Source organism: Geotrypetes seraphini, chromosome 2 (genome assembly GCF_902459505.1).
Source record: "Geotrypetes seraphini chromosome 2, aGeoSer1.1, whole genome shotgun sequence".
Taxonomy (NCBI): domain Eukaryota; kingdom Metazoa; phylum Chordata; class Amphibia; order Gymnophiona; family Dermophiidae; genus Geotrypetes; species Geotrypetes seraphini.
Genome location: NC_047085.1, coordinates 155,497,305 through 156,650,737, shown reverse-complemented (window position 1 = coordinate 156,650,737; position 1,153,433 = coordinate 155,497,305). Strand labels below are relative to the sequence as shown.

Sequence of the window (1,153,433 nt, the reverse complement as noted above, 5' to 3'; positions counted from 1 at the left end):
CACTCATTTTTCGCTCCTTTCCATATTCGGAGGTAATCAGTAAAAAATGTGCCAAACCCACTACATCCTTCCAGTCTAACAAAAGTAACCCCCCAAATGCACGGCTGCCCGAGTTTCTGTAGATGTTATATTGTAAAATATTTAAATATTAATGTGTTTAGCAAATGCATTAGTTCTGGAGTGATAAATCTAAAACACATATAGATGGTTATCTCAGACATTAAAGTTAGACTGATGGCCTTTTGGGTATCAGGGATTGACCATGTATACATTATTAATTTGGACTCTTATATGTCATTAAGTCCCAAACCCATTTTCTGTTTTACTTCCTTGTATGCTTCAGGCAGCAAGACTACTGCATATTGACCTTTGCAAAGTATATCATAGATCAATATGATAAACTTTAAAGAAAATGAACAGCAACAGGGATGCTTAGAGCCTACAATAAAAAGGTACTGTTCAGCAACCGAGAGGCCAACAGTACAAAACAGACTTGTAAAATGATTGTAGAGTAAGATGAAGCAGAGAGTCAGATAAAGCATCATGTCGAGGCCAACTGTTTAATGGAAAAACATCTCACTAATGACTTCTTATGAATAACACAGGTTATTGATAAGAGAAGAGCATTAAGCTACTGTCAAGAGAACAAATTGTATAAAAAGAGGGTGACAACTTAAGGATAGGCCGCATGTTTTCAGTTGATGACGACATTTACGAGAATATGCTGCATTGCTTTTCCTTGTATTTGTTCATATGCATATGCTCTAGATGAGATCAGGCCAGTAGCCATATAAACTCATAAATGAAACAGCAACCTTTTGGTATATATATATTTTTTTATGAGGCAACTTTAACACTTTGATCAGTGTGCAAACTGTTTTCGTAGTGGCTGAGCACAAGACAGGGCTCCTTCTGAGCGTGTGGCAGAACTAAAAATAAACGCGAACTGTGATTTTTAGGTCGACTGAATCCTAGAGGGAGCCCTAGAGCAATGCTGAGCCCTGAAATGAGATTCACTGAGGGAATCAGTCTGAGAACTGTAGCAGTAAAGCAGCAGGGGCATAACACAGGTGGAGGCAATTAGGCACTTGGGGGCCAGTTAATTGGGCAGCTGGTGACTTAAAGGTAAAGCCAGACTATTTGCATAGACAGGGAGTTGTGTGTGTGTGGGGGGGAGAGATGAGTTAAGAGTGGCAGTTACTTTTCTTTCATTTTCGGAAGCAGTATTCACCCTGTGCATTTGCTCAGAAGGAGAATTTCATGCTTCCGATTCAAAAATTTTGATGATTTTATTTTACAATGTTGTTCTCCGCATGACACTCTATATGTGATACATCAGATATCCCAGACCACTGAGGAAGGAGTGTTTCTCCAAAACGTGTTGGGCCCGTATTCCATGTATAGGAGAGCCATTTTTATGGATTACAATTTTGTATAGACTTTCAATAAAGATTCCTACACCTTGTACATTCCAATCTGCAGGCTTTTCCTTGTTTTTGGTGTTTGCCTTTTATGCAGACCTGCTGGATTTTTCTTTGTTTTGAGCTGTTACTTGATACAGAGAAAATGAACAGTGTTCGATATGTAAGAACAAAAAATTGTTTTTCTCCGGCTGGGCTGTCCCTATGGAATGCTATGACTGGTAACTTGAGATTTTGGGAAAAAACTTGTTGCAATTTAGAAAACTGCTTAAAACCTACCTCTTTGCACAGGCGTTTTTCATCTAGGATAATGCTAACCCCAAACGATTCATTTACTCAGAAGGAATTATGTCCACCTGATTTTACTGGCCAATTTTCATCTTGAGCAGGAAAACGGGATGGTGGATTATCCTTCATAGATATACACATCCATTCATAAATCCTTCATAGATATACGTCTTTGTGAGAAAGATAATAATCCAGATTTCGAATATATGATTTTCTCTGTGAAAGATGAATTACACACTCATCCATTAGGTATTATTCTATTTTATCCTGTAGCTTGAAGTAAGTCTTTAGATATATTTTCTGAAGTTATCTTAAAAGCAACACTAAAATTTCCAAGACTCTTATTAATAGGCAATAACAACCTCAATCTTTTCTGAGCTCTTTAGATTTAAATTATTCTCCCAAAGCTACTCATGATCAGGGTCATACGTTAGATCTCATTTCTTATACAAGTTCAAGTTTATTAGGATTTGATATACCGCTTATCAAGGTTATCTAAGCGGCTTTTACAATCAGGTACTCAAGCATTTTCCCTATCTGTCCCGGTGGGCTCACAATCTATCTAACGTACCTGGGGCTATAGAGGACTGAGTGACTTGCCCAGAGTCACAAGGAGCAGCGCGGGGTTTGAACCCACAACCCCAGGGTGCTGAGGCTGTAGATCCAACCACTGCGCCACACACTCCTCCACTCCTCCACTTCAGATTCAAGTTTCAAGTTTTCAAGTTTATTATTATTAAAAGTTTGATATAAACGCAATGTCAAATATTTTCAATGCGTGTAACAATAAAAATTTGGGGGGGACAAAGTAAAACAATTTATACAGGTAAACATACAATCTATGTACACAATTAATTAGCGATACATAAGGGAAAAAGAGTGAACTACAATTTTAAAGAAAGTAGAAGAACATTTAAGGAAAAAACAACATCAGGAGGATAATTGAAAATGTTTTACAAATAAGGCTAGGCCTAAAAAAGTGAAAGGGAGAGGTTGTAATCTGTATATAGATCTGGTTAAATTTAAGTATTTGAGCCCGAGATTGTTGATAAAAGAATTATCCTGTCTGTGACTCAAATGCATCTTTGAATAGATAGCTTTTTAATGTGCTTTTAAATTTTTTTAAAGAGGTTTCACCGCGTAGATAAATTGGTAACTTGTTCCAAAGCTGGGGTGCTATGATTGAAAAAATTGTAGCTCTTCTGGTGCCTATTATTTTCAAAGAAGGGATAGTCAGCAAATGCTGTTCTGTTGATCTTAGAGATCTAGCTGAAGAGTATGGCATCAAATAACGATGTAGAAATATTGGTGTGTTGGTTTGTTGGATTTTGAAGGTTATCAGTGCAATTTTATAGATTATTCTGTGTGAACTTGGTAGCCAGTCTTCTTAGGTCTGCTATTTCTGCTATTGATTGGTATAAACAACCTTGGAAAGATCATTTTTAAGGCTGTTTTAGAACTCCTATATTTTTGTCTAAAATTTTGGATAGTTCTTTGAGGGAAAAAATTAGAATAAGAATTAAAATTAATACAGATATCTTCTGGCAAAAATTAGAACTGGTTTTACCAACCTCACCTAGTGAGTTTAATGCTGAGTCTATATTAAAAATCTAGTTTGAAAAGTCTGAAAAAAATCTTTAACTCTATAACTCCTTTTAAAAACAGAGTGGTATACTTGCTTTCATCGTCAACTTTAACAAACATGCAGGAAACTGGAAAAAAGTAGCCTAGATGTAGACAAGATTAATTGGAGAAGGAAAATACAATTATGAAATTAACAAAGCTAGGAAAATATTACATTATATTACATTCCATTACATTAGGGATTTCTATTCCGCCATTACCTTGCGCGTCGGAGTTGGCCTGCTACCAAGGCTACCATTTCACGTTGGATACGTGCGTTCATTTCCATGGCCTATGTGGCGGCGGGGATGAAGCCTCCCTTTGGGGTGAAGGCTCACTCTACCAGCGGAATGGTTTCCTCGTGGGCTGAATCTCATATGGTCTCGCCTGAAAAGATTTATCGGGCGGCCACATGGGCTTCCCTTCATACCTTTTCCAGGTTATACCGGCTTGATGTGGCGGCTAAGGGTGATACGACCTTTGGCACTTCTGTTCTCGTGGTGGGCTCATCGGGCCCTCCCTGAAATTTGGGTCTGCTTTGATACGTCCCTCGAGTTCAGCCTCCAAAGAGATTGTACAAGAATGAAAGATTAGGTTTCTTACCTCTACTAATCTTCCTTCTTGTAAATCTCCTCTGGAGGCTGAACTCCCGCCCATCTGTTATGACCAATTCGCAGGTCACCTTTTCAGTAACTGGTAAGCTGCATTGCTGTCTTTGACTGGCCTCACTAAGAATTACATGCGTATTCCCCTTTGTAAGGTTTAAGGGTTGGTGGGGTTCCCATGGGGGTGCCCCTTCTGATCTTCAGGCTGTGTCTACGTTCCATAAATTTCCTATGTTTTGCAGTTTTATAATGTTTACATTATATGTTTGATTACAGTTGGCCTGTTTTGGCCGTAGTTTTTAGTGTAATAATTTCTTGAACAGAATTGACTGGTAGCGGGAGTTCCCATGCCCTCTTTTTCTTTCCTTCTGTTCAACGTGGTTAAGTGTAAAGTGAAAGGGAAACACATTCTAATTGAGGTAAATACCCTAGCTATTCAGAGATGAATGGTTTTTAAGTGTTTTTAAAAACAAAACAAAAATGGCCCGGTGAGGATATAATGTATAAATCCAACCACTATGAAACATATTTGAGTGACTGGTGGCATTTCTGAGGGTCAATTGCATTCAATATTACGCTGGGAAAATTACCAGGGGGTCTTAGCAGTGACCAGCCCTTGTATTATAAGTGTAAAGTGATGCATGTCGGGAACAAAAACTTCATGCATGAATACAGGATATCCGGGGCGGTACTTGGAGAGACCTCCCAGGAAAGAGACTTGGGAGTTCTGATTGACAAGTCAATGAAGCCATCTGCACAATACGCAGCGGTGGCAAAAAGGGTGAACTGATGCTAGGAATAATTAAGAAGGGGATCACAAACAAATCGGAGAGGGTCATCTTGCCGCTGTACTGGGCCGTGGTATGCCCTCACCTGGAATACTGTGTCCAGCACTGGTCGCCGTACATGAAGAAGGACAAGGTACTACTCGAAAGGATCCAGAGAAGAGCGACTAAAATGGTTAAGGGGCTGGAGGAGTTGCCGTACAGTGAGAGATTGGAGAAATTGGGCCTCTTCTCCCTTGAAAAGAGGAGACTGAGAGGGGACTTGATTGAAACGTTCAAAATACTGAAGGGAATAGACTTAATAGAGAAAGACAGACTGTTCATCCTCTCCAAGGTAGGGAGAACGAGAGGGCACTCTCTAAAGTTGAAAGGAGATAGATTTCGTACAAACGTAAGGAAATTCTTCTTCACCCAGAGAGTGGTGGAAAGCTGGAATGCTCTTCCAGAGTCTGTTATAGGGGAAAACACCCTCCAGGGTTTCAAGACAAAGTTGGACAACTTCCTGCTAAACTGGAACATACGCAGGTGAGGCTGGACTCATTTAGAGCACTGGTCTTAGACCAGAGGGCCGCCGCTTGAGCGGACTGCTGGGCAGGATGGACTACTGGTCTGAACTAGCAACGGCATTTCTTATGTTCTTATGCTTCCTGTTGTCCTAGATCTTCCTGGCTTTTCTACTAACCGAGCATGACAGGAAACTCCCGAGCAGGTAGCCCAACGGGGAGGGATCAAGTTTTAGTAGCCCTGCAGCAGAAGCTACCAGACATACAAGAACCCTCGAGTTTAGCCTCCAGAGGAGATTTACAAGAAGGAAGATTAGCAGAGGTAAGAAACCTAATCTTGCATTCAGCCATTGCCTAAAATCCCCTCACAGCGTTGAGGGAGTTGAACGCCATTTTTCCGAATAAAAAACAAAAAAAAGTAGTGTTCCGTTTTGCTGTCTTTTTTAATCTTGTTACAAAAGGTTATTTTTTCTTTTTCGTCACGCAGATGTTTTGTTTTAAAGTTAGTACAGCACTTTCCCTGAAGAAGCCTGGGTTATCCTGGTGAAACAGAGGCCATGTAGGGCCTGAAGAGCAGTGCTGGCATTTCATTGTGGCATTTACTGTACAAGATAAGTGCTGTTCTTAAAGTTTTAGCACTATCTTTTTTTTTTTTTTGTATTAAATAAGTTTAAATGAAAACTCACTGCAATTTGCACTTTACACTTAGGGCTCCTTTTATCAAGGCGTGCTACGGGGCTTAGCGTGTCGGACATTTCATCACGCGCTAACCCCCGCGGCAGCCTAAAATCCTAACGCCTCATCAATGGAGGCGTTAGGTACTAGCGCGGCAGGTTTAACATGCGGTATTCTGCGCATTAAACCGCTACCGCGCCTTTGTAAAAGGACCCCTTAAAGTAACTACATGGGGTTTTGACCTGTGATTGAGACATGACCTGCTTCATTTGCTAAATCTGAAGCAGCATTGTGGCTTTTTAAAGGTCTCTGAGGTCTTTTCATCCCCTTATACATAGTAGTGGTTTGTATTATTTTAAATTATCTCAAGAACTGCAATTTCTCATGCTTCTAAATACAACACATATACACAGATAGAAAGATTAATTTGGAAAAGGAAGTAAACTCTTTGACCTTGTCAAAGGTTCTACAAATCTTTGAAAACCTTTTTCCAGAAAACAGTGACTTCATAATGAAAGTCTGGCAGATCAGTTACTGTTGGGACTTTTAATGCTGTGAACAGGGGAATAAATTGTGGGGAATTCCAGATGAACTAATGATGCAGAAACCACAAGGCAGTTTATTAAGAAAGTGAAAACAGAGAAAAAAAAAAGGGACCTCCCATAAACAAAAATTATTAAAGAAAAATTATTCTACCACTGAAAAGATATAAGCAACGGGCCTGATAGTCAGTCTGTGGTGGTCAGCAAATTTAAAGATATTCAGTGCTGTAGGCTGAATTTAACACTAGTATTCAATGACAGGATTAATCTGGCCATTGCCATTGAATATCTGAGTCTGATCATCTCCTGGAAGTTATACTGGTCCCTGTCAATATTCAGACAAGTGCTTGGATAAAGTTAAGGCAGTCTTTTTTCTCTTCTAACTTTTATCCAGACACCTACTTGGATAATGGACTGAAAATCGCTGGTAACAGGGTTAAGTCCCAATTTTGCCCTGACACTCCCCCGGAACGCCCTGGCACCAATGGGCTAGCACTGTGGCATTCTCCACTGATATTACACCAAGGGCATTGGAATATCTTTTTTGGATTGAGGGGCCAAGCAAACCAATCTCAAGCTCTCTGGTTGTTGGTGCTGTGTTAGGCAAAATTTTGGTATGGCCATGCCTAGGAGTGGCACCAGTGCATTTTTTCCTAGCAAAAAAGGTGGCAGTACTCAAATATCAGAACATTCTTCAGGAGTGAGGTGATCTAGTCACAGAATCCATGAAAAGGCAGCACCAAGGGCCAGATTCTATAAAGGATGTCTTAAATAGGTGCTACTAGGCACTGATTTAGATGTCCAAAATAATTAACTACTGTTGGGGAATAAATTCAATTATGAGCTTTAACAAAGCTCATAATTGAAAAATAGGTGTCTATCCAATGCTATAAAATGTGGATGTGTAAGGCAGGATGTCTAACGGCATCTAACATCTAAGTGGAAGTGCTTATGGGTGGAGCAAGAGTTAGGCGTTGGGCGTGATTCACAACTAAACTTAGATGTCCATAAAGTAGGCCAGTCAAACCCTGGCCTGCTTTGTGGATGTCTAAGTTTATTCTTATTTTTTAATAAGAGTAAGAAATGATTGTAATACTGATATCTTGATTGGTAGATTTACAATAAGAAAGTAAGATTGGAAAATTCTCTTTGGGTAACACTATATATCTATTGTGTGCTTTTTAGATTTAAATCGGGAGCCTCAACCCTGACGAAAGCATTGAAACATGGACATGTTGGTGGAGGCGCTCCCTTAGAGTTATTCAAGCTAAGTACTTTACTTAAAGGAAATATTAAAAAAGTAAATTGTAAAAAGTAAAAAGAAATGTTATAAAAGTATATATAAAATAAAAATTAGGCACAATCGATCCTATGAAGATTGGGTTCAGTGATTTGTTTCACATGATCCATTGGGTAGTTTAACCCTCTGAGGATCTGGACCATCCTTAATTGGTTTAAGGTTTTGCATAAAAGCAGTTGGTATAAATAATGCTGGAAGTTTGATATGGTTTGTAGAGTTTAAATTGGATTCCAGTTAATGTATAGCCACTAATATTATTGCTAAGTTTTTTCTTCGGCATCCTTATCTGCAATTCTCTAAACGGCACCTAAGTGTGAATGGCACTGGTTTCTTTTTTTTAGGTGGCTGCCGATTTAGGCACTGTTTACAGAATCCAGCCCTTTGCATGTAGAACCTGAGCTCTTTTATTAATACCTGGGGACCATGGGCCATTTTTATCCAGCAATGGAAAAGGTGCCAGTACTCAGTACCCCTGAGTACTCCCTCAAAAACCCTCCTGAGTGGCACTATGTGAATATCAGCAGCCGAGCCAGCCAGTGAGTTTTAACTGGGTGGGAGCCTTCCTACCAGGGTAAATCCTTTTCAACATTGATTACAATACATTACGTTTACTTTATTAAAAAAAAAAAAAAAAAAAAGCAAACCCCAAAACTTTATATAATGCTTTTTACCCAAGCAGGACAGCTAGACCTGAGAAATGCTGTTAGAAGAAGTAGATTTTTCCTCAAAACCTTCTACTTTATTTTATCTTTTGCTAAATGAGCCAGACGTTTTTCAGGAAAGCTGTTTAATGGTACATTCTTGAAATTTAATTTATCCACCCCCTTTTACAAATCTACACAAGAGGATTTTAGTGTCGGCCGGTGTGCTAAATGCTCTGCGCTGCTCTGATGGTCATAGAGTTTCTATGAACGTTGGAGCAGCGCAAAGCATTCAGTGTGCCAGCTGGCATTAAAAACTTCTCGTGTGGTTTTGTTAAAGTGGGGGGGGGGGGTAATTTTTTAAAAATATTTTTCTTTATTTTCATTCAAAAAATGCATAATACAGCTTATAATGGAAAAATAAGAAGATAAGAAAAGTCATACTGAGTCAGTCTAATCGTCCATTTAGCCCAGGGATAGGCAATTCTGGTCCTCGAGAGCCACAGGCAGGCCAGGTTTTCAGGATATCCACAATGAATACGTATGAGATGGATTTGCATGCACTGCCTCCTTGAGATGCAAATCTATTTCTTGCATATTTATTGTGGATATCCTGAAAACCTGGCCTGCCTGTGGCTCTTGAGGACTGGGATTGCCTACCCCTGATCTAGCACAATATGTTTCCACAGTGGCCAATGTAGGTGACAACAGCAAAATCATACAGTTATCTCTTGTAATGAGAGATGATTTTCTTTCATTAACAGTTCTTCAAAGCAACTACATTGCGCGGCTGCACTTGCCTTTAGACCACAATGGTAATGTTTTGAAATAATAATTTTATGAGGGGCAACGCTGGTTATTACCCCCTGAGGAAGATCTGCTTTGGACAGATTGAAACGCCTGTTTCTCCTGTCAGAAGGGCGTTGGGAGTTGTACATTCTCAACCAGCGCTGGTTCATGGGTTATACCATTTCAGATAAGTGTTGCTTTCCCTCTTCACATATGATTTGAGGGTTTATATTTACTACTTTTGTGATTAGTGGTTTTTTTGTTTTTTCATTGTTATACAATATATTTCGATGATATTTACGGAGAGGGTGGTGGATGCCTGGAATGCGCTCCCGAGAGAGGTGGTGGAGAGTAAAACTGTGACTGAGTTCAAAGAAGCGTGGGATGAACACAGAAGATTTAGAATCAGAAAATAATATTAAAGATTGAACTAGGCCAGTTACTGGGCAGACTTGTACGGTCTGTGTCTGTGCATGGCCGTTTGGAGGAGGATGGGCTGGAGTAAGTCTTAACAGAGATTTTGGCAGTTGGAACTCAAGCACAGTACCGGGTAAAGCTTTGGATTCTCGCCCAGAAATAGCTAAGAAGGAAAAAAAAAAAAAAAAAAAAAAATTTAAATTGAATCAGGTTGGGCAGACTGGATGGACCATTCGGGTCTTTATCTGCCGTCATCTACTATGTTACTATGTTACTATGATACAGCTCATGAAGCACACACCTGCAGATGTAGTTCTGTAGTTCTTTATACAAAATAGAAGAGGCAGGTAGGATGGGACAGGCATAGGTGATTAAAATTTGGAGTCAGGATATGGACCTGAAATAATATGGAAATTATAAGAGGTCCTATGATCTGATCACCCACGATTATGATACGCCTGTCTCTTACTGCAAGTAAATCTACTGTTTAGAAAAAGATAGTAGCTTATTTTGTTCTATATGGGAACAGCTAATATTGAAGATAGACACACTCAAGTTAGCCTGTGGTAGGCCTTTTTATATATTCTTCAAGTCTTTTGGAAACATCCATTTTAGACCCAATTTGGTCTACGCCAGAAACCCAAATAGTAGCAACATTCCATGTTACCGATCCCAGGGCAAGCAGCGGCTTTCCCCATGTCTGCCTCAATAACAGACTATGGACTTTTCCTTCAGGAACTTGTCAAAACCCTTTATAAACTCAGCTACACTAACTGCCTGGTGATGAGTTCCAGAGCTTAATTATTCATTGAGTGAAAAAATATTTCCTCCTGTTTCTTTTAAAGGTATTTCCATGTAACTTCATTGAGTGTCCTTTACTCTTTGCAATTATTGAAAGAGTACAATATCAATTCACTCTTACCTGCTCTACACCCCTCAGAATTCTGTAGACCTCAGTCATATCCACCCTCAGCTGTCTGTTTTCCGAGCTGAAGAGCCCTAACCTCTTTCAAAATTCATCAGACATTATCATCAACTGATATAATAGTAAAATAGAAAAAAAATTAAATTAAAAAACAAAATCACTGCAAAATATTTTATGCATCTGTTCTCAGATTAGCATACAAAGATACTGATCTCCAAGTGTAAAGGGAAGCCAGATTAATGTCACAAAGTCAAGTGGCGTGTCATGCATTTGATGAATAAGTTTCCGTTTAACATCCTTTAACCCCATTGATCTACAGACTTGCAATACATTATTCAGTGTATCTGTTCATTGCTCGTGCTGCAGCATTGCAACTCATTCCTATTGCCATTTGGATTTCACATTGAGAGGTGAAGCAATGCATTTGTCTTGAATGATGAGACAGAGCCAGCGATTCACCTTCCTTCTAACTAGCTAGAACTTGCAGACTCTCCAGGTTTTATATCCAACTACAATCAGAGAAATGATGAGTTTCAGATGGATTAAATTTTTTTTATTTTGAACAAAGCTCAAATGGCATCGAAAGGTGTTAAAATGCTCCCTGAGGAAACCAGTTTCTCTGACTTCAGAAGGTTTGCAGGTGGTGGAAACTGGAAAATACAGAAAAGTTTAGATCTGCTTTCCAAATAAGTGCAGTTTCAAACGTGGTATGTACATTTTTCGACATACTCCCCCTCCTCTACAAAGCCGCGCTAGCGTTTTTAGCGCCAGCCACCTTGGTAACAGTGCCGACAGTGAAAGAATTCCTATGAGCGTCCGAGCTGTTACCACGGCGGCTGCCACTAAAAATGCTAGCACGGCTTTGTAGAGGAGGGGGGTTAATGCCATAAGTACAGTTGCAAACAAATGATATAAATGAAATCATTTATCCTTTGTTTAACAAGCTGAAAGTCGATGTTAAGCACAGGCATTCATTAGCATACATTTGCTTTGTTTAGGCACTTTAAAAATGTTCAAAACATAAACAGTGCTAATTCCAGACCAATAATCCATTAAGCCCAGTATCCTATTTCCAACAGTGGCCAATCCAGGTCACAAGTACCTGGCAAAATCTAAAGCAAAATCAATTGTATGTATATAAGCCTACAAAATAAACACGTGGAGGGGCATAATCAAAACAAATGTCTACGTCCGATTTGGACATATGGCGCTAGATTTAAGCACCTCACGGGACGTGTCGAAGTGGAAGATGATATTTTCTTTCTCAAGGGACCCTCGGCAAGAGGGCACCCGCTCAAACTCAGGGGCGGAAAATTTCATGGCGACACCAGAAAGTATTTCTTCACAGAAAGAGTGGTTGATCATTGGAACAAGCTTCCAGTGCAGGTGATCGAGGCAGACAGCGTGCCAGACTTTAAGAATAAATGGGATACCCATGTGGGATCCCTACGAGGGTCAAGATAAGGAAATTGGGTCATTAGGGCATAGACAGGGGGTGGGTAAGCAGAGTGGGCAGACTTGATGGGCTGTAGCCCTTTTCTGCTGTCATCTTCTATGTTTCTATGTTTCTATGTTTAGATGCCCGAGGGCAGCAGTGACAAAATGCTCATTTTCAAAAAATACATCTAGAATTTAAAAAAAAAAAAAAAAAAAATCATCAATCTGGCCAAATTTTTCCTTGTCCCCGCAGGAACTCAATTTCCCCATTCCGTCCCTGCAAGTTTTGTCGCTATCCTTGTCCCTGTCCCATTCTTGTAATCTTTGTCTTAACTGCACAAGCCTCGAATACTTATAATTTTAAAGTGTTTGAGGCTTGTGCAGATGAGGACAGAGCTTGCAGGAATGGGGTAGGGATAGGAAAAGAGCTCTGCGGATGGGATGGGAAAATGAGTCCCCGTGGGGATGGGTAAAAATTTGTCCCTGTGTCATTCTCTAATCTGGACGTCCAGGCTATTGTTTATCCAGACTGCCAGGGTATCAATCTTTATGCCACATTTTTGACCGACATTTTGTCCAAGTCCTAAATGTTTAGAAAAGACCATTTGGACATGGGAGGGGACAGCATTGTGATAGACTGGCCACTGAGACATGGCGACAAAGCAATGGGGCACCTTAGAGGGCACTGCTGTGAACTTCACAAGAAAAGTGCCAGATAAACATCTCACCAGAACTCCCTTATAGTTTATGGTGAGCCTACCTGTCTACAACCCCAATAGACCTTATGGCTTTAGGTGGTGGTACAGTATGGCAGTAGTGTTTGAGAGGGTGGTTAGAGTGGCTTATGGGCCTGGGTCCTCCTCTCTATGGTTCACTAGCCCACCCCCCAGGCTATTTAAGACACTTGTGTGCAGCTCTACTAGGGAGTAAGTGTGGGTCTTCACTTTGTCTTTGTAGTGGTTATCTAGCTTTTTGGCACTTATACCTGTTTTTAAATTGTCTAACTCATGTTTAAATTTAATCTTGGATGTCTAGTAAAACATTTGATTATCCTTGCAGGATGACTAAGGGCTCCTTTTACTAAGCTACGCTAGCGGTTTTAATGCACGCACCGGATTAGCGCATGCTTTAGCGCGCGCTAGTTGAAAATCTACCGCCTGCTCAAAAGGAGGCGGTAACGACTAGCGCAAGCGGCAAATTAGCGTGCACTATTCCACGCGTTAAGTCCCTAGTGCGGCTTTGTAAAAGGAACCCTAAGTCTAGGTCGGCTCCCATCCCGCCCAAATCCCGCCCTAACCACTCCTCCAGATACACCCCTTTTAGCTCTGGGTGCACAGCGGAATTCAGAGGCCTAAAAAAGTCCTGCGACACATCCAGAAAGTCGGTTCGATTATTGGCACTTGGATGACCTGTCTTTTAGGTCATCCAAGTGCCAACTTGGGCGGGTTTTTAGACGTGTTTAAGTCTTGATTATGAGCCCCCATACACAGTCAATTTAGAAAGTTCTAAGATGTATAAAATGCACACATTCAAAACAAAAAATGTGAAAGAAAATGAAAAAGAAATCACCCAAATATAGGGAAAAATTTTGAGAAATCCCAAAGCAGAAAAATTATGGGGTGCACATCCCTAGATAATGTATTAACTCATAGGATTACTTGTGAGCAGGGCAATTGCTGGACAAAATAGTGCCCAGGGTAAAGGTTGCTGTAAGTACCCTTGGGTCTGTGTGTGCGCGCAGACTTTTAGGCTGACTCAAAGGAACTGTGCGACACCCCTGTGGCTTGACATACAGGGCAATCATCTTACGTGCATGCAACATTGTAAACCATAAAAACGAGATGGGTAGCAAACTGTGCATGAAAATTTGTTACAGGAATAAGATAACTATTCCTTACTGGGGTTTCTGAGTTTCTTTTAATTTATTTATTATTTTCAGAATCTGGCCTGCGGGGCGGGTCATCCACACTGCATTTGAGCAGATGAAGAAGGCAGTGATCATTTATGACTCGACTTTAGCAGGGTTGAATCATGGGAAACGAGCTGGACAAGGAGTGCTCAAGGTGGGCCAGTAGGTAGGTGCTTCATTTGGAAGGGGCAACAGCCCCAGCTCCTCTGAAGTAAGCATTCAAAGCGACAACAGATAATGTCATATCTCCCATGTCTCTTAATTTTTTTATTTATATTTTATTTTAACCTTTATGGCTTGCTCTATCTTAGGAATTCTAGGAGGGGTACAGAAAAAACATACATAATAAAATTAAAATAGACAAGAAATATAAAACACCATCAAGAAACATCGACAACATTTTCATTCAACTTCAAATCATCCACCTGGAAAAGAAAAATATTAAATACCGTCAAAAGCTTGCTGAAATAAAAATGTTTTAAGGGATTTCTTTCAAACCTTTGAGTGAGCAGAGACTCTGCCTGTGTTTTGCATGATCTGTTTTTCCTGGGTATAATTACACCTCAGGCTTTTTCCCTGAGAAAAGTGGAAAGAATACATCTTGAGGTACAATAAGGGGGGAAATGTTAACTTGAATATAAACTGATGGTTTATATTCAAGTACTGGTATTGGGGCAGAGGTGACCCTTCCTCCCTTCCCTGGAATCCTGTCTGCTAGCTCTGCAGCCAGCCAGTCAGTCAGTCTTGGCCCCCTTCCCGAACCCACCTCCAATCCCAGACCCACTGTGGGCCTCTAGTACTGCCCTGGTGGTCCAATGGTGCAGTGAGCCGGAGCTACCGATCAATCCTTCCCTCACGGTGACTTTGCCTATCGTCTCCCCTCCTGATTCCCCCTGCAGGCCTATCTTAGGTCCCTGGTGGTCCAGCAGTGAGGCAGGGCAAGAGCAATCCTATGCTCCTACCCGGTAGTCACTACAGTAAAAAAAATGGCTGCCACCTTTGGGGAGACACCTTTTCAAGACCCTTCTGATTGAGTGGTAGTGTTTGCAGTTTTGTTAGGTCTTCAACTGGCTCACCGAGTACTTTTTCCTGGCCCTCAGAAACTTGGCAAATTTTGTGGTACTTAGAGCAGGATTCCTGCTTCCCTACCACAACTTGGCTTTCTCTGTAAGTATAAGCTGCACCGTGCTGGAAGTTCAGCTTGATCTCATACGAGCTCAGCTCAGGTCTTGCAAGACTTCAAACCATGAGACCAACCTGAATTTCCAGTACCGTGTGACTCAAGCTTGCAGATAGCCAATGCCAGGTGAGGGAAAAGAAACTTGGTGAAAACTGAACGAGAGAAACTGGGTAAAGGCTGAGGAAGGGGAGTTACATGAGGGAGAGGGACTGGGTGAAGGTTGGGGAGGGGGGCGTGGTTACCTGAGCGAGAATGAGACTAGGTGAAAGCTGGGGAGGGGATAAAACACATGACAAAATATGACAGTACAGTACATGTTTTGGCCCTCTGAATATAGCAAAATGTAAAATATGACCCCCAATACCAAAAGTTTTGAAAGTCTGCTTTAGAGATACTTTCTTCTCTTTTACAGAAGGACCCTCAGAGCCTCAAACTTGGCCCTTGGATGATCTCACTGCATTCACCTGCCTATGAAAGCCAGCCTCATTCTTTCCATTTTCCATTCACTTGATACTCCACTTAGCCAACCGTGGGAGGCAGCCTTGCTAACTCCCACAGTTGGCGCTCAGCTGGTCCTGGATATTCAATGAACCACTATCCAATAAGGAGTTCAATAATGATTCAAAGCTTGTGTTAAAAAAGTCTAGATTATAAATTCTCTACAAGTCACATTCAATAAAGAAATCAGATAAGATAAGTAACAACTACAATAGTTTGTGCTGAATAAGTACTATAGAAGTTAAATTATATTAAAGAAGGCTGTGGATGGGACCTAATAGTGCTATGATGGTCCCTTCAAACAACCTGTGCTAGTACGATTATTTGTACTAACAATCAGTTTAGGTTGGTGATCTGAGTACTTTATTTGCATTTCTGCAGTATATTTTTGTTTAGTTTTTTATTTCTTTATTGAATGTGACTTGTGGAGAATTTATAACCTGGATATTCAATGCCAGGCCATTTCTGGCACTCACTTAATCAGGTAAGTTAATATTCAGTGCCACTCAATAGTAATCAAAGATAGGCCTAAGCTTAGGGGGCTAAACCAATATATATACATGGGGAGGGGGCCATTGAAAGTTCTCAGCCCAACCAAGAAGAGAATGATGTGGAGCCATGAAGCTTACACGTTATTCCACACTTTTGACAGTTATAGTTTTATTTTGTACGAGTATCATAATATTCAAATATTGTAATTGCATCTCCTTAATTCTCTCCCCCTCCATGAAAATCTAGCACCTCAAATGCCATGACAAAAAATTGAGTTTTCAGCTGCTTTTTAAAACTATGCAATAATTGTACCTCCCTTAGCTTGCTAGGAAGGCATTTCCAAATCATAGGAATGAACTAAAAAATGATTTAGCCCTTATGAGTATCACCCAAAGGGTCGTGGACACTTGGAATGTGCTACCGGAGGAAGTGATCAGGCAGAGTACGGTATAAGGATTCAAACAGGGATTGGACGGATTCCTGAGGGATAAAGGGATCGTGGGATACTGAGAGAGGTGCTGGGATGTATCACAGGTATAGAAACCCAACCAGGTCGTGCATGTGCAAGACTGGAGGGTTAGGATTTCGATGGGAAGCTAGGACTTAAATGGGAAACCAGGGTGGCAAGGGGACCCCCTCTGGGGATTCAGACAGGTCTTGACCTGTTTGGGCCGCCGCGGGAGCGGACTGCTGGGCAGGATGGACCTGTGGTCTGACCCGGCGGAGGCACTGCTTATGTTCTTATGTTCTAGATGATGCTGGAACAACCAACCTTTCTGAATGCAAAGTTCTATTTCCTATGTAATTTTGACGATGGAGGGAAAGACATTGATTTGGGATATGCAATAAGGAAGAAGTGATAAAATTAGCAGAGGTCAAGTATACAGGGTAAAGGAGAAAACACAGTTTATCATGGCTTCAAATGTTGAGAATATTGGATGACAGTAGTGCCGTGGCTCACTCTTAATATCATTAATATTCTAGCTATTGCTCTTGCTCTTAATAGCCAGGAAATTACGTCATGCATTCAGTTCTGGTAAGCAAATGCCATCTGAAAAGGACTTCTTTCCAACAAATGTTTAAAAGAAAATACTACAGAGAGGGGTGTGCAATGCCCTCACTGGAAAGCGCCCTCTCTGCCTACAAAAAGAATAAGCCAGGTCATCATCTTACCAGGCATAAGTGTGATGAAGAGAACATTCTGAATGTTATTTCTTTTGAATATTAAAGAAGAGCTAATAGTGCCTTTAAGAGTGAACATAATTCAAACCTGTAAAGTGTAATCGATTAATGGTAGGCCAGAAAAAAAAAAGTTACTAAAAAATTGTCGTTATATAAAGGGTTCCATTTTGCTCTGGCAGCAGCAATTCATTGACTTTAGTGAATAAAAATAATATGCATCCTATGTTTTATAAAAATGTATTTCAGAGGGGAACTGATTATCTGAGAAAAACAAATAAATCCACTTTATTCAGTTTCGTAAGCTGGACCCCACTGGGAACTACATTCTACATTCTTTCTTTATTGAACTTTATGAACTACTTTATGAAGAGCTTCATCCAAGGTGTTACACAGCAGGTATTAACATAAACTTACAATAGTAAAATGACCCCCCCACCAAAAAAAATATATATATACAGTATGGGGCTCATAATTGAAAGAGAAAAATGTCCAAAAACTGGCCTAAGTCGGCACTTGGACGAACATTGTCCAAATATGTCCAAGTGCCGATAATAAAAACAGGTTTTGGACGTATTTCTAAACGACCTAAGCCTTCATAGTGCCGCTGAACGACCAAAGCTAAACAGGGCATTTCAGGAGGAGTGTTGAGGGCGGGAGTTGGGCGGGACGTGGGCCGGCTTAGACTTAGTCGTACAGCATGTATAACTGAAAGTTATACAGCCCAGGATAAACGGAACTTGGATGTTGTGACTTAGACCATGTAAAACATGGTCTGTCACAAAAAACCACCAAAAGTTACCAGATAAGCACTGCAAACACATAAAACAGACCCCCACACACTACCCCAGTGATCACCGACCCCCCCCCTAAAAAATATTAATCATACCTTTAAAATTCAGCCTTCAGACCATCATCACCTGGCAGCCTGGCATAGGAAAGCCTAGTCGTCCAGCACAGAGGCGGCTTAAGCCATCTTGAGGGTGGGTTAGGGACTCATGGAGAGGAGGACCCATGCCCATAAGCCCCTGTAATCACTGCATTGATACTTAAACATGTGCACTCCCCTATACAAAACCCTAAACCCTTTTTTACTGACATATAAGTGGCTCCTGTAGCCATAAGGGCTATTGGGGTGGTAGATAAGTGGGTCTAGGGGATTCTGGAGGTAGTTTGGGGGACTTACCATGACCTATAAGAGAGCTGTAGTGAGGTGAAGACATGGCATCCTTTTTGTGAAGTTCACAGCAGTGCCCTATAAGGTACCCCACTATTTAGGTGCCATGTCTGGGTGTTCAGTCCATCACTTTGCAGATCCCTCCCACGTCCAACAGGGCGTGTTCTAGGCATTTTTGACTTGGATGAAAAGTTGGACGAAAATGTGGTATAAAGATGGATGATTTAGCGACTTGGACAATCAGATCTGCAGGACGTATAATTAGACGATTTTCGAAAGAAAAAAATTTTGGACGTATTTTTCGAAAATGTGTCCTAGATTTTTTTTTACTTTGGACGACTAGCGAGTTAGATGAAAATGGACTTAGACGTCCCTTTCGATTATGCCCTTCTATAGTTGTAGATAGATAGATAGAAATAATAAATGAGGTAAACTTGAAAACAACAAATTGAAATCTAATAACAGAACTGTCATGAAACAGTAGAAAAAATATACACATTTAAAGCATTAAAATAACGGAGATATAGGGGTCCTTTTACTAAGGCTTGCTAACCGATTTAGCATGCTCTAACCAATTTAGCTTGCGGTAAAGATTAGCATGCGCTAAATGCTAAGGTGCCCATAGAATATACAGTATGGGGCTCATAATTGAAAGAGAAAAATGTCCAAAAACCTCCATCCGTTATAACAAATTTTTAAACGGGGAGTCTTGAGAGGAGGGTATTGCTGAGGTCCATTAACAAACATAATACATATCTGAAATGAAAATGGTTTAAAGAGCACACAGTGAGGAGTAAAATTGAGACGCGATTGAAGAGAGGCAGTTACGCTTTGTCTCAATATAAACTATCAGCCTTTTAGTGGTGGTTTCCCATAGAATATAAAGGGCACCTTACCATTTAGAAGTTCTCCTCTAAGATTTTGGGAATACTTTTTGATTCTTCCCTTACCTTTAAGGATTAAAAAACTCTCTGGTTAAGAAATGGTTTTTCAGTTTACGAATGCTGAGGAAGGTTGGATCTCTTTTCTATCAACGCCATTTTTCTGTCTTGGCCCAATCAATTATATTCTCTCGGCTAGATTATTATAATGATATTTATCTTGGCATCACAAAGATCTGCCTCCAAAGACTACAATTGATTCAGAATACCGCTGCGAAGCTGATTTATGGAAAAAGCAAATTCGACCACGTGACTCCTCTGCTTTTGAGTCTCTATTGGCTCCCAGTTTATCTACGAATCCAGTTTAAATGTATATGTATTATTTTTAAAATTTTATATGGTGTTTTCATTCCTCTTGTTCCTCTTCTATGGAATGTCTATAGATTTTCCTATGTGAGAGGCACTCAACGATTTAAATCTTCCCTCCCTTCTAGGAAAGGAATTAAAGGAGTCAAGAATTTCAGCCTTTCTCTGGCTTTTAAATTTCCCCAATTACGGAATGAACTTCCTTTAATTTTGAGGTGTCCCAGCTCTTTCCAATCTTTTCATAAATCTTTAAAAGCTTTTCTATTTGCTAACACTTTGAAAATTAGTCCCCTTGTATTTTAACATATTTTAAACCTTATTGTTAACCGTGTTGAGCTTCCTCTGATTGAAGACCCGGTATATAAAGTTAAGTTTTAGTTTAGTTTAAATTGGTTAGCGCGCCTTAGTAAAAGGACCCCATAGTTTAATAGTTTAAAACAATTTTATATTCCACCCTTCATATACCCCCCTTTTACAAAACCGTGATAGCGGTTTTGAGCGCAGGCTGGCATGCTGAATTCTCTGCGCTGTTCCCAATGCTCATAGGAACTCTATGACTGTCAGGAACAGCGCAGAACATTCAGCGCGCCGGCCCACAATATAAACTGCTATTGCAGTTTTGTAAAAGGGGGGGGGGAGGGATAATGTCAAAGTGGATAAGAATAAATATATTCAATATAACCTAATAAAATAAAATGCAATTTTATAAAAAAAAGAAAACGGGAAGAAAAAACCTGACATCACCTCAACAGACTTCTTTAATTGCTTTCTCAAAGAGAGAAGTTTTTAATCTCTTCTTAAAACATAGTAGAGAGGTTTCCTCCCAAAGATTCATTGTTAAATTTTTGCAAAGCACTAGAGCCTTCCAACAACAAAAAAATTTACACTCTCTTGTTACAACCAGCTAAGCTTTGTATGCAGCTGGTAAAGACAATAGACTTACATTCTTAAAACTTAAGGTCCTACTAGGTACATAACACTGTAGTACTTCCGCCAAGTACTTCAGTTGTCAATCTTGTAAAACCCAATTCATAAGAACTAACATTTTGTAAATTGGCCTATATACTAAGGGTAGCCAATGATACTTCAAATATAGGGGAGAAATCTCATTATATCGCCTAAGACCACCTAATAGGCCTAGCTCTGCATTTTGCAATGTGTGCAATCTCTGCAACAGGTACCATGGCATATGATGTCAGCATAATTCTAATGAAACACCTAATAAGCACATATTAGAGAACTGAAATAACTTAGATATGAGCTCATGCTTTTTCGCAATACAACTTATCATGTTGGCCAAGGGACCAAGGGTAGATATATAGCGGGTGATAAGATGGGTGGTTACAAGATCCAAGGTAACATGGTTTTATCAAAGGTAAATCATGGCAAAAAAAATCAAGGTCATGTGCTTGATGTAATTTACTTAAAACTCAGCAAAGCCTTTGACATAGTTCCATTTAGGTGTCTCTTGAATAAATTTGACATGCTGAAATTAACCCAGAATGGTGAATTGGATTAGAAACTGGTTGACAGACAGACGCCAGATGGTGGTGGTTAAAGGAAAGGTGAGTAGTGGAGTGCCTTAATGATCAGTGCTGGGCCTGATTCTGTTCAATATATTTGTGAGCAACATTGCCAATGGGTATGAAGGTAAGGTTTGCCTTTTTTCAGATAATACCAAGATGTGAAACAGAGTAGACACACTGGAGTAGTGTGGAAAACATGACAAAGGATCTGCAAAAGTTAGAAGAATGGTCTAATTTTGGGCAATTAAAAATCAGTGCAAAGATGTGCAGAGTAGTGGACTTGGGGAGTAGAAATACAAGGGAGCTGTATGTTTTGAGAGGCGAGAGTCTGATATGCAGAAACAGGAAGAAGGACCTTGGGGTAATAGTATCGGAGGATCTGAAACTGACAAAACAGTGTGACAAGGTGGTGGCTCCCCCAGGCCAGTCAGGTTTTCAAGATAGCCCTAATGAATATGCATGGAGCAGATCTGCATTCCTGGCATCTCCATTATATGCAAATCTCTGTCATGCATATTCATTAGGGCTATCTTGAAAACCCGACTGGCCTGGGGGTCCTCCAGGACAGGTTTGGGAACTACTGGTCTAGAGGAAGGTGACAAAAATGGTATACAGCTTGCGCAAAAAGATGTACATGAAGAAACTGGAAGACCCGAATATGTATAATCTAGAAGAAAGGAGGGACAGGGGAGATATGGTACTGACATTTAAATACTTGAACAGTAGTAATATAGAAAAAAATCTTTTCCTGAGAAGAGCAAACAGTAAATCTAGAGGACATGAGTTGAGATTGCAGGGTGGTAGACTTAGGAGTAACGTCAGGAAATTATTTTTCAGGGAGAGGGTGGTTGATATCTGTAATGCCCTCCTGAGACAAAAATGGTGACAGAATTCCAAAAGGTGTGGGTTGAAAACATAAGATCTATCAGTGGTGTAGCGAAGATGAGAAGCGCCTGGGGTTGTGATGCCCCTCCCCGGCCCTTTTCCCCACCCCCTTACTGCGCACATGCACGCCCTCTCATTCCCCATTCTTTTTTAACTTCTCTGATGCAAGCAGCATGGCCACGTTAGTATTGGCTTGCCCTTTGACATCACTTCCAAGGCATGGGACCCGGAAGTGATGTCAGAGAGAGCACCGATGCTGATGCAGGCAACAATGTTGCTCACGCCAGAGAAGTAAAAAATGTACGGGGGAAAGCAAGGAGCATGTGCACATGTCAGGGGAAGGAGGGCGAAGAGGAAGAGGGCATGTGCACATGTCAAGGGGGAGGGCGGAGAGGAAGATGAGTGCTGGCGTCTTGGGTGTATCGTCCCCCGCCCTCCCTTTACTATGTCATTGGGATGTATAATTACAAAATGAATGGTATAGAATCATAACTTAAATGGTTTTCAAGGGTGACGAGGTGGAGGAATTGAAAGAAATCTCAGTGAACCTGGAAGGCGTACTAAGCCAAATGGACAAGTTAAAGAGTGATAAATCATCTGGACTGGATGGATATATCCCAGGGTACTGAAAGAACTCAAACATGAAATTGCTGATCTGTTGTTAGTGATCTGTAACTTGTCGCTAAAATCATCTATAGTACCTGAAGATTGGAGGGTGGCCAATGTTACGCCAATTTTTAAAAAAGAGTTCCAGGGGAGATCCGGGGAATTACAGCCCGATAAACCTGACCTCAGTGCCGGGCAAAATAGTGGAAACAATTATAAAAAATTAAACTGTAGAACATGTAGACAAACATGATTTAATGAGACAGAGTCAGCATGAGTTCAGCCAAGGGAGGCCTTTCCTCACCAATTTGCTTGACTTCTTTGAAGGTGTGTGAATATACATGTGAATAAAAGGGGAGCAGGTTGATGTAGTGTATCTAGATTTTCAGAAAGTGTTTGACAAAGTTCATCATGAGAGGCTCCTGAAAAAATTAAAGAGTCATGGGATAGGAGGCAATATTAAATTGTGGATTAAAAATTGATTATCGGACAGAAAACAAAGGTTAGGGTTAAATGACCATTTTTCTCAATTTTAGGAGGATAAATAGTGGTGTGCCACAGGAATCTTTACTGGGCTGGTGCTATTTAACTTATTTATAATTGATCTGGAAATTGGAACTACGAGTGAGGTGATTCAATTTAAAGATGACACTAAACTGTTCAAAGTTGTTAAAGCGCATGCACACTGTGGAAAACTGCAGGAAGACCTTAAGAAATTGGAAAACTGGGCGTCCAAATGTCAGATGAAATTTAATGTGGATAAATACAAAGTGATGCACATTTTGAAAAATAATCCAAATCATAGTTACTGGATGCTGGGATCCACCTTAGGGTCCAGCGCTCAAGATCTGGGTGTCATCGTGGACAATATGCTGAAACCTTCCGCCAATATGCGACGGTGGCCAAGAATGCAAACAAGTTGCTAGGAATTATGAGAAAAGGGATGGTAAACAAGACTATGAATGTTATAACGCCTCTGTATCGCTCAATGCTGCAACCTCACCTTGAGTATTACGTTCAGTTATGGTCTCCTTATTTCAAAAAAGATATAGCAGCACTAGAAAAGGTTCAAAGAAGAGTGAACAAGATGATAAAGGGGATGGAACTCCTCTCGTATGAGGAAAGACTAAAGAGGTTAGGGCTCTTCGGGTTAGAAAAGAGACGGCTGAGAGGAGATATGAATGAAGTCTACAGAATCCTGAGCGGTGTAGAATGGGTGCAATTGGATCAATTTTTTACTTCATCAAGATTTACAAAGACTAGGAGACACTCGGTGAAGTTACAGAGTAATACTTTTAAAACCAATAGGAGGAAATATTTTTATACTCAGAGAATAGTTAAGCTCTGGAATGCGTTGCCACAGGATGTGGTAAGAGACAGACATGGGAGAAGCCACTGCTTGCCCTGGATCGGTAGCCTGGAATGCTGCTACTATTTAGGTTTTTGCCAGGTACTTGTGACTTGGATTGGCCTCCATGAAGACAGGATACTGGGCTAGATGGACCATTGTCTGATCTAGTAAGGCTATTCTTATGTTCTTAAACAGAGCATGTGCACTGATGAAATCTTTCAAAATCATTCAAGAGAAATCAGCAGGCTCAACATGAGTTCAGGGCTGGCATAACCTATGAACCAGCTGAGGCTTTAGCCCAGGGCGCCAAATGCCCAGGGCTGTGACATCACCAGCCCATAAGTTATACTGCATTGCAGCTTCCTTCCTCCTCCATCTTCCAATGTTGTTGTTCTTACCAGTCTATAATTTCCCAGATCACCAGCATCACGTTGGCCACTGTCCAGTCTTCCAGTACTATGCTGGATTTTAAAGAAAAAATTACAATAATGCTGCACAATAGCTCTGTACAATAGCTATGTAGGTTCATTCTTCAATTCTATCAGCACTTTGGGATGTATACCATCTGGTCCAGGTGATTTTCACCTTCTGTTTGGTGCACCAGTGTGGGATCTGTACTGATGCCGTTATAGAATTGTCAATCCCCATACTGCATTGGAGCACCAAACATGAAGTGCTAGTTTACAGAATTGCCCCCTACATGCAGGTGCGGGGTTCTGTTCTTGAGCTGATTCAGACCTATCCTTGAGGTTGCTGGCATCATAACATATGGATTGGTACCCATATTAGGCAAGTCACATAATCCCCTCTCCCCATTACCCTAGTAATAAAACGTAGACTGTGAGCCCACTAGGGACAGAGAAAGTACCTGGATATAATATATAAACCACTTTGGTTGTACCAGAGAAAGGTACTATTTCAGAATTCATTACCCTTATTCTTATTTTTGACAAATGACATGTGCTAACAGAAAAATATACCACACTTTAATAAACAGGGTGCAAAATCCAGAGGCAGACTTAGAGACCCTAGAGACAATTTTCAAAAACAACTACATGCATAATTTTTCTGTTGAAAATTTGTTTAGACTGGTACCTTGTAAACTCACCTACCCTAAACATGTTCCCAGACGCTCCCCTTTTTTAATAATGTTTAAGTTATGAACTGCACGTGCATACTTATCAGCTGTTCTGATGAGAAAAATCTGTATGTAGGATTTATCCGGGAAAACTTACCTAGGTGAATGGCTTTGAAAAAGATATTGTAAATATATTCTCTTGATTACAGTTGTACTCAATAGGCTTTTTTATTGGTTAAATTTCAGATTGCATAAAATATGAAGAAATAAAAAGTTTACAAATTAAGAACATTAGGGAAAGAAAGCTAGCATTGCAAAGTATTTTCCTAACTATGCATCTTTATCTGATCTCAAGTTTCATGATGGCAAATGGCTACAGATCCAATGAATTCTATTTATAGGTTGTTTTTCTTCAGTTATATGGCTTTGTTACAGCATACATTAAAGTTAGGCTGAACCAGCTTTCATGAATCTTGATCAGTCATTTGTGATTTCAAAGCCCAGTGATTTAAGATTCATTTTCATTTTTTTCATGCAGTCCTTTGTAGTTTAGAATAGATCATCATGGATCATGACTGGCATTAAGGAAACATTCCCGGACTTTAGCAGACCTTTATTTATTTATTTATTTTTAAACTTATCCGCTTATCACCTAAGTAAACATACACAGTAAAGGTTGAAGTTTACAATACATTTTACATAAACACCTATATCAAGCCTATTAGAATCAAAAGATTTACATGGAAGAGTTAAATTGTGGATCAATCCCTAGATCCACTCTGTGAATGAAAAGACAAAACCTGATGAGGAAAAAGAGATGAGGACTTCTATGAACCCGTTCCAAGGGTGAAGGAGTCACACTTACCCCCTCTTCTACGAAACCACGCTAGCAGTTTCTAGTGCGGGGAGCCACATTGAATGGCCCACGCTGCTCCTGACGCTCATTGTGACTCTCATTGCGGCTCTCTGCACTAAAAATCGCTAGCGTGGTTTCGTAGAAGAGGGGGTTAGTACTAGAGCTGAATCCCTCATTCACTTTCACCAAAGTCTAGTGCTCTAGTGTATATTCACACCCATCTAATTTAATGGGGATATCCTGAAAACCTCAACTAGCTGGGTGTACCCCGAAGGCTGGGTTGAAAACCTCTGCTGTGAGGGGTGGGCAGGGCAGGATTAAAGCATAGGCAAACTAGGCATGGGCCTAGGGCCCAAATATTTAGGAGGGGTCCTCTCAAATGTGTAAGTCGAGGCAGCGTTTTGCCCTAGTACATTAGCTGCTGCCACAGAGAAGAGAATCAGGAGGGCGCAGAGCCATTGTTCACCACACTCCCTGTGCACTAACTTCTAGTCAGCAGGAGGAGCCAGCGAGCAGGGCCTCTTATCTGCTGTTTCCTCCTCTGCCAGTTTTTCTCTGTAGTCAGAATAATTTAAGGCTCCATTTGTGGAAGCTTTAAAATATATTTAAATTACAATGAGGTGCCCCAACAAACCTATTTGCCTAGGACCCAACAAAGAGTTAATCCTGCCCTGGGGGTGGGTTATTGGTCTCCAGGGTCCATGAAACAGGGTAGAATTTCATCTAGTGATATATCAGTACACAGTCTTAACTTCAGTGTGGTATTCAAACATAAAATTTCCTGATGAGCAATACAGCAGTCTGTAGAGTTCTCTCGGGTAGTGTTTCATATTACAACTCTATTAGGGAATGTATGCTTCTTGAATATGCCCCTTATTTATTTATTCATTCAATTTTCTATACCGTTCTCCCAAGGGAGTTCAGAATGGTTTACATTAATTTATTCAGGTACTCAAGAATTTTTCCCTGTCTGTCCCGGTGGGTCACAATCTATCTAATGTACCTGGGGCAATGGGGGATTAAGTGACTTGCCCAAGGTCACAAGGAGCAGCGTGGGCTTGAACCCACAACCACAGGGTGCTGAGGCTATAGTTTTAACCACTGCGCCATACACTCCCTTATGGCCCATTCTGCTCCTTGCTGGCCATTGGGGCTGCCATGTACAAAACAATAATGTATTTATTTATTGCCATTTATAATCTGCTAATGTGACGTGGACGCCACCCTCAGCTGCTAACATCACAAAGAGCAAAAGAGCAAAAAAATCATGAAGACTGGGTGAAAAATGATAATTTTCTCCTTTACAAGTTCATAAACTGCTATATGCTTCCCTAAAAATATCAGTCCTCAGCTTCCTACTTTATATTCTTCTCTTCATGTATATCCAAAGATAAGGTTTTCCACAGAACTGGGCTGTTTGGTGCAAAAGTACGAGGAAGTAGCTGTTGTAAAACAGAAACATGTGCCACATTTTTTTTTAAGTATGGGGTTTGTTGGATTCTTATTGTCTTATTCTTACTGCTGTTCTTTGTCGCTGCCTGGACTTCTTTTCAACATAAGAGATTCTTGATCCTCTACAATCTGGCTTTTGCCCCCAACACTCCACAGTCTGCAGAGACTTGTTCATGGCCAGATCAGAGGGCCTTTACTCGATCCTCATCCTTCTTGACCTGTCTGCTGCCTTTGATACTGATTTTGATACGCTGTCCTTGCTTGGATTCCATGAATCTGTCCTCTCCTGGTTTGCCTCCTACCTCTCCCATTGTACCTTTAGTGTATGTGTTGGTGGGTCCTCTTCTGCCATTACCCCGCTAGCGATTGGTGTACCCCAGGGTTTTGTCTTAGGATCTCTTCTCTTCCCTCTCTACACCTCTTCCCTCGGTGCCCTGATCTCCTCCCATGGCTTCCAGTATCACATATATGCTGATCACTCCTAGATCTATCTTTCTACACCTGAAATTTCACCTAAAGTCCTTGAAAAGTCTCTGCCTGTTTGTCTGATATTGCTGCCTGGATATTCTGCTGTCATCTGAAACTAAACATGTCCAAGATTGAGTTGCATCTCTTTCCTCCTAAGCCCTCCGCTCCTCCTCTGTTCTCCATCTCGATAAATAATACTATCATCGTTCCAGTCTCCTCTGCTCACAGCCTTGGAGACGTATTTGAGTCTGACCTCTCATTTTCTACACACATCCAGTAAACTGCTAAGGCCTGTTGCTTCTATCTCTACAACATCATCAAAATTTGCCCCTTCCTCTCTGAGCACCCTACCCGGACCCTTGTCCACACTCTTGTAACCTCACACTTAGATTACTGCAATCTACTTCTGACTGGTCTCCTACAGTGCCACCTCTCTCCCTGCAATCTGTGCAAAACTCTGTTGCACGACTCATCTTCTAACAACCTCACTACACTCATGTCAGCCCTCTCCTTAAATCACTTCACTAGCTCCCTATCCATCTTCGCATACAGTTCAAGTTCCTATTGCTGCCCTACAAGTGTGTTCATTCTGCTGCCCCTCAATATCTTTCCTCTCTTCTTATATACCTCCCAGAGAACTCCGTTCCTCAGATAAGCCGCTCTTAGCTGTACCACTCTCCTCCACTGCCAATTCCAGACTTCATTCCTTTCATCTAGCTGCCCTCTATGCCTGGAATAAATTACCCGAGTTTGTCCATCAAGCCCCTTCCCTTGTTTAAAAGCAGACTGAAAACCCATCTTTTTGATATAGCCTTCAATCCACAACCCTACTCCCCACTGTCCACCAACCTAGCCATCAACCGTTCCCCTTAACTGTATCCATGACATCCTGTTTGTCTGTCTTGCCTGTTTAGATTGTAAGCGCGTTTGAGCAGGGACTGTCTTCTTTGTGACTCTATACAGCACTGTGAACGTCTGGTAGCGCTATAGAAATAATTAATTGTAGTAGTAGTAGACTGATGCATAAATGTATAAAACCTGGCTCCTTGGTGGATGTGGGGATGTTCTGTTATTTGTGATCTTAAAAAGTCAATAAAAATTATTGAACTTGAGAACTGAGCAATATTCTAAAAAAAAGCATGAGACATTATCAGCAGAGTATAATACCCTGGCTAGGCGATACACCACAGATACTTCTCATAGATAAAGGGGCCCTTCCCTTTGTAATGCCTTGAATGTAAAGAAGAGTACTTAAAATGTACGCTTTATATGATTAGAAGCCAGTGCAATGCCTTCGGGTGAGGGAAAACATGGTCTAAGTAATGACATCTCGTTATCAGTTAGATGAGCTGCAACATATGTAAAGGTGACTGAGACAAGCTGCTTGTATAGTGCTAGATTCAGTAAAAGGTGCCAAAAACCCCCGTCACTCAATGCTATTTTATAATGGGCACTCAGAAAGGTGCGTCTATTATAGAATAGCACTGAATGCTGATTTTGGGGCTAAATGTAGATGCCAGGATTTGAGCCTGCTATAACCAGGTGTAATTTCAGACGTTCTATAATATTGTTCGCAAATTTTAGAAATGCCCCTGAGTTTCTCATGCACCTCCCGTAACCCCCCCCCCCCCCTAGGATTTGGGTGCACATTGTTATAAGCGTAAACGTATAGCAAGATGAGCATGAAAATCCAAATTGACACCAATTACTGCCATTAAGCACCCAATTATTGGCACTGGTTGGCTAGTTAGCATATCATTGATGGGTACTAACTCCTGAATTCTATAAAAAGTGCCAAAATTTGCAATTTCAGTCGCATTCCCAAATTGCATGTGCAATTGAATTGAATAACAAGTTAATTAGTACACACTTCAAGCGCTAGCACTATCCCAGATAGATTACTGTAATGGTATCTATATAGGTTTACCTCAAGTACATATTAAAGCGATACAACCGATACAAAACTCAGCTGCCCAGCTACTGGCTGGAGTATCTTGATATAAACATATTACACCTACATGTATTCTAAAAAGATTGAACTGGTTACCGATTTTGTTTCATATTAAACAATTTCAAATTAAACAAATACCATAAATAGATTGTAACCTACCCTCTCTAACTGCATTCCATATGTATTTTTCATACAGTTCTTCACTGTCAGTTTAATTTCCATCCTATAAATTCACATAGAATTTTTCTTTTTTCAACCATCTTTATTTTCTCTTCTTTATTAATTTCCAGGTACTTTAGTTAGATTGTGAGCCTTCGGGCAGTAAGGGAATTTTTAAGTACCTTCTTACTTCTCATTTATAATCTTAATGTATATTTACTTCAAACCGCTTAGAACCTAACGGATGTAGCGGTATATAAGAAATAAATTACATTACATTACATTACATTAAATTCAAAGTTTTGAAACTTGTCCAACAAGGTGTTTATGACATTCTGCTGAATTATTTGGCAAAATGTTAAAGATCATATTAAAGCCACACAATTGCACGATCTGCAGGGCAATGAAGAGGCACTGTGGATCAATTTGGAAAGAGGGAATGGTGAATATATTTACATACAGGCTTCCTTCACAGACGGAAGAAGTAGAGATTTAATAGTAGACATTCAGAATATATCTAAAAAAGGGGAAGTCTTGCTAATAGGTGATTTTAACATGCCGGATGTTGATTGGGGTATCCCTATTGCAGGGTCTTCTAGAAGTAGGGAGATCCTGGATTCTCTACAAGGAGAACTCTTCCAGCAGTTGGTAATGGAATCCAGGCGGGATGGGGTCATACTGGACTTAGTGCTTACAAACGGGAAAAGTATTTCTGATGTTTTAGTGGGTGATCATCTGACATTCAGTGATCACTGCATGGCACAGTTTAATATTAAGATGGGTATAGAGAGGGCTCATTGAAAAGCAAAGGTTCTAGACATTTAAAAAAACTTACTTTGTTTGGATGGGGTTTACATCAAAGAATTGTTGTCTGGGTGGGAAAGTCTGCAAGGAGAGAAAATGTGGGGGACAAAACTGAAAGGAGCGATTATAAGGGTGACAAACCTTTTTGTGAGGCAAGTTTGTAAATGTAAGAGGAAAAGAAGGCCTCTTTAGTTTTCCAAAGTAGTAGCTGAGAAGGTAAGGAGTGAGAGGTTAGCTTTCATAAACTACAAAAGATTGCAGAAAGAGGAAAACAGGCGATTAGCTGGCCCCGAACTTCCTCTTCGAGGTCAAAATTGACGTCGGAAAGAACAAGAAGCAGCGGCGGGGGCCCAGGTTTTCAATCTTTGCGGCAGGGAGAGAAAGTTATCGGCTGTCCTGGTGTCCCCGCACACAGCTTCAGGACGCTGTCCCTGAAAACGGGACATTTTTGGTGTCCCGAAGCAGTGGGTCGGGACAACGGGACGATCGGCCCAAAAACAGGACTGTCCCGTTGAAAACGGGATGTATGGTCACCTTAAGTAAGGAAGAAGTAGGAAATTACAGGCCTATAAGTCTGACTTCTGTGGTAAACAAATTAATGGAAATGCTTTTAAAACAGAGAATAGTCAAGGTTTTGGAATCCTGTGGATTACAGGACTGGAGGCAACATGGATTCACTAGAGGTAGGTCTTGTCAGACAAACCTGATCAATTTCTTTGACTGGGTGACCAGAGAATAGGATAGAGGATGTGCACTAGATATGGTGTATTTAGATTTTAGCAAAGCCTTTGACAGTGTTCCACACAGACCTCTAATAAATAAACTGAGTGCCCTTGGGATGGATCCCAAAGTGATGGGCTGGGTCAGGAACTGGTTGAATGGAAGGTGACAGAGGGTAGTGATCAATGGAGATCGCTCTGAGGAAAGTGATGTTACCAGTGGTGTGCCTCAAGATTCTGTTCTTGGGCCTGCTCTTTTTAACATTTTTATAAATGATATTGCTGAAGGGTTGTCGGGTAAGATTTGCCTCTTTGCGGATGATACCAAAATCTGCAATAGAGTAGACATACTGGATGGTGTGAATAACATGAAGAAAGACATAGCGAAGCTTGAAGAATGGTCTGAAATTTGGCAGCTAAAATTTAATGCTAAGAAATGCAAGGCCATGCATTTGGGTTGCAAAAACCCTAGGGAATGGTACAGTTTAGGGGATAAAAAACTTATGTGTGCGATGGAAGAGCGGGACTTGGGGTGATTGTATGTGATGATCTTAAGGTGGACAAACAGGTTGAAAAGGTGACGGCGAAAGCTAGAAGGATGCTAGGTTGCATAGGAAGAGGTATGCCCAGTAGGAAAAAGGAGGCATTGATGCCTCTGTATAAGACTCTGGTGAGACCTCATTTAGAATATTGTGTACAATTCTGGAGGTCGCGCCTTTAAAAAGATATAAAAAGGATGGGGTCGGTCCAGAGGAAAGCTACTAAAATGGTGTGTGGCCTTCGTGATGCGAATGGGGATAGACTTAAAGATCTCAATCTGTATGCTTTGGAGGAAAGGCGGGAGAGGGGAGATATGATAAATTCATTTAAATACCTACATAATATAAATGTGCATGAGTTGAGTCTCTTTCATTTGAAAGGAAACTCTGCAATGAGAGGATGAAGTTAAGAGGTGATAGGCTCTGGAGTAATCAGAGGAAATACTTTTTTACGGAAAATGCATGAACAGTCTCCCGGAAGAGGTGGTGGAAACAGAGACTGTGTAGGAATTCAAGAAGGCCTGAGAGAGGCATGTGGGATCTCTCAGAAAGAGAAAGAGATAATGCTTACTGTGGATGGGCAGACTAGATGGCCTTTTGGCCTTTATCTGCCATCATATTTCTATGTTTCTGTGTTACTATATACTCCGCCAAGGACACTGAGGTCACAGAATTGTTGGTTGTTAGACACATCAAAGGAGAATATTTTATGATATGTTCGGACCAAAAATTCATGTTTCTCTATAGCTGGACCATTTATGTGGAATGCATTGTCTGGTACCTTATGGTTTTGTACAAATCTATTGCAATTTAGAAAGTTGCTTAAGACCCATTTGTTTGTTCAAGCTTTTCTAAGCCACTATTCTGCTTCTTGAGTCAATATTTTGCTTTCTGAATAACATCTTTTTTGCAGGTTATTGGATTTGTGCTGTTTGATAGGAGTAATATAGTAAATGAGCGGTTGAGAAGTAATTTATAGGTTGAGATGGTATAATCTTATGATTTGTGCTGATGTAAGGGATCTTTATGTTGTGCAAATCCTGAAATATGTATGTAATACTGTGAGCCGCCTTGGATAAAGGTGGATTCAAAATGTTTTAAATAAATAAAAATATTGACAAGCAATTATTGGCATTAATTAAAATCAATTAAAGGTTACATGTGTAAATTTAGGTGTGGGATTTGCACCTAAGTTTTATGTGCGAGTCAAAAAAGGGGGTAAGGAGATGGATTGGGAATAGGCAGATCAGGGGTATTCTTTCAAATGACATGCGTAATTACAGAATTAGGGCCTCCGCGCTTAAATTTAGGCACAGACATTTGCACAATGTTTTTGTTGGTACAAATGGCGGTGCCTGCATTTACTCTTATTTCCTGGGCATAGGCGTTATTCTATAAAACACATCTAACTTTAAGTGCTGGTTTTGTGGGCATCATACAGTATATAGAATTTAGCCCCATATATAGAATCTGAGGGATGCTGTGCTACAGTAATCCAGTTCTGAAATCACCAGGGCCAAGTCCATTTTCTGAAAGTGCCACGCATCCAAATAATATCATAGTCTATGCTACAGCTGCAGCTTATACAGTAGTATTAATTTAACAACCTCTGCAACTTGTCCAGTCAGACAAACAGTTGAGCACCAGCCCCAAATAATGTAGCTAGTCCTTTATCACCAAACCCCATCATTGGCCCAACTTGCAGCAAACCCCCAGGACCTGAGTTTTTGCCAGGTTCAAGAAGAGAATGTTAACTTCAAACTAGTCTCTAATTAACACCAATGAGATAAAACAAACAAGAAAAACCTATATTTTAAAGGGATTTTATTCACTAGAATAGATAAAAGACCAGATCCCAATACAGGCCATGTTTTTCCCTTTACAGGGCTATGTCAGGGGCAAAGAAACAAGCATATAAAATCACTGTTAGTATCAAATCATAAAAAACAAATATATAAAAGTAAATAAATACATAAGTATATTGGAGGATCCAGTTTAAGTGTGTGACTGTAATTTTCAAAATCCTATATAGTATTTTTTCTCCTTTGGTCTCTGTTTCATTTAATTCACAATAAATCTCTAACTCTAGGAATTCTCAGAAATTTAAACTTGGCTTTCCCACTGTTAAGAGAATAAAAACTATGGTCAATTTCTGTCGATCATTTTCTTTTTTGTTCGAAAAAATTTTGAATGACCTTCATTCTATAGTTAGAGTTCTCCCTCATTTATCCATTTTTCGTAAAGCATTGAAGACATACTTATTTCAGAAATTTACTAATGACTCTTCCTCTTCAAATAAACAACTATAAAAAATAAAAAAATTAGTATAAAAGATACAGTTTTTGTTCTAATCTTTTATATATTTCATTAATATTTTGTTAACCGAATCGAGCCCTCTTGTAGGGATGAATTGGTATATACAATCAAAGATTAGATTAGAAGTGATTGCATAATAATATAAAAGTGACAGAAGAACAAAGCTCCTCTGTGAGTAAAATACCAGCAACCAACAATGGGATGGATGGCAAACAAAGAAGACATTGATGTGGATAACAACCCAAGCTTTATTGGACAACAGTGTTGTAATGACCTAATTTGACACGAGTCATGTTTCGACCAATTGTCCTGCATCAGGAGTCAAATGTGCCAATGGAAGCAATGTAGAAACAGAAGTCTATTGGATCTTATGCAATAGTGATGACAATTCTTAGCAAGAATTGTCTGGATGAGATGTGAAAGAAGCTTCTACTTGTAACAGCCAAATATGCAGAAACACATAACAAATAAATAATTGTGGCATTCAAAGCCTGTGCTTTGCACTCTCAAATCTCTGAAACAGATATTACCATTGTAAATGAGCAAAACATTAAAAAAAAGCAACAGAGCACTTTTTTTTTTCTATTTGTTTGCCATTCACCCCATTGTTGTTGGTTGCTTGAATAATAGTACAAACATATAATAAGACCATGCAAATAAAGCCACATAAATACTGTACACTTCTCCCTCCGTATTCGCGATTTCAGCATTCACGGTTTTGATTATTTGTGTTTTTTAGCTTGCTGGCTCTTCCCCCCCCCCCCAATTATGTCAGCTTGCATAGAGAAATCACTGATTCCAAGATTTTACAGAGAAAATCGCTGATTCCCAGCACTTTCTTCACCGTGTTTTGCCTCTCCTTCAGGAACTGTCTAGGTCTCCCACCATGTTATTTGCGGTTTCACCATATTCACAATGGTTTTTAATAGAAAACAGCAAATAACATATGGAAAAGTTATTCACGGTTTTTCTGTATTCATGGGTCTGTTAATCCCCTATCACAGCGAATGGAATGTTAAATAAATAAATATGAACATATACAATACATAATTAAAAACATGGATCCATGGATGCAGATTCCACATCTGAATTATGGACTGATAGAAAGTACTAGGATTTCAAACAAGTATACTATGTTATGAAAGGGTAAAAACAAAACAAAACAGATAGTAGAGAATATGGCTATTCCGTTCTCAAACACCCATTATCGTATTCCAAGAGGCTTTGGAAATCTTCTGGAAGGGCTGACCAGAGAAGTCTTAAGGGAACAGCCTAAAGATATCCCAGATTTTGCTGCCAAATATTTTGCAGACCTGTTGAAAAAACGAGAAGAAACAGGCTTTGACCCTACAGAAAGGGGAGCAAAGTTAGAAGATAGATTTTACAACAATTACTCTTTCAGGGAGATCAGGGAGCAGCAGCAAAAGAGCAATTCATTTGATACCAAAATAGCCCAGAAGCTCTCTCAGGATGGAGACCAGGAGAACCAGACAAGTGAAAATTATCTACTTAAGATGAAGGCTAGCACAACAATCCAGGCTGCATATAGAGGGCACTTGTAAAGAAAAAAAGTCAAGCAAATGAAATCAGATAAAAAAGCTTACCTAGATGTCTCTTCAGATGAAAAAGTTAAGGCCATTCAATAAATTGACTCAAATGAATCTGTTGGAACAACACATGGGGAACCAGATATGACAGTAGCCGGGATCATGGAAGGACACAGAGGAAATTTGCAACTTACAACTGGTCCTCTAGAAACTGAAAATGAAGATCATTTACAAAGAGAGAGCCCAGCAAAGAAGCAAGATGGTGCTGGTGAACTTGAGCAGCGAGAAGATGAGTATCCTGAAACCGTTATAGAGGCCTTAATAGAACATGGATTTACTGTGGAAGAGCCAGAGGAATTTGAAACCAGTAGTACCCCAAGAGATCAATTAAGTGACGAGGGTGAAATAACAATTACTTTAGAGGAGACTGAGATGAATATAGACACTTTAGAACAACATGAAGGTTATTTTATTGAAGAGACACAGGCATACATAGTTGAGGAGTCTGAAGAAAGTAGAAAAGAAGGAACAAGTACACCTGTATATCTCCAAGATGAGGAAAACGAAACAACTGCAATCAGTCAAGCAGAAGAAACAGGGGAAAGTAGCTTTAAGGAAGGACATGTGACCAGTGAAGAAGAGCCAACCCAGTAAGCAGGAAGAAAGCAGCAAAGAGAAGGACTGTAGAGCATCGAAAAGAATGACATATCCTCATAATATATGTACTAAAGCTTAATTTAGATTATGCTTTCAGGCTAATCCCATATACTAGACACTCTTTTCCAAGACTACTGATGTCAATAAATTTGGCAACCTAAAAAAAAAAAAAAAAATGGAATGAGATAAGAATATATACCCAATAAAAAGGTATAAAACATAGGTACCATCTAAGTGCTAAAATAGCTGGGAACAAAATAAGAAATAGAGACCATTAGGAAAACTCCTGCAATTCATAAAGCATGACAGTGCAAACATGCTAGACTTCTATATAATCATAGTAGGTCTGATAGGCCCCATAGGACCTCTTTTATCAAGAAGAATAGCGTGGGCCAGCACGGTAAATGCACCAAAGCCCATAGGGCTTGAATAGGCTTTGGTGTATTTGTTGCTTGGCACTTGCTACCACAGCTTGATAAAAGAAGCCCATAGTGTTCTATATATTTAATAGAAATAACTCAGGTGTAGTGAAAAATCCAATATTCTTAAATATAGCGCATTCACAAGGATAGTGCTAGTGAGGGTTCACAACTACAGTATAAGCTAGGTAGCCTACACACGGGAGGAAAAAGCCTCAGACAAGGGTCCTCCCACTACCACAACAGTGGTACAAGATGATCAGGCAGAGAACCTCATAGGCACAAAAAAACTCCCGCAGGGCATCTCAAAGCTCTGTGCAGTACTGTGCACTCAAAAAACAGAACTGTGGTCAACTTTTCTTCAAGCTTGACTGAGCTTGAAGATAAGTTTGAGTTTATGTTACTTAAACCACGTTGACCACAATTCTGTTTTTTGTTTGCACTATACTGCACAGAGCTTTGAGATGCCCCGTGGGAGGTTTTTTATGCCTATGAGGTCCTCTGCCTGATCACCTTATACCAGGGGTAGGCAATTCCGATCCTTGAGAGCCAAAGCCAGGTCAGGTTTTCAGGATATCATAAGAACATAAGAACATAAGCAATTCCTCTGCTGGGTCAGACCTGAGGTCCATCGTGCCCAGCAGCCCGCTCACGCGGCGGCCCCAATAGGTCCAGGACCTGTGCAGTGATCCTCTATTTATACCCTTCTATCCCCCTTTCCAGCAGGAAATTGTCCAATCCTTTCTTAAACCCCAATACCGAACTCTGCCTTATTACGTCCTCTGGAAGCGCATTCCAGGTGTCCACCACACGCTGGGTAAAGAAGAACTTCCTAGCATTTGTTTTGAATCTGTCCCCTTTCAGTTTTTCCGAATGCCCTCTTGTTCTTATATGCCCCTCATGATCTTATAAGTCTCTATCATATCCCCTCTAAGTCTCCTCTTCTCCAGGGAAAAGAGACCCAGTTTCTCCAATCTCTCAGCGTATGAAAGGTTTTCCATCCCTTTTATCAGACGTGTCGCTCTCCTCTGAACCCTCTCGAGTAACACCATATCCTTCTTTAGGTACGGCGACCAATATTGGACGCAGTATTCCAGATGCAGGCGCATCATCGCCCGATACAGCGGCAGGATAACTTCTTTTGTCCTGGTTGTAATACCCTTCTTGATTATACCTAGCATTCTATTCGCTCTCTTAGCGGCCACTGCGTACTGTGCCGTCGGCTTCATTGTCATGTCCACCATTACCCCCAAGTCCCTTTCTTGGGTACTCTCGTTCACTAACATCCCTCCCATTGTATAGTTGTACCTCGGGTTTCTGCTTCCCAGATGCAATACTTTACATTTCTCAACGTTGAACTTCATCTGCCATCTCGTTGCCCACAAAGAATATGCATGAGATGGATTTGCATGCACTGTCTCCTTGAGATGCAAATCTATCTCATGCATATTTATTGTGGATATCCTGAAACCTGGCTCCAGCTCTTGAGGACTGGAATTGCCTACCCCTGCCTTATACCACTATTGTGGTGGTGGGAGGGCCCTTGTCTGAGGCTTTTTCCTCCCATGTGTTTTTACCTAGCTTAGGCTGTAGTTGTGAACCCTCTCTAGCACTATCCTTGTGAATGTGTTATATTTAACTATATATTTAAAACACCAGTTACAAGTGAGCATGCCAAACAAAAAAGTTAAAAAAAAAAAGAATAAATAGGAGGTAAACTTCATCAATCAAACTATATAGAGAAGTGGGTTTGGACTTCTTCCCTCATTTGTCCATTCTTCACAGAATTGTTTAATCCTATATAATAAAACGCTAGCCGCGCATGCGCACTCAACTGCGTGCTTCCGTTTTCCCTGATCTGTGAGATGTATGTCCGTGGCCTTGCAGGAGTGCGCATGCGCGAGTCCCCAGCCTTACTTTCCAGCACCTACCACTCGCCGCCAGCGCTGGACTTCCTGCTCTCCGTGTCGGCTCCTCTCACCAGTCGCACCAGCGTCTGAGAAGGCTTCAGACGCTGGCGGGATCGAGAGGAGCCGTGGTGACACCTCTCGGGGCGGGAAGGGAAGCCCAAAACACTCCAGCCGCGAAGGGATACCGTGGTCCCGACTCAAAACCAGCTGATTCCAGCAGCGTGTGCAGCACTCTACACACGCTGCTTCGGGGCCTTTTACTGCCCTGATTTGCTCTGCTGCGTCTCTGATGATGTCATCAGGGACGTGCCAGAGTAAATCAAGGCAGTAAAAGGCCCCGAAGCAGTGTGTGTAGAGTGCTGTACACGCTGCTGGAATTGGTGGGAAGGGTGGGGGCGGCAAGGGACTAAGGGAGCAGTCAAGACCGAAGGATGGGAAAGGGGGGTAAGGGAAACGCTGCTGCTGTACAGGGAAGTGGTGTGGGGTGGGAGGGAATGCTGGTGCTGCTGTGGCTGCTGCACAGGGAAGGTGGGGATCTAAATGCTGCTGTACAGGGAAGTAGTGGCGGGGAGGGAATGCTACTGCACAGAGACATGGAGGGGGAGGGAATGCTGCTGTGGCTGCTGCACAGGGAAGTGTGGGGGGGGGAGAGAGACAGATGGATAGAAAGAAAACCAGACAGCGAGAGGAAGGCAGACAGAAAGAAAAGAAGAAAGGCACAGGGGCAGAGAGAGACACAGAAAGATAGACAGACAAAGGGAGCCAGGGAGAGAGACAGACAAAAAGAAAAACAGCGGGAGGGAGAGAGACACAGAAAGAAAGACAGACAGACATATATTCTAGCACCCATTAATGTAACGGTCTAAAATACTAGTATTTCATAAACAGCTTAAGACATTTTTATTTAAGAAAAATGAGTTGATTTATACAGCAACGGATTGTGTTGTATGTTGTAATTTCTGGATGACCTGTACTGTTTTTTATTATTGGTTTTGTTTTTTAAATCTTTATTAATTTTTCAAAGCCAACACAAGTGCAAAACAATATACATACATATAATAATAATCATAATAAGCATTTATAATCAATCAATAACAATACAGAAAAATAAACCCCCATTCCCATCCAATTCTTCCATTAGGGAACAAAAACAAACCCTCCCTCCCACCCTTCCCTAGATGTGTGGGTGCTAAAACAACGGAAAATAAAGATAAAGAACAACTATAACGAAGCCACAAAAGACGTCAATGGACCCCAAACTAATTTAAATAACTTATTATGCTCCAGCATATCAGCGTTCATCTTTTCATATTTATAACATAAGCATAGATTCGCCCACCATAAAGTAAAATTAAGGCGATTGCAGTTTTTCCAATTCCGAGTAACCATTTGCATGGCTACCCTGATCATAATAAGGAACAGCCGACATTTATATCGGTCCACTGGGGGTTTAGTATGCAATATCATCCTACATATGACTATATCATAAGTCAATGGAATTGATGACTCCAGTATGGTATTAATCTGTCCCCATATTGACCTCCAAAAGTTGAGCATTAAAGGACAAGCTTTAGTTAAAGACCCCCATAAATATTGATAAAAGGGGCCTATATTTTTTTAATCTTACAACTATATTAATGGATTTTTAACTTGTAATAGGTTTAAGAAATGAATTATTAGTGGAGGTAATAGAAGAATGTTTAAGTACTATTTGTGTGGGACCATTACTTTAGTACTGCATAGAATAATAATTATTAATGCTGTATCCGTATTAGATGTGGTTTCACATTCAAAAATTACTTTGAAATCTGATTTGACAGGTCTTCACTCTTTTTCTAATGCCATAACCCACCCTCCCTAGGGAATACCTGCATGTTGGCCAAAACATTAGACATGTGAATATTTAATGTAAAAAGAGAAGCCATTCAGAAATACTTGGAAACAGTCTTGTTGCTTATGGCAATTATGATCTCCCTGGGCTCTCCTTAAACAAAGAGCTTTGTTCTTTTCAAGCAATTACCAGAAGTAAAAAGAAAAACAAAATAAAACTCTTCAGGAGGGAGATCTTGTTCAGATAGACACTACATTGTTGGATACATGTAGAGAACTTGCGACTAATGTTTGAAAATCAAAAACCAAAATAAAAAGACAGTAAAGGTCATACATTTAGGGCTCCTTTTACGAAGCCACGTTAGCGGTTTAACGTGCGTAATAGCACGCACTAAACTGCCGGCCGTGCTAGCCGCCTCCTCTTGAGCAGGTGGTAGTTTTTCGGCTAGCGCGGGGATTAGCGTGTGATAAAAAGTTGCGTGCGATAAAGCCACTAATGCGGCTTCGTAAAAGGAGCCCTTAATTATTTAAAACATGTTTAATCCGCCTTTATCCAAGGCGGCTCACAATGTCACATACACAATTCAAATATAAACATCTTTAAAAAAAATCACATACTTCAATAAAAATCATAAAATTATACCATCTTACTATGTGAGACATCATGCCAGAAACACACTCAGTCATTGCCACACTACATTTATTTATTTTATATATTTAATTTAAAAATTTATAGACTGCTTAAAACTAAGCGATTTATATAAGAACATATATAATATTAATACAAACAACATATAGCTCAGATATATCAACAAAACTAGTGCTTTATATTACTTGTTAATTTGATGTTATGTTCAAATGACTTTTATTGAGCTCAATACAGCAAAGGTACATGAAATCCTTACAGGTAAATGAAAGCTCAAAATTTTAAACCAAACATCAATTATCAACAAATACAAGCGTACACCCCAACTCCTCCCCCCCCTTCCCCAGGGTGGCTTCATACAGGAATGAAATCAACAGGAAAAGGATAGGATGCCCAAAAAACATAAGAACTGAAATATATCATGAGTTCAATAGACAACTCCGGGCCAGAGGTGTCATAGTCGTCCAGAAAGGCTTCCACATCCGTTGAAATGAACGTCCCCAAAGTGAAGAGAAGTCCTTAATATCTCTATATTCCCATATCAAGAGTATAGTCAGACAAGTCCTCCAGAGTGATAAGTCTGGGGCATCCATATCCAGCCACTTCAAAAAGAATGCATTTTAAAGCGATTACCACAGTCCACTTAAGAAAGGTTCCTGCACCCTTCTGCCGAGGATGATAATTAGGAATTTCACCCCAAAAAAACAGAGAACAACAGATCTTAATCCGCCAGATCTGCTCCGCAAACGTGAGGATGCGGTTCCAAAAGGCATTAACTTGATGTTATAAAGTTACTATATCCAAATCAAAATCCTCCCTTTCTTTACATCTTTCGTGATCTTATTCTTCCAGAGTTACCATATCTAGATCAATACCCTCCCACCATACAATACATAAAGGCGTTTTTAATTTTGATATTCCACCTTTCTTATTGCAGTTTATGATTAAGGGCTCCTTTTACTAAGGTGTGCTAGCATTTTTAGCACACACAGGATATTACCACGCGTTACGCGGCTAGAACTAACGCCAGCTCAATGGTGGCATTAAGGTCTAGTGCGCGCGGCAATTCAGCGCGCGCTATTCCACGCATAAATGCCCTAATGCACCTTAGTAAAAGGAGCCCTAAAAGTTTTACAGGTGAGAAAGGGAATGCCAATTTATCAGACAGGAAAGCATAGGCAAGGAGAAAGCAATATCAAGAATATAGATAAAAGACTATGGCAATACAGAAAAGTGCCCTCCAACTTCCCTTCTCCACACAATCAGTTGCAACTAAAGGTCTCACAAAAGAAATAGGTCTTAACTTTGCCATAAAATTGGAGAGTGATGGTTCAAGTTGTATAGATAACACAGGCCAACAACAACAACAAAATTTTCTTGGTGCCTTGGGTTTTTGACCTGTTCCTGAGATTATTTGAGATACCGATTCAGAAAATTGTATTGGATAGACTGCATCGGCTCTATTTTCTTAGATATGCCTTTGGGATAGTAGAGCCAAACATGAATATTGGGCAAAAAAGGATTGGCCTCTGAGGGAATATATGATGGTTGGATAACGTGACCATTTATTTTTTCATCAAAATGGGACATTTATTAATTGTCAGCCCCACCCCAATCCCACCTTAGCCCCGCCCCAATCCTGCCCTAGCCCCACCCCCCAATCCTGCCCCCAATTTCTTCCATTCATTTTTCTTGTACACATAATATCTTATTAATTCATAATGGTAACGATACAATTAAAAAAAAAACCCACAAAGCACACTATACGCAGAGAAAATGTTAATTATCATTTATATTTGGGGGGTTCAAAGATATCAAGGCAGATGACTTTAATATATGCAATGTCACCTCAGTAACTATAGAAAAATTGACAAATATAGTGCAAAATATAGACAGCAGATATAAATTGTCAAAACTGACACATTTTGATCACTAAATTGAAAATAAAATCATTTTTTCTACCTTTGCTGTCTGGTTTCCCATGATTATTTGTGGAGATGGGGACAAATTCTGTTCCCGCATCATTCTCTACAGTTCTGCTGACTGAATATTTGATCGCTTTGTGCCCAATATTCAAAGTGATTTAGCTGACTGTTGATTGGCTAAATTGATTGGTCAGGGCTAGCCAGTAATATTTAGTGGCACTTAACCATCTAAATGCTACTGAATATCACGGTTGGCGCCATACTCAAAGGTGATTAGGGGCATTCTAGGGGTGGAGTCATTACTTGGCTGCTTAAGGGCTTATGTTCAGCCCTTAAGCAACTAGATTTATTGTATAAATAGGACCCCATAAAAACCTGCCCTAGTTTTATGCAGTAACCTATGGCTGCTTAAGTGATGAATATCGACTTAAGCTGTTATGTCTTAGCAGGCTTAAAAATACTCATATATTCAAAGTTGAAGCCTTCAGAGGTCTTGGCTTTGAATATCTGGGTATAATGCCGTTGGAGGTGAGCAAACTGCTTATCACCCAATGGCTGAAATTGGCTCCTTTTTGTTTATGTGTCTGAATATCTATAGTGTGAATAATCTCTCTAGATCAGGTATCTCAAAGTCCCTCCTTGAGGGCCGCAATCCAGTCGGGTTTTCAGGATTTCCCCAATGAATATGCATTGAAAGCAGTGCATGCATATAGATCTCATGCATATTCATTGGGAAAATCCTGAAAACCCGATTGGATTGCGGCCCTCAAGGAGGGACTTTGAGATCTCTGCTCTAGATGAACCCTTCTTCCTCCAAAATGTCTTGTTGCTAAAAGTTTTAAGGGCAGCTGCAGCCCACACTATATGGGACCAGAAATTCAAAATTTTCTTTATTTTATCATAGACCCAAATGGGATACTGCACCTTCAAAAAGATATACAAAGGGTGGAATCGGTCCAGAGGAAGGCTACTAAAATGGTGTGTGGTCTTCATCATAAGGTGTATGGGGACAGACTTAAAGAATCAATCTGTATACTTTGGAGGAAAGGCGGGAGAGGAGAGATATGATCGAGATGTTTAAATACCTACGAGGCATAAATGGGCATGAGCCGATTCTCTTTCATTTGGAAGGAAGCTCTGGAATGAGAGGGCATAGGATGAGGTTTAGAGGTGATAGGCTCAGGAGTAATCTAAGGAAATACTTTTTTACAGAAAGGGTGGTAGATGCATGGAACAGTCTCCTGGTAGAGGTGGTAGAGACAGAGACTGTGTCTGATTTCAAGAAAGCCTGGGATCTCTTAGAGAGAGGAACAGATAATGGTTACTGCGGATGGGCAGACTGGATGGGCCAATTGGCTTTTATCTGCCATCATGTTCCTTTGTTTCTGTTTCTTGTAGAGCATCTGAATTATGTTGCTACTAGACTGATGCACATTTTTCTGTATCAGTAGAAAAAGTACAAGATGAACAAATGCTTTAAAACAATCCCGGGGTGCTGCAGAGGGCAGATAAACACCTCAGACAAGTATTTTCTGCACCTGTATAAATATAGTAAAGAAGTGTGTCAGCATTTGCTCTCATCTCACAACAAAGCACTTATTGTTCAAGCACATGAGATGCCAAATGGAAATGACATTGGGTCAGATCTGAGATCAGACCAGTTTAAATAGGGCTAAAGTCAGTTTGAAGTTAATACAGATTAATCATACAGTACTGTCCAAGACCTGAAGTCACATGAAACATATGGTGAATTGAACATCACTGGAATCAGTCCACAAAATGAAATCCTAAGGTTCCATTTAGCTGTTAAATTGACATAGAAGGGATGAACATATGCTGCTTTTGTAATGCGGAAGTTAGAGACATGCCTCAGCTTCTGTTTCCAGGACTCTCCGAGCATGCTCAGTTCTTGAACAAACTAAGCATGATTGAGAAGTCCTGGCATCAGTGGCAGGAAGCATGCTGGGCACTTGTGCATTACAAAGGCAGTGCAAGGAGAAGAGTGGTTCGGGCACTTCATTCTTTTTCTGGGGGCAGGGGGCTTCAGCATCTCTGCCAACCATTTTAAAGGAGTACTGAAGGTTTGGAGGGGGTCTGAGGCCAAAATGCGGGGCTCAGGCCCCATGACCCCCATGGCTATGCTATTGATTCAGGTAAACTAAATATTTCTGTCCCCATTTGAAGTATTTAAGTGATTTGCCTAAGGTCAGAAGAAGCTGCAGTGGAATTTCACTAGTGCTGCCTGATTCATGATTCGAATTGGTTCACTGATTCACTTCAGGTGAATCGATTCGGAATCAATTTAAAACAAAAAAAAATCAGCCTTCCGATTCAGTAACTGACCCTCCCTTTCTAAAGCAGGAGTGGCAGCGCTGCCTCATGCTGGCCGGCTGCTTCCGCTCCTGCTTTAGAGGGCGAGAAGGGAGGGTCAGTCGGAAAGTGCTGGTGTCTGGCTTCCCCCCTGGCCTCTTGCTGGTGTCCGGATTCCCCCTAGCCTCCCGTGCATCCATTTACCTCATTTCAACAGCCTACAAAGAGGATCGCTTGTGCTAGCGATCTCTGCAAGCTGCTATAGGCCTTCGGAGCTGTTTCCTCTACTGCAATCCTGGCTCTGACATCAGAGGAGGGGCGGGACCGCGGCAGAAGGAAGACAGCTCCCAAGGCCTATAGCAGCTTGCAGAGATCGCTAGCACAAGCTATCCTCTCTGCAGGCTGCTGAAATGAGGTAAATGGATGCGCGGGAGGTCAGGGGGAACACGCAGGGGTGTGTGAGTGTGTGTGTGTGTGTGTGTGTGTGCAGTCCTTCGGGGGTGCTGGTACAGACCTCCAGGAGGGACAGGCAGGCCTTCAGAGGTGGGGTGCAAGCCTTCAGGGAGGACAAGCCTTCGGGGGGGGGGGGTGCAGGCCTTCAAGGGGGGGGACAAGCCTTCAGGGGTGGTGGTACAGGCCTTCGGGGGGACATACCTTCAGGGGAGGAGGGCCCTGGTGTAGAAGTACATAGAGGGAGGAAGGGAGGGAAGGGGGGGGGTTTCAAAGAGATGTGCATATGCCGGACTTTGGGGGGAATAAATAATGGGTCTAAAAACAGAGGAGAGGGAGTGAGATGGTGGACAATGGGATTTAGGGAGGGAAGGAACAGAAAGGGAGAGAAGTTGGACACAAGGGATGGTGTGGAGGTGGGGGATAGAGATACTGGATAGGAGGGTAGTTGGGAAAAGAAAGGAAGAGATGGTGGACACTGGGGTGGTTGGGAAGGAGGGAGAGATGCTGGATGAAAGGGTAATTGAGAAAAGATGGATCTGTGGATGGAGACGAAAAAAGGAAAGATGCCAGACCTCCGGGGGAGGGAAGGGAAATGGAAGGGGAGGACAGAGATAGAAGATGGATGGTTAGCATGGAGAAAAAAGAAAGAAGGAGACCCTGGCGAGCAAGTTATCAGAAGACAACCAGAGCCTGGGACCAACAAGATTTGAATAATGACCAGACAACAAAAGGTAGAAAAAATAATTTTATTTTCTGTTATGTGATTACAATATTTCAGGTTTGAAACGTGTATCCTGCCAGAGATGGTGTTAGACCGCAAACATGAGCTAGGATATAACAGAGAGAAGAAAAAGTCTTTTTTGTTTACACCACAGCACCAGTGTGGTTAGGAGAAGGCAAAGTGGGTGAAGAGGCTATAAAATAAACCCAGCAGGATGTTTGAAAAACACACCCAATTGGGCAGAAAATTTGAATCGAATCGAAAAATTGATTCAATAGCCTGAATCGAATCGAATTGAATCAAATTTTTTTTCCTGAATCGGGCAGCACTAGATTTCACCCTTGAGCCTCACAATGCCGCTTTTGCATTTGATAGAGGAAGTACATAGGTCTGAATGGTTGGGGAAGTGAATTCAGTGGTGGTTAGTGTAGAATCTGATTCAAAGGTAAATTTATTTCAAAGGGCATTTGAGTTTTGAGCAGTGGGTAAAAGGGTTATAAGTAAGAGTGTGTAATACTTTATGTTTGTTTTAATTATTATATAAGCTACATTGTTACCTGCATAGATTTTGGGATATGCGGGAAATAAATTTTTTAAATAAATAAATAAACCTATTCAGCATATGGCCAAGATGAGATAACAGGAGCTGTGGAGAGTGCTGGAGTGACAATAGTGCAATAGTGAGGCCTTATATGGGCTATGTGATGTAGACTTACTGTACAGCAATATATTCTTATGACTTAGTTTCTTAAGATATGGCTGCTGCCTTGACACATATTACAGCCCCACCCTGACTGTACCCTGGGGAAATTGTCAATGTGTCTGCTATAGGGGTTATGCACTACATGAAACAGTCTCTGAGGCTGGGTGGTGAGTATCAGTTGTGCAGTGCTGCCATCACAGAGGGAATGAAGGTTGACTTCCTGTCACTCTCCTTGTGCGCAGTGTAATGTGAACCTGGGCAAAGATGAGCTCCATAAAGGAGTAGCACATAGGATTTGAGTGACCTCTTTGGAGAAGGCAGGCATATAATACTTGCTAGCCCCTCAACATTTGAAACATAGAAACATAGAAGATGACAGCAGAAAAGGGCTACAGCCCATCAAGTCTGCCCACTCTGCTTACCCACCCCCTGTCTATGCCCTAATGACTCAATTTCCTTATCTTGACCCTCGTAGGGATCCCACATGGGTATCTCATTTATTCTTAAAGTCTGGCACGCTGTCTGCCTCGATCACCTGCACTGGAAGCTTGTTCCAATGATCAACCACTCTTTCTGTGAAGAAATACTTTCTGGTGTCGCCATGAAATTTTCCGCCCCTGAGTTTGAGCGGGTGCCCTCTTGTGGCCGAGGGTCCCTTGAGAAAGAAAATATCATCTTCCACTTCGACACGTCCCGTGAGGTACTTAAATGTTTCGATCATGTCTCCCCTCTCCCTACGTTCCTCGAGAGTGTAGAGCTGCAATTTGTTCAGTCTCTCTTCGTACGAGAGACCCTTGAGCCCCGAGATCATCCTGGTGGCCGTCCGCTGAACTGATTCAATTCTGCGCACATCTTTACTGTAATGTGGCCTCCAGAATTGCACACAGTACTCCAGATGAGGTCTCACCATAGCCCTGTACAACGGCATTATGACTTCAGGCTTTCGGCTGATGAAACTTCTATTGATACAACCCAATATCTGCCTTGCCTTAGATGAAGCCTTCTCCACTTGATTGGCAGTTTTCATGTCTGCACTGATGATTACTCCTAAATCTCGTTCTGCTGAAGTCCTAGTTAAAGTTTCTCCGTTCAAGAAGTACATCCTGCATGGATTTCCGCTTCCGAGGTGCATGACCTTACATTTCTTAGCATTGAAGCCTAGCTGCCAGGTTGAGGACCAATTTTCCAATGTAAGCAGGTCCTGCGCCATATAATTCTGTAAACTGCATTCACTTACTATATTACATAGTTTGGTGTCATCGGCGAATAGTGTTATTTTACCTTGAAGCCCTATGAATCTGATCCCCTATGAATATGTTGAAAAGGAGTGGACCCAGGACCGAGCCCTGCGGCACTCCACTGGTCACCTCTGATGTTTTAGAGAGGGTACCATTAACCACCACCCTCTGAAATCTGCCACTCAGCCAATCATTGACCTATGCAGTTAGTGTCTCTCCTAACCCCATTGATTCCATCTTGCTTAGCAGCCTGCGGTTTGGGACACTGTCAAAAGCTTTACTGAAGTCCAGGTACACGACGTCCAAAGACTCTCCCAAGTCCAACTTTCTTGTTACCTAGTCAAAGAAGCTGATGAGATTGGATTGGCAGGACCTACCCTTGGTGAATCCATGCTGACTGGGATCCCGAAGATTCCCTTCATTCAAGATCGTGTCCAATTTGATTTTAATTAGTGTTTCCATGAGTTTGCACACTATTGATGTGAGACTCACCAGTCTATAATTCGCAGCCTCTGCCCTGCAACCCTTTTTATGCAGAGGAACGACATTAGCTAATTTCCAGTCCAGGGGAACTTTCCCCTTACTTAGGTAGAGATTGAATAGCTCAGCCAACGGTTTTGCCAGGACATCGCTCAATTCTCTGAGCACTCTTGGGTGCAAATTGTCTGGTCCCATGGCTTTGTTCACCTTGAGTCTTGCCAGTTCACTGTAAACTTCACCTGGTGTGAACTCAAAATTCTGAAAAGGGTCTTCTGTGCTTTGTGTTGCCTTCAACTGCGGACCGTGTCCCGGTGCCTCACAGGTGAAGACTGAGCAGAAGTATTCATTCAGTAGTTCGGCTTTATCAGAATCTACTTCCACGTAACTTCCGTCCGGTCTTCTAAGGCGTACTATCCCGCCTGTGTTCCTTTTTTTGTCACTAATATACTTGAAAAAAAATATAGACAGCAGATATAAATTCAGACACATTTTGATCACTAAATTTAAAATAAAATCATTTTTCTTACCTTGTTGTCTGGTGATTTCATGAGTCTCTGGTTGCACTTTCTTCTTCTGACTGTGCATCCAATCTTTCTTCCCTTCTTTCAACCTGTATGTTTCCTCTCTTCCAGACCTCATTCACTCCCCCAACTTTTTCTTCCTCTCTCCCCGCCCTTTCTTTTTTTCTGTTTCTCTTCTTTACTTCTGTCTCCCTGCCTGCCCTCTTTCTTTCTTTCTCCCTGCCCTCCCCCAAGCCACTGCCACTGCCATCGGGGAACAGGCCCCCATGCTGCCGCCGCCATCCAATAACAGGCCCCAAAGCTGCCGCCGGCGCCCCAAGCTCTCCCTGCTTCCCTGCGTTGGGCTGACTAGCATTCCTTTCCTCGACGTCAATTCTGCTGTCGGGGAGGAAGTTCCGCCCCAGCCAGGCAGTGATTTGCTGGCCAGAACTTCCTCTTCGACGGCAGAATTGAGTTCGGGGAGAGGAAGGCTGATCGGCCCGGTAGATCGCCAAGACAAAGTGAGTCTATCACAGAGCCCAGGATGGGCTCCGCGATTGACTCACTTTGCCTTGGCGATCTACCGGTCGATCGCGATCGACCTATTGGGCACCCCTGCTCTCTACCATTTAATTCCAACAATAGTTTGATAAAAAATCTATTCATAAAAATGATTGTGAAATGTGCCCAGAAAATATAAATGTGCCCAATATATACAACGCATATAAGTGTGTATATTTCAATCATGTACCACCCCAAGTTGATACCTAGAAATTAGCCTAAATGGAGGAAAAGATCTCAGATTCACCACTTAGGGAACATGTGGCATTCTCCCATAGGGCTTCATTTACTAAGCTGCACCTCCATAAAGCTGGCATTAGTATTTTCCGCGTAGCACGGGGGTTAGCGGCGCTAAAAACACTAGCACAGCTTAGTAAAAGGAACCCTAAGAATGTATATTGTGGTGATGAGTTTCTTTCATTGATCAAAAACCTCCATCCTATCCTAAATTGCTAATTATTAATGTTATTATTTTTTAATATTATTATTTTTTTAAATTTAATGTTAGCAGTATTACTTCATTTATCAATGATTGAATAAATATATTTCTTTCACAGGGGCCACTTATTCTACAAGTTGTGCTGCTCAAAGATAGCTTCCTTATTATATATCTATCAAAAAAGTATTGTGGTAAAAAACAAACACTTATCTGTAAGTTGTAAATCATTAGATCCAAAGTTATTTGTCCAAAGTCTGTGCGTACTCAAAATACAGAGTCTCTGATCACAATATACATTCTTAGGGAGAATGACCCATGTTCTCTAAGTGGTGAATCTGAGATCTTTTCCTCCATTTAAGCTAATTTCTAGGTATCAACTTGGGGTGGTACGTGGCACATTGATGGTGTAAAGTCAAGCAGATTATTATATTAGTCAATGAGGCCCATTTTCTTTAAACGCTGCCTTAAGTTAGTACAAAATGCAATTTGAGGGGGGAGGAGATGAAAGGGAGGGTTAGGGTCTGTTATATTTAAAACTTTGGAGGAATGATAGTGTTTCACATATTGTATGGAGCGGAATTCTCAGAGTTGAGGAATTACTTAGTAATGATTGTTTTGTTTGTATTGCATAGTTTGATATATTCTTTTTGATATATACTTTCTTCCTTCAATAAAAACCATTTGAACTTAAAAGACCTTTTTTTCTGTTCAATTTTTTTATTGAAATTATTGAATTTTAGGCAACAGCATTAGCATACAATAATATCTCTTCACCCACCCAATATAACCTCCTGAAAGTCAGGTCCCTAATTTATTCAGCAGACTGACAGTACAAATCCAACAATCCCCAAACCCTCCGAAAATGAAATAAGTTACACTTGTGTATAGCAGCTACTTCTTCATACTTCTGTACTAAACAAAGAACATTCCACCATGCAGTCTTAGATAATACAGAACCATTCTTCCATTCAGTTAAAATATGTTATATTGCAAGCCCCATTAATATATTGAACAACTTACCCCCCTCTTTTACTAAGGCGCTAACGCGTCCATAGACTAACATGCATGCATTAGCATTTAGCGTGCACTAAATCAATTAGCACACGCTAATCAGTTAGCACACCTTAGTAAAAAAGGGCCTTAGTCTCAGATTTAAGCAAAATTCTGGGTAAAGCCACAGACCACAAGACTATGAGCTTATAGGAAAGAGTACCTTAAAATGAAAAATATTTTCACTTCTTATCTACACCCTATTTCAAAATTGTTGCACATTGATACAGGCATATAACATATGTTTAAAAGTGGGAGTGGCCTTAGGGATCCCAGAATGCATCCCAGAATGCACTGGGAAGGAGTCCTAAGATTCTGGTTGACCCAGGTGCCTAAAGCCCATCCTATGGGAAAGGCCTTAGGCTCCTGAGCCAATAAGGGCCTCAGGCCCCTCCCCAGGGCATCCCAGGATGCACCGGGAAGGGGAAGGCCTGCCATTTTGATGAGGCGGGCCTGCCGGTCAGAGGGAGTAGGCATCCCTCCAGATGGCCTTGCTGATAAAGGGGGCCTGGATGAACTTTGGAGGATGCTGGCAGGAGTGGACATCCCTCCTGTTGGGAATATTGTGTGTGTGTGGGGGGGGGGTGCTGGCAGGAGGGAGTGGATATCCCTCCTGCTGGGGATTATTTTAGGGTTTGGTGCAGGAGGGGTTAGGCATCTGTTTTGGGGGTTCCGGCAGGAGGGAGTGGGCATCCCTTCTGTCGTGGACAGTGGGAGGGGTTTGGGTGTGGCAGTAGGAAGGAGTGGGCATCCTTCCTGCTGGCCAACTTGCAGTGTGGTTTGTGGGTTCCCTGCTGTAACCGCTCAGCTGATTGTGGGAGGGAGATTTCCTTGCTAAGGCCACTTCTGGGCGAAACCATGCCCATGCCCAGCCTTGGGCGAGCTTAAGTGTCCCTAGGTACCTCCTTGCACCCGTGACATCTATGAAAGGGATACTGGCAAGGGACAGCTTTGGGAATATGCATGTGTATATGTCTAAAATGGCTGACACAAAAGTGTATGTTCCGGCCATAGGCAGTGGAACACCATTTTGTTTGTGGGGGGGGTGCAAAGGTTCCACCGCAGCCAGCACAATCCTGCGGTACAGCCTCTCACCAGCCCCTGACTTCCCACCCATATCATAGAAACATAGAAACATAGAATATGACGGCAGAAAAGGGCTGTAGCCCATCAAGTCTGCCCACGCTAATAACCCACCCCCAGACTTCACCTGGCTGGAAATCCCACATACATATCCCATTTCTTTTTGAAATCAAGCACGCTGCTGGCGTTAATCACCTGCAATGGAAGTTCATTCCAATGATCGACTACCCTTTCGGTGAAGAAATACTTCCTGGCGTCACCATGAAATTGCCCACCTTTGATTTTCAGCGGATGACCTCTTGTGGTTGAAGGTCCTTTAAGAAAGAAGATATCGTCTTCCACCTCGATGCAGCCCGTGATATATTTAAAAGTCTCAATCATGTCCCCCCTCTCTCTGCGTTCCTCGAGCGAGTATAGCTGCAGTTTATTCAGTCTTTCCTCATATGGGAGGTTCTTGAGTCCCGAGACCATCCTGGTGGTCATTCGCTGAACTGACTCGATTCTCCGCACATCTTTTTGATAATGTGGTCTCCAGAATTGAACACAATATTCAAGATGAGGTCTCACCATGGATCTGTACAGGGGCATTATGACTTCGGGCCTCCGGCTGACGAAACCTTTACGGATGCATCCCACCATTTGTCTAGCCTTGGATGCAGCTTTCTCCATCTGCTTGGCAGTTTTCATGTTTTCACTAATGATTACTCCCAAATCACGTTCTGTCCTAGTCCTAGCTAAGGTCTCACCATTCAGAGTGTAAGTTCTGCACGGCACTGTAATTTTAAATGTTCGTGCAGCCACCACGCAGCGTCAATAAGCAGGCCTGCATGGCCATTGCCCGAAGATTTAAAAGTATGGCGCTGGGAGGGGGATGGGTGGGCAGGAACCAACCGGTGATCGCTAATCTTTGGGGAGGCCATGGCCCCTGTGGCCTCCCCCATTCTAATGCCCATGGTTCTGGCATATATACATGTATTATATTGTGTTCATCCCATTGATATCTTACATGTTTATGGTTATAAAATGGATTCTCCCACTGCATGTAACCAGCACATAAATGTCCATTTTGTACGGTATTTTAGAACAGACTCTACATCAGCAGATCTTGTTCTAAAATTCCAGAGTAATAAGACGTCTTGACCTAGACGTTTAAATTCCAATTTGTACATCCTTTTTAAAATGCTGCTCTAACTAGGGGGACCCTTGACAAAGCACAACAGTGCGAAACATGTCGGGTCATCCTCTCCCGGGTCACAATTGTTAAGGTAAGTTTTGAAAAATTACAAAGCATTATAACATATATCTAAGGGAGATATTTATTGAAAGAATTTATTGAAAGCTTTATATATAATGAGATAAGTATAAGTTATGTAAGAAAAGTATTAGGGGGCCAATGATGAAGAGCCATGTAATTCTTCCCGCTATAAGATTCTAATTAGTGGTGGATGGGTGGGTCTGAGGCCATGAGATAAAATTAAAAATCCTAAAACCTAAAAAAGAATATTAAATATATCCGGAACGTTATTTATAGTACTAACCAGAAAAGAGGCCTCTTTTAATTGGAAAAACATAATACACATCTTGCCTTGACTGACACTCCCTTCCTCAGATCTGGAACCAGAATGACATTACCAGAATGTATAATTTATTTATATATTTATTTGGATTTAACTCATGCCTTTCATTGGCAGCACAAGTCAACTTTGCATTCAAGGAATGGCAGGCATTTCCCTTTCTTAAAAGCACTGAAGAAAGATTTGGGGCTCCTTTTACTAAGCTGCGCTAGCGGTTTTAGCATGCGCTACAATGCCTTGCGTGCTAGACGCTAACGCCTCCATAGAGCTGGTGTTAGTTTTTCTGCGTAGCACAGGGGTTAGCACGTGCTAATCTACAGCGCGCGCTAAAAATGCTACCGCAGCTTAGTAAAAGGAGCCCTTGGTTTTGTAAAACTACTAGAAGACATGAAATCCCAGTGCTGTATTAGTCTGTGCATAGACTTCTTTCCATTTTTCAAAATTAAACTTTTTTTGCAGCCCTCCTGAACATAGTTTCTTTTTTTTATGAAGGAAATGTGTAGGAAGCGCTTTTCTTTAGCAACATCATTTCAGCATCTCCCACTCAGCGATTTTCTTTTCGCTTGAGCTATATTCATGCACCATATTAATAACAACTGCAGTGTTGAAGTATTGCACTGCTCAATATGATCAGCAAAACTCATTTTGCAAAGTCTGTGAAAGGCAGGGATGGCCAAGCTTAGATTCAGTCCCATTACATCTTTAGCATGCTTGTCCTCTTCAGTCCAATTACCAGTTCCACTTGAGTTCTTTTCAATTCTCCCTGTAGATGTGTCTAATATTGCTGGTCTGCATATAAGTGTACTAGATAATTCATCGACAGTGAAGTCTCAGCTGACATTGGCACCTTCTTCAGAGCTCATATTGGTTGCTATTCATTCTGCCTTTTCCAACTTTTATTGTTGAATCAGTCCAACATGATTTGTAGGGGTTAGGGAGTATTTAAGTACTTCCCATTAACTCTATGGATGGTTGCTATGTTTCTACCCATTTTTTCTATTCATTTTTGCTGCTCTACTATTTCCACTGCAGTGTTAGAAATCGCCTTTCATGATGAATATTTGCAGTATCTTTAGGAGTACTGATTGTCACTCGATAGAAAGAGGCACCTAAGTCTTGGTGTCCTGTATGGTAAACGGCTTCTCTAGGAACTCCTGAAATCATATAGGTCTGCAATCTAGATAATAAGACATCTTTTGCAGAAACCTTGGAAGTAAAACCACAATTAATTTGCTGTCAGTTAAGCTGCTACCCATATCTGTTTAATTGAAAAACTGACAGTTCAATATTCAGCTGGAATGGTTTGTGTGTGTTTTTTTGTTTGTTTGTTTGTTTTAATGCTGTCTAATGCCCAGCAATGAACATTGCATTTAATGGAGACCAGTATCACTATCCAGAGACTTGAGGAAGGGGAAGGAAAAGGCCTGTACAGGTGCGTTCAGATGAAGAGGTAAGACCTCCATGAAACTGGAGGTGAAGACAGAGCCCCTGAAAACCCCAGAATGACAGATATATGACAATACCATTACAGGCCTGAAAAACACCCTGAACAAGCTGTTACATCTCTCTGCTAACATAAGCAAGGCGAAGCTCATGTTTCACAACAAACTAGCTGACCATGGGAAACAAGAAGAAGGAAAAATTACTGACATCAGAAGGAAATTAACACATCTCTGTAACCTAGGTTAAGTTGATTTACCAGAAATAAGATCAACCACAAGGATATGAAATTGACAAACTATGCAGAGAAATAAAGAGAAAGAATATAAGCCCTTGCTCGGAAATTGATGATTCTTGATATTAAAATGACATATGTTGGGAAAATTAGGCAAACCTTTTTGGTAAACAGGACATCACGCCCAATATGACTCAGAAAAATGTTAACCAATCAATGAACTGATAAGAGAAATGACAATTATGAATAGCCAATAGAGATTAAGAATGTAATATGTACTAACATGGTCTCAGGCTGTCAAGAATGTATAAACGGTCAGAATTCTGATGGCTTAGTCAGGACAGACACCCAGGTATACTCAAGCCGGCTTGAGTATATCTGGGTTTGACTCCTCTCACCTTGGGTTCTGCATCCCCAACCCTATATGTCATGTCTGTCTGTCGAAGTTAGATTATAAACTCTTGCGAGCAGGGACCATCTATAAATATCAAAATGTACAGCACTGCATATGCTTTTCAGTGTTATATAAGTGATAAGTAGTAGTAGTAGTAGTAGAGGACCTATTTGATAGTACTTACTTAATCTAAATGATATTCACTGGTACTATGGACAGTGCTGCTGAATATCCTTGAATAGCTGTGGTGTCATGGAGAATAAACTTCATCATGTGGTTAAGACATGTCAAGCACAGTTTTATTTCCAGAAATAACAGAATTCTAAGGAGAAAGAAAGTTGGTTTATTTTAGATAAACCCTAAATCTGTTTACAGCTTTTAGAGCACAATTTATATAGATTTTTTTTCAAATACAGAAAGTTTCCTGCTTTTGCACTGTGGGATCTATGCAAAAAACTTTCTGCATGGTTAACACACGTGTAATATAGTATTAACATTTAAGTTGTTTTGAAATACTGTATAATGTTATGTATGTTATTTTTATGTATGTTATCTTGGAAACCGCTAAGACTCCAGGAGGTATATAAATTTTGTTTTTCCAATTTTAATTCATTTTCAAAATTACATAAAGTGTAAGTATATATTCAGTCACATTAACAATACAGATATCACTTACATTCTATCATTTGTTTATTACATAACTTCTTATCCCTCCCCCCTCCCACCCCTCCCTACCACATAACCAATAATCATATAAATACACATCAATACCATAATCCCCACCCTATCCATTTGAACTGATATATTTAAGAGAAACATTTTCAGTTACTCCGTATAATATCTTGTCAATGGTTTCCACACATCCTGAAACTTCTTGAAATATCCTCTTTGCAATGCAATAAATCTTTCCATTTTATAGATATGACATAAAGAATTCCACCAAAAGGTGTAATTTAATCTCCTCCAATCCTTCCAATTATATGTAATTTGCTGAATGGCAACACCAGTCATTATAAGCAGTAATTTATTATTATTTGCAGAAATTTGACTTTTTGCTCTCATTTCCATACCAAATATCACAGTATCATAGGATAATCTTCAGATATCGAGGAAGAAGATCCAAAGAAACACTTTGAAATTTATATGCAAACTTTTGCAAATGTAGAATTTATTTCGGGACCCTTTTATTAAGGTACAGAAGATTTTGTAGCTACTGCATGTGTAACACTAACATGAGTGTGTCGTTACTGCAAAGCTTTTGCAGTAAATGTAGGGGGGGGGGGGGGTGTCCAGCATCCCACCTGTATGTACGCCAAAGAGCGGATACTTATTTCATTGCAGGCACTATTCTATGGAGCTGCAGTTAGCGTGGGAACAACTGTGTTACCTGTCGCTGCAAGTAATGTGGTACAGGGCCAAACATAAATAAATAAATAAAATGAACTGACGTGAGGGCACTCTTGCTTCCCCCCCCCACTTCCCTCCCCCTGATCTAATTCTCACAATCACACTCCTGCACCCTCCAAAGGGACCCAATCCCAACCCTGCATTGGGTGGGTAATGGAGTTTTGGGGGGATATTTGGTTGGTGATCTGGGGAACAGGGGGTTCATGATTAGCTGAGTAGAGGGGTCATCGGGTTGGTGATTGAGTGTGACACCATGCTGCACCTAAGCTTCACTATCAGCAGCGAGACAGCTGACATCACTATTAACTTGTGCACTAGTTATCACAGACAGCCACTCCTCTGCCGCCTATCAATGCTCAAATCCCACAAAGCAGTTTTACTGCACCAGTTGCCTTTTTAGCACAGGAGACATTAGAGCAAATCTGCATTATTGAGTTCTGCACAGTGAACCCTGTGTTAGCTGCTTAACACAGCTTTGTAAAAGGGCACCTTATTTATTTAAATGACCAAATTATCTGTATGACTTAGAATTTAAGGGAAAAAAAGACTGGGCCTGATTCTGTATAGGACGCGCGGTCTCAGCAGCTGCCTAAGCAGCTTTTGAGAATTGCACATCCTATATATAATCATGTCTGTCCCCCTAACCTCGCCTAACCACTCCAATTCTCTAACCGGCGTCCATGTCACAGTCACTGTTTAGAGAATCACGTTGCCGCTGAGCTGATCGCAGCAAGGGAATCTCCCTGCCCTGATCAGCTAAGCAGCAGTGGCAAGGAACCCCTGAACCCCACTGCAAGTTGGTCGGCAGAAGGGATGCCTACTCCCTCCTGCCACAAACCCCACAACAATCCCCAGTAAGAGGGATGCCCACTCCCTCCTGCCGGCACTCCCCCAACATCCCCTGCAGGAGGGATGCCCATGCCCTCCTGCTAGCACCCCAGAACCCCCAAACCACTGAACCCCCAAAACCCCACCCCCAAAGCCCATCTGGATCTCCCCTGGACCTTATTCAGCAAGGCCGGCAAGAGGGATGCATCTTCAGAATGGTGGGGATGTACCAGGAAGGGTACTAAGGTCCTGATTGGCCCAGGCCCTAAGGCCCCTACCATAGGCTCAGTGCATTCCGGGATGTATTGGGAGTGGCCTAAGACTCCAATTGGCCTGATAGAGAGTCAAAACTGCCCATTCCTCTTTGCATAGGCATCGGAACAGGGGAGGCTTTCCCAAAGGTTTGGTACCCGCCCATCCTTCCATTTCCCTGCCTTTTACCTTAAATCTTCTGGAAGCTGCATCAGTGCAGCATCAGTGAGCAGGCCTGCCCCGGAACCCTTTATTCTACTTCCAGGGGCAGGCCTGCTCCTTGGTACTGCACAGTGGCTGCCTGAAGATTTAAAACTACAGCACTGTGAGGAGATAGATGGGTGAATCAGGAGAGATGCCGCAGGATTTCTCTGGGGCTAGGGTGGAGCTCCTGGGCCTTCCCCAAACAGGACAGCGTGCCACTGCCCATGCCTCTAAGTCCCATCTGAATCCTACAGACTGGTGCCTGCCCACAAGACACTGGTTGGACTCATCAAAAGCGTGGCTAAACATCTTTATGACCCATTCTTCTAGCAATGCTCAATCAAGTTGTAGATATGAATCAAGAATGGATTTGCTAATAACAGATATGCTGTTCAAGAAAAGTGAAGCCAAAGACACAATGTTGGAAATGATACAATATTCCAAAGTGTTCATCCTAGGACCAAATGTCAGTTTCTACCAACTAAACATTTTGCTTTTGTAGTGATGAACTTTCATAGGTTACAGAGAGCTATGAGATTCATGATTCACAATCAGCTTCTGTGTGTTGAGCAGAAAACAGAGCTGTGCTATATATATATATATATATATATATATATATATATATATATATCACTATGAAGTGAGAAAGCAAATAGGATTTTAATGATAAGCTTATACCAGTAATACTATTTTATAGTGGTACTATGCAGTGGTGATAAGTATTTGGGTACAATATGTGCCTACCTCAGGGGCTTACAGTCTGTGTCCACCTGAGCAATGGGAGATAGTAATTTCTCCAAGGTCACAAGAAGAGTTAATGGCAGAAACATGATATGAATCCCGGTTTTCTTAGTTTTCAGCTCATTGCTTTAACCCTTAGGTTTTTGTTAATTGTAAACAAAGATACAATACTTAACTCTACTTTACTGTATCTGAGGACACGTCTCACCATAACAGCTTGAGATATTACAATTCAAAAATATGAAAACATTTCCACATTAAATGATAACATTGAATAATACAGTAACATAAAGATATGAAAAATATTTTATACAAAATTGGTTTAGACAGCCTAATCTACAGGTTAATGAAAAAAATCTAAAACTTTCACTTGAAATAGAAACGTCATAACTCAAATTACTGTACACTGTACACTTCAAAATAAAAATATCTTTGAAAGCACCAAGCTTTCAACTCTTTCTTATAAGAATTAAAACATGAACATTCAGAAGCACTTATACAGCTATGGTGGCACAGAGCACATCAATCTTTTTTCCTTAAATTCTAACTTATATACAGAAAGGTTTGGTCATTTAAAATATAAAATGGTTGAAGTTATCCATTTTAAAACTGGGTGTGGTTTGGGGGCAGCTTGCTAAAATCTGGTGCAAATGCTGGCACCGGAGTTAGGCAGTATTCTGTAATTCCACGTGCAACTTTTCAGAATGCCCATTCACAACCATGGCCACACCCCCTTTTGAGAAATGCACCATGGGAGTTAGGCACCATGTCTTATAGAATATTGCACCTCCAGATGCATGCACAAATTCTAATGAGTCCCAATTAACATCAATAATTGTTTAGCACCCAATTGCTGATAATTCAGAGTTCATTATCCAGTTTATTTGTGCATGCATCTCACCTTGGAATAATGCGGTTCATAAGTTTGTAATAAATGCAATACAATGAAATACATCCACAATTGGTGTGCCTTATAGAATTTACCTGTTTATATGTTCAAGGAGGTGCTTACAAAATTGCCTGAGGTATATTTATACAGAAGTAGCATACTTATGGTTAAGGAGCACTTATGCATATATTTTATAAAATACACACATAGACCCGGATTCTGTGGGTTCCTGACAAATTCTCAGTTTAGCTAACTTCATGGCTCTCTTTTCCCCTCTGTACATCCTGTTCAAGAACAAAATGAAATTGTGGTAATAAAAACAATATTTATTTCATTTATGACTAATGTGTATGAGATTCTCACAACCTATTTCATATATGATATATTTTCAAATAACATTGAAAATTTTTAAAATTTAACATTCAAAGAAATTTAGGGGTCCTTTTATCAAGGCGCGGTAGATGTTTAACACGTGGAATACTGTGAGTTAAACTGCCTGCTGCGCTAGTCGCTAACGCCTCCATTGACGAGGCGTTAGTTTCTTGGCTTGCCGCAGGGGTTAGCGCGTGATTAAATGTCCGACGCGCTAACCCTGCTAGCGCGATTTGATAAAAGGACCCCTTAATAACGGAAAATTCCTCCATCTTACAGAGAAGCAAAATTGTCTTACCTTCCAAGAGTTTTTTTTGTCAGTGTTTTCTGGAACTTCCTGCAAAAAAGGTAAATTTCAAAATATTGATGTCCTGGTCACAAAAGCAATTTTCTATACTTTTGTGCCATAGACAATTAAGAAAGAACACATATTACCCAGGGACAAAATAAATATATAAAATTTTGTTACATACAGTAGTATGCCTCCTATATTTTATCCATACTAGTCAGACTGTATTACAACCCACATACCACAATCTGCCATTTCTACTTTTATATATATGCCCTCTCTCTGGAATAGTTTACTGCACCATTTAAGGATGGAGACGTCTTGTCCCACTTTCAAAAAAGGCGTTAAAACATTTCTTTTTTCTGGTAGCATGGTGTGAAGGTGGACATACTGCAGGAGCTGGTAGAGCTGAGCTGACTTGAGACACATGACAACAGCCTGATTCTCCATTCCCCTATTTAGACTGTAACTTTTCCTTTTTCTGCCTATAAGTCTGTCTTATTATTACTGTAAAACATTATGCTGAGCTGATCTGACTAAACAGTGGTATATCACATAATGAATAAACTGTAAACTGTCTGAATGGTGCTGAATGCGTCTGGTAGTACAATAGAAAAACTGTGTCAGCAGACTGTGGACTGATTTTCAGTGAACAAGCTGCAAAACACAAAAGCAAAACACTCCAGAAGAGTGCTACTGCTAATCTCTAAATACAGGACACTGCTCTTAACAGGAACCAAAATCTTGTGGGTAAGAGGTATCATACAAGTGATGGGAAATCTCATGAATTCTCTGGTTCTAGATCCTGGGACCTTGACACCCAGCCAGGGACAGTCAGCTTTGCCAACTTCCACTTATTGTTGTCTGAAAAAATATTGCGTTATCTGGTCAAAAGTCATTGGGACATGAAGGAGGATGGGGGGGGGGGGAGGGGAGGTAGGGACCAAATGGACTGTTAAAAGATGTTGTAGTTAACACCTCACAGTGAAGGAAGGGAAGGAAAATTTGGGGGTGCCATGGTACCTATGGCTTCCCTCCCCCAATTCTGAGGCCTAAAAATATGAATTAATCTCCAATAATGAACCTTTTAGGACAATTTTATAAATGATTTTTTGCATGTAAATGCTGCTGTATTCACATAAAAAACCTCTTATAAAATTATCCCATGCATAAATTTATTCATGGGGTTAGTATAATTTGGGCAGAGCACAGGCAGTCATGAATTATACGTACAGATCTTAACTGAAATATTCAACCAATGTATGGACAGGTATTTAAACTAGGGGAAGGGGTGGCAAATGGAATGAAATAATTTTGAGACGTAAGTGTGAGCTAAACCAGTGCAATGGTAAAACAAAAAACAAAATCCCCAACAATAAACCAAGAGATATGATCTCAACAAGGGGAGGAGATGGCCAAAACAAAAAAAATAATCAAACCATCTATAAAACCAGTGGAGGCCATGAGCTCAAATGTTCATAGTCTAGCTCTAGCTAATAATATGCCTGCTATGGAAGCCCTAATGGACTTGCACGTTGTGGCCATTATAGAGATATGGTTCAAAGAATTTCATGAATGGGATATTATTATACCTGGTGTAAAAAAAAAAAAAAAGATATAGATTAAAAAACAAAATGTTCACTGTGGCAGAGGGCAGCAGTTTGGGGATTGTCGGGTCCCATTACTGGAGTTGACTACTGGTGAGACAATGTGGAATTGTTGAACTTGCCAGCACTGTAGGGAGATAGAATGTCTAGAATGCACCAGTCTTATTTATTTACCATGCTTGTTTTACTGCAAGGTGTCCACTAAGTGGCGCCTATGTAGCTTACACATCAAAAACACTGGACTGAGAGAAGAGCTGCAAAAAGTTAAAAAAAGCATGACAGAATAAGAAAAGGGTAGAGGTTAAGAAGAAAGAGATGCAAAGGCTAAGATGAAGTGGTGTGCTTTAAGCTTTGTTTTGAATTTTGAAAGGGATGATTCTGACTTTATGTCTGAAGTAAGAGAATTAAAGAGGAAGGGATCAATGTAATCAAAAGCGGTTTCACGTGAAATGGTCTTGAAGAGGTTCCAGAAGAGACCCACTTATGGAACCCAGAAGTGAGTGGGCATGTGTATTTGCATGAGTCTGCCAGCATGTAGGTATGTTAAAATTCTGTTCTGTTGAAATTGGCAATGGAGGGTAAGAAAGGATGTGTGAATGTCTTCTAAAGATATTTGTTAAAGGAATGAATGTTTAAATTTACTTATTAGTAATGTAAGACAGTCAGAAGAGAGACTTAGGCATCGATTCACTAAAGTCAGCGATTGTTGCTAAACCTGTTTTCACAGGTTTAGCGACAATCGCTGATAACCGACCCTATTCACCCGACCCACTCCCTCCTGCCGTCGAATCAAGTCGGATTGGATTGGGTTGGGTCCCCTCCCTCCCGTTCCCCCCACCCCGTTGCCCCCTGTACCTTTAAGTCGAGAGCAGGAGGGGTGTTCAGTCCCTCCTGCTCCTCCGTTTGCCGCAATATCAGCCTGATTTAAAAAAAAAAAAAAATTAACCCCCCTCACTCCCCGAATCCCCCCCAAATGTGTCCTGCTGCTGCCGCAGTCCTTTAAAATTATGGCAGGAGGGTTCCCACTACCTCCTGCCATCGGTCCCACTCCCGACTTCCCCACCCACCAACTAAAAAAACAAACTAAGGAAGTCACTGATTGGCCAATCAGGGACTACCTGAAGTACTCACTAAGGAAGTCCCTGATTAGCTGAAGTGCCTCAGACCCCTTTCAAGGTAGGAGCCTGAGGTGCCTCAGCCAATCAGGGCCTTTGGCCCCACCCCATGCATACAATGAGGCACCGGGGCGGGACCTAAGGCCTCAGACTCATCGCAGGAGGCATTGGAGCAGGAGGGATTGAGCACCCCTCCTGCTCCATTAAAGGTATGGGGAGGAGGAGGGGGGCATCCGGTGGGTTGCAGGAGGGAGTTGGCATCCCATGGGTGGCAGGAGGGAGTTGGCATCCCTCCTGCCGTTTGTTTTTTGGTTGGTGGGTGAGTGGGTGGGGAGACATTGGAGCAGGAAGGATTGAACACCCTTCCTGCTCTGTGGGGAAGGGCAGGAGAGTGAGGGCAGAGATCAGGAGATCGGGGCTGAGAGCAGGGTTTTTGCACAAGCGACTGGTCCTCACCAGTCACTTGTTTTTGGATTGGCCATCCAGTCAGTGTGTCAGGAAAAAATTAGTGAATCACGTCCATCAAGCTTTGCATGCCATTCCTCCTCATTTGCATGCATGGATCGGAATCGGATTGGAGGAGAGGTTAGTGAATCGGGTCGGAGGGAAATCGGGTTGCAAAGGGTTCGCAAACTGATTGGTACACAATCGGTTTGCTTAGTGAATCTAGCCCAATGTGCACTAAATGCTAAAGACACCCATAGGAATATAATGGGCATCCCTAGCATTTAATGTGCACTAATTGTTTGCATGCACTAATGTGCTTAATGTCTTTTGGTGTATCCCCCTTCCCCTAAATGGTGAAAGCAGAAGCTCAGAATAGATGATGAACTTATTGTATCTATGTAGACATATCAGTTTTACTGGGTTAATAAAAATACTGTTATTAAAAAACCTACTTAGAAAAAATGAGTGCCAGGATTGTTTGTGACGGGATAATTTCTCAGGAATATTAGGCTTAAACGCAGGCCTCGGTCTTGGGCCCGATCCTATTCAACATCTTCATAAGGGACTTGGCTGAGGGACTTCAAGGTAAAATAGCGCTATTCGCCGATGACGCCAAACTATGCAATGTAGTAGGCAGGAACATGTCAGACCAAAGCAAAGGGCCGGACGGAAACTCAATGCCCGACAGTATGGTACACGACCTACTCCTACTGGAGCACTGGTCCAGGACCTGGGAACTCAGTTTCAATACCGAAAAATGTAAAGTCATGCACCTGGGCAGCCAAAATCCATGCAAGACGTACACCTTTAATGGTAAAATCCTACAAAGGACTGTAGCAGAACGTGACTTAGGGGTGATCATCAGTGAGGACATGAAGACTGCCAAGCAAGTGGAGAAAGCTTCATCTAAGGCTAGACAAATCATAGGTTGTATACGTAGGGGTTTCGTCAGCCGGAAGCCCGAAGTCATTATGCCATTGTATAGATCCATGGTGAGACCCCATCTGGAGTACTGTGTACAATTTTGGAGGCTGCATTACCGCAAAGATGTGCTGAGACTTGAGTCGGTCCAGCGTATGGCCACTCGGATGGTCTCGGGACTCAAGGATCTCCCGTATGAGGAAAGGCTGAAAAAATTGTAGCTATACTCACTCGAGGAACGTAGAGAAAGGGGGGAACATGATCGAGACGTTCAAATATCTCACGGGCCATATCGAGGTGGAAGAGGACATCTTCTTTTTCAAAGGCCCCACGGCAACAAGAGGGCATCCGTGGAAAATCAGGGGCGGGAAACTACACGGTGACACCAGGAAATACTTCTTCACCGAGAGGGTGGTTGATCACTGGAATGATCTTCCACTGCAGGTGGTCGAGGCCAGGAGCGTGCCTGATTTTAAGACAAAATGGGATCGCCACGTGGGATCTCTTCACAGAGAAAGGTAGGGGAGGCTTATTGGGGTGGGCAGACTTGGTGGGCCGTGGCCCTTATCTGCCGTCTATTTCTATGTTTCTATGTTACTTAAAATATATCAGAGGGATTGAATTCTCTGAGCTGCTAAAAAGTGTGGGTGACAGCAATGGGGCAGAGAGCAGGAGATTGGGGCTGAGGGCACCCGCATAACTGTCAGCTCCTCCCCAACGTCACCCTCTGTACCACCTCTGATCTGCTCACTTTAAATGTGGCTGGTCAGAGCTGATATTCAGTGGCACTGTTCTGCTAAATGCCACTGAATATTGGCAGTAGGGCAGCCCCAAGTGATTTCAGCGGGAAGCAGCCTTTTCTGCCTGCTTAAATCACTTCAAATATTGGTCTTATTAAGTACAATTACATACTCCACTACCGGGGGGATTACACTGGTTATAACCTAATCAGGAAGGAGAGAGATGAGAAAAAAGTGGGAGGAGTAGCTCTTTATGTGAAAACCAATATTAAAACAGGTGAAACGTATTGGGAAGGGGGGGGGGGGTGGTGGTGGTGGAAAGGAGCCTAGTGAATTGTGTTGGAAAGAGGAAATGACACTTTTAGCCACACTGCTATAGTCTAGAAACCTCCTACTCATAGAAAGAACTGGACAGAATCTTGATCAATGATATTGCAAAGGTGGGAATGAAAGGAGAGGTAATGATATCAGGTGATTAATTTCCAGATGTTTATTGGAGTATTCCATGAGTAGCAAGGCAATAGAAATCCTATAAGGGTCTTTGTCTTTGCTTAGACAAATGAGGGAATTCACCAGGGAAGGGTAGTTGCTGGATTTAATTTTCATAAATGGAGAAAGTATGTCTAATGTCTGGGTGCATGTCCACTTGAGTAAAGTATGATATGATATAAGGTGGAGTTCAGTCACTAAACTCAGTCCTGGATTTCAAACACACAGACTTCATCAAAATGAAGAATATTTGTGGGAAGAGATAAAGGAAATAGAAGGACAGTGGGCTGAACTTAAAGGGGCCATAAAAGGTTAACAGATCTTAATGTAATGCAAGTAATAAAAACAAGATGAAAAGTAAAACTATAGGTTCTCCAAAGAGGTAGCTGCAAAAATAAAAAAGAGGGACACAAAAAAGAAGAAAGCAGAGCTGAGAGAAACTCTCAGGAAGAAAAAAAAAAAGGCAAAAGATGTAAAGCAAGGTAGAAAGACATTTTTAAGGTATATTTCTGAAAGGAGGAAGGCTAGAGTGGGAATTACAAGATTTAAAGATACCAAAGGTCACCAAAAATAATTGGTGAGGAATTTTGCTTTTTCCCCATCGCTATCTATGGGGAAAAAGCAAAATTCCTCACCAATTATTTTTGTTTGGTAGTCATGGAAGAAAAATCTGGCAAAGGTCTTCAGATGACTCAGAAAGATACATATGGGGATGGCATAAAAACTACACTGTTCACAGCAGAAAATGTTTATGAAGAACTTTCAAAACTGAACATGGATAATCATCGAAAAAGATGTTTATGCATTACTCAAGCAAAGCGCATGATAAAATGTATCGCTTACTAAACCTCATTCCCAAAGCTTAAGAAAATAAGAAGAGAAACCCTACTCACAACGGCTGTGGCTCAGAGCAAGTAGATGAGATACTGAGGAAGCTTAGAAAAGTTTTGGTGAACCCTTCAAAGGATGTCTAATAGATCCTTGAAGATTGGAGAAGTGTCATAGGATTGGAGAAAGGCTGATGTGTTCCTTCATCTTAGTAACGAGGGGGGAAACTACAGACTAATGATTTTTACCTCGGTGGTGAAAAGGTAATGGGAGATTCTGCTGAAGGAAAAGATAGTAAACTTTCTACAAAGCAATGAATTACAAGAACCAAGGCAACATAGCTTTACCAAAGGCAAATCATTTCAAACAAATCTAATTTCTTTGAACTGGAACAGGGGCATATGTTGGATGTGGTCTGCTTAAATTTCAGCACTTTGATAATGCTGTTCAATGGAACCTTATAAATAAACTGAGAACCAGATTCTATAAACGGCGCTTAAGTGCGCCCACATTTTCTTCCTTATTCTCCTCCCCTGAATGGTTTCTGGGTAAGTGGCTTAAACTTCTTTCCTCTTAAGCTGATGTTCTCATTGGAGAGCATGTAGTTTTTCCCCATAAGATAGCTGTTCCTCAACTCCTCTCATAGGTGGAGCTATAAGGGTATTAACTTGTTATCTTCCTTAAGAGTGCAGGTAGAAAACAGTTATAAAAAATACCTTAACTGAGAGGTTCGGGAAGCAATTGGAGCTTTCCCATCATAGTTTGGAGTCTTCAAACTGCAGAGCAGGGTTGCAACTGGGTGTCAAGTCTCTTCTACAATCTTCAGCTTTAGTCTTTTTGTCTTTTTCACCCACAAATGATCAGATGGTTACCTCAGATTTGTTATCCTGGCTCCCCTGTTGCTGGATTATTTTCTCCTCTTCATAGATTTCCCCTTTTCTGTTTGTCTTCCTCCCTTGCTAACAGTTCACAAAATCTGAAAATTAACAGAATGAAATAAAGCCAAAGCCAAAATTAACATATGGTTTGAGGAAGTCTCCTAGAGAAGCTATACAGTCACTCAAAATGCCATACTAATTGCATCACTAAAATGACAAGCTATCCTAAGTACTGATAGTGGTTAGTTTCAGTCATTGACTAACTCCCACAGTGTTGATTATGGAAAAAAACTGACTCACAAAACCTGTATACCAGGGGTGCCCACACTTTTTGGGCTTGCGAGCTACTTTTAAAATGACCAAGTCAAAATGATCTACCAACAATAAAATAAAAAAAAAAACACAAAGCACACTGTACGCAGAGAAAATGTTAATTATCATTTATATTCCGGGGTTTTTTCAAAGAGGTCAAGGCAGATGACTTTAAAATATGCAATGTCACCTCAGTAACAACTATACAAAATAGACACATATACCCCCTCCCTTTTTACTAAACCACAATGGTGGTTTTTAGTGCAGGGAGCTACGCTGAATGCCCTGTGCTGCTCTCGATGCTCATAGGCTCCCTGCACTAAAAACCGCTATTGCGGTTTAGTAAAAGGGGGCCATAGTGCAAAATATAGACAGTAGATATAAAGTCTCAAAACGGACACATTTTGATCACTAAATTGAAAATAAAATCATTTTTTCTACCTTTGTTGTCTGGTGATTTCATGATCAATTGACTGTACAGGATCTGGCTTGTTTAGTTTTACAATGTATGTTTTGGTGTTCTAGTGCTCACTGCAGTGTTTAAGATGCTGCCTTTTCGTAGGTACACTCTTGTTGTGCGATATGTGGATTGTTACTAAAAATCATATTTTTCATATAGATGGGGGGGGGGTCAAAAAATGATGGGCCCCGGGTGTCACATATGCTAGGTACACCACTGCCTCCCAGAAGAGGTGGTGGAGACAGAGATTGTGTCTGAATTCAAGATAGGCACGTAGGATCTCTCAGAGAGAGAAAGAGATAATGGTTACTGTGGATGGGCAGACTAGATGGGCCATTTGTCCTTTATATGCCATCATGTTACTATATATATTCTATCCAAGACGGCATCCAAAACTGGAGATTGGTTTGCTCGGCTCTTACAACCAAACCGATGTTCAGTCACTCCTTGCATCCTGTCCTCCACCCTACCCATACCAAACCATATGAATAGGGAAGGAATTAGAAAAAGTTAACTTTCTCTGCCTTTTTGAACTCCCTACTTCCCACCCTCCAAATTAAACAAACTATGTTTATGCCAACACTCCTATTGTCCAGAAGTCTGTCATTTATTTAAATTGTACAGAATGGACTGCCTGTGATCTTAAAGCTAATCTAATCTGGTTAGCTCTTCCCTTTACTGTATTGTATAGTCTGGCCATATCCAGGACAGAACAATTAGTCTGAAGAAATCACGCAGTTTGTAAGCATGTGGAGAAATGTGTAATAGATACTACAGATATCATCTTACATGTGTTCCTGTGAGGGAAGGAAAATATAGTCTATAAAACTCTCAATGACCCTAAAAGATGGAACATCTGCTAGTATTGTGCTCTATGCTTACTGATGTTAACAGCATCAAACCTGTGATTTATCTGCATTTTCTCGATATTGTGGTTTCTATAGTGTAGTCACCTGAGATTGCTGGATGGTTGCAATATCAGCCTTCTCTCCTTCCTGCTCTCACTTTTGCCCAACACGCTCTTCTCCCAGGCCAATATTGCTCTCATTACATAGGGGTCCTTTTACAAAGGCGCAGTAGCGGTTTAACGCACAGAATACCGCGCATTAAACTGCCTGCCGCCCTAGTACCTAACGTCTGCATTGACGAGGCATTAGGATTTTAGGCAGCCGCAGGGGTTAGCATGTGATGAAATGTCCGACGCGCTAACCCCCGTAGCGCGCCTTGATAAAAGGAGCCCATAGAGTGCTACAGCATAGTGTTCAAATACAGGACATTTTATTGGCATGACAATTTATATGTATGTTGCCATAGTTGAAATCACTACTTAAATTTCTTTCGTGGCGTAACTGGGGCGGTTCATTCATCATTGGTCTTTTAGGCAATTACATATCTGATGTTAATTTTCAATTTTAGGCTGTGATATAAACGACTGTGTGTAATAAAGTATACAAGAAGAGCGGGCAGAAGTTAAGTGCTCTTATTGTACACTTGGGTGTATGAGGTCTTGTGAAAAAGTTATATTTTATAAAATGTTTGGACGGAACAGGGGAGAGCTGTGAGATTTGAATGAGAGTGTTCATACGCTCCTGGGCCTAGTTCTGGAAGCCATTTTGTAAAGGTTAAGGCTATGTTATAAAAATGACCCCATTTATGTATATAATATATATACAAATGCAATTTTTAAAAGTATGATATCAAATTATGCATTTTTACAAGATTGGTCAAGGGAGGGGGGGGAATGAGGTTGGGATGATCATGATTATTGAGGAGGTGCAAAGCTGAAGGATTACCTGGGACTCCTAATACTCTTGATGTTGCTTTGGGGAACCAGAAGACATGAGGCAGCGGTGGTTGCCAGCCAATAATTGAGTGTAACATTCATGCTTGCAAGCAGGCCTCAAATGTATAGGAATCAAGCATGAAGGATTTTCATTGGAAATTAATAACCAGAACAGTATTGCCAGGTACTTCTGCCTCCAAATATCAGTACTGTGAAAGTTCAAATCTTGGAGCATGAGAGCCATCAGTTATCTTTGCAAGGGATAAGAAGAAAAGCACTGTATGGAGTGTAAAACTTCTTAAGTTGGCTTTTAAACTTTCAAATGGCTTTAAGACAAAATAAAATCTTTATACAGTATTATATTCCTTTCTGAAACTATATTCGTTAATATATTGAACAACATGAATGATAAAAATGCCAGTAACTGAGGCTGTACTCAACTGATAACCGCAGTACCAGCTGCAAAAGAGTAGAAAATGCCAGAACTATAAATCAGAGCTATGTGGGAGTCAGGAGGAGGTTTGAATTGAACATATGAATCACAGAGGAAGATGATACAGATCAGGGCAAACAAACAAGATGATTTCATATAAGGTGACGAAAGGGGAAAGGCCATTAGCTTGGTAAATGCAGACGAGAAGATGGAGTCAGAGAGATCAATGCATTCAATTAATACACAAGATGGTTTCTTACCACTTAACCAAAAGACTTTAATTGCCCTTTTACAGGCTTCTTTCCACTCATCTCCAAATCAATTCCAATCTTTTAAAGATCCAGAACCCCAATGCTGGCAGTGTTTGGCTAAAAAAAAAAAAAAAAGTACCATGCAAGCCTTAGCAGTTTCTGGCCTGAAAACTTCTACTATGAAAATATTATACAATACAGTATCTAAAAACATCTGGAGCAAGAACCTGAACTAAAAGGAAGCATTACAAATACTCCAAGGGGTCCTTTTAATAAGCTGCATAAATCACCTGGTATGGGTTGTACGGCATAGTAGGCCTTAGCTTAGACCTGAGTTATTGGCTAACATGCACTGAAATCAGCAGCATGGTGACAAGCCCTGAATTACAATGTTTTTCCGAAAATAAGACAGTGTCTTATATTCATTTGGGGCCCAAAAAAGGCACTAGGTCTTATTTTCGGGGTATGGACATGATCATCTCTCCCTCCCTCTCCTTCACCCGAATTCTTCCTCTTTCCTTTCTCTCCCCCACATGTGCAGCATCTTTCTTCCCCTCTCTCCCATCCCCCTGTGCAACAGAAATTTGCCAAGCTTCTATCCTTCCCTCCCTCCCATCCCTTATGCAGCAGAACCCTTGCCTAGCTTCTATCCATCCTTCCCTCACTCCCTCCCATCCCTTGTGCAGCAGAACCCTTGAGCACCCTCCCTCCCATGCAGCCGAACTCTCCATACTTCCCTCTCCTCCGACCGTGAGCGAGCCCTACCTTCAATTGAAGCAGCATCGGGCCGGCAGCATTATTGAGTCAACAATAACGCGGTAGAGTGAAATCCTTGATGGACAAGGCCAAGCAGCCTGTTTAGAATGCTGCCAGCACGACGCTGCTTCGGTTGAAGGTAGAGATTGCCTGCGGTCGGTGGGGAAGGAAGGATGGAGGGTCAGAAGGTGTTCGGCTGCGCGGTAGGGGGGAGGGGGGGCCGAGTTGAAGAATTTCCAGCAAATCCTGGGACTAGGGCTTATTTTTGGGGGTAGAGCTTATATTAAGACCTACTCCGAAAATGATACTAGGGCTTATTTTCGGGATAGGGCTTATTTGGGGGAAACACGGTAGCTGCCTAATGGGGATAGTGATGAGAGCTGGGTGTGACATGGGAAGGTCAGAGAGGTGGCTGGCTGTAACAGCTAGCTTCAGTGCCAGTTTAGACTTGGTGAGGACCTATGCTATATAAAGCCTGGAGGCCCCTTGTTAATAAGTTACACCCTATCATATACTCTAGAAACAATATGTAAATGGAATTTTAAAAATAAATTTAGTGTACCTTGATATATCTATATAGCTACAGTATATCTAGATAGATAGATAGATATATATACAAGGGTTTTTCAAAAAGTTTACACACTTTCATATTTTTGCAGGAAATGGTTGGGATGGGAGAAGTGGTAAGAGGGCATGTCGTAGAATGTCATGTGATTAGTCAGTCAGGCAAAACAGGGTGATTATGTGGAAAGTGCTATAATTTGCTTTTGAGATATTTAATAAATAGTGTTTTAAAAAATAAAAGTGCAGAAACTTTTTGAAGATCCCTTGTATATATACATATCTATCTATCTATAAATATATTGCTGATAAAATATATTGCTGTGTATATATATATATATATATATATATTGCTGATAAAATTAGTAATTTGAATCACTTTTACTAATTTAAGTAATAATAAACTTGTCTGCAAAATTAGAAAACTGATAACCCTGAAAACAAAATTTATGCTTAAAATATTACCTAAGTTCATTACGTATGAAGCCATTTTAAAAGTACAGATGAAAGAAATACCACCACTCGAACATTTAAATAAGTTTGATAAAAAGCCACATAAAATTTTCAGAGCCCCGCCATAAATTCTGAACTTTTGTGAAGCCCTAAGCTGTAGCTTATAGGTAAATCTGGTAGTGGCTAGCATGCAGGTTGGTACCATATGCTAGCTGTCACAAATGCCAGTACAATGGCTGCATTTATCACCTTCTCAAGAGAAGGCAGCAGGTGAAGCTGCGCTATTGGCAGTCCAGTAGCGTGGTTACAAACCAAATGGTGTAGGTCCTCAACCTGAATTGATCCTATCCCCATCAACGCGCTATTCTCTCAATGATGCTCCTGATCTCATCCTCTGACTCCACACCCCCACTTGCACCCCCAACCCTCTTAGCAGATCCTGTCTTCTGATACCCCCAAGCCCTCACTGATCTGATCCCCAGGTAAGCCCTTCCCTCAAACCAAAGTGGGCACCTGCACTATCTGACACTGTATTTCCATGTGGTAAGTGTCCATCTTATGGATACATGCAGGATAGATCCTGGGCATGCCCTTACATTTACCATGCAGGCTTTGCACTTACTATACACTAGTTTTTGTGGGTAACACATGATAGTTGCAAAAAAAATTACTACAGTTTGATAAAAGAACCCCTGAATCTTACATGTAGAGCTTATACCCTAAACAACCTGCCTAAGTCATAATTTCTACTGTACTTGGGGCGGCATTAAAGATAGAGGGCAAGCGTCTGAGTGATCCTATTAATGACTCGATCTTACTTAAGCCTAACAGTGAATGAAGAGTATAAAAGGTTCACAGCCTTCTCTTTAGCCACATCCCTGAAGAGAAATCATAAACCTAAATGCGGAGGGTAATTTTCAAGTCCATTTAATTTAATTTAATTTCAGACCTATCATCTACCTTTTCACTCCAAGAATTATATCCATGTCAAATGGCCTATCTGAAAATTGCTCCCATTTTGTCCTACTGAAACTTTTATGTGTATGTTTCAGCCAACTTGAGGGAGGTCTTCCTATGGGCATGTTTACAGTCAGGTCAGAAAACATATGTAGGATGGATTTCCAAATACATTGTGCACTATTTTTACAGGGTGTGCAAACAGAATTTTTTTTGTTAGCGTTTGTTTTATTCTATTTTATGGCCTTTTGTTACATAAGAATGTAAGACTAGACATACTGGGTCAGACCAATGGTACATCTCGTCCAGTAGCCCGTCATCATGATGGCCAATCCAGGCCACTAATACCTGACTAAAACCCAAAGAGAAGCAACATTCCACGCTACCAATCCAGGGCAAGCAGTGACTTCCCTCATATCTGTCTCAATAACAGACTATGGACTTTCCCTCCAGGATTTTGTCCAAACCTTTCTTAAAACTAGCTACGATATCCGCTTTTACCACAACCTCTGGCAATGTGTTCCAGTGCTTAACTATTCTCTGAGTGAAAAAATATTTCTCCTATTGGTTTTAAAAGTATTTCCCTGTAATTTCATTGAGTGTCCCCTAGCCTTTGTAATTTTTGATGGACTATAGATATCAATTCACTTGTGCCCATTCTATACCACTCAAGGTTTCTACCCTCAGTCATCTCTTTTCCATGCTGAATAGCCCTAAACTCTTTAGTCTTTCCTCATACGAGAGGATTTCCATCCACTTTATCACCTTGATTGCTCTTCTTTGAACCTATTCTAATTCCGCTATATCTTTTTTGAGATACGGTGACCAGAATTGAAAGCAATACTCAAGGTGAGGTCGAACCATGGAGCCATGCTTCTTATCATACACTAAAATGAACCAGCATGCCCTAGATTAAAATGGAAGGATATAAAATGAAATAGCACATCTCTATTGTTCCTCCCCCCAAAAAAAATATTTGCAGAAAAATCAGGTGCAGAGTCTAGAAGAATTTTGTATGTATTGCCATTTTTCAGAGGGAACTAAGGGTAGAAGGTCTGTACAGTTCGAAACCCCCCCCCCCCAACACCATAAACAAAGCTATAAAGGTTAGTGGCCAGAATAATAATAATAAAAAAAAGTTTGTTTTTGCTCTCAATTTTAATGTTTCTAGACAATTAAATTACATTGTTGAAAGTCATAAGAATGATTATCATTTTCTACCTCATTTTCTTGCTGTTACAGTATTAAAATTCAATTCTTCATGTTCAATTCTTTGTTCTTACTTTGAATAGTTTGTTAAATTGTGAAAACTGTTTTGGAAAAAATGTGTGGTGGTGGCGCTTAGGAATCTGAGCATTGGAAGCTGGCAATGCTAGGAGTCGAAATAAGCTATGCCAAATATTTTGGGAGGGTCACTTAAAAGCTTTGCATGTTTCCCATCATTTGTTTTTTTTTTTTACTCAAAAGGCAGGGAGTTATCTGCAAACTGTCTCTCATCCTATAGCATGTGGATAAAATTAATATGCTGTTAGGATTTAGAAGCTTCCAAATACATTCTTTGTCATGTAATCATAGGGATAGGTGTAATTAAAAAAAAAAAAAAAAAAAAAAAATCGCAATCTTTTATGTTTTGTGGATGTTCACTGTGTAAAAATAATCCTAGAGATTTTAATGGAAATTCAATTCACAGATGGTTTCAGTTTAAAAAACTCCAGGGGTGACAAGAAATAAACTGAAATTACATGTACATATGTGGGGCCACTGAAAAGTTTTCAGCAAAACCAACAAAGATAGGGCAGTCTCCATCGAGGGCCATATACTTTTATCAAGCCGCGCTAGCGGGGTTAGCGCATCAGACATTTCATCACACGCAAACCCCTGCGGCCGGCTAAAAAACTAATGCCTGCTCAATGCAGGCGTTAGCAGCTAGCGCAGCAGGCGGTTTAACGTGTGGTATTACGCGTGTTAAACCCCTACCGCACCTTGATAAAAGGACCCCTTAGTCCAGCGATTTTCAACTTTTTCTTTCCATATTTTTCCGATGGAATAAAAAAAGTAGAAAATCACTGGACTAAGGGGCTCATAATCGAAACAGAAATACATCTATAAACTCACCCACGTTGGCCCTTGGACGATCAAAAAGACAGGTCGTCCAAGTGCTGATAATCAAAATGGGTTTTTAGACATATTCAGAGACATTTAGGCCTCTGAATCCCACTGTGTGCCCAGAGCAGAAAGGGGCATTTTTGGAGGAGTGGTTAGGGTGGGTTGTGGGTGGGATGTGGGCTGACCTAGACTTATGGCCTCTTTTACAAAGCCGCGCAGCAACAGCCCCAAAGTCCTTTAAATCTCTGTGGGCTTCGGGGCCGTTAGCCCAGTGCAGCCGCTAGCGCGGCTTTGTAAAAGAGGCCGTTAGTCGCACTGTAGGGATAATCGAAAGTTTGACGAGACTGCTTAGACAGAACTTATATGTTATGACTTAGGCGATCTAAAAATAGATATAAGTGCCAAAAAGGTAGCCAAAGTAACCAAATAACCTCTGCAGGGACAAAGTAAAGACCCCCCTCCCCCCGTGTTCACTGACCCCCCTCACACCACCATAAAATCAGAATAAAAATGTATATACCTGTCTCCGGAGCATCAGCACTTGGCATAGGAAAGCCTAGTAGAGATGCATAGAGGTGGCTTAAGTAGTCTGGGGGGTTTGGCTAGTGAACCATAGAGAAGAGGACCCAGGCCCATAAGCCACTCTAACCACTGTATTTATGGTGAAAATGAGGCCACCAAAACCCCCCATAACCTTACTCTCCTGCCATATAGGTGCCACCTGCAGCCATAAGGGTTATTGGGGTTATAGACAGGTGGGTATAGTGGGTTTTGGAGGGGCTCACCATGACCTATAAGGGAGTTCTGGTGAGATGTTTATGGCAGTCGTTTTGTGAAGTTCATAGCAGTGCCCTGTAAGGTGCCCCACTGCTCTCGTGCCATGTATGGGTGGCCAGTCCATCACTTTGCTGTCCCCTTTCATGGTCAAAATGTCTTGTTCTGGATGTTTCAGACTTGGATGAATATTTGGTTGAGAATGTGGTACTGGAGGTCTGGACAATCAAATGCCTGGATGTACAGAGAGATGATTTTCGGGGGAAAAAAAATCTTTTGCACATACTTTTCGAGAATGGACCTTTTGCGGCTGCCAACTTTGGGCAACTTGCGCCCTATATCCAAATTGGACTTAGACATTTCTTTCAATTATGGTCCTATAAGTATATAGCCCTTGATGGAGACTGCCCCAACTCTGTTGATTGGGCTGAGAACTTTTCAGCGGCCCCCTCATACTATAAGTGCAGCATCAAAACAGCTGCAATTCACAAGGGCCAGATACTCAAAGGCATGTTCAAATATAGAGCAATCCTACAACCCAGTATGTCAGTTGAGGTGCTCAAAGACCCTGCAGTAGGATCCTATTCAAATATGGCACCTGGGCACCCAAGTTCCATCACAGAATACTAGCATAATCTTGTACCAATGTACCTAACGTTTGGAGGGACATTTTTGAAAGAACATCCAAGTCAGAATTAGGATGTCTCGCTCATAGGGCTCCTTTTACGAAGGTGCGTTAGGGCCTTAACGAGCGGAATAGCGTGCATTAAATTGCCACGCGCGCTAGTCGCTACCGCCTCCTTTTGAGCAGGCGGTAGATTTTCAGCTAGCGTGCGCTAATCCGGAGTGTGCGCTAAAACGCTTAGTGCACCTTCGTAAAAGGAGCCCATAGTGTAAAAACAAAAACAAAACCTGTTTATCTTCCAGCCATTTTAGAACAGGAAAAAATGTCAGGGTTTCCTGTCTGAAATACCTGAAAATATCCACAATGAATAGCCATTTTATAAATAAAATGTTTAAATTATGAATGCCATAAAAAAAAACAACAACCCAGGGTCAAGAATGTCTTTCTTGCAGCATTTGTAGAAAAATGGTAAGACAAATGCAGTGTAGAGGGGCAGGCCTATTGGTCAGTCCGGTGGACTTAAATCCAGGGCACCCAGGTTCATATTCCATTGTAACTCTGTTATTTTAAATGGTGAGCTCTACAGAGACAGGGAAATATCCACTGTATCCGACTATACACCACCTGAACAGCCCTCAGCCTTGTAAGTGTCTTTAATATTTAATATTGCGCCAGCATTGGATTTCCCTCTGACATCACTTCCTGGCCCCATGACCTGGAAGTGATTCAGGGGGGAACCAGGCTGGTGCAAGCAACAGGCAGAAGTTGCTCGCGCTAGCAAAGATCTACAGAGGTATGGGGTGTGGGGAGGGATGGTGAGCATGGTACCAAGTGAGCATGGTATGGTATGGTGGGGCATGGTGGAGAGGTGCTGGTGCCCCCCACGACACGGCACCCAGGGCAGACTGCCCTCCTTTACTGTGCCATTGCTTTCAGTAATGAGGGAGGGGACAATAACCACTGGGTGATTAAGGAGAGGTCATGCCTTAAATTCCTCCAGTGGTCAGCTATTTAATCAGGGCACCCTGTTATATCCTGAAACAGGTCTAACTTAGGACAGTCTCCTTTTTTGACTCGGACGGTTTTTCCTGTTTGATTATTGTTGTTGGCTGTTCTAAATTTGGGCCCTCCCTAGTGCTGCCCTAAACATGTTATTTGGACGAACTGCAGCATAGGATATTTAAGTTCTGCCTCACAAAAATTGGGATTTGGAAGTTATGGGCAGATGGAAATTTTTAGGGACATTTCGAGATGTCCATCTGCTTTGAAAATGAGTTCCATGGGGCACCTGTAGTTACTCTAGGCAGTAAGGGGTCTTTTTACTAAGGTGCACTAACCGATTTAGCGCACACTATATTGGTTAGCGCACCTTAGTAAAAGGACCCCTAAGTGCGGGTGCCTAAATGAGGCAGGGGTGCATGTAGTTTACAACATTCTCTGTTATATGCATACGTGGGAGCCTAACCCATGTCCCACCCATAGGTGTAACGAAGACAAGAAAAAGGAAATCCAACAAGTCTGCCACTTTCCAAATAAGCACTATGCACGATGTAAATATGTACTTTACTGGCTCCCTATCCGCCTTCGCATACAGTTCAAGCTCCTTTTGCTAACCTACAAGTGTGTTTATTATTTATTTATTTAAAAATTTATATACCTTATAAATCCTCTATGGTTTACATAACAACGGTCATAAATATTAGACAGTACATACATGCTCAATACGTAAAAAGACCTTTGCTATTAGATCCAGAATCTCTATCTGATATAGCATTATTAGCATGTAATTACATCACACAACATCTCATCATATGAATGCATTTACAAACAATTTCAGGATGCCTATAACATATAATTTGAAGAGATTTTTGTTATTACTTTATATTTAACTATTCTTTTTTTCTTTTCCTTTTTCTCTCCCCTCCCTTTAAGATATACCTTTGTTCTTTCTTTCTTTGTTCTTTTTTTTTTGATATTGCATTTCTTCTTCTCTTTCCTTCTGTATCAAGACAAATAGCTTTTGTTATCCCTGAATGTGTATTTTTACTTTATTTGATTTTATTTTTATTATTAACTACTTAGATACACGATAAGTGGTATATCAAGAACTGAATAAACTTGGAAATATGTGAATATGTTATTGTATTTTATACTATGTGCATGTATATGTGTACCTCTCACACTCCACTATATGAATGCTCATCTACAAAGTACACATTGTTGAATATTGGTGCGTACTTACAAAATAGAATGTAGCTGGAAAAAGGTCATGTACACGTCAGCATACATACCACTTGAATACCAACATTCACGTGTATTCTTGACACGTTAATCTAGGTGGCTTCTTATAAAATTACTCTCATTGTTTTAGTATTTTTAATATGTATGCATGTTGTAGTATTTTTTTGTTTAAATCTTTATTGATTTTCAAACTTTGATAGTGCAATACGATTGGTAAATCATAAATACTGCATAGAACGCACTAATAACTATACAATTATTACATTAAACAGTCATTTACTCCCATCCTCATCTTAATTATTAATACAATAATACATATGATGTGATTTCAATATGTTTTAGTATTTTTAATATGCATGCATGTAATTTTGTAAAACGCATATGCGGTATATAAATTTTTAAATAAATAAATTGTGTTCGAAGTGGCAGTCTTCACTTGTTAACTTTCCATAATTTGGCCCCCACCAGGTGGGCAAAAAATGACATGCCTATTTCTGTTGTCTGTAGAAAAGATTGAAAAATTCTACCTGGGATTGTTGAGACACATAACACTGTATTTTCAGATCTGCTACTTAAATTTCTTATGTAGACCATTTTTAGAATAACTCAGGGGGCCATTAGATTGGCCAGAAGCTTTTAGTTTGCTTGCAAGAGATGAGTCTCCCTGGACAAAATGCAAATAACTGTATTCAGCACATTAACTATTGATATGGCCATTTTTTCCATCAGGTGCACCACCCGTGCTATACTTCCTATCATCTTTAATGACTAAATAAATGAATAAATCAAGGATAAACCATGAGCAGTGCACCTGATATTAACACAGAGAAGTACAGTGAAACAAATTGTTTTTGGGAAGTGAAGATGCTTAGCTCTGGTTTAATTTGTTGCAACAAATGTATAATTCACTTAACAAAAAGAGATTAGGTACTTACAATGCTAAGATCTTTTCCAGTAGATAGGTGAGACATTCTAGACAGATGGGTAGTGTCCCCATGGCTGCGTGCCATCTGCAGAATGAATCCACTCCGGATTTTTTCTTTGTGCCAGTCCTGTACTTCACCGAGCTCCTTAGCTTCACCTGCAGTTAGTACCCAAGCACTGAGAACCATCAAATAAACATGAAGTAGAGACACCTGTAGCAAACAGGCTCAGAAACAACTGTTCTTCTCAAGAAGTAAAATCAAACAGTAATGTTAACTACTTCAAAGGCTTCAAAGGAGCTCAAAAGCTACTCCCATAAAAAACGGAACATATATACAGTATTCTTCCCAGCCCCAAGGACTGTCAGGCATCCAAGAATCAGCTTGGAGAAGCATAAACAGACTGAAACAGCAGGCAAGCACAGGAAGGACAGGGTGGGAGTCTAAAATGTCTCACTTATCCACTGGAAAAGAGCTTACCAGAGTAAGTACATAATCTCTTTTTCTAGTGCAATTGGCGAGACATTTTAGACAGATGGGACATACAAAACCGGGCCCCAAAAAGCTAGGGTGGGCATGCTGTGTCGGCCCATAAGACTGAGAACCCGAAGGTAGGGTTACCATACATCCAGGAAAATCCGGACATGTCCTCTTTATCAGGCGCCCAGAGGGATTTCTAAAACCTGGCAGTTTGTCTGGGTTTTGGAAATCCTGAGCTCGCATCTAGAAGCCTTTGTGCATGCACGACCGTCACTGTATTTACGTTATACACATGCAAGCATGCATATGACATCATTGCATTGATGTCCGAGCATGTGCGAAGTCTTCCAAATGTGGCCCTTGAGCTTGGTGAGGTTCGTGTGGAGGTGGGGCTGGGGGAGGAATGGGGTGGAGCAACAGGCAGAATGGGGTAGGACTGGGGGTGGAATGAGATAGGATTGGGGGCAAAACAGGACTGGGTCAAGTGTCCTCTTTTTTCAAAGAGGACATCTGGCAACCCTACCCAAAGGCAACCCTACCCAAAGGCAGAGTCTTGTCTCACCGCCAAATCCACTCTGTAAAACTTGGCAAACGTGTGTAGGGAAGACCAGGTTGCCACCCTACAAATCTCCTCAGGGGAAACAGATCTAGCTTCGGACCAAGAAGAAGCCACTTTTAAGGTAGAATGCCCCTTGACAGAAAGAGGGGATTGTTTCCCAGAAAGAAAGTAGGTTGATGAAATAGCCCTATAGATCCATTTGGAAATTGTGGCCTTGGAAGTGAGAGCACCCTGCTTAACTGAATGAATCAGCACAAACAAATGGTCAGATAGACAAAATTCATTAGGGACCTACTGTTAACGTAGAAGCACTCTGCACACATTCAGTTTCTTCAACAGGTGATCTTGTGTCCTGGAACCAGTAGGCTGAAAGGCAGGCAAATGCACTTTCTGATTAACAGGAAGGAAGGAACTGTCCATAGGGAAACCCCAGTCTCTAAGATATGGAGGAATGGCTCTCTGCAAGAAAGAGCCTGGAGTTCCAACACACGTCGCACTGAAGTAACGGCAACCAGAAAATGGTCTTGAGTGTCAAATCCAAGAGAGAAACATCTCAAAGGAGCTCTAAGGGAGCTTTGGTGAGGCTAGACAACCCCAGGTTAAGGTCCCAGGAAGGGAACGGTTGCTTAACCGGCGGTCTGACACAAAGAGCTCCCTACAGAAATCTAGCGACATCAGGATGAGACACCAAGGAGGACTGATGATCACGGAATCTAAAACAAGACAGCACAGCTATCTGAATCTGAAGAGAAAGCCACAGTGAGGCCCTTATCCAGGCCAGCCTGAAGAAAGGCAAGAATTACTGAGATTGAAGCTGAATAAGGGTCTACCTGGTCCTGAGTACACCAATGTTGAAAGCCTTCCATGCCTTAGTTTAAGCAGAAACTGTGGATGACTTCTTAGACTTGAAAAGAGTATCAATAACCACAGCAGAATAGTCTTTGAGTTCTAAGGTTGCATGCTCAAGAACCATGCTGTAAGAGCAAAGCAACTTGGGTTCTCCAAGCTGACTGGAACCTGTATAAGCTGTGTCCTCTGTGAAGACGCATCAGATCTGTGTACCATGGTCTGAGAGACCAATCTGGAGCCACCGGAATGACGTGGCCTTGATGGACTGCGATCCACCAAATGACCCAGCCTATCATTGGCCAAGGAGGAAAGATACATGAGAATCTCCCAAGGCCACTGCTGCACTAGAGTGTGAAGCCCCTCACTTCTGAGCTTGGATCTTTGACTGAAGAAGCGATCTGCTTTCTTGTTTCTTGCTGTGGCCATGAGGTCGAAGCAGAGCCAGCCTCAGCACCGCACTATGGCTCAGAACACCACTGCAGACAGGGCCCACTCACCCGGATCCAGAGTCTGTCTGCTGAGGAAGTCTGCTTGAACATTGTCAACTCCTGCCACATGTGCTGCCGATAGTGCTTGGAGGCGACGTTTTGCCCAAAGAAAAAGAAGGCAGGCTTCTTGAGCCAGAGGAGTGCTCTTGGTTCCTCCCTGGCGATTGACGTAGGCTACTGTTGGAGAAGACTTTGACTGCTTGGCCTTCCAGAGTCTTAAGCAGTTGCACCAGAGCCTGCCAAATGACTTTGAGCTCCAACTGGTTGATTGACCATTTCCTCTGAGAGGGAGTACAACATTCCTGAACAGGACAATAATTGCAGTGGGTTCCCCAGCCCCGAAGGCTGGCATCTATCATCACCATGATTCAGGAGGCAATTTGCAGTGGTATGCCCCTGCAGAGTGATGGTGGGTAAAACCACCAGTCCATGCTAGCCAGAACTTCCATCCAGAGTCCAAGGAAGACAGGCCTGTAAGATATCCCTGAGCAGAGCCCAGCGAGAGAGTGCATGCATGCTGAGGTACACTGACATCTTTGCTAAAACTCGATTAGGTCATACAATGCATCAGCAATATAATCTGTCCCAGCCAAAAGAAGTTGAGGAGGAGGAGGATCTACAGCCTCACTCTCCAGTGTGCACAGTTGAGAGAGACAGGCACATGCAACAAAGGACAACACCAGAAGCCCTCATTCACACGGCGGTCCTGCATATCTTTTAGCACCACACCAATTTGGAACATTCCTCAAAGCAAAGCTGCCATTATAATGATTATCACAAACTGATAGAACACAGGATATTAAAAGGGGCTCAATCTGTGTAAAGAGCACTTTTTCTTTCTGGTTCATATTAACAGATGAGTAGGGTGGTGGTGGTTCCAAGTTGGAGAACATTACAGAAGACAATGTAATTGATGACACAATTCCTCTTACTGTATTATCTTGTTTCTTTCACCTTCTCAATGTCCCTCATGTGCAGTAAGCTCCCTTTACTCTTTACTCCATAGATATTGAATAAAGAAGTTACAGATAGGGATGCGAGGGAGGTTAAAGTGAATTCTTCACTTTTCTCTGGTGAGAACACAGCTGACAGACAGTGGCATAGTATAGGTGAGGGGTGAGAGGGGGCAGTCCACCCTGGGTGCCATGTTGGTGAGGGCGCCGGCACCCCTCCTCCTCTTCCCAAGCTTCCCCTCCTTCCCTTCCCTGTACCTTTAGTTGTTCACTGTTTTGAGCAAGAACTTCAACGTGTTCCTCACGTCCGCATCAGCTATCCCGCTTGCTGCTCAAAGGAAGTGACATCAGAGGGAGAGCCGCCGGGGTCACAACGAGCATGTTGAGGCTGTTACTCACAGTGGTGAACAATTAGAGGTACAGGGGAAGAAAAGGGGGAGCATGCACGCAGCAGGGGGGAGCAGGGAAAGAACGGGGGGGGGGGCAGGGGGGAGACAAGGGGGGGAGGAGCACTTCCACTCCGGGCGCCTCTCATCCTCACTATGCCAGTGCTGACAGGCCCCCATCTTTCTCCAGATCTCTATCCTCTCCTCTTCTTTCACCTGTGTCAATACAAAGGTTATTTTTAATGCAGTAAAATCTGCAGCAAATACTAAATCTAGAAAGGAAATGTGATGCCATTGGCAAGCTCTTCTAGATCAACAACATGAAAAATTGGACCCTCTGGCGACTGCTTATGAGAAAGAACAGGCTGAATAAGTAGTGGAATTATATCTCGTGCATCAAGGGCTTGAGGCCAATGCAGCAGCCACTTGCCAGATGTTAGACAAAACCATCTTACTGGCACATGCCAAGCAAAGCTGAAACAACTAACATACAGGAAACAGCCTTCCTGGACAGTTTGTGGTTAAATTTATACCAGGATTCCTATGCACAAAATCTAAAAATGTACCTAAGGCAAAAAGGAGCCTATATGCCTTTATAAAACAGAATTCCAGAACCAGCCCAATAGCATGCAAATGCTTATGTTCAGATTTATACCAGCACTGAAAAAGTATAACTTTCTGCATATATTTATACATGTACCCATGTATTTTATAAAATACACATACAATTACATCCATTTCCACTATGCTCAAACTATGCCTCTGGGTAGTGGTGTAGCTAGGATTGAATAGGCCCTGGGTGGAAAAATTGAGATGGGCCCCTCCTATAACAATACCGCTCCTAAGGTAGTGTAGATGGAAGTCGGGGAGGGGGAGGGAGAATGCACATTTCCCAAAGCTGAATTCAGAAAAAAAAAATTTTTCTATCTTTGTTGTTTTTGGAGGCCTCGGAGGTACGGTATGCCAGTTTCACAGTGGGAGGGTCAATGGGATTCTACTGCACAGGGGGATGGGAGGGAGGGATAGAAAGATACTGCACATGGGGGGGAAAAAAAAAGGAAAGAGGAAGTATTGGGTAGAGGAGAGGAAGGGAGAGATGATAAAGAAAATAAGACATCCCTCAAAAATAAGCCCTAATGCGTTTTTTGAACCTGAAATTAATATAAGACGCTGCCTTATTTTCGGGGAAACATGGTAATATCTCTTTCCCAGTCCATTCAATGGCTCTTTCCCTCTACCTCCCCCAGTCTAGCATATACCCTCTCTCTTCCATCTCTCCTTTGCTCCAGGTCTCTCTCTTTTTCCTCAGCTCCCTCACCACCCAGGTCCACTATCTCTTTCACTTTCTACCCCTTCTCCTTTACATCAGGTTTCTCATGTTCTCTCTCAATTCTCTCTGTTCTTCCCCCCCCCCCTTTACTCAGGTCCAGCATCCAATTACCCTCGTTCCCACCACTCCTCAAAATGCTGCAATGGGTTGTGGCAGAGGCAGTGCTGAGAGCTGCTCTCTGTTTGGCGGGGCTTTTCCCCTGACACATTCTGTCTTTCTGATGCAACTTCCTGTGGGTGGGATGCGGCACAGGAAAGGCCCTGCTGGACAGAGATTTGCTCTTAGCGCTGCCATGACCCACCACAATGTTTGGAGCAGCACCTCCTGAGCGAAGGGGAGTTTATTCCATGGTGTGACTTCAATTGCATTCAATTCTGGTCACCGTATGTCAAAAAAACAAATTGTGGAATTAGAAAAGGTTCACAGAAGACCGACTATAATGATAAAGGGGATGGAACTGTGGTGCAGTGGTTAGGACTACAGCTTCAGCACCCAAAGATCATGGGTTTAAACCCCATGCTGCTCCCTATGACCCTGGGTAAATCACTTAATCCTCCACTGTCCCAAGTACATTAGATAGAATGTGAGCCCATTCGGACAAATAGGAAAAATGCTTGAAAGACCTATATGTAAAACTGCTGTGAGTATGGGTGTAAAACATACAAAAAGGCAGTGTATAAATTCTAATCCCTCCTCTCATATGAGGAAAGTCTAAAGAGGTTAGGGCTTTTCAGCTTGGAAAAGAGACAGTTGAAGGGGGATATGATCAAAGGTCTACAAAATTCTGAGTGGTGTAGATCATGTAAAAATAAATTGATTTTTTTACTCCATCAAAAATTACAATGACTAGGGAAATACATTTAAAACAGGAGTAAATATTTTTTATCACTTAATGAATAAATAGGGTTACCAAATTTGTGAAGACAAAAAGAAGTTGACACGTGGCCCCGCCCCTGTCCCTGTCTCACCTCTCTCTTAGGCGGATGCCGGCTGCATGCAGTCAGGGCCTTAGCAACTTATAATTGCACCCCATGCAACTTGCACTCCATGGCACCCCATCCTTTCTTGGGCTGCTCCCACCCACCCTCAGTTATGAGTTTTATACTTGATTCTACGTTAAAAATCCAATTCTTTTTTCTACCTTTGTTGTATAGCCATTTAATTGTTCTAATCTTGTTGGTCCCAATTTCTTCTTTCTTCTGTCTTCTCTTAACTCTCATGCTACTACTACTACTACTATTATTTATTTATTTATTTCAATTTCTATCCATTCTCCCAGAAGCTCAGAACGGGTTACAAGTAGACATTCACAATCGTTTGAAAACAGACTAGTCATGACAACAAATAGGTTACAGTAGACAATAACAGAGCTAATTCTAGAGACCAGACTGGTCATAGCGAAGAGTGCTAGGAGAAGTATATTGAGGAGGCAGTTTTAATGGCCCAATTGGCGGAAGAGGAAGGTCTTTACTGCTCTGCGGAAGCTCATTAGTGAGTCTAGTGACCTGATCTGTGTGGGTAGTCGGTTCCATAGCTGAGGTAGGAAATGGCTGTAGGATCTTTTGTACGCCGTACTCATTCGGAGGGATCTCCTTGCAGGAATGCTGAGTCTTTGTTCTGCTTAGGAAAATCAACTGCTTATTTCTAGGATAAACAGCATAAAATCTGTTTTATTCTTCTGGGATCTTGTTAACAATCCCACAAATCCCAAATATGCTCCTCAAATACCCTCAGGAGTGTGGTGCAATGGTCAGAGCCACAGCCTCAGTACCCCGAGTCCGTGGGTTCAAACCCCATGCTGCTCCCCGTAACCCCGTAATTATTTCTATAGTTCTACTGTACAGAGTCACAAAGAAGAACCCATCAAAAGAGTTTATAGTCTAAATAGAAAAGACAGACATGTCATGGATACAGTTAAGGGGATGGTTAATGCCAGGGTTTTGTGTCCATTTGTCATTTTTTTCTCACCTCCTGTCTTCTTCATTGCTTCCACTAGTACATCCATCTCTAACATTGGTTTGTTTTCCTCTCAGCATTCTTCAATTTATTTTTCTCCCTCTTTGTTCATTCTTACTATATAGTCTTAAATTTCCCTCTTTTTATTGTCTACCTACTGCTTTCTATCTCTTTTCTCTCACACACACATCTCATTCCCCAGTCTTTCACTAACTCTGTCCTCTACCCTCTTCCATCCAGCATGTCTTTCTCTCTCTCGCTCTTCCCACTATCATCCAGTGTATCACCCCCCTCTCTCTTGGGTCTCTTCTCACTCCCATGCAGCATTTCCCCTCTGACTTTCCCCACCTTTCAATCTAGCATCTCTCTATGCCTTTTCCATCAGGAATGTCCCCATTTTCTCCTTAACCTTCCATTTAGCTCACCCCCCCCAATTCTTTCATCCAACATTTCCCCCCCCCCCCACCATCCTTCCATCCAGCATCCCCTTTCCATTCAGGGCCCCCTTTTTCTCTCCTCATCCTTCCATTTAGTATAATCCTCTCTCTCTCCCCATCCTTCCATCCAACATCTCCCCCCCTCTCTCCCTCATCCTTCCATTCAGCATCTCCCTATTCTCCCCACCCTTCAATCCAGCTGTTCCCACCTTCCTTTCCCATTCTCCTTCCTGGGTTACTCTGGCTTCTGTTCTCTCTTGCTGCTGCTTCTGACAACAGGCCCACTCTGTTGAAGCACATACTGTTGGCTGTGCCGGTCCTCTGCCCCCCTCTGATCTTAATTCCTATTCTGAGGCAGAGGACCGGCACAGCAGACAGTCACAACGCATGCCTAAGCAGACGGCCCTGCACATATTTTCTTTTTTCTGTCCGCTAAAAAAATGGGCAAAAGAAGAAAAATAAAAAAGCCACTTGAATGCCTAACAAAGCTCTCAAAAAGAGGACTTGCCAACTTTGGCATGAGGATTTATACCAACTGAAACCTGGTGTAAATCCTTCCATGTAAAGTAGGCACAGCTACTGGGAGTGTGTGGTGCAGTGGTTAGAGCTACAGCCTTGGCACCCTGAGGTTGTGGGTTCAAATCCCAAACTGCTCGTTGTGACCCTGGGCAAGTCACTTAATCTTCATTGCCCCAGGTACATTAGATAGAGTGGGAGCCTGCCAGGACAGTGAGGGAAAAATGCTTGAGTACCTGAATAATTTGTAATCCGCATAAAATTGTAGGATAAGCAGAATATAAGTTATTAAATAAATACTCCAAATTCTATAATACTGCACATATCTTTAACAAATGCCTAACCTACCCATGCCCCTCCCATGACCACATCCCCTTTTCAGTTACATACTAAGGGCTCCTTATACTAAGCCGCGTTAGGGCATTAACGCGCGGAATAGCGCGTGCTAAATTGCTGTGCGCGCTAGACGCTAATGCCTGCATTGAGCTGGAGTTAATTCTAGCCACGTAGCACAGGTTTAGCGCGTGCTAAAATGCTGCATGTGCTAAAAACGCTAACGTAGCTTAGTAAAAGAAGCCCTAAAATTTGCAAGTTAGTTATACTTGTTATAATCAATGTGCTTTTTAGCAATATATAAATTTGACTTATGTTATCTTGGCTTTTATTGCAACATGGTTCTGTAATTACTCACGACTGTTTAGGGTAGTTATTACAGGTTTCCTATTGTTTTTGTTAACTTATCATTTATTGACCCTGCATATCTATACTTGTCATGTATTGCTGGATCAGGTCAATGGATTTTTTGTAAGTTGTAAAAACATAATAAAGACTATTGAACTTAAAAAAAAAAAATATTTGCGCATACATCTTTATAGAATAGCGCTTAGCAAGACTTACACGCAAATCTAAATTGTTGCCAATAATTGATTTACCCAATTATTGGCCCTAATTGGCTCATTACTCAAATTGCATGTGCAAATCGGGCGCACGCCCAAATTTGTGCGCACAATTTTGAGTTCCGTATATAGACTCAGGGGGTTAGTGTAGCTCATATTGTAAGCTGCATGTCAACCACTGGAACTTAGGCTCAAGAATTTAGAGCAAGGCTGACATAAGCGCTTGCGTCTAAGTGCATACGTGTGTTTCCTTGTTAAGCTAGCATTCCATAAAGGAAAATAGGCACCCTACTTTTCTTTATAGAATATTCATCAATCAAGAGACCTTAAGATACCTATATATATATATAGGCTCACTGTTATAGAATTAATCTTAATATGCATCATAAGAACATTTTCTCCATTGCCCCTCTGCCCCATGCACGTTACATCTTGAGTCCTCATGCTTTCTTAATTATTTTCCTTTGAATAAGAACTTCAAAATACTATTAAGGTTTATGAGTCAGCAAATTTATTTGTTTATTGCTTATTTATTTATTAGGGTTATTTAACAGCCTTCATTTATTTAAAACATTTCTAACCTGCTGAAACCTAAGCAGTTTATGAAACGATTCACCCTAAGTGGTATATGCGAGGGTAAATAAAAAAGTAAAGGCAAAATACATTTAACGACTTTAATAGAAGCGACTGTGAGCAATTGAACATACCACTTTTCCACATAGTCCCCATGCCAGAGAACATTTGTTGTATTGTTCAACTAGCTTCTGCATTCCTGCAGAGAGGAAGTTTTTTGGCTACTCCCGAAGCCAGGTGAGCACTGCTTCCTTTCTTTCATCATGCTTTGTCTTTTGCTCTCCAGAGCGCAGTGATGTACCCATGTCTCATCGCCGGTGACAATTATTCCCAGAATACTTGGATTTTAAGAAAGGATTAGACAATTACCTACTGGAAAAGGGGATAGAGGGGTATAGATAGAGGATTACTGCACAGGTACTGGACCTGTTGGGCCGCCGCGAGAGCGGACTGCTGGGCACGATGGACCTCTGGTCTGACCCAGCAGAGGCACTGCTTATGTTCTTATGTTCTTATACTGTCTCAGGAACTGGGTCGCAACCTTCACACGCTGTTGCTTGTGCAGATCAGTAATCTATTTGGGAACCCTTTGTGTGCCGACTACATTCCTGTATCCCAAGTCATCATGCATTATGGCAAATGCAGATCCATTGCTGATATCCAAATCTGCAGCCAATTTAGACACCATTATACGTCGGTCTTCTCCAATCAAGGCATCTGTCCTGTCAATGTGCTCTTGGGTGTGCAATGTTGATGGGTGATCCGAACGACCTCCATCGGTTACACCTGTTCTTCCCGCTTTAAACCTTTTTACCCATTCATAAGAACATAAGAATTGCAGCTGCTGGGTCAGACCAGTGGTCCATCATGCCCAACAGTCCACTCACGCGGCGGACCTCTGGTCAAACACCAGTGCCCTAACTAAGTCTAGCCCTACTAGCATATGCTCTTGTTCACCAGGAACTTGTCTAACTTTGTCTTGAATCCCTGGAGGGTGTTTTCCCCTACGACAGACTCCGGAAGAGCATTCTAGTTTTCTACCACCCTCTGGGTGAAAAAGAACTTCCTTACGTTCGTACGGAATCTATCCCCTTTCAATTTTAGAGAGTGCCCTCTCGTTCTCCCTACCTTGGAGAGGGTGAACAACCTGTCCTTTTGTTGATTCATGGTGTTATGTCTATACCGAGTCAATACCTGACAGTGAATTTCCATAGGTTTCACTCCCTCTACCCAAAGAAAGCATACTACTGCACGTTGTTTTTCGATGGCGCGATCTTACAATTGAGCGTCCATGATTCTGACCTCGTGGCTGCCCCATGACTAAAGACTGAACATTGCACTGTACTTGAACAAACTATCCAACAAGCAATGTACGAGTATGCATGTTGCATTTTGCTAGCTCTGCTGCGTAATTTAACAATTGCCTTTAATTTATGGTATGCCCTCACCTGGAATACTGCGTCCAGCACTGGTCACCGTACATGAAGAAGGACATGGTACTACTCGAAAGGGTCCAGCAAAGAGCAACTAAAATGGTTAAGGGGTTGAAGGAGTTGCCATACAGTGAGAGATTGGAGAAACTGGGCCTCTTCTGCCTTGAAAAGGAGACTGAGAGGGGACATGATCGAAACGTTCAAGATAATGAAGGGAATAGACTTAGCAGATAAAGACAGATTGTTCATCCTCTCCAAGGTAGAGAGAACGAGAGGGTGCACTCTAAAGTTAAAAGGGGATAGATTCCGTACAAATGTAAGGAAGTTCTTCTTCACCCAGAGAGTGGAGGGGAACTGGAATGCTCTTCTGGAGTCTGTCATAAAGGAAAATACCTTCCAGGGATTCAATACAAGGTTGGACAAGTTCCTGCTGAATCAGAACAAACGCAGGTAGGGCTGGTCTCAGTGAGGGCACTGGTCTTTGACCTGGGGGCCACCGCGTGAGTGGACTGCTGGGCGCGATGGACCACTGGTCTGACCCAGCAGTGGCTGTTCTTATGTTCTGATTCGCCATCATAGCAATATATTGCTGCTGGAATAATTATTTTATTCCTTAAGATGCAGTGAATCAGCCCATCTCTGATTTTGTAAGAACGGTCATTACATACTGTACAGTATAATCAACCATTACAATATTGCTGTAAAGAAGCTGTATTCATTATACACTGAAAATTATCTGTTTTACATCCAATTTGGATTCCAACATACAGTATAAGAGAGGAATTGTACTGTATGTCTTTAAGATCTAACACCCCAAAAGCATTATTTGTTGATGAATAATTTGAACTATTAAGTGCAGGTCCATTATTGATGCTATTTGAAAAGGGCAAATAACCGCAAGTCGCTATTTACTCTAAGCATGCTATATAATATCAGCTGTTAAGTAGAAACGGGGAAATGTCTTTCAATGTCTCATTAGCAAGGCACCTCTGATCTCTCCTTCATTTTATTAAATGGTTTAATCAATTCAAAGAAATACTGTTTCTTCTTGAGGCTTCTTTAACCACTAATTCAGAACCACTGTTGGAAGTTGCTGGAATCCCAGTAAGGTCATAAAATGAATTTAAAAAACAAATGTACTGCACAAATTGTCTTTTATATGCTTTTTACTGATGTAATGGATAATACTTGGCCTCTTGAATTTCAGTTGAAGAAGGTATTAATTGTATTAATTGCAAATGCTCATGCTTTTGACATTTTGACTTCTTAAAACAAACTAGAGCCTTTTGGAGCCATTTGTTAAAAGTCAACTTTTGAATTCGTTACCTCTTGGGTCTTAACAGGTATAACAGCTGCCCTATTTCTATCACTTTTGGCACCAATCTCTTGTGTGTCTATTAAGAGCATTAACATGCAGGAGAACAGTTAAGACATAATTGAAAATTCATGTCATAGGTGAAATAGAAGAGTCTTCTTGTCTCTGGTAGCAATCATGGATGCTATAAATAGCCAACATTATACCATAAATAAATAATAATGGAAACCTTTATCTCTTTCAATAAGAAAATAATATTCCTTGCAAATCAAGGTACCGCTTGCGATAATTTATGGGGTAAGAAGTATACAAGAAGCTAATGATAATATAAAAGATATTGTCAGCTTTGGTGGGACCCCCCCCCCCCAACAAACCAGTGCACGTAGGTAAACCTGTGGATTGTGGTAAGCTTTGATTTATACTAGGGACAGGCTACTGCCAATTTGAAGTAACTGAACTGCAACTGACCTCTAGTCATGGAACATTCAGTACTGTCTGTGATTTCAAATATTAGAGCTGTGTAATATAAGATTAGATTAATGATGATGTTGCAGAACTGAACTCCTTTCCCCACCCCATTTTTCTTCTTTCCCCTCATTCGTATAAAGAATGAATGGGATTGTGTATCACAGATAAGCAGAGGGAAGCAAGAGATTGAAGCCGCTCAACATACCAGATAAGTTGATTCGTATGGTTGGAGCATTGTAATAATTTTTAATGGGAGTGGCACAGGACTGGGAAAGCGCTATGAAGGTCCCGGTAGCAACCTTAACTTGATCTTCACAATTAAAGCACCGAGGTTGTGGGTCTGAGAACTTTACACTTAAAAATACATTTCTTTTTGATTTAGTATTTACAAGAAGGTAGATTGAATTTTGCTAACTACTTGAATCCTGTGTTAATTATTAGGTTCAACATACTGACAAGAAGGTTTTTTTAAAAATATATACTGCAAGATAATATTTATTTGGTTCAACACACACATTATATATGCCATATCCACTTGTATATTCCAGTATTCTAATGATTTATATGCACACTTATGCCCTTTGTCCCTGCCACTATGAAAACTCTCTCAGTGGAATCTGTGTCCAGTACAGGAGACAAAAAGAAAGCCCACAAGCAGATATTACATTTTAAGACATATTTAAGGAATAGGATAGATTACTATACATAACTGTATTTTTATTTCTGAGCATTTTCTCCCAAGTACAAAGGGGAAAGAGGTGGGGCAGGATCAGGTAAGGTCTGAAAAAGTAGTGCTGGTGAAAGTACTAGGTCAAAGTACAAATAATTGCATGTTTTAACACTTAAGTAAAAGGAAAAATACAATGAACACATTAAAATTTTACTTAAGTGAAAGTAAAAAAATTATTGCTTAATATAATAAACTTTTTGAGTAAAAGTACCATGCCTACAATTAATTCAACTTCTATTAGCAAACATATTTATTCCAACAACTTTATTGCTCTACAGTTCAATTGACTTTGCTTTAAGTAGAACTAAGGGCTCCTTTTACAAAGGTGCGTTAGGGCCTTAACGCACGGAATAGTGCGCACTAAAATGCCACGCGCACTAGCCGCTACCGCCTCCTCGTGAGCAGTTTTTCGGGTAGCATGCGCTAATCCAGTGCGTGCGCTAAAAATGCTAGCTCACCTTTGTAAAAGGAGCCCTAAATTTTGAAAATAACTGCCACTCATGTGCTTGTGAGTCATTATTAAACATAAAAACATAAGAAATGCCTCTGCTGGGCCAGACCAGAGGTCCATCGCGCACAGAAGTCCGCTCATGTGGCGGCCCATCAGGTCCAGGACCTGTACAGTAATTCTCTATCTATACCCTTTAATCCCCTTTTCCTTCAGGAAATCATCTAATCCCTTCTTGAAACCAAATAGCGTACTTTGTCCTATCACACCCTCTGGAAGCGCATTCCAGGTGTCCACCATCCTTTGGGTGAAGAAGAACTTCCTAGCATTGGTTCTGAATCTGTCCCCTCTTAGTTTTTACAAATGCCCTCTCATTTTGTAGTTTTCGAGAGTTTGAAGTATCTGTCCCTCTCCACTTTCTCTACGCCCTTCATGATCTTGTACGTCTCTATCATGTCCCCTCTAAGCCTCCACTTCTCCAGGGAAAAGAGCCCCCAGTTTCTCTAATCTTTCAGCATATGAAAGGTTTTCCATACCTTTTATCAATCGCGTCGCTCTTTTCTGAACCCTTTCGAGTATTGCCATATCTTTGGAAGCACTGGCAGGAAGAGGAGTGTTCAGTTTGATTTTTTTTTTTTTTTAATTCCTTAAAATTCAGAGTAGGCTGTATTACTGAAGTCAGAGAGGACACTACGGGTAGTTAGTGAAGGGCTGACAAGCATACATTACACAAAAATGAGGGCTTCAGTAATCTCAGTGGCCTTTGACAAATTTGTATTATATCCCTCAGAGGAAAAAAGTTCCCATAGAATCAGGTATAGATCAGTTGGAACAAATTGATTTTGATTTAACTGGATTTTTAGAAGACTCACAGGATATAATCCAAACTAGATCTACACTTCTTATAACTTGTTCTAGAGAGATAGATAAATCCTTGATAATGAAAGCTTATTTTCAGAATAAGCAGACTAAGTTTTGTGGAGATAATGTATTGATTTTTCCAGATGTGGCCCAGGCAACACAATTGAGAAGAAAATCCTTTTTGGCTTTGAAATCTAGGGTGTTGGCTTTGGGAGCCACATTTTATTTAAAATTTCCTTGTAAATGCTTGATTAAATTTAAGGAAAATGATTATGTTTATTGGGACTCAACTCAATTAGAACAATTTTTGCAACATCAAGAATCCATTAGTATTTCCTCTGCTACCACATAATTAATTGTTTGGAGTTTTGAATTTCTAAACACTAATATGTTTGGTCTATATGATCATGTTTATGTGACTTTTTTCTAGAATATATAGTACTTGCCCTCCCATAGTTATGAGGACTAGAGGAATTTATGTGATAGCTTCATGATTGATGTATTAATATTATTTATGTTCCTTACCTTATTATTATGTATATGTAATAATGGTATAAAATTCGAATAAAAAAAAAAAAAAAAAAAGTAATCTCAGTGGCAGGGGTGCTACTATGGAATAATCTGATAGGGACACTTAGGATGCTCTCTAACATTCAGAGATTTAAAAAGGTGTTAGAAACAACTTTATTTCTAGAGGCCTTTTCTTAAATGCTGCTTACTTTAATAATACTGTTGGAGACAGTGGAGTAGTAAGGATAGGTGGTACCTGGGGCGGTGGCACTCCCCTGTGTCCCACACCTCCCGCTCCTTCCCACCCCCATTCCACACTTGCGCTTTCTCTCCCCCGTACCTCTTAATCTTTGCCAGTGTGAGAGGCTTCTGCGAGCACGCTCCTTGCACCAGCGTTGGATTCCTTCTGATCTCACTTCCTGGCCCTTTGACCTGGAAGTGATTCAGAGGGGAACCAGGCTAACATGAGCAACAGGCAGAAGTTGCTCACACTAGCGAAGATAATACGGAGGTATGGGGTGGGAGGGAGGGCTGGTGTGATGGTGGCATGGTATGGCATGGCAGAATGGAGAGGTGCCAGTGCCCCCACCGACTTGGCGCCTGGGGTGGTCCACACCCCCCCGCATCGCCCTTACCACGCCACTGATTGGAGAGGTTTTAAAAATATATTCATTGTATTGTTTTTAAAAACTGTGTGTATATCTTGTGAACTGCTTAGGTTTAGGCGGGGTATAAGTTTTAAATAAATAAATAAATACTACTCATGTTTTCTGGCTCGGTTTGCAGATATTGATCAAGGAATCTCTATCTAAAACACTTCCTCATAGCAAAGAATGCTTTATCATCAGCATTGACATTATCATCTGCATTAGGAGTAGTGCTGTCTAATTGATCACTTGCCTCTTCATCTTTATTTTCATCTTTCTTATCAATGTCATGATGTTCAGTTTCGGAGAGGCTTTCATAAAGTTTCAATCATTGTCTGTTGTTATATCAATGTTTTGTTTGATGGCAAATTTCAAATGTGTGTGAACCCTTCAATCTTCTTAAGGCCAGACAGGGAGGCTTTCTCTCTAAAGAGCTATCAATCCAGTGGACAGTTACCCCAAGGTCAAATTTTCCATGTAATGACCAGCAGTCTATTGTGATAGGTACATATATCTGTTTCATAAATTTGGTTTATTGAGTAATGTTGAATACTTTTTAATTATGTGCTCAACAGTATAGACATCCTAGCAGTGGCGTACCTAGGGTATGTGGCACCCGGGGCCCATCATTTTTTGACACCCCCCCCATCTATATGAAAAATATGATTTTTAATAACAATCCACATATTGCACAACAAGAGTGTACCTAGGAAAAGGCAGCATCTTAAACACTGCAGTGAGCACTAGAACACCAACACATACATTGTAAAACTAAACAAGCCAGATCCCGCACAGTCAATTGATCCTGTAGTCAATGCCAACTGAAAACTATGTTCTTTTCATACACACAGAACAGAGATACACCCTCGCCCAATATGGAATAATCACAAACTAAAAATAGAAATATGTAGACAAAAGTTAAACTGAACCGCCAAGAAACCAGACCCTGGACACAATGCAACACCATAAAAACAGTAACACATGTCCTCTAATACAGTACAAAATATAAAGACAGTAGATGTAAATTTGAAAAAACTGATACATAACAATCACCACTTTACAAATTAACAAATAAAAATAAAACAAATAATGAGAAATAAAAAATACCATTTTATTGGACTAATCCCCGTAAGCTCGGTCCCCATCTCCGCAAACCACCTGATTCCATCCACACAAGCCTTGAATTGTTTATATTAAAGTATAAAAAGAAACAATATTCTGTACAATTGTCAATTTATAAATCAGCATCTTCTCCCCACTCTCTCTTCCCCATTTCCCTTCAGCGTCCTCAGCCTACTCTCTCTCCACTTTCCTTCAGCGCGCACACATAAAAACAAGCAAGTAATTTATATCATTTTCATTCTATTCATTCATAAAAATTAAAGTCTAAATAATGCCAGTCACATAAAAAAACATGATTTTACAAAAGTAATTTCCTGCACAGTCAAGCCTTCAAGGATTACTAGATGTCTTTCAGCAGCTCCCCTCCCTCCCTCCCCCTTACCTTTGTGGCCAAGTCAAAATGATCTACCAACAATAAAATTTTAAAAACACAAAGCATGCTGTACGCAGAGAAAATGTTAATTATCATTTATATTCCGCGGGTTTTCAAAGAGGTCAAGGCAGATGACTTTATGCAATGTCACCTCAGTAACAACTATACAAAAATAGACAAATATTCCCCCTCCCTTTTTACTAAAACGCGATAGCGGTTTTTAGCGCAGGGAGCTGCGCTGAATGCCCCTTGCTGTTCTCAACGCTCATAGGCTCCCTGCGCTAAAAAACGCTATTGCAGTTTAGTAAAAGGGGGCCATAGTGCAAAATATAGACAGCATATATAAATTCTCAAAGCAGACACATTTTGATCACTAAATTGAAAATAAAATCATTTTTCCTACCTTTGGTAATTTCATCAGTCTCTGGTTGCACTTTATTCTTCTGACTGTGCATCCAATATTTCTTCCCTTCTTTCAGCCTCCTGTATGCGTCCTCTCCTCCAGACCTCATTCCCTCCCCAAACTTTTTCTTTGTTTCACCCTGCCCCTTCTTTCTTTTTCTCTCTCTCCATACCCCCTTTCTTTCTGTATGTCTGTTTTTCTCTCTTTCTCCGTGCCCCATTTCTTTCTTTGCTTCACCCTGCCCCCTTTTTTCTTTCTCTCTCCATACCCTCTTTCGTTCTGTATGTCTGTCTTTCTCTCTCTCTCCGTGCCCCATTTTTCTTTGTTTCACCCTGCCCCCTTTCTTTCTTTCTGGCTCCCTGTCCCCCCTTTCTTTCTTTCTCCCTGCCCTCCCCAATATCACCACCATTGGGAAAAGCTGCCACCGCCACTGGGGAATAGGCTGCCACTGCCATCATCGGGAACAGGCCGGCGCCGAGTTCACCCTGCTTCTCTTCCCCGCGGGGCCGACCAACTCTCGCCACCCGACGTCAATTCTAACATCGGAGAGGACGTTCTAGGCCAGCCAGGCAGCAATTGGCTGGCCCAGAACGTCCTCTCCGACATCAGAATTGACGCAGGTGGCGAGAGTTGGTCGGCCCCAGTGGGAAAAGCAGGGAGAACTTGGCGCCGGCCTGTTCCCGATGGCGACTGTGGCACTCAAGTGGCTAAAGAGCCGCAATTTGCCGGCCTAGGGAGAACACTGGAGGGTGGCCAGCTGTGCACCCCCTTGGGACGTAAACCCGGGGCTGACCGCCCTCCCACCCCCCCCACCTTGGTATGCCACTATCTATACTTCACTCCCTCCCTATGACCAAAAATTCTCCTTTCTTCTATTCCCCGTGTACACAACCATCTCTTTTCCTTCCTTCCTCTCTCCCAAGTCCATGCCTTCTGTGTCCAAAAACACATTCCCTTCCCCACCTCAGCATCTCTTTCCCTCCCTTCCTCTCTCCCAAGTCCATGCCTTCTGTGTCCAAAAACCCATTCCCTCCCCCACCTCAGCATCTCTTTCCCTCCCTTCTTCTCTCCCAAGTCCTTGCCTTCTGTGTCCAAAAACTCATTCCATCCCCCACCTCAGCATCTCTTTCCCTCCCTTCCTCTCTCCCAAGTTCATGCCTTGTGTCCAAAACGCACTCCCTCCCCCCTTTTGTGTTCCGCATTTGCCTCCCAGCCCATCTTTGCAACTTTCTCAGCAAAACGGAGCTCGAGCCACGAGGCTTGTCTTCTGTTTCCTGCCTGCCCTGCCGCGCACAAATAGCCGACCGGAAGTATTCCCCGACGTCAGCGCTGACGTCGGAAGGCAGGCTTTGCTTAAGCCCTCCTTCCGACGTCAGCGCTGACATCGGGGAAGACTTCCGATCGGCTATATGTGAGCGGCAGGGCAGGTAGGAACAGAAGATGAGCCTCGCGGCTCGAGATGTATTTAACTCCGCGGGTCCCCCGTCCAGCTCTCTCCTGTGCCCCCCCTTGTGGCGTGCATCTGGGGCACACCGCCCCCCTGCCCACCCCCTAGGTACGCCACTGCATCCTAGACAAATTTGTTCTAGCTCCTTAAAGCTGTAATTTGCCTTCCACTGATAAGGTATTGACAAAATATAAGACTGTAATGTAATATAATGTAATGTTCAAGCACCCACAGAGCTGGCTTCTATGAAAGTGACTCAACTCATCACTGTTCTGTTTGGCGTGAGACCAGTAACCAGTTCAAAGACAGGGAACTTTACGGTTCTCATAAGCCGTATTCCCCGACTAGCAAAATTTAAGATAACAAGATTCACTATTGGCGTGCCAAGACCTGCATGGGCAAAATCTTGTTCAGTTTTTTGCTGTTTTATTTGGTTTACCAAGGAATCATTATTTATATACCACTTGCGCTTTATTTTTAACTTTTAGCTGCAAGCATCAGCTGTAACTAAAAATTGGTGAAATTATTCCCTTGGTAAAAGTAAAAGCAACAAATGCTTCCTGTATTTATTTACAAGTAAACATGACAAAACTTTTACTTAAGCATAGTAACTAGTTACTTTTACTTAGTTACTATACAACACTGTGAAAAAGCAATCTTGATAATTTCATTTTGAAATCCCTGCATCTGCTTCAGCAAAATTACATCATTTAAAAAGACATGAGTACCATTGTGGCTACATTTCTTCAAAGGGATAAAGTAAGCCGGTCGATATTGTGTATCTGGATTTCAAAAGGCATTTGACAAAGTACCTCATGAAAGAATTCTTATTTTTTTTTTTTTTGTAAATCTTTATTAAATTTTCAGATCTTACAAAAAGTGCATCATAACATACATGTCATAACCATAAGAATTAAGCACTTATAAACATTCAGAAACAGTTTATCGATACCCAAAAATACCCCCCCTTCCTTTCCCAACTGTCAAAGAAAAGAACAAAAAATCATATAAAATTTGGAGGAAATTAGAAAGTCATGGGATAGGAGGTAATGTCCTATTATCAATTAAGAACTGGTTAAAAGATAGACAACAGAGAGTAAGGTTAAAAGGTCAATATTCTTATCTTATAGAAACTTAGAAACATGACGGCAGATAAATGGCCCATCTAATCTGCCCATCCGCAGTAACCATTATCTCTTTCTCTCTCTCAGAAGTCAGAGGAGGGGCGGGACTGCGGCGGAGGAAACAGCACCGAAGCAGCGCAAAGATCGCTGGCATCGCAATCTTGTTGCAGGCTGCTTCTATACGGTAAATGGTGCGGGGAGGCCCGGGGGGAAGCGAGATGCCAGGGGTGGGGGGAAGCCGGACACTGGATGTCAGGGGGGAGAACCGGATGCCGGGGGAGGGGGAGGAACCGGACGCCAGTGACTCCAATGCCAGGAGCACCCCTCTCATGGCTTGCACCCGGGGCGGACCGCCCCCCCTGCCCCCCCCTTGGTACGCCACTGGCGGTGGCAGCCAAAAAAGCAAACAGGATGCTAAGAATTATTTAAAAAGGGATGGTTAACAAGACTAAGAATGTTATAATGCTCCTGTATCACTCCATGATGCAACCTCATCCGGAGTATTGCGTTCAATTTTGGTCTCCTTATCTCAAGAAAGATATAGTGGCGCTAGAAAAGGTTCAAAGAAGAGCGACCAAGATGATAAAGGGGATGGAACTCCTCTCATATGAGGAAAGACTAAAACAGTTAGGGCTCTTCAACTTGGAGAAGAGATGGCTGAGGGGAGATATGATTAAAGTCTACAAAATCCTGAGTAGAGTAGAACGGGTACAAGTGGATCGATTCTTCTCTCCATCAAAAATTACAAAGACTAGGGGACACTCGATGAAGTTACAGGGAAATACTTTTAAAACCAATAGGAGGAAGTTTTTTTTCACTCAGAGAATAGTTAAGCATTTAGCTCAATGCTGGCATTAAAGTCTAGCGCGTGCGGCAAATTAGTGCGCGCTATTCCGTGCATTAAAGTCCTAACGTGGCTTAGTAAAAGGAGCCCCAAGTGGTCCAATAAACAATAACTATATATACTAACCCCCCACTCTTGGACAGTGCAATATGGCTGATAAGTTTATCTTAGTATTAATTAATCTATTATAGGGGGGAAAAAGCCTCAGCCAAAGGGATTAGTATGTATAGTAAAGCTTATGTTCTTACATTTGTATGGAACTTCCTTTTCCAAGTTTCCAAGTTTTATAAAATATTTGATAAAAGCTTAGAAATATATATATATTTTAAAAAATATCTTTATTCATTATGAAGCCAAAAATAAGTGCATCAATATTATACAATCATATTATACTATAATAGCACCTACATTCAATCAAAATTATAATCCATGACAAATATATATCTCCCCATCTTCTTATTCAAAAATTGCACTCAAAATTTCTTTAGCGGGAAGAATTATGTGAGAGATCCTCACTGGCCCATATTATTCATTTAAATATTTTCACTATTTGTAATACTTTAACTTTCTTTCATAAATATAAAGTGCAAAGTGCTTTATTATTTCATAACTTATCTTTTTAGTTGCTTTTTATATTCAGACCCGGGAGAGACAGGCAGGATCTCTCACGCAATTCTTCCCGCTAAAGAAATTTTGACAGCGGTGGAGTGGTGGTACTGAGGCCCAAAAAAAAGCTCTAACAAAGGTGTGTTTGAAGAATGGGTTATACTTGGGAAGTGGTGAGGATGTGTTAGATTATTATTCCCAAGTAGAGGATTGTTTAAAAATACATCATCTGAACCTGATAATTTTATGCAGGCACAAATGTGTAAAAAGAAAATACTTGACTTTCTCATTGCAAAAATGGCTGAATTTTTAAAGCAAAAGTATGCATATCCAGTACTTTCACATTGAAAATGACCTCAGAGAAACTATATATTCTTCAGCATGCAATTTGCTTAGTTACCGTAATTTACGTTCATAGAGGTGAATTTACAAAAGTGTGCATGTAAGTGAAAACCTCTCCCTAACCCCCTCTCCAGAAATGCCTCCCCTCATTCATACAGATGTGGGTTGTACGAGAGTAAGTTTACCTGCTAGGGATGTTCATTCATTAGTGTGCCTAGTATTTGCAAAATTAATTTACCATGCATTAATCTATGAATTAATGCATATAAAATTGATTTGCCTGTGTTTAAAAGTTCTAAAGTATTATTTAAAAAAATTTATATTAAAATTAATGTGTGAATCAAAGAAAAATGTCTTAAAAACAGGGGAAAAAAATCTGAAAAATACAAAATTGATTAAAAAATTTTTGGCTGTATATATCCCTATTGTATTTTGGGCAGGCAATTTTATAAAAGCATACATATTTCTGTGGGTAAAGTACAGCTTGTTTTTCTCGTGGAGATGTCTTTGACAACCACCATCCCTGTGTATTTATTGAGCAAATATACGTGCACTAGTTCAGAATCACTATACCCCCCTTACAAAGCCATGCTAGTGGCTGCCACTGTGGTAACTGTCCCGAAACCCATTGGGATTTAAAGGGCTTCGGGGCTTTAACTTTTAAGGTTCCTCGTGCCTGATGAAGTCATATTTCACTGGAGACTGCACCCATAGTATGTTGCCCTAGCATAATAGAAGAGCAATTTACAGTAACACCTCTTTGTGGTTAAATCATTAGGGCTCCAAACAGTCTGGATGTTTAAGAAAAACACCATTATGTAAATTGCTTTCTTCACACATATTTATGGCAGAATGCTGAAAGTTTTGTTTTTGAGCCGAAGCACTTTCAGAACCACATGCAGACTTCCCCTTGGGAAATTATGTTTTGAACTAAAGTGACTATGAAGCAAAAAGACTGGGAGAGCGAGTTGAAGGATCTCAGAGCCTGAACATGTGCACAGGCAGTAAATCTGGATAAAAGGTTGACCGCTGGAATAATCTTCCACAACAGGTAATTGAGGCCAGCAGCGTGCCAGATTTTAAGAAAATATGGGATTGGCATGTGGGATCTCTTCATGGAGGTAGTTGGGGGTGGGTCATTAGTGGGGGCAGACTAGATGGGTCGTGGACCTTTTCTGCCATCATTTTCTATGTTTCTATGTTTCTAAGGTGGACACAGTATGGAAAGCAGGTGCTCATCTTTGTTCACGTTGCATTACTGTCCAGTTATAACCATCTCTTAAACACTTAAGTTGAGGTACCGTAAGCCCAGCAAATAAAATTTTACATCCTCAAAACTATACTGTTTTTTTGCAATGTTCAATCAACTGGGTAGATATTTTAGTTCACCCCATTTGATATGTTTGTTTTTATGTGTAATCCGCTTAGGTTTAAAAGGAATAATTTTTTAAAAATATATATATCTATAGCTTCATACATGAGTATTATACCATATCATGCAGAATTATAAGATATGCATGCCACACAATCCATAATATTGTGCCCGCTTTTCTTCATAGAAATTAGGCAACCTCTTACCCTCAAATTCTGTATATAGCACCATATGTTGTATGTGCAAATTGGTATGCACAGCCGATCTGCATGCACAATTAATTGTTTAATAAGACCAACCGGCACCAATAATTGGCAATTAACCCCTCATAACTGATGCTCATTGGTACTAATTAGAAATGAAAGGGCTCATTCTACAAACGGGCATCCCGATTGTAAGCGGCAGTAGGCGTTCGAGGCAGGACGCCTACACTACAGGCATTTGTTGCGGGTCTAGGGAAACACATAGGGACAACTAAGCTCACACAAGGCTGGGTGTGGGCGTGGTTTCACCCGGAAGTGGCCTTGGGTGACAGATGCTGAAATGTAGGCCTTCAAAATGCTGGCCTACATTTCAGACCTTTAAAACTAGACATGGCCAGCTGAGCTGATCACGGCAAGGGAATCTCTGATCGGCTGAGCCGGCAGGACTGCTCAAAGCCATGGCTTCAGAAAGTCCTGCTGGCTCAGCTGATAGGGGGGAGGGGAGAGGAAATACCCCTGCTGTGATCAACTGAGCTGGCTGCAGTAGAGGACCACCCGACAGCATCCCTGAAATCAGCAGGAGGGATGCCCAATCCCTCCTGCCACAACCTCCTGAACCCTCAACACCACCCCCCATTGAAAATTGACAGGAGAGATGCCTACTCCCTCCTGCCGCCACCCCCCTGAACCTCCGATACTACCCATTGAAGATGGCAGGAGGGAGGCTCACTCCCTCCTGCCGCCGGCCCCCCTGAAATAGATCTGAATAGCTCTCATTGATCTTCATACAAGCCAAGGATATATTATAGATCGTCTGGCTCCAACACTGCAATCTAGGCCCTATCACTATTATTATTTCCATTTGTATTGGTACCAGTCTCCGTTTTAAGCTGTCTTCTATTTTATCATCTCTTAACTCTTTTCTGGATTCCCTGTCCATTTTCAATTTCTCCTCCTGTCTTCTATTCTTCCCCTATATCTTTCTATGAAAATGTTCCTTCCATTTTAGCTTTTAGTCTTAGTCTGCTATTGAGACAGACATGGAGAAAGCCACTGCTTGCCCTGGATCAGTAGCATGGAATATTGCTACTACTTGGGTTTTTGCCAACTACTTGTGACCTGGATTGGCGACCGTGAAGATGGGATATTGGGCTAGATGAACCATTGGTCTGATTCAGTAAGGTTATTCTTATGCTATTATATTATTTCATCTCTCTATTTCACTTTTGCAGTCCTCAATCTCCCTCTTAACTTTTCACCCACCTACCTGCTTTCTATCTACTTTCCTCATGTCCTTCTTAGCTCATCACCCCTTCCCTAGCCTCTTTCTTCCATCTCTAGCCACTGGATGAACATCCAGCACCATTCTCCTAACCCCAGCATCTGCCCCTTCTCCTAGCCCCATCCTCAGCATCTGCCAATAACAGTCCCTTTTTCTCATCCCCAGACCCTAAGTCAGTCCCCAACCCCAGCATGAAATCCATTTCAAGCCTCTATCCCCCTTATCCTCTCTCTCTCTCTCTCTCTCTCTCACTGTCCAGGATCTGTTCTCTGTCTCTCTATCCCTCCTCCCCATATTACAACATCTTCCTATTCTCTTCCCCTTCCCCCTCATGGTCCAACATCTCCTCATTCTCTTCTCTCTACCCCTAACCCACAACACCTCACTCAGTGCTCCTGGATCTCCCAATTCCCTTCCCTCTCCTTTCTCTCCATTTATGTGCTACATAATTTTCCCTTTCTCTTTTTTCTCTCCCTCCATGGTCCAGCATTTCACATCCTCTCTCTCTTCCATCTCTTTCTGTGCCCCCTTCCAATCCAACTGCATTTACCTTCAAACTTCACTCCCTCTCTTCTGTTTGCATGACTCATTCAGCTGCTGGGCAACAATAAAGCAGGAATCCAGGGCCACAGAATCTTTGCCTACTCTGAAGTACACTTCATATGGTGCGTGGGACATTGCTGGGCATTTGAGATAATGGGGGTGTGAAGGCTCCACAGTGCTGGTTTCCTGATTTTATTGCTGCATCTGCTGAGCTGAAGGGTTATAAGTATAAAACAATGATCTCAATCTTTCAAAGCTACAAGTAACTCTTTAATCAGTTCATAACATGTGCTCAGAGATATGTAGCCCTGCCAAAGACACAAAGTCCATATAGCAAGACCCACTACCCAATCACTGCATATGTGACACAGTGGAAAAATAATCAAAAAACCTTCTGAAAAGTGCAATTCTTCTTATTATAAAATGCTCATAAAGTATAGTTAAATGAACTTAACTTAAAGTCCTTGGGGGTCCTAACATGGACCACGTTTCGATATCTGTCTCAAGGAACCAGGAATACAATTCTGATTATTGCATCCGATACAAGATAGGCGTCTCATTTATGAAATTGCCATAACAATCAAAAATAAAGTGAGTTTTTAAAATACTGTATGTCTGTGAAGTGTTGTACGAGTAGAATCAATAGTCTGAGCAAGCAGGTCAGGGTGATTTACAAAATTAGTAGAGTGTGTAAGCTTACGTTCTTTGGTGGCCCTCAGAACTTTCTTGTTTTCATACTGTGACCCTTTACATGAAAATGGTTGGAGACCACAGGGTTACATGTAGCTTAGCGTTTCCACACAATCATGCCTTTAAATGAGATAATTCAATTAAATTCCTTATATAGTATGAGTATATAACACTTTGAAAACAACTGCCATTGATAACTGAAGGAAGTCTTCCAAGAAATGTCCAAATGGAGGGACTTCAGTGAGAGGAGGGTCAGGAAATTAGAAGTGGAAGGGTGGTATGTAGGGAATCAGAAGATTGCCGGAGTATCCTGGGGCAGAAGAAGAGTGTCTTTTAAGGCAAACAGAAGGATCTTAAATTGAATGCTAGCCGATACAGAATATCTTTACACAAGGAGAGACAAGTCTTCCCAACCTGATTTGGTGCTTCAACTCTCAGATTTTAGTCGATGCAGATTTTGGTAGATCAAGTTAACAAGACAATTGTGGAATGTTTTTCAGTTAATGATTAATGTGGGGTTTCAACCACTATTAATTAGGATGCTTTTAAGTCTAAGGAAGCAGGAACTGCACAATTGAGGAATAGAAATCAAACATGTCTGCAGGACAGATAGTGTAGCAACTTCAGAAACACATAACATAAACCGGTACATATCACAGGAAAAAGTCAAAAGGCATTAACAAAAGAATCCACTTAAGAACAGGAAAAACATCAAACAATTCCAAATGATAACTGTGGAGTAGCAAAACTTAAGCCATACACGCACCGGGATATCAATAACAGGCCAAATCATCAGCAAGTAACACCAATACCAAAGATCCCTCCTGGAAGAGGAAGCCCACATTCCAAGACCCCTCATTTTTCCTTGATTTTTACCCCCCCCCCCCCCATGCACTTCCTCAGCCTCCCTAGACACTGCCCAGTGTTCCTAGTGAATGCTAGTTCTTCAGATTCCTTTGTTCAAGACAGAGGCACTAGATAGATGTCTCATCTCCGTGCAATATCTGCATATCCAGCTCTGCTAGCTATTCTAAGAAGGAAGGCATTGAATGCCGTGAGTCAAAAACAGGCCATTCATTGCCCTTGTGATACCACCAAGGCCCTGTGGGGACAGGTTTGCCCCAAGCTTCCTTGCTGCGATTTCCCTACTGGATGCTAAAACATCCATAATTGCCATTATGAAAACACATTTTTTAGATGGTTTTCTATGCTGTTTGTCTGAGGTGTGTCTAAATCTCAAGAGGGCATGTTGGGAGCATGTTATGAGCAGACTTATGATATGGATGTTTATCAGCAATAATGGAAAATTGCAGAAAACATCCAGGGCAAAACTTGAACTTTTGAAGCTACTGTAGATCTGTTTCAATAATGAATATGTGCCAAAAGGTGACCAATCTGACCATGACTGCAGGAAGCACGAAGGCATGGCCTCCACTTACTCCCTTAGTGGTTACACCCCTCAAAGATGTAACATAATAACATAGTAGATGACGACAGATAAAGACCCAAATGGTCCATCCAGTCTGCCCAACCTGATTCAATTTAATTTTTTTTCTTCTTCTTAGCTATTTCTGGACAAGGAACCAAAGCTCACTCCAGCCCATCTACACCCTCCCAACCATTGAAGCCCTCCCCATCCCATCCTCAACCAAATGGCCATATACAGACACAGACCATGCAAGTCTGCCCAGTACTGGCCTTAGTTCTTCAATATTTACTATTATTTTCTGATTCTAGATCCTCTGTGTTCATCCCACGCTTTTTTGAACTCTGTCACCGTTTTCCTCTCCACTACCTCTTTTAAGAGCACATTCCAGGCATCCACCACCCTCTCCGTAAAGAAGAATTTCCTTACATTGCTCTTGAGTACATACCAGCCTGTATGACAGCTTCAGATGTTATAGCCAGTCCTATTAGAGCAACAAGCAGGTTTCTGGAGTAGCCTGGTGGTAATTGCAGTGGACTGCAGAGAAGTGGGCCCAGGCCTATAACCCATTCTAACTAGTACACTTATGGTGACTAGTGGTATGCCCCAGGGCTCGGTACTTGGGCACAACTTATTTAATATTTTCATCAATAACCTAGAAGAAGGAGCATCCAGTGATATCATCAAGTTTGCAGATGACACAAAGCTATGCTGGGCAATCAGATCGCAGAAGGATAGCAAGGAACTCCAGAGTGACTTGTGTCAGTTAGAGAAATGGGTGGAGAAATGGCAGATGAAGTTTAATGTGGAAAAGTGCAAAGTAATGCATTTAGGCAGAAAGAACAAGGCACACGAGTATAGAATGTCAGGCGCAATTCTGGGTAAGAGCGAACAAGAAAAGGACCTGGGTGTACTGATAGATAGGACCCTGAAACCGCCAGCACAATGCGCGGCAGCAGCAAGGAAAGCAAATAGAATGTTAGGCATGATAAAGAAAGGAATCATGAGTAGATCGGAGAAAGTTATAGGGCAATGGTCAGACCACACTTGGAATGCTGTGTCCAACATTGGTCTCCCAACCTAAAGAAGGATATAAAACTGCTGGAGAGGGTGCAGAGATGAGCAACAAAGCTTATAAAAGGTATGGAGAACTTGGAATACAAGGAACGACTTAAGAGACTGGTATTGTTCTCTACTGAGAAAAGGAGACTGCGAGGGGATATGATCGAGACTTTCAAAATACTGAAAGGAATCGACAAAATAGAGCAGGAAAAAAAATTATTTACAATGTCCAATGTGACATGGACAAGAGGACATGGACTGAAGCTAAGGGGGGACAAGTCCAGGACAAATATCAGGAAGTTCTGCTTCACGCAACGAGTGATGGACACCTGGAATGCTCTCCCAGAGGAGGTTATTGCGGAATCCACCGTTCTAGGATTTAAAAGCAAACTAGATACACATCTCCTTACAAGAGGCATTGAGGGATATGCGTGACTAAAATTACGGCAGGTGTACATCTGGCTGGGCCTCCGCGTGAGCGGATCGCCGGACTTGATGGACCGAAGGTCTGATCCGGAGATGGCAGTTCTTATGTTCTTAAAACCTACCAAAAACCTACTGTACTGACTTATAGGTGACACCTGCAGACATAAGGGCTGATGGGGACGTATACAGTTGGGTCAGTAGCTTGTGGGTGAGGTTTGGAGGTCTCACCATACAACGTAAGGGGATTATGGTGAGATGTGTGCCTGGGACCTTTTATGTGAAGTTCTCTGCAGTGCCTCCTAGGGTGCCCCAGTGCTCTGCTGGGATGTCTATGTGGCTAGTCTGCTACAAATGCTGGCCCCTCCTAAGTCCCAATGGTTGGTATTTGTGCATTTTTCATTTGGGTGTGTTTTTTGGGGGGCTTTTTTTCCAAAAAATGATTAAAAAAGATAGATGCACTGAGGAAAACACATTTCGGAAATGGCCACTTACGGGAAAAAAAAAAAATAAACGGTTGTCTGGTTTGAAAATGGTCATTTTCTCTACTGGATTTTTGGACATTTTCCCCCCAAATCAGATTTATATGTCATATTGAAAATGCTGCTCCACATATTCTAAAACATGTCCTGTACTCTGACCCTGAGAAAGAAGGCCATGCTCAGTTTAGCAGTTTATAGTGATTCCTCATATCACTCTCTCATTCATATGTAGATGCATTATTTATACTTTGCATAGTTTATTAAACATGTCAATCATTTTGTGCTAACCAGCCAGTTTTCATACTGCTTGAACAAGACAGTTGCCTTGAGATCACAGAAAGAGGAAGACAGGCAAAAATATCTGAAAAAGTTGAGGCTGGTTAAATAGTCAGGAAAGCAAAGATGCAAATGGAAGAAAAAGTAGCCGACATGGTAAAATAGGGGGACAAGACATTTTTTAGATATATTAGTGATAGGTAGAAGTCCAAAAGTGGCACTGTGAGATTCAAAGGTGAAGGTGAGGAAAATATAGAAGCTGATAAAAAAAAGGCTGATTTGGAGGCAGAAAGAAAAGGCTGAATTGGATCCCATAGGAAGGGCCTAAGGGATCTGGCCAATCAGAATCTTAAGCCATTTCCAGAACATCCCAGAATGTACTGGGAGAAGGGCCTAAGATTCCAGGAAGCCTTAAGCGCCAATTAGGACCTTAGGCCCCTCCCTGGTGCATCCCAAGATTCTCTGGGAAGGGGAAGGCCTGCCATTCCAGTGAAGGTGGACCTGCCGGCCGGACGCAGAAAGGACCCGTCTGGCCGGCCATCTAAAAAAGGTTAGGGGGGTCTGGGTAGGCATGGGGGTGGGTCTGCAGGTGGTATTGGGCATCCCTCCTGCTGGTGATCATTTGGAGGTTTGGGGGGTGTCCAGCAGGAGAGATTAGGCATATCTCCTGCCGTAGTATTCGTGCGATGAGGGGGGGGGGGGAATGGGTTCTCCAATTCTCTAACCAGCTCTTATGACAGATGCCGGTTAGAGAATCATGCTGTTAGGCAAAGGACTGGCCCCTCCTATGCCTTTAAGGTCTTGGTTTGGGCGTTTCGGACTTGGGCAAATTTTTGGTCGGGAATATGTTTTAAAGATAGACATAGTGGCAGTCTGGGTGATTAAACGCCTGAACGTCAGGTAGGCCATTCTTTAAAAAAACACATTTTGTACATTTTTTTTGAGAATGGACATTTCCCTGCTGCCGACTTTGGACACCTAGCACCTTAGGCCAAAAAGGGACTTAGACGCTTCTTTATTATTATGCCCTTCCACGTGTCTATCCTCAACAAAGAGATGGGCCTATAGGACCCACACAGTCATGTCCTTGCCTTCTTTCAAAATAATAATCACCCTAGCCAACCTCATATAATAAGGTAATTGATATAACATCTAAATCTGAGTTCAGACATTTTGCGGAACACACACAAAAATGCAGTACCAAACATGTCCATTTTCAAAACTGCACAAAATTGGTCAGTGGGATGTAGGAGGGTCCAGCATTCTTAGTAAACTGGCCACAAAGACATCCCAGCAGAGCAGTGGGGTACACTAAGGGGCACTGCAGTGAACCTCACATTTAAAGTCCCAGGCGCACATCTCACCATAGCCCCCTTATATTGTATGTTTAGCCCTCCAAAACCCATTGTACCCAACTGTACACCATATCGGTAGCCCTTGTGCCTGCAGGTGACACCTATATGTGGTACAATGGGATTAGGATGAAGTTTGGAAAGCTCACAAATTCAATCGCAAGTGTAGTAGTTAGAGCGGAGTATGGGCCTGAGTCCCTCATCTCTATGGATCACTACACTGCCCACCAGACTACTCCAGGAACCTGCTTGCTGCTGTACTAGGACTGACCATAACATCTGAAGCCATCATACAGGCAGGAATATACTGTTTCATTCACATCTTTGGGGGGTGGAAGGTGGTCAGTGAACACTAGGGGAGTGTGTGTGTGTTGGTGGGGGAAGGGGGGTAATGCTTACATCCCTCCAGTGGTCACCTGGTCAATTTGGGTACCTTTTAGTCACTTATTTGTTGTTAAAACATCTAGCCCTCAGATGTCTAAATTGTGCCCTGGACGTATTCTTAAGTGTTATATTATTGCAGAAAAATGTTCGGGTCATAAGCCTGCCCTAGTCCTACCCCTTTGAAATTCAGATGAACAGCATAGATATCCATCTAGAAAATATGTTTTAAAAATTGTGAATTGGAAGGGTTTGGTGAAAAAAACATCCTTCTGCCACTTTTTTGGACATCTTTATTTTTTGAAAATGAGCCCCATTTTCAAAACAGGGAGGGACTCTTCTGGCTATTGAGGTTATAGTCACTTAGGTTACACTCGGACTCTCCCTTATAGGTGGGCAGCCTGTGTTTGGCTGGCCAAGGCATTGCACCATTAAGGCACAGAGTGGGGTTGTCTAAACCAACACCTGGATAAAGAGGGTTAGCAGTGCACCACTGCTAACTGAGGAGGGAGAGAAAGTAACATCTCAAACACAAATGAGCAGCAGTGATCCCTGATGCTGGATAAGAGAGAGGATACAGAGGATATTCCCTGGATCTCTGACAAGAAGACTAAGAGCTGATAGAGAGGAGGGATTCTACACCTTTAAGGGAGAGTCCAAGTGTAATCTAAGTTACTATTTCTTTAAATTTTTTCTGCTTCTCTATTGTTTGATTTTTGGACAACATCCCCTTAAGACCGTCAGGAAATTCTTAAATCAGAACAATATCTGGCTTAGACTGATTTATTGGTAAAGGAGAGGCATGGACTGTAGTATAGCGAGGGTAGGAGGTGCCTGTGGCGGTGGCACCCCCACTCGCCCTCCGCTCGCCCCCCTGGCACCTTCTGTACCAATCCCCTCCTTCCATACCACACTTGGGTCCTCCCTTCCCAACCTCGTACCTCTTAAAATCTTCACCAGCGCGAGCACAAGCAGCTTTTCCAGCCTGCTACTTGCACTGGCTTTCCCTCTGACGTCAGTTCCTGGCCCAGTGACCTGGAAGTGATTTCAGAGGGATCCAGGCCAGCGTGAGCAGCAGGCTAGAAGTAGTTGCTTGCCCTGGCAAAGATTTTAAATAGGTACTGGGGGGCGGGGAAGGAAGGGCATGAGCATGGCGGGGGAGGGGATGCAGAGGTGCCAATGCCCCCACCAAGATGGTGCCCAGGGTGTGCAGAAAGTGGATTTTGATCAAATGGCCTCCCAGTTTTACTGCACATGATGTGGAACCTTGAGAAATTCCCAGAGGGTTAAACTTTCATGCCAGTGTTACTTCACTAAAGCTGTACCTTCAGCCTGCCATAGAGCAAAAATTAGCCACTGTTAGGGCCCCCTGCTCAGTTGGGATTACACCTGTGAATCAGTGGCAGAAACCTAAATTTTTTGGAGTGATCTGCAGGACCTATCTTTCTCTGTAAAAGTATTTGCTTTTCCAGGAAACATATACATAATTCAAGGCACTCTTTATCATCGTGTCATTGGGATGCTTTCTCATTCGCTGAATGGTTTATACATTGATAAACTATCTAAAATCATGAGTGGGACAGTAAAATGCATTATTAATGCCTGACTGAACAGAATAACAAAAGGCTTTTGTGGTTTATGCAGCAAGCTGTGTATTCACTAGAGAGCAAAATATACCGTAGTAAATAAAGGCTGATGATGAAGACAATAGTAATCATAAAACCACAGCAGAAAATATAATCACAACATGGAAGCAAACAAAAATTAGGTTCCAAAATGCGCAGAAGTTCTGTTCGCTTTCTTTGAGGCACAGTGTGCGACAGCCTCAAAGAAAGCGAACAGAATGTTGGGTATCATCAAAAAGGGTATCACGACCAGGACGAAGGAAGTCATTTTGACGCTATATCGGGCGATGGTGCGCCCATATCTGGAGTACTGTGTCCAGTACTGGTCGCCATACCTCAAAAAGGAAAGGTTGGTACTTGAGGGAGTCCAGAGAAGAGCGACAAAGCTGATAAAAGGTATGGAAAACTTCTCATACGCTGACAGATTGGAAATGCTGGGGCTATTCTCCCTGGAAAAGCGGAGACTTAGAGGAGACATGATAGAAACCTTCAAAATCATGAAGGGCATAGAGAAGGTAGACAGGGACAAATTCTTCAGGCTGTGGGGAGCCACAAGTACAAGGGGGCACTCGGAGAAATTGAAAAAAGGACAGGTTTAGAACAAATGCTAGGAAGTTCTTTTTCACCCAGAGGGTGGTGGACACATGGAACGCGCTCCCGGAGGCTGTGATAGGCCAGAGCACGCTACAGGGGTTCAAGGAGGGTCTAAATAGATTCCTAAAAGAAAAGGGGATTGAGGGGTACAGATAGAAGTAGAGGTAGGTTATAGGATTAGTCAGAAACCACTTCACAGGTCATGGACATTATCATTAAACATTAATAAAACAAAAGCCATGCTCTTCTCACACAAACAAGGCTCCACTTTCAACATCAACAACACTCCTATTAACATTGTTTCATCATTAAAATTATTAGGAGTCATTATCGATGAAAATCTCTCGTATCATGAGCACATAAGTAGCATAGTTAAATCCTGCTTTTATCGCATACGTCCAATCCGTTCTATTTCTAAGTTCTTGGAACCAAAATCCCTTAATATACTTATACACTCACTTATCATCTCTAAGCTAGACTATTGTAACTCATTATTACTAAACATTACCCAAAAAGAAAAGAAACGGCTGCAGATTATTCAAAATCTTGCCGTTAAATTAATTCACAACGGGAGAAAATATGACCATGTCTCCCCCTTTCTGATTGCCTCACATTGGCTTCCCATCAATCATCGCATCATCTTCAGAATTTTACTTTTGGTATTTAAAACTTTATCCACAAACGAACCGCAATTCATAAACAGGTTACTCATTCCATACAACTCTTCTCGCTCCCTTCGCTCATCAAGCCACGGTCTTTTGGTAGTCCCTTCTTTGAAAGTGATCGGCACAAGACGATATGATATATTTTCAGTAGTTGCACCTCAATCCTGGAATTCTCTCCCCCAATATATTAGAGACGAAAAAGATATCAGTCGTTTCAAAACTAACTTAAAAACCCTTCTGTTTAAAGATGCGTTTACCTCCTATATGGAATAATTGCAGTGTAGCAGTCTTTTTAAAAAAAAATGTTTTCTCCATTCATGTTTCTCTCTTTTTAAAATGATTAATATTGTAACCTGAATCCCACTTCCCTTCCTTCCAGTTGAGTCTGTTGGTCTGTAGGTCAAACCCCCTTTTTTTTAATTTATTGTTATTATTATTACCTTGTATCTTAACGTATGTTCAAATTTGGATTTTATAGTAATTCGCTTAGTGTTTTATTTGTTATTATTACTTTGTATTTTATTGCACATTCAGATTTGGATTTTAATGTACATCGCTTAGTATTTTATGTATAAGTGATTCATCAAATTTCGAATAAACTTGAAACTTGGACCTGATGGGCCACCGCGGGAGCGGACCGCTGGGCGCGATGGACCTCTTGTCTGACCCAGTGGAGGCAACTTCTTATGTTCTTATGTCATCGCAACCGTTTCTTCTTTGCTCGCTGTGCTTATCATTTCCTCTGAGTAAGCAGAGATGTGCTTTTCATTATTGGTAGCTTTTACTGATCCTCCTGCATAGGCTTAATGAAAAAGGAGATGGCTAACTGACCAACCAGGGGGTTTGAGCTGTTTTCATGAACAGTGTTGAAAACCGAGCTGTGGGAAGAGCCCGGACCCTCTGCAAGTGGTGCAATAAGTCTTGGTAGAATCATACTGTCGATGTCAATCAGCAGGCTTCTGAAATTACGAGGGGGTGCTGAAAAGTTCTCAGCTTAACCAACCAATTTCCCAAATTCTGAGCGCTGTTTTGCCACTGTAGCTAAAATGAGTGTTATCTTATTTCATTAAGTGCCAACTTGCAGAAACGAAATTCTATGTTATGACATTGTTTCAGAGCACTGATTGAACCATACCACATCATTCTCGTCATGGTTAGGCTGAGAAATTTTCAGCACCTACTCATAGACCTCTGATTTTCTTGCGACAGCTTCTTTATTGTCATCAGGTTTCAGCCTCTTTTGTGACACATGAGCAGAGAAAGGGACAGCACTATTGGTTGGTACTACTACAAACTATAGGGCCAATATTCAACAAGGTTTAACCAAGTGGGATAGGATCCTGCTTGGTTAAACCTCAATGAGTGGGCTGGGAAAGGGTATTGAGCGGGACTTAATTGTCCTAACTTTATCCATCAAGCTACTTGGGCATCAGTCTGAACATTGGCTGGTGCTTGGGAAAATGCTGGGTTTTGGCACTGATCCGAATATTCAATGCTAGCACATAGAGCATTATTTCAGTTACAGACTTCATATCTTTCTAACCTGGTGCTATTTTACGCCCCAAGGCGTCTATTACGATCTCTGAATGACAATAGGGTGGTCGTTCCTCACAACTCGAAGGCACATCTTGCGTCAACTAGAGATTGTGCATTCTTTTATTTAGTTCCGCGGTTATGGAATAACTTGCCCATAGACTTGAGAAAAGAAGAATCATATGTAAATTTTAAAAAACATTTAAAAGCACATTTCTTTCAGTTGGCTTTCTCAACTTAGAACAGAGCTTGGGACCGTGATCTGTGTTTATGTAATGATTAATTTAGTAATGCAAAATTTTTAGTTGTATGTACTAATTATTGTTCAATGAGATTTGATTTTTTTTGAAAATCATTTCTGTTAGAAAAAGAGATTTGATTGTTTTATTGTTTTACTGTTAGAATTGTTATTATTGAGATGTTGTTTGTTATAATAGTTTATGAAAAAAAATTTTTTAAACTTTTGTTCTTAATCTTTCCTTTTCTATTTTTAAATGGAGTTCTTTTCTTCATGAATGCGAATTATACATTGTAAATCGCTTGGATCCTTTTAGGCCATTATGTGGTATATAAAATTTTTAATAAACATAAACATTACTATCTGGACTTAATTCAGTCTGTGGGATACACAGGCTTTGACATCTCAGGAGGTTCGTGCATGTACTATATGAATGAAATAACAATGCTACTACTACTACTACTATTTATAATTTCTATAGCGCTAATCGAGTTAGTGCGTGCTAATGCATGCATGTTAGTCTATGGACGCTTTAGCATTTAGCGTGTGCTAATTTGATTAGCGCACCCTAATCGGTTAGCGCACCTTAGTAAAAGAGGAGGTTAGTTTTAAGTTAGTAAAATTTGGAACAGACTCCCATCATAGATCGGAGTTCAGTCTTTCTCTTTACTTTTCATAAATATTTGAAAACAGTTTTATTCTGTAAATATTTGAAAACATAGATAAGTTCTATTATTGCTGCTCTTTTGCACTGGATTTTTGTAAAGCTCAACATTGTGTGTTGACTTCTTCTTTGTTAAACTACCTTGAACTCATGGGAATTAGGCAGGTTACAAATAATTAGAATAGAATATGAGGGGGTGCTGAAAAGTTCTCAGCCCACCCGAGAATGATGTGGATATTGTTCAATCGATGATCTGAAACTATGGGGTCTTTTTATTAAAGCGCGGGGGGCAGTGCACGCTAACCTGCAGCGTGTGCAAAAAACACTAGCGCACCTTAGTAAAAGGAGGCCTTAGCGGCAGTAGAAAAGGTTCAAAGAAAAGCAACCAAGATGATAAAGGGGATGGAACTCCTCTCGTATGAGGAAAATCTAAAAAGTTTAGGGCTCTTCAGCTTGGAAAAGAGACGGCTGAGGGGAGATATGGTTGAAGTCTACAAAATCCTGAGTGGAGCAGAACAGGTACAAGTGGATCGATATTTCACTCAGTCAAAAATGACAAAGACTAGGAGACACTCAATGAAGTTACAGAGAAATACTTTTAAAACCAATAGGAGGAAATTTTTTTTCAATCAGAGAATAGTTAAGATCTGGAACGCATTGCCAGAGGATGTGGTAAGAGCGGATAGCGTAGCTGGTTTTAAGAAAGATTTGGACAAGTTCCTGGAGGAAAAGTCCATAGTCTTTTATTGAGGGAGACATGGGGGAAGCCATTGCTTGCCCTGTATCGGTAGCAGGAAATATTGCTACTCTTTGGGTTTTTTGCCAGGTACTATTGACCTGGATTGGCCACCATGAGGATGGGCTACTGGGCTAGATGAACCATTGGTCTGACCCAGTAAGGCTTTTCTTATGTAAATCAAAAAGTTAAACAATGCGAGCCTCAAAGACTTCATTGCAACTCAAAGTACAAATGGTTCTTTTTATTATTGTTGGAAGAGTTCTTCTGCTAATTGTTTTTATAGCATTGTTTTATAATTGTGTATGTATTTTGTAAACCGCTTAGGTCTTAAGTCGGATATAAGGTTGTTTTCTTTTTAAATAAAATATTCTTATGCAAATATCACCGGGACATGCACTTTTCCAGTCACAGTGGATTACAGTGAACCTCTGTGGATTATTCCTAATCTGGACGCTACAGAGATTTTTGAGTAGCAAAGTACAAGTTGCGGCGGGAGTGAATGGACAGATAAGTGCCTGAAAATTGCATGTCCTGGGGGTATTTAAAAGTATTCAAACTAGGGGCATACATTGCTGCTTTTGTTAGTCCAAGCCTTATTATTATCTTAAAGTATGGGTTTTTGTTAAAGAAGTCTGAGTTTTTTACTGTTCTATTTTCCCAGTGATAATAAAGGTGGTTTCTATAAGTAGCATTTGTACTTTCAGTTGCACTGAAGTCTTTGAGACTCGTTTTAACTTTGTGATTTCAGGCTCTTCCTGACATAGCAGCAATTATTTAATCAATAGCAAACTGCATGATTTGATGGAATTACAGAAAAAAGAGACCATATATAGAGAATTAACCTAGTAGTTAGAGCAGCAGGCTGAAAATCAGTGAAACTTTGTTCAAATCTACTTCCAATGGTTGTAATCTTGGGCATGTCACTAGCAGCCCGAGAACCAGATGGATTGGGTTTGATTTCCACTGCAGCTCCTTGTGACTCTGAGCAAGTCACTTAACTGTGTATTGCCCCTGGTGCAAAATAAGTTCCTCTATATAATATAGAAACCCCTTTCCTTTCTTTTTTTTTAAATCTTTATTGATTTTCAAACTTTGACAGTGCAATACAATTAATTGAACATAAAATACTGCATAAAACGCACTATTAACTACACAAGTAATAAATAAAACAATCATTTTCTCCCATCCTCCTCCCAGTTATTGATACAATAAGACATATGATGTGATTACAATATTATAATTAAGTAATTTAAATCCCCCACCCGCCTATCCTGGATGTTTAAGGAAATCTAAGAAAAGGAAAGATACATGACCCTTATTGCGAGATAACAAATGTATTCAATGGGCTCCCACTTTATTAAACCCCATATATTCCGCATTCATTCTCTCATATTTATATGTGGTACACACATTTGCCCACCAAAATGTGTAATTTATTCTGCTGTGGCTCTTCCATTTATGTGTTACCATTTGGATAGCTATTCCCGTCATGATCAAGAAAAGATGGCTTTTATATTTATCCAAACCCCTTTCCCTTAACCATCCATTGTTTCAGGTATAATCTGGGATTAGATTTACTAGAGTGTGGTGTCATTAACAGATATTGGAAAGGACAGGGCACTAGAGTTAACAAAAGGAGAGATGGAAACAGTATATTTTTATATACCAATTAAATCAAAATAATAAAAACTCACTCCTATCATGTTTGTGATATTCTATATGAAATTTTTTAAAATAGATTTTGCTCCCATACGCTCAGAAATATGTGTTTAAATCTTTATGGATTTTCAAACTTTGATAGTGCAATACAATTGGTAAATCATAAAATACTGCATAGAATGCACTAATAACTATACAATTATTACATTAAACAATCATTTACTCCCATCCTCATCTTAATTATTAATACAATAATACTTATGATGTGATTTCAATATTATAATTAAATAATTTAACTCCTCAACGTACATTTCCCTCCCCTCATCCACCCTCCCAGGATGTGTAAAGAATCTAATGAAAAGGGAAGAAACATGTCCCTTACTGTAATGCAACAAAAGTAGTCAATGGACTCCATACATCATTAAGGGACTTACTAGTCCCCAAACGTTCCGCCATCATTCTTTCATACTTATATGTGGTACACACATTTACCCACCAAAAAGTATAATTAATCCTGTCATACGCTAAGAGATATGAAGCTCAAATGGGGCATGTAAACCCCCCTCGCAGAATTTACCATCCAGTCATTGCATATGGTGATCTTAAATTTTTCTTTTATAAATGTGAAATTACTATTACAGTGGTACCTTGGATTACGAGCATAATCCGTTCCAGGAGCATGCTCGTAATCCAAAATGCTCGTTTATCAAAGCGAGTTTCCCCATAGGAATCTCGGCGAGAAGGAGAATTAGAAGTCCTTGAGCATGCGCAGATGCATGCTCAAGGCAGGCAGAAGCCGGAAGATCTTCTAGGCACCGGCACGATCTGTGCCTGCGTCCCGGTGCCAGACAGGAGAGGGGGGCGTAAGTTTAAGTTGTTTGGGCGGGGAGGCCGGTTCGCGCGGGGGGGGGGGGGTGTGCCGGTTGGAGTGAGGGGGTCTTTGCGAGCGGGGAGGGGGAGCGATGCCGGTTATCGGGGGGGGGGGGGAGGGGAGGTGCTCGCAAATCGAGTCAACACTCGGTTTGCGAGTCAAAAGTTTGCTGAGTGTTTTGCTCGTCTTGCAAAACACTCGCAAACCGGGTTACTCGCAACCCGAGGTTTGACTGTAGTGTGATTTTCTTCTTAGTGACATTTAGGGCTCCTTTTACTAAGCTGTGCTAGCGGTTTCAGCGCACGTTTAGCGCGCTACAATGCCGCATGCGCTAGATGCTAACGCCTCCATTGAGCTGGCATTAGTTTTTCCATGTAGCACGGGGGTTAGTGTGCGCTAATCTGCAGCGCGCGCTAAAAATGCTACCGCAGCTTAGTAAAAGGAGCCCTTAGTGTGATTTTCTTCTTAGTTGCCTGATACACAAATTTATTACATTACATTACATTAGTGATTTCTAGTCCGCCTTTACCTTGCGGTTGAAGGATTACATAAGAATTGTGAAAATAAAAGGTACATATTGTTAAGATATTAAAGAAGTACTTAAGGAGTAGGTTGAACATTTTCTAATTTGCTAAGGAGTAGCTGGAATTGCAGGAGGTGTTCGGAACATGTTTGTTGTGTTATATCGGTTTTATGTATTTTTTGAAGAGTAGGGTTTTTGTTTCTTTTTTGAAGGTTTTGTAGTCTGTGGTCGAAGTCAGCAGATTGAGGAGTTGTCGGTCCAGTTTCGCTGCTCTGGAGGCCAGTAGGTTATCATACATTTTTCTTCGTTTGACATTTTTGGTTGGGGGGGGGGTGTGAATATTGTGAATATTTATGCCTTAACTTCGGCAGACAAGCCGCAGCATGTCTTAATTCAAAGAAACGTCACTTATTTTAAACGTGACTGAGGGCAACTAAGATGAAAATCACACTAATAGTAATTTCACATTTATAAAAGAAAAATTTTAAATCACCATATGCAATGACTGGATGGTAAGCTCTGCGAGGGGGATTTAAGTTTCAAGTTTATTAGGATTTGATATACCGCCTATCAAGGTTATCTAAGCGGTTTTTACAATCAGATACTCAAGCATTTTCCCTATCTGTCCCGGTGGGCTCACAATCTATCTAACGTACCTGAGGCTATGGAGGACTGAGTGACTTGCCCAGGGTCACAAGGAGCAGCGCAGGGTTTGAACCCACAACCCCAGGGTGCTGAGGCTGTAGATCCAACCACTGCGCCACACACTCCAGAGCTTCATATCTCTGGGAGCAAAATCTATTTTAAAAATTTTCATATAGAACATCACAAACACGGTAGGAGTGAGTTTTTATTATTTTGATGAACAAAAAATGGCACAGGTGGAAATACCATTCATTTATTTAGCATATTTGCATGCCACCTTGGTGCCGTTATCTCTGTCCTGCATCAGTGTAAATACTTAGGGGTAATTTTGGATTCAGTGTTGTCGTTTAAGCCTCAGGTTAAGGTGGTGGTGTCACAGGCATTTTTCAAACTCCGTCTATTATGTATACTAAGAGATTATCTGTCGGATGATAATTTCAAGACCATTATTAGCACGCTTTTAACATGAGTATTTGATTATTGTAATGCACTGTATTTTGCCCTACCAAAGTGTGTGGTCCAGGCTTTACAGGTTGCTCAGAATACTGCTGCACATATGTGCTAAAGCTGCTTAGTATATAACTGCAAGGATGGTTCATGTGGATGGCGCTTGGATGGGTCATGGGCATGTCACCAAGTGATGGGCCCAAATTGACACTTGTGTGTGTTGCATGGCACATTAAGGTGTGCCAACTTATAGCGGCCTTTGACCTGTCAAAAGATGGCATGCCAGTGTGGCTTTCCACTAAGATTCTAGAATGGCTTTATTGCTGTTATAGAATTAGTGCTGTGTGTGCCCCTTTCTGGTGCCTATGACATGGTAGAAGGACTATTTTTTTATAAACAAAAACAAAAACCGGGAAAAAGACCTCTACAGTGTTGAAATCAATTAAAGAATCTAATATATTCAGCAAATATAATAACAATAAGTATAAAAATAATATATATATATGTAATAAGATAGAAAGCATCCAGATAATTACATACTGTGCATATTGCAACATTTATTCAAACAAAATATAAACACGTATTCAAATCATATCAATATAATTCATAGAAAAACTTATAAGACATGTAATACACATATCAATATGATTAAAAATAATGAAGCAATAAAAATTACATAAAAATAAAAAATGTACTCAATATCAAAGCAAACTGCTTTTGATGAGAAAAGTGCTAGAGAAACTCAGGAATATAGATATATACCCAAACATATATATAATTTATAATTTTATTGTTAATATATATGTTTATTCGTAGCCATCTGAAGAAGGTACCACAGAGGTGTTGAAACACTAGCCATGTTGAATCAGTTATATTTTCCAGAATAATTAAATAAAAGATCCTAGTGGAAACATTTCTCCAATCTCTACTGCCTATGACATGGTGCCAAGTTATTGAATTGCTTCCTTATTAAATAGACCCCCTTGTCTCTTGGAATAGACCACAGTAGTTGAACCAAGCTTCGTTAAGGTGTAGTTTAGGACTAAAGTGTAGAAAACTGGAGAACATACTGTGTTTCAGGACAAAAGAAGACCGGATGTTTAGACCTGTGGATGTACTGATAGGCCTTTGGTCTGACCTAGCATGGCCCATCTTATTATATTCTAACATGCTCTACATATTCTCTTAGGCTTCCACAGCTGGCGTCATAATTGTTGCTGTTGTCCAGGTCTCGTTGTGTCTGGGTAGGTAGAAACAACGTTTCAGCCCACTTTCTTTGGCTTTCTTAAGGGCAAACCCTGAAAAGCCATAGCATGAGAACTAACATTGGTTCTACTACCCAGATATGGTGAGACCCGGACAACAGTAACATTCATACTCTATGTACTGTATGTACACCGCCTAGACTGATAGATAGGCGGTATATCAAAATAAAAATCAACTTGAAACTTGTACATATATCATTTTGGGTTGGATTTAATTTATTTCTCTTGATTTACCGCTATTGACATAAGCTGTGTGCATTTCCCCATATATTTATTCAGTAAGCCCCCTTCCTCTGTAAGTCAGCCATCACAATGTCAACCTTTAGAATACAGCTGGAGTCCACCCACTCTTTCAGTACCTGGCATGTGGGTGCCTTGAATTTCTCCCATAGGTGTCACTATTGTCTGATATCTGGAATTCTTCCCTAACTCTGACCTCATATGAAAGTAATGTATTAAACAATTTATATATCTTAGGTCAGGAAATATATATATATATATAAAAAAGAGCAAGAGACAAATTAAGTAGTGTTAATTATTTATGTTTTTAGTGTACTAAGAGAAGACTCTAGCATTATACACAATTACCATAGGAAATAGAGCAATGATTTTGGAAAGACTCACCGAAAATGTAGGACAAGTCATTGCATTATTAACTGTAAACATCAAATTTGTTCATTAGAGCTGCATATGGAAATCATAATTTCATATTTGGTCATTATTATTTTATAAAATTATTTCATTGATTTTCTCCATGAATCAATATTTAAATCATTCTATTGCTGCTAAATTAATTCATCTTTTGTGGAAAGCACAGCACTATACTTTTTAAGTTTACTGTAGCCTTTTGCTTTACCTTAGGTCTGTTGATGTTTTCCTCACATCTTTAAACCCAAATTAATTTGGATCCTTCCATTGAATGAATGATCACATTCCAACCCACAACAATAAAATTAACTCAAACAGTGAACCTCATATTTATTATCCAAGTAGCTTTTACCAGTCTTCAGAAGGCTAATACAATTCCAAATATTTTGCAATGGTACATTTTGCTTTGCATATTAAACACTGCTGACCACATGAATCTTCAGTTCAAAGCTGCAAAGCTATTCTTCTGTGGCAAATGCACCGAAGTCCATGGGAATTAAATGGGCTTCAGTGCATTTGCCATGGGGAAATTGCCACCATGGCGATGCATCGCGGTTTTTGCAGAGCTTCTATACATCAATACTTTTGGATTATTTAACTTTTCCATGTATTCTCCACCCTAGGACTAGCAGGGACCCCTGAGGAAGACTCTCTTGTCGAAACATGAACCGTGTTGGGTCCAACGCTCCCAGTAAACTAGGTCCTAAAAGGTTTTTATATAGATTGCTATGTTGATTTAATATGATTTTTAAATATAATTTTTTAACAATAAAGTCCATTTCAAGAACATCATCTCTCCACAGTGTTTCTTTGGTTTCTCTTGGACTTTTTACTCTCTGTGGATCATTCAGGGTCAGTTTTTTTGCTTTCATAGAGTCGAGTCAAAGTCATTACTTTTGATAAAATCTATTTCTGCCAAATACAGGAGAGGATGAGAGAGGAAGGAGAAAGACAGACTAGGAGAAAAAGAGCATTACAGAAACATAAAAATATACCAGCTAATACTCAGCGCTATCTGGCTGGCTAGGAATGGCTCCTGGCCAGTCATATAGTGGATAGCCAGCTTGCCACCGATATTTAGCAGGAGGTAGCCGGCCATCCCCCACTGGATATTCTCTTCCCTGGATTGGCCAGTGACCAACTATGTCACGAGACATAGTCAGTCATTGCTAATATTCAGCAGCAGGCTGGCTAAAGCTAGCAGTTAGACCAGCGTATTGCAAACTGTGTGCCGCGGCAGTGAGATTCTGGATGTACTGCGAGACGCCGGCGAGGCACTGGTGCTGGCAGGACACGCCTCACGTGATGAAAGGCACATCCTGTATGCAGTCAGCTGGCGCTGGCACCCCTCCTCCTTGCCAACTCCTCTCCTCCTCTCTGAAGCCCCTCCCCCCACTACCTCACCAGCTTCAGGATTAGCAAGTTCCGTGCAAGCACGAACATCAACATGATGATGTCACACATGCGCGTGACATCATCACATCGATGTCCGCACTTGCCCAGAGGCGCTCTAGCCACTGCCCCAAGTTTAGTGTGCTGCGGCTTGAAAAAAGTTTGCAAGACAGTGCCCTAGACAGATCCGCCTAGACAGCTAGGCTTTACCCGGCCATCCATTGAATATGAGCTTAGCAGGCTAAGCCTGCGGTGGCGAACTTTGATCTGGATATTCTATGCCAGTAGATAGATATGACCCTGGCAAGAATACCTGGGATCACCGTGGATTGCAGGAGGTAGCTGGGCTGCCTCTCGCAGGGAGAATGGGGGAGTGAACATGGAAATGACAGCTGAACATTTGATGTTGGCAACTTGCTTACAGGGAAATATAGTTCAAACTAACATAAATAAGATGCTGACTTCTGTATTAGGTGCCACCACCCAGTAATAAGTACATGAGGTCTTTGTGAACCACACAGTGAAATGCCCAGCTCAGCTTGTGGCGGTGTACACAAAAAAATCATATAGAATGTTAGAAATTATTAGGAAAGACATGGAAAAAAAAATTTGCCTCTGTATAGATCAGTGGTTCCCAAACCTGTCCTGGGGGACCCCCAGCCAGTCAGGTTTTCAAGATATCCCTAATGAATATGCATGAGAGAGATTTGCATATAAGGGAAATAATAGGTATGCAAATCTCTCTCATGCATATTCATTAGGGATATCTTGAAAACCTGACTGGCTGAGGGTCCCCCAGGACAGGTTTGGGAACCACTGGTATAGATGAACGGTGCAGCCACAGCCTGAGAATTATAAGCAGTTCTGGCCATTCCTTCTCAAAAAAATATAGCCACGCGCACTAGCCGCTACCGCCTCCTCTTGAGCAGGCGGTAGTTTTTCAGCTAGTGCGCGCTCTAGCGCATGCTAATCCGGTGCGTGCGCTAAAAACGCTAGCACACCTTCGTAAAAGGAGCCCTAAATGCGAGGCAGTTGATGATAGTGTAACTAGATTTTCAGAAGGTTTTGCCAATGCGTAAAACGGAGGTAGGGTGTTCTAAGTCTATCTCAAGCATATTCGTTGTGGGTATCCTGTAAACCAGGGGTGTCCAATCTTTTGGCTTCCCTGGGCTGCATTGGTCGAAAAAAATGTTTCTGGGGCTGCACAAACATGCAAACGCTGCAATAAGACAGAGGAGGGAGCCGGAGGCAGCAGAGGAAAACACTGCATCGCCCTTGACCGGGGCCGCATAAAATACTTCACTGGGCCGCATGCGGCCTCGGGCCACAGGTTGGACACCCCTGCTGTAAACCTAATTGCTAGGTATGTCCTAAGGAAGGGGTGTCAAACTCAATCACATAAGGGGCCGAAATCTAAAACAGAGGCTAAGTCGTGGGCCAAATTTTTATTAAGATACTTACCCCCTCTTCTACAAAGCTGCGCTAGGAGCTGCCACGCAGCAAGAGCCCCGAAGCCCTTTAAATCTCTATGGACTTCGGGGCCGTTACCGCACGGCAGCTGCTAGTGCGGTTTAGTAGAAGAGGGGGGTTAGTCTTAAGTAGAAGTATAGGGTTACAACCTCTCCAACCCCACGCCGGCTCTATGGTGTAAACAAAATAAATAAAAAAAGACTTTTCCTCTCTCTTTTAGGTCCTAGTTCACGCTTGCTGTCTAACACCAGCTCTGACAGGATGCACATTTCAAATCTGACATATTGTAACCACAGAATAGAAAATAAAATGATTTTTTCTTACCTTTTGTCTGGTCATTTTGTTTTTCCATCATCTTGGTCCCAGTTTCTCTTTCTCCTTTTTGTCTATTTTTTACTAATTCTCTTTCCAGTGTCTGCTGTTCATTTTTTTTCCTCTTCTCTTGTTCCATTCCCTTCTTATTGATTTTTCCTATTCAAATTTCTTAACTTTTTCTTTTCTTTTTTGCCTCTATCTACTCAAATCTTGCCCTTTTTCTCACCCTTCTTTTTAAATTTTCAGCTACCTTTCAATTCTCCATCTTCTCTCAGTCCCTAGATCTCCCATTTCCCATCTCACTCCTTTCCCAGCCTCCTATTTCCTTCTATCTCCCCTTTACCAGATCTCCCCTCCTCTCTCCCCATGGTCCAACATTTTGCTCCCTCTCTTTTCTGTTGTTGTCCTTCTTCCCTCCCCCCTTGATGCTGAACAATGAGATGGAAGGAAAAAAAAGATGCTGCATCTCTCTCTCCCTTCTACCCCCAGGCCTAATATTTCTCCCTCCCTTCCCTCCCCAGATCCAACTTCTCTCCCTTTCTCTTCCCAACTGTCCCCCATCCCATCTCTCCCCTCTGCCTGCCTTCCTCCCTCCCCCCAGGGCCCACCATTTCTCCCTTTCTCTTCCCAACAGTTCTCCCTTCAAGTATCTCTTTCCCTCTTCCTCTACACCACCCCAGGTCCAACGTCTCTCTCTTCAGACCACTGGCCACCATTTCTCTCTCTGCCCTCTATTTCTGGCCTCATAAGCTCTGCCCGCAACCCAATCTGGCACTGCTTTTAATACTCTCCCCCTTTATATTAAAAAACAAACAAACAAAAAAACAGTCCAGGAGGCTTTCTTGGCCCAGCATGTCCTCCCCCTTCTCTCCACGCCGGTCCGATGTCGCCTTCAACTTCTGTCACCCTGAAAAATCTGCTGGCCTTGGCAGTGATTCATCAATATTGCCTGCAGCTTCCCTTCTTGCTTTCCATCTGCCGTGGTCTGTCTCTAGTGACGCAATTTCCTGTTTACGCCCAAATGGACCATGGCAGACAGAAAGCAGGAAAGGGTAACTGTGGGCAACATTGCTGAATCATTGCTGAGGCTGGCAGATTTTTCAGCATGGCAGAAGGTGAGGGCGACATCGGACTGACACGGAAAGAAGAGGGAAGACATACTGGGCCAGAACCTTGGGACTGGGCCATGAGAAGGGGAAGTTCTCAGACCATTACTCCAAGGCTGGGAGCACTGCCGCAGGCCACATAAAAAACAGACAGGTGGGCCGGATTCGACCCGCGGGCCTTGTATTTGACACAGGTGTCCTAAGGAATGGGTTGAGAGCCTTTGGAGTAGGGTTAATTAGTTAAGTATTTCAATGCAGGAAAGAAAATGGTGGCGTACTTCAGGGATTTTTACTGCTGCTTTTTAACATATTTATAAATAATCTGGAAATGGGAACAATGAATGAGGTGGTCAAATTTAAAGATTACAAAATATTATTCAAAGTTGTGCAAATTATGATAAACTGCAGGAAGGACTTGTAAAACTGGAAAACTAAGCATTCAAATGGTAGATGAAATTTAATGTGAACATGTACAAAGTGATGTGCATAGAGAGGAATAGCCCAAATTATTATTCCTTCACATTAAGGACCATGACCCAGGAAAAGGATCTACAGGTGTCATCATAGTAACAGAGAAACATAGAAATATGATGGCAGATAAAGGCCAAATGGCCCATCCAGTCTGCCCTTCCACAGCATCCACTATCTCCTCCTCTCCCTGAGAGATCCCATATGCCTGTCCCACTCTTTCTTAAATTCAGACATCATGGTCAATACATTAAAATCTTCTGTTCAGTATGTGGTGGTGACTAAAAGGAAGTAAGAGTACAGCATAAAACAAAGAACATTATAAGGCCTTGGGTTCATCGAAGGAGAAGCCAAGATGATGGTTGGATGCTGATGGAAATCTAGAGCCTTGGTTTTTCCTGAGCAGAGGTGCCGCATATGAAACGGAAAAGGATGATCAAGACTGTTTTGCTGCTGACTGCAGTATTGTCCCCATGACAGCCAACAATACTTCAGACTTTAGGACGTCAGTCAGCAATGTCTCAGAATGTTTGAGTTGAGGGCCCTACATTAGAATCAAATGTAGGAGTGTCCGCTTCACTGGGGCATTGTATTTCTCTTTCATCCCCCATTGGCTACTCTTCCACTGTGCCCAGCGCAAATGAGGGATTTAGCAGTAAATCCTTTAAGAGCCGATATGATTTTATCAGGACTTGATGATGGCAGTGCTTCCCCTTTACTAGGCCTGGGCAAGAGTGTTAACACCTTGGAAGCTAATGACTCAGCTCCCAATTCAGCAGTGTCCCTGCAAATGTTCCTTGTGGCCATAAAGACACTTGATGGAATGGTGGGGAAAACAGCTCAAGATATGGAAGTTTTTGTGAGTAAAGTAGAGCAGATAAAATATTGCAGAATATGAACATAGTTTCTCAAGATTGCCTAAATAAAATTATTCAGATTAAGACTGAAGCTAAAAATCTTAAAGAGACAGTTACAACAGTCATTAAAGATCAAAAGTTTATTGCTAGAAAGATTGACCCATTGGAAAACTTTAATAGATGTTTAAACTTGAGTCCTGAATTGGCCTAAAATGTTTGGTATATCCTCTGTAGATGTTTTTAAAAAATTTCTTCTGTAAAACTTAAAATTTCCTTCTGAAGCTATACCTCCAATAAATAAAGCTTATTACCTACCAATTAGTAATAAGGATAAGATTAACACAGGGCATCGACCTTCAGAACAAGTTCTTCAATCAAAGCCTCAAGATCAATTACAACTACAAAACAATAATTTAAAAATTTCAGCTTTATTGGAGAGATCTTTTTCTGACATTTCTGATTGTGCAACTTTGATTGTTAATTTTGTATTTGAGCAGGATTTAAAAGCTATTATGAGATTATACTTTAAGAACATTGGTTCTATTTTTGGAGGACAGCGAATTTGTCTGTTTCCAGATGTGACAAAATCTACTTATGAAAGAAGAAAACATATTTTTTTAGCTATGAGAGAAGAAACTAAGAAGTTAGGAATTGAGGTATGTTTTCTTCCAACCTGAACATTTGAGAGCTTGTTTGGACCTCACGAAGCTAACTAATGCATATACTAAGGACTAGCATGAAGATTTATTTCACTGAGACATTTAAAATCTATATTTGAGAAAGATTCTTTGTCTTTCTTCTTTTGATCTCCTTTGTCTTTCAAGACTCCTCTCCTTTCTATATTGTGTCTTATGAGGAGGTAGAGATGTTTGAAATATTTTTAAATTCCTTCCAAAAATTTAATTTTGCCTTTTGTATTGGGTAGAACTCTGTGATTTTGTGCAAATGGGAGAGGCTGAAGGCCCTGATTGGCATCTCCTGCCTTCTCATCCAAAGGTACGAAGGGGTCTGGGGATGTGGGAAAGGGGGACCAGGAATGTTGGAGGGATGTGGGGAGGGGGCAGAGATATCAGGGGGAGGTCCGGAGATATCAAGGGGAGGGGGGTAGGCTTAGCAGCTCAGCTGATCCTGGCAGGGGGAATCCCCATCAGCTGAGCCACCAGGAATCACCCAAACCAATTCAGCAGATGGGGATTCCTCTGCTGCGATCAGATAAGGTAGTTGGTGGGTACATCTACAAAACTTGCTTTTGTGCGTTTTTGATGTGGACGTTTTTATTTTTGAAAATGGGTAAAAAAGGTAGATGTCCTAAGGACCAAAACTTATTCCTAGCTCATTTTCAAAAATAAAAGACAGACGTTTGGCAGCTTTGAAAATGGACATTTTTCCTACTGGGTTTATGGACGTCTTACACAAAATGTCCAACCTCAGACTTAGGCACACTATCAATTATGTCCCTCCACGTGGTTTACATTCAAGTACTGAAGTATTTCTCCCTATCTGTCCTGGTGGGCTCACATTCTGACTAATGGGGCAATGGAGTGTTAAGTGACTTGCCCAGGGTCACAAGGAGCAGTGCTGGGCTTGAACCTGCAACTTCAGGGTGCTGAGGCCGCAGCCCTAAGAACTAGACCATACCTCCGCTCATGTTTTTCTTGTACATGTTTGGTTCTTCTAGATTCTAATAAATATCTTTTCTATGACCCAAAGCAACTTAAGGCTTTTCTTGATAGCAAGCGATCTGTTCAGCTTCCTGTGATGGACTGGGGGGGGGGGGGGAGGGGCAGCGGAATAAGTAATGGATGGAATGTGTAGGAAATATAAATGTCTAAGTTAAATTGCTGTATTGATTGTACTTTTTTTTTTTTTTTTCTAATGAGTAAGCTTCTTTTCTTATAAGAACTCGTCCTTATAATTGTGGACTTACAGAAAGTTCAATGCTTTTCATTTTTCTTTGAAAAGGTTTATTATATGCTGGATTTTTTTTTTTCTTTTTTTAAAATATGTATAATGCATGTGAACTTTTTTTCTTAATGTATGCTTAGGATTATTTAGAATACAATTTATTTATTTTATATACTGTTCTGTCTCCCAAGGGATCTCAGTGCAGTTTACATGAATTTATTCAGGTACTCAAGCATTTTTCCTTGTCTGTCCTGGTGGGCTCACAATCTATCTAATGTACCTGGGGCAATGGTGGGATTAAGTTGCTTGCCCAGGGTCACAAGAAGCAGTAAGGGATTTGAACCCACAACCTCAGAGTGCTGAGGCTATAGTTTTAACCACTGCACCACATTCTCCCCTTAAATAAAAAGCAGAAATGAATACATTTAGGTTGGAGACCTCTGGCAGGCATTTGAATGTCTTGTAAATATATGGCTGATTTACTCCCTGCAGGTTAGGTAAGTACATTAGTGAATCAAGTAGGGTGGTTCCTCTTTCCATGCTCCTCTGGATGTCCAAGTGCCAATAATCAAAACCACTTTCCTGGATGTCTAGTGAGATATTTCACCCCCTGTATGTCCAGCTTTCATGGGGGTGTGGGGATAATCAAAGCCTTTTGCAAAAAGTCCTGGATGGAACTTAGATGTTTTGGGCTAGTACCCAAACTGACTAGATAACCACTGGATGGATTAAGTAATGACCCCCCCCACACACACACACATTCCCCCAGTGGTAGCTGACCCTCTCTTAACCCCAAAATCTGATTAAGTATGAGCCCACCAAAACCCTAGTATACTGCCTATAGGTGCCACCTGCAGCCATAAGGGCTATTGAAGTGGTAGATTGATGGGCATAGTAGGTTTTGGGGGAGTTTTGGAGGGCTCACCATAAATTATAAGGGATATATGGTAAGATGTACAGTATATCTGGTACCCTTTATGTGAAGTTCACAGCAGTGCCCTATAAGGTACCCCACTGCTGTGTTGGCATGTCTATGTAGCCAGTCCATTAGAATGGTGACCCCTCCCACATCTAAATGGTGCTGATTTTGACATTTCTAACTTTGATGATTTTGTGGTTGAAAATGGTGAATAAAGTTAGGCCTCTTGGCAGTCTAGACATTTTGGCAGCCAAGACTTCTAAGTAGGTGATGTTTTAAAAAAAATGTATTTGGATGTCCATTTTGAAAATGGACGTTTCTGTACTTCCGACTTTGGAAGTGTCCAATTCAGACTTAGGTGTCCTTTTCAAAAATGGCCCTCTATCTCTCCCCTGCCCCTAAAATAAATCCATTTGCAGTTGTTGTTTTGTAAAACCCAAATATCTAGTGCTTTTGCCAAGCAGAGGTCCAAAGCTACAGAAATGAAGTGAGTGGTTAAGCCTTAAGTATCTTTTTTACAATCTCAGAACTAACTTTAAATTTAATATGGAATTTAAATTTACTGCTAGTCCGGAGACTAATGCCTTTTGATTTTAGGGATGGGCACAGCAAACATTTTCATTTCTTTCTCCAGCTTTTTTCCTGATTTGGGGGCATTATTTTGGTTTGTGCTTTGTTAATAAAAATTCTTAAATTCACATTTGAACTTTTGAACGAACAAGAACTGACTTGCTGGCATTCATTTCTAGGCTAACGCTGGTTAAATTGATTTTGCAAGCAATTTTTCAAGTGCCTAAACAAACTGAATGTGCACTAATGAATGCACATCTCTTGTTGATTTCTTGAGGGAGTTTGAAGCTGATTATCCAGAAGGAAGATTGTTGAGCAGTAATACATAGTTTCAATATTTACACTATTACTATCTTGCTCTGTCAGCATGCTTACATAAGAGGATTAGATGGAGCAAATGCATTAAGAGACATGATTTTTTTATTTTTTTTTTTTGCATCCTGGCAAAGATATGTATGCATAATACCAACTATAAGAAGAGATATGAGGGCTAAAAATGGAAAGAAATGCAACAAATTGACTTCAATTGAATTTATAATGTTACAAAATCATGGTGGTTTCCTGCATTGTAAACATTACACTACTCTTATGGTTTAAGTTGGAATCATATACATTTGCTCTAATGATAACAGCATTAGGAGATAGTTCTCATAATATATAAATGCAGTTAGCATTGACCTGTTTCCATCTAAAGTAGACACAGAGTAATATAGAGTTCCTATCAATCAAGAGTTCTTTAGTGATGCATTAGGGCAGATACTGTTTAGCTGCTAAGGGACCTTCATCTCAAATTTTCTAGTGCTAGTCCTGAAATTATTATTTTTATGAATACGATTTCCACATTTGCTAGATGGTTTTTTTTAAAAAAGTGTTTCTTATTTGAGAAACATTTGGGGCTCCTTTTATCAAGCTGCGCTAGCGGGGATAATGCGCGAAACTTTTCATCACACGTTAACCCCCGCGCTGGCCTAAAAACTACCGCCTGCTCAAGGGAGGCATCAGTGGCTAGTGCGGCCTGCGGTTTATCATGCGGTATTACGCGCGTTAAACCGCTAGGGTGGCTTGATAAAAGGAGCCCTTGATATAAAATCAGCATGAATGAAACTGAATTAGAATCTAGAAAGTGGCTGAACAAAGATAAGATTTTAGAAGATTTTTGCACTATGTGATGGAAATGAAGACGTGAATATGGAATGAGAACAGGGTTAGGCTTGCAAGTAAGAAAGGCAAAAACCAGTACATCGGATACATTGCAGGAGCTCTGCAAGGAAAAATCTTAGGGCTCCTTTTACGAAGGTGTGCTAGCGTTTTTAGTGCATGCACTGGATTAGTGCGCGCTAGCTGAAAAACTACTTCCTGCTCAAGAGGAGGCGGTAGCGGCTAGCGTGTGCGACATTTTAGCATGCGCTATTCTGCGCGTTAAAGCCCTAACGTACCTTCGTAAAAGGAGCCCTTAGGGAACTGATCTGAAAGATTTGATGTGGCATTTCTAAGGTGGTTGCCTGGGTTGAGAACTCTCAGTTGATCGCTCTTGCTGACTCTGGGCTGTCCACCTGACAATAGGAGTGGAACTTATATATCTTGCATCAGATGAGGAGCGAAGGTACATAAAGAATCTATACCCATATGATTTCAACTCTCTGAGGTACTGCTAACTGCACGGTTATCCTGTGAACCCAGTGTGGGAAAACTTGATAATGCAAATAGAAGGGAGAGATGGTTAAGAAGTAGAAAAGGAGGGTAGCAAGAATGAAAGGGATGAAGAAGGAATAAAGAAATAATAATAATAGCTTTATTTATATCCCATCATACCTTTCAGTTCTAGACAGTTTACAACAAGAGAGACTGCATGAAATGCAGCGAGATTACATTAGATTAGATTACATTACTGATTTCTATTCTGCCTCAACCTTGCAGTTCTGGGCGGATTACAAAAGAGACAACTGGACATTTCCAGGATAATTACAGAGAGAATTCTGGACATTTCCAGGAGAAGTTACAAGAATAATGGAGCTGTATATTTCAAGAGCTACAAGATGCTGTACAAATAGGAAATAGTGCAGATCCAGTATATATACCCTTAGGGAAGCAGTTGACATGCTTGAGGCTAAAGAGAAGGGAACTGGTGAGAGGGGGGGAGGGAGGAGGGGGGAGTTGCGTTGAGGGGGGTCCGGTTGGTGTTAAGCCATCTGTATAAATTTTTTGAATAGGTGGGTTTTGATTTCTTTGCGAAAATATTTGTAGTCGTTTGTTGTTATCAGCAGGTTGGAGATAGTGTGATCCAGTTTCGCTGCATGCGTCGCCAGCAGACTGTCAAATATCTTCTTGCGCTGGGTGCCTTTGAGTGGGGGTAGGTAAAAGGGGTCTTAGTTCTTCTTTGCCTAGTGGTGGTGTTTTGGTACAGGCGGTTGTTTAGGTAATTGGGGGCTGTGCCATTTATTGCTTTGAATACTAGACAGTATATTTTGAATTGAATTTGTGCTTGCATTGGCAACCAGTGTGAGTCCAGGTAGGCCGCGGTGACGTGGTCAAATTTTCTCAGTGAGTAGATTACATCATTAACATGAAGTAGGAGCAAAAAAACAGATGTGTAGCGTAATTACATTAGGAACAGGAAGTAGGAGCATACAAGTAGACGTAGAGCAAATTGGTCAATGAAGTTTAAACAAATTTGTCAAATAGATTAGTTTTCAGTGATCTTCTGAAAGTTTGGTATGACAATGAGTTTAGGAGAAAGTCACTTAGGTATTGTTCCAGATTCCTGCTTGAAAGGATAATGTTTTGTTGAGGCAATGCTACAGTAACCAAGATATGGAAGTGGGAGAGAATACAAGAGGGAGACAGAGAGAGAGGGAAAGAAAAATAGAGGCTGAAGGAATAGAGAAGAAGAACATAAGAGATAAGATATTGGAGAGACTGTTAAAAAAAGCTAAGAAAAAGTGAAGGTGGAACAAAATTGACATGCAAAAGAAAACAAAATGGATGATAGGATGACAAAGGAAAGGGAAGCACCACAAGATATAACACAAGAGCTTAAAGAATGACTAAAGGAAAATAAAACCATATTTAACAATGCTGTGCTGTTGAAAATACCACATACTCCTCAGTGTTCTTCCACTTTTGGCATAGTAACTTTCAGAATAATTGTTTAATAGAAATGATGTAATACCATATTTGACAATCAGGCAAACTGCTCTTGTGTACCATCACCTAACATACAGAATATCCTAGGCTGCCAGACACTAATGGCTAAATTCAAAGAACAGAGAGATCCAAATCACTCTCAAGTCCAAAAGGTTCTGTGATATTGAGTATGTAAATCCATTTAAAAGAAAGGCTTTCTCATTCTTGCCTTCGCACCAGGCAGACAAGTGACCAGGCAATCCTCATGCCCACCAGCCACCTACCTATCTACATGCATAATGATTGAATGTCCAACTACAACAGCTGTCCTAACCCTTCCCTCCTGAGCAGAAGCCCCTGGAGACACATCCTAACTGCGAGAGGATATTGCATGACCTGGTGGGAAGGTCCTAGCTACAGGATTTCCTACTTCATCAGGATGATGCTCTCTTTTCAGGAGACTCACCCTTGAAGGAGGGGAGCCGCGGCGCGAAGGCGATCGGAGCCGTGTGGAAGCAGCGGCAGTGAGAGGAGGAGACAAGTCAGGGGAGCCAGAGAGAGGAGACAGGGCTCAGAGACCAGCTACGGCACCTGAGAGGAGCAGGTAGCGGCGGGAGGAGGCTCCGCCCACCCCCACCTCATCAGCGCAGCGTCATCGCTCAGACTCACCCTTGAAGGAGGGGAGCCGCGGCGCGAAGGCGATCGGAGCCGCGTGGAAGCAGCGGCAGTGAGAGGAGGAGACAAGTCAGGGGAGCCAGAGAGAGGAGACAGGGCTCGGAGACCAGCTACGGCACCTGAGAGGAGCGGGTAGCGGCGAGAGGAGGCTCCACCCACCCCCACCTCATCAGCGCAGCGTCATCGCCCAGACTCACCCTTGAAGGAGGGGAGCCAACGGCGCACAGCCGTTCGGCGCGCGGCGAAGGCGAGCGGAAAAGGCGCTCGCCTTAGCGAGAGCGCCTTTGCGAAGGGCCTTAAGAAGGGCAGGCCGGGACACTACATCCAAGGACTCCAAGAAAGGAAGACAGCAAGGTAAGGAAGTATACACATACACGCACACACACAAGAGAAAAGGAAAGCAAACACAGAAAAGAAGGAAGGAGTAGGCCCAGGAAGGACCACACATCGAAGGAACGACAGGCAAGAAAGGTACTGAAAAACAGAAGCAAGGGCAGAAGACAGGATAGAAGCAGGCCAAGAAGGTAGCGCACACTCATACACAGAGACAGCAGTAACAAGCTCAGCAGGACAAGAAAAGGCGGACTCAAGAGAGAAAACGAGCTAAAGGAGAAGGCTGCCACAGAGGGCAAGCAAGAAGCGAATAGCACACGCGCATAAGTAAAAGGAAGCGGAAGACGAAGAAGGTAAGAAAGAGCCAGGCATAGGAGTAATCACACTAGCAAGGAGCAACAGGACTCCTAGAGAGCGGACAAATATGGAAGTGGAAGGAACCCGAAGGATGAGCTTCCCAGTGTACTGCACGGACTGCCACATGTACGACTACCTCCCCTCCGGGCGGCAGTCATATGTGTGCGGACGATGTCAGGAACTGGAGAGCTTGAAGAACGAAGTCAGTTGTCTGAAGCTCAGGATCCAGGAGCTGGAGAGACTCTACATTTCAGAAGCCCCCTTCCAGACAGCCGAAGACCCCATGAGAGAGAGGTGCATCGAGGAGCAAGTCAGGGAGCTCGAGAAGTTCATCGAGGATGCCTACAGGAAAGTGGAAGAACAGGTGCACGGAAATGATGAAGACACACAGAGCAGAAGACAAGAAACTTCTGACATCAAGGTAGAGGATACCCACGGAGGAACCTTGCTGGAAGAAAAGAAGAACACCAAGGACACAGACCTGCGACCGAAACGTAGGCTGAAAGAAGGGAAATCTGCAATCCTGGTGGGAGACTCAATCCTGAGGCACGTCGACAGTCACATAGCAGGAGGGAGAGAGGATCGGCTAGTGACCTGTCTCCCAGGAGCAAGAACGAAGGACATCGTTGACAAGATTGAAAGAATCCTGGTGGGGGCAGAGACGGAAGAGACAGCAGTGATAGTCCACGTCGGAACGAATGATGTCACCAGGAGAGACTACAGCAAGAATGCACTGACTGAACAGTTCAAGATCTTAGGAAGGAAACTGAAAATGAGGACCCAGAGGATAGCTTTCTCAGAGATCCTGCCAGTGCCGAGGGCAGAAACGAAGAGGCAGACGGAGCTACAATCAATTAATGCATGGATGAGAAGATGGTGTGAGGAAGAGGGTTTTCTTTTCATAAGGAACTGGACAACATTCTGGGGAAAGAACAAGCTTTTCAAGAAGGATGGTCTACACCTGAGCAAGGCGGGAACTAGACAACTAGCAAATAACGTCAGAAGAGCGATAGACCAAGCTTTAAACTAAGTAGAAGGGGAAAGCCGACAGTCGACCTGGTATCGATGGTTCGGGAAACAGTATCCAGTGAAGGTACTGAGGGGGAAAATTGCGGGGAAGACACAAGTGGCAAGCAACTGACTATGAACATTCAAGGGAGTCAGACGAAGCGAGAGGGGGACAGGATGAACATACTACAAGGGGAAGTCAAAATGGGACTGGATAATGAGAAGGAACAAGAGGAGGACAATAGGAACACGACAAAAGGGGAAGGCAATAGGAATCTACCACAAAGAGAAGACATAAGAGACAATACTCAGGAGTTGACAGGTCAGGAAGGGGACAGAATGAAGAATGGAATGCAAGGGAAAATAGCGAGGAAAGGAAAATGCCAGGACTTGAACTGCATGTATACTAATGCAAGGAGCCTGAAGAACAAAATGGGGGAACTAGAAGTCATGGCCAATAACGAGAGACTAGACATCATAGGGATCACGGAAACTTGGTGGAACGAGGAAAACAAATGGGACATAGTACTGCCAGGATACAAACTCTACCGAAAAGACAGGACTTACCAGAAAGGAGGAGGAATAGCACTATACATAAGGGACACCATTCACTCATCCACTCTGGACACAGCAGGAACAAATGCCCAACTGGAGTCATTGTGGGTCAAAGTACCAGGAAGCAACGGATCCGAGATAAAGATGGGACTCTTCTACCGTCCACCTGGGCAAACCGAAGCCGAGGATACAGAAACGGTAGCCGAGCTGAGAAGGGAATGCAAAAACCCAAACACCATAGTTATGGGAGATTTCAACTACCCTGGGATAGACTGGTGTCTTGGAAATTCAAAATGTGCAAGGGAAACGGAGTTCCTGGAAGCTGTTCAGGACAGCTTCATGGAACAACTTGTCGAGGCACCAACGAGAGGATCAGCGATTCTGGATCTGATCCTCAATGGGCTGAAAGGACCCGCAAAGGGAGTGGAGGTCGTGGGACCACTAGGAACCAGAGACCACAACATGATTCAGTTCAAAGTGTAAATAGGATTACCTAAGGGAAAGAGAACCAAGGCAACAACGTTTAACTTCAAGAAAGGGAACTATGATGCCATGAGACAAATGGTGAGGAAGAAGCTCAGAAACAGCTCCAAGGAAACGTGGACTGTGGAGCAAGCCTGGTCCCTATTCAAGGACACAGTAAACAAGGCGCAAAACCTATATATACCAAGATTTAGGAAAGGATCCAAAAAGAATCAGACGAAGGACCCTGCATGGATAACCAGTGAAGTAAAGAAAGTGATAGGAGACAAGAAAAAATCATTTCGGAAGTGGAAAAAAGACAAAACCGAAGGAAATTGGAGAGAGCACAGGCAGTATCAAAAACAATGTCACCGAGTAGTCAGGAAAGCCAAGAAAGAGTATGAGGAGAGACTGGCCAACGAAGCAAGAAATTTCAAACCATTTTTCCGATATGTGAAAGGGAAACAGCCAGCGAGGGAGGAGGTGGGACCCCTGGATGAGGGTGACCGGAAGGGAGTGGTGAAAGAGGAAAAAGAGGTGGCCGGTAGGCTAAACGAGTTCTTCTCGTCGGTCTTTACAATAGAAGACACATCCAGTGTGCCAGAACCAGAAAAAATCTTCAGGGGAGATCAAGAGGGGAAATTATCATGCATGGAGGTAAGCCTCGAAGACGTTCTCAGGCAGATAGATAGATTAAAAACTGACAAAGCTCCGGACCCAGACGGGATCCACCCAAGAATACTGAAAGAGCTCAGAGATGAAACAGCAGAGTTACTGCAGCATATTTGCAACCTGTCCTTGAGAACAGGGGTAATCCCGGAGGACTGGAAGATAGCAAATGTTACACCGATCTTCAAGAAAGGATCGAGAGGTGACCCGGGAAACTACAGACCGGTGAGCTTAACCTCTGTTCCAGGGAAGATGGCCGAATCACTGATCAGGGAAGGTATCAATGAGCATATAGAAAAAAATAATCTGATGAGATCAAGCCAGCATGGTTTCTATAAAGGCCGATCATGCCAGACGAATCTACTGCATTTCTTTGAGGGGATAAGTAAACAATTGGACCAAGGTGACCCCGTAGACATCGTATATCTAGATTTCCAAAAAGCCTTCGACAAGGTGCCCCACGAACGCCTACTGAAGAAACTGTGGAGTCACGGGGTGGAAGGGGACGTGCACAGATGGATCAAAAATTGGCTGGCGGACAGGAAGCAGAGGGTAGGAGTAAAGGGGCACTACTCTGACTGGATAGGGGTCACAAGTGGTGTTCCGCAGGGGTCAGTGCTGGGACCACTGTTGTTCAATATATTTATTAATGATCTAGAAACGGGGACAAAGTGCGAAGTTATCAAGTTCGCGGATGACAAAAAACTCTCCAGAACGGTCAGAACTGTTGAGGAATGCAAAGACTTGCAGAGCAACCTGAACAAACTGAGTGAGTGGGCAAAAAAATGGCAGATGAGCTTCAATGTGGAGAAATGTAAGGTCTTGCACATAGGGAAGGGGAACTCCAGGTACAGCTATACGATGGGAGGGAGGGTACTCGGGGAAGGCAGCCAAGAAAAAGATCTGGGGGTATTGGTGGATAACACAATGAAGCCGGAGGCGCAATGTGCAGCGGCCTCAAAAAAAGCGAGCAGAATGCTGGGCATTATCAAAAAGGGTATCACTACCAGAACGAAGGAAGTTATCCTGCCACTGTATCGAGCAATGGTGCGCCCACATCTGGAATACTGCGTCCAATACTGGTCGCCATACCTCAAGAAGGACATGGCAATACTCGAGAGGGTCCAGAGGAGAGCAACGAGGATGATAAAGGGTATGGAGAACCTCTCATATGCCGAACGGTTAGACAGGCTGGGGCTCTTTACCCTGGAAAAGCGGAGACTGAGAGGGGACATGATACAGACTTATAAAATCATGAAAGGCATAGAGAAGGTGGAGAGGGACAGATTCTTTAAACTAGCAGGGGCAACTAAAACAAGAGGTCACTCAGAAAAACTGAGAGGAGACAGATTCAAAACGAATGCAAGAAAGTTCTTCTTCACTCAACAGGTGGTAGACACCTGGAACGCGCTTCCCGGAGAGGTGATAAGCCAGAGTACAATTCTGGGGTTCAAAAAGGGACTGGATGACTTCCTGGAAGCAAAGGGAATAACGGGGTACAGATAGAGGTTTACCTCACAGGACACTGAGCAAATAGGATATGGACTTTTTAGGTTAGGTAGGGAACATTTTCAGGTCATGGACCTGGAGGGCCGCCGCGGGAGCGGACTGCCGGGCGCGATGGACCCCTAGTCTGACCCGGCGGAGGCAATGCTTATGTTCTTATGTTCTTCTTATGACCTCCCTCCTCCAAGGCAGCATAGGGACTTCCAGATTGTAGGTGAGACTTCTCTACAACTCTATTTCTCTACAACATTAAACTCACAAAATCATAGTCAAATCCCTGAACTTGATGTCCTGAGGACTGTAGCAGGGACATTTATTGTCTCCTCATGGGTTCCAAGGCCTCTGCACATTTGCGTTATGCTGACGCCACTAAGTCACAAATTGAGAGCCCTAAGAGGGATTTTTTTGACCCAACATTTGGGTATCCTGGGACTCCCAGACCTTGAAGGGACTAAAAGAAGCTAAGCCCAATGCCCCCTGCCCCCTCAAGTGCCCCATGGCATGGGGCACATGGATGCTTCCTAGCCATCCATCCAGTGCAAAACTGACATGATATAGGGGTAGAAAGGCCTGGGGAGTCCATACAAAATGATTATTATCAAAACTGAGTTGTTTTGAGACAGATAGAGGCTTTTAAAATAAAACTGGGAAACCCAAGATGGCCACAGCAGCAGCATTTTGGTGCCAGAAAACAGCCTGCGAGAGTTATATAAAACTTTCAAAAACTCAGTAAAGGGGTTTTTGGAGGAGAGGGGTCCTATAGGAAGCCCCAGAGACCCTCAGAAATTCAGTTTCTAGACCACCCTGAAGTCTCCCATAGACAGCAACCCCCGGATTCTCTAATCGGTGCTCTTGTTGGTGGCCACCTTAAAAACACCTGCCAATCACGTGTCAATCACATGACAGTGCATTAGAGAATTGCGGCCCAAGTGCCTGTATAGGCATGATTCATGCAAAAACAGGCGCCAGAAATATAGGCCTGGAAACCCTGGCCTACATTTCTGGTGCCTATCTTTGCCAAGGGATCTTGACTATAGTCCACAGCATGCCATCAGCTGATTGTGACAGACGAACCCCAATCAGCAGAGTCTAAAGCACCTACATAGGCATGATTCTGGTGCCTTTTATATAGGTGCTGGTAGGTGCCTCAACCTTGCCATTTTTATGCTCTTTCTAATGACATTCTTCAATTAGGTGTCAGTAGAGTGCCTACCGACGCCTAAGTTTAGGTGCTGGTTTTAGAATGTCCCCCTAATAGATTGTACTCACAGAACTGCCTGGTTCTGTGCCAGCATCAGCTCACTGTATCTGGACAATGGAGAAGCTTTCTGCCTCAGACAAGCGGACAAGCTGCCTTTTAGACAGGCTCTGAGAGCCTGAAACCCTTGACCCCATTAGCTCCTTATGAATCTTGGGGGGGGGGAGGGGGAGTTAGGATACAGCCGGCACCCACTACAGTCCTCTGGGTGAACATGGGACGGCTCAGCCTGCGCTCAACCATCTGATAAATCAGTGGCAAGCCAAGCTTCTAAGGAAATGCACTCCGAGCTACAGTAAGTGTTAATGTCGGCTGACTAGGTAGGTGCCCTGTGTAAGGATTATTCTCCCAGCTACAGTCCTCTGAACCAGAGACTATATCTTCTCCCAGGCAGAGCTGTCTCAGAAATCCTGGGAACCTCTGGAGCACCGGGAAGCCTTAAACTTCTACCAAGGCAGAAGAAATTACACCTGTCAGCCTAGCATTGCTAGCAATCAGCATTTTTGGTTGCCCTAACCAATGACAGCAAAGTCCTATGGGAGATCATATTATTCATGTCTGATCTTAGGGAATGTTATTGCAGACAGCCTTAATTAAATCAGTGTTTAAAAGGTAAGAAACAAACTTGCAGCTAAGAGGTGCGAAGAGGTGTTAAGAAGATGTGTTAATGTCTGATGCTTAGGATAATTATTATAAAAAGTGTATACTGGATAAGAATCTTAACCTTGCAGACTCATGAGTGGATAAATGAAAAAGCCTCAGCCCCACCACTCCACCGCTGTAATATCTTGTTTCTGCGGGAACAAGATATTACAGCGATGGAGTGGTGGGGCTGAGGCTTTTTCATTTATCCACTTATGAGTCTGCAAGGTTAAGATTCTTATCCAATATACACTTTTTATAATAGTTCTGGACTTATACTGGAATAAGGACTACTGAAACTATTGCCATAGTTCTAGTGATGCTTAGGATAGACAGCTTAGGATGTACAATGGGCCCAGGTGCACAGATAACTAAGATTAATCAGAAACTATTGTCAGAGGCATACTTGAAAGTACATTTGACTCCAGTCTATTCTTCTCCAGTCTAGCACACCTCACTCACATAGAAACATAGAAACATAGAAAAAAGCAGCAGAAAAGGGCTATAGCCCACCAAGTCTGCCCATTCCAAGTATCCCTCCCCCCTGAGTTTACTCCCTTAACGATCCCACATGAGTATCCCATTTTCTCTTAAACTCCGTCACGTTGCTAGCCTCTATCACCTGGAGTGGGAGTCTGTTCCAATGATCCACCACTCTTTCGGTGAAGAAGTACTTCCTGGAGTCTCCATGAAACTTCCCTCCCCTGACTTTCAGTGGATGCCCTCTGGTGGTCGAGGGTCCCATGAGCCAGAAGATATCCTCTTCTGTCTCGATGCGTCCCGTGATGTACTTATACGTTTCAATCATATCTCCCCGTTCTCTTCTTTCCTCAAGTGAGTACAGCCGCAATTTCTTTAGTCTTTCTTCATACGTGAGATCCCTGAGCCCCAAGACCATCCTGGTTACCGCTCGCTGCACTGACTCGATCCTCAGTACATCCTTTCGGTAATGTGGTCTCCAAAACTGGACACAGTACTCCAAGTGAGGCCTCACCATGGCTCTGTACAACGGCATCATAACTTCAGGTCTCCTGCTGACAAAACCTCTGCGGATACATCCCATCATTTGTCTTGCCCTGGAGGTAGCCTTCTCCACTTGATTGGCAACCTTCATGTCCTCACTAATGATCACTCCTAGATCGCGTTCCGCCGTGGTCCTAACCAAGGTCTCACCATTTAGAACATAAGTTCTGCACGGGTTTCTCTTTCCCAGGTGCATTATCTTGCATTTTTTAGCATTGAATCCCAGCTGCCAAGTAGTCGACCATTGTTCCAGAAGCAGTAGGTCGTGTGTCATATCATCATCAGGTAACAAGCTTCTGCCTACTATGTTGCAAAGTTTGGCGTCGTCGGCGAACAGTGATACCCTTCCTCTAAGTCCCCGCGTCATATCTCTTATGAATAAGTTGAATAGAATCGGGCCCAGGACCGAGCCCTGCGGCACTCCACTGATCACTTCTGATGCTTCGGATGGGGTACCGTTCACCACCACTTTCTGAAGTCTACCGCTCAGCCAATCCCCAACCCATGTAGTTAGAGTGTCTCCTAATCCTATCGATTTCAGCTTGTTCAGTAATCTTCGATGAGGGACGCTATCAAATGCTTTACTGAAATCCAAGTATACCACGTCCAGTGACTCTCCTGCATCCAGTTGTCTAGTAACCCAGTCAAAAAAGCTAATCAGATTAGTTTGGCAGGATCTTCCCTGGGTGAACCCGTGTTGGTGTGGATCACGCAGTTTTTTTTCGTCTAGGATTGTGTCAATATTCTGTTTGATCAGTGTTTCCATGAGTTTACAGACTATAGACGTGAGACTCACTGGTCTGTAGTTTGCTGTCTCTGTCCTGCAGCCCTTCTTGTGGAGTGGGATTACATTAGCGGTTTTCCAGTCCAAGGGGACCCTTCCTGCGCTTAGGGAAAGATTGAAAAGAACAGATAATGGTTCAGCCAGGACTTCCCTTAACTCCCTGAGCATTCTGGGATGTAGGTTATCCGGTCCCATGGCTTTGTTTACTTTGAGTCTTGATATTTCTTCGTAGACGCTACTGGGCGTAAATTCGAAATCTTGAAATGGGTCTTTCTGATTATCTCCTTTCTGCAGCTGTGGACCAGCTCCCGGCATTTCGCGGGTGAACACTGAACAGAAGTATTGGTTTAGTAGTTCTGACTTCTCAGAATCTGATTCCGCAAAGTTACCGTCTGATTTCTTCAGGCGTACTATCCCATCTTTATTTCTTTTCCTGTCGCTAATATAGCTGAAGAAAGATTTATCCCCTTTCTTAATTTTCCGTGCTAGCTCTTCCTCCATTCGGAATTTGGCCTCTCTGACTGCTGTTTTGACAGCTTTAGATCTCTCTAGATAGTCCTCTTTTGCCCTCTCTCTGCCTAAGTGTTTGTAGGTGATAAATGCGTCTTTTTTCTGTTTAACTAGGTCTGAAATTTCTTTACTGAACCATTGGGGTCTTTTGTTTCTCCTGCGTTTATTTACTGTTTTTATGTATCGGTCTGTTGCTTCGTGTAATATGGACTTCAGAGACATCCACATGTCCTCCACATTGTCAGATCTTGCTTGTTTATGTAGCTCCTGATGGACAAAATCTCCCATGCGGTTGAAGTCTGTGCCTCTAAAGTTGAGAACCCTTGTTGCTGTGTTTGTCTTAGGAAAATCTTTCTTGAGGTTGAGCCATACCATATTATGGTCGCTGGAGGCTAGTGTGTCTCCTACTGAGACTTCCGTGACGCTATCTCCATTGGTGAGAACTAGGTCTAGTAATGCCTGGTCCCTGGTGGGCTCCAATACCAATTGCTTGAGATTTGCTACCTTTATGGAGTTTAATATTCTTTTGCTGCTACCCGTAGTCGCGGAGAGTGTGTTCCAATCTGCATCTGGCATGTTGAAGTCTCCTAGCATTACTGAGTCCCCGCGCAGTGTGATGTTCTCTATGTCCTCGATTAATTCTATGTCTTTGTCCTCCTGTTGCCTGGGAGGTCTATATATCACACCAAGGTATAGGCATTTTTCCTTTCCTCTGGCCAGGTTCACCCAGATGGATTCCCCGGTGTATCTAACATCTGTGATTCTGGTGGTTTTGATGCTTTCCTTAGTGTATAGTGCTACTCCTCCCCCCAATTTTCCCACTCGGTCGCAACGAAGTAGGTTGTACCCTGGTATAACCATATCCCACCCATGCGATTCTGTGAACCAGGTTTCAGATATCGCTATCACGTCAAGATCAGCGTTTGCTATCTCAGTCTCTAATTCTAGAATTTTATTGCCCAAGCTGTGTGCATTAACATACATAGCCCTCCATATCTGTGAAGAGATTCCTTTATGAGTTAGTGTGGCTTCTAAATTATCAGTGATTTTTCTCTCTGAATAATTGTGGATATCATTGGTACTTACCTTAGATTTGGTAGTGTCAGTGCGACTCGCCTCCTCAGGGTGGTTTCTTACTGCTCTGGGATATAAGTATGTACCCTCCCCCAACTTACCTAGTTTAAAGCCCTGTTGAGTAGGCGGGCCAATCGATGTCCAAATACGTTTCTACCTCTTCTGGTCAGGTGGAGTCCGTCTGGCCCCTGCAGTCCCTGGAGTGTATCACCGTGGTTCAGGAATCCGAAGTTCATTTCTATGCACCATTTTCAGAGCCATTCGTTAGTCCTTTGAATACGCTCTTCTCTCGCTCTGCCTCTGTTTCTCACTGGAAGAATTGACGAAAAGACCACCTGTGCTCCTGTCTGCTTCAGCTTCTTTCCTAGTGCTCCAAAATCTCTGGGGATGTTCTCTGTGTCGCTCCTAGCAGTGTCATTTGTGCCTACATGGATGAGAAACATGGGAAAATGATCATTAGGTTTTAGAATTTTGTCCAGGCTAGTGGTAATATCCTGGATCCTGGCTCCAGGGAGACAGCAGACCTCTCTTGATTGTAAATTAGGCCTGCAAATTGGTCCCTCGGTGCCCCTTAGCATGGAGTCACCAATGACTACCACTCTTCGTTCCTTTCGAGGGGGTCGGTCTGCGTGCTCTGGATTTGACGTTGTGTGCTGGGTATCCTTGTGAGCCTCTTCTGCTGTTTCCTCGGTGGTTTCATCTTGTAGGATTTGAAATCTATTTCTGAGAGTTAGCTGTGGTATTGATGAACGGCTATCCTGTTGAAGAGAAAAAGAAAAAGAAGAAGAGCGTGAGAATGGGGTGGGTTTATTTCGCTTGCCCGTAGAGGAGGTTACTAGCTGCCAGGGGCCAGCATCTCCAATCATCTCCTGTACTCCAATTGTTGTGTTTAGTGCTGTCGGTTTGGGCGTGTCAAGGATGGACCTGTCGTGGGTTTTCTCTGTGGTGTGTGACAGTTCCAGGATGGCGTCGTCGATGAAGGCCTCGTCATCTCTTATGCTCCTCAGGCGCTTAACCTCCTCCCTGAGGCTCACCTTCCTGATCAGTGAAACTAACCATTGTTTCAGACAGTTTACTAAGGATGGGGATACTTAACTTCAATAGATTCTAATTGTTATAAAAAGCCCCCTCTCAACATCAACCCCCCTTCGCTCTCTATCTCTGGAACCCGAAGCTTAGACCATCACCCCCCATCCCCCCTTTCTCTCTCAATTTCTATCTCTCAGGCTCTCCCTGGGACTTCACACTTCTCTGTCTCTTTTCCTCTGGACTCTGTAAGGCAGGGAAACTGCTTTGCTCTCTCCTTAATTGTAATGCTTAATTGTAATGCTTATGAATATTGCTTTTCTGTAAGCCTATTTCTATAATATATTCTTTATGCAATCACTTCTGGCTTGTTATTTGATTCTACTTCCTAATGAAACCTCTATGAAAGAATTGAACTCGGGACCTGGGGTTTGTAAGGTCGCCTCACATATCCCCTCCAACCTCACAACACCTTCTCAATTCGTTTACAGAAGGAGAAACTAAGGAGATGGGGCAATTTACTAAGGCCAAATATCTAAATTTATACTCAAAATTTCATTAAACTCTTATATTTAGAGCATAAAAAGTGGGTTTGGCCAAAAATAGGGCACAAATTTAGAAGTCTAGTAATTTAGGAGCTCAGCTTTTTTTAAAAAAAATATTGGGCCCTTTACAATTAACCTTCCAAGCCCTGAATTGGGAGAATCCAACAAAAAGAAAGGAAAAATAAATCATTGGTAGTATGGACAAATCTTTCTACTGGAGAAGAAACATACATACTACAGCAAATGCAGACTACAATGGAGGCAGTGCATACATATCTCCTTCATAAATATTCATAGTGGATATCCTGAAAACCTGACTGACTGGGCAGCTACCAGGACTAGTATGGGAACCACTGCGTTACACTGAGAGTCTTGATAAGGTATCTTTTAAATATGATTTACCTTGGATTCATGGAATTAAAGTTCAAATTACACCAATTTGCAGTGTTCTCTAAAATCACCATCTTCCTTCTCAGGAAAAGACTCTTGCATAATACCCTGTTGACCCTCTTCAATGTTTTCCACCCTGGTCATCAGCTGGCATACTCCCTGTTCCACATTAATCAGCTGGATCTTATAGGCACTAAAAAATTAATGAGGCTGTGAATTGTTGGAATAATATGCTAACAGAGGTCTTAGATCATATTGCCCCAATGAAAACACTTAAAAATAAGACTATGTTGAGCAATCATTGTTATACAAGGGGTTGCTGAAAAGTTCTCAGCCCAACCAAGAAGAGAATGACGTGGATACGGTTTAATCAATGATCTGAAATAATATCAAAACAGAGAATTTTGTTTCTGCAAATTGGCACTTAATGAAATAAGATAACAATCTTTTCAGCTACAGTGGCAAAATTATGCTCAGAATCTAGGAAGTTGGTTGGTTGGACTGAGAACTTTTGAGCACCCCCTCGTAACTAATTCTTTAAAGATCTTTTGTTGCTTTTTTAACTTTTTTTGTTTACTTTTTATTTATAGGCATTTGAAATTTATATCCACAAAACATCAGCAGGAGGGAGGTTGGCCATGCAATTGCACCTCTAGGCACCACTTGCGCAGCTCTTGATTTGGCCCTGGCCTCTGGCCTATATAATTTGTTACAATTGGTTTTGAAGCATAGAAACATGATGGCAGGTAAAGGCCAACTGGCCCATCCAGACTCCTTCTTGCTCCTCAGAATAGGTATCAGCCTCTTGCCCTGCTTGTGGTATTGGATACCACTTTCTAATGTTTATCAATTTAAATTCCACCTGTACAAAAAAGCATAAATTCTCAGACTTAGTGAATAATATCTTAAAATTATCATCTATAGATAAAGTGTAGAATCATGAGTAAATAAATTAAACAAAGGAAAAAGCCTCAGGGCACAGCTCAGGACCCACTGGTCTTTACAAACCTTGTCAGTGCCTCCTCATTGGCATAAAAAAACCTTTGTTATGTTTAAAGTGTCTTGTTCAAATTTAAACTTAATCCAAAATATATAATTTATTAAATTTCAATTTAGCTCATAATGAAGCTTAACATCTTCAAGTCAGCATGCTCTTTAGAGTTCAGAAATCTCTGTGCCAACAATGGCCAGAATTTCACCCAAAAAATGAGGACATATGATGAAGGTAAGAGGTGATAAGCTCAGGAGTAATCTAAGGAAATACTTTTTTTTTACAGAAAGGGTGGTAGATGCGTGGAATAGTCTCCCAGTAGAGGTGTTGGAGACAAAGACTGTGTCTAAATTCAAGAAAGCATCAGACAGACACAAGGAATCTCTTAAGGGAGAGGAGGAAATAGTGGATGCTGAGGATGGGCATCATGTTTCAATGTTTCTATCAGGCTCATAATCAAAAAACATAGATGTCCAAAAAAGCATCCTAAATCAGCGCTTGGACGTCCTAATTGCCAGGACATCCAAGGACCAATAATTAAAATTGTCTTTCTGTACATCTAGCGAGCTGTTCCAGCCTCTGTACATCAAGAGCACACGATGGGTGTGGTGGAGGCATTTTATGGGCAGGCTTTGGGTGGTCTCAAGGGTGGGTTAGACATGGACATCTTGCAACGATAATCAAACATTTTGTAAGACCTCCTGGATGGAACTTAGATGTTTGGAACTAGACCTGTTTTAGAAGGGTCTAAGTGCCACAAAGGAGCCCAAACTGACCAGATGACCACTGCATGCATCAAGGTAAGACACCACCACACTCTCCCAGTGCTCAGTGACCCCCTTCTACCACACAAAATTGAGAACAAAAAGGTACATACTATCAGCCTAGCTTAATCTTACACATACCTGTCTCTAAAACAGCAGCATCTGGTATGGGGAAGCCTAGAAGAGCAGCACACAGGTGTCTTAAGTATTCTGGTGGGTGGGCTAGTGAACCATAGAGAGGAGGACCAGGCCCATAAACCACTCTAACTAATACCTTTATGGTAGAACATGTGAGCCCACCCAAACCCGACTATACAGTAGGTGCCACCTGCAGCCATAAGTGCTATTGGGATGGTACGCAGGAGGGTATAGTAGGTTGGGGGGTTGGGGGGTTCACTCTAAATTATAAGGGGATTTTGGTGAAATATACAACTGGCACCCTTTATGTGAAGTTCACAGCAGTGCCCTATAAGGTGTTTGCTGTGGATCTTAGATTTGTTTTTGTGCTGGTTGAAGGTCCTTAATTAGGCTTTGTGATTTACAGCCAAAATCAGTTGGTGGCCTGCTCAAGAACAAGCGACACTTTGCCATGAATTTACATAAAGGCTGAGCACACAGAGCCAAACTCAATTTTTCCCAGCCCCTGGCCTGGAGTCATATCTAATCAGTTTAGTTTTCAAAAGATTTGCAATGAGTGTGCTTGAAATATATCCATGTACGTTGGAGACCCAATACATGCAAAGTGAACACATGCATATGTATTGAGGATATCTGGACCAATTGGGAAGCCCTCTTGCAGTGTGTTCCTACATCCTATGAATGAAGTCATTTGTCAGAGAAACCAACTGATTTTACAGATATATCCTCAGTGCAATTGCCCTTATAAGACCATGATATTGAACAGCAGGATTTCCTTTTCCTGGTTTATAAAACCACCTTTATGCAATAAATCCAAAAACACCAGCACCAGTCAAAGGCAATCATTGTGCGAAGACACTCCCGGAGGGAAGTACATATCTTTTCATTTACTGTACCACATAGAATTAATGCATTGTATTATTAAATATACTCGTGATGCTAACCAAAACTATTACTAGTAGCACACAGGTGGATCAATTTCCAGGTGAAAATATCACTGGAAAAGTAAACTTCAAACAAAGTACAATCTAGGCATAGCTTTTGATTTGTGAACAACACTGTCCATACTGTGGGCTTCACCAGCGAAATGTGCATAGGACTAAAATTCCCAGCAGTAATTACAACCACCAAATCCGTCACATCTAGCCTTTGCCACTGAAGTAGCCTTAGAAACATCTGAACTTTAGACGGAAGATCATGGGAAACCCTACAAAGACACAGGCCCTAAAATAAGTAAAGCAAACAAAGGATTTAAGAAAACATTGACTTTCATTTACTAAGCCATTTGAGAAAAAGTAAGCCTAGTTAAAAAAAAATGTATTTGAACAAATAGACAAGTACATATTGGTTTGCCAAAAAAAATGCCAATACAAAATAATGCAGAGGACTATGAAGAAACATCCTATGGGAGGTTAACAAAAGAAGTAAGCAGAGAAACAAAGAACAGGAGACTTCCACAAAGGCAGAATGAACACTGTGTACAAGAAAGGCAGTATATCAAATAGAAGAAACATAAACATAAGGATGATAAGTGTGAGGATATTGTGACCAGCCAGGTATCCTCCCTGCCCCGGTCTGAGATAGGGAAAAAGAAAATGGAGCAGAAAAGAAATCCCGGAGAGGAATTGGGAAGGGACAGGTAGTTTCTGAGCTAAATAATGACATTGACCACCGGGGGAGCCCAAGAGGCCCTTGGAACACTGCCAGGGCTGACAGGGCAGGGTGTCGCCCTAAGGTATTTAAACCTGTCCCAGAGAACAGTCATGGAAGCAAGCTAGGGAGGAGGTTTAATCCTTTTCTCCCTAGGGAGTCCTCTCAGCCAAGCAGGAGCAGCAAACCAGTTCCAATGGAGGTGTTGGAGGCGGGTCAGGCTGAGGAACCCATGTTTCCAGGAGAACAGCCCATGGAATTTGAAGAAGGTTTGGCAGAGTTTGCTCCTGAGGTTACTGAAGCCATGCAGGTGGACTTTGCTTCCACCCTCAAACAGTGAGTGGAGTTTGTTGGTGCTGGACTGTATGGGGAACATTTTGTTTGCAAGCTAGGGAGTGATTTTTGGGGTGAGGTTTTGCTGATATCTTGGGAGGGAATTGTGAAAGTCAAATTAAGGACTTTAGTGTGCAAAACCTGTCACTCCCCTTTACCTGGCAGTGAGTGAAACTGGCCAGAGGCTTGGAGGAACTTTGAAACACTTGTGCTGTGAGATAAGTGACTTGAACTGTTTGGGGTTTTTTTTGGTTTTTGAAACTGCCTGCTGTGGAGCAGTCAGTGCTAGGCCTGAGTGGGGCTGAAACCCTCAGACACAGCTGAGGTTACAACATTGCTGAATGCAAGGCAAGGACTTTATTGTATGCTGATTTTTGCTTGCTTGGTTTGCTATTTTTCTTTTCCTTTGTGCTGCTGTGTAGGACATTCTGACAAGCTTAGCAGCTATTTTGAAAAGACTACTTACCTGGATACAAAAAGGAATAAAACGATATTATTTCTTTGAATGGTAATTGTGGTGACTTTGTTTTGTTTTGATTCCGGTTTGGAATCCGGTCCTGCAGGGTGGTTCCGTTTCGGGCCACACGTCAGAGTGCTATATTGGGGTTTCCACAGTAGTAGCTATAAAGTACTGTTCTGCACTACAGTGGGCCACAATATGCAGAGAGCAAATAAAGATGAGCAATATCTGAAATCCATGATGCTCTTATCTCAGAGGCTGTAATCAGAGGACAAGATAGAAACATAGAAACAATTATTTTCTAATGTCTTCTTATGCTAAGGTATATTTCAGTTGATAATCGTCTTTTAGAATTTTTCTGACATCAATGTATGATTTAAAGCTTGCTTGTATTTCTGAATTGACTGAATTTGTGCTCTATCCCTATTATAACAGGGACGATTAACGATGTTGTTTAGACTTGTCTATGTTATATGTGATAACTGGAGGGAAACAAGATTTTTATGTATGCAATATGGAAACCGCATAGTTGTATGCGGTATATACATTTTTTAAATAAATAAATAAATTTAATAAATGATGGCAGATAAAGGCCACATGGCCCATCTAGTCTACCCATCCGCAGTAACCATTTTTCTTTCTCTCTCTGAGAGATCTCACGTGCCTATCCCAGGCCCTCTTGAATTCAGACACAGTCTCTGTCTCCACCACCTCTTTCGGGAGACTGTTCATAGAAACATAGAAACATGCTGGCAGATAAAGGCCAAATGCCAACGATAATAAGAGATGGGGCACATGTAGCATTTTATGTAAAATATAACATATATGGAACCCAAATACTGAAGGTACTGAGTGACAACGTTGCGGGATGTCCCAGAAAAGATAAACAGCACTTCTCTTTACAAAGTCTGATCTTCAAACCTCCAACACAGAAGAAAATCAGAGCTAGAAATTTGGAGGGCCATTTTCGAAAAGGACGTCTAAGTCCGACTTGGACATTTCCCACTAAACGTCCAAAGTCAGAAGCATAGAAACATCCATTTTCAAAAGTCGAACTGATAAACATCCCCACCTCCATCCCAATTTTTTTTCTTTTAAATTGTCTACTTGGACGTCCAGCTCTTAGGATGCTTATCTTTATACCCCATTTTCGAGCAATGAAACATCCAAGTTGAAAACATCCAAATCCAGACCATTTGTGGGAGGGGCCAGCATTGTGATAGACAGGCTACACAGACATGCCAACAGAGCAGTGGGACACCTTAGAGAGCACTGTTGTGAACTTCACATAAAGAGGACCAGAAGTACATTTCACCATATACCCCTTATAATTTATGCGGAACTCTCCAAAACGTCCCCAAAACCTACTAGACCCACCTGAGCAATGTAAATTATCATTGTATTATGTTGGGAATGTGTTTATTTATTGATAGATACTGGTCTTTAGTTTCAATTTTCTGTGAGTTCAATGCTTTTTATCCTTTAGTTTGCCTTGTTTTTAATGTGTTACAATTTTATATATGCTACGTTAACTTCTGATGCAGCCTGTTGGCAATCTATGTCAGATCTCATTGAGTGTTACAAAAGAAGCAGCCAAACGTACCAACTAGAGGCAAATACATATAACATTTATTACATAAAGTAATCCATGGTGGTAAGGTGTAATATATGGAGGACCATTTTCAATATGACATCTAAGTCCAATTTTGGACATTTTGAGAAAAACGTCCAAAAATCAGGTGGAAAAAATGTCCATTTTTGAAACCGCAAGACTTCCATCTTTATTTATTTTTTAAAATCACCTATCTAGATGTTTTGGCCCTTAGTGCTTCTATCTTTTTTGGCCATTCTGAAATATGAAAACGTCCAAATGCAAAATGTCCAGAACCAAGCCATTTGTACATAGGCGGGGCCACAATCTACACTAGACAGGCCAGCAGAGTAGTGGGGCACTGCTGTGAACTTCACATAAAGTGTGCAAGGTACACAACTCACTAGAACCCATTTTCATTGTATGCTGTGCCCTTCAGAACACGCCCAAAACCTACTGGACCCACCTGTCTACCAACCCAATAGCCCTTATGGCTGCAGGTGTCACCTATTAGCACATCATGTTTTTGGTGGGCTCACACTATCCCCCACAAGTGTGCTAGTTAGAGTGGGATATGGGCCTGGGTCCCCTTCTCTGAAGTCCACTGCACTACCCAACAGGCTACTCCAGACACCTGCTTGCTGTTCTACTAGGATTGGTCGTGCTATCTGCAGCTGTCACAGAGACAGATATGTACTGTTTCATTCAGATCTTTGGTGGGTGGGAGGGGGTCAGTGACCACTGGGGAAGTGTGAGGAGGCCATGCCATCATCCCTCCAGTGGTCATCTGGTCAGATTAGGCACCTTTTTGGCCCTTATTCATTTTAAAGACAACTCTAACTCCAAACATCCAAAATTGTGCCTTGGACATTTTCTAAAAAGTTCAATTATCGCTGCAAAATGCCCAAGTATTAAACTTGACCATAACACGCCTCCAACATGTCCTCTTGAGATTTAGACACATTGCAGACAAAAAAAACCTAGCAAAACATCTAGAAAGTCGGTTTAAAAAATGGCGGCTTGGACAATTTGGCGAGAAAAAAAACGTCCAAAGGCCACTTTATGCCATTTTTTTGGACATCTTTCTGTTTTGAAAATGAGCCCCATAATGTCCTACCACAGGAGTGTTTCAATCATCACCCAACATGCTTCAGCAGCACAATTGCCTGCGTCAGGGGCACATTTAGGTCTCCTTTTACTAAGCTGCACTAAAGAGTGGCCTGTGTTATGATTAGCATGTGGGTGTACCGCGCAGAGGCCATTTTTAACATGGCTGTAAAATGACTGTATTTTCCATTTTCTCCATTAATGGACATGTGCTAATTTTTCCATTAGCGCCTGAGCCCTTAACTACACCTATTATGTAGGTGGTAAAGGCTCATGTGCTAACCACAAACTAATTGGTTAGCACATGCACTGTAGCTGCATGCCACCAGTACTAAAAAATTTGAAATATTTTTTATCACATGGGAACTGCACACAGATGCCAAAATCATCATGGGATGCCTCAGTGTGCCCTGCAGTAATGGATTTTAACCTGCGGTAAGCATGTTTTTTTTTTATTTATAATTTTGAATACATTACAATATCCAATACTTCAAAAGAAAAAAGGAAAATCACATAAAACAATACATAATCAAATCATACATACATAATTCCTTTTAAGCCCACATTAATGGAGTATACCTTGCTATTTCTAATTATATAAAGTTCAAGAAAAATAAAGGACAATAATTCTTGGTTCATCTAAAGAACCTTGAATCATTCTTTAAATGGGATATTTTTTATATTAATTCTCCTCATAATCTCAGCTAAGTGAAACAAAGTGAAACAAATCTCATTTATTTTTCTATTTCTATTCTCTTGCTACTAAAAATTGTTGTAATTGTATAGGGTCCCAGAATGAATACTCAATATCTTGTAACTTAATCAAGCATTTACAGGGAAATTTCAGGTAAAAGGATGCGTCCAGTGCCAACACTCTATCTTTCAATTTCAAAAGTTCTTTCCTCCTCAACTGAGTGGTTCTAGAGACATCCGGAAAAATCCTAACCAAATCCCCACAAAATTTCATTAACCTGTTTTTGAAGTAAAGTTTCATTATCAACATCTTGTCCATCTCCCTCATGCATGTTATTACCAGAGTGGACCGGCTCTGAATCACATCCTGTGTATCTTCCAAAAATTCAGTCAAATTTACCTCTGGTGTGATCAGATGATCCACCTCCTGGGCAGATTCAACTTTTTTTGGAGGGTTATGGTAATAGTTATTTATAGGAAAATTCTCCGCGTTGGCCATTCCCAGTACTTCTTTGAAAAACTTTCTTAATAAGATCTCAGGTGACAATAAATGAGTTACTGGAAAATTGACCAGGCGGAGATTTTTCACTCTATTCATATTCTCTATAGATTCAATTTTAGAATGTATAACTGTAGAATCTTTAACAGCTGAAACTGAGACAGCTTGTAAATTATTACATTGAGTTTCAGGTAAGCATGTGTTAATGCTTACCACAGCTTTGTAAATGGGCCGCTTTGAAACAAGATATTCAGTGTATAAAGACTGCCTGCACCATACTTTACAGAATGGAGTAGTAGCCCGGTGGTTAGTGCAGCAGCCTGAGAATCTGGGGAACTGGCTTTAAATTCCACTGAAGCAACCCATGACTTAACAATCTATTGCCCCAGGTGCAAAATAAGTAGTATATAATATGTAAACTTGCTTTGATTCTAACCACAGAAAGGTAGCATATCAAGTCCAATTCCCTTTATGTAATAAATGGCAGACTAGATTGACCATTTGGCCTTTATCTGCCATCATGTTTCTATGGTGGTAAATGTGTGGAACAGTCTCCTGGAAGAGGTGGTAGAAACAGAGACTGAATTCAAGAGGGCCTGGGATAGGCATATGGGATCTCTCAGAAATAGAAAGAGATAATGGTTACTGCGGATGGGCAGACTAGATGGGCCATTTGGCCTTTATCTGCCATCATGTTTCTATGTTCCACTAATTGATTCCTTTGTTGCAGCTTTTGTGACATAACTAATCTTGAGAAATTTAAATCTTTTCTTAAGACATTCATTTTTAAAGAAGCCTTTCAAGTATAAATGTCCTTTTAAGGATTTAAAAAAATTTCTTAATTTTTTTATGAGTCCTCTTGTATTGGACTTATTTGTTTTTAACACCATCCTTATGTTTATACCTTTATATCTTACTTTTTTTTAACCATTGTAGTTCTACCCTTTTTTTCCACTCGTACCCGTTTGTCTAGTCTAGTATGTGTTATTGTTTTGTCAAGTATGTTATTTTGTTAAAGTTATGTTAATTAGTATTATTTGTTTTCACCCTATTTTAAAATGTATAACCACCTCCTCATTGGTAAGGCCCGACTTAGTGCAGGAAGAGGCGGTCGGAGCATACAGCGAGTGATTTCCTGCACTTGCCGGTACTCCGGCTGCTCTCTCCTGCCTCTCCCGCTGCCCTCTCCAGTCTCCCCCATTGAAAAACCGTATTCACGTTTTTTTATGATTCGCGGGGGTTCCGGGAATGGAACCCCCGTGAATATCGGGGGAGTAATGTATATCAAATTTTTAATAAACTTGAAACTTAAACATTTGGATCTTTGCTGCTTTCTTTGTGCCTCTTGGTTTTTCCAGGTTTAACTGAGTGACCATTTCGATGATATTAAAGATTTAAACCCAGAACTCTGCTTCTTTTGTTTTTTTGTTTTAAAAATTTTCTGTGCATGCTCTTTTGGTCCTGCTGGTATTTTTGTGGTGCACCTGCCTCTTCCTTTTTAGCAAGGCACTGGGCTACCAGTGGGAAAGGCCGACCAGCAGCTGCACACAGGTAGGTGTTTCAACAACTGTGCAAACAGATAATGGTAGGGAAATCTGAAAGAGTAGCCGAATGACTAGCGCAATAGGCTGAAAACCAGGGAAACCTCACAGTTCAGATCCTACTGTGGCTCTTTGTGATCTTAGGCCAGTCCTTACCCCTGAAATGTATACTGGCAACCCAAAATGGGGCATAGATCCCTTGATCCACATGCAGATTAATTAGTTAATGACCTGTTAATCAATTGGTGTCAATTGTCACTTGTTCTGGGTTTATGTGTGGTTCTGTCCTGTGCCCTGTTTTATAAAATGAGCACTTACATTTTCTCACATGCAACTGAAAAGGGGGCTTGGCCATGGGAGGAGCATGGGCAGGTGAGGAGCATTCCCAGTGCTCCCAGATCCTCAAAGTAGCACAGTATCTGCAACAGCTTACGAACCCCCCCTCCTCCCCCCAAAATCCAATCCCCCTTCTATTTCCCTACAAAATCCCTAAGGGACTCATAATCGAAAGAAAAAAAGTCCAAAAATCAGCCTAAGTCGGCACTTGGATGAACATTTCCCAAATACGTCCAAATGCCGATAATAAAACTGGGTTTTGGATGTATTTCTAGACGACCTAGGCCTACATAGTGGCAATGAACGACCAAAGCTAAACAGGGCGTTTCGGGAGGAGTGTCGAAAGCGGAAGTTGGGCGGGACGTGGGCCGGCTTAGACTTAGTCGTACAGCATGTGTAACCGAAAGTTATACGTCTCTCTGCAGACTGCTCCCTGCTGGAATTAGGTAAATGGATGTGGGGAGGGTAGGCCTTTGGGGGGGGGGGGAGTGCAGTCCTTCAAGGGGTAGTGCAGGCCTTCAGGGGGGGAGTCAACCTTTGAGGGAGAATGTGCAGACCTTCAGGGGGGGTCAGACCTTCGTGGAAGGGGGGCTGTATAATAAAAAAATATTTGAACATAAATACAAAGTACACGGTGTGTGTGTGTATATATATATATATATATATAAATATATATATGTTTAGCATTTTTATTGTTGGTAGATCATTTTGACTTGGTCATTTTAAAAGTAGCTCGCAAGCCCAAAAAGTGTGGGCACCCCTGTTCTAGCACATATGGCTCTCTTGGATTTCTACTCCTCAAGTACATCACTCTGTACTTCTTTGCATTGAATTTTAATTGCCAAACTTTAGACCATTCTTCTAACTTTTGCAGGTCCTTTTTCATGTTTTCCATTCCCTCCAGGGTGTCCACTCTGTTATAAATCTTGGTATCATCCACAAAAAAGGCAAATATTACCTTCTAACCCTTTGGCAATATCTTGATTAGAATCTGCCCCAGCACCGATCCTTGAGGCACTCCACTATTCACCTTTCCTTCCTCAGAGTGAATTCCATTAACCACCACTCTCTGGTGTCTGTCAACCAGTTTCTAATCTAATTCACTACTTTGGGTCCTAGCTTCAGCCTAATAAGTTTGTTCAAAAGCCTCCAAGTGAAATGCTTTGCTGAAATCTAAGTAAATTACATCCAGTGCACATCCTCAATCCAATTCTCTGGCCCAGCCAAAGAATTTAATCTGATTTGTTTGACATTATTTTTCTTTGGTAAAACCATGTTGCCTCAGATTTTGTAACCCATTGGATTCTAGGAAATTCACTATCCTTTCCTTTAGGAATGCCTCCCTTATTTTTCCAATAACAAATCATTTGAAATGTAACAAATATATGAAAATGAATGGAGCATGAAACACCTGTACTGGATTTTGCAAAGTTGAATCCAAATTTAAAAAACCATGTTAAAATATGCACTCACAACATCTATATCTCCTGGTTGGATGGCTCTCTTGCATTTATTGCTACTCTTTCTCCCACTGTTCAATTCAGCCCTAGTATCTACTCTAGTCAATTAATGGACTCAAATTTCTCTTAATCAACAGTGAGGTTCCTGAGATTAGAAAATGACTCGTGGACAAGTTTTCTTTCTGTGGGAACTCATTTTCCCGTCTCGTCGAGTTCTTTTCTTGTCCCTGCCCCATTCCTGCAAGCTCTGTCTTCATCTGCACAAGCCTCAAACATTTTAAAATCATAAGAGTCCGAGGCTTGTGCGGTTAAGGCAGAGCTTACAGGAACGGGGCAAGGAACAAGGACAAAACTCACGGTGATGGGATGGAGAAATTGAGTTCCTGCAGGGACGAGGACAAATTTGTCCACGTGTCATTCTCTACCTGAGATGGTATTCATTCTGTGGAAACACTCTTCTTGGCTTAGGAGCAGGATCACAGCCAGACAGCTACAAAATAGGCATTCATCTTACATTTGTATATTTGTAATAGAATGACTACACGCCACAAAAAATACAAAAAAGCAAATAAGAGTAGGCTTATAAAAAGTGTGCTGTCAATTTTGCCTCTGATTTCTACCAGTATAATCACTGTGTGCATCCCCCTTGCATTGTTCAAATACTATTAGAAGTTGCTCTCTGAGTTATTTTCAGTATTATACCCAAGGCTCAGGGTAGCCCATGGGATTGTATTTTATGAATGATGCTTAATTATGGGTCTCCTGAGCAACGGTAGAGACCTTTAGCAATTCATACTTGAAATTTTCCTGAAGAAGTGATTGGGAGATTGAGAAACACAAGCCTCCATTGGGAGCTGAGTTGCAGTGTGAAAGAATTAAAGGAGCCACATTGAGCATGGAATGTAAGTCACGTTTTGGACTGCGAGGGGCCACTGAAAAGTTCTCAGCCCAATCAACAGAAAATCTGGAATGAAAAAAAGTGGAAAATCACTGGACTGAGTGTATAGCCCTCAATGGTGACTGCCCCAACTTTGTTAGTTGGGCTGAGAACTTGATGTTTTCACTACTTCTCATTTCTATCAATCCAGGATGCCTAAAAGAATGTCTTTATGCTGATGATTAAAAGATTGGTCAAGTCAAGACTTTTGAGGCTTTTCCTTCTTAGACATCGCTATGTGTTAGTAAGGTTTAGTGATAAGAATTTTGTCTAATTTGTTCACATTTTTAGTGAAGTATGAGGGATATGGATGGTTTAGAACTTCACTTCTCATTTGGGATTAATATGGTGGTTAGATGTGCCTTTGGAGTTCTGCTAAGATCCAGGGTTGTGGCATCAACGTTTTTATAAATAAACTGAATGCAGTTTCTGACTGGTATAGAACACTATCGTTAATTTCAGAACTACTGAATTTAGGGGTACTTTTACTAAGGTGCGCTAACCGATTTAGCACGGGCTAAAGATTAGTGCACGCTAAATGCTAAATCAATTAGCATGCACTAACTAGGTTAGCGCACCTTAGTAAATGGAGTCCTTAGTAGAGGTCTGCATGGGAACGGGGATCGCGGGAATCCCGCGGGTCCTGTGGGATTCCCCCCTAACCCACGGGACTCCCAAGGGGACCCCCCCTTTGGCCCACGGGACTCCCATGGGAACCCCCTTCTAGCCAACGGGACTCCCACAGGGATGGAAGGCTTTGGAAGCAGGGTTCATCCATATAATATAATGGACACATCAGCCTTAGTAAAAGAGGGGGTTTATAAGTTAATTACCTGAACAGAAAACAAAAAAAGGGTTCCACCAAAGAGATTCCACAAGGAAAACAGCAGCGCAAACATAAAAGAAACTGTGGAATTGATGATCCTGTCAGAAGTAATTGCTGCTTTTTATGGGGGCGGGTGGGGATGGAGGTAATTCCTTGTGGGGATGGAGAGGATCCTGGTGAGGATTGGTGGGGATGGAGAGGATCCTGGCGGGGACGGGCGGGGATGGGTAGGATTTCTGTCCCCGTGCAACTCTCTAATCCTTAGTGCCTGTTCATAATGATAAGTACCTTCAAAAGCTTAATGCTGGCACTTGGCTTTAATGAATGAGCCCTGCTGAGCTTAAGTACCGTATTTTCACGCATATAACGCGCGCGTTATATGCGTTTTTACCTACCGCGCATACCACTCGCGCGTTATACGCGTGAGCGCGGTATCAAAAGTTTTTCTACATAGTTCCCACCCCGCCCGACGCCCGATTCACCCCCCCCCCAGCAGGACCGCTCGCACCCCCACCCCGAACGACCGCTCGCACGCGCTCCCACCCGCACCCGCGATCGGAGCAAGAGGGAGCCCAAGCCCTCTTGCCCGGCCGACTCCCCGACAATATCGGGCCAGGAGGGAGCCCAAACCCTCCTGGCCACGGCGACCCCCTACCCCCACCCCGCACTACATTACGGGCAGGAGGGATCCCAGGCCCTCCTGCCCTCGACGCAAACCCCCTCCCTCCCTCCAACGACCGCCCCCCCCCAAGAACCTCCGACCGCCCCCCCAGCCGACCCGCGACCCCCCTGGCCGACCTCCACGACACCCCCACCCCCCTTCCCCGTACCTTTGCTAGTTGGCCGGACAGACGGGAGCCAAACCCGCCTGTCCGGCAGGCAGCCAACGACGGAATGAGGCCGGATTGGCCCATCCGTCCCAAAGCTCCGCCTACTGGTGGGGCCTAAGGCGCGTGGGCCAATCAGAATAGGCCCTGGAGCCTTAGGTCCCACCTGGGGGCGTGGCCTGAGGCACATGGGCCCAACCCGACCATGTGCCTCAGGCCACGCCCCCAGGTGGGACCTAAGGCTCCAGGGCCTATTCTGATTGGCCCACGCGCCTTAGGCCCCACCAGTAGGCGGAGCTTTGGGACGGATGGGCCAATCCGGCCTCATTCCGTCGTTGGCTGCCTGCCGGACAGGCGGGTTTGGCTCCCGTCTGTCCGGCCAACTAGCAAAGGTACGGGGAAGGGGGGTGGGGGTGTCGTGGGGGTCGGCCAGGGGGGTCGCGGGTCGGCTGGGGGGGGCGGTCGGAGGTTCTTGGGGGGGGCGGTCGTTGGAGGGAGGGAGGGGGGTTTGCGTCGAGGGCAGGAGGGCCTGGGATCCCTCCTGCCCGTAATGTAGTGCGGGGTGGGGGTAGGGGGTCGCCGTGGCCAGGAGGGTTTGGGCTCCCTTCTGGCCCGATATTGTCGGGGAGTCGGCGGTCCTTCGGGGGGGTGCGAGTGGTCCTGCCGGGGGGGGGGGCAGGGCAGGGCGGGTAAACGGAGAGTCGGGACAGCGCACGGAGAGTCGGGGAGGGCGAAAGGAGAGTCGGGGTGGCCAGAGGAGAGTCGGGGCGGGCGAAAGGAGAGTCGGGGTGGCCAGAGGAGAGTCGGGGCGGGCGAAAGGACAGGCGGGCAGCATGCGCGTTATACCCGTGAGCGCGGTATACAAAAGTTTTTATACATAATATTGTGGTTTCTGCGCGCTATACCCGTGTGCGCGTTATACACGGGTGCGCGTTATCTGCGTGAAAATACGGTAGTTTGATTGCCAGTTTATTGGAGCAAAGGTCTAAACTTCTCTCCTAAATCCTATGCATATTGATAGACACAGAAATACAGTACATATAGGCAGTACATTTGCAGAACCGACACTTAAATCTGATTTCCATTACATGAGCTAAACCATAAAAGAGACTGCTACATCTGCACAATATCATGTATTGTCAGGAAAAGAAAAAACGTTGGTTAAAAATACTCATTCAGAAAATCTGTATTATGCTTGAATGTTATATCTTTAACCACACTACATTGAATGAACTGCATTTCAAATTCCTTGTTGGTTTCTGAGGTCAAAGGTTAACACATGTTTTGTGTTAAATGTTCACTGACGTACATACTGCAATAAAAGAAAAGCTTACAAGCTAGATAAGTGAATATCTGAAAGAGGAAACCGGGAAAACAAAGGGAACGAGACTTTTTTTTAAATACACAGCATCAAATATCCTCAGCCACAGGAAATTTAGTTGCCTTAAGAAAATATGAACTTTTTGGTATAAGTACATGAAAGAGAGGATTTATTTTATTTTTTTCTAGCCTGACCAAACAACTAAGATAACTTATGATTTTTATGTGCATTTGAAGTCTTACGGGAAATTGGGATTTATTTTTATTTATTTACATTTCTTATATACTGCTTCTATTTGAAGCAGTTTATATTCAGGTACTCTAAGACAGTGTTTTTCAACCTTTTTACACCTATGGACCGGCAGAAATAAAATAATTATACTGTGGACTGGCATCGGTCCGTGGACCAGCGGTTGAAGAACACTGGGCTAAGTCATGGGCCAGACCCTGCCCATCTCCACCCAATCTCCACCCCAGACTTCGCCCCCATAATAGTACTAATTGCACCTTGCACGTCCCGTACCTCATCTGGCAACGTCAGAGAGAAGGCTTCCGGTTCAGGCACAGAATGCCCGTAGGAGCCACTGCCCGTGGCTTTGTGCACTGAATCAGTTAGGAAGAGGGAGTTGGCTTGAAGATAATGCCGCATCGATCGCACCGTGGACTGGCGGTTGAAGAACACTGTTTTGGGCCTGATGCACGTGCTGGTCCTGTGGACCGGCAGGAAATTTCTGTGGACTGGCACTGGTCCATGGACCGGTGGTTGAAGAACACTGCTCTAAGACATTTCTCCCTGTCTGCCTGGCGGGCTCATAATCTCACTATGGTACCTTGGGGCAATAGAGGATTATGTAGCTTGCCTATGAGGATTATGTAGCAGCATGCGGATTGAATCCACAACCTCAGGGTTCTGAGGTAGGGATTCTAACCACTGGTCCTCTCCTTCCTAACAGGCTTTCTTAATTTATACAGCCTGATTTTCAGCTGGCAGCAGGCTTTAGCGCTGAACCTGGATATTCAATGCCAGGCTGTTTTCAGTGACCAGCATTGAATATTTGGTTTCATTTTTGGTTGCCAATTAATAACTGGATAAGTCAATATTTAGCACTAACTGGCCATCAGCTAGTGCATAAAGATAAGACAGCTAGCATTAACCAGTTAGCACTGAATATCAGGTCCTAAGTGCAGTGACTTAGCGAGGGTAGGAGATGCCTGGGATAGTGGTACCCCCATGTACCCTCCTCTCTGCCCCACTGCTCCTTCTGTGATATCCTTACCACACTCGTGGCCTCCCTTCCCACCCCCATACCTCTTTAAATGTTCACCAGCCCAAGCAGCTTCTCCGGCCTGCTGCTCGTGCCAACATTGGCTTTCCCCTCTGATGTCACATCCTGGCCCCATGACCCAGAAATTATTTCAGAGGGAGCCAGGCCCGCAGAAGCAGCAGGCCAGAGTAGTTGCTTGCACTGGTGAAGATTTAATGAGATGTGGGGAATGGAGGGCACAAGTATGGCATGGGGGAGGAGAGGTACTGGCACCCTCACCAAGATGACATCCGGGGTGGACCTCCCTCCCTCCTTACCATGCTGCTGCCAAAGTGTGACCCACCCTTAGAATGCCCTTGAGATAGCCAGCTCTCGGTTATGTGCTCACCACACATATTCAATGGGGATAACCAGTTATCTCCTGCTCAATATTCATGGATAGCTGGTTATGTGCGGTTTAACCAGTCAGTTGCCATTGCTGATTGGTTAGATCACTTTAAATATCAGTACCATAGCTTCTACTTTAATGCATCCTTTAGGCCAGAGGATGTGGTCAATGCAACAGTCACAGCAGGATTCAAAAGAGAATTGGGCAAGTTCCTGTAAAAAGTCCATAAAAATATCAGCCAGTGTTTTCTCATGGAAAGAAGCAATGGGAAATAGATTGGTGAATGACAAGGGGACAAATCTGTCTCCATCCCTGCAGGAACTTAATTTTCCTGCCCCATTCCTGTGAGTTTTGTCGCTGTTCCTGTCCTTGCCCCATTCCTGCAAGCTCCATCTTCAACCGCACAAGCCTTGAAGACTTGATTTTAAAGTGTTTGTGGCTTGTGCAGTTGAAGACGGAGCTTGCAGGAACGGGGCAGGGACAGGAAAAGAACTCGCGGGGACGGGATGGGAAAATTAGTCCCCACAGGGATGGGAAAAAATTGGTCCCCGTGTCATTCTCTAAAGTACGTATATCTTTTGGGGATCTACTGGGTGCTTGTGTCCTGCAACGGCTGCTGTCAGAAACAGAGTGTTGGGCTTAATGGATCGTGATCTGACACAGCATGGGGTTCTCTTATGTTCTTAAGTTCTTGTTCTGGAGCCAGTAATGTTGTTTAAAGGTTCAGTTATTAAAACCATGTTCTGATGAATTTCTCACACTAATCATACTAAAAAGTACTTTGTCTCTGAAAAAAATTTTATGAAATGAACACAGCAGAGTGTTTCCTGCTGTTTGTTTTCATCTGCACAAGCTTCAAACACTTTAACATCATAAGTGTTCAAGGCTTGCACGGTTAAGGCAGAGCCTACAGGAATGGGTCAAGGACAGTGACAGCGACAAAATTTGTGGGAATGGGATGGGGAAATTGAGTTCCTGCAATTTGTCCTCATGTCATTCTCTACTCAGAATGTAGAACCTTCTCCCAGCAGAGAGTGCATTAGCTTGCCCCAATCACAGACCACTACCCAAGGTAAATTGAGAGATCTTGTCTGCCCTCATAAAGGATTCAGATGCTGCAGAAAACATAGCCATCAGTCTTCTTGCATGGGGAGGAGTTCAGATGAGGCTCAGTTTCCCTGGGTAACTAACCAATAAGTTACTTTTGGCAGAATTCCGTGCAAACCTTCTATTCTGTTCCTGTCTCCCTCCCTATTCTGTCTGGGTCTGGTCTTTCTTCCTTCGACTCCCCTCCCCCCCACCCTGTGAGATCAGACATACCTCTGGGCCTCCCAAAGAAGCAGCAGTGATGGCAGCCAGCCAGCAGAGGCAGAGCTGTGAGAAGGCTGTTTGTGGCCGTCCCACCAGGGCTTTTCCTCTGCCACATCACTTCCTGTAGATGGATGATGTGGCAGAGGGAAGGCCTTGGCGGAGCCGGCTGCAAGCAACCTGTTCCCATTGCTACCTCTGCCGGCCAGCTTCCTCTGCTACTGCTGCTTTGGGAGGCCTGCAGGTCTGGTCTCATGGAGGGGGGTCAATCAGTCAGACAGAGGCCAGACCAATGTGGGAAAGGGGGGAGGGATGGGAACATGGATGCTAGACTACAACTTGGAGGGGGTGGGAAAGGAGGAAACATGGATGCTAGGCCTGTGGGGGAGTGAAGGGGACATGGATGCTGGTCTACAAGTGTGTGTGTGTGGGGTGGGGTGGGGACAATGACAAGAATGCTGGATGGCAAGTGAGAAGGGAGAAGAGGGAACATGGATACTGGATTACAATGGGGTGAGGGGAGAGGAGGTGATATGGATCTTGATCTGAAAGTGTGGAGGGAGGACAGGAGACATGGAACCTAGACTGCAAGTGGGGAGGGAGAGGAGGGACATGGACACTTGATTTCATGTGAGGGGGGGGGAAGGGGACATGGATGCTAGACCTGCAGGGGAAGGAGGAGGGGGAAGGGCATTTGTGCTGCACTCAGGGCCGGATTTTCCTATAGGCTAATTAGGCTTCAGCCTAGGGCCTCAAGATCAAGAGGGGCCTACATTCAAATTGTTAGCAAAATTAAAATTACACTATTCTAAAAACAGTGAACACTAAAACACTGAACCGAAAATAAGGAGAAATTCTACCCATATGACTAATAAACAAACATAAAAATGTATTGGTTAAGAGCAACGCGTTCGGCTCATTGGGTCTGTTCGTTTGTATATACTAGATTGCACCAACGTATAGTTCATACGTTCACTGATTGCTATGGCAAATATTGACGTGCCTTATGCTACTAAGCTCTGGTTTGTTCTTGCATAAATAAAGTGCAGATTGGTGTAGATTGGAACATACAAACGATCAGACCTATTGATATCCCAACGTTTGGTTATATTCGTGTTACTTCGATAATATGAAATACGTGTTAATATTATTAGAAAAGATTCTTATTTTAGGATTGCGTACACGATCATTTGATTCTCGCCTTTTGAGTTCAGTAGGTTCAATACTTTAGTGAAGTGTTTTATAGAGGAGGGGACATAGATGCTAGACCTGCAGGGGGAGGATGAGAGGGGAGGGAACATGGATTCTGGACCATAAGTAGAGGGGAAAGAGGGTGAGAAGGAAACCCAGGCCAGAAAGGGGGGTGAGAAGGAAGAGATGCTTGATCGTAGAGTGGGGAAAGGATTCAGGGTGTAAATGAAAGAGGCAGTGGGTGGGGTGAGAAGACATGGATGCTGGACCTGCAAGTGGGGGTGGGGGGTATGGTAAAGAGAGAGAGAGTGACCAAGACCAGCAAGAGTGTGGGAAGGGAAATAGGGAAAAGTGATGGAAGAGTTAGAAGGGAACTGAACAGGCTGGAACCTGAGAAAAGAAAAGGCAGGAAGGAATTTCAGGCCCCAGGATAAGAGAATTATACGCATGGTTGCGGCGCTGGTGTGAGGAAGAAAGATTCCACTTCGTGCGCAACTGGACGATGTTCTGGGAGAAGAGCAAGCTATTCAGGAAGAACAGACTCCACCTCAGCAGACAGAACAAGGCTTCTTGCAAGCAACATCAAGAGAGAAGTTGAGAAGTTTTTAAACTAGGAAGAAGGGGAAAGCCGACAGTCGACCGAGAGAGAGTCAATGATTCGGGAACCCGTATACCCGGAGGATACAGTTCAGGAAGATGGAGGGGAAGATTCACCAGATCACAGACAAGACAGACCGAAAGGGACACAACAGGGAACGACATGCAAGAAGGGAACAGGTTGCAAACTCAAGTGTATGTACACGAACACAAGGAGCCTTAGAAATAAGATGGGTGAATTAGAAGCTGTGGCACAAAAGGATAACGTTGACATCATCGGCATCACGGAAACATGGTGGACTGAAGAAAATGTCTGGGACACAGTGCTACCGGAATACAAACTATACCGCAGAGACAGTGACTCAAAAAGAAGGAGGCATTGCTATATATGTCATAGAGGGAATTGAATCTACTGGAGAGAACACACCATAGACGGATAAGTTAGAGTCTCTATGGGTAAAAATTCCGGGAACAAATGTACCGGAAACAAGGATAGGCATCTACTACCGACCTCCAGGACAGTCTGAAGAAATTGATGGAGAAATGATGAATGAGATTAAACGCAACTGCAAGGGAGGCAACGCAGTTATCATGGGCAACTTCAACTATCCAGGGATAGAATGAAACCTAGGCACCTCCGGCTGTGCTAGAGAGACCAAGTTCCTGGAAATGGTAGGCGATTGCTTCCTGGAACAACTTGTCAAGGAAAACACGAGAGGAAATGCAATTCTGGACTTAATTCTAAATGGACTGCAAGGACCGGCACAGGATGTAGAAGTAGAAGGGACGCTGGGAAACAGCAATCACAATATGATCTGTTTCAACCTGGAAACAGGGGCGAAACATCAGTCCAGAACGATGGCCACAGCGCTAAACTTCCAAAAAGGAAATTACAAAGGGATGAGACGCATGGTGGGGAAGAAGATTAAAAAGAGGATAAACACTGTAAAGATGCTAGAGCAAGCTTGGTCTCTTTTTAAGGATATGGTCAACGAGGCGCAAAATCTATATATACTGTGTATCAACAAGGGATCAAAGAGGAAAAAGAATAAAGAACCAGCGTGGCTCACTGTAGAGGTTAAGGAAGTGATCAGAGACAAAAAAAACCTTGTTTAAGGAATGGAAAAGATCAAAAACGGATGAAAACTGGAAAAAGCACAAACAACATCAATGCAAGTGCCATAAGGCAGTAAAAGAGGCCAAGAAAAACTACGAGGAAAAAATAGCCAAGGAGGCTAAAAACTTCAAGGCGTTCTTTCGATATATTAAAGGGAAACGACCTGTGAAGGAAGCAGTGAGACTGTTGGATGACCAAAGAATAAAGGGAGCGCTAAAGGAGGACAAAGCAATCGCCGACAGACTGAACACGTTTTTTGCTTATGTATTTACCGAAGAGGATATACACAGCATACCAGAACCCATCAGACTATATGCTGGAAGTAAAAATGGGATAGGGTTAACTGTCAGTCTAGAAGAAGTATGCAGGAAGATTGATAGGCTTAAAAGCGATAAATCCCCGGGACCGGACAGCATCCATCCGAAGGTCATCAAGGAACTACAAGGGACTATAGCTGAACTGCTTTAACTAATAGCCAATCTGTTGATCAAATCGGAAAAGATTATGAGGACTGGAAGGTGGCAAATGTTACGCCGATCTTCAAAAAAGGTTCAAAGGGAGACCTGGGAAACTACAGACCGGTGAGTCTGATCTTGGTACCTGGAAAGATAGTAGAGGTGCTGATAAAGGACCGCATCATTGATCATGTTGACAGACACGGTCTGATGAGGACCAGCTAGCACGGTTTCAGCAAGAGCAGATCTTGTTTGACGAACTTACTGCACTTCTTCGAAGGAGTAAACAGGCAGGGCGACCCGGTCGACATTGTATATCTGGACTTTCAGAAGGCATTTGACAAGGTTCCGCATGAACGACTACTTCATAAAATTGCGAGCCATGGAATCGAGGGTGAAATACTCATGTTGATTAAAAACTGGCTGGAGCATAGGAAATAGAGAGTGGGGGTAAATGGACAATACTCAGACTGGAAGAGCATCACTAGTGGAGTGCCGCAGGGTTTGGTACTTGGATCCGTGCTCTTCAACATATTTATAAACGACCTGGAAATTGGTACGACGAGTGAGGTGATTAAATTTGCAGACGATACAAAGTTATTCAGAGTAGTGAAAACGCAGGAGGATTGAGAAGACCTGCAACGTGACATAAACACACTCAAGAAATGGGCTGTGACATGGCAAATGAGGTTTAATGTAGATAAGTGTAAGGTGATGCACGTTGGTAATAAAAATATTATACACGAATACAGGATGTCTGGTGCGGTACTTGGAGAGACTTGGGAGTACTGGTCGACAAGTCAATGAAGCTGTCCTCGCAATGCGCAGAAGTGGCAAAAAGGGTGAACAGAATGCTGGGAATGATTAAGAAGGGGATCACAAACAGATCGGAGAAGGTTATCATGCCGCTGTACCGGGCCATGGTACGCCCTCACCTGGAATACTGTGTCCAGCATTGGTCACTGTACATGAGGAAGGACACTGTACTACTCGAAAGGGTTCAGAGAAGAGCGACTAAAATGGTTAAGGGGCTGGAGGAGTTGCCGTACAGTGAGAGATTAGAGAAACTGTGCCTCTTCTCCCTTGAAAAGAGGAGACTGAGAAGGGACATGATAGAAACATTCAAGATAATGAAGGGAATAGACTTAGTAGATAGACAGGTTGTTCACCCTCTCCAAGGTAGAGAGAACGAGAGGGCACTCTCTAAAGTTAAAAGGGGATCGATTCCGTACAAAGTTCTTCTTCACCCAGAGACTTCCTGTTTTTAACAGAAGCATGGATGGTCTCGGATACGGATACTATTATGAACAAACTGTTACCACAAGGATATAAGATCCTCCCACTATCCAGGAGTTGGAAAAAAGGGAGAAGTCCAGCGATAATTTTTAAATAAATTTTGATTTTAATAAGATCGATTTTAAATTAGAGGATTTGGAAATATTAACTTTTAAAGTCTCAAATAATCAATTGGAAGATTCACTATTCGTAACACTATTTTACATTCCTCCAAAAAAATGGTCATATGCCAAAGAAGAATTTCTGGAGTTTATTACTACTAATACCTTGAGGGGACCATATAATTTTTTAGTGGGCAATCTAAATATTCATATGGAACAAACGGGAAACCTAGAAGTGATAGATATTAATTCTTTAACAACACTTGGATTTTCAAAATTAGACATAGAGATAACACACGAAAAGGGACACAAATTAGACTTAATTACCTTCACACAAAGAGAAATAGTTGATTTAAAAGATTCAATACAGTCTAGGGGCATGGGAGAAATGCATCTGGTCAGACCATTACATATGTGAATTTGATCTAAACTGGCAAAAGAAGCAACCTCTTTTAAAAAAACAGAAATAAAAATATAAAACTAATATTAATTACTAGTAGAGAAATTATAAATCCAACAGAATTCTGGTCCCACTATGAATTACATTCTAAAATAGAGGAGGACCAACAATTCCCCTCCAATTGAGGAAAGTTTAGTAAGGAAGTTTTAAATCAAATAGCCCCACTTAAAATATATAAAAAGAAAGAAAGTGAGGGTTTCAAATGAGTGGTTTGACTCACAATTATTAACTTTTAAATCGGAACTAAGAAAATTAGAAAAAATTTGGTATAAATCCAATAAAGAAGATAAAACCATTTGGAAACATAAAACGAAGAGTTATAAAATCTTGATAAAAGAAAAGTGTTCTAAATATTATGCACAGAAAATTGGAACATCTGAAATAAATAGTAGAGAACTGTTTAAGCTAGGAAATAGGCTAACAGATACCACAAAAATTTTGAAAAAGGAAACTGAATCCATCCCATCGTCTGAAATCCTTGCTGAATTTTTTAATAATAAAATTCTTGATTTGAGAGAAACAATACCTCCAAACACAGTTGATCTTGACATTGAATTTAAATTTGGAATCCAGGGGAAGGCGTCTAGTATGGATATGTCTTGGGACCACTTTGAGTTCCCAAACTGCCACCAATTTTTAAAGCTGTTTAACAAATATATTAAATCAATATGCTTGCTAGACGAATGCCCCTCAAAACTCATGAGAGAAGCAACACTTGATTTTAAAAAGGATTTATTTAACTGGTTAACTATTGTTTTAACCTGAGGGATATTTAGTGAAGAAATGGGACATTTTGATTACATCTATCCCAAAATATCAAAAGGCATCAGTTGCTTTAAAATCAGATTATAGATCTATAGCAAGCATCCCTTTATTTACTAAACTCCTGGAGAGACTGGTTAATTTAGAACTGGTGAACTACCTGGAAAAATTTAACATCCTTAATGAACACCAGTCAGGATTTAGAAAAGGCTTTAGTACCGAGACAGTTTTAGCTTCAATCTTAAGTCATCTTTATTGTTTTTTTGTTAGCACAGGCACCAGCGCTTTAATTTTACAACTGGATCTTAGCAATGCTTTTGATTTAGTTGACCATGAAATAATGCTAAACTGTTTGGGGCTCTCGGGAAGAGCCTGGAACTGGTTTCAGGGTTTCTTGACAAAGAGATCTTATCGAGTAGTGTGTGATGGAAAATACTCTCATTCTTGGAGCAATCCATCTGGGATCCCTCAGGGCTCTCCGTTGTCGCCCACGCTTTTTAACATTTATATCTCATCTCATCTCTAGGACACCTATTGCAAAAGTTAAATTTAAATTTTTCTATATATGCAGATGATATTTCCATTTTAATTCCTCTGAATAACATAACAAAAAAACATTTTAGAACACATTTCTCACATCATGACAGAAATAGAGCAATGGACAACCTATTTTAAATTGAAATTGAATGCAGAAAAGACAAAAAAATTTTTAGCAAGTCCAAATGACAAAATAACTAGGACATCTCTTCACCTTAATGGGCATGATTATCCAATTTTAAAATCTATAAAATTATTAGGAGTATGTCTCTGTTTCAAGTTGGTTTGGTGATTGGCCCCTACCTACCTGTTATCTCATTTCGTGCTATATAACCCCGTGAGGGTAACCAGGAATTGTAGCTTATTTGCATACCCAAAGATTTTAGGCTGTAAAGTTAGGTCCTTTTTTAGACGGGATGCTTGCATTTCAAGCACGTAAACAACAGTCCTGGTTGGGTAACTATTTGTGGAGCCATGTTATCTTAAGGCGCCTTCCAAAAAGAAATTAAGACAGTATTATTTGATAAATTTATCTCTTAATTTTATGTTTTTATTCATAACATAATAATTTTACTGCGTTAATTTAAATTTTTATTGTCTTTAGTTAATATGCTTTATTCTCATTGTTCAACACTGTCAATGTCCCTTAGGAACTAACTAAGCTTATTTTTGATCAGTCACTTAAAACTCACAAGATAATAACATTCTCTGTGTACTGGTATGTGTGCACACATTCCTGGATGAATGGCTTCACACTTCTTATTGCTTGCCTATAACAAAAACATGAAAAAGCAATCATCATTATTTACATGATAAATTATGTTGGACTCATTGAAGGTGTGAGTCTCCATGCTGTAACACAAAGCTGAGAAAAACAGTTCAGATCATGAATTGATTGTGCAACTTTGCATTTTGGGTGCAACAGTAAGCTTTGGCTTGCACAGTACTGAGATTTTCATGCTTTGTTGATATGAATCCCCTCTTCTAGAATCCAGACTCCATACTTTGCGCGTGCACCACAGATACACTGGCTCAGCTGTGTGCCGTGCTTCGCTCTGGAAAGTCTGACCATGTTATCTAACTTTTCAATAACCACAGGTATACAGCAAACAGTACCTCTGTGTAATGATACAAGTTTGATCATTGAAAGGATTTTTTTGCAACAAAGTCTTTCAGCTTCATTAAGAAAAAAAAAAAAAAAGCAAACACACAAAATAAGAAAACAAGTTGGCCACTAACTAATGTCAGATCATGTAGTAGTAAAGTAAATGCAAAGAAAGGAAACTAGCTTATCCTAAAGTTGTTTAAAAATCCCTCTTCTTTGTCCTGTCTTTGAATTAAATGCAAAGTTAAAACACTGAGAAATAGGGGAGAAGCAAGATGGCGGACTGAAGAGACGCGAGAGAACAAGATCCTCAGCAACTCTGCAGTATACAGATGAGACATCATGGTTAAATGTAAAGGAAAGATAAACTTATGTTTTCTTGAACCCAGAACATTTGAAGAATTTTTTATCAAGACAACTTCCTATCCATTTACTGTAGCTATCTCTACTCCCTTTAATGCTTCAAATTGAGTAATAATGTAGTGGTAACAGTGGCGTACCAAGAAGGGGGGAGGGGCGGTCTGCCCCGGGTGCACACCTTAGAGGGGTGCATAGCCATCCGGGTCCGGGCCCAGAACATCCTGTCCCTGGGTAAAAAGACCTGCACCTCAGTGTGGCTGCCGGTGCACCCCCTCCAATGTACTTGCTCTGGAGCAGAGTCGGCAACTGCGCTGAGGAGCAGGAAGGTCCCGCGATGAGTAAGAAGTAAGTTACGTCAGAGGGGGTGGACCCGGCAGACGCAGGGAGTTGCGGCAAGGTCCCGCGATGACTGCGTCTGCCGGGTCCACCCCCTCCGATGTAACTTACTTCTTCCGGAGCAGAGCCGGCAGACGTATCTCAAAGCTACAATACCCATTTGGTCAGGATGCATTATGACAGGGAGAACCATTGCTATATGAGTCATCAAAATCTGAGCATAAATTTTCCTATCTACTTGGGCTGACAAGTTTGCAAACTTGCCTCCATGCGCTTTTGTTGGTAGCACTGTACAAACAGCTTGTTAAGGTTTCATAACCTTGGTATATCAGTGTCTCACAGCTATGTTCATGTCAACATGTGGAGGTGTCTTGCTGAGTGGTGTTCATTATTGTATGTTTTTTTTAATATCGGTGGGATTGTTCATTGTGAATTTGTATCAACTGAGCAAACAGTTAGCCAAGTTTACTATTTGGAAATGCTGAAAAGGCTGTGTGAAAAAATTAGACAAAAAACGAACTGAACTTTTCGCCAACAATTCATGGCTCTTGCATCACTACAATGCACCAGCTCACACAGCACTGTCTATGAAGGAGTTTTTAGCCAAAAAACAAATAATTGGCTTTTTTTGTTTTATTTTATTTTATTATAACTTGCTTTTCCCAAAGCGGCTCACAAGTATAAACATACATAATAAAAAATACATATAAAAACTGTGTTGGAACAAACCCTCCCTACTCACCTGATCTGCCCCCCTAATGACTTTTCTTTACCCGAAGATAAAGGAAATATTGAAAGGATGACATTTTGATGACATTCAGAACATCAATGGTAACACGACGACAGTATCTACTGAAAGGGAAGAACCCTTTAAATTGTTTAAAAAAGTCAAACCCTTGGACTGGGCCCCAGTGCTTACAGAGGTATAAAGAGTTTTATAAATTTGCATAAAGTAGGCAGCAATCTCTTTTTGATCAGAACACACCCGATTAACCTTGTCTTTAAGGAGTGCAATCTTTTCTCTATTACATTTACCACTAAAACAGGCAGCCAGAATTCTACTTGCATGATTAGAAGTTTCGTAATATGATGACTTTTGCAAAAACAGTTCTCTTATGGCCCTTTGACTAAGTATAACATTATATTGGAATTTAACTTTAAGTAATTTGTTTAATATTATAGTGTTCCACTGCTTATTTCACTGCTTATTTCACCTCAAATTGTCACCTTAAAGGTGCCCCATATCAATTCATAAGAGACTAGGACCTCGTGATTGAAAAAGAAGTATTTATCAATTGCTACTGCCACTTCTTGTTACAACATATAACAACTTCAGGCAATAAACAATTCAATGAAAATACATCAAACTGAAAGATAATCTTATCAAGTCCACATTATTATTTTCCTGTAGGAGTCACCAAGAAAACAAAGAGAAAAGGAGAAGGAAACAATATACCATAGTCTTCTAAGTCAAGCAAATAAACATTCTATTTTCACTCGATCTCAACCTCTGCATTAGTTACAACTACTGCCACTTCTGTTAGAAACATCTCATCTTTTAGAAGCATATTATTAAACCTCCATACAGGAGGTGAGTCCTCTGGCCTCTGCAGGTCAATCATTAGCAAAATGCTAGCATGGTCAGAGAACCTCAATGCTATCTATTTGAGCCTCCCCTACCAAACTGAATCAGATTTTTTGAAACTAGAAAGCAAGTGATCCAGTGAAAAGGTCAGTGCATCTGTGAATAGAAAGTGAAATATTGGCCAGAAGGCTGTAGCAATTGTAGATATCAGCAAGACCAACACTGGACACCATATCTTTAGGCCTAGATCGAGGCTGACGATCCAATAGAACAGGGGTGTCAAACTCAGTCACATTAAGGGGCCCAAATCCAAAACACAGGCTAAGTCGTGGGCCAGACCCCACCCAATCTCCGCCCCAGATCCCGCCCCAAAATAGTACTAATTGTAACACCATTTTTTCCATTCATTTTTTCATATATATACACACACAATATAATCTTTTTTTAAATTTTATTATTTATTTAATTTTATAGATATACATTCATACAATATGTATATGGGAAAGAGAGATTAAACACATTAATTAAAAAGAAAAGAAAAAGAAGAAAGCTAAAAAACTTCCAATACAATATCAATCATCTCTCAACAAAAAGTCCACATTATTGGAAAAGCAATTCACATTAGTAGGGCCTTATATTATACAGAAATTTATAATACGAAAATGCAGTGTTACTTCTTCAAATAAATGAAAACTAGACCTTATTCCACTGTGGGAGCACTGGACAGCATTACCCCTTTAGACTCAAGAAAAAATCGTAGTTGGGGGGGATCAAAAAAAATATATGAATGTTGATCCAACAAGATCAAACATTTGCAGGGATATCTGAGTTGAAACTTAGCCCCCAAAGTTAATACGAATTGTCTCATTTCCAGGAACTCTTTCCTTCGGGATTGAGTTAATTTAGATACATCCGGAAACATGGAAATCTTTGAGTCCATAAAGGTCACCTCTTTAAGCCTAAAAAACAGCCTAAGAAGTGCCTCTTTATCTTGCTGAAAAACAAATGTCACCTGAAGTGTAGAATATGAGATGACTTCATCCTCTGAGGTTTCCAAAATTTTCGTAACATCCATAGGGCTTAAATTAGCAGAAGCCTCAGTTTTAGAAGCCTTCTTTGAAACTGGAAGGTAATAAACTTTGTGTAATGGAGGAAAACCATATATAGAGAATATCACCTTGCGGGGGGACACAGTATTGGTAGGTGACTTCAACATGCCCGATGTGGATTGGGTCACGCTTTCCTCTGCTTCCGGCAGCAGCAGGAAGCTATTAAACTCTTTGAATGGAGCAGGACTCAGGCAACTGGTATTTGAGCCAACAAGGGATCAGGCAATTTTGGACCTGGTACTTACCAACGGAGAAAGTATCACAGAGGTCTCGGTGGGTGAAACTTTGGCCTCCAGTGACCACAATATGATTTGGTTCAATCTCAGGAAAGGTTTCACGAAATCTACCACATTGACCAAGGTTCTCAAGTTCAAGGACACAAATTTCCAGGACATGGGAGACTTCGTTCACCAGGCGCTACAAACCCAAGCAGATACCGACAGCGTGGAAGAAATGTGGTCAACTTTGAAAACCACCATACAGGAAGCAACAAACCGCTATGTTAAATCAGTAAGCAAACGGAGTAGGAACAACAAGCCACAGTGGTTCTCTATGGAGATCTCAGACCTCATCAAAGAGAAGAAAAAAGCATTCATCTCTTACAAACAATCAGGGACACAGGACTCCAGAGTAGATTATCTGACCAAATCAAGAGCCGTCAAAGCGGCAGTTAGAGAGGCCAAATTCCGCATGGAGGAGTCTCTAGCAAAGAATATCCAGAAGGGAGATAAATCCTTCTTCAGGTATATTAGTGACAGGAAAAAGAACTCAGGTGGGATAGTACGACTCAGAAAACCAGACGGAGACCATGTGGAGACGGACTCGGAAAAGGCCCAACTGTTAAATGAATACTTCTGTTCAGTCTTCACCCGCGAGGTGCCGGGAATCGGCCCTCAACCACATACAAGGATTAAATCAGTAGACCCGTTTAGTAATTTCAAATTTACACCCAGCAGCGTCTACTGCGAGCTGTCAAAAATCAAGGTCAACAAGGCAATGGGGCCTGACAACCTACACCCTAGGGTACTCAGGGAGTTGGGAGATGTCTTGGCGGAACCACTATCCGCGCTCTTTAATCTCTCCCTTAGTACAGGTAACGTCCCGATGGACTGGAAGACGGCTAACGTCATTCCACTACACAAGAAAGGCTCCAGGGTGGATATGGCAAACTACAGACCAGTGAGTCTCACTTCAATAGTGAGCAAACTAATGGAAACCCTAATCAAACACCAAATGGATAGGATCATGGACGAGGAGAATCTGCGGGATCCCCGCCAACATGGATTTACTAAGGGGAGATCGTGCCAATCCAACCTGATCGGCTTCTTTGACTGGGTGATGAGGAAGCTGGATGTTGGTGAGTCCCTGGACATCGTCTATCTGGATTTCAGCAAAGCATTTGATAGCGTGCCACACCGCAGGTTGCTGAACAAGATGAGTTCTTTAGGTTTGGGCGACACTTTAACCAAATGGGTTGGGAACTGGCTTGGAGGTAGGCTTCAGAGGGTGATGGTGAATGGCACTCCCTCCGAGATGTCGGAGGTGATAAGTGGAGTGCCACAGGGCTCCGTCCTGGGCCCGATCTTGTTCAACATCTATATAAGAGACCTGACAGAAGGGCTTCGAGGTAAAATAACATTGTTTGCCGATGATGCCAAACTGTGCAATGTAGTGAGCAAAAGCACAACAGACAAAAAAGCAATGACAGACGATATGGTGCATGACTTACTTCTGCTGGAGCACTGGTCTAGGTCCTGGCAACTCAGTTTCAATGCCAAAAAATGCAAAGTCATGCACCTGGGAAGCCAGAATCCATGCAAGATCTACACCCTAAATGGCGAGATCCTGACAAGAACTGTAGCAGAAAGAGACTTGGGAGTGATTGTCAGGGAAGACATGAAGTCGGCAAACCAAGTGGAGCAAGCTTCATCCAAAGCAAGGCAAATCATAGGTTGCATACGCAGGAGTTTCATCAGCCGTAAACCTGAAGTCATTATGCCACTATATAGATCCATGGTGAGACCGCACCTGGAGTACTGTGTGCAATTCTGGAGGCCGCATTACCGCAAGGATGTGCTGAGACTGGAGTCGGTCCAGAGAATGGCCACCAGGATGGTCTCGGGACTCAGGGAGCTCCCGTACGAGGAGCGGTTGGGGAATTTGCAGCTCTACTCACTCGAGGAGCGTCGAGAGAGGGGAGATATGATCGAGACATTCAAATATCTCACGGGCCGCATCAAGGTGGAAGAAGACATCTTCTTCTTCAAGGGTCCCGCGGCAACAAGGGGGCATTCGTGGAAAATCAGGGGCGGGAAACTGCACAGTGACACTAGGAAGTTCTTCTTCACTGAAAGGGTGGTTGATCGCTGGAATAGTCTTCCACTTCGGGTTATTGAGGCCACCAGTGTGGCGGATTTTAAGGCCAGATGGGATAGACATGTGGGATCTATCCGCAAAGATAGATAGCGAGGATCACTGGAGTGGGCAGACTTGATGGGCCGTGGCCCTTATCTGCCGTCTATTTCTATGTTTCTATGTTTCAATATAATCTTAACAACACATAATGGTTAACCACAAAATTAAACTACACAAAGCACACTGTATGCTTCTCAACATTCATTCCTACCAGAACACAGATAACCCCTATGTAAATATGGGACCAAAAACTAAAAATACTAATATATACACATGAAACCCTAAGATTCAAGACATTGCGTGAAGTGCAACCCCAGAGAAAACCCCCCCCCCAAATGCATTTCTTCCTGAACAGAGCAAAATATAGACAGCAGATGTAAATTCTCAAAATTAACACAATTCAATCACTAAATTGAAAATAAAATCATTTCCCCTACCTCTGTTTCCCTCCCTCCATGCTGTGCCTCAACTAGGTGCCCTCCCTCCAGTGGGTGTCTTGCCTTCTGGCCAGTTCCTGCCTGGCCGTTTTATGCGGCCCGCGGTGCGATGCGGTGTTTTCATTGCCGCCCCTGGTGTTATCTTCTGGCCGGCTCCCTCCTCCTCACTGCCGCAGTGTGCACAAAGCCGCAGGCGGCAGCTCCTCACACGTTTCGCACCTCATCCGGAAGCATTCCCTCTGATGTTGCGACGTCAGAAAGAAGGCTCCCAGATCAGGAGCAGGACACGCGTAGGAGCCACCACCCATTGCTTTATGCACACTACAGCAGTGAGGAGGAGGGAGCTAGCCAGAAGATAACATTGGGGGCGGCAATGAAAGCACCGCGGGCTGCATAAAATGGCCAGGTGGGCCGGATTCAGCCCACGGGCCTTGAGTTTGACACCTATGTAATAGATGATTAAAATCCCCTTCTGTACCCACACTGATGTCCCCTTCCATCAGCTCAGTAGATAACATACGATTTCCTACCAGCTGATAGAGCATAAATATTGAGTAAGGTTACAACATGTTCTCCTATTTTAATTTCCAACTGGAGCCATCTATCCTCCTCATCCTTCTTCTGTGATGAAACTGCAATTTCTTATTAATCAATATAGCTACATCACATTTTTTTTTCTCCAGTAAAGCAGTACAGATGCAATCTTTTACCCAACCACCCTTTAGCTTTTCACTTTTCTTAGCTGTGTCTACTGCAGGAAGCAGACAGTCTTATTTTTCCCCCAAACCCTAGCATATTTCTCTTCTTTATAAGATGGCTAGAGCCATTTACAGTTCAATGAATAAAACTTGAATAACTCCATAGTAATACAGCACATTCTATTCCACACTAATAAAGCAAGCCTCACACATCTTATATACTGTATATCTAACCTGCAATCACACACACACACATTTAAAACATATATATTTTATTCACAGGAAGGGAGCATTGCTAAAACTATATTACCATTTAGGCTGGTGGAGAGGACTAAGTTGCAAAGACTAAAGTCCAGCCATAATTCTGGTTTTGTGTTTTCCTTTATTGTTTCTGATTTTTGATAGAACATTCATTCTTATACTGGTTTGCCAGTGTGGCCAGGTTGGTCCTGTTTTTGCATCCTTTGTTTCTGAACAACTGTACTGAAAAATGCTATAACCTATTGATAACACCAGATCAGCCTGACCTAGAGTCAGAAATAAAAGTATATCCTTATTTTGGGGGGGGAAAAAAGATTAATAATTAATTCTCCCCTATAATGATAGTTTCATGGTACAGGCACAGCAAAGGAAGCTTAGGGTTATTAGGAGTATTAAATTGGGCTGAAGTGGAGCAAGGAAAAGGATCATGAAAGAATAACATTCCTTTCTGATTGTGCAACTTGGTGAAATGAAGCAGCTTTTCTACAATTACCTCATATTTCTGCTTTGTGTCTTGACACGGAGGAGCTGCTATCTGAAATTCACCAGTTTCAGGAAGAGCAGATGGCTTATTCTTTGATATGAGACAAATGATAAGAATGGTGAATTTAGCTAACTACTTCTGTTCATTGAATAGGAAGGAAAACCTATTCCATTGACACAGTTACATGTATATACCACTTATAGCCTAAGTGGTTTACAGTTGGGTACTCAACTATTTTTCCCTATCTGTCCCGGTGGGCTCACACTCTGGGCTCCTTTTACTAAGGTGTGCTAGCGTTTTTAGCATGCACTGCATTGCCACACGCGGTAATCCCGTGTTATGCGCCAAGAACTAACGCCAGCTCAATGCTGGTGTTAGCGTCAAGTGCGTGCGGCAATGCAGTGCGCGCTACACACGTGCTAAAAACGCTAGCGGAGCTTAGTAAAAGGAGCCCTCTATCTAATGTACCTGGAGCAATGGGGGGATTAAGTGGCTTGCACAGGATCGAATGGGCCACATCAGAACCTCCAATTAAGATAAGTCTTTCATCAATGAATTTATACTGGCTTATCAACTATTGTGACCATTTGTTGGGAGTGAAGAAAGTAACTTTTAGATTTACTGAATTATATGCAATGATTGGGTGGTGAGGCGACATTCTTGGGGTTCGCCCCTTGCTTTTGCCTCTGTGTCTCTGAGCATATATTTTTCGACCTTTGAATGATTATTAAATATTTATTTGAAGGATGTGGAATGATATTGGGCTGTGGCAGACAACAGTTGAATTAAGAGGCAGCCTCCACAGGTTTTCTAAACTCAAATATTGAGCACCAGAATCTGGAAATACCATTAAAACCTAAAACCTAATTTAAAAAACATTAATTAAAATTGTGTACTTATATAAGCACGGCGCCTAGCAATGCCTAACAGTACGTACCTGAAAAGTAGGCGTGGTTAGGGACGGAGAATAGGCATGGTTGACTTAGTCATTGCTAGGCATCTGTGCTAGGTGCTGGTAAATTAGGTCACAAAAACTCTGGCTTACTATACCGGCGCCTACCACAAGGATGCCTAGCAACACCTGGGCATGCCTAGGCACCGCTAAGTATGATTCCATAAGTGGTACTTAGCAGTTGATTGACAATTGCACCTACTGGTGCCTATAAGTTAGCTGCTGTTTACAGAATCAGGCCCATTGAGTCTACTTATCAGATAGCTAACTAATATAAGTTAGAACAGTGTTAGATATCTAATTAGTTAAAATTAGAACAAATTTGGCTTTCTTAACACTATTTATTAGCAGATTGAATATTGCTGCTAATTGTATAACCTCTAGTTTCAGCCAAACTCTGCCCCTATCCACCTTAGCACTATCTGGATAGCACTGTTGCATATCCAGGTACAGCATCACTGGTGGCATTTATCCAGATAAATTCCTGCTAAATATCGAAACCCCCCCCCTCTCCTTATGTGAATGCACCATAAAACATTCCTTCCATCTGAAAATTCACCACCTTCAAGAAATCCTCAGCTTTAATGTGTTTCAGTTTTGAATAATGGATGTTTGAAAATTTTATCAAACTTTTTAAGACCATATGAAAGTGATTCCGTCTTCTTAGCATCCTGTTTGTTCATTACTTAACCTTAAGTTCTTCCCTTGCTCCCTGATGAATATTTTCCTTCATTTCTGCCTCTGACTATGCATTTCTGGACCTGTACCAGTACAGTAGGAACATTATTATATGAAGTCTAAATTCACACATGAGCTGTTTCTAATGTACTTCTAAATATCAACTGCCTACCACAGATGGAGACAAGATGCTGAGCTAGCTGAACCTTCAGTCTGACCCAGTGTAGAAGTTCTCATGTTATGTTCCCTTAAAGGTAAGGAAACACATTAATCAATAATGTTGACAATAGATTTGCTTTAATATTTCACTCCACATACCAATTAGCAGGCATGCAGTCCATTGGTTTTTCCAATATAAAATCTTCAGGGAAACACATTTTAAATTTAAGTTAGGAATTACAGCTTTTAATATCTTCCATGGCAATGCTCCTAGCTATCGAACTGATTGAGCAGCATTACTCCAACGTTTCACTAAATATTCTATCAGAAACTCTTTTCAAGTAAAATTTCCAAAGTATATGAAGCTGAGATCGACTAGACATTTATCTCTGTCTATTAAATACCAACTAGCAAATTTATTGAATCATCTTCTGTACACCCTACACTTGTGTGAGCACCATCTTAGATTTAGGAAATTGTTAAAATCCTTTTTTGTTTCAAGACACTAAATCGATTAGTTTCTACTGTTCTGGAGTACCGTATTTTCACGCAAATAACGCGCACCCGTGTAAAACGCGCACACGGGTATAGCGCGCAGAAATCACGATGATATGTACAAAAACTTTTGTATACCGCGCTCACGGGTATACCGCGCATGATGCCCGATGCTCCTTTCGCCCGCCCTGACTTTCCGTGCGCTGTCCCGACTCTCCGTTCACCCCCCCTGACTTCCGTGCACTGCCCTGACTTTCCGTGCGCTGTCCCGACTCTCCGTTCACCCCCCCTGACTTCCGTGCACTGCCCTGACTTTCCGTGCGCTGTCCCGACTCTCCGTTCACCCCCCTGACTTTCCGTGCACTGTCCCCCCTTGAAGTCCTGTCCCCCCTTGAAGGTCTGTCCCCATCCTGAAAGCCTGATGCCCCCCCCCCGACGTCCGATACATCCCCCCCCTGGCAGGACCACTCGCACCCCCACCCCGAAGGACCGCCGACTCCCCAACAATATCGGGCCAGGAGGGAGCCCAAACCCTCCTGGCCACGGCGACCCCCTAACCCCACCCCGCACTACATTACGGGCAGGAGGGATCCCAGGCCCTCCTGCCCTCGACGCAAACCCCCCCCCCCCCCCAACGACCGCCCCCCCCAAGAACCTCCGACCGCCCCCCCAGCCGACCCGCGACCCCCCCGGCCGACCCCCACGATCCCCCCACCCCCCTTCCCCATACCTTTGGTAGTTGGCCGGACAGACGGGAGCCAAACCCGCCTGTCCGGCAGGCAGCCAACGAAGGAATGAGGCCGGATTGGCCCATCCGTCCTAAAGCTCCGCCTACTGGTGGGGCCTAAGGCGCATGGGCCAATCAGAATAGGCCCTGGAGCCTTAGGTCCCACCTGGGGGCGCGGCCTGAGGCACATGGTCGGGTTGGGCCCATGTGCCTCAGGCCGCGCCCCCAGGTGGGACCTAAGGCTCCAGGGCCTATTCTGATTGGCCCACGCGCCTTAGGCCCCACCAGTAGGCGGAGCTTTAGGACGGATGGGCCAATCCGGCCTCATTCCTTCGTTGGCTGCCTGCCGGACAGGCGGGTTTGGCTCCCGTCTGTCCGGCCAACTACCAAAGGTACGGGGAAGGGGGGTGGGGGGTCGTGGGGGTCGCCAGGGGGGTCGCGGGTCGGCTGGGGGGGCGGTCGGAGGTTCTTGGGGGGGGGGGCGGGCGTTGGGGGGGGGGGTGTTTGCGTCGAGGGCAGGAGGGCCTGGGATCTCTCCTGCCCGTTATGTAGTGCGGGGTGGGGTTAGGGGGTCGCCGTGGCCAGGAGGGTTTGGGCTCCCTTCTGGCCCGATATTGTCGGGAAGTCGGCGGTCCTTCGGGGTGGGGGTGCGAGTGGTCCTGCCGGGGGGGGGATGTATCGGACGTCGGGGAGTCGGCCGGGCAAGAGGGCTTGGGCTCCCTCTTGCTCCGATCGTGGATGCGGGTGCGGGTGGGAGCGCGTGCGAGCGGTCCTGCTGGGGGGGTGAATCGGGCGTCGGGCGGGGTGGGAACTATGTTTAAAAACTTTTGTATACCGCGCTCACGCATATAACGCGCGAGGGGTATGCGCGGTAGTTAAAAACGCGTATAACGCGCGCGTTATATGCGTGAAAATACGGTAATCTACTTTATCATTTGTTGTAATTCCTGGATTAACTAACCTGTTTGTTGATTTTGTAATCTGTCCTTGAACTGAGTAGGTAAAAGTGGAGAAGAATTTGTGTAACATAACATTCTGTAGATACAAGAAGTGCAGTGGTACATTTATGATATTTGTGGGTGTGAGGAGGTCCATGAGCACTGGGGGAGTGTGGGAAGCATCTTACCTTGATGCATGCAGTAGTCATCTGGCCAGTTTGGGCACCTTTGTGGCACTTAGACTCTTCTAAAACAGGTCTAGTTCCAAACATTATAAGTTCTGTCCATGATGTCTTGCAAAATGTTTCATTATTGCTGCAAGATGTCCATGTCTAACCCGCCCTTGAGACTGCCCAAAGCCCACCCATAACACGCATCCACCACGCCTTTCTCATGCTCTGAACGTACAGAGGTGTTCCAGCCTAGACATACTAGACATACAGAGAGACGGTTTTGATTATCGGCAGTTGGACATCCTGGCGATTAGAACGTCCAAGTGTTGATTTAGGATGCTTTTTGGATGGCTATGTTTTTTGAATATGGGCCCCATAGTTTCACATATTGACAGCAGTATGCACTTCCTTCAGAACAGCTGCACAATCATTAATAGAGAAAAGAAATGAAGGGGATAATTTTACAAAGTATTTACCAAATGTGAAGCAGGTTTTGCATAGGAAGATGACTATTTTAAAATCGGGTTGAGACATATAAAACAAAGGCATACCGAAAAGTGGCTTCAACTTAACATGATGACGTGGAGGTGCACTTTTGAAAGAATGCCTAAGTTAGAATTCTCATTGGGTAAAACATTTCCCGTAAGAGAGCTACTTCTGAGGGCTTCTAAATATTGAAATCTATACATATACAAGCTATATAGAACAAGTCAGAATTATATATTGTATTGAAAAAGATATATATATATATAAGTAAATTATGACTGGCAATGCTCGATAGAGGTTATAAATATCTTTTTGCCAGTGATACCCATCCACGTTAAAGAGGTCAAGTTAGAATTCGGACATCCTGCTCATAACATTAAAAAAAGCATCCATCACACAAAAGTTTTTGAACAGGAAAGACATCCATATTTCCCGTTCGAAAATGTGTGAAAAGGACGTTCTTATACTAGAGGCTCCATTCTGAACTACCATTATACAAACTGAAATGTTTAAATTATAAACAGGGGGAAAACAAGGCCCAGAGATGTCTGTCAAACTACCTCACATTCAGGAAAAAGCTGAAATCGTACTGCTTTGAAAAATTTCATGCTACTCAGTAGCTCTACTTAACTGCCAAGCTAAGAATCATCATCATAACGCAGGGGAGCATGAGCCATTTGATTTAAGAGGGATTTCCTTGATACCGCCCTTTGGGGCGAAACGTAGATCTATGTCAGAGTGCCTACCACCACCCGCGTAGGTGAAGATGAGTATTTATACTTATTTATACTAAAATATTTAAAAAGATTTATTATAGTGGCTGATGACGACTATGGGTGCCAGTATTCTGTATGATCTAAAAGTTTACTGGCATACAGGAGGTACCACTGAGGTCTGTAAGCCTAAGAAGTTTAAAACAGTTTAAAACAGATAAACTAATTAAGACTCCTCTTTTGATATATATATTCACTTCTGGTGCTAGCCATGCCCACAATCAGCCTAAAGCACCTACGTAGGTGTGATTCCAGTGCTGATTTTATAGGCACCGATAGGCACCTTGAAACTCAGCTAAAATAGTGGCAGTTTTTACTGAGCTTGGGCACCTATTGGCACCTAAAAAAATCAGCATTTAGAGAATCCGGGTCATATTGTATAAAATAATATATAAAAAATGACAGGCACATAGAAACTTAGGAACATGAGAGAAAATTTGAATATTAACAAAGCAAAAATAAGGGATTAAAAAGCACAAAGGCCTGGATTCTTTAAATGATGTTATTATCAGTGGCTGCGTAAAAAAACAGCTACTGATCATATGACAATCATGCAACAGCACTGTTTAAAGAATCAGTGCTATGTGAAAGGTAGGTACTGAAAATATAGGCTTGGGTTTTAAAGGCCTACATTTCCAGCGCCTACCTTTCACAAGAATCACATCTACAATACCTAATGCCACCTACTACTACTACTTATCACATATATAGCACTGAAAGACATACGCACAGTATATTTTCACATTTATAGATGGTCCCTGCTCGTAAGAGCTTAAAATCTAACTTGGTCAGACAAACAAGACATATAGGGTTGGGGATGCAGAACCTAAGGTGAGAGGAGTTAGGAGTTGAAAGCATTCTTGAAGAGGTGGGCTTTTAATTGGGCCTTGAACACTGCCAAAGACGGAGTCCGCCATAGGGATTCGGGCAGCTTGTTCCAAGCATATGGTGCAGCAAGGCAGAAGGGATGAAGTCTGGAGTTGGCAGCCGAAGAGAAGGGCACAAAAAGGAGAGACTTACCAGTTGAGCGGAGCTCATAGGGGGGATTATAGGGGGGACAATAAGTGAAGAAAGATAGTGAGGGACAGATGAGTAGTGCATTTATAGGAAATTAAGAATGGTGGCCTTTTTAGAGGTACCCATAGGTACCTCCATATTTTTAAAATTATATTTTAATTGTTTTTCAATTGATGCAGCTAGTTAGTGTACCAATTAAACCAATTAAGTAATGCAGCAGTAGGGTGCCTACTGCCACCTAACTTCCAGAGAGGTTTACAGAATTGGGCCCTAACCCCTGGATTCTCTAATTGGCACCCATGTGGGCGACTACCAGCAGCTGACAATCATATGTCAATCACATGATAGCGCCAGTTAGAGAATCACGTCTGAAGTGCCTATGTAGGCATGATTCACACAAAGATGCTCCTGTGAACATCGGAGCAGCATCAGATCATTTAGTGCTCTGGGCGGCTTAGTAAAAGGAGCCCATATTCAATGGGACAATTTGATTGTCAAAATCATCATAACTACTGCACAAACACCTGTCTTAAAAACTGTGAAAATGGAAAATTTTTCTTTCAAACTTCTTGTATGAAAGTTATTAAAGTGCAGAAAATGATTTTTTTTGTCAGACAGTTTTCTGAAAATAGTTGTCTCAAAACCATACTGAATTCTTATTAATCTGAATAGCCCCATAAAAGATATACAGTAGACCCCTGCAAATTCACTGTTCGCGATTCACGGACTCGGTCATTTGTGGTATTTTCTGATCACCTGTTCCGGTCAGAAAATACAGCGAATGACTGACCAGCCAATCAGCTTTCTGCACAGCCAATCAGCCTTCCTATGTAAGTTAGTACCCCCTTCCTCCCTCCCTTCCTGCCACGCCGAAGCTTGCCTACCCGCCGTCGATTCCTCCTCTTCTCCCACCGGTCAGCCTTCTGCACAGCCAAACCGCCTTCTGCACAGCCAACATCACCTCCTGCCAGCCTAAATATTGTTTTTTGGCACTTGCAGCTGCCCCTGCAGCCCTCTCCCACCACTTCCGATCTGCTCCTAAACCGCATTTGTGGTTTTTCGAAATTCACGGGTGCTCCTGGAACGGACCCCTCATGAATTTCAGGGGAGTACTGTACATCTGTAATCACAATGCATAGTGAATTTTAGATTAATAGCCAATGAATTGAGTCAAAGGTAAAACTCATTTAGCCTGTCAATACTACCTGTCCAAAGCATCAATATGTCATCGATATACCTTCTCCAGAATCTCATTTCATTTTGAAACAGGTGAGTTTCTAAAAAACTGGATTCAAAGTGTGCAACATATAAAACTGCAATATCGGTGGCCATGGGTGGCCTCCATTGCTGTATCTGTAGTTGTTTTTTAATGTCAAAAAAGCTAGTTGGATGATAAAGGCAGGGGGTACCCTCAAGTTTGTAGACTTCCCATTTAAGACCTCGGTGAGCACTTCCAAGGCCTTATCCTGAAGGATATTATTATATAGTACCTCAATATAAAATGTCACAAGTATAAGGTTAGTGGTATCTCCATCAAAATCATGCAGTAAGTTGATAATATGGGATGAATCATGAATATATGATTTGACTTGTGAGATAAAAGGTCTCAGCAAGGCAGCCAAAAAATCGAGAAGGTTCTAAGAGGGAGCCAATAACTGACAGAATGGATCTCCCAGGTCATTTGTTAAGGATTTGTGCACTTTTGTAAGCATATATACAGTTGGTAAAACAGGGCAGCTGTCAAAAAAAATCACTTTCTTTATGAGTTAAGTAACCAGAGTCAAATCCAAAATTGATCCAAAAGTCAATCTTTTTTTAATTTCAATTGTGGGATCAGTGTCAAGTCAAGTAAAACACAGGATCCGAAAGCCGACAATTGACTTCTCTGATATAATCCACAGTATATAAAATCACAATATTTCCACAATATTGCTTGTTAAATGTGAGCTCCCTACTGTCTCATAAAATTTTTAATGCTATATTTTCTTCTTTAGAAAGATTATTAAAAATACAGTTGTTTTTATTTTCCAGTTTTTGAATATCATTTAAAACACGTGGAGGGGCATAATTGAAAGGGATGTCTAAGTCCGTTTTCGTCTAAGTCACATGTCGTCCAAAGTAAAAAATAGCCCAGGACACATTTTCGAAAAATACATCCAAATATTTTTTTGTTTCGAAAATCATCTAAGTATATGTCCTGCCGATCTGATCGTCCAAGTCACTAAATCGTCCATCTTTATACCACATTTCCATCCAACTTTTCATCCAAGTCAAAAACACCTAGAACAAGCCCTGTTGGGCATGGGAGGGGTCTGCAAAGTGATGGACTGAACGCCCAGACATGGCACCTAAATAGTGGGGTACCTTACAGGGCACTGCTGTGAACTTCACAAAAAGGGTGCCATGTCTTCTCCTCACTACAGCTCCTTTATAGGCCATGGTGAGCCCCCCAAACCACCTACAGAAACCCCTAGACCCACTTATCTACCACTCCAATAACCCTTATGGCTGCAGGAGCCACTTATATGCCAGTAAAAAAGGTTTTGGGGGGTGTATAGGGGAGTGCACATATTTAAGTATCAATGCAGTGATTACAGGGGCTTATGGGCATGGGTCCTCCTCTCCATGAGTCCCTAACCCACCCTCAAGACAGCTTAAGCCGCCTCTGTGCTGGACGACTAGGTTTTCCTATGCCAGGCTGCCAGGTGATGATGGTCTAGAGGCTGAATTTTAAAGGTGTGATTAATATTTTTATGGGGAGGGGGGGGTCAGTGATCACTGGGGTAGTGTGTGGGGGTCTGTTTTATGTGTTTGCAGTGCTTATCTGGTGACTTTAGGTGGGTTTATGTGACTTAGACCATGTTTTACATGGACTAAGTCACAACATCCAAGTTCCGTTGATCCTGGGCTGTATAACTTTCGGTTATACATGCTGTACGACTAAGTCTAAGCCGGCCCACGTTCCGCCCAACTCCCACCCTCGACACTCCTCCTGAAATGCCCCATTTAGCTTTGGTTGTTCAGTGGCACTATGAAGGCCTAGGTCATTTAGAAATACGTCTATAATCCGTTTTTATTATCGGCACTTGGACACATTTGGGCAATGTTCGTCTAAGTGCAGACAGGCCGGTTTTTGGACGTTTTTCTCTTTCGATTAAGAGTCACATTATGAATAAGTCATAATCAAGGGATCAATGGGTCCTGGAGGAACCCAGTTAGATTTCTTCTTTACAATAGAATTGTCAGCATTTGGGGGGTCATCTGATCAAAAAAGTGCATAATTCTTAATTTTTTTCCAAAATGAAATGTCTATTCTTTTTTGAAATGGGTCATAAGAGGAAGTAGGTTCATATTTCAGTCCTTTGTGTTATACTGTCATCCGTGTAACATTTAATACAACAAGGGATAAGTTGATTATTGGAATCTTGACTGATGTTGATAAGATGGGCATTGATTGGTTCTCCATCCCCTCCCTCGACATTGCCCCTTCCCCCTGAATTCCATTTTGTAGTGATTTGGGGGGTTGAAATTTGTACCTAATTCCTCTTAAGACCCATTTCAGACAAGAATAGACATTTTATTTTGAAAAAAACAAACCTAAGAATTACACACTTTGATCAGATGGCTCCAAAACGCTGACAATTCTATTAGAACATAAGAAGGTGCCTCCGCTGGGACAGACCAGAGGTCCATCTTGCCCAGCGGTCGCAATTTACCTCTAATCCTATCCTTATAACCTACCTCTACTCCTATCTGTAACGATGAAATCTAACTGGGTTCCTATGAGCGCTGAAGCATTTAGTGCTCTAGGCTGCAGTAGCAACTTCTACTCAGGCTTAGTAAAAGGAGGGCTATATTTTCTTTCATATTTTAATTTTATCTTATATTCCTAAGTTTCTATGTGCCTGTCATTTATTATATATTATTTTATACAATATGGTGCTCATAACACAAGGCAACAAAATTTTTTTTTCAAAATCATCTGACAACACAGTAAATTTTTCTAAATCAAATTTCAGATCTGTTATTAGTTTGTTTCAGTAACTTAAACTTTTAAAGTTATGACTAATGTTAGTTTATAGTGTTTTAGCATATAGGGTTTTAAGAATTGCAGCATCAACTTACAGAAATGTTGCAGTATCTTCAGTCCAAAGTCAAATAAGCACACAGCATAGCATAATTATATTGGATTGTGCCACTTAGCAACAAATATTTCTTCAAAAATACATAGAGTATGATTTCTTTTTGTAAGTTGTGTCTGGATTGTAACGGCACAACATCCAACAATAGTCGGCCATCATACTCATTCCAGAAACTTTGGTAACGACGATCCATCAACTGAATGTCCTGGTGAAAACGTTCTCCTTGTTCGTCACTCACCATACTAAGATTTTTCAGCTGCTGCATCATCACATTCCTCATCATGTTCCACAGAAGCAACTCCATCTTATGGGGGTACAGGGACAGGCAGTGAGTCATCATGAGTAACAGGCCTAATAGCAGAATCCAGAGTAGGATATACAATTTTGTGCTTAGTTTTTGCTGTGTTCACAAGGCAAAAGTAGCAATCTTTAATATGGTCTCACAGTTCCCTCCATATCATAGGAATTGTAAATGACATCGCTGCTTTTCAACGATTGAGCCAGTCAGGAAGTCCGTTGGAACAACTGGTACAGATAATATGTGGAGCCCAAGACTTATCCTGGTCACCCAGTGGACAGCCAAAGTACAATTTGTATACCTTCTTCAGATCTACGGTAATTGAGTGACGTTGTGCTTTCATCATGAATGAACCACAGATGTAACAGAAACTGTCTGGATGATTAGGACAATGTCTTGGCATAATAAAGACTGATATTAATCACCATACATAATGTCTGTAGCATAAAAAAACAAAAAACAACTGTCGTTAACTCTCTTTATACATATGTCCCATAAGCGCATGATATATCTCCCAATTAACGTTTATAATTATATATGAGCCTCATTACAAAAATGTGACATGCTAGTGAAAAACTAAACACAGATTTGAAATGAGCATGAACAATACTACTAAACCCACCCAACATTAATTCTGATGAAAATGATGTGTTGACCTATATAATAATAATAGTTAAAAAAATCCAAAAAGCGGCCTAAGTCAGTACTTGGATGATCAAAAATACAGATCAGCCAAGTCCCGATAATCAAAACTGGTTTTAGATGTATCTAAAACCAGCTTAGGCCTTTCACTACACCCAGAGTGAAAAGGGGCATTTTTGGAGGAGTGGATAGAGCAGGAGGTGGGCTGACCTAAACTTAGTCATCTGGCAGCCATAATCAAAAAAGTTTGACAAGTTGCCAGACAGAACATATACATTTTGACTTAGACCAAGTCAAAACAGGTATATGTTCCGAATTGGGCTGCTAAGCTGATCGCAGCTGCCGTGATCAGCTCAGCGGCCCAGGCAACCCGTCCCCCTGCACCGGTAACGATCGCGGCAAGAGAGGTCCCCCGCGACCCCCCCCCCCCCCCCAAATCTTCTCCTGGACCCTCCTTCGCCTAAAAGGGCTTGTTTTGGGCATTTGGGACCTGGGCAATTTTTTGGTTGGAAATGTGTTGTATGGATACACGCGGTCTACTACTACTTTTTGCGCCTAGGGACTTAGGCCAAAAGGGGACTTAGACGTTTCTTTTGATTATGCCCTCCATGTGTCAAAGACCTCTCACTTGCTCTGAGTGATTGTCAATCAGCTTAAACAGTTGAACTTGTAGCCTAAATATTACCAGGCTAGACTCTGATTTCATAAGCAGATTTCTTTAATAAAACTTAAAGAAATGAAATAAACTCACACTGTAAACAATCTCAAGGATTTCTCTTTCTCAGAAGTCACACTCAACTAACTCTCCTGAGATCAGGGCATGCTGAGAATGCACTTGTATTTTCACAGATCCTTTCTGTAAAGTGGCAATATTGTCTTACAACTTCTCTCACGAACAGCTAAGAAACTGGCAAAATATAAAATTAGGAGGCTAGGAAATCTAAGTGTAAAAAGCAGATTGGGGAAACAATGCCCTCTCTGTACTTTCTCTACAGCAGGGGTAAGGAACTCTGGTCCTCGAGAGCTGTATTCCAGTCGGGTTTTCAGGATTTCCTCAATGAACTGCTTTCAATGCATATTCATTGGGGAAATCCTGAAAACCTGACTGGAATACGGCTCTCGAGGACCGGAGTTCCCTACCCCTGCTCTACAGCATGTGCAACTAAGATGGAGCCTTCTCCCAGCCTAGATAGAAAAAGCATGGGGGGGGGGGGGGGTTCAACTTACTGAGCCTGCAGTAGTGCACACTGTTTACATATCCATCCATATGTCAGCTTACTAAACTCACAGCAATGCACATTGTTTATACATTTTAAGCAATCTGCTCTCATGAATGTGAGGGCAGAACAATATGTACTGTATATTTATTATATGTAGAACCCTGATGCCAGGTCTAAAAAAAACAAAGTTGGATTGCCCAGAACCCGAAGACCCTTTATGCTTTTTTCTTGCTTCTTGTATAGCTTGCACTTTGATTCCCTCTCCATCTTTTTAAATTTAAAAGCATTTTGAAGCATCCATCTGCTTTGAAAAAGAGCATCATGGTGTTATGTTATGGTTAAATACTGAAATGCCTCATGAAGTCTGTCCAGTAAGGTGATCAGGTTTGCAACTACTGTCCCATGCAGTTTACTTCCCATACCTTTTCTTGAAAGTTGTACCTGCTGCTACATGGAATTGACTCTTCTACGCCTTCTTCAATTCAGTGCTATTTTGAGCCTTGGCTTAATAATTTTCATCCTCTTGCTAGTTAAGGATTGACTTGGTGCTGGTGTTTTAAAATTGGATCCCACTGTAAGTTAGGAGAAGGGCACAGGAGGGTACTACAGCCAGGGGTGTGGGAAAGATGCTCCTGAAGGTCTCCCAAAGATGTGGGCATTGACAGGGTACAGGAAGAGGGTAGTTCTGTGGAAATTGTCTAAGCATGGATGTATCAACCTTGTTTCTGTAGCCAATTCTGCAAGCAGGAGAGCTCAGGTAGGTGGCAGTAAAAGGTCATGCATGATGTTCAGATTCACACCAAAACAGGAGAACTAACTTTCCCAAGATAAAAGATCACAGAAAAAAAACACACAGTGAAGGTGACCAAAGAAGCAAGGATGCTTTATTCTTCAAATATCAGACTCAACATGAACATGTTTCGGCCCTATGGCCTGCATCAATAGTCTTGTTAGTAGAATATAGTTGTCTTTGAGTATGTTGGTTGTTGACGAGAAATGCATCAAATGCACGCTCAGCATGTGATTGTAAGCAAAACACTCTGTGCATTTCTCGCCAATGATCAACATACACAAAGACAACCATACTCTACTAACAAGACTCCTGATTCAAGTCATAGGGCCAAAACACATTGGTGTCAATTCTGATATTTGAAGAATAAATCATCCTTCCATCTTTGGCCACCTTCACTGTCTTTTTATTGTGATGTTCAGCTTCTTCATGAGGAAGGCTCACTAAACTGTTTTGAGAACTTGTTCCTCTGGAAAGAAGGGGATGAGTCAGTTAACATAATGTGAATGTCAGGGTTCACTTAAGAATGCTGATGAGATGGAAAAAGTTGAAGAATTTTGTGCCAGTTACCAATAGGGAGCTAAGAAAGATACTGCACAGATTTTGTAGATAGCTTTTGACTGGCTAGCTGACATTTAGAGACTATCAAATTCATTGACTACCTGGTAGGCCAGTTTTAATAATCTATCATTTTGGAAGGGCCAGTTTCTATTACCACTATAAATAGCATCCTCCACTACTGAAGGAATGAATATCGAGAAGCGCTATTGGCATCATGGCCCCAAGTAGGAAGATATTTGTCAGCTCTCCTTCAGTCCTTTTAAACAAATAAAGTCCTCACTTAAAAATTAGCGAAGACCACTGCTCTAGGGCAGGGGTAGGCAATTCCGGTCTTCGAGAGCCGGAGCCAGGTCAGGTTTTCAGGATATCCACAATGAATATGTATGAGATGGATTTGCATGCACTGCCTCCTTGAGATGCAAATCTATCTCATGCATATTTATTGTGGATATCCTGAAAACATGACCTGGCTCCAGCTCTCAAGGACCGGAATTGCCTACCCCTGCTCTAGAGTATACATTTTCAGGTCTTCAAGTCTCTTCTAATATATGTTTTGGCATAAACCCCATATCATTTTTGTCACCTTCTCCTCTATTACCTCAGCCCTTAGCAAGATACAATACTCTAAATGGGGCCTCACCAATGACTTGTGCAGGGACATTAATATTTCCTTTCTTCTCCTGGATACTAATTTCTAAATGTAGAGAATGACACAGTGACTGTTATCCACGGGTAGCCGTGAGTAACCCACAGGAACGGGGCAACAAAAAAGATTCAAACATGAAATTGCTGATCTGCTGTTAGTGATTTGTAGCCTGTCATTAAAATCATCCATGGTACCTGAAGATTGAGGGTAACCAATGCAACATGAATTTTTAAAGGGTTCCAGGGATGAATCAGGAAATTAAAGATTGGTAGTAAGCCTGAATTCAGTACCAGGCAAAATAATAGAAACTATTATAAAGAATAAAATTACCGAACATGTAGATAAACATGATTTAATGGGACAGATTCAGCATGGGTTCATACAAGAGAAACCTTGTCTCACTGGTTTGCTTTATTTCTTTGAAGGTGTGAATAAACATGTGTGTCTAGATTTTCAGACAGCTTTTTTTATATACCGTGTTTCCCTGAAAATAAGACAGTGTCTTATATTAATTTGGGGTCCAAAAAACGCATTAGGGCTTATTTTTTGGGGGGGGATGTCATTTTTTTTCATGTACAACATTCATCTTTTCCTTCCTCTCCTCCACCCCAATTCTTCATCTTTCCTGGTGCAAGAGTGAAGGATGTGACCAGCAGGATCACCAGGATCATAGACAGCGCAGGAAGAGATGATACTGCTGTGCTTATCCACGTGAGAACCAACGATGTGAGCGGACGGAAGTACGACAGGGATGAAATGAAGGGCCAACTCTGCTCACTCAGAAGAAAACTGAAGGTCAGAGAGGTGAAAGTGGCCTTCTCCGAGATCCTCCCTGTACCGAGAGCGGATGGAAAGAGTCAGGATGAACTGCGAGCAATCAACGCCTGGATGAGACGATGGTGCAAAGAGGAGGGATTCGACTTCGTGTGCAACTGGACGGCATTCTGGGGAAGAAGCAGATAATATAGAAAGGACGGCCTACACCTCACCAAGCAAGGAGCGAGAGTCTTGGCTGAAAACATGAAGAAGACCATTGAGAAGGCTTTAAACTAAGGATCAGGGGAGAGCCGACAGTCGACAACCAGCTGATGGCCCGGGCATCAGGAGACCCCAAAGAAGGAACTACAAGCAACTGCTCAGATAAAGGGGAAGAGCATGTTGAAATCGAAAGAGACAGAGAAAGAGCGCAAATAGATACAAAAAGGGATGTGAAGACTAAAAAGTCCAAAAAGGTAGCACAAAGGGAGCTCAAATGTATGTACACAAATGCACAAAGGGAGCTCAAATGTATGTACACGAATGCCAGAAGCTTGAGAAACAAAATGGGGGAAATGGAAGCACTAGCAAGACGAGAAGAACTAGATGTCATTGGAATAACAGAAACATGGTAGAACGAGGAAAATGAATGGGACACAGTACTGCAGGGATACAAACTATACAGAAGAGATAGAATAGGACAAAAAGGGGGAGGTATTGCCCTATATGTCCAAGAAGGAGTAGAGTCTATCAGAGAAGGGAAGACGGAAGGAAAAGAAAAACTGGAGTCCCTCTGGATAAAGATTCCTAGACAAAACGGAGCAGACACAAAAATTGGCCTCTATTATCAACCCCCCAGGACAGACGGAAGAAACAGACATAGAAATGATAGAGGAAATCAACCATGGATGTAGAACAGGAAACGTAACGATCATGGGAGTCTTCAACTTTCCGGGGATAAACTGGAACCTAGGAACCTCAAACTGCAGCAGGGAAACAAATTTCCTGGAAATGATAGGGGACTGCTTCCTAGAACAAATGGTGGGAGAACCGACAAGAGAGACCGCAACCTTGGACTTGGTCCTAAATGCCATAACTGGAAGGACAACAGATGTAGAAGTCATGGTCCCGCTGGGGACGAGCGATCACAGCATGATCAATTTTAAAATTGACATCGGGAAAGGGAAATGAACCAAGACCCTAACCACAACCTTTAACTTCAAAAAAGGAAAATATGACAGCTTGAGAGCCATGGTTAAAAAATGGCTCAAGAAAAGGGCAGCTGGAATCAAAACGGTCGATCAAGCATGGTCCCTACTAAAAAATACCATCACCGAAGCACAGAATCTCTACATTCTGCAGATATCCAAAAGAAGGAAAAATAAGAACAAAGGAGAACCAGCTTGGCTAACTAAAGAGGTGAAGGATGCAGTAAGGGAAAAGAGGAATTCGTTTAAAAAATGGAAATGTGAAAAAACAACGGAGGCCTGGAACAGTCATAAGGACAACCAGAAGAAGTGTCACAAGGCGGTAAGAGATGCCAAAAAGGTCTATGAGGAAAAGATAGTGCAAGAGGCCAAAAACTTCAAGCCCTTTTTTAGATACATAAAAGGGAAAAAAACAGCAAAGGAGGCAGTAGGCCCTCTCGACGACCAAGGAAGAAAAGGGTGCATCAAGGAAGACAAACAGATTGCAGATAGGCTTAATTCATTCTTTGCGTCTGTCTTTACCAAGGAGGACACTGCATCAATACCCGAAACAGGGAGAGTATTCAAGGGAGAAATTGAGGAAAGCCTCACCACACTGAATATGGATTTGGACAAGATATACTATCAGATTGACAAACTAAGAAGTGACAAATCCCCTGGACCAGATGGAATTCACCCAAGAGTGTTAAAGGAGCTTAAGGTAGAAATCGGAGAACTATTACAATCCCTAGCTAACATGTCAATTAGAACCGTGCAAATACCAGACGACTGGAAGATAGCGAATGTCATCCCAATCTTCAAAAAAGGATCAAGAGGAGAACCGGGCAACTATAGACCTGTGAGTCTTACGTCGGTTCCTAGGAAGATGGTTGAAGCACTAATTAAGGATAGCATAGTGCAACACCTGGATAATCACGACCTGATGAGAGCTAGTCAACACGGCTTCAGTAAGGGGAAGTCATGTTTGACGAATTTACTTCAATTTTTTGAGAAGGTGAACAAACAAATCGATAGCGGAGAACCGGTGGATATAATATACTTGGACTTCCAGAAAGCGTTCGACAAGGTTCCACACGCAAGGCTTCTGAGGAAACTACAAAGCCATGGAATAGAAGGGGATATTCTAAGATGGATAGGCAAATGGCTGGAAAACAAAATGCAGAGGGTGGGCATAAATGAGAAGTTCTCAGACTGGGAGAAGGTAACAAGCGGTGTGCCCCAGGGCTCGGTTCTTGGGCCCATCTTATTCAATATCTTCATAAATGTCCTGGAAGAAGAAACAACAAGTAATATAATCAAGTTTGCAGATGACACAAAACTATGTCGGGCAGTTGGGTCACAAAAGGACAGCGAAGAACTCCAGAGAGATTTGAACCAGCTAGAGAATTGGGCGGAAAAGTGGCAGATGAAGTTTAATATAGAAAAATGTAAAGTGATGCACCTGGGCAGAAAAATCAAGGAACATAAATATAAAATGTTAGGTGTAACATTGGGCAAGAGCGAACAAGAAAAGGACCTGGGGGTACTGATAGGCAGGACCCTGAGGCCGTCGGCTCAATGTGCAGCGGCGGCAAAGAAAGCAAACAGGATGTTGGGCATGATAAAGAAGGTAATCACGAGTAGATCGGCGGACGTCATAATGCCGCTTTACAGAGCAATGGTCAAACCACACTTGGAATACTGTATCCAACATTGGTCTCCCTACCTAAAGAAGGATATAACACTGCTGGAGAGGGTGCAGAGGCGAGCCACGAAGCTAGTAAAAGGTATGGAGAAATTGAGTTACAAAGAACGCCTTGGAAAACTGGGATTGTTCACCCTCGAGAAGAGAAGACTGCGAGGGGATATGATAGAGACTTTTAAAATACTAAAAGAATTCGACAAAATAGAGCAAGAAACATTGTTATTCACATTGTCAAACGTGACTCGGACAAGAGGTCATGGACTGAAACTGAGGGGCAACAGGCCCAGGACAAATGTCAGGAAGTTCTTTTTCACACAGCGAGTGGTGAACGCTTGGAATGCTCTCCTGGAGGAGGTTGTGATGGAGACCACCATTCTAGGATTCAAGGGCAAGTTGGATGCACACTTTCTTGCAAATCACATTTAGGGATACAGGTAAACAAGGTCTTCATCAGGGAACACCTAGTTTATCCTCCGTGTGTGCGGGTCGCCGGACTAGATGGACCTAAGGTCTGACCCGGTGAAGGCATTTCTTATGTTCTTCCCCCCCCCCATGTGTATCATCTTTCCTCCCCTGTCATCCATCCCCTTGTACAGTAGAACCCCACTGACCCTCCCACCGTGAGTCAGACATACCTCCGAGGCCTCCAGAAACAGCAACAATGGCAGCTGTGTTTGGAGGACTCAGAGCGGAGGTATGCAAAAGTCATGAGATAGGAGGTAATGTTCTCTTGTGGATTAGGAATTGGTTATTGGACAGACAACAAAGGGTAGGGTTAAATGCTCATTTTTCTCAATGTAGGAGGGTCAATAGTAGAGTACAATAGGGATCTGTACTGGAACTGGTGCTATTTAATATACTGTATTTATACATGATCTGGAAATCGGAACGAAGCGTTAGATGATTAAATTTACAGATAACACAAAAGCTGTTAAAACACATGCAGACTGTGAAAAATTGAAGGAAGACCTTTGGAAATTGGAAGACTGGTCATCCAACTGGCAGATGAAATTTAATGTGAACAAATGCAGTGATGTACGTCAGGAAGAATAATCCAAATCATAGTTACTTATGCTAGGGTCCACCTTAGGAGTCAGCACCCAAGAAAAAGATTTGGGTGTTATTGTAGACACTACACTGAAATCTTCTGCACTGGTCTGACCCAGCATGGCTGTTCTTCCCTTGTCCCTTTTTGTAAAAGCTGCAGTAGAAATGCTGCTGTGGTAAATGCACCGAAGAACAGAGGAACTGAATGGACTTCATTGACTTTGTAAAATGGACGCTAACTGAGCCAATCAACACTCACAAACTGACAGGAAGGGAGACATTTCATCAATGAATTTCAGATTACTACTTTGGTGGCATTGTTTTGTAATGATAGTGCATACTTTTTAACATAGCAATTTGCATGCTAAAACGATACTGCATCTAGGCAGTAAATTTTTATAGGATGCGTGTGATAAAAAAAGCCTTATGCTTAGCCATCAGTGTGTGGCCTAATACATGACTTTCTGCTTTGACCCTTGAGCCTCTCATCCATTATGAGCTACAATTAATAAGAGAAACTAACGCAAGATGCCCCAGTTCTCTATTTGCAAATTTACCAGCATAAGAATCTCTCCAAGATAGCGTATGTATCCATAGAAGCTGAGAGTTATAAAAAGAGGGGTGGCATATGACTTTCAAGTATGATTTAAATAGATATGAATAGCCTCCCCTAAACATATTTGTTTTGTGGTCTCAAAAAGGATTATTTGACTTTTATCAGTACATGTTATAATATCTTCCTCTTCCCCTCTTCTCTTTTTACCGGTGGCTCTAACTTTGCTTCCCCAATTTTGATCTTACTGTCAACATTACACAATTGAATTTACTCTGTAGAACATATATAAGATGCCAGGTATTTCTCGGTAGAGTCCTATTTATCTGAAGACTCCGTCTAAAGATAGATATCCATTCCGCTTCAAGATGAGCAGAGGTTTGCATCTCTTAGAGTTTATTGAAGCAATCTGATAAACCATATAATGTTTCCTTTTAGAATATGAAATGATATATGTTTTAATGTCACAGAAATAAAGTACCTTATAAAACTAACTTAATTTATCTAGTAAACATGTCAATGAATATTTTAAAAATGTAAAATCATTAACCAGTGTGGCGATCTCTAAGGATCTCTATAAGGATAGCAGAAACTTTTAATGGCTCTACTAAAATACTGGACTTTAACTTCTGAATACCCCCACATTTTCCTGATGATAGGGAGAGCTCTTCTAACTAGTGAAGTAATGACAGGAGGAGACCCCTTTTGTCGGAAAGCTGTGGTAGGCATAAAGCCCTAGTCCTGTTTGAATTCTTTGGCCCTGAAATTCAGACCATGGGAGGCAGTCCGGCTACCTCCCACGGTTCATGGTGATCCTGGATATTCAGTGCCAATGCCGTATCTGGCTACCAGCATTGAATATCTAGGTCAGCGTTCTCCACCTCAGACTCTGACGGTCAATCCGATATTCAGTACCTGGTCAGCTAAGGCAAAGCAGTGAAAGACAGATCTGCTTTTTAGGCATGCCTATTTAGCTTCTAGCCTTAGCCAGTTAGGCGCCGAATGTTGGCAGTGACTGACTATGTCGCGTGACATAGCCGGTAACTGGCCAATCCCAACATGCCCCCTTGAACTCTGGATGCACAGTGGGCGAAACATCTCATTAGACATCCAGCAAAATGGTTTTGAAAATTGGCACATGGATGTTCCAGCGATTAGTACGTCCAAGTGCTGACTTAGGCGGTTTTTGGGGCATCTTAGTTTTTTTTTATTAAGCCCCTTACTGTAAGAGGTGATAGAGATTGCTCAGGCTGCTGCCTGTACTCTTGAGATGTAAGCTGAAAATGGGAAACCAGCAAAGCACTGCTTCTAAGGAGGAGAAAAGAGTTGAACAGTTTGAAGTGTGGAAGAGCAACATGGACCCTGGTATTGAGAAAGTGACAAAAAAGAACAACTCAGTGAGAAAATCAACAGAAGAACCAAGTGGATAGGAGATGAACAACAGAAGCCTATTCTGGGTTGAAGCAGTTCTGAAAGGGTTTTTTTTAAAAAAATTTTGTTATACCGCTTATCATACTTCTAAGCCGTGAACAGAATATAAAATAGTAAAAAAAGAAGAGGTTTTACAAACTAAAAATACAAATCTAGATGGAGAAGACATTACAGACAGAAGGATAAGGAGGAAATCCATAAAATATAGGAAAGTAGAATATTTAAGGGAAGTACATAGTTAAGAAATTGCAAGTAGATATAATCCCCCTGATATTCAGCCAGCAGTAGTCAGTGTTTTTTTCAAACACATAGCATCATTGACTGAATTAGCCACCAATATTCAGTGCCAGGTCATATCTGAGTACTGACATTGAATATTGGGGGCTACATGTGGGCAGACAGGCCACAGGAGCTTGTGCAGGCCTGGCAGATATTCAACCAGGGACTATATAAGACAGTTATGTGGGTCCAACTGAATTTTGGGCCAAGACCCACATTACTTTTTTTAAAAAACTTCAGCCCCTCTGAGCCCTTTCCTGCCATCCAACAAAACCCCTTCCCCCCTTTCCCCAGCCTGCAGTCAGCAAGAAGGTCCCACACCAGCTCCCTGAAACAGCCCCCCTCCCAAACCCCTAACAGGTAGGCCCACCAGGCCTACCTCTCATTGGTGGTCCAGTGGGGGTCACTGGGGGCAGGTGCGTAGCTCTCTCACTCTAGCCCCTCATGGCTGTCTCTCAAAATGGCTGTCACGACCTCTCACAAAGTACTGCAAGCATTTTGACATAGTAACCGTGAGGGGACTGTGCTCAGGGCCGCCATCAGGGCAGTACTACCAGTCAGGGGCCCGGAGCTGACAGGGGGCCCGGGCCAGTAGCGTACCTTTGGGGGGGGGGGGGGCGGTGCGCCCCGGGTGCACAGGAGAGCTGAACGGGGACGATGGGGGACCCGCGGGGTTAAATATAACTCGAGCCGCGAGGCTCGTCTTCTACTCCGACTGCCCTGCCGCTCACACAGCCGATCGGAAATCTTCCCCGACGTCAGCGGTGACGTCGGAGGGAGGGCTTAAGGAAAGCCCGCCCTCCGACGTCAGCGCTGAAGTCGGGGAAGACTTCTGGTCGGCTATGTGTGCGCGGCGGGACAGGCAGAAAATAGAAGACAAGCCTACGCGGCTCGAGCTACATTTTGCTGAGAAAGTTGCTAAGATGGGCTGGGAGGCAAACGGGGAACACAAAAGGGGGAGGGAGTGCGTTTTGGACACAAGGCATGAACTTGGGAGAGAGGAAGGGAGGGAAAGAGATGCTGAGGTGGGGGAGGGAATGCATTTTTGGACACAGAAGGCATGAACTTGGGAGAGAGGAAGGGAGGGAAAGAGATGCTGAGGTGGGGGAGGGAATGGGTTTTTGGACACAGAAGGCAAGGACTTAGGAGAGAGGAAGGGAGGGAAAGAGATGGTTGTGTACACGGGGAATAGAAGAAAGGAGAATTTTTGGTCATAGGGAGGGAGTGAGGTACAGACAGTGGCATACCAAGGTGGGGGTGGGGGCAGTCTGCCCCGGGTTTACGCCCCAAGGTGGTGCACAGCTGGCCACCCTCCAGTGTTCTCCCTAGGCTGGCAAACTGCGTCTCTTTAGCCACTTGAGTGCCACCGCCGCCATTGGGAACAGGCCGGTGCCAAGTTCTCCCTGCTTTTCCCTGTGGGGCCGACCATCTCTCGCCACCCGCGTCAATTCTGACGTCGGAGAGGACATTCTGGGCCAGCCAATCGCTGCCTGGCTGGCCGAGAACGTCCTCTCCGACGCTAGAATTGATGTCGAGTGGTGAGAGTTTGTCGACCCCGCAGGGAAGAGAAGCAGGGCGAACTCGGCGCCGGCCTGTTCCCGATAGCGGCAGTGGCAGCCAATTCCCCAGTGGCGGTGGCAGCATTTTCCCAATGGCATAGGGGAGGGCAAGGAGAAAGAAAGAAAGGGGGGGACAGGGAGCCAGAAAAAAAAAAAGGGGGCTGGGTGAAACAAAGAAAAATGGGGCACTGAGAGAGAGAGAAAGACAGACATATAGAATGAAAGGGGGTATGGAGAGAGAGAAAAAGAAAGAAGGGGCAGGGTGAAACAAAGAAAAAGTTTGGGGAGGGAATGAGGTCTGGAGGAGAGGAAGCATACAGGAGGCTGAAAGAAGGGAAGAAATATTGGATGAACAGTCAGAAGAATAAAGTGCAACCAGAGACTGATGAAATTACCAAAGGTAGGAAAATTATTTTATTTTCAATTTAGTGATCAAAATGTCTCCGTTTTGAGAATTTATATATGCTGTCTATATTTTGCACTATGGCCCTCTTTTACTAAACCGCAATAACATTTTTTAGCGCAGGGAGCCTATGAGCTTCAAGAGCAGCGTGGGGCATTCAGCGCAGATCCCTGCGCTAAAAACCGCTATCGCGGTTTAGTAAAAAGGGAGGGGGAATATTTGTCTATTTTTGTATAGTTGTTACCGAGGTGACATTGCATAAAGTCATCTGCCTTGACCTCTTTGAAAACCCGCGGAATATAAATGATAATTAACATTTTCTCTGTGTACAGCGTGCTTTGTGTTTTTAAAATTTTATTGTTGGTAGATCATTTTGACTTGGCCACAAAGGTAAGGGGGAGGGAGGGGAGCTGCTGAAAGAGTATACCTTGACGTGGTTGCAGGCTTACAAATCTTTTGGTCAAAGAGTGCGGTGATAGAGAAAAGTATGTGTGTATTCGGCCCATGGAAGAAGGGGGGGGCGGGGTCAGGGGGGGGGAAGGTGTAATGTAATGTAATGCAATTTATTTCTTATATACCGCTACATCCGTTAGGTTCTAAGCGGTTTGAAGAAAATATACATTAAGATTATAAATGAGAAGTAAGAAGGTACTTAAAAAATTCCCTTACTGTCCCGAAGGCTCACAATCTAACTAAATGCGTGGGGGGCCCAATAGGATTGCTCAGTAAGGGGCCCAGAAATTTCTTATGGCGGCCCTGACTGTGCTTCTGCCCCCAATGAACCCTATTGGACCACCAGGGATAGAGGTAGGCCTGGGAGCCTAGATAAAAGACAAGGGGTTGAAAGTAAGGGCTTTATTGCTGTCCAAAGGCTGGAGGAAGGGGGAAGGAGGGGGCTTTGTTGGGAGTGGGAAAGGGCTTGAAGAGGATGAGAGTGTTTAAAAACCAATTATACCCAATATCCAGTACTAGCACCCGCATTGCTCAGCAGTTTAATGTATGATAGTGTTCAACCTGTCCTAAATTAGAACACTTAGCTATGCAGATGCCAGGACCCACATAACCTTAAGTATGTCCTTAATGATGTCCCCTGTCCCACCCCTGATGTGCCCACTTTTTTGTGAGCAGTCAGAGGTGATATTCAGTGGCACTGCATGGTTTAATGCCACTGAATATTGAGAGTTAGGTGGCCCCAGGAGATTTAAGTAGGTATGAGCCTCTCCTGCCACTTAAATCGCTTTGAATATCGGCTTGAATATTATTATTTGCTTCTGTTATATTTTGTGAATTTTGTCTATTGTCTAGTATCTTTATTACTATGAAGTCTGTCCCTTTTGTTTTTGAAAGCATCTTTACTGTGAACTTTCGGTTCAGACAACAATTCTAGCCTGGACTGAGTTATTGTGTGCCAGCGGAGTTAAGAAAGTATGGATTATTTTTGCTAATAACCCCCAGTAAATACTGGTCTTGACCTGGATTCACCAACAAATACAAATGTACTTTATATAATTGCCCTATTAGTCATTTCCAGTGAATCTAATGCTTCTGGGTAATCTGTTATACCTTGAGTGAATCCCATAGGCATTTTGTTTTGCTTTGCTTTAATTTTTTTTTTTTTTTTTTCACATCCATTTTTATTTTATTTTTTTAATTTTTTATTCATTTTCAAGATTACATTAAGTGTTGAAATATATTCAATCACATAAACAATAAATACATCACTTAGAAATAATCATTGACACATCTCACAAATTCTTATACCCATTCCTATCCCAACCCTCCCTCCCATATATTTCATTATCATATAAAATATGTGACAATAAAATACCCCCCTCCCTGCACCTTAAATTAACAAATATTATAAGGGAACCAATTTTTAAATTAATCTTTACAATATTTCGTTAATGGTTTCCACACATCCTGAAACTTTTTAAGATAACCCCGCTGTACTGCAATAAACCTTTCCATTTTATATATATGGCATAAAGAGTTCCACCAGAAGTTGTAGTTTAATCTCCTCCAATCCTTCCAATTAAATGTGATTTGCTGAATGGCAACTCCAGTCATTATAAGTAATAATTTATTGTTATTTGCAGAAATCTGACTTTTGGATCTCATTTCCATACCAAATATCACAGTATCATAGGATAATGCCACTGGGTTGTCTAATAAATTATTAATTTGGTCCCAAATTGATTTCCAAAAATTCAGAATAAATGGGCAATGAAACAATAAATGATCTAAAGTTCCTACTTCTAAATGGCAATGCCAACATCTATTAGACAAAGAACTATCTATTTTTTGTAACCTAACAGGGGTCCATAATGCTCTGTACAACAGAAAAAACCAAGTTTGTCTCATAGATGCTGACATCGTACATTTCATCCTCCAAGACCAAATTCGTGGCCATTGAGATGCAGTAATTTCATGCTTAATCTCAATACTCCAAATATCTCTTAGACCAGTTTTTAAATTATTTTTATTAAATCCACTTAATGTTTTGTACCACTGGGCGGCCTGGTGACCCAAGAAGTCTGTCTGAAAACACATAAATTCCATACTATTATGTTTATTAAGGTATTTCCATTCAGGGAACCCCGCCTGAATGGCATGCTTCAGCTGCAACCATCTAAAGCTTTCTGAGTTTTTGAGACCAAATTTATGTTGCAACTGTGAAAACTCCAGCATAATACCATTAGCAATAACATCATCCAATATTCGTATTCCTGCTATCATCCATTGCTTCCAGACTAGTCTTTCCCCGCCAATTTGTATCTTGGAGTTTACCCATATAGACTGTTTTGCAGATTTATAAATTGGAATAGTTGTTAGGTTGCTTACATATCGCAATGTTTTCCATGTATCTACTAGTATACTATTATCTTTACTATAACTAGGCATTTTGATACTGAGTACATGGTACAATCACAAAGGAGACATGAGTTGCCATTCTAACCACAACCAGTCAGGGAGTTTTTCCATGAGTTCTGGGAGGACCCAATACATACCTTGGTGCAAAATATAGGCTTGATGATACCTATAAAAATTTGGAAAATTTACCCCTCCCTCCGAAATTGATCTTTGTAAGGATACCAAAGCCACTCTAGGAGTTTTACCCAGCCAAATAAATTTTAAAAGAATGCTATTCAATTTTTTATAAAAGGACCCTTGAAAATATACCGGTAACATTCCCATCTGATAACAAACCACAGGTAAAATCATCATTTTAATAGTTTGGACTCTCCCCCACCATGAAAGGTGTAAAGGATTCCATTGCTCACACATCTCCGTAACCTTCTGTAATAACGATTTTTCATTTATTTTCATTGTTTCATCCAATGTATTTTTAATCCAAATGCCTAAATACTTTATTCCATCCTCTTTCCAAAGAAAGGGAAAAGAATCAAATAAACCTTTTGTACATAGAACATTGAGTGGAAGAATTTCTGATTTATTCCAATTTATCTTATATCCTGAAAATTTTCCAAAATTCTCAATAATTTCAAGTAAGCAAGGAATGGTTTTCTCAGGATTTCTCAAGTAGAGCAATATATCATCCACATAAGCTGAGATCTTATATTCTCTATCTTTATGAGGAATACCCTGTATCTCCTCTGTTTGCTGAATGGCTAATAGCAAGGGTTCCAATACAATATCAAAAAGCAAAGGAGATAAGGGACATCCTTGTCTAACCCCCCTTTGCAGTCTAAAACCTTCCGAGAAATTATTATTAATATATAATTTAGCAATAGGGGAGCTATACAATGCTTGAACCATTTGTATAAATCCAGAGCCAATACCAAACCATTCCATCGCTTGATACATAAAGGTCCATTCAACACGATCAAAAGCCTTTTCTGCATCAAGTGATACAGAAAAAACTGGATCTTTTAAGGCTTTGGATAAATTCAACATATGTAATGTAAGCCTAGTGTTGTTAGAAGAATGTCTTTGAGCAACAAAACCTGTTTGATGCACACCAATCATAAAAGGGAGAGCCTTAGCCAAACGTATAGCCAAAATCTTAGCTAAAATTTTCCCATCAACATTAATTAAAGAAATAGGCCTGTAATTTGAAACCAGTGTGGGATCTTTATTTGGCTTTGGCAAAACTATAGTTAATGATTCAGCCATGGTACCCATAATACAACCTTTAGTAAGTTGAGTCCGATATAAATTTAATAAATATGGTAACAGGGTAATTTGAAATGATTTATAAAACTCTACAGTATAACCATCTCCACCTGGAGCGGATCCAACTCTAAGGGACTTCAATGCTGCTTGCAATTCATTCATTGATATTGGCTTTTCTAAACTTTCTTTTATATGCTCAGGAATTTTCGGTCCCGAAATTAACTTTAAAAATTCCAAACCATCCTTTTCTTTATCTAAATAAGGCTCAGAAGAATAAAGGTTTTTGTAAAAGTTTAAAAATTGACTTAAAATTGGTCCAATTTGAGAATAACTATTCCCCTTTTCATCTTTAATCATCACTATTTTTGTTTTACGTTTTTTTGCTTTTAGATAATTTGCCAGTAATCTTTCCGCCTTATTTGAATTTCCATAATACAATGCCTGTTGAGAGAATATATCTTTTCTAATCAATTTTGAAGAAATCTCATTATATTTCCCTTTCACTTTCATGAGGTCTTGTAATATAGAATAATCCCATTTCTCAACTAATTTTGATTCTAATAACTTTATATTTTGTTCCAAACTATGAAATTGTTTTTTAATTTGTTTCTTAAGATATGCCGAAAAAGAAATAATTTAACCTCTCATGGTTGCCTTAAAAGCATCCCATAATGTTTCTATAGAGATATCCTTCGTATCATTAATTTGAAAATAATCATTTATTTTTAATTGTATTTCCTCAATAAAACTTGGTTCCACCAGCAATGCATTATCAAATCTCCATATAGGTCTATTATCCTCTTGATCAATTACTTTAAGTTTAATCCACACCCCACCATGATCAGACAAAATGATTGGATCTATGGAGGCTTGTGTTACTTGTTGAACTAATGTATTTGACACAAATATATAATCAATTCTTGAAAAAGATTTATGAACATGGGAACAAAACGAAAATTCCCGATCATTAAAATGAAATATTCGCCATATATCCTTCAAGTCACAATTTTGTATCAAATTATCTAATCCTAATGATTTCATAATTCTACTAGATTTTTATCCATTATAGGATCTATAACAGCATTAAAATCCCCAGCCACAACTAAATTAGAAGCAGCCAGTGGTAATAACAATAGTTGTAGATTTTTAAAGAATTCAATTTGATTGATATTAGGTGCGTAGACATTGAAAAGCGCCATTGTAGTATTTCCAGTTTCATGTCTACATGTATCCACCTTCCTAAAGGATCACCAGATATAAATTTGAAGGTAGCATTACATCTTTTATTTACCAATATTGCAACACCTGCTTTCTTTTTTACAGCTGGGGCATAAAAGCAATGTTTAATCCAATTTTCTTTCAGTTTTTGAGACTCTAAGGCTGACAAGTGAGTCTCTTGAATATAACAGTATCAATATTTTGTTGTTTTAAAAACAAAAGTGTTTTCTTCCTTTTTATTGGATGATTTAAACCATTATCGTTTAGTGAAAATATTTTAAGCTCCATTAATATAAATAATCCTTTCACCTATGAAATTCAACAAATACTTCAACATATAATTTTCCTGCGCATATGTCAATTCCCTTAATTTACTATAAGGTGCAACTCTCCCCTCCCTTAATTCCTTAAAGATTATATTACTAAAACCCCCAAAACCCTCCCCTATTCCCTCCCTTAACCCTCCCCTTCTAATCATACGATAACTTGAAGACAAAATATCAGGCCAGCACCCTCCCCCCAAGCATCTTACTTCACTGTTTCCTCTATATTATAAAAATTGATCCATCCATATATTTAAATCCCTTAAATTCCACTCTATATATGTCCCCAACCTAGTACACAGACCTCTACCTAAAATCATACCAAGAAAGGACTGTATATTTTAATATTTTATATTAAATTTTTCCATCCTAAATGTCAAAAACTTTATAATTTTCATTATCATTCCCCTTAACAGCATTAAATTAGTTTTAAACTATAAATGCATTATAATATTCAAATACATCAAAACCAAGTAAAATAAAAATTCAATTAGCTCAATTATAAAATATGCAGTTTAAAAATTTTCTAAATAAGACATTCCACTTATCTGATCCTCCATTACTCCTTCCTCCTTAAGTAAAAGGTCACTTATTATTCCAAATAACCTCTAGCATTCAATGCATAAAATTGAAAGAAACACTTTAGCAGAAAAGATAACATAACTATTTATGGGAATAGAAGTAAATCTCTCATGCATTTACACAAAACTGAATGGCCAGGCAGATTAAATTTCACTCCATCACATAATAGATGCAGAAGGGCGGAATCATTGAACAATATAATTGTGGAGAAATTTAAAATGATAGAAATAAACAAAACAAAACAAGTGGCAAAACAATGAATGATATTAAAAGTAAATCATAAACTTGAAAGAAAAATAAAAATAAAATCAAAACATTGACTTCAATCCACGGCTTCAGCATCAGTGATGAAATGGAGTAAATCAGATTTTGGAGGAACACTGACATTCCCAGAAAAAAAAAAAAAAGGTTAGTTGATATTATCAGGATGCATGTCTCCTCCTCTGCGATTATCTCCTCTATGCATTTCTTCCCACTACACACTGCCCAAGCTCTATCTGATTCCCTGAACAGCTACACCAAGGCCTATGTTAATTATAAGAATTCCTAGTCTGTGCGAAAAGCCATCCAGTATAGTTATTGGTGTGTGATGTTTCCACTGGAGCTGGGGCTGATAGGAAACCTCTGCTTCGTCACCACCGCACACACGGACCCTGCGACACCGGCGAGAAACCCCGGAGAAAAGCCAGGCCGATGGATGACAGGACTCTGGGCCGGGCGAAACACCAGTCTGGCCGCTGCCCCTGGAGTTAGGTGCTCTGGAGACAGGCGGAGGCGGCGAAGAGGTCCGTACAGACTATGTGGTGCCGAGCATTGTGGGTGAGGCGGAGCTACCCAGGTCCGGGGAACCGACCATCTCCCATCTCAGCAGTCCGCCGAAACCAGCGCTTCACAAGCCCCCATCGCCGCAGCTCAGCAACAGACTTCCGGTGGGCCTTAAAGCAATTTTGTCTGTAGCCTGTAGCTAGGCAACAGCGGCGGAGGACTCGTTGGTCGGATGCGACAGCAACCTGTTAGAGCCATGCAGCCCCAGCTCGTCGCTAAGTTCCGGATTGGCCAACAGGCACTGCTGTTCAGGTGACCGAAGTCTCTCGGCTGCTGCAGTTTCAATGAAGACGATTTACCGCTAAACCGTAGTCGCTGCCAACTTCCGACCCCGACCAAAGGAGAAGGCCACTATGACCATGTAGGCCTCATTCAATACTCCTCCCATAATCTTTCACATTCCTTTGACGTCAGGTAAGTTTGAATATTAACTGCATGTTTGCTTTCTCCATTCTTTTGTAGAATTTTATTTATTTTAATTCAAAACTATTTCATTCATTCCAAAACAGTTAACAAATCAATTTCAGCAGCCATCTTTGTATCTATTAAAGTATATGGAAAAAATTAAATTCTTCTTTATATTCCCTTTAAAACCAAACTTTTATTCTCCAATTAAACTTATGTAAATAAAAATTTAAAACACCAATTCCATCCTTCCAAAATCAATTAAACTTAATTCATAGGTACTTCTTGAGATGTCAAAAATTCTTTAAGTTTTCCTGGATCATCGAATTGATGAAATTTTCCCTTGTACGTAACTCTCATTAATGCAGGGTAATATAGTCCATATTTATCACCTATTTCTTTTAATGGTTGTCTCAGTTGTAAAAATTGCTTTCTGATTTGTACAGTTTCTTTAGCGAAATCCTGAAGGAAAAACAACTAAGAATCTTTATATGCAAGATTTTTAACTTCCTTTGCAGCTTGTATAATATCCAGTACTTGTTGGAATTTTAGTAGTCTGAATATTACAGTTCTTGGTTTTTCTCTGTTTTGATCTTTCCTCATTCCAACCCTATGTGCTTTTTCAATTTCCAGTGATCCTTTTATTTTTAGTGGAAGAATTTTTGGTATTAACTCTTCTAGGAAAGAGATCATGTCTTTCCCTTCAATTCCCTCTTTTAGTCCAATAATTCTTAAATTCTGATTCCTAGATCTGTTCTCCATATCAATCATTTTTTTATTCATTTCCATTAACATTTTATGATCTTCTTTGTATTTCTGTTGAATGTTTTCAATTTTTCCCACTTTATTTTCAATCTTATCCATTCTGTTGTTCAAAAGATCAAATTTGCTGTTCATGAGATTCATCTCTTGTTTCACTTCCATTATATTTGTGTTAATTTTCCTCAATTCCTCCATAACTTCAATAAAATCCAATGCGTCCATAGGTAAGGGAACCTCACTGGAAGATTGTGAGTCTTCTTTCAGCCTTTTGGTTTTTCCTGTAGATTTTGAAGACGCTTCTTGAAGCTTTTGTTTATTTGAAGCCATTCCCAGGAATTTAATTTTAAATTCAGAAGAAAATTAGTATTTAAGTTTAATTACAAACTGCCTTCAGGAGGAGCTCAGCTGTTAGCCAGCCATTCTCTCTGGCTTCAAGTTCCGGAATCGCTTTGCTTTAATTTGATTGGTTGGGCTGGCAGAATTTTTGAGCATGCCCAACCAATCAAATTAGAACAAAAACCTTGCTTATGGGAATTCTTTCAAGGCACTGAATCCCAGATGGCGGACAACCTTGGAAACTCTGCAGGCCCTGGCCCGTCATTTAAACTCCCTGAGTGAAGAGAGCAAGAGTACCAGAAAGCGAGCCCTAGGCGACATCTAGAAAGAGGTGATGGATGTTGGGCACCATGCTGCAGTGGGTCTTCAGCGAGCTGCTGAAGCCATTGCTCTGCTGCCTGACTGATCCTGCTGAGAGGTGCCAGGAGACAGTCATCTAGCTGTTGAGCCACTGCGTGGGCAGTGTGCCCTGGCCCAAAGAAACCTTGCTTTACTTGCTGAGAATCAGGATGTGCCTATACTCACGTTTGAAATGTGCTCAAGCCTGGTTGATCCAGAGAAAGCAGTAGAAAGAGAAGGGAGAAAGCTGCCACCAATGAAAAGAATGAGGGTAAGTGAAAGGAGGAGGTAGTTGATGAGGATGGAAAAATGAATGGATTGCAGGGGATGGAGTGGGTACGGGGTTGATGCAAAAATATTCTGTGGATGAGAGGCTGATGTTGATGCTAGGGATGGGGGTATAGTGCTAGAAAATGTAAGGGATAAGGGATGCTGGAACATGCAGGGAATTATGGGAATGGTTGGACCAATGCTGGAAAATGTTGGGGATATGACATAGAAACATGATGGCAGATAAGGGCTAAATGGCCCATCCAGTCTGTTCATCTGCAGTAACCTTTACAGTATCTCTTTTTCTCTCTCTCTCTAAGAGATCCCATGTGCCTATCCCTTGCTTTCTTGAATTCAGACACAGTCTCTGTCTCCACCACTTCTTCTGGGAGACTGTTTCATGCATCAACCACCCTTTCTTTAAAAAAGTATTTCCTTAGATTACTTCTGAGCCTATCACCTCTTAACTTCATCCTATGCCCTCTCATTCCAGAACCTCCTTTGAAATGAAAGAGATTCGATTCATGCACATTTATGCCACATAGGTATTTAAACTTCTCTATCATATTATTTACACTGAATATATTTAAGAAAGTTGTTGTATTTTAACTATTTGTATTTCGCTGATTGTCCAGCCTTCTTCTGTGTAAACCACCTAGAAATTGCTTGGTTATGGCGGTATAGAAGAGTAAAGTTATGTTATGTCCCCTCTCCCGTCTTTCCTCCAACTTAAACATATTGAGGGCAGTGAGGAGCCATGCGGCCAGGCAGGTCCTGAGAGAGCTGCAAGCAGCGTGGAACGAGAAGGACCAGCTCAGGCAAATGGAAGAGAAGCAGTCAAACTAAAAACAATAGAAGAGCCAATGGCTGGAATGAAGAGAAGCTGTAGGCTAAAAAGAGGGAGCTGCTTTTGGAAGAGATGAGCCTTTGGAGAAAATGAAGGGGCAGAGGGGCTGAAGTGAGAGGGGCCTGTTGGAGAGAGAGAGAGGGGGAGGGGAGGGAGGGGGCCAAGAACAAGGAATACAAGCTCGGATAGGATCTCTTGTCAGAAACCTGCAGGTGAGTCCTAGGAGTGCGGAAGAAGAGATGCACTAAGGGGACGGGGCTGCAGAAGAGAGAAAGAGAGCCCGGCCACTGAGGCACTACAGGAGAGGCAGAGAGAGAGAGAGAGCCCAGCTAGAAGTAGGGAGGATAGCCGGGTGTGAGACCCCTGAGGAGAAAGGAGAGCAAGCCCAGGTGAGCCCCGAGCAGCCACACCCCGTTCCTCTGAGAACTTTGCTTAAGCCTGCCCTCCAAGAACTTTGCTTTAAGCCTACCCTCTAAGAACTTTGCTTAAGCCTGCTTTAGAGTCTGCCTCTGGGGTTAGTGCTAGTTAGCCAGTGGTTGTAGTCAGTGCAGGAAGGGTGGTAACAACCAACTGAGAGGGACGTAACAGATACTGCTCTTGGGTAGGCTAGTTAGGAACCTCCCTTTTTCTTAATATTTTTTGTTTTCATTTATTTAGCCTTCCCACTCTCTGCCTTTTCAATATATTTATAAATGACCTGGAGGCGGGAACAAAATGCGAGGTCATTAAATTTGCAGACTACACCAAACTATATAGCAGGGTTGAAACAACGGAAGACTGCGAAAATCTCCAAAAGGATCTGACGACACTGGAAGAGTGGGCCAAAAAGTGGCAAATGAGCTTTAACATAGGGAAGTGTAAGGTCATGCATGTAGGAAAAAAGAACCCGATGTTCAGCTACAAAATGGGGGGATCACTGTTGGGGGTAAGTAACCTTGAAAGAGACCTGGGAGTAATGGTGGACACAACACTGAAGGCATCGGCACAATGCGCTACAGCCTCAAGGAAAGCAAACAAAATGCTTGGAATCATTAAGAAGGGCATCACGGCCAGGACGAAGGAAGTCATCCTGCCACTTTATTGCGCAATGGTGCACCCGCATCTGGAGTACTGTGTCCAGTATTGGTCACCGCACCTCAAGAAAGACATGGCAGTACTCGAGGGAGTCCAGAGAAGAGCAACTAAACTGATAAAGGATATGGAAAACCTCTCATATACTGACAGGCTAAAAAGGCTGGGGCTGTTCTCCCTTGAGAAGCGGAGACTTAGAGGAGACATGATAGAAACCTTCAAGATCCTGAAGGGCATAGAAAAAGTGGACAGGAACAGATTTTTCAGATTATGGGGAAGCACAAGTACAAGGGGGCACTCGGAGAAATTGAAAGGGGACAGGTTTAGAACAAACGCTAGGAAGTACTTTTTCACCCAGAGGGTGGTGGATATGTGGAACGCACTTCCAGAAGCTGTGATAGGCCAGAACAAGTTACATGGCTTCAAAGAAGGTTTGGATAGATTCCTAGAGAACAAGGGAATTGAGGGGTACAGATAAGGATTAAGGATAGGGATAGGAGTAGAGATAGGTTATAAAAATAGTCAAGGACCACTGCTCAGGCAATGGGCCTGATGGGCCACCGCGGGAGCGGGCTGCTGGGCGCGATGGACCTCTGGTCTGACTCAGCGGAGGCAGTTTCTTATGTTCTTAAGTCCCCTGTTTGTTTGTTTTTAGATTAGGCTTTTGCTTTATTGTTTTGTTTATAGTCAGCACAGTAGGTGCTCCAGAGTTCCTGAGTTGACAAGCTCACTTCAGCAGCCGATAGAGACATAGATGCCGAGGATCATAGTATCCAACACAAGACAGCTGCAATGTTTACAGAGACTAGTAATACTGTGTGTGCACACAAGTACTGTATTAGGCCATATTCATCCTAGCAAGATACACTTCAGACCTGTCTATTTAACGATAATGTGCATTGTAGTGTATCTGACCTAAGGGATACCTGTGGAATGTGAATTTGCTGAGGGTAATTGTGGACAGGGAACCATTGACCTAGCATGTAAGGGTGACCACACAAGAAGGGGGACTTTTACTTATCTGAGGTTAAAGGCCTCATACCTGGTCAGTTGCAACATTGGGTATCAGTAGTCATAGGGGTTTAGGGGTAGACGCGTGTCTTATAACATTTAACCTAAGTTTCTACAAATTTTAAATGGTAAATATAACACCCTGTTTACCTTTGTAAGCTTACCAACCGCTGAATGCCATCCAGTCATACAGATTAGTTACCTACCCTGACAGCTTATCTAGTGCTCTTCACAAAATTTTGCGCAATAAACTTTATATTCTTTTCTCGTTTAATTCCTAACTGTGGCACTTCCACTGATTTGTATTGTATGCATTCTACTCTTAACAGTAATACTGTACTCCACCACTAGGGGGTTCATATTAGCTTTTCCAGATAACAAACATTTTAATCTTTACTAAAAACAAGTTTCTTTGGAGCTAGTACCATAGAGCTCCAGCATGTTTTAGAATTATTAGTTTTGTTATCTTTTAGTTAGTTTGATTAATACTAATGACTTGTTAACCCCCTTTTTTATATACAGTATTACTAAGGTGACCATACGTCCCGTTTTGAACGGGACTGTCCCTTTTTCAGATCCCCTGTCCCAATGTCCCCATGCACAGCTTCGGGACACTGAAATGTCCCATTTTCAGAGACGGCGTCCTGAAGCTGTGTGTGGGGCCAACGGGACAAGGGATTGCAGGAGAATGGGCTGTCTCCCTGCCCCAGGACCGGTATTAAGGGGGGGGAGCAAAAAGGGCAGGGGACCCCCGACTGTCTGGTGAGGTCTTCTTCCCTCCCTTCTACTCCCTCACTACCCTCTCGCCTGCAAGCAAACTGAACTCAGGCCGCGGGGCTCTAATACTGTGCACGCTGGCTTCCCTTCACATCCAAAACAGGAAATTACGTCATTCCTGTTTCGGAGGAGAAGGAAAGCCAGTGCGTGCTGTGTTAGAGCCCCACGGCCTGAGTTCAATTCAGTTATGGGCCATTACTATGGAGACAGCAGGACACTTTCCCATCTCCCGCCCACTACTTGTCTCAGTGCCTCTCCGCTGGGGTTACCAGACAACGGAGATGGGCCCCGACCGGAGAGAGAGCTTGTGAGGGTAGCAGACTGTCCGCTACACCCTGAGGGCCATAGCAACCGTACAAGACTCAAGCAGTCGACTTCTAATTGGCATGCAGCTCCTGATTGGTGAGGCCCGACTTTAGTACAGGAAGAGGCGGTCAGAGCATATAGCGAGTGATTTCCTTCACTCGCCGGCGCTCTGGCTGCCCTCTACTGCCTCTCCAGCTTCCCTCTCCTGTCTCCCCTGCCTAAAAATCATATTTGCAGTTTTTAGACATTCGAGGAGGTTCCTGGAACGGAACCCCCCGTTAATATTAGGGGAGTACTGTATTATTATTGGTATGTGTCTCTTACATAAAATCCATTAAGATATCTTTACTACTATGTGTCTCTTGCTCAATAGTATTTAACAGTATTTAATTTCATTAGTGAAATTATTCCATCAATGTGAATGCTATCATTTTTCTTCCTTACACTTAGCTTAAATAGCAACTTGCTAGTCCAGCGCTGGCCTCAAGGCTCAAACTACCCGACTCTCCGTTTTACTTGAGCGTTTTAGTCATCTGATCTTCATCTGGGGAAGTAATTGTTGCTGTATTACTTGATTCTCCTTAGATCATATGGTCCCAAGTATCTTTAGCCTGCTGTGTGGTCTTCTATTGACTTTCTTGTGGACTAGTTTCCAAGATCTTAAGGATGTACTTTTCCCCCACGTGTCCTCGAATGTTGCTGTTTGAAGTTAAAGGGCTGCAGCGGAAATACTTTTCACGTGTTCTAAGATGTGTAGCAGTAAAGTTTCAGACTTCAGCCCTGCAACCTTGGGTGATGCTTTGTAGAAATCCTAGTTTCAAGACTTCTTCTCAGAATCAGAGTAGGTAATTTTTTCCAGACGTCTCTTGGATACAGGAAATAGTATGAAATGAAAATTGTTGGGCTGGGCTCCCCTTACTGGTGCAGAATATTGGTGATGCCCAGATACCTACCTGCTCTGCCTAAGCCATTTGCATGCCTGGCTTGGCAGCCACCTAGAGTGAAGCAACCCCTCCTTCAGCTGGAGTGACCCCTCCTCCAGGCCACTGGGGGAGCTGCGTGGAGTGGTCATGAGGCCGTGGTCCTCATGCACGTGGCATTGATTCTGCAGTCCCTTGCAGAAAATTAATGACAGAGGGGCAGGAGCTGGCCTATCCAATGGTCAACACACATGCGAACTACAGCCCTGTGTCCGCCCTACACCTCCAACACTGCCGGTACCTGGGGTGGATTGCTCCCACCTCCCTGCCCTTGGTACACTAGATGTCTAAGCTCTACTCCTGGACTTCCTTGCACTAACTGGATAGTGCTGCAGTGGTCAGCATTATTTGGTTAGGTGCCAATGAAAAACATGTTAGGACCCAGTTAGCAGGAATTAACTTGTCAAATTAAATCCTTCTGAATATTAACCTCATTAGCCCCCCTCCCCCCCCCCTTTTATCAAACTGTGCTGCCAAGCCGCGCGAGCTAAATGCCAAGCCACCCATAGGAATAGAACGGACGGCTCGGCACCAGTGGTGTAGTGAATGTGAGAGGTGCTCTGGGCGGAGGCGCCCCTCCCCTGCCCTCTTCGCCACTTCCTGCTCCTTCCCCCCCCTGCTGTGCGTGCACGTGTCCCCCTTCCTCTGTACCTTTTCAATTTCCCCGGCGCGAGCAACATCACCAGCATGCTGTCGGCGTCGGCTTTCCCTCTGCCGTCACTCTCTAGGCGCAGGACCTGGACGTGACATCAGAGGGAGAGCTGACATTAGCGCAAAGCAACAGGTCGGATTTGCTGCTCATGGCGAGGCACTGGAGGTATGGTGGGGGGAGTGAAGGTGCATGTGCAGTGGGGGAGGAGCGGGGGAGTGCGACAGAGAGGAGGAGGAGTGTGTTGCTTCCACCAAGACAGTACCCAGGGCAGACCACCTCCCTTTATTATGCCACTGCTCGGCATTTAGCTCGTGCTGCTCAGCAGCGCAGCTTGATAAAAGAGGGAGTATATTCATTTCACATAATGTCTCCTCCTCTCTCTAGCCATAGCAAAATATAACAATGCCTAGCTTTAATGATCATTGATTTTTTTCCTATTAACAACTTATTTATTATTTTTATAACGCTACCAGGCACATGCAGTGCTGTACATTGTACATGTAATAGATGGTCCCTGCTCAGAAGAGCATACAATCTATAACAAACTAATCTAGTGTAAAATGATTTCATCCTGGAAAAGATCTCCTGACATGAATTAACCTTGCTATCTTTGATTTATAATTTACAGCTCTGTTTGATCAGTGCTTCCTTTATTTTTTTTGTATAGAAAAAAAAGCTAAAAAGACGTAGCATGAAATCTTGTGGTAAACGCAAGCCAACATCAGACAGTGCAATCTAAGCACAGCACTGTAATGGAGAACATCACAAGTGTGTTTAGAAATATTTAACCTCAGGGGACTATAGTTCCAAGAAGGGGGTAGAGGGAGGGGGAGGGGTGGTCATTTTGTGACTTCAGAAGAAATACGTTTTTCAAGTCCAGCACAATGAAAATATTTTCTCAAAGCTAGTCCCAGCAGCAGGATACAGCTTCCCCTGACTGTGACCTCTTGAGGTCTGAATGCAATCCAGGCCTCCATGACCCTGCTTGTGAATAACCAGATATTGTCTCATGAGTGTGAGTCACATATTTGACCGCTTTCAAAAGCTAAATTATGCAGGCTCATGAAAAAGGCCTGCTTTGCATTTCCTCTTAATTCTTAATTTTTTAATCTTAATTTTTATTGGTTTTTATAAATTTCAACTTACTGTGTTTGCCCGAAAACAAGACCTACCCCGAAAATAAGCCCTAGCATGATTTTAGGGGTAGGTCTTAATATAAGCCCTACTCCAAAAATAAGCCCTAGTCCCTAGATTCACCAGGACAACGGGAGGCAGATCTGGACAGCGGAAGGCGTTCGGGGCAGCAAGAGATTGGGGCTGACAGGGCAGAGAGCAGGGCAGATAGAAAGGGCTTGAGCAACTGGACCCCAGCAGTCGCTTCTTTTGTGATCGGCCAGCCTAGTCGGTATGCCTGAAAAATGGTGAATTGCTGCCTTGCTAGATTTGCATGCCATTTCCCTAATTTGCATGCATGGATCGGATCGGGTGCAGCCAGGTTAGTGAATCGGGTCGGAATCGTAAAGGGGTCGCAAACCGATCGGTATACAATCGGTTTGCTTAGTGAATCTAACCCTTTATTATTCAAATCATGTTGGTCCCAGGCTCCAGTTTTTGTTTGTCTTCTGTTAACTCGCTCACCAGGGTCTCCTTCCCATTTGACATCATTGCCATATCCAGCATTTATGTTTCTTTCCCATTGTCTACCATCTCTCTCTCTCCCCCTGCCTTGTGCCCTGGGTTAAACCTCTCTATTCCCCTCCATGAAGCATCTCTCCCTTCTTCCCCTCCATTATCATATGCACCATCTCTCCCTGCCCTCCACCCTATGTCCAACTTTTCTCCTTCTCTCATGCATGTCTTCCTCCCCTCCACCATATGTAGGATTTCTCCCTCTCACCCCTTTCTACCTCTTTGTTGCACCCCGTTCCTCTCTTCCACCCCATGTCCAACAATTCTTTCTCTCTCCTCTTTCCCCCCTTTACAGCAGCTTTCCATCCCTCCCTCCCATAATCCTGTGCAGCACCTCCGGACCTGACCCACTCCCACTCTCACTCCCACCCCCATGAGATTTGACATTTCTTCAGGCCTCCAATGGCAGCAGCAGCAGTGGCCGACCGTTGAAGGATCAGAATGGAAGTTACCTCTTTCCCAATATTCTTTAAAAGCTCGAGGGAATACCAACTGTAACTCATCTTTTGTTGTTTATGCAATCTTATGCCCTTGCCTGTTAATTTATATTGGTCGAACTACCAGACCGATTAAAATATGTCTAAATGAGCACAGATCACGTATCAATACTCAAAATGTAGCTGTGCCATTGGTGCAGCATTGGATGGATGCAGACCATACTGTTTCAGATATCAAATGGCATGTTATTGATTCTCTGGACTGTGGATGGGAAGGTGATAATTATGAGAACAGATTGAATTACAGAAAGCAGCACTGGATATTTGAATTGAATACTGTTTCTCCAGAGGGTCTTAATGAAGAATTAGATTGGCTGATGTTAGTTTAACATACTGAAGATTGGATATTTTGTCTCTTTGAATGCTAGCAATGATTGGCTGTTCTGGGTCTTTAAATAGAGATGTCAGATACCTTTGCCATCTTGTATGGACCTTGAATGAAATAAAATAGCAGAAAATAGTGAGTAATTTTCTTTGCTGTTGAACACGATTTTTTAAAAATATTTTTGGAACTAAACTGTATATTGTTTCTATGCAAAGATGCCTTCCTGAAGCAGCCGGTGAGGCGAAATATAGCGTTATGTCCAAGGTTTGCTGCACAGATATGTGAAGTGGTGAAGGTTCTATGAATATATCTAGAGAAGATAATATCCCACTTTCATTTATAAAAGAAAAAAAGTAACTATACAGTGCATTATGGGAGGAAATACTCCTAAGATACTTGGTTGAAATTCAAAAATTATGAAAAAGTAAAAAATGGGCCATTTTGAATCTGAAGGTATCAAATACATGCAGTCCCCGAGTTATAGACACCCGACTTAAGTACAATTCGTATTTCGGAATGCAGTTGCGGCTTCATTTGATTTCACTGAGCAGTATTTCCAGTGACATAGACTCCTACACTTCTCTTGCAGCAGATTCAGGAATGATGCATTAAGATCAGTGTGTGGTTGTGCATGTTGTACCTTAGAGGAATTTGGTCAATTATTTAATTTGTCAATATATATCATGCTACATCCACAAAAGATTATTTATATAGCACATGTGGGGAATCTCAGAAGGCTGTCTAACATAGTACATACAATATGGCAGCAATCTTCACTGGCTCACTCAATCGTGATTTATCTTTTTTTTTTTTTTAATAATTATTTCTTTATGAATTTTCAAATTACATTTCAAGCATCCACTTGTACAGAAAGCTGAAAATAAAACAAGTTATCAAAATAGCATATAGTACCATAAAGATAAGTAACCATAAACAAATTAAATACACAGCAAGAAATTTTTTTTGCTTAAATTCAGCTCAAGTCCTCAAATAGGAATCCAAATAGTAGAATTAACGAGTTATACTTAAGAAACTTAAACAAAGGACTAATTAACTGAGCTCCGATATCCATCATCCTCAACAGCACTCATATTTATCTCTCTTCCAGGCGTGATACTGACAAGAAAGTTGTCAGCTGGCAAGGATCAAAGAAAACATATTTTCTCATACGATAATCTATCACACATTTACGTGGATGACGCAAGAAGAATGTCGCTCCCAGAGCAATAACCCCGGGTTTTAAAAGCAAAAATTCACGTCTGCATTTTTGTGTGTCCTTTGCCAGATCTGGAAACATTAAGATTTTAAATCCCAGAAATTACTTTTGCTTATTTTTAAAGAAGAACCTAAGCAACCAGAAAGAAGTGGTGTAGCTGCTGTTGTTACTTTCCTTTCAGAAAGTTCCAACAGTGTTGAAATATTAAGGGACCCTTTTACTAAGGTGCGCTAGCGGTTTTAGAGTGCGCTACAATGCCGCGCGGGCTAGACACTAACGCCTCCATAGAGCTTGTGTTAGTATTTTCCATTTAGTGTGGGGTTTGCGTGCGCTAATCTTCAGCGCATGCTAAAAACGCTAGCGTACCTTAGTAAAAGGAGCCCTAAATGATTGGTGGTTAGTTTCTTGTGGTGGTCCATCTCCTTTAGTAGGTAAATAGTAGACTTGTGTTAATGGTGGTAATGCATCCTCAGGTATTTCCAGCATTTCCCTCATATACCTTTTCAACGATTCCCTAGGAGTTACAGCCATAACCCTAGGGAAATTAATCAACCTAAGATTATTGCTATGAGAGAAATTCTCTAAGGATTCCAGCTTTCTTCTTAGGTTAATGTTATCCTTAATTAATGTTTCAGAAAGTTGTTTAGTAACAATAGTATACTTGGAATACTCAATTTCCATCCTCAAGTTCTTAATATCAGTTTGCTGAGCTTTAAGTTTATCTTCCAGCTAATGTCATCCAATTGCTGGTCTCATTTAACCCTGAGGGTTGCATACTATTGAGTTCAAACATCCTGCATAACTCTTTTAAATTTACAGTCTGTTCAATATTCCCACCCTCCCACCCAATTTTTACTGAATCAATTACTCTCCATTTTAAATCTTGAATGGTATGTCTAAACAATTTCCAAAGACGGACTAATGGGGCGGTCTCATTTTGAGTGTGGACCCTTGATTTGTGTTCAGTGAGCCTGGTCTTAACAGGACAAATAGTCCGGCCCACATAAAGCTTGGGACAAGGATATTTTATGATATAAATCACATGGGATGATCTGCAGTCAGTTCTATGTTTCGCAGAGTATGATTTTCCTGTGCCTGGGTGAACCCAACTCTCACCCTCCATAGTATATGGGCACCACTGACTTCTTCCACAAGCTAAATGTAGACCCTGATCTAGTCTCTCCTGTCCTTTTTTATAATTCATAAGTTCCCCCAAATTCCTAGCCCTTCCGAAAGAAAAGATATTGTCTGATCAATTAATTGGACCACATGCTAATGACTATGGATAATCTGGTTAATCTTGGTGGCAATGAGGGAGTATTGTTGAACAAATGCTACCCTTTGATCTATTTCTTCCTCACTTTGGTACTGCAATAACACGGTACGCTGAGCATATTTTGCTCTCAAGTATGCTTGATGAACTACAGTGCAGGGATAATCCCTCAGATGGAATCTTTGTTTCATTGAGCGAGCCTGATTTTTAAATTCATTCAACAAATGACAGATCCTATGAAGATGTAGGAACTGACTAATAGGTAAGCTTGCTTTTAATTTCTGGGGGTGAAAACTGTGATATCTGAGAAGATTATTGCGATCAGTAGATTTGCGGAAGATCATGGTAAGAAACTGGCCATGTGATTTAATTATTTTAATATCTAAAATAGAAATTTCTTGAACATGTACAGCAGCAGTGAACTTGATATTGAACGGACTTTAAATTTAAAAGAGTTACATTGGATGTTTGAACTCAATAGTATGCAACCCTCAGGGTTAAATGAGACCAGCAATTAGATGATATTAGCCGAATGAGTTTTCTCCTCTACTGTAAGGTATCTTGCTCAAGAGGAGTTTCTCCATGCTGGGGGTGTAGGATGTACTTCGTATTATGTATTTTGCAGTATATACATTTTCTGAAGTCCCGGGGATGGATTAGTTTCATTGGGTAGTCTGTGGATGACGTCAGTGGGGGGTTATGTCATGCAGGAAGGAAACACCTCGGCCATCTTTAAGTCACTGGCCAGGCGCTTGAATAGTGACGTAGTGGAATGAATGTAATTGGTAAGGCTTTTTCTCTGTTTTATATATTATAGTGTTCCTCTAGAGCAGGGGTCTCAAAGTCCCTCCTTGAGGGCCGCAATCCAGTCGGGTTTTCAGGATTTCCCCAATGAATATGTATGAGATCTATGTGCATGCACTGCTTTCAATGCATATTCATTGGGGAAATCCTGAAAACCTGACAGGATTGCGGCCCTCAAGGAGGGACTTTGAGATCCCTGTCTAGAATGAGGATTTACTATGCTTTGTTTGTTACAATTATGGCCCTTTCTCCGTCCTGATGAAGAAGTGAAAAGTGTTGGTGGGGTTCAGTATAACAACGACACTAGACAAGCTAAGTAGCTTTCACTATCATGGGAACTGAATTGAATTGACAAAGGAAAAATAATTAATGAGTATGAATCATGAATTCTGAAAAATAACTTTAAGAAAGTATATGAAATTTCCAGAAAAAATGAAATGGTTGAAAATTTAAAAAATAAAAAAAACTATAAAAAGAAAAAACACGTTTGGGTGAACCAGTGAAGATTGCTGCCACACTGTACTACGTTAAACAGGATGGCGTTCTGAGATTCCCCACGTGTGCTTTTAAATAATCTTTTGTGGATGTAGCATGATATACATTGACAAATTAAATAAATTGTCCATGTCCACCCAAAATTGGTCCCAGATGATCATAACCTCTTCATCCTCCAAAATTCCCTTAGAGTCATGATTGCAGTGCTTTTCCATGTTGAAATGTTTAAAAGTTTCCAGTAGATGTAATATGCCACCTTTTTGTGCCTTTCTGTTTAGATATTTTTTGTTGAGTCGGTTGATATAGTATATCTAGATTTTCAAAAAGCTTTTGATAAAGTTCCTCACGAGAGGATCCTGAGAAAATTAAAGTGTCATGGGATAGGTGGCAAAGTTCAGTTGTGGATTACGAATTGGTTATCGAATAGAAAACAGAGGGTAGGGTTAAATAGCCATTGTTCTCAATGGAGGAGAGTAAACAGTGAGTGCCACAGGGGTCTGTACTGAGACTGGTGCTATTTAACTTATTTATAAATGATCTGGAAATTGGAATGACGAGTGAGGTGATTAAATTTGCAGATGATACTACACTGTTCAAAGTTGTTAAAACACATGCGGATTGTAAAAAATTGGAAGACTGGGCATCCAAATGGCAGATGAAATTTAATGTGGACAAATGCAAAGTGATGCACATTGGGAAGAATAACCTGAATCACAGTTACCGGATGCTATGGTCCACCTTGGGGGTTAGCGCCCAAGAAAAGTATCTGGGTATCATCGTAGATAATACAATTAAATCTTCTATCCAATGTGTGGCGGCGGCCAAAAAAGCAAACAGGATGCTAGGAATTATTTTAAAAAGGGTTGGTTAACAAGACTAAGAATGTTATAATGCCCCTGTATCACTCCATGGTGCGACCTCATCTGGAGTATTGCGTTTTCGGGTCTCCTTAGCTTAAGAAAGATCTAGTGGCGCTAGACAAGGTTCAAAGAGCGGTCAAGATGATAAAGGGGATGGAACTCCTCTTGTATGAGGAAAGACTAAAATGGTTAGGGCTCTTCAGCTTGGAAAAGAGACGGCTGAAGGGAGATATGATTGAAGTCTACAAAATCCTGAGTGGAGTAGAACTGGTACAAGTGGACTGATTTTTCACTCTGTCAAAAATTACAAAGACTAAGGGACACTCGATGAAGTTACAGGGAAATACTTTTAAAACCAATAGGAGGAAATTTTTTCCACTCAGAAAATAGTTAAGCTCTGGAACGCATTTGCCAGAGGTTGTGGTATAGCTGGGTTTAAGAAAGGTTTGGACAAGTTTGGACAAGTTCCTGGAGGAAAAGTTCATAGTGTGTAATTGACAAAGACATGGGGGAAACCACTGATTGTCTTGGATTGGCAGTAAGGAATATTGCTACTCTTTGGGTTTTAGCCAGGTACTAGTGACCTGGATTGACCACCGTTCGAACGGGCTACTGGGCTTAATTGACCATTGGTCTGACCCAGTAAGGCTATTCTTATGTTCTAAAAACGTCTTCATTAAGCTAAGTTTTAACAAACTTTTTTATATTTTGAAACACAATGCATTTATTGAAGTTTTACAAAGCATTTAGTGACCACCTGTGTGATGAGTGGGAAACAGAACCGCTTTATAGTGGGGTCTACAGCTCTCTCTGCAGTCTCTATGTCAAACTGACTCTGAGCACAGAAGACTTTCAGTGTTAAATCTTTGTATTATTAAACTAAACTAAACTAAACCTTAAGTTTGTATACCGCATCATCTTCACAGAAGTAGAGCTCGACACGGTTTACAGGAATTACTAAAGAAAGGAACTCCAATGGGAAGAAGGGCTTGGTAAAAAGGAAAGAAAGAGGTGACTAAGTAAAGAGGAGAGGGAGGGAGTGGTTACATTTTAGAGAAAAGCCAAGTTTTCAAATGGGTGCATCGTTCTGAGTTTTTGACTGACACAAGGGCAACATCATGTGTGAATCACAATAGCTGCCAGCAACCTCCAAAATTAAAGAGGAGTTTTAAACTCTTGGAATAATAAATCCTAATTTCTGTAATTTCATTGGATTTCCTTACAAGACTGAATGCTTTTGAACCAAGCCTTGAGATTATAGAAGATTGTTTGTGTACATATTTGTGTTTTATAGTATTTATTGAAGAATGTGACGACTTTTGATAAAGGCTTATGCTGAAACTTGGCCAAGTTGGGTCCGGCTTCAATAACATTTTTATGGCTGCACTTTTGGTGGTCCCTCCTCCTTGGATCACCTTTGCTGTTCCTACACTATCACCAATACAACACCAGAATTTGAATATAGTACTTCCCCATACCTGTTGTTGTGGGAGTTTTATATACGATTTGTCTGGGAATGTCTCACGTGAATAAATAACTATATGTTATATAAGAATGGCCATATAAATGTTTGAAGTGAGAAATTGGGTTGAGAAGTAGGTGGTGGATTTAGGGGCAAAGCATGAACCCCTACCAACCAAAAATACATTTTGCTGACCCTAGCATCACTTGACCAAAGAGTCTAGGAAATTTCAAATCTTTATTAGTTTGTTGACTTTGCCGTGTTCATTATGCACAAATTGGTATAATGTTAACAGACTCTTTACTAAACATAGACACAGACAGATAAACATTTTTGTATATATTGACTTTCACATGATTTAATTTACAGAAATCTTTATAAGCTACTGTACGCTGAAAAACTTAAAAGCAGGTTTGTGTTCTGTGGTCAGTTTGCTTTTGTCTAATGCAGGTTTAAAATGATGACCTAATCCTTCCGTAAATGCTGACTTAAGAAATTTGGAAATTAATGTCCTATAATATTAGGACATGAATTTTTGTGGCAGGCACTAAAACCTGAAACAGGAAAAGCAGTCATGATGGAGAAGAGAAAAAAGAAGAATGTCTTAATTTTTTTCTTCTATATTTTCTTTCTGTATTTATTTTGCACTCTATCTATATAATTCTAGGTGGATTACATGGTCACATTCACAATTTATAAAAACATAAATATAAAACAGCCTGAAAAACAAAAACATAAAGGGGGCAGTTATCAATGTGGGCCACCATTAAGACAGGGTATTTTACCTCAAAATGTGCTATTTCTGTACAAGTTCCCATTTTATGCAATGAGGCCCTGTTTTAAGCATAGCCCACATTGATAACTTCCTCCCCAAACCCCTTAACTACAGCTGGAATAGCCTCTTAACACCATTGGGACTATTCTGTAAATTGGTATAGTACTTCCTTTTTGGTACCCTGGTGCAACACAGAGATTGCCAATTCTATAACAGCATCAAGGTTACTAAGAATTGCTGGGTAATAGGGGTAAGGCTATCAATTCCTCTTGGTGGTCAATATATGTATTTATCATACATTCCACAAGAGTAGAAGAGGGGAGAGCATTCTCACCATCCACAGTCCTATGTGCTGAGGCAAAGGTAGAACCAATGGATTCAAGTCATACTCCCTGAAGATGGCAAGTCAGGAAAAGCTGCTGTAGTGTATAAGACCACAGATGAGGCTATGTATGATTTTTGTGTTATTATATGGTGGGTGGAGGCTTCCTTCTTTTTCTTCTATAGACCTAGGGTAGAGGAAATTGAAAAAAAGGGGAGGAGGAAGAAAAACAAAAACCAAATTTGATCAGCAGTGCTGGGGAGGTGCTTTATTTTATTTTGTGTTGTTTTGTATTTTGATTTATGTGGAACATGTATAAAAGAAAGACATAAGAACATAAGAATAGCCTTGGTGGATCAGACCAATAGTCCATCAAGCCCAGTAGCCCTTTCTCAAGGTGGCCAATCCAGGTCACTAGTACCTGGCCAAAACCCAAGGAATAGCAGCATTCCATGCTACCGATCCAGGACAAGCAGTGGCTTCCCCCATGTCTCTCTCAATAACAGACTATGGACTTCTCCTCCATGAAATTGTCCAAACCTTTCTTAAAACCAGCTGCGCTATCCGCTGTTACCACAACCTCTGGCAACGCATTCCAGAGCTTAACTATTCTGTGTGAAAAAAATTTCCTCCTATTGGTTTTAAAAGTATTTCCCTGTAACTTCATTGAGTGTCCCCTACTCTTTGTAATTTTTGATGGAGTGAAAAATTGATCTACTTGTACCTACCTGTTCTACTCCACTCAGGATTTTATAAACTTCATTCATAACTCCACTTAGCCATCTCTTTTCCAATTTGAAGAGCCCTAATCCTCATATGAGAGGAGTTCCATTCCTTTTATCATCTTGATTGCTCTTCATTGAACCTTTTCTAGTGCCGCTATATCTTTCTTGAGATAAGGAGACTAGAACTGAACGCAATATTCCAGGTGAGGTCGCACCATGGAGTGATACACAGGCATTATAACATTATTAGTCTTGTTAACCATCCCTTTCTTAATAATTCCTAGTTTCTTGTTTGGTTTTTTTGGCCACCGCCATACATTGGGCGGAAGGTTTCATCGTAATTGTGATTTGGGTTATTCTTCCCATCACTTTGCATTTGTCCACATTAAATTTCAACTGCCACTTGGACGCCCAGTCTTCCAATTTCCTAAGGTCTGCCTGCAATTTTTCACAATCTGCACGCATTTTAACAAATTTGAACCTTACTCGTCGTTCCAATTTTCAGATCATTTGACCAGTCAAATAGCACTGGTCCCAGTACAGAGAAGAAACATGAACTGAGGGATGGGGATGGGGAGGGGACCCTGAATTGGACACTAAGGTCCAGATTATACAAACGGTATCCCAATTGTAGGCAGCGGTAGGCGTCCTACCGTTGTGTAACCAGCCAATCGAGATGTTTCCGCCTTCTATCCGTCCCGGTCTGATGTTGCCCTCATCTTCGATCTTGCTATCAAAAAATATTTTTGTTGCAAGGGACTGCCAGCTACGGCAGTGATTCTGAAGTGTTGACTGAGAGCTCCTCTGTGATTTCCTTTGGCCATGGTCCATTCAGGCAGAAACAGGAAGTTGCATCATTGAGGATGGACAGCGGCAGAATTAAAGCATGGAAGGAGCTCACAGGCAGTGCTTCAGAATTGCTGCCACAGCCTGTGGTCCCCTGCAACAAAAATGTTTTTTGTTAGCAAGAAGACAAAAAACAAGGGTAACATCGGACCAGGTCAGATAGAAGGGAGAAGACATACCGGGCCAAGGAAGCCCTCTGGACCTGATGGGGGTTTTAAAAAGTAGAACGAGGGAGGGGGTTCTGAAAAGTGTCAGACTAGGGGTGGAGGAAGAGAATGAACTCAGGGGCCAGAAACATGAGAGAGAGAGAAAAGTGGTGGGAAATGGTCTGGAGGGAGAGAAGGGAAAGGGAGAGAAGTTGGCCATGGGGATGGTGTGGAGGAAAGGGGGAGAACTTGAAGGGAGGACAGTTGTGAAAAGAAAGGGAAAAATAGTGGACATGGTGATGGTGCAGAGGGAGGGAAAGATATGGGATGGGGTGATACAGAGAAAGGGAGAGATGGTAGACCTGGGTGGGGTAGGGAGGGAAGGAGGGAGGTTAGTTGGAAAGAGAAAGGGAGAGATGGTGGACCTGTGAGAGGAAGTGAGGCAGAGAGAGAGATATGGGATGGGAGGGCAGTTGGGAAGAGAAAGGGAGAGAAGTTAGGCCTGGGGATGGAAGGAAGGTAGCAAGAAAGAGGAAAGGAAAATGTTAGGTCTGGGGGTGGAAAGGAGAAATAGATGCAGCGTCTCTCTTTTCCCTCCATCCCATTGTTCAGCATCAAGGGGTGAGGGAAGAAGAACAGTAGAAAAGAGACGGAGAAATGTTGGGACCATGGGGAGAAAGGAGGAAAGATGGACCCATGGGAGAGCAGGAGGGAAGAGATGTGGGATAAAAACATAGTAACATAGTAGATGGTGGCAGATAAAGACCCGAATGATCCATCCAGTCTGCCCAACCTGATTCAATTTAAATTTTTTAAATTTTTTCTTCTTAGCTATGTCTGGGCAAGAATCCAAAGCTCTACCCGGTACTGTGCTTGGGTTCCAACTGCCGAAATCTCCGTCAAAACCTACTCCAGCCCATCTACACCCTCCCAGCCATTGATGCCCCCTCCAGCACATCCTCCCCCAAACGCCCATATACAGACCGTGCAAGTCTGCCCAGTACTGGCCTTAGTTCAATATTTAATATTATTTTCTGATTCTAGATCCTCTGTGTTCATCCCATGCTTCTTTGAACTCAGTCACCGTTTTCCTCTCCACCACCTCTCTTGGGAGTGCATTCCAGGTATCTACCACCCTCTCCGTAAAGTAGAATTTCCTAACATTGCTCTTGAATCTACCACCCCTCAACCTCAAATTATATCCTCTGCAAGAGGATGGAGAGAAAGAGACAGAGATATAGCTTGACAAGAGTAGAGAGAATGAGGGGGTTTCTGGAAGTGATGAGCCATGTGTAAGAGGTCAAAAGGGGGGTGACAAGAAGATGAGTAAGAGAACAGTGAGTACAGTGGTACAAATGTAGTAATGGGGAGTCGAGAGAAGGAAATAGGAGGCTGGAAAAGGAGTGAGATGGAGAGCTAAGGACTATGAGGAGATAGAAAATTGATAGGTAGCTGAAAATTTTATAAAGGAGAAGGGTGAGAAAGAGGGCAAGATTTGAATGGACAGAGGCAGAAAAGAAAAAAGGGAGGAAAGCTGAAAGGGAAAAATCAATATGTTGGAGACAGGTATAGTGATGGAATGGAGCAAGAGAGAAAAGGAGAAAAAAATGGACAATAGACACTGGAAAGAGAAGATAGACATAAAGCAGAAAGAAACTTGTTCCAAGATAGATGATGGAAAAAGAAAATGTCCAGACAAGGTAGAGAAAAATGTTTTATTTAGAATTTATTAACTGGAATATGTTGGCTTTGGGATATATGCATCACAAATATATTTGTACGGTATTTAGTGGCATAGTCACAAAGCTGATTCATGGGGAGGGACTGGAGCCCAAAATGAATGGATGCCACCAAATTTTCTCCCTGCCTGATTGCAAAATATAAATACTTGAGTTGGTGAAAATCCCCAAGCTGCCATTGATTTCATGCATGCATGAAAGCCGGGGAGGTGGGGGTGGGGGAAGTCTCTAAAATACTGCTATGAGCTGCAAAACTTGGAAAGTTCTGGTTGCTGGACCTGAAAGGGGTAAGGAGATGGCCATCAGCTAGTGATGCTTAGGGATTCCCACCAGCTACAGCATGGGAGGTGTTCATTTTTAGGAGGCCTAAGCTCAAAGTGGGAGGCCCAGCCCCCCTCTCATGGGTATGCCACTGATTGTGTTCAGTACAAAATAAAGTACTTGCTGAGTTTAACGTTTGGGGGTTTCCACTTCAGCTTTGGTATTCATATTTGTATTTCCGATTTGTGTCCCATTGTTCTATATTTGGTGAAGGTCTGTCTATGTTTTGTGTATGAAGAAGTCATTCAAAGTTGTTTTATATGTAGTAATAATAATGTATGGGGAAATTGGGAGAGGGGCAGGTAAAAGAGGAGCTCCCTCCTTAATTTCTGCACTGGTTCCCCAGCATGTCTAAAACCAACCCTGGTTGAGAAACATACCGAGCCACTGCAAACTTCTTTCCTTAAAAGTATTTAGAATGGTATGATGTGAAGCTGGCCTATAAGTTACACAAACTGGTTTTAAATCCTCTCAACTAAGCCTTCTATGTCTCCTCCGACCTTGGTAGTAAATTTCTCATGTTATGCCCGCGTTAAGATCCCCTGTATACTTTTCTGCATTGCAAAGCCTCATTACCATTCATTTTAATATGCACTGTACCCAGGTTTACTGAACCCCTTTCTGTACTTTGCACGTGTGCTGCTCAATAATTGCGTACTTCTGCCCATGGTAACTTTCTATATCAGCTCCTTAGATAATGAGCCCTCTGAGGACAGGGATACATCTAGTGCATATGAAAATAGATTCATACATATTCATTGGGGAAATCCTAAAAACCACAAAATGAAAAAGCCTTCACTCATAGTGTTCAATCTTCAGTCTGTATAATTCTAATCAGTCTGTTAAGAAATTCTTCAAAAAAAATAAATAAAAACAGACTGACACTGATGCACTTTCGTCACTTGTCCTTTATTGTAATCAAAGTTGCTTGCCCCAATACTTTTGTGCCCGACGGGACCCGTTTCGCCACAGTAGGCTTTTTCAAAGGTTCCTTCAGGGAGCACTTATTTTGGCGTCCTCATGGTTCCGAGGCTGGAGCTGTTAACACACGGATTAGAATTATACAGACTGAAGATTGAACCCTATGAGTGAAGGCTTTTTCATTTTGTGGAGTTATCCTATTACCTCACTCTCTGTCTTCTACTTTTGATATTTTTAGAAATCCTAAAAACCCAACTGGGTTGCAACCCTCGAGGATCGAGGTTGCCCACTCCTAGACTAGTGTACCTGAATATAACTCACATTGAGCTACTACTCAAAAGGTGTGAGTTAAATCCCAATAAATAAAATAATATTATTTAGAAATATCTTTTGTAAATTTTGCTGTAAGAAAACCCATAAAATTTATTTTTAAAAAAGTTACAAACACCATCATACTCAAGCAGATTTGGCAGCAAAGAGAGAAAGGAAAAGGGCTACAGGCTATAAAGATATTGGTGATTGATTGGAAGAAGCAGAGTGAAAAGGGGGAGATGGTTCCCATGGGTGCTAAGCTGCAGAACGGAGGAAGGTGGCTGCAAGCTTGAGGAAGACTTTGGTGCCAGTACTCTGGACTGGCAGGAAAAATGATGACGTTCCAGTGATAATGCCCAAATAATGATAGATGTAGGGTTACCAGACGTCCAGACTTACCCGGACATGTCCTCCTTTTATAGCATGGGTCTCAAAGTCCCTCCTTGAGGGCCACAATCCAGTCGGGTTTTCAGGATTTCCCCAATGAATATGCATGAGACCTCTGTGCATGCACTGCTTTCAATGCATATTCATTGGGGGAAATCCTCAAAACCCGACTGGATTGCGGCCCTCAAGGAGGGACTTTGAGATCCCTGTTTTAGAGGACACGTCCGAGCGTCTTGACGGGCTTTTCAAAACCCGGCACTTTGTCTGGGTTTTGAAAAGCAGATCGCGTTACGAGCAGGCTGAGGGCGCAGGGCTAGAGGCGAGGCTGGGGCGTAGCATGGGTGTAGCAGGCCGAGGATGGGTGGAATTGGGCAGGCCTGAGGGGTGGGTCTATGGGTCGGATTATACGTACTTAAAATCTGGTAACCCTAGATAGATGCAGCCAACAGTGTACTGCAGCTGGGCAGGCCTGAACTTGGGCTAGCAATGTGCTACAATTCTGCATCAAGCCAGCAACGTTTGTGGCACTTGCAGGAGAACTGCATCAATTGATAGCTCTAAGTATAATATACCTCATTCTCCACAGGACAGGGCCTTGATAATGAAAACTCAGCATTTCTAAATATCTAATGGATTGGTTCAGCTTGAAGTGTCTTCATGAATTAGCCAACTCTATGATGACTCTTATCTGATACAGCTGACAGAAAGTCATGCCCTCGAAATGCAAAGTGTTGCATCATCTGACCTGCTAATAATCGAGGTGGCGGGGGAAGGGCTGTGTACCCAACCCTTCTGATTCTACCACAGTCTGATAGTGTTAGCATAAGTATATTCCACATAGTTTAAAATACAGTCAAGGTTGAATATTTTGGCCAGCTTTTTTGTTTGGCAGAAAACACAACCCCTTTGAACTCTTCTTTGTAGATATGAAGGCATGGGCACACATTGATGGGGAAATGAACAGAGTCTTTTAAAAGGGCATCCACATTAAAACAATAACTAAACAAATAAATAAATACTGCTACTACTATTAATTATTTCTATAGTGCTATCAGACGCAGGCAGTGCTGCACAGTCACAAAGAGTAAGAAAACAGTCCCTGCTCGAAAGAGCTTACAATCTAAACAGACAAGACAGACAGGATGTCATGGATACAGTTAAGGGGAACAGTTAATCATTACATTACATTACATTACACTAGGGATTTCTATTCCGCCATTACCTTGCGGTTCAAGGCGGATTACAAAGAGGTTAGTTTAAGGACAGAATTACAATGAATAAAGAATTACAGAGTTACAGAATAACAGAATTATATGAATTGTAGAGAATAGCTAGAGAGGTAATATGAAGATATTGAGGGCTTTTAGTGGTCGTGTTGTTATTTCTGTTTTAGGAATTTCTTGAAAAGTGTGGTTTTTATTTCTTTTCTGAACGTCTTATAGTCTGGGGTGGTCATCAGAAGGTTGGAGATTTGGTTATCTAGTCTTGCAGCTTGTGTGGCCAGGAGGCCGTCATGTAGTTTTGTTCTTTTCACTTCTTTGGCTGAGTTGGAGGGCAGAGGAGGTACAGGACAATCAAGCCATTGTGACATCACTGATGAGATTGGCTCTTATTGGTGGAAGAGCCATTATGACATCAGAAGCTCAGCTCTGCTTCCCAGATAAGGGGTACAGTTAATCAGCTTGCTGGGTTGGTAGGCAGTGGAGAGTAGGGTTATGGATTGAAGACATATTAAAAAGCTGGGTTTTCAGTCTACTTTTAAACAAGGGAAGGGAAGGGGCTTGGCGGACAAACTCGGATAATTTATTCCAGGCACAGGGGGCAGCTAGATGAAAGGAACAAAGTCTGGAATTGGCAATGGAGGAGAAGGCTAACGCTAAGAGTGGCTTATCTGAGGAACAGAGTTCTCTGGGAGGTGTATAAAGAGAGAGAAGCATAGTTGTATATAAGTGCCTTTTAGGAAAGACACAGAGGAAGACATTGAAAGTGCAAACGTTATTTCACAGGAAATTTGGCTGTAATAATTTTTTTGAACAGTGGGAACAGTTCTCAGAGGGAGGCAAACATTTCCTGCCAACCACAACTAGCAGACACCACAATGTCATTCTCCCACACATATTCTCAAGATGCTGTTCTCAGACAGAGAAGTCAATCTATAGACAACCAGTCCTACTTTTGTGCAATATTTCACGTCTGTGACAGGCCAGAAGATAATATGGCATGGTTTGCAAATGATGAAGACCTTTTTATTAAAGAAAACATATTAATGGTCTATAAGATGGCACTTCCTTCCTCAGGGGAAGGCTTCGGAAAAGTGAAGGAGTGACTTAGTGGTTAGAACAGCTGCCTCAGCCCCCCTGAACTTGTGAGTTCAATTCCCACTGCAGCACCTTATGGCTCTGGGTAAGTCACATAACACTTTATTATCCCTGTCTAAAATATTATGTACCTGTCTAAAATATGTAAACCGCATTGTGTAACTACACAGAAAAAGCAGTATATCAATTCCCTACCCCTTTATAAAAATATTGGAATCAAAATATTGGGGCAAAAAATAAAAAGTGGATCCTATAATAGTCCCCAACTTTTTCATGTTGTGGTATACTTGGCATCACACACCATTGCCTTTCCTTTCCCCCATCATTATCCCCTTCCTTCTTCTAACCTCTCCAACCCTGACATAATTATTTTATATTTCATTCCCCCCCTTCCCCCAGCACAATAACTTTTCATCTCCCAATCCCTTGGCCGCATGATCATTTTATGTTTCATCACCTCATGCCCTTGCATAATCACTTTCTTCCCCCTCTCTGTATAGCCTTCGGCAGTTAGTAGGATTTAGGCAATCAGCACTTCTTGCTTGCTGCTGCCTTATCTTCTGCTGGCTTCCCTGAGATCTCAAAATAATGTGGGGCCTCATAGGGCTATATTCACTAACCTTCCGATCCGTGTCCGATCCGTGGGCGATTGGAGGCAGGCCGACCGATTCACCAACCATCTTCATGCAAATGGGGGCAATCGGAGGCACGCCCCATCCGACGACACAGATCGCTGGGTAGCGATCCTGATGCATGCGCAGACCATCTACTTTGCCCGTAGATGGTCTGCGCATGCGTTTGCTATCCTTTTCTTTTTTTTACTCGCCCCAACTCTTTCTTCCGCTTCTTGCCTCCGGTGCTGTTCTAATCCTGTGCACGGATCATCTTGGGAACACTGGATGCTTTTGCTTCTGGCTGGCAGTTAGCTTTGGGTTCTTTACAAGGGTGTGAGCCTAGAATGAGTTTTGCATTGTACTGTGCTTTTTGCAGGGGAAAACCATGAGCCCTGGGGCTTGCTTTTTTTTCTTTTTTCCCCCCTCTTGGTGGTTGAATTGAATCATCTAGTTTTGTTAAACCTGTTATAACATTGTATTATTTACTTTTTAACTTTTATAGTGAGCCTGTGGTTTTAACCCACTTTAAATCCGCGGGTTAAAACCACGGGTTCGCACTGCAGGGGAAAGCCAGGGCAGAGAGCAGGAGAGTCAGGAGCAGAGAGCTGGCCTATGCTAAAGGTTTACCCCCTCCCCGAAAGAAGCAGATGAGTTGAACAGTGATCTCTGAGGCAGGAGGGAGAAGGCACGAGATAGCTCTGTCTTAGCAATGTACTTGGAATTTTTAGGCTAGAATTAGATTTTGTTGAGTCAGGGCAACCAACAAAGGAGGCAGTGGCAGCCAGTTAGAAGTAATGCTTACTGGCTCCATCTGCTGATGGGAGAAAATCATGCAAGGAAAAAGAGGAGCTGGAGATATGTTAGGGAATAGCAAATTATTTAAATTGGTTTGGGGCCAATTGACATCCTTTGTTAATTCAACATAGTTGTCTTTGTTTAAATTTTTTGTTTATTTTTATACATATCAAGGACAGGGTGGGGGGAGGATATATTTCTGGTTCATTTCTTGATTAAATTGTTGGATGGGAGGAGAGGGATATTTATTATCTGCATTGTTATTGATGGAATTTAAGTGCTTATTTTGTTATTAATGTATATATAATTTGTATTCGTTTTGAAAATTAATAAAGATTTAAAAATGGAGGAGATGGCCCACTTCTGACTGCCAGCAACTCCGGCTGCTTTTTTCTCTGCCAATGCTGCAAAGCTTTTCCAACACAGCTGCACTTCTGCTCCAGCACACCAGCAGGAAACCTGTGCTCTGAAGAAATGAATGATATAACATGCACTGAGGAGAAAATGTCCAGGATATCAAATGTTATTTCCATATTGTTGCATTTGTTTTCTTATGAAGATACAGTATGTAATAGTTTAAAAATCAAATAAAAAAAATGTCCAGGATCATTCATCAATGTTCTTGAGAAGGCAGGCAAACCAGGAGCTGATGGCAACAGTGTACTGGCCCTGCCGTGGATACACCTATGAAGTTTGGGGTTGGGGTACCTCAGAAGTAGAAAGAGGGGGGTTAAGTGGGAGTAAGGAATGTGAGAGACTGAGGGTGATAAGCTGAGCTGTATTTTAAAACAAAGGTTTGAGGGCTGGAATTGGCTGGTGGGATGGAATGATCATAGGAAGCTGGGCAGGGGAGAGGAGGTTTATAGAGATGGTGAGACAGTGGTGTCTCTCCATAGACTTCAAAGCCATTTGAGTTGGAGGCCTGTTTCTTACCTGAATTCACTGTTCACCGGGGTGTTTTTTGTTTGTTTTTTTTATCAGGAAGCTCCTGTCCAGTCTACAGCATCATCAGGTGACATTGGTGCCTGTTGATTCAGGCAGGAATTCTGGTGTAGGTGCTGAGGCTATGGTCACTCCAGGGAGATGGGCGGGGGAGGGAGCTACTTCTGGAGTTGGACTGGTGAGTTCAGCATTTGAAGCAGGAACTCTCCCAGCAAGGCATTCACTTGCTTATAATGCCTAGAAGACAATGCAGGCCCCGCTTCTGAGCCAGACACAGATGTTGATGGCAGGTCATAGAAACATAGAAGATGACGGCAGATAAGGGCCATAGCCCATCAGGTCTGCCCACTCTACTGACCCACCCCCAAGTCTACTATCCTAGGGATACCACTCCTGGTGACAGGTTCCCATGGCTTAACCCTCTAAGAGTTAACCCTCTAAGGGATCCCACATGGGACACTTGGATCTAGTACTGCTCCCAGCTCCTGCAGGCATGTTGCTGCTTAGGCCAGGACCCAGGGATGGTAGATGGGCCTTGATCAGGCCTTTGACACAGACATCATCAGGGCAAATCCAATTATGGGTCAGAGTTGCTAGTAGAGGGCTGGTGAAGGGGTTTCAACATCTGCAGTGTCAATTGGCATGGGGCTTAGTGGTCTACTGTACAATGAGCAGCAGATTAAGGGCCATTGCTAGGGAAAGATGATGTATTACCCCCCCTCTTGGGCCAGATGTTGCAACAGCAGGTAGAGTTTGCCCCGGATCAGCAAGGGTAAATGTCTAAGAAGGTCTGGCTGGACGCTGGGGCCCTAGGTTGCTCATTCTGAGGTGATTCTGTGGCAGAGAATTAGAGTGGCCCTTGGTGGTATCCTGGGGTTGGAAAACAGCATCTAGCTACAAGATCCAGAGCCTAACTATATGCTGAGTGAAAAAATGTTTTCTATTGTTTGTTTTACTTTGTAATGTCATGGAGTATCCCCCATTTGTATGAGTACTTTCTGAAAAAGTAAACAATTGATTTCCATTTACCCATTCCAACCCGGTCATGATTTTATGGACCTCTGTCATAGCTCTCCTTAGTCATTTCTTCTCTTTAGCCTTTCCTCATATGAGAATTGTTCCATTTGCTTTATCATTTTGTTTGCCCATCTCTGTATCTAATTCTGCACTTCATTTTTTTGAGATAAGGCAGTGCATTTTCTTTCTAGCAAAGAGGTTCCGGTACTCAAATACCAGGCCATTCTTCAAGCATATGTGGACAGACTTAAAGATCTCAATCTGTATACTTTGGAGGAAAGGAGGGAGAGGGGAGATATGATGAGACATTTAAATACCTACCTAATATAAAAGTGCATGAGTCGTGTCTCTTTCATTTGAAAGGAAGCTCTGGAATGAGAAGGCATAGGATGAAGTTAAGAGGTAATAGGCTCAGGAGTAATCTAAGAAAATACTTTTTTATAGAAAGGGTGGTAGATGTATGGAACACTCTCCCAAAAGAGGTGGTGGAGACAGAGAATGTGTGTGAATTCAAGAAAGCCTGGGATAGGCACATGGGATCTCTTAGAGGTAGGAAGATATAATGGTTACTGCGGATGGGCAGACTGGATGGGCCATTTGGCCTTTTTCTGCCATCATGTTTCTATCACTGAGGGACCAACCCCACAGAAGCCAGGTCCCCTACAACCATCCACAGAATGCATGAAAAGGCAACATTGAGTGTGCAGAACCTGAGCTCATTCACTAATACTTGAGGGAGGAAAATGGGTCATTTTTATCAAGCAATAGAAAAGGTGCCTGTACTCACTACCCCTGAGTACTCTTTCAAAAAAAAAAAAAGTCCTGAGATAAGGTGACCAGAGTTGCATAGAATGCTCCAGGTTTCCAAGTTTATTAACATTTGGTATCTCGCTATAGGGTTATAACCATCTAAGCAGCTTACAATCTAACATAAAATTATTCTTCTAGAGAATAATGTTCCATAAAACATCACAGGAAAGTGAGGACCAGGGAAAGAATTACAATATCAAAATAGAAAAGATAGGGAAGGGAAACGCATTGGGATAAACTATATGTCTTCCAGAATTTTCCTCCTGCTGATATGTAAATTGTATTTTAACTAATGCACCATTAACCCCCCCCTCCCTTTTACAAAACCGTAGTGTGGTTTTTAGTGCCGGCCGTGGCAATAACAGCTCCGACGCTCTTAGAATTCCTATGAGCGTCGGAGCTGTTACCGCCATGGCCGGTGCTAAAAACCGCACTATGGTTTTGTATAAAAAAAAAATAAAAAATGGGGGGGGAGGCAGTAAATTAAAAAAAGTCTTCAAATCTGTCTTAAATTTGTCCAGAGATAATTGTAATCTAATGAACATTGGAATTGAATTCCATAATAAAGGACCTTGTATTGAAAAAAATCGATTGGCGAATATATTCATGAATAATGCTCAAGGTGAGGTCTCACTATGGAGGCATTGTGATATTCTTTGTGTTATTCTCTGTTCCTTTCTTAATAATTCCTAACATTCTGTTTGTTTGTTTTTGCCAGCTGCCAAACACTGAGCAGAAGATTTCAAACAAGAATTGGCCTAAGGAAGAACTTTTGCCCAGAAGTTCCAAATAGTTTGACTTCTTTGCACTCTGGAATTATATTTTCACATCTGGCTCAAATAATTTGACTTCCCACTTTCTTGGCTCTGATGGTTAGGTTATGCTCCTTCTGTGCTTCTGATTGCAGCACACTGTAACATTTTCTTCTCTACAAAAATGGATCAAAACTCCAAACTAAGAAAGAGATGAGTTCAATTAATCCTGTCTGTACTACTCAAACTGATAATTAAGTGTCATGTAAATGAGCTGATTTTTGTTTTACATGACTTACTTTAAAAAAGAAAACTTGCATAGAATTAAATTAATAATTACACATTAGGAGAAAACAAAGAAAACTTTGTGAAACGGTTTTCTGAGGCCTGACTCACTGGTAATTTGGCTTAGTGGATGGCAGTGAGGAAATTTTGATTCACATATTGCCCCAAACAAAATAATGCATTGACTACATACAGCTGCTTTGACACCCCCATAAGCTGGCACCCTAGGCCAGTGCTTCTCACCCACTCCTTGGGGCACTCCCCGCCCTTCAGGTTTTTAGAATATTCACAATGAATGTGTATGAGGGGCTGCTGAAAAGTTCTCAGCCCAACCAACAAAGTCGGGGCAGTCTCCATCAAGGACTATACATTTTAGTCCAATGATTTTTCACTTTTTTCGTTCCATCAGAAAAATACAAAACAAAAAAAGTGGAAAATTGTTGGACTAAGTGTATAGCCATTGATGGAGATTGCCCCAACTTTGTTGGTTGAGCTGAGAACTTTTCAGCAGTCCCTCATATAAGATAGATTTGCATGCACTGTGTCCTTGATATTCAAATCTAGCTTGTGTATATTTTGATTGTGGATATCATGAAAACCTGACTGGCTGGTTTTGTCTCGAGGAATGGCCTAGGCGACTGCCTAGTTTGCCTAATGGTTCAGCCAGCCCAGGTTAAATGCAGATAGGTCAATATTCAGCCTTGGCAGTCAGCTTTTTAACACCAGCTGCTATAACTAAAATAATCCAGATATATAGTGGCACTATTCAGAGAGTAGTGGATGCTAAAAATCCAGATAGGATGGTCAGTGCTAGTGCTATTCAGAACATCTAAGAACATAAGAATTTGCCGCTGCTGGATCAGACCAGTGGTCCATCGTGCCCAGCAGTCCGTTCCCACAGTGGCCCCTAGGTCAAAGACCAGTGCCCTGAGACCAGCCCTACTTGCATACATTCCGGTTCAACAGGAACCCATCCAACTTTGTCTTAAATCCCTAGAGGGTGTTTTCCCCTATAACAGCCTCCGGAAAAGCATTCCAGTTTTCTACCTCTCTCTGGGTGAAGAAGAACTTTCTTACGTTTGTATGGAATCTATCCCCTTTTAACTTTAGAGAGTGCCCTCTCATTCTCCCTACTTTGGAGAGGGTAAACAATCTGTTTTTATCTACTAAGTATATTCCCTTCAGTATCTTGAATGTTTCTTTCATGTACCCTCTCAGTCTCCTCTTTTCAAGGGAGAAGAGGCTCAGTTTCTCTAATCTCTCACTGTACGGAAATTCCTCCAGCCCCTTTGCTCTTCTCTGAACCCTTTCGAGTAGTACCATGTCCTTCTTCATGTACGGTGACCAATACTGGAGCAATACTCTAGGTGAGGGCGCACCATAGCTCGGTATAGCAGCATGATAACCTTCTCCGATCTGTTCGTTATCCCCTACTTAATCATTCCCAGCATTCTGATCACCCTTTTCACCGCCGTCGCACATTGCGCAGACAGCTTTATCAACTTGTCGACCAGTACTCCCAAGTCTCTTTCCTGGGGGGTCTCTCCAAGTACCACCCTGGACATCCTGTATTCGTGTATAAGATTTTTGTTATTGACATGCATCACCTTACACTTATCCACGTTGAACCTCATCTGTCATGTTGCGGCCCATTTCTCGAGTGTGTTTATATCACGTTTCAGATGTTCGCAATCCTCCTGCGTCTTTACTACTCTGAATAACTTCTTATCATTTGTAAATTTAATCACCTCACTCGTCGTACCAATTTCCAGATCGTTTATAAATATGTTGAAGAGCACGGGTCCAAGCACTAAACCCTGCGGCACTCCACTGGTGACACTTTTCCAGTCCGAGTATTGTCCATTTACTCCCACTCTCTGTCTACTATCTGCCAGCCAATTTTTAATCTACGTGAGTATTTCACCCTCAATTCCATGGCTCGCAATTTTTCGAAGTAGTCGTTCATGCGGAACCTTGTCGAAAGTGTTCTGAAAATCCAGATATACAATGTCGACCGGGCCATCTTTGTCTATCCGTCTGTTTACTCCCTCGAAGAAGTGCAGCAAGTTCATCAAGCAAGATCTTCCTCTGCTGAAGCCATGCTGGCTGGTCCTCATCAGATCATGTCCATCAAGGTGCTCAATGATGCGGTCCTTTATCAGCGCCACTACCATCTTTCCCGTTACCGAGGTCAGACTCACTGGTCTGTAGTTTCCCGGACTACCCCTCAAACCTTTCTTTTGAAGATCGGCATAACATTCACCACCTTCCAGTCTTCCAGAATCCTTTCCGATTTGATTGACAGATTGGCTATTAGTTGAAGCAGTTCAGCTATAGCCCCTTTCAGTTCCTTGATTACCCTCAGATGGATGCCATCCGGTCCCAGGGATTTATCGTTTTTAAGCCTATCAATCTGCCGGCATATCTCTTCTAGACTGACCGTCAACCCTGTCAGTTTCCCGTCTTCGTTTCCCGCGTATATCCTGTCGGCTTCCGGTATGTTGCGTATATCCTCTTCAGTAAAAACAGACGCAAAAAATGTGTTCAGTTTGTCAGTGATGGCTTTGTCCTTCTTTAACACTCCCTTCATTCCTCAGTCATCCAACGGCCCCACCACTTCCTTCGCGGGTCGTTTCCCCTTAGTATATCGAAAGAATGGCTTGAAGTTTTTCGCCTCCTTGGCTATTTTTTCCTCATAGTCTCTTTTGGCCCCTCTTACCGTCTTATGGCACCTGCTTTGATGCTGTTTGTGCTTTTTCCAGTTTTTGTCCGTTTTTGACCTTTTCCATTCCTTGGCTTAAATGAAGTCTTCTTGTCCCTGATCGCTTCCTTCACCGCTACAGTGAGCCACACCGGCTCCTTGTTCTTTTTCCTCTTGGATCCCTTGTTGATACGCGGTATATATAGATTTTGCGCCTCGGTGACTGTGTCCTTAAAAAGGAACCATGCTTGCTCAGCGTCTTTACAGTGCTTATTCTCTTCTTGATCTTCTTCCCCATCATGAGTTTCATCCCTTCGTAATTCCCTTTTCAGAAGTTCAACGCCGTGACCATTGTTCTGGATCGATGTTTCGTCCCTGTGTCCAGGTCGAAGCAGATCATTTTATGATCATTGGTTCCTAGCGTCCTCTCTACTTCTACACCTTGTGCCGGTCCTCGTAGTCCATTTAGAATTAAGTCCAGAACTGCGTTTCCTCTTGTATTTTTCTTAACAAGTTGTTCTAGAAAGCAATTGCCTATAGCATCCAGGAACTTGGTCTCCCTACCGCAGCTGGAGGTGCCTAGGTTCCAGTCTATCCCCAGATAATTGAAGTCGCTCATGATAACTGCGTTGCCTCATTTGCAGTTGCGTTTAATATCGTCCGTCATTTCTCCATAAATTTCTTCGGACTGCCCTAGAGGTCGGTAGTAGATGCCAATTTTCATTTCCGTTCCATTTGTTCCCGGAATTTTGGCACATAGAGACTCTACCTTATTGTTTGATTCTGGCGTGTTCTCTCTGGTAGACTCAATTCCCTCTTTGATGTATAGGGCAATGCCCCCACCTTTCTGAGCCACTTTGTCTCTGCGGTATAGCTTGTATCCCAGTAGCACAGTGTCCCAGACGTTTTCCTCATTCCACCATGTTTCTGTGATGCCAATGATGCCAAGGTTATCTTTTTGTGCCATAACTTCTAATTCACTCATCTTATTCCTTAGGCTCATTGCGTTCGTGTATATACACTTGAGTTTGCGGCCTGTCACTTTCTTGCATTTTCTTCCCTCTTGTGTCCCTTCCGATCCGTCAGGATTTCTGTCTTGCCTATGATCCGGTGAGTCTTTCCTACTATCTTCCTGCACGGTATCCTTTGGGTATTCCGGTTCCCGAACCATCGACTCTCAGTCGACTATCAGCTTTCCCCTTCTTCCTAGTTTAAAAACTTGTCAATTTCTCTCTTGATGTTGATTGCAAGTAGCCTTGTTCCATCTCTGCTTAGGTGGAGTCCATCCTTCCTGAATAGCTTGCTCTTCCCCCAGAACATAGTCCAGTTGCGTACGAAGTGGAATCCTTTTTCCTCACACCAGCGCCACATTCACGTGTTGACTGCTTGACTAGAGGTTTTTAGCATGTGCTGGTAAGATAAATGCTGAAAAACCTCTAGCACCATTTATTAAAAGGAGCCCTTAGATTGTAAGCCCTTTGGGGACAGGAAAATACACTATGAAGCTCATTTTCAAAAAAGAAAAACAACCAAAAGGGGCAGATGGATATTTTTCTTGCTAAATCCTTCCAATTTGCTCTTTTCAAAACCTATTTTCTAGATGGATTTCTATGCTTTTCATCAGCAGTTCATCTAAATTTCAAGGGGGCATGGTGTGGGCGGGACTAGGGAGGGCTTATGTCCTGGATGCTTTTCTGCCATAATCGAACATTTTAGAATACATCCAGGGCACAGTTTGGATGTTTGGGGCTAGACCTGTTTTAACAACAAATAAATGCAAACCAGGTACCCAAACTGACCAGATGACCACTGGAATGATGTAGGCATGTCCTCCCCACACTCCCCCAGTGGTTACTGACTCCCTCCCATCCCCACAAAGATGTAAATGAAACAGTACATACCTTTCTGTATGACAGCCTCAGATGTTCTGGGCAGTCCTATTAGAGCAGCAAGCGGGTCTCTGGAACGGCCTAGTGGTCAGTGCAGTGGACTGCAGAGAAAGGGACCCAGGTCTATAATCCACTCTAACTACTACACTTGTGATGTGATAATCCACTCTAACTACTACACTTGTGTGTGACTACACCAACTCCCCTCTCCCCCCCAAAAAAAACCCCAACAACTGGACCATTGTGTTGGTAGCACCTGCAGGCATAATGGATGAGTAGTATACAGTTGGGTCTGGTAGGTTTTAGAGGGCTCACCACAAAATATAAGGGGATTATGGTGAGATGTGTGCCTGAGACCTTATAGATCAGGGATCTCAAAGTCCCTCCTTGAGGGCCGCAATCCAGTTGGGTTTTCAGGATTTCCCCAATGAATATGCATTGAAAGCAGTGCATGCACATAGATCTCATGCATATTCATTGGGGAAATCCTGAAAACCCGACTGGATTGCGGCCCTCAAGGAGGGACTTTGAGACCCCTCTTATAGATGATGTTCACTGTAGTGCTCCCTGAGGTGCCCCAGTGCTCTGCTGGGATGTTTATATGGCCAGTCTTACTATAAATGCTGGCCCCTCCTACATCCCAATGGATTGTTTTTTGCACTTTTTCTTGAGGACATTTTTTTTAATGGTTCAAAATGACGCACTTCTGAAAAATGGCCATATTTGAGAAAACAAGCCAGACATTTTGCAGTTTTGGAAATGGACATGTATGATACCTATAAAATTTTCTACCTTATATTTATAATAATGCAATGCTGTCTTTCCTTCAAAAGGCAAAGATATACACATTTCTATTTGCAGGACGTCTTTTGTTCTGCTTGAAACCATTCATATTGCACAAAGTTTTGGAAAAGTAAAAAAAAAAAAAAAGAGGTTTTCAAGAGAACTTCACCAAGACACAATGCTCTTCTCAGCATTAAAAAAAGAAATCCCTAAAAATGTTGTTTAACAAGTAAGGCAAAAATTAAGAGCATAGGCACTATCAGATTAAATGTTTCTAGGGTTATTTGAGAGATTGGGTCAAAGAATTTTTTTCTGACTCACGCACTATAGAGTACAGCTTTCCTTTTGACCTTGGTGCTTATCTGTAAGCATATTCAAATTCAGTTCTTTACATTCTGAAATATGCTTTTCATTTGAAGTCAAAAGCACACAAAAAAATTTGCGGTAAGAAATTCAACACCCCCCACGCTCTTAGCAGCCATTCTTAGGTGAAGTTATGTCTCATGACTAATTGCAGGATGACTCCCTCTCAAGCCCTAAACTTTCCAAAAAGCCTGAAAGAGTGGGATTCAAAAGGATCCAGTCCATCTGAAAGATTTTTTTTTAAACTGAAGGAATGAAGAGTGAAGGAATAGCCTAAGACTATGTTAGGAACCTGGAGAACTGACTTGGATTCTCACTTTGGCTCCTTGTGACTCAGGGCAAAACCATCTAAACTTTTACTTGCCCCAGGTGCAAAAACGAAATCGTAAGTCCACTAGAGACAGAGAAAGTACTGGCATATGAAATTAATGAAAAAAACAATGTAAACAATTTTGGTTGTACCATAAAGAGGTGATAGATCCAATCCAAGACCCTTTACATTTCTGGAAGATTACTTTTTTTTTCTTAAACACTAACAGCAAAAGAAAGTTTAAAAGAAAAATGTTTCTATATTACTCTTCAAATGTGAGAAGCAAAACCTGCCAGTTTTCAATATTGCCTTCCCTTATGATATATAGTAGACGCTCAGTTAACCAGCACCCATAGGGATTGGTAGATGCCGGAAAAATGTCGTTTCTGGTTGCTTGAGAGTTACTATTACAAATAGGCCTAACTAATACTATGCCCCATACTATAAACTGTTCCAGACAACTACCGGAAATGTGGCAGGCAAAGCCTGGGCATACTCAAGTGTGGTATACCAAGTTTATACTTAGATTTCCTCCAGAAATTGATTTGATTTTCAATTTTATTTCTTTGATTTTTTTGTTCTGATTGCTTGAGAGTTCTATTGTATTTATATAGGAGCAAATATTCAGTTTTTCTACAGAGAATGATAAGAGCAAGTGCAAGACAAATTAGTGCCTGTACATTGGGGAAAGGGGGGGAAAGGGGGAGAAGATGGTCTTTTATATTATATCCTACTTAGCTTGTCTCTGTTATATTTGTGGTTAAAGCACTGATTATTAAGAAAATATTTGAAAAGCATATTTCAATCTAGCAATTTTATCCACATTTTCCTTCTCATTCGTATTGTGAACATTGCAGATAAACCTTTCATTAAAAAAAAAAAAGGTCGATCTATTTCTTATGCCGAGAGGCATAAGAGCTAGTTCCGTAATTGGGGGTAGGGTGGGGTGGTGGTCAATAACACAGATACACTAACAGAAAGTACTTGAGATTCATTGAGTGGAGTGAAAGGATTAAGCTACAGGTGGCGCTGAAGCTGCACGGATCACTCGATTTTCATTACAGCTATACAAGGACAAGAAGCTATAGTCTGCCATGGCCCATTGCAACTGATAACCATGCAAAAACTCATTCTAATTTTCCATTGGATACCATCAAATACCAAAACAAGTATGGAGTTAAAAAATACGCTGGAGTGGTTTGTGTAAGTTAATTTAATTGATCTTAATGGATCATCATAGTAAGTAAAAGTTACTTTGAATTTGCTAAGTTTTCACTGTAGAAGTCCAAAGCATGGACTCAAAGAATCGGTAATAGCCCCTACTCATGAAATAATTACGCAAAAATCTTAGAAAGGATCAATGTGAAGTAAAGCAATTGTTCGCCCTTGTCTAGAAAAACTTTAAAAAAAACAAAAATAGACACCCCCCACCCCACCCCCGGAATCTTTGTTTTACTTCTTTCTCTTCAATGTGTTTTCTTTTTCAGAAACAAACGCTTTAAGGCAGGGGTGTCAAAGTCCCTTCTTGAGAGCCGCAATCCAATTGGGTTTTCAGGATTTTCCCAATGAATATGCATAAGATCTATTAGCATCCAATGAAATCAGTGCATGCAAATAGATCTCATTCATATTCATTGGGGAAATCCTGAAAACCCGACTGGATTGCGGCCCTCGAGGAGGGGCTTTGACACCCCTGCTTTAAAGGCATATTGGAAAGAACCTTACACTGTCTATTGCAGGGATCTCAAAGCCCGCAATCCAGTCGGGTTTTCAGGATTTCCCCAATGAATATGCATTGAAAGCAGTGCATGCACATAGATCTCATGCATATTCATTGGGGAAATCCTGAAAACCCGACTGGATTGCGGCCCCCAAGGAGGGACTTTGAGACCCCTGGTCTATTGTATTTGGTTTGTATTAGTTCATCGTTCATCTATGACCTTTCCCCTTTGAAAAATCAATGAAGTAGAGCTGCTAACACAGGTTGCTCGAAGGTGCAATTGTCTTTGTGTATTGCTGCTGGCATACAGTTTCGAGTTCAATGCACACAGTTTGCTGACATGGAATAATGCAGTAGCTTGGTTGCTGCCAGGGCAGGATTAATTCGTCGAGGGCCCCTAGGCACACAAGCACACTGGGCCCCCTGCCCCGCCCCTACCCCACCTTGCACCCAGGCGGAAACAGGAAGCTGCGTCAGAGGGAAGCCTTGGGCAAGCAGCACCGCTTGCACAATTACAGTTCCCATTGCCTTTCTTACCCATGCTGCTTGCTTGTCTTACTTTCCGTTGATGGGGGTGGCGTTGCCGATCGATGCTGGAAGGGCCCATCGCCGTTTGGAAAAAACCATGTTGATGCCTTCCTTGTTCGGGCCCCCCCCCCCTGACCATTTTGGGCACTAGGCACTACTTGGCCTATTGGTTAATCCTGCCCTGGTTGCTGCTCAAACTGGAAGAAATAAAGGTCAACAAAAAAAGTTGTCGGTGGTTCTTTTTTTTTTGTGACTGGGTTTCAAGAAGTTCCTTATATTCATGTCAGTGTGGAATGAAATAAAGTTTGCAAAGTTCTCATATAGAAATAAATGGAGTATTTATTTATTTGGATACTTTTTTTTTTACTCACTATTTATTCCCTTAAAATGTTTACTGTGCGCAATATTTATATAAAGCATATTAACACATTAACATATGAATTAACATAGCAGCTTTATTTGATCATACATGAAATGCATTATATATTAAAAAAAAAATCTCAAAAATAGGACCACAGCAAACACATGAATGCTTTGGAGCAGTACAGTTTCACATATTTACATTCCTGCTTTGCCTAATGTGCGATGGAGGGGTAAAAAGATTACTAATTTATTCCTCCCCCACTTTTACAAAACTGCAGAAGAGGTTTTTAGTGCCGGCTGGTGCGCTGAATGCTCTGCGCGGGAAGGGGTAAAACGCGAACCTCACGGTTCATAACTGCACATCCTTAAAAGTGTGCCACTTTTAGTCTCAGCATAGGTTATGGCTCTGACAGACCTCTAGGACAATTTAGCTCCGGTGGATCCTAATGCTTTTCCCTCCCTATGCTGAGACTAAAAGTGGCACGGACCTCAGATTTTTAAGGACATGCAGATTCTAAATCTAATAGATGCTGGCATTGTCATCTTGATGTAGGGACACTGGATCATCTGCTGTTCTATTGTCCTTTGATACTTAACTTTTAGAAGTCAATATGGGGACAGATTAATACCATACTGGAGGCATCAATTCCATTAACATATGAGGTAGTTATATGTGGAACATTGTTGCTTATAAAACCCCCCATGGACTGCTATAAATGCCGGCTTTTCCTTATTATGGCCGGGATAGCCATGTAAATGATTACTTGCAATTGGAAGAATTGGGATCACCTTAGTTTTCCTTTTTAGTGGGCGAGCTTATGTTTAACTTATAAATATGAGAAAATGAATGCTGACATGCTGGGGCATAATAAGATATTCAAATTAGTTTGGGGTCCATTGACATCTTTTGTAGATTTGATACAGTTGTCCTTTATCTTTATTTTCCATTGTTTTTCACCCACACATCGAGGAGGGGGGGTATATCTTTTGTTTTGGTATTATTCCTGATGGTAATGATGGATGGGGAGGGAATTTTTATCTTTTGTATAGATACTGATTGATTATAAGTGCTTGGTTGATTATCATTATTTGTATATAAATTGCATTGCACTTTTTGATGGCATTAAAAACTAAATAAAGTTTTAAAAAAGGACATGCTGGTTTAGATCCGTGAGGTCCGCGTTTTACCCCTCCCCCTCTGCGCTGCTCCGACAGTCATAGAGTTCCTATGAGCATCAGAGCAGTGCAGAGCATTCAGCGTACCAGCCAGTGTTAAAAACTGCTTCCATGCTTTTGTAAAAGGGGGAGTTAACTAAAATTCTCCTAATAGCTGGTGAGGATTTTTTTGGTTTTCACTTTTTTTGTATAACTTTGTTTGATAAAGGGTAGATTGGGTTTTTTTCAGGGCTACCTTACTACTGAGCAATTGTATTTGCATGCCTGCACTTTTCTGCCTTGCTAGTCTGACTCATGAAAATGTGGTGTCACAATAAAGGCAACTCTACAATTGTATGCCCACATTTCCATCCACTTGCATACATAAAGTTACAGAATACTATCATTTTTGCAGGTAAGTGTACAGTTATGTGCATAAGTGTTAGTACACCATCATGTTGTGTAAGGGCAAGGGGGGTGCATTTAGGCAGCACTGGCTGTGAGATTGACAGTTTGGCTTTTTTGCCTTTCTTATTAGAATACTGTGGGTACTATCAGATGTAGACTGCTCTTTGATCTAATACATCCGACAGAGTATTGATGATCCCTCAAGCAGGCGATTATCCGCCAAAGCATGGCCCCATATCAGATCTTTTTAATCTGCCAGTGCTTTGCTAATAAGAGTATTTTATATGTTATTCTCATGGTCCACCCCTAATTTTATGTGTTTTTTGGTACATGTGAAGATCCATTTTCGATAGATCGGGAAAATAACCATTTTTGAAACTGCAAGATGTCTTGCATTTTTATTGGGGGGGGGGGGAATGGAACGTTCTTATCCTCAGGACATCTATCTTTTTGGGCCACTTTTGAAAATCAAAACATCCAAATGCAAAACATCGTATACTTAGACTTCCAAAGAGCCTTTGACAAGGTACTCCATGAACGCCTACTTCGGAAACTGAAGAACCATGGGGTGGAAGGAGATGTACACAGAGGGTTGGCGGTTAGGAATCAGAGGGTAGGAGTGAAGGGCCACTACTCGGACTGGAGGAGGGTCAAAAGTGGTGTTCCACAGGGGTCTGTGCTTGGACCACTGCTATTCAATATATTCATAAATGATCTAGAAACAGGGACGAAGTGTGAAATAATAAAATTTGCAGACGACACCAAACTATTTAATGGGGCTAGGACTAAAGAGGAATGCAAAGATTTACAAAGAGACCTGAAGAATCTAGGGGAGTGGGCGACGAGATGGCAGATGAAGTTCAATGTAGAGAAATATAAGGTCTTGCATGTGGGAAACAGAAACCCGAGGTACAGCTACACAATGGGAGGGCTGTTATTGAGTAAGAGTACCCAAGAAAGGGACTTGGGGGTATTAGTGAACAAGACAATGAAGCCATCGGCACAGTGCGCAGCGGCTGCTAAGAAAGCAAATAGAATGCTAGGTATAATCAAGAAGGGTATTACAATCAGAATGAAAGAAGTTGTCCTGCTGTTGTATCGGGCGATGGTGCACCTGCATCTAGAGTACTGCGTCCAATATTGGTCGCCGTACCTAAAGAAGGATATGGCGATACTCGAGACGGTTCAGAAGAGAGCGACACATTTAATTCAAGTATGGAAAACCTTTCATACGCTGAAAGACTGGAGAAACTGGGGCTCTTTTCCCTGGAAAGCGGAGACTTAGAGGGGATATGATTGAGACTTATAAGATCATGAAGGGCATAGAGAAAGTGGAGAGGGACAGATTCTTCAAACTTTCGAAAACTACAAGAACGAGAAAGCATTCGGAAAAATTAAAAGGGGACAGATTCAGAACCAATACTAGGAAGTTCTTCTTCACCCAACAGGTGGTGGACACCAGGAATGCGCTTCCAGAAGGTGTGATAGGACAGGGTACAGTATTGGAGTTCAAGAAGGGATTGGACAACTTTCTGAAGGAAAAGGGGATAGAAGGGTATAGATAGAGGGTTACGTACAGGTCTGGACCTGATGGGCCACCGCGTGAGCGGACTGATGGGCATGATGGACCTCTGGTCTGACCCAGCAGAGGCACTGCTTATGATCTTATGTTATATTCTTATCCAAGACAAGCCCATTTGGAAATGGGAAGAGTCACACAGACATGCCAACAGAGTAGTCGGGCACCTTAGGAGGCACTGTTGTGAACAGGTGCCAGGTGTACATTTCTTTATTATATCTCACACGAGCTTTGGCAACAATGCAATGAAGAAATAGCTACTTATATGGGATCTTCAGACTGCCGCTGGAACTTTAAAAAATTCCATACGGCTGCAATCCTCATTAGTCTCATTTTCAAATTTACTTGATATTCCTTTTATGAAACTGCGATAGCAGTTTTGAGTTCCTATGAGCGTCAGGAGCAGCACGGCTCCCCACACTAGAAACTGCTATTGCAGTTTCGTAAAAGAGGGGGTTAGTTTTCTATAAAGTGTCAAGTGCTCAATCTAATATTCTTTACTAAAGATATATTTCCAGAAATTCATATGAATATCTCATCCTTACCTGGTCGATGAAAAACTCAGTATTGGAATCTCTTTCAAAATTTTTGGATATTTTTCTGCAGGCCAAAGTGTTAAAACTCAAATCTCGGGTAATAGACTCGACTCATATGTTACAAATGATATCAGAGATACAAAGCGTGGAAACTCAGTGGCTTCTAGTCACACTAGATGCCATGGCACTATACACAATGATACCAGTAGATAAAGCCTTGGAATTGCTAGAGGAAGTTTTTCAAACTCAAACTGTATGCCTACGAATACCTCCTTTTTTTTTTGTCAAAGTTGGCTATTCTAGTTTTAACCAAGAGCTATTTTTTGGTTTGAGGGTCAATTTTATTTGCAAACCCATGGGATAGCCATGGGGGCTTCCTTAGCCCCATCATTAGCAACATTATACATGCAGCAATAGAAGAGAAGTTTCTGTAAGATTTAAATCAGTAAGATTTAAACCAGTGGCAATGTGGAAGCGCTTCCTCGATGATATTTTTCTAATTTGGAAGTCTATCCGGGATGATTTGAATGATTTTTTATGCTGGATTAACCAACTAGATGTGATTATAAAATTTACCACTACGGTGCATGAACAAGAAATATCCATTTTGGACATTAAAATTATGAAACAACAAGCTCATCTACTCAACATTATCTACCGGAAAGTAACAGATAGAAATAGTCTGTTAAGATATCATAGCTTTCACCCTTTGGGCTTGAAGAACAGTCTTCTGATTAGTCAATTTTTACATCTCAGAAGAATCTGCCATTCCCTAGATGAGTTTTGAGCACAGGCTCATGAAATGAAATATAGATTTTATCAAAAAGGCTACCCGAAAAGGATAGTCCGTCAAGCGTATTTGAGGGTTAAGTATGCCATAGGGAATTGTTGCTACAGTACAAGCAGAGCCAGTTAAATACTGATACTACATCGATTGCATTTGTTCAAAAGTTTTCCAACCTCGCCCCTCAAATCAACCAAATTATTTTATAGTAATGGCATGTTGTCAAATTAGTGATAGCCCAATTTTTTCCTAGAGGTGAGCCATAAATATTGGGAAAATAATTAAATGGGATTATAGCTCCAGGACATCAATGGGCCATCAGAATGGACATAAAGTGTGTGGTCACTGTCAATGATGTAATTACACCATTTCAGGCAATAGTTAGTCTCACCCGATTACAGGGAAAGTATATCAATCTATTCATGTAACAGACTGTAATTCATCCCATGTAATTTATATAATTCAATGCCCTTGCCCCAAAAGTTAGGCTCACGGAGTATAAATCCAGAGTACATACATCTAATGAATCAGCTTCCCTGGTCCGCCATTGGAAATTATTTAAACATACATTGCAGGATTTAAAATGGAGAATAGTTGATTCTGTGGTGATTGGGTGGGAGGGAACTCAGATGGATGTTCCAGCTTAACACTATGCAGCCCGAGGGTTTGAATGAAATGGGGGATTGGATGACCCTGGTAGATTAGGGAGTAGTTTGAAATTCTCTCTTTTTGTGAATGCTTGCAGTTGATTGGTGCTGATTGGGTGATGTCAGGGGGGGTTCCCTTCTTTAGTGCTTTGCAAAATGCCGCAGCCATATTGGCTTTGCAGTGGCAAATTGAAGTGGACAGCAATGTGCTAACAGCTCATAGTTGAATTGTGAGTACATGTTTTTGAACAATGTAAGCTGAATTTTAGGTTTGGTCAGTAGTGTAATGTTAAATTTGGCTTTTGTAGAGTCTACCCCGACCCTGAAGAAGAACACGAAACGTGTCAGCAAGGGGAGATGTGTCAGTTATGGAAGCTACAAAGAAAGCTAAGTCAGAGCTGCTTATTGAACTTTTTGAACAAGCACATGCTGTCATCCAGGGATGTTCTCAGCAGGGCTACTGTTTCTGGGATGCTTTGCCAAGGTGGAATCACAGTTCTCTTTATTTCTTTTATCCCTTCTTCTGACATGTCGTCCAGCAATAATCTGTTAGTCTCCTATTGGTCTTAGAAATCTATACTCTGAAGAAGAACAAATTATTTCCTTCATTAGGCTCCAAAATACAGTAATCTACCCATCCTTGCACTTTGACCTTTGCTAACTGAATAGACTGTGTTTGAAGTTGCCATAACCAATACAATGTCTTTAGCTCCTAGTGCACTTTAACAGGTATCCATTGTGACCAAAAATCAGCCTGAGCATAAGGATCCTATCGCCAGCCCATCTCTCGCCCTCAATTTCTCTCCTTCCTCCCTCTCACCTAACCTTGATGCTGCAGCCTATTCTGCACCAGGTTCCAGCTGCTAAGGTTGCAAGCCTCTGCCTCAGCTGATGTAAACAAATTCCAGCAGCAGTGTAATAATAATAACAGTTTATATACCGCAGGACCGTGAAGTTCTATGCGGTTTACAATGTTTAAAAGATGTTACAGATTGAGTAGAATTAACAAAGTTAAGGGTTAGTGATTAACAGTTCTGGGGATCAGTTGTTGTGGACTAAGATTGTATAGGTCAGTTACCTAAATACTTCAAGAACAGATATATAGGTCAGTGTATTCCCTCCTGTTTTCTTAAAGGAACAGGAGCTTGTGGTCTGGCAACTGTTCTTATAATCCTGGCCTGCAAACCCTTGTGTCTTTAAGAGGAAGGAGGTAATGTTTGTTTACATCAGTGGCCAATTGGGGGGGAGGGGGATACCAATCTGCCCCTGCATTTTCATGAACCCTTAGAATACCTTGATTGCCTGCCTGGTTGAGACTGCCTAAAAAAATGTGATCCTCCCATATTCCCCACATATCAAAGAACAACTTCATTTCAACCTGTTATTCTCTTTAGTTCTGTTGCCAATCCACTGTTATTGAAACAAGCCCCAGAGTTAGCTCTTTCAGTGAAACAACTAACTCTCAATCAATATATGACAAGCTATTTTGGCATCTGAGAAGTACCACAAAAAAAATCATACTTTACTAGCACTATTTAATCTTCCCTCCATCACCTGTCAAATAGTGCCAGAAGTATCATTTAGGGTACAATGGCATGAAGCAAAAGCCTCAACCTGTACGGTCCCAGTTCTGGACCTGTGTACAATTGCAAATGTTTTCTTACATTTATCTCTAAATCAGACCAGAGCATCAAAATACAATGTCACAACAACTTTACCAAACAGTAACATAGGGAGGCTGCACCTCCTCGTCCACCCGGCCCCTGGCATTAAGAATAAAATCACAGGGACAGTTCTGGGAATAAAAGGCCACAATTTTATTAATGATATGCATGAAATAGCACCCTAGGAAGCACCCAAGCCATAAGCCCTCTCCAGGACTTGATCCCCGACTTGACCTCCAGCGAAGAAGTATGCGCTTCGGTCTCTTCTGTGACCTGCTACCCTCCTTTCTAGCGAGGCCATTGCAGTACTCCGCTATTCTACCTGCCATATAAGCCAGCAAGGCAGACAACGTTTTGCCCGCAGGCGCAGAATGCTCTTGCTGCGAGAGTCCAGTCTCAATATTTGGCTGGAATTTTCAAGTCTTGGGTGCATCTGCCGTTGTGACAACAATAAGAGTATAACATACTAGAACGCTTCTTCTTAATATTACACACCTGACTCTGCCAAGCACCATAAGGGAGTACAGATTAATGGCATGTTTCTTACTAACATAAAGTAGATTCCTAACTACTGTAGAAATATGAGAAACTTAAGTGGCTGGAGGGCAGGATCAATCTGGACGCTGGGAGCACAGAGAAAAGGGCTGATGCTCCTAAGCATTCAGCTTTGAATTTTGCCACTGCAGGAGAGCTGCGCCCCCTCTCTCCCGACACACCCAATGAGAGGCAGCCAACTCCTCCGATGTCAGAGATGACGTCAGAGGGTACAGGGGAGAGTCGGGGAAGGGGGCGAAGCGAAGGCCGTGCTCCCTCTGGGCAGCCGCCATCAAGGCAGGATTAACCAATAGGCCCAGTAGGCACATGCCTAGGGCCCGAAATGGTCAGGGGGGCCCGATGAAGGAGGGCATCAATATTGTTTTTTCTAAACGGCAATGGACCCCTCCAGCATCGATCGGCAATGTGGGCCCCCCTCCCCCATCGACGGAAAGTAAGACAAGCAAGCAACGCGGGTAAGAAAGGCAACGGGAACTGTAATTTTGAAAGCAGTGCTACTTGCCCAAAGCTTCCCTCTGATGCAGATTCCTGTTTCTGCCTGGGCACATGGTGGGGTGGGGCGGGGCAGGGGGCCCAGTGTACTTGTGTGCCTAGGGGCCCTCGATAAATTAATCCTGCCCTGGCCGCCATGTTACCAGCAGCACGCTCGGAGGGCCATCGCTGCCGGCATTTAATTGAGGTACCTTTTACCCTGTGTTGTATGAGCCTGCCTTTACAGTTATTAACTCATTGAAAACCAAAATGTATAGGCCATTTTACAAAGCATTAAACAAAACCTGCATCTGCTTTCTTTCTAGCTATATATGTAAAGGCCCAGATTCTATAAATGATGCCTATAGTTAAGTGCCTAGATCAGTGTGCCTTAGGCCTCCTTTTATCAAGCTGCATAAGGTTTTTTTTATTGCAGACCGCTGCAGTAAGAATTTCTACAGCAGTGTGCGATAAAAAAAAACCCTTATGCAGCTTGATAAAAAGGGCTTTAATTAAAAAAAGGTTTAATCGGTGCTGATTAAAATTTAGTACCTTGTAATTGACGTAAATTACACTGAATTGGATGGTAGGCACCTAACTTGGCAGATCGTGGATGTGTTTTTACATGTAAGTGTCTGTTTTGGATTTAGACGTCTTCATTTAGGCCAAGAAAACCCTGGCATACATATGGTGAGCCTAAGGTTAGGATGCCTATCGATGCCTAAGTCCACTTTAGGCGCATCTAAGCATGATTCTGTAACGTGCACGTAACTTTTATAGAATCGCGCTTAAGCACCACACTACTTGTCTCCTAAATTTTAGGCACCATTTCGCGACCTTAGAATTCTAACTGTACCGAAAGTCATTCTCAGGAATTTGAAGTGGAGGTTTGTGGGGCAATTTGGTGTTCAATGACATGTGCGGATTTATTTATTAATTTAACACCAGAACAGAGTTTCTCAAAATACTACATGATGATAATATAAAGATAATGTCAGATAGAACCCGGAAGTCATCGAAGTTAAAAATACTGAAAATTGTCACTTAGAACCCTGTAATTCTAAGGTCGCGATTTATAGAACTGGGGCCAAAATGTATATGCAGTACCTACTCCTACTGTATCTCATAATGGGGTCTTTTTACTAAGGCGCGCTAGCCCTTTTAGCGTGCGCTAAATGCTAACACATGCCAACGCGTTCATTATATCCTATGGGCACGTTAGCGTGCGCTAGTATTTAGTGCGTGCTAATTTTTAGCACACGCTAAATCGTCTACCGCGCCTTAGTAAAAGGACCCCAATATGAGGTACTGTAGCTATATGTTTATACACACCAAAATATACGAGGAGGTGCTGAAAGTTTCTCAGCCCAACCAACAACTTCCTAAATTCTGAGCGTTATTTTGCCACTGTAACTGAGAAGAGTGTTATCTTATTTCATTAAGTGCCAATTTGCAGGAACAAAATTCTATGGTTTGACTTTGTTTCAGATTGAACCATAGCCACATCATTTGCTTTTTGGTTGAGCTGAAAACTTTTCGGTACCCGCTCGTACCTATGCAGATACATACATCTACAGCCTCCTTCCATTCTACTCCTTAATATCAATTTACATGGTGCTAAATTCTCAAAAAGTTGTCAACTTTTAGGTGGTGACACGATGTGCACTAATGAATTCTATAATAGCAGTTCTTTGTGGAACTGCCATTGTATAATGAAAGCATAACTCTGCAGTTTAGCACCTAACCTAAGGCTGGTTAAAGGTTACATAACCCCTAATATTCTATAAACTCTGCAAATAACTCATTGAAATGTCTCTGACCCTCCCATACCCTTCTCCCATAGAAGAGATTGCACACACAGCCTCTTTCTGATTCTAAAGCAACCCTGTACAACACAAGGCCAATACGGCTCTCACTGCAGCCTGCGCCAGGTTGAACTCCTGTTCACCCACCCACCTGCTTCCTGGTAAATCTTCGGACAGGAAAGGTATTGCTGGACAGGAGAGGAGGGAAAGGAAAGGGAGGAGAGTTACTGCTGGACAGGGGGAAGAGGGAAAGAAGGAGAGTTACTCCTGGACAGGGGGAGGAGGGAAGGGAGAAGGGGTACTGTTGGACAGGTGAGAGGGAAAGAAAAGGGAGAAGAGATGCTGCTGGCCTGCAGAAGAGGAGGGAAAGAAAGGCAGAAGGGGAGGGAAAGGAAAAGTGCTACAGGAGGGGAGGGTGAGATGGTGCAAGGGGAGAGAGCTTGTTGGGTTGGGGGGTGGAAAGGAGGGATGCCACTCAAGGGAAGAGGCAAGGACAGAGAGAGAAAGCGTGCAGGAGGCAGAAAATGCATGGAGAGGGTAAGATAGATAGGGAGAACAGAAAGGAGGGAAGGATAAATGTCACACTCAGAGGAAGGGGGAGAGCGCAGAGAGATGTTGGTTAGGGGAGGGAAGGAGAACTGGAGGAGAAGCATGCAGGAGGAAGAGAGAAATAAATGGACAGGTGGAAAGGAGGGAGAAATGTTGGACTGTGAGGGGGCCAGAAAGGAGGAAGGGAAAGGAGATGGACTGCAGGGAGCAGAAAGGAGGAAGGGAGAAAAATGTTACACTGGGGAGGGGGGAGGAGAGATGACTAAAGGAAAGGAGAGATACCAGACCAGGGAATGGAAGGGAAGGAGGAGAGTCTGGTAGTGCTATAGAAATAATAATAGTAGTGGTAGTAGTAGAGAGAGATGCCAGATTATGGGAAGGGTGCTATAGAAATAATAATAATAGTGGTAGTAGAGAGAGATGCCAGACTAGGAAGGGGGAAAGGAAAGAGAGAGATGTCAGACCACTGGGAGGAGGGAGGGAAGGAGAGAGATGTCAGACTTCTGGGGGGAAGGAGGGAAGGAGAGGGATGTCAGACCATGGAAATGGGGAGGGAAGGAGAGAGATATAGGATGGGAAGAGAAGCAGAAGAAGAAGCAGAAAGCAGAAAAATGAAAAAATTGAATGTTAAGTTAATGCCAATGATGGATTCAGGACAGAAAGTGAAGAAGGAGAGAAAACCAGTCAATGGATAAGAAGGCCCTGGAAACATAGCTAAAGCATAGAAAAATAAAGTCACCAGACAACAAAGGTAGGGAAAATGATTTTATTTTCAATATAGTGATTGAAATGTGTCAGTTTTGAGAATTTATATCTGCTGTGTATATTGTGTGTATATGAAAAATGAAAGGAAAAAAATTGCATGACAATTAGTAAAGGGGGCAGAATTTGGGGCAGAGCTTGGGTAGGTTTAGAGCGGAGCTTGGGGGTACTTAGCTTGAAGTAATTGAGAAACACTGTTGTAGGCAATCAGCCGGCGCCAGTGCCTCTCCTTCTCTCCTGCCCTTTTCCCTGCAGGCACCCCCTACTGGCATCTCAGGGCCCATCTGGATGTTGATGTGATTATGTCATCACAGCAACATCCACGCACTTCTGGGTGCCTCGAGCCGTGGCCACTACCTGCGGCCCTCGCTACATTTTCTGACTTCGTTGCGACCCCGGATTATTTTTGAGTTGTGCAGACCTGTTCTAAAGGGTGAAGGGTCATGGACTTGATATATTGTCTTTCTGTGGATACAATCAAAGCGATTTACATATACTATAAGCAGGTACATTGTTTCAGTCACTAGTGGTCTCACAATCTAAGTTATGTACCTAGGGCAATGGAGGGTTGTGACTTGCTCAGGGTCACAAGGAGCTGCAGTGGGAATTGAACCCAGTTCCCCAGATTCTCAAGCCACTGTATTAACCATTAGGCAGTTTTATAAAGTGCCTTGTTTTTATTTAAAGAAAGTTAGTACACAAAAATTTAATAAACCATAAACTTTAACCTTTTTCCATAAACCGTTCATGCAACTTTACGTGCTAACCCCTAGAATACATATATGGTGCCCACAGTTGCATGCTCAACTTTGAGCATGCTACGGAGATACGTGCAGAAATAAATAGGGTAATGACCATCAATTACTGGATGCTAACAAGCAATTACTGATGTTAATTGGTACTCATTCAAATCTGCACAGGCGTCTAGAGGTGCAAAATTCCATAAGACGATGGTGCCTAACTCAAAAGGAGTTGTGGCCATGCTAATTTCCCTAAGATTAGTTAACTTTCTGGTTTAATGCAGTTTTCTTTTCTTTTCTTTTTTTTTTTTGCTACATAGAAAGCTGTAAGACAGGGTTGTCCAACCTTTTGGCTTCCCTGGGCCACAATGGCCGAAAAAAAAATGTTTCTGGGGCCATGAAAACGTTTCAGCAAGACAGAGGAGGGAGCCAGCAAGACGGTAAACACCCGGGGCAGCAGAAGAAAATACTGCATTGCCCTTGACCGGGGCCTCATAAAATATTTCACGGAGCCACATGTGGCCATCGGGCCGCAGGTTAGACACCCCTGCTGTAAGAACACACAAGAATTCAGCACTAAACTGGAAGAATCCACTGTGCTGTGTTTAGTGTGATTTATTAAATTTGTCTTAAACTTAGAGGAGCTTTTACTAAAGATTAGTGCAAGTGATCTGCATCAGGGCTCATAAGAATACAATGGATCCTGTGGCAGATAACGTGCACTAACGCAGTGTCTCAACCTTTTTTTTTTTTTAAGTTCCGGCACACTGTGGGCTCCTTTTACAAAGGTGCGTTAGGGCCTTAATGTGTGGAATAGCGTGTGCTAAAATGCCGTGCACGCTAGCCGCTACCACCGTTTAAGCAGGTAGTAATTTTTCAGCTAGCGCACGCTACAATGTGTGCTAATTTTGTGCATGCGCTAAAAACGCTAGCGCACCTTAGTAAAAGGAGCAAATGTTTTTCATATCACATTATAATTGAAATTATGAAATTGCAAAACCAACAAAAAAAAATTAATTTGAGAGTTATTTATTTAAAGTTCTTTAAGCTATGTATGGGTAATTGTAACAACAGTGAAATTATTATTATTATTTTTTTAATTCTTTATTCATTTTCAAATTTACAATACGTGTAACAATATATCCAAACAAATTAACAATAGTGAAATTAAAGTAGATGGAATAGAATTGCTAATCAATGTGAAGGATGTGCTTGCTTTTGAGTGAAGTTAACTCAAAATGTGGCTCAATAGTTGACAAGCAAACATGCATTTCATCAACCACCATCTGTAGTCATTCTCCTTTTTTAATTTAATTTCTGTCAGAGTTGAAAATCCAAGTTTGCAAAGATAAGAAGATCCAAATGGTAACAAAGCCTTGATAGCTTTGTTGCTCAAGTTAGGATAACTACTGCATATAAAATAAAACTAAAATTACTTGCTGTTAGTTTTCAAGGACCAATCACATCAAAGAATGATGCTTGTCTGGGCGGCTGTATCCTTGTGCATGCAGATGCTCATAACATTGACAGATTCTTGCGTACGCAATGCACATATCATCTAATCTAGTATATACTATGAAGGGATTTTTAAAAATAAAGTAAAATTCTGGAATCTCTTGTGGCACACCCGGAATTTCTTTGGGGTGCACCACTGTGCCGTGGCATACAGTTTGAGCGACACTGCACTAATGTCTAGTAAAAGATCCTCTTAGTTTGATATATATCTGTTTATACTCATGTTAAATAGAAAGTAGATATAATGTAGGAATTGAGATGTCAGTTTCTTTTTCTTTTTTAAAAATCTTTATTAAGTTTTCAAAGCTAACAAAAAGTGCAAATCAATATACATACATATATTAATAATCATAATAAGCAATTATAATCCATCAGTAATAATATAGAAAGAATAAAACCCCCTCTCCCATCCAACATTTTCAATCAGGGAATAAAAGAGATACCCCACCCTCCCCTTGGATGTGTGTTAAAACAATGGTAAATAAAGATAAAAGACAACTATAAGGAAGCCACAAAAGACATCAATGGACCCCATACTAATTTGAATAACATTATGCCCCAGCATGTCAGTATTCATCTTCTCATACTTATAACTTAAGCATAAATTTGCCCTCCAAAAAGTGAAACTAAGGCGATCCCAATTTTTCCAATTGCAAGTTAGAGATGTCAGTTTCAGTGGTATCGACACAGTACTTTGTTTCAGCGAATCAAAGCTCCTGCATCAAGGGTCCCTGTAGTGTTGTAATACACAGGAGAACAAGTCCTTTGTTAACGCAAGGCGAGATCAAACCCATGTAAAAAAAAAAAAACAAGCGCAGAAAAGCTGTCAAGCTCATGGGTTTTTTCTACGTGGGTTTGATCTCACCTTGTGTTAACAAAGGACTTGTTCTCCTGTGTATTACAACACTACAGTAGCCCTTGATGCAGGCGTTTTGATTCGCCAAAACACAGTACTGTGTCGGGTCCACAGTTGATGTTTGTCCTTTTGTTTTGGAATAAACAAGTTTATTTTTTTATATTTTTTTGTGGTGTGTTCATTGTCCGTTCCCACTGTTTTTTGTGTGATTTTAAACCCGTGGGTTCTTGTCCTGTTGAACTCTTTGCTATTAGTTTCAGCGGCGTTTCAGAAAGGATCTACTGGTCAAGATCCTTTTCTAAAATATCTCCAGCAGTGCAAGTGTGTATGTGCTGGTACCTGGTACACATGGAAAAAAAAAATCAATGGAGGACGTGCAGCAACTTACACATGTAAATTTCTGCACTAATGTGTTGGGGAGCCATTTGCAAACCTATATGTACAAATGTTGGTCAATAACTAAAAAGGCTGTGATCTTTATTTTCAATCTGGTGGGTGAAAGCTACAAGAGATTCAGGTTCCTTAATCCCTTCTGCAAATGATTGGCCAAGACGAGCAATTTTTTTAAAACTATACATATCAGGCTGTAGCTTTACATCCTCAAGTGGAAATATCAGGACATACACATGCATTCTCTTTATGAAATGGAGAACAGATGTGCAGATATTTGACCCATCCAGAGCATAAGAAGATAAGGACAGTCATACTGGGTCACAGCAATGGTCCATCTAGCTCAGTATCCTGTTTCCACAGTGGCCAATCCAGGTCACAAGTACATGGCAAAAACCCAAATAGAAGCAACATTCCATGCCACCACTCCCAGGGCAAGTAGTGACTTCCCCCATGTCTGTCTCAATAGCAGACTATGGACTTTTTCTCTAAGAACTTGTCCAAATCTTTTTTAAACCCAGCTATGTTAACTGCTGTTACCACATCCTCTGGCAATGAGTTCCAGAGCTTAACTGTTTTATGAATGAAAAAATATTTCCCTCTATTGTTTTTAAAAATATAGGGGAAAACACCCTCCAGGGATTCAAGACAAAGTTAGACAAGTTCCTGCTGAACCAGAACATATGCAGGTAAGGCTAGTCTAAGGCAGGGGAGTCAAAGTCCCTCCTCGAGGGCCGCAATCCAGTCGGGTTTTCAGGATTTCCCCAATGAATATGCATGAGATCTATTTGCATGCACTGTTTTCATTGTATGCTAATAGATCTCATGCATATTTGTTGGGGAAATCCTGAAAACTCGACTGGATTGCGGCCCTCGAGGAGGGACTTTGACACCCCTGACCTAAGGGCTGCTGCGTGAGCGGACTGCTGGGTACGATGGACCACTTGTCTGACCCAGCAGTGGAAATTCATATGTTCTTATATTCTTAATTTCATTGAGTATCTGCTCCTAATCTTTGTAATTTTTTGATAGAATAAAAAAATGATTAACTTGTACCTGTTCTACACCACTCAGGATTTTGTGGACCTCGATTATATTTCCCATCAGCCGTCTCTTTTCCAAGCTGAAAATCCCTAGCCTCTTTAGCCTTTCCTCATAGGAGAGGAGTTCCATCCGTTTTATCATCTTGCTAACTCTTCTTTGAACCTTTTCTAATTCCGCTTTATCTTTCTTGAGATACGGTGACCAGAAGTGAATAATCAAGGTGAGGTCACACCATGGAGCAATAAGAGGCATTATAACGTCTTATTTGCCATCCCTTTTTCGGCTGCCTCTGCACACTGGGCCCAAACCATGCCTCCAAAATACCCCCTTGTAATTTCTACCTCCATAAATATATATGTGTAAGCTGAGCACATTTAAAAATTACCATTTACATTTGGAGCTATTTCCATGTATAAATACTGGAATTTCTTCATGGAAACTGTGAATTTAAAATCTTCCATAATAACCCCCATAATGTATCTACATTCTCTGTTTCTTTTCTCACTAAATATCACCATACACTGCTAGGCTATCAGTCTTGCAGTAGCACTTAAATGGTTGATTTTTTTTTTTTCTAGAAGCTATGATTCTTTTTAGTGCATAGCACGATTTTTTGGAGGGATATTTTATGTGTAGAACAGCTTCTTATAAATTGTAATATTCATACTGATTATCTGCTTAGGCAGGCTCCAGACCATTTGGAAACATCTCTAAAAGCTTATCCCACAAAATCCTGAGTGGTGTAGAACAGGTACAAGTTAATCATTTTTTTATTCTATCAAAAAATTACAAAGATTAGGAGCAGATACTCAATGAAATTAAGAATATAAGAACATATGAATTTCCACTGCTGGGTCAGATATTAATTCCTGCACATATTTTTCTTGCATTTATTTACTCATACTTTTCTACAAACCTTTGCATTTAAAGAAGATTAGCATAGTTGGTACAGATATGAGGGGGCTGCCGAAAAGTTCTCAGCCCAACCAAGAAAAGAATGACGTGGAGCCATGGAACTTTCAAGTTATTCCACACTTTTCTTGACACTTTTTGTTTCATTTCATATCACTGAAAGAAAAGTGTCAAGAAAAGTATGGAATAACTTGAAAGTTTCATGGCCCCACATCATTCTTTTCTTGGTTGGGCTGAGACTTTTCAGCAGCCCCTCATAACCTGCTCCTTTCCCCCCCCTTCCCCACATGCATGTGTGTCTATCTACTCACAGTTCTCACCTAGTTTTCTGCAGGACCATAGCTGCTGCTCTTAAATGTTATCTTTTTTCCTGCAGATCCTTCTGGACTGCCACCTAGCAGCTTTTGATAGCTGCCTTTCTGTTTGTTTCTGCCAATCTTGTGAGCCAATCTTACCTCTCTGATTCCTCTACCTCCGGAATCTTTTTCTAGTCCCACACAATTCCATAGCCATATCTCTTGATCTCTCGCCCTGTCTCTTTTTTTTTTTTTTCTCTCTTTGACCTTTTCTTTTCCTGTATTTTTTTTTCCCAGTCTTTCACTGATATACTCCCCTTTCCTACACTATTTCCACATTCCCTTCAGCCCCTTGCTGCTATCCCCGGGGCTGATCCTTTTCTGTCGTCCTGTATCTCTCTCGCCTGAATCCACTCCCTTCTTTCTCTCCTACCTATGCTCCTGGAACGCGGCCCAGGTTACACGGCTCACGCCCGTTTAGCGGCCGAGCGTCCCGATTGGTTGGCTGTCTTCTCCGTCACAGGGCGGGGCCTGCAAAGTTTCACTGAGGTGGAGAAGCGTGGCGGCTGGAGGGGTTCGGTGGCTCGCGGCTGCTGCTTTCAGCGCAGAGACAGCAACGCTGAAAACCGAGTCCCGACAGCGCCCAGTTTCAGGATCGGGATGCAAAGCCGCAACAGTCAGGAATGAGTTTTTGCAGCCTGACGCGCTCTCTGTCCTTCTGGGCAGAAACTAGAAAGAAAGCGGCGGGAGCTCGTCGGCTGCCCGGGATCTGCAAGTTGTGACTCACTGGCCGTAGGATCTTGCAAAAGCTTCAAGCTTATTTTGCGGACGCTTAACATAACGGACCAAGGTAGTGGGGATTTTATTTTGTAAATCATTGCCTTTGCAAGTTTTTTTTTTTTTTTGTCGTTCTGGAAGACATCTGTGGTTCTCACATAATTGATTCCTGAAAAGAAATGATGCATCTTGCATCTGCCTAAGAGAGGTGCAAGGAATCCCGACTAGCAGCGGATGTGATTCATGGGATGCCGCTGAGATGCACCGCAGGCAAAGGAAACCCGGCCAAGGACAATGTTAAACTGGATCAGAATTGGACCTAAAAGTTATGGGGTTGGGGCTCCCGCGGTAAGAAGCAGATATCGTTTTTCTGAATTGTAATCGAATCGACCTTGACAGAGAGATCCTGAAGTGATGGCATCAGAAGTGGTGTGTGGGCTGATCTTCAGATTGCTTCTTCCGATCTGTCTCGTAGCTGGTAAGTGATTTCATTGCTGAAATTGAAACGAGAACGGGGACAAACATGGGTGGAATGAATTCTAGTTGCTGTTGTTAGCAGCGTGTCTCTAAAGGTGTTAGTTATTAGGGAAAAGATCTGAAGACACTTCCTCTTTTATTGTTGAACTGGAATCAAAACCAATAATAGAAAAAAAAGTCATACGAGCAATAGAAAACGCCGTTGATAAAACATATTTTTGAGGAGCGAATTAATCTTTGTGCATTTTTTTCGCAGCAGCAGACTGACTTTAAAAGTCATATTTTTCCATAATACGTTATCAGCTCTAGAGCTAATTTTATATAATACAGTTCATCCTAGGAAATAGAGCTTATATTGATGGCGTTATGGTTTATGAAATAATACAGAATTGATTAAACCAACTGTTTTCATAATCTGCCTTATTGTTTGGTGATATTAGTAGAGAAAGACGGGTTTCAACCAGTTCATTATTTCAAAATCATATTTGCAACATGTTTTTTTTTTAAATTAAATATTGAATAATAAACTCTCTTTCGTTCTGAAGAAGCATAAAGCTATCTTATTAGTTTTGAGAGTCATTAATTTACAGAACCTCAGCTTTTTAAAGTCTGAAATACAAAAAAAAAAGAATAATTTTTGAGTCTTTTAATAGCAAAATCAAAAGAGATAGATAATCCAAAATAATGAACCTTTTGGTCGAAATGAACAATTCTAGTATTGATATAGCAATATTTTGTGAGCCATTACTATTTCTCTTAATTCATAATGCAGCGTAAATTCACCAGTACTGTCCTTGATTGCTGAGAATGTCATTGGTATGGCTAAATTGATGTTCTGCTTATCATATATTTTCTTTTTTTTATTTCTTTTTTTAAATTTTTCTTTATTCATTTTAAAACTTCCAATAAGTGTGATACAATCTGCAATCAATTTTCATTTAACATCACTTAAAGCTCTTACAATACTCCTTCAAAACAAATACCCTCCCTCCCCTTCCATCAGTTTCCCACTCAATAAACCTTAAGTATCCCACCCTCCTCTCCCCCCCTTATCATATATTTTCACCTAAAATAGAATGGCACTGGTGTATATAGTTAAAATGCCACTGTCCTATATTCGCTAGTTCAGTGACAGACCGTTGTATTGCCGATCTCCTGCAGTTATAAAAGGGAAGTTTAAGTTGTTCATTTAATCAAGATTTTGGGGAGCAGCTCACACATTTTATCATCCGTGAATCTGTGTGTGCGCGCGTGTACTCACTCACATTTTTCTTATTTATCCAGTATAACATTTCAGGGTCAGAAAACTGAATTGGGAATTCAGTGCATCAGCTTCTATGTCGTGAGTTTACAAGATGCGACCTGTAAATTAAAAAATATTCTCATGGAAGTGACCTCAAGATCTTGATTTTGCAGATCTTTGTTTCCAGTGCCCTTCCCTATGGTTTTTTTTTATTTAAGAAAGGCTGTTTTTCCAAAGCCACAAAAGGAGAGAAGTCAGGGGTCTGATTTACCGAGTTTTCTCATGTCGACACAGAGGGGCATCGTTACTAAAGTGGATATTCAGCGGTTGCTTATACTGTACACAAGCTTAATAATCATCCTATTTTCAAAGAGCAGAAAAGAAATCACCTTTGACAAAAAAATAATGTTTTCGTGAGGTGAAAGTACTGCACAATTATTGTTTGCCATCGAAATTTGTGACAGAGGGCACTTAAATGAGTGAAAATGTGACTTTTCTTTTTGGGTTGCTCTTTTGGGCCATTCTTGCTAAATGTCCAGACACTGGAGCTCAACTGGAAAAAAAACCCCAACCCACACCAACAGCCAAAGTACTGCACAACTCGAGCAATTACAAACGATCGGGAATGAGACCCGGGGCATAGTCAATCGATAAAGTAGTGATTAAACAATAATGATCGTGTGCATAAGAGGAGCTAAAAGCCGAGGCCACGAAATGCTGGAGTTGCTGAAAGACTAAACCAAGCAAACGCCAGAAAACCAAGCCAGCGCGGGCACTGCTTGAGTTACTGGGACGAGAACTGGCTTTGGGAGCCGCCGGCGCAGTGAGCTGCAGTCCCGCACAGTTGCTGAGGGCACGAGGGGGAGGGGGTGGGACTGAACACCACAGGTGCTGTTTCCAGAGAGCGCGAGGCACAGGGACACCCATACACACACACACTGGAAGCGCGCGCCGACGCCCTCTCCCCTGGGCGTTCCTGCCAGCTGGCTCCTCTTCTAGGCAGTCTTCCCTTTCTGCCTCACAAAGAGGCAGTCACTGGTGCCCTTGGTTTCTGCAGAGCACGGTGCACCTTTGCTCATTTTCTATAAGACTTTGGCAGCACCTCTGAAATTATCATGCCAATAAATGCATCGTACTTTGTCTTCCACTGTACAGTATTTCTGTGTGTTGGGTAGAGGTGAGAGGCATAAGCTGTGCAGTTACTTGGGACCTAGGTCTGTAGAAGGGAAAAAGGATGGGACTGCAGCCTTTCTCTGGTTACAACCAAAACAGTTTACATATTGTGCAAAGATACATATTTAGTACCTGGGGTAGTGGATAGCTGGGTGATTTGCTCAGTTACAAGGAGCAGTAGTGGGAATTGAACCTGGCTTTCGCTGGTTCTCAGATAGCTGCACTGTTAGACTACTCCTCCATTCCTGTATAGCAGGGCTGCCCACTTCCGGTTCTCGAGATCTACTAGCAGGCCAGGTTTTCAGGATATCCACAATGAATATGCATGAGATCCATTTGCATGCACTGCTTTCATGGTACGCTAATAGATCTCATGCATATTCATTGGGGAAATTCTGAAAACCCGACTGGATTCCGGCCCTCGAAGAGGGACTTTGAGACCCCTGGGAGATTTGCATACCAAGAAGGCAGTACAGGCAAATCTTTCTCGTGCATATTCATTGTGGATATCCTGAAAACCTGGCCTGCCAGTAGATCTCAAGGACCGGACTTGGGCAGCCCTGCTGTATAGGATCAAATTGAGTATTAAAGCCAGGGGTCTCCAAAGTCCCTCCTCGAGGGCCGAATCCAGTCAGGTTTTCGGGATTTCCCCAGTGAATATGCATGAGATCTATATGCATGTACTGCTTTCAATGCATATACATTGGGGAAATCCCAAAAACCTGACTGGATTTGGCCCTCAAGGAGGGACTTTGGAGACCCCTGATTAAAACCAATGGACGCTAGGGCTAAGGCAGGGGTGTCAAAGTCCCTCCTCGAGGGCTGCAATCCAGTCGGGTTTTTGGGATTTCCCCAATGAATATGCATGAGATCCATTTGCATGCACTGCTTTCATGGTACGCTAATGGATCTCATGCATATTCATTGGGGAAATCCTGAAAACCCGACTGGATTCCAGCCCTCGAAGAGGGACTTTGAGACCCCTGGGCTAAGGGAAGGGGGAGCAGGGTCCCGAAACACCTTGAATGGTCTGTGGCTCGCTGGTTGAGCTGCTGCCTCCAGAGGTTTTGAGATCAAAAAGGATGGGACTGCTCCTTGTGACCCTGGGCAAGTCACAAATGTCAGCGTTGAAATGCTAAAGCAGCAAAAAAGCAGTATACAAGCCCCCATTCCCTTTCTGTGACATGTACACAGCCAGTACTGGAGGAGAACTTCGCTTTCTCTTTGTAGTTTGAACCAGCAACCACCCAAACAGCAAATACTATAGTTAGGGGTCCTTTTTATTAAGGTGCGATAACTGATTTAATGCATGTTAAAGGTTATCGCACGCCAAATGCTAAGGCGCCCATTGAATATAATGGATGCCTTAGCATTTAGCATGCGCTAACCTTAAGCGCGTGCTAAATCGGTTAGTGCACCTCAATAAAAGGACCCCTCTATTCTATGGGTGCCTTAGCATTTAGCACGCCTTAGTAAAATGACCCCTTAACTGGGTAGGCTTAACATAGTAATTAGTAGAGGTCAATAATAACTAGGGATTTAAACCTTTTATATTTCTGTCTTTTTCTTTAATGTATGTTGCGTTGTATAAAGTTAGGTAGGCAATAAGCACTGTGAGGAGTGAAGTGTAGTGAGACATCATGCACAGTGTGATATGATATTTATTTATTTAGAAGATATTCTTAGGAAAAGATTTAGCTTCCACTGTGGTGTCCACATGCACCTCCTTGAATTTGCTATTGGGCACTGGCTGGCTTTTGTCTTTATACTGTAAATGACAGCAGATTATCCACTGTCCAGTTTGTATTTTACTAGCCAGAGGTAGGCAATTCTGGTCCTCGAGCGCCGCAGCCAGGTCAGGTTTTCAGGATATCCACAATGAATGTGCATGAGATAGACTTTCATCTCAAGGAGGCAGTGCATGCAAATCCATCTCATACATATCCATTGTGGATATCCAGAAAACCTGACCTGGCTGCGGCTCTCGAGGACTGGAATTGCCTACCCCACTAGGTTATGCTGGCTCCCCAGGTTACAGCTGCTTCACATTAGTGTTGTTGAGTTGCTGAAGCTCTGGGGGAAGTGCAGAGAAGCTCCTGTGGTGTCTCTGGAAGATAAAAAGCAGCAATCCCCATGTCTCTGTGAATTCTTCCTATCCTTGCTCTCAAGACAGGGAGCTCGAGCTGATAAAAGCTTGAAGACTGTGTGCTTTTTGCCTGTGCTCTAGCATAAACAACAAAAAATTCAAGATAAGCAAAAAGGCACTCTGTCATAAGTCAAACTATATTTCAAAACACCAAACACACCATGACAGAGAACTGTTAGACAGGGATGTGGTAATGCTATTAACAAATTTTCCATTCTCAGTTATGATGGAGATTATCATGAAAAGATTCACCTCTTATCAAAAAGAATTTCATTCTGAGGAGACTAGGTCATCCTTCGTTATAATTAAAATTAAACTTTGTTGAAGCATTAGAACATATGAGCAGGAGCACAATAGATTGGTTTGTCATTACAGTTCCCTTTGAAAGATGCTTTTGTGTAAGCCTAACTACCCTCTGCAATGCCTGTTATTCTAATCCTTGGGGTAAGGGGTCTGTTACTTTGGCCCAAATTCACTAAGCAAACCGATCATGTTCAGATCGGTTTGTGACCCCAGCCCGATTCACTTACCTGTCTTCCGACCATCCTCCGATCCGCACATGCAAATGAGGGCAATGGCATGCAAAGTAGGCAGGGATGCAATTCACTAAACAAAACCCTGCAACACCGACTGGGCTGGCCGATCAAAAAAAAGCGACTTCTGAAGACCAGTCGCTGAAGCCCTTTGTGACTGCCCTTCCTTCTGCAGCCCTGCCCTGCCCTGAATGCCTCCTGCAGTCCCAAACGTGCCTGCTTGCCCCGAACACACCTGTCTTCCAGCCCCGACTCTCCCACCCTTCCCCGCACTGCAAGCTTGTGATATTAACCTGCTGGCTTAAGCGGGTTAAAACCACAAGCTCCAAAAAGTTCCTTGATCGCCTATTAAAAAAAAATCTATGCAGGCCCTGAGGTCCAGCACTTTTCAGGTTCCCTGGCTGCGCTCAGTGGCTTAAAGAGCAGATCCACTTTCATTAAAAAATAGAAGAAGAAAAAACAAACAAACAACAACTCAGATGGCCTGGAGGTCCAGCGCATGCTCAGACCATCTACAGATGGTCTGTGCATGCGCGGGGGATTGCTATAGAGCGATCGGTGCCTGCAGATGGGGGCGTTCCTCCGATCGCCCTCATCTGCATGTTGCTGAATTCGTTGGACCTGCCCGGATCGGGCAGGTTAATGATCCTGGCCCTTGTTACTAGCTCCTGATGAATTGGAGATCCAAACTAGAGAGTTGCGCGGGGACAGAAATCCCACCCGTCCCCACCAGTCCCCGCCAAAGTCCCACCCGTCCCCGTGAGGACTCCCACCCGTCCCCACCCGTCCCCGTGAGGAATCCCTCCGTCCCCACCCGTCCCCGCCCGTCCCCACGAGGAATCCCCTACGTCCCCGCGAGGAATCCCCTACGTCCCCGCCCGTCCCTATAAACTACAGAAATAGTTATTTCATTTAATTATGCTACTGAATTAAAGGCTCTGGTAGAAACCCATTTAAAAATAAGCAAAAAGACTTTATTAATTTGGAAATATTAATTGGGAAGAATACATACTTTGTAAACGGGTTTCTACCAGAGCCTCTAATGTTTATAAATTTTTATCAACACAACTAATATACTACTTTATCCTTAAGCAAAAAAATTAAAAAAAAAAAAGAATTTTTTTCCTACCTTTATTGCCTGGTTTCTGCTTTCTTCATGTTCTCATTCAATTCCTTCCATCCACTGCCTCTCTTCTCTCTGTGTCTTCCATTTGCTCTGTTACTGTGCCTCTCCCTTTCTCCCCCCTCCCAAATTGGTCTGGCACCCATCTTTTTCCCTCCGCTCCCCCCATAGTCTGGCACCTCTGCCTTCTTCCCTGCCAGCGTCTTCTTCCCATTCCCTCTTCACCATTTCCTTTCAGTGTCCTTCTCCCCCACCATCTTCCCCATGTCCTGTCAGACAGCATCCTTCTCCCCCCCTCTGCCTTCCCCATGTCCTTTCAGCGTCCTTCTCCCCCCTCTGTCTTCCCCATGTCCTTTCAGCGGCCTTCTCCCCCCTCTGTCTTCCCCATGTCCTTTCAGCGGCCTTCTCCACCCCTGTTTTCCCCATGTCCTTTCAGTGGCATTCTCCACCCCTTTGTCTTCCCCAGTGCTTTCAGGGTCTTTCCCCCCCCACTCCTCCCGTTTACCCCATGTCCTTTCAGCGTTCTTTTCCACCCCTTTGTCTTCCCCATTGCTTTCAGCGGCCTTCTCCCCCCTTAAGCGTCTTTTCTTCTCCACTCCACCTTTCCTCCCTCCCTGCCTCCACCTTTGTGGCGCTTTTGCACCGGACCGACAACAGAACAGGCCCGGTCGGACAAATCTCCCTGTCCTGTAGCCGCAAATCTAAATTACCTTCTTACAGCAGCTGGAGTAGTGAAGCTGCTGTAAGAGGTAATTTAGATTCGCGGCTACAGGGCAGGGAGATTTGTCGGCCGGGCCTGTTGTCAGTCGATCGGGGGACCTGACCGGCTGTGCACATTCTCCGGGGCGGACCGCCCCCTCCCCCCTCTTTCGTACGCCATTGCCTTCTCCCTACCTGCCCTGCCGCACACAGCCGACCGGAAGTCTTCCTGATGTCAGCGCTGACGTCGGAGGAAGGGAGGGCTTTGCTTAAGCCCTCCCTCCGACGTCAGCGCTGACATCGGGAAGATTTCCGTTCGGCTGTGTGCTGCGACAGGGCAGGTAAGGAGAAGGAGACTACCCTCGCGGCTCGAATGCACTGCGATCCAACCCCGCAGGAACCCCGCGACCCTCGGAGGCGTCCCCACGGGATCCCCGCGACCCTAGGGGGCGTCCCCACGGGATCCCTGTGACCCAAAGGGGGAACCCGCGGGATCCCCGCGGGTCCCGCGGGATTCCCGTCATCCCCGTTCCCGTGCAGCTCTCTAATCCAAACCTGTGTCTGGTGCACTCTAGAGTAATAGCATTGTTCCACAGCTAGATGGGGTGTGTCTGGAAAATGTGGTCATCTGAAATCCATGATGGAAATGCTTTGAACATGTTGGCTTATCCAGTTGAATTAATGCCATGCTGATTGGGTGGGAGGGGGGAGGGACTGGGACTTTTTGTAGTTTTACATCCACACTCAAAGCAGTTTACATATAGGTACTTTAAGCATTTTCCCTATCTGTCCCAGCAGGCGCACAAGTTATCTAATGCAGTGGTCCCCAACCCTGTCCCAGAGGACCACCAGGCCAATCGGGTTTTCAGGCTAGCCCTAATGAATATGCATGAGAGAGATTTGCATGTAATGGAATTGACAGGCATGCAAATCTGCTCCATGCATAATCATTGGGTCTTTCCTGAAAACCCGATTGGCCTGGTGGTCCTCTGGGACAGAGTTGGGGACCACTGATCTAATGTATCTTGGGCAGTGGAGGATTAAGTGACTTACCCAGGGTCACAAGGAGCAGCACAGGGTTTGAACCCACAGCCTCTGAGTGCTGAGACTGTAGCTCTAACCACTACACCACACTCTTGTTATTCCAAAGGGCAGTTCAGTATCTTTGTCCTGCAGTCTGTCATTAACATTGCTGCATAGGTGTCAGCTCCATGGTTGCGGGGGGGTGGGGGTGGGGGGTGGGGGGAGGTAGGGGGGGGTGTTGAACACCTTCAGTATTGAGTAAGCTCCATCAAAGTGTCCAGGGATGTACAATTTGTACTGTTTTTAGCACACCCAATCATTATGAAAAGACTGGACCTAAGTATTACTCTGCTAATTCCATGAATGGTTTTGCTTCTATTTACCTCTATACAATACCTGTCCTATTCACATGCTTCTTTAATGATGGAATTGTTTTCTTAAAGCAGCAGTAATTCAGCTATCAGGTGTACAATTGTTGAGATGCTCTTCTTTCCATTAAGATGTTTACTTCATTAAGGAGGAAATATTAGCTTATAGAATATTTGGGGAAAATGTTTATTATTTAGGCATTCATGCCATTATAAATCTAGATAATGGAACGTTCTAGATCTAGAGCCTTATTAGAACCCAACTGAGGCATTATATGCACAGCATGAATACAGTATCAACTGTCGAAAAGTGTACTCAGAAGTGAGATTTAATGGCTTTTTTTTTTTTTTGGAAGATTGGGTTAAAATGAAAACTGCACAATTTTGATACCCCAAAATTGCAAAACTAAAAACATATTGGGAAATACAAATTTACATACATAAATAATTTAAAAGGCCCGGAAATAACACCCCCCCCCCCCAACAACAATGGCGCTTAGAAAAGGGTCTAGCCTGATAACCCAGCAGAAAATGTGAATTTGATTTCTAGGTCTAGTTTCTTCTCCCCAGGCCAGAGGAGGTCAAAGGATGTTTTGGAGGCAGCATTCACAGCCCCTGAGGGTCTCATCTGTTACTCAACAGTGATACCTAGTAACTAAATCCAAGGTGCATGTGTGCTTGACACAAGAAGGAGCTGCGATACGCTCCTCTAGACAAGTTCTGTTACCCACCTTGGGCTGATGGACACAGTTTTATAAGTTAGGGAAAAATAAAATAGGGGTAAACCGTCAAGTAGCAAATGAAGACTCATAGTACTGTACCAACAGAGGCTGCTTCCAGGGGAATCCAAAAGAGCCAGAGAAGGCAGCAGACTAAAAATAATAATAATATACTTCTAAATATCAACTTGAATAACTAATACATTAATGTTTTGATTTTTTTTAAATTTAGTTTCTTCCAATCACATTCTAATAGAAAATGCATACATCTGGCTTTACTGTTGTCACATTTTAGGGGAGATGGGGAATGCATCTTCAGTAAATTACAGCGTTTTTGTGGTGCATTGTAAAAACTGCATTCCTTTCTGGCTGTAAAGCCTTTTGTTGGATCAGTGTAAGAATGATTCAACAATGTTCTACTGCATGAGCTTCTGAGCAATTAGTTTACAAGATGTTTCTGTAAATTAAGAATATTCTCATGTAAGTGACCTCAATACCTTGGTTTTGCAGATCTTCGTTTCCAGTGATTTACCCTATTGGTTTTACATTTTCCCCTCCACATTTGCAGTGATAGGGGAACGACAAGGCAGCGAATAGAGAAAAACCATGAATAACTTTTCATATGTTCATAGTTTTTCTGTAAAAAAAACAACAACAAAGAAAGACCCAAACCGCGAATAACCTGACCTGTTCCAGTGAAGAAAGTGTAGCTGGGAGCAGCGATTTTCTCTGTGCAGTGCCGGGAGTGGCAATTTCCTGGGACATAAATTTGGAGGCGGGACCCTCAATCACAATACCGCTGACCGCAAAACCGCAAATACGGAGGGGGAAGTGATTTAAGAAAGGCTTTTTTTTTCCAAAGCCACAAAAGGAGAGGGGTTGGATTTACTGAATTTTCTCATGTTGACACAGAGGGACTCAATTATTAAAATGCAGTAGGGGTTTGCATTTACTGCATGGTAATTGCCAAAATTAAAATGTGGTAGTCACAAACTTCTGCATTAAAAGTTTGGGGTATCCCAAGCGTATTGCTAGTTAACATAGAGAAAAACTTTTAAATGATGGAAATGCATGGAAGATAGTGTAATGCAGTTCGCTACACTGCTCCGAATTATTCAGCTAATGCACTTACCTCCACATTTACTGAAGGTGCAGGCCCTCCAGGGCCAGCATTCAGTTGATTGCAAACAGGGCAATTGCATCGGGCCCCCATGATACAGGGAGTCCCAAGCCTGCTCTCCAGCTGAAAAAGTCGCAGTCTGCTGGCAGGTACTGGGGCCTCCTTCTAAATTCCTACCATGGGCCCCAGCAAGTCTAACACCAGCCCCGAGTCCTTGCCCTCAAAGGCATTAGCTGATTAATGTGGAAAACACTATTAAAGCACCAATTAACTGTTAGCTTGCAGTAATTCCCAGGCTTAGATCTAATACATCTTAGTAAATAGGAGCCAAAATGAGAAAAAAAAGCTTAGGGAAAATCAGGCGTAAACAGGAAAAGCCATTTTAGTGTGTCGGACTCTTATTTTTTTCATAATGCTTCCTGAATATGGGTTTATGAAAATCTGGCAGTAGAAATTATTACTTGGATTAGTGATGAAGTTTAGCAGAATAATTTTGTAAAAACATTTTTTCAGCAATGTCAACACAGAGACAGTCCAAGGGTTGCAACAACATGAGCGTACGGTTCGTCAAACAGACCAGTAGAATAATTAAAATGCCACTAGCTAAAGGAAGCCTGGTGCTAAAGAAACCTTGTGCGGGCGAGTCCAGTGTCACAGTTTTGCAGAGAGATTGTATCAGTTGCAGACTGGACATAGCATATTGTCCCATAAGATGAATAGCTGCAGGTAACTGCAGCAGCTGCGGTTATTGGTTCATAGACAAGTCGGCGAAAGACAAAGGTGCGCGCCGACAACTGAGCGCAAGACGGAGGCGCGCGCTGAAGAAAATTGCAGTTTTTAGGGGCTCCGACGGGGGGTTTTGTTGGGGAGCCCCCCCAGTTTACTGAATAGAGATCGCGCCGGCGTTGTGGGGGATTTGGGGGGTTGTAACCCTCCACATTTTACTGTAAACTTAACTTTTTCCCTAAAAACAGGGAAAAAGTTAAGTTTTCAGTAAAATGTGGGGGGTTACAATCCTCCACACCCCCCACAACGTGGCGCGATCTCTATTAAGTAAAGTGGGGGGGTTTCCCCCCACACCCCACCCGTCAGAGCAATAAAAAGAGTAATTTTCTGCGGCGCGCGCCTCCGCGCTGCGCTCAATTGTCTGCGCGCGCCTTTGTCCCGGCGCACTTTTGACCTGACACCGCGGTTATTAGCACAGGGAGCTGCGCTGAATGCTCTGCGCTGCTTCCGACGCTCATTGGAACTCTGTGAGCATCGGGAGCAGCACGGGGCATTCCACACGGCTCCCTGTGCTAATAACCGCTATCGCGGTTTAGTAAAAGTGTGTGTGTGGGGGGGGGGGGAGATAAGTGTTAGGGGCATTTTCGGCAATGTTGAGAGGATTAACATGTGGAAAAAAGTAATACAGTATAATCTCGTTATAACGGACTTCAAGGGACCTGGAAAAACGGTCCGTTATATCCAGAGTCCACTATATCCAGAGTTGCATTTTTTAAACTTTACTTAGGTCAACTTGAAACAACATACAATCAATGAACAACAGTCACTGCACAAGCATATCAGCTTAACAAAACTCAGGAAAACATTGGTATGGCACGAAATGATTGCAAAACCAGAACACTAAAAGATGTTCTAAAGCATTATGTCGTATTGTACAGGAAAGAAAAATAATCTATTTTCTTCTGAGCTGTGTAACACGGGCACACCACGCGCCTTGTAGGCTGAGCCTGCATGTCTGTTATAGCCAAATAAAACTACAGCTAAAAGCAGCTCTGGGGACCAAATTAGTTGTCTGTTATATCCGAAAGTCCGTTATGTGAGTCCGCTATATGCGATGATTTTCTGCATGTTTATAAAGGCGCTCGGCCGGGACCGCTATAGACGAGGTTCCGTTATAAGCGAGTCCGTTATAACGAGATTATACTGTATGTAGAAATAAAACAAAAACATAAAGGAAAAAAATAATACCTTTTTTTTTGTTTTATTTCTACACTAGTCTTATAGCCCGTTAAATTAACGGGTGCTAGAATATGTGTGTGTGTGTCTGTCTTTATTTCTTTTTCTCTCTCCTTAGCTGCTTTCTGTATTTCTATCTTTCTTTCTTTTTTTTCCTTGGCTGTCCACCACCACCCCTTGTCTGCTCCCCCTGTTCATTCTCCCTTCCTTTTACCTCCCCTGTGTCCTCCCCCACCCCATCACTGCTCACCTTATCCAACAGCAGCCCTTCTCCCTTTATTTTACCTCACCCCTCTTCCTGCTCCCTCATCCATCAGCACCTCTTCCTGCTCCCCCTGTCCAGCAATATGCAGTTCAACACCAGAGAAAGAGAAAAAACACTATACACTTTGGAATATAAAAAGAAAGCAGTGCAAATTTACAGTAAAACTGCATTTTCTGTTAATGAAATTAAAAATAAAATTCTTTTTTTCTACTTTTATTGTCTGGCCATTTTATTCATGTTTATCCCAGTTTCTGCTCTCTTCTCTCAATTTTCTTACCAGGGTTTGCAGTCTATCTGGCTCTTCTCTCATTCCTGTCTTCACTTCCTCTCCTACATCCATCTCAGACTTTAACCTTATCTTTCAGTTTTCCTCCATTTATTTTTCTGCATCTCTATCTGCTTCTATTTCTCCAGTTGTTTGTTTTTTTGGGAGGTTTTTTTTTTTGGTTTTTTTTTTTTTTTTGCTAACTCCTCCCTTCCAGCATCTTCTCTTTCTCTCTCTTCCCCCTTTATTTTCAGTCTTCTAACCAGTATCTGTCTTGCTCCCTCCATCCAGCATATCCTCTCCCCTTTGAGTCGTGGGTCAGGCCTGAGATATGAGGCTGGAAGCCGATTCCTCCCGGAAGCAGTCCTCCATGTTGTTTACCGGCCGCTGAAAGGAGGGGGGAGTGCCGCCACTACCGCTCCTGTTCCTGTTCAAAGCGGCCTGCTTAGGTTCATGGGCGGCTGTTTTGAACCTCGCAGGCCGCTCTCCATATGGTAGCATGTTCCTTCTGACGTGATTGCGTCAGAGGGAACGTGCTTCATGTGGAGAGTGGCCTGCGAGGTTCAAAACAGCCGGCCGCGAACCTCATCAGGCCGCTTCAAACAGGAACGGCAGCGGTTGGTGCGGGAGGGGGGAGTCGTCAACTTGTTCCGCACTGTGGAGGCTATCGTTGGCTGGCTTGGAGGCTATCGCTGGTCCCGGCTTGGAGAGGGCAGGGTGTGTTAGCAGGCGGCAGCTGCCGCTCTGCAGATGGAGAGCAGAGAAGGGCGCGCAGTTGTCTTGCCTCGCGTGAGGCCAGACCGTAAGCCGTGCATGCGCACTTCCTATGGGTCGCTACAGCTCACATAAAACGGACCCACGCTTAGGAAGTGCGCATGAGCGGCTTACCGTTTTATTATATTAGATATTACCTTGAATAGTGGACTAACACGGCCATCACACGTTTTCACTCGTGGAAAAAGTAGATACCATATGTTGAGGTGCCCTGTGTTATCTACACAGAAATAAGTTCTACTCTGTCCATTCCTTACCCAAGTAATGCATTTTCCATATTAGCTGTTTAAAATACAGGAATTACCTCATTGTCCTCTGATAACTTAGCATGGACTCTTCCTGCTTACCTGCAGTATGATGAACAGCACATACAGTTTAGCAAATAGGCTCCTGTGGGCTTGATTTTCTAAAGTCCATGTTAATGTCATTAATGTGATTTATTAGTAAAGGAATCCAATTACATGAAATGGAACCTGAAGTAAGTAACCTGTGTCAATATGTGTTAACATGCACTAATGCAGTAGCACCTTTTGGTAAGTCTAGTCCTCAGTTAATTATATTTAAGGGGGTCTTTTACTAAGCTGTTAAGAATTTAGTACATGGGAAGATGGGAATACACCCACGTTCAGGGCAGACTTATCCATTAGGCATAATAGGCACTGTGCCTAGGGCCCATGAGAATGCTTTATTTATTTATTTTTTAAATCAGAAAGAATGAAAGTGAAGGAGAAGTTATTTTTATGCTTTGCCTTTCGATCTTGAAAATGTACACAATAATACAAAATATAAATCAAATACAAATTTAAATACATATACAATTTAAATGAAAAGTTCAGTCGTATTAAATGCCACCAAGGGAAGGGCCCATGGAGGCGAAAGTGCCTAGGGCCAACAAAAGTCAAAATGTAGCCCTGCCTGTATTAACTGCTTGATTGGAAAAGGCAGAGGAGACCCAGGCATGATATGGGCAGGTTGGAGATGCAACCGTCAGTGATAGCTAGAGCATGGTTTGGTGCCGCTCCCTAGGGGCTCCTTTTGATAAGGTGCGCTAGCGTTTTTAGCGCACGCAGGATGCTAAACCCGCACCACGCTTCTAGAACTAACGTCAGCTCAGTGCTGGCGTTAAGGTCTAGCGCGCTCGGCAATTCAGCATGCGCTATTCCGCGCGTTAAAGCCCTAACGCACCTTTGTAAAAGGAGCCCTAGGTGTCCCGATTAGTGGTAGTACAGCTGCACTTTCCACTATCTTAAGAGTACAGTTGCACTAAAAACAATTTGATTAGCTTTCTCTCTCAGCCACTGATGCCCTTACGTCTGACAACATCCTGACCCTCCTCTTATTCAATGGACACCTATCCCCTAGGAAATCCAGAGGTGGCAAAGAGTTGGACTTGTCCCCCTTACTTCATCTGGCTACAGGTTCAAAATGGTATCATTGACCACTAGCAGTCGTCATATGCATTTGAAAGCTATGATTAGGGCGTTAGTAATACACTCAGTTTACTTTCCTAACCTGCAGTTTCTCAACTTTTATTTTCCTCGTTTTTATTGAACCCTCCTTTTGTTCATCACTTAAATGTTTCTTTTCTATAAAATTGTAGTTCTTTTCTCTTTTTCCACTTGTCTCTAGTTAGCCTAGTTTTAGTGAATGTCCAGACGTGTACTTTTTTATGTGTCCCCCTCCCCCCCCTTTTAATTGATGTGTATCTCTTAGAAATATTTATAAGCATTTAAATCAAATTTTAAATAAAATTTGGAAACTTGGATTATTGCTAGGGGGCAGCCTTCCATATAAGAGCAAAGGAACCTGCAGCTAGACAGGGTGGGAGCGTAGGATTGCTCTCATTCCTTGCCACTGGACTACCAGGACTTACCTCTGGGTAAGTCCCAGGAGTGGCAGGGAGTCCAGCGAGGGTGGGAAGTTCAGGTTCTGGGAGTTTTTTGGTGGGGGGGAGTTTGACGGGATCAGAGGAAAAGAGCAAGGGGGCTGATCAGAGAGGGGGGTGATCAAATTGGGGAGGGGGGGGGTGCTGAACAGATCCAGGAGGCTGATTTAATCTGGGCGAGGGGTTAATTGGAAGGAAGAGCTGATAGAGAGGGACCATAGTAGGGGCTGGGAATGGATGGCATTTCCATGGAGCTGTCATCTTGCCAGTCAGTGCCCAGGCTATATGATGTGGAGGGCCTGTGCTAATGGCCCAAGTATGCAATGTGGTGCCAGAGCAATAACTACCTGCTTTGTGCCTCCTGCGTTTCTTTGCACATACTGCATATTCATTTTCACTGTTAATGCTTGGTAAGTGTAAAACTCTACCATACTTTTGTAAAAGAGCTCCTTAATTTCTCTGAAATTTGTTGCGTCTGGTACTGATTTGCAAGCGCCAAGATTTTGTCTACATGTCACTGCTTTGGAATTTGCATAAATTCGCTTTCTGGTGATAATGCTACTAGAATATATTCTGAAGTGAAAAAGATCACTTCTGAACTAGTCGCATTTACTTAGCTACTATACAACACTGTTGGCTAAATATAATAATAACTTTATTTTTCTATACCACCATAATCTTGCGACTTCTAGGCGATTCACAATGAAGAAAAGCTGTACAATCAGCGAATTACAGAGTATAAGTAGATAAGAGAACATTGAACGGTCAGTGAATTACAAGGTGAATTACAAGGTCAGTGAATTACAAGGTTCACATAGGGCAACTTTTATCAAGCCGCACTAGCGGGGTTAACACGCGTGACGTTTCATCACGCGCTAACCCCCACGCTGGCCAAAAGCTACCGCCTGCTCAAGAGGAGGCGGTAGCGGCTAGCGCTGCCGGCGGTTTAACGTGCACTATTACGTGCGTTAAACCGCTGGCGCGGCTTGATAAAAGGAGCCCATAGTTCAAAAGCATAATCTGAAAACAAGATTTTTTTTTTTTTTAATCTAAAATCAATCTGTCCTTCTTTCTGGATATGTGTGTACATGTCCAGAGTTCTCACAAATGTGCAAACTCAAACATAACATAGAAACTGACGGCAGAAAAGGGCCACGGCCCTTCCAGTCTGCCCACACTAATGACCCACCCCTACCTTCCCCTATGTAGAGATCCCACGTACCAATCCCATTTTGTCTTAAAATCTGGTACGCTGCTGGCCTCAATTACCTGTAGTGGAAGATTATTCCAGCGATCAACCACCCTTTCGGTGAAGAAATATTTTCTGGTGTCACCATGAAATTTCCCACCCCTGAGTTTCAATGGATGCCCTCTTGTTGATGTGGGACCTTTGAGAAAGAAGATGTCCTCTTCCACCTCGATACGGCCCGTGAAATATTTGAACGTCTCGATCATGTCACCCCTCTCTCTGACATAACTTTCAAATTCCATGCTCCCGTAATAGGACATAAAAGAGAAAGAAGAGTTATTGGGAGGGAAGGGTGTGGACACGTGGTACATATACACACAGATTTTAATGATGTTAAAGTTTCAGATAAGTTATCATCTGAGAAAATGTTTAATCTAGAATTAACTATGTAACATTAGAGACATCAAATTAAAAAGGCTTTTACGTATCAACATTGGGGGCTCCTTTTACTAAGCCGCATTAGCGTTTTTAGCGCACGCTAAACCTGCACTACACGGCTAGAACTGAGGTCTAGCGCGGGCGGCAATTTAGCGCCCGCTATTCTGCGTGTTAAAGCCCTAACGTGGCTTTGTAAAAGGAGCTGAATGTATATATCTCATCAGCTTGGCTTGAATATTTATTTACTATTTATTTATTGAATTAGTTTTCTATCCCACTGCCCCCAAAGAGCACAGAATGGGTTACAGATTGAACATACATAATATCAGTACAAGATTAACAATGCAAGTATTGGGTTGTTTGTAAAATTTTGTCTTTATTGAAAGACGTCTTGATGTTTTTGCTTTTTTTTTGTTTTTTTTTTGGTCAGACTATATAAAAGATACTTTGGATAGTTTATGGATATGAATTACTACTAGTACTATTGATTTGTTCCCTTGTCATTCTCTTGTTTGGAAGGCTCACAATATTTGAAGATGTCATACAAGCAGATATGCAATTATGCACTATTTCATTCACATCTTCGGGAGGGAAGAAGGGGGGTCAGTAACCACTAAGGGAATGTGTTGGGGGGGGGGGGGGGGGAGGGGGGAGGGTAATGCTTACATCCCTCCAGTGGTAATCTGGTCAGTTTGGGCACCTTTTTATCAATTATTCATTGCTACTTCATCATAAAGTAAAAAAAAAAAAAAAAAAAAAACCCAAAACAAAACAAAAACACTGTTCAAGAAAAACGTGACTTCCCAAGTTTCATTTTCAGATTAAAGTTTAATATCATCCACGGTACTTTTAGAATTTGAGGGATAGGTATCATCAGCAGTGGTGAGCATTTTTTTTAAATGATGGCGGTAGCAGCACTATTCTCAGATATTAGCTGCCAGACTGTGTCTCGGTACTGGCATTGAATCTCAGGGGTATATGTGACTGGCTATCTTTTATGCAGTTCATCACAATATTCAGCACTTGACCCCTAAACGACACTTCATAAAGATTTTATGCAGTCTGATTTGGCTGCTGAACTTAGGCAGTTAAGTGCTCAGTATCAGCACTTAACCCTTTCAGGACCATAAGGATCGTAGGCCAATTTTTGTGGTTTTGACGACATTTTTATGGTAAAAAGGGCTTGCAGATGCCAAAAAATTGATTTTTTTTGTGAAATATCATTATTTTTATTTAAAAAAAATCACACTTCTGGCTTATGGACAGTGTGGCAAGTGAATCTTCTCGTCAATCTGGCAACGACGCTAATGAATGAATGTCGGAACCAGTTTGTTTACATAAAGGCAGTATCATATGGAATCCGTACATATCAAATTTAGAACTGTAGACTATCCCAATCAAAATTTATAGGATTTTAAAGTTATGGGACAAATATGTCCCTTGGTCCTGAAAGGGTTAACCACATAAATGCTGACTGTACCACTGGACCACCCACAAAGTAGCTGGCTTTCAATTTAGTGGTCTGTAGTGACATTCGGTGGCACTAACTGGTAAAGTGCCACTGGACATCAGTAATAGCCCCACACAAGCAATTTAACTAGCCAGTAACAAATTTCTGGTTACTTGAACACCGTCTTTCTTTTACAATCGCACTCAAAGTGGTTTACATATAGGTACTTCAAGCATTTTCCCTTTCTGTCCTGGTGGGCTCACAATCTATGTACCCGGGGCAGTATAGGATTAAGTGACTTGCCCAGCGTCACAGGGAGCAGTGCAGGGTATGAACCCACAGCCTTAGGGTCCTGAGGTTGTAGCTCTAACTCTCCTAAAATACCAGCCCCTAAAATTTTAACTCAGTTATAACATAACAGATCCACAAGGCCTGATAGCATGGGCTGCTGCGGTAACTGCCCCGAAACCCATAGGAATTTAAAGGGCTTCGGGGCTTTAGCAGCGTGGCAGCCATTAGTGCAGCTTTGTAAAAGGGAGTGGGTGAGGGTAAGTAATTTACTGTTTTGCTTTTTGGGTTTGTTTGTTTTTTTCTAATCTAACCTTGGATTTGTGGATCGCTCTATGCCTATAAAGGTTCAAGGCAATTTACAATGATAAAAGAGCCCATACAAACATGGGGAACTTAGAGAAGAAGCCGCGGCAGCAGGTTACAATATAAGGAGAAAATATGCAAAACAAGAGCTGATACAAGTGAGGGGAGCTTACAGAAAAGGACATTGTGGTAATGTACGGTCAAATAAAAGTGTATAAAATGTTTAATACAATTTATCCAGCTAAAATCCTCAGCCTAACTACAACTCAGCAAATAAAGGAAAAAAAAAAAAACCTTTAGAAGTGTGATTTAAACTAGACAGAAATATGTCATATTTATATACTTTAGTACCAGAAAGGGTAGGATGTCAGTTCTGCCAAATTCATAGGCAATGTCGTAACCTACAAATGTTCTGGGGATGTGTTCAAATACCCCAGGTGGATTATTCCACCATATGTACTTGTTAATCCTTCTGTGTAAAGCTGGCATTCTCTGTACCGCATTCTCAAAACTGTACCATTCAGATGCATAAACATTGCTCGTAATAAACAATCTTTTTGCAACAAACTCTGTGAATCCTCCTTTTATTGGAACTTGGTGTGGGTATCTGTCCATTATTCTCAATAACTCATCATATTTAATCCACCCATAGAAGTCATCCATTATCACGTTCTCCTGCCCCACATAACCATCCCATCACTCCCCCCTGGGTTTATAGTAAATACCCCCCCCCAATTTATCTGCTGTCTCCTTTGCAAGTCTGGACTTGCCACAACCTGCAAAGCCCACTATTACTATTACTGTGGTCTTCCAATCACGAGGCTGGGTTAATCTACGTATATAGTTATAATCCCGTAAACCCCTCCCATACCTTATAAATACACCTGGGTGTTGCTTAGCAACTGCCAGAAGAGATCCAGATGTCTCATGGAGTAGATCAACTGCTTGGAGCAGCTCTGCAAATGCAAATTTACTGAATTCAGCAACAGGGTTACTGCCAGAACCAAAAGAAGCAACACTTACACTAAAAGATTCTTCAGGCCCAAACCCAATCTTCTAATGGTCACCACACCACCACAAACAGGCACTACACAAACAGGGGGCTTATTCCCAAACTTCATTTCAAAAAAACTATGGGTGGACACTACTGATACAACTGTTACCTGGAATGGCTGGATATTAGCTAGTCAAGGTATATCAGGAAATGTACCAGAAAAACTACAAGTAAAAAACACCTACTACTTCAGTGGGATGAACCCCCTATTCTAAACTCCCTGCCAAGTGACCCTTGCATTATTTAAAAAGAGAAGTGACATTGTATCTTTCTCTAACACTTAGTTTAGTAATGTGGTTTTTCTCCCTATCTCTTTCTATTACAAAGCGGTTTCTTGCCTCATTTGCATAAAATTGTCCCATGTTATTTAATAGAGAAACCGCTTTTTGTGGTTCCTGTTTCAATGTTATCCTATGGCTTTTTGTGACGAGAAGTGAGTGGTAATACTAACACTCACTTCTCTCTTTGATCTCTATTTTTTGAATCTACAGGAACCAGGTGCATGACGGGAAATCATACAGGAAACCGTTAGTTGGGGAAATCCCCTATCTTTCTTAGAGGGGGCGTGACACAACACCATGTTACCATGGTTACATAATAAAGGGTCGGTTACCATACTTACAAAAAAGAATGGTTAATTATAATACTATTATACACTAATAATGTATTTAACATTAAATTAAAACTAATTAACATTACATACGTAACAAAAATAAATATAAAACAGGGGTAAAGGAATTATAACTAATGGACTATTACAGCACTACCTTATCTAATACACTAACACTAAAACTAATTTTCAATCTAAACTAAAACTAATACTAAGTCTCTTCTTGTTCAGTATCTCATTAACCACATATTACTAAACTAACCCGCCCCCCTTAGTTTATAATTAACCCTCGATTAATTAATAAACCCCTTTTATTCCCCCCCCCCAATTTAAAATGGGGGGGGGGGTCTTTGTCCAATGTCTCTTTATCCCATGTCTCTTTCTCTCTTTCTTCTTTCTCTCATTCCATTATCCAAATAAACTAATACTAAAACTAATTCTCTTTCTTTTTTTCTCTCACTTTACCTGTTTCAGGTAAACTGATACTAATTTTCTTTTCTCTTTTTTCTTTTCTCTTTACAAAGTTAAATATGTTAGTATATTTGTAAACAAATACAATACTAACAGTCTAACATTGTATCTTTCTCTAACACTTAGTTTAGTAATGTGGTTTTTCTCCCTATCTCTTTCTATTACAAAGCGGTTTCTTGCCTCATTTGCATAAAATTGTCCCATGTTATTTAATAGAGAAACCGCTTTTTGTGGTTCCTGTTTCAACGTTATCCTATGGCTTTTTGTGACGAGAAGTGAGTGGTAATACTAACACTCACTTCTCTCTTTGATCTCTATTTTTTGAATCTACAGGAACCAGGTGCATGACGGGAAATCATACAGGAAACCGTTAGTTGGGGAAATCCCCTATCTTTCTTAGAGGGGGCGTGACACAACACCATGTTACCATGGTTACATAATAAAGGGTCGGTTACCATACTTACAAAAAAGAATGGTTAATTATAATACTATTATACACTAATAATGTATTTAACATTAAATTAAAACTAATTAACATTACATACGTAACAAAAATAAATATAAAACAGGGGTAAAGGAATTATAACTAATGGACTATTACAGCACTACCTTATCTAATACACTAACACTAAAACTAATTTTCAATCTAAACTAAAACTAATACTAAGTCTCTTCTTGTTCAGTATCTCATTAACCACATATTACTAAACTAACCCGCCCCCCTTAGTTTATAATTAACCCTCGATTAATTAATAAACCCCTTTTATTCCCCCCCCAATTTAAAATGGGGGGGGGTCTTTGTCCAATGTCTCTTTATCCCATGTCTCTTTCTCTCTTTCTTCTTTCTCTCATTCCATTATCCAAATAAACTAATACTAAAACTAATTCTCTTTCTTTTTTTCTCTCACTTTACCTGTTTCAGGTAAACTGATACTAATTTTCTTTTCTCTTTTTTCTTTTCTCTTTACAAAGTTAAATATGTTAGTATATTTGTAAACAAATACAATACTAACAGTCTAACATTGTATCTTTCTCTAACACTTAGTTTAGTAATGTGGTTTTTCTCCCTATCTCTTTCTATTACAAAGCGGTTTCTTGCCTCATTTGCATAAAATTGTCCCATGTTATTTAATAGAGAAACCGCTTTTTGTGGTTCCTGTTTCAACGTTATCCTATGGCTTTTTGTGACGAGAAGTGAGTGGTAATACTAACACTCACTTCTCTCTTTGATCTCTATTTTTTGAATCTACAGGAACCAGGTGCATGACGGGAAATCATACAGGAAACCGTTAGTTGGGGAAATCCCCTATCTTTCTTAGAGGGGGCGTGACACAACACCATGTTACCATGGTTACATAATAAAGGGTCGGTTACCATACTTACAAAAAAGAATGGTTAATTATAATACTATTATACACTAATAATGTATTTAACATTAAATTAAAACTAATTAACATTACATACGTAACAAAAATAAATATAAAACAGGGGTAAAGGAATTATAACTAATGGACTATTACAGCACTACCTTATCTAATACACTAACACTAAAACTAATTTTCAATCTAAACTAAAACTAATACTAAGTCTCTTCTTGTTCAGTATCTCATTAACCACATATTACTAAACTAACCCGCCCCCCTTAGTTTATAATTAACCCTCGATTAATTAATAAACCCCTTTTATTCCCCCCCCCATTTAAAATGGGGGGGGGGGTCTTTGTCCAATGTCTCTTTATCCCATGTCTCTTTCCCCGAGGGTCACTTGGCAGGGAGTTTAGAATAGGGGGTTCATCCCACTGAAGTAGTAGGTGTTTTTTACTTGTAGTTTTTCTGGTACATTTCCTGATATACCTTGACTAGCTAATATCCAGCCATTCCAGGTAACAGTTGTATCAGTAGTGTCCACCCATAGTTTTTTTGAAATGAAGTTTGGGAATAAGCCCCCTGTTTGTGTAGTGCCTGTTTGTGGTGGTGTGGTGACCATTAGAAGATTGGGTTTGGGCCTGAAGAATCTTTTAGTGTAAGTGTTGCTTCTTTTGGTTCTGGCAGTAACCCTGTTGCTGAATTCAGTAAATTTGCATTTGTTAATATCTCTCTTTTGGTCATAGTTAAATGCAGTAGTGTAGAGGTGCATCCAGGGGGTATCACTGGAGGTCAGTGGGTTTGGCCATGTGTTATGTGTAGGTATTATTTCAAATGACCAGCCTGTAATTCTGTATTGGTCCATTTGTAGTATTGGGTGTGTTTTGCCCTCGTTTTGTTTGACCCAGTCATCAGTAATTTGTTTTAAAGTAATATCAAACTGCTTAGCAGTGTCTGCTGCATTGTAAGACCAAACGTCCATCATAGTATATTTGAAATTTAAGAATTGTCTTTTGTTAGTTCTCCGCCTCCGGAACCTCCGTTTCCTGTAAACCCTTCTTTTTCTTCTGTAACCTTGGTAACGGGGCTTCCGTTTCCTGTACCGCCTTCTGTTTAATAAAGAAAGGGGTGTTAACCAACTGTCTTGTCATTGCATTATTTAAAAAGAGAAGTGAGTGTTAGTATTACCACTCACTTCTCGACACAAAAAGCCATAGGATAACATTGAAACACGAACCACAAAAAGCGGTTTCTGTATTAATTTAGATGGAAGATTTTGACAGCGATAAGCCGAAAAACCACTTTTCATCAGAAGAATTAACAGTGGTGGATCTTGACTGCATGGAGTACCTATATGAGGCTTGTGCAGATGAGGACAGAGCTTGCAGAGATGGGGTAGGGACGAGGAGAGAACTCATAGGGATGGGACAGGGATGGAGATAGATCCTGCAGGTATGGAGACAAATTTGTTACCATGTCATTCTCTTGTTTGGAAGGCTCATAATATCTGATGATGTCATATAGGCAGATATGCACTAATTCAGGCACATTTATGGAGGGTGGAAGGGGGGGTCAGTGACCACTGAGGGAAAGTGTGGGCGGGTAATGCATACATCCCTTCAGTGGTCATCTGATCAATTTGGACACCATTTTAGCAATTATTCATTGTTAGAACAGGTTTAGCCCCAAATGTCCAAATTGTGCCCTTGAAGTATTCTTAAATGTTTAATTAAGGCAGAAAAAATGAAAAAAAAGGCAAGTTTGATGTCCAGTCCAACATATATCGATTTTAATGAGTAATCAAAAAGTACCAACAAGGATCCTAGTTTCGGCACATAAATGTGCCTTCCTCAGGGGACACTTATTATAGTTAAAATCTAATAATCCAATTGAGGCAACAACTCAATTCACCACAAAATTAAATGCAATATCACAGAGTAACCACACATTGGTGAGCAATTGCTAAGTAAAGACTAGCAGTGCATTGATGTTCCACAAAATGAGACTGACCACTCGCTTCTGCTCGCTACATTTCTGGCCCACCAGGGATTCCAGCGGCAGAGGAGGTACAATGCATAGGGCAGGGTGTGGGGACAGGGTGCAGAGCCTGGCGGCCCGGCGGAGGCCTGCAATATGTCTGGGAGGGGGCAGGTGGGCGCTGTCCCGAATATAAACTGGGACCCCATATTTTTGGGCCAAAATACCAGCTTATATGCACATGTAAAGGCCAAAAATGCATATTTTCAATAGTGTATAGTTTGCAAGTAGGTGCTCATATTGGTGGTGTATGGGTGGGGGAATACATTTATGCACATAATTTATAGACTACTATATGTTATGCATAGATTTCTGTAATCTAGGCACTCAGATTTATACTATCTCTATGCATTCACACCTAACACATTCAAGTGTATATAACCAGGTACTCTAGTACTCGAAACAGGAGAGTAGGGGTCTACTCTATAGAACAGGCTCCAATTAAGCATGCTTTAGGCAACTAACCCCTTCCTTTACAAAGCTGCGCTACAGTTTTTAGCGCCGGCAGCCACGGTAACAGCCAGGGCAGGATTAACCAATAGGCCCAATAGGCATGTGCCTAGGGCCTGAAATGGTCAGGGGGGCCCGATGAAGGAGGGCATCAACATTGTTTTTTCCAAACGGCAATGGGTCCCTCCAGCATCAATTGGCAATGCGGACCCCCCCCCCCGATCAGCAACGTGGACCCCCCCCCCCCCCCCCAGTGACGGAAAGTAAGACAAGCAAGCAACGTGGGTAAGAAAGGCAACGGGAACTGTAATTTTGCAAGCGGTACTGCTTGCCCAAAGCTTCCCTCTGACGCAGCTTCCTGTTTCTGCCTGGGCACATAGTGGGGTGGGGCGGGGCAGGGGGGCCCAGTATACTTGTGTGCCTAGGGGCCCTCGACAAATTAATCCTGCCCTGGTAACAGCTCTGACGCTCATAGAATTCCTATGAGCATAAGAGCTGTTACTGCTGCGGCCGGCATTAAAAACGCTAACGCGGCTTTGTAAAGGAGAGGGTAAATGCAGGTGCTGCTTTATAGAATTCTTCTCCAAGTGTTATAAAATATGCAAGATATCATGCCCCTGCCCCTGCTCCATCCAAGCTATTCTCTCAGGAACTCCAATATGGTGCTCATGTAGAGAAGACACAATCTTGCAATGTTCCTACCTTTAAATCATGTCTCCCCTCATACCATTTTCCATTAGCCATTTTCCATATTAGAGCTGAGTAGCACATTTTACTATTCAGCTGAATATTAATAATATATACAAATAATGAGCATTGAGCTTTAACCTAGCAATAACAGAAGCAATGCGAAATCAAAGATCAGGTGTTTATTTCTGCAAGGTTTAGCACAGTACAGCTCCAGATTACGCATTTTGAATTTACACCCCCCCTCCCCCCCTCCACACACACACATTTTACTAAGATCAACAGCATGGGCCGGCATGGTAAAAGCTCCAATGCCAATAGGAATTGAATGGGCATCAGAGCATTTTCTGTACAGCTTATATTATAAGAACATAAGAATAGCCATACTGGGTCAGACCAATGGTCCATCAAGCCCAGTAGCCTATTCGCACGGTGGCCAATCCAAGTCACTAATACCTGGCCAAAACCCAAGGAGTAGCAATATTCCATGATACCTGTTCAGGGCAAACAGTAGCTTACCCCATGTCTCTCAATAACAGACTATGAACTTTTCCTCCAGGAACTTGTCCAAACTTTTCTTAAAACCAGCTATGCTATCCGCTCTTACCACAACCTCTGTTAATGCGTTCCAGAGCTTAACTATTCTCTGAGTGAAATAAATTTCCTCCTGTTGGTTTAAAAGTATTTCCCTGTAACTTCATCTAGTGTCCCCTAGTCTTTGCAATTTTTTGATGGAGTGAAAAATCGATCCACTTGTACCAGTTCTACTCCACTCAGGATTTTATAGACTTCAATCATATCTCCCCTCAGCTGTCTCTTTTCCAAGTTGAAGAACCCTAACCATTTTAGTCTTTCCTCATATGAGAGGAGTTCCATCCCCTTTACCATCTTGGTCACTCTTCTTTGAACTTTTTCTAGTGCCAATATATCTTTTCTTGAGAAAACACAATACTCCAGATGAGGTCGCACCATGGAGCAATACAGGGGCATTATAACATTCTTAGTCTTGTTAACTGTCCTTTTTTAATAATTCCTAGCATCCTATTTGCTTTTTTGGCCGCCGCCGCTAATCCCCAAGGTGGACCTTAGCATCCGATAACTATGATTCAGGTTATTCTTCCCAATACGCATCACTTTGCATTTGTCCACATTAAATTTCATCTGCCATTTGGATGCCCAGTCTTCCAATATCCTAAGGTCCATCTGCAATTTTTCACAATCTGCAGGCGTTTTAACAACTTTGAACAGTTTAGTGTCATCTGAAAATTTAATCACCTCACTTGTCATTCCAGATAATTTATAAATAAGTTAAATAGCACCGGTCCCAGTACAGACCCCTGCGGCACTCCATTGTTTACTCTCCTCCATTGAGAAAAATGACCATTTAACCCTACCCCCTGTTTTCTATCCAAAAACCAATTCCTTTTTTTTTTTTTTTTTAAATCTTTATTAATTTTCAAATATTAACAGTACAACACACAGGTAACCAATTCCTAATCCACAACTGAACTATGCCACCTATCCCCTATGAATAATGTATTTGGGGCCAAATCAAATCAAATTCAAATATTTGCTACAGCCCTATAAAGCATGAGTTAGAAAGGAAAAATATTTCTAAATTTATCCACTTTCTTCCCTTATGCAGTCCGCAAACACTGATCTCAAATTGTTAAATACTTCAAAGTGCACATTGAATCTCAAAACCACAGAAAGTGGACAATGGATCCTACTGAAGGTGCCTTTTAGGATAAGGCCCTCCGTCAGTAGTACAGAGACTTGAGCCAGAGACTGAGGAGATGTAAAAAAAAGGCTTTTATTATAAGCATATATGCTGGACCTCTGAACAGAACTAGCTGTATAAAACAGAGGACCCCGAGAGTCTCGGACACAAAGGTTATATAGGGTCCTATCCAGTCCAAACTAGTATAACCAGCTCTGGCCAAAAAGGTAAGAGCAGAGAGAAAAACAAAGCCATAAATCCATCCTATAGTCTATACATCAAAGCTAGCTAACAGCAGCATCCTGTTGCCCCCTGGCCGTGACTGGTACAAGACAGATACAAAGAACAGGCCTGCATACAGTACTGTGATATCTCAGAGCAATAATATGGAGTCTCAGGTTGCTGTTTTTAGTTTTACTACCCACTGATCTAAGATGGAGTTTCTTCATATACACCGTGACCCAGCTATAGTAGCTGGCTAGGGATCCTTCACCTACTGGGAAAATATGGTTAGGTTCCTGCATGGGACAGCTCTTGGCATACCAATAGTTGCTTGTAATTCACTGTCTGAGTGCTTGGGGGTCATGGCTGGAATCAAACATAAGAAAAGCCTTACTGGATCAGACCAATGGTCCATCTAGCCCAGTATTCTGTCTTCATGGAGGCCAATCCAGGTCACAAGTACCTGGCAAAAACCCAAATAGTAGCATCATTCCATGTCACCAATCCAGGGCAAGCAGTGGCTTCTCCCATATCTGTCTCAACAGCAGCATATGGACTTTTCCTCCAGGAACTTGTCCTAACCTTTTTTAAAACCTGTTACATTAACCATTCTTACCACATCCTCTGGCAATGCATTCCAGAGCTTAACTATTCTCTGAGTGAAAAAAATATTTTCTCCTATTGGATTTAAAATATTACTCTGTAACTTCATTGACCCCCCCCCTGTTTTACTAAGGTGGGCTAACCGATTAGCGTGCGCTAATCGAATTAGCACGCGCTAAATGCTAATGCGTCCATAGACTAACATGTATGCGTTAGCATGCGCTAAATTGATTAGCGTATGCTAATTGATTAGCACACCTTAGTAAAAGAGGACCTGAGTGTCCCCTAGTCTTTGTAAATCTTGATGCAGTAAAAAATCGATCCACTTGTACCCGTTCTACCCCACCACTATTTTTTTTAAAGAGTAGGTCTGTGAATGCACGAACATAGTGGCACACATGGGAATTATTAGTCACAATGGATGCAACTATAGATAGGCAAAATTGCACATCGTTATTGCATGAATAACGAGAATGGACTGTATCTACAGAAATTGGGGAGAAAATGATAGAATCTGGAAAGCTGGGTATGCTAATGCCTGTAGTATGACAAAAAGGGTTCTGAATCTAGAGGCCATGATGGAAAAGGATTTAGTGGAGGTCATGGAGACATGGATTCCAGACTATAATCTATTCAAGGTAGGAAGAAAAGGCGGGGTAGCACTATATGGTAAATATTATATTAAAGCAACTAATGTGCAGGACATAGAAGCTGGGGTGGAATTGTGGTGGTAGCAATAGCTCTGTTGGAGATGTGAAAGAGGATGACTGTGGTGATGGCAGTTGTGGCTTTGGGCTGGTTAGGCTACAGGAAGAACAGTGGTGGCCTTTCTAGGTTGTTGGGGTCATTGCTGTGATGGCTGTGGTCACATGTTCTGGCTTCATAACTATTCTTCCTGGAATCAGCTAAAAAGCCATGACCACTGAGGCTATGGACTGTCCAATTTTTTGCTGCATCATCAGTTAAGATTCAGGTGACTAACAAAAAGGTCCGTAGACTGAAGTAGGACAGCAGGTGATGGCCTGAAAGGTGGAAGAGTGGAAGACAGGTGTAAACGCTGGACAGTGAAGAAGCAAGACAGGAAGAAAATCAATGCCTCTGAAATATGGTGTTGAGGAAGAATACTGCTTATACTATGGTCTGCCTGAAGAACATATCAATTGTTATTGGAGGAGATCAAACATAAGCTTTACTTGGAATCTCAAATGACAAGATCTTGACTAATGCTTCAAACACATCATGTTAAGAAAAAGATCATTAGAGAAAGACCGTGTCAGTCAAGATTGAAAATTAATGCAAAAGAGGAAGACTAGCAACGTAATGGATCAGCACAGTAACAGCTATGGATGTTCCTCTATCAATGAAGCCTCCTGACTGGAGACTGAACACAGTTCAGGGCAGCTATCAAGTAGGTGTCTAGATCAGTAGGTGTGTTGATATAGACACCTACTGCAACTTCCAATGCCGTTTATGTAACATAACATAAAAGGCTTTCTTCTATACCGCACAACATTAAAGATCCATGCGGTTTGCAAAAATAAAGAGACATTCAAGAAGAATACATACAGTTATCTAAAAATTTAGTGAACAAATAGGTTTTTAAGTGTTTCCTAAACTGTTGATAGGAACCAGCGTTAGAGATCAGGGAATTTAAATCTTTATCCCAAGAAGCTGCTTGATAAGCTAAAAGACATTGGTAGTATTTCTTGTATTTACATTCTTTGACTGAAGGAATCTGGGCCAAAATTCATGCATTAAAAATAAGCCCTAAACTGAAACATTTTGTTTGGCCATACAGTTCCTTATTCTAAAGTATGTCTAGCTACTTTAAATTGGTGATGCAAACCTTGTATTAACCACCTTACATATTACTGTATATACTTGAATATAAACCAATCTGAATATAAACCAAGGTACCCTTTTTCCCCCAAGAAAGGGGGAAAAAAGTTGACTCGAATATAAACTGAGACACCCCAAAATCTCAGTTTATATTTGAGTATATATGGTAGGAGGAGCCACAGGTACAGCAATATTTATTGTATTGAAGAGGGTAGAGGATGGGAGGAAGGGTCTGGGTGTTGTTTCAATTTAAAATATAGGTTTGATCTGGCAGGCTTTGAGCATGCACAGATGGAGGCATGCATGGAGGGCAACACGCGCAGATCATTTTGGGGGTTGTAGAATAGTGGTACCAGTGTTCTTCAGTGGGAGGTAGGCATGTGACTACAGCACTGGTGCTGGTCATCAGTAAGTTGGGAGGTGGCTTGAATATAAACTGAGATCCTCATTTTTGGGCCATTTTGTTGGCCCCAAAATCTCAGTTTATATTTGAGTATATACGGTATTCTGTAATTTGCTCATTTTATCAGCAATTCTACTTGCAAGAAAATGTGAAAACTAAAAAAAAGCATGCTCAGCCTGAACTGGAACTTAATAAAGCAAATCAAAGCATGCCTAAGTGACAGAACAGAAGCTAAATTATATAGTTAACAACTAATTTGCTGTTCTGTAGATTGTAGAGATCAGACTGCCTAATACTTCTTATGAGTATTTACAGCCCTGGAGTTTTGTCATTTCATGTTCTTTGGCCAGTTGATTTGTCAAAGGAACAGGAAGCCAAGTTACCAGATAAAGTCCATGGGCTGGCGGAGACAGTTGGATCCTCTTTGCTGTACTCAATCTTTTGCAGACTGACACGAGAAAAACCAAAATCTTTAAGGCAGCTGGCTCTGTGAGAAGGGCTGCAAAAAAAGGTCATCAACACACCAAACTTCATCTGAATTTTTCAGCAGCCATTCATCTTTTGAGCAAAAACATATGTCAGATGGGTATGGTATATAGCCACTGGAAAACCATCAGGTCAATATTCGGCCTGGAAGGTCAGCAATTTTTTTTTAAACACTGGCTGCCATGGATGAAATTAATCCAGAGGTTTAGCACCAGTATCTCAATAAGGTGGCCAGTGCTGGCGATATCCAGATAGTAGGGATATTCAGCCCATTATCTGGATAGCTAACTAGAAAAAATCAAGGTAGTCTTTTTGCTGCCTATACTATGTGGATCATATCAAAGTGCTCTGCAAAGATTTTCAATTGCACAGTCTGAATGCCACTGAATCCAATGACTGTTTCTCTGTGATAACCAAAAAAACTAAAAAAACTCTGTGGAGTGACGATGTTCCCAAATGGACTTTATTTGAAAGTATCAGAGTTCCAAAGGTACACTAAAATCATCCACATAAAATAATTCCATCCACATAAAAGTAAATCATCCACATAAGAGCCTTAAAGGACCTAGTCCGCTAGGGATACAGGACCCAACACGGTCCGCGTTTCAACAAAAAGTCTTCTTCAGTGTCTCACTTCCGGTTCACCACACAATTGTACACACCTTTATAGGACCCCCAGGGACCCCTGAAGAAGACTTTTTGTCAAAATGCGGACCGTGTTGGGTCCTGTATCCCTAGCGGACTAGGTCCTTTAAGGCTCTTATGTGGATGATTTACTTTTATGTGGATAGAATTATTTTATGTGGATGATTTTAGTGTACCTTTGGAACTTTGATACTTTCAAATAAAGTCCATTTGGGAACATCATCACTCCACAGAGTTTTTTTGGTTTTCTCTGGATTTTCTTCTTTGTGGATATTTTGGGGTCAATTCCTTTTGTTTTTTGCTTGTTTCTCTGTGATGCCCTATATTTTATTTCTTTTTCTTCTTCCCTCACAGATCCAGTTAAGGGCTTCAAGGACATATCCAGATTTTTTTTTTTTTTTTTTTTTTAACAGTCTGTCTAAAAATAACTGTTCAACTATGGTTAAATGAAGAAGTTGAGGCGATACAGAGGTACACAGATAATTAAGCAATGCTGCAGCCTAGGGATAGGAGTCTGGAAGCAGGGTGGCCATTTGACCACAGTTAATAAGGAACAAGTGGGTCAACCCTTGTTTTTTTCCAACTCTGTCAGTTTCGATTTACTGGGTAACTCTTGTGGTGTTTTACAAATGTTGATAAAAACCAAGGCCTTCTTTGATGTGGAGCCAGGTGGGCAAATAACATATTCTATTCATTGTACTTTTATACCACATTCTACCCTAAAAATTAGGTCCTGAAGTGATCTACAACTTTAACAGGAATATATGTTAGCTAACCCCCTCCTTATATTTTTAGCGCCGGCCACGGTGGTAACAGCTCGGATTCTCATAGGAATTCTATGAGCATCCGATCTGTTACTGCAGCAGCCGGTGCTAAAAACATTAGCATGGCTTTATAAAGGAGGCAGTAAATTACAAAACATCACAATAAAAAAATAGAAGACCTAATTCAGGACAAAGATCTGCCAAAACAAAATGACTTAAAGATATGTCAAAACAGAGCATAAGAATCAATAATTCTAATCTTAGGAGAGCATTCTAAATAGTTGCAGCTTCGCAAGAAAAAGACTTCTAGAATTTTCTTTAAATGAACAGCTTTAAAAGAAGGAAACATTAAATCAAACTTCCGGAACAATCTCCAATCTAGTTTAACAGGAAAGAAATATAAATATAAGAGCAGTTCGTTAGGAATGGTACCTTGAATGACTTTGAAAACAAAGCAAGAAATTTTAAAATATATTCTTTCTTGAATCATGAGCCAATAAAGCTCTCTAAGAAGTGGAGTCACATGCTCAAATCTAGATGTCCCAAAAATAAGGCTAGCAGCTGTATTCATTATTAATTGTAATCTCTTTTGCAAGTTAGCCATAATTCCAACATACAAGGATTTATAATAATCAAGATATCATAATATGATATACAGTGGCACCTTGGTTTGCGAGCATGATTTGTTCCAGAAGCATGCTTGTAATCCAAAGCACTCGTATATCAAAGCAAATTTCCCCATAAGAAATAATGGAAACTCGGACGATTCATTCCACATCCCAAAAACGTTAATAGAAAATACAGTACTGTACGTACTTGTATTGCAAGATCTCACTTGTTGTGAACAGTCACTACACTGTGGGTGAATTGGGCGTGATGCTTTTATTACATTCAGCCGTGCTCAGCGTGACATGTGCATTTTTTGTGCGCGCTTGAACTGTGGGTGCATGTATTATGTTCAGCCGCAATAAATGATGTGATGTGCATACAGTATATTGTGTATATTTGACGCGACTCACGTATATGTGCTCGTACTGCAAGACGATGCTTGCTTATCGAGTTAAAATATAAGAAAATGTTTTGCTCGTCTTGCAAAACACTCTTAAATCACATTACTCGTTATCCAAGGACTGCATTGAGTTAATATAGCAAAATGACTGTTCAAACAATGATTGCACAAATCTCAGCTGCTTAAGTTTAAAGAAACATTTCCTGACTATGTTGTTCACTTGTGATTATGTCAACATAGAATCTAACACAACTCCCAATACTTTGGAAGTAAGCTCAATTACTAGCTTATCTGTTGTACTAGGAATAATACTGGGGTCCTTTTATTAAGGTGCGCTAACCGATTTAGTGCGCTAAAGATTAGCGCATGCTAAATGCTGAGGCATCCATTATATTCTATGGGTGCCTTAGCATTTAGTACGCACTAATCTTTAGCATGCGCTAAATCGGTTATCGCGCCTTAATAAAAGGACCCCATTGTTAGGAAAAGCCTGGCCTTTTGCACCAAACCACATCAGTTTGGTCTTAGATACATTTATTTTCGAGCAGAATCTATTGAGGCAAAGTTGCTTACCTGCAGCCTTCTGAGCCCTAAAGTCATAACCGCATCTGGGCACCGAGATTCCATTACCGACCTATGCTACTATTCTGTATCTAGGCACTTACATTTAGGCCCTCCCACTTATACCAAATCAATAGCAAGCACAAATAAGTGCATTTAAGGGCTCCTTTTACTAAGGTGCGCTAGGGCTTTAACGCACGGAATAGCGCGCGCTAGACCTTAACGCCAGCATTGAGTTGGCGTTAATTCTAGAAGCGTAGCGCGCGGTAATTTCCTGCGTGTGCTAAAAACGCCAGCGCACCTCAGTAAAAGGAGCCCTAAGTGAGACATTTTAACTCAGGGGTCTCAAAGTCCCTCCTTGAGGGCCGCAATCCAGTCGGGTTTTCAGGATTTCCCCAATGAATGTGCATGAGATCTATGTGCATGCACTGCTTTCAATGCATATTCATTGGGGAAATCCTGAAAACCCGACTGGATTGCGGCCCTCAAGGAGGGACTTTGAGATCCCTGTTTTAACTCGAGACGTACAGTATTATGCAAGTTATGCATGTTAATGCTGCTTCTGCCCGTCTTCGTCACCCCTGTGAATGTCCCATTGTATTTACACGCAAAATTAATCGTGAGTCATTTATAAAATAGTGCTGAGTGCTCACCTAGGACTTACACAAGCGAGTGTACACTTATCCACATAAGTGCCAGTATTCTATAAATTTGAGCATAGAAAAGGTGTTTAAATTTAGGTGCCGAGCCATAGAATGAGGGGGACAGTGTTTGGTGGGGAGCTGATATGCAGCATGTTCTGCTCTTCAAATAGCACCGGGTCCAGCAACATCCCTTCAGCTTAATTTGAAGCACAATAGTACGTAGTTTAGTCAGGGAATCTAAACTCTCATTTGGGACACAGCCCATACTTCCATCCCCACTTAACAGTTATTAAACAACAGGCAACAGGAATTCTCAAGTGTCAGCAGTTAATTGGCTAAACTAATTCATTAGAACTCTATGCATTTGATACACCATTAAGTTTCCTTGGGAAAAAAAAAAGAGCTGATGGGTTTTTTTTATTTTCTTACTTGGACATGGATGGAATAGATACAAGACTTCTCAGGCATTACTAGGTGAGGTATATCACTAATTGTGAATACGTGATGTGCTACATCGTTATTATTTTCATAGCTAGAACTTGTATAACCTCTATTCATGCCCTCCAATTTGACAAAGTAACGCTTTACAGAAAAAAAAAAAATAGCCTCAAATCTGTATCTGCTGTGTGGCAACATGCAAAATAATCACACTGAAAATTGTAACAATTCGAGAAAACTTATAATAAATACAGCAGAGCGCATTTTATTTGCAGTTCCATTTCCCCAAAACTCCCCTTGTTGGTGAGGCTGCTTTTATACATCAATTGGATCCCTTTGAACCCCTGCTGCTGCCTTTGTGCGGGTGATACCCAGCCTGTGTTGGGTCTTTTGTGGGTTAACCGTCTTTCAAAGAAATAAAGCTTTTTGAATATTTTCTTCTGGCCGATCTGCTGCTTGCTGCCATCATATTTTGGGCATGGACAAAACCATGAACATGGCAACATAGTCACGTCTTCTGTGAAGGAAGAATGTAAAGGAAACATGATTAAAACAACATTAAAAAACCAACAAGCTTTACTTCACACATAGGTAACGGATGGTGGGAGGGGGCACAGGGGCCATGGCCTCTCACACCCCTTGCATGATAGAAAGCTTGAGTCCTGAGACATCAAAGAGCAAGGCAAAGACAATCAGGAACCAAATGCAAGACTCAACAAGAAAACAAGATTGAAGCAGCAGGGAACATGCACAGAAGAGGGGCAGAGATACCCAAGCTTGCCCAGGGCGGATCCAAGCTAGGCTAATCAAGAAACAGAAATGAATATTACCAGAAACACAAAGCAATAGGAATAGCTCTTCTGGGAAGACATTTGCTCTCCAACTTAAGGATCAGTGGTTGGCACCTGCTTAATGCCTAACAAAGCAATCAATACTAGAGGTGGGGGGTAAAGAAATTTAATGACTCTGCAAAAGAAAAAAAATGTAGATTTTCCTTGTTGATTCAGGTTGGAGGTGAAATATGCAATACATAAGAACATAAGAATAGCCATACTGGGGGAAACCAGTGGTTCATCTAGCCCAGGGTGCCGTTACCACAGTGGCCACAAATACCTGACAGAAACCCAACTACTAGCAAGATTCCATGCTACTAATCCCAGGGCAAGCAGTGACTTTCCCCATATCGGTCTCAAAAGCAGACTATGGACTTCTCCTCCAGGAACTTGTCCAAGCCTTTTTAAACCCATCTATGCTAACTGCCATTTCGCCTGGCCACGAGTTCCAGTTCTTAACTATTCTTTGAGTGAAAAATTATTTCCTCCTGTAGGTTTTAAAAGTATTTTACAACACACTTTCACAAAAATGGAAAATAATGAATGGTATGACCATAAGATTGCAGCACAAACCAACAGACCAGTCTAAATGGAGGAAAAGCCTCAGACAGGGGCCCGCCCACCTCCACAATGGTGGAATAGCGGTGTTCGAGTGATCACTTCACTGGCTAAAAACCTCCTATTGCAGATGGTCCAGGCAATGTGCTTCTCATAATTGCTGTGAACAGTTGTATGAAAAATAGAAGAAAAATAACTTATCTTCCTTTCTTCGGGATCGGTACACCGACGGTGGCCAGCGTTTCACTATTGAGCTGCCTCAGGGTGTAACATGTCCGATCACACTTTAATACGGACGCCAACAGCGTCTCAAAGAGGTTTTAAAAGTATTTACATGCAACGTCATTGAGTGTCTCCTAGTCTTTTTAAATTTTTGATGGGAGTGAAAAACTGATTCACTTGCATCCATTCTACACCACTCAGGATTGTGTAGACTTCAATCACATCTCCCCTCAACCATCTCTTTTTCCAAGATAAAGATCCCTAACTTCTTTAGAAGAATTCCATCCCCTATATCACCTTGGTTGCTCTTCTTTGAACCTTTTCTAATTCTGCTATGTCTTTTTTGGTGACGGGACAAAGGCGTGTGAGACAAATGCGCGCCGACATTTGAGAGTGGACAATTGAGCGCAAGACTTCAGCGCGCCGCTCTAAAAGCTTATTTTAAAGGGCTCCGATGGGGGAGGGGGGGAGTGTGGGGGGAACCTCCCCACTTTATTTAATATTGTTTGCGCTGCCGTTGGGGGGTGTGAGGGTGTAACCCCCCACATTATACAGAAAACTTAACTTTTTATCTGGTTTTTTTGGGGAAAAGTTAAGTTTTCTGTATAATGGGGGGGGGGTGTTACAACCCCCCAAAACCATCCCCAACTGCAGTGCCAACACTATTAAGTAAAGTGGGGGATTACCCCCCACACTCCCCATCAGAGCCCTTTAAAATAAGCTTTTAGAGCGGCACGCTGAAGTCTTGCGCTCAATTGTCCGCTCTCAAATGTTGGCGCGCAGCGACCAGAGTTAAATGCAATAGTTAAATACAATACTCAAGATGTAGTCGCACAGTAAAGCAATTCAGAGGCATTATAATAGACTTATTTACCATCCCTTTTCTAATAATTTGTAACATCCTGTTTTGTTTTATCGGTGGAAGGGTTCAGCATATTGTCTAAAATGACACTTATCTTTTTCTTGGGTGCTGACCCCTAAAGTGGACTCTTGCATCTGGTAATTACGATTTTGATTATTCTTCCCAATGTGCATCACTTTGCATTTGTCCACATTAAATGTCATCAGCTTGTTTTGGTTTTTGCATTGGGGGGGGGGTGGTAAGAGTACCACCCTCTCATGCCATTTGTTTCTTTGGATTCTTTATTGAAGGCTTTCTTCCTTGGCTGGGGGAAGTATTTACTGGGTTCTGGGGTTAGAGCAGGGGTCTCAAAGTCCCTCCTTGAGGGCCGCGATCCAGTCGGGTTTTCAGGATTTCCACAATGAATATGCATGAGTTCTATGTGCATGCAGTGCTTTCAATGCATATTCATTGGGGAAATCCTGAAAACCCGACTGGATTGCGGCCCTCAAGGAGGGACTTTGAGATCCCTGGGTTAGAGGGATTGTTGGGGGGGGGGGGGTTGCTCAGTATATTACTCTTTTGTGAATGCTCTGTATTATTTGTTGTTTGTTTGCTGTGACTTAATAAAAATTGTTTCAACCTAAATGTCATCTGCCACTTGGATGCACAGTTTTCTAATTAGCCTAATAATTGTAGTAACAATCCTTTTCCATGGGCCATGCTCCAAAACTTCACCCAAAATACGGCAATCATGGGCCCTAAGTCTGCCCACTAGGAGTCTGTCCATTAGGTGTCACAGTTGTTCAATGGCTGGGATCCAGTGGCATTTTGAGCCCCAGCCTTCAAAGGGAGTAGATTCCTGGTTCAGGCCCTCTGCCTCGTATCAAAACAAGATGCATTTTCCCAATTATCAGTGATGTTTTTTGTTTCTTGCTCTCCTTCCATTTCCATGCCCTTCACTGAGGGTTTGTTGTATTTTCTGTTTATTTACTGTTCCAGTCAGGCTGCTAGATCACAGATCCTCAAAATAACTAATCAGAAATTAACTAGTTTAGAAACATGCAGCTGGTCATCAAGTCAGCTAATTTAGAAAAGTAAAGTACACAGAAATACAGCCTGTACAGGACATAGAACGTGAATAAATGCCTTGTGCTCTTGCAAACAAATAGCCGCTGTTCAGCCAGCGCTTAAAGGATACTTAGTGCTTTCAGAGTGAAGCCTTACCAAAGTATAAGGCAGACAAGGCAGAAGTCAATACATTTGTTAAAAAGACAGGTTGCGGTGGCAGAATTTAGATGGCAGTGAATAATGCTGTGAAAGACTCTTTTGGAGAGGGGGGCAGGGAATAGGGAGCGAGGACATTAGTTGTCACAACTAAGACTTGTATTTGAGTTTGTTACAAACCAGGATCACTGTTGAAGAACTGCTATTACTGGAAGTTGGTCACAGAATGACTGCTGGCATTTGCCTTATAAATGGAACTAGCACCAACATAATCTTTTTTTTTTTTTTTATAAATCTTTATTAATTTTCAAATGTTAACAGTGCCATACAATGAATTTAAACATAAACACTACACAGAACGCACTTTAAATACACAAATAATTAAAGAAACAATCATTTTCTCTCCCCCTCCTCCTCATAATTAATAGAAGTACATATTTAATTTCAATAATATAGATAAGTAAGTATAGCAAACAATAATATGTTCCCCTCCCCCCACCCACCCACCCTGGATGTGTAAGGAAGTCAAATAAAAGGAAAGGCACATGACAGTTATTGTGACTCAATAAATGCAGTCAATGGGCTCCACACCATTTTGAATGTGTTACTATATCCCAAACATTCCGCGTTCATTCTTTCATACTTGTAACTGGAACATAGGTTTGCCCACCAGAAAGTGTAATTCAGTCGATCATAACTCTTCCGGTTACGTGTAACCATCATAATAATCTGCTTTACTGTTTTGTTTTGCTTTATTTCACTTTCTTCCCTCCCCCCCCCCCCTCTTTTACAAAAGCATAGCATGGTGTATAGCGCCAGGCACGGCGGTAACAGCTCCTACACTCATAGAATTCCTCTGAGCGTTGGAGCTGTTTCCTCCTTAGCTGGTGCTAAAAGCTGCTCTCCTGACCAGTGATTGACAATAGCAGGAGAAGACCCCTCTTGGAGGTAGTCTCTGCAGGTATAAAAACCCAGCAAAACAAAGAAAATCTGCAGACAGACGTACAATGATGCAGACTAAATTTATTATATCAAATAATTGAGTGCAGTTAACGTTACAACCTTAAAACAAACCAAGGGACCCGACACGGTCCGTGTTTTGGTAAACACGCCATCAGGGGTCCCAAGTTGATAAGGTATCAATTGAAACCACAAACAAAAAAAACTTTAGCCTGTGCGCGAAAAATCTCCAAAAAAGCAGTCTATGTGTGAACTCCTGCATGGCAGCCCATTTTCAATTCTTTTGTCTTTGGCTCCTACTTCCGATGCATTGCATAAGGGAAGAGGGTATCTGGCTAGCCAGTGTATCTGTTGAATGAAGGTGTGGGGAGTGTTAACAGGGGCTGTTAACCTGCTATATTTTCCACAAATAATAACGAGTGGGAAACAAGCCCACTTCTGAGGTCATTGTTTTGAAGGAGAAAGATGAAATGTTGAGGAACAGGAGGGGATCAGAGCAAAGTCCCTGAAGATTCCCAAGATAATCTAACATCAGATATTCCCTCTGGAGGAAGAAACTACTGATATGGGCACTGTCCTCCAAAGCTCAGAGAGCCCTCAAGAATAAGATAAGAAAGTGTAAGAGAAATTATTTTGATCTAATTCTGACTATACAGGTATATAGATTTTTCCCTGTTGCCTCCATAAACCAACTTTTTAATAAACCCTTTGGATCTGAACTTATATTCTGGCATGGCATGGACTGACATACCGAGTACAAGAGGAGTGTAGAGTGAGTCTATTCTTTGTTCCAATAATAATAATAATATAACAGTTTATATACCGCAGGACCGTGAAGTTCTATGCGGTTTACAATAATTAGAAGATGTTACAGTTTGAATGGATTTAGCAATGTTCTGCCGGTTAACATTGATTGAAAGATGCAACAAGTTGAGTGGAATTAGCAAAGTTAGAAACTAGTGATCAGTTATTGTGGGATGAGGTTAGTTGCCAGTGCAAACAGGTCCCAGTCCTGACCTCCCTTCATATTTTACTAAAGTAACTTACCAGATGCTTACCCATGCACACACACAAAAAAGGGGGGTTACATAGCATTCTTAACTTTCATTGTAGAACTGCACCAAATTCTTCAAAAGGAGTTTTACTAATGACCTATTCAGATGAATTTTATTTACTGGTATTTATTTTTGCAAATGGTAATGTCTCTGACCACTTCTCTGTCAAGCAGTTTTCCTATGTGATTACCCCCCAATCTTTCTCCTCTTGATTCAGATGAGTACCCACCCTTCAGTTGGCACTCTTCTCTTGGATTTCTTCATCTAAAATACATGACTATGCATTTTTTTGGCATTAAATATTAATGGCTAAACTCTGGAACACTCCTCAGGCTTTCTTAGAACTATTCATTTTTATGCCATTTAGGCAGGCATTTACAAACTATAAGATCACAGCAAAAATTACAAACATTAGGATTTCTTATTCCTTATCAACCCTTGCCTTCATCCTAATATATGTAGTTTGCTTATGTCGAAGAACTGCTCGTTCATCATTTTCTATTTATGCAAATCCAAGAATTTACGACAAAACTGTAAATCTCAAGATTATACAACATATTATGTTACATAGTATTTTTATTTTTATTCTTTTTCTCACTCAACCTTCCAGCAGTAGCTTCTCAGCAGCCTTGAGAAAACAATGCTTCTTTCATAAATTTCATTTTCATGGCCTACATAAGACATCCCCTCTCCCTTCCCTCTGACTCTTGTTTTGTATTCACCTTCTCGTCTTTCATGTTTAAGAGATCCAGAAGGTTAAAATGCAGCTGCGCCTCACTATTTAAAGAGCTGATTATTAATTGATGTTATGTTGTCACACTGGCTTGATCACTCGATGCAGCCTCAGAATAAACGAATTGCTACAGTGCCTGCAGGACAACAGTAAAAACTTGCTGTCCTGCTATTACAGCACTTCTGCCTTCAAGCAATGCAAGGCAGTAGGGCCCAGAAATTGTCTAAGCAACCTTATTTTCTAAGCAATGTTTAACGGGAAGGGGTAAAAAGCGGACCTGACGGACCTCGCGGATCTAAAACCGCACTTCCTCTGAGGTCCGTGTCCATGCCACTTGTAGTTTCTGCCTCTTACAGACCTCTATGACATTTTAGCGCTGACGGATCCGTCTCAGCATAGGGAGGGAAAAGTATTAGGATCCGTCAGCGCTAAAATGTCATAGAGGTCTGTAAGAGGCAGAAACTACAAGTGGCACGGACACGGACCTCAGATTTTTAAGGACGTGCGGTTTTAGTTCCGCGAGGTTCGTCAGGTCCGTGAGGTCCGCGTTTTACCCCTTCCCATGTTTAGCTATGTTTTGCTCAGATTAGTTAGTTGACACAGGCTCTTTATGGCAATCAGTAAAAAAGCCAGACTTCTAAAAAATATTTTAAGGCACTTAATTGAAGAAGACAATTGGTCTTGAAAACTTGATCTCTTTTTGCTATTTTACCAATCCAGGATAAGAATGATATTTAAATAAATAAAGTATTACTAATGATCCGTGTAATGGTATACTTTTAACAGAATACTCTAATTGCCAACAGTTTCACAATTTATAGGCTAGTGTCAGTTGCATGTGTAACTTAATATAATAATTAACTACAAACTGTCATTATGGGTAGTCTTATGGAGAAGTGGGCTAACCCTCTAGTTTGCTGATTTGTGACTTTTTAGATCTAGTGCATCAAGACATCAGTATTTACTTAAGAGCAAGTAGACTAAGCTAAAAGCCAAGACATGTAAGTGGTGCCACTTAGGGAAGATAACACCAGAACTTTCATAGAAGTAATGATGAGCCCCCCAAAACCCACTATACCCACCTGTCTATAACCCCAATAGCACTTATGGCTGCAGGTGGCACCTATATGGCAGTACAGTAGAGTTTTGGGTGTTTTTGATGGGCTCTCATTTTCCACCATGAAAGTAGTGGTTAGAGTGGCTTAGGTTCACCAGCCCACTCTCCAAGCTACTAAGAGGCCTCTGTGCGGCTTTACTAGGCTTTCCTATAGCAGGTGCTAATGTTCCGGAGACAGGTATGTACATTTTTATTCTGATTTTTATGGTGAGGGGGTCGGTGATCAAGAGGGAGTGTGTGGGCTTCTGTACTTTGTGTCTACAGTGGTTATCTGGTCACTTTGGATACTTTCTTGGCACTTAGACCTGGTTTTAGATTGCCTAAGTCACAACGTATAAGTTCCGTCCAGGCAGCCTCGTAAAACTTTCGATTGCACTCACCACTCCTCCAAATACGCCCCTTTCAGTTCTGGGTGCAAGCAGCATTCAGAGGCCTAAAATGTCCCTGGATATGTCTAAAAAGCGGATGATCTAGGCATATTTTAAGATGTATTTCCATTTTGATTATGAGCCCATAGTATCTGTTTGTGGTACCGATATATTACATAAAAAAGATAGGCACAATGGGATTTCTTTAGTTGTTCAGTAAAGAAAAGAGCTTATAATTTACTGGTAATATGTTCAAAATTATTGCTCTGAAGCCAATCTGTGTTGATTTTTTAAATTAATAGTGAGAACCTCATGAGGGTCAAGAGTGCATAAAATTTGTAAGTCATCTGCGTAAACAAACATAGTAAACTCCAGTGATTCAGTCTGAGTAAATTGTGGGGCATGAAAAATATTGAATATTATGGGTGTGAGAATCAAGCCTTGAGGGACTCCTGAGTCAAACTTGAATGGGGTGAAGGAATTTTTATTGATTTAAACTGTGTAGACATGGATACCGAGATGGAACATAAACCAGTTGAGTGTAGTGGTAATAATACCAATGTCCTATAAGTGGGTAAGCAAAATGGAATGATCATCCAAGTGAAAAGCTGCAGGAAGAGCCAACGATAAGAGTAAGACAGATTTTAGTTTAGATAGATACCTCACCAATTTTGCTTGACTTCTCAGAATGTGTGAATAAACTTGTGGATAAAGGTGAGCTTGCTGATTAGCTGGTTGATGCAGTGTATCTAGATTTACAGAAGGCTGTTGATAAAGTTCCTTACGAGAGGCTCCTGAGAAAATTAAAGAGTCATGGGATAGGAGGCAATGTCCAATTGTGGATTAAGAACTGGCTATCAGATAGAAAACAGAGGGTAGGGTTAAATTTTTCTCAATGGAGAAGGGTAAAAAGTGGTGTGCCGCAGGGATCTGTGCTGGGACCGGTGCTATTTAGCTAATTTATAAATGATCTAGAAATTGGAACGACAAGCGAGGTGATTAAATTTGCAGATGACACTAAACTGTTCAAAGCTGTTAAAACACAAGCGGACTGGGAAAAACTGCAGGAAGACCTTAGGAAACTAGAAGACTGGGCATTCAAATGGCAGATGAAATTCAGTGTGGACAAATGCAAAGTGATGCACATTGGGAAGAATAATCCAAATCATAGTTATCGGATGCTAGGGACCACCTTGGGTGTCAGTGCTCAAGGAAAGGATCTGGGTGTCATCGTAGACGATATGCTGAAGCCTTCCGCCCAATGTGCAGCGATGGCCAAGAAGGCAAACAGGATGCTAGGAATTATTAGAAAAGGGATGATTAACAAGACTAAGGGCTCCTTTTACTAAGGTGCGCTAGTGTTTTTAGCGCACGCAGGATATTACCGCTTGCTTCACCGCTCGCTACGCAGCTAGAACTAAAGCCAGCTCAATGCTGGCATTAGCGTCTAGCGCGTGCTATTCCATGCATTAATGCCTTAACACAGCTTCGTACAAGGAGCCCTAAGAATGTTATAATGCCTCTGTATCACTCAATGGTGCAACCTCACCTTGAGTATTGCATTCAGTTCTGGTCTCCTTATCTCAAGGTGAGTTATATTCAAGTAGCCCTGAAGGGCTTGCAGTCTGAGAGGAATTTTATCTACATGGGCTATCTTTATGATGTGTTATTTTGCTTTTAACCCCAGTTATTAGTAACTAGGTCTCATTGCTTAGCACAGGTTAGTAATAAATTAACACATCTTATCAGTATCCCACATTGATAACTATGCCCCTAAATTTGTATATGAGACATTGGAGAGTTAATTGTGTTGCCCAAGATCACAAGGAGTAGCAGCAGTATTTGAACCAGGCTGATCTAGTTGTTATCCTGGGGCCTCTTTAGATTGAAGAGGATGCAATGATACAGCTATTATAAAAAGAAATAAACAACATCAGTCTGCTAGATCCTGCATAGACTGAATTAAAGATACCATATTTTTCGCTCCATAAGACGCACTTTCCCTCCCAAAAAAACTGGTGGAAATAAGAGTGCGTCTTATGGAACGAATACCCCCCCACCCACCCCTGTTACCTTATTTTAATTCTGGTGCCTTCCATCGCTGGACGCGGCTGCCTATCTAGCAGCAGAACGGCGCGCAAGGCTGCCTGCCTGGTTTGCTGACGTGGCTGCCTCCTCTTCCCTTCTCTAGCTGCAGAGCAGCACACAAGGCTGCCTGCCTGGTCCCGCACCGCTTCCATTCTCGCGAGAAGCGGCGCGGGACCAGGCAGGCAGCCTTGTGCACTGCTCTGCTGTTAGAGAAGGGAAGAAGAGGCAACCGCTTCAACTGACCAGGCAGGCAGCCTTGCGTACCGCTCTGCCGCTAGAGAGGCAGCCACGTCTCTACAGAAGCAGCAGCTTCCCCGCAGGCCGGGCACGAGCAGCAGCCATAGGAACTGGAAGCTGCTGAGAGTCCCGGCATGGTGGTGTGGCCCAGACAAGAGCTAGTGGCTATGGCAGCAGCGGCGGCGGGTTCTGGCCTCCTGCTCTTCGCCCTCCCTTCCTCCATGGCAGCGCTGGTCGGCACATCTGGGCCTCAGTTGCCTCCAATGCTGTTCATCTGACTTCTTTCGCATTCACCTTCACCTCTCGTGGGACATGTCTAACTAGGGCTCCAGGAGGAAATAAGGTACGGGGAGAGTTTGGAGGGTGTATGGGGGGGATCTGCCTGCCTGCCTGCCCAGGGTGGGGGGTGGGGATGAGGAGTACAGGAGGAAGGAGGTGGGAGCATAGGGACAGGGACATGGAATAATGCTGGAAAGAGGAGGAATAAAGATACAGAGATGGTACACATGCTTGGTGAAGAAGAGAAGAAAGATTGTGCATATTGGAGGACTCTGCCTGCCTGCCTCAGGGAGGGGGAGGGGGTCCTGCCTGTCACTAGGCCACTAGGCCTGCCTGCCACTAGGCCTGCCTGTTATTAGGCCACTAGGCCTGCCTGCCCTGTCTCTGCCTACCACTAGACCACCAGAAGGGGGACAGGATACAGAGCCTGAAAGGAAGGGGGACAGGGTGCAGAGCCTGGCAGGGAGAATTTGGTTCAGAATGGTTTTTTTTCTTGTTTTCCTCCTCTAAATCTAGGGTGCGTCTTATGGTCAGGCGCGTCTTATTTAGTGAAAAATACGGTATCTTCCTACTCAGTTGGTACAGAGAGAGATTCAGCAGCAAGTCCTTCCCTTACCTTGGATGTCTGGAGTTGATCCAAAAAAAGAAAAAAGGACAGCTTATTATCTCACCATGAGAAATAAGATGATGAATAATGAATGCTAATATTTTCCATATGATTTCATGAACTTCTCTAAAGCAAGGTTCCCAATCTGTGTTCCATGAGGCCATCTCTAAGGATACACAGGAAAGTGAAAAATAAACAGTCTCTTTACAAGTTTGTACTTCAGAAGATTTGCAGCAGCAATCCACACAGGACAAAAGCAAGAGAAACCATAATGGTATAGCTCATAGTATACTAGTGGCATAGCCAGAAGGCAATTTTTGGGTGGACCAATGGGTGAGTATGATGCATTTCCTTTCTGCCACATGCTCTCTTTGCTTCCCACAACCCCTTCCTGCCTCCTCCCCAACAAAATGTAAAAAATGAATACCATAGCATACGGGGATCCACAAGCATTGCCAGCTGAAGACCTCCTCAACCCACTCTGGCCATCAGAACCGTGCGGCAGTCAGAGGCAGCACTCCCAGCTGCTGACACTGGCATTCCACACAAGTTCAGTTCTCACAAATGAACTAAGCATGCGTGAGGTGCTGTATCTACAGCTAGGAGTGCTGCCACTGATCATAGAGGTATAATGACAACCCAGGGATTCGGTGGGCTAAGGATGTTTTTAGTTGGCAGAGCCTGGAGATCCCCACCAGCTGTATCAATGGTGCACTGCTGCTAGGTGAGCCTGAGCCAAAAATGGATGGGCCCAGGCCCAACCATGGCTACAACCCTGGTGTATAACGGCTAGAATTTAATGGTGTTGGCTTCAGCTTTATCTTTCAGAAAATGTATGAGGATCAGTTGTAGCACAGTGGGTTTAACTGCGATATGGTGACGGGAGAAAAATAGTGATAGTGAGGAGAAGACAGAAGAATGTAAGGTTAGAGGAGGTACTGGTGTGGAAGAGCAGGAGACAGGAGAGACTAGAGGAGATAGGCTGATTGGTTGGAGAGAAAGACAAGGGAGAAAGATGCTGGACAGGGCAGAGAGAGGAGAGAGAGAAAGAGAAAGACTGAAAGGGAAAGTTTGGGGAGAGAGAGAAAGAAAAAGACATGAGCCAGGCTGAGTGTGGGGGAGGGGGGACAGATTGAAGGGGGACAGCCTGGGGTTGGGGAGAGAAGCTGATGTGGCAGAGTAATAGAGAGACTGGTGGAGATAGACTGGAGAGGGTAAGAGAGGCAGGCAGAGATATGCTAGTGTAGGGGAGAGAGAGAGACTAGTGAGAATTGATGGGGCAACAGGTTAGGAATGAGATGGGAGATTGATAAATTAATAGGGATGGGTTGGAGGGGGGAGAGGAAGAAATGGTATGAGCTAGATGTAGATGGATATAGCTAAATATAGAGGTTAGGGCTCTCCAGCTTGGAAAACAGCAAGGGGGGAGGGGAGAGGGGATATGATTGAGGCCTTCAAAATTCTGAGTGGCTTAGAATGGGTAAAAGTTAACCAGTATTTTACTCTTTCAAAAATTACAAAGACTAGGAGACACTCAATGAAGTTACATGGAAATATATCTTGAAAACAAATAGGAGGAAATATTTTTTTTTACTCAACAAATAGTTAAGCTCTGGAAGTCATTGCCAGAAGATGTGGTAACAGTGGTTAATATAACTGGGTTTAAAAAGGATTTGGACAAGTTGAGACAGACATGGAGGGAAGCCACTGCTTTCGCTGAGATCAGTAGCATGGAATGTTGCTACTCTATTGGCCACTATTGGAAGGGATACTGGGCTAGATGGACCACTGGGCCGACCCAGTATAGTTATTGCTATGTTCTTATGGAAGAGAAAGACTGGTGGGAATGAACTGGGATTGGTGAGGATGAAAGGGTGGACAAAGTGAATGGTGGAGATTGGCTTCATGGAACAAACAGTGGGGGAGGGGCAGACTAAGGATAGGGGGGAAATAGGGACTTGTGGGGAGGAGTTGGGAGAAGGTGGATTAGGATCTATGATTGTTTTGGGGGGATAATAAGAATATGCTAAATAAGAATAATAAGAATAGGCTAAAAAATGTTGGTTTCTATGGCTTTCCCCCCCAATTTTCAGAAATGTTTTCAGTTCATTTTACCCATTTGTTTAAATACCTTTTTTTTTAACCCATGTGAAATTTCTGAAAGCGTGCAAATTAATTGTACGTATATGAATTTGTTAGTTGTTGAATACATTTTGCACGCACTAAGATTTTTAAGGCATGTCAATAAACCAAATACACATCCTTAGGGGAAAATAAGGAGTTCTTGCAGGTGAAAAGTTTGGGAATGTCTGCTCTAAAGCTATATTTGAGTAAACGGTATGGCTGCTAATTGGCACTTTAACTTTATGTAACAGGAGCAGACTTTTCAATTAGGGATTTATTTTTCCTTAGTTTCTGTCGCTGCAGATTATGAATGTTCTACTTATGGTTGGGGTTTTTTTTTTCTGATTCCCATCAATCTGCCTCAGGGAACAGACAATATCTTTGTGAAAACAGCAATTACAGTAATGTACTGTGATGGACTCGCCACAGCACAGGTGACTTTCCTGAGGGCTTTTACTAATTGTCCTGATCACAGAAAACATCTGTTTACATTCTCTAACTGTTTAGTATTTGTAAGTAACATAAAATAAACAGTGAAATTGTCCTGATAAGACTGATGACCACAACCTATTATAAAAATGTCCTTCTACTCATCCAATGTTCAATTCACTTTATTCATCCAATAACTCAGTTACTCATTACTCCTAACCTGGTCAGCTCTCCTGACCAGGGACCGTGTTCTGCTTTTATTAATCCCAGGGACAAAGCCGGCAATGGGTATGTCACATGGGGGAATATCGGGTGGGTGTTGGGGAATGTCGTGTGGGTATTAGGGAGTGTCGGGGGTTTGGAGGATTGACGGAGCTGGCGGCAGGAGGGAATGGGTATCCCTCCTGCCAAACAGGTGTGGGTGTCGGGAGTGTCAGGGGTTCAGGGGATCGACTGGATTAGCGGCAGGAGGGAGTGGGCATCCCTTCTGCTGGTCAAGTTCGTGGTGGGGTTCAGTGGTTCCCTACCACAGCCACTCAACTGATCACGGCAGGGGGATTCCCTTGCCATGATCACCTGGTGTGAAGGGATCAGGCATGATTCTGTAACTGGTGCCTGTGACATGGGCACCGGTTAGAGAATCAGGCTGGTTAGGCGGGGTTGGACATCTGTCCCTTAGTGCAGAAGTGATTCTGTATAGGATGCCGGTGTGCAATTCTCTGCTACTTAGGTGGCTGCAGAGACTGGTATCCTATACAGCAGGGGTGCCCAATAGGTCGATCGCGATCGACGGGTAGCTTGCCAAGGAAAAGTGAGTCGATCACCCAGGACTCACTTTGTCTTGACGATCTATCGGGCCGATCAGTCTTACTCTCCCCGACGTCAATTCTGCCATCGGAGAGGAAGTTCGAGCCAGCCAATCGCTGCCTGGCTGGGTGGAACTTCCTCTCCGACGGCAGAATTAACGTCGGGGAGAGGAATGCTGGTCGGCCCGAAGCAGGGAGAGCATGGGGCGGCATCGGCGTCTGCGTCGGATTTGGGGCCTGTTATCCATTGGTGGCGGTTTGGGTCCTGTTCCCCGATAGCAGCGGCAGTGGCAGTGGCTTGGGGAAGGGCAGGGAGAAAGAAAGAAAGGGGGCAGGCAGGGAGACAGAAGGAAAGAAGAGAAACAGAAAAAAAGAAAGGGGGCATGAAGAGAGAAAGAAAGGTCAGGGAGAGAGGAAGAAAAAGTTGGGGGAGGGAATGAGGTGTGGAGGAGAGGAAGCATACAGGCTGAAAGAAAGATTGGATGCACAGTCAGAAGAAGAAAGTGCAACCAGAGACTCATGAAATCACCAGACAAGGTAGGAAAAATGATTTTATTTTAAATTAGTGATCAAAATGTGTCTGAATTTATATCTGCTGTCTATATTTTACAATATGGTCCCCTTTTACTAAACCGCAATAGTGGTTTTTAGCGCAGGGAGCCTATGAGCGTCGAGAGCAGCGCTGGGAATTCAGCGCAGCTCCCTGCACCAAAAACTGCTATTGTGGTTTAGTAAAAAGGGAGGGGGGTGGGTATTTGTCTATTTTTGTATGGTTGTTACTAAGGTGACAGTGCATAGAGTCATCTGCTTTGACCTGTTTGAAAAAACCCCGGAATAGGAATGATAATTAACAATTCTATGCGTATAGTGTGCGTTGTGGTTTTTTTAAAATTTTATTGTTGGTAGATCATTTTGACTTGGTCATTTTAAAAGTAGCTCGCGAGTCAAAAAAGTGTGGGCACCCCTGCTATACAGAATTTCCCCCTTAGGGTCGGATTCTACAAACGACGCCAGTATCAGCAGCTGTCTAATAAACAGCCGCTGATCGCATGCCATTCACACAATGGTGCTGTTTGTAGAATCAAGGATACCTCAAACATAGGCACCGGAAATGTAGGCCAGGATTTTCTAGGCCTTTATTTCTGGCACTTATGTTTGACGTTTATCGTGTCTATGGAGGTACCTAAGGATGCCTAAGTTTATTTCCGGCATTAGCCACGCCTACTTCAACCTTAGGTTTTCTAAGGTGCCCCTGTAAATGTGTTCTAGGAGCCTACATTATTGTTTTTAAACTATGTTAACTCATTGTTAAATGGCTTTGCCACCTACTATAAGTTAGGCCAGTGTATCACAAACTGTGTGCAGAGGCACTCTAGTGTGCTGCCCGAGATTCCAGGTGTGCCGTGAGACGCCGGGTGGAGGAGAGACCCCTGATAGCCTACAGCAGTGTACTTCAACCTTTTTACACCCATGGACCGGCAGAAAAAAAAGAATTATTTTGTGGACCGGCAAACTACTAGGACTAAAATTTAAAACCCCCATTTCCGCCCCATCTCCGCGAGCTCGGTCCCCACAAATCATCTGATCCCATCCACACAAGCCTCAGTTATGATTTTATATTGAATGTATTTTATTAAAGTATAAAAAGAAACAATATTCTGTACAATTGTCATTTTATAAATACAAATAATTCAGAGCAGGATCAACAAAACCCCTGTCTCCCCTCTTCTTCACATATATCCCCTCTACTATCAAGAAAACTGAACAAGCCAAATTATTACAGAATGCTACACAGAAATATCATGCTAACAGAATACTGCAGTCACACATGACAGGAATAGTTTTAGGGGAGTGCAACTAGGGCAACTGCCTGGTCAGAGAGCGCCCTAAGCCAGCTGGAAGCTAAAGAAGCACTGCCTGGGTTTTGCAGTCCCCAGTTATGTCTAACACCAGCTCTAGCAGGATATATATTTCAAATCTGATATATTCTAATCACAAAATAGAAATAAAATTATTTTTTTCTACCTTTTGTCGTCTCTGGTTTCTGCTTTCAATCTTCTTTTCACTCTCTTCCTTCCAGCGTCTGCCCTCTCTGTCTCTTCAATCCAGCATCTGCCCCTTCCATCCACTGTCTGTCCTCTCCCCCTTCCATATGGTATCTGTCTTCTTTCTATGCCCCTCTCCCCTTTCCATCCAGCTTGTGCCCCCTCTCTCCTTTTTACATGATTCATTCCAACTTCACTGCTCTTCATTTTTATCTCTCCTACACCAGATCTATCATCGTTGTCCCTCTCTGCTTATTTTTCTGCTGACCCCTTCCTATCATCAATCTCTCTACTTTCTCATGCCTGTGTCTCCCCTTCCCCTCCTCTAATCTCTCTGCCAGCTGTTTCCTTCCTTTTTTCATTCTCCCTTCCCTCCTCCTCCTGTCCAGCAGTAACTATCTTTCTTTCCTCCCCTCCCAGCAGCATCTCTCTTTCTCCCTCTCCAGTAGCAGCTGTCCCCTTTTTTCCCTTGCTCAGGAGCTTCCCAGATTCCTTTCCCTCCTCCCCTCCCAGAAGCATCTCTCCTTCTCCTTCTCCCTCTGCAGTAGCAGCTGTCCCTTTTTTCCCTTGCCCAGCAGCTTCCCAGATCCCTTTCCCTCCTCCCTTCCCAGAAGCATCTCTCCTTCTCATTCTCCCTCTCCAGTAGCAGCTGTCCCTTTTTTTCCTTGCCCAGCAGCTTCCTAGATTCCTTTCCCTCCTCCCCTCCCAGAAGCATCTCTCCTTCTCCCTCTCCAGTAGCAGCTGTCCCTTTTTTTTCCCTGCCCAGCAGCTTCCCAGATTCCTTTCCCTCCTCCCCTCCCAGAAGCATCTCTCCTTCTCCCTCTCCAGTAGCAGCTGTCCCTTTTTTCCCCCCTGCCCAGCAGCTTCCCAGACTCTGATAGTGGTTTTCTCCCCTCCCAGCAGCTCTTCTTACTTCCCAGCGCAGCGATTCACAAAAGCAGCCTCGGGTCCTTTGTTGGGTCGCGCCGCCTCTGAGGAAAGAGGAAGTTGCATCATCAGAGGCAGCCGCGACTCAGCAAAAGCCCCGAGGCTGCCTTCGTGAATCGCTGCGCTGGGAAGTAAAGGAGAGCTGTAGAGAGGGGAGAAAGCCACTCTCGGAGGCTCCCCAAGATCTCTCCGTCCCAGCGCAGACTTCGGATGTTGATCTTGCCGGCCCTGCGCGGACCGGCAGGAAGTTGAAGTCAGTCAGTCTTGCCGGCCCTGTGCGGACCGGCAAAAATTTCCTGTGGACCGACACCGGTCCGCGGACCGGCGGTTGAAGAACTGTGGCCTACAGGACATGCCTCCCTCTCCTCCTCCCTGGCATCTTCCCTTCCAGCACCCCCACTGGCAGCTCAGGGCCCATCTGGAGGGCCTTCGTGATGACATCATGCATTCACGTGATGTCATTGCGTCGACGTACTTCTGGATGCCTCAAGCCACGGCCACCACATTTAGTGTGCCGCGGCTTGGCAAAGTTTGCGAGACACTGAGTTAGGCATTGGTAGGGCATCTATTTATTCATTCAATTATCTATACAGTTTTCCCAGGAGAGCTCAGAACGGTTTACATGAATTTATTCAGATACTCAAACATTTTTCCCTGTCTGTCCTGTCAGGCTCACAATCTATCTAATGTACCTGGGGCAATGGGGAGATTAAGTGACTTGTCCAGGGTCACAAGGAGCAGCGTGAGTTTGAACCCACAACCCTAAGGTGCTGAAGCTGTAGCTTTAACACTGCGCCACACACTCCTCACGGTGCCTTATTTAAGGTGCCATTTATAGAATATACACTTAGGTGGAAAGATGTGGCTCACTGGTAGAGCTGCTGTTTCTGCACCCAGAGGTTGTGAGATCAAATCTCAGTTTTTTTCCTTGTAACCCTGGACAAGTCATTTGATCCTCCAATGCCCACCATTTTGAATGTCAGCTTTGAAATGCCAAAGCCAAAAAAGGCGGTATACAAGTCCCCATTTGCCCCCACAAATATGGACACCTAGGTATTAGAATTGATCTCTTATGTGTCCAGAGAGCATAAAGGCTGATTTCTTTAGTACAAGATACTGTACAGTCTGGTGCTGTGACCTCTCTTATTCTTTGTTAAACATTCACCAAATCTGTTTAATCACTCTGCGAATCCTCCATGGATTTTGAACTGCCTTTTCAAAATCTCATGACTATTGTGAGGGACTCGTGGAACTCTTTCATCAGACGTGTGTGCCAGCAATCAGGTTTCCTAAATCCATCACTCATTTCAGAAAAAAAAATTCAGCCATCTGCACTGGTGTCTCCTACCACAGATGGCTAGACTCTTATGTGTATCTTTGTACTGAGCATATCATGTCCTGAAACATACAGTATCACAAAAACACACAGTAGTTCCATTGATATCCATGGACTTCTGCTACCAAGCTGTGTCTACTAACCTGCCAAATATGCACATTCATGTGGGTAAAGAGGTAATATTGCAGTTCAAAATACGAGGTTGGAATAAAAGGATAGATTTGTAGCATTTGCTGCATTAAATAGGGGCTGGTAAGTTTTTCTTTTTTTTCATTCTTGTGTGTAGGCCGAAATAGAGAGAACCAATGACTGCAAAGTTTCTATGTCATTTTTTAGGAAGAGGGGGCATTTTCCAGCAGATCTTTTTGAGAGTAGCTTGATTTCCACTGCAGCTCCTTGACCCACTGGGTAACTCACTTGACCCTCCATTGCCCCAAGTACAAAATAAGTAATCTGCTTTGATTGCAACCACAGAAAGTCGGTATATCAAGTCCCATCCCGTTTAAAGCAGTTTCCATGAATAAAATGGTATTTCACATCTGGAAGTGGACTTTTGAAAGACTGCTTGCTTGACATGTTTGTAAAAATACATGAATACAGTCTGGCTGTATGCACTTCTCCTGGCACTGGGTAGAGGCATTTCCTAGTGAAGGGTTTTCACTTACATGCATATCTTTTGAAAATTCAAAGGACAGGCATGTAAAGAAAGAACAAATTTTTGTGCATTCCAAATAGCCAGAATATGTGCATGTGCAATGTTTTCCATAGGTAATTTTCAAAACGGAAGTGTACACATGAGGCACCATGAAGATAGTGCCAAAAATTATGGCGCCAAGCAGTATTCTATAAGAGCACTAAGGTAGGCAAGTACCGTTAGGGAGTATGGGAATAAGACACCACTTAAGCTCAAGCATACAGCTGTGATCATTTATGCCACGTAAATTGCTGGTGTATGCGTTTCTGGCTATATGGCATCACATTTGTGCATAACTTACAGAATTCTATAAATTATATGCACATCTGATAGAGCTACCTGTAGCCTGCCTCCTTTCACATACCAATGTTGTCTGGCCTCAATTTCCGAATTGTAGTGCCTGGTGATTTCTAGGATTGAATTTTGTAATGCATTGCTGCGAGATATAATAAAAACAAGGATATGAGCCTTATAGGTAAATCAAAGTGCGTCAGCAAGATTAGTTACTGGGACATCACGATATGAGCATATTACTCCTGCGTTAAAACAACTACATTGTTTTCCAGTATCATATTGAATACAAAATTTTGATGATTATTCATCAGATGGTTTATGGGGAAGCACCATGGTACTGAACACAAATTGTGCATAAATTTACAATGCATACTTTACAATCCCATACAGTGATGAAATTAAATTTGTAAACAGTAGGTGCGTCATATGAAAACTTGGACATCTGTGATTTCAATGGCTGGTCCATGAATGTGGAATACTTTGCCAGGTTCCCTGAGGTTGTGTAGCAAAAAGTTGAGTGTTAAGAAGTTGTTGAAGACTCCCCCCCCCTTTTTTTTTTTTTTATAAAACCATAGCGCAGTTTTTAGCGCCGGCTGCGGTGGTAACAGCTCCGATGCTCATAGAATTCCTATAAGCACTGGCACTGTTACTACCATGACTGGTGCTAAAAACCATGCTACGGTTTTGTAAAAAAAAAAAAAAAAAAAAAAAGGGGAGCAGTTTACCGGGCTGGAGGAGAGCTGAGGGGTGTCCCGTTGCTGGTCCCGGGTGTACAGCGGCGGTTTCCTCTTCCTGGTCGGCGGCGCTGACAGGCAATTACAGAGACGGACCCCTGACATCACTGGGTCCGTCTCCGACAGCGTAAAAGCACCCGCTGCTGCGGTTGCGGCCGCAGCCGCGCGGCCGGGGCCACGTAGAGTCCGGGAGCCGGCAGTGGGCAATTTTATTTGGGGTATATAGACCCGGATTGGATCCTGCTCCCCATTATTGGATCTAAGAAGTCTATTCCATATCTGCTGCAGTGAGGACGTCGTTGAAGTCTTTTCTTTCTTAATAATGCCGAAAAGACGAGGAAGGAACACCGGAGGAGCCTCCCGGCGACCCTTAACCCCAGTGGTTACTATTGATGATTTTCTCCGACGCCTACAACGGGAACAAGAAGGGTCGGGTGCTAGCTCGTTGGGGACACCGCCGGAGAGTAGTGCGGTGGGTTCCCCTGAGCATGATGTCACTCTTAGCCCCGACGTTAGGACGCCACCCCTCCAACCGACGCCGCAAGATGCCAGCTCCCCACGGGACCAGAATCCACCTGAGGAGGTGGTTTTTTCTTTGTCCACAGAGGCTAGTATGGAGGGCTCGCCGAATATGACAACGGGACTTGCGACCGGGACAACAGAGGTTGGAGGAATACAAGACGTCACTGAGGTAAAGCTAATTTCAGAACATTTAGATACTACACCATTACAACTTTTCTCACCTACAAAACCTCCTACAGTCACACTCGAAGCATTATGGGACTTGGTAGTAAATCTGGGGAATTCCTTAAATCCTTAAATAAAAAGTTTGGATAAAGAATTAAAAGAACAAAAGGAAGAAATAAAAGTTTTAAAGCAGGACATGTCACAATTTAAAATAGAGACACAAAATACAAATAAGGAGTTAATGCTACTGAAACAAAATCAAGATATGTTGGTTAAAGATAATATATTACTCAGGAAGAAGTTGGAAGTGCAGGAGAATAATGGCCGAATAAATAACTTGAGATTTATAAATTTTCCAAGAATCCTGTCAACTTCTCCTAGAGAAATGGTGAAAAGATATTTTATGGAAATTTTGGAAATTCCTGAAAACTCCTTACCTCCTCTTACAAGAGTGTATTACCTACCTGCTAAGCCCCAATTCAAAGAAGAAGTAAAATTGAGGAACCCCGGGAGAGGTCATTGGACATTTCGGCTATACTGGAACAATCAGATAGAGAATTGGCTGTTCCAGCTACTCTCTTGTTGTCTGTTGCTTTGGCTCCAGACAGGGATTGGATATTAAAACTTTTCTTTAAAAATAGATCCAAAGACTTCCTGGGGCAGCATATTCAGATTTTTCCTGATGTCTCTAGAGAGACTCAAAAAAGAAGGAAATAATTTTTAATTCTAAAACCTGGTGTGACTCAAATAGGGGGTATTTTCTTTTTGAGATATCCATGTAAATGTGTAGTTAGATATTTATCATTGAAGTATATATTTACAGAGCCATCTCAACTGATTAGCTTTCTCTCAATGAAACGTCTAGAAAAAGGAATAACAACAACGTCCATGGAAAGTTAGTTTCCTGCACTTTAGTCAGATAAGGATTTTTCCTAATTAATTAATTTGAATTATATATGTTCTACTCTTAATTATGGATCCAATAAAATTGAGGACTAGTGTGAGATTAGCTAGATTAGCATTTCCTTGTAGTAATATTAATTTTGCAATTTTAGTTTAATATGTTGTTTGATCTCACTTTACTGTACAAGATGTATACGCTTGAAAATATTGTAAAATTTTATAAATAAATAATAAAAAAAAAAAAAAAAGGGGGAGGATGATATTTATTTATTTATGAATGCACAATGAGACTGTTAATGTCTCTTTATGTTCGTAAGATAGCCTATCTATAGGACAGTTTAATTATTTATTTATTTAAAAATTTATATACTGCATAAAAACTATGCGGTTTATAAAATTACATGCATACATATTTAAGAAATGCTAAACATGTTTCAACAAGACAAACACAAAAAGACATTAACTAACGGTATCATTATTAAAATTTTCTTTTAAACTCATCCTATAAGATGGAAACACAAAATCCCATAAAATCATTTACAGGACGGGAAGGCATTAACAGAGAATAGTGTTAGCACAGGAGGGCATTGGCAAATAATTGCGTTTTCAACATTTCCTTAAAGTTCAGTCTCCCATCATAGAATCGCAGAATACCAGGCAGCGCATTCCAAAGCTTGGCGCCAGCTACAGACAACATTGTTACCCCAATCTTAACATGAGAGACGAACATCTTACCCTCCAAACTCAGTTTCATACTATTTTCAGATCTCAAAACATTTTCTGGGTTGATAGATTTCAAAAAACACCTTTAGTGCCACTGGAGAAACGTGATATAAGATTTGCTGTATGATTGAAAGAATCTTTAAACTGTACTCTCTACTGCAGGGGTCTCAAAGGCCCTCTTCGAGGGCTGCAATCCAGTCGGGTTTTCAGGATTTCCCCAGTGAATATGCAGGAGATCTGTGTGCGTGCACTGCTTTCAATGCATATTCATTGGGGAAATCCTGAAAACCCGACTGGGTTGCGGCCCTCGAGGAGGGACTTTGAGATCCCTGCTCTACTGCATAGGTAACCAATGCAATTAAGTAGGTTTTACTTTTTGGTGACATTTAGGGCTCCTTTTACAAAGGTGCGTTAGGATCTTAACGTGTGGAATAGCGTGCACTAAAATGCCGTGCGCGCTAGCCGCGACCGCCTCCTTTTAAGCAGGCGGTAGTTTTTCGGCTAATGTGTGCTAATCTGGTGCGTTCGCTAAAAATGCTGGCGCACCTTTGTAAAAGGAGCCCTTAATATCATTTTTAAGCTTTAGAAACCTTCTATTATTGATATCCAGCACAATTTTGCTCCATCATCAGAGCATTTTTAAAATGGCTCCTGGAATGTTTGAAATTTTTTAGTTTTTGAGCTATTTTTAAAGTCATTTTTCATTGTTTTTGATTTTTAAAAATACATATCTTTATATCTATATATATATATAGATGTAAGTGATTTGAGAAGGGCATTAGCTGTAGTATCTCCACCCTTGGTTTTGTGAATTTTGTTTGGAGAAACAAATCAGATTTTTAAATGACCTCCTATTGATTTCTATGGTGTGGTTTTTTTCTTGTACATTTTGAAATATTATTTGAAATATATTGGTCCCCACAAGCTTAGTTTAAGGTTTAAATTAATTGATTTGGGGTAGAGAATGAAAAGTCTAACTTTTTGAAGCAGTGACCTTTAACCTGTGAAGGCAGCATAAAGGCTGCATTCTGAAACAACATGGCGGATTTACTATTTTGCTGCTTATGTGGCAAAACTGCTGCTGTTTTGAAGAGCGAGTGCTGCATTGTAAGTAGCCCCTTCATTTCTCTCTTTTTTTTTTTAATATGGTCTTAACAGATGCTGAAAAAGGTTCAAATTGTAGGCTGCTGATCACTTGTTATTTTTACATTTTGGTATTGTTACATCTTTTAGGTTGTGTAGTAGAAGTGTTTAATTATTTTAGGGCTCCTTTTACTAAGCTGCGATAGCGCTTTTAACGCGCAGAATTTTAGCGCACGCTAAACCCGCGCTACGCGGCTAGAAGTAACGCCAGCTCAATGCTGGCATTAGCATATAGCGTGCGTGCTAAAACCGCTATCACAGCTTAGTAAAAGGAAGCCTTAGTATTTATATACCACATATAGTCTGTGGTTTACATTCAGGTACTCAAATATTTTTCTCTATCTGTCCTGGTGGGCTCACACTCTCTAATGTACCTGGAGTAATGGGGGATTAAGTGGCTTGCTCCACACTCACAAACACAAAGGGACTGTAATAATCAAAAAACTCAAATACCCTTAGTGCAAATCCTGTTCTCCAAAAAAGAGATTTCACTTTTTACTCCTTTACAATAGCATAATTTTAAAACTCTTCCTAAGGCTCAACAACGCACTGTGGTCTTAAAACTCAAAAAGCCACTAGTATGCTTCAGGAATCTTGTAAAGGGGGAGAAAAAGCCTCAGACTCGTGCCTGCTGCTAATTTTATAAGCATTAAGGCTACTCTTAGAGTTACCTCATCAGCATATAAAACCCCTTCTCCAAGTATTCCTACCTTCAGTAATTAATATTTTTTCAATAATAAATACTGTTCAAATATTTCAATAAATTTCCATCCACATGAACTGGGAGCCCTACTCGAAACTCCTAAAGAACAGCTGTGTGACGATGGCCAGCCAGCGTTTCGCTAAGCTGCGTCAGGGCTTCCTGGGCTGCAGTCGGCAATGTGCACAGAGATTCAGTGCCGATTGCAGCCCAGGAAGCCCTGACGCAGCTTAGCGAAACGCTGGCTGGCCATCGTCACACAGCTGTTCTTTAGGAGTTTAATTACTGAAGGTAGGAATACTTGGAGAAGGGTTTTTTTTATGCCGATGAGGTAACTCTTAGCCTGAATGCTTATAAAATTAGCAACAGACACGAGCCTGAAGCTTTTTCTCCCCCCTTTACAAGATTCCTTCCTAAGCCCATCCTCAAATGAATGGCCATATATGGGACATCATGGGCCATTCATGCTTGTGTAGATTCTCTGCCCAATTCCAGATGCTTATGACATTGAATGTGTAATTTTACATATCAGAAAAGGGTAATGAAACTCATCCATAGGTAATATATGCAATATTGTTTGGGCTACAGTGGAGTGCGACTAACATTCGTTATTACGATATACTCTCTATTTATCCTGAACAGCCCCAGCTCTCACTTTAAAAAGCAAATATTATTACTTGTTAGACTTCCCAAATTGCTATTCGCCTCAGCTGCCTTTCTGGCCTCAGTATTAGTGAATTGACTCCATTCATTCAGCCAAGATCATCCTTAGCTTGTTTATGTACCTGATGAAAGGAAGAGAGCTCTCAATAATCAGCCATAATACCCTTAGTCCAGAGCAGGGTATAATCTACAGCTTTCATGTTTTGAAATACTGCATTTTCTGCACAATAATTTAGGGGTAAATATTCAAAAGTCCTTATCTAGATAACATCATTGTTTTTCAAATAAATGTTGCTGACCAGGACAGTGCCTATGAATATGTTGACAGAGCATTTCTATGCTATGCAGACAGTAGTGGGGTAGAGTATGGATGGAGTCAATGAAGTCCTGGAACTTATTGGAATAATAGACAGATTATTGCCACTGACTGCCTTATCTAGATATGCAGGACTGGCCACTATCCAAATATTGGCACTGACTATCTAGATATTTTTGACCACTGCAGCCAGTGGTTAGAAAAAACACTGACCCATTACTATCTTGCAATTTCTGGAAGGGGACAGATCTATAGAAAGATATTTTCTGCAAGCAAATATTTGTGAAAATGAATGAAGGAAGCAATTTTAATGCTTCCTATGGAGTTTCTGTTTGAAAAATTTTTGCTGGTGAAAAGGGCAGATATATATGTAAGAACATAAGAATTTGCTTCCGCTGGGTCAGACCAGAGGTCCATCGCATCCAGCAGTCCACACCCACGGTGGCTCATCAGGTCCACGGCCTGTCAGGTTATCTTGCTTTAGCCCTAGCCTCCTTGTTTTTATCTATACTCTTTACATTCTCATTAGAGAATGACACGGGGAAAAAATCTGTCCCCGTCACCGCCCCGTCACTGGCCCACCATCCTCTGCACCGCCCCGTCACCGCCGTTCCCTTCACCGCCCCGTCACCGTCACCGCCATCCCTTTCAACGCCCCGTCACCGCCACTGCCATCCCATTCACCGCCCCGTCACCGTCCCCGCTGCATCCATATAAGCCTTAGTACTGTAATATTTAGCTTATTCCTTTCTTATAAATCAAAGTTCCTGCTGCTGAACTAGAGAAAGAGATGTTCAGCTGGCAGGGCTTTGTTTATAAATTTTTATCAACACAACTAATATACTATTTTATCCTAAAGCAAAAAATAAATAAATAAATATAATTTTTTTTTCTACCTTTGTTGTCTGGTTTCTGCTTTCCACATCTTCTCATTGAATTCCTTCCATCCACTGTGTGTCTTCTCTCTGCGTCTTCCATTTGCTGTTACTGTGCCTCTCCCTTAACCCCCCCCCAATTGGTCTAGCACCCATCTTCTTCCCTCCGCTCCCGCATAGTCTGGCATCTGTCTTCTTCCCACTCTGTCTTCCACATTTCCCTTGGGGGTCTGTTCCTCTCCACCCTCCTTCAATGTCTGTTCTATTCCTTTCCACCACCACCCTTCCCTCCCTCCTTTACCATCTGTTCCTTTCTACTACCCTTCAGCTCCTCTCGCGTGGCCTATCTACCTTCCTTCCTCTTATTTTCATGGCACGTTACAATGTAATTTGTGCAAGCCACTGGAGCCTGCAAGCTCGGTCCCTGTCCCATCCCCACAAACCATCTCGCTTCTGTGCTCCTATTTTCTCCATTTCTAATATCTCCCCTATGTATCTGTCATTGCCCCCCCCCTGTGTCCATATACCATCCCCATGGCATGTCCCCTTTATGTCTCTGTCCCTATGCCCCATGCACATAATTTCCCCTCTTTCTGTTACCTTCCTGTGTCCAGATTTCCCCTATCTTCCTCTTCCATACCAGTGTGTCTCTTCTTTTCAACCCCATCTAGCTTTTTCCCCTCTTTCTTCCCCCCCCCCTGCTTCTAGCATCTGGCTCACCTGCCAGTCCTTCCCTTTCTTTCCTGCTGTGGGTTTTTCTTTCCGAGTTCATCCCCTTGGCCCAGAATCCTTTTCCCTTTCACTCCCTCCTTCAAATTTGAGCCGGGAACACTAGCGATCGCACGGTCCCCGCAGCCACTACCTGCCTGCCCAATCGATCCTAGTGTTTAGCCAGCTCTCTCCCTTCTCCTCACCTTAGTTTATAGGTTTTATTTTTCGGCGACCTGCATGCTTTCCCAAAGAGCCGCGCACGCGCGGCTGCTCAGTGTTCAATCTTCTGCTCTGCTGCAACTTCCTGTTTCCGGTTGCGTCAGAGCAGAAGATCGAAACTGAGCAGCAGCGCGTGCGCGGCTCTTTGGGAAAGCGTGCAGGTCACCGAAAAATAAAACCTATAAACTAAGGTGAGGAGAAGGGAGAGAGCTGGCTAAACACTAGAATCGATTGGGCAGGCGGGTGTGAGCTGCGGGGACCGCGCGATCCTTCATGCCTCACTGCGGGGACAAGACCATTCACCGCCCCGCGGGCGGTGAATGGCCTTGTCCCCGTCGCCGCAGCGACTGCTAGTTTTCTTCCCCGTTTTCGGCGGGTGACCCGCGGCTAAAATGCGGTGGCCGCGGGTAAACCGCCACCGTGTCATTCTCTAATTCTCATATCTACCCCTATCTGTATCCCTCAATCCCCCTATCCTTCAGGAATCCCTCTTTGAATCCCCGTAGCGTACTCTGCCCGACCACGTCCTCCAGGAGCGCGTTCCATGTACCTGCAGAGATTGCAAGTGTAAACTCTCCACAGGGGTGCTGCCCTTTTTCACTATGATGCAAGGTAAACATTCTTTGGACAACACACTGACTGGAATGTTGGGGGAGGTAATATATAAAAGGGTATTTGTCACTGTTCCCTTTGAAGGAAATTATAAAACTGTTTTCTGCTGTTATGAATTGTACAGAAGCCAGTAGTCAGTGTTTCTCACTGAAGGCCATTTCTAACCTACAAAAAGGGTGGGGTGGAGGTCTGAACAGAAGCAACCATTACTGACTCCATGTTTTTGCTGAGTCAAGTGATTTACTATTGCATGTCAGAAGCAGCCTGTGCTAGGAACTGCCAGGAACATTTACCATCTTCCAGAATAGGTGGTACCAGAGCATACCACTCATTAGTGATAGGCAGTCTGATTCTAGAGACAGTAGGTGAGGTAATTAATTATAATATTACTACAAACCTTGTATGCATTTTCCTGTGTGTACATGTGGAAATCACAGATTCTTAACATGATATAAAACATATTGTAAAGTTTTTTATTCAGTACAGAAAATCTGTTTTGTTTTTTTTTTTTTGTCTGTCTCTGTCTCCCAATGCTGACAAAATAAAACACATTCATTTATTGCTATAATGACTAGTTATTGGTGGATGGGAATCTGGAGACCTTGAACTGGATGGTTTCAGATTGCCCAGAGATACTGGTTACAGTTTGGTGCTTGGTAAGAAATTTATTCTTGCTCCGGTATAACAGGATCTTTCTGTCTGGTCCCTTTAGTTGCTCTGAATATCCCATTTTATTTTCCTCTTAGTAACATAGTAGATGACGGCAGATAAAGACCCGAATGGTCCATCCAGTCTGCCCAAACTGATTCAATTATTTTTTTTTTTTTCTTTTTAGCTATTTCTGGGCAAGAATCCAAAGCTTTACCCGGTACTGTGCTTGGGTTCCAACTGCCAAAATCTCTGTTAAGACTTACTCCAGCCCATATACACCCTCCCAGCCATTGAAGCCCTCCCCTGCCCATCCTCCACCAAACGGCCATACACAGACACAGACCGTGCAAGTCTGCCCAGTAACTGGCCTAGTTCAATATTTAATATTATTTTCTGATTCTAAATCTTCTGTGTTCATCCCAAGCTTCTTTGAACTCAGTCACAGTTTTACTCTCCACCACCTCTCTCGGGAGCGCATTCCAGGCATCCACTACCCTCTTCATAAAGTAGAATTTCCTAACATTGCCCCTGAATCTACCACCCCTCAACCTCAAATTATGTCCTCTGGTTTTACCATTTTCCTTTCTCTGGAAAAGATTTTGTTCTACGTTAATACCCTTCAAGTATTTGAACATCTGAATCATATCTCCCCTGTCTCTCCTTTCCTCTAGGGTATACATATTCAGGGCTTCCAGTCTCTCCTCATACGTCTTCTGGCGCAAGCTTCCTATCATTTTCGTCGCCCTCCTCTGGACCGCCTCAAGTCTTCTTACGTCTTTCGCCAGATACGGTCTCCAAAACTGAACACAATACTCCAAGTGGGGCCTCACCAATGACCTGTACAGGGGCATCAACACCTTCTTCCTTCTACTGACCACGCCTCTCTTTATACAGCCCAGCATCCTTCTGGCAGCAGCCACTGCCTTGTCACACTGTTTTTTCGCCTTTAGATCTTCGGACACTATCACCCCAAGGTCCCTCTCCCCGTCCGTGCATATCAGCTTCTCTCCTCCCAGCATATACGGTTCCTTCCTATTATTAATCCCCAAATGCATTACTCTGCATTTCTTTGCATTGAATTTTAGTTGCCAGGCATTAGACCCTTTTTCATATTTTCCACTCCCTCTTCGGTGTCTACTCTATTACAAATCTTGGTATCATCTGCAAAAAGGCACACTTTTCCTTCTAACCCTTCAGCAATGTCATTCACATACATATTGAACAGGATTGGCCCCAGCACCATACCCTGAGAGACTCCACTAGTCACCTTTCCTTCCTTCGAGCGACTTCCATTAACCACCACCCTCTGGCGTCTGTCTGACAGCCAGTTTCTGACCCAGTTCACCACTTTGGGTCCTAACTTCAGCCCTTCAAGTTTGTTCAACAGCCTCCTATGAGGAACTGTATCAAAGGCTTTGCTGAAATCCAAGTAAATTACATCTAGCATATGTCCTCGATCCAGCTCTCTGGTCACCCAATCAAAAAATTCTATCAGGTTCGTTTGGCACGATTTACCTTTTGTAAAACCATGTTGCCTCGGATCCTGTAACCCATTAGATTCAAGGAAGTACACTATCCTTTCTTTCAGCAACACTTCCATTATTTTTCCAATAACTGAAGTGAGGCTCACCGGCCTGTAGTTTCCTGCTTCATCCCTGTGACCACTTTTATGAATAGGGACCACATCCGCTCTCCTCCAATCCCCAGGAATCACTCCCGTCTCCAGAGATTTGTTGAACAAGTCTTTAATAGGACTCGCCAGAACCTCTCTGAGCTCCCTTAGTATCCTGGGATGGATCCCGTCTGGTCCCATCGCTTTGTCCACCTTCAGTTTTTCAAGTTGCTCATAAACACCCTCCTCCGTGAACGGCGCAGAATCTACTCCATTTTCTCGTGTAACTTTGCCAGACAATCTCGGTCCTTCTCCAAGATTTTCTTCTGTGAACACAGAACAGAAGTATTTGTTTAGCACATTTGCTTTCTCCTCATCACTCTCCACATATTTGTTTCCAGCATCTTTTAGCCTAGCAATTCCATTTTTTATCTTCCTCCTTTCACTAATATATCTAAAAAAAATTTTATCTCCCTTTTTTACATTTTTAGCCATTTGTTCTTCCGCCTGTGCCTTCGCCAAACGTATCTCTCTCTTGGCTTCTTGTTATAGCATAGGGAATCTGGCATTATGGAAACTTTGAAAGTGGTTTGCGAGGAGCCGTTGAAAAGTTCTCAGTCTAACCTTCAAAGTTGGGGTAGTCTTCATCAAGGGCTACACACTTAGTCCAGCAATTTTCTACTTTTTTTGTTCGATATTTTCTGACGGAATGGAAAAAAGTGGAAAATCACTGGACCTAATGCATAACCCTCGATGGAGACTGTCCCAACTTTGTTGGTTGGGCTGAGAACCTTTCAGCGGCTCCTCATATTTGACTGAATAACTTGGCCAAGTACTTCTGCTTGTACTTTTGATATTTCTATTTCACAGCTGGGAATATTTCTTTTTTAATCTCGGTGTTTCACTCTATGGTGGTTTGGGGGATATTCTTTTTGATTTGAAGGATCTTGAAGCCCTTTTGGTTGATGCCCCTCTTTCTTGGATGAAGGATTTCCAGGTCTGTTCCTTCGCTTCTAAGCTGAGTGTAAGTCCTCCACCTACAGTCCTGCTAGTGGGGAGTGCTGTTTCACTACCACACTTTCAATAGTGAGGGACAGGCAAGCTCTGCAGGACTCCAGGGAACATGCCTTTTCCCAATAATTTAAAGCACAATATTGAAGCATCACCACCCACTAGTAGCAATGTAGTTGGAGGACTCCCACTCAGCTTAGAGCAGTGTTCTTCAACCTTTTTACACCCGTGGACCGGCAGAAATAAAATAATTATTTTGTGGACCGGCAAACTAATAGGACTAAAATTTTAAAACTCCGTTTACGCTCCATCTCCGCGAGCTCGGTCCCCGCAAACCATCTGATCCCATCTGCACAAGCCGCAATTATGATTTTATATTGAACGTATTTTATTAAAGTATAAAAAGAAACAATATTCTGAACAATTGTGATTTTATAAATACAAATATTCAGAGCACGGACCAACAAAACCCCTGTCTCCCCTCCCCTTCACATATATCCCCTCTACTATCAAGAAAACTAAACAAGCCAAGTTTATAGAAATATCATGCTAACAGAATACTGCAGTCCCCAGTTATGTCTCTAGCAGGATATATATTTCAAATCTGATATATTCTAATCACAAAATAGAAATAAAATTATTTGTTTCTACCTTTTGTTGTCTCTGGTTTCTGCTTTCATCTTCTTTTCACTCTCTTCCTTCCAGCGTCTGCCCCTTCCATCTACTGTCTGACCTCTCCCCCTTCCATATGGTATTTGTCTTCTTTCTATGCCCCTCTCTCCTTTCCATCCAGCCTATGCCCCTCCCTCCTTTTTACACAATTCACTCCAGCTTCACTGCTCTCTTTATTTTTATCTCTCCTACACCAGATCTAGTATCTTTGTCCCTCTCAATTTCTCTGCTGACCCCCCCTTCCCATCTCATTCCTATCTCTCCCCTTCCCTTCCTCTAATCTCCCTGCAAGCTGTTTCCTTCCTTTTTTCTTATCCCTTCCCTCCTCCCCCTGTCCAGCAGTAACTCTCTTCCTTTTCCTTTCCCTTTCCCTCCTCCCCTCCCAGCAGCATCTCTCCTTCTCCCTCCCTCCAGATCCAGTAGCAGCTGTCTCTTTTCCCCCCTTGCCCAGCAGCTTCCCAGACTCCTTTCCCTCCTCCCCTCCCAGCAGCATCTCTCCTTCTCCCTCTCCAGGTCCAGTAGCAGCTGTCCCTTTTTCCCCCTTACCCAGCAGCTTCCCAGATTCATTTCCCTCCTCCCCTCCCAGCAGCATCTCTCCTTCTCCCTCTCCAGGTCCAGTAGCAGCTGTCCCTTTTTCCCCCTTACCCAGCAGCTTCCCAGACTCCTTTCCCTCCTCCCCTCCCAGCAGCATTTCTCCTTCTCCCTCTCCAGGTCCAGTAGCAGCTGTCCCTTTTTTTTTTTTTTCACCATGCCCAGCAGCTTTCTCCCCTCCCAGCAACTCTCCTTACTTGCCAGTGCTGCGATTCAGTAAGGCAGCCTCGGGTCCTTTGTTGGGTCGCACCACCTCTGAGGAAAGCGGAAGTTGCATCATCAGAGGCGGCCCGACTCAGCAAAAGCTCCAAGGCTTCCTTCCTGAATCGCTGCGCTTGTAAGGAGAGCCGCTGGGAGGGAAGAAAGCACAGTCTGAGGCTCCCCATTATCTCTCCGGCCCTGCGCTCCTCGATCTTGCCGGTCCTGCGCGGACCGGCAGGAAATTGAAGAAGTTGATCTCGCCGGTCCTGTGCGGACCGGCAGGAATTTTCTGCAGACCAGCGGTTGAAGAACTGTGGCTTAGAGGAAACAATGGTATTTATGTAGGTAAATACCAGATACCTATAGAAATCCCTTTTAAATTTGGCACCTAAGAATAACTTGCAGGCTGTTTCTACATTTCAGCTCATTACAGTATATCCTGTTTGCTTCTTTAATGTTTTTCACATTAATATGTTGATTAAAACATGCTTAAGTATGATTAAATGTTTCTGTCACTTATTCAAGCTGTCTAAAAGAAATCTGGCTTGCTTAGATTTTGTAACCTATTATTACTTTTCCAGGCAAATTTGTACTTTGTGGAAAAAAAATCTAATCCCTCTCCCATGTAAATGTCATGATCAGCATTGACTTCAAGCTGATTATGGCAATTAAATTTATATAGTAAAATCAAAAATAAAACATAGTAAAATTTTGCCATAGATCAACTGCAGATCATATAGCCATTCTCAGAAAAACTTTTTGAAGAGAAATTTGCTCCATAATAACTTAACACACGCAGAGGTGGCATTTTCGATAGGATGTCTAAGTCTGACTTTGGACGTTCCCCGCAAGATGTCCAAAAATCAGGGCAGAGAAACATCCATTTTCAAAACTGCTATATGTCCAAATTGTTTTGACGTCGTGGCCTCCAGGGCGTCTAACCTTAGGACACTTAACTTTGTTCGCTATTTTTCAACCACATAAACATCCAAATTCAAAATGTCTACATCCAGACCATTTGGACGTGGGAGAGGCCAGCATTGTAATGGACTAGTCACAAAGACTTACCAACAGAGCAGTGGGTCACCTTAGAGGGCACTGCGGTGAACTTTATTTACATAAAGGACACCAGAAGTATATCTCACCATAGCCCTCCAAAACTGCCCCAAAAACTACTATACCCTCCTGTCTACCACCCTATTAGCCCTTGTGGCTACAGGTAGCACTTATATGGCAGTATAATAGGGTTTTGGTGGCCTTACACTTTCCACCATAAATGTAGTTAGAGTGGCTTATGGGTCTGGATCCTCCTTTCTATGGCTTTCTAGCCCACCTGCCAGGCTACTTGAGATACCTGTGTGATGCTCTATTAGGCTTTCTAGTGACAAGCATGTACTGTTTCATTCAAATTTTTGAGGAATGGAAGAGGGTCAGTGACCACTGGGGGAGTGTGGGGGTCATTAATTAATCCCTCCAGTGGTCATCTGGTCAGTTTGGGTATCTTTTTAGCACTTAGATGCTCCGAATGTCTAAGTTCTGTCCAGGACGTCTTGGGAAATGTTTGATTATTGCTGCGAGATGTCCAAGAACTGAGTCAGCCATTCAGAAGTGGTGCATGCCAACGCAGCAGCGCGCTTGTGCGTCACTGGCCCTGACATACTGGTAATCAGCAGGCAGCCATCCAGTGAAGCACCAATGACAAGCACAATTAGGAAGTGTCGCGGGCCCAGGCATTAGTGCGCTTGTGTGCTGCAGGCCCCAACATAATCAGAAGGCACACAATTTAAAGGTACTGCTGGGTGTGTGTGTGGTGGTATATTCACTGCATAGGATGCACCTTTATTTCCACCCACTTTTTTGGGGGGAAAAGTGCATCTTATAGAGCTAAAAATACGGTATCTATTATTTTGATAAGTAACATAACAAGAATTTATTTCAATGCGGTTTACAAAAGACTAGCTATGATACATAATTGAGAATGACAGATACGTAATATTAAGAGCTGAAAAACTTCGACAACAAGAAAGTCTTGAGTTGTTTTCTATAATGAAGATAAGAAATGGATGTCGATAAGAGCCGCTTAAAATCTTTGTCCCATAAAGCAATCTGAAAGGTCTTATTTTGTTGCTGTTGTCGTGTCTGGGTAAATAGAACCGATGTTTTAGCCATCATGCAGACTCTGAAGAAAGCAGTAATCCAATTTGGACATAAGAAGGGCATAGGGAATAGTTATTTGAGATGACTCATCTAAAAAGAAGTGAATAGTTCTAAATCGCCTCAGAGTAAAAAAGCAAGGTCTTGACAAAGCAGAAAGGTGGGGATCAAAAAGAAAGTTGTTGATCAAGAATAACACCCAAATATCTAAAATGAGAAACTGAAGTTAAAGTGGAATTCAGCAGAATTGAAGATAGACTTGGAGCAGTACTATTCCCAATGATCCAGCAAGCTAGAAATTTTGATGGATTAAGCAAAATGCGGTTTTTAGAAAGGCATGAAGAAATAGCCAAGAGTGCAGAAAAGAGAAGGTAAAGATCAGGGGAAGAGAGGCTAGTTTCATGTCATTGGCATAAAGGACAACTTGAACACGTGGAGGGGCATAATCGAAAGGGACGTCTAAGTCCGTTTTCGTCTAAATTGCAAGTCATCCAAAGTAAAAAAACAGACTAGGACACATTTTCGAAAATATGTCCAAAATTTTTTTTGTTTCGAAAATCGTCTAAGTATATGTCCTGCCGATCTGATCGTCCAACTTTTCGTCCAAGTCCAAAACACCTAGAACAAGCCGTATTGGACGTGGGAGGGGTCTGCAAAGTGATGGACTGAACACTCACCTAAATAGTGAGGTACCTTAGAGGTCACTGATGTGAACTTCACAAAAAAGGTGCCATGTCTTCTCCTCACTACAGCTCCCTTATAGGTCATGGTGAGCCCTCCAAACCACCTCCAGAATCCCCTAGACCCACTTATCTACCACCCTAATAGCCATTATGGCTGCAGGAGCCACTTATATGCCAGTAGAAAAGAGTTTTGGGGGTGTACAGGGGAGTGCACATGTTTCATTAACAATGCAGTGATTACAAGGGCTTATGGGCATGGGTCCTCCTCTTCTTGGGTCCCTAACCCACCCCCAAGATGGCTTAAGCCTCCTCTGAGCTGGACGACTAGCCTTTCCTATGCCAGGCTGCCAGATAATGATGGTCTGGAGGCTGAATTTTAAAGGTGTGATTAATATTTTTATTGGGGGGGGCGGTGATCACTGGGTTAGTGTATGGAGGTCTGTTTTATGTGTTTGCAGTGCTTATCTGGTGAGTTTAGGTTATATGTGCTGTACAACTAAGTCTAAGCCGGTCCACGTCCCGCCCAACTCCTACCCTCGACACTCCTCCCAAAATGCCCTGTTTAGCTTTGGTCGTTCAGCGGCACTATGTAGGCCTAGGTCATTTAGAAATACGTCCAAAACCCATTTTTATTATCGGCACTTGGAATTATTTTGGAAATGTTCATCCAAGTGCCGACTTAGGACGTTTTTCTCTTTCAATTATGAGCCCCTTACTGTTTAAGAAATGTATTTTGGTTCTGTGGAAGTCCGCACCATTAAGAAGTTTTTTGATGAAATTTTTTTTCATTTACTGGTTCAGTCATTCATTTTGAGTATTTTAGACTACTGTAATATTGTATACTTAGGGGCTTATAAAAAAAATACTCAGAAAATTAAGACTGATCCAGAATACTGCATTCGTCTTATTTTTGGATTAAAAAATGGGAGCACATTACTCTTTTCTACCAAAAACTTCATTGGTTTCCAGTAGAGTCCAGAGTCCTGTTTTCCTGTATCTGTTTTAAAGCAGTTTTTGGTATGTGTGTGGGGTTTGTGACTTAGACCATGTTTTACATGGTCTAAGTCACAACGTCCAAGTTCCGTCGATCCTGGACTGTATAACTTTATATATGCTGTACGACTAAGTCTAAGCCGGCCCACGTCCCGCCCAACTCCCGCCCTCGACATTCCTCCTGAAATGCCCCGTTTAGCTTTGGTTGTTCAGCAGCACTATGAAGGCCGTTTAGAAATACGTTCAAAACCCGTTTTTATTATCTGCACTTGGACGTATTTGGACAGTGTTCGTCTAAGTGCCGACAGGCCGGTTTTTGGACGTTTTTCTCTTTCAATTATGAGCCCCCAAGCTCTTAAATTAAGAGAGCCAAAGGACTTAAGAAAATATTGAAAAGAAAAGGGGCAAGATCAGAACTCTGAGGAACACCACAGATAGAAGAAAAAGTAGAAGAGTGAGAGTTTAAGTTAGAAGGGTGTAAGGCATGCCAAACCCCAGCCCTGGCTGACATCCAATATCTGCTACCTGTGCTCCTGTGCCCGATCTGCTGAATATCTTTGGCTTAAATCCTCTACACATGCTGACTTCATACACTTAAAATTCCTGCTGTCATCCTTCCAGTCTGCCTCTCACTTGCCCAAGAATACTGTGCCCATTTAACTAACTCTCTTAGCTCTAACCCTCGCTGTCTCTTTAGCACACTAAACTCTCTATTCAAAGTATCCTCACCTTCAATTACCCCTTTACTTTCTCCCCAGACTATGGCTGAATTCTTCTACAACAAGGTTCATAAGATTCACCTTGAGTTCTCAACCAGGTCACCTCTTCCCACTTCTCCTTCTATCTGTCCTTAATGTCAACCTCCCCTCAACCCCTTAACCTATCACCTTTTCCTCCTTTTCTGAAATCATTGAAAAGGAAACTGCACATCTTCTCTTCCTCCAAACCCACCACCTCTTCTCTGATCCGATTCCCACCCACCTACTTGGTGCTATCTCTTCCCACCGTCATCCCTTCTATCTGTCACATCCTCAACCTATCACTCTCTGCTGCAGTTGTTCCTGATATCTTTAAATGTGGTAATTAAACCTCTCCTCAAAAAACTCTTACTAGACCCTACATGCCCCTCCAACTATTGCCGCATGTCCCTCCTTCCCTTTTTATTCAAGCTACTTGAGAATGCTGTTCGCTGCCATTGCCTGGTCTTCCTTTCATCTCAAATTATTCTTGACCCACTTCAGTCAGACTTTCACCCATTGCATTCCATGGAAACCACCCTTGTTAAAGTCTCCAATGACCTGCTCTTGGCCAGATCCAAAGGCCTCTACTCTAGCTCATCCTTCTCGATCTATCTGCTGCTTTCAACACTGTTGATCACCACCTACTCCTTGATACACTGTCCTCACTGGGATTCCAGAGCTCTGTTCTCTTCTGGTTTTCTTCCTATCTCTCCTATTGCACTTTCAGTATATGCAATGGAGTACTATTATCCCACTGTCAATGGGTATAACTCAAGGCTCTGTCTTGAGACTCCTCCTGCTCCCTTGGTGCACTGATCTCCTCCTATAGCTTTTAGTATCACCTCTATGCTGATAACTCCCAGATCTACTTTTCCACACCAGATATTTCTACAGGAATCCAGGCTAGAGAGTTGGTCCCAGTTTCTTTTTTCCGCTTTCCCATCTTTTGTACATTCTTCTGTTGCTGTCCATTGGTTCCTCCTACCACGGTCCAGCATTTATCCCTTTCTCATCTTTCGCCCCTGCCCACCAGCCCCATGCCCAACATTTCTCCTTCTATCACACCTCTCCAGCATCATGCCACATCTCTCCCCCCCATTCCCTTCACCACTATGTCCAACATTCCTCCCTCTTGCATCCATTTCAATCTGTCCCACTGTTCCCTTTCCACCACAATATTTCTTCCTCTCATCTGTTCCTCACTCCCTCCCTATGACCAAAAATTCAACTTTCTTCCATTCCCCGTGTACACAACCATCTCTTTCCTTCTCACTGACACGCCTAATTCTCCCTTTCTATTTCCTCCCCCACCTCAGCATCTCTTTCCCTCCCTTCCTATCTCCCGTTCATGCCTTCTGTGTCCAAAAACGCATTCCCTCCCCCACTCAGCATCTCTTTCCCTCACTTCCTCCATCCTCTCTCAAGTTCATGCCTTGTGTCCAAAAACGCACTCCCTTCCCCCTTTTGTGTTCCGTGTTTGCCTCCCATGTTCAACCTCTTTCTGTTCCTCATTTGCCTCCCACGTTCGACCCTTTCTGTGTCCTATGTTCTGCGTTTGCCTCCCACGTTCATGTCCAGCCCTCATCTGCCAGAAACTTTCTCATCAAAATGGAGCTCTGGGAGGTAGCTGGAGCCGCGAGGCTCGTCTTCTATTTCCTGCCTGCCCTGCAGCAGCACACATAGCCGACTGGAAGTCTTCCCCGATGTCAGCGCTGACGTCGTAGGGAGGGAGGGCTTTGCTTAAGCCCTCCCTCCAATGTCAGCGCTGACATCGGGGAAGACTTCCAGTCAGCTATGTGTGCTGCTGCAGGGCAGGTAGGAAAAGAAGATGAGCCTCGCGGCTCGAGTTGCATTGAACCCCGCGGGATCCCTGAGACCACGAGGGGCGTCCCCACGGAATCCCCGCAACCCGAGGGTTGTCCCCATGGGATCCCCGTGACTCCAGGGGGGCAACCCTATGGGATCCCCGCGACCCGAAGGGGGAACCCGCGGGATCCTCGTCATCCCCGTTCCCATGCAGCTCTCTAATCCAGGCCCGAGTCTCAACCTGTCTGTCTGGCATTGCCACTGAATGTCTCACAACCATCTAAAACTGAATATAGATAAGACCGAGCTTCTTATCTTTCCACTTAAAACCCCCCTCTCCCTCCCCATTCACTATTTCTGTGGACAACACTCTCCTCCTCCCTGTCTTGTCAGCTCACAACCTCAGGGTCATCTTTGACTTCTTTGCTCAGGTCCAACAAACCGCTAAAGCCTGTCATGTCTTCCTCTATAATATTACCAAAATCTGACCTCTCTTTTCTGAGCACACTAGCAAAACCCTGATTCACACCCTCATCACATCTTGCCTGGATTACTGCAACTTGCTTCTATCAAGTCTTTCACTTAACCTCTCTCTCTCTCCATCAATCTGTTCTAAATTCCGTTGCACAACTCATGTTCCATGAGAGCTGCCATACTCATATTACCCCTCTCTTCAAGTCACTCCATTGGCTTCCCATCCATTTCCAAATACAGTTCAAACTCCTGTTGCTGACAAGTGCATTCATTCTGCAGCCCTTCAGTATTTCTCCTCACTTTTCTCCCCCTATGCTCCCTCCTCCCCGTGAACTCTGTTCATCGGGTAAGGCCTTCCTATTCATACCCTTCTCTTCCACTGACAACTCCAGACTCCGACAGACTCCCTCTCTAGCAGTATTCAAATCCAAACTATAAGCCCACTTCCTTAGCAACAGCAGAAGATGAATCCAGACACTAATGGGATAGTACACATCTACCAGCAGGTGGAGATAAAGAAACTGATTAACAGGTGGTCCTATTGGCTAGCACACCTCCTGCATCTTTAGTATGCTCTATCTCCCAGCAGGTGATGGTTGTTATTCACCTAGCTCCTGGATTCTGGCTGTTACTGGGCTATTATTTTTTCCTGTTGAGGTTTCTCTTCAGTGAGACGGCAATTCTATTTCTCCTGTTGAGGTTTCTCTTCAGTGAGACAGGGGTGTCCGGCTGAATGGTGCCAGCTTTAGTGGTTACACCTGGGGTCCCCTCCCTCCAATGATAGAGGGTCTGACTGGGTCTCGATTTTTCTTCACTGTAAAAAAAAAAAATGAGACCACAGTGACTATTAAACATTTCTGCCCTCATAGTGCTGAGCAACTGGCATTTGCTGGCACTATCAACAAAGTTTTGAGTATATGTTTTATTTGAACTTCTTTTCTGGTTTCTGGTTGTGGTGGAGCTGCAGGTTCGGTGTGAGTCTACAGAAGAACTATGTTTTTTTATCAAACGCTATATTTTGTAGAATTATGGATATGGTTTAGTGACTGACAAGCAAATTTACATTTGTATGAGTTTATTCAGTAAAGGGCTTCGGGTGTGTGACCAGTTTGTTGAAGGAACTGGTGCCTTCCCACGTGTTGTAGGCGCGTGCTTGTTTTCATACTCTGGCAACAGCGCCACAACGGTAGTGGGATTTCTACCTGGGGCGGACTCTGCTTGGCAGTTCCCATGGCCGGGTGGAGATGAATATTTGGATGGTGTGTTCTTCGCATAACTGGTTCCTGACCGAGCGCAAGAGGCGCATGCTTATTTTCCTAAGTTGAGGAGAACGAAGCAGCATTAATTTATTTCTCTCCAATGTTCATTTTAAGCATTTTATGCCATGATAGTGGGAAAAATATTTTAATGGTTGGTTCTGGGTAAGTTTTTAATGCACTTTTGTTAGAGCTGGCTCATTTCGGCCTGAAACAGGCACGCGCTTGGGTCTACGGTGCTAGCAGGAGCACAGCAGCGTTCATGGGGTTTATTTTGCAGCTGACTTAGGTCACTGTATCCTGTGGCTTCCCTATTTTCCCTATAACACCAGCTCTGGCAGGATACACATTTCAAATCTGACATATTGTAATCACAAAATGGAAAATAAAATTAGTTTTTCTACCTTTTGTTGTCTGGTCATTATTCAAATCTTGTTGGTCCCAGGCTCTGGTTGTCTTCTGATAACTTGCTTGCCAGGGTCTCCTTCTTTCTTCTTTCTCTGTGCTAAACATTCATCTGCCATCTCTGTCCTCCTCTTCCATTTCCCTTCCCTCCCCCGGAGGTCTGGCATCTTTCCTTTTTTTCAGCTCCATCCACAGATCCACCTTTTCTCAACTACCCTTTCATCCAGCATCTCTCCCTCCTTCCCCACCACCCCAGGGTCCACTATGTCTCCCTTTCTTTTCCCAACTACCCTCCTATCCAGTATCTCTATCCCCCCCACAACATCCCTTATGTCCAACTTCTCTCCCTTTCTGTTCCTTCCCTCCTTAAATCCCATTGTCCATCATCTCTCTCCCTCTCCTCTATTTTTAGACCCATTATTTCTTCTCCCCCAAAGTTCCTTCCCACCTTAAATCCCATTGTCCATCATCTCTCTTCCTCTCCTCTATTTTTAGACCCATTATTTCTTCCCCCCCTGAAGGCCTGCACCACACCCCTGAAGACCTTTCCTCCCTTTGAAGGCCTGTCCCCCCTGAAGGCCTATGCCAATATCCCTGGCCTGTCCCCCCCCCCTTGAAGGCTTGTCCCCCCCCCATGAAGGTCTATCTCCCCGTTAAAAGCCTGTGTCACCATCCCTGGCCTGTCCCCCCCTTTAAAGGCTTGTCCCTCCCTTGAAGGCCTGTCCCCCCCTTGAAGGCCTATTCCCCCCTTAAAGGCCTGCGCCCCACTAAGGCCTGCACCCCCAAGGCCTGTCCCACCCCCACCCTGAAGGACTGCGCACCCCTCCTCCGGGAAGGCCTCCGTGTTCCCCCTGGCTTCCCCGCTCCGTTTACCTTATAGATGCAACCTGCAAAGAAGATCACGGTTATAGTGGCTTTGCAAACTACTTTGAGCTTTTTCCTCTGCTGCGGTCCCGCCCCTCCTCTGACGTCAGAGGCAGGATTGAAGAGAAAACAGCTCAAAGCAGTTTGTAAAGCCGCTATAACCGCAATATTGTTTGCAGGTTGCATCTATAAGGTAAACTGAGCGGGGAGGCCAGGGGGGAAGCGGGAGGCCAGGATGGGAAACCGGACGCAAGGGGGGGAACCGGACGCCAGGGGGGGGAAAAGCCGGCATCAGCACTTCCCGACTGACCCTCCCTCCTTGCCCTCTAAAGCAGGTGCGGCAGCGGCCGGCCAGCAAGAGCAGCCCTGCCGCTCTTGCGTTAGGGGGAGAGGGGGAGGGTCTGAATCGGGAAGCCAATTTTTTAATGTTATAAATCGATTTTGAATCGATTCACCCGAAGTGAATCGGTGAACCGATTTGAATCGTGAATCAAGCAGCACAAGTGTGGATCCTTCTAACCAGGGACAAGTTACATATTCTCCCAAACCCACAGAATAACAAACGCTATGTGGCTGATGGAATCATCCCTGAAGCTCTCTTTAGGGATGTGAGCTTTGGCTGATAACAATTAGGGTGCAGATTGTTTCCCCTGGGGCGGTCAATGCAGCTTCTAGATTATGTCTAGTACATTTTCACTTTAAAGGCAGTAAGTTTTTGGCTAACATTGCATGGAGTTAGTACTGTTTTCAGAATTCCAACATACTCCATCTTACATCGCAAAGCTGGATTTTTAGTTGGAAAGTTCCTTTCTTCTTCCAGAATTTACAGCTCTTGTCCAGCCGTTCCCCATCTGTCTGCTCTTCATTCTGAAGGGGTCTTCAGTTCCCCTGGTAGATCTTTATGCTTTCTTGTGAGGGGGGAGATACTATGATGTCAGGTCAGGGGGCTTTGGGCATTTTTCAGGATGCTTGCAACTTTGAATCCTCCTCCCATTTCAGATTCTTTCTTGGAGTCACCATGTATTGAGCTTCCAAAGGTTACGTTCGTGCGAGACCTTCTTTTAAGTGTTACTGGTACTCGGGGCAGTAGTTTTAGTTCTTACGGAACTAAGGAAAGTTATTCCATTTACTTCATAGTGCCTAAGACAGGGGAATTGGTCAGACGGGGGCTGGATCTCATTCTGGTAAATTAGTTTCTCAGAGTTAGACATTTCTGGAGAAAAACTGTGAGAATATTTACAATTTTCCTATGGACGCTGAATTAGCACTATCTTCGCTTGGCTCTCATCGAGCAGCGCTATCAGTTTTGGCAGATGCCATTTGGCCTGGCCACAGCTCCATGAACATTTTAGAAAATGAAGGCAGTAGTGGCGTTTTGGCGCAAACAGGAGATTCAGGTATTTTCTTTCTTAGATGGCGTCTTGATTCGGATGTCTTCCAGCCAGATCAATTTGTCAGACACAAACGGGTGATTTCTTTTATTTGAACTTCTTTTCAATTCTTTGGATGTGAATCTTCAAATTTCCACAGTGCTTTTTTCTCCTGTACTAATTATTGGAATATTGGGGGATGTTGTTCACGTAGGAGAGGAATCTGTTTCTTTCCAGAGACTGGGGCAACAGGTTACAGTCTCAGGTTTGCCCTCTTCTTCAGTCACCAAGAACAAGAGTATGGGATTCTGTGCAGATTCTATGGTGGTGACTCCACTGGGAACTTCGGCTTGCTTTCATGTGAGAACGCTACAGCAGTCGCTTTTGTTCCAGTGGTTCCCGGTATCTCAAGGTTCCAATTGTAGTATCTAATAGGCTCCTCAAGCATCACTCAATATCATTTGGTGGCTCAGCGAGATTAATCTTTTCAAAGGCATGCCTTGATTTTTGCTGATTGGCTCATAGTCACAAAACATCCCAGGCTGTCGGGTTGGGGGGCTCAGTGCCTTCAATCCTCAGCGCAAGGAGTCTGGTATTAAGAGGAGACAAGGTTAGACAAGTTCCTACTGAACCAGAAAGTACGCAGGTAAGGCTAGTCTCAGTTTGGGCACTGGTCTTTGACCTAAGAGCCGCCGCAGGAGCGGACTGCTGGGCACGATGGACCACTTGGCTGACCCAGAAGCGGTATTTTTTATGTTCTTATGTTCTTATTCTTCTGGACTGAAGCATGGTCAGGCTACTGTTTCAGGAGTTTCAGATCATTCTTCCAGAATGACGATAAAGGTCTTGTAGGACACTGTTATGACGGTGATATTTCTCTACAGCTAGAAAAGTATGTGATGTACTCAGTTGGTGAGTAAAGTAATGGTTCTACTTCAATGGGTGGAATCTCATCTTCCTCTTCTGTCATCGCATCATTTTACAGGACAGGAAAAGGGTTTAGATAGACTTTCTCACCACAAAATCTGAACAAGGACCGTCTATTGTATGTTAAAATGTACAATGCTGCATATGCCTTTTAGCGCTTTAGAAATAATAAATAGTAGTAGTAGTAAAATATTCTCCATCCTGGAAATTGGGAACTATTCGCTCAGGTGTTCCAGCTCTTTGTATAAAGGTGGTATCTCCTAGAACTAGATCTCATGGCCTCGTTTCAAAATTCAAAGCTTCCTAGCTTCTTCAGCAGATGCAGGGAGTAGCAGTCAGAGGGGGTAGCAGAGTTGCTTCTTTCTCGCCTCTGGTTTCTCTTTTTTAAGTATTTTCCTCTGGCTGATGATTGGGCACAGTAATCAGAGAATCTCCAGATTGGCTGCGCCATCCTTGCTATGTGGATCTGATGAGTCTTTCGATGGCCGAACTGTTAAGATTCCCGGATTTACTCACCTATGGTCTGATCAACATGGATATTCATCCTACTTTGGTATTATGACCTAGCTTTTGAAAAGTCATGACTGATGTGTAAGGGTTGTGCGAAGCAGGTTATTTCTTCTCATCTCCAGGCGATACAGACGTCTTCACTTGTGGCTTATGCTACTGTTTGGAGGCTTTTCCTTTCTTGGGTGCTTCTCAGCATTGGCACCCTTCCAGACGTCTATGTTTTATATTCTTTCTTTTCTGGCACTTGAGCGTATTGCCAAGGGCTTAGTGTTCAATTCCCTTCAGCTTCAAGTGGCAATCTTAGCTTGTTACAAGGGCTAAGTATCTTGCTCTTCGCTTACTTCTCAGCTCCATGTAGTTCAGTTCCTAAAAGGAATACAGTATATTCATACACCTCTTAAGAAGCCCTGTCCGGAGTACAGTCTTAAGGTACTTTTTTGCAGTTTACAGAAGGCTCTGTTTCAACCTTGTCTTTTGAGACTCTAAAAGGCAGTGACGTTGAACATGGTGTTTCTTGTGGCCATGGCTTCAGCTCAAGATTTATTTTCTGAGTTGCAGGCCTTGTACGGTGGGGATTCTTATTTCTGATTTACAAATTCTGGGTTGTCAGTGCGGACAGTACCACAATTTCTTTTTAAGGTGGTGTCATCCTTTCTTTTATGCCGCTTTCACTTTTCCTTCCTTCTTCCTGGGAGGAGGAATGGAGAGGCGAGCTTTTCTTCACTGCATTTCTTAAAAGTGCATAGCATTCTCTGCAATCTGTAGGTTTCTAATGACTTTTAGTCGTTTAGATCACCTCTTTGCATTCTTCAAGGGACGCGACAAACGTATGGTAGCGTCCAAAGCCTCCTTCGCTCGAAGGGTCCAGGATGACATTCTTTATGCTTACTTGATGACAGGGAAGCGGTTGGCAGAAGAACTTCATGGCCATTCAGCCAGAGTGATGGCTACTTCTTGGACTCAGTCCAGAGATTTTTTTCCTTTGGAGGAGTTTTGTCATGCGGCTACTTGGTTTTCCAAGAATACTTTATCTCAGCATTACCGGTTAGATGTGGGGGCGCATGCGGAGGCTGCGTTTAGTGCTTTGGTTGTTGCGGAGGCAGTATTTGCTTCCCACCCAGATTGAGGATTGCTTTGCTACATCCTATTGGTCTCTGGATTCATCTGCTTCGTATAAAGGAAAGAAAATTAACAGGTAAGAACATAATTTTTCCTTTTTCAAGGCTGATTTCAACTCCTAATTCCCACTCACCATAAGGCATGCATGTTCATCCTTTCATTCTCTCTGCAAGAAACTCCCTAACCCCTATAATGTCCTATCTGTCCTTATTAGATTGTAAGCTCTTCTGAGCAGGGACCATCTATACAGCGCTGTGTATGCCTTTCAGCACTAAAGAAATGATAAATAGTAGTAGTAGCTTGAGAAGGAATATAAAAGGAGCAATCAAAAAAGTGATCAGTCAAAAAAAAAGTAAACCAGGAGAGCACAGTCCTTGAGATATCAAAGTTGTGAAGATGGGTGAGAAGAATAGAATGGTCCACGAGTAATTACCAGTAATTCTTTCACTATTAGTAATCAGATTGTTTGATTTCAACCTCTCCATTTTGAAACCACAGGACCCCTATAATTTTAGTACAAATGTCATATTTGAAAGTCTGGAAAATTCATTCCCCCTTGAATCTTAGGCAATTTTAATTTGTGCAAGGCAATTTGGGGCATTCTGTATTTCCATAGAAAATTGGAGAAAAGAGCATACTTACTTGGGACAATAATCATCTTGATGGTTTCTTATCAACCCTATTACAAATGCCCAAAGAGGATCATTGATTGATTAGGGCCTTAATACACCACACCATGGTGCCCTTTTACTAAAGCTTAGCATATGCTAATGGACATCAGTGCATGCTAAGTGCCACATGGCCCATAGGTATAAAATTGGATGCACAGTATTTAGCATATGCTAATGTCCATTAATACATGCAAAGCTTTAATAAAAGGGCCCCTATTTGATCTATGTTTCTAGTTGTAGTTTCAGTGAGGTCATTGCCAAACTACATTCCAAGATATTTCAAACATGTGTTAATCTGAAACATCTGCGCTGACCACATTGCGGTTAAGAAGCAAGGCTACCGTCTTTATTCAATTTATTTTATACTCCAAGATCCTAGAAAAGGCATTTACATTTTCCAGTAAAACTGGAACTGAATCAGCAGTAACAAACAAAAAAAAAAGTCTGCATATAAAGATGTTTTGCAATAAACCTTACCAAACCCAATTTCACAGGTATTTCATATATCGAAAAAGAGGGAAGATAATGAGCATCCCTGCCTAGGTCCTCTATGCAAACAAAAAAGATCAGAATAAAACTTTGTTGACATATAACCTAGATTTGGAAGCAAAGTACAAAATCAACCATATCAATAAAATTAGGCTCAAATCCAGAACACTTCATAATACAGAAAAAAAAAAAATTAGCTTTGGACAACATGAAATGGGTCTTTCCCAGCATCCAGTGAAAACAGAATCAGAGGAATATCTTGCTCTCCTGCTTTGAAAGAATATTGCAAAAAACAAAACAACAACAACAAAAACCCCCACAAAAACCCCAAAACCCTAATATTATTAAGGTTTCCCTCCCTTTCAAAAATTTCATTTGGATCTTTGTGGACAAAACACTTTGTTTAGCCATATGTAGAGCCAGAATCTTCACATACAACTTATATGTAGTCTGTATATATAAGCTGTATTAGCCTTCTAATTTGAAGTGTGGGTTAAATACTTCCCAGTCTTCTTTATGGCAATTATTTCAGCTTTTGAGGATTTTGAAACAATAAAACCCTGAAATACCTAAATTACCCCTCCCCCCCTTTTACAAAACCACGGAAACGGATTTTTACAAAACCACAGAAGTGGATTTTAGTGCAGGCTGGCACACTGAATGCTCTGCACTGCTCCCGAAGAAACCAAAATAAACTGTAGCTATGTACAAGATGCAGGCAATGTTTATTATACCAAACTAGAATGCAGTAATATACAACCTTATTACCAAACAAGGGACCTGACACGGTCCGTGTTTCGGACAACACACCTTCCTCAGGGGTCCTAATAAATATAAATATCAATGCTATGATAGTTGTTCCTTAAAACTTCTGTGAATAACAAAGTGGTGTTGACTAAATGACATATTGTTACCATGCCTTAAAGAGAATGCAAAAGTGTGAAATATGAAAATAGTACAATATAAAAAGTGACCGATGTATGTGAAATACCAAACTGAGGAAGGTGTGTTGTCCGAAACACAGACCGTGTCGGGTCCCTTGGTTGGTAATAAGGTTGTATATTACTGTATTCTAGTTTGGTATAACAAACATTGCCTGTAGTTTCTTTTGGTTTCTTCTTGCTGTTTGGTTCACTGCAGACTACGTTGGATTTTTTCCTTGTTGCTCTCTGCACTGCTCCCGACACACATAGGAACTCCATGAGTGTTGGGAGCAGCGCAAAGCATTCAGCACGCCAGCTGGCATTAAAAACCACTTTCATGGTTTTGTAAAAGGAGGAGGGGAGGTTAAAGAGAGAGAAGAGCTCTAAGAAGGCTCCACAGTGGGTCTGTGCTGCCCAGATCTTTTCCGGGAGAGGCAAAACATCTAAAGATCTACAAACTTCTACCTCATTGATATCCTCTTCTAGAACCCTTTTCTGTACATCAGAAAGAGCATGGTTTTTTATCCCTAAATTTTCTTAAGACCAGTGGGGAGGGAGGAACCTCAGATGAATATAAATCCCTATAATATTCCAGAAATTTGTCCTTATACACTTAATATCATCTTTATTGATCAAGAAAGGTACCCTTTCTATTTTTTCTTTGGGTGTGAAGCCGCTGTGCGAGATGTCCTGACCCCCTCCTTTGAATTCTGTATATATTGGCTTAATACCATATTTCAATTTAAGGAGCTACAGAAGCAAAGAATTGTCCTCCAATTGTATGTGTGCTAACACATTTATTCTTAACTCTAACTCCAAAAGCAGTAGAATAAACAATTATCTTGCTATGATAATGGCTGCAAAGGCATCCCTCCAGGTGCTATCCTGAAATGGAGTCTCCATAAAGTATATTTGGGAGGCCAAGGTAATATATATATATTTTTAAACTGACAGTCTGCAAGAAGCCCTGCATTAAAATTCTAAGTAATTATCCTGGGGCCCATATTAGGATATTGTAGCTGCATGGTCTGATATCATAACACTTTAAATCTCACTATATCTACACAGTAGACCTGGGATTACCATTTTAGAAACTAACGGCCTCTTTTTACAAAGCCACGCTGGCGGCTGCCCTGCGCTAACGGCCCCGAAGCCCATAGAGATTTAAAAGGCTTCGGGGCTGTTGCTGCGTGGCTTTGTAAAAGAGGCCGTAAATCATAAGCAGTTTTCCTACACAACTGGTGCGGAAGCAAATACAAAGTAAATTCCTTGCTTGTAGGTTGTTACGAGCTCCAAAGATCTGACAAACCAAATGATTTCATGCTAGATGACAGGTATCTCAGGACTTTAGAAAATCCTGCCTTGAAATTAGACTGATGATAAAGAATTAAATCGTGCACCAAATTAAAATCACCAGTGAGAATTGTCGGGATATCACCTGATACTGTTACCATCCTTGCTATTTGTTTAAAAAAAAAAAAAAAAGTTTGGAGGGGGGCCCTAAGCATTGAAGAATAGATGTTACAAAGTGAAATGTAGTGCTATATGAGTGTTTACAGCTTAATACTGGGAACATATTGCTTATTGAAAGCTTTTATACTGCTGCTAATGACTGGAGAGTCAAGTCAGAGTGGTTTACATGAGCTTCTGTAAAGGTGTTACAAGATAGTAGAGGTGCGTTTTCTGAGATGGTTTTCAATACAGAAACATTTATACCATAATCAATCATCCTACATATATGCACACATTTATACCATGATCCTACGTATATACTCATATAATACTAGTATCTCGTACTATGTTCATACAAAATCCTACTTATTTGCACGCATAATACAGATATAACGCTGGCTGAGGCTATACGAGTGGTATGAGCAGGTGGGTTTCTGCATTCTGGGGAGGAGGGAGGAATTAATTGAATAAGGGTTAGAGTTTTTATAATACTGGGATTTTTTGGATGCGGGTGTGTAAGATTATTGTGAGGAAGGGTGAGCTTGTAAACAAATTGGAGGAGGGGAAGGTGATATGATAAGGGATTAGCTGGGGAGAGGTAGATAAGGATTGGTGGGAGGTGTGGAGAATTTGGTGGACTGAGGTAATTTTGTGGAGGGAGGGAGTGTGGGAGGATGAGAGATGTGTGTATGAGGGAGGTTAGTTTTTCCTCCCTTACTCTCCTTTATGTTGTTGGGGAGGGTTGGATAATGCTTGGGTTAAAGGGGTTGGTAGCTGGTTTGGGGTTGATCACAGCTTTTCTGTTTGTACAAAAGTTCAATTGTTGGGGTGAATTTATTGCCTCTGTATGGCTGAGAAGGAGATGTGTTAGCTTGTTATTGGTCTGCTCATGTGTGAAACCATCACAGGTGGAGGTAGGACCCTGCAATACCATAGATCTTTCTGGAATATGGAATTGATAGAATGTGGGGGAATTGTTGTAAGCTCCAGATGTTATTGGACTATTAAGCTACACTGAAATTGGTTGTAATTATGTAACCTAATGTTGCAGTTATTTAAATATTAGAATAAAGCTGCAGCCCATATTTTGCCACTAAGTAAATTGCTTGTGTTTTCTTGTTCCTGAAAGAGGTTGAACATGAAGAGTGTGTAAAATTTTTATTTATTTTAAATCATTTATATTCCACATATCCTACAATTCTATGGGGATTACAAATTATTCAGGTACTCAAGCATTTTTCCCACTCTATCTAATGTACCTGGGGCAATGGGGGATTAAGTGACTTAACCAGGGTCACAAGAAGCAGTGTGGGATTTGAATCCACAACCTCAGGGTGCCGAGGCTGTAGCTCCTGAGAGGGAAAAGAGGATGAGACGAAGAAGAAGAAGACCTGGTGTGATACAGGTGAAGCAAAACAAGTCCTTTGGATAAAGGTGAAGTAACCAGACCTCACAAGAGAAAAACCCCCTCCCCTCCCTCGTGCTCTAATAAATCAGTATATTAACTGTAAAAGATATTTCATAACCCACTTGCCAGCTGGCCTATAGTGATTGAGAAATGTTCTGTTTCTGAGTTAGCTATGGTAAGCAAAAACTTGTAAGAAACAAGACTTCAATTCCGATGCATGGCACCTGGCCGGATATTATGCAAAGAGGAACACAGCTCATGGTCAGAAAAACAGAGTACTCAAGAACATTATTTAGCAAGATATATCATGTGTTACCACAGCAGAGAAGGAATTTTGGACTCGGAATTGCATATATGGTAAAGGGAAAAGGACATTTGCAGGAAAAGGTTAGGCCTTACGGCAAACTGGACAGACGTATAAGATGACACAAATAGATAAGCCAATAAATGAATCTACTTATGTATTGACGTATAAGAAAAACAACCAATAAAGATGTATCATGTGATTTAGGCTAACGTGGTATTGACCACCAAGAAATGTATAAAACCAGGCCTATAAGCAGAAGTAAGGAGAACAGACATCAGAGGACCCTCAGGCCTGAGGATCACATCTGTTCCATTATATGCTGAATGATTTGAAATTGTAAGCTGTTACTGATTTGTTAATAAATGTATATCTATTGAAACCAGTATATAGTGTGTGGAGTCTCCATTTCGAGGTAGGCCTAGACAGCGGTCTACTTCACTCCAACCACTGCATCACACACTCTCACAGTGTTAATACCAGTGTTAATCAATTTTGTGCCTTATCATTTACTATCAGAGGACTGTACCATAACTGATGCAGGAAAACTTGTGCAGCTAAGGACAGCAATGCCATTCTGTGTCCCTACAGTTGGGGAAAAGGTCTTTTTTTTTTTTTTTGAAAATATGTTTATTGAGGAGTCAACAAGAGAGACCAAGAAAATACTAAAAGAATAAAACAATGGTCAACAACAAAATACAATGAATTCACTCAGGAACGTGTAACACATCCACGGAGACCTCTATTTGCATCGAAAAGCAGAAATGAGGTATCTCTCCCGGCAACCCCAACAAGTATTTTCTATATATAACAATCAAACAAACCCATCCACGAAACCCCCGAAACATAGAACTCAGCATCCACCCATACAAGCACACCATCCACTCCCACAATCATACCCCACTTCCATACCCCCACCAATCAATCAGACCCTCCCCCTGACCCCCCTATGCTGGAAACCATGGGTAGTTGTACGAACACCCTCCATATGGCTAAGTATTCCAGTACCTCAGGATTAGTAGAATGTTTATAATAGCCAAGCTCAAAGCGGGCTAACTCCTGCATTTGAATGATCCAACAGTCCAAAGGAATAGCCCCCCGGTTTGGTCCAGTATTGCAAGATCAAACGTTTAACTGTCAACACCATCAGGTAGATAAAGCGCCTCTGAGAAATCGTGAGGCCCTGTTCTTCCAACAAGGTCTGGTCACCCAACAACAACGTCTTATAATCCCACTCAATAGTGCAATGGAGAACCAACCGAAGCTGCGCAAAGGAAGAGTTCCACAAAGAGAGCTCAGGACATTCCAAAAAAGTATGTAGGAACGTCCCAGGTGCCCTGTGACACTTAATACATGTAGGTTCCTCCCACAAACCCATCCTGGCCCCCCGCGCCGTGGTAATATATGCTCTATGGAGGATTTTGAATTGGGTCTCCTGCCAGGCCGCAGATTTCACAAAAGCATGAAGGGTGTGAAAGAGGATCAGAAAGGAATCAGGGGTATATTGAGATGCCAGGTCTCTATTCCAGGCATTGCATAACAATGTCAAAGGCCCCGGAGCCACGGACGAATGCACAACCTTGTACCATAACGCAAGAGAACTCAAGGCAGGCGGGGTACTCAAGAGGTGTAGATCCAAGGGTCCACATGGCCACTCCGCGCCATACTGCAAGCATAGACTCTGAAAGTAATGGCGGGCCTGTAAATAAGCGAAGAAGTGAGTTTTAGGTACATTCCACCTCTCCTGAAATTGGGCGAAAGAGTCAAATACCCCCGTATCCCCATCCATCATGTGAGCGAGAGTCGAGGCCCCCCAAACCGCCCATGCGGCAAAGGGGGAACATCCCAGCCCTGGTGAAAAATCCGGATTACCCTGTAGTTGCAGAAAAGGCGAAGCCCTGGGAGATCTCGTCTGCCGCCGTCGCCACCATTGCCAGGCCTGACGAAAAGGGCGTAAGAACTGCAACTTAGAGGATAGCTCGCCCCGTAATCCCCCCGTGGCATGCAAAAGGTTCAAAAAAGTATAAGGCGCACACCATCCCTCCATCCATCCCCGTGGGGAAAACCGGGCCGACCCCGTCACTACCTCGTGTATAAAGCGCATTAATGCTGCCACGTTGTAAGCACGAATATCGGGAAGCCCCAAGCCCCCCTCCAGCTTGAAAAGAGTCAACTTAGCATATGCAATGCGGGCGTTCCGGCCCCGCCACAGAAATACCGAAAAAAGAGAACGAAGCCGGCGGATATTGCGCTGTAGAATCCAAAAGGGCACCGCTTGGAGGGGATGGAGCAGCTTTGGCAGTAATATCATTTTTATCAGCGCCGCCCTCCCCAAAAGGGATAGAGGAAGATCCCGCCACGCATGACACAAAGCCTGAATTTTATCAATTACAGCCAGGATATTACTCCCATACAGAGCCCTAGGGTCTGGATGTAGAAAGATACCCAAATACCTCATTGGAGCCGTCACCGGGGGTATAGGCAGGCCGGCATGCCACGGCTCCCACCCAAGCCCCGACAGGGGTAGCAATTCCGATTTCGTGCAGTTCACTTGGAGACCAGAAAGAACACCAAACTCCGAAACCAGCTGGAGCGCCACTGGCAAATGAGTGGGGGCCTGGTCCAGGAAAAGCAATATATCATCCGCAAATAATGCAATACGGCACTCCGACTTACCAATGCGAATGCCTCGCAGGGCCGGACAGGAACGAATCTTAATAGCTAACGGCTCTATAGCTAAAACAAACAATAGGGGGGAGAGGGGACAACCCTGGCGAGTACCTCGGCATAGTGGAAACGACTGTGAAAGGCTACCGTTAATAAGCAGCCTAGCTTGCGGTTTCGAATAGAGTCCCTGGATCCAAGCAAGGAAAGTCCCACTAATGCCATATTCCTGCAACACCCAAAAAAGGTACTGCCAAGAAATACTGTCGAAAGCCTTTTCCATATCGAGCCCGACAATCGCGGAAGCACCCCCTCTCCCCCTATGTTCATGGATTGCAGTCAATGCCTTAAGAAGATTCATCGATGCATAACGTCGAGGGACAAATCCCACCTGATCATCCCCAATAAGCTGAGGGAGAAACTCATTGAGTCGAGATGCCATGATAGACGCTAACAGCTTAACATCTTGATTCAGTAAGGATATTGGCCTGTATGAGCCGACCTGCATGGGATCTTTACCCGGCTTTGGGAGCAGAGTGATATGAGCAAGATTATGCGGAACGCCCGTGGGTGCTGAGGAAAGGAAATTGAAATAATTACCCAAAGGTTGGATAAGCAGGTCAGGCAAAAGTTTGTAATATTCGGGGCCAAAGCCATCGGGGCCAGGTGATTTAGTGAGTTTTAGTTTTTTAATCCCCGACTGGATTTCCTCTGAAGAAATAGGGGCATTCAGCTGCTCCGTCTGAACCTCGGACAGCTTCGGGAGAGACAAATCTCGAAAGAAACGGTCCCGCTCCTCAATGGTAAAGTCTCTCCTCGCATAGAGCGCGCTGTAAAAATCAACAAATTGCTCCCTTATTCGAGATTCCTGAGTGAGGGTCTCACCCCGAGAGTTCTTGACCATGCGAACAATTTGCTTCTTCCGGTATGGCCGGACCATATTTGCTAGAAGTTTACCTGCCTTACCTCCCCAGCGATATAGGTGAAATTTTTGATAGTAAATATCCTGACGGGCCCTAGCATCCAAGATCTCATTAATTTGAGAGCGTAAGGAGCGAATCTGCTGCCCGTCCGTGCCCAGTAACGTCGCCCGATGACGTTTACGAATCTCTGCCAATTGCTCCGTCAGGGCAAGAAGTTTCTCCCCCTGGCGTTTCCGCTGTGACGACACAAATTGGATGATATGACCCCTCACCACAGCCTTCGAAGCCTCCCAGAACACTACCGGGTCTACGTCAGAGGTATTATTATACAAATCATAGTCCACCCACTTGTCCCTTAGAAATGCGCGAAACCTCTGGTCGCCATAGAGAGAAGCCGGAAACCGCCAAGATCTATCACCCTTACGCTCCGTGGCCGCTATAGTCACAAGGACCGCCGAATGGTCCGACAGAGTGGTATCTTCAATAGAAACTTTATCCACACGGTGAAAGAGAGCTTGAGAGACCAAAACATGATCCAATCTAGAATACATGGAATGGGGAGGAGAGTAAAACGTATATTCCCTATCAAAAGGATGGAGAGTCCTCCAGGTATCCACCACCGCCAATTGAGTACATAGAAAGTTCACACCCCTCTGGTCATGATTCCTAGGTCGCGGCCTGGCAGGAGAACAATCCATCATCGGGTCCGCTGTAACATTAAAATCTCCTCCCACAACCAAATGATAAGTAGGGAATTGAGCTAAAATACCCAGCAGCCCAGAGTAAAAAATATGGTCATAAACATTCGGGGCGTACAGATTGCAAAAAAGAAACTGAAAACCCCAAAGGTCCCCTGCAACCACAATGTATCTGCCCTGTTTATCCTGAATTGTCTTGTGAACATGAAGTGGTATGCTTTTATGAACCAGGATAGCCACTCCTCTCTGGCGGCCATTATAGGCAGAGTACCTCACATCCCCCACCCATTCCCTGCGCAGCTTCTCATGCTCAGCACTCGTGAGGTGAGTTTCCTGAAGGAATGCAATATCCACCTGACGCTGTCGAAGCCACGTGAGTATTTTCTTTCGTTTAATAGGAGAATGTATACCATCCACATTAAGAGTTACTACCGTCAAATTAACCATAACTATGCAGCATAAAAAGCCACCAGAAGTGCCATAAGGTATAAAAAGTAAATGGACGGAGAGACCAGGCCCCCCAGCCAGGCCCATCCCCCCTCGACGAGAATACCCACAGTATCCAGCAATCCTCCACCCTCCCCCCTCCCCACCTCAGACACACCGACCAAACACACAGCATCCACCATCCATACTCCTCATGCATTCCTCCCGTCTTCCCCTCCCTCCTACCACCCCCCTCCCCCCTTAGCATGTCAACCCCCCCAAACATGCACTCCCAGAAACAGATCCCCAACCTACCCGGAGAGCCCCCCCCACCACCCCACTCAGTGTCCCCTAAACACTTAAATGCAGCAAGATCAAACTAGCACATAGAACAAACAGATTGTCCAGTCATAAGACAAAGCAAATAGTTCAGCAGTATCCAGGATTACAACCCACTGCACTCTGGACAGGTCTCCAGGCGGGTCCAATTGCAATTGTGCCCTGCACAGCCACCAGTCAGCAGAAGACAAAGAAAAGGATTGTAAGGAGGGCAATAATGATGAGAGCCATATCCACTCCAAAGATCCTGTCATTCACGCGGCAGAACAAAGGATCTTGTAAACCCAGGGCAGGCATGCCTGACGGGTTATCCTGATCCCAGTAGGACCTCTCCCATCATAGCGAACCCTCTGGATCTCAGAAGTCCCACCAGGCCAGAGCGGAAACATGTCCTGAAGGCATACTCAAGCTGGCAACTTAGCCAGGAAAGCCCGAGCCTCCTCCACTGTAGCCAAGGAATGGTTCTGGCCCCCATGCCAGACTCGCAGCCGGGCTGGAAACACCAAGGCGAACTTAATCCCCCGATTGTGCAGGTCTGTACAGCAAGGCGACATGGCCTTCCGCAAAGCAGCCACCCTGATTGAGTAGTCGTTAAAAGCCAGCACTTTCGAGCCCTCATATTCTAGGGCCCCCACCTTCCGGAACGCACGGAGCAGCATATCCTTCTCTCTCCAAGTCACATAACGGGCTATAGCTACTCGAGGTCTCCCGGCCCCAGAAACACGTGCTCCCACTCGATGGGCCCGCTCGCAGGCAAATTGCATGGTGGTCTCCTCAAAACCCAATGCATTAGGCAGCCACTTACTGAAAGTCTCATAGAGCCCCTCATCCGTGACCGATTCCGGAATCCCGATCAGCAGCAAGTTGTTCCGTCGGCTGCGGTTCTCATTGTCATCCAACTGTGCAGTTAACTCCCGAGTCTGCGTCTGCAGTGCCTCCATCTGCGCCGCCATAGCTGTGCACGTGTCTTCCTGAGCAGACACGTGCTGCTCTACCTCATTCAGACGCCGATTTTGCGAGTCAAATTTTTCATGCATTTCATCAACCGCGGACTGAATTTTGTTTAGTCTATCCGCCAAAGCAGCCGACACAGATTTGGTGATGTCGGTAATCCAGTCTCCGGCCGGGATCGTGAAAGTGGCCTGATCCACCGCCATCTTGGAGGGGGTTGTCACAGATTTTTCCCGGGAACCCTTAGCCGATTTTATAGGCATACCCGGTGCTCAAATCGCTCTCCAAAGCACCCGTGGAGTAGCGGCAGCCTATCCCCAGCAGGTCAGCAGAAAAGCCCCGAGGGAACAACCGGAATGCAGGTAATAATCGCTGAATTTAGAGGGGGCAGGGCAGGAGCTCTCCACACAGACGTCCTCTAGGTAGGCTGCATCACGTGACCCCCCGGGGAAAAGGTCTTAACATAATGAGAGCCACACAATTTATTTGATTCTTGAAAAGGTAGGTGGAACTCTTGAACAAATTTGATATCTGATTTTTCTTCTCAGCATACAAAAACAATTATACTTTACCACATTGTTAAGCTCTTTCACACTAAAAAAAAAAAATCTTCAAAGTCTTAGATTTAACAGCTTTTCTCTATCTAAATAATAATAAATTGATCTGTAAAGCTTCATCACCAAAACAAAAAACCACAGTGCTAAATGAAGGTATCTCTGAGAGGCTTTTCCATAAAGAAGAATTATCACAGTGGATTCCCACATTATTGGGGGAGGTGGGGGGTCAAGATGGCGACTAGTTAAGTCATCAGCTGTGCTCTCCCTTCCTTATTTTCAATTTTGAATTTATTTTTAAGTTTCCCTTACATCTTTAATCTGATTTTTCATCATCCTTTAATTTTTCCTTTTTTTAAAAAAAAAATCTGATTTGAATTTTTGGTCCTAAAATTTATTTATTTATCTAATTCTCCTCTCATTACCCCTCATATGACTGTTGGTTCTATGGGCTAACAGCCTTAACGACCTTGATGGCAGTGGACATTCTTCCTTCCTTTTTGCAGCAGGACCGGAGTTCTTTTGCGGTATATTCGGATGGTTGTTCCTCTTCCCTCATCTGCTGCTGAAGAGCGAGGTAATGGAGGTCAGCGGTGGGGAGATCAATGTTTGGCACGCTGAGATGAGAGCAATGCTTCGTGTCAGAGCAGGTGGCCTACGGGGCCGTCCTGCATGCTGGTGAAGGCGCAGTCTTTCTGTGTTCCGCAGAGACCAATGATGAAGATCGGCCAGTGCCTGTGGCTGATGCGCCGATGACGGGGGTTGCAGATGCCCAGCTGATGCAGCGTGCAGCCGGTGAGCCAGCCCTGTTGGTGGTGGCTGACTGCTGGGTCCTCCTTTTCTCCTCGGCCTGTTGCCTCCCTCTGTGGACTTCTTCAGCCTCGGGCCACTTGCCTTTGGCTGCTTCGAGACTTTTGCTTCTGTGATCCGCTGCTCCTGGTCCTTACCTGCTATAACGATTGAGCTGCCTAATGACTGATTTCAAACTACTCCCCATTATTTTCCTTTTCTCCTTCCTATATTTGTTTTTGTTATTAATTATTACTTACTGTTTATTTATATTTCTTTTTCCTTCTTTTAATTCAAACTTAATATTTTTTGGTTTTGGTGGATTTTTTGTTCTAAGTTCTCTTTATTACTCTCCAGGCACCTTAGCACCGATTGTGATCCCTGTCTGGGACAGATAGGGAGTTTTGGAGTGCTGTACTTCCTCATGGTTTAGCCAATTTTAATGTTAACCATTCTCCTTGTTGTATTCTTTTGAGCACCACCATGAACTGAAAAGGCATATGTGTGTTATATAAATAAAGAATTATGTTATTAACAAAAGTCCTCAAAGATGCAGCTGAAAAAAATCTACAGCAGATATGGTTGCAACAGGCAGTCACTGACTATGAACTAATCTGCACATTTGATTCCTAGGGAGCTTGATACTGTGAGTTTTAGCAGGGAGACCGGCTACCTATCATAGCATCATAATATATAGAGCATAAAGAAAATACATTTACAAAGTTTATACAGTTCTATTAATATACACATCCATTCTCACTTATTCTTTCATATACAAATTTCCTTCACTTCTCCATTCGTATATCCATTCATGGACCTAGATTGTGATCCCATTGGGGACAGAGAAAGTACCTGCATGTAATATGTAAACGGCTTTGGTTGTACCACAGAAGGCTGGTGTATCAAGAGTCAAATAAACTTCAAATAAACTTACCAAATCCCAGTAACCCACTTAAACTTACCCCACTCTCCAGAAGATGTTTTACCACTGTCAAATAAAACTCACCTGTTAACTAGCACAACATAAAAGTTTATGGTTCTGACGGAAGACATGCCAACACATAAGAAAAGACAATGGTAAACACCAGAACGATATAAAATGTGATGCTGCCCTCTGGGCTAGTTAGAGGGATGATGATGGCGTCTAACAAAGGGAGATGGCTGAGGAGTTTCTAGGAAGATTTCAGAAGTGTTACATCAACAGATCCATTACTTAAGAGGCAAAAGATAGTGGAAACCACAGCTCACCACAAGACCAATTATGTTGAGATGAAAAATAAATGATCCAGGTGTCAATTCCTAGTATAGGAATTCCACTGAAAGCCTGAGCTGTGTTGGAGTTTCTCACAAAAATATGGCACTTTAAGTATAAAGTACTCCAGTTAGCTTCGAGCTATAGCAGTAAGGTTTCCAAGGTAAGCCAGTGAAAACCACAAATACTTTGATCCTCTCAGGCAGATGATCAGATAGGTTCAAAAGAGTGCACGTATTCATGCAATTACTGGTTTTCATCATACCAAATTACTCCTAGAATTGGCTAAATCCCTTTAGCACAATTTGCACAATATAATTCTTTTAATGGATTCTCATATTTATTTAGATTAACTTTTAGATGTTATACATTAACTTATTAATTTAAATGTTTTAGCATTTATTAAATTTGAGGCTTAGAATTATGCATGTGTAAATCTTCAATCACTATTCACATATTTTTCCTTAGTTTTCATAACTTATTATATTTATTGTGTTGGTTTAGTCTGTGATGGGGTATTTGTTTGTTATGTCTTTATATTCCCCTTGTTCCTGAACTATAAGCCTGTATTTTTTCACTTTGAAACGAATGATTTTGTTTATAGAAGATGGTCACAGATTTGATGATGTATGAGGCAATTCTCATTTAGACGTACGTCTGGTGCTAGTCACCTGTGAGACTTAGCCTGAGCCAAAAGGTTCCCATGATTCATGGTGGGCTCATACTGATATCTTTGACCTTAACTTCATTACTGTTCTTGTATTTAGTACAGTTACAGACTTCTGGCTCAGGCACAAAGGGATTTAGCCAATTCTAGGAGTAATTTGATAATAGTTTTTATTGGCTATATACCTTATAGGGTTTTCTTTTTTCATCATACCAGTCATGGAAAGTAAGGTAATGCAGCAAACATAGTATCTCCAATCCCCAATTGTACTTTCCTTAGAAACAATGACATTCTTCATGGCCTAGATTAACAGAGCAGTGGTCTTCTCTAATTTTTAAGTTGGGGCCTTTTTTAAATATAGATGAGCTGAAGAAGAGTCATAAAATATATTTCCACTGCTTAATAGCAAGTAGTAATGACATTCATCCCTTCAAGCCCACTTTTAAATTTCTGTTTGGGAGTATCCTCAAGGAGGTAGACATGTCCTTCAAGCATGCAGCCCTCCCCCCTCCCAATCTATTTCTTGTTTTCTGTCCTGAGCTTGGGAAGAAAGGCAGAGGATAGTGAAGAAAAAAGAGAATGATGATGATGGGATGTCCATGGGTTTTGCGTTGAATACTGTAATAGAGTTCAAAGAAAAGTGACCAAGATGATAAAGGGGATGTAACTCCTCTTGTATGAGGAAAGACCAAAAAGGTTAGGGCTCTTCAGCTTGGAAAAGAGACAGCTGAGGGGAGATATGATTGAAGTCTACAAAATCCTGAGTGGAGTAGAATGGATACAAGTGGATTGATTTTTCACATCATCAAAAATTACAAAGACTAGTGGACACTCGATGAAGTTACAGGGAAATACTTTTAAAACCAATAGGAGGAAATTTTTTTCACTCTGAGAATAGTTAAGCTCTGGAACGCATTGCCAGAGGTTGTGATAAGAACATAGAGCGTAGCTGGTTTTAAGAAAGGTTTGAACAATTTCCTGGAGGTAAAGTCCATAGTCTGTTATTGAGAAAGACATAGGGGAAGCCACTGCTTGCCCTGAATCAGTAGCATGGAATGTTGCTACTCCTTGGGTTTTGGCCCTGGATTGGCCACCGTGAGAATGAGCTACTGGGCTTGATGGACTATTGGTCTGACCCAGTAAGGCTTTTCTTATGTTCTTATGATCAAACTAAAAAAATAATCAAATAAGGGACTTAGGTGCCTATGCTCTTACTAATCAATTCATGAAGGTGCTAGTGTAATGTAGTTAGGTCATCAAATTGTACATACTTTTGTTAACTGTAATCCTCATATTGATGTTAGGTGCCATCGAGTAGTGTTCAAGACCTAGTGACTTTATAATATCATCAAGCTTTTATGGCAAATCTGCATATAGGCTGGGAAAAAGAGGACCACAATAAACATTAAGAGCTTTAAGCTGTGGTCTTCATACCAAGAACAACTTCCTTTGATTGTCTCCTTATTTAAAATGGGGAAATTGGGCACAAAATGTAAGTCAATAGGGCTTTTATTTTCCCTTTTTACAAGATTTCCATAGCTTTGGGGTATCTAAGGATCTTCAAGATGATAGACCTTAGGAACTTTATGCCTGGCCCCATAAGCATGGTTCTTTAGCTTTGGTAACACATTTACACATGCATTATGCATATACATGTTTGAATAATGACATGGGTATGTGTAAGCACTAGTCTGAAATACTTAACTTACATACAAGGGGTAAGGCTTATTAAATCAGATAGCATGTGCTAAATTGATAGCACCTCTTGATAAATTCCCCCATTAGTCAAAAGGTAGGAAAAAAATTATCAGCACTAAAAATTATCTTGAATGTGAATTTTCTCATGAGCAGCATTCTTAAGCAGTTATCAAGACCCAAAATTCTTTAGCCCACACATACAACATACTGTATACTGTTGGCCTCCATTGTATGCAGATACGGTATATCTCATGCATATTCATTGTGGAAATCCTGAAAACTTGACTGGGTTATGGACCTTAAGGATCGACATTGAGCACCCCGCTATGTGGCCCACGCAAATTCGTGCTCTAGTTGGAAATTTGGGTACACAGCTTTCTAGAGTTAGGGAGCTTAAGCATATGTGAGTCTACATGAGTATGTAAATTACCAGCACCTTTATTACATTACATTGATGTCTTCTATCTCGCCAATACCTTTCAGTTCTAGGCGGTTTAGAACAAGAAATTAGTTCCCTTTCTTAACTAAGAAGGTAGGGGAGTAAACTGAGTGGAAAGATATCACTGTGATTGCCCCACAGAGACCCAGAGCACACACAGCGGCTACAGAAAGGAAGCAAAAGGAAGCAGAGGGAGCATAAGAGTTATCACAGTGGGTTAGATCTGTGTTTCCCAACCCTGTCCTGGGGGACCATCAGCCAGTCGGGTTTATGGGATAACCCTAATGAATACGCATGAGAGAGATTTGCATATAATGGAGGTGATAGGTATGCAAATCTGCTCATAAGGGCTATCCTGAAAACCTGACTGGCTGGCTGGTCCTCCAGGACAGGGTTGGGAACCACTGGGTTAGAACATGGGCCCATCTAGCCCAGGATCCTGTTTCCAACAATGGCCAGTCCAGGTCACAAGTACTTAAACAGTGAATCAGGTTGGCCCTTTCTAATGGGTTTTTAGCTTATTTACACCTTATTCGGAGTTGCTATACTAGACATATGCAGCACTGTGCACATTACTATATATGCAGGCACTTGCCCCTAGTGGGCTCATGAGTTATGTATTTGGGGAAATGGAGAGCTAAGTGATTTGGGCAAACAACAAAAAAATCCAACAGGGTCTGCAGTACAGTGAGAGCAAGCAAAAAAACAAAAGAAAAACTGCAGATTAATATGTACAAGATGCAGGCTATATTTATTGGACCATATATTAATGCAGTTACTGATATCACCTTATTACAAACCAAGGGACCCAACACGGTCCGTGTTTCGGAGAACACACCTTCTTCAGGGGTCCATGGTTGATAAGGCTTAGAATTAACCGCAATAAAAATGGTATGAAGCAAATGCCTGTGCAGATATAATCACGAGCCAGCAGTGCAGCGCAAGAAATAAAAGTCAAAACGAAAACCAAGTTGAAGTGACTTGTCCAAGGAGATCGGTGGGCTGTAGTGGGAATTGAACCCAGTCTGCCAGAATCAAAGCCCACTGCACTAAACATCAAGCGACTCATCCGATAAGTGGTAAAATGAAAACTGATTTTACCCACCTATGCCAGAACTTGTGAGCTCTCGAGTAGAAGTTAATCTGTACAGGATGTAAACAGCAATGAAAAATGCATGAAGTGCCAGGAACTGCTGCAAAACAGAATCTGTGGTAACTTTGCATTGTAGGCTGAGATAAAGGACATTTATCTGCCGGTTTGACTTTAAGCAGAAGTCCAGTCCTTTATCTTTTGCCAAATATGTAAGAATGCCGCATGGTTGCCCCCCACTCCTCCTCAGCCTCGATTAACCCTATGTGGTTGCGGTATTCATATATTGGTTTACCCCCCTTTTTACTAAGCTGCGCTGCTGAGCAGCGTGAGCTAAATGTCGAGACGTCCATAGGAACCTAATGGGTGGCTTGGAATTTAGCTTGCGCTGCTTGACAGGGCGCTTGGTAAAAGGGGTGGGGGGTTAGTTTGTTGTTTTATTATGCCATGTGTTATAGTTTATAGTTTGATATTTATAATCCGGCTTTAACAAGGCGGATTACAATATTACACACATAATAAATATACAAACGGGAAAACAGTTCAGTGCAGCATACTTGACATTCAGAGAGGATGTGCAATAGCAATTGATGAAGAACAGTAGATGGAAAACTGATGAAGATAACTTTCTTATTCAGTGAAGGCTTTCATCGGCCAAGTGATTTATCCCATAGTCATTTGCTTGCTATGGATAATTTTACCTTCATTTTTTTAGGCCAGAGAAGCTTTCTGTTTTGCCTAGGTTGTCATATCCTTCAAGTAACAGTAACAGTCATCAGTGGAGATGTCAGGTGTGTAGTTTGTGCATTGTTCGTTCTGCTTACTCATTGATATAAATAGATTGCATTGTTTGATTGGCATCATATCATTATCCCTAAAGGAGTGAAAAAAGCAGGGTGATGCTGGCAGATGCACAGCTTTCTATTCCACACATTTACTTACCATAGTAAGATGTAGGAGGTGCTGACAGGTAGGCTGTGATCCACAGGAAACTGCCTTGTGTTGAAAACCTGTTTAAAGTGTTCATGTATATACTGAAACCTAAATTGCTATATTTTCCATCTGATCTTTTGTACGGTGGTCACCTTTTTGTTTGAGATCCTGATCTTTTTAATTATTTCTCTCTGATGTTGATTGAGTAGCTTGTTTTGATGTTCGCCACCCTAATTCATATGGTCTACAGCTGCGTTTATGTTTAAAGTAAATTTATTCCTACAAATAAATCCCGCAAGAAAGATAGAGTCTGGTGTCTACTGCAAACAGCAGTAACAAAATTAATTAGTTACCACTCTGAAGGAGGAGGCCTGGTGCACCTCCTTGGTGCAGCCACACTTCAATGGGGGCTGGTGAGAACTAAGCATACACAGGGTACCGGTGTTGACTGCTGTGCTTTTGTGATGTTCTGATGGCCCAGGGGTTCGGTGGGCTGAGGAAGTCTTCAGCTGGTAGAACTTGGGGATCACTGTTACCTACACCATTGCTGCACTGCTGCTGGATGAGCTTGAGTTGAATGTGGACAAGCCCAAATCTTCCCAGGCCCACTCGTGGCTGCCCTCCTGATCAGAGTTACACAATTGACAGCTGGTGTTATTACATGTCTTGTGCAGAAAATTTTGTACTGTTGAGTGTCATAGATGGAAAACATTGTGAGGGAAAGCTAGTGGTACAGTAAAATAATTTATTTGCAGTACCATTTTTGATTACATGTCTTATCCATTAAATTCAAAGTGTGGTATGATAAAAAACAAAGGACTGCTATTGCTGTTAACCTAGTAAGTGCTGGTGAGAAGAATATTCAAGTGCTGTTGAGAAGGATAGTGCTACTGAACATTTCCTCTATCCATCTTCACACCATCTAGATCAGGGGTCTCAAAGTCCCTCCTTGAGGGCCGCAATCCAGTCGGGTTTTCAGGATTTCCCCAATGAATATGCATGAGATCTATGTGCATGCACTGCTTTCAATGCATATTCATTTTGGAAATCCTGGAAACCCGACTGGATTGCGGCCCTCAAGGAGGGACTTTGAGACCCCTGATCTAGATCAAACTTGTCCAACCTGTGGTCCATGGGCACAATCCAGCCCACCAAGTACTTTTTTCTGGCACTCAGAAACTTGGCAATTTTTATGATGCTTGCAGTGGGATTCCTGCTGCCCACCACAATTCAGGTCTTTGATTGCTTGAGCCAGAAGTTCAGATTGATCTTGTGGTTGCCAAGTTTTGTGAGACTTGAAACCACAAGACCAATCCCAATTTCTGGCACCATCCGGCCCAAGTTTGCAGAAAGTTGTGTTTCAGTGGGGATTTAGGAATCCCGCTGTTCCTTCTGCACCTAAAGCCAGGAGTGAGGAAAGAGACTAGGTGAAGACTTGGTGGGAGTGCACATGAGAGAAAGATCAATAGTGCACGAGTGAGACTAGGTGAAGACTGGGGAAGAGGCAATGCACCGTCGTATTTTGCCACTATTTGATGAAACGTGGCAAAATACGACAGTGCATGTTTTGGCCCTCTGAATGTTGTAAAATATAAAATGTAGCCCCTGATAGAAAAAGGTTGGACAAGCCTGATGTAGATACTGCTGGGGCAGTTTGTGGATGGAGCTTGGGTGGAGCCAAAAGTTATCCAGTTTAGTGGTAATATTCAAACTGCTATTAGGATGATGTTAGACTGCCCTAACTTTATGCATCTAGCCACCTGGATAGCAGTCCAATAGCATTCAAATTCAAATGAACAAATTTACACCTGCTCTGAAAATTATGAAAATGTGTGAACATATACCTCTGCCTGTCCCAAGGAATGCCTAAATATAGACCATTGCTCCTAGTTTTATAGAAGCAGTCTTTTGGTGTGTATATTTTTCAAAGTACTAAATATGAGGATAGTAGGTTATAGCAATCAAAAATAACAAAAAAGCTCCAAAGGAGCTTGCCTACTCATAAAGCCCTAAAAGAGCTTAATTTTTTAACTCTTTCAACTTGTACTTTAAATAAGTTACTTGTTTTGCCCGATGGTGATGGCACAAGTAATTTAAGGATATTTTGGAGCCATTAACAACTTATTGTGCAGAATGAAGAGTATTTTCCCATTTGTGTACACACGTCCAGGGTAGGGAGGCTGGGTGGGGATATTTGATGTTTTCTTATGTTCAAGAACAATGGTTATGTATAAAGAGGGGGAGGGATATAAAATGTGAAGTATACGTTGGAAATATTAAGTGATGCTAAAGTGTAAAGTGATTGTAATGTATTTTGCACTTATTGAAAGTTTTAAAATGAATAAAGATATTAAAAAAAAAAAAGTACAAGTTGAAAGAGTTAAAAAATTAAGCTCTTTTAGGGTTTTATGAGTTGGTAAGCTCCTTTGATGTGTATATTGCTGGATAATTTTAAAATCACATAACAATATTAAGGCATTGCTTAGTTGTATAGAAAAAAAAAAAGATAAAATACCTGAATAAGAGCCATCGAAAAAAATACTCAGTCTGTTATGGAAATCACCTGTCACTCCTATTTCAGGCTAAGACTTCACTTTATGATCACAGGATGCCCTCAAAAACATGTTATGAACTATGTACTATCCCCCAAATTCTGTATATGGTGCCTAAAGTGTGCGTACATTGGTGCATGTAGCCAATGTACATGCACTAGAGAGTTGCGCGGGGACAGAAATCCCACCCGTCCCCGCCAAAGTCTCACCCGTCCCCACCCGTCCCCGTGAGGAATCCCACCCGTCCCCGCGAGGAATCCCCTCCGTCCCCGCCAGTCCCTATAAACTTCAGAAATAGTTATTTCATTTAATTATGCTACTGAATTAAAGGCTCTGGTAGAAACCCATTTACAAATAAGCAAAAAGACTTTATTAATTTGGAAATATTAATTGGGAAGAATACATACTTTGTAAACGGGTTTCTACCAGAGCCTCTTTTGTTTATAAATTTTTATCAACACAACTAATATACTACTTTATCCTGAAGCAAAAAAAAAAAAATAGAATTCTTTTCCTACCTTTGTTGCCTGGTTTCTGCTTTCCTCATGCTCTCATTCAGTTCCTTCCATCCACTGTCTCTCTTCCTTCTGCGTCTTCCATTTGCTCTGTTACTGTGCCTCTCCCTTTCTCCCCCCTTCCAAATTGGTCTGGCACCCATCTTCTTCCCTCCGCTCCCCCCATAGTCTGGCATCTCTGTCTTCTTCCCTGCCAGCATCTTCTCCCCACTCTCTCTTCCCCATTTCCTTTCAGCGTCCTTCTCCCCCCTCTGTCTTCCCCATGTCCTTTCAGCGTCCTTCTCCCCCCTCTGTCTTCCCCATGTCCTTTCAGTGTCCTTCTCCCCCCTCTGACTTCCCCATGTCCTTTCAGTGTCCTTCTCCCCCCTCTGTCTTCCCCATGTCCTTTCAGTGTCCTTCTCCCCCCTCTGTCTTCCCCATGTCCTTTCAGCGTCCTTCTCCCTCTCTGTCTTCCCATGGCCTTTCAGCGTCCTTCTCCCTCTCTGTCTTCCCCATGGCCTTTCAGCATCCTTCTCCACCCCCCCCGTCTTCCCCATGGCCTTTCAGCGTCCTTCTCCACCACCCCCGTCTTCCCCATGTCCTTTCAGCGTCCTTCTCCACCCCTTTGTCTTCCCCATGTGCTTTCAGCGTCCTTCTCCCCCCCGTCTTCCCCATGTCCTGTCAGCCTCCTCCCCCTTTTGTCTTCCACAAATGCTTTAGTGTCCTTCCCCCCCCGTCTTCCCCATGGCCTTTCAGCGTCCTTCTCCACCCCTTTGTCTACCCCAGTGCTTTCAGCGTCCTTCTCCCCCCTCCTTCTCTCTCGCCCCGGGTGCAGCACAGCCGGCCAGGTCCCCTTACTTTTGTGGCACTTCCCCGACCGACCGACCGACCGACAACAGCCCCGGTCTGACAAACCTCCCTGTCCTTAACCGCGAATCTAAATTTCCTTCTTGCAGCTGCGGTTAAGGGCAGGGAGGTTTGTCGGACCAGGGCTGTTGTTGGTCGGTCGGGGAAGCGCCATAAAAGGGGACCTGGCCGGCTGTGCTGCACCCGAGGCGGAGCAGACCGCCCCCCTCCCTTGGTAGCCACTCGAGCCGCGAGGCTACTCCTCCTTACCTACCCTGCCTGCAGCACAGAGCTGAACGGAAGTCTTCCTGACGTAAGCCCGACGTAAGCCCTCCCTCCCCTCCGACATCAGCGCTGATGTCGGGAAGACTTCCGTTCGCTCTGTGCTGCAAGCAGAGCAGGTAGGGAGAAAAGCCGCGTGACTTAGTACATCCAGCCCCGCAGGAACCCCGCGACCCTCGCAGGCGTCCCCACGGGATCCCCGCGACCCTAGGGGGCGTCCCCATGGGATTCCCGCGACCCTATGGGGCGTCCCCACGGGATCCCCGTGACCCGAAGGGGGAACCCGCGGGATGCCCGCGGGTCCCGCGGGATTCCCGTCGTCCCCGTTCCCGTGCAGCTCTCTAACATGCACAGCTTAATTAATTAATTAATAGGCCTAATTGGCACCAATAATTAGCAATTAGCACCTTATAATTGAAGCTAATTGGAGTTTAGTGAAATTTTTGCACACAATTTGGTAGGCGCTTAACACAAACCCCCTCTGTTACTAAGGTGCGCTATGCTTTTTAGCACGTGCAAAATATTAGCGTGTACTAAACGCTAACACGTGCATGTTATCCTATGTACGTGTTAGCTGCTAGCGCACGCGTTGATTTAGTGCACACTAAAATGTTTAGTGCACCTTTGTAAAAGAAGGCCAAAGTGTTATGTGTCATGTCCAGTGCACGTATCTAAAAGGGGGTGTGATTAGGTGTGGATGATGGGCATGACTTTGAGTTATGCACAAGATTTTCACCTATGCGCCAATGTATGCACAACTTAGGCGCAGGCATTTGGATTCTCATATGAGGCTTACGAGGTTAGGGTTTTTCAGGTTGGAAAAGAGACAGCTGAGATATTGGGCCTGAGCCGAATGTGGACATACCCAGGTCCTTCCAGATCAACTCATGGCTACCCCCCTAATCAGAATTTTGTTGTGAGGAGGGATTTGATAGTTTTACATAATCTTGAGTGGTGTAGAAAGCTTAAATGTAAATTAATTGTTTATTCTTTTGAAAAGTAATTATACTAGAGGACACTCAATTAAGTTACATAGTAATACTTTTAAAATGAATAGGAGGAAATATGTTTTCATTCAATGAATAGTATCTGGGTTAAAAAAAAAAAACTTGGACAAGTTACTGGAGGAAATGTCCGTGGAGTTGGAATTATGAAATGTTGCTATTATCTGGAATTCTTCCAAGTACTTGTGAACTGGATTGGCCACTGTGGGAAGTAGGATACTGGGCTAGCTGGAATGTTGGTATAAGAACATAAGAATAACCGTACTGGGTCAGAGCAAAGGTCCATTAAGCCAAGTAGCCTGTTCTCACAGTGGCCAATCCAGGCTACTAGTACCTGGCCATAACCCAAAGAGTAGCAACATTCCATGCTACTGCTCCAGGGCAAGTCTCAATAACAGACTATGGACTTTTTCTCCTTCTTAAAACCAGCTATGCTATCTGCTCTTACCACAACCTCTGGAAATGTGTTTCAGAGCTTAACTATTCTCTGAGTGAAAAAATATTTCCTCCTATTGGTTTTAAAAGTATTTCCCTATAACTTCATCGAGTGTCCCCTAGTCTTTGTAATTTTTGATGGAGTGAAAAATCAATCCACTTGTACCCGTTCTGCTCTACTCGGGATTTTGTAGATTTAAATCATATCTCACCTCAGCCGTCTCTTTTCCAAGCTGAATAGCCATAACCTTTTTCGTCTTTCCTGATATGAGAGGAGTTCTATCCCCTTTATCATCTTGGTCGCTTTTCTTTGAACCTTTTCTAGTGCCGCTATACCTTTCTTCAGATAAGGAGTCCAGAACTGAACACAGTACACCAGGTGTGGTCGCACCATGGAGCGATACAGAGGCATTATAACATTCTTAGTCTTGTTAACCATCCCTTTTTTTAAAAATAATTCCTAGCATCTTGTTTGCTTTTTTGGCCACCGCTGCACATTGGGCGGAAGGTTTCACCATTTTGCCCAATACTGAAGTCAGCCTTACCAGTCTGTAATTTCCCGGATCTCCCCTGGAACCCTTTTTAAAAATTGGCGTAACATTGGCTACTCTCCAATCTCCAATCTCCAGTACGATTAATCTTATATTCTTAGAATCTTAACTGGAGAACTTCTGGTTAAGAATCAACTGCCTCGTCATCAGTTCATCTCTCTCAGTCTCTTTATTTCCTGGCACATTGGGAAATTTGGACTCCTAGTAAATTGAAACAGATACATATAGCTGCATGTTACAATTGTTGGCACTGTTGGAATGCAGTGGGCAACTTAGCTCATATCAGAAGCATCTATAATAATAAAACATTCCCGAACAGGGAAGCATTTTAGCGCAGTGGCAGCAGTCCTGATTCCTTACCCAAAGCAGCAGTGGCAGTGCTGTAAACAGGCTGTTCACGGCAAGCCCTGGCATCACTTTGGATGCAGTAGAGGAAAGGCCCTGCTAATTGGAATTACTTTAAATTTGCGTGCACATATTTAGATGCCGAGATCCATGCATAAATTTTACTTGTGGATCAAAAAAGGGGGGGGGGGCATGTACATGGGAAGGGCATGGGTGGATCAAGGGCATTCCGGGAATTTGTGCACAGTATTACAGAATAAGGGAGATCCCTGCCTAATTTAGATGCAAGAATTTATATCAGGTTTCAGTTGGTGTAAATTCTCGTGCTCAAAATTGGGATCATATCCCAGTACCAATTGCTATTCTATAAAAGGTGCTCAATTCAGAGCATTGCTTATAGAATAGTGCTTAGCACTAATTTTTATATGCATCATAATTTGAGTGTCATTAATAGAATTTAGTCCTATATAGAAACATAATAGCAGATAAAGGCCAAATGGCCCATCCAGTCTGTCCATCCACAGCAGGGGTCTCAAAGTCCCTCCTTGAGGGTTGCAGTCCAGTCGGGTTTTCAGGATTTCCTCAATGAATATGCATGAGATCTATGTGCATGCAGTGCTTTCAATGCATATTCATTGGGAAAATCCTGAAAACCCGGCTGGATTGTGGCCCTCGAGGAGGGACTTTGAGATCCCTGATCCACAGCATTCACTTTCTCCTACTCTCCCTAAGACAGGGGTAGGGAACTCCAGTCCTCGAGAGCCATATTCCAGTCAGGTTTTCAGGATTTCCCCAATGAATATGCATTGAAAGCAGTGCATGCAAATAGATCTCATGCATATTCACTGGGGAAATCCTGAAAACCTGACTGGAATATGGCTCTCGAGGATCGGAGTTCCCTACCCCTGCCCTAAGAGATCCTACGTGCCTGTCCCATGCTCCCTTGAATTCAGACACAGTCTTTGTCTCCACCACTTCTACTGGGAGACTATTCCATGCATCTTCCTTCCTTAGACCATTTAAAACATGGTCTAAGTCACAAAAATCCACCTAAAGTCACCAGATAAGCACTGCAAACACATAAAACAGACCCCTACACACTACCTCAGTAATCACTGACCCTCCCAACCCCCCAAAAATTGTAATCACACCTTTAAAATTCAGTCTCCAGGCCATCATCACCTGGCAGCCTGGCATAGGAAAGCCTAATTGTCCAGCACAGAGGCGGCTTTAGCCGTCTTGGGGGTGGGTTAGGGACTCATGGAGAGGAGGACCCATGCCCATAAGCCCCTGTAATCACTGCATTGATATTGAAACATATACCCCCAAAACCCTTTTTTACTGGCATATAAGTGGCTCCTGCAGCCGTAAGGGCTATTGGGGTGGTAGATAAGTGGGTCTAGGGGATTCTGGAGGTAGTTTGGGGAGCTCTCCATGACCTATAAGGGAACTATAGTGAGTAGAAGACATGGCACCCTTTTTGTGAAGTTCACAGCAGTGCCCTGTAAGGTACCCCACTATTTAGGTTCCATGTCTGGGTGTTCAGTCTATCACTGGCATGATCAGTTCAGCGGCCCGGCAACCGGGTTGGGCCCATGTGCCTAAGGCCCCGCCCACAGGAGGGGCCTAAGGCTCCCGGGCCTATTCTGGTTGGCCCAGGCGCCTCAGGCCCCACTTATGGGCGGGGTTTGAGCCGCCTGGGCCAATCCGGCCCTATTCCGGAGCCGGCTGACCTGCTGGATGGGCGGGCTTAGCACCCGTCCGTGTGGCCAACGTTTACAAGGTATGGGGGTGGGATTGGGGGTTGGGGATTTGTGGGGTCGGCGGGGGGGTCACGGGTCAGCAGGGGTGGGGGGCGATCAGGGATTCGGTCGTGGGGGGGGTCGATTCGAGGGCAGGAGGGCCTGGGATCCCTTCTACCCATATTTTAGTGGGGGTGGGGGGTAGGGGGTCCACCTGGGCAGGAGGGGTTGGGCTCCCTCCTGCCCAATCTTGTAGGGGGTGGGGGTTGCGTGGCCAGGAGGACTTGGGCTCCTTCCTGGCCCCATCAGACTCGGGGGGGGGAGGATTGGAGATCACGGGGCAGGACGGCTTGGGCTCCCCCTGCCCTGAACGTAATCAGGGGTTTGGGGGGGCTGCGGGGCAGGAGGGCTTGGGCTCCCTCCTGCCTCGAACGTAATCAGGGAGTCGGGGGGATCATGGGGCAGGAGGGCTTGGGCTCCCTCCTGCTCCAGTGTCGTGTGGGGTGGTGGATTCTGTAACCGGTGTTGTTTTTGACAGACACCGGTTACAGAATCCAGCTTTTAGGCGAAGGACTGGCTCCTCCTTCACCTAAAAGCCCTTGTTTTGGACGTTTGGAGCTTAGGCATTTTTTTGGTTGACATAGTGGTGGTCTGGGCGTTTAAACAGCTGAGCGTAGAGGCAGGCCATTATCAAAAAAACCTCCTTTTGGACGTTTTTTTTTGATAATGGACATTTTCCCTGCTTCTACTTTCAATGTTTAAGGCCTTAGGCCAAAAGGGGATCTAGACGTTTTTTTTTATTATGCCCCTCTTAGTGTCTGGCTGCAGAATGGCAATGAAGTTAACATCTTTCAGAATGAATGCATGTTCTATACTAAGAGTTATAGCAAGTGCATAACCTTCATCAGAAATAAATGCTGTGAAAATATTGATATTATTAAATGGCAAAAATGTTTTCCTGTGCAGGGAGAATGCACACGATGAATCATAGTTTCAGACTCATTATGCCAGGAATGAAATGCACAGCAGAAAAATATATATAAGGACAGCTAAAAATATTCTGATAAATGATCTAAAGGACATGTTTACTAAAGAGTGGTAAAACTTTTGCACTTACTGTGTATTAAATGTAGGTAAGGGTTAGGGCCTAGGGCCAAATAATTATTAGGGACCCATCAAATGTGCTAATTTGGGTGACCAGGTTACCCATTCCAGAAGGGAAACTTTTTGGCCAGTGCTGGCTTTCTGTCAACCTCATTCTGGTGCATTATGGGACCTGCAGCAACTGATTTCAACAGATAGAATCATGGACTACATACTGTACAGTATACTTAGTGTGACCATATGGCTCCAGAAAAAAGGGGACGGATTGAGACATCCGGGTTTTACTTCCATTGAAAGCAATGGAAGTAAAGAGAACAGATTGAGACATCTTGGTTGCTTTCAATGGAAGTAAAACCCGGATGTCTCAATCCGTCCCCTTTTTTCTGGAGCCATATGGTCACACTAAGTATACTACACTGCTTTGGGATGTAATTAAAAAATCTGGCTGGCCAAAAAGTTTCCCTTCTGGAATGGGTAACCTGGTTACCCTAGTGCTAATTCAGTGGCATAGTAAGATTTTTTTTCCCTGCCCTGGGAAGTAAGCTGTTGGCAGAAAGAAAAATGAGGTGAGGGGACAAGAACCGCCCCTGCCTGCAGAGATCTGTTCATTCTCCGTACCCTCACTGGTAGTAGAAGTCAGGAAACCATTCATCTTACCTGCTGTTTCTTCCTCTGAAGATGTGCAGCCCCATTTGTGAGAATTTTAACATGTCAGTGCCCATTCCTGAAACATAGCTCACCTCATAACATATTTTGCAATTAACATGTAGATTAGTGCACACTGTCACATGCCAGTGAGACAATGGTTACTACACAATCAGCACGCACGAATTCACTTGCTCAGGGCTTGGTGCTAGGGATGTGAATTTGTGTGAAATTCATTTGTCGTTTCATATAATTTTTTGTTTTCCCCATGTTATTATTCACGGCCTATTCTGTATTCGACAATTGTAATGTGGGAAGTAGTACAAGCTAAGTGTCAAGCTTCTGCAGTAACTGTTGAGTTGGTAAAAGCTAGCAGAGAGGACAAGTTAATACAGCTTAATAAAAGGGCCCCTTAGTGGTGGAAACAGGATTTGAACCCTGGCTTCCATGGTCCTGTGCTCATTGTTCTGACCACTAGAGACACATCCTCTCCACATATCTGGCACATGCCTGAAAACTGTGGGAACAGTGACTGGGCTATATGTAGAAGAGGCTGGGAATAAAATATGAGGGAAAATTCTCTGGTGCCTTCTCAGTGGCAATAATTGGAGTAGGTTCTGCTAAGGATTCACCCTTTCCTCTACTTTCACCACCCCAAAGACTCTCCTTTTTGTCTGAATGAAACTTAGAATGCTTTCTTTGAGGGCATTTCAAAAAATGACAAATTAAATATCTTGAGGTATATAATTCAATTAGAGAGACCGTTTCTTTGACCTCGTCAGCGCTTCCAAATCTTCGTCCTCTCAAATTGTCCTTCAGGGGTCCAAACACATGTTAATGAGAGGCAGCAAGACCAGGACTGTATGGAGGATGCTGCCTGTAAGATCCGAAATCTCAATCTCTGAATGGTGTCGAGAGTTGCAGCGGCCGCGTGAGGGTGTGCATTATCAGGAAGGTAAAGAGCGCCTTTAGACAAAAGTCCTCTGCGATGGCTCTGTATTTTGGGCTTTAGCTCCTCCTCCAACATTGCACCAAATCGGGCACTATTCACTGTTTCACCGCTTCTTTGATGAGGTCAAAGAAGCGGGACATTCCTGGTTGAAGGCACAACCAGAAATGTTTTTTTTTCTCCAATGGAATAAAGAAGGTGATGCAACGGTGGGAGAAGTGTGTTGAGAAGGAGGGTGATTATGTAGAAAAATGATATGTTTGTATCTCTAATTGAATTATATATCTCAAAATATTAAATTTGCTGTTACGTTTTGAAACGCCTCATTTTATCATGAGCCTTCAGGCAGACCAGAATGTGCTGACCTGATGAAATGTATGGAGCTAAATCATGCGTACCTTTAAGGGGGCCTCCTTGTTTCTCTGCTGCTGCTGGGCACATCTGCTTTGTGCTGAAAAATTTTCAATAAAACAAAATTATATATATAAAAAAAGAAGTGATTATGAAATATGAGGGATGAGCTGAAAAACCTGTAGACGAGAAGTCTCTTTTAAAGCATCCATTTATCTCATGCTTGTCATTGTTCTGAATCCCAGCATACAGATGGGGTAAATATAAGTGCTTTTCTGGTATAAATAAAAGTGCTATTTCTATAAAACTACCACTAAGAATAATGATGAATTAAAGGTAGCACTCAATTGCCTGGTAAAAATAAAAAGTATCAATGTCAGTATTTAATGCTTGCGATGTGCCCCTAGGACAGTGGTAGGCAAACTCATTAGTCAAAAGAGCCAAAGACACGTTAAGGCCTCTTTCTGTGTTTCTCTGTTTCTATCGCAGTTTTGTACAAGAAGCCCTACATATGCTCAAATGTACAGGGAATGTTTTCATTTCAGTGTAAATCTTGTGTTTATGCATTACAGTCATTGGCCTTACAACTCTGAAAAATACAATTACAGTCATTAAAGAGGCAGCCCTTTCACAGAGCTAAAAAGGTCTAGTGCTTGATAACCAATATATCCCCATGCCAGTGTTTCCAAAATAGAGTATTTTTGCTTGAACATTTGGAAAACAGTTTTAGAAAATATTTAAACTCTGTCAGAACAGTATAGAAATACCTAGATATGATTCTGAAATAAGCTAATAGGGAAGTAAGCAAGTGTAATGGCTCTCTCCACTCTACACCCCACATTAGATATTACCATGTGATGGCTACCAAGAAAGGGGAAGCATGGAAGAAACAATGCAACCCCTCTCCCAATCACCTGGCAGCTTAGTTGCGGCAAGGTCCCGTGATGACTGTGGTTGCCGATCCACCCCCCGCCCCTCTGATGTCACTTACCTCTTCCGGAGCAGAGGCGGTAGACGCAATCATCGGGGGACCTTCCTGCACTTCAGCGCGGCTGCCGATTCTGCTCTGGAATAAGTACAGCAGCCGCGATGAGGTGCCGTTTAGAGCAGCACGGGAGGTTCTGGACCTGGCCAGTTGTGCACCCCCTTGGAGCATGCACCCAGTGTGGACCGCCCCCCCCCCCCCTTGGTACGCCACTGAGTGGCAATGATAACACTGAGCTGGAGCCTTTCCTCTGCCACATTCTGGCCCTCTGACATGATTTCCTGTTTACATGTAGGCTGGATGTGGCAGAAAAAGAGTCCAGATCAGCCCAGGCAGGGTGCTATCCTGGGGTAGGGGAGACTGAGGGGAGATGAAAGAGAAATGTTGGATTTAAGAGGGGCTGAAGAAAGAAGAGGGGGCGGCTCTGAACTTGTAGAGGAGGGCTGAGGGAAGGACCCAAGAAATGTGCTTTTTGATTGCTCAGAACTTGAAGGCCCCTTGTGCTTCTTTGTGCTACCTTTTAGGGTAGCAAGAAGAGATTTGGACCACTTATATAGGCAACTTACTGACTGCTATCAGTCAAACAATTTTTCAAGCTGCAAACCCTGATGGGATAGCCTCATATGCAGAGGTTAAAATAGCTATTTTGCCAGTATAAAATGGAATTACACTAAAGATGTATGTATATATAATATCTATGTAGCTATGATGTTGATGAATGATGCAGCATTACGTAGCTGTTTTTCATATTATCACTGTTGTTATTTTTACTTCTCTTGTTGTACAAGATTGGATAACTTTACAATAAACATATTTGAACAAAAAATATATATAGCTATTTTGGAGCAAGAAGGGTGTAACACGGAAGCTTATTAGCAGTAGTCTTCAGACTTGAAAGATTACAAGATCATACTTCCATTCAAGTTGAAAAGATCTTCTGCCCAAGTGCTTATGGATTCATAAAGTGTCAGGACTCTTATTCAGAGGGAGTTACTACATGGGACTCAGATTAATTACGAATATTTAATGTCTCTCATTTGTGTCCATAGGGACCAATGGCAGAATCTGACACCCAGGGTTACATTAGAAATGAGGTATGACCAAGACAACCTGGACATAGAAATGCTCCCTACTCTCCCATTCAGTCATTCTGAGTCAAGATTACCTGGGTTTTGGGAAGTTATGGACTCAACCTTGTTAACAATATAAATGGGATGAAGCCTGAATTTGCAGGCCCCTACCTATAAAGAATGACCTTCACATTGAGAAAATACCTCAGATACATTATGCTCTCTGCTAGGCAAGAAACCAGGATATATCTTTTTTTTCCCCATAAAGAGGTAGATCATGAACTTTCTTTAGGGATGTCTTGAAGACATGAACCATTGGAGGCTCTTCAGGACTTAAAGTGAATATCACTGATGTAATATGTTATAGTCCTATTTTGCTGCTGCCTTAGACTTGAAGCTCTGACTGAAAATGAAGAGTGAACTAGAGATGAAGTGAGTGACTGATAACATATACATGGAATCCAACAACTCTGACATTTTATGGTTTTTGGCAAGTTCTGCTTCATTGCTGTTTTACAGCTGTTTTTAGAGAAACAAAAACTGTAAACATGTATACTGATATGTATATACTATAAGTACATTATAGTACATATGTTTACAGCTATAGGAATTTAGGGATGGAAATGTACAAACACAAATGTTAACGAAATTGTAAAACATTTGATACTCAAATGTGATCTATTGCTTGAACATAAGAACATAAGAATTGCCGCTGCTGGGTCGGACCAGTGGTCTATCGTGCCCAGCAGTCCGCTCATTCGGCGGACCCAAGTCAAAGACTAGTTCTCTAAATGAGTCCTGCCTCACCTGTGTACGTTCCAGTTTAGCAGGTACTTGTCCAACTTTGTCTTGAATCCCTGGAGGGTGTTTTCCCCTTTAACAGACTCCGGAAGAGCGTTCCAGTTTTCCATCACTTTCTGGGTGAAGAACTTCCTTACGTTTCTACGGAATCTATCCCCTTTCAACTTTAGAGAGTGCCCTCTCGTTCTCCCTACCTTGGAGAGGGTAATTGCTTGCTTGAAGGCCTTATTAAAAGGAGATTCCAATCACCTTGAGCACATAAGGAACTGTGGTTTACCCTTACTATGTTCTGGAGTGTTCTTTTTCTAGTTTGATAAAGCTAGAATAGAATCAGTGTTGCTTGCTGTGGGTCTCAAACAAAGTCTGTTAATTGCAAAACCTGAATGCATTCATTTAGATCGTGCCAAAGGAATTGACAAGAGGCTGCTGTACCAACTGTGCCTCTGTCAGCAGTGATATAGCTAACTTCCATGTGATATTAGACTTCTGGGATGCTAATGATGTAATTTGAGTAAGGGGAAGATTTTCAAAACCCACCTTACCTTTAACGATGGTCGCTAAATTAGTTCCAGCCAGTTTAGAGTGGAGGTATTCTACCAGCCAATTCTCAAAAGGGCTTACCGAGGTCTTTTCTGAACTTCCTGGCAGACTCCAACTCTGCCATGCAAATGTATTACAATGAGGTCATTAATATTTAAACAAGCACTCCAGGCGATTCCCTATTATCACTGGGTGATTCCCTAACCTTGCTGTCCTTTATTTGCGGGCAAAATTTTCCGGCAGGTATGAGCTGTTGTAGCCTTATTTTCTGGTCAGTGACTGAGCACTTATTGGCTCAGGCATTGAGAGGAAAGTAAGGCTTGACAGCTCAGACCTGCCAGAAAATTTTGTGCCCTCCCCTGATACCCTCAGCAGGAGGGATGCCTACTCCTTCCTGTTGCTGCCAGCAAGCAACCCCCCCCCCAGCAGTGTTAGCAATGCCCACTATCTCCTGCCACCACCATCAAGTAACCTCCCTAACACACTGGTCAACAAGCATTTTGCTATTGGAGTTCTGTCACCTGTACCTTGCAATTGAAAATGGCCCCCCCCAAAATTAGACATCCTAACGGCCAAGATGTCCATATAGGTCATTTAAAAAAAAAAATTTGGACATCTAGCAGTTTCAAAAATGAATGTTTCCCCCACCCCAAAATTTGGACATCTTGCAGGATGTATCCAAAGTCTGACTTAGACGCACTATCGAAAATGCCCCTCCATATGTCTAGTGTAGATGTTTGGGTTGGATGTGCCAAAACCAGGTATAATGTGGAGTGTCCAACCCAAACACATTTAGATCTGGGGTGCCCACACTTTTTTGGCTTGCGAGCTACTTTTAAAATGACCAAGTCAAAATGATCTACCAACAATAAAATTAAAAAAAATACCACAAAGCACACTGTACGCAGAAAAAATGTTAATTATCATTTATATTCAGGGATTTTTTTAGTTCAAATCTGTTTATTGTAATTATAGGTCAGTGAGCAACAATACAGAAAAGGTTTTTTTTTCAAAGAGATCAAGGCAGATGACTTTAAAATATGCAATGTCACCTCAGTAACAACTAGACAAATATACCCCCTCCCCTTTTACTAAACCACGATAGTGGTTATTAGCTCAGGGAGCTGCGCTGAATGTCCCATGCTGCTCCCGATGCTCATAGGCTCCCTGCACTAAAAAATGCTATCGCGATTTAGTAAAAGGGAGCCATAGTGCAAAATATAGACAGCAGATATAAATTCTCAAAACGGACACATTTTGATCACTAAATTGAAAATAAATCATTTTTTCTACCTTTGTTGTCTGGTGATTTCATGAGTCTCTGGTTGCACTTCCTTCTTCTGAGTGTAAATCCAATTTTTCTTTCTTTCTGCCTCCTGCATGCTTCCTCTCCTCCAGACCTCATTCCATTCCACAACCAACATCTCTCTTAATGAGTCCAACTTTTTCTTCCTCTCTCCCTGCCCTCTCCCTTTTCTTTCTTTCTTTCTCTCTCCCTGCCCTCCCTTTCTTTCTGTCTGTCTTTCTTTCTCCCTGCCCCCCCAACCCCCCCCAAAGCCACTGCCACCGATTTCTCCATGCTTCTCTGACGCCAGGCCAGATCCGAACAAGTGCCGGGCCTACAAGCTTTCCCTCCCCCCGACATCAATTCTGATGTCGGAGAGGAAGTTCCGGGTCAGTCAGGCAGCGATTGGCTAGCCCGGAACTTCCTCTCTGATATCAGAATTGACGTGGGGGAGAGGGGAAGGCTGTTGGCCCAGTGGTTGTACATGCCTGGCTTGGCATCGGGGAAGCAGGGAGAACAGAACGCAAAGGCAACGCGAGTCTATCGCGGAGCCCATCTACTGGTTATCGCTATTGACCTTTTGGGTACCCCTTTTCTAGATGTATAGCACACAACATGGATACCTACACACATAAAGTAGCTATATATGTAAAATGGGCATTTAAGCATGTGCAGTAAAGTAGTTTGCTCAGTATTGGTAGCGCTCAAGCATTCACTACTGGCTCTTATGCTCCTATGTGATCTTTTGCTTGAGAGTAGAGTAGGCACACAGTTTCACTTGTGCCCATTAATGGGGCAGCTCTATTGAAGTGCTCCAATGCTGCACAGGGAATGATTAGACCAGGGGTCTCAAAGTCCCTCCTTGAGGGCCGCAATCCAGTCGGGTTTTCAGGATTTCCCCAATAAATATTCATGAGATCTATGTGCATGCACTGTTTTCAATGCATATTCATTGAGGAAATCCTGAAAACCCGACTGGATTGCGGCCCTCAAGGAGGGACTTTGAGATCCCTGGATTAGACAGAGTTGGCAATTACAGCACTGCTCAAAGTTTGTCTAGAAAGCAGTCTGTTTTACTCAGAGGTCTTTTTTTTTTTTCCTCCATTTTATTTGATTGTTAAGATAACACTAATTGGTTGGGTTCCATTTTGTGCTGTATATTCTATAACAGCACCTAGGTGTCCAGATTCTATTATAGAATATTAGTATAAATACATATTGGCACTATTTATACCAGATCAGCGTTAGGCGTAAATTGGTATGCCTAAATTCACCATGCACCATGCTTATAAAAATCTATAAGTTCCACATATAATTTGGAGACTGTTCATGCCCCTCCTGTACTCTGCCATGCATACGTCCTTTTGCAATTACAAGCTAAAGCACTTATGTACCGTCTTATATGAGGGATCTTCAAAAGTTTCTGCACTTTAATTTTTTTAAACACTATTTATTAAATAGCTCAAAAGCAAATTACATCCCTACCTGCAAGGTGAGCTGGCTTGCCTGACTGACTAGTCACATGACACTTCCTCTTACCACTTCTCCTGCCCCAACCATTTCCTGCAAAAATATGAAAGTGCAGACACTTTTTGAAGAACCCTCGTAGAATATATCATGATCCACTTACATGCGCAAGGTGCGCGTAACTGCCCTCGCCCAGTTATAGAATTGCCTTCCACATCTGCAGTGTCAGTGAAAGCCCCCTTACCTACATCATTGGATGTCCTGTTTGAAAGCCGAATCCAAAGTGCAGTAGAAACTAACATGGCGCGTTGTTTGACTTTCAAGTATGCTGGCAAGAGCATGAGTGACTAGGAGAGCTAGAGGGACAGTATTTACATTCAGGGCTTTGGTTTTTCAAACAGTCTACTAAGGTCAAACAAAATAATACTGTTTTTTAAAATTTTCCCTTCACCTATTTCAGCTTTTGGAGCCAACTTAAATAGAGCGTGCCCTTAAAATCTTTGCAGTGAACATGTTTGAAATAACAAAACAACATAAGCACATTCTACTGGAAGGACTTTAAGAAGGCCATTTGTTTCCTGTAGACTTACTTGAACTTGTACTAACCTCCAACCTCCCCCCCAAAAAAAAAAAAAAAAAAAATCCATAAAAAACTAACATGAGGCAAACATTTCTAAAGGCTAGAAAATGATTTGGTACTTGCAAAAGAAAGATGGATGTCTGATCTCTGAAATGTTGCTGGCTTAGATGCTTGGAAAGCTTATAAATTACAGAGTATGTTGCCAATCAGGTTCTTTAACTGCTCCTCGAAGAGCTTATCATATTAAGGACTAATTTTTCATTTTCCATCTAAGCAGCAACTGCTGTAAATGATTTTGCTGGTAGCCTAATTTTTTAAATCTTATTCTGGCATATTAGTAGAAATGAATTATTATTTTTTTTAGAATGAGTCTTGTTCTGGGTCTGACCACCATGGTAGTCCTGGCTGCTGTACCACAACTCACTCCAAGATTGACAGAAACAGACCTTTTGCCAAAGTGTGTGTGGATTACAACAATCTTGAATTCTCCGTACATTACCAGTATCGTATCCAAATAGAGATCGACTATGCTATATTGCTTTCATCTGATGTTTGTTGATAGGAATTTAAAAGGAGAGATTTTTAAGGAATATTCTATTAAACAAAATCTTGGATATTTGAGCTCTTTGGCTTGGTTTTCGGAGGAGGCCTGGCTTGCTATTAGGCACTTTTGTCAAAGACTTAGGTCATTGCAAGATTGACAGATATTGTACATGTGCATCTCTGTATGTGTGCTTTTTATATAATTGTGAAGTATCTTTGGAAAGTAGAAACACATTTTATTTTTAAAACTGTATATGCAGTATAAGAAAACTGTGACCCAAGCAAGTACAGTACTTCATTGTATTTTTCAATGACTTCACATAGTGCTGAGGTGTCTGCAAACAAACCCTTTTCTGTAACCCTTTTATTGCTGAATACCCAGTAGACTGGCCATGGCAGTGAGTTTGAAAGTGCTGACTTGGCACTTCTAGAAAACAATGTAAAGCTTGTTATATATTTCTGGATAGAGTTTGAAACTAATATGTAATTCCAATCCAGCTGTGTTTATAAAACACATCACTTCAGTTTTTGGGCCCCAAATTCAGTATACTGATAGTTTTGTTTGGTCATGGAGAACAACCTCTTTTGTAAGGCAGAAAAATATAAAATACAAATTTACTGCTATGTACATTTTATTATATGTTTGCTGTTCTTGCCCTTACCTTCATTTGTCCTCTAGCATACATGACGTTCTATGACATGGATAGTATATGGGTAGAATAGTTCAGGGCATATCTGTATAATTTAGATATTTTTGCTGTTATGCTTTCTCTCATTAAGGGGTCAAAAAAGATTAAAACAAGTGAAAAGACTAAGGGCTTCTTTTACTAAGGTGCGCTAGTATTTTTAGCACACACACAAAATTACCACGCACTACACTGCGCGGTACGCTTCTAGAATAATGCGAGCTCAATGCTGGAGTTTGGGTCTAACGCGCACGGCAGTTTAGCGTGCACTATTCCGCGCATTAAGGCCCTAACGCACCTTAGTAAAAGGAGCCCTAAAGTCTGATCGAGCTGGTAAATTAAATATATTTCTGCTCTGTTATTGACGGTAGAAGATTACAGAGAGTTTAGATGTCAACTTAAAACTTTAGAAAACTGTTTCCTCATTTTTTTTTTTTTTTCTTCCTTCAATTTCTCTTTCCTCTTATCTTTTCTTTTACTAATTTTTCATGAACAGTCCTAGTACTTTAGATCTTTTAAAACGATTCAATTCTACATTGCACAATGTAACTGAATATTTGTTATACTAAATGTTTTGTTTTATATTTTGATACCATGTACTTGAACTGTTTCTTATATTTTTTCAAAAAAATCAATAAAAAATATTGAACTAAAAAAAAAAAAAAAAAAAGAAAACTGTTACTGGATAAACTTTAGAACCCAGTGATAGAAGTTAGTTTTTTAGGTTTTTTTTTTTTGTTAGGTTCTATTCACTTGTACACGAGTCCTAGTGATTTGATGAAAACCATCACGTTTTTGTGGTAGAATACAGAAGTAGATTGCTGGGCCATTTTTTCTGCATAGTATAAATTCGATGTTGTCGCTGTTGTTGCATGAAACGCGATCGTCTGTCTCCAACACTGTCCATCTGCTTCTGCCCAGATGGGTGGTATATCATTCGTCTGACACCTCCCCTGAAATCTGCCCACCTTGGAAGGCCCTCCTGGTAGTGAAACTGCCAACGGCATAGCTTTCAGCTTCACAGATGTGCGCAAGCCCCGGTGGCACGACAAGTCCATGTACCATGACTGGAGAAAAGTTAAGTTAGGACCCCCTTTATCAAACTGCGTTAGGTTTTTTATCGCCGGCTGCTGCAGTAAAAGCTCCGACGCTGATAGGAATTCCATGATCATCGGAGCTTTTACCGCAGCATCCGGCGATAAAAAAACGTAACTCAGCTTGATAGAAGGGGGCCCTATTTTATGAAACTAGTGTATTTGTTTTTTTAAACTTGCTGTAATTTTTTTTTTTTATAACCAGTTTTTGTTATTGTTATCCACATTGAACTGAAAGGTATAATGCAAAATACAAAATAAATATGTTATGTTATATTATCCTAATGCTAGATAACTGCGAGGGTGTACCCAGTTCCATAAGGAGAGCATGTATGAACCCTTGATGCTAATGGATTAACTTCTCCTTTTGTATTCTATTTCAGATTAGTCGACATGTGCATAGCACTTGAATTCCTTGGTATTTCCTGTCTAGCTGAAGCTTCAGCCTTTAACATACTTGTGATGCAACTGTAGATGAAAATAAGCAAATGACATTTGAATAATTTTTTTTATACAAAAGGCATATTTTATTTACCATATATATGGTCTTATTTATAGCCTGTTTATTAACTAAGCAGGTAACTATAAAAACATTCATGGTTAAAAATTAAAAGACAGACATACATCATTCTGTACTGAATCTCAGCTCTATAAACCATCACAATCATCAGACATATGCTTGTAGAAAGAGATGTGTTTTTTAACTTTTTTTTCTTAAATTCAAGCATAGATGATAACATGCAGAAATTTCTAGGTAATTTATTCCATAATAAAGGCCCAATTATGGACAAAGTGATATCAGAAGTGTCGGAGTAACAGACATTTGCTAAGAAGGGAAACACTAATTGCTGTGTCCCCGATCTAAGGGAATGGACCGAATTGTAAATCAAGAGCTACACCAGATAATGCCTTAAAAATAAACAACAACAATTTAAATTGTGCTCTAAATCAGTGGTTCCCAACCCTGTCCTGGAGGACCACCAGCAAGTCGGGTTTTTGGGATAGCCCTAATGAATATGCATGAGAGAGATTTGCATTTAATGAAGGTGACAGGCATGCAAATCTGCTCCATGCATATTCATTAGAGCTATCCCGAAAACCTGACTGGTTGGTAGTCCTCCAGGACAGGGTTAGGAACAACTGCTCCAAATTTTATTTATTTATTCAATTTTCAATACCAGTTCTCCCAGGGGAGCTCAGAACGGTTTACATGCATTTATTCAGATACTCAAGCATGTCTCCCTGTCTGTCCCGGTGGGCTCACAATCTTTCTAATGTACCTGGGGCAATGGGGGGATTAAGTGACTTGTCCAGGGTCACAAGGAGCAGTGTGGGTTTGAACCCATAACCTCAGGGTGCTGAGGCTGTAGCTTTAACCACAGCACCACACTCTCCCCTTGACAAAGTAACATGATTAGATATCTTTAAAACCAAAACTATTTACATTGCAGCATGCTGTATTACTTGACAGGTCCTGCAGCACAATTTAGACTGACCCAAATATAATATAAGATGTTACAATAAGGAGACCTGAGCAGCTGAACGTAGATAACATCCATAGAGTCTGTAACCAAGCTAAGGGGGAAGTGTGGGAAAAGGGGGTGCTGGGGTGGAGAGTTGACTAATGATAAGAAGGGGGGATAGGGCATGTAGATTGAATGTGGAAGAGTTTGTATCAGTTGCTGGGGGCTTGTAGAGTTTCTGACAGTATGATTGGCTGAAGATAGAAAAGAGGTGAAGATTGGTAGAGGTACACCACTGATTTTATGGAATGAATAGTCTGAGACCTTCTTTAGTCCAGGCAGAATTGCGAGTGGGAAATTCAAATTCCTGTAACAGCCAGCCCACTGTACTGGGCAGCCCACAGACGGCATTGAGTGGATAGTTTACACTGCACTTGCTGGTGGTGATACCTTAGTTATGTGAGATTCTTAGCTTATTTTGTTTAAATGTAATCCTAGCTATGGCTTCTGAGAGAGATGTACAGTGCTACATACACCTTTCATAAGAACATAAGAATAGCTTTACTGGGTCAGACCAATGGTCTATCAAGCCCGGTAGCCCATTCTCACAGTGGCCAATCCAGGTCACTAATACCTGACCAAAACCCAAGGAGTAGCAATATTCTATGCTACCAATCCAGGGCAAGCAGTGGCTTCCCCCATATCTTTCTCAATAACAGACTATGGACTTTTCCTCCAGGAACTTGTCCAAACCTTTCTTAAAACCAGCTATGCTATCCGCCCTTACGGTAGTAGTAGTAGTAGTAGTAGGGTTAGAGTGTGTTATAAAGGTGATCACCATTGGTTTGGCAAAACAGTTAATCCCAGTATGGTTTAGCAATCAGGGGTGGAGATTTTCTGGTGAGAATCATTTTAGTGGGTGGGTGTTATAGGGAAGGAGCGGGTATGAGAGCATGTTCTGTGTGAAATTTTCTGTGAGTTGGGTTTGCTTTTGTGTAGTTGCATGTAGCATGTGTTATTAATGGGGATGTTTATTTTGGTAACGGTGGTGCTCTATGTAGTGGCTCGTGTGTGAAATTCTCCTACTTCCCCTCCTGTTTTTTCAAATTTTATTCACATATCTGTGCTCCATAGTCAGTTCAGGTGTTGGTGCTGGGCTCACTTAAACGCAAGGAGTTTTCTTCATGCTGGCCTTAGTCTCTCTGGAAATGGCCTGACATTGAATATCCAGGTTGAACGCTGGTAGTTGTCAAAGTGTTGCTTGCTGCAGGCTGAATATTGGGTCCATTATACATGATAGTTTATTCAATTTGTTGCATTGAACATTTAATCCAATTATTTAATCCAATCCAATCCAAACCTTAGTCATCCCTGGGGCTCGATCCAGTTCACACAAAAATAATAGCGTCCTACGTACATATACAACTTAGACATTTCTTTTGATTATGGCCCTCATAGTATGCTTTTTGGTTTGTTGTAGCGCTTATTACCCCATTGCCCTGAAGAAGTGGTGATCAAGCCACGAAATGTGGATCCACGTGGGGGGGGGGGGTGGTTGTGAAAGAGGTGCTCACATGGTTGCATGTCCTTTTATATGTAATATATTCAGTGTTCCAGAGGTTTTTTTTTTGTGCCTATAGTGTTTGAGAAGTTGAGCTGATTGTGTGGCTCTCTCTTATTCTGAGGATTTTTCCTCCATTAAAAATTTTCAATGCTTGATAGCCGTACTGCGAGCGAAGTTATTATAGTGGAGTTGCATAATGCTGCCTCTGCTCTTCCCCAAGCTATGCCCCTAACTGCCCACATGCAATAAGCATGCACTCATACTCTTGCCCATTTTTGTATTTGGTTGTACCACAGAAAGACAGTATATCAAATCTATTACCCTTTAACCTTTGCATGTACACAATACTTTATAAAAATGCCACTTTGTGTAACTATCTCAAAAACCCAACTAGCTATGGCACATAAGGGCCAGAGTTACTTGTTTCTGCTTTAGGCACATTTATACAATTCATCTCAATCTATACCAGATAAAATCTCTTAGCAATTACTTTCTTCTGACAACCTTGAAGAAACGCCATTGAAAAATTGTTTGTTTGTTTTTACCCAATTTTTTGCTTCTAGATACCTTATTTTCTTTCTGTGGCTTAACTTGACTTGTGATAGTTGGACCTGTGCAAACTAGTCACTGAAATGCTGAAATAGGTTGGGTCTGTTAAAGCAACACATACTTCAGTCTGGGAAGGTAGTGAATTAAGTTTTGATAATACCATATACTGTACTGTATTTTTCGCTCCATAAGATACACTTTTTTCCTCCCCAAAAAACTGTGGAATACAGTGGTCTTTAGGATCACGAAGATTCCTGCCGGCTCTTAAAGGAGACCGACTCTGACGACAGTGCTTCATGCTGGAACAGGTTTGCCTTTGGCTTCCTTCCCTAAGGGCTATGCCTCGATACTGGTGGGGAGGGAAGCGCCATCCGCCACAGCTGTATAATCATAATAATAAAAAAGGTCCCAGCTCCGGTGGCTCAGTGACAGAAAGTTAAAAAAAACCCCAAAACCTGGCGAAACAGAAGGCTGATGCTCCCTCTTCACTGCAACCGGCTGTTTTAACACGGCACTGAAAATATTGGGCCTTATCAACGGTGTTAACAGGCTTGGCCTGTGCAGGATGTGAAGGGATGTGGGGCATATGCAAGGATGCACTGCATGGCCTAACAGAAGGACACAGCAGTTCAAAAAGAGGGCAGCCCTGACTCTTCACAGACACAAGGAGTAAGGAGAGTTTGAAATTAGGGAAACATGACGACAGTGATCAATGCAGGGCTAGTGTAAAGGCATTACGCAAGCTTTCAGCCTTGCCCCCCCCCCCTCCCCTTTAAATCATTTTCAGGCTATGCCTGCGGGTTACCAGCTGAAGGCTTCCGCTTCCTTCACAGTCTGGAACTGTTCGATACTGCAGCTCCCTCCCCTCAGGGTCCAGCGGGAGAGGGAAGCACCTTACCGCCACAGCTGTTGATTAAAAACAGGTACAGGGGCTGCTGCTCCTGGGGGGCCCTGCTGCTGTGATTAAAAAGAGGTACGGGGGACCCTGCTGGGATTAAAAAAATGTACAGGGACCTTGCCTGCCCTGTGCCCTGTCCCTGCCTGCCCTGTCCTGGCAGAGCTTGGCAAGGAGTGTGGGGTTGGGTGCAGAGCCTGGCAGGGAGAATTTGGTTTAGAATGTTATTTTTCTTGCTTTCCTCCTCTAAATCTAGGGTGCGTCTTATGGTCAGGTGTGTCTTATGGAGCAAAAAATACGGTAGGTTAAAAAAAGATATTAAGAACAGAAACATAAGGGACGAAATTCAATATATTGCGCTTAAAAAATTGGCTCCAAAAACACCTAAGTGCTATTCTATAAATGGTATCTAAAGTTAGGCACAGCTTGTGGAATAGCACTTACACCCAGGAGCTGCACCTAACCTTAGTGTGACGATTTGTACCAACAGAAACATGGTACAAAATCTCACACCTAAATCTAGACGTGGTTTCCCCTTATTCTATAATTACATGTGTAAGTTTGAGCAATGCCCATTGTCCCGGCATTTCTGTGACTCCTTTTTGGTACCACATGTAAATTTTAGGTGTCGATCCTATGCCTAAATTGAAATTAAAACCAATTAACACTAGTAATTATATGTTAAGAAGCTATTTACCAGTGCTAATTGGCTTACTGTTCAATTAAGTTGCATGCAGACTCAGGGCATATGGTCTTCTCAAGAGAAGAAATTCCACATTAACCTCTTAGAGCTTCGAGCGGTTTGCAGTGCTCTCAAAACATTTCAAGATCATCTATCCAACCAAGTCCTCCTTGTTTGGACAATCAAGTGGCAATTTACTACATTAACAAGCAGGGAGGAGCAGGCTCTCTTTCTCTGTGTCAAGAAGCCGAGCGATCTTCTCTCCACATCTCAGTTTTTCCACGTATCTACGTTTTTCCACGTATCATAGGACTTTTAAGGACCCCTGAAAAAGACAATCTTGTCGAAACGCAGACCGTGTTGGGTCCTACGCTATCAGCGGACTAGGTCCTTTAGGTTTTTATGTGGATCATTTTAATTTTCATGTGGATTGTTTTATTGTATCTTTGAAACTTTGACATTTTTTCAATAAAGTCCATCTCAGGATCATCGTTTCTCCTCGGTGTTTATTTGGTTTCTCTTGGACTCTTTTCTCTGTGGATTCCTTGGGATCAATTCTCTTTGGTTTGTCTTAAGTTTTAGGTGCCATTTATAGAATCAGGCCCATATAGCACAAGAGCATGTGCTACTTATATCACTCTGTAAATTACCCATCTAAGCGAGAGCCCTGCCCATGCTAAACCCATGTGGACGTCCTCTTGCAGTTATACAATATCTCATTTATGCACAACTTTATACATAATCTTACGGAACAGCAATTAGGCATCCTGCTGGCATGTTTGCAGTAGTCACGCACATAAATGCTAGTAGTCTATACATTTACCCATGCAAGAGGCCCATTAATGTGGGTGCCCAGTAATAGAATCAGAGGGATAAAGGGCAAGTCTATAAACTGGGTGTTAACATTTACACATCTATTGCATAGGTAAAGATACCTGTGTAAATTAGTAGGTTGCCCAAGCACTATTCATCAAATACCTGTTTAACTTACTTAGGGGCTGGTTCTCTAAGCGCCTACCAAACAGGTGCCTGCTTGTGCGTCAGTCATCAACAGGTGCCTTTTCCAGAATCTCAGCTTGAAAAGACCCTGGGCACCAGAAATGTAGGCCAGGATTCACAGGCCTAAATTTCCAGCGTCTAGGGTCCCATCAGAATCATGGCCAGTGGCGCATAGTGACGCCAAAGTCCGGTGACACTCCTAATCATGCCCACTTCTGGGCTTCAGCATGACTATGCACCACTAACTGCTAGGGACCTAGACACCGGTCCCAGAGGCCGCTTAGTGGCGTCTTTAAAAAATAAAAAAAAATTGGTTTTAAGTGACACAGTCAATTACCGTGTCATTTAGCACCAATTAAAATAATCAAATTAAGCAGTGGTAGGATGCCTACTGTCACCTAATTTTTGGCATCCCATCGAGAATCCGGGTCTTAGTGGCAGGATGAATTTAAAGAAGATTTTGAAAATGATAGTCTGTTAACATCTTCCTGTGTTTGTTCGGTTGAAACATGATTAGCATTCGTTTAATATGTATGTATGTAATTTTGTAAACTGCATAATTATTATGCAGTATATACATTTTTAAATAAATAGTGCATATTTGCAAATGGGGCATACACAGGGTGAAGCATGGGTGGGACAGAGGCAGGGCTCCCACTTTGTTTAACATCTATGTCGCATTGTTAGGGCAGATATTAGAAGATTTCGAGGTATATTACTGCATTTATGCGGATAATATAAAATTCTTCTTCCCAGTGCAGACAGGGATTGAGTATGAGGTGGAAAAATTGAAAGACTGTATGGTAAAGATTGAGAATTGGATGAATGTGAATAAATTGGTTTTGAATCTGCAAAAAAACCAGAAATTATGTTTATTGGAAGGGATCAATTGTTATTGCAAGTACAGGAGATGCATGCAGTTGAAAGATGTGAAATTTTCAGAACTGCATCATAAGAGATTGTTAGGGGTTTGTGTGGATGCTCACCTTACAATGCAGGAACATATATTACAGGTCATCAAGGGAACTTTTTTTCAATTACGGTTTCTTTCTAGAGTAAAACCAATGTTGCCTAATAAAACATTTTTGAACTAAAAAACCCCCCAATGTTGCCAGTGTCCAATTTTCGGACAGTGATACAGAGCCTGGTCATTTCCAAATTAGATTTTTGCAATGTGTTGTTGTTAGGCATTGCTACTAACCCCCTCTTCTACCAAACTGCGCTAGCGGTTTTAGCGCAGGGAGCTGCGCTGAATGGCCCGCGCTGCTCCCGACGCTCATAGAATTCTTATGAGCATTGGGAACAGTGGGGGTCATTCAGCGTGGCTCCCTGCGCTAAAACCGCTAGCGTGGTTTAGTAGAAGAGGCCCCAAGTCTAAAGTGCAGGCTCTGCAAATAATTCAAAATCGTTATGAACGAATTTCTCCTGTGTTAAAACAACTACATTGACTGCCCATCGTTTACCAAATTTAATATAAAATTATAACAATCATCCATCAAGTGGTTTATAGTGAGGCACTCTGGTATTTGACACAAAGTTTGAAGAAATATTTGCCCATTCGATCTTTTTTGGTCACAGTCAGTCATGAGATTATCCATTGAATCAGTGAACGAGGTGCATTATATGAAAACATGGCCTACAGCCATTTCGGTGGCTGGTCAACAGTTATGGAATGCTCTTCCAGGTTCTTTAAGATTGCGTAATAATATGAAATCATTTTTAAAAACTATTGAAAACTCATTTGTTTTTTAAAGCATTTTATTAGAATGAGTGGCTTCTGCAGCAGACTCTTTGATTTGCATATTTGTCCTGTACTGCTCTGGCAGTTAACAGTTTTGTAATAGTTATGATGTATTGAGGATTTTATGATATTTTAAGATATGTACAATATGTTTTATTGTAATCTGCATAGGTTTAAGCAGAATGAATTTATGAAATAAATAAATGTTGCATCTAGAATACTGCAAGCTACAAGCATCTCTACTGCATTTAAATCTCCAACCTGAGAAAATATGACTCGGTCATAACCTATAAGTGATAAGTGAGTTCCCTTGCAGTTTTCAGATCGGTCATAACCTAGCCATCCCATCACGAATAACATTCAAAATATCTTGCATCATTCACCGCATACTTTATGGAAACTCTGCGGCCCCACTCATCCAACTCTTCTCAATAGCATGGTCTACTTCCCGCACAACCCTCAACCGGATGCTACTCAATCTCCCATTCACTAAAGATCTTCACTATAAACGAGTTTTCTACTCCATGCTTACCTTCCTAGGAGTCAAAACTTGGAATGGCCTTACAGAAAAGACCAGAACTGAACCTTGCCACATCATCTTCCGAAGAAAACTGAAAACCCATATGTTCGATATTTAATCTCCTTTACCCTCTCTTTTCTCCCTTTCCCTTCCTCTTCTCTCTCACTGTTCTTTCTCTCCCCTCTTACTTCTCTTTATAGTCGCCTTGAGCCTGTATAGGTATGAGCGACACACAAATAGAAGATTAGATTAGATTAAATGACCACACTTACACCAGATCTAGGGGTGACTGGTATAACTGCAGATGCCTAAATGTTAATGCCAATACTGGATTACGATAGGATGGAATCTGGGTGCCTAGGGGTTCTTTACAGAATAAGATCTATCACATGGTCTCAGGGCACTTACTTGTAGAATTACCCTTATACTATAAATGAGCCAGATAGCAACTACTGGGATTATCAATCTTTTGAAAATTGGCAAGCAAAGATGTTCTGTTTTTCAAAAATATTCCTAAATAATGAGTTGCTTTGCATTTTGTTCCATCACATTAGTCCATTATCTATGTATTTTCATGAAGCTGAATATGTATTTGCTATGCATGAAAGTTTACTATGAGGATGAATAGATAACTATTCATGGAAATCATAAAATTTCAACCCTTTGCTCATTCCGAGAGATTTTGCATATTTGTTTCAATTCAGATACTCTTCTGCATGAAAAAAGGTATTTCAGTCTTTAAATTTCAAGTTAGATCAGCAATGCTTTTTCAATCACATTTTTTTTTTTTTAGTGGTAATTACAATGCTGTTCTGCACTTATGTTAAGAAATCAATAGTAAATGGATTTGCTAATCTTCAACAATAATGGAAATAAAACTTCTGTGATAGCTTAATTTTAGTTCTGCCTGTGTTCCATTTCTATTTTTCTATGCAGTGTTTCTATGCATGACCATGCCACCAATTCTGAAAATACCAGGGACTCTGTGCATGCTTAAAAAGTCAACTGAAGACAATAATGTACTTAAAGGAAAAAAAAAAACCAGTTCTTGCAGATGAACAGCATCTAATTTGTGCTTGGCTCAATGATGAATGCATTTAACTAAGCACACTAGCTCAGTGGTTAGTGGCAAATGCAGTGCTTTTCCACATGAAAGGTTCCTGGTTTGATTCGTCTGATCTAACTGGAGCTAGGAATGCTGCGGAGATAATGTTTACACTCTTGAATATTGGCTTTGTTGGTAAGGGTTGCAGGTAGTGTCTGATTTAGGAGCCGATGATGCAGGGCTTCAGAAAGAGCTCTAAAGCGTTGCTTCTAGGTGCAGGACCATTGCTGCGATGAAGAGTCTACTAAAATAGAGATAAAATCCCCAAATAGGTAAGAATGAAGGTTGAGGGAGGTCAATTCTATAAACTATGTGCTCTCATGTGATCTCTAGTACATAGATGATTAGCATAATGGCATGTTTGTGTAAACATATTCATGTAAATACTAAGGGTTCCTTTTATCAAGCCATGCTACCGGTTTAACGCGCGTAATAGCTAGCCGCTACCGCCTACCCTTGAGCAGGCGGTAGTTTTATGCCCAGCGCGGGAGTTAGCGCGTGATGAAAAGTCGCACGTGCTAACCCCGCTAGCGCGGCTTGATAAAAGGAGCCCTAAAATTCCACCTAAGCACTATTCTGTGGCTACATATATACTGTATCTTACATAGCATGGATTTTACAGCTAGGTATACACAAGGGCAGACTGGGAGGGACTCACATTTACATGCATAACTTAAAGAATTCTATAAGATATGTACATATCTTTGGCATTTAGGTGCAAGAACCTACATCAGCTCTATGGCTGGTGTAAAGGCTCAAGCCTAAATTATAGGGGCATATTTGTACTGCAATGCTTATCATGCTGGCCTCATTACATGGGACAGCCTTTGCTGTATATATGTGCAATCTTTTTCATGTCTGTATATCTGAGTTGTGTAGAATGGATCAGATCCCTGTGATTCTGTGGTCCCCAGTTTTTGGCCTGTATAAGCCCCTGTGCCTTTCTCAATACTTGCAGCTTGTTGTGGCTGCCTGCCTTTAGGCATGCTACCAGGAGCAGAATTTCTCCCTCCCTCCCAGTGCATCTCAGAGGAGAAAGAGCAGGAGCATATGGCTACTGGCTGTTAGAATCGACCCTTAAGCATTATTTCATTTGTTGAGTGCTTGAATATTCTACATTGAGACAGCATCAGTGGCGTACCCGGGGCAAATAATTTTTTAACACCCCCCCCCAAATAAAAAGGGTTCAGAGGAGCACCCCCTAGGAACTGCACCCAGGGCAGACCTCCCCCCCGCTCCCCCTCCCTTTGGAATGTCACTGCCTGAGGAAGGGGATTTTGGTTTCCTAAAGATAGTAAAAAATGTATTAAAATTAGTCCAATAACATGATTACTTTATTTCCATTTTCTAAAGCAATAAAAAACATAAAAATAAAAAAATTTTCTACGTTTTGTCATCTTTGGTTTCTGCTTTCCTTATTTCTCTTCACTATCCATTTCATCTAGCATCCACCCTCTTTCTATATCCCTTCCATTTTTCTCTGTTTCCACTCCTTCCCCCATGCTCTGGCATCTTTCCATTCTCCGTTCTCTTTTCCTTCCCACCCCAACTCACCCCATGGTCTGGCATCTTCTTTCCTTCCCCCATGCCCTGAGATCTGTCTCCTCTCTTCTCCTTCCATCTCTCTTGGGGGTGATCATTAGTGAAGACATGAAGTCTGCCAATCAAGTGGAGAAAGCTTCATCCAAAGCTAGACAAATCATGGGTTGTATCTGTAAGAGCTTCGTCAGCCGTAAACCCGAGGTCATAATGCCTTTGTACATATCCATGGTGAGACCCCATCTGGAATACTGTGTACAATTCTGGAGGCCACATTACCACAGAGATGTGCGGAGAGTTGAGTCGGTTCAGAGAATGGCCACCCGGATGGTCTCAGGACTCAAGGATCTCCCGTATGGGGAACGGCTGGATAAGTTGCATCTATATTCATTCGAGGAACGCAGAGAGAGGGGGGACATGATCGAGACGTTCAAATATGTCACGGGTCGTATCCAGGTGGAGGAAGATATCTTTTTTCTAAAAGGTCCCGTGGCAACAAGAGGGCATCCGTTGAAACTCAGGGGTGGGAAATTTCATGGTGACACCAGAAAATATTTCTTCACCGAAAGAGTGGTTGATCACTGGAATGGTCTTCCACTGGAGGTGATTGAGGCCAGCAGCGTGTCAGATTTTAAGAAAAAATGGGATTGGCACGTGGGATCTCTTTGAGGAGGGAGTTAGGGGGTGGGACATTGGTATGGGCAGACTAGATGGGCCTTGGCCCTTTTCTGCCGTCAGTTTCTATGTTTCTCCATCTCCCTCCATGCTCTGGCATTATCTTTCCTTCCTTTCCCCCCCTCCCTTCCTTCCAGATGGTCTGGCATCTCAGTCTCTTTCACTTCTCTCCCCCCATGGCCTGGCATCTCTGTCTTTGTCTTTCCCTTCCCTGGTCTTCCTTCCCCCTCCCTCCCTTTCCCCAATCGGGTGCAGCATTTCTCTCCCCCTCCCTCCCTCTCTTTGTCACCCTCCAGTCGGCAGTGCAACATTCACAATTCACTGCTCTTGTCAGTGTTGGTTTTTCCTCTCTACCGGGTCCTGCCTTCTTTCTGTTTTCATGAAGGTAGGACTTGGCAGAAAGAAAGATCCGATGCCGACAAGAACAGTGAATTGTGAACGCTGCTGCTGCCAGGAAGAAGTTCTGGATGCTGGTGCCGGCCTTTGGAGGAGTCATCTGAGCACCCCCCTTATGGGCTGCATAAGACGCACCCACTTTTCCACCCCCTTTTTGGGGGTGGAAAAAGTGCATCTTATGGACTGAAAAATACGGTATATTTTATAAGTATATATCTTTCACCTGGGTAGTTTGTAGATCATAGCCTCTACCCCCCCCCCCCCTTCAATCTGAAGGAAAGGCATCTGTTTCAGACAGGGATGTCTTGTCCTACAGTTCTGCTTGCCTTGTTCTTTGACTTCACCCAATGATTTATCCCTGGGCTCCTTCTACTTGAGATTTCTTTTTCCTATTTTTGAATAGTTTATATATAGACAATATTTTACACAGGATGCAAAATGCAACCTTTTGTTAATGAATAGACAAACCAGTGTGGTAAGGAAGAGTAATTTAGAAGTTATAATGTGATGAAATGGATTAGAAGAAGAAAAGTTGAAGATAAGTGAGACATAAATGCAAAAGGTGGTCATAAATCACATGGAAAAAAGATAGGACTGATCTGTTCATGTCTCCCCAGAATTTAGAACTCCCCAATTAATTTAGAACTCTTAAGGGAGGATCTTGTATAATTTCCAAAGAAAAGGTCACTTTGAGACCAATTTTGTAAGTAGGGGGGATTGTAAACAGAAAGAAAGCAGCGAGCGGTAACTTGACTGGAATTTGAAATTGCTAACCCTCAAGTACCCTGCTCAAAAAGTGAAGTAAAATATGGTTACCATATCACTCTAGGTTAGCTGTGACTGCTTGAACCAGTCTGTGTTTCAGACATGCAATGAGAGTAAAAAGGGTCTGGTTTAACCCCAGCCATCAATGAACTAAGAGAAACATGTTATAGTTAGCATTTTAGTTTTTAGCATGTTATAGTTAGCATTTATAGCTCATGCCTTTCTAGTGATTTTATTCTGTGTTTTGAAAAAGATGATATACAACATGCAACAAAGTCATAGCATATGATCCCAAGGATCCATAACCCAGGTTTCTTAGCAAAAGCGTATTGCAGATGTTTTGTAGTAAACATTTGAGGTAAAGTATTTTGCATAACTTCATTTCAGGTCAGTATCAAAGACAAAATTATGTGTGTGTGTGTAGGATGGGGTTGAATTTGACAGACAAAATAAAGCATTACATCTTCCCCATACACATATACCTGGGATGTATTTTTAGGAGAGCAGAAAGGACTGCAGGGGAAGGGTTGAGAACAAAGATTTGTTTCCTCCACAGTCTTAAATCTCAGGCAGTATGCCATGGAGTTTAACAGGTTCCAGATGATTTCTCTGCTAAGGAATAGAATTGCTGAAAAATGTTTGAGTAAATTGCACAGCAGCCATCTGTGATAGGACCTACTTATCATTAAAACATTAAAGATGGTGAAGATAGAAGGCTGCAGTGTTTTGGTTTTTTTTTTTAAACTGACAGACAGAATCACAATATAAGATGGAGAGAGGAATACGGGTAATGTCCAAAACAATAGGAGAATTCAAACATGCTTAGAATAGTCAGGAAGGATCAAAGACTGAATAGAGACAGATGTCTAGACTAGGATGGCCTGTGATGGTTACAGTGCATCATAAAATGGAATTCTTTTTTTACCTTTTTAAATTATCTAAGAAAATCTGAAAATGCCTTAAGTTGCTATATGTAGTTATGAGAAATCTCAAGTAGAAGGAGCCCAGGGATAAACTGTTGGGTGAAGTCCAAGAACAAGGCAAGCAGAACTGTAGGACACCCCTGTCTGAAACAGATGCCTTTCCTCAGATTGACTGTCAGGTCCCAGCAACCACCAGGTCAGCCTCTGGGGGGTGCAATACCAGACACAGTGGAAGCATTGACACTAGTGGTATAGCTAGGAAAACTTAAGATGAACCCCCCTATAATTCCATTTCTGAAGTGCAAGCCAGCTATGTTGGGGGTGTTCCAGGGCATTTTGAGGGCAGAGTCTGGTTAGGTCCTGATATACAGAGCTAACTGGCCTAGTGTTAGCACATAAACAGGACCACATAAATAGCTGTCCTATTTTTATGCACTAACTCGGTGTTTCTTAAACATGTCCTGGTGGACTCCTAGCCAGTTGGGCTTCCAAGATATCCCTAATGAATATGCAAGAGGCAGATTTCCTCTATTATAAGCAAATCTGCCTCATGTATTCATTAAGACATTCAATCTGGAGAGCTATATAACACACACGATAAAACTAAGGGCTCATTTTACAAAGCCGCGTTAGCGGTGTAACGCGCGTAATAGCGTGTGCTAATTTGCTGGCCGCGCTAGCCGCTACCGCCTCCTCTTGAGCAGGCAGTAGTTTTTCAGCTACCGCAGGGTTAGCGTGCGCTAAAAATGTGCATGTTACAATCAGATCTTAATCATAACACTTCCTAAGACAATAAACAATAAGGGGGTAATAATAAAAAAAACCATGTCTAAAAAGTGGCTACTTGGACGATCAAAAAGCCTGATCGTCCAAGTACCCATAACCAAAGCTGGTTTTTAGACGTATCTAAAAACAGCTTAGGCCTTTCCCCTGCCACTAAACGCACAGAGAGAAAAGAGGTATGTTTAGAGGAGGGGAAAGGGCGGGCAGTGGGCGGGAGGTGGGCCGACCTACACCTAGGCGTACAACAGGTATGAGGAACGGCTAAATAAATTGCAGCTGTACTCACTTGAGGAACGAAGAGAGAGGGGAGACATGATTGAGACGTTTAAGTATATCACGGGCCGTATCGAGGCAGAAGATGATGTCTTCTGTCTTATAGGACCCTCGAACACCAGAGGGCATCCGTTGAAAATCAGAGGAGGAAAGTTTCATGGTGATTCCAGAAAGTACTTCTTCACCGAAAGAGTGGTCGATCATTGGAACGAACTCCCACTGCAGGTGATTGAGGACAACAGCGTGTCAGACTTTAAAAGAAAATGGGATATTCACGTGGGATCTCTAGGGGAGTAAAGTCAGGGGGGTGGGTTATTAGAGTGGGCAGACTTGATGGGCTATGGCCCTTTTCTGCCGTCATTTTCTATGTTTCTATGTTTCTAACCAAAACAGTTAAAGGTTGCCTAGTCGGCACTTAGACCTTTTTGACTTAGACAAAATAAAACCAGGTCTAAGTGCCAAAAAAGGGGCCGCTGAGCTGATGGCCGCTGGCGCCATCAGTTCAGCGGCCCGGCAACCTAACCATCGCGGCAGGAGAGATGCCTCATCTCCCCTACCGCGATGCCATCACTCCTCTACCCGAACTGCCGCGACCCGCGGCAGTTCTGGTAGAGGAGTGATGGCATCGCGGTAAGGGAGATGAGGCATCTCTCCTGCTGTGATGCATTACTCTCCCCCACACACAACATCGGGGCAAGAGGGAGCCCAAGCCCTCTTGCCCTGCGGCAGCCGCGACCCCCCCGACAACCTCGGGGCAAGAGGGAGCCCATGCCCTCTTGCCCCACCAATTAACATCGGGCCAGGAGAGAGCCCAAGCTCTCCTGGCCCTAGCGACCACCCCCCCGCAACCCCCCACCACTACTCGATTGGGCCAGGAGGGAGCCCAAGCCCTCCTGGCCCTGGTGACCCCCCCCCCCCCCGCCGCTACTCGATTGGGCCAGGAGAGAGCCCAAGCTCTCCTGGCCCCGGCATCCCCCTACCCCCACCCCCCACTACATTACAGGCAGGAGGGATCCCAGGCCCTCCTGCCCTCGACGAACCCCCCTCCCCCCAGAAACCCCGATCGGCCCCCCCCAGCTGACCCGTGTCCCCCCGGCCGTCCCCGCGACCCCCCACCCCCCTTCCCCGTACCTTTTTAATGTTGGCTGGACAGACAGGTGTCAAACCCATCCGTCTGGCAGGCAGCCCACAGCAGAATGGGGCTGGATTGGCCCAGCTGTCCCAAAGCCCCGCCTACTGGTGGGGCCTAAGGTGGCTGGGCCAATCAGAATAGGCCTGGGAGCCTTAGGCCCCTCCTGTGGGCGGGGCCTTAGGCACATGCCCCGGGGTCAGCCAAGGGGTCGTGGGTCGGATGGGGGGCCGATCGGGGGTTCTGTGGGGGTGGATGTTGGGGGGAGGGGGGTTCGTCGAGGGCAGGAGGGCCTGGGATCCCTGGGGTCTGGGGGTAGGGGGTCGCCGGGGCCAGGAGGGCTTGGGCTCCGTCCCGGCCCAATCGAGTAGTGGCGGGGAGGTCGCCAGGGCCAGGAGGGCTTGGGCTCCCTCCTGGCCCAATTGAGTAGCGGCGGGAGGTCGCTAGGGCCAGGAGGGCTTAGGCTCCCTCCTGGCCCAATCGAGTAGCGGCGGGGAGGTCGCCAGGGCCAGGAGGGCTTGGGCTCCCTCCTGGCCCAAGCTAGTGGCGGGGGGGGGGGGGTCACTGGGGCCAGGAGAGATTGGGCTCTTTCCTGGCCCGATGATAATCGACGGGACAAGAGGGCTTGGGCTCCCTCTTGCCCCGAGGTTGTCGGAGGGGGGGGGGGGGGTCCCGGCTGCTGCAGGGCAAGAGGGCTTGAGCTCCCTCTTGCCCCGATGTTGTCGGGAGGGGGGGTTGTGTTTGACATGGCAGGATCATTGGAACGAGTTTCACATGCCTGGATGGTTGTGGGGGGGGGGGGGAGGATTATGTAACCGGTGTTGTTTTTGACAGACACCTGTTACAGAATCCAGCTTTTAGGCGAAGGACTGGCTCCTCCTTTGCCTAAAAGCCCTTCTGTTGGACGTTTGTTGCTTAGGCGTTTTTTTATTTCATTATGGCTGAAAAGTGTAGACGTGGTGTGGGTGTACTTTTAGACGTAATGGTGATTGGCTTTTAGGCAGAGGAAGGCCATAATCAAAACAAGGACGTTTGTTTTGGTTATGGACACTTTCCCTGCTTCTGGGTTGAACGTTTAAGGGCTTAGGCCAAAAGGGGACTTAGACGCTTTTTTTGATTATGCCCCTCCACATATTTATTTCAAAGTTTAGGCAAAGATAGAAAACCCCCAACCCCAACCAGGGATATCCTGAAAACTCGACTGGCTGGCAGTTTCCCAGGGCAGGTTTAAGAAGCACTGCAATAACTAAAGGCCAGTTAGCTCTGATATCAAGTTAACCGGGCATGTTCTAGCTGGTTTTACAAAAATGGATATTCAGTTCTAGTGACCAGATATGGCCCATCATTGAATATCTGAGTTCAGTGTGTGTGTGTGTGCCTAGAAGCATAAGTTGTTTAATGTCATCTGATCTTCTTTCAGAGCCCCTCTATCCATCTGGTAAACAGAGCTGGGGATGCGCACTATGGAGTTATATAACATCTTTCATTCAAGCATGCAGTATTACATTATTTAAATCAGTTATATTTATTAATCAAAAGATTATTATTAATTGGAAACACTTCAACAGTCAACTTGTAGGTGATACCCTTTTGGACAAGTTAATGCATCTTTTGAGGGCTATTTTTTGTCACCTAACTTATCTGGCTACCAGCACTGAATATTGGCAGTACCCAGATAACTTCTGGCAGATGCCTTGTATCTGAATTTATTTATTCATTTTTATAGCCCTTCCTCCCCGAAGCCCAGAACGGGTTACAATAAAATAAAAATAAATAAAGATAGGTACTTGGAAATTCCCTAACTGTCCCAAAGGCTCGCAATCTAGCTAAAGTACCTGAGAAAACAATTATTAAATAGTAAAGATATAACAATTCAAATAATAAAAAATAAAAAGAATAACACTAAAGTGAATCAAAACCTCAAAGACCCAAAGCAGTCTAAGCAAGATAGAGTATATTGCAGGTGGAAAGGAGGGGGCAGGTCACAGCTGACATTGAAGTCCACTGTCAAAATCACTGCCGGACCTAAGTGGTTTACAATGTAACAATTAAATACTGAAAGGAAATCCATTAAGCATATTCAGATAGAAAAGATAAAGACAGAGATAGAGACAAGATATGTACATCCCAACAAGTATTCAGTGAATAAATTAAATTAGAATTAAAAAAATAAAATATATAAAATAAAGTAAATTCCAGTCAGACAATAGGATGTGATGTTAGAAGTTCATAAAGGAGCGAAAGCTGGTATGCTCATTGAGCCCTGAAGTATGAAGTCCAGCCACCACACAATATTTCAGCCATGAGGTTTCCCAGGATGTAGTAATGAGTGCCAAAATGCAGGCTAGTCATTTGGATCAGATCAGAGTCAAGGCAATGCCAAAATGCAGGCATATCATTTGGATCAGATGACCTCTGCAACAGCCGGACAACCGCCACTATCATCTCGGTGCTTCAGCTGCATCAAACAGCCAACTGCCACCATCATCAGACCCGACAGCTGCTTCCAAAGATCTCGGGGTCCCTCCAATGAACAGGTGAGTTCCCAGGCAGGACAACTGCTCCTTCGGCTGCACATGTTAGGATCCTTCTGGGGCCGTCCTCTCCTCAGAAGCACCGCCTCTGAGCTCACTCTGATGCGCCGTCTTCCTCCTCACTGGTACGGCTTCAAAGGCAGAGAAACGGGAGTACGCGGCTGTCGGCACGCAGGTGTAAAGGAGCCAAAACCAGACCCCTTACACCCTCGACAAAGGATGAGGGCCCAGTTCAGATTCTCTCAACCGCCACCATGGAACCAGTCGAGCAGCAGGTAAGAGGCCCCCTCAACTGTTGGACCGGAGCTAACGGTCAAACCGGAGCATCAGTGAAGTGAATTTAAAAACAAACATAAACAAGAATGGAGGTCCCAGATGAAAGGAACAAAGACCAGAAACAAAACCAGTAAAACAGAAAATCAAAAGAAAACCAAATAAGGCAAAAGAAAACAAAACAAAAAATAGGACGAGGGAGACGACACAGTTGATGACCTAACTGGCTGCCATCTTGTTAGAATGTTTCTCTGTGCTGGTATGGCCTGATGCTGATTATTTAGATTTAACTCATAACTTTCAGTTGCAGCACAAGGTGAATTACATTCAGATACAGTGGGTATTTTCCTGTTCCCAGAGGGTTTACATTCTAACTTTGTACCTGTCACAATGGAAAATTAAGTGACTTGCCCAAGATTGTAAGAAGTCACAGTGAGATTTGAACCAGGCTTCCATTATGTTAAGCTTGATGCTCTACCCATTAGGTTACTTCTCCACTACTATCTGGGTATAAATGCCCTGGTCCCCATTTGAAGTCACCATTGACTGTGATGCTTAAATATTGGGAGTGAGGGTTATTAGTATAAAATGCACTTAGAAAATCGTGCAAGTAAATTCTAATTAGTTCCAATAATTGCTTGTTAATTGGCTTTTATCTGCACAGCTTATTAACTAAGGCTCCTTTTACTAAGCTGCGATAGCAGTCTTAGTGTGTGCTTAGCGCGCACAGAATTTCCACGCACGCTAAATGCTAACGCCAGCATTGAGCTGGCGTTAGTTCTAGCTGCATAGCGCGGGTTTAGTGCATGTTAAAATTCTGTGCGAGCTAAAAATGCTATCGCAGCTTAGTAGAAGGAGCCCCAAGTGGCACACGCAAATCGGGAACACACTCAATTTGTACCTGGGGGACAGTATGCATTCTTCATGGATAGTATGTACATTTTTGAAACAGTGTGCACTCTTTCTAAACAGAACATGCTCTTTGCAAAGAAGGTGCACTAGAGACAGCACAGGAAGAAACACAAAATTTCCTAGGGGTTTTTTTTCTATTCATTTTCATTTCCCAATGACTTGAAATAACATGGGGAATGCATCTGAACATTTGAAATACATCTCAAATGAATGTACATCCCTAGTGTTACTTGCTAACCCTATTCCTGTTTTGCTATATTTACACTTACATGGTTCAGCTCTGAATGCACCATATAAAGACACAATATTAACAATAATCTTGTCTGTATAGATTTTTTTTTTTTTAAAGTAATGTTAAAACTTGGGTAGGTTCTGATAGAAAATTTTTTTAACATCTCTCACATTCATTTTTTTAGGTCATCAGGAAAACAGGACAGTTAAAAATCCCTTTTATTATCCAGCCAGCAAAACTACAGGGATTTATCCAATACAGATAATCCGTCCTTTTCCTTTCACCCATATGCTGACTGTGCCAGTTATATGAAAGTTGGATTGAAACTAAAGTAAAAAAAAAAAAAAGATTGACTTAAAAAACACATATGTGTATTTTGTTAATACTTATAATAAGATCTTGAAGGCAGGAAGCCTTGTCATTTCTGATCTGAACCAACCCCTATTTAAATGTTATATAAGGCTAAATAATCTTGCTGTGTAAACTATGGTCAGCTTCTCACTGCATATTTGTTCTGCGTTTCTCAGTATACGCAGCCACAGATGCACACGCGTCATTTGCTTGATTTGTTGGCTAAATTGTCAGCTATTACAGTGGCTAGACTGGCATCGGTTGTAAGAAGAAGCAAAACATTATTAGATAAATATATAAGGGTCAACCATTCAAGTGGTTTCATTTCAAAATCTAATTAGTGCAAAGTGGTTTGCATTTGTTATTTCTGCAGACAGTACAGAAGAGAGAGCAAAATAATGTGTGTTCATATGAAAATTAAAGGGTAATTTTGTATCAGGTTGCCTATGTGAAATTCCAAAAAAGTATTATCAAGGTAACATTGGTGCCTGTGTGGCTTCACAAAATAGATTCTTGGAACTATTTTCAACAGACACACATCCTCTTACACCAAGGTGCAACTCCTCCGAAGAGAGTATCACTGTGTTCACGTGTACCATGCATTCACACACATATTTTATACATCACAGCTCAGTCCCAGCTCTGTCCAAACTATATCACTTGGAATGACTGTATGCTGAGCACATAAAGGTATGTATAATGGTTTCAGGAAGACGATCTAATAGAATCAAGCGGATATTTGATCCCCTACCTTCTGTGGATTAATCCTCCCCTGGTTTTTTGTACTTTTAGGTTGTTTTTTTTTTTTTTTTTTTTTAGTATTGTATTTATGTTTATTGTTGTTTACCGCTTCCCTCCTTATATGTAATATTGTATTAGGAATGAATGTTATGTTTGTTGGTTTTTATATTTTACATAACTTTGGGAACTTATGTAAATCGCATTGGATTTGGACTATGCGAGGTAATCAAAGAAACTAAAAATAAACTTGAAACTTGTGGTGCATGTACCTGTACAGAGTCATTATCTGCTTGCAAAGCATCCCAAAAATGTGCACCCCCTACCTAAATTTATTCTACATTAATGCCTCTTTTCCCTTTGTAAGAAACCCTTATAATGTTGAACTCCACATGTACTTTCAGTCATAAGAACATAAGTATAGCCTTACTGGGTCAGACCAATGGTCCATCTAGCTTAGTAGCCCATCCTCGCGGTGGCCAATCTAGGTCACTAGTACCTGGGCAAAACCCAAAGGGTAGCAACTTTCCATGCTACCGATCCAGGGCAAGCATTGGCTTCCCCCATGTCTTTCTCAGTAACAGACTATGGGCATTTCCTCCAGGAAATTGTCCAAACCTTTCTTAAAGCCAGCTACGTTATCCGCTTTTACCACAACCTCTGGCAACGCGTTCCAGAGCTTAACCATTCTCTTTGTGAAAAAATATTTCCTCCTATTGGTAACTTCATTGAGTGTCCCCTAGTCTTTGTCATTTTTGACAAAGTGAAAAATCAATCCACTTGTATCCATTCTACTCCACTCAGGATTTTGTAGACTTCAATCATATCTTCCCTCAGCCGTCTCTTTTCCAAGCTGAACAACCCTAACCTTTTTAGTCTTTCCTCATATGAGAGGAGTTCTATCCCCTTTATCATCTTGGTCGCTCTTCTTTGAACCTTTTCTAGTGCCACTATATTTTTCTTGAAATAAGGAGACCAGAATTGAACACAATACTCCAGATGAGGTCGCACCATGGAGCGATCCAGAGGCATTATAACATTCTTAGTCTTGTTAACCATCCCTTTTTAAATAATTCCTAGCATCCTGTTTGCTTTTTTGGCTGCCACCACACATTGGGTGGAAGGTTTATCGTATTGTCTACAATGACACCAAAATCCTTTTCTTGGGGGCTAACCCCCAAGGTAGACCCTAGCATCTGGTAACTATGATATGGATATTCTTCCCAATGTGCATCACTTCGCATTTGTCCACATTAAATTTCTATGCAGAGCAGTTTTCAATCAGGTAATTTTACCCATGTGAATACTTTTAAAAATTGTACACAGGGAGAGAAATCTTTAAAGGAAAACAGCCTGTTTGAAAACTGTAACCATGTATGCAGGACTAGAGTTAGACATGCTAGGACCAGGGCAGAAATTTGGAAGGGAGCCCTAAAGCCTACAGGCAGCTCTTGTTTCCTTCATCTTTAGGAAGTCTTGGAGCCATTTGAGTGGGCCTGAGCCCAAGGTGGGTTTGTGTGTATTGGGGAGGGAGTGCCTGCCCAAGGCTAAGCTACTGGATACAACATGTGTATGTGCATTGTAAACAAATACATACAGGCAGGGTCAGCATTAGGGATGACAAAATCTTTTCCAGAGAACAAAATCTTTTCCAGAGAAAGGAAAATGGTAAAACCAGAGGACATAATTTGAGGTTGAGGGGTGGTAGATTCAGGGGCAATGTTAGGAAATTCTACTTTACGGAGAGGGTGGTGGATGCCTGGAATGCGCTCCCGAGAGAGGTGGTGGAGAGTAAAACTGTGACTGAGTTCAAAGAAGCGTGGGATGAACACAGAAGATTTAGAATCAGAAAATAATATTAAAGATTGAACTAGGCCAGTTACTGGGCAGACTTGTACGGTCTGCGTCTGTGTATGGCCGTTTGGAGGAGGATGGGCAGGGGAGGGCTTCAATGGCTGGGAGGGTGTAGATGGGCTGGAGTAAGTCTTAACAGAGATTTCGGCAGTTGGAACCCAAGCACAGTACCGGGTAAAGCTTTGGATTCCCGCCCAGAAATAGCTAAGAAGAAAAAAAAAAAAAAAAAAAAAATTTAAATTGAATCAGGTTGGGCAGACTGGATGGACCATTCGGGTCTTTATCTGCCGTCATCTACTATGTTACTATGACAGCAAGGCAGAGGCCAAGCCTTCCGAAAGATGAAGGAAGCACAAGCTGCCTGTCGAGTTTAGGGCCACACCCAACTCCCCACACTTGCTCAAGTCTTGTGCATGCATAAATGAGTGAAAACTGAGCAAGTGTGGGGAATTGCTACTGGCTGCTCAGTTTGGAAGATCCCCACCCCCTCAGGTATCTATATTTTGAGTTTGGGGGAGGGGTGGACAGAAGAGTGGTCTGAGAGTTAGGAGAAGGCAGGGATGGAGAGAAACTTTTGTGCCCATCCACTTTTTGCTTAGGCCCACTCAAAATTAGCCATCTGTCTCTGCCAATGGTTGCATCTAGCAAAGGCATTCTCAGGGCCAAAGTTAGAGAAGGGATTGATTGCACCAATGTAGGTAGTTTTATATTCCCCAAAATACTACAGGCATTCTTTTAGTCAGAAGAAGAACCCTCAGAAAAAAGTACAAATACCTGTGGGAAGAACCTGTAACTGGTTTCAGGGTTTCTTGACAAAGAAATCTTATCGAGTGGTATGTGATGGAAAATATTCTCATTCTTAGAGCAATCCATCTGGGGTATCTTAGGACTCCCTGTTGTCGCCCACGCTTTTTAACATTTATATCTCATCTTTAGGACACCTATTGCAGAAGCTGACTTTAAACTTTTATATATATGCAGATGATATTTCCATTTTAATTCTTCTGAATAGCATAACAAATGAAATTTTAGAACAAATTTCTCATATCATGACTGAAATAGAGCAATGGACAACCAATTTTAAATTGAAATTGAATACAGAAAAGACAAAAAATTTTTGAGCTAGTCCAAATGACAAAATAACTAGGACATTGCTTCACCTTAATGGGCATGATTACCCAATTTTAAAATCTATAAAAATATTAGGAGTCACTTTAGACTCCCATCTAACTTTGGTAGAACATACAAATTCTGTGGTGAAAAAGTGCTTTTTCACGCTATGGAAATTAAAGACCATCAAAAAATATTTTGACCCTTTATCTTTTAGATTGCTGGTCCAGGCATTGGTACTATCTATATTGGACTGCTGTAATATTGTTTACTTGGGCGCACCAAAGAAAGTTGTGAGAAAAATTGAGAATAGTGCAGAATACCGCTGTTCACCTGATATTTGGGCTGAAAAGCGAACATATCAGCCCCTAGTATCAATTATTACACTGGTTGCCAGTGGAAACATGAGTAATGTTCAAATTTACATGTCTTTGTTTTAAGTTGGTTTGGGGATTGGCCCCTACCTACTTGTTATTTCATTTTGTGCTATATAATCCCGTAAGAGTAACCAGGAATTGTAACTTATTTGCATACCCAAAGATTTTAGGCTATAAAGTTAGGTCTTTTTAGACAGGATGCTTGCATTTCAAGCAAGTAAACAACAGTCCTGGTTTGGTAACTATATTAGCAGAGCCATGTTATCTTACAGCACCCTCTGAAAATAAATTAAGACAGTATTATTTGATAAATTTATTTCTTAATTCAATGTTTTTATTCCTAATATAATAATTTTACCGCTTTTACTTAAATTTTTATTGTCTTTTTAGTTAATATGCTGTATTCTCATTTTAATATTGTACTTTTCTGATTGTCCAGTTTTTCTCTCTTGTGTAAACCGCCTAGAATTCTTTTGATTGTGGCGGTATACAAAAATAAAGTTATGTTATGTTATATGTTATTATATTACTTTCCTTATTCTACTGAGAGGAGGGTTGCCCACATCAGGTGCTCTCAGCCTCTAAATTAGCAGTTTCTCCAATCCCTGGGATTGCTTTTTTGTGCTCAGTTAAAGTCCTATATGGTAAGTAGACACCTCCCTTAAGAGGACAATTCCAAGAATTTAATTTCTTGAAATTTCTTCTGCCTACTTTTCACTTTATCTTGCTGGCATCTTAAATTTCAACTGGAGACTTATTAAGAGGGCTTCTCTAACAAGAGGTGAAATTAAGGGCTCCTTTTATCAAGATGCGGTAGGCGGTTAACGCGCGGAATACCACGCGTTCAACCGCCTGCCGCGCTAGTCGCTAACACCTCCATTGACGAGGCGTTAGTTTTTAGGTTTGCTGCGGGGGTTAGCGCGTGATGAAATGTCCATGCGCTAACCCCCGTAATGCACCTTGATAAAAGGAACCCTAAGTATTTTTAGACTTGTTCTGATGTCTCATGTGCTTCACCCCTACTTGTAGATTCAGGGGTTCTCATTATGGTGAGAACCCCTGAACTTCCTCAAATATTATTTCTGAATCTTGGCTTTGTTTCTCAGCCTATTAGTTGAGATATGGATATAAATCTTATAAATCTGATTATCCTTTATTGGCCTCTTGGCTGAGACTAAGAACAGGTACAAATATATAGTTAATGGCCTGCCATCTAGCTCCCACTTGGTTAATTGCAAAAGTAGGAGAATCAAACTTCCTGAAAAAAAAAAAATAAAGCTCTAACTCGGTGTATCGTAAACTGTGTGCCGTGGCAGATTCCAAGTGTGCCACGAGACGCTGGCAAGGAGGAGAGGCGCTAGCTGACTGCTTACAGGATGTACCTCTTGCGACGAGAGGTAGGTCCTGTAGGCTGTCAGCTGGCACTGACAACTCTCCTCCTCGCCGGTGCGTCTCCTCCTCCCCCCCCCACCCAGTAAAGGGAAAGGTCCAGGGTCCGGCTGGCGGGCTTCCGCGCATGCGTGGACTTCAATGTGATGACATCAGGCATGCATGTGATGTTTTCACATTAACATCCACACACTTCCAGGTGCCTTCTGGCTGCAGCACCGGATTTAGTGTGTCCCAGTGCAGGACACTGCTCTAACTAGAAGGATGATCTTTTAAAAGAACTGTTAATTAGAAAAATATTCAGATCACCTTCAAAGAACCGCAAACAGAATAGAATCAGTCCAGAGGATATCTACTAAAATGGTCAGTGGATTTTATCATAAAGAATATGGGGGACAGACTTAAAGATCTCAATCTATACACTTTGCAAGAAGGTCAGGAGATGTGAGATGTGAGGAAGATGTTTAAATACTTTTGCGGCATAAATGCTGAGTCTCAATTGAAAGAAAGCTCTGGAATGAGGGGGGCTTAGAGGAGGGAGGTGAAAGGGGACAGATTCAGAAGTAACCTAAAAAATTAGCTCCTCACTAAAGAAGTGGTGAATTCATGGAACAGCCTCCTGGTGGAGGTGGTAGAGATGAAGACAGTGTCTGAATTCAAGCAAGCTTGGAAGAAGTAAATAGAATCTTTAGGAGAGAGTAAGGGATGATAGGTGGCATGGATGGACAGACTGATAGACCATATCTGCCACCATGTTCTGTGCTTTTATTTTATTTAAATATGAGTGTTGTACATGTGACTTCATATCCTAAATGGACCACAGAAGCATAACTTGGGCCTAAACATAAAATTAGGCTGTCAAAATTATGGTCTGCATATGAATATCCTATAATGTAGGGAATTATTTACCCAACTGTCAATGTAGTGGTTTCTGCCATATATAATTTCAGTGCTCTAATTTGGAATCAGTTAAATATAGGAGAGTCAGTGCAGTATCTATGGAATTATAAAGCAACCAAATGAGGGTGGGATCGCCATAGTCTCATGCGCATACAAGTATGCTCGCCCCAGCTTTAACCGCAAAAAATGGAAATGACTTTTAACCTGTTTAGTTAATATGCACCCGACTTTAAAGTAGATATTGATGTTCTATAAACAGTGCTTCTCAACCCTTTCCTGGAGGCATGCAAAGCCAATTCACTGTTCAGGATTACCACAATGATTATGCATGAGACAGATATGCAAATAATAGAGACTTGTGCATGCAACTCTATTTCACGCTATTCATTGTTGTAATCTTGAAAACTTTACTGACTAATTTCTAGCATTATCACTATGGGGTCCTTTTATTAAGGCACGCTAACCAATTTAGCGCATGCTAAAGATTAGCGCACGCTAAATGCCAAGGCATCCATTATATTTTATGGGCGCCTTAGCATTTAGCGTGTGCTAAATCGGTTAGCACGCCTTAATAAAAGGACCTCTAATTGTACCTCCGGGAGAGGTTTGAGAAGCACTGCTCCAAAACATTTGATTTAAAATATCTACTGACCTTGTTGGGGAGTATCATAGAAGTGAAACATAATCGAGTTTTGTGAAGCTGAAGAGGGCTAGGACTATTTGCTGGGACACCCTTCTATTCCTAGGCCAGTTCCTGATTTAATAGTTTCTGGCTTTTTTGTGTCGCTAGAGTCCTCTTTGAAAATCTTAGAAATGGTGGTAGATATAGCTTTGACTATATAGCGACAAATTAATAAATTAATTCAGCAAACATTCTGGAAACTCTGGCAATTGAGGATGTTTCAGACTTATTTTTATAGCAACCATTTTGGATTGATGTTCAGTGTCTAATAGGGATGCAGCTGGATTATTTCCATCCATTGTATGTTGATAGTAATGATTCTATCTGTCATCTAAAATTAAAAATGGCCAAGACTGAACTCCTTATCTTTCCTCCTAAACCTCCCTCTTCCCTTCCCCCGTGCTCTATCTTGATAGATAACACTCTCATCCACCCTGTCTCATTGCTCAAAACCTCAGAGTTATCTTTGACTAGAGAATGACACAGGGACAAATTTTTCCCCATCCCGCAGGAACTCATTTTCCCATCCCATCCCGGAGAGTTCTTTTCCTGTCCCTGCCCCATTCCTGCAAGCTCTGTCCTTATCTGCAGAAGCCTCAAACACTTTAAAATCATAAGTGTTTGAGGCTTGTGTGGTTAAGGCAGAGCTTACAGGAATGGGGCAGGAACAGGAACAGCGATAAAACTCACAGGGACATTGAGTTCCTGTGAGGACAGGGATAAATTTGTCCTTGTGTCATTCTCTATCTTTGACTCGGCTTTTTCCTTCTCTTCACATATCCAACAGACTGTCAAAACTTGTCATTTCTTTCTCTACAACACTGCTAAAATCCGACCTCTCCTTTCTCAACATGCCGCCAAGACCCTCATCCACGCTCTTACCACCTCACCTGGATTACTGCAATGTCCTTCTCGCAGATCTTCTGCTAAGCCATCTCTTTCCCCCTCAATCTGTTCAGAATTTTGCTGCATATTCTGCCAGTGTCATTATGCTCATGTTACCCCTCTCCTCAAATCGCTTCACTGGCTCCCTGTCCGTCTCTGCATGCAGTTCGAACTTCTTTTACTGACTGTAGCAGGTTTCCGGGTCTCGCCACGTCTGTGTAGAAAGAACCGACATTTTAGCCATCTTGCTATGGCTTTCTTCAGGATATGCTGTGAGGTCTGCAGTGTGTCTTTATATATAGTGGGTTCACGGACCTGATTGAGAGCAGGGCTGTCTGTGGGTCAAGAAATTCAAATTTTTGGCGGGAAAGTTTGTTGGGCTGACCTATGTGTATTCATTCTGCAACTCCTCAGTATCTTTTCTCCCTTGTCTCTACCTGTACTCTACCCTGGAAGCTCCGTTTCTCAGGCGAGTCTATCATGTTGATGCCTCTCTGTTCTACTGCCAACTGCCGACTCCGTCCCTTCTTCCTTGCTGCGCCTTATGCCTGAAACATCCTGCCTGATTCAGTGCGTCAGGCCCCCTCTCTTGTGGTGTTCAAATCCAGGCTAAATGCCCACTTTTTTGAAACTGCTTTATGTCCTACCCTGATAACTTGTAAAACTCCCATATCTGTTGTCATCCCCTCTTTACTTCCCTACCTCTAGTCCTTTATATTTCCCCCACCTAAGTAACATGTATAAGTCACTTTTGTCCTGTGTCTGTCTTAATTAGATTGTAAGCTCTTCAAACAAGGACTGTCTCTTGCAGTAGTAAATCATAGATTTTAAAGAATACAGTGGCAAAATTGATAGTTAAAGCATGGAAATATGATATGTAAAGTTTCTCCTATATTGTATAGCTTTACATTAGCTTCCTGTTAAAGCTCAAACTTATTTTAAGTGTCTTTGTTTAGTTTTAAAAATATTGCATGTGCATGCTCCAGTTTATATGTATTCATTATTCAATTATCCACCTTACAATAGATTGTTACAGTCTCAGGGCAATCTGTCTGTTTTTTTCCCTTTATACAATGAACTGTGATTTAAAAAGATCTTTAATGGATCATTTATTTATATAGCTGTTGATGAATAGAATCATTTACCAATTACATAAAGATCTTATTCAAATTATGCTTTATTTCAACTAGAGTTCAAAATTATCTTCTTAATAGCTATTTTGGATTATCTTGAAAATTAGTATTTATGCAGTTATCTTATATATAATCCCAAATATAACTGGTCTTTGGGACTGGAATTCTGTTTGAACGCAAAAGAGGATATGGCAGAATACAAGACTTGGATAACATAACAAACTATGAAGTTCTTTTACCAAAATGCACTAGAATTTGACCTGAATGAGGCCTAATGTTCTAATGCAGAACCTTAAACAAAGAAAACACCACAGTGGAGATGGTTCAGTAATGTTCGTGTGCAAATTGATTCCACAATTAGAGAAATCTGTACAATGGCTCGACCGGTTATGCTTCTCATATGTGCAGAGGTTTATAAGGAATCTTCATTAGCTTTTCTAGCATTCTACTGAGTCTTTCCATCAACTATAGGCTACACCACGCAAGAGATAGTATACTAGCAATAAGGCTCCTGAGGAAGGCCATATTGGCTAAAATACATGCATGCCGAGCCATTGCACAGATTTCATCTAATTGTGGAATAAATTTGCACACCAACATTACTGAACATCTCCACTGTGGTTGGCTTGTTTGCTTGTTTCTGGTTGAATTATGGAGGTGTTCTCCTGGGTTTTCTGGCTAATGCAGAACCTACCCATGCTCTAAACCCAGATTTATGCTGGGTTTTTCAAAGCCACAGTAGAGGTTTCTACCGTGGGCCAACGAGGTACATAAGAACATAAAAATAGCCTTACGGGGTCAGACCAAAAGGTCCATCAAGCCCAATAGCCCATTCTCACGGTGGCCAATCCAGGTCACTAGTACCTGGCCAAAACCCAAAGAGTAGCAACATTCCATGCTACCAATCCAGGGCAAGCAGTGGCTTCCTCCCATGTCTTTCTCAATAACAAACTATGGACTTTTCCTCCAGGAAATTGTCCAAACCCTTCTTAAAACCAGCTACACTATCCGCTCTTACCACAATCTCTTACCACAACCTCTGGCAATGCCATTCCAGAGCTTAACTATTCTCTGAGTGAAAAAATATTTCCTCCTATTGGTTTTGAAAGTATTTCTCTGAAACGTCATTGAGGGTCCCCTAGTCTTTGTAATTTTTGACAGAGTGAAAAAGCGATCCACTTGTACCCATTCTGCTCCTCTCAGGATTTTGTAGACTTCAATCATTTTGTAGACTTTAAGGTAAATGCTCTGAGGAATTCGGTTAGCGTCGGAGCATTTACCCTGGCGGCCCACGGTAGAAACCTCTACTGTGGCTTTGTAAAAGGAGCCCTTAATGTGGTACTTCCAAGTTTTGAATTTCAAGACATGCACTAATGTTTGCATCAGTACATGGTACCTGTAAATAACCAATAAGGGAGTCCTTCCCACCTCCTATTTAGAAGTCAGCTAGTGCTCCCATGTTAATTGTTTTAGGCAGTTAGCGCATGCTAAAGCCAGATTTGCTAGCCGGTTAATGCTTCCATAGCCATTCTCCATCCATGGCATACCCCATCCGAAAACCCCCCCAAATAGATAGTGCATGAGTTAGCACATGCAAGCAGGCAAGATCCACAAAACACTTTAATGAATTTTGCAGTTTTCTGTTTTTTTCCTGTGCTAAGTGGGTGTTAGGAGAAAAAGGTTGTGTGTTTATGAATCCTTAAGTGAACCAAAGCAGACATAATCTCATCATGCTACAAAGATAATGCAATAGCTTTCTAAAGAATTTAATGCATAATATTATTCATTTGCTGATTTTAACAGACTTTTTATTTAATTCATTTGGTATATTGCCATTTGTAGCAAAACATCAACATGGTTTTAAAATATGATTCTTAGAAGCAGATTTGAAGAGCATAAATGCTGTAGCTAAATAACATTATAAAACCACAAGGAGAGCAGAACAGTTTATTGGAGGCTACAGTTCATTTATGTTTACAGTGTGGACACAATAGAAAAAAGCCAGAAAGCTCCAGAATAGCAGCAAGAGAATTCTTCAGGCCCTGTCAAACATAAGGGAAAATAACCAAGGCCCTCTTTTACCAAGCCACTGCTCCGACACTCATAGAATTCCCGCAGAAAGTAAAGAAATTGAAGTTAAAAAGAGGCTTTATATTTCAGCAAAACAGCAATCCAAAAGCGTTCTTCACAATCAACCATAATTGTGGGCAGGATATTGTGTGTGCTCTTTCTAGGTGCAGGTTTTATGTTGACATTAATTTTAAAATAGTTTAGAATATTAATCTTAATAGCTGAATTAAGCATTTGTTAGAACAACTTTCAAAAATAACTTAGGGCTCCTTTGACGAAGCTGCGGTAGAGGTTTCTACTGTGGGCCTGTGAGGTAAATGCTCTGATGCTAATAGGAATTCTGTGAGCATTGGCGCATTTACCTCGCCGGCCTGTAATAGAAACCTGCACCACAGCTTTGTAAAAGTCAGTGTTAGTTTGAAATATTTTATTGTAAGCATAGTACAATGGTGTACCTAGCATATGTGACACCCGGGGCCCATCATTTTTTGACCCCTCCCCCCATCTATATGAAAAATATGATTTTTAGTAACAATCCACATATCGCACCACAAGAGTGTACCTAAGAAAAGGCAGCATGTTAAACATTACAGTGAGCACTAGAACACCAACACATACATTGTAAAACTAAACAAGCCAGATCCCACACAGTCAATTGATTCTGCAGTCGATGTCAACTGAAAACTATGTTCTTTAAATACTCACAGAACAGAGATACACCTCGCCCAATATGGAATAATCACAAACTAAAAATAGAAATATGTAGACAAAAGTTAAACTGAACCGCCAAGAAACCAGACTCTGCATATAATGCAACACCATAAAACCACAAAAACGTAACACATGTCCTCTAATACTGTGCAAAATATAAAGACAGTAGATGTAAATTTGAAAAAACTGATACATAACAATCACCACTTTACAAATTAACAAATAAAAATAAAACAAATAATGAGAAATAAGGAAATACCATTTTATCGGACTAATCCCCGTAAGCTCGGTACCCATCCCCGCAAACCACCTGATTCCATCCACACAAGCCTTGAATTGTTTTATATTGAACTTATTATATTAAAGTGTAAAAAGAAACAATATTCTGTACAATTGTCAATTTATAAATCAGCGTCCTCAGCCCACTCTCTCTCCACTTTCCTTCAGCGCACGCACATAAAAACAAGCAAGTAATTTTATATCATTTTCATTCTATTCATTCATAGAAATGAAAGTCTAAATAATGCCAGTCACATAACAAAATAATAATAATAATAATTTTATTTCTTATATACCGCCAAAGCCAACATGATTTTACAAAAATAATTCCCTGCACAGTCAAGCCTGCAAGGATTACTAGATGTCTTTCAGCAGCTCCCCTCTTTCCCTCCCTCCCTCTCCCTTACCTTTGTGGCCAAGTCAAAATGATCTACCAACAATAAAATTTTAAAATCACAAAGCATGCTGTACGCAGAGAAAATGTTAATTGTCATTTATATTCCACGGATTTTCAAAGAAGTCAAGGCAGATGACTTTATGCAATGTCACCTCAGTAACAACTATACAAAAATAGACAAATATACCCCCTCCCTTTTTACTAAACCGCGATAGTGGTTTTTAGTGCAGGGAGCTGCGCTAAATGCCCCACGCTGCTTTCAATGCTCATAGGCTCCCTGCGCTTAAAACCGCTATTGCGGTTTAGTAAAAGGGAGCCATAGTGCAAAATATAGACAGCATATATAAATTCTCAAAACGGACACATTTTGATCACTAAATTGAAAATAAAATCATTTTTCCTACCTTTGTTTGGTAATTTCATCAGTCTATGGTTGCACTTTATTCTTCTGACTGTGCATCCAATATTTCTTCCCTTCTTTCAGCCTCCTGTATGTTTCCTCTCCTCCAGACCTCATTCCCTCCCCCAACTTTTTATTTGTTTCATCCTGCCCCTTCTTTCTTTCTCTCTCCATGCCCCCTTTCTTTCTGTATGTCTGTCTTTCTCTCTCTCTCTCCGTGCCCCATTTTTTTCTTTGTTTCACCCTGCCCCCTTTCTTTCTTTCTCTCTCCATGCCCCCTTTCTTTCTGTATGTCTTCTTTTCTCTCTCTCTCCGTGCCCCATTTCTTTCTTTCTTTCTTTCTCTCTCATGCCCCCTTTCTTTCTCTATGTCTGTCTTTCTGTCTCTCCATGCCCCATTTCTTTCTTTCTTTGTTTCACCCTGCCCCCTTTCTTTCTTTCTTTCTTTCTTTCTCCCTGCCCTCCCCCATGCCACCGCCTTTGGGAAACATGCTGCTGCCACCGCCGCTGGGGAAAGGCTGCCACTGCTGCCATCGGGAATAAGCCGGCGCCAAGTTCTCCCTCCTGCTTTTCTTCCCCGCGGGCCCGACCAACTCTCGCCACCCGACATCAATTCTAATGTCGGAGAGGACGTTCTGGGCCAGCCAGGCAGCGATTGACTGGCCCAGAACATCCTCTCCGAAGTCAGAATTGACGTTGGGTGGCGAGAGTTGGTCGGCCCCGTGAGGAAGAAAAGCAAGGAGGGAGAACTCGGAGCCAGCTTGTTCCTGATGGCGGCAATGGCAGCCTATTCCCTGGTGGGTGGCCAGCTATGCACCCCCTTAGGGCGTGCACCCAGGGTGGACTGCCCCCCCGCCCACCCCTTGGTACGCCACTGGCATAGTATATTAAAATATTATACGATGGGCCACTGAAAAGTTCTCAGCCTAACCAACAAAGTTGGGGCAGTCTCCATCGAGGGCTATACACTTAGGCCCTCTTTTACTAAGGTGCGCTAACCAATTAGCATGCGCTAATCGATTTAACGTGCATGTTAGTCTACGGATGCGTTAGTGTTTAGCGCACGCTAATTCAATTAACATGCGCTAATCGGCTAGCGCACCTTAGTAAAAGAGGGGGTTAGTCAAATGATTTTCCACTTTTACGCTCTGTATTTTTCTGATGGAACAAAAAAAAGTAGAAAAATCACTGGACTAAGTGTACAGCTGTGATGGAGACTGCCCCAAATTTGTTGGTTGGGCTGAGAACTTTTCAGCGGCCCTCTTGTATCCTATCTCCAGCCCAACCTTCTCCTATCAGTCTCTTTCTCCCTCCTCCCTCTGCTGCAAACTCAGATGCTCCAGGCTCTTGCTGTGTGTTGCTCCATTTTCTGGCCTCATCACTGCACTATCTGTGTCTGCAACTAATGCAAACAAACTGCAGTAGTGATGTTCCCTCCAAGTTTGGACTATTTAAGGCACAGATGCTCATGAGTTGGCAGCTCTTCGTATACTACTGGCCTGCAAACCCTTGCAACTTGGAGGACAGACTCAAGGGGCATACTGCCACAATTTGTTTGGCATCAGCCATCAGAAGGTGCCTGATCCCAATTGTGCAATTCACCCCTCCCACGTTAAGATGAAATCAGATTTGCTTTCTGATATTGCTTTTTGATATTAAGTCTTGATTTTGAAAGCAGATAAGTCTAGTGTTTAAACAGGTAGCTATGTTGTCTAAATTTAAAATATAGCCATCATAATTATGCTGAATGAGTTGTGCCATATTTCAGTGATTGATAATGATCGATGCATATAATCTTCTGATTGTTAAGTGGTCTTCTTGCTATTGTAAGAGCTTTTCTAAATCTAAGTGGGATTACATAACCAAATAAATAATGCTGTAAATAAACATTAAGTTATTACACATGTGTAGATTTCCTTTTAGATTATGCAAAGTGGGTGATTTATACTATATGCAGTTAAACATGATGGGAGATCACTGACATAATAAATGTATTAACCATTCCCTTTGTTTTCTTGTTACAGCATGTGTGTTCCGGTACAATGGGCTATCATTTGTCTACCTCATCTACCTCCTACTTATTCCTCTGTTTTCAGAACCCACCAAAACAACGATGCAGGGTAAGTTCTATCTCCCTTTGTAAGAATGCAAGAGAAAACAAAAAGATGTGAGACCAACTAGCAGGCTAAATCTTACATTCTCAATATCTTTTTGTTGTCAACTATGATATATTACATTAAAAACTGACGTGGTATTATCACTGATATAGAGTATTCAAGGATACCATAAAGCATTTGGTAAATGTTATATAAGCTGTGCGGAGCATCAGATGAATATTTTGGTTTCTGATTTTAAAAAACACCATAAGCAACATCTTTTATGTATAACAGAGACATGGCTACAGAGGTCAAGACTATGGCTACCTTTCAAGCTTGTCATCTTCTCCCTCCTCTTCTCAGTTACTACCACTGCTTGTGGCCTAGAGCAGTGGTCCCCACCCCTGTCCTGGAGGACCACCAGGCCAATCGGGTTTCCAGGCTAGCCCTAATGAATATGAATGAGAGAGATTTGCATATAATGGAACTGACAGGCATGCAAATCTGCTCCATGCTTATTCATTAGGGCTATCCTGAAAACCCAATTGGCCTGTTGGTCCTCCAGGACAGGGTTGGGGAACACTGGCCTAGAAGACATAGTTGGGGAGGAGGGAGTTTGTCAAACTGTCATATTTGTTAGATTAGTAGGAATCCATGTGATTTGGAATGCATAATGCTCGGTGGTGAACGTGTGAAGTTAGTCATTTTATACAGGTCCATAGTGATTTTGCCTGTGAAATTGATGGTGTTTGCAGCTTTATTGTCATCATTGGCTATAAATCTAACATCTTTGGTGCTAGTACCTAGGGACTTTAACATTCATGTGGAGACTCCTGAATGTGGAGCATCGGTAGATTTCCTAAATCACCTAAATGATTCCGTTTTTGAGCAGTTATGTTTCTTTTCCATCCATTTTATAGGACATATTTTAAGAGCAGTTATATTTTGAAAATAAGATTTTAAAAATACATGAGGTGTTTACCACTGAAACCATTTGTTCAGATTCTGATTACCGTTCAGCTTGGCTATATCCTAAGCTGATGGACTAGGTTTATGCAAGAGCGCTGAGAGGGCAATTCAGTAACAGTGTACCTATGTACAAGCAGCCAGAGGGAGCCGGATTGGTTCTTATTCTATAAAGGCAAGTAGGTACCTGCTTTCCTTTATAGAATATTAGGTAAAGGGGGGGAAGACCAGCCTGGGTGCAGTTTAGGTGGGGGCGCCGGCACCTCTCCTCCTTTTTGTCCGCCTGCTCCTTCTCACTCCTCCCCACCACATGTGCGCCTTCAATTCACCTCCACCGTACTGCTAGCTCTTCGCCTGCACGAGCAGCGGCTCCAACCTGCTCCTCGCACCAGCCTCGGCACTCCCCTCCGACGTCACTTCCAGGTCCCATGACCAGGAAGTGACATCAGAAGGAGAATCAATGCCGGCACAGACAGCAAGTTAAAAATGCTGCTCACACCTGGGAAACTAAACAAGTACCGGGGAAGGGAAGGGGAACCCATGTGGCGAGGTGGGGCGAAGAAGGAGGTGAAAGAGGGTGCCACCGCTTCGGGGGCCTTCCACCCTCACTATATCACTGGGTTAATAGAGTATATATGCAACTATGCACTTAGGTGTGAGCACTTATGCCAACCATAGAATTAGTGTAAATACTTGTGGCAAACATTTGGTGATACATGAGTAGCTTCCAGTATTCCAGTAATACCTAAATATGTATACCCTAGAAGAAAGAAGGGATAGAGGAGATATGATACAGGCATTTATATACTTATGGGTATTAGTCTACAAATCTCTTCCAGAGATGGAGAAATGGTGACAGTAGAGGACACAAGATCAGAACTTTTTTCTCTGACAAGGTTAACTGCTTAGGAAAACTCTAGCATCCACCTAACCTTTTGTTTTTTTTCCTTCATTGTCCTTTCCTTTCAAAAAATGTAGTTCTTCCCCTTCCTTGTGTGCCAGTCTATACGTTTGTCCTAAAATTTTAGTTGGTTTTATTAAAAAAATTATTTTTTATTTTAATTGGTTATACGTCTTGTCTTAAAGCTTAGTTTATCCACACTTAAGTGTATTTTTATTGGAAGCTGCTTTGATATTTGAAAAGGCGGGATAACAAAATTTTAATCAACTCAGGAGGAATGTCAAGAAATACTTTTTCCACGGAGAGGGTGGTGGATGCCTGGAATGTCCTCCCTGGAGAAGTGGTGGGGGTGCTTTGTAGAATGCCCACTCTGTCTCCAACATGCTTACCTTCATCCATGACCTCTTTATCTCCCAAACTCTCCACCTGCTGGCACTAACTGAGACCTGGATCTGCCCTGAAGACTCTGATTCAGCTGCTGACTTGTGTTATGGAGGCTACTTTTTCTCACATACACCTCGCCAACTTGGTTGTGGAGGTGGTGTTGGACTCTTACACACACAAAGAAAGAGCAAGTGGGGAATGGGATAGAACATGTCAACCTTGGGATAAACAATCTTTTATTTCTATAAATTCAAAATAAATACAGAAGCATATGAATACAAATGTATAAAAGTCCTATGAACTTGATGTCCTTATATTGGAATGATCCAGATGATGACCGTGTTTCGGCCCTCCTTTGAAGTCCACCCCATCCATCTATTTTCTCCTCTACTCCTCCGAGTAGCAGTCATTACTGACCTCCTGATAAATCCTTCTCTTCCGTCTTCACTGGCTTTGACTCTTGGCTCTCCTTCTTTCTTGAACCTTCGTCTCCTTCCCTCATCCTTGGTGACTTCAACAGCCATTCTGATGACCCCTCTGACTCATACACACCCAGTTTTCTCAATTTAAAATCCTCATTCATTCTCCACTGCCTTGACCTTGTCTTCTCCTCCAACTGCTCTACCACCAATTTTTGCACATCAGCTCTTCCCCTCTCTGACCATCATCTGTTAATGCTCATAATTCATCACCCTCCTCCCCAGATCCAGTCAATCACTACCAATATGTTTTGGAACCTTCAGGCTGTTGACCTTGGTGCCTTCTCTACCACTGTCTCATCCCTCCCTTCAACTACTATGTCATACAAGGCTGCCAATTAAGCTATGTCCTCCTATAACACTATCCTCTCCTCTAGATTTCCTCTGCTCTAGATACCCTCGCTCCTCCCATCTCATATCCCGTAAGGCATGTTAAACCCCAGTCTTGGCTGACCTTCAACATCCACTACCTGCACTCCTGTTCCCGATCTGCTGAACGTTTTGGTCTTAAATCCTGCACATATGCTGAATTCATACACTTCAAATTCCTACTGACATCCTTCCAGTCTGCCCTCTCACTTGCCAAACAAGAATACCATGCCCATTTAACTAATTCTCTTAGCTCCAATCCTCACCGTCTCTTTACCACACTAAACTCCTTACTCTACATGCCCTCACCTCCAATTCCCCTTTCACTTTCTTCCCAGGCTATGGCTGAAATCTTCTATAACAAATTTCAGAAGATTCACCTTGAATTCACAACCAAGTCACTTCCCCCTCTAAACAGTGGTGTAGCAAGGAAGGCTGGCATCTAGGGTAGTGTCACCCAATATCGCCACACCATGTGCCTCCCCCCACTCTTCTGTACTGTTTAAGTGCCCCCCGCTCCCTGCATAACTCTTGAAATATTTGGTGATGCAAGCATCATCTTCTTCTAGCTGCTTGTGCTGGCCTAGGCTCCCTTCTGACATCATGTCCTGGTCCCACAACATCTGAAAGGAACCGAGGCAGGCACAAGCAGCAAGTGGAAGATTCTGCTCGTGCCAGTGAACATTTAAAGTGGTACACTGGCTATATATCTCCTACACAAGAAAACCTTTCTAAGTTCCATTTAACGGCAGACTGCCCTAAGTGTGGTTGGCCAGAGGCAAGTTTAAGCCATATGTTTTGGTCTTGCCCTGACATAGTTGATTTATGGGGTGAAATATTTACCTTTATTGGTACCATGTGGAGGATGACCATATGGAGTTCTCCAACAGTACTTTATGGGTATATTCCAGCTCATCATCCAAGGCAAAAGGGAATGAGTATTTTTCTTAAATGGGCAATTTTGATTGCTCTCAATCGAACATACATTTGAGCATTAATTTGAGCATACATTTGAGAGCATTAATCAGCATTAGCCACTTAATCAGGATACATTTAAGTGGCTGAATGAGGAAGCCCCCACTTTATCTCTTTGGAGGACTCAGCTGATCTATTTACTGACCTGTGCCAGGCTCGCATTTTCAAGCAGCTTGGGAGCCTTTCTGGAATACCATGACTCCGCTGGCGCGTAGTTGTCCCTTGAATTGTTAAGAACATAAGAATAGCCTTACCGAGTCAGACCAATGGTCCATCAAGCCCAGTAGCCCGTTCTCATGGTGGCCAATCCAGGTCACTAGTAACTGGGGAAAACCCAAGGAGTAGCAACATTCCATGCTACCAATCCAGGGCAAGCAGTGGCTTCCCCCATGTCTTTCTCAATAACAGACTATGGACTTTTCCTCCAGGAACTTGTCCAAATCTTTCCTAAAAGCAGCTATATGTGATTCTTTTATGTTTGACCTCCAAGCCTTTGTGTTACTACAGACAGGGAGAAATGCTTGAGTATTATAAAATACTGGTCGCCGTACCTCAAGAAGGACATGGCGGTACTCGAGGGAGTGCAAAGGAGGGCGACTAAACTGATAAAAGGTATGGAAAATTTTTCATACGCTGACAGGTTAAAAATGCTGGGGCTGTTCTCCCTAGAGAAGAGGAGACTTAGAGGGGACATGATAGAAACCTTCAAAATCCTAAAGGGCATAGAGAAAGTGAACAAGGACAGATTCTTCAAACTGTGGGGAGCCACAAGCACTAGGGGTCATTCGGAGAAGTTGAAAGGGGACAGGTTTAGAACAAATGCTAGGAAGTTCTTTTTTACACAGAGGATGGTGGACACATGGAACAAGCTTCCGGAGGAGGTGATAAACCAGAACTCTGTACATGGGTTCAAGGTAGTTTTGGATAGGTTTCTGGAGGATAAGGGGATAGAGGGGTATAGATAGAACTTGAGGTAGGTTATAGAAGTGGTTAGGAACCACTTCACAGGTCACAGACCTGATGGGCCGCCGCGGGAGCGGACCGCTGGGCGGGATGGACCTCTGGTCTGACCCAGTGGAGGCAACTTCTTATGTTCTTATGTTCTTATCTGAATAAATTCATGTAATACTGTTTTGAGCTCCCTTGGGAGAATGGTATAGAAAATTGAATAAATAAATTGAATAAATGACTTCCAGATCTCCCTTTCCACACCAGATATCTCCACAGGAATCCAGGCTGAGTCTCAGCCTGCCTATCAACATTGCCCTCTGGAAATCTCACTGAATATCTTTCCTCACTTATCTTCTCATATGCTCCCTCCTCCCCTCACCCGTGTGAATGCCATTCATCGGGTAAGTCTAATATGACCATTTTTTTTTTTCAACAAAACGGGACATTTACTGATTTTCAGTCCGACCCTCAATCCCGCCCTAGCTCCACCCCAGCTTCGCCCCAATTTCTTCCATTCATTTTTCATATACACACACAACATCTTATTAATTCATAATGGTAACCATAAAATTAAAAAAAAAAACACAAAGCACACTGTATGCAGAAAAATGTTAATTATCATTTATATTTGGGGGGTTTTCAAAGAGGTCAAGATAGATGACTTTAAAATATGCAATATTACCTCAGTAATAACTATAGAAAAATAGACAAATATAGTGCAAAATATAGACAGCAGATATAAATTCTCAAAACTAACACATTTTGATCACTAAATTGAAAATAAAATCATTTTTACTACCTTTGTTGTCTGGTGAGTCTCCGGTTGCACTTCCTTCTAACTGTGCATCCTTTCTTTCTTTCTCCCTGCCCCCCAAGCCACTGCTGCCATACTCCCTTTACTTTTTCTTTCTCTCTCCCTGCCTCCCCCACGCCACTGCTGCTGACAATTTCTCCCTGCTTCCATGCCACCACCGCAGCAATAGGGCCAGGTGAGGCAAGTGCAGCGATTGCACAACAGCCGGCCCAGAAGTCTTCCCCCGACGTCAATTCTGACGTCGGAGAGGACGTTCCGGCCCAGCCAATCGCTGCCTGGCTGGCCCGGAACTTCATCTCCGATGTCAGAAGTGACACCAGGAAGAAGGCTTTTGGGCCGGCCATTGTGCAGTCACTGCACTCGCCTCGCCTCGCCTTATTGTTGCGTTGGCGGCGAGGAATCAGGGAGAGAGCCCAGGCTCTGCAATTGCCTGTACCATTGTCCCCACACATAGCTTTAGGATGCTCTCTTTGAAAACGGGACATTTTGGTGTCCCAAAGCTGTGCGTGGGGACAACAGGACAGGGGTTCTATAAATGGGACGGTCCGTTCAAAACGGGACGAATGGTCACATTAGGTAAGTCCCTTCTATCTGTACCCTTCTCCTTCACTGCCAACTCTGTCCTTTCTATATTGCAGCACCATATGCCTGGGACAGACTGCCTGAATCAATTCATCAAGCTCTGTCTCTAGCAGTATTCAAATCCAAGCTACAAGTAAAAGTGCACTTTTTCGAGGCTGCTTTCAACTCTTAATTTCCACTGACCATAAAACATCCATCATTCTCTATGCAAGAAACTTCCCAACCTCTGTCTGTCCATATTAGATTGTAAGCTCTTCTGAGCTGGGACCGGCTATTACATGTTAAATGTGCTGCGCTATGCCTTTCTGCGCTATAGAAATGATAAATACTAGTAGTAGTAATTTCTGTTTTGTGATTAGAATATGTCAGCTAAGAAATGTGTATCCTGCCAGAGCCAATATTTCACATAGCTGGGACCCAGAACAGAAATAGGAAGGGGACCCCAATGACCACTACCAAGCTGCACCTTCTTCAGTTTCCAGCAAGCTTGGGGACCGACTCTCATCAGGGTTTCAAAGGCATTTGCGGTAGGGGCACTCGCCTAACATCATCCCTGGCATGTGCCATCTTTATATTTTCCACAGGATAGGAAGAAATGCATCTCTTTCTGTTTTTCTAGTGTTGTACAAGATACAAGGTCTGTCTTCTTGGGGTTTCAGTTTAGGTTATATTTAAGGTTTGTGGTCACTTATTCTATATTTGACATTTGTGTTCCGTGTATGTGACTGAGGTACTGTTACCATGAATTTTCTATGTAGCATTCTGTAGTAATTAGACTTGTTCAGTTTTTCCAGTAGATATACTGATAATTTAAGGCTCCACTGTAATATTTAGGGCCCTAAAATATCATTGGTAGGATCTGTGCTGGCATGGCAGATTTGCTCTTGGGGCTCCTTTTACGAAGGTGCGCTAGCGTTTTTAGCGCACGCACCGGATTATCCGAAAAACTACCGCCTGCTCAAGAGGAGGCGGTAGTGGCTAGCGCGCATGGCATTTTAGCGCACGCTATTCTGCGCGTTAAGGCCCTAACGCGCCTTCGTAAAAGGAGCCCTAGGTTCTGAGTGACTTTTTGTTTAATAGATTTTTGTATTATTATACAATATGCTGGTTACTGAGATTACACTAGAAACAAAAATGCTTTATATAATGAGTTTTAAAGTGAAATGTACTAGGTCTGCATTGCTTCTATTTTTGGGGAGGGGGGGGTTGGGAGTTCCGTGGATGCAGAATGTATTTACCATATAAACATAACATAAAATCCCATTTGTATTCCGCAAAACCTTGCAGTTCTGTGTGGTTTAACAAATAAACAAAACTGAATAATCGCAGTGAAGTACAAATCAATCTTTTAAAAATTTCGCAAAGAAATTAGCTTTCAATAATTTTCTAAAATGTAAATAGGAGGTACCATATGTGAAAATATATGGGGCTGGGAGACTGTGGCTCAATGGGGGCTGTTCTTCCCTTATCTTCAATGTGGCCTGTAACCACTGAAGCCTGCACTGCTGCCCTCAATGAAGTTATTGGGAGTGAGGTAGGGGTAGAGCATAGGGTGGGATAGGTGCAATGAATGGGTGAATCAGGTTTTCTCTTTCAAAAAAGTTGGTAATCGTAGTGCCCACCCATCCAACCCATTGGTCCACCTAAAAGTTGCCTTCTGGAAGACAGTAATGAGAAGCTGTAAAAATAGTCTCATGAGAGAGCTGGATCAACTGTCTGGGGTATCTTGCCTGTAAGATGGCAAAATAGACACATCTGAATGGTTTAAAATTACCAGGAAATGGGATTTTTCTGATTCCAATAATCCAGCTGTTCTACTCGTCGGGGATCAAGGAACTGACCCATGGTTTTTTAATGAATATTCAGGTTTTCCTCCTTTTGAGTTAACATCTTGAAACTTAAAAAGATGGTCAGTGTTTACTCTGAATTTGCATAGCTCTCCATGGATGAGACCGGAAGTTCAGTAGCTATTGTAGGCCCTTCAACCATTTTTATAAGAGATGACTTATGTTGATTTACTGCCTACTGCATTTCAATGAAGTAGATGAAGACTATAGTTATTTTTTTAAAGATTGTGATCCTCTGCTTTTAATGTGGGCATCACAAAACACCTTTAGAAACCAAAGACAGTGAGAGGACTAGTTTGTGTTTGTTATTACGTAGAAGAGAGATTTGCATGGTGACATCTCCATCTGTAGGTTCTTGAAACACGTTATTTCCTCCCTCTGGCAATGAACCATCAAGCTTGTCACAGGCGCCTGAGGCTATTGGGCTCAGGGCTGCAGAAGTATGTCTTTATCATGAGATGTTTAGACACTGAAATGTAAGATGTTAGCAGGCATTCCTATGCTACTGAGAATGCATCTAGTTTAATAATTGGTTTCATTTTTACTGCTGTATCTAAAATGATCAAGTTTTATTATGCCATTTAAGGCACAAGAAAATAACAAATCATCAGATTTTATGACCTGTCTTTTTCTTAAAAGCAATCAATGTGTTTAATGCACGTAGAATTAAAAAAAAAAAAAAAATGCAAACACTTTTTTAAAATAATTGCAGCAGCTTTTAGCTTGCCACATACTCATTGACTAATAGTGAAAGTAATTCTATTGATCAAGATTTCACCAGCGTTAACGTCAGACAGCCTAATGAACATTTAAAACATTCTTTTACATAGCAGCCAGCTTGTAAACAAAGGAATAATTTGTTGCTCTGATTAGCAGCATGTGCTGTTCATAACACAGTTTTGGGTGAAAATGAAAAAGAGTGTTAATCTCATTCTTGGAAATTATGGGGCCAGTATTCAGTCCGTGGCAGACTGCTGAAAAATAGTTTTAGAGTGTGTAGAAATGGATGAAAATGTGGCAACAGGGAGTAGAAATAACAAAACCATGAAATGCTGTGTTCCACCTTTGGCCTCCTTCGTACCTCCTATAATAAGTATCTAAAGTACATGTTGATATTCACACATAAATTTGCATCTCACCCCCTAACTTTCACCATATAGATCACATGCCTGCCATCTCTCCTTCCCCTTTCTTATCTCCCTGGGATCGTGTCTCACTTCTTGGTTTCTTCCCTGATCTTGCAGGTGGCAGCCACCAGCAGATTTTTCCCCCTCCTTTCCCCATGTGGCCTGTTGTCCTTCAGACTTGTTTTGGCGCTGTTTCTGCATAGGTGTGGGTTTTCTTGTACAGGCCCTTGCTCAGACTTAGTGCCATATCCCACCCTCTACCCAGCAGGAAATGCATCAGGAAACAGGTATCAAAGAAAGCGGCCACACGGGGAAGGGAGGCACAGAATCCACTAGTAGCTACTGCTTGTGTAAGTGTAAGTTTGCTCACAATGTGAAGAGGTGTCCCAAAGGATGAGGTGTACATTGAGGACCAGATTCTCAGAAAAGCTGCCAAAGTTAAGTGCTACTAGGTGTCTAGGTTGCGCCTGCTGGTGCCTAACTTAAGTGTTTTAAATGGTTTTAAGTGGTACGATAATTGATTGCACCATTAAAAAAACAATTAAAAACAGATTTTTTAAAAAAAATTAGGCGCCGCTAGGCACCCTCCAGGATCGGCCCCTGAGTCCTTGGCACCTACCAGCACCTAGTGATGCCAAAGCCCGGAAGTATACATGTTTAGGAGTGGCACCGGACCTCGGTGTCACTAGGCACCCCTGGCCGCAATTCTACAAGGACCCTAGGTGTTGGAAATGTAGGTTTTAACTCTGGTCTACATTTCCGGTGCCAAGGGTACTTACTAGCCATGATTCTGCAAGCGATGCCTGTCCACTTTCTAAGCGCCTGCTATGTAAAGTGCCACTTACAGGATCAGCCTCTGAGTATCTGCATAATTTCATCTGGGAAAATCTAAGTGCAGAAAAAGCAGGTGTAAATATAAGGGCATGGAGGGTAATTCTAGAAAAAGTTGTCTTTTTCAGTTCAAAGAAAACACCTATTTAAAGCCTATTCTCTAAAGGAAAGTAGGTGTATACTTTCCTTATAGAATACTAGCGTAGCAGGTCAAAACCATGTATATTATACCAGCTAATTCACACCCAGATTGCTAAAAATCTAAAGTAGATTATAGTATTCTAGAATTTACATGTGTTAATGTGGTCTCCTCTCAGACTCCTCCACCCTTGTGTACATCCACCTTCATCCCATTTAGGCGCCACTTTAGAGAATAGCGCATGGCCAGACTGTTGGCACTTACACTTGAATATGCACACATATGTGTACATGTGCTGGTATTCTGGTTACGTATGCACAATCTTGCTGCCCTCTTTATAAAATTACCCTCATAAAGGGCAATTCTATAAGAGTGCCTACATTTGCATGCTAGTTGCATGTCTAAATTTACAGAATACTAACGCTTTTATGGGTGAGTGTACACTTACAGATACAAATGCTAGCAGGACGCCAAAGCACTATTCTTTAAGGGCATGCATCAGTGACTTAGCATATAAATACAGAGGGGCATATAGACGGGCAGAGCATTCCACTTACAGCATACTGTCAATTACGCATGCCCGTACCACATATATGTGCCAGAAGTTATACCAGGTCTATAACTGGTGTAACTGTGGGCATGTAAATGTTTGCCATGCTAATGCCAGGCGATCCTAGTATTCTATAACAAAGTCTAAGGCCCCCAGATGCTGTTATAGAATATGCTTTCACCATGTGGCAATGGGTCATCCAAAAGGAGGCACTTATAGAATTGCTCCCTGGAGGGCCATAATCAAAAGAAACGTCTAAGTCCGATTTGGGCATAGGACGCTAGTTGCCCAAAGTTGGCAGCGGCAAAATGTCCATTCTCGAAAAGTATGTCCAAAATATGTTGTTTTTTTCCAAAAATTGTCTAGCTGTACTTCTAGGCCAGGGGTGTCAAACTCAATCACATTAAGGGGCCGAAATCCAAAACACAGGCTAAGTCACAAGCCAGACCCCACCCAATCTCTGCCTCACAGTAATAGTACTAATTGTAATACCATTTTCATATATACACACAATATAATCTTAACACATAATGGTTAACCACAAAATTAAACTACAAAAAGCACACTGTATGCTTCTCAACATTTATTCCTACCAGAACTCAGATAAGCCCGCGGTCCGTTGCCCCCAGTGTTATCTTGTGGCCTGCTCCCTTCTCCTCGCAGCTGAAGTGTGCACGAAGCTGCATGCAGTGGCTCCTCGCGCATTCTCTCTGATGTCGCAGTGTCAAGGTACGGGAGACGTGAGGAGCCGCTACACACGGCTTTGTGCACACTGTGGCTGTGAGGAGGAGGGAGCCGGCCACAAGATAACACCGGGGCATCAGACATCCCGTAGGCTTTGAGTTTGACACCTATGGTCTAGGCGTTTGATTGTCTAGATCACCACTACATCTATCTTTATACCATATTCTTGACCAAAAATTCATCCAAGTCCCTAACGCCCAGAACAAGATTACTTGGATGTGGGCAGGCTAGCATTGTGATGGACTGGCCACCTAGACATGGCAACAGAGCAGAGGGGCACCTTACAGGGCACTGCTGTGAACTTCACAAAACGTGTGCCACATAAACATCTCACCAGAACTCCCTTATAGGTTATGGTGAGCCCCCAAAACACACTATACCCATCTGTCTACAACCCCAATAGCTCTTAAGACTGCAGGTGGCACCTATATGGCAGCAGAGTAGGGTTTTGGTTTTTTTTTGGTGGACTCACATTTTCTACCATAAATGTAGTGGTTAGAGAGGCTTATGGGCCTGAGTCCTCCTTTCTATGGTTCACTAGCTCACCCCCCCAGACTACTTAAGCCACCTGTATGCAGCTCTACTAGGCTTTCTTATGCCATGTGCTGATGTTCTGGAGGCAGGTATAAACATTTTTATTCTGAACTTTGGGGGGGGGGGGTGCGACAGGGTCAGTGAACACGGGGGAATGTGTGTGTGTTTTTATTTTGTCCCTGTAGTAGTTATCTGGTTGTTTTGGATAACTTTTTTGCACTTATACCTGCTTTTATATCGTCTAACTCACAATGTATAAGCTTCATCTAGGCAGTCTCGTCACACATTTGATTATCGACGCAGAACGACTAAGTCTAAGTCGGCCCACATCCCGCCCTAACCATTCTTTCAGAAACGCCCCTTTCAGCTCTGGGTGAACAGAGTGATTCAGAGGCCTAAAATGTTCCTGGATACGCCTAAAAAGCCGTTTCGATTATTGGCACCTGGATAACCTGTCTTTTTGATCATCCAAGTACTGATTTGGGTGGGTTTTTAGACGTATTTAAGTTTTAATTATGAGCCCCATAGTGCTCCTGAGGTAATTTCCAAAGTTAGTGCATAACCACGTTTTTGGTCTCGGAGAATAAAAACTACAAGGTCAGCATCTATGAGGCAGACCTGGTTCTTTTTGTTGCATAGAGCTTTATGGACCCCAGTTCATTTACAGAAGTTGGATAGCTCTAGGTCCAATAGATGCTGGCATTGTGGTTTAGAAGCTGGGACATTAGATCATTTAATTTTTTCTGTCCCTATATAAATGCCTTTTGGAAGTTAATTTGGTCCCAAATTAATTCATTATTAGAAAATCATGTTGCCCTTTCATATGATACTATATTATTTGGTACATCTATGAGATTCAAAAGCCCAATTTCTGCAAATAATAATAAATTTTTATTAATATTGACAGGGGTTGCCATTCAACAGATTACTGGAAATTGGAAAGATTATACTAAACTTAATTATACCTTTTGGTGGAATTCAGTATGTCATATTTACAAAATGGAGAAGGTGCTTGCCATGCAACAAGGAAATTATCATAAGTTTAAAAAGATTTGGGGGCCATTGATTACTTATTCTAATGATCAGACATCTTAAACACCTTGGTATTAGATAAGATATAGGGGGGGGGGGAATTGGAAAAGATAATAATTGCTAATTGTTTTATTATTAATAAATGGGGGTGGGTGGGAAGGGATTCTTTTATATTTATATATTTTAAGGATTATAAGTAAGATTGTCAAGTGATTTGTTAAAATTTTCTGATTGATTGATTATTATACACTTGTTGAATGATTTGAAAATGAATAAAGAATTTAAAAAAACACAACAAAAAAAACAAAGTTAGTGCATACTTTCATTTTGAAAATCCAGCAGAATCTACACAGGGAAAAGTATGTGGGCGTTAGTCACCTGTACATGCAGTCATTAAAAAAACCCCAAAACAACCCTAAACGATGTGATACAGTGATTGTACCAGATATCCCACCTCTAATCTTCAATGAAAACCTTTATACTTTTAAAGCAACACTCTCTTGCCCTTAGGTGCTAGCCTCACTCATCTCTGTTTTATAGGTAGCACGCATGCATTCTTCAGAGACTGACCATCAAAAATACTTTTGCTATGTGCTAGTGCATAAGTGATCCGCTGACATCACTTGAACAATAAACTGAACTATCAAAAAACTGTAGGGTTCGGGATTTTTCTCATATCTTTTTTCAGCTAGAAAACTGATAGAGGGAATAGGGAATACCATTAGCTACAAAGTCTGATAGAATATTAACAGTGGAAGCTAGGATGCTATGCTTTCTCCCTAGGAAAATGGGAACGCTGCGGTTTCCTGTGAAGAGGCACTTTCTGTGGTGATTTATTGTTTTGATTTAGATATCTATTGGTGCTCTTATAATAATGTGATGAAATTTGAGCCTGAATTCCAGGCACACGCAGAGGAACCTTTGCTAGCCCTGTAGAAATGCAGTGAGGGAGCATTCCGGCTCATTAGCCTTCCGTGCGGCTTTGAAGCGTATGCTGCCGCTTCCTGCTGAAGCAGGGTTCACATCAATACTGTACTGAAGAGTGTTTTGTTTTTACGGCAATGAAAACAAGCAGAAAATCCTAGAGTTTACGCAGAACCATAGGCGATTTAGCAGATGAAGTAAAATTAGTCGGGAATCCCTTTTTCATTTTACATTACTGTGTATCTCACAGTGTGGCGTGCTGTACAGCAAACACACAGAGACACTAAATATACCGCTCAAAGATGTTCATTTGCAAGCACTCTGCACAAGCAATGGTAGGCTGTGATTAATAATTCATGTTAATGCCTAGCCACCAGAGGGTTTATATGCTATTATGACAGTTAATGTGGGTTATACTTGTTAATAAAAAATATATATATTCAGCAAGCTGGTGTTCTCTTTTTTGTATGGGTGTCGGCTGATATAAGGACAGCATTAAGGTGCTGATACTTGTCTTTATGTTTGAACAGCAGTAACTGTTTTTGTCATTAAGCCATATGTTGTCCATCAAATATTTAGCATGCAGCCCTTCCAAATGGCTTTTAAGACTCAGTGCAAACTCTGCAGATTAGTGAGAGGAGAAGTGTCTGACGATTTAGCCGCTTGCACACTTGAGGCCTTGAGTTTTTTTCCCCCCGACAGTCCATTTATCCTATCCTAGAGAGTGGAGTAAACACATAAAGTGGCTTTATTGTACAACAGAAAAAGACATAGCATAAGAACATAAGCAGTGCCTCCGCTGGGTCAGACCCGAGGTCCATCATGCCCAGCAGTCCGCCCATGCGGTGGCCCATCAGGTCCAAGACCTGCATAGTATCCTTTATCTGTACCCTTCAATCCCCTTTTCCTTCAGGAAATCATCCAATCCCTTCTTGAAACCCAGTAGCGTACTCTGTCATATCACACTTTCTGGAAGCGCATTCCAGGTGTCCACCACCCTTTGGGTGAATAAGAACTTCCTAGCATTGGTTCTGAATCTGTCCCCCCTCAATTTTTCTGAGTGCCCTCTCGTTCTTGTAGTTTTTGAGAGTTTGAAAAATCTGTCTCTCTCCACTTTCTCCATGCCCTTCATGATCTTGTAAGTCTCTATCATGTCCCCTCTAAGCCTCCGCTTCTCCAGGGAAAAGAGGCCCAGTTTCTCTAATCTTTTGGCATTTGATAGGCTTTCCATACCCTTTATCAGTCGCGTCGCTCTCCTCTGAAACCTCTCGAGTATCGCCATATCCTTCTTAAGATACGGTGACCAATATTGGACGCAGTACTCCAGATGCGGGCGCACCATTGCACGATATAACGGCAGGATAATGTCTTCCGTTCTGATTGTAATACCTTTCTTGATTATACCTAGCATTCTATTTGCCTTCTTAGAGGCCACTGCGCACTGTGCTGATGGCTTCATTGTTTTGTCCACCAGTACCCCTAAGTCCTTCTCTAGGCTACTTTCACCCATTACCCTCCCCCATCATATAGCTGTGCATAGGGTTTCTGTTTCCTACATGAAAGACTTTACATTTCTCTACATTAAACTTCATCTGCCATTTATTTGCCCACTCTACTAGTTTGTTCAGGTCCCTTTGTAAATCTTCACAGGTCCCTTTGTAAATCTTCACAATTCCTCTTTATTCCTAACCCCACTGAAAAATTTTGTGTCATCTGCGAATTTTATAACTTCGCACTTCAGCCCTGTTTCTAGGTCATCTATGAATATATTGAACAACAGCGGTCCGAGTACCGACCCTGTGGAACACCACTCGTGACCCTTCTCCAGTCCGAGTAGTGGCCCTTCACCCCTACCCTTTGCTTCCTACCCGCCAATCAATTTTTGATCCATCTGTGTACATCCCCTTCCACCCCATGTTTTTTTAGTTTCCTTAGCAGGCGTTCATGGGGTACCTTGTTGAAGGCCTTTTGGAAATCCAAGTATACGATGTCTATGGGGGCCCCTTCGTCCATTTGCTTGTTTATTCCCTCGAAGAAGTACAATAAGTTCGTTAGGCACGATCTTCCCTTGCAGAAACCATATTGGCTTGTTTTCATCAGCTTATTCCTTTCTAGATGCTCATCGATGATGTCTTTTATGAACGCTTCCGCCATCTTCCCTGGAACCGAAGTCAGACTTACCTGTCTGTAGTTCACTGGGTCGCCTCTCGATCCTTTTTTAAAGATGAGAGCTGCGCTGAATGGCCTGCTCTGCTCCCGACGCTATGAGCGTCGGGAGCAGCGCGGGCCATTCAGCGCAGCCTCCGCGCTAAAAACTGCTAGCGCAGTTTTGTAGAAGAGGGTGTTAATGTGTTTAACTACAAAATGATACACATTAGGAAGAATAAGCTAAATTATAACTACATGATGATAGGTTCCACATTAGGAGTCATTAGGCAAGAAAAAGTTCTAGGTGTCATTGTGAACAATGTAGTATAATGAAATCTTCTGCTCAGTATGAGGCAGCTGTCAAAAAAGCAAACGGAATGTTAGGAATTATTAGGAAAAGGATAGAGAATAAAATGGAGACTATCATATGGTTTCTGTATCCTGCCATGGTGTGACTTAATAAGAACATAAGAATTGTCATACTGGGACAGACCGAAGTTCCATCAAGCCCAGTGGTAAACCCAGGTACCAAACACCTAGCTCGATCCTAAGTAATAAAACAGATTTTATGCTGTTTATTCTAGGAATAAGCAGTGGATTTCCCCAAGTCATCTCAATAATGGCCTATGGACTTCTCTTTTAGGGAATTATTCAAAACTTTGTTAAACCCTGCTAACTGATTTCACCACATTCTCCGGCAATGAATCCCAGAGTTTAATTATACGCTGTTCCTTGTGAGCCTAGGCAAGTCACTTAATCCCCCATTGCCCCAGGTACATTAGATAGAGAGAGAGCCCACTAGGTCAGATAGGGAAAATGCTTGAGTACCTGAATGTAAACCATGTGGAGGGGCATAATAAAAAAAAAAGTCTGTCGCCTTTTTGCCAAGTCACTAGACGCTGAAGTTGGCAGAAGGGAAATGTCCATTCTCAAAACATCCAAAATAAGATAAGGTTTTTTTTCAGAATGGCCTACCTCCACATTCAGCAATCTACTTGGCCAGCGTCTATCCCTACACCATATTTCCCAGACCTTTTGGGTTAAGGAGGGGGCCAGTCCTTCACCTAAAAGCAGGATTCTGTAACCAGCGTCTGTCAAAACACAATGCCAATTATGGAATCCTGTAACTGTCTGTCTGTCCCCTCCACCCCCACAACGATCTTGGCAGGAGAGATGACTAATCTCTCCTGCCATTATCGTGATCCCCCCCCCCTGAACTGGCATGAATTGGCAGGAGAGATCCCAAGCCCTCCGGCTGACACCCCCCCCCCCGACAAAACTGCGATCACCGACAGGATGGCTTGGGATCCCTCCTGCTAGTGATTGCGGTTTTGTCAGGGGGGGTGCCGGCAGGAGGGCTTGGGATCCCTCCTGCCAGTTTGCCAGGGATCGCAATAGCAGCAGGAGAGATTAGACATCTCTTCTGCTGCGATCATTACGGTAGGGGATGGGCAGGTTGCCATCAGCTCAGCCGCGATCAGCTCAGCAGCCCCTATTCAGAACTTATACCTGTTTTGACTTGGTCTAAGTCAAAAGTTCTGACTGGGCAATCTCGTTAAACTTTATGTTCTTCTCAAGCTTCACTACTTTCTCTTCCTTCCCCTTCCCATTTATGGCTGCCTTTGATATCTACGATCACACCTTTCCTATCCATATCTGTACAGAATCATTACAGAGGAAACTCAAAACTCAACTCAAAAACTGGCTATTTCAATTAGCTTATGTCTAAATTCTATATCAACTGCATTGTCAGTGCTTTCTTCTTTTCTTCCATAGTTCTTTTTTCTTCCCTGTATCTTTTTTTTCCCCCTTTCCCTAATTTTCTCCTTCCACCTAGTTAGTTTTTCCTCACTTCTCCCACTTTTCTTTTATGGCTGCAACTTGTTTTCTTAACTTTCATTCTTTGATTTTATTTTATTTTTACTCTTATTGTGAATCGCCTAGTAGCACTGTGCATAATCAGCAGCATATTAAGGATTGTAAAATAAATAATTATTCTGAGAAGGGAGACAGGCAACACAGGGATAAGATCAACAGGGGAATAAATGGGGCCAAGAAAATGCCAAGCTGATGTTCTGAGAGTTGCTTGATGTAGATCTGCCTGCTTCCCACAGTCAGTTGAGGATAAAAGCATATTGATAAGAATTGACAGTAGTTAAAATCTTCAGAATCCAGAACCTACAGCAGCAGCTACTATAAGCCAGGAGAATGCCTGTTATCCCCTCCCTTCTGGAAACAGGAAATTGCATCAGAAGGAGCAGGATTGGTCAGAGGGAAAAGCCCTTTGCAGCTCAGAGGCAACCTGTGAGTAAGTCTGCCGCTGATGCTTCAACACAGAAAACGTGTTAACTGAAAAGGTACACCAGAGTTTGGGCTGAGAAGTGAGAGAGAACCACGGGCAGGGCCAGGAGGGAAGGGAGAGACACTGGACCATGTGGGGTGTGAGAGAAGGTGTGAAGGATTTGTAGTCCAGATTCTCAGGCAACCCAGAAATTGTAATTTTAAATGGTCTGGATTCTCAGGTGATCTGGATTTCTGGCATCCGGATTTTTAGACTTGTGCCATACTTTAATCTAGATAAGTGTTGATGAATATTCAGGTAGAATTAACTATTTATTTATTTAATTTAAAAGTGGTCCGATGATTGCTGATTTCCAGATTGTAGTTACTGAGCCTGTTTGTAAACAGGCGTTGTTGATAAGAGAGAGGATTATACATACAAAAGCGTATTTTGCCGCAACTAGGAGGTGTGATGGGCATGGATCTAGGATGGAGCCGGATGGCTGAAGGGAATTAACAATCTTGGTAAGGTCATCGAGTGAGACATTTTTGAAGTGGGTTAATTTTTCAGTTGTGGGTTTGTGACTTCTGTTAGGATAGCTGGGTACTGGTGTCAGTTGTGTGACAGTATCAAGATGAGAACGTATTCTGTCTGTTTTGCTCACTGCGTCACTAAATATTATTCTGGAAGTACATGACAAAATCAATTTATTGTAAGCGGTTCAGTTTAAAAAAAAAGAAAGAAGAAAGACATGTTGGATCCGGGCTTTGGGGAAAAAATACAGAAAGGAACAGCTGATAAACACAAGATTTTTTGGCTCTTGCCTTTTAAATCATTTCTTTGTTCATTCATAAAAAAATCTGTACTGAAGTAGGATAGATTATTCTTTCACTAAAGTTTCTTGCAGTTTAGCAGAAGTTAGAAGCTGTTTTAATTGATCTTTCTGGGCACACTGTGATTAAATTCTGGGGCATAGCTGATCCATGAGTCACATCAGAAAATCCAATTAGTGGCTTCTTGATAGATTCCTCTCAGCTCTTATTTTAGGCTTCACATAATATCACACCAGCATGCACAGGTTGAAAGCTTTATTATTTTGTTTTAAAAAAGTTTGAAAAAAAGGTAAAAGTTGCTTACATTGGCCTTTTCAAACACCAGATAAGTTTTACTGTTAGAAGCAGTGGAGGGGCATAATTGAAAGGAACGTCTAAGTCCGTTTTCGTCCAAGTCGCAAGTCGTCCAAAGTAAAAAAGAGCTTAGGACACATTTTCAAAAAAATACGTCCAAATAATTTTGCGTTTTGAAAATCATCTAACTATACGTCCTGCTGATATGATTGTCCAAGCCGCTAAATCGTCAATCTTTATACCACCTTTTCGTCAAATTTTCGTCCAAGCCAAAAACGCCTAGAACAAGCCCTGTTGGACATGGGAGGAGTCTGCAAAGTCATGGACTGAACACCCAGACATGCCACCTAAATAGTGGGGTACCTTACAGGGCACTGCTGTGAACTTCACAAAAAGGGTTCCATGTCTTCATCTCACTACAGCTCCCTTATAGGGCATGGTGAGCCCCCCAAACGACCTCCAGAATTCCCTAGACCCACTTATCTACCACCCTAATAGCCCTTATGGCTGCAGGAGTCACTTATATGCTAGTAAAAAAGGATTTTGGGGGTGTATAGGGGAGTGCACATGTTTCAATATCAGTGCAATGATTACAGGAACTTATGGGCATGGGTCCACCTCTCTATGGGTCCCTAACCCACCCCCAAGACGGTTTAAGATGCCTTTGTGCAGCACGACTAGGCTTTCCTATGCCAGGCTGCCAGATGATGATGTTCTGGAGGCACAATTTTCAAGTTGAGATTAATATTTTTATGGGGGTGGGGGTCAGTGATCACTGGCGTAGTGTGTGGGGGTCTGTATTATGTGTTTGCAGTGCTTATCTGGTGACTTTAGGTGAATTTTTGTGACTTAGACCATGTTTTACGTGGTCTAAGTCACAACGTTCAAGCTCCGTCGATCCTGTGCTGTATAACTTTCGGTTATACATGCAGTATGACTAAGTCTAAGCCGGCCCACGTCCCGCCCAACTCCCGCCCTCGATACTCCTCCTGAAATGCCCCATTTAGCGATGGTCATTCAGTGGCACTGTGAAGGCCTAGGCCATTTAGAAATACGTCCAAAACCTGTTTTTATTATCGCCACTTGTTCGTATTTTGACAATGTTCATCCAAGTGCTGACTTAGGCCGGTTTTTGGACGTTTTTCTCTTTCGAGAATGAGCCCCATACTGTCTGTTTTTTGAAAGGTTTTTCTCCTACTGTTTGGCTTTCAGAAAAACCCTTTGATAAGTGTGACCCTTTAGTATATATTCTCTTTACTGTTATGTTTTAGTTTCAGTTTCTTTATAGAAGCAGAGAAAAGTGAAGACAAAAAACCCCCCAACAAAACACCCATATAGCTCCTATCTAGTCAGCCTATCCATTCAATCTATTATCCCTTCCTTTCTTTTAGAGATCCAATGTACTTGTCCCAAACTTTCTTAAATTCAGATATATTTTTTGTCTCCATCACCTCTATCAGGAGGCTGTTCAACTCATTTACCACCCTTTCTGTGAAAACATATTTTCTGAGGTTACCTGAGTCTGTTCCTTTTCATCTTCATGCTATACCACCTCATACCAGACACTTATTTCTTTTAAAATTCAATAGATAAAATAAAGGGGTCCTTTTACTAATGTGTGCTAAATAGCATGTGAATTAGAGCACAGTAATTATTAATAGGTGACCATAGTAACTGTGACGATACTGGCATGGCATGGCATGGCATGCTTTTACTAATGGGCAAAAGGGCAGTGACTCCAGGCCGCTGCATAAAGGGGGCCAGCTGTCCTGTTGTCCACTGTTAAATTTGACCACTGCCCCTGAGACTGTAACTTTGCTGCTGCCTCCACTATGCATACTTGCAGACTAGCAGTTGTTATTCAGTGCTGGATGCTGGTCTCCAACGCATGGCTTGCACCACTTAACAAAGGGAAAAAATGGGCATTCAATGACTCTTGCTGTTTGCCCCTCAGTCGTTCACTGCTTCCATGCCAGCATCAGTTTCAGCCATACAGGCTTATTAAGCAGGTTGTAGGGATGGGGCTGGTGAGGCACATGGAGGAGGCAGGGTGGTGGTGGATCTCAAAGATCTGTGCCAGCAGGAGGTCCATGAAAAAGATAGCCATCAAGGTCCCAAAGACCAATAATTCATTTCAGATGGTCAGCAATAGTAAAGGGAGACTGGGGTGAGGGGGAAGGGGAACAGAATAGAAGCTGGATAGGACTTGGGGCAAGAGGAGCACAGAAGATGGTTGGGACTTGGTGAGTGAATGGAACAATAGATTGATGGAACTTGAGGGAGCAAGGGGAACAAAAGATAGATGGGACTCAAGGGTAAAGGGTAGTAGCAGTAAAGAGAACAGAACATATGGATAGCACTTGGGAAGGAGGGGAAGGGGAACAGAAAAGATGGATAGCAGGAGAGAGTGGAAGGGGAAGAGCTCAGAAGCTGGTTAGAATTCAGAGGGTTGGAGAAGAGACAAAGAGCAGAAACTGGATGGGATTCAAAGGGGGATAAAAGGGAAGAAAGCAGAAGCTGGATGGGACTTAAAGGAAGGGGAACAAGGAATAAGACAGATGGAACTTCAGAGAGGAAGGGTGAGAGGAAAAATGAAGAAGATGAGTGGAAGAATATGCATAGGACTGCGGGGGGGGGGGAAGGGGGGAACACAGAATTTAATTTAATTTAAATTTAATTCTTATATACCGCTAATAACCGTGAGGTTTCTAAGCGGTTTACAAAAATGAATGCATTAAAAGATACAATAAATAAAAATAAATAAGATAGGTACTTGGAAATTCCCTAACTGTCCCAAAGGCTCACAATCTAACTAAAGTACCTGAAGAAACAATTTATGAAAAATAAAGATAAAATATAAAGACAGAGATAGAGATAGAAATGAATATTCCACCAAGTAATGAATAAATAAATTTAAAGATAGAATTAAAAATAAATAAGTAAAATAAATAAAAATTAGAGATAAAAAATAAGTATCAAGAGAAATAAAAAATATATATTTAAAGAAAAGTATGGGACTTGGGAGAAAGGGGAACAGAGAAGATGTGACTTGAGGAGACAGAGAATTTAGGAACTTGGGGAAGGATGGTTTTGGAGGTAGTGAGTATAACGGACAGAAACTGGCAACTGGGGCGTGAGAGAGTCAAAAGCAGTACAAGGAGATTCTACTTTTGTATTTTACAAAAATGTATTGCTTTTATAGAGTCCAGTTTTCAGTATTAGACAAGAATCTACCTTGTTTTGTATCTGTGAAGGATTCTGTTAGTACATTTTGTCAGTGGCATAGTAAGGGGGGGTGAGGATGGTCCACTTCGAGCACCATCTTCATGGGGGGGCACCGGCGCCTCTCCTCCTCTCTGCCCTCCACATACCTCTTTAAATGTTCACCGGCTCAACCAGCATCTTCTACTTCCTACTTGCACTGGTGTTGGCTCCCTTCTGACATCACTTCCTGATTACGGGACCAGGATGTGATGTCAGAAGGGAGCCGATGCTGGCGCAAACAGTGGATGGAAGATGCTACTCGTGCCGTCAAACATTTCAAGATATACGGGGGGGGCAGGGGGTAAGAATTGGGGGTGTCACCCAGGCAGTGGGAAAGAGTGTGTGTGTGGGGGGGGGGGCGGGAAAGAGTGGAGGTTAGCACAGCTCGGTGATGCCAGGCAACACTGCCCCGAGCGCCAACCTCCCTCACTATGCTACTGCATTTAGTACTCCCAATATCTATCTCTTCAATTCCAATTGAATTTGTACCAAACATTAAAGTTCTAGAAATGATCCTGGACAACACACTATCTTTTAAATCTCATATCAGCTCTGTGGTATAAAGATGTTTCTTCAAATTAAAAATGATCGGATCTCTCAAATCACTACTTAATCTGAATTCAATCAATATTCTTTACTATTTTCAACTTTAGATTATTGTAACTCACTTTATCAGAGCATCACTTGAGATCAGGAGATTACAAGTCATTCAGAACACTGCTGTAAAAATCATTTTTAACGCTAAAAAATTTGACCATGTAACACCATTCCTCAGAAAAGCTCACTGGCTACCCATTTCACATAGGATTACTTTCAAAATACTAGTTCTTACTTTTAAAGTTCAATCTAATCACATTCCATCCTTTATAGATAAGATGTTAATCCCATATGATGCACATACGTTCTTCCCAACAATATCTTCTAGCGGTCCCTTTATTTATTATTCCCTTTATTTTATATTTTAAACTTTTTAATATTTTGTTTTAATTGGAAACCGCTTTGACTATAAAAGCGGTATATCAAGACTCAAATAAACTTGAAACTTCTATATTATGATCTCTAGCTCATTCTAGTATCCCATCAGTAGGAGTGTTGGTGATCTAGAAACTGGTATAACATTTATAATACTGTCTGTTCATAGCTAGGGGTGCTGCGGTTTGAGTCCTGAGACTAGGGCTGTTATGGTAATTTTGCTATGAGGATTTTAATGTCTTTTTTTTTTTCTCAGGGTTTTGTGCTATTTCATGTGGAGGCCATTTTCGAAAAGGACGTCTAAACCCAATTTGGATGTTTCCCGCTAAACATTCAAAGTCAGAAGCATAGAAATGTCCTTTTTCAAACAAATAATTTTTTAAATCACCTACTTAAATGTCTTGGCCACCAAAATGTCTAGACTGCCCGGATGTCTAACTTTATTTGCCATTTTCAAACACAAAACTATCCAAGTTAGAAACCTTCAAAACCAGCACTATTTAGATATTGAAGGGGCCACTATTCTAATAGACATGCCAAAAGAGCAGATGGGGCACCTTAGAGGGCACTGCTGTGAACGTCACTTGAAGAGGTCATCTCACCATATACCCCTTATAATTTAAGATGAGTCCTCCAAAACTCCCCCCAAATCTACTATAACCACCTATCTACCGCACCAATAGTCCTTATGGCTGCAAGTGGCACCTATATGGTTGTATAGTAGGGTTTTGGTGGGTTTATACTTAACACCATAGATGTTGTGGTTAGAGTGCCTTATGGGTCTGGCTCCTCCTCTCTATGTTCACTAGCCTACCCACCTGGCTACTTAAGATACCTGTGTGATGCTCTACTAGGATTGCCCATAATAGGTGCTGCTGTTCTTGAGACAGGTATATACTATTTCATTCAGATTTTTGGAGGGTGGGAGGGGGGTCAGTTACCACTGGGGGAGTGTGTGGGGGGATCATTACTTAATCCCTCCAGTGGTCATCTTGTCAGTTTGGCACTTAGATGCTGCCAAAAGAGGTCTAGCCCAAAACATCTAAAATCCATTCAGGACATGTTGCAAAAAGTTTTATTATCCCTGCAAGGCGTCCAAGTCTAGCCCACCCAAAGCACACCCCCTAGAACTCTAGATTCATCACAGTTGAAATGTCTCACTAGATGTCCAAGAATACAGTTTCAATTATCAGCACTTGGATGTCCTGGCAATTAGGACTGATGTAGGCAGTTTTTTGGATATTTTAGTTTTTTGGTTATACCCCTAGAAGTGTCTGGCAATGGAAGAAGAGTGTGTTATTATTCCTGACGTGACCCTACAATTTGATTTAAAAAAAAAAAAAAATTGGTATGGTGGGTTGTAAAAATAATCAAGAAGAAAAGTGTGGAATGAACTGTACACATCAACCAGAGATAAAACAAATAAAATTTATTACAAGTAAAACAATTTGTATTCTGTGTGGGGAAGTAAAATGTTAAAACCCAATCTGTGTAGTAGCCCCGACAAGGTCCGTGTTTCAGCTTAAAAGCCTGCCTTAGGGGTTACAAGTCTTAGCTCCATTGGCGTAGTGAGGGTGGAAGGCACTCAGGTTGGTGGTGTTCCTGCTCTCTTCTCCGCCCCCTGCTCCTACCCTGTTCCTCTCCCCCCTCCCCGCCTTGCACATGCACCCCTTCCCTCCCACCATACTGCTTTAACTTCTCTGGCATGAACAGCATCTCCAACTTGCTGCCCGCATTGGCTTTGGCTCTTCCTCTGATGTCACTTCCTGGTCACAGTATCAGGAAGTGATGAGAGCCAAGGCTGACGCAAGCAGCAGGTTGTAACTGCAGCTCGCGCCTACAAAGAGCTAGAGGTATGGTGGTGGTGAGGGAGGGAATGAAGGTACACGCACAGCGGGGCAGAGGTGTGAAGGAGCTGGGGGTAGAGAGGAGGAGAAGTGCCGGCGCCCCTACCCGGATTGGTTTGCATAACACATTAAGAATGTGACTATATTATAAGGGTAAACACAACAGCTATCGAGCTTATATAAATGCTTGTGCCTAGGTCTGGAAAGTATGCACACACATTTCACTATTCCATAAATCTACATACCCCATCTATGCTCTGCCCAAAATCCACCTATCTGAACACCCATTTGTAAACTACACCCTATATACATACATGCATGTTTACAAAATAATGTGCATTAATTTATGTGATAATTGCATTTTTTGTTATACAGTCTATACTCATTTTCCACCCTATATTACACATAACACATGATCAGTTATGCAGTGTTACTTATGCATTCTGTACATTGTAAAGGGTCTTTCTATTTTAGCTGCCAAGAAAAAGTCTTTTTGGACCCTATTTTATAAAGAAAAGTAGTTGCCTATTTTTCTTTATAGAATACTAGCATAACAGATCAAATACATGCGTGCATTTTAAGTGCAATCAAACAGCCATAGAGCTAATGTTAATGCCTAGATTATTAAAAAGGCATAGTATTTTTTAATCGATGTGCATAAATGTGATCTCCGCCCACCCTACACCCAAAGTCTGCCTATGTGAACACCCACCTGTAAAGTACAAGCTGTTGGATATTGATGCATGTTTACAGATGGGCATTTAGTCAGAAACTGCTCATTTACATGCGCATTTAAATGACTAGAATACTGATACATTTTTACACCTAAGCCTAAAAAGCTCCTTGTAGAATTATGATGTTATATTGTTATTGATGCTTGTTTATAGAATTTTGAATGTAACTCTCTGTAACCCGTTCTGGGCTTTTGTTTTTTTAGGAGGGTAGGCTAAAGAAGTAAAGAAATAAATTATCCCTAAGTTTCTCTTTGCTATCTATAAGTATACTTACCATAATGGTAAAGTATTTTTCTGTGTAGCAACGGTATGGAAACATGCTGGGAATGCCCTCAGCAGTCAGGACACGGGCTTTGCACTTACCGCTCAGTAAGTATAACATTTCACTGCACTATAGTAAATAGGCCCCAAAGTACCGGTAATTATAATTCAGAGATAACACACATAAAGAAATGCCATCAGAAATTTTTCTTCCCAACAAATTCAGCTTATATCAAACTAATCATGAACTGGCTGGCAATACGTACAACCACTTAAAATTTTCTTTTCTGTTACAATTTTCTTTGGCTGCACTTTCATTGTGGAGGTCATTCAGACTGCATTCCACCAGAATATCACATTCCTTCCAATTACTGAGCAGGTGCTGTAATGCGATTGCTACTAAAACAATTATTTTTGTAAAGTAGATCAAAGCTCAATGCACATAACATAAGATCAGTGGGAGTGGGAGTTGAAAAATCTGTCCAAGGAAATTTGGGAGTTACCTGGGCATATTTTTATTTGAAAATTCTCCTTCACATACTGAAGTAATTTTGTCCAACCAACAAAATTTATCCAGTTAATCTGGGTGGAAATGGGAGGCACGCTGAGAGTGCAGTTAGAGCTGACTTGGTTAATGTTGACTTTATGGCGCAGTTAGACTTTGGTTAAGTTAGCCTATAGAAACACCTGTACTAAAGTGTTGAGTAAGTTTACCAGCCTGATTGGAACAAATACATTATCTGAATATTGGATTCAAGTTAACTGGTTAACCCCTTCCCCCTTTTTACAAAGCTATGCTAGCGTCTGCCACTGCAGTAACTGCCCCAAAGCCTATATGGATTTAAAGGGCTTTGGCCGCTAGCACAACCTTTTTTTTTTGGGGGGGGGAGGGGGGAAGTTATTCATTTTTATTTGAACTGGAAATCAAGTCACATCCCAATTTCAAGTTAAATCTGATATGAGAGAGGAAATACAAGTCTTATATTTTAGATATATCTATCATTTCAACTTTGAACAGAATGAATGACTGTTGTTATCATGGTAGTACTACATATTAGCCAAGGTCACATTCATTTATTTATATAATCTGCACTAAAAACAAATGCAACTTTTTCTATAATATATTAAGAGCTGCTTTAAAATTTTTTTTTACATCTTTTACATAATAATATCATTTTTCTCACCATCAGCATTGGCCAGGTTTATTTCTTAAATAGACCATTGTTCTTATTCTTATGTTCTTAAGTTAATATATTTCTACAAAAAAGTTATCAATTCATTGTGATTGTATTTTTTCTCCTTCTCTTTTTATCTCACCTGTGATTATACAGTGTTATTGCTATATTGTATTTTTACCAATAACCATTATATCAAGATATTTGTTAGACAAGATATGTGGAGGGAAATAATCAAAACAAACATCTAAGTCTGTTTTGGGCCTAGGACACTAGTCACCTAAAGTCGGCAGCATCCAAAGTCCATTCTTGAAAAATAGGTCCACTTTTTTTTTTTTTTTTTTTAAATCATCTACTTCTACGTCCAGCCGTTTGATTGTCCAGACCACTAGTATGTCAATCTTAATACTACATTCTCATCCAAAAAGTCATCCAAGTCCCAAATGTGTAGAACAAGACCTTTTGGACATGGGAGGGGCTACCCAGGCATAGCAACAGTGTAGTGGGTCACCTTACAGGGTCCTTCTCTTTATGGTTCAGTAGCCCACCCCCCAGACTACTTAAGCCACCTCTGTGCAGCTTTACTAGACTTTCCTATTCCAGGTACTGATGTTCTGGTAGGTATGCACGTTTTTATTCAGATTTTTATGGCGGTGGGGGGGGGAGGGGGCAGTGGAGTGTGTGGGAGTCTGTACTTTGTGTCTGCAGTGGTTATCTGGTCACTTTGGATACCTTTTGGGCACTGAGACTGATGCAGAGGCCTAAAAAGTCCCTGGATACATCTAAAAACCCGTTTCGATTATCAGCACTTGGATGACCTGTCTTTTAGGTCATCCAAATGCCAATTTGGGTAGGTTTTTAGACGTCACTGCTGTCAGGGCTTCTGCCAGCTTTTTTTAAATTTTAATCAGCCAAAACAGGTATAAGTGGTTTAGAAATTTTAGAAATAAAAAAATAAAGATCTGTAAAGATCTCTCAAATTCAAGGTATTGCAGTGTGGGTGACAGAATTAATAGGAACAACTTCCAAAAAGCCAGTAAGTTTCATACTAGGTAATAAAGCAAAGGATATAGAAAAAGCAAATGCATGCTTCTAGAGTACAGTTTGGCTATGAAATGCAAAGTTGTCTCCTCTAAAATCCATTTAATGTCTTGCCTCAAGAAAAAGGCTTTATTATAATCAATAAAATCAGGAAACCCAACTCTAGCCTTTTCTTTTTACCAGTTTTAATTTCCTTAAAGCAATTTGTGGTGTCTTACTCTGAAGATTAATATGATGTTTATGGCTCTATGACAAACGAAAACAGTAGGAAAAAAAAGAAAGTGACATGCATAAACTAACTAGAAGCATTTGATCTGAATCTGAGTGAAATGCATCCCCTAGAACAGGGGTCCCCAAAGTCCCTCCTTGAGGGCCAAATCCAGTCGGGTTTTCAGGATTCCCCCAATGAATATGCATTGAAAGCAGTGCATGCACATAGATCTCATGCATATTCATTGGGGAAATCCTGAAAACCGACTGGATTCGGCCCTCAAGGAGGGACTTTGGGAACCCTTGCCCTAGAAGATAGTTCAACGCTTAGATCACTTACAGTCCAGGCCCTTTATGTGTCTGCACTGAACACATGAAAAGGCATAAGCGTCATTTTATTCCAATTAAGGGCTCCTTTTACAAAGGTGCATTAGGGCCTTAACGCACGGAATAGCGCGCGTTAAATTGCCGCGTGCGCTAGCCACTACCGCCTCCTTTTAAGTAGGTGGTAATTTTTTGGCTAGCGTGCACTAATCCGGTACATGCGCTAAAAACGCTAGCGCACCTTTGTAAAGGGAGCCCTAAGTGTCAAGCCTGATGACTCTGAGAAGCTAGCAGGCAGTGTTTAACATGGCTCACTTTAATCCTTTAAAATATAAAAATAATTAAAAACCAAAGCAATCTTCCCTTCCTCTCCCCCCAAATATGTATATTTTAAAACTTAATAATATGCCCTGGGAGGCGGGGGATGGTCCACCCTGGGCATCATCTTGGTGGGAGCACCGGCACCCATCCTCTCTGCTGCTCCCCTTTCTGTGCATGTGCCTTCACTACCTCTGTCTCTTCACCGGCATGAGCACCAACTCCAAACTGCTGCTCGCGCTAGTGTCGGGTCTTCCTCTGATGTCACTTCCAGGTCCCATGCCTAAGAAGTGACATCAGAGGGAGAGCCGTCGCAGGTAGCAAGTTGGTGATGCTGCTCGCGTTGGGGAAGCTGAAAGCTGTACGGGGTAGGGAAGGGGTGTACACAAGCGGCCTCTCACCCTTGCCACTGCCTAGACTGATAGAAAATCCCTTTGTCCATATTAAGTGAACTAACAGGGGGTGCTACTATCTTCTCTGTGCTGAGATACTATGGGGCTCATTTTCAAAAAAAGGAAAAATGTCCAAAAAGTAGCAATTTTCAATTTGCTATTTTCAAAACCTATTTTCTAGATGGATTTCCATACTATTCATCCGCAGTTCGTCTAAATCTCAAGGGGGAGTGTTAGAGGCATGGTTTGGGTGGAACTAGGGCAGGCTCATGAGTTGGATGTTTTTCTAGTTGCACATGTTGAAGCAGGTGATTAGCAAAACCAGATACACTGATATCTCTACATGAGTGAATCCGTGAACTTCAAACACCAAACACCTCAAAATTACAGGTGTCTAATGGGGTATGAATCTACTATAATAAAACCCTAAGTGCGCATGCGCACTCTTATCTGCGTGTTCCGTTTTCCGTGATCAGTAGGTCCCCGGCAGGTAGGAGTGCGCATGCGCACTTAGCTTTGCCAATGACCACCAGACAAATTGGAAAGCGCTGGCCTCCCTTCTCTCCACCTCGCGCAGACCTCCATCCAGAAAAACGGCAGTACTGGCCAAAGTTTATTTTTAAGTTTAAAGGTGCTGTGGAGGCTCGTCTCACAAGCCGCACCTGCGTCGGAGAAGGCTTCCGACGCAGTCGGCTATCGTGAGAGGAGCTGCTGCGGCACCTTTAAACTTAAAAATAAACTTCAACCAGTAGTGCAGTTTTTCCTGCTGTGCCCTCTCTTTCAGTGAATGAGCGACACCCTCACTATCTCCTCATGTGGCAATTTCTCCATTTGAGGTCTCACTAGAGCTCGATATTGGCATTAGTGTGTCTATTCTGGAGGATGGGGGACCTCCTTGAAAACAGTGAGTGTAGCGAAGACACAAAATATGAACCCCCTCTTAGCATTGTAAAATACCCTCGCGCCGTACCTTTTCAACCCCCCCTCTCAACACCGCTGCTGCAGCTTTTCAAACCCCCCAGCACTGCCACCGCCGCACCTTTTCAAACCCTCCCCACCAGCAATGCCGCCATCGTTAGTACCTTTCTTTAAAAAGCCTGGTGGTCCAGCGATATCCCTCCCTCGCTAGACGGCTCTCGCTTAGGTCAGGAACGAGGATGTGAGGAGCAAGCTTATGCGCTCCCGCTTGGGCCCGCCACTTGCTCCTCACATCCGCACTCCTAACCTGCATATGAGAGCCATCTAGCAAGGACGGGAGAGATTTAAAAAGGTATGGGGTATTTTTTTTTTTTTTTTATTCCCTTGACGGTTGTTGGTTGGTTTTTGTTATTTTTCTGTGAAGACTGCGTGAAGGGAAGGGGGGGTGTTGGGAGAAATGCTGCTGCTGCTGCTGCACAGGGACCCGGAGGGGAAGGGAAATACCACTGCTGCAAAGAGAAGTGGAGAGGGAGGGAAATACTGCTGCTGTTGCTGCACAGGGAAGTGGGATGGGGGAGGGAAATGCTGCTGCACAGAGAAATGGAGGGGGAGGGAATGCTGCTGCGGCTGCTGCACAGGGAAGTGGGGGAGGGAAAAGCTGTTGCTGCTGCACAGGGAAATAGAGGGGGAGGGAATGCTACATAGGGGGCAGGGAGAGAGACAGATAGAAAGACAGACAGACAGTGGGAAGGAGGAAGACAGAAAGAAAGGAAAAAAGACACAGGGGCAGGAAGAGGGACAGAAAGACAGATAGAGAAAGGGGGCAAGGGAGAGAGAAATACAGCAGGAGGTAGAGAGACAGAAAGAAAGAAAGAAAGACAGACAGACCTATATTCTAGCACCCATTAATGTAACGGGCTTAAAGACTAGTATCATCATATGTTCCTCGGGACCTCGTCTAAGGCTTTTTAATTGATCAAATGCTGTAGAATATATGAACAAATCAGCAAAAAACAAAAGTACTTAGCTTTATCCCAACGGGAGCCTTGCCGCTTCACTATTTAAAGCTTCCTCAGGGGGTTAGTAAACTTTTGTATTCTGATATCAACAATTCAGCATTTTGATTGCCTTCACCAAGCTACTGCCTGCCAAAATGCTTAAGGCTTCCGGCATTGTAGGGTGGACAGTTGCTTATGCTGATTTGTTCATATATTCTACAGCATTTGATCAGTTAAATAGCTTTACACAGATTCACTCATGTAGTGATATCAGTCTATCTGGTTTTGCTAATCACTTGCTACAATGCATACAACTATTCTTAAATAGTGGAGCAAGCTCCTGTTCCAATTGTAACCAGTTTGGATGTTTTTCTGCCATAATCAAACATGTTAGGATACATCCAGGGCCCCGTTTGGATGTTTGGGGTTAGACCTATTTTAACAACGATTAAGTGCTAAAAAGGTGTCCAAACTGACCAGATGACCACTGGAGGAATGTTAGCATGACCCGCTGACACTCCCCCTGAGTCCCTCTCACGATATAAATGAAACAGTACATACCAGCCTCTATGACAGTTGCAGATGTAATGGCCAGTCCTGGAGTATCCTGGTGGTAGTAGTGCAGTGGACTTCAGAGAAGAGGGCCCAAATCCAAATTTCACTCTAATAACTGCATTTGTGGTGGAAGGCGTGAGCTCAACAAAACCCCACAAAAACTTACCTTAATGTGGGTGATACCTGTAGGCCTTATGGCTATTGGTGTGGTGTACAGCTGGTATTTGGTGGATTTTGGAGGGCTCACCATACAATATAAAGGGGTTATGATGAGATGTGTACCTGGGACCTTTTATGTGGCATTCACTGCAGTGCCCCCTGAGGTGCCCCACTGCTCTGCTGGGATGTCTGTGTGGCCAATGAAGTGGCACGAGGGTGGAGTTTTGTTGACGACGGGGAAGGTTTACTGAGAAGCAATCCATTGAGACATTTCTGAGGGTAGGGTTATGCTGATGACAAGAGATCACGTAGAATAGGGAGTGGTTATTTGTGGGTGACGCTGTAGATGGGCTATTACAACAGGCTTCGGCGGCTGGTTTTGAAATTCAGAGCGGCATACCGCTGTGATAGGTAAGAGAGCCAGAGAGCTTTTAATCCGTGTTTTGATAAATTTGTTTGTTAGTTTTGGCATATGGGGGTATATATTTTTTGAGTTATCATTATGATTTTTGTGTTTTAGGTGTGCGTGGGGCATGTGTGGTACTGAATCCCCCGAGGCAGGTCTGGGGACTGAAATGCTAGGAGGGTCAGTACAAGTGTTGCACTCTCAGCGTCGGGAGTGATAGTTAAGCAGCGCTGGAGTCCTAATGGACAGTTACCGTATATACTCAAACTAGTCTTATAGCCCGTTACATTAACGGATACTAGAATATGTGTGTGTGTGTCTGTATTTCTTTCTTTCTCTCTCTCTCTCTCTCCTTAGCCTGTTTCTGTATTTCTTTCTTTCTGTCTTTCTTTTTCCTCGGCTGTCCACCACCACCCCTTGCCTGCTCCTCCTGTCCATTCTAACGGATGCTAGAATATGTCTGTCTGTCTTTCTTTCTGTCTCTCTCCCTCCCTCCCGCTGTCTGTCTTTCTTTCTGTCTGTCCCCCTTTGTCTGTCTCTCTTCCTGCCCCTGTGTCCTTCACACAGTATATATAAGGTGAGGAAAAAAAAGTACCCCTTAGAGTTTATTGCTATTTTCTCAGCTATCACTTGGAATTTCAACATGAAATTTTACAGTTTTATTTGTTGTTAATGTTACTCCTGCTGGAAGTCTGAGCAATTGTACAGTGCAGAATTCCCCATCCATGCAGAATTCAGCACAAACCTTCCATTCTGCCCCTCCTCCTCCCTTGCACAGATCTGACCTCTCTCCCTCTGACTGACAGCCGCCTGCCCGCCATGAGATCCGACATACCTACAGCCTCTCACAACCTCCTTGGGCTCTTCAGGCCCTCTGAGGCCTACCTTTAATCTTCAGGACCTGGCCACTACTGGACTAGGTCCCCGACGGCTTGCGGGATGGCGGGGAGGCCGGGGTTATGCGGAGCAGCAACGGCAGCAGCTAGGCATTGCCAGGGTCGGGCATGGACCTTGCGGCGGCCGGGACAGCTCCTTACTTCGCTGGTGGAGGCAATCGGCGGGCTGGCTGCAGTCCCCGGGCTGCTTTCAAAGTTCATTTTTTAGTTCAAAGCAGTCGCTGCAGCTCCTCTCTCGATCCCCGCCTGGTGCGGTTCGAGAGAGGAGCCGTAGCGGCGGCTTGAGCTAAAAAAATGAACTTGTGTTGAAGGCCGCTGGGAGAGAAAGATGGTGGTAAACCCGATGCGTGGTAAGCGCGCATGCGCACTCTTGTGGCCACATCCCGACAGATCAGGGATCAGGGAACACGGCTTTAGAGTGCGCATGCGCGCTTACCATTTTATTATTATAGATATAAGTTGAGGAGAAAAGGTTGACTGAAATATAAGATGAGGTGGGGGATGGGGGTTAATATTCTTGTGCCCTGCCAGGATCTGTAGCCTGACCCCCCTCCCTCACTCCCTCCCCTGCCAGGCTCTTCACCCTGTCCCCCCTCCCTGCCCTGCCAAGCTCTCCACCTTGTCCCCCCTCACTCCCTGCTAGGCTCTCCACCCTGTCCTCCCTCTCTCCTGATTTCCTGCAAACCTCCACCAAGCTTGCCGTATGACCTGGTAGTCCAGTGGTAGGCCGGGACAGGAGGGGTCCCTCCTGTCTCCTGTCCTGGCTGACTAAATTTTTTTACTTCCCTCCCGCCTCTCCCCATGTAACTTTTTCGGCTTTTCTAATCCCTGGTGGTCCAGCGGTGTATGAGGCAGGAGTGAGCTTTCTGTGCTCTTGCCTGGCCCTGAGCCAGTCTCTTATTGGCTGCTGCCAGTTCTCATGAGGTTTTTTGTGGTGCATTTGGGGTATAAATTTGGCACCATGGTAAAGGGATGAGGCCTAGGGAAGGGCTGCTGGCTACTTTTATTGATAAGCAATGCCATCATGTGAATCTAAAATTAGATTTCAATGTCACGGATGACATGTTACATATTTTAAACTCATTTATTTCAAGGACTTAACCAATTCTAGACCAACTGTATTTAAATATACCTCAAGAGTCAGTGTTTCATAATTTAAACCTAATCAGACATAAGTCAGCAGTAATAACAACCATTTCAACACACATCAGACCCTGCAAAATCTTAAAACCTCACCTGATATTATAACAAACTAAGGCCTTCTTTTACTAAGTCGCAATAGGGGTTTCTATTGCAGCCCAGGCACTAAATGCTGACACTGCTCATAGGAATTGTATGAGCGCTGGAACACTTAGGGGCAAATTCTATAAACGGCGTCCCAATTGTTGATATCAGAATACACAAGTTTACTAACCCTTTGAGGAAGCTTTAAATAGCAAAACGGCAGGGCTTCCATTGGGATAAAGCTAAGTACTTTTTTTTTTTTTTTTTTTGCTGATTTGTTCATATATTCTACATCATTTGATCAGTTAAATAGCCTTACACGAGGACCTGAGGAACTTATGATGATATTCATACTCCATGTAGCGATATTAGTGTATCTGGTATCTTTCTTTAAACTGAGACACTGAAGAGTTTATGTGCACGATTGCTGCATTTCATAAGTATCTAATTGTCCCCTGAGGAAGGCAACGGTGTTGCCGAAACTTGGATCCTTGTCGGGATTTTGTTTGTTTTATCATTTTTATGGATTTATCATTGAACTTTGGCATAAACTGCAAATAAAGTATTGTTCACCACGGCTTGGATTTGACATCTCTTTTTGTTTGTTGTGTTTCGATTTGAGGCTTGGCACCTTCTTTCCTTTTCCCTATAAAATTACCCGACAGAAAAAGAGGTACAGTGGTGCCTCACACAACGAACTTAATTGGTTCCAGGAGCAAGTTTGTTATGTGAAACGTTCGTTATGTGAAACGCGTTTTCCCATAGGAATACATGTAAAAAAAAATAATTCGTTCTGCAGCATAAAATATGCTAAGATGACATAAAAAAGATAAATTTTTTGTTATTATTTTTATTTAGATACATCTAAAAACATACATCTCCCTGTCCTTTTACTTCCACTATCTTCCTATCCCATCTCTATTCCCTTTTGTCCCTCTCCCCATGATCAATCATCTCACCACCTCTCTCTGCCCTCACCCTCAGGGTTCAAGATTGCTTCCACTCTTTTTCCTGTTGTTCTCTCTGCCTGTCACCCTATGATTTAGCATCCCTTCTGCCCTTGTCCAATATTTCCCCTTCTCTCCCTCCCTCTCATCCCCTGCTCCAACATGTGCTTTCAGCGGCCTTCTCCCCCCTTAAGCGTCTTTTCTTCTCCACTCCACCTTTCCTCCCTCCCTGCCTCCACCTTTGTGGCGCTTTTGCACCCGACCGACAACAGAACAGGCCCGGTCGGACAAATCTCCCTGTCCTGTAGCCGCGAATCTAAATTACCTTCTTACAGCAGCTGGATTATTGAAGCTGCTGTAAGAGGTAATTTAGATTCGCGGCTACAGGGCAGGGAGGTTTGTCGGCCGGGCCTGTTGTCGGTCCATCGGGGGACCTGACCAGCTGTGCACATTCTTCGGGGCGGACCGCCCCCTCCCCCCTCTTTCGTTCGCCATTGCCTTCTTCCTACCTGCCCTGCCGCAGCCGCACACAGCCGAACGGAAGTCTTCCTGATGTCAGCGCTGACGTCGGAGGAAGGGAGGGCTTTGCTTAAGCCCTCCCTCCGACGTCAGCGCTGACATCGGGAAGATTTCCGTTCGGCTGTGTGCTGCGACAGGGCAGGTAAGGAGAAGGAGACTACCCTCGCGGCTCGACCAATCCCGCTGCGATCCAACCCCGCAGGAACCCCGGACTTCGTTGTGTGAAACGAAGTCCGTTGTACGAATCAAGACATAAAGTTCGTTGTGCGCAGCGTTCGCTGTGCGAGGCGTTCGCTGTGCGAGGCACCACTGTATCTTGAAAAAGACCTTTAGGAACATACTGCCCAACTTCTAAAGAAACTTGTCAAAGAACTTTCAGTGACTACCTGAAATAAAGATACCACTATAATATCCTGTTATCAGTTTGGTATGTCCCCTGAGGAAGGCAGTGTTCTGCCGAAACCAGGATCCTAGTTGGGAAATCCCTTGTGTTGTATTGTGACATCGGCTTTGCCTTTCTTTTGTTTTTGCTTCTCACTATAAAATTACCCTCAGAATTACTATCTCATGGCTGATTAAAAAACAAACAAACATATTTTAAGTACCTTCTAAAACCTGTGGGATATGTCCTTGCAAGGTTCACTTTCTAGCAGAAATCAATTTAAATTGTTTGACAGTAGGAATTATCAAAGAAAGATCGCATTGTGATCTCAAGGCTTGCAAAGTGCAAAGGGATGTATTGCTGAATATATTGCATTAAATATTTAGTCACTCTTCCCCTTAAGCAATTTAAAAACTATTGTCAGCAATTTAAAAACTGTCTACTGATGGATTAGAAGCATTGTAAGTCATGCAGGAGAGAGGAAGCATGTTCTCACCTTTTACTCCCAATAATCCGGTTGGTGACTGTATTTTTAACTAATTGCAAAAGGGCCAACATTTTTGTAGGTCAGCCCAGATAGATAATAATCCAGTAATAATAATCCAGGTGTGGCAAAACTGTGTAAAGGTGTACTTTACCTAATCAAACAAGTTTATATATAGGCTTTTCTGAAAACAGCATTTACCCAATCTTACTAAATAAATAAACTATATAATATTCACACATAATTCAATTTTAGATTACCGCATATACTCTATTCTAAACTGAGAACTTTGGGCCAAAAAAAAAATGGCCCAAAAATGGGGGTCTTGGTTTATATCTGAGCCAACACCCCTCCCAGACCTACCGCGAGCCTCCAGTATTGCTCTGGTGGTCCGGTGGTGCAGGTTGCTGGAGATGCCGTCAATCCCTCATGCAACTTTGTGCAACTAGCTACAGTAACCAGCCCACCCCCTCCCCTTCTCTTTCCTGCAGGTCTGCCTTAGGTCCCTGGAGGGTCAGTGGTGAGGTGTGGCAGGAGCGATCTCTCTACACTCCTGTCCAGCAGTCTCCATAGTGAGAAAATGACTGCCGTGAGTTCCCACTAAGAGCTAATAGTAATTGCTTTGAAGAGACTATTGGAAATCTGCAATACCCCTGTAGTATTTATCTCACTAACCATTTGTTTAGAATAAAAAGGCTTTTTCTCCCCTTTGATCTCGATGATACATATTAAATCTCTTCCTCTACTGAGTTCTAAAATCTGGATTTCCAGAGGTATACCACTCCCATCCCAATACCTTGAACTCCTTATTAAGAATACAGTGTGCCACAGGGTACACCTTCTCTTTAATCTCGGTAGAGCAGCCCGTCCAAGAGGAGAAAACAGCGATGTATTCCAAGAACTAGTCATAAATTCTAGAGAGGCTAATTTATGATCACTGGAACTGAATGACATTGCCTCCAAAAAGAGTTGTATCAATTTTGCCATGGCCCAATGATTTGGAGGTAGACCACTGCCCATCAAATATATATAATTAAAAATGAAGGGGAGAGTGTTGCACAGTGGTTAAAGCTACAGCTTCAGCATCCTGAGGTTGTGGGCTCAAACCCATGCTGCTCCTTGTGACCCCGGGCAAGTCACATAATCCCCCCATTGCCCCAGGTACATTAGATAGATTGTGAGTCCACCAGGATAGGCAGGGAAAAATGCTTGAGTACCTGAATAAATTCATATAAGCCATTATGAGCTCCCCTGGGAGGATTGTAAAGAAAACTGAATAAATAAAAATTAGTGTTCAAAATGATAACCCGGTAGTATTGACCAGCCCAGTAGCCGATTTTCAGTTGTATTTAACCAAACAGGACCCCGGAATATCACTGTGACCACAGTAGGATTCGTTGGTTAGTGTTGGCACAGTCTAGAGGTGGAGCTGAGGAGGAGCCAGGAGTTATGCGCATTAACAAAATTCAGAGCCAGTGCCCACATAGACAACAAGGCATATAGGACCATACAAAACACAGTCCTAACTTTGCCCGATTCACTTATGCAGATACGCCCCTTCATAGCGGTGGGACCATGTTTTTACCTCCTGTTGCTATTCTGCTTCTTCAGCTGCCTTACAGCTTTGATACCAAGACACTTCCCATTTCTTGCAAGAAACATGAAGTGGCTTATGTTTCAGACCTGCCCAGAAACTGAGGAAGGGGAACAGCACATCTGTGGGAAGAAAGAACATGATTTCAACACTACTAGGCAGGTAGAAGAGAGGTAAAGGATGAGTACTGGATGCTAGAACTGATATTATGGCAGAGGGGTTAGCATTGGGAGAAAGCAGCTCAGGATTGAGAGAAGGGAGCTGGGCTGAAAGCTAATGTTGATGCTTGGGATTGGCAAGAGGGAACTGGAAGTTGATAATGAGGCTGGGGATTGGGAGATGGGAGTTGAAGGTTTATACTGGGGGAGAAGAGGCTAGATTCTGTGAGGGGGAGAAGCAAGGGTATATGCAGGAGGAAGATACTAAGGAAGGCGTGAAATAGGTATGGTGGAAAAGGCTAAGGCAATAAATTCCTTGGAAATAAGGTAGAGGGAGTGGCGTGCAGATCTAAGGGCTTTATAATGAGAGACAAAAGAAACTCAGACTTAGAAATAGATTCTAGAATTGGAAGGAAGACCAAAGGAAGACAGACTCTAGGATTGGCTGAATAGTGGTTGTATAAGTGGTAATAAGGCTTGGGTGGGATTGTAAGAGAGGACTCAAGGAATTGGGTAAGATGGAAAAGTAGGGACATGGTGATTAGTTGTACAGATACTGGGGACTAGGTGATTGGGTAAGGGTACAAATAAGGTAATTGGGTGAAGGTATGAGACTGAGAGAAGACATATGGAATGTAAAAGGGAGAACACTGCTGAAGTTAATGCAAGCTGGGGGAGGCATGGAAAGTGAAACAAAGATAACTGTAGCACATTGGTCAGACATTCCTAAGGAAGCTTAGCCAGCCAATAGGCTGCAGGAAAAATCAAGACTCAGAGTTGCTAAGGCCCTGTCTGTGTAGCTACTGTTCCTGCCTCTCCCTCCCCTGCAGACATTCCTAAGGAAGCTTAGTCATCCAATAGACTACAGGGAAAACCAGGACTAAAGGTTGATGTCTCCTAACCCAAATAACAACCCCATTATAATTTCACAGCCCACTTTCCCAAGCAAAGCTCGGTCTTCCAGGTACTACTAATTTAAGTTGCCATTTATGCATCAATATTTAGGTATGCCCATTTACTCCATGTTAATAACAGGTGTAAATGTGGTATCTCAGTGCATAACATGTGTGTACATGTGATACATGTCCATGTGTCTCCCCCGTGCACACCCTCTTGTTTTTATGTGCATTAAATTTATGTAATACCGCTTAGTGTCCAACCAACACTAATTGTTGTTACAATTGCATAATTGTTACAGGCACTTGTGTTTGTACTGACATTCTATAACTTACATTTGCAGATGGTGTATAAATGTACAGTAGATGCCAGTTTATAGAACGAAGGGACTTACATGCATATGTTGCCACACGCCCTTTTCTGTGTGTCGAGTCAAAAACATTGTAAAATTACCACCCTTGTGCTGAGAATCTACGCTGAATGTTCTCCTTTTATAACCCGTTAAATCTATGTGTCGTGATTTTGTCCACACAAATTTAGCTGCTCAGAAGGAGGAAATTGGACTCATCCGGTTTTCACTTTTTGAAAATTGACCCATTAGTTAAAAACTGTTACCTGCTGGATGTAATTTTTTGTTTTTACCAGAAGAATAGGCGTTTTCATGGCACCCTGGGTTTCCATTGCTGTTTGTTTTTGTGTGGCAATAGCGTGGTTAAGGGGCCTTGACTTTGATATTTGTGCATCACCTTAATATGTTCACAATGAGAGGTGGTCAAGAAAATCAGCAAATGCACTGCCTGGGCTAAACTTGTCTAGCATCTCCATATGTTGGACAGGTTAAAGTAACAGAGAGAAAGTCTGACATTTGGGTTGACGCATAAAGCAATGTAAGCTTGGACGTGAGTTAACCACAATGAGTCAAATGTTTGTTTCTGGCTGCTTCTATTAGGTTCTGCATCTGGCAACAACCCTGTTAAAGGCTACAGTACAATAAAGGTTTGTGTGTGGGATTAGTGCTATATTAACATGGACATTAGTCATGCTTTTACCACAGCCAGGTTTAGGAACATGTTGTTCACACAGCTCTAGCAGTTGTTATAAACTTTAGCAAGAGACACCATTATCGTAAATCAAAAAACCTGGAATGCATTGCCAGAGGATGTGGTAAAAGCGGTTAATGTAGCGGGTTTTATAAAGGGTTTGGACAAGTTCCTGGAGGAAAAGTCCATAGTCTGCTGTTGAGACAGACTTGGGGGAAGCCACTGTTTGCCCTGGATCAGTGGCATGGAATGTTGCTACATTTTGGGTTTTTGCCAGGTACTTATCCAAGTTTCCAAGTTTATTATAAAAATTTGATTAATCGCCTATCACATTTTCTAGGCGATGTACAATTTCATAAGTAATTAAATAGGGGTGACAAATCTAACAAACAATATTCAAAATGAATTAAAACTAATAAATACAAACTTTGCTATACATAGTTTAACTTATACATATAATTTCAAAGCGAGGGAAAAATCATTAAAGGGTTACAATCAATATTAATGTAATAACATTTAAGGAAAGAACAATAGGAAGGGCAACAGATAAAATTTGTATTAATATACAAAGTAGAAGTGGAAAGTAAGCAAGTCTTTGAAATTTATTCATTAAAAGCATCGTTAAAAAGGAAACTCTTGAGTTTGGATTTAAATTTATCTAAGTTCTTTTCCTCTCTAAGAAATAGTGGGAGGTCATTCCAAGATTGGGGAGCTGGATTGGCTTCTGTAAAGATGGGATACTGGGCTAGGTGGACCATTGTTAGATAATTCATATTTTCAGAATTAATTCATTATTTGGCTGTAGCATTAGCTCTATTCTTCTAAATGTAGGTGAATTTTCAGCTGATAAATTAGAGGCTGATATTTAAAGGATAATATAACCAGGGTATAGTGTTCAAAGAAATAAGGAAAGACAAGTGCTCAATGCAAAAATATAAATAGTCTTTCTCAAACTTGATTAAATAGTATATAATCTAATCTTTTGGCCTCATGACAAATTCAATCTTCTCTGAGCATATGTGAAGATCGAATTTGTCATGACAATAAAAGATTAGATTGCCATATTTTTCACACTATAAGATGCACTTGACCATAAGACGCACCTAGATTTAGAGGAGGAAAACAAGAAAAACCCCATTCTGAACCAAATTGTGTATTAATATATTTAATAAAATATACCAGACTCTGCACCCAGCCCCCCTCACTCCCTGGCAAGCTCTGCACCCTATCCCCCCTCACTCCCTGCCAGGCTCTGCACCCTCCCCCCCCACTCCCTGCCAGGTTCTGCACCCATCCCCCTCACTCCCTGCCAGGCTCTGCACCATGTCCCCCCTTCCCTACCAGGCTCTGTACCCTGTCCCCCCACCCTGCCCTGTCCCCTCTTTGGTGGTCTAGTGGTAGGCCGGGACAGGGTACAGAGCATGTCTAGTGGTACAAGGCACAGGGTCTAGTGATAGGCCAGGACAGTGGTAGGCAGTCCCAGCCCCCCCCCCCGGTACCTTTTTCAATTCTGGTGGTCCAACAGTGTATCGGCAGGAGTGAGCTTTCTGCGCTCCTGCCCCTCCCTCACTTGACAGCTGCCTTATCATATCTTGCAGCCAGCGGCACACAAGGCAGGAGCGAGCTTTTCGCAGTCCAGCCTGGCCCCCCACCGCTCCCTGAATGGGCAAAGGGGCCAGGCTGGAGTGCGAAAAACTCACTCCTGCCTTGGGTGCCACTGGCCACAAGATATGAGGCAGCCATTCAAAGAGGGAGGGGCAGGAGCACGGAAAGCTCGCTCCTGCCGATACACTGCTGGACCACCAGAATTGATAAAGGTACTGGGGTGGGGTATAAAATTGTTATATTCGCTTCATAAGATGCACAGGCATTTCCACCCGCTTTTGGGGGGAAAAGTGCATCTTATGGAGCAAAAAATATGGTATATACTATGTAATCAAGTTTGAAAAAGACTATTTATATTTTTGCATTGATATTTAAAGGAGCCAAACACTGAAATTTAGTGACTTATGTGCTCTTATACTAAACTGTATTAGTGAGTGATCTAGTGTGTCCTAATGGGGGGGACTCAGACCCTCACATCACTGAAATCTGCCCAAACGGATACAAAATAGAGCTAGTATGTCGAGAAAACAGAAGAGGAGGAGGCCTAGCAATCATAGTAAAAAACAACCTCAATATTAAAGTCCTAGCCAAGCACTCCACCCCTCACTTAGACCTTCTAGCTTGCCAACTCTCTGACAACACACTCACAGGAAATCTGAACTGCCTTCTATGCTACGTCACACCAGGAAAATGGAACACCACAAAACAAGAACTAGAAGAATTCATCTTCCAGAACTCTCTCTCCTCCACACATAACCTGATCCTTGGAGACTTAAACCTCCACCTAGAAGACCACACCTCCAAACAAGTAGCGGATATTCTTTCATACCTCAATACCCTGTCTTACCAGATCCTCAACCCCGAATCCACACACGAAAAAGGACATCAACTCGATATTGCAGCGTACACATCCCCAAACCTCAACACACAAAATGCCCACATCACCAAGGCTCCTGGCATCCTACCCTCTGGTTAGACCACTACAAATATATCTTCACCATCAACTGGGAGCATAATAACAACAAACCCACTCCTCTCAAAACAAGCATTAAGACCAGACAGAAAATCGAACCTACCACATTTTGGAACACAGTAGATCCAGCAATAGATTCCAACAACCCTATAGAATTCATAAACACCTGGCGATCCCTCAGTGAATCTACCTTGAACAAACTAGCTCCACTAAAATATAAAAATAAAATATGTAGGCCATCAGACAAATGGTTTGACGCCGAACTCCTACAGCTAAAAAGGCAATGTAGACAACTAGAAAGGGCATGGAAAAAACAGAAACAAGACCACACCAAAACAGAATGGAGAATCCAAATCAAGCAATACAAAATCAAACTGAAGGAAAAACGAAAAGACTACTACTCATTGGCACTGAAAAACTAGACACAAAAAAACTCTTCAACCTCGTAAGAAATCTCACAGATACCAAACCATACCTCGCCACCCAGGAAACCAGACCCCAACAGCACCTCAATTAGCGGACCATTTCAAAAATAAAATAATCACAATCAAAGCCACATTCAACAACTCTCAAAACTACTTAGAAGAGATACTAATAAAACCCACAATAGACGAAGCCATCTCAGCAGATAGGATCTGGACCAACTTCCCTACAATTCAATGGTCAGAACTGGACTGGCTTTACAAAAAATACTGCAAATCTTCATGTGATTTGAACAACTGCCCTCCATACCTACTAGCTTCAGCGTCCACTAAATTCAAAGCTAGTTTCACGCTATGGCTGCAAACCACCCTCTGGGAAGGTCAATTCCCACCGAAACTTAGTGAAATCATAATTATGCCTATACTGAAAGACCTCAAAGGTCCAATAGACAACCCATCAAATTATAGACCAATCGCTTCTATCCCATTATACATCAAAATAATAGAAGGTCTAGTAGCACAACATCTATCCAAGTACCTAGAAGCCCACAATATTCTACATCCATCTCAATCTGGATTCAGAACTAATCACAGCACAGAAACTCTACTGGTATCTTTACAAGACATAGCCTGACAACACCTCAGCCTAGGAAACAGGTTGCTAATCATCCAACTTGATCTCTCAGCAGCATTCGATCTAGTGGACCATCCCATACTACTCCAGACATTAGACGCAATAGGAATCTCAGGTAGAGTTTACAACTGGTTCCAAGGCTTCCTTAAAACAAAATCATACAGAGTTAAGTCATATGATCTTATATCCGAAAAGAAATAAAAACACTTCTATTCAAAAAATACTTCCCATCACTCTAACCACCACCTATTAGCTCATGGTTATTGCCTCGGGAATACCACCCCTATAGTAGCACCTAGTCAAATCTTCAAACTAATCATCTCTTAAAACTATATCACCAACATATATTAAGAAACCTAAATAAGCAATCATCATCTGTAACTAGAAAACTTCTTCCTTCAATGTTATGTATCCATCTTCTGTAACTTGAATGTGTTATTATTCTCAACCGTAACCTGTAATATACTCACTCCTGTTATGCAATTCTACTGAAAATGCCCAGATATCTTCTAAATTGTAATCCGCCTAGAACCGCAAGGCACAGGTGGAATAGAAATCACTAATGTAATGTAATGTAATGTAACTTTCCTGTGTGCTAAGCCCATTTTTAAAATTGTTTTAGCTCTGACAATGTGCTAATGTTAGAGTTAGCACATGGTTATTTAAAAAAAAATTAACAGAGGGTTTAGGAGGTGCTAAGGGCTCCTGTGTTACTCCTGCGTTATTTATTTATTTAGATTTATATCCCATCCTTCCCAAAGAGCTCAGAACGGGTTACAGTTAACATTCACAGTGTTACAATATAGTGTTATGGATGTGCTAACCAGATAACATGGCAGTAACATCACCCCTGATTCGCCCCCTCCAATAAAATGTAAGAAAAAATAATTATCGTCTGCTTAATGCATTCAGATGTCAAAACAAATACAGAACACTTTTAACATATCCTGCGTTAAAGGTCATTTTTTTCCAGTATTAAGCATATGTTAGCATTTACCCTCCTTTTACAAAACCGTAGTGCGGTTTTTAGCACCGGCCAAGGGGGTAACAGCTCTGATGCTCATAGGAATTCTATGAGTGTCGGAACTGTTACCGCTGCTGCCGGCACTATAAACCTTGCTACAGTTTTGTAGAAAGGGGGGGGGGGGAGGTTTTATGTGGCTAAGTTAAAGAGCTCCTTAGGTTCCTAAATTTGTCTTCTATTTTCAGCCAAACAGAGGTCCTTTTACAAAGGCACGCTAACGGATTTAGGGTGTGCTAATAATCAGTGCTCACCATATGCTGCACAGCCCATCGTATACCTATGGACTGCATGGCACTTAGGGCTAGATTCTATAAATGGTCCTTGGTTAGGCACTTACAGCGGTGGTGCCTAGCGGTACCTAGCCAGATTCCACATATAACTCCAAACTGTTTCATTGACTTTAAGAACATAAGAATTGCCGCTGCTGGGTCAGACCAGTGCCCAGCAGTCCGCTCCCGCGGCGACCCTTATGTCAAAGACCTAAATGAGACTGTACATATTTTAGAGATTATATCAAATCTGAACATGTTATAATCACTGTTATCAAGTGGCACCAGCCCCATTTCCTCTTGCACCACATCATGTGCTCTGCTAAGGACCAGGTCTAGAATTGTTTCCCCCTCTTGTTGGCTCCTGAACCAGCTGCTCCATAAAGCAGTCCTTGATTTCCTTATTTTTCAAACCTACTTCCCCTTCCCTCATTCTCAGGGATTTTAATGTTCATGCTAATGACCCTTCTGACTGTTTTGCCTCTACGTTTTTTGCTTTTAACATCCTTGTTCAATCTTCACCGAATATTGGCAGGTGCCTGCATAACTTCTGGATCCGTGGCTGACCCAGAAATTCAGTTCCAGTGCCTGGATACGTCTCTTGTATTCAATATCCAGGTTAGTTTCAGACCACTTCAATCAGCAGCTTTAAAACCACTGACTGCTGAAGGCTGAATATCAGGAGGTCTATTTTCTTTTCATGGACAGCTAGGATCACCAGCAATGATGTTCTTGATCACATAAGCCCAGAGTTGTCCCTGGAAGGCAAGATTACCAGACAGAAACTGACCTATTTTGGACATATGATGAAGGTGAATTCACTAGAAAATGAGGTGCTATTTGAATGGTAGGTGGAGACCAAATGCCCGTTGGCTGGATACCATCGACACGGGAATGAACATCAAGCAAGTTGAAAGAATCCATGGAAAACAGGGAAGCATGGTGAGGAGTGGCCTACAGAATTTCAAAAGGTCAGACACGACCGAATGGATAGTAGTAGTATTTTCTTCTTACTTATTGTAATCAGCCTCAGTCTGTAGTTCTGTAACACCAGCCTTACTTTATCTTTAATGTAGTCATGTAGCCAAGTTACCTCAGGCTGGATGTACAGTGTACAGATGAGGTCTGAACAGAGAAATACACCAATCAAATCTTGACTGAGTTATTTGTCAAGAAGAACCTGACTGGGATGAAATTTAAAAATTGATTGAGAATCAGACTCAATGTTACAAATAGCACAAATGTTTTTTTCTTTTTAAATTGCAAAAGATTCTTCAATTGCGGTTTGCTCAAATAAAATATTTAAAAACCCTTTAAAACCAATTTAAGAATTTCAACAAGTTAAATCTTTGTACATTCGTCTCCTATTTACCCAACTACCGTATTTTCGCGGATATAACGCGCGCGTTATACGTGATTTTACGTACCGCGCATACACCTCGCGCGTTATATGCCTGAGCGCGGTATACAAAAGTTTTTAAACATAGTTCCCACCCCGCCCGACGCCCGATTCACCCCCCCAGCAGGACCGCTCGCACCCCCACCCCGAACGACCGCTCGCACGCGCTCCCACCCGCACCCGCATCCACGATCGGAGCAAGAGGGAGCCCAAGCCCTCTTGCCCGGCCGACTCCCCGACGTCCGATCCATCCCCCCCCCCGGCAGGACCACTCGCACCCTCACCCCGAAGGACCGCCGACTCCCCAACAATATCGGGCCAGGAGGGAGCCCAAACCCTCCTGGCCACGGCGACCCCCTAACCCCACCCCGCACTACATTACGGGCAGGAGGGATCCCAGGCCCTCCTGCCCTCGACGCAAACCCCCTCCCCCCAACGACCGCCCCCCCCAAGAACCTCCGCCCGTCCCCCAGCCGACCCGCGACCCCCCTGGCCGACCCCCACGACACCCCCACCCGCCTTCCCCGTACTTTGTGTAGTTGGGCCAGAAGGGAGCCCAAACCCTCCTGGCCACGGCGACCCCCTAACCCCACCCCGCACTACATTACGGGCAGGAGGGATCCCAGGCCCTCCTGCCCTCGACGCAAACCCCCCTCCCTCCAACGACCGCCCCCCCCCAAGAACCTCCGACCGACCCGCGACCCCCCTGGCCGACCCCCCCACCCCCCTTCCCCGTACCTTTGGAAGTTGGCCGGACAGACGGGAGCCAAACCCGCCTGTCCGGCAGGCAGCCAACGAAGGAATGAGGCCGGATTGGCCCATCCGTCCTAAAGCTCCGCCTACTGGTGGGGCCTAAGGCGCGTGGGCCAATCAGAATAGGCCCTGGAGCCTTAGGTCCCACCTGGGGGCGCGGCCTGAGGCACATGGGCCAAACCCGACCATGTGTCTCAGGCCGCGCCCCCAGGTGGGACCTAAGGCTCCAGGGCCTATTCTGATTGGCCCACGCGCCTTAGGCCCCACCAGTAGGCGGAGCTTTAGGACGGATGGGCCAATCCGGCCTCATTCCTTCGTTGGCTGCCTGCCGGACAGGCGGGTTTGGCTCCCGTCTGTCCGGCCAACTTCCAAAGGTACGGGGAAGGGGGGTGGGGGGGTCGGCCAGGGGGGTCGCGAGTCGGTCGGAGGTTCTTGGGGGGGGGCGGTCGTTGGAGGGAGGGGGGTTTGCGTCGAGGGCAGGAGGGCCTGGGATCCCTCCTGCCCGTAATGTAGTGCGGGGTGGGGTTAGGGGGTCGCCGTGGCCAGGAGGGTTTGGGCTCCCTTCTGGCCCAACTACACAAAGTACGGGGAAGGCGGGTGGGGGTGTCGTGGGGGTCGGCCAGGGGGGTCGCGGGTCGGCTGGGGGACGGGCGGAGGTTCTTGGGGGGGGCGGTCGTTGGGGGGAGGGGGTTTGCGTCGAGGGCAGGAGGGCCTGGGATCCCTCCTGCCCGTAATGTAGTGCGGGGTGGGGTTAGGGGGTCGCCGTGGCCAGGAGGATTTGGGCTCCCTCCTGGCCCAATATTGTCGGGGAGTCGGCGGTCCTTCGGGGTGGGGGTGCGAGTGGTCCTGCCGAGGGGGGAGAAGAATCGGACGTCGAGGGGGGGCATCAGGCTTTCAGGATGGGGACAGGACTTCAAGGGGGGACAGGCAGATCTTCAAGGGGGACAGGCAGACCTTCAAGGGGGACAGGACTTCAAGGGGGGACAGGCAGACCTTCAAGGGGGGACAGGACTTCAAGGGGGACAGGCACGGAGAGGCGGGGCAGTGCACTGAAAGTCAGGGCGGGTGAACGGTGAGTCGGGGCAACCAGAGGAGAGTCGGGGCAGTGCACCGAAAGTCAGGGTGAGTCGGGGCAACCAGATGAGAGTCGGGGAGGGCGAAAGGAGAGTCGGGGTGGCCAGAGGAGAGTCGGGGAGAGCGAAAGGAGAGTCGGGGTGGCCAGAGGAGAGTCGGGCAGCATGCGCGTTATATGCCTGAGCGCGGTATAGAAAAGTTTTTGTACATATCATCGTGATTTCTGCGCGCTATACCCCTGTGCGCGTTTTACAATGGTGCGCGTTATATCCGCGAAAATACGGTAACTAGATCCACTATTATATGTATATTAACAAATAATTAGTATGGGGGTTTTACAGGTCCTGTCTTTATAAAAAGTCTCTCTTTAATCTTCGTGCACTTAAGCTTTTCTTCCAGCTTTAATTTCCGTTCCTCCTTTTTTCTTGTGTATTTTCACTTGTTCTTCTTCCTAAACTTATGCTAAAATAAATAAAAAGGAGAGAAACTATCTCCCTATCAGTGTGTGCAGCTATGGAATATGCCTGCCTAAGCACAGAAACCTAATACTGTATGCCTAGCTACATAAAATAAAATAAATATTTATCTGTCTAATGAACCTAAACCTCTCTCTCTTATACTACTTTATTTTCACTACTCTTTCTCTAACTAAGGGCTCCTTTTACAAAGCCACGTTAGCGGCTTTACGCACGTAATAGTGTGCACTAATGTGCCAGCCGCGCTAGCCGCTACCGCCTCCTCTTGAGCAGGCGGTAGTTTTTCAGCTAGCGCGTGATAAAAAGTCGCCGTGTGATAAAGCCGCTAACGCGGCTTCGTAAAAGGAGCCCTAAATGTCTTTCTCTCACAGAACACTCATTCACAAACTCTCCTCTCTTCAAGATCGTCAGCTGTTTTTGTTTTCTTAAGCCTAACTGCCACACTTGTTCCAGCCAATCACCATCATGCACTGACATTCTATGGGAATGCCTACACCCTGCACATCTACAGCATTATCTTTGCTGGACAACAACAACAAAAAAACCTTTTAACATTAAAATATTAGAGGAAAAAAACCTCTGTCAGGTCTCTCCTGCCCTGGGTCAGCTATAGCATATATTTATTTTGTAACCCACTGGTTACATTATAGCAACACTCATCCATATAAATCTCATTTATGTAGGATAACTCCGTAACTACCCTCACCTGGCTACACTCCCATAACACTAGCCTGAGAATTGGAGTATCTCTGCCATAGGATGTTTACTCTGGTATAACTGATGATTATCTTGCTTTGCCTCTTTACTGGGAGAATAAGGAACCTTTTATCTCTCCTGGCTGATGCAGTCCTTTGCAATATTTAAGCAATTTAAGCAGAGTGCAAAAATTGTCTCACATCTATGGCTGATGCAGTCCTTTGCAATATTTAAGCAATTTAAGCAGAGTGCAAAAATTGTCTCACATCTATGTTAACGCCTCTCCAAACTTGACTACTGCAATGCCATTTACCTATGCTTAACAAAAAAAGCCTCCAAAGACTCCAGCTTATTTAGAATACTGCAGCCAAGCTGATCTTTGCAAAACGTAAATCTGACCACGTCTCCCCACTCCTGACCAATCTTCACTGGCTCCCAGTGATTTCCAGAATCCAATTCAAATGTTGTTGCCTGGCTTTTAAGATTATTCGCGGCATCCTTCCTTCCCTAATCCCACTTTCCTTTAACTCCTCATGCCCTGACTCCACCAGGCCCACCCAAAGATTAAAACTATCCTTCCCCTCCCTATATGGTATTCTCCACGCAGGTAAACTGGGAAAATCGTCTATTCATCTGAGACTCGTCTATTCATTGAAAAAACATGATCACATTACTGAGGCATTCATCAATTCTCATTGGCTTCCAATCCAGGAAAGAATACAATTTAAATTCTACTGTATACTATTTAAAACTATAAATGGAGACAGCCCAACCTACCTAAACGACCGCCTCATCCAAACCACCTCTACCAGGCATAGAAAAACACACACCCCATTCACTTACCCCCCAATCAAAGAAGTAAAACGTAAAAAACTATACAACGGACTACTGGCCACTCAGGCAGCGAAGATAGACAACCAAGTCTCCAACCTATTGACAACAACCCCAGACTACAAGATGTTCAGAAAGGAAATAAAAACTATACTCTTCAAGAAATCCCTTAATAAAGCTTAATACCATGATAAAGCTTAACCCCCCTCTTACCATCCCCTCCCTAACCCCAGATCCTACTTTTCCCTCTCTTGGAAACCTTCTCTGATCTAACGTTGTAACCCTTCTTCCATAACTCTTTTTGTAATCCGCTTTGAACCGAAAGATAATGGCGGAATAGAAATCTGTAATGTAATGTAATATAAAATCACTTCTATTCAAAATCACAGGTCTCTGGAACGACCTTACTATCCCGCTGCGGAACCTGAGCTCCCTCCATTTATTCCGCAAGCAACTAAAAACCTGGCTCTTCTCTAACATGTAATTTTTTTTTTCCTTACTTTTCCACTCTATTTATAAACTTATGTAAACCTTTTCCTATCCTTTCTCATTTTTTAAGTTCTTGTAAACCGTGCTGAGCTCTACTTCCGTGGAGATGATGCGGTATATAAACTTAAGGTTTAGTTTAGTATCATTGCAGTAACTACTAAATAAAATCAGATAAAAATAAAAAAGAATAGCCATCACTTCATACCAAACACACTTAGGGTTAGGAATGGCTGGGATTAGACTCTAATTTAGGGGAGCATTTATTAATGATTAACACAAACTATTTACTGCAGGGCCCATTTTATTCCTATGAGCTCTGTGGTAGAAACTCTCTAATTCTATTACAGGACATCTGAAGTTAGGAGCCATTTATAATATAATAATAATAATAATTTATTTTTATATACTGCCTAACCAGCAGTTCATAACAGTTTACACAATAGGTATTCAGCATACAATATAATAATAACATCATACATAATAAAATTCTAAGGAACTAATACAAACATTAAAATTAATGAATAAGGAAAACACAATACAAACTAAAATAAGTAAAGATAAAAAGATTAAAAGTACATTTTAACCACATGATAATATAAAAATCAGTAATGTATATTATATTGTTTAAATAAGTGGGTTTTAAGATCTTTTCGAAATTGATGGTAAGTAAGAAATGGAGAAACGAGAAGATTCAAACATGAATTCATTAATCCTGCTTGGAATGCTAAGGTCCTATCTAAAAAAGTTTTGTAACGACATGCATTTGCTGAAGGAAAATAAAGCCAACCGGACCTACAAATATTTTTCTTAGAAATAAAAAAACTAAAATGAGAAACAAGGTAAGCTGGCGCTAAGCCAAATAAAATTTTAAATCAAATGCATCCAAATTTAAATAACACTCTAGCCTCAAACAGTAGCCAGTGAAGCAGAGCATTTAGACAGTAGAGTGGAGAAGTAGCTTAATGGTTAGTGCAGCAGCCAAGACCATCTAGGGATCTGGGTTTGATTCCCACTTGTGACTCTGGGCAAGTCACTTAACCTTTCATTGCTCCAGGTACAAAAATGAGGGCTGTACTTGTACATATGATTGTAAACCTTTTTGATTGTAAGTACAGAAAGGCAGTATATCAAGTCCTATTCCCTATATGTTGTAGAATGCTACCACATACACATTTATAGTGTGCACACAGTGATATTATATAATACATGTGCACAGCTGCCTTAGTATATAAATGCAAGGGGTGGGCATGTCTCCCACTTATATGTACAACTTCTGGAATACTGTAGGTTCACATGTTTAAATGCACACACTGATGTGCCAAAGATTAGTCTGATATCACTAGTAGAGAATGACACGGGGACCAATTTTTCCCCACCCCGTTCCCACGAGTTTTCTCGCTGTCCCTGTTCCTGCCCCATTTCTGTAAGCTCTGCCTTAACCGCACAAGCCTTGGACACTTATGATTTTAAAGTGTTTGAGGCTTGGGGGGAATGGGGTAGGGATAGGAAAAGAAATCATGGGGACAGGGCGGGAAAATGGGTTCACCCGGGGACGGAGAAAAATTTGTCTCCATGTCATTCTCTAATCACTAGTATAAAAACGGATTTACCACACCAGAAGAAAAAGAGATAGCCAATCATTTGATCTGTCATCCAGGCTACATAAACATACTAAACTGCAGTTCACAACATTTATGGGGTGACCTAATGATGAACAGCTCTGTACTAGAGTGACTAGGAAGGGGTTCAAACGTGTAACCTGTTAATCTTGGTAGAGATGCAAGCATTTAGAGAAATATAACACACTTTGTGAGACCCTGGTGAATAGCTGAATGTTTTGTCTCATGAAATGTCTTTTGTACTTAAAAACAACAACAAAAAAAAAACCATTCCTACAGACTTTATCGAATGAGGTATGTGTCTGGAAGGCCTTGATTTTTCATTACCAGATGCTTGTTAATGGTCTGGAAGTTCTGGCATCTGTATACTGTTCATAACCAATCCACTGGAGAATTCTCTCTGCTTTGTAGGCACGGCCAGCCTTTGTAGATAAAGAATCAGTTGTTGCCATTCTCTGTTTGATTACGGCTCTCATGGGCCCCTTACATGTTAAATCAGTGTTTTATTTCCTTTATTGTAAAAACAGAACTACTTGGAAGGAAAGGAAGACTTTGCCTTTGGTGTTACTCTACTGTATTTATCAAGAACTTATAAAGATTGTTTAATGAGGCTTTCTTTGGTCTTCTCTATTGCAAAACCTCATTTCTTATTTTCTGTACTTCAGCCCTCGGGTAACTCCAAAATAGCATGTAATATGTTTTCCCATATCCACATTAAATACTATATATTGGATCGGATTGGAGGATGATTGGCCACGAGGTTAGTAAATTGGGTTGGAGGAAAATCAGGTCGCAAAGTGGTCAGGACACAATCGGTGTCCTTAGTGAATCTAGCCCAAAGAAGAGAGGAAAAAAAAGGAAGTTTAAATTGATCATTTTCAGTGCATAACCCCCCCTCTTTTTTTTTTTACAAAACCACGAAAGCAGATTTTAGTGCAGGCCAGCACACTGAATGCTCTGCGCTGCTCCCGACACTCATAGAGTTCCTATGAGTATTGGGAGCAGCACAGAGCATTCAGCGCACCAGCTTCCGCTAAAAATCGCTTCTGTGATTTTGTAAAGAAGGGGAAGTTTCCAGCAATTATATATAGCATATTGTTATAACTAATATTTTTGTATTGTGCCGTATGTCTCGGGTTCTGTACTAGAATGACCTTTGACATCATTCATTATAGGGGTACCTGATTTCCTCTTTAAAAAAAAAGAGGACACCTGGCCCCGCCCCTCTCAAATAAAAGTTTTAAAAACTTTTTAAGGTTCATAAAGGGCATGTGGTTGGGTTAACCTACACAAATAGAGGTTACAATCCTAAACAAAGGCAAGGTGGAGTAGAATGCAGCAATTATAACCCCCAAAGCATGGGGTGGTGGTAGTAGCAATCTGCATAGAATGTTGTTATAAACTCAAACAAAGAAACAAAGTCATTGGGGGAGGGGGAGTAGAGGCATGGGGAGACAAAGGTATGGGATGAGTACATGCATTTTATAATCCTATCCATCTTGCTGGGCAGACAGGATGGACCATGCGTACTAGTCTTTATCTGCCATCACTTACTATATCGATGTGTTTATGTTCAAAGCTGCAAGCTCTTTCATTTTCACTTTAGAAGTAAGCCCTGTCACCAGCTATGTCATGCAGTTCTATAACTGTGTGTATGCAGTTACATTTGCCTTGCACATGCAAGTGCACATGAAAGCAGCACTTGTTAAGTGCACTACATGCTATTCTGTGAGATAGCATGTACCGTATTTTCACGCATATAACGCGCGCGTTATACGCGTTTTTACCTACCGCGCATACCCCTCGCGCGTTATATGCGTGAGCGCGGTATACCAAAGTTTTAAAACATAGTTCCCACCCCGCCCGACGCCCGATTCACCCCCCCAGCAGGACCGCTCGCACCCCCACCCCGAACGACCGCTCGCACGCGCTCCCATCCGCACCCGCATCCACGATCGGAGCAAGAGGGAGCCCAAGCCCTCTTGCCCGGCCGACTCCCCGACGTCCGATACATCCCCCCCCCCCGGCAGGACCACTCACACCCCCACCCCGAACGACCGCTCGCACGCGCTCCCACCCACACCCGCATCCACGATCAGAGCAAGAGGGAGCCCAAGCCCTCTTGCCCGGCCGACTCCCCGACGTCCGATACATCCCCCCCCCCGGCAGGACCACTCGCACCCCCACCCCGAACGACCGCCGACTTCCCGACAATATCGGGCCAGAAGGGAGCCCAAACCCTCCTGGCCACGGCGACCCCCTAACCCCACACCGCACTACATTACGGGCAGGAGGGATCCCAGGCCCTCCTGCCCTCGACGCAAACCCCCCTCCCCCCCAAGAACCTCCGACCGCCTCCCAGCCGACCCGCGATCCCCCTGGCGACCCCCCCGACCCCCCCACCCCCCTTCCCCGTACCTTTGGTAGTTGGGCCAGAAGGGAGCCCAAACCCTCCTGGCCACGGCGACCCCCTAACCCCACCCCGCACTACATTACGGGCAGGAGGGATCCCAGGCCCTCCTGCCCTCGACGCAAACCCCCCCCCCCCCCAAGAACCTCCGACCGCCCCCCAGCCGACCCGCGATCCCCCTGGCGACCCCCACGACCCCCCCACCCCCCTTCCCCGTACCTTTAGTAGTTGGCCGGACAGACGGGAGCCAAACCCGCCTGTCCGGCAGGCAGCCAACGAAGGAATGAGGCCGGATTGGCCCATCCATCCTAAAGCTCCGCCTACTGGTGGGGCCTAAGGCGCGTGGGCCAATCAGAATAGGCCCTGGAGCCTTAGGTCCCACCTGGGGGCGCGGCCCGAGGCACATGGGCCCAACCCGACCATGTGCCTCAGGCCGCGCCCCCAGGTGGGACCTAAGGCTCCAGGGCCTATTCTGATTGGCCCACGTGCCTTAGGCCCCACCAGTAGGCGGAGCTTTAGGATGGATGGGCCAATCCGGCCTCATTCCTTCGTTGGCTGCCTGCCGGACAGGCGGGTTTGGCTCCCGTCTGTCCGGCCAACTACTAAAGGTACGGGGAAGGGGGGTGGGGGGGTCGTGGGGTCGCCAGTGGGATCGCGGGTCGGCTGGGGGGCGGTCGGAGGTTCTTGGGGGGGAGGGGGGTTTGCGTCGAGGGCAGGAGGGCCTGGGATCCCTCCTGCCCGTAATGTAGTGCGGGGTGGGGTTAGGGGGTCGCCGTGGCCAGGAGGGTTTGGGCTCCCTTCTGGCCCAACTACCAAAGGTACGGGGAAGGGGGGTGGGGGGGTCGTGGGGGTCGCCAGGGGGATCGCGGGTCGGCTGGGGGGGTGGTCGGAGGTTCTTGGGGGGGAGGGGGGTTTGCGTCGAGGGCAGGAGGGCCTGGGATCCCTCCTGCCCGTAATGTAGTGCGGGGTGGGGTTAGGGGGTCGCCGTGGCCAGGAGGATTTGGGCTCCCTCCTGGCCCGATATTGTTGGGGAGTCGGCGGTCCTTCGGGGGGGGGGAGGGATGTATCGGACGTCGGGGGGGGGGGGGATCAGGCTTTCAGGATGGGGACAGACCTTCAAGGGGGGACAGTGCACGGAAGTCAGGGGGGGTGAACGGAGAGTCGGGACAGCGCACGGAAAGTCAGGGCGGGCGAAAGGAGCGTCGGGCAGCATGCGCGGTATACCCGTGAGCGCGGTATATCAAAGTTTTTGTGCAAATCATCGTGATTTCTGCGCGCTATATCCGTGTGCGCGTTTTATACGGGTGCGTGTTATTTGCGTGAAAATACGGTAAGTGCTAAGGGCATAACTGTAAAGGGAGAGTGTACCTTGGAAGAGAATGAGGGGCATGGATATATCGCCAGTATAGTGCACATCTTACCTTATTTTTCGCTCCATAAGACACACTTTTTCCACAAAAAAAGTGGGCGGAAATAAGGGTGCGTCTTATAGAGCGAATACGCCACCCCCCAACTGTTTTTAATCACGGCGCTTCCCTCGTTAGATGGCTGCAGCAGTAAGCCACCCTCCCCGTGGCTGCTTTTAATGTCGGCGCTTCCCTCGCTGGACAGCAGTGGCAGTGAGCCCCCCCCCCCCCCGGCAGTGAACTTCCACCACCTCCCCGGCAGTGAGCTTCCTCCTCCTCCTCCCCGGCAGTGAGCTTCCCTGACCTGTACCTGTTTTTAATCCCGGCGCTTCCTTCGTTAGACAGCTGTGGCAGGGAGAGGCAGAGAGGCGAACAAGGCAGGTGTGCCTGCATGGTCCCGTGCACCTGCCTGAATGGCTGCAGGCAGTTCAAGTTTCAAGTTTATTAGGATTTTATATACCGCCTATCAAGGTTATCTAAGCAGTTCTCGCGAGTCGCCAGGATTAAAAGCAGGCACCGGGGGTGGGGTGGGGGGGGGTGGGAAGAGGACAGGCTGGAAGGCAGTGAGGGGAACATAGGAGGGAGGAAAGGACAATTGTTGGGCCTGAGGTGGGGGGGGGGGGGGGAGGAAGATGAAAAAGGCAGTGAGAGGAACATAGGAGGGAGGGAAGAAGGGACAATTGTTGGGCCTGAGGATGGAAGGAAGGAAAGAAAGAAGGAAAGAAAGAAATCACCAGACAACAAAGGTAGGAAAAATTATTTTATTTGCAATTTAGTAATCAAAATGCGTCAGTTTGGAGAATTTATATCTGCTGTCTATATTTTGCCCTATATTTGTCTATTTTTCTATAGTTGTTACTGAGGTGGCATTGCATATTTTAAAAAGTCATCTGCCTTGACATCTATGCCCTTTCCCTGCCCGCCCTGTGCCCTGTCCCAGCTTACCACTAGACCACTAGAGGGGGGACAGGGTGCAGAGCCTGGCAATGAGTGTGGGGTTGGGTGCAGAGCCTGTCAGGGAGAATTTGGTTCAGAATGCTTTTTTTTCTTGTTTTCTTCCTCTAAATTTAGGGTGCATCTTATGGTCAGGTGCGTCTTATGGAGTGAAAAATATGGTATATAATGCAGAAGTTATACACATTGTATGATGCTTTTCAGTGCACCCATTTTCACCAACCATAGATCCTGCGTGATTGGTCATTCTTAAATTTAGGCACTCCGAGACAGGTTTATGATAGTATTCTGTAATGGAATCAGGGTGGTTGAATGCCATTAAATAATAGGCTTTCCTTATTCAGCATTGGGGTCACCTGAATGGAAGGGCACTGTTATAGAATTGCCCTCATCACTTGTCTTCTAATCCAACAAAGATTAAATATTCAAAGTTATTCTGTAAACAGTATTAGGGTCTTGGTTCATGATCTTCTCAGTATCTCCATGCGTTTTCTTTTCTCAGAGTATCACCATGGTTCTGGCTTTGCTTTTATTGTGATTTGTCTGGTAGGAGACACTAAAGAGTGGCCTGTTGTACGCAGTAGTTTTTTTGTAAACTGAAAGCTCTTTACAAACCCTAACATAAATACCAAGATTTCAAAATGATTGGGGTTTCCAAGCACAGTACAAACTACCTCTTCCTGGATACAATGAAGGAGCTTGCTCATTATTGGGGTGCTCCTATGAATCCTAGTTGAGATGTTGAGATTATTGTAACATGGTCTGGTGAGCCTATAGGAGTGTGGTTTTATTCTACTATTTACTAAAGTCAGGCAAACATATTTTTAGCATTCAGGCAGGGATTCAGCCAAGGGAAATCTTGCCTCACCAGTTTGCTACATTTTTTTGAAGGTGTGAATCAACAAGTGAATAAAGATGAGTCAGTTGATATAATATATCTAGATTTCCAGTAAGGTTCTGACAGTCCCACATGAGAGATTCCTTAGAAAATTAAAAAGCTATGAGAGAAGGCAATGTTCTGTTGTGGACTGGAATCTGGTTAAAAACAGAGGGTGAGGGTTAAATGGCCAATTATCAAAATGGAGGCAGTGTTTTTAAACATATAAATGATCTCAAAATAGGAATGCTGAGTGAGGAGATTAAATTTACAGATTTTCAAGCTAGTCAAGCGTTTGGCGTCCCATTTAAAGCTTGATCGGACGTGTTACACCCTAAGGCAGCAGATTTGTGAAACGCTGGCCACAGCTGGTGTACCAATCAACAGAAGATAAGTTGAAAAGCATTTTTTCTATCTTTTAATATCTTCTTTAAGCACAGCACAGCACAGAGCTTTATGCCATTTAAAGGAGGTTTTATGCCAATGAGGTGATCGCTTAACCACCTTGAAACCACTTTTGTGGAGGTGGGAGGGTCCTTCTCTGAGGCTTTTTCCTCCGTTTATAAATTATCATGAAGCCTGTACTGTGCTGATATTGCACCACTTGACATTGTGCATTTTTTATAGTGAAAGTGTTTTCGTATAATCCTTGACTTTTCACAATATCTGAGTCTTTTTTGGCTTAATAAGACTAAGAATGACATAATGCCCCTGTATCGCTCTATGGTGCGACCTCATCTGGAGTATTGTGTTCAGTTCTGGTCTCCTTATCTCAAGAAAGATATAGTGGCACTAGAAAAGGTTCAAAGAAGAGCGACCAAGATGGTAAAGGGGATGGAACTCCTCTCATATGAGGAAAGACTAAAATGGTTAGGGATCTTCAGCTTGGAAAAGAGCCGGCTGAGGGGAGATATGATTGAAGTCTACAAAATCCTGAGTGGAATAGAACGGGTAAAGTGGATCGATTTTTCACGCTGTCAAGAATTACAAAGACTAGGGGGGACACTCGATGAAGTTAAAAGGAAATACTTTTAAAAGCAATAGGAGGAATTTTTTTCACTCAGAGAATAGTTAAGCTGTGACAGAGGATGTGGTAAGAGCGGATAGCGTAATTGGTTTTAAGAAAGGTTTGAACAAGTTCCTGGATGAAAAGTCCATAGTCTGTTATTGAGAAAGACATGGGTAAGCCACTTCTTGCCCTGTATTGGTAGCAGGGAATATTGCTACATCTTGGGTTTTGGCCAGGTACTAGTGACCTGGAGGCCACCATGAGAATTGGCTACTGTGGTTGATGAACCATTTTTCTGACCCAGTAAGGCTATTCTTATGTTCTTATGTTATTTTTCTTAATGTGCACTCTCTGTATGAGCACACACATCCAGACACCAATAGTAAAAAGTACAGCTCACATTAACTGGAACAGCATATGTTAAGAATTACCTTGTATACAAGTGCCATTAAATAAAAATGCATATTAATCCATAAGCACACTTCCTTCAACATGGTATTATCGAAATCCTTCTGTGGTAGTTTTAGTTTTTTTAAATGGAGGAGTCTGTCTGGGTTTATCTGGCTCTCCTGACTCCCCCTATGTACCTCCTCCTCGGTTGCTGCATTGAATTTTCGGGCAGCCGACAGTAGCAACAAGGTGAGCCTGCTGCCGTCAGCCTGCCTTGGAAGCCATTTCTCTGACTGTTGTATTAGTGTGGTTAATTTTGTATTTTGTTAAAAGCAGTTAGCACATTTGGGTTTAAAAAGGGTTGGACAAATTCCTGGAGAAAAAGTCCATACAGTGTTATTATCCCTGGGACATTAGCATGGAATCTTGCCACTTTTTGGGATCTTGCCAGGTACTTGTGACCTGAATTGGCAACTTTTGGAAGCAGGATACTGGGCCAGATGGACCTTCGGTCTGACCAAGTATGGCTATTCTTATCTTCTTATGTAGCATAGACGGCTGCCCAAGCCATCATGCTGTCTGATAGCCATTTTAGTAAACAATCACATGAATGTTACCCTAAAACATGTAGTATGCACGTTCTGCTTCATTATTCCTCTATGCTAACTGTCCAAAATGGAAGGGATAGAAAGCACAGATGACTTCCTTCCATTCACCCTCCTGACTTAAGAACATAAAAATAGCCTTACTGGATAAGACCAGTGGTCCATCTAACCCAGTATCCTGTCTTCACGGTGGCCAGGCCAGGTCACAAGTACCTGGCAAAAACCTAAATAGTAATAGCATTCCATGCCACCAATCCAGGGCAAGTAGTGGCTTCTCCCATGTCTGCCTCAACAGCAGTTTATGGACTTTTCTTCCAGGAACTTGTTCAAACTTTTTTTAAACCAGCTAATTAATTAATTGCTACCACCACTAACTACCCTGCCACCACCAACTCCCCCCCCCCCCCCGAACCGGCAGACTTCAGCACAAACCCGCACCTGCACTACTACTCCTACCTCCAGCAGCTGGTAGCTAGCATTCCCTCCCTCCCTTCCAAGCAAGAGTAACCCTCCCCCCCCTTTCCAGGCCTACCATAACTTCCTGATGGTCTAGTGGTGCATTGGGGCAGGAGCAATTCTCACTCGCTCCTGCCCATTCTTTCTTCACAGCAAAAATGGCCTCTAAGATTTACAGCGGCAATCTCATGAGGCTTCAGCAGCCTTGTGAGACTGCTGCTGGACATTTCGGTGGCCATTTTTGCTGGGGAGGAAGAATGGGCAGGAGCGAGTGGGAATCACTCCTGCCCAACGTGCCACTAGACCAGCAGGAAGTCACGGTAAGACTGTTGTTTTTTTTTTTTTTAAAACAAAAACTCTTGCTTGGGAGGGAGGGAGGGAACGCTAGCTGCCAGCCAGTGAGGGTAGGAGTAGGGGCACGTACATGGTTACGGGCTGAAGTCTGCTGGTTTGGGGGGTTGGCAGCAGCAGAGAGGGAAGACTCAAATATAAACTGAGACCCCATTTTTGGGCCATTTTTTTGAAAGCAAAATCTCTGTTTATACTCGAATATATACAGTAGTTATCCCCCTCTTATATCAAGCTGTGCTGCCAAGCAGCGCAAGCTAAATACCGAGCTACCCATTCTGTTCCTATGGGCATCTTGGCATTTAGCTCACACTCCTTGGTAGCAAAGCTTGATAAGGTGGTGGTGGTGGGGGGTTATGTTATGCATGTAACTGATCTTATTCTATTAATGGGCATGGAATTGGGCCCCTAACTTAAGATGCCATTTATAGAATCTGACAGGTAGTGTGTTTCAGTTTTGATATCTTTAGAGAGCATAGTCCATCCTGATAGGAGAACAAAGAAGAACATATCTGTTTAGGTTTAACACTATTTACTAAAGGAAAGTTAAGGGAGAATTGAGATGTTCTATGCAAGGTGCTCCCTGAGCCATAAAAAGATGGTAAAGGAAGCATATAAAGTGGGTCTAATCCATGTACAATTCTGAACATCATGCAACATGATTTAAAAATCGATCTACTCTCCAGGGGCAGCAGATGGAGCCTCCGAAAGACTAGTGTCACTTGATCAAATCTGCAAGCACTGCAGAGTAGTCTAGCCATTGTGTTTTGTAAAGTCTGCAAGCTGCTTTTTTTTTTTTTTTTTTCCTTTTTCATTTTCTCAGATCAACCGACATATATTAGGTTACATAATCGATCCATGAAAGAGGAAAAACCTGAATCATGATTATTTAAATGATCAAACAGAAATTATTTCTTAATCCTGGTAAGTAATTTAATGGGGGCCTCAAATGACAAAACAGAATAAATAATGACTCCTAAAATTCCGAAAGATGATTCCAGAGGGAGTATATTATGTCTGAGGACTACTTTGATATGAAGTAGAAAATTCAGCGGGCCTAACCATTATAGCCAAAACAGTTTTTTTTAAAGGATATTGGGAACTTAAGCCAAGCTTTTTCAACAGCATCAATGCATTGCTGAACCTTAAATATACTGTCAGCAAGCCCACCTACGCTAGAGGAATGAAGCATAATCAGAAGAGTAATAATATCAGTTGGAAGCCTAGCTTTCCAACCCCATAGGAATATTTACATATAACTAGGGTTACGAGATGACCAGATTTACCCAAACATGTTCTCTTTTTAGAGGACGGACCATGCATCCAGACAGCTTTTCAAAACCCAGCACTTTGTCCATGTTTTGAAATGCTGTTGAGATCAGGGCCAAGTCAGGAGTGCATCTACGCACATGTGCTTGCATGCGACATCATCACATCACATCTGCACATGCTCAGATGCACTCCAGACTCAGCCCGAAGAGATGGGGTTTGCACGGGGCTGAGGTGGGGAGGGGGGTGGAATGGAGCCGGGCCAGGGGCAGAACGGGGCGGGACTAGGGGGGGGCGGAACAGGGCAGGGCCATGCATCCTCTTTTTCCAGCTGCAAAATCTGCTAACCTTACATATAACACCCAGTTTACAAAAAACTGCTAACTGAGTCCATTAAAGGGATTAAGGCATAACATCTCCTTATTCCCCCAGTGGTTGCTGTTCTCCTTCCTTTCCTCTGTGTTTAGCGTGAATTCCTGTGTCCAGCTGATGGTAATTGGGCATGTAAATCCAAGTACAGTACTCCCCTGATATTTGCGGGGCTTCCATTCCAGGAACCTCTGCGAATCTCGAAAAACCGCAAATACGGTTTTTAGGGAAGCCTGAAGAGGGCAGCGGGAGAGGGCAGCAGGAGAGCAGCTGGAGCGCTGCAAGTGCAGGAAATTACTTGCGGTACGCTCCGACCGCCTCTTCCTGCACTAAGTCGGGCCTTATTCAATCAGGAGCTGTGTGTCAAAGCAGATCCTGATTGGATAAGGCCTGACTTAGTGCAGGAAGAGGCAGTCGGAGCGTACCACGAGTGATTTCCTGCACTCGTGGTGCTCCGGCAGCTCTCTCCTGCCTCTCCCGCTACCCTCTCCTTGTCAGCGGTTCGCGGTCGGAAAATACTGCGAATGACCGGGACCGCGAACCCCCAACCGCGAATGATCGGGGGAACACTGTATTCCATAACATTGCACCTAATTTCTGGGAGTGTCCCTTGCAGTCTATGAAATTTAGGCACACATATGTGTACTTAACTCCTAATTACTGCCAATTAAGTGCCAATCAACTCCAATTAACTCAAATAAATGATTGATAGTGCCTAATTGACTAATTAGTTTATATGTGCATCTGGGTTCCGCACCCAAATTTGAGCACCCAAATATATAGAATCTGAGAGTAAATGGCAAAAGTCATGTGTTATTTCACCTTAACATAATAATGAGATACAAAGCATGAAAATGCATACAAACCACTCATTTTTATGTGAATAGAATAACATAGCTTGTATTGAACTTTACAAGTTACACTATTCCAAGAAAAATAACACTAGTTCAAAGAAAGTGTTACTTTTCTTGTCCAGAAGAATAGGGCTAACATGTGGTCTGGTGTTTTCCAGGGAGCCTCTCAAAGGAATCTGGACTTCCCTAGTTTCCTCTCCCTTTTCCTGGCAAAAATTATATCCACATCCTCCCATCACCCCCTAAGATTTGCCTCAACCTCTGTAGGCCTCACTGAACCTCTGACTAACCCCACCCTAACACCCTGTAGACCTCCTAATGGTCTAGAGTGGGGTCTACAAACTTTTTGCCACGAGGGCCACATTGGGTACTTCAGTACTTTTCAAGCAGGCCGTAGTGAAAATTTTATAAACTAATTACAGAGTATGTAAGATTAAATTATCGAATATTAATGATGGCAAACACTACCAGCAAAGTCTCATATTTTCATCACAAATTATAATAAAACCATTAATGTGAATGATGGAATTGTTTTTTGTGTTTTTACAATCTTATTAAAATGAGGTTCAAATTTTGAAATGCTAATTAGATAAATTTGCCCTGTATTTTGATTTGATAAATTGTGGGCTCCTTTTACGATAAAAACACTAGCTCACCTTAGTAAAAGGAGCCCTGTATTTCATTGTCCCAAAAATGGAGATAAATTTACAAGTTGCTCAGAGTTCAAAAATTTATAAAACTCGACCAAGGTTATTTCCTTATATTTATCTTTAATATGTTCATTTGCTTGAAGTTCAATAATTTCCATTTGAATTTGACTTGGGACTTCAGCAACATCACAGTCAAACGGATTTTGAAACAATCTAATTTCCCTAGCATTGACATCCAAATCAGCAAATCGCTTCTGAAATTGTTGTTTAAGATCTGAAATAACTAAGGGGTCCTTTTAAAAAGGCGCACTAGCCGATTTAGCATGCTAAATGCTAACGCGCCCATTATATTCTATGGACGCATTAGCAATTGGCTTAGTTAAAGACCCCCTAAATTGGGAATGAGAAAGGAATATTATAATGCCTCTATATTGCTCCATGGTGCGAACCTACTTTGAGAATTGTGTTCAGTTCTGGTTACCGTATCTCAAAAAATATATAGTGAAATTTGAAAAGGTTCAAAGAAGAGTGACTAAGATGATAAAGGGGCTGGAACTCCTCTTCTTTGAGGAAAGACTAAAGAGGTTAGGGCTTTCAGTTTGGAAAAGAAACAGACGTCTAATAAATAAACTGAGTGCCCTCGGGATGGGTCCCAAAGTGACGGGCTGGGTCAAGAACTGGCTAAGTAGAAGGCGACAGAGGTTAGTGATCAATGGAGATCGCTCTGAGGAAAGGGCTATTACCCTTTACCAGTTACCAATTACCAGTGTTGTGCCTTAAGGTTCTATTCTTAACATTCTATTTTTAACATTTTTATAAACGATATTGCTGAAAGGTTGTTGGGTAAGATTTGCCTCTTTGCGGATGATACCAAAATGTGCAATAGAGTAGACATGCTGAATGATGTGAATAACATGAAGAAAGACCTGGTGAAGCTTGACGAATGCTCTGAAATTTGGCAGTTAAAAGTTAATGCTAAGAAATGCAAAGTCATGCATTTGGGCAGCAAAAACCCGAGGGAATGGTACAGTTTAGGGGGTGAAGAACTTATATGCACAACCGAAGAGCGGGACTTGGGTGAGGTTGTATGTGATGATCTTAAGGTGGCCAAACAGGTTGTAAAGGTGACGGTGAAAGCTAGAAGGATGTTAGGTTGCTTAGGGAAAGGTATGGCCTATAGGAAAAAGGAGGTATTGATGCCCCTGCAAAAGACTTTGGTGAGACCTCATTTAGAATTTTGTATACAATTCTGGAGGCCGCACCTGCAAAAAGATATAGAAAAGATGGAGTCGGTCCAGAGGAAGGCTACTAAAATGGTGTGTGGTCTTCGTCATAAGGCGTTTAGGGACAAACTTAAAGACCTCAATCTGTATACTTTGGAGGAAAGGCAGGAGAGGGGAGATATGATAGATACGTTTAAATACCTATGTAATGTAAATGCGCATGAGTCGAGTCTCTTTCATTTGAAAAGAAACTTTGCAATGAGAAGGCATAGGCTCCAGAGTAATCTAAGGAAATATTTTTTTACAGAAAGGATGGTAGATGCATGGAACAGTCTCCGGAAAGAGGTAGTGGAGACAGATACTGTGTCTGAATTCAAGAGGGCCTGGGATAGGCACGTGGGATCTCTCAGAGAGAGAAAGAAATAATGATTACTACAGATGGGCAGATTAGATGGGCCATTTGGCCTTTATCTGCCATCATGTTTCTATGTTTTTATGTTTCTACTAGTCTTATAGCCTGTTACATTAACGGGTGCTAGAATATATGTGTGTGTGTCTCTCTTTATTTCTTTCTCTCTCTCTCTCTCTCTCTCCTTAGCCGCTTTCTTTCTTTCTGTCTTTCTTTTTCCTTGGCTGTCCATCACCACCCCTTGCCTGCTCCCCCTGTCCATTCTCCCTTCCTTTTACCTCCCCTGTGTCCACCATCACCCCTTCACAGGTCTCCTTATGCAGCAGCAGCCCTTCTCCCTTTGTTTTACCTCCCCCCTGTCCAGCAGCACCTTCCTTCTCCCTCTGTCCAACATTAGGCCTCCGTTCCTTTATCTTCACCCCCCCCCGTCCATCAGCACCTCTTTCCTTCTCCCCCTGTCCAGCAGTAGGCGTCCCTTCCTTTTTCTTCCCCCCTCCTCCTTCTTATCCCTATGATACACTTACCTTGCTCTGCCCGTGATCAGAGGCTCCCGACAGCCGCCCAGTTGCACCCATTGGAAAAGTTCCCTCTGCGGCATCCCGCACCCCTCCTGACGCGACTCCCGCTGTCCCGCACCTGCCCCTGTGTCTTTCTTCTTGTCTTTCTGTGTCCCTCCCTCCGTCTGTCTGTCCAAAGCAGCATTTCCTCCCCCCACACCAGTTCCCTGTGCACCTGCCCCTGTGTCTTTCTTCTTGTCTTTCTGTCTTCCTTCCTCCCTCTGTCTGTCTGTGCAAAGCTGCATTCCCTCCCCCTCTACCCTCTTTCCCTTCCCACAGTCGCGACTACAAACAGTTGCGGGCCCAAGTCATTTGGCGGCCCCCCCCCTTCTTCCCTTACTGCGGGCCCTACTGGCGATTTAAGCAGCGTGTCAGCAGTCTTCACACGCTACTTCGGGCCCTTCTACTGCCCTGATTTGCTCCGGACGTGCCAGAGTAAATCAGGGCAGTAGAAGGACCCGAAGCAGCGTGTGAAGAGTGCTGACACGCTGCTTAAATCGCCAGTCGGGCCTGCGGTAAGGGAAGGGGGGGGGGGCGGCAAATGAGTCGGGTCCCAGACAGCGGAAAGTTGCTGGGCTCCTCGGTGGGGGCGCTGAGTGGCCGCGATCCCTCTCCTCCCAGACCCCCCCCCCCCCGGAGGAACGAAGATCGATTTGCCGCCATTTTGAAGATCGTTCTGCCCTGCTCCTTGCCTTAGTATATTTTTAAGTTGAAAGACACGGCAGCGGCGGCTCCTCTCAAGATCCCCGACTGCATTGGACTTCCGATGCAGGTGGGGATGCTGAGAGGAGCCGCTGCCTCGTCTTTCAACTTAAAAATATAGTAAGGCAAGGAGCAGGGCAGAGCGAAGAACATTGATTACCATAAGATCATCCGCCTCGGGGGAGACAGCCGATGCGTCCGACATCAGCCTCGGGGGAGGAGAGAGGACTTCAGGCAAGGAGCAGGGCAGATCAAAAAACAGCACGGGCCGACAGCCGCCGTGTCCGAAATCCGTCTCGGGGGAGGAGAGAGAGTGTTTCGGTCTGAGATGCTGTACATCTCACGGAAAACGGACCCACGCAATGGAACTGCGCATGCGCGGCCTAGCGTTTTATTATATTAGATGATATGATTGAAGTCTACAAAATCCTGAGTGGTATAGAACAGTTACAAGTTGATCGAGTTTTTAGTCCATCAAAAATTACAAAGACTAGGGGGACACTGGATGAGGTTACAGGGAAATACTTTAAAACCAATAGGAGGAAATATTTTTTTCACTCAGAGAGTAGTTAAGCTCTGGAACGAGAATTTGTGGGAGCCAGTAAAAATGCCTCTCAGTACCGAGCCAAAAAACTACAGGGGTAATTGACTCAACTATAGTGTGATTGTTGAGTAACTAAAGAAGTAGATATGGCTAATGCAAAAGTCAATCAAAAGATATAGAAGCAGAATTTAAGTCAAACTCTTTCTCAGATAGTGAATACAATAGAACTCTGCTCAGAGACATGAAGGCTGATCTCTCCGCCTCACCTATCAATCATTGCAGTGTTCAATAAAGCTTCACTCCAAAATACTTGTTCATAAAATATGTAATTTGCTAGCTTATCCAGCTATGCTAAAACTTCCATCACAATTATAAGACAGAACAATTGTTGGTACTTAACTTAAATAGCTAACTGGTTCTGACGTGCCACGTTTCGGTACTGCGTCAGGGAACCGACAAACAAATGCAAAGTTTGCACTATTAGAAGTAACAATGTGTGAATGTCAACTTAAAAATCTTTACCAATACGTATAGAGACTTCACCTCTTTATTCAACTTTGCATTTGTTTGTCAGATCCCTGAAGCAGTACCGAAACGTGGCACGTCAGAACCAGTTAGCTATTTAAGCTAAGTACCAACAATTGTTCTATCTTATAATTGTGATGGAAGTTTTAGCATAGCTGGATAAGCTAGCAAATTACATATTTTATGAACAAGTATTTTGGAGTGAAGCTTTATTGAACACTGCAATGAATGGTGGGTGAGGCGGAGAGATCAGCCTTCATGTCTCTGAGCAGAGTTCTATTGTATTCACTATCTGAGAAAGAGTTTGACTTAAATTCTGCTTCTATATCTTTTGAGTGTCTCAGTACTGAGCGGCAGCGTCAAATCGCACTCCTGCTAGTGCCGGTCAGTAGCCGAAGGAACTCGTGGCAGCTGGTTAGCAGCAGGGCAGGAACTTGGAAAGTTTGCTCCTGCCCGCTGTGCCTCCACCGGGGATCGACAAGATGAGGTATGAGGCTAGGGCAGGGAGGGGGGCAGGGGGCAGAGCCTGGGAGGGAGGGAGGGTGCAGAGTCTGACAGGGGAAGGAAGGAAGGGTGCTGGGTGCAGAGTTTGACAGAGAAGGGAAGGAAGGAAGGGGCTGGTGCAATGCCTGACAGGGGAGAGGGAAGGGTGCTGGGTGCAGTATCTGGCAGGAAGTGAGCTGGGTGAGGTGAGGGAAGGGGGCTGGGTGCAGAACCTGACAAGGCAGGGCACTTGAATGTTAAGCTGCCCAACTTATATTCGAGTCAACCATTTTTCCTCCTTTTTTGGGGAGGGAAAGGGGGGTCTCAACTTATATTCGAGTATATACAGTACTTATGACATGGATTAGCCATTGTGGAAACAGAATACTAAACTACCGTATTTTCGCAGATATAACGCGCACCCGTGTAAAACGCGCACACGGGTATAGCGCGCAGAAACCACGATGATATGTACAAAAACTTTTGTATACTGCGCTCACGGGTATACCGCGCATGATGCCCGACGCTCCTTTCGCCCGCCCTGACTTTCCGTGCGCTGTCCCGACTCTCCGTTCACCCCCCCTGACTTTCCATGCACTGTCCCCCCCTTGAAGTCCTGTCCCCCCTTGAAGGTCTGTCCCCATCCTGAAAGCCTGATGCCCCCCCCCGACGTCCGATACATCCCCCCCCCGGCAGGACCACTCGCACCCCCACCCCGAAGGACCGCCGACTCCCCAACAATATCGGGCCAGGAGGGAGCCCAAACCCTCCTGGCCACGGCGACCCCCTAACCCCACCCCGCACTACATTACGGGCAGGAGGGATCCCAGGCCCTCCTGCCCTCGACGCAAACCCCCTCCCCCCAACGACCGCCCCCCCCAAGAACCTCCGCCCGTCCCCCAGCCGACCCGCGACCCCCCTGGCCGACCCCCACCCGCCTTCCCCGTACCTTTGTGTAGTTGGGCCAGAAGGGAGCCCAAACCCTCCTGGCCACGGCGACCCCCTAACCCCACCCCGCACTACATTACGGGCAGGAGGGATCCCAGGCCCTCCTGCCCTCGACGCAAACCCCCCTCCCCCCCCAACGACCGCCCCCCCCAAGAACCTCCGACCGCCCCCCCAGCCGACCCGCGACCCCCCCCTGGCCGACCCCCCACCCCCCTTCCCCGTACCTTTGGTAGTTGGCCGAACAGACGGGAGCCAAACCCGCCTGTCCGGCAGGCAGCCAACGAAGGAATGAGGCCGGATTGGCCCATCCGTCCTAAAGCTCCGCCTACTGGTGGGGCCTAAGGCGCGTGGGCCAATCAGAATAGGCCCTGGAGCCTTAGGTCCCACCTGGGGGCGCGGCCTGAGGCACATGGTCGGGTTGGGCCCATGTGCCTCAGGCCGTGCCCCCAGGTGGGACCTAAGGCTCCAGGGCCTATTCTGATTGGCCCACGCGCCTTAGGCCCCACCAGTAGGCGGAGCTTTAGGACGGATGGGCCAATCCGGCCTCATTCCTTCGTTGGCTGCCTGCCGGACAGGCGGGTTTGGCTCCTGTCTGTCCGGCCAACTACCAAAGGTACGGGGAAGGGGGGTGGGGGGTCGTGGGGGTCGCCAGGGGGGTCGCGGGTCGGCTGGGGGGGCGGTCGGAGGTTCTTGGGGGGGGCGGTCGTTGGGGGGAGGGGTGTTTGCGTCGAGGGCAGGAGGGCCTGGGATCTCTCCTGCCCGTAATGTAGTGCGGGGTGGGGTTAGGGGGTCGACGTGGCCAGGAGGGTTTGGGCTCCCTTCTGGCCTGATATTGTTGGGAAGTCGGCGGTCCTTCGGGGTGGGGGTGCGAGTGGTCCTGCCGGGGGGGGGGGATGTATCGGACGTCGGGGAGTCGGCCGGGCAAGAGGGCTTGGGCTCCCTCTTGCTCCGATCGTGGATGCGGGTGCGGGTGGGAGCGCGTGCAAGCGGTCGTTCGGGGTGGGGGTGCGAGCGGTCCTGCTGGGGGGGTGAATCGGGCGTCGGGCGGGGTGGGAACTATGTTTAAAAACTTTTGTATACCGCGCTCACGCATATAACGCGCGAGGGGTATGCGCGGTACGTAAAAACGCGTATAACGCGCGCGTTATATCCGTGAAAATACGTTAGATGGACCATTAGTCTGACCCAGTATGGCTATTCTTATGTTCTTAATTATGTGAACTTAATCAAAATTATAATTTTACTGCTTCTTTTAATATATTTTAAAATACTTTTTGATTTCATATGTTCCTTTATACAAGTCCTTTGGTTAATTAACTAACTGTAATTATTTTTTATTATACATAATTTTCAGTTCATTTTATATGGCATGAATGATTAAAAAATGTAAAATGCCATTCCAATTACACCTTTTTATGACTTCCAACCATTATGAAATATTTTTAAATAATATATTTTATAACACTTTTCTTTATTACATAGTTTTTTTTATTAAGTGCTAATTAGAAGGGATATTTCATTTGGTCCTTTGAATTTATGGCTAGATGAATTCCATTTGCCATTAAGTCATAAAGCAGAAGTATCTTTTTCCACTATTTGTCTCCTCTATCATCCATTACAGAGTTTTTATTTAATAATTTATTTAGAAGTGAAGTATAATTTCGTTTATTTCTATTTATTTTATTGTGCTGTTGTTGGCAGCCATGCACCACATATAGACTGATTAGGGTAAATATGCATTTAGGCCTGGATTTTGTAACAGATGCTGTTGATAGCAGCTGCCTTAAAACTAGCTGCCGATCACGTGTCAATCATGTGACAGCGCTGGGTACAGAATCACACCTAAGGCAAAGATAGGCACCAGAAATATGGGCCAAGGTTTTCCTGGCCTACATTTCCAGTGGCTACCTATGATGAGAATCGTGCCTCCGTAGGGCGTTAAGTCGCCTAACATCATGTCTGGAATTAGCCATGTCCACAGTGGCATTAGGCATCTAAAGCACCTACAGAGTAGAGGTCTGCATGGGAACGGGGATCGCGGGAATCCCGCGGGCCCCACGGGTTTCCCGCGGGAATCCCCCCTAACCCACGGGACTCCCACGGGGACCCCTCTCTGGCCCACGAGACTCCCAGGGGAACCCCCCTCTAGCCAAAGGGACTCCCACGGGGATGGAAGGCTTTGGAAGCAGGGTTCGTCCATATAATATAATGGACATGTTAGCCTTAGTAAAAGAGGGGGTTTATAAGTTAATTACCTGAACAGAAAACAAAAAAAGGGTTCCACCAAAGAGATTCCACAAGGAAAATAGCAGCGCAAACATAAAAGAAACTGTGGAATTAATGATCCTGTCAGAAGTAATTGCTGTTTTTTATGGGGACGGGCGGGAATGGAGGTAATTCCTTGCGGGGTGGGTGGTGACGGAGAGGATCCGGGCGGGGATGGGTGGGGATGGAGAGGATCCTGGCGGGGACGGGCGGGGATGGGTGGGAATTCTGTCCCCGTGCAACTCTCTACTACAGAGACATGATTCCAGTGCCACTAGGTTCCTTGAAACTCAGTTAAAAATGTAATTTCTATGGCAATTTTTACTGAGTTTGGGCGCCATTTAGAAAATCTGGGCCTTAATGTTTGGCTGTATTTTGTTGCTGTAGAAGTTACAATTAGCTTTTAAGGCATTTGATATATGATTTATTTAGTTTTCAATGCATTTAGAACCCCGTTTGCAAAATTGTTAGATTTTGCACTTACTGTGCTGTAATGCTGGAAATTAACACATGCAAAATTAATGCAAAGCCAAGTGTGTGTAGGAGGGGAGCACAAGTAACCTGCAGCTACTGCTCAGGGGTAATTCGGTATAGGTCACTAAAGTTTAGGTGTCAAAAATCTGGGTGCTAATTTAAGGCCCCTGTTATAAAGCCATGGTAGTGAGTCCCGGTGCAACAAATGCAATGCAGCCCATAGGAATTGAATGGGCTGCGTTGCATTTGTTGCACAGGAATCACTACTGCAGCTTTGTAAAAGGGGCCCTTAGTATTCTGTAATGGTAAAGTTATGCACCAAATCCGTTATATAATACTAGCTTGTCCACAGTTAAGCCCCAATTCCATAAACTGTGCCTATGATATAGGCGCTGAGGAAGTTTCAAGGTTATTAAGCTTCTTATATACCATTCATCTGCGCAGTGTACAATAACAATTCATAAAATGGGGAAGAAAATATAGTAAAAGAAAAGGGTAAAATTTACAGGGAGGAAGGAGAGGAATGCAATATTTGATAGGATAGTGGAGGGGAAAACCAGGAAGGGAAAGAGGATTGTCACACACACAGGATGCAATACAGTTAGATCTCTGGAAATATGTCCTTTAGGAGGGAAAATTGTACATAGTGTCTGTCAACCTTCAGTTTTGATTTGATATGATTTGATTTATTCACTTATACTGCTTAAAAGCTCACTTTTTTGAAGCTGCTTTCAACTCTTAACTCCCACTCACTGTCAGATACCTATACCCTTTGTATCATTCCTTCTGCCCAAAACTCCCTAACTCTGAGATGTCCTATCTGTCCAAATTAGAATGTAAGCTCTTCTGAGTAGGGACTGTCTATTGAATGTTAAATGTACAGCGCTGCATATGCCTTTCAACGCTATAGAAATGATAAATATTAGTAGTATTAAAGCAGTTTGCAGTAAATCATCAATGTACATTGAGTCATAGATACACAGCATGACATCATATACAATAATTTAAAATAACAGAAAATATCATTAATAGTAACAATAAAAATCTAGTGTTGTACTCAAATTAAACGAGTTTGAAAAAAGCCAAGTGTTTTGTTTTTTTTTGGGTGGGGGGGTTAAAAAAAATTATTTATTGATTTTCAATTCGAGTACAAAGTGCAATAAAGTTCACATACAATTAATATCATGAACAGGATTACATTCGATCAAAGAATAATATAAAATTTATTTCCCCCCTCCCTCCCATCCTACCTGGAAGTGTGCAAATCAAATAGGAAATAAAGGCATTATATAACTAGTCACAGTTAACAAAATTCGTTAATGGACCCCATGGGGATCTTAGTCAGTTCAATAGTCAAAGAATTCCATATTTGGACCCTATATAACAAAAAAAAAACCCCTCTATTCCTGGTAGATGTGAATTTAATCTGAGACAATGCAGGAAATTGCAGTGATAACCTCTGAGAACTAAGTAAATGTTGAGGAACATACAGTTAGGTGCTGTTTATAGAATCTTGCCTAGCAATGCCTAAAATGGTCTTGGGAGCCAGTAGGCCTAACAACTGGCACCTAAGTTCACTTTTGGCATCTACACCCAAACATGCCCACCATAGGCATTGGAAAAGGGGGGCCACAGGGGCCATGGTGCCCCCCCCAAATTGGTGGTGGGAAATTATATGATATATACCGTATTTTTTGCTCCATAAGACACACTTTTTCCACCCCCCAAAAGGGGGTGGGGGTAGAAATAAGGGTGCGTCTTAAGGAGCGAATGTAAAAAAAACCAAAACAAAACCTGTGCCTCTTTTTGGCATCTTGGTGGTCCATCGCGCTTTCCATGCTCCTGCTTCTGTTCCCCTGCTCTCTTCTGGTAGCGTCAGTAGCACAGCAGTGCTTTTTGTGTGCCTGCTTGGTCCCTCCCTGCACTTCGAATGCCTGTCAGTTCTCGCGGTTCAGAATTTTTTTTCTTGGTTTTTCCTCCTCTTCAGGTCTTAAGGTCAGGTGTGTCTTATGGAGCGAAAAATATGGAATCTTCCTACCGCCCTCTGTACAGTGTCTGTTCACCTCCTCTTGCACAGGATCACTGACACTGCTGCCACTACTGCCACAAGACTATTCCAAATGGGATTTTAGCAATTGTAAAAACGGATTTGTCTAGATCTATATGTAACTTTGTTGCTCACACAAACTGTGGGATCCCATGAAAAAAAAAGAAAAAAGTCCCCTACCACTGATGACGGCCCTCCCCAATGACCCCCGACAAATGTGGCCTCCCTGATCCAGGCCCACCCCAAGTCACTATCCCCCCCAAACCCAAAACAAATGGCAGGAAGGATGCCCACTCCCTTCTGCCACGAAGACCCCCCGTGCCAATTGCCCCTCCCCCAATCATCCCATACACCCTAAAAAAAAAAAGACAGGAGGAATGTCCACTCCTAACTGCCATAAAGGCCCCCCATGCCAATAACCGCCCCTGCCAATCATCCCCTCCCCCCCAAAAGGTAGGAGGGATGTCCACTCCCTCCAGCCACTGGAGGCCCCCTCCCCTCAACCCCCTCCCCTGTTCCCTTTTAAGTTGGGAGCAGGAGGGGTGCTCAGTCCCTCCTTCTCCGAGGCCATCAAGTCTACAATGCCGGGCCTTCCCTTCTCGGTGCATCATGTGATGCATGGGGAGTGGCCTAAGGCCCTGGTTGGCTCAGATGCCTCAGTCTCCTCCCCTTGGGTTTAAAAGAGGGCCATTATGATACCTACCGGTGCTTAACTCAATTTAGGTGCCACTAGGCATGATTCTACAAATGGCGCTCAACTTTAATTGACATGCAGTAGGTGCTGCTTTTCTAGGCGCCTACCGAGTTATGTGCCATTAAAGATTCTGGTCCAGAATGCCTAAATAATATCAAAACTCTTAATACAGCTTGCATACTTGCAACCTAGAATCATATTAATAAGAACATAAGCATCGCCTCTGCCGAGTCAAACCACAGGTCCATCGTGCCCAGCAGTCCGCTCCCGCGGCGGCCCCCCAGGTCAGTGACCTGCAAATGATCCTGTTTTGAAGACATTTTGACCTGTATAGTACCCCCTCTATCTATATCCCTCAATTCCCTTTTCCTTCAGGAACCTGTCCAACCCCTTCTTGAAACCCGAAATCGTACTCTGCTCCATCACCTCCTCTGGAAGTGCATTCCAGGCATCCACCACCCTCTGAGTGAAGAAGAACTTCCTAGCGTTTGTTCTGAATCTGTCTCCCTTCAATTTTCTTGAGTGCCCTCTTGTTCTTGTTTCCCCTGCCAGTCTGAAGAATTTGTCCCTCTCTACCCTCTCTATACCTTTTATGATCTTGTAAGTTTCTATCATGTCCCCTCTAAGTCTCCGTTTTTCCAGGGAAAAGAGCCCCAGTTTCTCCAGCATAAGGAATGAAGAATGTACTGATCAGCTCTCCACTAGCCATAAACATTTGCTGCTTTCTGTTTAAGCAGAGATTGCTTAGTTTTAAGCAGGAAAACTGCCTACATGCATAGTCAATAAATCCGTGAACCGCAGTGCAATCAGTGCACACTAATGATTACTGGATCTATGTTGTAATCAATGAAACAGCTGCAACCTGGGTTTTCAGCCTTAACATATGGAAGTGAAAGTGGAACTTTTTGGGGGTTCAATTCCCTAGCATTAAATGAGATTTTTGGTATTCTGCTAAACTCTTTGATGGATGCTGGAGAATGTTTCATGCTCCTTTGTATTAAAAATCATAAGAATCGGGGGGCGCTGTTGAGCCCAACTGGGATGGTCGCTTGAACAACTAGCTCCAGCAACCTTTCTTTACTTTTTGCTCTTTTGCTGCAATATTTTCGTTTTTCACCCCTCTAATTACCACCTTCAGCTGTATGAACTATGGCTTCAACTACTAAGGGCAAGAGACACAAGCCAGACCCACCTTCTCCGGCGAAAAACTCCAATTCAGAGACTTCTGATACTGCTGCATCTCCCTCCATGTCTGACTTGTGGGAAGCAATTAAAACAGTTCAAGAACTTATGACAGACACCAAAGATGCAATATCGGAGCTTAAAGAAGATCTGGCAGTGATTCACACTGATTTGTCTTCATTTAAATCCAAATTGGCTGATTTAGAAATCAAATCGGCAACTACGGAGGCTAATGTTAAAGCACTTCAGGGCCATGTGAAACGCACGCTGGCCCTGGAGAAAGATATGGAAGACGCGAGTAATCGTTCTCGCCGGAACAATTTGCGTCTTTTGGGGGTCCCGGAAGGGCAGGAAGGAAACAATATGGTCACCTTCCTCGAAGCGTTCATCCCCAAACTGCTGGATCTTTCATTCACCCACGACTTCGAGATTGAGCGAGCCCACCGGTCGCCATCTTCCAGGCTCCCACGCGACCGTCGACCGCGACCCATCGTGATGAAAATCCTGAGATACCCTCAAGTTATTGCTATACAACAAAAAGCAAGATCTATGGCTCCCATTACTTATGAGGGTAACCGGATTCTTATTCTCCCGGATCTTCATAAGAACACAGTCAAAACCCGGCAGCAACTCCTAGCATTCCGTCCCCAGCTAAAGAAGATGGGCGCCCGCTTTGGCCTCTTTTATCCGGCGCGGATGCGGGTGACATATTTAAACCAAACAAAAGACTTCACCGATCCGGAGCTTTTGGCCACCTACATAGAAGAAACTTCGCCCACCCCGATTGACAATGTGTGAGTCTGATCTGCCCTGCTCTGCTAGCAGACGCATGGCTGTGCTTTAAAGAGTGACTCTCTACTTCAGAGCAATGGAATTTTCCTCACCACGATGCATTACTTCCTTTTGTAATTATGGCTCAAGTTTTTTTCTTTTTGCACAATGTCTGCCTACTCTCCTTACCTCTACTGCACTCCTCTGCACCACGAGCTGACAATGTGCTCTCTGTTTGTTTCCTTTCCCGCCTTGGGCCTCGGCACCATTAGATTTAATGCTGCCTGCATCTGTCTCTGGAGCCGTGTTCAGCTCTCTCTCTCTCTAGCCTCTCACTGTGTGCGGCTGCCTTCTGCTTTCTCCTCGGTCACTCTGACACCTTGTTTTCACTCACAGCGTGCTCCTGTATCTGTTCAGCCCTGTTAGTTCTGCTTCAACTGTTTTTGCTACCTGGATTGTTATGACTGGTTATCTTTCAATTAGCCTAATAGGTCAGTTGTTTACTCAAGGTTTTACTGCTTGAACTTGCTGATATCCTGTTTTTGTTTTCCTGCAGCAAGAGCTCCTGTTTTCACAGTCTTTGTCAATAGGTTTGCTGGTGTGTGCTGTCCTTCGGCCTGGGCCTTGGCTTTGGCTTCTCAGCCCACCCATATTTTATGGCCTGCTGCTATTTAGCAGGGGGCTTTCTCACCTTTTCCAGTATATTTTATTGCTCTTTACTTCTTTCTCTCTTTATTGGTATTTCACTGATATTTATCACTCCTGTTCTATTTACTACAGATATGTATGCAGTTTCTGATGGGTATTTCATTCCTTATATTTTATATGCAGACAATTATCAGATTATTTTTATTATCTTCAAATGTCATTATCAATAACATCTTTGAATGTCAAGGGTCTTAATAATGTAATAAAACAACGGAAGTTAATATCATATTTGGATGATATTAAATCTGATGTTATTCTGCTACAGGAAACTCATCTTAATTCTGCTGACTCTGCCAAGTTTACCAAACGTGGTTTTCTTCCTCCCCTTTTCTCCCCTGCTGAGGATGGTAAGAATGGTGTCATTACTCTGGTGAGACAACATCCCTCCATTTCCACACTTTTTAGCTCTCATGATACACATGGTAGATGGGTAAGTGCTAAGCTTTCTATTTCCAATCATGCATTGCGAATCATTAACATCTATGCACCTAATATTGATTCTCCAGATTTCTTTCATAATATCGCCAACCATATATTGCAGGATCCAGATACTCCCGTAATAATAGGGGGGGATTTTAACCTCATTTTGGACCCTAGTAGGGACCGGAAATCACACGCCCCCTATAAAAAATCAAAATCATGGTATGCATTGCATGATATTATGACTCAGTTACAACTAACAGATCCTTGGAGAATCCACCATAGGGATGATGAACAATTTACATTCTTTTCTGCCCCCCATGCCACATACTCCAGGATTGATTATTTCCTTGTCAGCACATCTATCTTAACACACATTCTTTCATCTGACATTCACTCCATAACTGTTTCAGATCATGCTGCCATTACAATAAATTGCACACATTTCTCCCTAGAACCTCGCAGTAAGCAATGGCGGTTTAATTCTTCACTCCTTGCTGAGGACCATTTTTCGGATTGCATTAGTGCTGCCATTGAAGAATTTTTCAAATTCAACATTCCCACACATACTAATTGGATTGTTACCTGGGACGCCTTTAAGGCATTTATTCGTGGCACTATTATTCAATTCTCAGCCAAACTTCATTCTTCTCAGAAAACTGCACAACGGGATCTGGAATCCCGCATTCGTTTGGCTGAGTCCATCCATATCTCTGATACATCTAATATACAAGCTCTAACTGATCTTCGCAATCTGAAATTGCAATACAACTCTCTTTTAAGCTCCTCTGCTGCCAACTCTGTTTTTGTTCAAGCATCCACATATTACGCCGACAATAATAAACCGGGTCATCTACTTGCAAACTATCTGAAAAAATCTCAAAATAAGATTACCATATCTTCTATTAAAGATGTATCTGGGCAGTTATCTACAGACTATTCCTCCATCTCTTCTGCCTTCCATGATTTTTATCAACAACTATATTCATCAGAAACCTCCCCCTCTATTCCTCAGCTTACCTCATTTTTATCTTTTCCCCATCCTTCACTCTTACCTACCGAGACGTCTCCTCTCTCCTCTTCTTTCTCTGCTCAGGAACTCCAGGACGCCATTAACTCTCTAAATTCGAATAAATCACCAGGCCCCGATGGCATTACTGTTGAGTTTTACAAGGCCTTTCTTCCTACTCTGCTTCCACATTTGCTATCTTTCTTTCAGTTTCTCTGCAATCAGGGCGATTCTTCAGGCTCCTTTACAGAGGCTACCCTTATTGTGTTTCCCAAACCCGGCAAAGACCCCCAAGATGTCAAAAACTATAGACCTATCTCTCTAATTAATGTGGATGCTAAAATCTTTGCTAAAATTCTTGCTACCCGGCTCCAATCTGTTCTTCCATCTCTTATCTCCCCTGATCAATCTGGCTTTATCCATAACCGATACTCCTCCAATAATACCCGCCTTTTGTCACATATCATCCACCACACTACATCTCATCCAGACAGACTCTTGATTATGGCCCTCGATGCTGAAAAGGCCTTTGATCGCCTAGAATGGCATTTTCTTTTTCATATTCTCCGTTGGTATGGATTCCCAGATCCTTTTATTGATATGATCAAAGTTCTATATTCCCACCCGACGACTCGGATTATGATTAATGGCCGTACCTCGCAACCTTTCTATCCATCCCGTGGCACCAGACAAGGATGTCCCCTATCCCCATTACTTTTTAATCTCGCTCTGGAGCCGTTATTAGCGGCTATCAGACACGACCATAGAATTAATGGCTTCCAGTCTGACCAATTTTCAGTTAAACTCTCGGCCTATGCAGACGACATCCTGCTCTACATCACCCCGGACTCTCTTTCTCCTGTTCTTGAACAAATTAGACAGTACTCAGCCATATCTGGCTATAAGCTAAACATAACTAAATCAGAAATACTTCCGCTAAATTGCATCGATGTCCAAACTGATGCAATTAACTCTGGCTTCATATGGTCCCCTACCAAAATTAAATACCTTGGTTTATTCTTTGGTCCTACTCTCGAATCCACATTGAAACTTAATTCTGATTTCATCTTCTCTATCATTCACACTTGTACTTCCAAATGGTCCCCCCTCAACCTCTCCTGGTGGGGCAGACTCTCTACAATACGAATGATGATAACTCCCAAAATAAATTATGTTCTCAGTATGCTTCCATGTCTTTTTTCTCCCTCCATCTATTCTCGTATTGAGCGTCTCCTTTCTTCCTTCTTGTGGCACAACAAACAGCCCCGGATTGCCTTGCGTAAATTAAAGTGTCCTCGGGACCAGGGAGGTGTCAACTTCCCTAGCTTTCGGGAATACCATTATGCTTTTCTATTATCTCAAGGCTCCCTATGGTCTAATCTTTTCCTCATAAGCACACCGCCCACGTGGTTATCCTTAGAGCATTCTTTACTCGATCCGTACATCATGCAACATGCTCCTGCCATTCCTCTGCCTTCAGAGGCCAAACGCAATCCGATTTTACATAGTACTTGGCAAACACTTAACCATATTGACTCCATCTCAGAGAACAAATTAGCTGATTCATTAGCGGCACCTATTTGGCATAATCCCAAACTTAAAATTGACAATTCCGTGGTACTTTGGAAATCTTGGCAACAGCAAGGTCTCTGTACTATTGCGCATCTTATCAACGCGAATAAATGGATTACCTTCTCGGACATTAAGGCAAAATTCCATATCCCTCCCACCCAATATTTTAATTGGATTCAGCTGCATCATTGTCTTACTGCGAGGTTCTCATCTCCCGCATCCTTGCATACTACTCCTGACCTCCACTCAAAGATACAACTTTTCTCTGCTTCCAAAGGTCAATCTTCAAATTGGTACAAGTATATGCAGGCAAAATCATATCCTTTCCTCATCGAATCCATCTCTAAATGGGATCCGATGTTGCAATCCCCTATTACCGAGCAATTATGGTTGGCGTTATGGCCCAGATTATTTAAATCCCTTCACTCAGCCTCTCATAGACAAACAGCTCTTTTCCTCTATCATAGAGCCTTCTGGACTCCTATTAAATCAGCCAAAATAATGAAGTCCTCAGTTAACTCTTGCTGGTCTTGCAAAGCATCTGAAGGCTCCTTGCGGCATATGCTCTATGATTGCCCCCATTTGCAGATTTTCTGGAATTCGATCTGGCACACGATTTCTAAAATTTTCTCTATCACTGATCCTTTCTCATTTGATATTTTGATTCTGGGTTCCTCGGCACTCACTGCCCATCTATCTGTGTATCATGACCGCCTTTTTACCCTTTTATTAATTCTAGCCATTCAACTTATTTTACATAATTGGAAAGATTTTACAAAATTAGATTATAACCAATGGTGGAATTCAATGTGCCTCCACAATAAATTTGAACGACATATGGCTGACCGCCATAAATCTAGAGCGACTTTTGATAAAACTTGGTCGATTCTGGCAAACATCAGCACTTAGACCCTTGACCATAAACAGGATCATTTACCTATAGTATTCTGGTTTGATCTTTCCTTTATTTTCTCTTTATTTTATTTCATACTATTTTGTCATTGTCTGCTGACGATATACAGTCACATGTGCACTGTTTTAGCGTGGACTATATTGTATCTTATCTCTCTCGATTTACTCCCTTCACTATCCCATACGAAGCTTGTTCCTCGTTCTTATAGGCTTTTATGATGTGCATACTAACATGATTGATATACTGTTTACTGTTCATTTATCTTGTTATTGCCACTTCTTATTATGTAATTGAATATACTGGATGGGTGTCATCACCCGGTTTATAACCTGTGCTTCCTTGGAAGCTCTTCTTTTTGTACTTCAGTTTTTTTTTTTTTTTTATGTTTTCCAAAAACCAATAAAAATTTTTTTGAACTGAAAAAAAAAAAAATCATAAAAATCACTCCTTCGCACATTTCAAAATGCATGTGGTTTGGATTTGGCTATCAAGCATATGTGGGAAAAATAAATTAATTGTGGGTATGAAAAAATGAACTGTTTGCTCACAGGACCAATCGAATGTTCTTATAAGAAATTTACAATGCAATATATTCACTAAGCAATTAAGATTTACTTTAGCATTTGTGCTCGAGATATTTTAGAGATCAACAGGCCAATCCTTTGACTACTTCAGTGAAAGAACTAAACAATATTGAAGAGATTTCACCAAAATGTCCCTTTGCAGAATGTAATTTTTTTTCCCCTACAAAAACAGTATGAACTTTCTTCTGAAATACCAGGTACAGGGTTTATCCAGGCTTGGCTTTTCTATCAAGTAAACTAGGCAACCACGTAGAGTGCAACAGTTTTGGGGGGCAACTTCAGGGGCTCAACTGTGCATGAGTAGGCACGGCTTTGTCCAATTACTTTATTGCCAGATCTCCCAATCTCAGGCAATAAAGATACCATCATATACTGCCTGGTCTAGCTTCTCCTTTCCTAGACATTGGTCTCTGAATAGGAGGCCAGGGATGTGGACAGAGCAGGTTCAGATAAAATTACTGTGAATAATTTTATAACTGAACATCTGGACGAAAAGGCATAATCCTTCAGATTCTATATATGGCACTCAGGTTTGTGTGCCCAATAATTGGGTACAATTATTAATGATAATTTGTACTCATTAAAATTTGTACTCCTATCTGGCTGCATGCTATTCTGTAAGCAACACTTCAGAGACAAAACTAAACAGAAAAAGCGAGCTCAAAGATCTAGGTTTTTAAAAGGGAGTTCTGGAGAGATCCTTCAGTACGTAATGTGAGGGGCATTATATTTCAGAGTTGGGGAGCTGCAAAATAGAAAGCAGAATCTTGCATGCCGTGCACTCTAATTGAGCTGAGTGTGTTCCAGGAAGGACCATGCAATGATCGTTTTAGAGATCTGTGAACATGAGCTGGGGAATATGGAATAGTCAAGCATGACAGATATTCTGGAAAGCTCTTAAGGAAAGCCTTGCATGTTAGAAACAGAGTTTTGAATTGAATACGGTATATAATCAGGATCCAGTGGTATTGTTCTAATAACGGAGTCACATGATCGGTAATACTGGAGTGTGTTAGTAAGCAGTATTTTGTAAAGTCTGAAATTTCTTTTTTTTATTTCAAATCATCTTATTGTAGTTTAAGAAATATAAAAGCATTGCATACAAAATTGTCATGTATAATACATATCTCAAATATTCAGGTTGAGAAATAAACTAGAAGTATGTTTATAGAAATAAAGAAATGAGAATACATGGGCAAAATTGTAAGTGTAGAAACACTAAAACAGAACCACTAATCAAGCAACAAGCTCAAAGAACCAATAAGTGGACCATGAAAATGTCACATATAAATTTTAGAACAAGTGTTCCCAAGACCTAAGATTTAGGGCTCCTTTTACGAAGGCGCGTTAGGGCCTTAATGCGCAGAATAGCGCACGCTAGCCGCTACCGCCTCCTCTTGAGCAGGTGGTAGTTTTTCGGCTAGCACGCATGAATCATGTGCGTGCACTAAAACCGCTAGCGCACCTTCGTAAAAGGAACCCTTAGTGTGAAGAAAGAAAAACATTTTTAGTAGTTTTCAGGCGAGTATATTAAGATTGTGAGAACTTAAGGCGGAAAAGTAAGACATTTAACTAATCTGAAAGAGAGGAGCCCACCCAGAAATACAATATTTCAGTAGTCGATACTTTTGATAACCAAAGACAAATTCAGAGATTGAAAGGAAGACGTTTCAAAGAAAGGGCAGACTGAGCTGTCGTAAAATGTAAAAAACGGTTTTGCAGAGAGTAGCAACCTGAGGCGCAAATGACAATTTGGAATCAAGTAGTAAAAAGAAGATTGTAGCTATTAAGGAAATCAATGGATAATAGCAGATGAAGTACAGCACACCTTTAATTCAGATATCCCAATGTGGCCATGTTTTGCCTATTGTAGGCTTCTTCAGGGGCAGCAACTGCCACTACATTCCTTCAAATTGTAGCCATCTTAGATAAGACCCATAGAATTAAAACCACTCTTATTTAATCAAATTAAACTTTTTATATATATTTTTCTCATGACTTAACTATAAAATGGGGGTAGGAAAAACCCCTCAGAACTCAGACTGCTCTTCAAGTTTATTGAGATTTTGATTTAAACGCAATATCAAGTATTTTCAATGCGTATAACAATAATAATTTGGGGGGGACAAATAAAACAGTTTAAAACCATAAACATACAATTTTATCCATAATTACATTAAAGATACGTAAAGAATTAGAGGTTAAATTACATTTGATTTAAAATAAACAATTAAAATAGAATAACAATTAGGGAAGAACAATTTTTATGAAAACTTAGTCTAAGAGTAATTGTTAAGGTAAGACCTGATCTAAAAGTAAATAGGAGAATCAAAAGGATTGTCTGATCTAAGATTCATAAGCAACTTTATAAAGATAGCTTTTTAGATTACTTTCAAATGCTAGGTGTCCATGATTCAATCAGTTAAAAAAAACAAAACAACTTCCATTATTATTATTTTTTTTTTTTTCTTCAAAATATCTTCTTCTATGAAATTTCTCTTTTGAATCCATGAGAGCAGCCTTATTGTGATCTGGAAACAGTCTTATTCACAAACTGAGTTGTCTGAGTTCTGGTAGTATGTAATGATAAATACCCCCCTAAGATCTGGGAGAATGCCATCTTTATCGACAATTGCAACATTTTGGACACTTCTCAAGCGAGTCATTATATCCATTCGTTCTTCTAACTATAGACTTATGTCTATACGTCCTGTGGTTGCAAAAGTTATTGAGAATGTGGTTTTGGATCAAATTTACTGTATTTGTTGATCGTGCATAATTACTGGATCCATAAGGGCTGTCAGAAAACCCAAAGCACAGACATTATTCATCAAGCGCTTGATCATTCTCTGTTTTATTTTTTTGTTGTATCTGAGATTTCTCATATTTTGATACAATCATTAATTACTACTCTACTCCAACAACTAGAATCAATGGGAGTTGCTGGTATAGTGTTGTCCTAGTTCTCTTCCTACCTTACGGATTGACACATCCTTTCGTGAATAGATTACAACAGGGCACAGCACTGTGTGCTCTATTAATCTTTATCTTGCTCCCCTTTGTCATACTTTCAGGGATCTTAATATGCAATACAGAATTTACGTAGATGATATATACACATCTTTTTCTCATTTGACAATTCATTTGTAGATGTTGTCAGCTAATTATATTCTTGTCTTGATGCCTGGACTACTTCTAACTGGCTGGCTTTAAATACGTCTAAAACCAAGATTATGATTCTTAATCCTTTGATCCCGATATGTCTTCACATTTAAATTTTTCAAGGTATCTGGCTTGAGATTACATAGCAGATTTGTAGCCTATGAGTAATCTTAGATGCTGCATTGACTATCCAAGGTCAGAGTTGTTTATGCATCTTTTATGCATTTAGGAATGTTAAGTAAATAAAGTCCATGATTCATCACAATTGGATTACCGTAATGCACCCTCTCTTAGTGTTTCACAAGCATGTCTGAAAGCTTTGCTACTGGTATTAAATGTTACTACTTGATTAGGTACCAGGATTCTCTGACACCATCATATTTTCTCACACTTCATGTTAAATTTTAACATTTTGACACCAATTTAGAGAACATTATAGCACAATATACCTTGCTATATGAGTATTGCGCTGAAAATGTATCTGTACAATTGAACTCTGAGGTTAGACAAATTGTCTCAACTACTCATTCTATCCTCAGCAAAACTCCATTTTGCAATGACAAGAGACTGCTCGTTTTCATTGCAGGTCTCGTAGAATGGACTAAGCTGCCTTCTCAAAAAGGCTTATAGCACATACTTCAGCATTTAAGAATCAACTTTTTGTTCAAGCCTTTTGGAGTTAGCACCTGATTAATTATATTTTTAATCCATTGTTCAGATCATTTGGGAATTAGCATATGATGGATTTTATATATACAAGATCCAACCTATTGTAAAACATAACAAAACTTAATATCATTGGTGAGACAGGCTTTAATATAGGAAACAAAAGGTTTATTTTGTTTTGTGGGTGCATCCCTATCACTTACCCCCTTCTCATCCATTGTCCTAACTCCAGCATTCACAGCCTCTTTAAGAATTTCCCATTATTCACCTGTTCCTCTCATCATCATCTCACTTTTAGCCTTCACTTTCTCTTCTTTCACACAAAGTTCATCTGACTGATGTTAAAGGATGACTACATCCCATTCTTCCTTCTCCCCTTTGGTAATGTGGAATTCAGTGTACTGACCTCAGAGCAGAGAAGAATACTTGTCCACTATAGCTCTTTCCCTTCTACTTCCCAGGTCAACAGGGAGAGCATACGTGGGGAAAGAGGAAGAAAAGGAGGAATAAAGAACACAGCAGCTATCTGTACTCTAATGTGTCACAGATAAATTTCCACTTCTTGCAATACTACTGCCTGCTGCTTACAACCAGAGTGAAGCCTTATATGGAAGCTTGATCCCTAGCAGTAGGTCTGTGAGTGTCATTTTGAACCCCAGAGCAGGTATGACTGAGGGTTGCTCCTGCCTTTGCCCATAGACATCAAGGAACCTTCTGGGAGGCCTCGAGAAGCCTTCAGGAAGAGGTATAAGGTGGGGTGGTGGGGAGATATTCCAGATGTGACTTAGGAGTTGGGGGGAGAGAGAGCTATCATCTTGATTATCTGTGGGGCTTGATACCTGCCATCCATTAGGGTGAGGCTGTTAGAACACCAGTCTTGTCTCACTACAAGGAGGATGGAGGAGCCTTTAGTGGCTCACTGTTTGCAATGATTTGGGGTCTCTCAGATGTATTGTTTTAGATTCGAACAGTGTGAGCAATCTGAAGAAGGGGAGACTGGAGGAAGTTTCTTCAACACCTTGAGCAAAGATGGATATTTGAACTTGATACAGTTCAACTTAAATGTCTTAACCTTAGTGTTGAATGGTCAGCGTTTTTTTGGTGTACTATTATACTGTTTATAATAGAAGATGTACTTTGAAATGATTGGGTAATCTGGTAATGTGTTTGAATGAATCACATCATTATGAAGTATCTGAATGGAAAGGTATAGGAGGAACTTTGAGAATATTACATTACATTACATTACTGGCTTATATTCCTCCTGTACCTTTCAGTTCTAAGCGGATTACATCAGAACGATAGCTGGACATTTCCAGGAAGAGAAATACAAATTACAATTAAGGCGTAAGGTCTAAAGCAATTTTGATGAGTGGGTTCTAAGAGGGGGAGAGAGGGGGAAAGGAAGGGATTAGGACATTTGGGTGAATTTCTTGAATAGTAGGGTCTTGATTTCTTTGCGGAAAGCCTTGAGGTCAGTTGATGCTGTCAGTAGGTTGGTGATGGAGGGGTCCAATTTAGCTGCATGTGTTGCAAGTAAGTTGTCATACATCTTTTTGCGTTTAGTTCCTTTAAAAGAGGGGAAGGAGAAAGGGGATTGGGTTCTCCTCTGTCTGATTGAGAGGTTCCTGTTTAGACGGTTGTTTAGGTGGGTGGGTGCCGTTCCGTTTAAGGTTTTGAATATGCCTCTGATTGGAAGAAAAATCACTAAAGGAAGGAGAAGCTATGCACAGATTGGCTGGAGGGGACCCTTGTGATTGGCTGAATTAGCCTTTGGAATGTTATCCTAAGAGATGGATTGGTGGAACATGGCATAGAGAGGCGGAGCTTGGTAAGAGAGAAACAACTAAAGAATGCCAAATGTGTGGAGCACTAAACCGTGCTGGTCATTAAAACTGACTGCATAGTCATATGAAACGAGGCACAATGCAGTTCGAATATTAACCCCTGATGCAGACATTGTGGTAACAGGGAATTGGATATTGGATATTTGGGATACATGCAATGTGGAGGATTTTGGAAAAAAGACTGCCACAGACAGAGCTGAGTACCTTTTGATTTTTTACACCTAAGACTCCCATCAGCCCGGATACCTTATCTGGGACAGTGGGAATCTTAGGCCCCTCCCAGTGTATCCCAGGATGCATGTGGAAGAGGGCTTAAGGCCCTGATTGGCCTGGGTGACTTACCTTGTTTAAAAACAGACTGAACATCCACCCACTATAACCCTACTCTTCTGCCCTCCAACCTAGCCAGCTGATTAACCATTCCCCTTAACTGTATCCATGACATCCTGTAGGTCTGTCTTGGCTTTTTAGATTGTAAGCTCTTTCTAGCAGGCACTGTTTTCTTTTTCTTTGTGACTCTGTACAGTGCTGCGTACTACTGGTAGCTGCGTACTGGTACTGGTGCTGCGTACTACTGGTAGCAGTAGTAGTAGTATCTTCAAGCTGACACTGCTTTCATGCATGCATGCAGGGAGGAGAGAAGGCAGCAGCACCAGCTCTGCAATAATGCTTCCAGATGCAGAACTTGGAAAGTTCTGGTCACTGGACCTGAGGGAGGGGAGAGGGGAAAGTGGCCATCAGGAACTGCGTGTTAAATCAGCTCCTGATTGGATAAGGCCCAACTTCGTGCAGGAAGAGGCGGTCGGGAGCGAACTGCGAGTAGTTTCCTGCACTCGCAGTTCTCCGGCTGGTCTTTCCTGCCTCTCCTGCTGCCCTCTCCTTGTTGGCAGTTCGCAGTCCGAAAATACCGTGAATGACCGGGACCGCGAACCGCCGACCGCGAACAACTGGGGGAACACTGTATTATGCATGAGGATATATTGTAAATTAATTATTCTACTTTTTCCAAATTAGATTTCTTTTGTTCTGTTCTTTGTATTCCGAGTCGAGCTCCAAATTGGTTGATGACCCGGTGTAAAAAACTAAGGGCTCCTTTTACTAAGCTGTGCTAGCGGGTTTTAGCACACGCTGCATTGCTACGTGCACTAGACACTATTGCCAGCATTGAGCTGGCGGGGTTAGCTCGTGCGGCAATGCAGCGCGTGATAAAAACGCTAGCGCACCTTAGTAAAAGGAGCCCTAAGTTTTAGTTTAATTTAATTTGTGATCCATTGTTCTATATTTGGTGAAGGTTTGTCTGTCTGTTTTGTGTGTGAAGAAGTCATTGAAAGGTGGGTGGGGAAATTGGGAGACGGGTAGGTAGAAAAGAAGCCCCCTCCTTGATTTCAGCCCTAGACCCCAGCATGTCTAAAACCGACCCTGATTGAGGGGGTCCTCTCTCCACCGCAGCCGGCTCAGCTGATTGCAGCAGGGAAATTTCCCCCTCCCCAATCAGTTGACTCTTCAGGGAGCCCTGCTGGCTCAGCTGATTCGGAATAAATTTCCTTGCAACAATCAGCTTATGGCTGCTGTGGTCTAGCGTCAAAGATAGGCAGCTGAAATGTAGGTCCGGGTTTTCCAGGCCTACATTTCATCCACCTATCTTGGCTGATTAGGCGCAATTCTGTAACAGGCACTGTCGAATGATTGACACGTGATCGGCAGCCTTCATTAAGGTGGCCACTGACATGGGCACTGGTTACAGAATCTGTCTGTCACGTTATTACTTTTAATCGAGTAAATTATTCATTTATTTTTCATTATACTTTTTACTTTTACTTAAGTATCAAAAAATGCAATTAGCTTTACATTTACATAAGTATTTTGACCTAGTACTTTAAATAACACCGTTGGTACATGTAACCTTGTTGAGGTTGCTTTGAAATATAAAAAGCACATAGAGGCATGTATATGTATGAATGAATATATTGACATATTTATAAATATTTATATTCTCTCTTTCTTAAAGAAAACCAAAAGCACATATTCTGCAAGTCTGATACATAAACATCTCAATAAAATATCAACAGCGGACAATTTAAATCCTTAATTCAGCCCTGCATTAAGGGTTATTATAATTTGCCAAAGTTCTGTTGGTGGCATATAAACAGTGGCGTAGTGAGGGTGAGAGGCGCCCGGGTCGGTGGCACCCCTCCCCCATCCTCTTCTCCCCATACCTCCACACACTCCTTCCCCGCCCCCTCCTGCTGCATGTGCACCGCTTTCCTTCCCTGTACCTCTGTAACATTCATGGCATGAGCAGCATCCCCCAAGCTGTTGTCATGCCAGTGTCAGCTCGTCCTCCGATGTCACTTCCTAGGTGTGAGTCCAGGAAGTGACATCAGAGGAAGAACCGATGCTGGCGCGACAGCAGTAGGGGGCTGCTGCTCATGCCATGGAACGTGGGAAAGGAAGCGGTGCACATGTGCAGCAGGGGGGAGACGAAGATGCAGATGGGGGTGTCTGTGCCGTCACCAAGAAGGTGCCTGGGGCAGACTCCTCCCCCTGCTCCTCTTTACCAAGCTACTACATATAAGGCTGTTGAATCCTATGTTTAGCTTGATAACTCTCACCTGAAAAGTATGAAATCGAAACAGTCTGCAAATGTTTTATTTCATAAATAGCTGTGACCACTGGGGTTGTTAAACCCAATTGAAATTAACTCTTCCTGGTCACAGTTAAGGAATTTGTTCGATATTAGGAGTGCTCAAGCACTCACAGAACTGGTTCCTATAGCTTTCAGGATCCACAGGAAGAAAAGCTGTGAGACATGTCTGACAAAATATTTTGCTAAGAGAGTGACTTACTTGGCTGTGTAAACGTTCTAGACAAGGTTTATAGCTGGCTTGCAGAAGGGCATTGTTTACTGAGGCTGCATAAAACTCAGGTTTAATAATTTTCTAGGCATGAAAATATTTATTTAAAACAGGAGGTTCTGCAGTAAGTCGAGTGAGTACACATTTAGCTTTCTGTTTTCATTTCTAAATCTGTTTTTTTAAAATTGCAGATTAGCATTCTTGACGGTCAAATTTAGCCTGCTTTGGTTCAGATCGCATATAGCAAGAATCTGCCACTTGCTCAGGGTTTGTTATTTCTACCATCCTGAATAGAACATCATTATGTGCAGTATGGATATGCCTGTGTTAGGGCATATTCTATTAAATTTTAAAGGAGTAGATCTTCAGCTGGTGGCAGTGAGTGTTTTTTTAGCCACTGCCAGTGTTATTCCTGGATTTTCAATGCTGGGCCATATCCGGGCACTGAATTAAATAGCTGGGTTTATGTAGGCCAGCTGTATCTCTTATGCTTTTAAGAGCAATATCTAGTACTGCATAAACCCTCTCCTGTATAAAACTGCGCTAGAGTTTTTAGCACTGGCCTCGGCAGTAACAACTCGGACGCTCATAGGAATTCTATAAGCATCGGAGCTGTTACCGCAGTGGCTGGCGCAAAAAAACATTAGCGCAAAAAAACGCTAGCGCAGCTATGTAAAGGTGGGGGAAAGATAGGAGTTCACTATGGTCCGCTGAATTAAGTGCTAAATATTGGCAATTAATCATATAAGTGCTGACTCTTACCCCTGACTGCCCACAAAACAGCTGGCTTTCACTTTGGTGGGCTGTGGTTAAGTACCACTGAATACGAAGGGGGGAGGGGGCTGAAAAGTTCTCAGCCCAACCAACCAACTTCCTAAATTCTGAGTGTTTTTTGCCACTGTAGCTGAAATGAGTGTTTACTTATTTCGTTAAGTGCCAATTAGCAGAAACAAAATTCTATATTTTGACATTGTTCCATATCATTGTTAGAACCATATCATTTTCTTGGTTGGGCTGAAAACTTTTCAGCACCCCCTCGTATTAGCAGGTAGCCCCACACAGGGGATTTAACCAGGCAGGAGCCTCTCCTGGCCACTTAAATAGCATTATGTACCGACCCCAAAGTACACAAAACTGATTTTAACAGGTTATAACCTTCAAATTAAAGCATTACAAGTAGTTTTGCTCTTGTTAAAATAATTCTCTTTATTTGTCAGAAACTTATAAGTGTGGAAAATAATATAGAGGCTCATTTTCGAGCGCTTGGACACAATAATAAAGCAAGGTATTTTGAATATCTAAGTGCATTGAAAATGAGTCCCATAGTGAACTCCATATAGAAGTTATTCAAGCAAACAAGAAAAAACAACATAACAATGGATGCACAGCTTCCAAACCTTATTCTAGCTTCCCAGTCCTGTCTTGATGAGTTTGTAGCTTCTCAACTTATGTGCAAAGTTTGCTCCAATTTCAGATTTTATTTCACAGGTTGCCTCGTAATACTCCATGAAGAGATTATGAAGAGTATGAAGCTCCTTTAACACAGCCTCCAAGGCAGTCATATCAGTTTTTGCCAGCACCATCTTTTCTGGGACTGGAGGATCTTATTTAGAACATTTCAGGGACAATGAACCCCTTTTTGTTTGGGGGGGGGAGCCCAAGCTTTGCTCCCAGCCCTTCCCTAGCTCCACTTCAACCCTGCCTCAGCCCGAGCATTTCCTCTTCCCTTACTTATCATCCCAAAGCCTTTCCACCAAGGCATCCAACATCTTTCTCCTTATCTACCTCTCAAACCCCCTCCCCCATTCTAACATTTCTCTCTTCTCACCTCTCAAACCCCCTCCCTCCCTAGTGTCTACTCTAGCATTTATCACCTTCCTTCCTTCTCCACCTATTTAGTATGTCTCCCTTCCCCCCCCACCTCTTCAGTATCTCTCTCCTTCCCCCATTTCTTTAGCAACTCTCTTCTTTCTCCTCATCTCTACAGCATTTCTCTCTATCCCTCTCCCTTCAGCTTTTCTCACCTCCTCCCCCATGCATTTCAATTCCTCTTCCCTTGGGGTCCATTATTTCTCTCCATATCTACCTATTAATCTCCACTATATTGTTCAGCATTTTTTCTCCTTTCCCTCCCTCTGCCTTTTCAGTATATTTTTCCTTAATGTAATCAAGATATTTAGGGTTTAGGGCTATTTGAGGGTCTATATCTTTAAGAATTCAGAGCTGCATGTGACACCTTTAGAATTCTGAACAGCACAGCTCTCTCTAGGAAGTGTTCTAAACTTCCAAGGAGAGTTATTGGGTTGGTTTGTTGACAGAAACAGATGTCTGTTGTATGATGTTCCTGTAAAATTTGTCTTTAAAGATAAATTTTCAATTTGGCAACTTTGGTTTGGTTTGGAAGTTTTTGGATTTGAGCTACGACGTTAGCTTTATGCTATCTTAGAAGTGGTGACTTGATTTCTCATTTTAGAAAAACTTACTTGGGGTGAGAGAAATTATTCTGAACATATCAGAAGAGATATTTTATAAAGGATCTGAGCTTTGCTGATTAAAATAAGGTGAATTTGATAAAATAATTTACTGTGAAAAAAATCTTTCTTAGAGAGAAATTTTGACAGATGTTTTACGGGAACCTGGTTTTAAGGCTTCACACTAAAGATAAACAGGGGCATAATCTAAAGGGACGTCTAAGTCCGTTTACGTGCATCTCGCAAGTCGTCCAAAGTAAAAAACAGCTTAAGACACATTTTCAAAAAATATGTCCTGCCGATCTGATTGTCCAAGCCGCTAAATAGTTCATCTTTATACCATATTTTCGGCCAACTTTTCGTCCAAAACATCTAGAACAAGCCCTGTTGGACTTGGGAGGGGTCTGCAAAATGATGGACTGAACACTCAGACATGCCACCTAAATAGTGGGGTACCTTACAGGGCACTGCTGTACACTTCACAAAAAGGGTGCCATGTCTTCTCCTCACTATAGCTCCCTTATAGGTGATGGTGAGCCCCCCAAACCACCTCCAGAATCCCCTAGACCCACTTATCTACCACCCCAATAGCCCGTATGGCTGCAGGAGCCACTTATATGCCAGTAAAAAAGGGTTTTGGGGGTGTATAGGGCAGTGCACATGTTTAAGTATCAATGCAGTGATTACAGGGGCTTATGGGCATGGGGCCTCCTCTCTATGGGTCCCTAACCCGCCCCCAAGACGACTTGAGCTGCCTCTGTGCTGGATGACTAGGCTTTCCTATACCAGGTGGCCAGGTGATGATGGTCTGGAGGCTGAATTTTAAAGATGTGATTAATATTTTTATGAGGGTGGGGGGGGTCAGTGATCACTGGAGTAGTATGTGGAGATCTGTTTTATGTGTTTGCAGTGCTTATCTGGTGATTTTAGGTGGGTTCCGTCGATCGTGGGCTGTATAACTTTGGGTTATACATGCTATACAACCAAGTCTAAGCCTGCTCATGTCCCGCCCAACTCCCGCCCTCAACACTCCTCCCGAAATGCTCGTTTAGCTTTGGTCGTTCAGCGGCACTATGAAGGCCTAGGTCATTTAGAAATATATCCAAAAGCCATTTTTAGTATCAGCACTTGGACATTTTTGAAAAATGTTCGTCCGAGTGCCAACTTAGGCCAGTTTTTGGACGTATTTCTCTTTCGATTATGAGCCCCAAAGTGAACATTTTTTTTTTCCATGAAATTTTATTGAGTTTTCAAAAAGTTACATTAGAACAAAGAACTAAAACAGAACATCGTTGAGCTTCACAGTACATCAGTACAGATATCAATATAGAGTGTAAAAGTACAATATTTAAGTGCATGCTTACAATTTGATACAGAGGAGACAAGAAGAGTCACTATAAGTTGAAAAAATATCATTAAACACTGTTTGACAGTGATTGCAGATACATTTGTAAAGGAGACCAATATTTATTGAAGGAAGTCGTGTTTGAAAATTTTGTTGCAAGGGTCAATTCAGACTTATAATACTGTAGAATTAATTGCAACCAAAGGTGTGAGGAGAGAGAGTTGGCCAAATTCCAGTTTGGAATATTTTTAAGTGCTGTAGAGAGAAGAGCATCTAGGAGTTTAGTATGATTATCATTAATGACTACTCCTGTAACATGAGATTTGAATATTATTGTGGAGAGAGAGATATCAAGTTGAATATCAAGAATTTTCAAAATGATCTCCCACACTTCTTTCCAGTATTATAGTACATCAAACCAAACAATTTCTCAAAATGTCTCAAAACCACTAAAACTCAAATGAACTCAAATGTTCACTTTATTTTTTTAAAACAATAAATTGAACATTTGAGTTCATTTGAGTTTCAGTGGTTTTAAGACATTTTGAGAAATTGTTTGGTTTGATTGAAGTCTTTTACTTCTTTTTTTTAAATTCTTTATTCATTTTTAAAACTTCAATTGTGCACAATAGATGATACATTTACATAAATATTAACATTACAGCACAATAAACGTAATAGAATAAAGACAAGACTTATTTTCCCCCACCCATTTTCCAATTAACTAACACCTCATAAAAATCCCTGTAAGCAACCTATCTATACCTCTTAACCAGTGCCAAAACATACCCCCCTCCCCCTTTCTGGATGTGTCTGTTTTCCTCATTTATATAAATAAATAAATCCTTACAATATTTAGTTAATGGTTCCCAAACTTCCATAAATTTTTTAATAATATCCCTTCTGAATGGCCATAAACTTTTCCATTTTAAAGACATAACAGGGATTCCCACCAGAATGAATAATTTAATCTATCCCAATTTTTCCAATTCTTTAAAATAAGCTGCATGGCAAGCCCTGTCATTATAAACAAAAGTTTGTTATTTTTTGCCAAAATTTGACTTTTTGCCTTCATAGATGTTCCAAGTAAAATGATATCATATGATAGTGCCACTGGATTTTCTAATAAATTGTTAACTTGATCCCAAATAGATCTCCAGAATTTTAGTATCAAGGGACAATAGTATAGTAAATGATCCAATGTCCCAACTTCCAGATGAAAATGCCAGCATCTATTAGACTTGGAACTATCTACTCTATGTAAATGAACTGGGGTCCAAAATGCTCTATGTAATAAGAAAAAACATATTTGTCTTATAGATGCAGACATTGTACATCTCATCCTCCAAGACCAAATTTGTGGCCATTGAGATGCAGTAATACGATGCTTTATCTCAATGCTCCAAATGTCACGCAGACCAGTTTTTGGTTTCTTATTTAAAAATCCAGATATTAATTTATACCACTGAGCGGCCTGGTGACCCAGGAAGTCCACCTGAAAACATAAGACCGGCAAGCTGTTTTGAACCTTCAAATTTTTCCATTCAGGGAACCCTTCCTGAATAGCCTGCTTCAACTGCAACCATCTATATTTATTAAGACCAAATTTGTGTTGCAATTGTGAAAAATCAAGCAGCTTACAATCAGAAATAACATCATCCAAAGTGCGTATACCTCCCTTCATCCAATACTTCCAGATGACCTTAAATCCGCCAATTTGAATCTTGGAGTTCAGCCAAATAGTCTGGCACGTGGATTTTTATATTGGAATAGGCATTAAATTATCTACAAATTTTATAGTTTCCCAAGTATCTAGTAAAATTCTATTGTCCTTGTATAATCTAGGCATAACATGATATAATCTCAGTGGCGACAGGAGTTGCCATTCCAACCATAACCAGTCAAACAGAGTTTCCATGACCTCAGGGAGGATTCAATACATACCCTGCCGCATAATATAGGCTTGATGATACCTATAAAAATTTGGAAAATTTACCCCACCCTCCACAATTGATTTTTGTAAAGATACTAGAGTAATTCTCGCTTTTTTTCCCCAGCCAAATAAATTTCACCTAGAACAAGCCCTGTTGGACGTGGGAGGAGTCTGCAAAGTGATGGACTGAACACCCAGACATGGCACCTAAATAGTGGGGTATCTTACAGGGCACTGCTGTGAACTTCACAAAAAGGGTGCCATGTCATCATCTCACTACAGCTCCCTTATAGGTCATGGTGAGCCCTCCAAACCACCTCCAGAATCCCCTAGACCCACTTATCTACCACCCTAATAGCCCTTATGGCTGCAGGAGCCACTTATATGCCAATACAAAAGGGTTTTGAAGGTGTATAGGCGAGTGCACATGTTTCAGTATTAATGCAATGATTACAGAGGCTTATGGGCATGGGGCCTCCTCTCCATGGGTCCCTAATCCACCCCCAAGATGGCTTAAGACGCCTCTGTGCAGGACGACTAGGCTTCCCTATGCTAGGCTGCCAGGTGATGATGGTCTGGAGGCTGAATTTTAAAGATCTGATTACGATTTTTATGGGGTTGGAGGGGTCGGTGATCACTGGGATAGTGTGTTGGGGTCTGTATTATGTGTTTGCAGTGCTTATCTGGTGACTTTAGGTGGGTTTTTGTGACTTAGACCATGTTTTAAATGGTCTAAGTCACTACGTCCAAGTTCCGTCGATCCTGTGCTATATAACTTTCTGTTATACATGCAGTCCGACTAAGTCTAAGCCTGCCAATGCCCCGCCCAAATCCCGCCCTCGACACTCCTCCTGACACGCCCCGTTTAGCTATGGTCATTCAGCGGCACTATGAAGGCCTAGGTTGTTTGTAAACACATCCAAAACCCGTTTCGATTATTGGCACTTGGCCGTCTTTCGTTTATGATCGTCCAAGTGCCGACTTAGGCCGGTTTTTGGATGTTTTTCTCTTTCGATTATGAGCCCCTCATTGTTTTGCCAGTTTTTTGTAATCATTAAAATTTTTGAGATCATCTCCAGAAATCAGATTAATACCAGAATGAATATCAAGCTTAATTTTAAGTTAGGAAGTGTATTGTTATCTTGCCGTCTTTTTTTTTTTTTTAAAGGTATAATATTTCATACAGTGATTGAGATTTCTTCACAGTGGTGTGTATATGTTTTCTTTTTAGGGCATACAGGACGGTTATTAAAATCCTTATGCTTTGCAAGCCTATCTTTTCTACTGCTGCACATCATCTTTCAGATCACAATAAGCAGCCTTCGGGCCAGAAACAACATTGAACCTGATTTTAACTGTGAGTATGACATGTCTTATTTATTTTATAAACTGATCACAAATGGGTTGTGCAAGAATTACCTAAAGAGAGGGAAAAAACCAATCTTGAATACCATTTTATGAAAGGTATTATTATTATTTAAATATTTATTCAATTTTTCAAATTTTTAAACAAGCACATCAATACTTGAATACAGATTTGCAAGTGTACCAAGAAATTAATAAACATAACACCACTTACAACGGTAATGTAAGGAAAAGAAATAATAATACATTATTTAGTCCACAAAATTAAAAATAAAGATCCAAGTATTGGTGTAATAATATAAGGAAGTACATATCAATTGTGAGAACAGCCCGGGAGACAATGATAGAAAACCCCCAACAGCCTGTACTTTAAACTGTGGGAAGAGCTATCAGACTAATCACCACTTCCCCCTCCCCCCCCCCTTCCTTGGTCAAAATAAATTCCAAAAATTGCTTTGGTTCAAAGAATAAAATTTTTTTCCCTTGTAGTTTACGGGTCCTTTTACTAAGGTGGGTAGTCGATTTAGTGCGTGCTAATCGATTTAACATGCGCTAAATCAGCGCACGCTAAATTGATTACCGCACCCTTGAAAAAGAGGGGGTTAGACTCTGTCATGTTCCAAGGCAAACATTACCAAAAGAGTAATCCTTTCCATGACTATTTCTAAGGAATTCTCCAGAAAATCAGTTAAGTTCATTCTTCCCTTCTCCATTTCTCCCACTTCAACAGGAGTTGAACTATCCTGCTTCTTCCCTGGAGATATATATTGAGCCCTGGTAATAGGTGGTAAATTATCTTGCGGAATCATTAAAATTTCCTTCACATATTTACGCACCATCTCAAGTGGAGATATTACTGGAGATTTAGGAAAATTTAATAATCTTAAATTGTTTCTTCACTGTTTATTTTCTATGTATTCAAGCTTTTTTTTTTTTTGACTAAAAGATCTTTCTCTGAAAATCTCCATTTCCACCTTTTTTATTTGAATAATCTGTTCTTCATGTTTTTTTTATCTCATTTCTCTGTTCTTTTAAGATTCTCTCATGGGCCTTACCTGAGAACTAACAGAGACACAGTCTGCCTGTACCTTAGTCATCGCCTTTTAGAGGTTAGAGTCCATGATTTCAATAGCCTTCCACAGTTCCTCTAAATTCACTACTGCTGGTTTAGTCAATTGCCCAAACTGAATGTTGTTACTCAAAGAAGTTAAGTTTTTTCTGGCCTTCGCTTTGAAAGACGATGTCTGGGCTCCAATAGGGAAATCTTCCTCCATTTCTTCTCCTCCCACTGCTCCTCCGGGGCTAGACAGCATTCTACCTTCCTGGGTCATCTGGTTAGCCACATTCTCTGCAGGGCTTTTTCCGGATTGGGCAGGACCTTGCCCCTGAATCGGGCTAAGAGAAACCCAATCATCGCTGAGGTTTGCTGAACAGAACATTCCTCCCAGAGCCAAGGGTGCCTCCCTTAGCTGGCGGTTGAACCCTCCATCCAGTGTCGTCTGCACCAGGATTTTGGAGGTCCTAGTCGCCGGAGGAGTCGGCCGGGTTGCTCCCTTCCTCTTCCCCATTTTGGGACACGTTCCGCGCCTGGCCCATCAGCGCCATTTGGGGCCCACAGGAAAAAATAAAAAGTGAAACGCCGGTAGAAAAAAATCCATTGCTGGAGATAAAAGACAGCACCGTGCAGACATATCGCGCTCCAGGTAAGAGGGAAGAGGACTTGTGAAACAGCACTAGCGAGGAGCTCACCATCTAGCATCTGTTCTGAATGCAGTCTATTTTCCTGGATGCCCTCATTGAAAGGTAGGAGTTCTTAGCAAGCTTCAGATGTTACTTCAGTAGCAAGAAAACTTTGCACAAGGACTAAAACAGTTACATAGTATCGTAGTAAACGACAGCAGATAAAGAGCTGAACAGTCCATCCAGTCTGCACATTTGTTATATAGACCCATTAAAAATAAACTTGTCTCTTCTTTGATATTTCTGGGCGATAACTGTAAAGTCCACCTGGTATTGTCCTAGGTTCCAAATTCTGAAGTTGCCGTCCAAGCTCACTCCAGCCTGTCCAACCATCCTGTTTGCAGGATATCTTCCATAAACTCTGGCCGGTAAACACCCTCATGTTCCAAGTTAGTGGAGTTCCCATTGATACCCTCCCCAGTCCATCCTACACCAAACCGCCACATATGGGACACAGACCATGCAAGTCTGTCCAGTACCAGCCTTAGCTCTTTAATTTACATCCTTCATTTTCTAATTAGAGATCCTCTATGTTTATCCCACATTTGTTAAATTCGATCACCGTTTTCCTCTCCAGTTGTGTTATTGTAAGCTCTTCTCTGGACAAATATTCACAGGAGCCAGTTATTTTTCCTTATTTTTCACTTTAATTACATAAAGATATGACAAACTTCACTTCTTTTGACTGAAATATTTTTATCTTAAGTCTTATGGCAAAAGTTTGTGCCAAAAGCTAAAAAATGGCAATTTCTTAATAAACCCTCTCCTTTGCCATTGGCAAATTATTGTAATGATTAGACATCATTTTCCACTGATAGTATATTTATTCATGGGGGGGAGGGGGTATGGTATAAAGTTTTATTTAAAGGTTAATCAATAAATAAGATTATAATATTTGTATGATATTTTTGATTGAAATATTTGAGAGAAGGGTGGGTGGGGAGGGAATAATTTATATATTTATGATGACATTAGTAAGAAATACAAGTGATGTGTAAAGTTTTAATGATATAATATTGTGTATTTGTTGTAAGATGAAAAAATGAATAAAGAATTGGAAAAAAAAATAATAAACCCTCTCCTTTACAAAGCCACTCTAACATTTTTTGCGCTGGTCGCTCCGGTAACAGCTCCAATGCTCATAGAATTCCTATGAGCATCCAAGTTGTTACTACCATGGCTGGCGCTAAAAACACTAGTGCGGCTTTGCAAAGGAGGAGTGATTGGCTTTGTGAACAACGTCATTTTTCCAACTGAATTTAGGGGACAATAGTCAAACAGGCTACATTGATGAAAATTCTGCTGGTAGGTTTTGTCCACAGGGTCTGCACCAGTGATCAATGCAAAACTATGTGGGTTATTTTGTTTTGTTTGTTGCTCTTGAAAAATTACCTGCAAAGGTTTGCATGTGATCTTTCTGTTGTAATGTTTTTTAGGTGAAGACAATGAACATGGTTTTGATTCTAGAAATATATTTGTGTCCTTTTGCTTCCCATCCTCTTCCAACCTCTGTGGATATTTCAAAGCTATATAGGCAAATCACTTGTGTCCTAGAATGATAAAGGTAATTATACCCACATTGAAGATGGACAATTATCAAAGCTTGATTTTTTTACCTGTGAAATGGCTTTGAAAATTGAACTTTAATTTTTGCATCCTGTAGAGGATCATTTTCTAAAGTCAAATTCGCACATGTGTGGCTATATATATATATATATATATATATATATATATATAGGGGCTGTTTCTACAAACGGTGTCCTGATTGTAGGCGATGGTAGATGTCCTATCGCCATATCACCAGCCAAATGGGGCGCACGTTTAAAGCCGGTTTTGGGGACTCCTGCCGGCTCAGCTGATGGGGATTCCCCCTGCCAGGATCAGTTGACCCGTTGATCCCTACACCCCTCACCCCCATATCCCCCAACATTGCTGGATCCCCCCACATCATCAGACTCTCCCCACCATCCCCCCATATCCCCATATCCCCCAACATTGCTAGAACACCCCTGACATCCCCAGAGTCTCCCCAACATCCCCCAACATTGATGGACTCCCCTCCCACATCCCCGTACCCACTGTACCTGCTGATGACGGTAAGAGGGAAGCTCAATTCCTCCTGCTTACAGGGCCGCATGCTGCAAATAACGAGTCTTTCCCCTCCCAAAGTATCTTGGGATGCAGTGAGAGGGGCCTAAGGCCCAGTTTCCAATATGTAAACTGTTTTGGTTGTAACCACAGGCCATATATCAAAATCCCATCTCCTCCTATCTCCTGAATTATTCTACTGGGTCAGACCAGGGGTTTATCTAGCTCAGTATCTTGTTTCATAATTTTCCCAAACCAAGCTACATTAATTGCTTTTACCATTTGCTCTGACAATAAGTTCCAGAGCTTATCCATCTTGAATCTAGTCAGAACCTATGTCTCCTGAACCACAGTGCACAATAAGTCATGTTGATGGTCTTAGGAATGTAGCTGAAAATGAAAATATTTTCTTAAACAGTGCGGGATGATTCAACTTGTTTACATTATGACTAATGCACACATGGATTCCAACAACAGCTGGGAGAGTAGAGAGATCCAAAAGCTCAAGATAAGTAAATATTTTAGGGTCACTGCTTAGAAAGAAGCACACAACACAATGATTAAAAAAAAAAAAAAAATCAATAAAGTTATATCTAGCTCATGTGATTTACTGTATAAATACCAGCACTTATGCAGGCAACTTTCCTTTAAAACATGGAGAAACCAGGAGATGGTTCACCAGTTCTGTCTTTAGCAATATGTAATCACAGAGGAATGTTAAATGATCATGTTTATGATTCTGGTAGATATCTTATTTCTTAGAGACCCCACGAGTATTACTGATACTCCCAGGTCACATTAGGGAAAATAACTATCTTGCAGAAACCCTTTCCCCCATTCCTCCTCTTCTACATAATATTGTGGTAATGGGTGTGAATGTAGTTCAGAATGCAGGTAACCTGATATCTCTGGTATCTCTGGTCTCTCCAGAGGGAACCAGTAGCAAGATAATATAAGTGTCATTTCCACCTTTACAGACAAGCTGTGATAGTGATTAATTTGCATTGCCAGATGTTCATATACTGTATCTCCTTGCCCGAATCTACTCATGAATTCCAAAGCGCCTCCAAGATTTGCCTGAGTCAAAGGATTCTGCTATGAGAGGTTCAATATCACCCACAATGTATATAAAGGATTAACATATTCTAAACACAATTGACGTGTAGTACAAACTGTATCTCTTAGCTAGGTCAAAGGGACAAAAAAACATTGCTTTTCTTCCTTTCTTATAAAGGCTAATGTGAATTGTGATGATTTTACACAAGAAGTATTTCAGATGTTACAAGAGATCAAAATCAGTCATTTAACCCTCTGGTCTTTTAGAAAAGGGGTGAAAATTGTATTATTTGAGCACTTTTGGGGGGTATGTAATGTGGTAGTGTGAGTTGTGGCTGTTCTTTTCTACTCCAAATAACAAGTAATAAGTAACTGAACACTCCATATTTCCTGTTCTGCATTGTTGGTTTGAATTTGTTTGGTTTTGTTAATTTGAGTTTGATTGTATTTGCATTATTTAATGTGATTTTGAATGTGATTTTGTTCCTAGCTTAGATTTGTGGATAAACGGGTTATAAATAATTTTAAATAAATTGCTTCAGGTACAACATAGATTGTAAGCCCTCTGGGAGTAGGGCAATTCCTACTACTGTTACTGAATGTAGCTCACCTTCAGCTATTACTGAAAAGGCATAAGCAAAGTCCAGAACAAAAAAAAATCTGTATATACTAAGGGCGGAATTCATCAAGGGGCACTAACAATTAGCATGCACTAAATGCTAAGACACTTACAGGAATATAATAGGTGTCTTAATATTTAGTGTGCACTAAATTGGTTAGCTCCCCTTAATGAATTCCCTCCTAAATAGCATTAATATGCTGTTATGTTAATACTAACGGCCTCTTTTACAAAGCCATGCCAACGGCCCCGAAGCCCATAGAGATTTAAAGGGCTTCGGGGCTGTTGTAGCGCGGCTTTGTAAAAGAGGCCGTAAATGTTTATTGAAATTGCATTAATACTCACATATTTGCATTAATAGTAACATTTTTTTTTTATTAATGTGAATTTTTGTGTTAAAATTTAAGTAAGTTGACTGGCATGTAAAATTATGCTTAGCAGTTCATTAACATGTAACACGATTCTTATTTAACTATGGGGCTCGTAATCAAAAAATAAAGACACCATCTCTTTCCCTCTCACTCACATCCATGCTGAACAATTCTCCCTTTCTAGTCCTTCCCCCACCTCAGCGTCTCCCTGCCGCAATCAATTTCACTCAAGATCACAGAAGAAATAAACAACAATGCATACATATACTGAAAAAAAGCAAAACAACATATTTAGAGATTAGTGCATAAAGTGTTCCGACCATACCCATGTGCTCAATAGGTTCGAGCAAAGGGTAGCAACGGGACCATCATAGCACTTTATAAGTCCCATCTTGCCAGAAAAGTAATGAAACTCCAAAAAGAAATTTTTTGGTACTTACTGTATCTTAGGGCTCCTTTTGCTAAGCTGCGTTAGGGCATTAACGCGTGGAATAGCGCGCGCTACAATGCTGCACGCGCTAGACGCTAACGCCAGTATTGAGCTGGCATTAGTTCTAGCCACGTGGCGTGGGTGTAGCGCGCGCTAAAATCCTGCGTGCGCTAAAAATGTTAGCGCACCTTGGCGAAAGGATCCGTTAGTGTGCTGGAAACTGGGGTCCTTTTACTAAAGCGTGTTAGTCGATTTAGCGATTTAGAATTTATGTATTTATTTCTATAATTTCTTGACCGCCTATAACCAAGCGGTTTACAAAATAAAACATTCACAGTGGTTCAGAGGACAACATACATAAAATACTTTCAACACACAACATTAACCTACTAAAAATAGCAGAAAAACTACAGCGATTAATGTAAGTTCTGCGTGGAACTCAACAAGGCATAGTTAGGGGCAGAGATTGGGCGTAGAAAGCCTTAGGGCTCCTTTTACAAAGCCACGCTAGCGGTTTAACGTGCGTAATAGCGCACGCTAAACCCGCCAGCCGCGCTAGTCGCTACCGCCTCCTCTTGAGCAGGCGGTAGTTTTTCGGCCAGCGCGTGGAGGGGGGGGGGTTTTAGCGCGTGATGAAAAGTCGTGTGCGTTAAACCTGCTAGCGCGGCTTTGTAAAAGGAGCCCTTAGGCATCTGTAGGCGTCTGTATTAGGCAAGTTAAATTAGGCCAGGAAAACCATGGCGTAATATACCAGCGCCTAACATTAAGACGCCTATTGGTGCCTAAGTTGAGTTTGGCACCGCTAAGCGTGATTCTATAAATGAGGTCCAGTAATTGATTGTCATCTGTGTAGGGTTAGCAGACGTCCGGATTTTCCCAGGACATGTCCTCCTTTTCGGGGACACGTCTGGGGGGTCCGGATGGCTTTTCAAAACCCAGCACTTTGTTTGGGTTTTGAAAAGCTTTTGCGGTCAGGAGAGGCCATCTGCGCATACACAGATGCCATCTGGGGGCGGTGCTGGGGAGGCAGAACGGGGTGTGATGCAGGTGGAACTGGGCGGACCCTTGGAGGTGGCTACGGGTCCAGATTTTCCTTCGGTAAAATCTATACATCTGCGCTAAATGATACTTAGGGCTGCTTTTGCGAAGGTGCGCTAGTGTTTTTAGCACATGCACCGGATTCGCGCGTGCTAGCTGAAACACTTCCACCTGCTGAAGAGGAGGCGGTATCGACTAGCGTGCATGGCATTTTAGCACGCGCTATTCTGCGCATTAAGGCCCTAACGTGCCTTCGTAAAAAGAGCCCCTAGTCAAACTGCTAGGCGCTGTTTGTAGAATGTTTGTAGCATGAATGACAGCTCTATGGCTGTCATACATGCTCACACTTAACTGAATACTCCCAGTGTCTTTATAGAATAAGCCTCACATTAAGAATTGCCATACTGGGAGAGACCAAAGATCCATCAAGCCCAGTATCCTATTTCTAACAATGGCCAACCCAGATCCCAAGTACCTAGCTAGATCCCAAATATCAAAACAGATTTAATGCTGCTTATCCTAGGAATTTCCACAAACCATCTCAATAATGGCCTTTGAACTTCTCTTTCAGGAAATGATCCAAACCTTTTTTAAGCCCCGCTAAACTAACTGGGCACCTAAATATAGGAGTTCTGTTATAGAATTATTCTCACTGTGCTTTCTTTGATTGCACTGTGCAAAATCTGTTTTCCAAAGAGAGATGCACATTGCTAGTCACAGGTCAAATTAGAGTTGTAATTTAGTCTCTGAGTTTCCTGAAGAAAGTATCTGCATTGAAATTTTCAAGGGAGAGGTGTATAGAAAAAGGAAAATGAATGTTGTTGAAGCATCCTTTTCATTTGTTCCCTAATTAAATTTTAGTATAACACTTTGGGAATGATGTATTTCCATAGAACGCTAATTGTGCTTACCAAGTGGTAAAAGGAAGTCATGAGAGCATGGGAAGAATTTTCTTGATGCAGGATGTTCTGATCTTCCATCATCATAGGAAATTAAGTAGATATTATCATTTATAACAATGCACCATATTACAGTAAGACTTAGTAGAGGGTTGCACATAAGATCTGGAAAAAGGCCAATTTAATCATAATCTGTATTACTAGTTTCAAAACCTCAGCATCCCTTAGTAATGATCATACCTTTGCTGTTAGAAAATAAAGAAAGGACAGTTTTCACATATTAGTTATTTTTGTAAATGAGGTAATTAGGTAAAGCTCTTTGTTTTTAATAATTTGTTTAAAAATAAAGTCTTCCTTGTTGTCACCACCGTATCTGCTTTGATGCCTTCATTCCTTTGAAACTTGTGGACTATTTGCCAGTCTGCCTTCTAAGTGCTATTCTTTCAATACGTCAGATGTTGATTGAAGTATCCCTATTGTAGGGTCCCCTAGAAGTAGGGAGATCCTAGAGTCTCTATGAGGAGAATTGTTCCAGCAGTTGGTAGTGGAACCCATGCAAGATGGAGCTATACTGGACTTAGTGCTTACAAATGGGGAAACTATTTTGTTTGATGTTATGGTGGGTGATCATCTGGCATCCAGTGATCACTGCATGGTGTGGTTTAACATTAAGAGGGTTCATTTGAAAGCAAAGCTAGCTTTCATAAACTACAAAAGATCATGAAAGAGGAAGACAGGCAAAAATATCTGGAAAAGTTAAAAGACTAGTCACATAGTCAGGAAAGCAAAGATACAAATGGAAGAAAAATTGCTGACATGGTAAAACAGGGGACAAAACAATTTTTTAGATATATTAGTGATAGGAGGAAGTGCAAACGTGGCATTTTGAGACTCAAAGGTGAAAAAGAGGCATGGCTGAAGTTAAGTCTTGCCACGCCACTATGGACTTATCTATGTCTGTCAATAAGAGCCAACTTGGCTGAGACCCATTCCAAGAAGAGTTCTGGTGGAATCTTGCCATGCCTTACCTGGGAGAAAAGGCTCACAGTTGTGTACAGTAAAAGACTTTTTGTGAGCAGACAACTTGTTTGGAATAGTTTAATAAGAAGTATTGATGTTAAATGTGTTGATGGCTGTTGAAATACTGTCACAGTGACAGTTTAGCCGAGACATTGATTAAAGGGAGAAACCCTTAAGGCAAGAAAACTTAGAGCTCCTTTTACAAAGCTGTGGTAGAGGTTTCTACCGTGGGCCGGCGAGGTAAATGCTCTGACAGTCATAGCAATTCTATGAGTGTTGGAGCATTTACCTTGCCGGCCCACGTTAGAAACCTCTACCACAGCTTTGTAAAAGCTAGTGTTAGTTCAGACGTTCAAATACTTGAAGGGTATTAACGTAGAACAAAATCTTTTCCAGAGAAAGGAAAATGGTAAAACCAGAGGACATAATTTGAGGTTGAGGGGTGGTAGATTCAGGGGCAATGTTAGGAAATTCTACTTTACGGAGAGGGTGGTGGATGCCTGGAATGCGCTCCCGAGAGAGGTGGTGGAGAGTAAAACTGTGACTGAGTTCAAAGAAGCATGGGATGAACATAGAGGATTTAGAATCAGAAAATAATATTAAATATTGAACTAAGGCCAGTACTGGGCAGACTTGCACGGTCTGTGTCTGTATATGGCCGTTTGGTGGAGGATGGGCTGGGGAGGGCTTCAATGGCTGAGAGGGTGTAGATGGGCTGGAGTAAGTCTTAAAAAACTTCAATTTAACACGTATTGTAAATGATGTTAGGTAGAAGGGATTCATTCCTACCAAAACGGACAGAAAAAGACTGTAGACAAAATCATAAAACGCAACGGAGAAAAATAAACCTCAATTGAGAGCAGCCGGGACTACACAAGTGCCCTAAGCCGCTCTCATCATCAAGGGTTTATAAAAAAAACTCCGTACAATTATAGATAACTTTCATACATCAAAGTATTAGAGTTTTTTCAAAATTTTTTCAATCTTTTATCGTTTTCTTCAATATTTTTGATATAATTCAAAATATCACTTATTAGATCTGTCCAAAACACAAAGGAGAATTCATTCCCAAACACCTACAATGTGGCAATCAGCTCAGCTATAAGCATGTGAACTTCGTGAAGCTGCGTGACTTTTGAAAAACCGAAATATCAAATATCACTCATCTGACAATGTGAAACTTCATAGTCCCGACAGAAAAGACTTTCTGTTTTGCCCGAAAACGGCTACTTCAGGGGATCCATATAATTTGGAATACTCCACGCTTCTTAGCAAGACAAAATTACAGCTGGCTCCTCACAGAATGGACGAAGGACTGCGAGACGCGCCCGGCTCGTTCAAAAAGTCGAAGGAGCCGGGCGTCATGATGTCATCACGGCAACGTGATGTCGGATAGGCTAAACACCAGAATGTCCAAAATAATAGGTCAATAGGCTAGAATAAGCATACATTCCAAAAGAACTTCATTTTCACAAAAAAGGCTGCCATTCATGTACTGTGTTCAAACCATAAGGTTCAATGGTATGTAACCGGTTTATCCACTGTTGTTCTTTTTGCCATAGCAAATTCCTTGTGTCACCTCTTCGCAAAGAAGGAACTAGTTTTTCAATAACCCAGCACTTCAAGTTTTCAAATTTGTGTTCAAGCTGTGTACAATGGGTGACTATAGGAGCCGTGAGTTCCTGTGTTTTTAAACAACTTTTGTGCTCTGTTAGTCTTATGGTCAAACTGCGGGATGTCTGACCCACATATAACAGCTCACATGGGCATTGAATGACATAAACAATGTTGACAGATTGACATGTAGACGTATGTCGTAAAACATAATTCTTCCCGTCATTTGGATTAATAAAACTCGAAATCACGGCCATTACATTACATAGTGTCCACAAGGGCTATGTCCTGAGATAATTTCCGTTCCATAGTTATCAAATTTTTCTTTGGATGTATGGCATAACAAATCACTCAAATTTCTATTTCTAGATTGAGAAAAAATGAATTTTTTATGCTCAAAACACGGGAGAGTTTTCAATAGTGGAAGATGTCTTATATTTTTTGATAATTTGAGGAGATGTTCGAGTTTGTTTGATTATACATGGAATCAAATCTATTTCTTCTTGAGATTTCTTATAATCTAATAACATCTCTCTAGGATTATGAAGAGCACGTTTTTTCGCTTTTTTAACTATGGTATATGGATAATTTCTTGCTACCAATCTTTGTTCCAAAACTTTAGCTTCTTGGAGAAATTTCTCTTTTGTATTACATATTCGCCTATATCTTAGAAATTGAGCGAAAGGAATGCTGGTCTTCAAATGTGCCGGATGCATACTATCAAATCTCAGTAAGGTGTTTCTATCAGTATCTTTGCGATAGATAGAGGTTACAAGATTATTGCCATTCCATTGTATTAGTACATCTAGAAAATTAATTTTACTTGTACTGTATGACATGGTGAACTTAATAGATTCATGGCACTGGTTTATTATCATAGAAAATTCTTGAAGTTGTTGTAAAGTGCCTGTCCATATGACAAATATGTCGTCTATAAAACGCCACCATTTCAGTATATGTTGAAATCCTGATAACTTGTAAATAAATGATTCCTCAAACCAAGCCATGTATAAATTAGCTATGGTAGGCGCAAATGACGCACCCATAGCAATGCCTGAAAGTTGTTTAAAGAACTCACCATTAAAAATAAAGTAATTATTTCTCAAAGCTATAGCACATAACTCTTAAGAATTGTGTAGAGATGTTATCTACATTCAGCTGAGAATACCATAACCTTTCTAAGACTAGAAGTGCTTCCTCTTGTGGTATGCTCGTATATAAAGAGCATACGTCAAATGTGACAAATTTACAATCATTAGGGATCTCAGGTTCCAAATCGTTCAGCATTTTAAGGAACTGAGTGGTGTCTTGAATATACGATTAAATTACAATGGAGTAAGTCTTAACAGAGATTTCGGCAGTTGGAACCCAAGCACAGTACCGGGTTAAGCTTTGGATTCTTGCCCAGAAATAGCTAAGAAGAAAAAAAAAAAAAAAATTTAAATTGAATCAGGTTGGGCAGACTGGATGGACCATTCGGGTCTTTATCTGCCGTCATCTACTATGTTACTATGTTCTCAGGGTTAAAGCTTTGAAGTGGAACTCTGGTTTATTGTTATATTATTTTAAAATGTAATTTAATCTGAGAAAGGAGGGGTAAGTAATTTACACTGGCTTTTATCAAACCGTGGTAGGACTTTTTACCGCAGGCTGGTGAGGTAAATACACCAACGCTCATAGGAATTGAATGAGCATCGGAGCATTTACGTCACCGGCCTGTAGTAAAAAAGCTCTAATTTGGTTTGATAAAAGGAGTCTTTATTGACTTGCTAATTCAACAGGGGTAATCAGAATTTGTGTCCCTGAGCTGAATCTTGTCACACGCATTTATATGAATGAAAAAAATATATATATTGGAACTAATATAAACCTAAGTTAGAATAGTGCAGGACAGTTTAAAGGTGAGAAGTTGAAGTGACAGTTCTGTCTTAAATACTTTCATTACTAGAAAGGAATTATACGATACTCACAAGAACAAGTAATTACCTTCTCAGAGATGTGTTTTGGTTTTTAATTAATTTTAAAAGACAATGCAACTTCACAGTTTATTTAACAGAATTTGTGTAATAAACTGAAAAAGTTAAATTGCTAACTGCTGTGAGAAAGGGAAATCACTCAGGGTGGGATTTTAGCAAGTAATTTCTTAATTATCCTTTCTTTTAATTAGCTAGGGACTTCAGTAGATTAGGATAACTTGGTCCCTCTCTAACACTCATGATTCACTGAAGTAAAACCCAGTTAAACTAAAGATAGGGGTTTAAGTTGGTGAGTTATTAAAGGCAGTGTAATAGGTGCAGAGCCAAGGTGTTAGTGAAAGACCAAGAGCAGTGAAATAGAAGAAGCAAAGAAAAATCATCACCCTTTCTGATTCACTGACATTAATTGCTGGTCTCTGCAAGATAGTTTTTCTTGGAAGAAAAAAAGAAACCCCAACTAAATGACTGAGACATTCATGCCCAAATTCTATATATGTTGTCTAAAAAATTGGCACCAACTAGTGTGGGGCTAAGCACAATTCTATAAAAATTATGCACACTGTACAGAACTGCGCCTAGCGCTCCTTAGGGGGTAATCAACAAAGAGCACCCATCATGTTAGCATTTCCAATTGCATTAATGTCCAGAAATGCATTAGCATGCACAAACATATTAGTGCACGCTATCCGCTAAAGACACCCATAGGGATATAATGGGCGTCATTAGTGGTTAGTGTGCGCTAACTTGATTGCATGCGCTAATGCACTTACCGCCCTTTGTTGAATTCCCCCCTTAGTGTCTCTAGGCATCCCAATATTTTGGTGCATCATATTTATCCCAGCGCCTGAGTTAAACATGTGCCTAACTTGAAAACACATCCACAATCTGCCCCTAACCATGCCCACTTTTAACAATGCGCTTTGGATTAGACACATGGTATGCCAATTTAGGTGGCTAACTTTAGGCAGACTTGATAGAGTTTGGTGGGGGGGTGTCACAGTGTACACACTTACCCTCAAATTATGTATATGGTGCCTTACCTTGTTTGTGCAAATCAGTGCGCATAGCCAATTCGCATGCACAAAGTAATTGTTTAACTAATCAAATCACCACTGATAATTGGCAATTAACACCTCATAATTGACACTAAGGCTCGGATTCTGTAAACTGCGTCCCGATTATAGGCAGCTGTAGGTGGCCTACAGTTGTCTAATCAGCCAATTGGGATGCACTTTTTTTTTAAAAAAAAGCTCCCCAGGCGCCTCTGGGAGCTTAGGGAGGCCCGCAAGCCCATCTAAGTTTGCCTAAGGCTAGGTGGTAGCCTTAGGCGAACATAGGCGACCCTATGTGTCTCCATAATAGAGCGGGAGATACTTACAATGTAGGTCAGCAAAATGCTGGCCTACATTGTAAGTAGACGCAGCCGCTATAGTAGGCGTGGCCGCCAGTCTCCCCCATCTCCCACTTAGGATCCTGTGAGAGGGTCAGGCCCACCTCATTTCGACAGTGGCGGGCCGGCTGGCCGGTGGGAAAACCCAGCCGGCCAGCCAACTTTTTAAGGCTAGTGGAGGAGGGTCTAGGGGGGTGTTAGCAGGGTTGTGGGGCCTACCAACAGGAGGGATGGTGCTCCCTCCTGCTGCGATCATTCGGGGGAGACTGGTGGCTGCTATACTTATCCCTTGCCGCGATAAGTGTAGCGGCCGTGTCTACAGTAACCCAGTTCTGTAACCGGTGTCTGTAACATGGACGTCGGTTACAGAATCAGGTTTATTTTGGGCGGGTGTAAGCCCGATTCTATACAGAATCCGAGCCTCCATGTCTATTCCCTCGTTTGTTTTTATCAATTTTAATTAGTGCCCATTGCTTTTATTTTTTTGTAAACCGCTTTGATTTGTTAAAAATGGCGGTGTATCAAATAAAATAACTGTAACTAATTGGCATCAATTGCAAGTTACGTGCACAACTTTGAAAGCGTGATTCTATGAAATATGCATGCCAGTTTTAGTGTGCAAATTTGAAGAGGTGTGTGGACATGGGTGCAACAAGGACAGATCAAGGGCATACAGAGTTAGGCACACTGTTATACAATAAGCCCAATGCATGCACAAGTTAGGCGCAGGTATTTAGGCCCTGTTTTCCTTGGCCTAAATGGATGCGCTTAAAAGGTATACATCAATGCACTAGCACTTAGCATGATTCTATAAGGTGCATATACCTTTTATAGAATCATGCTAAGCGCCATTCTGGTTGGCACTAAATTTTGGCGCTCTGAATAGAATTATGCACTAAGAGAGGAAATCAGAAATAATATAGTAATGGCTGAAACAAAAAAGTAGAGAAAAATATAAGTAGAAAGAGCAAGAAAGGGATATAGATACTATAAAAAGCTTACTTGATTGTGACAGGATGAAGTTCTTGTCACTGGCCAGCAGAGGGAGTCTGAGCAGCAGAAAGAAGGAGCTAATTTGATTAACATCCTGCAAAGATACCTGGGAGCTGTCCACTCACCCTGAGTGTAGCAGGGTGCTGAAAAAGACAGGTCCAGAGCAACAAGCCAAGGAAAGCAGAAGCTGCTTTGGGAGCCAGATGATGCTCAAGAGGAGGAGTGCTGGTTTCAGCCTAAGTTTCAGTAAGCCTGGTAGACCAGCTTGCCCAGTAGAGCTTGGAGGCCAAGGGGAGGGGCTCAAAGACTCATGCACTTATGCTTGATGACCAGCAGGGGGCCTGGTGGAGTTATATGTGAGTGACCAGGGGTGTGAGCGATTGGGAGAATTCTCACAGAGAGCAGCTGAGGGACTGAAAGGAGTTCTCAGAGAGAGACTGGCTAGAAAGGGTCTGGAAGAAGGAGTTGTTGGAAGACAGTTAGAACCTGGAGTCCAGGGAGGGGGTGCTGAAGCTTGATGACCGGCAGTGGGACCAGTGAAGTATCCAGGACCTGTGAGACCCAAGAGGCCAGGGAGCAGAGGGACCTGTAGCAGCTCAACAAGTTGCAGCTAGAAGAGTTGGAGGAGTTCAAGGTCCAAGGTGGAGGGACCAGTGGTGATTTGCGGAGAGACCGGTAAATGGCACCAGGAACCATCAGAGGACCTCCTAGGAAGCAGCCTGTAGACCCTATGAGCACATGCCAAAGGTCTGGCGAGTGACCCATGGAGGAACCAGTGGGGCCACTAGTGATCATAGAAACATAGAAATAGACGGCAGATAAGGGCCACGGCCCATCTAGTCTGCCCACCCCAAAGACCCTCCCCTACCTTTCTCTGTGAATAGATCCAATGTGTCTATCCCATTTGGCCTTAAAATCAGGCATGCTGTTGGCCTCAATCACCTGAAGTGGAAGACTATTCCAGCGATCAACCACCCTTTCGGTGAAAAATAATTTCCTGGTGTCCCCGTGCAGCTTCCCGCCCCTGATTTTCCACGGATGCCCCCTTGTTGCCGCGGGACCCTTGAAAAAGAAGATATCTTCTTCCACCTCGATGTGGCCCGTGAGATACTTGAATGTCTCGATCATGTCACCCCTCTCTCTGCATTCCTCGAGTGAGTACAGCTGCAACCTATCCAGCCGTTCCTCGTACGGGAGATCCTTGAGTCTCGAGACCATCTGAGTGGCCATTCTCTGGACCGACTCCAGTCTCAGCACATCCTTACAGTAATGCGGCCTCCAGAATTGCACACAGTATTCCAGGTGGGGCCTCACCATGGATCTATACAATGGCATAATGACTTCAGGCTTACGGCTGACGAAACTCCTGCGTATACAACCTATGATTTGCCTTGCCTTGGATGAAGCTTGCTCCACTTGATTGGCAGTCTTCATGATCATTCGAGAGACCGGTAAATGGCACCGGAAGCTGCCTGAAGAGTTGAGGGCCAATGAGGGTCAGAGAGGACCTGGAAGGACTTGAAGAACAATGCAGTCCAAGGAGGACCTGTTGATGACCAGGAGAAACCTGGAGGGACCTGGTCACGTGTATAGAAATGTTTAAGGAAAGTATGAATAAACTGTGTTTATGTTTGTTGTTTTAACAGAGCCCAGTAGAAGACAGTGTCTTGACAGGTATTGACTGCTCAGTCTGATCACATGATCACACTGGTTTAATATCTTAGGGGCAAATGTCCAAAGATAAAACCTGAAAGAAAATCTGGGCCCCTTTTAGAAAGTCATGGTAGCGATTATTGGTGTGACAAATGTGACACAACCCATAGGAATTGAACAGACTGTGTCGCATTTGCCACAAGGGAAATTGCTACCACAGCTTTGTAAAAGGGACCCTTAAAGCATTAGCTCTGTGAAAAGTAAATACCCCCCCGTTTTACAAAATCACAAAAGTGGCTTTTAGCGCAGGCTGGCACACTGAGGCCCTGATTCTGCAAAGTGCGTTCCGATTTTAGGCAGCTGTAGGCGTCCTATAGCTGTTTAATCAGCCAATCGGGATGCACGTTTTTTAAAAAAATGCTCCCCGCGCAGGCCGCTTATATTAAAGGTGCCTCCGGGAGCCTCCGGAGGCCCGCAAAACCGCCTAAGCTCGCCTAAGGGCCTTAGGCAAACCTAGGCGGCCCTAGTAGAGGGAGAGATGCTTACAATGTAGGCCAGCCCATGTTCCAATTAACCAACACCTCATAAAAATCCCTGTAAACAACCTATCTATACCTCTTAACCAGTGTCAAAACATACTCCCCTCCCCCCTCTCCGGATGTGTATGTTTTCCTCATTTACATAAATAAATCAATCCTTACAATATTTAGTTAATGGTTCTCAAACTTCCATAAATTTTTTATAATATCCCTTCTGAATGGCCATAAAGATATAACATAGGGATTCCCACAAGAATGAATAATTTAATCTATCCCAATTTTTCCAATTCTTTAAAATAAGCTGCATGGCAAGCCCCATCATTATAAACAAAAGTTTGTTATTTTTTGCCGAAATTAGACTTTTTGCCCTCATAGATGTTCCAAATAAAATGGTATCATATGACAGTGCCACTGGATTTTCTAATAATTTATATTTAACCGTTTCTTCTTAAAAAACGCTGAGGTATACACTACAGTTATGTGATGTGATATCACAGATGGCATTGTTTAAGCATGGACAAATTCTAGAAGGTTAATGCTTTGTCACAATGACATTCCTTGGCATTGATTAAAGTTTGGAATTAACAATGCATTTCTACAGGTGTTTCAGAGAATAGTACTCTTTTTATAGTTTAATTTTCCAACATCTGCTCTCTTTGTCTCTTACTTGTCCTTTTATGAGCAATTTGTAAGGTGTTGAAGATCAAATATAATAAATTAATAAACTGCATACAATTATCATTCTACTATGTCATAAAATCTTAACATACATGCCCTAAAATGAGCAATTACCTGATGGGGGAGCATCATATGTAAATGAGGCTTTACTAGGTCCATGGGAGAAAGCAGAAATTGAAACCATAAACGAAAGTGCCCGCATTCCCTCTCCCACATCTGAGGGGGTCCCAAGCCCACCCCTCCTGAGCCCAATCGTCTAGCAGCAGCCCCCCTCCCCGAGGTTCCAATTGCAAAATGACTGTGAGACTGTCATGGGAAGTCACAGTCACTAGACCATCAAGATTTCCTAAGATAGGCCTGGGGAGGGTCAATGAATGGTCAGTTGGAATGGGGGAGGGGGGAGAGTGATTGCCAGGGGGGAGTGAGTTTTGGGTAGTCCACAGTCCATCCCTTTTCTTATCCCACAACAGGCTATGCAATTGGGGGCAATTCTATAACTGTGAAAATGCAGGGTGGGAGCCTACTCTATCACAGCATCTGTGATAGAATAGGAGCATAACCCAGTATCAGAGTATGTTTCATTTATGCACCCACAGCTACACCAACCACAGACCTGGCATAACTATGGGTGTATAAATGTGACAGGGATGCAGGTCACTTCCAGTTTTCTCTAAGTTACATGCATAAGTGGGAATTCTGTCCATGTTCCATCCATGCTCCACCCATATACGAGTAACAGCAAATGAACAGTATTTCATGAACCAACACCCTGGCATTGCAAACTGCCATGCAGGGAAGATGCATTCTCAGAGGAAGTGTTGACAGTGCCCAATAGATGGCAGGGCGTGCTTAATCGATAGGCACCATAAACAAAATGGAGGCCCCCCCCCTTAGCTGTTTGCATGGTAGAAGGTTGGAGGGTGTAAAACCTCATGAAATTCATAGAAGAATGCCAATCAGGCCTTAGATTAAGTGGGGATGGGCGGACCCGCTATGCCTAAGGCCTGATTGGTCCAGGCTTCTAGAGCCTGGGCCAATCAGGCCTTAGGCTTCGGCGGGATGGGCTGGGAAGGGGCGAGCCCGCCTCATTTCGACCAGGCGGGCCTACAGGCTGGACGGGCAAGAACCGTCTGGCCTGAAGAATAGGTTAGTTTGGAGGTTGTTAGTGCCGGGGGGGGGGGCGGGGGGGGGGTGTGTCTTCGGGTAGGAGGGATTGGACACCCTCCTGCCAGCAATCGGTAGTGTCGGGGTGGGAGGGAGATCGGTAATGTTGGGGGGGGGGCGGTCAGTTGTGTCGGAGGGGGGGATCCGATCGGACAGGCTGCGGCCCGCTATACTTATAGCGGCAGAGAGATCCCTTGCTGCGATAAGTGTAGCGGGCCGTGTCTAATCTAACCCGATTCTCTAACCAGCGTCTGTAACATGGACGCCGGTTACAGAATCGGGGTTTTAGTGTAGGCCGATTCTGAATAGGACGCCTCTCCCGGGCGTCCTATACAGAATCAGGGCCTAGGTGTCTTGCGGGCCTTGCCTTCAATATAGACGGCCTGCCTGGGGAGCTTTTTTTTTTTTAAAAAAACGTGCATCCCGATTGGCTGATTAGACAGCTGTAGGACGCCTACAGCTGCCTAAAATCGGGACGCACTTTTGGAGAATCAGGGCCTTACTGTCCAAACCTTCAATACCCACAGCCAGACACTCTCTCACAGTCTCTCTGGAGGTTTCTTCCCTGAGCCCTTTCTCTCTCTAGGGCTTCTCTCCCACAGGGACCTTTGCATGAATGAACCCCACACTGAACATATATCCTTCTTTCCAGCTGAGTCCCACCCCTCTGCTTCAGCTGCATCATTCTCCCAATAGAAACATGATGGCATATAAAGACCAAATGGCCCATCTAGTCTGCTCCTCCGCAGTAACCATTATCTCTTTCTCTCTCCGAGAGATCCCACGTGCCTATCCTAGACCTTTTTGAATTCAGTCTCCGTCTTCACCACCTCTTCCGAGAGACTGTTCCACGCATCTACCACCCTTTCTGTAAAAAAGTATTTCCTTAGATTACTCCTGAGCCTATCACCTCTTAACTTCATCCTATGCCCTCTCATTCCACAGCTTCCTTTCAGATTAAAGAGACTCAACTCATGCGCATTTACATTACATAGGTATTTAAACATCTCTATCATATCTCCCCTCTCCCACCTTTCCTCCAAAGTATACAGATTAAGATCTTTAAGTCATCCCCATGCTCTTTATGATGAAGACCACGCACCATTTTAGTAGCCTTCCTCTGGACAGACTCTATCCTTTTTATATCTTTTTGAAGGTGTGGCCTTCAGAATTGTACACAATATTCTAAAAGAGGTTTCAAGTTTATTAGGGTTTTATATACCGCCTATCAAGGTTATCTAAGCGGTTTTACAATCAGGTACTCAAGCATTTTCCCTATCTGTCCCGGTGGGCTCACAATCTATCTAACATACCTGGGGCTATGGAGGACTGAGTGACTTGCCCAGGGTCACAAGGAGCAGCGCAGGGTTTGAACCCACAACCCCAGGGTGCTGAGGCTGTAGCTCCAACCACTGCGCCACACTCTCACCAAAGTCTTATACAGGGGCGTCAATACCTCCTTTTTTCATACTGGCCATACCTCTCCCTTTACTAACCTGCAGGAGCTCAGTGCCTTCTGGGACCTGAAGTCCAAGTGCTCTTGGGCTAGTTCCCCCTGCTGTCCACAGGTATAACAGCAACATTCGTAAGGGAGAATCCCTGACTCCGTCACAGGGTGAAACAGTGAATAGTGCCAGATATAGTGCAATGTTGATGGAGGAGGAGCTGAAGTCAAAAATACTTAACCATCACAGAAGGACTTTTGTCTAAAGGCATTCTTCTCCTTCATGTTAACACACGCCTTCATATTGCCAGTGCAATTCTTGATACCATTTGAAGATTAAGATTTCAGATCTTACAACATCCTCCAAACTGCCCTGATCTTGCTCTCTCTGATTATCATGTATTTGGACCCTTGAAGGACTCAATGGGCTAGATTCACTAAGCAAACCGATAGTATACTGATCAGTTTGCGAGCCCTTTGCGATCAGATTTCCCTCCAACCTGATTCACTAACCTCTCCTCCGATCCGCTTCTGATCCATGCATGCAAATGAGGGGAAACTGCATGCAAAGTAGGCAGGGACATGATTCACTAAACAAATCCAGGACACCAACTGGGCTGGCCGATCAACAGAAGAAGCGACTGCTGGGGACCAGTCGAACACGTCTCTGCCGACTCTCCTGCTCCATTGCCGCCCTGCACTCTGCCCCGATCTTCCAGCCCTGCTCTCTGCCCCAAGCTCTGCCCTGATCATCCTGCCCTGCTCTCTGCCTCGATCTTGCTCTGCTCTCTGTCCCAAGCTCTGCTCTGATCTTCCAGCCCTTCTTTTCTGTCCTTATCATGCCCTGCTCTCTGCCCCGAGCTCTGCTCCGATCTTCCAGCTCTTCTTTTCTGTCCCGATCATGCCCTGCTGTCTGCCACAAGCTCTGCTCTGATCTTCCAGCCCTTCTTTTCTGTCCCGATCATGCCCTGCTCTCTGCCCCGAGCTCTGCTCCGATTTTCCAGCCCTTCTTTTCTGTCCCGATCATGCCCTGCTCTTGCCCCGAGCTCTGGATCTCTGCCACCTTCTCTCCAGAGGTGCCCAAACCACGTGTAGTTTTCCCTGTTATTACAGCAGCACTTGATTGCTAAAAGACTGAAACTGAAGCTTTGCAAACTTATCTGTAAATATTGACTGATTTTAGCAGATTAAACATGAATTGCTACCCTCTGTATAACCCATTTGACATTAACAGGAAGTTTCCAAGCTGCCCGATCATGCCCTGCTCTCTGCCCTGAGCTCTGGATCTCTGCTGCCTTCCCTGCAGTGAGAGCCTGCAGGTTTAAAGCGGGACTGCATGCTGCAGTGCAGCCCCGCTTTAAACCCGCGGGCTTGCACTGCAGGGAAGGCGGCAGAGAGTAGGAGAGTTGGGTGTGTTCTGACTGATTGCCACCCCCCTCCCCGCCTGCCTCCCTCCCTCCCTGCAAGTGTGTTCCTTGCGTGGAGAGAGCATGCGCAGACCATCTACAGCAGGGATCTCAAAGTCCCTCCTTGAGGGCCGCAATCCAGTCGGGTTTTCAGGATTTCCCCAATGAATATGCATTGAAAGCAGTGCATGCACATAGATCTCATGCATATTCATTGGGGAAATCCTGAAAACCCGACTGGATTGCGGCCCTCAAGGAGGGACTTTGAGACCCCTGATCTACAGGGAAAGCAGATGGTCGGCGCATGTGTCAGGATCACACAATAGCGATCTGTGTCGGCGGATGGGGGTGTGCCTCCAATTGCCCCCATTATAATATTGTTGGTTGCAGAATCCATCAGACCTGCCCGGATCAGACACGGATCAGTCACGATTGGGCAGGTTAGTGAATTTAGCCCTTTGAGAGGACGAAGATTTGGAAGTGATGATGAGGTCAAAGAAGTGGTGCATTTCTATCTGAAGGCACAACTCAAAACTTTTTTTTCCCAGCGGAATAAAGAAGGTGATGCAACGGTGTGAGAAGTGTGTTGAAAAAGAGGGTGAGTATGTAGAAAAATGACATATAATTTGTATCTCTAATTGAATTATATATCTCAAAATATTCAATTTGCTGTTACTTTTTGAAACACCCTCATATACGCTTCCTTGCATTTACTTATAATGCAAGTTAGGTATGTAAGTGCCTTACTAGTACTTTTATGAGTAAGTGTAGCCTTATGCACATAAGTGCTGTTATTCTATACATTTACCGTATATGCACAAGGGGAATGCAGATACTGGTGCCTAGTTTATAGGCCAACGAGACAATTAAGATCTTCTACAAAGGCAAATTTGATTTGTTCCATCTTCAAAATACAAGGAAAGTGTGTTTTCTTGTGTAGGGTCTATGGAGTGAAACAAAATACCTGTGCATGTATGACAGTTGAAAGATCTGCAGGAATTAAAGCAAATGTTAAAAAAAAACACTTGTTCTGTATCATGAAATATAACACAAGGAGTGGCATAATTTAAAAAAAAAAGTCTAATCCGTTTTTGGCCTAGGGTGCTAGTCGCCCAAAGTCGGCAGCATCTAAAGTCCATTCTCGAAAAATACATCCAGAATATTTTTTTTTTTGCAAGAATCATCTAATTATACATCTAGCCGTTTGATCATCCAGACTGCAGAGTCGTCTATCTTTATACCGCATTCTTGTCCAAATCCAAAACGCCTAGAACAAGATTTTTTGGATATGGGAGCGGTCAGCAAAGTGATGGACTGGCCACCCAGACATGGCAACAGAGTAGTGGGGTACATTACAGGGCACTGCTATGAACTTCACAAAAAGAGTGCCACATAATCATCTCGCCACAACTCCCTTGCAGGTCATAGTGAGACCCCCAAAACATCCCCAAAACCTACTATACCTACCTGTCTACCACCCCAAGAGGCCTAAGATGCCTCTAGATACATCTAAAACCCCATTTCAGTTATCGGCACTTGACGACTTATCTTTTAGGCCATCCAAGTGCTGATTTAGACGGGTTTTTAGACGTATTTCCATTTTGATTATGTACCTCTTAGTGTGATAGGGGCTCATAATCAAAAGAGAAAAACGTCCAAAAACTGGCCTAAGTCAGCACTTGGACGAACATTTCTCAAAAACGTCCAAGTGCCGAAAATAAAAACGGGTTTTGGACGTATTTCTAAACTACCTAGGCCTTCATAGTGCCGCTCAACATCCAAAGCTAAACGGGGCGTTTCGAGAGGCGTGTCGAGGGTGGGAGTTGGGCGGGACATGGGCCGGCTTAGACTTAGTCGTACAGCATGTATAACCGAAAGTTATACAGCCAAGGATCGACGGAACTTGGACGTTGTGACTTAGTCCATGTAAAACATGGTCTAACTCACAACAACCCACCTAAACTCAGCAGATAAGCACTGAAAACACATAACACAGACCCCCACACACTACCCCAGTGATCACCAACCCACCCCCACCCTCATAAAAATTTTATTCACAACTTTAAATTTCAGCCTCCAGACCATCATCACCTGCCAGCCGAGCATAGGAAAGCCTAGTCGTCCAGCACAGAGGCAGCTTAAGCCTTCTTGGGAGTGGGTTAGGGATCCATAGAGAGGAGGATTCATGCCCATAAGCCCCTGTAATCACTGCATTGATACTTAAACATGTACACTGCCCTATACACCCCCAAAACCCTTTTGTACTGGCATATAAGTGGCTCCTGCAGCCATAAGGGCTATTGGGATGGTAGATAAGTGGGACTAGGGGATTCTGGAGGTGATTTGGGGGGCTCACCATGACCTATAAGGGAGCTGTAGTGAGATGAAGACATGGCACCCTTTTTGTGAAGTTCACAGCAGTGCCCTGTAAGGTACCCCACTATTTAGGTGGCATGTCTGGGTGTGCAGTCCATCACTTTGCAGACCCCTCCCACGTCCAACAGGGCTTGTTCTAGGCATTTCTGACTTGGACGAAAAGTTGGATGAAAATGTGGTATAAAGATGGACGATTTAGCAGCTCGGACGATCAGATCGGCAGGACGTGTAATTAGACGATTTTTGAAAGTAAAAAAAAGTTGGACGTATCTTTCGAAAATGTGTCTTAGGCTCTTTTTAACTTTGGACGACTTGCGATATGGACGTAAACGGACTTAGATGTCCCTTTCGATTGTGCCCCCTCTAAGTGTTCTGTGCCATTAAGCATAGTATTTGGTAAGACATTAGGTTTATAGGTAAGCAGTCTTGTTAATCGCTGTGTGTGTATTTTAATTGTTTATTGTGTATGTATATTTTGTAATCTGCCTTGGATAAAGGTGGGCTGGAAATGGCAATAAACTAAAGTAAACTTTTCAAGAGTGTAAGTTAGCACATATTCTCATGCCAGCAAAACAGTGGTTACTTTGACTGTGCAATAACAGCTACCATGCCTCAATACATGAGCTAACTGCTTACTGCATGTTATTAAAAGGACTCAGTAGTTTACTAGATGTTATACACAGCGGAGATCTTTTGTGTTTACGCTGTGATTAGGATGGATGTTCCCAATGCAATTAAGCAGGGATTTACAATCAGTTTGTATATACACACTGTATATACAGTATTTATGAACTAGACTGTTTGCTGTAATATTGCCAGCCCTCCACCCTTAATATCACTTTTAATTTCCTTTACTTTTATGAACTATAGATTGAAATGAATAGAGAAGACTGCTTTATTGCGTATAATAGTAAGGTTTATTGAAGACAAAAGGTACAGTGTACTAATTTCAGCAAGTACATTTACTTAGAATGTTTATCCTCTAGGATAACTTACATTTGCACAGCTCATCTATTACATGCCAAAAACTAGGGGCAGGCAGGCAACGTGATCTGCAAAAGGAACCTTTATCTAAACGCTTTGCTTTTAAGTAGCACAGTACATTTGATAATCAAGCTGCCCTGTTCTACTGATTTTGTAAAAGTAGTTCCATATGTTTCTTAAACTGTTTTTAGGGGTCAGGGAGTAGGGGTGTGGCCAAGAAGCCTTATTGCCCAGGAGGAGGGGCCCACACAGGAGCCTTATTGCCCGGGAGCCCAGATCCCTGTCAGTCCGCCCACGTATGGAGGTATATATCAGGGATTTCATTAAAAAGAAAATATGTGGATGTTGCTGTGGAAACATACATCTGAAAGACCAAATGATTTAAAAGGGTAAATTTGAGATTCCAAAGTGGATTTTTAAAATTGTATATTGACCACTAGATCCCCCCCCCAAAACTGCTGAATAATTCGATGTTACAAATCATAGGAATTCTATGAGCATCAGAGCACGTGCCAGTCCATTCTAAAAACCTCTAGTGCAGCTTGATAAAATGGCCATATGTAGGCATTAGAGTTTTGGGGGTGAGGATATTGTGTAGTTGATCGTACATAAAATGGTCAAGCTCTTATCTTTCCCCTAAAGCAGGAGAGCATAAACAATGTTCAGTTCAATCACTCTCTAGTTTCTGCAATTTTGATGCAGTCAGGTGGGTCTCCTGAAACAAGCTTAATCAGCTAGAATTTTAGTCCTTTTAAGTGGGTGATTTAGCCCTTGCAGAAAATACAATGGAATTGTCCTAATCAGAATGATGTGCACAAATCAAGTGTCCTTCCATTTATCTGATAATTCAAATATCTTTATTCGTCCAATTGATCAATAAATCTTCCAAAGGCTTAATGACTCAACATGTACATGTTTCAGCCAAACCGGCCTGCCTCAAGAGACTTGAGAGTCTTCAACAATCTAATCAAATAGCGTTATGTGTGAATATACAGTCACTCAGACAGTTGCTACCCAATCAGAGTGTGTGGAACAGCGCTTGGAGCCCAGAAAACATGCCGGGCGTTCTGCAACTGGAGTTTTCGGCATATTTTCTGGGCTCTAAACACTGTTCCACATGCTCTGATTGGGTAGCAACTTGCTACCCAATCAGAGCATGTGGAACAGTGTTTAGAGCCCAGAAAATATGCCGAAAACTCCAGTTGCAGAACGCCCGGCATGTTTTCTGGGCTCCAAGCGCTGTTCCACACACTCTGATTGGGTAGCAACTGTCTGAGTGACTGTATATTCACACATAACGCTATTTGATTAGATTGTTGAAGACTCTCAAGACGGTTTGGCTGAAACATGTACATGTCAAGTCATTAAGCCTTTGGAAGATTTATTGATCAGTTGGATGAATAAAGATTGAATTATCAGATGAATGGAAGGACACTTGATTTCTGCACATCATTCTGATTAGGACAATTCCACTGTGTTTTCTGCAATTTTGAGTTTGTGGTTTTGTTTCCCCTGTTTTATTCTTTGATTTAGCCCTTACACATTTATGTTATGTTAGGTGCCATCGACTTGTGTTCAAGTCGTAGCGACTTGATGAATATCATGAAATTTTTGTGGCAGAATACAGAAGTAGATTGCTGGGCCTTGAACATTTACGGCCCCTTTTGTAAAGCTGAACTAGAGGTAAATGCTCCGATACTCTTAGAATTCCTATGAGTGCCAGAGCACTTACCTTGCCGGCCTGTGCTAAAAACCTCTACTGCAGCTTGAAAAAAGAGGGGGTTAAAGATACAGACTTTAAGTCAATCATACAAACAACTTAATAGAAAGAACTCCAGATATGACCACCATAGAGCTCCATTGGCAAACCACATGTCATATGCATAGAAGCATGAACCCACATAACTGCAACAAACATGCAAATCGTCTTAACCAAAATGCATTCATAATGAATGCAACCAAAAAGCTGTATGTAGGATCGTGAGTCCAAGTAGGATCCAAACATCTGATTCACAGGACGGCATTATTATGGTTTTGCCTGTCTCAATATTTATACTAATCATCTGGAAGCTAAAGCACTTCTCATTCTATGAGTACCAAACAGAGAAAGAGGGGGAAACATCTGAAGATTTTGACTATCCTCCAGGAAGTTTAGCAATCTGCCAGGCATTTGAATTGGTACATAAGATTTTGCTGACACCTTTTTTCAGTAGTTGCTCAAGATGAGTCATTTCAGGTATATTAGATATTTCTCTGTCTCCAGAGAACTGACTGTCTAAGGGCCCGTTTATTAAAGCTTATGTGCAGCATTTAGCACATGCAAATGTCCTTTAGCTTGTGCTGAGCTTTAGTGAAAGGGCCCCTAAGTTTGAACCTGAGGCAATGAAGAGTTAAGTGACTTTCCCAAGATTATGAAGGGTGACAGTAGGATTTAAACCAGGCTTCTCTGGTTGTCAACCCAGTGCTGTAACCACTAGGCTACTCTATTTTAGCTGGATATGGTAGCCCATAGTGGACCTCTATGGCCTCTAATTTTGTCCTAATCCAAGCAACTTCTTCCATTTTGGGGCCATAGCCCTTACCAAATCCAGGACGATCCAAATCTTATGAGAACTTTAGCTGTAGCAGTAATGAAGATTTGGAACACTTGTGGATATCTCAAAAGTTTAGTTATAACAAGTCTTGGTTGCACATTATTAACAGTGATCAACAAAGCATGAAATGTATTTTCTTTTCTTCTCATTTTCATTTGATAACACATTGAAATGGCATAGGATAAGTAGCTGGTATTTCCTGTCATTGCAAATGACAGTTTAGCCCTAATAATTACAAGTATGTTGTGCTTATAGAGCACCAGAATCAATATTATAGTTGACCTGTGAGATGCCAAGGTTTAAAGCAGCCATCTCTCATGTGTTTACTAATCTAATCTTCTATTTGTGCGTCGCTCATACCTATAACGGCTCAAGGCGACTGTAAGGAGAGGTAAGAGGGGAGAGAGAGGAGGTGGATAGGTAAGAGGGAGAGAAAGGGGAGAGAAAAAGAGGGAAGAGAGGAGGAAAGGGAGAGAGGAGAGGGTAAAGGAGATTAAGTGTCATCCCTCCCCCATCCAGAAAATTTTGTGATTTTAAATATTTTGGGACATGTTTTTTTTTAACATTTATGCACATCTTGAAATGTCTGCTCATTACTATGAATGGTGCACCAGGGTCGCTAGGAATGTTCAATGGAAGTGAAATCCTGATGGAATTTTGAATCAAAGGAAAACACCTCAATGTGTACAGATTCAAAGCCTACAGAATGGAATGTAAGGGGGAGGCCACATGTGATTTTGAGAAAGAGATGTCATATGAATGCTGATAGACAATTTGGTTGACATGTCAACTTGTTTACGGCAGGATGCACCTTAAAAGGCAGGGTGGCGCCATCTTGTCCATTTGCATCCTATGTGGAGAAAAGAAGTAGATATACTGGTCATCCAGCAGAGTTTTTGGCCCCATCAAGCCTGAGAATATTTGATGTTTCACTGTCAGGGAGACAAGAGGTTTCAGAGAGTATGGAACAGTTTCAGGAGCCCAGAGAATTTCCTAATTCCTCAGCAGGAGAAAAAGAATAGCAGATTTGAGCCTGCATTACAGAGCAAACTTTTGCTGGGATTGGAGGGTAGCTGTTTGACATTAGTTATCTGACTTGGTGCCAAGGTTATGGCTTGTGTACTCCCACTTCAGGACTAAATGTTTCATGTGGTGGTTGGCAAGGGTCACATTTGAAAGATAAACAGGAATTGGAGTAGAATGAGGAGCTGGCGGAAACTCACTATGCACTGTGGTCAGATGTGCCATTCTGGAGAGCAGTGGAGAGGAATTCGGTGATACGTCCAGAAAGACTCACCTTGTGAAGAGATCTGTTTGGCATCTGAGAGATCTCTAGAGAAAACAGAGAGAGAGAGAGAGAGAGAGAGAGATTAGAAATGGAACAGCAATGACTGAAGGTAAAGGTCATGGATCAGAGGAAGTGAAGCCTGTCCTGGTGGGGAGTAACTGCAGCTGCAAAAATAAATTCAGTGGAGAGGAAGAGGAGAAAATCTAGTCCAGGGAAGGAAAGGTAAGAAGTGAACGTGAAATTGTCTGTTTTTTGTTTTGTTTTTTTAAAAGGGGCTGTGACAATCCCAAGGCAACCAGTTTCATAGGAGAACAAATGCTCATTTGTATATGCAAGGTTTGTTACACTGTGGAAAAATCTTAAAGGAAAGCAAGGGGTATCACAAGCAATTTTGAGGCAGCTTATGTAGGCAAGCACAACATAACCAGAGTTTCAAAAGGTATTCACACATTTGAAAATGTGCACATTTTTCATATTTGCTTGCTGTTTTCTTTCCCTGACCAGAGTGGTTAACTTTACCGCATAAATTAGGACAGCCTTTTTGTTGATCCAGGCCCTGCCTCAGTCCGCCTCTAACCTAATCAGTTAGGAGATGACTGGCTAATGGTGATATTCAGTGGCATTGTCTGATTAAGTGCCACTGAATATTATGCACCCAGTAGCATAGAGAGGCAGCTGATTTAGGGTGAACCTGATAGCAAAGTGTGTGGGCCAAAATTTTCATCTCTGTCCATCCCCCCAACTAAAGCAAACATAAATTTTAATTTCTGCTCCTCAACCTCACTGGTGGCCCCAAGGCAAATGGCATACCTGGAGGATGAGATGTACAGTATCTGCATCTATGAGACAAACTTGGTTTTCTCTGTTACATAGAGCTTTCTGGACCCCTGCTCGTTTACAAAAATTAGATCGCTCTAAGTCTAATAGATGTTGGCATTGTCATCTTGAAGCTGGGACTTTAGATCATTTATTATTCTATTGTCCGTGTATTTTGGCTTTTTGGAAATCAATTTGGGGCCAAATAAATAGGTTGTTAGAAAATCCAGTAGCCTTGACATATGATACTATTTTATTTGGCATGTCGATGAGAGCGAAAAGTCAGATTTCTTCAAAAAACAACACGCTTCTACTTATTCTGACTGGAATTGCCCTGCAACATATTACATTCAATTGGAAAAATCAGAGTAGATTAAATTACAGTTTTTGGTGGAGTTCTGTATGTCATATTTATAAAATGGAAAGAACGTTAGCCACACAGAGAGAATATTTTGGTAAATTTCGAGATGTTTGGGGTCATTAACAGACTTTTGTAATGAATAGTAAACATTTTCCCTTCATAAGATAATTGAAATGAGGGTGGGAGGGATGATTTTTTTATATATTAATAGAATGTTTATTGTATAATATAAATGAATATTTTTGATGTGATAGAGATGGGAGGGGAGGTTAACTTTCATGAATGTCAGTTGATGATGATAATAGTAATACAAGTGATGTTTTTCCAATTCAAATTTTATTTCTTGATACACTTGATGTAAGTTGTAAAATGAATAAAAATTATATATATACAAATTGCATACCTGTTCTAGTGGGGATCTCCAAGCCCTGTCAGCTGAAGACCTCCTCCCCACCAAAGAGTTTACATGTTGGGTGGCTGCAGCACTGTCCTGGAGCTGCCGCCACCAGCCTCCATGTGTGTATGCTAAGTTTTGTGCGAGTGTGAAAACTGAACATGCACAAGGGAGGGAGTGGCCTGTGGCTGGGAAGAGTGGTGGGTCCTGGACAGTATCAGAGGCTGCCCAACACACAAATTCTTTTGGCGGGGAAGAGGTCTTCAGCTGGCAGGGCTTAGGAATCCCTTCCAGCCACACTAAATGAGATGAAATTTTGAGTGTGCCTGAGCCCAAACTGGTTGGGCCCCAGCCCACTCGGTCCCACCAGTTCCAACACCACTGTGCATGCCTAAATTCAGCTGCGTTTCATGAGGGCAGTTCTTATCCTGGCCAGATTACTTAAATAATTTGTTTTCAAGAATGAGCTTAAAATATGTTTTTGTATTTAAAATTCATATGGAGTGCATTTCATATTTATTTACAGGAAAGTTAAGTGAGGATACTCCCGTTCCAGAAGTTTAGCTTGAGGCAGTCTAAATGACCAGTGCTAAGTCTTTGCGACCTTTAACACCTTAGAATAAAGTGTATTGATTTGTGTACATTTAATGGAAATGAATATAGTAGGCGTTAGTTATTGCTATCATTCTGACTTACCAGAAATTGCACTGATAAAAAAAAATATATATGCCTGCCAAACACATCATAATGCGTACCAGATCAATATTTGCCAGGCATGATATTCCCAAGATGTGATGTTTGATGGTAGTGCATAACCTAGAAATATTTAATACTGGCAAGCCATATACTGTCACCCAAATGGGACCCCCCCAGCCCAATCACTATTTTACCCCATCCTTCCTAACCACTGCTCTTCCTTGCTGTAAAAAAAGGGGAGAATAGCATAAAGTAGAAAACCACGTATACAGCTTTATTATTTTCAAACAATAATATAAAATTTGCAGTTCTTTCTGGACAAGCTGAAAGCATGCTATTATCCATGACATCTTTGCCTTTTCATTTGATGCAGGGTCCTTTACCTATTTACAAAATCTATATAAATACGTGTTTCATACTGATTTCTTAAAGCTGGTGCATTATACATGAAGCTAGTCTTAAGGAGCCATTTATATTTCACCCCCCTCACTTCAGGGCAGTGCAACAACAATCTGTCTCTATAACAAAGAGAACCTTGAAAAGAGGGCTAAAGTATCAATGAAGACATATAATAAGGGGTTTGTCCATGTGGAGGGACATTTTCAATATGATGTCTGAATCCGAGTTTGGACATTTTGTGGAAGAGGCACAATAATCCAGTAGCAAACAAAATTACAAAATTTCTGTCTTGGGTTGTTTTTTGTTTTAATGGCCAATTTACAGAAATGCGTATATCTTTTTAACCATTTTTGAAAAAAACATGTCCAAAAGAAAAAATGTATAAAACAAGCCATTGGGATGTAGAAGGGGCCAGCATGTTTAGTAGACTGGTCACACAGACATCCGAACAGAAGATCAGATGTACCAGTTTGTAATTTAATAAGTATCCAAATAACTTAAAAACATAAAAGTCACAAAACAATTTAAGTAGTAAAGAGGCTACGAACAAATCAGCACAGCACACAGCCAAGGACCCTATAAGACCCCTGAGGAAGGTATTTTTATTTTGCCAAAACACAGCCTGTGTTAGATCATTTGTATTTTATACATTATTTGTTTTTTTTTATCTTGTGGATTGTTTTTTAAGATTATTGTTTTTAAGTTATTTGGATGCTTATTAAACTACAAACTGGTACATCCGATCCCCTATTCCACAATTTTATTCTTGTTTTGCTGATTCGTTTCCTTTGTGGAACCTTTTGATGCTATTTGGATTTTGTTATTTTGTCTCACATAGACATCCCAGCAGAGCAGTGAGATACCTTAGGGGACTCTGCATTGAATTTCACATAAAAAGGCCCAGGTACACGTCTCACCATAATTGTCCTAACTGACCAGATGACCACTGGAGGGATGTAAACATGTCCGCCCCACACACAATTCCCCAGTGGTCACTTACCCCTTCCCATCCGTCCAAAATATGAATGAAACAGTACATACCTGCCTGTAAGAAATCTTCAGATGCTATGGCCAGTCCTAGTGTAGCAAGCAAATCTCTGGAGTTGCCAAATGGGCAGTGTAGTCAACCACAGAGATGGGGACTCAGGCCCATATCCCACTCTAATCACTATACATATGGTGGAATCTGTGAGCCCTCCAAAACCTACAGGACCCAACTGTACACCACCCCAATAACCCATATACCCTAGGTGTCACCTATATGTAGGTACATTGGGATTTGGGTGGGTTTTTGGAAGGAATTCCGACCCATACCAAGCCTCTAACATACCACCTTGAAATTTAGATGAACTATTGATCAACAGCATAGAGATCCATATAGAACATAGGTGTCACAAATAGCAAATTGGAAGGATTTGGCAAGAAAACTGTCCATAATCCCCTTTATATCACTTTTTGGATATCATTCTCTTTTGAAAATGAGTCCCATAAGATCTTAAATATAAGAGTGCTTACTTAATTCTTGCCTGGATAGGAAACCAGCGGGACTTGTTAACCGCAATGAACCATAAGAACATAAGAAGTGCCTCTGCTGGGTCAGACTATAGGTCCATCGTGCCCAGCAGTCTGCTCGCATGGCTGCCCAACAGGTCCAGGACCTGTGTAGCAGTCCTCTATCTATACCCTCCATCCCCTTTTTCTTCAGAAAACTGTCCAATTCCTTCTTGAACCCTAATACCGTACTCTGTCCTATCACGCCCTCTGGAAGCGCTTTCCAGGTGTCCACCACACGTTGGGTAAAGAAGAACTTCCTAGCATTTGTTTTGAATCTGTCCCCTTTCAACTTTTCCGAATGCCCTCTTGTTCTTTTATTTTTCAAAAGTTTGAAGAATCTGTCCTTCTCCACTCTCTCTATGCCCTTCATGATCTTGTAAGTCTCTATCATATCCCCTCTAAGTCCCCTCTTCTCCAGGGAAAAGAGTCCCAGTTCTCCAATCTCTCAGCATATGAAAAGTTTTCCAAACCTTTTATCAGACGTGTCGCTCTCCTCTGAACCCTCTCGAGTATCGCCATATCCTTCTTAAGGTACGGCGACCAATATTGGACGCAGTATTCCAGGTGCGGGCGCAACATCGCCCTATACAACGGCAGGATAACTTCTTTCGTTCTGGTTGTAATACCTTTCTTGATTATACCTAGCATTCTATTTGCTCTCTTAGCTTGGGATTAGGCAGTTTATAAGCCTTATGATTGTGACTGTGATTGTGATCTTTATATACAGAACATATCACACATTATGAGTAATAAGGGGGCAATTCTATAAAACGGTGCCTAGAGGTAAGCTGCTAAGGAGCATCAAAGATGCCATTAATTGAAATGTAAGTGCCTATTTGCAGTAGGTGATATTCTATAAGGTAGTGCCTAAGTACCAGGGTCATATATGTAGGAGGAGCATGGGTGTGTCTCCCAGGTATGCATGTAGTTTATAGAATACTATAAACTATGAATGTCACTTGGCACACCTATTGTAGGAACACTGACCTAGGCTTGCTATTGACATGATATAAGTGAGTGTGCCTACCAATGCCAACCTTATGCTAGTATTCTATAATGGAATCTTGGCATCAAGATGCCATTACAGAATTGGCATTAAACACATGGCAGTGAGGTGCCTAGACTACAGTGCCAATGTATAGAATTGTAAAAGAACACAAAAGGAGAGCCCTACTATAGTATCTTTCAGTGACAAAGTAAGGGGAGGGGGACTGCCCCAGGTGCCATCTTGGTGAGGGCATCGCCACCTCCCCACCCCCCATGCCACCTCCCATACCTCTTTATATCTTCAGCAGTGCAAGCAACTTCTCTGGCCTGCTGCTCGGACTGTCCTGGCTCCCCCTCTGAAATCACGTCTGCGTCACAGGGCTAGGAAGTGACGTCAGAGGAAAAGTCAATACTAGTGCGAGCAGCAGACTGAGAAGCTGCTTGTGCTGGGGTGGTGGAGAGGAGGGCGGTGGAGCAGCTGCTACCCTACTACCCTTGTTACACCACTGATATCTTATATGCAGCAAAAGAGGCATTAGAAGATACAGTAGAACTGTAGAAAAGAGGCAGAGGCAGAAGGCAGAAAAGAGTTACAGTAGAACTGTAGAACTCCAATCATTGACTGGATCCCAGTTCTCTATGGTGGATCCAAGCAATCTAGCATTGTTATAGACAACACATTCCCTCAGGCCTTTCCTAGAAGCTCTTCTGGGCCTAGTTCCTTTGTCTTCTTAATCTGGCCATTATCTTTCTCTTACTGAGATCAGCTCTCAGAAATGCCTGCTTTAGGTCTACTGGGTTCCGACAGGTGTTCTCTCAGGCCTCCCAGTTTTTTTTGGTCTAGAGGCTCTTTTCTCTTTCCAGCTACCTAACTAAAATTTGTCTGGAATAGTATTTTTCCCAACTTCCTCTCCCTCTAGGACTTGATTTTCTCCTGTCCTATGTTCCCGCTGTTGAGATAGAGATCAGATTTTCCCTCTCTCTGAATTAGGCCCAAAAATCCTTTTCTCCTCCAAACTACCTCTGGCCCTTTTTCCCTCTCCCCTAGTTCTGTCAAAATTTTATTAGCAAGCTTGTTTGCTTCCTCCAGGAAATGAAGTACCGTATTTTCACGCAAATAACGCGCACCCGTATAAAACGCGCACACGGGTATAGCGCGCAGAAATCACGCTGATATGTACAAAAACTTTGGTATACCGCGCTCACGGGTATACCGCGCATGCTGCCCGACGCTCCTTTCGCCCGCCCTGACTTTCCGTGCGCTGTCCCGACTCTCCGTTCACCCCCCCTGACTTCCGTGCACTGTCCCCCCTTGAAGGTCTGTCCCCATCCTGAAAGCCTGATGCCCCCCCCCCGACGTCCGATACAACCCTCCCCCCGAAGGACCGCCGATTCCCCAACAATATCGGGCCAGGAGGGAGCCCAAATCCTCCTGGCCACGGCGACCCCCTAACCCCACCCCGCACTACATTACGGGCAGGAGGGATCCCAGGCCCTCCTGCCCTCGACGCAAACCCCCCTCCCCCCAACGACCGCCCCCCCAGCCGACCCGCGACCACCCTGGCGACCCCCACAACCCCCCCACCCCCCCTTCCCCGTACCTTTGGTAGTTGGGCCAGAAGGGAGCCCAAACCCTCCTGGCCACGGCGACCCCCTAACCCCACCCCGCACTACATTACGGGCAGGAGGGATCCCAGGCCCTCCTGCCCTTGACGCAAACCCCCCCCCCCCCCAACGCCCGCCCCCCCCCAAGAACCTCCGACCGCCCCCCCAGCCGACCCGCGCCCCCCCTGGCGACCCCCACGACCCCCCCACCCCCCTTCCCCGTACCTTTGGTAGTTGGCCGGACAGACGGGAGCCAAACCCGCCTGTCCTGCAGGCAGCCAACGAAGGAATGAGGCCGGATTGGCCCATCCATCCTAAAGCTCCGCCTACTGGTGGGGCCTAAGGCGCGTGGGCCAATCAGAATAGGCCCTGGAGCCTTAGGTCCCACCTGGGGGCGCGGCCTGAGGCACATGGTCGGGTTGGGCCCATGTGCCTCAGGCCGCGCCCCCAGGTGGGACCTAAGGCTCCAGGGCCTATTCTGATTGGCCCACGCGCCTTAGGCCCCACCAGTAGGCGGAGCTTTAGGATGGATGGGCCAATCCGGCCTCATTCCTTCGTTGGCTGCCTGCCGGACAGGCGGGTTTGGCTCCCGTCTGTCCGGCCAACTACCAAAGGTACGGGGAAGGGGGGTGGGGGGGTCGTGGGGGTCGCCAGGGGGAACGCGGGTCGGCTGGGGGGCGGTCGGAGGTTCTTGGGGGGGGACGGTCGTTGGGGGGGAGGGGGGTTTGCGTCGAGGGCAGGAGGGCCTGGGATCCCTTCTGCCCGTAATGTAGTGCGGGGTGGGGTTAGGGGGTCGCCGTGGCCAGGAGGGTTTGGGCTCCCTTCTGGCCCGATATTGTCGGGAAGTCGGCGGTCCTTCGGGGTGGGGGTGCGAGTGGTCCTGCCGGGGGGGGGGGATGTATCGGACGTCGGGGAGTCGGCCGGGCAAGAGGGCTTGGGCTCCCTCTTGCTCCGATCGTGGATGCGGGTGCGGGTGGGAGCGCGTGCGAGCGGTCGTTCGGGGTGGGGGTGCGAGTGGTCCTGCCGGGGGGGGGGGATGTATCGGACGTCGGGGAGTCGGCCGGGCAAGAGGGCTTGGGCTCCCTCTTGCTCCGATCGTGGATGCGGGTGCGGGTGGGAGCGCGTGCGAGCGGTCGTTCGGGGTGGGGGTGCGAGTGGTCCTGCCGGGGGGGGGGGGGATGTATCGGACGTCGGGGAGTCGGCCGGGCAAGAGGGCTTGGGCTCCCTCTTGCTCCGATCGTGGATGCGGGTGCGGGTGGGAGCGCGTGCGAGTGGTCGTTCGGGGTGGGGGTGCGAGTGGTCCTGCTGGGGGGGTGAATCGGGCGTCGGGCGGGGTGGGAACTATGTTTTAAAACTTTTGTATACCGCGCTCACGCATATAACGCGCGAGGGGTATGCGCGGTAGGTAAAAACGCGTATAACGCGCGCGTTATATGCGTGAAAATACGGTACTTCTCTTGTCTGAATGTTTTTTCTTATTCCATGTCAGTTTTGTTGTGTATTGTTTATATGTTGTCACAGATTGTAAAAAGGTGGTTGGACTAAATGAAACTTTGATCTTCTTAAAATCTAATTTACTGTGTTTCCCTGAAAATAAGACAGAGTTTTATATTAATTTGTGCTCCCAAAAAATGCACTAGGGCTTATTTTGGGGGAAACACGGTATCTACCCTTGACACTTGCCATGTTTAGGCCAGGATACCCTGTGTACCAGAGCATGACACCAAAAAGCCTTCAAAGACTACCTCCAGAACCACACTATCACTTACCTGCCAGTAGTAATGGCATTTCACACATCACATTATTTTCCAACAAAATGCATACTGAAAATGAGTGTCCTCACTAGAATAGGAACCATATCCTCAGCAAGAAAACACTGTACCGTGTTAGACCTATCCCTCCTTTCCATCCCTTTGTGCACTAGAACCCCACTGACCCTCCCACCGTGAACCTTACATACCTCCGAAGCCTTCCCTCTGCCAAGTCACTGAAATTCTGTAATTTCATCCAACTTGTTTGATACAGAATAAATTCAAATAGCATTAACTTAGCAAAAGAGTAAAAGTAATTGTTTGCTTCTTTTCTTTAGGCTTTTACTGTGATTGCCGTTTTAATACAATGAGATTTTCACTGGCAACGACTGCTTTGCGGCCTTCCCTCTGCTGTATCACTTATTATTTATATTGTATTAATATTATTTTGTTTTAATTTGTAATGATTTTTTTAAAATTTCAATAAAAATTTATAGAAAGTTTCATCTGCCATTTGGATACTCAGTCTTCCAATTTCCTAAGGTCTGCCTGCAATTTTTCACAATCTGCATGTGCTTTAACAACTTGGAATTGGTTTAGTGTCATCTGCAAATTTAATCACCTCACTCATCGGTCCAATTTCAAGATCATTTATAAATAAGTTAAATAGCAAACTTTGTGATCAATCTTTTTCTTAAACATGGCCCTGGCATTTAAAACATCAATCACTATTCAAATACTGGTGCCAAAAACCTGAGTACAGAGGTGCTTGCCATCATTAAAGTGAAAGCCAGCATTTTTGTGGTCCTAGGTTAATTGGATATGGCCAAAATGTAGTTTTTGTCTGTGCTTGTGTTTAATGAAGAAGTCACTGTGAAGCCTAAGGCTTTTGAACATCACCTCAATATTTTGATATATGTCCAGACAGATATTACTATTTAAATAGAAAATGGGGAAATAAGAAGCTTAAGATCTGATTGTTTTCCATACTCATTAGTCTAATTTTGTTGGATCATTTTCCTAGTTATAGCTTTTCTCAGTTTATATGGCCTGTTGTCAACACTACAAAAGGGCAAGCCAGGAACAAGAGAGAAAGAAGAAAATGCCTCTAGGCAGTGAAGTTGTTGATAAATATTTATACCATGTATCACACAGATATGGCAAACATGAATTTCCCTTGAAAAAGGCAGCAATTTGGAAACATGTTCATGCTGAGTCATTAAATGGAACTCCTGTGCAGAGTTCTTTCTCTTCCTCAAGCCTCCGATTCTTATCTTTTTCTATAATTTTTTTGCATATGAAGAATAACATCAGAATAATTATCCCATTGATGAGGATGTTAATGTCATAGCTCTGCTTAATCAATGCACCCAAGAGGCAGGCAGAGCCCTGAAGTCTCAATACATGGTTGAGACGATGGTGCAGGGTTAAGGGATTTAGATTTGGTAGGAACTGGTTTACCTTCTAGGAAAGGGAGAGCCTATTCTGAAAGGATGGACTACACCTTAAACAGAATGGAACCAGGCTGCTGACGTTTTAAAAAGAGGTAGAACAATTTTTAAACTAAGATGATGGGGGTTGGGGGAGGGAGAAAGCCGACAATCGCCCAGGAGCAGATGGTTCAGTGTGTAGAATCCTTGAAGGATACTGTTGAATCACAACATTTAGGAAGTCCCAAAAGAGAGGTTTCAAAAATGGTGAGTGCTTAAGAGGGAAGCAGAGTAAAGATGTTAAATTATATCCCTGTCATCTTCTCATCAGCCTATAGATACAAGGAAAAAAATATAATTTGAAGTGTGTGTATACAAATGCTAGATGTCTAAAAATTAAGTAGGAGAGTTAGAATATATAGCACTGAATGATGAGGTAGATATAAGAGGCATCTCAGAGACCTGGTGGAAGGAGGGCAATCAATGGGACACTGTGTTACCTTGGTACAAATTATATCACAATGATAGAGTATATCAAATGTGGTTGGGGGCACTAGAGCCCAGATTCTGTACAGAAAGCCCTGTCTCAGAAGCCGATGGGCATCCTATATAGAACTGGGCCTAAGGCCGCCTAAAATAAACCCGATTCTGTAACCAACGTCTGTGTTACAGACGCCAGTTAGACAATCGGGTTTTTGTAGACTCGGCCGCTATACTTATCACGGCAAGGGATCTCCCTGCTGCGATAAGTATAGCGACCACGACTGTGACTGCTAGTTCCCCTCGAGTGAATGAGGCAGGAGGGATGCCCAATCTCTCCTGCCCAGAAGACCCCCAACCCCCCTTAAGATCGCCGGCAGGAGGGTACCCAATCCCTCCTGCTGGAAGACCCCCCTACCCCCGAAGATCACCGGCAGGTGGTATCCCAACCCCTCCTGCCGGAAGACCCCCCCACCCCATGACAGTTGCCGGCAGGAAGGAGCCCAACCCCTCCTGCTGGAAGACCCCCACCCACCAAAGAATGCTGGCAGGATGGAGCCCAACCTCTCCTGCCAGAAGACACCCCCCCCCCCCGCTGACCCCCCAGGCCCCCCTCCACTAACCTTAAAAGTTGGCCAGCAGGATGGGTCTTTCTACCATCTGGCCGGCAGGCCCACCTCCATCAAAAAAACTCCACAAATAATATACAAAAGAGCAGTGATTTAAAATTGGGGAAAAATTCATATCAAAGTCTCTCAAAACATCCAAAAATGCAATGGAATGTAGGACGTAGTGTGGGAGGTAACTGCATTGGGTCCACAGGAAAACAATGATCATAATATCATCAAATTTGAGCTGATAGCTGGAGTGATGTCACTAAAGAAATCTACTGTAGTGGCATTTAATTTTTGCAAGGGTGATTACAATAAAATGAGGAAAATGGTTAAAAAGAAGCTAGAAGTGTCTGTGGCATAGGTCAGTAGTGTAAACCAAGAATGGATGTTCAAAAATGTTCACTCCTTTCTGCCTTGAAGGTGCCCACTCACCCCCCCCCCCAAAGAAAAAGGCAGGAGGGATGCCCACTCCCTTCTGCCACTGGAGTGCCCACTTCCCCTTCTCCAGGCCCCCATACCTTGAGGTTGGGAGCAGGAGGTACTGAAAACACCTCCTGCTCCTCTGCGATGACACTGGGCCTTAGACCCCAACCCCAATACATCATGTGATGCACAGGGAGGGGACTAAGGCCCTGATTGGCTCAGACACTTCGGGCTCCTCCCTTGGGATGGGTCTGAGGCATCTGAGCCAATCAGGAACTTCCTTAAGAAGGAGCCTAAGGAAGTCCCTGATTGGCCAAAATAAATGGCCAATCAGGGACTTCCGTAGGCTTCTTCCTCAATGACACTGGGCCTTAAGCCCCTCCCTGGTGCATCATGTGATGCACAGGGAGGGGCCTAAAGAAGTCCCTGATTGGCCATTTGTTTTGGCCAGTATCGCAGGAGCCATACCAAATATCGATTTAAAATAGATACAAGAAAACTTAAACAAAACTCTTGCCTCCATTGGTAACCAATGTAGTTTTTGATAATAGGGAGTAATATGTTCTCATTTTTTCAAACTGCTGAATTTTGAATAACTCGAAGTCTTTTCAAGGTTTTCTTGTATGTTCCCAAATAAATAATATTTACCTTACAATGTTATATATATGAATAATTCTTGCACATTTCCTTGGGATGGGTCTGAGGCATCTGAGCCAATCAGGAACTTCCTTAGGAAGCCTAAGGAAGTCCCTGATTGGCCAAAATAAATGGCCAATCAGGGACTTCCGTAGGCTTCTTCCTCAATGACACTGGGCCTTAAGCCCCTCCCTGGTGCATCATGTGATGCACAGGGAGGGGCCTAAAGAAGTCCCTGATTGGCCATTTGTTTTGGCCAATCAGGGACTTCCATAGGCTCCTTCCTAAGGAAGTCCCTGATTGGCTCAGGGAAGTCTTTCCGGGCAGGAGGGAGTAGGCATCCCTCCTGCCATTTTTTTCTGGGAGCAGGCAAGCACCTTCAGGGCAGAAGGGAGTGGTCATCCCTCCTGCCATCTGTTTAGGGTTCGGGGTGGGGGGGACAGTGGCTCAGGAGTGATAGCACTGGGGGTGGGCTTTTTTAATGAGACAGATGGCGCGCAGAACATCTGTTCCATTAAAAAAAAAAACAGAAGCCCTGATAGCAGTGATAGGAGGCTGCTTCCCCTGTCACTACTGTTAGGGCTCTGCATTGTGTCAATCGCTCAATGAGCAATTGAGTCAGTGGATTTGCATGCAAATGATTTGCACCTCTGTGCAAATCATTTGCATGCAAACTTAATAGTGAATCAATCTCTGTTGGAAAATCGGCCAGAGAATCGGCCAACAGCGATTGAGTTGCTATCGTTAGTGAATCTAGCCCCATGTTAGCTGTTTAATATAGGAATTAGCAAGTGCCGTTAATGCAGCTATTAACATATGGCAATTCACACATTAAAAATATAACACATCTTAGTAAAAAGTGGTCTGAATGGTATACAGGAATACTGCATATGAACTTCATAAAATAAATAAAATGCAGTTTGTAGCAAAATTGATAATTACTGTAGTTTTACATATATAACATGCACACACATATAACACATACAGATTGTGTGTCTATGTAAAAATAAACTGGCATAATGTGCCCATTAGTGCTGCTCGATTCAGGAAAAAAATTTCGATTTGATTCAGCCTATTGAATTGGTTTTCGATTCGATTCGATTTTCCTGCCCAATTGGGTGTTTTTTTTCAAACATCCTGGCGGGTTTATTTTACAGCCTCTTCACCCTCTTCAAATTCTCTGATGTCAGAGGAGGGGTGGGACCGTGACGGAGGAAACAGCTCCGAAGCGGTACTAAGATTTCTAGCACCGCAATCTTGTTTGCAGGCTGTTCCTGGAAGGTAAACAGTGCGGGGAGATCGGGGGGGGGGAAGCGGGAGGCCAGGGGGGGAAGTCGACAGCAGCACTTCCCGACTGACCCTCCCCCCTCGCCCTCTAAAGCAGGTGCGGCAGCTGCCGCTCCTGCTTTAGGTGGGGAGGGAGGGAGGGAGAGTCAGGTGAATCAGGAAGCCGATTTTTTTTTGTTTTGAACCGATTCAAATCGATTCACCCGAAGTGAATCGGTGAACCGATTCGAATCGTGAATTGGGCAGCACTAGTGCCCATGCATATAACGCCACACTAGAGCAGTTTATTTTAATAAGATGTGCTAAGTACAAAATTAACATCTTTTTGAGGGATTTTCTCTTTAGGTTCTTGTAAGCATTATTACTGCATAATAATTGCAAAATAAACCTAAAAAGAAAAAGCCTTAAAAACAAACATGCCAATTTTGCAATTAATGTGACTTAGTAAAAATACACTGGTATAGTGTGCACAAGCATATAGAATACAGGGAATGCACACAGTTTGTAAAAACACATATAACATGTGTTATATGCATGAAAATATGGTACTGGGAAAATTTAGAATAACTTAAATGTGTTTGTTTCTCCTTCATTTATAGGTTCAACATGGGAAAAAGCATTCAGACAGATTGGTTTTGAAAGGTAGGCAATGAAGTCATTTCTTTGTACATTTGTTCAGTTTGAAAATATAAGAAAAAAGATGTGCATTACAAACAGCATATGCAAAATATTTTTGATCTGAAAGTGTCTGAGTAATAAATAAGTAAAAAGAAATTTCAGGAAAAGAAATGAAAACTGTTCTGCCAAGTTATCATGGCAGTGACTAACCTGGGGTAGCTCAGTACCATACCTTAGTCAATCTTGTGGAATATGTCTAGTGCTGCTTACATACAGCCTCGCAAACATCTTTATTCTGCTATCCCAGGGATATCGGGCCGCAAAGCTGCAGTCTGATACTTCTAGGCACTTTTGAGCTAGCCAGGGAAGCATGGCCTTCCCCTGACACCCCTCCAATTCAGAACCCCCTACCCCAGCAGTACCCCAAATCTGATCCTCATTCAGAAGTTCCCCAAACTGAATCCCCCCACCTGGAAGCTCCCCCTCCCCCCACCCACATTAAAATCTCCCATCTGAAAACATCCCCAAATAAAGTTTTTCCACTTGGAAGGTCTCTCCCAACCCCCACCCCCCAACCCCGCGGTCTATCTTCCATTTTTCCAGAAGTCTAGAATTGCTGGCACTTGGTTTGATGATGCCAGTGACTCCTAATAATAGTCTCATGGTATTACTGCTAGTGGTAAAGTTGCCATATAAGGGACAAACCTCCTCTTATATTAGGGTTACCAGATGATGGGAGTTCAGGCAGTTTTCTTAACTTACTACTTTTGTCCAGGGAAATTGGACATCTAGTAACCCTACAGAAGCTCACACACCTATCAGGAAACCCCACCCCCACCCATCGAGATCCAGTGCTTGCTCTCTGTTCTCGTTCCCAGCAGTGCCGCTCTAACTCTTCAGGTTGCCGGCAGCATGAGTAAAGTAAATATGTTGCTTTCAGTGACCTGGGTCAGCTGCAGGAAGAGAAGTGCGGGTGGGAGGAGGCAGCCGGTCAGCCGAGATAAACACCCATGGGAGGGAGGGAGGCACGAATTTGAGATGCAGAACGAAGAGAAGGATGATGATGAGCATGTTGGGACACAGAAGGGAGGAGGAGGGTTGCGTTTGGTAAGGAAGGGAGGAAGAGGGAGCACATTGGCACAGGAAGGGAGAAGCAGGACTCTGGTTTGTAAATATGAGTTGGACGTAGGTCGGATGTTCTTAACCCCGGGACTGCCTGTATATGCATAGTTTCAATCTGATTCAGGCCTGCAAAAAACAAAAAAATGTGTTTTTTTCAGAGAAGCATTACCATTATCAGTGTTTGGTGTTGGATAAATTTGAACAATTGCTTTCTTGGATTATATGAAGAGTCCCTGAGGCTGACTCGTTTAAGCTGAAACATGGACCATGTTGGGTTTTATTTACTTAGTAAACATAATTTGGATATTTGATCATCTTGTCCACTGTATTGGTTTCAGCAGCTCTTCAGCAGTTGGTTTGGTTGCTTGTCCCAGACCTTTCTACCACTCTTCCTTTATTGGTGAACAGAGACAATACATTAGCCTCCTCATTTTATAATCTTACGCACAAATTTTTGTGCTTAGCATTTAATCTTGTGCTCACAGGTTATAGAATAATATCAGTTACGTTCACAACTTCATTGATAAATTAAGTGCTAATTAGCACTAACTACCAATAATTGAATATAATTGGTGCTAATTGTCACAAATTTGCAGTTATATGTATAACTGCATTGTCATAATTCTGTATTCTTAGCACAGAAATCCTTTAGGACACACCTACTAGAAGGGCATGGATATGGAAGTGTCTTGATGGGTCAGGGGTGTGGCTATTAAGGTTATAGAACTTACATATTAAGGTTATAGAGCAGGGGTGTCCAACCTGTGGCCCGAGGGCCGCAAACGGCCCCGTGAAGTATTTTATATGGCCCCGGGTGTTTACTGTCTTGCCAGCTCCCTCCTCTGTCTTGCTGCAGTGTTGGCGTGTTTGTGCGGCCCCAGAAACATTTTTTTTTCGGCCAGTGCGGCCCAGGGAAGACAAAAGGTTGGTCACCCCTGTTATAGAGCATTTAGTTGCATGCCCAATTGCAACATTTGTGGGGGGGAAGTTAACAGCGTGGACTACTTTAAGATGGGTTATTTTAGCACAGGGTCACATTTAGTACACTACACTAAAATAGCATGACTCGTGGTAAAATAACCCATGTTCATAACTTCCCTTCTTAGTTATGGACACTTACATTACTCATTGACATGGTCTAAGCGGCTGCGCCTAAATGTTGCTTTGTAAATCCCAACTTGCACTAGTATTCTATAAGGACAATTATGCACATAATTGCCAACATAGAATTTGGATTTAGCGTGCAGCATCCCCAGTTCCTAACTGTAAGCGACCTGTACTGAATTAGCCCCATACTGTATTGCAAGTCATAGATACACTTAGGGCTCCTTTTACTAAGGTGCGCTAGCGTTTGTAGCGCACGCTAAAGATTAGCGCGCACTAACCCTGCGCTACACGAAAAATACTAACGCAAGTTCTATGGAGGCATTAGCATGTAGCGCGCGCAGCAATGTAGCGCACGCTAAAACCGCTAGCGCACTTTAGTAAAAGGAGCAATTAATGATACCTACTGAGGTTCTGTTTACTTTTCTGTTTCATCTGCCGCACTAAATTAACACATAGTAATAATAATAATTTATTCTTGTATACCGCCAAAGCCATAATAGTTTGAGGCGGTTTACAATAAGAAGTACCGGACAATCAGTAAAAAAAAAAAATGCAATACAAATCAGAAATACATACAAGATAAAAACATAAAAAAATTAAAACAGTGAGTCATTAGGTTACAAATTGATCAAACAACTGTGATTTTACTAATTTTCTAAAAGTAAAATAAGATGGAGCACGCATAATAATATTACCCAACCAGTCATTCAATTTGCCTGCCCGAAATGCAAGAGTTCTATCTAGAAATCTTTTAAAGCGACAAGCATTTACTGTTGGGTAAGCAAACATATGGATTCTGCATTTAGGTCTGTTAAAACGGTCTAGAAAAAAATGAGAGACCAGATACGCAGGAGCCATACCAAATATCGATTTAAAATAGATACAAGAAAACTTAAACAAAACTCTTGCCTCCATTGGTAACCAATATAGTTTTTGATAATAGGGAGTAATATGTTCTCATTTTTTCAAACTGCTGAATTTTGAATAACTCGAAGTCTTTTCAAGGTTTTCTTGTATGTTCCCAAATAAATAATATTTACCTTACAATGTTATGTATATGAATAATTCTTGCACATTTCCCACTCCATTCTGCACTTGTCAGTTAATGCAGAAATTAGTATTCACTAAGTGCCAAGCCGCTGTGATAACTGTTAATGCAAGCAGGTGCTAACAGCAAGCACCAGTTCCAGAGTTAACTGCTTTGTGCACAAAAGAGGGCTTCAGTGTGGCACAATGATTTATTATTTGAAGAAAGTGCCAGAAAACATAAGACAGGATCTCAAGAACATTTTAAGTTCCTTTCTTTTGTGTAAACTACACTGAAACTAAAGGTTCAACTAATGAATTATACAAGTGACTGAAGTTTCGTAGACTATAATAAAAAAAAATGGAATAAGTCCACAATTTCTCTTGGCTCTAGAGAACATGTCAAGTGAAGCTTAATCACCAGCTTACAGTTATGCCGACTGATACTCTCCATGTATAACCACAGCATTCATTTCAAGCTTGTGATTTGCTTTCTGGGGATGCCAGTAAATTAATTTAAAGCATATGGATAGTCTAGATTGCTGACTATATCAAATTTCTTGCTTCTTTGTTTAATTCCTTCTTCTTTGGGTACTATTCCCAGGATCATTTTTGGTTACATCCCCTCCCCCCCTTTTTTTACAAAACCGCGGTAGCGGCTGCTTCACCGCAGATGTTCCGATGCCCCTTAAATCCCTATGGGCGTCAAAGCGATTACTGCGGCTTTGTAATAGGATCCCTTAGTTTGATCTTTCCTCTTGTTGAAAAAAAAAAAAAAAAAGACATGGAACCTTTATTATCCCAGGACAAGCAGGCAGCATATTCTCACACAAGGGTGATGTCACCGACGGAGCCCCGGCACGGACCACTTCAAAAGTGCATCGGCACTTTAAGTCTTTAGAAAGTTTGCAATAGCCCGCACCGCGCATGCGCAAGTGCCTTCTCACCTGACATGGGCGCGCAGTCCCTCAGTTAAGATAAGCCAGCTAAGAAGCCAACCAGCGAAGGTGGGTGGGTTGTGAGAATATCTGCCTGCTGTCCCTGGATAACACCTGTTACAGTAAGTAACTGTGCTTTATCCCAGGACAAGCAGGCAGCATATTCTCACACATGGGTGACCTCCAAGCTAACCAGAAAGGGATGCTGGGAGCATTGGCCTTTAAGAAAATAAATTTTGTAATACTGACTGGCCGAAATGCCCATCCCGTGTACTGTAATGTAAATGTGCTAACTGATTAATGCAGAAATGTCTTCTCTGCCCCAGACACGCCCTCTCCCAGAAAATTTTTTAAAAAATTTTTTAGTGCATAGTTTGCATGCACACATTCAGAACTTACCACGAGATGTATCGGTGTATCATGCAGTAATCCTTTTTAAGCTGCGGTAAGCATGTGCTAGTACTTAATGCAGTTTAATAAAATGAGCCCTGAGTGTGGTGTCCTCTAGTAATTCTTCTTAAAGCATTTTTAATCGCTGACTTAACTATATAATATTATATTATTCCTTTTCCCTAAATTTGTTTTTAACATCTTCCTTTTTGGTTTCCTGCTGTCTTAAGCAGATTCATATACAAGTTCCTATATTTAATCCAGCCTACATCTTTACGGCCTTACTGAGCAGTACTTGGCTACCCAGATACAAAAAAAAGAAAAGGCCAGATCAAAATATAAAAATGCCAATCATGATAAAAATCATCATCCTTATAAAACTTATTATATTTGGTTACTGATCCCAATGTTTTGGGAGAGATGCTCACTTGAGAAACACGACAAATTGGCAACACCTCTTAAAAAGGTGAAAGGAAACCTTAGCGTGTTGATGTGGGTCACAGCTTCTCTCTGTTACAGTACGCTCAATATTGGCTCCCAAATATCATAACAAAATGTGCTGCGTTTATTTTTTGTAATTTGTATTGGAAAAATATCACCCTCTTTTACTAAGCTGCGGTGGAGGTTTCTACCATAGCCTGGAGTGCTAAATGTTCCGATGCTCATAGAATTCCTATGTTATAGTGATAATGTAAATGGCTATACAATAACTCGAATCACATGAAGCAATATAGTATTATTTCACTTCCAGTCTTCTTCTGTAGAAATATGTCTTACCATACCATGAGAAACTCAAGGATGGTAAAGATCCTCAGAGGGTCAAACTACCCAAATGGTTCACGTGAAACAAATCACTGAACCCGATCTTCATAGGATCATAGGTACATTTTTAGTTGCTTTATAATTTTCAACATTTCTTTTTAACACCTTTTTTTCGATTTGTTTCACGTGAACTATTTGGGTACTTTGACCCTCTGAGGATCTTTACCATCCTTGAGTTTCTCATAGAAATTCCTATGAGCATCACAACAGCACCTGAGCATGTAACACTCTGGGCTGCGGTAGAAACCTCTACCTCAGCTTAGTTAAAGAGGGTCTATAAGTTTATTTTATAGGTCAATACAATACCGGGTCTTGTAGTCCACAATTCTCTACAAGGAATCTATGCTGCATACAATAAGACTTTGTATTCTTGAGTTACGATATTGCATCAGTTCATGTGTTATTTAAGTGATGAGGTAATGGGTAGGAAGGTAGTTATAGGGAAAAGACATATGTTTTTAATACTTTTCTGAAGATGGCATTATTCCTCTTAAAAAGAGCATGTTTTTGCCCCATGAGGTGGTAATTCTAAAAAATAGGATTTTTACATGCATAAATATTTTGATTACTAGCATATATACATGTCAACACATTGGCATATGTGCTGGATAAGTGCTTAAGTGCTATTTTATAAAGCACAGGTGTCAAAGTCGGTCCTCAAGGGCCAGAATCCAGTCGGGTTTTCAGGATTTCCCCAATGAATCTGCATAAGATCTATTTGCATGCACTGCTTTCAATGCATATTCATTGGGGAAATCCAGAAAACCCGACTGGATTCCGGCCCTCGAGGAGGGACTTTCACACCCCTGTTATAAAACAATAGGGTGTAGTTTGCAGGCAGGTATACACATGGGCAGAGTGGAAAGTTTCACGTGTAACTTATGGCATACTGTACAAGTTGAGGCAAGAAAAAGTAACTCCCTAGAGTTTTGGGGTGTTTTCTCACCAACCACTTTGAAGTTCAATGAGAAATTTTATGTAAGCACTTAAGAACATAAGAATAGCCTTACTGAGTCAGACCAATGGTCCATCAAGCCCGGCAGCCCATTCTCCCGGTGACCAATCTAGGTCACTAGTACCTGGCCAAATCCCAAGGAGTAGCAACATTCAATCCAATCCAGGGCAAGCAGTGTCTTCCCCCATATCTTTCTTAATAACAGACTATGGACTTTTCCTCCAGGAAATTGTCCAAACCTCTCTTAAAACCAGCAACACTATCTGCTTACCACAACCTCTGTCAATGCGTTCCAGAGCTTAACTTTCCGCAGTAAAAAAAAAAAATTTCCTCCTACTGTTTTTGAAAGTATTTCCCTGTTCGAGTTCAATTTATTTAATATACCGCAAATATAAAAGCAGAAGGCAAATCTAAGCGGTTTACAATAAAAAATTAAAATAACCTCCCCCCAACAAATTAAATAGGGTAAGAACAAAAGGAAGACAAAACGCAAAGAAAAACAATTGAGAACATGGGGAAGGAGGGAATAGGGGATTACAATAGAAATAAAAAGATTGGGGAAAGGGATGAACAGTGTGGTAAGGGAGGAAACAAAGTATTTAATTTTGCCCATACACAAGACTTACTTGAACTTATGGCTAAAGTACAAGTTTAAATATCCTATAGAGAACTATAAACGATCTCAAGCGCTCACAGGCTAAAAGTCTGATGTATATTTCAAACTAATGACCCTATCGTGAGCTATCATTGATCTTATGTGTTCTCTATTTCTCAAATTTTTTTATTTTAAATAGTTTTTTAATATATATTTTTTTATAAAGCAGTTTAAATTTTTTATAAATCAGTTTCAACTGTTATACTGGTCTTCGAATGTATCTCTTTTTAAGAATAAACTCTATGAAGGATTTAACTTCATGAATATAGGGTACTTAGCTTCACAGCTTAGCTTCACAGCTTCACCCTGGTATGTGAAGCTAAGCTGTGAAGCTAAGTACCCTATATTCATGAAGTTAAATCCTTCATAGAGTTTATTCTTAAAAAGAGATACATACATTCGAAGACCAGTATAACAGTTGAAACTGATTTATAAAAAATTTAAACTGCTTTATAAAAAAATATATATTAAAAAACTATTTAAAATAAAAAAATTTGAGAAATAGAGAACACATAAGATCAATGATAGCTCACGATAGGGTCATTAGTTTGAAATATACATCAGACTTTTAGCCTGTGAGCGCTTGAGATCGTTTATAGTTCTCTATAGGATATTTAAACTTGTACTTTAGCCATAAGTTCAAGTAAGTCTTGTGTATGTTACAGAAATTTTAGGAGTATTAGTATTTTAATTTTGCCCACACATAAGAAAAGTAGCCATCAGGAGGAAGTAAAATAAGAGCTAAAGGCCAAAGAGAAGTAGTATGCCTTTAATTGTACCTTGAAGGTTACAAATGATTTCTCTGAACGAAGGTAAAAAGACAAAGAATTCCTGAGAGTAGGAGCAATAACACAGAATGAAGAGTTCCTATGGAAATCCAGGAAAAGTTGTCTAAATGAGGGAATGACTAATAACTGCTGTTGTGAGGAGCGTAAAGTTCTTTGAAGCGAGTATGGGACCAGAAAACTATATAAAAACGAAGGAAGACCACTCAATACAATCTGTTGAGCAAGGATATTATATTTAAAGGGGATGCACTATGACACTGGAAGCACGTGTTCTGATTTTAGAAGTGGTGAGATATGATCGAACTTGGAGCAGTGATGGGGTAACTTCATCGAATGTCCCCTAGGGCTTCTTTTACAAAGATGCGTTAGGGCTTTAACGTGCAGAATAGCGCGCGCTAAAATGCCACATGTGCTAGCCGTTACCGCCTCCTCTTGAGCAGATGGTAGTTTTTCAGTTAGCGCACACTATAGTGCACGCTAATCTGGTGGGTGCGCTAAAAACACTAGTGCACCTTTGTAAAGAAGCCCCTAGTCTTTGTAATTTTTGATGGATTGAAAAATCGATCCACTTGTACCCATTTTGGTCCACTCAGGATTTTGTAGACTTCATATCTCCCTTCAACCGTTCCTTTTCCAAGCTGAAGAGCGCTAACGTTTTTAGTCTTTCCTCATATGAGAGGAGTTCCATCCCCATTATCATCTTGGTCGCTCTTCTTTGAACCTTTTCTAGCGCAACTATATCTTTCTTGAGATAAGGAGACCAGAATTGAACACAATACTCCATATGAGGTACTACTACTATTTATTATTTCTATAGCACTGAAAGGCATATGCAGCGCTATACATTTTAACATACAATAGACGGTTCCTGCTCAGAAGAGCTACAATCTAATTTAGACAGAATATTTCGGGGTTGGGGAGATTATGGTAAGGAAATGATACAGTGGGAATAGGTATCCGATACCAGTGAGTGGGAGTTGGAGTTGAAAACAGATTCAAAAAAGTGAGATTTTAGTTTGGATTTGAATGCTGCTAGGGAGAGAGCATGACATATTGATTCAGGCAGCCTGTTCCAAGCATACGGTGCCGCAAGAAAGAAGGGACAAAGTCTGGAGTTGGCAGTGGAAGAGAAGGGTATAGATAAGAGGGGCTTGCTTGATGAATGGAGATCACAGGGAGGAGCATAGGGGGAGATAAGTGAAGAGAGATATTGGGGGGCTTCAGAGCGAATGCACTTGTAAGTTAGCAAGAGGAGTTTAAATTGTATTCGGAGATGGACAGTGAGCCAATGAAGCGACTTGAGGAGAGGGGTAATGTAAGAATAGCGGCTCTCATGGAATATGAGTCGTGCAGCAAAATTTTGAACGGATTGAAGAGGCGAGAGATGGGCACACAGGAGGCCTGAGAGAAGTACGTTGCAGTAGTCTAAGTGCGAGGTGACGAGAGCATGGACAAGGGTTTTGGTCGTGTGTTCAGAGAGAAGAGGACAGATTTTGGTAATATTATAGAGGAGGAAGCGACAGGATTTGGCGATTTGTTGGAACTGAGCATAGAAGGAGAGAGAGGAGTCAAAGATCACCCCAAGGTTGCAAGCCAATGAGACAGGGAGGAGGATAGTGTTATCCACTGAAATAAAGAATGGTGGGAGGGAGGAGGTGAGTTTAGGCGGAAAGATAAGGAGTTCAGTTTTAGCCTTATTCAGTTTGAGATGGTGGTGAGACATCCAAGCGGCAATGTCAGACAAGCAGACTGGAGTGATACAGGGTCATTATTACATTTTTAGTTTTGTTAACCATCCCTTTTTAATAATTCCTAGCATCCTTTTTGCTTTTTTGGCCACCGCTGCACACTGTTCAGAAGTTTCGTCATATTATCTTATGACACCCAGATCCTTTTCTTGGGCACTAACCCTTAAGGTGGACCCTAGCATCCGATAACTACGATTCAGGTTATTCTTCCCAATGTGCATCACTTTGCATTTGTCTACATTAAATTTCATCTGCCACTTGGTCACCCAGTCTTCCAATTTCCTAAGGTCTGCCTGCAATTTTTCACAATCCGCATGTATTTTAACAACTTTGAACAGTTTAGTGTCATTTGCAAATTTAATCACCTCACTCGTTATTCCAGTTTCCAGATCATTTATTAATAAAGAAAATAGCACCAGTCCCTGAGGCACTCACCTGTTTACTCTCCTCCATTGAGAAAAATTACCATTTAACCTTACCCTCTCTTTTTTTTTTTATGATTTTTATTGATTGATAATGCAGCCAAGAGCACAGCAAGAAAAATTAGCTGTTCCATAGAGTCCACTGCACAACTTGCTGTTATATCCTTGCTTTCCGTGGGTATTTTGTTGATGGGCTTGACCTTGTTGATTTATTCTGAATGTTTACTGTTACCGTTCTTGGATTGATTGCACTGTTTTTGTATCTATAATGAAAGTGGGTAATAAATATTACTCTATAGAAACTCCACTCTTTTAGCTGAGAGCACTAACCCCCGGAAGAAAAAGCCTCAGGTTTTATTTTAGGTAGAGCTTGAAAACTCAAACCTCATCCACCTACATCATTGGCTAAAAAAACTTCCGTAGGGGGTGTGCAAGTATCACAGTTAATGCAAGGCTGAAACAGCTATTGCCTCTAAGTCATAAGGAATTTAAGTGATATTTAAATAGAAGCCTTTTTCCATTCTTATAAGGATGTTTTTTGGCTCTAATACCCTCTTTTACTTCACCTTTTAACCACACCTGCTCTCCTTTCCACCTTTGCTGATACATGGACTACATCTGGTCTGGGCTTCCATGATGGTATTTTTAAATAACATCCAAGCCTAGTTTACAGTCCTCACAACTGATCCTTTTAGCTTCTTTTTAACCATTTTCCTCATTTTATCTAATTACCTTATGCTATGTTGATGTTTCTGACATTTTACTGTTTCTACCTAGCAATTTGTTTGTTAAAAATGTTTGAGCTCCAGCACAATAAAATAATATCATTTAAACAATACAATTAATAATAGGGCTCATTTTCAAAAGAGATAAAGGTCCAAAAAGTGGCATAAAGAGGCAAATGGATATTTTTCTCACTAAACCCTTCCAATTTGCTATTTTCAAAACTTATTTTCTAGATGGAAATCTATGCTATTGATCAGTATTTTGTCTAATTCTGAAGGGGGCATGCTAGAGACATGTTTCCTTGAGCTCGGTGAGTGCAGCTTTGGTTGGAGCTTTTGATATGTTTCCAACATTGTTCCCCAGACAAATGTCTATGTCACTGTGATGTCATTACCAGTTAAACCATTTATATTCCGCTATTGCTAACAAATAGCTCATAGCTGGTACTCCTTTTTACGAGGGGCGCAGAAAAGTTCTCAGCCTAACCAACTTCCTAAATCTGGCCTTATTTTGCCACTGTAGCTGAAAAGAGTGTTATTTTAGTTTTGCAAAGTGCCAATTTGCAGACTCTAATGGAATAAACTAAAATAACACTATTTTCAGTTACAGTTGCAAAGTAACATCAGATTTAGGAAGTTGGTTCAGCTGAGAACATTTCAGGTATTTCAGATAATGGTAGTTTTATTAGTGCAAACATTTTTTTTTTTTATTTTTTAATTCTTTATTGATTTTCAAACTACAAATGCGCCATAAATGAATCACATATATGTACATTGTATAATAAGCAAAACAAACTTTCAAATATGGCCATACAATGCTCTATTTTATATTTCTTCACAGTAAATATATAATAAAATAACTCCACACTTCCTTCTTTGATGTTTAGATATGATATAGACTCCTAAAGACTCCTTAAAGTCATACACATATCTAGCTCTGTTTCTCTATGTCATAGATTCCTCACATCTTGCAATATAATCTTTTAACTTAACCGGATCATCATATTGTACTGTATGGTTATCGTGAGTCACCTTCATACACGCAGGGTAATAAAGGCCATACCTTGCCCCCAACTGCTGTAATTGGGGCCATAATAATAAAAATTGCTTCCTCTTATCTGCCATTTTCTTTGAAAAATCTGGCACAAACAAGAGATTGGATTCTTTATACTCCACCTTCTTCTTTTCCTTAGCCAACCGCAAAATCTCTAATGTATGCTGAAAACGGATTACGTTAAATATATGTGCCTGCTCTATTTCCAGTGGGTGTTTTGCTGAAATAGAGAATAACTTTGGCAGTAAATTTTCAAGGAAGGTGACACAGTTTTTCCCCTCCGATCCCTCAGCCAAACCTAGGATTCTAACATTACATTGACGTGAATGATTTTCATAAGCCTCCATAAGTTTTTGCAGGTCCTTTATCTCTCTTTGATCCTTCCTGCACTGTCTCTGTTCAATTTCCGTTTTCTCTATAAGAGACTCCGACTGATCCACACGCCGGTTTGACACCTCCATCTGCTTGGTTAAATTAAAGATCTCTCTTATAGCTGTCATATTGTCAGCATTTTCCTTCAACAGCAATCTGATAGCCTGAAGCTCCTCAAGAATATCCACAGACTCTACCCCCTCTGCCGGTAAGGGAACTTGAGCAGGTATTACCAGGTCTGCTTTCAGTCTCTTCACTTTACCCTCCGCAGAGAAAGCATTTTCTAACTTTGTTTGCTTAGAGGAAGCCATTTCAATTCTTTCTCACCTTTATTTTTAAAATAATTTGCTTATTTAAAAAATAAATATTTAAAAAAAACTGCTGAGTGTGAGGAGCTCTTCAATCAGCCAACCGTTGCGTTGCAAAGCCCCCCCTCCCAGTATTTACATTTTTTATTGTGCAAAAATCTCTGGGAGGTCATGCTAAAAAGTCTGTAACTGCAATATTTAAAGATAATCTCATTCCACTTGGCACATAAACATAGAGAGTAACAACAGATAAAACTTTAAAATTTCACATTAAAATTCCAAGCAGTTGCTGAGGAAACATAAAAAAAAAATCTCTAGGGGTACTTTTATTGTTGTTTTGTTTTACTTCACCTTATACTATATGCATGTCTGTAATATAAGCACACATCACAAAATGAAAAGAAAAAGCACCCAAGGCCTTCAAATATGAGACAACCAAGCTTCTTTATATTGATGGACGCAATATGGGCCATGTTTTGGTGTAACCGCCTGTGTCAAGGATCTGCACAAAGGAATAAATATATATATAAATATCTGACAGGTGATAAATGATATCCAAAAAAGTATAAATATTTTTAATTAAATATTTTAATTTTACAATCATTGTGAAACAAAACAAAATCTCTATAGATTTAGGATTGAAAAAATAAGAAAACAAATATTTTAAAAAATGTACAAATATTATCAGGTATTAGACCTAATATTACGCAATATTCGTCTTCATAGTATATAATCTGTGATATCTGCACTGAATTTCTCCTCTCCTGTAAGCCAAAAAAGTATCTTTACATGGTGCCTTCTTTGTTAAAATCAATGTTAAAACCAAAGTAAAATGATATTATACTCGTCGGGTTGCCTCTGTAAAACTTTAAAAGTGTGATAGTGCTTTATGGTTGTTTTGAGATATATATTCCTACATTGATTTTATAACCACTGTAGATTTAGTTTTAAATTTATTGCTGTTTTTCTATATAACAAAATGATGATATCTTAGGATGACCGGCTGTCTTTCTATACTTGATAGTATATAATCAGTAACTATAAATACTAATTAACGGTTACATTGTTTTTAAATGCTTTTACATCGCCTCATTAGGATGATCATTGTTTACTGTGTACAGTTTTATTACGGTATAGTCAAGAGACTTATGACATGTTATATTCTGTTTCATAGCACACCATCTATTATCCATTTCTTATTTCTTCCAATTTGGCTATGATATATATTTATGATTATTTTTAAAGTATATATTTATGATGATTTTATCTCTACGTTTATATGCCTTCTTCTATGTCTTTTGATAGTTACTTGTCCAAGGCTCTTTTTCCTTTTGATAAATTTCCCTTTTTATCAAAAGTGGTACGTATTATATTATATATATTTACATTCTTTTATACATATATAATTTTTCCCCTTTTCTCCCCTTTTTTTCTCTTCTTACCTTCTCATATGTACATTCTAGTTTTTGATTTTTTGACTCAATAGAGTCTTTTATTAAACATATATATTAAATATGAATGTTAATTTAAAATTATCCATCATATTATTGCTTTATTGTTCTATATATATCTTATCTTCCTTCCTTTCTCATATCTTGTCTTTATTTTTTATTATCTATTTTATTGAAATATTTGGACCACTATAGTATTTAATATACTGATATATTGTATTTTTTAATTATGTAATTTATTAAATATGTTGGTTTTTAATGTTGTATTTGTACCTATTAGGACCCCTGACGAAGGTTAGTCCGAAACACGGACCGTGTTGGGTCCCTTACCTGGTAAAAGGTTTTTAATCAAAAGATTTACTTGTCACAATAAAGACTGCCTTCATCGTGTACAAAACCTGCAGTTTTTGGTTTGTTTGTTCCAAATATTATCAGGAAAATGTGTCAAAGTGCAATATTCTCATATACAATAGTGCTTGTGTTTACTAAGAGTAACAGTAAATGACAGCAGTTAAAGACCTATGTAGTCCATCTAGTCTACCTAACAGTCTATTATTTTTTTTTGATATTTCTGCCATAGAAGTCAGCCTGGCACTGTCATTAGGTTCCAGCTACTGGCGTTGCTGTCCAAGCTCACTCCAGCCTTTCTAAACCATCCCAAAGTACTGTACTTCCCGTTGAAGCCCTCCCCAGCCCATCCCAATTATACAGACACAAATGTATGCAAATTGCAAAAAATTGAAATGTGAAACAAAGGGAAAAGTAAACCAAGAGTGACAAATACAATATACAAAACTTACATCCAATATAAAATAGGCAGAACGAGTGACGTATAAATAACATATTTACATAATCATGATCACAAGCATAACATTATTTTTTTTTCTGTATATATTACAAAAATGTGTGTCTATTTTTATCAACCATTTTAATTCCTTTGTTCTTGGATTAGAGTCCAAAAAAAGCACATACTATAAAGCAAGGTCTTGTAATGAAATAAATCAATGAAAGTAAAATCTTAGGAAAATGATACAAAGTGATTTGTAATTATGACAATCCATAATAAATAAACACTGAATTTTACTAAACTACAGAAGAGCTTCTTACCATGGGCCAGTGAGGTAAATGCTCTGTTGCTCATCGGAATTGAACAAGCATCAGAGCATTTACCTCGCTGGCCCACAGTAAGAAGCTCTTCTGTGTTTTAGTAAAAGGAGCCCAAAATGTTTATGATACACCTGCTGTAATATAAACAGACTACAATTAATCAGATCATACAGCTAGAAATTAAAACCTAAAACTAAAGTTAAAAAACAATAAACATCTTATGATTAGTTCAGTGATACTAAAATATTAATTTGCAAATGATATTAAAAACCAGGAACGACATGACTGCATTATAATATAATAAGCTGTTGAGGAAAGTTCTGGTTAATATACAGCACTGCGTACTTCTGGTAGCACTATAGAAATTATAAGTAGTAGTAGTAGTTTTATTGGAGTGGGTAGTTGAACAAATTGAATATGTCACATTCCTGCTTAATAAATTCTTTGTTACAATGGCTAAAGTAAGATGCATAAAATATTCTCATTACTTATTGAACGTTAGAGAAACCATCAAACAACCAACAATTCGACACACAATCTTATTTAACAAGCTGTTCCAGAATGCAGCCACATGTAAAGCAGTAGACAGTTCTGTCGTCTTGAATTACCTAATAACTTTACAAAGTCTGAGACAAGCCGATAAATTAACAAAATAATATTATTTTATTAGTCTGTATAAAAACCATTTGATCAGCTAAAAATATAAAAGATATCAAAATATATCAAGCATACTCATCAAAGTTCTCTTGAAGGCTAAAACTGCTCTTGAAATACTTTCAGATAAAAGTATCTTACCAATATTATCGTGTTATGTTAATCAGTTTTTCTATTCCACCTTTACTTATTCAGTTCAAGGTTGGATTACGTTACAAGAGGTTGGGCCAGTTACCCAGGAAGTTACAGTGGACTGATTAACGTGGACATTCAGTAGGATTCCTAGTACAGGTAGATCAGTACAACTATTAATACAGTTAGGTCATATTTTCAACTATACAGTATAATTACAAATACAAGTTAGGTCATTATTGGTTCTTTGTTTTGTCTCAGGAGTTGCATTACACAGTTTAGGAATGGGCTTTTACAGTTCCCATTTCGGTTACTTCAGGGTTGGCTCCCTGTCTTGGACAGAAATTCTTTAAAAAGTTTTCTGAACCTGAGATAGGGGTCATGAATAGGGTTTTTTAAAATTTTGCCTTCTAAAAAACACACACATAAGAACATAAACAATGCCTCCACTGGGTCAGACCCGAGGTCCATCGTGCCCAGCAGTCCGCTCACGCGGCAGCCCAACAGGTCCAGGACCTGTGCAGTAGCCCTCTATCTATACCCCTCTATCCCTTTTTCCAGCAGGAAATTGTCCAATCCTTTCTTGAACCCCAGTACCGTACTCTGTCCTATTACATCCTCTGGAAGCGCATTCCAGGTGTCCACCACACGCTGGGTAAAGAAAAACTTCCTAGCATTCGTTTTGAATCTGTCTCCTTCCAACTTTTCCGAATGCCCTCTTGTTCTTTTATGTTTTGAAAGTTTGAAAAATCTGTCCCTCTCTACTCTCTCTATGCCCTTCATGATCTTGTAGGTCTCTATCATGTCTCCTATGAGTCTCTGCTTTTCCAGGGAGAAGAGCCCCAATCTCCCCAATCTTTCATTGTATGAAAGGTTTTCCATGCCCTTAATCATTCATAGAAACATAGAAAGATGACAGCAGAAAAGCGCTATAGCCCATCAAGTCTGCCCACTCTACTGTCCCACCCCATTAAGTCAGAGTGCTGCTCGACCCACGTAGAGATCCCACATGGATGTCCCATTTATTCTTAAAGTCGAGTACGCTAGTGGCCTTGATCACCTGCACCGGTAGTTTGTTCCAGTGATTGCGTCGCTCTCCTCTGGACCCTCTCAAGTATTGCCATATCCTTCTTAAGGTACGGTGACCAATACTGAACACAGTACTCCAGGTGCGTGCGCACCATTGCCCGATACAACGGCAGGATGACTTCTCTCGTTCTGGTCGTAATACCCTTCTTAATAATACCCAACATTTTGTTTGCCTTCTTCGCGGCTGCTGCACATTATGCTGTTGACTTCATTGTTGTGTCCACTAGTACACCCAAATCTCTTTCAAGGTTACTTCCCTCTAATACTAATCCCCCCATTTGGTAGCTGAACATCGGGTTCTTTCTCCCTATATGCATGACCTTGCATTTCCCTACATTGAAGTCCATCTGCCATTTATTCGCCCACTCCTCCAGTTTGTGTAGGTCCCTTTGTAGGTCCTCACACTCTTCCGCATTTCTAACCCTTCTACAGAGTTTAGTGTCATCCGCAAATTTGATAACTTCACACTTCATCCCCGTTTCCAGGTCATTTATAAATACATTGAACAGCAGCGGTCCGAGTACAGACCCCTGCGGAACTCCGCTCGTGACCTTCCTCCACACACAGCTGTTATATTCATGATAAGCATGTATTTACCCGGTTACTCAAGTATTCTATAATGGAAAGTAGGCACCTATTTTCCTTTATTGAATATGTGCCAGTCAAGTGTCCTCTGAATGCCTATACATAAATGTACTGTTATAGAATTACCCTCATGCATGTGTACTGTATTTTGTTAGGCAGCATGATGGGGCTTATGGGTTGAGGTTTTGATGTGGCATAAAGACAGGGGAGAGGGGTGGGGAGGGCTCTAAATTTGGCATGGGAGCAGTTTGAATATGGATGAAACTAAATAGAAGATTCAGGAAGTCTGTCATTAAAAATACCCAAGGACAATCCAGCAGCATTCAGAGAGTTAGCAAAGCAGTAGAAATCTAAGAAATGTGCACTCTTTATTAAGAATATTCTGCTGAATTTGGAAGAGGTTTTAGTTAGAAGATATTACCAGCTAGCTACATGCCAGCTTTGTAACCTATCATATAGATGCTAGTTCTAGTTAGTATGTCATTAAGAAATGTCTAACTTTATTGTTATTACTCTAAAACGATTATACATTCACAATACATCTAATTCAAGGCTTCCCAAATCTTTCCAGTGGACTTCATGGCCAGCCAGTTTTTCATAATATTCGATAAAATTGCATATTTTGGACCTTGAATGCATACAGCTTTATTTCATGAATATTAATTGTGGATATCATGAAGATTTCACCAGCTTGTAAGTTCTAGGGAAGTCTTGGTCTAACGCAGATGAGATTGAGTGTCACAAAGAAATCATAAGAAGCTGATAATAGTTAAATGCTATCCCCAGTTCACTTTCTATTTTCATTGCTTTCAGATCAACATGTTTGTTACTTTTCAGCGAAAAACCAGATTGATGTACTACATATAAAATAAGCAGGCTATGAAATAATTCTCAAGAGATACCAAATAGAATTCCTTGTCATCATCTCTGAAGTCATTTTCCATTGTCTGTGCAAAATTGCATGAGGAAACAGTTCCGTTTATATTAGGACAGTCATCATTAATTACATCAGTGGAAGCAGTTTTCTTTGGACAAAGGTTCTCAGAAAATGCACAATTTGCTTCACAGATTCCTATAAGAACATAAGAAGTTGCCCCCGCTGAGTCAGACCAGAGGTCCATCTTGCTCAGTGGTCCGCTCCCGTGGGAATATTCAGGCTTTCATAAACTATCCTCATAATTATACCAAGAAGATTCATAAGAATATATTTATATTCAATGAAAATATTTTTGACTTGTTTATATCAATAGTATGATAAAAACAAGGTATAAGCTCCAAAACAGAGGGCACAAAACTCCACAGTCGATGCAAACACACAACAAAACAGCAAAGATGACAGAAATCAAGTCCACAAATGTAGCTTTATTCATAAATATGGCTTTTTATTGACTCGACATGGACCTGCGTTTCGGTTCCAAAGCCTGCATCAGGAGTCTAAAAGTCTGCATATGGAAGAGCCATACAAACAATCAAGTTTTTTGCAACAGGATGAAAATTGAGAAAGCACATGCTCAAACCTTCAAGTTTAAAATCTTGGAAGACTACTGGATATGTTGAACACTGAGCTATGTGGCTCAGTAAACAGCATGAAAGCTTGTTGCTGTTGTCCGAGTATTGCCACATCTAGGTAAGTAGAACTAATGTTTCTTTAGGGGCCCATATAAAAACGGAGCAAAAAAAAAAAAACAACAGAATAAAGTTAAACAAAAGAAACAAAAAAAGAAATAGAAATAGAAAAAAGAAAAAAATAAAATCCTAAGTGCTAAACATAGCTCATTTATTTATTTATTCAATTTTCTATACCATTCTCACAGGAGAGCTCAGAATGGTTTACATGAGTTTATTCAGGTACTCAAGCATTTTTCCCTGTCTATCCCAGTGTGCTCACAATCTGTCTAATATACCTGGGGCAATGGGGGGATTAAGTGACTTGACCAAGGTCACAAGGAGTAATGTGGGGAGGCTGTAGACCAGGGGTGTCCAATGTCGGTCCTCGAGGGCCGCAATCCAGTCGGGTTTTCAGGATTTCCCCAATGAATATGTATGAGATCTATTAGCATGCAATGAAAGCAGTGCATGCAAATAGATCTCATACATATTCATTGGGGAAATCCTGAAAACCCGACTGGATTGCGGCCCTCGAGGACCGACATTGGACACCCCTGCTGTAGACTGCGCCATACTCTCCCCCATTCTTAAAAAAAAATATACAATACATCAACAAATAAAATTATAAACCTACACTGGAAATAAGAACATAAGAACATAAGCAGTGCCTCTGCTGGGTCAGACCAGAGGTCCATCATGCCCAGTATTCTGCTCACGCGGCGGCCCATCAGGTCCAGGACCTGTGTAGTAACCCTCTAACTATACCCTTCTATCCCTTTTTCCTTCAGAAAATTGTCCAATCCTTTCTTGAACTCCAATACCCTGTCCTATGACGCCCTCTGGAAGCACATTCCAGGTGTCCACCACCCGTTGAGTGAAGAAGAACTTTCTGGCATTGGTTCTGAATCTGTCCCCTTTTAATTTTTCCGGATGCCCTTTCGTTCTTGTAGTTTTCGAAAGTTTGAAGAATCTGTCCTTCTCCACTTTCTCTATGCCCTTCATGATCTTGTAAGTCTCTATCATATCCCCTCTAAGTCTCCGCTTCTCCAGGGAAAAGAGCCCCAGTTTCTCCAATCTTTCAGCGTATGAAAGGTTTTCCATACCTTTTATCAAACGTGTCGCTCTCTTCTGAATCCTCTCGAGTATCGCCATATCCTTCTTTAGGTACGGTGACCAATATTGGATGCAGTACTCCAGATGCGGGCGCACCATCGCCCGATACAATGGCAGGATAACGTCTTTCGTTCTTGTTGTAATACCCTTCTTGATTGTTCCTAGCATTCTATTCGCTTTCTTAGCGGCCGCTGCTCACTGTGCCGACGGCTTCATTGTCTTGTCCACTATTACCCCCAAGTCCCTTTCTTGGGTACTCTCACTCAATGACAGCCCTCCCATCATGTAGCTTTACCTCGGGTTTCTGTTTCCTACATGAGGCAAGATGACAAATGTTGTTCCAGAAACACTAAGGGGTGAACTTTATAAAACCTTAGCACTCTACATATATATAAAAAGTGAATTTATTAATGTAAATCAGTATATGCATACAAGTAGTGGAAGTGATACTTAGCCCATGGCAGTCCATATTTTTGTAAGCATGGGATATCCTGGTGTTTGGTATTTTTTAAAATGACTTATTAATTAGTTTTAAATGACACAGTCAATTACCGCACTGATTAACACCAATTAAAACAAGCTAGGCGGTGGTAGGGCAGTACCACCACCTAACTTATGGCACCATTACAAGAATCTGGACCTTATCGTCCATATAAGCCAATTAATAGCACCAATCCCATGTGTAAATGCCAATCTTTTATAACTATAGTGTGCAACTGGCACCAAACTTCAGGCATGCATTACAATATTGCCTTTAATTCCTGCCTCCGATCTCTGATCCAGCTCTGATCCAGCACCTGCCTGCGTTCCTCCCCAAAGTGTCTTTAATACCTCCAAGTGCAAAGGAAGGATAATACTACCGCAAAATATTTATCTGGGAGCCTTATAATAGAAGCTTAATAACAACCAGGAATTTTTGCCCTATTTCTATTCAACTTTAGACATAAGAACATAAGAATAGCCTTACTGGATCAGACCAATGGTCCATCAAACCCAGTAGCCCATTCTCATGGTGGCCAATCCAGGTCACTAGTACCTGGACAAAACCCATGGAGTAGCAATATTCCATGCTACCGATCCAGGATAAGCAGTGGCTTCCCCTGTGTCTTTCTCAATAACTGACTATGGACTTTTCCTCCAGGAACTTGTCCAAACCTTTCTTAAAACCAGCTACACTATCCGCTCTTACCACATCCTCTGGCAACGCGTTCCAGAGCTTAACTATTCTCTGAGTGAAAAAACTTTCCTCCAATTGGTTTTAAAAGTATTTCCCTATAACTTCATCGAGTGTCCCCTAGTCTTTGTAATTTTTGATGGAGTGAAAAATCGATCTACTTGTACCCGTTCTACTCCACTCAAGATTTTGTAGACTTCAATCATATCTCCCCTCAGCTGTCTCTTTTCCAAGCTGAAGAGCCCTAACCGTTTTAGTATTTCCTCATATGAGAGGAGTTCCATCCCCTTTACCATTTTGGTCGCTCTTCTTTAAACCTTTTCTAGTGCCACTATGTCTTTCTTGAGATAAGGAGACCAGAATTAAATGCAATACTCCAGATGAGGTTGCACCATGGAGCGATACAGGAGCATTATAACATTCTTAGTCTTGTTAACCATCCCTTTTTTAAATAATTCCTAGCATCCTATTTGCTTTCTTGGCCGTTGCCGCATATTGGGCAAAAGATTTCATCCTATTGTCTACAGACAGCTTTCATCGCAGAATTAGAAAAAGTTAAAGAAGTCTGATTTGTGCTTATGGCACTAGACATCCAAAGTTGGCAGTAAGAAAATGCCTATTTTCAAAAGGCAAACCACCATATGTCCAGAAATTATTTTTTTTAGTCCTCTATCTGGATGTCCAGGCCATTGGGGTTCCTAGATCATCAGAATGTCTATCTTTATACCACATTTTGTCAATGTCCCAAACACCCAGAACAAGACCATTTGGACGTGGAAGGGTCCAGTCCTGTAATGGATAGGCAACCCAAAAATGGCAACAGAGTAGTGGGGCACCTTAGAGGGCACTGCTTTGAACTTCACATAAAAAGTACCAGATAAACATTTCACAAGAACTCCCTTATAGCTAATGGTGACCCCCCCAAAAAAAAAACCCTCCCCCAAAACCCACTATACCCACCTGTCTACAACCCCAATAGCCCTTAAGACTGCAAGTGGCACCTTATATGGCAGTAGAGTTTTGTTTGAAATTTTTTTGTGGACTCACATTTTTCACCATGACAGTAGTGGTTAGTGTGGCTTATGGGACTTGCTGCTCCTCTCTATGGTTCACTAACTCACAAACCAGGCTATTTAAGACACCTGTGTGAAGCTCTACTAGGCTTTCCTATACCAGGTGAGGATGTTCTCTAGACAAGTATGTACATTTGTATTCTGATCTTTGTGGGTGTGAGGGGTCCGTGAACACTGGGGGAATGTGTAGGTATCTTACCTTGAAGCATGCAGTGGTCATCTGGTCAGTTTGGTCACCTTTGTGGCACTTAGACCCTCCTAAAAACAGGTCTATGTCCAAACATATAAGTTCTGTCCAGGATGCCTTGCAAAATGTTTGATTATCGCCACAAGACGTTCATGTCTAACTCACCCTTGAGACTGCTCAAAGCCTGCCCATAACACGCCTCTACCACGCCCTTCTCATGCTCTGAATGTACAGACAGGAACACCTTGCTAGACATCCTGGCGATTAGGATGGCCAAGTGCTCATTTAGGATGCTTTTTGGGCATCTATATCTTTTGATTATGGGCCCCATAGTCTGCTATTGAGACACACATGGAAGAAGCCACTGCTTGCCCTGGAATCAGTAGCATGGAATGTTGCTATTGTTAGTGTTTCTGCCAAGTACTTGTGACCTAGATTGGTCACTGTTGGAAACAGGATACTGGGCTAGATGGACTATTAATCTGAATCAGTAGGGCTATGTGTTATTATTTACCTGTAAACTAACTGAATGAACATGGAGTACAAATATGCTATCAAATATTCCATTCACTTTCAGCCTCAGGAAAATAGCACTCACTTAATGTGAGGCTAGAGACTTGCACTCAAATTATAGGCCAGTAAATACTTACCCTCTGTATAGCAGAAGGAAGGCAGGTTCATGGAGAAGCTTATTGGCTCAGCATTTGGTTTCTAATCAAGAACACACACCATGCTGGTCCAACAGATGCCTTTGAGGGCATTTCAATGGTTTTATCTACCAAGAGGATAACTATTTACTGGCTTCTGTTCTCAGTAAGCCTGATAGGTAGAGCTGATCCATCTTGGGAAACAGTGGGGAAGAAGCAAGCATCACTTCACCATCCTGTTGAAACTTTTTGGCAAAAGCCAAACAAATCTATCCCAGCATCACTTCCAAATCCCATGGCTGATGATGCCATCATGGATCTGAGACCAGCACTAGTTTATTGCCATTTCTCTTGGATTTCATAGAGAGAGAAGCTTGTGTTAGGAAGATATAGGCTTCAGAGAAAAGGATAACAATGATCAGGCTTTGAAACAGAGAGAAAGCAAAGTGTATACGTGGAGGGGCATAATCAAAAGGGACGTCTAAGTCCGTTTTCGTCTAAGTCACAAGTCATCCAAAGTAAAAAGCAGCCTAGGACACATTGTCGAAAAATATGTCCAATATTATTTTTGTTTCGAAAATCGTCTAACTATACGTCCTGCCAATCTGATCGTCCAAGTCACTAAATCGTCTATCTTTATACCACATTTTCGTCCAACTTTTCGTCCAAGTCAAAAACGCCTTAGCACAAGCCCCGTTGGACGTGGGAGGGGTCTGCAAAGTGATGGATTGGACACCCAGACATGCCACCTAAATAGTGGGGTACCTTACAGGGCACTGCTGTGAACTTCACAAAAAGGGTGTCATGTCTTCTCCTCATACAGCTCCCTTATAGGTCATGGTGAGTGCCAAAAAACACTTCCAGAATCCCCTAGACCCACTTATCTACCACCCCAAGACCCACTTATCTACCACCCCAATAGCCCTTATGGCTGCAGGAGCCACTTATATGCCAGTACAAAAAGGGTTTTGGGGGGTGTATAGGGGAGTGCACATGTTTAAGTATCAATGCAGTGATTACAGGGGCTTATGGGCATTGGTCCTCCACTTCATGGGTCCCTAACTTACCCCCAAAATGGCTTAAGCCGCCTCTGTGCTGGACGACTAGGCTTTCCTATGCCAGGCGGCCAGGTGATGATGGTCTGGAGGGTGAATTTTAAAGGTGTGATTAATATTTTTATGGGGGTTGGGGGGGGAGTCGGTGATCACTGGGGTAGTGTGTGGAGGTCTGTTTTATGTGTTTGCAGTGCTTATCTGTGACTTTAGGTGGATTTTTGTGACTTAGACCATGTTTTACATGGTCTAAGTCACAACGTCCAAGTTCCATCAATCCTGGGCTGTATAACTTTTGGTTATACATGCTGTACGACTAAGTCTAAGCCAGCCCACGTCCCGCCCAGCTCCCGCCCTCGACACTCCTCCTGAAATGCCCTGTTTAGCTTTGGCCATTCAGCGGCACTATGAAGGCCTAGGTCATTTAGAAATACGTCCAAAACCCGTTTTTATTATCGGCACTTGGGCGTGTTTTGGAAATGTTCGTCAACGTGTCGACTTAGGCCAGTTTTTGGACATTTTTCTTTTTCGATTATGAGCCCCATAGGGTTCAGGTATGGAGCTGCTAGGCAATGATTGAGTTTGTATAACATAACATATAACATAACTTTATTCTTCTATACTGCCATAACCGACTGATTTTTAGGCAGTTTACACCAAAGAAGACTGGACAATCAGTAAAATACAAAATGATAGGAAGATACAAAATATTTCTTATAAGTACAAATATTCTTTAAAAAAATACTGTATAAGCTTTTAGTTAGAATAAAAGTTCTTAATAACGCAATTGCACTAAGAAATGAATTTTTCAAACAATGTCGTCTTGATCAATTTCTGAAAAATACTGTAGGATGACATGGCTTGACAAATGCACTTACCCAACCAAGTCTGCTGTTTACCTGCTTGGAATACAAAGGTCCTATCCAGGAAAGTCTTGTATTTACAACCATTAATTTTTGGGTAAGCAAATAACTGTTGACTTCTAGTCTGAGAAAAGTTAAAGGCTTTGCAGTATGTACTTTCTTACACTGGTTTAGAAAAGTTTGTTCCAGATAATCTTTATTATTTGCCTAGTGGCATTAAAAAGATATCAGAAGAAGGGGGGAAGACCAACTAGTATCACCTGATAGTTTAAACATCTCCCAATTTCTTGAGTCATCAAAAGATTATATTGCCAAGAGAGCAACATTATTAGTCACTTTTATGACTGAAATAGAGAAACAAGATATACTTAAATTGTATTTCTTGAACAAAAATGCCCTGTTTTGTGGTCAACAGATAAACATCTTTCCAGATGTCTCCAGACAAACACAATACAGGAGGAAGCAATTCCTGCAACTCAAGGCTAGAACCTTAGGTGTGGGTGCATCATTCTTTCTTAAGTTCCCCTGTAAATGCTTGGTGACTTTTCAGAATACTAAATATATATATTTTAGACCCAGTTCATTTAGAAAATTTTCTTTTAGACAAACCTAAATTGGATATATTACCTGTTACTAATGCAGAAGCTGAGAAGGAATGAAATATAAGATTATCATTGCCTGATGTTAGAGTTTATTAGAATACTGATGTTTAGTTTTTTACTTTCTTTGGAATATAAAATCGGCGACAAGATTAGTCAACCCTTAATAATGTGGACTTGTTAATGTTTATATTTTAATTTGAATTACTTTCTTTATACTTTGTATATTTGCTTGAGTTTGTTATGATGTAACAATTAATAAAATTTATAAATTAAAAAAAATAAATAAAAAAAAGGCTTTGCAGTAGTTTGTTTCTGTCCATTAAACTGCACATTCCTGAAATTTTCTGTCAGGGGCATGATATGGACAGAGAGTGGGGATGGAAATGTTAGCCAGCTAGCACATTATACTTCCTATATGTTAACTGGCTAATGCAGAGTTAACATGGCATCACTTGCTACCTCCTAAATAGGTTCCTTCCTACTTTCCTTTATGGGCATTTCCCCTTGTTTTCAGTGACATCCCCACCCCCCCCCCCCTCAGACACATATACAAACAACCATGAATGTAGTCTGGCCTTGCACTGAGTTTTTTTTTCCCCACAAATCTGTAATCGTGGATCTAGTGTTTGGCAGTAGGTGCCATCCTTGAATGATGATCACAGCAATTTCTCCCTAGGAGGAACCTCTCCAAATGCCATTACTGGCCATGTGGTTATCCAAAATGCTGGGGGGAAATGGAACTTTTATTCAAGCATATGAAAATGCAGGATAAATGATGATTCTTAGATTTCTTTTTATTCTATGTTGTTTTATATATGTTATATCTATGATTCTGACCATTTAAGACAGTGAAACAAAGCAGATAATAAAGCCCTACATTCTAGCAAGTTAGATTCATAAAAAACTACATACAATAGAATACCAATTATCCGAACACTATTATCGAGATGTCCAATTATCCAGATTGCTTTTGGGGGGGGGAGGGCTCAGTTTATATTTGAGTTTCCCCCAAAGTACCATTCCAATCACCCTCCTTCCCAATAGTGTTCCTTCTCTGCATTTGCTGCCACTGCCATTAGCCCTGTCAGCATGTCCCCTACAAGAAAAGAGAGCATTCCCTTTCCTTCCCCAAACCCCTTCCCGGACCCAGTGGAAGGACACCAGGCCTTTCTTGTTTGCCTGGTGGTCTAGCGGCATGTTGGGGCAGGAGCGATTCCCACTTGCTCCTGCCCCAGTGAAAAAAAATAGCTGCTTCCAGTGACAGTTTAATGAGGCTATGAGTAGCCTCGCGAGACTGCCGCAGGGAGTCTCGGCAGCTATATTTGTCACTGAAAAAGCATGGGCAGGAGTGAGTGGGAATATGGCTCCTGCCCCAGCACGTTGCTAGAGCACCAGGGAAACAAGGTAGAACTAGGGTCTTTCCACTGGGTCTGGGAGGGGGTTGGTGGTGTCTGTTCAGGAAGGGAAGGGTAATGCTGCCTTTTCTTGTTGGGGGGGGGCGGGGTAACGCTGACGGTATTTTTTAACAGAAAAACTTTTTCCAGCAAATCACTTTTCCTTGTAGTTTTTTCTGCAATGCATAAGGCATTTTTTATCGTGTCTGAAAACACATTGTTGTCTGCTGTCTAGCATTTACATTTAAATGATCAATTTTATTTAATGTCCAATCATTTGGATTTTTGATTATCGGGACTGCTCTCTGCCGAGGTTAGTCCGGATAATCAGTCTACTTCTGTATTAGATTTAGCGTATAATATAAATTGTATCCCTTTTGTGTAACAGCTTAAATACTGCCACTGTTAATTTCTTCCATATAGTTCTTGTTGACATACAGTCAGGGCAGGATTAACCAATAGGCCAAGTAGGCACGTGCCTAGGGCTCGAAATGGTCAGGGGGGCCCGATGAAGGAGGGCATCAACATTGTTTTTTTCCAAACGGCGATGGGCCCCTCCAGCATCGATCGGCAATGCGGGCCCCACCCCAGTCGGCAACGCCCCTCCCCCCTTGACGGAAAGTAAGACAAGCAAGCAACGTGGGTAAGAAAGGCAACGGGAACTGTAATTGTGCAAGCGGTGCTGCTTGCCCAAAGCTTCCCTCTGACGCAGCTTCCTGTTTCCGCCTAGGCGCATGGTGGGGTGGGGCGGGGCAGGGGGCCCAATATACTTGTGTGCCTAGGGGCCCTCGACGAATTAATCCTGCCCTGCATACAGTATGATACAGAACAAAGTGATAACCCATGTTTTAAAATGGAAAACTCTAAGTGAATTTATTTTTAAAACCATCATCCATTTGATGCAGCTTTCCTCAAGGTCTCTTCCTCTCTCCCTCTACCTTGAAATATACATTAATAATGAAGTAAATTGAAGTAATCATCATCATTGGTTTCCCCAATCTCATAAAAGTCTCCATTCTCATGACCTGAGACACTGTACATGAAGACTGTAAGTCTGTTGACCGCTGAATGTGTATTTTGTTTCCATTTCCAAATGATCTAAGCAAAACAGCAAATGTTAAGATACTGTTCATGCAGCCAACAAAACAGAAACAGAACAGTAGTGGCAAAAATAAGAAATCCTTTCCTTCCCTGCCCCCCCCCCCCCACTACACTTTTTCTCCATTTAAATAATTCAAAGGCACTATACATTGTGCAATATTCCTATACAGCTCTTTAAGACAGCATACTGTCTTGCCAAATAGATGCAATCAAATTCTGCAAAACAATGGAGGTGTGGTGCTCATACTCTCTAAATGGAAAAGAAGACAAGAGCCACAATGCAGATAATCAAAGTTGCAAAAAACAAATCTCTTTGGTAATATTTACTTCCAGAGCAGATGCAAGAGTAGTGGGTCCCCTAGGCAAAGCCTTATGCCTAACTTCCTGTCAATTAATGTTCTGATTCCTAGCCTGCAAGTTCTCCACCCACCACCAAGATTTTGATAGTTAAATTCAACAATCATGGTCATCACCCAAACGCCCAATAAAAATGCAGGTGAATGCAGATGAAAGTATGCAAAGTTTATTTGGCTATTGGGATCTCTTATTTCTTTTTCACTTCAGCTGCACTTTGCTGTCCCCCAAAAGCTTCTGCCCTTGGCAACCACCTAGTCTTGCTTGGGGGTTGAGCCGACCCTGTCTTCCAGACAAAAATACATACTGTATATCTGCAGCAGCAACATTTCTCTTTTACTTTATTTGTACTGAAGGTAATTTTATAGTAGGTTACCTAGATTGAGAGGGCAAGAAGGTGCCTATTTGCAGCCTATGCACCCATGTATCTTTATAAAACACTAGTACAAATCCTTTAGGTGAGGTAGGTGCCCCCTAGCCCATGCAAGGAGACACTTACTGCAATCTTGAGGCAGAAACTGGAGCAATGGCATACAAAGGGTGGGATGGTGGGTAAGGTCCACCCTGGGTGCAGGCAGTAAGGGGTGCATGAAGAAATCAAGGGGCTACAGTCTACATGCATGTAGCCATTAGCTCCGACAACCCTCCATCCCCTCTGACATAAACTTCCTGTTCCAGGGCCAGAGGACCAACAGAACTGCCAGCTATGTGCACACCAACTGTGGCTCCATGACTATTTCACACAGCCCCCCCACCCCCACCCCACTGCCTGGAGGAGGGGATGCTCCAACAAAGCCAGGTATGCCACTGGACTGGAGCTGACTCAGCACCCTCCTTATTTGAGGGAGGAAATGGAGGACTCAAGACTATGGGCAACTTTTACGAAGGTGCGCTAGTGTTTTAAGCACACTCACCGGATTTGCGCGCGCTATGGCGTGCCCTAGCTGAAAAACTACCGCCTGCTCAAGAGGAGGCGGTAGCAGCTAGCATGCGTGGCATTTTAGCATGCGCTATTCTGCGCATTAAGGCCCTAACGCACCTTCGTAAAAGGAGCCCTATATAAATCTAATTTGTTCTTTTAATATCCCAAGTGTGCTGATTGACTTGTGGATAGAGCCCATTAAATGACAAGACCAGATGCTGGAAGTCTAAAGAGTCAGCCAAATTAAGTTCATAGAATGCTGCCAACTTGGAAGAGGCACAAAGGATACTTAACTTTCCTAAAAGACCTTTGGAACAATCAATTGATTTATTAGAAATGTCTTCAGGAATTTGGGTGAGGACAAGATGGCGTCTTGAGCAGGACGCTGAGAGGAGCACTTCCCTCTTGTAGGAGAAAATTTTCTTTAACTTCACCTTTAAAATGGCATTTCTCATGCCTAAAAGAAGAGGAAAACCGAGGGGTATCCCTCTACCTACCTTGGGCTCCTCGACGCCGAGGCAGACTGTAATAACAGCGTTTATAGTCCCTCCTTCCACATCGGGCGTGTCTGTTGCCGTGGAGTGGGAACTCCACAGCTTGGACAGCGAGATGTCTCTCTCACTGAGCCCACGAGGACCGCACACCCCTCCCATACCCGGAGAAACTTCGCTGCAGCAGATCTGGCAAGAGGGCTCCCCCAGTGTGTGGGGGGAGGCTTGCTCTCTACCCGAAGTGAACCTGGAAGTGAAAACAACAACAGACACGCTGACTTCGATGTTGGAGAAGCAGCGTTCAGGGGGAGAGGAGCCGTTGGTAGCCAGGGGAGGTTGCAGGAGCCCAGAATTCTTTCGCTGGAGCAGGAGCCGTACCAAAGTCGGCTGATATCTCCCTCCTTGGACCGTTGGTGAAACCACAGGCTGTTACCCTGGATTCTATTTGGTCTGCGATTGAGAATCTTCACCTGGTATATTCTAACTTTGTTACTATAACTCAGAATTCTACTTCCAGGATAAGTTCCTTAGAGACTATGACACAGCAACACCAAGTTGACTTAAAAAATTTAGATAAAGTGACAACAGAGACTAAGAATTTAATTACCAAACAAACAACAGATAAAATGATGATTTTGAGGAAGATTGAAAACCTGGAAAACCAGCAGAAAAGTTTGAATTTGAGGTTTCTTAATTTTCCGGTTGCCAAGTTTATGCCACCTCAAGAACTGTTTAAGAACTTTATGTTGAATGTTTTAAATGTACCAGAAGCAAGTCTTCCCCCGATACAAAGAATTTATTATTTAAAACAAGTGCAGAAAGAAAAAGCTTTAGTAGATGAAAACACTCAATTAGATGTTTCTGCTATTCTGCAGTCTTCTGATATTGAAACTCAGGGAAGAGCAACTTTATTGGTCTCATTGGTATTTCTTCAAGATAAAGAGATGTTGCTGAAATTATATTTTAATTTAAAGCAGATTACCTATTTGGGGGAAAGGGTATATATATTTCCTGATGTTTCGAGGTGGACTCAATCCAGGAGGAAAGAATTTCTGTCTTATAGATCAAAGGTGATTGCTTTGGGGGCAAGTTTTCAGTTGAGATTTCCTTGTAAATGTTTTGTCTCCTATCAGGGGAGTAAATATATTTTCTTTGAACCTGCCCAATTAGGTTTTTTCCTTGAAGGTAAAGGAATCTCCACACAGTCCGAATGATACAGGTTAATCATGCGGTATTTTTATTTTGGATAGGATAAGATCTAGCTGCTCTATTTCTTAATATTTTTATTTCCTTTTGTATATTTCCCCTTTCCCGAGGGGTTTTATTTTCATCTTGTCTCTTCTCCTTAGGTTGTGGACTGTATTAGATGATTTATTATGGATGTTCAAATTTCAGTTCTTAGTTTGTATTATGACTAAGAGAGTATCATATTTCTGTATTTCCTTTAAACATCTTTGTATATAGGATGTATTAAAATGATAAATAAATAAAAATTAAAAAAAAAAAGGAATTTGGGTGATATAAGCTAGATTTATTCCCTTCTTTGAGCAGAGTTTTAGCCAGGTACTAGGGACCTGGATTGGCCACCGTGAGAACGGGCTACTGGGCTTAATGGACCATTGGTCTGACAAAGTAAGGCTATTCTTATGTTCAGTGTTCTATCTACTCACCGATGGTAATGCTGGTAGAAGAGAGAGATCTATTCCTTCTGGCGAGGTCTATGCAGACAGTTTGGATGTTTCTGGAAGATTTGGAAGGAGAAAAATCAAATAGGCATCACTTCTTGTATCTTGTATCTCTACACCCCTCCCCCCCACCCCCCCGATAGAGCTCTTTTTTTGTGAAAGATATACATTTTTTCTTGGATTTTTCTGGATCTTTGTTGGCCCTGGGTGCATGCTTATAATATACCTTTGTAATTGCTAGCTTATGCTGGCTAAAGACTTATGGTATAGGAACACTCTCATTAGCTCCCTCTTTTACGAACACATAGCGCAGGTTATAGCGCCTGCAGTAGCGGTAACTGCTCTGATGCTCATGGGAATTCTGTGACCATCGGAGCAAGTACCGTCGCTGCTGGCGCTAAAACTCGTGCTATGCGTTTGTAAAAGAGGGTGTAGATTAGGCATAGTGTCCTCCTTTTTATTTTTTTTCAATAATTTTCAATTTCTTACATAAGTCCCCTGAATTTGCATAGCTAAATCTTGATTTCTCTTTTTACTTGAAAACCTAAGTAATATTTTATTTTATTTTTATTTTTGGAGTAAATGATTTAATCCCCCCTTTTACAAAACCGTGAGCGTTGTAGCTGTTACCACTGTGGCCGGCACTAAGAACCCTGCTTCGGTTTTATAAAAGGGGGGATTAATTAGGTGTATTTCTTGTTCCTGTTCAAGGTTATATACTTGATTTATGTTTTACATGAAGAAATACAAAAAATATTTTTTTTTAAAAAAAGTGCACAAAAATATATCAGAAAGGCACTTATCTTAAAGGGCAAACAAAAACACTGATCCAGTTTTTCAAGTTTATTTAAAATTTACTATCCCGCACCAAGAGCAAGCCTTCTGGGTGGCCTACAATCTACAATCAATAACTAAAACAAAAATTATAGTAACACAAATATATCACATACAACATGAAGGTAGGCTTAAAAGGGTGAACTACAAATTTTAAAAGAATAGAGGGGGGGGGCAGGTAAACGTGGTAAATTTTCTGTTTAGATTGACTCGTTCAGTGTAATTAAATCTCCATCATGTTTGATATGCATCTAAAAATAGAAATGTTTTTACATCAGTCTTAAATTTATCAATAGAAGTCAATAATCGAAGGGATAATGGTAATGAATTCCAAAACTGAGGGCCTCGTACTGAAAAAAATAGCAGCTCTAACTGTTCATGAACTCTTTGATGGTTTGTTGCAATTTTAAGATGATTTTGATTTTCTGATCTAAGAGATCTCGATGGTAAATAAGGACTTAAAAGACGAATGAGATAAGGAGGTTCTCCTGTGTTCAATGTTTTAAAGGCCAATAGAAAAATTTTATATGTAATACGATGGTTTATGGGCAGTCAATGTGCTGTTCTCATAAGTGGTGTAACATGGGAAGTTCTAGTAGCTCCGCTGACTGACCTTTTCAAAGAATCTGTAGAGTCGGAAGTGGTACCGGAGGACTGGAGAAGGGCAGATGTGGTCCCTCTCCACAAAAGTGGAAGTAAGGAAGAAGTACGGAATTACAGGCTGGTAAGTCTGACTTCTGTGGTAAGCAAATTAATGGAAACAATTTTAAAACAGATGGTCACATTTCTGGAATCCTTTGGATTACAGGACTGGAGGCAACATGTATTTACTAGACGTAAGTCTTGTCAGACAAATCTGATCAATTTCTTTGACAGGGTGACCAGAGAATTGAATAGAGGATGTGTGCTAGATGTGGTGTATTTAGATTTTAGCAAAGCATTTGAGAGTGTTCCACACAAACATCTAAAATAAACTGAGTGCCAAAGGGAAGGGTGCCAAAGTGATGGGCTGGGTTAAGAACTGGTTGAGTGGAGGTGACAGAGGGTAGTGATCAGTGGAGATCGTTCTAAGGAAAGGGATGTTACCAGTGGCCCAAGATTCTGTTCTTGGGCCTTTTATTTTTAACATTTTTATAAACAATATTGATGAAGGGTTGTCGGGTAAGATTTGCCTCTTTGCAGATGATACCAAAATCTGCAATAAAGTAGACATGCCAGATGGTGTGAATAACATGAAGAAAGACCTGGCGAAGCTTGAAGAATGGTCTGAAATTTGGCAGCTAAAATTCAATGCTAAGAAATGTAGGGTAATGCATTTGGGCTGCAAAAACCCGAGGGAAAAGTACAGTTTAGGGGGTGAAGAATTTATGTGCATGACAGAAGAGCAGGACTTGGGTGTGATTGTATGTGATGATCTTAAGGTGGCCAAACAGGTTGAAAAGGTGACGGCGAAAGCTAGAAGGATGCTAGGTTGCATATGGAGAGGTATGGTCAGTAGGAAAAAGGAGGTATTGATGCCCCTGTATAAGACTTTGGTGAGACCTCATTTAGAATATTGTGTACAATTTTGAAGGCTGCACCTTCAAAAAGATATAAAAAGGATGGAGTCAGTCTAGAGGAAGGCTACTAAAATGGTATGTGGTCTTCATTATAAGGCATATGGGGACAGACTTAAAGATCTCAATCTGTATAATTTGGAAGAAAGGCGGGAAAGGGGAGATATAAGAACATAAGAAACGCCTTCACCGAATCAGACCTTTGGTCCATCCAGTCTGGTGACCCGCACACGCGGAGGCCAAGCCAGGTGTTCCCCGATGAAGACCTGTTTATCCGTATGATAGAGATGTTTAAATACCTACGTAATGTAAATGCGCATGAGTCGAGTCTCTTTCATTTGAAAGGAAACTCTGCAATGAGAGGGCCTAGGATGAAGTTAAGAGGTGATAGGCTCCGAAGTAATCTAAGGAAATACATTTTTACAGAAAGGGTGGTAGATGCATGGAACAGTCTCTCTGAAGAGGTGGTGGAGACAGAGACTGTGTATGAATTAAAAAGGGCCTGAGATAGGCACATGGCATCTCTTGGAGAGAAAAAGACATAATGGTTACTGCAGATGGGCAGACTAGATGGGCCATTTGCCCTTTATCTGCCATCATGTTTCTATGGTCAAATTTACATGCATTATGAATCAGTCGAATGGCAGTATTTTGAATCATTTGGAGTCTATGAATTTCCTTTTGTCATACATCTGCATAGAGAGAATTACAATAATCAAGTTGTTGAATCAGAAGTGAATGAACCAAAATATTTAAAGCTTTCAGAAAAAGCAATGCAATCATAGTGTGAGTGCTGATTATGCTTCAGGGTGTTACAATTCAAAAACAACTATATTAAAAACCAGAAAATGTATAGTTACTATCAAAATTATATATCGACACGCCCTAATAACACAAAAAAATGCATACCTGCAGTCATTGTAGTGACTTCATAGGGAAAAAAGAAACTGACACCCAGGGTAATATACAGATATTCCTGCAGGAAACCAGCCTACCACCAATCATAACAGTAGTGACCATTTTACTGCTTCATTCAGGGCTCCTTTTATCAAGGTGCGCTACAGGGATTAGCGCGTCGGACATTTCATCACGCGCTAACCCCCGCAGCAAGCCAAAAACCTAATGCCTCACCAATGGAGGCGTTAGCGACTAGCGCAGCAGGCGGTTGAACGCACAATATTCCGTGCGTTAACCACCTACCACACCTTGATAAAAGGAGCCCTCAGTTTCTCATGTTGGACAGTTCTCAACTTTTGTACTGTATCTACTGTAGTATTAAATAATAAATATAGGGATTAATATAATTTCCAATTGTGATAATAGCTTAAATAACTCTATACATATCACAATTTAAAAAATTAAAAAATTTTTTAAATTGTGATATGAATATAGTTATCTGCTGTAGTATTGCCTTAATATGTGTCTCCTTAATCCACCTTTGGGCTTTCATCATTCCTATGTTGGATTCTATAAAGTTGGATCGCCGGCAGGAGGGATGCCCAGTCCCTCCTTCTGGAACCTCCCCCTCCCCTCCTCGAACATCACCGGAAGGAGGGATGCCCAGTTACCTCCTGCCGGAAGGCCCCCCCCACCTCTCCAGCAAACATCATTCTTCACTGAAAGGGTGGTTGATCGCTGGAATAGTCTTCCACTTCGGGTTATTGAGGCCACCAGTGTGGCGGATTTTAAGGCCAGATGGGATAGACATGTGGGATCTATCCGCAAAGATAGATAGCGAGGATCACTGGAGTGGGCAGACTTGATGGGCCGTGGCCCTTATCTGCCGTCTATTTCTATTGGCTTGCATTTCAGGCACCTACCGTGGTTCTAGGGAGACGCGTAGGGCCGCCTAGGCCCGTTTAAGGTCATCTAAGGCCACTTACAGGTGAAGCCACCCACACGCCTTGTCTTAGGCGAGCTTAGGCATGCTTATACGCCTCCCTAGGCTCCCGGAGGTGCCTACAATGTAGGTGGCCTGCCTCGGAATTTTTTTTTAAATGTGCGCCCCGATTTGCTGGTTAGGCAGCAGTAGGCCGTCTACAATCGGGACACAGTTTATAGAATTTGCCCCTTAGTGCTGTTAACAGGTTCTAATTAGGGATTGCATTTGGATCTCCTCTGCATGTGTTTCTCCAACAACCATGTCTACTTGTGCATCAGGAAAGAGTGTGTACCCATGGGAGGGGCATTGGTGGCTCAGGGACATTCCAATAAATTATGTGCATTGTTACTAAATAATGGCCATCTGTGTCTAACTTGGAGTATAGGAATTATGCCAGCTTCTATAAAGCATATGTCCCATACCCACAATTAGGCTGCGACTATAGAATAAGGGATCTGCGCAGAACTTTCTGGTGCCTAACTTTTGGCACTATATATATAGAATTCTACTATAGTACATAAGTGCAAGATGAGTGTGCCTATGAGTGGAGCAGAGGGGGACGTGAGCAGTGCTGCCACTTACATGTGCAGCTTACAGAATATTGTACGTTGCACACACCCTTGCTGCATTTAAAATTCTCAGTTATGCCAGATATATGGCAGTCGTGATTGCAGGCACAAAAATGTAATGCACACTGAATCCGGTTTACGCTAGTATTCTATAATGAAATCTGGGTGCCCAGAGGTGGTTGTAGAATAGGATCTCACTGCATGTCATATGGGCTGGACTCACTCACTTATAGAATTGCTCCCTTTGTGTCCACCTTTTTACCTTTTTTGCTTCACAGCCTATGCCACTAATTTGTTCCTGGATTAGCCATAAATTTATCATAGGTGTTTTAAATCTAACATACATTTAGTAAATTAGCAAATGCAAGACTGGCAGGATAGTGCTGTGGTTGAAACAGAGACCTTTGAAACTGGAGACCAGCTGAGTTCCACTATCCATCACTGCCGGCATGATGTTAGAGCAGTAACATAATCTCCCTTTCTTCACTCTCACATTATAAGCTGTTTTTGGCAGAGCTCTGCAACCCTGAGAATTAACTGATAGAGTATTGTTTATATTCATGAAATAATAAATATTAATAAAAACCATTGGTTTGACCACTGCTGTAGACTTCAGCATATTACTAAAGACATCTACAAGAAAATCTTTTATATAATCATGAATATGGATGCAAAATTGTGCAGTACTGTAGTATATACTTATAAGTTAGGACCCTGCTGAGTGATTACTTTAATAGCAAACTCCCAGATTCTACATATGGGTGTCAATATTTGGGTGCTGATTCAAGATGTGGACCCAACTAAATCAGCTAACAAGCCAATTAGGCGTGGATTCTAAAACCGGTGCTGTTAGGAAGGTGCCAGGAGACGCTCTACCGGCACCTAAGTTGTTTTAAATGGCTATTAACAGTATGGTTATTGACCGCTCCATTAAAAAAACTGTTACAAACAAATTAAAAGAAAAAAGGCGCCTTGAGGTGCTGACAAAACATGGCACCGGAATCACATCTACATAGACGCTTAGCAGTGCTGAACATCAAAAGAGGCGTGTTTATGGGAGGGGTCGAAGTTGAGCGCCACTAAGCATGATTTTCCATCAAAGGTAGGCAGTGGCACCAGAAATGTAGGCCTGTAAAACCGTGGCCTACATTTCCAGTGCCTACCTTTGATGCAGGTCGCGATTCTTAAAGTGGTGCCATAATTGGAGTGACACATGACCAGCACTGTTTTTTTTTCAGGCACCTGCCACTTAAGGCGCCGCTCTCTGTGGCATACCTAGCATGTGACACCCGGGGCCCATCGTTTTTTGACAGCCCCCCTAACTTTAAACTGATGAAATGAAAAATTAACTGTTTTGACACAACAGCACAATATACGTTTGGAGAAACAAAAAGTGACTTTTGCCAGCTGTTAAGTGGATCTATTGTGCTTTAAGGCCACATGGAACAGGGAATATTATGCAGGTGTAAGAAAGAATAGGGGAAACTACTGGAAATATGAAAATGTATTATAAGCTATTGCTCCATAGTAAAGAAACTGAAGTTAAAAAGAAGTGGATATTTCAATGAGACTGAGATCCAAAACATAGCTCAAAAATCAACCATGAAGTGTATATGGAAAGCTGAACATTTGGAATGTCTTTCATAGTCCCCAGACTTCAATATTATTGAAAATCTGTGGAGGGATTTAAAGCATGCTATGCATGTAAGGAGACCTAAGAATATTTGTGAGCCAGAAAAATTCTACAAGGAAGAATGATAACAAATTCCACAGCAAGAGGAGAAAGACTTTTTTTAGCTGGCCACAGGAAACAAAAGGAAATGTTTTTCAAATGGGATCCAAGCTTTTTATATTTGACATATTCACAGTTTTCTTATTTTAAATCTTTAAAAATCTGCAAGTAAATCATAATTATGCATTCAAATTTGCCAAAACATGTTAGGCCTGATATTCAGTATTATTTAGCTGAACAGGAACATAGCACATAGCCAGCTATTCACCAATACTCAGTTGGAGATCACCAGCTGTCTCCTGTTGAATATCTCTTTTGGCGCATAGCGCTGGGATCTGTACCCAATTTGTCGCTCAAGGAGTTACACCAATTAATAGCAGAGTGTAAATCCTGGCATGCGTGGATCTGCACTATTCTATAACACTGCAGGTATATTAAGGGAACACCCCTGATTCGTTCATGCTCCTCCCATGGCCAAGCTCCCTTTGCAGATCCACGTGCATCTAGAGTTACAGGGAAAAATATTGAGGGTGCTCAGGCACCCACAAAGCTGGTGCCTATGGCACTCACAATGCCTGTGTTTTACATGCCCCATCCCTACCCTATCTCCTATTGTAAACTGACACGTAAGGTGTTTAGTGTATGTTTTTTTTAATCTTCATGTTAACAGTTAATAGACAATAAAGCCACATTCTTGTACAATCCCACTTTATTCCAGGACCAGTGGGTTATTTCCATCCACCCGCCAGGACTTTGTAGGAAGCCTCAAATTTCAGAGGCTTTAACCCCTCCCCATCATATCTCATCACTGAGCATGCTTCTCATCTTACCAGTTTTCCTTCCTACAAGCTAGGCTATAAGAGCTTATATTTTCTGCTCATGTTTAATTTTAGTATTTTTTTGTTTACGGTTTTCACCCTCATACTATGGAAGTTCCCTGCGGGGACATCATTGACTGCAGGATATCACAGAGCTTGGGGGGGGGGGGGGTTATCTGCTAGGCAGTAAGCCCCCTGGACAGCCTGCACTTCAGATCGAGATTCAGGGACCATTCCCTTGGGAGTTTGTTCACCACAGGTTCGTCTGCTAGTGGGTAGAGCACAGGCTGAGTGGTTCCGTGGAGGTTCAACCGGGATCGGAGCTAGACTGTGTACCTCTGCCAGGCATCTGAGTGGCATGTCTGAAAATGGCAGAGGTCTATGGCCATGAGGGTCAGGCTGGTGGGGCAGTCAGAAAAGGTGAAATCCGGATTTCCAGTTCTTTGAGGCAGAAGATCTCCTTTGGAGCAGTTTTCTGCTATGTCTGCAATGTGTTTCAGTTCGGCACATTTCATAGTGAGTACTAGCTGCAGTGTTTCCTGTCAGCACATGTTTTCTGTGAGCACAAGCTTGAATCAGAGATTCCTAAGTCACGTCCACCTAACTGAAGCCTATCTAGCGCCTAGCTCACACACAATAATAGACCTGCTTTTGCAAGTAATCCTCTTACTAAAAAATACAGGATTTAGTATGATATATATATATATTCATGTAATTTGAGGAATATAGAGGACAAAAGAAGAATTGGAGAAGTGTTGAAGGTACATGTTTGATATTTATCCTTGAGAAATGACTGCTTGGAAATCCAGAGAATATAAGCTTGGCTTTGGAATTGACATGTGGTTTACTATCTGAATGTGTGTGGTGCATTGGTTAGAGCTATAGCTTTAGTACCCTGATGTTTTTGGTTCGAATCCCACTCTACTCCCTGTGACAGAAGCAAAATTTAAAAAAAGGATTAAAAGATAAATAAAATATAATAGTGGTACCAGCATTTCACTGCATATAATTTTAATGAAAAACTGCATAATATCACTATTCTAATGATGTCATAATAATGTTTCTGTAAAGGACGTCTAACTTTTTAGACCCATCTAGACTTTCTGAGCGGTGTTGAGCATGATTCTCTATAGTATGTTTATGCATTATAGAATCGTGCTCAGCATTCTACTGCTGAAAGTCTAAACAACGCCTAAATTTTAGATGTCCTTTACAGAATCTGGTCCACAATGTTTGGATGTGTCATAGGTTCAGGATGAAGAAGATCCTCTCTTTCTTTAAGACTAGCTCTATAGCTTTCTTGGATGGTAGACATGAAATATCCACACTGTTTAAACCTTTCAGCCCTTTTTGATGCATTCATTTTATAGTCCTCAAAGTTCGTGCAAATCTTTTTTAATCTGAGAAATTGAGAAAATGGTACATTTTTCTTAAGTGATGGATTGTGATTACTAGAGTAATGGAGAAATGCATTATGGTCAGTTGGTTTCCTGTATAAAGTAATAGTAAGATGGTAATTGTTCTTACGTATCAGGAGGTCCAAAAATTAATCTTTTTGTCCCTGAAATTAACCTTGAATGTGAGATGAGTATCTCTAGTGTTCAACCATTCAAAAAACAAATTAAGTTGTCCCGTGTTACCACGCCATAGAATGAAGATATCATCAATGTAGCATTTATATAGACCAATGTTTTCTTTAAACGGATGTTCTTGCAGATAAATGGATTCAAAATTGGCTATACTGTATATAAATTGGCAATGTCAGGAGCCATGGCTGCTCCCAGAGCTGTATCTGTGATTTGTTGATAAAACTTGTCTTGGAACTCAAAATAATTTTTGGTTAATGCAATTGTAGCAAGTGCTACAATGAACCTATTGGGTATCCTCTGGTCGAACTCTTTTTCATCTAATGTATTTTCAGTAATGGCCAATGCTGATATCTGTGGAATATTTGTGTACATAGCATTGATATCCAATGTTATGAGAATAATATCTAATAAATCACCATCAAAAGAATCAAGGATAGTGATTAAATGTGCAGAATCTCTTACATATGAGTTAATTTGGGGTATGTATGGTTAACAAGACTAAGAATGTTATAATGCCTCTGTATCACGCCATAGTGTGACCTCACCTGAAGTATTGCATTCAGTTCTGGTCTCCTTATCTCAAGAAAGATATAGTGGCACTAGAAAAGATTCAAAGAAGAGTATCCAAGATGATATAGAATTACACAGGGACAAATTTTTTCCCCGTCCCTGCGGGAACTCATTTCTCATTCCTTGCCGCCAAATTCTTTTCTGTCCTACCTCATTCCTGAAAGCTCAGTCCACATCTGCACAAACCTCAAACACTTTAAAATCATAAGTGTTTGATGCTTGTGCGGTTAAGGCAGAGCTTATGGGAATGGGGCAGGGACAAGGACAGTGACAAAACTCAGGGGGATGGGATAGGGAAACTGAGTTCCCGCGGGGATGGGGAAAAATTTGTTCCCGTGTCATTCTCTAGATGGAACTCCTCTTGTATGTGGAAAGAATAAAAAGGTTAGGGCTCTTCAGCTTGGGAAAAAAGACGGCTGAGGAGAGATAGGATTGAAGTCTACAAAATCCTGAGTGGAGTAGAACGAGTACAAGTGGATCCATTTTTCACGTTGTCAAAAATGACAAAGACTAGGGGAGACTCAATGATGTTACAGGGAAATTATTTTAAAACCAATAGGAGGAATTTTTTTTTTCACTCAGAGAATAGTTAAGCTTTGGAACACATTGACAGAGGTTGAGGTAAGAGCGGATAACGTAGCTGGTTTTAAGAAAGGTTTGGGCAATTTCCTGGAGGTAAAGCCAATAGACTGTTATTGAGAAAGACATGGGGGAAGCCACTGCTTGCCCTGGATCAGTAGAATGTTGGTACTCTTTGGGATTCTAGAATCTTGCTACTGTTTGGGGATTCTGCATGGAATGTTGCTACTCTTTAGGTTTTTCCCAGGTACTAGTGACTACTGTGAGAACGGGCTGTTGGGCTTGATGGACCATTGGTCTGACCCAGTAAGGCTATTGTTATGGTCTTACTCTCTCTGGAAGTGCACACTTTGAAATTTAGGTGAACCTGTTATAGAATAGGGCGTAGGGCAGATATGCATGTAACTCCTAAATACTGTCAATTAAGTGCTTGCTAAGGCCAATAATTAATTATTATTGCATGATTGGCTAATTAGTTTGGGTGACCTATACAGATTCCAGGGGAGTGTGTGTTATATGCCATAGTATGCTCTAGTTACCATTTTAGCATGAAAAGCACCATTTGTAAAGTTTCCCCCTTCCTAGTTTCTTTCTGTTTCTGCTGTAGGATATAATCACATACCTGGAGAAGCAATGGTTTTCAAACAGTGCGAAAAATAAAAGTATACCCTTTGGGGCAAGAATCTGCTTAGAAAGTTTTCATCTTTGATTAACTGTGACTTTTCGCTTCAAGGATTAAGTGGCATTTGAAGGCATTTAAGCAAGGAGTGTTACAAATATCCTGAAGTAATTAATTCCAGAAGTATGCTGCAATGAGATTTAAAATCTAGATGTTCCAGTGTTGGCTACTGGACAAAGGTATGGATAAAGTAAATGAGATGGTGGTTTAGAGTAGAGATGAAGGGGAAATGTAATGAGACTTAAATCAGTACAAGCAAGAACAAGTAGGCAATAGAGAAATTGCAGGACAAGTGACAAGGTTAAAATGTTTATTTCTATAGATAACAGGTAGAAGAATTCTTTTAAAAAGGCATGCAAGGCTTACAAAAAGAGTGGAAGGCCTGAAGGCAAAGAGTTAAAGTGGTATGGTTAGGGCAAAGATGGATAAGTGGTCTGGAAGATGTTAATCTGCTAATGGAATTTGCAAATGTTTAAGAACTCACAATTATACAGGTAAGCTATAGCATTCATGCAAAGAAAAAAATGTCAAAGAGCTCCACTTGTGTGCAAGTTTAGGCAGCCATGGTGGAACTGTATGTTTCACTGAACCCATATGTGAACAGAAGTTTATACAGCCTTATGTGGTACAAAGTTAAACACAGCCAGGTCAATATTCCAAGCGATTTAACTGGCCAGAAATGGCTTCTGGCTGGTTATATTGCTTCTTCGGGGATAACCAGTCATTTGCACAATGGTTAGTGCTGCTAAAAATGTCTGGTTGGCACCTATCTCAAACTTGGTTAATTTAGGAGGCATTCCAGGAAAGGAGTTGCCATTTGGCCTGTTAAGTACCTTTCTCCATGGGACAGCATAATGCAGACACACTTGGTAGCATCCTCCATGGGCTGTCTGCCCAGATGTACTCTCCCTAGCTTTATAGCTAAGTTTTGAACCAATCACAACTGAGTGTCCATTTCCTGCTCTTCAAATCTGGGAACTGGTCTCAAATTCAAATTCAAAATAGAAATTATGGTAATTACATGAATTATATAGGAACACTTCTTGGAAAACATATTTGTATTATGGTTGATTAGGCCACAGCAGATTCAGCTTCAAGTACCAGAACAAACTCCACTGGTGGCACTAAGGGGGAAAATTTCAGTGTGGGCTACCATTAAGAAAGCTTATTTTACGAGGTGGTGCTGAAAATTAGTTCTCAGCCCAACCAGCTCCCTAAATTCTGTGTATTATTTTGCCACTGTAACTTAAAGAGCGTTATTTCATTAAGTGCCAATTTGCAGAAACAAAATTCTATGTTTTGACATTGTTTCAGATCATTGATTGAACCATATCAACGTCATTCTCTTCTTAACTAGGTCTCATTATATAAAATCAGACCTGTGTCAAAATAACAAGTCTTAATGGTAGCCCAGATTGACAACTGCACCCCTAAATCTCTTAACCATTTTTGGCTTACACTCATATTTTTCAGCATAATTGTGCACAATGATAAGTGAACAGGAGTACTAATATAAACATCTGCTTAAGTTCTTGTAATAAAGCATGTATTTTATGTTTTGCACTGAGAAAATTGACTACTGCAATGTTGTTTATTTGGAATTAGGAAGATTGACCCGATGTGTCCACAGAAAGGCAAATAATTCAAACAAAAGATGCTGTGGAACTGATGTACCTGATGTAGACTTTATTAATTGTTTAGTAAGATAATCCACAATGTGATCGGTGAGGAGGACCCAACAGGATCTGTGTTTCGACCAAAAGGTCCCAAGGGAATTCTTTTGAAGATCTTGTGGATTATATAATCGAATATCCTTATAAAATAAGGAATGTTCAGTGTGCTTCTGTGAATTCACATTGCGCACTCTCTGGCCCTGGATTTTACCCTCGACAGGGAGGATGTACGAGAATACTATTTGCACAACTGACTGCTTCACCTTTTTCCCCAGAGCCACAAAGTCACTTTTTATATGTCCGCAGAGATACCTGGCAGTATCGTTAGTGCCAACATGGATGAGCAGCATTAGATAATAGTCATCAGACTTAATGAGTCTTGTTAAGATCTCCGTAACATGTTGGATTTTAACACCAGGCAGATAGCATACCTCTCGGAACATCATGTCTGGTCTGCAGATGGACGCTTCTGTACCTCTCAGAAGTGAATCACCAGCCACCACAATTGTATGCCTCCTAGTGGTCTCGGATCCAGTAATTTTGGGGATTTCAAGCTTAAGTCCTTCCTCTCCTTGGGATGCTCTCATCTCCTCCACTTCCAGGGCAGCATACCAGTTCTTCAATTCAAGGGCAGGTGAAATCACAGTACCAATCTTGCAGTGTTCCGTAATCTGAGTCCAGCTGTCTTCCCACAGCACAGCCTCTTCTTCTCCTCTGCTGGAAATCTTTGACACCTCATGAACCATTTCATCAATGTACCTCTAATTCTCATGGATGATTCTCAGTCTTGCCACCTCCTCTCTCAGTTCCTTTACTTCCTTCATGAGGGATTCAAGATGAAGACAGCTTGCACATGGAATCACTCCCTCTACCTGGGTAGCATTTTCTGTCGCACAGAGAAAGAAGCTGTAACCTGATCAGCAGCTTTGATGACACGATGTTTCCCAACCATACTGTGGTACAGAAGTATTTACACTTGGAAGAATAAAGAAAAGGCTGAAAAATCCTATCAAAGTAATGCCCTGTTCCTGGTTGGCTGAAGAGCCTATAAATCAAAAAGCCCTGCCTTGGAGTGGGTGTGAGGGAATCAAATTAACACCAGAGCATTTCCTCAACAGCTATTTGTGCCCTAATCTGATATTATGCCCTGAAATGCAACCTAAAACACTAATCTAGGCTAAAACACTGTTTTGTATGAAACCCTAACAGAGATTCTAAAGCAGTGTATCATAAACAGTGTGCCTCCTGAGATTTCAGGTATACCGCGACACACTGATGAAGAAGAGAGTCATGTGTGCTGGCTGACTGACTATAGGATGTGCCTCTCGCAGCGAGAGGCACATTCTGTCTGCAGTCAACTGGCGCAAATGACTCTCCTCTTCGCCGGCATCTGTCCTCACCTCCCCTTCCTCCTTGATCCCTCCACCAAAGCAGGTCGCGGCCAGATGGACCTTCGTGCATGCATGGACATTGACGTGATGATGTCACACATGTGCATGATGTCATTGCGTCGATGACCACGCACTTCCGAGTGCCTTCCGAACATGGCACCGGCTGGAAAGGTTGCGAGACATCGCTCTAAAGACTACATTATTGCCTAACTGATTTTGCTGAGCTAAAAAAACAGAACTACAATGAATAACCTACTGAAACTCAAATTTACCTTTTCCAAGTTTGAATTCCAGCAGGCAAGATATTCCAATGGATGTGGTTTTTTCCTCCCTCAGTACCTCTTCAGGTGTGGTGAGAGGGTTTTGGGGTTAGGTGTTTCAGGTTTGTGCAGATTATCCTTGTTAAAATCAGCTGGAGAAATGTGAATGGTAATTTAAGTGTAGTATAAGAGTAACTTGAGCCTAGGGGTGGGGGGATGGGCAGAGGCAGACTGTAGTTCACAGGTTGCTGTGAAAACTATCTTTAATGCTGAGCCTCTCCAACCTCTCTCTTAGAACCAGGCTTACTGATGGTTAGGCACTAGGCCAATATTCCTCCCCTCAAGGGTCACCTGTGGAATCAATCTCTTAAGAAAGTCCTTAGAGTTCAGTCTCAATGTCAATACAGCATCCACTGGATGGGTAACACACATTAGAATGCACCATTACTACACTAATAAGGCACATTAACAGTCTTCCTCTTTACATCATTGCCCTGGAATATATCCTGGATTACGAACAGTCTATCATCAGACCTGTGAAAGCTTAAAAATTGATTAGCAGGATCCCATCCAGGGAGACACAGATATTTCAAAATACTGTAAATAAAATAAACCAGTTCCCAGACAGATATGCTATCCTGGAGGAGGTGGCTAGTAGGAACATGTTAGTATAGCATTACAGCACAAGTAAAAAACCCTGAATGGATAATAGCCAATAATATCCACAAAATCTATAAGAATAATCCAAAATTGGCTAATACGCCTAATCCCTGGGGAAGAAAAAGTCTGAGGAAATGAGGCAAAACTGCAAATAAATGAAATAAATAGATAAATGTATAAATAAATAAATAATGGACATCAGTATGAGCCCTTCATAACATGATGAACGTAGACCTCTGGCTCAGGCAATATCTCAAAAGGTGACCAGCACCAGACCGAAGTCTAAATGAGAATAGCCTCATACATCATGTAGTCCATATATACCAAAGACATGTATGTGCAAAATTTCACACCCTCTCAAAACCAAAAAGACTTTTTTAACACCAGGGAGAAGGGGTTAAAAGGACATAACATATAAACTATGCCTGTGGGCACACCATGTAACCTTTACTAAAACATACAACTATACATATAGTAATAAATACTATAAATATGCATATAAAATGTAATAATTAATGTATAATAGTGTCTGTGTGTGAATGTGCAAATGAGCAAAATAAATAAATAAATACCTAATAAATAAATAAATACCTAATAAATAATTAAAGAAAAAATATATACAAAGTGCAAGGTGCTTCATGAAATGCAAAATTTGTGGCAAGAATGAGGCCTAAAGTGCAAATGCAAAATCTATGGCAAGAATAAAGCATAAAGTGCAAGTGCACAAAAATCCCACTGCAGGTTCCTGGTAGAAATCAAATTTAAACTAAATTGCAAGAGAGATTGAAACCTAAAACACCATAATAACAATATAAATATACATAAAAAATATCAGAAGAAAGTGCAAATGCAGGTCATTACTGACCTTTGAAAGTCCTATCATTCAAAGTATAAGTGCCATTCCTTACTAACCGTGCCTCATATACTAGCACTGAAAGGTTTGTGAGCTGAAAAGCTCCCCAAATACCCACACATACGCACCAAGCAGAAATAATACAAAATGAATACTAAACATTCACACATATACAGACACACAAGAGGCTCAGATAGAGCCCAATCACAAATATCCGAAACGTATAAACTATTAAGAGTCACTCATAAATATCACCACTTCGTGAATCACCACTCGACAGAGCTCCATTTCGCCACTTCATCAGGAGCAGAGATTAAATTGGAAAAAACTGAATATAAGTTGGTGAAAAGTCGACATAGACTAATAGGTCAGTCGGCAAGGAAAAATCCCCTGGGTCCAAAACGTACTACAATCAAAGACGCTAGGACCGGGAAGTAAAACATGGCGGCTTGAAGCTTTAAAGACTCCCTGGAGATCCTGCATGGCCAATGCCCAAAAATGTGCCGACGTGATAACGTCAGGACGTGGCTATAAGCAAGAAAAAATATGTATGAAAAAATCAATAAATAAGGAGAAAACAGAAAAATGAATACAGAAAAAAATCTGTATCTGTAACCAAACAGAAGGAAAATAAAATGGAATGAGAAAAGAAATAAGAAATAAGAATTAAGAATGACCACGTGTACCAAGACCGCCAGAGTCCTCATGTCATAAAGCATCTGTCCACATTCTCGTTTAATCCCATAGGAGGATAGGATTGGAGGTGGAAAATCCAAAAATTTTCACGTTTCAAAAGATAGGAATGTTTGTCACCATCAAAATTCCCAGGAATTTGTTCTAAAATGCACCAACGCAATTGATCAAAATCATGCTGGTGGGTTACATTATGGGATACCATAGGAGCTGTGGTTTTGCCAGTCTTTGGAGCAACTGCGATGTTCGATAAGCCTAGTTCTTATGCTGCGAGAAGTACAGCCCACATACGTGAGGCCGCAAGGAGAAGTAATCACATAGACCACGAATTTGGAGTCGCACGAAGTGCATGAAGTAAGATGATAAACTTTTTTGGTCCGCGGGTGCACCCACTGATTTCCACTTATTAATTATTAGGTATTTATTTATTTATTAGGTATTTATTTATTTATTTTGCTCATTTGCACATTCACACACAGACACTATTATACATTATATATTACATTTTATATGCATATTTATAGTATTTATTATATGTATGGTTGTATGTTTTAGTAAAGGTTACATGGTGTGCCCACAGGCATAGTTTATATGTTATGTCCTTTTAACCCCTTCTCCCTGGTGTTAAAAAAGTCTTTTTGGTTTTGAGAGGGTGTGAAATTTTGCACATACATGTCTTTGGTATATATGGACTACATGATGTATGAGGCTATTCTCATTTAGACTTCGGTCTGGTGCTGGTCACCTTTTGAGATATTGCCTGAGCCAGAGGTCTACGTTCATCATGTTATGAAGGGCTCATACTGATGTCCATTATTTATTTATTTGTACATTTATCTATTTATTTCATTTATTTGCAGTTTTGCCTCATTTCCTCAGACTTTTTCTTCCCCAGGGATTAGGCGTATTAGCCAATTTTGGAGTATAGCATTACAACATAAGCCAAATAATTAGAACACTTCTTATTTGTATTTTTATTAATTTTTCTGTCTTATATAAATTTTCACATTTTTGTATCCCTTGATTACATATATTGCAAAAGTAAGTATAACTCAACACTAATCAAGGGTTTTGATCTTGGATTTCAAGAATCCTGCTGCTCTTCTAGACCTGTCAATTAGTTAGTTCATCTTGTTGATTAAATCAAGCCTAGGAGCCAACTACTCATATTAACAGTCTTTAAATGATGTGGATGAGCCATCCTGCTATTGGTCAGTGTATCTCAGGGTTCTCTCCTAGGACCCCTTCTTTTTTCCATCTATACTTCTTTCAGTATTACCTCTATGCTGATGACTCGCAGGTCTATCTCTCTATACCTGAAATCTCAACAGACATTCAGCTGTGAGTTTCAAACTGCTTGTCTGACATCGCTACTTGGATGGCTCACCGCCATCTAAAATTAAACATGTCCAAGACTGAGCTCCTTATATTTCTACCTAAACCTGTCTCTCCTATTCTCCTGTTCTCTATTTCTGTGAACAACACCCTCATCCTACCTGTCTTGTCGGCTTGCAACCTTGAGGCAATCTTTGACTCATCTATGTCCTTCTCTTCATATATCCAGCAGACTGCCAAAACCTGTTGTTTCTTTATCTACAATATTGCTAAAATCAGACCTTTCCTTTCTGCCCTCATCACCTCTCACCTTGACTACTGTAACTTACTTCTCACTGGTCTTCCGCTAAACCATCTCGCTCCCCTTCAATCTGTTCAGAACTCTGCTGCATGCCTCATATTCCATCAATGTTGCTATGCCACATTACCCCTGTCCTCAAGTCACTTCATTGGATCCCTATCTTTTTCCACTTACAATTCAAAATCCTTTTACTGACCTACAAATGTATTCACTCCACAACTCATCAGTATCGCTCATCTCTCCCAACATTGCCCCCTCCCTCCTGCGGGCACACCACTCATCAAATAAGTTTCTCTTATCTGTACCCTTCTCCTCTACAGCCAACTCCAGACTTCATCCCTTCTACCTTGCTGCACCAGGTACCTGGAACAAACTACCTGACTTGATACATCAGATTCCGTCTCTGGCAGTATTCAATTCCAAACTCCAACCCACCTTCTAAGCACCATTATCTGTCTTATCATTCCTTCTAATTCCCCCGCCTCAGCACAGTGTATTGATGCACCTTCTTATCCAGTTTGTATGTCTAGACTAAACTGTAAGCTCTTTTGAGCAGGGGCTGTTTCTTTTGTGTTTTGTTGTATAGTGTTGTGTATGTCTAGTTGTGCTATAGAAATAATTAGTAATAATAGCAGTTATCATCCATGTCTCAGTACAGAATTTAGGGTAAAACCCAAACTGGAAATCATCCAATATCCGATTAGCTTCCAATTACTGCAAGCATCATATCAGGCACTCAGCTTTTAATCTTTATGACTGTGAACAGATGAACAAAGAGGCAGGGGGGAATGACGTTTTAATAGCCTGACAACTGTACAGAAGCTTGCAATAATTTATCAGAGGATGTTTTTATATATTTATTTCACTTCAACTATCTCGAGCTCTTAGTATTTATTCTGCTTACTCGCCAATGTGCAATTCGGTATGTTAAACTGGCATGAAAATAGCTCTTTGCTAGCATCAATAGTAGGCACAGCTTTTCAAGCCTATACAATTTTCCATTAACTTTGCAAAATATACATTATAGATGTCTACATTACATTGCATTACATTACATTACATTACATATATCTATCTAGCTATTTTTATCCATCTCTCTATATATGGCAACATTACCATGTACTTTGGAATAATTAAGTTTATACCCTGCTCTTAGAAGTTGTGGAAGCAATAAATCAAGGTGGAGGCTTAAATAACTGAAAGTCCACAATAGACATTTATTTGGGTCTGACTAGCATATAACTTTTCACAGCTCTTCTCTGTGTCCATCCAAAAGATATGAATTTAGGGGGAGAAGGGGCAGAAGACATGACATTTATGTGGACAGTGCAAGTGTTCAGCTCTATTCAGATGACTTTAACCGTTTAAATAGGATCATACAAGATGTTTGAAAATGAATGGATATTTTATTCATTTAAATTTTGGTTGGCTGTCTCTTACATGTTTAATGCACAGCACTGTGTACCTCTAGCAGCACTTCAGAATGATTAGCAGTAGTTGTGGCATATTCAGGGTCCTTCTTTAAAGGATAGACAGACAAAAACTCTGCATAAAAGCATATAAGCCATTTATTTAACCCACCCCCACCCCTTTTACAAACAGCAAAAGTGGTTTTGAGCGCATACCGGTATGCTAAATGCTCTGCGCTTCTCCCGATGCTCGTAGGAACTCTATGAGTGTTGGGAGTAGTGCAGAGCATTCAGTGCGCTGGCCTACGCTGAAAACTGCTTTTGCAGTTTTGTAAAAAGTGGGGGTGGGGTGTATTTATTTACTATATGTAGCCTGTCTTTGTGGCAGCTGCCTCTAAGAAATATTGATCTCGGTGTTTAAATAAGTACACATAATTAGAAGTCAGGCAACCTTATGTTTTAGTTCACGTTTACAAATGCAAGAGGTGATAGGCTCCGGAGTAATCTGAGGAAATACTTTTTTACGGAAAGGATGGTAGATGCTTGGAACAGTCTCCCGGAAGAGGTGGTGGAAACAGAGACTGTGGCTGAATTCAAGAGGACCTGGGATAGGTACGTGGGATCTCTCAGAGAGAGAAAGAGTTAATGGTTACTGCAGATGGGCAGACTAGATGGGCCATTTGGCCTTTATCTGCCATCATGTTTTTATGTTTCCTTGAACATTACAATCAGATCTCTTCCTTGATTAGTACTGTAAGCATACACAAAACAGATTCCATATGAGCAACTTGTTTCTCCTTTTGAAGTGATGTGGATCTACTAGTCCAGGGGTCTCAAAGTCCCTCCTTGAGGGCCGCAATCCAGTCAGGTTTTCCCCAATGAATATGAATGAGATCTATGTGCATGCACTGCTTTCAATGCATATTCATTGGGGAAATCCTGAAAACCCGACTGGATTGCGGCCCTCAAGGAGAGACTTTGAGATCCCTGTATTAGTCTTATATTAGCAGAACATTTTGGGAGTCATTTTGGAAAGGTTAGCTACATCTATTAACAGAAATTTTAAAGAGATCATTGCATGCATGTGCATACCTATGACATGCACAGATTTCAAGGGTGAAGGTGTTCTGGGCATTACTTGGGATGGCTTTAAAAGTATACACGTGTTTCTTATTTTGAAAAGACAAAACATTTGTACCTCAGAAAATCTCCCCAAAGCATACATACTGTGTCAACTGCTTATTTTGACCTGTGCTTTAGAGGAATGATTGAGTGGGTGATTATGCTTACCATCTCAAAAATAATATGCAATGTGAGTTTTTGAGCTAGGTTCCTTATATTTGAATTACCTTGGATATGCAAATTTGGTAAAATCTGTATTTATGTTTAGCTGCCAGCACATACATAGTTTGCCAACTGGATCCAGATTTCTCTGACAGAGTTGAATCAGTCCTAGCTATACCCCATTTCATGCTTGGACTTTCTGATTTTCCCAGTGCATTCCATAAGAAAAACAAAACTACAAGTTCCTGCATGCAATGGGGTAAACCCAGGACTGTGTCAACCTGTTGGGTAAATCTAGATCGAACTGGCATCCTTAATACAAATCCCCAAGTGATACTGCACTTTTATTAATATGATTTTTAAAAAAATATAAAATGATTGGTCACACTATAGCCATATTAGTCATTGTTACTGCTGCTTTGTATGTCATTTACAAAACAATTTCATTTTCAGCAAGCCTGTTATGAAACAGGCTGGAAATTATGAACGTCTCCATTTGGGCATTCCTTTTTTGACTTAGGCACACTGTATCAAATTGGGCCTTTTGTTTGTCAAATGAAGGCAAATTAGTTTCCTTTTTCTTACAGTGTAAAAGGTGCAGATGCTGGCAATGGGATCCGAGTATTTATACCAGATATTGGAATGTTCTTTGCCAGCTTAACAACATGGCTGGTCTGCAGGAACATTATCCAGAGTCCAGTCACAGAAGAAGCAGCACAGTACAACACACAATTTGAAAATGAAGAATTGGTATGTAAATACTTATGTTTTATTTCTTTTGCAGATGTCTTTAATCCATTTTCTGTTACTTTTATTGCATGTGATTCTAAGTTACTGAAATAGTTATAAAAAGTACAAGCTTCTCAAAGCAAAGGGGTGTGGGGAGGGGGGAGGGGGATTTGAATCAAACAGTGAAACAAAATGATCTAGAACAGTGTTCTTCAACTACTGGTCCATGGACTGGTGCCAGTCCACTGAAATTTCCTGCCGATCCACAGGGTTGGCATGTGCACCAGGCCCAAAACTATGTTCTTCAGCTGCTGGTCTGCGGTGCGATCGATGCGTTGTTAATAAGATTATATTATGTGTATATATGAAAGATGAATGGAAAAAATAGTGTTACAATTAGGACTAAGGGGGCAGGGTCTGGGGTGGAGATTGGGTAGAAATGGGCAGGGTCTGGCCCACAACTTAGCCCAGTGTTCTTCAATCGCCGGTCTGCGGACCGATGCTGGTCCACAAAATAATTATTTTATTTCTGCCGGTCCATAGGTGTAAAAAGGTTGAAGAACACTGATCTAGAAGGCACAGTTTGTCAAAATTATAACCTAAGGGTAGATGTAATCATTTTTGTTTCCAGCCTGCAATAGCATGTGAGTGAAGGATACATTTCTGCAATTTCTTATTCCCCCCTAACGTCTGTGTACACCACCCTCTTACCACCAGCATCATTGTGGAGTTAGTTGTATGGGAGATTGGCTTGCAAGCTGCGCGCAGGGAAGATACTGAAATTTTGAAAGAGCTAAATGTAGAAAGAAAGGTATGTAGAAAACACAACGAATGAAAAAAAATAAAGACAGCATGAGAGAGAGGAATTGCAGGAGAAGAAAAGAAATTACAGTACACTCACATGTCACTGTCTACAATAAGAGTGATACACAGACTTTAGATACTTTAACTGGTTTACAGTTACATAAACTGAGACCAATTCTTAAAACCTCTGGCAGTATTAACTAAACCAATTCAGTACCTAACATCTCAGACTAACACTACAGCCAGCCTACCTCTCTTGATAGAAACTTATGAGCAGCAGTAAAAGTAGGACTTTGTTACAGAGGACCTCAGAGAAACATTAAAATAATACATGAAAACCTTTATATAAATTTAGTGTGAAGTAAAGAGTCTCTATATATTCTATGTACTGATTTTTCCTAAAATTTCTCGATTGTGATTTCAGGGATGAAAATAAAATTGAAGCTCCAATCAGTATAATCAAAGTTTTCAGCTCTCGCTGGTCAGTTTTGATTGAACCCATTTTTCAAGGTTAGAAAATTCTGTTCAAAAGCCTCAGGTAAAAATATTTTGGCAAACAATTTATACAAATATGGAAAAATGATGGCAGATAAAGGCCAAATGGCCCATCTAGTGTGCCCATCTGCAGTAACCATTATCTGCTTCTCTCTCTAAGAGATCCCACGTGTCTATCCCACATCTTCTTGAATTCAAACACAGTCTCTGTTTCCAACACCTCTTCTGGGAGACTGTTCCACGCATCTGCCAGCCTTTCTGAAAAAAAGTATTTCCTTAGATTACTCCAGAGCCTATCACCTCTTAACTTCATCCTATGCCCTCTCATTCCAGAGCTTCCTTTCCAATGAAAGAGACTCGACTCATGCACATTTATACCACGTAGGTATTTAAACATCTCTATGATATCTCCCCTCTCCCGCCTTTCCTCCGTAGTATACATATTGAGATCTTTAAGTCTGTCCACATATGCCTTATGACGAAGACCACGCACCATTTTAGTAGCCTTCCTCTGGACCGACTCCATCCTTTTTATATATTTATGAAGGTGTGGACTCCAGAATTGTACACAATATTCTAAATGAGGTCTCACCAGAGTCTTATAGAGGAGCATCAATACCTCCTTTTTCCTACTGGCCATAGCTCTCCCTTTGCACCCTAGCATCCTTCTATCTTTTGCCGTCACCTTTTCAACCTGTTTGTCCACCTTAAGGTCATCACATACTAATGGCTTAGTGGTTAGGGCTGCAGCCTCAGCACCCTGAGGTTGCTGGTTCAAGCCCAGCACAGTTTCTTGTGACCCTGGGCAAATCACTTCCACTCCTTTTCCCCAGGTATTTATTTATTTGGTTTTATATCCCGTCCTCCCCAAAGAGCTCAGAACAGGTTATAGTTTACAGCCTTGATCTGCTTGGATCTTAAACGCCTATTGCTTTCTTGATTAAGCTTATCCACATTAAACTTCATTTGCCATGTCGCGGCCCATTTCTCGAGCGTATTTATGTCACAATGCAGGTCTTCACAATCCTCCTGCATCTTCACTTCTCTGAATAACTTTGTATCATCGGCAAATTTAATCACCTCACTCGTACCAATTTCCAGGTCGTTTATAAATATGTTGAAGAACACCATCCAAGCACCGAACCCTGCAGCACTTTACTTGTGACACATTTCCAGTCCGAGCATTGTCTATTTACCTCCACTCTCTGTTTCCTATCACATGAGTATTTTACCTTCGATTCCATGACTCACAATTTTTTGAAATAGTCGTTCATGCGGAACCTTGTTGAACACCTTCTGAAAATCCAGATATACAATGTCGACCAGGTCACCCTTGTCTATCTGCATGTTTACTCCCTCGAAGAAGTGCAGCAAGTTCGTCAAGCAAGATCTTCCTTTGCTGAAGCCATGCTGGTTGGTCCTCATCAGATTGTGTCCGTCAAGGTGATCAATGATGCGGTCCTTTATCAGCGCCTGTACCATCTTTCCTGGTACCGAGGTCAGATTCACCGGTCTATAGTTTCCTGCATCTTCCTTCGAACCTTTCTTGAAGATTGGTGTAACATTCACCACTTTCCAGTCTTCCGGAACCCTTCTTGATTTGATCGACAGATTGGCTATTAGTTGAAGCAGTTCAGCTTTAGCCCCTTTCAGTTCCTTGATTATCCTCAGATGGATGTCATCTGGTCCTGGGGATTTATAGTTTTTAAGCCTATCAATCTGCCTGCTTACCTCTTCTAGACTGACTGTCAACCCTGTCAGTTTCCCATCTTCGTTTCCTGCATATAGCCTGTCGGCTTCCGGTATGTTATGTACATCCTCTTCGGTAAACACAGATGCAAAAAATTTGTTCAGTTTGTTGCCGATGCCTTTGTCCTCCTTTAGCACTCCCTTTATTCCATGGTCATCCAACGACCCCACCACTTCCTTTGCGGGTCGTTTCCCCTTAATATATTGAAAGAACGACTTGAAGTTTTTTTGCCTCCTTGGCTATTTTTTCCTTGTAATCTCTTTTGGCCCCTCTTACCACCTTATGGCACCTGCTTTGATATTGTTTGTGCTTTTCCAATTTTTGTCCGTTTTTGACCTTTTCCATTCCTTAAACCTTTTCCATTCCTTCTTGTGTCTGATTGCTTCCTTCACCACTACAGTGAGCCACGCCGGTTCCTTGTTCTTTTTCCTTTTGGATCCCTTGTTGATACGCAGTATATATAGATTTTGCGCCTCGGTGACTGTGTCCTTAAAAAGGGACCACGCTTGCTCTAGCATTTTTAAAATGCTTATCCTCTTCTTAAACTTCTTCCCCACCATGAGTCTCATCCCTTCGTAATTACCTTTTTGGAAGTTCAGTGCCATGGCCATCGTTCTAGATCGATGCTTTGCCCCCATGTCCAGGTTGAAGCAGATCATATTGTGATCACTGCTTCCCAGTGTCCCTTCTACTTCTACACCTTGTGACGGTCCTCGTAGTCCATTTAGAATTAAGTCCAGAATTGCATTTCCTTTCATATTTTCCTTGACAAGTTGTTCTAGGAAGCAATCACGTACAGCATCCAGGAACTTGGTCTCCCTACTGCAGCTGGAGGTGCCTAGGTTCCAGTATATCCCCGGATAATTGAAGTCACCTATGATAACTATGTTGCCTCCCTTGCAGTTGCATTTAATCTCATCCGTCATTTCTTCATCAATTTCTTCGGACTGCCCTGGGGGTCAATAGTAGATGCCAATCTTCATTTCCGTTCCATTTGTTCCCGGAATTTTGACCTATATAGATTCTACCTTATTTTTCATTTCCGGCGTGTTCTCTCCAGTAGACTCAATTCCCTCTTTGGCGTATAGAGCAAAACCCCCACCTTTTTTTACCCACTCTGTCTCTGCGGTATAGCTTGTATCCGGGTAGCACAGTGTCCCAGATGTTTTCCTCGTTCTACCATGTTTCTGTGATGCCAATGATGTCAAAATTATCTTTTTGTGCCATAGCTTCCAATTCCCCCATCTTATTCCTTAGACTTCTTGCGTTCGTGTACATACACTTGAGTTTGTGGCCTGTTTCTTTCTTGTGTTTCCTTCCCTCTTGTGTCCCTTTCAATCCATCAGGATTTCTGTCTTGCCTATGATCCGGTGAGTCTTCCCCGCTATCTTCCTGCATGGTATCCTCTGGGTATACCGGTTCCTGAATCATCAACTCTTGGTCGACTGTCGGCTTTCCCCTTCTTCCTAGTTAAAAAACTTCTCAATTTCTCTCTTGATGTTGCTTGCAAATAGCCTCGTTCTGTCTCCACTGAGATGGAGTCCATCTTTCCTGAATAGCTTGCTCTTCTCCCAGAACCCCATCCATGCATTGACTGCTTGCAGCTCCTTCTGCCTCTTCTTGTCGGCCATGGGCAGAATCTCTGAGAACACCATCCTTGGCGTTCTGGTCTTCAGCTTCCCTCCTAGCATCCGGAACTGGTCCTTCCCTGCTGTAGTTCCTGTTGCTCACGTTGTTTGTCCCCACGTGGATCACCACCACCTTATCTTCCTCTTTCATGCTGTCGATGATCCTGTTGATGCGGCTCACTATATCTTCTACCTTGGCTCCCGGTAGGTAGGTCACCAGCCGTTCCTGTCTTCCTCCTGCTATGTGGCTGTCGACTTGTCTGATGATGGAGTCCCCCACGATGATTGCTGTCCTCTTTATCATCTCTTGTCTCTCTAGCTGCAGGTTCATGTCCCTGGTATATGACCATCTCTCCAGCCATAGGTCCGTGTCCTCTGTGTACTTCCATCTTCCCTCATTCTGGCGTTAGCTTGCACCGGACTCATATTCCTTGTGGTTGTCCTCACTCACTGTAGGGGTATCTTGGCAGCTCCACTGTTGTTGGTGATTTTCCATGGCCTCCCTGTATGCCTGTTCGATGAATTTCTCTAACTTCCTGACTTCTTCCTCAATGGTTTCCTCTGTCATTAAGTTTTCTGCCTCTCTGTCCTCCTCTTCCAGTGCTCAAAGTGCTTCTAGCTCCAGTATTCTGCCCTCCAGAAGTCTGACTTGCTTCTTCAGGCCCTCCAGTTCCTCGCATCAAGTGCATACATAAGACCACCTTCCAGAGGGGAGGTAGTCATATATATGGCAAACGGTACAGAAAACTGGGTAGCTCAACATCCTGCTTCTGTCTGCTGCATCCATTGCTGTCCGCTTGCCGGTCTGTCGTCTGAAGTGGCTTCTCAGTATGTAGGAATCTGTGTAGCGTCCTTGGTGTTACCGTGAAGTCCTTTTCTTGATTTTAAACCTGCTACCCCTGTTGCTTGTGTATGTCCTCTGTGTCTGCTGTGATTACCCTCTGCTACTACTATGTTTATTTATCTACTGCTTGTCTGTCCTGTTGCCTTTATGGTACTTGCCTGTGTAGGTGTCCTTCCTTAGTGCTTCATCTTTGCTCGTCCATTTTTAAGGCCCTTCACAAAGGCGCTCTTGCTAAGGCGAGTGACTTTAACGCTTGCCTTCAATGTGTGCCGAATGGCTAAGTGCCTTTGGCCCCTCCCCTTTTAAGGAGGAGCTCTGGTGAATGATGTTGGGGGTGGGCGGAGCTACCTCTCTCCGATGCCCCATGCTCTCTCCTGCCTTCTCTTGCTCCTTCTTCCCCTCTCCTGTTCTCTTATCTGCTTTTCTTTCCTTTTGCTTTTCTCTCCTTCTCCTTTCCTGCCTCCTGCTTGCCTGCCCAATCCTGTTTAACTGAGCTCCGTTGGCCCCTCCCCTTTTAAGAAGGAGCTCCGGTGGATGACATTGGGAGGTGGGCGGAGCTACCTCTCGCCGATGCCCCTTGCTCTCTCCTGCCTTCTCTTGCTCCTTCCTCCCCTCTCCTGTTCTCTTCTCTGCTTTTCTCTCCTTCTGCATGAATTATCCTAAAACAATCATATACATTTTAAATTTACATTGAGCCTGAACAGGCAGCCAAGTCTTCTTCCCCCTGCCCAATATGCTAAAGAAAACTGCCCCCTCATCAGACTCCCCCTGCTCTTTCTCCATCCATGGAATTTAAATGGTTAAAATGGACAACAGCAATCTCCCCAACCCCCCCAATCCCACAATACAGGCTTATTTATTCAAAATGTAGCCAATGAGACATATTTTTATTACTAGACCTTGGAACTTCTATTTTGGATTACTTTATTTCCTGGTGTTATATCTTGCTTCTACAGTACAAAACTGTGCCTTTAAATTAGGCTCCTTCAGTAACCCCCCTCCCAGTAGCATGCAAAAGCTTTTGCACAAATTTAATGTATGTTTACTCTGTACATGCATCTTACAACATATAGGTGCACATCAGATCTCTTCCCAAACAGCACTGCAAGGAATTCCTATTCACAGAGTTCATAAAGGTAGGAGCAGTCTTATCAAATACCCATGCACAATTGTATAAGAGCCTGTTTTTGTGTGTAAAATATGTCATTTGTAAATTTTATTTTCACACAGAAAAAGCTTAGTAAAACGACCCCCTTAATGGACATGGTTATCACAGACAGAGATTGATTTCCCAGGCCATCTATACTACATTCAATACATATTTCATTTGATATAAGAGACAGAAACTTCAATCATTGCAGACATCTTCCCAGCAGTGCATTGCATTCTTAATGCTCTGAAACAGGAGAAAAGATTGACAGGTGCAAGACAGAGTAATTTCTCAATACACTTTAGTAGAGAGGAAGTTTGTAAATATATACTAAAGCATTGTTTAATTGCTTTAGAATGTATTGCTTTCTTGTCCATTAAAGTTCAATGACAATAACTGCATAGCAGTATTATATTTGGTGCTAAAGATTCCCATGGGGGAGAGATTATAACTTGGTTTGCTTCCATCACATCCTAGGAAGAGAGAGAGAATGCATGTGTTTGTTATTCCTAGGGTATAAAAACGCTTTTATTTTGTGTGTGTGTGTGTGTGTTAGGGGGGGGGGGGGATTTTGTCTTGAAGTTAAAAGAGAAAGAGGGACGGCAGGTCTAGTTTTGTTTTGTTTTTTTAAATAATTTATATTCCGAATATCCTACAATTCTGTGCAGATTACAAATTATCCAGGCACTCGTGCATTATTCCCTAACTGTCCCGGCAGGTCCCACTCTATCTAAAGTACCTGGGGCAATGGGGATTAAGTGACTTGCTCAGGGTCACAAGGAGCAGTGTGGGATTTGAACCCCAAACCTCAGGGTGCACAGGCTGTAGCTCTAACCACTGCACCACCAATTGCCATTTAAAATTTGAAGTTGTATTATATCAAATTATTGAAATAAGCTAATGTTAATAATGCTGGTTCCTGGCACAGGTGATTACCGCCCTTCCAAAAAAACCTCCAGGACCTCAGTTCTAACTATAAAATAAACTGACATGCAAGTTGTAGTTGGGCTAATAAATTAGGCTGCAGCTTTATCAAACTAAACCAAGTGGAAAGTATTACAAAGAACACCTTTGCCGTTGCACCTGGCCAAGAGGCGATGTACAAATATGAGGGCGAATCAAAATTTAAAGGCAATTGTTTATGCAATAACTAGAATTGAGCTAGCGAAATACAACTTGTGCACTCACACATTGCCTGTTGGCTAGTTCGTCCACACATAGTGCAGCGCTCGGTCTTTAGTAATGGGCCAGAACCATCGGCACTCCATTGCGAGATTGCACCATCGAAGAACAACGTGCAGTAGTGCGCTCTCTTTGTGCAGAGGGAGTGAAACCTGCGGAAATTCACGGTCGGATATTGACTCAGTGCGGACATAGCGCCATAAATCAGCATACGAGTGGGTAAAAAGTGGGAAGAACAGACGTAGCTGACAAAGGTCATTGTGCACACAATAGCACATTGATAGGGCGGACGCTTTGATTAGAGACCGAGTCTCAATTGGCTGCAGATTTGGATATCGGCTATGGATCTGCATTTGCCACAATGTATTATGGCTCGGGTTAAAGGAAAGTCTACGCATGGTGGATTCCCAAACAGCTTACTGATCTGCCCAGTGACGTGGCGAGAGTGAGAGGCACCCTGGGTGGTGACGCCCCTCCCCCACCCTCTTCTCCACCACCACCTCCGCACACTTCACCCCCCTCCTGCTGCCTGCGCACGCCGCTTCCTTGTCCCTTTACCTCTGCAATGTTCCTGGCACGAGCAGCAACTCCCCACCTGCTGTCGTGCCAGCGGCGGCTCTCCCTCTGATGTCACTTCCTAGGCACGGGTCCAGGAAGTGATGTCAGAGGAAGATCTGACGCTGGCACAACAGCAGATGGGGAGTTGCTGCTCGTGCCAGCGGCGGCTCTTCCTCTGATGTCACTTCCTAGGCACGGGTCCAGGAAGTGATGTCAGAGGAAGATCTGACGCTGGCACAACAGCAGATGGGGAGTTGCTGCTCGTGCCAGCGGCGGCTCTTCCTCTGATGTCACTTCCTAGGCACGGGTCCAGGAAGTGATGTCAGAGGAAGATCTGACGCTGGCACCACAGCAGGTTGGGTGTTGCTGATCGCGCCAGGAATGTTACAGAAGTATGAGGGAAGGAAAATGGCGTGCAAGGCAGTAGGGGTCCTCACCAAGACAGTGCTTGGGGTAGACTGTCCCTTCGCTCCCCCCACCCCCCTTACTACGCCACTGGATCTGCACAAGCAACAGCGTGTGGAGGTTGAAACTCAGATCTGAATATTCTGGAGAGAATTGTTATGGCGCCAAGACATGGGTGCATCATTGTGACCCGGAAAGCAAAAGTCAAAGCATGATAATGTAAAGGAAGCTAATTGAACAATACAACAAACGAGTCGTCTTGCATGGGGACTATGTTCAATTGCTCACAGTTACTTCTATTAAAGCCATTAAATGTAATTTGCCTTTACTTTTTGATTTACCCTCGTACATATGTTGCATTTCACTAGCTCTGTTCTGGTTATCACGTAATTTAACAATTACCTTTAATTAATTTTTTATTTGCCCTCAGACCTACTGTATCGAAATGTATATCATTTCAATAGCCTTCAGCTTGCAGCTCAGTATTTAAAAATAAAAGTTCCATTGTGATTTGAATCAGGGTCATTTAGGGCTCCTTTCACGACGGTGCGCTAACGTTTTTAACGCACGCAACAGATTAGCGCGCTCGCTAGCCGAAAAACTACCGCCTGCTCAAGAGGAGGTGGAAGCGGCTAGTGCATGTGGCATTTTAGCGCGTGCTATTTCGCGCGTTAAGGCCCGCGCCTTCGTAAAATGAGCCCTTAGTTTATAAGGCTACTGGTTCTAACCACTAGACTACTTTTCTGCCCTGATTGCTGCTTTTCTTTTTTTTATCTTGAGTGAAATGGTGTGGTGGCCCTGTTAGTCCAAGGTAATATACAGATATGAAAAAAACCAAAACCAAAATAAAGGAAATAAGGTAATGGGGCTCATAATAATAATATAAAAAAACGTCTAAAAAGTGGCCTAAATGGGTACTTGGACGGTCAAAAAGCCTGATCGTCCAAGTACCCATAATCAAAGCTGGTTTTAGACGTATGTAAAATCAGATTAGGCCTTTCCCCTGCCTCTAAACGCACAGAGAGAAAAGAGGCATTTTTAGAGGAGGGGAAAGGGCGGGAGGTGGGCCGACCTACACCTAGGTGTACACCAGGTACAACCAAAACTTTAAGCAGGTTGACTAGTCGGCACTTATACATTTTGACTTAGACCAAGTCAAAACAGGTATAAGTGCCGAAAAGGGGCCGCTGAGCTGATTGCTGCAGCTCAGTGGCCCCAGAAACCTGCCTATCCCCTACTGCAATGTTCGCTGTAGAAGAGATGGCTCATCTCTCCTGCCAGCGATGGTGATCACCCAACCCCCTCCAAACCGCAGCACTTCGGGGTGAGCATCACGGCAGGGCATCTCCCCTGCCGGCGATCCTCATCCCGAAGTGCCGTGGTTCGGAGGGGGGTGGGTGATCACCATCGCTGGCAGGAGAGATGAGCCATCTCTCCTGAAGTGATCAGCCCTCCCCCAGCTATTATGATCAGGTAGGAGGGGGCCCAAGCCCTTCTGCCTGGCAACACCATGAACCCCCAACAGCATCGGGGCAAGAGGGAGCCCAAGCCCTCTTGCCCCGCGATCCACAACCCCCTTCCCCCCGCCGAGTCTGATGGGGCCAGGAGGGAGCCCAAGCCCTCCTGGCCCAGTGATCTCCAACCCCCCTCCCCCCCGATCTGGCCAGGAGGGATCCCAGGCCCTCCTGCCCTCGATGCAACCCCCCCACTAGCGCCCCCACGAACCCCCGACTGCCCCCCGCCGACCCGCCGACCCGCCCACCCCCCACCTCCTTCCCCATACCTTAAAAATTGTTGGTCGGACGGACGGGTGCCAAGCCTGTCCGTCCGACAAGCCAGCCATCTCCGGAATGGCTGGCCTTAGGGCCTGATTGGCCCAGGTGGCTCAAACCCCACCCACAGGTGGGGCTTGAAGCACCTGGGCCAACTGGAATTGACCCAGTTGACTTAGGCCCCTCCTGTGGACGGGGCCTTAGGCACATGGACCCAACCGGCTCAACAAACATTTTGTCCTGGGAGGAGGGTTGGTCACCAAATCAGTGAGGCCAATTAAAAATAAAACAAATTGATTCAAATCAATTCATTCAGATTGAATCAGTGAATCAATTTGAATCAGAAATCGGGCAGCACTAGTGGACACTGCTCTCCTGACTTTGCTGCTGACTCTTTAGGGCCCCAGAGTTAAAGAAGACCAAAGTCCAGTCAAGCAAAAAAAAGCCTCTGCTGCAGGGCTAAGTGAACACAGAAACTTTTAGGGGGTCGATTTAGGTGCCATTTACAGAATCTGGACCCTGGTGGCTATCAACAGACAGCCTTCTAATCTCTAAGTCTGACACATTAACCTAATGAAACCTCATGCTTCAAGGACCATGTTTTCAGAACAAATGTTAGCAGAATTTTAAAATTCCTCATTCTATATACATGATGAAACCAGTGATACAAAAGCATTTGAAGCAGTATTATCCTGGCTCTCCAATACAACATTTTGTAGGAATTCAGACGGCTATAATGCTGAAGGTATCTGGAGGATCTCTATGCTTTTAAATCTTTGTTTACTAGGGAAAACACAGCTCTAAATTGGAGTTTACTTATGCTCTAACAGATATTTAAATGGTCTTAACCTTTCAGTGGTTCCTAATTGTTCTGCCCTGCCCGGGCTTCTGTTATGCATTGTAAACTAGCACATCTGGAAGTTGATTTCTCTAGGAATGTATTACAGCATTAAGGAACAGTGTTCATCTTGTTTCCTTTTATACATTTAGGTAGAAACAGAAAAGCTGGATCTGGATGATGCTTTGATATATGAAGAAGATTTGGATGCAGGAATAATAGGTGATGAAGAAAACGAAGAAAGCACAAAATTGAAAATACTTCGAAAAATTGCCTCATTAGCATCAAAACTGAAAGAGTTTATTGGCAATATTATAACCACCGCTGGACAAGTAGTAGTTATTGTTTTACTTGGTATAACAGGTTAGTTCTTCTTCTGCCTCTCAAAGAAAATTGCAGATTAAAATAGTAAATGCATTTTTGGTAAATTTAACACCAGAAATAAAAATACACATATTAATGGGAAAGGGAGGTAATCTTTTCAAACTATCCACCTGACTATGACCAATAAACAATAAAATTGATCTGCTGGAGGTGAGGATTGGTAGGAGATAGGGAATTAGATGGCTGTTGGGTGGAGAGGGAGACATCACTGATTATCATATCTGTTGGGCTGGAGAGAGGATTGTGTGACTGCCAGGGGAAATTATCTTTCATTTTCACAGCAGAAGGGATGGAGGGATCACTGGTTCCCGAATACAGCCATATCTGGCTCAGTAAGCAGATGTAGTTTTGAGTGGCCAAGGAATCCTTTTACAAAGCCATGCTAATGATACCCGCAAGGCAAATGTGATGAAGCCCACAGGAATTGAATGGGATTCGTCACATTTATCACATGGGAATCGCTGGCTTGGCTTTGTAAAAGGAACCCTAAGTTAGCTAGCCAGCCAATCATATCCCTCCAATATTTGAACTGTTATGAATTTGAGCTGCTAAATTCTAAAAGTTAATTAAAATTAAAATATTATTCCTAGTAAATATTTAAAGGCATTGATATAGATCTAGCAAGCTAGGACATCATTTAGCAGGCTAGATCTCTGTGAAATTTATTCTGATAGGTTTACTACAAAAATTGACTCTAAGCACCAATACTATCTGCACTTACTTGCTATGTAAAGAAAAAAGTGAGGTGGTGCATTTCTGCAACTAATTTTTTCCTAATTAACCCAGTTTTTGTCCCTAAGACCCTATAGCAGGCTACTTTTGTATATTTTTTTGTTTATTGATGGGTCAGGGCTGGAACCACTATGCATTGGCACCATTAATCCCTTCACTCACACTTCTCTGTCACACAGTAAATTAGTCTAAGCCAGGATATGAGGTTCTGAACCAAAGGAGTTACGAAATTTAAATTCATTCATTCATTCAATTTTCTATACCGCTCTCCCAAGAAAGCTCAAAATGGTTTATATTAATTTATTCAGGTACTCAAGCATTTTTCCCTCTCTGGTCTGGTGGGTTCACAACAAACTTTCAACAACAATGGTAAATGCAGAGGTATAAGCAAAAATCAACATCAGTCACTCACCATCTGTTTTCCGTTGTCCCCTCCTGCTTCTCAAGATCTAATCTTCTATAATTCCTCCTGCTGCTCCATCCTTGATTTTCTATCTCAGGCGTGGTAGTGGGCTGGTTCCCCATTCTAGCTTACCCCAAATGGTTAATACATAAGCCTCTGCTCTCTGCCACCACACTTTCACTGCTCTTATCTCCTGTCTTCTCCAGGCAATGGCCTTCCTTTTGCTGTAAGGTATGATAGCAGGAGCCAAAGACAAAGAGGGTTAGGGTTTATACCAGCCAGTGTCCCTCCAAGAAGGATCTTCTCCCACTATTTACTAGTTAAGAATCCTTTCCTTGTTCTTGAAGGTGAGGGACTATTTACAGGTCAAACGCTAGTATTTCAGTAGAGCCACTAGAGTTCTCATAGAAACATAGAAATAGACGGCAGATAAGGGCCACGGCCCATCTAGTCTGCCCACCCTAATGTCCCTCCCCTGTTTAGAGCAGAACCCTTGCTGTCTCTACACATACATAGGGCTCCTTTTACTAAGCTGCGTTAGGGCATTAACACGCGGAATAGCGCGCGCTGAATTGCCATGTGCGCTAGACCTTAATGCCAGCATTGAGCTGGAGTTAGTTTTAGCTGCGTAGTGCGTGGTAATATCCTGCGTGCGCTAAAAACGCTAGCGCACCTTAGTAAAAGGAGCCCATAGTTTTGTATGTACTGTAACTTCAGTAAATCATTTTCTTAATAATTTTATCAGACTGAAGGTTTTAAAGTACTGTATGTATAATTTCACTTTGATTGGGGTTTTTTTTTCCATGTGTATAGGTATGATGTTACCATCTTTGACCTCAGGTGTATACTTCTTTGTATTTTTGGGACTGTGTACGTGGTGGTCTTGTTGCCGTATAATTGATCCGCTGATATTCAGCTGCCTATGTGTGCTAATGGCCATATTCAGTGCGGGACACTTGATTGGACTTTATCTATACCAGTTGCAGTTCTTTCAAGAAATAATTCCACCAGACGACTACTATGCCAGGTAAGTCATAACTGTTTTAACTGCTTCCGGTTGCAGCACATCATTTTTTTGTGATTATGTTTCCATTTGGTAGTCTGATATGTGAAAATGAATGGCTGAGAAATGTGGCGTGAATAGCATGTTCGACACATTTAGAAAAATGGTGCCCGCCGCATGTCAGTCACACTTAGAGGCCGTTTACAGAATCGCGGCAAGCAGCGCCTATGTAAAAACTTAGGTGCCTGAAATGTAGGCCAAGATTTTAAAGGCCTACATTTAAGGTGCCTAAGGTTTTGGAGAATCGTGCTTAGCAGTGCCTAAGTCATGCTCCGCCCATAGAAACACCCTCTTAGGCGTTAGGCACCACTAAGTGCCATGCAATAGGTGTTCATCACCTGATTAAATATTTTTAACCAATTATTGAGGATATTAAGGGTATTTTGCCAATTAATCCCCCTTTTTCAAAACCGTGCACTGAATGCTCTGCGCTGCTATGACACTCATTGGAACTGTATGACCGTCGGAGCAGTGCAAAGCAATCGAAGTGCTGGCTGGCGCTTAAAACCTCTTGTACATTTTTGTAAAAAAAAAAAAAAAAGGGGGGGGGTAAGTTAGGCGTCTAAGTTGGTTTTTTTTTTCTGAAGCATAAGCAGAGGTATATTTCTTGCTGAAAGCCTAGTTGGAAATTATGTTAATTTAGTTCCAACTGTCATATGCCTTGAACTACCTAAGTTTCTTATCAAGCATTCTGACTGTTGTTCATCTGTAGGGGTCTCATGCCCAGTAAGACTCGTCCAGTGTCTCTAAGAAACAAAACAACCCATCTCACATCCTTCATATGGGCCAAGCCTAAACTGTTTTGTTTTTTTTCATGCCACAACCTTTTTGTTATCAGAAACTTTTTTGATTGACCTGAGTTATGTTTTTTAAGTGTGTAACTGTCAGGTAACATCTGTCATTTTTATGATGTCAGAGACAGCATTTTTTCAGTTTCACAAATGAGCAGTTGTAAAAACAAGTAGAGATGTTTTTTCTCCAACAGGGTTTCTCCCAATTCTATTCATGTATGCAAATTAAATGTATTTTATATAAAGCCAATTAAAAATATGTTTTCATATGCGAATTAATATGTATAATAATAAAATGCTAAGCGCGCATGCGCACTCTCACCGCATGCTTCCCTGATTCCTGTTCTGTCGGGCTATGGCGGTAGGAGTGCGCATGCACGCCAGACAAGCCTCCCTGCTCTCCACCTCTCCACTTCGCGGCTGCAGAAACGGCCCCACACTCGCGGCTTCAGGCTCATCCAGCTACAGCACAGCAGAGAGTCAGCAGTACAGACTAATCAGTTTCTCCTTCCTTCCCGCGATCCGACCTGCTCACATAGGCCATTCCCGTCCCCCCCACCCCTTCCCTTCCCGCGGTCCTGACTCCAGCAGCCTGCAGCACTGTACACATGCTGCTTCGGGGCCTTCTACTGCCCTGATTTACTCTGGCATGTCACTGATGACATCATCAGAGATGCGGCAGACCAAATCAGGGCAGTAGAAGGCCCTGAAGCAGCGTGTGTACAGTGCTGCAGACACTGCTGGAGTCGCAGATTTGTCGGGACCGCGGGAAGGGAAGGAGGGGCGGAAAGGGACTAAGGGAGCCGGCCAGACTGCGGGAAGGGAAAGGGGGGTTAGGGGAAATGTTGCTGCTGCACAGGAAAGTAGTGTGGGGGAAGGGAAATGGAGGGGAAATAATTCAAACAATTTACTCTGTGAAACTTCCATTATTACACAATAAAAGGTAGGTGACAGATATGATACCTCCATAAACACACTGAGAGAGAGACACACAGGGAAAAAAGAAACTCCTTAAAGACAAGGAGCAATAGAGAAAGATTGAAAGAAACAAACAAACAAATAAAAAACAGTGGACAAGGAGAGAGAGACATAGAAAAAAAAAATCCACATACAGCAGCCAAAGAGGCAAACACCAAAACAAACACAGACAGAGAGACCAAAAGTATGAAATACAGACAGCAGCCAAAGAGATAGACAGAAGGTGACAGTCAAAAAATCACACAGAAGAACAGGGGTTTAAAGAGACAGATTTAAAGAAAAAAAACAAAAACTTTGGACAAGGAGAGAGAGACAAACAGAAAAAAAAGACAGGGGCTACAGAGACAGATTAAAAGAGACAGACACCAAAACAAAGACAGACAGGCATACAGCGGCCAAGGAGAGAGAGACAGAAAGAAAGACAGACACATAAATCTATTCTAGCACCCGTTAATATAACGGGCTTAAAGACTAGTTTTTTGATATTCTAATTAAAGTACCATTCCAAATGTCCAGCACCTTCAAAAGTTAGAATATATATTTTAATTCTGTTGTATATGCGTCAAGTCTAAAGCTGACAGATTGAAGTTGAAAGAAAGTTAATCATATGTTGGTAGTCAATTCTTGAGTATGCAGTTATGAGAAACTAGTGTGAATTCACTGGTCATACAACCAACTTTCAAGCTTTGACATTGCCCATACAGTATGGCTGTGACATACTGACTTGCACAATTGTGACACTGTGTCAAGTGCTTAGATTTTCTATTATACGAGGAGGTGCTGAAAAGTTCTCAGCCCAACCACAAAGAGAATGGCATGGATATGGTTCAATCAATGATCTGAAACAATGTCAAAACATAGAATTTTGCTTCTGCAAATTGACACTTAATGGAATACGATAACACTCTTTTCAGATACAGTGGCAAAATATCGCTCAGAATTTAGGAAATTGGTTGGTTGGGCTGAGAACTTTTCAGCATCCCCTTGTATTCAAAGAACATTGCATTTTTTGTTGTTCTTTTTATGCGATGTCTACTTCCAATATTTTCCAAAATAGAAAAAATATTGCATTGAAAAAACATTAAGGTTGGCTATTATTTTACTAAGTTAACGCTGCTTCAATGCTCATAGAATTCCTCTGCAGTGGCTTAGTAAAAGAGGGCCCTAGTTTTTATTTATTTTTTTTCATTTATTTATTTGACACTTAATCTTAGATTTGATTTGGGGTGCCATCTTGAGGCCTGAATGTAAAATGTGAAATATGAAAGAAGAGATTTGTCATCTAGACCTTGTAAAACTACAATAAAAATATTTGTAACATTTTTAAAGTGTTTTTAACTTCATGTTAATTTTCACTGTACTTCATATTAATAAGCTAATTATATATATAAACAGCAAATTGATACATTGCATTAAACCTGAAGTAGATTTTTTAAAAAACATACCTAGCATTAAACCAGAGGTGTTAAAATATAAGAAAGGTAAAGGTTACAGTCAAAACAATTTGCGTATTATATAAAGGTACTTATTTTGTACCTGGGGCAATGAAAAGTTAAATGATTTGCCTAGTGTCCCAAGGAACTGCAATGATAATTAAACCCACTTTGCCAGGTTTTGCAGGCCACTTGTACTAACCAGTGGGCAGAGTTGGATTAAAGGCACATGCCTCGGGCCCAGGAAGGTCAGGGGGGTCTGATATACTGCTCTAATGATGTCACATCATCTACTGCAGCGCCAAGCAGCTCTTCTTCTCCCCCCCCCCTTCCCCAAGCCGGCACCATCTCTCTCATCTCTGATCCAGCAGCATCCATCCCTCTTCTATCTACAGCGCTAGCAGTACCCCTTTCTATCCCCCAACCGACCCTCCTTCCTTTTGCCCTCGAGCTGGCACCACCGCTCCCATTTAGTTCTCTCACCCTCTGGTTCGCTGCAGATAATGGAAGCCCTGCTATTCCTACATGCAGACTCACGACCTTTGGCTAAGTTGCACCCTGCCTCTGAGGAAATAGGAAGTTTCAAGTTTCAAGTTTCAAGTTTATTTACATTTGATGTATCGCTTATTACAAATTTCTAAGCGATGTACAATTTAAAAACCAGCAGATTGTGGTAATACATACAATTTTACTAATTTGGACAGTTGACAAAACAAATTTAGACAAACATGATTGAGAAGGAAGGAAGGGGAAAGTTACAGTTGCATTATTTGTTAAAATTTACATAGAGGGGAGAGTACAATAGGTATAAATAAGAAAAAAAAATAGGAGAAGAGAATCTTAAAAACATATGAAGCTGCATAGAGGAGGTGGGGCGTGGCCTAGCCAAAGATCATGAGTCTGTGTATAGGAATAGCTATGCTTCCACTATCTGCAGCGATCCAGGACGGTGAGAGAACTGAATGGGAGCGGTGGTGCCTATCGCAATGTGCTTAGCAGTGCCTAACGCCTAAGTGGGCATTTCTATGGGCGGAGTGTGAGTTAGGTGCCGCTATGCGAGATTCTCCAAAAATGTAGGTGCCTGAAATGTAGGCCTTTAAAAGCCACTACATTTTTACATAGGCGTTGCTAGCCACAATTCTGTAAATGGCGCCAAAGCATGATTGACATGCAGTTGACGCCATTTATAGAATCAGCCCCTATGTACTTAGCATGTGGTCAGCATGTGAGTCCTTACTCCCTACAAAATAGGTGGCAGTAGGAGCTCACATGCTAATGACCACTTGCTATTGGGAAAATTAGCTTGTGGCCATTATTGGAAAAATGGATAAGCTGCCTTTTACCAGCAGCACTAAAAGTGGCCTCAGTATTGAGAAAAAACTGCATTTGGGCTACTCCAGGCCACTTTCTAACACTGCTTGGTAAAAGGACCCCATTGGGATTTTCAGGCATTTTTCTTTTTGGCAGCTATGTGGAAAGAGTGCACACTTTTTAGGAAGCGTGGGCGTTATTGAGGGAAATACCCCCCCCCACACACACACACACACATACACACACACAATTTCATATTTTTTCAGCTCATTTTTGTTTGCCATCTCTAGTAAAGATTGAAATGTGTAGTGATGGCCTTAAAAAAACCAAACAAACAGAATCTTAGGAATTATTAGGAAAAGAATAGAGAATAAAGCAAAGAATATCATAATGGCTTGGTATCATTCTTTGGTGAGAGTGCATCTCAATAAAAATATAGTAGAACTAGAAAAGGCTCAGAGAAGGATGACCAAAATAGTTAAGAGGATGGAATGACTCATATAAGTAAAGAAGTTTGGGCTCTTCAGCTTAGAGAAGAGGCAGCTGAAGTGAGTTATGATATAGAGAATGACACAGGGAAAAAATTTATCACCGTTCCCGTCCCGTCCCCGTGAGCTCAGTCCCTGTCCCCGTCCTGCAAACTGTCAGATCCCACCCGCACAAGCCTCGAATAGTCATGATTTTATGCTGAACTTATTTTATTAAAGCATAAAAAGAGACTATTTGAACAATTGTCATTTTATAAACACAACTAATACAGATCAAGGATCAACAAAACCCCTGTCTCCCCTCCCTTTCACAAATATCCCCTCCACTATTGTAAAAACTGAATAAACCAAATTACTACAGAATGCTACATAGAAAAATTAAGCTAACAGAATACTTCAGTCACACATGGAAGGAATAGTGTTAGGGGAGAGCAACTAGAGCAACTGCCCCCTGGTCAGAGAGAGAGTCCTAAGCCAGCTAGAAGCTAAAGAAGCACAGCCTGGGCTTTGCGGTTCCCAGTTATGTCCAATACCAGCTCTAGCAGGATACATATTTCAAATCTGAAATATTCTAATCACAAAATATAAAATACGTTTTTTTTCTACCTGGTATTTTATTCTTCAAATCACATTGGTCTCAGGCTTTGGTTTTGGGTTCCTTCTGTCTTCATCGTGGCATGGTAAAATAGGCCCAAGAGGAGCTGGGGGGGAGATGCCGAGTCTGACACGGGTGCAATTTTACCACAGGAGCAAGACTTTTCATCACTTCTACGAGGCGGTGAAAGGTCCTGTCCCCATTCCTGGAATAAACCAGTTGCAAATGTCCCCATTACTGCATATTTATTGTGGTGACCATGGTTTACCGCGGTAAAAGGTCCCCATGTCATCCTCTACTATGACAGAGGTCTATAAAATCCTAAGTGGAGTGGAATGGTTAATGTGAGCCAATTTTTTAACTTTCAAAAATTATAAAGACTAGGAGATGCTGTGTGAAGTTACATAGTAGCACATTTAAAATAAATAGGAGAAAATATTTTTTCGCTCTGGAATTCACTGCCAGAAAAAGTGGTAAAAATATTTAATATAACTGGGTTAAAAAGTGTTTATACTAGGAAACACATTATTGGAGTAAAAGTCCATAAACCACTATTAAGTTAGAGCTGAGGAAAGCCACTATATATTTTGTGGTTACATTGTATGAAATCTTGCTACTTTTTGAGAATCTACCAAGTGCTTATATCCTGGATTGGCCCCGGTTGAAAATAGGATACTGGGCTGGATGAACTATTGATCGGATCCAGTAGGGCAACTCTTACTCTCTTATGTTCACTTGGTCTCTCCACTATGCACATCCATTATAAAATTTAGTCTTTCCAGTATGGTCTTATCTTCCTTGAGTGACTCTTTTACTCCTTGATATAACGATGCAAATGACTTCATCACAGCCTTTCTGCTTTTAATGTATCTGTACAAGTTTTTATTATGAATTTTTAGCCTGTACAACAAACTTTTTTTCAAATTCTTTTAACATTCCTTATCAATGCATTGCATCTAATTTTCCAGTGCTTAAGTTGCCTCCTGTTTTCTTCATTGTTTTTTTTTTAAGTTGCTCTTTTGGCTCTAATAGCCTTTTTAACCTCACCTTTTAACCACACTAGCTGTTGTTTGGCTTTTCTTCCAGACAGATGATGGGTCACCAGGTCACATGGCCTCCACCGTTCATTTTGCCCTCTTTATTAGACTTCATCTCAGAACAGCTCAATGGACTCTAGCATCTCAATGGTCTCAAGTTCTCGATCACTTATCTCCAAAGATCACAGTCACCTCACCTCTTTGTCAATCCCTTCAGTGGTGGATGGATGCATCGAATCTTTCTGGGGTCCGTTATTTCATGTTCCTCCACATCAGAAAGTACTCACAACGGATGCGTCCAGTTATGCTTGGGGGTGGGGGCTCACCTAGACAGTCTCAGGACACAAGGTCTATGATCTGCTCAGGAGAAGACATTCCACATCAACCTGTTAGAGCTTTGGGCAATTCGGAATGCTCTAAGAATTTTTCAAGAGAATCTTTCCAACCGGGTATTCCTTCTTCATACAGACAGTCAAGTAGCGATGTACTACATCAACAAACAAGGAGGAACAGGCTCTCTCCAGAATGCATATGGAACTGGGCAATTGCTCGAAACATATTTCTCAAAGCCCTCTATGTACAAGGAAAACTGAATACTCTAAGGGGTTCATAATAAAAAAAATGTCTTAAAAGTGGCCTAAATGGGTACTTGGATGATCAAAAAGCCTGATCGTCCAAGTACCCATAATCAAAGCTGGTTTTAGATGTATCTAAAACCAGCTTAGGCCTTTCCCCTGCCTCTAAACGCATAGAGCAAAAAGAGGCGTTTTTAGAGGAGGGGGAAAGGGCGGGAGGTGGGACGACTTACACCTAGGTGTACACTAGGTATACACCTAGGCTTCCGATCGGATCAGTGGATCGGAAGCCATTGCTTGAAGTTTACTCACTTGATGAGCGGAAGTGGCTGAAATCAAGAAGACCACTTTCCCAAGTGAGAAATTTAAGATGAGTAGATGGCAGAGGTTCAAATGGTAGCTTAATCAAACTAGTGAGAACTACATTAAGATCCCAGACAACTGGAGGCAGTTTGACCGAAGGTTTGGAGTTGAAAAGTCCCTTCATAAATCTGGAAACAAGCAGATGAGTGGCCAGATATTTATGATTGACAGGAACGTGAAAAGCACTAATAGCACTGAGGTGAACTCTGGCCAAAGTGGTTTTTAGCCCAGAATTGGATAAATGGAGAAGGTAGTCCAACGCTGAAGAGGAAGAAGTATCTTGGCGATGAAGTGTAAACCACAAATTGAAGCTAGTTCACTTCTGTTGATAGCACTGCTGAGTAGAAGGTTTTCTTGAAGCAGCTATAATGGCTTGTACTGATTCAGAAAGACTGAGATCTGCTGGAGTTAGATCAAGAAGTACAAAGCTGAGATTGCAGGTTGAGACTCTGAGTGAGCAGAGATGGAAAAGTTTGCAAAGAAATTGGATCCTTGGCACTCGGTTGAAGTAGAAGGGAGAACCAAGGCTGTCGAGGCCACCGAGGAGCTATCAGGATCATGGTGGCAGACTCATTCTTGAACTTGACTAAAGTTTTGAGCATTAGAGGGATTGGTGGAAATGTGTCAAGGAATTTGTTTGTCCAATCATGATAAGGTGGTTCTCTGGACCCATCCTAAATTCCTTCCAAAAGTAATCTCAGCATTTCACCTTAATCAATCCATTGTGCTTCCAGTCTTCTTCCTAAAGCCTCATTCTCATCCTGGGGAAACAGCTCTTCATAAATTGGACTGTAAGCGTGCCTTGGCTTACTACATACAACGGACTAAGCCACACAGGACTTCACCTCAACTGTTCATCTCTTTTGATCCTAACAGACTGGGCCAGCCTGTAACCAAGAGCACTATTTTAAATGGTTAGTGGCCTGCATTTCCTTTTGCTATGCTCAGACTGGGCTCAAGCTCAAGGGATGCGTTACAGCACAAAAGGTCCACGATATGGCAGCATCAGTAGCGTTCTTACGTTCCATTCATATTGATGAAATTTGCAAAGCAGCTACTTGCTGCTCAATTCACACATTCACATCTCACTACTGCCTGGATTCCTATTCCAGGTGAGATGATCATTTCGGCCAAGTAGTATTACAGTATTTATTTTCTTCTTAATGGCCAACTCTCCTTCCATCTGATTATATTAAGTTAGGGAGTCCCACATGTGAGAATATGCTGCCTGCTTGTCCTAGGATAAAGCACAGTTACTTACCATAACAGGTGTTATCCGGGGACAGCAGGCAGATATTCTCACATCCCTACCACCTCCCCTGGTTGGCTTCTTAGCTTGCTTATGGAACTCAGGTACTGCGAGCCGGTGTCAGGCAGGAAGGCACTTGCACATATGCATGCGGGCAGTCACAAAGTTTCTAAAAACTTAAAGTGGCATTGCACTTTTACCACTGTCTGTACTGGGCTCTGTGGATGATGTCACCCACATGTGAGAATATCTGCCTACTGTCCCCAGATAACACCTGTTATGGTAAGTATCTGTGCTGTCTGTCCTCATATGCATTATGATAAAGACCATCAACCATTTTAGTAGCCTTAGTCTAGACCAACTCTATCCAGAATACCTAATGGTTATCCAAAGTTGAATGATTAATCAGGTTTAAGTTATATGCTAGTAAGACTGAGGAACCAAATACTATATACAGATAACCAAATACTATATAACATTCAGTATAGAAGCCACACATTACATATGTATTTAGAACTGCGAGTGCTAGAACTAGTTTTTAATTCGGATTTATCAATAGAACCGCACAATAATACAGTAAAGTTAGCCTTTTTTTTCCAGCTGAGAAAAGTTCATAACTTATGACAGTGATCTCCAACATGTGGCCCTCAAACAGTTGGCTGAAATGCTCTTCCAATCCTGTAACTGTGTTAATTTCAATCTTGCCCACTTGATGTGGTAACTGCAAACAGTCTCTTAAGCCTGGTACTCAGGTATCTGCTTTATTGAATTTGCTACCATTGACAATCCAAAATAAAGTGAGTTGTTAAAATATATTTTTGACGTGTTTTAGAATCAATATTAGAATTAATTTTTGTTTAATACCCTGGTCAAGGTAGTTTACAAAATTAGTAGTATATGTAAGCTTGAAATCCTTGCGGCATCTATAATGTAGGTGCTGCTCGGTGCTATTATAGAATCGTAATATAACGTGGCATCAGCATGTCTTGTGTTTAGATGCTTGCAGTTATATCAGGCATTGACCTGGTACAACTGTGGGTGCCTAAATACAGCAGAAATGTATGTAACTTAGGGGTCCTTTTATCAAGCCGCACTAGCGGGGTTAGCGCGTCGAACATTTCATCACGCGCTAACCCTCGCAGCTGGCTAAAAAACTAACGCCTGTTCAATGTAGGCGTTAGAGGCTAGCGCAGCAGGCTATTTATTGTGCGTTAAACCCCTACCGCAGCTTGATAAAAGGACCCCTTAGTGTTTTGTAAGTTACGTGTGTATAAGTGGAAGATATGCCTATGTCCCACCCATATTCTACCCAACTAAATGCCCACCAACGTTGGTTTTGGCTGGAAAGCCATTAAGATAAGTGTTGCTGTTCTTTAAAAGATATATAATAATAATAATAATAACTTTATTCTTCTATACCGCCACAATCTTGCGACTTCTAGGCAGTTTACAATCAAGAGTGCTGGACATTCAGCGAAATACAATAAGTAGATATTCAGAGGAAATACAGAGATATATTGATTAAATTGATTTTAGGTCTGGATACCACAATTAAATTAAAGAAGTAACACCTTTAAACAAGAGATACAATTGAACCCTTAGTTAGTTTTTAGGTTTTAGTTTTGGTATTAAATAAACATTAAAGGGATGATTAGGAAGGAGGTTTTGAAGTAAATGATTACACTACAAGCATTCAGGATGAAGACCTGAAATAACATCCATGTTATAAGAGGTCTCTTTACTGAAAACAACGCATTTTTTAAATGATACTTCAACCTCTTAATTTATAGACTCTTATATATAGTTTGTTGTTACTATGGGGTTCCATTTAAATGATAAAAATAGTGAGTGAATAGAAGTGGCTTATCTATTAGTATTAAAAAGAAGTTAGACACTGATGTGTAAAAATTCTTCAGTGAGGTACTATATAAATTATCCTTTATACCCCCTTTCTTCTGATCAATGATACTTTGTGGGTTGGATAACTTAGAAGGTGATCCGTTTTTTTGTTGTTGTTGTTTGACCCTTGAATGTTATGGCAGTTACATGGGCCCTTACAGCATGGCACTTAAGTACTTGGTTTGCATTTATCTGCATAAGTGTATGCTTAAGTATGAAAAGGCTGGTATTCTGTACATTTACATGTGCAAGTGGTGTGCAGATTTGGGCTCCCCATTATAGAAGTTCTGGAGGCCAAGTGTGTGCTTCTAGGTAAGAAACTCAGATCCTCCAGGTAGTATTCTTTGAAATGCATCCAGTTACATCCACAGCAGACCTGAGAGACTGAGATCATATCCAGCATAGCTTGCTGTTTGGCAGTGAAATTCATTCTTAACCATGGTATGCCCAAAACTAACCTATTTGAAGGTTCCAAGAGAGGCAGGTTGACCTCTCGAGTCTCAATGCGTGAACAGATGACGGTTTTAGGATAGATGCTTTAGATTCGTTAGGAACTGGGGAACCATTGTACCCATGTAATTAGCACATTGGATTTTCTAAAAGATACTCAAAGAGGTTGAAAAATCAACCTGTAAGGAAAGAACAAGTTGGACTATAACAAAAGTTGTATTTTTCTCACCAAAGCAAAGGTCTGTATTTAAAGAATGGTACTCTTTAAATTGCAGGTTAAAACAGAAAATTGAAATGTGTAGACTGTCTGCTTAAAATGAAATGGGTCTATTTTAAAGAGCACCATTTGTCGCTTTGCCAGCAGTTCACTTATTGTAGCTTGGATGCGTGTATATCCGGACAACAGCAAAGAATGATGTTAACCATGTTCACTTTGCAAGCGTCGATTGTTTTCTTTAGTACACATTAAAAGCAGAGATTACAATGCTTGTTAAGAGATAGTGGTGATCAGATTTTCTTACCACTTGAGTAAATGCATAGTGGTTGCATGAAAACAGAACATCGGAAGGATGTTAGCTGGCTATTTAGTAGTCTGTTTTTGGTCATATTTCTTTGCAAAGTAGTAAAAATATGAAGTAAGGTAATATGCTTTGGCAAAATACTAGCTTACAAAGCCTTGTGTCACAGTCTAAGAAAAGGTACCAAGTCTTAGTGCACACTTAGTTGAGAAACAAGGCAACAATGTCAGTTGAATTCTATTATTCTATTTATAACTAGTCTTTAAGCCCGTTACATTAACGGGTGCTAGAATATATGTCTGTCTGTCTTCAGCACACACCTCCCCCCCAAATGTCTCTCCATGGCCCTCTTCTGTCTTCCCCCCCCCCCCCGAGCAAAGCTGTCGGTCCCCAGCACACCTCCCCCAAAGCAGCCCCCTTTCCCTATCTCTCCATGGCCCCTTCTGTCTCCCCCCAGCACACCCCTCCCCCCAAAGCAGCCCCCTTTCCCTCTCCCGCTGACTCTCTCTCTGGCCCCCTTTCTCTGTCTGTCTTTCTGTCCCTCTCCCTGCCCCTGTGTCTTTCTTTCTTTCTGTCATTTTTCCCCAGTTCCCTGTGCAGCAGCATTTCCATCCCACTTCCCTATGCAGCAGCAACAGCATTTCCCTCCTATCCCCCCCCTTTCCTGTGCAGAAGCAGTAGCAGCATTTTCCCCCACCCCCCTTTCCCTTCTCTTCCGTGCTCCGTTCGGCCCCTCCCCCTTTTTTTACTGCCGTTGTCGATCCGACCTGCTCCTGACCCTCCCACCGCCGACAAACCTCGGGGCTCCAGCCGCGAAGGCAGCACTTTAAACACGCTGCTTCGCGAAGCAGCGTGTTTATAGTGCTGCCTACGCCGCTGGAGCCGGGAGGCGACAGAGAGGGCAGGGGTGCTAGCGGCCGGCAGCCACCGCTCCGCAGGTGGAGAGCAGGGAAGGGCCCGCATGCGCACTTGTCTTGCCTCGCATGAGGCCAGACCATAAGCCGTGCATGCACACTTCCTATGGGTCGCTACAGCTCATGGAAAACTGGCGCACGCATAGGAAGTGTGCATGTGTGGCTTACCGTTTTATTATATTAGATTAAAACTTTTTAGTTAATCAAAATGGTATATCTCTGGCAAATTAAATGATAGAAAGATGTGGTTTGTTGCATTTGAATCCGCATCTTCTTGATTTGAGTTATTTAGCCAGCTAAATAACTCAATTTCTAAGACTTGGATTATGACACATTTAATAAAGATTTTGGCCTAGGTACAAAATGGCAAAACCCAGTTATTTTTGAATAAAACCCAAAGAATTGTTACTGCATGTAATTTTATAATTTACATGTGTAAGTGTGGACTCCACCGATGTTCTGCCCAAACTCCTCCCCTGTGCACAATAGGGGTCTGATTCTATAAGGGGCATCTAGGTTAGGCACCACTTTCTGCCCTAACGGGGGATACCTAAATTGGCTTAATTGCATGGTAATTGAACAAACCATTGAAGTTAATGAAAAAAACAATCCCAATCAATTAAGAGCTCCGCGCAGAACGCGGAGCGGTGCCTACCAGTGCCTATCTGAAAAGTAGGCGTGGTTAGTGGTAAATAGCTGTGGTTTACTTAGGTGTCACTAGGCATCTGTGTTAGGAGCCATTAAATTAGGCCAGGAAAACCCTGGTCTAATATACTGGCACCTACCACAAGGATGCATAGTGACGACTAAGCATGCCTAGGCATTGCTAAGTGTGATTCTATAAGCGATGTCTAGCAGTTGATTGAAAACAAATTAGGCACGATTAGGCACTGTTTATAGAATAAGGCCCTGAGAAGCTGTAACCATGAGGTCATTTATGAGTGTAAGCGGCCACTTATATATGCACTTGACTAAAATACTAGCGTTTATATGCACGCTTAGGGGTAAATTCTCAAAAGATTGCCAATGTTTAGACACCTGAATGATGTGCATTAAGCATGAATTCTATAATGGCAAAGGTGCACACAACTGGCATTATAGAATGCTAGCACAAGTTGGCCTTTACGTGCCAAACTGTAGACTTGAGTACTTACAATAGCTCAATGGCTGGCAAAAGTGCTCACAAATTGTAGGTATTTATGAACGTAATTGATAGTATTCTGTAACCTGTGCACCTAACGACCTGACATTCTCTGGACCCGCCCATATCCCTCCCAGGTCCACATGCTCCTTGGAGAAGGACACTCTGGAATTTCAGTGTGCAACTTATAGAATTATTCATTTATACAGTTTCCAAAATATAAACATTACCAATTGAAAGGAAATTTCCCAATAACAAATACGCTTTGTAATAGATGAAAGCAATAGAGAACAAGAAATCTTCTCAATCTCACATATTGAAAAAAAAGGGAAACTTACTGTGGGAAGATTCAAGACTGAAAACCCCCTAGAGTGTAGGTAACATCAGGAAATTATAATTAGCTACAGACTCCAGAATTGTACACAATATTCTAAATGAGGTCTCACCAGAGTCTTAGAGGAGCATCAATACCTCCTTTTTCCTATTGGCCATACCTCTTCCTATGCACCCTAGCATCCTTCTAGCTTTCGCCGTCACCTTTTCAACCCGTTTGTCCACCTTAAAATCATCACATGCTAGTGGCTTAGTGGTTAGGGCTGCAGCCTCAGCACTCTGAGGTTGCTGGTTCAAGCCCAGCACAGCTTCTTGTGACCCTGGGCAAATCACTTCCACTCCTTTGCCCCAGGTATTTATTTATTTGGTTTTATATCCCGTCCTCCCCAAAGAGCTCAGAACAGATTACAGTTTACAGCCTTGATTTGCTTGGATCTTAAACACCTATTGCTTTCTTGATTATGCTTGTAGCTTGGTTAAGCCCAGCTAGCTTTTGGGATGGCAGCATCCCTTGACTGCACTAGCACCTCTTTTCTGCTCCTACAATCTCTTCTGCTGCCCAGACTCCTGTGCAACTACAGATGCAGAGCTAATCTAATCTAATCTAATCCTTAGGTTTGTATACCGCATCATTTCCACGTTCGTAGAGCTCGACGCGGTTTACAGTAGGAGAAATAGGAAGGAACTACAACAAAGGGTTAGAGGTAGAGGTATGAAGAAAATTTAGAGGACTTGGGATGCCAAGATATAAGAGTTTCCTTGATTCTATTTGTTCTTCTCTCTAAAACCATAGGAATCACCCCTGAGTAGCCTGAAGATTGCAAGGTCAAACCATCTTCCAGAGTTTTATAAAACGATCAGAGAATATCCCATTGTGTGGACACAGAGAACACATTATAGTGATCCTGCTAAGATAAATGGTCTGTGATTAAGATGTTTGGGGAGGCTAAAGTAGTGTGGTACTTAAGGTTGCCAGATTTTCCTTTCAGAAAATCCGGGCCTCTAGTCATGCCCCCCCGGCCCGCCTAATTCCGCCCATCTCTGCCCTAATCCCACCCTAGCCCCGTCCCCTGCTGCCTACTCTTTGGCAGGAAGGAAGTCCGCGCATGCACGGACGCTATGTGATGATGTCACATGCACACACGTGATGTCATCGCATGACGGCGTGCCTGCCCGACACAGCTTTTCAAAACCCGGACAAAGTGCCAGGTTTTGAAAAGCTGTCCAGACCCCCGGATACGTCCTCAAAAGCAGCGGGGAAATCCAGATGTCTGGTAACCCTAGTGGTACTGATGTAATCCTTTTGATGGAGCTGCACCAGCTGCCATTCCTTCCCTGTATCTCTTTTACAGGCACTCCCCGGATTAAAAATGAGTTCTGTTTTTTAAACCATTCTTAAGCTGAATTTGTATATAACTCGGATCCTGTACAGTACATAGTCTATAAAAACATTAAAGAGCATTAAACATTAAAGAAACAGTCATCAAAATAAAGTACTGTAGCATAAATAGAAAGAAAAGATAGGAGGTTTACACTTACTTTTGTTCTTCATCCGTCACACTGCTCCCTCTCTACCACTACATCCAACATTTCTCCCTCTCCATCTCTCTCTTCCCCATGCATCTGTACCTCACACCTGTCCTACCACCATATCCAATATTTCTCTCTCCCTCCCTATGCCAAATAATTCTCCTCTTTCTTCATTTCCCCGTGTGCACCATCTCTCTATCCTCTCACTCAGATACCCTTGCCCCAAAATTCTCACTTTCTATGCCCTTCTCCACCTCAGCATCTCTTTCCCTCACTCTCTCCATTCTTCCATCCTATGCCTCAGGTTCATGCTCCCCTCCCTCCCTCCATTCTGTGTCCCAAATTCTTGCTCCCTCCCTCCTTCCTTCCATCCTTTGTTCAAAGTTTTTGCTCCCTCTCTCTCTTCTGTGTCCCATGCAACCCTGCTTCTCCCTTCCTGTGCCAACGCACCCCTCTTCCTCCCTTCCTGTCCCAGGACAACTCTCTTTCTCCCTTCTGTCTCCCAATGTGCCCCTCATTGTCCTTCCCGCCCTCTGTGCTGTGTCCCAAATTCGTGCCTCCCTCCCTCCTATGGGGGTTTACCTCCTCTGGCCGACTCCCTCCTCCCAGCCACACTTGTCTTCACAAAGGTGTGGCCACGGTTCCTACACACGGCCCACAGCTGACCCAGAAGCCTTCCCTCTGACATTAGAAGGAAGGCTTCCAGGTCAGCCATGGGCCACATGCAGGAGCCACATCTCGCAACTTTGTGAAGACAAGTACGGCTGGGAGGAGGGAGCCGGCTAGAGGAGGTAAATACCCATGGAAGGGAGGCACAAATTTTGGACACAGCACAGAGGAAGAGAAGGACGATGAGTCACTTTAGGAAGAGAGGAAAAGTGGCATGTTGGCACAGGAAGGGACAAGCAGACCCCGGTTTGTAAGAATGAGTCTAAGTCGACTTTCTTAACCCGAGGACTGCCTGTACTTATGGTATATAAGAAATTAAGAATAGCCATGCTGAGTCAGACTAATAGTCCATCTAGCCCAATAACCTGCTGCTTACCGGTGAATTCCTCTGGCAACAAGTCTGAGCTTACCTATTCATTGAGTTCCTTTTAGTAATTGGATAAGGTGTGCCTCAAGGATTGGGTTAAGAAGCACTGCTCTGGGCTGCTCCCTACTTTAGCTGAGCAACACGCCCAGCTAAAAATTCAAAAGAACCTTTTCATGGGAGTGAGGGAAGTTTGCTCCCTACCTGACATAGAAACATAGAAACATAGAAAGATGACGGCAGAAAAGGGCTACAGCCAATCAAGTCTGCCCACTCTACTGACCCACCCCATTACGTCTGAATACTAATGACCTAGTTCCTTAACCCGACCCTCGTAGGGATCCCACTAGGACGTCCCATTTATTCTTAAAGTCAAGCACGCTGGTGGCCTTGATCACCTGTTCTGGAAGCTTGTTCCAGTGATCTACAACCCTTTCTGTGAAGAAATACTTCCTTACGTCACTATCAAATTTCCCTCCTCTGAGTTTGAGCGGATGCCCCCTTGTGACCGAGGGTCTTTTGAGAAAGAAGATGTCTTCTTCCACCTCGACACGTCCCGTGATGTATTTAAATGTCTCAATCATGTCCCCCCTTTCCCTGCGTTCCTCTAGAGTGTAGAGCTGCAATTTGTTTAGTCTTTCTTCGTACGAGAGACCCTTGAGCCCTGAGATCTTCCTAGTGGCCATCCGCTGAACCGACTCAACTCTAAGCACGTCTTTATAGTAATGTGGCCTCCAGAATTGCACACAGTATTCCAGATGAGGTCTCACCATGGTTCTGGCATTCTGGTACCATGGTCATAATGGCATTATGACTTCAGGTTTGCGGCTAACTAAGCTTCTATTGATACATCCCATAAGTTGCCTTGCTTTGGATGAGGCCTTCTCTACTTGTTTGGCGGCCTTCATGTCTGCACTGATGATTACTCCGTCTCTTTCTTCTGAAGTCCTAGCTAGTATTTCTCCATTTAAGGTGTAAGGTTTGCATGGATTTCTGCTACCGAGATGCATAACCTTACATTTCTTAGCGTTGAAGCCCAGCTGCCATGTCGAGGACCAGTTTTCCAACGTAAGCAGATCCTGCGTCATACTATCCTGCAGATTGCTTTCACTTACTATATTACATAGTTTGGCGTCATCAGTGAATAGTGTTACTTTACCCTGAAGCCCTCGGGTCAAGTCCCTAATGAATATGTTAAAAAGGAGTGGACCCAGGACCGAGCCCTGTGGCCAAAGAGACGCGGCCGAAGTGCCGCTGCTGCCTCGCATCGCACCGGAGGTGTCCCGATGGGCACAATTGAAGACATCCTGCGGCGAATGCAAAACACGCCAGTAGCGTCGGCGGGCAGCCTGCAGGAAGTGCCGCGGTTGGGCGAGACCGCTGTAGCATCCAAGGGCCAGACACAACTCTTAGCCCCGATGTTCAAGCTCCATAGTAAATGACGGCATATAACAATCTGAATTTGAAAAATATATTTGACGGGTATAGATCTTCTAAACTCAGCCCATTCAACACCATAGCTGATACTGCAGCTTGTGCATCTGTAGATATGAATATTTCAAAATAAACGTCCCGTGTTAAGCATTTGGAAATAATTTTTATTTGGAACAATTAATATTATTTTCCAAAAATATGACACTTGAATGCAAGGAAGCTTTTCTTTATTTAACAGAGTGTAATTTATTTTCCACTGGTGTGATTCTGATTAACCTTAAAATTATTTAGCTTTTTGTTTTTGTTAGTGCAGCTTTTATTTTCAAAGCTCTATTCCCACAGGGGCAGCTGCTTTATTTCACTCGTTTTCTTAAATATCTGAGACCTGATTGTTTTTTTTTTAATGGCTTTGCAAATCATAGCAACTTTGAGTTACAGAAGAACAAAAATCCATTACTGTCATGCTTTAAAACAAAAAAAAGTGTAACAAAAATATTTAACTTCTAATCTAATCTAATCTTCCATTTGTGAGTCGCACAAACCTATACAAGCTCAACTTCCTGGTTTAAAGCTGTTCGTATAATCAGAATAGAATGATTTTAAATTGCTGCTTTTAGGCCCATTTTCATGGGGTTGGGGAGCCTAACCTTGGGAGTTAGGAGCTTAAAAAGATCATTTTAGAAGGCTGATATGGCATTTGCATTTACTGTATACCGTAAATAGCAATATGTACACATGTAAATGGCCCATGTATATAAATAGTAAACTGCTATTTACATGTGTAGATATGTACAATTTGGAAATGGCCAGAAAAGTGTGCTTTTATTTGCTATTTTACAAAAGAAGTATACATGTTCCAAAAAAAATCTGGCCATTGGTATTTACATGTGCTCCAAGATAGGCATAAATGTCAACTGACTGCTCATTTGGATTTGGGATTTGGACAAGTAATTGTCATGGATTGGTTCTGGTATAGTTGCTGGGCTTTGGAACTGAACTGCAAGGGGCTCTAACTCTCTCGCTAAGGTAGGAGGAGCACATGTTTGGATTTCTGCCAGCCCGGAATGCGGGAAGGGATTGAACACCTAGACTCTAGAGTATGGAATCCTACAGGGACTAACAGCGGGAAGATTATGAAAGGTAAAAACCTAATCTTCCATTTGTGGTATTAAAGTTTTGCACAAAGTCTTCTTTGTGTCAAAGTATATTTAAGTTTGTCATTCATGAATTGCTGCAATGCAAAATCATACAAAGCAGCTAATTAGTGTTAAAACTTGTGAAAACTGAGAACTTGTGAAAACTGAGTTCATAAAAAAAGCTTAATGCGCCTGATTTAAAAAAAAAAACAAAACCCAAAACTACACATCTGTAGGTCCAGAGATTTCTTTCCGAGCTAATGGTTTTTGAGGTGGAGAAGAGAGTGGTGTAGCCTCAACACCCTGAAGTTGTGGATTCAAGCCCTGTGCTGCTCTTTGTGTCCCTGGGCAAGTCACTTAATCCTCCACTGCCCTAGGTACATTAAATAGATTGTGAGTCTGCCGGGACAGATAGGGAAAATGCTTGAGTACCTGATTTGTAACCTATTTTGAGCTCCATTGGGAGGACATGCTAAAAAAAATAAAAAAATAAATAAAATATTTGAAGGACCCATATGGAAGCCTTGTGGATCCCCTTTCCCCGAAAGGCTCTAATCAGTGGCAGCTATGGACCTGGATGACAGGCTGAGTCAAGGGTATAGGAATTTTCAGGCTTGAATCACGCCACCTTCAATTATTTTCAGTTCCCTAAGTCCCCTCCACTGAGATTTTGATAATTAAATGCAACAGTAATGATCACTTCAACACCACTCCTTCCAGAACAATCCTTTTGAAAAACATAACAAGACAAAGCCTCATTTGCCTAGTGGTTAAGCTGGTCCTGCTAAAGACCCACACTGAAGCATAAAACTCAGGAAGGCCCAGCTATTAAATAAAGCATTCTGAGGGCTGATATGTTTCTGATGCCCCTCCCTGTGATCCAATTTATCCAAGGGATGATGGGTCCACTTCTGTTCCAGTAGCTGCCTCTTCAAAAGTGGCACTATTTTAACGCTAGTGATAGACCTAACTTAAGGAGTTCTGCTTTTTTTTATATATACATATATCAAGCCCATAGTTTATTTATCACCAGAGATAGCTGTTGGTTTTCTTTTGTAACTACAAAGCTTCTAGTCATACTCCAGTTGTCCCACACACATTTTCCACAGAGAACTTGAAACAGATGTGCATGGAGATTGATTTACGACTGTCAGTTCTATTTTTAATTATCTAAAGTTATAATTTCATACACTTGAACTCATTTATATTGTAGGCTTCCAATTGTTATAAATAAAGGGATTGATATTCATTTCAAAGCACTTTAACTGGCCAGAAACAGCTCCTGGCTAGTTGCTTTGTCTGGGTTATCCACTAATATTCAGCAGCATGTAACCACTGAATATCACCACCAAAGCCAAAAGACCACTAAACTCAAAACTAGCTATTCTGTGGGCAGTCCATGAGCAAATTCAGCATTACTATGGCTTAGGGCCACTATTTAGCACTTAACTGCCTAGGTTTAGTGATTCCCCTTTCATGAAAAATATATATTGGTCCACTCTGTGTCCTGAGTGTCTGTTATTAGATTGTAAGCTCTTTTGAGCAGGGACCACCATCTCTTGTGTGTTTAATGTATTTATTCATTCATTCAATTTTCTGTACCGTTCTCCCAGGGGAGCTCAGAACGGTTTACGTGAATTTATTCAGGTACTCAAGCATTTTTCTGTCCTGGTGGGCTCACAAGGGCATTGGGGGGATTAAGTGACTTGCCCAGGGTCACAAGGAGCAGTGTAGGTTTGAACCCACAACCTCAGGCTGCCGAGACTGTAGCTTTAACCACTGTGCCACACATAGGTTAGTAGTAGTAAATTGTACCTGCATAAAAGCCAGTCCTATATTTATGCAGTGTTGCTTAGGCAGTTAAGTGCTAAATATCGTACTTCATCACATAAGAGAGAGCTAGCCACATAAACTCAGATATTCAATGCATTGAGATCCGGGTATAAGGACGGTGGCAGCTAAACACTGATCGCCACTGGCCAAATATTGATTCCACAGAAAATTGTAATTTCAGTAAAATAGTCATGGCTTGTATGTGAATGACGTCCTAAATGGAGTTGTTTTTATTCCATTTGCTCTGAGGCAAGTAGTACTGAGCACTGACGGGTTATGTTTCATAGAGCTCTGTTTTCAGACAAAGGAAACATTTCTATAGGAAGTGTCTATTTCCTCTTAAGGATCAAGGACTTTTCGATTTCACAATTAAACTGGCATGAGCGGTAACGGAGAAGGAAACCAGGTGCAAAAAGTCGAGGAAAACAATGGAAAGAAGCGTACATTCACGAGTTTAAATCAGTAAAACAAAAAAAGAAAGGACAACAGTTGTCAGAAAAGATCAAAGGAAAGGAAACAGATGCGGTTGTAATACATGAGGAAGTGTGGATGATATAATGAAGATATACTGTGGAAGTAATAAAAATGGAAGAATAAGGTCATGATTTATTTAAATTCCTATTGACCTCTGATAGACATATATTATGGAAAATGGTTGGCCGTTATTGTAAGTGAAGTTATTCATTAGATTTATATGTGACAGGAAAAGTCAGCATAGAAGCCTTCTTAACACCCTACATTTCATCAGTGTGCTAGTAAACATCTATTCACACAATTATGTGCTTACTTTGTACCTACCTCCAGAAGTCTTCAGATATAAATCTATTTACTCATGTAAGCAGATCAAGACCTCGCCTTTGTGAACCTGATAGTACTGTGTCGCAAAATGCAGAAGTGCCTTGTCTTTTGGCTCCTGCCGGTCCTATACTGGGCATACAGGGTGGCCTACTCTAGTCTTTGTCTGCCATCATTTTCTTTGACACTGTGTTACTATGACAACTTCCAATTTAATGCTTTCTACTTTATTACATAAGAACATAAGAATAGCCTTACTTTTTTATATATTTTGTAAAACGCATTGCCAGCCCATGGTTTTAACCCGCCCCCGAACTGATGCCCACCTTTGCCGATGCCCCCCCATGCAGATGCCCCCCCAGGCAGATGCCCCCCAAAACAAACTGCAGGAGGGATGCCAACTCCCTCCTGCCACCCAAGGGACATCCCTTCTCCGGTTCCCCCCTGCCCCCTGTACCTTTAATGGAGCAGGAAGGGTGGTGAGTAAGGGAGGCATTGGAGCAGGAGGGATTGAACCCCTCCTGCTCTGCTAAAGGTAAGGGGAGGGGGAGTGGGCAGGGGATTGGGGAGGGGGCATCCAGGGGGTGGCAGGAGGGAGTTGGCATCCCTCCTGCTGTTTGTTTTTGGGTGGGTGTGGAGGCTTTGGAGCTCCATTAAAGGTACACGGGGCAAGGGGGACCAGAGATGGGACGTCTCTTGGGTGGTAGGAGGGAGTTGGCCTCCCTCCTGCCATCGGGGTTTTTTTGTGGTGAGGGTCGGGGAGTGGGGACGGGGCACTTGTCGGGAGAGAGAGGGGGGTTTAATTTTTTTTTTAAATCAGGCTGATATTTTGCGTGTGTAAAACACAGAAAATATCTGCCCAGTTAAAAAAAAAAAATCTAAAAAGCCGGCAGAAACCCTGATAGCAGTGACAGGAGGCTGCTTCTCCTGTCATTACCGTCAGGGCTCTAGCGATCCGTTCAGTCGGTTGGGGCGTGTTAACGATCGTCCCCATTTGCATGCAGGCCTTTTATGAATTTGTCGGCCTGCATGCAATCGGGCATAGATCGGGGGTTTGTGAATCTAGCCCTAAGAATGTCATAATGCCTCTGTATTGCTCCATGGTGCAATCTCACTTGGAGTGTTGCATTCAATTCTGATTGCCTTATCTCAAGAAAGATATAGTGCAGTTAGAGGGAATATAAAGTGCCATTGAATATCTTGGATAGCCCTGCACAAGTTATCTCCTGGCCATTTAAATTGTTTTGAATATTGACACCATTGTTTCTAACAGTGGTTCCCAACTCTGTCCTGGAGGACCAACAGCCAGTCAGGTTTTCAGGATAGTCCTAATGAATATGCATGGGGCTGATTTACATGCCTATCACCTCCATTATATGCAAATCTTTCTCATGCATATTCATTAAGGATATCCTGAAATCCTGGCAGGCAGGTGGTCCTCCAGGACACGGTTAGGAACCACTGGTTTATAAGATTTACAGGATATGAACATATTTAACTCATGAACATTTATGCCTGCTTCTGAGCAGGATTAAATATCTACAACTTTAGTCTTTCTGTAATTTCTACTGCTTTACTCTTAGTATTTAATATAGACACATATAGGCACTTATGTTTCTTTGCAAAATAGGCTGAAAATAAGCACCTATTGGACCTTCACATAGCCAACGTGTTATAAAATTACCCTCTACAGCAGTGCTTCTCAACCCAGTTTTTGAGGCACACTTAGTCCCATCAGTTTTTCAGGCCATCCATAATGAATTTGCATGAGATAGATTTGCATACCAAGGAGGAAGTGCATGCAAATCTATCTCATGCATATTTATTGTTGATATCCTAAAAGTCTGATGGGATTAGACATGGCTCAAGGACTGGGTAGAGAAGCAATGTTCCACAGGAATCTTTTGTTTTCCTGTCATGGTTATGTTTTGATGTGGTGAAAAACTTCCTGGTGAAACTTCCCGATGTGGTGAATAGCTTATTCCTTAGTCAGGCTTCCTAGTCAGGCTTCTGGCTATAGATTATAGTTCAGTTCTTTCCTTCTATATTTATATCTAGATAGATATAAATGTTTGACCATATCTGGGAAAAGGTGACTAAAGTCACCGGAAAAAAAATAATGTTAGAGCAATCGATTTGTAGTACAACACACAGTCCAAACACTATCCTTTTATGTGAAAAAATTAAAAAGGGCACAGAGATTCAAACATGTAACTTACATAGACTGCTTAGTGCTTACAGACTTATGACATGAAAAATTGGCCATTCATTCTCAACATTTTGAATCTACTACTTTAGTCGCCTTTTCCCAGAGATGGTCACATATATAAATTATTTATTTTATCACTGTTTATTTTAAACTACTGTAATGATTGTTTTTACTTATTTTTTCGAAACAGGCTGTTTGGTGTCACTTCGTTAATTCAAACAAATTGCTCTAGTACTTGGAAAATCATAACTACTCCTGATCTTAACTGGTATTATCATGCCAATCCTGTCATCCTACTAGTGATGTATTACACTCTGGCTACTCTTATTCGTCTTTGGCTACAGGATCCTGTGGTAAGGTTAAACATTTTTATAACAAAATTATATATCAATTCCTCCTATCAACAGGTTGTTTATTTGCCTTGAAATATAATTTCTTGATAAGGCCATAACTAGAGAATGACACAGTGGCAGTTACCTGCGGGTAGCCGCAGGTAACCCGCCGAAACGGTGGGGGGGAGGGGCACGGGGACAAGGCCATCCACCATCCCATGCAGCGGTGAATGGCCTTGTCCCTCCAGTTGAGGGAGGGAAGGCACACGGTCACTGATCGCGCGTGGCCCATTCCCTTCCTACCTATCTACAGCCAAATCTTTCTCCCTCCCCCTTACCTTCACGGCACTTTCGTAAAAAACTTACTGAAGCCAGAGAAACCTGCCTGCCTGCAGTCGCATGTGTGTGGGCGGAAGCTTCTCCTCTGACGCAACCTAATTACACATGCTGTTGAATTATGGGCCACCTTAACAACTTCTGAGAAAGACCACATAATAAATCATAACTTAACATAACATAACACTATGCTTCTATACCGCAGCTACCTCTCAGTTCTGTGCAGAACGATACTGGACATTCACAGTGAATTACAATCCATTAGTTAAAAAATTTACCAAACATGTATGTTTTTAACAATTTTCTAAACGGCAGATAAGTGTTGGAACTTAATATAAAATTACCAAGATATTTATCCCATATACCGGCCTGATAAGATAGAATTCTGCCCAAAAATTGTTTGTGAACACATCCCTTAATAGATGGAAAGTCAAATATCCACAAATCCCATGTAGAGCTTTTTCTATTAACAAATTCAAAGCGGTCAAGAATATAACTAGGTAAAAGATCATGTAAAGACTTAACATATACAACCAAACTTAAATAATATTCTTGCCTCAATTGGCAACCAGTGCAGTTTTTGGTAATATTTTGTCACATGGTCAAATTTTTTTCAGACTGAATATCAAACAAACAGCGGTATTACAGTCGTCCAAATGTGTCAGCACAAAACATTGCATAACCTGTCAAAAATTAGGTGAAGATAACAGATCTTGAAGTCTCAACATCAAATGAATTTTTAAAAATATTGTTTTTATTAGATTACTTTATAACAAGGCACGTAGGTTAATATGGAAGAAAGGCACCTATTTTTAACCTATTTTATAAAGACACATAGGTATGTAGATATCTTTGGGCCTCTTTTACAAAGCCATGGTAGTGATGCTTCCATGGTAAATGCACCAAAATCCATTCAATTTCTATGGACTTCAGTGCATTTACTGTGGCAGCATTCTACTGCGGCTTTGTAAAAAGGGACCCTTTATAAAATACAGTCAAACCTCGGTTTGCAAGTAACCCAGTTTGCGAGTGTTTTGCAAGACGAGCAAAACATTCTCGCAAAACTTGTCTCACAAACCGAGTGTTGGCTCGATATGCGAGCACCCCCCTTGAGAAACGGCATCGCTCCCCCCCTCCGCTCGCAAAGTCCCCCCCTGCTTGAACCGCCCCCCCCGCGCAAACCGGCACCCCCTGTCCGAACAACTTGAAACTTACCCCCCGTCTGACACCGGCACGCAACCCACAGGACGTGCCGGTGCCGCTTGAACAACTTCTTGCCTCTGCCAGGCCTTGAGCACATGAAACTCCTCTGGCACAAGTGCATTCTTCCAGTTCCTATCCCCGACAAGCTTCATCTATCTGAGCAGAACCTGCTCCCCTCCACTCCCTAACCCCTCTTGGGACTTACCTATGGATTACCATATACTCTACTGGAACGGGACGAGAATGACCTCCCTCTGATCTGGTTCTGGATCAGAATGATGCCAATGACCCATAGTTATATTTTTATGCTAGTACCACTAGGAGTAATTCTGTTATATAAGGGAAGTTGCTTCTTTTAAAATAGGATGACCCCTAGTAGTAATGCTGTAAGATTACCACTAGAAATTCAGTGCCATTTTAGAGCCAGGAGCGGAGGGGGGACTGCTGTTGTCTCATCATACTAGACTACCAAGGAACCCCTGGGTGAGCCCTGGGAACAGTTTGGAGGCAAGAGGAGGGTCAGGAGATGGAGGAAAAGTTGGGGTCTGCTCAAAGGGGTGGTTGGGTTTATTCAGGGGTTGAGAATAGAAGGGGAGAAGGGCATTTATCATTGTAGCTCAACAATTATTTGCTTACTTTTTTTGTCTTTGAAGGATTTCATTTTGTATTGATATTGCCTGCATGTGCATTGAAAAATGCAAACATTCCTTATGAGCAAAAATTACACACTACATGCAGATGTTTCCAATATAATATTAATCCTGTTCTGATAATTCATTTTGGTAATAAAAATGTATGTAGTCAAAGAGCATCCTACTATACTGATCAACTTAAATTTTTGTTTAGTTTGCTCCATGAGTCAATGTGTGCTTGATTTAAAGATGTATTTTGCATAATTCTATGCACACAATGCAACAAATGGTTATGTGCCCAAAATGGGCTTCCGTCCTCTGCATTGTTTGAGTGAACAGGAAATCTCTCCAGAGGCAGCTCTTTAATAAAGAGTAAGGAAGGAAAGCTCTAAGGAGAACCAACTTCTAGAGAGCAGAATCTAGAGTGACGCATTTTACTGGATTAAGTTAATATATGCCAGTCATTATTCAGCTCACAGCAGTCAGCAGTTTTTTTAAATGCTGACTGCTCTGAGAAGAATTAATCCTGGATATTCAGTTCTAGGCCATGTCCAGACACTAGTACTGAATATCCTGGGCTATATGTAATTGTGCTAGCTGCTATAACTTATGCGGGACCTGATGAAGCAAACTACTCCTCCCACTCATCTACCCCTTGACAAGGCAACACTCCCCTCCCACACCTGCAGTGAACCAAGACACCCTAGAGGCCCCCCCCAGGTCTATACCCCCCCCAATGGGGTGAAGAGGATAGGAGTGAATCCCACTAGCTTCTGCCCCTAGCAGTTGCCTGTAGAAAATGGCAACCTCACAGTACTATCAAAGTATAATGAGGCTGCCGCTAGAGATTGTGGCAGCCATTTTTTATAGATGGCCATTAATAGCAAAAGCAAATAGGATTCAGTCCTGCCACATTTGCCCTACTGGACTACCATGGGCTCATTAAGCCCAAGGGGGTATCCTGAGTCAGGAGAGGAGGAGACATGGACTTGAGGAGGACTGGGAGGGTGGTCCTGTATCACCAGGGGAAGAAGGGATCTTGCCTGGGAGAGGGTGAGGATCTTATAGGAGGTGGGGTGAAGGAAAGGAGATTGGAAATGGTCTGAGTTCCTCGGGGGGGGGGGGGGTGGAATGGAGGGAGGGAGGGAAGGTGCTAGCACCATATTTGGCCAATATCTGGAATTTAACCAGATTTTATTTACTTATTTAAAACATTTGTAATCCGCTTGTGACCATAGCAGCTCACACTTGACATACACAGCCTCAAAAACATACATGTCTACAATTATCTAAATAACAAAACTAAATAAATTTAAAAAAGTTAAAATAGGGGTACATCTTGTCATATCTATCAGAAAGGAAAGTTACGAGACCAAGAAAAAAAACCACTAGCAAAAAAAAATGCTTGTGCAAAGAGGTAAGTCTTCAATAATTTTCTAAACTGTAACAAACGTCCACAAAAATCTCAAAATACCTGTCAGAGCATTTCATAAAACAGGGCCGGCAATGGATAAACAAGATTTTGTAGTCTTCACATAATGCACTGTATCCCTTCTACATGTATCAAGCAACAAACGATTTTCAGATGCCAGAGAGTGGAGAGGGACAGATTCTTCAAACTTTCAAAAAATAAAAGAACAAGAGGGCATTCGGAAAAGTTGAAAGGGGACAGATTCAAAACGAATGCTAGGAAGTTCTTCTTTACCCAACGTGTGGTTGACACCTGGAATGCGCTTCCAGAGGACGTAATAGGGCAGAGTATGATACTGGGGTTTAAGAAAGGATTGGACAATTTCCTGCTGGAACAGGGGATGGGTATAGATAGAGGATTACTGCAGAGTTCCTGGACCTATTGGGCCGCTGCATGAGCGGACTGCTGGGCATGATGGACCTCAGTTCTGACCCAGCGGAGGCATTGCTTATGTTCTTATGTTCTCTGGATGGTCTATACAATATCAAGAGCTTAGCCAAATAGTCTGGCAAGGTTAAATACCCTGTTGGACAACTTTCAGAATTTTAAATGGAATACGCAAATGTATTGGTAACCAATGTAATTTTTTAAGATAGGAGAGATATGTTCATAATGGGACACTTCCATCAACATCCGAGCTGCTGAGTTCTGAACTTAATCCGAACAGCAGGCATACCTAAATATTTACCATTACAGTAATCTAACTGTGATAGTACCATCAACTGTAACACTTGTATGAAGTCCGAGTTGGTCAACACATTCTTCAAAAGAGATAATTTGTGCATAGCAAAATAAGCAAGCTGCACTACCCTAATCTCTCCACTAATTACAATCAAGTGATCACCTAGATGAACTTCTCTAGGCCATAAATGCTCATTTTTATCCCCAAGTATCATTATTCCAGTTTTATCTATATTCAAGTTGAGCCCTTTACTATGCATCCACTCATTAATTTTATCCATGTAACTGTTTAACTCAGAAAGCAGCTCGTCTCCCCAACTAAGTATTTTGAAAAAGAACTAAAGTGAACATTATCAGCGTATATCCTGTAAGAGATACCCATTTTATCCATCAATTCACCTAGCGGTGAGAGATAGACATTGAACGAAGTGGCCAATAGAGCAGATCCCTGCGGCACTCCACAGGGTGCTAAGATCTCAGATGACACTTCACTGTTACTATGGACACGCAATCTCCTATTTGACAAAAACAACTGAAACCAACCCTTTCCTCCAATTCCTATCTGTCTCAACCTTTCGATTAAAGCACAGTTGTCGATGGAATTGAATGCAGCAGAAATATCTAAAGAAACAAGGGCCCTGATCAATACTCAACTGTTATTCAGACTGGTACTTGATTAACTTCTTGCATAAAGTTAGGACAGCCTTTTTTCTATTCTAACTTTATGCAATTGCTCAGCTGGTTAATAGACTCAAAATCGCTGCTAACCAGCTAAGCTTTCATGCCACCCTACCCTACTTGCTTTCAATGGAAGTAAAACCCAGATGTTTCAATCTGTCCTCCTTACTTCCTTTGCTTTCAATGGAAGTAAAGGGAATGGGAATGGGGACTTGTATACCTTCTTTTTGTGACTTTGGTATTCAAAGCTGGCATTCAAAGTGGTGAGCACTGGAGTATCCCTACCCTAGCTCTGCCCCAAAACTAGTTGGTTTCAGCATGAGCGATTAGAGGGAATATCAGAGGCATTATGGGGGAATTCTATAAATGGCATCTACGTTAGGCTCCACTAGGTGCCCTAATTGCTGATGCATAACGACGCTTAGCTAAAATTTGCACAGAATTTAATTGATTTTTAATGGTTAAATTATATGATTTATTGATTTATTTATTGTAGCATTTATAGACCACTTATAGATTAAGTGGTTTACATTCAGGTACTCAAATATTTCTCCTTTTCTGTCTCGGTGGGCTCACAATTTGACTAACATACCTGGGGCAATGGAGCATTAACCCCCCTTTTACAAAACTAGTACGATTTTTAGCTTCAATGCTCATAGAATTCCTGAATGTTGGAGATGTTACTGCCACGGCCAGCGCTAAAAACCACACTACGGTTTTATAAAAGTGACTTGTCCAGGGTCACAAGGTGCAGCATCAGGCTTGAACCTGCAACCTCAAGGAGCTGAGGCTGCAGCCCTAACCACTAGGCCTCTGCACTCAATAATTGACCATGCTATTAAAACATCTTTAAAAATCTATTTTTTAATTACCAATTTAGGTTGCATATGAATATCTGCATGGTGTCTAGTGATGCCTAAGTCAAGATGCTCTCACATACTTAATGATGCCTATATGAAAAGTAGGTATGGTTAGGGGTGGCAAATAGGCATGATTGACTTAGGCATCAATAGGCGTCCGAGTTAGGTGCATGTAAATTAGGCCAGAAAAAACCTGGTGCCTACTTCTAGGATATAAACTAAATATACTTAACCCAAGTGGTCAAAAAATCACTTACTCATATAGAGAAAAATACCACTTAACATGATATATCCACTGTGTAGGAGACTTAGAGGAGGGCCTCAGATTCGGAGCATACGCGTAGTCCTATCACAGACTCAACTGTCAGCGTATTTCTATAGCTCCATGCTCCAGTCATAGGCCCATACCCCAATTAAATTTTTTGAAACTTATTAATAAATAGACCTTAAGTGCAAAACTCTTAAAGGTGAAGTTAAGATATTAAAATTCAGTTCTATTTACAGTGTATCCTTATATACTAGGCAGCTAAATCACTTATCTCAATCTGCTTTTTCTTATTTTTTCTTTTTTAAGGCTTCCACGTCAGGTTCTTTATTTAGCCTATTTAATGGCTAAGCCGACGCGGCCAGCGTTTCGTGGACACCGTTATTAGTCCACTGCGTCAGGGCCAATAGCCAGCAAACATTCAATACTTTATCAAACTTTTACAAACCTGGCAGTGATAAAATATTGAATGTTTGCTGGCTATTGGCCCTGACGCAGTGGACTAATAACGGTGTCCACGAAACGCTGGCCGCGTCGGCTTAGCCATTAAATAGGCTAAATAAAGAACCTGACGTGGAAGCCTTAAAAAAGAAAAAATAAGAAAAAGCAGATTGAGATAAGTGATTTAGCTGCCTAGTATATAGAATATACTGCCTGTGAATAGAACTGAATTTTAATATCTTAACTTCACCTTTAAGAGTTTTGCACTTAAGGTCTATTTATTAATAAGTTTCAAAAAATTTAATTGGGGTATGGGCCTATGACTGGAGCATGGAGCTATAGAAATACGCTGACAGTTGAGTCTGTGATAGGACTACGCGTATGCTCCGAATCTGAGGCCCTCCTCTAAGTCTCCTACACAGTGGATATATCATGTTAAGTGGTATTTTTCTCTATATGAGTAAGCCTACTTCTAGGATGCCTAGTAACACCTAATCATGCCTAGGTGCCACTAAGCACGATTCTATATGCGCTGCCTAGTAGGTGACTGACAGCTGCACTGACTGGCATTGTTAGACTTCCTAGATCTCTACGTTCGACCAATCAAAATCTCCTCTCTGTACCCTCTTTAAAGAACATTGGCACCAGACATAACGAGATCTTTTTCTGTCAGTGCACCTATGTTATGGAACTCACTTCCGGCCTATCATAGAGAAGAGTCTATGGGCTAGATTCACAAAGCAAACCTATTGTGTACCGATCGGTTTGCGACCCCTTAGCAGCCTAGAATCAATTGCTCACAAACCAGAATTTATCAACAGCCTCCTGTGGTTCCCAAGAGCAGTCAGTTCTCTAGGCAGGCACAGTGGGGGGAAGCGGGCTGAAATTTGCTCTTTTTCTCTTCTAGTGATGAGAGGGAGAGAGAGTGAACAGCACAGCTGTTAGATGTGTGGGAAGCAGGGCGAGGCGACTGTGTGTGTACTGCGTGATGCGGTAGGGTAGGGGTGTGTTGGGGCGGGACAGGGTCAATGGTGGTGGGACAGAGCGTCCTGTTTTTTTGTCCTCACAAACATGGTAACCCTAGGGAAGTGGAAGGAGCAGGCACTAGGCACCTGCCTAGTGGACAGTGAGATTTATACTGGATATGGGAGAGTTTCTAGGTCTAGGAAGATTTGAAAGGCTTCTGAGACAGTGGTGGCATGGTCAAGACTAGCTGTGAGCTAGTCTCATAAAATGAAGAGAGAGTTCATACACGAGTGGGTTAAAAAAGGTATAACAATAAATCTGACCTTTTAAATACAGGCCACAGCTTATTCAGATCAACAGTTTAATAAACAATTCCCAAACCAAAACAATGCTATAATACTTGGTGAAAACTTGAGACGATGCATAAAAGACTGTTTATTCAGTTGAACAGCCTTACCTCACTATCAGACTCATCCTACTTACATTCATGCTTCAGAAGTGCTATGTATGTAGATATTTCTAAAACTGAATTAAATAGACTTCAAACATTATAAAACACAGCAGTGTAGCAGCACCGGTAGGGCCAAATGGAGAGATCACATGTCTCTTCTGTAGAAATTGTACAGTTCAAAATTCTTACATTAACATATAAAAAGCATTGCACACAGGACTACCGGATAACTTTGCATATCAACAATTTCATATGCTCCAATTCGATACCTACAATCTTTGAATAACAATACTCCATGACCCTCCATGACCCTATTCGGAATCCACTAGAAAAAGTGCATTCTGTTTTTAAGTGAAATAATCTACCTTTTCCTATCCGTTCAGTATCTTCACTTGCAAAATTTAAGATGTCTCTGAAAACCCTTTTTTTCGTTGGACTTTAAGGGCAATAGGATATGTGGTCTTGGTGGCTCAGTCCACTCTGGAATTTGATTGGAGGAACCTGAATTTTCTTAGGGCTCCTTTTACTAAGCTGCGCTAGCGGGGTTAACGCATGCGACTTTTCATCACGCGCTAACCCCCGTGCTGGCCTAAAACTACCGCCTGCTCAATAGCGCGTCCCGCAGTTTAGCGCGCGCTAAGTAAAAGGAGCCCTTAGTGTGTGTTTGTGTGGCTTTTCTGTTTTTAATGGAAATCCTTTCTTTAACTAAATTTTGTGTTATAAATTGCTTTGATTTGCTCTGTAAAAAAAAGAAGTGATTTTAACAAATACAAATAAATAATAAAAATATTGCTTCCTATACAGAATTTTGACAACTTGCCCCTCCCCCATGTCTTATTCACAGGTTGATGATGATGATGATGATAACTGTGACAAGGATGATGGAGAAGATGCCTGCAGCCCACTGCCACTAACTGTAGATAGAAGGCGAAGTGTGTGGTTTTCCAGCCATTATACAACTGATGAACGAAAAGTAAGACTTGGGGGTGGGATGAAATGGATTATCTTTTTCTTAAATGCACAAATTCAGATTTGCTTGTGATATCTCAATCAAATTCAGATGTCATACGTAATTATAATGATGTTGCAGTACTGTTTCAACTCTTAAAGAAATAGTAGATTCATATAACTACAATAGTTTAAAGGGGCTGAAAATATAGGGCTCCTTTTATGAAGCCGCGTTAGCGGTTTAACGCATGTAATAGCGTGCGCTAAACTGCCAGCTGTGCTAGACGCTAATGCCAGCACTGAGCTGGCGTTAGTTCTAACTGTGTAGCTCGGGTTTAGCAGCTTTGTAAAAGGAGCCCATAATGTAGATTTATCATAACATAAAGGGGCATAATCGAAAGGGACGTCTAAGTCCGTTTATATCCATATCGCACGTCGTCCAAAGTTAAAAAAAGCCTAAGACACATTTTTGAAAGATACGTCCAACTTTTTTTTTACTTTCAAAAATCATCTAATTATACATCCTGCCGATCTGATCGTCCAAGCCACTAAATCGTCTAGCTTTATACCATATTTCCATCCAACATTCCGTCCAAGTCCAAAATGCCTAGAACAAGCCCTGTTGGACGTGGGAGGGGTCTGCAAAGTGATGGACTGCACACTCAGACATGCCACCTAAATAGTGGGGTACCTTACAGGGCACCGCTGTGAACTTCACAAAAAGGGTGCCAAGTCTTCTCCTCCCTACAGCTCCCGTATAGGTTACGGTGAGCCCCCCAAACCACCTCCCCTAGACCCACTTATTTACCACCCCAACAGCCCGTATGGCTGCAGGAGCCACTTATATGCCAGTAAAAAAGGGTTTTGGGGGTATATAGGGCAGTGCACATGTTTCAGTATCAATGCAGTGATTACAGGGGCTTATGGGCATGTGTCCTCCTCTCTATGGGTCCCTAACCCACCCCCAGACAACTTAAAGCTGCCTCTGGGCTGGACGACTAGGCTTTCCTATGCCAAGAGGCCAGGTGATGATGGTCTGGAGGCTGAAATTTAAAGTTGTGAATAAAATTTTTATGGTGGTGGGGGGGCTGGTAATCAATGGGGTAGTGGGTGGGGGTCTGTGTCATGTGTTTGCAGTGCTTATCTGGTGAGTTTAGGTGGGTTTTTATGACTTAGACCATGTTTTACATGGTCTAAGTCACAACGTCCGAGTTCCGTCTAGGCTCTGTTGTTAAACTTTCAGTTATACATGCTGTACGACTAAGTCTAAGCCAGCCCACGTCCCGCCCAACTCCCGCCCTCGACATGCCTCCCGAAACACCCCGTTTACCTTTGGACGTTGAGCGGCACTATGAAGGCCTAGGTCATTTTTAAATACATCCAAAACCCGGTTTTATTATCGGCGCTTGGACGTTTTTGAGAAATGTTCGTCCAAGTGCCAACTTAGGCCGGTTTTTGGATTTTTTTCTCTTTTGATTATGAGCCCCATAGCCTTTATTTGTACATTACTCTACAATGATTTTTACTGGTTGGTTGGTCTGAGCAGTTATATTTTGGAAAAAAAAAAACCAAACTTGAACGTTGATGCAGACCAGAAATAAGACTTTTTTTCTTTTTCGTTATTTTTGCAATATGTCTGGCTTCATACGACATTCACTTGAAATCATACAGATACAGAGCTATTGATATTTTGCTAAACTGTTTATCTTTCCCAATTGGTAATACAAAAGTATCAATCCTCATTTGCAAAGAGTAATATGGTAAATTCATTTATAAATGACTGAAATTCTAAATGTGTGTTCTAAATAAATTATGAATATTTGTGTTTGAAACATGACACAGCTATGTGCAATGTAGTTTACTTGATAGGTATGCTTCCTCCTACATTTTTTCTAAGTTTAGTTTTCCACAGTGGGCACTTTGCAAACTCTCTTAGCTAAATGCTAATTTAACAAATACAAGAACCCCCAAATTCTGTTTATGGCACCTAAGGTTGTATCTGCACATCAGTGCACATAGCTAATGTGTGTATACACTTCTCCCTCGTCATTCGCGGGGGATACGGGCAGAGCCGGACTGCGAATGCCAAAAAACCGCAGTTATCTGGCTCTGACCCACCCCCACCTCCCTGCCGCCTTCCCGGCCTTACCTGGTGGTCTAGAGGGCTTTCGGGGCAGGAGCGATCTTCCTACACTCCTGCCCCTTGCAAATCGCCATCAGGAAATGGCTGTAGGGAGTTCTCGACGTAGTCTCGAGAGACTACGGGAACTCCCAGCAGCCATTTCCTGATGGCGATCTGCATGGGGCAGGAGCGTAGGAAGATCGCTCCTGCCCGAAAGCCCTCTAGACCACCAGGTAAGGCCGGGAAGGCGACAGGGAGGAAAAAAAGATGGATTTTTTTTTTTTTACATGAAGACTGTTTTTTTTATTTTCCCCCTCCCCAGAAAAAATCACGATTATATGAAACCGCGAGTGCAGGAACCGCGAATGGGGAGGGGGAAGTGTACAACTTGATTAATTGGCCTAATAGGCACTGATAATTGGCAATTAACACCTTGTAATTGACGCTTCTTGAGACTAATTAAAAATTACTCACACAGCTCAGAAAGTGTGATTCTATAAAAGTATGTGTTAGTTGCAGTGCACAAATTTGTAAAAGGGGTATGGCCAGGGGTGGATTGAGGCAGATTAATAGCATTCTTAGAAGTTATACATATTGTTAAAGAATAAGCCCTATCCAAGCACAAATTGGTCAAGCATTTAGGCCTGGTTTTAGCTGTCCTAAATGGGTGCACTTAAGTTGTGCATTGCACACAGGTGCTAAACACGTTTCTATAGAGGAAAACAAGAAAAGCACAATGGGGCTTCAAGTTTCAGGTAATCCTAGTTTAATGATGGACCCGACAAAGGTTGTGTTTTGGTATCTTCGCCTGTGTCAGGGGTCAGAAATTCTTATAGCTCAGTATAAAAGATCAAAACACTGAAGTCACAATGAAAAAACTTTACCCTCAGACTAACAGTTGATCTGGTGCCACAGAAAGCTAAACTGCACACTTAGGTTCTGCTGCACAAGAACTACAAGACTGTTTGACCTCTGACGCAGGTGGAGACGGCGAAACATGGGCCCATGTTGGGTCCATCATTAAAGTAGGTTTACCCAGAATTTGAAGGTCCTTTAGGACTGATTCCATAAACGGCACCTAAATTGGTCGGCGCCTAGAAAAATGGCTCCGGCTGCATGTCACTCACACTCAGGCGCCATTTACAGAAACACGGCTAGCAGCGCCTAGGTAAGAACTTAGGCGTCTGAAATGTAGGTGCCTACATTTTGGGAATTTCAGGTGCCTACTTTTTGGGAGACTCACTTAGCAGCATCTAAATCATGCTCTGCCCATAGAAATGCCCACTTAGGTGTAAGGCGCCACTGAGTACCATGCAATAGGCACCTGTCATTTATAGAATCGGATAGGTACCTATCACCCAATTAAAATTTTTTTTCACAATTGTTGAGGCTATTAGGGTATTTTGCCAATTAACCTCCCCCCACCACCACCACCACCACTTATACAAAATCATAGTGTGGTTTTTAGGGCCGAAAACGGCGGTAACAATTCCTATAAGCATCAGAGCTGCTACCGCAGCTACCGACACTAAAAATCACGCTACGTTTTTGTAAAGGGAGGGGGGGAGTAAGTTAGGCACCCTTTATAGAATCAGACCCTTTCTACTTTTCTTGTGTTCCTTTGTAGTTTGTACTCTGAATCACTCTTCTACGTTAAGCATGATTTCTAAGAAAGGTAGAATTGTGCTAAGCACAATTTAGTCTGAGATGATTTTTTAAGTATCATATATAGAATATGGCCTGATATATAGAAATTTGTCATCATACTTTTCCCAAAAGTTATACTTTAAATAGTCAGATGATCTAATATTCAGTAAACAACATACTTTATTAATCAGATTTTCCGTTTTTCTTGCTCTTAATTTTATTTAATGATGTGTTGATTTTTGTTTTTGTATTGATCATGATCAGAAAGAAAGGGTTTATTGGCAATTATGCATAATTTTAAATCATAATTCCAAGTCACAAATCTTTAATCTAAAAATATGTCAAGCAAATAAGGCAACAGTCAACAAGGTGACTTAGATCTAGAGGACTGAGAAAAATGCAACACTTTTCTATGAATTAATAAATAAGAAAAGGAAAATAAGAGATACCTTTTTTATTGGACTAAATATATTTCTTATGAATGTTCTTATATTAGCCATGTGTGCTATTTCAAATTTGAAGGCTGAGTTGAATTTTCAGGCTATTTAGGAAAATATTCAGTAGGGAACTACCGTATTTTCTCGCATATAACGTGCGCATTATATGTGGTTTTTTCATACCCTCTTGCCCCGATCGTGTCGGGGATGCCGCGGTTGGCTGGGTTTGGGGATCGTGGGGCAAGAGGTCTTGGGTTCCCTCTTGTCCCGAACGTAGTCGGGGGTTCGGGGTGCCACAGGCCAGGAGGGCTTGGGCTCCCTCTTGCCCGGATCGTTGTGGGGGGGGGGGGGGGAATTCTGTAACCAGTGTTGTTTTTGACAGACACCGGTTACAGAATCCAGTTTTTAGGCGAAAGACTGGCTCCTCCTTCGCCTAAAAGCTCTTGTTTTGGGCGTTTGGGAGTTAGGCTTTTTTTAGGTTGATTATATGGTGTTAGTGTAGACATAGTGGTGGTCTGGACGTTTAAACAGCTGAACGTAGAGGCAGGCCATTATCAAAAAAACCTCCTTTTGGACTTTTTTTTTTTTTTTTTTGAAAATGGACATTTTCCCTGCTTCTACTTTCAACGTTTAAGGCCTTAGGCCAAAAGGGGACTTAGACTTTTTTTTGATTATGCCCCTCTGTGTATACTTAGGAGCCGTTAGCGTGCACTAAGGGCCAGATTCTATAAACGATCCCTGGATTAAGCATCGCTAGACGCCCTTTTTGAGTTCGCCTACTGATGCCTAACCAAAATCCATGCTACCTAATTTTTTAAAATTAGTTTAATTGGTTCCATTAAAAATTAATTTCATTTGTGCATGGAATACCACAGTGCCTGTTGAGGTGCCTACCGGCGCCTAATGACACCTACCTGAAAAATAGGTATGGTTAGGGGTGGAGAATAGGCATGGTTGACTTAGACATCTGTGTTAGACGCGGGTAAATTAGGCTAGGAAAATCCAAGCAAATATACAGGTGCCTACCACTAGGATGCCTAACTACGCCTAAGCTTGCTTAGGTGCCACTAGATACAATTCTGTAACATGCCAACCTGCGCCTACAAGTTAGGTGCTATTTATAAAATCAGGCCCTAAATGCTGCATGTATCATTGTATACCTATGGCCATGTGGCACTTAGGACCAGATTCTATAAATGGCACCTAACTCGGTAGAAGCCTAGCAAAGTGGCAAATTAAATGCCATTTGTAGAATTGTGCCTAGCAGCACCTAAATCAACTTAAGCACTGGTAGGCATTGTAATGTTAAGCACCAGCATATTAAGCCAGGGTTTTCTTGGTCTAATATATTGGTGGCTAAGATAGATGTCTACTGGTGCCTAACTGAATCCACGTCCATACTCCGCCCTAATCACATCTATTTTCCGTGTAGGCGCCAGTAGATGCATTCACCTGCTGCAAGGTGGTAGGCACATACTGCTGCCTTAGAAGCAGCTGCCAATTGCATCATTTAGAGCAGCGGCATCATTTAGAGCAGGGGTGTCCAATGTCAGTCCTCGAGGGCCGCAATCCAGTCGGGTTTTCAGGATTTCCCCAATGAATATGCATGAGATCTATTAGCATACAATGAAAGCAGTGCATGCAAATAGACCTCATGTATATTCATTGGGGAAATCCTGAAAATCCGACTGGACTGCGGCCCTCGAGGACCGACATTGGACACCCCTGATTTAGAGAATTGCACCTTTGTCAAAGATAGGCGTTTTCCAGGCCTTCATTTCCGGTGCCTTCCTTTAACATGACTCGCACCTCCAGTGGCGCCTAGTGGTACCTAATGTCACTTCCAGCGTTAGCCATGCCTATAGTTGTGTTAGGTGCTGCTAGGCGCCTCTGTACGCACCATTCCAGCGCAATTTGTTTAGATGCCAGCACTGTGAATTTTTGCTTAAATAACGTTTAAAACGGTGTTTTCTTCTTAACTTAATTAAGGCGCCATTTATAGACTTTCCCCCTTACTGAGTTAGGTGCCTACTGGCTGACTAATTTTTTTATTGTTTTTTATACGTTTTTTAATTGCGCTTTCAATTAACAATGCCAATTAAGCCATTAAAAAAAAAAATTAAAGTTAGACGACTCGATCTAGGTGCCTACTTGTAGGTGCCTTTTATAGAATCAGGGCTTCAGTGTACATTGTCTGTTAGCATGTGCTAAGCTTTAATAAAAGGGTCCTATAGCTGAAGAGGTCCTAAATCCAAAAGTACCAGCATACTTTTCAGCTCACAAAACCTTGCTGATTTTTACACATTCAAATTATGTACATTATTTTGGAATATAATCTTCTCACACAACTAAATGCATATGCATACACTGTAGTTTTTTTGAATGAACTGATTGGCACAATGCAAAGCCATCTTTTCTTCTAATGATTCAAGTACGGTAAGTTTTTATGTGTCTCTGTATATTTTTAGATAGTGGATTTGTGACCTGGAATCAATTTAAAATTATGCTAAGAGTATTCATGCCATCATTGATGAGCTTATTCACTAAAGCACAGTAATATGCGCTAAATTAACATGAGTTCGTGCAAGTGGGTTCGTGAATCCTCCCTACTAAAATTAATGGGCTAAAGCAATTAACTGGCAAATGAACCCATATTAGCATGATCAATATTAATTTAGCTCAGGGTATCATGCTTTAACGAATAGGCATGTAAGTCATATCCTCTCGGCCTTTCTGTTTTCAACTGATTTAAAACTCAAATGGATATTTAGAAAACCTAACGGGCTATCAGACGATATGCATGTCTGTCTTTGGATGGTTGGATGATTTAATGCTGATGCTATGCTTCGTAATAATCCTTCTTGCATTGCTTTTGCAGCTTCTATCAATGACGCAGGATGAATACAAGCCATCTGATGTTAGTATATGACAAACAATTTTTGTTTCAATTCTTTTGTGGTTTTGTGCATTTACAGAGAGTTTAACAATGCATTATACATTTGTAGTTTAATTTTCCATTAAAAAAGTAATAGTTTAATAGTATAAACCTTTTATCATTTAAATATTTTTATTCTACTTTGTTGACAAAGATTTAGTAAAAACAATAGTTTTCTAGAACCAAATGTGTGGGCTTCTGTTTCCAATAATCTTTTGAAAGCACAGAATGGAATGACATTGGCAGTTTGAAGCCAGTTAATTTAATTTTATGGTTTATTAACTTTGGTTTCTATAGAGATATTTTAAATGGTGCAATAGTACTGATTTATTTGAGTTTCATAGTCTTAAAAGCGTGCAGCCCGATTGTAGACAAAATGTAGAAATCAGAATTGAGTCATCCAGGTCAGGATGTGTCAAGTTCCAGTATTGTTTTAGAAAAGGATCTGCTGATGTAGAACATTTTACAAAATCTTCAAAACAAGGAATCTTTCTCCAACTAATCAAATATCCACAGATTCACAATACTGAAGGAAACTAAGCAAATAATAGTAATAAATTAAGATTGTTGGCACAGCTATAATGTGGGGAGAAAAGGATCTCAGACACCCTTCAAAGATCAGGGTCAATTTAATCATACTTGTATGTCATCCCCCCTCCCCCTTCAAAATAAAAAAGTATAACATGAACATCAGATGGCAGGAGCACATCAATATACATTTATATCCTCCACAATCCCAACGAGAGCCCATTTCACAGGGGGCCCAAGGAAAAAAAAATCACTTAATGTAGTGCCTATCAAAAGAAATGTGCATCAGTAATCAGCAAAATCAAAATCTCAAAAGAAATTTCTTCAACAAAAATCACCCACTGCTTTCTTGCACCTTTCAACTGCAGGCAAAAATGTTGCTTTTTTAATTCAAAAACGCTGACATCTTATCACCTATCTTAGTGCTATCCTCATCTGATATTCATATTATACCTTTTTTTGAGGGGGGGGGGGGGTTGACCTATGATTAAATTGACCCCAATCAAGAAGTATAAGGACATACACACCTTAATTGAGGAGTGTCTGAGGTCATTTTCACCCCCCATCCCCATATTATAACTGCCGGCAATCTTAATTTATTACTATCACTAGTCTTTAAGCCCGTTATATTAACGGGTGCTAGAATAGATGTGTGTGTCTTTCTTTCTTTCTTTCTTTCTTTCTTTCTTTCTTTCTTTCTCTCTCTCTCCTTGGCCTCTGTCTGTCTTTCTTTCTGTCTCTCTCTTTCCTCGGCTGTCCACCATCACCCCTTGCCTGCTCCCCCTGTCCAGCAGGCCATCTCCCTTCCTTTTACCTCCCCCCTGTCCAGCAGCACCTCTTCCCTGATCCCCCTGTCCAGCAGTAGGCCTTCTCCCTTCCTTTTACCTCCCCCTGTCCAGCAGCACCTCTTACCTGATCCCCCTGTCTAGCAATAGGCCTTCTCCTTTCCCTGCTCCCCCTGTCCAGCATCCGCTAGCCCGGGCAGCCTCGGGTCTTTTGCTAGGCCGGCCCACCTCGCATTATCAAAGTGGGCCAGCCTAGCAAATGCCCCGTGGCTGCTGCATTTGCTGGTCCGGGGGTGAGAAGAGGCGTCCCGGCAGCGCAGGAGTCAAACCGCCACCGCCGCTGAAGCCATCCCACGCGCCGCAAGCTGCCCCAAGCGCTGGAAATCGAATTCGGCACAGAGGCATATCTCAAGGACGCAGGGAACACGGATTTTCTACTGCGCATGTGTGATAAGGGTTTTATTATATTAGATAATTATATGATTACTCTCCTTCAGTATTGTGAATCTGTAAACATTTTCTAAATGCATGCAGGACCTTGTGAGTATATACTGGTTATGTAACACAGTAAATGATGGCAGAAAAAGACCCTCTGCCCAACAAAGTGACCAGAGTCTCATCCACCACTCCCTGTAGGCCCAGGTTACCCATGTTTAAATGCTGACTGTGAAGTCACAACCATGCCAATCATATACAGTATGTAGACAAGCATGATGGGGATGATACATGGTGTATTGCTGACAGTATTCAACTTACCAGTCAAGATTCTTTCCCCTCCATCTTAAGCTGCATAGTTCCCCCACTCGCAGTATGTGGCAATAAAATGATCAATACACTGGAGCTGTCAAACCTTCACCTGTCCCTTGCCTTGTGCGGGAAATAGACCATACAAAGTTTGTTTGGCATTGGGCTCCATTGCCCCATGCTAGATTAGGCTACTCTTCTTTGTCTCTCATCACATTCGGGACAGACTATTCAAGTCTGTCCAGCATTGGTCTCAATTCCCACTATTGTTGCCCAAAGTAATACCTCAACAGCCATATTGCATGTCCATCTTCTTTCTATTTAAGTACCCCTTATGGACTCTACCACTTCTCTTGGAAGGGCGTTCCAAGCACCACCACCCTTTCTGAGAAAAATATTTCCTGACATTACTCCTGAGGCTATCTCCCTGTAACCTCCATTCATGTCCTCTAGTTCTACTGCCCATATGTCTTTGAAAGAGGTTTGTTTGAATATTAATACCTTTCAAGTACTTAAAGGTCTGTATCATATCACCTCTCTCTCTTTTTTTCCAGCATAGACTGTATATATTCAAGTCCTCTAGTCTCTTCTCATAAGTCTTATGGCACAAGCCCTATACCATTTTTGTTGCCTTCCTCTGAACTACCTCATCTTTTTACATCGTTGTAGAGATATGGCTTCCAAAACTAGACACAGTACTCTAAGTGAGGCCTCACCGATGATTTGTACAGGGGCATTAACACCTGTTTCTTCTGCTGGTTACGCTTCTCTCTGTGCTGCCTAGTATTCTTTGGGCAATAGCCACTGCCTTGTCACATTGTTTTGCCACCTTGAGATCTTCAGACACCATCACCCCAAGGTCTCTTTCCTGATCCATGCATGTCAATTTCTCACCTCCTAGCACATACTGCTCTCTTGGATTTCTGCACCCCAAGTGTACCACTTTGCACTTTTTCTAATTAACTTTAGCCCACTGAGTTTATTTAGGAGCTTCCTGTGAGGGACTGTGTCAAAAGCCTTTCTGAAATCCAAGTAGACTACAACCAGCACATGTTCACTATCCAGTTCTTTGATTACCCAGTCAAAGAAATCAATCAGATTTATTTGGCATGATTTTCCTTTGATAAAGCCATGCTGCCTGGGATCTTGTAACCCATTGGATTCCAGGAAACTCACTATCTTTTCGTTGAGCGGTGCCTCCATTACCTTTCAAGGTCTCTAAAACTAACACAATACTCCAAGTGGAGCCTCATCACCTCCTTTCTTTTGTAGTCTCAGCAGTTCTGACTCTTTTTGGTCCCAGCTCCAGTCTACAACTTTAAACAAATCATTTTAGCTAACTTTTACAACAAATGCATTTCTATTTATGCAACGTACTGGTAAATCAAAATGCATTTGTAGTAATCAGTAGATTCTCCATATATAGAGCTTCTCAGCCTCTGCTCCCAGTTTTTCTGAGCACCACAAACATTAAGCCTTGTTTTTCTAGTCCAATCAGGGTGAGTCGTGGCTCGTGGCCAGCGTGCTGTGTATGGGACGATATTGGAATGGATGTCAGGAGCATGATAGTGCAGAAAAAAGCGTCAGTTTTTCGTATGATTCTGGGTAATTCTAGTTAGACAAACATCTGTGTTAGTTAAGGACCACGCCCAAATAGAAGCGTACGGAAAAACAGGTGAATAAAAATTTGAATATAATGTAGCTAAGGCCAGAGAAAAACACACTAAGGATTAATATAAGGGAAAGCATAATAATATCTGTGTATGTACTTTGCTGTTGAGCCAAATCATGGTGGAAATCATGATTACATGATTACATGGAATCCAGTTTAGGTTCTTTGTGTGTACTATATCTGTCCTGTCTTCGGCCACTATCTTGTGCCAGTGAATAGTATTCTGTCTTTGTCCTCTCTGATTTTTCCCGCTCCCAGCCTCGTGGTGTTAATTAACACCAGCTGGGCTTGCTTTAGACTGGCTAGGAAAATAACGTGTTCTAAACTGATATATAAAATGTATGAAGTATGAATGGCCAAGATATGAATGAAATTATGAATGTTTGGGGCCCCTGAATGTGATATGTGGTGATATAAATGGTTTATAAGAAGAAACACTAAGGAAAATCCTAAAGTAACATCTGGAAGTAGTTAAGTTAGAATCTGAGATGCTGTATCAGTCTCCAGCAGAGGGGAGGGGGATCTACCCCCCCTTCCTCCAGAGTAAGGTTTCTGTGTAAGGCTGTGCAATTTGAACCTGTCAGCTTAGGAAGAGTTTTTTCCTTTAGGGCTGAGAATTTCTCAGCACCATGTTAATAATTATAGATTCTCTTGAATGTTATAATGTTAATTCAGAAATCAAAAGTAATTTTCTGAAAACTTTGTATAACTTTTAAACATGGAGGAATGTTTCTTTGTCTAAACTTTAAGACCACCCATAGAAATGTTATTGGTCGTCAAACTTGATGATGTCACTAAACCAAAAGTTATATAATAGAATGTAATGAGATAGAAAAACGAGACCATTGTGAGAAGGCCAGCCTTTGGCCACGATGATGATCTCCCATGAGCGCAACGTAAGCAATTATGCTGTTCTTTTGATCTAATAATGGAAAAATAGAAATAATAATTCAATAAATCTTGGTTTTAATTTTAAAACCTTGCGCTGGTGTCATTTTGCATGTATAATTATTTTCAAACCTGAAGCTTTCACAAATGGCGTCAATGACCCATGCTCAAGGGAAGGGGTAAAACGGGGACCTGACGGACCTCGCGGATCTAAAACCGCACGTCCTTAAAAATCTGAGGTCCGTGCCACTTGTAGTTAATCTCTGGCTCTGACAGACCTCGATAACAATTTAGCGCTGACGGATCCGTCTCAGCATAAGGAGGGAAAAGTATTAGGATCCGTCAGCGCTAAAATGTCATCAAGGTCTGTCAGAGCCAGAGACTAAAAGTGGCGCGGACCTCAGATTTTAGGAAACCGTTTTAAAGGATTCATTTTAGAGCCGCTCCAGCACTAGACTCTGGCTCTGACAGACCTCTATGACATTTTAGCGCTGACGGATCCTAATACTTTTCCCTCCCTATGCTGAGACGGATCCATCAGCGCTAAAATGTCATAGAGGTCTGTAAGAGACAGAAACTACAAGTGGCACGGACACGGACCTCAGATTTTTAAGGACGTGCGGTTTTAGATCCGTGAGGTCCATCAGGTCCGTGAGGTCCACGTTTTACCCCTTCCCGTCTAATCATGAGATTGTGTCACATAGGTTCCTGTCTGTAACAGCCTCAGTTCATATATTATCTTCTTGTTTAGCATCCTAATGATGCTGGTGTTATTCCTATGAAATTGTGTAGCTGCTCCCAGCACAATTTATGCATCTATGTATTTTAAACACCAGGTGAATGCTTCCTTTTGGCTTCTAATAAGATCCCTTCATACAATGAATGCTGTCACTGTCCAAATCTAGAGCAGTTCATTAAGCCCTTCATAAACTACCACCCTATTTCAACAACTATCATTTTTCAGCATTTAAACACACGCATTCAAAGACAGCATTCAAACTCAATATTAACTTCTAAATCCATATGGGGGCATTTGTGTCTTGTAGATTTGCATTGCTTGGTCTCTGCCTTGCTTGCCTCTTTCTTCTTTTCTGCAAACTATCAAAGCTTTATTTCCATTTACATGTAAGTCTGCTTAATTGGATCCAAGTGTTTAATTCCTTTTATCCAGGATCTAGCCCCTGTTACTTTTCTTTATATTTATATTTTATTGCAATTTTAACATAGTTTACAAGATAATTCTTACTTAAGAAAAGCAGACAGAAACATCATACAGGAAACTTAGCAAAATTTAAACAATTTGCTATAACAAAGCACTTAAACTTAAATCTCCCTTAGACCACAATAATTGAGGAGGAGGATACGATAGAGTGAAGAGAAACTCAAATTAGAAGCATTATATTCAAGAATAAACTTAACAGCATAGTCCCCTTTCACCTAACTGCTGATCTATATTAACTAAACCTTCCTGGCTGCCAGTTTCTTCAGATCCAGAAAGGCTCGTAACTGTTCAGGTGCAAAAAAAGACATATTTCACTCCCAGGTATTATATCATACATTTACATGGATAAACCAAAAGAAACATTGCACCCAGAGTTAATGTCTCAGTTCTCATTGTTAGAAACAATTTTCTCTGCTCCTGTGACAACAGGGAAAATCCAAACTTTTTTTCCATGAAACAAACTTTGAGAGTTAGGAAAATATAATCGTAATACTGCATTGATATCTTATTCAAAGACAAAAGATACTAATAAAGTAGCTCTCTCTGTAACATCAGATAATATGGTTTCAAGCAAATCAGTTACATTCAATGGTTCTCTTGTATTTAAGCTCAATTCTTCTATTTCTAGGGTAGCTCCTACTTCTTTCTTCATAGGTAAATAATATATATGATTCAAAGGCGGAATATGTTCAGGGGAAAACTTTAATACTTCAACCAAATATCTTTTCAACATTTTTATAGGTGCTACTCCCAGAATTTTGGAAAGCTCAAAAGGCGGATATTCAGTCTGCGATTGTAGTTTTCTAATTATTCAATTTTCCTGTTAAGCAAGATTGTATTTTTAACCAATCCATTTGGAGATGGGATGGAGGGGATTGGGGCAAAAGAGGAGAGATTGGTAAGAATGAACTGAATCCCATGCTTGACAGGGATCCTGGAAATTCAATACCAGGTCATATCCGACAACTGGCATTAAATTTCCAGAATTTTTGGGCTGCTATAGCTAGGGTTACCAGATGTTCATACGGTCGAAGCCATATCTGGAGGGTCTCTACACATGTGTGGATGTCGACATGATGATGTCACACGCATGCACGCATCATCATTAAGTCAATGTTCACACATGTTCAGAGGCCCTCCAGACATGGCCCTGAAGGTTTGTGTGAGGCAGGGATGGGAGCAGAATGAGGCGAGGCTGCGGGCAGAATGGAGCGGGGCCAGGTGTCCTCTTTTTATTTTTAAAGAGGAAATCTGGTAACCCTAGCTATAGCTGGTTAAGCCAGTATTCATCATCTAGCTGGCTAAGTTATAGCGGCCAAATTAGACCTGCTATTTATGTGGATCTATCTGGCCACTCAGCTTAGCTGATCAGCCAGTGAATATTGGCGCTAATTGGCTTTGCCGCGCGACATAATCGGTGACTGGGAAGCCGCTAAGCATTAATAATCAGTGGCCATCTTGCACTAAATATTAGCGCTTAGCTGGCTAAGTACTAGTTAATCAGCCAGCAGCTGTACCTGGCCAGCTAAATAGCGCTAAATATTGGCAATATACGCTTAAATCAGCATTTGCCTGTTCACTTTTCTTACCGCTGCCATGTTCTAGTGGTTTGAAGATTAAGGAATTTTGATTGTTGAACATAGAAAACTAGGGCAGGAGTAGGAAAAGGATCAATGGAGATACAGGGGAGAAAGAGACAGGGGACTAGATATGAGGGTGACAGGTCAATTGCGCGCAAGACAATCGCGTGCCGACAAAAACACGAAGACAACTCAGCGCAAAGACTAAACCGCGCAAAGACAACAGCGCGTGAGACAATTGAGCGCAAGGATAACTCAGCGCAAGACAATTGAGCGTAATGATAACTGAGTGCCAGACAATTGAGCGCAACGATAACTCAGCGCAATGACAATTCAGCGCGCCTCTAGATGGCACCTGCCAAACGAAGGCCACGCGCACGTTCAGCACGTTAACACGTGATCACGTCACCACGTTGTCAGTATGGTTCCCTTGACTTTTTCCATTTTCAATATAAGTCACGTGAATGCATTTTCGTTACTATGATTACGTTTCCTCTTTATATATGTAATGTAATGTAATTTATTTCTTATATACCGCTATATCCTTTAGGTTCTAAGCGGTTTGAAGAAAATATACATTAAGATTATAAATGAGAAGTAAGAAGGTACTTAAAAAATTCCCTTACTGTCCCGAAGGCTCACAATCTAACTAAAGTACCTGGAAATTAATAAAGAAGAGAAAATAAAGATGGTTGAAAAAAGAAAAATTCTATGTGAACTTATAGGATGGAAATTAAACTGACAGTGAAGAACTGTATGCAAAATACATATGGAATGCAGTTAGAGAGGGTAGGTTACAATCTATTTATGGTATTTGTTTAATTGGAAGGTGTTAAGGTGGGTAATTTGGGGGAAGGTTATCTGAAGGTAGGTGAATCTTCTGGAGGTAAAAGAGGAGGGGTTAAGATATTTGGATGAATTTTTTGAAAAGCAGGGTTTTGATTTCTTTTCTGAATGTTTTGAGGTTGTCTGATATTGTCATAAGATTGGAGATGGAATGGTTGATTTTTGCTGCTTGTGTTGCCAGAAGGTTGTCAAACATTTTCTTGCGTTGTGTGCTCCGAACAGCCAGCCTTCCTTTCGCTGCCTGACTTTGTCCGTTATAGGTAAAGATCTGGTTTTGCTAGTACTTCATCTATAACGATATGAGACTGGGGAGTAGGTTGATGAGGTATTTGCACTCCATCCATACTCCTCACCTGAACATGCTTACCTCTGGGTCATGTTAAAGGGTGCATGTTCTTGTCATCACACATGCTTTTATGCCTGGAATAATTTTATATGAGGTTTTTTTATGCATATATACTGGCATCGGGACAGATAGGGAAGGTCTAAGTACCTGTATTTTATTGTAAATCGCTTAGATCTGTAATATGCTTAAGCAGTATATCAAATGTTTTTTTAAAATAAATCTTTATTGATTTTCAAGTAGTAACAGTGCAATACATACGAGTCTGAACGTATAACAAATCAAGAAAAGCACTTTAAACTTACAAATATTCGAAAGTAATCTTTTCCCCCACCCCCTTGCTTAATCAACAATATAAATGCAATTATCCTTTCAATAACCCACTCTTATTTAAAGTAGTAATACATTCCCACCCTGGATGTGTAAGGAAATCAGACAAAAATTAAAGTGAAATGACAACTATATAGAAGCAATAAAAGATGCCAATAAACATATACATATGTATAAAAAGGCTTGAAAAATTGCCTACAATACGCATTGTGGTTTACTCTGACCTTTTGTTGGGAGTTGATGGAATACAAATGATGTCTTACATCACAACATCTTACATTAGCCTGGCCATGCATCCGCTTCTTTAGAACCTCACCAGTCTTCCACTGTGTTGCTTGTCTCCTTTAACAGCTTTTCCTCCCTTTTTTTCTAGCTGTACTTTTGTTAGGTCTGTGTGACAGTTCTCCTTTCTCTTCTTGGGTCTAATAGGTCTCCTGATTCTTGAATCAGCACAAATAGGCCACATAATTGCTTTTTAACAAACTTGAAGGAAAGAAGTTAATAGAGCCAAAAGGAAATGAATGCTTTTAGCATTCCTGTACTACTTTGTTTTGACTGTATATGCTGTTTAGTTTTCACTTACCAGTTACTGATAGATCAGTACCGTATTTTCACGTAGATAACGCGCACCCGTGTAAAACGCACACACGGGTATAGCGTGCGGAAAACACAAATTTATGTACAGAAATTTTTATATACCGCGCACACCCGTATACCGCGCATGCTGCCCGACTCTCCTTTCGCCCGCCCCGACTCTCCTCTGGAGACCCCGACTCTCTTTTCGCCCGCCCCGACTCTCCTTTCCCCCTTGAAGTCCTGTCCCTACCCTGAAAGCCTGATGCCCCCCCCCGACGTCCGATTCACCCCCCCGCAGGACCGCTCGCACCCCCACCCCGAAGGACCGCTCGCACGCACCCGCACCCCCACCCCGAAGGAGCGCTGGCACCCCCACCCCGAAGGAGCGCTGGCACTCCCACCCCGAAGGACCGCTCGCACCCCCACCCGAAGGACCGCTCTCTGACGTCAGAGAAAGGGCGGGACCGCCTGAAGAGGAAGCAGCGCAGCACAGGGCTCTGAGAAGGGGCAGGACCGCCGGCAGATGAAGCAGCTGGGCTGGCATCCGGAAACAAGGTAGACAGCTTCTCCATGGGGGAGGGGGGAGGCTGTGGGGGTGCGAGCGGTCCTTCGGGTGGGGGTGCGAGCGGTCCTTCGGGGTGGGAGTGCGAGCGCTCCTTCCGGGTGATGAATTGGGCGTCAGGGGGAGGAAACTATGTAAAAAAAATTTTGTACAACGCGCTCGCGCGTATAACGCGCAAGGTTATGCGCGGTTTGTAAAAAGCACGTATAACGCGCGCGTTATATGCGTGAAAATACGGTAATGTGTTTATGTTCATACACACTGATACCATGTACTCACTATTGTTGCAGTTTTGAAACACATGCTACACATGTTAAAATGTTATGCATAGCCCCTATATGGCACTTTAGCCCCTATATGGCACTTTAGCATACATGCTAAAATTTATATATGCTTTTGTAAATAAGCACTTGTAAGAGCCCGAGTGGGTTCTTTAATGTAAAACCTTTACACATACAGCCTGGATATACAATAAAGGGGCAACAAAAGATTTCATTGGGAAAAAGCAAAGTCTTTTAGTTTAAAAATAAAAGTCTGGAAAAGGCCTGGTATGGCAGGGCCCAAAGTGCTATCCATGGCCAGCAGCTGCCATGCTCCAAACTCAGAGTTTAACAGTCTTTAGTCAATTAAACAGGTCTGGCCCCAGCCATACCCTAGAACAGAGCTCACAATATTTAAGCATAAATATAGGTCGTTGCAGTTAAGGCATATGGTTAGACTCCCTCCTCTTCTCCCCATGGGTAGGGTTACCATTCATCCGGGAAAACCCATACATGTCCCCTTTTTAGAGGATTGTCTGGATGTCCAGATGGCTTTTTTAAATTGTAGAAGTCTGTCTGTGTTTGACAGGGCCGGCTTACACAGAATCTGGTGGCTCTTCCCCTCTTACCTCCTTGGCGCTGGAACTGAATTTTCTTTGGGCCGTCAGCAGCTCAGTAAGGCGAGCCTGCTGCAGTTGGCCTACTCCAGAAGCCACCTCTCTGCACGTCCTGCCTATATGGGAACAGGAAATCAATACAGAGAGATTTCTTCCAGGGCAGGCCAATGGCTGCAGACTCACCTCGCTGAGCTGCTGGTGGCCCGAAGACAATTTAATTCTAGAACCAAGGAAGACAGCTACCAGATTCTGTGTAAACTGGCCCTGCCAAACTAGCTTCTGGGAGCAGGGCAGGGGCAGAGTTACAGTAGGGTTGGCAGAGCCGGGGTGGGGTGGGAATGGGGTCTTGTGACCTCTTTTTTTCATTTCACAGATATGATAACCCTACCCCAGAGCCCTTTCATCTTTCCTCTGGCCCTGCCTCTTTTCTTCCCTGGCAGCTGCTTCCTGGACTCCTCCCCTCCCTTCTCACTCACCCCTAGGGAAGAGCCACATCTCTTAAGGTGGCTCTGACACTGTGAGGGTGTATCCAGCAGAGGGAGTGGTAGCATCCTATAGACTCCCTCACATCACTAAATAAAGTTTTGTGTATAAAGTAAATCTTTAATCATGTGTATAAGGAGATGTTCTCACCTGTATTTTAGAATTAATAGTATTTGCTCAGTAGCAAGTTATTGTGAGTTGCAACAGTGACTTGAAAGATATAATAATGAAGGGCAAATATGTCACTTTTTTTATGAAATCAGAGCTGTGACAGTAGTGATACTTTTTAAAAGTGATGAAGTTAATTTATTTATTTTTAATCCTCATGGGCAGGTTCTTCTGGTGACAGTAAATGGGACTCCTATTGATTATCACACCATACACCCTATACGACCTCTGGAAAATGGACCAACCAAAATAGATATGTATTCCACACCACAATACAAGTGGGAGAATTCTGTTGAATCCTCAGGTAGTAAAAAATAATTAAATTACATTATTTATAAGCAAAGGGAGTATGGTAATATTTAACCTGCGGCAGTAAGCAGTTTGTAAGTTGCTCCCATCCATGGGCTGAAATAACCCTGCATTGAATATCTGAGTATGTGTGCTGATCTAGAAGTTAACTGTGCACTGGCCAATATTCAGATTAGTGTCCAATTAACTCATAAAGTGGATACCACCTTTTTCGATCTAACTTTATGTGCTTGCTTAGCTGATTAGCAGACTACATATTGCGGAAAACTGGTTAAGTGCTGGCTCCATACAAGCTTTGCCCCTGTACTGCCCATTACCTAACTGATTAGGGAATGGCTGGTTAGAGGAGATATTCAGTGGCACTGCCTAGTTAAGTGCTGCTGAATATCGATGGCAGACAAGCTCAGAAGGTCCGATATTGAGACCGTGGTATAAGTACCTCCTATGGTCCACGGCAATTCTAGATATTCAATGCTGAGGTCGTATCTGGCCACCAGCATTGATTATCCGGGTCAAAATTTGGCACTATAGATTTAGCCAGACTTAGCTGACCAAGTTGATATTCATCAGCTACCAAGCTAAGGCCTAGCGGCCAAAAATAGACCTGCATTTTTGGCTGCTCTATCTGGCTGCACATCTTAGCTGGCCTGTTGATGAATATTGGCAGTGACCAGCTATGTTGCATGACATAGCCGGTCACCAGTGAACTGGATAATTCAACGGAGATAGCTGGCTATCTCCCACTGAATATCGACAGATAGTCGGCTAAGTAGTACTTACTTAGCCAGCCTGAAGCCATTCCTGGCTGACTATGTATCACTGGATATCGGGGGTAGTAGGATTAACCAGGCAGGAGTCCCTCATGCCTGGTTAAACCCTTTTGAATATCAATCCAAACTCTCTTACAGTGCTGGTTGATAAAATTTGTACATTTATGGGCTTAATTTTCAGTTTACTTTGGATTATCATAAATGGTGATAACTGTATAGGAAGCAGCATATAGATTTTCTGATGTCTGACAAAAAAGATTCCAGTCTAATGAAAGAGGCTGGCCATTTTAAATATTCTGTTAGCAGGGCTCCTATGAAAGTGTTCCCTTTTAGCAAGACATACTTCACTTGAAGTGGCCCCACAGTAGGAAAGCAAGATCTAATTGAAGGGATGCTAGACAATATTTTTGGAGAAACTATATTTAGACTGCACTGCTGATAGTCACAGAAAAATTAGAACTACAACAGGCTTATTTCTGAACACTGTGAAGAAGTACATCTGTCTGTGTCTGTACCTTGTTTGTCCAATACTATCCCCCTCTTTTACAAAGGTGTGCTATGCTTTTTAGTGCGCGCTAAATATTATCGCGCGCTAAACATGTGCTATCCTATGGACACGTTAGCGGTTAGTGCACGTGTTGATTTAGCACGCGCTAAAACGCTTAGCGCACCTTTGTAAAAAAGGGCCTATGTAGGTACAATTGTAACACATTCTGGACTCTTTTGAGAGGACGGGCTAGAAAATCAAATAAATTTAGTCTTTGAGATGAGCATTTTCAAAGTTATTTGGTACTGTCACTAATACTACTTACCATTTCTATAGTGTTATTCTACATATGGAATATTGTACGCAAAGAACAAAGCAATCGTGTAAGGGTAATAAGAAAAATCACTATTAAACAATGGCTCCAAAAGGGCCTCACCTACTGGGATGCAGGGGGGTGGGTAGGAAGGGGGGAGGGTGTGTGGGGGGATTTTCTGTATCAGAAATTGGACTTTGCATGGGAAATGCTTATGTTAGCACATTCGACAAGTTGTACTCTTTCTTGTTGCCCTTTGTTATTGCCTTTTGTTGATGTTGCATTTTTCTTCCATGCACTGCTCCATTAATAAACATATTTTTTTTAAAAAAGTACTTGAACACATTAATCACTTCATCATAGCCAATAAATAAGAGCAAAACCAGAGGGTAGGAAAAGCCTCACGAGAAATTCTCCAAAACTTCCTTTCTCATTCACTGGCACAAAAACCTAATAATAATAATAATAATAACTTTATTTTTGTATACCGCATTACCATGGAAGTTCTATGCGGTTAACAGATGAAAAGACTGTACATTACAGCGAAGTTACACTTTTTTTTTTTTTGGCATAGCTACATTTACATTTTCGGCGACGCTACATTTGCGGTGAAGTTATTTTTCAGGTCGGTTACTATTGCAGAGAAGTTACATTTGTTGTAAGTTGCATATATATAGCGGAGTTCATACAGTGTTACATACAGCGGTGATATATACTGCGGTGTTCGATAAAGCCGAGCAGAGGCATTAAGTAAGGGGGGTAAAGAAGAAGGGGTGATTAATTGGATAGGGTGATCCATTTTGTTAAGCCGTTTGGTGGCAGACAGAATTGGAAGAGTCGAGAGACTGAGGTAAGTCAAGGTCCGAGGAGGAGGCAAGGAAGAGGGGGGGAGAAGTTAGAGGAATTTATCAAAAAGGTAGGTTTTGATTGTCTTCCTGAACATTTGGTAGGGGGGGGAATTGGAGATGAGTGCTGTGAGGCATTTGTTCCATTTGCCCGCTTGGAATGTGAGGGATCTGTCGAGAAATTTCTTGTAGAGGCATCCTTTCAGGGAAGGAAAGGAGAACAGGTACGAGAGGGGCCAGCGATTTCAAGGTGCTCGGATAGATAGATTGGGGAAGAGCCTGCTCTCCAGCGCTCCAAAATTTTAAAAATGGATTCAAAGAAATCTTCAATTCTTCAAACATGCTCTCTATGTTAAGCAATTGGTCATTGTTACCCGATTGTTGTATACCTTAAATTGTTAAAATGTCATTAAAGATGATTGAACTAAAAAAAAAAACCCCAAAAAACCATGCTCTTTCATGCTTCTACTTATACTGTATATCGGCAGTGCTTGCTCAAATGTTTTCAAATAATTTGCTAACACGTAACCAAAACTTGCATTTCCGGAGCTTCTTATAAATCTTCACAGACTCCGACGCTGACAGCATTTCACAGCCTCAGTTGCTGCTGGAAGATCAACATTTTTTTTTAGAAACCAGTCCCCTGGGTTAATTCAAGAATCCTTTAGCGTTAGCAAAAAAAAATTTTCTACTTACTTGTAACATCAGCTCTATATATCTTTAGTGACTGTTTTGCAAGTTTTGGTGAAGTGTCGGCAAATTGTTTGGAAACTTTTGAGCAAGCAGTGCCGATATACAGTAAAAGTAGAAGCACAATAGAGCATGAAATTAATGTGTTAAAGTATTTTTGATTGATAACTATGGGGTCCTTTTATTAAGGTGTGCTAACCGATTCAGCGCACGCTAAAGATTAGTGCGCACTAAGGGCTCCTTTTACAAAGCCGCGCTAGTGGTTTAACGCTTGTAATAGCGCACGCTAAACCGCCGGCCGCTCTAGCCGCTACCGCCTCCTCTTGAGCAGGCGGTAGTTTTTCAGCCAGCACGGGGGTTAGCACGTGATTAAAAGTCACGTGCGCTAAAGTCGCTAACGCGGCTTTGTAAAAGGAGCCCTTAGTGCATACTAATCTTTAGCGCACGCTAAATCGGTTAGCACACCTTAATAAAAGTACCCCTATAGTAAGTGAGCTCCTTTTGAAGCCATTGTTGTTTGATACACATAAGAGGAGGCCCCTAATCTTGTCTATTCAAGGCAGAAAAACAGGATAAGAGGGAGTTTCATTTATGGAATAGAATTATCCACAACATGCGTCCCAATCGGAAAGTAAAAGGAATACAAATTAAAGTTTCCTCAAAAAGGTGTGCTTTTAGGCTGAATTTCAATAAGCTCAGAGAAGCTTTTGATGCACTAACTAAGCAGGTCTTTTCCAGGCATACAGGAGGTAATTCTATAAAGAGGATGCCAACAAAGCATATAATGGCCAGAACACTAGCATTTATGTGTATACATACTAATATTTTGGTTACATGCTATTCTATATGATGGCATCTAAATATGATGGTACATAGTTTGAAGAGGGACATTCATGTGGGCAGAGTCTGAGCAGATGGTGGGCAAGATGCATAGTAACAAGGGTATTTTATGGAATGCCAGTAGTCTAGGTGCCAATATAAAGCTCTAAGGTTGGTATAGTGGTCACACCCAAATTATACATGCATATTTGAAGTGCTTTTTGAGAACTCTATAAAGGAAAGTAGACACCTACTTTCCCTTATAGAATGGACTCCAGATAGGCACCCCTATAGAATTTCCCTCATGATGCAATGAGGCAGAAAGACTGGAGTCTGGAACTGGCCAATGGAGAAGGGCACATATAAGAATGACTTACCTGATGAGTAGAGTTCCCTGGGGGTATGCTGGGGGTGTAGGGATAGATAAGAGAGAAGTAACGAGGAGTTGTGGAATGAATGCTCTTACAAGTGTGTAAGAAAAGCTTGAACTGCTTGTAGGAATGGATAAGAACCCACTAAGGATTATGTGTGTATTGATAGAAGCAACTTATGTAACAGAGTTTTGAATTGATTGAAGAGGAGAGTGGTGGTAGACTTGTAAAGAGGATGGGATTTGATATACTGCTTTTTCTGTGTGGTTACAATCAAAGCAGTTTAGACAGGTACTTATTTTGTATCTGGGGAAATGAAGTCACAAGGATCTGCAGTGGTAATTGAACTCAGCCTTAGGGTGCTGAAGCATCTGTTTTAACCACTAGGCACTCCTCCACTGTGAGGAACAAGTTACAGTAGTATACAGGTAAGTGGAAAGTGATGAGAATATGGGTTTTGATAATGAGTTCAAAAAGTAAGGGATATATTTTAATAATGTTGTAAAGAAATGATAAATGTTAACAATGGAGAGAGTGAAAGGAGACCTAAGGGACTAGGATGGTGGCTGGATATCCAACTAACAAGAATCAGATAGACAGACAATGATTTGGGACTGGATTCCCAGTGAAATTTCTATAGGAAGGGGCTCAGGGGGTTATCAGGATAAAGGTGGTACTGAAAGCCTTTGGAGGACATTAGAACATCAAGGGAACTAGAATAGAGACAGAAGAGAAGTCTCAATTTAGAGCCCTGTGATATACTGATTGATGGTGGAATAGCGGTATGGAGAACATGGAAAGGTTCTGATCCTTGTAAATAAGGATTCAGAACAGAAAGCATAGGAACTCATGCTAATTATACATCTAAGAACATGAATTATAATGTAAATATTTTCCTCTTAGAAAAGAAGGAGGAGGAGGAAGATGGAGAAGAAGAGGAGGAAGAAGAAGAAGATAGTGCCATAGATGAAAAAGAAAACATTAAAGTACATACCATGGTCGCTGTGTTCCACTTTGTCATGAAGCAAAGTTACATTTGTGCTCTCCTGGCAATGATGGTATGCATATGATCTCAATATATTGAAAACTGTTGTCATCACAACATTCTGATACAGTTCCAAATTCTGATAGAAAACTCCAATTTCCATTTAATACAACTTTCCCTGCAGACCAGACTTCAGTTATTCAATTACATGAATGCCCCTTATGCCAGCTGTAAATATGACTGAGAAATTGATGAAAAAACAGAGAGATTGCCCTGTTTCTCCAAAGTTTCAAGTTTATTTAAGGCTTGATATACTGACCATCACATATATCTGGACGGTTTACAATGTTAAGAATTAAAAAAAAAAAAAAAACTGTTAAATATATCTACATTGTGTTTCAAAAATCATATAAAGCTTGTTTTCTGTATAACTCTGTCAAACTTGAATAACTTCAATACAATTTGAGCTAAATTATCCTGAATAAATTTGCAATAAGCCTACACTCATGCCAGCCATCTCAACTAAATGGGGTCCTTTCACTACTTGGTTCTTCAACTGTTGTGATGATTTCTTCATTGCAGACTGATCAGACTCTTCTGTTTCCTGACTGGCGATCAGTTGAGCCTGTTTATTGCAATTTCTTCAAAACATAATTCACGTTTGCTCTCTTCTAATTTACATTTCAATGAAAAATACTTTGTGGAAAAAGTATACAGAGCCCAAAAAGATAAGGAAAAGGTTTATGTTTACTCTCTTCTTTTTTGGAAACTCTCGCAGTAGTCTGTGATAACCATAACCTTTCTCTAGATACAAATTTTTAATAAGGATCAGATCCTCCTGACTGAAAACCATGGCGAAAAGGGCGAACAGAATGCTAAGAATGATTAAGAAGGGGATCACAAACAGATTGGAGAAGGTTATCATGCCACTGTACCAGGCCATGGTATGCCCTCACCTGGAATACTGCGTCCAGCACTGGTCACTGTACATGAAGAAGGACACAGTACTACTCGAAAGGGTCACGACTAAAATGGTTAAGGGGCTGGAGGAGTTGCCGTACAGCTGAGATTAGAGAAACTGGGCCTCTTCTCTCTCGAAAAGAGGAGATTGAGAGAGGACATGATCGAGACATTCAAGATACTGAAGGGAATAGACTTAGTAGATAAAGATAAGTTGTTCATCCTCTCCAAGGTAGGGAGAACGAGAGGGCACTCTTTAAAGTTAAAAGGGGATAGATTCTATACAAACGTAAGGAAGTTCTTTTTCACCCAGAGAGTGGTTGAAAACTGGAACGCTCTTCTATAGGGGAAAACACCCTCCAGGGATTCAAGACAAAGTTAGACAAGTTCCTGCTGAACCGGAACATACGCAGGTAGGGCTGGTCTCAGTTATGGCACTGGTCTTTGACCTAGGGGTTGCCGCAGGAGCGGACTGCTGGGCATGATGGACCACTAGTCTGACCCAGCAGCAGCAATTCATATGTTCTTATGTTTTAATGAAAAATAACATCTGCATATATCATGACAATCTCTGGGTTGTGGTAATGTCATTTGTATTGTATTGACATGTCAAGTTTAGACAGAGTTATGCAGAAAACAAGCTTTGTATAGGTTTATTTTAACATGTTCTGGCCAAGATTAACCCCCAATATTTATTGCTGGGCCATGTCTAGGCACTGGCACCAAATACCTGGGGCTTACTGAAAAGGCCCTGGCCACTGGATCTTAATCAGGTCTTAGCTGATATTGAGGCAAGGGCTACATTATTTTTTCTTAGCTCCCCAATCCTCCCCAAAAAACCCCTCCTTTCTTCTCCCTCTCTAGCTCACAAGTCACAAACCCCTCTCACCCCTCTAAATGATCCCCCTAAACCCCCATTTTGGTAGGCCCCTGAGGCCAATCTGATATCATTGGTAGTCTATTGGTGTCGATAGGGGGCAGGGGTAAAGGCCATTCCCTCCAGTCCATTGTGGCCACTAAGAGAACATGGCTGCCACAGCCTCTCATGGTAGCTTGCGGTACTTGTATAGTAAGTTTATTATTTGGTATTTGATATACCACAGGGGATGACTAGCAGGTCATTGTAGTTTACATTAAAAAAAAAAAAAAAAAATCCAGAAGGAAGAAAAGACCATTAACAAAGTATAAGATGGATGGATCATGCTACCAAGTTGGCCACTGACACATAGCAACATGCACAATGATGTTTCAGGGCAGAGTGAGTGGTTTTTTGCCATTGCTTTCTCCTTTGCAGTGTGTGGCTCCACTGTGTTGCTGTCCAGTATCCTGTTACCACAGTGACCAATCCAGGTTAAAAAACCCAAAACAACCCCCCTCCCCCCAAATAAAACAAAACAAAACATAAAATTATAGGGGTACCACAATCATGCAGAGAGCATATGTCTAAATTCCTAAAACAATGAGTTTTCAGAAGTATAAATTTAGTGAAGAATTAACTCAGAAAGAACACAGAAAAGGGGGAAGATTGTTTCAAAGTTGAGGGCGAGAAAAAAGAATGCTACGTGCCTAGTAGATTCAAGGTGGGTGTAACATGGGAAAGGAAGAACCATATATAGTAGGGAGAAATATTACTTCAAGGATGCCGTGAATGATTGCCGCAAGGGCCTTTGCTTCTGCCTCCATGAACCCCATTGGACCACCAGGGATATCAAGGAGGTCTGGGTCAACCTACCAAGCCAGGAAGGGTTGTGGGGTTAGGGGATTGTTCTGGGAGGAGGAGTTTGTGTCTTGTGGGCTGGGGAGAGGGGGAAGAAACAAAATGGGCTTTTTCAGGAGATTGGGGAGTTAAGGTGCAAACAAAAGTATTATATGATCAAATGTACTCACTTCACAAAGAAATTGAATTGCTTTGTTTTGAATCTCTCTTCCTTTATCTTAAACCCCTACCCAGTCTGTCTTCAAACTTGTTTGTACTTCTAGAAGGTTGCCAGCAGAGGCAGCAATTCATGCATGTGTCCAATTCTACCAGAAACAGGAAGTTGTTTTAGAGAAGGCAGGACATTGTCAAAGGGAAGGCTCTGGTGCTGGCTGCAAGCAGTGTGAATGAATCACTACCACTGCCAGCAGCTTCTAGAAGTAAAGACAAGTTTGAAGATAGACCAAGAGGAGGGTGTACTTCTAGGGTTACTAGATTTTCCGTCTGGAAAATCCGGACCCCTTGACCCGCCCCCAGGTCCTCCCAGTCCCACCCATCCCTGCCCTGTCATGTCCCGGTTTTGCCCCATCATGCCCCTAATCCTACCCCCAAGCCCACCCCAGCCCCGCCTCCAATCCCGCCCCCCACTGCCTGCTCTCGTCGGGCAGGACATCCGCACATGCGTGGATATGACACAATGATGTCACGTTGCAGGTGCGCATGCGCGTGACGTCATCATGTCATATCCACGCAGGCGAGGATGCCCTCCTGCTCGAAGGAAAGCTTTTCAAAACCCAAAGTGCCGGGTTTTGAAAAGTCGTCCGGACCCCGGATATTTCCTCAAAAGGAGGACATCCAAACATCTGGCAACCCTAGTACTTACTGGATCGTGGTTGGGGGAGGAGAGGAGAGGAGAGAGGAGAGTAGTAGAGAGATGCCAGACCATGGGTGGTATGGAAAGAGACATGCTGAACAATGAAAGAGAAAAGGATAAATGTAGACCATGGGGAGGGAGTGGAGGAGAGGAGAGATGCTAAACGGAGGAGAGAAGAAAATAGAGATGAGGGAAGGGAACAAATAAGAATTCTGACATAAAGTGGGAAGTAGTGGGGAGATGGTAACTATGGAGGGGAAGGAGGAGGATGGGAGAGAGAGGAGCTGATTATGGAGGCGGAAGGAGAAGAAGGGAATAGAGTTTAGAAATGCTGACTATGGGAGAGGGGGTACAAGTCAGTGGTCTATATATAATAAATTCAGTGTCACGTGGAGGGGCATAATCAAAACATACGTCTAAATCTGATTTGGAAGAAGGGCGCTAGTCACCCAAAGTCAGCAGCGAGAAAATGCCCATTCTAAAACAGTACGTCTAAAATATTATTTTTTTCAAAAGTTGTCTATCTGGACATCCAGGTTTTTGATCATTCAGACTATCATAAGTCTATCTTTATACCATATTCGCGACCAAAAATTCATCCAAGACCTAAATGCCCAGAACAAGACCTTTTGGACATGGGAGGGGCCAGCATTATGATGGACTGGCCACCCAGACATGGCAATAGAACAGTGGGGCACCTTAAAGGGCACTACTGTGAAATGTCACAAAAAGGGTGCCATATAAACATCTCACCAGAACTCCGTTATAGGTTATGGTGAGCCCCCCAGAACATCCCCAAAACCCACTATACCTACTTGATTACAACCCCAATAGCCCTTATGGCTGCAGGTGGCACCTATATGGCAGTAGAGTAGGGTTTGGGGGGGTTTTGATGGGGGCATATGTTCCACCTTAAATGTAGTGGCTAGAGTAGTTTTTGGGCCTGAATCCTCCTTTCTATAATTCACTAGTCCCCCCCCACAGGCTATTTATGAGACCTTTGTGCAGCTCTACTAGGCTTTCCTATACTAGATGCTGATGTTCTGGAGATAGGTATGTACGTCTTTATTCCAATCTTTGAGGGGGGGGGTGAGAGGTTAGTGAACACTGGGGGAGTGTGTGGGGTTTTTACTTTGTAGGAAAAACAGAATCCCATAAAATGGAGCATGGAATGTAACAAAAGGGTAGTTGAGAATCTCAGAAACCAGCTTGGGCAAATAGAATAAAATTTGTCAGCCAAGACTTATAAGTTCCACATTTGCATCACTGATTCTCAAAACCTCCCCCAACATTATGTAACACTCTAAATTTTTAACTATATTCTTTATTACTTCTAATGCTTCCTTATTTTAAAGTTGCTGGTTACTTTCAAAATCGTAATGGCTTATCCTCTACCCAGCAAACAAATATAATAACTTATCTTAGATTGTTAATACCTTGTTCAGAAATTATAATTTAGTACTATGGTTCAATATCTTTCTTTTTCAGGCTTGGAGCATTACCTATCACAGCTGGTTAACCTTTATATTACTGATCTGGTCCTGTGCATTGTGGATGATTCGTGACAGAAGAAGATATGCCATGCTTAGCTCACCTTTCATGGTTGCTTATGGAAATTTATTAGTAACATTGCAATACATCTGGAGTATTAACCTCAGACATTCTGAACTTCCAGAAGTTTCTGGATTCCTAGAAAGAAAAGATCCAGGAGAATTAGCATCAAAGGTATGCCTTAATATAGTTTTGTATATTCTAGTAACTAAATAACTCAGTACCAAATCATGCAGTCTTTGAACTTACCATATATACTCAAATATAAACCTATTGAAGTATAAACTGAGATAACAGTTTTCCCCCACAAAATGGGGGAACACTTTTAACTCTAGTATGAACCGTGTGTGTGTTATATTCCAGTATTCATGCAGCAGCAGCAGCCAACATTTCCTGCCTCCCCATCGCCTCCACCCTAGCAGCAACTGGCATTTCATTCTGCTCTCCCCCCCTTCTCCCACCACCACTGCTGCTAACATTTCCCATCTCTCCCACCCCCTCCTAGATAATCAGCTTTTCACTTACAGATACTTGCTTCCCTGGTACACACTAGTGCTGCCTGATTTGCTGATCTCCACCCCTAACATATCTCAGAGGCCTCCTAAAACAGCAGCAATGGTAGCGTTCTGAACAGGTTGCTTTGTTGCCTTCCCCGCCAGGGCCTTCCTTCTTCTGTGTAACTCATGATGTCATCACTGATGCAGCAGAAGGGAACCCTGGGTCGTGAAGCAGCCTGTTCAGAGTGCTGTCACTTATGCTGCTTTAAGCGGCCTCAGAGGTATTTCATTTCTTTCCTGATCATTTCTAACATTCTAGTTGCTTTCCCAGCACTGACCCCTAACTGCTACTTTTTAACATATTTATCAGTGATCTAGAGATGAGAATAACTGAGATTATTAAATTTGCTGATGACACAAAGTTGTTCAAAATTGTTAAATCGCAAGAGGATTGTGAAAAATTGCAAGAGGACCTTGTGAGACTGGGCATCAAAATGGCAATTGACATTTAATGTGAGCAAGTGCAAAGTGATACATGTGGGAAAGAGGAACTTAAACTATAGCTATGTGATGCAGGGTTCCATGTTTGAAGTCACCACCTAGGAAAAGGATTTAGGTATCATTGTTGAGGATACATTAAAATCCTCAGCTCAGTGTGCGGTAGCGGCTAAGAAAGCAAATAGAATGTTAGGAATTATCAGGAAAGGAATGGAATACCTAATATTCTATTTGCGGTCCCAGCACAGATCCCTGGGGAACCCACTAGTTACCCTTTTCTATTGAGAATATTGACCATTTAAACCTACTCTCTGTATTCTTTCTTTCAACCAGTTCTTAATCCATAACAGGACATTGACTCCTATCTCATAACTTTCCAGCTTCCTCAGATGTCTTTCTTGAGGTACTTTATTAAATGACTTTTGAAAATCCAAATACACTCTGTCAACCACTCACCTTTATCCACGTGTTTATTCACCCCTTCAAAGAAATGCAGTAGATTGGTGAGGTAAGATTTCCCTTGACTAAATCCATGCTGGCCTTCTCTTATTAATTCAGCAACCTTCTCCAACCAGTTAAATCATTTTGAACATCAGGCCCCTTATATATAAACCTATAATAAATCTATGTATGCAGTGAAATGAGTTAACATGAAAACATCTGTGTGCAGCGTCACCACTCTACAGGAAAGAATATCATTGGTGTCTGTATACATTCCAAGTCCACTCCAATTCTGTCTCCACACCACCCCAGCACTGCCCAATTTGTGATGGGATAGTATACTGGCAGCACTGCCCATTAAGGACCACTGACCGCAACTTAACCTGGCAGGAAGCTCTTCTGCCCAGTTAAATCATTTTGAATATTGGGTCCATGGAAGATTGTTACCCACCCTGACTCATTGCTTCAGGCATTTAGAAGCAAGGTTTCATTCTTTTTAAAGGAGACAGTGACCAAGCTTGATAATCATGAAAAGAGGTTACCCTAAATGGAGATTTCAGTCTCTAGCTTGGAGACACAAGATTAACCTTTGGCTGAAATTAAAGAAAGCTTGGTCTTGCATCAGCAGACCAGAGTTATGCAGAACACAGGTAGGTCTAGTAGGTTTTGGGGGAGTTTTAGAGGGCTTATCATACATTATAAGGAGGTTATAATGAGATGTACACCTGGCACCTTTTATGTGACGTTCACAGCCGTGCCCTCTAAGGTGTCCCACTGCTCTGTTGGTATGCCTTTGGGGCCAGTCCATTAAAATGCTGGCCCCTTCTACATACAAATGGTCTGGATTTGGACATTTTGAACTTTGATGCTTTTGTGTTCAAAAATGGCCAAAAAAGTTAGGTGACCTAAGGTTGGACTTCTTGAGGGCCAAGATGTCTAAATAGGCCATTAAAAAAATATTGGACATCTAGCAGTTTTGAAAATGGACATCTTGAAGGAAAAATCTAAAATCCGCATAGAATTAGGAGGTAGATGTGCAGCTAAATGCATGCCTTTTCCCCAACAACTTTATAGATACTTTGCAAAAGGCTCCACAGTCAATAAGCCTTTTGTAAAATACACTTCAAATTGTGAATATTCTGATCTGGACATTGTTTTTTTTCTGTCTAGATGACCTATGCAAATAATCAGCTTTAAATATATCTCTTCAAGAATTATTTAAGAATATACGAATATTATTCCTGTGGAGAAATATCTCGTATTATACGAGGGGGTGCTAAAAAGTTCTCAGCCCAACCAAGAAGAGAATGACGTGGATATGGTTCAATCAATGATCTGAAACAATGTTAAAACATAGAATTTTATTTCTGCAAATAGGCACTTTTAATGAAATAAGATAACACTCTTTTCAGCTACAGTGACAAAACAACGCTCAGAATTTAGGAAGTTGATTGATTGGACTGGGAACCTTTCAGCACCCCTTCATAATAATATAAAGAAAATCATGAAGTTAGAAATGGAAATTGGGAACAAATATATTGCCTCCCCCCCCCCTTTTACAAAGCCACAATAGCATTTTTTAGCGCAGGCCGGCATGCTGAATGCTCTGTGCTGTTACTGACACTCATAGGGCCTCTTCTATTAAACTGCGCTAGCAGTTTTCTAGCACAGGGAGCCACGCTGAATGTCCCGCACTGCTCCCGATGCTCATAGAGTTCCTATGAGCGTCGGGAGCAACATGGGCTATTCAGCTCAGCTCTCTGCGCTAAAAACTGCTAGTGTAGTTTAATAGAAGAGGGAGCTAGAGTTCCTATGAGAGTCGGGAGCAGCGCAGAGCATTCAGCGTGCCGGCCTGCCCTAAAAACCGCTAAAAGGGAGGATATTGAAGGACAAATGTCCAGATGATACAGGATGCTCCTATCTAAGGTCAACCTTAGATTTAACAGGAAACTAGATATGGAGCAAACTATCAATATAGTGAAATAAATGAAGAACCAATATCAGTATTCAGTATGAGAAAAAAAATATCACACCTTAAACAGAACTTGCATGCTAAATCTTCTATTCAAAATGTATAAGATTAATCAAGATGGATGTCAGAAATGAATGATGATGGTTGGGATTTTAAGAAATGTGATCTTACTTAAGAGTAAAGGAATGTTAGTGACAATGATATCAAAATCAATATAAATCTCATAGATATAGATATTAAAATGATGTGGAATGATTTGTCATCTACCAGTTAAGATTACGGAACCTTCTTAGCCTCACACTTCAAAATATCGCATACAGCCCATGCTAGCAAAGAACGATAGAGGCTAAGGCAGTATGAGAAATCAAGAGAACTAAAGATTTTGCAATGGGGATCCTTAGGGCTCCTTTTACTAAGGTGCGCTAGCATTTTTAGTGCACGCAGGATTTTAGCGTGCTAAACCCACATTACGCTTCTAGAACTAACGCCAGCTCAATGCTGGCGTTAAGGTCTAGCGCGTGCAACAATTCAGCGCGTGCTATTCCACGTGTTAAAGTCCTAACGCACCTTTGTAAAAGGAGCCCTTAGACTCAAGGATGTGAACAGAAAGCCTACAGTTGAGAAGTTCTACAATATTACTGCACCACCTTCAATAATAGAAATGCAGACGGCAGACTCCTGCACACTTTAGAGGTAATGTTCAATGGGTCAGGGATTCAGCAAACAGATAATCTTAGCTTAATCAGACATGTTTTTTTTAAAGTGAAATAGACCTTCTTGTTCATTGATTATAAATGATGCTATTAACTCTATGGCTTTTCTTTTCAGATTGTTTTCACAATTACATTTTGGCTATTGCTCAGGCAACATCTCACAGAGAAGAAAGCACTAAAGATGAAAGAAACTACCTTATCGGAAGTCAAAGTTGGAAGTGAGGAAAAAGGTAAATTATAGCTTTTATTTAAGAGAGGGTTATACTTAAGTATTGCAATCAAATGAGAGGGTTATAAAGGGTCTTTTTATTCAAAACACAAGGCTTTACTGTCTCAGATTTTACATTTGAAATTGGAGTTACTATAAACTAATTTTCCTAAGCATGCTGTTTTTATCTTTGATGATGAAATTCCTGTAGATGTCACAATAGGACAATAGAGAATAAAAGGAGATGTGGAGGGGCATTTTAGATAAGATGTTTAAGTCCATCTTTGGATGTTTTTGAGAAAAATGTCCAAAAATCAGGTGGAGAAAATGTCCATTTTCGAACCCACAAAACATCTCTCTCTTTTTTCTAAAATGGCCCAGCTAGACGTCAATCTTTTTTATTTTTTTTTGGCCCAGCCAGATGTCTTGTCCAGCTAGACATCAAATTTTTTTGCAATTATTGAAAAAAAAAGTCCAAACCAAGCCAATTTGCTTATAGGAAGGGCCAGCATTTTTAATGGACTGGCCACACAGACATGCCAGCAGAACAGTGGGGCAACGTAGGGGACACTGCTGTGAACTTCACATTAAGGGTGCCCTCCAAAGCTCCCCAAAACTTACTAGACCCACCTGTCTACCACCCCAATAGCCCTTATGCCTTCAGGTATCACCTATAGAGCAGTATAGAGTTTTTAGTGGGTTTTGGTGGGTTCACACTTTCCACTACATGTGTAATAATTAGGGTGACTTATGGGCCTGGGTCCCCTTCTCTGCAGTCCACTGCAGGTCTAGGACGATTCATCATGGCCAATTCAGCACAGTTGTTTTATCATTGAATCGGCCACTTCGTGCCCCCACCAAGAAATATGTTTTAAGAACAAGGCTAAAGAGGGTTTCAGTTTTCACCATACTGTCTGAAAGATCTCTAGCTAATTCCACTTCCATATATTTAAAAATATAGAATCTGGGCCTAAGTGTCAATTTTATAACATCATTGTGTGCCAAGATGCCATTATAAAATACTTTTTTTTTAAGTTCAATCAAGTAAAAAGAAAGAATTATAAAATACTAGTGTAAGTCTGATTTGGCATCAGAATTTAATCAGAACCATTTGCACCATAAATTCAATGGTAGGCATAAATGGGTATGCCTAGGTGCACCAAGCAAAGCACATAACTTACAGTATTCTATAATTTATACATTTAAGTTGGAGACACACCCATAGCCTTACATATATTCCCCTTTCAGTTAACGCTATAACATTTAAGGTGCAAACTTTTAGAATAGTGCCTAGCATGCTTATGTGCTAAATGCCAATTTTGGCTTCTTGAAGTGTATAACACATAAGTGTAGGTGCCAAATTATAAAATTGCCTTTCATGCATGTGACTGAAACAATGAAGGATTTATGGACTTGCCCGTGATCACAAAGAGCAGCAGTGGAATTTGAATCTGGCTTCCTCATCTTTTAGTACACTGCATATATTTGTGGCTAAAACACAAGTGTGAAGAAGGTCAATAGCACTAGACCTTTAGGCTAGCCCTGATTCCAATTTGAGAATGTTAGATTTCCTGTGTCCACACTACATACCTCCTCTTAGAGCTCATGTGCCTCTGAGCTCCCATAATCCCACCTACAACTCAAAATAAGCCTCTAGGCCTCGATAATCCCAGGCCCTGGATGAGGCCCAATTCATGACCTCACACCCCAAAATCCTTTGTGAATCTTCACTAATAAGAGGCTGCTGGTTCCCCTCCTATTAGCAGTGGCACCAAATGTAAAATAATATCAACACTCTTTTGAAAAGGAAACAAGAAATCCATTCTTAATTTAAAGTGGATGAGGAGTATAGAGACATGGAAATTCTACCGAACTTTCAATTTTGTGGTGAACAGGTGTTGGGAAGTTCAGCTGTTATTTTAGAGATCAACATTTGAAACAATTTAAATGCTTCTATGGTAACTTGACCATTTATTTTTTTCATCAAAACGGGACATCTATTAATATTCAGTCCCGACTATCTATTTGCAGAGTCAAATTCCTGCTTGCTACCACTTTCAGCCTTAAAATACATTTTCTGGCGTTGGTGTGTACTGATCAAAGGGAGTGATTTGTTTTCTAGTATATTGGATATAAATGCGATAAATAAATAAAAATAAATGAATAAATAAACAAACCTGGACAATCGGGGCCGGATTCTACAAATTGCATCAGTATCGGCAACCACCTGAAATATGGCCGCCGATCATGTATCAATCATGCACTGGCACCATTTGTAGAATCACGGGTACCTCATAGACACTGGAAATGTAGACCAGGATTTTTGAGGCCTATGTTTGATGGGAAGCACCTAAAGATGGCTAAGGTTGTTTCTGGCATTAGACACTCCTACTTTGACCATAAGCATTCTAACGTGTCCCGCAAATACGATCTAGGCACCAGTTTTGTAGGTATCTCTAGGTGCCTACATTTTTATTTTCAAACAGCTTTGCTACTTAAGTTAAGTGCTATTAGAGTGCCTACTGGCACCTAACTTAACTTACTGGCACCTAACTTAAGGTGCCATTTATAGAATATGGGCCTCAATGTTGGTGCCTAGATGTGACCAGGTATTGAATACCCAGGCATATTGCCAGTGGTGGTAAAAAAAATAAAAAAAAACAAAAAAACAAAGAATGCTACTGATTGAATATTTACCCCTTAGGAAATACAGGGGATAAGGGGCTCAATTAAATTTTATCTTTGGGGGGGGGGGAAGGGAGAAGGGATAGAGAATTAGAGGCCTGGGACTCATTTTTGAATTCCCAGAACGGGAGTTTCCTATACCAGCTGTCCCTTCTACTATGGATCAGTTGACAGAGGGAAATGTGAGCTGTTCAGGATGAGCTGCAGGATTGGCTTTAACTTGGCAATATTAACACTGCTATGTTATGATTCTCATTATTTTAATATATCAGTTTGTAAAACTAGATGTACCTTCAGTGTTAAAACAAGCATGGAGTACACATTATTGTGCTAGTTTTAATTTGGGTTGTGCTTTGTGTCATGGAATTAGGTAAGAGTGAACCAAAAATAAATACAAGGGACCACTGAAAAGTTCTCAGCCTAAACAAGAAGAGAATGATGTAGAGTCATGAAATGTACAAATTATTAACACTTTTCTTGACACTTTTTGTTTTGGTGATATGAAATGAATCAAAAAGTGTCAAGAAAAGTGTGAATAATTTGTGCGTTTCATGGCTCTACATCAGGGGTGTCCAATACGTCGATCGCGATCGACCGGTAGCTCAGGAAGGCAACGTGAATCAATCACAGAGCCCATCTCAGGCTCCGTGATAGACTCGCGTTGCCTTCAAAATCTATCGGCCGATCAGCCTTCCTCTTCACGATTGCCTGGTGAAGACAGCTTCCCTCCCTTCCACTCACTCACTGCCCTCTTGCCCACAAGCAAATTGAACTAAGGCTGCGTGGCTTTAACACTGCGTGCGCTGGCTTCCCTTCTTCGAAACAGGAAGTTATGTCATTCCTGTTTCAGAAGGGAAGCCGGCGCGCGCAGTGTTAGAGCCCGCCCCCCCTGCCTGGGTTCAGTTCCTCTAACAACGCGTGCAAATTCCGGCCTTGGGGTGCGACATTCTGGTAGCTGGCTGCAGCCGCAGATGCGTCCTGCACGGCCACAGTGGCAAGTATTTGGACTGCCGAAGGGGCAGGACGCGGCAGCCATGCTCTGAGCGTCGCCTTCCCTCCCCTGTGGAACGTTTCCGTTCGTGTCTGCCCCCGAGGAGAGCACTGCCAAACATAAATGGGTGAGTGCCGTTCTCCCCACATATTTTTCTGTCACCTTCTCTCGCTCCAGCATCCCCAGAGCCAGAGAAGACAAGTGGCTGCGTCTGTTCCTTCACTGGGGCTTCTCCAAAAGGCAGGGCAAGTAGGGATTAAAAATAAAACAAAAAATATTATAATGCTTCTATATTGCTTGGCCACTAGCCGGCAAGTCTGAGGCCCAAACCGGACATTATAACTGTGGGGTGATGCCGCCCTTTATCTCCAGCCTGTCTACCAAACATGGAGGCGGCAGCAGATGCACAGTAAATGCCACAGGCTTCCAAGAGAAGGGAAGGAAAAGAGAAACCAGACCATGGAAGGAAAGAGAAGGGAAGGAGACAGATGCCAGATCAGGAGCAAGGAAGGAGAGAAAATGCCAGATAATGGAGGGGGGAGGGAGAGATAGAAGAGAAGGAGAGGAAAAAGATGCCAGGGCATGGGGGAGGGACAGGAAATTAAGAAGACAGATGCCAGACCAGAGAGAAAGGAAGGAGAGGAGATGCCAGAGCATGGCAGGGGAGGAAGAGATAGAAGGAAAGGAGAGAGATGCCAGGCCATGGGGTTGAGTAGGAAGGAAAGGAGGCATAAAGAGAGAAAGAAAGAAAGGGCAGGGAGAGAGCAAGAAAAAGTTTAGGGAGGGAATGAGGTCTGGAGGCGAAGAAATATTGGATGCACAGTCAGAAGAAGAAAGTGCACCCAGAGACTCATGAAATCACCAGACAACAAGGTAGGAAAAATGATTTTATTTTAAATTTAGTGATCAAAATTTGTCTGAATTTATATCTGCTGTCTATATTTTGCACTATGGCCCCCCTTTTACTAAACCACAATAGCGGATTTTAGCGCAGGGAGCCATTGAACATCGAGAGCAGCGCTGGGCATTCAGCGCAGCTCCCTGCGCTAAAAACTGCTATTGTAGTTTAGTAAAAAGGGAAGGGGGGTATATTTGTCTATTTTTGTATAGTTGTTACTGAGGTGACAGTGCATAGAGTCATCTGCCTTGACCTCTGAAAAAAACCCAGAATAGGAATGATAATTAACATTTTCTCAGCGCACAGTGTGCTTTGTTTTTTTTAAAAAAATTTTTATTGTTGGTAGATCATTTTGCCTTGGTCATTTTAAAAGTAGCTCGCAAGCCCAAAAAGTGTGGGCACCCCTGCTCTACATCATTCTCTTCTTGTTTAGGCTGAGAACTTTTCAGTTGTCCCTCATAAGTGTACAATCGGATCTAATTTGGAAACATGACTCTATAAACTCATGGAATATAAATATTTGAAATGAATATAACAAATTCAATGGTATCTTCCTACAGAAGAAAATTTACCAGCAATAGAAGATGAAGAGAAGGAAGAAAAAGAAGAAAGGGAAGAAGGTGAAGAAGGTGAAGAAGAAGACATCATGAAAGTCTTGGGAGGCATGGTGATGGCGATGTTTGTCAAGTACTGGATTTACGTCTGTGGGGGCATGTTCTTCTTTGTCAGCTTTGAGGGAAAAATTGTCATGTACAAAATTATCTACATGATGCTCTTCCTGTTCTGTGTGGCCCTGTATCAGGTACGTAACACATTCTGGGTATTCTTCCTTTAATTATTTATGATATTCACAACTATGGGGCTTATTTACTAAAGTACAGTGAAGCTATGCACAAACTGCGTGTTAAAAGCAAAAATTACCATGTAATAAGGGAAAAAAAGACTTTGTGCTGTGAAAGGCATTTCCTGCATATTTAACTTACCAAGTAGAAAGATTACATATCATGCATTAGGTGCATTCACTATTAGCATAGATGTACTTAAAACCTCCTATTTTGGTAGTGGTAAGTATAGCCACACTAAGGCGGAAATCCATGTATGATGATGAACATCAGGTGTTACTTCCATGCCAAATTTTGATGTGAAAAAGTGTTCTAACATCTACAAGATTCCAAAATGAGGCAGAAACGAAAGCCCATTTACGTTCCCATTTATAGAATAGCACGTGTTTCTGTGCAGATCTGTAAATGGGGCATGACCATGGGAGAGGCATGGTACGCTGGGGGAATTCCCTTAAAATGCTACTATCTACCTCTCCAAACATATCAAAAATGATTTTGTGGCTTTGGTGAAGCAGATAGGTGCGCAGGTGGTGGTTTCTTCTGTCCTCCCTGTTGAGGGTAAAGGCAAAGGCAGAGAAGCACGAATCCTGGAGAGCAATGTGTGGCTGCATGGGTGGTGTCATTGAGAGTGTTTTGGCTTCCTGGACCATGGGATGATTTTCCAAGGGCTGCTGTGCAGAGATTATGTGCATTTATCAAAATAGTGGTGTCTTTATCAGCAGACTGTGAACTTACTGAAGAGGGCTTTAAACTAGAATAGTTGGGGCTGGGTGATCAAAGCCTCCAGGTAAATATAAGCCCTCAGGTAAGTGAAACATTAACTACTTCTACACACATGGGCGAAGGGGTAATGTCTAGAAAGCAATATATACAAATACTCAAAGCATGGGAAACAAGGTTCTGGATGTAGAGACTCTGATGGAAGAGGCTGATTTGGATTTAATGGTGATCACTGAGATCCATGATTGGGATATAGTTATACAGGGCTATAATCTGTTCGAGGAAATACAGGGGAGGAAAAAAGGAGGGGGAGAGTAGCGTTATATATTAAAGATCATATTAAAGCCATACAATTGCAGGATCTACAGGGTAAGAAAGAGATACTGTGGGTCACACATACAGGATGGGGCCATAATGGAATTAACATAAGAACATAAGAATAGCCTTACTGGGTCAGACCAAAGGGATAGTGTTTCTGATGTTGTAGTGGGTGATCTGGCATCCAGTGATCATCACATGGTGTGTTTTAATATTAATGCAGCTATAGAGAGGGCTCATTCAAAAGTGAAGGCTCTAGAATTTAAAAGATTTTGTTCAGAAGGGGATTATATCAAGGAGTTTTCTGGATGGGAACATCTGGAAGAAGTAGGAAAGCATTGGGCAAAACTTAAATGAGCTATTGTAAAAGCAAGAAAACCATTTTGTAAGGAAAATAAGTAAAAGTGAGAGGAAAAGAAGACCATTTTGGTTCTCAAAAGTAGTCATTGAGAATGTAAGGAAAAAGTGGTTAGTTTTCATAAAACTGCAAAAGATGGCAGAAAGAGGAAGACAGGCAAAAATATCTGACGATGTTAAGAGAGGCTGGTCAAGTAGTAGGAAAGCAAAGATGCAAATAGAAGAAAAAAAATAGCTGGCATGGTAAAACTAGGATTGACAGGACATTTTAAAGGTATGTTAGTGATAGGAGGAAGTGCATAAAGTGGAGGAATATGATAAAGAGGAAGCTGATAAAGATAAGCCTAAATTGCTTAACAAATATTTCTGTTCTGTGTTCACAGCTGAAGCACTGGGATTAGAACTGCAGAAAATAAATGCAAATAGGGATAGAGGTGTGGTAGACCCTGAATGATTTCCAGAGGACTGTATTCATGAGGAGCTAGCTAAACTAAAAGTGGATAAAGCCATGGGGCTGGATGGCATATATCTGAGAGTACTGAAGGAACTTAGAGAAGTTCTGACAGCTCCACTAGTTGACCTTTTCAGTGCTTTTCTAGAGTCAGACGTGGTACCACAAGACTGGAGAAGGGCGAATATGGTCCCTCCCCACAAAAGTGGAAGTAAGGAAGAGGTGGGGAAATACAAGCCGGTTAGTTTGACTTCTGTGATAAGTAAATTAATGGAAATATTTTTAAAACCGAGAATAGTGATGTTTCTGGAGTCCAGTGGATTACAGGAACTGAGGCAACATAGATTGACTAGATGCAGGTCTTCTCAGACAAATCTGATCAATTTCTTTGACTGGGTGACCAGAGAATTGGATAGAGGGAGAGAACTAGATGTGGTGTATTTAGATTTTAATCAATCGTAACAAACCATAAGATACTCAATTGTATACCAGGATATACAATTGAGTATCCTGTGGTTTAAGATTATTATATACTGCACAGAAATATTTATTAAGTGTGCCCTCTGCTGCAATTTGAAGTTTGGTATTTAGATTTTAGCAAAGCCTTTCATAGTGTTCTACATAGGCATCTAATACATAAACCAAGTGCTGAGTGATATGTGCCTCAAAGTGACAGACTGGGTCAGGAACTGGTTGAATGGAAGACAACAGAAGGTAATAGTTAATGGAGATCGCTCTGAGGAAAGGGATGTTACCAGGATGTGCTACAAGGTTCGTCTCTTGGGTCCTTTCTTTTTAATATTTTTGTAAGCGATATTGCTGAAGGGCTGTCTGGTAAGATTTGCCTCTGTGAATGATACCAAAATCTGCAACAGAGTACACACACCTAATAGTGTGGATATCATGAGAAAGTATCTAGCGAAGATTGTGGAATGGTCCGTAATTTGCTAAGATTTAATGCTAAGAAATGCAAGGTCATACATTTGGGCTGCAAAAATCTGAGGGAACAATACATTTTAGGGGATGAAGAATATCTGTGCACAAAAGAGTTGCAGGACGTGGTAGTGATAGTATGGGATGATCTTAAGGTGGCCAAACAGGTTGAAAAGCTGACGGTGAAAGTTAGAAGGATGATTGAGTGCATAGGGGGAGAGCAATGGCCAGTAGGTAAAAGGAGGTAATGATACTCCAGTATTAGATTCTAGTGAGACTTCATTCAAATATTGTGCATATTTCTGGAGATTGCACCTTCAAAAAGATATAAACAGGATGGAGTTGGTCCAGAAGGCTACTAAAATGGTTGGTGGTGTTCATCATAAAATGTATGGGGACAGACTTAAAGATCTCAATATGTATATATTGGAGGAAAGGCAGATGGGAGATATAAGAACATAAGAATAGCCTTACTGGGTCAGACCAATGGTCCATCAAGCCCAGTAGCCCGTTCTCACAGTGGCCAAGCCAGGTCACTAGTACCTGGCCAAAACCCAAGGTGTAGTAATATTCCATGCTACAAATACAGGGCAAGCAGTGGCTTCCCCCATGTCTTTCTTAATAACAGACTGTGGACTTTTCCTCCAGGAACTTGTCCAAACCTTTCTTAAAACCAGCTACGCTATCCATTCTTACCACATCATCTGGCAACACGTTCCCGAGTTTAACTATTCTCTGAGTGAAAAAAATTTCCTCCTATTGGTTTTAAAAGTATTTCCCTGTAACTTCGAGTGTCCCCCTAGTCTCCTAGAGACGTTTAAAAATCTATGTGGCATAAATGTAGATGAGACAAGTCTCAATTGAAAGGAAACTCTGGAATGAAGGGACACAGGATGAAGGTGAAAGGGGATAGTATCAGAAGTAACCTCAGATAATTATTTTTCATGGAAAGGGTAGGTGAATGCTTGGAACAGCCTCCCAGTGAAGGTAGTGGAGACAAAAAATGTACCTGACTTCAGTAAAGCTTGGGACAAGTACTTTGGATCTCTAAGGGAAAGGAGCGGAGAGTATATGGCATGGTTAGGCAGACTAGATAGGCCATATGGTTTTAACCTGTCTTCATTTTTCTCTGTTTCTATGTTTTAGTTTTATCCCAGCACCTGACTTGTCGTCCACCATGACATTCTAATCTTCCTACTCTCCGAGATAGGCATCAGTTCTACAGTCCTCGACTGGTTTTCGAATTTCTTACGTTCTCGCTCTTACACCGTCACCAAACATGGTTCCTCCTCCTCCCCATGGAAACCGACCTGTGGAGTCCCACAAGGCTCCCCCCTATCTCCCATCCTCTTCAACATTTATATGTCCTCCCTGAACCTTCTCCACCTATCCCCCCTAGAAACACTCTACACCTACGCCGACGATATCCTGGTCCTCATCGAGACCGATGCAAACCTCACCAATCTCGTAGCTAACATTTCTTCTTGCATAACCAACCTTCAATCTTGGGCTCACACTGTACAAATGAAATTGAATGAGTCCAAAACCAAATTACTATGGCTCGGCCCCAAACTTGATCAATTACCCACCTCAATCCCACTGCCCACAGGTTCCTCTCTACAGCTGGAGTTCTCTAGCAAAGTTCTGGGCATCACCATAGATTCATCATTATCCTTCAATGACCACCTCAACTCCCTGATAAAAAAATGTTTTTGCAGCCTTCACATGCTGAGGAAAGCGAGGTCCTGCTTCCACCAAAAACACTTTGCCGTCCTCGTACAATCCATTATCCTTTCCAGATTGGACTATTGCAATTCCATTTACCTTAGCGTAACAAAGAAAAGCATTCACAGACTCCAACTAATACAGAACACCGCGGCTAAACTTATCTTCTCAAAAAGTAAGTTTGATCATGTCTCACCGCTCCTATCCAAACTCCACTGGCTTCCCGTTATTTCCAGGGTCCACTTTAAATGTGCCTGTCTAACCTTCAAGATCCTCCATGGTATCCTCCCTCCTTTTATCCCGCTATCCTGGAATTCCTCAAATCCAACCTCCACTAGATCCTCGCAAAAATTAAAACTATCCTACCCCTCCCTAAAAGGCATCTCCCTTGTTGGTAAACTTGGCTCTTCCCTCCCTTTTAGAATTGCTCAGCTCTGGAACAGTCTCCCTTCCCCTCTCCGCAATTTGAGTCCACTTCTACCATTCCGTAATCGTCTGAAGACCTGGCTCTTCTCCAAAACGTAACCCCGTCCCGTTCCTGGCATTCTTACACCTAAACCTCTCTCCTCTCTTACTTATATAATTCCATTGGATTTCCGTTCCTTCCCTAACCATGTAAACCGTGCCGAGCTCCATCAGTGGAGATGATGCGGTATATAAATCCAAGATTTAGTTTAGTTTAGTTTAGTTTGTGCACTGAGATTTATACCTGGTTTCAGTTGGTATAATCCTTCATGCCCAAAGTTGAACGCAAAACTGGGCGCTATATTCTCTTCAATAAAGGGCACTGATTCCAGAACATCTATTATAGAAACTGTTCGGTGCAGATATTTTCAGTGCCAAATTTTGAGTGCCATTTATAGAATTTTCCCACAACTGCACAAGTAACAACATACAGTGGAGTACTATGCACTAACTGTAATGCACAGTCCATGCTCAGTCATTACCGGCACATTTTGTGCCTTATGACATGGCATGCAGTTACTTGGAAATGATTGTGTATTAACTGACAAACCAGAGTGATAACAGCTTCAAAACCTATGCTAGCAGCAAGCACTAATTCATGCACTAAGAGAAAAACTTTGCATAGTTATATACTGTGCTCAGATGGGTACATATTCTAGAAAGGAAAGAAGGTGCCTATTTTCCTTTATAGAATACTTACATAACTGGGTATATATGCAAGAATGTACTTAGGTGGGTGCACTTACAGCAATTTATGTTCCAGAGATACACTCATAACTTATGAAATGCCATAAATTACATACATAACTTTGTGCCCTGCCCATGCTCTACCCAGACCTATGTGTATGCCCACCTGCAAACTGTATACATTTTATATCTTAAGAACTTGAGAAAGAAGCTCTCTTTGGCACAATGTATGTACTATGGCAAGCACTAGCAATAAGTTTGAGAGACTGAGATTGTATATGTAATTAACCTCCGGAATTAATTGCCAGAGAATGGGGTGAAAGTCATTAGCTTAGCAGGGTTTTAATAAGTTTAATTTCTTAAAAGTCAATAAAATTGTGGAACACGTAAACAAACATGATTTAATGAGACGGAGTCAGTATGGGTTTACCCGAGGGAGATCTTGCCTCACAAATTTGCTTGACTTCTTTGAAGATGTGAATAAACGCGTGGATAAAGGTGAGCCGGTTGATATAGTGTATCTAGATTTTCAGAAAGCTTTTGATAAAGTTCCTCACGAGAGGCTCCTGTGAACATTAAAGAGTCATGGGATAGGTGGCAAAGTTCAGTTGTGGATTAGGAATTGGTTATCGGATAGAAAACAGAGGGTAGGGTTAAATGGTCATTTTTCTCAGTGGAGGAGAGTAGACAGTGGAGTGCCGTAGGGGTTTGTACTGGGACCGGTGCTATTTAACTTATTTATAAAAGATCTAGAAATCGGAACGACGAGTGTGGTGATTAAATTTGCAGATGACACTAAACTGTTCAAAGTTGTTCTAATGCAATCGAATTGTGAAAAATTGCAGGTGGACCTTAGGAAATTGGAAGACTGGGCATCCAAGTGGTAGATGAAATTTAATGTGGACAAATGCAAAGTGATGCACATCGGGAAGAATAACCTAAATCACAGTTACCAGATGCTAGGGTCCACCTTGGCGGTTAGCACCCAAGAAAAGGATCTGGGTATCATTGTAGACAATACGATGAAACCTTCTGCCCAATGTGTGGCGGCGGCCAAAAAATCTGTGCGACCTCATTTGGAGTATTGCATTCAATTCTGGTCTCCTACTTTACAGATTGCACCATAAAGGAGTAATTCTGTAAGAAGATTTGTACTGTTAGTGGTAAAATACATATCCACCGTGGGGTATTTTAATGATTTATGTGCTAATGTGGCAGGACTATCATTAGATGCAAGAACAAGAAACAACCTTGCAGACAGCTAGTAATTTTATAATATATTTGTTAGATGAACAACTTTAAAAACAAATAGGGATCTAAATACTCCAGATATTCAGTCAAATTCCTGACATGTTTTGGCAAAAAGGGCCTGCCTCAGGGGCAAATTCAGAAAAACTGTATCAAGAATATGATCCCACCTCGTGCAAACACCTGAAATTTCCAGTTATTGCTCACAATGGAATTCCAGAACCCAATGTTCCCTGAATTCTATAAGAAGAGCTCAAAATTGTGCATACAAATTTGGGCACATGCCCAATTTGTGCATGCAGCTAAATTGAATACACTTCTCCCTCCGTATTCACGATTTCTGCACTCGCGATTTTGATTATTCGCGGTTTTTCCATGAGTGCAGAAACGGGAACTTCTGTAAACTGAAAAACCAGGAAGCAAAGTCCTCGCTCTCGTCTCCACGAACTATACCTCCCAGGGCTGCCCTGTGAGAGGACGTGCCTTCCCATGAAGAGCGCTTTAACGTGCATGCCGTGACTCTCCACCTGAGTGACTGGACTTGCAGCGGCTTTGGAGGCAGGAGCGCGAGGCCGCGGTTGTTCTGTCGGGATTCCCGGGAGTGGGAGAGGAAATCTGTGGTGGGCTGCCTCCCCTCTCCCGCCCTCTTCGCGCTCCAATCTGGTTCCAGAGGCCGCATAGGGACCAGCTTCATCCCCGTTGAGGTGAAGCTGCTGACATGCTGTATTTGTGAAAAGTGCGGGAGCTAATGGATAAAGCGTGAGTATGACTTCCTCCGGCCAGGGAAGAGGTACCCCCTGGCTCCCCCCTGCCTACCATCCCCCCTCTCTCTCAGCTGCTGAGGAGGACCCGTCATGGTGGCGCCAGGCTCAATTTGAAGGAGGCCACAGGCAGGGCAGGGAAGGCTGAAACACCATAAGATAAGTTATTTGCGGTTTTTACGTATTCGCGGTTCAATCCAGCCCCAATCACCGCAAATACGGAGAGAGAAGTTATAAGCCAATTGGTGCTGATAATTGGGATCTGAAAGAGCATAAACTTTAAGTAAGAACATAGGAATTGCCGCTGCTGGGTCAGACCAATGGTCCATCGTGCCCAGCAGTCCGCTCACATGAGTCTAGCCTTACCTGCGTACGTTCTGGTTCAGCAGGAACTTGTCTAACTTCGTCTTGAATCCCTGGAGGGTGTTTTCCCCTATAACAGCCTCCGGAAGAGCGTTCCAGTTTTCTACCAAAAATGGGAGGGTCATGGATGGATCGGGAACATTCCTTCAATTTGCATGTGTGGTCATAGAATAAGGGGGGGATGTGCACCTAATATATGTGCAAGATTTTACACCATGTTTCCTTTGGTGTAAATGGCCATTCCAATAATTAGATGCAGTTCCTGGTGCTAAGTTCTATTCTATAAGCGGCACCTAACTCTGAGCTCTATTTTTTGACATTGCGTTTTTTTTGGCACCATTTATAGAATTCAGTTCTATATGTTTAAAATGCTGGCTGAGCCTTTTAAGGAGTTTGTTATTTGTTTTTAAAGTTGCACATTTAATAAACTTATTGTACTATTGCAGGCTATCTGCAAGGTTGCTTCTTCTTGGATTCACCATGCACAGCAGACACAGTTTACTTCTGGTTTTTTCTGCTGTTTGACATGACAAATATTAATGTTATAACTTGTCACAAGCACTCCTTAGAGCGGAGTGGTATCGTGACAAAATCTATGCTTTGGCGTGTCCCCTACCACCAGGGGTATCTTCAGGTCTTTGACTGGGCCTTAGGCAATCGCCAAGGCCTGGGAGAAAAGGGTAAGTATTGGCTTCAACCACTCAACAAAATACAAAGTCCAGTCAGAATTCTTCCAAAACACAATAATAGTTTTAATCTGACCTTGGTGGTCAAAAGAACAAAGCATACAGGCCACACCTGTAGCACTCCACAAAATCCAGTTTTCAATAATGAAGGGGAAAAAAAAAAAAAGATTAAAGATTCAAAAGAACACCTAAACAGATCTGTCTCACCTGAGACCATTCACTTTGGCTCAGTAAAGAGACTAGGCTTATATTTCAGTAAAACAAAACTTTTCTCTTATAGTAGTGGTTTGAGACATGCAGGAGATTTCCACAGCAGGTACATGAAATCCTATCATATCTTATAACAACAGGCAGTTCAAGTTCTCCCTGGTCAGCAAACAATAAGACCGTTTTCTAAGCCACGGCACACACAGGGAGGTTTAGAATCATAGAGCATTCATGCAGTTCAATATACTTTAGCCCAAACTTCACATGGTCACTGCAGGAAATCCCTCAGGTAAGCAACCTACTAAAGTTTAGCTTCCATGACAAGGAGCAGAACCTAAAGCATTCCCTGCTCAAAGAGTGAAAAAAACCCCACTGGCTCCTTTTGTATCTTCGGTGTACAAGACACACCAACATTTCCACACACTTTTGGGTGGAAAGAAAGTGCATCTTATGAAGTGAAAAATACGGTATCACACCAGCTACTCATGTTAATTAATGTCCATGGGCTGTGCCTGACTCTCTGTAATAGAGCCAGCTTCCTTCACTTCCATTCCTTCCACCCACTCTGGAAACTGGCAGGGAGAAGTGGGAAAGCTTTCCTCCACCTCCTGCATAGGCCAATCTGGGACCTAAGTCATTGCTTCCTTGTTCCAAGGCTCTTGCTCAGCTGGGCTGCTGGAGTGACTCAGCCTCGTCACTCTCTCCTCCTCCCACTGCTTGCTTCAGCCTGCCTTTAAACAGCCCAAAGCCACTCCCCTTCAGCTTGTAGAGGGGGATGGGCTTTGGTTCTACTGCAGGCTTCCCTTGCCTGTCTTACCTGGGTTTTCTAGGCTCAGCTAGCTGACTTATGGACAGGATGCCGCTGTTGCCAGTCTGCCTGCCCCTGATCCAGTTCACCACTGCTTTGGTCATATGAGCAAGGGAGGTCAGCCTCAAGTTGGTCACCAGAATTAATCTGGTCAGCTCTTCTGCACAGGATCTTATTACGTGCAAAACTAGTGCGGGTGCTAGGTTTGTCACAACTTCTCATTATTTTATCATATCCCTTGTTAGAACAGAATGTACCTGCTTACATATGGTTGTGCACACAGTGGAGCTTGAGCAAGCATTGGCAGAGCACACAGTGGGCCTCTTTTACAAAGCCACGGTAGCAATGTTGCTGTGGTAGATACACTGAAGCCCATAGGAAATAAATGGGTTTAGGTACATTTGCCATGGAGCCTACCCATAGGCAGCAGAGTGCTGTTTGGCTTTGGGGTGCCCCAGCAGCCTCTCCTCAGCTCCCAACTCCTCCACCCACCTCCTCCTAGCACCATACTTTTAAATCTTTGGGTAGCTGCTGCACAGTGTTAGTGAGCAGGCCTGCCCTTGGAAGTAGAATGAAAAGTTCCGAGCAGGCCTGCTCGTTGACACAGCATGGCAGCTGCCCGAAGATTTAAAGTACAATGCCAGGAAAAGGTTGGGAGGGCAGGAACCAAACAGAGACTGCCAATCTTTGGGGAGGCCATGGCCCCTGTAGCCTCCCCGTTCCAATGCCTATGAACCTACCAATGCCTAAGTCATTCCATGCCCAAACTCTGTCCCTATCTACACCCACTTTCAGGTAGGTACAAGTAGGCACCAGTAAGTGCCTTGGTGTAGGTGTCATGCCAATTTCTACATGAAACTTAAATGAATCATTTTTTAAATTGTTTTAAATGACATTTTTCAATTACCGTATTTTTTTTGCTCCATAAGACTCACCTGACCATAAGACGCACCCTAGATTTACAGGAAGAAAAGAAAAAAACATTCTGAACCAAATTGTGTACTAATATACTGTATACCAGGCTCTGCACCCAACCCCACACTCCTTGCCAGGCTCTGCATCCTGTCTCCCCTCCCTGCCAGGCTCTGCACCCTGTCCCCCCAGTACCTTTTTAAATCCCCCCGTACCTTTTTTAATCCCTCCCCCCCTGTCATACATTTTAAACATTTTAAAAACACCCCCATACCTTTTTAAAGCACCCTCAGTAACAAAAGATTCTAGAACCCCCAAGAGTATCAAGATTCCAGGAAGTATCAAAGAATAGCAAGATTCAAGAACCCCAAAGAGTAGCAACATTCCATGCTACTATCCAGGGTAAGCAGTGGCTTTCCCTGTGTCTTTCTCAATAACAGACTATGGACTTTGTCAAACTGTTCCAGGCATATAGCAAGAAAGAAGGGACAGAGTCTGGAGTTGGCGGTGGAGAGAAAGCTCACTACTTGCATTATTATAGTGTTCAAATGGTGGTGCCACATTACAGAATTGTCTCCATAGTGGCTGGACTGAGCTAATGTTGTCTGCTAATATTAATTGTCTTATCTAATCTCTTTTAATGTATCTGTGCTCTAAAGCTTATGGAAATGGTTTTCCTAGCATAGAGGTTTCAGACCAAGTAGAATATGCTGTATTGTGTTCCTTCCTCATCCCCTCATGGAAAGACCTGCTGTTTGGACAGAATTTATTGGCATTACCAGCATATCTGGTAACAGAAATGTGGTCTTTCTGGACCCTTCCTCCCCGTCGTACCTTTTTAAAATGACCCCCCTCCCATCATACCTTTTAAAATGCACCTTATAGCCCGGTGGTCCAGTGGTGTATTGGCCATTAGGAGTGAACTTTCCACTCTCCTGCCTGGCCCCGCGCTGCTGAATGGCTACTGTCAGTTCTCACAAGTCCCGCAAGAACTGATGGCAGCCTTTCAGAAAGCAGTGAGGGCCTAGGCAGGAGCCGCTGAATGGCTGCTGTCAGTTCTGATGAGTTCCGCGAGAACTGATGGCAGCCATTCAGAAAGTGGCGCGGGTCCAGGCAGGAGAGCGGAAAGCTCACTCCTGACGGCCAATACACCGCTGGACCACCAGGCATAAGATTCATTTTAAAAGGTACGATAGGGAGGGGGGGTCGCTTTAAAAAGGTACGACAGGAGGAGGTGTCATTTTTAAAGGTATGGGGGGTGGTCAAAATTTGTATCTTCAGTGCATAAGACACACCAACATTTCCACACACTTTTTGGTGGAAAAAAAAGTGCATCTTATGAAGTGAAAAATAGGGTATCACACCATTTAAGCCAATTAGAAAATTTTTATTTTCACACAGATAATTAATAATAATAATAACTTTATTCTTATATACCGCCAACAATCTTGCGACTTCTAGGCGGTTTACAATGAAGAGAAACTGTACAGACAGTGAATTACAGAGTATAGCATTGAATATCAAGTGATAGTAACAGGAGAGTTACAGGGCTGTGTATTACATGGTTTCACAATGAGTAGCATTATACAGTCGACGATATTCAGAGCATAAGTAGGAGAAGAGAAAGGAGATTGCGCTTTGAGTTACAAAGGTGCAAGGCTGCGAAGGTGAAAAAGATAACATAAGATGTTGATGAGAAGTAAGGTGTTAACTTGGTACATTTGAACGAAGGACGGGCACCAGTGGGAAAAACTGGTAACAATTAAAGATAGAAATTTTGGCAGAAGAGGATAGACGGACTCCTTGGGATGGGAGGAGGCTCCGATTTTAGGGAGTATTACAGAGTATTACAGTATTACAGAGTATTACAGAGTATTACAGAGTATAAATTTCTTAAACAATGTGGTTTTTAGTTCTTTCCTAAAGATACTATTAGCTGGGTGCCACTAGGTGCCCACCAGAACCTAGCCTAGGCACCACTTATAGAATCAGGGCCAGAGTGCTTAACATTCAGCCAATCCAAATTAGTTGGACTTTAAGGAGTGTCTGCATCCTCCTGTGACCACCAGTCATAGGCAACATAGACAACTGCTTCAAATGCCAAATTTTGTTAGGCATTGGAGTGTTGCTACTGTTTACATCAGTGGTTCCCAACCCTGTCCTGGAGGACCACTAGGCCAATTGGGTTTTCAGGCTAGCCCTAACGAATATGCATGGAGCAGATTTGCATGCCTGTCACTTCCATTATATGCAAATCTCTCTCGTGCATATTCATTAGGGCTAGCCTGAAAACCCGGTTGGCCTGGTGGTCCTCCAGGACAGGGTTGGGAACCACTGGTTTACATGACTTAATCTAGAAACCTATGGTCCCAATGGCTGATCTTGAGCGCAGTGTCTTCAAAAATAGCTCCATGGCTGACCTCAGAGTGAGGCTGCTGAGTCCTCTAGCACTGACAGGTCCTGTGATGCCCCTTCACCTCTGCTCACATGGACTTCCTGCTTTCATAGAAACCTGCACAAGCTGAGGGTTCTGGTCACCAAAGGACCGGATAAGTAAGAGGGCTTTCAGATTCATGCTGAGTTTTGCCATGCATGGTTCTGCCACATAATGTTTGTGTGGCAGCAGCTACAAGGTGGATATGGCTGCCTGATAAAGGAAAGGATCTTGGTGGGGGAAAAAAAGAAATCTTCCTTGTATATTCATCCGCCTCCCACCTTCCCTTCCCCCTCCCCCACACCTGTGGGCACTTAAAATTCTGGGCAACAAAACAAAGGAGAAAGTCCAACTTTGTCTGCAGAAAAAAAAAAAGCAGGAGAAACAAACAAAACTGCAGATTGTGTACAAGATGCAGGCAAAAATTTATTGTACCAAAATTAAAATGCAAATAAGTAAAATAAAACCCTTTTACCAATCAAGGGACCTGACACGGTCCGTGTTTCGGACAAACCTTCGTCAGGGGTCCATGGTGAGAAAGGTTGGGACATACCATAAAAAAATGATGGGACATACCATAAAAAAATTATGAAAAAATGAAGATAAGTAACAAAGTGCCTGTATATTGTGTTCGCCGAGGATCACTGCAAAAATTAAAGCATCTCAAGGAAGCAGTAAAAAAGTCAGAAACCGTGTCGGGTCCCTTGATTGGTAAAAGGGTTTTATTTTACTTATTTGCATTTTAATTTTGGTACAATAAATTTTTGCCTGCATCTTGTACACAGTCTGCACTTAAAATTCTGCCCTAGTGACCATTGTGACTTGTGTTCCTGATTCAGAGGAAACAGGGGAACAAAATAGTTTGAACCAATTTTTTTAAAATTGTAATTCTGTAAGTCCTTGACTGTTGGAACTGGATGACACTGAATTGGGTGTCCTGAAGAAAACAGGAGACAAATATCCCAAAGAAGAAATTTCCTACAACACTGGGAAAGCTAGCAGGTATTTGATGTATGCTCGCATTGGGCATGTTCACCGGGTGCCTATTAGTCAAGTGTGGAAGGCTGGAAATATCCAAAGACAAGGGAGAATTTCCATGGAGGCTATAGGTTACTGGAAATGATGATGATTCAATTTTAGCAATAAGATAGTTTGCAAATATGGTGATTAATGTTCTTTGTAAGCTGTTCAGCAGTCCACCAGCACTCCTGCTATTCGGGTAGTGCAGCAATATTTGCACTTAATATTTTAACCCTGTGATTTCCAGGTGCACTATGAATGGTGGAGACGAATTCTAAAATATTTTTGGATGTCTGTGGTTGTTTACACCATGTTGGTGCTTGTTTTCATCTACACATATCAATTCAAATCTTTTCCTGGACTTTGGATGAATATGACTGGGCTGGATGAAGAAAAGTGAGCACTGTATTAAATTCTATCTCTGCAATATATATAGTATTAGTCTTATAGCCCGTTACATTAACGGGTGCTAGAATATATGTGTGTGTGTCTGTCTTTATTTCTTTCTCTCTCTCTCTCCTTAGCCGCTTTCTTTCTTTCTGTCTTTCTGTTTCCTTGGCTGTCCAACACCACCCCTTGCCTGCTCCCCCTGTCCATTCTCCCTTCCTTTTACCTCCCCTGTGTCCACCACCACCCCTTCACTGCTCTCCTTATGCAGCAGCAGCCCTTCTCCCTTTGTTTTACCTCCCCCCCTGTCCAGCAGCACCTCTTTCCTTCTCCCCCTGTCCAACATTAGGCCTCCGTTCCTTTTTCTTCACCCCTCCTGTCCATCAGCACCTCTTTCCTTCTCCCCCCTGTCCAGCAGTAGGTGTCCCTTCCTTTTTATCCCCCCCTCCTCCTTCTTATCCCTATGATACACTTACCTTGCTCTGCCCCTGATCAGAGGTTCCCGACAGCCGCCCAGTTTCACCCATTGGAAAAGTTCCCTCTGCCGCATCCCGCACCCCTCCTGACGCGACTCCCGCTGTCTTTCTTTCTGTCTGTCTCTGTCCCTGGCCCCCTTTGTCTGTCTGTCTTTCTGTGTATCTCCCTGCCCCTATGTCTTTCTTCTTTTCTTTCTGTCTCCCTTCCTCCCTCTGTCTGTCTGTCCAAAGCAGCATTCCCTCCCCCTCCAGTTCCCTCCCCCCACACCAGTTCCCTGTGCACCTGCCCCTGTGTCTTTCTTCTTTTCTTTCTGTCTCCCTTCCTTCCTCTGTCTGTCTGTCCAAAGCAGCATTCCCTTGCCCTCCATTTCCCTCCCCCACACCAGTTCCCTGTGCAGCAGCATTAGCGTTTCCTCTACCCCCCTTTCCCTTTCCGCGGTCCTGACTACAAACCTGGTGATTCTAGCAGCGTGTGCAGCATTCTCCACATGCTGCTTCGGGTCCTTCTACTGCCCTGATTTACTCTGGTACGTCCTTGATGACATCATCAGAGACGCGGCAGAGCAAACCAGGGCAGTAAAAGGGCCCGAAGCAGTGTGTGAAGACTGCTGCACACACTGCTGGAATTGCCAGGTTTGTATTCGGGCCCGCGGGAAGGGAAGAGGGGGGTGGCAAAGGACTCGGGTCCCGGGCGGTGGGGTCAGTTTAAGAGCCGGAGCGGAAAGTTGCTGGGCTCCTCGGTGGGGGCGCTGAGCGGCCGCGATTCCTCTCCTCCGAGACACACCCCCTCCCCCCCCCCCCCCCGCTGGAGGAACGGAGATTGGTGGCTGGCTGCAGTCCCGGCTTGTGGAGGCGATCGGCGGCTGGTGACGTAGTAAGCGCGCATGCACACTCCTGCGGCCACAGACCTACTGATCACAGAACACGCAGATAGGAGTGCGCATGCGCGGCTAGCGTTTTATTATATAGGATAATAGCTTTATGTATCTAATGTTTTTCATGCAACTGAGCCCCCACCCCAAAAAACTATGCAGTTTGTGCACTTTAGTAAATAAGACATTGCATGCCTAAACTTTTAATCTGATTTGTTTTGCAGACTAGCAGATCTTGGTTTAGAAACATTTACAGTGGCTGATCTGTTCACGCGTATATTTATCCCAACTTTCTTCTTGGTGGTGTGTATATTACATCTTCATTACTTCCATGACCGCTTTCTTCAGCTCACAGATCTGAAGGCTTTAGTCAGCAAGCAGGACAACACCATTTATAGGTAAGAAATAAAATAAATGTTGCCGGAATACACACAATTTTTAGGTCCATCTTTTACCATAGATAAATCGTTTCTACAGTGCCAGAGAGATGTTGTATATTTATTTATTCAATTTATTTTAAAATATCTATTCCCCTTAAACCTAAGCAGATTACATTAAGGCACATACGTAAGCTCATACATATAAGTTACATAACATTGAAAGTAGCATGTCAGCCATCACATCTATCTTCTACTGTCTGAATATCTAATTACACACATGTAATACAGAAAAGTATTCCACTTTAATTAAATGCTTGTACAAATAAATGAGTTTTCAGTTCCTTCCTAAAAGATTTCAAGCCTTGCAGAGTCTCGGGCAACCTGTCAGACAATTCCACAATTGTGGGCCTGCTCCTGAAAAAGGCAAAACCCAGTAACTTAAATTTTTGTCAAAACTAAACTAACTCACCAGATGTTCTGTGGAGGAATGGCCTAGTGGTTAGAGCAGCTGCCTCAGCACTCTGAGGTTGTGAATTCAATTCCCACTTCAGCTCCTTTTGACTCCGGGCAAGTTACTTCATTGCCCCATGTAAAATTCTTTGAATGTGTAAACCACACAGAAAAAGCGGCATATCAAGTCCTATCCCCTTACTGTGTATTTCTTAATATGGAATCCATTTATCATCTGGATTCACTTTTAAGCCTGTAACAAAAGTCCAAAACACAGTTTCTGTTGATAAATGGGAGATATGTTAAACCAGAACAGAGTACTGTATTAGTTTTAGTCACAAATTACATCATGGGGATTTAGTCAAAGAAAATAGTTTTTTGGACTTCACTCATATTTACATTCTCAACAGTTATCTGTGTTTTGGCTTTTCAGGGCAGTATATATGTGTGTTGCTGTCTGATTACAGTATCCTTTTAACTCCCTTAAGGAATTAAGCAGCAACAAGCCCTTTCCTTTTGTTTTTTTTTTTCCTTATTTGGCTTTCGTTCCTATCCAGATTGTATTTCTAACCCTATTTCCTTTTGTCTCCCGTCTGTCTGACTCATTTATCCCCTTTTAATATGCCAAGTATTAGTTGATGTTTCTCTATATGTGTTAATGGCATTTTTATTATGTACATGCTGTTTTTTCTTTTATTTTTCATATTGTAAACTCGCTTAGAAATTGGATAAGCGATCAAATCAAATTTTAATAAAACCTTGAAACCTGATATCAAATCTAGAACAATAAGTAACATATCAACTAAATCCATGAGGAGCAACTACTCAAGTGTCAGCTGGCTGCCAGCATTTTTTTTAAACACTGATCAGCACTAGCTAAATTATCCCCTAATATTCTTTGCCAGGCCACTGGCCTAGCACTGAATTTTGGGGGATAATTCTGGACAGCCTGGCAGCCTAGAGTTTATGCTTACCCAGCCGATATTCAGATGGGCCCCACATAACAGTTATGCAGCCCTGGCTGATTATTGGGTTGGGCCTGCATAACCTTTTTTTTAAAGCCCCAGACCACCCCCCTGCACACACACGCACACACACACTTCTACCAGGGGGCAGGAGCACAGCCCCCTCACTTTTGCCCCTTATAATGTCTTCTCAAAATGGCTTCTGTGGCCTCATTAGCAGCCCATATTAATTTTTTTTATACAATAGGATGTGTATTCTGCAAAACTGATGTGAAAGTCTGTTTGTTTTATAACTTCAAATTTCAGTAGCTGGTGCCCTGAATTGGATGTATTTGAATTAAGCTCCATGAATTCCTGCTGAGGAAACAATGCTATTTGAAATACAAGAGTCTTGTCAAATCACCTATGCCTTCCTCCTTGCAAAGATCTCAGTTGGTTTAGTGACATGTTTAGCCATGTTTGGAGCATTTGACTATGGTTGCTGAAGTTGAGGGATTTGGTCAAGGTGCAACTTCCTTTAGAAAGAATGAGGTCTCTCAGTACAGAACAGTGGGGTTCTTTCCTCAGCTATGGCTGTCAATCGACCTTTGAATTTAAAACAGCTGTTGATAACCATGGTTTTAGTGGGGAAGCCATGAAAGAAGAACATAAGAATTGCCATATTGGGACAAACTGAAGATCTATCAAACCCAGTGTCCTGTTTTCAACAGTGGCCCAACCCTAAGTACAAAATTTTATGCTGCTTATCTTAGAAATAAGCAGTGGATTTCTCCAAGCCATCTCAATAATGGTCTATGGATTTCTCTTTTAGGAACTTATCCAAACCTTTTTTAAACCCTGCCAAGCTAACTGATTTTACCACATTCTCCGGCAACAAATTCCAGAGTTTAATTACACTTTGTTTGAAGAAATATTTTCTCTAGTTTGTTTCAAATCTACTACATAGTAGCTTCATTGCATACCCCTAGTCCTAGTATTTTTGGAGAGTAAACAAGCAATTCACATCTACCCTTTCCACTCCACTTAGTATTTTATAGACCTCTGTCATATCACCCCTGAGCCATCTCTTCTCCAAGCTGAAAAGCCCTAGCCGCTTTAGCCTTTCCTCATAGGGAAGTCGTATTCAAGGTGGAGCCTTACCATAGAGCGATACAAGGTCATCTTTGTTTTCCATTCCTTTCCTGATAATTCCTAACATTCTATTTGCTTTCTTAGCTGCTGCCACACATTGAGCTAATGTTGTGTCATCAATAAATTTAATTACCTCCTGTAAGAATTGCCGCTGTTGGGTCAGACCAGTGGTCCATCGTGGCCAGCAGTCCGCTCACTCGGCGGCCCTCTGGTCCAAGACCAGCACCATGGCTTTCTAATTTCCTCAGAAGTCTTTCAAGAGGTACTTTTTAAATTCAAATACACAATATCAACTGACTCACCTTTAGCTGGTGATTCCACTTTTAGCTTCTTCCTGTATTTCCACACCCAGTCTGACTTTGTTGGAGGCTCCATATGGAGTGGATGGTATTCAAAGTGGAGAGTTATGGATTACAGCAGAGGGAGGACTGCAAAACCATAGCATTAATATTATTGGGAAGCTGCTGGAGTTCTCCACTTATCAAAGTTTTATCCAGAGTAAGCCTTTTGTAATTACATTTCAAGCATATGAATACAATTATAGGAATGACAGAAGAAATGTAATGTGAACAAAAGCAAAGTTACCAGATGCTAGGGTCCACCTTGGAGGTCAGCGTTCAAGAAAAAGATCTGGTTGTCATTGTAAAGAATACGCTGAAACCATCAGCCCAATGTGTGGTGGTGGCCAAAGAAGCAAACAAGATGCTAGGAATTATTTGAAAAGGGATGTTAAACAAGACTAAGAATATTATAATGTCTCTCTATTACTCCATGGTACAATCTCACCTTGAGTATTTTGTTCAATTCTGGTCACCTTATCTCAAAAAAGATATTGCAGAACTAGAAAAGGTTCAAAGAAGAGTAACCAAGATGATAAAGGGGATAGAAGTCCTCTCATATGAGGAAAGAAAAGAGGTTAGGTGGTGGTGGTGGGATGTCAGGGGTTCAGGGAACTGACGGGGTAGGGGGAGGAGGGAGTGGGCATCCCTCCTGCTGCAGATAGTGTCTGGGGGCTTGGAGGTGGCAGCAGGAGGGAGTAGGCATACCAAGGGGATTCCCTCGCCTCGACCAGCTGATAGGAAGGGATCAGGGGTGATTCTCTAACCAGCACCTGTGACACAGGTGCCAGTTAGAGAATTGGGTCGGTTAGTCAGGGTTGGGCATCTCTCCCTTAGGGCATACATGATTCTGTATAGGACACTGGTGTGCTATTCTCAGCCACATCTTAAGCGGTTGCAGAAACAGGTGTCCTATACAGAATTTCTCCTTTTGTGCATACTTTGCATCAGAGTCTGTTGTATCACTTATATGATCTTTGTGCCTTTTAGTTAAAATATTTAAAATGAAAATGAAATTATTTTACTAGTGGTGTTTAGTATATACTTTAATATTCTAATGTTAAGCTTATTATATCAGTTATTATTTACTGCATTGTTCATCATTATTCACCTATCAAATATCTTTCTGAAAAAAAACTAACAGAGAATCATCAGATGGTCAGCACTGGCTAGACAATGAGCTTTCTTCAGAGAATGAACAGTTTTATATTATAGCACTTTAAAGAAAATTATATTTATAAAGAACTTATCTGAGACACTCTGGAGAACCAAAGATTTTGCTGTAAAGTTTGAGCACATAGCTACATTGAAAATTATGGAAAAGCTGATCGATGGCAAAAAGATATTCAACTGTGGCTTCTGATGTTTTATGAATTGGTTCTATTGGCCATTTCTGTCTGGTCTTTAAAAAATTATGAAAACAGTTGTTTGAGTATTGCTGTCTATCATTACAGCTTTTTGAATGTGAATTACTATTTATTTTTAGTATTCATTTGAGTGATATGAAAAACTAAAGTACTTATCACACAGCACATGTCAGCACAATGGACAAACTGTATGTGACAAATATAAGACCATTTATTCTGGGCATGAGTACATATCCTTGCAAAAAAAATGTGGGTGATTGTTTCAAATTTCTCTAATATCTGCTGTAGTAGTCCTGTCTGTTATGCATGCTCACTAATCTACCTTAGACCACATCATTGGTAAAAGCTTTCGGATTGTGTGTTTCTTGTTAGTATGCTACATTCATTCTTACTTAATGGTGTCCTTGTGTTTTTTCTCTTAACTTACTTTCCCATCGCATGCATTCTTGTGCTTCCATTTCTCATCTCGTAGTCATGCCAAAGTCAATGGTCGTGTTTATCTAATAATAAATAGGTGGGTATTAAAATGTTTTCTTTCCTAAAAATTGCCTTTTTGTTCTTGTTGGTACATGTTAGCTTTCTGAGGGATGTTGATCTTTCTGAAGTGTAATAAAATGAGTTTAATGAACAACAAAGTTTCAACTAAACTGATATCAGAACTCACTTGCATGACTTGAAATGTAAAATGTCAGGGGGTGGGCAACCTCGGCTCTCTAGGGCCACCACCCAATCGAGTTTTCAGGATTTCTCCAATGAATCTGCATGGAATCTATTAGCATAGATGTTATGGGCTTTATTTTCAAAAGAGAACAGAATAAATGCTCAAGGATTGGCTACTTAAATACATATTTTAGTAACTCTAGCTTTATGGGGTAATTTTATAGACATTTTCTCACATATGTAGCAAAATCTGCTTGTAAAATGGCTCTTACAAAATATTATCTGGTAGAAAATGTCATGAATACCTATACTTTTTCTGTAGGCATTGTTGGGGCTGATCCGGGGAGAGAATGGGTGGAGTTCACAAATATGTATGCTGATTATAAAATACACTTATCTATGTGCATACTTGCAAATTGTGAGGCTCTTTTACTAAAGTGTAACACGCATTAAAGGAATTAATGCGTGCTAAATGATAAGACACCCATAGGTATAATATGGGCTTCTTAGTATATAGTGTGCTCTAATTCTGTTAGCGCATTCCGAGCTTTAGTAAAAGGGTCTATTTAGGTATGAATATCTACACCTATTCTTGAGCCCTATGTGTCTTTAAAAAATAGCGCCTACAAATGTCACCAGATGCCCTTCACAAACCTTCAAACTTATTTGGTTTGAGAAGTTGCTTTCTTATGTGAAGCAAATATTGAAATGTTCATAATACTCATCTTGAATAAACACAACTGTTTGCTTGTACATTTGCTTTACTCAGATTTGGAAATTGAGCCTTGTGAGTTCACTAGTGATTTTATTTATCCACTTGTTGTTTGTTTGAATATTTTATACTTGTGCCTAATCCATTGCCCAAATGGATTAGGTTCATAAATGGATGATTTTATTTATCCACTTGTTGTTTGTTTGTTTGAATATTTTATACTTGTGCCTAATCCATTGCCCAAATGAAGTGGTTCATAAAAAAAAAAGAATAAACAAAACAATAGAGGTTCTTTTACTAAGCAGAACTAAAATGTGGCCAACAATGTCCCCAGCATAGGTATTTTCCATGCACTGAGATCACTTTTACCACAATGGTAAAATGGCCCCATTTTCCATTTTTTCTATGAATAGTCAGGTGCTAATTTCCCCATTAGCATGTGTGAGCCCGTATCACCATCTATTTTGTAGGCAGTAAGACCCTGATTCTGCAAAACGCATCAAAAGTTAGGCCGGTTCCTTTGTAAAATAACGCTCAGTGACGTACAGCACTCTTTAGAAGTCTAACTTTTTAGGTGTCCTTTAGAGAATCAGGTTTTAGGTGAGATTTAGATGTCCAAACAATGTCCTTAATATTATCATATTTTATTATGTTATTAGAATGGCAATTTTATGCTGGTTTTCAATAAAATTGTAATACTGGGAGTTGGATCTGTTTAATGCTTTTATTTATTTCTCTTCCATCAGACAGAGTTACTGGGATTCGAACAAGCAACATTAGGGCAGAAAGTTGTAGGTTTTACCAGTGTGCTACAGAGTGAGCTAGCAAGCTACATAGCAATTGTAAAATTAGTCTTTTAGGCATTGTAAGGAAGTCTACTTTTGAGCATAGTTTAGGCTTCAGATAGACCCGAGTTCTAAGATCAGAACATAGGGCTCCTTTACTAAGCTGCGCTAGCGGTTTTAGCACGCTGCAATGCCACGCATGCTAGATGATAACGCCTCCATTGAGCTGGCGTTAGTTTTTCTGCGTAGCGTGGGGGTTAGGGCATGCTAATCTGCAGCACGCGCTAAAAACGCTATTGCAGCTTAGTAAAAGGAGCCCTTAGGCACAGTTTGGACATGCTTAATGCGATCTGCTAAATAGCTCTCTGGGTTTTTATTTTTGCATTATTAAGCTCATAATACATTTAATAAGCCACCACACAAACAGGGCGCATCAAAACAGATATATTGCAAGCAAAACCTTCTATTTTTGTGGGCAAACAATAATGGTATTGGCTAATTAGAGGAAAAGATCCATTAACTGAAGCACAGCACATGAAAAAAACAGCTTTATGCTTCTTGCTAAAAAGCTACCCTTTCTCTCTCACTAAAGATTGCTCCATTTAGGTCATTCTTGAAACAGGTGGATTTAGCAAGAGCATAAGAACATAAGAATTGCCGCTGCTGGGTCAGACCAGTGGTCCATCATGCCCAGCAGTCACGCAGCGGCCCTTAGGTCAAAGGTCAGTGCCCTGAGTCTAGCCTTATCTGCGTACGTTCTGGTTCAGCAGGAACTTGTCCAACTTTGTCTTGAATCCCTAGAGGGTGTTTTCCCCTATAACAGCCTCCAGAAGAGCGTTCCAGTTTTCTACCACTCTCTGGGTGAAGAAGAACTTCCTTACGTTTGTACGGAATCTATCTCCTTTTAACTTCAGAGAGTTCCCTCTCATTCTCTCTACCTTGGAGAGGGTGAACAACCTGTCTTTATCTACTAAATCTATTCCTTTCATTATTTTGAATGTTTTGATCATGTCCCCTCTCAGCCTCCTCTTTTCAAGGGAGAAGAGGCCCAGTTTCTCTAATCTCTCACTGTACAGCAACTCCAGTCCCTTAACCGTTTTAGTCGCTCTTCCCCGGACCCTCTTGAGTAATACCATGTCCTTCTTCATGTATGGCAACCAGTGCTGGACTCAGTATTCCAGGTGGGGGCGTACCATAGCCCAGTACAGTGGCATGATAACCTTCTCTGCTCTGTTCTTGATCCCCTTCTTAATCATTCCTAGTATTCTGTTTGCCCTTTTTGTCGCCGCCACACATTGCACAGACAGCTTCATTGACTTGTTGACCAGTACTCCCAAGTCTCTTTCCAGGGGGGGTCTCTCCAAGTACTGCACCAGACATCCTGTATTTGTGAATAAGATTTTTCTTACCGACATGCATCACTTTACACTTATCCATGTTAAACCTCATTTGCCATGTCGCGGCCATTTCTCGAACGTGTTTTATGTCATATTGCAGATCTTTGCAATCCTTCTATGTCTTACTACTCTGAATAACTTTGTATCATCTGAAAATTTAATCACCTTGCTCGTCATACCAATTTCCAGGTCATTTATAAATATGTTGAAGAGCACAGGTTCAAGCACCGAACCCTGCGGCACTCCACTCATGACGCTTTTCCAGTCCGAGTATTGTCCAATTACCCCCACTCTCTGTTTCCTATCCGCCAACCAGTTTTTAATCAACGTGAGTATTTGATCCTCGATTCCATGGCTCTCAATTTTTTGAAGTAGTCATTCATGCGGGACCTTGTCGAACACCTTCTGAAAATCCAAATATACAATGTCGACCGTGTCACCCTTGTCTATCTGCCTGTTTACTCCCTCGAAGAAGTGCAGCAAGTTCGTCAAGCAAGATTTTCCTTTGCTGAAGCCGTGCTGGCTGGTCCTCATCAAATTGTGTCCGTCAAGGTGATCAGTGATGTAGTCCTTTATCAGCACCTCTACCATCTTTCCCGGTACTGAGGTCAGACTCACCGGTCTGTAGTTTACTGGTTCTCCCCTTGAACCTTTCTTGAAGATCAGCGTAACATTTGCCACTTTCCAGTCTTCCGGAATCCTTCCCGATTTGATCGACAGATTGGCTATTAGTTGGAGCAATTCAGCCCCTTTCAGTTCCTTGATTACCCTCGGATGGATGCCATCCAGTCCTGGGGATTTATCGATTTTAAGCCTATCATTCTGCCTGCATATCTCTACTAGACTGACAGTCAACCCTGTCAGTTTCCCTTCTTCGTTTCCTGCGTATAGCCTGTCGGCTTCCAAGTATGTTGTATATATCCTCTTTGGTAAATACAGACGCAAAAAATGTTTTTAGTTTGTCAGCAATGGCTTTGTCCTCCTTTAGCACTCCCTTTATTCCATGGCTCCACTGCTTCTTTTGCGGGTCGTTTCCCCTTAATATATCGAAAAAATGGCTTGAAGTTTTTTGCCTCCTTGGATATTTTTTCCTCATAGTCTCTTTTGGCCCCTCTTACTGCCTTATGGCTCCTATTTTGATGATGTTTGTGCTTTTTCCAGTTTTCATCCGTTTTTTACCTTTTCCATTCCTTAAACAAAGTCTTCTTGTCTCTGATCGCTTCCTTCACTGCTACAGTGAGCCACGCTGGTTCCTTGTTCTTTCTCCTCTTGGATCCCTTGTTGATATGCAGTAAATATAGATTTTGCGCTTCAATGACTGTGTCCTTATAAAGGGACCATGCTTGCTCTAGCGATTTTACAGTGCTTATCCTTTTCTTAATCTTCTTCCCCACCATGAGTCTCATTGCTGCATAATTTCCTTTTCAGAAGTTCAGTGCCGTGGCCATCGTTCTGGTTCGATGTTTTGCTCATGTGTTCAGGTTGAAGCGTATCATATTGTGATCACTGCTTCCCAGTGTCCATTCTACTTCTACGCCTTGCGCCTGTCCTCGTAGTCCATTTAGAATTAAGTCCAGACTTGCATTTCCTCTCGTATTTTCCTTGTTCCAGAAAGCAATTGCCAACAGCATCCAGGAACTTGATCTCCCTACTACAGCCAGAGGTGCTTAGGTTCCAGTCTATCCCCGGATAATTGAAATTGTCCATGATAACTGTGTTGCCTCCCTTGCAATTGCGTTTAATCTCATCAGTTTCTGCCCTGGAGGTCAGTAGTAGATGCCGATCTTCGTTTCCATTCCATTTATTCTCGGAATTTTGGCCCATAGAGACTCTACCTTATTTTTTATTTCCAGTGTATTCTCTCCGGTTGGCCCAATTCCCTCTTTGAAGGATAGGGCTTTAATTTGCTTACTAAAAAGCTACCCTTTTTTTCTGACTAAACAGTGTTCCAATCAGCTCATTCTTGAAAGTAAAGAAAGCACATGACAAAAATATATAGATTGCATACATAACTTCATTTGAAAAGATTAAAAGCAGAAAAAAACAGATACAGGCCTTAGCATGGCTTGTACTTCATTGCAAATGGAGGTTTGCAGCTGTACAATGGTGACCTCATTGTGTGATCATCAAGGTGCACCTGAAAGGCAGAATGCTACAATAAAAATATGTGCTGGGGAGCTGGTTGAGATTTGAACTTATGATCTCTGGAAAAGGAGTGCAGGGCTTTTACTTATTAAGTTATAACAGGCTCTAGGCAGGTATCTCTGACTGCCCTGTGATATGATAGCTTAGCAGATCCCTAAGCTATCATATCACAGAGCAGTCAGACACACCTGCCTGGAAGCTGCTATAGCGCAATAAATAAAATCTCTGTGCTTATCTGCCAGAGGGGGTTTGAATCCCGACCAGTTCTCCCAGCACATATTTTAATTGTGGCATTCTACCTTGCAGGTGCACCTTGAAGATCTCACAATGACTTCCCCAAATTGACTTCCAGAAATTAAGTATCAATTGACAAAAATATAACAGATGATCCAAAGTCCCTATATTAATATGACAATGCCAACATCTATTAGATTATTAGAGGATGTTGGCTAATGCAGGTGTTACATGTAGCATGATCGTTATGTCTGCATAGGTGAAATGTTTTATTCGTGTGAGTTCTAGTTTGGCTCCCAAGGATTGCATTAAAAGGTTGAACACTAACGGTGAAAGGGGGGATCCTTGGGGGATCCCACTGAGAGTGTGCCAGCTGTCAGAAAGTACATCAACCTTACGTACAGCATATTGTCGAGTTGTTAGGAAGCCTTGGAACAAGGATAGGACTGGGCTACTAAATTCGAGATCACTGAAGATCTCAGCCATTTGATCGAAGTCTACTAGGTTGAATGCACTGCTTAGGTCAAATTGGATAATGATTGCACTGTGATTGCTTAGTAGTTCTTTGCCATATATTATTTGTGCTGCTGCGACTACTCAGTACTGTGATTTTTCCAGAATCCCGATTGTAAAGAGTATAAGACATTGAAACATTGTAAGTATCCTTCCATCATTTTGATAAATAGAGAGATGGAAGTTAGTTGCCAAAAATTGGTCACATCAGAGGGGCTGAGTTTTGGGTTTTTGGGAATGGGTGTTAAGATAATTCCTTCTCCTGATTTTGGGAAAAGGCCAGTTTTTAGGTGATACTTGAGCCATTGGGTTATTTTATCTTTGGTTGTTGGGGGTGGCTGCTTTGATCAGGTAAGGTGGGCGGGTGTCAAGGCTGCAGTATGCTTTGGAGTATTTTAGGAGAAGCTATTTTGTGTCTTTGAATTTAATCTAATCAAAATCATTCCAAGATCTGTCTGCTGGTATTTCCATAGGTGGTTTTGTTGTAGTGGGTCTAGTTGGACAGCAGAGGGGTAGCTGGGCTTGAATCTTTGTTCTAAAATAGTTAGCTAATTTTGAGGCTGTTAGAATAAAGGGTGTCATGATTTGTGATCTTGTTCATGTTTAGGTTATCTAATATTGAGAACAGTTTGTTGATTTTAAGATTATCTTTTGTGCTGATCTGTTTAGAGTAGTACTCTTCCTTCTTTTGTGTCAGTAGTGATTTATATTCTAGGATTTTCTGGCGCCACTGAAATCACAATGAAAAAACTATACCTGAACTGGTGGAGTAGAAACATACTCAGACTAACACAGAAAGCTAAGCTACACACAGCTGCAGAACCTATGGGGCTCATAATCAAAACAGAAATATATCTAAAATCCCGCCTAAATCGGCACTTAGATGATCAGTGAGACAAGTTGTCCAAGTGCTGATAATTGAACTGGGTTTTAGACGTATCTAAAAATGATTTAGGACTTCACAGTGCTGCAGTACACCCAGAGCTAAAAGGGGCATTTTAGGAGGGATTTGGGTGGGACATGGGCCGTCCTAGACTTAGTTGAAATGCATGTATAACCGAAAGTTTAACAAAACTGCCTAGACGGAACTTGGACGTTGTGATTTAGGCCATCTAAAACCAGGTCTAAGTCACGAGAATTCCAGGTATTCTGAAAATCATAAAAAAGAAGAGGGATTCAAAGTAAAAACCACACGTGGAGGGGCATAATCAAAAGATACGTCTAGTTTTGGGCCTAAGTCGCTAGTTGCCCAAAGTCAGACATGGAAAAAGTCCATTTTCAAAAAAATAAGTCCAAAACATATTTTTTTTTCTGAAAATTTTCTAACTGTACGTCCAGCCATCTGATCATCTAGAACGCTAAGTCGTCTATCTTTATACCCCATTTTCGACCAAAAATTTGTCGAAGTCAAAAACATCTAGAAAACAAACATGCTCAGACTAACAGTTGATCTGGTACCACAGAAAGCTTTCTGTGGTACCAGATCAACTGTTAGTCTGAGCATATTTGTTTTCCACCAGTTTGGGCAAAGTTTTTTCATTGTGACTTCAGAATTTTGAACTTTTATACTGAACTTCAGACTTTCTGACCTCTTACACAGACGGATACACCAAAACAGGGCCTTTGTTGGGTCCATTATTAAAGTAGAATTACCCAGAATTTAAAAGCTTGTGTGCTTTTCTTTATGGTTTTTACTTTGAATCCATCTTCTTTTTTATGATTTTCAGAATACCTGGAATACACAAATTTGTGGCTGCAATTCCATAACTAGATGCCCAGAGGAGCCTTTTCTATAAAGTAATATAGGCACCTACTTTCTTTCATGAAAAACTAACGTAACCAGGGATATATACACTTATATGGCCAGTAGGAAAAAGGAGGTATTGATGCCCCTGTATAAGACTCTGGAGAGACCTCATTTAGAATATTGTGTACAATTCTGGATACCATACCTTCAAAAAGATATAAAAAGCAGGAAGGCTACTAAAATGGTGTGTGGTCTTCATTGTAAGGCATATAGGGACAGACTTAAAGATCTCAATATGTTTACTTTAGAGGAAAGGCAGGAAAGGGGAGATATGATAGAGACGTTTAAATACGTACGTGATGTAAATGCGCATGAATTGAGTCTCTCATTTGAAAGGAAGCTCTGGAATGAGAGGGCATAGGATGAAGTTTAGAGGTGATAGGCTCAGGAGTAATCTAAGGAAATACTTTTTTACAGAAAGGGTGGTAGATGCGTGGAACAGTCTCCCAGAAGAAGTGGTGGAGACAAAGATTGTGTCTGAATTCAAGAAGGGATGGGATAGGCACATGGGACCTCTTAGAGAGAGGAAGAGATAATGGTTACTGCAGATGGGCAGATTAGATTGGCCATTTGGCCTTCCTCTGCCATCATGTTTCTTTGTTTCTATAAGGAGTTTGCACTTATGCCAGCCATAGAGCTAGAGTGTTTGTCCCTAAGTGTCACAGGTATGCATGCATCTTACAGAATTCTGTAAGGTTTGATCCTGCCCACACTTTACCAAGATTCTGCCTCTGTGTATCCCTAACTGTAAAATATGTGCATGTTTAGTGAATGGAGCTTAGATGGAATTTTGGCATAAGCATACATATATGCCGTTATCCTATTGAATTATGCACATAAATGGTACGTAACTCTTAACATGGATTTTATAGAATTGCTCTAACTGTGTGGTAATATTTCCAATGAATGTTCATTATGTGTGTCCTGAAAATAAGTCCAGGCTGTATCATCAAATGTATTATTAGAAAACAATAATTCACTGCCAAGGTTCTTTAAAGTATTTATGTAAAATATGATTGAGATGCATGGCACAAATTCTGCTTAATGGCTTGTATGTTACGCATGTGTTTGAAGGTTATGCATGTATTTATATTTCCAGTATACTGGGAAACATAACTGGCAAAGTTAAAAGTCAGGTATGAAGGACAATATATTACAAATGATCTACAATCTGGTGGTTTCTTAGTGGCATCTCTAAGCATATGTGTTTCTTTTAACCCTAAAAAGAAAATAAGCTCTTGTGAAATAAGGAAATTAAAAAATAAAATGTGCCATATTATAGAGGGAAAAAACAAACAGTGCATTTGTCTCAATAAAGTATATAACTGAGATGTCATATCTGCTTGTTAACATTTTTGGCTTATTACTGTACACTTCTCCCTCAGTATTCGCGGGGGATAGGGACAGAGCAGGACCGCGAATTGAGAAAAACCGCGAATATCTTCTCGTCCGGCTCTGACCCACCCCCACCTCCCTCCAGCCTTCCCTCCGGCATCTTGGCCTTACCTGGTGGTCCAGCAGGCTTTCCGGACAGGAGCAATCTTCCTTCGCTCCTGCGCACCTGTGTAAAACGCTCACACGGGTATAGCGCGCGGGGAACAGAAATTTATGTAAAAAATTTTTACTATAGCACGCACACGCGTATACCGCGCATGCTGCCCTGACTCTCCGTTCGCCGCCCCGACTCTCCTCTCGCTGCCCCGACTCTCCGTTCACCGCCCCGACTCTCCTTTCACCCACCCCGACTCTCCTTTCCGAAGGACCGCTCGCACCCCCACCCGAAGGACCGTTCGCACCCCCACCCGAAGGACCACTCGCACCCCCACAGCCTCCCCCCCTCCCCCTCCCGCATGGAGAAGCTGCCTCCCGTTGTTTCCGGATGCCAGTGAGCCCAGCTGCTTCCTCTGCCGGCGATCCTGCCCCTTCTCTGAGCCCTGCGTGCGCTGCTTCCTCTTCCGGTGGTCCCGCCCTTTCTCTGACGTCAGAGAAAGGGCGGGACTGCCGGAAGAGGAAGCAGCGCATGCAGGGCTCAGAGAAGGGGCAGGACCACCGGCAGAGGAAGCAGCTGTGCTCACTGGCATCCGGAAACAACGGTAGGCAGCTTCTCCATGCGGAGAAGACTCCAGTCCTCCCCAGGACTAGGGAAGGTTTCTCTCCTTTGAGATCCTTGCATACTGGGACCTCTCTGAATGAGTCTTCTCTGTGGCAGATAAACAACTCCCTGGCTGAGTCCAGCCCCCTGTCTCAGCAGGGTTGGCTTGTTAAGGTGGTGGCTCAGCACTGAGCTATAAAGCCCAGTGTGGTCTGGGACATGTAGTCCACTCAGTCTTAGGCTACCAGCCCCTGCCGTATGGAAGTGAAATGGTAGAGCATTAGAGGAACCCCTTACTCTTCCACAGGCACCTATTAGAATGCTGTCAATCATCTTTTGAACTTTGCCTCCTTCCCAGGGAGCTGCTACTGCTCCCTCAGTTTGTATAAAACCAATCAAGTAGCACTGCAATGACAGCCATAACTGGAAGGAGGGAAAAGGGGACAAATCCTCGACACTACAATTCAGTTCTGCACTCTAACAAACATATCCATTAACATTACAACATTCAAGTAACTGATCAAAACAGATATAAAAACTGTGAAACCAACACTTATCTTATATAGAACTCATAGCTACTCGCATGTCCTGCTATCAAGCAGACTTAAACCAGACTTTACAGTCTTAAGTGTTTTCCTTTTTTTTTAATATCCTCTCAGTTCATCTGAGAGACAGAGAATTCTCCAAATTCAGACTTAGTTTAAGGCAGAAAGCAGGCGAAACCCACTAACAGGGTGGGGATCACTAGACACATCTACAAGAAAGAAGATTATCGAGGTAAGAACGTAATCTTTCTTTCTAGTACAATGTGTCTAATGTTCCTGAGCACTCCAGTCCTCGGAGTCTAGGTGGGCCCGCTGAGCCTGCCTTCAAAATGGAGGACCCAAAAGTTGTGTCTTTTCTGGCTGCAATATCCACCCTATAGAACCTGATAAAGGTATGAGGGGTAGACAAGTAGCTGCTCTACAGATTTCCTTGGGCAAATCCACCCAAGTCTCCCCACATAAGGTAGCTACTCCTCTAGTGGAGTGCTTTTTCAAATCAATCAGTGGCTGCTTACCACACCCACATACATGAAGAAAATGGTCATTTTAATTTACCTGGAAATCAAGGCTTTAGATGCCGGCCTCACTTTCTTGACATGACTGATCAGAACAAAAAGATGACTCGATATGTGAAACTCATCGGTAAGTTCGAGATACCAGAGAAGCACTTGCTTGACATCCAGCAAATGCAATGCTTTATCCTTTTTCTTAGACCCTGTAGGCTAACAGCAGGCAAATGGACTTACTGATTGATGTGGAAGGCTGGAACCATGCACAAGGAGAGCCCTGCTTCTGTAAACTTAAGGAATGGTTCCCTGCAGGATCTACTTGAACCAGCAGTCTCAGGCCTTCGTCCCTCTGGAGGCGAACTAGTCCTCATAGGACTACCAACCCCGGATGATTCACAATCCTGCAGATGACTCGCCCTAGCAGGGGCCATGGGGGAAACACATACAAAAACCCTTTTTCCAGTCTCGGCTTGACTAATCCCACTCTTCTAGGTGCGTATCTTCAGCTGTAAAAGCGATCTGCCTTTGTGTTTACAGCCAAGACCATCAGATTCATCTGTGAATGCCCCTCTCACCGAATTATGAATTAAACATCTGGGGAAACAGTCACTATTCCCCAGTCAAGAGTCTGCTGACTGAGAAAGTCGGCCTGCACATTTTCCACTCTCGTAGCGGCACGAGAGGGCCACATCATTGGTCAAAGCTTTCAGATTGTGTGTTTCTTAATGGTATGCTACATTCATTCTTACTTAATGATGTCCTTGTGTTTTTTTTATCTTAAAATACTTTCCTATCGAATGCATTCTTGTGCTTCCATTTCTCATCTCGTAATCATGCCAAAGTCAATGGTTGTGTTTATCTAATAATAAATAGGTGGGTGTTTAAATATTTCTTTCCTAAAAATGTGCTACTGAAAGAGGAGTTGAGCTTCTAGGTGTAGCGGGGTGCTTCTGGTGCCTCCTTGCCTGTTGACATAAGCCACTGCTGTTGCATTGTCTGAGAAAACTCTGACTGTCTTGCCTTCCAGAGACTTCTCTAGTGCCTGAAGAGCGAGTCAAATGGCTCCGAGTTCTAGTCGATTTATGGTCCACCTTTTCTGAGCCAGTGTCTAATAAACCTGAACTGGGCATCCGTTGCAATGACTCCCAACCATAAAGACTGGCATTGGTCATTAGAATCTCCCAGGAGGAAATTCAGAGAAGCATGCCTCTTCAGAGGGTAGCCAGCTGCAGCCACCACCACAGACTGCTCTTCGCTTCTGGTAATCAAGGAAGCAGTTGCTGAAGCGATTTCATCTGAGGAGACCATCAAGAGAGAAGAGTCTTGGAGAGGCCTCATATGCACTCTTGCCCAAGGTACCACCTCTACGGCTGCTGCCATCGCCCCCAGGACCTGCAGATAATGCCATACTGTGGGAGTCGGACTCTGTAGCAAATCTGAAATCTGCTTCCAGAGCTTCAGTCTGTGTGGCTCTGGAAGAAAAACCTGGCCCAAGATACTCCAGGCACTGAGACAGCTCCAGTTGGTTCTTCTTGAAGTTGATGATCCATTCCAAGTCCTGCATTTTTCCTTGAACAGGGCACTGATTAGCTAATCATCCAAATATGGGTGCACCTGGATCCCTGCCTTGTGGAAGTGTGCTGCCACCACTACCATCACCTTAGTAAAAGTACGAGGTACCATTACATAGCCGAAGGGGAGCACCAGGAACTGGAAATGCTGCTCCAGCACATGAAACCACAAATACCTCTTGTGGGTCATAAAAATGGGAATGTAGAGATAGGCCTCTGTCAAATCAAAGGAGGCAAGACACTCCCCTGGCGCCATTGCCGCTATGACTGAGTGAACAGTCTCCATGCAGAAATGCGGAACTTTCAGTGCAGCATTGATTGACTTGAGATCCAGAATAGGCCTCCAATCATCCAAGTATTTCTTTTGTATGAAGTATATGGAGCATTTACCCAAGTTCAATTCATCGTCTGGTACCGGCTTTATGGCATGAAGATCTAGTAGCCTTTCTACCATTGCCTAGACTCTGAGGGGTCTCTCCAGCTGGCCAGCTGGAGAATCTACAGAGAGAACTGGAAGGGGGCACAAAACTCAATTTTGTAATCTTCTCGTACAACTTCTAGGACCCAACAGTCTATGCCTTTCCGAGCCTAGACCAACCAAAAGGCCAACAGCCTGCCCCTGTGTTCCTATGAGTGTCAGAACAGCGTTGGCGCATTTAGCTTTTTGGCCACCGTAGAAACTTCTACCGTGGCTTAGTAAGAGGGGGGATAAATAAAGGGGGGAAATGATCAATTTGGACTACTGGTTATTTGGGTTATTTTATCTCAGCGCCCCATTTTATGCAACAATAAGTGCTAAAATAACTCGTGGTAAACTAACCCAGCTTAGCAGTAGCCCACCTTGATAACTTCCCCCTTAAATTCAAAAACATAACCTATTTTCTTTTCAATTGTGTGTGCTACTTAAAAAACAAACCAACCATTATATCACATGTATATTATTATAAGAAAAATGGTCAAAAGGAAATACAAGACTAAGCATAAAAGTTTATAATGTATATAAACTATAAATGTTAAATATAGCGTATCTCTATACTGTTTAGATTTTTGATGTTATTTCATCTGTAAATGTTTTCTGTTACTAAACGCGCGATAGTAAATTCTTATACCAGATATGGTAGGTTTTCCTAGTTTCATTGAGCACTTTACATCTGAGGTATGGCGCTGTGCTGTTTTTCATGAAAGTGCATTGATGATGTCACACTGGCATGCGCTAAGCTGCAGAAAACAGCCTGGGCTTACAGCAGAAACATTTTTAACAACTGCTATGCAGCATGACTCTGATAGAACTTTCCTCTGCAACTTTTCTTTTCTCACGTTTCCTTTTTCTTTCTGTTTCAATTACTTTGAGCAGCATCAAGAAACAAATCCCAAATCACCAAAATGAGTAAGTCCCACGAAGTCATGAAATGCTTGCTCTCTAACATGATCACATTTCATGCTTCTACCTCTTAAACTTTGACCATCTTCTCCCTTGGGGAAAATGTCAAGTTTAAGTGTTAATACCTAATCTAACCACTTACTTTTTGAGTGAGAAGTTATTGCTAATACAAGTTAGCTACATATTTGTAGTGTTTGTACAAGATGCTAAAATCAATACTCAGCCCGAGGCATTTTTATATTTGTTTTATTTGCCTACTGAAAAATATTAGTGTCCTTGCCCTGTTTGCTGATGGATATGTGCTTTACCAACAGACTAGTACACCAAGATGGAAGCCTGCCAGACATAACAATGATGAGCCTAACCGCAAGCCTCGAAAAGGAAGAAGAACACGAAGAAAAAACAGGTGAAAAGGACAAAGAGGAAAAAGATGGAAGTGAAGGGGATGACAAAAGCACAGAAGAGGAAGAAGAGGAGTACGAATCAGAAGAAGAATCAACCTCAGGTAATGCATTTCCAGTAGTACTTGAAAGCGTTTATTAGCTAACCTCCTCCCCCCCTTTTATAAAACTGTAGCACAGATTTTAACACCAGCTGCGGTGATAACAGCAACAATGCTCAGAATTCCTATGAGCGTTGGAGTTGTTACCACCGTGGACGATGCTAAAAACTGCGCTACAGTTTTGTAAAAGGGGGTAATATAGTAAAGTTTGCCTGGAGAATGATTTTTATTTTAGTTTTAACTGAACTTCAAATGCATATAAAATACATTCAATTTAAGCTTCAAATTCAGTTTGAGTGAATATATTTGTAATAAGTATATCACACATATCTGAAGATATTCTGAACAACAGGGTAACCAATATTCAGCCAGCAGCAGTCAGTAGGGTGTGTTTTTTTGTTTGTTTTTTTAATGCCGATTGCCACCAGCTAAATTAGCCCTGGAACGAGAGGGTACTCTCTAAAATTGAAAGGGGATAGATTCCGTACCAACGTAAGGATGTTCTTCTTCACCCAGAGAGTGGAAGAAAACTGGAACGCTCTTCCAGAGTCTATCATAGGGGAAAACACCCTCCAGGGATTCAAGACCAAGGGCGACAAGGGCACTGGTCTTTGACCAGAGGGTCACCGCGTGAGCGGACTGCTGGGCACGATGGACCACTGGTCTTACCCAGCAGCGGCAATTCTTATGTTCTTATATGCAGGCAACAGCACTGAATATCTAGGCCTAATTATGGAAGCCGTAGCCTCTAGCGTTTATACAGGTTTCGGTCAGTATTGGCCAGGGCCCACATGAGACAGTCATGTGGGTCCTGGCTGAATATAGACTGGGACCTGCATACCTTTATAAATATGTTAAGTGCTCTTCCTAAAATTATTTACAGCAGTATTCTTCAACCACCGGTCCATGGACCAGTGCAGGTCCACATAAATTTCCTGCCGGTCCACAAGGCCAACATGTGCATCAGGCCCAAAACAGTGTTCTTCATCCACCGGTCCACGGTGCGATCGATGCGGCATTATCTTTGAGCCAGCTCCCTCTTCCTAACTGATTCAGTGCACAAAGTCACAGGCAGTGGCTCCTGCGGGCATCCTGCGCCTGAACCAGAAGCCTTCTCTATGACATTGCAACATCAGAGGGAAGGCTTCCAGATGAGGCAAGGGAGGTGCAAGGTGCAATTAGTACTATTATAGGGGCAGGGGCTGGGGTGGACATTGGGTAGAGATGGGCGGGGTCTGGCCCACGACTTAGCCCAATATTCTTCAACCACTGGTCCACCGACTGATGCCGGTCCACAGAATAATTTTTTTATTTCTGCTGGTTCATAGGTGTAAAAAGGTTGAAAAACACTGATTTACAGCACCACATAGATGCATTAGGGTGTAGCCTGCATTAAAAAATTAAACAAGACCGATGATGAACATGTCACCCCAGAAAGGACACGAAATAAGTCAAGTAGTGTCTTGGGTGTTTAAGGTCTTGCTATAGAAATTAGCTGCAAACAGTTTGTTCATAAATAGTTGCATGTACTCTTCCAAGCCCTCTCCCACCCCTAGAAACATTCAATTTACTTTCCTTTCATTTACAAACAGTAAGAACCTCCTCCCCCAGTAACATCCCTACAACCCAACCCTTCTGGCCTTAATAGGTCCCCTGGGCTGATCTTAGTTCCTTATTCATCTACCGTGTTTTCCTGAAAATAAGACCTAGTGCCTTTTTTGGGCCCAAAATTAATATAAGACAGTGCAGTGTTCTCCCCAGAAATTTTTTCCAGCCGGGTGGCATGAAAAAGTAGCCGGGTGGGGCGGGGCGGGGAAATTTGGTAGTGGGGAAAATTAAATGTATACTATTTTTATTAGTTAACTAGCTGATGCCCCGGCGTTGCACGGGTATTTAATTATAGCAATAACACTGTAAATGGATTCAAATAAAGATACTTTATAGTGGTGAATGAAATTATTGTTTTACAGATTAATAAAAAGTACAATATTCAAATTATAATGTGAAATATTTTTTTTTTTTTGTAATTCTTTATTTGAACACTGTGCCCAAGTTTACATAACAAGGCATAACCAGAAAAGCAGAAATACAGTGTATATAGATTGAAACACCCCTCCCCCCACGACAGTTCCCCCCCAAGTCCCTCCCCCTCCCTAACCCATCCCTCCCTCCCCCCCAAAGAACCAGCCAGGTTACCCATTCCCAATTAGCAACAACAAAATCCCCCCCCCCTACCATGGGAAACACCAAGAAAAAAGAAGGAGAAGGAAAGGGAAGGGACGGGAGTCCAGACTGTAAAGGAGTCCCCCATGTGCTATTAATCCTTCTGTGACTCCAGTACAGGAAACTCAGAACTTAATGTGAAATATTTGACAAAATAAATACAATACATCTAACGCAAAACGTGATTATAAACAACATTTTTAGTTTCACCTCCAGGAGCAAGAACATATAAATTCTTGGGTGAACCCACCCTTGAGCAAGCAACATAGAGTTGTGGGCCGAGAGACCCCCAGAACATATCATCCCAGGTAGTGAGGGATCTGCATACCAAGTTTCATTCAAATCGGTCAAGCCGTTTTTGCGTGATCGCGGCACATACATACATACACACACACATACATACACACATACATACCTCCGATTTTATATATATAGATTATTATTATTTTCCAATGCTCGATATGACTTCCTTTTTTAAGGTTTGACACTTGTGCCAGAATATTTTTACTAAATTTAAGAAGTATCCAATTCTAGAAGTGAATAATTAGATATTCACCCTCTTTCAAATAGTATAGAGGTTTAAAAAAGGGAAATGCGTTAATGAAGTCATTAGGTTCAATCTAACCATTTATTTCTGCATGAATTTAAACAACTAAAAAAAAAAGATAAATATAGCTCATCCAATCATAGAAGAAATGGCTGTACAACACCTCTAATAATGTTTTGATCACTAGGTTCCTTCCTGAGGTCTCACTGAGGATATGAAATAGATGCTATCCCCACTTCCAGACCTCTTCCACATAATTTATGGAGAGGTGTTACTGAGCCTTGAAGGGCACCTGTGTGATTGATCTTTATCTGCTTCTTTTTTATTTTGCTATAGTGCAAAGTAAGAGCTAGGGCAAAACAGTATAGGTAAAGATGCAAGTAATAATTAGCAATGTATTAAAAATATTTTATTTTTATTTGCTTATAATGTCATTTGAAAGCTACTTGATGATAATACAACTTTAATTTAATTCTTTATGTGTGTCTGTGTGTTGGGGGGGGGACAACACCTACGTCAACAGTAAAGTTAGAATAGAGTCATTAAATCCAGTAGTGTACCTAGTATATATGACAGCCAGTGCTAATCATTTTTTTAACAACCCCCTCCTCTATATAAAAAAATATATGAGTCACACAATAAGGGTGCATCTAGGAAAAGGCAGCATCTTAAACACTGCAGTGAGCACTAGAACACCAACACACGCATTGTAAAACTAAACAAACCAGATCCTACACAGTCAATTGATCCTGTAGTCGATGCTAACAGAAAGCCATGTCCTTTTCATACACACAGAACACAGATACACCCTCGCCAAATATGGAATAATCACAAACTAAAAATAGAAATATGTAGTCAAAAGTTAAACTGAACCAAGAAACTAGACTCTGCATACAATGCAACACCACAGAAACAGTGAAACATGTCCCCTAATACTGTGCAAAATATAAAGACAGTAGATGTAAATTTGAAAAAAACTTCTACCTAAGTCACCACTTTACAAATTAACAAATAGAAATAAAATAATGAGAAATATGAAAATACCATTTTATTGGACTAATCCATTTTTCAATTAGCTTTCAGAGGCCAAATCTTTCTTCAAGACAGTACAGTATACAGCTGTTATGGTATCCTGTCCTGACCTGAGGAAAGGGGTTTATTCCCTCCCAAAATTGCCTTATTTCCATTTCCTATTGATAAATTTTAATCAATACAGTTACAATACTACTTGATTCTACGTAAAGCAACAAAAATATTTTTTTTCTACCTTTTGTCGTTTCTGCTTTAATCATCTTCTCTTCACTCTCTTCTTTCTATTCAGCATTTGTCCTCGCTCCCTTCCATGCAACATTTGTCCTCTCTCTTTGCCCCTTCCACACAGCCTCTACCCTCTCTCTACCCCTTCCATCTACTGTCCATCCTATCTCTGCCCCTTGCATCCACTGTCCACCCTTTCTGCCTTTTCCATCCAGAGTCTGCCCTCTCTCTGTTCCATATGGTATCTTCCTTCTTTCTATGTCCCTTCAATAAACTCTATATCCTGTGCCCTTTCTCTCCTTTGTACATGATTTATTTCAGCTTCAACCCCTCTCCATTTTTTGTCTCCACCCCTATGCTCTGGCATCTCTCTCTTCTCCTTTCCTTCCTTCCTTCCTTCCTTCTCACTCCACCCCATGGTCTGACATCTCTATCTCCTTCCCTTCTCTCCCCCCCCTCTCCAGTATCTGCCTCCTGTTTTTCCCCTTTGGTCTAGGCCTCTCTCTTTCTCTCTGTCTTTCTTCTGTGAGGAGATCATGTTGATCTTGAACACTGAATAATTCTTCCACATTCTCCATATCACTGTACTGTAGTCTGGTCCAGCAGACTGCTTTGGCACTATTACATGGGTAATAGTAAATTCATTATGCATCAGCTTTCTACACAGAATGCCACAAGTCTCTATTTCTTGTGCTGTGCTTACATAGTTGCCAGCGTCAGAAACTTGTGAGACAGATCCCTTGGCAATACTACACTTCGGAGCCCTTTGACCATCTGGTTCTGAATGGTTGCAGGCTTTAAAGCTCTGTTTACTGGAGGAGACTGTCCAGCATACATAGTTGCATCACTCTTAAGGATCTGATCAGAGATTACATTAGACAAGGTGGTATTTTTAGGCATGGAAAAACAGGACGTGTTCTCCTCAATCTGCTCAGATGCCTTCAAATGCCCTTTAATTTTCATCTGATCTCGGGCTAAATCTTGCCTCCTGAGCTGATCTTCAAAGGAGAGCGGAGTGAGAGCCATATCGGCAGCGAGATCCGTTTTGGGCCGCATGTTGTACAGGGCTGGACTAAGGCAAGTTGTAAGCTTCCTTCCATCACTGACCTATCTTCCATAAGTCAGCAACGGAGGGAAGCTTACAACTCGCTGCTCTTGCTTGCTTCGGGCAGTTCTCGTTGCCGGGTCCTGCCTACTTTCGGAAAGAGAAAGTAGGCAGGATCCGGCAGCGAAGAAAGCCCGAAGCAAGCAAGAGCAAGTTGTAAGCTGACCTGTCTCCTATAGCGAACCCATGCTCCGGGGCGTGTGCATGCCGACTTCCCTTCTCTTTCTCCCTCAGGACGTGACTTCTGGTTTCGGAGAGAAGCGGCATGCACATGTTAGAGCCCCGGAGCATGAGTTCAAGTCGCTTGCTGGTGTTAAAAACTAAAAAAAAAAAAAAAAGTCAGGCTCCTGCGATTCAGGCTGTGCCGAGTCAGCCCGGTAAATCTCCAAGCTGGTGAGAAGGTTTTTTTTTTTTAAATGTTGAGCAGAAGGCGGCAGCAGCAGCAGGATTGCGATCGAGATTACAGCCGGGCGCTCATCTAAATTAGCTGGGCGGAGCGCCCGGCTGAAATGCCCTGGGGAGAACACTGCAGTGTCTTATTTTCGGGTAGGTCTTATTTTTATTCATCTCTCACTTCATCTCCTCCACCCCAATTCTTCCTATTTCCTTTTTCTTCCCCACATGTGCAGCATCTTTCCTCCCCTCTTACCCATCCCCTTGTGCCGTATCTTTCTATCCCTCCCATCCCCCCCCACCGCCACTTTTTTGAATTCCGTCACCCTTTTCAGTTCTCCAACCTCTCTTGGGAGGGCATTCAAGGCATCAATCACCATCTCCATGAAAAAGAATTTCCTAACATTACTCCTGTCTACCATTCTGCAACCTCAATGTATGCCCTTTAGTTGTACCATTTTCCCTTCTATGGAAAAGATTTGTTTCTGTATTAATACCTTTCAAGTATTTAAACAGCTGTATCATATCACCCCTATCCTTCCACTCCTCTAGATTATACATATTCAGGTCTTCCAGCCTCTTCCCATACGTCTTGAGGCGCAAACCCCCTACCATTTTTGTTGCTTTCCTCTGGATTGCTTCAAATCTTCTTATATCCTTAGCTAGATACAGCCTCCAAAACTGAACATGATACCCCAAGTGGGCCTCACCGTTGACTTGTACAGGGGCATCAGCACCTCCTTTCTTCTGCTTGTTACACCTCTCTCTATACCTCTTTTCCTGTCATATAGATGAATAGTTTTATGTGAGATAACTCCTTGAATAAAGAATAGCATGGGTTTAGTTTTAGTCATGGGAAAGGAAGAGAGAGAGCATCTACCTTCTAAATATACCTAAATTCAAATCTAGTCATTGCAATAAAGTTCTTTGTATCTATTCAAGATTATCCTGAAGATTTCACATTCTAAAAGCAAAAACACAAGATTTTTAGTTAGTTTAGTTGATTTACTTGATTAACCACTTTTACCTTAAGCAGATTGCAAATATAAAAAAACTTAGTTAAAATGGAAACATATGAAAAAAAGGGGATTTTGAGGTCTGTTCCCTCGCTACCCTCTATGTTATCTCCTGTGCAGAAAACCCATAAGCAGTCAGGAAGCTGAATCCTGTGCTGAGTGTTGGCAAAGGAGTGTCAGCCTCTCTCGGACATGAGACATCTTTATCGCCCCCGTTTTCCAACCCTCATTCATGTCTACTTCCTTGGCAGTAATGACTAGAGACCTGAAGACAGCAGATTCGGCTGGAACTGAGGTTTCTGGCGGGGGAGGGGGGTGCGTTGACCATTAGTCTGCCTGAGAAACAGATTGAAAGAACAGCACTTGTGGCTGTACCCATGGAAGTGAATCTTAAAGTTTGGGCAATGCTGAAGTAACTGGACACCACTGTCTGAAAATCGACTTTAGAGGTAACTAATACAATTTTTATGCTTGAAAATTTGACTAAGACTGTGGAGTCAGTTAAAGTAGATTTAGCCAAGCAGATTGCAGGAAGATATTCAACAATTTTAAAACAATATAAAAGAATATTTATGGTCATTCATAAAAAAAATTGAGCATATAGAAAATTTTAATAGGAGTCTGTACCTTCGTTTGCTGAACTTCCTCAAAACACATAGGGGTGATGTCTATTGATTTATTTATAGGAAAACTTACTCCTGAAACCATAGGCGCCATCTCTGTAGGTGCCTGAGCACCCCCAATATTTTGGGGACATTATGCAACTGCAGATGCACTAGTTGTCCTTGGTCCTGCAGCTTTAGGGGACCTCCTGAAGGCCAGCATGCTTTCCCCTTGTCTCCACCCTAGTCTGGCATCCCCCTGGCCTTCCCGGTCTACCTTTAGAAAGTAATTCCATTCTGCAGAGGATCAACGGCACTGCTGCAATTCTAACAGCCTGCCCGCAGCTGTAATGATAGAATTGAAAAATGAACTTGCAGAGCTATTGTTAGTGATTTATAATTTATCTTTAAAATCCAGCATGGTACTGGAAGACGAGCGTGGCCAATTTTTAAAAAGAATTCCAGAGGTGATCTGGGAAATTAATGTTTAATGTCAGTGCCAGGCAAAGTGGAAGAGGCTATTATAAAGAACAAAATAACAGAACATATACATAAGCATGGATTAATGAGACAGAGCCAATATGGATTTAGTCAAGGGAAATGTAGCCTCCCCAATCTACTACATTTCTTTGAAGGGGTGAATGAACATGTGGATAAAGGTGAGCCGGTTGATATAATCAACTTAAATTGAATAAGGATAAAACTATATTATGTTTATTAAATCATCCTAATATGAATTGTGACACTAAAGCATTAACCATAAATAAGATGGATTATCCACTGGCTAAAGTAATAAAATTAGGAGTTCATTTTGATCACAGCGTTCCACTATTATCACAACGTTTCACTGTTATCTCAGGTCAACTTGTTAAAAAAAAAGTCTTATGGCCTTTTCTGGAAACCAAGAAGGATTGGAAAGTACTTAGATAATTATCAATTCCGCCTATTAACACAATCTTTAGTTTTGTCTCAACTGGACTACTGCAGTGTCACCTTTTTAGATTACCCTACTCAGACTGGAAAGGGGTCACGAGCGGAGTTCCGCAGGGGTCGGAGCTGGGACCGCTCCTGTTCAATATCTACATAAATGACCTAGAAGCGGGAACCAAGTGTGAAGTCGTTAAATTTGCAGATGACACCAAACTATACAGCAGGGCTCAAACCAGGGAAGACTGCGAAGATCTCCAAAAGGATCTAACGCAGCTGGAAAAGTGGGCCGAAAAATGGCAAATGAGCTTCAACATAGGAAAATGCAAGGTCATGCACGTGGGGAAAAAGAACCCGATGTTCACATACAAAATGGGGGGAACACCACTAGGGGTCAGTAACCTGGAGAGAGACCTGGGGGTGATGGTAGACGCAACACTGAAGGCATCGGCTCAATGCGCCACGGCCTCAAGGAAAGCAAACAGAATGTTGGGTATCATTAAGAAGGGTATTACGACCAGGACGAAGGAAGTCATCATGCCGCTGTATCGTGCAATGGTGCGGCCACATCTGGAGTACTGTGTCCAGTACTGGTCGCCATACCTCAAGAAGGACATGGCGGTACTTGAGGGAGTACAAAGAAGAGCAACTAAACTGATAAAGGGAATGGAAAATCTCCCATATACCGACAGATTGAAGAAGTTGGGACTTTTCTCCCTGGAAAAGCGGAGACTTAGAGGAGACATGATAGAAACTTTCAAGATCCTGAAGGGCATAGAAAAAGTAGACAGGGACAGATTTTTCAAATTATGGGGCACCACAAGTACAAGGGGGCACTCGGAGAAATTGAAAGGGGACAGGTTTAGAACAAACGCTAGGAAGTTCTTCTTCACTCAGAGGGTGGTGGATACATGGAACGCACTTCCAGAGGCTGTTGTAGACAAGAAAACATTAAGTGGCTTCAAAGAAGGCTTGGATAGATTCCTAGAAGAAAAAGGGATTGAGGGGTATAGATAGGTATGGACCATTAATCAGGCAATGGGCCTGATGGGCCGCCGCGGGAGCGGACCGCTGGGCAGGATGGACCTATGGTCTGTCTCAGCGGAGGCAACCTCTTATGTTCTTATAATTTAAAAAATCTCCAAACTCTTTAGAATACAGCCATTAGATTAATCTTCAGATTGAAAAAAGTGATAAGATTGCACCTTATATATGTGAATTACTCTGGCTACCTATAGAAGGGAGAATACATTTATAAATGTTATTGTATTCTATTTAAAATATGGTTTGGAGAAACTACTGATTATATGCCACATCTCATTAAATTTTCTAATAATCCATCTTTGAACCAAAGAAATAATGATACTTTTTGGTATCAAGTCATTAGGAACATTAGATACAATAGAACTTTTAACTCCACATGGGCATATCAAGCAGCAAAACTATGGAAAGCATTTCCAACTAATATAACCAGCAATCTAATTTTAAATGCTTCAAAAAAGACCTAAAGACTTATCTATATCATTAATTTGTTACTAATAATTCCTAAATATTGTAACACTAGTTTTTAATTTGTGTCACCATAATTACTTATGTAAACCGCTGTGAACTTCATGGAGGTATTGGCAGTATACAAATAAAAATTGTATTGTATTGTTCTGTGTATTTGGATTTTCGAAAGGGATTTGACAAAGTACCTCATGAAAGACTTCTGAGGAAATTAGAAAGTCATGGGATAGGAGGTAACATCCTATTATGGATTAAAAACTGGTTGAAAGAAAAGAGAGAATAGGGTTAAATGGTCAATATTTTCAACCTGGTCAATATTCTCAATGGAGAAGAGTAAATAGTGGGGTTCAATAATCACTGGGGCGGGAGCCTGTGCCTGAACACACCTAATAGATAAATCTATTGTGAATTTTTTATAGCTGCTAACTACACTAACTTTTTCAAATTACACTATGATCGTTGCTATTAACAGTGAATGGTAATACTATGATTTCTTGTGACTTTTTGAGCACTGCTATTACATTGACTTAACGTAATCGGCATAAAAACCTCCTTTATTTACCTTCTCTAGTTAGAGGAAGGTTTCCTCCCTAACGGTGTTACATTACATTAGTGACTTTTATGCCGCCATTACCTTGCGGTTTAAGGCGGATTACAAAAGATGTTATCTGGACAATTCCAGAAGAGTTACATAGTTGAGCGGGTTATTTGGTGGGGATTGAAATGCTTCCTGTGGAGTTAGTTTGTCTTGATGGATTTCTTGAATAGCAGGGTTTTTATTTCTTTTCTGAAAGTTTTGTAGTCTGGTGTCATGATCAGTAGATTGGATAGTTGGTGGTCAAGTTTCGCTGCCTACATGGCCAGTTGGCCATCGTACATTTTTTTTGCGTTTGACGTCTCTGATTTGGGGGTTGCGTGAATGGTGTCTGGGCTCTCCTTAGCCTGGTTGTGGCAGTTTGAATAAGGCAGTTGTTCAAGTAGGCTGGACTGTCTCCATTCATTGCTTTAAATAGTAGACAATAAAATTTGAATTGTATTCTTACTTGTATTGGGAGCCAGTGTGAGTCAAGTTATACGGCGGTGATGTGGTCGTATTTCTTCAGCGAATAGATCAGTCTCAGGGCTGTGTTTTGTACTGTTTGTAGTTGTTTTATCATGACTGCGGGTTAGGGAAGATAGAGGATGTTGCAATAGTCTAGAAGTCCTAGGACTAGGGATTAGACCACGAGCTGGAATTGTTTTCTGTCAAAGAATTTTTGGATTTGCCTTAAGTTTCGCATGACCGTGAATGATTTCTGTATTGTTTTGTTAATTTGTGGTTGCATGGTACAGCTTCTGTCTATCATGACTCCCAGAAGTCTTAGGGTGGGTTGAATAGAGTATGTGATTGAGTTTATTACTAAGTTTATTATGGCTGGGGTTTTGATTTTTTTGAGAAGTATAAATTTTGTTTTGTCTGGGTTCAGTTTTAGTTTGTGTTCTTTCATCCATGTAGCCACTGTTTCTAGTGTTCTATGTAGTTTGTCTGTCATGGAGTGTGTTGGTTGGTCAAAAGGAAGGAGGATGGTGATGTCGTCTGCATAGCTATAAGAAGTTAAGCCTAATTTGTCTAGGCAGGTGCCGAGGGATGCAATGTAGAGATTGAAGAGTGTTGGGGATAAAGGCGACCCTTGGGGTACGCTGCAGAGGTTGGACCATGTCTTTACTCTGTAGGTCCTGGATTGTAGGAATCCTTGAAACCAAGTGTGAACCTTTCCTGTGATTCCTATTGTATCTAGTATTTGTAGCAGGATGTCGTGGTCTACCAGGCCAAATGCTGCGGTGAGATCTAGTTGTATAACCAGCATTTTTTTGCCTGTGCTGAGGTGTTGTCTTGCTGTGTCCAGGAGGGACCCTAGTAGTGTGTCTGTGTGCTGTAGTTGGTTCTGAAACCAGGTAGAGTAGGGTGGAGTAAGTTGTGGTTTTCTAGGTAGTTGGTGAGGTGTTTAGCTATGAGGCATTGTCTTCACTATTAGTCTGCAGCTCCTGGTTGATTGTAAATAGTGGGGTTTCCCAGGGATCTGTGCTGGGATCGCTGCTTTTTAACATATTAATCAATGATCTAGAGATGGGAATAACTAGTAAGATAATCAGATTTGCTGCTGATACAAAGTTGTTAAATTGCAAGAGAACTGTGAACAACTACAAAGTGATGCAGGGTTTCACGTTAGGAGTCACTGCCCAGGAAAAGGATCTAGTTGTCATCATTGAGGATATATTGAAGCCCTCAACTCATTGCAGTAGCAGCTAAGAAAGCTACTACTACTACTACTACTATTTATTATTTCTATAGTGCTACCAGGCACACACAGCACTGTACATTAAGAGGGGCATAATCAAAAGTGTGACTAAGTCTGAAGTTGGACGTTTTGTTACAAGACGTCCATAAACTCAGTAGGAAAAATGTTCATTTTCAAAGCTGCCAAACATCTTTTATTTTTGAAAATGAGCTAGGTATAAGTCCTTAGGACGTCTACCTTTTTTGCCCATTTTGAAAAATAAAAACATCCACATGAAAAACGTACAAAAGCAAGTTTTGTAGACATATCCTACCTTGTCTGATCATGGCAGAGGAATCCCCATCAGCTGAGCCGGTTTCAGGGATTCCTGGCGGCTCAGTTGATGGCGATTCCCCCTGCCAGGATCAGCTGAGCTGTGGAGCCCTACCCTCCTCCCCCTGACATCTCCGACATCCCCCTGACATCCCGGACCTCCCCAACCTCCCTTGACATCTCCCCCTCCCCCCCCTCCCACACACACTCCCTCAACATTCCTGGGTAGAGAATGACACGGGAAAAAAATTTATCCCGTCCCCGCGAACTCATCCCCATCACCGTCCCATCCCCACAAGCTTGGTCCCCGTCCCCGCAAGCTCAGCCCCCATCACTGTCCCGTCCCCGTGAGCTCGGTCCCTGCCCCGTCCCCACAAACCATCTAATCCCATCCACACAAGCCTCGAATAGTTTTATACTGACCTTATTCTATTAAAGTATAAAAAGAAACAATATTCTGTACAAGTGTCATTTTATAAATCAAAGTTCTGGCTGCTGAACTAGAGAGATGTTGAGCTGGCAGGGCTTTGTTTATAAATGTTTATCAATACAACTAATATACTACTTTATCCTAAAGCAAGAGAAAATAAATATAAGTTTTTTTTCTGCCTTTGTTGTCTGGTTTCCGCTTTCCTCATCTTTCCTCATTCAATTCATACGATCCATTGTCTGCCTTCTCTCTCCCTTTCATCTCTCCCTCGACCCCCCCCCCTCAATTGGTTTGGCACCCATCTTTTTCCCTCCACTCCCCCATAGTCCGGCATCTCTCTCTTCCCCATTTCCCTTCAGCGTCTTCCCTCCTCTCTCCACTTCTCTTCCCCATTTCCCTTCAGTGTCTTCTCCCCACTCTCCACCTCTCTTCCCAATTTCCCTTCAGCATCTTCAGCCCTCTCTCTCTTGCCCATTTCCCTTCAGTGTCTGTTCCTCTCACCCCCCCTCTCTCTCCACTTCCCTTCTGCGTGCGCGGTCCAGCAGCCCCACCCCCACCCCCCACCGATTGCTGGAAATCCTCCCTCCTGATCGTCGAAGTCATCTCTGAGTCATCCGAAGGCATCTCCCTCCCTTCCTTCCTTCCCCTCACCTTGCCATGACGATTTTCTGGGCTTTTTTCATTTCCCAGCTGCCTGGCTTTCATCAAGTCGTGTGAGGCTGCTAAAATGTCTCCTCTGACGCAACTTCCTGTTTCCAGTTGCGTCAGAGGAGAAGTTTCAGCAGCCACACACGACTTGATGAAAGCCGGCTTGGGCAGCTGGGAGACGAAACCCCCCCCCAAAAAAAATTGCCACGGTAAGGGGAGGAAGGGAGGAAGGGAGGGATATGCCCGATCGGTGACCGTGTGCATTTCCGACATTAACTGCGGAGACAGTGGAGCAGTGAATGGCCTTGTTCCCATATCCGCATCGACGATGACTTTTTCTACCACCATTTTGGCGGGTTACCTGTGGCTCATTCTCTATTCCTGGGCCCTCTCTCACATCCCTGGATCCCCCCCCCCCTATATCTTCAGATGAGAAAATGGCAGGAGGGAAGCCCACTCCCTCCTGTCTACAGGGCCACATGGTGCAAATGACATGGCTTCCCCCTCCCAAAGTATCTTGGGATGCAGTGGGAGGGGCTGAAGGCCCTGACTGGCCACTAATAAGATGACCCAAACTTACTAGCCTAAGAGACAGGGAGAATGAGTGTTATCCACAGCAATACAGACCGGAGGATGAGGAGAGGCGGGTTTAGGAGGAAAGGTAAGGAGTTCAGTCTTGGCCATGTTTAACTTTAGATAGCGGTGAAACATTCAGTAACATTGTCTGGCAGGCAGTTTGAGACTCGGATCTGGATTCCTGTAGAAATTTCAGGTGTGGAGAGGTAGACCTACAAGTCATCAGCATAGAAGTGATACTGGAAGCCATGGGAGGAGATTACAACACCAAGGGAAGAAATATATATGGAGAAAAGAAGAGAGCCTTGAGGTACACTGACCGATAGTGGAATGGCGGTGGAGGAGGATCCTCCAGACCCTAGACTAAGGGCTCCTTTTACGAAGGTGCGCTACAGGTTTTACCACACGCACCAGATTAGTGCACGCTAGCCAAAAATCTACCGCCTGCTCAAAAGGAGGCAGTAGTGGCTAGCTCATGCGGCATTATAGCGCACGCTATTCCGTGCGTTAAGGCCCTAGCGCGCCTTTGTAAAAGGAGCCCTAAAAGTGCAATGGGAAAGATAAGAAAACCATGAGATAGCAGAGTCTTGAAATCCAAGTGAATACATTGTATCAATAAGCAGGCAGTGATCTACAGTGTTAAAAGCTGCAGATAGATCATGGAGGATGAGGATGGAGTAGAGGATTTGGCCAGGAACAGGTTATTGGAGATACTAGCAAGGACAGTTTCTGTAGCAAATAGAATGTTAGGAATTATTAGGAAAGGAATGGAAAACAAAGATAAAAATGTTATCATGCCTTCTACCACTCTATGGTGTAGCCACACCTCAAATAAAGTGTGCCGTTCTGGTTGTTGCATCTCAAAAAAGGTATCGTAGAATTAGAACTGGTACAGAGAAGGCAATGAAAATGATAAAAGGGATGGAATTACTTCCCTATGAGGAAAGGCTAAAGCAGCTAGGACTCTTCAGCCTGGAGAAGAGATGGCTCAGGGGAGATATGACAGATGTCTATAAAATACTGAGTGGAGTGAAACAAGTAGATGTGAATTGCTTGTTTACTCTCTCCAAAAATATTAAGATTAGGGGGCATGTGATGAAACTGCTAAGTAGTAGATTTAAAACTAACCAGAGAAAATATTTTTTCACTCAACGGGTAATTAAACTCTGGAAATCACTGACGGAAAATGTAGTGAAAGCAGTTAGTTTAACAGGTTTGGATAATTTCCTAAAAGAGAATTCCATATGCCATTATTAAGATGGCTTGGCACAAAATTTGTTTTTCTCCTTGGTATCTTGCAGATACTTGTGACCTGGGTGGCCACTGTTGGAAACAGAATACTGCGCTTGATGGACCTTCGGTCTGTCCCAGTATGGCAACGCTTATGTTCTTATCATCCATCCCCTCCATCAAATGGTCACATTCCAGAGGCACCACCTTAGCATGCAGATTCCTCTGGAGATGGTGACATTAAGGCATTGGTAAAGGAGGACATGGACCACAGGCTAAGGGTCATAGAGTCATGTGGAAGGTGTCCATTACACTGTAGGCCAGGGGACCTCAAATCTAGCCCTCAAGGTCTACACCTTTTTTTTAGCATTTCTATAATGAATATGTATGAGATCTATTTGTCTGCAATGGAAGCAGTGACTGCAAATAGATATCATACATATTCATTGTGGAAATCCTGAAAATCAGGCTGCGCTGTGGACCTTGAGATCTGAATTTCAGGACCTCTGCTCTAGGGCGAATGATGGAGACGTTGGTGAAAGAAAAGCAATAAAAAGAAAAAGTGGAATAGATTGATTTTCAAATGTCGATGGTGTTCCCAGATCTACATTTGAGAATTAGCTTGGGTTTTTTCTGTCATCTACAATCATAAGAACTTATGAATAGCCATTCTGGGTCAGACCAATGGTCCATCTAGCCCAATATCCTGTTTCCACAGTGACCAGTCCAGGACATAAGTACCTGACAGAAACCCAAGTAGCAACAATATTTCACACTACTAGGCTTGATGGACCATTGGTCTTACCCAACAAGGTTATTCTTATGTTCTTATGGCATCCTCCAGCAAGCGCCTTTAATAGTTTTCAACCTGTGAACTGCCTGATTTATGTACTCCTGCTCTTCCTGGGGTTGTTAAGAGTCCCACCCACATACCCTTCCTCACAGGACCCACCCTTCTCCCATGTTTTTATTATTATCTCTTTCTCTCTCTTTATATTTATATAGATAGACTGAACATTTAAATAATTGTTGATAAGGATTTTTGTTTTGTGGTATCACTGTCTGATATTTTGTCTCAAATCCCATATGTAGTATTACATAACACGCATAATCACTCACCAAACCTCAGGTTAGTCACATACATGAGCTCAGACAAGGCTGTATTCTGATAACCTGATGACAGTGCTGACTGAGGGCCTGTGACACCTTCAGTGCTTCTGAATTGTCTACTATGAAGTTCAATTGGAGGTTCACGTGAGGACCTCATCACCCTACCACGCTCTCAATGAATGGCAAAAGGTTGTTTGGGGACATCTGTGTATCCAGAGCTCTGAGACATATACCTTCCTAGCGCTAATTTGTAGTCTAAGGGCTAGATTTTCAAAACTTTGCGTTAAAAACCGATGGACCGCTGTCGCAGCTGTTATTGTAGCAATTTCAAAAAAGCAAGCCATTCTCCAAAAAACACTCATGCAAATGAGGTTGGCAGAGAGTAGTGAAGGTTCACTAAATTTGCATGTGCTCGGTGATAGCAATGGGCACATGTGCAGAATAAACACACACAAAAAAAAAATCCCCACCAAATCAAAGATTAGTAGAAGGGATGCCCACTCCCTCCCGCTGCCAAGCAACGCCCTCTGATAGCCCCCCCCCCTCCCAGGCTGTGGGAGAGATGCCCATTCCCGCTGCCAAGCAATGCTCCCCCCCCAGAAGCAGGAGAGATGCCCACTCTCTCCTGCCATGTCACACAATCACCCGATACTGCTAACCCACCCCCCGCAGCTGGGCCTTAAACAACCTGAGCCAATCAGAGGCCCCTCCCCGGTGCATCCCACCTCTCTATCAGGGCAGCTTGACTTTTCCATTTTGTTGACATCCTTAAAGAAGCATGCACTCCTGAGCATGGCTGTCCTGCATCATCTAGGTAAAAAGCTGCTCTATTTCTTTTTTTGAATGTTAGTGCCAGCTGCCAGGGTCCATCTTGGTCCATTGCTCTGGAATAGGCCCCCTTCACCCAAATTTTCTTAGCCCTAACTAATTAAACCCTTTTTTCTGCAACATTGTTTCATCTGTGCACTAAGACCTCCAGAGCTCTCCACCTCTGCCTCTGACGTCCTCCATACACAACAGTGCCATTTATAAATAGATTTTAGAATGCATGCATGCTGGCCATTTAAGTGAGTGTGTTCTGTGGCTGCCCACTGTGATGTCTGGGTTATGTAAACATGTCATTGGAGTCTAACTGGGGAAAAATCACTGGTGGATATGAAGAGTCCCTTAGCAAGTAAGCTTTACATTCTTCTTTCATTAATGGCCCTAATTGGACTAAATGCACAGGTGTGGAGGAAGGTGAGCTAGGCCAAAAAATTACCAAATAACAATTATACAATTATATTTCTGTATAAATAAATCTACATGTATGCATAAATATACACATCTATATATCTTTATCTGTAACAGTTTTCTAATAAGTAAAACTTATTTTTCTTTTTCCAGAAATGAAGAACAAATGGCATCTAGTGATTGATCGCCTCACAGTACTTTTCTTAAAATTCCTGGAATATTTTCATAAGCTTCAGGTTTTTGTGTGGTGGATTTTGGAATTACACATTATCAAAATCGTGTCTTCCTATATTATTTGGGTCACTGTGAAAGAGGTAACAATTTTCAGAGTCATTTATTTGGACATAAAGTGGGAAATACTATAAATAATGTGCTAACATTTGCACACCAAATTCATGTACAAATGATTGAATACTGGCATATTCTGGACATAAGGGTGTAAATGCTGAAAAATCTGCTAAAGCACTATTTTGAAAATACATATCTCACAAAACCCTGAAGCTCCGAAACTCTACTGGCTGAGGTAATAGCCACCAGGAAGACGATCTTAATTGTGAGATCCATAAGGGACGAGCCAGAGAATGGAGAACCAGGTTAAGATTCCAGGTCGGACAGGGAAGGCACAACGGAGGCCTAAGTTGCAGAGCGCCCCGTAGAAAATGGGCCAAGTCCAGATGAGCTGCTAATGAGCCACTTAAAGAAGGAGGGCCCATACACGAAAGACCGACAATCTGCACCTGGATAGAAGCTACCACTTGGCCCTTCTTCAGGCCATCCTGCAGAAACTCCAGGAAATGAGGAATTGATGGAAAAGACGGGTCCATATGTCTCAGGGTGCACCAGGCCTGAAAACATCCCCAAGCCTTCGCATAGGCCACCACTTCCTTTTGCTGTGAAGCAACATGACAATCACAGCCAAAGAATAGCCCCGGCTGGTCAAGGCCACATGCTCAAGAGCCATGCCGTAAGACCAAAGCAGTCTGGATCTCCTGCATCGCAATCGGATCCTGCGTGAGGAGGTGAGAATGTCAAAGTAGCTGGAGCCCCCAGTCCTGCTAGAGAAGAAACAAGTCGGCATGCCACGGCTACTGGAAAAATCCAAGTTGGCTACAGGTGCCAATTTTGACAAAAAATAGCCCAGAAAAACCACAAAAACCCTCAAGAAATGGTGATTTTAGAGGTGGGGGGGGGGGGGGGTAGGGCATGCAGGGAAATCACCCCAAACCCCCTTTTTAAGACCCCCCAAATTGCTGATTCAGGCTGTTAGCCTGTATTCACTGATATATGTGCTGACTGGAAAACACTCCAGACAGAGCTGAAACAGCTCACAGGGAGATCCTCTGCCTCAAATTGCTGGAAAGCTGGACTTTGATTCTTTTGACTGCCCTACCGGCCAGACCTCCACAGCTGGGTACCTGGGTGTATCACTGTGACCCGAAGAGCAAAAAGACAAAGCATGATGAAGTAAAGGAAGCAGTGCTCATCTGTCTTCAGGAGCAGCCGAAAAAACTTCTCTGCAGGAATGCAGAAGCTAGTTGAACGATACAAAAATGTGTCATCTTGCATGGGGACTATATGGGAAAATAATATGTTCAATTGCTAACAGTTATTTCTATTAAAGTCATTAAATGTATTTTGCCTTTACTTTTTGATTTACCCTTGTATATACATAATTACAGAATAGTGCATAGTTACATATCTGGCATTTACATTTATGAGTGCACACGTATATTCATATATGCCATTTTTCTAATCATTTACATGTATAATTGATCCATAAATGTTAGTGTCTACTTTATAGCATTATTCCCCATTGTTTTCAAAATTAAAATGTATGTGCATAAATCTAACTCAATAAATGTGTGCATACATTCATTTTGAAAATCCAGCAAACATTGTGAACAGAAAAGTATATGCATGCTTTAACACAGCAGAGTTTATAAAAGGTTTGGATAGGTTCCTGAAGAAACAGTGAACAGACTACACTTCTCCCTTGGTATTCGCGGGGGATAGGGGCAGAGCTGGACCGCGAAGTGTGAAAAACCACAAATAACTTCTCGTCCGGCTCTGACCCACACATTGCTTCCTCTCACCTTCCCCCCGGCATCCCAGCCTTACCTGGTGGTCTACCGGGCTTTTGGGGCAGGAGCGAACTTCCTTCGCTCCTGCCCTTTGCAGATCGCCAATAGGAAATGACTACTGTGAGTTCCCGTAGTCTCTCGAGACTACGACGGGAGCTCAGGGCAACCATTTCCTATTGGCGATCTACACGGGACAGGAGCGTAGAAAGATCGCTTCTGCCCCGAAAGCCTCGCTAGACCACCAGGTAAGGAGTAATCTATAGCGCTACTAGACATTTTAAGTCCTGTAGGGAGGCGGGAAGATCCTAAACTATGCTTTTTTTCCCCTCCCCTCCCCCCCCCAAATTGCAGATAATCGAAACCGCGAATAGGGAGGGGGAAGTGTATTGTTAAAGTACGCACATGGAAAACCAGTTATCTCTGGGAGCAAGTAATATGGATTATTGCTGCTTCTTGGGATCCTGCCAGAAACAGTAGTTATAACTTGGACTAACCACTGTTGGAAACAGGATACTGGGTTAGATGGACCTTTAGTCTGACCTAGTATGGTGATTCTTCTGTTCCACATCAGCTGTTATATAAACACAAAATGGTTAAAACTTTAGCACATAATGTCCTTGTTACTTATGTGATAAAATTTGACTATATTTTTCCTATGTGTACTCTTCCAAATTTTTGCTAAATGAGTACACCTTAGCAATGACAGGTTTCTGCTTGATTTAAAAACTATGGCAAAATTGCATTTTATTAAACCAAGGCAAGATAAAATTCATTCAGTGTTACTTATTTTTCTAAAATATTTTTCCATGGCTTTTCTCCTGAGAGTATGTAGAATCAGTAGCAGTACAGTATTATAGTATTGATAATATGGCACTACTTACTTGAGGCTATTTTTCTTATTTCTAATCCTACATTTTCCAGGTTTCTGTCTTCAACTATGTATTTTTGATTGCTTGGGCATTTGCATTGCCATATTCCCAGTTCCGGCCATTGGCATCAAGTGTCTGCACAGTGTGGACATGTGTGATCATCATCTGCAAAATGTTATACCAGCTGGCTTCCATAGATCCTGACAGTTTTTCTAGTAACTGCACAGTGGTGAGTGACAATTTTGCAAACATGAAGCCAGATATGTAATTCCAAGGCAATTTTTCATTAATTTTGGGGTCACTCCTTCTTCCATGACTGTACAATTTATGTACTATAAGAATGCCCATCAAAAATGATAGGATTTTAGAGTTTGAAAATTCCATTGGGTAATTCCATTGGGTAATTTACATACAGTATGGTTCATTCTTCTCAAGCTTAGAAAAGTGTACTCTATGGAGAAGCCACAATTTTCAAAGGTATTCTTTCCATCATATATGTTTGCTCGATCCTCAATCCATGTTACATATCTCTCATTTAATCCTTTTTTCTATTTTCACTTTCTCATTCATTCCATCTCTTCCCTAGTGCCAAACTTAAAATCCTGTTGTCAGTTATTTCTTGCTATGTCTCCTCAGCCATAGGCTCCGAGCTGGGTGGGTGTTGTGGGTGATAGAACACTCTCAATAGTTTTGTAATATACAGTCAAACCTCGGTTTACGAGTGCACCAGTTTGTGAGTGTTTTGCAAGACGAGCAAAATATTCACAAAATCGGCGCCTCGGAAATCGAGTTTGACTCGGTTTACAAGCGCCACCCCCCCCCCCGCGATCCGGCATCCCCCCCCTCTGCTCGCATCATCCCCCCTTCCCCCCTTGGTACACCACTGGAGGGGGCTAAGAAGGGGTAAAGATAACTGAAAGGGGTTATTGACTGGGAGAGAGAATGTTGCTTTAAAGTGCTGGAATAGTCTGAAGGGAAGAGAGGCTGTATGATGGAGACAGCAACTGGGAATGTAGCTGTGAGTGAGCAGAAACAGGCTGTGAGAGCAAGAGGAACTCAGGAAAAGAGCATGGGCTATGATGGGGAGAGAAACTGTGCCTGGTGATGGGAGAAGGAGACATGATTTAGAAGAGAAGACAAGATGCAGAGGAAAGAGGAACTAAAAGAAATAGGAATGCTTCTTTGTTGGATTGGGAAAAGAGGGGCTAAGAGAAAGATGAGAGAAAAAAGAGGTCATGATAGAAGGAAGAGACATGAAGGTTGAAAGGGTGAGAAGTGGCTTCTGGGGCTGACACTAGAAGGAAGTGAGATGAGACAAGGTGGAGAGACAGACTATGGGGAGCAAAGGTGCCAGCTCTCTGGGTGTGGTCCGTGCATCTCTTCCTCTTTTGCCCATCTCCCTCCCTTTCCCTCACCTTCCCGCAGTGGTTTACCAAGGTGGGTAGAGTGCGGTCCACCCCGGGTGTAGCTCATAAGGAGGTGTTCCAAGGCCAGAATCATGAACATCATCCAGCAGCTGCTCTTGTTGGCTTTGGGCCTTCTTCTCTGCCAGGTCCCACCTACTTTCTTGAGGACAGGACCTGGCTGACCAAGGAGGGTGGTGACAGAGGGAGGGGAACAAAGGGAGACAAAATTGCTGACTGGGGAGAGAGAGGGAGACTAGGAAAGGGAGAGGAGAGGAATGGAGGGAAAGAAAGGAGATACCAGACCATGGAGAGGGAGGGAGAGTTGCCAGAGCATGGAGGGAAGGGAAGGAGACATGGGGAAAGGGAGGAAGGATAGGAGATAATAGAGCATGGAGGGGGAGGGAAAAATGGAAGGGAAGGAAACGAAAGGAGAGAGATGCCAGGGCTTCGGGAGAGGGAAGGGAAGGAGACAGATGCCTAACCAAGGGGAAAGGAAGAAAAAGAGATGCCAGACCATGGAGGAGGTGGGAGTGATGGAAGGGAAGGAGAGGAGTGAGATACCAGGGCATGTGGAGAGAGAAGGGAAGAAGACAGAGAATGGGGTAGGAAGTAGGAAGGAAGAGATGCCAGAACATAGGGTAGGGGGAGGAGACAGAGCAAAATGGAGAGAGTGAAGCTGAAATGAATCATGTACAAAAGAGAGAAGAGGCACAGGATGGAAAAGACATAGAAAAAGGGAAGATGCCATATGGAAGGGGGAGAGGACAGAAAATGAGCAGAGGAGAGAGTAAGGGTAGACAATGGATGGAAGGGGCAGCAAAAAAGGGCAGACAGTAGATGGAAGGGGCAGAGAAAGAGGGCAGAGGCTGGATGAAAGGGGCAGATGTTGCATGGAAGGGAGAGAGAGGACAGTCACTAGATAGAAAGAAGAGAGTGAAAAGAAGATAATTAAAGCAGAAACAACAAAAGGTAGAAAAAAGAGTTTTTTTGTTGCTTTAGAACACAGGTGTCAAAGTCGGTCCTCGAGGGCCAGAATCCAGTCGGGTTTTCAGGATTTCCCCAATGAATCTGCATGAAATCTATTTGCATGCACTGCTTTCAATGCATATTCATTGGGGAAATCCAGAAAACCCGACTGGATTCCGGCCCTCAAGGAGGGACTTTGACACCCCTGCTTTAGAATAACGTAGTATTGTTGTATTGATAAACACTCCCAATTTACAGAAAATGGAAATAAAATAATCTTTTTGTTGGACTAATTTTAATACATTTTTTACTAACTTTCAGAGTCCAAATCCCCTTCCTCAGGTCAGGACAGGATACTGTAACAGCAGTATACTGTACTGACCTGAAGAAAGGTTTTGGCCTCAGAAAGCTAATTGAAAAATGAATTAGTCCAATAAAATTATATTTTCTTTTTTTCCATTTTTTATTTCTAATTGTAAATTTATAAAGTCGTGATTGTTTTTGTCAGTTTTTTCAAATTTACATCTGCTATCCTTTTTTTTTTTTTAAATAATTCTTTATTGATTTTTCCATACTTCAAAAGTGCAATACATGAATATATAACACATAAAACATCAATTTAAGCACATCCACTTACAATTATATATATAACCACTCATTTTCTCACCCCCTCCCCCACTCAATGATTATACAATAAAACATAGCGACATGTATTTGCCCAGTAACCTTACCCTCTTCATATTAATAATATCTTCCCACTCTTCCTCCCACCCCAAGTGTAACTATTCTAGGGTCAAATTAGGACAGAAATATCCCCCCACCTTATTTTGTGAATGAAAGTAAACAAAACCTGACTTATAATCAGAGACCTACTATAGAGAAGTAACATACAATACCAACGGACCCCAAACCAATTTAAAATGAATACTGTGCCCCAGACTTTCTGCATTCATTTTCTCATATCCATAGCTGGAGCACAGATTAGCCCACCAGAAAGGGAAATTCAGATGATCATAGTTTTTCCAGACATCTGCTATCTTTATATTTTGCCCAGTATTAGGGGCCATGTGTCACTGCTTCTGTGGTGTCTCACTGTATGCAGAGTCTGCCTACTTGGCAGTTCAGTTTAGCTTTTGTCTACATATTTCTATTTTTAGTTTGTGTGTTCTGTATAATAGCATGCAAATTATATGCACACTATTTGTGCGGAGAATCGCCAGTAAAGAGGAGAAATTGCCTGGTACATGCTCAAAAGAGCAATCGCTAATCACAGCTCCTCCCTTCTGTCAAAGCTGCTCTCCCTGCCCTGATCAACTGAGCCACAGGTCTCCCTGAGTCCTGCTAGCTCATCTGATTAGCTGGCAGGGAGAGCAGCAGAGGGAAATGTTCCCCCTTCCTGCCTACACCCCCCCCCCCTTGACTGCTGCTGCCCAGCCCCCCTCATACTCTGTACAAGATTGGCAGGAGGGATGCCCACTCCCTCCTGCTGCTAGGGTCCTCAACTCCAGATAGCCCCCACCCCACATACCTTTAAATTGAAGGGCAGCAGGAGGGATGCCGCTTGGGTTTCCCACCTCCCCCAACAAACCCCGTACCTCAGGTCAGCTGGAGGGATGCCTACTCCCTCTGGCCAGCAGGCCCACCTCTTCAAATTGGTGGGCGTTCCCCTTCCTGGTGCATCCCGGTGCATCTTCTATGGGAGAGGCCTTAGGCACCTGGGCCAATAAGAGCCTTAGGCCCCTCCCAGGTGCATCCCAGGATACACTGGGAAGGGAAATGCCCATCATTTTGAACAGGCAGGCCTGCCAGCTGGAGGGAGTAGGCATCCCTCAGGCTGACCTTCCTCTTAAAGGTATGGGGACGGGGTGTTGGGGGGGTAGGGGACCCTGGCAAGGGGAGGGAGTGGGCATCCCTTCTGCCATCCTTCAATTTAAAGGTGCAGGGGCAGGGAGTTTGTGATGGGGGACCCCAGCAGGGGAGGGAATATGCATCCCTCCTGCCAACCTTAAATTTAAAGGGGTGGGGGATGCCGCCATCATTGGGGACATCGAATGACCCTGAAGGGGGATTGGTGGGAGAGAAGAATTGGGAGTCTTTTTTAATTTGCAGGGGGGGGGCCTTACTTTCCTGTCAGTGCCTGAACCAATCAGCATTCAGGCAATGACTGGAAAGTAAGGCTATGATAGCTCAGACCCTGCTGGAAAATTTTGCCCACAAATGTGGCACAACGAGGTTAGGGAATCACCCAGAGTGCTTGTTTAAGTATTAATGGCCACATTTTACTGCCATTTTAATATTAGTGACCTCGTTGTACTACATTTGCATGGCAGATTCGGAGACTGCTAGGAAGCTTGGAAAAGACTACAGTGAACCGTTCTAATAATCGGCTGGTAAAATACTGGCATGCAAAACTGGCTGGAATTGGTTAAGCAACCATCGTTAAGGGCACAGTAAGTTTTGAGAATATGACCCTTGCTTTCTCTGCTTATATATTTGTGTTAGGATGGGAGAAAGCCCTTTTCGGCAATTCAAAAAGTAACAAAACTGGGATTTTGAGCCACTAGCTGAGTTGTTTGGCTTCTTAGCAGCCATTTCAAAACCTAATTTATCGGCAAGAAATTTTGACATCAGACTCATTTTATGTTATATCTTCACACTCTTGTGTTACTTGTTCTTCATATTAAACCATTTGTTTCTAGGAAACATAAGCAGAGGGTAGAGAAGTTTTAATGAAGATACTGAGGGACAAGAGTAGGACAACAAGGGTGGGAAGGGAAGGGAAAGCAGGATGAAATTAAGGGCTGTCAATTGACAAAATAATTTCAGCTGATTCACAATAAACTACATCTTCATCTAAAGCCTGTAACTATGAAAAATAGTAATACTTTGCTTTTGTCGTTAGCCTTTACCAAATCAGACCAATGTGGCAGATGAAACCGAACTAAAGACATCATTGCTGTACACAAGTTCCATCGATCCATCTGGATGGGTTGGATTGCGGAAATCTTCTCCCCTACTTGCATACCTACGGGTAAATGCTGCTCTTCTTGCTTTGCTTTAATCTGCAGTCCTCTGCTATTCATAGGTTTTTCTATGTCTATGAACAAAGTGCCTCATATAAATATAAATGAATCTTAGAGTCTAATCCTCAGGCTATGATACCTAATGAGAAAATAAGAGTACTATGTATCATGTTCAGAGCCTTAACACAAAAATTCAGGGCAATAAATAAGACAAGCTTTGTAAAGAATTGAAAATCCTTCATTCCACTTGAGATTATGACAGAGAAGAAATTAGATTTAGGCTCACATTTTTGAAGTTCTATTTGTACTTCAGGGAAGAGAAGGGAATGGGATTTGATATGCAGAGGGGAGTCCAACCTTATCTGCAGTGAAAAAACCAACCAGGAAAAAACAAGCCTTTCTGTAGTTACAATTAAAGTGGTTTTATACATTATATGCAGATATTTATTTTGTACCTGGGACAAGGGGGGGGGGGTTAGGTGACTTGCCCAGAGTCACCAGGAAGTGCAGTGGGAATTGAACCCTGTTCCCCTGGTTCTCAGGCAACTGCACTAATCACTAGGCTGCTCTTCCACTCTAATTATATATGTAAATATCAGCATGTACACATGTATATTAAACAAACTTTGAAAATTCAGTTTTTAAAAGCTGGGATATGTAAACCTGCAATACAGGCATATGGCAAGGAGGTAGAATTGGGGGTGGACTAGGACTGAACCAAAAAAATACACGTATATTCCCCATTTCAGATGAGGAGTCACACACTGATCATAAACATCAGCATTAGGATTTTTAGCTGCTCCTAGTGTATATAAGCTTTGTGAAAGTGCTCATTTTGGGAAACTCTGGACAATAAGGGTTAGGAGAGGTCAGCTCCTTAATCCTCCAGTGATTTATGTCCACCAAAATTTATAATGCTGAAAGATCGTGGTCTCTGTACTATATTGGGAGCATTTAGACATATGTATTTCCAAAATGACACAAATACCTGTGTCAGCACTTGCAGATCCAGGTTAGGAAATACCAGCTTATACATGTAAATACCAACCTAGGCATGTATGTTGCTGAGATTCCTCCACTGATATTTTAGACATTGACAGTTGTAAAATGATTCTTCCTGATACATGTAGTCAGTTCATACATGATAGAGATATGTAAATGCCTTTTTGGCATAAATACACATGAGGTGAGTCCCTTTCAGTTGAAAGGAAGCTCTAGAATTAGGGGCATAGGATGAAAGTGAAAGGGGATAAGAAAATGTTTTTTTTTCATGGAAAGGGTGGTGAATGCTTGGAATGACATCCCCCATTGGAGGTAGTGGAGACAAAACTGTATTTGAATTACGGAAAGCTTGCAACAAGTACATTGGATCGCTAAAGGAGAAGATTGGATAGTAGATGGCAAGGATAGGCAAACTAGATAGGCCATATGGTCTTTATCTTCCTTCATTTTTCCATGTTCCTATACAAGTGCGTTCTTGTTTGCAATTTAGAAAAGGCTCTGCATTGGCCAATTCTTTTCTAAAATACTACCAGTGCTATTTAACTTATTTATAAATGATCTGGAAATTGGAATGACAAGTGAGGTGATTAAATTTGTAGATGACACTAAGGTCTCCTTTTATCAAGCCGCGCTAGTGGTTTAACGCGCGTAATACTGTGCGCTAAACCGCCGGCCGCGCTAGCAGCTAACGCCTCCCTTGAGCAGGCGGTAGTTTTTAGGCCAGCGCGGGGGTTGACGCATGATGAAACGTCGCGCACGTTAACCCCGCTAGCGCGGCTTGATAAAAGGAGCCCTAAACTTTTCAAAGTTGTTTAAATACATACAGCTTGTGAAAAATTGCAAGCAGACCTTAGGAATTTGGAAGACTGGGCATCCAAATGGCACATTAAATTTAATGTGGACAAATCCAAAGTGATGCACATTGGGAAGAATAACCCAAATCATAGTTACCAGATGCTAGGGTCCACCTTGGGGGTTAGCACCCAAGAAAAAGATCTGGGTGTCATTGTAGACAATATGCTGAAACTTTCCGCCCAATGTGCGATGGCAGCCAAAAAAAGCAAACAATATGCTAGGAATTATTATTATTTTTTTAAAGGTATGGTTAACAAGACTAAGAATGTTATAATGCCTCCGTATCACCTTGAGTATGTTATAATGCCTCTGTATTACCTTGAGTATTGTGTTCAATTCTGGTCGCCTTATCTCAAGAAAGATATTGCATAACTAGAAAAGGTTCAAAGTCGAGCGACCAAGATGATATAGGGGATGGAACGCCTCTCATATGAGGAAAGACTAAAAAGATTAGGGCTCTTCAGCTTCAATCACATCTCCCCTTCAGCTGAGGGGAGATATGATTGAAGTCTACAAAATCCTGAGTGGATTAGAACAGGTGGATTTATTTATTTATTTATTTATTTTTTACTCCATAAAAAATTACAAAGACTAGGGGACACTCAATGACGTTACAGGTAAATACTTTTAAAACCAATTGGAGGAAATATTTTTTCACTCAGAGCTGTACGCTTGTGGAGATGGTGCGGTATACAAACCTAAGGTTTAGTTTAGTTTAGTTTAGTTAAGCTCTGGAATGCATTGCCAGAGGTTGTGTTAAGAGCAGTTAGCGTAGCTGGTTTTAAGAAAGGTTTGGACAATTTCCTGGAGGGACAGCCCATAGTCTGTTATTGAGACAGACATGGGGGAAGCCAATGTTGCTGCAATAGTAGGTCTATTCTTATGTTCAGATTTCTATATTGTATTTAAAATGAATCTGCACATGTACAGTGATCATTTAAACAGAAAATAAACTGACACCTTTTTCTCAGACCAACAACATTGTTTACATGGCTAAAACCCCCTTTCTTAGATCAGGAAGAGGGTTTCAATCTTGTTATTTACATCTTATTTTAATATGCACAACATATTAGAAACATAGCCATGTGTAAATAGTGACATTTTACATGCGCATATTGCATATACGTAAAAATAGTTTCCAAGTTTATTAAAAGTTTGATATACCACCCGTTGAAAACCTGGGTGGTTTACAAAATAATAATGAAAGGGAGGAGTTTTATAAAATGTGGGGGTGAGAAAAGGAACCAGGAAAAGGATAAAGAGGAATTACAAATAATGATAGGATATGGGAGAGAAAGAAGACATATAAAGTTCTTTGTTAACTAATACCACATTTTTAAATTCCTAAAGGATTGGATTGAGACTGTTGCAGCTACAGAGTAGCTCCCCTTTAACATAGTAACATAGTAGATGACGGCAGATAAAGACCCGAATGATCCATCCAGTCAGGTTAGGCAGACATGTTACAATGTTAAAGGGGAGCTACTCTCTAGCTGCAACAGTCTCAATCCAATCCTTTAGGAATTTAAAAATGTGGTATTAGTGAACAAAGAACTTTGATTAAATGAGTCACTGAAAAGGAATAATTTATGTCGATTTTTAAATTTGCTGAATTATGTATCCTAATATGAGATGGAAGTTTATTCCACATAAATGGTCTTCCAACTGAAAAGATACACTGTGGAGTGAATTCATATGTAATATGGCGTGCATTTGGAACAACTAATAGGTTTTGTTGCGAGGATCTTAAATACTGATTTATATATGGAGATGCACATCACATAGAGATTTCAAGGGAGCAACTTGGGTGGGTCTAAAGTTTGCTGAAACGTATGAATAGGTTTTCTGGAGAGATTAATGCATCATTCTCCTTAATCCCATGTACATGTAGATATGTAAACTGAAGCAGCTACATGTGGAAATTGTGCCACTTACACAGGGAAATTGCAAAGTCACCACTTTGACATGGTGGGCCCGATATTCAGACTGCAAGAGGCAGCCCACCTAAGTCCCATGGTCAGTGGTGAGCCTGGATATTCAATTTCAGTGACTAGCATTTGTATATCCTTTATTTTTTTTTAACCGGCTATAGCCGGTTACATCAATATTCAGTACTGCCTGGTTATATTGAGCAAAGATAGGACTCCTATTTAGGTGGTCTGAATTGCCTGTTAAATTTAGCCAGTCAGTGCAGAATATTGCCAGTTATTGCATGATATAGCTGGTTAAATTTTAGCCACTAATTGTGGATATTCAGTGGAGATAGCTAATTATCTCGTGCTGAATATTTGCGGTTACTTGGTTAAATGTTATTTAACCAGTCAATGGCTGTTTCTTGCCAGTTAAATGGCTTTGAATATTGTGGGGGAGAGAGGGGGGTTAAGTGCTGACAGCTTCATATGCAACCTGTTGGGACTGTGCTGTTCATTTATTCAATGTGTATGTTTGTAAAATATCTGCTTCTGCTATACCTGCTGAAAATACATGGCACTTCTGCAGGTATTTTACAAAAGGCTCAGTATTGGCAGACCCTTATCTAAAATGCCATCAGAATTGAGCATATCCTGAACTGGGCCTCTCAAGTAGAGGTCTGCACGGGAATGGGGATCACGGGAATCCTGCGAGTCCTGTGGGGGTCCCACGGGAATCCCCCTTAACCCATGGGACTTCCATGGGGACCCCCCTCTGGCCCATGGGACTCCCATGGGGATGGAAGGCTTTGAAAGCAAGGTTCGTCCATATAATATAATGGACATGTCAGCCTTAGTAAAAGAGGGGGTTTATAAGTTAATTACCTGAACAGAAAACAAAAAAAGGGTTCCACCAAAGAGATTCTACAAGGAAAACAGCAGCGCAAACACAAAAGAAGCTGGAATTGATGATCCTGTCAGAAGTAATTGCTGCTTTTTATGGGGACGGGCAGGGATGGAGGTAATTCCTTGCGGAGATGGGTGGTGACGGAGAGGATCCTGGCGGGGACGGGTGGGGATGGAGAGGATCCTGGTGGGGACGGATGGGGATGGGTGGGATTTCTGTCCCCGTGCAACTCTCTACTCTCAAGTCCAATCTTGCCATTCTATTTAAAATGGCTCTGTATTTCCCTTAAAGTTGGATCCGCTCCAGGTGGTGATGGATTTACGGTAGAGTTTTTCAAATCATTTCAAAATTTACTATTACCTTATCTTTTAAAATTATATCAATCACAACTGATAAAGAGTTGTATTTCAGGTATTATGGCTGAATCTTTAACTATTTTTTTGCCGAAGTCAAATAGTGATCCCATGTTGGTCTCAAATTACAGGCCTTTTTCTTTAATCAAGTTTTACTGTGTTTAATATACCGACCATCAACATGTATCTGGCCGGTTTACAATGCTAAAAAAAAAAAAGATAAAAAATAAAATAATAATTATATATATGGGGAGAAGTGAACATTAAAAGACAATAGACAAGGACTTACATGAATTTGAGGGTATTAGGGTGATGGAAAGGTCAATAAATACATTATTAAAATGAAAGTTAAAAGAAGGGAAGAGAGGGGAAGGATATAACATCAGGGATAGGGTCGCTTCATGAAAGCGGTTGAGATGATTTTACTGGTTTTGGGGAAGGAAGTATTTAGAGATTATGATATGCATCTTGAAAAAGAAATGTTTTTAGTTTGGTCTTGAATTTATCAAGAAGATTTTCACGACGAAGTTGAGGTGGCATGGTGTTCTATAAGGTTGGAGCAGCTACAGAGAAGTTAATTTTCCTAGTGTAATAGAATTCTTTGATGGATGGAAAACTCCTGGCTAAGTTATTGGCTTTAAGGTTAGCCAAGGCTCTCCCATACGTGATCAGTATGCACCAAATGGGTTTCGTTGCTCAGAGGCACTCTTCAAATAATACTAGACTGGCATTTCATTTGCTAAATTTATCAAAAACAATGAATGTTCCAGCTTTCTCCGTCTCTTTGGATGTAGAGAAGGCCTTTGATCGAGTTAAGTGGACTTTCATGTATCAAACAATGGATTGGTTTGGTATAGGATCTGGATTTATACAAATGATTCAAACATTGTATAGCTCCCCATCTGCCAGATTATATATTAATACTTTTTCAGAACGTTTCCTTCTGGAGAGGGGAGTTAGACAAGGATGTCCATTATCCTATGCTGTTTGATATTGTTTTGGAATAGAGTTGCATGGGGACAGAATACCCAATCGTCCCCACCCGTCCCCGCCAAAATCCCACCCGTCCCCACCCATCCCAGTGAGGAATCCCTCCATCCCCACCCGTCCCCGCGAGGAATCCCCTCCTTCGCCACCCATCCCTAGAAACTTCAGAAATAGTTATTTCATTTAATTATGCTACTGAATTAAAGGCTCTGGTTGAGACCCATTTACAAATAAGCAAATACACTTTATTAATTTGGAAATATTAATTGGGAAGACATACTTTGTAAATGAATTTCTACCAGAGCCTCTAATATAAATATAAAATATAAATATTCAGCTGATGAGAACCCCCAGGCTGTCAGTTGAGGACTTCCTTTGCAGTTGGCCGGGGGTCCCTTTTGCCAAGCTTGGCAGGCAACAGTAGCGTCTCTGAGTCACAGATGTTGGCACTCAGTGGCTCATGGATATTGCAAGCGATTGCTGTGCTTGGTGGAGGGGAGTTCTGGCCATCTCTAGAGGAGGTCCTCTGCTGGCGGTGCTTGGGGATCCCCACCAGTCAAAGCAAGGGTCAGAAAGTACTTCAACACTGTAGAAATAAAACCAGAAATGCATTTCCTTTTCTTTTGAACACAATATAAAGACATCTGCTATATACATTTCCCAAAGCTAACATATTTTAATCAATAAATTCTGGGTTTTACTTTTGTTGTCTGGAGACTTATTTTTCCATAAATTTGGTCCCAGTTTCTTTTTTCCGCTTTCCCATCTTCTGTAAATTCTTCTGTTGTTGGTTCCTCCTACCATGGCCCAGCATTTATCCCTTTATCATCTTTCGCCCCTGCCCACCAGCCCCATGCCCAACATTTCTCCTTCTATCACCCCTCTCCAGCACCATGCCACATCTCTCCCTCCATTCCCTTCACCACTATGTCCAACATTCCTTCCTCTTGCATCCATTTCAATCTGTCCCACTGTTCCCTTTCCACCACAATATTTCTCCCTCTCATCTGTACCTCACTCCCTCCCTATGACCAAAAATTCAACTTTCTTCCATTCCCCATGTACACAACCATCTCGTTCCTTCTCACTGACACACCCATGCCCAATTCTCTCTTTCTATTTCTTCCCCCACCTCAGCATCTCTTTTCCTCCCTTCCTCTCTCCCAAGTTCATGCCTTGTGTCCAAAAACACACTCCCTTCCCCCTTATGTGTTCCGCGTTTGCCTCCCATGTTCGACCTCCTTCTGTCCCTCCTTTGCCCCCCACGTTCGACCCTTTCTGTGTCCTGCGTTTGCCTCCCACGTTCGTGTCCAGCCCTCATCTGCCACCAACTTTCTCATCCAAATGGAGCTCTGGGAGGTAGCTGGAGCCGCGAGGCTCGTCTTCTATTTCCTGCCTGCCCTGCAGCAGCACACATAGCCGACCGGAAGTCTTCCCTGATGTCAGCGCTGACGTCGGAAGGAGAGAGAGCTTTGCTTAAGCCCTCCCTCCAACGTCAGCGCTGGCATCAGGGAAGACTTCCGGTCGGCTATGTGTGCTGCTGCAGGGCAGGTAGGAAAAGAAGACGAGCCTCGTGGCTCGAGTTGCATCGAACCCTGCGGGATCCCCGCGACCCGAAGGGGGAACCCGCAGGATCCCCGTCGTCCCCATGCAGCTCTCTATTTTGGAACCCTTGTTGTTGGCTGTTCAACAGGCAGAGGAGATACAAGGTATTCCTTATGCAGGCCGGGAATATAAGGTCTCTGTGTATGCAGATGGTATCTTGCTTCATTTGAAGAATTCTGAATCCACCATTCCGCATTTACTGGAGTTGATTGAAAGATTTGGTAAATTTTCTGGTTATAAAATAAATTGGAGTAAATACGAGGTTCTGCCGCTAAATGTACATTGTTCAAAAGGATTATTTGAGTCATTCCCATTCCTTTGGAAGGAAGAAGGGATAAAATATTTAGGCATAATGATACAAAAGACTCTGGAAGACACAATGACAGTAAATGAAAAATCTTTATTGCCAAAAGTCAAAGAAATGTGTGAGCATTAGAACCCTATACATCTTTCTTGGTGGGGGACAGTACAAACTGTCAAGATGATGATTTTGCCTGTGGTTTGCTATCAAATGGGGATGTTGCCAGTCTTTTTTCAGAGGTCCTTCTATAAGAAACTAAATAGTATTATCACTAACTTTATTTGGCTGGGTAAAACTGCTCTAGTATCTTTGCAAAAACCAATTGCAGAGGGTGGGGTAAATTTTCCAAATTTTTACAGATACCATCAAGCTTTTACCATGCAGCAGGGTTTGTACTGGATCCTTCCTGAGCTCATAGAACATCTTCCTGATTGGCTGTACTTAGAGTGGCAACTTATGTCCCCATTATGGATATTTTATGTGTTGAGTATCAAGTTCCCCAGCTATGTCAAGGACAATAGTATTTTATTTGACACCTGGAAAATCTTGAAATTTATTAACAAATTAACAGATATTTCAGTAGAGAAATCTACTTATCAATCCTTATGGTTAAACTCCAAGATTCAAATTGGCGAGTCTGGGATCTTCTGGAGGCACTGGATGCAGGCAGGTATACGTACACTAGATGATGTTTTATCAAATGGGAGAATGCTTGATTTTTCACGACTACAGCAATCTTTTGGCATTGCAAAGTCTCAAATTTACAAATGGTTGCAGTTGAAGCAGGCCATTCAGAAGGGGTTCCCTGATTGGCGTAATCTAAAAAATCATTATAGCCTGCAGGTCCTGTGATTCCAGATGGATTTCCTAGGACATCAGGCCGCTCAGTGGTATAAATTAATATCTGGTTATATGAATAAGAAACCAAAAACTAGTCTTAGAGACATTTGGATCATTGAGATAAAGCAGCAAATTTTTGCTACTCAATGGCCATGAATTTGGACTTGGTGGATGAGATGTACAGCGTCAGCATCTATGAGACAAACATGGTTTTTCTTGTTACATAGAACTTTTTGTTTACAAAAGTTACATAGAACTTTTTGTTTACAAAAGTTAGACAGTTCTAAATCTAATAGATGCTGGCACTGTCATCTTGATATAGGGACACTGGATCATCTGCTGTTCTATTGTCCTTTGATACTCAATTTTTGGAAGTCGATATGGGGACAGATTAATGCTATACTTGAGTCATTTCCATTGACATATGAAGTAGTCATATGTGAGATGATATTACATCTGAAGCCCTCATTGGACAGATATAAAGGTCGGCTTTTCCTTATTATGACCGGGAGAACCATACAGATGGTTACTCACAATTGGAAGAACTGGGATCACTTTAACTTTACTTTTTGGTAGGCAAATTTATGTTAAAGTTATAGATATGAAAAGATGAATGTGGATATGCTGGGGCATACTAAGAGATTCAAGTTAATTTGGGGCCCATTGACATCTTTTATGGATTCATTATAGTTGTATTTTCCTTTATTTCTGTTGGTATAATACATACACACCCAGGGGGAGGGAGGGCAAAAGGAGGTATTTCTTTTGTATGGTTCTATTCCCTTATGAAAATGTTGGTTGGGTGGGTTTTTTAATGTTGTATGGATTCTGATTGATTATAAGTGCATATATGATTACTATTATTTGTATAGATATTGTATTGCATTTTTGTTAGCTTTAGAAACTCAATAAAGATTAAAACAAAACAAAACAATCTTCCCATTCTATTTAAAATGGCTCTGTATTTCTCTGTCACAATTTATTGGAAGCATTAACTTTTACCACAGCATCTCTCATCTTTCTTTTAATATGTCATTTAAAGATGCAGCACATGATGCTTCTCATGTCTTCTGCCACTTTTTGAAATTGGTGATACTGTCTCAGCTTACTGTTAAACTTCTAAGTTCTCATTCATAAATTAATCATAAACTATGTAAGAAGTATTATCATTAATGTGTGTATGACAGCAGATCTGATTTTGTCTGTGACAAGTGTCTCATATCTCAGAAACCATGAGTCATAATAAAGCAACATAAAATATTAATATGATCCTCTTATTTCACCTCCAAAGGCATGATTTTTTAGACTTGTGGGGGAGCACATATGTATCTTCTATTAGAAGGGGATGAATTAGTTAATCTGAATGTCCTTTTTCTGTTGTGCTGTGCATCTCTACTGTTTAATATTCATAGTCTTGTCAGTAATATAAATCAAAGCATCATATTGCTCTGCGATTAATTTGTCATAAAATATAGTCTCCTACAATTCTCTGGGTGATTTTTTTTTTCTTTTTGCAGAATAATTTACTGATGCTGGCTATACTAGCCTTTGAAGTTACCGTTTACCGACACCAGGAGTACTATAGATGCCGAAACAATCTCACAGTACCTGTGACTAAGACAATCTTTCATGATATTACACGACAACATTTAGATGACGGAGTGGTAAATTGTGCCAAGTATTTTGTAAACTACTTCTTTTACAAGTTTGGTTTGGAGGTAAATAATGAAACACTTCACTTATCTTTCTGTGCATTATTTGAGAAAGCTGTATATATTGCCTGCCAGTCTATTCACATCTAATGTCTCTGCTGCTTAAAGATAAGGTCCCTACCTTCAGAACAAAACATGGTTGCAAATTTTGCTCAACATCAATTTCAGTGAAGGACCACACATGCCAAAGAACTCTGATGTTCCAAAAACAGTGGAGGAAAGAAAAACATGTTTAATTTTACTTTAAAACCTAATTTACTACATTTGTTTTTGTATTCCGAGGGCAATTTTAAAACTTTGGGTCTGGCTAACAAGGTTCTTAATAATCACACCTCATATTTTGTGTCCATTATATAAAGGCTGTCTATCATAACAACACTTCCATCCACATGGGCCCGTATTCTCTAAACAGCACCGTTTTTTTAGGTGCTGGTTGGCACCCAAGCTCAGTAAAAAATGCAGTTTAAATGGTGCTATTAACTGAGTTTTCAAGGTGCCTAAAAAATCAGCACCAGATGTTACAAAATTTTTTATTAAATGGATAGAACTCCACCAATAAATTATACATACTCTCAAAGAAAGGAACATAATTTATAAAGAAATATTAATATGGGAAAGAAGCTTGCTTGATTAAAATTTAGCTCTCTAATAATGATGTATTAAGTTATAAAGACCAAGATTCAAAGCATTTGCAAATAAATTAGAGTTTTATTTCTTAAAGAGCAAGATTAATTATAAAATTAAAAATCAAGCAGGTAAAGCAGTTACAGATAGGATCTCTTAAGCTAGGATAATAAATAGCACCACACAAGACAAAATGTTGCTAAAGCAGAAGGATCAATTTATCTGGATTCAAAAAGTTACTCACGATGTGAATAGTCCTTAAAATGGAGAAGAGACTGCATGGCCTAGTTGAGCACATGGCTGGTGGAAGCACATGGCCATCCCTAGGATTAAAAAAAAGAGTGTCCAGCCAGGTTGGGATCTGTGGGAAAAGAGAAAGAAGATAGAGTATGTGTCTGGCTTTATAGATGTGGTTGGCTTGAAAACTGGACCCATGATGCATAGCAATTGTCCCAACCCTGAGGCTGGAGATCAGTCACTGAGGCTGGCATCACATCCAATCATAGAGCAGTCTTTCAATTTCCTCCGTGATGTCATGATTAAATTTTCTTTGAGTGGCTTAAAATGGTGTCCCAATACAGAGTATTGTTACTGTCCTTGCTGAATGTAGTGTGAAGAGTTTCTAAGTGGCTTAAAATGGAGGATCTGATGAGATTCTATTGTTCTTGGAGACTGGGGTAGTTTGGTGTGAAGAGATGCTGGCCTACATTCTGTTCCACTGATACACCTTCTATTATGGGGTAGTAGAGTTCTGTTTAGCACTGGTATCCACCCTGGCTGTCCTTTTGTGCTTAACACTTTCTGAAGGTCGGTCTTCCTTTTGTACTCCATTGAATAGGTGCATTTAATACTTTACTGAACAGATGGCTGTGCTGGCTCAGAGACCAAATCAGACATTCACTTTTAAATCCATCAAATTAATATACTTTAACTCCAAGCAGAATTATAAAGTCATATCCGTTTTACTTTAAGTCCATCAAAATTAATAATCTCTTGGGTCAGACAATGATTTAAATTCAAAATTCATAACTCCAGCAACATCTAATATAATAAAATGCTAGGCCGCGCATGCGCACTCCCATCGCGTTTTCCGTGAGCTGTAGCGACCCGCAGATAGGAATGCGCATGCGCTGCTTAGGGTTCCGTTTTTCCGTCTGGCCTGCTCCCTGCCAGTTGGCCGCCTCCCTTGCCAGAGTTATTTTTTCTGTTTAAAGGTGCCGCCGCGGCTCCTGTCACCAGCCACACCTGGCTAAACACTAACACGCCGCAACTCATCCCCCCCCCCCCGAAGACCCTACCCGGCACAACTGAAACCCCCGTTGACCCTCCCACCGCTACAAGGCTGACAAAGCCGGCAGGAGCAACAGCATCCCAGGCAGACTAAACACTGCTTCGGGTCTTCTAATGGCCTAATTTCCTCTGCCGCGTCCCTGATGACATCATCAGAGACGCGGCAGAGGAAATTAGGCCAGTAGAAGATCCGAAGCAGCGTTTAGTGTGCCTGGGACGCTGCTGCTCCTGCCGGCTTTGTCAGCCCTGTAGCGGTGGGAGGGTCAACGGGGGTTTCAGTTGTGCCGGGTAGGATCGGTGGGGGAGGGGGGTGGAGGGAGTCAGGCAGCCATCGGGGTGGGGGGGAGTTTCAGTGTAAGGGGAATGGGAGGCAGGCAGGCTGGCATTGGAGGAGGGGTGGGGGGGTTCAATGGAAGGCAGACAGGCAGGATGGCATGGGGGGTTCCATGGAAACATGCTGCTCAGGGGGATGGGAGGCAAGCAAGCAGGCAGGCATGGGGGTGGGGGGTTTTCAGTGGAAGGGGAATGGGAGGCAGGCAGGCTGGCATTGGAAGGGGGGTGGGGGGTTCAATGGAAGGCAGACAGCCAGGATGGCATGGGGGGGTTCCATGGAAACATGCTACTCAGGGGGATGGGAGGCAGGCAGGCAGACTGGAATGGTGGGGGTTTCGGTGGAAGGGGGATGGGAGGCAGGCAGGCTGGCATTGGAGGAGGGGTGGGGGATTCAATAGAAGGCAGGCACGCAGGATGGCATCGGGGGGGGGGGTTTCCATGGAAATATGCTGCTCAGGGGGATGGGAGGCAGGCAGGCTGGCATGGGGGGTTTCAATGGAAGGGGGATGGGAGGCAACGGAGGGGGTGGGGGGTTTTCAATGGAAGGCAGGCTGGCATCGGAGGGGGGAGGAAGGAGGAACTGGGGGCACTAAGGACATAGAAAGGGGCGCTATGGACATAGGAAGGGGCACTAAGGACATAGGAAGGAGGCACAGGGAGATTCACAGGCAAAAAAAATGACAGACAGGCAGCATGCAAGGAGAGAGAGACAAAGAAAAAAAATACCCAGACAGACAGACATGAAGGGAAGGGGGGCCGACAAAGAAGAGGACTCGAGCCGCAAGGAAGAAGCTGGGCCTGCCTGCCTGTGGGGAACACTATAAGGGAAGAGGGGTCCATGGAGCAGGCTAGACCACAGGAAGGGAAGGGAGAGGAGCCGAACGGAGCATCCAGATCGCAGCAGGACACAACGCGGGGGAGGGGCCGAACGGAGCAGGCCAGATCGCAGTAAGAGAAGAGAAGGGGTGAGGGAAATGCTGCAACTGCTACACAGGGACCTGGAGGGGAAGGCAAATACCCCTGCTGCTGCACAGGGAAGTCGGGGAGGGGGGAGGGAAATGCTGTTGCTGTTGCTGCTCCACAAGGAAGTGGGGTGGAAATGTTGCTGCACAGGGAAATGGAGGCAAAGAATGACAGACAGACAGCAGGAGGGAGGGAGACAGACAGACAGAAAAAGGGAGCCAAGGAGAGAGAGAGAGAGACAGAAAGAAAGACAGACAGACAGACATATATTCTAGCACCCGTTAATGTAACGGGCTTAAAGACTAGTTAACTATATCATGCTACATATTTTAACTCCAAGCAGAATTATATTTTCATATCATGCTACACAGAAACACACTTCTGTAGGCACTTTAGGCCGCCTAATGCCACTGTAGGCATAGCTAACTCTAGAAGTGGCATTAGGCGGCCTAAAGTACCTATGGAGGCACAGTTCACATCAAAGGTAGGTACCGGAAATGTAGGCCTGGAAACGCAGAGAGAGGGGAGATATGATCGAGACGTTCAAATATGTCACGGGCCGTATCGAGGTGGAAGAAGATATATTTTTTCTTAAAGGTCCAGCGGCTACAAGAGGGCATCCGTTAAAACTCAGGGGTGGGAAATTTCATGGTGATACCAGAAAATATTTCTTCACTGAAAGGGTGGTTGATCGCTGGAATAGTTTTCCACTACGGGTAATTGAGGCCAGCAGCGTGCCAGATTTTAAGAAAAAGTGGGATTAGCATATGGGATCTCTTCACGGAGGAAGTTAGGGGGTGGGTCATTAGTGTGGGCAGACTAGATGGGCCATGGCCCTTTTCTGCCGTCAGTTTCTATGTTTCTATATTTCTGGCATCTAGCTTTGCTGAGGCGCAATTCTGTAACTGGCACAATAAGCGGCCACTTTTAAGGCAGCTGCCAACAACAGCGCCGGTTAGAGAATCCAGTCCATACTGTATATGTAATAGGGCCATCAAATGTGAGGTACAACGTTTCAATGGAAAAATTTTCACAGATTTGCATTCATCACATTGTTGTCATCATAAGTCTATAAATTAATCTGTTTCAGTTCTTAGTAATTCAATCATTCATATCCTCAGTTTCAATACTGAATACCAGTACGTCTAATACTTCACTTATCCTAAATCTTTAATATATCTTCCTCATAAATATGGCATACCAAATTCACTTATCTTAGGTACATGGTGTATCCTTAGTCATAGTTGCAGAATGGATGGATGGATCATACCACCGAGACCTAGATGCACTAAAGTCAGCAATTGTCTAACGATTGTCGCTAAACCGGTTTAGCAACGATCGCATTTGCTGATCCGATGCAGAAAATGGCTCACCCTATGGTTTTCTGCACGATCGCTCATTATCATATCCAGCCATGCAAATAAGGTTATTAATATTGAAATGCCATGTAAACTAGCCAAGCGATTGATGTTCTAACATCACTTCACGATGCACAAAAAAAAGCAAACACTTTTAGTGATCTGAAAAAAGCGACTGGTAACCCCAGGCGCCCCCTGAACCATCCCCTACCTGCCCCCTCCCCTCCGAGTAATGAGTTTTGCCACAGTCACAAGGGAATTCTCTACATTTACGACACAACTCATATGCTTAGTGTACGTTTTGATACAAGTACCACTTGGACACTGAACAGCAATTAGAGACGCTTGACAAAGGCAGGATTGCCGAAACACTGCCAGTGTCGAGTTCATATCCAATAAAGTACATTTTGGATAAGCCCATCGCTGAGTGATTGACATCTTTTGCCTCATGACTCCTTTATTTAGATTGTCATCTTCGTCGTTGAGACTCATCCCGGCTCTTCCAGAGGTGTAGAAATGCAATCTGACATTCTGGCATGGACATCTGTTTTCAGAGTTGAACGTCCTTTCTAAAATGTTGCTCTAAATTTAATGATGAATTCATTATTTGCCCAGAGTGCATGGTAAACTTAGTGAATACTTATTTTACTTCCTAAACAGACCTGTTTCCTGCTGTCAGTAAATGTCATTGGTCAGAGGATGGATTTCTTTGCTATGGTTCATGGATTGTGGCTGTTTGCTGTGTTATATCGACGTAGAAGAAAAGCGATTGCAGAGATCTGGCACAAGTACTGCTGCTTTCTCGCATGTATCATTACATTCCAATACCTCTTCTGCATCGGAATTCCACCTGCTCCCTGTAAAGGTAAAAGAACACCTACTTTATGTTCTCAGTTTTTGCCATTTGTTTTTTGCCTATACTCTCAGAAAAATGATGTGTTGTTTTTTTTTTCAATAGAGAAAAAAATATATATTTTTGTAAACGTATTGTAAATAATAATAGCAGCAGGGATTCATTTACACCACAATGACAAAAAAGAACAGTTGACAAAATCATTAAAAAACGGAGAAAAAATAAACCTCAATTGTGGGTTGCCGGGACTACACAAGTGCCCTAAGCCCCCCACATCATCACGGGTTTATAAAAAAACTCCGTACAAATATAAATCACTTTCATACTTTGAAGTATAATCTCAAAGGATTTTCAAAAGATAAATATCAAAAGTTTCAAAATCTTTAGTGATTTAAATGACAACGTCCAAAAATGTCTTATAAACAAGTAATTAAGTCCCAAACTCACTATACTGTGGCAATCAGCTCAGTAGTAAGCAATTCAAAATGGTTAAGTTGCGTAGCTGTAAAACCCGAGTATCAAAATCTCTAAGAAAATCTATCACTCATCTGAAGGTGAAATCATTCTTCGTCCCGACAGAAAAGACTTTCTGTTTCGCTTGAAAACAGGCTACTTCAGGGGATCCATATTCAATAGGTTACTTCCACGCTTCTCAGCAACATATCGGAAGGCTGGCTTCTCTCAAAATGGACCTGGGACTGCGAGACGCGCCCGACTCGTTCAAAAAGCAGGAAGGAGCCGGGCGTCATGACATCATCACAAAAACGTGATATGTAATAGGCTAAACACCAGAACATAAAACGTTACACAAAATCAAGTAAATCCGGATGAAAAACAAACTGCATTCTCACAAAAAAGGTTGCCATTCATACGCGGAGTTTAAACCCTGCGGTTCTATGGTATGTAAACGATTTATCCATTGTTGTTCTTTCTGCCATAACAACTTTCTTATGTCTCCTCTTCTTAAAGATGGAACAACTTTCTCAATAACCCAACATTTCAGATTTTCGAATTTATGTTCAAAGTCTAAACAATGAGCCACTATCGGAGCTGTAACTTTACGTGTGTTCAAGCAGCTTTTATGCTCTGTTAGCCTTATAGTCAAGCTACGTGATGTTTGGCCCACATAAAACAATTCACAGGGGCATTGTATTACATACACGACGTTAGCTGTTTGACAAGTGGAAGTGTGTCTTAAGACATAATTTTTTCCATCATTCGGGTTAATGAAATTAGAGATCATAACCATAACCATACAGTTCGAACAATGTCCACATGGGCTGTGTCCTAAAGTGGTTTCCATTCTATCGACATCAAATCTTTCTTTAGATGTATGGCATAACCAGTCACTTAAATTTCTATTTCTAGACTGAGGAAAGATAAATTTTTTATTTTCAAAACAAGGAAGTGTTTTAAGCAATGGAAGATGTCTTTTATATCTCTTAATAATCTGTGGAGATGGAAAGGGCTTTACATAATCCTAGAGATAATTATAACAATTATAACAATCCTAGAGAGATTATAACAAATCTCAAGAAGAAAAAGAAAAAATTGATTTGATTCCATGCATAATTAAACAAACTTGCACATCTCCACAGATTATTAAGAGATATAAAAGACATCTTCCATTGCTTAAAACACTTCCTTGTTTTGAAAATAAAAAATTTATCTTTCCTCAGTCTAGAAATAGAAATTTAAGTGACTGGTTATGCCATACATCTAAAGAAAGATTTGATGTCGATAGAATGGAAACCACTTTAGGACACAGCCCATGTGGACATTGTTCGAACTGTATGGTTATGGTTATGATCTCTAATTTCATTAACCCGAATGATGGAAAAAATTATGTCTTAAGACACACTTTGAGCAAGGGTCATTGACGCCATTTGTGAAAGCTTCAGGTTTGAAAATAATTATACATGCAAAATGACACCATCGCAAGGTTTTAAAATTATAACCAAGATTTATCGAATTATTGGTTCTATTTTTCCATTATTAGATCAAAAGAACAGCATAATTGCTTACGTTGCGCTCATGGGAGATCATCATCGTGGCCAAAGGCTGGCCTTCTCACAATGGTCTCGTTTTTCTATCTCATTACATTCTATTATATAACTTTTGGTTTAGTGACATCATCAAGTTTGACGACCAATAACATTTCTATGGGTGGTCTTAAAGTTTAGACAAAGAAACATTCCTCCATGTTTAAAAGTTATACAAAGTTTTCAGAAAATTACTTTTGATTTCTGAATTAACATTATAACATTCAAGAGAATCTATAATTATTAACATGGTGCTGAGAAATTCTCAGCCGTAAAGGAAAAAACTCTTCCCAAGCTGACAGATTCAAATTGCATGGCCTTACACAGAAACCTTACTCTGGAGGAAGGGGGGGGGGCAAATCCCCCTCTCCTCTCCCTGAAGCGTGGGCTTCCAATGCCCCCCTTCTTCCTATTCTTGAGGCTGACTCTAATTACTTCCAGATGCTGCCTTAGGATTTTCCTTAGTGTTTCTTCAGGGTTAAAATATATAAAATATGTTTTTTCAAAGCAACACAGTCATACACTTCAATCCAATCATTCACTCTTTGCTTGGCCAAGCTTTCATTCATTCAATAAATCATAATTTTCATTCAAAACTACATCCAATTCAGTTTGAGACACGTTATATCTCAGTTTGGAATATGGAGTCTAATATGCTCTTCCTAACTGGCCTAAGCACATCTGTAATCAATTAGAACCACGAGGCTAAAGGCGGGAAGCTGAACAAAGAACCAGAGAGGACAAAGAACAGCAGGGAACCAAGATGGAGTTCTTAATATCTCTATGCATGTATGTTACGCTTTACCTAATTTCCTCTATGATCTGGCTCAACAGCAAAGTACATAAAGAGAATATTATTATTCTTTTTCTTAATATTTATCTATAGTGTGTTTTCTGGCCTTGGCTACATCTATATTCAGATTTTTATTCACCTGTTTTTCCGTACGCTTCTATTTGGGCGCGGTCCTTAACTAACACAGATGTTTGTCTAACTAGAATTACCCAGAATCATACGAAAAACTGGCCTTTTGTAGAAAAACGTCCACAAAAATACTGCACTATCACCCTAACATCCATTCCCATTTCCGTCCCATAACCAGCCACGAGCCACTACTCAACTTCCACTTGTCAAACAGCTAATGTCGTGTATGTAATACAATGCCCCTGTGAATTGTTTTATGTGGGCCAAACATCACGTAGCTTGACTATAAGGCTAACAGAGCATAAAAGCTGCTTGAACACACGTAAAGTTACAGCTCCGATAGTGGCTCATTGTTTAGACTTTGAACATAAATTCGAAAATCTGAAATGTTGGGTTATTGAGAAAGTTGTTCCATCTTTAAGAAGAGGAGACATAAGAAAGTTGTTATGGCAGAAAGAACAACAATGGATAAATCGTTTACATACCATAGAACCGCAGGGTTTAAACTCCGTGTATGAATGGCAACCTTTTTTGTGAGAATGCAGTTTGTTTTTCATCCGGATTTACTTGATTTTGTGTAACATTTTATGTTCTGGTGTTTAGCCTATTACACATCACGTTTTTGTGATGATGTCATGACGCCCGGCTCCTTCCTGCTTTTTGAACGAGTCGGGCGCGTCTCGCAGTCCCAGGTCCATTTTGAGAGAAGCCAGCCTTCCGATATATTGCTGAGAAGCGTGGAAGTAACCTATTGAATATGGATCCCCTGAAGTAGCCTGTTTTCAAGCGAAACAGAAAGTCTTTTCTGTCGGGACGAAGAATGATTTCACCTTCAGATGAGTGATAGATTTTCTTAGAGATTTTGATACTCGGGTTTTACAGCTACGCTACTTAACCATTTTGAATTGCTTACAGCTGAGCTGATTGCCACAGTATAGTGAGTTTGGGACTTAATCACTTGTTTATAAGACATTTTTGGACGTTGTCATTTAAATCACTAAAGATTTTGAAACTTTTGACATTTATCTTTTGAAAATCCTTTGAGATTATACTTCAAAGTATGAAAGTGATTTATATTTGTACGGAGTTTTTTTTTATAAACCCGTGATGATGTGGGGGGCTTAGGGCACTTGTGTAGTCCCGGCAACCCACAATTGAGGTTTATTTTTTCTCCGTTTTTTTATGATTTTGTCAACTGTTCTTTTTTGTCATTGTGGTGTGAATGAATCCCTGCTGCTATTATTATTTACAATACGTTTACAAAAATATATATTTTTTTCTCTATTGAATACGATTGTACCTCTATTATATTCAGTTGATCTAACAACTTGTTTTTTTTTTCAGCAGAGACTTGAAGTCATTGTTAAAAATTATTTTTTCCACTTGTAGACTATCCATGGAGATATCCTAGAGCCAGTTTTAACTCCAATATAATAAAGTGGTTATACTTTCCAGACTTCATTGTGAGACCTAACCCTGTCTTTCTTGTTTGTAAGTATTTTAGCACATCCTGAATCCATTATGTGACTGCATTTAGTAGTTCAGCTGATAAGTCAAGTTTTTTGTCTTATTTGTTGCTCTTTTGGGGTTTTATATTGTTTTTAATAATTGTTTTATAATTCCATTACATTAGTGACTTCTATTCCACCAATATCTTATGTTTTATTATGATCAATATTATTGTAAATTTTACTGTGACTTGCCTGCCTTGAACAGGTGTAAATGGTATCCTGTATGGGCTTAGGATTAGTTTGTGAAATCCTGGGGTATTTACATATAAGTGCTTATTTTTGAAGCATCATTCACATTTTAGATATGCTTAAATCAACACGTAAATGTTTGTATTGCATAACCACCTAGGCCTCCTTTTAAGAAACTGCAATAACAGTTTCTAGCGCGGGGAGCCACACTGAATGGCCCGCACTGCTCCCGATGCTCATTGAGTTCCTATGAAAGAGGCAGCTAGTTTCTGATTTTACAAACTAAGATATATACATCGAAAAATTAAAAACATGCAATCAGTGGATTTCTGGGTTTAAACTCTGAGGGCCTTAACACGCGGAATAGCACACACTAAATTGCCGCACGCGCTAGCTGCTACCTCCTCCTTTTGAGCAGGCGGTAGATTTCCGGCTAGTGCACGCTAATCCAGTGCGTGCAATAAAACCCCTAGCGCAGCTTTGTTAAAGGAGCCCTGATTGTTGACAGCTGAATATCAGACCCATAATTTTGTTAAGGAACTTATAAGTGATTTGTGCAATGATTGAAATGTATCTGCCTATCCAGAGGGGAAGGGCACATAGTTTTCAGCACATATATACTTCAAGAGCAAACTAGATGCATATCTCCTTAAGAGAGGCATATAAAGATATGGTGGACTATAAATTACGCCAGGTGTACACCTGGAGGGCCTCCGCGTGTGCGGATCGCCGGACTTGATGGACCGAAGGTCTGATCCGGAGATGGCAGTTCTTATGTTCTTATGTTTTAAAAAAAAAATTTCATTTAGTTTAAGTTTGTTGAATTTCTATATCAAGTGTATGATATAAAATAACACAGTCAGGTTATTTTTTGTTGTTTATTTATGATAATCAAGAGACTGCATTATCTTTATATCTTACTCCCAGGCAATTTTTTTATTAACCCCCCACCCACCCTTTTACTAAACCGCGATAGCAGTTATTAATGCAGGGAGCCGCGCTGAATGCTCCACGCTGCTCCTGATGCTCATAGGAACTCTATGAGCATTGGAAGCAGTGGGTAGCATTCAGTGCAGCTCCCTGCGCTAATAACCACTATCACGGTTTAGTAAAAGGGGGGTAAATTAGCTATTCTAACAAGACCAAAAACAGTTCACTCTTGAAGATCCATGAAGCCCTCAAAATATAAATCATAATGTAAATGTTTGTAAAGTCACAATAAATTCACAGTTCATCAACTGCATTCACAGTTAACACTGTCAAAGCAAAAAATAGTACAGTAGACTCTCAGTTAACCAGCACCCTTGATAGATGCTAGATAAATGTAGTTTCAGGTTGCTTGAGAGTTACAATTAAAAATAGGCCTAACTAATACTATACCTTACGTGACCATTTATTTTTTTCCTCAAAATGGGACATCTACTAATTTTCAGTCCCGCCCCAGCCCGGCCCCCTGCAGCCTGCTCTGCATCTCTCCTGTCGCGGCAGTTCGGGGGGGGGGGGGTCGATCATGGCAGTTTCAGGGGGATTGATTACGGCAGGGGAGATGAGACATCTCTCCTGCCGCGATCATTGCGGGGGGAAGGGGTGTGTGTGGATTCTGTAACCAGTGTTGTTTTTGACAGACACCGGTTACAGAATCCAGCTTTTAGACAAAGAACTGGCTCTTCCTTCGCCTAAAAGCTCTTGTTTTGGGCGTTTGGGACTTGGGTTTTTTTTTGATTGATTATGTGTTGTAAATTTAGACGTAGTGGTGGTCTGGCCGTTTAAACTGCTGAACGTAGAGGCTGGCCATTCTCAAAAAAAAACTCATTTTGGATGGTTTTTTTAATGAGAATGGACATTTTCCCTGCTGCTACTTTCATTGTTTAGGGCTTTAGGCCAGTGGTAGGCAAACTCATTAGTCAAAAGAGCCAAAATCAGGAGTACAACAATTAAGATTTTTTTGGAGAACCATACCCCATGCCCGCTTGCGCTACGACGGCTACATCAACCCGACTGACACCCCGCTAGCCCGCTTGTATTCGAAATTGATTCGTGGCAGAGCCTAGAGAATGAATATGGGGAAAAAATTTGTCTCTGCCCCCGTGAGCTCAGTTCCCATCCACGCAACCCTTTTACAAAATTGCAGTAATGGCTGCCGTGTGGCAAATGCTCTGATGTCCATTAAATCCCTATGGGCATCAGAGGTTTGTCGGCCGTGTAGCGGTGGGAGGGTCAATGGGGGTTTCTGGTATGCTGGGTAGGGTCGGCGTGGGGAGGGTGTTAAAAACATGCTGCTCAGGGGGATGGGAGGCAGGCAGGCTGGCATCGGGGGTGGGGGTGGGACAAAGTCTGGAAGATAATGATGTGGACATAAGAAGGAGGCACTGGGGGCACTAAGGACATAGAAAGGGGCACTGAGGGCACTAACGACATAGGATGCACTGAGGGCACTAAGCAGGACAGAGGCATTGGGGGCACTAAGGACACGGGAAGGAGGCACTGGGGGCACTAAGGACATAGAAAGGAGGCACTGGGGGCATTAAGGACACAGTACACTGGCACTGGGGCACAAAGGACACAGTACAGACGCATTGTGGGCACTAAGGACATGGGAAGAAGGCACTGGGGGCATTATGGACACAGGAAGGAGGTAATGGGGGCACTAAGGACGTAGGAAGGGGTATTAAGGACATGGGAAGGAGGCACTAGGGACACTATGGACATAGGAAGGGGCACTAAGGACATAGGAAGGAGGCACTGAGGGCACTATGGACATAGGGAGAGACACAGACAGAAAAAATGACAGACAGGCAGCGTGCAAGGAGAGAGAGACAAAGAAAAAAAAAACCCCAGACAGACAGACATCTACTCTAGCACCCGTTAATGTAATGGGCTTAAAGACTAGTATTATTATATGATTCAATTCATAAGGATTGCACTGATGTGAAAAAACACAAAGGTGGGGAGAAAGAACGCACTCAAGTTAATACAGATTGTTAATGATAAAAATTATTATTGCAGCTCAACCCCAAACCTCACTCCCTTATCCAAGTAGAACAGCCAGAGAATGTTAACTCCTTGACCTCTGACATTAAAGATGACCTGCTGCTATCTATTCTCCAACAATATGAGTCTCATTATATTGCTTATATAAGGAGTTAACAGCCCTGTCCTAGAGTACCTCTAGCCAGAAAGGTTTCCAGGACATACACAATGAAAACACACATGAGAAATTTGGCAGCACTGTGACTAATGTATCCATATTCTGTCTCATACATATTTATGGTTCATTACAAACTCATGGCCAAAGATGATTGATTTTTCTTTGGTTGTAGTAATCTCTGCTCAGTTTTTCTGAGATGTACATATCTGTACCAGTTCTAGCAATGGCTGTTACCATATTTCTAGCATTACCAGAATGTATAGCTACCATCCCCAGTGTCTGGTCTTACTTATGACCTAGGGCTTTGATACAGAATTCTTGTTTCCTGATCCATAAGATTGCTATCATCAAAGTGAGCCACTATTAGCCATAATGATAACTTGCTAAGTGGTGCTTAGTGAAGCAAACTAACAGTAAGCAATTAATCTTTTTTACTCTTTTGCTTCTTCTAATCATGACATCAATAATTGCTGACTGAGCAAGCATTTCCTAGATAGTAATAGCCCATCGGGGCCTTTTCTTCATTTCTTCTTTCCTGCCAAACTTTTCTCTCTTACAGTATATCTTATTAAAATGTAGAGAGGTTTTCCTGAGTAGCCTCTAATATCCTTTCAACGCTAGGGCATGATGCAGCCTTCTAAAGAGCTATTTCTGTTCTTTAGCCAAGTACTAGGTGTATCCAAATTAGCAATATTTAACTACATCAGCAATCCGCAGTTAGAAGAGCAAAAGCCAGGAATCAATTCTGTGTTTTCTGCTTGAAAATAGCACTAGCCACTGGGCCACCATTCTATTTATGTTAAGAGGAGTTTGCCACCTTGGACCTGTAGGTAAAGCCCTAATGTCCATGCTGATCCATTCCAGATGACATTAGTTCATATTTACAATGTAAATGAAGAAACATCAGGGGTACCCAGTTCAAATTCCACTGCTGGGACAGGGAAATACCTAGTGTGCCTAAATGTATCTCATCTTGAAAAGGTGTGAGCCAAATCCAAATAATAAACTTAGGGGTCGTTTTCTTAAGGTGTGCTAACCGATTTAACGCGCCGTACGAAGAACGGCTAGACAAATTACAGCTATACTCGCTCGAGGAGCGCAGAGAGAGGGGAGACATGATCGAGACATTCAAGTATCTCACGGGCCGCATCGAGGCGGAGGAGGATATCTTCTTTTTCAAGGGACCCGCGGCAACAAGAGGGCATCCGTGGAAAATCAGGGGCGGGAAACTACGAGGTGACACCAGGAAATTCTTTTTCACTGAAAAGGTGGTTGATCGCTGGAATAGTCTTCCACTGTAGGTGATTGAGGCCAGCAGCGTGCCTGATTTTAAGGCCAAATGGGATCGACACATGGGATCTATTCACAAGGCAAAGGTAGGGGAGGGTCATTAGGGTGGGCAGAGTAGATGGGCCGTGGCCCTTATCTGCCTTCTATTTCTATGTAACCCCTTTATTACAAAAAGCACATTGGCTCCCAGTGGGACATCGAATATTATACAAGCTATCTTTACTCACCTTTAAATCGTTATTATCCAAAACTCCATCATTCATTTATAAAGTTCTAATTCCATACACTTCTCAAAAAACTTTACGATCCAATCAGCAACTTTTATTGGTTATCCCCTCTCTCAAAATCATAAATACCAGAAGACAGTATATTTTCTCTGTCACAGCACCGCAAACATGGAATTCTCTCCCACTTTATTTAAGGGAGGAGAAAAACCTCGACAAATTCAAAAGCCAACTTAAGAGTTTTCTTTTTAAAGACGCTTTCAATTCTTAATTGAAATGCCAATTACTCTTTACAACTCCCTTTCACTTCAGTCAGCTATATATATTTTGTTTTCCCATCCATTCTGTGTTTTTACCCTTATTGATCCCTCCTTTCCTATTATAAATTGTATTTCTTCCCCCTCTTTCCCAATGTTTCCTGTCCAAATTTGTCTAGTTTGTTTTAAAATGATTTTTAGATTTTTATTATATTATTGTTAATTTTTATTATGTATTTTCTGTAAATGTAAATCGCTTAGTAGTTATGATAGGCGATTAATCAAATAATGAATAAAACTTGAAACTTGAAACTTTCTATGTTTAAAGATTAGTGCATGTTAAATGCTAAGATGACCATAGGAATATAATTGATGTCTTAGCATTTAGCGCACGCTAAATCGGCTAGCGTACCTTAATAAAAGGACCCCTTAATATGGTCCCTTCCAATCAGCTTTAGCTAGGGGCTAAATTAAAATCACTTGTTTAGAGCCAGGGTCTCATCACAGTGTAAATGGGGTCTGGGCTGTTATTTAAAGGCTTGCAACCAATAAGAGCAATGTCATGTTGCTAGATAAAGAAGGAAACAATTTAGAATGAAATCAAGTTTGACCCATTGCCAGTATAAGGCCCATACTTTCAATCTTTAAAAAAATAGTGGGGTTAATATTCAGCCATTGTCATTGAACCAGCAGCAGCACTTTACCTAGTACAGTGGTCTCAAACTCAAACTCTTTGCAGGACCACATTTTGGATTTGTAAATACTTGGAGAGCCTTCGAAAAAAATAATGAATGTCTTAGTAAAGAAATGACAATCTTGCATGAGGTAAAACTCTTTATAGTTTATAAATCTTTCCTTTTGGCTAAGTCGTAACAACAATATTGTAATTTATAGCTAAAGAGACACATGATCAAGAAACTGTTTTATTTTACTTTTGTGATTATGGTAAACATACTGAGGGCCTCAAAATAGTAACTGGCGGGCCGCATGTGGCCCCCAGACCGTGTGTTTGAGACCACTGACCTAGTACCTTCAGTATATTCACTGTCATTATCCATATGGTTATTAGTGCTGAATGTACGGTTAGCACATTCACTGTGATGGTATCTCAGTTTAGGCCTGCTATTAAGAACATAAGAATAGCCTTACTGGGTCAGACCAACGATTCACGATGGCCAATCCAGGTCACTAGTACCTGGCCAAAACCCAAGGAGTAGCAACATTCCATTCTACCGATCCAGGGTAAGCAGTGGCTTCCCCCATGTCTTTCTCAATAACAGACTATGGACTTTTCCTCCAGGAACTTGTCCAAACCTTTCTTAAAACCAGCTACGCTATCTGCTCTTACCACAACCAGCTTAACTATTCTCTGAGTGAAAAAATATTTCCTCCTGTTGGTTTTAAAAGTATTTCCCTGTAACTTCATCGAGTGTCCCCTAGTCTTTGCGATTTCTGAGAGAGTGAAAAATCAATCCACTTGTGCCCATTCTACTCCACTCGGGATTTTGTAGACTTCAATCATACCTCCCCTCAGCCATCTCTTTTCCAAGTTGAAGAACCCTAATCTTTTTAGTCTTTTCTTAGACGAGAGGAATTCCATCCCCTTTATCTTGATCGCTCTTTTTTGGCAGCTTAAATTGCATGAATTACTTTTCTGCATAGCAGTCGACTATCTCTTCTTACAGATAATTTTTAGGACTGCCACCATCATGCCCCAATGTAGACCATAATTGTATGGACAATATCTGGCTTAAAATTTGTGGCTTAACACATTATGGGCTCCTTTTACAAAGCTACGGTAGTGGCTGCTGCTGCGGTAATCGCTCTGATGCCCATAGGGATTTAATGGACATCAGAGCATCTGCCACATGGCAGCCACTACTGCAATTTTGTAAAAGGGGGTATGTGTTTGCTGGCAGCTGGTGAACATGTTCCCTCTGATATTCAGCAGAAAATAACTTGTTATCTTCGCTGAATATTTGTGGTTAGCGCATAGCAGCTAATTGGCTATGGGCTAGATTCACAAAGCAAGCCAATTGTGTGCCGATCGGTTTGCGACCCCTTTACGACCAGATTTCCTCCTGCACTATTCACTAACCTCTCCTGCGATCCACTTCAAATCCGTGCATGCAAATGAGAAACGCATGCAAAGTGGACAGGATCGTGATTCACCAAACAAAATTGGGGCACCGATTGGGCTGGCTGATCAAGAATAGAAGCAACTGCTGGGGACCAGACGCACACGTCTCTGCCAACTCTCCTGCTCCATTGCTACCCTGCCACCCTGCACTCTGCCCCGATCTCCCTTGAATCCAGCTGTGGAACCATTCTTCAGCTGTGGGTGAACTAAAATAAATGCACCCCGTGCTGATCTCCAAAGGTATAACATAACACATGATGGTTTTACAGAGAACTTCTACATTTCCTTTCCTTTTGGCTGCTCCGATCTTCCACTGCCGCCCTGCACGCTGCCACTTTTTTTCCTGCTCTGCTTCGAGCGCTGGATTTCTGCCGCCTTCCCTGCAGTGTGAGCCTGCGGGTTTCAAGCGGGGCTGCATGCCGCAGTGCAGCACTGCTTTAAACCCCCTTAGTGAGAAGGTTATATTATCTGTACTCGATGTCTCTACACCAGTGGTCTCAAACTCAAACCCTTTGCAGGGCCACATTTTGTATTTGTAGGTACTTGGAGGGCCGCAGAAAAAAATAGTTAATGTCTTATTAAAGAAATGACATTTTTGCATGAAGTAAAACTCTTTATAGTTTATAAATCTTTCCCCCCTCCCCCACCCAAAAGTCTGCATGTTCCCCCTTCTTTGCAGCGTTCTCCAGCCTCCCCCTGGCCTCCCGGTCTTAGTTTCAGCTAATTACCACAGCTTGCAGAGAGGATCGCCGGTGCTGTAGCGTTCCTTGTAGGCTGCCATTGGCCTCTGCAGCATGTTCCCTCTGATGTCAGGGGCAGGATCGCGGCAGAGGGAGCATGCTGCTGAGGACGACGGCAGCCTGCAAGGATCACTACAGCACCAGCAATCCTCTCTGCAGGCTGCGGTAATTATCTAAAGGTAAGAGTGGGAGGCCAGGGGGGAAGCCAGAGGACACTGCAAAGAGCAGACAGCACTAGTACAGACTGCGGGCCGCAAAATAGTATCTGGCGGGCCACGTGTGGCCCCCGGGCTGCGAGTTTGAGACCACTGCTCTACACTGTGTCTATCACTCTGACTTTCTCCCACTCAACTTGTACCCGCCCTATCCACATGTATTCGACGACTTCATTGTAATTATTGTCCAGCTCTTCTTGTTGTAAACCGCCTCGAACTACCATGGCTTTGGTGGTATATAAAAATAAAATTATGATGATTATTATTATTCAGCATAGGTCTGTCACTGAATGTAATTGGAGAGAATTATATGGATAGTTTTAGGGAAGTTTGTTGTGCTAACTTTGGGGGAGATTCTCAAAAGCTTGCCATGCAAGTAAGACTGGGTGTAGCCAGTCTTACTTGCAAGACAGCTCAGCCTCCTCTGCTCAAGAGGGCTTTTACTAATCATGATAGCAGCCACTGAAAACCCTATACAAATGTATTAAAATGAGTACTCCTTGTAATAGTCAGATGATAACGCCCACCTCTTACTGGGTCAAATTTCGCAGCAGCTTTGGAGCTGCCGGTAGCAGTTTGTGCATCTGTTATGTGAGTGTATGTCTGCGCCCATGGTCAGAATGCAGCTGTTAGGTGTGGGACACACACTCACATAACCACATCCATATCAGATGTTTAAAGAAAAAAAAAACCCTTTAATAAAAAACTCACAAGCTCCAGCGATCAGGAGCTGTGCCTACTGCTTAGCTCTTCTGTGCAGGCACCAGGCATAGTTCCTCCTCATTTTTCTGGGCTACTCAGCACAAATAGTCTGCATTTAATTTGCATACTATTTGTGCTGAGCAAAGCCTGGCAAAACAAAATGGCTCCCAACCTGGCATTTTTTACCAGGTTGTACATCCTGCCCTTTGCCACCTGTTTTGATCCAGCCAGTGTAGAATATGGGCATTGGATGAATAAAGCTTTGCTGAATCCAAGGATTTCCTCCAGCCCTACCCCCAGCATCAACTCTTTTAACATGGGAAAATATTTTTGCAGGAGGCTTGTAACTGTATGTAATTTGATATACCAGTCTATATTATGCATGCAATGCTGTAACCCGTTCCAAGCTTCTCAGGAAGAATGGGCTATAAAACTTACTAACTAACTAACCCTCCCTTTTACAAAAGTGTGGAAAAGGATTTTAGCGCCGGCTGGTGTGCTGAATGGTGTGACGCTCATGGAGCATTCAGCGTACCGGCCGGCACTAAAATCCTCTTCTGCGCTTTTGTTAAAGGAGGGGTAAATAAATTAAAATAAAATATTTGAATAAATAAAATTTACTCATTGGGGTAAAGGGGGTACAAATTTCAACTTCATAAGATTTATCCAAGCAGCTCCAATGCTCGCTAGGGAAATCTGTTGCACATCACTGTTAATTATACAAATAATTAGCTGCTAGTTGAGCAGTCTATAAAAAGTTTTTTAAAAAACTTCATCTAGAGCTTTGCCAGTGTATTGGTTGCAAAACATGATGAGATCTATACAAATTTCTGTTTTGTTTTTGTGTGCTTTTGATTTGACTAATTTTTCATTGTAATGTCTTCATCTTGGCAGATGATTTTATGTTACTGCTGTGTGCATCCCTACAGAGGCAAACGTTTGAGGAAGAAAATATGGCAGCAGTGAGAATCATGGCAGGGGATAATGTGGAAATTTGTATGAATTTGGATGCAGCATCGTTTAGTCAACACAATCCTGTCCCTGATTTCATTCATTGCAGGTAAAGACATTGCATCTTCTTGTGATTACACCAGTAATGCTTGCTTTTCAGATCTGTGGCCATAGCTGAATTATCGTCAACTGGGATCAGTAATGGAACTTTCCAGTTCAAGGTTTAGTGAACTGTTAAGAACAGTGGGTAAATACAAGGCTTCATCCATGGCATTTCAACTAGTTGAGTTATGAAGGAACTCATAACTGACTTCTTAGTTGTAGTTATGTCTTGCTGATTCTAGAAGCAGTAAAGGCCTGTGATGCATATCACCAGAATTCTGGCATATGAGGATTAGGGGGGGGGGGGGGTAAAAAGGAAAACAAAGAGTGAGAGAAAAGTGAATTTTGAAAATAGGTATTTAAAACTTCATTTTTAAATAATAAAATATTTAGTATAGTTTATTTCAATTTTTTAAATCGGTAGTGTAACTTCAGAATAATAGTATTAGGGTTACCAAATGGCTCCCAAAAAAGGAGGATAGATTGAGACATCCGGGTTTTACTTCCATTACTTTCAACTGAGTAAAACCCGGATGTCTCAATCTATCCTCCATTATTCTGGAGCCATATGGTAACCCTTAGTTTAATAGTTCTGAATATTTTAAAAGATACATGTTGCATGTTTCAGCAGAGAGAATGGAACGGTCAGGTCCCCTTTATACTTCTATTTCTGCCACTATCAAGTACCAAAGCTCTGTCCTCCCTTCCCTCACCCTCTTCATCTCTCTCATCAGCATCCTTTTTTTTTTTTTCTTTTACTAGTATCTGTTCATTTTGCCATAGCTTTTCTCATCTACTCTTCGCTCTGTTTACTTCTCTCCTTCCAGTCCTTTTCCATGTCTCATATCTCCTCTACCTGCAATTCCTGCATTTCCACATGATTTCTATGACTTTCCAACTTTAAGCCCTTATCTCCACAAACTTTCTATTTCTCTCTTTATCCCCTTTATTTGCATCGGCACCCTGTTTCTTACCCTGATTTGCTAGCATAACCTACATTGTGAACTCCCCTCTCTTTCCTAGTAAATGCCCTCTGCCTCTTACCTCACTTTTCTAGCACTGATCCCCACTACAAACTCCTTTTTACTATATCTGCCTCCCTGATTTTTAGTTCACTTCTCTAGCATTCATCTACCCTGTAAGCACCCCTCTCCTTTGCATTTCTCTTACCCCCACTATAAGCCCCCTCTTCTTTCCCTGCATCTGTCCATCAATCTTTTACCCCATTTCTCTAACATTCATTTCCACTGCAGACCCATCTTTCTCTGTATCTACCCCCTGCCAGCATGTTCGAAATGTGTGGGCTGGGTGTTCCTGACTGCTGATCTCAAACATCGTGAGATGACTGTAGTATCCCAGTCTGTCTCAAAAGGTTGAATTAAACACATTTATTGATACATCTTGCTCAGCTTGTAAGAGATTCTGTCATGCTTTCTTAGTTTACCTGGGAGCACCTGATCTCACAGTTTAGAAAATTGTTTACTGTTTATTTAAAAAGCTTGATATACCACCTAGCCTCACTGGATCAGGGCAGTTAACAAAAAAACATGCTACATTTAGTTGAAGAGAACTCCATTAAATAGACAGGGAAGCCTAACACACACATATCCAAAAATTCAAGATATACAGTCAAGGAAAGGGGAATTGAGGGGTATGGTTAGAGGGATACTATACAAGGCAAAATGTTGTATGTAAATGATCACTAACAGGTCTTTGACCTGGAGGGCCACTGCGGGAGCGGGCTGCTGGGCACGATGGACCTATGGTCTGACTCAGCAGAGGCGATGCTTATGTTATGTTCTTATGTAACCATATATTGATGCTGTCTTTGCTAGTTGTTAATGCTTTTCCGTAGCCTTGCAAAATCTATCTGCCAATTTTTGGTATGTACTAGTCCCACTCTTCTTTCTTGAATTTTTGGTGATTTGAATTACATGTATACACTGATGGTAGAATAGAGAATCTGTGCATTTGATCTTCTTTTGCCTTGGGGTTTACTAAATGTTCATAGGTATCTCGTACCATTCATTATGTTGGAGTACTACATAATTTCTTGCAATAAGCTGAACACTTTTGTCCCTTATCATCAAGTGTCATGACAATTAGACATATTCAACTGATAAATAAAAGCTAATACAAAAATGTATGAGGTGATATCTTTTTCTTTTACTATTCTAATATATTTTCAAGGTAATTTTATACCAGGTCAGTTAGAACGTTCAAGTAGGTGCCTACTTTGGGGCTGTTTTATAAACACAACATAAGTACTTGTGGAGTTTCTTAATTATTAAAATGCAGTAATTTTTTGTACTTAATTGCAAAAACAGTATGTGCAAAGCCTATGCAGTAAGGCACATATTCTATAAACAGTGCCTTAATGGAGGCACTTGTAAGGACCCTACCGGCACCTAAATTAAGTCCAAAACACCATTTAAAAGCGAATTTAATAGAAATTACAAGGCGCCTGCTGGTGCTTAAAATAATGGTGTCAGAATCGCATCTCCAGAGGTGCCTACTGGTGCCTAATGCCACTGTATATCTCTGGAGGTGCAATTCACCTCAAAGGCACCTTGAAAACCCTGGCCTACATTTACGGTGCCTACCTTTGCTGGAGCCACAATTCTCTAAACGGCGCAGTCGCATGATTGACCCATCCACTTTTATGGCCTAAATGCCCAGCATCTATCTTGCGCTTACTGAGAGGGCAGGCCTTTGCCACATGACATCACATTTACCACACAATTCTTACTCCCAAATTTACACAAATTCTTACTCCCAAATTCTATATATGGCATCTGCTTTATAACCTGGTCAGAGTGCAGGGGACATATGTCTTTTATTAAATAGTTGGTTCTATCCCCCCCAATCCCCTTATCAAGTGCATCAAACAAAAGGATACGCTTCTTAGTTTTACCCTCTTTCCTTTTTTAGGGATTCGCCTTAAATATGAGTTACACACACACAGCCAAGCCCTTCTGCGTATCTCAGAGGCTTCTCTCATTCTCTCTAATATCATACTGTATCGTAGAACCAACCTTTACATTCACTTTAAACACTCCTTTCCACATTATAAGGATTCATTCACACATACTACTACTACTATTAATTATTTCTATAGTGCTACCAGAAGTACGTAGCACTGTACAGTCACAAAGAAGATAGTCCCTGCTCGAAAGAACTTACAATCTAAATAGCCTAGACCAGGGGTGTCCAACCTGCAGCCCCGTGAAGTATTTTGTGTTGCCCCAGTTGAGGGCGATGCAGTGTTTTCCTCTGCTGCCCTCGGGTATTTACTGTCTTGCCGGCTCCCTCCTCTGTCTTGCTGCAGCATTTGCACATTTGTGCGGCCCCAGAAACATTTTTTTCGGCCAATGCGGCCCAGGGAAGCCAAAAGGTTGGACACCTCTGGCCTAGACAGACAAGTAGGATGTCATGGATACAGTTAAGAGGAACGGTTAATCTGCTGGCTGGGTTGGAGGGCATTAGGGAGTAGGGTTATGGATTGAAGGCTTTACCAAAAAGGTGGGTTTTCAGTCTTCTTTTAAACAAGGGAAGGGGCTTGATGGACGGACTCAGGTAATTTATTCCAGGCCTAGGGGGCAGCTACTATAGATGAAAGGAACAAAGTCTGGAATTGGCAGTGGACGAGAAGGGTAAAGCTAAGAGTGGCTTATCTGAGGAATGAAGTTCTCTGGGAGGTGTATAAGGAGAGAGAAGAGAGGAGAGATATTGAGGGGCAGCAGAATGAACAGACTTGTAGGTCAGTAATGGGAGCTGAGTTCCACTCTATGCTATACTCAGGGTCACTGAAGATAGTCATTGTGTCCTATTTCCATTAAACATTCTTCCCCTGACAGCCCTTCTCTGATTCCTGGCTGTGGGAAAACAGTCTCTCGGGATGACTTCAAAACTTCTACCATCCCCCACCCTTTCCCTCTCTGTTAACCCAGGCTTAAGGACTTTCACTTTTCCAATCTGGTTCTCCTTTCATGAAGAGTTTCTGGAGCGTAAAGAAGCAGGAGGGCTTCTCTCATGCGAGGGCTTGTGCCATCCCTCGGAGCACTGGTTCTAGGCAGTCTCTTCAGTTTCATAGCTTGGGTGTTCTAGGCAGTCTCTTCAGTTTCATAGCTTGGGTGTTCTAGGCAGTCTCTTCAGTTTCACAGCTAGCTCTAATTTATCTCCAGCCCATTCTCTTCCTGCTTGGTAACCTTTAGCAACCCCTGGTTATATAGCTACTGCTGAGCTCTCTTAGCCCCACCTCTCCTGTTAATCCTTCCTATACACTAGTTTGTGCTCTCTGAGGTTTACAGAGCTTCTGCTCAGGACTTCTACAAAAAGAATAATAGGAAGGTGTAATAGCCTGTTTAGACTTGGTAGAAATCTCCTTGATGGGCTGCATGTCTGCCCTCTTCCTAAGTCCTTCACCTGCCTTTTGGAATCTGTCCCTAACTGTAGGACTTGGAGTAGTTTTAACCTTAGCAGTCAAATGCAGCATTTCTACCCATGACAGAAAGTTGCTTGTCAGAGCATAGAGAGAGACTGTTCTCATTCTTTCCATTAGCCCACCAGGGATAGCCATTGGTCATGTCCCAGGATTCTCAAAGGGAGGAATTTGTTTAGCTGGAGGGAGAGTTGCCTTGCGGTTAGAGGAGGGGATTTGAGGAATGGATGGGGCTAAATGTCAATGTGTTTTGGGGGGAGAGGGCTTTAAAGCATCAGATAGGTAGGAAGGGTCTTTGGGGGGATTGGATGAAATGGGGGGTGTGATTCTGAGAGATGATCTTGTAGGGGGTTCAAATCAGATGAGGGAGAAAATCGTATGGATGGGGGAGTCTGAAAGGGTAGATTGGCCATTGCCAGCCATGCCACGGGACTACTGCCATGCTATTGACACCAAAATTAATGATTCCTGTAAAGATGATAACCATTTCTTAATGGGCAAAAAACGTATTTTAGCCAGTAGTGGCATTGCTTGTGGAAAGCAATGCTTAATCATTTCACAAAGACAGTATATTATAGACTTCAGAAAGCTAGACACTTGGAAGATTTTATTTCTATCTAAATTTTGCATCAGTCCAAGCCAATTACACAAGGAAACATTGACCAATGCCAAAAGCTTAGAAGAAAGAACTCCCAATTGAAACAAACACCATTCCAAAATGGAGTCTTGTCCATCTAATTTGGCAACAGCTTCTGAAGTTACACAAGTCGGAAACACTTCCTGCAAGAATATCCTCCCCATGAGTCTGTGTCCAACCACATTCTTTAAGGTGAAAGGAATGACTCATCTTAGCCAAGGCTTCTCCATTGCTAGCAGCAGTCGTACAGGCAACAGTTTTCAGGTGCTGGCCTGCAATCTGCTAATTCTCTCAACTGATTTTTTTCCTTGCAAACCTCTGGCTGGGCTCAATGATATCTTTAGACAGCATTTTTCATACTACACTAGCTGAAGAAGTAGAGTAGTGTCAAATGTGTAAAAGGAAAAGAATACAGGAGAGAAAATGCTTGAGAAAAAGAGTGATAGAAAAAAAGAGGTTTGGCGTATGTAAGAACATATGAGTTCAAGACAGAGATGAATAAGTAGAAAGGTGAGATAGGAAACTTTACAAGAAAATATGGGTAACTACTAATAATTTCTATAGCACTACTAGACATATGCAGTGCTGTACATATTATATGCAAGTACTTTCTCTGTCCCCAGTGGGATCATAATCTAAGGGTGGTTGTTGTTGTTTTTTAAGAACATAAGAATAACCTTACTGGGTAAGACCAATGGTCCATCAAGCCCAGTACCCGTTCTCATGGTGGCCAATCCAGATCACTAATACCTGGACAAAACCCAAGGAGTGGCAATATTCCATGCTACCAATCCAGGACAAGCAGTAGCTTCCCCCATGTCTTTCTCAATAACAGACTATGGACTTTTCCTCCAGGAACTTGTCCAAGCCTTTCTTAAAACCAGCTACGCTATCCGCTCTTACCACACCCTCTGGCAATGCATTCCAGAGCTTAACTATTCTCTAAGTGAAAAAAATTTCCTCCTATTGGTTTAAAAGTATTTCCCTGTAACTTCATCAAGTGTCCCCTAGTCTTTGTAATTTTTGACAGAGTGAAAAAATCGATCCACTTGTACCCATTCTACTCCATTCAGGATTTTGTAGATTTCAATCATATCTCCCCTCAGCCATCTCTTTTCCAAGCTGTAGAGTCCTAACTGTTTTAGTCTTTCCTCATATGAGGAGTTCCATCCCCTTTACCATCTTGGTCATTTTTCTTTGAACCTTTTCTAGTGCCACTATATCTTTCTTGAGATAAGGAGACCAGAATTGAACGCAATACTCCAGATGAGGTTGCACCACAGAGTGATACAGGAGCATTATAATATTTTGGGGGATTAAGTAACTTGCCCAGAATCACAAGAAGCTGTAGTGGTAATTGAACCCGGTTCCCCAGCCTTTAGGCTGCCGAGAGATGCTAAGTTATCCAGGTTCAAACTGGAGATTTTGGGATAGTCCTGGACTTGCAGCACTGAATTCAATGGGCAAGCCGGCACTACAAATCTCACACTGCTTTAGGATGTAAGTTCAAAACCAGGGCTGTCCCAAATTCTCCAGTCTGGAACTGCGTAACTTGGGATCTCAGAGAGAGAAAAGCTTGGTTGAGCAACAGAAGACCAGATGAGAGCAGGAGAAAGGGATAGATAGAAAATTAAAAAGATGGCCAGGTAAAAGATAGATGTTGTGCTTGTGCCTATTTCTTTTGAATTCTTTCTTCCCAGAGATCATGCAGGTCAATTTTTAAACACTGTGGTCAGCATTTTTTTTTTTTTTTTAATACTTACCATGGTATTTAAATTATTCACATAAAGCAAGTGGCACTGAATACGCAGGCGGGGGGTGGAGGGGAAGGGGGGTTGGCTATTGGTGCTGAAAAGTTCTCAGCCCAACCAAGAAGAGAATGACATGGATATGGTTCAATCAATGATCTGAAACAATGTCAAAACATAGAATTTTGTTTCTGGAAATTGGCTCTTAATGAAATAAATTAACACTCATTTCAGCTACAGTGGCAAAATAACACTCAGAGTTTAGGAAGTTGATTGACTAGGCTGAGAACTTGTTTGCACCCCCTCGTATATGTATAGAGTAGACAGTGCCTCCACTAATAGATAGCAACAATGTTCAGTCTGCTCTCTGGATAGCTATCTGGATAAATTTAGAATGTCAGATTACTATACTGATAGCAGAATGAATATTGCCACTCTTCTTATTGTTGGCCAAAATGCCCACATTGCATTCTCACTCTGCCCCTGCATTATCCAGACAGTGCTGTTGAAAATCCACACACAGGGCTACCTAGGGCACTTAACTGGTTATTGGCTGCCATTATCTGGATAAGTGCCTTTGAATACTGGGGCCTTAATTCTTCATTATATTACTTTCCAGTTTAATATGGGGCCCTTTTACTAAGCCTCATTAAGCTCTAATGCATGCTTAATGTGGGAAAAAGACTTGCTATAAAACGCTTTATCCTTAGACAAGCAGGCAGCATATTCTCACATATCTCTCCTCTCCTCTAAAGTATACAGATTGAAATCTTTAATTCTGTCCCCATACACCTTATGACGAAGACCACACATCATTTTGGTAGCTTTCCTCTGGACAGACTCCATTCTTTTTATATATTTTGAAGGTGTGGCCTCCAGAATTCTACACAATATTCTAAATGAGGTATCACCAAAGTCTTATACAGGGGCATCAATTCCTCCTTTTTCCTACTGGCCATACCTCTCCCTATGCACTCTAGCATCCTTCTAGCTTTTGCCGTAACCTTTTCAACCTGTTGGCCACCTTAAGATCATCACATATAATCACACCCAAGTAGTGATTTGGTTTATTTAAAAATCTCTTGTATTAATTATATTATATGTGATTTGAGGATTTAGTTTTTGAAATATTTTCTCTCAGTTGTATTTTCTTTTTGGATTAACAATAAAATCTAAATACACCACATCTAGTGCATTCCTCTATCCAATTCTCTGGTTACCCAATCAAAGAAATTCATCAGATTTCTGACAAGAACTACCACTAGTGAATCCATGTTGCCTCCGGTCCTGTAATCCATAGGATTCCAGAAATTTCACCATTCTCTGTTTTAAAAGCATTTCCATTAATTTGCTTACCACAGAAGTCAGACTTACCGGCCTATAATTCCCTACTTCTTCCTTACTTCCACTTTTGTGGAGAGGGACCACATCTGCCCTTGTCCAGTACTCCGGTACCACTCCTGACTCATTGAAAAGATCAGTCAGCAGAGCCACCAGAGCTCCCCTAAGTTCCTTCAGCACCCTCGGATGTACACCATCCAGCACCACCTTTATTTTAGCTAGCTCCTCACAAACACAACCCTCTGAAAATCAATCAGGGTCTACCACTCCTCCAACACTATTCACGCTTGTCTTCTGCAGTCCTGCTCCTGGCGCTTCAGCTATGAACACAGAACAGAAATATTTGTTAAGCAATTCAGCCTTTTCTTTATCAGCTTCTACATATTTCTCCCCTTCACCTCTGAGTCTCCCAAAAGCCACTTTTTCACTTCTTCCTATCACTAATATATCTAAAAAATGTCTTGTCTCCTCGTTTTACTGTGTCAGCTATTTTTTCTTCCATTTGCATCTTTGCATTCCTGACTGCATGACCAGCCTCTCTTAACTTTTCCAGATATTTTTGCTTGTCTTCCTCTTTCTGTGATCTTTTGTAAGTTTATGAAAGCTAACCTCTTATTCCTTACCTTCTCAGCTACTACTTTTGAGAACCAAAGTGGCCTTCTTTTCCTCACACTAAACTAAACTAAACTAAACTAAACTAAACTTTAAGTTTGTATACCACATCATCTCCATAAAGATAGAGCTTGGCACGGTTTACAGGTAATTCAATAAATGAGGGAAGGACATAATAAGAAATTAGAGGTTATGAAGAGGATAGCTAGCTTTACATTTTAAATAGATAGCTTTACTTTTTGGAGAAAAGCTGGGTTTTCAGATGTTTTTGAAATAATTGGAATGAGCCTAGGTTCCGCAGCGGGTCAGGGAGGTTATTCCAAAGCTCAGTGAATTTGAAGAAAAGGGATTTCCCTAATTTACCTGCATACATGACGCCTTTTAACGAGGGGAATGATAGTTTGAGTTTGTGGGCGGATCTGGTAGTGTCAGGTCTCGAAGAATTCCAGAATAGTAGGATTAGGGGAGGAAGAATGCCATGTAGGATCTTGAAAATTAGGCAGGTACATTTAAAGTGAATCCTAGAAATCACCGGAAGCCAGTGAAGTTTTGATAAAAGTGGGGAAACATGATCGAATTTGCTTTTTGCAAAGATCAACCTAGCCGCAGTGTTCTGGATCCGCTGAAGTCAAAAGTTTGTCACTCTTATAATTACTCCTTTCAGTTTTGCCCACTGCATTTCCACTTTCTCCAGACATTCACATCCAGGCAACAATTCCTTGACGTAATCCCCCATCCGAACAAAATTAGTTTTTTAAAAGTCTAGAACCTTTGCTTTTGAATGAGTCCTCGCTATACCCATCTTAATATTAAACCGTACCATGCAGTGATCACTGTTATATTGCTAAGGAGTATACCTGAGAACAGATACAAGAACCGTCACTCAGTGGTCATGTGCAGTGAACTGTAGACTGACCCTGGTTTAACTCCCACTTCAGCTCTATTATCAGTTGCAAGTAGGGGTACCAGATTTTAATTTAGTAAAATCTGGACACCCCTACACCCGCCCCCCCAGAACCGCCCCATTCCACCCATCCCCACCCTGTTACGCTCCAGTCCTACTTCCAGTCCCATCCTAGCCCCGGCCCCGCTGCCTGCTTCATCGGGCAGGAGAGCATCCACACATGCATGGATGTGACGCAAAGATGTCACATGCACATGCATGTGATATCATCATGTGACATCCACGCATATACAGATGTCCTCCTCGATGCGATTTCGAGGAAGCTTTTCAAAATCTGAATAAAGTGCCGGGTTTTGGAAAACCATCCAGACCCTCGGACATGTCCTCGAAAAGGAAGACATGTCTGGGGAAATCCGGACATCTAGACCCTAGTTGCAAGTCCCTACCCCACTGATGTGTTATGTTTTATCTGTTAATGTGAGTTTCTTTCCTAACTTTCCATTCTTCTCTTTGGCTCACAGTATGAGGAAACAACAGAGCTCCCCTCCTGCCTACTGCCAGGAGCATGTAAACTCTCTCCACCAGCTGCACAATTTGAAATGGCCTGGTGGTGACTACGGTACGCTAAAATCCAAGGGATTTACAATCAAAATCTATCTCAGTCCTCTGACATTGCTACAGTTCACATCCTGTGATCTTGGTTTCGTAGCCACTTCTTCTACCAAGTTACACTTTACTTATTTCTTTTACTTGGGCACCCTGCTCTGTCTGCAGTAGTTGCTATGTATTTCTTCTTCAGGGTTCCAAAGGCTACTCTGAGCATTTATTTGTGTGATACTAGTGTTTTCATTCCCACACGACAGTATGTCTGGTTTCTTTCACTCATAGTTCCATCACATGTTTTCAGCTGGTATTAAAATTTCCAGCAATATGTGCTTTCCATCATTTCTCTGCCTTCTGTTGCTACAATGCAAAAATACTACCTCTTACTGAGTCTGCAGTTCTTTTCCACTGGGCTAGTGAACTTTCATAGTAGCATATAGTAACATAGTAGATGATGGCAGATAAAGATCCGAATGGTCCATCCGGTCTGCCCAACTTGATTCAATTTAAATTTTTTAAATTTTTCCTTCTTAGCTATTTCTGGGCGAGAATCCAAAGCTCTACCCGGTACTGTGCTTGGGTTCCAACTGCCGAAATCTCTGTCAAAACCGACTCCAGCCCATCTATACCCTCCCAGCCATTGAAGCCCTCCCCAACCCATCCTCTCCCAAACAGCCATATACAGACAGACACAGACCGTGCAAGTCTGCCCAGTACTGGCCTTAATTCAATATTTAATATTATTTTCTGATTCTGGATCCTCTGTGTTCATCCCATGCTTCTTTGAACTCTGTCACCATTTTCTTCTCCACCACCTCTCTCGGAAGTGCATTCTAGGCATTCACCACCCTCTCCGTAAAGTAGAATGTCCTCTGGTTTTACCATTTTCCTTTCTCTGGAAAATATTTTGTTCTACATTAATACCCTTCAAGTATTTGAACATCTGAATCATATCTCCCCTGTCCCTCCTTTCCTCTAGGGTATACATATTCAGGGCTTCCAGTCTCTTCTCATACGTCTTCTAGCGCAAGCCTCCTATCATTTTCGTTGCCCTCCTCTGGACTGCTTCAAGTCTTCTTACGTCCTTCGCCAGATACGGTCTCCAAAACTGAACACAATACTCCAAGTGGGGCCTCACCAACGACCTGTACAGGGGCATCAACACCTTCTTCCTTCTACTGGCTACACCTCTCTTTATACAGTCCAGCATCCTTCTGGCAGCAGCCACTGCCTTGTCACACTGTTTTTTTTCCACTTTTAGATCTTCAGACACTATCACCCCAAGGTCCTTCTCCCTGTCCGTGCATATCAGCTTCTCAGCTCCCAGCATATACGGTTCCTTCCGATTATTAATCTCCAAATGCATTTCTCTGCATTTTTTTGCATTGAATTTTAGTTGCCAGGCATTAGACCATTCCTCTAACTTTTACAGATCCTTTTTCATATTTTCCACTCCCTCTTCGGTGTCTACTCTGTTACAAATCGTGGTATCATCCGCAAAAAGGCAAACTTTTCCTTCCAACCCTTCAGCAATGTCACTCACAAACATATTGAACAGGATCGGCCCCAGCAACTTCCATTAACCACCACCCTCTGACGTCTGTCCGACAGCCAGTTTCTAACCCAGTTCACCACTTTGGGTCCTAACTTCAGCCCTTCAAGTTTGTTCAAGAGTCTCCTATGAGGAACCGTATCAAAGGCTTTGCTGAAATCTAAGTAAATTACATCTAGGTTCCAGGTTCGTTTGGCACGCCAGCCCTTTTTTCATTTCAGTGTTTCTCTTACTCACGTTATCTGTGCAACAATACTTTTTCCTTCTAGTTACACGGTTACTCTGTTTCTCTCTATTGCTTCATGGCCACTTTCTTTTTGTAGCCCTGCCTACTCCTCTTGCTTCTCAATAAAGATCAATGAAGCAACTCTAACACACAGGCACATTGCCTCTTTACATTTCCTTTTAGTCAGCCTTAACGCTGCAGAATTACATCACCTTCAGTTGATATCTCTGGTTCAGAGGTAAACTTTAATAATTTCTTATCAAGCAGTTCCTTCAAAAGGCTTGCATTTTCTGCCTGGTTTTGTTTTCTATTCTTATCTCAAAAAGGAGAAAAAGAAAAAAATGGGAACAGAATGGAACTGTCCTCCGATCGTTCAACAGTTCACTTCCATTGGTTACATGTGTTTTTCTTCCTGTTCGTCTCCACTATTCGCAACCAGAGTCATGGTAGCTCTTCTCTCCACCATTCCTTCCTTTACATAGGAAAAGGTCCTATATCTCTTACTCGATCCTCAAGTTTCTGAGCTCACTACTCTCCTCTTCTTTCAGTAGAAGATGAGGCCGGTTTTTGCATATACATTTGTTTTCCTTCCCTATGGGCAACATTCCCATTGCCCATTCACCATTTCATTATTAAACTTCTTTGCTGGTTTCCCTTTTTTCAAGCATACCTCTTGAGAAGTACGACGAAAATGTACGCCAGAAGACGTATGAGGAGAGACTGGAAGCCCTGAATATGTATACCCTAGAGGAAAGGAGAGACAGGGGAGATATGATTCAGACGTTCAAATACTTAAAGGGTATTAACGTAGAACAAAATCTTTTCCAGAGAAAGGAAAATGGTAAAACCAGAGGACATAATTTGAGGTTGAGGGGTGGTAGATTCAGGGGCAATGTTAGGAAATTCTACTTTACGGAGAGGGTGGTGGATGCCTGGAATGCGCTCCCGAGAGAGGTGGTGGAGAGTAAAACTGTGACTGAGTTCAAAGAAGCATGGGATGAACACAGAGGATCTAGAATCAGAAAATAATATTAAATATTGAACTAGGCCAGTTACTGGGCAGACTTGTACGGTCTGTGTCTGTGTATGGCCGTTTGGAGGAGGATGGGCAGGGGAGGGCTTCAATGGCTGGGAGGGTGTAGATGGGCTGGAGTAAGTCTTAACAGAGATTTCGGCAGTTGGAACCCAAGCATAGTACCGGGAAAAGCTTTGGATTCTCGCCCAGAAATAGCTAAGAAGAAAAAAAAAAAAAAAAAATTAAATTGATTCAGGTTGGGCAGACTGGATGGACCATTCGGGTCTTTATCTGCCGTCATCTACTATGTTACTATGTTACTTCTTCTCTGCTATCCTTGCACTGGCTCTTTTCATTTTTCAAGACATACCAGAGCTTTCTCACAGCCCTCAAGGGGAGCATTTTTAGCATGTGGCTTTGCCTCCAGTCTGCCACTATTTCTTTCTAAAATCCATAGTAACAACTTTCTCTTCTTACTAGGCTGTTTTTTTCCTTTTTCTTATAAACCTATTCTATTCAATGGGAACCATGCTTTCTTTTTACTTGGCAAAATTCCTTTTCACTACCCATCTGTGTCTACCTGAGACACAACTGGTTTAACTGCTCTTTTTGGTCTGGTCGTCCATATGTACTTTTGCCAGTATCCATTTATTCTTTTCTTCTTGAATCTTTATGGCTTCTCCCTCACCTATGCTTAGATTCCCCTGCTAATATGAGGTTGCCTATTATTTTACAACCTTATTCATATAGTTTTCCCTGGGTTCTTTCCTTTTTCCTGTTGTTGAGGACAGGGTTCTTCAGATTAGTCTTTATTTATTTTCCTTCCCTTACCTCCATCTACTCGTATCAGACAATATACTTTATTTTCTTGCAAGGCAACAAGCGTTTCTGTTTCCTTAGAGGCCAACTCTCCCGCCATCCCTTTACTAAAGCTAGGGAGTCCCACATGTGAGAATATGCTGCCTATGTGTCTAAGGATAAAGCACAGTTACTTACCGTAACAGATGTTATCCAGGGAAAGCAGGCTGATATTCTCACAACCCACCCACCTCCCCTACTTGGCTTCTTCACTTGGGCATAGAACTGATGATCTCACAGGCCAGCGTCAGGTGGGAAGGAACTTGTGAATGCATGGTGCGGGAAGTTATGAAACTTTGCTAAAAGCTTAAAGTGACAGTACACTTTACCACTGTCCATATCAGGCTCCGTGGATGATGTCACCCAAATATGAGAATATCTGTCTGCTGTCCCTGGATAACACATGTTATAGTAAGTAACTGTGCTTGAAAGCATTTTGTGATAATTTTCCTGTCAGCACGCACTAATCATGCATTATTTTTTTTTATTTTCTTTTTTATTTGGGGGGAGGGGGTGTGGCAACGTTATCCAACCCAAGGTGCACTATTTGCACAAGTGCTTGGAAACTGTCTCAGCCTATCTGTCTGACATTGCCATCTGGATGTTTCACCACCATCTAAAATTGAATATGACTAAAGCAGAGTTGCTCATCTTCCCGTTAAACCTACCTCTGCACTTCCCTCATTCTCCGTCTCTGTGGTCAACACTCTGATCCTTTCTGTTTTGTCTGCTCGTAATCTCGTGGTCATCTTTGACTCCTCTCTCTCCTTCACCGCCCAGATACAACATATTGCTAAAACTTGCCGCTTCTTCCTTTATAATATTACCAAAATCCAACTCTTCCTCTCTGAGCACACTACCAAAACACTTATCCACGCACTCATCACCTCGTGCTTAGATTACCGCAACTTGCTAATCTCAGGCCTTCCATTTACCATCTCGTTCCTCTCCAGTCCATCCAGAATTCGGCTGCATGACTCATATTTCAGGAGAGCCACTTTACTCACATTACTCCTCTCCTAAAGTTACTTCATTGGCTTCCCATCCATTTTCAAATACAATTCAATCTCCTCTTACTGACCTACAAATGCACTCACTCAGCTGCCCCTCGCTATCTTTCTTCACTATGATCTCCCCCAACCCACCCCTGTGAGCTCCGCTTATCTGGTAAGTCCCTCCTATCTGTGCCCTTCTCTTCAACTGCCAACTCCAGACCCCGTCCCTTCTGCCTTGCTGCACCATATGCTTGGAACAAGTTGCCCGAATCCCTAAGGCGGGCCCCGTCTCTGGCAGTATTCAAGGCCCATTTAAAAGCCCACCTCTTTGAGAGTGCTTTCAACTCCTAACTCCTCTCACCTTGGGTTCTGCATCCCCTACCCTCTATGTCATTTCTTGTCTGTCCAAGTTAGATTATAAGCTCTATAAATGTCAAAATGTACAGTGCTATGTACACCTTTCAGCGCTATATAAGTGATAAGTAGTAGTAGTAGTAACTTGATAACACAGAGTTAATGTGGGAGCACTTAGCATACAAGACCTGCAAAAATATTCATGCTAGTAGGAAATCAGCACAGGACCTGCAAATACAAAAAAAAAAAAAGCCCTATTTTTGGGCCACATTAGAAATTGGCTCAGCATGCAGGAAATTTATGTGTTAAAACACACTAAGCCCATTTCTTAATGTTTATTACTAAAATGGCTGTAGGACAATGAAGGAGACAAAGCCTAGACCTCCTGCCTTTGGCCTCTGCATATATAGCACTCACTCAGAATGTCTGCCTGTTCAGCATGTCTATTCCATCCTCAATTGTAGGACAAGGATCATAGTTAAGCAATATATACAAAAGCATTTCTTAATTGATCTCCATTGACAAAAACTATTTTTATCATGACTTATTTGCAAGTAGAAGTCTTTTGGCAGACTGATTTATGCAAGACTATAATAGTTGATATTGTTTACTAAGAAAAAAAATGCAATATTGCCTAAATTCCTGATGAGTCAAATGTTTTTTCCAAAGTATAAAGAGATTGCCATCCCAGTAGATATTCCAAAATGCACTAATAATATTGATCTACAGAATGTCTGTGTATTTTAGTGTTTTTGATACAAGCTATAATAAGGGCTGGCCATACTCCTCAAATATTGGGAAAGCAACACCATAGAACTTCACCTGGATCAAACACCAACCTTAATTGGATAAAGGTTTCCAAGACCTTTTCAGAGCTTGATAAGTTTAGCCGCTTCACAGGTTGCTTCCAGGCAGTGGCATACCTAGCATATGTGACACCCGGGTCCCATCATTTTTTGACACTCCTCCCCCATCTGTATGAAAAACATGATTTTTAGTAACAATCCACATGTCACACAACAGTGTACCTAGGAAACGGCAGCATATTGCATACTGCAGTGAGCAGAACAACATCAGTACACCCATTGTAAAACTAAACAAGCCAGACTAGTACAGATCAATCCTACACAGTCAATCCTAACAGAAAACCATGTCTTTTGGAACACAGAAAACACCTTTGCCTAGTATGGAATATGCAATCACAAATTAACCCCTCCCCCTTTTACAAAACTGTAGTGTGGTTTTTAGCCAAGGTGGTAACAGCTCAGACGCTCATAGAATTCTGAGCACCAGAGCTGTTACCACGGCCAACGCTAAAAAACGCTCTACAGTTTTGTAAAAGGGGAGGTAAAATAGAAATACGTAGACAAAGGTTAAACTGAAGCACCAAGAAGCTGGACTCTGCATACAATGCAACACCACAGAAACAGCGATACATCTCCCCTAAAGCAAAAATAAATAAATATAATTTTTTTTCTACCTTGTCTTCTCTGGTTTCTGCTTTCCTCATCTTCTTGTCACTCTCTTCCTTTCATCTATTATCTACCCTCTCTCTGCCCCTTCTATAAGGCATCTTCTCTCCTTCCAGAAACTTTATGCCTCCCTCTTCCATCTCTCCCTTCACTCCCATTGGTCTGGCATCCATCTTCTTCCCTTCCCTCCTCCAATGGTATGGCATCTCTCTCCTCTCCCACACCCCCATGGTCTAGCATTTCACTCTCTCCTCTCCCTTTCCCCCACTTCCATCAGCATCTGCCCCATTTCTTTCCCTCCAACCCAATTCCATGCAGTATCCTTCCCCCTTATGTCTCTCTCCCCTTTCCCTGCACACCAATTCCATCAGCATTTGCCCCCTTTCTCTCCCTTCACCATCCTTTCATACCACCCTGACCCCCTTTTTCTCCTTCCACCACCCTGCTATGCTCCTTTCTCTTTCCATCCAAATCAGTAAGGTCCCGCAATGACTGCTTCTGCTGCCTCTGCTCCAGAAGAGGTAAGTGTCGTCAGAGGGGGTGGGCCAGCAGATGTAGGGAGTTGCGGCAAGGTCTCACGATGACTGCAACTGCCGGTCCACCCCCTCCAACGTCACTTATCTCTTCCAGAGCAGAGGCGGTAGACGCAGTCATTGCGGGAACTTCCTGCACTTCAGCGCGACTGCCGACTCTGCTCCGGAATAAGTATGGCAGCCATGCTGAGGTACCATTTAGAGCAGTGCGGGGTATGCCACTTCTTCCAGGTGCATCCATCTTGTACAGTGTGAGACTCTTTGCCTCAAAAAAAAAGCTCAGAGACAGACCTTGTTATCAAGGCAATTCCTGTCAGTAGTCTTTATTCCTTGTACTAGGAAACACAGGTTAAAACCCACACTCTTGACTCCAAAGCTCAATTTGGCTTCTTGGATCACACCATCACTTTTCATAACTCTGCTTTTCAGTGTCATCCTCCACTCCCAGCTCATAATTAAAAGTAGATTTTTTTTATTTTTTAATTTATTTATTTGTTACAATTGTATAACAAACATACAAGTATATCAAGTTTAAATGTTCAACAAAAAATACTTAAGGAAATCAATTATCAGCGATCTAGCCCACATTATTCTGACTGCAAGTGCCGCATCTTAGAAAATCAATTTAATAAAATCAAATATTAACATCATGGCAGGCAAAAACATGTGGCACATTTTTAAATGTCAACAATTATCCTCCTTAGCGAAAGAAACAAATAAAAATTAAGAAACTATCTGCAAAGATTTGTCTTTAAGAAAATCTTCTAACTGTACTGGGTCCAGAAACACATATATATTATCACTTGCATACGAAATAAGGCACTTGCAAGGAAATTTTAAGAAGGTCGCACCCACAGTTCATAGACAACACCCGCGAAAGATAAAGGCGCGCGCCGACAACTGAGCGCAAGACGGAGGCGCGCGCCGAAGAAAATTACAGTTTTTAGGGGCTCCGATGATGGGTTTTGTTGGGGAGCCCCCCCCCCCAGTTTACTTAATAGAGATCGCACCAGCGTTGTGGGGGTTTGGGGGGTTGTAACCCTCCACATTTTACTGTAAACTTAACTTTTTCCCTAAAAACAGGGAAAAAGTGAAGTTTTCAGTAAAATGTGGGGGGTTACAACCCCCAAACTCCCCACAATGCCCCCACAACGTGGTGCGATCTCTATTAAGTAAAGTGGGGGGGTTCCTCCCCACGCCTCCCCTGTCGGAGCCCTAAAAACAGTAATTTTTTGCGGCGCGCGCCTCTTCACTGCGCTCAATTGTCTGCGCGCGCCTTTGTCCCGGCGCACTTTTGACCTGACACCCACACCCACTGCTAAAGCTGCTTCCTCTTTAACTGAGTCTGCTTAGACACATCAGGGAAAATAAACTCTCGTTGGCCGCAAGACAGAGCTTGTTTTTAGAACAACTTCAAAATAGCTTGTTTCTCTAGCTCAGTTTTGAAAACTACCAAGAGTGTAGTTCATTTTATAATTGTGTCCTTAGATGACTCAAGGAACTGAAACAAATCCAAACTATCTGATGAGACTAATGTATTAATTTCCCCCTCCTCTACCACCTCTTTAGAAGCCCTCGTAATGTAATAGAGATTATCAGGCTCAAAGGGATCCACATTAGCATACTGCAAAATCTCCCTCATATATATTCTTATTAACTCTAATGGAGATAGGTAGGTAGTGTGTAATAGGGAAATTTAGGAAATGAAGGTTCTTAACTCTCATATAGTTCTCCATTCTTTCCATCTTAGCATGAAGCAATAAACTATCTTTGATATTAGTATCTTTGATATTAGAACTCTGCAAGTTACCCACAGATTTATCCAATTTATTTAATTTATTTCCTAGCTCTGTTGTTTGACTTTCATGCTCATTCATTTTAACTAGAGAATGACACGGTGGCGGTTTACCCGTGGCTACTGCATTTAGCCGCGGGTAACCCGCCAAAAACGGGGAATGAAAATTAGCAGCCTCTGCGGGGACGGGGACAAGGCCATCACCGCCCCGTGGAGCGGTGAATGGTCTTGTCACCGCAGTGAGGCATAAAGGATCGTGCGGTCCCCGCAGCCCCCACCCGCCCACCGGCTCGATCGTTTAACCAGCTTCCTCTCTCCACCTCACCTTAGTTTGCCGGCTTTCTTTTTCGGCGACCGGAATGCTTTCAAAAGAGCCGCGCACGCACGGCTGCTCAGTATTCAATCTTCTGCTCTGACCCAACCGGAAACAGGAAGTTGCAGCAGAGCAGAAGATTAAACTTTGAGCAGCCGCGCATGTGCGGCTCTTTGAAAGCGTGCCGGTCGCCGAAAAAGAAAACCGGCAAACTAAGGAGAGCTGGAGAGCAGTAGCGTACCAAGGGGGGGGGCGGGAGGGGCGAAAAAGGTAATGGCACCAGGCCTTGGAGCACCGAGGCAGACCGCTTCTCCCCCCTCCCAGCCGAACCCCCACTGACCCTCCTATCTCTCCCCCCCAAGTGAACCTTTCCGGCCCTCCCAGCGAAAGCAGCAAACCTCCCTCCAGTAGCGTCGGCTTTCTCCTCCCTCTGCCGCATCACTGATGACGTCATCAGTGACGCGGCAGAGGAAGGAGAAAGCCGCAAAGGAGGTTTGCTGCTCTCGCTGGGAGGGTCGGAAAGGTTCACGGGGGGGAGATAGGAGGGTCAGCGGGGGTTCGGCTGGGAGGGGGGAGAAACGGTCTGCCTCGGTGCTCCATTACCTTCTTCTGGCAGCAGCAGCATTTACAATTCGCTGGTGTTGCCGGCTTCAGGCCTTGTTCTCTGCCGGGTCCTGCCTACTTCCTCTTTTCATGAAGACAGGACCCGACAGAGAGGAAGGCCTGAAGCGGGCAACAGCAGTGAATTGTGAATGCTGCTGCTGCCCGATGAAGTTTAGGACATCAGGCCATTGGGGAAGGAATAGGGAGAAATCGGCTGCTGGCTTGGGGGTGAGGATAGGGAAAGAATCGTGGAAGTGGAGAAATTGGCACGATGGCTTTGTGGGGGCGAGGGGGAGAGAGAAAGAAAGGAAAAAATAAAGAGGGGGGCCAGGGGGAGAGAGAAAGAAAGGCAGAAATAAAGAGGGGTCAGGGGGAGAGAGAAAAAGGCAGAAAGAAAGAGGGGGACCAAGGGGAGAGAGAAAGAAAGGCAGAAATAAAGAAGGGGTCAAGAGGGAGAGAAAGAAAGGCAGAAAGAAAGAGGAGGGCCAGGGGGAGAGAGAAATAAAGAAGGAGGCCAGGGGGAGACAGAAAGAAAGGCAGAAATAAAGAGGGGGGCCAGAGGGAGAGAGAAAGAAAGGCAGAAATAAAGAGGGGAGCCAGGGGGAGAGAGAAAGAAAGAGGGGGGGGGGCAGGAGAAGAAAGAAGAAGGACCAGAAGAAGGACCAGAGACTCATGAAATCACCAGACAAAAAGGTAGGAAAAATGATTTTATTTTCAACTTAGTGATCAAAATGTGTCCGTTTTGAGAATTTATATCTGCTGTCTATATTTTGCACTATGGCCCCCTTTTACTAAACGCAATAGCGGTTTTTAGCGCAGGGAGCCTATGAGCGTCGAGAGCAGCGTGGGGCATTCAGCGCAGCTCCCTGCACTAAAAACCGCTATCGCAGTTTAGTAAAAAGGGAGGGGGAATATTTGTCTATTTTTGTATAGTTGTTACTGAGGTGACATTGCATAAAGTCATCTACCTTGACCTCTTTGAAAACCCGCGGAATATAAATGATAATTAACATTTTCTCTGCGTACAGCGTGCTTTGTGTTTTTAAAATTTTATTGTTGGTAGATCATTTTGACTTGGCCACAAAGGTAAGGGGGAGGGAGGGAGGGGAGCTGCTGAAAGACATCTAGTAATCCTTGCAGGCTTGACTGTACAGGGAATTATTTTTGTAAAATCATGTTTTGTTATGTGACTGGCATTATCTGGAGTTTAATTTCTATGAATGAATAGAATGAAAATGATATAAAATTACTTGCTTGCGGGGACCGCGTGTTCCGGCTCACACAAGGAAGGAGGGGGTGAAAGGGAAAAAGTTTCTCTTCCTTGGAAATAGATTCTGAAGTGACCTCATCAAAGAAGACCAGCACCAAATGTAAAAGAAATCCCTTAAACAATGTCAAAAGTGCCCAAAATAAAAAACTGCTACTGCCTTGAGACTCCATTATTGAAGGAATCAACTTGAAATCACAGAAGAGACAGGAAAAGGTTAAATGCCTCATGGAATCCTCAGGTACAAAACACAAACCAAATTGTGAATGAAATCAGAGCAGACAGTAAGAATTATAAAATTGATGTCATTATCCATCTGGAAAAAAAGGCGTACTAGAAATAATGCCTCAGCAATACAATTTTCAGAAGTTCTATTTGCTCATGGTAAGGGAGAAGAGAGACTGCTAGTGATGGTGGGGGGACTGATAGAAGATATGAAAGAAGGGTGGTAGAAAGGAACAGATGGTAAAGGAGGGAGGGAAGGGTGATGGTGGAAAGGAATAGAACAGACATTGAAAGAGGGTAGAGAGGAACAGACCCTGAAAGGAAATGTGGAAGGCAGAGTGGGGAGAAGACAGTGGAAGGGAAGAAGACAGATGCCAGACTATGGGGGAGCGGAGGGCAGAAGATGGGTGCTAGACGGGGACGGTGACGGGGCGGTGAATGAGATGGCAGTGGCGGTGACGGGGCGGTGAAAGGGATGGCGGTGACGGTGACGGGGCAGTGAAGGGAACAGCAGTGACGGGGCGGTGCAGAGGATGGTGGGCCGGGGACGGTGCAGTGACGGGGACAGATTTTTCCCCCTTGTCATTCTCTAATTTTAACCGTAGTATCTGAGGAGAACTGACACAATTTTGAAACTGTATAAATTCTGTTAACAGTTAGCCATACATCGTTTAAAGTGATAACCTTATCTGTAGGGAGATCATTAAGGTTTGACTCCACAACCATTTTGTACAGGAGTCAGACCTTTTGTTCTCACCACACCAGTTTGATCTGAAACATTAAAGTCCAGTTATGTCAAAAGATTGTAAGGAAGAGGTTACATCCTTAACCGTAGAGGGTGTCTCTACTCTTCTAACAAAACTTGATGGCTGGGGAGGTGGTGACGGTTCCCCGGAGGAGAATTAAAAGTAGATTCTAACAGAAAACTAGCTGATCTCTAAACTTCCCCAGCACCATTGCATTCCTACTGCAAACAGGTATTTAGCAACTCTTAGTTATGTCAAGACTTACTTATGGCTCACAGAACTGTGCTTCTCCAAGGGCCTTCTTGGAGAAATAGGCAGGCTCCCTTTCTTTTGTCGGGCTTGGGCAGTTCCTTCCATGTTTTTCTTCCTTATCTTCTAACTAGACTGCTTTTATGTAGAGTTTGAGAAGCTTCTGGAGCAGCCCTACCCCATAGCGTTTTTTTGCTACTTCAGCTTGTCTGCGGTGTTCTTTGCTCACAGGTTTAAAGACAATAAACTGTTTTCAGTCCAGTTCTTTATATGTGAGTTTGCAAACCATTGAACCCCTGAGGAAAATGTGTTCGCCGAAACACGGACCGTTTAGGGTCCGGCTGTTTTTTTACCACTGTATTTTTTTATCATTGTACTTTTCTCATTGAATTTTCATGTTTTTATATGTCAGTATATAATAAATTATCTCCAGAACATCTGTATCCACAGTTTTTTGTTTTCATCAGAGGATTGTTTTCACTGTGGATCATTGGGCTCCCCATGTTCTTTGTAGTGCAGCCCTACCCTGGGACATACCCCTAACTCACAGGATCCCAGTCCAGGGTTGAGTTTTCTTCAGTGTGTGGGAAATGTGTCAAAATCATTAAGGGATCTTTTATTAAGGTACGCTAGCCAATTTAGTGCGCGCTAGCATTAAGCCCGAGGTCATAATTCCGTTGTACAGATCCATGGTGAGACCCCATCTGAAATACTGTGTACAATTCTGGAGGCCGCATTACCAAAAAGATGTGCGGAGGGTTGAGTCGGTTCAGCGAATGGCCACCAGGATGGTCTCAGGTCTCAAGGATCTCCCATATGAGGAACGACTGGTTAAGTTGCAGCTGTACTCACTCGAGGAACGCAGAGAGAGGGGAGACATGATCGAGACGTTCAAATATGTCACAGGCCGTATCGAGGTGGAAGAGGATCTCTTTTTCCTTAAAGGACCCACGGCAACAAGAGAGCATCCGTTGAACATCAGGGGTGGGAAATTTCATGGCGACACCAGAAAATATTTCTTCACCAAAAGGGTGGTTGATCGCTGGAATAATCTTCCACAACAGGTAATTGAGGCAAGCAGCGTGCCAGATTTTAAGAAAAGATGGGATTGGCATATGGGATCTCTTCATGGAGGTAGTTAGGGGGTGGGCCATTAGTGTGGGCAGACTAGATGGGCCGTGGCCCTTTTCTGCCGTCATGTTCTATGTTTCTATGTTTCTAAATGCTAACGCACCCATTATATTCTATGGATGCGTTAACAATTAGCTCGTGCTAAATCGTGTCTTAGCAAAAGACCTCCTTAATGTGGACCCTGGAATAAGATATTATGAAATGACCTAGAATCGAATTAATGCATTTTGGGACAAATTCTATTAACAATGACTTTCTTCTAGCAGCACAGCTTTGTAAAAGCCCACCAGTGAAGTTTTGTTGATTTGTTTTCATAGCCCTTAACTTTGCCTTTTATGTTGTTGAAAAACATTTCTGAAAGCTGACATATTTCAATAAATTCAATAAATTTTTTTCTGACTGAGCAGTTTATTTTTCCATTCATTTAGGTCCCAGAGTCTCTTTTTCTGCTTTTGTATGGGGGGTTTTTCATAACTGTCTTCCCAGGATTATCTGTCCATTTTACATTTTGTCTCTGTCTGTCCTATCCAGCATTTGTCCCCTTGTCTCTCTCCTGAACTTCTCCCATCTGAGTCCCTCTCCATTCCCCTGCATCCATCACCCCTCTGTCTAAATCACCCCATTCCAAGCAATGTTCCTGTGTCTAGCAGTCCTTCTGTGCCCCTGTCTTAATGCACTCTCTCTATCAAGCATTCTTCTCCATGTCTGTCCCTTTTCGTGCCTAACATTGCTTTAGTGGCCCTGTCTCTATGCTCAGTCCCCATCTAGGATCTCTTCTCTATGTTTCAGTGCCTTTCGCTATGCAGGATCTTCCATCCCTGAGCCAGCCTCTCTCCCCTCATGTCTGCATCTCTCACTCAACCCTCTCACTCTCCCCTCCCAAGCCAGAATCTCTCTCTCACGCCCCTAGCATCCCCAACCATCATCTCATGCTATCTCCACTATCCCCTGGGCCAGTACCTCTCTCCCCAGCCAGCATCTCTTATCTTCTCTCACCCCTACCCCCCCCCCCCCAAGCCAGCATCTTTCACACACACACCCAGGTCAGGATCTATGCTACCCCCTGCCCTCCAGCCAGCATCTCTCTCACCCCATGCTCCCAGCCAACATGTCTCATCTACTGCCACCCCAGCCAGCATCTCTTATCTTCTCTCACCCCTACCCCCCCACCCAAGCCAGCATCTTTCATACACGCACCCAGGTCAGCATCTATGTCACCCCCTGCCCTCCAGCCAGCATCTCTCTCACCTCCTTTTCCCCAGCCAACATCTCTCTTGCCCCCTGCACCTCCCAGACAGCATCTCTCTCACCCCCTGTCTACCTCAGCCAGCATCTCTCACTCTCTCCCCATTGTCTACTACCTCAGCGATGCCGTTTTCAGTCCATGGCAGCCTGCTGCCAGCTCTGCAGGCTTTCCTCTGCTGTGGTCCTGCTGAAGAAAGAAGTGATATCATCAAGGTCAGGACCATGGTAGAAGGAAGCCTGCAATTCGGAGAGAGAATGTGGCCCAATACCAAATTCTGCACAGACCTCGGGTATTTATGCATCCCTGGGAAATTCTGCATAAACTCTGCATTGCGCAGTAACGCAGAATTCCACAGGATTAAAGTTCACATCTGGTTTCTTCAACACTCTAAACAATAGATATTATTATTTGTAAGTTTCAGTCCAATGAACTCACTATTGTCATACTTGTTATGCAATTTATGATGCATGCAGTAATTTTCCAGACATGAAAATGTTAATTTTTTTCTTATGTGTTTTGTTTTGCAGGTCCTACTTGGACATGGGTAAAGTGATAGTGTTTAGTTACCTCTTCTGGTTTGTGCTTACCATCATCTTTATCACAGGAACTACCAGGATTAGCATATTTTGCATGGGCTACTTAGTGGCCTGTTTCTATTTCCTATTATTTGGAGGAAATCTGTTACTGAAACCAATCAGGATTATCCTGCGATACTGGGACTGGTTGATTGCATATAATGCCTTTGTGATCACTATGAAAAACATACTTTCGGTATGTAGCTAATTATGTAATACACTCAATAATAATTGTGATGTTTTTATGGAAATGTGAGAAAGCTGTTCTGCTGCTAAGATAAACTTTGTGGGGTTCATAAAAAAAAAAAAAAGTCTAAAAGTGTCCTAAATGACTACTTGGACGATCAAAAAGCCTGATCGTCCAAGTACCCATAACCAAAGCTGGTTTTTAGAAGTATCTAAAAACAGCTTAGGCCTTTCCCCTGCCAATAAACGCACAGAGAGAAAAGAGGCATGTTTAGAGGAGGGAAAAGGGCAGGCGGTGGGCAGGAGGTGGGCCGACCTACACCTAGGCGTACAACAGGTATAACCAAAACCATAGGCAGGTTGCCTAGTCGGCACTTAGACCTTTTTGACTTAGACAAAGTCAAACCAGGTCTAAGTGCCGAAAAAGGGGCCGCTGAGCTGATTGTGGCCGCTGCGATCAGCTCAGCGGCACCAGCAACCTGCCTACCCCTCCACCGCAAGCATTGCGGCAGGAGAGATGCCTCATCTCCCCTACCGCGATGCCATCACTCCTCTACCCGAACTGCTGCGACCCGCGGCAGGAGAGATGCCCTATCCCTTCTGCCGCAGGTCGCGGCAGTTCGGGTAGAGGAGTGATGGCATCACGGTAGGGGAGATGAGGCATCTCTCCTGCCACGATGCATCACCCCCCCACACACACACAACACCCCTGACGATATTGGGGCAAGAGGGAGCCCAAGCCCTCTTGCCCCGGCGATCGTGCCCCCCCCCCCACCCTCTGACTAGATATGGCCAGGAGTGAGCCCAAGCCCTCCTGGCCCCGGCGACCCCCCTCCGATACAATGGGCCAGGAGAGAGCCCAAGCTCTCCTGGCCCTGGCGACCCCCCCCCCTCCAACACAACAGGCCAGGAGAGAGCCCAAGCTCGCCTGGCCCCAGCGACCCCCCCCCCTCCGACACAGCGGGCCAGGAGAGATGTTGTCAGTGGGGGGGGGTCGCGGTTCGACATGGCAGGAGGGCTTGGGTACCCTCCTGCCTGGATCGTTGTGGGGGGGATTCTGTAACCAGTGTTATTTTTGACAGACACCGGTTACAGAATCCAGCTTTTAAGCAAAGGACTGGCTCCTCCTTCGCCTAAAAGCCCTTCTATTGGACGTTTGGGGCTTAGGCGTTTTTTTGGTTCATTATGGCCAAAAAGTGTAGACGTCGTGGGGGTGTACTTGTAGATGTAGTGAACATAAGAACATAAGAAATGCCTTCACCGGATCAGACTGAGGTCCATCAAGTCCGGCGCTCTGCTCATGCGGCGGCCCATTTAGGTTCTCTATTATGAAAACCTGAAATTACCGTATCCCTCAATATGATTTGCAAGAAGGTGAATATCCAACTTGTGCTTGAAACCCTGAAGAGTAGTCTCCGCCACAACATCTTCTGGAAGAGAATTCCAGGCGCCCACCACTCGTTGTGAGAAACAGAACTTCCTGGCATTCGTCCTGAACCTGCTGCCACCCAGTTTCAGGCTGTGACCTCTTGTCCGTGTCACATCTGAAAATGTTAGTAATGCTGGTTCTTGGTCTATTTCATCCAATCCTTTTAATATTTTAAAAGTCTCTATCAAATCGCCTCTCAGTCTTCTCCTCTCTAGTGTGAACAGTCCCAGTTTCCTGAGGCGTTCTTCATAGCTCAAATTTTTCATTCCTTTGACTAGTTTCGTGGCTCGCCTTTGCACCTTCTCCAACATAGTTACCGTATTTTCTCGCATATAACGCGCGAGTTATATGTGGTTTTTACAAACCGCGCATACCCTTGCGCGTTATACGCGTGAGCGCGTTGTACAAAAATTTTTTTACATAGTTTCCCCCCCCTGACGCCCGATTCATCACCCGGAAGAAGCGCTCGCACTCCCACCCCGAAGGACCGCTCGCACCCCCACCCGAAGGACCGCTCGCACCCCCACAGCCTCTGATGTCAGAGAAAGGGTGGGACCGCCGGAAGAAAAAGCAGCGCAGCAGGGCTCAGAGAAGGGGCGGGACCGCCGGCAGAGAAAACAGCTGGGCTCGCTGGGGGAGGGGGGGGAGGCTGTACATAAATATGTGTTTTTTGCACGCTATACCCGTGTGCACGTTTTACACGGGTGCGCGTTATCTATGTGAAAATACGGTATATCCTTCTTGAGGTAAGGTAGTGGTGATTTGGGCGTTTAGTAGAGGCAGGCCATAATCAAATCAAGGACATTTGTTTTGGTTATGGACACTTTCCCTGCTTCTGCTTTGAACGTTTAAAGACTTAGACCAAAAAGGGACTTAGATGGTTTTTTTGATTATGCCCCTCCACATGTTTGCTCAGTATTGCTGTACTGGGTCAGACTAAAGTTTCATCAATCCCAGCTCCTGTTTCCAACACTGGCCAATCCAGGTTACAAGTATCTGGCAATCTCCTAAGACTTAGGCCCCCTTTTATCAAACCGCAGTAGAACTTTTTACCACGGGCCAGCAAGGTAAATGCTCCGTTGCTCATATCAGTTGAATGAGGGTTGAAGCATTTATCTCACTTGCCTGTGGTAAAGAGCTCTACCATGGTTTGATAAAAGGGGCCCTTAATTAGATGAGCATTAGATTTTCTCAAGTTCACTTTAAGAATGTTTTATGGACTTTTCTTTTAGGAACTTGTCCAAACTTTTTTAAATCAAATAAGATTGAAGAAAATAGAAACTTGTTCAAAACAAAAAACTAATATGAACCAGAGAAGAAATTCATATCAAGTTTATATTGAATTACCAGACCTCAAATACCCAAGGCACTACTTAAAGAATTTTTCATGCCCTTACTGGGGTGGTAAATTCATCATCAGTCTTGGTAAAGTGACTTGTGCTGTAAATATTTTTAATATCAATTTCAATAAATATAAAGTGCATTAGGTGCTTAAGGTGCTAGAGAAAGGAAAGCACTTATCTTTTGTGCTTTTACCATATTCTCTTGTTGAAATGCAAAAATCACTCAATTGTTGTGCTTATAAGTAAGCTGTGCAGATGATATAGATGAGTCTACACAAATTATTATGCTCAGAATCATGGAGGGGGGTGCTGGGGATGACCCCAGAACCAACCACCTCACTGCTCAATCATCGCATGTGAAGAGTAGACAACATATTATATCATGTAAAAAGATTTTTAGTTGTGAACGTCTAATAACTTAATAAGAGACTCAGCAAACTTATCTGTTAGCTTGCAGGTCTCTGGCAACAAATTCCATAGAGAATGACACAGGGCCAAAATTGTCCCCGTCCCCAGGGGATCTCAATATCCCTGGTCAATCCCTGTGACTGCGAGTTTTGTCACTCTTCCTGTCCCTGTTGTATTCCTGCAAGCTCTGCCTTAACCGCACAAGCCTTGAACACATGATTTTAAAGGTTTTGAGGCTTATAAAGATGAGAAAAGAGCTTGCAGGAATGGGACAGGGACAGAGCTTGTGGGGACGGGACGGGGATAAAGGGATCCTGCAGGGATTGGGAAAATTTATCCCTGTGTCAGTACTTAATTACACACTGAGTGAAGAAATTGTTTCTCCTATTTGTTCAAAATCTACTATTTAATAGCTTCATTATGTTCCACCTAGTGTAAACAAGTGGTTCATTTCTACCCATTCCACTCCACTAATAATTTTATACTTTTCATTCATATATTCCCTTCAGAACATCAGAACATAAGCAATGCCTCCTCTGGGTCAGACCTGAGGTCCATCGTACCCAGCAATCCGCTCACGCGGTGACCCAACAGGTCCAGGACCTGAGCAGCTATCTCTTCTCCAAGCTGAAGAGTGTTAGCCTCTTTGTACTTTCCTCAGAGGGAGTTGTTCAGTCCCCTCTGTCTGCATTTCATGTAGAAAATGCTGATCATTTAGACTTTAGGAAAGCAGGAATCGTGGTTAATGTTCAACATCTGCTGTCCAGTTCAAAGGCACAAAGACTAATTGCAGACATCACAGTTGTTATTCAATATCTGGAAATTTGCCACTATAATACCTTGCTGGATGAACAGGATAGGGTGTTGTTTGGAGTGTGGGAATTTAAATTTAGAAAAGAAATCTGGATACAGTAAATGAGGATCAAGGCATCTCTTTTTTCTCATTAGTTATTAATTACATAACAGAATTAAAGTAACTAGTTATCCAACTAAAGATATGCATTGCTTCACTTTATATTTAAAGTTTTAGTATGATGTTTGTGTTACTTTAATATTAGTTTTATTATTATATAATGGCAATACTTACATACTACAAAGTAGATTAGACATAAAGAATCCATTATTAAGCTAAGAAATAAAACTAAATATGTATTGGTATGTTGTGATAGTTTTTGAAAGACTAGCAATAAGAGATGTTATAGTACAAGCTGTATATTCTCAAAAAGCTAATGTATTATATAGGATTTTTATAAATGATCGGAACTTACTGGTTTCTTTGCAGGACCAATGTGACTACTCAAATAAGAAATAAGTGAGCTTTTGGAGCCCTGTTATATAAAGGATTTGGAGAGAGGAATTTAAACATCCAGATTGAGACTTGGAGAATTCACATAGGATTTTACAAGAAGCTCAATCAAAGATAGAGCTTCTTGTAAAATAGATATAGGACAGCATGTTGATAGCAGCCTAAGTCCAGTAGTAGCAGTGATTTCAAAAAGCAGTGCATGGGGAAAACATGTAACTTCTCTTCCTTATATGGAAAGATAACCCCTAGCTGTAGTTCTGCAAGACTACCACCAGGAGTTATTACCACATTTTGAACCCAGACCAACTCTGGAATGGAAGCAGTCAGCTCTAGCCCTAAGCGAGGAAGGACGTCGCATTTGAGCTCCTCCACGAACCCTTGAGAAAGCCTTTTGGGCGAAACGGGTCCCGTCGGGGCATGCTAGAGACACTGCATTAAAATGATAAGTAAAAAGAATTTATGCTGTAAATTAGTTTTTATTTCTGGATTTATAATACAGAAGTAATTAGACAAGTTACACCACATAAGGAGGCAATGTAAAGTGCTGAAGCCAGATATACAGTTGCTGGATGCTTTGATATTGACAACTTTGAAGGCTCTGTTGCCATCCTGGTGCTGAATCTGAGCAGTGAGGATTTCAGTCGCTGTGGTGTGGGGATACCCATGGGAGGGTTGTCATTCTGAGGGGTGTCATTTTAGAAAAGGAATTGGAAGTGTGTGTATGTGGGGGGAGTAACCTTTTGGGATTAGATGGTATATTCTCTTTGTGAAGGGGTCAGGGATCAAGCTGTTTGGAGGCATCTGGGAGGGTTGAAGTTTAGGAAAAGATGCACCATCATGGACTTTTTTTCTTCTTTCACCTGTCACTGCATTACATGTTTTGGCAGACAGTGACAAGGGTTTCTGTGCTATCTCCCATACCATGTAACATGGTGTCTGTGTGGTGTTTGCCCAGTGTGGTAAAGGTAGGGCAGATACTTTGTACATCTCCTTGCATTTACTGCATGAACTTTTGCATTTAAGGTAACATAGTAACGTAATATATGAAGGCAGACAAAGACCCGCATGGTCCATCTAGTCTGCCCATCAAAGCAGCTAGAGCCATTTCATGCAGGTTTCTCTCCATCATGATCACTACATCATAAATAGGGAATTCATACAATCATGGAATGATGGTTTTATAATTCTGATGAAGCGTGGTGGGGCATTTTCGGATATGACATCTAAATCTGAATTTAAACATTTTGCAAGATGCACAAAAATCCAGTACCAAACATAGCCTTTTTCAAAACTGCAGAACGACTACCTTGTTTTTTTGAAAATGGCCATTTTCCAGAAGAACTTCTGTCTTTTTGAACCATTTTTGAAAAGAAACCACATCCAAAAGAAAAATGCACAAAACAAGCCATTGGGATGTACTGTAGGAGGGGCCAGCATTTTTAGTAGACTGGCCACATAGACATCCCTGCAGAGCAGTGGAGCACCCTAGGGGGCACTACAGTGAACTTCACATAAAAAGCCCAGGTACACATCTCACAATAACCCTCATATAGTGTATGGTGAGCCCTCCAAAACCTACCCAAAACCTACTGGACCCAACTGTACACTACAGTAATAGCCCTTATGCCTGCAGCTATGTAGGTACAGTGGGATTTGGGTAGGTTTTGGAAGGCTCAAATAATCCACCATAAGTGTAATAGTTAGAGTGGGATATAGACCTGAGTGCCCATCGCTGTGGTTGACTACACCAGCCACTAGGTTATAACAGGAACCTGCTTGTTGCTCTATTAGGACTGGCCATACCATATGAAGCTATCATACAGGCAAGTATGCACTGTTTCATTCACATATTTGGAGGGGAGGGGGGAGGGGGGAGGGGGGAGGTCAGTGACCACTGGGGGAGTGTAGGGGACAACATTTCCTCTAAGAACTGAGTTCATGTGAAATGTGGACATTATTCACTCAGGCTACAAGTTGGAATTTGCCCAGCCTCTGACGGATTGATTCGTGGACTCTCCTGCTAGGCACCCGGACAAAGAGGTTGGAGTATAAGCTACTGTACAAAGATTATTGGATATTCAAGCCAAAGAGCCAGTCTTGCCTGACCTCTTAGGCTTGGGTAGATACTCCATATACTTTATCATGCCAAAGAAAGGCTGAGATGATCGGAGCCTTGGATCTTCACCAAGGTGATGGTGGTTATGGCAGCTCACTTGAAGAAACTGGGTTTGCAAGTGCACCTGTACTTGGATGACTGGCTGATCAAAGCCCCCTCATTTGCCAAGGGCCAGCACACTGTGGATTGGGTGATCCGGGTGCTGGAATTCCTGGTTGGATTATGAATTACAAAAAGAGAAGTTTGACATCCACACAGTCCTTGGAGTACCTGGGAGTCCTGTTCAACATGGATGCAGACTGTCTATCTTCCAGAGGCAAGCAGACAGGAGCTGTGTGCTTAGATTTCTTGTCTTCTGGACAAAGCAGCTCCTTCTGCATGGGACTGTTTGCAGGTCCTGGGATCCATGGCGACCACGATCAATATGGTGCCTGGGTGAGGGCACTTACGCATCCTCTCCAGCATGCCATGTTCTCCCACTGAGCTCCATACAAGGATGCATTACAGACCTGTCTTCCTTAGACTCTGGAGGCCAGGGTAATCATGACTTGGTGGCTTCTTCCACAGTCATTTTCCAAGGGCATGCAGCTGTGGATTGCTTCCTGGGTCATTATAATGATAGATGCCAGCCTTTGAGGCTGGAGAGCCCATTGCAATCAGGAGTGTTGGACCCCTTCTCAGAAGAAATAATCAACATGTTGGAGCTGAGGGCCATTCATTTGGTTCTGGTGAAATTGCAGAAGACTCGGGAGAGTCAAGTGGTCAGGGTCTTCTCAGACAATGCCACAGCGGTGGCCTATGTCAATCACCTGCTCTTTCACTATGTGGACTCTCATCTCCAGGCACTGATGGCTGCACATGTGATGAGAGTCGACAGTGTTCAAGCAGACTTGCTCAGCAGATAGACTCTAAGTCCGGGCGAGTGGGTACTGACCTCGGTGGCATTTCAAGCCATTTTGCAGCACTGGGGTCAGCCTTACTTTGACCTCATGGCCACGGCACAGAACAGGAATATAGATCAATTTTTCAGTTGCAGATCCTAGCCCGGATGCAAAGGTCTTGATGCTCTAGTTCAGCCGTGGCCGCAGGGAGTCCTTATGTATGTTTTTTCCTCCCTGGCCAATGATAGGTCGAGTCATTCAGTGGATCGCAGCCAATCGGAGATGAGTCAATCTGGTGGCACTGAACTGGCCTCGCATGCCATGGTATGCATATTTGATGCACCTGCGACTGTGGTTCTGCACACATCCAAACATTTTTACTCAAGGTCTGGTCTGCATGGAGGATCCGAATCGCTTTGCTCTTATGGCATGGCTATTTAGCGCCCAGGCTTAGCGCACAAAGGATATTCTGAAGTAGTCATAGCTACTCTGCTCAAGTCTAAAAAGTCGATCACTGTGTCTGCCTACACTAAAGTGTGGAAGACTTTTCAACATTGGTACAACTAAGAGAAGGTGGAGCCATACATTATGCCAATTTCAGTGGTTCTCACCTTCCTCCAAGCAGTAAGGCCTTATTGTAGCATCCCTTTTGGTCCAAGTTGCTGGGCTCTCTTGTTTCAGAGCCCGGGATAGTTCTTCATCACTTGCATCTCACTCTGACATTGCCAGGTTTCTGAAGGGTGCTCTTCGCATTAGACCTCCAATCAAACCACTGTTCCTTTCTTTCAACCTGAACTTGGTTTTGTCTAGCCTTACCAAAGCTCTTTTTAAGCCTCTGAGAGACACTTCATTCTTGGACTTGACGCTCAAGATGGTTTTTCTGGTTGCTATTACCTCAGCAAGACATGTCTCAGAACTCCAGGCTCTTTCTTCTTGAGAGCCCTTCCTGAGGATTTCAAATATGGGGATTTCCTTGCACACGGTCCTGTCCTTTCTGCTGAAGGTGGTCTCGGCTTTCCATGTTAATCAGGAGATGGGTTTATGAGTTTTTCAGTCTTCTGGCTCGAAGACCCAGGTTTGCATCTTGAAAAAAAATGGACATGCACAGTGTTCTTCTGTGCTATCTGGAGGTCACTAATGAGTTCCATCTCTCTGACCATCTGTATATACTGACTCATTCTGCCAAGTGAGACATTCCCACTTCTGAGGCCACTATTTCCAGATCTGTGAGGCTATTTTGACAGCCTACGTTCTTTCTGGGAAGCAGTCTCCCGTCTCTGTCAAGGTGCATTCTACCAAAGGTGTGGGTTCTTCGTGGGCTGAAGCTAGAGTGGTCTTCCCAGAGGAGATCTGTAGGACAGCTACTTGGTCCACTCTGTACACGTTTGCCAAATTTTACAGAGTGGATGTAGCAGTGAGACAGGACTCTGCATATGGATGCTCGGTTTTGAGGGCCGGCACAGTCAGCCTGCCCTAACTCTTTGGGACCTCTTTTGTACATCCCACTTGTCTAGAAAATCTCACATATTGCACTGGGAAAAAAGATTGTTCTTACCTTGATAATATCTTTTGCAGTAGACGGGTGAGACATTCTAGACTCCTGCCTGCCTTCTGTCTCATTCTGTTTATGCTTCTCCAAGTTATTTCTTGGATGCCAGTCAGCCATTCGGGGATTTGAAGAATTCTGTATATACATTCATGTGCATGCAGAGGTCTTTCCTAAGCGCCTTTGATGCCTTTGTTCACTGTTTTGGAGTTGATGTTCTCATGTTACTTTGCTGAACAGAATAGTTGATTCTTAGGAACGTTCCCCTTGGGGTCTCTACTTCACGTACTTTCCTTGGAGCTCTTTGTGCTTGGGTACTAACTGCAGGTGGTGCTAGAGCTCCCAGTGATGTAGAGGAGAGACACAGAAAAAATCCGGAGTGGATTCCTTATGAATATGGCATGCGGCCATTGGGATATAACTCACTTGTCTAGAATGTCTCACCTATCTACTGGAAAAGATATTATCAAGGTAAGAACATAATCTCTTTTTATTACCTCCCAATTGAGGGCTCTCAGGTCCTGAATAAACCTCCAGACTTTCCATCCGAATTCCTACCTGGAAACACTGGAATATTGTAAAGTGAGAGTGCAAGGTAGCTTACCCACTTCTATAAAAGTTATTTGAGCATAGGTAAGTGCAAAAACATACTACATTTTAGTAAGAATACTCCTAACTATTTTAAGCTATGGGGATAGCACTGATATTCTGCATTAAACCTTAGCACCACTGCCTCTAGAGTGCCTTATGATCTTCCTCCTTCTAAAAAAAAAAAAAAAAGGGCAGGGCTTTGAGATGCCTAATCATAATTTACACTTTGGCTGCCCCTAATATTTTAATTTTAAATTTAATTTCATAAATGCTTTTGTAATACCAACTTTTTAATGAATATATTGTAATGAGCAGAGATCGAATGCATATGTTAAAACTTGTCTTTTTTGTGTATGCATTGTTTTACAGATAGGAGCATGTGGCTACGTTGAATCATTAGTTCAAAACAGTTGTTGGTTAATTCAAGCATTTAGCCTTGCTTGTACAGTGAAAGGTTATTACATCCGTAAGTAAATCCAGATACCATGCTAAGTATTGAAAAGAGATCTTTGTCTTAATCGTTTTTATAATTTATACCTGAAAATTGTTTCCTGCCCATTCTGTAACAGGGCACTTAAATTTTAGTGTCATTTCTGTGCTTAAATTAATGTACATTTGCATATGTAAGTGCTAGCGTAGCACTCAGCTCTATGCTGCATGGCAAGCACACAGTTCATTTAGGTGGAAATTGTGTAACTTGCCATCCTAAATTAGGTGCCTTGATGCCTCATGCTGAGCCCCAGGTCTCTTAATGGCATCTTGGTGGCAAGATTCCACTCTAGAATACTAGTGCAAGATGTCAATGACATACCTACATATAGGCAAGCCCACTTAATACAGGTCCATGGCTGGGATGAGTTGGTGCCCCTAAGTGAGCCATTCTGTGTAAATAGCCTATAGTGTTCTATGTACTTAGCCTATGTTGTTCTATGTTCTGCCTATGTGTACATCCCTTCCCCTTGTATTTACATGCCACGGCACTTACATGCGATCATTTAAAAATTTGCCTAATGCATTTGAGCACATAAGTGGTGATAATTTGTGCATTTACGTGTGTAAAGTGCATAACTGCATGCACAGAGTTATAGAATTGCCTTTCACAGGCATTGGAGCCAGATTTGTGGGTGCTGTGGGTGCTTGAGAACCCCCAAAATTGAACCACTTCCTTGATTTTGTCTAGGGAGAAGCCATTTCCATTGGGTTTAGACCCCCCCCCCCCAATAATTCTGAAAAGACGGCTCCTAGGTTCACAGGCATAAATGAATGGGGCTTTTGACAGGGAATTATTTCAGCAAAGATAGGCTAATTCAGAACATTAGCTTTTTCTAGGATTCTCTGGCCCATAAGAATTAATAGCTTATACATAGTAAATTCACAATGTTTTCCTTTTTTGTTGTTGTTTTCAGGGAGAGATTTAGCTTTTGAAAACTTGTGCTATATATATATTTTTTTTTTTTTTTTTTTTTGGGGGGGGGGAATATGAGGAAGATTGGAGATATCTTTCCCCGCCAGAGTTCTTTGAAATTATGGGATATACTTGTATATATAATACTATGCCTGCCACACTGTTTGCCACGCTTGTAATACTGTGGGCTCCTTTTATCAAACCGCGCTAGCGGTTTAATGCGCGTTATACTGTCGGCCGCACTAGCCGCTAATGCCTGCCTTGAGCACGCGGTAGTTTTTTGGCCAGCGCAGGGGTTAGCGCCTGATTAAAAGTCGCACATGCTAATCCCACTAGCACGGCTTGATAAAAGGAGCCCTGTGTTTATCATGCTATGCTAAGCTTTTATATATAAGACTGTGCCATTCTAAGCTGCCATCCAATGCTTTGTCATACAATGCTCATCATTCTATGTCACACCATGTTTGTCATGTTATGTTTTACTATGCTTTGCTATGTATGTAAAATTGTAACCCATTCTGAGCTCTCCTGAAGAGGATGGGATATAAAACCAAATAAATAAATAAATAGTGAATTAATAATATTTCTCAAAGTGAGAAAATGGTACTAGTAGAATTACTTGAAAAACATTAACTATTTATTCTGTTCTTAAATGTTTATGTCTTTATCAGCGGAAGACACTAAAGGTTGTAAGTTACCAAGTGGTGAAGCTGGAATCATATGGGATAGTATATGTTTCGCTTTCCTATTGCTGCAAAGAAGAGTCTTCATGAGTTACTACTTCCTCCATGTTGTTGCAGACATTAAATCTTCCCAGATCCTAGCATCGAGGTGTGTAATTCAGTCTAATCATAACGGTCTGCTTGGTTGAAAACCATCCTTTTAAATATCAAAATGCAAAACCTCTTGATTTCATCAAAGTTTAGCATGAAACCAAGCATCTCCTAAATATTCAGTTGTAGTTCAGTAGACCAAAGTATGATTCTGAATAATCCTAAAACATGGCAACCATGATATTCCTAGTATCTGCCAGCTCCCCCTCTCTATACTGAATCCAAAAATGACACTCCATCACAGGCACTATGGAGCTGCAAAGGTCACCGTTTTTTGTTGTTGTTTTTTAGAAAGCATAGCTGCAAAATAATTAATTCTTGCAGGTATGTAATTCATAAAGCTTCATATTTTGTGTGGTTTTCCAAAGAAATCATTGAGAGCCTTTCTGGTAGTACAGAATACAGCAGCAAGGGTGATTGGTGGTCTACCTTGTTATGTGCATGTCTCTCCATGACTTGCTGAACTTCATTGGCACCCTGTAATATGGAGAAGAAAAAAAAAGGCAAGGGAGGTGTCTATTCAACCAATGATATAGTCTTTATTGAGAAAGTAATTGTCCCAACAAGGATCCCTGTTTCGGCATATGGGAACACCTTCCTAAGGGGACACTATTGAGAAACATATAGCACATAAACAAGCATTAAAAATACATTTAAAAACAGAAAGCATAAATAATGTACATTGATAAATGAACATTAAAACCATAAAAGCAAAGATAAAAAGACAATCATGCAACCTATATTAAAATCAGATAAGATAAATATAACTGATGTCATCAAAAGTAATCCATTAGATGAAACATAAAAATCAAACCATACAAATAAAATTAATCAAGAGACATATTAAAATCATATTAATCAAGAGACATATTAAAATCAAATGAGATCAATATGGCTGATGTCATAAAACAACAATCACTGAATCAAGACATGAATGAATTAGAACAGTATCTAAGGGCTCCTTTTACGAAGGTGCGCTAGTGGTTTTAGCGCACGCACCGGATTAGCGCGTGCTAGCTGAAAATCTACCGCCTGCTCAAAAGGAGGTGGTAGCGGCTAGTGAGCGTGGCAATTTAGCGCACGCTATTCCTTGCATTAAGGCCGTAGCGCGGCTTTGTAAAAGGAGCCCTAAGTAAACACTAACATAAGTGAAAACATAAGTGAAAGTATACATGCAACTTAAGTAATGGCTTATCTAAAAATGGATGTGCATGGAGCATTGGGGATGACATATCTAAAAGTTAATGCCATAAGGGAAAGCTAAATAACAACCAAAATTAAACACAAAGCAGATCAAATCCTGAGACAAGCTATCCCCCTCTTCTATTAAACTGCGCTAGCAGTTTTTAGCGCAGAGAACCGCGCTGAATGGCCCGCGCTGCTCCCGATGCTTATAGGAACTCATAGGATGCTCATAGGAGCGTCGGGAGCAGCGCGGGCCATTCAGTGCAGTTTAACAGAAGAGGCCCTATGTGTGGTAAAATGCAAATAACATGCTAGAAATGTACATGGCCAATGGGGGGATGATAAATGAATAAAAAGCAGCACAAAATAAGATGGAGTGAACTCGAAGAACACATATGGAATGGCAGAACTGAGCGTGATAAAATGTGAATAACATACTAAAAAAATGAACTAAAATAAGCACAATGCTCGACGGAGTAGACTCTAAAACAACATATGCAGAGACAGAGCCAAAGATAAAGCTAGTGTCAAACCACAAAATATTTGAAAGCCAGACAGAGCGAGACTAAGGGAGATTCAAAAGGACAGACAGGAGAATACAAAACCTTTAGTTGAAAGTTGCTAAGGACTGTCTGTCCTTTTGAATCTCCCTCAGTCTCGCTCTGTCTGGCTTTCACATATTGTTTTAGAGTCTACTCCGTCGAGCATTGTGCTTATTTTAGTTCATTTTGCTTATTTTAGTTCATTTTTTATATCTTAGACAACTCATCATCCTCATGTTTTTCGTGTGGTAGGCCCTCAATTATGGAATTCCCTTCCTGATCCAGTTCGTCGGATTCCTATCTTTTCGCAAGAGCTTGAAGGCTCAACTTTTTAGAAAGGCTTTCTTGATCTATGAAGGGCAACTGTTGTTTTTAATGTTTATTATTTTATTTTTTATATATTAGATTGAGCACATAAGTGCATAAGTGCTGGTTTTACAGCTTTGTATTAGGATATTGGAAATTTGTTATGTAATATTAGTTTGTTGTGATGTGTTTGTACAATTGGATTTATGCATGTTACTTTTGTAACTCACAGAATTTGGATATGTGGGATATAAATGTTTAAAATAAATAAATATTCAAAGGCCACCATAGAACCAGGTAGGCTATGCTACTCACTACCATGTTCACAATAGATTAGACAAGTTACCATCTATTAAGCCACTGAGCAACTCATGCTGCAAAACCTTCTGTGATCAGCTGACACCATGCTACTCATGGGACATTGCATTCCAACCCTATCAACATCTGGAGTTAGGCTATTTCACAGTAGGTATAGGGTGATCTCTGATGCTGAAAAATGAGATCAACAACTCTCATTGCATGCCACTTTTACCCATTCAAGGGGTTGAACACCTCTTGTTGGCATGTCCATGTGATTCTTCAAGCCTACTGTCATTCATACTGTGATAAGTCTGCAAACACCAAACAAAAAAGAAAGGTGCAATCCCTACCAACTGCTCCCAAACATCAGAGGAGAAAACTCAGTCTTCACCATCCATTTTTCCCCACAGCATTGGTGGTAACTTAAACTCATTTTCACTAGTGACAACTTCAGGTAAATTCGTAGAGATGTGCATTTGTTCATGTGCATTCAGTTCAGTAATATGTTTCAAAAAACTGAATGCGCACAAAATCAGTTAACAATTGTTAACCTACAGATTAATGTTCATAAAGTTGATTTGCTTACATTTAACAGTTTAATTAACAAAAATATGTAAAATGAACAAAACAAATGCATTCTTGTAAGTTCTGATCTTTTCTGATGGGGCACAACATATGCCTGTGGTTTTTTTTCCAGTTTTGTTTAGGAACTGCTTATTTTAATTTAGCCACAACCTTTCATCATGATCCATATTGATTTCAAGGATGATAGTTGTGTAGCTGAGCATGGCCCCAGATAGGTTTATTAGTGCTGCCCAATTCACCGATTTGAATTGATTCACCACTCCCTCTGGCCGGCACCTCCCCCCACCCCTCCTTAACTTCCCCAACAGAAGGGATACCCAATCCCTCCTGCCGGTACCCGACAAACACCCAACCCACCCTGTACCTTTTTCTTGAAAGCTGGCCAGAGGGATGCCCACTCCTTCTGGCTGGCAGATACAGGGGTGGGTTTCAGGGGATGGGGTGTTTGGAGGGTTCCGGCAGGAGGGTTTGGGCATCCCTCCTGCTAGGAATGTTGCGCGGGGAGCTGACAGACGGGAGTGGGTATCTCTCCTACCTTGGGCAGTGTGGGGAATTTCGGGGATTCCTTGCCACAGCTGCTCAGCTGTTTGTGGCAGGGGAATTCTCCCCTCCCCCATCAGCTGAGCGGCATGAATTTCCCAAAGCTTCGATTCTGTAACCGGCACCCTAAAATGATTAACAGGCAATCGGCGGCTGCTTTTAAGGCAACCACCGACTTGGGCGCAAGTTGCAGAATCCGGCCCATAGTGTCTAGGTGTGATTTCTTCAGAATTTGTACAACTCTTTTATAAAGACACAGATTTCCATGCGTCTTTTTAAAAGAGGCAAAAAATAGACACTTTCCTTCCCTTTTGGATGTTGTATTTAAAAATTACCTTCCTTTTCCCATCAACTAAGGGCTCCTTTTACAAAGCCGCGCTAGCGGATTTAACACGTGCGACTTTTCATCACGCGCTAACCCCCGCACTGGCCGAAAAACTACCGCCTGCTCAAGAGGAGGCGGTAGCGGCTAGTGCGGCCGGCGGTTTAGCACGCGCTATTAAGCGCGTCAAACCGCTAGCACGGCTTCGTAAAAGGAGCCCTAAGTGTGTAGCGAAACCTTGAGAAGTTTTTACCTGTCCAGAGTTTGAATTTTTATTAAGATAAGAACATAAACATCACCATCTCTGTTCCCTCTACCCTGAGCACGTGAGCAATTGCTCATACAGTCTAGAAGTGTTGCTCACAAAAATACTTGCAAATCTGGAAAATTGTTTGTGTTTTAGAACTTGTCACTCACATAAGAAAAATTTGCACACATCTGGCCAATCCTTAGAGGGAGTAGTGATTGCCATATTGGGACAGATCAAAGCAAGAGTTGATCGTTCCTTCAGTGCAGTTTAACTTAGTGTTCCCTTCTATGAGAACACTGTTAGCATTTTAAGCAAAACGCACCAAGTTGTTTGATATAGAAAGTAGTCTTTTATAACATGGTAACATAATAGTAGATAAAAACTCATTAGTCCATTTATTTTGGTTAGTGGCTTTCTTCTGTAGTTCTTCTTACTTTAGGTAGATGAGCACAAAAATTCCCATCTATCCTTCATGCCACCTCCCAATCCTGTTCCTAGCACTGCCCTCTCTCTGTTTAAAGCATATTGAAACCGTGTTACAGTGATGGTCTTCAGCAGTTTCATTGATAGAATTTCCGGGCCTGCTATTTACTGTTAAAAGGCCCATACTTCAAAACCCAGACCCCTCCGATTTCTTACTTCCCAGTTTGTAATAATCCACATTTTCTTACCTTTTTTTTCAATTTCTTTCTTTTCATTTTACAATTCACATTCTTTCCTCTCAGATATAGATTTACTGTCTGTTGTTCACTGCTTTGTTATCTCCTCAAGACAAACAGTATATTAAATTATAATAAACAATAAACCATAAGATATAATATATTACTTGCTGAACTCTAGTTGCCTTACTGGGACAGACTGAAGGTCCATCAAACCCAGTATCCTGTTTTCAACAGTGGCCAACTCAGGTCACAAGTACCTGGAAAGATTTCAAAAAGTAAAATATATATTAGCACAATGTGTCTATTGGTCCTGACCGCTAGGGTTATGCATCTGAACCTGCAAGTTGCTTGCTGAAAAATGTCAGTCGTCTTTTGAACTCCACTTCCTTCCCAGGAAGCTGCTCTTGTCCCTGCAGTTTTTTTTCTGCAAGCAGGTAGCTCAGAAGTATTTCTCCTCTGCTCTGCGGTTTTATTATGTTCAGATATTTTTTCTAAGTGTTCAGTTGGAGGCTCAGAGCCTAGAGGTTCCCACTTGTTGGGACCTCTGCCTAGGAGAAAATGCAGACTTGCGCTGTGGAAATCTGTTGCTAGCAGGATCGGATCTCGGGTACCCCTAGCTAGCCAGCCTGCTTTTGTATTTTTTGAGCTCAGGGGCCTTCCCCTACATAGCTGCTCACACTCCTGATTTATCAGGAGCTTGAGCACAGGCTGTTTGGCTCCATCCTGGCTTGGATAGGCTTAATAGTAGGCCAATTGCATGGTCCTCCCACCTTCACGGTGCAAGGTTTTCAGGGGTTGAGGCTCAGTCTAACTGGCAGCTCAAAGACCAAATTTATCCAATTAAACTGTGAGGCAGAATTCTTCTCTATGCTGATACATGGCACAGTGAGTAAGGCTATTATAGCCTATGGGGAAATTGGGGGGGGGGGGGTCCTCCAAAAATGGCATTTAAAGATTTTTCCAGCCAGAACCAAGGTATCCCACCTCTAAAAACCCTTTCCCTACAATTTACGTACTTCAGGGAAGTCTCCATGGGCTGTTTTTTGTGTGATTTTCCTGGTGATGACCATCTTGGATTTTAAATGAACTTTTATGTACTGGCTATTCAAAGCCTCTGCGCTCTCAGGCATTATTTCTACCTCGCTGCTAGAATTGAAACTGGAAGTTCCTTCAGCCCCCTCATCACAGTGCTCAATTATGAGTGGCTCAGTTGCTACAACAGCATTCTTTCCTTTACATTCGGACATCACAAAGTTGGTCATGGACCACCTGGAGTCACCAGAAGGGTCCCTGTGAGTGGCTAAGACTATGGCCAAGCGTTACCCAATGGCTCCAGATTTCCAGTAGCTGTTTGTTCAGCCAAAGGTGGATTCACTGGTGGCACAGGTCACCAAATGAACTTACTTGCCTAGTGAAGGAGATGTGATGTTAAAGAATTGAACTGTAAAGTGGGCATGGTCCTCAAGAGACAATTTGAAGCTTTGACTCTAAGGATTAAGGCAACAGCTATGACTTCCTTTGTGACTGGTGCTTACCTCACCAGTCTGCCTTGAGGCCCGGCCTCAGAGGGCGATGAAGATCTTATCTGGGATAAATTATATAGTGGATGCTCTGTATGATACATCAGAGTTATGAGCAAGTTATCAGACTATGTTGTCTCCAGCCAGCGATGCTCTGGATCAGACAGTGGGCAGGAGATTCAGTCTCTTAACCTACTCTGAGCAGACTTCTCTTTCAAGGGCAAATGCTATTTGGCAAGAGTCTGGATGACCTGAAGGTCAGCATTATGGGCCATCGCTCTGAGGCCTTGCCAGATGGCTCGGGGTCTGAGACCTAGAAATTTTTGAGGCTATCAAAGATTCTTACCTTATGTGGGAGGCCAAGTGATGCAGAGGTCCTGTCAAGGTTCACGACAGAAGTTTAATGGGGAGACAACAAGCCTGGTTCTCATTTCTCTCCAACCTCCAAGAAAGCACAATGACGCCAGAAGAGGGACCAGCTCCCGCCCGAAAGGTGGCAGGCTGTTGGCCTTTTGGACCGACTTAGCTCAGATGGATGCAGACCGTTGGGTCCTAGAAGTTGTTTGAGAAGGTTACAAAATAAAGTTTTGTGCTTCCCTTCCAGACCTCTTCAGCTGCCCAGCTGGAGAGAGCCCTCAGAGTCTGGGCAACGGTACAAAGGTTTCTGGATATTCGTGCCATAGAGCAGATACCAGATGAAGAATCAGGCTCAGGCTGATACTCCATATACTTCATCATGCCAAAGAAAGGCTCAGATAACTAGAGGCCAATTCTGGACCTCAAGTTGGTCAATGGTGCACTAAAAGTGCCCCATTTCTACATGGAACCCATTCAGTTGGTCACAGAAGCAGTGGTGCCGTGGGAGTTATTTTGACACTCTCGATTTGATGGAGGCCCATCTCTACATTCCCATTTTTCTGACTCACAGGAGGTACCTGTGGTTTCATGTGCACATGAATCCTTTCCAAGACCCTCTTCTCTCTCAATGGTCTCCTCAGACGGACTTGCTCCAGCAACTGCTTCCCTGGTTGCCAGAAGCGAAGAGCAGTCTGCGGTGGCAACTGCAGCTGACTGCCCTCTCAAGGGGCATTCCTCTCCAAATTTCCTCCTTGGAGATTCTAACAACCAATGCCAGTCTTTACAGTTTGGGGAGGGTCATTGCAATAGACACCCAGTTCAGGGCTGTTGGACATTAGCTCAACAAAAGTGGTCCATAAATCGGCTAGAACTCAGAGCCATTTGACTAGCACGTCAGGCACTGGAGAAGTCTTTGGAAGGCAAGGTAGTCAGAGTCTTCTCAGACAATGCAATAGTGGTGGCCTATGTCAACAGGAAGGAGACACCAGAAGTACCTTGTTATACCTAGAAGCTTTACTCCTCTTTTGGTGGCCAGAAGCTCATTTGCAGGCTCTCTCAGCTGTGCACGCATGTAACGGGAGTGAAAAATGTGCAGGTCAAGTTTCTTAGTTGGCAGACTCTCAACCAGGGAGAATGGTCTCTGTCCCCTCAGGCTTTCACCTCCATAGTTCAGCAGTGGCGGCATCTACAGATGGATCTGATGGCCTCAGTGGTAAACACAAAGGTGGATCACTTTTACAGACAAAGATATGATCTCATAAGCCCAGGGTTGACTGTGTTAGCCCAACCTTGGCCAGAGAAAGGGCTTTTGTATGTATTTCCTCTGTGGCCCATTCTAGGTTGAGTCATTCGCAGGATTGTAAGTCATCCAGGGTGGCACTCGATTGGCCCCACAGACTATGGTATGTGAACCTAGTTTACCTCCAGATGGATGAAGGCCTCAGACTGCCAGCCCAATGGATCTTCTCACTCAGGGACTGGTCATTATCAAGAATCCAGAACACTCTGTGCTTATGTCATGGCTTTTGAGCGGGTGGCCCTGACAAGCAAGGGTTACTCAGAGATAAGAAGCTGTTAGCAGTAGCAGCCTATGACAAAGCCTGGAAGTCCTTTCTGCACTGGTTTTGGTAGTCCTGGACTTTATGCAAGAGGGACTTCAGAAGGGTCTGTCAGTCGGATCACTGAAAGTGCAGATAGCAGGCCTTTCCTGTTTCCAAGCTTGGGGGAAAGAGGCTCTCTGGCTTCCCACCCAGATGTCGCCCAGTTCATTAAAGGAGTTCTTCGGCTGTGCCCTCCAGTGCATCTCCCTTTCCCTTCCTGGAATCTTAACACCATACTACAAGGTCTTAGTAGAGCTCCATATGAGCCCATATGGGAGGCTTTTCTTCTGGATCTTACAGTTAAGACGGTGTTTCTAGTGGGAATTAAGTCAGCAAGACAAGTTTCTGAGTAGGGAACTGTTCCTTAAGATTACAGAAACAGGGCTCTCCTTACACATAGTTCCGTCCTTCTTACCGAAAGTAGTCTCAGCCATCCATGCCACTCAGGAAATCTGTGTACCCACTTTTCACCCTACAGGGTCTAAGAGAAAGGATAAAGCGTTGCATTTGCTGCATGTAAAAAGAGTATTTCTCCAATACCTCAAAGTTACCAATGTGTTTCGCTTATCGGATCACCTTAAACATAGAAACATAGAAGATGACGGCAGAAAAGGGCTACAGCCCATCAAGTCTGCCCACTCTGCTTACCCACCCCCTGTCTATGCCCTAATGAACCAATTTCCTTATCTTGACCCTCGTAGGGATCCCACATGGGTATCCCATTTATTCTTAAAGTCTGGCACGCTGTCTGCCTCGATCACCTGCACTGGAAGCTTGTTCCAATGATCAACCACTCTCTCTGTGAAGAAATACTTTCTGGTGTTGCCATGAAATTTTCCGCCCCTGAGTTTGAGCGGGTGCTCTCTTGTGGCCGAGGGTCCCTTGAGGAAGAAAATATCATCTTCCACTTCGACACATCCCGTGAGGTACTTAAATGTTTCAATCATGTCTCCCCTCTCCCTACGTTCCTCGAGAGTGTAATTTGTTCAGTCTCTCTTCGTACGATAGACCCTTGAGCCCTGAGATCATCCTGGTGGCCATCCGCTGAACCGATTCAATTCTGTGCACATCTTTACTGTAATGTGGCCTCCAGAATTGCACACAGTACTCCAGATGAGGTCTCACCATGGCCCTGTACAACGGCATTTCGGCTGACGAAACTTCTATTGATACAACCCAATATCTGCCTTGCCTTAGATGAAGCCTTCTCCACTTGATTGGCAGTTTTCATGTCTGCACTGATGATTACTCCTAAATCTCGTTCTGCTGAAGTCCTAGTTAAAGTTTCTCCGTTCAAGAAGTACGTCCTGCATGGATTTCCGCTTCCGAGGTGCATGACCTTACATTTCTTAGCATTGAAGCCTAGCTGCCAGGTTGAGGACCAACTTTCCAATGTAATCAGGTCCTGCACCATATAATTCTGTAAACTGCATTCACTTACTATATTACATAGTTTGGCGTCATCGGCGAATAGTGTTATTTTACTTTGAAGCCCTTGAGTCAGATCCCCTATGAATATGTTGAAAAGGAGTGGACCCAGGACCGAGCCCTGTGGCACTCCACTGGTCACCTCCAATGTTTTAGAGAGGGTACCATTAACCACCACCCTCTGAAGTCTGCCACTCAGCCAATCATTGACCCATGCAGTTAGTGTCTCTCCTAACCCCATCGATTCCATCTTGCTTAGCAGCCTGCAGTGTGGGACACTGTCAAAAGCTTTACTGAAGTCCAGGTACACGACGTCCAAAGACTCTCCCAAGTCCAACTTTCTTGTTACCCAGTCAAAGAAGCAGATGAGATTGGATTGGCAGGACCTACCCTTGGTGAATCCATGCTGACTGGGATCCCGAAGATTCCCTTCATTCAAGATCGTGTCCAATTTGCTTTTAATTAGTGTTTCCATGAGTTTGCACACTATTGATGTGAGACTCACCGGTCTATAATTCGCAGCCTCTGCCCTGCAACCCTTTTTATGCAGAGGAATGACATTAGTTAATTTCCAGTCCAGGGGAACTTTCCCCTTACTTAGGGAGAGATTGAATAGCTCAGCCAACGGTTTCGCCAGGACATCGCTCAATTCTCTGAGCACTCTTGGGTGCAAATTGTCTGGTCCCATGGCTTTGTTCACCTTGAGTCTTGCCAGTTCACTGTAAACTTCACCTGGTGTGAACTCAAAATTCTAAAACGGGTCTTCTGTGCTTTGTGTTGCCTTCAACTACGGACCGTGTCCCGGTGCCTCACAGGTGAAGACTGAGCAGAAGTATTCATTCAGTAGTTCGGCTTTATCGGAATCTGCTTCCACGTAACTTCCGTCCGGTTTTCTAAGGTGTACTATCCCGCCTGTGTTCCTTTTTCTGTCACTAATATACCTGTTCAAACCAGAACATAAGAATAGCCTTACTGAGTCATACCAATGGTCCATCAAGCCCATTAGCCCATACTCACGGTGGCCAATCCAGGTCACTAGTACTTGGCAAAAACCCAGAGTAGCACCATTCCATGCTACCGATCCAGGGCAAGCAGTAGCTTCCCCCATGTCTTTCTCAATAACAGACTATGGACTTTTCTTCCAGGAAATTGACTAAACGCTTCTTAAAACCAGCTTACCACAACCTCTGACAATGCATTCCAGAGCTTAACTATTCTCTGATTAAAAAAATATTTCTTCCTATTGGTTTTAAAATTATTTCCCTGTAACTTCACCGAATGTCCCCTAGTCTTTGTAACTTTTGACGGAATGAAAAATCGATCCACTTGTACCACTTCTACTCCTCTCAGGATTTTGTAGACTTCAGTCATATCTCCTTTCAGCCGTCTCTTTTCCAAGCTGAAGAGCCCTAATCTTTTTAGTCTTTCCTCATAAGAGAGGAGTTCCATCCCATTTATCATCTTGATCGCTCTTCTTTGAACCTTTTCTAGTGCTGCTATATCTTTCTTGAGATAAGGAGACCAGAATTGAATGCAATACTCCAGGTGAGGTTGCACCATGGAGTAATACAGAGGCATTATAACACTTAACTTATTGCACTTAACCAGCTGTGCTTTAGTTGACTCTGCAAACCTGGAAATTCAGTGCCGAAACTCGGACATAGTCTGGCATTGATTTCCATGCATAATACCAATAGCAGTCAGCAAAACACTTAGCTCCACCAGCTCAATATTGACCCAGTAAGGCTAGTGTTATGTTCTAATATTTTTTTTTTTATGTGTAGGGTTACCAGATGTCTGGGAAATCCTAGACATGTCTTCTTTATAGATGAGTGTTTAGGTTCCTGGACGGATTTCCAAAACCTATCAATTTGTCCGGGTTCTGACCAATCATGTAAAAAAAGGGTGGCCAACATCTAAATCCTCAATTTCCAGATTGATTAAAATGGCCATTTCCTTCGCATATGTGGGCTGCGCTAAGCAGCCACTGATCACATTGAAAGCACACTCCAATAGAGGAGTTGCTGCCTCATGGGCGGAGATTTTAGTGGTTTCACTCAAGGAAATCTGAAGAGCAACTACTTGGTCTACCCCTTATACCTTTACCAGGTTCTTTAGGGTGGACATAGCAGCCAGGAAAGACACCGCTTTCTGATCCTCCTTTTTTAAGGCAGGCTCAGCGAGCTTGCCCTAGACTTCAGTAACTGCTTTGGTATGACCCTAGCGTTCAGGACCACTAGACATGTTGCACTAGAAAGAAAGTTTAAGTTCTTACCTTGATAATCTTCTTTCTTGTAGATGTGTCTAGTGGTCCTGAAACCTCGCCCTGTCAGTGGGCTTTGCCTGCCTTCTGCTTTAAGATTAGTCTGGATTTGTAGAATTCTCTGTCTCTCAGATGAATCAAGGAGGATTAAAAAAAAAGAAAACATTCCAGAACGTAAAGTCTTGTTTACATATTTGCATGATAACAGGACATGTGAGTAGCAATGAGCTCTATATAAGATTAGTGCTGGTTGCACACATTTTAGTATCTGGTTTGAGCAGTTACTTGAATGTTATATTGTTAATTGGTAATGTTTGTTACAGAGCAGAACAGAATTGTAATGTCAGGAATTTTTCCCTGTTTCCTTCCTTCTGGTTATATCTGTCTTTACGGTGCTACTTGATTGCTTTTGTACAAACTGAGGGGGCAGGAGCTGCTCACTAAGAAGGAGGTGGAGTTCAAAAGATGATTGACAGCATTCTTCAATCAACTTGCAGGTTCAGATGCATAGCCCTATTGTTCAGGACCACTAGACACATCTAAAAGAAAGAAGACTATTGAGGTAAGAACCAAATCTTTCTTTATGCTGCTTGTCCTACGAATAAGCAGTAGATTTCCCTAAATCCATTTTCATAATGACTTATGGACTTTTCTTTTAGGAAATCATCCAAACCTTTTTTAAACCTTGCTAAGCTAACTGCTTTCACCACATTCTCCCACTATGAATTCCAGAGTTTAATAACACATTGAGTGAAGAATGAGATCTGTTTGCATTCACTCTTCCATTACATACAAATACATTGCAGTCATTTAGTTATTGTGGAAATCCTGAAAACCAGACTGGGTTGTGGCTATTGAGGACTGAATTTGAGGACTCCTGCTTTAGACAGTTTACTGTCTTCATCTTGAAACTTTGTCATTGCTACATATAAATCTAAATAAAACCAAACCAAACTGGTTTGCATACAGGATGCTATGTGGATGTCTGCATTTTAATTCCATCATCAGTAGCACAGAAATTTATTATTCTTTTTGATTTTTTTTTCCCCCTGATGTTAATATAGAGGTGCAGAACTTTTCCAGGCCACAATTGTCAAAGCTGTGAAGGCAAGACTAGAAGAAGAAAAAAAATCAATGGACCAACTGAAAAGACAGTAGGAAGACTATGATTATAATTGTTACCTTTATTACCAATTCAGTTTTAAGTGGGGCTTTCTGTTTTAGAATGTGTTACCGTTTTTATCAATAAGTTGTTTCTCTCTCTAGAAATATGAATTTAAGGGTTCCTTTTACTAATGTGCGCTAAGCAGTTTGTGTGTTACTTAGCATATGATGACTATTAGCACGACTGCAGTAGCCATTACATGCTGGCATGACAGTACAGTATGTCCTAATTTGCTCTTTAACTGCATATGCTGTTATGGAGCAGGAAGTAGGTGGGTTATGAGTAGGGAATGGGTGTGGACCGCACATTGCAGCTAGCACATGGTACTTATTGCATGCTGTCATAGTGTGGATGCATTTGTTGCACTATCTGCAATTGCACTTACTGCATGCTAAATACAGTTTCTGTGTTATAGCTGTATGGGAATATTCTAGGAATATCCTCAAGAGTTATCACACAGGCCTTGTACTTAATTTATGGTAATGTGGTACATAGTACTCAGTAAGTGCAAAGCTGTATCTTGCTATAATAAAAGGACCCTTCATATATAAAGAAAAAGTACAATGTTTTGAAAGTTACTTGTTTGCACATGTGGGGGTAATTTCTAGGCATGCTTCATCCAAGCAATAGCTTCTCTTACAGAGGTTCCATCTGTCTGTCTATTTTTGTATGCCCATATTCATAGGCACAAAGACACACATATAGACACAAACACATAGAAATGCACACATATATTCTTCCTACACACACCCAGAAATGTACACATATACTCACATACATGTGCACATATATGCACGCATGCACATACAAATATACACAAAAAGAAATACACACATATACTCATATACACACACACAGGCCCAAATTCTCTAAACAGCACCGTAAATTAGGCAACGGTGCTGGCACCCTATCACCACCAAACTTAATTGTTCTAATTGGTGTTAATCGGCACGATAATTGACTGTGTCAATTAAAACCAATTAAAAAGTCATTAAAAAAGAACATCGTAATTGTGTCTATTGCAGGCATCATGTTTCTATGAAAAATATGGAAATCAGTTCAGTTTTGCAACTAAGCTATTTAGCAGTACAGTCTATTTAACAATATTAGGACATTTGACCAGCAGCAATAATAATCTATGTTAAGTTTATATTGTCCATTCTAAAGGGAAACAAAAATGTTTATTTCAATAGGTCGTATCCATTGATTGCTCCAGTATTTACTCGCTTGGCACTAAGGGGTAAACTGGGAAAGTAATTATTATCAAATGGCAAGCCTCAAAACCAGAAAATAGGCTTCAAAATAGACCACTGTTGGAATCAGAAGCCCAGCTCATATCACTGGCTTGCTTTTAACAGTTGGGAAAAACAGAGCAGTAAAAAAAAAAACCAACAACAAACCTTCTTATAAAAGGATAGGAGAAAAAGACTGTTCTACAAAAACCCAGACTCTATCATTCCAAATCAGAATCCCTTATGCAAATCATCTGCAGTTCAAGAAAATGTCAATATAAATCTCTGTGGCAAAATAAGCACTTATCGTATATACTCGAATATAAACCAAGATTTTGGGGCCAAAAAATTGACCCAAAAATAGGGGTCTCGGTTTATATTCGGGTCTGCGCCCAGCACCTACCCGCTCTCCTCCCAGACTTATTGCAGGCCTCTGCCAGGCTGCCAGGTTCTGCACCCTGACCCCCCTCCCAGCCCTGTCCATTGTACTTCCTCTTTGATGATATCCTGCATGCCGCCACGCCTTCCATATGACCCGCGGACCTGGAATCCCTGATGGTCCAGAGGTGTAGTGGGCAAGAGCGAGCTTTCCGCACTCCTGCCCCACTGCTAAGCCGGTCACTGCCACAAGTTCTGGCGGTTCAGTTGTACTGAGCAGGAGCAGCTTCCTGAATGGCTGCCACAAATTCTCACGAGATTCGCTGCAGCCATTCAGGAAGCCGCACAGCGCTGAGCAGCAGCACCCAAAGTGCACTCCTGCTTGGTTCAGATGAACCACCAAAACTCGCAGCAGCAACTGGCTTAGCAGCGGGGCAAGAGTGCAGAAAGCTCGCTCCTGCCTGCTACACCTCTGGACCACCAGGGATTTCAGGTACGCGGGTCATACGGAAGGTGTGGTGGCATGCAGGATATCGGCAGAGAAAGGAAAATTGCTGTGGTAAAAATAGCCTTAGTGCTTGGGAAAAACCTATGTAAAGGTGCACTAAATCCACTTTCTACTGCAGCTTAGTAAAAAGGCCTGATTGTATAATATGGGACCTGTGCTAAAACAGCATGAGTTAATGGTATAGTAACACATTTTAACTGTAGCCCACAATAATAACCACACCCCTAAGTCATTCAGGAAGTGATTTTAATGATCAGAATTGACAGCAGCATATGATTGTCTAATAATTATATTAACATTATTTCCTTTTGCTAGGATGGACCGCATCAAAGCCAGGCAACAAAAGTATAAAAAGGGTAAAGAAAGAATGTTGAGTATGGCCCAGGTATCAGCTGAGGGACAGCAACCTCAGAAGTCTGAAGATGATGATGAAGGTAGCCCTTGAAGTTTTCATGGTGTAAATGTGCTGTGTTTGAAATCACAAACATTGATTTTGAATTCTAGCAGGGGTCAGCGTGATAGCAGTATAATTTATAGCCAACAATGAATTAAACTAAAGATGCAGTCATAAAAAACATTTGCGTGTCCCCCCACCACTTCCCCCCTAGTAATGTATTCATTTTGAATTTGTAGCAATTAAAATGAACTACTATTCTGACAGGTATGGCAGCGTATGCAATTTTACATCCCCGTTTAGGTTCTAATTCACTGCCCCTTCCCCCCTGATATTTAGCCATAGTGGTCAACATTTGATTTAAATGTAGACAATTGGGGGAGGGGGAGGGGTCATTTCTTATCCATTTTTTGTGAACTTATGGGGGTAGAGCATTTTTCTTTACAGCAGCAAAGTTGTTCGCTGATAATAGTATGCACTCTTTTATATACAGTATGCACCGTTTGGAAAGAGGGTACACTATTTTGCAAAGAGTGTGTAATATTTTCTTTTAGCACATACATCTATGGAACGATTTATGCATATGCAGTACATTGTGTGTATGTGTGTGTGATGGTTTGTGCATGCCTAGTGGTTCACACATGTACACATTATTTGCATAGACTGTGCGCTATTATTGGTGAATGAAAAACAACAACAAAATGTCATATTTTTTCTGCTCATTTTTGTTTTTTTAAAAACACACAATAACATGAGATATTCTGTTGACATTTCCTAAGTTGTTGCAAATGACAGTCCATCCCCTAGTGCTTTTATACTCAAATATTGAGTACTCATATCCAGCACGAAATATCCAGGTTGCTCGCAGGTATCTCGGTATCCACAAAACTCAAAATACTATCCCCTGGATTCTGTAAAGGTCTTCCAAATTTGCACACCAAAATTTGGGCACAATCCTGCGATGCGCATAATATAAGAATTGCCATACTGGGACAGACCAAAGGTCCATCAAGCCCAGTATCCCGTTTCCAACAATGGCCAACCCAGTTCCCAAATACCTAGCTAGATCCCAAGTAATAAAACAGATTTTATGCTGCGTATCTTAAGAATAGAAAGTGCAATTAACAGCAATAATTGGGCACTAACAATTATTGACATTAATTGGCACCATTTAGGATTAGCACGTGCCTCTGGCTGCGCACTATTCTTTAACACTGGGGGCCCAAATTCCATAGCATGCAACCCAAAAGGGGGCGTGGCTATGAGAGGGGCAAGTCAAGGACATTCTGAACATTTATGTGCATTGCTCTAAAATACTGGAAATCCATGCTCAAATTGGGCAACAGAACATACAGACGTTCAAATACTTGAAGGGTATTAACGTAGAACAAAATCTTTTCCGGAGAAAGGAAAATGGTAAAACCAGAGGACATAATTTGAGGTTGAGGGGTGATAGATTCAGGGGCAATGTTAGGAAATTCTACTTTACGGAGAGGGTAGTGGATGCCTGGAATGCGCTCCCGAGAGAGGTGGTGGAGAGTAAAACTGTGACTGAGTTCAAAGAAGCGTGGGATGAACACAGAAGATTTAGAATCAGAAAATATTATTAAATATTGAACTAGGCCAGTTACTGGGCAGACTTGCACGGTCTGTGTCTGTGTATGGCCGTTTGGTGGAGGATGGGCAGAGGAGGGCTTCAATGGCTGGGAGGGTGTAGATGGGCTGGAGTAAGTCTTAACAGAGATTTTGGCAGTTGGAACCCAAGCACAGTACCGGGTAAAGCTTTGGATTCTTGCCCAGAAATAGCTAAAAAGAAAAAATTAAAATTAAAAAAAAAACAAAAACCAGGTTGGGCAGACTGGATGGACCATTCAGGTCTTTATCTGCCGTCATCTACTATGTTACTATGTTACAGCCCTAGCACACCAATATTACACCAACTACAGCTTTGGAACTTGGTTTCATCAGACAAAAGTCCTGGTGCCCAAACCTGAGCATGGGAATTGGCACTACACGCTATTCTATAAAGAGTGCTCATCCCAGAGTGACCTTTAAATAGTAGCACTGAATACTGATTTTTAAGCACCATTTACTGAATCCAATCCTATCTGGACTATTTACTGGATAAAGGAACCTTTTTTTGTTAGTTTGACTAAATATCTTGGCTACCTGAGAAACTGCAAATGCTGCCTAAGCTTTATTCCAGGGCCATCCAGCGACTACCCAGATGGTGGCAAAGCAGTGAGGAAAAAGACTGCGAAGTTGAGTAGCATTTAGCTGAACAGGAGCTGCATGTACCTAAATAAGTGCTACTGAATATAGATTCACTACACTCACCAATCGTGTCCCGACCAGTGTGCGACCCCGACCCGATTTACTAACCTTCTCCCACCCGATCCGATCCGCCCATGCAAATGAGGGGAAATGGCATTCATAAGTAGGAAGGCAGCGATTCACTAAGCAGAAGAAGAAACTCAGATTGGGTTTGCCAATCCAAAAGTAAGCGACTGCTGAGAACCAGTCGCTTACTGTCCTTGTCGACTCTCCTACTCTCTGCCACCGTGAAATCCCAGTATCGAGGTTACAAAATAACCCTCAAAATAAAACCTAAAACTGTACATTACTCCCCATATATTCTGCAAAAAGTGCAGTGCAGTGCGAGCCCGTAGTTTTAACCCGCGGGTTAAAAGTGTGTTCTGTTCCATAATCTGGCTGCAGTGTGTTCTGTTCCATTCTGGCTAAAGCATGTTCTGTTCCATAATCTAACTAAAGTGTGTTCTGTTCCATTAAATTGAAATGATTCCTTATGTCCACTCAAGTAAACAGCAGCCACCCCTCCGCCGTTATTTTGATCGCGCTTGTGCACAAAGAGCAAGCACAGGCGCAAATCACATCTACAACCAACAAGAAAAATCTGCACATGCATCTCGATCGCTCTACAGCGATCTGTGGTATCGCCGTAGGGCATGCGTCCAATCAGGTAATTTGCATGAGTACTACTTGGTGAATCGGTCACCCAATAGAACTCGGCCACGAAGCGCCCAACAACCGCCCAGATTGGTGAGTTTAGTGAATCTAGGCCATAGATTCATGTTTTTCCCCTCATAGGCACAGGAGAAGATACCCCAGTGAATCAGCTGTAATGGCTTTTCTGCACAAAAACTGTGTGTAAAATTTAATGTAGGTTTTAACACGTCAAGACCTAGGTTAATTACTGCCTGCCCTTCCTCCTTTACCCCGCATTACTCTGCATTAGCCATATGGCCCCGAATATTTCGAGTTCGATTTGCTGTTAATACCTATGCTAAAACTGGCATATTAACCCTTGTTAATGGCAGATTTTAACAGGGTTTAGACATGGCCACCATACTGTTTACATAATCATTTCCTTATATTTTCCATGGAAAAACACATACAGATACCACCCAGGAAAATATTTTTTAAAAATTGGGGGGAGGGAGGTAAAAATGCTAATAATTCTTCTAATAAAGACCATTAAATAGTGATAGGTTCCTTAAGGACTGAAAGGAGGATCAAAAAAGATTTGTTTGAGATGTGCAATTCATCAGAGGCTTGAAATAATTAGAATGACTGGATGAGATGAGACTAGACAATATCTGCTGGACAACTTTGCTTTGCTCCTCCTAACAAATGTGAGGTGAGATATCTGATATCAAAGAGATGTCTTTTTGTTTGTATTCGAGTTTCAAGTTTATTTAAAATATTTGATATAATCGCAAAATCCAAATCCAATGTGATTTACATTTTGCTAAAAATTAGGTTAAAATAAAAATCAATCAGAAAAAACCAGGACACTTAATACTAATTATAATAAAATAATACGTATGAGAAAGGGAGGCAAAAAAAAGTGGCTTAAATACAATTCATAAACAAATAAAAAGGGATAGGTAATGAAACAAGAGGTTGGGGAACGTTACCCGCTTAATTTTCACTTGGCAGTGTTCCTAGTCCAATGTAAAATCGTAAAATTTAAAAGAATCAGTTAAAAGCGTCCTTAAAAAGCCAACTTTTTAGGAGACTTTGAAACTTCCTGAGTAATTTTTCTTCTTTTATGTTTATCGGGAGCGAATTCCAAATTCAACAGAGAAAGATGCAAATATGTTTAGTAGTGGTAATATAAGAGCTGCATTGTGGTATGTGTACATGCAGAACAATGTGACACGTTTACACATTCCTACCATTGACAGCTTGTCACATGCTTTTGAGCAGGGCGGTCTTCCTCCCTTTCTTGGTCAAGTCAGACTATTTTGTTCTAGTACAGCCTGCCACTGACAATTCCAAGTGCTATTTACTCTTTCTAAAAGTAGCCTATTACCACCCTCCACTTTGTCCAAATGTTAATAATTTTACAGTATATTTAATGAATACTTTTTCACTTTGCAATGGTAAATGGTAACATATGAATAGATTCCTTGAGATACTCATATTCCACACAGTGTCCAACAGGGATGTTGGCAGGCAGCGTACTTTTAAATCTCATGGGACTATGTACTAAAATGCACTAAAATGTATCATGGACTCAGGTTAACAAACCAGTTTTAACACTTGCCTTAGCAGTACAGATTATGCACAAAGGGCAATTCCATAATTGCACCTCTGCAGTGAAGCATATCTTGCGCTTGTGAAAGCAACAAAAAGTGCCTCATATCTCCCAAATTCTATATGTGGCAACCAAATTTGAGTGTCAAAAGTTTGGCATGGAGTGAAGATAAATGCACAAATAAATTGTTTAATGCACCATTAACTAGCAATTAATTGAGGTAAAACAATCAATTCTCCAAGGACAAGCAGGTATAATATTCTCACTTGTGGGTGACGTCATCTAAAGAACCTGGTTTGGAGAGTTAAAAATTGTACTGTCACTTTAAATTGTAAGCACTGCCCATACCATACATGTGCTGATGCCTCCTGAAGCCCTTTTCCATTTAGGGAGCATCAGACTATTTTTAGTTTGAGTTGTACTCGAGCTCCCTGGGCCACTGAGCCCTTTGATTTCTCATTGGTGGTTTTCCCTTCAATGTTCAAAGTGACTTCAAAAGGTACACTTGGTGCAGCAGGACTATTTCAGGCACAGACTTGCACAATTGGTGTGCTTGGGCCTGAGCATTGGGACATTTATTATGCCCTCTGCTCTTGTATGCAGAAGAGGTCACTCAAAAAGTACTTTGGTACCACATTGGGGACATCGAGCATGGCTGGTGATTCCAAAACTGATGCTCAACTTCAATCTAAACCAACATCGATGCCTGCACCATAGTTTCAAGTTGATGCAGTGCAGAGATTCCATTTCTTCATTGTTGGTACCACCTGCATCGGGAGAGCTATGTAACAAGGCTAAGAAGCACAAGCATGTCTCCCCCACCAGACAAGCCTCGGCAAATTCCCAGGCTTCGACTTCCTCAATGCAATCAAACTATTGATACAAGGAGGATAAATCATCATCTCTTCAGCTGGTGTCTGCTCAGAGGCATGCCTCGACATCAAGGTCCTCAACACTATCTGTACCTTTACCTACATTGGTTCTGGTGCCATCAATACAGGAGTAGCTTTGAGCATTACTTTACAGGAGTAGCTTTGAGCATTACTTCAGCAAGAGCTTGTGGGACTACTGCAGTCGCAGCCTATTCAGGCTCCTGCAGCCTCCACAATAGCCTCAGCCCTGCCTGAGGATGTGTCGATGTGTCATTCCAAGCAACGATCCAGGATTCCTTGATGTCAAGCATTGACACCCAGGAGGAGACGCTCAACGTATGCATCGTCCTCTAAGGAGCATGATTGATCTCAACGCTGCTTGACACATTCTCGATACTCACCTTGACTCAAAACTCTCCATGTTCTGGTACAAGAGAATACTTTAATAAATTTGACTGATCTGTTAACACATTCCAGAGATGACCTTCCTGAATTCTGTGCAGATGAATTTTATGGTATATCATCTGATCCTTCTCTACCTCCTCCATGTTGCAGATCTCCATCTGAAAGCTACTCTTTCACAAGTTTTGTGCGCCAGATGGGTCAGGTTCTTTCTATAAAGATGGAGTTTGAGGAGGAGCCTTGTGCAGAGTTAATTGAATTATTAAACTATGAGGAATGGCCTCACATCACACAGTCATGAAAGATGCTCTGTTTAAAAACTGGGAGACACCTCTTAGTATCTCAGTGGCTCCCGTAAACTGGACTCTCTTTATAGAATACAGACTTACCCTGGTTTTGAAAAACCTCAGCTGCAACATCGGTCTGCAGTAGTGGATTCTTCCCTAAAGTGTGCTAACAGCTCTCGCTCATATGCCAACACTCCACCAGTCAGATAAGCCTGAAACCTGGATAAGTTTGGCAGATATGTATACCAGGCATCTGAATACTAAAAGCAGGCTTGTCCAAATCCATTCCTCAAGAGCTGCAAACAGGCCAGGGTTTCAGGATATGTAAAAAAAAAAGCTTTGAAAACCTGCCTATTTTGAAAATTGTTTGACTGTTAATGGTCTTAGTTAAAGTTGAGAGTAGCACTTTGGAAAGATAAGTATCCATACTTTTTAAAATTTTCTCTCCTTATGTGTCTCTGCTTTTTGTATCTTACATGATTTTCTAGTTATGTGCCTTGAGTTGTTTTGCTTTGTTTAATGTTTTTATTTTTTTTCCTTTCCTTTTCTCAGAATAAATATTTTCTAATATTGTAAACCAACTTGATATATAAAGAATATGCTTAAGATAGATCTGCACACCCACTATATCCACTCTATACAAATCTCTCTCATAAATTTTCATTCAGGGCATCCTGAAAACCTAGACTGCTTGCAGGCTTTGAGGACAGAACTTAGACAAGATTGTAATAAAATTTGAGTACATTGGGGCAAATTCTATAACACCTAAAAATTGCCCCCTCCCAAAACACCCACTTAGCACTATTCTATAAACCATGCCTAAATGTAGGCATGACTTACAGAATAGCTCTTACACTGGGAATCACAGCTATTTTTAGGTTCAGCTATTCACACCAAATGTCCATGCCTAAACTGAGGCACAGATGCCCTTATTCTATTGCTATGTGCATATTTTAAAGAAATGCCCCAATCTACCCATGACATAGAAACAGAAATATAATGGCAGATAAAGGCCAAATGGCCCGTCCAGACTGACCATCAACAGCATCCACTATCTTCTCCTCTCCCTAAGAGATCCCATGTGCCTGTCCCACACTTTCTTGAATTCAGACACAGTTTTTATCTCTACCATCTCTACTGGGAGCCTATTCCATTCGACTACCACCCTTTTTGTAAACATAAAAACATGTTGGCAGATAAAGGCCAAATGGTCCATCCATTCTGGCCATCCACAACAACCACTATTTCCTCCTCTCCCTAAGAGATCCCATATGCCTGTCCCTTGCTATCTTGACTTCAGATACAGTCTTCATTTCCACCACCTCCATCAGGAAACTATTCCACGCATCTACCATCCTTTCTGTAAAGAAGTATTTTGTTTGAGCCTTAACAAGGATTAGAAAGGAAAAAGGGGGGAGAGAGTCTTGAAACAGCCCTGGTGGCAAAACATGATCGTGTCAGCTTGTTCATTCCCTCCCCGACGTGACCACAAAGTTAAGTTTGCTGACTACTAAAATTTTAAAACATTAATTTTGAAGACAAAGTATTTAATGATATTTATTGAAGATGTGATGATATTGAAGATATGATGCAGTTTTAAGCACGTTAAGCACTTTCACTATTCAAAAAAATCGGAATACTGATAAAACACTGTGGTATAGCATTACAGCTATTCTGGTCCAAAAACTGTTACTTCTGATGTCCTACAAAAAAAAGCTTGGAAATTTTTGATTTGTCTACATAAGCTAGTTGTATAGATTTTTAATATCTTATGCTTATTTTAAAACTTTTCCAATTTTGAATGCCTTTGATACTATTAAGAAATATTTTCTTTTTTTTTTCCAAATCTTTATTCATTTTAACATATACATCAAGTGTACATTAAAATATGAACACAACATATTACATTATCACTTGATAATTCCATAACAATATATAACTAAAAGATTTATATCCCACCCCCATCTCATATCTATACATGAATAATATAATTCCTATGTATATTAATCAATTAAATTATGCACATATATATTAAGAAATATTTTCAAAGATGCAACGAAACTGGTGAGAGGGCTGGAACACTGCCCATACGCTGAGAGGTTGGATAGGCTGGGGCTCTTCTCTCTGGAAAAAAGGAGGCTCAGGGGAGATATGATAGAGACCTTCAAGATCATGAGGGGCATAGAGAGGGTGGATAGGGACAGATTATTCAGGCTGAAGGGGACAACAGGTACGAGGGGGCATTCGGAGAAACTGAAGGGAGATAGGTTCAAATCAAATGCAAGGAAGTTTTTTTTCACACAAAGGGTCGTGGACACTTGGAATGCGCTACCGGAGGAAGTGATCAGGCAGAGTACGGTACAGGGATTCAAACAGGGATTGGACGGATTTCTGAGGGATAAAGGGATCGTGGGATACTGAGAGAGGTGCTGGGATGTAACACAAGTATAGAAAACTAACCAGGTAATAAGTATAGAAACCCAATCAGGTCGTGCATGTGCAAGACCGGAGGGTTAGGACTTCGATGGGAAGATAGGACTTCAATGAGAAACCAAGGTGGCAAGTGAGCCCCTTCTGGTGATTCAGACAGGTCGTGACCTGTTTGGGCCGCCGCGGGAGCGGACTGCTGGGCAGGATGGACCTATGGTCTGACCCGGCGGAGGCACTGCTTATGTTCTTATGTTCTTATATGTTCACCAAGAACGTTTCATGTTCCTTCCAGCGAGTTGATCTTCCTGCTATAGCAATTCATCTTTGAAAATAAGTGAACTGTGTCTCTTGTTCTTTTTCTTTGTTCCCTGTGCACAGTAGTGGATTTTTTTTGCCATTTTGAAAAATTACATTTGAAAAATTTGTGGAGTTTTTTGCCTATGATACAGAACTGGACTGGCTAAAAAAAACTCATTGGATTGCCGTCTGTATATTGTTGATAGTTGAGGCTTTTTCTCCACTGAGTATAAATGTTTTTTCATGGGGTATACCCACCACTTGGCTAATAACATTTTGATTATATGTTGAATTTAAACTTTTCTATCATATCTCCCCTCTTCCGCCTTTCTTCCAAAATATCCATATTGAGATTTTTAAGTCTGTCCCCATTCACTTTATGACAAAGACCACTGACCATTTTAGTAGCCTTCCTCTGGACCGACTCCATCCTGTTTATATCTTTTTGAAGGTACGATCTCTAGAATTGTATGCAATAATCTAAATGAGGTCTCACCAGAATCTTATACAGGGGCATCCATACCTCCTTTTTCCTACTGGCCATACCTCTCCCTAAACACCCTAGCATCCTTCTAGCTTTTATCGTCACCTTTTCAACCTGTTTTCCCACCTTAAGATCGTCACTCCTAAGTCCGCTTTTCTTTCATGCCCAAAAGTTCTTCACCCCCCTAAACCAGACATGGGCAACTCCAGTCCTCGAGGGCCGGAATCCAATCGGGTTTTCAGGATTTCCCCAATGAATATGCATGAGATCTATTTGCATGCACTGCTTTCAATGCATATTCATTGGGGAAATCCTGAAAACCGATTGGATTCCGGTCCTCGAGGACCGGAGTTTCCTACCCCTGCCCTAAACTGTACTGTTCCTTCAGGTTTTTGCAGCCCAAATGCATGACCTTACATTTCTTAGCATTAAATCTTAGCTGCCAAATTTCAGACCATACTTTAAGCTTTGCTAGGTCCTTCCTTATGTTATTCATACCATACGGAGTGTCTACCCTTTTGCAGGTTTTGGTATTATCTGCAAAGAGGCAAATCTTACTGACAACAGTTCAGCAATATCGCTTACAAAAATGTTACAAAGAACAGGCCCAAGAAATGAACCTTGAGGTACAGCACTGGTAACATCCCTTTCCTCAGAGAGATCTCCATTGACCACTATCTTCCACGCAGCTTCTGTTCAACTAGTTCATGACTCAGTCTGTCACTTTGGGCCCATCCCAAGGGCACCCTGTTTATTTATTAGATGCCTGTGTGGATCACTGTCAAAGGCTTTGCTAAAATCTAAATACAACACATCTAGCGCATTCACTCTATCCAATTCTCTGGTCACAAGTTTCAAGTTTATTAAAAAATATTTTTAAACCGCTTAATCAGGTTTCTAAGCGGTGTACAATATTAAAATTACATAAGAATAAATGTAAAAGGGATACTAAACAATACCAAAATAGATTATAAGACACATAATAAGACATAAAGACTAAGTTCAAACAATGGGGAAAAAGGGTGAGAACTACAATCGTGAAAGAAAGAGCACAAAAAGGGGGGAAAAAACCAATAGGTTAGGGTAAAAAGCTTGTTTTAGTCCTTTTTTGACTCACATGTAAAATTTTAGTGTGGATCCACATCTAAAATTATGCACATAACTTTCAATTAATTCTAATTAGCACCAATCTGCCAATCATCAGCAGTAATTTTTATTCAATCAAATTGCGCACGCAAATTAGGTATGTGACCCAATGTATGCATGCAGTTTTTAACACTTTTTATAGAATTGGGGGGATTTTACATTAACTAACTCCGGAGTAATTGGAGGAAATACTTTTTTTTTACGGAAAGGGTGGTAGATGCTTGGAACAGTCTTCTGGAAGAGGTGGTGGACACAGAAACTGTGACTGAATTCAAGAGGGCCTGGGATAGGTGCGTGGGCTCTCTCAGCGAGAGAAAGAGATAGATCATGGTTTGATGGACAGACTAGATGGGCCATTTGGCCTTTATCTGCCGTCATGTTTCTATGTCTTAACAGCACCATTAACACAAAGGGCTCCTTTTATCAAGGCACGGTAGGCGGTTAACGTGCGGAATACCACGCATTCAACCGCCTGCCGCGCTAGTCGCTAATGCCTCCATTGACGAGGCGCTAGTTTTTTGGGCGTGTCGTGGGGGTTAGCGCGTGATGAAATGTCCGACACGCTAACCCCCGTAGCGTACCTTGATAAAAGGAGCCTAAAAACTCCCAAGCATATATTTTTCTTATCATTAACAGAGTGTTAACACAGGTATGTTAGTTAACATAAACTGCAGTTAGTTGATTAACCTAATTTTCAGCTAATGATTGCATTAATGCATTTTAGTGCACTAGTCCACATTATATCATAAGCACTTAACATTTATTCATTTTAGTCTATGTATCAGTAACCCTGTTATGGTTTTTATAAATGTTTTTGCTTTGATTGGAAGCGTTTGTTTTTGAGAGCATAAAACAGTTGGAATTATACCAACCAGAAAAAGAGTTTCCACTGATCATAAAAATCATAATTTTATCAAACTGAATAGATAATTTGTGGCTATATTTTAAAAGTTTCCTGGATGAATTTTGTTCATAGCTAGTGAATATCTGAATAATGGTCCATTCACGTGAACAATTCCAAATAAAAAATGCTAGGATGGTGAAAATGTGTTTTGGTTCTTGCAACAGAATATTTGATTTTAACAGTGAATTTCATCATCAGCATGCTATATTTAGAATTAGCCAGCATTGCCAACTGGTTCCTTGCCATCTGCACAGACTGACTTTCATCTTGTTTTACCTCACTGTGTGTATAGATTCATAATTCAAATTTTTTTAAGAAAAGCAGAATTTGCAAGTTCGAAGATGCAGTGTGGCAGAACTAGGTCTGAGTCAGCCTGGCCTTAAGGCACAGACACTTGGTAGCTCATTGTAAAACTGTATTTGCATATTAGTGTAAAAATAACACTCTGCTGTACTCTCATAACTTTTCACTCAATTGATACACTTTTTTTGCATTATATGTGTGTTTAGACATAATCATTAGCATTGAATGAGGTGTTAGGAACGTATTTCTCACTTTGTAAAATTAATATTTGGACATATTTTATTTTAGGAGAAGCAGACAAAGAGAAAGCCAAGGGCAAAAAAAAGCTGTGGTGGCGGCCTTGGGTTGATCATGCTTCCAGTAGGTTTTCTCAATCATCTGTCAAATACATGAATTTAACCCTTATATCCTTGACCAGAATGAATTGTTTGTTTTATGCATGATTTTATTATTGTGACTCAGTAGAGTGTCTGAGTGTATAAACTAAAGGATTCTAAGGGGGGAAGAAACCTTGAAGGCCTGATTTACTACCATATTTTCACTTGCACATACATTGAGATTCTTGCAAGTTACACTAGCATAGCACTACTGAAAGAGCCAAACAAAATCTAGGGTTCAAAATCCCTGTACATTTTCCAATATGTAATGGGGGTTGTAACTTTAAAACACACACATAGAGTGTGTTAAGTTTCATGATAATTTAACTTCAGGACAGGCTTTTCTCTGCCAAACATTTTGTGGCATTAAAAGGAATCAACATCTGGCTCCCATGCCCAAGGAAAGCACTTATATTCTGTTCTCATTTAGTAGGGTAAATTGTTCCTAATACAGTCTACTAAATCATTTTGGAGAAAAGAAACTAAGAATAGTGTGCAGAAAGCTCAGGGTATATACAGATTTCTTCAGGGTTTGTATATATGTAACCCGGGGATACCTCTTTTCCATGGTACATGAAAGTACAGGTGGCTATCTTGCATCCCAACTTCTGTGGCCATTACAAGAAAGGGTGGAAGCAGTCTTACCGGATCCTGATTTTGTGACACTTCCCAAACTAGATCTCAGTCACTTCAATCAAAGTTAACTCTGGCTTGACTGAACAAAAAGCCAACTTTTTCTGGTGACTTCTTCAGATGGCAGAAACAACAGTAATAGAAACACAAGCACTGTGAATCAATCAAGGTTGTCCTTGGAACAGTTCTACTCATATCAGAGAATTTAAGAACAAAGAAATATAAGAGTTGCTCTATTCAATCAGTTGAAATGACCATCTAACCCTATAGCCTTTTTCCAAAATTGATCCATCCAGGTCACAAGTACTTGGTAGTGTCCAGAATTATAGCAAGATTCCATGCTACTTACCCCCAGAGATAAGCAGTGGCTTTTCCCACGTCTACTTGAATAATGGTTTATGGACTTTTCTTCTAGGAATTTATCCAAAGCATTTAAAAACCATCTACAACTGCTTTTATTCCACTTGCTTCAGTAATGAGTTCCACCCAGTTCTAAAGCTCCAGAACTTAACTACTATACATTCAGTGGAAAAATATTTTCTCCTATTTGTTTTAAATGTGCTATTGTGTAATTTCACAGAGTGTTCCCTAACCTTTCTAGTTTTTGAAACTGAAAACAGTTGATTTAGAATTAATAGTTCCTGTGCACTCAGGATTTTATAGACCTCAAGCTTATCTTCTCTCAGCCATCTCTTCTCCAAACTGAAGAGCTCTAACCTCTTTAGCCTTTCCTCATATGAGAGTCATTACATTTTTTAATCATTTTATTTGCCCTTCTCTATACTGTTTCAAGTTCCACAATATCTTTTTTAAGATGTGGTGACTAGAATTGCACTTAATACTCGAGGTGTAGTTTCACCATGGAGTGATACAAAGGCATTATAATTTTCTTTATTGTATTCTCTATAGCATTCCTAGTAATTCTTAACATCGTTTACTTTTTTTGTTGCTTCCACACACTAAACAGAAGATTTCAAAGTATTGTCCATGTTGACACCTAGGCCTTGATGCACAAAAGGTTTCCTTCCAATTAAGATTGATCTGGCAGGAGAAGCCCCAAACAGCTGAGTACAAAGGAAGCCCTGAAGCCAGTGGCTTCGGGAAGTCCTGCCAGCTCGGCGATCAGGGATTCCCCTGCTGCGAGAAAGGCAGGGAGAACAGCAGCAGCAGGCAGAAGAAAATTTTTAAAATTTTTACAGGAAGGATGGAAGGAGGAGCTGTGTCCAGCAACTGCTCTTCTGAGCAGGCACAATTCCTCCCCATTTTACTGGGGCTGCTCTGCATGAATAGCATGCATATAATTTGCATACTATTTATGCAGAGATCACTCGGAAAACAAAAATCGCTCCTGCCACGGTATTTTTTTACCGTAGCCTTGGAGCATTGTACATCAAGGCCCTAGAACCTTTTCCTTAGTAGCGACTTCTAATGTGGACCCTAGCATCATGTAACTATAATTTTTGGTTATTCAACCCAATTTGCATCACTTTGAATGTGTCCACATTAAATTTCATCTGCCATTTTGATGCCCAATCTTCTAAGGTCCTGCTGCAATTTCTCACAGTCCACATGTGATTTAACAGCTTGGAACAGTTTTGTGTCATCTGCAAATTTAATCACCTCACCCATATCCAGATCATTTTTAAATATGTTAAATGGTACTGGTCTTTATACAGATCCATGTGGTATTCTACTATTTACCTTCCTTCACTAAGATAAATGGCAATTTAATTATAATCTCTGTTTTTCTATCATTTAACCAGTTTCTAATATAGAACAGAACATTGCTTCCTATCCCATGGCATTTCAACTTTCTCAAGAGTGTTTCATAAGAACATAAGAATAGCTTTATTGGATTAAACCAATAGTCCATCTAGCCCAGTAGCCCGTCCTCATGGTGGCCTATCCAGGTCACTAGTACCTGGCAAAAACCCAAAGAGTAGCAATATTACATTCTACTGATCCACAGTAAGCAGTGGCTACCCCGTGTCTGTCTCAATAACAGACTAAGGACTTTTTTCCAGGAAATTGTCCAAACCTTTCTTAAAACCAGCTACACTATCCACTCTTACCACAACCTCTGGCAATGCGTTCCATAGCTTAACTATTCTCTGAGTGAAAAAAATATTTCCTCCTATTGGTTTTAAAAGTATTTCCCTGTAACTTCATCGAGTATCCCCTAGTCTGTAATTTTTGACAGAGTGAAAAAAATCAATCCACTTGTACCTGTTCCACTCCACTCAGGATTTTGTAGATGCCCTAATCTTTTTAATCTTTCTTCATATGAGAGGAGTTCCATCCCCTTTATCATCTTGGTCGCTCTTCTTTGAACCTTTTCTAGTGCCACTATATCTTTCTTGAGATAAGGAGACCAGAATTGAATGCAATACTGCAGTTGAGGTCGCACCATAGAGTGATATAGAGGCATTATAAAATTCTTAGTCTTGTTAACCATCCCTTTTTAAAAAAAAATTATTTATCAATTTTTAACATTAAACAAAACAAGCATAATCAAAATACTTTAATATAGATTCACAAAAACAATAGGCAACTTATATAAAGTGGGAAAATATTCCCCCACCAATAGAAAACACTTAACTATTTAGTCTACAGTTGAAATAGATGCCAAAGAAAAAAGGAATGGAAATCAAAGTAGATATTATCCAATGAGGACGGCAGGAGAACAGAAACCCGGCAGCTATTGGACCAATTATAACTCCACCATCTTCTTTAGCCACAATAAAATCCAACAATGGTTTGGGTTAAAAAAAAAAAAGAAAATTTTTACCATCATAAGTAACACAACATTTTACCGGAAATTCCAAAATAAATGTGGCATCTAGAGACAGGATTCTAGGCCTATAAGCCAAAAAGTCTCTTCTCCTTTGTGACACTTGTGAGCTATCAGGAAAAATAGAACATAGAAACATAGAAAGATGACGGCAGATAAGGGCTACAGCCCATCAAGTCTGCCCACCCTATTGACCCTCCCTATTAAGTCTAATGGCCCCCTTAAGTATGATTGTAATTATACTTCCATTCTACTGACCCGCTCTTTCAAGTCTATACCCTAGTGACCCTATCCCTTGGCATGACCCTCGTAGGGATCCCACATAGGTATCCCATTTATTCTTGAAGTCTGAGATGCTGCGTGCCTCGATCACCTGCACTGGAAGCTTGTTCCAATGCTCAATCACTCTCTCCGTGAAGAAGTATTTCCTGGCGTCTCCACGAAACTTCCCTCCCCTGAGTTTGAGCGGATGACCTCTTGTGGTCGAGAGTCCCTTCAGAAGAAAGATATCATCTTCCACCTCGACCCGTCCCGTGATGTACTTAAATGTCTCAATCATGTCTCCCCTCTCCCTACGCTCTTCTAGAGTGTAGAGTTGCAATTTGCTCAGTCTTTCTTCGTACGGGAGACCCATTAGCCCCGAGACCATCCTGGTGGCCATCCGCTGAACTGATTCAATTCTGAGCACATCTTTACGGTAATATGGCCTCCAAAATTGCACACAGTATTCCAGATGAGGTCTCACCATGGCTCTGTACAATGGCATCATGACTTCAGGCTTCCTGTTTACAAAGCTTCTCTTGATACAACCTATCATCTGTCGTGCTTTAGATGAAGCCTTCTCCACTTGAGTGGCTGCTTTCAAGTCAGCACTGATGATTACTCCTAAGTCTCGTTCTGCCGTAGTCCTGGTTAAAGTTTCTCCATTCAGGGTGTAAGTTCTGCAAGGATTTCCGTTACTGAGATGCATGACCTTACATTTCTTGGCGTTGAAGCCCAGCTGCCAGATCGAGGACCAACTTTCTAAAGTACGCAGGTCTTGCTCCATAGCATCCTGTAGATTATAGCCGTTTACTATATTGCATAGTTTGGCGTCATCAGCGAATAAGGTTACCTTGCCTTGAAGCCCTTGAGTCAGATCCCCAATGAATATGTTGAAGAGGAGTGGGCCCAGGACTGAACCCTGTGGCACTCCGCTAGTCACCTCCGACATTTTAGAGAGGGTACCGTTAACCACCACCCTCTGAAGTCTACCACTAAGCCAATCTTTAACCCATGCAGTTAGAGTCTCTCCTAATCCCATCAATTTCATCTTGTTCAGCAGCCTGCGGTGTGGGACGCTGTCAAACGCTTTGCTGAAGTCCAGGTACACGACGTCCAAGGACTCTCCTGAGTCCAGTCTTCTTGTTACCCAGTCAAAGAAGCTGATAAGATTGGACTGGCATGACCTACCCTTGGTGAATCCATGTTGACTGGGATCCTGGAGATTTCCCTCGTTCAGGATCGTATCTAATTTATACTTAATTAGTGTTTCCATGAGTTTACACACTATTGAGGTGAGGCTTACCGGTCTATAGTTCGCAGCCTCAGCCTTGCAGCTATCTGTTCCTTTTTATGTAAAGGAACGATGTTGGCTGTTTTCCAGTCCAATGGAACTTTCCCCGTACTTAGTGAGAGATTGAAGAGCACTGCCAACGGTTCCGCCAGAACATCTCTCAATTCTCTGAGCACTCTTGGGTGTAAATTGTCCGGTCCCATGGCCTTGTTTACCTTTAGCCTTGCCAGTTCATTGTAGACGTCCCCAGGTGTGAACTCAAAATTCTGAAACGGGTCATCCACGTCTTGTTTTACCTTCAACTGTGGTCCGTGTCCCGGTGCTTCGCAGGTGAAGACTGAGCAGAAATATTCATTTAGTAGTTCTTCTTTTTCTGAATCCGCCACCGCGTAGTTTCCGTCCGGTTGTCTAAGGCGTACTATACCGTCTGTGTTCCCTTTCCTATCACTGATATACCTAAAGAAGGATTTGTCCCTCTTTTTTAATGTTTTTTGCCAGAGTTTCTTCCACTCGAAGTTTGGCCTCCCTAACTGCTGTTTTGACCGCTGCAGATCTGGTCTTATATTCTACTTTAGTTTCCCTTCTCTGCGTACGTTTGTAGGAAAGAAATGCTTTTTTCTTCTCCTTAATGAGGTGCGAAATCTCTTCAGTGAACCATTGGGGTTTGTTGTTTCTTTGCCGTTTATCTACTGATTTTATGTAGCGATTAGTTGCTTCGTGAATGGATGATTTCAGGTACGACCACATAGTTTCCACATTGCCAGTCTCTGCTTGGTCCTGCAGCGTCTGATGAACGAAATCTCCCATGCGTGCGAAGTCGGTGCCCCGGAATTTGAGCACCTTTGTTTTTGTAATTGATTTAGGGGATCCTTTCCCAAGATTGAACCATACCATGTTATGGTCGCTGGAGGCTAGCATATCTCCTACCGAGACCTCTGAGACGCTTTCCCCGTTGGTGAGTATCAGGTCTAGGATCGCCTGGGCCCTAGTGGGCTCCGTTACTATCTGTCTGAGATGTACTCCTTTTATGGAGGTCAAAAGCCTCCTGCTGCTGCTGGTTGTTGCTGAAAATGTGGTCCAGTCTGCATCAGGCATGTTGAAGTCCCCTAGCAGTACAGTGTCACCCCGTAGAGTGATATTCTCTATGTCTTCAATTAAATCTGTTTCCGTGTCTTCTGGTTGTCTTGGAGGTCTGTATACCACTCCAAGATACAGGCATTTTTTGCCACCTCTTGCCAGGTTTACCCAGAGGGACTCCCCGGTATACTTGACATCAGTGATCCTGGTGGTTTTGATGTCCTCTTTAATGTATAGTGCTACCCCTCCACCTAACCTGCCCTCTCTGTCCTGACGAAGTAGATTGTACCCCGGTATAGCCATATCCCACCCATGTGCGTCCGTGAACCAAGTCTCGGATATTGCCACCACGTCTAGGTTGGCATCTCTTATTTCAGTTTCCAGTTCTAGAATTTTATTGCCTAAACTGTGTGCATTAACATACATGGCCCTCCACACTTTGTGTTTGCTGAGTCCCAGTAAGGCTATTCCTGACTGTGTGGCTCCTAGAGAACTGTTTGCAAATTGGGTCCTTACCTCGGAAATGGAGTGTCGACTCGTCTCATCAGGATAGTTCCTTTCCACACCAGTATATGAGTAGGTCCCCTCCCCCAACTTACCTAGTTTAAAGCCCTGTGAAGCAGGCGGGCTAGTCGGTGTCCGAAGATGTTCTTAACTCTGCTGGTCAAATGGAGTCCGTCTGGTCCCTGTAGTCCCTGCAGCGCCTCTCTATGATCCAGGAATCGAAGTTCATATCCCGACACCATCCTTGTAGCCATTCGTTCGTTCTCAGGATGCATTCATGCATTTATATGTCTGAAATAAGTTCTAAGAATTGTCTCCAGAGCAAACTCCAGAGCAAAAGTCACCACAAGTGTTGTCCTTTCAACAATCACTTCCAAAGAACTTTCAAAAAAACTTTGTCAAGTCTATTTTACCTCCAGCAGTTTCAGTTTTACCAGTTGGAGTAGAACTAGTTGGTTTAGATTTAATGGTCAGATATTGCGCTCTTAATATCGGCAGTTCATTTTCAGTGGTAATCAAAAAAACATCACGCAAATATCTACGAACCATCTCAATAGCTGAAATTACTAGGGACATGGGAAAATTTAACATTCTCTATTCATTTCTCTTTTGAACATTTTCCATATACTCCAACTTTCTTTGAATAGCAGATCTCTTCTTAATAATTTCTAATTGCAAATCCTTAACTTGATTAATCTGCTGCTCATGTTTTTGAATACTCTCACCATGTTCTTTCCGGACTTCATATTGGAGATTCACCTTAGAGCAGCGGTCTCAAACTCACGGCCCATGAGCCGCATTCGGCCCCCCCCAGCTGCTATTTTGCGGCCCACAGTCTAGTACCTGAACTTGTAACTGCTGCAGTCGCGTATGCCGGGACTCCTGCCTTCGCGTATCTGCAAAGGCAGGAGTCCCGACATACGCGACGGCACAGGCAGTTGGAAATCAGCTGACGCCGACATGATCTCTCACACTGGGTAGGAAGAGAAGCTCCGGCATTGGCATCAGCTGACTTGCAACTTCCTGCAGTCGCATCGTATGCGGGGACTCCTGCCTTCCGGCAAATACTCGAAGGCAGGAGTCCCGGCATACGTGACAGCTGCAGGAAGTTGTAAGTCAGCTGACACCGATGCTGGAGCCTCTCTTCCTGCCCAGTGTGCACCAGATATTGCTGGACAAGGGGAGGAGGGGAAGAAAAAAGGGAGAAGGGGTACTGCTGGACAAGAGGAAGAAGAAGGAAGGGAGAAGAGGTGTGCTGGACCTGGCTGAAAGGGAAGGAAAGGTGCAAGGGGAGATGGTACATGGGGAGAGAGCATGTTGGGTTTGGGGATACATAGGAGGGATGCCACTGAGGGAAGAGACAAGGACAGAGAGAGAAAGTGTGCAAGAGGCAGAAAGTGTTGGACTCATGGAGAGGGCAAGATGGATGGGGAGGACAAAAAGGAGGGAAGGAGAAATATTATACTGGGGAAGGGGGAGAGGGCAGAGAGTGAAAAGTTGGACTCATGGAGGGAGAGAGAGAGATGTTGTTTGGTTGAGGGGAGGAGGATCAGAGGAGAAACATGCAGGAGGAAGAGAGAAAAAAATATTGAACTGGTGGAAAGGAGGGAGAAATGTTGGACTGGGAGGGGGGCCAGAAAGGAGGAAGGGAAGGAAGATGGACTGCAGGGGGCAGAAGGAAAGAGAAATGTTACACTGGTGGGGGGGAAGGAGGGAAAGAGAGAGATGTCAGACCATGGAAATAGGGAAGGGAGGAGAGAGAGCTAGGAAGGGAAGGTAAGACATGGAAACGTAGATTTTGAGAAGAAAGCAGAAAAAAGGGAAAAATTGAATGTTAAGTTAATGCCAAAGATGGATGCAAGGCAGAATGTGAAGACGGAGAGAAAAACAGTCAAAGGACAAGAAGGCCCTGGAAACATAGTTAAAAGCACAGAAAAATGAAGTCACCAGACAACAAAGGTAGGGGAAATGATTTTATTTTCAATATAGTGATTGAAATGTGTCAGTTCTGAGAAAGGAAAGATGTTAAACTTTAACTGTGAGGGCTGCAGAAAAAATAGGGTATTTGGAGGGCCTAAGAAAAAATTGTTAATGTCTTATTAAAGAAATAACAATTTTGCATGAGATAAAATTCTTTATAGTTTATAAATCTTTCTTTTAACTGTTAAAGGAATGATTTATAAAATATAAAGAGTTTTACCTCATGCAAAATTGTTATTTCTTTAATAGGACATTAACATTTTTTTCTGAGGTCCTCCAAATACCCTATTTTTTCTGCAGCACTCTCAAGTACCTACAAATCCAAAATGTGGCCCTGCAAAGGGTTTGAGTTTGAGACCACTGCCTTAGAGTTAATATTACCACAACCATTCCTCAGCAATGTCACAGCTTTTTTCAGGTCAGAGTCCATGGTTTCTATTGCCTTCCAAATATCTTCCATATTAACGATGGCAGGTTTCACCAGTTCTCCATATTATTGGGTCTTTTCCCTGGATTCTCTTCTTTCTTCAGTCTCCAAGCTGGAGATCGTTGTTAGACCTCTGTCTGGATTCTCCACGGAATGTGGTCCCCCAGTCGCTCCTCCAGGGCTAAGCATTTCCATTTCCTCTTCAGGAGACCTGATCACCACCTGCAGTGTGGGGCTCACTACTCTGGGCTGGAGGGGAGCCTGTTGTTGGTCAGGGCTTAACAAAACCCTATCAATGCTAAGGTCCTCCGCCTTTGTCGACATCGCTTCTGTAGCCGGATGTGCCTCCTGCATACTGCGAGGAGTTAATCCCTGAAGAGTCATCTGAACAACCCACCGAGGAGTCGCAGCTGCTGAAGGACCAACTTGCGACGATCCTTTTCACTTCCCCATTGCAAGAATAAGTCAGATAAGCGGCGGCATTCTCTCAGCTCATCTTAGAAAGAGAGTTCCATGTGTGTGTCTGTCCCCAATGCTATCTTGGCCTTAACCATCCCTTTTTAAATAATTCCTAGCATCTTGTTTGCTTTTTTGGCTGCCGCCACACATTGCGCGGAAGGTCAAGGTGGACCCTAGCATCTGGTAACAGATTTGAGTTATTTTTCTCAATATGTATCACTTTGCATATGTTCACATTAAATTTCATCAAATTTGGACTCCCAGTCTTCCAGTTTCCTAAGGTCTGCCTGCAATTTTTCACAATCTGCATGCGTTTTAACACATTGATCAGTTTAGTGTCATCTGCAAATGTAATCACCTCACTCGTTGTTCCAATTTCCAGATAATTTATAAATAAGTTAAATAGCACCGGTCCCAGTACAGATCCCTGTGGCACGCCACTAATTACCCTCCTCCATTGAGAACAATGGCCATTTAACCCTACCCTCTGTTTTCTATTTGATAACTAATTCCTAATACACAACTGAACATTGCCTCCTATCCCAAGACTCTTTAATCTTGTCAAGAGCCTCTCATTAGGAACTTTGTCAAAAGCTTTCTGAAAATCTAGATACACTACATAAAATGGCTCACCTTTATCCACATGTTTATTCACACCTTCAAAAAGCCAAGCAAATTGGTGAGGCCAGATCTCCCATGGCAGAACCCATACTGACTCTGTCCCATTAAATCTTGTTTGTCTACGTGTTCCATGATTTTATATTTTATAATTGTTTCCACTATTTTGCCCAGCATTGAAGTCAGGCTTACTGGTCTGTAATTTCCTGGATCTCCTCTGGAACCCTTTTTTAAAAATTGGCAAAACATTGGCCTCCCTCCTGTTTAAAAACTTTATTGAGTTTTCAAAGCTAACAAAAATGCAATACAGTATTTATACAAATAATATTAATCATATATGCATTTATATTCAATCAAAATCCATACATCATTTAAAAAAACCCACCCAACCAATATTTCATAAGAACATAAGAACTGCCATCTCCGGATCAGACCTTCAGTCCATCAAGTCCGGTGATCCGCACATGCGGAGGCCCAGCCAGGTGTACACCTGGCTTAATTTTAGTCACCCATATTCCTCTATGCCTCTCATAAGGAGATGTGCATTTAGTTTGCTTTTAAATCCTAGATGCACATCTCCTTACGAGAGGCATAGAGGGTTATGGGTGACTAAAATTACGCCTGGCTGGGCCTCTGCGTGTGCGAATCGCCGGACTTGATAGACCGAAGGTCTGATCCGGAGATGGCAGTTCTTATGTCCTTATGAAATATTGGTTGGGTGGGTTTTTTTAAAATGATGTATGGATTTTGATTGAATATAAATGCATATATGATTAATATTATTTGTATAAATACTGTATTGCATTTTTGTTAGCTTTGGAAACTCAATAAAGTTTTTAAACAGGAGGGATGCTAATGTTATGCCTATTTTTAAAAAAGGGTTCCAGAGGAGATCCAGGAAATTACAGACCAGTAAGCCTGACTTCAATGCTGGGCAAAATAGTGAATGAATGTGAATGAAACCATACGACAGAAATACCCCCTTCCCACCCCTCCTCCCCCTAGGTGTGTGTGCATTATACCAACAGAAATAAAGGAAAAGATAACTATATTGAATCCATAAAAGACGTCAAAGGGCCCCAAATTAACTTGAATCTCTTAGTATGCCCCAGGATATCCACATTCATCTTTTCAAATCTATAACTTAAACATAAACTTGCCCACCAAAAATTAAAGTTAAGGCGATCCCAGTTCTTCCAATTATGAGTAATCATTTGTATGGTTATCCCGGTCATAATAAGGAAAAGCCGACTTTTATATCTGTCCAATGAGGGCTTCAGATGTAATATCGTCCCACATATGACTGCCTCATATGTCAAAGGAATTGATGCCTCAAGTATAGCATTAATCTGTCCCCATATCGACTTCCAAAAATTGAGTATCAATGGACAATAGAACAACAGATGATCAATGGCCCTATATCAAGATGATAATGCCAGCATCTATTAGATTTAGAATATCTAACTTTTGTAAATGAACAGGGGTCCAAAAAGTTCTATGCAACAAGAAAAACCATGCTTGCCTCATAGATGCTGATGCTGTACACTCATCCTCCAAGTCCAAATTCGTGGCCATCGAGATGTAGAAATGTACTGCTTTATCTCAATGCTCCAAATGTCTAAGACTATTTTTTGGTTTCTTATTCAAAAATTCAGAAATTAATTTATACCACCAGGTGGCCTGATGCCCCAGCAAATCTGTCTGGAAGCATAATGTGCTTTGTTTCAAACTCATATAGCAGGCCTTTGCAGAAAGAACACTTCAGCTGAAAAGGAGCCAGTTCCTGATTGAGATGCCAGTGCAGATCCTCATCTCTTCCTTAGGTTTCAAGATCCTTCATGGCTACCCAAGTGTGCATGCACAGTGGGAAGCAGCAGCATTGCAGATTGTATTTACTGGGCCATGGCACTTTAACTTCTAAAGTCAAGACCTCTTTTTCTAGTTTTTATGCTTTGGTATCCAGTTCCATCAACTTCTCTGCCCTTTTCAGCTGCTCCTACTGTCATTATATCTTCAATGAAAGACATGGCAATTTGGCATCAAACACTCCAGGACTGATGTCAATGGCCTCAATGGCTGGTTCATGATTGCATGGATCACTTTCAATATCTTTTGATGGGGTAGATTTTTCTTGGTACCTGAATTTTGTAGGCTTTGCAGATATGAGGAATGTAAACAGTGGCCATCTTGGATCTTCTGATTGTCATGGTCCTTCTGCATTTTGGTCCAAATCCATCAAGACAAATCTCTAATTGGAAACAATTGAACACTCATTCCATTATATCTATAAGTCATGCAGTAAGCCCCAGATTTATATAACCCTGGGGTATCTTTTCTGTGACAATAAGTTAGGGTGATGATATAGTTGACCATATTGCATTCTATACCATTAAATTCATTACTGGATGAGGTAAAGTAGTTTTCTAGGACTCTGACTTTCAGATATTCACCAAACCACATGTCAGTCAACTCAAACACTCTTAATAAAGAGTCCAAATTCACTTCACTTTTGATTGTTCAAAATAAATTAGAGTTTATTGCTTACTTCTTGGTATGGGAGAAATAGGAGCAATAGAAACACGTGCAACTCGATCAGATGGAAAAAAGTATGAAGAAAAAAAAGTACATTTTCCATTCAGTGTTCCCTTTAAGCAGTTCTGTACTACATGAGAATCCTTTGCCAGCAATTCTGCTCGTGAGATGTGGTGCTTCGATACCATGTTTTCAATTGCAAGGGACAGACAGGTCCCTCATAATTAAAAGTGTGCTATTGAAATACCACCCCCAACCAACAGTAACATCAGTAGAGAACATGTACACAGCTTAGAGCTGCTTAGATAGGATGTTGCTTTCATCGTCATTTCCTGACATCAGTAGACTCCCTAGCTTCTTGTAGTTTAAGGGTACCTGCATGTCTACTATCTGTTCTCCTCTCCTGGTTTGCTCCCAGAATGTGCTTAAATTACTCTCTTCCTGTGGTCCTCATTCTAGTTTCCTAGGCAGAATTGCTGTGCAACAATTGCCTTATTTCCAATTCTCAATCTTAGCCTCTTCTTCCACCTTCTATGCTCTCCTGACCCAGGGATCCATTTCCCACTGAGCTCTAGCACACTTTCGGAAAAGTAGAGAAGAAAGGGCTCAGACAGTTCTCACACACTGATTTTTTTTTTTTAACATCTCTGACATCACTCACTGACATCACTGTTTTCAGAGCTCATGGAGCCTCTGGAAGCACCAGTAATGGGAAAATTATTAACATATTCACATATACAACATCTTTCCTTCAGTTCAGTAAATATTAGCAAGCATTATGTGAAATGATTTTGTTTACATTAAGTAAAAAGTACCTGCAAAGAAAAAGAGATTTATAGAAAAACAGAGTCCTGTGATCAACTTGTTCATTTTGTGTCACATAGTTTTATGTTTTCAAAATGTGTACTATTCCCCAAGTCAGAGTGTCGTTATCAAGATCCTGTCACCTTCTTTTCAGCACAGGTGTTTTACACTTTCCGACATCCTCCTAAATACCAAAAAGATGCAAAAGTGTAGCTTGCAGCAAAACTTCTTTGGCCCAGCACTATTGGTATTTTGCCTGTTTATCAGAATCTCGACAATGACACTCCACCTTTATAAGCACGGTCTCTAACACAAAGCTGTAATACCTTGGTCCCTAATTTGCTGAACTCCAGTATAATTACCCTCATTATAACTATCCCTCTTTATAACACTGAAAATGCTCGGCTTCTAGGAAAGGTGTTATAAAGAGGGTGCAGTGTTTTAGTAAATGGGGCCTCAAGAATCTTATATATCAAATGGGAAAAGGGTCAGATATAATTAAGATTATGTGTACTGGCACAAATCAATAGATTAAAATACTAATTCGTTTGTTAGACTAAATTCAGCAGCTTACATATTTATGACTGGTTTCTTTTTATCTCCCCCGCTCACCCCATTTTCTGTATAATAAATGCTATCAATTTTAATTTTCATTTCAAAGACATGAGTTTCAAATGTTCATGGAAACAGAATAAGTGATAGAAGTTTTATTGTTCTGCCAAGTTTTTTTAATTCATTCTGTGTACATTATGTATTATCATCTTACCTTCCAAGAGTAATTTGCACTGTGTGCCCATTTCTATCAACTTACAAGTAAACTGTGCCCCCATTCTCATTTTTCCCAAAAGGCATATGATCAAATCAATGAGAGATGTCCCTTTCCTAGCAGCTGTGTGAAAATGTCCAAAGGGCAAAAAAATGTGTCACCTTTCATTTTCATTCAGCCTGACAGTTCAGAAATTTGGAAGAAATTGAATGAGGTCTATTTTGGACTCTTAATCACTAAATGGCCCGTTCAATAATAATGTTTCATATTGGCAAAGAGAAAACAATTACTCAATACAATGCCAGACATTTCCATGGCAATGGATTGATAAAAATAACTAGTATTAAATATGGCTACTTATTGTTAAAATAGTTTTCTGTAAGCATTGACCCTAGCCTGGGTGTATGGGTAAGATCGGGAGGTATCCATTTCACCTTCATTATGACAATTTTCTTGGACACCGGGCATTTTAGTACTTTACTACATGTGCAGTGTGTATCAAATTTTAAAATGCAATAATGCAGAACCTTGTACATAGTAGCAAATTGAAGGCAGCTAGTAGGACTGATATAATGTTCTTATTTTGGCACTAATGTGTACATGTACGAATGCATTATTGCTGTTCAATCATACCCATTTTTATTTACCGTAAATGTATAAATTACACAGACACGATAGGATAATACAATCATAATCTTGCTGTGTTTCCACAGCAAAGTTTCTAGCGGTCTAAAAATGCTGTGTACATGCAGATGGGTGCTTGTGAATAATGGTAATTTCACAGCAAGACTGTCTTCAGATTCTCTTAGGACCTAATCAAGTGAGATGCCTTATACAGAACTCAGAGCTGACCAATCAGCTTGTTCAGAACTCAGAGCTGACCAATCAGGCCACCTTATTTTTATTTTGTGTGTGTGTGTGTCAAATTCCTATTTCAAGCTATACGATTGGTTTATGATAAACATTTTTGAATTGTTTAAAAATGGTAGCCTGTACTTTCACAGTAAACTATGTATGTTGACACATCAAGCGTATTTACTGTGTCAAATATACATATAGATCTGGAGTCTTGCAGATTAAAAGATCAAAGAATTCAGGCTTTTATGAAATGTGTGTGCACACAAAAGCTTAAAGATGATTTCCCATACACAGAGGTATGATTGAATTGAATTGAAGCTAGTGTTATTTTTGTAGGATCTTATAATGAGGGTTAAACGCACAGTTTCTATGTGTTTCTCCATACTACTGTCTTCTGTATTTGACCTTTCAGCAAATGTTGCTTCAAATCTGTCAGCTTACATCAAGACATTACTTTAACAGTCTTGTGTGCTGGAGAAAGTAATGTTGTACCCTTAATTTTCTCTTGCTCACCGTCTTATTTTTAGTTGGTTTGTTTTAGCATTTTCTTCATTCACGTAGGCCTCTTACCTTATAGTAATAAACACTTCTGTTCAAGGATATAAGGTGGTTTTCTTTAAGTGCACACTAACATACTGCATTGTATGGAGGCTTAAAATCCTTTCTCAATTTACAAGCACAAATTTAAACACTTTATAGATAAGTTTCATCGAGTCAAGTGATTCATTTTAAGCAAACCAAAGTTTTCCATTGCCTTCCAGTTGTATTACTATTTTGACTTAAGTTAATGGTCGGGGCCCATTATAATATCTTAAGAATATCTCAACAGTCCTAAACCTGTTAGACATTTAGGACCCTTTTTACAAATCCATGATAGCGATTCATTCACAGCAAATGCGACGCAACCCATTCAATTCCTATGGACTGTGTTGCATGTGCTGCATCAGAACTCGCTACTGTGGCTTTGTAAAAGGGACCCTTAATTTGATTAAGCAGTGAGATACTGGTGATTATTCCTAGGAAAAAGAACCTGGGAAGAAAGCTTGAGAATTCTTTACTGTAGGTTTTAAAGGCAATCTCTAATGATCAAATTAATTGAGCCATGTTGTCTAGTCAGGCATACTATAAGTTCATACCTGACTGTCGTTCTTCATTATTCATCTAGGCTAAATTGACTGCACCCAATTTGTGCACAGAAGCAGTGGAACAGTAATATCAAGGGGGGGGGGGTCTAAAATTTATATCGGATACCACTGCCATAGCTACTGTGAATTAGAGAGAATCCAAAATCATTTTGAAGAACTGTTGGTACTTACCAAATGATCGTATTCAAATACAATATATAGCTTAGTAACCTATTGATCTCTTCAGTTATGAACTTTTGTTCCTGCTAGAACCTGTTTCTTCTTCCTATAGTGCTGTTGACTACAACTTCTTTTCATTCTCATTACTCCTGAAATATCTTACAAGCTATCACCAAATTCTGCACGAATAGGCCTGACTTCTCTTTTCCTTTGCTACCTATCCTGTTGTTCACACTACTCGTTCGCTTGAGTGACTTCTAAGAAATCATTCGGGGGGAACACAGGAAAACAAATTAAGAAACTAATAAAATAAGCAACTATTTGTCTTATGTAGTGGTCAGAAGTGGCGATTATTATTTGTTTGAGACGGACAGTGAAGAAGAGGATGATGATGACAAGAAAGACGAGGATGAACCTCGCCGAAGATCAGCCTTCCAGGTACTGTCCTGTTTTGGCTGAGTCAGACTCGGCCAAACACACTGAGGGCTTTTGTATCCTCCCCAGGGCCTTTGTTGCTTCCATTCCCCTCCTATACTTTCTGCATTTGGTCAGTTGTAAAATGAATGTTTATATGCATTGCTGCCTGCCTTCAACGCTGCCTGAAGCTCTGCTGCACACATCTGTTGTTTTTAGAGACGGAGCTTCGTTCACTTGCCTCCTGTAGGTAAAGAAAAATAAAGGTTCTAGTTACACTTTATTTTTCTATGTTGCAAAACAAAAAAGAAAGTGAAGAAATCTGTTCTCTGGCATTGCTCGTCTGCTTAGTTAATTTTAAGTTTGGAAATAGCTGCTGCTGACTTACCTATGAATAAAAATTATGTTGTCAAAATGTTTGACTTTAGAAACCTTGATATTTGAAATATGGGCCATATGAGAGCAATATTAAGGATAAAAGAAATTCCTACTTTTAAAATAACAAAAGTACTTTTTGTTCTAATAGTGCTTTGTTGATGATTTTTCTTAATGAGTTCTCAAATACCCTTGAACACAAGGAAGACCACAGATTATTTACCTTGCTCTTGAAAATTTAAAGGGGGGAAAATGCCAAACCTCCGCTCGTGTTTTGCCTTTTTGGAAATAGAGGTGAGCTATTATGCCTGAACTTTTCCTGCTAGGATATTTTTACTGATAAATGAGCAGCAGCAGTTTGACTGGAGCAAAGGTTTACTATGGCCCTCTTCTATCGAACTGCGATAGCAGTTTTTAGCATGGGGAGCCACGCTGAATGGCCCGCGCTGCTCCTGACACTCATAGGAACTCAATGAGCATTGGGAGCAGCGCGGGCCATTCAGCGCAGCTCCCCGCGCTAAAAACTACTATCGCAGTTTGATAGAACAGGGCCTATGTCTGTCTCAGTTAAAAATTAATGGTTATATTTTGCTCATAAACAGACTGTCTATTTGAAAAGCATAGCATTTGCACAAAATATATTGCTTAGTATATAATGTAAAATATAATTTCACTTAACACAAATAAAATGTTAATGCTAACCCCAGGGTTGGATTTATGAATATTATGGTTACTAGGCTGTTATATTTGAGAGGCCCTCCCTTGATTAAATAGGAAATAAAATTTAGGTTTAATGGTTTCCACACTAGTGAAGCATGAAGCTCCTTGTACGTAATGTGAGACCCTAAGCCAGGGGTAGGGAACTCCGGTCCTCGAGAGCCATATTCTAGTCAGGTTTTCAGGATTTCCCCAATGAATATGCATTGAAAGCAGTGCATGCACATAGATCTCATGCATATACATTGGGGAAATCCTGAAAACCCGACTGTAATACGGCTCTCGAGGACCGGAGTTCCCTACCCCTGCCCTAAGCTGTAGCCTGTCTAGCTTATATGTAAGTCCAACCCTGGCTAAAACTGAAAGTAACATAGGTAGAGAAAAATACAGCTTGACAATTTTTGTTGCTTTAATAAAGTTCATTCACAAATTTTAATAAAAAGTTGCTTTTCTTTAATATTCTTTAGTATCTACTAATAATATAGGAACCTTTTACTAAGCAACAGTAAGACTTAACATGTGCTTACAACTGCCTAAAAACGGCATTAGCAGGCTGTGATCAGGAGCCATGTGTTAAATGTTTTAATGTACAGCACTGTATGTCTAACATAAGAACATAAGAAGTTGCCTCTGCTGGGTCAGACCAGAGGTCCATCTCGCCCAGTAGTCCGCTCTCGCGGCAGCCCATCAGGTCGATGACCTGTAAGGTGATCCTTGTCTAAAACCCTTTAATCCCCTTTATCCTTCTAACTATACCCTTTCATAATCCTATCCCTACCTCTATCTGTATCCCTCAATCCCCGTGTCCTTCAGGAATTTATCCAATCCTTCTTTGAAACCCCGAAGTGTACTCTGTCCTATCACAACTTCCGGAAGCACATTCCAGGTGCCCACCACCCTCTGAGTGAAAAAGAATTTCCTAGCATTGGTTCTAAACCTCTCCCCTTTCAACTTCTCTGAGTGACCCCTTGTTTTTATGGTTCCCAATAGGCTGAGAATTTGTCCCTATCTATATAGCAGTGCTATAAAAATTATTAGTAGTAAGTAGTGGTAACCGTGGGCTTAGTGCATGTCACCCACATTCTAAAAAATACCTTACCACCTACAAAATAGGTGACACTAAGGGCTCACGCACTAATGGCTAAGCTTTCATTTCAAAATTAGTGCATGACCATTAATAGGAAAAGCCAAATTGTGGCCATTTTAGAGTCACGCTAAAAAGTGGCCTAAGCATGTGGATAACCCATGCACTAAAAATAGTGCATGCTACTTTTTTAGCACAGCTTAGTAAAAGAACCACATAATCTCAAAAATCACATCTCAAAATATTTTTAGGAATGTCTTGAATAGCATAAAAAAATATTTTTTTAGTTTGGCTCATAATAAGAGATGGCTGCTAGTGGCTCCATATAGTCCGGTTGCCATCATCATAAAATATAATCATTGCCCAAATTAAAGAATTTTTTATGCTAAAAACCAACAAAATTTAAAAAATATATATAGCAGCAAGTAACACTGGTTCACCAAAATAATTTTTGCTATACTTATCTTAAGAAAAACAGGAGCACTCAAACATATTATATCAATAACATGAGGGTTCCACAGGAAATCCCGAGAAAAACTGAACTCATTGTCCATAAAATTAAAGTCCGTATTCAAGAATTTGCTAAAAAAAAAGTTTTGAAATGTGATTTTGGAGGTTATATTATTAGTGGATTTTTCATTTTCGACCTTTGTTTATTTCTATTACTCCTCCTGTTTTGTTGTGATTTTTTCCATATCTGACGTAGTAACAGACTTGCTTGTTTCTAAAGTTGTCACATATGGGTTCCGCCAATCAATGAGTCTTGTCGAAGGTTATGGCGGTATATAAAGCTAAATACCTATGTATTTGTTAGTCATTGATTACTATAGGCCTTGCTAGTGATTTTCTTAAATTACTGTGGGTTCCTTTTATAAAGCCATGATAGAGGTTTCTACCTTGGGCTGGTGAGGTAAATTCTATGAGCATTGCAGCATTTATCTCGCTGGCCCATGGTAGAAACCTCTACTACAGCTTTGTAAAAGCCAGGGTTTGTTTTCTCTTAATTGCTTCTTTAACCGTTAAGTTCCATGTAATTAGACAATATGCTCACTGTTTTTACTGTTTTTTAGATTTCACATTAAATTATTCAGAAGCAATGGCTGAACAACAATTGATATTCTAGGTTGGAAATGTTCCGGCCAATATGCAATGTGAGTTAACTGACCAGAAATGGCTACCGACCAGTTAACTCGCAGCTCGGTGACTATCTAGGCATTTTCAGAAGCGTTTAATCAATTATCACTGCTGAAAAAATGGTTAGCACCAAAAACTAAGTTGGCGATGTTTGGGACATTCCGAGGGTGTAATTGCTTAAGTCTAGATATTCAGAACTTAAGTGGTCAAACTTAGTGAGCAAATAAGGCCACATAAAAAGCAGGTCTATCTTTGCGCACTTAGCCTTGCTGCTTAAGTCTGAATATTGTTTAAACTGGCCATACACTAGCTGGCATTGGAAAACCCAGATAGTCAATGCTGATTTTTGGAAATGGCTGGGCATTGAAAATCCGGGTTGAATGTCAATGGCGGGCAATCAAAGCACTGCCCAGTGTCAGCTGAATATCGGGTCCATTGCATATATTTAAGATACTTCTGTTGTTCAGTTATTATCTGATCTCTCATTTGCAATTATCCACACATCTGCTTCCTTGTTTTCAATACATTTACATTCTTTAGTAATTAATGTGCAGGTAGTACTTGAATAACCTTCATGTTTCGCTACTAATCACCCTTGCTTTGTCATTCTTTGTAGAGAGCTATTGCGAAATTTGCTTCAGCCATTTTAGCCTTGCCAAAGTCTGTCATTAAACTGCCAAAAACAATTCTTCAGTATTTAATCAGAGCGGCAAAGGTATCTGTCTGACATTTCACATGTGTGTGCAATATGTGACCCTTCGTTTCTCCTTTCCCATTCTATCTGAACAAATGGAGCCCATTGCCATTATTGTCTGCATTTTTCCTTTACACAAATTGCCGCAAATTTTATACCATTGAAATAAAAAATGTCAATTATTTTTCTTGACATCTCCTTGTGGTATTGGAGGAGACAAAGAGTTATTCCATTGCAAATGTTCACTTGAACTATAAGTTTGTTTGTTTTTTGCTAAAATATGACCTATTTGGAAAGCAAAAAGTGAAAATGCAGAGACAAACCTTTTTCTTGTATTCATGACTTTACTGTCACTATGTTCTACATCTCACCTCCGGCTGCATGGATCTTTCTCGGGAAGCTGGCAAGACTCAGACAACACATCAGAATAAACAAATAGTTAAAGCCCTTTCTCTGGCACTATATCTGTATGAGTTAACTCTTTCATGTCCAGTTTGGATTTTCTAAGCATCACACTCTTAGGGCTCCTTTTACTAAGGTGCGCTAGCGTTTTTAACGCACGCACAAAATTACCGTGCGCTAAACCACGCAGTACGCTTCTAGAATAACGCCAGCTCAATGCTGTCATTAAGGTCTAGCGCGTGCGGCAATTTAGCGCGCACTATTCCGTGCGTTAAGGCCCTAATGCACCTTAGTAAAAAGGTGCCCTTAATTAAAACTTTTACAGAATTTTTTAAAAAAACCTTCAATTTATGCTTCTTGTAGAGCAGATTCCCATAATTTGTACAATTGTTATTGCTAAGGTATCTCCTTAATGTATCCTGTGCATAGCCACAAAAGTAAAGTTTTAAAATTTTAAAGTGTAATATTTTATGCAGTTCCTTCCCATGGCTTTTCTTATCCTAGACTGGCCCCTTTGATCGACAATGGTTGTATATTGCACATTATTCTAAAATGGGCAGCGTTCTGTACTGAAAGTATATGAGTAGATAAATCAACCAATCTTGAGCTGTGGGTTAGATACTTCACATATGCTTGTATAAAATAATCCATTGAAAGCTATATGCTTAACACACACATATGCCAGTACTAAGGTAGAACACTTCAAGCTATTTTTGTTGCATTCAGCATGTGTTAGTGATTAGTATAGCTTAGTAAGGGGGCTCTTTAGTTAAGTACATAATTTAGGCTGTTCATTTTGTATCTCTTATCATTTCATCATTTCACATACGTTCTAGCACATATAGATGTCAAATCTAGGTACTGACAGAACAGTGGAACTTAGATTCTCTGATGACATGCAGATGCAACAGACTCCAACTCATGACAGAATAGAGAATCCATACTTTTCATGGAAAATTGTCTATTCATGTGGTAATTTCCCATGTGACGCTATGCCTGTAACCACTTTGTGTGGGGGGGAGGGGGGTTCTTATTATATTTTTGGCCTGATCTGCAGCTATTTGTTTATTTATGTACTTATTTTTGCTTCAAATCTTTTTGTTTTGTATCATTGCATTTTTCCCCTTTTTTCTCAGTAGCACCCTTCTTGAGGTGGGGGGAGGGGGGGTGTTCAGCTTTTGAGAAGCTACTAGTCACTTTCTGAGAAGTGGTTGTTCTTCATTGTAGATTCATGTTCAGTGCAAGCAGCCTAAAACAGCCGGCTCAACCACTAGGCAAGTCTAGGCAGTTGCTTCAGGCAACAGCCTCTGGAGTGTGTGTGTGGGGGGGGGGGGGGGGGGGAGGGGGTGTGGTTCCAAAGAACAGATGAAGTCAAAGCAAAACAACAGAATCTAACAGCCACACAAAGAAACATCAATGCATACTTTTTATCTGCAGAAAGGATGGTTAATTTTCAAATATTTATTTATCTGGATAATTGACTTTTGGAAATTGCCCTAACAATTTGGTTGCTTAGGATGCCCAGTGGCCTAGCACTGCCCTGTATTCGGTGAATCTTTTCATTTGAGACTTTCTCCTCCTTTTGATTTCACATTGTCAATTTTATTCAGCATTTCTAGGAAGCAAGCCAAAACATTCAAATGTATCTATGATGCTTGCACAAGACGTTTTTCGTAGATCATCATATGGGGTGCTACAAGTATCTGTGTGCAGGTTATAGTGTCTTTTTCATGTAGCTTCTGATCCAGGATACTAACTAGAGATGTTCAGGACAGGAGGGTCAACTTTCCTTGATGTTTAAGGAGAAAGTTTAGGCAATCAATCAGCGTTACACTATTGAAAGTGACTTTTAATATTGATCTTGTCTGAATGTTTTATAAGCAGTAAAATAAATTCTTTTTCTGAATAATGATTTGGATTTTTGATGGCCTAGCCGCTGACTCAGTGTGGCTAGCAGATTGCATCATTTATTGTTCTGCCCTATCAAGTATAATCTTAGGCAGACATATCAAAAGCCAGTGCTGTTAGGAACACAACAATGCCAACTGCCAGTATAAGGTTTACCTTTATCGAGGGAGGCAATATGTGAGGCTATCACATGAAATTCATTCCATACATTCACACAGTCATTGCTAATCTTTCTGGCTTCCCACTTGAAGGATAGGTTTTAGATTCTCTACCCTTTAAGACTTGCTTTTGGAGTACAGTCCAAATCCTGTCCTTACGGGGTGTTATTTGTTCCCTGAAGAAAAAACTAAAAACAAATTCAAAGTTGAAACTAGGGTTTCTTCACAAAATAATTTTTCATTTGCTGGTTGACATAAGAACATAACAGTTGCCAGATTTGGACAGACCAAAGGTCCATCAAGCCTAGTATCCTGTTTCCAACAGTGGCCAACCCAAATCACAAGTACCTGACAATATCCCAAAATATTAAAACAGATTTTATGCTGATTATCTTAGAAATAAGCAGTGGATTTTCCCAAATCCATCTTAATAATGATTTATGGACTTCTATTTTAGGAAGTTATCCAAACCTTTTTTAAACCCTGCTAAGCTAACTACTTTCACCACACTAAGGGCTCCTTTTACGAAGCTGCGTTAGCGGTTTAACGTGCGTAATAGCACATGCTAAACTGCCGGCCGCATTAGATGCTAATGCCAGCATTGAGCTGGTGTTAGTTCTAGCCGCGTAGCACGGGTTTAGCATGCGCTAAAACGCTGCATGCGCTAAAACTGCTAACGGCTTCGTAAAAGGAGCCCTAAGTGCAGATACTTGGTTTGTTTTAAATTTTAGTAGCTTCATTGCCTGGTCCTAGTATTTTTGGAAAGAGTAAACAAGTGATTCACCCTTACCCATTCCATTCCTTTGTCTTTTCTTTTCAATTTTTTTGACACCCCACTACTTTATTCCATGTTTATGACTCCCTGGTAGACCACGACATCCTACTCAACATTTAGATGCCATAGGTATCTCGGGCCACGTTATCAGCTGGTTTAAAGGCTTTCTGAAAAACCAATCCTACCAAATCATCAGTGAGCAAACCCTCTCCTAGGCTTGGACAAACCCCTGTGGTATCCCTCAAAGCTCTCCTTTATCCCCCACCCTATTTAACCTATGCTTGTCCAGGAACTATCCAACCTAAGCCTCCAATCATACATCTATGCGGATGACATCACAATCATCGTCCCCATCCATGCTCTGTCAGCTGAAACCAGACACTTCGTCTCATCCATCATTAACCAAGTAGAACAATGGTCAACAAGCTCCAAACTAAAGCTAAGCCTGGAAAATACCAAAATATTTATAGCCTCCCCAACAAGCAAGCCAACGGAATCTACTATCAACCTAAATGGAAGAAACTTCCCAATTAACCCTACCATCAAAATCCTAGGAGTCACCATAGATCAGCAACTGACACTCGAAGCCCATACCAACATCCTAATTAAAAAATGCTTCCACTTATTATGGAAACTACGCACGCTAAAACCTTACTTTGATTTCACATCATCCAGTCCCTGGTCTTAGGCTCACTGGACTACAGCAACATTATCTACCTAGGATCTCACAAAAAAAACAATCAAGAACCTGAGACTTATCCAGAACATAGCTGTTCGACTAATCTTTGGCTTGAAAAAATCCAAATGCGTCACCTCATACTACAAGAAACTTCACTGGCTACCTATCGAGGCCATAATAATCTTCAAACTCGGTTGCCTCTGCTTCAAGACTCTTTTCAGCACCGCACCCACCTACCTCCTGAAACGCCTCACCCTACAGGATAAACTCCGCCTTTCACGCAGAACATTACTGTTCACATTTCCCATTCCCAAAGGATGCAGATACAAAAGATTCCTCAACAGGACACTCACCATTCAAGCAGGGCTCTGGAACAACACCTTAAGTGACCCAATCCTGAACTCACTAACATATACCATTCATTCAGAAAATCACTAAAAAAAACAACTTATTCAACAAATTTACCTGAACCTACTATTTTGCTCAACACCTCTAGTTTCTCATGCTCCTTCCTCCTACCCTACATCGCCCTGCCACTTAACCGCCCATTTACCCCTTCCCAAATCTAATGTTACTTCGCTGCTCTCCTCACAGCACCTCTTGTTGTACACCATCTTGAACTGAAAAGGTATGACGGGATATAACTAAAGCTATTATTATTATTATCTGTTGCTTATCAGAAAAAGCAAAATTGCTTACCTGTACCGAGTGTTCTTTTGTAACAGTAATGAAATAAGCCACAACAGTATCCACTGACCTCCCCTTAGGGAGTTGTTCTCTATTACTGCTGTTTCCTATTGCCTGAAGGAGCAGCCTAATGATTCAATCAGTGGGCTACAAATCAGCCAACCCAGAAGTCAACCCCACTGACACTTCTGACTTTGGGCAAGTCACTTAGCTATCCATTGCCTCAGGTACAAATGTAGATTCTAAGCTAGACCCTCAATCGCTCAACATTTTAATACATTCTCTTATCATATCCAAGCTAGATTACTGTAATGCACTGTCAAAAAGATATCCATTGCCTACAATTGATACAAAATACTGCCATAAAAATGATCACAAACAGGAAAAAATTTGACCATGTCACTCCTCTATTAAAAACTGCTCACTGGCTACCAATTCCACACTGTATCATATATAAAATAGCTGTCCTTTCTTTCAAGACTCAAAACACCAAAGAACTGTCCTTTATCCATAAACTTCTTATCCCACATGAACCTACAAGAGTCCTAAGATCCTCTTCCCAGCATCTTCTTCATATACCATCTTTGAAAATCATTAGCACACGTCGGGCCACCTCATTCACAATTACGGCACCTACGATATGGAATTCCTTAGCTGTTTATGTCCGGGCAGAAAAAAATTTAGATAAATTTAAGGGAATTCTAAAGAGTTACCTTTTCCAAGATGCATTTGACTGTTAAACAGACTTGGGGCTCCTTTTATGAAGGTGCGCTAGCGTTTTTAGCGCACACACCGGATTAGCACGCGCTAGCCGAAAAACTACCATCTGCTCAAGAGGAGATGGTAGCGGCTAGCATGCACAACATTTTAGAGCACGCTATTCCACGCGTTAAGGCCCTAACGCGCCTTCGTAAAAGGAGCCCTTGGTTAAATAATTATTATTCCCTATTTTCCCTATTGTGGTTTACCTTTTATGTACTCTTTACTCATAATTTGTAGTTCTCCCAATTTTCCTGTTGTTTTATGTTGGTCAAGTATAGTTCCTTGGGTATTTATTTGTTTATTGTCTCCCCTTTTTTAAAAAAAAATGATTTATATTGAGATTGCAGCCAAAATCACAGCAAGAAACAAAAGTCGTAGAACAAAGGTATACAAAAACAGTGCAAACAGTCCAGGAATGGCAACAGTAAACAATTAGAAATTGTAAAATGCTTAGAAGCCTTGATTTGCGTTTTATCAACATTTTAATAAACTTGAAACTGGAAACTTTGCATGAATGTAGCTCACTGAACTACAAAGAAAGGAATGAGCTATATCCAAATCTATTTCCCTAGCCAATAATCTGAGTGACTATGAGGGGCATATTAAAAAAAACATCTAAGTCCCCTTTTGGCATAAGGCCTTAAACATCAAAAGTAGAAGCAGGAAAAATGTCCATTATAAAAAAAAAGGAGGGTTCCAAGCTCGTCCGTCCGACAGGCCAGCCATCCGTTGAATGGCTGGCCTTAGGACCTGATTGGCCCAGGCGGCTCAAATCCTGCCCACAGGTGGGGCCTGAGATGCCTGGGCCAACCGGAATAGGCCAGAAGGCTTAGGCCCCTCCTATGGGTGGGGCCTTAGGCACATGGCCCCAACCCAGCCCATATGCCTAAGGCCCCGCCCACAGTAGGGACCTAAGCCTACTGGGCCTATTCCGGTTGGCACAGGCGTCTCAGGCCTCACCTGTGGGCGGGATTTGAGCCGCCTGGGCCAATTAGGTCCTAAGGCCAGCCATTCAACGGATGGCTGGCCTGTCGGACGGACGGGCTTGGCACCTGTCCGTCCGACCAACGTTTTTGAAGGAGGGGGGTGGGAGATTGTGAGGTTGGCGGGGGGGGTTGCGGGTCAGCAGGGGGGGCGATCGGGGGGGCCCTTGCGTCGAGGGCAGGAGGGCTTGGGCTCCCTCCTGCCCGATCGTGGCGGGGGGGGGGTTCGGGGATGCCACGGGGCAAGAGAGCTTGGGCTCTCTCTTGCCCTGATCTTCATCGGGGAGTTTGGGGGTGCCTTGGGGCAAGAGGGCTTGAGCTCCCTCTTGCCCTGATTGTTGTGGGGGGGAGGGGGGATCGCGGCAGGGGAGATGAGCCATCTCTCCTGCCGCGATCATTGCTGTAGGGGGTAGGCAGGTTGCTGGGGCCGCTGAGCTCACAGCAGCCACGATCAGCTCAGCGGCCCCTTTTCGGCACTTATACCTGTTTTGACTTGGTCTAAGTCAAAACATATAAGTGCCGACTAGGCAACCGGCCTAAAGTTTTGGTTATACCTGCTGTACGCCTGGGTGTAGGTCGGCCCACCTCCCGCCCACCGCCCACCTCTTCCCCTCCTCTAAAAACACCTCTTTTCTCTCTGTGCGTTTAGAGGCAGGGGAAAGGCCTAAGCTGGTTTTAGATACATCTAAAACCAGCTTTGATTATGGGTACTTGGACGATCAGGCTTTTTGATCGTCCAAGTACCCATTCAAGCCACTTTTTAGACGTTTGGTTTTTTTTTTATTATGAGCCCCTATGTGTTATGTGAAGCATGAGAAATTACCATGTATAACTAGAAAGTTCTTTCCTAGAAAGAATACAAAACAATGTTTGTACTGTTGTCATCAGAGAACACCAATTACATGCAAACCATTTTACTCTCTCTCTCTAGGGCTCTTTATTATGAGGTGATCAATATTCTGTATGTTGGCTGATCACAAGCAGTTCACTTCTGATCATGGACTGTCTTTGTTTATACAACCTCCATTCAATTTACATAACTGAATGCATGATGCAAATGTTATAATAGTTCTAGTTAACAACTTCAGGCTACAGCAATAACAAAAATTGATCTCACATTTTGAATCCTGGAATAGAAATAGCCAGCTTACCTAAGACACAGGTGTGTTTGTCATATGATATGCATGTGTAATGATGATATTTGGTTAATGGATATTTATGTTTTTTATCTATTGATGTGCTATCTCTTTTCTCTTGCATGGACTTGCACTCATTTGCATGTTCTTGTTAACTTTATTGCACAAAGATATGTTTTAAGGAAGTGCTGCAATGCCATATGGGGATGGTTTTCATTTTCAACTAGAAATGAAAATCATTAAAAAGGGACAAAAGTGCAACATCTTTTGTCTTCCATTGCTATAGCGTACTGCATCTTCCATTTTTGTTGGTAAAACCTAAAACATGTTACTGGTTTTTCACTTTCTGCTAAGTGGTAATATTCAATGTAATTTACAGGTGGCATCAGGTCGATTAGAAAATAAAAAAAGATACAAAACTAGTAGTACTGAAATATTGGCATTTCTTTTTGTCATCTAAGTAAATCATTGTAACCATTGTAATCTAGAGAGTCTTAAGAATTCATCAATAGAAGATTAAATGGTCTATATAATGAACTACAATAAAGTTGATCAGATTTATGTGAGATAGAATTGAAGGTTTTGAGTAGCATTTTTGTTAACCAGATCAAATGGAAATTTGAAAGGAAACCTGGACTGAGATTGAATGGCCCAATGGTTTGAACATTCCTCATTGCTGCATATGTACCTGCAGGAAAGTACACATTTGAAAATGAAAGCCCTGTTTGTATGTCCTTTCCTCTAACATACTACCATGCCTCATCGGGAAAAAGTACCCAAATTATAACCGGGGGGGGGGGAGGGGGGAGGAGATTTTAGGGGCAGTTTTCAGTGACCATTTTCCAAAGGAAAACAACTATTTACCTGCAACCCAGTTTTCAAGAGGACTCCCTATGTATCCATGGAGGTGGGAGTAACTAAGAATTGTTCCTGCCCACTCATTTGCTGCCAGTAGGTGTAAGGGAGAGGACTTGGAGGGAGAGGAGGAGGCTTTTGCTAAAGGGCTTTCAGGCCTGTTGTAGGGATGGTGGGGGGCTTTTGTTCAAAGGGCTGTTAAGTCTGTTAGGAATAGGAGAATGGGATCAGGGGGGTGGGGTGGAGTTGGGAGTTATTTGTTTCCACACTAGGCTCCTTTAAGAGGCTCTCTGGAAGAATGAAGCCACATGTTAGTGACCCTCTCTACTCCAGAAAGGCTACAAGGCCAGGTTTCAGCTGGGTAAGGAGCCTTTTTTCATTTTTGAAGCTCCTTACCCCTCTAGAGCTGTTTGCTTGCACTGAGAACCTGAATGGTAGTAAGCCCCACCCCCAATGGGTTGATGTCATCTGCCCCAAAGAAGTTCCACGAAAGGGCTGGCTTGCAGAACTTTGTCATCTCTACTCCAGAAAGGCTTCAAGGCCAGGTTCCTGCTGGGTAAGGAGCCTTTTCTCATCTTTGAAGCTCCTTACCCCTCTGGAGCTGTTTTTGCTTGCACTGAGAACCTGAACTTCAGTAAGTCCTGCCCAAGCTCCACAAAAAGGTTGGCTTGCAGGCAGGCCTATACCTCTGGTAGGCCTCACCGAAGGGCCATGCTAAAGGACCCTTTGTGTGGTCCTTCATACAGACTGAGAAGGGCATTATTGTTTTTTAGGTATATTAAAGAATAGACGTCTTTTAAACATATTTTATAAGCCTATTCTTAGGTGTGGGATTAACCTGGTTATCCCAGGACAAGCAGGCAGCATATTCTCACATATGAGTGACATCATCCACGGAGCCCCAACACGGACAGCTGCAAAAGCACTTTTGCTTTAAGAACTTTAGAAAGTTTGTGACTGACCGCACAACGCATGTGCGAGTGCCTTCCCGCCCAACGTAGGGCGCATCTCCTTAGTTCAGATAGCCAGCTCAGAAGCCAACCAGGTTAGATGGGTGGATTGTGAGAATATCTACCTGCTGTCCCTGGATAACACCTGTTACGGTAAGTAACTGCTTTATCCCAGGAAAAGCAGGCAGCATATTCTCACATATGGGTGACCTCCAAGCTAATGGGATGGTTGGAGTGTTGGTGTTTAGGAAAATAAATTTTGTAATACTGCTTGGCCAAAGTGGCCATCCCATCTTAAATAGGATTCCAGACAGTAATGAGAAGTGAAGGTATGAACCGAGGACTAAGTAGCAGCTTTGCATATTTCCTCAATATGAGTAAATCTAAGGAAAGCTACTGAAGCTGCCATAGCTCTAATTTTGTGGGCTGTGACTCAACCCTCCAGTTGCAGCCCAGCCTGAGCATAACAAAATGAGATGCAAGCAGCCAACCAGTTGGAAATTGTCCTCTTGGAAACTGGATATCCCAACTTGTTTGGATCAAAGGAGACAAAAAGTTGAGAAGATTTATGTGATTTAGTCCTTTGCAAATAGTAAGCCAAAGCACGCTTGCAGTCCAATGTATGAAGAGTTGTTTCTCCAAGATGAGAATGAGGCTTCAGAAAAAACACTGGAAGTACAATTGATTGATTGATATGAAATTCTGTAACAACTTTGGGTAAGAATTTTGGATGAGTGCGGAGTACCATCTTATCATGATAGAATACTGTAAATGGTGGGTCCGCTACCAATGCTGACTCTGCAAGCAGACGAGAGAGAAATGAGGAAGATTACTTTCCAAGTGAGATATTTAAGATGAGCCATAGACATTGGTTCAAATGGAGGTTTCATTAATTTAGCAAGTACATTGAGATACATTGGTTTAACATTGAAAAGTTAGGTGTAGGCCAACCAGAACCTTAGGCCCCTTCACGATGCATCTAGGGAGGGGCCTGAGGCTCTGATTGGCCCAGGTTGTATAAGGCCCCTCCCTGTTATCTGCGGGTTTTTGGGTTTTTTTAAGTCTCGCTTTTTTAAATTCACCATCAAAACGGCTGCCTTAGCAGACCATCACTTTTTAACGCGGGGTTTTGAAAATCCTACCCAGAGTCACTATCCCCGAGGAGCAAGGTAAAGGGAAAAATACATTGTGATAAGAGAGGCAGGGAAGAAAAATTTAGGGAAGTGGTATGGCACCTGTGGCTCCACCCATTCTGATAGCTATGATAGGACTCTCATTCCTTTCCCTTTTAGTGGGAAGAGAGTAGACTTTGATCCCTTATATCTCCTTTTAGGTGGGAGAGAGAAAAGGAATGCCCTTGCAGCCACATCATTCCTCCTTGTAAAGAGGTGGAAGACGGTGAAAGCCCATTTAGACCCCTCCCTTCCTCATTATAAAGAACATGTGAGAGGCCTGATAGGCCCTACTTGTGCTTCCCTTTCTCCTTCTCTTTACAAGGAGAAGATATTGAAGAGAGAGGTCTTCAAGTCTCTGTGACTTGAGGTCTTCTGACCTACAAGTAGCTCTCCTGCAGTAGGATAGTGAAGCCTTTGGGTCCAGTTTAAATAGAATCAACACAAAGCACCATCAATCAAGAAAACCCCAACCCAAACCTTTCATTGACTTTTATAAAGCCACAGTAAAGGTTTCTGCTGTGGGCTGGCAAGATAAATGCTCAGACTGTCATAGAATTCCTATGAGCATCGGAGCATTTACCTTGTTGGCTTGTGGTAGAAACCTCTACTGCGGCCTTGTAAAAGAAGCCCTTTGTGAGGCCAGTGAGCACTGGAGCAGAGTGCTGATAAATTAAAATTGAGAATGTCCTTTCCCTGATGCAGCATTAAGTGAAATGCTGGCTTGCCACTGTCGGTGGGACACAAGACTGATGAACATTATAATGGTTAAGTTTATTTAATGAGAAAGTTATTTGAATGATTTAATAAGAACGTTTTCCCAGTATAAACAAGGGGGGGGGGTTGCCAATGAAGTAATTTAACCTATTTAGTCTGGGAGCAGACAAAACATTGCTACTGATGGGGTTCTTAGGCTTTTTCCCCATTTATTGAAGATTAGTTTAAACTCCGCAAGAACATTTTTGGCATATTTTTATGATTGGTAGTGCTTTGCGTCGATTCTATATATTCCACTGGCTTTTTGTTTGCAAACTCTGGAGCTGTTGGGAGCCCAATTTTAATACCCTCAACATGGTAGGAAAAAAAATGTGTTCACTACTTAGTAGATTTATTTATTTATTTATTCAATTTTCTATACCGTTCTCCCAGGGGAGCTCAGAACGGTTTACATGCATTTATTCAGGTACTCAAGCAGTTTTCCCTCTCTGTCCCGGCGGGCTCACAATCTATCTAACGTACCTGGGGCAATGGGTGGTATTGAGTGACTTGGCCAGGGTCACAAGGAGCAGCGTGGGTTTGAACCCACAACCTCAGGGTGCTGAGGTCGGAGCTTTAACTACTCTGCCACACTCTCCACCTAAAGGTATTTTAGTTCATGAAAAATGGACATTTGTATTGGAATGTAAATCATTGTAATGTAGCCTGCATTAGTGCTAATATATGTAGGATAAGACTTTAAAGAGCAATTTTCAAAGTCATTTACTGAGTGATTTGTCCTGTTTGAATATTGTTCTATATCCTGTTAGTGGTATGTGTGGGCTCATTGGGCCAGATTTTGTAAACGATGCCTAAATCAGCAGTCACCTACAAAAACTGTGCCGGATGCGTGACAATCAGGGTTCTACTGGCCTACATTGCAGATGCCTAAGTTCTTTTGAGAATCTTGTCTAACAGCGCCTAAGGTCATAGGCAGCAGAATGCTGTTTGGTTTAGGGGAGGGACCCAGAAGCTCCATCCTAGCCCCAGCAGAATCCTGTGACAGGGCCCGTCACCAGCTCCTGACTCCACCCCCTACCTCCTCCTGGCATTCTTCTTTAAATCCTTGTGGCAGCCACCACACAGCGTCAACGAGCAGGCCTGTCCCTGGAAGTAGAATGAAGGGTTCCAGGGCAGGCCTGCTTGTTGATGCTGCGCAACTGCTGCCCCACAGATTTAAAGTACAACGTCGGGAAATGGGTGGGAGGGCAGGCACCAACTGACAATTTTGGGGGAGGCCATGGCCCTCCCCAGTTCCAACGACTATGCCGAAGGTCATCTCTGCCCATAACCATGCCTACTTTGACCTTAAGCACCATTAGATACCTCCTTAGATGCAATTACAACACCTGCCCTTAGAGTCGTCTACCGGCGCATACATTTATAACGAGTTTTTAATCAGTTTATAATGACATGGTCAATTAAAAGCAATTAAATTAAGCAACAGTACAGTGCCTACCGCCGCCTAAACATAGAAATAGAATCCAGCCCACAATGCTTGTGCTTAAGTTTAGCCACTTTAAAAACAGAAAATCTCAAGGGGAAGAGGGGGTAAACAACTTGTTCGCATGGGATTTTCAAAAGTCTGCATGAAATTTACCACACCTTCCCTAAACACCCATGAAAACAGCAGATAAAATGTCCACAGGTATTTTAGATGCATATACTGTACTTTATGTTGAATAATTTTCAAAGAGAAAGTCTATGGATAGTTTTTCTTTGAAAATTAGTTATGAAGTACATATGGTAAAAGGACTGACAACGTGGTGCTGTTATGTGGATTATCTGAAAATGTTCCCTTTAGGAGGGAGTTTTTGAATTGTCCTGTAAACTACCTGCAGATCTTGTACCACGGATGTGCATGGCCAAAATAAAATTTTGGTTTCTTGTAGGACATATTGAACATTTTTCCACTTCATTTCACACATTCTGTTTGCAAACAAATGTTTTACAGTGCGTACCAATCGTGCACATATTAATTTGAAGGTTATTGCATGTTTAATCAATCTTGCAGACACTAAGGGGTCCTTTTATCAAGCCGCGGTAGGGGTTTAACACACGTTAAACCGCCTGCCGCGCTAGCTGCTAACACCTGCATTGAGCAGGCATTAGTTTTTTAGCCAGCCGCGGGGGTTAGCGCATGTTGAGATGTCTGACGCGCTAACCCCGCAAGCGCGGCTTGATAAAAGGACCCCTAAGGGCTCCTATTATGAAAGTGTGCTAGCAGTTTTGTCGCATACACCGGATTAGCGTGCGCTAGCTGAAAATCTACCACCTGCTCAAAAGGAGGCGGTAGCGGCTAGCGCATGCAGCAATTTAGCGCATGCTATTCCGTGCGTTAAGGCCCTAGCGAACCTTCGTAAAAGGAGCCCTAATTTTTTGAGTACAAGCTATAAGCCAAAGGGCATTTTACTAAGCTGCTTACTGCCACTTAAAAACCGCTACCGGTCCATGATCAGGAGCCTCACGCTAACTGCAGACGTGGTGCACATAAAAATAAATGCATTTAATTTTTTAGCACGGGGGGTCTTGTTTGGGGGAGGGGGCAGAGAGTAGGCATGCCCTGCGCTAATCGGTTAGTGCATAGTTGTTGGCACACACTGACTGATAGGTGGGGGTAAGGGCTCATGTGCTATTGGCCACACTAATTTTGAAATTAGCTCTAGGCCTTTAATAGAGAAATCCAAATTACAGCCATTTTAGAGCCGCATTAAAAAGTGGCCTCAGCGAATGGGTAGCCCACATACTAAAAATAGCACAGGCCACTTTTTAGCACAGCTTGTTAAAAGGGCCCCAACTGTATGCCAACATATGCACATCACTATCTTGTATCTAATTTTCAGTGGGAAAGTACATCTATATTTTCCCTTTGAAAATTGCCCTTTCTTGGCCTAGGGTAGTGGTTCCCATGATAATACCTCATGTGCTAACTGCTCTGTACCTCATTCCTGCTCCCTAATAGAGCATACCGTTAGCAAATGAATTAGAGTGTGCTATCTGGCATGTTAACACAATAACAGCTACTATCTTTGTGTGCTAACTGCTCAATACACTTTATTAGTAAGCCCTAAGTTGATGGTTTCTGCATCAGGCTGTTAATACCCATTAAATAAATAAAAACTTTTATGAAAAAGATTTTGGAAAATATTCTCCAGTTCAAAGCACGGTGTTTGTTTACCTATTTACGGGATTTTGTTTGAGTTCGGCCTACTTACATGAATTTACATGTGGTTACCTACTAAGCAAAAACAACATAACTCAGTTTTCTGGGCTGTTTGGTTTTGATGGGACCTAATTGCTCATCCTACATGTGTGAATTTGTTCATCCTGTACATATTTTTGTTTGTGGTTTATTTCAGCATGTACTGTTAAAGTATTTGTAGACAGAAAAATAAACTTGAAATACATTATTTTGTTGCCTCTAGTTTATTTATCAGGCCTGGATTACAGATCCCAAAACTGCTTTCAGAAGGAGCCGGAAAGGAACGAAAAAAACAAGCAAATATGAGAAGGATAAAGGCTTCAGGTTTAAACTGGCTGGAGAAGGTATGAAGTTATATTATCACTACCCATTCCCATTTCTTTCTTTCCTGATTCCCCAATAAATGCATTATGAAGGCAGTTGTATTACACTACACAGGGCCAGTTTTAGACATACTGGGATCCAGGGTAGAAATTAAAGAGGGGGCCCCTACAATAAAAACCTGCCGATACAAAAGATTCCAAGCAAGTCAACAGAACGGCTGGCTAGGCAACATCATGAAGCACTCATCCTATCTTAACTTCAGAAAACTAGTTAAAACCAACCTGTTTAACCGATTTGTAACCAATAACTCTTAAAGCCTTATCCCTCTATACTTCTTACATGTACTCTTTGTCCCTACATTGTGACTTTTACTCTGTCTCCCTCCCTTCAAATATTCATGTATTCAAAAGGCTTCATTGTTATTTTTTTCGCTGACTGTCCAGCTCTTCTTATTGTAAACCGCCTCGAACTACTATGGCTTTGGCGGTATATAAAAATAAAATTATTATTATTCTACCTGCCCATCTCTCAATTTCCCCATCCACCGTTACTACCACATACTTATAAAACAACTTTAAATGACTTCTTCACACACAAAACATAGACAGACCTTCACCAAATACAGAACAATGGATCACAAATTAGAAATAGAAATATGAATACCAAAACTGAACTGGAAACCCCGAAATGTTAAACTCAATAAGTACTTCATTTTGTACTATACACAATCAGTGGCATAACCATGAGAGGAGGCTGGGCCACCCACATTGAGCTTAAGCCCTCTCAAAATGAACATTTCCCTTGATGTAGTTGGTGGGGATCCCCAAGTCTTACCAGCTTATAACCACCTCCACCCCCTCCTCAGGTCCAGAAACTAGAACTTTCCAAGTTCCATAGCTTGCAACAGTATTTCAGAGCTACTGCAGCTGCTTCCCCACCACCTTGGCTTTCATGCATGCATAAAAGCACTGGCGGCTTGAGGATAAAGAGCTGCACGAGAACGGGAACAATAGGAATCCCGTGGAGTCCCTGCAGGATCTCCTCCAGGCCCTCGGGGATCCTGAGGGGATCCCCTCCAGCCTCGCGGGGATGGGTCTGCTTTGTTTATGAATTCCACGCGTTTGGTACCTTGCTTCAGCATCAGGTCCTATGTAGCCACACTCTTTTCAGGCCGCCGGAAGCGTTCCTTCACTCCTCCACTCTACTGACAGCTGACCCAAAAATCTTCCCTCTAACGCAAAGGGAAGGCTTTCGGATCAACCACAGGTAGTGTGGGGGAGTGAAGGAACGTTACCGGTGGCCTGAAGAGAAAGGCCAGTAAAATGCTTCACGGGCTGGGGATGTGTGGGAAAGAGATGCTGCATGGGCTGGGAGGGTTTGAGAAGGGAGGGAAAAGATGCTGTATGGGCTGGGTCTACCAGGGTCTGCATCCTGAGTCTTCTCCTATGGCTCCCCAAACCTACCGACATCACGGCAGCCAATTTAGAAAGCAGGCACAACGAGGTAGGAGCAAAAGGGTCATGCTTCTACCACGAAGACCCCTGCTGGACTACCAGGTACCTCAGTAGCCCGGGGGGGGGGGGGTAGGAATCAACCAAATATGACAGGAGGGAGAATTGTTAGATATGGTGGTAGAGAGAAGGGAGGGAGAAATATTGGATGTGGTGGAGAGTGTAACCACCATGCAGCCCGGGACCGGGACTCTATAGCACTCCTAGTGGCTAGACATAGGAATAACAACGACGTGTGACCCGGCCTGGAGGACTGGAGTGACTGGAGTGACAAGAGGAACTCAATCAAAAAGCACAACCACAGTTGTGTAATATAACATAAATTTACTTTCAAAAATAAAGGTAAGGATGGCTCAAGCAAAATAAATAGTGCTTCTTGCAAAAGGTTCATAAAGTAAAACAAAACCCAATAACAGTTCAGGATTCTTTCTTTTCAAACAATAGTCCTTTAGTCTCCCGAGATCTTACTCTCCTCAGAGCTTCTTCTCTCAGGGCGGTCACAGCCTGCTCCCAAGCAGGTTGAAATGCAACAATGTAGTTCTCTGCTCTGGTATGTGTAAATTTCACAGTTCCCAAAACGGAAGCCTCCAGCAGTGTTTGGGAGCACTGCTGGGAAATAAAGAGTGTCCTAGGTTTGCCTTTCCAAACAGCTTTACAAAACAGCTATCAAAATTCCCTCCCTGGGTGTTTGCAAACCTCACCCAAAAAGACACACTCACAGCTTCAAAGATTCAAACAAAAATGCAGAGTTCAAAAAGAGTTCAAACAAAAACTCACAGTCAAAAGGTCATTCTTGGCACCTGGTAATTAATCCAACTTCCATGGATTCAGAAAATTCCCCAAGCTCCTCAGGCAGACTCCCTTGCAATTCGATAGGGGTTTCTTCCTCCAGCGTTTGCAGATCCAGTGAGTCATCAGCCTCAATTACCTCCATGGGTGTACAGCTTTCACCTCTGTTCGGACCAGGGGGATCATTGTGGGAGAGGAACCTTATCCTTCTCCCTAGCCTGCCTAATTGTTTGTCCCTGGAATGTGGTGTAGAGATAGACGTAGTGGTAGTCTGGGCCAGTAGACTGCTGAACGTGCAAGTAGGCCATTCTCAAAAAAACCCTAAATTTTGACCCTTTTTTTGAGAATGGATATTTTCCTGCTGCCAACTTCAGCGTCTACTGACTTAGGCCAAAAGAGGACTTAGATTTTTTTTTTTTTATTATGCCCCTCCACATTCACAGGTTTGAATTATATTTTTATTTGAAAATAGTTTGGAATGTTTGGCCTTGTAATGAATTATTTTTTTTCTCTTTCCTATCAATATCTGGCATTCCTTATTTAATTAATTGTAATAATTAATATTTTATTGTAAGCCGCTTTGAACTTCTTGTAATGGCGGGATTTCAAATATTTTCATAAACATAAACACCATTCTTTATAAGGCACATACACTTATAGAATAGTGCTTAGCACTGAAATTTTTTGTTGCCTAAATTTCAGCACCATTTATTGAATTCCCACCTTATTGTCCATTATAAAGTACTAGCATAACTAAAATGCACACCTATAATTTTGGTTCAAGCACTTATGTCAACCAAGATGATTAGCACAGGCAAGTGGAGTAACTGCACTGAAGCCCTTTAAGAACATAAGAATAGCCTTACTGCCTCATCGGAGTAAAGTCTGGCGGTTCCCCGGCTGGAAGAGAGGCTGGGGTTTGGACTGGGAGGTTTCTTTCTCCCCTCCGATGTCAGTTCCACCACCGATCCCAGCGTCTAACGCGGCTGACCTGGATGTGACTTCTGATATGGTAATCTCGAGGGAGACCCCGGTAGCAGGGGCTGCAGCCTCGCAGAAACAGCTGGAGGCAGGAGAAACTACGGAGATTTCTCCCCAACTAAGAAAACCTGAGGCAGTGTCACTGGAGAGCTTATGGGAGGCTCTCATGAAGATCAACACAACAGTTTCCAGCTCTTCTAAAGAAATTGCAGCGCTCGTGAGTACTGTCAATGCCTTGGGAGAGAAGGTACTATAGACCAATTTAATATGGAAGTATCCCAGGTTAAGGGCTAAAGTTACCAATTTACAGACTCTGTCTTCAGAACTGTTAAAAGTTAAACTTAATTTGAATAGGAAAATAGAACAATTGGAAAATTATAATAGAAGATTAAATGTGCGGATTCTCAACTTTCCTCATTCTATTGGAGTGTCACCTATAGAAATGTTAAGAAAATATCTTGTTGAAGTATTGAAGTACTCATCTGACTTAATTCCTCTGGTTAATCGTATATATTATATTCCTACAAAAAAGTCAGGAGCCACTCCCGATGGACCACCTGTGGAGCAATTAAATCTTAAAGATATGCTTGAATCATCTCCTAAAGACTCCACAGACCGAGCCACTTTATTGATTTCTTTTGTTTTGAGCAAGACGCTAATTCACTTCTAAGATTATTTTTTCAAAATTCTCAAGTACCATTTTTGGGGGAAAGGGTCTGGATATACCCAGATGTCACAAGACAAACACAAGAGAGACGCAAACTTTTCTTGGCAATGAGAACTGAAACAGTGACACTGGGGGCAACTTTTTTATTAGCCTACCCATGTAAATGTTTAGTTAAATACCTTGCAGTGAAATATGTATTTCTTTTACCTGAACACCTACACGCATTTCTTGATATGAAGAAGTTGTCTACTGCTAGTGTTAATTAAGTTGTACAGGGAACCTTACTGTTAAGCCTATTCTTTTTTTTTTTTTTTAATCTTTATTTTCATTTTATGGTATTGACATAATATTAGTCAAAACAAGAAAATAATACAAGTCAGTTCAAAGATTAAAATGAGACAATAGGTAATAATAAACATTTACAATTGAAATAAAGGAATCAAGGCAAAATTTTTCCCCTTTCCCATACGGCATAACATTAAACACAAAATAAATTTTTACTGGTTTGTATCGTTAGACCTCAATCCAAGGGGGAGAAAGCTTTAAAATTGCTGAAATCTTAATCAAATAGTACAAAGAAAAATGAAAATGGTAGCGGGAGAGAACATAACCAAAAACCTTATACTTGAGCAGGTTGAGACTGAACTTCTCTCAAGAATTTAAGTTTGCTCTTTAGCAGAAATAAATTTTGTCAACTGCTGAGGTTCAAAGAAAATAAATCTGTTCCCTTGATAGGTCATTACACATTTACAGGGGAATCTGAGTACAAACGTTGCACCTAACTGCAGAACCCTTGGTCTCAAAATAAGAAATTGTTTTCTTCTCTTTTGGGTCATTCGTGACACGTCTGGATACATTCTCACTATTTTAGTCATAAATGGAACATCTTTAAACTTGAAAAACAATTTAAGCATCCATTCCCTGTCAGCATCTATAGCAAATTGTACAAATAGCGTAGGAGTTGCCGGTATCTCTTCACCTGACCTCTCCAGGAAATTTGTCAAATCCAAACTATCAGCAGACAAATTCTGCTGGTTTGGTTTTTGAACAGATGCTCTAGTTGGTAAATAATAAATTTTAGTGAGAGGCGGATAGGAGGTTTCGGAAACTTTCAAAACTTCTTTCAAATATTTTTTAAATGTATCCTGCGCTGAAATAAGTGGTAATTTTGGGAAGTTAATAATCCGAAGATTACTTCTTCTAGTCATATTTTCCAACATTTCCACCTTAAAATTAAGGTTTCCACTGTCTTTTACCCAGACCGAAGCCTGGGACTCCACTGTTTTTAATCTAGTTTCATATCCATCCACTTTATTTTCAACGCTGGATATCCTATTTTTCATTTCCAAATTTTCAGACACAACAGAGGTATAACGTGTAGTAAGTTGCTGCATTTGAGTTCCCAAAGAGATTTGCAAAGTAGATATTGCTTCCCAAATTGTCTCCATATTGAAAACCTTGGGCCTCTGCATTGGTGTCAGTTCAGCACCCAGAACCTCTGGTGTAAAAGTACCTGGAACTTCAGCAGGTGATGAAGTTAATGTCAGGAAATCCTGAGGAAGTTTCTGTCCCAGCTCCTCCGAATGCACAGATAATAGTGGCTTCACTCCTCCTCCTACTGAGCCGACTTCCGAACTCAGCATGCCTGGAGAGCAAACACCCTGGTGCATTTCCTCCACCGTCGACTGGCCAAACGCCCCCGAGCAACTCGGAGGACTTGGAGGACTTTGATCTTCAGTCAATCGGACAAACGCCCCCGGGCGACTCGGAGGACTCCGCTCTTCCGGGGTCAGAGATGTTGCCTCGAGGGAGAGCTGCGACGCTTCAGCCAGCGTGTCTCTCCCAGCCGAGAAAGCCTCCGGCTGTGTTGGCGTCCCTCACTGAAGGAAGGCGTCCATCGGGCCCGTTGCTGCTGGTAAGGATTCGTCAGGGAAAATCCGAATCTTGGATTTTCGTTTCACCATTTCTCCACTTTAGAAAAAGAAACAGCAGTCAGGGAACATCCGTGGCGTCTAGCTCCAGACTCCCGCAGCCATCTTCCTTAGGCCACTCCTCCAAGCCTATTCTTTATATATAGAATTATTACTAGAAATATTGTTTCTCTTCACATTTTCCAGGAATTCTCTAAGGATTGATTGTGGTCTAAGAAGGTTTAATTTGTTTTCTTTGAGAACTGATTTAATTTTGTATTCTTACAGCTGATTTTCTTGAACAAGGTTATCTTGTGTATGTTTTGAAAATTCAATAAAGATAAAGTTAAAAAAAAAAAAAAAATAGCCTTACTGGGTCAGACCAATGGTCCATCAAGCAATACTCCTAAGTTGAATAAGTTGTTCTCATCACAAAAACTTAAATTGTACATTTGTGGTTTTTTTATTTTTAGATTATATATGGAAACTTGGCCAGGTTCATATACCAGCATCTGGTTCATGGTTTTCATTGAAATGGGAAAGGAACTGTACACATCAACCAGAGATAAAGAAAAATTTATTTAATACAAGTAACTTGTTTAAATTGAAAGCATACTGTGTTATCATAAAACAGTATATTAAAACCATATTCCTTTTCCATTTTAGTTCCCCCCCCCCCTTTTACAAAACCCTGAAAGTTCTGCGCAGGCTGATGCGCAGAATGTTCTACACCGCGCCTGTCACTCTTAGGATTCCTAAGAGCGTCAGGAGCAGCGCAGAGCATTCAGCGCGCTGGCCTGCACTAAAAACCACTTCCGCTGTTTTGTAAAAGAGGCAGTTAGTCTTTTATGTTGTCAGACAGTTATTATTTTAGATTGTTTGAGCACCATCTATCAGGTATGTCCTGAATTACATCATTACATTATGATGTACCATTGAGTTTGCCATAAGTCACATTTATAATGTTAGCACAATACCCTCATCTCAGTTCTCGGATTATATTTTCATTCATTTATTATAAAAATGTTTTTTAATAATTTGAAATATTATCCTTGTCTAAGTTAAACATATATGTATTTTTAGATTTCTATATATATACATGGTCTTAATTGCAATATTCTGCTTGTTTTAATTGCATTATGATATTTTTTATGTTCTACATATGCATGGCTTGTTTTAATTGAAATACGGTAGTTACGGCCTCTTTTACAAAGCCGCACTAGCGGCTGCCCTGCGCTAACGGCCCTGAAGCCCATAGAGATTTAAAGGGCTTCGGGGCTGTTGCCACGTGGCTTTGTGAAAGAGGCCGTTAGTTTCTTATGTTAATATTGGACCCCTGTTAAAAATATTTTTGTCATCATTCAGCACTTATGGTACATTTTCATTTTTTAATGTATAGTCTATTTTACAAATATATATATGATTTATTTTTAATAATATTAATTTTAACAGACCAGTCATCAGTGTGTGTGGCGCGGTGGTTGAAGCTACAGCCTCCGCACCTTGGGGTTGTGGGTTCAAATCCCATGCTGCTCCTTGTGACCCTGGGCAAGTCACTTAAACCTCCATAGCCCCAGGTACATTAGATAAATTGTGAGCCCACCGGGACAGATAGGGAAAATGCTTGAGTACCTGATTGTAAAACCGCTTAGATATCCTTGATAGGCGGTATATAAAAAATCCTAATAAACTTGAATAATAATAATAATAAACTTAATAATAAAATATTGATATCTGTTAGTTCTTGATGTTATTTTTATGTTTTAATATCTTGTTGTTGATTATTATTATTTTGTTGATTATTATTATTGTGGTATGTTGTTTTAGATCATCATCCATACCCCTGAGGCAGACTTTTTTTTTTATAAAGCCAAAACACAGACCATGTCGGGTCTACAAGATAGATTGGTTTAATATACTGTTTTATGACAATTTAATATGTTTGGAATTTAAACAAGTTACTTGTATTAAATAAACTTTTCTTTATCTCTTGTTGATGTGTACAGTTACTTCAAGTTCGAGTTTCAAGTTTATTGTTTCTTGATATCCCGCAAAGCGGCTTACAAATTAATTTAAAATGACATACAATAAAACAATACCATTTAACAAAGATAATAAAAATAAATTATAAAAATGAATTACACACCAAAGAGGAATGGAGAGAACTCCAATATGTGATAGAAAAGAAGGGGGAAGTGAAACACATAAGGTAGGGAGAGCAATCAAGTTGTCCACTTTCTCTCTATTGCATATTTGTCGTGGGGTTTTATTTCCTTGTTTTTTGGAGCATCATGGTTTTCTTTAACCAGGGCACCTTACAATAGATAGAAACATAGAAAAATGAAAGCAGATAAAAACCATATAGCCTATCTAGTCTGCCTATCATAGAAACATGATAATAGAGAAAGACCAAATGGCTGATCCAATATGCCCATCCAGAGCATTCACTATCTCCTCCTTTCCCTAAGAAATCCCACATGCCTGTCGCACACTTTCTTGAATTCAGACATAGTCTTTGTCTCCATCACTTCTACCAGGAGACTATTCCATGCATCTACCACCCATTCTGTAAAAAAGCATTTCCTTAGATTACTCCTGAGTTTATTACCTCTTATTACTCATGCACATTTATGCCATGTAGGTATTTAAACATCTCTATCATATCTCCCCTCTCCCATCTTTCCTCCAAAATATATAAATCAAGTTCTTTTACCCCCATAAGTCTCTAGATGAAGACCACCGACCATTTTAGAAGCCTTCCTCTGGACTGACTCCATCCTGTTTATATCTTTTTGAAGATGTTGTCTCCAGATTTGTACACAATATTCCAAATGAGTTCTCATCAGTCTTATACATGGGCATCAATACCTCCTTTTTTTCTACTGGCCATACCTTTCCCTATGCATCCTAGCATCCTTCTATCTTTCGCCATCACCTTTTCAACTTGTTTGGCCACCTTAAGATCATCACATACTATACTATCACATACTCCTCTTTCATACAAAAAAGTTCTTCACCCACTAAACAGTACCATTCCCTTGAGGTTTTGCAGCCCAAACATATGATCTTGCTTCACTGGGTCCTTCCTTATGTTATTCACACCATCAGGGGTATCTATTCTATTGCAGATTTTGTCATCATCTACAAAGAGGCAAATCTTACCTGACAACACTTACAAAAATGTTAAAAAGAAGAGGCCAAAATATCAAATCTTGAGGAACTCCACTGGTAACATCCCTTTCCTCAGAGCGATCTCCATTGACCACTACCCTCTGTCACCTTTCGCTCAACCAGTTCCTGACCCAGTCCATCACTTTAGGCACATACTGAGGGCACTCAGTTTATTTATTAGACACTTGTGTGGAACACTGTCAAAGGCTTTGCTAAAATCTAAATACACCACATCTAGTGCTCTCCCTCTATCAAATTCTATGGTCAACTAGTCAAAGAAATTGATCAGATTTGAATAACAAGACCTGCCTCTAGTGAATTCATGTTGCCTCGGGTCCTGAAATATACTGAATTCCAGAAACATTACTATTCTCTGTTTAACAATGTTTTCATTAACTTACCACAGATTTACCAGTCTGATTTACCAGTCTGTAATTCCCTATTTCTTCCTTCTACTTTTGTGGAGAGGGACCACACCCACCCCTCTCCAGTCCTCTGGTACCACTTCCAACTTAAGAGAAGCACTGAAAATGTCAGTCAGTGGAGCCAGCAGAACTTCCCTGAGTTCCTTCAGTACGCTGGATGTTCATCAACCGGCCCCATCGCTAGATTAGCTAGCTCCTCACGAATACAATCCTCTGAAAATCGATCAGGGTCTACCACACCTCCATCCCTATTTGTGTTTGTCTTCTGTGGCCCCACTTCCGGCGCTTCAGTTTTGAACACAAAATTATTTGTTAAGCAATTCAGCATTATTAACTTGTACATATTTCTTCTCACCTTTGAATCTCACAGTGCCACTTTTGCACTCCTTCCTATCACTAATATATCCCTTCTTCCTATCACTAATATATCTAAAAATGTCTTGTCCCCTCCTGTTTTACCATATTGGCTATTTTTTTCTTCCATTTGCATCTTTGCTTTCCTGACTACTCAACCAACCTATCTTTCCAGATATTTTTGCCTGTCTTCTTCTTTCTGTGATCTTTTGTAGTTTATGAAAGCTATCTTGCCATCTCAGCTACTACTTTTGAGAACCAAGGTGGCCTTCTTTTCCTCTTACTTTTACTTACTTTCCTTACAAAATTGTTTGTTGCCTTTACAATAGCTCCTTTCAGTTTTGCCCACTGCTTTCCTTCTTCTTCCAGATGTTCCTATCCAGATAAAAACTCATTAGCGTAATCCCCCATCTGAACAAAATTAGTTTCTTTTAAAGTCTAGAACCTTTTACTTTTGAATGAGTCCTCTCTACATCTGTCTTAATATTAAACCACAGCATGCTATGATCACTGGATGCCAGATGATCCACGACTGTAACATCAGAAACACTTTCCCCATTTGTAAGAACTAAGTCCAGTATGGCTTCATTCTGCTTCAGTTCCATTATCACTTCTAGAACAGTTCTCCTTGTAGAGCATCCAGGATCTGCCTACTTCTAGAAGATCCTGCAATAGGGATACCCCAATCAGCATCTGGCATGTTAAAATCACTTGTAAGTAATTCTTCCCCTTTCACAGCTATATTCTGAATGTCTACTAATAAATTTCTGTCCACTTCTGTCTGTGAAGCAGGCCTGTATATTACACCAGTGTAAATTTTCTATTCCCCCTTTCCAAACTGACCCACAGTGCCTCTTCCTTACGCTGCAGATCTTACAATTGTGTGGCTTTAATATGATCTCTTTAACACATAATGCCCCTCCCCTCCTTTTCTTCCTACCCTGTCTTTCCTAAACAGATTATATCCAAACTAAACTAAACCTTAAATTTATAACCCGGGTCATTTTCAGAACAATGAAGCTCGACTCAGTTAACAATCATAAGGTGAACCAGTAATAATAAAACAAAGAATAGAATGGGAAAAAAAGCAGATAAACCTAAATATGCAAGTAATGATAAAAAGAAATTTAAACAGAGCGAGTTGCTAAATGCTTAGAAAATAAAAAGGTTTTTAGTGCTTTACAAAATAATTGAAGGGAGTTCAAGTCTGTTATCAGTCATGGTTCTCTGTAAACTATGTCTCTGTGATCATCACTAAGTCCAATTTAGCCTCTTCCATCACAGCCTCTAGATCTAGAACCTTGTTTCCCATACTTTGAGCATTAATATATACTACTTTCCAGACATTGCCCCCTTTTTTCCATTTGTGTATTTAGTGGTTTACTTACTTGAGGGCTTATACTCACCTGGGGTCTTTGATCACCTTGCCTCAATGATTCTAGTTTAAAGCTCTCTTCAGTAGGTTAGGCAGTCTACTATTGAAGACACGTCTTCCCTTCTTTGATAAATGTACACCATTCCTTCTCGGCAGCCCTTGGAAAACCATCCTATGGTCCAGGAAGCCAAAATGATATTGATGACACCATCCACCCAATCATGCATTCATCTCCAGGATATGAGCTTCTCTGTCCTAGCCTTTACCCTCAACAGGGAGAATCAATGAGAATACCACCTGCACACCTGACTTCTTCATCTTCTCTCCCAGAGCCACAAAGGCACTTTTGATATGTTTGGAGGGGTACCTAGTAGTATCATTAGTGCCAACATGAATGAGCAGCATGAAATAATAGTCATTAAGCCTGATGAGTCTCTGCAAGCTCTCCATAACATCTTGGATTTTGGCACCAGGCAGACAGCATACCTCCCGGGGCATCAAGTCTGGTTTGCAAATAGACGCCTCTGTACCCCTCAGAAAGGAATCACCAACCTCCACTACCTTATGCCTTCTAGTGGTCATGGATCCAGCAACTGTGGGGATTTCAAGCTTTGGTCCTTCCTCTCTCTGAAATGCTCTCATCACCACTTCCAGGGCAGCATACCGGTTCTTCAGCTCAAGGGCAGGTAGAGTCACAGTATCAGTCCTGCAGGGTCCCATAATCTGAGTCCAGCTGTCCTACTTCAGCATGGCCTCTTCTTCCCCACTGCTGGAAATCTTTGATGCTTCATGAAGTATTTCATCGATGTACCTCTCATTCGCACAGATGCTTCTCAGTCTTCCCACTTCTCTCAGTTCCTTTACATCCTTCATGGGGGATTCAAGCTGAAGATAACTTGCACATAGAACCACTCAACCTGTTTGAATAGCATTTTCTGGGGATCCAGAAATTTCACCCCCCACATTTCACCCTCTGGTATGTTTCCCCCTGGAATGTTCACACCCACACCTTTTGCCCCCAGGATGTTTTGCCCCTCCACATATTCCCCCCAGGATGCTTCATTCCTCCACAATTCACCCCTGGGTACTTTTCATTGCCCTCACACATTTCACCACCAGAATAGAAAATGCATTATATTCCAGATTCTTTCAGGATGTTTCAAAGTTTAGGGGGCGGGGGAGGTCATCAGGTATGTCCACAATTCAGGAGGCTAGGACAGCCAACTGTCTGGATTTTTTTTCAGAATTCTAAAAAGTTGTATATTACCTGCCTCAAAAGTCAGAAGGATGGATAAGTGTGTGGATATTTTTCAGAGTTTAGCCCACTACAGCTCTCCAATATCCCTCCTTTCTAGTGTTGATACTCTGTGTGACAGGGTGTACATCCCATCACAGGGAGTTGAGTGTCCTCAGGTTAAAATCCTTAGGAAAAGACAATACCAGAAAACAACCTGGGTGTGAGGATAGTCCTCTAAACTTCATTGAAAAGTTAGGGTGAATGAGGGAGGTCCTGCCAGTATGTGGGAGGTGGCAGGGGTGGGCTCTCCCTCAAACCACAGGTAACAAAATTTCATGAAAAATACCCAAGGGCAAAATGTGGAGAGGCAAAACATCCTAGGAGCAAAATGTGAAGAGGCAAAACATCCTGGGGGGAGATAGTTGTGAAATGTGGGGGGCAAAACTTCCTATAACCCATTTTTTGTCTGTACAGAGACAGAAGCTGTAACCTGAGCAACAGCTTTGGTGACATGATGTTTCCCAGCCATACTGTGGTTGCAGAAGTACTCATACCTGATGAAAAAAAAGAAGAAAAGCAGAAAAAATCCTACCAAAGCAATGTCCTGTTCCTAATTTGCTGAAGAGCCTATAAATCAAAAGATCAGCCTTGGGGGTGAGTGGGAACTGGGTAGGAGCCGGGATGGGTATGAGGGAATTAAACACTTAATAAAGACTTTCCTTTATCTGATCATATCTTAGGCTCTGAATTGCAACCAAAAATACTAATCTAGACTAAAGCACTTTTTATATTAACCCCCTAAAGATTATTGTCTTTGCTGAAAAAGCAGAGTACTGAATTAAAAAAGTAAAAGAGAAGGGCAATGAAATAACTTATTGAAGCCCAAGTTTACCTTTTCCCAAGTTTGAATGTCAGCAGGTAAGAGTTTTTCTTCCCCTTAGCAGATGCTCACTCAGCACTTCTTCACCATCTACTATCCCTTCTTCTCAAATTAGAGATCCAATGTATTTGTACAAAGCTTTCTTGAATTCAGATACATTTTTGCATCTTTACCACCCCCACCAGGAGTCCGTTTCCATGCATTTACAACACTTTCCATGAAAAAGTACCTCTGTTTGACCCATTTCATCTGTATCCTATGCTCTCTTATTCCAGAGTTTTCTTTCAGTTGAGACTTGTCTCATGTGCACATATACCATGTAGGTATTTAAACATCTCTCAAGAGAAAAACTAAGAGTAATAGAAAAATCCCAAAATATAACTACAAAATAGTACTCACCAGAGATGGGTTACACTCCCCCGATAACCATTTCACAAACCAGTGGAGAAAAAGCCTCAAAAAATTCAATGCAGCAGTAAACAACTTAGCTTGGGACCATGGGACAGCACGGTGTTTCAGACCATGGTCCCAAGCTAAGTAAAACCTTTTTTGCTTTTCCTGTGCACAGTGATGGGTATATTACCCTTTTGATAATTACATTTCAGTGGTAGTGGAGTTTTTTGCCAGTGATAGTACATAAGCAGCTTGGATTTAAACAGTATTGAAGTTGTTTACTGGTGCATTGAATTATTTGAGGCTTTTTCTCCACTGGTTTGTGAAATGGTTATCGGGGGAGTGTAACCCATCTCTGGTGAGTACTATTTTGTAGTTATATTTTGGGATTTAAACATCTCTATCATATCTCCCCTCTCCTGCCTTTCCTCCAAAGAATATATATTAAGATCTTTAAGTCTGACCCCCACATGCTTCATGATGAAGACTACTGACCATTTTAGCAACTTCCCACTGGAGTGACTCCAACCTATTTATATATTTTTGAAGGTCCAGTCTCCAGAATTGTACATAATATTCTAAATGAAGTCTCGTCAGGGGCATCATTACTTTCTTTTTCCTACTGGCCATTCCTCTTCCTATGCACCTAAGCATCCTTGTAGCTTTCGCAATTACCTTCCCCATCACTATTGATGAATGAGATACTGAAAATCAAAATTATGTACAGAGGAAAGTAGGAGGAATTAGAAATCAATATTAAAAAAATGAAACAGATGAGATGTTGAAAGTTCTTTTTGACAATTTTTTTTAAAATCTGGTTTTGAATTTAATCTGAGTGCTCAGTCCTGCAGGTATGACTATTTCCATCCTGTATATATTTTTGGTCATGGTTTCTCTCAATATTTACTTATGTATTGTTTGTAGATATTGTAAAAAGATTTATAAAAAAGGCTCTAGGGGAGATCCAGGAAATTACAGACCGGTAAGCCTCACTTCAGTGCCGGGCAAAATGGTAGAAACGATTATAAAAAATAAAATTGTACAACACGTAGACAAGCATGATTTAATGAGACAGACTCAGCATGGGTTTAGCTGAGGGAGATCTTGCCTCACAAATATGCTTGACTTCTTTGAAGGTGTGAATAAACATGTGGATAAAGGTGAGCCGGTTGATATAGTAATATGTTACAGTCTGTACCCCTGGATAGTGCAGCGGGCCCTGTGACTAACGAATACTGAGCTGGCGTGGTCCCCACTGACTTAGGGAACCTTTCAGGTTTAAAGTCTGTTGCCCATAATAGGGCTGCAGGTGATTATTCCCTTTCCTTCTGAGAGAATAAGGACTCAGACAACAAAGCAGGTTTCCAGCTTTTATTCTGGCCAAAAGCCAGAATGTGGTTAAAGCTCACCACTATCTTGCAGTGCAAAAATACTTCAAAATAGTTTCCAGAAGAAAAAAAAAAACAAGAAACACAACAATAGCCAATAAACACTGGCTCTCAGTAAAAGTCAGAATAATAGAAAGTTCAATTGCTGGTTCCTGGACTTTAAGTTTAAGTTATAGTCCTCTTCACCAGGACAGCCTTGTGTACAGGTTAATTAAGTAGATTTTTAAGTCCCACAGAAAAGGTTTCAAAATGTTCAAAGTTGTTAAAACGCATGCGGATTGTGAAAAATTGCAAGCGGACCTTAGGAAATTGAAAGACTGGGCATCCAAATGGCAGATGAAATGTAATGTGGACAAATGCAAAGTGATGCACATTGGGAAGAATATCCTGAATGACAGTTACCGGATTCTAGGGTCCACCTTGGGGATTAGTGCCCAAGAAAAGGATCTGGGTGTCATCGTAGACAATACAATGAAATCTTCTGCCAAATGTGAGGCGGTGGCCAAAAAAGCAAATAGGATGCTAGGAATTATTAAAAAAGGGAGGGTTAACAAGACTAACCCCCCTCTTCTATTAAACTGCACTGCACTCTATGAGCGTCGGGAGCAGCGCAGGCTATTCAATGCGGCACCCCATGCTAGAAACTGCTAGCGCAGTTTAATGGAAGAGGCCCTAAGAATGGTATAATGCCCCTGTATCGATCCATGGTGCGACCTCATCTGGAGTATTGCGTTCAATTCTGGTCTCCTTATCTCAAGAAAGATATAGTGGCACTAGAAAAGGTTTAAAGAAGAGCGACCAAAATGGTAAAGGTGATGGAACTCCTCTCGCATGAGGAAAGACTAAAATGGTTAGGGCTCTTCAACTTGGAAAAAAGATGACTGAAGGGAGATATGATTGAAGTCTACAAAATCCTGAGTGGAGTAGAATGGGTATAAGTGGATAGATTTTTCACTCCGTCAAAAATTACAAAGAATAGGGGACACTTGATGAAGTTACAGGGAAGTACTTTTAAAACCAATTGGAGGCAATTTTTTTTCACTCAGAGAATAGTTAAGCTCCGGAACGCATTGCCAGAGGATGTAGTAAGAGTGGAAAGCGTAGCTGGTTTTAAGAAAGGTTTGAACAAGTTCCTGGAGGAAAAGTCCATAGGCTATTATTGAGAAAGACACGGGGGAAGCCACTGCTTGCCCTGTATCAGTAGCATGGAATATTGCTACACCTTGGGTTTTGATCAGGTACTAGTGACCTGGATTGGCCACTGTGAGAATGGGCTACTGGGCTTGATGGGCCATTGGTCTGACCCAGTAAGGCTATTCTTATGTTCTTAAATAGCTTGCTAGAAGACAAAGAAGGTAACATTTTTTATTTCCAGGGATTATGAATTCTAGAGAAAAGGTCCAAGGAAGATGAATCCATTAAAATGGGATTGTATCCATTTGGTAGATGAGACAGTGAGTAAAATTGCAATGACAAATGAGAGAAGAGATCTGGTGGGGGAGGGAAAGTAAAGGAGAGACTGTTAATGCCTTTGTAAGAAATAATGGCAGTAAGCTTGTAATCTTCTCATTATCAAGACTAGCAATATGCAAATAATCTAAAATTAAACTTTAATTAAGAAAATTTTCAGTGTTATTGAATTCTAGAATTGTGCTAGAAACATTTCTTCACTGACGTTTAATATTGGGTTTGGTTTTCATGAATCAGTGAATTTATGTGAAATCTGACACATTTAGAAAAAGAAGATTTTGATTAATTGAACCTATTAACATTTGCAACTTTGCCAAATTAGTTTGTGAACTTTTTTGGAAAGTTCATGCACTGTAATTGTCCTGCCAAACAAGATGCAGGTGGAGGATTAGCCTAGCAGAGTGGAGGAGTGGCCTATTAGTTAGTGCAATGGTCACCTAATCTTCTTTTGCCCCAGATACAGAACTTAGATTGTGAACCCACTAGAGAGAATGAAAGTGTCTGCATGTAATTTACGTATATAAAAAAATTCCACTACAATATAAAACTCTCCTATATATATAAATGCTCACTAAAGTATTGACAGTACACATTTATAATGAAACAAGCAAATCACCATTTAATAGGAGGAAAAATCCTCATAGGACTTAAAGCTTAAATTAAATAGAAATAGCTTGTGGTTCCAATCTTATTTTTTTAGACAATGCCTTCCACTTTGTCCTCAGATGACCCAAGTATTCTCTTGCAACCCTTCCTCAATCCCAGCACTGTTACTTTTTTTCACTCCTATCTCTCTGTATTTCCTGAAACCACCAGTCTGCCTCTCCTGCTTCCTTCTAGCCAAGTGATTACACTATAAATGATGGACAGCTTCTTAGCCCTCTACCTTCTGCCCTTCTCCTTTTACTGTAATTTGAACAAACATTGAATGCCTTGCATTATGACCACCACAGACCAATAGACAGAAGCCACCAGCACCAATCGTATTTCATATTTATATATATAAATGAAACTTAATGAGAATAAGAAGGTCTGTGTGATCGTAAATACAAATTTCTTTCTCTTTCTTATTTGAAAATTTTTTTCTATACTTAACGTTTCACTATTAATTTGTCAGGTCATGATTCTGTAGAATATGAAGAAAGAGAAGCGGAACATGTAAAAAAAAAATCAGATGGACCAGGTAAGAAATGTGAAAACTGGTAACCAAAAGAATACAAGTCCACAGTAAAGTAGGCTGTAATTACTTTTGATTTGTTTAGGGAAAACCCGAGGGCACTTTTCGAATCATCTGCTTTGCCACAAAGTTTATGGGTACTTTTTACTCATGACTTATGCAACAGTTTTCAAAGTTCAAATATATGTGTATTTCACCTCATAAGTTGTAGGGATGTTCATCTAATACAGTGGTTCCCAAACCCTGTCCTGGGGGACCCCCAGCCAGTCGGGTTTTCAAGATAACAATAATGAATATGCATGAGAGAGATTTGCATATAATGGAAGCGACAGGTATGCAAATCTCTCTCATGCATATTCATTAGGGATATCTTGAAAACCCGACTGGCTGGGGGTCCCCCAGGACAGGGTTTTGGAACACTGATCTAATATAATAAAACCCTAAGCCGCGCATGCGCACTCCCACCTGCGTGCTCCAGTTTTCCGTGCGCTGTAGGGCACCGCAGGTAGGAGTATGCATGCGCACGAATCTCTCTCTCTTTCTCTCTCCCCCTGAGGCGGATGTCGGCCGTGGCAGCTGCAGGCCATGGTAGCTTTCGGCTGCGGTGGCTATTGGCGGTTGTCGGCTGCTGGCGACTGCAGGCTGCTGCGGGCGAGCACGGAGCACAGAGCCAGTGTAGATGGCTGCAGGAGGACGAGGAAGAGCTGCGAGAGCTCCGCAGAGGCAGGCGGTGACTAGAGAACAAAAGGAAGTAAGCCAGATAAGCATAAGAGCTACCATACTGAGACAGACCACAGGTCTCAAAGACTAGAACAAATTTATGCTGCTTAAAATAAAGCAGTGGATTTCCCCCAGATTCAGGGGAGGGAGTGGGAGAAGGGAGAGATGTTGGACTCAAGTGAGGAAAAGAAAGAGAGACAGAGACAGATGGATGAGAAGGACAGAGTGGCTACTAGAGGCACCAGCAGAGATGGTAGGAGATAGGGAGAGATAGACTTCAGGGAGTGTGGAGGGGGCAGGAGAGAGAGATGGTCTTGGGGAAGGACAGAGGGGGACAGGAAAGGGAAAGATGGCAAAAGGGTAGAGGGTGTGAAAGGGGGAAAGGGAGAGATGGAAATGGTAGGACCACTGCTGCTTTGGAGCACTGAGGGAGGAAAGGTTGGTATGTCAGGACTGCTGCTGCTGCCTCGGGTAAATAAAGACCCTGTCAGGTGATAAATGCAATGGAGGATCTATGAGGGCTAAAAGGGTACAAAGGAAATGGTGAAAGGTGAGGTGGTGGGACTGGGATCAATGGGAGGCAGGGTCTGGACATGATAGAGGCGGGGCATGGGTGGGGTCAGGGTCAGGGTATAGGTGGGGCTATTCTAGCACCCGTTACTGTAACGAATGTAATGGGCTAAAACACTAGTTCATTTATAAACCAATGGAAAATGCTGTTATTGGGAGCATATTCATTTAGTTTCACTACAAACTACGAGCTGGATGTGTGAGACTTTGGATTTACACTAAACATCATTTGCCACATTCATGTTTTTCATTGGCAGGAGACCACCACAAGACACAGTGGAACTACTTTGGGAGGGGGAGAAGGGTGAAAACAAGCCAGAAATACTAGGCACTTAGTTAATCATCTTGGAATTCTATGACAAGCCAACAAGCAAGCCTATCCTTGCTTGACATTCAAATTCTATAGGTGATGATGAAGCAGCTGGGCTGCAAGACATTGCTCAGTATCAACACAGATCTGCTATTTTCTGTGAGGATTTTAGAAAGAGATGGAATCAGGTAGCTGACTCCTGTAATTCTACCAAATTTGCTAAAGTTTAGAAGCAGTCAAAAAAGAAAATAAATCTACCAGAGATATAGTACACACTGCTGTTATATGCAGAGAAAACTGCTGTGTGTCTTTTCAGGCTTGTAAGGGATCCACCAGTGTAGCTAATCTGTGAAGTAAACAGTAAACCATGGTGGGAAGGAGTCAGCAAAATGAAACATCCGCTATTCCTAAGAGCTTACAGTCTAGTTTGATGATACCTCTAGTCTGATGAAAGGCTAGAACAGTTTTGAAGGGAGATGTCAGCCTCTTAAAGGGTCCTCAGCCTAAATATATGAGAACTCATAATACTGTGTTTTCCCAAAAATAAGACAGTGTCTTATAATCATTCTGGGCCTAAAAAAGGCACTAGGTCTTATTTTCGGGTAGGGCTTAATTTTTTCATGTACATGATCATCTCTCCCTTCTTCTCCTTTAGCCCAATTCATCCTCTTTCCTTTCTCTCCCCCACATGTGCAACATCTTTCCTCCCCTCTCACCCATCCCCTTGTGCCTACTCTCTGCAGCATCTTTCTATCCCTCCATCCCTCCCATCCCCCTGTGCAGCAGAACCCTTGCCCAACTTCCATCCTTCCCTCCCTCCCATATCTCGTGCAGCAGAACCCTTGCCCAGCTTCCATCTTTCCCTCCCTCCCATCCCTTGTGCAGCAGAACCCTTGAGCACCTGCCACTGCCATGCAGCCAAACCGCCGCTGACCCTTCATCCTTCCTTCCCAACTGATCCCTGCCGACTGGGACCATAAATACCTTCCAGCAGAGGAGCGTCAGGCCAGCAGGACTCACAGGCTGCTTTGCGACCTTCTCACTGGGGCCTGCACTAATAGTTTGGGGGCTCAAGGTCTGATCCCTTGGGAACAAGGCTCACCCCAGATTTGTCCACAGTGGGCTTGAGCATAGGCTGAGTGGCTCCCTGGTGGTTTTGCAGAAAACACAGGAGATGCTACCTTCACAGGACGTGAAAGCATAAGGAAAACAACAAAGGTGACTGAATGGTGTTCAATATCGTTTATTGAATAGAAAAACTCGACACAATCGTGTTTCGGCCCTTGACAGGCCTGCCTCAGGAGTCTGAATTTATGCCTAGATGATATTAGTGAGAATGTTCAGTCTTCAAGACTTCTCTGTATTGCATTATGTGTATGCTGAATTATTAAGGAAAAACGTCATCCAGAAATGCCCTTCTAATGCTGCCTGCGATATGCGCCGCTCTGGTTGTGTAAACTCTAGTTGGTGTTCTAATCTAATCTTTGGTTTATATACTGGGTCATCTTCCAGTGGAGCTTGACTCAGTTCACATCTAATTAAGACTAGAGTACATAGCAGAAAACATAGGAGAAGGAAGAACTAATTAAAAACTAAAGTACATAAGAAAAGCATAAGGAAAATAACTATAATATTATCATTTCGTTGAGGCTGAAGTTAAACCATTTAAAAATTGCGAGAACAACAAAGTTTTCAGGAATTTACAAAATAATTGTAGCTGGCCTAAAAGCCTAATGGAGTCAGGAAGTTCATTCCAGATCTCTACAAACTTGAAAACAAAAGATCGACTGAGCTTCCCAGCCGAATGATTAAGGAAAAACGGCATCCTTCTAATGCTCTTCTAATGCCCTTCTAATGCTGCCTGTAGTGCATATTGCAGGCAGCGTTAGAAGGGCATTTCTGGATGCCGTTTTCCCTTAATCATTCGGCATACGCATAATGTAATACAGAGATAAGTCTTGAAGACTGAACATTCTCACTAATATCATCTCAGCATATATTCAGACTCCTGAGGCAGGCCCGTCAAAGTCCGAAACACGATCATGTCGAGTCTTTCTATTCAATAAACAATATTAAACACCATTCAGTCACCTTCATTGTTTTCCTTCTGCTCCCTGGTGGTTTTTCAAGGATCAGAACCGACTGCTTTCCTCCCCCCTCCCTGTCTCCTCCCATCTGCATGCATGAGATCCAATGGGGGTTGAGGTCTCTGGCCGGATTGTTGGGGACGCAGAGACAGTCTGAACAGACAAGCAGTCCAGATTCCAGGCTTGTTGAGGCAGAAGTTCTCCCTGTAATCTGTCTGCAGCTTCAGCACAAGCAGCTCCCAGTACACAGCATGGCACAATGAGTAACAGGTTGACAGCCTGGAAAACAAAATAGGGAGGGGGGGTTAAAGCAGGTATTTGGGGGGCTTGGGGGGTTAGAGACAGGGTCCCCCATCTCTCAAATCCCCAGTGATTTTTAAAAAATGCTTTTTTGCACTATGGAAATTAAAGATCATTAAAAAATATTTTGATCCTTTATCTTTTAGATTATTGGTGCAGGCATTAGTTTTAGCTATACTGGACTATTGCAAAATTGTTCATTTACCGTAGGAGCTTCTAAGAAAATATTGAGAAAACTGAGAATAGTGCAGAATACGGCTGTCCAATTGATATTTGGATTGAAGAAAAATGATCACATTAGTCCTTACTAATGTGCATTTGTTGCATTGGCTGCCGGTGGAGGTGCGAGTACTATTCAAATTTTCTTGTATCTGTTTTAAGCTGATTTGGGGATTGTCCCCAACTTATTTTTTATCTCATTTCATGTTGTACAATTCAACGAGGAAAACTAGAAGTTTACATTTATTTTCTTATCCAAAGATTACTGTTTGCAGATACAAGACTTTTTTGGATAAGAGTCTTGTGTTTCAAGCAGGTAAATAGCATTCCTGGTTGAGTAAATGCATTGGTCAAGCTATGTCGTCTTATGATGTATTCCAAAAAGTAATTAAGATGGCGTTGTTTGACAAATTCATTTCCTAAATGTGGATGCTATTGTTGGTAAAATTCTGTACTGAGTATATTTAAGAAAATTGTTGTATTTTTAATCTTTTGTATTTTGCTGTTTGTCCAGCCTTCTTCTGTATAAACCGCCTAGAAATTGTTTGGTTGAGGTGGTATAGAAGAATAAAGTTATGTTATGTTATGTTATGTTAAATCGCTAGTTTTTGAACCTCAGGGTAGCTTCCCCAGGACTTTTTGGCACTAAAATTGCTGCTGTGGTGGTCATCTTGGATTAACTGATTTGAAATTAAAAGCCTCTATCTGTATCAAAACACCTCGATTATGATCAAAAACAAGTGTGTGGGACTCCTTAAGCCAAGATACATTGGATTCATGGCAGATGTGAACTGGATGGCCTTCTGAGGGTCGTCCATGTCCCACGTGCTGTGTGGCATGTGAGGGGGGAGCTGCTGACTTAGTCTCCTCTAGTCTCTCAGAGGTGCTAGTGCCCAGATGGTGGGAGAGACAAGAAAGAAGTCCAGGTTCGAGCTGGGGAGCAGCATAAATCCACAGCCACTAAACTCCAGAAAGGAGCTTGTGAGCATCCACGGGTGGTATCTGGATATTCTGGGCAGGAGTACCACCACTACACCAAGGCAATTTTGCTAATTTTGGTATGGAACTTTGCCAATTTTGGTGTGGAACTTAAATTAATCACTTTTAATTGACTTTTAATGGTGTTTTCAATTATCATGCCAGTTAAGCCAAATAAAAAATGTTGAGTTCTGCACTGAAACTAGCTAGGTGCCTATCTTAGGCGCTGTTTATAGAATCAGGCCCAAAATGTCCTCCTTTTCAGATATAGACGTTTCTTCCCATTTGAAAATTGCTCTAGAATAGGGGTAACATAGTAACATAGTAGATGACGGCAGATAAAGACCCGAATGGTCCATCCAGTCTGCCAAACCTGATTCAATTTAAATTTTTTTTTTTTTTTCTTCTTAGCTATTTCTGGGCGAGAATCCAAAGCTTTACCCGGTACTGTGCTTGGGTTCCAACTGCCAAAATCTCTGTTAAGACTTACTCCAGCCCATCTACACCCTCCCAGCCATTGAAGCCCTCCCCTGCCCATCCTCCTCCAAACGGCCATACACAGACACAGACCGTACAAGTTTGCCCAGTAACTGGCCTAGTTCAATCTTTAATATTATTTTCTGATTCTAAATCTTCTGTGTTCATCCCACGCTTCTTTGAACTCACTCACAGTTTTACTCTCCACCACCTCTCTCGGGAGCGCATTCCAGGCATCCACCACCCTCTCCGTAAAGTAGAATTTCCTAACATTGCCCCTGAATCTTCCACCCCTCAACCTCAAATTATGTCCTCTGGTTTTACCATTTTCCTTTCTCTGGAAAATATTTTGTTCTACGTTAATACCCTTTAAGTATTTGAACGTCTGAATCATATCTCCCCTGTCTCTCCTTTCCTCTAGGGTATACATATTCAGGGCTTCCAGTCTCTCCTCATATGTCTTCTGGCGCAAGCCTCCTATCATTTTCGTCACCCTCCTCTGGACCGCCTCAAGTCTTCTTACGTCTTTCGCCAGATACTGTCTCCAAAACTGAACACAATACTCCAAGTGGGGCCTCACCAATGACCTGTACAGGGGCATCAACACCTTCTTCCTTCTACTGACTACGCCTCTCTTTATACAGCCCAGAATCCTTCTGGCAGCAGCCACTGCCTTATCACACTGTTTTTTCACCTTTAGATCTTCGGACACTATCACCCCAAGGTCCCTCTCCCCGTCCGTGCATATCAGCTTCTCTCCTCCCAGCATATACGGTTCCTTCCTATTATTAATCCCCAAATGCATTACTCTGCATTTCTTTGCATTGAATTTTAGTTGCCAGGCAACTCAAAGTCCCTCCTCGAGGGCCGCAATCCAGTCAGGTTTTCAGGATTTCCCCAATGAATATGCATGAGATCTATTAGCATACAATGAAAGCAGTGCATGCAAATAGATCTCATGCATATTCATTGGGGAAATCCTGAAAACTTGACTGGATTGCGGCCCTCGAGGAGGGACTTTGAAACCCCTGCTCTAGAACATCTTTCTTTTGGGCTCTCCTTTAGTCCCACCTAAAACATGCCCCTTTGCTTTTTTGGATGAACTGCATTGTGAAACATGCAAATACTGACTTTCCAAAATCAGTATTTGGATGTTTTTAGCAAATTTGTTTTTATAGGCATTCCCCCCTCCCCCTTCTATATATAGCTTCTAAAGTTATGTGCATGCATCAGTACACATAGCTGATATATGGACATAACTTAATTAAATAGGCTTAATTGGCACTGATAATTGGCAATTAATACCTGCTTGCAGAAGACATTGATCATGTTTTTCTCTCCGCCCCCTTGTCTTTCCAGGTAGCACTCCCTCTCCTCAGTTTTAACTCTACAAGCAAGTTGAGAAGATGTCTTTTCATCTTTTCTGCACTAGATTGTTTTATTTTTGAGTTTTAATCCAATCTTTTTGAGATTTCTCTTGTCTAAGAGGTTTCTAGTCGTCCTGGGACATCTCTGCTGGGGAGGTCAGATGTCTGGGTGCAGCCAGGATGGCCACACATTTAAAAAGAACACCTGCCTAGTTGACTTGCGTTAACTCTTAGGAGCTCGGGGTTAGGTCCCCTGGGAGTGATGTTCACCCCTGCAAAGTCAGGTGCTTGAGTACAAGCTTTGACTTTGGAACTGGCTGGGAGGCTTGGTGGAGGTTTGCATTCCTTCCCTCCTTGAAGAATTGTACAGGAGCATGAAGGGTCAAGAGGTTCAGGTTTTGGATCCTAATTAAAAAGCAGTCCAAAGAGACTAGCCCATGGAGCTACTCATGCTTGGCTGAGGCAGAAATCCCTTCTCCATTTCTAACTGCAGTGAGAAACTGATGCAGACACAGAACATAATAGGTCTGTGAGTACAGCTCATTACCATCTATGGGAAAATTGGGGTGGGTTTGATTTTAGCAAAACTAAAGGTTTCTGAAGTCCCAAAGGTCCCCCACCTCCAAAATCCTATTTTGCAATTTCTGAAGTTTTAGTTTTGCTCCCATGGGCCATTTTTGGCATCTAAATAGCTGCCTCCATGGCTATCTTGGATTTCCTGATTTTATTTTAAAAGCCTCTATTTGCCTCTAATCACCTTGAATTTGCTTTTAGATCAGTTATAATGGACTCTTCAAGTGTTTTGACCCCAATATCATGCCAGGAATGTGTTGAATGAGCACTTGAGGAGCATCCTTGTGCCACCTGGCATGCAAGGGGGGGAACCATGGGCTTAGCCTCATCTAGTCACTCCACAGGTCAGTAGGGGCAGAAAGTTTGATATATGGGTCAAAAAGCCCAGTTAGAGCCCCTAAACTGCAACTTGGCATCACCAACAAAATGCTTTTTTGTGGGTGTCCATGACTCTGAGAGGAAACATGGGGTAGCCTGTCTGAAGCCCCTGGAAATTACAGGGCAAGTCTTTTGCCCTGATTTTATAACTTTGATGTATGCAGCAAGCATAAGGTTGCAGCTCCATCTGTGAGCCAGCAGGTCTTTGCTCAGAGGAGTTTTCCCTTCTCAGAACAAGGCCCAGTGGCAGCCGTTAGAGCTGCCGGAGTCAGAGGTCCAGTCAGAAATGAACTGGGATGATTTGGGGGCAGATGTGATTCTGGTACTATCCCAGCATACTTCCTCTCTGGAGGATTTGGGGTCTCAGCAGGCGACCAGGGGTTGATGGTAGCCCTAGCCCAAGCTGAGGATCTGACTCACCTCAAGGTGAGGATCTGACTTTGTGCAGGCTATTTAAGTCTGCGGATCTGATGGAGGTGATAACAGTTTCTCTGCAAGAGTTGGATCAAGGGTCCCCACAAGTTTCTGCTGCCCAGTTTTCACTGCTAAGCTGTACTAAGTCACAGTCCATATGCTGTCCTTACTCAGATATTACCTGGATGAAACCAGAGTATTGGGATTTGTCAGAGGGTCCTCTGTCAGGGATCAGTATGATGATGAAATTGTGTCCCATGGCAACTGATTTCCAGCAATTATTTATCACTCCTAAGGTGGATTCTCTGGTGGCACAAGGTACTAAGAGAACTTCTCTGCCTAGTGAAAGGGGAGTGGCCCTGAAGGATACTCAGAATCACATAGTGGATTTAGTCCTCAAAAGGCAGTTTGAGGCATTAGCTTTAGGTCCTAAAACTGTGGCTATGGCTTCCTTTGTGGTGTGGGCCTGCCATAAGGTGCTTTGGTGGGGAGGGGGGGGGGGGGAGGGAACCCTCCTATGGTATTGGTTATGGTGGATTATGTGGCAGACGTTATTTACGTCATGCTCAGGGTCATGAGTAAAGTGTCTGCTTATACAATTTCTGCCTGTAGAATACTCTGGATCGAGCAGTGGATGGGAGATTCAGGGTCTAATGCCACCTTGAGCAAACTCCCTTTCATGGGTCAGATGCTTTTTGGAAAAGGATTGCATGACCTAAGTTCTTACCAAACAGTAAACCACAAGGCTCTGGGAGTTCCAATTGTGGTTCCTTTCATGGCTAGAGAACCCCATGCTTTCGGGCTGCAGGCCCTCATCACAACAGTTCTTTCAGAGCTCTAGACAGATTTGTGGGCTTCAGGAGAGCCCCGGCAGCCAACTCTCCCTCAATAGCAAATACTAAGAAGTCCCAATGACACCCATTTACCTCTGGGATCCCCTGCATAGGAAGGAGACTCTGAGTTCTGGGAGACTTAGGCACAGATTTCTTCAGACCTATGGGTGCTGGACATTGTTCGAGAAGGATTCAAACTCAAATTCTGTCAGCCCCTCAGGGATTTTTTTTCTGGATTCTCTGGCAAGAAGACCAGAGAAAGCAGACAAGGCCAGCATGACTATGCAACGGCTATTACAAATTAGGGCCAAAGAGCCAGTACCAGATGCAGACGGGCTCAGCCATATACTCTATATATCCTCATGCCCATGAAAGACTCAGAAGACTGGAGACCAATTCTGGACCTCAAGGCAGTCAAGGCAGAGTTGAAGATTTCAAGATTCTGAATGGAAATGAGATCAGTCATCATCTCAATAGCTCTGGGCAAGTTTTTAGCTTTGCTACACTTGACAAAGGCTTACTTCCATATCCCCATCTTCCCAGATCAAAGGAGATTTTTCAAGTTCCATATGCTACAGAGCTATTTTCAGTTTTCTGCACTGCCGTTCATTTTGGCAACTGAGCCTTACACCTTCACTAAGTAATGGGGGTGGCAGCAGCACCTCTGTGCAAAGCAGGAATCCAAATTCCTCCGTACTTCGCCAAATGGATAATCAGATTGCAGTCCACAATGGAATGTCACAGGGTAGTGTCTCAGGTAGTCCATCTCCGGCAGGATATGGGGTGGATTATAAATTTCAAAAAGAGCTACTTGGAGTCAATTCACAATCTGGAGTATTTGGGGGTTCGGTTCAAAACAGTAGAGGGCTGAGTTTTCTATCTAGAGTCATGCAAACTGAAGCTCAGAAGCCAGGTCTTAGAAATCTGGGCAAAGCCAACTTCTACGGCATGGCATTATCTGCAGGTACTAGGTTCCATGATAGTGACCATAGAGCTCACCTGCATCCCCTACAGAGTGCACTGCTAATATGTTGGTCATCTCAGATATATCCTCTGTAGTCACAGTTAGCCTGGACAGCAAAGGTGCACCAGAGTCTACAGTGGTGGCACCAGTCTGAGTCATCATCCAGAGGTCTCCCTCTCCGCTAGTCTTGGGTGAGCCTTTACAGCTTGGGGGGGGGGAGCTTGGTGAAAGTTATCATGTAAACAGTGTTGGTTGCCCTCATAAAGGACATGGTCCATTAACAGATGAGAGTTGAGAGACATTCAGTTGGCTCTGCCGTTCTTACAGGCAAGGCAGTCAGGATCTTCTCCAACAATGCCACAGCCATGGCATATGTCAACAGACGAGGAACCAAGTATGCTCCACTGAGGTGGAAGCCCAGTTATGGTTTCTCCAGGCAGAAGCCCATCTGCAGGCCATCATAGTAGCTCATATATCAGGAGTGGACAATGTCTAAGCTGACTGTCTCTGCCGCTGGACCTTAGATCCGGCATTGTGAAATGCTGGGAGTGGCCAGCTTTCGATCTCATGACTTCAGCATACAACTAGAAAGCCCCTCGCTTCTTCAATCGAAGATTCAAGCTAAGAAGCGATGGCATAGATGCTCTAGTACAACCATGACCAGTGACAAAGCTATTATATGTGTTTCCTCTATTCCCAATGATAAGCAGAGTACTTTGTAGGATCACAGTCTATCGAGGATTGGTAATCCTTGTGGCCCTGGATTGGTTGTGTTGTCCTTGGTATGTCGACCTAGTCCAGTCCAGTTGCAGTGGGACAGTTGTCTCAGACTAATGCTGCACCAGGATATTCTGTCCCTGGAGCCCATAGTCCTAGAGAATCTGGAACGCTTTTGGCTTGCAGCCTTAGCATGAACAGGATATTCAGATGTGGTTATCACAATTCTTCTGTAGAAGCCTATGCCAAAGTGTGGAAACTCTTTCAGCACTAGTGTAAGGAGAGTCAGCTTGTTAGAGAACCGACGAGATGAAATGCCACTCTGGATCTAATCCTAAATGGGCTAAGGGGACCTGCAAAGGAAGTGGAAGTGGTGGGACCGTTGGGAAACAGCGATCATAATATGATCAAGTTCAAGGTGGAAATAGGAATACTGAAAGGAAAGAGAACCATAGCGACAACTTTTAACTTCAAGAAGGGAAACTACGAAGCAATGAGAAGAATGGTAAAGAAGAAACTTAGGAACACTTCCAAAAAATGGCATACGGTAGAACATGCCTGGTCCTTTTTCAAGAATACAGTGAGCGAGGCGCAAAATCTGTATATCCCCAAATTCAGAAAAGGGTGCAACAAGAGTCGAACAAAAGACCCGGCGTGGATAACTAAAATAGTGAAGGAAGCGATAGGCAATAAGAAAAACTCATTCAGAAAATGGAAGAAGGACAAATCTGAGGGAAACTGGAAAGAACACAGAAAGTATCAAAAGGAATGTCATCGTGTGGTTCGAAAAGCCAAAAAAGAGTATGAAGAGAGGCTAGCCAGGGAAGCATGAAATTTCAAGCCGTTCTTTAGATATATTAAAGGGAAACAGCCGGCTAGGGAAAAGGTGGGACCACTGGACGACGGAGACCTGAAGGGAGCGGTGAAGGAAGAGAAAGAGGTCGCAGAAAGACTTAACATGTTCTTTTCATCGGTATTTACAAGCGAAGACACAACCAACATACCGGAACCTGAACAAATCTTTAAGGGAAATCAAGCACAAAAGTTAACATCCATGGAAGTGAGCCTTGATGAGGTGCGCAGGCAGATAGAAAAACTAAAAACTGACAAATCGCCGGGTCCGGATGGAATCCATCCAAGGGTTCTGAAGGAACTAAAGGAGGAAATAGCAGAACTACTGCAGCAAATTTGCAACCTATCTCTGAAAACAGGTGTGATTCCGGAGGATTGGAAGATAGCCAACGTAACGCCCATCTTTAAAAAGGGATCATGAGGGGACCCGGGAAACTGACCTCGGTTCCGGGGAAAATGGCGGAAGCACTGATAAAAGAAAACATCGATGAACATTTTGAAAGAAACGAACTTCTGAAAACCAGCCAACATGGTTTCTGCAGGGGAAGATCGTGCCTGACTAACTTACTGCACTTCTTCGAAGGAATTAACAAACAAATGGACAGAGGAGACCCCATAGACATCATATACCTAGATTTCCAGAAAGCCTTTGACAAGGTGCCTCATGAACGTCTACTCCGGAAACTGAAGAACCATGGGGTGGACGGAGACGTGCATAGATGGATCAGAAACTGGATAGAAGGTAGGAAACAGAGGGTAGGGGTGAAGGGCCACTACTCAGACTGGAGAAAGGTCACGAGTGGTGTTCCGCAGGGCTCGGTGCTCGAGCCACTGCTTTTTAACATATTCATAAATGATCTAGAAACAGGGACGAAATGTGAGATAATAAAATTTGCGGACGACACCAAACTATTCAGTAGAGCTCGGACAAAGGAGGACTGCGAAGAATTGCAAAGAGACTTGGACAAACTAGGGGAATGGGCAGAGAGATGGCAGATGAAATTCAATGTTGGGAAGTGTAAAGTATTGCATGTGGGAAGCAAAAACTCGAGGTATAATTATGCGATGGGAGGGAAGTTTTTGAATGAGAGTGCCCAAGAAAGGGACTTGGGGGTGATGGTAGACATGACAATGAAGCCGACAGCACAGTGCGCAGCTGCCGCTAAGAGAGCAAATAGAATGCTAGGTATAATCAAGAAAGGTATTAGTCCTTATGACAGAGGTAGAGAATTCCAAAGTTTGGGACCATATACTGAGAAAATTGACTCTGAAGTGTTCATGGTAAGAAGGGACTATCAATTTGTTTTGGTTTGTTCAACTAATGGCTCCTTTTACAAAGTTGCGCTAGCGTTTTTAGCGCACGCACTAGATTAGCACGCGCTAGCTGAAAAATTACCACCTGCTTAAAAGGATGCAGTAGCGGCTTGCGCGCATGGCAATTTAGCAAGCGTTAAGGCCCTAATGCACCTTTGTAAAAGGAGCCCTAAGTGCTCTTGTTGGGGTGCAGGGAATGTAGCACTACAATATAATATAACCCAAACCTTCTGCAAATTTCACATTAAACAGAGAAAGTATCTATATTCACTCGTCTGCAATAAGATCGGATTGCTGTGCACAAATAAAATTATAAATTAGACTGATCCTTTTGCATTGCTGAGTTGTTTATTTGTCCACAGATAATATAATCAGAAGAATATTCAATATTGTGAAGGTTACCTGGGTCCTTTTTTTGGCAACATTGGATAGTTTTACTGCATGGCTGAATTCCATCTCTAGAGAGCACATTGATATCTCCACTGTGCTGAGAATAGAACGGTGTATGTTGACCAGAGAAATAAAAAAGGTAAGCACGCTTACTGCAACCCTAATTGTGTGTGTAATCTTTTCTTTTTAATTGACCTTATCCTGCTAAATTTTCCAATGGGTACGTTGGCAGAAGCAGCTGATAAATTGCCAAGTTATCGATTTGACCCAGTTTCCCTGGCTGTCAGGCCCAGTAGGCTGTTCGTCCACTTAATGTGCTTAAAGTCTTCACTAGTAATATGGCCTACTAATCATTTCTATAGTACTACTAGATGTACACAGTGCTGTACACATTATACGCAGGTACTCACAATCTAGGGGGCTCACAATCTTAAGATTTTTGTACCTGGGGCAATGGAGGGTTAAGCAACTTGCCCAGGGTCACAAGGAGATTCGGTGGGAATTCACCCTAGTTTTCCATGATCACAGTCTGTGGCATTAACCATTAGGCTTCTCCTCCCCTCTAATTACTCTTATCAAATTACCCTCTATCCCCCAGGATTTTATATTTGGCACCCAGATTTGAGCAGCCAAATTTAGATGTCCTGCTGAGATTTGCTCATAACTTAATTGGCTATCAAGCTATTAACCATCAATATTTTGATGTTAACAACCAACTTTTTTTTAGTTTAATAATTTTTATTGACATTTAAAAAGGTCATACATAAATGAATCACAACAGTATAAGATAACATGAGTCAAATGTATGAGAAAAGAAAAGGTAGAAAAAAAAACCCCTAAAAAAACAAAACAATATAGCATTCATCAATAATGCTATCAAAGATACAACAAAAAGGACAGTATAGATGTATATCTTATTCAGCTGAATCATCATGGTTTATCAGGCATGTGACTATAAGATTTTAATGGCTCCCATATTTTATTAAATTTATGTAACCCATTTAATCTTTCTGCAGCAACACTATCATATTTGGCAGTTAGATAAACAATATTCCACCTGGTTATATATTCCACCCTTGAAGCATCCTTCCAGTGTTGTAAAATGATTTTGATGACCAAATTAAGTAAAATTCTTAGCAGTTTAGAATAGTTTTCAGATATTGGCTGTTTAAAGCCTAAATGGCCCAGTACTCTGACATATAATGTAAGTGAATCCATAATTTCTAGTAAAGTACAGATGATATCCCATATAAACACATATATGATCAAAGTAGTATTACAAATGAATTAATGTGTCAACCTCCCTTGAACATGACCAACATTTATTAGAGTTATCTCTTTTAATTTTAGATAATTTATATGGTATCCAGATGGCCTTGTGAAAAAGAAAAAATATAGATTGTTTGATTGCTGCCGATCTTAGTGTATTATGAATGGAAGTCCAGACTTGTTTCCAGCATTGCTCTGAAACATCCTTCTTAATGTCAGATTGCCATGTAGATTCCATTCCCTTAGGATGAGAGAACGCGTTAACCTGCAATATTGTATACCACTTAGAGGCATCCCCTTTTTTAGAAGCTATTACTGACATGAAGGACAGTAGGCTCGGGGTGGAAGAACAGAGTAGTTTACACTTCAAAAAAGCATCGAGGCAACACTGAAGTTGTATCCATATTTAAAATTGACTAGGCGGTAACTTGTAATCATATTGCAAATAATGAAAGGATAACCACTTATCATCTCTTTGTAAATGATAAATTGACCATATATGTGCTTGTTGCCATATTGGCCATTGCACCATCTTCCCTTGAATTTTAATCAGCTTGTTATTCCATATGGGTACATGTAGTGTGGTTTCCCATGGCGTAGTGTAGCATTTCTCAATCATCTTCACTGCATGCGACGTACTATTAAGAAGAACATCTTTATTAATTAACTTATTGTTTGATGAAAACAGAAGAAGGCGCAAGGGATAATTATCCAATAACATTAGTTGCACACATGGCCATTCAGATTGCACAGTATTTCCACTAGCATCAAACCAACTAGTAGATTGTTTAAGGATATGCGCTGTGTGATATTCCAAAAAGCTAGGAAAGTTAACTCCCCCAGATGACTTATTAGCTTATAGTTTTTTAATGGCAATATGTGATGGTTTGTTATTCCACAGAAACGAGGTTAGAATCTTTTCCAGCTTATGATAAACTTTGCTATTAAAATAGAATGGGAACATCTGAAGAGTATAATTAGTTTTGGGCATTATCAATATTTTAATGGTGTCTAACCTTCCCCACCAAGAAAGTCGCAACGGTGACCACCTTTTAGTCAAATCTTGCGTTGATTTAATCAGGGCTTCTTCATTCAATTGAACAGTTTCTTCAATGCTTGAACCAAATAGTATGCCAAGATATTCTAATTTAGAGGTTACCATATTGAACTTATGTCCCAGGATCTCAGTGTTAACTTCCGGACAGTTAAGAGGCATGATTTCAGTTTTGGTACAGATTAGCTTATTCTTGATGTTAACTGGCACCAAATTAGGATTTTCATGTGCTTACATGTTACCTATATCCCATGGCACGTAATGCAAAAGAAGGTGTGGCCTTGGGAAGGGCATAGGTGGTGATGAATATTCCAGAAAGTTACATGCAGTGTTAAAGAATAATGGGTCTCTGAACCCAACACGGGAGCCTGGATTTACAGCAGTCATACGAGTAAGTCTGGGTTTGGAAACCAGTGCTAAGTCTGTTCTGCTGTATAAAGTGTGCTCAGTCTTTATAGAAAGAGCCTTAGTGCAAAACTTTTCCAGCACCTATTTTTAAGCACATTTATAGAATTCTCCCCTATTTGAAGAGATCATCAAATTGTAACAGAAACAAAAACTTTCTATTGCTATATTCTTTCAGCCTAATTTATCCTTTATTTGTTCTCAGGGCAATGTTCCAACTCGTGAGAGCATCCACATGTATTATCAGAACCATATGATGAATCTCTCGAGGGAGTCGGGACTGGACAAGATTGATGAGGAAGCTGGTCCTGCTTCAGGTTTACAGAATGCTGATAGGATGGTGTCAAGTCAAAGAATGGATAGCTTGGATTCTGCAGCTTCTCATGACAGTATCTCAAGGTAGAATGTTTAACTTCAGTGAAATATAAAACTACCATTAATAAAAAGTATACCTTAGCGCCATCCCAGCTGGATTACAGGTTGATTTAGTTAAGCTTAGTCAGACATCCAGGTTTTGCAATTTGTTGCTATCTCTGAGAACATTTTCAGTTTTGAATGCATCAATTATGTTTGGAAGATATATTGATATATTACTACTTTTATCACTTATAATTTTGAAAGGGCTACCAGAATATGCAGCACTGTACAGGCATACATAAAAGAGACAGCCCCTGTTCCACAGAGCTGACAGTCTAATCAAGATTAACATATAAGACAACTAGGAAAATGCATTTAATATAAAGAAGTGGTTTAGATACAAATGCAACCTCAACAGCCACAGATTAGACATTCAGTTACTGGGAAAAACTGAATTGATTGATTTAAAATTTCCTTTTAAATCTTTTTTCACTGGACAAACATCCAATGGAAAACCAAATATACTGTAGATTTCATAATGATACTCATTGGCCTTTAAAGGAAGCAATTTTATAAACCTATTTTTCTTTGCATATAAAATGGTGATTTACATACCTAAAAAATTATTTTAAAATTTAGACACACCTAAAAGTACATTGCTTGTAAGTAGCGACATACATGTAGAGTACATGTGCTCAGAGTAAGAGCTTGCAGAGAGAAAAAACTTCCCCAACTCTAGGGAAGAAAAAGTCTCTGGCTAAAAATTGTTGGAGCTTTGGAGGACAGCACAACTGCTCTAGAGCTAAGTACTTGTGAGGTTTTGGGGGTTTGGTTATAGACTATGATGACCTCGTAGTATTTTTTAATTATCTTTATGTGCTGAGTGACCTTTACGAGCGAGTTGATAATACCCATTTTTCATCTGGTATTCTGTTTTGTCCTCCTCTTCTTGAGTATTTTTATATTTCACGAATGAACTTTTTTGCCTTCATTTTCTCTGTCATAAGTTTGGAGAACCATATCGGTTTCCTTTTTCTCTTGTTTTTATTTATTTTACTCACATAAAGGTTGGTAGCCATTTTTTAAAATATCTTTATTAGCTTAGCTCTCTGGAGGTGGGTTTTAACTTTATGTCACGGTAGCCATTTTTAATGCTCCTTTCAGCTTGGACAACAGTGTTTCCACTTCTCTTATGTCCTCCCATCCTATTAGCTCTTTCTTCACATACTCCTCCATTTTACTAAAGTCCTCGTTTGAAATCCAATACTTTGAATTTTATGTGGCCTTCCTTCACTTTAGTTGTTATATCAAACCAAATCATTTGATGATCACAACTGCCCATGTGGGCACACTGAGACATTAGAGACACTTTCCTCATTTGAGAGCACCAGATCCAGTATCACTTTTTTCCTCATCAGTTCCATCACCATTTGTCTGAGCAGAGCCCTTTGAAGGCATCCACTATCTCTCTACTTCTTTCCGATTCTGCAGACGGAACTTTCCAATCTACATCCAGCAAGTTAAAATCACACAGCAATAGCACCTCTCCTTTCTTTTCCAACTTTTGGATATCTGTGACAAAATCTTTATCAATTTACTGCGACTGAATCGGAGATCTGTAGACAACACCCATGTAAACAGAAATTCCATCTTCTCTTTTCAAAGTGATCCATATTGCTTTTTCCTTTCCCCAGGCCCCCTGCATTTCAGTCACTTGAATATTAGTCTTTACATAGAGAGCTACTCCTCCACCTTTCCTACCATCTCTGTCCTTCCTAAAAAGATTATAGCTGGTATGTTTGTGTCCCAACCAGGGAAATCACTGAACCATGTCTCTGTGATCGCTACAATATCCAAGTCTGCCTCTAACATCAGGGCTTGCAGATCATGATTTTTTTTTTTGTATATACTTTGAACATTTGTGGATTCAGTGCATCCATAAACATCCAGTGCTGATGATATGGAAGTGAAGTGCATACTAATGTAGATAGAGTGTACTCCTAATAAAATATGAGTGCTGATGCAGGCATTAATGCAAAAATTTAAGCTTACCTGTCCCGTTCTTGTTGTTAGCTCTTTGCATTAACAGATCTACATATCTGCTATAAGGTTTACAAGTGTTACTATGTTTTTATTTGTTTCTTTGTTTTGTTGTTATTGTTGTATGCTAATAGCTACATATCTATCTAGCATAATGTTTTTTGAAGACAATTATGGCCAAAACAAATAACAGACATTATCAACTCTGTTAACATGCAATAACAGGGTGACTATTTCATTTCATTTATTAAAATTTATAAACCACCTTATTCTAAGGTATTCTGGCATTACAAAATAAATAAACAGATCAAAAGGAGATGAGTCCAGATCTTAACCCATCAATATCAGTCCTGCATAAACAAATGAAGCTTCAAAAGACACTCAAACTGGGCCAAAAGAAATGCTAACATTTTCACACAGTTAATGCACTTAAATGTTTAGAACACTAGCATAAAAGTGTATGTGAGCACATGGTATCAGGTCAAAAGCGCGCCGGGACAAAGGCGCGCCCAGACAATTGAGCACAGCGCGCCACCATGCCGCTCTAAAGTACTGTTTTTAGCGCTCCGACGGGGGGCGTGGGGGGGGAACCCCCCCACTTTACTTAATAGACATCGCGCCGCGTTGTGGGGGGTTATAACCCCCCACATTTTACTGAAAACTGAACTTTTTCCCTGTTTTTAGGGAAAAAGTTCAGTTTACAGTAAAATGTGGAGGGTTACAACCCCCCAAATCCCCCATAACGCCGGCGCGATGTCTATTAAGTAAACTGGGGGGGTTCCCCAACAAAAACCCCTGTCGGAGCCCCTAAAAACTGTAATTTAGAGTGGTGCGGCGGCGCACGCTTTTGTCTTTCGCGCCGTTGTCTATGAACCGAGCACATACATGTGCAGAAGCCAACACACCATCCAAACGGTATTCTGAAAATACTTGCTTAACTTATGTAGTGCATATTCACAAGGAAGGCATATAAAGGAATAGTACATGAGATTAGAAACATAGAAACAGTATGGTAGATAAATGCCAGGTGGCTCATCCAGTCTGCCCATCTTCAGCATCCACTATCTCCTCCTCTCCCTAAGAGATCCCTCACACCTATCCCATGCTTTCTTGAATTCAGGCACAGTCTTTGTCTCTACCACCTCTACGGGGAGACTATCCCACACATCTGCCATCCTTTCTGTAAAAAAGTATTTCCTTAGATTACTCAAAAGCTTCTTAACTTCATCCTATGTCCTCTCATTCTGGAGCTTCCTTTCAAATGAAAGAGTCTTGCCTCATACGCATTTATGCCATGTAGGTATTTAAACATCTCTATCATATTGGGACAGACCGAAGATCCATCAAGCCTAGCATCCTGTTTCCAATAGTGGCCAACCCAGGTCCCAAAGTACCTAGCTAGATCCCAAGTAATAAACAGATTTTATGCTCCTTATCCTAGAAATAAACAGTGGATTGTCCCAAGCAATCTCAATAATGGCCTGTGGACTTTATCTTTTAGGAAATTATCCAAACCTTTTTTAAACCCTGCTAACTGATTTCACCTCATTCTCTGGCAATGAATTCCAGAGTTTAATTACACATTGTGTGAAGAAATATTTTCTCCAGTCTCTTTTAAACAACCTACTACTTAGTAGCTTCATTGCATGCCCCCTAGTCCTAGCATTTTTGGAAAGGGTAAATAATTGATTCACATCTACCATTTCCACTCCACTCAGTATTATATAGACCTCTATCATATCACCTCTGAGCCGTCTCTTCTCCAAACTGAAGGAGTTCTAGCCGCTTTAGCCTTTCATCATAGGGAAGATGACTTCCCTTTTATCATTTTTGTCGCCCTTGTCTGTACCTTTTCGAATTCCATTACATCTTTTTGGAGATACGGTGACCAGAATTGCACACATATTCAGGGTAGTGTCCTCATGTTCCAACTACTGGAGCTGCTGTCAAAACTCATTCCAACCTATCGAAACTATCTTGCCATTTGCGGGATACAGACTGTAAAGGTCTTTTCAGCCCTGCCCTCATGTTCCAAATGACTAGAGTTTCTGTCAAAGTCCTCCTCAGCCTATCCTAAACTGAATTGCACACAGACCGTGCAAGTCTGCCCAGTACCAGCCTTAGTTCTTCACTTTATACCATTCATTTTCTAATTAAAGATCCTCTGTGTTCATCTTACGCTTTTTTGAAATCCATCGCCATTTTCATCTCCATCGCTTTCGTTGGGTGTACACATCTGAGGCATTGAGCCAGTTAGGCTTGTGTTCAGTATTCAGTAAGATTACATTTAATTGGAAAAATTGGAGCAGATTAAATTACAGTTTTTGGTAGAATTATTTATGTCATCTATATAAAATGGAAAGAACATTAGCCACACAGAAAGGATATTTTAGTAAATTTCGAGATGTTTGGGGACCCTTAACAGATTATTGTAATGAGTAGTTAACATTTTCCCTTAATAATACAATTGAAATGATGGGATAGGGATGGGTGGGGGGAGGTTCTGATTCTTTATTAAATGTTTGGATTAATGGGAAAGATTATATTGTATAATATATGTGAATGCATATGATATGGGAGGGATAGGAGGGAGGGGGTTATAATTTCATTAATTTAAGTTGATTGTAATAGAATATCAAGTGATGTTTTTAAGTTCAAATGTTATTTCTTGATACACTTGTACGATGAAAAAATGAATAAAGATTTAAAAAGAAAGTAGGCTTCTACATTCCTATATAGAATAGGCTCCTACCAGGTGCCCTGTTATAAAATTGCCCTCTAAGGGCCAGATTCTATAAATGGCACCTAGATTGTAGGCACCTAGAAAAAATGGTGTCAATGACATTTATAGAATCGTGCTTAGTGGCACATAGATTTGAGTTAGGCATCACTAAGTGCCTACAGTATAGGTGTCTGTAAGGTAAGCCAGGATTTTTCTAGCCTACAATAAAAGTGCCTAGCGGCTCATAACTGAAACCACGTCTATACTCCACCCATAACCACGCCAGTTTTTCAATTAGGTGTTGCTAGGTACCTGGGTTTGGGTGTCACCAATCACATATGACACCTAACTGAAATTTGCATGAAACGTTAATTAATGTTTTAATCGTTTTTTATTTTAAGGTGTTTCCAATTAAAATGCCAATTAAGCTCAATTTTTAAAAATCCCACACAAAAATCAGTTAGGTGTCGCTAGGTGCCACTGATCTAAGTGCCTAATGGCTCCTTTCATAGGCTCCGTTTGTAGAATTTGGCCCTAAAAACCTAAATTACATGATGCAGAACATGTTCCAGTGTATGCACTAGCATTTGCACAGTTTCAGGGCAACTCTTCAGGGCAGTTTCCTGCTGAACCAAAACGTTCTCAGGTAGGGCTAGTCTCAGTACGCAGGTAGGGCTAGTCTCAGTTAGGGCGCTAGTCTTTGACCAGAGGGCCGCCGCGTGAGCGGACTGCTGGGCACAATGGACCCCGGATCTGACCAAGCAGCAGCAATTCTTATGTTCTCTATAGAGCAGTGTTTCTCAACTTATTCAAGCCAAGTACCCCTTAGGCCTAACAAATACCAACCGAGTACTCCTGCCCAAGCTCTGTCCCAGACCCGCCCAAGCTTTGCTCCATACCGCCCAAGCTCTGCTCCTGACTCCACCCCTATAATAATAGTACTAATTATAATGCAATTTCTTCCATCCATTTTTCATATACATATAATATAGTCTTATTAATACATAATGGTAGCCACAAAATTTTAAAACACAAAGCACATTCATTGTAAGCAGAGAAAATGTATCATGTATAGTTGAGGTTTTTTTTCAAAGAGGTCAAGGCAGATGACTTTAAAATATGCAATGTCACCTCAGTAACAAAATAGGCATAGTGCAAAATATAGACAGCAGATATAAATTCTCAAAACTGACACATTTTGAACATTAAATTGAAAATAAAATCATTTTTTCCTATCTTTGTTGTCTAGTGATTTCATGAGTCTCTGGTTACACTTCCTTCTGACTGTGCATCCAATATTTATTTCTTTCTGCCTCCTGTACGCTTCATCTCCTCTGGACCTCATTCCCTTCCCCAACCAATATCTTTCTCTGTCCCTCCATGAGTCCATATTTTCTTCCTCTCTCCTAATCTAATCTTCTATTTGTGTGTCGTACATACATATTCAGGCTCTAGGCGACATTCAGAGAGGGGTTGAAAGGGGATCAGGAGGAAGGACTAGAAGGGGCCTTGAAAGAGGGGGAGGGTAAGAGGGAGGCAAGAAAATCATAGTTGTCTAGGAGCTCATCTAGTGAAAGAGGTGGAAAGATTCATTTCTGAGAAGTCAAGTAGGTTCGTCTGTCAAAGAGGAAGGTGGCTGGCCCACAAGCCTTCCCTCTGATGTCAACTCTGATGTCAGAGAGGAGGTTTCTGGATCAGCTACTTACGTGCAGTGTGTGAATCACTGCTCGCGCCATCCCTGCGCAGAGTTCGCTGAGGGCGCAGGGAGCAAGTAACTGGGTCAGCTTCGGGGGGGGGATGCGGGCGGGTAGGGAGGGAGGGGTCCATAATCAAAAGACATAGGGCTAGATTCACTAAACAAACCGATCGTATACCGATCAGTTTGCGACCCCTTTGCGACCCGATTTCCCTCCTACCTGATTCACTAACTTGTGTACCGATCCAATTCCGATCCATGCATGCAAATGAGGGGAAAGAGCATGCAAAGTAGGCAGGGACTTGATTCCCTAAACTTTTTTCTTGAACACCGACTGGGCTGGCCGATTAACAAGAAGCAACTGCTGGGGACTAGTCACTCACGTCCTTTCTGACTGTTCTGCAAGCCCTGCAGCCCTGAAATAAATCTGCTCTCTGACTCCCCGACTCTCTCTCTGGCTCCCCGGCTCTCTTTCTCTGGCTCCCTGGCTCTCCTGCTCTCTGCCGCCCTTTCCTGAAGTATGAGCCTGTGGTTTTAACCTGCTTTAAATCCACGGGTTAAAACCACGGGCTCACTCTGCAGGGAAGGGTGACAGAGAGCAGGTGAGTTGGGGCCTGTATAAAAAATAAAAAAATAAAAAAACCAAACAGACAGCAAACACATGTGCAGACCATCTACAGGCAAAGTAGATGGTCTGCGCATGCGTCGGGATCGCCCCCATTGGACACAGATCAGTCACGATCGGGCAGGTTAATGAATCAGGCCCATAGACGTCCAAAAAAAATCCTAAATCAGCACTTGGATGTCCTGGCGATTAGGACATCCAAGTGCTGATAATTAAAACTGTTTTTCTATGTCTAGCGAGGTGTTCCAGCCTCTGTACATTCAGAGCACAAGATGGGCGTGGTGGAGGTATGTTATGGGAGGGCTTTGGGAAGTCTCAAGGGTGGGTTAGATATGGAGGTCTTGCTACGATAATCAAACATTTTGCAAGAGATCATGAACAGAACTTACATGTTTGGAGCTAGACTTGTTTTAGAAGGGTCTAAGTGCCACAAAGGTGCCCAAACTGACCAGATGACTACCGCATGCATCAAGGTACGACATCCCCACACTCCCCCAGTGTTCAGGGACCCTCTCATACCCACAAAGATCAGAATGCAAATGTATAGACCTGTCAAAGATCAGCACATGGTATAGGAAAGTCTAGTAGAGATCCACACAGGTGTCTTAAGTAGCCTGGTGGGTGGGCTAGTGCACTGTTTCTCAACTTCTTCAAGCCAAGTACCCCCTAAGCCTAACAAATACCAACCGAGTACCACGCCTCAGCTCTGCCCCAGACTCCACCTCCATAATAATAGTACTAATTGTAATGCAATTTCTTCCATCCATTCTTCACATACACATAATATAATTTTATTAATACATAATGATAACCACAAAATTAAAAAAACACAAAGCACACTGTACGCAGTGGGAGGGGGGATTTCAAAGAGGTCAAGGCAGATGACTTTAAAATATTCAATGTCACCTTTGTAACAATATAGAAAAATAGACAAATATAGTGCAAAATATAGATAGATGTAAATTCTCTGATTCTCTGATTGCACTTCCTTCTGACTGTGCATCCAATATTTCTTTCTTTCTGCCTCCTGCATACATCCTCTCCTTTGGACCTCATTCCCTTCTCCAACCAATATGTCTCTCTGTCCCTCCATGAGTCCAACTTTTCTTCCTCTCTCCTCCACTCCTGTTGGCAACGTCTCCCTCTCTCTCACTGTTCATCTGTCCTGAGAGATCCAAGCATCTTTCCCACCCCCTCTACTGCCACATCCAACATTTCTCCCTCTCTCAACCTCCAGATAATGTGCAGCATTTTTCACCACTGCCCACTAGCCCCATGCCCATTTCTCTTTCTATCACCCCTCTCCAACATCATGCCACATCTCTCCCTCTATCACTATGTCCAACATTACTCCCCTTTGCATCCCTTTCAATCTGTCCCTCTCCACCATATCCAGCATTTCTCCCTCTCATCCTTCTATTACCCATGGTCAGTATATTAAAAATTAATAAAACTTGAAACTTGAAACCCATACATTTATACCTCACTCCTCTCTCTCTCTATGCCCAATTTTCCTTTCTTCCTTTCACCATGTGCACCATCTCTCACTCACACGCTCATACCCAACAATTCTCCCTTTTTCTCCATCCTATGTCCCAAGTTAGTACCCCCTTCCTCCCTTCCGTGTCCCATGTTCATGCCCCCTCCCTTCATTCTTTATTGAGTTCATGCCCCCTCCCCCTCCCTGCCTTCCAGCCTTTGTCCCAAAATTAAGTTGTAAGCTGGGGTTCCCTACCTGCCTGCTGAAGCTGCTGCAGAAGATCCCTCCCTCCCTGCCTGCCTTCATACCCAGTTACTTGTTGGAACCATACTCGGTCCCTCCACCACCAGTGAACTCCTTGCAGGGACGATGTGAGCAGCTATTCACATGCTGCACATGGCTGGCCCACAAGCATTCCCTCTGACGTCAACTCTGACATCGGAGAGGAAATTTCTGAGTGAGCTACTTATGTGCAGCATGTGAGTTACTACATGCACCTTCCCTGCATGGAGTTCACTGGGGGTGGAGGGAACGTGTGCGGCTCCAACAAATAACTGGGTCAGTTTCGGGATGAGGGGTGTGTGGGCGGGCGAGCAGGCAAGCAGGGAGGAAGATATCCCCCTGCAGTGGCTTCAGCGGGGGGGGGGGGGGGGGGGGCAGGCGAGCAGGCAGGGATCCTGGCAACAGCAGCTTCCACTGACAGGCAGGGAATAGCAGCAGCCAGGCTGTGTACCCCAATAAAGCAACCTGCGTACCCACATGTTGAGGAACACTGGGCTAGTAAACCATAGAGAGGAGTAGCAAGTCCCATGCGCTCAGCAAAAAAAAACCCAAACCCTACTTTAAAGCCATATAGGTGCCACCTGCAGTCTTAAGGTGTATTAGGGTTGTAGACAGGTGGGTATAGTGAGGTTTGCGGGTCTCACCACACCCTATAAAGTAGTTCTAGTTAGATGTTTATTTGGCACCCTTTATGTGAAGTTCATAGTAGTGCCCTCTAAGGTGCTCCACTACTCTGTTGCCATGTCTAGGTAGCCAGTCCATTACAGGACTGGCCCCTTCCATATCCAAATGGTCTTGTTCTGGGCATTTGGGACATGGAAAGCAGCACCTCTTCCCTGCTCCCCCTATCCAGCATCACTCCTTACCTGCTTCCTCTGTCCCACTTTCCTGATCCCCCTGTCTGTCAGCACTCCTTACCTGCTCCTTCTGTCTAACAGCACTCCTTAACTGCTCTCTCTGTCCCTCTTTCCTGCTCCCCATGTCCCAGCATTCCTTACCTGCTCCTTCTGTCTAACAGCACTCCTTACCTGCTCCTTTCCCTCTTCCTTGCTCCCCCTGTCCAGCAGCATCTCTTCCCTGCTCCCCCTGTCCAGCAGCACTCCTTAGCTGCTCCCTCTATCCCTCTTTCCTGCTCCCCCTGTCCAGAAGCACTCCTTACCTACTCCTTCTGTCTAACAGCACTCCTTACCTGCTCCTGTCCCTCTTCCCTGCACCCCTGTCCAGCAGCACTCCTTAGCTGCTCCCTCTATCCCTCTTTCCTGCTCCCCCTGTCCAGAAGCACTCCTTACCTACTCCTTCTGTCTAACAGCACTCCTTACCTGCTCCTGTCCCTCTTCCCTGCTCCCCCTGTCCAGCAGCACCTCTTCCCTGCTCCCCCTGTCCAGCAGCACTCCTTACCTGCTCCCTCCATCCCTCTTTCCTGCTCCCTCTGTCCAGCAGCAACTCTTCTCTGCTCTCCCTATCCAACAGCACTCCTTACCTACTCCCTCTGTCCCTCTTTCCTGCTCCCTCTGTCCATCAGCACTCCTTATCTGATCCTTCTGACTAACAGCACTCCTTACCTGCTCCTGTCCCTCTTCCCTGCACCCCTGTCCAGCAGCACTCCTTAGCTGCTCCCTCTATCCCTCTTTCCAGCTCCCCCTGTCCGTCAGCACTCCTTACCTGCTCCTTCTGTCTAACAGCACTCCTTACCTGCTCCTGTTATTCTTCCCTGCTCCCCCTGTCCAGCAGCACCTCTTCTCTGCTCCCCCTGTCCAGCAGCACTCCTTACCTGCTCCCTCTATCCCTCTTTCCTGCTCCCCTGTCCAGCAGCACCTCTTCTCTGCTCGCCCTGTCCAACAGCACTCCTTACCTGCTCCCTCTGTCCTTCTTTCCTGCTCACCCTGTCCAGCAGCACCTCTTCTCTGCTCACCCTGTCCAACAGCACTCCTTACCGGCTCCCCCTGTCCCTCTTTCCAGCTCCCCCTGTCCGTCAGCACTCCTTGCCTGCTCCTTCTGTCTAACAGCACTCCTTACCTGTTCCTGTCCCTCTTCCCTGCTTCCCATGTCCAGTAGCACCACTTCCCTGCTCCCCCTGTCCAGCAGCACTCCTTACCTGCTCCCTCTATCCCTCTTTCCTGCTCCCGCTGTCCAGCAGCACCTCTTCTCTGCTCGCCCTGTCCAACAGCACTCCTTACCTGCTCCCTCTGTCCCTCTTTCCACCTCCCCCTGTCCAGCAGCACCTCTTCCATGCTCCCCTTGTCCAGCAGCACTCATTAGCTGCTCCCTCTATCCCTCTTTCCTGCTCCCCCTGTCCGTCAGCACTCCTTACCTGCTCCTTCTGTCTAACAGCACTCCTTACCTGCTCCTGTCCCTCTTCTCTGCACCACCTGTCCAGCAGCACCTCTTCTCTGCTCCCCTGTCCAGCAGCACTCCTTACCTGCTCCCTTTATCCCTCTTTCCTCCTCCCCCTGTCCAGCAGCACCTCTTCTCTGCTCGCCCTGTCAAACAGCACTCCTTACCTGCTCCCTCTGACCCTCTTTCCTGCTCCCCCTGTCCAGCAGCACTCCTTAGCTGCTCCCTCTATCCCTAATTCCTGCTCCCCCTGTCCAGAAGCACTCCTTACATGCTCCTCCTGTCTAACAGCACTCCTTACCTGTTCCTGTCCCTCTTCCCTGCTCCCCCTATCCAGCAGCACTCCTTACCTGCTCCCTCTATCCCTCTTCCCTGCTCCCCCTGTCCAGCAGCACCTTTTCTGTGCTCCCCCTGTCCAGCAGCACTCCTTACCTGCTCCCTCTGTCCCTCTTTCCAGCTCCCCCTGTCCAGCAGCACCTCTTCTCTGCTCGCCCTGTCCAACTCACTCCTTACCTGCTCACTCTGTCCCTCATTCCTGATCACCCTGTCCAGCAGCACCTCTTCTCTGCTCACCCTGTTCAACAGCACTCCTTACCTGCTCCCTCTGTCCCTCTTTCCAGCTCCCCCTGTCCGTCAGCACTCCTTACCTGCTCCTTCTGTCTAACAGCACTCCTTACCTGTTCCTGTCCCTCTTCCCTGCTTCCCATGTCCAGCAGCACCTCTTCCCTGCTCCCCCTAACCAGCAGCACTCCTTACCTGCTCCCTCTATCCCTCTTTCCTGCTCCCGCTGTCCAGCAGCACCTCTTCTCTGCTCGCCCTGTCCAACAGCACTCCTTACCTGCTCCCTCTGTCCCTCTTTCCACCTCCCCCTGTCCGTCAGCACTCCTTTCCTACTCCCTCTGTCCCTCTTTCCTGCTCCCCCTGTCCAGCAGCACCTCTTCTCTGTTCGCCCTGTCCAACAGCACTCCTTACCTGCTCGCTATGTCCCTCTTTCCAGCTCTCCCTGTCCGTCAGCACTCCTTGCCTGCTCCTTCTGTCTAACAGCACTCCTTACCTGCTCCTGTCCCTCTTCCTTGCTCCCCATGTCCAGCAGCACCTCTTCCCTGCTCCCCTTGTCCAGCAGCACTCATTAGCTGCTCCCTCTATCCCTCTTTCCTGCTCCCCCTGTCCGTCAGCACTCCTTACCTGCTCCTTCTGTCTAACAGCACTCCTTACCTGCTCCTGTCTCTCTTCTCTGCTCCCCCTGTCCAGCAGCACCTCTTCTCTGCTCCCCCTGTCCAGCAGCACTCCTTACCTGCTCCCTCTATCCCTCTTTCCTCCTCCTCCTGTCCAGCAGCACCTCTTCTCTGCTCGCCCTGTCAAACAGCACTGCTTACCTGCTCCCTCTGTCCCTCTTTCCTGCTCCCCCTGTCCAGCAGCACTCCTTAGCTGCTCCCTCTATCCCTATTTCCTGTTCCCCCTGTACAGAAGCATTCCTTACATTCTCCTCCTGTCTAACAGCACTCCTTACCTGTTACTGTCCCTCTTCCCTGCTCCCCCTGTCCAGCAGCATCTCTTCTCTGCTCCCCCTGTCCAGCAGCATTCCTTACCTGCTCCCTCTGTCCCTCTTTCCTGATCCCCCTGTCCAGCAGCACCTCTTCTCTGCTCCCCTGTCCAGCATCACTCCTAACCTGCTCCCTCTGTCCCTCTTTCCTGCTCCCCCTATCCAGCAGCACCCCTTCACTGCTCTCCCTGTCCAGCAGCACTTCTTCCCTTCTCCCCCTGTCCAGCAGCACTCCTTACCTGCTCCCTCTGTCCCTCTTTCCTTCTCCCCCTGTCCATCAGTACTCCTTACCTGCTCCTTCTCTCTAACAGCACCCCTTACCTGCTCCTGTCCCTCTTCCCTGCTCCCCCTGTCCAGCAGCACCTCTTCCCTGCTCCCCCTGTCCAGCAGCACTTCTTACCTGCTCCCTGTAACCCTCTTTCCTGCTCCCCCTGTCGATCAGCACTTCTTCTCTGCTTGCCCTGTCCAACAGCACTCCTTACCTGCCCCCTCTGTCCCCCTTTCCGGCTCCCCCTGTCCCAGCACTCATTACCTGGTCCTTGTGTCTAACAGCACTCCTTACCTGCTCCTTTCCCTATTCCCTGCTCCCTCTGTCCAGCAGCACCTCTTCCCAGCACCCCCTGTCCAGAAGCATTCCTTAGCTGCTCCCTCTATCCCTATTTCCTGCTCCCCCTGTCTAGCAGCACCTCTTCCATGCTCCCCCTGTCCAGCAGCACTCCTTAGCTGTTCCCTCTCTCCCTATTTCCTACTCACCCTGTCCAGAAGCACTCCTTAGCTGCTCCCTCTATCCCTATTTCCTACTCACCCTGTCCAGAAGCACTCCTTAAATGCTCCTCCTGTCTAACAGCACTCCTTACCTGTTCCTGTCCCTCTTCCCTGCTCCCTCTGTCCAGCAGCACCTCTTCCCTGCTCCCCCTGTCCAGCATCACTCCTTACCTGCTCCCTCTATACCTCTTTCCTGCTCCCTCTGTCTAGCAGCACCTCTTCTCTGCTCGCCCTGTCCAACAGCACTCCTTACCTGCTCCCTCTGTCCCTCTTTCCAGCTCCCCCTGTCCGTCAGCACTCCTTGCCTGCTCCTTCTGTCTAACAGCACTCCTTACCTGCTCCTGTCCCTCTTCCCTGCTCCCCATGTCCAGCAGCACCTCTTCTCTGCTCCCCCTGTCCAACAGCACTCCTTACCTGCTCCCTCTGTCCCTCTTTCCTGTTCCCCCTGTCCAGCAGCACTTCTTCTCTGCTCACCCTGTCCAACAGCACTCCTTACCTGCTCCCTCTGTCCCTCTTTCCAGCTCCTCCTGTCCGTCAGCACTTCTTCCCTGCTCCTTCTGTCTAACAGAACTCCTTACCTGCTCCTGTCCCTCCTTCCTGCTCCACATGTCCAGCAGCACCTCTTCCATGCTCCCCCTGTCCAGCAGCACTCCTTAGCTGCTCCCTCTATCCCTATATCCTGCTCACCCTGTCCAGAAGCACTCCGTACATGCTCCTCCTGTCTAACAGCAATCCTTACCTGTTCCTGTCCCTCTTCCCTGCTCCCCCTGTCCAGCAACACCTCTTCCCTGCTCCCCTTGACCAGCAGCACTCCTTACCTGCTCCCTCTATCCCTCTTTCCTGCTCCCTCTGTTCAGCAGCACCTCTTCTCTACTCGACCTGTCCAGCACTCCTTACCTGCTCCCTCTGTCCCTCTTTCCAGCTCCCCCTGTCTGTCAGAACTCCTTGCCTGCTCCTTCTGTCTAACAGCACTCCTTACCTGCTCCTGTCCCTCTTTCCAGCTCCCCCTGTCCGTCAGCACTCCTTACCTACTCCCTCTGTACCTCTTTCCTGCTCCCCCTGTCCAGCAGCACCTCTTCTCTGCTCGCCCTGTCCAACAGCACTCCTTACTTGCTCCCTCTGTCCCTCTTTCCAGCTCCCCCTGTCCCAACATTCCTTACCTGTTCCTTCTGTCTAACAGCACTCCTTACCTGCTCCTTTCCCTCTTCCTTGCTCCCCCTGTCCAGCAGCACCTCTTCCCTGCTCCCCCTGTACAGCAGCACTCCTTAGCTGCTCCCTCTATCCCTCTTTCCTGATCCCCCTGTCCAGAAGCACTCCTTACCTACTCCTTCTGTCTAACAGCACTACTTACCTGCTCCTGCCCCTCTTCCCTGCTCCCCCTGTCCAGCAGCACCTCTTCCCTGCTCCCCCTGTCCAGCAGCACTCCTTAGCTGCTCCCTCTATCCCTCTTTCCTGCTCCCCTTGTCCATCAGCACTCCTTACCTGCTCCTTCTGACTAACAGCACTCCTTACCTGCTCCTGTCCCTCTTCCCTGCACCCCTGTCCAGCAGCACTCCTTAGCTGCTCCCTCTATCCCTCTTTCCACCTCCCCCTGTCTGTCAGCACTCCTTACCTACTCCCTCTCTCCCTCTTTCCTGCTCCCCCTGTCCAGCAGCACCTCTTCTCTGCTCGCCCTATCCAACAGCACTCCTTACCTGCTCCCTCTGTCCCTCTTTCCACCTCCCCCTGTCCATCAGCACTCCTTACCTACTCCCTCTGTCCCTCTTTCCTGCTCTCCCTGTCCAGCAGCACCTCTTCTCTGCTCGCCCTGTCCGTCAGCACTCCTTGCCTGCTCCTTTTGTCTAACAGCACTCCGTACCTGCTCCTGTCCCTCTTCCCTGCTCCCCATGTCCAGCAGCACCTCTTCCCTGCTCCCCCTGTCCAGCAGCACTCCTTAGCTGCTCCCTCTATCCCTCTTTCCGGCTCCCCCTATCTGTCAGCACTCCTAACCTGCTCCTTTTGTCTAACAGCACTCCTTACCTGCTCCTGTCCCTTTTCCCTGCTCACCCTGTCCAGCAGCACCTCTTCCATGCTCCCCTTGACCACAGCACTCATTAGCTGCTCCCTCTATCCCTCTTTCCTGCTCCCCCTGTCCGTCAGCACTCCTTACCTGCTCCTTCAGTCTAACAGCACTCCTTACCTGCTCCTGTCTCTCTTCTCTGCTCCACCTGTCCAGCAGCACCTCTTCTCTGCTCCCCCTGTCCAGCAGCCCTCCTTACCTGCTCCCTCTATCCCTCTTTCCTGCTCCCCCTGTCCAGCAGCACTCCTTAGCTACTCCCTCTATCCCTATTTCCTGCTCCCCCTGTCCAGAAGCACTCCTTACATGCTCCTCCTGTCTAACAGCACTCCTTACCTGTTCCTGTCCCTCTTCCCTGCTCCCCCTGTCCAGCAGCACCTCTTCCCTGCTCCCCCTATCCAGCAGCACTCCTTACCTGCTCCTTCTATCCCTCTTTCATGCTGCCTCTGTACAGCAGCACCTCTTCTCTGCTCGACCTGTCCAGCACCCCTTACCTGCTCCCTCTGTCCCTCTTTCCTGCTCCCACTGTTCAGCAGCACCTCTTCTCTGCTTCCCTGTCCAGCATCACTCCTTACCTGCTCCCTCTGTCCCTCTTTCCTGCTCCCCCTGTCCAGCAGCACCCCTTCACTGCTTCCACTGTCCAGCAGCACTTCTTCCCTTCTCCCCCTGCCCAGCAGCACTCCTTACCTGCTCCCTCTGTCCCTCTTTCCTGCTCCCCCTGTCCAGCAGCACCTCTTCCCTGCTCCTTTCCCTCTTCCCTGCTCCCCCTGTCCAGCAACACTCCTTAGCTGCTCCCTCTATCCCTCTTCCCTGCTCACCCTGTTCCGCAGCAATCCTTACCTGCTCCCTCTATCCCTTTTTCCGGCTCCCCCTGTCCAGCATCACCTCTTCCATGCTCCCCCTGTCCCGCAGCACTCATTACCTGTTCCCTCTATCCCTCATTCCTGCTCCCTCTGTCCGTCAGCACTCCTTACCTGCTCCTTCTGTCTAACAACACTCCTTACCTGCTCCTGTCCCTCTTCCCTGCTCCCCCTGTCCCGCAGCACTCCTTACCTGCTACCTCTATCCCTCTTTCCGGCTCCCCCTGTCCAGCAGCACCTCTTCCCTGCTCCCCCTGTCCCGCAGCACTCCTTACCTGCTCCCTCTATCCCTCTTTCTTGCTCACTCTGTCCGTCAGCACTCCTTACCTACCCCTTCTGTCTGACAGCACTCCTTACCTGCTCCTGTCCCTCTTCCCTGCTCCCCCTGTCCAACAGCATTCCATACTTGCTCCCCCTGTCCAGCAGCACTCCTTACCTGCTCCCTCTATCCCTCTTTCTTGCTCACTCTGTCCGTCAGCACTCCTTACCTACCCCTTCTGTCTGACAGCACTCCTTACCTGCTCCTGTCCCTCTTCCCTGCTCCCCCTGTCCAACAGCATTCCATACTTGCTCCCTCTGTCAAGCAGCACTCCTTAGCTGCTCCCTCTATCCCTCTTCCCTGCTCCCCCTGTACAGCAGCACTCGTTACCTGCTCCCTCTATCCCTCTTTCCTGCTCCCTCTGTCCGTCAGCACTCCTTACCTGCTCCATCTGTCTAACAGCACTCCTTACCTGCTCCTGTCCCTCTTCCCTGCTCCCCCTGTCCAGCAGCACCTGTTCCCTGCACCCCCTGTCCACAAGCACTCCTTACCTGCTCCTTCTGTCTAGCAGCACTCCTTACCTGCTCCCTCTATCCCTCCTTCCTGCTCCCCCTATACGTCAGCACTCCTTACCCGCTCCTTCTGTCTAACAGCACTCCTTACTGTCCAGCAGCACTCCTTAGCTGCTCACTCTATTCCTCTTTCCTGCTTCCCCTGTCCAGAAGCACTCCTTACCTGCTTCTTCTGTCTAACAGCACTCCTTACCTGCTCCTGTCCCTCCTCCCTGCTCCCCCTGTCCAGCAGCACCTCTTCCCTGCTCCTTTCCCTCTTTCCTGCTCCCCCTGTCCAGCAGCACTCCTTAGCTGCTCCCTCTATCCCTCTTCCCTGCTTCCCCTATCCCGTAGCACTCCTTACCTGCTCCCTCTATCCCTCTTTCCGGCTCCCCCTGTCCAGCATCACCTCTTCCCTGCTCCCCCTGTCCAGCATCATTCCTTACCTGCTCCCTCTATCCCCCTGTCCAACAGCACCTCTTCTCTGCTCGCCCTCTCCAACAGCACTCCTTACCTGCTACTGTCCCTCTTCCCTGCTCCCCTTGTCCAGCAGCACCTGTTCCCTGCTACCCCTGCCAGCAGCACTCCTTAGCTGCTCCCTCTATCCCTCTTTCCTGCTGCCCCTGTCCAGAAGTACACCTTACCTGGTCCTTCTGTCTAACAGCACTCCTTACCTGCTCCTGTCCCTCCTCCCTGCTCCCCCTGTCCAGCAGCACCTCTTCCCTGCTCCTTTCCCTCTTTCCTGCTCCCCCTGTCCAGCAGCACTCCTTAGCTGCTCCCTCTATCCCTCTTCCCTGCTTCCCCTATCCCGTAGCACTCCTTACCTGCTCCCTCTATCCCTCTTTCCGGCTCCCCCTGTCCAGCATCACCTCTTCCCTGCTCCCCCTGTCCAGCATCATTCCTTACCTGCTCCCTCTATCCCCCTGTCCAACAGCACCTCTTCTCTGCTCGCCCTCTCCAACAGCACTCCTTACCTGCTACTGTCCCTCTTCCCTGCTCCCCTTGTCCAGCAGCACCTGTTCCCTGCTACCCCTGCCAGCAGCACTCCTTAGCTGCTCCCTCTATCCCTCTTTCCTGCTGCCCCTGTCCAGAAGTACACCTTACCTGGTCCTTCTGTCTAACAACACTCCTTACCTGCTCCTGTCCCTCTTTCCTGCTCCCCCTGTCCGTCAGCACTCCTTACCTGCTCTTTCTGTCTAACAACACTCCTTACCTGCTCCTGTCCCTCTTCCCTGCTCCCCCTGTCCCGCAGCACTCCTTACCTGCACCCTTTATCCCTCTTTCCGGCTCCCCCTGTCCAGCAGCACCTCTTCCCTGCTCCCCCTGTCCCGCAGCACTCCTTACCTGCTCCCTCTATCCCTCTTTCCTGCTCACCCTGTCCACAAGCACTCCTTACCTGCTCCTTCTGTCTAACAGCACTCCTTACCTGCTCCTGTCCCTCCTTCCTGCTCCCCCTGTCCAGCAGCACCTCTTCCCTGCTTCCCCTGTCCAGCATCAATCCTTACCTGCTCCCTCTATCCTTCTTTCCAACTCCCCCTGTACAGCAGCACCTCTTCTCTGCTCGCCCTCTCCAACAGCACTCCTTACCTGCTCCTGTCCCTCTCCCCTGCTCCCCTTGTCCAGCAGCACTTGTTCCCTGCTCCCCCTGTCCAGCAGCACTCCTTAGCTGCTCCTTCTATCCCTCTTTCCTGCTGCCCCTGTCCAGAAGCACTCCTTACCTGGTCCTTCTGTCTAACAGCACTCCTTACCTGCTCATGTCCCTCTTTCCTGCTCCCCCTGTCCGTCAGCACTCCTTACCTGCTCTTTCTGTCTAACAACACTCCTTACCTGCTCCTGTCCCTCTTCCCTGCTCCCCCTGTCCCGCAGCACTCCTTACCTGCACCCTTTATCCCTCTTTCCGGCTCCCCCTGTCCAGCAGCACCTCTTCCCTGCTCCCCCTGTCCCGCAGCACTCCTTACCTGCTCCCTCTATCCCTCTTTCCTGCTCACCCTGTCCACAAGCACTCCTTACCTGCTCCTTCTGTCTAACAGCACTCCTTACCTGCTCCTGTCCCTCCTTCCTGCTCCCCCTGTCCAGCAGCACCTCTTCCCTGCTCCCCCTGACCAGCAGCATCCTTACCTGCTCCTATCCCTCTTCCCTGCTCCCCCTGTCCCAGCACTCATTACCTGTTCCTTCTGTCAAACAGAACTCCTTACCTGCTTCTGTCCCTCTTCCGTGCTCCCTCTGTCCAGCAGCACCTCTTCCCTGCTCCCCCTGTCCAACAGCACTCCTTACTTGTCCCTCTATCTCTCTTTCCTGCTCCCTCTGTCTAGCAGCACCTCTTCTCCGCTCGCCCTGTCCAACAGCACTTCTTACCTGCTCCCTCTGTCCCTCTTTCCAGCTCCCCCTGTCCGTCGGAACTCCTTGCCTGCTCCATCTGTCTAACAGCATTCCTTACCTGCTCCTGTCCCTCTTCCCTGCTCCCCTTGTCCAGCTGCACCTCTTCCATGCTCCCCCTGTCCAGCAGAACTCATTAGCTGCTCCCTCTATCCCTCTTTCCTGCTCCCCCTATCCGTCAGCACTCCTTACCTGCTCCTTCTGTCTAACAGCACTCCTTACTGTCCAGCAGCACTCCTTAGCTGCTCACTCTATTCCTCTTTCCTGCTTCCCCTGTCCAGAAGCACTCCTTACCTGCTCCTTCTGTCTAACAGCACTCCTTACCTGCTCCTGTCCCTCCTCCCTGCTCCCCCTGTCCAGCAGCACTCCTTAGCTGCTCCCTCTATCCCTCTTCCCTGCTTCCCCTATCCCGCAGCACTCCTTACCTGCTCCCTCTATCCCTTTTTCCGCTCCCCCTGTCCAGCATCACCTCTTCCCTGCTCCCCCTGTCCCGCAGCACTCATTTCCTGTTCCCTCTATCCCTCTTTCCTGCTCCCTCTGTCCGTCAGCACTCCTTACCTGCTCCTTCTGTCTAACAGCACTCCTTACCTGCTCCTGTCCCTCTTCCCTGCTCCCCCTGTCCAGCAGCACCTCTTCCCTGCTCCTCCTGTCCAGCATCCTTTCCTTACCTGCTCCCTCTATCCCCCTGTCCAACAGCACCTCTTCTCTGATCGCCCTCTCCAACAGCACTCCTTACCTGCTCCTGTCCCTCTTCCCTGCTCCCCTTGTCCAGCAGCACCTGTTCCCTGCTACCCCTGCCAGCAGCACTCCTTAGCTGCTCCCTCTATCCCTCTTTCCTGCTGCCCCTGTCCAGAAGTACTCCTTACCTGGTCCTTCTGTCTAACAACACTCCTTACCTGCTCCTGTCCCTCTTCCCTGCTCCCCCTGTCCCGCAGCACTCCTTACCTGCTACCTCTATCCCTCTTTCTGGCTCCCCCTGTCCAGCAGCACCTCTTCCCTGCTCCCCCTGTCCCGCAGCACTCCTTACCTGCTCCCTCTATCCCTCTTTCTTGCTCACTCTGTCCGTCAGCACTCCTTACCTACCCCTTCTGTCTGACAGCACTCCTTACCTGCTCCTGTCCCTCTTCCCTGCTCCCCCTGTCCAACAGCATTCCATACTTGCTCCCTCTGTCGAGCAGCACTCCTTAGCTGCTCCCTCTATCCCTCTTCCCTGCTCCCCCTGTACAGCAGCACCTCTTCCCTGCTCCCCCTTTCCTGCTACTGTTCCTCTTCCCTGTTCCCGCTGTCCAGCAGCACTCCTTACCTGCTCCCTTAATCCCTCTTTCCTTCTCCCCCTGTCCAGAAGCACCTCTTCTCTGTTCGCCCTGTCCAACAGCACTCCTTACCTGCTCCCTCTGTACCTCTTTCCTGCTCCCCCTGTCCCAGCACTCCTTATCTGCTCCTTCTGTCTAACAGCACTCCTAACCTGCTCCTGTCCCTCTTCCCTGATCCCCCTTTCCAGCAGCACCTCTTCCTTGCTTCCCCTGTCCAGCAGCACCTCTTCCCTGCTCACCCTGTTCCGCAGCAATCCTTACCTGCTCCCTCTATCCCTCTTTCCAGCTCCCCCTGTCCACAAGCACCTCTTTCCTGCTCCCCCTGTCCCGCAGCACTCGTTACCTGCTCCCTCTATCCCTCTTTCCTGCTCCCTCTGTCCGTCAGCACTCCTTATCTGCTACTTCTGTCTAACAGCAATCCTTACCTGCTCCTGTTCCTCTTCCCTGCTCCCCCTGTCCATCAGCACCTCTTCCCTGCTCCCCCTGTCCATCAGCACTCCTTACCTGCTCCTTCTGACTAACAGCACTCCTTACCTGCTCCTGTCCATCTTCCCTGCACCCCTGTCCAGCAGCACTCCTTAGCTGCTCCCTCTATCCCTCTTTCCTGCTCCCCCTGTCCATCAGCACTCCTTGCCTTCTCCTTCTGTCTAACAGAACTCCTTACCTGCTCCTGTCCCTCTTCCCTGCTCCCCCTGTCCAGCAGCACCTCTTCCATGCTCCCCCTGTCCAGCAGAACTCATTAGCTGCTCCCTCTATCCCTCTTTCCGGCTCCCCTGTCCGTCAGCACTCCTTACCTGCTCCTTCTGTCTAACAGCACTCCTTACCTGCTCCTGTTCTTCTTCCCTGCTCCCCCTGTCCAGCAGCACCTCTTCTCTGCTCCCCCTGTCCAGCAGCACTCCTTACCTGCTCCCTCTATCCCTCTTTCCTGCTCCCCCTGTCCAGCAGCACCTCTTCTCTGCTCGCCCTGTCCAACAGCATTCCTTACCTGCTCCCTCTGTCCCTCTTTCCTGCTCACCCTGTCCAGCAGCACCTCTTCTCTGCTCACCCTGTCCAACAGCACTCCTTACCTGCTCCCTCTGTCCCTCTTTCCAGCTTCCCCTGTCCGTCAGAACTCCTTGCCTGCTCCTTCTGTCTAACAGCACTCCTTACCTGCTCCTGTCCCTCTTTCCAGCTCCCCCTGTCCGTCAGCACTCCTTACCTACTCCCTCTGTGCCTCTTTCCTGCTCCCCCTGTCCAGCAGCATCTCTTCTCTGCTCGACCTGTCCAACAGCACTCCTTACCTGCTCCCTCTGTCCCTCTTTCCAGCTCCCCATGGTCGTCAGCACTCCTTAGCTGCTCCCTCTATCCCTCTTTCCTGCTCCCCCTGTCCGTCAGCACTCCTAACCTGCTCCTTCTGTCTAACAGCACTCCTTACCTGCTCCTGTCCCTCTTCTCTTGCTCGCCCTGTCCAACAGCACTCCTTACCTGCTCCCTCCGTCCCTCTTTCCTGCTCCCCCTTTGTCAGCACTCCTTATCTGCTACTTCTGTCTAACAGCACTCCTTACCTGTTCCTGTCCCTCTTCCCTGCTCCCCCTGTCCAGCAACACCTCTTCCATGCTCCCCCTGTCCAGCAGCACTCCTTACCTGCTCCCTCTATCCCTCTTTCTTGCTCCCTCTGTTCAGCAGCACCTCTTCTCTGCTCGACCTGTCCAGCACTCCTTACCTGCTCCCTCTGTCCCTCTTTCCAGCTCCCCCTGTCCGTCAGAACTCCTTGCCTGCTCCTTCTGTCTAACAGCACTCCTTACCTGCTCCTGTCCCTCTTTCCAGCTCCCCCTGTCCGTCAGCACTCCTTACCTACTCCCTCTGTCCCTCTTTCCTGCTCCCCTGTCCAGCAGCACCTCTTCTCTGCTCGCCCTGTCCAACAGCACTCCTTACCTGCTCCCTCTGTCCCTCTTTCCAGCTCCCCCTGTCCCAGCATTCCTTACCTGCTCCTTCTGTCTAACAGAACTCCTTACCTGCTCCTTTCCCTCTTCCTTGCTCCCCCTGTCCAGCAGCACCTCTTCCCTGCTCCCCCTGTACAGCAGCACTCTTTAGCTGCTCCGTCTATCTTTCTTTCCTGCTCCCCCTGTCCAGAAGCACTCCTTACCTACTCCTTCTGTCTAACAGCACTCCTTACCTGCTCCTTTCCCTCTTCTCTGCTCCCCCTGTCCAGCAGCACCTCTTCCCTGCTCCTTCTGTCCAGCAGCACTCCTTACCTGCTCCCTCCATCCCTCTTTCCTGCTCCCTCTGTCCAGCGGCAACTCTTCTCTGCTCTCCTTATCCAACAGCACTCCTTACCTGCTCCCTCTGTCCCTCTTTCCTGCTCACCCTGTCCAGCAGCACCTCTTCCCTGCTCACCCTGTCCAACAGCACTCCTTACCTGCTCCCTCTGTCCTTCTTTACAGCTTCCCCTGTCCGTCAGAACTCCTTGCCTGCTCCTTCTGTCTAACAGCACTCCTTACCTGCTCCTGTCCCTCCTTCCTGCTCCACCTGTCCAGCAGCACCACTTCCATGCTCCCCCTGTCTAGCAGCACTCCTTAGCTGCTCCCTCTATCCCTATTTCCTGCTCACCCTGTCCAGAAGCACTCCTTACATGCTCCTCCTGTCTAACACACTCCTTACCTGTTCCTGTCCCTCTTCCTTGCTCCCCCTGTCCAGCAGCACCTCTTCCCTGCTCCCCCTGTACAGCAGCACTCTTTAGCTGCTCCCTCTATCCCTCTTTCCTGCTCCCCCTGTCCAGAAGCACTCCTTACCTACTCCTTCTGTCTAACAGCACTCCTTACCTGCTCCTGTCCCTCTTCCCTGCTCCCCCTGTCCAGCAGCACCTCTTCCCTGCTCCTTCTGTCCAGCAGCACTCCTTACCTGCTCCCTCCATCCCTCTTTCTTGCACCCTCTGTCCAGCGGCAACTCTTCTCTGCTCTCCTTATCCAACAGCACTCCTTACCTACTCCCTCTGTCCCACTTTCCTGCACCCCCTGTCCATCAGCACTCCTTACCTGCTCCTTCTGACTAACAGCACTCTTTACCTGCTCCTGTCCCTCTTCCCTGCACCCCTGTCCAGCAGCACTCCTTAGCTGCTCCCTCTGTCCGTCTTTCCTGCTCACCCTGTCCGTCAGAACTCCTTGCCTGCTCCTTCTGTCTAACAGCACTCCTTACCTGCTCCTGTCCCTCTTTCCAGCTCCCCCTGTCCGTCAGCACTCCCTACCTACTCCCTCTGTCCCTCTTTCCTGCTCCCCCTGCCAGCAGCACCTCTTCTCTGCTCGCCCTGTCCAACAGCACTCCTTAATTGCTCCCTCTGTCCCTCTTTCCAGCTCCCCCTGTCCCAGCATTCCTTACCTGCTCCTTCTGTCTAACAGCACTCCTTACCTGCTCCTTTCCCTCTTCCTTGCTCCCCCTGTCCAGCAGCACCTCTTCCCTGCTCCCCCTGTACAGCAGCACTCTTTAGCTGCTCCCTCTATCCCTCTTTCCTGCTCCCCCTGTCCAGAAGCACTCCTTACCTACTCCTTCTGTCTAACAGCACTCCTTACCTGCTCCTGTCCCTCTTCCCTGCTCCCCCTGTCCAGCAGCACCTCTTCCCTGCTCCTTCTGTCCAGCAGCACCTCTTCCCTGTTCCCCCTGACCAGCATCACTCCTTACCAGCTCCCTCTGTCCATCTTTCCTGCTCCCCCTGTCCAGCAGCACTCCTTACCTGCTCCCTCTGTCCCTCTTTCCTGATCTCCATGTCCAGCAGCACCTCTTCCCTGCTCCCCCTGTCCAGCAGCACTCTTTACCTGCTCCCTCTGTTTCTCTTTCCTGATCCCCATGTCCAGCAGCACCTCTTCCCTGCTCCCCCTTACCAGCTTCACTCCTTACCTGCTCCCTCTGTCCTTCTTTTCTGATCCTCCTGTCCAGCAGCACCTCTTCTCTGCTCCCCCTGTCCAACATCACTCCTTACCTGCTCCCTCTGTGCATCTTTCCTACTCCCTCTGTCCAGCAGCACCTCTTCCCTGCTCCCCCTGTCCATCAGCACTGTTTACCTGCTCCCTCTGTCTCTCTCTCCTGCTCCCCCTGTTTGTCAGCACTCCTTACCTGCTCCTGTCCCTCTTTCCAGCTCCCCCTGTCCGTCAGCACTCCTTACCTACTCCCTCTGTGCCTCTTTCCTGCTCCCCCTGTCCAGCAGCATCTCTTCTCTGCTCGACCTGTCCAACAGCACTCCTTACCTGCTCCCTCTGTCCCTCTTTCCAGCTCCCCCTGGTCATCAGCACTCCTTAGCTGCTCCCTCTATCCCTCTTTCCTGCTCCCCCTGTCCGTCAGCACTCCTAACCTACTCCTTCTGTCTAACAGCACTCCTTACCTGCTCCTGTCCCTCTTCTCTGCTCGCCCTGTCCAACAGCACTCCTTACCTGCTCCCTCCGTCCCTCTTTCCTGCTCCCCCTTTGTCAGCACTCCTTATCTGCTACTTCTGTCTAACAGCACTCCTTACCTGTTCCTGTCCCTCTTCCCTGCTCCCCCTGTCCAGCAACACCTCTTCCATGCTCCCCCTGTCCAGCAGCACTCCTTACCTGCTCCTTCTATCCCTCTTTCTTGCTCCCTCTGTTCAGCAGCACCTCTTCTCTGCTCGACCTGTCCAGCACTCCTTACCTGCTCACTCTGTCCCTCTTTCCAGCTCCCCCTGTCCGTCAGAACTCCTTGCCTGCTCCTTCTGTCTAACAGCACTCCTTACCTGCTCCTGTCCCTCTTTCCAGCTCCCCCTGTCCGTCAGCACTCCTTACCTACTCCCTCTGTCCCTCTTTCCTGCTCCCCCTGTCCAGCAGCACCTCTTCTCTGCTCCCCCTGTCCAACATCACTCCTTACCTGCTCCCTCTGTGCATCTTTCCTACTCCCTCTGTCCAGCAGCACCTCTTCCCTGCTCCCCCTGTCCATCAGCACTGTTTACCTGCTCCCTCTGTCTCTCTCTCCTGCTCCCCCTGTTTGTCAGCACTCCTTACCTGCTCCCTCTGTCCCTCTTTCCTGCTCCCCCTTTCCAGCAGCTCCTTTTCTTTGCTTCCCCTGTCCAGCATCACTCCTTACCTGCTCCTTCTGTCCCTCTTTCCTGCTCCCCCTGTCCAGCAGCTCCTCTTCTTTGCTCCCCCTGTCCAGCATCACTCCTTACCTGCACCTTCTGTCCCTCTTTCCTGCTTTCCCTTTCCAGCAGCACCCCTTCACTGTTCCCCCTGTCCTGCAGCACCTCTTCCCTGCTCCACCTGTCCTGCAGCACTCCTTACCTGCTCCCTCTGTCCCTCTTTCCTGCTCCCCTTGTCCAGCAGCACCTCTTCTCTGCTCACCCTGTCCAACAGCACTCCTTACCTGCTCCCTCTGTCCCTCTTTCCAGCTTCCCCTGTCCGTCAGAACTCCTTACCTACTCCCTCTGTCCCTCTTTCCTGCTCCCTCTGTCCAGCAGCATCTCTTCTCTGCTCGCCCTGTCCAACAGCAATCCTTACCTGCTCCCCCTGGTCGTCAGCACTCCTTAGCTGCTCCCTCTATCCCTCTTTCCTGCTCCCCCTGTCGGTCAGCACTCCTAACCTGCTCCTTCTGTCTATCAGCACTCCTTACCTGCTCCTGTCCCTCTTCTCTGCTCGCCCTGTCCAACAGCACTCCTTACCTGCTCCCTCCGTCCCTCTTTCCTGCTCCCCCTTTGTCAGCACTCCTTATCTGCTACTTCTGTCTAACAGCAATACTTACCTGCTCCTGTTCCTCTTCCCTGCTCCCCCTGTCCATCAGCACCTCTTCCCTGCTCCCCCTGTCCATCAGCACTCCTTACCTGCTCCTTCTGACTAACAGCACTCCTTACCTGCTCCTGTCCATCTTCCCTGCACCCCTGTCCAGCAGCACTCCTTAGCTGCTCCCTCTATCCCTCTTTCCTGCTCCCCCTGTCCATCAGCACTCCTTGCCTTCTCCTTCTGTCTAACAGAACTCCTTACCTGCTCCGGTCCCTCTTCCCTGCTCCCCCTGTCCAGCAGCACCTCTTCCATGCTCCCCCTGTCCAGCAGAACTCATTAGCTGCTCCCTCTATCCCTCTTTCCGGCTCCCCTTGTCCGTCAGCACTCCTTACCTGCTCCTTCTGTTTAACAGCACTCCTTACCTGCTCCTGTTCTTCTTCCCTGCTCCCCCTGTCCAGCAGCACCTCTTCTCTGCTCCCCCTGTCCAGCAGCACTCCTTACCTGCTCCCTCTATCCCTCTTTCCTGCTCCCCCTGTCCAGCAGCACCTCTTCTCTGCTCGCCCTGTCCAACAGCATTCCTTACCTGCTCCCTCTGTCCCTCTTTCCTGCTCACCCTGTCCAGCAGCACCTCTTCTCTGCTCACCCTGTCCAACAGCACTCCTTACCTGCTCCCTCTGTCCCTCTTTCCAGCTTCCCCTGTCCGTCAGAACTCCTTGCCTGCTCCTTCTGTCTAACAGCACTCCTTACCTGCTCCTGTCCCTCTTTCCAGCTCCCCCTGTCCGTCAGCACTCCTTACCTACTCCCTCTGTGCCTCTTTCCTGCTCCCCCTGTCCAGCAGCATCTCTTCTCTGCTCGCCCTGTCCAACAGCACTCCTTACCTGCTCCCTCTGTCCCTCTTTCCAGCTCCCCCTGGTCATCAGCACTCCTTAGCTGCTCCCTCTATCCCTCTTTCCTGCTCCCCCTGTCCGTCAGCACTCCTAACCTGCTCCTTCTGTCTAACAGCACTCCTTACCTGCTCCTGTCCCTCTTCTCTGCTCGCCCTGTCCAACAGCACTCCTTACCTGCTCCCTCCGTCCCTCTTTCCTGCTCCCCCTTTGTCAGCACTCCTTATCTGCTACTTCTGTCTAACAGCACTCCTTACCTGTTCCTGTCCCTCTTCCCTGCTCCCCCTGTCCAGCAACACCTCTTCCATGCTCCCCCTGTCCAGCAGCACTCCTTACCTGCTCCCTCTATCCCTCTTTCTTGCTCCCTCTGTTCAGCAGCACCTCTTCTCTGCTCGACCTGTCCAGCACTCCTTACCTGCTCACTCTGTCCCTCTTTCCAGCTCCCCCTGTCCGTCAGAACTCCTTGCCTGCTCCTTCTGTCTAACAGCACTCCTTACCTGCTCCTGTCCCTCTTTCCAGCTCCCCCTGTCCGTCAGCACTCCTTACCTACTCCCTCTGTCCCTCTTTCCTGCTCCCCCTGTCCAGCAGCACCTCTTCTCTGCTCGCCCTGTCCAACAGCACTCCTTACCTGCTCCCTCTGTCCCTCTTTCCAGCTCCCCCTGTCCCAGCATTCCTTACCTGCTCCTTCTGTCTAACAGAACTCCTTACCTGCTCCTTTCCCTCTTCCTTGCTCCCCCTGTCCAGCAGCACCTCTTCCCTGCTCCCCCTGTACAGCAGCACTCTTTAGCTGCTCCCTCTATCTTTCTTTCCTGCTCCCCCTGTCCAGAAGCACTCCTTACCTACTCCTTCTGTCTAACAGCACTCCTTACCTGCTCCTGTCCCTCTTCCCTGCTCCCCCTGTCCAGCAGCACCTCTTCCCTGCTCCTTCTGTCCAGCAGCACTCCTTACCTGCTCCCTCCATCCCTCTTTCCTGCTCCCTCTGTCCAGCGGCAACTCTTCTCTGCTCTCCTTATCCAACAGCACTCCTTACCTGCTCCCTCTGTCCCTCTTTCCTGCTCACCCTGTCCAGCAGCACCTCTTCCCTGCTCACCCTGTCCAACAGCACTCCTTACCTGCTCCCTCTGTCCCTCTTTACAGCTTCCCCTGTCCGTCAGAACTCCTTGCCTGCTCCTTCTGTCTAACAGCACTCCTTACCTGCTCCTGTCCCTCCTTCCTGCTCCACCTGTCCAGCAGCACCACTTCCATGCTCCCCCTGTCTAGCAGCACTCCTTAGCTGCTCCCTCTATCCCTATTTCCTGCTCACCCTGTCCAGAAGCACTCCTTACATGCTCCTCCTGTCTAACAGCACTCCTTACCTGTTCCTGTCCCTCTTCCCTGCTCCCCCTGTCCAGCAACACCTCTTCCCTGCTCCCCCTGTCCAGCAGCACTCCTTACCTGCTCCCTCTATCCCTCTTTCTTGCTCCCTCTGTTCAGCAGCACCTCTTCTCTGCTCGACCTGTCCAGCACTCCTTACCTGCTCCCTCTGTCCCTCTTTCCAGCTCCCCCTGTCCGTCAGAACTCCTTGCCTGCTCCTTCTGTCTAACAGCACTCCTTACCTGCTCCTGTCCCTCTTTCCAGCTCCCCCTGTCCATCAGCACTCCTTACCTACTCCCTCTGTCCCTCTTTCCTGCTCCCCCTGCCAGCAGCACCTCTTCTCTGCTCGCCCTGTCCAACAGCACTCCTTAATTGCTCCCTCTGTTCCTCTTTCCAGCTCCCCCTGTCCCAGCATTCCTTACCTGCTCCTTCTGTCTAACAGCACTCCTTACCTGCTCCTTTCCCTCTTCCTTGCTCCCCCTGTCCAGCAGCACCTCTTCCCTGCTCCCCCTGTACAGCAGCACTCTTTAGCTGCTCCCTCTATCCCTCTTTCCTGCTCCCCCTGTCCAGAAGCACTCCTTACCTACTCCTTCTGTCTAACAGCACTCCTTACCTGCTCCTGTCCCTCTTCCCTGCTCCCCCTGTCCAGCAGCACCTCTTCCCTGCTCCTTCTGTCCAGCAGCACTCCTTACCTGCTCCCTCCATCCCTCTTTCTTGCTCCCTCTGTCCAGCGGCAACTCTTCTCTGCTCTCCTTATCCAACAGCTCTCCTTACCTACTCCCTCTGTCCCTCTTTCCTGCACCCCCTGTCCATCAGCACTCCTTACCTGCTCCTTCTGACTAACAGCACTCTTTACCTGCTCCTGTCCCTCTTCCCTGCACCCCTGTCCAGCAGCACTCCTTAGCTGCTCCCTCTGTCCGTCTTTCCTGCTCACCCTGTCCGTCAGAACTCCTTGCCTGCTCCTTCTGTCTAACAGCACTCCTTACCTGCTCCTGTCCCTCTTTCCAGCTCCCCCTGTCCGTCAGCACTCCTTACCTACTCCCTCTGTCCCTCTTTCCTGCTCCCCCTGCCAGCAGCACCTCTTCTCTGCTCGCCCTGTCCAACAGCACTCCTTAATTGCTCCCTCTGTCCCTCTTTCCAGCTCCCCCTGTCCCAGCATTCCTTACCTGCTCCTTCTGTCTAACAGCACTCCTTACCTGCTCCTTTCCCTCTTCCTTGCTCCCCCTGTCCAGCAGCACCTCTTCCCTGCTCCCCCTGTACAGCAGCACTCTTTAGCTGCTCCCTCTATCCCTCTTTCCTGCTCCCCCTGTCCAGAAGCACTCCTTACCTACTCCTTCTGTCTAACAGCACTCCTTACCTGCTCCTGTCCCTCTTCCCTGCTCCCCCTGTCCAGCAGCACCTCTTCCCTGCTCCTTCTGTCCAGCAGCACCTCTTCCCTGTTCCCCCTGACCAGCATCACTCCTTACCTGCTCCCTCTGTCCATCTTTCCTGCTCCCCCTGTCCAGCAGCACTCTTTACCTGCTCCCTCTGTCCCTCTTTCCTGATCTCCATGTCCAGCAGCACCTCTTCCCTGCTCCCCCTGTCCAGCAGCACTCTTTACCTGCTCCCTCTGTTTCTCTTTCCTGATCCCCATGTCCAGCAGCACCTCTTCCCTGCTCCCCCTTACCAGCTTCACTCCTTACCTGCTCCCTCTGTCCTTCTTTCCTGATCCTCCTGTCCAGCAGCATCTCTTCTCTGCTCCCCCTGTCCAACATCACTCCTTACCTGCTCCCTCTGTGCATCTTTCCTACTCCCTCTGTCCAGCAGCACCTCTTCCCTGCTCCCCCTGTCCATCAGCACTGTTTACCTGCTCCCTCTGTCTCTCTCTCCTGCTCCCCCTGTTTGTCAGCACTCCTTACCTGCTCCCTCTGTCCCTCTTTCCTGCTCCCCCTGTCCAGCAGCTCCTCTTCTTTGCTCCCCCTGATCAGCATCACTCCTTACCTGCACCTTCTGTCCCTCTTTCCTGCTTTCCCTTTCCAGCAGCACCCCTTCACTGTTCCCCCTGTCCTGCAGCACCTCTTCCCTGCTCCACCTGTCCTGCAGCACTCCTTACCTGCTCCCTCTGTCCCTCTTTCCTGCTCCCCTTGTCCAGCAGCACCTCTTCTCTGCTCCCCCTGTCCAGCAGCACTCCTTACCTGCTCCTTCTCTCCCTCTTTCCTGCTCCTCCGTTCCAGCAGCACCTCTTCCCTGTCCCTCTTTCCATTGCTCCCCCTGCAGCCGGCTTCCTGGTGTCCTCTTCAAAGTAGCCTGCTGAGGATCGCGGCCGGCTGTAGCGAACCTCGCAGGCCGCTCTGCACCTCGGTAGCACATTCCATCTGACGCGATCTCATACGTCGGGGAACATGCTACCGAGGTGCAGAGCAACCTGTGAGGTTCACTAAAGCCGTCCGTGATCCTCAGCAGGCTGCTAACGGCGTCAGCAGCAGTTGGTGAGTGACGGTGGGTGAGTAGAGTCTCCAGCGTGTTCCCTGTCTCCGTGTTCCAAAATGGAATATGACCAGGGAAGGACACAGTACGCCGCAGGGATCACAAAACCCTAAGTGCACATGCGCGCTTAGGGTTTTATTATAGAGGATTCCACACTTTTTGTGTCAAGAAAAGTGTGGAATATCTTGTAAGTTTCCCGGCTCAACATCATTCTCTTCTGTGGGCTGAGAACTTTTCAGCGGACCTGCATACTTGGTGACGCTGTGTTCTATTTCAAATTGCTAACTATATTGCCCACGACTGAATCGTATCAATTTTATGATCATATAGCTTTTGGTTGCCAATACTGAAATGGAGAGGTTTAGCAAGTATAGTAATCAAAACCAGTAATCTTAGATCAGCAAAATATTATGAAAAACCAAAAGTTAATGAGGTCTTTTGTAAATGAAAAGCATCCAAAGCATATAGTATAGAACTTAACAGTTTTACCTCCCCTTTATTTCTTCAAATAAAATTTAATTTCTTTCTATTCTTCAGATCAGCGTATTTTATGAAATGTGTTTCTTTGCATTATCTCATGAAATATGAAAATGATATTCTGACTCTGCTGTTTCTCTTCCCATGAAGGTTTATGATTTTGTTTAAGGATAATAAACCAGCAGTGTATACATTTTTGCATGTAACATACGTCCTCATTTTCTGTCAACAAACAGTTTGTAAAATCATTATATTTTGACCGGTATTTAATTTTGTGTGTCTATGACTGTTTGTGCTGCTAGCTGCTACACTGAAGCAACCATGCTGTTCTCAAGGCAGTCAACTCTTGATGATATAGATGGAGCAGAAACTATCCCTAAAACAAGTGAGCGTCCTCGAGCTAGGCTTCGTAAAACGTACAGCATGGACATGTCTTCTTCATCAGCTGACAGTGGCAGTATAGCATCAAGGTGGTTAAACATGCATGCTTTGTTATCATTCATTTCCACTAATCATTAAATATTTTACTATTTGTGTGTTCACTGTGCAGATGTATGTTCTTGGGTGTATGGATTTTATAGATGTACATGCATATAAAGATCATGGGGGGGAGGCATTTTCTCTGCAGAGTATAATTCTGTGCTTTGTTCTACATTGTGCATAATTGTGCCCTTGTTGTTGGGAGGCATTCCCTTGGGTGGGGTTAAAGGATGTCAGCAATGCACATATGGATCTTTTTACTAAGCTGCTGTAACAATTGGCCTTAACACACCCTTGCACAGGTTTTTCTCATGGGCTAAGGCCATTTTCACTGCAGTCATAAAATGGCCTTTTTCTATTTCATGTATGTTGCAAAAATTCCCTCATTAAACTGTGGCATTGGCAGATAATGCACATTAATGCCAATTAACAAACGTTCATTGGTAAATTATAAACATTATTACTATAACACTATGTGATCAAGCTCATCCTCTGGTCTCTTCGGTCATTCCTGACACTCCGGTCACATACCAGAGGTTAGGCATTATCCAGCATTCACAGGAGTCCTTGTTGCCAAGAACTCCACTCAGGCTCTCCTTGCTTGAGAGTCCTGTAAGCAGTCCCCCGTAAAATCATGGTGAGACTACCCTTGGTAGAAGAGAATGACTGTCTCTGCGATTTAAGTCACATGTAAATGAATATGTAAATCAAGTCATTAAGTCTCGTGGATGCTCATCTGCTTTTCCTGTTGAGTATACACTACATGCAGATGTATCGGGTAGCCTATCCCTGTCACCACCCACCTAGTCCTCACTAACGATTAGTATCTCCCAATACAAGGGTTCAATAAAAGGCTACCCTTACAACCACATCTTCCTGGGGGCTATCTTCTGTGGAGCCTCCCTTCCTCATGATGTGACATACACTCCATCACACACTGTTAAATAATCTTCATAGTTTGCTGTTTTGGAAACATTAGCAGCATCTGTTTGTCTAAAGGTTTGAAATGGCTATCAAAATAAATAAAGACATTACATAAAATAGTATTTAGGTCTGTGTTTTAAATATTGAAAGCTACAAAAGAATTATGATGATAGAATTTACCACTGGACATCTAGCCTTAGACTATCTCAACACTGACACCTCCATGGATGATTTCAAACCTCTTCGTTTTTTTTAGAATAACAATGTTATTTAGTCCCCATGGTAAGACGATATTATAGAATTGTAAAAGATGCATGGAGATAATTATCCTTAATCTGGATCTTTCCTACAAAATATGAGCATATTTTAGATTGCCATTATACACACACATGGAATACTTCACTCTAAACCAAACCTTGAGTAAGCTGGGGCATGGGCTTTATAAACTTATAAATTAAGGGCATCAATAAATGCTTTCTCCTTTATAATAGCACTATTGACATTTCAGGTCCATTGTAACAATATTTGAGTGTTTGAATCTCTTGGGCCTTTAACCTTGCTCCTTAACATTTAGGAGCTGATTCTATAAGTGGCACCTGAAACGGCAGGTGCCAAAAAAATGGCGTCTGCCACATTCCAATCACTTTCAGGCATCATTTAAAGAATCATGGCTACTGGCACCTGTGGTAATGTAAGCCAGGGTTTTAAAGGCCTACATTTACGGTGCTTAGGTTCATCATAGAACTGAGCCTAGTATACTTCTGGACATGGTTCTACAATGCATACCCATCATTTTGCTTTTTCTGACTCCTCTTCGGACCTCTGGAGGTCATTTTTCACTATAACCATCAATGCTGGCTCTCATGTCACCTATATCATAATCTCTTTCAGTAATACATGGGGGTCTCCTGTTTTGCTTCAACAATATTCCCCTTGTTACTCTTCCGGAGTTTCTTTGTTCACTTCCTTCAAGAACTCTGAACCTTGCCATATATATATTGCTTCCTTGTTCTGAAGAATCTGGAGGAATGAGCATACTGCCCCTAACAGCAGTATACCTCTTCCCATCTGGTCTGTTTTTGGGCTCTCTAGACCTCTGGCAGACATTCACCTTTAACTTTATATGCAGATGCAGCTCACTTGCTCTTGCATCTTGTAATGATCTTTGACCTACTTTTTTCATCCCAAATTTTTTCTGCCAGTTCTGTTCTGGTAACACCAACAACTTCCGCTCATAATCTACAAAGTTTCTTTCATGAGATGCTTATCTGATAGGAAAACCATCTTCTCAACTAAAATAGCTCCCTCAGCAATAATACTGTTAACAGAGCTTCCAAGATTAGTACTGAACTCTCTCAGTTCATATTCATGATTCTCATTATATCAATTCTCCTTATTTATCCCTTCCAAACTCAAGCTAAAAAAAGCACAACTCTACTTAGCAATCTCTATTCTTCTGCAAGATTGCTCCTCGAGCCTCCTCCGTAATCTGGGACCTCCCATGCTCGTACTGAGTATTCTAGAAGTAAACTGAAAATTACGCTATTCAATTTGGCAATGTTCTTGATTTTGAATACTTAAATAAATCTGAGCAAAATGAAGTAAGACGTCAATCAAAATAAGTACAGAAAAGTCATAGCACTTAAAACACGTGTATATTCTTTTAATTAACCTTCTTATATAAATTTTGCTAATACCCAATACTTACAGTATAATCCTGTAAAATTAGCAGCTACAGATGTTTACCAGATGCCTATTGTATTGTACTAGGGATAACAACAGATACAAGAAAACCTGATAAATTTGTAACTTCACATATATACGTATACACACACACATACAAAAACAACCTTTTTTCCAGGTCAAATTTGAATATGGTAATTGTATTGTTTCAAAGAATCCATACTGATAGGTTGGTATGTCAATGCAGTGAATTCACTTCTTCCCCAAATGTGTGTGATCAAGAGCATCATATTTTCTTTCATGTCAATTTATTTATCCATACTGTTCTTTTCTTTTCTCCCACTTAATCCCCTCAATAGTGAGCCCACCCAGTGTACCATGGTGTATTCTCGTCAGGGAACCACAGAGACAATTGAAGAAGCAGATGATGAGCATCGGTTAGATAAGGGAGCTCCAACATCAGAAGCAGAAGTTGAGGAGGAACATTATGATGCGGACACTGATGACGCTGATGGTGCTGATGGCGCTGATGATGCTGATGGTGCTGATGGTGCTGACTACAGTCCTGATATAGATATCCCATTGTACTCTGCTCCTTCCGATGGTGAAGTCCCACCCTCGTATAGCAAAGCTGTCAGTTTTGATCAGCTTTCATATGGATCTCAGGATGACTCTGCTGACAATATGATGGCCTTGACCCCAGATGACAGTCGAACTGACAAACTTCATGATGAAATATTGCCACCTTTGACCCATGAGCTGACTGCGAGTGAGCTTCTGATGAATAAGTAAGTACACAATAAGAAAACATCTGAGAAAGCTTGTTCAAGTTTAAAAACTCATTTAGTGAAGTTTTTCCCTGGCTGTCCCTATATTACTAGGCAATGTATATGCTTAAACATTTAGTGATCCTTTAACTAAACTGAATTAAATGTTAAGGTGCACTTAATGCAGGGAAGAAAGGCTTACTGGAAAACACTTTAAAGCATTTTGTGGTAATTTGACTGTCAGCGCACACTAATGCATGCTAATTTTTTTTCAGGAGGAGGCATGTCAAAGACAGGGAATGGGCATGGAAGCATCCAGCTATAGTATTTGCACTAGTGTGCAGTAACTGGATAATGTAGATTTAACTCGGAAGTACTTAGCACATCCTAAATAGAAGGTGGGGTGTTCTAAGTGTTTCTGTTCTGATAATTTTGCAGATGTCACACACTGATGGAATGATTAGTGTGGGACCTGCTTAAAAGAAAAAAGCCAATTTCTTAATGCTTTTTGGTAGGGCTGCACATTTCATGCTCCTTGCCCTACTACTTATCTCTCTCTCTCCCCCCATCCCCCTATCACCCCCCCCCCCCCCCAATGATCTGGGATCTGCCAACTTCCTCTTCCCAAGAAACAGGTAGTCAAGCAGTCTGCTAGGTCCCCAAAGGAAGGAAATTATAGAAGCAGTCACAGTGAAAGGTAGATAAAATCTTTAAAAGAATGTATTTGGTTGATCAAGTTAAAATAAATGTAAAGCTTTTATCTAGCTTTTACCATGTCTGCTTCTACAATTAGTTTCCTGTTTCAGGCATCTCTTTCTTTGCTGCTCCCTTCTAGGGATACCATGTGAGGGATTCACTAAAATCAGCGATCGTCGCTAAACCTGTTTTCACTGCTAACCGACCAAATTTGTGAAGACAAAAAAGTGGACACATGGCCCGCCCTTCCTTGCTCCACCCCCTGCACTACCCCTTTCCCACCTCCATACAAACTGAGCCATACTCACATGCCAGTAGATCAAGTGACCGCAGTGGTGTAGTTAGTATATTTGACACTGAGAGCTGATCATTTTATAATACCCACTCCTCTATATGAAAATTTTATTTTTAGTAATAATCCTTAGGTCACACAAGGGTGCACCTAGAAAAAGGCAACATCTTAAACACTGCTGTGAACATCAATACACTCATTGTAAAACTAAACAAGCCAGATTTGTACATTTGAACCTGCACAGTCAATGCTAACAAGTGATCATTTTTTTTTTTTACACATAGAATACAGATACACCCTCGTCCAGTGTGGAATAAGTAATCACAAACTAAAATTAAGAAATATGTAGACAAAAGTTAAACTGAACTGCCAAGAAGCCAGACTCTGCACACAGTGCAACATCACAGACACAGAAACAGTGATGTAAGTCCCCTAATACTGTGCGAAATATAAATATAAAAATAGCAGATGTAAGTTTGAAAAAAATTACAAATAATCACAAATTTACAAATTAACAAATGGAAATAAAACAAAAGATGGAACATAAGATAATATAATTTTATTGAACTAATACATTTTTCAACTAGCTTTCAAAGGCTAAGACCTCCTTCCTCAGGTCAGTACAGTACACTGAGGTTATGGTATCATGTCTTGACCTGAAGCAGGGGATTTGGTCTCCAAAAGTTAGTTAAAAATATATTAAAATTAGTCCAATAGAAAGATCACCTTATTTCCATTTTCTATTTATAAATGTTTATCAACACTGCTACAATGCTACTTTATCCTGAAAAAAAAATTGTTTTGCCTTTGTCCTGTCTAGCTTCTGCTTTCCTCATCTTCACTTTCTCCCTTCCATCAAGCATATGCCCTATCTTTCCCTTCTATCCAGAATCTGCCTTCTTTCTCTGCTCCTTCCATCCACTGCCCTCTCCCCACTTCCATTTCGCATCTGCCTTTTTTCTATGTCCCTTCCATAAACTGTCTACCCTCTCCCCCTTTTATTCAGCTTGTGCCCCCTCTCCTTTTTACATAATTCATTCTAGCTTCACTCCTCTCCATTTATATCTTTCCTTTTTCTTCCCCTCCCCTCCTCCCATGCTCTGGCATGTCTCTCCTCTCCTCTCATTTCCTTCTTCTTCCTCACCCTACCCCATCCCATCCCATCCCATGGTCTGGCATCTCTTCCATCTCTCCCTCCCTTCTTCCCTCCCCCCCAATGGTGTGGCATCTCTCCTCTACCCAGGTCTGTTTTCTTTGTTTCCTTCCCTTCTGTCTCTCTTCCCTCCCCCTGTGGTTTAGAATCTCTCTCCTCTGCTTCTGTTCCCTTCTCTCCTTCACTCCATGGTCTGTCAACTTTCTCTCCCCTCTCCCTTCCTTCCCCTGGACTTCCTTTCTTCCTCTCTCCTAATTTGGCTGCCTCCTTTACCTCTCCATCCCCCCCAATCAGGTGCAACATTGCTCCACTGGTCTCCCAGTGGGATAATAATAATAATTTATTCTTATATACCGCCAGACCACAAATGGTTCTAGGCGGTTCACAGCAGATAAGGCTGAATATCAAGCAAATATACAGTTCAAAAAGATACATCAATTTCTAGAATGTACACAATACATGTTATATTTAAAAAGCAATTAGGGAGCTTGGGTTACAAATTTGTCAAATAATTGTGTCTTTAATAGTTTTTTTAAAAAATAATAGGATGAGACTCCTGGCATGATGTTGCCTAACCAGGCGTTCATTTTGGCTGCCTGGAAAGAGAGAGTTCTCTCAAGAAATCTCTTCAAACGACACGATTTGACAGTAGGATATGTGAATAACTGGACTCTATGTGTGGGCTTATTAGAGTACCTCCCCTTTTCTTCTCTAGGACAGGCTTCCACTTCCAGTCTTTGGGCCGCAAACAGCATTAGTAAGCTGCACATGCTGCCCTTGGTGGCCATGGAAGCTTTCCTTCAGCATCAACTTCTTGTCCCTGCAGAGGCAAAGCTTTCAGGTCACCAAAGGCAGCATGTGCAGGTATCTGACACTGCTGGTGACCTGAAGATTGCAGGCTTGCCTTCAGCAGACTGGAGTACTGTGGATACTTGGACAAAATTGAGAATTTTCAAAAGCCACCCAGATGCCCAACGGAGCCCTCAAAAAAAGGATGTGTCTGAGGAAACCCGGACACCTGGTAACCTACCCTTCTCCCCTCTCTGGTATCACCTTCTCCCACTCCCTTACCCCGGGGACCCTCCAAACTTGCCTCTCTCTATAGCATCCCACCTCCTCTGACAGAACTTCTGCATGCAGGATGGGACACTACAGAGGGAGGCTCTGGTTAGGGAGAAGTAGCAGGTGTTTAGCACTGCTGACTGTAAAGGCAAGTTTGGAGGGTCAGATAGGGAAAGAAGATCAAATGCCTGAAGTCAGCAGAGTGAAGAAACAAGCAGAGATACTAGAGTGCAGGGGGAGGGAAGGGAAGAAGCAGGGAAAGATTTTGGGATCTATAGGAGGAACAAGAGATACAAACTATAGAGAGGGTAGAAAGGACAGTGAGAGGTGCCAGAGTGCAGGGGAAGGGGAGGAGATAGGCAGGTAGGTAGAGATGCTAGAACCCAAAATAGGGAAACAGAACAAATAAAGAAGGGAGATGGTAGCCATAGAGGGGAAGGAAAGAGAAAAGAGAGAAAATGGTGTTGAGGGAGGGGAGGGGAGGGGAAGGAAAGAGAGAAGAGGAGATGGTGCCTATGGAGGGAAGTGGGTAGAAAGGGAAGAAAGAAGAGAAGAGATGGTGTACTTGAAAGGGAAAGGGAAGAGGGAAGAGAAGAGATGGTGCCCATAAAGAGGAGGTAGGGGGAGATAAAAAAAACAAGAGAGGAGATGGTACCCATGGAAGAAAGGAAGAGGGGAGGAGGGTAGTAAGGAGATGGTGCCCATGGAAGCGAGGGAAGAGGAAGGGAAGAGAAACAAGAAGAAATTATGCTAGTGGATAAAGGAGAAGGGAAGAGGGGAGAGAGACACCAGACAGATTTGAGGAGGAAGAAAAATAGAACAAAGTTGACCCTGAAAGATGGATATAGAGCAGGAAGAGAAGAAAGAATGAGAGAAAAGAAATAGTGACCAGAATGGAGGCTCTGGAAACAAAGTTCAAAGCACAGTCAGAGGGAATCAGAACAATAGACGGGGAAAATGATTAAAAAAATAAAATCACCAGACAACAAAGATAAGAAAAATAATTTTATTTTTAGTTTAGTGGTATATATCATTCAATACAAAAAGTGCAAATAAGGGTGCTACATTGGTGAAATAGGCCAGATGCTAAAGACTAGGATCAACTTACACAGATATATTTTAAAAATGCCAGGTCAGGTAGACCTCTTCCCACCTCCATACTCAAAACTTCCTCCCTTATGATCCCTTCCTACTATTTCCAAAGAAATAGAAGACTGCCTAAGCCCCCTCCACCCACTATCCCATAGATTCCCCAGTCCTATCTAGAGAATTCCTGTTCTAGTGGGAAATCAGGCAGGAGCGATGCCCACTCACTCCTGTTTGGCTATAGCCTGCATGACGAATTGTCTGTAATGACCTTTAGCAGCAGTCTTGCAGTATGAAGCCTGAACCTCTCTGAACTTCCAATCCATCTACTATTAACCCCTTATATGATATTTTCAAAGGTTCCCTCTTCACTGACAAGAAGAACATGAAATCTGCAGGCACTAAGGCTCACAGTTGAATAGCACTTCCTACTGAACCACAGTTAAGAGGCACTATCCATATTGTCAGCAGGAAGACTGTTTCATTCCTCTTTCCAGAGAAGAAAGAACCCTCCAGAGCAGTAGCTACTGATTCAAAGGATTGATTGGTCAGAAGGGACATTGTAAAGGAGAATAGACTCAGGGGTACTATGGGATGGGGTGCTGAGAAGGGAAATCAGGATTTCACAAGGGTTGGGAGGTATTCTTTGGATGAAAACTTAGCCCGCTGATTATTTCCAGGTAAATTTGGGCAACCACATCTAAGCCCTCTAACTCTAGACAACCAAAACTCAACCCTATTAGTGAGGTTATCACCTTTATTGAAATGCACCTCTGTATTAATGATAGACACTTGTGCTAATTTATAGGATGTTTCAAGATGAAGAGCTGGAGGATTCTGAGAAATTCTACAAAGGTCAACCTCGCGTTCTTCGTCTCATTTACGCTTTGTATAATACATTGGTTGCCCGATCAGAAATGGTGTGTTTCTTTGTGATTATCCTCAATCACATGATCTCAGCTTCAATGATTACCCTTGTGCTTCCCATCCTTATTTTCCTTTGGGCTATGCTCTCTGTCCCGAGGCCTAGCAAACGTTTCTGGATGACAGCTATTGTCTACACAGAGGTATGTCAAAATTTTTACTTCCCTGAATATTTTCAGGCACTCATGAAAACAAAGGTGAATGAACAATATCAAACAAGAGTGAAATGGGAATCATGAATTGTGCGTGGCTGTAAGACGCTGGATAATGTTGTCACCTTCAACATCAACATAGCTCAAATAGGTCATAACATACCACAATGGCCAAATTTCTTTGTAAGGGAAAAAAGTGAAAGTCCATTTTTAAACATTACAACCTCTTTTTATCAAGCTGCATTAGGGTTTTTATTGCCAGCTGCTGTGGTAAAAGCTCCGACACTCATAGGAATTCTATGAGTGTCAGAGCTTTTACCGCAGCGGTTTGTAATTTAAAAAAACCCTAATGCATCTTGATAAAAGGGGGCCTATATAAAATAGACAGAAAAGAGGAAATATAGATTGCATGTGCCTTGTATATAGAGATTTAATTTTCACATGTGTTTAGCAATTTAAGACAAGTTGTAATTGTGGGATAATGCTATGAAATTCCAACCAAGTCAGGTCCAGGATTATGACAGCTCACTGATCTGAGAGGTTTATCTTTACTATCTATTTCAAAGGAATAAAAAACGTTTTTTGTCATGTATAGTTCATATAGCACATTTCATAGTTAACCAGTTTAATGTATATTCCAAACAGGTAATGAAATTGGAAATTATTCTTCACTGTATACATATATTGAGTTAGCACATGCTAAAAGTTATTTTGATTGTGAGAAGATATTAGTCTCATTAAGTTTAGCCTGCTCTATCCCTCACTGTTTAACTGTCTTGTGCTCCAGAAGGTTAAAGCTTTATTAGTAAGCTTTGGTCCCAGAATGCTTCAGGGAAAGGAGGGGTAAAAAAATACCTTTTTATCTGAGGGTGTAGCAAAGTGTAACTTAATGAAAAATAAAGTGTAAAATACCGTGTAACCCCCTTTGTCTTTCTTGATGATAAATTGAAACAACAATTATAAAAAGTGAAAAAAAAAAATCGTAAAACTTAATCAGCAATTTTTTTTTTCTGTGTGTGTCTTGCTCCCAGTCTATATGAGCCAGATGCTCTGTGTTCCATCAACCTGATTTATAAGTGTTTGGTTTTTACTGCAACATATCTACTATGTGGCCTTTATACGGTTTGCAGCCAGGTAATTTTATTAGGTGCTCAAAGGGCCGGATTCTGTAAACAACGCCCAAATCGACTGGCACCTAGAAAAATGGTACTGGCCACGTGTCAATCATGCTTAGGCATTGTTAACAGAAACACGCCTATCACCACCTAAGTAAAAACTTAGGCGGCTGTAATGTAGGCCAGAATTGCGCTTAGCAGCATCTAAGTCCTGCTCCACCCCTAAATGTCACTATGCGCCATGCAATAGGCATCTCATTTTTTGTAGAATCAAATAGGTGCCTAATTGCCAATTCATTTTTTTTCAATTATGAGCTTGGAAAAGTTAAGAGAAGCTGGTAGTGTAGTCAGGAAAGCAAAGATGCAAATGGAAGAAAAAAATAGCTGACACGGTAAAACGGGGAGACAAGACATTTTTTTAGATATATCAGTGATAGGAAGAAGTGCAAAAGTGGCATTGTGAGACTCAGAGGTGAAGAGGAGAAATATATAGAAGCTGATAAATAAAAGGCTGAATTGTTTAACAAATATTTTTGTTCTGTGTTCACGGCTGATGCGCTGAGAGCAGGACCACAGAAGAGAAACGTGAATAGGGATAGAGGAGTGGTAGACCCTGATTGATTCTCAGAGGATTGTATTTGTGAGGAGCTAGCTAAATTCAAGGTAGACAAAGCAATAGGGCCAGATGGTGTACATCCAAGGGTGCTGAAGGAACTTAGGGAGGTTCTGGTAGCTCCACTGACTGGCTTTTCAATGAGTCTCTAGAATCGGGAGTGGTACCGGAGGACTGGAGAAGGGCGAATGTGGTCCCTCTCCACAAAAGTGGAAGTAAGGAAGAAGTAGGGAATTATAGGCTGGTAAGTCTGACTTCTGTGGTAAGCAAACTAATGGAAACACTTTTAAAACAGAGAATGGTGAAGTTTCTGGAATCCTGTGGATTACAGGACCAGAGGCAACATGGATTCACTAGTGGTAGGTCTTGTCATCCAAATCTGATCAATTTCTTTGACTGGGTGACCAGAGAATTGGATAGAGGGAATGCACTAGATGTGGTGTATTTAGATTTTAGCAAAGCCTTTGACAGTATTCAACACAGACGCCTAATAAATAAACTGAGTGCCCTCGGGATGGGTCCCAAAGTGACGGGTTGGGTCAGGAATTAGTTGAGTGGAAAGCAACAGAGGGTAGTGGTCAATGGAGATTGCTCTGAGGAAAGGGATGTTACCAGTGGTGTGCCTTAAGGTTCTGTTCTTGAGACTGTTCTTTTTAACTTTTTTATAAACAATATTGCTGAAGGGCTGTCAGGCAAGATTTGCCTCTTTGCAGATGATACCAAAATCTGCAATAGAGTAGATACCCCGGATGATGTGAATAATATGAAGAAAGAGTTAGTGACGCTTGAAGAATGGTCTGAAATATGGCATCTAAAATTTAATGCTAAGAAATGCAAGGTCATGCATTTAGGCTGCAAAAACCCAAGGGAACAGTACAGTTTAGGGGTGAAGAACTTATGTACACGACAGAAGAACGGGAGTTGGGTGTGATGGTGTTAAGATGGCCAAACAGGTTGAAAAGGTGATGGCGAAAGCTAGAAGGATGCTAGAGTGGATAGGGAGAGGTATGGCCAGTAGGAAAAAGGAGGTATTGATGCTCCTGTATAAGACTTTGGCGAGACCTCTTTTAGAATATTGTGTACAATTCTGGAGGCTGCACCTTCAAAAAGATATAAAAAGGATGGGGTCGGTCCAGAGGAAGGCTACTAAAATGGTGCATGATCTTCGTCATTAGGTTTATGGGGGACAGACTTAAAGATCTCAATATGTATACTTTGGAGGAAAGGCGCGAGAGGGGAGGTATGATAGAGAAGTTTAAATCAGATCTTTATATGTGATGGGTGTGAGTTTTTTTGCCAATGACAAAAACACCACCAGCTATAATATCATCAATGATTGCTGTATGATATATATGCCTATATTGGCAAAAAGAATAACAGCCAACAACCACATGTGACAAAGAAGAATTGGTACATTTCAACTGAATACAAACAGAGGATCACCCCCCCCCCCCCCCAAGAGGACTGGACTCTGATGTCCTCCCAGGTTACAAGGAGACACCCCCCCCTCCCGGAATAAACTCCTAACCCCACAAACCCCCCCCAACCCCCCTCCCATCCCAAAGTCCTCAGAATAAAGAAAACCAAGGTCAGACAGGTGGGGTAAGATATAACTGCAGTCTGTTCAAAATTTGACTGCGACTTCTTGAAGACAAACTGTCCAAATAAGGAGACCAAGTGCAAACAAAGTCTCTTGTTTTCTATGAATGTAGATCTTTAGGGTGTAACCCACTGCTGGTACATTTTTTGCAGTTTTTTGATTTGTGTGTTACTACTTAGTTTTTGAGAGAAGTTTAAATACCTACGTGGCGTAAATGCGCATGAGTCAAGTCTCTTTCATTTGAAAGGAAGTTCTAAATTAAGAGGGCATAAGATGAAGCTAAGAGGTGATAGGCTCAGGAGTAGTCTATGGAAATACTTTTTTAGAGAAAGGGTGGTAGATGCATGGAACAGTCTTCGGAAAAGGTAGTAGAGACAGAGACTGAATTCAAGAAAGCCTGGGATAGGCAAGTGGGATCTCTTAGAGAGAAGAAGAGATAATAGAAACATAGAAACATAGAAAAAGACGGCAGAAAAGGGCTATAGCCCACCAAGTCTGCCCATTCCAAATACCCGCCCTCTGGTTTCACTCCCCTAGGGATCCCATGTGAATATCCCATTTTCTCTTAAAGTCCGACACGCTGTTGGCCTCAATCACCTGCAGTGGGAGTTTGTTCCAATGATCCACCACTCTTTCAGTGAAGAAGTATTTTCTGGAGTCGCTATGGAACTTCCCTCCCCTGATTTTCAGCGGATGCCCCCTGGTGGTCGAGGGTCCCATGAGGTAGAAGATATCTTCTTCCGACTCAATACGGCCCGTGATGTACTTAAACGTTTCAATCATATCACCCCTCTCTCTTCGTTCCTCAAGTGAGTACAGCCTCAGTTTATTCAGTCTTTCTTCATACGTGAGATCCTTGAGCCCCAAGACCATCTTAGTGGCCATTCGCTGAACCGACTCGATTCTCAGCACGTCCTTCCGGTAGTGTGGCCTCCAGAATTGAACGCAATACTCCAAGTGAGGCCTCACCATGGACCTGTACAGCGGCATCATAACTTCAGGTCTCCTGCTGACAAAACCTCTACGGATACAACCCATCATTTGCCTTGCCTTGGAGGTAGCTTTCTCCACTTGATTTGCAACCTTCATGTCCTCACTAATGATCACCCCTAGATCACGTTCCGTCGTGGTCCTGGCCAAGGTCTCACCATTTAGTATGTAAGTTCTGTGCGGTTATTGCAGATGTGCAGACTGGATAGGCCATTTGCCTTTATCTGCCATTATGCTTCTATGTTTCTATCTACTACTGTTAACTGTAAGTCTTTACTCAATCTCCACCTATTGTCTGCCTGATTCCACGTTAGCTGTTAATGTGGAAATTATCATGCATCAACTGCAAAGGCTACTGCATTAGCTGATAGCATATCAACATCAACAACTGTCTCAGCTTAATAAATGTGCACCAGAGGCACTTTTGACCCAATAACTAGCACTCACCAGGCCCAATTAGTGAATAAGGCTGCTGTAAATCATATTTGACTCACTTGACATTGTAGGGCAGTACACGAGCCACTTGTTGGGTGTACGCTACTACAGATATTGTCTGCCTGCCCGCCCGCCCGTCTCCGCCTAAGCTGCCTCTGCCGCCAGGGATCCCTCCTTCCTGCCCACCCCCCTCTGTCAAAGCCAACCCAACCCCAGCCCCTACTCCTCTCAGCTGGACCCAGCCTCTCCCCAGTTCCTGATTCCTCCACCTTCCAGGTTCCCACCGCTGTATTTTAAAAACTTTGGGCAGCCAGCAACACAATGAAACCATCCTCCTGCCATCTGCCTGCCTGCCATGGAAGTGTTTTTTTCTGTAGCCTATGCTGTAGAAAGAATACTTCTGGGGCACTGGAAGACGGTGGGAGGCAGGCTTCGCTCCTGATTTCCCCACCTACCAGTTACCCGCCGCTGTATTTTAAAATTTTCGGACAGCCGGAGGTGCAACAAAGCCAGCCTCCTGCCATCTGCTTGCCCCAGAAGTGTACTTTCTGCAATGTTCTGCCTATCCAGAACGCTGCAGAAAGAATACTTCCGAGGCATGCAGGCAGACGGTGGGAGGCAGGCTTCATTGCGCCTCTGGCTGCCCAAAGATTTTAAATTACAGTAGTGGAGAGCTAGTAGATGGGGGATTCGGAAATTGGGGAGAGGTCAGATCCAGCTGAGAGGAATGGGGGCTGGAGTTGGGAATAAGGGAAGGACAGATACTGCACGGTCTGGGGGTTAGGAAGGGAGGAAAAGGGAGATGCTGCCAGAGGGTGAGGGAACAGGAAAAGAGAATTGTTGTATAGGTGTGGAGTGAGAGGGAAATACATGGTGCAAATGGGGAAAGAAATAAAGAGGAAAATTGGGCATAGAATGAGAGGGGAGAGAGGGCGAAATGCATGGAGAAGAGAAGGATGAAAAGGAGACCTGCTGAATATGGTGGCGGAGAGGGAACAAAGGGACAGATTGAAGGGGATGCAAGGTGGAAGAATATTGGACATAGTGATGGAGGGATAGATGTGGCATGGTTTCAGGGGGAGGGGGGTTCAGGGGTGGGGGGGGGTGCCGGCAGGAGGGAATGGGCATCCCAACTGCTGGGTATGTTGTGGGGGGGGGTGCTAGCAGGAGGAAGAGGGCATCCCTTCTGCCGGGTTTTGTTTCACGGTTTGTGGAAGGAGGGTGTGGGCATCCCTCCTGCTGCATTCAGTGTGCGGGGTTTGGGGGTTCCCTGCTGCTGCCACTCAGCTGATCGTAGCAGGGAGATTCCCTTGCCACAATCAGCTCTATGGCAACGCGATTCTTTAAACGGCATCTGAGACATGGATGCCGGTTAGAGAATCGGGGTGGTTAAGCAGGGTTAGGCCAGCCACAATTCTATATAGGATGCCGGTATGCGATTCTCAAAAGCCGCTTAGGTGGATGCTGAGACCAGGCATCCTATACGGAATCAGGCCCTTAGTGCTGATATTTGAGTATTGGCCAATGCTGAAAATCTGGTATAGATTTAAATACTATGGTTAGAGACTGAATTCAAGGTTGAATGCATCATTTAAAAATCAAGGAGTTTGTGCTTAAACTGTGTTATATTCTTATACCATTTTTATAACATTATATTTCTGCACAGGTAACTATTGTCATCAAGTATTTCTTCCAGTTTGGATTCTTCCCCTGGAATAAAAATGTGGAAACATACAAAGACAAACCTTACCATCCCCCAAATATCATTGGTGTTGAAAAGAAAGAAGGATATGTACACTATGACCTAGTTCAGCTCCTTGCATTGTTTTTCCATAGATCCATTCTAAAGGTATCTACATTTTTTGCAGTTCACTTTTCCTGCTTGTGATATTTTTAAATATTCTCTGTTGTTATTTTTCCAAGATCCCTCTGCAAGCCTGTATTTATGTGAAAGTACTTGTGAAAATGGGGTCATTTTAGTCTATTGGTTCTAACTTAAGTTTCTCCAACATTTCTATCATATGGATAAGGATAATGGGTCCTGAAGAAAGTACACTAAGGATCATCATTTGTAGCTTGCAAGGATTTTTTGTCCTCCACCATATTTCATAGTAGCATGCCTATAACATCACTGTAAACAGAGTGGTCTGATTTCTAGGTCAACTCTTGAGTGAATGGGTGCTGGACCTCCATCAGAGTCTTAAGGAAAGTACTTATACTAATTGTAGTTCCCAGGCACTCCAGCTTTCAGATCAAGCCAGTACGAATTGTTGAAGGCATTACAAAACTTAAAGCCCAATATAATCCACACTGAAGAAGAAACACTGGACTTTAAATCCCTGGTTCCCAAACAAGGATGTCCACATAGAGTTCAGAAGTATAGTTGATATTATAAGCAATTGTTCAACAGAGTCAAGAATACATATTTGTAGCAGTCTATTAGCGGCTGTGTTTTATATTCCTTAATAGTAGAATATAATTAATAGTCACATCTCTTAAGTTATTTTATTCCTGTGTGCCAGTGCCATGGTTTATGGGATGAAGATGATGGTGAAAGTTGTACAAATAAAGATGAGTCCGACGATGAGCTCTCAGAGATGTCAGGAAGAGATTCAGTTGCTTCTTTAAAGTCAGTGAATCTGGCAGCGTCTGTGGAATCCATCCATGTGCACTTCCCCGAACAACAGACAGCAATCAGAAGGAAAAGCTCCAGTGGTGGCTCACAAGTTTCACACAGGTCCAGCTTCTCCTCACACAGGTCTAAGAGAGGTAGGTTCTCACAGAAGAACTTTAGGTCTGTTCTGAACTCTTGTTTTACTGTGACTGATAATGTTCAAGCCAGTTATTTACAGATATTAAAAACAGTCTTGAAGGCACTTATCTGTATATGTAGAACAGTGTTTCTCAAATTGCCAGTCAGGTTTTCCGGGTAGAAACATAGAAAAATGGCTGATAAAGGCCTAATGACCCATTCAGTTTCCCTTTTCCCACCATCCACTATCTTCTCTTCTTCCTAAGAGATCCCACATGCCTGTCCCATGCTATCTTGATTTCAGATACAGTCTTTATCTCCACTACCTCCACTGGGAGACCATTCTAGTAGGAATAAGGAGGTATTGATGCCCCTGTTATAAGACTTTGGTGAGACCTCATTTAGAATATTCTGTATAATTCTGGAGGCCGTACCTTCAAAAAGATATAAAAAGGATGGAGTCAGTACAGAGGAAGGCTGCTAAAAATGTGTGTGGTCTTCGTCATAAGGCGTATGGGGACAGTCTTAAAGATCTCAATCTGTATACTTTGGAGGAAAGGCGCGAGAGGGGAGATATGATGAATTGATGCCCCTGTTATAAGACTTTGGTGAGACCTCATTTAGAATATTCTGTATAATTCTGGAGGCCGTACCTTCAAAAATATATAAAAAGGATGGAGTCAGTCCAGAGGAAGGCTGCTAAAAATGTGTGTGGTCTTCATCATAAGGCGTATGGGGACAGTCTTAAAGATCTCAATCTGTATACTTTGGAGGAAAGGCGCGAGAGGGGAGATATGATAGAGATGTTTAAATACCTTTGTGATGTAAATGCACATGAGTCAAGTCTATTTCATTTGAAAGGAAGCTCTGGAATGAGAGGGCATAGAATGAAGTTAAGAGGTGATAGGCTCTGGAGTAATCTAAGAAAATACTTTTTTACAGAAAGGGTGGTAGATGCGTAGAACAGTCTCCCAGAAGAGGCAATACATCTCCTCAGTCACGGCACCGCAAACATGAAACTCCCTTCCTAACCACTTAAGAGAAGTACGCTTTTTGGATAGATTTAAGAATAAGCTAAAATGTTTTCTTTTCAGAAATGCCTTTGATCTTTAAGTCAGGCCCTCTCCATTTTATTCAAACTTTCCTTTCCCTGCAGTTACTCTTCCCTTCTTTTTCTTTTCCTCTTCGTTCTAATTCCTTCGCTTCATTTCTAGTTGCTTTCTTCTATGCTTTCTTTAGATTCCTATTTACCCATCCTGTTGTCCTTCCCCTACTTGTCTTCTTTCTTACCCAATATTGTATTTCTTACCCTCCTTTCCCTTTGGTTAGTCCCCAATTATATAGAGAGGCAGTGATACCAATAACGGAGATTACACCGTCCCCTTCACTGCCCCGTCACCGCCATTCCCTTCACCGCCCCGTCACCATCACCACCACCCCCTTCACTGCCCCGTCACCATCACTGCCATCCCATTCACTGCCCCATCACCATCCCCACAGCATCCATACAAGCCTCAGTACTGCAATATTTAGCTTATTCCTTCCTTATTAATCAGTTCTGGCTGCTGAACTGGAGAAAGAGATGTTCAGCTGGCAGGGCTTTGTTTATAAATTTTTATCAACACAACTAACATACTACTTTATCCTAAAGCAAAAAAAAAAAAAAAAATAGAATTTTTTTTCTACCTTTGTTGTCTGGTTTCTGCTTTCCTTATCTTCTCATTCAATTCCTTCCATCCACTGTCTCTCTTCTCTCTGCATCTTCCATTTGCTCTGTTACTGTGCCTCTCCCTTTCTCCCCCCCCCCCACTCCAAATTGGTCTGGCACCCATCTTCTTCCCTCCACTCCCCCCATAGTCTAGCATCTCTGTCTTCTTCCCTGTCAGCATCTTCTCCCCACTCTCTCTTCCCCATTTCCTTTCAGCATCTTCTCCCAATCTCTCTTCCCCATTTCCCTTCAGCATCTTCTCCCCACTCTTTCTTCTCCATTTCCCTTCAGCGTCTTCTCCCCACTCTCTCTTCCCCATTTCCTTTCAGCGTCTTCTCCCAATCTCTCTTCCCCATTTCCCTTCAGCGTCTTCTCCCCACTCTCTTTTCTCCATTTCCCTTCAGCATTTTCTCCCCACTCTCTCTTCCCCATGTCTCTTCAGCGTCTTCTCCTCATTCTGTCTTCCCCATATCCTTTCAGCGTCTCCTCCCCACTCTGTCTTCCCCATGTCCCTTCAGCGTCTTCTCCTCACTCTGTCTTCCCCATGTCCTTTCAGCGTCTTCTCCCCACTCTGTTTTAGCCATTTCCCTTCAGTGTCTGTTCTTCTCCACCCCACCTTTCCTTCCTTTCTCCCTCCCTGCCCCTTACCTTTGTGGCACTTTTACCCTCCCCTGCAGTGATAATACCTCTTAGCTGCTTCTGCCATGCACCCGCGCCTCCCCCCTCCCCCCGTACAACAGGCCCAGTCCGACAACTGTACCGACAAACCTCCCTGCTCTTTATCTTCGTGGCCGGCGATTTCTAAACTGCCTTCTTACAGCAGCTGGAGCGTTGAAGTTGCATATGGCTGCCAGAAAGGTCATCTCTGATGCAACTTCCGGTTGTGTCAGAGATGACCTTTACGGCAGCCACACACAGCTTCAATTCTCCGGCTGCTGTAAGAAGGCAGTTTATAAATTGCGGCCATGAGGTAAGGGGCAGGGAGGGAGTAGAGAGATGTTGGAACTGGGCGATGGCAGAAGCGATCAGTAAGGAGGGAGGGAGCGTGATAGGTGACCACGCGTGTTCCCTCCCTTAACTGTGGGGACAAGGCCATTCACCACTCCACGGGGCGGTGAATGTCCTTATCCCCGTAGCCATGGTGAACACATATTTTTCCCCATCGTTTTGACGGGTTACCCGCAGCTACCCGCGGCTAGCCATGGGTAACAGCCATTGTGTCATTCTCTAATCTGAATCCAATGCCTACTGAATGAACAGTGTAGCCGAAGCCACCATTTCCACCTCTGTTTTTTCCAGTAAGTTTGTTAAATCCAAACTGTCCATTGAGAGACCTTGCTAATCCTTCACTGATTTCTTCTTTTCAAGAGGTAAATAGTAAAGTTTAGATATTGGTGGGTAAGAGACTTCTGGTACTTTTACAACCTCTGACAGATATATCTCTTGAACATATCAAGAGCTGTAATAGAATATACTTTAGGGAAATTAATTAGTCTGAGGTTTTGTCGTCTAGAAAGATTTTCCAATACCTCCAGTTTAAAATTAACATTTCCACTGTCTCTCATCATAAGTTGGCATTGGTTTTGTAAAGTCTCAATTTTAACCTCTTGTTCTTGATAATTAGACTCCAACTTTTACACTTTATCTTTTATTTTTGATGTTTCTGTTAATATTCCAGTACAATGAGAGGTTAAAGTTTGTATCTGAGTCCGCAGAGAAGTTTGTAATGAGGAAATAGCTTCCCAAATAGAGTCCAAATCAATAATTGGAGGTTTTTTCAAGGGAGAGACCAAAGGTATAGATCCTAAATCACTTACGGCCTCTTTTGCAAAGCCACGCTAGCAGCTGTACTGCGCTAACAACCTCGAAGTCCATAGAGATTTAAAGGGCTTCGGGGCTGTTGCCGTGTGGCAGCCGATAGCGCAGCTTTGCAAAAGAGGCCGTAAGTTTCACAGTATTTGTAAACAAATCCGTTGAAAGTGGATCCTGTTTTCCCCCTTTTGTCTGCAAGGCACTACCGAATTGCAGCTGAGCTGGTAATCCAACCTGTGATTTTTGTGCCACAGAGTCATCTCTCCCACCGCGGTCTACAGGTTGGGCTGTGTCACTCTTCTCTATCTGCGTTATCAGATTTATATTGAGAGAGTGGTTGTACCGGACTTCTTCATTCCTCTGGTGAGAAGCTCACTGCCTCGAGGGATGTTCTGGAGTCCTCCGTTTGGCTCCCACCTCCAGCCGAGGACTATTGTTCCGGAGCTCCTCTAGTCCCACACTCTACAAAGGTGTCCATTTGACTAATCATTGAGCTGACCTGGGTTCAACAGGAAAAACCTGTGTCTTTGCTTTCCTTTTTACCATCAGTACGCAGGAAAAGGTACAGTGGCGTCCTGTCGAGCGCCTTCAGGCAGCCATCTTAATCATGCTCTGCCCAGTAAAGTTGTCAAGTGGAATATTTTAATTGATAGACCTTACTGTCATAAGGGTTAACAAAGAACTCACATTCAATCATCTTCGCACATGATATACAAGTTCTACATTTGTGATGTGTTCCTGCTTTTCTAAGTTGTCTGGATTCCCTGAAGAAGCAGACTAAGAAACAGCTTCCCATTGGGATCAGGACAAATGTTCTGAGAAGGGGAGTCTAATGGATGTATTATGAGGGGCTGCTGAAAAGTTTTATGCCCAACCAACAAAGTTGGGGCAGTCTCCATCGAGGGCTATATACTTAGTCCAGTGATTTTCTACTTTTTTTGTTGTTGTTGTTCCATTGCAAAAATATGGAACGAAAAAAGTGGAAAATCACTGGAGTAATGTTTAGCCCTTGATGGAGAATGTCCCAACTTTGTTGGCTGGGCTGAGAACTTTTCAGCGGCCCCTCATAGATCTTCAGTGAATTTTTGGAAAAGAGAGGGGGAAAATATGTTTCAGTGTTGCATAGTGTCATAATAATTTTGAAATTGCTGTACAATATCATTACCCTTTAGATGAGAGACCCCTAGAGAGTCAGTGATTTGAGATATTCTAAACCTATTCATTTTATGCTTAGATATTGTGCTAAAGTTACTGGTTTTGTTGCTTTCTGCACAGAACCTAGAATTTTTAAATGCATAAAATATATTGCCTCCTATGTTAAAATGGAGTTATATTTTATTACTTCTGTTGTCCTTTTTCATAAAATGTAAATATCTATAAATCATATTGTCTAATCCTTGTTCTTGGGACTTCTCCTTTTTTTTTGCAATTATCTGTACATATTCACTGGTGTAGGGAGCACAAGTACCAGAAACAGCAGTCAGAAAGGAAGTAGCATACTGAGCATGAAACGGAAGTCCAGGAAGGAGCTCCTTTTGGAAAAGCTAAAAGAACAGCTTATAATAGCCAAAGCATTTACCATTAAAAAGTGAGTATGAGATTCTATTTTTTGCCAAGATGACTGCACTGGGATGAAATGCATAATTTATTCAACAAAGTCCAAAATCTAGACATATCAGAAATTGCATACTGTACATAAAAATTTTATAATGTATTTATTTTGTTTTACCTTCACATAGACACCTGTTTGCTAATGTCTTATCATTTTTAGAATTCCTATGAGCATCAGAGCAGCGTTGGCGCATTTAGCGCTCTGGGCTGAGGTAGAAACCTCTACCGTGGCTTAGTAAAAGAGGGTCTAAATTTGGTGCAGAGGTTGCTACATCTTGACTATATTAGATTTGTATCAATTTTCCATTTTGGATTATAGTTATTAATTTGTTATTTTTATCCTTCACAAAGTATTAGATTATGAAGATATGACTGTGTAGCAACATGTTACGATATTTCATTTTTTAGGTGTTAGCTCCTTGTATAGTTTGAGCATATTCCTCATTTTTAATTTTCCATGAATAATCTATGATTTGTATTTAACTCTCAAATCCAACACAAGCCCCTCGAAGAACCCAAATAATATTAAACAACACCTCCGACCTGGTTTACAGCACAGTAACCCTAACCATGAAACAACCAAAGAAACCGCAAAGAAAGTACTTGGTGTCACCACCGGCACCAGGCTCCACAGCCAAAGGTGGATAATTCACTATCAGCACCTGTGTTCGAGGAGCCGCCATGTTTAATCCTGGAGCTGGATTGAAAGACTGACCGCCGTTCTCATCTTGAGGGTGACGGAACTAAATCGCGCGAGACAACGGCACGCCGACAACTGAGCGCAGACAACTGAGCGCAAGGTTGACGGCGCGCCGAAGAACAGCACTATTTTAAAGGGCTCTGACGGGGGGTGTGGGGGGGAACCCCCCCACTTTACTTAACAGACATTGTGCTGACGTTGTGGGGGGTTTGGGGGCTTGTAACCCCCCACATTATACTTAAAACTGAACTTTTTCCCTTAAAAACAGGCAAAAAGTTCTGTTTCAAGTATAATGAGGGGGGTTACAACCCCCCAAACCCCCCACAACGCCAGCGCGATGTCTGTTAAGTAAAATAGGGGGGGCTTCCCCACCAACAGCCCCCGTCGGAACCCTTTAAAATAGTGCTTTTCTTCGGCGTGCTGTCAACCTTGCGCTCAGTTGTCTACGCTCAGTTGTCGGCGCGCCGTTGTCTTGCGCAATTTTGTCTATGAACCCATCTTGAGGCAGCTTATGATTAGCGAAACGCTGGCCATTGTCGATGTGTGGTGTCTCTATATCTATCTCCGTGTGACACTGCCCTTTGAGGTCACCCTAGGCACCAGTAGCTCTAAGCACTAAGCGGACCTTTATTCACTTGCATTGCACAAGGCTTTTTCTTTGTTTGAAATATTATTTGAGGAGGTTTTTTATGCCAATGATTTAAATATACCCCATTGAGTCTCTACCTGTCTACAAAACCTGAGTTACCGGTTTGGTGGAGGGGGGATATGAGGCTTTTTCCTACCTCTAGATAATTTTCATAGAAGAAGCGTTTTTGAGGTGCTGATAGTGAATTATCCGCCTTTGACTGTGGAGCCTGGTGCCCGTGGTGACTTTCTTTGCAGTTTCTTTGGTTGTTCATGGTTAGGGTTACTGTGCTGTAAACCAGGTCAGAGGTGTTGTTTAATATTGTATTTAACTCTGACATATTTTCATTAAATTTTATATTATTATTAACTGTGCTTAAATAAATGCTGTCATTGTACAATTAATAACCACTCATATGTACCTACATGTCACTCTTTTGGTCTGGGTTCCTCTGATATTTTGCTTGCTGTTCTATTTTATACTATCACTGTGTTTGTTTGTTTATTTATTTATTTATATTCCATACTATAAACTAGTGGCCTCTTTTACAAAGCCACGCTAGCGACCCTGAAGCCCATAGAGGCTGCTGCTGCGCGGCTTTGTGAAAGAGGCCGTAGGTGTAGCATAGCGAAATGTAGATAAGTATAGGACAGCAAGGGAACAAAACAATACAAATAACTAAAGTTTCCAAGTTTTATTAAAATTTGATATCCTGCCTAAAAAAATTGTCTAAGCGGTTAACATCAATCATATTACAATCTTTCTAAAATTTAGGGGGGAATATAATTAAGACTGAGCACTAACAGGACTCATAGAAATGAACAGGGAAGGGGGAAGAAGTACATAAAAGGTTAGTACATGAGGGGAGGGGAGGATGCTCTTCCTTCATTCATTTTATTCCATGGGTGGGAGTTACATATTATAGGCATCTTTAAATAAAAATGTTTTAAAGTTTGTTTTAAATCTGTCTAGAAATCAACATAATAATGTTAGTAACCCATAAGCATATCACAAACAGCCAACAAATATAAAGGCCTGGTGAAATAAATGTGCCTTCAACAATTTCCAATGCCCTGAGGGCCTAATTCTCTAACCATGTGTCCCGATTTTAGGCAGTGGTCCATGAATCAAGTCTTGACTGTCTATTAAATTTCTCAAGTGCACTGGTAATCGATTCTATTCTTCTGGGGACTATAATGAAAAAGATGCAAGCCCTCATTTCTTAAAATGAATCTCTCTTAGGGCAGGAACTGAAAGTTATTGTTGGTTATTGGATTGCAAATCAAAAGTAGGGGGTGTAGATTCATAAAAGTGAGGCAATATTGTGGGTTAAATCATGAACCTTATGAATGAAAAGCAGTTTCTCTTACGTTCCTTCCAGATTCCATACTCTAGGTGTTCAATCCCAACCCACAAATTGGGAGTTGCAGAAATCCAACACTTTTCTGAGCACATGCATCTCCTCCTTAGACTGAGAGTTAGAACAATAAACAGTTTCAATTTCTAAAAAGCAATCCATGCAGAAGTCTTTTGAATTGCTCTTCTTCTTTTTCTTCCTTTTTTCTTAAAGTTCAGCCTTTTTCTGTGGCTTCACTGCCTTGAGACCTCTTTTTCAGTGGTTCTCTGTCAGAAAAAAGGGCAAAGTCCTGTAAATCTGGACTGCTGCTTCATGGAGCTCTGGGCAATTCAGCTGCAGTTCCTCGCTCTCCACTCCATTCTGGAAGGAACAACGGTGCACGTATTCTCTGATAACACCATGGCAGTGGCGTATGCAAATGGGCCACAAAGCTACCATGCTGTTTTGCTGGCCAGAATAATTTCTTCTGTCTGTATTGGCGGCCCATGTGGCCAGAGTCGACAATGCTCTAGGCGCCTGGGCCAATCAGGCCTTAGACTTAGTGGGGATGGGCGGACCCGCTATGCCTAAGGCCTGATTGGTCCAGGCTTCTAGAGCCTGGGCCAATCAGGCCTTAGGCTTCGGAGGGATGGGCCGGGAAGGGGCGGGCCCACCTCATTTCGACGAGGCGAGCCTGCCGGCTGGACGGGCAAGACCCATCTGGCCAACAAGAAAAGGTTAGTTTGGTGGGGGGGAGGTTTGGGTGCTGTTAGCTCGGAGGGGGGGGGTGCGGAGGGGGTACGTCTTCCAGCAGGAGGGATTAGGCACCCTCCTGCTGGTGATCGGTAGTGTCAGGGGGGGGGCGGCAGGAGGGTTTGGGTACCCTCCTGCCAGTGATCGGTAGTGTCGGGGGGCGGTCGGTAGTGTCGGGGGGGCGGTCGGAAGTGTCGGGGCGGGCATCTTACGGCAGGAGGGTTTGGACACCCTCCTGCCAGTGATCGGTAGTGTCGAGGGGGGCGGTCGGTAGTGTCGGGGGGGCATCTTCCGGCAGGAGGGTTTGGGCACCCTCCTGCCGGCAATCGGACAGGCGGCTGCGGCCCGCTATACTTATAGCGACAGAGGGATCTCTTGCCGTGATAAGTGTAGCAGGCCGTGTCTAATCTAAACTGATTCTCTAACCAGCGTCTGTACCATGGACGCCGGTTACAGAATCGGGGTTTAGTGTAGGCCCGATTCTGAATAGGACACCTCTCCCGGACGTCCTATACAGAATCAGGGCATTAGTGCTTACAAATGGAGAAAGGGTTTCTGATGTTACAGTGGGTGATTATCTGGCATCCAGTGATCACTGCATGGTACAGTTTAATATTAAGATGGGTATAGAGAGGGCTTATTCAAAAGCAAACGTTCTAGACCTTTAAAAAAAAACTAACTTTGTTCGGATGGGAGATTATGTCAAGGAATTGTCTGGATGGGAATGTTTGGAAGGAGTGGAAATGCAGTGGGCAAAACTGAATGAAGTAACTTGAGTGACAAACCTTTTTTGTAAGGCAAGTAAGTAAAAGTAAGAGGAAAAGAAGGCTGCTTTGGTTCTCAAAAGTAGAAGCTGAGAAGGTAAGGAATAAGAGGTTAGCTTTCATAAACTACAAAAGATTGCAGAAAGAGGAAGACAAGCAAAAATATATAGAAAAGTTAAGAGAGGCTGGTTGTGTAGTCAGGAAAGCAAAGATGCAAATGGAAGAAAAAATAGCTGACATGGTAAAACGGGGAGACAAGACATTTTTTAGATATATTAGTGATGGGAAGACATGTAAAAGTGACATTGTGAGACTCAAAGGTGAAGAGGAGAAATATGTAGCACCATAAAGAAAAGGCTGAATTACTTAACATATATTTCTGCTCTGTGTTCATGGCTGAAGTGTTGGGATCGGGACCGCAGAAGACAAACGTGAATAGGGATAGAGGAGTGGTAGACTCTGATCGATTCTCAGAGGATTGTGTTCATGAGGAGCTAGCTAAATTCAAGTTAGACAAAGCGATGGGGCTAAATGGCATACATCTGAGAGTCAGGAGTGGTACCGGAGGACTGAAGAAGGGCGGATGTGGTCCCTCTCCTCAAAAATAGAAGTAAGGAAAAAGTAGGGAATTACAGGCCGGTAAGTCTGACTTCTGTGGTAAGCAAATTAAAGGAAACACTTTTAAAACAGAATCTAGTGAAGTTTCTTGAATCCTGTGGATTACAGGACCGGAGGCAACATGAATTCACTAGAGGTAGGCCTTTTCATACAAATCTGATCAATTTCTATGACTGGGTGATCAGAGAATTAGATAGAGGGAGTACACTTGATGTGCTGTATTTAGATTTTTGCAAAGTCTTTGACAGTATTCCAAACAGACGTCTAATAAATAAATTGAGTGCCCCGAGGATGGGTCCCAAAGTGATGGGCTGGGTCAAGAACTGGTTGAACAAAAGGTGACAGAGGGTAGTGATCAATGGAGATCACTCTGAGGAAAGGGAAGTTACCAATGGTGTGTCTCAAGGTTCTGTTCTTGAGCCTGTTCTGTTCTTGGGCCTGTTCTTTTTAACATTTTTATAAACGATATTGCTAAAGGACTGTCAGGTAAGATTTGCCTCTTTGCAGATAATACCAAAATCTGCAATAGAGTAGACACCCAGGATGGTGTGAATAACATGAAGAAAGATCTGGTAAAACTTGAAGAATGGTCTGAAATTTGGCAGCTAAAAAATGCAAGGTCCTGCATTTGGGCTTAGGGGATGAAGTACTTATAAGAACATAAGAATTGCCGCTGCTGGGTCAGACTGGTGGTCCATCGTGCCCAGCAGTCCGCTCACGCAGCGGCCCCCTGATCAAAGACCAGCGCCCTAACTGAGACTAGCCCTACCTGAGTACGTTCTGATTCAGCACAAACTTGTCTAACTTTGTCTTGAATCCCTGGAGGGTGTTCTCCCCTATGACAGACTCCGGAAGAGCATTCCAGTTTTCTACCACTCTCTGGGTGAACAGGAACTTCCTTACATTCATATGGAATCTATCCCGTTTTAATTTTAGAGAGTGCCCTCTCATTCTCCCTACCTTGGAGAGGGTGAACAACCTGTCCTTATCTACCAAGTCTATTCCCTTAAGTAACTTGAATGTTTCGATCATGTCCCCTCTCAATCTCCTCTGTTTGAGGGAGAAGAGGCCCAGTTTCTCTAATCTTTCGCTGTACGGCAACTCCTCCAGTCCCTTAACCATCTTAGTCGCTCTTCTATGGACCCTTTCAAGTAGTACCGTGTCCTTCTTCATGTACGGCGACCAGTGCTGGATGCAGTACTCCAGGTGAGGGAGCACCATAGCCCGGTACAATGGCATGATAACCTTCTCTGCTCTGTTCGTGATCCCCTTCTTTATCATTCCTAGCATTCTGTTCACCCTTTTCGCCACCACCGCACATTGCGCGGACGGCTTCATCGACTTGTCAATCAGAACTCCCAAGTCTTGTTCCTGGGAGGTCTCTCCAAGTACCTCCCCGGACATCCTGTATTTGTGCATGAGATTTTTGTTACCTACATGCATCACTTTACACTTATCAATGTTAAATCTCATCTGCCATATTCCTCGAGCTTGATTATGTCATGTTGCAGATCTTCGCAATCCCCCTGAGTCTTCACTACTCTGAATAACTTTGTATTGTCTGAAAATTTAATCACCTCACTCGTCGTGCCAATGTCTAGATCGTTTATAAAGATGTTGAAGAGCACGGGTCCAAGCACCGAGCCCTGCGGCACCCCACTCGTGACGCTCCTCCAGTTCGAGTATTGTCCATTTACCCCCACTCTCTGTTTCCTATGATCCAGCCAGTTTTTAATCCACGTGAGTATTTCACCCTCGATTACATGGCTCACAATTTTCCGAAGTAGTCATTCATGTGGAACCTTGTTAAATGCCTTCTGAAAATCCAGATATACAATGTCGACTTGGGTGTGATTGTATATAATGATCTTAAGGTGGCCAAACAGGTTGAATAGGTGATGGTGAAAGCTAGAAGGATGCTAGAGTGGATAGGGAGAAGTATGGCCAGTAGGTAAAAGGAGGTATTGATGCCCCTGTATAAAACTTTGGTGAGACCTCATTTAGAATAGTGTGTACAATTCTGGAGGCTACACCTTCAAAAAGATATTAAAAGGATGGAGTCGGTCCAGGGGAAGGCTACCAAAATGGTGCATGGTATTCATTGTAAGGCATATGGGGACAGACTTAAAGATCTCAATCTGTATACTTTAGAAGAAAGGCGGGAGAGGGGAGATATGATAGAGACGTTTAAATACCTACGTGATGAAAATGTGCATGAGTTGAGTCTCTTTCATTTGAAAGGAAGCTTTGGAATGAGAGGGCATAGGATGGTGATAGGCTCCGGAGTAATCTAAGGAAATACTTTTTTACAGAAAGGGTGGTAGATACGTGGAACAGTCTTCCGGAAGAGGTGGTGGAGACAGAGACTGTGTCTGAATTCAAGAAAGCCTGGGGTAGGCCTGTGAGATCTCTGAGAGAGAGAAAGAGATAAAAGTTATTGTGGATGGGTAGACTGGATGGGCCATTTGGTCTTTATCTGCCATCATGTTTCTATGCTTCCTTCTCAGTCTGGGTTCGGTGCCTCTGGAACATCCACAGCACTTTGGTGTTACGGCATGGCTCTTGAGCACTCAGCCTTGATGCAGCGCAGTTCTTCAGATGTAGTTATCTCAACATTTTGCGGTTGCAGATGCCCTCTACTATGGCTTTTTATGCCAAAGCTTGGAAAGCTTTCTACTTTGGTGTGCGAAGGATCATGTGGAACCTGAGAGGGCTCCTATTTTGGTGGTCCTGGTCCTGCAGGCTTCGAGAAACATTTTGCAGTAGCCTCCCTTGTAGTTCAGGGTGTAGATTTTTTGTGCTTCTGAGCAAGCAGAGGCTCATCCAGATTTATGAGGGGGGTGCACTTCATTTGTGGCCTCCCTTGCATCATTCTTTCCCTTTGTGGAATCTTAATATCATTCTTCAGGGCTTTTGGGGAAGTCCTATTCCAGCTATTGATGACAGCTATTGATGACAGCTACTCTTCTGGATCTGACAATCAAGACAGTCCTTCTCGTCACCATTGCCTTGGCACAGCATATTTCGATGCTTCAGGCTCTTTCGCACACAGAACCCTTTCTCCATATTCCAGATGCAGGAGTTGTTCTTTGTACTGTACCTTCCTTTCTACCAAAGGTGGTTTTGCCTTCCATGTCAACTAGGAGGTTCTTTTGCCTGCGTTTCCTTCCTCAGGCTCGGAGTGACAGGATCAGATCCTGTGCAAGTTGGATGTCAGGAGAGTCTTGCTCCACTATTTGGAGAGGGCTAATGATTTCCGGCTATCTGATCACCACTTTGTCCTGTCTGCTGTGCCTCACCTCACCATGGTCAGCCAGCATTCAAGTCCTCGATTGCTCAATGTGTTCAACTGGCCATTTTCCACAACTTTCATTTCCTGTGGCAAGCAGCCGCTGGTTTCTCTTGCAGCCCATTCGACTAGAAGTGTGGCTGTGTTGTGGGCAGAATCTTGCACAATTCATCCAGCTGAAATTTACTTGGCTACTTGGTCCTTTCTTCATACCTTTCCCAGTTTTACCAAGTGTATGTGGCGTCTCGCTCAGATGCTTTTTTGGGACCTCGGTGTAAAGGGCAGGCTCTTTTGTCCCTCCCTTGCTGCTACCATTGCTTTGACATGTCACCTAGTATATGGAATCTGGAAGGGACATAACAGAATAGAAGATTAGGTTTTTACTTTCGATAATCATCTTTCTGTTAGTCCCTGTAAGATTCCATACAACCCACCCTCTCTGTTTACGCTCAGTTGTTTGGAATAGCCTACTTCTTTCTGCCTCGATCATTCTCCTTGCAGGCTTGAAGACTTTCCAGCCAGTTGACGGATTCTATGGGGAGTTTTCCACTTCTGTGAGTATGCATAATTGAAGGCTGTCTCATGTGGGTGCTCGTTGCACACAGGAGATTAGTTCTACATTGTTCCTCAATATTTTGATGTGATGAATGTGAAAAGCTAAAAAAGACCCAGCTCAGATGCAAAAAACATGATTTGGTGAATCAAGAAGCCTTGAAAGAATGTCTCGTCAATCTTTTTGATGCTTCTACCAGTGATGCATTAGTCATAATGAAAATCAAAGAAGACAGACAATTTCTAATCATGCAGAGGCAAGATGTTTTGTCATGCACCATAGCCAGTATTGCCATTGTACTTGCAAAGAAGGAGGACAGAAAGAGAGCATGAGAAGAAAGATTTAGTAAGTTTGAAACCAAATCAGAGGCAGAAAATGTCATTGTCAGTAGTTTTACATAACCAAATGCTACTTCTCTCCCTCTGACTAGTTGATTATCTGATTCCAAGAATACTGCTGAAGTTGACTCTGACAGTTGTTCAAATTCAGATGCTGATTTTGAAGTCAGCAGAAACCCTTGTTCCAATTCTCAGTCAAAATGGCCAAAGGTGAACAACCTTGCACATCCTGAAGTTGCTGGAGCATTAGATTGTGTTAATTTGCTGGACAGAGGTGCCACATTTGCAATTGGTTCTGTTGCCAAAGCACATGGCCATGATGTAAAAGAAATGACATTGTCAAGAAGCTCACTCCGACATTCATGGTACAAGAACTGTGAGGAAGCAGCCACTCTGAAGGATGAATTCCATGATGAAACGACAGAAATTCCATTACTACTGCTTAGAGATGGAAATCTCCTCCTGGACATTACTGGAAGTAAAGAAATTGTCAACAGAATTGCAGTACTTGTAATTGGTAATGGAGAAGAGAGGTTACTCAAAGTTATAAAAAATTGGCCATGGAACTAGCAAACAGCAAGCTAAAGCCTGCCTCACAGCACTGGATGAGTGAAGAATTAATATGCATAAAATCATTTTGTGAGCATTAAAGCATCCTAATATAGGTTAACATTAGATGAACATATGAAGAAAATGAAAGATGTCAAAATATCAGAAAGAAAAGAACAAAATCCCAAAATCCTGAAAATGTTTTTATCTATGCATATTGGTACTCTGCACTTTCAGAGGGCAGTTTCATAAAATGATGCCTACTTATAGCATATTCGGTAAAAAAAAAAAAAAAAAGGGATATACAAACTTTATCAAACATCAAAGTCAAAGGTCAAACATGTGCCTAAAATAAAGGTTTGATCACCTACAGCAGCCATTAGAGTTCCCTAGTTCTGTTTTCCTTTTGGGTACTCATTCTCAATCATTCAAGGAATGGATGATTGTTAGGACTCTGCTTTACCCGCATCCTCCATCGAGAAATTTGTTGTTCGCTCTGCGTGACCCTCTAGCATCAGTGCTAGCAGTGAGGCGGCTCTGCCGGGGCTGAATACAACTCTCAGCCCAGAAGAAAGGCTTCCGCCCACACATCCTGGCGTGGAGAGGCTCCCAGAGTCATCGATGGAGCAGGTCAGCAGTGAGGCTGTCTAGGCATCAAACGGAAGAGATGACTGGGGCCAGGAAAGAGGAGCCGAAGGAGGATTGTGCTGTTTCTGGAGTAAAAGGCAGGCAAGGACCTGTGGATTCTTCTGAGGAAGAATGACGGAAACAGCAGGGAAACGGTGAGCTCACTTTCTCTCCCATGATAAGACCTGTCCATGTAACCCTAGATTCCATCTGGTATGAAGTTGCCCAAATGGAGAAATTATTTCTTGGAAATAAATTAATGGTGGATGTTTCCCTACAAGAATGTAAGTCACCCCTAGTCGCTTAGGAGGCAAAGAACTTTGAACTAGAGAGGAGTATGGGAGAGGTACAACAAGATCTGAAAGTTTTGAAAACCAATTCCTTAGTGTCTAGAAGGAGATATGAGGGGCTAAAGAACAAAGTGGAGAAGTTAGAAAATCATGCACGTAGGTTAAACCTCCGTATTGTTAATTTTTCATAATCTAAGAGCCCCTATTGAGGTACTCAGGACATACCTGTTGGAAACTAGGGGTTTCTAAGGAAGCCTTCCCACTCCTTTCCAGAGCATATTTCTTACCAACGAAGATGCGACAAGCTTCAAGACAATGGACAATGGACAAGACTATGGATAGTCTGAATTTGACACAATTCCTGGAAACATCAATTGAAGAAGAATGTGAATGATATACCCTCCTTGTGTCCTTTGTCTTTGAGTCTGATAAGGACTGGATGTACTGACAATACTTTAGAAACCAGAATTAGCTGTTTATGGGTGGGAAGGTATGGGTTTTTCCAAAAGAAAACAGTTTTTGTTACTTCGCCCCCAGGTGTTATCCATAGGGGTGCTTTTTCATTTGTGTTTTCCTTATAAATGTTTAATTATTTTTGAAACATATAGATACCTTTTCTATGACCCAAAACAGCTAAAAGCTTTTTTGGAAAACAAACCTGTGGTAATGGTCCCAAGGGAGGATGTGAGGGAGTTGGATGTAGATACTTACCTCCTCTTCTATTAAACTGTGCTAGCAGTTTTTAGCACAGAGAGCCGGACAGAATGGGCGGCCCTGCTCCTGATACTCATAGGAACTCTATGAGTGGCTCCCCGCGCTAGAAACTGCTAGCGCAGTTTAATAGAAGAGGCCCTTAGGTGTTTGGGAAGATGTAATTGATATTCTGTCTAGGTTCCCGGATTTAGTTTGTAATTGATTTATGCTTTATTGATGCCTCTTTTCCTTAAATTTCCTCTCACTGTATTGTGGGCTTATAGGGAATTCTATTGTTTAAATTTAGGTCAGAATATAAAAAAAAAAAAAAAAAATTCTAATTATTTTTTCCTTGCTAAATTTTATTGTTGCAATTGAATTCTATTTGCTGATGCATATAAATGCTGTTTATTTTGAAAAATGATAAATAAATAATAATAATAATAATTTAAAATAAAAAAAATGAAAGTCAGTAGGAGCCAGCCATTTGTTTGATTTAATTTCTTTTTCTATCCCACTTCTTCATTTTTCAGTCTTCATACAAAAACTAATTGATTGTTTTATTGATTTTATGGTATTCTAGTTTGTTAATTTTGGATAATAATTTTCTATTTTCCTGAATTTGTTCAAATGGCTTAATCTGCCTTTCTACTCTTGCATTGTTTTAACCCCCTCCCCCCTTTTTTTATGAAGCCACATTAGTGCTTTTTATTGCTGGCCGTGGTAGTAAAGGCTCCAACACTCATAGAATTCCTATGAGCATCGGAACTTTTACTGCTGCAGCCGGCGATAAAAAAAGTGAATGCAGCTTCATAACGGGAGGGAGGGGGGAGTAATTTTTTACTGGTTTAAACCCTAGATACAGTGCAATAATGACCATTTATCTGATTTTTGTTTTTACAGAACCCTTCAAGTGTATATTCCCATCAGACAATTTTTCTACAATCTCATCCATCCAGAATACAGTGCCGTGACTGATGTTTATGTACTGATGTTCCTAGCAGATACAGTGGACTTCATTATCATTGTGTTTGGCTTTTGGGCTTTTGGGGTATGTCATCAGAGACTTGTTCTTGGACAGGAATGGCAGGCTGATTCATTAATTTTTCTGTAAGTTTAATTTATGAATAATTGACTAGGGGCCAGCCTAGTGAATCAGTGACAAGTACTGTTTACTGCCATGCAGAAAGTCCCAGGTCAATACCTGGGTCAGGTCTTCTGCTCCCCTTGTTGCTTGCAGCTGAGAATGCAGCATCCCAGAGCTGAAGGGCACCATGATCATTGCTTAAAAGTGATGTTAGGTTGCCATATTTAAAGCCCCTGATTTCAGGGTTCCAAAAGGAACCCCCAAGCATTGCTCTTAGTCAAAGACTATAACAGCAATAACCTGGCAAGATATGCTGAGAGCAAAGGAATATCAAATAAGGAAATAAAGTCCCAAGTGGTTGTGAATGAAGGCTGGACTACCAGTAAGACATATTATATTATTGTTAGTCCCCAGTTATTAGTAATTAGGTCTTATTGCATAAGACAGGACCTGTGTTAAAATAGTGATAAAATAACATGTCTTAATGGTATCCTACATTGATAAATTCCATCCTTAAGTTGGAAATACAAGAAAGCCAGGACAAAACCAAATAAATAACTGTCTTATGCCACCTCCTCTGAATTCAGTGATATTGATTTTGTCTCAAAAGATCAGTGATTTTGCTCAGTTTCTCACAAGAACAGCATGAGGGGAACCTGAACAGAATGAAGAACCCCAGTCCTACGTGGTGGCTGCTGAAATAAAGACGAGTTTGCTCCCACTTAATGTATTCTGTCTGTCATATGTGCACAGAAACACTCAGCAGCTGCAGATATCACCTCCTCACTGTCAGAAGACCAGGTGCCAGAGGCTTTCCTTGTGATGGTGCTGATTCAGTTTGGGACCATGGTGGTAGACCGAGCACTGTATCTTAGAAAAACTGTAATGGGAAAAGTCATCTTCCAGGTTATACTTGTATTTGGTATACACTTCTGGATGTTCTTCATACTGCCTGGTGTGACAGAGAGGTAAAGCATTCAGCATGAATTGATTGCCTATTTTGTAACCTCTTTTTGTTTGCCTTTGTTGCATTTTGCTTTGCTTAGGGATATTACTTAGCATTGTCATTGCCATGTTTACATAGTAACATAGGGCTCCTTTTATCAAGCCGCACTAGCGGTTTAACGCGCAGAATACCGCGCGCTAAACCGCCGGCCGTGCTAGCTGCTACCGCCTCCCTTGAGCAGGCGGTAGATTTTAGGCCAGCGCGGGGGTTAACATGTGATGAAACATTGCACGCATTAACATGTGCTTGATTAAAGGAGCCCATAGTAAATGACGGCAGATAAAGACCTGAACTGTTCAGCCAGTCTACCCATTTTTTATTCTCATTAAAAATACATGATTAAATTAAGTTTTAAGTTTAAGTTTTTATTAGGATTTTATATACCGCCTATCAAGGTTTTCTAAGCGGTTTTACAATCAGGTACTCAAGCATTTTCCCTTGTCTCTTCTTTGATATTTCTGGACCATAGACTAAAATCTACCTGGTATTGGTCCTAGGTTCCAACATCTAAAGAGGCAGGATATATATTGTAAAGTCTGGCCAGCAACATCCTCATTTTCCAAGTTGGTGGAGTTCCCATTGATGCCATCCCCAGCCCATCCTACACCGAATCATCATATATGGGACACAAACCATACAAATCTGTCCAATACTGGCATTAGTTCTTTAATTTATACCATTTGTTTTCTAATTAAGATCATCTGTGTTTACTTATCATAAGAATGCCACCACATGAATGCTATGGCCTTCCCCCCCAAAAAAAAAAAATAAAAACCAAAACCAAAAAAACAACCCTTGCAATTTGAAGACTTCCCAGATATGTCTCTCAGTGTGGGTCCAAAGGGATGTTCAAAAATGGTCTCTGCTGTTTTCCTTCTTTTAAATTTAAGATTCACATTAGGGATTTGAGTTTCTTCTGTATTAAAACATTATAAAAATGAGTAACTCTGACAGTGATTCAACATCATCCTATCTCCTGAAAAAAATAAAGCTGTCCAAAAATTTCAGCCATCCAAAATGCTGTAAAAGGGGTTTTTACTTAATAATGTAAAATTTTTGTGATACAAAGGTTGATGTTTCTAAAGAAAAACCTATGTGCAGTCTATTTGGTGAGATTCTACTGTAAGTTGAGAGGCAACCATTCAAGAAATTAAACCTGAATAAAAATGAATTATTATATATACACAATTGGAGACTTTGCCAGGGATTTCCAAGATTTCTTCCATTTTTAATTATTTTCAAAATGCTTGAGTACCTGAATAAATTAATGTAAACCGTTTTGAGCTCCCCTGGGAGAACAGTATAGAAAATTGAATAAATAAATAAAATACTGCAGTGAGAAGTAGCTGAATGATACTTTGGTGAGGTAAATTGTGCTCAAGGTGGAATTCATTCTATTAAGAACTTTCACACAGATAAATGATCATGTAAGCCCAAATGGATGTATGAGTACTGAGATGCTCAGTCCTTTGTCATTTTGCATTCCATTGGCTTTACTGGAATACCTATAAAGAGCATCAGAGTCCAGCAAACCACTATGAATACAGTGAAACTATTGAGAGACTTCTACCTCTTGGCCAGTATTTTGGAAGCACAAAAGCATGTTGGCAAGAACTGCTTTGAAATGTAACTATCGCCATACCTGTATGAATTTTCATAAAAGCTATTGACAAAATTAATAGTACAGTGGAACCTCGGTTTGTGAGTAACCCGGTTTGCGAGTGTTTTGCAAGATGAGCAAAACACTCAGCAAACTTTCGTCTCGCAAAACGAGTGTTGATTCGCTACACGAGCTCTATGGTGGGGTGGGTACCTGCCTGTGGGTGCTGCAGCCCTTGTAGCATGGTGGCTTCCTTTCCCCGGGGTCCCAATGCGGCTCTCCTCCCTCTTTGGCCGATGCCTCCGCCATTCACCAGCGACTCACGGCTTCCAAATCAAGCCGGCCATCCTCCAGACGCATGCACAGGACCTCTGAACTCCTCCTTCAAGCCGGTGCCGCTCCAACAGCACGCACACCACGTACAAGCACGCAGGACGTCCTGCGTGCTTGTACGTGGTGCACGTGTTGTTAGAGTGGCGCCGGCTTGGGGAAGTTCAGAGGTACTGCACATGCGGCAGAATGATGGCGGCCGGCTTGAATCAGAAGCCAGGAGGCGCTGGTGAACGGAAAAGGCATCGGCCGAAGAGGGAGAAGAGCCACCCGGGGACCCCGGGGAAAGGAAGCCACCATGCTACAAGGGCTGCAGCACCCACAGGCAGGTATCCACCCCTGGGCCACCATAGTAAACCTTGGTTGTGGAACTAATTGTTTCAGTTTACATTGTGGCCTATGGGGACATGTGCTTTGATATACGAGTACTTTGAATTACGAGCATGCTTCTGGAACAAATTATGCTCGTAAACCAAGGTACCACTGTATCTTGAACAGCTAAGGTGCAAAACATAAAAAGGGCCCCTTTTACAAAGCCACGGTAGCAATTCCAGTGCGGCAAATGCAACACAGTCCATTCAATTCCTGCCAAATACCACGGCTTTGTAAAAGGAGCTCTATATGAGAGATTAGAAAAATGAGAACAACTTCATTAAAAGAAATACAGTTTTGCAGTAATCAAAATTAAATATTAAAAGCATATCAAATCACTTTACTGTTTATTTATCTATTTATTCATTTGTTTATTTTCACAGAAAATTTAGCCAAAACACAGTTGCACAGCTTTGGTATTTTGTGAAATGTGTTTACTTTGGACTATCAGCATATCAAATACGTTGTGGTTATCCGACCCGTGTTCTTGGCAACTTTCTTACAAAAAGTTACAATTATGTAAACCTGTTCTTGTTTCAAGGGTAAGTACTTTATACCAATGGGGAATGATAGAGGTGGCAGGGAGCGATATATGAATACTGTATTACCATAACCTAGCATTTTAGTGTAATGGGAAAATCTAGTGAACTGTCAGCTCTATTTAAAGAAATGTTACTTCAATCATACTATTAGCAAAACAAACTATGTCATTGTCAGTCACATGAATAAGGATTTTATTATGTCATTTCAGTAGTTTGCAAGATATTGCATTCATTTGGACTTTATTGGAAGTCTCTGTCATTGACCTCATATTTCTCTTCCCAGTTTCCGTCTGGTCCCATTCCTGACTGAACTTCGAGCAGTGATGGACTGGGTTTGGACTGATACCACTCTTAGTCTTTCCAGCTGGATCTGTGTGGAAGATATTTATGCTCATATATTTATATTAAAGTGCTGGCGGGAGTCAGAAAAAGTAAGACATTTATGAAAGCAAACTTTTTTTTTTTTTTATACTGCGGTTTAATTTTTTCAGTGTTTAAATAAGAAAGTCATTGAACACTTCTACATGACTAGATGCTTATTCACTTATGTAAAAATGCAGTTTGAAAATGATCCTGTGTCCCTATGCCAGTGAAACTATACATGCTGTGTACTTCTACCTGTTTGAAAAAGTAGACAGGGCTAGATAAGGGGAGGGAAACTATGCATAATGGTTGTATTTTCAAATCACCACACATAATCTCAGGATTCTTAAATGCAGCACTCAAGTACACAGGTACAAAAGCACCCATGCTGTGCAAACCATCCATTTTCTTTCTCATTATCCCAAAGAACTGAACTAATATTTACGAGGGATCTTTCAGTAAGTTTCTGCACTTTTATTTTTTTAAACACTATTAAAAATCTGAAAAGCAAATTATATCACTTTTCCACATGATCACCCTGTTTTGCCTGACTGACTAGTCACATGACATTCTATGACACACCCTCTTACCACTTCTCCCGCCTCTACAATTTCCTCTGAAAATATGAAACTGCAAAAACTTTTTGAAGAACCTTCATATTTTTGTTTTATTTATTTGGATTTAGCTTACACTATCAGTGATAGCTCAAGGTAAATTACATTCAGATATACTAGATCAGTGGTCTCAAACTCAAACCCTTTGTAGGACCACATTTTCGATTTGTCGGTACTTGGAGGGCCGCAGAAAAAATTGTTAATTTCTTATTAAAAAATGACAATTTTGTATGAGGTAAAACTCTTTATAGTTTATAAATCTCCCCCCCCCCCCCCCCGAAGGCCTGAATGTTCCCCCCAGTAGTAACTTTTGCACTTAACTTTTTCATATGGTAAGGGCAAAAACTGTGCGATAGATGCAGGGGGGGATGGCCATCATCTGTCCTGTATTTACCAGATAGGCCAGCTGGTTACTGCAGAGGTACTATGTTACATGCAGATGCTCCTCCATTATCAGGTATTCCACGTAATATGATGCAGGATCAACAGCTGAAATTAATAAATATTTCAGAAACACCAGTCTGTGGCAATCTCCCAGTCGTCCCTCCCCCATTCAGTGCCCTTTCCCAATCCTGCTGTGGGCAGCACCCCCTTGACTCCAAGCCCCAACACAATAAATGGCCTTCCTAAGCCAGAACCCTGACCCTCTAACTCATATCTGCCCCCCCCCTCCAAGCACCCTGACCTCCTTACAAATTTGTGTCTTTCCAAGCTACAGTCCAAACTTGCATGCTGCCACTCTGAAACCCTCTTACCTGTATTGCTTCTGTGCATTGTTCCTTAATAAACATATTAAAAAAGAAAGAAAGAAAGAAACCCTCTTACCATAGAAACCTGGCACCCTTTCCCTTTCCTTTCCTACTCCAAGCCCCTAACTCTGTGCCCTATTAGAGGATATACAGAATTATTAGGTCATCCAGGGTGGCAGTGGTCCTTTTCCTCTGCCACCCAGATTGGTGCCTCCTCTAAAATGACACCTAACCCCCTAGCAATTGTCTCACAGTACTATCCACTATGCATTTCATATATATAGATATGTGCCTGCATCTGAATATATCTTATACAAATTATTTTGAATGTCCTGAAAACTTGATCAGCTAGGATGCCTGACTACAGGTTTGAGAACCACTAGCTAAAGTACATCTAAGTGGCCAAAGCTGTTTATGGCTTTGAATTTGTTTCTACTAGAGGAAATAAACATCAAAAAACTCTTTAAAGTCTATCAAAGATAGTCCCAAAAAAGAGTCACTTTCAACTTGTTCTCTGACACTTACCCTGGAGCCACAATTTTCCGCTAGACTACACTGAACACAATATCAAGCAATTCTAAGAACTGAGGAACATGCTTTCTTTTTTCTGATTAAAATTCATTTGTAATAGTTATATCTAAAATGGAAATAGTTTTACTATTACAATAACTATCAAATTCCACACCATGAAATTGAATAGGCAATTTTCCTTTTGTCATTTATGTGACAAGATTTGTGCCAGTAGAGTGGAGAACTCCTGTGATTTACCTTGTAATAAGTATTAATTTCCTAATTTTAAAATACAGAACATTAAGTTCCATTGAGCATTTCCTGACTCAAAAATGATATTTTTGTCTTAAGGAGGTACAAGTCAGCCTAAACCAAAACAGGTCATCACAATAAGTCAGTGAAAATACCATAGCTCTCCTACAAACTAGCACGCCAACCTGCTTTTCTTCAATTGATATAAATCTGGATAAAATTATGGCTCAAAATAATATCCTAATCTTTCTTGGTTGATAGCAGTGTTCCCGCTAAGCTGCGCTGGCCTGCGTTCGCGCACAAAATATTACATCGCAGCGCACAAGTTTCTCTTCACAGCGCACACACGCGTCGCAAAGGTAAGGGGAGGTAAGGTAAGGGGACGCATTGGGGGGATTGCACTTCCCCACAATTGCCATGCTTCGGTTCCTCTTCTTCCTTCCTTCCTCCCCCCCCCGCGGGACCCTGCGGCACCATCAACTCTTACTCCCTCTAATGTCGGCCCTGCAGCTCCAGACTTCCTCGCACCTTCTCCCCTCCCCCTTTGGATCGCTATTATTTTAAATGTTATAGCCGCGGAGCTGTATCCATCAGTGGAGATGTCTAACCTCGGCCTGCCCCGGAACTCTTACTGCAACAGTGACTTCCTGTTCCTGCCTAGACGGGCGGCTGCTGCAGTAAGAGTTCCGGGGCAGGCCGAGGTTAGACATCTCCACTGATGGATACAGCTCCGCGGCTATAACAGCTCCTGCAGCTCTGCACTTCCCCACAATTGCCATGCTTCGGTTCCTCTTCTTCCTTCCTTCCTCCCCCCCCCCCCCCCCGCGGGACCCTGCGGCACCATCAACTCTTATTCCCTCTAATGTCGGCCCTGCAGCTCCAGACTTCCTCGCACCTTCTCCCCTCCCCCTTTGGATCGCTATTATTTTAAATGTTATAGCCGCGGAGCTGTATCCATCAGTGGAGATGTCTAACCTCGGCCTGCCCCGGAACTCTTACTGCAGCAGCCGCCCGTCTAGGCAGGAACAGGAAGTCACTGTTGCAGTAAGAGTTCCGGGGCAGGCCGAGGTTAGACATCTCCACTGATGGATACAGCTCCGCGGCTATAACATTTAAAATAATAGCGATCCAAAGGGGGAGGGGAGAAGGTGCGAGGAAGTCTGGAGCTGCAGGGCCGACATTAGAGGGAGTAAGAGTTGATGGTGCCGCAGGGTCCCGCGGGGGGGGGGGGGGGAGGAAGGAAGGAAGAAGAGGAACTGAAGCATGGCAATTGTGGGGAAGGGAAGAGTGTTGCGGTACCCAGCTGGAGGGAGAAGGAAGATGAGGGAGGGAATTAAAGGAGATGCCAGGGCTTGGAGCGTAGGAGGAAGGTATGCCAGTCTAAGGGAAAAGGAAGGGGGAGATGTGAGAGCATGGAGGGGGAGCGAAAGATGGAAGAAAAGGAAAGGAGAGAGATGCCAGAGAATCAGGGAAGGGGAGATACCAGACTATGAGGAGAGGTGTGGGAGAGGGAAGGCGAGGAGAGAGATGCCAGACCAATGGGGTGAAAGGAGAGATGGAAGGGGGAGGCATACAGTTTCTGGAAGGGGCATAGAAGGAGAGAAGATGCCATATAGGGGAAGAGAGACGGCAGACAGTGGATGGAAGGAAGAGAGTTACAAGAAGATGAGGAAAGGAGAAACCACAGAAGACAAAGGTAGAAAAAAATTTCTATTTATTTATTGCTTTAGGAGACATGTGTCACTGTTTCTGTGAAGCATTGTATGCAGAGTCCAGCTTCTTGCTGGTTCAATTTAACCTTTGTCTATGTATTTTTATTTTATCCCCCCTTTTACAAAACTGTGAAGCGTTTTTAGCACCAGCCTTGGTGGTAGCAGCTCTGATGCTCAGAATTTTATGAGCATCAGAGCTGTTACCTCCGTAGCTAAAATCCACACTACAGTTTTGTAAAAGAGGGAGGGGTTAGTTTGTGATTACATATTCCTTACTAGGCGAAGGTGTTTTCTGTGTTCTGTGTGTTCGAAAGACATGGTTTTCTGTTAGGATTGACGGTGTAGGATTGATCTGTGCTGGTCTGGCTTGTTTAGTTTTACAATGGGTGTATTGATGTACTGTTCACTGCAATATGTAAGATGCTGCCTTTTCCTAGGTACTCATGTGTGACGTGTGGCTTGTTACTAAAAATCACGTTTTTCGTACAGATGGGGGGGGGGTGCCAAAAAATGATGGGCCCCGGGTGTTACATATGCTAGGTACACCACTGCATTATGTAAAGATACCAGAAAGCTGGCGAAGCAAAAACTTTAAGTAAATTGTTATTCTTCTAAGTTTTGAGTATTTAACCCTCCCACAATCTCATGGGCACTCGTTTCAAGTTTCAAGTTTATTGAGATTTTGATTTAAATGCAATATCAAATATTTTCAATGTGTATAACAAAAATAAATTTTGGGAAATAAATAAAACCATTTGAACAATAAACATACAAACATATCCATAGATGATTAAAATTACATAAGGAGTACAAGGATAAACTACATTTGTTTAAAAATGCGTCCTCTGCGCCTGCTCATAAATTTGTGGAGTATGTAATTTGTCGCTCATGCATATTTTTTTTTGCACACACCTCATCAATCCTTAGAGGGAACACTGGTTGATAGCATGATGTACTGAGATGTTATAATATTCTGAGATGTTTTGAAATGTTCTGGTGCCAAAAAATAATTTTAGTACTAAAATATATGAAAATAGTTCCGCTCTCGGTATATGATTTCTTTAATCTTTTATTGCATCTGTTCTTCTCCCAGAGGTATCCTCAGCCTCGAGGTCAAAAAAAGAAGAAAGTTGTAAAGTATGGAATGGGTGGCATGATAGTCGTTTTACTGATTTGCATTGTATGGTTCCCTCTGCTCTTCATGTCACTAATTAAATCTGTTGCTGGTGTAACAAACAAGCCTCTTGACGTATCAATCAAAATCAGTCTTGGAGGTTATCAGGTAAAAAAAATAATAATAAATGAAAAGAAATGATTCACGCAGATAGAGATATACAGTACATACATGTAAAGAGAGATATAGCTAGATAGAGAGGGGAGGGTCTTATGTGTGATGTTATTGCATAAGATTAAATTATCCTATAATAAAGGCATTATGGGGCATAGTTTTCAATGTGGGCTACTGGTAAAACATGTTATTTTACCGTTAACCTCAGTTACTGCAAATATAACACGAGTTGGTGGTAAATTAGAATGTTTTATCAGTAGTCTATATTGATAACTACAACCTTATGTCTTATCAGACTAGCTTTACTCTTTATTTATTTATGCAGTATATGTTATATCGCCGTTCAAAAGATATTATAGCAGTGTAGTGGGCATGACAGGGACAAACTGACAGGCACTCTGAAGATAAGACAGACTATTCTGGGGGGGAGGGGTGAATGCGATAGCATTTAGCACTTTACTGGGGTGGGATAGGGTGTTGTTAGTGGACTCCAAATTAGGGAGAAGGTTACCTCATTGGGTAGAAGGACATCTCCATGCCCTATAATCGTGGCTGCACAGTCTTAAGGTGTTTAGGGTATCATAACCACATTCTGTGTTCTTTGAGGGAGGGGGGACGGGGGGAGGGAAAACCCTGCATAATTGCCTAGCTCCAGAAGGGAGACACTTTGAACAGTCCTGATTTTGAACTTACATCCCAAAGCAGTGTCTCTACCCCACTGAAATCAGTGCTGTAGATGTCGTAATACATTAGGATAGGATTGTAAGAAATCTAGGTCTGCCCTAGAAGCTCCCTCTTGGAACTAGTGAAGTAGCTAGCTATGTACCTGGACCATTACAAATGAAGATTTGGAGTACCAGTTTAGGTGGAAGCCCAAAAGAGATAGGTGAAATTGTCAGGTCAAAAAACAAACAAACCCCTTACAGGTCTTTATTGGTTTGCTCATTATAGAAAGTACAGATTAATCCTACAACCTTATGCAAATAATTTGGTATATGAGGCATTTAAGTGAATTTTTAAAGACTGGAGGGGGGGGAGAAGTTACCAATGTGGGCTACTGTTAAGACATGTAATTCTACTGTTAAACCCAGTCATTAGTAACTAGGTCTCATGGCATAAATTGAAATCAGTGGTAAAAAAAATAATCCCAAACATTTTTTTTTTAAGTTCAAAAAGTTTTATTCATTTTCAAGACAAACCCAAACATTTTGACAGTAGCATACACTGATAACTCTCTATGGCTATACAGGTAGAAATGGGGGCTAGTTGAATAAAGTGCCTAAGCCTGCCTAAGTGAGTATTTAGTCAGCTGAAAGTATTTTCTTGGTTTTATAACTCATGTACATTTTTCCACAATAAAAAAATAAAAAGAAAGGAGGAAGTATTCTCTGGCAAAAAAGTGCAGGAAAAAAACACAACCTGATCAATGAGGTGTACATAGGAGGGACAATTTTTAAAATCCATGACCTGCAAACCAATTTTCAAAAGGAAACCCCATGCAGAATTTCCCTTTGAAAATGCAGTGAGGATTTCATTTTAAATTCTCCTTGCTTATTTTTTTAATCTCTGCTTCAACCCTGCCCTCAGTACTGCCTCTTTTTGCCATGAGTAAAAACTGTGCAAATTGTGCCTCTTTAGCTACACACGGGGGAGAGGGAATAATTTTCAAAGGGCTTTCCCCCCCACAAATAATCCTTTTGAATATTGTTTCTTATACGTAGTTTCAAAACTACACATGCTTAGCCTGGGTGCATAATTTGCTTTATTCTATCATTTTAAATAATATTAGTGTATGTACATCATTTTAGCTACATAACAAGGTGTACCAGGATGGCTTGGGTTTAAATATCAACTAGAGCTGCAGAGGATTAGTGGGTGCCTACTGAAAAGTGACACCCTTGTACATTGGTTTGAAAAGTGCTGCTTGTTTTGTTAGCCAACATTGTTAAACTTTTCTCTTGCAGCCCATTTTCACTATGAGTGCTCAGCAGAACCAGCTCAAAGACTTGAATAATTCTGTCTTTAATTCATTGATGAAATATTATTCCAGTAACGCTGTAAGTAAAATGCAACGTTTTAGATTATGATCTCTGATGGTTCAAATCGTATTTCAAGATTGCTTTCTTATAACATGAAGCAGTAAAATTCAAATTCCACTAGGACTGTAATGAAACGTTCAGGTTTGATAGATGGTTTTAGTACAGGTTCACGATCCTTTATCCAAAATGCTTGGAACCAGAGGCCTTTGGATTTTAGAAATTTTTGGTTTTTGAAATGAAGTGTCACCGGTGGCCTAGTGATTTATATTTATTGAGTGCCATACACTCATGGAAGGGCATAATTAAAAAAAAACCGTCTAAGTCCCCTTTTGGCCTAAGGCCTTAAAAGTTGAAAGTAGAAGCAGGGAAAATGTCCATTATAAAAAAAATAGCCTGCCTCTACGTTCAGCTGTTTAAATGCCCAGACCACCACTACGTCTACACTAATAACATATCATCAACCTAAAAAAAGCCTGTCCCAAACGCCCAACACAAGAGCTTTTAGGCGAAGGAGGAGCCAGTCCTTCGCCTAAAAGCTGGATTCTGTAACCAGTGTCTGTCAAAAACAACACCGGTTACAGAATTCCCTCCCCCCCCCCCCACGACAACATCAGGCCAGGAGAGAGCCCAAACCCTCCTGGTCCTGCCAATCCGATCGGGGCAAGAGGGAGCCAAGCCCTCTTGCCCCATTGAACCCCCCCCCCCCCCCCACGACATCAGGGCAAAAGGGAGTCCAAGCCCTCTTGCCCTGTCAAACTGCCACCGCCCCACCGACATTGGTTCAGAAGGGAGCCCAAGCCCTCCTGGACAGGCGACCCCCCCCTATCCCCCACCCCAACTAAGATATGAGGGATCCCAGGCCCTCCAGCCCTTGACACACCCCCTCCCACGATCGCTCCCCCGAACCCCAAATCGGTCCCCCCACCCGCTGACCCACGAGACCCCCCCTGAAAAATATAGATAATCACATCAATAAATAAGTTAGGCTGTCTCTGCCCCTCATCCAAGGGTACAGTATTACTGCGTTCAAAATCAGCCAAGCCGGCACAGTCATGAGCTAAACAAAAAATTGAGGTACTTAGCGTCTCTGTAGAAATCTGGAGTAGGAGTATAGGCTGCATGAAATGAACCCGTTCAACAGGGATCCGTTTCAAGGGAAAAACCCCTTCCTCAGGAACCAGCTATGTTATCACTGTATGCTCTCAAGTAACCAGTCAGAAAATAGTCAGGCGAAGTTGAAAATGTGATCTATATTTTTCACTTTTAGCACATTGGTATGTGCACTAATTCAATTATGTTAAATTTGCACACGGGTTATCCTGGGGATGTTTCACCCTTCTGGGTGTGTGACTATGACAGCTGGTGCATTAGGGGCATGTTCCCACTGCAGGCTGTGAGACTGAGGGCTTCCCTTTCACCTTTAAAAATTTGTGGTAGGTTGTTCCTGTTGGGCTGTCTCTACCCTTCAACCCTCTTTTTGGGTCAGGGGAGACTCGTTCTCTTGAAACTTAGTAAAACGACACATTAGTTATTAATATCCAGGGTTAATAGTAAAATATCACATCTTAACTGTAGTTCATGTTTATAATTTCATCCCAGAATCATGTAGCTGCAGCAGCTAAATTAAATTATGGATATTCGGTACTGGTATCCGGATAGGGGCAGTCAATGGTGATACTATCCAGATAGTGGCAGTATTCATCCAAATATTGCTTTTACTTACTAAAAGTGGTTACAGAAGCTGTTCCCCTGTACTACTGTACTTATCATACCTGATTGACCTCAGCCCCTGAAATATTTCTTATTTCCACCCATATAGATCATGTCTTACTAATGGTGAGTGAATGTGTGAATGTTTGTCAGTGGTGAGAAATAACTTGAATGGTATAAAACCTTGGCAGTGCTCACATATTTTTAGACTAGGTATATTAAATTGTTGTCTGTATGTTATTACTTGTCTTTCTCTTCTCATTTCCAGCCTGCCATGCAGTTTCTAGAGGCATATGGAAGAGAAGACATCACTGTAGCCGAACTGGAAGGCAATTCTAATTCTTTATGGACCATCAGTCCCCCCAGTAGAGAAAAGATGATTAATGAACTCAATAGCTTGGATTATGACTTCACACTTGTTATTTCTTGGACTGTTCAAAGGTACAGTGTAGGCTAATTTAAAAAAAAAAAAAAAATTTGTTACCATAAATTGAAATGAGCATTGCAAGCAGTTAACAACCATCATCCGATTCAGCTTTGGCTTATACAGTCATGTGTAGCTTAGGTTACAAACCTTGGAAAAGTGTAAAACAAAAGTAGAACCAGAAATTGATTCTGAAAAATATGTATACCTTTAACGAAAAGCCTTCCCTTAGAGAAAGGAGATCATCACCACTCAGAGTTCCCTAAGCAATGGCTCCCAAATCTGGCACTGGAGCACCCCAGCTAGTGAGGTTTTCAGGATATCCATAACAAGGGACTGATTCTTTAAAAGGTGTCTGTTCATTAGGGTAGGTGTGATTCTATATAGGATGATGGTGTGTGAGTCTCAGCAGCTGCTTAGAAAAGAAAGATTTGTATATATGTCCTCCACTGGAAATCTCTTTCATGACTATTCCTTGTGTATATCCTGAAAACCTGAGTGGCTGGGGTGCTTCCAGGACCAGGTTTGAGAATCACTGCCATAATGAGAACTTGAACTCCAAAATAACTGCAATGGTATTCTCAGTCTGATGTCTCAATGATTATTGTGATGGTGGTGGATGGTGGTGGACAAGGAATGATGGGGATGGGGAAGAGAGAACAGTCCAGCTCTCCCCAGAGCATTGGAAGGTTTCTAGCCAAGCAGGCGAAGCAGCTGATTTATTCTGTGTCTTTAGGTAAAGATGCATGTACTAACTGTAGTCTAGAACTATTACTGGCACTGTGTACACCACTTCAATATAGCCTTCAGGCTTGCAGGTGTTTATATATTTAGGTACAGTAGGCTTTTTAAAAAAATGAATTGAAGTGGAATTTAAATCTGGGTCTCTAGGTTTAGAGTCCACTGCACTAACCAATAGGCTACTCCTCAGATCTGCTTCCTGTCCTTAGAATGCTGTCATATAGCCTAGTATCCCCTTCCAGATCCTCTTTCAGGGGAAGGGAAGGAGACATCAACCATTGGGACATCAAGGACTGTATTGTGTAAGACATATATTACAAAGTAATATCTTATCATTTATTGTTTATTATAATTTAATATACCATCTTTCCTGAGACGATAGCAAAACAGTAAATCTAAATATGAGAGGAAATAATTCCAGTTGTCAAAGAAAAGGAAATAAATTGAAGGAAAGATAAGAAAAGTAATTTGCCTTTCAATGCTGTGATAGCTTTTACTCAGTGTTGCTCAAGTTCTCTGAAGTTTGAAGAAATATGCATTTTCTTAGCATTGTCTATTTACCACGGTTAGGATTAAACCTGTTGAACACTTCCTTTTATTAGCTCTGAAGATCACAGTGGGAGCAATTCTACAAAATGGGTGCTAATATTTATGCATGCATTACCTATGTAAATGTTTTGAGCACTATACTAGAAGGCAACAACTGGTCTGACAGAGACACAAACCAAACCAGCAGTGTTCTTCTAGTAGACTGTGTTGTATCAACAGAGAATTGATTCACTTGACTCAACACAAATTGTGTTTTGGCTTAGGAGCCTGCTTCAAGAGTCCATGGTTTGTGTTTCCATCAGCCCTGCTGTTGCCTTCTTGCTTTGAATTATCTATGGTGATTTTATGTCTTGAACATTATACATAACATGCATGCTAATTTGCTTCCTAAGCACTATTCTGTAAATACACATGGGCTATATAGATAAATGGAGCTAGCTTTGGGTGTGGTGTAGATGGAACTCACATTTACACACTTAACTTTTAAACACTAGAAAGTATGCATGTATCATTGGCATTTAAGCACTGGTAGTTACATAGCTCTGCCGGGTGGTGGTATAAGTGATCACATCTAAATAGCATGCAAGTATATTACATGTTAGGCACTTGCTTTCCTTTATCAAATACTAGCATAAGTTCTTTATAGAATATGAGGGGCCAATAAAAAGTTCTCAACCCAACCAAAAAAGTTGGGGCAGTCTCCATCTAGAGCTATACATTTTGTCCAGCAATTTTCCACTTTTTTCGTTTTGTGTTTTTCCAATGGAACTAAAAAAGTAGAAAATCACTGAACTAAGTGTATAGTCCTTGATGGAGACTGCCCCAACTTTGTTGGTTGGGCTGAGAACTTTACATTGGTCCCTCATAGGCTCTTAATATGTGTTCTGTTGTAGAATTGACCTCAATATGTGTGGTAGTGGAATGCCTCTACTGATGGAAATGTTTTGTTTTTTTCTGTGTATAACAGAAACCTCAGCCTTGGTGCAAAAGCAGAAATAACATCAGATAAACACATAGTTAGCCTCTCAGATAAAACTAGAAAAGGAATTGCTGAAATGATGTCTTCAAACGCATCATCAGATGTGTAAGTGATTTCTTTAATCATCACATTTCCATATGTCAGACTTTGTGTGAAAATTCCAAGCTAAAATGAAAAGAGTCTCAGTATGTTCATTAATAAAATGTAAAATAAAGCAAGAGAAATGTTCTTAGAGTTAGATGTTAATGTTTTATTATCTTTGGATATGAAAAACAAGAAAGTAAATAGATTTTTTTCTTTTCTTGCAGGACACTGGAATATATCTATCCATGTTATATCAAAGCACCAAGTGATGCCACTGCAAAACCTATCAAGCAACTTTTAGAGAGTATGTATTTATATTGGTGTACTGTATATGTATATATACGCAGTGCAATTCTATTTGTATTATGCATTATATGTAGATTCTTCAATTTACTGTGTAATGACTTTAATTATAAAAAAATACTACTATTAATCATTTTTATAGTGCTACTAGACATATGCAGTGCTGTACATCAAAACACAGAAGAGACATTCCCTGGTCATAAGAGCTTACAGTCTAGTCAAGACAGACAAACTGGACAAGAAGGTTCATCTATACACAGTAGGGGAATTACAGAGGGAATGATAAGACAGATATTGGTGTTTAGCATGTGGGTTGGAGTCTGGAATTGAAACCATCTTCAGAGAAGTGGGCTTTGAGTCTGGATTTCAATACTTCCTGAGACGAAGCTTGACATACGAGTCAGGCAGTTTATTCCAGGCATACGGTGCAGCAAGATAGAAGGGATGGAGTCTGGAGTTGGCTGTAGAGGAGGAGGGTACAGATAAGAGAGACTTATCTGATAAGTGGAGTGCCCGGGATGGGGGGTGAGTGTGAGGAGAGATGGGAGATACTGAGCAGTTATGGAGCGAATACACTTGGAGGTCAGTAAAAGGAGTTTGAACTGTATGCAGAAATAGATAGGGAGCCAATGAAGTGACTTGAGGACAGGTAATGTGGGCATAGTGACATTGACAGAATATGAGGCATGCAGCAGAATTCTGAACAGATTGAAGGCAAGAGAGATGGTTTAGTGGAAGGCCAGTGAGAAGCAGCTTGCAGTAATCTAGGTGAGTGGGTGATGAGAGTATGGATGAGGGACTTGGCTGTATGCTCAGAAAGGGTCTGATTTTAGCAATATTATAGAGAAACAACTTGTTTTGGCAGTCTGTTGGATATGTAAAGAGAAGGAGAGAGACAATTTGGAAATTATTAACTACAAGGATTAAAAAATTCCAGGTTATTGTTGTAAAAGAATACCAGTGGCAGATTATAAAACATGCATCTTAGATCAATATCCATTTAATAGCTGCAATTTTTACATGTCCTTTTAGTTTAGTTTATTTTTAATGAATCTGATATACCACTTTGTAGCACAGCAAAAAAGGTTTATAATCAAAAGGTTAACAAAATAAAATAAAGAAAGAAAAATAAAAGTAGCTCTTGAATAGACATGTTTGAAATGTAGAGAGCCCCAACGGCAAATTGCTGATCTCAGCCTTTACTGCTGCACAAATAGTAGTGGCACGGGGAGCAGAGAAGGTATCTTCCCTTATGAAGCTTACTGAAAATTTGGACTATATGTGTGACTGATAAATATTTACCCCCAAATTCTATATATGGCGCCTAAAAAATCAGAGCCGATCAAAAAGGCACAGCACAATTTTATAAAAGGCTCCCACTACATTTAGAATTGTGCTTAGTGGACTTACATGAAATAACATTTAGGTACACCCATTTAGACTAAGGAAAACCAGGCCTAAACATCTGTGCCTAAGTTATGCACAGATCGGGCATATTCTGTTACAGTGCACCTAACTTTTAGAAATACCCATGATCCCATGGTTGCACTCCCTTGGAGATTTGTGCACTAGAAGTGATGTGCATCACTTTATAGAATGTGGCTATAAAGTTTTGCATGCAACTTCTAACGGGTGCCAGTTGGAATCAATTATTAGGTGTTGATTGCCAATTTTCAGTGCCAAAAGGCTTGTTAAACAATTAAGTTTTACATGCAGATCAGCTTTGTTCACTGATTTACAAGCACAACTTAGGACACCATGGGCTAGATTCACGAACCTGCCCGATCAGGCCCGATTTGGGCATCCCAGTGCATGCGCACATCTGTAGATGATCTGCGCATGCACTGGACCTCTGGGCCGGCTGAGGTTTTTTTCTTTTTTTTTTTTCTAGGGCAGAGGGAAGGGGAAAGTGAAACTGGTGTACTGGCGGAGAAAGCCGGGCCCAGCATAGATTTATTTTATTTTTTTAAATTTTTTAAATTAAGCCCGTGGTTTTAACCCGCTTAAAGCCCGTGGGTTAAAACCATGTGCTCACAGGGCGGGGCAGAGCAGGGCGGCATTCGGGGTGAGCAGGCAGGAGATGGGGCAGAGCAGGGTGGCATTTGGGGCGAGCAGGCAGGAGACAAGATCGGGGCAGAGCAGGGCGGTATTCGGGGCGAGTAGGCAGGAGACATGGGGCAGAGCAGGGCAGCATTCAGGGTGAGCAGGCAGGAGAAAAGAGATCTGGGCAGAGCAGGGCGGCGATTCGGGGCAGAGCAGGCAGGAGAGATTGCAGAGTAGGGCGGTGAGCAGGGCAGAGAGCAGGGCTTCCAGTCAGAAAGACGTTTTTGACTGGTCCCCAGCAGTCGCTTCTTCAGTTGATTGGCCAGCCCAGTCGGATGTGAAATTTTGTGTTGTGAATTGTGTCCCTGCCTACTTTGCATGCGTTTCATCTCATTTGCACACATGGATTCGAAGCAGATTGCAGGAGAGGTTAGTGAATAGTGCACGAGGGAAATCTGGTCGCAAAGGGGTTGCAAACCAATCGGTACACGATTAGTTTGCTTTGTGAATCTAGCCCCATATACAGAATTTAGGCCTCTGTGTGAGCAATAAAAACTTAGGGGGAAATTCTATGAGGAACTTAAATAAATAGGTACCCTAAAGTTAGGCACCTAACTTAAAAGGGAGGGTTATACAAAACCACACTAGCGGCTGCTGCTGCGCTAATTGCTTCTAAGTCCATCGGGAATTAATGGACATCGGAGTACTTGCTGCGCGGCAACCGCTAGCGCAGTTTTATAAAAGGGATGATTAATTTAAAAATTGGCTTGTCTCCTAGTGCATTGTGGGATGCGCTGGGAGTGGCCTAAGATTCCGATTGGCTAGCTCCCTCAGGCCCTCCCCCATAGGGGGGTGACCGACAGGAGGGACTGGACATCCCTCCTGCCGCAGTCATTAAGGAGGGGGGTGTCCAGCAGGTTGGGTCAGTGGGCTGGCGGCAAGAGGAATTGAGCACTCCTTCTGCCGCGGACATTCAGTGTGGGGGAGCTGGCTTCGGGGGCCCCAGCAGGAGGAATTGGGCATCCCTCCTGCCGGGGGATGTGTCAGTGGAGTGGCAGCAGGAGGAATTGGGCACTCCTGCTGCAGACATTCGGGGTTGGGGGAGCCGGCTCCGGTGGTTCCAGCAGCAGGGACTGGACATCCCTCCTGCCGGTATTCTTTGTGGCGAGGGGGGGGGACTAGGACCCTGCCACAGATGCGTATGCTGCTGCTAAACTGATCGCGGCAGGGAGATTCCTTTCTGCCACCAGTTCAGCGACAATGCGATTCTCTAATTGGTGCCTGTAACATGTGCACCGGTTAGAGTGGTGGTTAGGCGTCAGAGGAGGAGCGGGACCGCGGCGCAGGAAGCAGCACCTAAGCAGCGCAGGGATCACTGACGTCGCAATCCTGCTACGGCAGCTTCATAGGTGGTGCGGGGAGGCCAGGGGGGCGAGCGGTCCTTCGGGGTGGGTCGGGGCATCAGGCCTTCAGGGTGGGACGGGAGGGCAGGCAGGCAGGCTTTCAAGGGGGAGGGAGGTGATAGGCAAGCCTTCAAGGGGGGAGGCAGGCCTTCCAGGGGGGGACAGGCAGGCCTTGAAGGGGGGAGGCAGTCCTTCAAGGGGGGGACAGGCCTACGGGGGGGTGCAGACCTTCAAGGGGTGCAGGCCTTCAAGTGGGGGGGCAGGCAGGCCTTCAAGGGGGTACAGGCCTACAAGGGGGTGGGACAGGCCTACAAGGGGGTGAGACAGGCCTTCAAGGGGGGGACAGGCCTTCGGGGGGGTGCAGGCCTTCGGGGGGTGCAGGCCTTCGGGGGGGTGCAAACCTTCAAGGAGGGGTGCAGGCCTTCAAGGGGGGGACAGGCCTTCAAGGGGGGAACAGGCAGGCAGGCCTTCAAGGGGGGGACAGGCCTACAAGGGGGTGGGACAGGCCTACAAGGGGGTGGGACAGGCCTTCGGGGGGGGTGCAGGCCTTCGGGTGGTGCAGACCTTCAAGGGGGTGCAGGCCTTCAAGGGGGGGACAGGCAGGCAGGCCTTCAAGGGGGGGACAGGCCTTCAAGGGGGAGGACAGGCCTACAAGGGGGTGGGACAGGCCTTCAAGGGGGGTGCAGGCCTTCAAGGGGGGACAGGCAGACCTTTAAGGGGGGACAGGCCTTTGGGGGGGATCCTGGTTTAGAAGTACACGGAGGGAAGGGGGTGTTCAAAGAGACGTGCATATGCCAAACTTTGGGGGGGGGGAAGAAATAATGGGTCTGAAAATAGAGGAGAGGGAGAGAGATGATGGACCATAGGATTTAGGGAGGGAGGGAAGGAACAGAAAGGGAATAAATTGGACACAAGGGATGGTGTGGAGGAGGGATAGATGTACTGGATAGGAGGGTAATTGGGAAAAGAAAGGGAGAGATGGTGGACTCTGGGGTGGTGGGGAAGGAGGGAGAGATGCCGGATGAAAGGGTAGTTAAGAAAAGGTGGATCTGTGGAGGGAGATGAAAAAAAGGAAAGATACCAGACTTCCTGGGGAGGGAAGCGAAATGGAAAGGGAGGACAGAGTTGGCAGATGGATGGTTAGCATGCATAAAGAAGAAAGAAGGAGACCCTGGCAAGCAAGTTATCAGAAGAAAACCAGAGCCTTGGACCAACAAGATTTGAAATATAACCAGACAACAAAAGGTAGAAAAATTAATTTTATTTTCTGTTTTGTGATTACAATATATCAGATTTGAAATGTGTATCCTGCCAGAGCTGGTGTTGGACTGCAAACGTGAGCTAGGATTTAACAGAGAGAGAGGAAAAGTCCTTTTTGTTTCTTTATTTTATTTACACCACAGCGCCAGTGTGGTTAGGAGAAGCCAAAGGGGGTGAAAAAGCTATAAAACCCACCAGGAGTTTTGAAAAAAATCACCCAACTGGGCAGGAAAATCAAATTGAAAAACCAATTCAATAGGCTGAATCGAATCGAAATTTTTTTTCCTGAATCTTTCAGCATTAGTTTGCGCTACTGTCTTAGACTTTAGGACCTGGGATTGGGGAGAGATGGCATCCTCATTACTTTATAATGCAAGTGAAACGAGGATTTGGTCAGACTTTTGAAGGGTCTGCAGAAAAAAAATATTGTATAGGCCGGGGACATGAGACAGCAGGAAATGGGAACTTTTCTTCCTTCTATTTTTGTGAATGGAAAGGCTGAGGATGTCAGAGAGTTCAGTTAAAATATGTGCTTTATAAGAAAATATAATAATGTGTTTTATAAAGTTTATAGCATAGCTGGCCTACCCAGTGAGGTGTTCCTAGTGGTGGTGGTGGCAGTGTGTCAATGTGTTGAGAGGAAGAGGTGGTCTGGGAAATTCTGCTGAGCAAACTCCGGGCCCATTTCCACCCCCCAGTTAGTCCACTCCACTCCACTCAACTGGTTCACACACTGAGTGGGTCTTTGGGTGTTGTTTTGGGATCTCTTCCAGTGGTTTATCAGTATCTCATTCTGGTCCAAGGAAGGAAACTTTGTTATCCTTAGCATTGACCTACAGAATATGTTTGTAACAGCGCTGCTTGTGTGGCATTAGGCTATGTAGTGATCGAAAGAAAAAAACAGACCTTTGCACATTTTTGCACTATATGGTGGGTGTATGAGGAGATTCACATTTCCTGCACAACTAAGTCCATGTGAAGATACCTTGTGCTGTATTTGACATCTAGCAAGGTCTCTGTTTGAAAGGAAAGATCTAAACTTAAAAATGAAGTGGCCAGAAGTTATGGTAAAAGCAGATAGTGTAGCTGGTTTTAAGAAAGATTTGGACAAATTCCTGGAGGAAAAGTCCATAATCTGTTATTAAGACATGGGGGAAGTGTCTGCTTGCCCTGGATCGGTAGCATGGAATGTTGCTACTCTTTGGGTTTTGACCAGGTATTAGTGTCCTGGATTGGCTACCATGAGAATGGGCTACTGGACATGATGGACCATTGGTCTGACCCAGTTAGGCTATTCTTATGTTATGTTCTCATCTGTAGGGGCCTTTGTTTTCACTTCTTATTTTAATGTATTTTTTTTCTGAGAACTTATCAGTGTTTTTTATAATGGGAACAAAAATGGAAGAGAATTAATGTGTTTGGGATGAGGGGTAACTAATTTCTTCAGCTAAATAATTCAATCCACCTCAACCAGACATAGGAGAACTCACGCACCATTCACACACCCTCCAACCAAAAACGTCAAAAGAAAAAAACTGTTCGACAACCTCCTAGCCATTCGAGCTGCAACACTCGACCCCCAACTCTACAACCTATTGACCTCGACCACAAACCTTCAAAAAAGAAATAAAAACCCTTCTATTCAAAAAACACATAAAACTGAACTAACACAATCAAAACTGTCCCAAGCATCACCTGCAACTACTCCATATGTACTTCTGATGTCATGACAATTCAGACATAATTTATGTTATGTTATGTTTGGAATATAAGAAAATTTTCACTGCCTGTTTCTATTCTGACCATTTATTCCGTTTCATGGTCATTACAAAAAATATTTTTTTACATGGGGGGGGGGTGTCAAAAAATGATGGGCCCCGGGTGCCACATACCCTAGGTACGCCACTGGTTGTTAGTACTGGTTTGGGGTTTTTTTTGTTAATATTACTGCTGCTTCTCTCAACAGATGCCAAATTTGGAAATCTCAATGTTTCATTGATAAAAAGAAAAACATCAGAAGGGTCTACTGAGTGGTGGGTTGTTAAACAACCTGTGAAAAGATTTAACCATGATAAGAAAAACATTGAATTGTGGGTATTCAGCGATAAAGTGAGCCCTCCAAGTCTTGGATTTCTGGCAGGCTATGGGTAAGAGAGTTTTTAATAGAGCTGCTGCAGCTATTCTCTGTTATTTTATTATTGCTTTGCACCAGAATTTGGTCCTACTTGCTTTAGTGCAGTTTCTCTGTGGTTTCTCTTTAGGATCCTCCATAATTTCTAGTTACACCCCCTCTTGCCCCACCCTATTTCCAAACACTACAATATTTGACTTTACCTTTACTGATTAAAAAGTATTACTATTAAACTTACATTTAAATATTTACAGCACCATTTGAACCCCTGGCAACCTATTGGGATAGATCATAGGTATTGTGAATCCGCTCTATAGATGTTAGGAATGTACATAGGGAAATCATTTTGGTTCTTTTTTCAGATTTTCACTTTTTAAAATTTTTAGATTTGGAGGTTTGTGTCACATTTTTGTTTTAATAATAATTTTAACACATTAAAAATGTTTAATGCATACAGATTGGCTTTGTGTGCATTAATTAAGAGGTTAACATACACCTCTCTTCTGACTTAGCCCACCAGCAAATTCTGTAAGAGTCAGATGTGATAGCAAACAACATGTCTGCAGCTTTGTTTATGAGCCAATGCAACAAATGACCATGTCAATTCACTCAACTCACAAGGTTCTTTTCTTTGGTACTCCTTCCTACCTCCTCCTTCCCTCCCATACTTTATGCTCAGCTTCTCAAAACTATCTTATTGCACCCCCCTGCCTACTGTGCTCAATAGGAGTCCACTCAGCACTGCATTTTCCTACTGGTCACCTTCACTTTGGAATACTCTTCCTTCCCAGTTATGAGCAGAACAGTCTTACCTGAAATTTAGGGCTTCTTTGAAGCCATACCTATTCATGATGGCCTTTGTACAGGGGTTATAGACCTATGGGCATGCTGGAATTAGATGTTAGTAGTTCCCTCCTGCTTTTCTTTATGTGTGGGTTTTTTTTACCTTTCCTTTTTTTTAGATCTCTATTATTTATTTATGGGAGGGTGGGGGGTTAGTTGCCTGTTGTATACTACTTTGATTTGGTGCCATAGAGCACCAAATGACACCACAAACTCTTTCAAATGCACAAAACTGTGTGGAACTTTTTTTTTTTTTTTTTTACTAGAAAACATGCTATAGGGTTCATAAAATCTTGAAGGTTTGGAAACAAAAGATGCACTCTCCAGAGCTGGGCATATCTTCTGGTTGCCATATCTTAAAAAAAATATAGCAGAATTTAAAAAGGTACAAAGAAAGGCAACTTCCCTATGAGGAAAGGCTAAAATGGCTAGGGCTCTTCAGCTTGGAAAAGAGATGGCTCAGGGGTGGAATGGAAAGAGTAGATGTGAATCGCTTGTTTACTATTTCCAAAAATACTAGGATAGGGGGCATATGATAAAGCTACTAAGTAGTTGATTTAAAAGAAACAGGAGAAATTATTTCTTTAATCAGCGTGTAATTAAACTCTGAAATTCATTGCCAGAGAATGTGATGAAATCAGTTAGCTTAGCAGGGTTTTAAAAAAGGTTTGGATACTTTCCTAAAAGAGAAGCCAATGGGCCATTATTGAGATGGCTTGTGGAAATCCACTGCTTATTCCTAGGATAAGCAGCATATCTGTTTTACTCCATGGGATATTGACAGGTACCTGTGACCTGGGTTGGCACTGTTGGAAACAGGTTAATAATAATAGCTTTATTTATATCCCATCATACCTTTTCAGTTCAAGACAGTAAACAGTAGTGGATAAGTACAAAGTGGGTATTGTGGGAACAGGTATTGGGGAGTAGAGGAAAGGGAGAGAGAGGGGGATGCAAAGGGAGGAAGCGGGGCACAGGGGTGTTAAGGCTGAGTCAGGGGCTTGAAAGATCAGACAAACTTGTCAAATAAGTGAGTTTTCAGTGCTTTTCTGAGAGTTTGGTGTGAAGGGGAATTCAAGAGGAGATCGCTTAGGGTGTTGTTCCAGATGCCTGTTTGGAAGGATAGTGTTCTATTAAGGAATCTTTTATATTGGCAGCTCTTGGGAGTTGGGAATGAGAATAGCAATGTTTTGCGGGAGGGACAGGGTTTGTTTTGTAGAATGAAGTGATTCAGGAGGTAGGTAGGCGAGATGCCGAATAGTGTCTTGTAGCAAAGGCAACTGAATTTAAAGATGATTATGGCCTCGATCGGTAACCAATGAAGTTTTCTGTAGTATGGGGTTATGTGATTGGAGTTTTTCAGTCCAAAGATCAGTCGCACCGCTGTGTTTTGAATCTTTCTTAGTCTTTAAATAGATTTTTTTGTGAGATCCTAGGTATACAATGTTGCAGTAGTCCAGTGAACTTAGAATTAGAGATTGAAATAGTAGTCTGAATGAGGCGAAATCGAAGAACGGATACCGGGCTTGATGGACCTTCAATCTGTTCCAGTATGGCAAATGCTATGGTTTTATGTCGTCTTGAAAAAAGCATCTATTGATCCAGAATTCCTATCAATTTATCACTCAATTTCAAATCTTCCCTCTCTCTCTAAACTCACTGAGAAAATAGTCTTTAAACAACTCAGATTTTGCAGAAACAAAAAATATTCTTCACCCTCAATAGTCGTAATTTCATTCTGGAGATAGTTGTGAAATGATTCTAGTTACTCTTCTTAACCTTCTACAGTCAGCCTTAGACAGAAGTAATATTATCTTATTAGTTTCTCATGACCTTCATATCCCCTCTGCTCATACAATTCATTATGAGCCCACCAGAGATAGAGCCTTCTTTTGCTTTTCACCAGATCTCTGGAATTTCCTTCCTGCTCAATCTGAAATTTAGAAGCCTGCTGAAAACTCACCTTCTTGAAAAGTGAATTTTCCCTTGGTTGTGGGAGTGTGGTTATTTTTGAGGATTGTATTAGGAGTGCCATGTATTGGTAGCATGAAATATTGTTACACCTTGGGTTTTGGCCAGGTACTAGTGACCTGAATTGACCACCGTGAGAACAGGCTACTGGGCTTGATGGACCATTGGTCTGACACAGTAAGGCTATTCTTATGTTCTTAAGATGCTCCATTTTCATCTCTATTGTCAGTATTAGATTATCTTCTCCATCTTTCCACTTCTGGACTGGAAACTATTTCATTCAGAGTTCACCTCAGTGCTATTAGTGCTTTCCACGTTCCTGTCAACAATAAATCTCTGGCCTCTCATCCTCTTGTTTCCAGATTTATCTAGGGACTTTTCAAATCCAAACCTCCACTCAAGCCACTTCCAGTTGTCTGGGATCTTAATATAGTCCTAATCACTCTAATGAACCACCATTTGAGACAATGGCTCCTACTCATCTCAAGTTTCTCACTTGGAAAGTGGTCATCTTGATTTCTCTCACCTCTACCCATCGAGTGAGTGAACTCCAAGCATTGGTGTCAGATCCACCATTCACAGTATTCCATCATGATAAAGTAGTTTTCTGCACCCATCCTTAATACTTCCTAAAAGTGGTCATGGAATTTCATCTCAATCAATCCATTGTGCTACCAGTCTTCTTTCCAAAGCCCCATGTTCATCTTGGAGAAACAGCTCTTCTGTAAACATGCCTTGGCTTACTACATGCAATAAATTAAGCCACACAGGACCATCTCAATTGTTCATCTCCTTTGATCCCAATAGATTGGGAAAACCTGTAACCAAAAGAACTATTTCCACATAGCTAGTAGCTTGTATTTCGTTCTGCTATGCTCAGGCTGGGCTGCAGCTCAAGGGTCATGTTACAGCACACAAGGTCCAAATTATGGCAGCATCACTAGCTTTCTTACGTTCCACTCCCATTGATGAAATTTGAAAAGTAAGCTACTTGGTCTTCAATTCTCACATTCACATCTCACTACTGTCTAGAATCCTCATCCTGACAAGAGGGTCATTTCGGCCAAGCAGTATTACAGGATTTATTTTCATCTTAATGGCCAACTCTCCCTCCATCTGCTACAATAAAACCCTCAGCAGGTATGCGCACTTCAAACATCGTGATCCCTGCGTCCCTGATCCGTAGCTCCGTGCCAGTAGAATGAGCCTGTGGTGTTTTGTGTGCGGCGGTTTTCTTGCTCCTACTGCACATGCAGAGGCACGCAGTTTGAAATGGCGACCACCACAGTGGCGACTCCCCCTCTTGCCCTCACTCCACTCCCCCTCCCACCCTAACTCCGTCTAAGAGGACCATGGATGCAAGGAGGCAGAGAACATGCCAGCGACTCCCTCCTCCTGCCCTCACTCAGTCTAAGAGGACCACGGACGCAAGGACTGAGGGAAGGTAAGGGAAAAGGGGTACTTCCGCAAATGTCCAAACCTCAGCACGAGGCCAGACCTGCAACGGAAGCAGCTGCAGTTTGGGAGCAGGTATTGATGGACAGGGGGAGCAGCGAGGAGGTGCTGCTGGACAGTGGGGAGATAAAAGGAAGGGATAAGGGCTGCTGCTGGACAGGGGGAGGTAAAAGGAAGGGAGGACTGCTGCTGGACAGGGGGAGCAGTGAAGGGGTGCTGCTGGACAGGGGGAGCAGGCAAGTGGTGGTGATGGACAGCCAAGGAGAGAGAGAGACAGAAAGAAAGAAAGACAGACAGACAGCGGCCAAGGAGAGAGAGAGAGACAGAAAGAAGGAAAGACAGACAGAAAGCGGCCAAGAAGAGAGAGAGAGAGACCGACATATACATCTATTCTAGCACCCGTTAATGTAACGGGCTTAAAGACTAGTCCCATTATATTCAGCTAGGGAGTCCCACTTGAGAGAATATGCTGCACGCTTGTCCTACGATAAAGCACAGCTACTGTAACAGGTGTTATCCAGGGACAGCAGGCAGATAATCTCACATCCCTCCCATCTCCCCTGATTGGCTTCTTAGCTTGCTTATGGAATTGAGGAACCATGAGCCTACGTCGGATGGGAAGGCCCTCACGCATGCATGGTGCAAACAGTCACAACGTTTCTTAAAACTTAAATGGACAGTTCACTTTTAACGTCTGTACTGGATTCCTTGGATGACATCACCCCACATGTGAGAATATCTGCCTGCTGTCCCCAGATAACCCTGTTACGGTAAGTAACTGTGCTGTTTCATTAGGTATACCTGTCTTATGCTTTGTATCCAGCATCATATTGACATGTAAACAACACAAAATCAACACCTGAAGGAGCTCCACCATTAATGGGCAATGTGCTGATTGCCTATTAATAACATGGACAACTGCCTTATTGTCTGACTGCATGATCACTTTCCTGTTGGTCAACCAATCACCCTAAATAATCAAAGTTACTACAATTCTAAAAAATGTGATGTTCTCACATCACCTGTGCCAAAGTCAATATGGATGCCATGGGTCCACACACCATGCTCCTTAAAAAAAAAAAAGATGCCCAAACCATGATGACCAGATGAATCAGAAAACAGCTCCAAATCCCAAATGAAGACTACAAGGGCTTTCCACACCCAAATGCCATTAAATTCCTCAAGAAAAAATCTCCACAAACACAAATCTTCTATTTTCATCAGAATTCACAAAAATGATGCTACCTAACCACCCAAAAACAAGGAAAAAAACTGCAGAACAGAATGTACAAGGTGCAGGAATTTTTATTGGAAGTCTATACAAAATTGTAATCCATAAAAATGGCTCTCATATACATGGAGTACGGACCCAACACGGTCCGTGTTTCAGAGAAACACTCCTTTCCCGGGGTCCGGTATGTCCAATGTATCACATATAGAGAATTATGCGGAGAACAACATTATAATATAAAATAATCAAAATTTTTGAATCGGAGGCATGAAATTCTCCTTCTGGGCTAACGCACAGGGTAAGTACTGCTACTGAAAGTGCATTAGCCCAGAAGGAGAATTTATTGACTCCGATTCAAAAATTTTGATTATTTTATATTACAACGCTGTTCTCCGCATGACTCTCTCTTTGTCATACACCGGACATCCCGGACCCCTGAGGAAGGAGTGTTTCTCCAAAACATGGGTCCGTACTCCATGTATATGAGAGCCATTTTTATGGATTACAATGTTGCATAGACTTTCAATAAAGATTTCGCTCTGCAGTTTTTTCCTTGTGTTTGGTGTTCGCCTTTTACTGCAGACCCATTGGATTTTTCTTTGTTTTGCTTCCTAACCACCCCACATGTCATCCATATCAAATGCTGTGTGAATACTCCACATATTGGGATTACCTGACAAGCAAAGTTAAATACCTGATCAAGGACTGAACTACCTGATCAATGAAATGTGTAGGTAGTCAGTGCCATTTTGAAGGAATGCATTGGTGGGGCAGGAGCTATTAGGACTAATTTTTGTCTTACTGTGGGGAGAACAGATACTATAGGGAGAGGGAGTTGAGAAGGATGAGGAATTAGAATGGCACTGCCAGTATAGGGTAGATCTTTTAATGAAACTGGAGTAGGGAAAAGGGTTTGCAAGTAGGTGGATCTTACACATTGTCACAGGGGAAGAGGTGTAGGTTGGGCGCCATTTTGGGAGTGGTGTGGGGGAAGATTAGTTTGAGTAAGGGCTTCACTAGGAAAAGGCTGAACTGCATCCTGTAGGCAAAAATGTGTGGACGCTACCTTTACATTCATGACATTCATGTATTCCCAACCATAAGTTACTAAACTGAAGTACTCAAATACTGCAGTTTAATGAATAGAATGATTAAATGTATTAAAACCACGAAGTTTACATGGTTTAGTAAATAGACTTTTAAGAATGGCATCGTATCATCCTGTCACACTTTCTTGTGGCTTTTCTTTTGTACCATGGAATACATTAATTAAAGCTTATCGAAAGTGTCTCACTTAGTGGAAAGCTTTCAATTTTAATTACCACTATGTAGGTGCTAGATCATTTGTAAAATGCTACACAGATTCAAATATATGTGTTTTATTATTACTATTATTATTTTCTTGCCTTACAGCATCATGGGACTATATGCTTCTGTTGTATTGGTGATAGGAAAGTTTGTCCGAGAATTCTTCAGTGGGATCTCGCACTCCATCATGTTTGAAGAGTTACCAAATGTGGACCGAATACTGAAGCTATGTACTGATATATTTTTAGTCAGAGAAACAGGAGAACTGGAACTAGAGGAAGATCTGTATGCCAAATTAATATTCCTGTACCGGTCACCAGAAACAATGATCAAATGGACAAGGGAAAAAACAGATTGATTTCTTTGGACCCGGAGTAAGATCTTACTTGATTTCATCTAATTTTTTTGTTTTTTAAAGCACAATACTCTTTCAGAGGAATACCTCTTATAATTAGATGACAGTGGTTTTCACCCACAGTGCCCAAGAGGTTACTTACATTGGGATCCTCATTGCCTTGCAAATTAAAATTTAAGGTAAAAAAAAAGGTGGGTTTATTTTATTATTTAATTCCACCCCTGTAAAATCAGGGGACATTGCATCCTGGCTTGAACAGAACTACAATCTTCTGTGTTACTAGGATAAAGCTTCCAAAGTGCATCATTCCTGTCCAACAAAGAATGCATGTCACAGTTGATAAGGGAAATCTCTGTCTTTCACGAGATGGTACCATCTGGATTGTACAATATGCTGTTGTACAATACATTTTAGACATTCAAGACCTCACTGATGGGAAGTTGATAGGCTTTCAGCATATCCAAGACAAAAAAAAACTGCAACGGGACTGAGGCAACAGTAGAAACAGAAGAACAGAGGTTTTGAAGACTAACCTCTGGAGCAAAAACAAATGTTTAAAAACAACGAAGAAGTGACAATCTCTTTAACTGCCTTATTTTCTTCATAAAGTGAAAGGAAATGTTTCCTTCAAACATCAAAGACTTTTCTCAGGAAAAAAAGCACACACTAAACAATTAGTTATAAAATAATTCTGATAACATATTGGGATGTTGCACAAGGCCATTTTCTCCAAAATTCTGGTTTATCATTGAAGAGGCTTAAACTTATGACACCCAAATCAATTAGAGAATGTTATAATAATAACACCGTATGAAGACTGAGATAAAGCATGTCTAATTTTTTTCCTACCTTGCCTTTTTTTCTGTTTTTATTGTTTTAGACAATTCTTTGCCAAATGTGTGGCACATTTCTTCTAGATTGTCAATTATGCAAGATTATTCATATAAATATACTCTTGATTTTTACAGTCAACCAGAGAGTAACTTTTTAGGTTCCTAATTATGAAAGATTAAGAAATTTGAAAAAAAATGGCCTTTTATTAAATTTTTATATTGATCCAAGCTATTCATTTAAAATATTGTAGCATGAAAATTTATGATTGCAATGTAGTTGTCATTCCATGTTTTACAAAATGCAAATTTCCAAGAAAAAAATAATTGACCGGGTTTGGGGATATTAAAAGGTTATACAGTACTGTGTAGTCTTGATTCAGTTATAATGTACAATAAAGCACAAGTTGGAAAGTCATTTTAGAAATATTTTCCCTCTACTTTTTTTCAATACTGTAAATAGGAAGTGTTTGTATTTAAATATATGCATATGCATTAAAATGATGTCTTAAAAGAAACATACTTTTTAATTAACTGTAACCAAGTGACAGCACATGGCTGATGCTGTCTGGAAAAATTCAAACAAGGATTCTTTTTAACTTGATGGAACACTCTATTAAAGGGCTCTATCCCAATAATGTATTCTATAATTGTGAAAAGAAAGAAAAGCAGGCCTATCTAGATTGTGTTCCGTGCTTCCATGAATTATATCAGTTGGTTATATACTGTGAAAATATGTTTTTAGATACTGACAACATCAACACTATGTTAAGACTGATATCAAGCAAATAGATTGAAAAGATGCAGCTCTGCTTTTCAAATAAAGCAAATACTGAGAGAAATAAACACAGATAATGTTTCAAATCAGAATTTAATTTTGGGGTAAATGTTCAAGTATGCAAAGGTTTATAAACCATTCCAAAGTAGGATGTAAAGACTTTGGGTGATCTGAATCATCCCTAATTTCAGCTGTTATGAAATCAGCATTCAGAGGAGTAAAACAGTGGGACTGAGTGATTTGTTAGGAATAACCGCTAGCTTTTTGCATTTTCCTGTCAGACGCAGTAGAAGTCCAAGTTCTGTTGTCAGACGCAGTAGAAGTCCAGGTTCTGTTATTTTTGGGGGGAGAGAGGGAGGGAGGAAATTTTGTATTGCATTTAGTCAACAAGGTCATCATGTTGATATCACTCCTTTACTCTGTACTTCCATTTACATCAGCAAAAGAACATTATTTTTTATTTGAAGCCAAAAAGTAATAATAATTTGAGAAATCTGTTCACTTGATATCAAGTAAACAAGTTGTTTTACTTCTTTGAAAAATGTTTTGCATGATATTAAAACAGCAGATGATATTATACCAAATGACATGTCAAACTCCGCTGTAGGGCTTTCTTTACAAATTCCAATTTACAGAATGACTAATATCTTGAAACTTTCCATTTGGCAGCATTTTCGTAAACACAACAAACATTTCAAAATAAATGTTCTTTTTTCCAGCAACTGGCTGTTCTGTCATGAATTTCTAAAGTATAGTTGAGATATTGCTATTTCAGCCGAGGTTAAATTCCTATCATCTCCTGGATTCTATATATGATACGCACAACTCTGTACACAAATGCCTAATTTAGCCCTAATTCTATAAATGGCACCTAAAAAGTTAGACACCAAGGAATGTGGCGCAGAGCAGCTATCAATCTTCAGTTAGGTGCCATGTATAGAATCACACCTAGAGGCACCTAAATTAAACTTAGGCGCCCCTATTTATGCCAGAGTTTTCTTGGTATAAATATTGGTGCTTAAATCTAATTTAAGTACATAGCTGCAAAACATGCCCATGATCCGCCCATACCACACCCACTTTCTGGTAGGCACCTTGGGTTAGGCACCTTAACTGAAAGCGGTAGATGCCTACCACCTAATTAATTTTAATTTTTAGCAATTATGAGTTCATTATTGCTCATTTATGGCGCCAATTAGTCTAATTTAAAAATTAAGCGCCTAGATCGGCTAGGTGTGCCAATCTAGGTACCTAACTTCAGGCTCCGTTTATAGAATCTGGGCCTTTGAGCGTACATTTTAATTGAGCAACAAGCCCATTGGGCCAATAATTGGGTAGTAACAATCAATTATTAGCGCTAATTGGTAACAATTTAGATTTGCACACAAATCTTGTAAGCACTATTCTATAAATATGCATATATAAATCTTTTAGCACACAATTGAAAGCAGGTTATAGGTGATGCACGGATGGGTCAGGAGCATTCATTAAAGATGCACATAAGATAATCTGTGCCTAATTTACACACAAAGATATATACCAGGTTTCAGTTGGTGTAAATCCTTGTGTCCAAAGTTTGGTATAGATGAGAACATTATCCCAGGACAGACAGGCAGCCTATTCTTACATGTGGGTGACGTCATCCACGGAGCCCAGATGCGGACAGCCTCGCAAGCAGACTTGCTTGTAGAAACTCAGAAGTTTCAAGTCTGCCACACCTCACATGCACGAGTGCCTTCCTTCCCAGCACAGGGCACGTCTCCTCAGTTCTCGGTTTTCCGCAGAGCTGAGAAGGCCTTCTTTGATGCTCTGTGCTGAACTTAGTTCGCTTCGTGCCTTATCTCACTGCGGCTCGTGTTTTATTTTACTTATTACCGTGTTGCTGTGCTTTTCTTTCGGTCATTGTTTAAAAAAAAAGTTTAATTTTTTCATCGAGTGACTGGCGGGGCCTGTCGCATGCCCTCAGCCTGTGGGCTTCAACTTTGGGGCGGCTATATTTCCTTCTATGTACCGGCCGGTCACGGGCTTCAAGAAGTGTAGCCAGTACCAGCGTGTGATCTCCCTCACTGACCCACATTGCTGATGCCTTCAGTGTCTGGGACCTGACCATTGCCCGGAGTTATGCGTTCGCTGTGCTACCCTTCAACCTCGAGTCCTCAAACGTTATCGAGTTCAAATGGAGAAGATTTTCGGTATGGAAACCCCTGCTACACCCTCGACCTAGACCTCCGATTCGGTCAGGCCTGCTCCGGGATGTCCACGACTTCAACCTCAACTCTCATCAGACCTTCCTCATTTGGAACGTCCTCGACCTCGAGTAAATCTGCCAAATCATCTCCTGAGCTTCCTTCAGGTCAGATACCTCAGGAGACAGTTCCAGCAGTGGTCCTCAAGCTACCTAAACATCATTCTTCCAAGGCGACGCATTCTTCCTCTTCATCCTCGAAGCCTTTAGCCTCAGCAAGTAGTCCAGTTTCAGACTCGGATCCACAATTGCAGGCTACCATGCAGACCATTTTAAACCGGGAATTTGTTCAGTTACTGACCAAATATAGTCCTGCTTCGACTCTGCTTCTTGCAGTCCAGCCTGGGCACTCAGCAGTCTCACAAGAGGTCGAGTCCTTGCCTGTGCCTTGAGCTGAATCTGCACACTCTAGGGGGGGATGCCGCACCCATAAATGAAAAGTCATAGAATAGCACATGAAGGAACAACAGGTAATATAAAATGCTCCTATCAATCACTAGCCTCGTGCAGCTTCCTGGCTCTCTAAAGCCAAGTGGAGTGCCCACTGTTACCTAGTTGGCCGCAGTGCTTTACTCCACAGTGCTGTCCAATATCCAACTCTGCCATCGTCTGGCTTCGGCGCCTGTGCAATCATAGCAACCGAGCAAGTTGTTGCGCTTTTCACATTCCTAGCCAATTACACGGTTCTCTACTTCGCCCTGCAGCAGCTCATGTAGCCGACCGGAAGTCTTCTTCCCCCATGGTGAGAGCTGATGTTGGATGGAAAGCTTTGCATCAATCACTTGCAGCGTGTAGGGCTCGTTGCCCTACATGCTGCACGTAACTGACGCAAAGCCTTCCCTCCAACGTCAGCGCTGACATCGGGGAAGACTTACAGTCGGCTATGTGTGCTGCTGTAGGGCAGGTAGGAAAAGAAGACGAGCCTCGCGGCTCGAGTTGCATCCAACCCCGCGGGATCCCTAAGACCACGAGGAGGGTCCCCACGGGATCTCCACAACCTGAGGGGGCGTCCCCATAGGATCCCTGTGAATCGAAGGGAGAACCCGCGGGATTCCCATCATCCCCGTTCCCGTGCAGCTCTCTAATACCTTCTACCAGTTTTTCCATCTCTGCTTACACAGAGTCAAGGATCTCTTCTTCATCCCAACCTGCAGTCTCTACACCTGACAGCCTGGTACCTCTCAATATAACTCCTCTTCAGTTTTCTCAACCTGTTCGGGACATTTTAGAGGCTTCCAGAAAGCCTGCCACTAGACAATGCTACCACCAAAAATGGACTAGATTTTCTATGTGGTGCATCTCTCATGACAAGGAGCCTCAAGATACCTCCTTGTCTTCCATCTTGGATTATCTTCTGCACTTATTTACCTCTGGCCTCAATTCTACATCCATTTGAGTCCATATTATTGCAATTGCTGCTTTCCATCAGCCTATCGAAGGGAAACCCTTTTCTGCTCATCCTGTGGTTTCCAGATTTATGAAAGGACTTTTCAATGTCAAACCTCCTCTCAAACCACCTCCAGTGGTTTGAGATCTCAATGTTGTTCTTGTTCAATTGATGAAGCCTCCTTTTGAACCAATGGCTAAGGCTCATCTGAAAAATCTCATTTGGAAAGTGGTGTTTCTCATTGCCCTCACATCTGCTCGAAGAGTCAGTGAGCTGCAAGGTTTAGTTGCTAATCCACCTTTCACAGTTTTCCATCATGACAAGGTGGTCCTCTGTACTCATCCTAAATTCTTACCTAAAGTGGTCTCTGAATTTAATCTCAATCAATCCATTGTACTTCCAGTGTTTTTTCCAAGACCTCATTCTCATCCTGGAGAAAAAGCTCTTCATACCCTGGACTATAAGTGTGCTTTGGCCTTCTACTTAGAATGCACCAAACCACACAGATCTGCTCCTCAACTTTTTGTCTCCTTTGATCCGAATAAGTTGGGACATCCGATTTCTAAGCGAACCATATCCAACTGGATGGCTGCTTGTATCTCTTTATGCTATGCTCAGGCTGGACTGCATCTACAGAGTCGAGTCACAGCCCACAAAGTCCAAGCCAGGGCAGCTTCAGTAGCTTTCCTCAGATCCACTCCTATTGAGGAAATTTGCAAAGCTGCCACCTGGTCCTCAGTTCATACTTTCACCTCTCATTATTGTCTGGATGCTTTCTCCAGATGGGATGGCCATTTTGGCCAGTCAGTGTTACAAAATTTATTCTCCTGAATTGCCAACACTCCCACTATCCCATTTTGGTTAGCTTGGAGGTCACCCACATGAGAGAATAGGCTGCCTGCTTGTCATGGGATAAAGCACAGTTACTTACCATAACAGGTGTTATCCAGGGACAGCAGGCAGCTATTCTCACAACCCACCCACCTCCCCTGGTTTGCTTCTCTGCTAGCTATCTGAACTGAGGAGACGCTCCCTGTGCTGGGCGGGAAGGCAATTGTGCATGCGTGGTGCGGCAGACTCAAAACTTCTGAGTTTCTTCAAGCAAGTCTGCTTGCGAGGCTGTCCACATCCGAGCTCTGTGGATGACGTCACCCACATGTGAGAATAGCTGCCTGCTGTCCCTGGATAACACCTGTTATGGTAAGTAACTGTGCTTTATGCCCTATTCTATAAATGGTGCCCAACTCAGAGCACTGTTTATAGAATAGCACTGAGCGCACATTTTAAAGGGTGCCCCAATTTGTGTGGTAGTATTTACTGAATTTAGTCCCATATGTGGACTCCAGATAGGGCCAATGAAAGCCTTAAGCCTTGTATCCCTTCAACTGACTTTCAGGACTATTACAACCCCCAATTTCCCCAAGATTTTGATAAACTTGATAGATATGATAATCCCAGAATTTCAGAAGGACGTTAACTCTAGTCAATGGGCTATTTCAAAATAGCCTAATCTTCCCCTGAGTAAAAAGTAGTATTGATAGTTCTTGACTGTGCAACCCCTTGATTAGAGTCCACAATCAAATTTTTTGATTACATAGAATCATGATAGCAGATAAAGGCCAAATGGCCGATCCAGTCTGCCCTTCCACAGAAACCATTATCTCTTCCTGTCTCTAAGAGATCCCACATGCCTATCCCACGCTTTCTTGAATTCAGACACAGGCTCTGTCTCCACCCTCTTCTGGGAGACTGTTCCACACATCTACCACCCTTTCTGTAAAAAAGTATTTTCTTAGATTACTCCAGAGCCTATCACGTCTTAACTTCATCCTATGCCTTCTCATTTCAGAGCTTCCTTTCAAATAAAAGAGACTCGACTCATGCACATGTATGCCACATAGGTATTTAAACATCTCTATCATATCTCCCCTTTCCTGCCTTTCCTCCAAAGTATACAGATTGAGATCTTTAAGTCTGTCTTCATATGCCTTATAATTAAGACCATGTATCATTTTAGTATTCTACCTCTGGACCGACTCCATCCTTTTTAATATTTTTTTGAAGATGCAGTCTCCAGAATTGTATACAATATTCTAAATGAGGTTTCACCAGTCTTATATAGGGGCATCAATACCTTCTTTTTCCTACTGGCCATACCTCTTCCTATGCACCATAGCATCCTTCTAGCTTTCACTGTCACCTTTTCAACCTGTTTGGCTACCTTAAGATCATCACATACAATCACACCCAAGTCCCACTCTTCTGTTATGCACATAAGTTTTTCACCCTCTAAACTGTACCGTTCCTTTGGTTTTTGCAGCCCAAATGCATGACCTTGCATTTCTTACATTGTAGCTACCAAATTTCAGACCATTCTTCAAGCTTTGCTAGGTCTTTCTTCATGTTATTCACACCATTCGGGATGTCTAGTCTATTGCAGATTTTGGTATCATCCGCAAAGAGGCAAATCTTACCCGACAACCCTTCAGCAATATCATTTATAAAAATGTTAAAAAGAACAGGCCCAAGAACAGAACCTTGAGGCACACCACTAGTAACATCCCTTTCCTCAGAGTGATCTCCATTGATCACTATCCTTGGTCATTTTCCACTCAACCAGTTTCTGACCCAGCCAGTCACTTTGGGGCCCATACCAAGGACATTCATTGTATTTATTAGACGACTATGTGGAACACTGTCAAAGTCTTTGCTAAAATCTAAATACACCACATCTAGCACACTCCCTCAATCCAATTCTCTGGTCATCCAGTCAAAGAAATTGATCAGATTTGTCTGACAAGACCTACCTCTAGTGAATCCATGTTGCCTTCAGCCCTCTAATCCACAGGATTCCAGCAACTTCACCATTCTCTGTTTTAAAAGGTTTCCATTAATTTACTTACCACAGAAGTCAAACTTACTGACCATGTCAGTGGGATGAAAGGCAGGGGGTCTTGGAAATTTGTCTGCGGACATCGTTACGAACAGGAGAACAAACAAGTAAGCCTCCATCATTTGTGCACTCAATATTATTGAGTATACAAGATGATATGGGTGTTCTGGGTCAAACACTAGATACTACATTCTGGGTAGGATTACACCCCTTAAGGCAAAGTGAGTCGATCACCCAGGACTCACTTTGTCTTGGCGATCTAATCTATCGAGCCGATAAGTCTTCTTCTCCCCAACGTCAATTCTGCAGTCGGAGAGGAAGTTCGGGCCAGCCAATCGCTGCCTGGCTGGGCGGAACTTCCTCTCCGATTGCAGAATTGACGTCAGGGAGAGCATGCGTCGGCGTCGGCTTTGGGGCCTGTTATCCATTGGTGGGTCCTATTCCCCGATGGCAGCGGCAGTGGCAGTGGCTTGGGGAATGGCAGGGAGAAAGAAAGAAAGGGGGCAGGCAGGGAAACAGAAGGAAAGAAGAGAAACAGAAAAAAAGAAAGAAAGGTCAGGGAGAGAGGAAGAAAAAGTTGGGGGAGGGAATGAGGTGTGGAGGAGAGAAAGCATACAGGCTGATAGAAGGGAAGAAAGATTGGATGCACAGTCAGAAGAAGAAAGTGCAACCAGAAATCACCAGACAAGGTAGGAAAAATGATTTTATTTTAAATTTAGCAAAGTGGAGGCAGTATTACCACAGTTTTCAAAGGAATTTGCCCAAATAACTTAATAGTTAACTGGGTAAATTCCCAGAGATGAAAACTTCCCTTCACTTACTATGCACAGTTCTGAATTTATATCTGCTGTCTATATTTTACAATATGGTCACCTTTTACTAAACCGCAATAGTGGTTTTTAGCGCAGGGAGCCTATGAGCGTCAAGAGCAGCGCTGGACATTCAGCTCAGCTCCCTGCGCTAAAAACTGCTATTGTGGTTTAATAAAAAGGATGGAGGGTATATTTGTCTATTTTTGTATGCTATAAAAACCAAATACAGAGAGAGACTGAGAGCTGTTGACGAAGAGCTACGTGTGTGTCTTTCTTCGATTCCAGCCAGAATATCAGCTTTGTGTTCAGCCAAACAGGCCCAGGTTTCGCACTGAATAAAGTATTTTATAATTTTTATAATTTTTATTTCGTAATAAAGTAATTATAAAATACTTTCTTTGTGTTTATTTGATTCCTATTCAAGAGAATTACTTTATATATAGTCAATATAGGCAGAGAGTTAAATTTTTTAACATTTTCTAATGGTGGTGTGCCTCGTGATTTTTTTCATGAAACAAGTGTGCCTTTGCCCAAAAAAGGTTGAAAAACACTGTATTAGACCATGTACCAGAAGAATTATGGAAGAAATATGGGAAAGTGAAAGCTGTAGATTCTGTACAAATTGAAATGTTAAAGGAAGGTATAGGACCAAAAGTAGCACAATACCCATTGAAGTTAGCAGCTGTAGCAGGAAGTATTCCTATAATTGAAGAACTAGTTAAAGAAGGGATTCTAGAGGAATGTACATCTTCCTGGAATACCCCTTTGTTTCCTATACAGAAATCAGATGGCTCATATAGAATACTGCATGATTTGAGGGGCTTGAATAAGTTAATTCAGCCTGAGTATCCTGTAGTTGCAAATCCTGTAATAACACTGAATGAGGTCCCTTTAGAATCTTATTTGATTGTCATTGATTTGAAAAATGCATTCTATACTATTCCACTACATCCAAAGTCACATCCTTATACTGCCTTTACCTTCAATGGTAAGTGCTATTGTTGGGCGCGTCTCCCTCAGGGGCTCTCAGAGAGTCCTTCTGTGTTTACAAGGATATTAATGCATGATTTGCAAACTTTTAAAGAACGGCTTCCACCAGAAATACATTTGATTTCTTATGTAGATGATCTGTTACTGTCTGTGCCTACTCTGGAAGATAATGTGAAATATACTATTGAGCTGTTGAATTTTCTATGTGAACAGGGTTATGTGGTTAATAAGGACAAATTACAAATAGCAGAAGAGGTTTCCTTTTTAGGGTATCGTGTAGGTAAGTCAGTACGAGCCTTAACCAAAGATTTAGTGCAGAAAATAGAAGAAACACCCTTACCACAGATAGTGAAGGAATTAAGGGGATTCTTAGGACTCCTTAATTATTGTAGGCAATGGATACCGTGTTTAAGTACTAGGACACTTCCTTTGAGGGCTAAATTGAAAGGAAATGTTCAGCGCAGAGATAGAATTCAATTAGATCCTGCACTGGTGGTGCTTATACAGGAGTGAAAACAGGCAATTAGAGACGCACCACAGTTTGTTTTACCCTTGATTGGGATGGAAGTGCAAGTACATTTACATATTGGAAACCCTGGATAGGGTGCAGTTTTACAACAAAATGACAATGTTTTGGGTATTTATCTGGAAGTTTTACACCTGTGGAAATGGAATTTTCTCAGTGTGAAAAAGGTGTAGTGGCAGCTGCCACATTGGTAGAGAAAATTATGGATTTGTTGCCATACAGTCATATCACAGTTCATACTTCCCATGATATTTTGAACATTTTAAAATTGCCAGAAGTAGTGTTAACTAGTCAGCGTATAGGGAAGTATTTGGCTCTGCTTACCACAGGTTTAGTGGATGTTCGGCCAAAATTAAATGATAAAGATCCAGCACAAGTGTTTTATGCTTTTTTAGGGATACAAGACAGTACTGAGCATGAGTGTTCAGTTCTGATTCCACAGCAACAAGTGTTATTGCAGTATGATGAACCCCTAGGTGAGGGATATATTTGTTTCATAGATGGTTCCAGTGCTACAAACCAAGCAGCATTTGCTATCACTACGTATGATAGATGCTGACAGCACTGAGTGGAGAACTTACTATTTACCATCAGATAAATATTCAGCTCAGACTGCGGAATTAGCAGCATTGGTCCAGATTTTACAGGACAATATAGGAAGGAAAGTTACTGTTTATTCAGATTCTGCATATGTTTTAGGAGTAGCAAAATTACATTTATTGACATGGAAAAAGAGAGGGTTCATAGACTCTGGAGGTCATCCAGTTCAACATTTACCTTTGATAGAGAGATTGGATAGATTATTGCAGCAATACCCAGACAAGACATTGGCATTATGTAAAATTAAGGCCCATGATAAGAAAGATGAATCGTGGGAGCAATATATGCATAATCAGACAGATCTAGCAGCAAAATGGGCTGTGGAGCAACAGAGCATAATGCTAGTGCAGACTAGAGCTAGGAGCAAGATTATAAAAGAACAGGAAGAGAATAGGTGACTGCTCCTAGATGGCATAACAGAGGAAGAAATTCAGCAATGGAAAAACTTACAGTGTACGTGTATAGAAGGTATATGGTATAACTCGTCAGGTTTGCCATGTATGGCACAGGTACCTCTGATGATAATGATCCAACAAATACACAATGCTTTACATGAAAGTGCAGCTACTTTGATTAGCCAATTGTCACAGCAGATCTGGCATCCTAATTTAGGAAAATTAGTAAGGCAGACTGTATTACGCTGTGCTGTATGTGTTAAAACTAATCCTAGGGGTACTTGTGTCGCACCAGGCATCCTACCTATCCCACAGGGACCTTTCAGAAGTGACGTGGATTTTACAGACATGATTAAACCATGTAAAGGTAAGAGGTATCTTTTACTGTGTGTTTGTCCTTTTTCGGGCTGGATTGAAGCCTACCCCTGTAGAAAAGAGACAGCGGGAGAAGTGGCAAAAGTACTATTAAATGAAATTATTCCAAGACATGGAATTCCTTATGAGATTATTATAAGAATTGGCAAATTCACTATTAAGCACAAATTTATAACAGTTTACCATCCTGAATCAAATAGTTTTGTTGAAAAATCAAATGATTTAATAAAAACTGCATTGCGTAAAATTATGCCGTTGAAGTCTAAAGACTGGCTGAAATATTTGCAAGCAGCACTCTATGTAGTGTGCAATAGGCATATGCCTAGATGTGCTTTGACTCCTTTCCAAATTGCCATTGGAAGAAGGATGCCCCTTGCTTTTGTGAAACCTGGGAATTGTACTAATGATATTTTATTTTCTGATTATGTTGTAGCATTACAGACAGCTATAGCAGAGATCCAATCGCGACGGACAAATCATGGGCTGTATCCGTAGAAGTTTCGTCAGCCGTAAGCCCGAGGTCATAATGCCGTTGTACAGATCCATGGTGAGACCCCCATCTGGAATACTGTGTACAATTCTGGAGGCCGCATTATCAAAAAGATGTGCGGAGAGTTGAGTCGGTTCAGCGAATGGCCACCAGATGGTCTCAGGTCTCAAGGATCTCCCATATGAGGAACGACTGGGTAAGTTGCAGCTGTACTCACTCGAGGAATGCAGAGAGAGGGGAGACATGATCGAGACGTTCAAATATGTCACAGGCCGTATCGAGGTAGAAGAGGATCTCTTTTTCCTTAAAGGACCCACGGCAACAAGAGGGCATCCGTTGAAAATCAGAGGTGGGAAATTTCATAGCGACACCAGAAAATATTTCTTCACCGAAAGGGTGGTTGATTGCTGGAATAATCTTCCACAATAGGTAATTGAGACAAGCAGCGTGCCAGATTTTAAGAAAAGATGGAATTGGCATGTGGTATCTCTTCATGGAGGTAGTTAGGGGGTGGGCCATTAGTGTGGGCAGACTAGATGGGCCGTGGCCCTTTTCTGCCGTCATGTTCTATGTTTCTATGGACTCCGAGTCAGAGCGTGGATCAAGCACTTCCAGTTTACAGGTTCCACCAGGATCAGTGGGTGTATAAAAGGTTACATACAAGAAATATATGGACTCAGCCATACTATTATGGACCTTTTCAAATGGAAGTGATGTTCCCTTAAGCAGTGAAATTGAAAGGGTATACACCATTGGTACACGTGAAAGACATTAAATCAGCACCCATTGCTAATACCTGATTACCTGAGCATATCTATTGTTCCTGTAAGGAAATCAAGGACTAGAGACACTATTAGTAGTTCATCTCATTGCTATTATTATATTTGCATATTTTTGATACTGTTTATCTTTTTGTTATACTGAACAGGTATTAATTTTAGTCATGTTACTTATTTGGTGTTCTTCATTTCTGTTCTTTGCTTTCTTCCCCACACTTTTGCAGAATGGAACCTTTTCCTACCTATAGTGGGTCAGGGAAATTCCTATGAACAAATGAAATTTCATGTAGCTAGGTATGCTAATGTAAGCAATTGCTGGGTTTGTGCCCAGCTTCCACAGCACTCTGGTGGGTTACCTTTTCGACCTATTGCATGGTATGTTTCTGATATTTGTTATTATTCTCTTTACCTTATGGCACGCAGTGGATTAGTTGCACCTCAGTTTAGTCACGAGGGAAATTGTTCCTCTATATTGTTCAATATTCTCTTCTTCAGACATTATCTCGTTATGTTTTTAGTTTTGACCCAAATACACTACCAGCCCCAGTGTTAGACCCATGCGAGGATTTCTTTGTTACCATTCTAAAAGGACAGATAAATCCACCTGGTATGCTGGAAAGAGTTCATGTCAATATTATGTTTTTTCTGATGGTCCAAATATTTCTCTTTCACTGGGAAATATTACTGTTTCTACCTATTTTACTGACAGGCAACAATTTGCCTGGCTTACAGGTGCTAGTAATTATTTGTTACCTTCTTATGCTAACTGCTGGTGGATTTGTGGCCCATATGCATACAGATGGCTTCACGAGGGTTGGTATTGGACCTGCTATATCGGGTTCCTATTAACCCCTGTGAGAATCCTTTCTGAATTGCCTCCTACCCGACCAAAAAGATACACTCCTCTCATTTCTGAAGGGGAAAGGTTTGGTATGATCCTCCTACCTGCTTATGGAGTAGGTAAGTTAGTCCAAATTGTAAAACAATTATCCACCCTTATTGAAACTATGGGTAATGAAACAACGGCAGTTACTCAATCTCTTGCACTAGAGCTCAGACAAACACACATTGTAGATCTTCAAAATAGGATGGCACTTGATTATCTCCTTGCGGCCCAGGGGGGTACATGCGCCATCATTGGGCAGGAGTGTTGCACTTATATTCCTGACTCCTTCTCTGACCAGCAAGCACATATAACATCTCTGGACAAGGCATTGCAGAATTGGGAACAATTTAAAGTAGAGGATAAAGGCTGGTTTGATTGGCTAACTGCATGGATGCCTAATATATCATGGGTAAAAGGCCTATTGGGTGTTTTAATAGGCCTGGCATTTGTCTTTCTGGTTGTGTGTTGTAGTTTATCCTGTATAATTGGCATTGGAAAAACATGTTTGCAGAAAGTGACTCCTAATCTCACGCTGATCCAGAGGACAAGTCATGCCCAAAGCAACCTCAGAGCAGAGCAAGGTAAGGCCACTGAAGCCTCAGGTGTGGATCCTGGAGTGGTGAACCATTCCACGACCCAAGGGGGGGCTGAGATTGTTCTGTGCCTTAAGTAGGCCTGGGGAGGGCCAGCTTATTTACCTGGACAGGTAGATTTTGGTGAAATGAGCAAACATGAAATAAAAAATTCAGCCATTACACTTGCTCACATTGCATCAGGATTCACTAGTTAGAAAAACCTGTTGATAGATATGGCCTAATCCAAGAGCAGGTGAGAATGTGGTATTAGTGGCTATACATAAATATATGAAACTAGAAAATATTGGATAAGCCAGAATATCATAATCAGAGAAGCAAAAGCAAAAAATGGGAATCTAACATATTTATTTCACGCATGTGCTATGTGCTTGAAGGAACAGGAAGGCAGACTGGGACATTAGTGTGATTGATAAGCACCATAGCAAATTTACCCCAGATGGCAAAGCTTAAGTTTCATAAGGTTTCTTTGTTTAGATGTGTGTCCATCCTGGACTAGGCTGGTCCTCAGGGAAGTTATAGGCAGACATGAGTTGGTCTCTGACCTGGTTGCCTCACATTCCAAGGGGCCCTGATTTTGCAGTGAGAAAGACAAATCGAACCCACATGTGTATCATTGTATGTATATATATCCAGAATTAAGTTTTAGTAAGTCAGTAAGTCATTAAAACTACACAATAGAAATTTACTTATGTAGCTATAGGTAACAAGTGTAGATTTGAATATATTTTACTTTGATTTCATATATTTGAAATCTGAAGAAATTCTGAGAGGACTACATCTGGGATTTAACCTCTGACCTTGAGCAACTTTTTCTACTCTGTGAAACTCTGATGGGAGGGGGGTTAATCCCTCCTTCTCTTCTTTAGTTTCAGTTAGACAAAGGGACATGAATTTCTCAGCACAGAGATGATGGTACCAGGAAGGGATTTAAAAGCTGTAAGTGCACATTACTTTGTGAATACATTACAATATCTGTCTATGTATTTCTTTTTATAAAACATGTAAGCTTAATATGAGAATGTAACTTTTTAGGTATAAGAATGTAATTTTTAGGAATGCTTTTGTGACACGCCCATATGAAGGTATAGAAGCAAGCATTATATGGAAGCAAATAATTTGGACCAGTTAGATTGTAGCGAAGGAATGTCGTCATTTAGGATATATATGGATGTGTAACTGGAAGAACGTTGGAATTTGTTACTAGCAAGGCCAGCTTTTGGCTTCTGTAATAATTCTCATGATGCAACCAACCTTATGATTAATCATTTCTGATAATGAATAAATAATATTTTTGCTTTTGGAAAACATTTGCATCATTTCATTATTCTGGTGCATTTTTACACACCTAAATCGAAACTAGCAGCTTAATTAAAAGTGCACTTGTGTCCAATTACCCTGCTTATTTCATGTAAGAATTACATATCTGGAGGTTAATGTTTAGCAAAATGTTAATAGACAGAATAATGAAAGTATATGATTAGTAAGGATAGGCTCTCATTTGCAAACAGATAAGAAATGTATGGGTTAAAGATTGACATGGTAATCATTACCATGGTAACGGGGGGGGGGGGGGGAAGCAATTTGCCTTGTATTACTGCAGTAGCAGTAGATCATTCTGTGGTAGAACTATTAGAAATAGACCAACAGTACAAAAAGAACTCCAGAAAGTATTTGGTAAAGTAAAAATGTATTTTCTTTCTGGCCAAAAAGGGTGTCCGATTTGCATCCAAAGAATGGCAAAGTAGGCACACATAGTTCGGTACATTCATTAGTTTTATATTTAGTGCAAACATTTTAAGTCCCTCCTGCCTGCTTGCTCATTGGATGGAGCACTGGTAGTTCATAACCTATCAGACACTTTCTTTACTTCTTCTGATCTTTCTGCCACTAATTACTTCTCCCATTACCCTTATTCTCCTGACCTCCAACCCTATTTACAATTGCCCGTATTTGGGCCACTACTTCTCCCCCTCAGATGCTCACCCCTCAAGTGACATCCTTGGGCTATTCTTTTAAACAATAGCCCTTATGGTTAGTTATGCTGAAAAGTTTCAGATCCCAATACTGCCTCACACACATACTCTGTCGTCTCTGGTACCGATGCATCGGGGTAGGAGGGTGGGGGGGGGGGGGGCATCTCATTAGAAAGAAAAGAACACACATGCAGTTGCATGGCCAAAGAAATGTTCTGTTTATTCAGAGTACTGCATACATATTTATAGCATTTTACATGGGTCAGTTTTTTCAGCATATGACTAGGAAAGACCATATATGGTAACAGGATACATAAAAGCAACTAGAAAGAGGTAGCAAATATAGGGGGGGTGTTAGTGGGAAGTTTCCATAACTATGGCATATAATACTGTCTTGTCTAAGGTCTAGCAATGTTTCTTATCTAAGTCCTGACTCAGCTATAGAACAGAATGTAAGACACAGAGCTCAGAACAGAAAAAGAAAAGACCCTGAGGTTTCTTGGCAAAATGAAAACTGTTTCAGTAGTTCTGTTTTTTTATATGCTACACAAGCAGGAATAGAAAAACTTACAAAGAATATATGTGCCCCTTCAATCACCTCTTACATCATGAAAATGACATCATAAGTGCACAGCATGAGCTTGGAGGGAGAGATATTCCAGATATGTCCTACGATATATATTTCAATAAGAAGGTGTTTAACCCATCCTTGCATCCAGCTAAAGTATTGGTCTCAAGGATTAAATAACCCAGAATTATGTTTGAGCTCAGCAGAGAGGTCCTCCAATTTAAGGCAGGAGACAACACATGAACAGGTGAAAAACAACATAAGCAATGAGAATACAAATAATGAGAGAAATATAAGTAATCCAAGCAACATTGGCTTGTACCTAATCCCTGGCCTTGTACTCATTGGGGACCCCTCTTGGGACACCAAGAGCAGCAATATAGACATGGGGTCAAAACTTCCGGGAAGGTCGGGGTCTGTGGTTGGGACCAGTAGGTGCTAACCAGGGCTGCATTAGCGCGATGAACAGCAGAGTTGACTGAACCATTTAATCACAGGGACCAGGCAGGGCAGGAAGCCAAGAGCTAGAGAGTCAGTCAGCAGGGAGGCCATGCCAGTTTCGGAGTGAAACATGAGCCACCTTCCGCAGCCAGCAAGTAAACTAGGGCCAGGCGATTCTGGTACATGGCAGTGCACTTTTTTTTTTTTTAGTGTAATAAGTTCAAGGACAGCCTGCAAACGAATTATGCAGTTGAGCATGTAGATTGGGGTCCGATAACCCCAGGAGTCATCTTCGGCCCATGTAGCAGGTCCATAAGCAGCAATGATCCGTTCAGCAGGCCAGTTGTCACCCCATTTTCCAATCTGTATGGGGTGGAGAGTGCTAAACGCTTTTGGAGACTCCTAGTATTGAACACAGGGGCTCCCAGGCATTCGTCGTCGACCAGCAGTAGCAGGAAGGAGCTGGGACGGACCATACTAAGTGCACATGTACCAGTCCGGAGAGCAGGCAGCCAAGGGTAAGCAAACAGGCCACAGAGCCAATATCAACCATCAGAAGCTGGCCATCGGGGGTAGGAAATTCCATGGAGCAGGTGCTGAAGAGGAGGTCCTGATAAATTAAAGATGCAATAATGGAAGTCCTCAAGGCTCACAGTGGAAGTCGTGGAGCTGACGAGAAAGTGAGGTTCTGTGAAGGCAGGTCTAGCATATCCAGCTGTTTTCATGCCCACTGTTCTCCCATACCGGTCTCACCACAGACAAAACAATTGCTGACATTAAGAGTCTGGCCTATAGATTCAGCAAACTGTATAAACAGATGCCTAGTTGTGACAGGAAAAACAAAATCTACTTTCATATGTGCATAAAAACGGGGGAAACACAACAGAAAATAGCACACGAGACACATTCCCATAAAGGACAGGCTCCACCATGAGTGAAGGTTTCCTCATAGGGGCATGCTTGAAAGGCATTAAGTTATATAACACATTTGATATAATAATGCTGCCAATTGAGGAACAGTATGAGGGGCAGTACCAGGACCGTAAGCAACATCAAATAACATGCATGCATCATAATACAAAGGCACTGGGCAAGGAGGGTAATGAGGGGGCCCTCGGCACCTGTTAAAGGCACTAGGTGGGGGTTGCGATAAACCACAAGCTGCCAGTTACACTCAAACACTTGTAAACAATTCTGGTCCAAGAAAGTAAAAGGTCAGGATGTTGCGTTGCATGTGTATCAGTCTCTTTAAACTGGTAAGGTGCATACTCAGAGAGAAAGGTGTCTGCACAGACAGGGAGGGACACACCAGCTTGAAAGGAGTTCAGGTATCATCATCCAGCAGCTGAAGTCCAGGGAGGTGAGTCAAAGGAGGACATTGACTTGGTATAAGTACGGAAATGAGAGACAATATGCAGATACACAATGTTCATAAGAGGACAGGGTGATAAGTTTGTGTGGGTTGCGCACAACTAGTAAGGCATTCAAGAGAGACCATAAGGATATACTCAGTGTAGGGCACAAAAACCCCATTATGCCAGAAATGTGTGAATTGAGCATATCCAGTGAGCACCATGGAGTAAACACTGTATAAAATCTTTGTCTTAATAATATAACCCCTAACTAAGCAGTGCTCAGGCCATGGAATACAAAAACTAAAAAAGAGATTGTGCAATTTAGATAGGAAAAAACAAAAATGCAAAAATGGGGATTAAAAAAAACAAAAAATGGCCAATGGTATGTCTTCCGGGGTACCCAACAAACCAAACAGACAACACAGAGATTACATAGCACAAAGAGAGAGCTCTAGTAGGCCTTAAACTGTCTTTCACATATGCAGTTGCATGGCCATAGAAATGTCCCGTTTATTCCCGTTTATTCATACATATTTATAGCATTATAGCACCGAGAGCACACAGACCCGATCCTACCAAGAGTGTGAACTCTTCCCCCCATGCAATCCGCTAAGAAGATCGACTGTCGGCTCCGGGCGGCTTTCCCGCAGAGGAGAGAATCCTGCATTCACCGTGGGCCTCATCTGGGGCAGCCTCCTTGGAGCGGCTGGGGCACGGGCAGTGTGTCTGGGAGGGAATGCATGGATGGGAGAACATCGCAGGGGAGGAGACATAGGCATCCTGGGACTGTCTTCCAAGTCTCTTCCCTGAAGAAGCCCTTTCTGGAAACGTCAATCGCTCCTCCTAAACTTACTTGCTCCACTTCATCACTGACGCTGAAACCGTGGATTGAAGACAAAGTTTTATTTTATTTTTCTTTCCAGCTTATGATTTATCTTTAATCTTATCTATTGTTTTGCCTTTTGTCTTTGTTTTGTTCTATTTCTATCATTTAAATTTCTCCAGAATTCTACTCTTCAACGGCTCCCCCTTCTGCTTCTATTCCTTTCTCTCCTCTCTTCTACCTTCCAAAGTATTTAGATCAATGCTGTCTTGTTAAAATGTTTATTTTATTTTTATTTTTCCTCTAACTCTACTTTTCACTTCTCTATTACCCTCCAGGTACTTTAGTTAGATTGTGAGCCTTCGGGACAGTAAGGGAATTTTTCAAGTACCTTTCTTATTTCTAATCTTAATGTATATTTTCTGTAAACCGCTTAGAACCTAACGGATGTAGCGGTATATAAGAAATAAATTACATTACATTACATTTTACATGGGTCAGTTTTTTCAGCTTATGACTGTAGGAAAGACCATATATGGTAACAGGATACATAAAAGCAACTAGAAAGAGGTAGCAAACATAAGGGGGGGGGGGGGTTAATGGGAAGTTTCCATAACTATGGCATATAATATTGTCTTGTCTAAGGTCTAGCAATGTTTCTTATCTAAGTCCTGACTCAGCTATAGAATAGAATGTAAGACACAGAGCTCAGAACAGCAAAAGAAAAGACCTTGTGGTTTCTTGGCAAAGTGAAAACTGTTTCAGCAGTTCCTTTTTTTTATATGCTACACAAACAGGAATAGAAAAACTTACAAAGAATATATGTGCCCCTTCAATGCTGAGCCATCAAATCTTGTACCTTTTTTGTAGAACATTAACACCTTTATGACATTCAGCAATAAACACTATTAGAAATATATTAGTAATTTCATTTCTCACAGTGCCGTGGGAACAGGAACTGCTGCCACGGTAATACCGCAGCAATGGGAACTCAGGGTGGCCCTCCCATACCCTACCTGTTAACATCCTTGGTGGTCTAGGGATTTCTTCTGGGACAAGAAAGAACTCAAGTCTTTCCTACCCCTGCCACTGAAATAGCTGCTTGAATAGTTTCAAGATGGACACCAAGACTTCATGTGACAGCCTCACGAGACCTTGCATAGTCTCATGAGGTTGACAAAAGGTAGAAAATAGATTTTGTTTTGTTTCTTTAAAATAATATAATATTTTAGCTGTATTGATAAACATTTATAAATAGAAAATGGAAATATAGTAATTTTATTATTGGACTAGTTTTAATACATGTTTTTTTTACTAATTTTTGGAGACCAAAATCACTTCCTGAGATCAGGAAAGGGTATCATAACAGCAGTATAATTTACTTACCTGAGGAAGCAGGCTTTAGCCTCTGAAAGCTTATTGGAAAATGGCATTATCTTATTTTCTATTTTTTTATTTGTAAAGTAATGATTGTTATTTGTCAGTTTTTTCAAATTTACATGTGGATAAAGGTGGAGCTCTGGAGGCCACATCTGGAGGGCCTCTAAGCATGCATTGATGACATCACACACATCCACACATGCTCCAGGCTCCTCATGACGTAACGAGAAGGGAAGCCAGCGCGCGCAGTGTTAGAGCGAACCCTGTTTTGGATGAGAAGGGAAACCGGTGCGCGCAGTGTTTGAGCCCCACGGCCTGGGTTCAGTTCGCTTGCGGGCGGTAGGCAAATGGGCAGCGAGGAAGTGGAAGGGAGGGAAGCTGACTTCATCAGGCAGTCGGGGACCCCTGCCCTGTTTGCTCCCCCCTAATGCTGGCCCTAGGGCCCCCCTGATATTTTCAGGCCCAAGGCATGTGCTTACTGGACCTACCCTTTAATCCGGCCCTGTGTACAGAGCTGCGTATGTCTGGTAGCGCTATAGAAATCATTAATAGTAGTAATATTTAAAAACCTGACCTTAAATTATGAATGTTTTGTATGCCAAGTAAACTCAAATAGAACTTTTACTATATTCAATCAGTAATACACACAAGAAATTATAGTAGTAAAGGACAACTATGATCAAAGGACCACTGTATAGACTTATTCAAATATTACTGAACAGCTTATTCAAAAAAATAGTTGAGAAAAAAGAGACCTCAGATAACTAATTCACTCCTCATCTCAGTACATCACAGTCCTGCAATGAAGCACAGGTGACAGTCATTGGTCTCTCAAAAAAACTCCACGAAAATCATCATCATAAATATTATTTCAAAACTTAAGCAAACTGAGTAAAAATACAGCCAGACAACTTATCTTCACAGTTGTCCAAGATGGTTAATCACTGTAGTACATGAAACTTCCTCAATTCTGTCGCATCAAACCTCTGTTTTCTGAAAGGCAAACAAACTTCAAAAGAGGAGAAAAGCAAGAAGAGAAACTTCAGCCAGGCCCAACAGCGGCCCTGTTTTGCTCCAAGCTATTTCAAGGGCTCTGGCCTTTTCCCAAACCATGCAGCGACCAACGTCTTCGTCCATGTAAGACTCACCGGTACCATGAAGATGGAAAGAGGAAACGTTTAAATTATTTCCTAAGCTCCTCCCTCTTACTTCTCAAACAAGCCAGCAGTGTATTAAAACAATTTTTAATAGTGAATATATTGTATGGTTACTTACTATTTCATGCTTTATTAAAATATTTGCATTTTAATGAAAAAAGTAACCACTAGAAAGAATACATATTCTAGATAAAACATATCTTTTAGCTGGACTTGGCACCAATTAAGTTACCTCAGGCTCATTTTCAAAGCACTTAGGCACAGAAAGTATCAAAGGTTTCCATGGTTCTTTGTGTGTCTAAGTGCTTTGAAAATGAGCCCTAATAATATATATGAAAGACAGGTGGCTAACAAAAGCAGTAGGCGTTGCTGATTAAAAAAGTGTGAGATGACATGGCTTGAAAGTTAAATGATCCAATTTTCCTAGGAGAATTTCTGTTTATACTAAGCATTGACTTTAAGTGATGTCATGCAGTAGTACAGACATGCTTTACCGTGCTGTAGGTCTGAAGGTGCAGCTGCTTGGATGAGTTCACGGGCTGGAGTCTCATGTGTCATATTTTCAGCGTTTGTTCAGGTGGAATGCAATATTTCATCCTGCTAGACAACAGTATGGATAAAGCTCCGAGGTCAAGCAAAATGTGAATGGATTACCAGATCTCGACGCGCTCCCCCATTCCAGCAGGATCCCTGGTCATGATTATATTCATGTAATTGTGTATAACCTAAATAATAAGGGTGTTCACTGCAAAAATTGTAATCCATGTTCTGTTCAATCACCGGTTTGGGTCATTTTTGGATTCCAAATAATGCAGATTGTTTGGATAATGTGGGTCCACTATAGTTAAAGGGGTGAGCAATTTTGCATTTGAACAATAGAGTTTTCCATTTATTTTTATTGAAATTTCCTTAAAACTTGCTAGCAGAATCTGCCACAGAGGCAACAGATAAGACATAATGAGTGGCATGAAGATCCCATGGCACCAACAAAGAGCACTAGATGCCAAGCTCCTGTTAGAGAAGTGGCAGCAACGCTGCAATGAAGAACCCAAGGCACCAGGAGAGAGGTAAAGCAGTACCAACATTGGCATGAAGATTCTTAGGCACTATGGGAGAGGGATAAAGGGGCTGGGACAATATACAACTTTTTCTGTGTGGTTACAATCAAGACAGTTTACTTATTTTAGACAGGTACTTATTTTGTACCTGGGGTAATGAAGTGTCAAATGAAGTTTCCGTGGGAATTGAACTCACAACCTCAGGGTGCTGAGGCAGCTGCTCTAACCAGTTGGCCACTGCTCCACAGAACATTAGCTTGAAGTCTCCATATCCTCATGGGGCACAGGAGCATAAATTGGGTTAGGTCATAGTCAGAGTTTTGAGGGGAAATGATCCTGTTTCAGTTGTAGAGGAAAGAAAATCCAAGTGTCTTCATAGATAGTTTTGTCTATGAAAATTTGAAAGGAAGAGCCTACTTTCTATTACACTATTAGAAAGATCAATTGATAAGGCTTAGTCAGTGGCATAGAAAGGGAAGGTGGCACCTCCCCCCCTCACACTTTTCTCTGCCTGCCCCCTCCTCTCCTTCCCTGCCCTCATGCTTCTTTAACTCTTCACTGGCATGGGCAGCATCTCCAACCTGCTGCCCGCGGCAGCCTTGGCTCTCCCTCTGACATCACTCCCTCGTCCCACGACCAGGATGGAATGGTTGATGGGATCATTTGAGTCATACGTAAGCAATGTTATGATGAAGCAGCTATGTTAGAGAACAGATTCAGGTGACAGAAACCTTTGCAATAAGATAAGAGTGAGGCAGTATACAAACAAACTTGAAGAATTGACTTTCTCTTTATCTTTGTGGAGAAAGCCATTGACAGGGCTGAACGTCCATGGGTATGGGAGTGAATTTGTGAATATGATTATGATTCTATTTAGTAACACATTTGCCCGACTATGTTAATAACTCTCTATCTCCGTCCTTTATTTTACAATGCAGCACTAGACAAGGATTCCGCTACCACCACTGTTCTGGTACTAGAACCCCTGTTCTTTCCATTTGGCAAAAGATAGAGATTGAAAGTATTACTTCAATGGGCAAGTTAAGTCTCAGTGTACACAGGCAGGGCTGTAGCAGACTATAACTGCACCCTGTGCAATCACACACTATGGCACTTCCTCTACCCCACCCTGCAGACTGCCTCCCTGCTTCCCTCCTGCCTCACCCAAACACACAATACAGCAACTCCATCCATCCCCCTCCCACCCTTCCCCCTCAGAATCCATCTCTACTCAAGACCATGTACAGCAAGCACAGCAACACTCCATGGAGCCTCCCACCGCTGGGTCCTGACTACACAGCAACAGGAAGAGGAAGTGCATATCAAAGGAGGGGGAACTCAATGCCTCGAATGCGCCTGAGCAGGATACTCTATGGAGGGCCACCACACCTGCTGAATATGGTCCCCACCTGCATAAGAACATAAGAACAAAAGAATAGCCTTACTGGGTCAGACTATTATACTTAACAAACCCAGATACAACACTCCCCTCATTACTGTAGGTTTTAAATCATCTTGTTGAAATTTCTGGGTACAAGATGAAATTATGCTGATGGAGATATACTACACCAAAGATTCCCTGGTGCAGTATCCATTCCAACTGCACCCACAAGGAATAAAATATTTTAGGATTAAATTGAAACTGGACACACACCAGACTCTGCTGGAAATCAAGCATCAAATATTGCTAAAGGTTGACAACGTGGGTACAAAATAGTTTTCCCCTATAACTGAAAAAATGAATAGATAAAAATGTCTATAACTCAATAACTGCATACAAATAGGGATGAAATCTATACTATTATCTAACAAGTTTCATAAAGATTTGGATAAGCTCCTGCTGAACTACATATGGAGAAACAAAAGATCTTGGATTGCATTGGGCAAGCTGAGACTTCCCAAAGGAAACAGAAAGATGAATTTTGATAACTTTCTTAAATATCACTATGCATTTATATTATGCTAGGGGGTGTATTAGATGCACAGTGTACTCAAAGAACCAGTGCCAAGATGGGTTACACTGAAGCATGCTCTAACAATTCCTCTTGACTTGTATTACTCTGTGGTCATGGACTTCCCCATGCATAATTCAATTATAGCCTTCCTGAAACTGGATATGAAACTTCAAGTCAGAAAAAGAGATTCTTCACTATGGCAAAATCCTTATTTTAAGATTAACATAAGAATAGCCTCTCAGGGTCAGACCAATGGTCCATCAAGCCCATTAGCCCGTTCTCACAGTGGCAAACTGTATTGGACGTCCTACATGTACAATGGTCCAACGCTCTCAGCAGATTAGGTTCTTTAGGTTTTTATGTGGGTTACTTTATTTTTATGTGGATTGCTTAATAAAGCCCATTCTCAATAAAATCCATTTCAGGAACATCGTCACTCCACAGTGTTGGGTTTGGGGTTTTGTTTTTTTTTTGTTTGTTTCTCTTGGACTTTCTTCTCTGTGGATTTCCTAGGGTCAATTCTTTTTGTTTTTGTCTCAGTGGTCATGTCCTACAGAACAGTTGCTTGATGTCCATTCAATGTCTACTGTATATCTTAAATCCTATGTTCCCTTCTTAAATGGATACAACGAAGACTGGTACAGGAAGCAAAGAAAAAATCCAACAAAAGCTACAGTAAAAATGAGTAACCAAACAACAAACAAAAGGAACTGCAGACCAAATGTACAAGATGCAGGCTATGTTTATTATATCAAATATCAATGGCCAGGCTTTATACTAGATATCATGCAAACAGATTGTTTGGATAGGATGGGGCGAGCTTAGATGGCAACTTCAGCATTTGGAATCTAAGACAATACCAGGTGGACTTTACAGTCTATGACCCAGAAATATCAAAGAAAAGACAAGTTAATTTAATCATGTATTTTTAATGGGTATAACTAATGGGCAGACTGGATGGACCGCTCAGGTCTTTATCTGCCGTCATTTACTATGTTACTATGATCTTAATGCCAGGAGAAAGTCATTTATTAGTCTGTCTGAAACCTCTAGCCTAATATGCCTATGTACCAGTTATATAATAATAATATTAGCTTTATTTATATCCCGTCATAACTTTTCAGTTCAAGATGGTATACAGTAAAATGAAAATACAGTATGGATACCACAGGTATCAATGCAAAGAGAAGAGAGCAGGGAGGTTACAGTTTTGGTTTAGGGGGGAGGAGGGAGGAGGGAGACTGTGCAAGTATGGGAGGAGAGAATGGAGGAGGAGCGATTAGGGATAGTAGGTGGGCTGGTTTCTTAGGGTCCGATAAACTTGTCGAATAGGTGGGTTTTCAGGGATTTTCTGAAGGATTGGTATGATGGGGAGTTCAGGAGGAGTGCGATTAGGGTGTTGTTCCAGATATATGAAAGTTGAAGAGGACCAATGGACTCAAGGATATCTGGGAGAAAGAACTGAACTTTGCCCTATCTGAGCCCCATTGGTGCAAACTGTGGTCAAGAGCTATTTGATACACCATGTAACAGTGGAATGAAACCTGCAAAGGTAACAGGATCCATTTATGAAAAAAATCAAGAATGTGCAGAAAGTAGGGGTCAGACACAATGGGCTCCTTTTAGAAAGGTGTGTTAGGGACTTAATACGTGGAATAGTGTGCACTAAAATGCCACGGACGCTAGCCGCTACTGCCTCCTCTTGAGCAGGCGGTAGTTTTTCGGGTAGCGAGTACTATAGCTCACGCTAATCTGGTACATGCGCTAAAAATGCTATTGCACGTTTGTAAAAGGAGCCCAATGTCTTCCAACCAACACAAGTTTCTTCAGATTGAAGCTTGGGCAAGAAAATGGTACATTGACTCAACATGGTGTCATGTTTCAGCGGCTCCCTGCCTATATCGGGAGTCGAAATATCTACAAGCAGAGTTTTTTTTTTGACAGGAGCAATCATTTTTTAACCTTCATTTCTCAGAGGAAACGCCATCAGATTGAAAAGCAGCAAACGTTTCCCTATGGATAAGCCCGTATTGCATGTGTCTAAAATTTGATGACATTTTGGAATGTCATTTTATTTTCAGTATTAATGTGCTTCCATAAGTGTGTTTTGACACTTTTTTATTTTTTAAGTTTTTGCCTGATTTGGTTATAGTTTTTAGTATAGACTGAACACTGGATATTTACATATTTTTCTATGCATTTGGCTCCGTACCTGCATGTTGTGTGGCCTGACAAAAGGCATTTCCTCATTGCTCTTTTTAGCCTTTGTTTCTTCGGATATTGATAATGGTGACCTGTAACACTGGGTTTGGTTATCATATATTGCAGTCTGATCTCTTCTTTTACAGGTATTGCCTCATTTTAATTCAGGAGTACTTTGGTTTCTTTGATACATCTCTTTTTTTATATTTTTCATTTAGTTATATTTTTTACGGGTCTCTTGAATGCAATTGGGATTGTTTCTTTTCTTGAATATTACTGTAATTCTACACTGCAAAAGGTATATGTCTACTAGGGTTGTCCAAAAAAAACCCTAAAGTTGGAAAAACTGCAAATTAAAGTTTTTCTACTCATCAAAATAAATTCCACCTGTAAATAAGGCATAAATCTTTAAACTTAAAGAATCAAATTTTAAACAATGTTCTATAAATGAAATTTAAATAAATAAATAAAATAGGGGAAAAAGCCTCAGGGCACAGCTTGGGACTTGGATGTCCTCACAAACCTTATTGGTATATAAAAAAAAAAAACCTGTTGTTTTTACAGTGCAAAATTTATATATAACTCAGTTCAGTTCTATAATTCATTAAATATTCAATTTGCTCAAAATTTCACTCCAGTCTTCCATTAAGCATTCTCTTCAATGTTCAGAAATTCATTGAATCCTTGTGCTGACGACAGTCAGAGTGTCACAAAAAAGCTGCTTCAGGGCAAACACGGGATTTGTCTCAGCGTGCCACAGTCAAATTCTGAACAAATATGGCGCCAACTGAATCAATATGTGTTTGGTCTCTGCCCTGCCAGTTAGGACATTAAAACTCTGGCACATTGGGCACAGCCACTCACTTTTGTGCACCAGATTTTACTTGCAGACCGACCCACACCCACAAAGACATTGTACATATGCCCTTTGCCCAACTTCTCCCGCCCTGTCTTTACCAGTTTTTTGCAGTAGAGCCCTTCATTGTGGAATCTGTCTACTGCTGTACAGTTTAACATTGCAGCACACAAAGATTCACATTTTTTTTCTGACACATAAACTAAGACAGCCTTGCCCTTATGCCTGTGCCTGTGCCATGAGTGTGCTATTTGCTTTATTTCTGTTTAAGGCTGATATATTTCAATTTTTACTTATTTTTTTATTTGTGTGTTCAAATCTCTTTATTATCAGAGAAAAAACAGCCAGTACACGGTTGTTCCTTTTACATACTAGCCTGAAAACAGTCAACATGTTTTGCATTTTCTCCCACTATGCCTTCCCTTGTCCCATTATCAACCAAGGGTTTTGGGAGAAATAAGGTACTTCAAAAAGTGTCAACATTGCTTGGAGGAGTGACATAGTGGCCTAGTGGTTAGAGCTACTATCTCAGCACCCTGAGGCTGTGAGTTCAGTTCCCACTGCAGCTCCTTGTAATTGTATAAGTCACTTAATACTTCATTGATCCAAGTACAAAATTACCTGTCTAAAATATGTAAACCACTTGGATTGTGCAACCACACAGAGAAAGCAGTATATACAAGTCCCATTCCCTCTATCCTTCCCAAACTAGGTCTGGCTCCATATATTGTGCTTTTGTTGGAAATGGATGGTACACATGAAGTTCAGCTCATTCCAGGGCAACAGTCGTTTGGTTCATTTGAAATTACACAAACTGAAGATGGGTTTATTTTATATTAGTTTAAAAATAGATGCATATTTCTACTAATTAACAGAAAGTAGGTAGACTATTTTATTGTGGTATTTTACTTTTCTGTTATCTGTCATGACACTTTATCAGAAATGTAGAAAATCGTGCTATAGAACTCAAACTTCCATTAGCCAAGAACTGGTGGCGATATTTACTAGTATTGTCTACATACATTCAAGGTTCAGTTAAAAAATTACCAAGAGATTTCTATTAATCAAGGAAAGGTCTCTAAGCAACTACGATTCATGTTTGTTAAAATACATCCACCTCAGGCGATTTCCTTCATAAACTAAGAAAAACAGCAAAGGCGACCTAAAATGCTCAATTTCTTTATTACATCAATCAAGATTTGACACATATGCATTTTGGCCAAAGGCCTGCTTCAGGAGTCTGAATGATAATCAGATGAAAACATAGATAATTTCATCTGCTATAATTGCCCTCTCATTGATGCTCTTGAAATTAAAAACAACAATTGCTCTTTCTTGGTCATTTGAAGCATCTTTTAACTGCTCAGCCATTGGCCAAAACACATTCTTGTTGAGTCTTGATTGATGCAATAAAATAAATTGAACACTTTAGGTCACCTTTGCTTGGGTTTTTTGTGTTTTTTGTTTTTTTTTCCTTTCTACCTTGGGAAGGAAGTACTGTATCTCCTGTTTTGTGTTCTTTCATAAACTGACATGTAATGATGACCTGGGCCTTAAATACATCCTTCTGTTTTTCAAAATGGCCCTTAACTGTCTAATTTTTAACAAGCAAGTATGTATGCAGCTTCAGATTGCTACTTTCCTAATCTGCTAGTTCAGGGTTTATCACTGTTTCAGATTTAAATGTAAATGCAAAAATTGGCACATATGTTTTCCACCCTCAAGGTAGATGACCTTTATTTTTTACTGAAGTATGATCCTACTTGATAATTTGGATTCATAGGAGGACTTTCATCCAATGTTCCTGCATCACATCACAAACAGAGTTGGCATCAGTTGACCAGAGATGAGGTAATCGCACATGTACGCTCGGCCAAGAGGAGAACTGGAATGGAAAACATTTTTTTTTTTTTATTAAGTATGCTACTTCAATCCCAAACTAGAGGTGGTGAGAACACACAGTTGGCAACCATACAAGCAACATAAATTACAAGCAATAAAATCAAAATAGCCAAAACCAACAAAAGTGTGTCATAAATGCTTTCTACATGTGTCACTGTGTAAATCAATTATAATTGGAGAAAGAAAGAAAGAGGATTAGCATATCTCATTTACACTGAGAGATGCATGAAACAAGCAAGAGTGGAGATATTACTGAAATACTTTGGAAGGAATTATGATAATCAGTCCAGCAGTTATTTTTGCCGACAGTAAAGTCTTTTTTAAATTCAAAATCAGCCTCTGGCTGCAAATGCTATAAAGGTGCAGGAAACAGACACAACTCTCAGGGCTCCTTTTACTAAGCTGCGATAGCGTTTTTAGCGCACGCAGGATTCTAGCGTGCACTAAACTCACACTACACGGCTAGAACTAACACCAGCTCAATGCTGGCGTTAAGGTCTAGTGTGCGCTAAAACCGCTTAGTAAAAAGCTTAGTAAAAGGAGCCCTTAAATTTGTGAACTTTTCTTTACAAGTCTATCTTAAATTTCCCTCCTCCCATTTTTTATTGCTGTCCACTGCGGTAAAAATTCTATGAGTGTTGGAGGTTTTACCCCCACAGCTGGTGATAAAAGGGGGTTGTAATTTGCTTGCATTATACTTAATTTCCTTAAAAATATATTTCTGAAATCTCAGGCATTCCCAGGCTCTTAGGCCCAGATTGTATAAAAGATGTCTAAAGATAGGTGCCTAAATCAGCATGCCTAGCCGATTTAGGCACCTAATTACCTCTTTTTTTTTTTTTTACAAAATTGGGATAGCGGTTTTAATGCAGGCTGCTGCGCTGAATGCTTTGCGTTGCTCCTGATGCTCATAAGAACTCTGTAAGGGTTGGGATTAGCGCAAAGCATTCAGCGTGCCGGGCTGTGCTAAAAAGTGCTATCATGATTTTGTAAAAGAGGGGGTAAATTATTTAATTAGCTTAATTGATGTTACGCTTAATTGGCTCAATAATTAGCTTAAATTGACATTTAAAACACTGTTGAAGACCCATTTCTTAAAGCTTTCCATTTTTAAGTAGGTCTTATGAGCTGTATGCATATTATCTGCTTAAAAGGATGTTCTGCAGCTAACATTGCAGGCCTGTAATGCTTGTATCGCTATGTATTTGATGATGTCTTGATATATTTGGAATATGTACGTTTTATTGTATTCCACTTAGGTTTAAGCAGAATATACATTTTTAAAATCAATCAATCAATCAACTCCTAGCCTGAGGTACTTACCAGAAAGTGGGCATAGTTAAGGGTGGATCATGGTGGATCTCGGGCCTAGTTCATGTAGACGCCTAAATTGGACTTAGATGCCAGCATTTAGGTAAAAATAAAACAAACCCTAGACTACATAAGAGGCACCTAAGATTTTGACACCCACTTGTGCCCGTCCAATTTAGATGCTGCTAGGCAAAATTCCATATACGGTGCCTAACTAAAGATTGGCAGCTACTTTATGCCATGTTCTTTGGTACCTATTTTTTAGGTAGAAAACAGAAAAAAACAAGAGGCAACCTTGTGGTGCTCAATCTTTTATTCACGTACAAGACCCGACAAGTATGTGTTTCAAAAAGGTGGGTTATGATGTTTTCACACCACAGTTTAGACATCATAAAACACGTTTTTGAATTATCGTCTGTGACTTTGTGCTGAAAAGTCCATAGTCTGTTATTGACAAAGACAAGAGGGAAGCCACTGCTTGCCCTGGATTGGTAGCATGGAATATTGCTATTCCTTGGGTTTTGGCCAGGTACTAATGATCTAGATTGGCCACCATGAGAATGGGCTACTGGGCTTGATGGACCATTGGTCTGACCCAGTAAGAACATGAGAATTGCCGCTGCTGGGTCAGACCAGTGGTCCATCTTGCCCAGCAGTCCGTTCACGCAGCAGTCCTTAGGTCAAAGACCATTGCTCTAAATGAGTCCAGCTTCAACTGTGTACATTACAGTTTAGCAGGATCTTGTCCAACTTTGTCTTGAATCCCTGGAGGGTGTTTTCTCCCTATAATAGACTCTGGAAGAGCATTCCAGTTGTCTACCATTCTCTGGGTGAAGAACTTCCTTACGTTTGTACAGAATCTATCCCCTTTTAACTTTAGAGAGTGGAGAGGGTGAACAACCTGTCTTTATCTACTAAGTCTATTCCCTTTATTATCTTGAATGTTTTGATCATGTCCCCTCTCAGTCTCCTCTTTTCAAAGGAGAAGAGGCCCAGTTTCCCCAATTTCTCATTGTATGGCAACTCCTCCAGCCCTTTAACCATTTTGGTCGCTCTTCTCTGGACCCTTTCGAGTAGTACCGTGTCCTTATTCATGTACGGCGACCAGTGCTGGATGCAGTACTCCAGGTGAAGGCGCATCATGGCCCGATACAGCGGCAAAACCTTCTCTGATCTGTTCGTGATCTTCTTATCATTCCTAGCATTCTATTTGCCCTTTTTGCCGCCTCCGCCCATTTCGCTGACACCTTCATTGACTTGTCGATCAGAATTCCTAAATCTCTTTCCTGGGAGGTATCTCCAAGTACCGCCCCAGAAATCCTGTATTCGTGCATGAGATTTTTGTTACCGACATGCATCACTTTACACTTATCCATGTTGAACTTCATTTGCCATGTAGATGCCCATTTCTTGAGCTTGATTATGTCACATTGCAGACCTTCGCAATCCCCATGTGTCTTCACTACTCTGAATAACTTCGTATTGTCCGCAAATTTAATCACCTCATTTGTCGTACCAATGTCCAGATCGTTTATAAAAATGTTGAAGAGCATGGGTCCAAACACCAAGCCCTGCAGGACCCCACTGGTGATGCTCTTCCAGTCCGAGTAATGTCAATTTACCCCCACTCTCTGTTTCATATGCTCCAGCCAGTTTTTAATCCACGTATTTCACCCTCGATTCCATGGCTTGCAATTTTCCGAAGTAGTCGTTCATGCAGAACCTTGTCAAATGCCTTCTGAAAATCCAGATATACAATGTCGACCGGGTCACCCTTGTCTATCTGCCTGTTTATTCCCTCAAAGAAGTGCAGCAAATTCATCAAACACAATCTGCCTTTGCTGAAACCATGCTGATTCGCCCTCATCAGACCGTGTCCATCAAGGTGATCAATGATGCGATCCTTTATCAACGCCTCTACCATATTTCCCGGTACCAAGGTCAGACTCACCAGTCTATAGTTTCCTGGATCTCCCCTCGAGCCTTTCTTGAAGATTGGCGTAACATTCGCCATCTTCCAGTTTTCTGGAATCTTTCCTGATTTGATCGACAGATTGGCTATTAGTTGAAGCAGTCCAGGTATAGTCCCTTTCAGTTCCTTGATGACCCTCGGATGGATCCGGTCCCAGGAATTTATTGCTCTTAAGCCTATCAATCTGCCTATTCTTATGCTCTTATGTCTACAACCCCAATAGCCCTTATGGCTGCAGGACAGGAGGCACCTATATGGCAGCAGAGTAGGGTTGGGGGGTGTGGGGTTGGGGAGCTCACATTTTCCAACATGAATGGAGAGATTAGAGTGGCTTATGGGTCTGGGTCCTTCTCTCTATGGTTCACTAGTCCACCCCTAAGCTATGTAAAAGCTGTATATCAAGACTTAATAAACTTGTAACTTATGCAGCTCTACTAGGCTTTCCTATAGCAGGTGTTGATGTTCCAAAGACAAATATGTACTTTTTTATTCTGATATTTGTGGCAGCGTGAGGGGGGTCAGTGAACACTGAGGGAATGTGTGGGGGGGTCTTTTTTTTAATCTTTATTAATTTTTCAAAATTAATACAAAGTGCCAGGAATTATACAAATTAATAATCAAAATAAGCACTTATATTCAATCAATAACAATGCAGAAGAAAAATATCTCCCTCCCATCCAACACATTTAATCAAAGAATAAACCAAAGAGATATTCCCCCCCCCCCCAACCCACCCTGTCCTGGATGTGTATGGAAATAAACAAAAATTAAAAACAAAAGACAATTATAATGAAGTAACAAAGGATGTCAATGGGCCCCAAACTAGTTTAAATTGCTATGCCCCCAACATATCAGCATCCATCTTCTCATATCTGTAGCATAAACATAAACTCATGTGTATAGGTCTTTACGCTGTCTCTGCAGTGGTTATCTGGTAACTTTGGATACCTTTTGCTACTTATACCTGCTTTTACGTAGTCTAAGTCTCAATGTATAAGTTTCGTCAAGAAAGTCTTGTGAAACATTAGATTATCCCTGCAGGATGACTAAATCTAGGTCAGCCCCATCCCCCCCCCCCGCCCCCCATCCCACCCTCACCACTCCTCCAGATATGCCCCTTTCAGTTTTGGGCACACAGCAGCATTCAGAGGTCTAAAAAGTCCCTGGATATATCCAGAATATCGGCTTATCGGCACTTGCATGACCTGTCTTTTAGGTCGTCCAAGTTCCGACTTGGGTGGGTTTTTAGACATGTTTAAATTTTGATTATGAGCCCCATAATATAGGTCAATAATCGTAGTTTGAGCAAGGACTTGTGTCTGTGTATGGCTGTTTGGTGGAGGATGGGCAGGGGAGGGCTTCAATGGCTAAGAGGGTGTAGATGGGCTGGAGTAAGTCTTAACAGAGATTTCGGCAGTTGGAACCCAAGCACAGTACCGGGTAAAGCTTTGGATTCTTGCCCAGAAATAGCTAAGAAGAAAAAATTAAAAAAAAAAAAAAATTTTAAATTGAATCAGGTTGGGCAGACTGGATGGACCATTCGGGTCTTTATCTGCCGTCATCTACTATGTTACTATGTTATCTACTATGACTTCTGATAGATAAGACAGTTTTCATGAAGGAGCACAGACTTCTACAGTAGTAGGACAGTTTCAATATACAGCCGGACAAAATTAACATACGAGTTTAGACTTCTCATAATGACAATTCTGACAACTCATGAGCCAGATATAGAAAATCTTATCAACCCCAAAATGTTTTGCTATGTTCATGTGTGACAGTTCCCATGGCTAGGTCAAAAGTTTAAGTAAGGGAGAATAACAACACAATTCAAAGTAATGAGTGAAGAGATCAAGGAGACTTCAATACAAAAAATTAAGATCTCTAAATAAGCAAACTGAAACTGTCTTTGCTTCAAATGGCAACGAATTATCAAACTCGTTGTATAGGAGTGACATACACTCAGAAGTGTGTAATCTAGCTAAGGACCTAGATCCCTATAGCTGGACCCATCATCCAGTCATTGTGTATGCACTTATTTTTAATTTAAATCTGGTGATTTCTTAAAGATTCTATTGTGTGAACAAAAATAGACTTAGATCTTAGGGTGTTAAGGGTCACGACGTGGACCACATTTCGTGCGCCTTTCTCAAGGAACCCACAGGCGCTTAAAAAGTGCTTGAAAAGTAAATACTCAAAGACGGTGTGTCTGATTTTGACAACTTGTACTCTGTCATATAAATGATCTCCAAAGTATCGGTGATGCTTTTCCTTGCTTCGTTAAGCTCAACTGCTGGTTTCAAGCCATTTCAGGTTTTATGCTCAAAGACACATACATTGTTTTGTTCATATTTTTATCTTTGTATCCTACATTATCCGGACCCCTGAGGAAGGCCGTCACGCCAAAACATGGACCGTGTAGGGTCCGTCAGGACAATCATACATGTATTATTTATTCAGACTTTTATTTGTATTTTTATTGTGAAGAGCGATTAAAATCATCTTTCAGAACATCCACATCCACAGTCTGTTGTTTTTATCTTAGGATATGTGCTGATGCATAAGGAATGGGCAACAGGAGATTAAAATGGAATTCAAATATAGGGATGACTCTCTAATAGTTGGAGAAATAAATCTGGGAAAAATCTCATTTATAAACCTAAAACCTTTTTAGGCAGGTAAGATGCATTATGGGGAAAAGATCTGGAACAATTACTTATGCATGCTAATAACTATGGGGAATTTAGGAAACACCTAAAAACATATCTGTTCCGGAAGTACTTTGATAGCTTAACTGCACAATCTCTCAGAATTGATCTCTAGAACTGTTAATCACCAATCTCTAACTTTGTTAGTTCTACTCAATTTGTAGCATTTTTTAATCATTGTAAATCACATAGAACTTCACGGTCCTGCAATAAATAAATAAGCTGTTGTGTTATGTTATGTAATTTGAAGGTGAGGAGCCCATATTTCCTTAAAAAAAAGTACATCAAAGCCTGTTATTAGTAGGTTTGTTTTAAAAGGAGTCCAAAATAAATCACATAAGCTGAAGTATACCAAGCATACGTTTTATTTACAGACTGAGAAGCACACAGTAATTTCTGAAAATATGCATGTCACTATGATGGGCGAAATGAAGAAAATGTTTCTGAGCTGTTTTGTAAGTGGTACAGCAAACACACCTGCCAGAAATACTAGCTGAATAAAAAGTTTATTTTAGTGTTAAGTTTACCACTGAAGGTCATGCTCCAAATCTATTTTACATTTTACAGGTATTGCCAAATTCTGTATTTTTTACATTTTACACAAATATCAGTTGTTCAATAGCCTATATATAAATACATAGTGGACTGAAGCATTTTCAAAGTATGATATTTCATTAAAAGAGGACTTGTTTGAAATGCTGAGATAAACCATAGTTGATCACTTTTAAATCCCTTATTCACACAGTCATCCCACCTTCCACAACTATTAACTATGGTGTGTGGTTGTACATACAGTTTCTCAAAGCCTGACTGAAAATATTTTGAATGTACAATGAGACCATCTTCTAAGGCACAATATCAAGTTGCCGTCTAATTTCTTGTACATAGATTGTCATGGAAAACTTCCTTACAAACAATAGACTTTACTTTTTTTTATCACCAAACTAACAGGTGCATGTTTCTACTATATTTACTGCTGACAGTGGAACTACTAACTTGATTTGCTTCATTTATTTATTAAAGAATTGAAGAACCGAGTTCCAAAAACTGTTGTGCGCATTTAGAAGAAAAAGAGTTAATACCAGAAAGACTGCCTTTACAGCAAACCCCCGCAAATTTGTGGTTTGCGAATGCAGTAATTTGCGGTATTTTCTGACCGCCACTTCCTTATACTAAAATTATGGTTACACCATTCAGGAGCTGCTTTGACACGTTATCACTCCTGACACTGGCTTTTTTAGGAAAAACTTAAGTCCAGTGTAATTGAATCAAACAGCAATACCTTTAAACACTTGGAACAAGAAAAGCTTGAAATCACTTTAGTATGTAGTTTTGGACGCCTCAGCCCCACCACTCCACCGCTGTAATTAAGTTTAGTATTACACCGGGAAGGCTGTGTGGTGCCTCATCATCGGCAGTCCATTAACAATATCTTTTTTTATATATATATATATATAATTTTTAATTTTGTGAATATTTCTCAATTCATATATTTGTGCTGATGCTGAATTTAGTAAAAGTATAAATATTGACTTATCTCAGTCGCCTTGGGAGCCAGACCCGACATGTTCCGCACTGCTTGAGTGCTGTTTCAAGGGTCTCCCGGGGCTGCCGCTGTCATCCGACTCCTGCTGGGTCATGAAAAAATTTATAGCAGGAGTCGGATGACAGCGGCAGCCCCGGGAGACCCTTGAAACAGCACTCAAGCAGTGCGGAACATGTCGGGTCTGGCTCCCAAGGCGGCTGAGATAAGTCAATATTTATACTTTTACTAAATTCAGCATCAGCACAAATATATGAATTGAGAAATATTCACAAAATTAAAAATTATATATATATAAAAAAAGATATTGTTAATGGACTGCCGATGATGAGGCACCACACAGCCTTCCCGGTGTAATACTAAACTTAATTACAGCGGTGGAGTGGTGGGGCTGAGGCGTCCAAAACTACATACTAAAGTGATTTCAAGCTTTTCTTGTTCCAAGTGTTTAAAGGTATTGCTGTTTGACACGTTATCAGGCATGTCAAACCAGATCCTGATTAGCCTGACTTTAGTGACAGGAAGAGGCGGTTGGAGCATACCACGAGTGTTTTTCTGCACCCGCTAGCGCCCCAGCTGCCCTCTCCTGCCTTTTGACAGGCAAAAAAACTGTATTTGCGGTTTTTCAAAATTTGCAGGGGTTCCTGGAATGGATCCCCCATGAATTTCAGGGGTGTACTGTATATACTTATTTTTACCCTATGCCTACAAGTTAAAATCTGTTATGTGTTCTGTTAGAGCCCAAACATTTTTATGGAATTCCAAAATCTGTTAAACATAGAACCTCTCTTATGTCAGCTATAATTCTTGAAAACAATAATTAAAAAATCCAGAGAACAGTTTTATTGTACTTAACAGGATTCACCTCTTCAACTGTCTTTTATTTTTAAGAAATTAGGTAAACAATATATTTAGTAGTGGCTCTATGTTTACGTACTTTAAGCCTGCTACTCAGCAGTCCTAAACTAAAAGGACAGATTATCTGGATAACAGCCAAAACTTGTCATTATCCAGATACCATATTTTTCGCTCTATAGGATGCACTTCCCCCCCAAAAAAGTGGGTGGAAATAAGGGTGCATCTTATGGAGCGAATACCACCCCCCCACCCGGTACCTTTTTAAATTCTGGCGCCCTCCCTCGATGGACGTGGCTGCCTCAGAGTCCTCTCGTGGCAGAGATGGTCCCATGCCACTTCCCGTGAGAACTGACAGCCCCTGCTGGTCAGGCTCTGATTGTTTTGTGGTGGGTCACCTGTGCCTGAGAAGAGATGGAGCCCGCGCGCACTTAGGCAAGTTTTGGATCTGAAGAAGTTCAATTCTTTAAAATTTGTGTTGTTCCTTTGCGCTACTGCAGAGATGTAACTGAATCTAGAGAAGTATCATCAGGTGTCGTGTGGCTCTTGTAAGAGAGTGAAAGACGGTTCTCTGGACATTAGTGAACTTTACCTCTAAATCATGACTGTTGTCCTGCAAGATCGTCAGATAGGAGCTCTGGCTGTTATCATACCGCAAGACCCGGGACCTCCATAGTGCTAAAATACTACAACTTCCCAGCAGGAACTTGTGGCTCGCTGTTGCCAGCTTGCAGCCGCGAAAATCTTTCACACCTTGTGGACTGACCTCCTGGGAATCCAATGGTGAGATCAGAAATGCCCTTTACAGTTCACTGACAGGGTTTAGTTATCGGAATGTGCTTTTGCATGTGAGGAGAGGTTTACGTGACTCTTGGTGATTTAGCCAACACCATAGATGTTTATATCTCTCTAGGAAATCTTAGTTTCTAAGAATATATTCATTGTGTAATATAGTTAATTACCTTTGCTGAGTGCATGCCAATATTTACAAATTGTTTATATATCTATATTTATCCATAATCAGTATCGTTTTATGCAATTGCTATATTTTTCTATGTATTTATTTTGGTAATAAAAGCTTCTTTGCCTCATTCGGTCTGTTTCATACTGCCTATTAAGAAAGTATAAGGTTTGGACCCAGGGTCAGTAATGAGGTGTTTATTTAGCCTATACCTGAGCACCATACAACTGCTGACTAATTGCCTGTGTAATTAGTTTATTGCACCTCTTACTCCTACACTTCAATGCTTATATGGGGTCTGACATTTTTTATTGCTTTCAGCTAGTCTGAAACGTTAGTGGAAGGGCTGGGGTTGCTGAGAACACCTAGTAAAATGTCTCCCTTTCTTTTATAATGAGGGGCTCATGCAGATATCCCCAACACCCGAGTCTGACACCCAAAAGTGTTCGTGCTCTATGTACATCTGGAGGTGGGGAGGCCGAGCATGAATCAGCAGAGAGAAGCAGCTGCTTTGTCTGGCGCACATGATTCCAGCAGGGAGATTTCTGAGCCTGGTGTTCAGGCTGACAGTTCTATTTCTTTACTTGTGAAGGGAGAAATTTAGACCTCATCAGTTTCCCAGACTCAGATGGTAAAAGAATTTCAATTGAACAATCAGTGGCCTAGCCTTGGGCAGGGCCATAGAAGCAGACTCTTCTCTAAGTAAACATTGCGCAGTGTCTCCAAGACAGAAGGTACGGCCTTAAGGGCCGGATTCTACAAACAATGCCATAATCAGCCAGCGCCTACAAAAACAGCACCAGTTGCATGTCAATCACTTTACAGCGCCTCTTGTAGAATCGTGGCTAATGTCAAAGGTAGCTCAGGGTTTTGAAGGCCTATAATGTTTTTTATGTTAATAGCACCTACATCTACTTTGTCCTTAGGCACTGTAAGGCGCCTCTGTAGATGCGATGGCAGCACCTACATTTAATGAGTTTTTAATTGGTTTTTAATCAGCGCAGTCTTGATTGCACTAATTGAACTAATTAAAATAATTAATTAGGCAACAGTAGGGTGCCTACCGCTGGCTAACATACAGCACCGTTTAGAGAATTTGGGCCTAAATGTTTAGAACAACTGATTTTATCAATGCAGCCGCTCTTAAAATCTTGGATTGGCAAAACAGGATAAATAAATAGAAGGTCCCTAACCAGGTAGATCTCTAGCCTATAGCCCTTAAATGTGACCATGAACAAGTCAGTATTTCCCTTATTATATTTACTCTTTGTAAGTTATCTTTATCTTCTCAAAATTTGTACTTTGATGTATAATTGTAAATGCAATAAAGTAAGTATGTACTGCATATGTAGCAGAGGAGTACCAATGGGGGAGGGGGAGGGTAGTTCGCACCAAGTGAAGTCTATAAAGGGGTGCTCCAAAGGCCGGCGTCCTGATCAGGAAATTCTTCCCCTTCTGGCAGAGGTAGCCTTCACAACTGGCTGCTCTGCTGGTGTCAGGCTTTCCTCTCTGCTGGGTCCTGACTTTGTGGAAGCAGAAAGTAAGCTGGACTGGCAGAGAGGAAGACCTGACACCAGCAAGAGCAATGAGTTGTGATGGTTGTGCTGCCGATGGGGAGGGTGTTGACAAAAAAGAGAGAGAGGGAGTGAGGTAAGTACCCATTGGGGAGGAGGGAGTAAGGGCAGGAGGAGAGAAATGCTGTACCCGATTGAAAGAAGGGAGATGGAGGGAGAAAAAGGAGAGAGAGAGATGCCAGACCATGGAGGGGTGGAGATAGAGAGAGAAAAATGGAGAGGTGATGAAGCTGAAACGAATCACATATAAAGAAAAAATGGGCACAGGATAGACAGTTTAAGGAAGGGGCATAGAAAGAGGGAAGATGCCATATGGAAGCAGGCGAGGGCAGACAGTGGAAGGAAGGGGAAGAGAGAGGAGGACAGTGGATGGAAGGGGCAGAGAGAGAAAGAGAGGACAGATGCTGGAAAGGAGAGAGTGAAGAAAAGATGATTAAAATAGAAGCGGCAAAAGGTAGAAAAATATTTATTTTGTTGCTTTAGAATAAAAGTAGTATTGTAGCTGTATTGATAAATGTTTATAAACAGAAAATGGAAATAAAATAATCTTTTTACTGGACTAATTTTAATACTTTTTTTTTTTTTAACTAACTTTCGGAGACCAAAACCCCCTTCCTCAGTTCAGGACAGAACACCATAACAGCGGTATACTGTACTGACTTCAGGAAGGAGGTTTTTGCCTCTGAAAGCCAATTGAAAATAGATTAGTGCAATAAAATGGTGTTTTCTTATTTTCCATTTTTTGGTTTTATTTCTATTTGTTAATATCTAAAGTGATGATTATTATTTGTCAGTTTTTTCAAATTTACATCTGCTATCTTTCTATTTTGCACAGAATTAGGAGACATGTGTCACTGTTTATGTGGTGTTGCATTGTATGCAGAGTCTGGCTTCTTGGTGGTTCAGTTTAACTTTTGTCTACATATTTCCATTTTTAGTTTGTGATTACTTATTCCATACTGGGTGAGGGTGTATCTGTGCTCTGTGTGTATGAAAAGGAAATGGTTTTCTGTTGGCACTGAATGTGCAGAATCAATCTGTATTAATCTAGCTCGCTTAGTTTTACAATGGGTGTAATGATGTTCTAGTGCTCACTGCAGTGTTTAAGATGCTGTTTTTTCCTAGATTGCACCCATGTTGAGCGACTCATAGATTATTTCTAAACATATTTTTTTTATATAGAGGAGGAAGGTGTTAAAAAATGATCAGCCCCAGGTGTCAAAAATAACAAGCATATCACTGATATGTAATATCTTATCATACCTTATGCTATGAGTTTATCTTGTTGCTCAGACTAGATGAACCATACAAGACTTTATCTGCTATTATCTATGTTGTCACTATACAGTGTTTATGTTTCAGCTGCTAAATACCTTCCATGATGTAACTGTACTAGACTATTTGTTATTTTGCAGGTGACTAGTAAAACCTGTTCCCCACTCTCTCCCATGCAGTTTTCTCTGGGAAGCCCATATGAGCAAAAACTGGCAGCAAGCCCTTGATAGTAAAATAAAGAACAGACGGGCATTGAACTATCACTACAAATATTTTAACAAATACTGCAAATCCTACAGTAGGAAGCATCACATTAAAGTGACAGCAGACAGAAAAACAGCAGCACGGCTTTGAAAGTGTGGAGCTAGTGGCTTAGAATAAAGTTAATCTTCCCCCTCCCCCCCAAAAAAAATGTCTAGAAGGAAACACTCCAGAGTGCAATTTTTACTCAGGCAAGGAGCACAATATGAAAGTGGTCCACATGGCACTTACTCTCTAAAAGAGAACACTCCTGGTGATATAAAGGAACAGTGCTATACAGCTGTTGATATAACAACTTGCAAATCTACAATAATGGCATTAGTCATGTCACTTTTTTCCTTTTTGAGGGATGAATATTTGATCCTGCAAAATGACAATATGATGCTAAAAAGCACAATGAAGTACATTTTAAGATATCTTTAGACACGAAAGCATAGTTCTTCTTTAAGATGACCCACACGAAAATCTTGGAATGCACACATTTCTTCAAGCAGGTGGTCAGTGGTTCCAAGAACAGCATACACTTTACATTAAACATATTTTATAGTGATATGTAGCCTAGATGATGGATATCTGCAAAAGTCCTTGTGGTAGTGTCATATCTGAAGGATAATGAAGTTTTTAATCATGCTTACATCACAGACACAAATTTCTTCACTAATATATCTGATACATTTCAGCAGGGTAGCAAAGTCATTAGGATAAAAATGCTCTTTAAATAAATATTAAATTAATTTCTTCTACTGGATTTCACTAACACAGGTGCCTCCATTCCACTGTTAAATTCTAATCCTCCATTAAAAATATTTAATCTGCTCAAATTATGTTACATTTAATTGCACTGACTTGTGAACAGAAACCCCCACTCAAAACATTGAAACTCAGAAGTGTTGAATTATAATTAACAGTAAAAATACCTTTGAAGTCAAAAGTTTTTGCAGCACTTCAAAATACTTTTACTATCAAAATAAGTCTGCTTCATTACTGATATTTTTACAGAAAACCAACACAACTTTTTTCTAGTCTGTTTTATACAGAATATTGTGAAGCTCTATCATGCAACAGATCCACTTTGAAAGGCTTCCACCATTTTGTTTCTTTGTATTACTGTGACAAGCAGAAAGTTGTGGCTCTACACGCTTGCTGCATTCTGCAAAGAACCATGGCTAGAATAATTCTAGTACCTTAGGAGGGATCAGATGCCACAACCAGAAAGTTGGCTATGCGAGTGTGGGGAATGAACATCTACAACTAACAGAGGCCACGGGAATATTCATCATCGTCGTCTTCAACTTGAGAGCCAGCTGCAGTCGAATTTTCCGTTCCATCCTGTGGTGATGCTGGCGATTTTTTCTTTATTCCTCCTCCCGGGACGACCAAACACAGGCCAAGCTTAGCATACTGCCACAGAAAATAAGGAATTATTAAAGGCTGGGGAACACTGCCATCTAGCCACATTGTATGTGTACTTCCACTGATTCATTGCAACATAACACAAATATATAATAATACTCTGCTCTTTAAATGGGAAGTATATATTAAACAATCTACACAAAACACTCAAAGAAAACTGCTGTCTACAGTTATAATCGCATGCAGCATAAAGTAGTAACAATGTAACTTCAGAACTACACAGTAAAGCAGACATGGCTGCTTCATTCATTTCTGGTTTTTGATAGTGCTGCCCAATTTACGATTCAAATCGGTTCACTGATTCACTTCGGGTGAATTGATTCGAATCGATTTAAAATAACTACAACAAAAAAAATAAATCGGCCTCCCAATTCGGTAAATGACCCTCCCTCCTTGCCCCCTAAAGCAGGACCTGCAGCACTGCCTCTTGCTGGCCGGCCGCTGCCACACCTGCTTTAGAGGGCGAGGGGGGAGGGTCAGTCAGGAAGTGCTGATGTCAGGCTTCCCCTGGCCTCCCGCTAGTGTCCGGCTTCCCCCCGGCCTCCTGTGCATCCATTTACCTAATATCAGCAGCCTGCAGAGAAGATCGCCAGTGCTAGCGATCTTTGCAAGCTGCCATAGACCTTTGGAGTTGTTTCCTCTGCTGCAATCCTGCCTCTGATTTCAGAGGAAGGGCGGGACTGTGGCAGAGGAAACAGCTCCGAAGACCTATGGTAGCTTGCAAAGATTGCTAGCACCAGCGATCTTCTCTGCAGGCAGCGCAGGAGGCTAGGGGGAACACGCAGGCCTTCCGAGGTGCGCGGTGCGCAGTCCTTTGGGGGGCTGCAGTCCTTCAGGGATGGTGGCATAGGCCTTCAGGGGGGACAGGCAGGCCTTCAGGGGTAGGGTGCAGGCCTTCGGGAGGGGCAGACCTTCAGGGGAGGGGGGCCCTGGTGTAGAAGTACATGGAGGGAGGGAGGGAAGGGGGGGTCAAAGAGATGTGCATATGCCGGACTTTGGGGGGAAAAAATAATGGGTCTAAAAACAGAGAAATGGTGGACAATGGGATTTAGGGAGGGAAGGAATAGAAAGGGAGAGAAATTGGACACAAAGGATGGTGTGGAGGGGGGGATAGAAATACTTGATAGGAGGGTAGTTGGGAAAAGAAAGGGAGAGATGGTGGACCCTGGGGTGGTGGGAAGGAGGGAGAGATGCTGGATGAAAGGGTAGTTGAGAAAAGGTGGATCTGTGGATGGAGATGAAAAAAAGGAAAGATGCCAGACCTCCGGGAGAGGGAAGGGAAATGGAAAGGGAAGTCAGAGATAGAAGATGGATGGTTAGCACGGAGAAAAAAGAAAGAAGGAGACCCTGGCAAGCAAGTTATCAGAAGACAACCAGAGCCTGGGACCAACAAGATTTGAATAATGACCAGACAACAAAAGGTAGAAAAAATAATTTATTTTCCGTTTTGTGATTACAATATGTCAGATTTGAAATGTGTATCCTGCCAGAGCTGGTGTTAGACCGCAAACGTGAGCAAGGATTTAACACAGAGAGGAAAAGTCTTTTTTTTTTTGTTTATTTTGTTTACACCACAGCGCCAGTGTGGTTAAGAGAAGGCAAAGGGGGTGAAGAGGCTATAAAATAAACCCACCAGGATGTTTGAAAAAAAAACAACACCCAATTGGGCAGGAAGATCAAATAAAAAAAATCGATTCAATAGGCTGAATCGAATCGAATCAAAATTTTTTTCCTGAATTGGGCAGCACTAGTTTTTGACATTACTCTAGCCTACATTTGGTTAACTGGTAAAACGTATCTGTTTTACCTGTTTAAGGGTTAGAAAGATACACTTTATCTGCTTGTTTCAGGAGAACTAGTGCCCATCATCGTTTTGCGGCTTTTATGGGTTGCTGATTGGCTCAGGCACTGACAGGAAAGTCAGGGAGGTTTCAAATTTATTATGGGTTTGATATACCACCTATCGCTTTCACATCTAGGAAGTGTATAATCAAAAATAAAAGGAGGGGGGTATATAAAGGAGAGAGAGAGAAAGCATAGAAGAGACTAAGACGAGGGGAAGGAAGGACATACAATATTTGACTGGAAAGTGGAAGAGTGAGGGAAAGGTAGGGAATGTTGTCACAGATTGTCTACAGTATTGTGAAAGCACAAAAAAAGTCCCTAAGATTGTTGAGAGATTAAGAGATTTAACAACCTTGCCTCGCTTCCCCAACTAAAAAAAAAAAAAAAATCTCCTGTGGTCCAACAGCTCCCCCCTCAGCTAAAGAAATCCCTGGAGATCTAGTGGACACCCTCCTAACGCCAAGCTAAAAAAAATATATTCTTGGTGTACCAGTGGCTTGGCCAGGCACCCCATCTGAACAACCCAACCCTCCAGACCCTCCCCCCACATGCACCTTTTCCATTGAAGCAAGAGAGACATCTACTCCAGTGTTTCTCAACCTGCGGTACGCGTACCCCAGGCCGCCTGTTGGGGGTACGTGGGCTGGCCAACACTACCTGGGATCTCTCGCTGCCTGTCCCCCCGCTGAAGCTGCTGCTTCCTCCCTGCGCCACTGCCAAATCCGACCCTGCCACCCTTCATTCCCACCCCCACCCCACGCTACCACCACAACAGCTACCCAACATGCGCCATTCCCACCCCCCTGCCACTACCGCAACAGGAATGGGCCAGTCCACAAGCCTTCCCCTGATGTCAATTCTGACATGGGAGAGAAGGTTCCGGCGCAGCCAATCATGGGCCAGAGCCTTCTCTGACTTCAAAATTGCCATCTGGGGAAGGCTTGTGGGCTGGCCGCATGCAGTCGCTGCACATGCCTGGCCCGTTCCTGTTGCGGTGTCAGCAGAGGGGGTGGGAATGGAGTGTTAGCTTTAGTTTTCTTAAACAAAGAAAACTAAACAGTTTAAATAATAACAGAAGAGCATCATTTATGTATGGATTCCTACTGTAAAATGGGGAGTTGCTTGGTGTCACAAAGACTGAAATGAGGCTACTATGGCTTTAGTTGTTTCCACTTAAGCCACGTGACAAGCTAAAAGTGGTGTAGCAACTTACATCATTGTCCATGTATTTGAAAAGAGGTGAACAGCAGACATCAGAAACCTGATCCTGGTCTTGCTGGTCATAGCCTTCCAATAGTTGCTCCAATGCTATGCAATCTTCACTGCCACTAAAGCCAGGTATACTGAAAGCAAAAAATGCAATTACAATTTTCCACATGTTTATTGTGAAGACAAGGGCAGCAGAAAGTATAAACATTCTAGATAGCCTCCGCTCGTCCGCTTGGCTCCTAAAGTATTTCCTTTGGGAACACTTCTCTATTGCCCCCCTCATCCCCTCCACCCCCAAAAAAATCACTCAACTTTTGAAAGGTGCAAAAAATATGTATTCCTAAGAACCACTACGTTTGGTGGAATTAAGTCCATTTGTTTCAATATTGTCAGGGGTGAAGGAGAGGACACAGAAACCTCCACTATAGCTTGATAGTTCATTTAGAAGAGGGCTAAAACTAGAGAGTACAATTCAACTGTAATAAGAAAATTATAATAAGGAATCCAGTTAATAAAAGTACAGTGGTACCTTGGTTTACGAGTGCACCGGTTTGCGAGTGTTTTGCAAGACGAGCAAAACATTCGCAAAATCGGCGCCTCGGAAACCGAGCGTGCCTCGATTTGCGAGCGGCGCCCCCCGCGATCCGGCACCCCCCCCCGCCGCAATTGGGCACCTCCCCGCCGCTTCTTACTGTCATCTGGGCACCGGCACCGGCATGTCCTGTGCGTTGGTGCCGGTGTCCGAAGATCGGCCTCTTCTTCTTGCTGGGCCTGGAGCATCTACACATGCTCAAGGCCTGCGAGTTCCCATTCTCTCCGTGAACTCGCAGGCCTTGAGCATGCACAGATGCTCAAGGCTCAGCAAGAAGAGGAGGCCGATCTTCGGGCACCGGCACCAACGCACAGGACATGCCGGTGCCTAGATGACAGTAAGAACGGGGGGGGGGGGGGGGGGGGAGCGAATCGCGGGGGCGTGTGTGCCGAATTGCGGGGGGGGAGGGTGCCGGATCACAGAGGGGGGCCTTCGGGTACCACTGTATCTGTTACTTGCCCTGTTTTTATTTCATACACAGGTGCATTTTCGATTAGGTCTTTATCCCAGTTTAGACATTTCATGGAACACGCACAAAAATCCAGTGCCAAACACGTCCATTTTCAAAACTGCAAAATGTCTATCTTGTTTTGGGTTGGGGTTTTTTTTTTGGGGGGGGGTTCCCCCCAAATGGACGTGTTTGTGCTCAGTGCATCAATCTTTTAGAACCATTTTAGAAAAAAACAAACACAGCCAAAAAAAAACCGCACAGAACAATCCATTGAGATGTAGGAGGGGCCAGCATTCTTTGCAGACAGGTCACAGAGACATCCAAACAGAGCAATGGGGCACTGCAGTGAATGTCACATAAAATGTCCCAGGGATACCATCTCACCTTAGCCCCCTTATATTGTATGGGGAGCCCACTAAAACCCACTGTACACTACCACAATAGCCCTTATGCCTGCAGCTGTCACCTATATGTTAGTATAGTGGGATTAGGATGAGGTTTGGAAGGCTCACAAATTCTACCATAAATGTAGTAGTGAGTGGAGCCCCCCCATCTCTATGGTCCACTACACCACTCACCAGGCTACTCCAGGAACCTGCTCGCTGTTTTAATAGGACTGCCCAAAACATCTGAAGCTGTCATGCAGACAGATATATACTGTTTCTTTCATGTTTTGTGGGTGGGAGGGGGGTCAGTGATTACTGAAGGAGTGTGGGAGGGTCATGCTGACATCCCTCTAGTGGTCATCTAGTCAGTTTGGCCATCTTTTTGGCACTTGTTCGTTGTTAAAACAGGTGGGCTAGCCCCAGATGTCCGAATTGTGCCCCGGACTGACATATCAAGAACAGTATGGGATTTTTAATTGGGGGGGGGGGAGGCAGTTAGCCACTTTGGACTTAATGATAGTATAGAGAGGAATACTATCATCTGATATTTCTCTCCTGTTCAATAAAGTTTATTAATCCAATTTTTTCTACTTGTGATGTCATCACATATTGATGGTTTGGTTTTATTTCCCAGGTTTTCTTTACAAAAAGTGTCTCCTTCAAATTTCTGGTAAACCCTGTTGGGATTAAGGGCTCCTTTTACTAAGGTGCGCTAGGGCTTTAACGCGCGGAATAGCGCACGATACATTGCCCCACGCACTAGACCTTAACGCCAGCATTGAGCTGGCATTAGTTCTAGAAGTGTAGCACGTGGTAATTTCCTGCGTGCGCTAAAAATGCTAGCGTACCTTAGTAAAAGGAGAACCTAAGTTTAATTTTTCAAAGTGGCTATTGATGGGGGTATTAGCAGGCATGCAAGATCTCTGAAGCAGAATCCAAAACGAGGAACTCGAACTGTGGCCATTTTTTAGTTGCTTCGTTTCTCAAGTGCTTGAATTTGTTTCTTTAAACTCTCATAATTTACAAAGTAACACAGTAAATGACCGCCGATCAAGACCTGCGTGGTCCATCCGGCCTGCCCAACAGTCACACTCATTATCAAGGCAATATTGAGCCAACAATCCAGTAGTATTATTACATTTTACTTGTTAAGTTCCATTATAAGATGTCCTCCCCTCCCTCACTGAGATATACAAGACCTGCACTCATACATATGAATGTGGTATAAAATATGCATATTTGCTTCTCATCGCCATTTTCAGGGTTCAGACAGTAAAAAAAAAAGTCTGCCTTGCACTTTCCCTACTTCCCAGCTACTAGAGTTGTGGTCAAAACCTGCTTCAGCCCATCCTAATCTGTCTTGCCATATATGGCACTAGTAAAAACCCTGATTGGATCGTAGCCAATAGAATCCAAAAGCTTAATGAAATGTAAGAGAATTGGCTAACTCACCTGATCCTTGGAGAGAAAGGGTCTAAAGAGATGGGGTAAATCTACAAATTACTAAATCAATAATGGACATCAGTATGAGCCCTTCGTGCACAAACGAACATGGACCTATGGCTCAGGCTATATCTCAAAAGGTGACCAGCACCAGACCTTTAGCCTAATTGAGAATTGCCTCACACATCATGTAGTCCATAAATGTCTGAAAATATAATATACAACCTCCCAAAACTGAATAGACCCTTTCTCACCAAGGAAAAGGGGAGTATTTTTAGGGCAACACATACAATTAACCCTGAATGCACACCTTGTGAAAGAAACAACCATAAATATGATAAATACAATAAATATGATGAACACTATAAATATAAATATAAAAATATATGAGGAGTACCAAAATCAGTGTGTAAAGTGCGAATGAAAAATTAATACATACATACTTAATAAATAATTAACAAATAAATGCTCATACAAAATACAAAATGCTTCATAAAATGCGAAATGTGTGACCAAAATGTAACCTAAAGTGCAAATACAGCCTAAAGCACCATGATGAAAAATATCTAATCCCTTATCACAAAAATATGAGTAAAAATATATAAGTAGAATACAAAACACATATCAAAATACATGTTAAAAAGAATAAAGTGCAAATGCCAATAATACCATGATGAAAAAAATGTATATATATGGTCAGTGAATGTCACAAGTATATGTGAAAAAAGACAGGAGCGGAGACGGATTAAGAAAGGTATATATATATGTAAGGTATAACAATCAAAAACGCTCGGGAACCGCAGGATTTTTTCACCGACAATTCTAACTGTTGTTGTCGGGCTCTTTACTTACCTTACATATATATATACCTTTCTTAATCCGTCTCCGCTCCTGATGAAGTGGCGAAACGGAGCTCTGTCGAGTGGTGATGAGTGGTGATATTGAGTGGTGATATTTATGAGAGATTTCCTAAACAGAGTTATTATTGTCTGGTTGGGGTTTTATATTTAAGTCGGTGTATGAGTGAGTGTATCTGTGTATTTGTGTGGTATATGGGTGAATGTCTAGCATTAGTTAGTCAAGCATTTATTTTCTGTTATTATTGGTTTGGTGTGAAGTGAGTGGGAGTTCACGGCGTTTATAACCCACAGTTAGTTACAACCTGTTCTCATATTATAAACGGGGAATGTCTAGCAGCAGCTAGTTTAGTATTTATCATTCATTATTCTCTGTTGTACGCAGGCGAGTGTGTGTGCATGGTGTCTATAATCTACAGTCAGTGATTAACTGCTCTTATATCCTATGTGGTAGCATTTGCTCTGGCACTTTATATTTATATGTTTTTTCTATATGCACTAGTGTTTTTTTAGCGTTACAGACTGCATTTGCACTTTATTCTTATTGTGTACTTTTTTCACATATACTTGTGACATTCACTGACCATATATATACATTTTTTTCATCATGGTATTATTGGCATTTGCACTTTATTCTTTTTAACATGTATTTTGATATGTGTTTTGTATTCTACTTATATATTTTTACTCATATTTTTGTGATAAGGGATTAGATATTTTTCATCATGGTGCTTTAGGCTGTATTTGCACTTTAGGTTACATTTTGGTCACACATTTCGCATTTTATGAAGCATTTTGTATTTTGTATGAGCATTTATTTGTTAATTATTTATTAAGTATGTATGTATTAATTTTTCATTCGCACTTTACACACTGATTTTGGTACTCCTCATATATTTTTATATTTATATTTATAGTGTTCATCATATTTATTGTATTTATCATATTTATGGTTGTTTCTTTCACAAGGTGTGCATTCAGGGTTAATTGTATGTGTTGCCCTAAAAATACTCCCCTTTTCCTTGGTGAGAAAGGGTCTATTCAGTTTTGGGAGGTTGTATATTATATTTTCAGACATTTATGGACTACATGATGTGTGAGGCAATTCTCAATTAGGCTAAAGGTCTGGTGCTGGTCACCTTTTGAGATATAGCCTGAGCCATAGGTCCATGTTCGTTTGTGCACGAAGGGCTCATACTGATGTCCATACTGATGTCCATTATTGATTTAGTAATTTGTAGATTTACCCCATCTCTTTAGACCCTTTCTCTCCAAGGATCAGGTGAGTTAGCCAATTCTCTTACTTGCCATATATGGGCCAGACTATACAAGTCCATCTGGCATTAGCTTCACTTCCCCACTGTAGGAGCTGCCATTTGAGCACCATAAATGAACTTATAGCTATTGATTTGTTTAACTTTGTTTCAATACTATCCTCTTTCAATTTGGGAACCTTTATGTCTATGCCACACATTTTTTTAACTCTCTCTGTTTTTGTCTCCACCACCTCTACCAGGAGAGCATTCCAGGCATCCACCCCCTCTCCGTGAAAAGTATTTCTTGATGATACGCCTAAGACTACCACTCCACAACCTTATATTATGTCCTCTAGTTTTACTGCTTCTCAGATTTCTTTCCTCTAAGAAATATTCTGATAGTCAGGTATTTACAGCACTGATGATCAGTTTTATATAGGCACGGTGGCCAATCCAGGTCACTAGTACCTGGCCAAAACCCCAAAGAGTAGCAACATTCCATGCTACCGATCCAGGGCAAGCAGAAGCTTTCCCCACATCTTAAGAACAGACTATGGACTTTTCCTCCAGGAAATTGTCCAAACCTTTCTTAAAATCAGCTACATTAACTGCTCTTACCACAATCTCTGGCAATGTGTTCCAGAGCTTAACTATTCTCTGAGTGAAAAAAATATTTCCTCCTATTGGTTTTAAAAGTATTTCCCTGCAGTTTCATCAAGTGTCCCCTAGTCTTTATAATTTTGGGATAGAATGGAACCTCGGCACCTCCAGTTGTGCTAGAGAGACCAAGTTCCTGGATTGCTTCCTGGAACAACTTGTCAAGGAAAACACGAGAGGAAACGCAATTCTGGACTTAATTCTAAATGGGCTGCAAGGACCGGCACAGGATGTAGAAGTAGAAGGGACGCTGGGAAACAGCGATCACAATATGATCCGCTTCAACCTAGAAACAGGGGTGAAACATCGATCCAGAACGACGGCCACAGCGCTAAACTTCCGAAAAGGGAACTATGAAGGGATGAGACGCATGGTGGGGAATAAGATTAAGAAAAAGATAAACACTGTAAAGACGCTAGAGCAAGCTTGGTCTCTTTTTAAGGATACAGTCACCGAGGCACAAAATCTATACATACTGCGTATCAACAAGGGATCAAAGAGGAAAAAGAATACAGAACTGTCGTGACTCACTGTAGAGGTTAAGGAAGCGATCAGAGACAAAAAAATCTCGTTTAAGGAATGGAAAAGATCAAAAACAGACGAAAACTGGAATAAGCACAAACAGCATCAACGCAAGAGCCATAAGACAGTGAAAGGGGCCAAAAGAGACTACAAGGAAAAAATAGCCAAGGAGGTGAAAAACTTCAAGCTGTTCTTTCGATATATTAAGGGGAAACGACCCACGAAGGAAGCGGTGCGACCGTTGGATGACCAAGGAATAAATGGAGAGGTAAAGGAGGACAAGGCAATCGCCGACAGACTGAACACGTTTTTTTCGTCTGTATTTACTGAAGAGGATATACACAGCATACAGGAACCCATCAGGCTATATGCTGGAAGTGAAAACGGGAAACTGACAGGGGTGACGGTCAGTTTAGAAGAGGTATGCAGGCAGATTGATAGGTTCAAGAGCAATAAATCCCCGGGACCGGATGGCATCCATCCGAGGGTCATCAAGGAACTGAAAGGGACCATAGCTGAACTGCTTCAACTAATAGCCAATCAGGAAAGATTCTGGAGGAATGGAAGGTGGCGAATGTTACGCCGATCTTCAAAAAAGGTTCGAGGGCAGACCCGGAAACTACAGACCGGTGAGAGTCTGATCTCAGTACGGGAAAGATGGTAGAGGCGCTGATAAAGGACCGCATCATTGATCATCTTGACGGACACAGTCTGATAAGGACTCCAGCCAGCACGGTTTCAGCAAAGGCAGATCTTGTTTGACAAACTTGCTGCACTTCTTCGAGGGAGTGAACAGGCAGATAGATAAGGGTGAACCGGTCGACATTGTATATCTGGATTTTCAGAAGGCATTTGACAAGATTCCACATGAACAACTACTTCGGAAAATTGCAATCCATAGAATCGAGGTTGAAATACTCACGTGGATTAAAAACTGGCTGGAGCATAGGAAACGAGAGTGGTGGTAAATGGACAATACTCGGACTGGAAGAGTGTCACCAGCGGGGTGACGCAGGGCTCAGTGCTTGGACCCGTGCTCTTCAACATCTTCATAAATGATCTGGACATAGGTATGACAAGCGAGGTGATAAAATTTGCGGATGATACAAAATTATTCAGAGTAGTGAAGACACAGGGGGATTGCGAAGATCTACAACGTGACATAATCAGGCTCGAGGAATGGGCTGCGACATGGCAGATGTGGTTCAATGTGGACAAGTGTAAAGTGATGCATGTTGGTAGCAACAATCTCATGTACAAATACAGGATGTCTGGGACGGTACTTTGAGAGACCTCCCAGGAAAGGGACTTGGGACTTCTGATCGACAAGTCAATGAAGCCGTCCACGCAATATGAGGCGGCGGCAAAAAGGGCAAACAGAATGCTAGGAATGATAAAGAAGGGGATCAAGAACAGACAAGTTCCTGCAGAACAAGGACGTACGCAGTCTCAGTTAGGGCACTGGTCTATGACCTGAGGGCTGCCGCGTGAGCGGACTGTTGGACCACTGGTCTGATCCAGCAGCGGCAATTCTTATGTTCTTATGATCCACTTGTACCTGTACTGTTCTACACCACTCAGGATTTTGTAGACTTCAATCATATCTCCCTCAGCCTTCTCTTTTCCAAGCTGAAGAGTTTTGTACTTGGTGGAGTTTTTTGCCTATGAGACAGAATTTGACTGGCTTATTAACCTGCTGGGTTGCCATATATATTGAAAGCATTTTTTAATGCAGTTGAGGCTTTTCCTCCACTATTAGTAAATGTGCTTCAGTGGGTATCTTCACCACTAGGCTAATAACATTGATATATATTTTGAGATTTAAATGTCCCTATCATACGTCCCTTCTCCTACCTTTCTACCAGAGTATATATATTGAGATCTTTGTCGCCGTATGCCTTATGACAAAGACCACCAACCATTTTAGTAGCCTTCCTCTGGACCGACTCTATCATGTTTATATATTTTTGAAGGTGCAGTCTACAGAATTGCACATAATTTTCTAAATGAGGCATCACCAGAGTTTTATACGGGGGGGATCAATACTTCCGTTTTCCTACTGGCAAATTCCACTCCCCAAGCATCCTTCTAGCTTTTGCCCTCACCTCTTCAACCTATTTGGCCAACTTAAGATCATCACATTCTATCATACCCAAGTCTCACTCCTCTTTCATGAACAAAAGTTCTTCACCTCTAAACTGTAATCGTTCCTTTGGAGTTTTGCAGCTCAAATGCATGACCTTGCATTTCTTAGCATTAGACCTTAGTTGCCAAATTCCAGACCATTCCTTAGGTTTTACTAGGTGCTTCCTCATTTTATCCACATCAACAGGGGAATTTACTCTATTGCAGATTTTGGTATTATCCACAAAGAAGCAAATCAATAGCCCTTCAGCAATATTGCGTACAAAAATGTTAAAAAGAACAGGCCCAAGAATCAAACCTTGTGACACACACTGGTAACATTCCTTTCCTCAGAGGGATTGCCATTGATCACTGCCCTCTGTCACCTTCCGCTCAACCAGTTCCTGACCCAGTATGTCAATTTGGGGCCCATACCGAGAGCAGCTGCAGCAATTTGAAAAATAAATAAAATTCAGCCACTTTGTCCTAAAATTTACACTGGCGAAGGGGTTGATGAAGACAGACAGAGAGACATCATATTGTCATTGTTCAAAAGATCTTATGAAAATATATACAAATTAGAGAAAACTAGGAAAGACTTACCTATAGGTTTCTCGAACACATTTTTCTGCAGCTACAAAGTCATTTCTATGAAGATGTACCAATACTTGGGCAATAGTTTTCTGAAATTAGACAAAACCAAACATGAAGCATGCTACAGATAAAATGTTGAAAATGTGTTCTCCAAAAGCTCAGTTTGTATTTTCATTAATAACCTTTTTCAAGAAAACCTTGGATTGCAAGTAACTTGGTTTGCAAATGTTTTGCAAGACAAGCAAAACATTTGATTAAATTTTAACTTGATAAACATGCAATGTCTTGCAATACAAGCAAAACATTTGATTAAATTTTAACTTGATAAACATGCAATGTCTTGCAATACAAGTACATACCGTATAATACACACATCACAACTGAGCCGATGGTTCTTCTCTCTCTGACGCTGCGGGAGTGTAGTGACTGTTCTAAATGAGCAAAGTCTTGCAATACGAGTACATACAGTATACACGCGTCACATCATCACAACTGAGCCGATGGTTCTTCTCTCTCTGACGTTGCGGGAGTGTAGTGAATGTTCGAAACGAGCGAGGTCTTGCAATACAAGTACGTATAGTATTTTGTCTTAAAATTTTTGGGTTGTGGAACGAATCGTCTGAGTTTCCATTCTTTCCTATGGGGAAATTCGCTTTGATATACGAGTGCTTTGGATTACAAGCATGCTTCTGGAACAAATTATGCTCGCAAACCAAGGTTTGACTGTATATTGCAATGAATAGGTATTATTTTCCCTGATTTGTATAAATGAAAGAATGGGGTGGGGGGAGGGGGACTTTAAGGGATGGGCAGGGAAAGGGATAAATTTTATTTAATATGAAAAATTGTAGAATTTCAAGTGATGTCTTTAAGTTAAAATGTGGTTACTTTTTGATGCACTTGATGTAAGTTATAAAAATGAATAAAGAATTTTTTTAAAAAAAGAAAGAAATAGAGTATATAACACTGAATGAAGAGATAGATGTAATAGGCATCTCAGAGACCTGCTGGGAAAAGGACAATCAATGGGACACTGTATTACAGGGGAACAAATTATATTGCAATGATAGAGTAGATTAAGTTGGAGGGATGGGGTGGGGGTTGCGCTATATGTTAAAGAGGGAATTGAATTGACATAGATAGTACTCTAGAATCCATATGGATACAAATTCCATTATGTAAAGGGAATTAATATACAGATACGATTAAACTACCTTCCCCCAGGACAGAATGAGCAGACAGATGGCAGACACTGCCTTTAACACCAACTAACTTGTTTATGACATTAGCTGTAACACAGTATAGAGGAGGTTTTTGAGCTGATCATGTTAACCTTATCCTCTCGAGTTAGAGAAAGGCTCTTCTCTAACGGGATTCTGAGGGTTTTCCTCCTCTAGACTCATAGGCCCTGATTCTGCAAAGTGCGTCCCGATTTTAGGCAGCTGTAGGCGTCCTACAGCTGTCTAATCAGCCAATCAGGATGCATGTGTTTTAAAAAAATGCTCCCCGGGCAGGCCGCCTATATTGAAGGTGCCTCTGGGAGCCTAGGGAGGACCACAAGACCGCCTAAGCTCACCTAAGAGCTTTAGGTGAATTTAGGCAGCCCTATGCGTCTCCCTAGTAGAGGAAGAGACGCTTACAATGTAGGCCAGCAAAATGCTGGCCTACATTGTATGTAGATGTCACTATACTTATCGCAGCAAGGGATCTCCCTGTCCCCCCACCCCAATTGCCGGCAGGAGGGTGCCCAACCCCTCCTGCCGGAACGCCGCCCACCTGACACCACCGATCGCTGGCAGGAGACTGCCCAACCCCTCCTGCCAGAGGACGCCTCCCCCCAGACCCCATCCACACTAACGCCCCCCCCCCCCGCCATGCTAACACTCCCCGATGACCCCCCAACCTCCCCCCCAAAGAAAGGAGAAATTAGGTTCTTACCTGCTAATTTACTTTCTTTTCGCTTCTCCAGACCAGTAGAGGTTAATCTTTACGAATGGGTATATATCTAATCATGACCAGCAGGTGGAGACTGAAAACAAAACTTTGGGACAGTATATACTATCCTCCCTTCTCTATTTCCCTCAGTCTGCCGAATAGCCAAGCAGAACCAAGAACTGGAAAACAGAAAGAAAACAATACTCCGAACAGGAGTAACAAATAACATACCCAAATGCTGTTGGAAAATGCAGAGGAGAAATACCCGAAGGAAAATGTCCCCACAGCTCGCCAGCTAAGCCAGCCGAGCCACAGCCGCTGTTCTTTAATTCTCCCCGGCCCTAGAAAAATACTAGAACCCGCAGCAAAAAACAAAAACTGCCCGAGAAACAGCCCCAACAACAACAACAACAGACAGGGTGGGGACCTCTACTGGTCTGGAGAAGCTAAAAGAAAGTAAATTAGCAGGTAAGAACCTAATTTCTCCTTCTTTAGCACTCTCCAGACCAGTAGAGGTTAATCTTTACGAATGGGACGTACCAAAGCAGTCCCTCTCATGGGCGGGACCCCAGAAGGGCCGATACCAGAACACGCTCACCGAACACCGCGTCCCGACGCGCCTGAACATCTACCCGATAATGTCTAACAAATGAATGCAAGGAGGACCAAACCGCAGCCTTACAAATATCCACCGGAGGCACGAGCGACGACTCAGCCCAAGAAGCCGCCTGACCCCGAGTAGAATGAGCCTTGAGAAACTCCGGAACCGGCTTCTGACTCAGAAGATAAGCGGAAGCAATCGTCTCCTTGATCCAGCGCGCAATAGTAGCCTTAGAAGCGCCAGCCCCCCGACGAGGACCCGCCAGAAGGACAAAGAGATGCTCGGAGCTCCGAAAGTCCCGGGTCCGCTGCACATAAGCGCGGAGGACCCGACCGACATCCAACTTGCGCAGCTGCCGTTGCTCAGAAGAGCCCTCCCGACTACCCAAGACCGGGAGGACCACCGATTGATTGACATGAAAAGGAGACACAACTTTCGGCAGAAAAGAAGGAACAGGCCGCAAAACAACCCGCTCCCTCGAAAATTCCAAGAAGGGAGCCCTACAAGAGAAAGCCTGTAGCTCAGAAACCCGCCTAGCAGAAGTAATGGCCACTAAAAAGACCGACTTCAGCGTAAGGTCCTTCAAAGAACAGCCATCCAACAGCTCGAACGGCGGGCGCACCAAAACCGAGAGAACCAGGTTGAGATCCCAAGAGGGAATCGAGGGCCGAATGGGAGGCCTGAGCAACTTGGCCGCCCGAAGAAAGCGAATTACATCAGGAATGGCCGACAAACGCTGACCTGTCACCAGCCCCCGAAAAGCCGACAGTGCCGCCAGTTGAACCCGGAGAGAAGACCAAGCCAGGCCTCTATCCAGGCCATCCTGCAAGAACTCTAGAATGTTAGGCAGGGAAGCGCGAAAAGAGACCACTCCCCGCGCCCGGCACCATTCCTCAAAAAGACGCCAAACCCGCACATAAGCCCGAGAGGTAGAAAGCCTCCGGGACCCCAAAAGTGTAGAGATCACCTTATCTGAATATTCCTTCTTACTAAGACGGCCCCTTTCAAGAGCCAAGCCGTAAGACAAAAGGGAGATGGGTCGAACATGGGAATGGGACCCTGCGTCAGAAGATCGCCCACGAGAGGCAGAGGAAGAGGATCCGCCACCAGATGCCTCACCAGATCCGCATACCACGGACGACGAGGCCAATCCGGAGCCACCAAAACCACCAGCCCCGGATGGCGAACAATGCGAAGCAGTACTCTGCCCACTAATGGCCAAGGAGGGAACACATACAACAGCCCCTCCGTTGGCCACGGTTGGACCAGAGCATCCAGACCTTCGGCCAGACCGTCCCTGCGATGACTGAAGAAGCGGGGCACTTTGGCGTTGCCACTTGTGGCCATCAGATCCATCAGCGGCTGCCCCCAAGCCTGCACAATCAACTGAAACGCCACGGCGCCGAGACACCACTCTCCTGGATCCAAGAAGTGACGACTGAGGAAGTCCGCCTGAACATTTTCTACCCCGGCAATGTGAGAGGCCGAGAGGTCCAGAAGATGTGACTCCGCCCAAACCATGAGCTGAGCCGCCTCCTGCGCCACCTGAGTGCTCTTGGTGCCCCCCTGACGATTGACATAAGCCACCGCCGTGGCATTGTCCGACAGGACTCTGACCGACTTGCCCAACAAAATGGAGTGGAAAGCCAACAGCGCCAGCCGGACCGCTCTGGTCTCCAACACGTTGATCGACCAGGAGGCCTCCTCCGCGGACCAGGTACCCTGAGCTGAGTGACCCAAACACTGAGCCCCCCAACCCAGGAGACTCGCATCCGTAAGGAGCACCGTCCACTGCGGAAGATCCAGACCCACCCCCTGAACTAGGTGAGGGGTGCGGAGCCACCAACGCAGACTGCAGCGCGCCAAGCCTCGCAGGGGAACCGGAACATCCATCCCGTGCCTCTGGGGAGACCACCTCCGGAGCAGGGCATACTGAAGAGGACGCATGTGGGCCCGCGCCCACCTCACTACATCCAGGGACGCCGCCATCGACCCCAAGACCTGGAGGAAATCTCGCGCCCGAGGACACCGGGACGCCAAAAGCAGGCGAATCTGAGATTGCAATTTGCTCACCCGGGCCTCTGGGAGGAAGACCTTTCCCAAGGAGGTGTCGAACAGCACCCCAAGCTACTCCAGACGCTGAGCCGGGACCAACCGGCTCTTGGAAAGGTTGACCACCCAGCCCAGCGACCGGAGAAACTCCACCACCCGAGCCATAACCCAGGAGCTTTCCTGCAACGACTTTGCCCGAATTAACCAGTCGTCCAGGTAGGGGTGAACCAGGATGCCCTCCGACCGCAAGGCTGCCGCGACGACCACCATCACCTTGGTGAACGTCCGGGGAGCCGTGGCCAGCCCAAAGGGAAGCGCACAGAACTGATAGTGCCGACCCAAGATCGCAAAGCGCAGGAAACGCTGATGAGAGGCCCGAATGGGAACATGCAAGTAGGCCTCCGTCAGATCGAGAGAAGTGAGAAACTCCCCCGGCTGAACCGCCAGAATGACCGACCGCAGAGTTTCCATACGGAAAGAGGGAATCTTGAGAGCCCTGTTGACCCCTTTCAAATCGAGGATGGGCCGAAAGGTCCCCTCCTTCTTGGGCACCACAAAGTAAATGGAGTACCTGCCCGTGCCCCACTCCGGCGGGGGCACTGGCACAACTGCCCTGAGATCTAGCAAGCGCTGAAGGGTCTGGCGAAAAGCCTGCGTCTTCCCAGGAGTCTGACATGGAGAAGCGAGGAAAAAATCCGGCACAGAGCGGGCGAACTCCAGGGCATAACCGTCCCGCACCACCTCCAGGACCCACTGATCGGACGTGATCTCGGCCCATTTGGGGAAAAAGTCGCGCAGCCGGGCCCCCACCGGAACCAAAGGGGGCGCCGGCAAGGCGTCATTGTGCAGGACGGGAAGCGGGGGAACCGGCGGAGGGATTCCCTGCCCCCCGACGGGCCCCCCGAAAGGGCTGCATGCGCTGGAAGAACCGACCCCGGGAAAACCCCGGAGACTGGAAAGAAGCAGCCCCACGCCCAGGGCGATACTTGCGAAATTCCCGCAAACGCCCCCGGGCCGCACCACCCCGAGACGCAGGGCGGGCACGGTCCTCCGGCAGACGGGGCACTTTCGAGTCCGACAGAGTCTGAATCAACTTATCCAATTCCTCCCCAAATAAAAACGACCCCCGAAAGGGAAATTTAGTAAGCTTAGCTTTGGACGCAGCATCCGCCGCCCAAGCGCGCAGCCACAAAACACGCCTTGTGGCCACGCCAAAAGCCATAGACTTAGCCAAGATCCGCACCAAGTCATATAGAGCATCTGAGAGGAATGAGGCAGCCTTCTCAATCTTCGCTACCTCCTGATCCACCAGAGACCAGTCATCAGACTCCCGATCCAAGACACGCTCCGCCCACCGAAACACGGCGCGAGCGACCAGTCCCCCACAAATAGCCGCCTGGACCCCAAAGGCCGAAACCTGAAAATTTTGCTTAAGCAAGTTCTCCAACTTGCGCTCCTCGGAGTCCCGCAAGGCAGAACCGCCCTCAACAGGCACGGTATGCCGCTTGGAAATTGCCGAGACCACCGCATCAACGACTGGCGAAGCTAACGTAGCCCGATCCCCTTCTGGAATGGGATACAGGCGAGCCATGCTGCACGCCAGCCTAAACGGCGTCTCCGGCGTTTTCCACTGCTCTAGAATAATATCCCGAATATCTTGATGCATAGGAAAAGAGCGGGAAACGGAACGGATCCCACGTAACAGAGGGTCCCCCACACGCGGAGTCTCCGGCGGCGCGTCCTCAAAACGCAAAACCAAAGAAACCTGTTGAATCAGGTCCGGCAGCTCATCTCGCTGAAAAAGGCGCACCACGGACGCCTCTTCACCGGAGAACGGGAAACCCGACAACCCGCCGCCAGCTTCCGTCCCCTCCAGAGGGTCCTGGAATTCCTCAGAAGGGTCCAGGTCCTCCTCCAGACCGACACGTTCCTCCGACCACAAATCCTCGTCCCACGAAACCCATGGACGCTTGGACAAGGGAGGCGGCGGAGGGGACGCTACACCAGACGAGAGAGGCAAAGCCGCAGGGAGCGTGGAGGAAACCCCACCCCCCGAAACCCCCTGGGCGCAACCGGGACCCCCAGCCGCCTGAAAATAGGCTCTGCATAAAGAAAAAAAGAAATCAGGAGAAAAACCCCCCGAGGGTCCCAAGGGACTCCCTGCCACAGCAGGGGACCCAGCAGAAACCTGCCCCTGCATAGACAAAACAGGGGGAAGGTCACCTGAGGTGGAAGACAAAATGGAGGGGCCAGACAGAGAAGATGGCGACTTTCCCGCCAAAAAAGCTCCCTCCATAGCCTGTAGCGGCTGAGAGACCTGAACATTCTCAGCCGCTAAAGCAGGCAAGCCGGCATCAGCTGTCAAAAAATCAGCTGAGAGGGAATCCTCAAAAACCCGACCGTCGGCGGCTCGGGGAATCCCTCCGTGGGCGGATGGAGAAGACCGGGCTTCTCCACTGCTCCCTGCCGACTCGCGAGGCACCATCGGCGGGGAGCTCTGGGCGCCTGCAGCCGCTGCCGACGGAGCTCCTCCACCGCACCGGCCTGAACACCGCTTGCACAGGCCGGCCGCGAGTGCCTCGCGTCTGGAGCACAATGAGCACTTTTTCCCTTTAGAAGTGCTCATTGCTCCATACGCGACCTAGCTGTAAAAAAAAGTGCCGGTTAGTTGAAAAAATACAGTAAAATACAGTTTTCTTAAAGGGAAACAACCCTCCAGACCAGCACTACCTCAGGATTTTTTTTTTTTTTTTTTACAGAACAGACTCCACAGGCTCTCGAAGCAATATGCCTTGCTTGATTTAGGAGGCAAGGCTTACTGCTGAGGCTCCTCTAAAAAAATGTGGGGAGGTGGAGGAAGTGGGGGGAGGGACCCCGCTCGAGACCCGCCGGGTTTGACACCCCCGAGGTCGGATGAACCCCCAAACAGGGTCCGCCCAAGCTCCGTCCGGCCAAAAACAGGGACAATAAACCCCCTAAACAAATTCCAACAGCCCTACCAAGGGAGATGGGTACAGATCACATCAACACCTGCTGGAGACTGAAAGAAGACTGAGGGAAATAGAGAAGGGAGGATAGTATATACTGTACTAAAGTTTTGTTTTCAGTCTCCACCTGCTGGTCATGATTAGATATATACCCATTCGTAAAGATTAACCTCTACTGGTCTGGAGAGTGCTAAAGAACTAGCCTTTTAATTGTTGGCCAGCTGGACGGGTCTTGGTGCCGTCCAGCCGGCAGGCCCACTTGGTCGAAATGAGGCGGACCAGCCCCTTCCCAGCCCATCCCCTCTAAGCTCTAGAAGCCTGGACCAATCAAGCCTTAGGCATAGCGGGTCCGCCCATCCCCACTAAGCCTAAGGCCTGATTGGCCCAGGTGCCTAGAGCCATGGCCAATCAGGCCTTAGGCTTAGTGGGGATGGGCCGGGAAGGGGCAGGCCCATCTCCATTTTGATGAGGTGGGCCTGTCGACTGGACAGCACCAAGACCTGTCCAGCCGGCCAACAATTAAGAGGTTAGTTTTGGGAGGGAGGTTGGGGGGGGTCATCGGGGAGTGTTAGCGCAGCGGGGGGGGGGGGGGCAGGAGGGGTTGGGCACCCTCCTGCCGGCAATCGGGGATGTCGGGTGGGCGGTGCCTACTCTAACCCGATTCTGTAACCGGCGTCTGTAACATGGATGCCGGTTATAGAATCGAGGTTAGTGTAGACCCGATTCTGTATAGGTTGCCCCTCCCGGGTGTCCTATACAGAATCCGGGCCATAATGTTGATTTGGCTGGTTGTTAGATTTACATAATTTATTCATGGCTTATTTACATTTGAATATAATCAGTGAGCTTCCCCAGGGATCTGTGCTGAGACTGCTGTTTTTATACATATTTATAAATGACCTGGAAACAGGAATGAGTGAGGTGATCAAACCTGGTGATTACAGAGTTATTCATAACTGTTAAATCACAAAATGATTAGGAAAAATTATAAGACGACCTTGCAAGATTGGGCATCCAAATGACAAATACCTAATGCGAGCAAGTGCAAAGTGATTAAGAGTTACTGCCCAGGAAAAGGATTTAGGTGTCAGTGTTAATGAAATGTTGAAACTCTGTGCTCAGTGTGCAGCCATGGCTAAGAAAGCAAACAGAATGCTGAGATTATTAGGAAAGGAACGGAGAACAAAATTGAGAATATTATAATGTATCACTCCATAGTGTGACTGCACCTCAAATATTCTGTGCATTCTGGTCAATGCATCTCAAAAAAAGATACAGTGGAATTAGAAAAAGTACACAGAAGGATGATGAAAATGATAAAGGATGATGGAATGACTTCCCTATCAGGAAAGGTAATGGCTACAAAGTGAAACAAGTAGACCTGAATCGCCTGTTTACGTCTTCCAAAAGTGCAAGGACTAGTTACTAAGCAGCATATTTAGAACAAATCAGAGACAGTGTTTTTTCATTCAATGTATAATTAAACTCTAGAATTTGTTGCAAAAATATGGTAAAAGCAATTAGTGTAACAGGATCTTTAAAGGTTTGGCAAGTTCTTGGAAGAAAATCCATAATCCATTATTAAGGTAGACTTAGGGGAAATACACTGCTTATTCCTGGAATAAATTTCATGAAATCTATTTACTTTTTTGGGATCCTGCAAACTACTTGTCACCTGGATGTGCTTGATGGACCTTCAGTCATTCCCATTATGACAATGCTTATGTATCTATCCGCAGAATGCACATATTTCAAAAGAATGCAGTCTGGGTATCCCTGGGGGCTTTAAAAAGTAATTTTATAACAGGGCAAGAATGTGCCTGCATAGCTGCTATTTTAGAACATAAGAACATAAGAAATGCCTGCACCGGATCAGACCTGGGGTCCATCCAGTCCGGTGATCCGCACACGCGGAGGCTCAGCCAGGCGTACCCTGGCGAATACCTTAGTCACTCGTATCCCTCAATGTGTCCTGCAAGAAGATGTGCATCCAATTTTCCCTTAAATCCTAGAATGGTGGTTTCCTCCACCATCTCTTTCGGGAGAGAGTTCCAGGCGTTCGCCACTCGCTGTGTGAAGCAGAACTTTCCGAAATGTGTCCTGGCCGTGTCCCCTCTCAGCTTCAGGCCATGACCTCTGGTCCGAGTCTGGGTTACATTTGCCAATGTGAATAACGCTGTTTCTTGCTCACCATCTTTATAAAACATTAGCATAAGCATCACAAACTGTGCCTAGCTTGCAGGTGTGGACAGTTACAGGTTTAAAATGGAAGATTAGGTCTCCAGTCTTCGGTGCCTTTTTTGGCCACTATGAAGTATATGGAGTATCTGCAGAGCCCGATTCTTTGTCGGGGACTGGTTCTATGGCTTGAATGTCTATCAGCCTTTGCACCATTGCTCGGACCCTGGCCTCCTTTTCCAGCTGGTCGGAGAATCCACAAACAGAACTGGGGGATGGTGAAGAACTTGATTTTGTGACCCTCCCAAATAAGATCTAGAACCCAGTGGTCTGAGGAAATTTGCTCTCATACCCTCCAGAATGCCGACAGCCTCCCAATAATGTGCAGGAGTGCAGCTGTCGCCTTGGTGTCATTGTTCTTTTTGGAGGCATGGCTGATGCGAAACCCTGAGGGTTGCTAGTGCCTGGAGTTGCCAAATCTCTCTCTGGATCCCTAAAATCTTTGAGCGGAGGCACCTATGTTAATACTGGTGGGAACATTGTGAGGAATAAAAGACCATACTCTTCAAGAAAACTCTGAAAAAAGAAATAATACCGCAAGTCTCAAACTCCACCTCTCACTAAAGCCAACTACCCCAAGCAAATAACCTTACCCATTTCTTACTCTTTTTGAAAATGACCAATTTTTTTTTTTTTTTTTTAAGTTCTTGTTGTAATACATCTTGGATAATTCTTTTGTAATCCGCCTTGAACTGCAAGGTAATGGCGGAATAGAAATCCCTAATGTAATGTAATAAAAACTGCACCACCTCCCTCAGCAGGTTGGCAAGGTCTGATGTCTGACAGAGCCTTAAGATGGCAATTTGCCACACTGGCCATGAGGTTGTCTAAGACCTTACACCAAATAACATCTGCCATTTAAAAAGGCAGTCTGTTTAAGGTGGGCCTTGGAGGCTGAATCGCCCGCTCATTGCCTGATCCAGAGCATCCTGCAGGTAGAAACGGCATACGCCGCCGATACCTTGTTCATGACTCTGATGATGTCATAAGAGAGCAACCGCAACATAATCTACCCCCTCCAGTACCAGCTGGCAGGCATGTGCAACAAACGAGGCTACCACTGAAGCTTTGATCCTCAAAGCTAAGAACCACGTCCACCTTGCAGTCCTGTGCATCCTTTAACATCATGCCTCCCTCGCTAGCAAGGGTGATATGCTTTGTTACTTGAACCTTACTTGAGCCACTGTAGAATCTACCTTTAGCAGCCTAAACAGCTGCTGAAATTCTGGACATAGTTTAGAGAGCCTTCCAGAGACTCCGATTGCTCAGTGACTAGCAAGGTGATGTGTGGGTGCACGGGAAAAAAAGGTGGCCTGAGAATTTTTGCCGTTCATAACCATGCATTGTGAGGTTGATGGCTGTTGTGGCTCCAGCTTCAATTCCCAGAGCACATCTTTAATAAAGTGAAGCACGGTAGTTGCCTTAAAAAGTCACCGCATGGAGGGATCATCTTCCTGGTTGAGTGGGTCTATCGCCCCCCTGACTTCCGGTCCCTGCAAGGGAACCAGTGCACCCCAGGCAAAGAAACTGTGCTCTGGATCAGTAAAAGCTGGAGTCTGATCTTCAATCCTCCTAGTCCTGGTCCACCTGGTTACTCAGGTTGGATGTCAGATTCCAAAGCAGTGAAGAGGTCTCCTGTAACAGAATCTCTCTCCGGTCCATGAGCCTGCAGGCAGTGCAGTGTCCAGGACCTGTCAAATAGGAGATTAATGAAATCCAGGGTAAACGCCTGAACAAGAAGCCCTATAGACCCCTGCAGGAACTCAGACTGGCCTCTCTTGGGCCCCGCCACTTCCACACACTTGCATTTTGCATATTCATTGTTTGAGGTCTCTCGGAGGGATTTTCTCCCTGCCACCTGGACCTTCTGTGGTTCCCAGCCCTAGAGGACTCAGAGGAGGCTATGCTTGAGGCTTCCGTGCAACACGGTGCATGGACGCTCTTCCGCTGACCATCCGGCACTTAACTGGCATGATGTGGAGGCAGATCAGCCTGAGGAGTCCATTCTAGTTGATTTTGAGCTAAATCAAGGGGTTCTGAGGCAGATGGAGGCTTTAGAAAAAAAAAGATAAGTTTAAAATCCAAAATGGCCACCGCCAGAAAATTCACAGCATAAACAAACCGTTTGTGCTTCCCTGAAGTTTAAAATTTCAGGGAGAGGTTTTCCTATCTCTGGCCCCAGAAACCCTTAAAAATAAAAATGTTTGATACCCCCCTCCCCCCCCCCGATTTTCCCCTTAGGGAATAATGGGCTGTACTCACTGCGCTGTGCTGGTACCTGCCTGTATCAGCTTTCCTCCAGCCTGACTGAAGGGAAAAGTTTTTTTGCCTCAAATTCTTCCAGAAGAGATCAAAAACTGGAGATCTTCAGGCTACCAGTCAGACTGGTAGCTACTGTGACCTCAATCCCCACGGATCCTTGCGCCATGATTGGGGGAGCGAAAACCCCCCCCCCAAAAAAAACAAAAACAAAACATAGCTGGTTCCCTGAAGCCTAAAAGGATTATCACAGGGACATCACAGCCTGCGCTCAAGCGTCTGATAAATCAGAAGACAAGCTAGCTCCCAGAGGAACAGTCCCCGCGCTTCCAAAATGCACAAAGCAGGTTGCCTTAGCAGGTACACCTGGGGTTTTGCCTATGAGCTGCAGACCACCCATGCAGAATCTGCATCCTCTCCCAGGCAGCGCTATCCCAGAAAGGAAGACCTCTAGGCAGCATAAAAAATACCTGAAAATAATTAAAAGTTGAACAGAGTAGATCAGAACACATCTTTTTAGCTCACTTGCAGAAAGAAAACTGGAGAGGGCACTATGCTCCATTGATGAAGGAGGAGATCTGATTGACATCCTTCTGCAAACATATCACGACCAGAGGTAATTCACCTAGAGTACAGATTCCTATGTCCTTGCTACAAAATAGGTATTTCTTCCTAATTTAGAGGTGGGGGCTAATTTTATAACAAGTCCTGATATAATGGTTGTAAACTATATCAGTATTATTACACAGTTCAATATTTTAAAGATTGTTTTATTGCACAGCCTCTCTGGCTTTGCCACTATGCAAAGCAGGGAGATGTCTAGGACCAATCTCTGATGCACTAAACGCTGCCAATTAGCTTAGAGTATTTAATGATATTAGAGTGGCTCACCTGCACCCAAGATAGCAAAATGCAGGGTAAAACAAAGCTGGAGATTTTAAAACTAGAAGAAAAATCCCTGGCTTTATGTTTGTTTTTGCCAAGTAAATATTCACATGGGGCTCCTTGCATTTTCCAGTAAATTAGGCTCATCTTTCATTACCTTATAACATGTTGGATAATTTTCTATTTCTCTGAAAATATTCTTTTCCTTCTGAAGAGACGCTGAAGCTTCATCTAACCTAATTAAGATAAAATCAGTAAGAGTTACTTAAAAGAAAACCAATACAAACAGCTGATGTTTGATTTCCATTATGTTCACAGTAGTTGCTAAAGCTGATGGCTATGCATACTTATTCATTTTATTAATAATAATAATAACAACAGTTTATATACCGCAGGACCGTGAAGTTCTATGCAGTTTACAATGATTAGAAATGCTACAGATTGAGTAGAATTAACATAGTTAAAATCTATTGATTAACAGCTCTAGAGATCAGTTATTGTGGGAGAGATTTTGCAAATCAGCTTCCTATGTACTTTAGGGGTTTTCACTTATGTTCTATCTTTCCCTTTGGGTCTTTACACACTACTACAATAGGAGCTATAATTTAACAGTACTAAAGCCCAGATTCACTAAAGATAGCGACTCAATCGTTGTTGGCTGATTCTCTGGCCGATTTCCAAACAGTGATCGATTCACTATCAAGTTTGCATGCAGGTCTACAGCAGTCGGGTTTTAGGTTCTTAAAACCCGATGCAAAATAGCCAAGCAAATGTTAGTGAATCAATCGATTGGCTATTTTGCTTGGGGTTTTATAAATTTGCATGGCCGGATCAGAAAATGGGTGATCGAGGGGAAAAACACGCACTGGGCCTTTTTGTGAATCGGGTCGGTTAGCAGCGATTGTCGCTAAACCTGTAAAAACAGGTTTAGCGACGATCACTGACTTTAGTGAATCGGGGCCTAAGTGTTACTACAAAAATCCTCTGAACACTTAATTTTGTGTTTATGTTCACCATAATTTTTGCCGCACATAACAATTCTAAATACCTAGGTATAACTACAGAATTACTGCTTTATATCCATATTGACTTACAAAAGGATTTAGAGACAGTATATTATATATAGTATACTCTTTAATCCATTGTACGAGATGTATACTGCTATACTCTTTAATCCATTGTACGTAAAGTTTCCCTTTATTGTATTGAGATATACACTGCTATACTCTTTAATTCATTGTACGTAAAGTTTCTCTTTATTGTATTTACATTTTCTTTCATTGTATTCACAATTTCTTTTATTGTAAACCGCCTAGAAGTCGCAAGATAGCTGGCGGTATATAAAAATAAAGTTATTATTATTATTATTATGAAAAATCAAAGTTTAAAGTCTATCTTGAAATTTATGGCTAGTTCCTTAGCTTAGGCTGCAACATTTTGCAGAAATCTGATTTCTGATCCTGTGAGGCCTGGCCACTGCACAGAGAAGGAACCAATGGCTACTGCTACTGAGGTGAGCCTTGTTGGTCAATAAGTAGCATGGAGGCTGTTCCTTGGAGCAGGTGTCCCTTTAGCCTAGTGTCTCTCAAACCTTTTTTAGCTCTAGCACACTAAACGTAGCAAATGTTTTTCGTGGCACGTTATAATTGAAATTATAAAATTGCAAAATCAACAAAAAATTAAATTTGGGAGTTATTTATTTAAAGTTCTTTAAGCTATGTATGGGTAATTGTAACAACAATGAAACTAAAGTAGATAGAATAGAAATGCTAAAGTAGATAGAATAGAAATGCTAATCAATGCAATGGATGTGCTTGTTTGAGTGCAAATTAACTCAAAACGTGGCTCGACAGTCGACAAGTAAACACGCATTTCATCATTCACATCTGCAGTCGTTCTCTTTTTTATTATTTAATTTCTGTCAGAGCTGAAAATTCAAGTTTGCAAAGATAAGAAGATCCAAACAGTAATAAAGCCTTGATTGCTTTGTTGCTCAAGTTAAGATAACTACTACATAAAAAAATAAAATTACTTGCCGTTAGTTTTCAAGGACCAATCAAGTCAAAGAATGATGCTCTGAGCAATTGTATCCTTATGCACACAGACGCATCTGGCCAGTTTTATCCTTATACACACAGATGCTCACACATTGACAGACTCTTGCGTACACAACGTACATGTCATCTATTCTAGTGTATATTTATGAAGGGAATTTTTAAAAATAACATAAAATTCTGGAATCTCTCATTTGAGAGACACTGCTTTAGCCCTTTGGGTATTTAAGGATCTCTTTAAGATGCCCATGTATGCTGTCTGGGAAAGATGGAAGGCTAAATGGTAGGCTAGAAGAAATCTAGTCAATTAAAAGTTTCCTGGCCATTAGAAAACTAGGGATGGAATGAAGCAAATCTCACGTGGCCCAACTACTATGTCACTTTTCAGCAGCTAATGGGATTAAACAAAATACAAGCTGTGGCTGTACTTTCAAAATAGACAAATCTAAAAATAGAAGCGGTGGCTCTTAATTTGGCCCGTCTTTGCTTTGAAAGCCAAAAGCTAGTATCAGCAAAATAGCAACTGCTGAGCATACATTCTTTTGGTTTTCTTATGAGAAAACATACCACTGTACACAATTATCACAAATTGTTACAAAATTAGATATCAGAATGACGTTTACTTTAGAGTTCACCGATATAAGGTAGATTTGGCCAGGGCAGCAAAGTTTCTGTTTTGAGGGATGATAACTAGTTGGCGATATGTCCAATATACAACACTTGGGTTATTCATGGCATGCAGGTGTAGAAAGGGGTAGTTACATCCTTTCTGACCAATTCTCCTGATCTGTTACTTTTGTATAATTTATAGTCATACACAAATTTTGCCTAAAGACAAAAAGTCTTGATCATAAACTATTTGGTATTGCTCTTTTAAGACTAGGGACATAACTAGTTTTGGGGGGTTTGCACACCTGTATCATATAGGGGAGCGGTTTGTAGACATCAGCAGCTTTCAGCGTGTACAAAGGCAACCAAAGGAGAAATATGGAATGCAGTGCTTTTGGTATTGGCAACCTAAGCAGTTCATATGCAATGAATCGGCCAAAATGGGGAGGACTGGGAATGACTAATTCTTCTCTTGCAAAGGCAGGCAGATATGCTGGCATGTTTCAATACTCTTGTCAACTTGTCCTGCTTGAAACTCCCAAAATGCATAAAGATAAATGTCCCAACACTAATCCTTTGGTTCTACTGCTTGCAAATTTAATTCTATAGTCCACCATTATGCCTAGATAACTTATGGACCATCTGCTCTGCGTTACTGCAGCCTAAGCCTGGGAGCCAGCCCCATCAAGTATTTTCTTATTTTCTGCTTGAACAGCTAGCATACTTTATTACCGTATCTACTGTATGTACTTTGTACTAATCTAACCTACTCTGGCAATTTAAAAGGGGGTAAAAACTGTGCTCTTTGAGCCCGGTGACAGTTTGAGCTAGGGTAGCTCTTTTGATGCTGTTCCTCTTTGGTTGTTGTGTATTTGTTTATATTATTTAGTGCGATTGTATATGTAATTTTTATTCCCGCTTAGATTTGTGGATAGGCAGGTTATAAATAATTTTAAATAAATAAATTATCTTATTTTGTGTCTATGGAAAAAAAGTTCTGTGAGTTGCAAGACAACTGGTTAACTTTGCAGAAAGAGTAAAGGAACATACTGGAGATGTCCAAATCAACTAATTTAAAAAGAAAAAAAAGACACCATTTTGTAATGAACAAAACAAATCGTTCCAATTCTTTTGCTCATATATTTTTTACAATTTTACAAATACCAAACTCAAGCACGGATATAAAAATTAATTTTAATGTTCCAATATTTCCTATTGCCAGATCTGCCTCTTCATTTTTTTGAGTTTGCGCATTGCACAGGAAGGTAGTATATGTCAGATGGAGTAGCATGAGATTCAGTCAGGGAGCTTAAAATTCTGATATTACAATTAAGCAGCATTATAATGTGGTAAATGATTGGGTTGCTGCTGAGGGTGATTATCCATCTAAGAGAAGAGGGATATTTTTGGTGGGTGACTACATTTTCAATTGCAGCAGTACAGAATATGTTATTGTATTTGCACTGGATTGAGATTAATTTCATGACTATTCAAATTGATTGTATTTTTTAAAAAATTGTTTCATTCTTTGCAAACTGCTTTGTACTGGCATTATGCCCAAAAAACGCAGAATTGAAACCTTCAAATTAAATGACACTCTATTGCTCTAGTGCTGCTTCCCCTCCACAACTTGAAGACCAGCTGAATTTTTACCATCCTGTGTTAGAATGACGATGATCTTTATATTATAATTCCTTAGGGGGTCATTTTACAAAGGCGCTGTAGCGGTTTAGTGTGCAGAATACCGCGCGTTAAACCGCCTGTCACGCTAGTACTAACGCCTCCATTGGCGTTAGGATTTTAGTCTGCCACGGGGGTTAGCGCGTGATGAAATGTCCGACGCGCTAACCCCCGTAACGCGCCTTGATAAAAGGAGCCCCTAGTGTTATTATTGTATAAAGATTTTACATATTTTTTTTTTACTTTATATATCACATAGTACCATATTGGTTCCAGTGTCTTTGGGAGGTGTATAGACCAGGTAGAGCTCTGTGATCAGTTGGAAGTATGAAGTTAGTATGTCAATCAATTATGAATACAAGATATGTGTTTACAAAAATGAAAATGTTTATGACTGCTGGAATGTTTCAGTGGAATAACTTATCCAGTCAATTAAGATTATGTGTTGAACATTCTACCTTTAAAAAACTACTTAAATTAAGTAGCTCCTTTTACAAAGGTGCGCTAGCGTTAACGCACGCACCAGATTAGCACGCGCTAAAGTGTGCGCTAGCCAAAAATCTACCGCCTGCTCAAAAGGAGGCGGTAGGCGGCTAGCGCACGTGGCAATTTAGCACGCATTAAGGCCCTAGTGCGCCTTTGTAAAAGGAGCCCTAAGCTAATAATCGATGCCTACTTATGATACGGCATGTGAATTATTTCTTTGAAATTGTACTGTTCTTCCCAGTTCTATTCAATGAGCAATTATTGAAAGTACCTTTAAGTGTATTACTATTATAAATATACTAGCTGATCACCCAGCGTTGCCCGGATATTTATTTATTCTAATGTTCTATTAATCATGCTGTTGTACTGTCTCCGAAGCTCTAGATGTAGTAGCTCTCTCTTTCATATCCTATTGTCGGGCCTCAGGTTGTTGTATTGTCTCCGAAGCTCTAGATGCAGTAGCTCTCTCTTTCATATCCTGTAGTCAGGCCTCAGGCTGTTGTATAGTCTCTGAAGCTCTAGATGTAGTAGCTCTCTCTTTCATATCCTGTAGTCAGGCCTCAGGCTGTTGTATAGTCTCTGAAGCTCTAGATGTAGTAGCTCTCTCTTTCATATCCTGTAGTCAGGCCTCAGGCTGTTGTACAGTCTCTGAAGCTCTAGATGTAGTAGCTCTCTCTTTCATATCCTGTAGTCGGGCCTCAGACTGTTGTACTGTCTCTGAAGCTCTAGATGTAGTAGCTCTATCTCTCTGATCCTGTAGTCTGCCCTCAGGCTGTTGTACTGTCTCTGAAGCTCTAGATGTAGTAGCTATATCTCTCTGATCCTGTAGTCCGCCCTCATGCTGTTGTACTGTCTCTGAAGCTCTAGATGTAGTAGCTCTATCTGTCTGAACCTTTAGTCCACCCTAAGGCTGTTGTACTGTCTCTGAAGTATTTTTTTCCCAGATAGTAAGTGATACGTATACCAAGTTTGGTTGAAATCTGTCCATGCATTTCAGAGTTATGCTGGAACATACATGCATACACACACACACTTCCGATTTTATATATATAGATGTATGATGATCTTATTGGGTCACTGTGTAACAGTTTGTCCATATTTTTGTGTGTGTTACCTTGTAAATCGCTGAGATTTTTGGCAATATAAATATTTTTAAAATAAAAAATAAATAAATCTTCTAGCTGCAAAATGCTCTTTGCCTTCCTTTATGCTGCCAACTATCTTAACATTCCACATTCTAAAAGCCTTGAATGGTCTTGAGCAAAATGAATTTCATACTACTTTCATGGTAGCATCTATTCCTGACCTGAAATGCAGAGTGAATTTAAAGTGCAGCAAAGTCTGCAAAAAGATAAGGATGATATCTGTGGTCTACGCCAAATTTGCTCTATATCCAAATTTTTATGTCCAAAATCATTGAATATACTAATTCATTCAATGATTATCTCAAAAATTGATTATTGCGATGCGTTATTTAAGGGAATGGCTCAAAAGGAAATTAGGCGGTTGCAAATAATCCAGAATGCTTCCATTAAACTAATTATGAAAGCAAAGAAGTTTGATCATGTGACTCCTTTACTTCAAAAAGCTCATTGGCTTCCAGTGTCTCATTGTATTCTATATAAATTATGTTTGCTTACATTCAAATCTCTCTTATTTAAGACTCCAGCTTTTATTTATAAAGCATTGATACCATATAATTCTTCTAGATTATTGAGATCAAATGACCAACATTTATTGGTCATTCCCTCTCTTAAAATTATCAATACTCGACTGCAATTTATCTTTACTATTACGGCACCTCAGACTTGGAATTCACTCCCACTTTACTTAAGAGAGGAAAAGAATTTGGAAAAGTTTAAGAGCAAACTTAAGAGTTTTCTTTTTAAAGATGCATTCAATATTTAATTGAATTGCCTACTGCTCGTCTGTTTATTTTTAAACCTTCTATTCAGTTTTGTCTTTCCCTTCCAGTTGTGCTTAACCTCTAATTGTTGACTCCTACATTACTTAGATTGTATTTCTTTCCTTGCCTTGCCTATTGTTTTATTGTGTTCGAAAATGAGTTTTTTACTATATTTTGCAAACTTAGTCCCTTTGTTAGTTATGTATGTTTATTTTATGTATATTTTAACTATGTATTTTGCTGATTTGTATATCGCTTAGAATTTGGAATAGGCGATTAATCAAATTGTAAATAAACTTGAAACTTGTCTTTCCTTAAACCATCAATGGTGAAGTTTCTCTATTTGTTATATTGTTAATCAGAACTGTTTGGTTAGGTTGTTCCTGACAACACATTTATCCATTTGTCTCTTTACCTAGTAAAGATTAAACAGAAGGAGAAATTAGGTTCTTACCTGCTAATTTACTTTCTTTTAGCTTCTCCAGACCAGTAGAGGTTAATCTTTACGAATGGGTATATATCCAATCATGACCAGCAGGTGGAGACTGAAAACAAAACTTTGGGACAGTATATACTATCCTCCCTTCTCTATTTCCCTCAGTCTGCCGAATAGCCAAGCAGAACCAAGAACTGGAAAACAGAAAGAAAACAATACTCCGAACAGGAGTAACAAATAACATACCCAAATGCTGTTGGAAAATGCAGAGGAGAAATACCCGAAGGAAAATGTCCCCACAGCTCGCCAGCTAAGCCAGCCGAGCCACAGCCGCTGTTCTTTAATTCTCCCCGGCCCTAGAAAAATACTAGAACCCGCAGCAAAAAACAAAAACTGCCCGCGAAACAGCCCCAACAACAACAACAACAGACAGGGTGGGGACCTCTACTGGTCTGGAGAAGCTAAAAGAAAGTAAATTAGCAGGTAAGAACCTAATTTCTCCTTCTTTAGCACTCTCCAGACCAGTAGAGGTTAATCTTTACGAATGGGACGTACCAAAGCAGTCCCTCTCACGGGCGGGACCCCCGAAGGGCCGATACCAGAACACGCTCACCGAACACCGCGTCCCGACGCGCCTGAACATCTACCCGATAATGTCTAACAAATGAATGCAAGGAGGACCAAACCGCAGCCTTACAAATATCCACCGGAGGCACGAGCGACGACTCAGCCCAAGAAGCCGCCTGACCCCGAGTAGAATGAGCCTTGAGAAACTCCGGAACCGGCTTCTGACTCAGAAGATAAGCGGAAGCAATCGTCTCCTTGATCCAGCGCGCAATAGTAGCCTTAGAAGCGCCAGTCCCCCGACGAGGACCCGCCAGAAGGACAAAGAGATGCTCGGAGCTCCGAAAGTCCCGGGTCCGCTGCACATTAGCGCGGAGGACCCGACCGACATCCAACTTGCGCAGCTGCCGTTGCTCAGAAGAGCCCTCCCGACTACCCAAGACCGGGAGGACCACCGATTGATTGACATGAAAAGGAGACACTACTTTCGGCAGAAAAGAAGGAACAGGCCGCAAAACAACCCGCTCCCTCGAAAATTCCAAGAAAGGAGCCCTACAAGAGAAAGCCTGTAGCTCAGAAACCCGCCTAGCGGAAGTAATGGCCACCAAATAGACCGACTTCAGCGTAAGGTCCTTCAAAGAACAGCCATCCAACGGCTTGAACGGCGGGCGCACCAAAACCGAGAGAACCAGATTGAGATCCCACGAGGGAATCGAGGGCCGAATGGGAGGCCTGAGCAACTTGGCCGCCCGAAGAAAGCAAATTACATCAGGAATGGCCGACAAACGCTGACCTGTCACCAGCCCCCGAAAAGCCGACAGTGCCGCCAGTTGAACCCGGAGAGAAGACCAAGCCAGGCCTCTATCCAGGCCAGCCTGCAAGAACTCTAGAATGTTAGGCAGGGAAGCGCGAAAAGAGACCACTCCCTGCGCCCGGCACCATTCCTCAAAAAGACGCAAACCCGCACATAAGCCCGAGAGGTAGAAAACCTCCGGGACCCCAAAAGTGTAGAGATCACCTTATCTGAATATCCCTTCTTACTAAGGCGGCCCCTTTCAAGAGCCAAGCCATAAGACAAAAGGGAGACGGGTCGAACATGGGAATGGGACCCTGCGTCAGAAGATCGCACACGAGAGGCAGAGGAAGAGGATCCGCCACCAGATGCCTCACCAGATCCGCATACCACGGAGAACGAGGCCAATCCGGAGCCACCAAAACCACTAGCCCCGGATGGCGAACAATGCGAAGCAGCACTCTGCCCACTAATGGCCAAGGAGGGAACACATACAACAGCCCCTCCGTTGGCCACGGTTGGACCAGAGCATCCAGACCCTCGGCCAGACCGTCCCTGCGACGACTGAAGAAGCGGGGCACTTTGGCGTTGCCACTTGTGGCCATCAGATCCATCAGCGGCTGCCCCCAAGCCTGCACTATCAACTGAAACGCCACGGCGCCGAGACACCACTCTCCTGGATCCAAGAAGTGACGACTGAGGAAGTCCGCCTGAACATTTTCTACCCCGGCAATGTGAGAGGCCGAGAGGTCCAGAAGATGTGACTCCGCCCAAACCATGAGCCGAGCCGCCTCCTGCGCCACCTGAGTGCTCTTGGTGCCCCCCTGACGATTGACATAAGCCACCGCCGTGGCATTGTCCGACAGGACTCTGACCGACTTGCCCAACAACAGGGAGTGGAAAGCCAACAGCGCCAGCCGGACCGCTCTGGTCTCCAACACGTTGATCGACCAGGAGGCCTCCTCCGCGGACCAGGTACCCTGAGCTGAGTGACCCAAACACTGAGCCCCCCAACCCAGGAGACTCGCATCCGTAAGGAGCACCGTCCACTGCGGAAGATCCAGACCCACCCCCTGAACTAGGTGAGGGGTCTGGAGCCACCAACGCAGACTGCAGCGCGCCAAGCCTCGCAGGGGAACCGGAACATCCATCCCGTGCCTCTGGGGAGACCACCTCCGGAGCAGAGCATACTGAAGAGGACGCATGTGGGCCCGCGCCCACCTCACCACGTCCAGGGACGCCGCCATCGACCCCAAGACCTGGAGGAAATCTCGCGCCCGAGGACACCGGGACGCCAAAAGCAGGCGAATCTGAGATTGCAATTTGCTCACCCGGGCCTCTGGGAGGAAGACCTTCCCCAAGGAGGCGTCGAACAGCACCCCAAGGTACTCCAGACGCTGAGCCGGGACCAACCGGCTCTTGGAAAGGTTGACCACCCAGCCCAGCGACCGGAGAAACTCCACCACCCGAGCCGTAACCCGGGAGCTTTCCTGCAACGACTTTGCCCGAAATAACCAGTCGTCCAGGTAGGGGTGTACCAGGATGCCCTCCGACCGCAAGGCTGCCGCGATGACCACCATCACCTTGGTGAACGTCCGGGGAGCCGTGGCCAGCCCAAAGGGAAGCGCACAGAACTGATAGTGCCGACCCAAGATCGCAAAGCGCAGGAAACGCTGATGAGAGGCCCGAATGGGAACATGCAAGTAGGCCTCCGTCAGATCGAGAGAAGTGAGAAACTCCCCCGGCTGAACCGCCAGAATGACCGACCGCAGAGTTTCCATACGGAAAGAGGGAATCTTGAGAGCCCTGTTGACCCCTTTCAAATCGAGGATGGGCCGAAAGGTCCCCTCCTTCTTGGGCACCACAAAGTAAATGGAGTACCTGCCCGTGCCCCACTCCGGAGGGGGCACTGGCACAACTGCCCTGAGATCTAGCAAGCGCTGAAGGGTCTGGCGAAAAGCCTGCGTCTTCCCAGGAGTCTGACATGGAGAAGCGAGGAAAAAGTCCGGCAGAGAGCGGGCGAACTCCAGGGCATAACCGTCCCGCACCACCTCCAGGACCCACTGATCGGACGTGATCTCGGCCCATTTGGGGAAAAAGTCGCGCAGCCGGGCCCCCACCGGAACCAAAGGGGGCGCCGGCAAGGCGTCAATGTGCAGGACGGGAAGCGGGGGAACCGGCGGAGGGATTCCCTGCCCCCCGACGGGCCCCCCGAAAGGGCTGCATGCGCTGGAAGAACCGACCCCGGGAAAACCCCGGAGACTGGAAAGAAGCAGCCCCACGCCCAGGGCGATACTTGCGAAATTCCCGCAAACGCCCCCGGGCCGCACCATCCCGAGACGCAGGGCGGGAACGGTCCTCCGGCAGACGGGGCACTTTCGAGTCCGACAGAGTCTGAATCAACTTATCCAATTCCTCCCCAAATAAAAACGACCCCCGAAAGGGAAATTTAGTAAGCTTAGCTTTGGACGCAGCATCCGCCGCCCAAGCGCGCAGCCACAAAACACGCCTTGCGGCCACGCCAAAAGCCATAGACTTAGCCGAGATCCGCACCAAGTCATAAAGAGCATCTGAGAGGAATGAGGCAGCCATCTCAATCTTCGCTACCTCCTGATCCACCAGAGACCAGTCATCAGACTCCCGATCCAAGACACGCTCCGCCTACTGAAATACGGCGCGAGCGATCAGTACCCCACAAATAGCCGCCTGGACCCCAAAGGCCGAAACCTGAAAATTTTGCTTAAGCAAGTTCTCCAACTTGCGCTCCTCGGAGTCCCGCAAGGCAGAACCGCCCTCAACAGGCACGGTATGCCGCTTGGAAATTGCCGAGACCACCGCATCAACGACTGGCGAAGCTAACGTAGCCCGATCCCCTTCTGGAATGGGATACAGGGGAGCCATGCTGCGTGCCAGCCGAAACGGCATCTCCGGCGTTTTCCACTGCTCTAAAATAATATCCCGAATATCCTGATGCATAGGAAAAGAGCGGGAAACGGAACGGATCCCCCGTAACAGAGGGTCCCCCACACGCGGAGTCTCCGGCGGCGCGTCCTCAAAACGCAAAACCGAAGAAACCTGTTGAATAAGGTCAGGCAGCTCATCTCTCTGAAAAAGGCGCACCACGGACGCCTCTTCACCGGAGAACGGGAAACCCGACAACCCGCCGCCAGCTTCCGTCCCCTCCAGAGGGTCCTGGAATTCCTCCAGAGGGTCCAGGTCCTCCTCCAGACCGACACGTTCCTCCGACCACAAATCCTCGTCCCACGAAACCCGCGGACGCTTGGACAAGGGAGGCGGCGGAGGGGACGCCACACCAGACGAGAGAGGCAAAGCCGCAGGGAGCGCGGAGGAAACCCCACCCCCCGAAACCCCCTGGGCGCAACCGGGACCCCCAGCCGCCTGAAAATAGGCTCTGCATAAGGAAAAAAAGAAATCAGGAGAAAAACCCCCCGAGGGTCCCAAGGGACTCCCTGCCATAGACAAAACAGGGGGAAGGTCACCTGAGGTGGAAGACAAAATGGAGGGGCCAGACAGAGAAGATGGCGACTTTCCCGCCAAAAAAGCTCCCTCCATAGCCTGTAGCGGCTGAGAGACCTGAACAGTCTCAGCCGCTAAAGCAGGCAAGCCGGCATCAGCTGTCAAAAAATCAGCTGAGAGGGAATCCTCAAAAACCCGACCGTCGGCGGCTCGGGGAATCCCTCCGTGGGCGGATGGAGAAGACCGGGCTTCTCCACTGCTCCCTGCCGACTCGCGAGGCACCATCGGCGGGGAGCTCTGGGCGCCTGCAGCCGTTGCCGACGGAGCTCCACCACCTCACTGACCCAAACCGCCGAGTTCAGGCCGGCCGCGAGTGCCTCGCGGCTGGACCTAATTGTCTCCCCTTCCCCCGGAGAAGGGCACAATTGCTCCATACGCGATCTAGCTATAAAAAAGTGCCGGTTAGTTGAAAAAAATACAGTAAAATACAGTTTTCTTAAAGGGAAACAACCCTCCAGACCAGCACTACCTCAGGATTTTTTTTTTTTTTTTACAGAACAGACTCCACAGGCTCTCGAAGCAATATGCCTTGCTTGATTTAGGGGGCAAGGCTTACTGCTGAGGCTCCTCTAAAAAAATGTGGGGAGGTGGAGGAAGTGGGGGGAGGGACCCCACTCGAGACCCGCCGGGTTTGACACCCCCGAGGTCGGACGAACCCCCAAACAGGGTCCGCCCAAGCTCCGTCCGGCCAAAAACAGGGACAATAAACCCCCTAAACAAATTCCAACAGCCCTACCAAGGGAGATGGGTACAGATCACATCAACATCTGCTGGAGACTGAAAGAAGACTGAGGGAAATAGAGAAGGGAGGATAGTATATACTGTCCCAAAGTTTTGTTTTCAGTCTCCACCTGCTGGTCATGATTGGATATATACCCATTCGTAAAGATTAACCTCTACTGGTCTGGAGAGTGCTAAAGAAATCACATTTCCAAAGGAAAAAAAAATCCCATACTTCCAAAGACGTACCTGCGTGCTCTTACGAGAAGTCGTGAGGCCTTTCCCAACAATTCTACAGCCTGACGTAAACGTTCTTCATTCTTAATGAGCAGTGCAAAGGAAAAACACAAAGGATTAGCTTTCGTTCTCTAGTGCTTTTAATAATTCTACTAAAGCTAAATGCCTTCAAATAAGAAAATAAAGTTTTACACAATACCGTCCCATTTCTATACCTGCTATGTACTACCACATCTTTGCTTTTTATTCAACACTAATGTCTTCTGCCTTGCCTGTATTCTGTTAGAACACGATCTGCTTTCAAGTATACCTATTCATTTAGTGGTTAATAAGTGCCTACAATAGGGATGTTATGATAGGGTATACATTCTGTTATAGAAGGCAGAGAAGCCTAGGGGATAGTTCCCCCCCTCCCCTCCAAGAAAACAATACCTGAAAATAACCTGGGTCTGAGGGTAGTTCCTGAAATTCCTTTGTACAGTTAGGGTGGCCAATGGCAGGAGGGAGGTAGTAGTTGACTGGGAAGACCGTGTAGTAGGTGGCAGGGGTGGGCAATCTCTCAAATTCCCAGATGACAGATTTCCCTGAGCATTGTGAACGACTAAATATTGCTCAACAATTGAGCTGAAAAACTAATTTGCATAGGATACAGAACTGTATAAAAGGCTGTCCAGAAGGGTGCAAGGCCCTTTTTGAGCCCAAGAGGGGGCTCAGAGAGGAAGGGGATAGAGGTCTCCAAAAGACGCTGGGGTGACTTTAGGAAAACCTGATTAGTGGAAGTGGCACTTCACCTGAGTGTACAGGTGAACAGGAATTAGGATTCCTTGGCTGTGGAGCCCAAGAGAGAAGGATATCAGTCTCTGAATTTTTCTTAGAGACCACAGTCTCCTGCAGGCGACCCTCATGGGGAGGAATGCTGGCTTTGGCCTAACTCCCAGTAAGTGACCAGAGTGGATCCGAGTGGCCAGAGTGATCAGTGGACAGAGCAGATTGACCAGAGTGGACCCAAGTGACATGGAAGTTCTACTTAAGAGAAATATTCCCATTTGCCAATCAAGGAGTGATCAGGGACCCGGGGAAAAGTAGAAAATCGAAGATTCTTAGGAGGGGACCGGAGTGACCAGTGGATGAACCACAGTGGATCTAAGTGACTGGAGTGACCAGTAGATGGACCTGAGTGATCGGCGTGACTAGTGTACGGACTGGCCACATCATAGATTTTCAGTGGCACTAACCTGACAATGTCACCTACTATTTCCTCAGGCCACTTTGACACTATCCAGATAATGCTAGGGTGGTCCATGGGAGGAGACTGGGCAGAGCTGGAAGTTACAAGTGATATTCAGATCACTAACTAGATAGGTATCCGGGTAAAATTAAAACACAAAAAGGCTGCACTAACATTATCCTGTTAGCAATCTGGTTAGTGGTCTGTAAACATCACTGCTATCTGAATGGCACTTTGGGGTTGGCACTGAAACCAGATATTCGGCACTGGCTGGTATCTCGACACCAGTGCTGAATATTTGATTTCAACTTAATCATGGTGGCCAACGTTTTGTCTAATATTTATTTTCACCTCATTTTGTATTGCTTTTGTTTACATTACACTACAAATAATTCTTATATACTACTATTTACCATAAAGTCCAATGCAGATTACAAGATAAGAAGAAGTCAGACAAACCCTGAGAAAAATATTTATCATATGACTAGAATAAAATCAGACCTCCAGATATTTTAAAAATAAGAGGCCTTTAGCATCTTGTAGAATAACAGATTTATAGTTTCCTATGTTAATTAACTACATTCCAAGTTGCAAATGCTAAATGAGAAAACTCCATTATCAATATTCTTGGAGACAAATTCTTTTAGAATTGGGGGAAATATAATAGTAACATAGTAGAGGATGGAACCGCAACGTGGCTGTTAAGGTGTTATCTTGGGCAGGAATGGTGGGAACCAAACCCAATATCGGTCAGATTTATACGGTCTGTCCTGCAAATGGCAAGAAATAGGTGAAATTTCGACATTTCTAATCTAATCTAATCTAATCTTCCATTTGTGAGTCGCATATACCTATACAGGCTCAAGGTGACAGATCAAAGTTGAGGGGAAGGGGGCATGGAGAAGCAAGAGGAGGGACATAGAAGTAGGGGGTGCTATATAAAAACTAAGACAGTTAATTGTCAAAGATGTGAGTCTTCATGTTTTTTCTGAATGTGATGTAGTTTGTCTCTTTCCTGTTAGCTTCAGGTAGGTCATTCCAAGTTTTTACACCCAGATAAGTTAGCATAGAGTGGAAAATTCGCTTGTAGTGAAGGTATTTTGTGGATGGCAGCTCAGTTGGATTCTGTTAAGGATTCTTTTTAATGTTGACCAAACAGTAGAAAATAATTGGATGAGAGGGGCTGCTGAGTTTCCGTATAGAATCTGGTGTACAGTGAGTTAGATTATTTTACTATCGCTGCGAGTAGGGGTGCTGTTAAGCTTAGGGAGGAGGCAAAGGCTTCTTGACTTGTAGACAGAATACTGTCAGTAATACTTGGAGTCTTGGCTATAATCACATATTTTCTCCATCATGTTTGGCTGCCTACATGTTTGGCATGATGATGACACAACAACACAAAAATTAGAATATGTGTGGTTCTCAAATTCACTGAATAGCTATTAAGGTTACAAGCCTCAGGATTTGGAGCTTTTTTTTAAACCAAATACTCCACTTGCTCCTGTTCACTTCATTGGCTATAACCCACTCTCACTCTCACTCTCATTAAAAATTAATTAATTTATATATTTAAACTACCGATTGATGGACTTCTTTTCATTCTTAAAATTAATTGTAGGCAATCAATGGCATGATGGTGACATCACAATGGCACTTGAAAATGGGTGACTGGGGTCTGAAAAAAGTGACAGGCATGGCTCTGGCACCTTATTGGGCAGACTGGATGGATCATGAGAGTCCAGATAAAAATTCACAGAAATTTTGAGTGCAGGAAGAGCTGAAAAGGATAGAAAGGGGTTGCACCTGTGCCTTGGGAGATAAGGTAAGAGGACTGAGGGAAGAGGTCCCCTTGATTCCTGGGGTGTGCCACATAGGGGTAAGGGGGGTGTTTGAGCCCTGGGAGGAATATGGGGAGGTGGGGTAGATTTGTAACCCGAGAGATTTGCCTACCCCATGGGTGAGGGTACACTTGTACCCTGAAAAAGGGATGGGAGGGGGTGCATCTGTGCTCTTGAGGGCAGTGGCATAAGTGCACCTGTATCCTTAAAAGGGCCTTTAAAAAGATGGGTTGGTCTTTTGTTGGCAAGGATACCACTGCAGTGTTTAAATGGTTGGTAGATATGTGCGTTTTGGTTAGCTTAGCAGGATTTAAAAAAAGTTTGGATAATTTCCTAAAATAAAAGTCCCTAAGCCATTATTAAGATGAACTTGGGAAAATCCACTGCTTATTCCTGCGATAAGCAGCATAAAATCAGTTTTACTCTTTGGGATCCTGCCAGGTACTTGTGATCTGGATTTGCCACTGTTGGAAACAGGAAATGATGACAAGGAGAGTTGAGGCCAGGTAGGAGTTGCTGCCTACTACTGGTGAAGATTTGAACAGGTGGATGGGCGTAGAAGAGGTGCTGGTGCCCAGGGTGGTCCACCCCCTCCCCCCTTGCTATGCAACTGCTGCAAAGTACCCATGCAACAACACCGGCAGCCATAAACTGGATGAAACTTGGCTCCAAGATCATTTTGGTATAATCCTTATATTGGTCCAATAAGAGTCATCACAAACTTCAAGACATCCAATTTCTTTCAGTACGAGTACAACTAGTATTCTATGCTTTGTACATCAGAATTACACACATATACACAAATATAATGAACACATTAAAATCTTACTTCAAACACTGATGCAGACTGTTGATAGAGATGAACAGCCTTCTCCAGGTTCACATTTTCTATTAGCCTGAAATGTTAAGAAAATATTACTATCTGAAATAAGTTATGTCCTTTCAGTCCCTGGAAAATGAAAGCAGAAACTGCACCAAATCATGTTTAAAGGGGAAACCTGTAAATATTGCGACAGTTCAGCTGATCGCTCACTTACTTTCCAGCGCGCTCCAGTGCCATTGCAGCTGTGTCAGGTGTCCCATTCTCCAAGTACATCATGCTGGCTTTCTCAATAAGCTGCACTGCTTCAGGAAGTTTGTGCATCTCCTAGCATAAGTATTTTAAAAAAAAAAAAAGCAACACACATCCTTTTCACAGATGTAGCAGACAAATTCAAAGAGAACTCTGATGGACAGATTCTTGCTTAGAAGAAAGTTGTCCCATATAGTATTTCAGAGCTCCAATTAAAAGGAAGAGATTTTAACCACTAATTCTTTCTTTAAAATTTTAGGTTGCTACCTTGTGATCACAATCTCAAAGGAGCAGGCACTAGTAGTAAAAGTAATAACATTAATCTCCAATGAATAGAACCCATCGGCCTTTCTGGTCTGTGATATCACAATATGCATGAAGCATTTAGATGATGAGACAGACAATTATAAAGCCCAACTATTAAGAAATTTAGGGCTCCTTTTAATAAGGTGCACTAGCATTTTTAGTGCACGAAGCAGATTAGCGCACGCTAACCCCGCGCTAAGCGGCTAGAACTAACGCCAGCTCAATGTTAGCGTCTAGCGCACGCGGCATTGTAGCGCGCGCTATTTTGCACGTTAATGCCCTAACGCAGCTTAGGAAAAGGAGCCCTTAGTCATGATAGATATTAAATAAATTCTTTCACATTGGAACGATTCCTCAAAGCTGGATTATAATAATTGGTGGAATTTGGTGTGTTTATATGCAAAACATGAAAAAATTCTTGCAGTTAAGTATGGCAATTTGAGAAGATATAATAAAATTTGGAAACCTTTGCTTAACTACGTTAATTAAATTCTTTTAGGATTGTTAATATGATTCTATTACAGCATCTCACGTCTAATGTTTTGGGTTTTCTTTTATTGTATTATTTTTAGTCATTTATTTGTTTATATTATACATATGTATTTTGTGTTTTAGAAAATTCAATAAAATATATAAGGAAAAAATAGAATTCAAATACAAGAGAATTTATAATGATGGTACAACTACTAATCATTTGATGCACGCAGCCCTGTACATACAATCCCTTCTTGTCAGATCTTACAATTTAATCTGACAGACAAACAGGACAACTGGAGACAGGATTTACAGAGGAAGTGACAAAATAGACATAGGTACTTTACAAGTGGGTCAGAGATAGGAGTTATGGTTTATTCCGTCTTGTTATACTGCTTTTGCAGATCAAAGTGGTTTACATACTAACACAACCCCCCCTCCCCCACACACACACACAGAGGAAAAGAACTACAGATAGGAAAGAAAAATATTTGTACAAGACCACAAATGAGAGTTTCAAGAACGTAGGGCAGATAGAGGTTATCAAGGATAGAGAGGGGAGATCTGGAAAGGAAGGTATAGTGGGAAGTAGACAAAAGAAATGATCATGGACTCTGAATGCTCTCTCTGTCGCAAAAAGCTTGCTGAAAAAGTCATGATTTTAAGAATTTTTGAATGAGATTTCTCGTCTAGTAGAGGCAGGGATTCCATAGAAATGGAGCAACCAAAAAGGCTCCATGTCTTGTAGATTCAAGGTGAGCATTTCTGGGATCTAGAAGAACTAAATGGTGGTCATTTAGGGAATGGAGAGGACAGGCTGGGGAGTAGAGTGTCGTTTAATGGGGAAAAAAAGGTACAGACGATAAGGCCTGTTCTGAAATCTTTAAAAGTGGTTATGAGAGGTTTTTTTTTAAACAAGCCCTTGTTCAATTGGAAGCCAATGATATTTCTGAAAAAGAGTGGAAACATGATCATAATGATAGACTTCTTTGCCATGTCTAATAGCAGCACTTTGATTGAAGTTTTTAAAGTTGGGTATGGGTACATCCTACATAAATTATATTACAATAGTCTAGTCTGGTGATAAGGAGTGAAAGAATAAATGTCACAGTCAAATAGCATCTTACTGTGTGAAACTGGCAAAGAATGTAAAACCTGGATTTGCGCAATATCTGTGGAGCAAAATGTAGGCTCAGAATCTAGGGTAATTCCGAGATAATGGAAAGAGTTGACTGGCTGGATACCTGTGCCAAATAAATTTAGATTTGACATTTGGGACAGGAAAGCCACTTGTGAACCAACAAGCTATAGGTTTGTTTGGGTTTTTTTAAGATCACATGCAGGAAAGCAGTTTCTGTGCATTCTTCAGGGCCAAATAGAAAGTCTTTATGGGGCTCATGAGAAGGCAAGTGAACAAGAAACACCAGAAGTATTAATCTATGGTCATTTAAAGCCTCTAGGGATAGAAAGCTTCAGATATGTGGCAAACTAACCTTCCTAGCCTTGTGAGACAAACTTGAACCAAGGTCTCCTGCTGTAGTCAAACCATACAGCAGGCTACAAGTATCTTCTGTTTTAACAAGCATTTTTCACATATATTGGGTCTATGATTCTAGCCACAGTACTGCCATGGATTCACAGGGGTCAGGCCAGCCTAAATCAGTCAGATGAATTGATTTAGACCTTTTTGAAGTGAAAGTTCATTTATTACAGTATAATACATGCTACATCCACATGCAGGCTTCCATCAACATATGTATGAAGGTACTTACATTCTGATTAGTGCAACTACAAACAATCCTTTAGGTCAGTCTTGAATACTGAAACACAACACCATCTCACATTATGACCTTACCAGGAACAAATAAGGAAGAGGCTAAAGAGCTCTAGATGAAAAAAGGCTAATTATGTAAAAAGGAATCAAATTCACAGGACATACATGCTAAAATAAGATCTGACACATCAGTACTAACCTTTAACATCATGCCAGCTTGCTCATAAGCTCTGTAATGAAAAATAATTTTTAAGAAAACCTAGACAACCTTATAGCAATGATGTGAGAACTACAGTACAGTATTTGCACATTCACTATGATCATCACACCCAGTGCAGTAGAAAATGTAAGCTAATATGATCTCCAACATGTTAAAGTCTTACCCTACATATTTAAACTGTATGCTTCTTTTTTGTTGTAGTTTGTTCTTAAATACCCAAGTACTCAGCACCAGTTTCGGGTATAACATGGCTGTCAGCAGTTATCCAGGTATCGGTAAGATAAATTTAATAAAGTTGGGAGGGCTCTTCTGCTTTCACATGTCACACCATCATCATAAAGCAGAATTTCACAAAAGGCAATCTAATAGACCAAAACCCTTCTGAAAAAATGTTTCAGTGCAAAAAAATAAATGCTACGTCATTACATTTCAGCACAATCGATTTCTATTTAAAGAGAGAAAAAGGGTGGGGTATTCAGATGCTGAAACAATGGACAGAACTGAAAATCTAGATATCAGTGAAACGTTATTAAAAGGGACTTAATAATCACCTAAAACAGATATGTCCTTTTCTGCTCACCTTAAATATTCTCCTTTTCTTTTACAATTATATTTCAAGTTTCAAGTTTATTTAAAACTAGTCTTTAAGCCCGTTACATTAACGGGTGCTAGAAAGCTGCCCCCTTTCCCTCTCCCCCTCCAGTTCCTCCCTAACTGTCTCTCCATAGCCCCCCTTCTGTCTTCCCCCCCTAAGCAAAATGTCTGCCTCCAAGCACAGCCCTTCCCCAAAGCAGGCCCCTTTCCCTCTCCAGCTCCAGTTCCTCCCTGTCTCTCCGTGGCCCCCCTTCTGACTCTCCCCCAAGCAAAGCTGTGTGCCTCCAAGCACACCCTTACCCCAAAGCAGGCCCCTTTCCCTCTCTAGCTCCAGTTCCTCCCTGTCTCTCCGTGGCCCCCCCTTCTGTCTCCCCCCCAAGCAAAGTTGTGTGCCTCCAAGCACACCCTTACCCCAAAGCAGGCCCCTTTCCCTCTTCCTTCTTCCCAGTTCCTCCCTGTCTCTTCATGGCTCACGCGATTTTCTCTTCTCGCAGTCTGGCCAGCTCCCCTAGTCCCTTGCCGCCGCCGCCACCCCCTTCCCTTCCCGCGGTCGACAAAACTCTTGCCTCCAGCAGCCGCCGCAGCACTGTAAACACGCTGCTTCGCGGCCTCTACTGCCCCGATTTGCTCTTCCATGTCCTTGATGACATCATCAGAGAAACGGAAGAGCAAATGAAGGCAGTAGAGGCCGCGAAACAGCGTGTTTACAGTGCTGTGGCGGCTGCTGGAGGCAAGAGTTTTGTCGACCGCGGGAAGGGAAGGGGGTGGCGGCGGCGGCAAGGGACTAAGGTAGCCGGCCAGACCGCGAGAAGGGTGGGCTGAGTGGAACCCGGGACCGTTGCAGAGGCTCGTTGCACAGTGTAAATACAGTTGCTCAGTGTGAGGCTTCCTTCGCTCTTCCGGGTCTGCATTATGACTCCTCAACGCGCCATCTAGCGCATGCGCAGTCGTGCGGCCACATCCCGACAGAAAAGGGATCAGGGAACACGTTTCGCTACTGCGCATGCGCGGGCTAGTATTTTATTATTTAAGATTCCTTATACCGCCTAATCAGACTTCTAGACAATATACAAAAATCATAAAAACATACATTGGCTAAAACACAGATTTAAAATGACAAGGCATCTCTAAGGATGACAACAATATTCAGAGACATTTAAAACCATGACAAACGGGGACACTCAACCTTGTGCTTCCTGTTAGTCAAATGTCCGAGTTTAATTCTATTATCCGGATTGTAATTTTTTAAACCACAAAATCTTTTATTGTAACTTGCTTAGAAATCCTGATAGGCAATGGTATGGATTCTCTGAGGCATACATGAAAAAACTTAAAGTCCTATACTCTATGCCCAACACCAGGACGTATGTTAATGGATATATGTCTACACCATTTCGACTCACTAGAGGAACCAGACAAGGGTGCCCTCTTTCGCCACTTTTGTTTAACCTGGCGTTGGAGCCGCTGATTCAACGTATCCGTACTAATCCTGATATCGTTGGATGCAAAATAGCATCTCAGGAAGTTAAAGTCTCTGCATATGCAGACGATATACTACTTTATATCACACCTGCCTCTTTCCCTCACCTGCTATCTACCATTAAAGAATATGCGATTGTCTCTGGATATAAACTCAATACCGGTAAAACGGAGGTAATGCCCATTACGGGAACGGCCGCTGAATTTGAAGTAACATCCTATGGAGTAAAATGGTCACCTACATCTATGAAGTACCTGGGGATTCTATTTGGACCCACTATTGCAGACACTATACAGTTGAATAGTGAACACCTCCTGGAATCCATCAAATTGGTCATCAACAGATGGTCTCCTCTGACGATATCATGGTGGGGAAGACTTGAAACTATAAAGATGATGCTGGTACCCAAGATTAACTACATGTTGTATATGTTACCTTTCTTTTTACCTCAAGCATTTTACAAACAGGTTGACTCGTTACTTACGAAGTTCTTGTGGAATTCCAAACAACCTCGTATTGCATTAACTAAGCTGAAGGCCCCTCGCACATGCGGGGGGGGGGTATGTTTTCCCTCCTTTCAGCTCTATCATCAGGCGTTTATTATGAGACAATGGGCTACGGGATATCATGGAACCAGAGAACGAGACCTCCCTACTTGGATTGCGGTTGAAGATGCATTATATGGGAAACATCGTATCCGACACTTAGCTGGAGTAGTACTCCCTAAAAGGGACTCTCTGGATTTAATCCTGATGTCTTATAAAATTGCTGTTACATCAATGGATTCCACTTTCCTTGATTTATGGGAAGCATCTCCCTTGATACCACTTTGGAATAATGGGCGTTTTCAAATTTCTAATTCCACTATATCATGGCATGAATGGCAGAAATGCAACATATGGGATGTAAAGGACCTCATGGACTCAGAAGGATGGCTCTCTTTCCAGGATTTGGTTAAATCTAGAGGCCTTCCTAATTCTCAATACTTCAAATGGCTGCAGCTTATGCACTGTATCCGGAGCTCGCTGTCTAAGGTTCCTCCATCGCTAGAATCGCCTGGTCTGCAAAGCTTCTTAGATACATCGAAGGATACAACTCTCAGTGCATCTGTATGGTACAAAATACTGCAAAAGGCAAAATATCAGGAGCCTTTGGAACTGAACCTTAAATGGACACATCAACTCAATCTACCTTCAGATGCTATTGACTGGGAAGAATTATGGAAGAACTATTTCAAATCCTTACGATCTGCTTCCCTTATACAATCGATATACTTTGTATTGCATAGGGCGGTATGGACCCCCATACTCTCGCATAAAATAGACTCGAACTCATCTTCTTTGTGTTGGTCCTGCAATCAGGAAGAGGGCTCCTTGGAACATTTACTCTTTTCATGTCCTCATATACAGGCTTATTGGAATAGAGTATGGATGAATATATGTGATATACTCCATATTACTGATAAATTATCCTTCAATTCTCTTATCTGCATGACACAATCACTGTCTACGCCTTTATCAAATGCCTCAACACGCTTATTTACTATAATGATGTCTCTAGCCATACAATCAGTGCTTTATTGTTGGAAAGATCTCACCAAAGTTGATTTTCATATGTGGTGGAATGCCTTATGTCTTATAGCAAAATACGAAAAAGTTTATGCTGAAAAATCTGGTTCATTACCTAGATATTTTGATGTATGGAAACCTATACTTGAATATTGTTCTGATTGTTCTCTTTGTATTTACATGAATGGTACATGAATGCTTTGATATCCGTTTTGGACTATTTTCGATATACGTTTTGGAATGCTTTCACTTGAATATGTATAAGATCGATATACACTTGATCCAATCTCTTCATATGCATGTTCATATACCTACTGTGCTATGCACCTCGAATTATCATTGTAATTTGTTATTTCAATTGTCATTATCTATATATTCATAAAACCAATAAAACTTGTTCTGAACTTAAAAAAAGAAATCCTGATAGGCAATTTTATCAAATTTTAATAAAACTTGAAACTTAAAACTCATGTTGAGATACCTGACATGTGGCTTTATTTTTAATTTGAAAGCTTTTGTAGAAGAAAACCAAATATTCGTGAAAGTTCCTACCTACTGAAACAAAGTAGGCCCTGTGGCTGTCCAACTAAAGGTTGTGTATGCTGCTCCCATGCTTTTTTGAATTACACACCACTCAGACACCCCCTGAACCTGTTCCAGCCCACTTTGACATCCACCGAACCTGTTGAACCCCATTACCACCTGGGCCAATCAGAGCCTTAGGCCATTCCCAGTGCATCCTAGGATGCTTTGGGAAGGGGAAGGCCCGCCATTATGAAGAGGCGGATCTGCCGGCAGAAGGGCGTGGGCATCCCTCCCGCTGGATTGACATTGAAGGTAAGGGGTTGTAGTGGGGTGTCAGAGTGGGATGCAATGGGCCCGTGGGTGTCAGAATGGCGTGCAATGGGTTTGTGGGATATTGGGGTGGCATGCCATAGGTTCAAGGGGTACAAAAGGTTTGGGGGGTGCCACAGGTTCAGGGATGCCATGGTTTGGGGTGGAGTGTCGGGGTTTGATGGGGCCCAGTGGCAAGAGGAGTAGGCATCTCTCCTGCCGATTTTTGTAATGAAGGCATGAGGGGGGTGTCAGGAGTGTGTGTGTGGGGGGGTGTAGTGTGGGGGCTCTCTGTGGAGGGGCTGAGGGATTGGTGCCTGGGAGGGAGTGGAATCTCCCTGCCAGTTCAGCTGATCCTAGAAAGGGAATCCTCATTAGCAGAGGCTGCAAGAATCCCCAAAACACCGGCTCAGCTGATGAGATTCCCATGCCCAAATCAGCTGATGGGAAGCCTACGGGGGGTTTTTTTTTTCCTTACACAGGTGGTGGTGGGAAGGGGTGGTGGTGGGAGAGGGTCGTGACCACTGGGGGAGTAAGGGGGTCATGCCTTGAATCCTCCAGTGGTCATCTTGTCAGTTTGGTCACCTTTGAAACACTTAGACACATATAAAACAGGTCTAAGTAAGTTCCACATTGGATGTCCTGGGAAAGCTTCGATTATCGCTGCAGGACATCCAAGCTTAAGCCCATCCAAAGCCTGCCCATAACACACCTCCCACCACGCCCCTTTAGGCTCTGGACATTCAGTGGCTTGGAAGTACTGCTGGATGTCTAGAAAGTTGATTTTGATTATCGGCACTTGGGCGCCCAGGCTATTAGGACATCCAAGTGTCGACTTAGGCTGGTTTTTGGATGTTTAAATGTTTTGATTATAAGCTTAATAGAATCACAGAAATTAAAAAAAAATCCAGCATGTCCCAATCAACCCTTCCCCCAATATTTAATTTTGAATTAATATGCTTTTAGACTACATAGGGCTCCTTTTACTAAGGTGCACTAGCGTTTTTAGCACGCTGCCCCCCGCGCTACACATAAAAACTAACGCCAGCTCAATGGTGGCGTTAGCGTCTAGCGTGTGCACTAAAACCGCTAGCGCAGCTTAGGAGCCCATAGTTATGCGAATAAATCTTATACAGTAATACCAGAACGAATAAAAGTAGATTTACTTACTTGGCAGCATGGAAAAGACTAGATATAGTAAAGCTGTGGTTAAGGATTAAATCCTGAAAATTAATAGCAGAATTCATCCATCTGCACTTTCCTACAGTTTACTAGAGGGCTAGATCTTTACAGTTAAAAACAACAACAAAAAATACAACACAAAATTTACTATTGATACTATTTATGAACACTGTGACTGAAGATATATCCTTTTCTGGATTTTTTATTATTATTGTATATCTCAACTTTATGACTACTGTAAGCAAAATCAATGCTGGTACTCAAATTAGACCTCAGAAGCACAAATTTAGAGTTTGTGCATGTGCTGCCAGTATTAGAAATATTACACAAAGTGTGACAAAAGAGAATGCTTATCAATTAGAAGTCGGCTTTCTTTACTGAGTGGAAGCCTTATCAGTACAATTCAGCTCTTCTTCTACCTGGCTGAATGAGAACTTGAATCCTACTCCTATCCTGTCCTCATGTTGGCCAATCCAGGTCACTAGTACATGGCAAAAATCCAAAGAGTAGCAACATTCCATGCTACCAATCCAGAGCAAGCAGTAGCTTCCCTCATGTCTGTCTCAATAACAGACTATGGACTTTTCCTCCAGGAAACTGTCCAAACCTTTCTTAAAACCGGCTATATTGACCACTCTTACCACAACCTCTGGCAACATCTGGTGTTACCAGTGATTTGCTATTTGGTGTATCACCAAAAGAAGGAACTTCAAATCATAACCTTAACACAATAAGCAAGAAAGGGCCTAAGGAAGAAATCTGTACTTAACAGAGAAGGTAGGTACATTTGGGGACATAAAGCATGAAATCTTTATAGCCGAGTAATATCACTTTTTGTGAAATGATGGTTCAATAAGAAATGGATGATTTCTTTTTGCTGAAAAGTTCTTTGGATGTTATTTTTTGTAGATACTGTATAGGTGTGAGCGAGAATGAATGATGGTTATGAGTGCAAGAAAGAATATGTATGCATGAGAAAAGCTGTTGAAAAGGCCATAAAGAGAAGAATATGCAGTGAAAACATTAGCCTGGCTGTGCAAAAGGAAAACTCTGGCAAAATATTTTTTTTTATTGTCTCTTTAAAAGAAGTATTTTCTATCAGACAATGCTTCAGTAGTTTATTTGGTTTTTTTCTTTCAAGCAGACTGTTTGGGCACTTTTCCCTTTCTTGGCATAAGACAATAGCAAAACAGCTCAATTTGCCAATTTTGTCAGAAAAGAAAACAAACAAAAACCCTTCCACTGAGTATTAACAATTTTAGAAGACTTGTGTGTGTAAAATGTTTACAGGGGTCAATTGAAAAGTTCCTGACCTAATCAACAAATATTTGGGGTGGGGGGAATTAAATTTATTTTCAACATAGTCTCCTTTTAACTCAATACATTTGCTCCGATGTTTTTCCAGACCTTTCATGCCTTCAATAAAATACATAACATCTAAACTGAAAAAATAGCTATTTACAGCATCTATGACTGCAGAATCCAAAGAAAATTTCTTCCCAGCCAGCCATTTTTTTCAATTGAGAAACAGAAAGAGGTCGCAGGGGGCTAAATTCAGAGATTATGGTGGATGGGGAATTAATTTGAACTGCAATTCTTGCAAGTTCACCATTGTGATTGTTGATGTACTTATGAGAAGGTGCATTGTCCTGGTGGAAGAGAACTTTCTTATTGGACAATCAGGACATTTTGTCTTGATTTTGGCACTAAGACATTGTAATAAGCCAGATAGTGAATAAAAATTATCCAGTGGAAATCCCAAAGACTGTCGCCATCACCTTCCCAGTCAATGGAGCCAGGTTTTTTTTTTTTTGCTTTCTTCTAAGTCGGTTCATCTCTTGTAGTCCATTGTTTGGATTGTTGTTTGTCTCAGAAGTACAGTGATGAACCTAAGTCTCATCCACAGTCACAAGACACGGCAAAAAGTCAGTCATTCTCATTGAGCTTAAAGACATTTAAATATTTAATTTGCATAAATGCACATGAGGTGAGTCTCTTTCATTTGAAAAGAAACTATGGAATGAAGGCATAGGATGAAATGAAGGGGTCAGGAGTAATCTAAGGAAATTCTTTTTTACAGAAAGGGTGGTAGATGTGTAGAATAGTCTCCCAGCAGAAGTGGTGGAGACAAAGACTCTATCTGAATTCAAGAAAGCATGGGATAGACAGACACATGAGATCTCTAAGAGAGAGGAATTACACAGGCTTCGTATAGAAGGGAGAATACTTTATAAATGTAAATTCTATAAATGTATTCTATTTAAAATACGGTTTGGAGAAACTCCTGATTATATGCCACATCTTGTTACATTTTCTAATAATCCATCTTTGAACCTAAGAAACTGATACTTTTCGGTATCCAGTTATTAGGATAATTAGATACAATAGAATTTTTAACTCCACATGGGCATATCAAGCAGCAAAACTACAGAAAGCATTATCAACTAATATTAACAGGCAATCTAATTTTAAATGTTTCAAAAAAGACCTAAAGACCTATCTTTTTCAAGAATTTGTTACGAATGATTCCTAAATATTGTAATACAGTGGAACCTTGGTTTACGAGCATAATTTGTTCCAGAAGCATGCTCGTAAACCAAATTACTCGTATATCAAAGCGAGTTTCCCCATAGGAAGTAAGGGAAACTCGCTTGATTCATTCCCACCCACCCCCACTCCCCGAGGCCAGCGGCACTGCTGCAATTTAAAGGAGTTTACCACAGGACACATTTTATTTATTTATTTTAAAAATTTCTTCCCCGCTTAACACCTAAGCGGGTAACAGTTGAAAGCATAGATATTCAGAACGTACTCAAACATGTTAGAATATATGCATCCTATCCTATTCTTCCACATATCTATATACCTTAAGTGAGTTTCAGCTGTCCAACTAGGAAAATATCAGTGCATGAACAATTTTTTGTAAGTCATCTAAAGCAAAGTAAGCTCAAATCCCACACAAAAAAGCACAGCTGTTGATACACTAAAGTAGTCAGATATTTAATCTGGCAATCACCTTTCAGGGAGAGGTATAACTAGAATCCTAAATTCCAAATAGTTAACTGAAAAGCAACATTCTTACTGCCTAATATTGTGGCAGATTCAGGGAAGCTAGACTCTGCCAGATATCCACAATAAACTCCCTCTTTTACTAAGGTGTACTAAATCAGCTAGTGTGCCTTAGTAAAAGGACCCCAAAGTGATCTTCTCTACATCCGATTTAAGTTCATATGTTGAAGTATACTTCTGCCCTAGGCTGTAGCAAAATATATTCAGAACCAAGAGCTCTTTAAGGCAATTAAAATTCATACCAGTATGTGGGTAAAGTACAGGGCAATAAAGGATTGACTTCCCATATTTAGATCTACTCCAACGGTGTATGTATATTTATGTGTGCACATAGTTTTTCCTACCTCACTTGAGTATACTGCAATTCCATCCCTGCTCTACCTAAACCATGAACCCCAGAGAACCTGTGTGCAGACTATTTACATAGTATGCACAGTCTTAAGATGGATCTACTTTTGAATACATGTATTCTCCTTGTGTAAAACATGCTTTATATGTGGACACAGCTCTTATAAAATGACCCCAAAATGTTATAATCTGCTGCCAGGATTTTAGCCTCAACCTACTTTGAAGACATGTCTTTTCCCAACTATGGAACACACAGTAAGAACACCTTCAAAGCCATTCTAGGAATATCAAAGAGAATCTCTTCAGAAATTAGACTGGGTTTATGGTTAATCAGTCCTCTTCTAAAGTTAAAGGATTTTAGGGGGTGTGAATGGCAGCATCACAACTGTATCTCTCTAAACCAACAGAGAGAGGAACTGCTTATGATATATCTATTCCATGGGCCACCCAGCTCCAAGCTTAATCTGAGTTATGCAGCATGTGAATAGTATCTTCCCCCCTTTACTCTTTTAGAAATAAACTTGAAGGGATTTAGCTAGCAGAAATACAATGAAAAGATACGCTTTATTGTTTTCATGATTTTCGGCCTCCTTCAGATAGGCCTCCTTTGCTTGATCAAACTGTTTGGCATTTTTAAAAGCAACAGCTGTAATGTAAAATAAGAAGAGCATTTTAGTGATCCACCTTATTTACAGTGGAAAAAATACACTATTAAAAGAGATTAGATTCTTACATTGATTCCATAGATAGTGATGGAATGCTGAAACAGGATTATCCATCTGTGCTTGTGAGCATATTGTAGAAGATGTCAATCACAGCTTTTCAACACTTCATCCTTCTCCATGGTCTCTTCAGTTCGTACCAAAGCTGGCGACAGCCCTACAGATGAAGACATGAGAAGTTCCCCAAAACCAGGTATCTGATTGGCTCATATGAAGTTAAAACAATCAGTGAAGAAACAAAGTAGTTAAAACATTAACAAGCATCTGAAAGGAACAGTGAATTCAAGAAACAAACAGCCTGAACATTTATGGAGCTCAACCATCCCTCCCTTGAAATCCTATATACAGTCTCTTCCTAATAAGAACATAAGAATAGCCTTACTGGGTGAGATTAATGATCCATCTAGCCCAGTAGCCTATCCTCATGTTGGCCAATCCAGGTCACTAGTACATGGCAAAAATCCAAAGAGTAGCAACATTCCATGCTACCAATCCAGAGCAAGCAGTAGCTTCCCCCATGTCTGTCTCAATAACAGACTATGGACTTTTCCTCCAGGAAACTGTCCAAACCTTTCTTAAAACCGGCTAGATTGACCACTCTTACCACAACCTCTGGCAACATCTGATGTTACCAATGATTTGCTATTTGGTGTATCACCTGACCTATCTTGGGCCAAGGTGGGAACACATACAGTAGCCCAGTCTCTGGCAATGGTTGAACCAGGGTATCAAGCCCTGCATTTCCGGGTTTGCACCTTCAGCTGAAGAACCAAGTCACCTTTTTGTTCTCTGCAGCTGCCTTGAGGTCGAAAGTCGGATGACACCATCGTCTCATAATGGTGTGGAACAGCTACTCTCCTGAGTCTAATGTTTGTCTGCTGAGATAATCCGCTTGAATATTGTCCACCCTGGCTACATGCCCTAGAGATCACCTGCAAGTGAGTTTCTGCCCAAAAGAACAATGCTTTCGCCTCCTGCTGCAGCAGGGTGCTCCTGGTGCAGGGACATTGCCAGAGAAGACTCTGACTGCTTTGCCCTCCAGCAATGACTGCAGTCATTGCAGCACAAGACGAATGGCTCACAGTTCCAGCCTGTCGATAGACCATTTTCGCTAAAATGGAGTCCAATCTCCTTGAACTAAGTGACCATTACAATGAGCCCCCTCCCCCCCCAGGCGAACAAGCTGGAATCTATCGTTAGGATGACACAGTAATCGATCTAGAGTGGGATTTCCTTTGCTAGAGACTGTGGGCAGAGTCACCAGCTCATGCTGCATTGAACTGCTGCTGTCAAAGGAGGTGTAACTTGCAGAGAGTCTCTCTAAGGTGACCAGCGAGACAACAACATGGCCTGGAATGGACGCATAAGCACCTTTACCCAGGGCACCACCTCTATTGTGGTCACCATCGACCCAAGGACCTGAAGTCTTAAGTAAACCGAGTCAATCCTCTACTTCAAGAGATGATACGATATATAAATGTAAGGCTACGATTAGATCCATCCTCCTTATGTGTGACCGGCCCTAATCTAATGGATGGTTTCTGATTGGTCCATGTTTGTCATCTGGGCATGACAGGAGGGAATCAGTACCAGGCTGAACCGAAGTTTGGCTTTAGTTTTGGCAGAAAGAAAATAAATAAATATCTTATTTGGCGTGCACATCTCTGTGAAGAGGACAGGAATTGTCTATGACACTTATGGACTGTATCTTTATGTGTTAAGAACAGTACAAGGAAGAATTCTGCAGCTGATTATCCACTGGCTTTTACCAGACAGAGAATCCTACTACAGGGACAGTACAAGGACTTGGCCCTTACTTGTACTGAAACCAGGGGGGCTCAATGCAAAGTCTGAAGCCCTGAAATCGCTTCATCACCATCGGATGCTGACAGCTGATCTGAAGGGTGAGAATGGAATGCTTTGTAGAGTTCCCAGGGGCTAGTTTAGTCACATACCCTTTACTTGGTAAGGGTCGGTTATTCTGGGACACTTGGTAATTAGCCTAATATAGTTGCTGCTTTGCGATATCTTCTCAGGAAATTTCTTTAGCATAGTCATATATATTTTGTAATGTTACTAGATATATTTTCAGTTTTACCAGTTATATATCTACATATATTTTTGTGTAATCATTAGTATATTTTTCTAACTATTCTTGCAATATGCTTGCCATAACTTCTAAGTATTTTATTATCTAATAGATAATATATAATTCCACATTGGCATTATTTCTTCTTCTAAGGCAGCAATTCTAGAATCACAGGGACACCTGAGGTGCTATCAAGGGCAGAAAAATTACTGTCTTGAATGATTTTCTCTTTTGTAATTGCACCTACACTATGACGTAGGGTCCTCCAATTCGGGACCTGTTTTCTTCTGAAATTTCCCTGTAAACACAGTATATGGTATAAAAATTGTAAATATATTTTGGAGCCATCTCATTTGATCACTTTTCTTAGTGATAAAAGTTCTGCTTTTTTCAAATGAGAGTGGCCCTCCAATGGTACCAACCATTAGGGCTCCTTTTACTAAGGTGCGCTAGCGTTTTTAGCGCACGCAGGATATTACCACGCGCCACACGGCTAGAACTAACGCCAGCTCAATGCTGGTGTTAAGGTCTAGCGCGAGCAGCAATTCAGCGCGTTAATGCCCTAACGCAGCTTAGTAAAAGGAGCCCTTAGTTCCTCATAGAGAGTCTGCAATAGATAACACTGCGGTCTAGTGCTACCTGATTCAGGGAAAAAATATTTCAATTCGATATAGCCTATTGAATTGATTTTTCGATTTGATTTTTCTGCCCAATTGGGGGGAGGTGGGGGTGTAAAACATTCTGGCAGGTTTATTTTGTAGCCTCTCCATCCACCCTTTGCCCTCTCCAACCCCACACCGGCACGGTGGTGTAAACAAAATAAACACAAAAAAAGACTTTTCCTCTCTCTGTTAGGTCCTAGCTCATGCTCAATGTCTAACAACAGCTCTGGCAGAATACACATTTCAAATCCGACATACTGTAATCACAAAATAAAAAATAAATTTTTTTTCTATCTTTTGTTGTCTGGTCATTTTATTATTCAAATCATGTTAGATCCAGGCTCTGGTTTCTGTTTGTTAACTCGCTCACCAGGTTCTCCTGCCCATTTGAAGTTTCCTTCTTTCTCTGTGTTCACCATCTATCGTCCATCTCTGCACCTTTCCTTCCACTGCCATATCCAACATTTCTTTCCCACTGTCTACCATCTAGTTCTCTCTCCCTGCCTTGTGCCCTGGGTCAAACCTCTCTATTCCCCTCCTTGCAGCATCTCTCCCTTCCTCCCTTGCATTACCACGTGCAATATCTCTCTCAATCCCTTCATGCACCATCTCTCCCTGCCCTCCACCTATGTCCAACATTTCTCCCTCTCTCTTCTCCATGCAGGATTTCTCTCCCACCCCTTTCTACCTCTTTGTTGCACTTCCTTCCTCTCCTCCATCCCATGTTCAACAATTCTTCCTCTTTTCCCCCCCCTGTGCAGCAGCTTTCCGTCCCTTCCTCTTATCCCCTTCTGCTGCAGCTTTCTGTCCCTCCCATCCCCGTTTCATTTCCCGACCGACACCTCGTTGGGTCTCTTAATGCAGCAGCAGTGGATGGCTAGCAAACGCAGGCTCTGAACAGGCTTGGTCGCTGCCTGTACGCCAGGGCTTCCCTCTGTGACATCATCAGTGACGCAGCAGAGGAAAGACCCCAAGTGAGGCAGCTCAATAACAAGCCTGTTCCAAGCCTGTGTCTGCTAGCTGTCCACTGCTGCTGCTGCTGCTTCAATTGGGTTGGAAAGAACAATATAATAGGTACCTGCTTTCTTTATATGCTATTCAAATAGCCACATTATTGGTGCCCAATATCTGGTTCTAACACCCTTGTTGGATATGTCTCCATTGGACTCTCTACAGTAAATAACAATCATGAATAATTATTTCTAAGTATCAATTTTAAAAGCTGTATTTCACCTGCTTCTGTCTGAAGATAGAGTTCTCTTCTGCAGAGTAGAACATATGTATCAGAAAATATTACTATATTGTGATTCATTACCTGCCTTTGCATATTCAGAGGCTGCACTATCATAGTCTGGTTTCCATTTTAAAAAGCTTGTTTTCAAGCTGAAAAGATAAAATAAAGACAGCATATCATCAGTTTTCATATAAAACCAGTATACTGTACCAAGATATCCACATCAAAAATAAATTATTTTACCTTAAAACTAATGCAAACTATTTCTACATATTTTTACATGATAACATATTTAGATTTATTTTCTCTTCTTTTTTTTTTTTGTATAATATTTCTTTATTGAGCAAAAGCAACAGCATACAAAACAACAATAAGCAAAAACACATCCGCAACACCAGAGCAGCCGCCCAAATAACATTGACCCACCCAGGACTGTCTCAATTTACCATGTTCCCTCTCATTAAGCTTGGTCTTCTGCAATCCCACAATATCCGCCTTGTGTCGGGCTAAGTGTTGCAGAATCTTAGTTCTCTTAATTGGGAATTGATACCCGACACATTCCACGTCACACAATGCACCATTTAGGTGACATCCAAAAACAAAATCAAAGATACCAACACAGCAGAAAAAGAGAGAACCACTGCCAGGAGTCCCAGCCCTCCCCCCAGCAGCCAAACATCCAGCACACAGACAACCACATCCGTCCCACCACCACACAGACATCAGCTATCTCTTCTCCATGTTGTTTTTATGAAAGCATTAGTGTGTTGATGTGTCTATGCTTTGTTGCATTTATGTGAATATGATATAAGGCTCCTTTTACAAAGCCGCGCTAAGGCCATAACGCGCTAAATTGCCGCACGCGCTAGCCGCTACCGCCTCCTTTTGAGCGGGCAGTAGATTTCCGGCTAGCGCGCGCTACAGCGCGCACTAATCCGGTGCATGCGATAAAACCGCTAGCACGGCTTTGTAAAAAGAGCCCATAATGTTGGGTTGTTACTTGGGGGGGGGGGGTAATTTCAATTTTTAATAGAGTTAAGTTTCTTGCTTGCTTTTCCTTTAAATGATTTTATTGCAAACAAGTTTTTTTCAAGTTTTTATTAAAATTTGATATGCACGCATTGTCAAACATTTCAAAGCGTATTACAAATTTTAAAATGGTGAGAAAACGTAGTAGATTAGTACAAACTAATATATACATACAAAAATTCAATACAGGTACAAAAGGAAGGGGGATGAACTACAATAATTATAGAAAAAATAGAACATATATGGGTAACACATCAGGAGGGGGCAAAAAATGAAGAGTAATGAAAAAGGGAGAAAGATTAAAAATAAAGTCCTGCAAATGAGGCCTGATTTCATGTTACTCAACAAATGAAGAGAATGTGTAATTGCAATTGCCCACCTCTTTGAGGACACACCCAATGAAAAGTTTGAAGACAGGCTGATGGGGTTGATATCACCGACACACACAAGGCCTCACATAGGAAGATATCTATGAAGAGCCGTTGAAAAGTTCTCAACCCAACCAAGAAGAGAATGATACTGTGGAGCACACTTTATCAATATGGCAACTTCATATCATCAGCCAGTGGATGAAAGATCAGACACCCATCACCAAGCACCCATAGAGATACAGAACTTCATTTCACCAAGGACAACTTGGTACCACCTGGAAACTTTAAAACCAGTCTCCCATAGAAGGACAACAAACTTCTTCAGCACAGCCATTTCTGAACCACTGATCTGCATACACCAAGAAGAAATAGGAACGTGGATTGTTATCCACTCCAGAGATGCATTTTTCTCTCTTTTATATTGTTTCTTTCTTTATGTTGTCTGTCTCTCATTTCAGCTCCTGCAAGACTGCAACAAGGAAGTCATCTGGATGACAGACACCTTGAAACAAGCAAGAAGTTGTCCAAGTTCCATCTCACTGGATTTTGTGATATTGAGAAGTTTAAGAGATTAAACAGTGGTATCTACCAATGCCAGGTGAGGAGTGTGGTGCCACTTTTATCATAGGAGTAGGATGCACTATTATGTATATTTAGTAGAAATACTTTTTATATTCAATTGCATTACCTGTGTAATAGATAGCACTATCTACTAGGACTACCTTCCCTATAGTTTGCAGTTTCCTGAGATTGGCTCTTTCTGAGCACACGCCCCTGCTTTTTTACCTTGTGGAAATTAAGAATCATAAAAAAATATTTTGATCTTTTATCGTTCAGACTATTGGTGCAGGCATTAGTTTTATCTATTTTAGACTATTGTAACATCATCTATTTAGGAGCACCCAGAAAAATTCTAAGGAAATTAAGGATAATTCAGAATACAGCTGTTCGATTGATTTTTGGTTTAAAAAAGAACGACCATATTAGTCCATATTATCATTTACTTCATTGGCTGCCTTTGGAGGCAAGAGTATTATTCAAATTTTCCTGTATCTGCTTTAAGCTGATATCAGGATTGTCTCCAGCTTACCTTTTTCCTCATTTTGTGTTGCATAGACCATCAAGAGAAACTAGAAACTTCTACTTATTTGCTTATCCAAAAATTAATGGGTGTAGATATAAGACCTTCTTAGATAGGATCCTAGCATTTCAAGCTGGTAGGCAACAATCTTGGTTAGATAGATGTATTCAGCAAGCTATGTTATCCTATTGCTGTTTTTGGAAATTAATTAAGACCACTTTGTTTGATAAGTTTATTACTTAATGAAAGTTTTATTATTGAAATTCTATTTTACAAATATTTGTATTTTTTACTGTATTAGCGTATTTCGCTGATTGTCCAGCTCTTTTTAGTGTAAACCGCCTAGAACTTTTGGTTATGGCGGGCGGTATAAAAGAATAAAGTTATTATTATTATTGACTCTCAGCCTTCTCTTTCTTCCCCTGTGGCTGTGAAAGGCAATCTTTCTGTACATGCCTGACGATCAGCAACTGTTCTAAGTTCTAATCCCTCTTTTTATCTACTGTGATTTCATCAAGATACTTTACCATTCACTTCCCCGTGCATTTCCCTTTTTAAGTATTACAGCTTTCCCTCTCAGCATGGCTGAGGTTCTGGTCATCTCCTTGCCTCTGAGGTGGCTAGATATTATTACTATTTATTATTTCTATAGTGCTATCAGATGCACTCAGTGCTATATATTAAACATGCAAGAGAGGGTCCCTGTTCAAAAGAGTTTACAATCTAATTATGACAGATACACACAACAGAGTGAATAATATTTGCTGCTCATAAAAGGAAACAAAGGGATGAAGAGGTAGAGAGGGTTGGGATTCTGCAGAAGGCAACAATTCTTTCCAAGCAACTGAACTGTATGTTGATTTTCTTTGTTTGCTATGATTAATTTACTATATTAAAGAACAGCTGGATTACAAATTGAGAGTCTACTGGTAAAGGTTTTACTTAGGGATGTTTTATGCTGGCTGTTGAAACTTTGTACCATACTTTGTTTAGAACAGCACATGGGTTCCTTTTACAAAGCTGCACAACTGATTAGACTCAAGTGCTGAATGCGAAGAAGCTCATACTACTCCATGGGCTTCCTCATTTAGTGTGCCACTAATCTGTAGCCCAGTTTTGTAAAAGGAGTCCAATCTGATTAACATCAGTGAGTCTCGCAGAGATGTTGTGGGACTAGCAACATTATTTAGATTATTAATGAATATGCAACATTATTTAGATTATTAATGAGTAAGTTTGACACTTCTTATTCATTTTCTAATATCTATTCCAATGGTTATTGCATTACAAGAGATTACGCGCTCATGAACTTTCAACTATTGAATTTCCAGTTCTGGTGGCAATGGGTTTGTTTAATTTATACATAAGAAGCTAATATACATAAGAATTTACCTTTTTCAAAGTTTTGTATATATCTGGGAGCCTAAAAACGCATATGTAACTGGGTCATAATGTACAAATACTTTACAAAGCCACCAACAGATATTCTAAAGTTATAGCCCCTTCCCAGAGACTTAGAGCAGGTAACAAAAATTACAGAGAAAAGACCTCAGTGTTTCCAGAGAACAAACTCCGGAAACTACTATGGCAAATGCAAATTTGTCATAGATACCACATCCTCAGTCAGAGAAAAACTCCGTTTAAATTTAATAAATATAATTCATAAACTTCAAAATTTTAGAAGTTTATGAATTATATTTATTAAATTTAAACGGAGTTTTTCTCTGACCGAGGATGTGTTATCTGTGACAAATTTGCATTTGCCATAGTAGTTTCCGGAGTTTGTTCTCTGGAAACCCTGAGGTCTTTTCTCCTTAATTTTTGTTACCTGCTCTAAGTCTCTGGGAAGGGGATATAACTTTAGAATATCTGTTGGTGGCTATATTTTTTGATATTCTGCTTGAATTTGAGTGTTTTTTGTCAAATACTTTACATGCCATATATATATTGGTTCTGTTTTGTTTATGTGCTGTGAGAAGGGGGGGATAGGGTTGGGGGTTTCCTTTTCTAATACTGTTCTATTATTACATGCCTCTTCTATTGATGAACTATTTTATGTCTGATACTGTTCGGAAAATATTATTGTTATAATCAAAATTTTTAATAAAATGTTGAACTTAGAATGTGTACTAATGGGAATCTATAATTATTTCAAAGGTTCTGCAACTTTGTTAATATTTAATACAATTTTTTAAAAATTAAGATTTTAAACAAATCATCCTCCCAAACATAACCCTTTAATCTAGTGTATCACTACTCCATCATTTACCCAGAATATCAGTGCCATGAGGGTGTACCCAATTTTCAATATTCAGTAGGAAAGAAAAACTCCTACGCATAATAAAACAGAAAAAAAAGTTAAAAAAAAAAAAAATGCCGGGAATTCAGGCAGTCAACAGGCAAAATAACTGCAGCAACAGTCCCCAAGGCTGCACGACAACTCCCAGCAGATACTGCAGATCCAGCCAAGCCGCAAGCAGCCAGACCTCAAGAATCCGAACCTCTCCTCCTATCCCAGAGCAACTAAAAATACAACAGAATTAAGGCTTCCTCTAAGGGAGGAGGGGGATTCTGCGGCGGACTCCAACCCCTATCTCACAGACTAAGGTCTTCCATTCACTGAAGCCCTTCTCAGGCCAAGTCCACACCCCCATCACACAGACAGCAGCATCCCAACTGCATCAGCACCGCAGTGATGACGTAATAGCACGCAATAAACAAGTATGACGCGCCCCCAGCACCCCTCCTCCCCGCAACCGTATATGAATTAGGACAGCAGAGACGGCGCTCTATTTACTATTTATCGGCTTTAGCAATGTGCTCCAGCGCCTCGTTGATTTTCTGCGCTGCCATGGCCGGCTACCGCCGATGTCAACGGTGGGATGTAACGCGCAACTCTTGCACCGGTACCACCAGCTCTGCAGCTCCACCACCAACCAGCGCTTTCACACTTCCGCTTCGTGATGTCACGTGACAGAAGACGACTTGGCGAGGGAAAAGACAGAAACTCTGACGCGGGGGGAGGGGTGGTGCGCAAAGGGTTGATCTCGCGATGTTTCCTGACAGCTTTACGTACCATGTTAGGATAGAGCGTGATGGCGCTGTGGGTGGTGCTTGCAGATTATGCTGGGAGTGTGAGTTTTTTTGGTGGAGAATGTTGCAGCAGATATTTGCGGGGCTGGTTCTGGTTGCATTCTCGAAGTTATTGCGCGTCTTTGTCTGTTTTTTTCTTTAGCTTGTAATTCAGGTTGCTGACCTAGTCTTGGTTACCCATCTCTTCGAATCTGAAAATGGGGGCAGGGGGAATCGTATTCTCTAGGGTCAGTTTAATTATTAGGTAGGACAAGGCAGCTGCCTGTAGTAGCTGCTTTTCGGAAGCGCCAGCGAGCAACTGCAATCAAAGACACAATAATAAACCCTAAGAAATAAATTCATAAAAACAGCAGGAACAACTTTACCTGCAGAAAGGGAGGGAAGTTTGCAAGTAGTTCGTTTACCCAGTTATGCTTGGTGGGTTGAGAGGAGCCTAAAAGTTAACGGTGGAGGGGAAGGCTGAGGATTTGCGCATGGCAGTGTTTCTCAACTTTTTCAAGCCAAGTGCCCCATGTCTAATAAGTATCAACCAAGTACCCCCGACCAAGCGCCCCCCTGACCCCACCCCCATAATAATAGTACTAATTGTAATACAATTTCTTCCATCCATTTTCATATACGCACAATATAATCTTAATACATAATGGCAAACACAAAATTAAAACAAACCCAAAGCCAACTGTACAAGGAGAAAATATTCTTTAGCAACTCTCTAGACCTGCCCAGTTCACTGATGGGTAATAGCTCACCATAACCAGTAGGTGGAGACTGAGCCAAAACCTTTTGGCTGTAATACAAGTAGCTGTGCTTCCCCTAATATATTCAGTCTGTTCTTAGTCTCCAAGCAGGTAAGATGTTGCAGTCTTCCCTGGGTCAGTGTAGGCCTATTGAAAGTTATTTAGTGGCCTTGTCCCTGTCTGGTGCTGGACTGAGCTTGGGGGAACCCTTTCAGGGGTCTGTCCAACCTCAGGGCTGTCACACTCGACGGGTCACAAGTTGAGTTCCTCCACCTCTCCAAAATTTTGTAGCGGTGCCTCAGCTGCAAGCCTTGCCACCAATAAGGCATATGGCTTGGAGAGCCAATGGAGTTTGTTCTGAAAAAAAAAAAAAAATCCTGAGGCAGTGCCAGTCTGAAGGGAAGCCTTCAATTGACTGTAATTGATTTTTATTGTTAACTGGCACTCTTTCATTAGCTAGGTCACATATTGCTCAATGAGCACTTTTAAAGGGAAAAAGTGCTCATTGTGCTCCAGACATGAGGGCAATGTGGCCGGCCTGTGCTTGCTGGCCACCGCAAAGGAGAATCCTTGTCGGCTTTGGGTGCTGGCGTCCAGGGATCCCCTTTGCAGGGATTTCCTCAGCAGCCGACAGTCAGGGAAATAAGGTTTCCCTTACCGCTGAAGCTGCTGGGGACTCCCTTATCACTGCTGCCAGCTTGCCTGTTTTAGCAGCTAGGGGATTAAAGGCAGTGGCAGCAGCATCATACATAGCACGTGCTTACCACTTCAAGTTGTGCTGTGATCCTGAGGTTGGGAGGGATCTGCGGTTCCTCATGTCCAGAGTGGATTATATAGTAGAGGTCTGCACGGGAACAGGGATCCCCCCCGAGGTCAACGGGACTCCCACGGGGACCCCTCCAAGGTCGACGGGACTCCCACGGGGATGGACCCGGGGTTCCTATGCTGAGGCCTACCTAATATTCGATCTGTGTCTGGCGCCGCACTGAGCAGCAGCAACAGTCTCTGTCGTGTAGGAAGTGAGCCCACGTTCTGAGCTCACTGCCTACATGACAGAGACTTGCTGCTTATTCGTCAGGAGGTGTCACATGCAGGCTAGAACGGAGGACAGCCTGCATAATTCTAGAGCGGGAGGATAGAGTCCTCCTCCTCCTCACCCCCCCTCCCTGGACAAACCCTAACCTTGCACCACGAGGCTGGGAGTGCCCTGCCCTGCCTGCTTCAGCAGCAGGAAGCGAGGAGTGGCTGCTGAGGAGGTTCCTGGAGCCTCGGGGCAAAGTTTCAGTTGAGCGCTTCTTTCTTGGACGATGTGGTGGCTTCGAGCCCTGGGAGGGAGGTGAAGCAAGCCGACATTTATCTTCACTGAGGGCAAAATGACTTTAAACTTGAGGGTTAGGTAACTGCCCTGCTCGGGGCCTGGGGAGCTGTTTGCGGCAGAAAAACGTTTGGTTTCCTTTTCTCTGTACTGTGTATTTTGTTGAAAACGCTCCCCACCTACTACTGCATTCGAGCAGATAGCTAGCTCCTGTAGCATCCTCCTGGGTGGAGACTATAGTAGTTTTCCCCCGAAGAGATTTGCAGAGTGGCCACAAGGTCCTCCCTCCATACTTTTCATGAAATTTTACAGGGTGGACGTGGAGGCCAAATTGGACTCTACATTCGGATTGTCTGTTGTTTCAGCAGGCTCATCTGTCCTGCCCTAGATTCCGGGAACTGCTTTGATATGTCCCAAGAGTTCAGGAATTATATGCCTATTGCACTAGAAGAGAAGATTAGATACACTTACCTTGTAAATCTTATTTCTAGTAGGTAAGCATATCATTCTTGAAGCCCGCCCAGATGTTATTTAGCCTTCTTTCTGCCTCAGAGAAGCCAGGAAGTCTGGGTTGCTTGTTTTTTTTCCTTTATCCAGAAGGGGCAAGGATAGGTGAAGACACAACCATTTCATTGCATTCAAGAGGTATCTTTCAGAACCCTAAGACTGTTAGTGCAGGTGGCACTCAGGTAGGTGGTTGGTTCCACCTCGTTATAAGCTTAAATGTTTATATGAGGGGTGTTTAATAATTTATCTACCTGAGTGAAAGACAGTAGCAAGCATGTTGAAACAAGTCTGTGCTTGCTGGGACATATCTCAAGGTTACTCATTCCAAGAGACAGGAATCCAGTAAGAAATTTCTAGGTTTGGAGCACTGTTCAGTGATATTTCTCAAAAGGAGATCCATGAATGCATGACTGCAGTTTATGGTGAGTCTACCCTATCCTACAAAATAAAATTTTGGAGCAAGCAGTTTAAGTGGGGTGGCAAGTCCGTTGAAGCTGATCCTCAGACTGGACGGCCTGTGGAAGCAACTTCCACAGAAATGTGCAAGAAAGTCGAGGATTTAATTTTGTCAGACAGACAAATAGCTGAAGAAATGGACATCTCGGCAGGTGCAGTTTGGAAAATAATTCATGAAAAGTTGGGCATGTTCAAGGTTAGTGCAAGATGGGTTCCAAGACTTCCTCTGACTTGCTGTATACTTCTGTCATAGGGGAAAACACCCTCCAAGGATTCAAGACAAAGTTAGACAAGTTCCTGCTGAACCAGAACGTACGCATGTAGGGCTAGTCTCAGTTAGGGTGCTGGTCTTTGACCAGAGGGCCGCTGCATGAGTGGACTGCTGGGCACGATGGACCACTGGTCTGACCCAACAGCGGCAATTCTTATGTTCGTATGAGAATGCTGATGCCATGTCAGAAGGCCATGAGGCTCCAGTACTGTCAGGAGAACTTGGATATGCGCCGTGAAGAACAAGATAATTTTTTTTCATCGTTTGATGTCCAATGTCCAAATTATTCTTGCTGTTTGGTGCCTTGGATAATTCCTTCAAAAAGGCAGTATATAGATAGATATCCATGTGACTAGGAGGAAGACTGAGGAGCCAATGCCCAAAGCTACCACCATCATTAAAATGCAGTTAATGCTGGGTTTGCACAGATATTATTGTGCTCTGAATGCTCAAATGGTTTCACTGTATGTTTTAACTCATGCTGAAACTATTACTGCAGGTAGTCTTAGAAAAGATTGCACCCTTTTTCCAAAACAGTATGCCTTCTTTCTATACAGTAGCATTATTTCCAACAAGTGCACTCATTATCAGTGAATGATAAAGGGGATGGAACTCCTCTCATATGGGAAAGACTAAAACGGTTAGGGCTTTTCAGCTTGGAAAAGAGATGGCTGAGGGGAGATATGATTGAAGTCTACAAATCCTGAGTGGACTAGAACGGGTACAAGTGGATCGATTTTTCACTCCGTCAAAAATAACAAAGACTAGGAGACACTCGAAGTTGCAGGGAAATACTTTTAAAACCAATAGGAGGAAATTTTTTTCACTCGGAGAATAGTTAAGCTCTGGAACGCATTACCAGAGGTTGTGGTAAGAGCGGATAGCGTAGCTGGTTTTAAGAAAGGTTTGGACAAGTTCCTGGAGGGAAAGTCCATAGTCTGTTATTGAAAAAGACATGGGGGAAGCCACTGCTTGCCCTGGATTGGTAGCATGGCATATTGCTACTCTTTCAGTTTTGGCAAGGTACTAGTGACCTGGATTGGCCACCATGAGAACAGGCTACTGGGCTTGATTGGCCATTGGTCTGACCCAGTAAGGCTATTCTTATGTTCTTATGAATGATAAAATAGAAAATGGGGTTTTTTTTCTACTCGTTTTATTTGGTAATAACATGCATCAACATAGCACATTTCCTATGTCATTGCAAGCGACATACCAACCTTATAGCCTGCAAGCCATAAGCAAATTTCAAGAAAAATTAAACTTTCCTTACCCAGTACTGTAAAAATAACAAGGTGTGAACAATATTTTGAGATTTCCCATTCAGTTCTTAAAGATCACAGTTTTTTCTGACTTGCTGCATACTCCTTTTTCATTCTGACTTCTAGCAAGTTATTACAATAGGTTGAAGTGGCTCACGTAATATTTGCAGGTACTGTATAGTATTTCCATCATGTTTCAACAGTGACATTCCAGCAAAAGCCAATAGGTGGCACTTTAACACCAGCCTTTTACAAAACTTCTCAACAGCTAGATAAAACTTTTTTGAAATAAAACAGAGCTGCACAACTGAAATGCTGTAAGATGTAGGGAATTTTGTCTTTAAAAAGTAGAAACTCCCCTGCCATCTTCCTGAAACATAAAATAGAAAAAAAAAGTTTGAATATTGGCAAATAAACAAAAGTTAAGGAGAGGTACTATAATCTTTACAAGGCAGTGAAGCATGCAAATTTTTTTCTGTATACTATGGAAACCTGACTAGCTAGGGGTTCTGTAGGACAGGTTTTGCAACCCCTGGTCTACAAGTATATAGCAAAGCTTCTAAAACCTGCCCCCCCCCCCCCCCCCAGCTAGTTTAGTTTTAGGATGTATACAATAAATATAAATGCCAGAAATGTGTATGGAAAAAAGGCAGTGCCAGTAAGAATTGGTGCATATGCATGTATCTTATAAATGCATATTTATAATCCTGAAATGCATATCAATATCCTGAAAACCTAATTGACTGTGGAAGGCTTTGGAAGCCCTGCTATATTGATTCCTGGTTTGAAAGTCTCTTAGCAGGAGCACTTTCAGCAGAGTGTATGGTTGTCAAATTGAAAATGCCTTTAGTTTGGGAATTTATTTTTATAAGGACTTCTCTATTGTCTCCCTCTGGGGATAAAGGAAAAGTGAATGGGTGGGTGTTGTGTTGTTTTCTGTAGGCAAGAGAAAAACGGGGGAGCGGTAATAGTTCTAGGGAAATCTGTGGACTTTTAAGTGTGAAAATAGTTATTGATGTTATTAAATATATGAGAAAGTGCTGAGAAGTCTTTGGCTTTTCTTATTTCACCTACATTTAGACCAGGGGTCCCCAAAGTCCCTCCTTGAGGGCCGAATCTAGTCGGGTTTTCAGGATTTCCCCAATGAATATGCATTGAAAGCAGTGCATGCACATAGATCTCATGCATATTCATTGGGGAAATCTTCCCAGCGTCTGGTCTCAGAGAAGGGCTATCACAGCCCACAGGGCAGTTTGGGGGGGGGGATCTGAATTAGCTATTTTTCTGGTGATAATTTGTTGTTGTCTTGTTCCCTCACCCCCAAAAATCCTAAAATCGCTGGTTTTTGTGGTCCTCCGGTAGAGTTGCAGTTGTTTTTTCAACGGGAAATCCTGGCAGTGGCCATCTTGGATTTTTCCCAGTTTGAATTTTAAGTTCTCAAACTTCTTCAAAAAGCCTTGTTTTTATATTCTAACCACCAGGGATGGAGTCCTCAGGCTCCAATAACATGAATTCATGTGAAGTTTGTGCCGGTTGGGCACCGGAAGAGCACTCTTACGTCGTGTGTTGTGCTGGGGAGGCAGGAACCCCGGGTTCAACCTCTGACTATCTTATTACTTCTGCCATATGACTGTTGGGATGGTTGGGGACAAATTTGCCCTTTCTGAGTCCCATAGTGTGGCGCCCGTGCCTAGTAAGGGCTCTGATGGCCCCAAAGCGAAAAGAAAGTGCTCTAACCTTCCTCTTGAAGAGGGTTCTCAGTCCTCTTTGACCTTTACACCTGACTCTGTGAACTTGCTCTGGCAAGCATATGTTGGCTGTGCTGGTGAATCTTCTGGGTCAACTGGAGAGCGACCATCTGTACAACCTTCCCGTAATTCCACATCTGCATCTCTAAGGAGACCCGTGTCTTCCTGGACTCCAATATTTGGTCAGATGGGTTCACTGAAGATGATGATCTGGACGCTTATCCTCTTTCACAGAGTGAAGCTTCTGTCTGAGACAATGCAACACTGGGTGAAGTGACTTGGGGTCTAAGTGCTGCTGTGGACCAGGGCGAGGACTCTTCAGTTCGCATGCTGTTCAAGGCTTCTGCCCTGATGGATCTTCTCATTGAGTCTCTAAAGGAGCTCAAAATTGATCCTCCTCAGCATACTACCCAATGTTCTCTGGTCAGTGATTCACTCTCAGCCTATCAAGTTTGTGCATATTTATTGTACAATTCTAGCTGGAGGTATTTTAACATCCAAAAGGATGGTAAAGGAGCCGGCAACTAGAGTGCTTCTTCCTTTAAGCACAAACCCCCTCTAGCATCCCTCAAATTAATTCTCCCCATATAGTGCCCACCGAACCAGAACCTCCTAATCTGAAGGGCTCCCCCTAGTGTTGAATCCCCCAGAAGTCCCCCTGTCACACTGAACAAACACCGTCCCCCTTCCCAAGCCTACCTTTATAGGCTCTAAAGTGGTCCAGGCAAAACCTGACGGGCAAGGGGATATTCCAGGACCAAGTTGAGAAACATTGTCTTAGAGTACATATTCTGTTTTCTTACTTTCTATACCGCCCTTTACACAAGAATCCTGAATGTAAAATAAAAACTGCATTGATGATCTCCCAGAAGTCCCCCTGTCACACTGAACAAACACCCACCCCACCCCCTTTCCCAAGCCTACCTTTATAAGCTCTGCATTGTTGAATCCCCCAGAAAGTCTCCCTGTCACACTGAACAACAAGTCTAGGCAAAAGTGATGCTCACACATTCATGCCCTTGCCATTATCCAAAATGGTGCCAGTGACACCTAGAGATAGGCTCACAGTACTAGACACATGACCTGTAGTGGTGCTACCACTACAAGAAAACAGAGGGTAGGACTGAATGGTCAGTTATTCACATGGCAAAGGCTCACCCATGGATTGCTCCAAAAGTCTGTATTAGTACCTATGCTGTTCAACATATTATAAATGATCTGGAAATGGGGGGAAAAAACGAGGTGATTATATTTGTAGACGACACAAAATTATTCAAGATGATTGAGGATTTGCAGAGGAATCATGTGAGACTAGGGAACTGGCATGCAAATGGCAAATTAAATTGAATGTGGGCAAGTAGACATAGGGAAAGATACCCCAACTACAAATACAAATTGCTGGGTTCTGAATTAGGAGCCTAAATAAACATCTTGAATTAATGGGGCAAGTATTCAGTTGGTGGAAGTGAGCATTTTTTGTTAGCCACTGCTGGCTTTGTGCCTTGGTATTTAATGTCAGGCCACATCTAGGCACTGGCACTGACTGGGTTTATGTGGCTTGCTATTTCTTTATGCAACGAAGTGCAATCTTCAGCACTTAACTACCTAAGTCAGTCATCTTCACTAATTTTTAAGTCAGATCCAAATGAGGTGAAGGAGAGTAACCAAATATTTTCCCATGCAGAGCCATGACCACTGCTTACCAACCTGTGTCAATTACATCCATCTCTACTGGGCCACCTTCAAACTTTTTGTTAGGGGTATCCTTAAGGTAGGGTTGCTAGATTTCCTCTTTAAAAAAGAGGACACCTGACCCCACCCCATTCTGCCCTCCACCCCCAAATGAACCTCCTGTCTCCTTCCACGGAGTCTGGAGGGCCTCTGTACATGCGCAGACGTTTACGTGATGTTTACATTATATTACATTAGGGATTTCTATTCCGCCATTACCTTGCAGTTCAAGGTGGATTACAAAAGAATTATCAAGGAAGTATTACAACAAGAACTTAAGAAATGAGTATGGTTATTTGTTTGGGGGTAGTTGGCTTTAGTGAGAGGTGGTGTTTGAAATTTGTGGCGTTATTTCTTTTTTCAGGGTTTTCTTGAAGAGTATGGTCTTTATTTCTTTTCTAAAAGTCTTGTAGTCGAGGGATGCCATCAGTAGATTGGCGATTTGGTTGTCTAGTTTGGCTGCTTGAGTGGCTAGTAGGCCATCATATAGTTTTTTTTGTTTGATTTCCTTAATTGGGGGGTATGAGAATGGGGTGTGAGTTTTCCTATGTCTGGTTGAGGTGTTGTGGATGAGGCGATTGTTCAGATAGCTTGGACTGTCTCCATATAAAGTCTTAAATAGTAGACAGTAGAATTTGAATTGTATTCTTGCTGGGATTGGAAGCCAGTGCGATTTGAGATATGCTTCTGTAATGTAGTCATGTTTCTTCAATGAATAGATGAGTCTTAGTGCTGTGTTTTGGATTGTTTGTAGTTGTTTTGTTATTGTTGCAGGGCAGGGGAGGTAGAGGATATTACAGTAGTCTAGTAGGCCTAGTATTAGGGACTGTACTATAAGCTGGAACTGCGATTTTATCGAAGAATTTCCGCACTTGTTTTAAGTTTCTCATGATTGAGAATGATTTTTGTATTGTTTTATTGATTTGCGGTTGCATGGTGCAGCATCTATCGATTGTTATTCCTAGTAATTTTAGAATGCGTTGTATGGGGTAGTTGATTGCATTGATTTCAATGTTGGTTATGGTTGGTATTTTGTTGTTTTCGAGGAGGATGAATTTAGTTTTGTCTGGGTTCAATTTCAGCTTGCGATCTTTTATCCAGGTCGCTACTGATTTTAGTGTTTGGTGTATTGTGTCTGTCATGGAGGATATTGGTTGATCGAAGGGTACGAGAATGGTGATGTCATCTGCATAGCTGTATGAGGTTATGCCTTGTTTGTCCAGGTGGGAGCTGAGGGAGGCTGAATAGAGGTTGAAGAGTGTAGGAGATAGAGGGGATCCCTGGGGAACTCCGCAGGGGTTTGACCATGTGTGCAGATGATGTCATTGCATCTATGTCCGCGCATGTGCAGAAGGCTTCCAGATGCAGCCCCGAGCTCAGGGATTTCCAAAACCCGGACAAACTGCTGGGTTTTGGTAATCTGTTCTCTAAAAGTTTCCCTGGACATCTGGTAACCCTACCTTAAGGAGATGATCATTTACAAATGCATTCTCTCTTTCTATTCAAGAATGCTTTGTCCTTCAACCATGCAGCTCTTCCCCCAACCCCCAGTTCACTTCCTACTTTCTGTCATGAACTTGTGAAGAGAGGCAAAGAGTAGTTTGGAAAAAGCCAGATGATGAGGTCTGCCATTGGCCCATGGGTCTTGCATTGAAGAACACTGGCCTAGGTGAAATCAGATAAAGTAGGACTGAGTCTTATGTGGTATGATTTGTCCAATTAGCTTAAGCAGTTAAATACAGAATATTGGCACTTAACCACATAAATGTCACCTCTGCCCCCAGATTCCCCACAAAATCACTGGCTTTCAGTTTAGTGATTAGTGTGGATATTCAGTGGCACAAGCAATTTAGCCAGCCAGGAGTCATAAAAACACAATTGCCATACTGGAACAGACCGAAAGTCTATCAAGCCCAGTATCCTGTTTCCAACAGTGGCCAACTCAGGTCCCAAGTATATAGCTAAATCCCAAGTAATAAAACAGATTTTATGATGCTTATCCTAGAAATAAGCAGTGGATTTTCCAAAGTCATTTCAACAATAGCCTATGGACTTCTCTTTTAAGAAATTATCCAAACCTTTTTTAAACCCTGCTATGCTAACTGATTTCACCTCATTGTTTATGGGAAGCTTCTATAATCTATACCACTACTAATGACTGAGGAGTCAATTCAGAGTGGTTTGCATGAGCTTCAGTAAAGGTGTTACAATACATGAGGTTCAGTATCCGGCATTCGCCAGCAACGAATTCCAGAGTTTACACATAGAGTACAGAAATATTTTCTCTGGTTTGTTTTAAATCTGCTACTTGGTAACTTCATCATATGCCCCCTAGATCTAGTAATTTTGGAAACAGTAAACAAGCACATTTTAAATCTCTTCAAATATCAATCCGATGGTGGGTAATACATTGAAATTTTCAAGCCAGTGTGGTATGGCTGCTAAAAAAAAGCTAATAGAATAGTAGGGATCATCAGAAAAGGGATGGAGAACAAAACCAAGAACATAATTGTCCCATTCTAGGTCTCTGATGCATCCACACCGTGATTATTGTGTGTAGTTCTGTTTGCCCCATTGCAGTAAGAGTATAGTACAACTAGAAAAGATTCAGAAAGGAACACCAAAAAATGATCATGGTAATGGAATACCTCCATTATGAAGAGAGATGAAAAATATTAGGACTTTTCAGCTTTGAGAAAAGATGGTGGGAATATGATACAAGGTTTTAAAATTATGAGGACAGTGTTTGACTGAATAGATGCCGTGGGAGTTTGTCTGATTAAGTCAAGAAACTCTACGAGTAGTGAGGGGAACTTTCTTCTCTCCTAGCTGCAATGCTGAAGCGACGCGGGCGGAGCGCCACTGCTGCCTCGCGGCGAACCGGAGGAGTCCCCGTCGGCACTATTGAAGAAATCCTGAGGCGCATGCAAAATGTACCCGGAACATCGGTGAGCAGCCCACAGGAGACGCTGCGTATGGGCGGGTCTGCAGCAGTTCTCCCTGGGCCGGATATAACTCTCAGCCCCGACTTGCGAGCACCGCCCACGCAGCCCCAGATAACAAGTTCCCCGAGAGGTGAGGAAACCCCGGAGGAAGGGTTGTTTCCACCACCAGAAGCAAGTCAGACATCGTTGGAGAGCTTAGAAGGAAGAGCACTTCAACGAGAGAGCCCCTCCAGGGAACCGGAGGCAGTTCCACCAGCGGGTGGAGAGATTACCCAGATGGAAGGGAAACAAGAGAAATCTTCAAGTAGTGAGCATTTTTTCACTGGTCAAGTGCAAACTTTTCCTAACAAACCCTCAGAGGTGACTCTTGATGCTTTGTGGGATCTTGTAGCAAATTTTGGGAAAGCCATAAATCCCCATTTTCATTGTATAGAAAGGAAACTAATTCAGCATACAAAGGAATTGGAAGAAGTTAAAGTAGAATTGAGTGACTCTAAAACCAATATTCAGAAGATTGAACAAGATTTAATTTCCTCTAAACAAATACAAGAGACCTTAATTAAAGATAATATAAACCTTAGAAGAAAAATTGAAATTTTAGAGAATACGTCACGGAGTAATAATTTAAGGTTAATAAACTTTCCTAGGGCCACAATGGTGGCCCCGAGAGAAACAATTAAAAGATATTTTCAAGAGTTTGAGGTATATCTGAGGAACTTTTACCGCCACTCTCTCAGGTTTATTACCTATCTTCAAGAGATCAATCCCAAAACCAAGGACAAATTAATCATGAAGCTATGGATGTCTCAGCTCTTTTGGAGACGTCAGACAAAGAAATTGCTACTCCAGCGACTTTGATAATAACTGTAGCTCTTCAAACAGATAAGATGTGGATTTTGAGATTATTCTTTAAAAATAGACAGAAACAATTCCTGGGTTATAAGATACAGATATATTCAGATTTATCACGCGAGACGCAGAAGCGTAGGCATGAATTTCTTCTATTTAAATCAGGAGTCTTAGCTTTGGGGACTACTTTTTATTTGCGTCATCCCTGTAAGTGCATTGTGTATTATCAAACAAATAAGTATGTCTTCTTTGAACCATGTCAATTAACTTCCTTCTTGTCACTCACCCGACTGGGTAAAGAAAAATCTTAAGCTCCTTAGAAGAACTTTGTATTACATTTTGCTTCAGTCTCAAGCTCTTGTTTCTTTTAGGAATTTTCTTTACTTCTTTTCTGATAGTAAATGTTGGATCAAAGTGGACTTGAGTAAAATTGAACCTTAATGTTAATTGCTTTATATTTGTTGGCTTGTAGCCATTTGTTTTTTCTCTTTTTGAATATGATCTAAGTTCAATTTCTTTCTGTACAAGTTTTCTATGCTTGATAAATAATTTGAAATTTATAAATAAATAAATAAAATTATGAGGACAGCAGAATGATTGAATAGGAAGCAGCTGTTTAACCTGTCAAACAACATAAAAACAAGTAGGCACTCAATAAAACCATTTACCATCAAACTGGAAACAGAAAGAATAATGCCCCTCCCCTAACCAAAGCTAGCCCTGGATTTTAAGGTTTGGAAGTTGAACATTTCTAAGGCATAATTTATGAATGGACATCTCACAACATGTGTTTACTGGGAAAACCCTTTGACAACTTTGACCCATTTCTAAAGTTGAAAGTATTATGTTTTAACAAAACCTAAAAAGGACCTTTTAACATAAATTTAAAAGATAAGTGCACATTCTTGTGGGGTGTGGGAAAGATAGTAATTTTCCCCATGTTACTCTTGGCTTTCATTTTGGTCAGAGCCAAAGCTGGTATCTGTCACTACAAATCTTCTTGTGAACTAATTAGGTGGTGTGTTTTTTTTTGTTCACTTTTTTGCATCCATTCCCAGCTCACATAATCTGGTCATTGCTGCAATTGTCATTAGTCATAGGCCATGCGCCAGGGCCCCTTCTAGAACCCTCCAATCATGGGTCCTAAATCCAGCCACTAGGAGTTTCCATTGCAGAATGACTTGGACTCTTCCTCCTCCCTGAAAGACTGAATATTTTTTTTGTTTTTGTTTCTGTCATATCCTAGCCCTGACCAGTCCAGTGGAAGACCTGGCCTGAGAATGGAACCCAGTTCATCCCTGCATGATAGTACGCAGACTGAAGAGAATAATGTTTGGAAGCCAAACAGTCCCATCTTCCAAATGAACATCAACAGAAACCCTGGTTGATACATCTGGCATGCTTACCCACAGGGTAAAACATACTAAGCAAAGAGTTATTTTTGTCACACTTTGAATATGAACTATGCATTGTATGTGCAGGAAGTTGACACTTCTGCCAGGTCCATTCCATTTCCTTCGATCGTACCACTAGCACTCAGAATCTGTTGAGGCCTGATGAATATAAAGAGGAAACACAGTAGCAACCAGTTCCCTTTCTTTGGGAGACATGACTGATCTCCTTTGAAGTATAGAGCACATTGTGTTTGCAGAAAGTATAAGAACAAAAGATATATTCATTTCATTCTCCCCCCTCCATCCCCTTACCATCATTGTGGAAATACTTAAAATGGAACATTTCATTGCACATTTTTTTTGTTTTAACCATCTTTTAGTGCCCTACAGCAGTAACTTGTATTCAGCTCTCAGGAATGCATTATTCAATAAACAGTATTCATGCAAAAAGTAGATTGTTACATCGAACGTTCTGCATTCCATTGTTAAATTTGGTATATTCTACTTACATAGAAACATAATAGATGCCACTTGTCAATGTATTTGTATACTTCCTGTTAGATTTTCACTTTTATGCAATAAAATATTTGCCCTTATTCACAAAGTGTATTATGCTTTAATGTGTTAAAGGGATTTGTATATTGCCTTTTTGTAGTTACACAACCACACTCAAGGTGGTTTACATACCTATGGGTACTTATTTTGTACCTAGGGCAATGGGAGATTAACATACGTAGTAATATAGTAAATGATGGCAGATAAAGACTTGAATGGTCCATCCAGTCTGCCCAACCATACATGTTCCATAAATTAATCATTTAATTTAAATGGTCCTTTTTCTTAGATATTTCTGGGCCAGAAACCCAGAGCCCTGCCTGGTAGTGTGCTGGAGTCTCTGACACGGCTCACTCCAGCCTATCTTAACTATCCCAGCCATCGAAGCCCTCCCCAGCTGGTCCTCAACTCAATGTCCGTATATGGGACACAGACCATGTAAGCCTGCCCAGTATTGGCCTTAGTTCCTTCAATGTACACCCATTATTTTCTGATTAGAAGATCCTTTTACAAAACCGCAAAAGTGATTTTTAGCGCATACTGGTGCACTGAATGCTCTGTGC

General features: G+C 42.5%; 3 protein-coding genes and 1 long non-coding RNA gene across 8 annotated transcripts; 3 read left to right on the top strand and 1 right to left on the bottom strand.

Moving 5' to 3' along the window:
* Positions 1-35,521: 35,521 nt before the first annotated feature.
* On the top strand, positions 35,522-35,962 carry LOC117354143 (sperm surface protein Sp17-like). The gene has a single exon (XM_033931104.1). It carries the CDS (start codon positions 35,522-35,524, stop codon positions 35,903-35,905), a length of 384 nt encoding a protein of 127 aa, XP_033786995.1. The 3' UTR covers positions 35,906-35,962.
* A 234,502-nt stretch (positions 35,963-270,464) lies between these two features.
* PIEZO2 (piezo type mechanosensitive ion channel component 2) lies at positions 270,465-1,031,443 on the top strand. Of its 5 annotated transcripts, XM_033934093.1 has the most exons (55): positions 270,465-271,169; positions 426,522-426,617; positions 525,415-525,540; positions 568,941-568,983; positions 621,930-622,092; positions 633,650-633,860; positions 635,830-636,043; positions 660,315-660,477; positions 669,285-669,413; positions 676,473-676,511; positions 688,299-688,437; positions 693,641-693,795; positions 698,741-698,977; positions 703,040-703,154; positions 708,267-708,508; positions 722,891-723,039; positions 724,603-724,776; positions 729,482-729,523; positions 743,675-743,865; positions 761,413-761,573; positions 764,262-764,438; positions 769,484-769,612; positions 779,882-780,082; positions 785,305-785,509; positions 789,851-789,952; positions 799,772-799,937; positions 825,324-825,567; positions 835,547-835,643; positions 837,254-837,413; positions 850,341-850,430; positions 852,875-852,993; positions 864,928-864,999; positions 881,659-881,762; positions 885,665-885,763; positions 900,391-900,511; positions 918,160-918,225; positions 931,655-931,821; positions 934,616-934,809; positions 966,848-967,015; positions 969,992-970,420; positions 975,497-975,755; positions 982,184-982,366; positions 983,040-983,286; positions 988,245-988,377; positions 1,000,442-1,000,589; positions 1,001,379-1,001,593; positions 1,004,317-1,004,475; positions 1,004,759-1,004,906; positions 1,009,769-1,009,957; positions 1,011,928-1,012,020; positions 1,013,981-1,014,153; positions 1,016,394-1,016,510; positions 1,016,714-1,016,793; positions 1,023,465-1,023,645; positions 1,030,543-1,031,443. In XM_033934093.1, exons 1-55 carry the CDS (start codon positions 271,106-271,108, stop codon positions 1,030,793-1,030,795), a joined length of 8,541 nt encoding a protein of 2,846 aa, XP_033789984.1. In that variant the 5' UTR covers positions 270,465-271,105; the 3' UTR covers positions 1,030,796-1,031,443. The 5 variants fall into 5 exon arrangements, with proteins under 5 accessions (XP_033789984.1, XP_033789985.1, XP_033789986.1 ...); XM_033934094.1 differs by lacking the exon at positions 729,482-729,523; XM_033934095.1 differs by lacking the exon at positions 885,665-885,763.
* A 42,229-nt stretch (positions 1,031,444-1,073,672) lies between these two features.
* Positions 1,073,673-1,139,019, bottom strand: NAPG (NSF attachment protein gamma). The gene is made up of 12 exons (XM_033934869.1): positions 1,138,805-1,139,019; positions 1,133,608-1,133,675; positions 1,129,381-1,129,465; positions 1,125,391-1,125,408; positions 1,119,724-1,119,754; positions 1,116,936-1,117,045; positions 1,116,728-1,116,794; positions 1,112,845-1,112,915; positions 1,099,968-1,100,046; positions 1,086,863-1,086,942; positions 1,077,976-1,078,105; positions 1,073,673-1,074,905 (listed from the first exon to the last, which is right to left on the bottom strand). The coding sequence occupies exons 1-12, from the start codon at positions 1,138,858-1,138,860 to the stop codon at positions 1,074,756-1,074,758; spliced, it is 945 nt and encodes a 314-aa protein (XP_033790760.1). The 5' UTR covers positions 1,138,861-1,139,019; the 3' UTR covers positions 1,073,673-1,074,755.
* A 78-nt stretch (positions 1,139,020-1,139,097) lies between these two features.
* On the top strand, positions 1,139,098-1,152,911 carry LOC117355816. Its single transcript, XR_004538452.1, has 2 exons — positions 1,139,098-1,139,141; positions 1,152,168-1,152,911. It is a non-coding gene; the product is annotated as an uncharacterized LOC117355816 (long non-coding RNA).
* Positions 1,152,912-1,153,433: the final 522 nt, after the last annotated feature.

Bases quoted from the DNA above. Each gene is read 5' to 3' on its own strand.
- LOC117354143 (XM_033931104.1), top strand. From the start codon at position 35,522: ATGGCTATTCCGTTCTCAAACACCCATTATCGTATTCCAAGAGGCTTT.
- PIEZO2 (XM_033934093.1), top strand. From the start codon at position 271,106: ATGGCATCAGAAGTGGTGTGTGGGCTGATCTTCAGATTGCTTCTTCCG. The intron at 688,438-693,640 runs GTAGTAAAAAAT...TTTTCCTCTTAG, and splicing joins GAATTCTGTTGAATCCTCAG to AAAAGAAGGAGGAGGAGGAA. The intron at 761,574-764,261 runs GTAACAATTTTC...TACATTTTCCAG, and splicing joins TTTGGGTCACTGTGAAAGAG to GTTTCTGTCTTCAACTATGT.
- NAPG (XM_033934869.1), bottom strand. From the start codon at position 1,138,860: ATGGCAGCGCAGAAAATCAACGAGGCGCTGGAGCACATTGCTAAAGCC. The intron at 1,116,795-1,116,935 runs GTAAGTGAGCGA...TTAACATTTCAG, and splicing joins GCACTGGAGCGCGCTGGAAA to GCTAATAGAAAATGTGAACC. The intron at 1,112,916-1,116,727 runs GTAAGATTTTAA...CTGCTCATTAAG, and splicing joins AGTCTGCATCAGTGTTTGAA to AATGAAGAACGTTTACGTCA.